Source organism: Xiphophorus hellerii, chromosome 21, assembly GCF_003331165.1.
Source record: "Xiphophorus hellerii strain 12219 chromosome 21, Xiphophorus_hellerii-4.1, whole genome shotgun sequence".
NCBI classification, from domain to species: Eukaryota; Metazoa; Chordata; class Actinopteri; order Cyprinodontiformes; family Poeciliidae; genus Xiphophorus; species Xiphophorus hellerii.
In genome coordinates this window covers 10,558,518-11,711,950 of record NC_045692.1, presented here as the reverse complement: position 1 = coordinate 11,711,950, position 1,153,433 = coordinate 10,558,518, and the positions used below count along the sequence as shown (strand labels likewise).

The 1,153,433-nt window shown below is 38.4% G+C and overlaps 41 protein-coding genes, 3 long non-coding RNA genes and 1 other non-coding gene across 72 annotated transcripts; 25 read left to right on the top strand and 20 right to left on the bottom strand.

The window, feature by feature from the left end:
- Positions 1-28,074: 28,074 nt before the first annotated feature.
- mtrr (5-methyltetrahydrofolate-homocysteine methyltransferase reductase) lies at positions 28,075-62,726 on the bottom strand. Of its 5 annotated transcripts, XM_032551543.1 has the most exons (16): positions 62,228-62,292; positions 61,175-61,319; positions 60,876-61,029; positions 60,608-60,725; positions 60,345-60,523; positions 60,103-60,263; positions 59,910-60,023; positions 58,303-58,459; positions 58,050-58,138; positions 55,798-55,978; positions 50,470-50,512; positions 47,994-48,162; positions 47,471-47,589; positions 40,387-40,479; positions 33,065-33,259; positions 28,075-29,612 (listed from the first exon to the last, which is right to left on the bottom strand). In XM_032551543.1, exons 2-16 carry the CDS (start codon positions 61,316-61,318, stop codon positions 29,468-29,470), a joined length of 2,061 nt encoding a protein of 686 aa, XP_032407434.1. In that variant the 5' UTR covers position 61,319; positions 62,228-62,292; the 3' UTR covers positions 28,075-29,467. The 5 variants fall into 5 exon arrangements, with proteins under 5 accessions (XP_032407434.1, XP_032407433.1, XP_032407431.1 ...); XM_032551542.1 differs by lacking the exon at positions 62,228-62,292 and adding an exon at positions 62,620-62,726 and having other exon boundaries at positions 60,103-60,523; XM_032551540.1 differs by having other exon boundaries at positions 60,103-60,523; positions 62,228-62,358.
- A 187-nt stretch (positions 62,727-62,913) lies between these two features.
- Positions 62,914-66,899, top strand: cct5 (chaperonin containing TCP1, subunit 5 (epsilon)). The gene is made up of 11 exons (XM_032551546.1): positions 62,914-63,155; positions 63,541-63,601; positions 63,731-63,895; positions 64,514-64,712; positions 64,831-65,023; positions 65,252-65,401; positions 65,519-65,638; positions 65,769-65,954; positions 66,043-66,180; positions 66,261-66,441; positions 66,576-66,899. Exons 1-11 carry the CDS (start codon positions 63,051-63,053, stop codon positions 66,701-66,703), a joined length of 1,626 nt encoding a protein of 541 aa, XP_032407437.1. The 5' UTR covers positions 62,914-63,050; the 3' UTR covers positions 66,704-66,899.
- On the bottom strand, positions 66,891-76,497 carry cmbl (carboxymethylenebutenolidase homolog (Pseudomonas)). Of its 3 annotated transcripts, none has more exons than XM_032551552.1 (6): positions 76,477-76,497; positions 68,577-68,791; positions 68,372-68,479; positions 68,124-68,266; positions 67,952-68,043; positions 66,891-67,419 (listed from the first exon to the last, which is right to left on the bottom strand). In XM_032551552.1, the coding sequence occupies exons 2-6, from the start codon at positions 68,789-68,791 to the stop codon at positions 67,240-67,242; spliced, it is 738 nt and encodes a 245-aa protein (XP_032407443.1). In that variant the 5' UTR covers positions 76,477-76,497; the 3' UTR covers positions 66,891-67,239. The 3 variants fall into 3 exon arrangements, with proteins under 3 accessions (XP_032407443.1, XP_032407445.1, XP_032407442.1); XM_032551554.1 differs by lacking the exon at positions 76,477-76,497 and adding an exon at positions 76,051-76,162; XM_032551551.1 differs by lacking the exon at positions 76,477-76,497 and adding an exon at positions 73,685-73,816.
- trnat-agu (transfer RNA threonine (anticodon AGU)) lies at positions 74,843-74,916 on the top strand. Its single transcript has one exon. It is a non-coding gene; the product is annotated as a tRNA-Thr (tRNA).
- On the top strand, positions 76,247-88,416 carry LOC116711921 (E3 ubiquitin-protein ligase MARCH6). The gene is made up of 25 exons (XM_032551539.1): positions 76,247-76,403; positions 77,413-77,512; positions 77,967-78,040; positions 78,227-78,370; positions 78,922-78,994; positions 79,099-79,267; positions 79,545-79,731; positions 80,290-80,351; positions 80,435-80,467; positions 80,582-80,633; positions 80,763-80,821; positions 80,910-80,990; positions 81,121-81,189; positions 82,320-82,394; positions 82,679-82,813; positions 82,898-83,118; positions 83,430-83,567; positions 84,735-84,951; positions 85,550-85,619; positions 85,837-86,018; positions 86,550-86,684; positions 86,785-86,874; positions 87,056-87,188; positions 87,707-87,842; positions 88,055-88,416. The coding sequence occupies exons 1-25, from the start codon at positions 76,385-76,387 to the stop codon at positions 88,140-88,142; spliced, it is 2,742 nt and encodes a 913-aa protein (XP_032407430.1). The 5' UTR covers positions 76,247-76,384; the 3' UTR covers positions 88,143-88,416.
- A 68-nt stretch (positions 88,417-88,484) lies between these two features.
- Positions 88,485-89,989, bottom strand: LOC116711925 (arylamine N-acetyltransferase 2-like). The gene has a single exon (XM_032551547.1). The coding sequence runs from the start codon at positions 89,895-89,897 to the stop codon at positions 88,866-88,868; it is 1,032 nt and encodes a 343-aa protein (XP_032407438.1). The 5' UTR covers positions 89,898-89,989; the 3' UTR covers positions 88,485-88,865.
- A 623-nt stretch (positions 89,990-90,612) lies between these two features.
- zdhhc20b (zinc finger DHHC-type palmitoyltransferase 20b) lies at positions 90,613-99,689 on the top strand. 3 transcript variants are annotated; one of them, XM_032551548.1, is made up of 14 exons: positions 90,613-90,767; positions 92,336-92,362; positions 92,699-92,793; positions 92,896-93,016; positions 93,108-93,177; positions 93,286-93,318; positions 94,059-94,179; positions 94,642-94,677; positions 94,857-94,986; positions 95,976-96,102; positions 96,265-96,354; positions 96,455-96,567; positions 97,198-97,239; positions 97,468-99,689. In XM_032551548.1, exons 1-13 carry the CDS (start codon positions 90,650-90,652, stop codon positions 97,233-97,235), a joined length of 1,119 nt encoding a protein of 372 aa, XP_032407439.1. In that variant the 5' UTR covers positions 90,613-90,649; the 3' UTR covers positions 97,236-97,239; positions 97,468-99,689. The 3 variants fall into 3 exon arrangements, with proteins under 3 accessions (XP_032407439.1, XP_032407440.1, XP_032407441.1); XM_032551549.1 differs by lacking the exon at positions 94,642-94,677 and having other exon boundaries at positions 90,614-90,767; XM_032551550.1 differs by lacking the exons at positions 94,642-94,677; positions 97,198-97,239; positions 97,468-99,689 and having other exon boundaries at positions 90,614-90,767; positions 96,455-96,575.
- Positions 99,690-108,495: 8,806 nt separating this feature from the next.
- slc51a (solute carrier family 51 member A) lies at positions 108,496-121,182 on the top strand. 2 transcript variants are annotated; one of them, XR_004337336.1, is made up of 9 exons: positions 108,496-108,766; positions 113,100-113,251; positions 114,025-114,098; positions 114,345-114,503; positions 116,442-116,553; positions 118,219-118,365; positions 118,445-118,550; positions 118,697-118,771; positions 119,472-119,578. XR_004337336.1 is itself a non-coding variant. In XM_032551324.1 (8 exons), the coding sequence occupies exons 1-8, from the start codon at positions 108,694-108,696 to the stop codon at positions 119,621-119,623; spliced, it is 975 nt and encodes a 324-aa protein (XP_032407215.1). In that variant the 5' UTR covers positions 108,496-108,693; the 3' UTR covers positions 119,624-121,182. The 2 variants fall into 2 exon arrangements, 1 of the variants encoding a protein (XP_032407215.1); XM_032551324.1 differs by lacking the exon at positions 118,697-118,771 and having other exon boundaries at positions 119,472-121,182.
- A 1,739-nt stretch (positions 121,183-122,921) lies between these two features.
- pdk3a (pyruvate dehydrogenase kinase, isozyme 3a) lies at positions 122,922-136,864 on the top strand. The gene is made up of 11 exons (XM_032551047.1): positions 122,922-123,340; positions 127,684-127,825; positions 127,929-128,000; positions 128,805-128,989; positions 129,073-129,162; positions 131,626-131,703; positions 131,889-131,965; positions 132,070-132,171; positions 132,256-132,363; positions 132,456-132,569; positions 133,307-136,864. Exons 1-11 carry the CDS (start codon positions 123,238-123,240, stop codon positions 133,454-133,456), a joined length of 1,221 nt encoding a protein of 406 aa, XP_032406938.1. The 5' UTR covers positions 122,922-123,237; the 3' UTR covers positions 133,457-136,864.
- Positions 136,865-137,178: 314 nt separating this feature from the next.
- LOC116711646 (choline-phosphate cytidylyltransferase B) lies at positions 137,179-147,232 on the bottom strand. 3 transcript variants are annotated; one of them, XM_032551049.1, is made up of 8 exons: positions 147,049-147,232; positions 143,342-143,441; positions 142,387-142,503; positions 142,146-142,297; positions 141,386-141,464; positions 141,136-141,278; positions 140,730-140,918; positions 137,179-139,102 (listed from the first exon to the last, which is right to left on the bottom strand). In XM_032551049.1, exons 1-8 carry the CDS (start codon positions 147,127-147,129, stop codon positions 138,878-138,880), a joined length of 1,086 nt encoding a protein of 361 aa, XP_032406940.1. In that variant the 5' UTR covers positions 147,130-147,232; the 3' UTR covers positions 137,179-138,877. The 3 variants fall into 3 exon arrangements, with proteins under 3 accessions (XP_032406940.1, XP_032406941.1, XP_032406942.1); XM_032551050.1 differs by lacking the exon at positions 147,049-147,232 and adding an exon at positions 145,841-146,007; XM_032551051.1 differs by lacking the exon at positions 147,049-147,232 and adding an exon at positions 143,514-144,698.
- A 1,385-nt stretch (positions 147,233-148,617) lies between these two features.
- On the top strand, positions 148,618-205,595 carry pola1 (polymerase (DNA directed), alpha 1). 2 transcript variants are annotated; one of them, XM_032551642.1, is made up of 37 exons: positions 148,618-148,760; positions 149,561-149,688; positions 150,378-150,474; positions 150,558-150,632; positions 150,710-150,825; positions 150,973-151,035; positions 151,143-151,244; positions 151,365-151,518; positions 151,604-151,775; positions 152,387-152,559; positions 152,680-152,792; positions 152,885-152,998; positions 153,086-153,160; positions 153,244-153,382; positions 153,473-153,627; positions 154,375-154,459; positions 154,801-154,862; positions 155,186-155,275; positions 155,873-155,989; positions 156,104-156,279; positions 156,386-156,515; positions 156,903-157,022; positions 157,117-157,207; positions 157,283-157,407; positions 157,503-157,652; positions 157,918-158,040; positions 170,140-170,172; positions 170,534-170,626; positions 170,728-170,933; positions 171,051-171,183; positions 171,263-171,394; positions 171,487-171,661; positions 172,576-172,757; positions 175,642-175,773; positions 185,885-186,001; positions 195,994-196,090; positions 204,655-205,595. In XM_032551642.1, exons 1-37 carry the CDS (start codon positions 148,712-148,714, stop codon positions 204,789-204,791), a joined length of 4,431 nt encoding a protein of 1,476 aa, XP_032407533.1. In that variant the 5' UTR covers positions 148,618-148,711; the 3' UTR covers positions 204,792-205,595. The 2 variants fall into 2 exon arrangements, with proteins under 2 accessions (XP_032407533.1, XP_032407532.1); XM_032551641.1 differs by having other exon boundaries at positions 151,362-151,518.
- A 9,114-nt stretch (positions 205,596-214,709) lies between these two features.
- Positions 214,710-223,446, bottom strand: arxa (aristaless related homeobox a). Of its 2 annotated transcripts, none has more exons than XM_032552087.1 (5): positions 223,017-223,446; positions 222,151-222,721; positions 220,835-220,880; positions 219,115-219,443; positions 214,710-217,102 (listed from the first exon to the last, which is right to left on the bottom strand). In XM_032552087.1, the coding sequence occupies exons 1-5, from the start codon at positions 223,204-223,206 to the stop codon at positions 216,835-216,837; spliced, it is 1,404 nt and encodes a 467-aa protein (XP_032407978.1). In that variant the 5' UTR covers positions 223,207-223,446; the 3' UTR covers positions 214,710-216,834. The 2 variants fall into 2 exon arrangements, with proteins under 2 accessions (XP_032407978.1, XP_032407979.1); XM_032552088.1 differs by having other exon boundaries at positions 216,947-217,128.
- A 15,974-nt stretch (positions 223,447-239,420) lies between these two features.
- Positions 239,421-248,895, top strand: hgd (homogentisate 1,2-dioxygenase). The gene is made up of 14 exons (XM_032551186.1): positions 239,421-239,576; positions 240,684-240,755; positions 241,085-241,173; positions 241,694-241,799; positions 241,959-242,018; positions 242,424-242,515; positions 242,644-242,678; positions 242,756-242,835; positions 243,139-243,238; positions 245,262-245,386; positions 247,157-247,261; positions 247,376-247,502; positions 247,863-248,044; positions 248,651-248,895. The coding sequence occupies exons 1-14, from the start codon at positions 239,562-239,564 to the stop codon at positions 248,792-248,794; spliced, it is 1,332 nt and encodes a 443-aa protein (XP_032407077.1). The 5' UTR covers positions 239,421-239,561; the 3' UTR covers positions 248,795-248,895.
- Positions 248,896-249,164: 269 nt separating this feature from the next.
- Positions 249,165-252,849, bottom strand: ndufb4 (NADH:ubiquinone oxidoreductase subunit B4). The gene is made up of 3 exons (XM_032551188.1): positions 252,628-252,849; positions 250,340-250,483; positions 249,165-249,319 (listed from the first exon to the last, which is right to left on the bottom strand). Exons 1-3 carry the CDS (start codon positions 252,802-252,804, stop codon positions 249,257-249,259), a joined length of 384 nt encoding a protein of 127 aa, XP_032407079.1. The 5' UTR covers positions 252,805-252,849; the 3' UTR covers positions 249,165-249,256.
- A 15-nt stretch (positions 252,850-252,864) lies between these two features.
- LOC116711721 (sperm-associated antigen 16 protein-like) lies at positions 252,865-253,657 on the top strand. Its single transcript, XM_032551187.1, has one exon. The coding sequence runs from the start codon at positions 252,922-252,924 to the stop codon at positions 253,633-253,635; it is 714 nt and encodes a 237-aa protein (XP_032407078.1). The 5' UTR covers positions 252,865-252,921; the 3' UTR covers positions 253,636-253,657.
- A 29,240-nt stretch (positions 253,658-282,897) lies between these two features.
- myripb (myosin VIIA and Rab interacting protein b) lies at positions 282,898-397,701 on the top strand. 3 transcript variants are annotated; one of them, XM_032552233.1, is made up of 18 exons: positions 282,898-283,621; positions 297,363-297,586; positions 343,825-344,046; positions 372,210-372,346; positions 382,123-382,203; positions 382,765-382,862; positions 383,010-383,090; positions 383,411-383,563; positions 385,184-385,379; positions 385,855-386,387; positions 387,237-387,380; positions 387,542-388,291; positions 388,507-388,569; positions 392,072-392,263; positions 392,354-392,515; positions 392,626-392,721; positions 392,869-392,929; positions 393,896-397,701. In XM_032552233.1, exons 2-18 carry the CDS (start codon positions 297,477-297,479, stop codon positions 393,937-393,939), a joined length of 3,123 nt encoding a protein of 1,040 aa, XP_032408124.1. In that variant the 5' UTR covers positions 282,898-283,621; positions 297,363-297,476; the 3' UTR covers positions 393,940-397,701. The 3 variants fall into 3 exon arrangements, with proteins under 3 accessions (XP_032408124.1, XP_032408123.1, XP_032408125.1); XM_032552232.1 differs by having other exon boundaries at positions 387,234-387,380; XM_032552234.1 differs by lacking the exon at positions 388,507-388,569 and having other exon boundaries at positions 387,234-387,380.
- Positions 397,702-397,771: 70 nt separating this feature from the next.
- prlh2 (prolactin releasing hormone 2) lies at positions 397,772-400,554 on the bottom strand. Its single transcript, XM_032552236.1, has 3 exons — positions 399,749-400,554; positions 399,228-399,444; positions 397,772-398,157 (listed from the first exon to the last, which is right to left on the bottom strand). Exons 2-3 carry the CDS (start codon positions 399,388-399,390, stop codon positions 397,952-397,954), a joined length of 369 nt encoding a protein of 122 aa, XP_032408127.1. The 5' UTR covers positions 399,391-399,444; positions 399,749-400,554; the 3' UTR covers positions 397,772-397,951.
- Positions 400,555-402,532: 1,978 nt separating this feature from the next.
- On the top strand, positions 402,533-413,290 carry shrprbck1r (sharpin and rbck1 related). Its single transcript, XM_032552235.1, has 14 exons — positions 402,533-403,172; positions 404,328-404,502; positions 405,527-405,604; positions 405,698-405,839; positions 405,918-406,008; positions 406,109-406,427; positions 407,212-407,300; positions 408,074-408,244; positions 410,088-410,248; positions 410,343-410,454; positions 410,548-410,727; positions 411,124-411,222; positions 411,465-411,608; positions 411,734-413,290. Exons 1-14 carry the CDS (start codon positions 402,897-402,899, stop codon positions 411,812-411,814), a joined length of 2,118 nt encoding a protein of 705 aa, XP_032408126.1. The 5' UTR covers positions 402,533-402,896; the 3' UTR covers positions 411,815-413,290.
- Positions 413,291-414,911: 1,621 nt separating this feature from the next.
- Positions 414,912-429,148, top strand: oplah (5-oxoprolinase, ATP-hydrolysing). Of its 2 annotated transcripts, none has more exons than XR_004337524.1 (28): positions 414,912-415,049; positions 415,647-415,858; positions 416,640-416,831; positions 417,136-417,250; positions 418,351-418,474; positions 418,970-419,165; positions 419,297-419,462; positions 420,028-420,166; positions 420,287-420,354; positions 420,849-421,024; positions 421,116-421,250; positions 421,336-421,448; positions 421,547-421,717; positions 422,472-422,609; positions 422,700-422,838; positions 422,926-423,038; positions 423,910-424,061; positions 424,160-424,320; positions 424,407-424,508; positions 424,600-424,774; positions 424,874-425,058; positions 426,139-426,288; positions 426,369-426,503; positions 426,595-426,744; positions 427,473-427,630; positions 427,762-427,878; positions 427,977-428,074; positions 428,506-428,566. XR_004337524.1 is itself a non-coding variant. In XM_032552231.1 (28 exons), the coding sequence occupies exons 2-28, from the start codon at positions 415,688-415,690 to the stop codon at positions 428,659-428,661; spliced, it is 3,939 nt and encodes a 1,312-aa protein (XP_032408122.1). In that variant the 5' UTR covers positions 414,915-415,049; positions 415,647-415,687; the 3' UTR covers positions 428,662-429,148. The 2 variants fall into 2 exon arrangements, 1 of the variants encoding a protein (XP_032408122.1); XM_032552231.1 differs by having other exon boundaries at positions 414,915-415,049; positions 427,718-427,878; positions 428,506-429,148.
- Positions 429,149-429,661: 513 nt separating this feature from the next.
- On the bottom strand, positions 429,662-433,671 carry foxh1 (forkhead box H1). The gene is made up of 3 exons (XM_032552237.1): positions 433,071-433,671; positions 432,484-432,588; positions 429,662-431,875 (listed from the first exon to the last, which is right to left on the bottom strand). Exons 1-3 carry the CDS (start codon positions 433,518-433,520, stop codon positions 430,919-430,921), a joined length of 1,512 nt encoding a protein of 503 aa, XP_032408128.1. The 5' UTR covers positions 433,521-433,671; the 3' UTR covers positions 429,662-430,918.
- A 5,586-nt stretch (positions 433,672-439,257) lies between these two features.
- On the top strand, positions 439,258-457,230 carry ppp1r16a (protein phosphatase 1, regulatory subunit 16A). Its single transcript, XM_032552259.1, has 11 exons — positions 439,258-439,410; positions 447,551-448,547; positions 450,648-450,718; positions 451,486-451,631; positions 451,883-451,986; positions 452,100-452,224; positions 452,678-452,803; positions 452,882-452,957; positions 453,046-453,175; positions 453,274-453,436; positions 454,226-457,230. The coding sequence occupies exons 2-11, from the start codon at positions 448,301-448,303 to the stop codon at positions 454,742-454,744; spliced, it is 1,707 nt and encodes a 568-aa protein (XP_032408150.1). The 5' UTR covers positions 439,258-439,410; positions 447,551-448,300; the 3' UTR covers positions 454,745-457,230.
- Positions 457,231-460,654: 3,424 nt separating this feature from the next.
- Positions 460,655-472,406, top strand: si:ch211-217a12.1 (alanine aminotransferase 2-like). Its single transcript, XM_032551277.1, has 12 exons — positions 460,655-460,781; positions 460,936-461,139; positions 465,856-465,945; positions 466,092-466,200; positions 466,347-466,480; positions 467,722-467,965; positions 468,142-468,221; positions 468,444-468,580; positions 469,368-469,542; positions 471,224-471,379; positions 471,461-471,573; positions 471,802-472,406. Exons 2-12 carry the CDS (start codon positions 460,993-460,995, stop codon positions 471,890-471,892), a joined length of 1,476 nt encoding a protein of 491 aa, XP_032407168.1. The 5' UTR covers positions 460,655-460,781; positions 460,936-460,992; the 3' UTR covers positions 471,893-472,406.
- Positions 472,407-472,443: 37 nt separating this feature from the next.
- pdia4 (protein disulfide isomerase family A, member 4) lies at positions 472,444-476,763 on the bottom strand. Of its 2 annotated transcripts, none has more exons than XM_032551275.1 (10): positions 476,478-476,763; positions 475,955-476,138; positions 475,384-475,589; positions 475,171-475,309; positions 474,866-475,071; positions 474,605-474,763; positions 474,312-474,463; positions 473,980-474,136; positions 473,202-473,435; positions 472,444-473,096 (listed from the first exon to the last, which is right to left on the bottom strand). In XM_032551275.1, the coding sequence occupies exons 1-10, from the start codon at positions 476,551-476,553 to the stop codon at positions 472,684-472,686; spliced, it is 1,926 nt and encodes a 641-aa protein (XP_032407166.1). In that variant the 5' UTR covers positions 476,554-476,763; the 3' UTR covers positions 472,444-472,683. The 2 variants fall into 2 exon arrangements, with proteins under 2 accessions (XP_032407166.1, XP_032407167.1); XM_032551276.1 differs by having other exon boundaries at positions 475,955-476,132.
- Positions 476,764-479,191: 2,428 nt separating this feature from the next.
- On the top strand, positions 479,192-481,044 carry LOC116711404 (heavy metal-binding protein HIP-like). Its single transcript, XM_032550719.1, has 6 exons — positions 479,192-479,515; positions 479,613-479,675; positions 479,767-479,829; positions 479,958-480,020; positions 480,176-480,301; positions 480,395-481,044. Exons 1-6 carry the CDS (start codon positions 479,239-479,241, stop codon positions 480,673-480,675), a joined length of 873 nt encoding a protein of 290 aa, XP_032406610.1. The 5' UTR covers positions 479,192-479,238; the 3' UTR covers positions 480,676-481,044.
- A 153-nt stretch (positions 481,045-481,197) lies between these two features.
- pkd1l1 (polycystin 1 like 1, transient receptor potential channel interacting) lies at positions 481,198-500,107 on the bottom strand. The gene is made up of 49 exons (XM_032550720.1): positions 499,828-500,107; positions 497,625-498,123; positions 497,305-497,473; positions 496,658-496,897; positions 496,430-496,562; positions 496,133-496,336; positions 495,762-495,943; positions 495,148-495,351; positions 494,851-495,014; positions 494,641-494,757; positions 494,393-494,563; positions 493,948-494,037; positions 493,687-493,866; positions 493,501-493,578; positions 493,280-493,422; positions 492,857-492,977; positions 492,617-492,755; positions 491,718-491,907; positions 491,585-491,641; positions 491,144-491,503; positions 490,658-491,059; positions 490,404-490,555; positions 489,638-489,738; positions 489,296-489,494; positions 489,086-489,169; positions 488,693-488,900; positions 488,259-488,365; positions 488,049-488,148; positions 487,846-487,974; positions 487,590-487,763; positions 487,091-487,277; positions 486,875-486,969; positions 486,495-486,793; positions 486,294-486,378; positions 486,047-486,187; positions 485,715-485,821; positions 485,524-485,634; positions 485,336-485,441; positions 485,087-485,149; positions 484,493-484,572; positions 484,165-484,399; positions 483,973-484,077; positions 483,631-483,768; positions 483,427-483,561; positions 483,105-483,320; positions 482,848-483,009; positions 482,364-482,516; positions 481,570-481,673; positions 481,198-481,487 (listed from the first exon to the last, which is right to left on the bottom strand). The coding sequence occupies exons 1-49, from the start codon at positions 499,945-499,947 to the stop codon at positions 481,259-481,261; spliced, it is 7,968 nt and encodes a 2,655-aa protein (XP_032406611.1). The 5' UTR covers positions 499,948-500,107; the 3' UTR covers positions 481,198-481,258.
- A 15,110-nt stretch (positions 500,108-515,217) lies between these two features.
- On the bottom strand, positions 515,218-520,343 carry skida1 (SKI/DACH domain containing 1). Its single transcript, XM_032550834.1, has one exon. It carries the CDS (start codon positions 517,994-517,996, stop codon positions 515,654-515,656), a length of 2,343 nt encoding a protein of 780 aa, XP_032406725.1. The 5' UTR covers positions 517,997-520,343; the 3' UTR covers positions 515,218-515,653.
- Positions 520,344-525,412: 5,069 nt separating this feature from the next.
- mllt10 (MLLT10 histone lysine methyltransferase DOT1L cofactor) lies at positions 525,413-569,767 on the top strand. Of its 3 annotated transcripts, none has more exons than XM_032550832.1 (20): positions 525,413-526,011; positions 528,990-529,069; positions 530,773-530,827; positions 533,872-533,981; positions 534,073-534,176; positions 534,539-534,632; positions 543,964-544,062; positions 545,294-545,630; positions 546,380-546,598; positions 547,386-547,865; positions 553,690-553,850; positions 559,305-559,416; positions 562,022-562,094; positions 563,082-563,272; positions 564,512-564,661; positions 565,770-565,828; positions 565,913-566,196; positions 566,383-566,406; positions 567,155-567,239; positions 567,334-569,767. In XM_032550832.1, exons 1-20 carry the CDS (start codon positions 525,849-525,851, stop codon positions 567,604-567,606), a joined length of 3,153 nt encoding a protein of 1,050 aa, XP_032406723.1. In that variant the 5' UTR covers positions 525,413-525,848; the 3' UTR covers positions 567,607-569,767. The 3 variants fall into 3 exon arrangements, with proteins under 3 accessions (XP_032406723.1, XP_032406722.1, XP_032406724.1); XM_032550831.1 differs by having other exon boundaries at positions 525,414-526,011; positions 547,383-547,865; XM_032550833.1 differs by lacking the exon at positions 566,383-566,406 and having other exon boundaries at positions 525,415-526,011; positions 547,383-547,865.
- LOC116711507 (uncharacterized) lies at positions 562,101-562,989 on the top strand. The gene is made up of 2 exons (XR_004337253.1): positions 562,101-562,539; positions 562,702-562,989. It is a non-coding gene; the product is annotated as an uncharacterized LOC116711507 (long non-coding RNA).
- A 28,716-nt stretch (positions 569,768-598,483) lies between the features above and the next one.
- On the top strand, positions 598,484-614,462 carry LOC116712265 (polycomb complex protein BMI-1-A). The gene is given in 17 exon segments (XM_075074322.1): positions 598,484-598,650; positions 599,361-599,472; positions 601,887-602,096; positions 602,679-602,739; positions 602,831-602,887; positions 602,996-603,049; positions 603,338-603,395; positions 603,797-603,903; positions 609,180-609,303; positions 609,401-609,497; positions 609,754-609,809; positions 610,350-610,397; positions 610,495-610,603; positions 611,163-611,202; positions 611,440-611,538; positions 611,665-611,745; positions 613,237-614,462. Coding segments are annotated over 17 exon segments (1,848 nt in total). The 5' UTR covers positions 598,484-598,511; the 3' UTR covers positions 613,633-614,462.
- A 4,039-nt stretch (positions 614,463-618,501) lies between these two features.
- Positions 618,502-641,295, top strand: LOC116711758 (sperm-associated antigen 6-like). Its single transcript, XM_032551250.1, has 12 exons — positions 618,502-618,669; positions 618,761-618,856; positions 619,335-619,501; positions 620,409-620,592; positions 620,790-620,995; positions 621,752-621,925; positions 622,009-622,161; positions 623,431-623,622; positions 624,205-624,321; positions 624,415-624,560; positions 624,710-624,947; positions 641,062-641,295. Exons 1-11 carry the CDS (start codon positions 618,645-618,647, stop codon positions 624,813-624,815), a joined length of 1,566 nt encoding a protein of 521 aa, XP_032407141.1. The 5' UTR covers positions 618,502-618,644; the 3' UTR covers positions 624,816-624,947; positions 641,062-641,295.
- On the bottom strand, positions 627,322-627,632 carry LOC116711761 (uncharacterized). Its single transcript, XR_004337325.1, has 2 exons — positions 627,498-627,632; positions 627,322-627,352 (listed from the first exon to the last, which is right to left on the bottom strand). It is a non-coding gene; the product is annotated as an uncharacterized LOC116711761 (long non-coding RNA).
- On the top strand, positions 634,725-641,063 carry LOC116711760 (sperm-associated antigen 6). Its single transcript, XM_032551257.1, has 11 exons — positions 634,725-634,889; positions 634,981-635,076; positions 635,781-635,947; positions 636,955-637,138; positions 637,342-637,547; positions 638,365-638,538; positions 638,622-638,774; positions 639,814-640,005; positions 640,317-640,433; positions 640,527-640,672; positions 640,823-641,063. The coding sequence occupies exons 1-11, from the start codon at positions 634,865-634,867 to the stop codon at positions 640,926-640,928; spliced, it is 1,566 nt and encodes a 521-aa protein (XP_032407148.1). The 5' UTR covers positions 634,725-634,864; the 3' UTR covers positions 640,929-641,063.
- LOC116711762 (uncharacterized) lies at positions 640,206-640,939 on the bottom strand. The gene is made up of 2 exons (XR_004337326.1): positions 640,834-640,939; positions 640,206-640,656 (listed from the first exon to the last, which is right to left on the bottom strand). It is a non-coding gene; the product is annotated as an uncharacterized LOC116711762 (long non-coding RNA).
- A 2,158-nt stretch (positions 641,296-643,453) lies between the features above and the next one.
- Positions 643,454-682,996, bottom strand: pip4k2aa (phosphatidylinositol-5-phosphate 4-kinase, type II, alpha a). Of its 5 annotated transcripts, XM_032551253.1 has the most exons (12): positions 682,029-682,995; positions 659,911-660,008; positions 659,661-659,757; positions 657,872-658,024; positions 657,123-657,269; positions 656,941-656,979; positions 651,197-651,313; positions 648,154-648,267; positions 647,822-648,062; positions 647,533-647,636; positions 646,825-646,953; positions 643,454-646,370 (listed from the first exon to the last, which is right to left on the bottom strand). In XM_032551253.1, exons 1-11 carry the CDS (start codon positions 682,167-682,169, stop codon positions 646,873-646,875), a joined length of 1,332 nt encoding a protein of 443 aa, XP_032407144.1. In that variant the 5' UTR covers positions 682,170-682,995; the 3' UTR covers positions 643,454-646,370; positions 646,825-646,872. The 5 variants fall into 5 exon arrangements, with proteins under 5 accessions (XP_032407144.1, XP_032407146.1, XP_032407143.1 ...); XM_032551255.1 differs by having other exon boundaries at positions 643,454-646,953; positions 651,206-651,313; positions 682,029-682,996; XM_032551252.1 differs by having other exon boundaries at positions 643,454-646,953.
- LOC116711757 (uncharacterized) lies at positions 673,505-680,886 on the bottom strand. Of its 2 annotated transcripts, none has more exons than XR_004337324.1 (2): positions 673,882-680,886; positions 673,505-673,600 (listed from the first exon to the last, which is right to left on the bottom strand). XR_004337324.1 is itself a non-coding variant. In XM_032551249.1 (2 exons), the coding sequence occupies exon 2, from the start codon at positions 680,109-680,111 to the stop codon at positions 674,259-674,261; it is 5,853 nt and encodes a 1,950-aa protein (XP_032407140.1). In that variant the 5' UTR covers positions 680,112-680,368; positions 680,650-680,886; the 3' UTR covers positions 673,546-674,258. The 2 variants fall into 2 exon arrangements, 1 of the variants encoding a protein (XP_032407140.1); XM_032551249.1 differs by having other exon boundaries at positions 673,546-680,368; positions 680,650-680,886.
- Positions 682,997-684,583: 1,587 nt separating the features above from the next.
- LOC116712263 (THAP domain-containing protein 6-like) lies at positions 684,584-685,883 on the bottom strand (the record flags this gene model as incomplete). Its single annotated transcript, XM_032552145.1, has 4 exons — positions 685,692-685,883; positions 685,121-685,313; positions 684,877-684,990; positions 684,584-684,727 (listed from the first exon to the last, which is right to left on the bottom strand). Coding segments are annotated over exons 1-4 (531 nt in total), but the record flags the coding sequence as incomplete, so codon positions are not given.
- Positions 685,884-685,932: 49 nt separating this feature from the next.
- On the top strand, positions 685,933-697,058 carry armc3 (armadillo repeat containing 3). The gene is made up of 17 exons (XM_032552193.1): positions 685,933-686,212; positions 687,558-687,675; positions 687,878-688,003; positions 688,187-688,255; positions 688,383-688,558; positions 688,716-688,910; positions 689,688-689,871; positions 689,983-690,135; positions 690,236-690,344; positions 691,150-691,399; positions 692,383-692,519; positions 692,769-692,937; positions 693,443-693,537; positions 695,042-695,125; positions 695,268-695,432; positions 695,669-695,831; positions 696,761-697,058. The coding sequence occupies exons 1-17, from the start codon at positions 686,165-686,167 to the stop codon at positions 696,962-696,964; spliced, it is 2,445 nt and encodes an 814-aa protein (XP_032408084.1). The 5' UTR covers positions 685,933-686,164; the 3' UTR covers positions 696,965-697,058.
- Positions 697,059-697,169: 111 nt separating this feature from the next.
- On the top strand, positions 697,170-699,683 carry msrb2 (methionine sulfoxide reductase B2). Its single transcript, XM_032552196.1, has 5 exons — positions 697,170-697,644; positions 698,047-698,144; positions 698,860-698,936; positions 699,020-699,167; positions 699,270-699,683. Exons 1-5 carry the CDS (start codon positions 697,527-697,529, stop codon positions 699,399-699,401), a joined length of 573 nt encoding a protein of 190 aa, XP_032408087.1. The 5' UTR covers positions 697,170-697,526; the 3' UTR covers positions 699,402-699,683.
- A 120-nt stretch (positions 699,684-699,803) lies between these two features.
- c8g (complement component 8, gamma polypeptide) lies at positions 699,804-703,623 on the top strand. Its single transcript, XM_032552194.1, has 7 exons — positions 699,804-700,229; positions 701,324-701,463; positions 701,813-701,883; positions 701,958-702,065; positions 702,157-702,261; positions 702,413-702,448; positions 703,495-703,623. Exons 1-7 carry the CDS (start codon positions 700,047-700,049, stop codon positions 703,512-703,514), a joined length of 663 nt encoding a protein of 220 aa, XP_032408085.1. The 5' UTR covers positions 699,804-700,046; the 3' UTR covers positions 703,515-703,623.
- A 924-nt stretch (positions 703,624-704,547) lies between these two features.
- On the top strand, positions 704,548-706,102 carry LOC116712316 (lipocalin-like). Its single transcript, XM_032552195.1, has 6 exons — positions 704,548-704,728; positions 704,927-705,066; positions 705,148-705,227; positions 705,305-705,418; positions 705,509-705,610; positions 705,724-706,102. Exons 1-6 carry the CDS (start codon positions 704,633-704,635, stop codon positions 705,762-705,764), a joined length of 573 nt encoding a protein of 190 aa, XP_032408086.1. The 5' UTR covers positions 704,548-704,632; the 3' UTR covers positions 705,765-706,102.
- A 4,988-nt stretch (positions 706,103-711,090) lies between these two features.
- On the bottom strand, positions 711,091-1,005,642 carry cntnap2a (contactin associated protein 2a). Of its 2 annotated transcripts, none has more exons than XM_032552191.1 (26): positions 1,005,132-1,005,642; positions 900,797-900,907; positions 892,146-892,339; positions 877,338-877,485; positions 869,604-869,656; positions 869,277-869,427; positions 867,544-867,728; positions 860,830-860,973; positions 859,445-859,709; positions 852,290-852,439; positions 842,042-842,204; positions 836,451-836,557; positions 834,470-834,589; positions 833,557-833,672; positions 831,986-832,070; positions 783,193-783,349; positions 773,798-773,925; positions 756,983-757,153; positions 747,482-747,700; positions 741,806-742,042; positions 737,967-738,200; positions 737,750-737,883; positions 723,195-723,288; positions 713,472-713,735; positions 712,573-712,644; positions 711,091-711,663 (listed from the first exon to the last, which is right to left on the bottom strand). In XM_032552191.1, exons 1-26 carry the CDS (start codon positions 1,005,232-1,005,234, stop codon positions 711,464-711,466), a joined length of 4,005 nt encoding a protein of 1,334 aa, XP_032408082.1. In that variant the 5' UTR covers positions 1,005,235-1,005,642; the 3' UTR covers positions 711,091-711,463. The 2 variants fall into 2 exon arrangements, with proteins under 2 accessions (XP_032408082.1, XP_032408083.1); XM_032552192.1 differs by having other exon boundaries at positions 859,445-859,706.
- Positions 1,005,643-1,064,420: 58,778 nt separating this feature from the next.
- tpk1 (thiamin pyrophosphokinase 1) lies at positions 1,064,421-1,136,651 on the top strand. 3 transcript variants are annotated; one of them, XM_032551515.1, is made up of 9 exons: positions 1,064,421-1,064,510; positions 1,066,488-1,066,559; positions 1,079,283-1,079,357; positions 1,090,384-1,090,453; positions 1,100,314-1,100,386; positions 1,102,350-1,102,445; positions 1,108,343-1,108,489; positions 1,113,641-1,113,749; positions 1,136,175-1,136,651. In XM_032551515.1, the coding sequence occupies exons 2-9, from the start codon at positions 1,066,517-1,066,519 to the stop codon at positions 1,136,318-1,136,320; spliced, it is 759 nt and encodes a 252-aa protein (XP_032407406.1). In that variant the 5' UTR covers positions 1,064,421-1,064,510; positions 1,066,488-1,066,516; the 3' UTR covers positions 1,136,321-1,136,651. The 3 variants fall into 3 exon arrangements, with proteins under 3 accessions (XP_032407406.1, XP_032407407.1, XP_032407405.1); XM_032551516.1 differs by lacking the exon at positions 1,108,343-1,108,489; XM_032551514.1 differs by lacking the exons at positions 1,064,421-1,064,510; positions 1,066,488-1,066,559; positions 1,079,283-1,079,357; positions 1,090,384-1,090,453 and having other exon boundaries at positions 1,100,015-1,100,386.
- On the bottom strand, positions 1,136,648-1,138,534 carry sec61g (SEC61 translocon subunit gamma). Its single transcript, XM_032551517.1, has 4 exons — positions 1,138,406-1,138,534; positions 1,137,945-1,138,045; positions 1,137,693-1,137,795; positions 1,136,648-1,136,837 (listed from the first exon to the last, which is right to left on the bottom strand). The coding sequence occupies exons 2-4, from the start codon at positions 1,138,036-1,138,038 to the stop codon at positions 1,136,828-1,136,830; spliced, it is 207 nt and encodes a 68-aa protein (XP_032407408.1). The 5' UTR covers positions 1,138,039-1,138,045; positions 1,138,406-1,138,534; the 3' UTR covers positions 1,136,648-1,136,827.
- A 309-nt stretch (positions 1,138,535-1,138,843) lies between these two features.
- Positions 1,138,844-1,147,580, bottom strand: LOC116711899 (retinol dehydrogenase 12-like). Its single transcript, XM_032551513.1, has 7 exons — positions 1,146,800-1,147,580; positions 1,146,291-1,146,406; positions 1,144,120-1,144,275; positions 1,143,427-1,143,531; positions 1,142,494-1,142,703; positions 1,141,546-1,141,738; positions 1,138,844-1,141,391 (listed from the first exon to the last, which is right to left on the bottom strand). The coding sequence occupies exons 1-7, from the start codon at positions 1,146,958-1,146,960 to the stop codon at positions 1,141,289-1,141,291; spliced, it is 1,044 nt and encodes a 347-aa protein (XP_032407404.1). The 5' UTR covers positions 1,146,961-1,147,580; the 3' UTR covers positions 1,138,844-1,141,288.
- Positions 1,147,581-1,149,220: 1,640 nt separating this feature from the next.
- LOC116712324 (retinol dehydrogenase 12-like) lies at positions 1,149,221-1,152,477 on the bottom strand. Its single transcript, XM_032552200.1, has 7 exons — positions 1,152,301-1,152,477; positions 1,152,088-1,152,203; positions 1,151,650-1,151,805; positions 1,151,457-1,151,561; positions 1,151,127-1,151,336; positions 1,149,931-1,150,123; positions 1,149,221-1,149,710 (listed from the first exon to the last, which is right to left on the bottom strand). The coding sequence occupies exons 1-7, from the start codon at positions 1,152,312-1,152,314 to the stop codon at positions 1,149,608-1,149,610; spliced, it is 897 nt and encodes a 298-aa protein (XP_032408091.1). The 5' UTR covers positions 1,152,315-1,152,477; the 3' UTR covers positions 1,149,221-1,149,607.
- Positions 1,152,478-1,153,433: the final 956 nt, after the last annotated feature.

Below are 1,153,433 nucleotides of genomic sequence, written 5' to 3'. Positions count from 1 at the left end.
ACTAATACACCGAACTTGTCACTGAAACGCAAATTTTAGCTATTCATTTTGACATCTCGACTGCCTGACGCCGTTCCTGTCATCAAACTTGTTTGTCGTGTTGTGCGTAGCTCCCATCAAGAACCCGACAAACGATTCCCTCCTGCTGTTTCTTAACGAATGTAGAGCAGGAGTTCATGAGCCGTGACTAAAACTCTTCTCAGTATTAATGTTTCTGGTCAATGCTTTCCATCAAAAAAGGCGAGCAGAGCGAAGTCGAGGAGCAGAAGCAGCTGAATGAGCGAAATTTATGGAGCACCGCTGATGGTAGCAGGCCCCATATTAAACGTCACGACAGCAATAAAGCCCTTTACAATGGCTGAGCATAAGGCAGTTCTCCAAGTGTAATACATTACTAATACCACCCCTGCTGAGGAGGATAGGAGTGTGAAAGGTGTCAACTTATTCCGCCACCAATCAAGAGCACTTACAACAAGTGCTGTTTAATGGCTGCACATAAAGTCTGACATGGGTTCAAACAAATAAGACTGTATACTTTAGATAACTTTTTAATTGCATATCTTTGGTATTAATTATTCAAATTAACTGCAGGGATGAAAGTTGCTAATATTAGTTCAAGAAATGAGTTAATGCATACTAATACCCAATTTATCGAGTACTTGTGCATACATTTTCAATTTCAGTGCAGAGAGGGATACGTATTTATTTGTAAGATGTGCATGCTCAAGTACAGTGGTGCAGTTGGTAGCCCAGTTGCCTTGAAGCAGGAAGGTTGTGGGTTTGAGTCCCAGCCTGGGCTCTTTTTCATGTTGTACCATAGGTTTAAATGTCTAATCTGAAGAGACCCTGTTGGTTAACTGGTGTTTCCAGATTGTCCGTAGGTGTGAGTGTGTGTGCATGGTTGTTTGTCCGATCTCTGTATTGACCTGCGATGGACTGGAGCCCTGTCCAGGGTGTACAGTAGCATGTTCAGATAACTGATAATGGATTATTTTGCAGATATGCTTAGAATTTCATTGGGAATCTTATAATTTCTCTTTAAATTACTGACTTGACTGTAATGGAGTATCATAAGTTTTTTTGTTGTTGTTTTGTCATGTGTCCTGCCTAAGGCGTACCATATGAAGGCACTGAATGCCTACATGTGCCAGAGCATATTTAGCTCTACAAAAAGGATACAGTATCCTCATAGTCCTTCGTGAGTGATTGACTTTATCAAGTCCGAGGCCCCCTCTGGCATCCAAATAGACTGGTTATGTAATGAAATATGAAACTGTGTTGGTATGACATTGAGCCTCCTGGATTGCGTATATTTGAAAGTGCGTGGGCAGGGGTGTGCGTGGGTGTGTGAGGTGTATCTGCCTTTGGCACATGAAGAGACGCAGAGCACCCTCCCTCGACTTTCCTCCCACACACAGACCCAGGATGCTGTCATCCATTGCCCAAGTGTCTGCACAAGCCCCCAGCAACAGAGCCGGCCGGCACACAGGATGGGGGAACCCCTAAAGAGCTTCCAACTTGCCAGACAGCGACTGAGAAAGATCGATGAGAGGAGGTGCACCCTGTCATTCCAACCCCTTCAGATAACTCCCAGGAGAACCAAGGGAGTGAATTCGCGCCTGGATCCAGCTAGATCTCTGCAACCCGTAGCTGGTCCAGAACGGCGTCCCTATAGGTTACCACCCAGGAGCCCACCACTTCAATACATGGCATCAGTTCCAGTACAGACACCACCATCATTCCTGAGAGGAGATCCCTTCTGGATAAAGAAGTTTTAGAATATGGAGGAAAAGTAAAGAAGTGAACAGAATTATTACAAAAAGCAATGCATTGAGGATCAAATTCTTTGCAAATTGACATGAAGCAGCACTTAAACAATAACTCCTAATCGACCAGAATGAGGTGGAGCAAAGCTGGAGTCCCAACTATTCCATACAACCACTTGCAACTTCCTAACCTGTTTCACAACTTCTCATATAAAAATGCAATTCTTAGACTTTTTTTTGTCACAAATTGGTTTTAGAATATTCTATTATTATTGTTAGAAAATAACTTTTCATACTCAGTTGCCATTGTCGTTAGGGTTTTTGCCATATTATTTTGTACTTTTTGTTTATTTTCCTTTTTTATCTTGTGTTCTGTTCTCAGTACTTTTGAAAACATTTTTCTTGGATCAGTGTTAGTATTTTTCCTCTTGGCTTGTTGTTTCTTTGCTTCTCGTTTATCTTCCTTTGTGTTTTTTAACCTCCTTCAGCCTTAATTTAGTTTCATGATCGTTTTTGGACACTGAACTTTGTTTTTGCATGTTGCCTGTTTGTATTAGACAAACAACTTTATCTCTGCTCCACTTCTGCTTCCCTTTTGACCAAGTTCCTTAAACAAAATCCGAACCCACAGAATCTAAAATAAAGATTCAGTGCTCATAACTTACATGGCCTTGATTAATGAGTGATGGCTTTATTGCTTATGAGGTCTGACTATTTGAAGTAAAAGCTCAGTAAAAAACAGCTTTAACCCTCCTGTTATGTTGCGGGTCAAATCGACCCGTTTTAAAGTTTAACATTTTTTTCTAAATAGTTGGAAGTATTTTTTTCTATTTGTCTTAATAGGTTCACTCTACATATAAATTGAAAATTTATTAATTTTACACATTTGCAACCCCCCGCGTCTACTTTTTACATAAATACTGTTCGGGTCAATTTGACCCGGTAGTCAAGTTGAAGGCTAAAAAAGATACAAAAATTTCCAATTCCATTTGTTTCCAGGGACCGGTACTTTACCGAAGATCAATGAAATTATTGTTTTTTTGTGTCTAGGTTTTTTTCAGTGGACATAAAAAAATTTTATTCCATTTTTTATGTCCAAATGAGTAAATGAGCAGGTTGTTGTCATTGATCCTTAATTTCTGAGAAATAATAAAACATCATTGCACAAATATTGATTGAAATTGCTAGTATTGGAGTTAATAATCAGATACAAAAATGTTTTGGGGGAATTTTTTGGTTTCTGACACTATTGCATGATTAAACACTTTTGGGTCAAATTGACCCACGAACATTATTGCTGTACCTCAGAAACGAACATAATAGGGAAGGTTAAATAAATCTGATAGTCTATTATCATGGCACATGACAAGAGCTACAATATTTTCACAAAAGACTCCCATCTTTTCACAAAAGACTTCCATCTATTCATTTTTTTTGCATCCTTTTAATCTTGTTCAGGGTCACGGGTTGCCTGAAGCATGTCAATATAGTCAGTGGAGGAGAAATGAGGTAAATCCAGGAAAGGTCAACAGTTAATGACAAGGTGCCAAAGATTTCCAGTTTGTAAAAATGTTCTCTTTTGTGATGTGAAGAAACTGTATGAAAAAGAGACGATAAAGCTGCTGCAGATTGTAGAAAAGAGCTTCAGGTTGACCTGCATAATCCAGAGTGACAGCTTAAGTCTAAACTAATATGAATGATACACTCAAAACTAAGTGCTCAAGGGGGTCACAACAACAGAAGAACAAATCTAATGGTCTAAAAGGATGTCTGAAAGGAAAAAGTTAGATTGTTAAAAACAGCACTTTGTCTCCAAGTCAAATAGCTTTGAAAAGGCGATACTTGTTCATTCTTTATTCCAATATTGTCTTAAGCATTTTACGTGTGTACAGAGCACTGTAGAGTTTGTCTCCACTGTAGCTTTTTTATGGGTTTCTCACACAATTACACAGTCCAGAGGTAATAATGATCCCCTTCTAGGAAGATTGGTATCTTTAACCCTGTTGGTTGATGGACTCCAATTTTCTAGGAGTTAACCTTTTACTTGTTGCCAATTTGTTGAGCAGAAGCAATTGCTTTCCTCCATGCTCTCATGTGAACACACACCTAAAGACCAATCCAGACATACAAACTGCCAACACTTATACTTTTATTCAGCTAAATGTACCTGATTATGGATTTTATAAGCTGTGACTTGCCCTCTGAAATCACAGGAAATATTGTAGTTTGTTTTTTCACACACTGCTTTGGAGTTTTAGTTGAGTTTTGCAGATGATGACAAAATACAATGTGACAAAAAAATAAATAAATCACTGCAAGTTTTTCTTTAGGGCTGCCAGTAAGTGTCACATTGATAATTTTGTTAAAAACTATTTCTTTACATGGGATTTTTCTCCCCACTGAAGAAATCTACTCAAATAAAGATTGGGTTTTTCTGACATTTCCTATGTTAAGTGTTGCCTCTGCATTATAAGTTTAATTTATTTTAAAGCTTTATATACACAGGTTTACCAGAAGTGCCAATAAATCTGGAGTGAGCCGTAGCTTCTTATAAACGAGTGGCAGAAATATTTTACAGTCACATAAAAAAAACAGAACATACATATTTTAAGCTGAATGTATTGCTTCCATTAAATCGGTATTTATTTCTTTTTTAAATGTTTTAAACAATACTAACAGTACAAATGCAAATTCACTGCACTACTGTTGCACCTTAAATGGCCTTTGCTGACTAAATGTCTTTCATGTTATCATCACACAGAGATGCAACAGTTTTATAGAGGTCTCAAATCCCAGCAAGCCAGCTGGAAGGGTGAAAAAGTCAGCCTGAGACAGCAATTTCCACTATTAAACAATTATTATCTTCATTAGCATGCCAGCTGTAGCTACTAAAATCTGTCAGAATGGAAGGGCTGTGAGCTGAAAATATTAATCCTGGTTTTGTGCACCACTACTAAACTCAAGGACCATCTGTTTCAAAGACACTAACCTCATTAGAAGCAGGTCTGTATCCTGTTTTCCTACAGTGCATTATGTGTCACACGAGAAGTCATTGTAAATTTATCTATCGCTACCAATAGAAGCTTAAAGTGATCAGTTTTGTCTAGGCGATGTATTGTATATGAGCAAGGAGAAACGCACTGTGCCACGATTAAGGTGATTGACCTGCAAACAGGATTTGTCAAAGCAAATCAAATGAATAAGCAAGTTATGCACTCAAGCTAAAGACTGCAATAAACTGCAAGTATGAAGGTTTGTTGTCCTTATTATTCCCACTGCGGCCCCCTGAGGGTTGGGTTCCTATTAAAATTAATCTTTAATCAAACTGGAGCTGCAAACATGATCTGATTTGGCCTCTTCACATTAGAAAGCTTTAATCAGTTTTCCAGTCCAAATAGGATTTGGATGCAGACAACAGGATGCGTGGCTGCCTTTTGTTGATTTCGTCCTTCGAGATGTTATCCTACTCCTCTGGTGTACCGAAGAACATTCACAATGTCTTCCAGAGGCCAGGGTCTCCATGCATAGTTAAGCAACTGAAAACTTGAATGCAAGGTGATAGAGAACACTAGGAGTCTGATTTGTCCTCGGGCAAGTCAGGGGCTCTTGGGTTTGTGCAGCAGCAGATAGCAGAGGACTGGTGTCGACTGCATAATGCTGGAGCAAAAAGGAGCCTGTAAACAAAATTTGATACATTATTCACGCCTTGCCGAAAAAGTTATCCACCAGTGCCTGATGCTGTGATATGCGGTGACACTTCACATCTGTTTGCTAATGAATCGGAGTGCAGCGGGGCCATCTCATCAAGGACATCAGTCGTTCCCCCCACTGCGAGACACGAGAAGAAGCTGCATCACCTTTAGGCCAGGCTTCTGCAGTAATAACGCACAACAAGCGGCTGCAAAAGCACCGGGAGAGCACTTAGATTAATCCATTAAAAGGCTGAGACGCAGCACAAGTGAGGACATAAACATGGTGCACGGAGAAAAGTGGACAACAAGAAGGAATTAAAAGTAAACTAAAGCAGACAGACAGGAGAGAGTGGAGGAAACAATGAAGTGCATGGTCCTCCAAGGCAAAACAGAAAGGGAGCAACTGAGCAGAAAGACAAAGATTTTGGGAGAAAAAAAAAAAGTTTGGCATTTTAACCGACTTCATTCTTTTATCTCAAAAATTTGTAAAAGCAAACATTTTGAACTGAAATTAATTTTCGCATGCAAGGACACAGACAGATAGGATGTTTTTCATTGTCAGAAAATATAAAATAAAGCAACCTTGGCAAGCTGCGCACTGAAATGAATCAAGAGTTTCATCCGGAGTCTGTGCACACCGTCTCATAAATTGTATTGACCTGAGGTTAATTTGGTAGTTCAGTGCCCCCTAGAGGTTACAGGCATATTTTTTGCAGTTTAATAACTTGGGCTTGCAGTCACTTATTACTATCAACTTAATTAGTTTGCGCATTTATTGGACATAACACACCTGTACAAGACGTAATGACAGAAATTTCACAGTAGTATCAGACATTTTACTATGCTGCATTTTCTAACAAGCTGCAATAAAATGAAGTCCAAATCAGTATTATATTTGTCAGTACGTTTAATTTTGTGTCAGCAACAGTCATTTGAATGTACTTCAGATTTATTGATAGTTTAGTTACTTGTAATCGTTTCAGTTTCAGTTTCAAAATCTTAAACTGTATTGAATTTTATTGCAGCATCTCCACCTTTCCGAAATACATCCCGGTGTTACAGGGGTCCCCAAAGTCGGTCCTCAAGGGCCAGCATCCTGCATGTTTTAGTTCTCTCCCTGGTAGTACCAACAACCTTTTCAGCATATCAATGTTCTTCTTAGGCCTTCTAACGAGCCATAATTTGATTCAGGTGCGTTAAACCAGGGAGAGAACTAAAACATGCAGGAGGCCGGCCCTCGAGGACCGACTTTGGGGACCTCTGCGTTAGAATCAGACTTAATATTTTTCCAGAAACATCTCAATCATACGATAAATCTTTAGCTGCCAAGAATATTCACGTTGGACAGTTTTCTGACCTGGCCCCACCCCTCATAAAACTGCAAATAGATAGGATTGGATTTTATCGTGCTTCAATAATTTGAGGTCATTTTTAGTCGTTGTCAAAAACGGCAATAATTTCTCTTAAAGTCATATTGACAGTGCAAAGTCTATTTGTCTGTTTCATGTCCTGAAAGTGGCTGTTGACATAAACCCTTCCAAAATAAAAAAAATGTCAACAAAATTGAAGAGAAAATGTAGAAACAAATAAGGTAAAACAATGATCCCAACCTTCTTTCTCCCCATCCTCTCGCACTGAGGGGGCTCTAAAGTGTATGCAGAGAGTATTCTTGGCCAAAAATTACCCACTACCTTCTTCCTCTCATATCACCATCCTTGCTGCATGAGCTTTACCTTTTCCATATGAAAACTTTGCGAGTGTCCGCCCCAGACTCCTCAGGCGCTGATTGATTGGAATAGATCACTGGCACTTGCAGCACTGCATCTGGTCCCCGCTACTTGATGCGATTGTAAAATGAGGTCTGCGTGGGTGATGTGGAATACTAAACACACTGAAAAGGTCAGTCAATATCTAATTGCTTTGTTAACTCAGTCTTTCTTTATATCTTTAATATTTAAAGTCATCATTAAAAATTCAGACGTAGGGTGGCATCAGGACAGATCTCATTAGGCAGTTTTTCCTCATAATGAATTACATCTGTTTGTTGTTTGCAATATGTCCTTAACATGGAGACTCACTCCTCCAAGAGCCCTCACCTTATCTGTGATGTGTGAAATGTAAAAAAAAAAAACATTTTTATCACATCAACAAAATTAAACATGGAAAACCCCAAGGCTTGAAGCAATATCTGAAGCGGATTTCAACAGGAAAATGTAATAATGTATCTATTTGATGAGATTTGACTTGTAGAGAGTCGTTATCGCACGCGCTGGAGGAGGAATTTCGCCTAAAACCAGGACTCTTGGGACATTTTTATCCTCTGCTCCCAACAATGATGGATCCTCTTCATTTTTAAAGTGAGTGTCTCTGTTTTCCAATCAACCCTCAGGAAAATGCAGCAATTGCCACTTACATGGTCCTGTCAGAATCGGAAACCAAGAGCTCAAATAAAGCGCCATCCTCTGAATCACAAGCTTAGCACAAACTTTGCGAGGCAGGATTAACACTCGAAGGCTCCAGAGGAGTAAAGCAATTACTTGCGTTAACACTGATATCCACTGTAACGTCCCTTGACAGCTGATTTCTCTTTGTGCGGATCTGCGTGTGTTTATAAGCGTGTAAGAGGAGAAGAAGAGATAAAGAACTTCCTTGCCTTCTTGTCTAACACGGAGTATAAATATCCCAAAGAGGCTTGAATGAAGTAAAGACAAACAAACAGAAATGAGGTGACTCAGCTCATGTGTGGTGTGAGTGTGGGCGTGTATATGTGAGAGAGAGAGATAAAGAAACAGAGAGTTGCTCGTTTGCACCTCCTCAGCATTGTGAGAATTAATTTTCAACTCCATTGCAGTCGAGCTGCATACTATAAAAAGCTACAGTATGTCATCTAATGTTGAAAACAAACTGCTAATTGTGTGTGTAGATTATGTTTTTTTATTTTATCGATTATGCACAAAACAGTTGCCTTCTAGTTTATGCACAAAAAAGTTACTTCATAAAGTTTGCCTCTATAAAGGCTAATGTTATAAATTCTTTAAATAAACTGAGTTGAAAGTCCAGCAAACTGTGGAACAAGGCCTGCAATAAGTATTATAATCACTTGCCATAAGTGATTATTTACAGTGCCATTGAAAATTTATAATCATTGGACTTTCACACATTGCATGAAGTTAACTCTGTAAGCCTTTTTGTACACAAAGTTGAACAAAGTATCGATGCCCCACACGGCAGATTCAGAGTAAAAGCTATTTTTATCCTAAAAATAGGTTTGTTTTTAACAGGAAACAAGACAGACAAGTGCTGAATACCTTACAAGTCTTTAGGGGTATGTTTCCACAAACTTTGAACACCTAGATTAAAGACACTGGCTGCAAAGTGATGCAGTTGGTAGCCCTATTTCCTTGCAGCTAGAAGGTTCTGGGTTCAAATCCCGGCCTAAGTTCTTACTGCTTGGAGTTTGCATGTTCTCTCCTGGTGCACACATGGGTTCTCTCTGGGTACTCCAGTCAAAAACGTGACTACTAAGTTAATAGGCCTCTATAAATTGTCCTTGGGTGTGAGTGTGGCCAGGGGGTACCCTGCCTCTCACCCAATGACCACGGGAGATAGACAGAGTCCCCCTGGTGACCCTGCAACAAAAAGCATATTTAGATAACGGATGGATGGAGCTGCTGATCAGTCAGATTGGATTAAAAGTTTGTGAATATCCATTTCCTTGCCGAGTTTCTTCTTCCCTCAGACTCTTATTGGCCTAAACTTTGGACTTTGACTGTGCCCCCCCAACATCGCTTGTGACAAACCATGTCACTCATGAATTATAACATTTGGCCTTATGGTCTCTCCAGCTCTTTCACAATGAGCCGCTTGGCCTCTTCTCCAATTAATGGTCTCCTTCCACAAAATCCCAATAAATATGCTAAAGTTTGTAGCTGTAATGTGACTAAATGTGAGCACGTTTCAAGGGATATGAATGCTTTTGCAAGATACTTAATGGAAGAGCCAGTTTTTCAAAACTTTTCAGGCTAAAAAAAAAAGTGTCTGTGCTCACTTTTTTGTCTCATGTTGCGTTTGCAGTTCAGTCATTCAGATGTAGCTGATGTATAGCAAAGTCACCCCTAGCAGCTCTGCCAGTTTTATTCATCTTTTTAGAAATTGCACAAAGAGGCCCCACCATCAAACAATCGCCAACTCCCTTGTGGTCTGGGGATTCACGTCATCACCCTCTCTAATCGTTGCATGTATAGATACTGCCCTGCCTTTGCTTTGGTAGACTGACTCACCGATCTTTGTGGCTGACCTTTGAGGGGTCGTTTTTCTCTGTGAGTCTATTGCACAACGAGAGGGAAAGCATGAAGTGTAATAGAGAGAGAAATCTAACTGCAAAGACATAAGGATACATAAAGACCAACAGCAGGAGTGAGCAGGCAAGAGGTAAAAGAAAGAAGGCAAAACCACATTTTAGGAGAATAAAAAGAAGTGATGTTTACAAAGGGAGGATGGTGTGTGCTTTTTAAAGATGTTTGTGGTGAACCTGAAGTTGTATGCATGGAGTGTTTTGAGTGGAGCTCCTCAGAGGAGAATGAGGTGAGTCTGGCCACTGGTTGGGTAGCTGTAGAACCGCAAAGCCAGAGAGCCATTAAAAACTACAAAGCTTCTTAATCAGCCAGTGCCTGGAGGGGAGAAAACGCATAACCTCGACCCGGAGTTCGACTCAAGCCCCGTCACAGCAACACAAACTCTTCGCCACACACACACACACCCGCATATATATAAACACACACACACACACACATTGACAGACTAGTCGGAAAGGTAATTTGAAAGAAAAGCTAGTGAGTTGAACCAAGGTTAGAACAGAAGGCTGGGAAGGACAGAGCTTTGTGTCGGGCTTCACAGGGATGCGGGGCCAGAGGGCTGACATTTACAAGATATTACCAAAATGAATCATGCAGCTTGTTTCGAATGAATATACTAAGAAGGTTGTATATGGCAGTAAGGTTCATCTTGGTCCAGAAAGAGTTGTACTCTCTTGCCTCATGTTCCATGCCATGTCAGAAGCCAGTAGCCTGTTCATGGCTAAGGGGGATGCTTTTTATTCATTTTTAATTCGCTCTGTTAGTCGTTTTGATTTAGGCACTTACACCATGGAATTAAGTCATGTAAAAGTATATTAACTTTTCTAAAACTACAAAAAAGAAAAAAATCTAAAAAGAGCCATTTCTTGACCCAGTCCAATCCTTAAAGAAATTAACTCCTTGGGGAGTTCAGTGAGAGACCAATCTTGTTTAAAAATCTGCAAAATAAACAAAGTCCTGTCTAGTATTCTCGTTTTGTCTGATTAGTGAAATGTCTTGGAATTTTATCATTATATAGTACTAATCAGAATTTCTTGTTTTCTTGTTTCTGCCTTAAGTATTTTAACAAATTTGGGGTATTTTTTTGTTTCAATGCTTCTGCTTTTCAGATTTCTAAATTGCTAATACACGTTTTTCCTAACTTTCTTTAGTTAATCTTTTTGGTACTTTTTCTGAGTAAGTTTCTTAATGATTAGGGTTCATGTTATCACTCTCTGCAGATCTAGCATCAATTAAGTTTATGTTTCTCTCTAGTAGACTGGGAATATTCTCCATGAGAAGTAATTACTTCAAGTATTTGCATTTTGGCTAAACGTTGGCTTGCAAGATGTTAAAATGAGAAATAGGAAAAAGACACACAAACAGAGGAGAGAAACTGCTTAAAATGGTGTTTTATCTTAAACTCAGTCAATAAAAAAAATCAGCTGCAAAAATTGTAGTGTATCACCAATTGGTGCTGGGAATTGGATTTAGTCAGAAACTCCAATACCAATCAGCAAAAAACGCCTTGATCTCTAATCAAATACTTTAATCGAGAAATCCCTAATGTAAATTGTTAACTTTTTGTCTATGCTAAAGTTTCAGATCTTTCACATTTCTTCATTAAAGTTTGTGACATATTTTTGAAGAAACTTTGTGAAAATGTACATTTAATACTTTTGAAAACTTTTTTTCAATGCTCATCGATCCTCAAGACGAGTTGCTGTCTAGGACGGAGATATAGGGTAGTGTTCACTGAACAAAAGAAAGTCAGAAGAAACACACTGTTCAAACTTCTCTGTCTCTCCCCCTAAAAAAACCTCAAGAAATCCCTTTCTCCTTTCTCTGGTATCTTTAGATATTTGCAAGGCCGTATTGATCGCTCAGCAAGGAAAAATGTCCTGTATTTCCCCCTGTATTTATTTATGTCTAAGCTTTGAGATCCGTCTTCGGCACTGACAGGTTTAGTTGAAGACGTATAACAATGGCGGACAAGTCTGAGCTCCAGCTCCACACGGAGATCTAACGCCGACTCTGGAAGACTTCAGCATATTGTTCTTGTAATTGAAATGTTTTTGAAGGAAATATTTGACACCTCCAAAACTATATCCTCTAATGGAGAGATAAATCATCATAAGGATTTGGGATTTTGCTACAGAAGCCTGAGAGATGAAACACCGCCCTCTCACCTGCTGTACGGCTGGAAACATCCTATATGTCAGACATTATTAGATGAGGATGTGCTTCCTGTTCTGGTCCCATTATTTCCTAATGATGAATCCCTGCTAATGGTAAGTCTCTCCTGGGCTGCTCTGTGGTGCTTACAATGGGCTTCCTGTTAATTGGCCTTTTGACAGAGACGCCCACCCTCCAGTGGCCAACTGGGGTTTGATAAATGAGGTGTTCGCATTACTTGGACTCCCTCCATGCGTTGTGCCGCGAGAGATGAGTGAAGTGGGCGTTTGTTTTCTATAACACTTTCTGAGAAGCAAAATACATTATGATGCACACAACCACTCTTAAGAATGACAACAACAACATTTCCTGTTTGCTTGTGGGAATTTTCACAAGTGTCTTTGTATTTTGGGGCTTATTTTATGATGCGGTGGTATATAGGTTTTATCGGGACCCACTACAGTCTTTCACTATGTTCAATTGAAGGATATCGTCTCATCTTATGCTGTCAATGGTAAATGTCAGGTGTATTTTTAAGGCTTTAGGATTTAGCACTTTCATTCAGCAATCAAACAATCAATACATAACAAAAAGGGCAAAGATAAAAGCTTTTCAATTGGCTTTATTCCAATAGTAAACCAAAATGCAGGGGAACATCAGTGTGAAAACACTTTGCAAAGCGGTGTCTTTTGAATCTGTTGTCAAATCGTTCCTAATTTGCCATGTATATTTTAGTTAATTAAAAATAATGCAATAAGTTGATTTAAATGTGTCGAAATGAAAGGGATTTTGCAGAATATCCTGTTCTTAATAGTCAGATTAATCACAAAGACAATTGATCTCAAATCTCACTAATTTGAGAGAAGGGACTGCAAATCAGGGCAAATCATGGGTGTAGGTGTTCAAACCAGGGTTAGTCTTCAGAACAATATCTCAAGCTTTGAACATGTCAAAGAACACTGGTCAATCTGTGTTAGGAAAATTGTATTAGTAATTATCAAATATTTGTTGTATCATGTAGCTTTGTAATTACATTTTAGATAATGTTTCTGTGTGTTAAATAACTTTGATTCTATCCTGAGACTTCCCTGGGAAATAGAGGTAACAGCTACTCTTAGCAGCTGTTGCCTTTCAGGACTTCCTACAAGACAGAGGTGTTAATTGCTCCCAGCAGAGTTTTACATGCCTGACAATAAACTCTGCTCTGTGCTTCTTTGTGATACAAAGCCGTTGCTTTGAAGCTATGCAACGTGTCTGGAGAAAGAAAGATTTAGAGTATAGATAACATGTGTCTAGATTAGTGAATGTTATTTAGCGCTGCAACCATGTTTTGACTCCACCCTTTTAGAGTTGCAGCGCCCCGTGTGGCAGGGTTTCCTAAAGATCAATAAAAGAGAGGAACAGACAGATGTGTTGCAGAGTGGTTGGAGATTTGTGACTAAAAGCACATCTCTGTCTGCTCTCCTCGCGAGTATAACAGAATCTAACTCTCTTGTCTTTCCTGTATTTGTTTAAATTGTCTCTAATAGGTATTTAGACCTGACAATCTGTCATCCAAAATGTAAAGAGTAAACCTACCATACTACTAAGCTTAAAATCAGAGAATCTGTAGGTATGACATATCTGCTGTTTATAAAGGAGTGACAAGAAGAAAGCCATTGTTGACGAGAAGATGTCCAGAAAGCCATTTGCAACAATGAATGCAGGGGACACAGGAATTTTGTAGAAAATGTCAAACTTTTGGACTACATGGATAATGATATGTGCACATCATTCTTTGGCTGCTTTTCTTCAACAAGGACATAAAAAACTGGTCAAAGTTAATGAGAAGAAGGACTACAAGGTAATCCTGGTCAATTCATCTTTCAGCAGCAAAAAAAAAAAACCTAAACATACAACTAGACATGAGACAGAAATAATGAAGTTTGAAGCATAAACTCAATTGACAAGGAAAAAAAAAGTTAAACTAATGATATACTGTATCTATCAGTGATAACTGCACTTGTAAAGGCAGTGATGTGGAAACCAAATGACAAGTATCCCATAGTTTCCATGGCAATTTTCGAAGACAAACCTTATACTTTGAAGAGATTCAGTGGTGTTCCCAGCTAAGATAATTTAAGTCTTTTTGAGCACTGACTAAAACAAATGCAGACAAGCAACAACATTGGCTGATTTGTAGTTGTGGACCTTGATGTAAAATGTCTTCGTCTATATTCAAACACTTTACTTCCTTGCAAACTTGATTGTTTCTGACTTCTGAAGACAAGAGCTTTCTGAACAAAGATCTATAACAGTTGATACAACAAACCAGTGAGATTCTCTCAAAAAGAAAGAATAAAGGTAATTTACTTAAGTAGCTTCACTTTACCCTTTCAGCCCAAGCGTGCAGACTACTTAAATTTCAACCAAGCATCTAGTTCAGTTCAAAGATTGCACAGCCTCGAGGCTAACAGATACACTGAGCAGTGTAGCACTGTCATCTTGGACAACAGCTTGAAGGGGATATGGTCCGTGGGTCTGAAAGGCTCCCCCTGAGAATGCCTTTAGAGCCTCAAGTAGTCCCCACTGAAGGGTGATGGCATGTGTCACTGATCCTAACCACCTGACAAGATGATTTTCAGAAGAGGGAGGCTCATGTCTGCACCATGACACCTATCACACTAGAGGAGAGAGTTATAACCTGACTTTTTACTTTCTCTCAGCACCTGTAGCTTCCTGGGCAACAGAAATGCCACTTATCTCTGATCTCAGTCTGTTGCTGTCATTTACGTTTTGACTGAATTTCCAAACTTTTTGCAACAAACCAATAATTAGTGCTCACTTCATTTATACACTGATTGTGCCAATGTGCAATTTTGTTTTAGTATATCCTGGCAAAAAAAAAATAGTAAACAATATCTAGCCATCTTTAAAATAACTGCGCAAAAATTGTTGTGACAGCTACTCTTTGTTGTAAACAGACTGCAACGTTAGACATTGTTTCTTGTGGTAAACAACATTAAATTGGACTGTTAAAGGAGGAAAGTGGATGACTTTTGTAATGTCTGCTTTAGTCTCCTTGCCTCTTCCCTGTCTTTACCTCCCCCTCCCACACAGGACATGTGAAAGTTGAAAGGCCAGTGACACTTGTGGCTAATTAGTGACTCGGCTCATTAGTCGCCCAGTCTCCGTCTCTCGCCCCGGCTATCTTTCCTCTGAGGACCACCCCAAGGTTGACTCTCTCTCTGACTTTATTCCTTGAAAATAAGACACTTGCTCTTGTGTCTCCTCTGAATTCTGCCATGATGTCTGGTATCAAATAAAAGTTACTGAATTTGATGTGTTTCTTTTTTTTAAATAACTATATGTTTAGCAGCAAACAGACGTGTGTACTTTGGTCACAACTACTGAGAATGCTGATTCTCAAAAAGTTTTTATCACTTTTGAGGTGTTGGCTTAATCTGTGTCACATCATTAATTAACAGAAAGATTTCCCTCTTAATGATTTTATTAGTTACTTGTCCCCTACCATTTTAAATAACTATCGTTTTACTGTTAATTTAGATACGACTTCCATCATCTGCCCGCCAGCAACTCCCACATCTTTTTCGGTCTGTGTGTATTTTTCCTTTTAGTCTCCAATTACCCAAATCCTTGTTATTCACCTGTCTCTCTTTAGCTTCTTAGCTCTTTAGCAAAGAGGTTTAATAACAGTATATCAGTGTCATTAGCTAATTCAGTTGGTTCATATAAAACCAAATACAAGTACAGCTATATATATATATATATATATATATATATATATATATATATATATATATATATATGTGTGTGTGTGTGTTATAGCACACTCTAGGAAAGCTGAGTGGAAGGAAAAAGTGTCAAAGGAAAAAGAGCACCTACAGCAGGGCTATATGTGGCTTTGAAGATTGTCAAGCAAAATCAATTAAATAATTTGGGAGAGCTTCACGAGGAGCAGACTAACGCATCAATGCATCAAAAGAAAATTTGCACAGATGAATCCTACATATGGACTACAAAGTTTCATTCCTTGTGTCAAATCACTCCTGAACCAGAGACAATACCAAAAACATCTTACCTTGACTGACAAGAAAAAGAACTGGTCTTTGTTCAGTTGTCCATAGATCAATTAATACAAGAGTAACTGACAGTAATTTAAACTGGTTCATGCTTGAAATAGACCCTTCATTCCCTTTGAATTTAGGTACTACTATTGTGACTAGCTGCCACAATGTTAGCAAAAACCCAAAAGCTCTAAAGTACCATTTAAAAAAAAAATAAATAATGCATCTTGGTCAAAAACAAACTAAAGGAAGGATATGGATTTTTCAGAGAAGCAAAAACAATCATTGAGTAAAAGAAAGTTTTCACTGCAGGCCAGTCAGGTAGCCCAATCCTTAGATATTTAAACAGCAATTTATTTGGATTTCACTGTGCAAATATCTGCCTTCCCATCTCATCTCCCTCAAAGCTCGATGGAATACATGATTAGCCGGCTCCTCGTTGCATGCTGTATGGTGCGGCAACATCTCACACAGGGCTAGATTATCTGCTCGGGCCATGTCTCATCCCCACAGTAACTGCTTCAATTTGTCCCTTGATGTTACTCAGTGAGTGATAAATTTACTTATTCAGAACAGTCTAGTCTTGTTTAGCTGATGTTAAAGTTGATGTAAATGCGTAACAATCCCTGTTGAGCGTAGCTCTCCATTGCAGTTCATAGCTGTCATTTGACTGCCTTCCACTCAAGTTGTACAGCTATATGTTGTATTTTGGAACATTTCTATTTTGGATATTATCAGCATGACTGGTCGTCTCGGAGCAAACTGTTTAAATGTGTCAAAGTGCCAAATATGGATAAGATAGGGGAGTCTGACAGCAGCAGGAAAGCAGGAGAAAGATCAAGCCTCCAGGTGCATATAAACCAAATCAACAAAGAGGATATACTGTTAGCTGGTGCCATGCAGAGTCAGGTGCAGCAATTTACTCACTTCTTTGCACATTTTTAACATGGATTTTTTTTTTTAAATTTTGCCCATTTTTTAGGTTATAAGAAATTGTTATTCTTTGTTATGTAATTTAAAGATTTTCTAAAGATATTCAAGATAGCAACAGGAACCTATGTATAGCTTTGGTTAGACACTGATAGTGGTGTTCCAGCATTTCCCACTTCATGACAGGCTTGTTAGTCTCTGGGTTTTTCTTAACATTTTAAGCCATTTCTTTTCTTCTAGACAGTTTGGGTCAGAAACAATGACAGTAATTTGGACAAATCCTAACCTAATTTTACCAGTTTCTCCTCAGATGTTTTCTCTGCTTGATGCATGCCAGTGAGTTCACTTTTCTTAAACAGACTAACATGTTTCCCATAACCGCAGGAGGTGCCTTTAATGTGTTATTTAAAAAATGAGATACTACTCGTTGCATCAGTTGGTATCACATAATGTGTTGCCAACTGAAAGATAATCATCCATGAGGTTTTTTATAGTTTGTTTTTTTTTCTTTTTGGCCAGGCAGTTTATTTTAGCCAGTGTATATTTTGACCCTTTGTTTATTGCAGAATCTCCACCACTAAATTTAAGCTTGAGCAGCCCATTCTTCCTTAAGTCATTAAATTTGTTTGTAATAAGGATACACTGGATATTATTCTTCAGTGCACTTGTCTGTGGTTTGGTTCAGGACCTTAGGAACATCGTCTCATGTTTCATAAATCTCAAACTAAGTTTCAAAGAATTTTTGTTCAGTACAAGACAATCTAGTGATAATCTTTGACTAGTTTAATTGGTTTTGATTGTGAACCAGAAATGATTCAAAGCAGTCCAGATTTCAGTTTAAAAAGTGACAAAACTGTACTGTGGAACATTGTGAAATGTATTGCAATGCATGATGGGATTTGGCCAACTGTATGCCAACTTTCACATTCTCGGCCAAGCAATGTTCAGTCACATTTTTAATAATGTTTACAATGTCCACAACATTGCAGACTGGATATGCAAATGAGCAATAGAGAACATATGTTTTTCAGACTTGCAAAGTCCCTGGCAGGTTGATGCCCTGGACAACCAGCCATATCATCCATGTGAAAATGAATTTGTGTATGAAGACACCACAGCATCTTGGCACTGCATTAATTATTGTATGAGACAAGGTTTTAAGACTACATAACGAGAGGCACATTTTTCTACTAACCAAAAGTCTTAAAGATGTCTAAGGGGTGTTTTCTTTGCATTGCAGGGCTCAGCCGAAATCACATTATATGAGTAAAATGGAAGAAAAGCTTAGGGCTGCTCATGTCATTTCCGGAGTGCAGATAACAGAAGCAATCTCCAATTAAAACAAGGGAAAAGACAGAGCTAAGACCATGAAACAGCCATTCTTTGTCTTTGGGTTATACTGTTATCAAATGCAGTGCTTTGAATTTTTATATAATGACTCCTAGAGGGTGATATGTTCCACTGTTTCACTAATCTATTAAATCATTATGTAGATAATAACAGTTCCGTCTTTGGTACATTTAAATTTTATTACAATAATAAAAGTGTGACCGTCTAAAAGATTTAAAGAATTTGTCAAACTACAAATCTGTCACTGACCTTTACTTTTAGAACTTGACTTTCAGAAATGCGATCCAGTGGAAAATCCAACTTTTTCCACTTTTTGCTCTTGGCCTCCTTGCCTAACCTCCTCTGAGATTTGCAGTAAATTTGCTGCACCCAAATGTCTCATTCGTTCCTTTTTTTCAGCGTGATATTCATGCGCTTGCATGAGACTCTGTGGTATCTGTCAGAGACGGTGATTTATCACAGAGCCGCCGTCAGTTTGGAGATAAACAGCTAAATTTCGGCTTCAGCACTGGTCTCAGATTGCGCACGTGAATATGTGTGTGCACGCTCTAATGGGAGTCAAACATGCATACATAAATCTCGAGGGAAATATATGGCGGACTCATATAGAGGAGTACTTTTCATTATTGTGATTACTTTTTTTTTAGAGGACGGTGGGAAGTCTTGGCAGTCCATTCGGTTTATTAGTTTTGATATTCAGTACAGTGAAGAGAAACAGGACGGTGAGTGGAGCAGTGACCTTGGAACACGGTCTTCAAATCCCAGGGCTAATTTTTATTCAAACCGTCCAATCAGAGAATGAGTTACACCTGGAAACCCAGGTGATCCTAATTAACTGCAATTAACAAGCAGGTGGGGGATAAATCAGCAGAAGTGCCAGGAAATAACATGGTATAAGAACACTGAATTGGTAGAGTGGGCAAGTCAGCAGCATGTCATGACATTATGCTGCAGCTAAATCACTTAATCTGACACCTGACATGTACAAGCAGAGTAGAGCAAAGCAAAGCCAGTGTTATACGTGTGCAGAGTGAATGTTTGCAAGCTGGGCAGTTGAAATCAATCATCCTGATGGGTCGGATATTGCATCATTCATGTAGGAGCAATCAAGTTTGACTAAAATGTAGAATATATTTTCACTTCAAGACCTGTTATGGCTGAAAGACATTCATCAGTCTGGCCAAAGCACAATAAACATATCGCACTGAGTTCATTGTACAAAATGTATTTATGGTTTCAGTACATTTTGAAGCAATAAAAATAGAGATTTAAGACCTTGCAGTGCCAGCAGCCTTCTTTCAAAGAAAGTTACCACAATTAAAATGTCCATATGGCTTCAAACTCGCATCTTTCTGAAAAAAGCCTCCTTTAAGGAGCTGGAGGATGGTGCGGTTTGAATGGGAGTCGCTGAAATTGGATGTTCTGTTAATACAAGCTGTTGCTTGTATTAACAGTTCTTTATTTCTTTTAATTATGATTTTTCACTTAGAGCTAAATAAATATCAGGACATTTAAGATTAGAATATAATCTCAGACCACTAAATAACTTTTTTATACATAAAGGTGAGCTCAAAGAAAGGTATGAATAAAACCTACTTAAAGACTTTTATTTTTAAAAGGTTTTCCAAGGTTAATCTGAAAAACTAGAAAGTAAATTCCAATTTATTGAATATGACTGGATATCATGCTGGACACAACAAAAAATAAGCAATGTAGCTGCTAGTCAGTGACTGAACTTTAAATAACATTCTATGGTCATATTATGCTTTTATTGTGACAAACTTTGACATGATTTGTAATTAACTCCTAATTAACTTTTTAGCACAAGTCAACTCTCTCCCAGGAGACCAAAAAAAAAAAATTCTAAAATGATGCAAACGACAGAGAGGGACAATGGAACTGAGTTTACAAAAATTGTTGTTGAAAAATACTTCAACATTTGTGATTGTCTTGATGCCCAGTTTAACATTCAAGTTGTTGTGACATTGAAAACAATGTTACATTTTTATAAAATACACTAATATTGTGGTGGTGACTTGGTTGCTGATCACTGTCTGTTCACATGTTCTAAAAGTCTCTATTCTAAGTAGAAAATAAAAATGGTAGGCACAAATTGAGCCTTTTGTGTAGCCTTTTTGCTCCTGAATGCTGCACTGCTAAAATGGATCAAAAGTGCAAAAAGCAGATTTTTTTACTTCTCTTTTTATCTTACTTTATGGTTCTTCTTTCTAAGAAAACAATTTGCATTTCATTCTAAAAACAAATTAAGTCTTTTTCTAATTCTTGGCTTTGACTCATCATAATTAGTCCACAGTCAGTGGACGTTCTTGTGTCCAACGACAAAATAGCCACATACAATGTGTTAAATGTGGAAAATGAAGATTACTTAGTTTCAATTTTTTTTCCTTTGTAGATGTACAGTAAATTGCTTATTGTTATTGGCAGTTGGATGTTGTGCATAACGTAGAGTTTTCAGGTCCAAGTACTTTTTTTTTTTGCTCGTTTTTATGAATAGTATTTATTATGATTTATAACACTAGGTTAACATATTTTACACCAGACTAAGAGCAGCTTTTCTCTCTCCCTCAGAGAGTGTGATGAAAACTGTTGTGAAACGCCTATAATGGTCATTTAACTGTCAAAGAAAGAACACGGCACTCTAAAGTTGTTATTACAAGTTATTTTACTTGTTGACTCCAAGTAATGTATCCTGCAGCAATAACAGTGATCTATCAACAATAATGGCAGCTTTAAAATGGCTTTTTACATAACTGCTGCTGAATCAAACACAACATTAATGGCTCTTTGAAAAGTTGAGATCCTGAGTTTGAATTGGTTCATATTTATACAGTTAAGCCCAAAATTATTCAAACGCCTGGCAGATTTGGGCTTAAAGTAATCTTAATTTTACTAACTTGCTTCTTCTGACTTGAAGCAACTTAAACATTTTGAAGTGACCCAACTAGAGTATTGATTTGAATGGTTTGGATGGTAATAAAGATTAGAAGACATGGAGTTCATCTACAAAGATAAACTGACCAAATACCAGTGGAGACATGTAAAAAGCAAGTCAGGTAATATAAGAAGGGTTTTACTATTGTACTGCCAAACAGACTTTTCCATTGCTTGCTTTGTTGTTCTTCTACAGACATTTGGTGAAACAGTTGGTCACCAGCCACTGTCACACCATGATAGGATGGCAATAAGTCAAGTCGTGAGACAAGAGAGGGTGCTAATTTTCTCCAAAGTTGGTAGCTACAGATCTCCAAACTTCAAGTGCTCTTATAGAGAACAGTGAAGAGACGTTCATGTAGTGGGTCTCCATGGCAAAGTGCTGCAGCCAAGCCTTACTGTATGTCACCAGCTGCAATGAAAGTGCTGGATGTGGTGATGTAACGCACATGGACCGTGTTGTTTGAGGTAACGGATCATGCATCGCTGTCTAGTGTCTAGCAGTTCAGAGGATGAGGCTGGATTGGGCTGATTCCAGGAGAATGACACTTACCGAACTGCATTGCGTTAAGTGTAAAATTGAAAGTTCGTGTCAGCGAATGAAACTGCTTCTGCATACCAAGACATGTAAAAACTTCAGTAAAATAAAATAGCAAAGAGGTGCTGACTAGTCCATTTTCTGTGCACATCATGCATTTTACATGCAATCTTAGACAAAATCTTGGGGGATGGCCGCCAATCCAGGTGGACAACCGGGCAATATTTAATCAAAATTAGGCAGATCAATTAAAAAAAAATATGACTACTTCATTGAAAAAATGTAAAAGGATGAAATTGCAATGCTTTGTTGAATAACAGATGAAAGTATATCTTAAAGTAAAGTCTATTTAAAATTCCAATATTTGCAGAGTCTGGCAAACTGCATTTACTTTCGTGTAAAAGTTTGACTTTTTTCAGCAGTTCTTTCTTTCAGTTTCTAATATTTTCTTTCACTTTATGTATCTTTGCAAATTCATTTAAAGCACAATTTCTAAAATGAGCAGAAATCTCAGCTCCTGCGGTGATGAATGATTCGCCTCGAATAGCGCACTGCAAACACTGTAACGTGGTACCCTTCACAAATCTTCTTCTTACTTATAGATTTTTCAATAAAAGAGTAATTACCGTGTAGAATCCCAGCTGTGCTATTACTTGCACATGTGCTGTTATTCAGTGAGATGGTAATTCATCACACAAACAGCTGCTTATTTTTAAAAACATTCCTTTGCCTTGGGGAGTTTATATATCTTTTTTTTGGCATTAAGATCTTTGTATTTGTTTGACTACATAAAGCGAAGCACCTTGGGGTCCACTTATTATTATTTTCCAAATGTAGGTTTGTTGAAGCAACTGTGGGTTGAGTTCTACAGGAGGCAAATCTGCAGACGGGTCATGAAAGTTCAAGCTACATCTCCTCACTTCACAGAGTGAAACAATAAATTAAGGGTCACAGACCTTTACTGCTTCACCTGCTCTACATCTACCTCGTCCTAATCATCACTTTATCCTTGCTGACCTGAATGTATTTTTACATATTTTCTACTTGGCGCTACCTTCATAATTTACCCATTTTCCAGCCGCAGCTTGTCCCCTCTGTACAATGTCATCCCCCGTCTTTGCCTCCCTTTGTTCATCCCTTTCACAGCATGGTGCAGAGACTACAGCTGGACATTAATCTGCCACTGATGAGCCCCACTCACCAGACAGCTCTTGGGTATCTTATCAAGCTTTGGCTGAGATTGGGTCGGTCACTGGCGGGGTTTCAGCAAAAGGACAAGATGAGATGCATCAGTAAACACGAGAAGCCTATTCGCTTCGCAAACAGAAAGATAATCCTCATATTTTGACCTTGTTGAACAATATCACTTGTGATGAATCTTTCTGAGAGCAGCAATCTTGGTGTTTATTTTACTGCTTACAGTGCAGCCCTGTGGTTTTCACACCAATGCAACGTTTTCGCATTTTGTCATTACAACCCCGAACCTCAATCTATTTTCTTAAAAATGTACATGATGACCAACACAAAATATTGAATGATTTAAGTATTTGATGAACAAACAGTTTTCATATCCCCCACTGGTTCATATGATAAAACCACATTTGGTCTTTTGGGGCATGTCTGCACTAGTTTTGCATATCTAGTGAATGGGTTTTGGGCTCATTTTGTTTTGCAGCACAGCAGTAGCTCAGTCAGATGAAAGAAGAGTGTCTTGCACTAGACCATATGAACAATCTTTGATCTAAACCATTCCATTGTAGCTCTGTCTGCATAGATAGTGGTAATGTCCTTAAGGAAATGTCCTCTGCCCTGTTTTGTTTTTTTCCAGGAGTGGCCTATATTTAGCTCCCTCAATCTTCCGATCAACTCTGACCAGCTTCTAGAGCTACTTGTCTCCCAGTCAACAGATTCTCCCACCTGAGCTGCGGATCTCTGCCCCTCTTCAAGAACCACTTCTCTGTTCGATGCTCCCCTCGCTCAGCCTGGAAATGGAAATGGAATGGTAAATAAAATAATTCACATAGTGATTTTCTACCAACCACTCAAAGCGCTTCACAATAAAGACACAACCAATCATAGACACATTCAGACACTGTAAGACAATTCAGAAGGCAACTTGTTAAGTGCCTTGCTCAGGGATCAACAAGAGCCAATAAGAAGTTAGAAATCAAACCCACAACCCACTCTGATCCACAATTTACCCTGTGTCAGACACGCAAGTATTATCAATACTAAGTATTATTACTTTTGAAATAAATATTTATTAAATATTTATTTGTAAAAAAAAAAGATTAAAAGCATCTGTTCTCTCCTGCTATATCATAGTTGTGCACTACTGTTAACCTATCACTCATATTTCAATTAAACAGATTATAGTTTGTGGTTGTAATGTGAATTCACAGGTTACAGAAAAACATTGCTTTTATTAAGACATAATGTGGCAGTTTGTGCCCAGTTGTTCTAAATATTTTTCTTTCTTCAGTCATCGTATGAAGGCACAGCCGATGAGTCTTTTTCTTCAAAATTAATTTCACATGTGCATTTTTAAACATCTTCAGAGTAGAAGACGTTGGACTTCCCACGCATCCAGCGGCGACAAATGTCAAGTGCTCGCACTTCATCCAACCGTCAGTCTTTTCCTTCCACTTTCCACCAGTCCATTGCACGTCTCTGTTTTCTACAGAACAGCCCCATCTCTGCACTTAACCTCCGATTTGCATAAGTCATTACGGCTGTCAGGACCGAGGAGGCTATAAATTCTGCTAAGTGTTCACCTGTCGTTGGAAGTTTAAAAATGCCCAACCAATTTTTATATTTTCCTTGACAAATGGAGACAGCAAGCTCGGCCATCGCTGAAACATCATTAATACATTCGATGAGCTAAGCAGTTTCCATTTTATTCATGTGGACACAGTACCTGAATGTGAGAGAAAATCGTTCATGCACTGGTCACAGGTAAGCACCCTGGGTGAAATATGTGAAAGTAATGCTAGTATATATGTTATTTTTTTATATTCTTTCTGATCAGTTGTATCCGGCGTGCAAACATTCTGAAAACCCAATGGGATTCTTCCTGGATACGTCTTCCTCCTGCCAGCATCAATTACAGCAAATGTTTGTTTTGCTGAACAGGAAGCAGAGATCTCTCTCCTGCCCCATCAATACACAGAGAGCAAAAGAACACAAGTATCTAAGAGTTCAAACGGAAAACTCAATGGAAGTGCTGCAGCTTGTTTTCTCTCTTTTTCAGAAAAAAAAATAATCTGGTTTTCCTGTAATTCTCTGGGCAGATGGTGAAAGGTAAAGTGTTTGTGCACAGCTGGGACACTGCGGCGCAGGCTCTCACTGTGTTTCTGTCTACGTGAACCCGTGCTCGCTTGCCTGGCTGCCTTCAATGGCACATGAAAGAGCTGAGCTGACATTCCCGGGTCACTGACGACAGACGGAGAACAGCTGAGACGGAGTGGAAGTGTCTCTCTGTGGTGATAAAACGCAGTTGAGAAGGAGCTGACAGGATTTGAGGAAGAGGATTTCTTCTGACTGAGCTCATGCAAGAACACCATCCTGAGTCATTCATGGCAGCTTTCATTTTGATGAGTTTTTTTTATTTATTTTATAAACACATAAGTAACATAAGTTAAAAAGTGACAAAACTTTCAACTCTCACCAGCCTGTTTACCTTTCAGATAAATAAATGGGACATTCAGTGCCACTGAAAGAAGTATTTATATCACTTTAGGGTTTTTTTGTCACTTTTCAGTCATAAACTTCAACCTGTTGTTGGTATTTTTAACACGACTGATATAAAATGAAATCTGAAAAGTGTGCCATGCACACCTGCTTTAACCCCCTTCACTATGATAGCCCTAAATAAAATCCTATGCGACTGATTGAATTGAGAATTCACCTAATCAGTGCAATTAATTCGTATGATCTAATCTCAGAACAAACAGAATTGAGAAGAAGGGATAAAACTTGGAGAAATGTAGCACAGAAAAAGTGTTTGAAAAAGAAATTGGAACAATATTGCACTAGCAAAACATGGGCATCTGCTTAAACTGGCAGAAATGTGAAAAAAAATGCCTCAAGGTAACTCTAGACAAAGTGCAGACATATAAAGCTCAGGTGGGTTAACATGATCACTTTTAGTTGTGGACCGCACAACTATTAGTTTTCACCCTGAATACACAATAATTATGATGAAGGTTGGTGGAAAAACACCAAAAGCTTTTCTACACAGTGGATGTCCGTTAATTGTAAAATCGATGGAGCTAAATGAAGGTGCAATTCTGAAATAAAGAACTGCTCGGAGGTTGCAAAACACCTTAACTTATTCATGTGTTAGAATAGCCCAGTCAAAGCCCATACTTGAATCAGCTCGGAATGTGTGGCAAGACTTACACTTTCAGTTGTCGCCTGAGCTGTCCTGAAAAGAGGAACGATGAAAAAGAAATTAGCCTGTAAATGTGCAAAACTGATATAGTGATGCACTAATTTGTGCTGGTCTAACAGATAAAATCCTTCTAAAATACAATAAAGTTCGTAGTTATATTGTGACAAAAGTTCAAAGGCCATGAATACTTTCACCAGGAACTGTGCACACTCACTTACCTCACTTGGGCAGAACTCCGGGAGGAAGAGCACGCTGCTTTCGAGTTGCTCCCTTCGTCGTTACTTTTTGCACTTTCTGCTCTAAGGAGTCCCGTACTCATCAGTCCCGTTTCTAATTCCCACAATTCATTGACACAAAGTGCAACTCCCAACTTGGCACTGCCCACACTTCCATAATAACAGCCATTATCTTCAGCACACTTCTTTCTGCTTCATTTAAGCCATTCTTAGCAGGGGGCATCTATCACACAAGGTGCCTGCTTCGCCGTGGCCGCGCTGACCTCCAGTCGCTCTGATTTATGCCTGACCACGTCCACCGCTCTGCCTTTCACTCTCGCTGCGGGACGAAAACTGCCACAGTGAACCCTTTTTAATTATGAAGACTTAATTTAAAACTTCATCAGTCCGAGGTGGTTCTCCCTGGACAGGCTCTCCGTCTTCGCCGCGGTCATTTTTTTCCTTCCTAAACTGGAGACGAGCGCATGTTAATAGTGTAGGTAAATAAGGACGGAGTTGCTCAAGGTGTACTTCATGCCTCTTAACTTTACCAAGAAGGATGGTCACAGCTGTGCCACTTTCATTAAACTTACTTCCTAATATATACATGCAATTTTGTTGTAATTTATCCCAACAACAAATTAGAGTCTTGCCGGTTATGTATAATATGTACACTGTGATTGGTGATGCTGCAGCGTCATTATTTTCATTTTGTGCTCATTTTGTGACTAGTGGAAGCAGGAGAGCAGTGAGAGATGAGGACGTGGAGGTGCACACAGCTGTGCCTGGACTCCATATTAAATTCGGTATTTACTATAGCAGCGGCATGCTTTCTGCCAGAGCCAATGTTTTATTTATTTGGCTCCAAAATCGCAGCTATCACGATGTCATCTGTAGCTCCGACAGCCAACATTGTAAACATGTTTTGTTCCCACACTCGCCTCTCTACTAAAGGATAAAGAGTCTGCCATTAGGAGGCTTAAGCCGGAGAAGCATCTCTCGGGAACCGCACTCCAATGCTCGGTGCGCAACGCCTTCAATTAGCAGAGTAGGCCCCCCTTCTTCAAAACAAAGTCACCTTGAGGAATCAAATTATCTCTTAAATTTAAATAAAACAATCACCCCCCCTATCAATCAGAGTTCATTAGCTCCCAGATAATTCCCAATGCCTCGTGAGCAAACCGAGAAAAGTTAATGTTTCCACAGAGGGAGGTCAATCAATAGATGCGCAGAGTAAAAAGTTGTTTATTAATTTGTATTTGCAATATGTGCTTACCGTAGTTTGAGAGATGGTAGAAAATGTCTGCCTTCCATAAATGTTGGCATTTATTTCCTCCATGCTGAAGGTCTGCTGGGTATGTGGGGGCAGACAGACAGGCACCAACAAAGTCTGTTAGATTAATTGCTTTGGTCGTCCCGGCTCATTATCACTCAGACTTGCAACGGTCTGTTCTTGATTTTTAGCACTCCGGAATGATAAATGAGTAAAAATCTATTACTCTGCTGGGTTTTGGCATACTTTGAAGAACACATATTATGCTTCTTTTGTTTTTTTTTTTATAAAAAGCTTGCTATCATTTTTTTTTTCAAGCATTTTCGGTAAAAAAAAAATTTAGCAGAATTACAAAGTCAATCATTTTCAGCGGACGCTGCTCATGAAAGCCTGAGACACCTTGTTCCGTTTAATCCATCAGAATGAAACACATTTACATAATGCTTGCTTTGTGGCTAACAAGGTTAAGTTCAGTCCACTCAGAAGCAATCAGTAGGACGATCCGAACCAATACTGGACGTTTCAGCGGGGAGGGGTTTTAAAACAGACAGATGCGTAAACTCAGCAAATTTAAATTAACTTTTAAACCTCTTACAGTTCTGTGGAAAGTAAACATATCTATAATAAGCATAACATACACTCAACCTTTATAAGAGCCTAATGGGGGAAAACAAAATTGAATCCAACATTTTTTTTTACAAAAAAGTGGTGATACAAGCCAAAAAGAAAAGCTTATCATAATCATAATCTGACAGTGAAATTGTAGAAAAAGGTCAACCTTTAATCTGAGGACATTTCAACATTAACATTAACAGAACTCTTTTCTATTTTTTTTACTCCAAGTAAAATCATTGATGCCGATTACAAGCCCCCCTCGTGTTAATTCTTGAACAATCCTAGCTTTACCTACAGGAGATCGTTCAGTCTTAGAAGATTTCACAAGGTTGACTCACTAAACATTTCCGTCGTAAACCTGCAGAGAGAGGTCGCCTCTGACCTGCCTCGCTTCATATTCACACATCAGGAAAAGAATAAATGAGTTAAAATTTCCAAGATAGTATTTTCTACATGAATAACACAAAAAAAAACAACCTTCAATTAAATTTGTTTTTGTTTTATACGAACTGTAGGGATGCAATAATTGTAGCACTTGGGATTTTGTAAAAAAAAAAAACAAAAAACAAGAACAAAAAACAAAAAAAACATTGAATCAAAAAAATACAAAAGTAGTGACAGATCGAGTTTTAGCAGCGGTACATTTAGTTGAAACAGACGACAAGAACAAACACAAGAAAGAAAAACAATTTCCCCTTACTTGAATGCCTCAGTTTATTTGTGTGTATGCGCGGTTTAAAAAAAATAAAAAATACAGATTAATGTGCTGTCAAGGTGCGAAAAGTATCCCGCGCTCAGTCTCATCAAAGTCACTCCATTAAGGCCGACAGTAATAAATGCCTTTTCATCAGAAAGGACAAACCGAGGCGTCGTGTCTACACTAAAAGCCTTTTCACACCGCGGGGCTAATCTCCAGCACTGACCAAGGTCAGCTCTGTTTAAACAGCAAAGGCAAGGAAGGTGGACTGAACTGATATCCACAGGTCACATGGGTGACTCTATCTCGGTGACATTGGCTGGCGTAAACTACCTTCAAGCGTCTGCAGCGACAATTTTATGGATCAAGAGGTTACAGCTGAGAAGGCTAAATATATATCTTGCACTATCCTTTTTTTTTTTTTTTAGTCCAGCAAATGCAGCAAAAATCCTTTATCTAGTCATCTACAGTCAGGCCCAGATGTCCTGTAAGTAGCGCTTCTGCTCTCTAAGTCCTGCTAGTGTCTTCATGGCCTCCAGTTGGTCCACTTGAAGCTCAGTTTTAATCATCTCCACTAGGGTCTCATTCACATCTTTGGCCATGTTCTTGGCATCCCTAGGAAGGGGGAAAACATGCACATGTGTTACAAAAAACAGTACTGTTAAAGTATGTATGTGTCTTTCATTCCTCCTAAAGTGCCTTGCAACAGAACTAATACCGCTTGGATATTTTCACTTTTTCCCATGTTGCAACCACAGACTTCAGTGTCGTTTGTAGTATTTGTGTGAGATACACCAACACAAAATAGCGTATGTAGGTGAAATGGAAGGAGTCCTGTGATGCTGTTTGTTCACTACTGTTTCCTAAAAAGCCTTTGAGGCCTTTACTGAACAGCTCTGTTAGTAACAGGTGAACTGCACTAACTAGTTGACTTTTGAAGGCAATTAGTACCATTTCTACAAAGGGTGTAAAAGTCATGTGTTAGTTTCCTCTTATTCACAATCATTTGATGGTCTATTGCATACAGTCTAAACATATTTCACAGAATTCCGTAAATGTAATGTGTCAAACACTCTGTTAGAATAGCCGAAGGGGTATGAATACTTTTGCAAGACTCTGTATACCCTGTGACATACCAATATTTCCCATAACTGCTGCCATCTCTAGAATACCTCCTGGTTAAATCCTCGAGTTTGCTGCTGCAGAGATTCAGCGGAAAGATGGGGATGTTCTATGACTGCGAAAATTCACACGGTTTTGATGTTTCAAAGGTAATTTACTCGAAGGTGAGGAGGGAGGCAGGAGAGTGAGAAACAACAGGAAAAATAATGTGGTATGTACAGTAGCAGCTTTACAACGCTGACAGGATTTGGCATGTTTGATACCCACGAGTCTTTGATGTTTTCTTTGTTCTGACAGGGACAATTTGTACTGACTGAGACAAACAAGTGTTGTAATGCTGCAGGGAGGGAGGACAGCAGGATATGTATGAACTATAAACAGAGCAGACTGCTGCATCACAGTGAAGGAAACAGCAGCAAAGGAATCTGTAATCATGTGACTTGTGTTTGTATCTTTAAAAAGTGAGATCTGCTTTGTAAGCAAGGCACTGCAGCACACGAGCTTAACAACTTGGATTTGTTTTCATATACCACACAAGTATGTCTCTTCAAAAAATATGGAACTCTGCAGACATTGGCACAGAACTGAAGTTCAAAAGTAGACTGAAAAAGGGTTAAATATTTGTCAAGCACAAATGATTTTTTTACATGCTTGCAAAAGATTTTGAAGAGATTACACGGTATTTAGTGGTGGCATCATAAGTGCTCATGGCATAAAATTGAGTACTGAGAAAGGGAGAACCGATTCTTCTCCATTAAATCTGGCTGAGTTTGAGCAAAGAACAGGAAACATGTTTTGTCTCTAGATGTGCAACACCAGCAGAGACATAACTTAAAAAAGGCTTGTAGCAGTGAAAGGTGTTGACTCAGAGGGGCTGAATATAAATGCTTGCCATAACTTTCATATTTAAAAAAAAAAAAGAAAAAAAGTTGAAGGTCTGCTGTCCTTCTCTTTCAGCTACACAATTAAATACTATTTGGTGCTGCTGTTTTTGCAAGACACTGTAGTTCTTGTTGACAGTTGACATCAAGTTGTTTTGCTTGATACTACCTTATCCATTTTGCTGTTTAACAATGTACCAGAAGACCTGTGAAACAGGTCACACAGTTAAAATGACCATGACATGTTCACACTGTGTGATAGTATTTTACCAGGATAATAAAAATGTTCCAAAGCACAGAGGAAAAGGGGAACATAAGATGTATGGCCTGAATCCCTACACCTTTGGGGTGTAATGAAGGAGGAAGGAAGAACAACACAACCCACAAAATCTGAAAGTGCCTGGGAAAATCACTGCAGCATGGCAGACATTTCACCGGTAATTGGTGAACACTCCTCCATGGTAAGCAGGATTTTCTTTAGGAGGGGCGGGGGGGGACCGAACACCAGGAACCATAATTTTTGTTGTATTTACACTTCTTAATAGACTGTTCTTTTGAGCATTACAGAGTTTATTAGTAACATAAAATGTTAAATATTAAGGCGTTTAGGGGTGATCAGTATTGTAGTCTCTGACTAAACTCAACTACCAACACTTGTTTTTGGTGTTTTGCTTATGGCTTTCTTTTTGCCATACTGTTAGTGAGCTGAATGTGTTTAAAAGAAACTGCTTGCATAGGCCTTTCACCTTTATATTCAAACTTAAGGATAGACTATACTGGGTGCTGCAAGAGAAGAGCATGGGTATATTAAAGAACATTTCTGTTTATGTGATGTTAAATGTACAGTGAGAAACAAGTAAAGAAGCTAAGCAGGTTTTAAGCTGCTGTGTTGTCAGGACATAAAATTTGCTTCCTTGATCTGGTTTACTTCACGTTGGAGCAAAATACTCTGGTTCACCAACAGAAACTCTGGATGGGATAACATTCAAGCAGCTACACTACTTCTATTAGCATTGATGCAGTATAAGATTGGGACTTGATATTGGCAAAGGAAAATAAACAAATACCTTCTCATTTTGAGAATAATTCTTAAAAATACTTAAGTATAGTTAAAAACACTTAAAAACCCAATACTGCTAATTTCAGGAAGCTAAAAAAATCTTACAGTTTAGTTTATTTTACAAATTACATGATTTCCCTGCTATCACAATATTTTTACACAGTGAGGTTTTTTATCTAAATAATTTAATTCTGCAACATACCTCACCCATTCAATTAAAAAACAAAAATATATTCAAACATGTAATCTGAGTAATAAGGACAAAATGCAGACTTCTATGACTCCCTTCCAACAACAAATGTCCAGATCTGAAGAGGGTAACATATATTAATTTCATCAAGTCAGACTGGACTTACATGAGGATACAAAAGAACCTCAGACACACACACACAGCTTTTCAACAGGTTCGATCATACCAAATTAATAAAAAATATATGCAAGTCTGTGCATATTCCAGGTTAATTTAATAAGTATTTGCAGTACCTGTTTTTATTAGAGCATTATCTTTGTGCTACACCAAAATTGAGTCATTTAGGGTACTGCTTTCATTTTCAGCTAAATTAAAGAATATTTTCACACAATAGAATTATTCATCACCTTTGTAAGAAACTATGCTGGTAAGCTACAGGTAATTAGATTTCCTATGCTGCTGTGCTGGCTCCACATGTTCAGGTGATTGCTCTTGTAAAATTAATTTGTCCACTTTGTAATCATGATAATGATGCAGTTCCGAATGAAAATTAACTTTATACACAATGTGAATCTGTAGTGACGTAGGAGCAAGTACTATTTACCAAAAAGGGGAAAAAAAGAGTTTAAAATCAAGGAAAAAGCAGAGGCAGAGATGCTCTGCCAAAATTGTGTGAACACACTGAATACTGAAACAACCAGAACATCAGACAGCCTTTGCAGAAGGATGCTGGGAAAAATGATAAATAGATTAGAAAAGGACAAGAAACACTCAGGATGGATTAAGATTAAAATAAGATCAGTGTCGGCCTTACCCGCAGACATAGATATAGCCGTCCTGTCTGAGCAGGATGTCGGTGACTTGTCGGCAGCAGAGCAACAGATTGTGTTGGACGTATCTGGGTTGTGCTGCTGAGGGAGGTTCCTCCTCATCCTTCCTATCTTCTCTGGAGAAACACACTTTCAGGTGATTCAAGGTGCCACTGGACACAAAGTTCTCCAGTTCCTCTCTGGAACAACATCGAATCCACACAGATATTAGTAAGTTCACATTTCATGTAAAAATTCGAGTCAGGAGAGTCACGTCTCAGCTTTTGATGCAAATGGAGCTGTTGAAGTTTAATGCTAAAAGATGCAATGTAGCTTGTCCTTTAATGAGTTTGTTCACTTCGTTTTTCTCATAGTCCTAATTTGATGTGGGCAGATATCAAGAAAATATCCTGAAAAATGCATTACAAAAAGCTAAGAAATAATTTACATGGCATCAGGCAAAATTCCCATGAAGCGCCGAGATTAATCAATTATTTACAGAAAGCACACCTGTCCATGGACCAAAGAGCTGTCAAAGGATGTCAGGGTAAAGACATCCTCCTCATCCTTCCTTTATGCCCCTTCCAGCATAAAGCTGGAAGGGGCTTGCATCAGCAGTAACCTTGGTAAGAAAGTGACAAGTGATTATTTCAAAATGCAGAAAATACAAAATGACCATCAATCTCCCTGAGTGGAGAGCACCATCTAAGGTCTAGCTTAATGCTTTGAGGGCTGATTGCCACTGAAGCCACAGTCACCAAACATACTCATACTAACAAGGCATGAGCTATTTATGAGTATTAAGGTATATAAATCTTCGACTTCAAAACGTCTAAGATTTTACATCAGTGATGCTAGTGTCCTGAAGTGACTAGAGGATAGGATGATGCAGTTCTGCCCTTCCCTCACCTGTGGCAGCTCACTGCTGTTTTTTTCTTTTTGGTTTTTTTTTTTTTAAAGCCTCTACCTATCACAAGAAATGGATATTTCGACTGTTTAGAAAACAATTTTAAATAAGGACATTACATAAAATCTGACACAATACAATGGACAATATACAGAAAAATCATTTTCTTTTTTTCCTCATCTAGAACACTGACGATAGGTCGTGGACAGGCTTTCACAGAGACAATAACCCAAAATGTTGTTAACAAAGGTAATGAAATAACCAGGCCAGTCTCTAAATCTCAGTACAACAGAAAATTAGGGCAGAAAATTAGGGCAGCAAATAATGGCGTAAACGCAACATTTCTTTTACCTTTGAAGTCAGTCTAAGATATACAACTAAGACCTGAGTGTTAAAACATTGCCTTTTCCAGCCTAGTTTTGGTCATTGAGCATGGACCACCTGCCTTGATTCTTCGACATAAAAGTCCAGAGAGGAATCAGCCAACTCACGTCTCCTTAATCAAAACAAATATGCAGAGTGTTTGAATTCTTATCCGTAAATATCTTTTGTAGATTTCTGGTTGACAATCTGTTTCTCTACATTGAAATGATGCTGCTATAAAAATGTTTTTGTTTTTTGTAAGAAACACAAAAAAATAGCAACAAATGTAGACTACTCCAAATAAACAGATGTGTAGCCTTAAGGAAACCATTTATCACTTGAAAGCCAGGAAAGGCTTCAATTTGGAAAAAGGTCATGCGGTCTGATGAGCTCAGATTTCCCTTGTTCCAGAATGATGGGAGCATCAGGGTAGGAAGAGCGGCACATTAAGAGATGTACACACAACTCTGTGTGTCTAAAAACAGGTATGTGTAGGTGTTGCGATCTCAGATGCTCTGGTCAGGGTTTCATGACACCATGGATTTAAAAATGAAGTAAAATGTTGCCAAACTGTACTGTACTATCTGCTTTTTGAGTTGATTTTTACTCTTCCTTGATGGCACCAGCATATTGCTAAATGGTAATGCCATGATTCACTGAGCCAAAAAAACACCCTCTGAGCATTTTGAATCAGAAAAGGTTTGAACAAAACTGTGCCAGACAACCAATTTAACTTGTCTAACAAGAGAAATGCAAAACTGGGATCCAGATTTCATAAGCGAGGTCAGGTCACTGTTCTACCAATCTTTCACAATCAATCCACCCATCCTTCCAGTTATGTCTAACCTTGCTCCGTGTCGGTGTTCTGCTTGCCAACTTTATGCTCTTCTATCTCAATGTTTTTTATAGGGCCTGGGGTGCTATTGGAGGATGAGGAAGGTGCTGAGGGAGGTGAGGTTTACTGTAGCTCAGAACATCTTGTTTAAAGCTAAGCAGTCGGAAAGAGTACACACACACACGCAGCCAAACTCCAACAAAACAAGCCACAGCTCTAAGATCATGGGTGAAGGTCTTTGCCTTAGGGGGTCTATGTTATGAAGTAACCCCTAGACTGAGATAAGCTTTTTCTATACAAAGCCACAAGCAGTGTTGTGAATACTAAAGTGATGAACCTTGTGTTCTTTGTTTTCTTTCGAGGATTCACATTCATCAGCTCCCTGCAATACTTGTTATACAAGCTGTAATTGAAATCAGACACTAAATAATATCTAATTGTTTGACCAACGAGTTTGTTGAATTTAGAGACAAATTAGTAAGAAGGGAAAGTAGCCCTCAACGCTTGCTAACTCATCAAGTTACTTTAAGTAGGGAAATTGTCCTTTCCAGCTGACCTGTGGGGGACAGCAATAGGCTTGAGGCTCAGATAGATTGATACAAATACCGTCACTTTAAGATCATCTAAACAGTAATGTAGCGTTACTCTCCTGGTGTTGAGTGGTTGGTAGAAATCATACTTTGTCAACAGGAATAAAGTGATTTATTCCTGTTGTGGTGTCAATGTCTGTTTATTTTTAATGGGAGGGAATTAGAAAGTAAGTGACAACGATGAGTTTCATGAGATTTTTGACAACAGCAAATAGTCAACGCTTTGCTCTAATATCAGGGGTAGAGCTGCTGATTTCATCTATTCATTCTTTCTACCTTTGTAATATTGATAAATACATTAAATTCGATTGGTTTTATTTGTTTGCACGACTGTTCCACCCTCGGTATGACAACAGATTTAAAATTGTAAAATAGTTTAAAAGGAGTTGAGCTGAAAAAGGGCTGATTTATGTGAATTTCTATTTGCTTTTGCACCGTTGTCCTGGACATTTGGACGTTTGATGAATGAGACAAAAAGGGTGAATAAGACACTGAAATTGCTGTGTTGTTTTTTTTTTTTTTGTTAGATGTGTGTGTGTATAAATCATCTCAGATTTGATAACACCGTGAGCAGAAACAGACAGATGACAAATGAAGGCCAAGTTCTAAGAAGCAGACAATAAATAGAGGATTCTGCACATGCCAGACTACTTGCTGTATTTATACGCATACAAGCCAGTGGCGGTATCGAAGACTAGAAACAAAGCCCAGTGTGATTTTCTAGTCAAGGTTCCTCTACAGCATGAAATCAGCTGCTGTAAAGAAGCTGGGGAAGCATAGGGAGGGGTAAGGGATAAGTGCAGAATAGAGAAAAGCATGTTTGATGTGACAAACAGGCATCAGTCTCCAACTGGGACGTTAAGTGCTGTGTCGCATTGCGACGCACCCCATTTTTGAATTCAGGCCTTTATCTGAGAATTGATCACATCCTGTTTTGACGTTATCGTAATTGCACCCGCTTCTTTGGACCGGAGCTCAACTTTTTCTTTGAGCATCCAAAACGTTGGGGGGAAAAATAAAAACCAAAGTAGTGAAAAGGCAGACGTCAAATTGCACTTGCGTTAAGATAAATCCCACAGAGATGAATGCGGGCAGCGCATTTAGCTGATGGCATGTTGTTCTCATTCTGCTAACCTATTTAAATTGAGCACAACTCTTCATGGGTGGCTCATAAAACAGACTAATCACTTTGGTCAACACTGTGGGGGTGTTCATCACAGAGGCCCACACTGTGAACAAACAACGCCCACTACCTGCCTGGGAGTTACTATTTAAGAAAGGGATAGGAGAAACAGAGAGGAACAAACAACATCCTCTGTGATATGTTCTTGTGTCATTAACGATGCTAATCCGTTCGCATTATTTCATCTTTCAAAGGAACTCCATCAGCACCGGGGCAATCAACAAACGCTTGGTGCCCTTACCGGAAATGCTGACCAATTAGTATGAAGTCAGAAGAGAGTTAAGCCGAGGAAAATTAATAAGAAGGAGGATATATTCGCTGGATGATAGCTTATAGTAAGTTATGGCCATCCATTATTTTCCATTCTAGTCTTTTAACAATAAAAAGATAGACCTTTAGTATTGCTCAGGTGAATGTGGATTTAGTACCAAGAGACAGATGATGAAAATTCTGCCAGCGTATTTTCACAGATTTCTCTTGGACACAGCCAACAGAAAACAATCATCTGCAACCTCTTCTTTTTAGATGAAATCATTTTAGCTTGAGAATGCAGCGTCTCTTGCTCCAGGAAAAGTATGTTTATATTTTCTCCGTGTGCTTTGATACGGGGCTTTTATTTCTTTTTTGTTGGTTCTCAATGTAGAAAAGGGCAACCCCTACTGATGTATAAATGACAACTGACAGCTAGTTTTATAGGTGAAATCTGCCCAGCCAGCTGACAGAGCTGACAGGCTGTGGATGCACAGACAGTGGTGTGATTAGAGACAGACAACATAACCATTAGCTGTATTTACAATTGAAATTATATACAAAGCATGAATCCACGTTGACAGCTATTTCCTTTCTTTTTACTTTTATGTCACATCAGCCATTTTGTACTAATTAATTTTAACCAAGGTCCACGGAGATGAACTGTCAAAAACTTTTCACATCTTAATCCTTGGGAGTATGTTGTTGTTTGAAATCTTTGAATTACACCCTGTTCTTATTTATATTGGTTCATACCACTATTTGAGACAGTTGACTCAAAAGGTATGACTATGTGAATACTGACTGACTAGTCAATATACATTCCTACCTTCCTCTGTGGTTATGTGCTTTCCTCATGTCTGGACTCTCTCCCTTGAAATAGAGTGAGTGAAGTGTGGGGATCTCTGCTTAGTCTGCTGTCCCAAAGACCTGACCGTGGACTGAGTGGAAGGAAGTGGATGGATATACATATATGACTATTTATTGCACTCATAAAACCACAGGTAACTTGTCAGCAGTCAAAACACATAGAAAGTGACGCCAAGTTGACTCAAAATTTTCTGTAGCAGACAAAGATTTGGTTCCAGAAAAAGAATCTGGTACAAAATGAGTAAAACATCAAAGGTACAAAACTGTGAAGAAATCTAATAAGCATTTTTGACATACATAAAAATGATATTACTTGTTTTGATGATAGAAATCTGTAGGAATGAGCATTCAAAAACAAGCTTCAAAATGGTGCATAAAGATTCATGAATGGAGCCACTGCAGTTTACTTCAAACCCTATGTGAAAAATTTTAATTAAAATTTTCTTGTACAGTATTTGAATCAGCTGGTTAGTTCTTTGTATAATGAGTGACTATATTTGCAAGGACATAGTCAGAAATTCACACTTCATTTTCTAAACACACTTGTAAAAGTGCAACATCTGTTTTTATTGCAAAACACTGACAGTTTTTTAACTACATTTAGTTTGTTTTCACTTTATATGTGCGTAAAAATTTTAGCAGGCCGCCAACTTGCGAAAAACTGTTTTGACAAACTGATGTAAGTCCTGATTTTTCTCACCTCTGCAACAAATGTTGCTAAAAAGTGTTTGAATCAATCCATTTACTGTAGAATGAGTTGGAATATCATGCTTCCAGACAAGAAGTAGATGTAAAAGCTTTTGTGGAGATATGATGGGTACAGAATACCTTAACAGTATTATATTCAGAAGCCAAAGAGGTGAAGAGGAGTGACAATCATCTGCAGATCTGATTTGGGAAACTTATCCAATATCCTAGACAATAGTTCCTCAAAACTAACTAGAAGGAGACAAATATTCAGTGCACCTTTGGTAAAATCTCATCATTTATGTCATAGTAATGAATTAAACCAAGAACTTTCCCATCAATGAACAAAAGAGCTTGTGATTTACTCCAGCTTCTTTAACTCTCAAACGGTTAGTAAATACTAAATCACTTCAAGAGTGGCTTTCAACAACCGCAGTACAAGCTATAAAGAACGCTGACACCCAACATTAGTTACTCAGTTACACATGCAGAAGACGTGCAGCACACATTAGCATTCTTTTGGAGTGGGCCTTGTGTCCAGATGACAAATTAGAGCCCGATGCCGTCTCCACTTTTACGTTCTGTTTGGTCTCCCGCAGCATCAGGGGAAATCTTTCTATTTTCCACCACCCTCTACTTGCTAACTTTATCTATAGCTGTAGTGGTGATGAGAAGGGATTGTGGCTTTAGTTGTTTTGTTTTTTTTTTGTTATATAAATAACTTCTGGCCAGTACTACAACAAGAAGGTAAAAGTGAACTCAAAACGAAAGTTGTAAAAAACCAAAACACAGCAAAAAATTGTCAGTTTCAGAACATGAAATGTCTTGCTTTTGCTTTACATAAAAACAGAAAAGGCACGTGTATAACATTTCCCCGTCTTATGTCCACAAGCTTCAGCGTATTTTGTTAAGATTTGATGTTATAGGCCAAAACAATGTGGTATATTATTGTGAATAGGAAATATAAGGATATATTTGTGTTAAAATAAAATTTTACACTTGAAAACCATAGAAGAGTTGCATGAATATATATTCTTCCCATTGGAATTCATCCACCACCAATTGCTGCAGTAATAGAATAAAGACTTTTGGGGGGGAAAAGATCTCTGTCAGCTGCTTTGTTCATTTACAAACTTTAGTTCTGGTGTTTCTTCTGTGCAAAATTAGGTTCATTGTCCTTAGAAGGTGAAGCTCTGCCAAATTCCCAGGTCTTCCAAAGCCTCTAAAAGCTTTTCTTATGCAATTCTTCTGTTTTTAGTTTGTCTTCCCACCAATTTTGGCCAGTTTCTCTTCCCATACTGTAGAAGTATGTTTCAGTGTGTGACAGTGAGTTCAGGGTGATGTGAAGTGTTACATTTTCAATACACACGACACCAAGGTAAAAGAAAAATACATTTGGTTTTATACTACCAGAGCAGTTTCTTCTCTGGTGCTGTGTCGCTCTATTTAGCTTTACCTTCATTCAACTATGGCATCTTTTTTCCACTATTTTATTAAACCTTAATCAAATTCATCCTCATACATCTAAGTAAAACCTTCAGAATAATTGAGGTGGAAGAAACTGATTTCAAACAACAGCTGCACATATGTGACTAGACAGAGAAGCTAACCAATACAGAATATGTTGGGTATGTTCAGCTTACCTGAACAGGTAGTCTTTGTTCCTGTAGCGACAACCAAAGAACAGCCAGGTTTCACCAAACTTGGCCTCGGGGTTTTCCTTCTTCTCCTCCTCTCTGAAAGTCAAACACCGGATGTTAGCAGTCAATCAATACAAGCAGGCAACCAGGCCAGATGGAAGAGAGCGAGTCCTTCCTCGCACTAGAGGTTAAAGAAGAGGAGCGACACAATTACTGACACAATTATTATTTTGCTGTCACAAACCGGCTGTAGTGACAGCAAAATGAGAGCCACAATTGCTTCAAATGAGGAAATGAGCATGTGTGCAGAAGCGAGGACATTATACTGCACTTATGACTACATTTCATCCAAACACAATAAATGTCTTTCAGAATGAAAACAGGGCATCGTCAGTGTGTGTTTTTGTCCACCTGTCCCCAAAAAGTGTTTCCTTTGGAGTTTGGCAAACCTCCCACATTCCCCTGTAGACCACACAGCACCACAAAGCAGCTATGAAGATGTGGTTATCTGTGCCACACACCTGCTGCTGTGGTGACAGCTCTCTCCCAGATAACAGCTAACCCCAAATCTTTCATGATGCGATTAGTTGGCTGAAAGTCCACGGAACTTATCTTTGTCCACTACCCTTTCTGTGGATAGCTGAAATGACCATCTATGGAGATCGGCTGAGCCCGTTTTCCTTCCCTGCTGCATCCCTTTTGCCTGATATCCATTTAGTGGCAAACACAAAGTGAACCGATTCTGCTTCTCCTCTTTTTGACACAAAGAAATCCGATTACTTTATGTAGTCATGATTCGCATTGTATTTCTTTAAACTAAATAAATAAGCATTAGATATCATACTAACTTTAAATCCCATCCTTTTTCATGGTTGAGGTGGTACAATCCAGCACACCCCAGCTCACAATGGGATGTATTTATTTGGACATTTTAAAGCCAAGGATGGGAAAGGCAAAATGAACAGAATAGGAATCAGTTTTTCAGTGTTAAAAACGTGCTGCGTCTCTATCATGGACCAATGTTGTAAACAAAAATTTAAAAACCATTGACGGGATTGCAGGAGGAGGCTACTCGGATCCTGCAAAATCAGCAGCAGAGACATGCAAACATAAACTGAATCCCAGGGAGATTTTCAAACAAAATCTGAGAGTAAACTCTTTAAATGGAGTTGTCAATCAGCAATGTACGCAGTAAAATTGATCAATCAGTTCATATTTTCTTCATAAAGTGTACATCTTCGACTGCATCTATTTTGATTCATTCATCAAAACGTTGCTCTTTTATTTGCGTATGCATGTATTTAGTATGCTGATATATGACAAACTGATTGAAGTGAAAATAATAACAGTACAGTGGTATGTAGTCAGTAATCTGCAGTAAATCTGAGTAAATATAATCTGTATATCTTGAGGGCACATTGAACACCGGACATGATTTTCTGTCTACGACCAAGTTTAGTTGAACAATAATTACATAAATTACATTTTTTAGAAAAATGAACAGATGAATCAATTGCTAGTCAAGGCCAGACACTAATTAGCTTGAAAGAAAAAAGCAAATCAATACAAAGCTGTGATTGTGAATACCACAGCAAAAGTTTTCTCCTGTTAATTAAATACAAAGTGAACTGGTGAATTAGAAATCCTTTTGTTTGAACTATATGTTGTTGCATGAGGCTGTGTAGCAAAGCTGTGTGGCTGATTTGATCGGGACGCTCAGATCCTATCCATTAGCATCCTGGACGAGATTCTTCTGATCTGCCAACGGCCTCAAGTAAACTCATTTTAGTGGGCTCGTCACTCTCTCTCCCTATCCTCTCGCCGCCCGCCCTAAAGGGATCAATACCAATATGAAAAACCTGGGTTCCATTCTGAGTAGACCACACCGGCGCCTTTCCCTGAATACAAATCACATCACATCACATAGCCGCGCTATAACAGCCTGCAATACGATCCCGAGGGGAAAGGCGGCATCCGCGGAGAACTCCATTTGGGGTCTAAATCAGCTCCATTCAGATGATCAGCGGGGGGCAGGGGAGAGGGTGGAACTGCGAAGGAAGCTGAGGTTAAGACTTGGTAAACATCAGAATCATTTCATATCTTTCATCTTTATCTTTGCAGCTCCATGAGGGTAGATCTGAGTGGCGGTGTTCATTTAAAAAACAAACAAACCCCAAATACATCAGCTCAGAGAAAGTACACAGCACAATTACTCCAATACACAGTCAGCCTTTTTTTTTTATAGCGAAATGACTGTTCAGAATGATTAATGGAAGATAAATATCTGCTCATACAAACTGTCATACTAAATTTGTGAGAGATGGCTGCTGGCAGGCACAACCAGCACTACGCTTGTCTGATGTTTTGTCTTTCAAAAGATGGGGCTTTTAAATGCTGCTAATAAGATAAAAGCTTAATTCTTGCTACAAGACTTTCGTTTGGTTGTTTTTGCTCATAGCTAAGTAGATACAATAATAAAAAAAATAATAATTATAATAAAAATAACAAAAACAGCGATCAATACAAGATGACTGAGAGTGAGGGGCGGGGGCATCATTGTAATTTCCCGGTACGCCCCAAGTGAGCCTCTGACCTTTGGAGACTCTTCTCTCACTTGTTACCAGCGCTCTTTACTTGTACAAAGTACTTTTGAAAACGGCCATCGATTAACAGTGGGGGCGGGAAAATAAAGGAGAGGCAGGAAGATCGAAGCGTTCCTGTGTTGTTTTGTTGCCAAACAGAACCCACCTCGTGCCTGCAGGCTAGATACGGCGCCCCGCTGACAAACCGCCGATTGTTATCTCCTATCGGAGAGCGACGGCGCTGGCGGCCGGCGAGGCTTTGTTTGGAAAGCTCGGGTTAGACGCTGCGACAATGCCACGCCATGACAGGTTTATATAATCCTCGAGGACGATCTGGAGCTAGCAGGCAGAGAGGATAAGAGAGACGGCAGAGGAGGAGAAGGAAAGGACAGTTGAGCTGATGAATCGATTTTGCAGGGTTTTTGTTGTAGAAGCAAAGAGCTTCTTGAGAGAAAAAGAAAAAAAAAAGATCAATAAAGGAAATTTAATAAAATAAAAACTGAAGTTTCTTGGAAGAATTTGATGAAGGACTGTGCATTGTATTATGAAACAAATCCCTCTACAGGCAATTGATGCCTGAGTACCCTGCTTTAATAAATGGCCTACATGTGTATTTTTGTCTAACATTACAAAGAGCAATAGTTGCCCCCCGGAATAAGACATAAATAAGACTGGAAAACCACAGAGCGCTGTGCTTCTTTCTAGTTGAGCCTCTCTAAAGGTGTGGTCCGTTCAGCACTGAAACGTGCGCCGTCTACATTTTCTTCTGCATCCCAGCGGCTCCTCCAACACCTTACCCCAGATGACCAGTCATCCATTCTGAGCCTTCCTGCCATAGACAATCCGTCAAACCACCGCCGTGTCACCTCTCAGAGCAATCTCACACTGATGCAGACCTGCCACAACACAGCAGACGTCGCTGGGATTTAGAGACAATTGGAGCTGACTGGGGCGCAACCTCATTTACACAAAGCCACCCACGACTTAGACATGTCAGTCTGACTAAAGAAGAGCAGTGGGGGAAAAAAAAGGCTTAGTCTGCTCTCTGACAAGACACAGCAGCTGTGGTTAAATGCATGAACATCAGCTCAGATAGAGAGGCGTCTGTCAAACTGAAGCTACCTGACAGGTCCTGCTCATGCGGTTTTGAGCTACAGTGCCAGTGGTTTAAGCCATTCAAAAACCAAACTAACACTGAATCTGTACACTTTCACTTGGTAAAACACAACGATGGCATCATTATATGTGGACCCTTTCCTTCACCTCTTTACAGTTAAAAAAAAAAAAAAAGGGTATAATTTTCTTCCGACTTCATAAAGGCTCCCACACACTTCATTAAAAACCGAATAGTCAACACACCGTCACATGGTCGCGGACTGTTTGTATTCGCGTTTGAACAGAGCTCAGTACCAGGGCTTGGTGTCAAGTTTGGCAGGTAGATGCCTCTCTTTTGTCGTGGGTCTAAGTCAATGAGTCTATTTTGGCACTTCAGATGAAGTACGTTGTGGCCTTCACTGTGGGCTATTTTGTGTTGGTCTATCACACCAAATCCCAATGAAATACACTGAAGTTTGTAATTTGCCAGTAGTTAGGGAAATAAGCAAGATGTATGAACACGTCTTGCTTTTGAGTAAACATCAATTTTAACTTCAAGCAAAATTTCACGTTTACCTTTAAATCAATGAGCTCCTCAACCTGAGCAAGTGTTGGTTTAACTAATTAGTAAGAACCTACTGTACTTGCATTCTACTTGGCTGACAGCCAGTATTTTCACACCACATAGTCAGCAATTACAAGCAGTGATTTAAGCCATTAACACAGCCATCACCTTCTGGACTTTTTATTCTCAAATCAATAACACCCCACGCGCTGCTTTGAATCCTCGTTCTTTATTACAGGAGTCATAAACGTGCCCATCTGAGTACGACAGATTTACTCCTGCAGGAACGAGGACCGCATCCGGAATAATCCCCAACGTGATCGCAGCCCTCGCTTCTAGATTTACAACTTACGTGATGTGGACTTTTATAAGCGCTGTGTTGCGTCACACCTAATTGTCTCTGCAGGTTACTTCAAAATATGCAAGATGATGTGCACTTAATACTACTTCAACATGGTGAATATTCATAACGGGGAGCACATTTTTAGCAAGGATGAGTACATGTCACTGTCTGCACCACTTTGACTTGACATGAACATTTTTACCAGCTTACAGCAGGTGTTAATTTTGTAACAAACAACTGTGACAAGTTTCAAGTGCATTATGTATTGCTCTTGACGAGGACACTTTCAAAGTAGAGATCTGAAAATAGTGCATTATTTCACAGTGGCAGGCAAAGTTTAAGCGTCCCAATTATAATTCCTTTAACTATGAACAGATAATTAGAAGGACTGCCCTCTAAATGGTCTACTGATGGGTAAAAAATGGAAAAGTCTTCTAAGAACTTCAAAGGTTCAATTATTTTGTTCATTTTATAATTGTAGAAGGAAAGATACTTAAGTTCTGAGATGGCTTTTAACATCATCTGTGCTTCGCGGGATTGTTAGAACTGCGGCTTGTTCAAAGTTACTTTAAAGAAAAAAAAAATACATTTTGTATCACTGGGGCTTCTTAAATTACAATAAGCAGCCACTAGACGGTTAAAACAGTGCATTTAAATGGTTCTTTTTCCAAAATGTAATGATAATGCAACAAATGGCTTGATTGAATATCATTCTGAATTCATTGAGGATTTTCTCTCACGAAAATTCTATACAATTGCTAAAACAGGTATTAAACGTGTCAATGTTTCCAATATATCTATTAGCATGAAGTTCATATGAGATGCTGGCATGAAACCTAAGTAATCTACACATACAAAGCAATCAAAACAACACAAATAAAGTTATAGGTGAAACTCTGGAATAACAAAGAGAATAAATATAATTTGAGCATGTGAAGGAAATTGTTGGTCCAGAAAGCCAAGAGACCATCTGAAATCTGTCAGCATTTAGAAGCATCCGTGCTACGAGCACAAGCCAGTAACAGGTGGTTTAATATTAACTGATGGCCAATAAAAGAGTTTGTCATCACCAAACCATTACACAGAGGGGTATCACTCGTAAAGGCAAAGAGACCTAAGCAGAAAAGTATTACTGTTCCAAAACATACTCATTGCAAATAAACAGAGGCAGTTCTAAACATCTAAATGTTCCAGTGGGTGGAACCGGAGCCATTATTCGGAAGTGAAAAGAACATAATTTTACCATAAACCAGGTGCTTCTTGCAAGATTTATAACAGAAGAGCCAAAAGAATAATCAAAAGACTTGTCCAAGACCCAAGGAGCACTTACAGAGAGCTTCAGCAAGACATGCTGACGATAATGATGAAAAATAAAAACTGTAATCTTGGCATTAGTGATTACAGAGCAGAAGTGTGATATTTAGTACTGTCTATATTGTAATTATATGACTTTGTACAGTGTATGTATGTAGGATATATAGGGACTTTCATTGCAAGTTTTATGATTTTAGACTGTATTATTAACTTTCCTACTCAGGAGCTAAAGATGGAAACTAGCTTAAGCTAAATCTGGTGCAAAGCATTTTTTATTAATGTGTTTTGCACATTGTCCCTGTTTCAAATAAACTAATAAACTAAAACTAAGCTTTATTGTTTAGTTTTGTATGTATAAAAATATACATTTTTATTCAATGTATATGAACTTCTGTTTTCAACTGTTGTGTTAACTGACTAAACGTGCACAGTAGAATATTTACAGTATATTCAAACGTGTGCATCTGGTTCTTGTTTTTAAATTTACTGAATATCTATGGCTGCATCATTATTCCATCCTGGACAGAGAATAGTTCAAATCAATCGCCTCATGGCCAAATTGAGTGTCTGAAACCTTCTGACCGACTGCAAAAAGGAAAAAAAAGTTTCAAGGAAGTCTCTCTCATACATAGAGGTGTGAAGTAACACCAACACAAAATGGATCATCACGGAAAAATCAACAACAGAAAAGCTTTAATACCGTCTTAGTGAGTCACAGGTTTGCCAAATGTACCCAAGAACCCAGATATATTTAAAAACTAGAACTGGCTGCTCACTGAAGCTAAGAAGATTTACTCTTTGAGAAACTGTTTATTTTAAATAAAACAGTAATGAGGTGACTTTGGTTTTGTATTGTAGCCAGCAATAAACATTTAAAAAAACATTTCATTAACCAAAAAAAAATACATTTAACAGGAAGTTTATGGGAGAAGATTATATATAATCTGGGAAAAAGATGGGGGTGGCAACAAAACTAAATTTAGCAACAAAAAAACGTGGAAGATTTCTGAAGAGTAATGAATGCAACTCCCTTGTTCTTTTATACCAAGGTAAACCAGTGAAAGGAATCTTAAAGGAGAACTGATTTGGTTAGGTTGCCGGCAATCTTGTTGTTGCAAAGTGACATTACAACTTCAATCAGTCGGTCTGGCACTCAACCCGTTGAACTAGCCATCAAGCTGGTCATACCTTTGCTGAAGGAAGCCTATAAAAGGAGCCACTCCAGTTCCAGGTCCAATCATAATGAAGGGCAGCGAAGGGTCAGAGGGAGGTCGAAAGGAGCAGTTGGGTCTCAAACTCACATGAATCTGAGGTCAGAAAGCATTACAAATCATTTAAAATAATGAGCTTCATTACAACAGTGCTGTAAAGCCACTTTGGGCCCAGCAATTCTAATAATTGATCTACTCATTATTCTAAAATGCTCTAATGAGAAAATGTGTGATTTAGCTAGAATCCATTGAGTCGGCAATTTCTTCTTTTTAATTAGCTGCACACAAGTAGTCCAAAGCGGATTGTTTCTGCCTGTTACCCTGAAGAGCTTCCAAAGCAGAACATGTGTATTAAATAGAGCTTAAATCCAAGCCGACACATTTCAGGAGGAAGGAAGCTTTGAACTTCAACAGGACTTGAGCACTTTATCAGCTGATGTGGGCACTTAGAGATGATTTAGATGTAATTTCAGTCTTATTCTCTCCTGGAAAATGATTACCTTTGGCAGAGCCAGTTCAGCCTTCTCAGGGAAAACCAGGCCAGGATTGACGAGGTCAAACAGCCAGCCGGTGCACAAGCCTCGCCTGCCTGTGGGCCTCCCAGAGCACGCTGGGAACTCAACCACGTTGAAGACAAAACACAGTTTTTCCGGATGCCTGAGATGGGAACTGCAGGAATGAACCCAGAGAGGACAAGACAAGGAAACAGAGAGGAAGTACAGTGAGTGATTGCATAAGGCATAAATATAGAAAACAATGGGCAAACAGAAAAAGAGACATTAGAAAATAAGGTAAAATACAGAGAATGAAAGAAAGGAAAAGAGAAAAATCTTCATGAACAGCCAATAGTACAGTATATCAATAAAAGGCTAATAAGAGTTGCCTGTTTATCTATAAATGTAAAGTTTAAATCATTACAATTTTGAAACTAATCAGAATTTTTTTTTCTTTGCTTTTTTTTAATCAAATGCAAAAATTGCCACATTGTTCTAACTAAAAGTTATATTTATAAATAAAATAACTATAAACATTCTGATTAAAATAGGACTAGAAAAAAATATTTAATACACAAGTAATATTTTGTAGAGTTTATTTTGGGCGACGAATCAATAAAATTCCATCAGCCATTTCTTGACTGACACTGAAATGTATCAGTCAATTTAAATTTACCACAAATGTTGGACAATTCCATATAAATGCTCACTAAATATGTTGCATATATTTCTTACAGAGGGAATATGTAGCCATCTCACTATTTGTTTAAATATTGAAGGCTGTACGATAGGCATTTATTTTATCAACAAGTCCTTATAATCAGGATCAGTGGGCAGGATTTCCACTGCTCTGGTTAATATCTAGTTAACAAGCAGCGCAGGTTAACCAATCGGATGTTAAGAGTGTATCTAAGCAACTGCAGAGGCACATTATATTTCATACTATTCAATATTTTATTATATTTCCTGGCGCAGTGAAGCAAATGAAGCATGAAATAAACACTGAAAAATGTATACATAATTTTAACATTCAATGACTTTTAATACAACTGAAAATATGTTTCTTGAATTACTTAATGTAACAGTGAAAGCACTTTTATTAATATTTATCAACCCATCTACCCACGTTCTATTTAATATCAAGATACAGTCCTGGGAGAAATATGCATACCCTTTTTTAAACTCTAGGCTTTAATGTATCCTGTATGGCCCTTGGGTCTCAGGGTGCACACTGTACACCCCAAAGCAACTCCAAGTGTTGCTTTGAAAACTTGGAGTTTAAACTAAATAACTACTGTACCTAAGAAAGAGCAGATCATTCATACATTAAATCCCCAGTTGCTTTATTTTTTTTTCCAGGGCTGTTTATTGCTATTTTCTATCAAAAAACATAAATGTATTACCATTTACACATTTTCCCCAGAATTAGTTGGGCTACCCTATATTCTTTGCAGCCTGGCACCAGCAAATGTGACCATAATTGTAAATGTTTCTGCTTGCCTGGCTTCAGTAAATGTGTCTCCACCGCCTCTGTGTTCTCATCCCTGCTGCTGGTTACAGCACTATGTGCTCTTCTCATCCTTCACTTTCCAGTTCCTGTGGGCCACTGGAGACCTCTATTGACCACAGCATCAATAATGCAAGTCTCTAATGTCTGTGCACCATCTGATAAACTACAGCCACCCTCTCTCCTGTCCGTTCTCCGCCTCGCCACACAAACACACACATACCCATGCATAAATACGCAGCCAAAGTGCGAGACTAATGAGAGCAGTTGGGAAGTTCTGACATTGCATTAGACGCTGCTGTTCCACATGAGCTTTAAAGCAAGCCTAATAGGCAGTAGCTTGAAAGGACAAGCAAATCAATGACGAGCTAAGTGAGGCTAAAAGAAGGAATGCTCGACCTATTTAAGCTAAGCACAACTGGCTAAAGGCTATGCAATATTTAAAGTCCAATCAGTTGTGTAGGGAAAAAAAAAAGACCTCCACAAACACCCATCAGATCCATGGAAATCTGCAACAAGTATTGCTGTTTCTGCATGGCACCATACATCTCCTATGAATGCGTCATGGGTGTATGAATGCGTCTACATTTCATAATGCATTTTATCACAATATAAATTCAAACTCTGAGCTTATGGCCTAATAATAATACATAAACTTGAAGATTTACTGACCAACCATAATCCACTTCAATATAATAAGGCTAACGGGTTGAAGGGACCAAACAATTCAATTCTTTTTCCTAAATTATCACAGCTGTTGCAGGGACCCCTAATCTTCCCTGTTTGTGGAGCCTGAAAATACCCAGAAGAAATAAGAAAAAAAAGTAATTCCCCACAATCCGTCAGAGCAAAATAAGACACACACTTATGGACATGTGTTATTCCAGATAAAAACTGGTAAAAACTGGATGTCAGGGAACAACTGCATACAAACAGAACAAACTTGTTTTTTTTTTTTTTTTTCTGTCAACTTACCTTGCTGCTGAATAAGGCCTGGGCTGCAGTTTTGGCAAAAGCTCTGAAAGGCAAGCAAAAATGTCAATCATCTTGTTGTCTTGCTAAGATCTTGTTACACCCATGACAGAGCAGAGGGGAGGAGGGAAAAAGAGATATGTGAAAGTCACCGTGGTCCACTGAGACATCCTGCCTATACCAATCTATCCTCAATAACCCCCCCCACCCACCCACCCAGGTTACGGTCTTGTTTCTGGGACACATTTCTATATTTATGAAATTACAAACTCAGGGTTATAGAATCCCAGGTGTCCAGATGTGGAGCCAGTAGGAAACAGATTGCTTATGCACAGCTTATTTCAATGCCAGGCATGAAGGTGCCCTTTTTAAGGTAATGCGCGTGACGAGGTGTCAGAGAAAATCAGGAAAAGTACGAGATATTTCTGACCCTGTAGCAACAGCGCAGGGTTTCCAAGCAGTGACCTGCGCCGCTCATTAGACACGCAAGAAGGTGGCAGGTTGAGAGTTATGTGACGCGCTATCTCCACATTCGCTCGCGTTTTAGTTGGATCTGCCTGATGGATGACGGAGGAATGAGTAAATTTGCTGCAAATGTAACCAGCTGAGGTTTTACAATAACACATTTTTCTGCTAAATTGCTCACAAAGACAAAACAGCTGCACTGAATTTGTTCCCCCATCTCTTTCTGGGTTCATCCAACGTCTGGGAGGCTCAAAGTGCCTGAGAAGCAGCTCTGCCGTTTGACATCCATTTGTCCCTTTGACTAAATATCTCTGCTTTCCAAAAACAGAGAAAGCAGAAGTTCGAGAAGCAAACTGAGTAGCAAAGCAGTCAATATATCAGTGTTAACGATCAGCACAAAGATTTTAGAGTTAGAGGACTGACTGTATTTGGCTTCAGTGAAAAAGAAAAAAAACAGAAGTATTTCAAAGTAGCAGGAGATTTGTTGCCACATTTCTGTGGAAACGGCCTACAAAATGTAATAAAGTTCCAGAATAAACTGACATGAAAAGAATATCTTATTTAAAATGCAACCAAATAAATGCTTGTGAAAACTCTATGCTGGTGGATAAAACACAGCAGAGACTGAAGTTTCTTATTTTGGGACAGAAAAAAAATTCCCTAATGCACAGAAAAGACGCTGCAATCAACAAAATGCACCAAGAACTCTGGCTGGTCTTGCCTCTTCTGTAATCGATGTGTTTGTAGCACTGAAGCAAATCAAAGTGAATCAGTTCTGAATAAAATGTTAAGAAATAATTAGGACTAAGCCAAAGCAAGATGGATTACAAAAAATCAATGATGCCTTTTAAAGTTTTTACACCATAAAAACAAAATACAGTTAACTATGTATAACTATTTGGAAAAAAATAATCATATTTTATTTCATGTTCCATCCCAAAACTTGAAGGTGTTTGTGGGAATTTAATTGGAGAGATCCACACATAGTAGTGCACGATTTTCAACTAGAAGAAATATTCGAGATGTAAACTAATAAAAATCTGAAAAGTGTGGGCTCTAACCAGTTTCTCTGTTAATTCTGATTTTTTTTTTTTTTTTTTTTAAACATACAAAAAAGGTCCTTCCATGTATTTTCAAGTGATGGCTTGTACAGTTCTTTAAACTTTGCCTGACTAAGATCTATCTGGAGTGGTTCTTGATTTTCTGGATGCTGTGTGTTCACTCCAGCATGATGAACGGCTGTACGTTGAAAATAAACTGCACAAACTTGAACTGAATTGATTTAAGAGTATCAGAGTAAATAGGACTGCAAATAAATAAAAAACACACTTTATTTGAAAAAAGAAAAGAAAACACCTGAAAACAATATGTCCTTTTCCTTCCACTTCACAAAAGTTTCAAGGGTAATAAGTAATTTTACTGCACACTGTCAAAGTAACAACAAAGCAAAACTAGATGTTTTTGGACAATACGTCTGATCCAGTTCTTTCCGTCAGTGAAAGCTCACACCTCTCCATCAGAAGGTGTATCGTGTACCTTAACACAATCCCATACAAGTGCACAGCGCTCCAGTTGCTGCCTTTCTATCACTGAGTGACAGGACATGTCTGAAGCAGAACAAAATCAATCCATCATCTTGCAGTCCTGCGACACGATGATACCTCTCTTCCACTCGAAAGATGTCTATCTTCAAAAACTTTCTGAGACAAAACTTTTTTTTTTTTCTTTTTTAGCAGCAAGTGACTACAGGGCACATTTTGAACTATCCACTTGAGAGAAAAAGAACATGAATTCTCATCCAACAAATTTAGTCTAAGAATCCCCTGAAATGTATTCTGAAATTATCATTTTCAGGGGAATCGTCGATCACAGTGCACCTAGTGTAATCTATTTTATGTGTGTCTGTGATGGAATTTCTATGCAAAAGTACTGTTTTTATGGATTACAAAATAAGACAGCAACATTGCTTATGGTAAAAGTGTAAACCTTCTGAGACGTATGGATCGTTTTATTTGGCTGCACGAAAAATTAGGGAGGTTGTTAGCATTAAAGAAGGATTTCTCATCAAACCGTTTTAAAAACCTAAGAACCTGTTCCATTTAAAAATCCATATAATGAAAGGCATTTTAATGTATCTGGTTGGAATAAAATTAAAATGAGCAGAGTGATGTATGGTGCAGGTCTAGTTTCTTAGGACAAAAGTATTTGTCAGAGTGAAAAGAATTCACAGATCTCTTCTGGTTTTGCTTTTTGTTCCCCCAGACTTCACATGCTTAATCTCCCAAAAAATATCTATATCAGACAAATGTAACACACATAAATCTTAAGTACAGTTTTCAAGAAATGATTTTAGTGATGAAAGAGCAAAAAAAGGACATCAAAACCCACCCCAAGTCTACTTTCTGCCATTATGGGTTTGCAACGACTGCCAACGAGCCTCTCACGCCAATGTGTAGGAATTTTGGCCGACTCTTCTTTGCAGATGTGCTTTAATTTAGTTCCATTGAGAGTTTCAGAGCATGAACGGCCTCCGAAAGGTTACCCCGTACAATTTCAATCCGATTTAAATCCTTAACCTTCATTTTGGCTATTTTTAGCCATCCAGAGATGGACTTGCTTGTGTCAGCGTTGGCTCATTAGCTTTTTTTTCAGAACACCCAATTTAAAGGTCAAAAACCGATGGTCAGTCTTTGGGATTTTCTGCTGGAGAGCAGAGCTTAAAGTTTTGAAGGCGAAATGCTATTTATACCACAGTAGTTGTGAGAGTGGTTTGAGACTGTGTTCTTTTTTGGTCAAAAGTGGCTTTGGCTTGAAACTTGCACTGACTTAGGTTATTTGGCTAATTGTCATATTAAGTGTAGCATAAAAGGAAAAACAGAAGAAAACTGTAAGGGGTGAATACTTGTTTTACAGTGCTAGATTCCCTCTATACTGATTTAGTTGGTAGCAGAAGTAAAAATCAAGCTTAAAAAAAACTGAGAGCTAAAAGCTGCACTATTTCATTGCAACCCAGCAGTAAAGTAAACTAAAGAAATGCTCATATGGAGCATTTCTGGGAACATTTCTTTCCCTGAGGCTGTAACCCCAAAGTTTATATTTGACACAATGGAACAATGGATCATTTAACAAGATAGCTGGCTCTAAGCAGTAGAAATCTCCCTCAACTTATACCCTGAGTTTACTTTTACGTTCAACCTGAAGTGGGATGTAGACATCTGGGCTTAAATGCATCTCCCCCTGGTATTTACAGTTAGTGAACAACATCAGCAAACACCTTTCCTTCGGTGGAGGTAATGAAGCAGGAGAAGTGGAAAAATTGCAGACGTGCACTGTCCAGTTGACACTCTGAGCCAGATTTGACCATTAACCTATGATCCGGACAGACCCTGGACTTTTTTTTCCTTTTCCCCTGTCCTCCCAGAGCTCCGAGGCTCATCCGCAAACCAGCCAACAGATGTTGCCCTGCGGGGCCTTGAACGCACCATTTTTCACGAGGGCAAGACTGTCCGGATGAGAGGTTTCTGCATCAGTTCACCACGGAAACGAAGAAAAAAAAGGTGCTGCGCTTGGCAAGTTTGGCCTAAAATAACTGACATTGGGGTAGGTCGAGAGCTGTGACACAGCTGTTTTGGAGGACGACTCAACTTGTATATGTGAAGCTGAAGCCAACTTAATTTCACTGTCGGGTAAGTTTCAGTCAAATCCTTTTAGGATCGATGTAGGATGACCAGCCAACTATCTTAATGAGCTGAAGAAAAATGTTTGCTTTTGACCAGCAGTTTGGTCCAAGAAAGATGAGAAACGATAAAATTATTAGCAGTGATGTAGGTAAGCAATAAACCTTCACACCCTGAAATTATGACACCAAACTGTTATTGGAGCTTACGTGCATAAAAAAATTCAATAGAGAAATAAGTGTTGACCCTTTGGGAGTCTTCTAAATTAGACTGAGTGGACTACTTTGTGATTAAAAGCTTTGACAAAAAAAAATAAAAAAATCTGCTTTTTTTCTGAGGTTACAGTGACACCTAGTGGATGAAATCTATCATAACAGAAAAATGTGTCCAGTTCCTTCACAAAGATTGTTGCTGCCTCGACCAAAACATAAAGTCTCATTAAAGAAAACAAAAATCAAATAAAAGTGTTATAGTGCAACATATGGCAGTATGAAAGCTTACTCTTCATTCAATATTTATACACAACTGTTGAAGAGAACAAAATGAAAACATTCAGAGTATTTATATGCTACTGATGTAGCTGGCTGGATCAATACAAAGCACACTCCTATGGATTATGTGACAGAAAGAATAAGGTAAACAAGAATAGTAAAAAAATAAATGTGATCTGCAGAGATTTTTTTTTCTCTGTGGCCTGTTAGGAAAAATGTCTGACAAAAACAGCTTAACCCGTTTTCTCTTCTTTTTCCAGTTAGGGAATAGTAATAACATACAACCTGAATGAATTTTAGGAAGAAGAACTGGGGGCTTGAGTTTTAATTTATTGTAAATTTTATCTAATCCACAGAGGTTCAGAATACCTTTGTAACACTACTAAAATGAAGAGAAATATTCCATAGGAAGCTGCTTCTCAACCACACAATTTTCGTAGCAATCAACAAGCTTCCAGGGTAAGTATTAAAGTAAACATTACTTGTGGTACATGTATATATTTGAGCCTGTATGTGTGATTCTGATCCTGTTTATAATCTGGGAAAAGCCACAAAAAGTCCCAATTTGTGTTTTCAGTTCATACGTTTAAAAAGCATGCAAGTAGTTTGTTTTGGACACGAATTCATGCCTATGACGAGTATGTGTAAACTTGTGACCAGAACTAAAAAGTGCTTGAGTAAACAGGTTAATGTCTGACCTATTAGGAGGCTGAGAGGAGGCGAACAGGACGGGAAGGCTGTGAGAAGCTCCGACACACTGAGGTTTGGATCTCGTACATAGAGGTTGTAGTCTGCAGCACCTTGCTTACTGCAGAGCTCCTGCAGTCTCCTCCTCTGGGCGCTGTCTGACGTATGTTCCACCAGCGCTCGCAGAAAAGCCTTCACATAGACACACAAAACAGATGTGGTTTCACCCAAAGCTGCTCTGCGCCTGTATCAGCCATGGCAGAAATTCCTTCTGCATTTTATCCCTACTGAAGGTTTCATCCACTGAAGCAAATAAAGGTGCATTTAACGATGCAAACCGGAAGACCTTGATTCTAGCCTCGTTGTGCGAGACAGTTTAATAAATGTGCTGCTGCTTCAACTACTATAAAAAAATCATTAAACTTGGAGATGGTTTTGCTGGCCATTTTATCTTGAGGTAAGCTTTTAATACTCGAACAAATTCATCAGAACCTATTAGTGCAATCAGGTGCTCTATTCCCTGAAATCTTGTTAAATTTTCTATTTAAATGCCATTTAATTCACAATTACGATACGTTTTGGAAAAACTATTTGTTTTCCCAAACATAGGCTGTGTTTTCAATTAAAATACTTAAAAAACACTAATTGAAAGCACTAAAAACCTAATTAAAAAGTAATTACACAACTTCCTTCAATAGCCGTGAATTAATCTAAAAGTATAACCAAATTGTGGAAAGACATTAATTATGCATAGGTGGCTTGAATAATTTCACACAGCTGTATACATATGCATAGATTAGTTATGAACTGTCATCTACTCATTAAAAATATAAATTTGGGTCCTCATCAATTTTTGTTTGGTACACTTTCAGCTGTTTTAGGCTCATTAATCACATCTGTAGATATGGACAAGTTTAGGTGAACTTTGTCTTTCCTGTAATCTCCTGACCTCACAAAGATCAACACACGTGCCATATTTAAAAACAGTGTTAAGTTTTCTTAATGTTTAGCCATACTGATACACTGTTATTTGATATTCCAATATAAATAGCTTCATGTTAAAACTGCAATGGAATGTGTCACATACAGTAAGCGGTTTTCAAGACTAAATGTTCCTCATATTGATCAATTTAACAAACTTGGTTTATTTACTAATTTATGACTAATGATGCTCTCCAAAATATAAAAAATCTAGTGAAATGATACATCCATGAGAAAAATAAATATGAATTCCATCTTTAAAACATAGGAAAAAAGAAAGACAATGAGTACAAGAAGGTGTTTTAAGATTTCCAAAAGAAACTTGTGCAGAGCACATTCCTGACCAGAGCTCAGACTTTTTTTTTCACAGCTCAGTACTGCTACAACTTGATATTTTCACACTCTACATGTGATTTTAATTCTACACCGCCACAGGCGACCAGAAAAGTTTGATGAATATTTCAACTTCGGCCCCGGACTGAGTAAATTCAGCCTCAGCTAAACTTATCAAAGCAAACTTTGAACCCCAGCATTCCTTTCTGGAGCTAGAGCTTAACAAAGACAGTCTGAGCCCCAGTAGACTTGCTCAGTCACAAAAAATGATAAGGAGCTATATTTTAATCATATCTGCATTGTGCAATTAATTACATGTACACTACAAGTGAAGTATTTTTTCCCTTCTAGAACTTCGACAAGAACTTTAAAAGTTTGCCAGGAAGAAGCAGAAGAACGTTTCAGTAGGACGTTCTTTGCCTTTAGCATTAGCGCTGCAAACCACATAGACCAGAAAAAACCCTCATTGGATTAAATCATAAATAATGACTTGGGTTGGCTTATTAGGGTCCATCTCAACTCAGGGGCTTCTTCATTCAAGGGCCGCATTTGAAGTCAATTAAGTCACAACGATGCGATGAATTTGGCTGTCTAAATTCAAAGACGCCTCCAAATGCGTTCTTCTTTTCCCCGGATTGAAACGACGGTTAAGGTGGATCATTCTCAGCCCACCCTATCCAAAGATTCGCTGCGGGGCGAAGGGGAAGAACACTTGCATCTTTTTCATTAACATCTATAACAAACACAACCGATTTACTGATACAGACACCCTATTTTTATTTTGTTTTACTATTCTTGTTCCTTTTGACTAAACTTACATGTACTAAATGAGAATCATTGAAGTGACTGCTGAAATAACTTTGTCTTCTTGTTTTTTGTCATAACCTCATGTTCAAACTAAGCTCAGACGGCGGAAGTGGCTGTAGAACAACCTTGGAACATGCAGTACCTTCTTAGGAACACTCCTGATCTCAAGGCACCAAGTGAGCAGGAACAGCAGTGAAACATTTTCAGGAATGTGTGGTGGCACTTGAGCACCTTCAGGAGGGAAGAAAAGAAAATCTAAGAATGTAAAATTACACTTTGTAAAGAGGATTTATTGTGAAAAATACACAAAATGATGTTCAATTTGTTACAACATGTTTATATAGGAGTTTGGCTGTCTAAACAAAAAAAAATAAACTACCGTATTCTGATCTTACCTCTTTTCTTTGTATTGTGTTTAAGAGAGATCTGAACGCGATGGTTCTTCTGGTCCTGAAAGCCGAGTCTATGGAGCAGATGGTCCACCTCTTCGGCCACATTTGGGCAAAACACGTCAAAAGAATCTCCAGGGTGATAGGTCATGGATGGGAAAGCCTAGTGATTAAATAAAAATGTAACAACCTATGTTATATAATGTTGTCGTTATACACTGAATACCATCATATATTCATGTAAACCAGATCTTCATAAGTAAGAAAATGTCTGCAAGAGCCCTGGAACTGTGACAAACAAGGCTGGGCAAGGACGCAATTTATCTTGGAAGAAAACCACAGTAAAGAAGATGGCAAGAGAGGAAAAGAAATATTCCCAAAGCAGAAAGAAACAAGCTTTCTAATAACCATGAGAAAAATTTATTTCATATCATCCTGGTCTCAACAAATAGGTGGCGGCACTTAGCTGGTAGATGAGTTTCTATGTGTGACGAAGGAAGGTGTCAAATCCCATTGCTAATATAAACACAAAAGCTATAAATATCTGGACAAGGTGAGAGTTCATCTATTAAATTGACTGAAGAGGAATACATAAACGAAAAGCTGGACTACAGACATTTTTTATTTGTGAGCCTACCTCTTTATTATTGAATTAAATATAATTTCAGATTTTAGTATAACTTTTCTTCAGGTTAACTTGGAAAGTGAGCTACTATTGTTACAAGTTAATTTTCTAAACTACAGAAAAGTTATTGTTAGGGAAGCTCAAATGTGAAAAATTGGACTGATGTTAATATGCGATAGTAACTGTGCTATTATGTGAGATTTACCAATGTTTTACTGTATCGTTTCTTTATCCGATTACTCGATTAATCGTAAGAATAATCGATAGATTAGTCGATTACTAAATATTCATTTACAACAGCCTCCTATCTTGTTTAGAAGGCATGCCACAACAAATCTTAATTTTTCTGACCATCGTATGCATAAATGTGCATAGTTAACTAAACTCTGCTTCAAATCCCTGTCTGAGGTGATGCTACAATTAAGTGTTTCAGTTCTTCATTCTCCAGGTGATTGTGAGGGAAAACACCTCACGCTCACTGCTGAGCACGGAGTCGCGAACTCTTTGAAATAACAGGATGTTTTAAATGTAAATGTGGCCACCTCTAACAGAACATCATTGTTGATACTTATTTCACTCCAGTCATATGGAAATCTAAGATTTCCCTATTTATTGCAGTGATTGTTTTTGTAATATTGTAGATGAAGAGTTTTAATGGAGCCTGAAAAACGAATATACTTGAATATAGTATACAGAATGTACAGAATCAACCTTCTTTTATAACCATCTGAGTCCCCAGACCTAAAACCTGTGGGGTGAACTTAAGAAAAGACACCATAAAAGATGGCCAAGTATAATCTGGGATGATGAGAGATGGCTCATTTGTTCAATATGTGTGCTCAAATGAAAGTTTGGATTTTTGCACAGTTTTCCGTTTGAGACTATGCGAATACACCAAAAGAGTTTTTTTATTTTTAGACTTTTTAATACACCTTTGCAATGGGAATCAATAGGGAGAGAGAACTACATAGTATATTGTGACGCTTACAGAAATATCCAGTTCCAGCAGAAGAGCTGTCTTCACCGAGTCTCCTTTACTCAGCTGAACCGCCTTAGAGATGGGCACCTCATTACAAGTCTCCTTGCTCAAACGTTCAACAGCCTGAAAAAAGAAAACATTCATGGGGTGAAGGATAAGTATAGCAGATATGTTTTCCTTTTCCATCTTGAAAATTCATCACCTGCTCCACAGCGTCTGCTTCCTGTAAAGTAACGTCTAAGTATGGCGGAGGCAACGCAGGAACATTCAGAGAGGACTCAGACAGCGGCGGTAGGGAGCTTGTCAGTGAGGCTGCCAAGGAAACCTGGGGGACTCCTTCACTACAGGCTTGTGTTTTTGGTGCTGATGAAGAGACAGTTGACGCTGAAGCTGGCCTGACATCAGAAATGGCCAAAGAAGAAGGATATTTAGAGTCTGGCTCACAGATCTGTTTATCAGCGATGCTCAAGAGGTTCAACTGGACGTCCGGTAAGAATGACTCAGGAATTTCTTTGGCAGAATCTTCCTTAAGTTGGACAGTTCTGTCAGAAGCCATCTTTGATAAGGTGTCTTTAATGGAATTCCACAGTCCTTTGAGCCAAGGGTCAATAACCAGCTCCAACCTTAGACACAACAAAATCGGCGAGATTCTAAAACAGCAGCAGGACAGAGAAGAAAGAAGTGATAAAAGTTGGATGTTCGCTTACCCTACGCCGTCATCTGCGTACCCCGTCGGGTAGAACTGTTTGGCTCCGAGTTCCCGAAGACGACGTTCAATTGTCTTCCCGCAGTTGCAGAAATTTGCGTAATTTGTGTCTCCTAAAGCTGAGATAAACAGAGAACAGCTGATGAGCGACTGAACAGAAAACAATGTGAGGTTACATTTGCTTTATAAATCATGACAAAGCAGCTGACATATTTCTGATGGGTAAGCTACAAAAAAGAATTCCTTAATACCCTTGTGTAAGAAATTACCTAAAAGTGCATATAAAAGGTGTTTATAGTGATCAGGGGAGAGGGTCCTTTTCTTGATGCGCTTCACAAACTGTAGGGCATTGTCTGGAGGCTCCCCATCTCCAGTGGTAGACACGACAAAGACTACCGGGGCACGCTCCTTCTCCAAGTTGTACTAGAAGTAAACATACTCTAAACTGGTTATCAGCATTTCTGCAAAGCATTTAGGTGATTTAGGGAAATCCTTATCTTGTTCCGAATGGTTTCTTGTGTGCGGGACTCATGCAGTACAAAAGTAATTCTGGTATATCGACAGATACCTTGTCGTTTTGGTTCAGGCAGCAGAGATCAGCAATCAGGCCGTGCTCCTCAGCCTCCTCGGCGATGCCCTCAGCTATGGACTGAGCCTGACCCTTCTGAGAGCCGTACAACACAACAAAACGAGGCTTCACCTCAAGAGGCATGCTAGGAAAGCCAGAAAAAAAGAGGGCTTTTTTGCATTAGTATAAATATACTCTAATCTTTTTTTCCCCCTCTCAAGAGTTACTGTCACATTGTTACAGTAGTCTCAGCTGCCACCTTTCTTTGGTCAGTCATATCACCTAGTTTGGCAGCAGAAATCTGCACATCATCTGTCAAAATAAACACTTAACGAACAAATCAAACAAAATAACATGTATTTATTATGAGTATTTTACGAATGGAGCACTTTGTAAAGAAAAGCATTAAGGAGTAACTTTACATTATAATAAAAATACCTGTTTACCATTGCTAAGATTTAAACAATATATTATTAGGGGAAGTAAAGTGTATTTATAAATTTGACACTAATGTTACAAAAGGCAATTCAAATGTTTTAAAGAACAGAAGAGCAATTAAATACACTGAAAGAAATTAGAAATAGAATGTTGCCACATAACAATCACAAACTTTAATGAATGTGATTTGGGATTTAACGTGAAACACAAAGTATTGCACAATTAACATTTGGAAGGATAATGTTCACAAAATGCTTATAAATGTGTAACTGACAAGGGTGGCATGCATTTGCATTCTCTATTTACTATGTGCAACCAGATGCACTCAAAAGTTCCCTGATTAATAAAGAGTCCACTTGTTTATCATTTTATCTCGGCATAAATCAATGAGTCGTATGAAGGCTCCACAAAGTATTAAGGCAGTAATTTATGCATATTCACAGCATAAGCAGTATTTTAAAATTTATAGTATAATGCATGAGCGAAAAGCAGTAAGACACAACCTTGCAATGAGTGTAGCTGAACAAAACATCTGTTGATGGATGACAACAGATAAAATCTGATTATCTACTCGAAGTAGGAGTGTGTACCAGATGTATCCTCTTACCAACATACTTGGACAAATAACAGACAGACGGCCACAATAACACCTTCCAAGCTGGGTAAAACCTGCACAGTCTGACCGGAATCATATCAACAGCACACCGGAAATTACGTCCAACTTTCACGTTGACAGCTGTATTCATAACGGCACACGTGGGAGCGAAATGTGTAGATTTTGTCACTTATAAACAAAAAGAAACGGTCGCCGGCCACTGTGAAAACTAAAAATAAAATACAGCAAGTTCAGAATAAAGTTCAGAAACTAAAGCACAGTTATCTGAACTCCGGTTCATCTCTTGCTGCAAACATTTGCTTCCGTTCGTACAAATGAAATACTATTTTACGGCACCGCATAACTTAGACAATATAGCTAATAGACATTTATTCTGTAGAACGGCCCTTACCTTTTTAGAATGGCTTTACAAATTCACCTCGTCAACACATTTCCATTGACTTTATTTTTCTGAATTCACGCGAGATCAGAGCGCCTGCTGAGATTGAACGGGATCGGAATAAACCACGTTGTAAAAAAGCACTTTTTGCTAATGTTTTTCTAAACGGTCGTCATGCCAATGTTGTAAATATTTTTTTATCAAGCATAATAGTTCATTATTTTAGACAGAAGAGTAAACTGTACATTTATTGGACGATTTTTGAGCATTTGTCAAGGCACATTTCTGAGTATTTGGTTCCGCCCTCCCCGCCCGTGGAGCCTTCCAGAAGTCGCCGGCAGAACCGTGCGGCTTGCAGTGTAGCAACACTCCAGAACAACATCTTTAAAACTCACTTTTCTAAGTACTGAGCGCAGATAGCGACTCTTAAATCATCACTCAACATGTCCACGTTGGGCACACTGGCATTTGATGAATATGGCAGGCCTTTTATCATCATTAAAGACCAAGACAAGAAGACTCGGCTAACGGGAATTGACGCATTGAAGGTACAATGGGCTAGCTAGCAAAAAATTAGCATTATGGCTAACTAGAAGTGAATTTGATGTTTTCTTATTATTTGAGTTAAGTACGAGAGGCGTTTAACCTTAAATGCTTGCGTTAAATGCATAGTTATTTCCTGAAAGCCCACCTGATTTGCATTAGTATCGTAACAGCACTTGAAAGATTTGTAAGCAGTCATGCTAACATGGAGGCCCATGTGCTCTCCGTAAGGCGTTGAGCCAGGGGTGTTGCTTCACAGAGCTCTACCCACAATAGTCAATGGTGATGTGCATCACCTCTATAACAAAGGTGATGCACACATTTGGTGGCAAATTATTAAGTGATAAAAGATGAAATTGTTGGCTAACTTCAAATATTGTGTTTTTATAGTCTCACATCATGGCAGCCAAAGCAGTCGCTTCAACGCTGAAAACATCTTTGGGACCTAACGGTATGTAAGAACTATCCACTATGCTGTCATTTCGTTTTATAAGGTTCTTCGAGTGGCTTTTATTTCAAACCTCTATTTGCTATATACAGTTAAGCGTATTAACATTCCTCTTTAACAATTATTAATTAGGTCTGGACAAAATGATGGTTGACAAGGATGGAGAGGTGACTGTCACTAACGATGGAGCCACTATTCTCAGCATGATGGATGTGGACCACCAGATTGCCAAGCTTATGGTGGAGCTGTCCAAGTCCCAAGATGATGAGATTGGTGATGGAACCACTGGAGTTGTCGGTATGTGATCTGGCACAGATGTGATGGTGCTTCTGAATCCATTCTGCTATAATTATTCATTTACAAAATAGTCCTGTACTCAAATAAAAAAACTGTTGATATCAGGTAGGGCTGCTAACAGCTTTTTTTTTTGGAGTAATCCAATTAATGTTTCAATTAATTCAATCATTAATGTAAAGATATTGTTCTTAAAAAATATATATGTATTTTCTCTCTACTTATCAGGCAATTTTGTGCATTAATTGGATCCAACAAAGTTCATTGTAAACACACAATTGATACTTTTCAAATGTCAAGGATGATGGTTCTGAAGTGTTAATGAACAGTCAGAGTTCTGTGTGGAAGTCAATAGAACAAAGTTGTTTCTATTAAATCCTTTATTTAAGATGGGATGGGGAAAAGAATTAGCATATCCCTGTAATGTACATGTCAACTATGTGTTTTTGTCTTGTTCTTATGGTGTTAGTGGCCTTCCTTTGTTTTTAACTTGATAGGAAGAAGGTTTGTTAAGATGGGGAAAACATGCCGGAAATTACTCAGCTCAAGAATCGAACATGGGACTTTAGCCTCTAATTTTAGATGGTAGATTTTAACTTAGACATTTTTATTTTGTTTCAGTGCTGGCCGGAGCGCTGCTCGAGCAGGCCGAGCAGCTGGTGGACCGAGGGATCCACCCCATCAGGATCTCCGATGGTTACGACCAGGCTGCACGTATTGCTATAGAGACACTAGACAAAATGGCAGAAAGTTTTCCCTGTGACCCCAACAACACTGAACCTCTCATCCAGACTGCCATGACAACACTGGGATCAAAAGTGTAAGTCATAAGGTTTTTGGGTTCACAGTAACATTTGTGGGAGATCTTTTTATTTCCTAACTTCACATAATCAATCCCGTTAGTTATATTGAATGTTGTTTTTTTTCTTGTTTTCTAGAATTAACCGGTGCCACAGACAGATGGCAGAGATCGCAGTGAATGCCATCCTCACTGTGGCTGACATGGAAAGGAAGGATGTAGACTTTGAGCTCATCAAGGTGGAAGGGAAAGTAGGAGGAAAGCTGGAGGACACACAGCTCATCAAGGGTGTGGTAGTTGACAAAGAGTTCAGCCACCCTCAGATGCCCAAGGTATAAATATGTATGAATAATATTGTGAGAGGATTCCTGTCTTTTTTGTTAATCATCTTTTAATTATCTGCTTCTAATTTTCCTCCAGCAAGATGAAATATAAATTATTTGTAATGTATTTAATCAGATTAAGAATAAATTAAATAGGATGAAGATCAATTTGATTACCTTCATCTGATTTAGCTGTATCATAACAAGGCAAATGTTTCCTTCTTCCTTTTTTATAAGGCTCTAAATGATGCTAAAATCGCTATCTTGACCTGCCCGTTTGAGCCTCCAAAGCCAAAGACCAAGCATAAGTTGGATGTGACCTCAGTTGAGGACTACAAAGCCCTGCAGAAGTATGAAAAAGAAAAGTTTGAAGAGATGATCCAGCAGGTAAACGCCCCAAATTACTGTCCTGCTTTAGATTGTTGCTAGAGCTGATTGTCGTAATGACTTAAATGTTTGATTAACTTACTTGGTGTAAACAATGTATGTGTGGGTTTATTTTAGGTCAAAAGCACTGGTGCTAACTTGGCCATCTGCCAGTGGGGCTTTGATGACGAGGCGAACCACCTTCTGCTGCAAAACGAGCTGCCTGCCGTGCGCTGGGTCGGTGGGCCAGAGATTGAAGTAAGAAATGGTTAAAATTTGCCGAAAACCTTAAAATCAAACTTTCCTGTACTCTTTCCACCTTGATTATCCCATTAAATCGAGTATATTACTTACTAATTACTCGTTATGTTTTATGTTTTTGGTGCAGTTGATAGCGATAGCCACCGGGGGGCGGATTGTGCCGAGGTTCAGTGAGCTGACGCCAGAGAAGCTGGGCACCGCCGGCTTAGTGAAGGAAATCTCCTTTGGCACAACTAAGGACCACATGCTGGTGATCACAGAATGCAAAAACACCAGGGCTGTAACCATTTTCATCCGTGGTGGCAACAAAATGGTGAACACCTACCGTCCCTCACCCTGTAAACTACGTATTTACCTTGGCGCATGTTGGTTTTAATCCACTCTTTCATGTTTGATAATAGATCATCGAGGAAGCTAAGCGTGCGCTCCATGATGCTCTGTGTGTAATTCGCAATTTGGTCAGAGACAACCGTGTTGTTTACGGCGGCGGAGCGTCAGAGATTGCATGTGCTCTCGCTGTGAACCAGGCGGCGGATAAGGTACGACTTGGACGATTGATGTAAAAATCTTGATGTTGACACTTAGACCGTTTTGTACTTACATCGGTTTTCTTCAACAGTGCCCATCACTGGAACAGTATGCCATGAGGTCATTTGCTGATGCTCTAGAGGTCATCCCAATGGCATTGGCTGAGAACAGCGGTCTCAGCCCCATCCAGACTATGACCGAGGTCAGAGCCAGACAAGTAAAGGACAACAACCCTTTCCTTGGCATCGACTGCTTGCACAAAAACACCAATGGTAAGGCGTTTGTGCTTTGATCTGGATATTTGAGAAACAAATCTTTTTTTTTTTTTTGGTCTACCAACATGAATTAATTGAGAAAACCTTCAAGGCCTCATTTAGGTTAATTGGCTTTGTTTCATCCTGCACAGACATGAAGCAGCAACATGTAATTGAGACCTTGATTGGCAAGAAGCAGCAGATTCTTTTGGCTACCCAGGTGGTTAAGATGATCCTAAAGATAGATGACATCCGAAACCCAGGAGAGAGCGAAGACTGAAGCTCCCCGACTGAAGGAAAGCAGCTCAAGTGTGCTCTGGAGGGGTTAAATATGTGAGCTGTTTCAGAGGTCCTTGGCACTTCCTCGAGCTCCATGTCCACATCGCACTGCGTATTGCTATTTATCATTTGATACAACATGTCCAAGCTTTATTCGTTACAAAGTCGCCAATAAAACATTTGACTGATGAAATTTCCATGTGCTTTTATTGACATTCAATTATTGCTTATTGGGTACATCCACCATTTATACTCATTTACAAAATATACTCATTTCATTGAGTATATTTTGTCACTGTATTTATAGTGTTTCTGTACTGCAGTCAGTCTGTTTTTGGCATACATTCATGATTTATTGGTTAAAATATTTTTTTCATAAGAAATTATACTTTCATCCAGACATTAAAAAAAAATGCATGTGTATGATGTAATATCAACCACAAGATTACATAACCCACCAATCAATACCCATATTAATCTGATTATGTGTTTTAAGGCACTATTTTAGCAATTTAAACTTTGATTTATTTCACATATTTAGATGTATTTATTCAGCCAGTTGAGCATATCCTTTCTGGCCTCCTCAATTTGGGGTTTATCAGCTGGATTGATGTCCTCTCTCTTGCGGTGGACAAAGCCATGGGTCTGTCCAGGGAATACTTTCAACTGGAAGTCTACTGTACATTTCCCTTTCAGATTTGCTTCCAGGGCACTGACCTAATGAGTGAAAGAACAAGTTTGTTTAAGCACACAAACTACAGTATACTACAATACAGTATATGTATTGCACTGTATATGTGCAATATCTCAGAACATTTTTGCATTTTGTCACATTGAAGTCTTAAACGTTAAAGTGTTTCAGTAGAATTTTAGGTGATAAAGCAACACAAAGCAGTACTTTATTTTGAAGGGTACTTTATAAATCTTTTCCAAAACAATTGCATTTCTCCTTTACTGCAATTTTTATACTTCTACAGTCATTAATGGATGGTACATGGGTAATGGGGGGGAGGGGTATATACACAAAGGTATGCTGTATTTTTCCAACAACTAAAAACTGCACATCTTAGGTTGATCTATTATATAAAACTTTAATATGCACTGAATCTTTTGGTTACAAAGTGAGAAAGATTTCAAGGAATATCACAATTTTTGAAAGGGTCTATAGAAACACTCCAAAGTTAATTAAAAACATTCTAAATAAAAAAAATCATGAATTCAGTAAAAGTCAGAAACAGAACACACTGACCTGATCCAGAGGGATGACGTTATCGTTTTCTGCAAAGATGAACAGTGTCGGGCTCTTCAGTGAATACCTGTCCTCTCTTTCACGAACTATTCCTGCAGAGTAACACGTAAACCCCATTCTGAATCCAACTTAAATAATCAATATTATATATTCTGCTGGTTAAACGACGTACCATAAACAGACACTCCAGCTTTGATTTCAGGATATAACAAGGCCAAGTAATGTGTTGCCACTCCTCCCCAGCAAAAGCCCACTGTTCCAATGCGCTTGGCTCCACACTGCTCCTTCAGGTACTTCAGCACAACGTCGACCTCTCTGAGAACGAAATAACTGTTAGACTCATGCATGATGTTAAAGACTCGAGATAAGCTCTGCACAATAGGAGTCCACCTAGATAAGTTGAACTGAAAGTGTACTCACTTGTTAATGTCAGTTGGTTTTTTATCCTTAAGCCACTCCTGAAATGTGGACCAGTCTTTGGTTGGACTCCAAGATTCCTTCCCGACAAAGAAGTCGGGACAAACAGCACTGCACAGGACAAAACGTGGAAAGTGACCATCAGGGCAAATAATATAATAATCCTGATGCATTTTTCAGTTAAAATACAGAAGTGACGTTTACACACGTGTATCCATTGGCAGCCAGCATATCAGCCATATATCTGGTGTTGGGAAGCTCCCATCCAAAGATGTCTTGGATGACAATCACAGCCTTGTCCGATGTGGCGGAGGGTTTCACTACGTACGCTTTGATGTGCTCAATCTGGACCTCCTGGCCCTGCCCTCCGTAATCAGACCGATCACCAATATCACAGGGACATGGCTTGGCCTCGTTTGCCATCTAATAACACACACACAGACATAGTATGATGGAGATGGAAAGTGTCTCTATTCTGTCAGAACAAATATTTGTAGGACATAACACCTAAGGATAAAGGGAATATGTTGTGTGACCTCAGGTTAATTTGGGAAAATAACATGCATTTTTAATATGGGCTGGAAGGGGTCACAATCCAAAGATGTCATTTAAAAGTACTAATATTAGTGATGAATAATGAAAGAAAGTACACACGTAATAAATAAAAATAATAATAATATTAGGTATATCATGGAATCATTTATTGGATAAGTAACTGAAGAATTCAATTGGGAAATTATTCATATTTAATTTAACTTTGATTTAAAATAATGTACAGTTATTTCACTTGCTAATGAATTATTATTGGCTCTCTGCTAGTTGAATTCCTTTCTAAATTTGAAATTCAGTTTTAAAGATCAGGGACGCCTTTTTTAAAATAATTGTGACTCCATGACCTCTGTGGTCTTTAATAAAGAATACGTAACTTGGTTTTATTGAGTTATCTGCTGAACTCGGATGAAGTCAGTCGCCACTCCTCATCAATCAACATGCTTTTCAGACCACAGGATGTACTAAGGTGACTAGGCAAATCTTTGGTCTGACCACAATCGAACATTTCATAACTGGAATAAAACTGACAAGTGTATTCTATTGTGTGTATTCGTTCCTAATGAAAACAGTGGCAGACTAAATAACGTATTAAATGATCTAATGAATACGTTGGTGTAATTAAGGTGAAAAGTTAATGACTTGTGGAACAAGATGTCACAGCATTTGGTAGAATAGCACTAACCTTGTTTCAATTAGTCTTCTTATCCTAATGCTCTTTATGCGAATCACGTAAAAATGGAAAATAAATATTTTGTAAATTTTACAAGCTACTGCAGATAAACGGGGTTTGATTGTAGAAAGACAAAGAAGAGATGCTGAATGACTGAGGAAAGCAAGAGATAAAATAGAGACCAAAGGAGCAGTTCCCATAGCAAAAAAATACATTCTGCTATATCATTTTTTGTGGGTACATATTTATCATTCTCCTATGTGAATTTTTAAAATATAATCTCATCTTATTACCTTAATCAGTTACTAGGAGTTTCAACATCATGATGAAAAGCAACAGAAAAAAAAATGCATTGCGTATTTTGTTCATGTTTAAGTTTTTACGGTAAAAAAAGAAAGAAAGAAAGAAAGAAAGAAAGAAAGAAAGAAAGAAAGAAACGCAGTTTGAGGACTATGCTTTTGTAAACTGTCTGGCAACGCCTATGGTCATTATCGAAGCCTCTTAATATCAATGCATGTAAGAAATCTGCGATTTAAGCCTTTTATTGAACTTTATTTTTTTTTATTTTTTACAACACATGTTGAAGGTTACATTCTTCCGTCTCTTACTGACATTTGTCATCTGCATTACAACTTGGCAACAGGAGATGAGACAGTAGGTGTTCTTAACAAATGTAATAATGATTACAGAACAACAAAACGAAATCAACAGACAGATAACAGCAAAATAAAAAAAAAATACAAAACATACGATTAAATCCTCCCTGAGTTAAAGTGGTTCCCACCATGGTATTTTAGACCGACCCAAGAGAACACACAAGTGCAAAAGGGCAATCCTGTTATTGTGTCACTGAAATAATAACGGTATGACAGAGCTCCACCTTATATTAACAACTGTTTTTTGAAGCCTTAAGGAATATGTGATTTCTTCCATCAAATGAATGTCCCAAACTTTTTGTATCCATGTGTTATATGTAGGAGGTCCTGGCTTCAGCCATCTGATAGTTATGCATTTCAATGCTGCTGTAAGCAAGATTCTTAGAAGATATCTATCATCCTTCCTGTCCAATCCATCAGGTATTACTCCCAAAATTGCCACAAAGGGGGTTTTTGGAACATTTCTTCTAAAAATTACCTTGAGAGCTTCAAAAATGTCCTCCCAGAATACACTTAGTTTAGGACAAGCCCAAAAGATATGAGTATGATTTGCATTCTGCGTCCCACAGTTTCTCCAGCATGGACTGGGTTGTGTTGGGTTCATTTTACTGGTTATTGCTGGTGTTCTGAAAAACCGGACTATTACTTTCCATTTGAATTCTCTCCATGTATTAGAATTTGTTGTTAATTGTGCTTCAGTACATATTTCTTCCCATGTGTCTCCTGCTATTGACTCCTGCAATTCAGTCTCCCATTTATGCTTTATGTTTGTGGAATCGTGCACATTTATGGACAGAAACAGGTCATATATTTTACTAATTACTTTATCATTTCCCTTTCCCCTTTGTATGTCCATTAGGAAATTTTCTATAGGTGTAGATTCAAGAAGTTTAGTCCAATTGTTGTGTGTCGTCACAAAGGTTCTAAGTTGTAAGTATCTATAGAAGTCCGTCTTAGGGAGGCCAAATTCACTTTTTATCTGTTCAAAGGTTTTGAAATTCCCCTTATTAATTAATTGGTGGATATGAGATAGCCCATAATTAGACCAGTTTTTGAACCCAGAATCTAAGTTGTTCGGTGTAAATGTCTTCATATATCCTATATTTGATAAAAGTGAAATCTGTTTTGATAATTTAAAAGCCGATTGTATTTTGTTCCAAACTTTGAGGGTGTTTTTTGTCCAGATTGTCATTTCCTTTGCAGGAGTATCTAAGAAAGGTAATGTTTGTAGTGGTATTGAACACCTGCTTTCCTCTATTTCCAGCCAACGAGTATCTGCACTATTTTGTAGCCATACTAATAAGGGTTTAAGTTGTGCAGCCCAGTAATAATATTTTAAGTTTGGGAGTTTGAGGCCTCCTTTGAGTTTAGGTAACTGCAGGGTTTTCAATCTGATTCTAGGTCTCTTTTTTTGCCAAATGAATCCAGTTATCATTTTATCTAAAGTGTCAAAGGTAGATTTGGGAATCTCCACCGGTAGCATCTGGAATAGATAGAGTAGTCTTGGCAAAACGTTCATACGGATACTTTCAACACGACCTATCAGAGAGATAGGGAGTGTATCCCAACGCTCCAGGTCATTTCTAATGACTCGTAGAAGTTTGCTATAGTTTGCCTCATAGAGGTCACATAGAAGTGGAGGTATTTGAATACCCAGATATTTGATACCGTTCTTGGGCCACTTAAAGCCACTCTGTGCTTTTATGAAGTCTGAAATTGTGCCATTTACATCCATAGCTTCCGTCTTTTCTATGTTGATTTTGTAGCCTGAGTAAAATCCATATTGAGAGATGAGCTCTTTCAGGTGGGGGATTGTTGATTTAGGTTCCGTCAAATACAATAATACATCATCAGCATATAATGAGATTTTGTGTACTTCCTTGTTAATTTCTATCCCTTTAATATTAGCATCATCTCTAATGATTTGGGCTAACGGTTCAATACTAACGGCAAACAGAAGGGGTGATAGCGGGCACCCCTGTCTGCACCCCCGTTCTAATGAAAATCTAGCTGATCTAAAGCCATTAACTTTAACTGCTGCCTGTGGAGAGGAGTAAAGTGTTTGCACCCAGTCAACAAAATGTGGGCCAAATCCAAAACATTTCAAAGTATGAATTAAGTATTTCCAAGACACTCTGTCAAACGCCTTTTGGGCATCTAAGGATATAATTGCTGATTCAATCTTTCTCTCTTTTTGAACGCTTGTTATGTTTAGTAAGCGCCTTAGATTATCAGCATAGTACCTGCCTACAATAAATCCTGTCTGATCGGGATGTATGATTTGGGTGATGAATTTGTTAAGTCGTCTTGCTAGGATTGCTGTGAGTATGCGTGAATCTGTATTCAACAGTGATATAGGTCTATAGGACTGGCAGTCTGTAGGATCCTTACCCTCTTTGTGGATTACTACTATAGTGGCTTCTGTCCAAGATGGTGCCATAGTTTTGGATTTTAAAGCATGGTGATATGCTTTTAATAGCAGGGGGGCCAGAAGATCTAGAAAAGTTTTATAAAACTCGTTTGTAAATCCATCTGGGCCTGGACTTTTGTTGTTCTTAAGCGATTTAATTATCTGCTTGATCTCCCATTCCTCAATCGGTTGATCTAAGTTCAACGCCGCCTCATCCGTTAAGTGGTTCAATTTTATATTATTTAAAAAATCTGTGAGCTCTTGGTCATTATTACAGGTATCGGTGTTTGTATATGATAATTTATAAAATTTTGCAAAGGCCTCTGCTATTTTGTCAGGTCTTGTCTCAATAGACTCTTGGGATTTTATTTTATGAACCATGTTGGAGGACTGTTGTTTCCTCAATCTAAATGCCAATAACCTACTAGCCTTCTGGCCATATTCATAATATTTTTGATTAGTGAACCTCAAGTTGCCCTCTACTTTATCTGACAATAGGCTGTTTAGTTGTCTGCGGGTTGCATTTAATTCCTTCAAGATTTTAGCTGAAGCGTGTCTTTTATGTTTAAGCTCTAATTCTTTAATTTTGTCCTCCAAATCTTTTTGTTTAGCATTCTTCTGTTTTTTCCTCGCAGATGTGAAGGATATTATACGGCCCCGAAGGAATGCTTTGGCACAGTCCCATAATATCAGAGGTGTTGTTTCCGTAGATGTATTAGTTTCTAGGTATATCTTGAGCTCCTCTGTAATAATATTTAATTTTAATAAGATTTAAGCCTTTTAATTCTTAATTTATGCCACCACGGTGGAATGAGGAAAGCTCAAGTTTTGTCACAAAGTTGCTCACTTAGGATCATTATGGTAAAAGTTTCTATGTTACGCAACAGTGACGAAGCATTTTGCAAGAAAACCTCTATCGATCTTTATGGGTAATAATGGCTTATTTTCTAAAAATGTGAGAATTATACGGATTTTTAAGCATTCCGTTAGCATTTTGAAAATCAGCTTGCCCTAATTTAGACACATACCGTATTGTCCTGCGGGTTTCCAAAGTATAGTAATGGTCAATGTGAGAAAAATGAAAGGCTTGCAGACTCTGAGACACAATGAATGGGCTACTAGAATAAATAACTGGTCACGTGACAAACATCAACCTGCCCAGACTTTATTGAGCTTGGTTTCAAAATAAAAGCATTTTTCTTTTCTTCATACTACAAAATAAATTCCATTTTGTTGCAATGCAAGAAAGTTTCAGTGTTTGATGTTTATCAAGTCTTTGATTTGCAGAAACTGAAAGGAGAAAATTTAGATTAACAACATGAAATTCATACTGAAGATCAATGATCAATTTTACCCAATTTATTTAGAAAGAAGTACTGTCACAGCAAACAAAAGCAGTTTGTTAAGGATAAAATTAACTTCTAAAGCGCCTTTAATCGATTCTGAGTGATATTTCTGTATCTCAAATCTTCTTAGTCTTCTCAATAAAATGAATCAGTTCTCTTACATTTAAAAAAGTTGTCTGTTTTCATTGAACATAAAGATATTTTTGCAAAGTTTAAAGGCAGTGTGGTGAGTTTGAATAAAAAGATTGGTATTTTATTCATTTATTTTTTTTAAGCCCGCTTGTTCTTGCAGAGTCTAATTTTATCAACGTTCAATCACTATATCTCAAACTTTCTAAAATAAAATAAAACAGGTTTTGTGCAGAATTTGTTATTTTACTTAGGTTAAAACGTATTCAGGGTTCCATTTTAGTTGCATGGTGACACTGAAACTTTTAGAATAAAGCTATTTCTTTTAAAGGGCACTCCATTGCACTCCACATGTAGAAACAGTCCTAAAACAAACAAATCTTTTAATGCAAGCTGCATTATATCAGACCTACAATTTGTGTGCATGTTAAAATCCTAACTTAAGAAATTATTCATTTCAATTTTATAAAATTTTGATGAGAAACCTGACATGAATTAATGACGCTATAGCCAACTCTTCTTTTGTTCTATGTAACACAAGGATATTGTTACTGTACAATGTTCATCAGTACTTTGCTATTTCCACATCCAACTTCTCTTCCTCTGTTTGTGCCAATTTTTCTGATGCAAAAGAAACCAGCTGCCATACATCTAATAGGATCATGATTCCGGTTTTCAGCTCAGTGTAGTCTGTATAATGTCTTAAATATTGGCGCCGTGGCTTAGATGGTTAAAGCGCCTGTCTAGTAAACAGGAGATCCTGGGTTCGAATCCCAGCGGTGCCTTTTCATTGAGAATAAGTGATCCTGTAATTATTACTGTCAAAACAATTAATTTATAAACAGATTACACGCAACTATCCTCATGAAAACACTGTCAGGTGTCATTAAAGTCTCATTCACTTACATTAGCTCATTGCTAATTTCTCTTGGAAACAAGATATATGTCTTTATATCTTTAATGCGGTTGGAAGAAAAATGTAAAAGATCCAAGGAATGTGGTTTCATGTAATACAAAATTATTTGAAAAAAAATCTGTGCATAAGATTAAAAAGGTTAAAAATGAATACCTGGAAATGCAAACAAAAATAGAGAGGAGAGTCTTTATAATTTTTGCATCTCCGTTAACCGAGCCTAGAACTACAGCGGTAAGAAGACTTCACCTTTTATCTGCTCGGGAAAGAGACAGAAGACGCCCAGGTTTTAGCTTCACGAAACTTTTACAAGTATCCTCCAGTAGGTGGGGCTATTACCTGAAATTGGAACACCTTTCTAGAAGCATCATCTGAGAGAAACCTAGCAAAAATTGTCCTAATGGAGACATGTTCATTTTAATAAGACTAATACATAGCTGTCTTTAAACAGTGAAATGTTAGCCTAGCTTTATTGATAGTTGTTGTTTTGTTTGATTTTATGCCGTCGCAATCGATACAGTGTAATGAAGTAAAACAGTCATGACACAAGCTTGACAGCGGCAGGGATGGGCTTTCTGCCCCTGTTCTGGTATCCCAACCATTTGGCTCAGCTAACCAACAAGATCCGGCTCGTCCGGCTCACAAACATATCTTTTGTGTAGCGATTATAATTTGGCCCTCTTCTGGTACGGTTCTATTAGTAAATGTACAAATACGCACATGCAAAACATATATACTTTTCCAGGAAAGTAATACTAAACTGCACGTACAAATTCGTTAAAATTGCATAAGATTCATTCCCTCTCCGCACAGAATGAACTAATCTGCTCTATTAAGTGTGCCCGCTCTGCTTTTGCTTGCACATCTATTATTACATTTACTTATCTCTATTTTCATTTGTAATTTTTCCGCTTACAAGCCTTTCACAGACAGATTCTGTCGTTCATTTAAACGAGCTGGCAAACAGCAGTGACTCAGTTACGAACAACACGGCCGTAACGCTTACGCATGCGCTGTTCCGTTTAGCAATTAGCCGTTTGTCGTCCAGATCCAAGCTCTCGAATTAGCAACACAATTTTCCAGCGCTTCGGTCTACTGTGGAATAGAAACATTTCCCGCACCAGAGATTAGGTGTTCAAGGTGAAAGGATAGAACACAACAAACACCTCGGTGTTTTCTGCTGGGAAACCATTTCACGACTGCCAATGCATCCGAACCGTAGGATACAGTCGTGTCGCTAGCGTAAGCACAGCTAGCTTGGCGATATTGCCTGTGTCGTTAATGGGTTCACGGTACGAGACTACCCTATTAGAGAACGTCATCGGTGTTTAGTCAATAACATGGACACTGCCGAAGAAGGTGAGTCTCTTGTTGCTTTCGAATCGGTGGTTAACAGCAGTCAGCTTCTGAAATTTATCTTTTAGAAACAAACCTGCTGCTCCCAAGCAGTTCTCCTAATGGCAGATGATTAGCAGCGGCTGTCAGTGAAATGTGAGGTAGATTCGAGAAGGCATGAGACCTATATCAAATGTTATTTTTGTGCAACAAAGCTCCGCGTGATTGTAGATTTGGCTGAAATGTATTTTGATGTTGAGAGCGTTGGAAAAAAAAACCCCAACAGAAATTACGGATGATGTCATCACTTTACTGTTATTTGTCCTTAAGCTTAGCTTTGCATAGTAGTCAAGTACACTGCCCAGATCTAAACCTTAATCCAGTTAATAAATAAATCAACTAATAATGAAATGCTTACTTGAATTCTACTGGGGAAATTGTACTTGCTGGTCCAGGATGTGTTTTTTTATTCTTGTTGTAAGTTAGCATCGTTCTCAGAGTATGATAATGTCGATATCAACGTATTTGCAATAAGGTTTAGTTGCTTTTAATTAAATCTGTGGAAAAACACACTAGAAAATAGGAGAGGGATTTAGAAGAAAATACATTTTAAAAAGAAAAAGGGTCAAAAACAGAGAAAACTTAAAACATAACCTTAATAAATGCGGTGTATGTTGTTTCTTTAGTTTATACACCATAAGTGTTATTTTGTTTTAGCCATGTAAAATTTCCTGGCACTTTTCCTAGCATCCGATTAATCAGATTTTAAAACCATAGGAACGGACTGAGGGAAATTTATATGTCAACCTGTAATTGTAAGTATTGTAGTGTAGCAGTGTAGATTACTCACCCTTAGTTTCTCCCTGAATCCAGTTGAATCCTTATGTAATTACTTATCTGTGCATATCTTAAATCTATAATCCAAAACATTGTTTTTATTTAAAAGTTAAGCAGCATTTTACATTGATATCTAGTAATTGTTTTTATTTCTAGCACTATCAATTGGTCTCATGTTCGGTGTTTTTTTTTCCAGCGGATATTTGCCGTGTGTGTCGCTCTGAGGGGACCCCAGACAAACCCCTGTACCATCCATGCGTGTGCACCGGCAGCATCAAATTCATCCACCAGGAATGGTATGTGTCGGACTCAATCCTCTGGTCCGATACCTATTATTTCTTTCAAAATCTTTACAAGTGTCTAAATTAACAATTGACCCAGAAACCTTTCAGTAGAGAGGTCTTTTGGTTAACCTTTTGCATTATTCAAATATTGAATCCATTAATGCCTGATTGTGTTGGGTGTACATTTTATATTCTTGAATAATGAAGCAGGTGTCTTCAATGGGCCTTTAAATCTGATCTGAGCAACTTTTTTCAATAATAATATAACAAGGTAATGTTAAGTTAAACCAGAAATTTATGAACTAATCAAGCTGAGAGTGTTCTCAACGTACTAATATTAAAGGCAGTTTTCTGTTTTTAGATGTCCTGATATTGTGGTTTCCTGTCAATATAAGTACTGTACATGATATTTCAAGGATGACTGGCATTTTTCTGTATTTATTTATTTTTCTTCTAACGTCTGCAGTTTGGTCCAGTGGCTGAAACACAGCAGGAAGGAGTACTGTGAATTATGCAAGCACAGATTTGCTTTCACACCAAGTGAGTCCATCCATTAGAATGTTAGTTCTCAACATGTTTACTAGTTGAGTATAGATCTATACAGTATTAGGCCCCATTATTAGTGATATTTCTTTAGCTTTATTTATGTATTCAAACAATGTGAATTGTAAACAGAATGTTTTACTCTTGTCAAGAAATCTAACTTTCGTCTTCTGCCCACTTCAGTCTACTCTCCAGATATGCCCTCACGTCTGCCCATCCAGGACATCTGTGCTGGCCTGCTGACCAGTGTGGGTACAGCCATCCGCTACTGGTTCCATTACACGCTGGTTGCTTTCGCATGGCTTGGAGTGGTTCCTCTCACTGCATGTAAGTGATATTCTGTCATTACTTGCCTTGTTAGAAAATTGACAAGAAAGGGAAACAAAAATATTTTTGGAAGGTTATTATTGGGGTTTTTTTTTGTTAAAGTGATTCAGATTTTACCCAAAACAAATGAACCAATTAATTAAAGTTTGGAGTGTGAGCGTTAGTAAATTAGTAGGTGTTGAAGGCGTACCCAGGGCAGTAAGAACCAACAGAGACACGCAGAGGAATCATCACGGTCCAAAACAGGGATTACCTCACAATCACTGTACCACACCTATTGTGTAATCGAATCAACAGGAGACTCCCATTGGAAAAGCTTCACCAGGATTAATCGACTTGTGCTGATAAGTTATTTAACCTTTAACTGATGCAGCTTTTAGTTTCTCACACCTTTAGAAACAAGAGAGAAGTCATTCTATGTCTCATTAGTTAGGAAAAAATAAGCATAAAGCAACAGAATGACTGAATCAGTTCAAAATTGTATTAATAAAAATCTAATAAAATTTTATAAGGATAAAACTTGTTTAATTCTGTGATCTCTTTATTTTCAGGTCGCATCTATAAGTGTCTTTTTACCGGCTCTGTGAGCTCTCTTTTGACACTGCCGCTGGACATGCTCTCTACGTAAGAAGAGATCATTTCCTATAAATGGATGATTCCCTGTTTGGAATTTTGAACAGTTTAGTTGCTGTTGTTTGCTTTAATATATTTCTGTTGTGTTTCTGCAGAGACAACCTCCTCGCAGACTGCCTTCAGGGTTGTTTTGTTGTCACTTGCACTCTGTGTGCATTCATCAGTCTGGTGTGGCTCAGAGAGCAGATTGTCCACGGTGGCGCCCCCCAGTGGCTGGAACAGCACCAGCCTCCGCCCCCTAACCTTGCTGGACAAGCCAATGAGGTACACAACAACTTCATGTATAAAAAAAAGTGGACATTAGAAACTTCTAGACTAATATAACAATTGTATGTTTGTTGACTACTTAAATAGTATAAAGTGCAGGTTACAATTTACGTTTTCACTAACTGCAAATATAGGCTAATCATTCCAGACAACATCCAACACAAATAGTGAAAACTATACATATTATGATTTCTCATTCTTCAGTTAGTCAGATATCGAATTATTCAATAACCTTGGATTTAATAGTCCTGTTGGTCCAATATTTCACCCTTAGGGTCAAGCTCAAGGTCAGGGAGCAGCTGATGAGCCCCCTGGGGCCCAACCAGACCCCGCTGATCCTCCGGCTCAAAACGAGGCCGAGCCTGAACCCCCTGATGGCCCTCCAGACCAGCCTGATGACCCTGAGCTGGAAGAAGAGGGTGCACCTGCTGAAGATGGAGAGGCCAATAATGGAGCTCAAGGTTTCCGTATAATTTATCATATATTAATGCTTCAAGTAAAACAGAAAAACGAGTCTTGTTTAATTTTGACCTTAAAACTAGAGCAACTGTGACCTTTACTTATTACCAAGTTGTTACTTTTGATAAGTTATGTCCGAAAATAAAAATAAGTCTCACCATGCACCATGGAAAAGTTTATATTATTATTCTGTATAACAGCAAAGCTTTCCTTGAAGCGGTAGATTTTGCAATCCAAAATATAATTATTTTGAAAGACTAAGCAAAATATTTGTGTTTGCTCTATTCGCAGCAAATGCAAATGTTCTGTATTTGCGGCTACAAATGCAGAATATTTCACCTGGAATAAATATGTATTGTTTTTTTTAACATTATGTTTACAAGACATATTTTGGAGTTGAAATTTTCACAGAACAATTTATTATTATACATTTGTCAATTCTGAAGACAAATTTCTTTTCATCTTTATGTCTTAGTTCCTTTGCAGATATTTTTCTCCAAAATAGTGACAAAATAATAATATTTGCTACATTTGAGTGTTTTACAATTTTTTTGCTTTAGATGACATGAATTGGAATGCCTTGGAGTGGGACAGAGCAGCAGAGGAACTAACCTGGGAAAGGGTAACGGCATGAAATCAGTAATCCTTTATGTCTAAAACGCCAACCTGTACCACATTGAATTGTAACTGTTGTTTCCCATTTAGATGCTTGGTCTGGATGGTTCCCTTGTATTTCTGGTAATTTATATTTACACTACATTTCTATGTGATCTGTTTATTATCTTATTAATAATTACCTATAAGGTCCAACAAAAGCTTTTCCTCTTGACACAACTTGTCTTTGTTTAATAGGAGCATGTGTTTTGGGTGGTGTCTCTCAACACACTCTTTATTCTGGTATTTGGTGAGTCGACTGAGACAAAGATGTGTAACAAGCATCATTATAAACTGCACTTAACCATAATACTCTTATTATTATTATTCTTTTTATATACAAAAGATTTACTGTACATTTTTGCTCTTTGCTTATTAGCATTTTGTCCCTACCACATTGGACACTTCTCCGTTGTTGGCCTCGGCTTCGAGGAATATGTAAGACTCCACCTTTACTTTATCCCACTATAAGACACAGTTATGCTGTGGGATTTAATCTTTTGTTGTTGGTAACACTATACTTTAGGTCCAAGCATCTCACTTCGAGGGCCTAATCACTACGATTGTGGGTTACATACTGCTGGCCATGACTCTCATCCTGTGCCATGTATCCTTTGTTCTAAGATCAATACCCCATGTAAAATGTTTAATATTCAAAATAAATTCTAATAGATTAATTTAGGCCATGTTCTCGTGAAAATATCAACCGAAAGATATCCTTAATGGATATATTCTAGGGACTTGCTGCTTTGGTCAGGTTCCAACGTTCCCGGCGTCTCCTGGGAGTCTGCTACATTGTTGTCAAGGTAACCTCTGCCTTTCTGCTTTGTTTTTTATACTTGTATGTGGAAACATGCACTCCTTTTCTGTGTTTCTACAGCAACAAAGGCCTGAATATTTTTTTGCTAATATAAACAAAGTGAGAATATAGAAAAAGCTCTTTATTGTTCAGTTTTGTTGTATTCTTAGAATAAACAGAGTGTAGTCAAGAGTATTTATAGGTGTTAAATTCTTAAAATATTGGACATTCTTCTATACAATATCAGTTACCATTTTAAATGTAACTGAGTAACCCTGACAAAACCTATGGGCAGCCTTCTATAATAAATGGTGGGAAAATATCTATTGCCACAAGTTTTCCAGCTGTGGTAGGCTGCAGCTTTAAGTACAACACAATAGAAATGACAAAGCATTCTACAGTTCTTATCCACAATGACAGGAGCTTCTGCTCTTTGTATTGTTTTATTCATATTATCCCCCCACCAGCTGGTTTCTCTATAGTGCATTCTGATGGTTATTAAAACACACTGTTCACATATGCTGCATACTTTTATCAGACCAGCTTTGTGGTCCCCTCGTGATATTTGCATGCTTGGTGTGCTTGTGTTGACGTTGTACACTTTCCCATACACATGTACTGTGTGGTATGACAGTGATATTATGTATATAACTGAAACCACTGTGAACTTTTCCACTTCATAAAGCTACAGCAGTTCTTCTGAATCAAACAAGATGATTCAGATTTATTTTTTCTTTTTTTTTTTTGATGGTACAGTCATTTTTTAATTCAGAAAAGATTAGATGGGCGTGCCGTGGTGGCGTAGTGGTTAGCGCGACCCGTGTTTGGAGGCCTTGAGTCCTCGACGCGGCCGTCGCGGGTTCGACTCCCGGACCCGACGACATTTGCCGCATGTCTTCCCCCCTCTCCTTCCCCGTTTCCTGTCAGCCTACTATCATATAAGGGACACTAGAGCCCACAAAAAGACCCCCTGGAGGGGTAAAAAAAAAAGAAAAGATTAGATGCACACTTTGGATAATTTGCCATTATAAAATGAATTAACTCTGCAGCCATGCATTATAACTGGTATTGGAATGAAATGAATGTGTATATAATTGAATGAATTAAAATGGCTGAAATAAACATGCTCTGTCAAAGGTTTCTTTGCTGGTTGTCGTGGAGATTGGAGTTTTCCCGTTGATCTGTGGCTGGTGGCTCGACATCTGCTCTTTGGTAAGACTCTTGATCTGATTTTGTTCCTGATATCTTGCATGTTGTTTTATGCTTAGGGGTGTTTGGTAGTTCGCTTTAGAGTCCAAATTTGGATTATAAAAAGCAAAGCTTTCTGTATTCTGATAGTTTTATGAACCTTAAAATTACTACTTGCAGTAGCTTGTGGATCAGACAGAAGAAATTCTAATTCTCTGAGTTAATGCATTGAAAGACTGATTTATTAGACCCAAAATGTGATTAGATTTTTTGGGTTTTTTTTTTAATGTTACCATCTTTGTCTGCAGGAAATGTTTGACGCCTCATTGAAAGACAGAGAAATGAGTTTCAAGTCAGCACCTGGCACCACCATGTTCCTGCACTGGCTTGTGGGTATGGTGTACGTGTTCTACTTTGCGTCTTTCATTCTGCTTCTAAGAGAGGTGAGACCTGGTCTATTTTTGTGTATTTCAGCTTATAGTCATTTCACATTAAATTGATGTTAACATAAAATCCATCTCCATCAGGTTCTGAGGCCCGGAGTGCTCTGGTTTTTAAGAAACCTCAATGACCCGGACTTCAACCCAGTTCAGGAAATGATTCATTTACCCATCTACAGACACCTGCGGCGGTTCATCTTGTCTGTGGTGGTCTTTGGCTCAATTGTGTTGCTGATGCTGTGGCTGCCAATCAGACTTATAAAAGTGTTGATGCCCACTTTCCTCCCGTACAACGTAATGCTCTACAGGTAACCGGCAAGCAAAGCAACATTTTAGATCACATTTTACAGAACTGGAACTTGTTCTTTCTGCATCTAAATGGTTTGACAAACCACTTCCTCTTTCATGCAGAAACGCACAACTTCTTCTCTTAAGTTTGTGAACAAAAAAAGAAATGTTGAGAGTATAGTCAACAAGGGGCTGGACAAAAACATCTGTTGTGACTTGTTTGTTTTGAATGTGTCTGTGTGCTTTAGAAATGAATAAATATTATGGTAAATTAGTTGGTTGGAGAACACCATCAAGTCATTCTGTAATTATTTTACATCTTGTCTTTCAGTGACGCCCCTGTCAGTGAGCTGTCTCTGGAGCTCTTATTACTTCAGGTTGTCCTCCCGGCCCTGTTAGAACAAGGACACACTCGCCAGTGGCTGAAAGGTCTGGTCAGAGCCTGGACAGTCAGTGCTGGCTATTTACTGTAAGTCAAATCCTGAACAGCATTAATACTTAAAATGTTGATAGTTTGTGTGCTCATCACAAATGTTAATCAGCATGTACAGGTGCTTTCCAATGGCATTTTCTACCACTTTTCATTTTTTCTCATGTTGTCACCTTGGGATTTCAGGTGACAAACTAGTGCAAAGTTCTGAAGTTGAGGGAAAATTATACATGGTTTTTAAAAGGTTTTTCAGATATTAATTTGAAATGTGTTGCATGATTTTTTTTGTCAACCCCATTACTATGATGCTAAAAATAAAATCCCATTTTAACAAACCGTCATATGATTAAAGAAGTGAATTGATCAGTGTGTAATTTAGCCCTATGCCCTATAAATACAGCTGTTCTGTGAAGATTTTGGTTTTGCTCAACTACGTTAGTGGGTAAACAAAATCATAAAATGTGGATATGTTTGAAGAAAAATTAGGTGGTGATTTAAACATCTGGTTGAGATCTGTTCAGTTCATCACCAGAAAATGTAAAGAGTCTGGCACAGCTACAGACCAATCAAAACATGGCTGTCCACCTGAAAAAGACAAGCTAGGCAAGCAGAGTATCATCATCATAGACGCAGCAGTGGTAAATCTGGAGGAGCTGTAGAGATTCACAGCTCAGTTTGAAGCATCACAAAATCTGGCTTTTATTGAAGAGCATTAACCAAGTCATAATAATTCTCATCAGTAGTTTGGCAAAAGAGACTAAAGTTTACATTTACATGCAAAATCCAACTTGTGGTTAAACTTTGTACATCACCTTGGATTGATTGTCTCCATGGACAACCATGAGCCCCTTTCACAAAACAATTCAAGATGTGACCTAGACATCTTTTGGCCATACCTAGCGTTTTCTGAACGAGGTAGTCACGGTTGGCTGACTTGTGTGAGGAAAGTCCTTATCAGCTTTTGACACACATTATTTCTTGCCATTAACACACAGTAGAGGAATACAAATATACACCAGACCTTACAAAAAATTGAAAACCACATCTGTTTCCCTCCAGTTCACAATTACACACTACTTTACGCGTTCAAATTAATCTTTTTTTTTGTACTTCTACCACAAAGGCACAGCAGGGTATGTGAACAACTAGCAACATATGGTGTCCTTTTATTCCTGCCGCTGATCAAGCTCTCTTTTCTGTCCGCAGAGACCTCCACTCCTACCTCCTCGGTGAACAGGAGGACAATGATGCCAACCAACCTGCAAACAACAACAACAATAACAACCCTCCCCACGGTCCTCATAACAACAATAACGCCCCAGCTGTTGGGGAAGGACTGCATGCGGCACATCAGGCCATCCTGCAGCAGGGGGGGCCAGTGGGTTTCCAGCCATACCACCGACCCCTGCGCTTCCCATTCAGAGTGAGACAGTCCTGTGGTTTTTAACATTCTTTACAATCATCTCTAGCTTACTCAATCCTATTTGAAATTTTTTACCACTCTGAAAAACACAAAACCTTACAAAGTATTTTTGCCTAGTTTATAGTGCAAATATCTTAGCACACTTGAAATTTAACAAACTCGTATGCAAATAACTTTTAGATAGACATACGAGTTTGTTTCAAGTCAATAATTTGTTAATATTGATGAAAAAGTGCTAGTTTCATCCACTGGCAGATTATTTCCCTTATAACATGGGAAAATATCTTGTCATAAGTGAAATAATCTGAACTCGAACTAGTACTATTTTATTTAGAACAAGCTCCTACATCTTGCTTAAGTTACTTGTAATATTTGCACTGGAAACTAGACAAAATACTTGGTAAGATTTTGTGTTTTTGCATTGTACACAAATTGCTCATAATTTGTACATCCTAAAGATACTATCAGAGAAAATCATAAAATGTTTTTTCCCTTTCTCCAACTTTAAAATGTAAAGAAATCGTATGTTTCTGAAGACTTCTATGCAATTGTTGTAAAGTATGAAAGTTACTTACGTGGTTTGTCCTCTGTTCCCTAGATTGTGCTCCTGATTATTTTCATGTGTATCACTCTCCTATTGGCCAGTCTGGTGTGCTTAACTCTACCAGGTAAGGAGTGATGTCAAACAACTAAACTAACAGATAAATTAATACTTTGTTGAACTCCACCCAAACCATAATGAAAGGTCTGTCTCTTTCATGTATACACATAATGATAAGTCTTTCCTGAACTATAATAAGTGAGGAGAGTCTTTTTTTGTCCCTCTGTTGCCACTACAAAGTTGGATGTAATGTGAATAATTGCTCTGCCATGTGTGTGTTTCAGTATTTACAGGCCGCTGGCTAATGTCCTTCTGGACTGGAAACTCTAAAATCCATGAGCTGTACACAGCAGCGTGTGGTCTGTACGTCTGCTGGCTCTCGGTGCGTGGAGTCACTGTGTTGTTGGCGTGGATGCCACAGGGACGCATCGTAATCATTCACAAAGTCCAGGAATGGACACTCATGGTGAGCAGCGGAGTCTCAAGCTAAGTTTTAATAAGCAAACAGGACCAGTGGGAATTATTAGCTTTTCAAAGTACTGTGACTTGCTTTATAGAAAATAAGCATTTAATTCATTGTTGAGCAGATAGAATAAAAAGAAAATCAATATAGAATTATTTGTTGTGGCTTACAATTTAAAGAAAAAAATTATTTTACATTGACATTTTTGACCCATGTAGCTAAAAATGTGTACATCAGTGCTATAAAATTTGATGCTGCAAACATATTTAAAGAGAAATTTATAAATGTTTGTTTCTTAACTGTATTAGAGCAATTATGTATTTTTTGGAGTCTGAATGAAACTAAATTTCCTGCAAACTTAGAGGAAGTATTTATCTAAATCAGTTGGAAAATTTATACAAAATGTCATTAATCTTTTGAAGAAAAAAAAAGTCAGATTGTTGCTTCTCTGTCATTTTTTTATCCAGTGATTATATATTTTTTTGTCAAAGACCAGTGGGATCACTCTTGTCTTTGTTTATATTACTCATGTAGATCCTGAAGACCCTGGTTGTGGCTTTGCTGGTTGCTGGAGTCATCCCACTGTTACTGGGGCTGCTGTTTGAACTGGTGATTGTGGCCCCACTTAGAGTACCTTTAGACCAAACACCTCTGTTCTATCCTTGGCAGGTAGGATTATATATGCATACAAGATTGTCATCTCACCAATCTTTCACTTAAACGTGCATTAAGAAGTTCTTATATGCTCATGTCTTGACGTTACTTTCAGGATTGGGCTCTTGGAGTCCTCCATGCCAAAATCATTGCAGCCATCACCCTCATGGGCCCACAGTGGTGGCTTAAGGCTGTAATTGAGCAGGTAAAGTATTAATGAATATGAAATATAAATATGATCCTTTTTAAATTTCCCAATTTAAAAAGTATCTGCTGACTGTGATTAAATTGCCTGTTCATTTTGTCTTTCTGTGAAGCCCTGAGATGACTTCTTTTGCTCAGTGAAGCTTTGATCTGAATCCTGTTAACTCTCCTCCTCTTCACAGGTTTATGCAAATGGAATTCGCAACATTGATCTCCAATTCATAATCCGAAAGCTGGCAGCTCCTGTTATCTCAGTCCTGCTGCTGTCCCTGTGTGTGCCGTATGTGATTGCTGCCGGAGTGGTTCCTGCTGTCGGTCAGTATTAGAAATGCTTTTTATTTTTATCACTTTAGACCACAGGTGTCAAACTCCAGTACTCAAGGGCCACTGTCCTGCAACTTTTAGATGTGCCTCTGCTGCACCACACCTGAATATAATAATTAGGTCATTAGCAAAGCTCTGGAGAATTTATTTACACAAGGAGGAGGTAATTAAGCCACTTCATTCCACTGTTTTGTACCTGTGGCACATCTAAAAACTGCGGCCCTTGAGGACTTAAGTTTGACACCCCTGCTTTAGACCACTTTAAATTTATATGACACTTTCTTTCCTCCACAGTATCTAAACAACATATACACTCACATATGTACATGGACCCTTGCCCCTCCCACTCACCTCCCCTACAGAGTTTCGCTAAATGTCCATAAACAAATTCCATCTTGCATCCAACTACTTTTTGTCGTCATCCACACGCCTCTAGCCTCATTCTGGTGATCACTTTTAGTCAGGACTAGGAGAAAAGTGAAGACCATATAGTTGTATTTTGTTTCCAGGTGTTACCCCTGAAATGGAGATCCTGATGCAGAGGAGAATCTATCCATTCCTCCTGATGGTGGTGTCACTCATCGGCATCCTGTCTTTCCAGATCAGACAGTTTAAACGGCTTTATGAGCACATCAAAAATGACAAGTATGAATGTTTGTCTTCCATCTTTTTTTTTTTTTAACAATTCTAAAATCTTTATTTGTGTAATAAATTCTAAGACTCTTATTTTAATTTAGTCTCTTTTGAAACATTTAGCATTTTATGTCTTGATAGAAACATAAAATGCTTTTTATTCTTCAGCAAATCTAAGTGGTTGTAGAAAAACGTCAATTCTGACATGTATTCTCCCAATGCAGGTACCTGGTTGGTCAGAGGCTTGTCAACTACGAACGGAAATCTAGCAGAGCAAACTCTATCCCATCCTCCAACCCCATCGCAGAGTAACATCTTTGTGTCCAATGTGTGCCACGTTTTTGCACCAGTTACCCACTGAAGACCACCCCCCCTCTGCACAGAGTAACTGTAGAGGGTATAAACATCATGTGTATTGTCATTCATGCCTTGCTTTTTGTGAAGCGCCGCCTCATAAATTGTACATGTGTAAATACTTTGAAAGCAGACTTTGTCTTATGAAAAAGGACAGTTGTGGATTAATGCAATGACCATTGTACATCTTAAAACCTGTATGTATAATTTATTAAATCAAAGTGACAGTTTACATTTTCTGTTGTATGTTTTCAGCAAAATCTGTGTGTGTGCGCGTGATTGCTCAGCAAAGTCACCTGGTAAAATTAGGATGCATAATTTTATGCATCCTAATCATTAAATTACAAAAATGTAAAACCTTATTGAATTGAAATTACTTACCAAATGTTACAGCTGTAATCACAATTTCTTCCATTTTTCACTCAGTTAATTGGTCATTGCCAGGTCAAATACTCAAAACCTAATCTAAGATTATTATCTTTCTATTCTGGTCAATTAAAAATAATTTCCTAGGTCAATTACCCTTGTATACATTTTAGTATTTTTTGCTATCTAGTTTTTTTAAAATTAAAAAACAATTATCAAAATCAAAAAAATTGGTAACAACCGGAAGCACCTCATCGGTGCACCAGAAATTGCAGTAGTTGTATATTTTGCCTTAAAAGTTATGACATCCATAAATCAGTATACAACTGGGGGTGGAGTAATTGTGTCATCCTTTGGAATAAGTGGAGACTGAAGCACAATTCCAAAGTTTTCTGCCAGAACAGCCGGAATTTCTTCATCTTCAAGTTCCCTGGTTGTGGTTTCTAGCCCACCTCCCGTTGCTTCAGATGGGAATCTGGTGGTGATCAGCCTGCGGCCAATGTAAGACACCCTCCCGCCGGGTCTCAACACTGTGCAGAGGGACTTGCAGAAGAAGATGGAGCTAGGAGAGCTCTGGTGATACTGGCACATCTCAGCGAAGTCCTCCAGACGCCGAGGTTCCAGGGTGAACTTGTAGATCTCCGTCCAGTCCCCATCTTCGCCTCTGTTTTCCTCCTTTTGCCACTCCAGAAAGTGCACGTCGTCTATCCTTCTGAGACGGTAAACTCTGTGGCCCTGCTCCTGAGGACCACAAGTATCCAACGAAAGCGGGGCACTAAAACCAGCAGCGCCGAAACCGACATCACACAGCCACCGTTTCCCTTCGAGGTTGACCATTATGATCAAATGGTCAAACGGGGGCCCGTAGCAACTAGTTATGGAGTTCTTCACCTGACCTGAGAGCACAGTGACCTGGAAGCCCAGCTGGGTCAGCAGCCAGTAGAACAACGAGTTATTCTCAAAGCAAAAGCCACCCCTGCGCTGGTTCACAACCTTGTCGTAGAGGACCGGAAGGTCCAGCTTGACCTGTCCACCGCTGTGCACCGTCAGGTCTTCAAATGGCACCGACAGCAGGTGACAGGTGTGAACCGAGCGAAGCAGCTCCAGGCTGGGCACACCTGAAGGGCCTTCAAACCCGATCCGCGACAAGTACCGATCCACTTCCATCTTCACGGAAGACTTTTTTTTTTTTTTACCTTCTATGCTTTCGGTTTCACGACGCTTTACTTCCACTTTCCTTTCCAGACTATTTTGGAAACCGAGTGCAGGGGAATTAATAGCAGAAAGCGAACAGGTCAAAACATAGTATTCCACATGAATGTGTGGATGTATGGGGTCAAAGTACATAAAAAGGGTACCCTCGTGGGCCGTGGCATATAATGCAGAGGCGCAGTAAAGGAAAACAGTGCTAGAGGCTGCTGCCCAATCCTCAGCAAGGTCCAGAAGTTCATGCCATATAATTTCCATAATTTGTCAAATTGAAAGGAAATTCACAGTTAAACTTTATTCATTTATTAAGGAAAAAATAAAAAAAAAACATTTTTCAAAATATGATTTGTGGATGACTGCCTAATTATGACTCCACCATACTATAATATAAAACCAGCATATTTATAGTTAAATAAAATGTTTAAACTAAACTATTTTTCTGTTATGTTATAGGTGACCTTCCTGTCTCTTTTCAGTGCACAATATTTTTAACCACCAACTTGATCGACTGTCAGTTATTCTTACAATTTCTATGTTGAAAATTTGCCTACACCCTTTGACTTAGTCAAATATCTAAATGCTATCATTTTTAGGTTGTGATAAACAGTGGTATTACTATTGGAGTCATTCAAACCTCATAAGGGGTTCAAAGAGCTGCAATTTTGAGGTCAAAGCTGAAATGTTGAGAGAGACGTTTTATTTTATTTTATTTTATTTTATTTTCAGAGCTGATATTTATTCCCTTCCTATGTGGTCCAAAAAGGTTTTAAAATATAAATAATCATGCATATATTTATTTAAGTTTGACTACTTCCGGTGTGGCTACGTGCTTGGTGACGTCTTCACTTCGAACACTCCCTGCTCCCAGAAGAACAGGGAGAGGGAGAAAGATGGCGCCCACACACGTACTGAGATGCTGTCAACGGTGTTTAGCCTGGATCCCTGTGATTTTTATCGCCCTTGTCGTCTGCTGGTCCTACTACGCTTACGTGGTGGAGCTTTGTTTGTGTAAGTAGACGGGTCGCTGCTTTCTGTCGCGTCCCTGAAGGCTTTTCAGACGGACATGTTTTCATTGTAGTGTCCACTCACAAACACACAGCTGCTGTTGCTGCTGCTGTGGCTGCTGTTGCTGCCATCAGGAAGTGAATGGGCTGCAGCTCAACAATGGTGCTGCCTGCCAGCCGGCTCCGAACACACAGATACGTGTCTGTTTGTCTGACATCTCGTCGGGTTGTACTGTATTCAGAAGGATATGTTTCGGGGAACGCATAAGGTTTCACCAGCTGCACTTTAAGACTGCCGGGTTTGCATTTCTTGTTTTCTGCTCGGTTTGAAGGGAAAGTGCGTTTTTATTGTTTTTTTTAAATTGAAAGAAGCAATAGTTAAATTTAAATCTGACTTCTGTTTGTCCCCTTGATTTAATCAAGAGTTAACTTTTCTGCTTAATATTTTACTATGTATTACTCTTAATTTTATGTAAAACTTATATGAGCTAATTCTAGAAAGCCCCACTGTAAAGGCCAAGCTGAAGCTATGTTTGTACTCTGAAATGAGGCCATGTGATCCCCACCCTGCAGAGTAAAGATGCACCAACAATCTCACAAAGATTGAAATCAGCCAACTTTACCTCAGTTGGTGATCCATCCATCAATTCTCTATACCTGCTTAGCAGGGTTGCCAGGGTAGTGGGTCTCAGCCCGATGCCTACCTCCAGCAGTCATTGGATGAGAGGAAGGGTACATTCAGGACAGGTAGCCAGTCTTATCTCAGAGACACACAGGATAAACAGTCATGCACATGCAATCACACACAATTTAGAGGAACCAAGTAACTTAATAAGTCATGTTTTGGTGCTGTGGGAGGCAGCTGGCGTACCCAGAGTTAACCCACACAGGATGAACAAGCAAATTCAATGCAAAAATACCCTGACAGGGATTCAAACCCAGAACATTCTTGTTGCAAGGCAACTGAGCTCATTTTTAAGTTGATCATGAATGCAAAAAACGCTGTAAAATAGCACTGGTTTTGGGGGTGTAAATAAAAAAAAAATGGCTAAAGGCGATGTGCTTTGAGGAATAAATGGAGATGTGTCATAGAAACCAAATCAGAATCTGTAAGTTTGACTTCAAAGGAAATCTGTCTTGACCAGGAAAAGGTGCATATCTACATAAAATTCTTAAAATATTAAATTAGCTACTAATTGGCTAAAGTTTTCCTTTATTAAGATCATGTCTCTGGCCCAAGAATAACTTTTTGGGGTTTAATTCCTTGTAGTACACAGGATAGAGATAAAAAAACCCAAAACTTTGTTTCTTAAAAAGATCATAAAAACATTTCTGGAAGTCCAGGTCAAAGAGCATCACTGGAAATTTCAGTAAATTTCCACTTGGATTTTCTTGTCCCACCTTGCATATTACCGTGGTTGACTGAGTGTTTTCTCCATCCTGAAATGCCATTTAAATATCTTTTGAATCTCCAGTTGTCGTTTTTTTTGTTATTGTGCAGAAAGAAACTTTTTATTTCTGTTTGATTTAGACTATTTTCTAACATTTATGTTTTCTCTGTATCCCTTACAGACACCATTACCATGATGGGAGAGCGGAGTAAGTACTGCAAAAGATGAAAAGTGTTTAATTTGTTGCGAATGGTATTTCACTGAGCTGAGCCTGTTCGGATTAATCTCCCTAAAGTCTGCTGTAATGCACTCTGTAGACTTGCTGGCACAGAAAAGTTTGCTTGCTTGTCGCCCGGCAGCTCCTCCTTAATCAGCACTACCCATTTGCAGTCTTCTCCCATTAATTATATAACTGTATCCTCATCAGGCCTGTAGTCTGAGTAGCAGCAGTATTACCATAACTCATGTTCTGCGTCTGCACACTTACTGGATGGTTTGTGTTACTCTCCCGCTGATCCATTCTCCCTCCCTCCCCCGCCTCCAGTTGTCTACCTGATCTTCTTCCACGTCTCTTTCGTCATGTTTGTGTGGTCTTATTGGAAGACCATCTTCACCAAGCCTGCCAACCCTTCCAAAGAGGTACAAGATCCCATAGCACTCCCTTTCTGTCTGCATGCTTCTGATCCCCTGCCATGACGAAACCAGCTGGATGATAAAAGCGTCGTGTCCACTCCGTTCCAGTTTTGCCTGCCAAAAGCCGAGAAGGAGCGCTACGAGAAGGAGGAGAGGCCAGAGTCCCAGCAGGAGATCCTGTGGCGAGCCGCCTCCACCCTGCCTCTGTACACTCGCACGGGCGCCGGAGGTAAGGCCACGTCACCCGGCTGGTAACAGGGATATACTGTCATTCATAGTCACCCAGTTATGACTGAAAGATTGTGCGAATCACGTTGCAGCGATCCGCTATTGCGACCGCTGTCAAGTCATCAAGCCGGACCGGTGTCACCACTGCTCCGCATGCGACATGTAAGAGAACCGGACTACCTTCAAGAAATTCTGCTCTCCTATCAACTCTTTCTTTTTTTTGTGTGTCTCTGTGTAATTTGACCGTTTGTTTTTTGTTTTGCTGCAAAGGTGTGTCCTGAAGATGGATCACCACTGTCCTTGGTAAATCTGATCTGCTTCCTGCTCTTACGGTCCCTTAGAAAAGTACCAAAACGCATCCAGAGCTACAATAGACTGGTTTATATGGAAGCATAATCATGGGTTACAATGACCTGGACCTAAATCTATTTTGTTTTGCAAGACAAGAAAAGTGTTGCTCATGGGTAGAAGAGTCAGGGTGTAGTGGTGCAAAGCTGCACGTACCAAAGGACTTGCAGATGTAATTGCAATTAAAGGTTGTTAAATCTTGCGGCCAAATTTACATGGTAGCCGCTTTTCTAGATTTTGTTTGTAAAAGACTTTAAAACCCACAAATAGTTGTCTTTCCAGTTCATGTTTGTGAATCTGTGTGCCTTTAATATGATATAATATGTAAAACTTTAAATAGTATAAAAACGTTGATATAGCATTAAGGTTGAGTATTTTCACATGTAAGACACATTTGCTTCACTTCCAGTCAACGATTGGAAAACTCGTGACCAGACCTTAAGAATGCCATTGATTTTTTTTTTTCTCTCTCTCTTAGTCAATTATTGGTCAATTTATCATTATGGATTGAATGTTTTCTCTCTCCAAAAAAATAGGAAAATGCATAATACATAAATAAATTTGCTTAATATTTATCTTTTTTGGAGCCCCTTAATGCCTGTAATACTCCAGAATTTTCACTTCCTTTTTGTAACGTTGAATTTCTCTCTAATTAGGTGATTGTTAATAAATTTTGTGTGTGTGTGTGTGTGCAGGGTGAACAACTGTGTCGGCTTCTCTAACTACAAGTTCTTCATCCTTTTCCTGGCCTACTCGCTGGTGTACTGTCTGTTCATTGCTGCCACGGTTCTACAGTATTTCATAAAGTTCTGGACCGTGAGTACTTGATGCAGAGGTGTCGGCTCTGTGTGTGTGTGTGTGTGTGCGTGTGTGAGTGAGTTCAGATGCAGATCTGTTCGGAATGAGCTTCCACTCAAATGGTTGTGCATGGCGCTGACTTCTCCTGTGCTGTCTTTTTATTTTTTTCCCTCTGTCCGCTCTCACCCTTGACCCTTTGACCCGGTTCTCTCCCAGTTTCCTCGTCTGAAGTCGTGGCACACAACACACAATTGTTCTCCAATTTTTCTCTCTCCACGATCAGAACCACCCATCAGACCGCTAGAACAGCAGCAAACACTCTTGCAGCCGCTCCACTTGCATTTCCTTTCATTTCTTCTCTCTCTCCATTCTCACTTGTTTATCCTCTTTTTTTCGTCAGCCTTCTCCTTGCTTTCCCCCTGTTTTCCGACTGTTTTCTCCTGTTGTTCCTAACTGGTCTTGTTTCTGTTTATACTAAAGCTTTGTCGTAGGAAATCGGCAGAGAACTGCCCAAAGGTAACCCCGCCGTCCTCTGAAGCAACGAGTTTTGCTTGCCATCGTGATGCGCATGCAGTGACATGATTCTCATCCTACTGTTGCCTGCGTTGCTTTATCCCTTCGTCCTTTCTAAAATTACCATCCTTGTAAATTTGTTATTGATCCCCGTTTGCCTCTCCTCCCATCTCTTCCCACAGAATGAGCTGAATAACTCTGCCAAATTCCACGTCCTGTTTCTGTTTTTTGTGGCGGCCATGTTCTGCATCAGTATTCTCTCCCTCTTCAGCTACCATCTGTGGCTCGTAGGGAAGAACAGGTCCACAATAGGTAATGCATACACATGCATTCAACAATTGTTTTTTTTTTTTTTGTTTGTTGTTGTTTTTTTTGCTTTTTTAAGGATTCTTATTAACTAAATTTGCAAAAATGCAGTAGGAGTTTTTTTTTTTTTTTTTTTTTTTTTTATGGTATCAATGATTTGTTGACATTTTAAGCAGCCTTGCAGGGTACTGATGCAGTTAAAAGAAAAAAAATTCCAGACTTTTTAAAATTCCTCTATATAAAAGTATAAAACTTAGAATTGATCAAATATGAAAGCATTTTTACATTTACTTGTCCCACTCAATAATCACCATGGGTTTTGAGTACTTAGTCAATCAAAAATAAAAAAAATGCCTCTAAATTTTTTTAGTTCTGGGATTTTTTTTACTGGTCCCCAATTAATTGAATCACATCAAGTTGAAATTTATCCGTCATAGTTTCTAACTGATGTAAATTTGTTCAAATGCATAAGGAAAAAATATTTCCATCACTCCATTGTTTCATGATTTTTTTCAAGAACAAAAAAAAGAAAGAAAATGAGACAGACTTTTTTTGTGCTCACATAATGGGAGGGAAAATGTAGATCCCTACCTTAAATGTTAGATATCTTTATCCAGCATGTCCCATGACAGACAGAGGCTGAAAGGAGAAAACAGAACAACTTGATGTGATGTTTTCACATTTGTATTACCTGCTGAAGGCCGTGCTTTTTATAAATGGTCAGCAGACATGCTTATAATTTCCTTTGAAATGACTTCTTCCTCTGACTTCAGTTTAAAACACCTTACTATGAAAGGACATAATAGAAATAAAGACTTTCAAGAAACCTGTAGTTTATTTCTTTTTGTTAGCAGAAAGAGCTGTATGAATAAAATCAATCTTACTTATGAGGACAGTCTGTCTGTGTTTTTCCTCTCCTGCTTATGACAGGTTATACATGTTCCAGTGTTTTATTACTTTATGGTCTCTCTCTTTGCTTTGCTTCTTCCCTGCAGAGGCATTCAGAGCGCCGGTCTTCAGAACAGGCTCAGATAAGAACGGTTTTTCTCTGGGTTTCCGGAAGAACATCGCTCAGGTCTTCGGCGACCAGAAGCAGTACTGGCTGCTGCCGATCTTCACCAGGTAACAGACTTGCAGTTTTGGAGACACAGAAGATGCATTGAGCTAAGGGTTTTTTTTGTTTTGTTTTGAGCATATTTGTATTTAGGCTCCAGTTCATGCAAAGTTTGTTCCCTTTTAAATTTCATTTGTTAATCTTAAGTTTTTTTTCCCCGTTTGCTCCAGTCAGGGGGACGGTCTGACGTTTCCCACCCGATTGGTCAATGCTGATGCAGAGCAGGCCACTGTCACTCTGCAACCTGATTCCAATAAATGGTGATGAGTTTTTTGGGTTTTTTTCATATATACATTAGAAAATACTTCATTTTGTCTCTTCCTGTTTGGAAAGCAGGGCTAATAGAACTTCATCTTACAGCGTGCCGGAGGTCTCCGTGAGCCCCCTCAGTGAGTCACAGAACCGCCTTCTGAGCAACGAGCAGCAGGCCAACAACGCTGAAGACCACCTGGCCGAAAACTTCCTCAAATCAGGTAAATGAGGGACGCACCAATCCACCTTTTTTTCCCACTTGCGATATGAGGATATGAGGTTTACTACCGTTCTAATACAGAAAAATTTTCAACATAAATATGCAAAATTACAAAATTGTTTGGTAACTATGCACTAGTACAGCACACCTAAATACACCAATAGTTTCACAAGCCTGGCCAAACGTGTAAAAACAACACAACTGTAATTTGTTCAGTCAGTGGACTCTGGAATATAATGATTTTTCTGTTATACTCCAAAAACATTGGAGTATAGCAGCCAATGTAAAATAAATAATGAATATGAAACTGACAAAAACAGTAGGTTGACTATCTTGGTCAAACAGCACTAAAGAAAGTGGTCAGAAAGTGAAATTAGGCATTCTAAATATAATGTAAAATAAATAAAGCCTCACACCTCTCAGAGCACAAAGCATAGTATTGGAGAGAATAGATCTGTCCTTATGGATTGGGCACAATGTCACCAATACCCCATGTAGAAATTATTTTCAATATGGGACCGATACATATATTAACGTCAGATCGGTGCATCTCGTTATGAAAATGATTGCATTAATCTAGATTTAATTAGACATTTGTGTACCTTACTGTGTCTTCACTTTGACTTCACAGCCGAGAGTGAAACCGTCACCATGGAGAGTGAGTCCTAACCAGGTAAACAAGGTCCACTCAGACCATTTCATTTCAACTCAGTGGGCATGTAACATTAATGTTTACATGCATGTTGGGCTTTTTAATTAATTATTTGAAGCATTGTATCTTCAGGCTGAACTGATAAGTTTGAATGTATTGTGACATTTCTTGACGATGCAAGGTTTTGATTTTTTTTTTGTAACAAATAAGGAGCAGTGCTTAATTTGTTCTGTTTCTTCTGGGCCACAGGCGAAACACATGTCATCTAATGCGATGCCTTAAAAAAAACAAAAAAAAAACAAAAAACCCAAACAGTCTTGTTCATCACTATGGCAACAGTCCCCATAAGTGGATTCCTCACGGACACATTCAGAGAACCTTTTTGGAAACGCAGTCCACTGGCACAGGGCACCACAGTATTGCTTTAATAGCCTTGGCGTTTTTGCATGCAGTGTTGGATGGACATCTCTTAAACACGGGTTCCCCATCACCACACTCGGCTCGGACGCATTTCTCTCCTTTTGTTTTGCAAGTGTAAGAAGATCTACAGGATTCTTCAGTTGAACTGTTTTTTTTTTGTTTTTTGTTTTTTAATATAATTATTCTTATTTTTGTGCCAAAAGACTCCACGATGCACCTGATCTCAGACGCGCCAAGGGCGCTGTAAAATTTTTCAGCATTTTTTTTAAACCAACCCATATAGTGGAGATGGATCCTTGCTACCCATTCTGTGCATCTCATAGAAAATTATAAAGCTGGAGTGATTCTTATTATTTTTTGCACCTTTTTGAGATGGATGTTTCTGCCACCAAAACCTGGACCGTTGCAGAGGACTCTACCCCACGGTTCAGTGGACTGTGCCTGTCCTCGGCATCAAAGACTGGAGCCAGACTTTACGGGGCGAGATATTTGAGCACAAGATGGCGCATTTGCACTTTGTTGATATTAATTGTCCAACAAAACAGCATTCTCTTTTCCTTAACTTTTTTTTTTTTACTTTAACGTATCCAAACGATATCAATGGTGTGACAGATGTTGTTTATGTTTATGTGTTACAGCTCAAGTCACAGTCATCAAAAACTGACTGAAAGGATTAGCTCAAAGTGTCTTCGTGGCTAGATGGCATTGAATTATGCTGCTTTAAAAAAAAAAAAAATGAAACAGTCGAACCTGGAAGGTGTTTTACCCAGTGCACTCTGGCTATCTTCTTCTTTTTTTTTTTTCTTTTTTTTTTTTACTGTCTGGTGGTTGATTTCCACAGCTCACAGCTTCAACCTTTACCAAGACACCTGCTGCCAAATAAGGGCTGAGATGTCAGGTCTGACATCTGAACCTGAAGTGTTTACAGCATCTTAGCTTTATCCTAACCTCACAGGCCAGTGTCATCACATCCCGAAATGGATGCAGCAGTTTCTGTGATACATTTTTCTGAATGCTTTTATATTTCTCTGAAACTTGTTGCTTTACCAGTTTCAGACAGTAGGTGGAGAGAATGTGCTTTTTTTTGTGTGCACCAAGGCAGATGCAGTTGAAACCAGATGTTCGCGTACTTTAAAAAGACACAACCTTATTCTTTACGCCTTTTCTGATTGTAAATCACACAGAACATTTCCTGTTTTAGTTCAGTTAAGGTTACCTCATTACTTTCTGTTTGCTAAATGCCAGGTTAATGAGGAACAGTTTGTGAATTTTAGAAAACTCTCGTAAAATTGTTTTTTAAACTGTCTGTATTGGGTTTAGCGTTCTGGGTGTCTTTCCATAAACCACTTTGTGGTGGTAGAATTAGGGTCATTGTTCAAATGGGAGACCTGTTTTTGCCTGGGCTTTAACTTCCTAGCAGATGTCTTCAGATGCTGTTTCAGTGTAGTCCCTATTATTAGAGGGGGCCAACTGTGTTGTGAATCACACCAGTTTGCAGTAAAACAGCCACATGATACCGTCCTCCCCATACTTCAGTTTGGGATGGCGCGCTATGGCTGGCAAGCTTTATCTTTCATTCCTCTCTGTCAAATGATGGTAGTGATGGACAAGTATTCTCCGACTGTAATGTGTGTGTGTTTTTTTTTTATGTTTGTTTTGGAGTAGCAGTTTCATTTTTGCTGAGCGATGTCTATACATCATCATGTGGGTTTTTCCCAAATTACTCAAAGGTAGAGCTGGGCAATAAATCAATAACAATATATATCGCAATGGATGAGTGATCGATATCAACAGAAAATACATCAAATAGAACGTTCAATAATTTCAGTGAAGTCCGACGCAGAACCACACAGCATTCTGGGGGGCGTAGGCAGAGGGAAGGCGTTTGTCCCACAACTACTGATGGCTAGCTTAGCAAGATGGGTGGCATCAACTAACTTACCCATTGTTTTGTTACCTAGCAACAACCTTGTTGAGTAAGTTTTGTTTCTAAGCAGTTAAGAAGCATGTGGCAAGATGAAAACCAAAAAAAAAAAAAATGGAGTGGAAGGGCAAAATGAGTACAAAAGCTTGGCGGTGGATAAAACATGAAAGGTTATGCCAGCAATTTGGCAGTATTTTACATATTTAAAAGGAAAAACTAATCAATAATTATCAATATTGACTGATATGAAATGTTTATATTGTGATATGTTTTTAAATCATGTTATCCAGCCCTAATTGAAGGCATCATAATTCAATTCAAAAAAACTTTGTTGATCCCAAAAGGAAATTAAATCGAATAATCTAATTGGTTGTCATTTTTGACTTTGAAGACGATAGTAGAGTTTGTTAAAACCTTATCTCTAATTATTCTTGCATTTTGCAAAAGAAAAAAAATGTCTTTATTAGAATGCGATTACAAGAAATGTGCATTTTTTTTTAACTGTTTATCTGGTTTCAAATGTAAAAGTCTGTTCTGTTTCTTTTTTCTTACTGCAGTTTTTTCCCCCCAGTTTTCATGTATTTCGTCAGTGTTAGATCATTGTGGATCGCTTTACTGTGATAAACCAGCCAGATCTCTTCTGAAAGCAAATCAGACCCCTCTGACCAGAGTCGACAGTGGCTGAAGTTCAAATTGTGCCCGTTTTCAGAACTGCCGAAGGACCCTGAGCTTGTTCGAGACTCTTGCTGTATTTGGTCTCATTTCAAAATGTCGAACACGGGTTTCCTGAATCCCAGAGTTGGCTGGGATCTGTAGAAACCTGTCGCTGGATGAGCCCCTCCTCAGAACAGATCCCACCAAACTCTCTGGTCGTGATGTTTACAGCCTGTTCATGTTGAGCTTGGTGCGGTGAAACGTCGTGAGATTTCTTTCGGAAATCTTAACTTCAGAGTTGTGTCTTTCTGGGTATGGTTATTATTATTTTTATGCTTTACAAACCAGCGAATGAGGGGTTTTGTTACTGCACTATCACACTGTGGTTAGATCTCAAAAGTACTAGACTAAGTTACTGTAAGGGATCGCTGTCCAAGCCAAGGTTCTGTCCTGATTATGTATAGCTCATGATTTAACATTTAGTGTAAGAAAATGGTTTCAGAATGTTCTTGTGTCGCACGTAAGGAACTCACATCGGACCTGCCGTCTTGTTTTACCGTTGCCTGTATCCTCTGCCCGGCTGTTTGACCCCCCCAAGCAGAGTGTGGGGGTGTGTGTGCGTGTGTGGGCGCGTGCGTGCGTGTGTGTGTATTTTGTAATGCTTCATTTTAGTGTCTTTTTGTAATATTCTTGTATTGGGAGGAATGCTTCTGTGCAACAAACTCTGGCTCAAAGCATGGCACCTAACTTCTGTAAAAGGGGGGCAGGGAGGGAGTTTTACTATAAAACTGGGAGGGGGGGGGAGGAAGGGTTGGTGTGAAATTGTCAATTTTTTTCTGAAATTTTTGCAAGTCATGTTTTCAACAAGCTTTACTCTTGTCTGTATAAACTGATTAAATGAAGCCATAAAAACTCCTGTGAAAACAGAAGAAGGATCTGTTGACTTTGGTTATCTTTTATACATTGATACCATGCTACATCTGTCTCCACAGTTCAGGTTGTAGCCCATCATAACTGCTCATATCTTTTTATGTTCTATTTTAAAGTCTGTGTATTATATAAGCAAACAAAAAAATTACTATATATATTTTTCTTGTCTCATTAATTTCATTGTACCTACTTATAAGTACATGCCTCTTAATTAACTGGGAAAATAACAATAAATGTCTTTTTAAAAAAAACAAAAAAAAAAAACGTGTGTTCAGTTTTCCATCTGAGTAATTGGAGATTATCATGAGCCAAAGCAATGATGATATCTTTCAAATTAATTCTTGTTTGTGGTTTATTCCACTTGCACGCAAAAGCACAGATAAGCAGGTCAGTCCTGGGTAAAGTCAACATACAAGAGGAGCCTAATACATTAGAATAACGTTAAAGTTAATTTGTTTTAGTAATTGCATTTAGAAGTAGACTCCACAGAGAGTCAAATATCCAGTGTTTATATGTTTATTTAACTAATGTTGCTTAAATCTAATTAATTCAAAATGAATTTTCTTAAAATAAGATCAAATAAAACAAGGATTTTAATATAGAAATGTCACAATCGTGGGGAAGACTCCTGACTTGTTTTTGTCCAGCAAACGGTCTTTGACACTCTTCACGAGAGAAGTAAGCCCCGGTGGAAAAAAGACACACATGTAACACTGATGACGCCATCCTTGACAAGATCGAGAAGCCGAACCCATTCAAAAGTTTGGGGACATTCACAAGGTGTGGACCTCAGGTGGAGTTGATGCTTGAACAGCCACATGATTGATCGCCTCCGTTCCACGCCGCCATGAGTGACTTTCTGGAAATAAATTTCTTCTAGGAGTAGTTTTACTTGAGCAATGTCTTTATAAAGTATCGTTACTCTAGAGTACAATTTCTGGATACTCTACCCAATGTGAGTAACTTCGCCGAATGAAGAAAAAGCAAAAGTATTTTCGTTTTGCAGCTCAAGTTAAAATAGATTTTTTGTTTGCACACATGCTTTGTTATTCTGCTGGCATTTTCTACCTGCTGTTTCCCTGGAAATACTTGACCGTGTTCTAATATGATCAATATAAGCGCTATGGATTGTAAGTGATAGCTTTATAGCGGTTTTGTTTTGCATTTTATGGGAAAAAATTAGTTGCACAAGTGTTTATAGAGCCTGGATCTTATTTTGTAATCACTTTATTTGTATAATTTATTGCATTATAATCTTTAAAATACCTGAATTTTTACATAACTGAACATTGTTTTCTGTCTGACATTTTATATTTAATCAGATAATCTCATCAAATACTCAGCACTTATGCGTTTATATGGTATGTTGGGTATGTAGTATGTTTAGACAGTATAAACAGGATTGAATTTTTTTGTTTTATGATATTCTTGTTTTTTTGTCGAGATGTTCCATTGTGTGACGTTTCCTGAACAGGTCGCTGTTGAAAATGAGAATTTGTTCCCAATGAACTTACTTGACAAAACAATTGTAAAATCAAATAAAAATACGTGAGAAGCGTTTTTAGTCTTGAGTATTTTCTTCCATTGTTGCATTTTACTTGAGTAGTGTGACTCATACTTCAGTACGATTTTTGGGTCCTCTACCCACTTTCGAATACATTATTCAAACTTAAACATAATCTGTTTAAGTTTGTTTTAAATTATTATGTATTTTTTACATTTTGGTTGTCATTAACTCCAGGTCATAACCCATACAACATATTGCATATTTTGCAACGTTACAACATAGCTCTAATATAGCTAGAGGGGCATTCTTCACAGCAGTTAGTCAGAACAGCTGGATCCTTTTCAGATCATCATCAGGTCAGACATCTGACATTCCCTTACATAAACCCTCCACAGACAGTTGAAGACTTTCTAATAGGGCATGGACTTACAAAATACCTTTTGAAAGGAAATGCTTTCTTTTTGTTGCTGTTTTATCAAATATACAGTACAGACCAAAAGTTTGGACACACCTTTTAATTCAATGAGTTTCCTTTATTTTCATGACTATTGACATTGTAGATTCACACTGAAGGCATCAAAACTATGAATAACACATGTGGAAATATGCACTAAACAAAAAAGTGTAAAACAACTGAAATTACCCCTTATATTCTAGTTTCTTCAAAGTAGCAACCTTTTGCTGTGATTACTGCTTTGCACACTCTCTGCATTTTCTTGATGAGCTTCAAGAGGTAGTCACCTGAAATGGTTTTCACTTCATAGGTGTGCCCTGTCAGGTTAATAAGTGGGGTTTCTTGCCTTATAAATAGTCATGAAAATAAAGAAAACCCATTAAATTAGAAAGGTGTGTCCAATCTTTTGGTCTGTACTGTATGTTTATTACTTTTCCAGATTTTTAAACGAAAATACACTGAAGGATAAAACTCAATTATGTATACAGAGAAATAAACAAGCATAAAGGAACCTCATAAACCCTAAAGGTCCCAAACAGACAGGTGAAATGCAGTGAGATGGTGTAGAGTTGAGATTTTATCCAGAGTAAAGCAGCAATAAAGGGTCCCCTCAATTAACTTCAATATACTCATTTCATACCTTTTTATTAAAGCAGTCAATTACATATAGGCATGTTGTATATTGCAAAAATAAAGAAGTGCAATCATGTATGTTCACCATTACATGTCAAAACAAGTAGTAATAAAACAGTAATAATAAAGATGTCTATTTATTGGTCAGATGTAATATTGTAATCTTAATTTTTAGACTTACATTACCCATATGCATAAAATCAGAATAATCAACAGAAATAAAGGCTTCTAAATGTTCATACAACACGGGGGGAAAAAAACTAAAGAACATTTTTTTCAGTGGACAAAAAATGTGGTTTCTGTAAATAAACACTCGGTACCCAAAAAGAAAAACTTGAATTGAAAACATTAAGATATAAAAATAAAGTATTCGAGAGGTTGAAGTCTGATTTATGGCATGTGTGGACAGTTGTGTCTTTTATAGGTAACTAGTTCCCAATAAATGCATGTGGAGGACATGATGTCAGTGGTGATCAAATGCTTATTTCATGCAATAAGATGATAATTAGTTCCATAAAAATTACACAATGTTGTTTTCTGGTTTTGATTTTTTTAAATTCTCACAGTTGGGGTATACTTAAAATGAAAATGACCGACCTCTCCAGACTTAAAAAGGTCAGTTGGAAAATCAGCAGTGCATTAAATATTTATTTTCCCCAAGACTAAACCAGACCCCAAATTAAAATGATTCTTTTATTAATATGTATTTTAATGCATTTTTAATATGTATTTTTGTTTTAATAATTCATACTTTTTAGAATTGATATACATAAAAATAAAAATGAATAAAACCCATTCATGTCATAATATTAAGACTACTGGGAGACGCGATGTGTAGTGTTAAATTGCATAAAACTTTGCCTTTTATATCTTCTCCTTTTCTTGTTTCACACCAATATATGTCAGTACGGATGGTTTGGCGCACTGTGACTGGATTAAACAAATACTGATGATTAGATGTAACTTACAGCTTTTTCAGTTTTCCAACAAACGCAAGAATACACAAACCTTTTATGAGGTAGATCTCACATTTGGCTGAAAAACATGAAGGCATCTTAGAAGAAGTGATGCTGACTTTTGGTTAAGGAAATGCCATATTACTCATATATGTATAAGAGCATCTGTGTGGTGTTGAACCCACGGTTTTTTTTTTTTTTTTTACCCGAAAGCAGTGGGTTTTCTACATGCACTCTGCAGTGTGCAACACAAGATTAGATCATCAACATCAGATTAGCTCCACACAGGATGCGACAATAAAAATGTGGTGCCAACTACACCAAAAACATGAGTCAGGCATGAAACAAAACAAGAAGTTAAATTAAAGGCAGAGCCACATAAAAGGCATCTTGACAAACGACTTGGATAATGCTGTGATTATCCCACATTACATTTAATGCGTCGATCACAAGTTTGTAAGCTTGGTGCTGTTCGGGGGAAAAGATTTGCATCTGATGTAGTAACAGCAGAGCGATGTGGTGGGTAGCCTTGTTCTGTCAGCAGATGACACTGATTAGGAACAGTAAACACAGCTTTGGTTCAACCTCAGTTAGCATTCTGTGCACTCAAAATCCTGAACCCAGTTGATCATTGACCCCTGTTATCTGTGTGGCACCCCGGCCCTTGACATCCGCCGCAGAGAGACGTCCCCGTCCCTTCCTACTAACGCATGCTCCACCCGTTCTTTTGATGCAGTTGTAATCGCCTTTACTAGAAGTAGCCGCAAATGAAACTACAGGCAAATCAGGGCAGGAAATTGAACTGATACATCTGCTCTACAGAACTGATTTTTTTTTTAAAGTGCCAAACTCCAGCATATGGCCTCTGCAGAGGCAGAGTCCACAACTCCTGTTGTACTGATAGAACCAAAAAAGGCCAAAATGTGTTGCATTAACGTGCTTTAAAGAACGAGAACCAAACTAAATCTAAGCGTTTCCTGTGTTTCAGCATCAAACTGCTCCTGTTTGCTTCTCAATGTCATGAACTCTGGGTCAGTTTTAAAGTTGGATAATAAACTCGTTTGCTTAAGAAAAAGAAAAAAAGGACCTAAACCCAAAGTGAGCACAGTGTATCTACATGGGACACCCATTAACGGAATAAGTATTTGAGATACTGGAAAGTGATCTCAGGCTTTTGCAAACATACCAACTACTGGCAGGACTCCAGAACTCCATGGATTTCTGGAGTTTTTGGAGCTTTGCTTCTGATTTTGCTTCCTGATAAACTCCAGATAAATATCTGGCATCCAGATGTAAATTTAGCTTTGAGCAAGTCCCGGCAGCATCAGATTTGTCTCAGCACACAGCCTCTGACTGGGGAACTTTTCAGAATTGCAATATAGCCCACCAGCGTCAGCTTTGTTGGACAGGATTCCTGGAACACTTGTTTTCTGAATAGCTCCTCATTCAGGCCAGTCAGGACAGATTCTTTTAAATTCATCACAAATACAGGAATATTAACAAGGTGTGCACCAAGTCGAGCTGTTCTAACTTGAATAAATGAATCAATGGTCGTATAAGATCTAACATTTGTAGGTAGCTCACACTCTGCATTTTGTAACAGTGTTGTGAAAGCCTCGTCCTTCATTAAATGGAATACTTTGGAAAAGAGGAGCATTAGGTCACATGCTGCGATTCGTCCACACTTGTCTGTTTTTGAGGCTGCTGGGTACGTCCCTGGGATGAGGCAGCCGGCACAAGGATAATGGAAGTTTTCTTGAGCAAGCATGCCGGCTTGAAAAAGAGATTTTAAACATGGGGGCAGAGGGGGAGGACTGAGAAGGGGTTCTGTTTCTCAGCCCTCCCATGAGGAGGGAAGATTTTAAAAGTTCCAGTTGAAGATATACAATACCTTGCAAAAGCGTTCAGTGAACTTTAACTTGCTTGGATTTTTGCAACATTCAATTGGATTTAATGCGATAGACCCACACAAAGTTGCACACGTTTGGGATGAATTTTGATGAGAGTGTAGAGGATTTTGTTTTCAACCCCATGACCTATTGTACTCCTAAATGAAATCCAGTGCAAACAATTCCCCTCATAAGCCAAACACGTCGGCAGCAGAATCCACCTGTGTGCATTTTAATCTCAGTGACGGCCAATGCCATCACAAAGACCATGGGACACACAGCAGCCAGGTAGAAAGAGTTTGGGAGATGTCTAAAGCCGAGTTAGACGTGTAACGTGACAAAATGCGAAACAGTCTGAGGGATGTGCAAACCTTTGCAAGGCACTGCAACATGTATGTCTTTGGACTGCAGGACGAAACCAGAGCACCAGGGGAAAAAACCCATGTAAGCACACCCCTGCAAGAATGAATGCATGCATGTAGTGGTGGCAGAGTCATCCTGTGGGGTTGTTTTTTTCTTTAGAAGAGAAATAGAATCGGGTCTGAGTGGATTTGAAAACCAGAGAAGCTAAGTTTAAGTAAATCTGTTGGAAGTTGGAAAAAAACTTTAGACTGGGCCTGCAGGATCGCCTTCAGCTATTTGACATCCCTAAGCGTGAAACACAGCTAGACTGGTCATATTAATATATGTCCTGTTATGGCTGGTGGCTGCATTGTTACGCTCTTTGCTTCCTGCAGCCACGTGTTTACCTGCTTGAGTTGGCGAAACTGATCCTGGGAAATGCCTGCGCAGCTGCACTTATTAGCACCTCATCACCAGAGCAGTCGGTATTTAAGACCTGAGAAGATGTGCTTTCAACTTGAGACAGTGAATTGTTTTTGGCTTGGATTTTGGTCTGCTCTGTCCAAGTTTGAAGTACTTACCTCTTATATATCTCTGCATTTCAGAAAAGGCTTTTGGAACTCCCTTTTTGGCCATGGGAAAGATGTTTGTTGAAGGATCAAACTCACAAATACTCACCTGAATATCTCACCCACTTGAACAGCCAGACTGTCTCGCTACATGTTTACTTTCCACCCCTGTCAGATCCCAAATGCACACTGTTTGTGTGCACCTGTCTGCCTCGGCCAGCCTGTCATGCAGCACAACAAACATCAGCCTAATCAGTAGTTAGTTACTCTGGACCCCACTTTGTTATCTTGCCACCCCAGGACAAAGACTGCATCCACCAGCACACTAAACATGCTTGGAAAAAGCCAGTATGGACATGCCCCAGGAGATTTGCAGCCAAAAGTGATTCAACAACAATGTCTTGTCTCGGTGAGCTGCATGCGAATGCCTGCCACACCTTTCAGATTTTCAAAACCATGTCTAATTTTTCTAAACTCCATAACTATGTGCGCAACTAATAAAAGTGCTGGGAAATTTGTGAGGAAAACCATTCATAAAAAGCTGAGAATACAAAAGGAAGAAAAAAAATCAATTGCAGCAAACCTCACATGATAATGGCCCCTGCACACGTTACCATGGGAACAGGGGGGGACATGTGACGTCTGATTTGTCCACATGCTCAAAACATTCATTTACCAACAATGCTCACCAAGATTAAACTAGACCTCCACCATTTTTGTTATTGTTACCAGGACAGCTGAAGTTTTCTAGTTTCTTGGTACTTCAAGGAAACAGTGTAAGACATGTTTAAGACCAAAAAAAGAAGAAATGCTTTGGGGATTTTTTATTTTATTTTCCTGTTTTTTTTTTTTTGTTTGTTTGTTTTTTAAAACAGGAAAATAATGTGTGTGTGTTTTTTTGACAGTAACCAAAAAAGGTTTACATTACAGTAAATGACACAGCAAATCACGTCAGCCCCATGACAACGTAGATGGGGGCGGGGCGGGACCACCGACTGCAGTTAAGTGTCTCTGAACGGGTTGCAGAGGGAGGCAGAATCATCTCTGAGCGAAAAGTTTTCGGACTCTGCAGTGGAGAAAGTGCGCGTCCACCAGCTCTTTACGCACCGAGCTGTCTGTTGATGTGAGCAGCAGGGAAGACGCTCAACTGGAAGTCGCGCATTTGCGGGGGGTGAATCCAATCAACCATCATCCAACATGAGTAATGTATCCAACCGGACCGCTAACCCGTGTGACGGCGGACCTCCGTTCGCTATCGACAACATCAGAAGTGAGTATAAACTGGACCTGGTTCTGTGGCACAGATTCAGCTTACTGAGCAGGTTTTTTTCTTCCTGATGATGATGAGCGACTGGATGAAGAATTTGCACTTTACGCACCAACAAGTTCCCCCTCTGGAATTTTAATTAGTCTGAGCCAAATTTTAAGCAGTGTTTAACTGCGGTGTCATGGAAACAAAATAATACAGGTGGTCGAGATTTTGTTTTTGACCCTAGAAAGCTCTGGCTCACGGGTGTTTTCTTGGCTTAGATATGTAATCTCTACTTTATATGACTCAAAATTAGTTTGTTTTTCTTCTCTTTTTTTTTGGAAAAGGGATAGATGGTACAAATAGAATGTAATATTGGGAATATCACTATTGAAAAAAGAAAGCATAATTTTACCATGGGGTGCCAGTAGTTTGCCCATCTCCTCACTGGATACAGAATCCTGAATGCACAATATTAATGCATGGATTCAAGAGAAGAAAACATAAACTTTGTTGACTGGCAGCATTATTTACTCATTTTTCTAAAAAAATTTTTTTTATTTATGATTTAGTTTTTGTTCATAACAAGAGGCATTTTAGCAAAGTTGTATTTTGCAAACAAAAACAAAGCCTTTCACCTGAAAGAGCATTGAAAATTACATCTAGATCTGAAATAAAGCAGCAGTTGTTCCAAAGATGCAATTTTTATTATTATTATATTCACAACTATAGAAAAATCAGTAAATTCAGTGATTGGGAACATCCTACTTTTAGGCAATAAAACATTCACCTTTTCTTTTTCAAAATTAACATTTTCATTAAATCGTTCAATTGGGAATAAAACCAGACTTTGCTTGATTTTGGTTATTGGTATCTGATAAGAATTAGAAAAAAAATCTTACTTGTCTTCTGTTAACAAGGTTCCATTGGACCACTTCAAACATATGATGTTAACAGGACTGAAAATGATACACAGCCATGTTATCTGTAGAACTTGTCAAGCCTGCAGCCCACAATAGGAAATAAAAAGCTATTTTTGAGAGCCAGTAGACTCATTCAAGCTATCTCAACAAAAGCGAATGTTTGCTTTGTTATGATCCGTGACTCTTTGGGCTTTTATGATTTTTGACTTTGTTCTTTAATCACTGTGTTGTGATTCCTTCTGTTTTCGTCTTTTTTGACATTCAGTATTTAAATTCTCATCCAGTATTTGGTTTTCATGTATTTAGATTGTCATTTTAGCTGCAGTCTGTCTGCACTCTATTAAGTTTTCTGTTTATTTTTTATGTTCAATAGTTTTCTCCTCTCAACTGCTACACGTTTTGTTTATAAAGCTAACTTCTTACACATCTTTGATCACGTCCACAGTTTTTATGAGCCATTTAGTTTTCTTCATTCCTCACCAGATCCTTCTGTTGTGAAGACCCTTCTCCTGCATTACCTGTCGTTTTGCCTCAATCTCACTTGATATTTTTGTACATTTTTGGATGTATAGTTACTTCAAAGCATGAATTTGCAGTTTATAAGGTTGATTAAACTGTTACGCTTTATAAATGTTATTGGTTTGGGCATATTCTTTGGAGATCATTAATGGTTCACATCTGGTATCCCTCTTACATCATTTTCTGGAGGCACCCTTAATGTTCCTCAGGATGAATCATAACTGAATAATTAATTTGGTTTCCTGTTGCTCACCGCTGACAAACCATGAATTCAGAATTGCATCCTGTGATTAGTTTATTGTTTGTTGATCATCACCCACTGCCCATTCTTGACATACAGATATTCGAGATCACTTGCAAATGATCTCATTCATCATGTTTGAAGACGCTGAAATGTAAACAACAAAAAATACCTGATAAAATCTGCGTATTAATTGGTGAACTTTAACTTTAACTTACAAGCATGTTGTTTTTACTCAACTAGTTTTAAATGTTAGAAGATTACTGGCAGATCCAGGTATTTCTATCTGCTTTTTTTATATGAATACTGTTTACATCACCTCACTGACTGTATTTTAGGTTTATATAGGTGTTTTCTGTATCAAGTCTTTTTTGTTGTTGTTTTTTTCATAATCTTAATCTGTTCTCCCTACATGTTCCTCAAGACATATTGCATTTTTTTGTTCTCTACAATATGTTCTGTATTTATGTTATTCAATTCTCTGTAATATATTTTCTTGGTCTTTGTCTTAAACTTTTTCCTTAATGATTCTTGTTCACTTTGAGCATAAAATTTAGTAGCTTTTCTTGGGGGGGAAGAAACTCGTGTTTCTAAAGTGACAATGTTGTGTTTGCAACGTCACGTCTAAAGTCCCGATCAAATTGGTGCTCTTTCATTTTGAAGCCTAATTTCTTATTAACGAAATAAAGAAATGTTCGCAGCCTTACCCAGCAGCGAACAGACGAGATAGTGGTAAGATGTATTGTGAACAGATCACCAGTTTATAAGTCTATCCATGTCTATGCATGAATAAACAGGCAATGTTGTTCTTGCTGGTTCTGTTTTGTCCCGTTTGTGACCAATTTTGTGATCCACTCATCCACAGAAATGGTCCCAGTTTGGGAGGATGCAATTTCTATAACACTTTCAGTTGCACCAAAGAGGAAAGATGCTGGAGAATAAGTTTTGCCTCTAATTGACAGCAACCCCTGTAGGATTGCCATATTCTTGAGATCAAGCAGAGGGCTCCTCATTTAAGAGGATCCTGCCACATGCATCACAATTCATCTCCTGCTCATTCCAGCTAACTTAGCTGTTTGGTTCCTCTCTGAACACCTTCACTTTTGTGATTTTTAAACAGTTCGTAGGGTTTGAGTCCCTTTTATTTTGGAACGAGCGTTTTTATTTATTTTAGTTAGGGGGATATGTTTTGGGGGTTTTGGGGGCTTATTTAATTTGAATCGGTACCTCTGATCAATATTTCTGATGAAGTCCTTTTTGTTGCTTTAGCTTAGGCCCGCCCTGGAATCACTGTAGAAATTGTACAGTTCAACAACATGACCCGGTCAGATGAGGATGGATCACCTTCATGTTATGGCCTGGGCACCTCTAGTGAGGCCAAACATAAAAGGCGTTCAAGCTGACAGATAAATAAGTTCTATTTTTAATATGGGGGTCGCGGGCCCCTTTCTGATGGTGCCCTGGGCAACTGCCTGTATCAAAAACTTTCCACAGAAGAGACAACCAATCAAACTCGAACAATTAAATTCAGCACAGAAAAACCCCAGCGAGGCCCTGGACCTTCATGCTGTGGGGCGACAGCACTAACCACCGGATATCATGCAGCCCGAAATCAAATCTTGATTAGTAAATTTCTACAACATATCTAGAAACATTTGATTAGTAAATTTCTAAACAAATACAACCGGTCAGTATTTGGCTTCAACGCACTAAAACGATCATCCTATTCTCCAGCATCCCTAACTGTAAGCTCAGTTAAAAAAGGGAATTCTAATAAAAAAGAGAGAAGTTCTAGTATGTCCTGCACATCGGTTAGAGATTGAAATAGCTGAATAGTTGCATTTCACTGTTAGAATCCAGAGACGCTTCAGAAAGTTGAATTGTGTGGATTGGCCTTAAAGTTATTGAGCGAAATCAAAAAGGCACAACAGCCAACATGCAGTGCAGAAAACCCGAAGCAAAACAGGAACACCTGTTTGTGGGGTTTGTTTCAGTCTGACTACCACTAATGACTCTGAATTCCTGACAATAAATGACGCAGATTACAAGAATAGACTCAGCTACATCTAAAGAGCTTCAGCTATTTACTGCCTTTCCTTCCATTCTTTGTTTTACATTTTCCTTTCTCTGGAACGAAAACCATTCTCACTGGTGCGCTGATGGCGACATCCACCTCCATTACAGTCAACCGTATCGTCTTGCCTTCATCATCATCAACATCCTGCCACATCCGCCAATCTTTTCCTTGATCGACTCTTGGGGTTTTGTGTGTTGCTTTGGTTTTAAGTGTGGCAAATATGATTAAAACATTTTCAATATTCAATTTTCTCTGGGTTATCTTTCTGACATTAGCAAAGCAAAAGAAGAGCCAACGTTTTTAGCAAAGCAAAAGAAGAGCCAAAGTTTATTTTGGCTCAAAGATAAACGCTTTAATCTAGCAACAATTCCCTGACTTTGCCTCTTAAAACTTGTGAGGACTTGAAGTTCTTTTGACTTTTAGGCTGTCTTTCTTTTTTCATCCAGCCTGAAAAAGCAAGTATGAGCATGAACTTTTTTTCAACAAGATCTGAAATAAAAAAAACTCCTTTCTGACTTGAATCTTTTTCCCCAAAGGACTGTCTTCTGGACATAAATCTAATTGTTTAATCTAATTTCCCTTCTCTTCCTTCAGATCAAGACATATTTGGCATTATTTTGTATTCAGTCCTCACCTTCATGGCAACGATTTCATTGCTGGTCTTCCTAGAGGAGTGCGTGTACATTTACAAGAAGGTGCCTGCCAACAAGAAGAGTGTAATCATCTGGGTGAACGGGGCAGCTCCGGTAAAGTTACAAACGAATGGTTTAAGTTTGTCTCATTTTGTCACTTTAAAGTATCATACTTCTCTGGGTTATATGTATATAGTACACATGTGTGTAATTGTGAACTAAGCATAGTTTTCAAGAGTTTTAATAATAAATTTTAATCTGAAAAGGTTGGCGATGCCTTTACTTACCGTCTCTTTTACGTTGACACCCCTAAATAAAGTCAAAGACAACTTGCTGTCCTCAGAAGTTGCGTTAGTGAATCAAGCCCACCTGTTTGTAACTTAATCTCAGTGTAAATATGAAAAGCTGAACACACCATCCTCAGAGAAACTAAGTTTTGGCAATGGCATGCTGTGGGAAGGCTTTCTTTTTCCCGCAGAGAGAGTAGATGCCTTACATTTTACACTTCCTTGATCATTTATGTAATAAACCAACACAAACGAGTACAAAATAGTTAAGTGGATTAATATGTTTTTTTTTATTACCATAAATTCAACTTCCTTTACTCTGATACTCTGAAGAAATGTCCATCTGAAAACCTGCACACATTGGACATCTCCAGAGAGAAACGGCGGTAGCCGTATCATGCTGTGGGCATACTTCTGTTTTTAGCAAGGCCAACGCTTGAGCTTAACAATTTAGCAATAATATGTAAAATCCTTTTAAAATACACAGTATTTATTGTTAAAATGTGACAAAATGAGAATAAGTTGAAGCATCATGAATACTTCGTCTTTCATTTCAGGTTGCACGTTTAGTAATGCCTCTTTTCTCCTGGGCTCTTCCAGGTGATCAGCACCATGTCCTGCATAGGGATGTGGATCCCCAGAGCCGTGATGATTACAGATCTGACTTCGGCCACGTAAGACTTCTCTCCCTTTCCCCTCTCTTTTTCTCACTTCTTTCTCTGTTTGTATGCCGTGTGAGTTATACCCTTACATCCCGACTGCTCAAGGATCAAAGGGGAACGCAAACCTCGTTATTCCATGGAACATTTTATAGAAAACAGCCGTGCTGTTGTGCAACATGCTTTCACTTTCCTATAGTTTTTTTTCTTCTTCTTTTTCTTCCTGATTTAATAGCCTGTGTTGCTCTTCTGTCCTTGTAGCTATTTCGCCATCGTGGTGTTTAAGTTCCTGATTATGATGTTGGAGGAGATTGGAGGGGACGAGGCCTTCCTGAAGCGAGCTGGCAAACACAAACTGAAGATCAGCACTGGGCCTTGCTGCTGTTGCTGCCCCTGTCTCCCACACGTGGCCATCACAGGGTAAACTCCCGCAGTTACTCACTCTCTCTGCCCATTAGAATAAACCCTTTCAGCGTTTTACTTACTCAACCAAGGAATTGTTCCTTGTAATATCGAAGCATGAGTGGAGTTTCCACAGAAAGCATATCATTAGCTTATCATGTTGTTTTTAGGCAGTCTCCTTATATTCTTGGCAAAGTAAAAACAGGGGATTGAAAGTTAATCAAAATTACCTATTATATGGTCCCACTAGGGAGCACTTATAAGAAAAAGTGGTTTTATTTCCCATGATTCGTTTAAAAGACTATTACAAAAAAAAATTACACAACCTTTTGAAAGATTGAATTCATGTGGATAAAATTTAAGAGAGAGATATTTTTTTCACATTTGTGGCATCTGAGATTTGAAGGAGATCAGAGGGGATGAAGAATAGCTGTTTTGTTTGCCAGGCCTTGCAAAAATTAGCTTCAGAGATGTTTTAAGTATAGTTGGAATGTAGACCACAAGCTTTGAACATCTTATTGGAGCAACGTTCAATCCGTCATCATAAAAAACGGAAAAACTATGGCACAATTGACATGATGCCAAAGCGAGAACGGAAGTAGAGCAAACCTCCGACAAACACTGTTAAATGGTAAAGGTAGTGATGCTCACTGCGAGACCAGAGACATTTGGTGAGACATTAGCCTCATTGGCTAATGTTAAGACAAAGAAGAAAGGCAAAAATAATTCAAACGAGTCATAAATCAGGGAAACAATCAGGTTATTTACGGGAAACAACAGAGAAATTGATGTTAATACTCAAGGGTCCGAGGAATGCTGAATTGCTTTCGCAAAACATACTGTAAATGTGTTTCGTACAAATGCATCAAGGATCTTTACGATTCATTTTATTTGTTTTATCATCAGCATCCCTTTGGTTTCGTGTGATGGTTTCCTGCTCACTTTTGGCCGTTGAAATTCATTTTTGTTTGTTAAATAACATGACACAATACTGAAGTTTAACCGTGGTGTTTTCCATTTTGTTTTTATTGCATGAATGTCGTCTGTCTTCAGTAAAACGATAAAAACGTTGTACATAGTTGTATCCTTACAAAGTATGAGAGAGGTTATGAAGCATGAAACCTTTTGCAAGGTACTGCCCTGCTTTAGCTGAAAATCTGTGCTGAACAAACGCAGTTGTCTAAGGATTTGAAGGAGCTTTGTCTGTGATGTAACATAGGAGCGCTGTGTGGAGGATTTTGCAACACTGATCATGTACAGATGCAGCCTGCAGTCAGTGACGGATTCAGTCATGTCAGAGAGCTTTGAAGCAGTTTTTAGCCTGTTTGAACATAATCAGCCTGTGTGCAAACAGTGTTGGATTCAACAGGAGGAAGGCAGGATTTCCAAACAACACAGGTTGAGCAACCTCCTGGTCATTTACCTCTCATACTCATCATGGATGTCGTGATCCCTCCGTTCCTCTTTCTGGTTGCTGTTAATAATTGTTAACAGGTTGGTTTAGATTAAACCCTGTCATTTATGCTGCTTGCATGCTGTTGTTAGACAGAGGCAGAGCTAAATTTGATTCCACAGGAGTTTTTTTTTTTCTTCTAATCTGTGCAACAGAAAATCTATACTTCCCCACACACAGTGATGCTGATGATAATGATCATGCCAAGGCATGCTCTGCTACTTCTCGACTGATCTGTTTATAAGACATCACTCAGAGGCATCTGGCACTGTTAACATTCTCTGGGCATGTTCAGATCCTCACTTGCCGCACCTCTCCAATAAAACAGGCCTTCCTCTGTCTTGTAAAAAAAAAAAAAACACAACAAAAAAAAGACATCTTTATGGTGGAGTTCAGGTGGGGATTCAACAATGGACTTGTGGTAACTTTATGTCTCCAAGATGAAGTTCAAGAAGAAGAAAAAAAAAGCGCCCGTAAATTGATTTCCTCTGTTCCAACTCCAGACGCACTCTCTTCCTGCTGAAGCTTGGATCCTTCCAGTTTGCCCTTCTGAAGCTCATCTTCACCCTCCTTTCCATCATCCTGTGGACCGACGGGAATTTCAACCTGCAAGATGTAAGTTAAAGAGATTAACTCCCATTATTTTCCCACAGCTCATATGTGTGTGTGTTCTTACATAGTTATTCATTTAATGCCAATTTAATGATTTTGAAGACAGTTTAATGCGTACATGCAGCACCTCACAAATTCGTTCCCCGTGAATGTTTTCGTAGTTTGTCACATTGCAACCACAAAACCTCAATGTGTTTTATTAGCATCTGATGTGGATATGTCCACACAACGTAGATTTATGACACGGAGAAAGAAAAGAAGTTTGGAAAGCATTCAAATTAGAATGAGAAAATCCAAACATGCACCAGATGTTCATTAGGCGCCGCCGGCAACTCCATCCACACAGTGAAACAAGGAGGAGAGAGCACCATGCTGTGGGATTTTTTTTCTTCTTCTTCTTTTGGGGTGGGAATGGTCAGTATTTTGTCAGGAAATCACTTCTGATTACTCTTCATTAGTGCCATTAGGACTAAATATGCGAGTTATCTTTAACAGATGCTTCAGTGTGTGAGTGAATGTTGGAGGAGTCACAAATTCCTCTCTCTGTTTGAATAAGAGCTTATATTGATTCACTCAGTCTCATCTTTACTTTGTGTGGGTGCCTGTCAGTGTCTTGGTTTCTGTTACTAGTGAACAAGTAACATGTAATTAAAAATCTAAAACAAGAAGAGAACAATATTTTAACTCTTTACTTTTGGAAGAATATATTTCATATTGTTTTGAGCTTCACTTGTTTTCTTTAAAAATTAGATATTCATATTTATCTGCTGCTTTAAAGACTTTAAGATAAGATCAATCTATCTTTAAAATGCTATCTTTATTTTTTATATTTCCTTTTAAGTAAAGAGAAAATAAATCACTTTGTTTCGCCCTCCTTTTGATGTCCAATTTTATAAGCTGTTAAAACTTTCGCTTTCTTCTCCCTTCTTTTTTGTTGACATTTTAAGACGTATATTTACATAAAATTTGATTTTTTTTAAACTCTCTGTGAAAGTGGATTTTTCTTCCTTTTTTTTCTTTTTATCTACACTCTTGTGTAAACACAATATCTACAGGTTACCCAGCCAATGTTTGACTTTCTTGGTATTCTGTTCTGTAGTCCATCCATTTCCTCCACCGTGAGAGAAACCGTTCCCGCAAAACAATTCACCTCAGCTCCTGTTCTCTCCATCCTGTCAATTTCTGGTAAAATCTCAACCCACATGTCAATAGTTGGGCTCTCACATAGAAGCCATTTCCTTGTGTTGGCCTTGTTTTTTTTCTGCCAATAAAATTCCAAGGAAATATTTATCCCTTTAGGCCATTCCTTCTGAAAAGAGACAATCTACTTTCTAGAGATAGATGACTTCCAAATATTTGCTGTTTTTCATGTGTCCCCTGCTAGTATGTTTTATATTCCCAGAAAATATGGTTTGTCATTATTTTTGTAGAAATCAGTTTCCGCTTTAAAGGTTTTTGTTCATATTCTTTCAGTATGCTTTTTAAAGGCATCGTGTTTCTTACTTTTTGTGGTGAGCTCATACTGCTGCCTAAAATGTTGAGTACTGTTATTTTCTCTAATCTCTGTCGGAAATCGAAATTTTTCCAATTTATCAGAGGTCCAGAAGTTTTGACGATGGTGAACCAATCTGTTGGCATACTTAAACATTACATGACATCACTTTTCAGATGAGCATTACTGGAGCAGCAATATGGATCAACCCGTTTGTTGGCATCTTGACGGTCATTGCTCTGTGGCCTGTCTCCATCATTTTCATGCACCTGAGGACCACCTTGCGAACGCTTAAGATCATCCCCAAGTATGCCATGTATCAGGTAAGATCCCAAACAAACACAGAGTTTCCCAGCACCGCGCCCTCAGCAGTTAACTGTATCAGTGTGCTTATGTTGGTAGATGGTGCTGATCCTGAGCCAGCTGCAGACAGCTATAATCAACATCTTGGCCATGAGTGGCGTTATCGCGTGCTCTCCACCTTTTTCGTCTCCCGCCAGAGGATACAGTGAGTCTCAACATATTCTATCGGTTTCTTTGGGCTCTTGTCATTGTTAAACCAGGCTTTCGTCTTCAGCCTCTTTGCTCACACGTTGCCGATGGATTTAATTAATCATCTAATCAGTCAGCCAATTTGTTTTTCTGTTGGAGCAGAGGTCCAAGCAGTTTCCTTTTAAAGTGATTAAGAAACAAGAAGACTTGCTCATCCTGTTCTGCAATGCAAAGAAGGTGAAGTTGATGCGTTTCTCCCATGACGTGGTGTCTGATACGACAGAGAAAATACATCTTGTTATTATTGATCACCTGACACTTGAGAATCTAATCATTCATGTTGGAGCTATAGGTATTGCTAAACAAAATTCAGAAATTCCCAAAAAATTTGAATGGATTTTGTCTTGTGATATTGAAGAAAACTTTAGGCTGTTATGTTGACACTTTTTGTACAATGGTATCATTTCATTGCGATCTTTAAGCAAATCTAAAGAAAATGTCACCAGGATGCATAAGCTTGACATTTGACTTGTAGAATTATCTATAACTGATGTGTTAATTAAATCAACATTTCTTGATGTATGTGCAACATGGCAGTGACAGCTTTTTTAGATTTCACATTTTCTCCATAACAAATTGGTTTGCTTTTCAGTGGTATCGTACAGGCGGTTATCATAGCAAAGGCGAGAAAAACTTAAAATAATGTAAAAAAAAAACAAAACTGTCCAACTCATTAATCTGGTATTTCAACAGAGGCGTGAGTTATTGTTAAATGAGTGAGTGAAACAGATCAAGTCAAACAGGATTGTGGTGAACTATGACCAATAGTAAGTTTTCTTTTCAGTCCATCATTAAATGTCATGAAGAAACTCAAACTCCCGACTTTCCCAATCTCTCTTCCAATGAAGCCTTAAAATGATTTTGTCTGTCTCCGCAGTGCTGAGTCAGCAGCTCCTCATCCTGGAGATGTTCATCATCACTCTGGTAACCCGGCTGCTGTATCGACGACAGTACGATCCTCTCCCAGAAGAAGAACAACCGGGCGACAATGAAAACAACAAGTTGATGACATTAACAGTTTCTGTGTGAGGGCTAGAGGAATGTGTGCGTCTGAGAGTCTTTATGCAGGGGTTTGGTGAAAGAATTATGTAAAGTTGTGTTAATCAATAAATATGAAATCGATGTAAATGAACTTTGAGGTTGTGCAGCTGACTGACTGGAACACTCAGGTCACTTTTTAGCAATATGTTCTGGCAAGTAAGCATTCATCTTCAGATTGAGGAAAGCTCAGTTGGAAAGCTCCTCTCTGTAACCTCTTGGATTCAAACACTATTGATGCTAATATAGCTGAGGAAACTTAGCTATACTTGCTGTGAATAATTGTCCTTCATCCACTGATGGCACCTTATTGAAATTTTTGGCACCTTTTAAGTATAAAAATGTTTAGTTTCCAAACTAAGTGAGGCTTTTATACAGTTAATTTGATGTTTTTTTTAATGGTCCCTTCAAAGTTCAGTTTAACTGTTCAGGTTTTATTCTCAGGCATGCTTTCTAAAGATGCTGAGTGTAAAGTTAAATCAGTAAGTTCAAGCTGGCTAGTCCTTGAGACTGTGAAGCCCAAATTGTAACACCTCCACCACTGTGCATCACAGCAGAATGAGTAGCTCGTCAAGGAGCATGTCATTGGTCTATACTTTTCGCTGCTATTATTATGACTTTGGATCAAGTTAAGACTACACTTCTGAGAAAACTACTCTCTGACAATATGTTCACTGTTTATATTTGTCCTGCTGTTCTTTTCTAACATCAACTGTCTGCCTCGTTTTCCCCTCTCAGCTATGGTTAGTCAGATGGCAAATCAATGTTTCAAAGAGAATCAAATACTTTTATTTTGTGTGTTTTAAAAAAAATCTTTTTTCCATTGCTATTAAGAGTATATAGTATATTATGCGTGTATTGAATTTGTGCCTTTGTGGTTATAAATGTTGGGATCTTTGCCTTACAGGGATTTAAGTAACCCTCTATTTTCCCATGAAGTGTGCTCCTTGTAACATGTGGAACAGCTGTTTCATACGAATGATGAAACAAAGTGGAAGTCATAAGCCAAATATTTGTTAGAGGAGAACATTTTAGAGTTGTTAACCAATGCCATTGTTGATAAAATTGCTTGTATTTTTATGCAGGATTTTGTTTCCTTGTTTGTGTGCTGCTTTTAGTTCTGAGTGGAAACAAAAGGGTACCAAACTTGGTGTCTCTCAGGTTCATTTGCCTTTCAGTTTTTTAACAAACAACTCTAAATTAGGGAAACAATAAAAAAGAAAAGAAAACGCCATATAAAATATATCAAGCAAAATTGGTTACATAAAGGAAGTAGAGGGAAATTCAGTTTAGTTGCATTGAATGTGAAAAGAACTTTTCATGTATTTTTTGTTTTGTTTTGTTTGTTTTTACATTTACTATTAAATGTTTCCACTGCATCTTTATATGCAGGTTGTTTTGATATCTTTGACATTTAATTTGATAATTGTAAAAAGAATTTACAGAAATAAATGCCTTAATAGTCTCCAAAACCTGCTTGAACTCAGTGTGGAATTAAACCCATCTCCCTCAATTTATGTGAACTACAAATACAGCAACTTGACCATTTATTTGTATTTTTGTGCACTACCCTAAAATTATTAAGCACTCCTGTTTAACTTTTATTGTGTTATTACCTCTTGACCTGCGTCTTAAAAAGGAGCTTAAACATAAAAATGTCAGATTCCAAATGGCTTTGCCCTTGTGTTGCATATTAGTGATTTCACCATTCTGCCACTAGAGGGAAGTAGAGATCACGACCTGAATGTCCCCGGTGTTTCTATGGGCTAAAAAGCACGACTCAGATTTTAATAATCAAGCCTTATAATGGTTTGTTTACTCCTCAAGACGACATTTAAGCATACCATACAGGTGTTTCGTTCCGTCCAGCTGTTACTTTACAAAATAAACAAGCGATAATGAATGATGTTGATGGACGTGTTTTTAACCAATTGAATTGACTCTGCTGGCCACTTCCCAGTTTTCAGCCAATCGCTGCACAGCATTAGCCGGCGCCTCCCCGCCAAGTGCGGTTGAGTCGCAATTGAAAGTACGTGCTTTGAAAACGTCACCACAGGACCGGATGTTGAATAGGTCGGAGCTTCAAAATAAGTCGATACAGGGTATGGTGTCATAGTTTGTCAGATTTAAAACACAAACAATATTGGGTCCAGATACAGCAAAAGAATGAATTGTTTGTCTCGCTTGACTCTTCCTTGGTTTCATGACTGACTGGCAAACTGAATGCAGACCCCACCTCATGCAAATAAAGTAATAATGGGGTCTTCATGGACATTTTGCCAGTCAGTCATGAAATCAAAAAGTCAAATGGGACAAACTATTCATTTTTCAACAATTTTAAACAGACATATTTAGACTGTTAGAAAATGCTGGAGTATAAAGAAAAGAATCAGAAGTATTATGATCCATATTTACATGATTTTAATCAAATACAGTAATGAATATTGGACCACAAGAGGACGTACAAAACGTCAGAAAACAGGCACTAAAACTGACCTGCTTGCAGAAGCAAAAACTAATAAGTAACTGATAAGCCAAAAAACATTAAAGCTCATATCCAGATAAATATAACACCAAATATATAATACATAAGCTTATTTAATCTAGCCTCTTTCTTCCCCATAAATGAAAATAATCTAATAATCAAACAATCAACAAAAGACACACAATTTTAACTGTTCACTGTTGTATATATGTTTGAAAAACGATTAGGTTGATTACTTTTGTGCTTTAACAGGAGGTAAAATGTTAGTTGTACATAGAAACATTTTTGCAGCTCTCATATAATGGACCTATTTTAAGGAATGTACATTTAAATTTTGTTTGATTTTGTAAATAAGATCAAACTTTAATTAATAAATATTTTCCATCAAGTAACATGGACGAAAATGTAAAGTGGCCCGCTAATACCTTCCACAAAGTGATGGTAATTTGCTGTTTCTTAGGAATGGAAATGACCAAAACTGCCAGAAGAATGTAGAATATTTTGTTTAGTGGTGTATTATCCTCTATTTTTTAGTTATTTGTGGAAATTTTGTCATGCAAAAAAAAAAAAAATTGAAGCATTGGAAATATATGCTTTTAAATCCAGAAATGGTACTTTGAGCTACATAGTATACAATAAAAACGACTTCAGAAGGGCACTTTTTTTTTTTCTCCTGGGGAACAAAAGGCTACGCTCTAGCACCACCTAGTGTCTATCTGTGCACGTTACTGGTCGTCATTGGTTCCTTCAAAGTCACAGCGTGTCGCATTTTACTTTGAAAAACGTAACAGGAAGTAGGTTTCTTCCACTCTGCGGCTTTACAACGACGAGCCGACCTGAATATCTAGAAATGTAGACACAGGAAGCCGCAACGAGAGCTCTTCGTGTCCGCTGGTCATTCATCGTCTTATTTACATGAATGAGTCCCATCGGTTCGTGTCCACTCTGGACGGTGGAAATGTGGACGCTGAAGACAGACACGGACCGGCCGAGTTTCTGCCATCGCTACCGGCGGTGAAGATGGCAATGATGGTGCGGTCGTGTTATTTTCTCTGACTCTGAAACGTCACATCCCAAACAAACAGACAAATACGAGACGAGCGTCGTTGAACTTTCAAAAATGAGGATCTTCTTGTGTCTGCTGAAAAACACTAACCCCAAAATCGAGTATTACTCCCGATTTTCACCGTCTCCGCTCTCCATCAAGCAGTTCCTGGATTTTGGTGAGTAGCCTAATAATAATAATAAAATAAGGGATGGCTTGCAATTGGAGATGGCAACTACAGCAAGGGCCTTTTATAGTCTCATGTCAACTCTTTCAGATGCTATTATGGGCTTCTTAAAGTGTCACAGTGAATGTCGGACTTCAGTGATTCTTGACAGGGACAAAAGAGATCCTATCGATAAAGCACAAAATTTGAATAAAATATACACAAAATATATATTTTTTTCAAATATCTGACTAAACTGACCTGGGCCATGTGAGCACAACAATGTATGTTTTCCTGGTGTTTGCTTAATATTTTTTATTTTAAACATTGTAGTAGGTGGATGGTGTCTTTAAAATCCCTCGTCCTGGAGCAGAACTCCATACATTATAATAGTTTAAAACAGTTAAAGGAATACTAAGATAATATATTATGACAATTAAGTATAAGTATTCAAATAAATAATTATAAAAGTATCAATAAATTTAATTTAAAAAAAATATTTTTATATATTTTCCAACTCAATTGAAATTTGTCCCAAGTTTTTGTCAACACCATCAGACATAAAAAGAATGTAAAAAAAAAAAAAAATCAGGCATTATTGTGGGGCATCAGTACTTCTGAGGACCCCATGACCTCTTCCTTTCTCTTCTAAGAGGGCAGCTCTAGTTAGCTTATGTTATTCTTTAGTTTTTTCTTCTGTTTTATTCCCACGTTGTTCGTCACAACCATGATATGTCAACACCATAACTGACAATTTACAAAACTTTGAAATTTTGTGAAATAAATGCTTAATTTTAGTAAACTGTAAAGATTGCATGGACCTGATCAGCTACAATATGGCCTCCTTCAGAATATAAATTGAGGTAGTTTGGCATTTCGTCAACTCCTTCAGATGTCCACTCCATCAGAGTTAGACAGTGTGACTCTTTCAGTCACAGTGTTGACAAATCTTACTTAAGCGTGCAGTTAATTCCTTTTAATGTATTTTACATAAAGGGCATTACTTCACATGTATCAAGTATTTCTGTTTACTCACTAGTTGGTCACCTCCTTCAGTTCTGCATAAACTCCGTCATGCAGTCAACCCCGTCAGATGGACTTTATGTTGTTTTTTGTTTTAAATAATTTTTCTTTATTTCTTGAGATGCATTTGTCTGTGAAACTGAGTAAAAATATCACTAATAGGGTCATTAAAAATAATTTTATATTTATTTTTGTTAGATGGTGATGACAAAGGTCAGGGTCAGGTCCATTAAAAATTAAATAAAATAAAAAAAAATGTTGCAACTGGGAGCCTGCATCTTTACATTTCCAAAACATTATTTGTCATATTTGTATACATAAGCTTGAGGAATAATTTTTTTAAAAATGGGAGGAAATTTAAACCCATTTTGTCCCACTTTTCAAGAATCACTGACTTATAAATAGAATAAGCGCACCACCACATGTTGCAGGGAAACACTATCACAATGAGAGGTGGCATTTGAATTGATTTGAATTTACTCTTACTGTGGTAACTCAGCCATGCTAGCACAAGCAGCAGCATGCAGGCTAGTGGTGGTGCGTGCAGGTATACAGCACCTCCACTCACATTGTTGTAGTTGCTCAATAGGACTTAATAATCCCCCCCAACAGGTTTCTCATACAAAAAAAATAATTAAATCATGATTCATTGTGTTAAAAAATGAAAGTCATCATGACTGTTTTCATTTTCAAAAAAACAAACTAATTCAGATTTAGATATAACAAGATATACCGTAGGATCACACTCCTGCACTCAAGGCTTTTCTTAATCCATATGATTAAACAGAAGCTGTTATGTAATTTGTCCCCACAGCTGTGGTTTGGATGTGAGCAACAGGAAGTTTGTGGCAACTGTTGAGTCAAGACCAAGGGTTTTGTTGGTGTTACCCGGTCAGCAAAACCCTTGTTTTATTTGTCAGCAAATAAATATATATTTTTAATTGTTAGCATATTGATGTTGATCTAAGTTTGAAGAATTTTCTAACTGGTTATTTGGGAAAGATACCAGAACAAAAGCTGCTTGTGCCCTACCATCACAAAAATAAACATGTACAGAGTTCAAGTCATATTTGCGGAAGCAAACACTCACTGTGGATTTGTCATAAAACATTGTTTGAATCTGTGGGAAAGCACCTTATGGCTACTGTAAAGGATGTTGGAGGAGGTGTGATGCCTCTGGGCCTGTTTAAGGCTTCTTGGGGGAAAAAAAGCGTTAAAAAGCATAATTTCATAAACATTTTTGAAGTATCATGAGATTTTAAATTCAGATCTAATGGTCTCAGGTCACATCCCAGTCTTTGAGTAGAATAAAGATCCAAAACATGTGGCCAGATCAATACAGAAATGGACACAAAATCTGCCATGGCCATCTCTGTCCCTCAGCTCTAAAACCTTTACATACAGTATTAGTACGGTACTTTGTTTTTGCAATCCACACACATTCCAGTAATATGGCTGATGGTGGGTGAACTTTTATCTGATGTAGGTCTGATTACTTACCTTAATTTTTGGCCTCTTTCTCCACTTGAAGACAATTCAGTTGCACAAAAGAGTTTTCTGAAACTCTTGCAGGAGATGCTTTGTTGCTGTTTTTCTAAAATGGGTTGTAACTTGAGAGCAGCAGATTTTTACCGTGTGACAGATTTGCCCTCCAAAGGCTTAGTAGGATGCGTGAATCCTTTCTTGCACACATGAGACGGCAGGCTAGAAGGACACGGTGTACTGTCAGATACAATAGGATAAAGTGAAAGGTGCACAGAGTTGTGGATGTAGCTGAAAGATAATTTAGCAGAGTGACATTTTCTTCTTGCACTCAAATGTTAAACATTAATCCCTCATCTCTTTTTGCTCCAAAGATTTATGATCTCCAAGTTCAGTTTCTCTTATCTGCTAAAGCTAAAGTTGGAAGAGAGTGAGCGAATCTCCGGTCGGATAACAAAGGTTGGGTATTATCTTAGAAGCTGAAAGGTATTTGCGCTTTCTTTTTTTCAGCATTAAGATAAGTGTTATTAGTCTTTCTTATCAAAATCACAAGCTACAAATCAAAAGTTGAAAGCAGATTATGACAGTTCAGGTGGGATGTTCCTTAAAGATTTTTCTACATACAAGACTGCAAGAAGAGTTGAGAAACGTGTTTTTGCAGCCTGGGAGTGAGATCACCTGGGCAGCGCAGCACTCTCCACAGTTTATTTTCTTGAAAGAGTCTCAAAATTGAACGTGTTCCTAGAAATTTGCTGGTGGCCAATTTTGAGTAAAATACTGGTCAGAAACTCTAAATGTAAGCCATTTGAAAGGAAGCACAACATGTGGTAAGAGTGAGCGAGCAAAAGACTTTTAGTGGATCTGTCTTGTAAAAAGGTGGATTTGGAAACATTAGGAGTGTTCTGGAAATCTGAAAGTCACAGTTATGACCTTCAATCTCTGCAATGTGCAGTGGGGGCAATGCTGTTTGTAATTGCTCATATAACTTACTAAAGTCAGTTTCGGATGTCACCTCAGTCATTTTGTCTTCGTTTTAAAATAGAGTAAACCCTGTTTTTTACATCTGTTCTCTCTGACTCACACAGTGTGACCTCATCTCTGATCCTCCATATTAAAATAATATTTTTTCTACAGCTGTTCTAATATTGTCATCTGTTGTAATAGAAAGAAACTAATTGGCTAACATTAATGTTGATCGCCCAGAGCTAAAAAATATATATATATATTATTATTATTTGGGCGTTTCCCAATTAGTTGTTTGGGAAAGGCCCAACTAATTGTTTGCTCTCTCCTTAAAATAAATGTTTTTAAAACTGCATTTAAAACAGTTTGTTTACTTATTTTACAGAGGCATTTTTTATTTCTGCTTTCGTTGTTAAACTGACCAGATTGTCAGTGAACCTCAGCAACTAACCTTTGACCCTCCATGAGTAAAACTATTTTGTTCTCCTTCACACATAATAAGGGCATAACAGATTATGTTTACATGATTTGAGCACAATCATTGGTATTGCTTTTGCAGCTTTGGTTACATGCTGTGAGCATTTGTTTCTGTCTCTTTAAGAATTCTCTCCTGAATGTCAGGATGTTGACTAATTGGTCAGTTAATTGGTCGAAGCGTGATACGGTGCCCAATTAGCCACGAAGCCGACATTATGCAGCAGATAATTGGAAACCTGGATTGCATAGAAACCATTTCCAGGCAGTTTTGATCCAGCATCTTTTATATGAAAAATGGCATGTGTGACTTTTGGGAGGTTTCTGTATGCACAAAAGCTCAGAAAACTCTACAACAACTTGAAAACATTGCAGTTAACACTAATAAATGCAACTTTTTCACCCTTGTTCAGGCAGGGACAATGCCTGTGAGAAAACATCCTACATGTTCCTGCGTAAGGAGCTGCCGGTACGGCTGGCCAACACCATGAGAGAGGTCAACCTGCTGCCTGACAAGCTGCTCAGCCAGCCGTCTGTCAAACTGGTCCAGAAGTGGTAACGGCTTCTTTTCTTTTCTTATTGGGTCGGTTCCGGGCAACGAAGTTTATGATTTGCAGGATGTGAAAGTTGACTTTTGGTCTCTGTTTGACGTGATTAGGTACATGCAGAGCTTCGTGGAGCTGCTGGATTTCGAGAACAGGAAGGCAGAGGACCCTCACACTCTGAATGAGTGAGTGAATATTGACTTTGTGATTAGAAATGTAAAGAATGCATTAACAGTTTGTTCAGCTTTCAGTGAATCTAGAAGCAGGAGTTGAAACATTGACTCTGTGCTCATATATCTGTGCTGACTGTGTCCCTTACTGTGTGTGTGTGTGTGTTGGTGTGTTGATATCATAACAATACCCCGTCTGATAAACAGCCACGCAAGAGTGATAAACGCATGGCAAGGAATAAGGAGAGGCTTGACTGCATTGTGAACTTAACTCTTGTTGACAATGACTCAGCAGAAATACTAAGCTGGTACTTGCCTTCCCCAAGTGTTTTTTTTTTCTTCTTCTTTTGAGTTTGATTCTCTTCTCGTAAAGTCATATCTGAAGAATCTAAATGGTTTTGGATTCTAAAATCATGTCTATGCTACACCTTACAAAAATAGTTGTTACATTATACACAGGCTTCAGTGAATTTTTGTTTTCATTCCCAATTAGTCTGGCGCCCCTAAATAAAATCCAGTTCTACAGACTTTTGTTACAGATGTCACAAACTTGTACATAAAACAAAAAAGCCTGGATACCCATGGTAACTCTGAATTTGTAGGGAGGACATTCACTACAAAAATCTGCCCTTTTATTGCAGTGTGGTAAGAAGAAAGCTATTGATAGAGGAGGTCCTACTTCCATACTTTTGAAATTTTTCCTTTTTGCATCCATAAAATCCTATTAAAATACACCGAAGTTTGGTTTTAATATAGACAAACGTGGGAAAAGTCAGAGCTGACGAGGGGTTTGCTCCATCTTCTTTCATTCTCGTTTAGTTTCCTGGAAATCTTGATTGACATCCGAAACCGCCACAACGACGTCGTGCCCACCATGGCTCAGGGCGTCGTCGAGTACAAGGAGAAATTTGGCTTTGACCCCTTCATCAGCAGCAACATCCAGTATTTTCTCGACCGCTTTTACACCAACCGCATCTCTTTCCGCATGCTCATCAACCAGCACAGTGAGTCTCACGCTCGCGTTGGCGTCACGTTCTCGTTAGGTCCGTCTCTGCAAGCTGGATTTCTCCTTTGTGTTTGTGTTCAGCTCTGCTGTTCAGTAACGACACCAACCCCGCCCATCCCAAACACATCGGCAGCATTGATCCCAACTGCAGCGTGGCTGAAGTTGTTAGTGGTGAGTTTAAGAACTGTGCTTTTTTTTGTTGTTTTTTTGTTTAACCAAGGCCCACATGTTCTTGATCAGTTTCTTAAAATACAAAAAGAGTGTCTTCCATCCAACTTGTGGGCTAAATTAGGCTTTAATTACAGCCTATTATGGAAACATTACGTTTGAAAATGCAATAATTAAAGTATTTTCTTTTTGTTGGATTACTTTGTTGTTTGTGGTTCAGGCTGCTAATTATTATGTTTTCATCAGTCACTGGACTTATTTTCCAAAAAACGTCCATATCAACCTAAAATCTCTCTTTTCAGCTTTTTACGAACAGTTCTGTTGTTTTTCTCTCAAGAACCGTGTTGTGTAGCCGTTTACAGGGTAAAAAAACCAAAAGAAACTCGCATGAAGGCTCACTTCAGGCGATATAACGTGCTGTACCTCTAGGAAATTTCTTCCAGATGTGGTAGTAGAGAACAGAGTCCTCACATGTAGAAAGGTTACGTGGGGAAGAGCTCTGCAGAAAAGAAAATAATAAACTTTCCACCAGATGCGAACTTCTCTCTTTTTTTCCATTTTCTTTTAAGTTTCTTAGCAGGATGCAAGAGAAATAATGGGGACACCTGTCTGGTTAGTGGAGACTGTTGGCCCCCATGGCAAATATTACAGCTTGGAAACTCTTTCCTGTTATTTCTAAAGTTGTTTTCTGGATGTTTATTTTAGGGAATATGACGACCAGAGCAGAAGCTGTCAGAACTTAGGAATACGCTAGAATTAGATTCTTTCCAAATCCCATAGCATTACAGTGTTAAAATAGTGATCCAAAACAAATTGCCTTTATTTGTTTTGGATCTCTCCCCACTGCTGCTAGAATAATATCTATTATTGATTATTTGGAGTTGCAGTCACTGGAGATGCACCATTTAATTAGTTTCCTCCTGATTTTTTTCCATTGATTAAATACATCAGTATTTAACCTACTGCATGGATACTGACGCATATTTTTGAGTGCCTCTAATAATGGATGGCGACCTATGCTTTGGTGTGTATATGAGAATAACCATGGATTTAACACAACTCCATAAATCAGCTTTTCGTTGGCTTTTTCACCTTAACATTGGCTGATATTTGACTGAGGTTATTGCAGCATCTGTCAGTATCATATTTCCTGTGAAGCTGGCATTACAACAGCGCTGACACGATTGCTCCACCTCCATTGTTAACATTTAAATCTTTAGCTTTATTTTTCTTTTAACAAAAAAGTGTTTTCAAAATTGCTTGGTCTCATCTCCTTGGGTATTTCAAAGTGATGCCGAATTATGTGGTGAGGATGCAAATATTTTTGATATCTTTTTTTCCCCTTCTGTTAATAATTTGCGGTTAATTTTAAAGGGAACCTATGCAAAATTCCCTTTTTGCAGGTGTCTATACTTTCATGTGGGTCTCTACTGCTTCTAAAAACAGCCCAAGTGCTTAAAAAAAATTAAACACACCCAGCCGGTTTTTAATCTAGAAAATGAGCCATTTCAAAAACCTCTGGAATGTAATACCACAAATTAGCAGGCACTGACCCTCACCTAGCAACTCAAGCTGAGATGTTTAGTGAGCTGGTTTTACCACTGCATGCTCTGTACAATGGCTGTTGGAAAAGATGAGTGTTTTGTTGCTGACTTGCCATTCAGAAACCACTTGCTGCATTCTTGCTGGTTGTGCAGGAACCTCTACTAGTGTTTTTGAAAGATGCACGGTTGTGTTTACAGCCATTTTCACGTGCGAGTTTAAACATTGAGTTGTGGGGTTTATTTGAATTTAAAGCGACAGGAGGCCCTGAAACAGCTCATTCTGCAAGGAGCTCAAAATGGACAGAGCTGAACAGACTAAAATCTCATTATCCAATAATGATTTTGTGCAAAGAAAAAAGTTATGAACATGTTTTGTCTAGCCCATAGACCTATCCTAACTCGTTCCAGGAAGCATAACAGGTGACCTTTGACCTCTGCTTTGTATATCAAACTCCTCTGCGGTTGTTTTTGTAATAATATCCCTTTATAATCCACACAAATGCCAACAATGTGTCTGTGCCTTGCCTGAAGGGAAATCCAACCACCAGCCTCTCAATTATTCCAACCTGCTGCTCCACCTGAGCCACAGCTGCCTCTGGTTGTCTGTGTTATTTTAATTTTAATTTTTCTCAGCCTGCTCTCAGGGGGCGTCAAGAATGTGGCCTGACCTGAGCTTGTATAAAAAACATTTCTGTGCTTCCTGAGCGTTTGGGATTTCAGAGAAATTAGTGGCTTCCTCTGTCACAGACACGCATACATCACCGATAGTTTCAAAAAACATTTCATCAGCGTGGATCAAACGCTCTGAGTGAACCGCGAGCGGACAGAGAGAGCATTAGTGACCCAAAGCATGACTGCAAATATAAACAATGGACATTCAGCTGCTCTGTTCTCAGCCTTTTTTTTTTTGCTCTCCTACTAGATGCCTATGACACTGCCAAGATGTTGTGTGAGAAGTACTACTTAGCTGCTCCTGAGCTCAAGATTGAGGAGTTCAACAGTAAGTGCATTGCGCATTACACCCTGCGCCTCTTTTAATCTGCCACACAGATGTTGCACCAAAACATGTGTTTGGATGCTCCGAATTTAGCTCCACAGTGATTAAAGTATTCACTCTGTCATTAACTTCCCAAGAACCAGCTTTCTGTGTTCACTAAAGAGACTTTCTTTCTTTTTGTTTTCCAGTGAAAGCTCCGAAGAAGCCCATCCAGGTGGTATATGTTCCCTCGCATCTGTTCCACATGTTGTTTGAGCTCTTCAAGGTGAGCAGAGCTGTTCTCTTTAAATATAATGAATTGGCTGGATTTTCTGTGAAGACCCCTCTGCCCTCATAAGCTCAGTTTATAGACGTTGTGGCTGTTTGCAGAACTCCATGAGAGCGACAGTGGAGCTTCATGAAAACAGTAAGGAGGGGCTGCCGCCAGTGAAGGCGAGAGTCACTCTGGGTAAAGAGGATCTGTCGATAAAGGTAAATAGATCTGCGCATTGTGATACATGAGCTTTTTGTTTCCGTGTTTTTATTATCTTTAACTCTTCCGGCGTCTGTCTCAAGATCAGTGACAAAGGAGGAGGAGTTCCTCTGAGGAAGATAGACCGTCTCTTTAACTACATGTACTCCACTGCCCCGACGCCCAGCCTGGAGCCAGGAGCCGTCCCATTGGTGCACCCACTCTCAAAATCATTCGGTTTTATGATGATCTAAATTAGCATGTAGATGGTAAGTTTGTTTTTCTTCTCTTTTCTCTATTCCAGGCTGGTTTTGGTTACGGTTTGCCGATTTCCCGGCTCTATGCTCGATACTTCCAGGGCGACCTGAAGCTCTACTCCATGGAGGGAGTGGGCACAGATGCTGTCATCTATCTGAAGGTAACCTGGGTCAGCCAGATGTGCAGTAGTAGTAGTATTTTTATTAATATGATTTAAGTAAACGGTTAGGATTTTAGAGAATCTTTTATTCAGTTTCCAAAAGAAGAAAATGGGGATAAGAGCATTTCTGGTGTTTTGTGTTCGCAACATCAATGACTGTTTGTCAGCTTGTGATATTAGAAAGCACAGACTTCCTTTAGGGCGTCTTGCTGCTTGTTCACCTTGTGCTTGTAAGTTTGTACAAGTGCAAAAACTTATTCTGGCCACTAGGGGCAGTCTCCAACAGACTGTTTTTTTTTTATTAAAGGAAGGTCCGGAGTTTTGATAAACCTGTTTTCTAGGCAATATATTCATGTTATGAGCTTAATTTCATCTTTAGAGTTTGGAATTGTGTTTCCATTTTAAATGTTATTAACTAATTGTATATAATTATATATATTTTTTAGACTCGAGTTACTTCTAACACATTTAACTACTGATTCAGCTGAAACAATCACCAATTCTTACATTATTGAATTTTGACAAACCGGTATTTAGCACTGACATTCAAACATTAGTTGAACTTTATTGGTTTATTACACTGAATGAACTTTTGAAGGCCATGCATACCAACAGCTCAAAATAAAAGCCCAAAAAAAGTCATACGGACCTGTTCACTTCAGCTTGTCTCTTTCAAGCTTCCTTCTAGCTCTTGGCTGTGTTTTTCAGTGAATGACTTCTGTTTTTCTCACTTAAAGGCTCTGTCCAGTGAGTCCTTTGAACGCCTTCCTGTGTTCAACAAGTCAGCTTGGCGGCACTACAAGACCAGCCCCGAAGCGGACGACTGGAGCAACCCCAGCAAAGAGCCGCGTGACGCCAGCAAGTCCATATACAAAGCCAACAGATAACTCTGCATGGCCTGCCAGCATGAAACGGCTGCTCTCTGTGTGGAGCATGTGCGCTGAAATGTTGCCCGTGGGTAAAAGCTTCGTTTAGGATGAGACTTGCTTTCACATTGCACTGGTGGTGAAAGGTTTGTTAGGGTGTTGTGACCCGGATTTACATTTGCACCCAATTGCAAATAACCTTCTTTAGCGTAGCTTTTGTTGTTGTGGCTCAGAACAGAGTGAAAAATTCTCGGTATTGTAGCTGCAACGTATCCAACCCCAATGGTAGATTCTATCAATTTCATTGTTGAAGTTAAATTCTCTGCAACACTCCTGTCTTTAACCTCTTGTCTCGTGCCGTTTTCTGACGAAGCTATTCCTCCCTCTGACCAGATAAGCCCGACTCGGCTGATTGAGTCTCTTTCTTGGCTTTAGAAAGACTTATTCTGTTTCTTTCTCTCTAAAACACAGTGCAATGTTTCAGTGCAAATGAGAAGAGGAGGAGGTTTTTATTTGTGTTTTTCTTTGTGAAACACGTTTGATTAAATGCGCCAGTAGGCTAGTTTGTTATTATTGTGGCAAATACTTGTTTTGATTGCACTTTTTCAGATTTTTAGTCAGGGTTAATTGTTAAAAATGATATTTATAAATTAGAAACTAGATGCACATTTTTGAAAAAAGAAAGTAGAACAGGTAATGCTTCAAAGACATTACATTTAAAGCTCTAGAAGTCATAACCTTTTTTGTTATATTTATGAAAGAAAGCCTTATTTCTGGGAACTTACTACATGCTTTTTTGTTTTAGAACCATGGTTCATGGTGTAATGGATTTTGAACAATTTTAAAGGGAGGCAATAAAAATGAAAGTAGTCTAAAATATTTTTGTTTATATTTTACTTGCTTAGCTTTATTGTCCAAGATTACCCAGCCACAAACCAGTACTTAAAAGTAACAACACTCATCAGACACTACTGCTTGCAACCCTGATTAACAACTACTAAAAGGACCAAACGAGTCATGTATGTATAAGAGACACCGCCATTCCAGCATTGTGCGCCGAGTAGCTTTCCCAACACCAGCAATATGTAATGTATTAATGTTCATAGGTACGAATGGACCTGTAGCACCTGAACAACGGACGCTGTTCTGCTTGTCATCATTTCATGCTGCTGTGGGAAATAAACAACAGGCTCACTGCTTTGTGCGCTTTTGGCATCATCCGGTCGGCCTTGTGTTTCACTTGAATTCCTGCTGATCCCTTCAGTCTTCTGAATGAGTTTGAACAAAGTTTGTAAATGTACTTTTGCGTTTTCTTATGCTGAGTTAAAGTGAACTAGATGTTGCAGTTGTTGTTTACTTTTTTGATATTTTAGTGATGATTTGAACATCTAGTTTATGTTTTGTTGTTTTAAAAAAAAGCTGTTATTTAAGAAAAAGGGGGAAAAAAAGGTCACACGGCACACAAAGATGAGTGTTTGGAAAGGCTGTAAGAGGAAAATATGTTCAAAGAAAAGACCCTGGATTGTGAAATATCTCAGAGCGCTAAATAAAATCCATTAGGTTCTCCCATTTTATTTCACTGAGGAGCTTTTTTTAGCAGTTTATTAAGTCTGTTATATTTATTCTTTAGAGTGGTTTAGTGCAGTAACTTCAAATGTCATTCAGAGCTACATGAAAAAAAGAAAAGACTGCAGTTCCACATTGACCAAGTCTTTAACTTGTGTGCTGAGCGGATGATTCAGTTGTTTTTCAGGCCATGTTCTGTTAGGTTGTTATACACGGTTAATATCTTTTGTGCAGCAGGTAACTCTCTTGGTGTCTGCATCTAGTATAAATCCTGATCATTATCCAATTGGTCGTGCAGGCTGACGCCAACAACTAGTTTGGGAATACATCTGCCATCTTACAACAATAAGTTGCATAAAACATTATCGTGAAGTAAATCAGTGTCATTTTATTAACCTTTACACCACCGTAATGTTTCCATTCGGTGTTTATGGATGCAGAAATGAATATTTTCACAGGAAATTTAGGTTGGAAGCGTGCATCACCATTTCTGTTCCTACGGGAAACGTGTGGAGAGCAGAGCAAACAAAGCCCTTACAGTCAGAGTATCTGCTTAATATAAAAGTAAAGCAGTATAAAAATAACAGTAATAAAAACATCCACTTTTTCTTACACAGTGAGCCACAAGTTCCTGCAAATAGTTACAATTCATGAATATTTTAAACAGCTTTGAAAATGCTTTTAACTGCCTTTAATAGTTCAGACATCAAATCCTTGTATGGATAGATTCGAACAGTGGAAACAATCTTAGCACTACTGCAGAAGCTAACATCCATGGGCTTTCTTATTTTTGCTCTCAGGGGGTAAAAATCAATCAAGGAAAGGCTCTCCTGGATTGGTTGCTTTCCGAACTACACTCAAAAGTTCCACGGAAAAATCTCCATTTATTGAACATTCCTTTGCATATCTAAAAATGCTTTACATGTTCCCCTCTTCGAGTGCGTTCACACAGGAAGATCATTGGTTATGCACAACCTCCATTTCCATTGTTAAAAGAAATGGACTGTTATGCAAATCCCCATCCAATGCAAACACGACAATCTCTTAAGGCACATAAAATATCGTTTGTATTTTAGAGATTGAAGTTCTTTTGAGACCCCCTTTGGAATTGCCGCCTGTCGGACTGCCATCAGGTTCAGCCTCTGGGACAAAGTCAATCTGTCTTTATACAAAAAAAGAAGACACCAAGAGAGAGTCCTACTGAGCTTAAAATTTTACGTAAGTTCAAAGGTTCTGAACTATACTATTCAGTCTGAAGTAGTTTCCTTCTTTCATCTCCTTTAGCGTCACCTGAAGTAAAATAAAAGAAGAATGCGGTGTTGGAAAATCTTCCACATCCTGTATATGCTCCGCATTTCACCACTGCCAATGCCTTCGAAACCTGCCAGTCAAACTGAGGGACGCTTAGTCACACACCTGCTGTAAAAAAAGAAAAAAAAAAAAGTGCTATGTTATTGAGTAGCAGTAATTGTGCGGGTAAATGTTTGGTCTCCCTTTAGACCTGTCCTAAAAATGTACTTTTTGACTTAAAACAAGACGCCGCAACACAGACGATCCTCCATTTTCATGCTCGGATGTTGTGAACCTCTGCTGTCATCAAAACATCTACTTGATCTGTTTCAAAGAATATGATACATATAGAGCAGATAAACCTAGCGTGTAAGCTGTACATATAGTGTGTGGATTGATCACTGTGTTTTTCATCCTCCTGTACAAATTGCTTAAATGATATATTTGTATGCAAGATAGACCAATAATGCCACATTCACCTGGAAGTAACAGAGTAGACTCATCTTGTCAGTCAGCATGAGATCAGCAGTAGAAACTATCAAACCTGACAATAAAGAAAACTCTTGTGTGGTCCGTCCGTCTGTCTTGTTTTTTGCTATAATGAAAGAAAGACATGTCTGGCAATATACATTCTGACCTAAATCTTTATTAACTTGTTAAGCCTTTTGAACAATGGTGATTTTAAAAAAAAAGACATAATTTTAAAGTGTTTACATATAGTGGAGATTAGCATGTGCATACAAGACATAGAATGTGTCTACATTGCATTAAAGTTATAATTTAGTTGGGGATGGAAGCTCATCTGCGCTGAGCTGGTATGGGCAAGCAGACCTGAGATAAACAGATATTAAGCAAGTTTCTAAAGGTAGTCACATGGCGAGCTTTACTTTTTTTTTTTTACACAATTCAAGTATCATCTGAGTTTTTCTATGGACAACTGACATCATCATATCCAAAGACTAAAAGAATGCACGGTGCAATAAATTATACAGATGCAGACAAGCTGGTTGGCACCCCTAGTAAAGATGTTTAAAAAGCCTCAAAGTAAAATAATTTACTGTAGCAGCGTGATGTCATATTTAAAGACTCTGTTTAGACATTGTTTTTAACAAAACACCCAGAGGCACAGTTTGTGGTATTGCCAACAATTTCTTTAAAATAATAGCAACCAAGGCAGATTTTTTTTTAATTTATGCAACACTTTTTTAAAAAGAAGTTTCTGTGAGTTTCTGTGAGTTTTTGTTTCCTTTAGGCATAAATATGACATGAGACACAAGCCTATTTCTCCTAGCCACTAGGATGAGGACATTTGTCTTGCTATCAGGTACAACAAAAGTAACATTGATCTTCTCTGTAACAAAGCCTCTTGGCAGGATAGGCCAAATACATTGAAAAACATCACGCTCACTGGAGGACAATCCAAAATAAACAGCCAAATCAATACAGAAATGGTTCCCCAGACACAAATTCCATTTCAGTGCCTGGATGTAAAACCCACAGGAAACCATTGGAGCGGAGTTCCATAAGAACGTCACGGAGTACCCAGGACTCTGGATACGAAGATTGTGCAAAGAGATACTGTGCCAGACATTGTTCTGTTGAAAACAACAATATTTTTGTTTGCGCTTTCACTGAAGAAATACAGTCAAATTAGAGGTTGGGTTATTCAGCTTTTTTGATTAGGAATTTAAGCTTTTGCATATAAGGTGACTTTATTTTAGGACTTTTGATTCATCTTTACCAGTGGTGTCATCAAATTCGTGAATGCAGAATTTTGATTTGAATAATAATTCTCTTGAAAAGTGCTTTAAAAAGGCAAAAGGATCTTATTAGTAAAGCTTGAACTTTTGGGGGGGGGGCCATCACAAATAAAAATGGTTCAAACTAGCATTAGTGGCGTGTTTTGTGTTGCCCATTGTAACCTTTCTGCTATTGTAAGCTCTACGTTTGGGGGATTCTAGAGTGAAACTTATGGAAGGATGGCATCTTACAAAGTAAGGACAAAAAGCAGGACAAGAAACAATCCAGTGATATTATAAGCAGGCTGGTTGAAAGTCTGTATTAGTCCCGGACAATCCAAAGCAAGTCCTCTTCACAGATATTGCACAGGATTCTTGTCTATCCATCCATCTATTTTCTAACACCCTGGTCCCTAGTGGGGTCAGGAGGGGTGCTGGTGCCTATCTCCAGCTAACGTTCTGGGCGAGAGGGGGGGTCACCCTGGACAGGTCGCCAGTCTGTCACAGACAGGATTCTTGTCCTTGTAGAAAATGGAGACATTAAATACATCGAATAAATCCACATCCTGGTCTTCGCATCTCACCCTTTTTTTTCCTGCTTGGCTCTCCAGAGAATGATGGCTTTTTTTATTAGCTCCACAGGTCCGGACCACAGTTCCCCTGATCAATGTCAGCATTGCAAATCTGCAACGTCTTTGAGGAAACCTGGTTCTGTGTCCAGCCGCTGTTTGAAGAAAAGTGTTTTTTGTTGTTGATTTGTTTTTTTGTTGTTTGTTTTTGTTTGTTTTTTTGGTGAGGTGTTCCCAGGCAGTGTACCATGAAGTGAAACGTTTCTATCTGAATCCATCTACTTCTCGTCTTCGTCGCCTTCACTCATGCTGCTTATCGAGGCCGATGCGCCTTTGGGGGAGGTGGGGGGCGAGGGCCGGGCGTTGTACCAGCGGGCAGGGGGCGACGGAGGGGACGGGGAGCGCAGCGGGGACAGTTCACGCGGGGGGCTGTTGCAGGGCGATTCTCTGGGTGACAGAGCGTAGGACAGCATCCGACCACTGCGCTCCTGAAACACTTGTTTCTATTCAACAGCAAAAGAAGAAGAAGAAAATGAAGGTTTGTACGTGTGTAGCTTATGATTTGCAGTGCAATTTCTAAACCCAAAGCAGACCTGGGAACAAATTCTGGTGAGTAAACACAACAGGATGGATGTTATAAAAAATGAAAACACTGCCCCTGGCTTCTTTTTCGGATCCGATCCTTGCCTGTTAAAATTCCACCTAAATCACTGGTGAACCGCAATCGGTTCGTAAGGGCTGGTGTCCTGCATGCTTTCGTTTTTTTCCCCTGATTTAACACGCCTGAATCAAATGAATGGTTCATTAGTCTGCTCCTGCAGAGCTGGATGAAACACTCAGGAGCTAATTCAGCTGTCATGGAGCAAGAGCACGCATCGGCCCTTGAGGACTGCCTTTTGACGTCTCTAGCAATTTATTGATGGGATCCGGTTAATTTTGTTCACCTGAAAGGTCACAATTTGAGTTGCAAACATTGAGGCTAAGACAAAGAGGAGGAGGCAGAACTCTGGCTTGTCAGAAGGATTGTTGTTTGGCAGCACAGATGTCGTTTTAGGTATGTTGGTGGTATAAAATAGAAAAAAGTAGCCTGATGGATTCAAAACTGGAAGACAAAAAACTCTCAAAAAGAAATATATGGGAAAAAATGTATGTATTTTTTTTTATTCAAAAGGTTACATACACTAAGAATGCCTTTCAACAACTTGGAAGAGCCCAGTCTATAATACTGGGTTTCTTAGACTGAATTAAGTTAAATAGAGGAAAATGTGTATACACGTTTCATAGGAAAATCACAAACACACTGCTTCCTTCATGGAAAACTAAATATGACTCGGTGAAAGCAACAGGGAAAGAACTGTTGACCTCCGCAAGTTTGATTCATCCAGAAAATGCAAAGTATCATCCACTGAAAAAGAATTATAAGCAAGTTTAAACACCTCAGGAATGGCTCAGGAAAGAGTGCAAGATGTGCATATGAACCTCAGAACTGAAACAGTAGAGCTCATGAATGTCAGGCTGAAGCAAGCAAGAAACTGTCATTTCCAACAATAAAACAAGTCCTGTACCAACATGGGCAGGAAGGCCATTATTCCAAACGCAACGTAAAAAGTCCTATTACAATTTACACATTTGTTATATCTGCAGCACACAGAGGGTAAAGCCTGGAAACACCATCCCAGTTCTTCCGTGCAGGAGTGGCAGCATCATGTTGTGCTGCTGTTTTTCTTTAGGTGGGGCACGATAGGTGGCTTCATGAAGAAAGAACATTATGTTGAAATATTGAAACACTATGTAGAAAGTTGATCAAATGTATCTTCCAAACGGAGTATGATCCTAAGTATAACACCAAATAAAACACAAAGTGGCCTAAGGAAAACAAAATTAATGTTTTGTCAATGTGTGGTAACAACTGTGATTTTTACACATCTTCATCTGTCAATAAATTTTAAAGCAAACAGCAGTGTCTAATTTCTGTCATTTTCACTAAATTCAATATAAAACAATAAAAGATCAATTTCAAAAAGTTTTAAGCTTCTTGACAGAAGATTTGAATTATGATGAACCATTAATGTGGTGACTATCTGCCTCCCTTGTTTGTAGCATTATAATTGAGTACCATGCTTGACTTACCCATGTCCCATCAGGTCCAAAAAGTTCTAAGAAGTTGCCAATGAATTCTCTAGATTTTTCTTCCCATTTCTGGATGAGATCGTGACTCTTCTCCTCCACACGGTAAACAAAATGTTTGCTCTTTTCTTCGACATTTCGAACCTTTTCCTTCATGCGATCTACCTGGTTCTGTAGCCGATACTTCTTCTCCTAAGGGGATAAAAAAATAAAAATAAAAAAAAATTCAGGAAAAATGATTATAAAAGTGACAAAAAATGCTTGAGGAGTACCAAAGTGTTCAAAATATAATCTAAGATGATAAGTAAATGTTCTAGTCAGGTGACCAGAACTTGCTCTGTCTGCAGCAAATTAAAATTTGGCCGCTGTTCTGACATGATGCAAGTGCAGCAGAGCTGCAATGTCTTACGTTGATGTAGCTGACGTTGAGCTCTTTAGCCGTGTAGCCCCGCTGCAGGTTGCGTCGGGCGTAGACATCATAGTCTCTGACAATTCTAGTAATTATGTCAGAGGTGGAGATCCCCTCCGTCCGTTGCGTGGGCACAAACATCCCTGGTTAATAGTGAAAGATACCAGCAGAAGGTTATTTCGGCCTGATCCTCATTTAGTGGTGAAATGTGCGACATGATTTTCTGATTCCCCGCAGATCACAGCCCGACCTGCTTCTTTGATGTGTTTGTAAACGTCCTCAGATCCTGCTGAGGAGTACGGGATGTCATCGTGAGCCACAAAATCGATCTGAGAAACAACCAAAGGACATGTACTGTACTGTTTGGCAGAAAACACAGCACTGGCAGAAATAAAAAATTAAATAAAATAAAACATGAGAAGAGCTCAAGGGAACATGCAGTAGGGCCTTTAAGTTCTGCACTACTTACAGAATCTTGCAAAAGTATTCATCCTCATTGAGATTTTCACAGTTCAATGCATTTTATTTGGGTTTTTATGAGATACATTAACACAGAGTAGTACATCCTATGTATTCTACCCCCCTTCCTCGATAACATCCAGTCCTACTCATTTTATTCAGAAATTAGATGGTAAATAAATATTTGGGTTTTTTCTATGACTGGATTTGTACTTCACCCTGTTCATGCTCGGTACTGGTCAGCCCTGTTGCTATACATCATATTATTGAACTAGTTTACTGACACTAGCAAACAGTGATCTTGCTGTTTCAGTGATAAGAAAGCATACCAAGAGCATACTGTGCATTAACACACAAAGATGATCAAAAACTACTGTATACTGGAGTAAAACAGGCAGACTTAAAATAAACGAAGGCCAATGTTTGGTCACGTCATTTCAACGTAAACTGCATGTGTGGTGAGTCAACCTTTTTCATGTCCAGTTTTTTTTCTCTCTCTTTCTTAGTGGCATTTTGGGAAGATGGCACTTGAATGTTTCTCACAAACGCACCTTGTGTTTCTCAAGGAACTCCGGTGTGAGAGTCCACGGTGCGTCTCTCAGGACTTCGTCCACGTAGCGGCAATGCCTCAGGGCTTCATAGCGTTCGTGTTCCGTCATGACTGTGAAACCCTTGTACTTGTGGGTCAGCTCATCGCTGCACACTGTTCCAGGAGCAATGGAGAGAAAACACATGAACACAGACAGAAACATCAGACTGTTATGAAGAGTTTGGAAGCATAGCCTCTCTTACCTCCTACTATGAGATAGGTGTTAGGAAACAAGTTCTTGGCCTGCATAAGCGCACGAGCGTGGCCCGAGTGGAACAGGTCAAAGATGCCATCTGCATAGACTCTGACCGGCCGGTCCACTAAAAAAAACAAACAATACAGCTACGATTAGCGCAATAACTTAATTGGTGTAATGTTCAGAAAAAACTTAGAAGGGGAAACAATTGGAGTTATGAAAGGCTGTTTTTTTAAAAGATCATCAAGCCATGACACAGGAAAAGACGAATACAAAGGAGTGTTGACTGATCCGAGATATTACAGAGGTTTACTCCAGTCCCAAGGCAGCAGGCTGAAATATAAGACAAGGGAGCTGCAGGCAGAATCTGATTTAAGGGCTACTTGATTGTGCGAAATCAAGTAGCCCTTATAACCACAGTTATACCAGTATAACTGTGGTTATACTTATTCGTATCAGTATACCCATACTGATACGTTTCAGTATGGTTATGGTCACATATAATTGATGTGGTTATATCAGTATAACTGTGGTTATACTGATATTGTTTACAAATGATTCCTTATTTCATGCTATTACTTACTTTGTTTTAACTGCACTCAATTGAATAACTAATAAAGAGTAATTATATAATTCAATTCATTTGGTGCCAAATTTAGAACTAAAATACAAATTCAACAGATAACTAAATGGAAGCTACTAATAGAAAGAAGTACAGATTTGGAAATATTTATGGCCAAAAAAAAAAAAAAGTTGTGGAAACTAAATTATTCAATTCTGTGGTCATAATGTGAGGAAATATGAAAAAGTTAAAGAGATTTGAATACGTTTGCAATGGCACTCACTGCAAATGCAGGGATTCAGACAAAGCTTAGAAAACATGACTTTCAAAATAGGGGAGGAAATCAAACAAAGCCAGAGTGAAGAATGGGGATAAAAGCAGCATGAAGGTGAACGTGTACCTGGGGTGCCTCTGCGGGCCTGCGTGATGCTGAGCTTCTCGTGAGGCGCTCGACAGTCGCAGCTGGTCTCCGAGGCGAAGATGGCAGGCTCGGTGAGAGTCTGAGTCAGAAAGGGACTGGGTTAAAGGAAGACCCTGGAGAACAGCGATTTGCCCCTTCCCTCGCCACTTACAGAAACCACCATTAAGGTATTGACTACAGCTGATGCTCACTCTGCACTCTGAGACGGCAGAGACAGAAAGGGCTGCACTCAGTGCTATTGATCACTGACATTCACCTCTCTCCGCAATCAACTGTATGTACTGAACATGACGAGAGGACAAAAATCTTGGCAAGTGTGGCTCTGAAGGGAGAAGTGAACTCTCTTCCACTCTGAAAGGAAATTAAAACCAGAGAGCACACATGAACAAATCAGATACGGGATATACTAATTTGCAAGTGGCAAGACTATTATCAAGGTCAAAATGCTGCAATGTGAGCCCTCCTAAAAAAGAAAAACTGTGTTGGTGTGCCATCTGTTGACTGCAGGGGAATATTCACCAAATCTCATTCACACCCGTGAAAGAGAGACAAAACAGAGCAGAAAACTGTGGGAGTGTGAGAGGAGGAAGAGAACATGGAAACAGGTTCAGCCAGGCCCCTGACGTCAGTGGCTCCTCCAGGAGCAGCGGCGAAAAATAAGAGTCTGAAACGATGGCGGTTTTCAGGTAAACAGGTAATCAGTTGGGGCGGTTTCACAGACCTTCAGTCGCAGAGAATCTGTGAGGTGGTTCTGGACACAAGCATATTGCAAGAAACACTAGCTTGTTATTAAACTTGTGGATAATTTAGTTAAAAATGTCGGAGTAAGCTGAAGATGTGGGCTGCAGTCTGTTGCTGCAGACTGCAGCCACAACTGTTGTTGTGCAGTAATTACACAGGTAAAAATAATTATTAAAACACCACATGAAAATGTAGAATTCATTGCTTTTACATTAATACAGGTGCAAAGCTTGTTTACACTTGTTTTGTGCGTCCTTGCTCTGCTTTTGAAATTAGATAGCATTTTTGGAGCTCCAGAACCCCTGCAACCTATTGGCAATTAACTCTGCTGTTAGTACTTTTTACAATCTCCTGTAGGGAACAGAACTCCGTTTTTACATTACTATGATATTTCAGTAGTTTGGAGGATTCTTCTTTGTACAACCTCTTTAGATTCTCCAAAGTCCTGGCTTGTCTTTCACGCCACAGGTTATCCATTAGGTCCGGAAAGTGTGATGGACAAAGAAGAAGGTTGATTTCTGTATTGATTTGGCTGCATGTTTATTAAGATCTTCTTCCAGCAAGAAAATCAATTGAAAATGAATTTTCTCTTTTCTGGTCAAAACCCATAGATTTTATATGAAAACATCCCAGTAGTCCAAAAAAAAAAACAACCTCACGATGGACTCTGTTCTGTGAAACAGAAACAGGCCCACAGTATGACACATCCTATTTAGCAAATGAAGGGAATGAAGTTCATCTTCTGTTTTATCCTTGACCAAACTTGAGATTTCATTCTCAAAAAGCCCCAATCAGCTATTCCAGTTAAAATCCTTTTATGGTGGTAGAACAGTAAAAAATAAAAACATAAATGCAATGCCATAAAAATATGGGTGCTTATAAATGTTGCAAGACTGATTTTGTTGAAAACAATTATTTTACTTTTTGAAACACATAATGTACTCAATTAGGTCAAAAGGGTGGAATTTTGTGGACTGTGCTACACCAATGAACGATATATTTAGCTTGATGCTTTTTCCTCCAAAATTTTTGCTGTATGTAATTTAAACAGGAAAACAGCAGCAGCTACAAAAATCTCTTTAGGAAATATGCCTCATCACTTCTGATTCCGTGGGCATGGTGAGATTGTTGAGATTTAGCAAAAAGCAGATGGCCAAGGTTAAACTTTGTGATCAGGAGAGTACAAGGGCCTATCAGGGCGTGCGGCCGGAGCGTGCTCAGTATAAAGCCCAATCTGGCACAAGATACAGCATCTGGCCTAAGAAGGATTAAAGCGGCAGGAAATAAAAGGACGAGAGCCAGTAGCCATAGCATGAGTAGCCAAGAGAGAGACTGCCTTAAAGAAAACAGGTTGAGACAGAGAAGGAATAGGTAAATGACGACTTGGGGAGACAAAAGGGCTGACAGCATGATTTGTGTCAAAGAGGATTAAAGCGGAGTATCCCAACACAGGAGGCTCTGTGATTTCACTGCGACAGTTCTCACTCAGCAGGACATTTCTCTTCCTTTGGCAGATCCCTCAACAACAACACCGTCCACTCAGCACTCTGAGCATCTCCCTCATGCAATCCAGGATCTGTTTCATAACAGGGGGCAGAAGAGGATCCTTTTGTTTCCCCCCTACTTCCTGTCTCCCTTCTTCACACACACAGACACACACGCCCACACACACACAGTCAGTATACACACTCTCATCTCACAGAAAGGCAAGCAAACAGCCGTGCACAGCCTCCCTACCGTCCGGGGATGAGGGCAGGTGTGCTCTAGCTCCTCCATTTTTCCCAAAGCCTCATGGGATGCAGCTGATTTCTCTCTGTTTTGTGACTCAGCATCAATGAGGAGATGCTGCTCTCCTCACCACTCTGTCTCCTCTATTTTCCCCGCCCACTCTCGCCTCTGTCTGTCTCCCTCTCCCTCCTTCTTGCCCCTCATCCCACCGGGTGCAGTCCTTCACAGTCAGCCGGGGAAAGACCTGGCTAGAAGCGATGCGGAATCAAAGTCAGGGGAGATTTTTTATTTTTAAAGAAGACACTCTCCACAACAGATTTATGTAAGATATGCATCGTGTTGCTGTAAATACTTAATAATATAAGCTTCCACAATAAGTAAAGACTCTTTAAAAAGCATAATAATAATAATAATAATAATAATAATAATAATAATAATAATAATAATGTAAAAATCTCACAAGCATTTGTAAAACTCACGTTGTCGAAATCGGTTTCTGCTCAGTGGGTCTGTATGGCGCATCATGTGTACAGAATGTGCCGACCACGAATACACGGCGCATCAATTGCTTCTCCGGTTGACAAATAGGGCGCACCCACTGTAACCCCGAAGCTGCTGCAGACAAAGACGCATGGAAGAGGACTCACTCCACGGCTATTTCTAATATCAAGCTGCCTCAGAGTACAACTTTGGTATTAAAACAGAATGATAAAAAAAAATAAAAATAAAATCCTGCAACAGTCATAACGTCACAACATTGCGTTACGCTTTTCATACGAGAGATTAGGTAAATAATGTGAGTGAGCGTCTGTCTAAGGAGACCATCTGGACCATTTCTATGGTGACGGAGGAGAGGAGCGCGAGCTCCCAAATTTGGACCAATCATCGCCCACCTTAGCAATATAAACTGTGATGATTGGTGGACGAAACCGTTTGAGCATTAGAAACAAAACAGTAGGCAGAGCATGAATACTAAATATTTAGGTCAAATGTTCAATACATATAGAACTAACTCTAAACTTACTTATGTTACAGCGTGTTATAAAATATATTAAACCTGTGCCAAAACCAGCCTCTTCTTCTCTTTTCAACGGTAAAGCAGTTTATTCCTATTTTACTTAGACGTGGAAAATGCGTCAAACTGTTAACTAATAGCCTAAAAAGATAAGTGAATTTTTAAAAAATTACGTCTAGTCGTTGTTTTGACCTTATTTTACCTTCCACGATCCTCTTCTGCAACAAAGAGGCGTAACAGCCGCGCAGCCGGGGTTCACTCTGACGCGGCGCTGTTTCACCATCCTGCTCCTGTGGCAGATTGAAATAAGTGAGCTCTGTCCTCTTTTTCTTTTCTTTTTTTTTTTTATATATCCGTTTTGCTCCTGTACAGCAGAACAAATACGTCCCGCCCTGTCCAGCCCGTCCCAGACACAGATCAGCTGCTCGCCACTGATAAGTGTGGGCCACAGTCCACACAGCGCCACATGCAGCAGATAATCCGGCTGTCAGACATGCATGAATCCTCCCCCTATTGTAGTTAACTTCATGTATGACATGCAACTGCTTTTAACTATTAATTCATATGAGACGCACAGATTCATCTTAATAGGGTATCCCTGAAAAGTGTTGTTTTCTTTTTTCTTTCTTGTAACTCAATTCAAAAGTGGTGCTGTGATAAAATATTCGTAAAATATACATGGTTATATACATGGTTATATCCATGGTTATCAAAGCAAATATATAAAATATAGAAATATAAATAAATATATATTGGTAAGCAAACTCCCAAACATATCAGTGTTTTTTTTTATTAATATCTGTATCAGAACATGTATGAGATAGACAGTCAAATGTATAATTTCTTTAAAAATACTATGGCTAAAAGAATGATGAGCATATAGCTTTTTCTAAATACTATTCTAAATACTCCCACACTAATACATATATCAAATATTATTGTATGCAATCTTTTAGATAAGCTTTGAAACACAGTACTTTAGATAGTGACGGTGCTTACGGAGCAGCTTGAATAAGAGACAAACTGTGCTTTGTGTTTTCATTATTGCTTGTATTGTAGTTCCTCTGTGGCCCCAGTCTGGGACAGGAATCTATTGTCCCCTTTACAGACCGGCTTCGTTTCTGTGGCAATGGACATCATGGAGGTCCAGTGACACAGACACTAAAAACTGGAGGACAATAGTTTAAAGTTGTCGTCATAAATGGTATATTAAGAAAGGACAAGGTTATTTATTAGACAAACAAGTTAATTTTCTTCCTTTACACTGAATAAAATTACATGAAATAGTCTAGACAGCGAGATTGGAAAAGACAAAGATTTAATTCCTTTTACTTGAAAAGATTTTCTCTGTTAAATCAATTACGTAGTACCTTTTAACAACATACAAAACTCTTTTCCTCTGAACTTAAACTAACTTGCTCACTTTTTCAAAATAGAGAAGGGGTGGGTTTATGATTAGCTTTTCAACTGAATGAAAAGTCTTTCTGATTGAATTAAAACAGGAAAACTTTCTCTTTCCATTTCATAAACAAATACAACATTTTTTTTTTAAATAATACCTTTAGATGTTTGGATGTTGGGCGTAGCTGCATTTTAATACAATGATATAAAATGCAAATGAAATGTAATCCATCAGGTTAGTGAATTTCCTATAAATAACACACAGTAAAACCACTTTACGATACGATAGACCAATGTCGCCCCTTCTGGGCACATTATAAACAGCATATCCGGTAATTGGCTGACAGCGACTTGACGTCATTTCCTGCATATGACTTTCCCCGGGAAGGCGCTTTGGCGCGGGTTGCTGTGTTGTTGTGCTGCCGTCGTTCAGCTGTCGGAATAAAGACCAAATAACAGAAGTAATGGCTCCGGTTGCAGACCCAGATAAAGACATGGAGGTTCCGGACGGTGGTGAGTTTGTGTCTCCGGTTTTCCGTCACAGGACAGCTGCTTGTTTGGGCGTTCAAAATGAAATTATTAGCTAACACGGCGGCTAACTTAGTTTAACACCTGCTAAACTAAGGCTTTGGCGTAGAGTACTATTTATTTCTTTACGACGGGATTAGATAGATGCAAATTAGGTTTGTCACGTGAATCTGGTATTTGTTCTTGATAAAAAGAGGAAAAGAAACAATTAAGATGCTTCAGAAGGTAATATTGGCCCACATAAGGACACTGACTCAGCGTCATTGTTCGTTTCAGCCTTACTACAACTTTACTTCCAAAAGAATTACCACAATGTGTCCATCCAGTCGCTGCTAATCAAATCCACCTGACTGGTTAGCGAGTTATTAAAAAGTGTGTCATAAAAACTTCTAAGGTTGAAAAGAAAACATTCCTCTGGTGTGAAACATACAGCTGTGCTTTCACACAATGGCAATCAGAAAGGTCACCTTAAAGTAGCAATTGTTGCTACATGTAAGTGTCATAAGGCTATTTACAAACATTTTGTAAATATTAATATTACTATTTTTGGTTTAATTGGCTCTCTTGGCCTTAATTCGAGAGTGGTCAAGCAATTTTTTTTAGTTTACAGGTAATTTAAAAAAGTTGATTCTTTAATTTTTTTGACAGTTTTGTTGTTGAAACTCACCTCTAATATTACCCACATCAGAATTTTATTTCTAATTGAGTGTAAATGTAGAAGAATTGGAGGATTTTGTATATATATATATATATATATATATGTAACATTGTGTAACTTTCCTCAGATGAGAAGGGCGATGCCTGCGGTCTGGCCAAATCTCGCTCCAGACGAGAGAAGCGGGAGAAGGTGGGCAGGAAGTCTGCCCTGGAGCAGCTCAAGAAGGCCAAAAAGGGGGAAAAGATCAAATATGAGGTGATAAAGACAATATGTTTTTGTTTTGCTTTTGTAGATTCTTTATGTAATTCATAAAACCAGTGGCAGGTTGAGACTGTTTTTTTTTTGTTTTTTTTATGTTTTGCTTTTCTACAGTAACATTTTGCAGTAAGCAACAATTACTCCTAGTCAGTGTTCTTAATACAGAGTGATTTATTTGAAGTGTTTTGTTACTGCTGATTTTGGTATTTATTATGTGTAGGTAAGAACTTGGTCTTGGTTTGTTACAGGTACATGTGGCCTTTAGTTAAGCTGCATTGTTTGGTCCGGGGCCTCTCATTTTATCTCCTGACATTACTCAAAAGACTCTCCTCAAGGCCTGGGATCAGCTTGCTGGTCCCTGGTCTGTGTGGTGGTTTCTAAAGATCTGACTCCTGCTGCAGTCCACATTTTGTGAATTGTCCCCCAAACTCTTTAACAGGCTTTCCTTCATAACCCACTCAAGCCTGCGGCTTTCAATGTTACGTGTGTACATTTTTTTTTTTTTTTGCTATGCTGTTTTTCTTCCACTCAACTTTCCATCATAGTGCCTATCCATTCAAGAAACTTTAAAAAACCCATTTGTTTTTCTAGGTATTAATTCGTAAAGCTCAATTGAAGTGAACATAAGGTGGATTTCTGCTGTGTTTCTCTTCAGTCTGTGTTTAGCTGGTGTTTGCCTTTTGCAGGTGGAGGAGATCACCAGCGTGTACGAAGAGGTGGACGAGCAGCAGTACTCGAAAATGGTGCGAGAGAGGCAGGAGGACGACTGGATTATTGACGATGGTGAGATCTGGTTTTGAGAAACCGCTGCAGAACACAGGCTGATGGAGGGTTCTTTATTCCAAGTAACGCCTTCCTTCTTTCAGACGGCACAGGATATGTTGAAGACGGGCGAGAGATCTTCGACGATGATTTAGACGATGATGTTGTAGAAAGCAAAGGTAACAAGCTGAAAATCCTTTGGAAGAATTGAAAAATACAGACATTGTGTGCTTAAGTATTTGGTTTGTGCTTACAGGAAAAGGGGGCGCAAAAGGGGGAGAGTCAAAGAAAACTCTGAAGAAATCTTCTGTAGCGAAGCCTAACACTATTAAGAGTCTCTTCATGAACAGCAATGTTAAGAGGCCTGCAGAGGTCGGTATTTATGAGAACCTTTGACAAGATATTCTCTAAACTCACTGGATGCTTAATGTTTTTGCCACGTATGCTGTAGATGGTTTGTCAGACATTAGATGATGTTCTTACATTTTTCTCATGTTTTGTAATTTTTTTCTTTTACAGAAAGATGTAGATCTGTCCAAAGATGACTTGTTGGGAGATATTTTACAAGATCTACACAATGAGGTTTGTATGAGTGGAAAATTAAACCAAACATTCTCCCTCTGACTGGAATAACAAATAGTTCCTGCTGCCTTTAACCTCTCTAATGTCTTATTCATTTGCGGTTCCAGAAGTCTTCAGCTCTCACTCCTCCACCTTTGGTTACCCTGAAGAAAAAGAAGCCAGTGGGATCAAGCTTGAACCTCTTCTCCATCAAACCTCATGTGCCAAAGGTGAAGCCATCATACCCTGACCTACATGTAGTTTTATTGCTTTTTATGTGGAGGTTTTGCAAGAATCTGTCAGCTCAAACATCACAGTTGAATAATTATGCAAACACCCTGATGTAGCAGGAGAAGCCCTCATCTTCGGGGTTAAAAGCCAAGGTGATCCGACCTCCGCCTCTGGACCCCTCTCCTCAGCCGTCAGCCCGTCCTCCACCCGCAACTACCGAGGTTCTTCCAGAAAAACATGAAGCAGAGCTGGAGGAGCCAAACGAAGAGAGAGGTTAGATGGAATGTCAGGAGTTTTTATACTCTTGAGCTCCTTCACAATAAGACAAAACCAATCTTGATGTTGCTGTCTGTTACAGAGGACAACAGTCTGGCTTTTGAGGGGGTCGATTTTGACGAGCCAATGGAGGTTGAGCATGAGGAGGAGAAGGCTGTAGCTAAAGATGAAGCCAAACTTGAACCCGAAGGAGGGTTGACAGCGACTGAAGTTAAAGTGGAGCACAAAGCTGAACGTCAGGATCCAGTTCTGCTGTGAGTTTGTAACGTAGAAGTTAGATGTTTTTCCCTAAGGATCAAGTTAATTCCCAGGTCAGTTCTGGTTTATCAGTGGCTGGTTAATCTTTACACCTGGGTAAGATGTAAAGATCAGATTATTATTATTTTTTATTTTTTCAACTGCCTGGTCATCAATCAATACCAATTGAGCTAAAAATTGACTTGCTCTAAAATCATACAATAGATTCTCTGTGTATTGTACTTGAGATATTTCTGACACATAAAGTCCCATTCAATAAATTATTTTAATAACTAAATTCACCAAGAGAAGAACCATATATAGATGAATTACACACAAACTGATGTTTTCCAGCTTTTGTTTTGGTTAATTCTGATGATTTTTCCAGCAAATAAAATATAACATTTAAGGTCTGAATAAAGCAGATCAATGAGGAAAAAAAACCAGAAATGTGGACTTAATAAAAAGTGCATAATACCCGTTTAAAAGTTATTTTCAATAAATAAAGCTTTATTGTCATTTAATCTGACTAACAAATCTCATCAAGATACATATCTAGAGTCAGTATTAGAAAGAACATGTGAAATGTATGTATTTAGAAGATATTTATATTTTTTCTTGTTTTTAGGCCCAACAGAGTTGGAAGCTCTTGGGGACAGGAGGCAGCAGGTGGAGTCAGTGAAGCTCCAGTGGAGGTGCAGGTCGACTCCAGCAAGCTCCCCCTGGTGGAAAGCCCAGATGGGGAACAAGTCTTCCGATTCTATTGGTTGGATGCTTTTGAAGACCCATACAACCAACCAGGTGTGATATTTAGGCATTTTTCATCAAAATAAACAAAATGTTTTGTTCTTTTGGCGGTTTGTTTTTTCTTAGAAGAAGCATTGTTGAGATTTTATAACTTGATATTAAATTGCAACCCAGGTGTGGTGTATCTGTTCGGGAAAGTGTGGATCGAGTCGGCGCAGTCTCATGTCAGCTGCTGCGTTACTGTGAAGAACATTGACAGAACAATGTACCTTCTTCCTCGGGAATTTGTAAGTGTCACACACTCAGTGAAAACTGCAATTGACTTATTCCTGACGAAAACTGCTTATATCTGAACTGTTTGTATTGCAAAAAAAAACAGAAAACAAATCCGAAAACCGGAGCCGTGTCGGACCAACCAGTGGGGATGATGGACGTTTACCAGGAGTTCAACGAGCTTTCGGAGAAGTTCAAGATTATGAAGTTTAAATCTAAGGTTGGTATCAGTTACAGCTTGATTTTTAATTTTTTTTTAGAAAACTGGCATCCATGCCTGTTTTTTTTTTTGCTTCTGTCTTTGCAGAAAGTGGAGAAGAGCTATGCTTTTGAAATTCCTGACGTGCCCAGTCAGTGCGACTACTTGGAAGTGAGATATTCTGTAAGCAGACACACATGAGCAAAATGTCCTAAATTTCCATCTCAGGTTGATGCTGGTTTATTAGGATAATTTTATTTTTACAGGCAGACTTTCCTGCTTTGCCATCTGACCTTAAAGGGACGACATTTTCCCATGTTTTTGGAACAAACACCTCCAGCCTGGAGCACTTCCTTCTCAGTAGGAAGATAAAAGGCCCCTGCTGGTTGGACATCAAGGCACCACGTAAGAATGATGCCATTAATATCACTTATTTCTGTGATCCATGAAACAATTTTTTCTGCAGTTCTAACTTCTCCACCTTGTCTTTGTTAGAGCTGATGAACCAACCGGTCAGCTGGTGTAAGGTGGAGGCTCTCGCTGTGAGAAGTGACTTGGTTTCTGTGATTAAAGATCTGCAGCCTCCACCCATAACCATAATGTCCATAAGCCTCAAGACGGTTCAGAACTCCAAGACGCATCACAATGAGGTTGGAATACCTGATTTAGCGCTTGGAAAACATTTATGTAAAAGTGAAACTTTTATTTTATTTTTTGTAAATTGAGTTTGAAAACTACAATGAAGTACTAGAACAATTGTAGATAAATGGAGGAGAAAAAAATCTGGCAGCGGAAGATAAGGTTTTTACAAGATAAAACTTGAATAAGTTGTATGTTTTTGGGAAATGGGGATACGATTTTATGATTAAAGACATATTTTAAATCTGGGAAAATCTCTGCCTTTGTAAAGTCAGAAGTTTGCTAGAACAAAATCTGACATTTCTTTTGTTATATGTGGGAGTTGTTCTGACACCAGAGCCCAGATGTACCACTTACATTTTGAAAATAGCCAGAAATGCATTTTTAAATTCACCATGTATCATTATGAATTTACATTTGACATGTTTGACTTTATAATCACATTAAGTGGCTTTCATACAAATGTACAATTTGTTCGATAGTATCGTAGTTTCATATTTTAAATGTATGTCTTTAAATTCTTTTTTTTTTTTTTTGGGTAAATATGTGAAATTCTCAAGAAATATCTAGATATTTGGGTGGAAGCTTTCTTCTCTGTGGCCAAATATATTTTTTCTTTTATCTAGAATTGCCTTTATACTCTGCTGTAAGAAACACTTCTATATGCTGTATATATTTTTTAGAAAAAAGGAATATATGCAGTAGATTAACTGGGTTGATCACGTTTTTCACTTAATGCAACATTAATTTTTCTGCAGATCGTGTCTCTTGTTGCGCTCATCCACTACAGCTTCCACATGGATAAAGCTCCTCCTCAGCCTCCCTATCAAACTCATTTCTGTGGTAAGTGTTAAACATTTTCTGCTGTTGGTATTTTGTTGTTATTCACTTGGTAAAAGCAGTGAATTTAAATAGTATTTTTGTAGTCAAAGCGACCACTCCAATCACTCGCATAGCCACATTCACAAATACACATTCATAAATGGATACTCGGGTCATTAGGCTAGTTGGGGTTAAGTGCCTTGCCAAAGGCTGTTGTGATCCCACAAGATTTTGGATTGCAATACTTTCCTCATTGAGCCACAGTCACCTGTAATGAATGAAGTTGACAAACTTGTAATGAAATGTAATAAAAACTTGGATGAGATTTAAAACAAACTGATTGCAACAATGTTTCTCCTCAGTGATCAGTAAACCATCTGACTGCATTTTTCCTTACGACTTCAAAGATGCTGTCAAGAAGAAGGTAAGTGACCACACAAGGACAGACCCTAGCTTTAGCAGCACTGCTTTCATTTTTTAAAAATAATTAATGGGCAATACTTACCAATATAAATACTTTTGAAAGATTTTCTTATATTGTGTAGCCATAATTTGAATCATCACTTGAAGCTGCTACTTATATTTAAGCCATTTTTTTATCTTCCTCCTGTTCTTTAAGACACACTAACAGTTGCAGCAGTACAAATGATGTCCCCTAATAATGATCGCAAGCCCAGATGTTTTACTAAGAATACATTTTGCTGTATAAAATTAATAATAGACCAACTGACCTCAATCTTTTTTTAGAAAGTGAAGGTGGAGATGGCAACTTCAGAGCGGACCTTGCTCGGCTGCTTCCTGGCCAAGATGCACAAAATTGACCCTGATGTGTTGGTGGTGAGCAACAGACAGTCGTACAAGCAAATACTAAAAATCCACATTAATTTGAAATGGAGGCATTTAAGCTGGTCCATGTGGTTGGGAACTGAAAGTACGATCTGTTTTTCCTGATCAGTGAATGCACCATACTTACGAGACACTTTGATGAGAAGGAAGACTCGGTTAACTTTTTCAGTATCAGGTAGATTTTATTCTCGTAAAGAAGTAAGGAAGATATTTTCTAATTTTTTTTTTTGTAGTTATTAAGACACATCTGTTCAACAATAAAATTCAGAATTTGACTGGATTTCTTTTAGCTCTTGTAGATTAGCAGAAGGAACTTTTTCTTTCTGCTAAAAAATAATTTTTGAATTTTAACAAAACTGGATAAAATTTGTTGGCGGGTCAGACTAATGGTCTACAAACATCTCTGGTTGGCGCGTCACTAGTGTGAGTCACAAATTGGACAGCTAATAGATTCTTTCAGAAATTTAGTTTTTCTGCCTAATTATACGTCACTGCGACCTGGAAGTTTCTATTGTTCAGCTAAACAGCAGAGTTTAGGGAAACCAGTATTCAGCGACCCTTTGAATCGTCACCTGCTTTTACCTGCAGGGTCATGATATTTTCGGCTTTGATCTGGAAGTTCTCCTGCAGAGGATCAATGTGTGCAAGGTCCCCCACTGGTCTAAGATTGGACGCCTCAGGAGGGCAAATATGCCCAAATTGGGGGTAAGAAAACAGAATCAGAAGCAGAAATATGTTTCTGTACTGTAGTAGGTTTGTAAATAAATAAATCTTCAATTTTGTGTTTTCTCTGCTATGTTGTATTCCTGTTTTTTTCAGGGCCGTGGAGCGTTTGCTGAGAAGAGTGCAACGTGTGGCCGTCTGGTGTGTGACGTGGAGATCTCGGCCAAAGAGCTGATTCGTTGTAAAAGTTATCATCTGACAGAGCTCACAGCTCAGGTACTGAAGGTGGAGCGGGTCACGGTTCCTCAGGAAAGCATCAGAAATCTCTACAGGTGAATTTCAAAGCTCATGGCTAACCCAAAGCGAGCTACTACCATATTAGAAAGGAGTTAGGGAAATGAAGCTGTTTATTGTAAAATGTGCCTCTTTTTGCCTCAGCGACTCTCCTCACCTGCTGTACCTGCTGGAGTTGACATGGACTGACGCAAAGCTGATCCTCCAGATCATGTGTGAGCTTAATGTGCTGCCCCTCGCCCTGCAGATCACCAGCATCGCCGGCAATGTCCTGGTAACAATCAACAATTCAACCTTATACCTCTTCAAAACTCACTGTTCCTTTTGTTTTCCTAAACTATGAATTTCTGTTTGTCTCTTTGGTGTTAATCATGATCGTTAGCATTTTAATCACCTTTTTAAATCTTCGTTCTAAATAAAAGTTTGACCTGAAGGCTCACCCAAATGATCTGCAGAGTCACTACATTTAATAGATTGAGGAAGGCAGTCACAGTTTGAGTGATTTTGGACATGAGAAATAAAGATATAAAGTTAATATTTTAGACACGAGTCTTGCCTAAAAACATATCCAGCTATTGTCTGGCTTTGTACTGTTTACTTTGTCCTAATTCTAATCTCTTGTGCTTCTAACTCTGAGTTTCTCTCTGCGGCCTCTCTGCAGTCTCGCACACTAATGGGTGGTCGCTCTGAGAGGAACGAGTTCCTGCTGCTTCATGCCTTCCACGACAAAAACTTTATTGTCCCTGACAAACCGAGCTTTAAAAAGGCCTATCTGGACACTGTAAGTGCTCATAGAACTGCACAAAAATGTACTTTTTCTTTTAAATTACATTTTTTAAACAAGTTTTTTTTCCTTTTTGATTGCATTGATCCAGGTTGAGGGAGAGGACGATGTAGATGCAGGAAAGGGTAAGAGGAAGAAGAAGGCAGCCTATGCAGGAGGTCTGGTGCTGGATCCGAAAGTCGGTAAGTGTTTCCCAAAAATGTTGATTAGCTCTGAATTGAGTCCGTTTTCTGACCCCATCTCATTTGTCCACTCAGGTTTCTATGATAAGTTTGTGCTGCTGCTCGACTTCAACAGCTTGTACCCTTCAATCATCCAAGAGTTCAACATTTGCTTCACCACTGTACAGAGGCAGGCTCAGAACTCCCACAAAAAGACTGATGTAAGTGAAATTCACTCGCGTCCAGATGAATTACAACTGATGTACTTCGTCAGGCAGATTACTAAGTCCCAACCTTTGTACACACTTCGTGACAGGATGATGAGCCAGAGGAGATTCCTGAGATTCCAGATTCCAACCTGGAAATGGGAATCCTCCCCAAGGAAATCAGAAAACTGGTTGAACGGCGTAAACATGTTAAGCAGCTCATGAAACAACAAGACATCAATCCAGATCTCTACATGCAGGTTTGTCCTTCTACAATGATGTTTCTCACATGCACAAGTCCTTGTACTTTGTATTGACATTATTTAATATAACAATCCCCTTTAATATACATTAAAGCTTGTGGTTGCATCATAATAAAACATAAATACATTAACTGGGTGAAACTTGAACACGGCAGCATAATTTCTCGCTGAGAACAAATGTAAAAAATGTAAGTTTTTCTTAATGATTGAAATACTAGATAGTTGTGAGTTTCTAAGCTGTTTTCTGTTCCTTTCCCCTCAGTACGACATCCGTCAGAAGGCCTTGAAGCTGACTGCTAACAGCATGTACGGCTGCCTTGGATTCAGCTACAGCCGCTTCTATGCTAAACCACTTGCTGCTCTGGTCACCCACAAGGGAAGAGAGGTAAACTGAGCTTCTTCTCTGCAAATAAATGTTAATTATTATAATTAATATTCAAGTCCTTCAAATCTTCTACAATTACAATATTCATAGGAATTTGAATTGGAGCTGCAGAACATATCAGACAGCAAATCATCATCACCAATTTCAATATCTATAATATCAAAAAAATATATAATATGGTGATAGGCAATACATTTTCAGGTGGCATGGAGTGTAACTCTGCTTTCCAATAACATTTGGCCACAAAGAAGGACTTTGACTGTTTTTTATGCTCTCAACTTATACAAACTGCAGAAGATTAGAATAGACAAAGAAGATGGAGGCAACTCTGTGGTGATGAAAAGGTTAGAGGGCACCAGTGAAAATGTGGGTTCATTGTTGAAATTATCATTGTGAAATGCAGAAATGATTTTCTAAAATCATGCAGCTCCAAATGAAAAATGAGTTGCATGGTTTTTGATCTATCATCCCTTTCCCTAGCTAGACAATCTTTCCTGCCTTCCTCCCTATCTTGCCTCTTCTCGGGATCAATAAAATAAAGTTTAGATAGGTGAATTGAATGACCTTGCTGGAAGCACTATGATTTTCATCCACAAGATGGCAGTGTTAAGCCATAGTCCACATTTTCAAAATTTTTTACAACAAATATTCCTTTGGTTTCTGAACTTTTATGTGTGGCCTATCTTACCGTATTATTTTCCTTGAGGAATTTTTCTGTGTCCCCTCACCTTTGGCTTGTCTCTGTTTTAAATGTGAAAATTTCTCCCCTTCCATTCAGATCCCAGGTCATGTTTTCAGTGTCTTTATTTTTCAAATCTGTGACCTTTCCAGGGATAAAATGCCAATAGATGGATTAGGAAATGTTCACGTTCCTCATTTAAGGGCTGACAGGCGTGCACATCCAATAAATTTATCCAAAGCAGCATGTGTTCTGCATGACACAAACGGCTAAAGGTGGCATTGTAACTGAACACCACACACACATACACACTCCCATCATGTCAGTGATGGTACTCATGTTCATTTAATGAGCTCTAACGGTACAAGTCCTCAACGGAGGCATCAGGCTTTGCCTTGGGGGACTCCTTCATTAAGATCCCCTTACACACTCATTGTGCTGTCTGACGGAGGGCAGGACACCAACTCGCTGTGCGTGTTTGTTATTTTGTCAGTCCATTTGTGCCTCCAGTCATGCTTGATGTTCATCTGACAGAGCTACATTGTTAAAATTGTGTGTTTGATTCGCCGGTGCAGGTGGGAGTTTCTTCCTGCACACTTACAGCCGCTGTCTGTCACCAGCCAGAGGTGGACGGATTAATTACATTTACCCTCCTGCCTGCTTTGCTTCATCTTGGTTGCATCAACAGTCTTTGACGATAAGTGGGCTATTTTTCCACTTTCCTTTGAATGAAAATATGGCCTCCTCCCACAGGAGTTGTCTTAAACAGTTTTGAGTTGTATTTAGTTTAGACAGTCTTGCAGGGAGCCCTTATCTAAAACTGTCAGTAATCTCTAAGAGTTGATGTTTGAGTGAGGTCAAAACCTAGATTGAGTGAATAGCAGTTTGATTAAAAAAAAAAAAAGTATGTTTTTGTTAAGAAGTAGATCTCATCTCTTTCTAAGTCTTAGTTTTACCATAAAATAAATTTGGTCACTTTTACAGAGATTTGCATAAGTATTGGTAATTTTTTCTGATTTTGTCACATTAACAACCACAAAATAAATTTGTATTTCATTGGCATTTTTAGTGATAGAGTGACACACATTAACACATAACTGTTAAATGGGAGGGTTTCAGAAATGTTCAGAACTAAAAATCTGGAAAGCATGCCATGTTTATGAATTCAGCCTCACGTAGTTTGCACTTTATAGAGGAACCTTACTTATCAATTAGACACATTTTTATTTTATTTTATTATTGCGTTGTTACCCAACTTGAATATCTAAAGTTTGTTGTGGTGGATCGAACACAGCTCCCTGAGATGTTCAGAACTTGGCAGTAAAAACATTGTTTTACAACATAACTCCACTTAAAACTTAACTTTATCCTTGACTGGTCTGGTATGTTCCTTGGTTTCAATGATGCTGTTTATTTGCCCATGTTCTCTAACAAACTTTTGAAGTCCCAGAACAGATAATTTAATACTTAAATACAGACAGACTCTCCAAATTAGCACATTTCTGAAACCACTTGGTGACGATGGATTTTATTTAGGGGTGTCTGAATAAAGACAACTGAATACTAATGCATGCTACACTTTCTAGCTACATATTCCATTATAACATTCAGGCAGTGTGGCGACATCCTTCTTCTCAATTATGCACAGCTTTGTGTTGTTCTAACCCATAAAATCCCAGCGAAACACATCAGAGTTTCTGTTTTTAATGGGACAAATCTCAAAGTTCAAGGGGTGTGTATACTTTTGCAGGGTGCCGTATATTTTTGGTCGGGGTTACCTCTGATGTTTCCTTAAGTTACCTTGTGTGCTGAGGGGACAGTAAATATAAGTGGACTGTGGTCTAGGGGGGACTACTGCATTAGTGCATCACACACAGTGAGGAGTGATGTGACACATTGCAGAGCTGAGCATCAAAAGGTCATCAGTAACATCTAAACCCTGTGTGGGTTCAGTACTTAAAATGCGCCTCGGTTTGCTGATGTAGCGGGAGATCCTGCTTCACCCAGTCTTGGTGTTTTGTTTACTTTGTATCTATGATTCTGTGTGCAGCTCTATTTATGTTGCATGTTGAGACACAACACAGGGACTCCCACTTTTATTACAAGATGGACCGATTGTGATAGACCTCTCCGTTAGTAAAAGTTAAAACAGTCAGAGAAACTAGGTTGAGTGTTCCCTAGCTGCAGATTTACACAGTAAATAGTGAAGTTTGGCTGTATTTCTGCGGTGGCCTGAAGTTAATAGAACATCATGCGAGTAGTTCTCGGTAGTTTCCATCTGCAGCGAGCCAGAAAAGCCAGCTGGCATTTATAGCTGCGTTTCTAGTGTATTTGTGGGTATTGCCATTTGCACTCCTGCCCCCTTTTTAATCATCACATTTGCACTCCACTTTCATCTCATGATTTAGGAGGCTTTTTATTTTTATAATTGTAACATGTACACTGATCACCACTTTGTCCGCCGTGCAAATCCCTCCCCTCCCACCGCTCTCATCTGTTTGGACGGGTGTCCCTGGTGAATGTGCATGTGTTCTGCGTATTTATTGATTGGTCCGGCTCTCATCTTTCTCTCACTCTCGTTTTAAACCGAGGCCTGGGCAGAGTGGGACGGGCCGGGAGCCACGGCGGTTTCTCGGACCCCCGGTGGGTTTCAGATGTGGAGGCTTAGAGCGAGTTGACAGACTTTTGGCCGAAGCTCCTCAAATTAGCTTACTTAAGAGTAACGAAAGCCCCCCACTTATCCTCTTCTCTGACTCCGACTGTAGAAATGTGCACAGACGGACACATGTCACCCTCCGTGTACTACTGGCCGAACTCTGCCCTTTGTCGGAGGACCATTTGTTGTGGGCCTACTCTGTCCCGGAATGTGTGGGTATTAAAAGGGGGACTTGATGGGTATTAAGAGGAAGGTGAAGGTTTAGGATTACACGGCTGAGGGTCCTCTACAGATTGATGTCCCCCTCAACCCCTCTGTGATATTTTGAGTTCTTTTGTATGTTGGCCAGAGAACAGTTGAATGCAGAGGAACAGATATATGTAACTCGGATATCTCCCACACATGTGGGTTATGACTGGCTGATTAATGTATTTATCCCACGAGACAGACTTTTATTGTCTGCTGACTGCTGGTTATAAGACCTCTGTAATCACCAGATGGTTTAACTCTTGAGTTTTAATTTACATTAAGGCTTAAGTGTACTTTCTTGGAGATTTGTGGTAAACAGACACAAATTAGCGCAAAATTGGTTAATTATCGATGGTTTTCAGTATTTGTAAGCCAGTCGCAATAAGCAAATTTTCACATGATAAATTAAAATGAGCTAAATAATTTTTGCTCTTATGATTAATATTTTGCAGGGCAAATTTATTTATGAGTTCCATTGTGTGTTTTTATTTCTGTTTTTAAATGGTTTTTGATTGTTAGGTTTTATTTTGGATATTTAAAATATCTTCCAGTTCTAATTAAGTGGGGTTTTTTTTAAAAATGGCAGTTTATTGGTTTTTGATAGAGTGGACTTGCAGCATTACTATGCCATTATCAATATGTCACTACAAAATGGACTCAAAACAACAGCATTATTGTTTATCGCAATAATTGAGACAATTTATTGTCCAGGAAAATTCATAGTGTCTGTATTTACAGTACAATGTATTAGTGTCCAACCTTCCTTATTTTGCCCCCCAAATAAATGCCTACTTTGGAATCACCTAATTAGTTAAGAGCACAATGATTTATTTTGCTTTCCGTAAATCTGACAAAAGAGAAAAGAAAACAGTTTTTGAAATGGACCATAGGAATTAGGGCATACTGAAAAAACTTGTTTAAATGGGAATATTTTTCAAGAGCAGTATTTGTGTTTGTGGTGCTATGAATGCTGTGCTATGCAATTACAGCCGTACAGTAATCTAAAAATAGGTAATAAATGTTTTTTTATTATTATTATCGATAGTATCCTAAACCGCTAAACCCAAAAGACTTGATGTAAAATGTTTAAGGTACATGAATAGTTTCAGGACACTGTAGCTGTAGAAAAAAACAACTTAACTCTGGCCAATTGTTATAGATAATTTATCCAAAACAGCTTAACTTCATGTCCTTTTCTCTGAAACGGGACGCAAAATGGTTGTTTTTCTTGTACTTTGAGCAGAGTTGTTTGTCCATCCGTGTGTTTATGTTCCCCGATGCTTGTGGAAGCTGCTGATTGTTGTGGATTGCAGATTGCTTTGACCTTTGTCCCCTTTTGCCAGCAAATCTGACAACCATTAGCAGGTGTTTGTATGTCTCAGGACAGTGGATGACTCCTGAAAGCCATTCTGCTGTAATTGAGTTTGTGTCCTTGTGTTTAAAAACAGCCTGACAGGAGCTCGTTGCTGACATTATAGGAAGGCATGCAAAGGGAAGACTAGAAGAAGCGGGTTTGTGTAACAGAGCCCCGGTGGCGGGAGAGGTCAGAGTTTGGTTTAGGTTAAACCTCTGCCCGTACATGTGTGCAAATAGCTGTAATGAAGGCTAAGTAAATATTGTTGCCCCAGGCGTCCATCGTTCAGACTCTCCATCATCTGTCTTGTCTCGAGAGTGACAAACCATTTCCCAGAATTAGATCTAGGAATATTTAAACTCACGCTATCACGTCTCATTTGCGACGCCGTCTTTTAGACTTTGCGACTTAGCGACATTGCACCCGGTTCTTTCATTCAGAGTTTTGATTGTGACTGCTAGCTCAGAGTCACAGGAATCATTTTTACATTTCTGTGAATTAGATTTAAGCGTTAAAGCCCGGTCACGCTGGTATTCATGAGTCTGGATCTGGACCCGAATGCTTGTGTGTGTCTCTGGCGGCTGTGATGTTTCCATGATCCCATGGTCCTCCTCCTTAAAGAGCTGGCTTTGCTCCTGATAGAGCTGGACTTAACAAATAGTCACATGGGAGCAGCAGCGATGCTATTTTGGCCACGTTAGCTCGTCTGTGAGGGGCTAACGGTGGAAGGGCTGAGTTCAGCATTTAAACTGCGACATTAGTAACACCTACTAATGAGGCCATGTGAGACCAGGCTAATGGCTGGGATTATAATTGATAAAAGATTGATCTAGCATCTGCCATCTTTCTCAGGATGACATATAGATCTGTAAATGAATAAATAATTAGTAAATGGTTTTAACTTACTAAGCCATACCATACTTGGTCATTTTATTTCTACTGGGGCATCAGCCTAGAAGTGAAAAGGCTGGTTTTAGGTGTGGTGTCTGCTCAAAAAGGCTGCCTACAGACAATTGTTTGACCTTAATAAGAGTGACGGGTGATGTTGCTTTTCTACCAGCCTGTTAATGTTTGTGTTGTTGGAACAAACAACCAAGTTTTACCTTTATTTTAAGCGAGGGAACAATGTAGATACTTTTCTCCTGCCAGCAGGTGTTTGGGAAGGGACAGTGATGCTTTACTGTATGCTCTGTTGGAAAAAAAACTCTGGGGTCTCCAAGAGTCTGGCAGTTGAATTAACCTTAAACTTGTTCTTTTATTTCTGCTGAAGTCATTTAAGAATAAGGATCAGCTAGTAGCTGTGTTCCAGTCTGATGCTATAACAAAATTAAAGACACTTGTTCAATATTCCTACTAGAAGTGTTAATGTCCTTGATGAAAGCTGGAAAAATAACATAAAAACAGGTTTATTTAACACAGGTTCATTTTGTGTTTGGGACACAAAATAGTTTTTTCACTTAAGTTAGATCAAGTTTTTGGCATAGAAATGTGAAGGCTGTGTAACATGTTCTTTAGGATCACTTGTTTTATTATTTATTCAGTATTGCAAAGGGGCTTTTCTGGTTTCACTTGTCTTACAGTAGTTGTAAATGTCCAGATTTAGTTACTTGTCCGCCATTATGGCTCACGTGAGCCACTGAAAGGGAAGGGACGGACTCGGTCAGAATGGCCTCTATCAATTTTAATTGAAGAACCTTAGAGTTGGCATAATTATAGTCAGGAGGCCAAAAACAGTTTACAGTAATTGAGTTTCATCAGGAACATAAACATAATGACCAATGCCTGAAATGTAAAGATAAATAAAGTATCCCACACAGAGCCTATAAAAGTTATTTTGGGACTTATTTGCCTGTGTCAGAACCAGTGTAGTGCAATGCCACAAGACATCCGCTGTACTACTGGAAGTGACACATATTAAATGAGCGAACAACAAGAGGATTGTTTTACGTTGTTGGATTATTTTCAGTCAAAACCGGCTGTTGTGATCTCAGCCGGTTGTATTAAATCAGAGGCAGCTTTACAGCCGATTGACCTTCCAAGCATCAGACATGAGAACACAAATATGGTATCTGCAAGGACAGGTGTGTGTGTTCGTGTGTGGGCGTGTGCACGCACATGTGTGATTTGCGATCAGACATTATCACATGCAAAAGAAATAATGATTTTTACCTTCAAGCAGAGAAAGAAAATGCACCTTAAAATTACAAATCCTCCTTCCACTTTAGTAAGTGAGCTTGTGTTGGTGAATAAGTGTTTAAAACCATGGCTTCGTCCGCGCATACTCCGGCTTTGTGTGTGTTGCCAAACCACCCTCCACCCGGCTCTGACAGTGCCGTGTTCCCCCCACAGGTGCTATTTCAGTCGGCCGACTGTCATCCCAAAATGCTTTTCAGCTGAGTGCTTTTCAAAACAGTCATCAGTAGTTAAGGCTCTTTTTACAAGGGCCCTCTGCCCCGCTGAAGTTCAAAAAAGCCGCTTGTGATCTGCTGATTAGCAGAAAGGTGTACGGTGTATATAAATACCTGCAGATCTCTTTCCTTTTTTCTTTCTTTCGACTAGCATGCTCAGTGGTCTGCTTCGGTTTCATCTGCTTTACTCAGGCCAGCGAGGGCCACTTTTCCAGTCACATTACTGCAGGGAAAAACAAATAGCACATTAATACAGATAAGAATGAAGAGAATTCAAACGAATAATATGATGAGACACAAATCTTGAAGATAAGTCTGTCGGAAATCTGAGTTTCAGGAGCGACTGAGGAAAAAGACAGCTATCACAATATGGCTGGAGCACTCGTCAATTAGCACGGCAGGGTGTAATAACTTGCAGCTAATGGATACAGCTCATGAGTAGGCACCCAGATGCACATGCACACACACAAAAAATATTGTAAAAGCACTAAATGAAACTGGAATGGCTAGCTGCGAAAAGTCAAGGCAGACTGTGGGAAAGTGCAGCACTTAGAGAGAAATATTCGGACAGGTGTTAGAAATATGGAAGGCATTTTGTTAAGGGGCTTTGTTAACACATCAAGCCTTTAAATCCATTGCATCTAAAAAAAAATCTTGATTTGGAGTTGTTGTTTTGTCAGCTGGACAGAATTAAACTCGATTCCAGTAGATGCGTCTCTCGGTCATTTCTGCAGCACCTCTGAGTGTCACAGTCTGCTGTTGCACCACTTAACCAAACTATGTCTTCTGGTGCCTTGACGCCTGCATCCCTCCAGTCTCGAGGTAGATTTGTTGGGTGCATTATGTTTTAAAAATGGGCTGCACAAAGGAAAAAATGTCACTTGTACGCTGAAATATAGCAGTAATAAAAGAACACTTCACAGCACTCGCGTTTGAAATGTCGGATCCAAACTTAGTGCTTCTGAAAGGGAAAGAAAAAAACAGCTTGTGGTTGCCATGTTTTTGAAGCTTTTGTGTGCTGCAAGTTTTTTAACTTTATTAAGGTTTGAAACTGTCACTTGTTGCAATTTAGCAGTTTGCTTTTTACGCTTTTATATGTTACTTGTTGGAGATCAAGTGAACATTGGATGTAATTGGATAATCCATGTTGCATTAAAGATAATTAAGGCAACCATGTTTGTGAAATGTCAAACTTACTTGACGTATAGCATAAGTAATAAAGGCATTGTGCTTACACTGAATAAAAATGTCTTCCCTTTCCTTTGTCTTCATGATCAGAATAAGCAGGAATAGTGACTACAACTGGGGGGAAAAAAACAGTTCACAAGGATCGTTCAGTGAGCCGCACAATTACTGTCCTGTCTAATTACCGTTTATTAACACCAACAAGCTGAGAGGCTGAACTCTCAGCTTAGAAAACCCAGCGATGTACGGCACACAGGACGTGAAGGCTTTATGAGATGTTAAACATTTTCTGTTAACTACTTACTCTGGGGGGGAAAAAGTTTAAATTTTGGAGAAGAATGGGAAATGAAAATGTGAGCAAAAAAAGCACAAACAAATCTGAAGAGAATCCATATCCTGCTATTCCTCTGTACATCTGTTCACCTGCAGTATCTGCCTTTCTTCCTTTCTTTCTCATTTTTCTCTTTCTTTCAGTGTAACTTCCATAAAAAACATCTGCCACTAAATTGAACTTTTAAATTTTAAACAAAAAATCTATTTATGGGATTTCGCAGTGAAACATAAACAACATCACTGAAAGTATATAGTTTTAGCCCTATAGGTCCATGTAGATTGTTTGACGTTAATTAAACGGAACAGTGTTGGATATGTCTCTAACAGTTATAACAGGAGTTCATATTTTGGTTCAGGTTTCTAAATCTAGTCACCTCCTTGAACATTAGATATCTGGTTAACATCAAGTAAAAGGAGAGCCCTCTTTAATGCTTTTTCAGTTGTTGGGCCCAGTATGGGGGGAACGTCCGGTGGTGACGAGGGTACTCATCGGCTCGAAGACATACACTCAGGAATTCTTCCAGCCCTCCCACCCCGGGGGAAATGTGTTTGCATTGGTCCGTATAGTATGCGTGTGTCGGTATGTGTTTAAAGATGAGCGCTCATGCACCATCAGTCGCACACATGCCAGAGTCATGGTCAAACGACTTGTCTTTCACACAGTTCATTCCTTAAAGCCGTTCGTCCTGCTGGAACTGACAGCGTATGGAAAAGCAACCAAAAAGAGTCCGCTCGTCAATTACATCGACGCATTCTCGCCTCTCTCGCCTTCCCACGTCGCTTCACTTTGCTGTTGCTCAGTCTCGCTCCTCTGCATGTGTTCAACTCAGGGCTTCTTGCTCATCCTTTCCTCAAGTAAAAACCTGAAAGACTAAATTTGAAACAGATTATTCAATAGTATAATTTTATCTTCTACTTTGACCTCACTTTATTATGATGTAGTTAAAGACTTTTTCTGTGCTAAAACAAATGGGAGTGGCTTCAATTGTTTTATTTGTAATTACTTAATATTTTGATTGTCGGCTTTCTCAACATTGTTTTAATTACAACATTGTCTGACAACTGCTGCAATGGTTCCCGTTAAATTTATGCAAGGCTGCATTTTGTTTGTGCCAAATTGTATTACTGTCAACCTGGAAACAGTTAGGATTGTAATGTGGTTTTGGGAAGTGTTCCAAGTAGTCAGTTGTTCTACTTTTTATTACCAAATTATTGAAATTTTACTTAAAATGAGCTCGTCATACTGATTTCAGTGTATTTATTTGTAGCTTTCCCATATTTGTAAAACAGCATATCTGTGATTCCCAGTCGGTATAAAAACCTGTCAGGTTTCAGAAAAATGAGGCCATGATGAATCATGTTGAAACTTTTTCTACCCTCTGTATAATCTGTACCCTGCGCAACTGCAGTAAATAACAAGCTGAAATGTTTTAACTTGAGTGTTGCAACTCATGTCTAATAGGAGTCTGTAAACTCCCTCCATCCTTTAAAATACCTTTGATTAACCCTGGGTAAACTTCAGCTAGTGCAAATTTTGTTCTACTAACCTTCAAAACTCAGCGGTAGGGCTGCTCAAAATTAGGAAAACATGCATTTTTGATATTTCTGTTGATTAATTTGTAATTTCCTGACTCGTCTGTCTCAGTTTTATCATCATCATTTCCCATGGTGCTTTAGTGACTGAGACACAAACCTATATCAGATTTAGGAATTAAGAGCAGTAAGAGTCCCTCTTGTTGGCCAAGTATATTATTGGGATGCAGAGTGTAAATGCTTTGCACTTGAAATATATTAGCCTACCAATGACTGCATGAGGGAAGTGCTTATCAAGTGCGATACTACATTTACTGACACTGTGATTCAATATACTGTGCAACTCTCCTCTGCTGTTTCACTCAAAAAAAAAAAAAAGTCCACCCTGTGTGCAGCCATGTGCCGACTCAGAAATGGGCAGAATCTCCAAACATCGTGCTCTCAAGTTTGAACCCTTGTCCGGGCACTCGGGTGTCTTTTATATGCAATCTAAACCGCTCCCTGCTTGACGTTTGATTGCTGAGAGACAACACCGTCAAATGTTCTCGAGCCAGTAGAACCTCAGCAATGAGTGTCACATAACCCCTTTTCATTAGTGTGCGTTATATGTGCTGTTAAATTAGGTCACTCGGACAGCTTTTCCGAGAATTTTTGCACATCGTAATATAAATCGTCGTGATTTGATGCGCTGCATTTTGTTTAGTGAAGACTGTGTTCCTCTTGGCCACAGATTCACATTTTTGAACCTATAAATAAATAAATGTGGCACAGCTTTGGCATTCGATTTCTCGTTTTATTGGCACTTGCAGACTCGACCCGGACTGGTAGATTTTTAAAGTTACTGAAATAAAATGTTGGGTAATTTTGATAAAATATTCTGGCAGAAGTCTGTGCTGTGCTTAGACCAACATTTGGATGTGTGTGTGTGTTTTTGGTGAGACCTTGACCTTGACTGCAGCCCCTAATGTAGGAGGCTGTTCTGTGAATGACTCCAACTCCCCTCACTGTTCGGTGGTATGTAGCAGCCCATAAAGCATGCTTACATCCCACTCTGATTTCAGGGAGTGGAAGCCCAGCCCCGCCCCTTCCTCACACTCTGAAATAGCCACGTCCTTGTCCCCACACGGATCATAGTGTGAGTCGAAGTGTTGTATATATGCGGCCGCGGTTGATTGAGGAGCAGATTGCTGGTGACAGGTCACACTGCGTTCCGTCGCTTTGACCCCCCCTAGATTATCGACCCAACAACCCTTCCTCCCAGCTTTCCTTCCTTCCTTGGAGCCCCCACCTGTTAGGATCGCTCTGCAGCTCAAAGCCTTCTTCACTCTCATACACACATTGGACGGCCTGCGTTAACAGAATTCTCTTGTTTCTGACACTCGCCCTGCTGGTTATAAAGACCATTACGAGTCTTCAAGGTGTGTGTGTGAGTGTGGGTTGAAAAGATGCCTGTCACAGCACGCTCTCGTAATTGCCCTCTTAGCCAATTATCCCCCATTTAAAAGCAAGTCACCTGCTCTGCTCCCTGTGTCCACATGAATGCAAGTGCACAGGCTCACACAACTCAGCCAATAACATAGAAGCTTAATATTTAATCATTGTTTGTCTCTGAGTGATTTGTTTGTTTACTGAGCTTGTGTATGAGCTGTATTGTTGCGTGATTTTGGTTGTTATTCATGCTGTTGTTTTTTCTTCCCCTCAGATTCTGATGCACACCAAAGACATGGTTCAGAAGGTGAGTTGGAAACACATTCTTCCCTTGAACTAGAAGTTTGTTTAATTTCATTTCTTTGTTGTTGCTGTCCTTTTTTGCTTGTCCTTATTGTTGGGATTGTTGTCATTTCTTTGGCTCTTCCCACCACCTTTGTGTCTTTACAGTTGGATTGGTTCTTTTTCTTAGTTGTGTTTTGTGAGTAAAATCACTCCAATTATTACAGGTGAAATTGTTGCAAAAATGTATGTCCATTTAAGCCATGTATTCATATCAAGCACATATTGCAGAAAAAAGTCAAAACGCCCATGTTGGGTATGTGTTTTAGGAGTTCTGATGGTTTATTGTATAGTCATTGCTTTTATTTGTCGATTTTGTGGCTCAGATGAACCTGGAAGTTATTTATGGAGACACAGACTCAATCATGATCAACACGAACAGCAAATCACTGGAGGAAGTCTTCAAACTTGGACATAAGGTCTGCGAGTTTATTTACACTCATTGGTTTAGAAAAGCTCTCTGGTTTTCAGCTGTTTTTATGTGTTTAATGTTATTGCTTTGAATCTGATTTATTTTTAGATAAAGGCAGAGGTCAACAAGCTCTACAAACTCCTGGAGATAGACATCGATGGTATTTTCAAGTCTCTTTTGCTGCTGAAGAAGAAGAAATATGCCGCCCTGGTGGTGGAACAGCACGGCGAGGGGCGATACAGTGTGAAGCAGGAGCTCAAAGGCTTGGACATCGTTCGCAGAGATTGGTGTGACCTGGCCAAGGAGTGTGGGAAGTATGTTCGACAGAACCAGTGTCTGTTTTATTCAAACACAAACTAGCATTCACAAATTTAGAAGGAATGTTTTCATTCATGATTTTGGAAAACACGACTCATCTTCTCCTTCCCCAGCTACGTGATTGGTCAGATCTTGTCGGACCAGAGTCGAGATGTCATTGTGGAGAACATCCAGAAGCATCTGGTGGAGGTTGGAGAGAAGGTGGCAAGCGGAAACATACCACTCAACCAGTATGAGATCCACAAGGTAAAGATTCAGCTCACTTTTAATGGAATCACGACGAAATCTCTTGTGTTCCTTTTTTGATTTGTTTCTCCTTTTTCAGGCACTGACCAAGGACCCTCAGGACTACCCAGATAAGAAGAGTCTCCCTCATGTGCACGTTGCTCTGTGGATAAACTCACAGGGAGGTCGGCGTGTCAAAGCCGGAGATACAATCTCATACCTCATTTGCAAGGTGCTTAAATATGAGATCTAAACATCTTCATTAGGCACTTTTCACTATTTCTTTCCACCGGAAATGCATTGGTGTATTACCTTTTGTTCCAGGATGGCTCCACGTTGGCGGCCAGTCAGAGGGCCTACGCTCTGGAGCAGCTTCAGAAGCAGGAGGGTCTCAGCGTGGACACACAGTATTACCTGGCCCAGCAGGTCCACCCTGTGGTTTCTCGCATCTGCGACCCCATTGACGGGATTGATGCAGTGCTCATAGCCTCATGGTTGGGTAAGGTCATCACACAATATGATATGCTCAGGAAGCTTTTATATCGCCTACATTCAAACTTTGTATAGTTGGCAACTAATTGTTTGGGAGGCTTGCAAAAAAAAAAAAGCAACGCTTTCTCTGTCCTACTATCCCAAATATAAACATGTACCATGTATTAACTGGAACCATCTGATTTGGTCCGATGAACTTAAAAATGAGCTTTTTGGCAACAAACATTCCTGGTGGGCCTGCAATAAAACAATGAATTAGGGGCGTTTATCGTATTTATCATTTATCTTCTTATCACCATCAGAATTCTGATCTTTCGTTGTTAATAAATTTCTATTAATGATGGAAAACTGACTGTTATTGGAAATTTTATTTTTATCGTTTCCTCCTCTGTTTGTTCCACTAGAGCTTAAATACATTCAATAATGTGATTAAATGCAGTTACTGTGTGCAGTTTAATGATATAAATGACATTTCTGGCATCCTGAGGAAACATATTTCAAATTGGAATGTTTTTCAAGATCAGTATTTGTGCTTTTTGTGGTATGCATTCTGTGCTATGCATTCACAGCCATACAGTTACCTAAAAATATAAGTAATATATGTTTTTTGTCATTATTTTCATCTTCATGATAGTACCATAAAATATTGTGATAAAATTCTAAATTAATAGAATTTTTATCATCCACCCCTAGTCCTTTTCTAGGGCTTTGTTGGAGTCTACAGAATCATGAACTCACTGACTTAAAATAAGTCTTCTCTAATTTAGTATTTATCTGAAAAATAAATAAATGGTATTGCATTCAATTAGGATTTTTCTCGATAAGCTTGGGTGAGATAAAGGTATTTTTTCACATATTGATTGGACTTGAGTAGATCTCGCTTGTAAAAACGCTCTGATTGAAAGGCGATGTGTGTCCCAGGTCTGGACCCAGGTCAGTTCAGATCCCAGCAGCAGCATCAGAGGGAGGAGGAGGCCGACGGCACGCTGGGAGCGGCGGCCCAGCTGAACGACGAGGAGCGCTACAAAGACTGCGAGAGGTTCACCTTCACCTGCCCCCAGTGTGGCACCGACAACATCTACGACAGCGTCTTCGAAGGAGCGGTGAGTGACTGAGCCAATCCAAACGCTGAATCCACACCGATGCTGTTACGAAGTAAAGAAGTAAAGGGTTATACTCTAATGCCACTTATGTGGTCCAGGTAGTAATCCAATATCAATTAATATCTTTATTATGAAACAGAAGGGTTAAGATTTGACAGAAGCAGGACACACAAAGCCTTGACCAAAAAAGATGTCATTGACACAAATAAGGAGCGTCAGTGTGGGAGCCTGTTAGTAACGCTTCCTGTGAGGGATTCATGATTTCGCCGTCCTCCATATTGTGTCTCCGGCTGTATTTTTAGACAGCTGCCTGGCTCCGAAGCGGACTTGTTTTCATTGGCATAGCTTGGACTCTGCAACTTGAAAAGCCTAACCCCGCCGGGCTCTGGACACACACTTGTACACATGTACACACTCATCTCCTACCATTTGTCAGGCCAAGGTCCTGAGTTGGTGTGTTATCAGCATCTAATGAGGAGCAGGGCACAGCTTTTTCTTGTCTGGAAGGCTCTAATAAAACAGACGAGCCTCTGTCCTCGGCAGGAGGAAAGAAGGTGCATTAAATTAAAAGAGGAGTATCTCACACACAAGCATGCACTCACCATAAAAGGAGGAGATCTTTACGCCATTAGACAAACGTTTGTGTTTCAACGAAAAGCATATTTCTGTTTGAGCGTCATAAATCTTCTACTAATACCAGAATGACCTGGATATAATCAGTCTGAATCATTTCAAAAATTCAAAATAACTATTAACTCAGTGTTTATCTTAACCGTATCCACCACGTGTTTGAGGGCTGGTATGCACACAGACACACTGCAAACTGATAAGGCTGTGAGTTAATTAAGGTGGTGAACACGGTTTAACAGCTTTGTGAGAGGGGAGGACGGATGGGCCTTGACTCCAGCACTGACACAGAGCCAGAGATGGTAGGAGGCGGCGGCGATGGGCGATGGAGGACAGAGAGGGGAGGAAGGTTGTTTGATCGGGGTAGCTAGAGAGAGGAAGGATGAAAAGAGCGTTGGGTGTCCTGTGTGGGCAGTTAAAATGCAAAGCTGCATATTATCAAACCGTGATAACAGACCAAAGTCTTTTTAAGTTGCAGAATGTAAAGATGACATTTGATTGTGTTTGCTTAGCACCTTTTCTAGTTTATTTACCTGCTTCTTGATAATTAATCTTACAAGTTAATAGTGTGTAATTTTTATTAGACCCAACTTGTTTGGTTGGGAGTAAGAGGGGGTTGCATATCAAAATGAAGTCTGGAATGAAACAAGAGAGATAAAAAGCAAAAGAGGAAGGAGATTGTGGAGTGGGAAGAAGGGAGTCTGCTTTCATCTAAGCTAGACTGGAAAAAAAAGAAAAAGAGGAAAGTAAAGAGAAGAAGGGTTCCTTTACAGTAGGGCTGCTTGATTTCAGGAAAATACTTTATCTTGATACTATTGCATCAAGGATATTGATTATGATTTATCTATTCTGAATAGGACTTTGCTCTCACCACACTCCATGAGCTCTAGCATGTCAGAGCTCTAGCCCTGACATGCTCTGACATGCTGAACCAGAAATATATCTGGTTCAGCATTAAAGGAATTCAGGCCAAATATGTTAAAGATATGAATGGATGTGACTTGATGTATTGCATTCTATCAAATATTGCATCCAGATATTGCACTCGCGACATTGCATACACTGATACTGCAATGATTACTGTGATTCAGCATAATATGCAGTGATATTACTCTTGAAAAGTTTGTGATTTCTTTTTAGATGTGTGCATCAGTCAGGATTTGTTTTACCTTGATCCAACTCATTTAAAATAACATATCTGATGTCAAGTCCTGGTCCTGACAGTTGATTAAAAACTAGTTGTGGCATGTATTTGCAGAAGAAGAAAACCATCTTCTAAATAAAAGAACTGGACTTTTATTTGCTGAGGACCCAGATACACATTGTGGATACCAGTTCTTTTGGGGTGACTGCTTGCCAATTGGTTTAAACTTTTAATATAGTTGGCTGTTATTTTATGTGACAGTTTAGGAAATTTAACTCGGAATTTAATCCTGGAAAAGTAGGGAGTAATGTGGAACAGTGGGGAAGGATGAAAGTGTGGCTCTTATTAGAAAAGCCCAGAAGTTTGAGGCAGACAGTGAAATATTATCCTATTTTTCTCTCTAAATATAAGTGATGCAAGCAAACAAAAATCACTCTTCATGGCTGGCTGGGGGGTGTCACTTGCTTAGTTTTCTGTCATTGACTTCTCTGCAGAAACCTTTTTTTTTTTTCTGCTGTCAATGCGACAGGTAAATGGAGTTCAGGTTCTAAGGGCCAAGTGTTTAAAGTCATTGCAGTTAGTGTAATTGTTATGTAGCGGGACTTCCTTTCTTCATTGCATTAACTATAAGCCGTCCTGTCAAGTGGACAGTTCAAGGGGTCACACTGACCTCTTTCCTTCACGGGACAATAATGTTAAAATTCACTGTGCATGAGCGGGGGGCACGTTCAGCTTTTATATTGCCAGTGTTTGACATGCTCTTTGGTTGTGGTTTAAAGTTAATGGACAAGTTTCCATATTGCAATACATAAAAATGTTTTTTTTCAGATTTCTGCAGTAAAAATAGAGCTGTGATGAGTGTTACATGCTCTACTTTTGCAAGTAATTCTTTCTCTTATATCATTTAAAATCAAACTTTGTTAAAAAAAAATACATGACATATTTGGATTTTTGTTCATCTTTTTCCTTTCTGCTTCTTTTTAAAGTGTTTTTAAGAGCACTTCTAATATGTTTTGGGTTATAATTCCCTAACCAATTTGTAAACTATTACAAAAAAATTGACGTGAATTTTTTTTTTTTATATTCTGGGATTTGACATGTTTCCTTTTCCAGGGTGATAGGGCTGAGCCCAGTTTGATGCGCTGCTGTCACATCCCTTGTACGAACAGTCCCATCAACAACGTTGTCAACATGAGCAACAAGCTGCAACTCGACATCCGGCGCCACATCAAAAAATACTACTCTGTAAGTATATTTGACAGATATTGAAGCAATTCTAATGAATGTACAATTCAGACATGTTTCTTGTATATAGCAGTGCAAAAATGTTAATCAACAGTTGTGTTATTTGCTCTTGGTTTGGACAAAAAAAAAAAATCTGCGTTTTTTGTTTTTGTTGTCAGATATCCTACTCTCTCCTAATTTACTCTGATTTAGTTTGATTTTCAATGATTTAGATTTCCTCTAAGGGAAGATAAGAGTAGCATTCAAAATATTGTTTTAGCTCTTCTGATCTGTATTACAATAGATAATTTATAGTATGAGCCAAGGCAACATCTTAATAATATATTAAAATTGATTAAATGATTGTGCACTTCATTAATTTTTCTTTAGCAGCTTAGATTAGCGATTAGCACTACCAGCATTACTAAATTGAGGGTCTTCACATGTATTTTTCATGGTAGTTCCTCATCGTAACTGTGACTTCTTAAAAGCATTTCTAAATGGAACATGTTTCATGAGGCAGAAAGCTAAAAAAAAAAACATGGCAGAACTTAACTCAACCTTAAATGAAAAGCAAACCTGTCTTAAAAAATATTTTCCTTTTAAGTCGCTTTTTCCAACTCTGCTACGTAATTGATACAGAGCTAAGTTTAACTCTTATTTACTCAGTAATTTCTTTGTCAGAGCATTTACATATGGTTCTTTCACTCATCGGAAAACGATTGGATTTTTCATTTTCTTACTAGCTAGTCACCGATAAAGCTCTAAATTGTTTGATTTCAGTCACCAGCCAATTTCTCTCTTCCTCTCTAGCATCAGGATTTTTCTACTCGACGGGTGTTGCACACATAACAGGCGACACATGTTCTTAAGTAAATTAAATCAAAGCGCCAACTGACAAATTACAGTAGTCAGATAAATGACTGCATAATGTAATAAAAGGGCCAATGCTTCTAAAAAACTATCTCTGAAATGTTCCAGCTCTGCTTAAAATAACAGGGGCTCCAACAGATGCAGCTTCAGTAAGAGAAACCATCATAAAGATGTTACACTAAAGATAAAAACCCCAGCAGGGCAGTGCGGCTGACATTTTCAGCCAGAGAGCACACTCTGTGTGGAAAATGAGGAGAAGCTCTATAAGGAGTTGTGGGAATGATCACATTTGGCATCAGCAGCACTGGCTGTTGTATTTTGTTTTTCTATCTTGTGTGATTCCTTACTTTTTGCCTTTTTGTAGTTTTATTACTCTTGTGTTTTAGGTTATATTTTATGTTTAGATACTTTATTTATTAACCATCAATCTACTTGGCAGTTCAATGGAACAAAATTGGAAATAAAAATAAAGAGGTGTATACATGTATACCCCCCGCTGAGTTGGACAATTACAGCTGCAAGCCTTTTAAGGGAGCTTTCTACCAGCTTTGCACACCTGGAGAGCAGAACAGCTCAAGCTCAGTTATATTGCATTGAGATGGTATCTAAGCAACATCTTGCCACAGATTTTCATTTGGTTTTGCGTCTGAACTTTGACTGGGCCATTCTAACACATGAATATGAGTTTATCTAAACCATCCACTGTAGCTCTGTTTGAATGTTTAGGGTTGTTGTGCTGCTGAGAAACTGCTGAGGAAAAGCTCCCTTATAGCATGAACCTGCCACTGCCATGTTTCTCTGGGGGGTTGCTACGATCAGGCTGGTAGTATTTCTCCACACCTAGTTATTTGCCAAAAAGTTCATAAAAGATCTAATCTGACCAGAGTGTATTTCACCTTCCTTTGCTTAAAGGAGAAACATTATTGTGGAGTGTCGGACAGAGCAGGAGCTTCTTAAAGAGACAGAGGCCCAATTTCAAGGCGAAGTCATATTTCTTTTAGGGCATGTTTGATATATACAACATTTTTGTTACAACTGAATGTAACATACTTGCTTGATTGTGCGATAAAATGGCACTATTTGCGTGTAAAATACATAAAACCATACCTATAAGGCAATAAATTATACTATATTTGATTAAGGAGTCTAAATACAAAGCACACAACAGTTTGAACATTTTTGATTGTAAAACAGTCAAGCTTGCATTTCAACTCAGTTTATTGATCTAGCACCAATACACAACATATTGGGGATGTTTCATTACATCTGTTTTTAGTTGCCAATATGGACAATTCTGAATTGATTAATAATAGTCAGAGCTCAGTTCTTTTTATGGTTATTCATAACCTAACTTTGAGAAATGCCAAAGGCAGAATTTAGAAGTGCATTATTTTAAAGTTTATCACAGCGTCTCTTGCAAAGCTTTAGCAACAGCCTGCAGTTTTTGAGAACGAAATCAAAGTGATGGGATCTCTAAAATCAGGTTATAATGTATTTATTTTTCTTAGAGAACAAACCAGCACAGCGCTAACAGCTCTGAAAATGTATCGCTTTGAGACTCTTATCCGCTGACTGGTTTTAATTGAATCTAATCTGCATCTGGCAAAAAAATATGGTCTTCTACTCATCTCCTACTCTCTCTCTCACTCTAGTTATTAGTTCAGCTTATGCTCACTTATCAGCACAAAGTGATTCTCTTATTATTCAGTTTTAGACCTTGTTTGTCCATAGGACATGAAAGAGCATGGAGGACTGTTTGGTGACTGCAGCCTGAGAATAAATTAAACTGGATGCCTGTGCCATCCCTCTCTCTCCAGGGCAGCTTCCAACACCTTGGTATTGGAAGCTGCCCACACACACTTGGTTTTAAGTGTGTGTGGAATGCACTGTCTGCAAAAGTGTGTGTATGTGTGGAGGGGTTGGGGGTGGGGGGTAATTCTCCCACAGTGCTGAACAGAAATCAATTAGTGTGGTGAATGTGAGGGGATCGACTCCCCCCTCAGCCCCTTTTGTTATTATGTGTGAAACAGCTGCTACCACTGAATACTTGCATGTCACACAGCAACACACACACACACTCTTAGATGCACACACCACTGTAGGCTGAACAGCAGTGGACACAGCACACACAGCGGGGCAATGAAGAGGGGTAATATTGTGTAATTAAGGATTCCTTTCAGGCCGAGGGAGAGTTCAAATAGAGCTGCTTGTCTGGCCAGATAGAGTGAAAGCTCTGCACCTCTGGGTGTGTGTGTGTGTTCATCTTGAATTGAGACCAGAGACACATTAATCATTAGGGAAATTACCTCTTATCCCCCTCCTCACCATCACCTCCATGATTATCAATAAACCGGCACCCTGAGAAAGAGCAAACACTTGTTCACAACTAGCCCTCTCACACAGACACACACGCTGTCCTTTCGTTGTCTCGGACCCCTGTCTTTGGCAAAATGAAGGATTTGTTTGTTTCCTGATCCGCCCAATCCCCCTATTTTTTTTTCTTTAAACCCCTCCCATCTAACCACGGTTGCCATGGCATTTAACAAATTATTGCAATTACCCTCGTCATGTGGGTCGCCCCTGGAAACGGGCTACGGGGCAAGGGAAGAAAGGGAGGGGTGGATAAAGAAAAGGGTGCATGAAGACCAGAGAAGGTGATAATCCTGTTTTGAACAAAAGGTCAAATTGTTGAATAGTGAAGCTTTGATTAAGCGGAGGAGGTACAAAGTGGAGCCGTTTGAGCTCTTTTCACTGTGCTGGTCTGTGTGAGAGCGTGTGTTTGTAAAGTGGACCGGTTTTCAGGTCTGATCTCCTTGGAAATGTGGACTGATGAAACACAAGAACCAGACAGGAGTCTTTCTGGTCTGTGTGTGAGACTTTGGCAGGTTGGATTCTTGTGGGAACAGCTTCTTAATTAGTCCATTTTTATTGGTGGAACATGTTAAGAGTATGTATTTCTTACAACTTTTAAACCATTTTCTCTGTTGTTAGGCAGTCTTTGGAGGAACTCTGACCAAAAACTGTTTTATTTAGCCACTAGTTTTTTGGTTTTTATTTGTTTTCTTTTTGTTGCATATTTGGAAAAAGTAATCAAAATCATAGATGACAATAAATAGAAGTTTCAATCCCAAACACTTTTTCAATACAACATAATTCTCCAGTTACTTACAAAGCCTAAGCAGAGAGGTCCAACCCACTCAATAAAACACATATATTTGATGTGTAAACCTAACACACATCAACTTAACTCAGGAAGAAGAAATTGAATTGAACAGAATAACGAGGGCATAAGATTATCCCCAAAAGCTAAAAACAAATTGTCAAATTAAACATTTTTTTCTTTTTAGATTTGATCTGATTATCACCAGTCACAGGTGATTGAGGAGAAATTGTCAGATTGTGATCACCTGCTGTCTGATTGGTGCATCAGCAGCTCTGAGTACTAAGTACATTTGAATTGATGCATTACCTGATATTCAGCATCACTTTTATTTTTTTAATTATGTGGAACTGAGGAAAATATTTTTCATGCAAACCTGCAGTGACTCACACTTCACCATTTGATCTAAAGAAAAACATTTTAATCATTTTATGCTTTAGAATCAACAGAAGAATTTCTGATCCTCTGAATAGACATCGCAGCTCTCAGTTTGGTTTTGGATGAGTACCGTAGACAAACCAACCAGCCAACAGAATGAGCAATGCTGCTCAGTGACAAGGAAAGGAAAATCTTCTCGCATGGAACCCAGTTTGAGTGCTAGCAATGGAGGAATTTCTAACTTCTGAGTCTAAACAATTCAAATTTATTACATATGTCTTGGTTGTTTTTTTGTTTTTTTTAAATATCTTGTTGAATCTGGTTGTCATGTGAACAACCAAGCCGCAACATAGCCAGTTTACATCAGTTCTCAAATTATTTATAACAAAGATCACCACAGCAAATAAGCATTACATCTACTGCTATGTTGAAGAATATTTAAAGACATATTTGCGGCAAATCTATTCATTACTATTTGGAGATAATGAAGCAAAAACTGGTTGTTTTTTTTCTAAAATGAAGAGAACACAAGACTGAAAGCTCACAAAGTCACACTAAACAATCAGCAGAAGTCTACCAAATAGTAGGTGGAAGAAACAAGTCTATTGAGCCACAGTTTGAGAAACGTAATAAAATTTCAAGACCAAAGTGGGAGATAAAGAGTTAGTTGATTGATTCAAAACAAGTTTGTTGATAGAAATGGCATAAAACCATTCACAGTCATGAATACAAAAATACTAAATGACATACATTTCAATCAATTTGTTACAGATACTGCCAAATAAGTTTTAGTGAACCGAGTGAAATGTGTCAGCTGTGAACAGCTTTTTAGTGAAGTGTTGCGGGTTGGACGGACGGCTACTGTGACTACAGAATGATTCAGGAGCATACAGCGATGCAAAACTAAAACCACTATGCAGTGTTTTCAAATCTCAAACCACAACTTGCAACAGAAAAGTTTTTGGAGGAAATGGGAAGAAAGGAAAGTGTGCGGACAAAGAGGAGGAACAGAGGGAGGGTATATTTCGTGGTGGGCCCTGTCGTGGCCTGGTCTTGCCTCTGTTTGGTTAAATTATGTGGAACTCATTTGACGTCTGCATTCAGTGTGTCAGGTATCCACTGCTATAATTATGCAATTATGAGCCTTTATTCTCTCACGTCCGACTGTACACCCCCCGAACCCCCTCCTCCAGGAAAATGCCTCAATTAGATGTTTTTCTTTTTTTTCCCTTTTCATCCTGCCTCACTACTGATGTGCTTCTTGTTTTTAATCCTTTATGCGTGGCTCGCAGGTCTAATGCACTTAATCTTACCTTGATTTTTATTTTTCTGCTTTGTGCAAATAGCTGTGGGGTCAGTGAAGCTGGGCAGAAGGCCACTGTGGGAAGCTTTTCCTCTTTTGAACCTCCTCGGTCTTTAATGTGTTCTAATTAATTCATTGTGATGCCCGTGAATGGTGACAGATTGAGTGCGATACAAACGCGTTGTTTGTGTGTGTATGTGTCATAACAGGAACAGGAATGTGTGCAAAAGGTACTTCCACGAACACAAAACTGAAGAAACTCTACAAACAGCCGCCTCCTACTTTCACCTGTTATTTTTTCACCTTTATGATCCACTGTACTTCATCCATGTTTATTATAGGAGGAGAAACATCCTCGTTTCCCATGATGCCCAGTTTTTTTGTTTTTTTTTTACAAAAGGGTGGCTAAAGGTTGAGGTAATTAGACCTGAAGCTGGGATTTGTGGGTAAAGCTGTGAACTCTGGGACTTTCTAATTGATTCTAGATCTGTGTGTGTTTGGTTTTCATTTAGAAGAGATTGGCTTGGTCTATGTGTGTGGGCGTGTGTGTGTGTGTTCAGCTTGTAGTTTGTTTGTTAGCCAATTTTATATACCTCTTATATTTTCTGTGTGCTAAAGTACTGCTATTATTATTATGTGCATATTATAATTTAAGCAGATATGCATCCTAGCAATTGGCTGTTACAGATCACACTACTTGCTTTAGCCTTATCAAAAACAGTATTCTTTTACTTGATTGTGATTAGACTGAATTGGCGATTACATTCTACACATAAATTTTATTTTATTTTTTTCTTTTGCAGCACCTTGAGACATTTGTTGTGAAAAAGCATCCTTTAAAAAAATAAATTTAAATAAAATTGAATTGAACAATATTGTGGCATAGCTTAAAAGTATTTGATGCTTTTGGTGGACTGACCCATAAAAACGAGACCGACCTTATTTACATTTAAATAGCCACAGAGCTGCTCCATTTCAATATGTTCTTTTTGCAGTACAAGGAAATGTTCAGCACTTTATCGATGTTTTAAGTTATTTTGTTAGTTTGTCCTCAGCTGACCTCAAACCATGATTTTTGCAAAAGCAGAATATTGCTATGCACTTTATTTTTGATAAGAGGCTCAAAACAAGTCTGATTGTCAAAGGTATTGTGCATGTTTTGTTTGTTCTTAAAGTGTTAAGAATAAGACTAATGAAACGGTTTTGTTTTGTGTTAATTTAGTAATGCCTCCATAAACTCTGTGGAAATTTATTTATTAATCTCTTTTGATCAAAGTTCTATCTCACCTCCCAGTGTCACATATGTTGTAAGTCGAACCATTTTTCTTTAGCTATATTACTTTCATATTGTTGATGGGTTTTTTTCTTGTTATTTAACCTGTTTTAGATCACTTTAAGTTGTCTTCTCATGCAATCTGCAGGTGAACTTTAATATACAACAAAATAAAACACCTACACTTGATTCTTATGTCTTTACTCAGAACTTGGATCCATGAATGCTATCGCCAAAGCTCAGGGCGGTCCAGTTTCAATCTATATAAAGCAAGCTGCTATTAGCAGTACAAGCCACTAACAATGTGTTTAGCACCATTTTACGCATTCAGACACTGAAGAAGCATGTTTCAGTAGTGCGTTATACAGTACTTTGTTAATTCTTTGAAATAAAAGCAATTAGAAATGCAAATAAACAGTTTATTACTGCAACCTTCATGCATTTTAGCTACATAACAGCCATATTGAATTTGAACTCAGGGTTTGATCCAAGACTGACTTTCAAAATCTGTATATTAAAAGAAAATTGTGGCTGTTTTATCCACTGGTTAATCTTAGTAGAGCTGTTCTGTCATTGTGCCTTTAAGTTTTGTTAAAACTAACAAAATCCTGTGAAGATTTGTAAATCAGCTTCAGTTCAGTCCACAAAAAATACATTAGAAATACATTACATAACTATACTCCCGTTACATAATGGGATGTATGACACTGGGTCCAGGAAAATTAGATGAGTTTACATTTTTGTAATACTCTTGGAAAAGCAAAGAAAAATCAGTTTTGAATAATTGAGTCCAATTCAACAAAAGCAGCTGAAATTAGTTAGTGTTTTTTTTTGTGTATATTTTCACAAATGGAGATTCAAACTATGTTTTAAAGGACCTTTGTTCAGTGCTTCAAATGCATCTCAAAAAACTGAAATAGCTTCTTAGTTTAGCACCAAAGAGTAACTGTAGCGCTATTAGCAGCTAACTTAGCATCTCATGTGGGTTCGTCACTTTGACGGAGGAGGGGTTTTTAATTTGTTCTTATAGCAGAGTATTGTTGACCAGGCCTTACAGGAATCTGTCAATGGAGCTGTTTGAGAACTACTTCCTTCCCTCCTTCAAAATAAGAGTCCTAGCTCTAATTAGAGAATGTGGTGAACTTATAGCACTCACCTTATCACCTAGCACCATATCAGGATGCTATATTAGTAGCATAAATGTGTTTTACCAAAGTTGTGTTGAAAACAGGCAAAGAACTTTGACAAGAAATATCAAGCAAGAAGTTTTAATGTTGTTGCACACTTTGCCTGCAACTTTATGAAAAAGAAAATATGTTCTAATGTGCCGTTTGACATAATAAAAAATATAGAAAAATCAAATTGTGTTTGTATCAGCACTGGTTTGTTTTGGTGGGGGGTTTCATGAAAAGATACTCAAGTTTGTATGGAAGGTTGAATAAACTTTGAAGACAAAAATGCATTCATCACTATTTTCCAACTCCTCCTGTTCAGAACTGATCAAGACACCAGACAAAGACTTAAAAATCAATCACAGAACCAGTGCAGCTCCTATGAGTGAAGGGGTGTGGACAGGGAGACAGGTGCTCCGGTTTATTTTGAGTGAATGGAAGGAAGGAAGGAAAGATGGATGCAGCAGAGGAGCAAAGGCGTTGATGACGGTGGGTCTTATGCTCTGTCATTAGTTGGGCATTAACCCCCTCCACCAGCTCCCCCCTTTTCAAACCCCTGTGGTAATGACAGGGCATAAGAAGCAGAGAAGGGGGAGGAGGAGTCTGGAAAAGTATGGGAAGATTGAGAGGGTTAGAACGCAGCACCTGCCCAGGGTCGCCACCTCACCCCAGGGGGTCCTAACTACTGCCGTTTTGGCTGTCCGCTGCTCTGCCTGTGACTGAGCAGCACGTTGACACTCATACGCGCTGAATAATCTGAAACGTAAAGGAAGACAGCGAGGCGGGACGTCAAGTCAGACGTGAACCTGTTTTCTTCCCCTTTTCTTTGCCCATCTGACACACTTGTTTTTTTTTTTTTATTATTTATCCATTTTTTTCTCTTTCTCTTCCCCAGAGTACTTTTGTTGTCAGATTGTTGTGCTGAATTAGAGCAGCTAAATGGAAGCAACAATTTTCAGCAAAATTTCCTCATTATGAGAAACTGCTTTTTTTCCCCTTAAGTGTCTCCAGTCAACAGAAGTTTTATCAATTTTTTGTAGAACATATTTATCGAACAAATAAATGGCTACATAAACACGTTTTATAAACAAGTAGTTGGCTGCTGCTCGAACATCTATTTAAAAAAAAAAAAATCTTTTCAGTTAAAAGAAAGTTTTTTCTTAAACATTTATACTCAGGACTCTTTTTAACGTAGACAAATAAGTTGGACTAAGAAAAATATCCAGATGTTGAAAATCATTCAGAAATTACAGAAAAGAAATTGGTGCATGTATCACTTTCGCAGCTATGCACAAACTTTGTTCAGTCGATTTATGTTTACATTTTATGCTTTATGTCGCACATCACAATTTGATTTTACACATTAATGTTTCGACTTAGTATCAGAATGTACATGCTTTCTATAAGATTTAAAAACTGCTTTTAGCTTCTTCATTGCAATCTTGATAACTTGGAAATTAAGTTGAACTGAACCTATGATTGTTTTGTTTTTTTTTCTTTAAATATATTTCACTAAACGACAGACTGGCGACCTGTCCAGGGTGTCTGCCTCTCGCCCGGAACATAGCTGGAGATAGACACCAGCACCTCCCTAACCCACTAGGGACAAGGGTGTAAGAAAATGGATGGATATTTCACTAAAACAGACTTTTTCTTCTTCAAAAGATCAGCATTTAGTGTAGAATAGTATAGTCTTTATTTACAAGTGCTTACAAGTCTAGGAAATTTTGCAGCAGAGTTGATTTATTTTAGTTCAGGTGCCAAAAAAGCAGCGAAGTGACTTAATGCTATACTGGATTACTGTTCAAGCAGTTAAAAGTTGAGACCTAATGTCCACAATGTTATGAAAACGTCTGTGTGTAGACGTTTTCTTAACTGAATGCATGTTAACTTCTGAGGCCTTTCAGAAATCTACCTGAAAATATTCCCTTACTGGATGGAAATGAATCTGATCTGGTCTGTTTGCCGCACAGGGCTGGTTGGTGTGCGAGGACCAGGCCTGCCAGAACAGAACCAGGCGCCTGCCGATCGCCTTCTCCCGACACGGACCCATCTGCCCAGCCTGCACCCGTGCTACGCTCAGAGCTGAGGTAATGCCCCTCAGTTTTACGCTCACCGGAGGTCTGCACTTCCCTGCTGTGCTGAATAAATGCACTCTAGTATAGTGGTAACGCGCACGAAAACACAACAAAGCTGCCTCTTGGCTCCTCAGGCGATGTCACTCTCTGGGAACTCTTTGTGCTCTGTAGATCTTTTCCAGATGATGGTGCTATGGAGCTGCAGTCTAACATCTCCTCATATGTGCTGGATATCTCTGCTTATTAGTGTCACATTTCATCATATGCATGACATAATATCCTTTTTGTCTTGCATCACGTGTATGTGTGTCTAAGAGCTGGTTGGTGGTTCAGCCATTAAAACCACCTGTCTGTGTGACTCTGCTCCTATGAACACTTTGTTAGTTTGACCACTGGATTTGAGAAAAACACTCTTCCTTTCAATTTGAGCATGACATTTCTCTGTCCCACTCTCACTCTCCTTGTTTCCACCATCGCCTCTCTTAACTCTCTCTTTTCAGGGTCTTTTATATATATATATATATATAGATAGATATATATATATATATATATATTCTCTGCTCCTGTGTGTCTCCCCCCTATTCCAGCTGCTTTGCTCTGTCTGGCGATGTGGCGACAGGTTGTAAACCAGAAGGCCAATTTCTGCTGTCACTGTAGCCACTTAGGCGGCCATTGCTGTGCCTGAGGGCCGTGGCACTTTAAACTGCAGGCTGAATACAACATTTAACTTTTCTCTGCTTGCTCATGCAACATTTTCCTTTCCAAAATTTGCTGCCTGCCTTTATTTGACTTCTCTTTTAACTCCTCAGTCCTTGGACATATCTTTATGTATATATTTGACTGACCATTGAAAAGAAAAGCTGTTTGTGTTTGGATTTGTTTATTTTTCTTACCAATGTGGAGGAGTTTATTGTTTTATTTCAACAATTACACAGTTAAACACTAAAGCTAACACATTTTGCCCTTGCAAATATAAAACTAGCGGTTAAGGACCGCGTGTCTGAACTTTTTTTATTTTGATGGGTTTTTTTGTCATATCCCATAACATTGATATGCTCTTTCTGTTATAAAATAGTGTTGAAAGTAAGAAGAAAATATTTACTTAATATTATTTGGTGATAATTTGCATGCCCAAACACACAGTTTAGGGAATTCACCAAGCTGCTGAAAGTGTAACCACAAATAGACAGTTTTACACAAATCTTACTATATCATGAGACATTATTCAAACATTATTTTCTTATTTAATTCAACTGTTTTTGTATTTACAAACCCAGCAACATATTAGAATGACATGGTACCTTCTCACACGGAGTAATTAATGCAAGTTATTGAATAACCTAGATTTGTTCATTAGTGTTATGTATTCATTTTGATCATTGTAATGCTGCTAACACGACAAAACATCCAAAACTCTTTTACTTCATTTTATGCTAAACTGCTGGACTGATCCTTCGTCAGACCACCTACATCACCTTGTATACGTATTTGTACTCCTTGAAAGTTTTCTTCTTTTTTCCACATTACAACCAAAGACTTCAATGTATGTTGTTTTTTTTTTTAAAGTAATACTTATTTATTTGAGCTAACACAAACTAGGCATTTTAGCCCACATGCTAAATACTGTGTGGTTGCCTTTGTCCATGAAAACACCACCTGCACTAGGAAACAAAATAGTGGCAGCATAATGCAGTGGGTAAAACTTCCAGCATGCACAGGAACGCTGCAAAACATTTGGTACTGAGGCCAAATTTAACTTTCAAGTAGGACAAGGACCTTAAACCTTCTGCCAGAGATATGATTGAAAAGTTGAGATCAATGCGTATCAATGTCTGGATGACTCAGTCAGACACTCAAACCCAATTGAGTATCTGTGGCAAGACTTGAAATTGATCTTTACAGATATAGATATAAATGCTATTAAAGACAGCCAACTGTAATTCTTGCTATGATATACTAACTTATTTAAGCCCTTCTACAATCTGATTTATTAGTTTTTCCATCTGTGTTGAATAACAGTAGTTATATATTTGGAAGGTTCCCACTACCACGCTGTGCTAAATTACTCTTAAACTTTTAACAACAACTTTTTAAACAAACAAAAACAGGTGCGATAATGAGACGAACGAATAAATATGCAGAAGTTGAGTAAAGATTATTTGGTTTGTTCTTAAAATGCTTCTGTAATCAGCACAAATACTTCAATTTGACATTTAAGTTGTCATATCAGTAACCTAATTTTCTTGTTTCTGTCTCTGATTTTATTCTCTTTGACTGATGTTGTTGTCATCTGTTTAAAGCTCCATTTCAGTGTTTATCCTGCCATCACTTCCACTTTGTTAACACATAAGATTGTCTACATTCATAAATTTATAAAAACTCCAGATTGCCTTTAAAACTTGGTAATAAAGAGACAAAACTGAGGGTTTGCTAAACACAACTGCTGCAGTTTGCATCTGAAGTCCATTTTTCAGCCCTGTAATTTATTTATTCCTCTTACTACCTACAGCTTTTAAATAATCAGAATATGCATTAGTTGATTTGTCTTTTTCAGCCGTTAATGTCTGGACACTAAATGCTCCTTTTTAAAGTCTATCAGCCAGTCAGCAAAACAAGCATCTGCCCTGCTGAAGTGCCCTTAAACCAAATGCTTAAACCCTAATTACTGCCACTGAACTCTCTCTCTGTTGCATATTTTCCAGGAAACATTTATATTATGGCTCATATTCGGCTAATATTGGCTGCTCAGTATATGGTAACACAGTTGTCTGAATCGAGCCGGTGCACGGAGAGTAATAGCCCAGCAGCTTACATATTTAATTGGTGCTAATTATACGAAGCACTCAAGAGGTCATTCAGTGGCTGTTTGAGCTGGCGGTAGTCAGACTGCTCAAAAGGAAAGAAGAAGAAGAAGCCACCATTTTCCAATCAGACATGTGATTTCTTTAATCGAAGTTTGGAGTTGTTTGAATGTTTCGTCTGATTGTTGCTCTCTGGCTTTATTGAAATCTGTCAGGATATTGAGTAAATATCAGCATTCTGGGAAGTTTCAGTTCAGAAACATCCCAGCTATGTCGCTGCATTCCTCCTCTGGTACATTATCCATCGCCTTGGGTTCCGTCTCTTCCCTTTCCTCCCTCCATCTCTTCATCTCTCTCGCTCTGCCTCGTCCCTTTTTTCCTCCTCTCTCTCTCCCTCCCTCCCTCTCTCTTTGGACACAGATTCAGAGCGTGATCTGATCTCCATGTAATGGGAGAGTAATAGGCACTCTGCCTTGATTGGTTGGTAATTTGGGGGAGTTATGCACAGGTGCAATTTGTAATATTTTCAGTAAATTAAATTTCTTTCTCTTCCTCTCTTGCTCACTCTCTCCATCTCTCCTCTGAGCTTAATTCCTTTTTTCCCTTGTCCATTCTTAAATATCTGTCCCGACTTTCCTTTTCTTTTCCCTTTTCTTCCTCTGCTCCTTTCTTTTCGTTTCTTTCCCTCCCTCCTTAGCTCTTACACTCATTCTGTCTTCTCTTGGCACGTCCTCTCTCTCTTTCTCTCTCTCTCCTCCGCCCTCGCTGCCTCTCCCTCTTTTTCTCCCCTCGTTTTATTGATGTACGCTCAGGCGCCCATTAGAGCTCCCTTTTTCCCTCTAGTGGAAATTGCAGCATGTTAATTTTCACACAAATTACGGCAATAGCAGGTATCTCTATTTGATACATTATAGCGGGAGCAATCAGAGATAATTGAGTGCCTTTCAGAGGGAGACGGCTGCATTCACTGCCGGCTCAAAGCTGCCCCATTATCGCCTAATCGCTCTTTAAACACTGAATTTTGCCGAACAAAAATTCTTGTCATAATTTTGCTTAAGTGTATTTGGAAATCACAGTCCTTTGAGCGAGGATAATTGAAATCAAATCCCTTTCACTGGAGCTGACATTTCTACATTTCCCCCCAATTGAAATTAATTTCAAAAATTGAGCATGAATATCTTCAAATAGCAGGCAATTATGCCTTTCAATGGGGAGAAATTACCGGTGCTGAATCGTTTGAGGCTTGCGGGCGAGAGCACCAGTTAAATGCCTTTGTTTCCCGCCGTGTTTGCCTAGTAAAGATTTACATATATTGACTCATTATGGTGTCTTGTGAAGCTGATCGGCGTGACTACCACAACCGGCAATAATGCTCATCGCATCTGAAAAGCTCAAGAGTTTTAAAGCCTCGTGGCCTCACAGCTGAGGGGGAGAAAATGTATGTTTGTTTCTCTCCGTCTCCCTCCCTCTCGTTTTTCATTCTTTCTTTTTATTTATTTATATATTTTTTTTAACCTGCAGCTGCAGTTCTGCGAGGGCTTAGATGTTGCAGCTTTAGAATTTTTAGAGGGCACGTTTGCAGGAACGCTGAAGACGAGTATCGACGAAAAAGCTTGCAGCCAGAGGCCGCGTTTGTGCTTGAATCCCAGAACACTTGAGGGGGGTGAACGCGGTTCAACCTGGCTGTGAGCGTGAGCTTGTTTTCTCTGCTTGCAGAAACATTGTCAGTTATTACCTTTTCATTAACCGCATATCTCGTGTAGTAGAGCGACAACATGTTGCAGAAAAGTTCTTCAGAGGTCGTGTGTTAATCCATGTATGAGATTCTTAGCCAATATGACAGTATTAACATATATTAAGCTTAGAAATGTATAACCTGATCTAATTAGCTATGCTACCATGTAACATTACCATTTAAGCCTATGCTTAAAGTTGTAGCATAAATCGTAATAGTTGCTTCTAAAAAAGCTTGCTCTTTGCAGTGGTTCCCAATATGAGATTTTGTTTAGAAATTAAACCAAATAACTTAAACCAACCTGATGCAGATTCAATTAATGGATGTTGTATTCTAACATAAAAGGAACAGTATTGTCTCGTGAAAGAAATAAGCATTAAGCTTCTGAAACTAAGATATTTAATTTTAATTAGATGTCAGTTTTTCCTTTGTAAAAGCAGCATACTAGCTTGGTGTTGCTATTATACACCCTTGTAGAAATACTAGCATACAAACCCAGTGGTTGACGTGTCGAGTCTTTTCCAGAGTTGTTTTTGCTGTTTATAGAATAACATTGGGAGCCTAAAGAGCATTCATTAGCTGGTTAATTCGTCGGCTTATCTGGCTGGGTGGACTCTGCAGGTGGCTTGCTAACTAAAAAGAGTGATCGGTGGAACCCCTTCAGTCTCCACGTTGCGATTCTGATTTCCAAACAGCTGCAATTGTTTTTGTTCTTAAGAAAGGAAAACCCAGTTGCCATCTTTTATTAACTCTAAACAGTGATAGTGATGAGTTTCAGTCTGTCCTTGCTTTTTTTTTTATTTATTTTGGAACCAGATTTATTCCGAGGGTCTGTGTTTTCTGTCCAGGCTGGTAGGAAAATGTTTTACCCTTCTTTTAGCTAGCTGACTGGCAGTGCGCAGCAATAAGTGGGGAGTGGGGCATGATTCTTTGGTATATGTTAAAGGGTAACTTTTTAAATACTTGCTATAGCTGAGTTTTGGTAACCAGGCCATGTCTAGTAGAAGCAGGTGTTATTTTCTGTCTGGGGATGACTTGAGTGGTTGTTTTATTGTGTGAGCTATTTTATCCTGAAGCTCTGAAAGTTTTGGATTATTTTTATGTTTTACGGCCCTTTTTATGTTCCTCGCCATTGTCTTTATACTATTCATCCTTTCGTCACGTTTCCTTCTCTTAAACATTTGTATCTTTGGGTTTTTGAGTCCTTACAAGGGGGTAAGAATGTGTATATGTGTATTTGAGGGGGGACGAGGGGTGGTGAGTCAGGGATGCTGGAGGCAAAGGAGCAAAGGGGTACGAGGTGGGGGCTGGGGGGGTTCCGACACTCCCGAGAGAGAGGCAATTTCACAGCTGGTTTGCTCCTTAGGCAGTCAGGCTGAAAATGCTGCAGATTTGTGGAGCAAATTGAAATGGTGTCAGTGCGGGAACAAAGCGCCGAGCTGAATGACGAGGTAGGTGTGTGTGTGTGTGTGTGGGTGGAGGAGAGTGAGGTGGGGTTGTGGGGCTCTAAATTCAATAACAATCCTGTTACATTTAAGCCACACCTCTCTGACACCTGTCAGTCAATCAGTATGCAGCGTCCGGCCCGCCCACAATCAGCAGCACATTGTTCTGACGGTAGTGTGTGTGTGCGTGAGTGTGTTTTATGTTTCGAGAGAAAGAGGTGGCGCGCGGCGCTTGTGCCGACTGAGCTCGTTCAACCTTGGCAACCGTAACCGAGGCTCCATTATGGGATGTGCATGGTTTGGTTGTTGACTAGGCAGTGCATCAACGGTCAACAGCTGTGCGTGCCATGTGGGCAGCGCTAGAAAGCCATTAAAGGCACACACTCTGCCTCGCTCACACACACACACACCTCATAGTTTGCATTTAGCTGCATTAGATACTCTCACCACTTGATTATGCCACAGCAGTAAAAACTGAAATTACAATTACGCACGTTGCCGATTGGCAGGTATAATGGGCACGCTCAAACTCGCTTTGCGCGCGGGAATTGTCGGGGGATTCTTCCTGGTGGTAATAATGAACCACTCGGCGCACACCTGACGGCAGTGTGGGGTCGAGGCTTAGCGTGCCCTCTGCAGTGTAGCTGGGAAATGACGAGCCAATAACTGCAATTAAACATGCAGTATAATGGCTAATCAAATTGACAGCCTCGGCTGTTCGCATGCCTCTCTCACAATGGCTTATCACAACAAACTATTATGAGGGAGGGTGTATCAGGTCTGATCCCCTCTCTTCTTCCTCTCTCTCTCCTCTTCACTCTGTTTTTGCTGTCTCTCATGTCTTTCTCTCTCTCCTTCGCCGCTCTTCTCTTTTTCCCTCCCACTGCTCTGTCTAGCTCATCCTCTCAGTCTCTTTCCCCCCCTCTCTCCCTTTGGCAGGTTGTCATGTGGCTCCGCTTAATTGCAGAGGAAATTAACAAAGCAAGCAAATTTGTTTTCTTGCTTTACTGTGTCACACAGAGGAAGGGGGATGCTAGCAGGGAGGTGTAGTCATTTGAGTGGGAATCTTGTTACCAGGTCTATTATTCTGTTTTGCAAGATTTTTTTTTTTGTCCTGTCATGATCTCAAATCCACTTTTAACAGCCTGGAATGATGTTTGTTACTCGCTAGGTGAAAGCTAGTGAGCTACCTCTGTTTTATAAGTAGGCGTGAAGTTTGAGGGATCTGAATATTTTGGGTCTGAGCAAAATATATATATTTTTTTTATTTTGCTTTAAAGAGAAATACTTATCAAAGTAGCAGCATAATAAGAGCTTATCATGTTCTCTGATATGCTAAGCATTATTGCTTCCTTATTTATTTCATTTAGCATAGAAACCACTCCATTATTTTAAGGAAAGAAGTGAAAAAGCTTTCCAGATTCATTTTTTGTCCAGATTAGTACACTAGTTTTCAGAATTTATATTATGAAGCATTATATCTGGGTCTGATAAAACATGTAAAGTTGTAATGTGTTTTTTTTTTTCATTTCAGGGCTTTTATATAGTCACTAATAGTGGTGTAATTTCTATCATTTTTTAAAGTCTGGATGATTATGTTAAAGAAATCATGGAAAGTAAAATGCTTATGTCTTTATTCCATTAATTGGTAGACTAAAATCAGAATTGTCTTTTTTTACATTGCTCTACATTTATATCCTCCTTGATTTGTCGCATCAAATCTTTTTTTTGAACTTAGATTTTTTGTGTGTGTGTCTTTTTTAGACCTTTACCTTTGACCATCTCAGATTTTCACATCGAATCTAAAAATTTCTACTTTTTTCCAGTCAGTTAACACACCATGCCAAAGTGATCAGTTGCTTTAACTGCAACAATCTTTGATGCAGAAGTTCTTCCTGAGAGAAGACTTAAAATTGACATCTTTCACTTACTTCAAAGACTGAGATGAGAAGTCAGCTTCAAATACTGTGTGCATCTCTGGATTTTCCATTTAATGGCAGAAATCAAGACAGACCATTTACTGCTTGTCCTTAATCAGGATTTTAACTAGGACCTATCGTTCTTAAAAAACAAAAAGAAAATTGAGTATGGAGCATATTTTGGCATGACTCTTTATTCTGTTTATACAAAATTATAAATTACTTTTTTTTTTTTCAAACATGCATTCATATTTAAATGATGTCCTTCATCTACGATTTGTCACAAATAAAATATCAGTTGTAGCTTGTACCTTGAAAATGAGGATCATTTATACGTTTAATGCATGAAGGCGTGACAGATTGAGAGCATCATTGCAGAATAACTGAGGACGGTAGCATCAGTGGCTTTGTTAGACTGTTGAACGAAGGTACCCCCAACAGCGACGGATGAAAGGTACGCAGTGTTTTGCATGTTAATGAGTGGATGATATCATCAAATACAATAAAGCATAACATTAATTTTTTTTTTTACTTTGCCATAAATATAAAGTTAAACTAAGGCCCTAAAGAGCATGAAGAGTTTATATAAGTTGAGTATGCCTTTTTATATGAGTAGATTGTTTTTCACACTTATTTGTATGCATTCTTAATAATTCCTATAAAATAAATGGAGCTGACAGATTTTTGTAACATATATTTTACTTTTTCAACCTTAGTGATTAATTTTCTAATCTATGACTTCCTGTTTTCCTTTGGTATAAATATGACATGAATGTTAAACCCAGTTGCTTTAGCCATTCTTAAAAGGAGGATGGTAAGAGAGGCAACTAGTCAAAACATGGTCCTTCATCTTAGCGGTGCTACCAGCATCTAACTCTTTATGGAATAGGTGACAATGTCATCGGATCATAGATGATCACATCTGTCAGTGTTGGCATACACCTTGTAGTGATGTGAATTATAGCTGCAGCAGTTGAAATGTTTGTATGGCTGGAACACACGACACTGTCAGTAGGGAAAAAGATCAGAACCCGTGGTAAGAAATAACTCAGTCCTTTCAAATTTGAACGTTTCTCTGTATTTCTCTTACTAAAAATTGCATTTGTTGCAACCTTTTTCTCAATCAGACTCAATCCCTACTTTATAGCCCAGGTTCTTTACTCTGTCAAACAGAGTAAAGAATGCGCCTGTAATGTAACTTTATGTTCCACAACAGGACAGCAAGATTTTTATTGAAATGCCTGGATGATCCTTTGTTTAGACTTAAATACATTGCAATCATTAGGAATTATTAAAAAGAGTAATGTTTGTCGAATAAAGATGATCGATTCTGCTTTTAATCTCCATTTAAGGATTAATTAGATGATGATCCTGGAAACATTCAGCAGTATCTTTTCTTTGTGTGTGTAATGTACGAGTTTTGGTAACAGTTAGACTGCAGTAAAATGAATCCTGCATCTGGTGGGTGAATGCTGGCGTTCACACTTGTGCATGCTGTGAACTTGTGAACCTCTTGATGAAATAACATATACTCTCCCCTGCTAATATGACCTTGAGAGACAGCTGCACTGCCCTGAGAACTACATATGTTTTGAAATGTGTGTATCAGCTACATGTCAGTGTTTGAATAAGCTCACTGTATCTTATATCCTGAGTGTCCGTCCCTGGAGTTGGAGAAAAGCCCAGCATTAATCAGCAACATGGGAGAGGAAATGTAAATGTTTAGTTTATGTTGCAGAATTAAAATACAGAGAGAATACATTAAGAAAAAAAGAATAACGATAACAGTGCAGGAAGAGGCAAAAACCCAATAGTACAATCCGTCAGTGGATCATGAGTTTATGAAATACAATCATTTATAAAAATAAAAACAAATCTTCAATGTATTTATGGGAATTTAAATATGTAACAATTGAAAAAAAAGTTAGTCAGTTCTTTTACAGAAGGCCTGCCCTTGACCAAGCGCGAAAAGTCATTCCAGTGACATTGGATGTGCCTAACTTAAATGTGACGGGATCAGTCAATCTTTTGGAGTAGTGCTGGTGACACAGATGTTATTTAACCAATTTCGATTGCTTTAACATTGCTTGTGCTCTCTTCGCAGTATTCGGAGAAGGCCCTGTACAACCAGCTTTGCTTCTACAGCTACATCTTCGACTGGGACTACGCCATGGCCAAACTTCCAAACTCTGTCCACAAAAGTAAGACTCTCGGCTGATTCTGACCCCAGTTTGTGTAGTTAATGTGAAACAATACCTGTTTGTTTTTGCACCGTCTCTCCCAGCCTCTTCGGCTTTAATGGCTTTGGAGCTGAAATCAAGTTAGCAGAGCCGCTGAGAAACTTTGAATTTTAATAACCTAACAATGCTTTCTCACACATACAACATAGCATTAGCAATCAAAGTCTCAACATAAACCTTTTACCCAGGCTGCACTTAAAATATTCCCCAGCAACGTGACACACGCACACACACACTTGCAAGTTGCGGCACCCAGGCATTGGTTATGGGGAGGGGGGGTTAAGGACATTCAGCTCCTCGAGTCGACAGCCCTAATTTAGGAGACGGATTCAATCACACACACATACAGAATGCAAAACGCTCCAATCACTGGAAGAAAGAAGGAAAGAGCCCTCCATCTCGCTCCCTCTACCCTCACTGTCCATCTCTGCTCCTTTCTCTCCTGTGCTCCCTCTCTCTTTTTTCTCTCTCTCTCTCTGCCTCTCTTGGACAGGCACTCGTTTGGCTGTGTTGATTGAAAACAGGTTTTAGATTTGGGGAAATGATAGGGCGAGTAATGGGCGCGCTGACGAAAGGATAGCCCTTCTCCTGTAATGGGACATGGAGCGTATATTTCCCCCCTTGGACTCAAATAGACGCTACTCCAACGATCCGGGTGCACTCAGTAGGCGTCAGCCGCAAGGCCTCTTTACCCACAGTTCTCCCTGATTGATGTCACTTGATTAGAAAGGGCCGCCGGGCCGAGTGATTTATTTATTTGATTAAATATTTATGTATGTATGTTATTTATGTATGTATGCCGGAGTCTCGCGAGTGTGCGAGCTCAGGCCAAAGTGAGGCAGCAAAGGATCGAGACAGCAGACTTTAAATATAACGTGTAATCAACAGATGACCACTCAGAAAATGGAGGGAGCTGAAATAGAGGGATTGGGCCGGGGTAGAAGAAGGGGAGGAGGAATCGGGGGGGCACTAACATGATTATAGCCTCCATTTTTGCTTTCTTTTATTTCCGTCTTGGCCCAGATGCAAGAAATCATCACCAATCAATTCCTGACTTTCCTCTTTTCTTTAGGTTCTCTTGTACAACGTGGCGCTGTTGATTTGTGTGCACTTCCTGCTCTTTTTCTGGAGACTCACTCCTATACAGTACATTTATATTCGGGGCTATATTGCATGAAATGTACTCACCATTCACAGGCTAGAGCTTTTGTTAAACACTAAATGTTTAACAACATGTATCATCATACATTAACAATCTTACAAAAGTCCCAGAGCGAAGTCCCTGATAAGAGTTTCACTAGGAAATAAATCAAAAATGGCTTTTTATTAGAAAGGTGTGCCAGACCTGATTGATGGCAGCCAGAAATTCAGAAATCTGATCTGTTTCAGATCTGTTAAACCTGATCATCTCTGAACTGTCCACCCAATCTTTGCTTATCGGTTCATCTCTTGTGGCAGTTATGTATTTTTTAAGAATTGAGGAGATAAATATTTAATAAAAGGTTAAAATCTCACATCATGTTATACATGTTTGACCTTAAGGTTGCAGGGGAGCTGGTGTCTGTCTCCTGCAGCCGTTAGGTGAGATACTGGACAGGTCTTCATAGAAGACAGGACAAACAAGTTTGATATTGTCTATAATCACTATTTGGGGTGGTTGAATCAGAAAATATTGAATATGATCAAAGGTCAAAGTGACTGAGTGACCTTTGGTTGATTACAGAAACAGTTTCTGTCGTCTGTTAGAGAAAGAAGAATAAAAGAATTCAACTTTATTGTCATTGCACTGTCACAAGTACAAGCAACGAGATGTAGTTTGCATCTATCCTGAAGTGCTCTACAAGGTATAAATATTTATTTACAGATGTACAAGACTATGTATGTATGGACTATAAGGGGTTATAGCAAAGAAATATAGATATTGTGTATAAATATAAATATGGGAGCTATATGCACAGATTATACAAGAATGTTAGGGAATGGATTATATATGTATATAGTATGATACATGATAAATAATGGCAGATAAAATTTACGGGTTGTATGTGTGTGTGAAGAAAACAGTCCGTGATGTGTGTGTGTGTGAGGATAGTCCATGTGTTATTGTTGTATGAGAGGATAGGGGAGTACAGTCCTTATAGTTTATGTTTTATGTCAGGAGGCGTTCAAAAGCGTGACAGCTGTGGGAAAGAAGCTGTTCCGGTGCCTGGTGGTTCTGGTCCGTAGGCTTCTGTAACGCCTCCCAGAGGGCAGGAGGGAAAAGAGTGTGTGTGCTGGGTGAGTGGAGTCCTTTGTGATTTTCCCGGCCCTTTTCAAACACCGCTTCTTGTAGATGTCCTTGATGGCAGGGAGTGGTGCCCCGGCGATATACTGGGCAGTTCTTGCATTTGTTAAATGTTTCAAATCATCCAACAAAGTTTAGTTAAAGACAAAGGTGACCTCAGTAAATACACATAAACCAGGTTGGCTTAGAAAGCTTTATTCCTTAATAAATGAAAGTTTTGCTGATCTGAAACATTTTAAATGTGACAAAAACAAGAAAGCAGAAATGCATACTTTTTGTCGTGGTGTAACCAATTTTCTTTAAAGCATACCATGTTAAATAAAGATAATACTCTTGTAACATTTTGTCTAGCCAGAAGCAAAACCTGAAAACATCTGGTGTTAAAGAACAAAAGTACAAATACCTGATGTTGAGAAATAAGCTTCACCTGTTGCTTTTATGACTTGTGTTTTGGCTGCACAAGTCAGTGCTCCGGTCTCACTCACAAACCAAATGATTCATTTCCAACACAAAGTGAGAAAAGCTACACATATACACACCTTCACGCTGCTATAAAATATAGGTTGAAGGTGTTATCCCTCTGTCCTGGGGCAGTAATACCCCATATTACTGCATTACACACCCAGGATCTCGCCGCTTAGATTACAGGGAGAAAGCATACAGTTCTACACACTCTGGGAGTCTATTCAAAAGTAATATTTTATCTCTGGTACAGATTTTGGTAAACTGTTTGAGTTTACCAAAATCAGTTAGCAACTACGTATACAGTATGTTGCTAACTAAGGATGCTAGATGCTTCCTGAACGGGCATGTAATCCATTTAAGTCAGAAGTCAGTTTCCTTTTGTTTTAACAGCTACGCTCGCTGGAGATGCCTCAGCTATCACTGTCATTACTCTATATTTTCCTCCGAGTGTTGGGTTAGTGTTAGCGTTAGCTGTGGCGGATGCTACGGAGGTGCAGAGTGACAGAGCGGTGATTATGAACGTGTTGGAACACCATGACACTGATCAACACTGGAAACTGCTAGCTCACTGGTAAAAGAGCCGGTATTCCTACCTGCTCTCCCCCTCAGGAGCGCACTCCCAATCTGTCACTCTCCACGCTGGCCACACACTCCATGCCTATATTTACATGCTGGAGAAATGACTTAAGAGTTGCTGGATTTTGGTCTTTTGAGGGGATTTATCTGAAAGAAAGGACCAGAATATGTGAGCATTTTCCTTTCATGTGCTGCTGTTAGCTGAAGGTAAAAGTGTATCATGACTATACCTGTCAGTTTCGATATAATATCTGCGTTTTTATGCTGCAGGTAGCCATGATGCAGGCTCAACGTATATTTTCAACCGTGCTTCTGAACATATATAATAAAAGACATTAATGGAAAATTGCCCGGGCTGTATGTACAACACAAAAGAGCTCTGACTCAACGCAGATTGTAATTTAGCGGTGTGTTTCTGCAGCCCTCCGCTGTGTGTGTGCGTGCATGCCTTCTGCAGACCTGTCTTATCTACATGTACGTTGCGTTTTTGTGCCTGATTGCTGCGACTGAGTAAAACATGGAGGTAATTTCATCCGCCGCAGGAGATCTCTAATAGATTACACACAGAGGCACGCACACAATGAGAGCGAGAGAGATGGAAGGGAAAAAACGCACGCTGTCCGTTCTTTAGCTGGGAACATCCCGTATCAATGACTTTCAAATCATTTTGTATCTCTTCCCTTGTTCCCTCTGTCTGCTTCTTTTCTCCTCATCCTCCCCCCATCCTCTCCTCTAGGTCTCAGTCTTGAGTGTGGGCAGTATGATTGCGTGTGTGAGCAATAATGTAATTTTGCCGCATTGATAAAATAAAAATTGTCCTTGAGTTGCGCTTTTCTAATGATCCATTTACAGACAGCTTCCCTGCCACCTCTCGGGTGCTCCGCGCTTAGTCCCGCTCCTCCTCCTCCTCCTCCTCCTCTTCCTCCTCTTCTTCTTCCCGCTCTCTCTTTTCTCTCCTCTTCTCCTATTTTCTTCCCCTTTCCATCTTCCTCTTCCACGCTTCCCTCTCCCCACCTTCCTCCCCTTTTCTCCGCTGATACAAAGCGGGGTGGCAAAATCCACGGGTGCGATTGTCAAATCAATTATTCATTCTGTGCAATTACACTCACACAAAGAAGTTTCCCCGTGCTCCGAGTAGTGATTAAATTAACTGCTATTCCAGCTGCCCGTCGCCACCAGCCTAATAGAATATTCATGGAGGCGGCCGACAGAATGGCCGATCTCCATTAACTTCATCATGCTCACTTAATTACAGGCTTGTTATTGTATTTACACCTAGTTAGAGCGTGCAGAGCCCCGATCTACTCGTGCCCGGTTCCACCGGAGTGTGCGCGAGTGTGTGACAACACCTAGTTAGAGCAGAGATAACCTCTGATAGGCTCACTGAGCGCGCGCGCACATGCTGGCCCCAACATGAGGGGGTGTGTGAGGGGGTGTGCGTGCATGTGGTGTGTGTGAGCGTGTAAGAATGCGTCCAAAACATTTGTTGATTTTGTTGTCTTTCACATTTGTATGGTTGGGAATCCCCAGATAGGCTTGAGTGCCATTAACACCTTCTGGAAAAGTAAGTTTCATTGTATCACAGTATTTACATTGAACCTGGCAGGATCTACATGCAGGTATGTAAAGCAGAAAAAAAACAACTTTATTCCTACTGAATAATTGATGTCAGAGTCGGGGGAAGACGAGGAGGGGGGTTTCCTCCTCTTCATTAAATGTATCAAAACTTGAAATTCCCACCATCTTCAGTCTGTGAACACATCAGACAACATGTTGTTTGGTTCTCAGTAAGACTGTTAAGATATGGAAGTTGTTTGAGGTATTTTTCAAGTTTGGAGACATTTAAAAATTAAACTAAATGGAATGTAAAGAAATAATTGTATTTTGTAAATTATGTCTGTATGTTGAGGGAAGATATGAATGCCTGACTGTGCTATGCATCTGTCCCCCGTGGAAAAATGGTCCGAATCTCTGGGAAAATTGTTGGATTTTGCACAAGGAACCTGGACTCCTTTTTTCTTTACTAAAAAAAGTCCATCCAACCGTCATGCAAATTTTGAGCGAACTTTTAAAATGTTGCAAAAAATGCAAATTAAGCATGCTTCCATCTAATTCCAGCATGGCTGCAATAAACAGAAAGTAAAGTTCATCAGAACATTTTTGCCAAATGTTTTTCCATCTTCTCTCTAATGCTTTGAATCCTTTTTGGAAAAGGAAAAACCACATCAAGTGAGCGAAAAAAGTTTTGGGTTTTTTTTTTCAGAATTGAGGAAGTTATTTCAAATTTTCCGTTTCCATCAACCTTTTTTTAATGCCATACTTTGAAAGATGCATAAAGAGCATCGACGGAAACAGTTTGTGACTCATATGATCATCATCTTGTAATTCCTTAATTTTCATTTGTATTCTAAACTTATCCATCCATTTTCTAAACCCCCTCTTTTCACTCTTGCCCAGTTTCGATTCCTAAGATTATAACTTATGAGTCTGAATTGGCAAATCAAACCTCAGAGGAAAATGGAAGCCAGCATTTGTCAAGAAAATCCTGATTGGTGCATTCGCAATTTAAACAGTGATAATAAGTATGGTGTTTAGGTTCACATGGATTTACTCAGTGCTTATTGCACAGAATGTTTTACTGTTCTGCTGTTTAGTTACATTCAGAGTAAAGCAGTCCAGTTTATTAGTTGAGCTGTTTTCTCCAGCATCTTTACACACAAACCATTTTTATCTTACAAACGTATTTTATAAACTGTTACATGTAGTTCTGCTCCATAGAATGACTTTTGCAACCTGGAAGTCTTTCAAGTAGCTGAATTTTCCTTTTCCTGTTGCTTCACCCTGCTGAACGGCAGAGTGCAGCAACAGGTGGGGAAGGGCGTAATGCGCTACTCTGTGCTCCTTACACCCTGAAGAAGCTCTGGAATCTCGTTTAAAGGACTTCAAAGCGTAGAAAAGGTGGAATGGAAAATCTTTGTGCCTTTGAATCAGTCACTTTTTTTAAACCTCGGTGTTCGGATCCAAACCTTTCCCCAACGTCACCCTCGGCCCTTTCCTCCTCTATTCCCTCAGCAGTGGAGACTATTTATTTGAACCACGCTCCCCTCCATGCTCCGAATCGCAGAGAGATCTCTCTGTCGTTCTTTTCTTCTCTGTGACTCTTAAATCGTTCTTTTTTTTTTTTTTTATCTGTTCGCCACACAGTGATTGGGTTGGGGGAATAAAAAGGAGTGAAGGAGCGGGAGGGAGGGGAAGGGGAGAATTATTTTCTTCTACCTTTCAGAAAATGATGACATGATTGCTTTCGCTTGATCATGCATCATCACCCCCTTTCTATTCCCCGGATAAATAGTCTCTCCCTGCCTCTCCTCTCTCTCCCTTCCTCTCCCTGCTGAAATGAGGATTATCTGGTAATAGTTGCTGCTGCCGTTTAAGTCAACCACACCAACTTCCACACATGGACGTGAGCACATGCATGTGTGATTGCTGTTTGACGCGTGGATGTTTTTTAGCGGCTGAGTTACTAGGCTTTTTAAGTGTTTAACTACCTGGGTTGTTGTGTGTGTCCTTTTAGTGCGTGTGGCTGCTGTGTGTATCTAACCTTTGTTCCTCTGTGCCGTCGGTGGGCCGGTATTTATCCAGTAGCCACTAATGCAGCAGACAGGAAGGACGAGACAGGGAGATATGGACATGGAGGTGGCGAGGAGATAGCAACTGGCCATATGGACAACTTGGTTTGTGTGCACATTGGATCTAAACTAAAACGGACCAGTAGACAAATACCGGGCTCTGTTATGAGCCTCTTTTCTAAATGAGTAGCTGGTCTTTATTTAAAGTACATCTCTAAAGATTAGCACGATAATTAGGTCTTATTAGGACCACAGTCACTCACGAATAACTAAAATCTGCAAAATACTTGAGTCGCCTTCTAAAATTGCTTACAACTGCCTATTTTAGTAACTCAAAACGCTACATATACTTCAATATGCACAATGGAGACCATCTTAGCCCTAATTATGTTTACTAATCATCTGCTTTCCTTTGCCCATATAAAAGGTGCTTGTGGTCATTGTTGCATTACAATAGAATCACCTTTTAATGAGGAAAATCGTTCTGGTAGGTGTCTGCTTCCATGTGGAAGTTGGGTTTTTGGAAACTTGTCAAAATATCAAAACGTGCTGCTGCATCAGTGCTGTGCAACACAAGAAATATTTAGGCTTTGTTCAAACAAAACACAGTCAAACATGACTTTTCTGTTTTCCAATCGCAAAAAGATCCACGTAAACATAGCAGTCTTTCTTATAATGACTTTACTCTAAAACCTGTGCCAGTCTGCCACAGGGATGCACTAACATGCAAAAAAAGCTTGGAGAATCAGCTATGGTTTAGCGCTTTGGGTCGGGGGCTAAATCAGAGGTGTGGCTGTGACATCACTGCTTTCAGAAACTTGTTGATCTTACAAATAAACACACACACACAGAAAAATGGCATTTTCAGAGGTTTCTTTTCCACAGATTTTTGTGAGTATTTCTGATGGGTGAAATGGTGTTTTTCAGTTTTGACAGAAGATCAGAAAAATGAAGATATCAGCCAATGACATTCGTAGTTTTGTTTTTTTTTTTGTAAAATTTATTGCAGGTTTAGTGTGACTTTGCTGTAATGTAGGGAACGTGGCAAACCCAACACAATGTTTACTATGAGAGAGAACTTCCTTTAAAAAAACCCAGCTCCTCTCAGATCACTGTTATATCCACTGCCCTCCTTTGTGTGGTGATGGTGTTATTACTTGGTTTCATTCACACTTGGTACGTCAGTATATTGAAAAGGTTTGCTTGCTTGTGGTTGCCATCCTGTCCCGGAGAGCCGTCCCTCCGTCTTCTCTTTGGCCTTATTACAGCCCACCTGAGGAGATAACAGGGACGAGGTATTGACTTCATGCTCTCATTGGGCTTTTCCATCGATCTCGTGATCCTGCATGGGTGCATGTGCCATCGACCCATCAGTCTAATTCTGTGTGATCATCCATCCGCTCCTCAAAGTAATAGCATTACTTTCAGACAGAACTGGATCGGTTAGCTTCGCAGTTTATGACTGAAATGATCCTGAGTGTTTATGATGAGGGATGCAAGTGGTGGGATTCTTAGATTCACTGTGTAACTCTGGCATTGTATCGTAATATGTTTCTTTTCTGTCTTTGCAGCGTCTTTAAAGAGACCAAACTCCACACGGCAGGTGTATCTGAAGCTGAAGGAAGTCCCAGACAGGGCTTTGGCCACCAGCAGCTACTCTGAGGTTAACTTGGCCAAACTCTTCCAAGCTTTCTCGTCGTTCAAATGAAAACAATCTGCAAGGACAAAACATCCAAGAGCCTCAGACATTTAAATCCTCCTTCGGTTTGTAAATAACAGCGTGATTGGTGGACCGCCGATCTTCTTTCTTCGCCCTGATGGACTTCTTGTGTTCCTTAAAACACCAATCACACCTCTCCTTTTCTCCAGTTTCCTCACGCACACCCCGACACACACACTTTCTCTCACAGTTATGACTTGACCCCATCACCCTTCCGTTGCATGGTAAAGGGGAGCAGCAATCATACCTAAATGACAGTCTATTGTATGTGCAGAAGCTAGCTGAGCCCAGATGCGTGTACATGTGTGTGTGTGAAAATGGCTTCTCCTTAGAGCAGCTGGTGTACTCCAGGAGCAGCTAATTAGCCAATGATAGTGACCCCGAGCCACTGAGACCACTGGACGCCCGCAGCGATCGGACACTTGTTCTGATTACCACCATTCACGCTGCGTGTCTGTGTGTGTGAGTGTTAGGGGTGTGTGTCGGATCAGGGGATGAAAGAAAGGGCTGAGGAGGATACGGGGAGTGACGGGGTGAGGAAGGCCACACGCGCGGCTCCTTGGCTCTTTTGTCCCGGTATCGAACATCTGATCTGCTTCTCCCTCACTGCCTCTGTTTAACTCAGGCCAAGTCGTCTCTTTCATTCTTCTTCTACCCTCTCTGTGTTTTAATACATTTTCTATGTTACTGTAGCAATTCTGAGTTTTGTTTTGTAATGGCCAGAATGTGGCATATTTTGATATTGATGTTTTAAATAATAAAAAAAAAAACTCAATAAAGAACTTAATCATTGAGAACTCTGTCTTTTGCTATTGTTGTATAAATGTATTCAATTCTACTATCTACTAACCATGTATTAAATGGTTTTATATAATCTATGAACTTGTTCCTTTTTTTTTGCTATACAAAAATCCTAAAAAATAAGTTAATCCATAATAAATAAATAAACATGAATTTACTTATTACCTGTGCAGCTTTAGAAGGTTAGATCTACCGTCTAATTATTGATCTGTAGGGAGGGAAAGTCACCTTATTGGTCCAAAGATCCTGCTTTTTGTGAAAGTTCATCTCAGGGTAATTGTAGCTGATTGAGTACATTAGGGAGCAGCATTTTCTGCTAATCATTCAGGGGACACCACCAACAGGTAGGAGTTGATTTTCACATGAGAAAGAATATATATGTTTGGCCCAAATTTCAAACACAAATGTAATAATACCGTACATCAACCCAAACACATAACTCCCACAACACGGTGGTGGCAGAAAAATGCTGCGGGGATTCTTTTCAGCAGGAGAAATGAATGCATGGCCATCCTGGAAGAAAATCTGTTAAGACTGGAAAGACTTGGAGCGGATTGTGCGGTTCATCTTCTAACAGAACGAAGGTCTTGCGATGGAATGACTTAGTCAAAGTATGGATCTACATGTAATTCCAACTAAGAACCAATGGCAAGACTTCAAATTCTACATTAATATTCCTCTGTTTGCAAAGAGGAATGTTTAAATGTTTCATCTTTTAGATGTTCAAACCTGGAAGGAGAGAGAACATAAAAAATCCACCGGGGAACTTTGCAAAAGCTGCTTCTAGAATACTGACTACAAATCACTTTGTGTTGGTCTAAAAGCCAAAAGATCCGCATAAAATTGTAAAAAAAAAACAGTGAAGAAGGGGGTCTCTATACTAAAGGAAGTGACTGAGTCATCACTGAACTAGCAGAAAGTGTTAGCTAACATGGAAGAACAAGTGAAATACACAACAATGCGCTTGTATACTGAACATTGGTTAAAATCTATCCCAGTTTTTTTTGATGTCGGCTCCAGCCAGAGATCAAGAGGTCGAATACAATAAAATCTGAATGCTATAATTAAATGCGTCAAACTGACTCCCACTTTTTATGCTTGATAAATATTTTGATGGAGGGGAATTATCTTTTGTTACATTTAATTGTAAATCCATTCTTTTAGTTCTGAGAAACAAATATTTACATTATCAGATTTTAAAAGAGAGGTTTAAGAAAATGTAAGGACCTAAATGTAAAGAAACCCAGTTAAAATGATTCGATGGTTGGACTGGTTAAAACAAAGGGGGCAGATAATGTTAGCAGCTATATTTAAAACCCATTCTCTCTGAGCTCTGTGTGAAACTGATCTCTTTACAAATGCAACAGTCAAAGGCCTTTTGTTCTTACAGCTGACATTTAATTTTAAAACGTTTCATTCCTTAATGCCCCCTTCTGCTTTGTGCACCATGTGCTCTAATCAGTCTGCAACATATATGTTTATTTATGAGCTGATTGTAAAGAGTCTTATCCTGCAGAAGAGCAATTAGACGTTTCACTTACTGAATTTGTAGGTTGTCAAATAAAAGATTGTTTTCCTTTTGTATTTATTTTGCAAACTGTTAAAATACCCGACGTTAATGTGAAAGAACCTAAAAACCAACAATACAAATCGGTGAGTTGCGAGTTGACCCCTCCGCTATGACATTTGAGTCGTATATCATGGCTCTGCATTTCTAAATGTTATCCGGATTTAATCTGCCGTTGCTGAAGTTCAACACACACGCTCAAAGTTAGCATTTTCTTTCACCCAATAACTGTCCTTTGTGTTAATAGTCTGTTGTTTTTTTTTTTTTCTTTTTTAACTCTCCATCCTGCCGCGTGCATTTCCATAAACACTGCACGCCTCACAAATCACTTCAAACCTCTGTGACTCGCAAAAGGCAAGCTTAAGTGGGCTGAACACTTAAACTGTGATTCACTCCTGCAACGGATAGAACATGCTGTGTGTGAGAAAGTGTCTCCATGCGTCTGCATCCAACTGCTCAGAACTTTACATATTTATTAAATCATATTGGCTCCACTTCTTCTCCCACAGTCGCTTTTTTTTTTTCCATCTTTCTTTTCTTGAGTTAATCAACTTCAGGGTCGACTGCATAGTTCCGAATGTACAGTGCGGCCCCCACACTATAAAAAGAACTGTTGGAAGGTTTTAAATGTAAGCCATTCAAATTATTCATATTTTCTAAATGTAACGCTCAGTAATTCACCGTGTTCAGCGGTGAGGATGATGTGTTTATATGGGTTGTGTTGTGAATGAATGCATCAACTTCAGGAGATCTCATTTGAAGTTGAGAAAGTTTCCGTGTTGCAGCAATAAACACCACAACTTGGTCTGTTGTCAGGGAGACAATTTACATGTCTCCTTATTAGAATAGATTTAAAGAGTTTATTTTATGGCTTATTCAGAAAGCAGGGTTTTTTTTCTCTTTTTTTGCCGGATTTAGGAGGGTGTGGGCCCCTGGTGTGGGCCCTACTTAATCATGATTATACAGTTGCACATTAACATGCACACACACGTGCCGATGCTTTAAAATTAGCATCCATATTTTGACAGCTCTCTGCTTCTTGTTCAGCCCAGTAAACTCACACCAACTCATCAGTTTTTACCCAAAGTGCAGGATCAGAACCGTACGGATTACCCATCGTTGCACCTGGCGAAGAAGATCGGCCTTCCACTGCCTCTGATTTCGCAGGCGCCAGATCAGACACAGATCCAGGTTCTGGTGGGACCATCGAGCCACCGTTAGCAAGGCTAACGTTTTGAGAAGCGGAGAGGGACGATGGTTCTGTTCCATGTCCAATATGAGGTTTAGGAAAACCTGTTATTAGCCTGGATATTTTCTTCATCATCACCTCTCTGTAAAGCTCTTCTTTTTCTTTCGTTCCTGTCATACTTTCTGTTGTCCACCATTGTGAGAAATTATGCACTGATGCTTCTCCCCCAATGCATGAAACGCCTCAAATTTGGACCAATATTGGCATTCATGCTTGATCAAGCATTCATGGTCTACGTTTGCCAGAACAAATCAAACTGTTTTTCAACAACACAGTCAAAATCCTCTTAGCCAGGGATAAAATTAAGGCATTCTGACCTTATTCATTCACAAAAATACAAATCATCTTTCGGTGGCCCCCAAAGCGCAACCCTGGGCTCCCTGGGCTGGAGCCCCTGTAAGCCCATCCTAAAATCCGGGCGAGTATTTTCAGCAGCAAGCGGATACTGTGATGTGTTAGAAAAGGCGTGTGAGTTCAGACCATTTCCAAATCTACACTCCTGTGCAGTGCCTGTTTGCATCAAAGTGGTCCAAGGAACAGACAGCAGTGCACCAATGACAGGGTCAGGATGCTGCCTTGGGTGGTCCGATAAAGCAGACAAGCTGCTGTTGCTCAAATCCAAAAAGAAATTAAGGATGGTTCTGGTAAAGAAGAGTCAGAATTAATTCCAGATTGTTGCGTATAGAGCTGCATAGCAGAGTGCCTGTGTTGGTCATAATGTCATGCCTGATTAGATTGAACGCCTAAATATTTCTTAAAACGATCTTGCATGACTAAAGCTGAAGTCTAAATAACTTAAACAAGTTAAACGTTGAACAGGATTAGACTAAGTTCCTAAAATGTGTGTTTCCAGAATTATCTTAATATACATGTAAAACTTACAACTTTAGATCAATTGTGATCAATAAGGATACACTTTTACAGCTGAAGCCAGGGCACATAAACAGCTTTTAAGGACATAGAGGATCCGTCCTGTCAATTTCCTCTGCTGGCTTCTCCTGGGCAGCAGAATCATAACTGAGCAGCTGCCAATTTGTTTATTAAAATGAATTAGTTTGTGATTGAAGCACAAAATGCTGCAGAGATGGTAGTAAACATATCCTACCATGTTGACATGATGTAACCCTTTACCTGGAATTCAGAAGGAGGAAGCAAAGCTTGCTTTAACTTTAGCATTAGCAGTAGCATTAGCGCTGTAGCTAAAATAAGCTAAAACTTGATATTTTCAACTTTCTGAACCGCAATTCTTAGGACCATTCCTTTTTTTTTTTTTTTTTTTTTTAACTAATTTGCGATACTCATTGATAACTCGACCCCAATGACCACATCACCCTCACAGTTCTCTGGTGCAAGGAGCACATGGTAACTGAAAGCAGCTAATGCTGGACAGAGCCACCATTTTGTGTTCCAATCGATTCGAAAACATTTTTGAAATATTTTATAAGAAGAAAGTTTCTAATATGTGATTGATTATTATTGATCATTGCATTTACAAACTAGGATGTTTGATTAAGTTATGAATTATTTTTGCAGCTAATATTTAAATCCACTGATATTTGTTTTTATATCGGAATGAGGCCTCCATTATAGACCCATAGTGTAATAAAAGGGGATCCCCTGCATCCATGAGATTTGTTTGTGCTCATTAATCCACACAGCTGTGAAACTGTGTCCCTATTAATCAGGCTCATTTATTACTGATGAGTTTGAACTGCATAAGGACATTTTAAATCAGTTTTATTATCCTGTTATTCACGAACTGTTATTGCTGCAGACGTTTTGTTCTTCCACACTTTACTAATCAAATATAGAGTGACAAAAATTACTTGACCTGTCTAAAGTTGAGTCAAAACAAAGCAGTTAGTCATGTTGAAACAATTGGGTTTCTGCTGCACTGCGTTTGGGAAGTAATGCATTATTGCGGCTTTTCCTTCCGTCTGGTTTGAGCAAAAATGAGTTTATATGAACCGCTTTGAAAGGTCCAATGAACAGAGATGTCAAGACCAGCTAAGGCAGAAATGCTGTAAAATGTCTTATTCTGATATTTACGCTCAGCTTAAAATTATATTGAGTGTGAGAAGTATTTAGTGCATAAAAATCCGAGCCAGACATGCAATAGCATTAACTTCAGCTTACATACTGCAGAATCCCAAAGATTACCTGGAAAAACAGGGTTTATCCTGGTGTGATGACGGTTGTATTTGTGACCAGTACCACGTCCTGCATGTCGGTGATAATGCTGGAATTTTATGGTTTACTTTTAAGTTAACAATCAGATTAACTTCAAATGACTTGGAAAAAAATGAATAGCAAAAATTAAATAGTGAAGTGAAGGTTATTTCCCTGACTTAATCTAATCTTGAATTTGTATCAGTCAAACGCTCAACCCTTCACATTCATTTCAGTGATGAAAATACTAAAGCTTGAGGAGAGCGATAGAGATATTATAATTGAAAAGAAAGACAAGATTCAGGAAAATATAGATTAATTCAAGTCAATGTCAGTCATTGCAGTATTCAACTGTGATATTTTAATGGCCTAATGGTTCCATATCTTATATTTCTAATCCATAAACCATTGATGCAAACTTATAAACCCTGCATGATAATAAACTTTAACTCCTTGAACGTGGAAACAAAAGTTCAAAAGCTCCAGTCAAGTCAAGTCGGCTTCCAGACGAGTTAAGTCAATGTGGACAAGCATTAACAGCTTAACAAGTGGAGTTTAAGAGATAAAACAAGTGCATTTACACTATGTTAGATTTCTCATGAGTTTTTCATTTTCCGTCTGAGAAGTTGAAGGCTCTTGAGGGCCCCCCTCTGCACTGGAGGCTCCAGGCAGCAGCTTGTTTGACCCGGCTCTACTGGTGGCCGCCTGGTGCTTTCCCCAGATTTACATCAGCATACGAACAGGCTTCCTGAAAGATTAAAGCAGTTTGAATGAAATAAAAATGGATTAGGAAACAAAATTTAGAAAGAAAATAAAATTTGATGGAACCTTTCTATTGAGTCCCTTTGTACCAAATGTAGAGGTAGGCTATCATAAACCAAATATTTGTCTTTATTTGTGGAACAAATAAAGAAAACATAGAACTATTTAAAGTTTTATCATCTGTAGGATTTTTTCGTTTGCCTTTGCCTTGATTCAGATTTAATGAACGCTCTGTGAATGAAGAGATTTTTTTTAAACATGGTATTATTATGTGACAACACATAACTTTATTCATATTTTATTTAAATATACTACTGCTTAAAAGTTGATTCAGATTTTCACCTATTGTCTGTTTGCATGGAGGATGAAAGCGAGGGCTCGAACTCACTGATCAATTTGTAAACTTCTATTGAGCTTTTCTGTGCCTCTAAAGTGCCGTGAGATGACATTTGTTGTAAATTGGTTTTATATCAATAAACTGAATTGAAATTGAATTGAACAATGAGGCAGACTGTCGTTTTGTCACCTACTGTGACTTCATCACAGCCACTTCAGTGGTTTCACTTAGTGAGAAATTCAAGTTTTGACATCTGCATTATTGTGTAAGTATGTTTGGCCTCTAGAGGGCCCCCTGGTGCCCTGGCCACCCTAAGCAGCAGCTTAGTTTGCTCGTGACTCGGGCTAACTCTCTATTAATTAATTAAAACTAACCTTTTTTTTTTCTTCAATAATAGAATTAATTTATGTAAAATAAATTTTAAATTAATTGAAATACAACACATTCCGTGACAGCCTTTAAAAAGTTGGGGGACTTTGATTAATTTATTTCTAAGATATCATTTCCAATAAGATATAAGTTAACTAAAATCTCCCCAAACAGAATGGATGACGCAGTTTCATTGGATAAACTCTAACAGCTCGGTTTTTTTTTTCCAGTGCTCTGTCTCGCCGCAGGTTTTTAAGTGAGGGGCCCCCAGTTTTGTCCCCTGCAACCCAGTCAAATGAGGTCCCTTGCATTAATTCGACCCCGCTAAGCTAATAAGGTCGAACAAGTCTCTTTGTATTGTGGCGTTAAGCTTTATTGCTTGTCGTTTTGACCAGCGATGGACAAGGTAGGCTTTGATGAGGGAATTAGTCGCCTATTCTGTCCCTGTTATTCATAGCGCCGCACCGGAGAGGGTGTCAAAAGGAGAGCTGGTCCTATTGCAAAGTGTCTCCCTTGTTGGAGCTGAAAGGGTGGTTATGAGACGATAAACCGCTTAATACACTGAGCTAATTGGATGAGAGCAAGAGAGACGGGGAATTAAGGGGCGAACCGAGAGGGGAGCGCGGAGCCTTGGCCCCCGCTATTTAGGGCTTTCATCGGGGGCCTGGTTCTCCGCCTGAGGGAGGAAAAGAGGGGGAGTCGTTCATCAAAGCGCCTTTTAGAGTTCCTCTCCTCTCACTGGGGCTGAGTGAGGACTTTATCCGGCGGAGGCTGTGGAGTGATTTGGTCTATTCTCCTCGGTAGGGACGTGGTGGGAGCAACGAGGTCCGGGAGGATCCAAATCAGGGCCAAATCAAGTCCAGATGAGTGGAGGGAGGGGGGCGAGGGCGGAGGGAACGCAGTGATGAAAATGGGTGGAAATTTTCCGTCACCTGGATTTACCTGTGAGGAATCCAACCATGATTCCCCGCCCCCTCCCTCCCTCCGCCTTCCCCGCTCCCACCCAACAACATGTTTCTGATTGGACTTTTCCCCCCATCAACATCCATCACTGTGATCATTCATGCAACAAGAAGCCTCCTGGCTTTAATCCCAAACACAAGGCCCGTGTTGAATGAAAAGGAACACATCCAACAAGTGTGACTTTATAAATCCACTCTATAACCTCCGACAGCATTTCAATTTTCTCGCCTTTTTTGCGCTGCAAAGAAAGTTTAAGCCTCGCTCCCAGCGGGTCATCTGCCTCCTGGCATCCCCCCCCCCCCCCCCCCCCCTCCCCCAACCCCCCCGCAGATATTAGGGACAAATTGGTTTGCCATTCATTAGTTATATTCACAATAAGATTACAAGTTCTCCCGGACAGTCTCATCACGGAGGAAGAGAAAGCACACACGCTCCACTGAGTTTCAGCAAAAGACGGTTTAAAAAAAACAACAAAAAAACATGAAGCTCTCTCACATAGTGTCTGCTGGTTTAGGCATACTGGAGTTTTTTTTTTTGTTTTTTTTTTGTACATTGAAGCAGCTCGGGTGCAGAAATGCACCAATCATTCAGCCGTATGTCGGAATAGGCCAATTTTCCTAGTAGATAAATTGTTTTAAAAGCAATTATTTTTCTTCACCACTCCTTAAATGCATCAAAACGGACCTCCCACTGATTTTAGTCTTTATAAATGCATCAACAAACTTCATTACTCTTTATTAACTTCAAATGAATATCTAAAGAGTGGGGACTCACACCTTGGTTAGAAGAAATTAAGTGTAATCTTGCAATTCCTTCATTTTCTGTTGAATTAAAAACTACTACCTCTATAAATATTTCCTGTAGTTAAAAAGCAAAACATTGATATCATGCGGGAAAAGTCTGATCCTTGGGTCCCGGACAGGTTGGATAAAATGAAAACTCAAAAATCACCCCCTCTCTTTACGCTTTGTAAAGATTTTGAAAAAAAAAAAAGACCTTTTACAATTGTATTCTTTTTGTTACAAGCAATTATAGCTTTTATTAAGATACCTCTGTATCTGTTATAGTCCTTAGACAAAAAAATAAAAAATCACTGGTCAAAATCAAAATTGGCAGGTGAGACCCCCAAAGAAAACCCACCAAAAAGGTTTGATAGGGTAACCTTAGCATTTGCTCCACCAATCATCCACCAGCTACAAAATTGGTGCCTGTACCAAACTGTTTTTCATGTGTTAAAGTCCTTCAGATAAAAAAAGTCAGAACTGATCAGCCTGATCGGTTCATATCTTTGGCTGTAAATCAGCGGTACCATCAAATGTCCTGCACCCAACTCCTCCTTTGGTGCCTCAATCTATGTGACGTCAAGACAGAATGAACCTAAAATAGTTGCAAAAGTTATTTCTTGATATTAATGTTTAATTTTTTCCCCCCCACATTCTGATTTCAAGTATTTACTCTGATACATGTAAATAAAAAGAGAATATTAAAACTCCTGAAATTCTATCACAGCTTTTGGTTTTGGTGCAACATTGGCTAGCCCAGTTTCTAGAGGCACGCCTGCTCTAAGTATGTCCTTCAGGCCCTTATTATATGAGTCTTTCTTTTTTTTTTTTTATGCAGTAAAACTGAGTGATTAACTGGTGTTTAAAAAAAACTGAAGGGCTGGAAGAATTATAGAGGAGGCTTTTCCCAGATGCAAACAATATATTTTTTAATAAAAGAAAGGGGGACTACATTAATCCGTGGGGTAATTTCACGCGGTTTGGTCGGGTACCATGGTTGGGTCAAACTGAGCAGAATAACCATTGATTGGTGTAATAGTCCGGCATCAGAGTGGGGATTTGGAGGGGGGAATTAACTCTCCCAGGTTGTGTGTGTGAAAGCCGTTTGATGAAGTGGTTTGTTACTTCATTAATGACAAAGGGGACTCTCTTCCATCGACATGGCATTACAGATGTTAAGACCAATTTAGCGCCTTTAAAGGGTTTTTAGGCAAGTTTTGTGACGGCCCCCCAAAGATAAAGTGGGCGCTTTAATTGAAAACCCCTCGCCTTTGTCGCGCCTTTCTTATGTAGGGATTAAGCTCATGAATATATGGTTAGTATTTTGTCAACTGAACTGGGAGGATTAAACACCTACTAATATATTTTGGCTTTTGGGAAAATATTCCTCTTTTGAGCACCTGCCATTGCAAGGTAAGACAGGAAAGCACATATTTTTCTTTGCACCTTTTATTCATTGTTTTATATATTTTAAAAAATATTTTTCCTGGAGTAAGCCTCTAATTATCGAGGGAATTTTAAATAATAATACTAACTCATTTTACCAATGTCATTTATTCAAATTAATCTTATTAAGCCAGGAAATTACAATCACTTAATATGAAAAACAAATATCCTTCACTCATTTCCTCTGGGAAAAGTTTTGACATAAATAATTATCTAAAAACCTAATAATTCATAAACACAGGTGGAAATCTACACAGGGCGACATTCATTACACACTACACCGAGTGCAAATTGATCAAAACAGGGTCTCTTAAAATATACACGACCTTGTTTTGAAAACGATCCTTTTTCTCTTACTTTTCAAGCTTTTTCTTTCTCTCTTTTTTTTCTTTCTTTTTTTTTTTTTTTTTTTACACAATATTTACAATTTTTCTCTCACACAGTCAGATCTCATTGCTCGTATGTCCTGGAGTCAGAGTCAGCTGAAATGCCACTGCTGTGAAAATCAAATTTAACCAAATAGAGAAACATAGATGCGTAGATCATCTAGAAGGTAAATTTTAATTAGACATACGTTCGCAGTGGTGCTGCTGAGTGTGACAGATGGACAAGCGAGCAGTGGAGAGGAGTCAGGCTTGCAGAGAAGGCTATGGAAGGTCTATGGACAAGTTTTCCTTTGGTTCAGGGTGTGTGTGTGTGTGTGTGTGGGTGGGTGAGGTTGTGGGTGTGGGGGGAAGGAGGGGGACCTCCTCCGACTCGCCTTTGTTAAACATGCAGACTGGCTCAGCCCACATAATAATGCATACAGATTAAGCAGAGTTAATGTCGAGCACTGGTGTTGTCCACATCCGAGGAACTCTGTTGTATAAAAGTCTGGGTTCCCCTGCCGTTTTTCAGCTCTGCGCTAGGGGTGAGTGTGTGTGTCTCGACTTCAGGAAAGGAAATGAAACCATGAAAAAAAAAAAAAAGTCCTGGTTGTAAAACGTAAACCACCAAAAAGCTGTTTCAATACCTCATGTTCGAAAGATTATAAACTGTTTTTTAATTAAAAGCTCATTTATTTGTTACATTCCGCCTCTAATGACTTGTTTGCTTTATATTTTATTAAGCATATATGTATATGTATGCACTGTAAACAATCCCCAATGCACGTTTGAGTGACTGTGGAAGGAGCAATAAGTATTTGAAATAGATAGCTATATAAATGTATTTAATCTTTGGATGTTTTTCAAAATATTCTTTTTAACTGAGAGCTCTCGTGATATTGAGTTTAATGTTATGTGTTTCTGGAAACTATGTGAAAGAATGGCAACAACGCTTATCAGAGACACACAGACACACTTTCTCAGCCAGTGCTCTTCTGCATTTGGTCGTGCTATTTTGTTGGGGAAACATGAGGTAACTGGGAAGGTCTAACAAGGGGCAGGGGGGGGTGTTCATCATCAGGACGACAGCCTCCAGAGGTATGAATGTTTTGCTTTTCTTGGTTTTTTTTGTTTTGTTTTGTTTTTTTCTCAGGGGGTGCGGGCTGTCTTGGAATGGGGCGTAAGCCCAGGACGGGAGGGGCTAGAGCTGCTGCTGAGTGTTCAGCACACCTCCTTCCCCGCGGCTCCCGCTGGCAGGATGTTAAGTTGGGTGAGCTGAGCCGAGTGTTCCTTGGCCTTGAGGCGCAGCGCGGCAATACTTGAGGCCCTGCGGTCTGCCGCCGCCGAGGAGGATGAGGAAGAGGAAGCAGAGGAAGGGTCGGGCAGGACAGAGCCTGCATGGGAGGGGTTCTCCACTGGGGGCGCGGGCTGACGGAGGAGGGCTGCAGCGGTGGAAGCACTTGTCAGGGGACCCATACTGGAGAACAGCCTGAAGGAAGACCAGAGTTCAACCATCTAAATTAAAATAAACATGTTTAGGTTGATTTATGCATTGTCAGATAGCACATCAGGGTGGTTATTTTGAAGCTCAAGGTGTTTGGCTCTTATATTAGAGTGAAGTGTGAGAGTTGCAGAAGAGGAACTTTCTTTTACACTCTCAGAAAAATGATCGATGATGGAATTAGATCTTCAGAATTTAGATCCTGACAAAATATTTGTACATTATAAAATTATTATTATTTTTTTTAACTTTAGTATTATTTGATTCATCCAATGTAAAAGTTAAAAATATATTGAGTTGCTGTGCATTTGATATTTTTGTATTTATTTCACCTTAATACATGTTTTTATTTGCAAAAAAATATATACATAAATAATTGTATATAAATATTTAATTTATTTTTTTATTTCTAACCTTCCACTTTGTTCAGTGGAAGTATAAATGCAGCGAACACGGTTCTCTATCACGCATTCTATATTGGTAAAGCTAATTGAGTCACATGGGGTTGGGGTGGGGGGCATCACCCTCTCCTCACAGCTTGATTTGCAGGTTCACACATTTGGTTAATTTATTAACACATTCAACAGGTTGATTAGACCAAACTGTGAATGGCTAGCAGTGTAGCACATTTATAATCAGACACTGAGATAAACATAGACAAGAGTGTGACTGCAGACCACCGCCCATTAGAGCTGCACTGTGCAGTGGGAGTTTATCCTAAGCTGAGTTGCAGCTGGGGTCTTTTCTGCACAATTGTTGTGATTTACTTTAAAGTACAGGGATGAATGTGAGGGTCGTATTTTATGGGAGGCTGGCGGCCTGCTGCAAAGACAGGCAGCTTGAGACGTAAACAGGAGAAAAGAGCAAATATTGGAGCTGCAGGAGGCCTGTGCATCAGATCAACTGGGGTTTAGCAATTACTTTATCTTTTTCTGTTATGTGGAAAAAAAATGTATCATGACAAGAATTAATCATACTATGATGATAATAACACAAACTACTGAAGGATGTTTGCAAAAACCAGAAACAAATAGCAATGTTGGAATCAGTCGTCAATTTGTGTGATTATGGCTCACTGTCCAGGGCGGCACAACATACAGGGCACCATGTCAGTTGCCCAGTGAGTTTTCTATTGCTTATTTATAAGTCCAATTAATGGGGAATGGGCACCCACCTGTACTGTGTACAGCATACACTGTAAGAAAAATATTATCATAAATTGCAGGTGGCAAAGTTAATGTCTAATTCTTAAGATCTAGTTTGGAGCCAAATCAAAGAAATGTCTCACAGTTTTTACTGAACCAAGCCTGCATTTGATAATCTCTAGTTTAAATTACAAAACACTGAGACCAAACAGACCAGAACTGGATTTAAAGAAATTTTAAAAGCACAATTTAAGATTCATAAAACCTTTTACTCTTTGTAAAAAAAAAAAGGCATTACAAATACACTTTATATTTAGACAAATGTTGAAAACACAATATGAAGACTGGTCAAACCTGGCTAAGCCTGAACTGAATTTTTCTATGGTGGATACAATGAATTATGGATGTTTTGATGATTTATGATTTATGAAACATCATTCAGTTTACTAAAACGAACTAAAAGTAATATCATTGCTAGGTTACTCTTTTGTTCTGGTAAAACAGATGGTATGGCTGCTGCACCCAGAGTGGCTTATATACCATAACCACCAGTAAATAACCAGTTGGTATTTACTTGTGCTGTTTTCTTATTTTTTCAGAGTTGGTTCTAAAAGAGTTTCAGCAATCACTACATTTATGTTTCAAAAATATGTCTGAATATAATTATTACTACTGGATGATAAAGTCTTTTTCATCATGGGCAACTTTTATCATGGGTTGTGAGTGTATGCAGTTTACACAATACATGAATGAAGTTTTACTTTGAATTGTTACCATTACAATAAATGTCATTACAATAAATGCCTCAAATGGAGATTAAATCTTAAAGTTCATATCTCTACAGGAGCAACTCACCTGCCAAAAGTGGGTCCGATAAAGGCAGGGTGGCGGAACATGGCAGCAGTGCCCAGGAAGGTACCCAGTCCCAGTGGGGTAGCCAAGGGTGGAGCAGAGCTGTTGTGAGGCGGGGCCAGGCCTGGGAAGGCAGCGGCTGCAGCCGCAGCAGCTGTCCAGGCGGACTCCAAGGCTGGATGCGGGTGAGGAGGGAATGGCCCTCCTTCTAGGTAGTGGCTGAGAGGATGGCCTGCAGCAAGGGGGCCTGGGAAGGGCAGGCCTGATGGGTGGGCCTGCACCCCTGCCTTCTCGCGCTTCCTCCACTTGGCCCTGCGGTTCTGAAACCAAACCTAAAGACGGAAAAGCTGATGAAGGTCTTGAACGGTGTGAAATCATTACAGGGATTAGTAATTTAGTTTTACTGTCATCAACACAACGAGTCTCTGCTGCACTGTCAGTGCTGTCTAGTTCAGGTGCATGGCCAACAGGCGGAAAGTCGGCAATAATTACATGCACGGTAAACCCCGCCGCTCACGGCTCCTTAAATCTACTTTCTGTCTAATTAAACTCCCTCCCTTTTAGACGGGCTTCTGGGGGGAGGGGGGAGGAGATAATTAAGAGCGTTGTTAACAAAAGATCCAGAAAATTACCGCTGAACTGGCTCCAATAACAATTAATGCGCTTTAAATTAAATTCTTAAGAGCCGCAGAACTTCCACGCAGGAGAGTATTTAACTTTCCCACGCATCCGCCGCTGCACAGTTTGCTCTGCAGACGCTGCAGAGGAACCTCTCTCACAAACCTCTCACAATGAGCAAAATGTCAACATGTGGAAAGTGACAGGAACGTAACGTGCATTATTCCCCGAGGGGGCTGTTTAGCATTACACAGCCCCTCGGGAATTTATGAGTTTTTATCACCTCCTGATGGCGCCCGTTAAGTGATTTGTTCACCTACAGCCCCCCTCCGCCTCGCCTTAAAGAGACATCTGTTGTTTTACCGTCGGCCATAACCTCTTGGAGCTTCCATCGTGTTTGAACTGTCTCTGTGGTTATGAGTTCGGCCTTTGGACATGCAAGACACGCTTTCAGAGCCAAACCATGGACGGGCGGGGAGGGTGGGGAGGGGGTGCAAACACCTTTAATGGTCTCTCATTCGCTCCCAAGTGCAAAGCATCGGATCAATGCAGGTCTATTGCAATCACATAATGGGAAATCAAATAGCATTATCCCTCCCCTCTTTTTCTCCCTCGCTCACACGCACGCATTCCGGCCTCGCCCCCCTCTATGTGCCCCCATCTGATGGGAATTCAAACACCAACTCATCCCGGGAATACAGACACTGTTTGCTCCTGCACTAAGTGAGTCTTTTATGAATCGCCGGCGTCGGCTTAATTGCCACTAAAACGTTCCCCAGTTCGCGTGTAATAACATTCAATAACAGGAAGGACCTTCCCCGCACAGCGACTGGGGGCCATTTAACACATTTTACTGTAATAAATTATTGCCTCAAATTGGCCCATAATCGTTGATCCTCAATCAGTGACGCATATCAGCAGGTTATTATCCAGGGGACATTTCACAGAGGACTGATAAAGCATTAGAGGATGTTGTTTCCCCCTCCCTCACTCCCCCCCCCCCCCCCCCCCCCCCCCGCCCCCACACACACACACACACTTCCCCTCCCTCTCTTTCGATTTGCATTACTGCATGATTCACTTTATAGATGAAGGAAGCACTCACCTGAACGCGGGCCTCGGTGAGATCCAGACGCATTGCGAGCTCCTCTCTGCAAAGAATATATATATATATATAAAAAAAAATAATAGGAAGAAAGAGAGGAAAGGAAGGAGTCGAGGTTACAAGCCATCGTTTGGAAGCACATAGAATTGCTGTTTTGTCCCCTCTTGTTAACTGTCAACAATAGACGACCAAAATAGGTTGGATAGTTTTTTTTTCTTCTTTTTTTTGTGTGTGCAAAAAGACGCCATACCCATATTCTATTTTCCCCTGTCACGCGTGGGTAGAAATAGGCCTAGTGATTGTTAGATTTTCCTTAGCCAAGGCCTGTCACTGTAACAACATAATGGTTGGAATAATGACATCTAAACTAGCCTGACACAAAGCAATTGGCGCTCCCTCCAGATTTAGATGGGGGCCCGCAGTCCAAATTAGACCGACTCTCTTTAAAGTAAATCGACTGGAAAATATGAATAATCCTGCGCCGATAGAGGAAATGTGGAAATACAAAGGGAACAGAAAAGACTTTATAGAAAGAATATTCTTAAGATAATTCTTTTTGAGTTTGTTTCGTTCTGCACGTACGTATTGAACCTGTAAATCCAAATAACAATAAATAAACAAATAAAATGCGACTCTGCTCTTCTTTCCAATATTTCAGACATGTGCCTGAATTGGTCTGTAAGCCTATCGGCTCTTTAGTCCGATCCAATTTCTCCTCCTGACAGTGACACGTTTTACGGGTTCGGGTTTTCATCAATCGTCCCAAAACGAGCAGCAAAGACATGCAAGAAACCTATTTACGATGGGCAGTTTTATGACGTGATCCGCACAGAAGCGGAGGCTGGATTTTTTAAATTGCTTTGTTAGAAAGTGATTTTTTTAATGAATAAATGCAATTAATTTAAAACTTTAGTTAATTAAATGATAAACATAAATTCCAGGGATTTTTTGTGGGTTTTTGCGTAATAGGAAAATGTGTTAAAACATTAATAATAATAATAATAATAATAATAATAATAATAATAATAATAATAATAATAATAATAATAAAATTAATAGAATATTATTATTATTATAAAGTGAAATTATAATATTTTATTATTAATAATATTAGTAGTACTGTTACTGTTGATTCTTTTCAATTTTTTAAATAGCAAGCAGTCCCCTTTACCGTGGAGCTAGAAAAATTAAGTAATATTTTTAATTTACAGATATAAAACACGTACTGCTGCATAGATTTTCCTCTTTAAATTTGGCATTTTTTTTTTTAACCATTCATTAATTTAATTTATATTTATTCGTTTGTATTTTCTAACCTTGTGAACACGTCGGGGTAGTGCGTCTTCTGGAAAGCCCTCTCCAGCTCCTCCAGCTGGTAGCTGGTGAACGTAGTCCTGTATCTTCTCTGCTTCCTTTTCAGCATCCCCTCCTCGGAGTCGCTGCCCGCCGACAGACACACGCTGTCCTCCCCGTCCCTCACGTCCCCGTCTCCGGCGTTCAAGATCTCCTCCCTCTCCTCGTCCTTCGGGGACAGCGCGGCCGCGTCCGCGCAGCTCCCCTCCTCCTCCTTTCCGCCGTCCTCCTCGAACTTGAGGGGCCCGAGCTCCACCAGTCCGAGTGCGCCGTCCTCCGAGGCCTCCCCTGGACTCTGCTCGCCCTCTCCCCGGTGAAGTGAGGCGTTCTCCCGGTAGGACTTGCTGCGGCTGATGCTCACCTGCGGCGCCTGGCTGATTTTGAGGCTCTCGCTGGCCTGCTCTAGGAGCAGTCTCTCTCTTTCCAGCTTCTCTGTGTGGTCGTGTAGGTATTTCCCCCCGGGTCCATACAGCCGACGGAGTTTGGGAGGCAGGTGCAAGTCAGCGCCGAGAGAAAGGGGCTCTTTCGTTGGCCCTGAGGAAATTGGAGTGCGGGAAACACAGTAGAAGAAAGCAGGGATTAATTTGTTAATACCTCGTTAGGAACATAAAATCGAAGAATTTCACATTGCAGTAAACAATTCGTCCTGATTAGTGGAAACAACTTAAATCTAATCATGTAACATGCGCACTTACCTGATACAATTTAACAACTTAAGCAAACATATAGGTTTACTGTTTACACATGTCACCAGTTCCACCCTGACTCGCCAAAGTATCTCTCTCTCTCTCTCTCTCTCTCTCTCTTTTAAAGTTTAGATTCAGCTTACCGTCAGTCGTCTTGTCAAACTCTCCTCTGCCGGGCAGACCCGTCAAACTTTGCGCCCCAATCAGTCTGACCTTACAGGGACTGCGGCGGCCCAGAATGCTGTCTATGCAGTAAGACGAGAGCAACGTCGGGGATTTGCTGCTCTTTCTCTCACCCCGGTCTAGAATATCTTCCTCAAACTGAGCGCTCATGTTGGCTGTCAGTCTCCCACTTCTCTCGGGGTGCTTCTGCTCCCTCTTCCCCTGTCCTCTCGCTCTGTGTGGGTGTTGGGTGCGTGTCCTCTACTCCTCTCTTCTCCCTGTCGCTGCTCTGTCACTCTCTGAGCTAATGACAGGCAAGCGGTTCGTCCGTCTCGCGCTGCACTCTGCTCCTGTACCGCGCGCTCATTCAACATGCGTGGAGGCTGTAACCGCGCGCCTGATTGGCTCGTGTGCGTGTCCGCCTGAAGAGAGACAGCGCGGAGCAGCTTTATATATTTTACGATTAAAGTCAATTTGAGGGAAAGGTGACAAAACCCGACATGGAATAGCACACGGTTTTCCTCCGCGGAACGAACTCGGCGAATAAACACGCAGAGCATTGTACAGTCAATGGGATTTCAGTTTGATCAAAAATAACACTTTATTTATTTAACAGATTTTCACCAACGTGCAGGATAAAAGCAAAGATCATTGTTGAAGTTCTACAATGTCAGCAAAAGCATAAACACAATGACTTAATCAGTAATGCCCGCTGGCATAAGAGTTCATAACAGGTGTAAACAACAACCCTGAACTCCACTCAGCTCTCTCAAGGCTATTATTTATGTTATAAAGAACACCTGTGCTTTTAGTCTAATCACCGCAGCCCAAAATACCCGACTTATTGGGCTGTTCGGTTTGAGAGCTCCTGTAATAAACATGCGTTTTGAGATATGTTCTTGCTGTTGTTAATGTTTCAAATGTGAATCATAAGTAGATTGTTTCTGAAATGCTAAAACGTCGTTTATGTTACAAAAGTCAATTGAAAGTTGACTCATATTTTTGATTCACACAATGAGTGAAAATATACTACTGTTGCAGAAGACCTAAAGATGTGTTAAAGTTTCCAAAAGAATAGAAATGTCCATATAAGCTAATGAAATGCCTTATTTATTTATTTATTTATTTATTTATTTATTTATTTATTTATTTATTTATTTATTTATTTATTTATTTATTTATTTATTTCAGGTTGTTGTTTTCTATAGCATACCATTTTTGTCTACCTGTCTATATAACAGCAGCTACATAAAACTCCCAGTAGCATTGATTTTGCATATCAGCAGGTATTATCTTCTGGTAACTCCTTTTCATAACATTTTGGCGTCACCCCTACGTCAAAACCCCTATAAGTAGCACATGATGTTTAATAAGATGTTGAGTTAGCTAAGCCGTTTCAGTGTTATTTCTGTGCACATACTCAGCTGAAAAATATAAACATTTGACATTTGAGTTTTACAGTGTGCATGAATTCATTTATTTATTTCACACACATATGGTATATAGACCATACTAATCCATGGACATCACTCTATAAAAATGTATGCTTTTTAAAAAGAGAGGATGTACGTGATTCCCTCCGGCTCTCACTGAACCAATGGTCTGACTGTACGTGAATGCAGAGAGACACCATGAATTTTAAAATGAAAAAATAATATATTTTACACATAAGAGACTTCTTGCAGAAATACAACATGTGGTCTCTCTCTCTCTGTATGTATGTATATATATATATATATATATATATATATATATATATATATATATATATATATATATATATATATATATATATATATATATGAATCAACTTTATTCAAAATGGTGAATGTAACCATTTTTTTTGAATCCTTGTGCATTCAAATTCTGGAACGGAGTTTATGTTCAACCCCAGAAAAACACCTGCAAAAGTCATGTTGGCCACATAGAAATAGAAACATCAATAACTCTATCTATCTATCTATCTATCTATCTATCTATCTATCTATCTATCTATCTATCTATCTATCTATCTATCTATCTATCTATCTATCTATCTATCTATCTATCTATCTATCTATCTATCTATCTATCTATCTATCTATCTATCTATCTATCTATCTATCTATCTATCTATCTATCTATCTATCTATCTATCTATCTATCTATCTATCTATCTATCTATCTATCTATCTATCTATCTATCTATCTATCTATCTATCTATCTATCTATCTATCTATCTATCTATCTATCTATCTATCTATCTATCTATCTATCTATCTATCTATCTATCTATCTATCTATCTATCTATCTATCTATCTATCTATCTATCTATCTATCTATCTATCTATCTATCTATCTATCTATCTATCTATCTATCTATCTATCTATCTATCTATCTATCTATCTATCTATCTATCTATCTATCTATCTATCTATCTATCTATCTATCTATCTATCTATCTATCTATCTATCTATCTATCTATGTTTTTGCTCTCTTTCCATCTGCCTGCGCCCTGCTGGAGGCTGGGATTGGGGGTGAGGGTGGCGGTGATGAGACAGCGCACGGGGTGGCCGGGGGGAGAGAGCGCAGGGACTCCGCTGTGGAGAGGGGGAGAGACGGAGAGATGGACCGAGAATGTAATTTTAAATGAAAGTCTATTTAACCCGCTGTGAATGGCATGACCCCCATCCTCGCCTCAGAGCCCATCACTGTTAAAAGGATCATTTTCAGAATTCAATCCAAAAACTTCAGCAAGCTGCAATTTACACTCTCTCCTCTCCTGTCTTCTCTCTCTCTCTCTCTCTCTCTCTCTTTCTCTCCTCTGTTCTCCCCGTTATGTATCAGCCCAGAGGTTCACAGCAAAAGCGAACAATAACAATGAAATATATCTCCAGAAAAATTGCACAAGTTGTCCCTTATCCCTTTCGTTTCTTCTGCTTTAAAGAAACACTGTAGCTGGAATTGTTGCTTGATTGATCTCGAAAGTTTAGTTAAAATGAGGATGTTCCAGTAACATTGGCGCCACATTTTAGATTAACAGTTGGTGCTTTATCGTATAAAAAAAAGCAACAACAGAAAAACAATAACATCTTTATTTATAACATCTCACACTTCCTCCAAGACCTTTTCCGCATTTGTGACGATAGCAGTTCTATCACAGTATCACCTCCACAGATGGTGTCAGGTTGAATCCGTCCTCAACTTTTTTTTTTTTCTTTGTGGTGCCACAAACTTCCCAAGCTTGTTTATTTGCGCGCAAATCAGCACTATAATGAGCGTAATAACAATATAAAATGTTATGCCTTTTCTTTTCCCCCTGCACGGTCACAAACAGACGCGCGTAATACAGACGGGTATTTAGAGTCGCTCTGTAATTTGGGGGCCACAATTTGATTCATTTATCCGCACTCTGTTATTAACCCCGCGGAAAAAGAGATGTCAGCCGCCATTTCAGCCAGCAGGACATCCGCGCTTTGTTTAAATGCACTAATTACGCGCATACATTATGGGAGGGAGGGGATAGCCATGAGCGCAATTTTCACATTTCCAATTTTTCCGTCTGTTTGACGTGCAGGTGAAGAGATGGCGCTTTTCGTTGCAGCACCATCATCAGCGCCTTCTTTGTATTTTCATAACATCATAACTTGATAATATCCAGGGGAAACACCGGGCTATGGAGAGTTCATTATTTGTTCTAGGCGCAGACTGTTGTTGATGATTATAAATATAACGGCCTTTCTCTGTTTTCAATTATTTTTTTTTACTCTGGCCCTTTGTTTTTAGCATTTTATTATAAAAATGATTTGCTCACTGATCCATATTTCTTGTGATACAAGCTGCATGCCTTATTTACAAGTATAGGTTATCCTCTGCTGTAAAGGCCTTCAAGCCTGTAAGCTCCAATGAAGTTCATTATCAAGGACCAGCAGGATGGGCCTTAATGGCTTGGAGGTCATTCCACTGGCGCCATCTCCTGGACAGATAAGCACACTGCTCAAATAGATGCACAGACAGTTTTATACACTGACAGTGAACTAGTAAAAATGTACCTCTTCCATCATCTATAAGATTTCTTGAGCCAGGGCCGGCTCAACATTGGGTTTGGCCTTGAGCAGAATTTGATTTGGGCCATTTGATAATTATTTATATTGAACAACAAGGTAAGATGCAAAGCAAACAATCTCTTCCACTATCAAACACATGCTGGTATTAAGGCAATGTAAAAAGTAAAAATACGTTCACAATTTATGTGCACAGTACTTTATTGATTTTTACAGTTTTACTTATGTATATGATTAAACATGACCCCGTGTTTTGTTCTCAGTGGGTGTTTCAAGAAGAAGATTGCTGGTGAAACACCAGCAATCTTCACCAGCAACACCAGCAATCCTTCCTCCAACCTCCATTTTCTCAATTTTTGTTTCTTTCTAAATTATATTGACTACTTTTTGTCTTGAAATAAAGACTTTCAATTCATATTTATCTAAATAACCCCCTAAAGCAAATATGATGATAGCTGAAAGGTTTATAAAATAATTTTATGACGTACGTGTTGAAGCCAACTTTGGTCTTGGCCCATCTCGGACTGGCTGTTAACTTTGTCCTTCGGGACAAGCTAATCTGGATTTATACTGAAGAGTTACAAAGAAATCCAACTGATGTCACAATATTAACTGGCTGGAAACTTGTAAAAGAAATCCACTTTGAACTATTTCTGAACTATCACTTCAAATGATGTATTAAATAAGTAACACTAAGTGAACTGGGAAGACAAAGTAATATCTGACTCACTCATTTGATCTGGCACTGGTGTCTGGAGTGCAACATGTCAATATTAATTTAATTTAATTATTTCTACAGCCAAGAGCCGGAGGACAGCACTCAAACAAAAACAAGCCACATTAGTAACAATAATAAAACACAAACTGCCATCCATGTTCTGACTGTGTGATGTCTTTTGCAACTTTTATCACCCTTGATCCCTACACCAGATACATGACTCGGATTTTAATGATCACAAAAGTAAAAGATAGAGTAAATACTAATCATTTCCGATGGACGTAGTTGTTGAAATATTTAACAATGGTATCGCAATATGTGTTTGCCTATAACTGTGCAGTCCTGTTTCAAATTCGCAAACCATAAACCTTCCAACCAGATTTAACCAATAACATTCATTAATTATTGATTTGAAGTTTCGACATCTGTGTTCAGTATGAGGAGCAGAGTGCTCTTGTGCGCCCTCTGCTGCTCTGGAGGTTGTAAGCAAGTGGCTTATTTCGCCGATTCCTACACCTGGCTGTCTCATGAACAGCCCGCTGTGTTGACCACATTAACCGTAGCATGAATACGGGCTCTGAAGAGATGTGATTTCGCGATAATCTGACGCTTAGCTAACAGTAAGGTTAAATTGACTATTTTGCCGAGTTCCTGTGTACCAAACTTAGTGGCCTTGGTGGCCTATCCTGCATCCATCCTCGCGCGCTGACATAATTGGACACTTGCTTTGCTTGAGAGGCCAAGCAGCAGAATAATAAGAAGAAAGTGGGGAGAGAGGGAAGAAGAGGAGGGAAGCTTTTAAGGCGCGCGTAAGCAAAGTTAATTAGCGGTTATTAACAGCCGGCATAATGGGAGCGAGAGGGAGTCAATTTAATGACTTTGTTAGCGCGGGTTCAGAGCGACAGGCAATGATCGAAACAACAAAGGCGAGCGCGCACGCAGCCATCATCCGTAATTTCCAGCGGTAATACGGTCTGATCTGAAACAAAGGGTTCTAATTTCGTTCAACTGACTCGATAATTTGTCCTTATGTAAGGAAAAAATAATTAATGACTTAATGCTTCAGCAGAAGTAGCTTTCCTTTAAAGAGGGGAGGGGGGATTTCGGAGGCCGCGTTTTTTTTTTTGCCGGAGAAGGTGGAAGCCTATAAGGAAATCAATTTTCCAACCCTGTAATTATTTGCATCATGAATTTAAAACGCGGACGTGCACCCTTGCTCCCCGGTTAATGCGCAAACAAGTGAGTCTGTTAGGGAGAGGAGGAGTTCCAGATCTTCATCCTCCAGCCAGACTGGATGATCTGCATAAACACGCAAGACACAATATGCTGAATTTGAAACGTCAAGCTGCAGGCAAATCCAACGACAATTAAATGTTTTAGGTCCTTTCAGAAACTTGACTATTTTCCCATTTTGTCACGTTGAAACAACAAACAAAGTGTTTTATTTGGACTTTACCTGATAGGCAGCACAAAATAACACATTTGTGATGTAGATGAAAAAAGAGACATGGATCTTTTCCAATGAAAATCTGAAAAGTGTGGCAGGAATATGTAATCATTACCCATTAGGCAATACTTGGTAAAACCACATTTTGAGACTAAACTTTCTGTCAATTCTTCTTTGTAAATTGCTCAACCTCAGAAAAAACATGAGAATGTCTTTGGACAACACTTTTCATGTCTTGTTATATATGATTGGTTGGATTTGTGACTGGACTTTGACTAGACTCATCCATCAAATGAATATATTTAATTGAAGCTTTATCCTATTGTCGGTCCAGAGTTTAGAGTTTGTTTTTGTACCTCAGCCTGCCCAAAGCCGCTGTATAGGGCCCGAAACATCTGTTTATTAAGAATGAAAATATTACTAAATTTTATTTGATGGTTTCAGCACAGATAAACTAAAATATTGTAAATAAAAAATTAAATATAAAGTTTTGGTTGTTGTGTTTTAATTACAATCTGATGCTTCAAGTTTAATGTCTTTGAGTTTGAACGGGATTTGTTGGCCCATTCTCCCAAATCCACCAACTCTGTATTCAAACTCTGTTTGTGGAGGTGATATTCTTAAAGAAAGAGCAAAGCCCCCAAATCAAAATATGCCCAAAGAATAATGCCATCTTCGGTCAGCACTTTTCTTCTTGAAGGTGGAAGTCCTTAGAGTCTCAGCCTATCTGCAGCCACATTTTTTTTTTTTTTACCCAAGGTGTCCCTGGATGTAGCTCTACCCAACTTCTTTTCCACATAGACAAGATGTGTGAAATGCACAACCAACAGAGTCTCCCACCTTAGATTGCTGTAGCTCCTCCAAGGTTACCATTAGCCCATTGGCTGCTAGGTGTCTTGGTTGGTTGGATTGATTTGAAGCTGTGTAATCCTCTCTCCGGTTATGTTTCTGAGCTATTCGAGGCAAAAACAAAAACAAAAAAATACTGTTTCATAGCAAGACAACCTTTAAACTTGACATCTTTATCTCTGTGTTTTCCATAGTCTTTACTGTATTTTTCCTCTAAAGTTCTCCAATAAGCCTATGAAGTCTTCACAGAACACTTGGCTTTGTACTGAGATACAAGAACGTAACTTTAATATAATAAAACATTAAAAATAAGTTCATTGGGGTTTAACGTTTTGATTTTTTTGTGACGGTCCCCGTGTATCCCTCCCTGATCATTTATCGAAGCTGAAATGAAGTTATGCCTGAGACCATGGGGTCTTTACGCACAATTCCCTAAATGGTTTCCAGTCAAAAGATACTAAACGCGAGCGCTGCTATCGATTTAGAAAAGGTCGGCGGGGAGGCCTGAGACGCCTGTGGGCCACTCGTGGATTCATAACAGGTGGATAGGTCACCCACACAAGAGCGGCAATTTAACGGCCCCCATTGTCTCCTCTGATTACTGCCGCGATCACAGGAATCAAGAGCCCGGGCACTCTTCGTGAAACCAACCGCAAGGTCCGGCTTTGGCTCCTGAGCTGAAGAGGTCATAATCATCATCACGGCCACGGCTATCTGCCGAATCATCACCTCCATCATCTTCATCAGCGGTTGACCATTTATATATAGACACACACCAACCTGGAGTGAGGTGTGTTCTCACCGCCGCGATGCCCTTTTATTGATTGCGTGCCTTAATTTTAATTCGATTGCGCGAGTGTCAAAAATCCCGCAAGAATCATCCTGGTAATGAGATAATCAAAGTAATATATGCTAATCAGTTATGTTGCCAGCTTATCAAAACCGGAGTGCCCCCCCTTGAGTCTGAAGAAGTCCATTTATTCAGTTAGTGGCAATACCTTGCGCAAATGGCGCGATGCAAATGATAGTTGATTAGACTAAATTAAGAACCTCGTTTGTTCCTGACCTTGTCTGAGTTTTATGTAAATTCTTTTTTTTTTCTCCATGCTTTAATATCATAAAAATGCATTTTTCATTCTGGCCTTTGTAAACCTGAACAGCACTTCTGTTAAGGGGGGGGGGGGGGGGGGGGGGGACAATGGTTCTCAGTACAGCTCAGATGTTATTCGGGTTGGATGAGGCTCGTCTGTCTGTCACAGATCTCAGCTGACCCCGGCGCAGCTCCCACAGTGTTACAGAGTGAGCTGTTATAACTTCCTCGCTGTTAGGGGGAGTGCGCCTTCAAGATAGACTGGTGCCTCCGAGTGCGCCTTCATATGTGTGCGTGTGTGGGTATTACGCGATTATGTTGTACTCATCTGAGTCCCGTAACACGTTGTCTGGAGGGGAGCGGGGGTGGGATGAGAGGGCTGGGGAGACAGGGAGAGAGAGTGTGGAGCTGGGACTTCCTCTCTGTGGGGTTTGTGGGGCCTGTAGATGGGAAAGGAATAAATCCAATATAGATTGCAGGGCTGCGCTGCCTCCCGCTGGGGACCTGCAGACTTGGAGGGCTGGATCGAAGTGCTTTTTCTGCACCTAAATTGGCCCAAGAGGCCGCTGGAGCGGCCGCGCTGCAGCCTCCCAACAGCCGGGACTGCCTGCGACCTAATGATGGTGCTCCACACAGACCAACATCTACACACGGATGCGCACTGAGAGGGACGTACGCACATCAAAACCCACACATAATCATTCCCAGATTGATATAACGCCAACCACACTCCTGCAGCAGTCAAACACACTTTGATAAGAAAACCACACAGATATAAACACACCCTCTTTTTTTTTTTTTTTTTCCTCTGATGCTGAACACACTTATTCTTTGTCCAGAGACCATTCACCTCAAGTCTCCTCTTCAAGCTTACCTGACCAAACTACAGCTTTGGAGGAGGCAGTGCCTGTCCTCCAGAAAGAGGAGTGAATATTGTAACTGGCACCATATCAAGTATTTGAACTGATATGCCTGCCTTTTGGTTCTTCTCCATGGAAAGTACCAGCAGCAGCTCTCAAGTATCATTATATTTGGTTGCGGAAAAGCAGGTGTTGGTATTTTTAGTTCTGTCCAGGAAGTTAATTATGTTTATGACCAGGTGTCTGATGTACAGATTTGGTACACATATCCTAAAGGTTTGGATAAGGTGGATCTTTTCCCTAACACTGTTTATGAGTTCAATGTTCAATGTACTATGTGGATTTGGTACTATTGCCAAAACATCTTTAAAAAGAGTGAATGATTTTATTTTATTTTAATTCTGTATTTAAAAATTCATAATGTCCAATAAGACTTTAATTGACAAATCACTAAATTTGGATAACCAAATAAATAAATAAAAAAAAGTCTATTAAATATGATTTTTTTATGACCAATTCTTTGTATTCTGCAAGTACTGGTGACTTCACAAAACATCACTTCCAAAGGCCTGAACGACTCACATGCATAGATTTACCATCTTACCATTTCTTGTTTCATCCCGTTGAAGAGGTTCAGTGAAGAGAATCCGACTGTAAAGATTAAAATGGCAGCTTTAGAAGACTCCTTCTAGTCTTCTTTTCTCCAACCCAACAAAATGGTATTTTGTATTCCAGCGTTCTGTTAAACTGCTCAACACTTTCCCTACCGTACAAACCCAACATCTGGGTTACAGAAAGAGCGCAGCAGTTTTTAGAGTGTATTGGTTTCAACTGTGAAGCTAATTTTCTTCTCATCTCAGTCCCGTCTGCCTTTGGTTCGCACCCGTTCTCTTCAGTCCTCCATTTTTGTGTTTGCTTTTGTGTATTAAATTATGTTTCATTCTTTCAACCTCATTCTCTGCGGGTATCTTTCACATTTCACTTAACAATGGCTGTACAAAAAGCAACGTCTGATTCAGAGCTCATCATTTATATGTGTAGGATCTCTTCAGCCATGATTTAGCGCAGCAGACACAATGCATACTAAATACCCACAATGCCAAGAGAAACCCAAGTAGCACATAAACATAGGCCACAAAAGACATACACACACGCACAACAAAATCCTTTTGACATCAATAATTGGTAAATCCTCTGATTAACTTGTAAGAATTGTCCTTAGAGTGCTTAAGTAATTGTGTTTGTGTGTGTCCTTCTTTTTATTGCATGCACCCCCCCTCTCTTTAAAGCACATCTTTATAACCAAGCAATTCCAAAGCAATTTTCTCTGTGGGAGGAGAGTGTAATTTTCTATTCTGTGACACTGTGATGTGTAAGAAACTGGGAGCTGGCGCTAAAAGGTGTCTGCAGTGTGTGTCTTGGTGTGGGTGTGAGCTGCTTTAATGGCCAACGCGGGGCGGGCGGCGATGGCGCTGAGCGGGTGCATGTCAGGAAGGCCATCATTTAATGACTCCCAAATAGTGCCCTCCTCGTTAGAGCTATCGTCCTGGAAACAGGAGGCTGTGAACCAAGAGAGCGCCACACGCTGCAACAGTCTTTTATCTTCATATTAAACCATTTGCATAACATTACGGCGATAGATAGGATTCAGGAGATACTCAAGCTACTCAGGGGAGAGACAGAGAGAGAGTCGACGCAGGAGACACAGAGAGGGTATACTACATGTCCTTGCAAATCTAATCAGCGTTAAATGGAGCTGTCAAATGTGTGTGTGTGTGTGGCACTGGCTGGCTCATGTCAGAAGTGATTTAGCCTTAAACTGCAACTTACTATGGAACAGGGTTGTAATTATAAAATACAAGAATCCAAGCTGCTGCTCGTTTGATGTGGCATATAAATGCAGCAGGTAGTAATGATGCAGGTGACATGCATGCTTGTAGATTCCCATCACATTTTCTTTATTTTTATTTTTTTCTTAATGTGTCGTAATTTTTATACTTGTTCCAGCAGCTCTGTAGCACACAAAGCATTACCCAATTAGAGCAAATTACATTGGAGCCATTTCTTGATGTATTTTGCACCAGTGTTTGGATCATTCTATGATCTTACACCAACAAAAAGATCGATTTCATGTTTAAACACCAAAAACCATTTACATGCCCTACGTGAAAAGGGAAGTTTGAATTGCTTTCCCTAGAACTATGACTATATTTTCATGCTGTAAGAAGCCTGTTGCGAGAACTCCACTCTGCAGAAATACAACAGCAAACAATGAGCAAGTGCATGCTAATTAGCTGTCACTTGATGCTACTGCCTGATTAATTTAATCAAAAAGTTTTTTGTTATTATAATTTAGAAATTCTTAAAGTAATTTAATCAGTTTTAAACCTCCTAAAATAAAATCTTTTCCAATGTAACATATATTTCTTTAATTTAGCAATATTAGATGTTTCAGGGCATAATTATTTTAGCATTAGTTCGCATCAACTTTCACTAAGTCATTTGCAGCAGAAGAGAGGAATATTTTTTCATTCTTACTTGACTTCATTATTTTTTTGCCATTCAGAGCTGGAGCACCCTTCTTGTTGCCTCATTCCAGGATGATATCAGAGCACGGACAAATGTAAGCTTAGTCTCAATGGACAGCAAATCAAAGCTCGGCATCCACCATCACAATCCTTTTCGAAACCAGTTTTCAGATCATTGCCCAACTGGTGTCCGAGTGTCGCTCATCTGACCCAAATTGCCACTCTCAGATGAAAGAAAAAATGGATTTAATGTTCAAGAACAATAAACGGGTCCAAAGAGGCTATCATAAACTAGACAATGCTAGTGTAAAGGTGTCACTATCCTCGGTGAAGTTTGCATCAGCATGAGAATTGAAGGAGTCAAGCAAAAAAAAAGAACGTCTTGTTCCAAAACCAACACTTAAAAAAGCAGAACAAGCTGCACGAGCCAAATGCTTCTGGACAAATATGTTAACATTTAAACAGATAATTAATTAAAGGATTGAGCTGTTTGGTTGCAATGAAAAGAAGTGCGTCTTGACAAAAAAACAAAACAAAACAAAACAAAAAATAGTCAAGCATGGTGGTGGTATCATCATAATAGGAAGAATAATTGTTAGATAGGATGATGATACATTTTGAGAATATGAAAAAAGTATGTTAGGAGTTAAAATAAAGTTTTCCCACCTGACTTCAAGTAAAGTAGCACCATCATGTTCAGGGACTGTTTCATGTCGGATGACTTTCCTCAACGTCTTCACTTCGAGTCAGCTGAGCGAACAAATCCACTGAACGGTGGAAACTTGGACACAACCTAGTGTTTGTACATGATCCCAAGCCCAAATCCGAACAGGTTTTTGAATAAACAAGACAATTTAACTTGAAGTTAGGTCAAATGAAAATGTGGGATAAAAGTCTGGATACACTGAATTTCCTTAATTTATTCAAACCTATGGCAATATACAGTGATGCATGATAACGATATGAGGAGAGCACCACAGAGGAGCACACACACCAACGTTAGCCAAATAAAAGAAAACTAAATAAATAGTTGAAAACAAAGCACAGTGCATTAAGGAAGATCTGCAAGGGACATAACCTGCTAAGTGAAGCAGATAATGAGGGTTTATGAGAGTTGAGTGCCCTCACTTCCTGAGGATTTGTACTATTTCAGAGAGGTGTGGATGTGGACCTGATACTTCTTAACCTCGCTGATGGCTGATGGTAGGGGGGAGAAAATGCTGTTAGCATGGTAACATTGGTCTATTGCTAAATTCAACCCAGGGTTTAGCGTTAGCGTTGACCCTGACGTCAGTAAGTTTTGGGTCAGAAATTGTTGATGCAAATTTTATTTTGAGTTCAAATATTCAGAATGGTTGTTGAGCTCTACAAATGTAAACAAGGTATTTATTAAAAAACAAATTGCATCTGTTTCTCTCTGACATGACAGGATAAAATAGATTTAGTTTGGCCCAACAATACCACTAAAGTCTACACAGCTCCTTTGTTTGCCCCAAAACAATTTCCCTAATGTAAATTTCCAACTGTGGTCCATGTAGTGAGTAATGGAATGAAATGGAAAGAAAATGTATGCGGTTTTCACATTTTTCTTTTTTTATACCAAAAATTTAAAAATTTTCGGGTGGATCTTTACCAACTTTACACTGCAGACTTGCTTACCCATTTTACTTTGCAAAACAGCACAAGCTCAGTGAGACTGAAGAGAGAGCTTCTGTAAATGTCAATTATCAAATCTTGTCTGAGATTCAAGTGAATTTAAGTCTGGACTTTAACTGGGTCATATTAACTCATGATTTGATCTTTGCAGCTCTGGTTGTATGTTTGTTTATCCAGTTTAACTACAACATTTGAGTGTGTCTTACATTAACAAGCACCCCTCATCCTCTTCCTGATTATCTATCTTGTCAATAGATAAGATAGATATAGACAAGGGATTTTTGTTGATGTGTTAATGTTGAGCCACGTTTCACTGCTAACCAACAAATCCAGATTTCGGTTGAACGTAATTCTCCTTTGGAGGAAATGCTCCGAATATTTAAATTACCTCCAAAAAATCCTTCAAATTTAAAGTTGTTAGCCCATGTTGCATCCGCATGATTTACACTTTGGAAATACCTACAGTGAAGTATTTTACTTTGTTGCGTACACTGCAGTCAGAAGCCATCTCGAGTTTCCCCTACAGGATGTCATTATTGATTTCTTTATATTCCTGTAACTGCGGGTGTTTGGAAATGTTAAAGCCCTTCACAACTACAATCAGCTTTGAGTTGGCCTGTTACACAAATGAAGTTTGTGGATGCAAACTGACAAAATGGGAGAAAGTTTAAAAGAAATATAAATAATTATTACATAAGGCTGTGGTGAAATTCTTCAAAGCAGAACTCAAAGTAAGATTCTAGATCTTATTTTGACAAATTCGTCCTATAATGAAGAGGATTAGTCAGTGCAAACATGTGGTGGCGTCTGCACATGCATGTTTGATACAACCATAGATGCCATCAGAGCTGTGAACAGTTCCTTAACTGTGTGTTTGGTGGAAATATTGCTTTTTTTAATGCACATGGGGATAAACTGAGCCAAGTGAGTGTATCATTTGCCATCAAGACATTGAATTCAGCAGGTACCTAATAACAAAGCATTTATGGCTCACTTAGACATGCATAGATATAAATAGGCAACAACTCTTCAGGCTCCAGCTATTTCCTCCTCTCTTATAACACTGAGGCACCATCCAGGTTGGGCCCAAATATTTCAGAATTCTATCAGAGGACTCGGGGGGATGAAATTAAAATCTCTCATTTTCTTTCTCCATACAAGGAGCAGATCAATTTCCAGAGATGGGATGGGATATTTTCCTGCCATTGGGCTTCCTCGTCTTCGGCACAGCACCCTGACTGCCTCCCAGCGGGGGTCCGGGTCTGACTGCACGCATCGCCGGAGAACAGTTACTTCTGCCGCGGCGAGTTTATTTGCGTCTCGCTATGAGAATTGCCATCATTTACCCTTCCCAACATCTCCCAAAACAGAGAAGAGAAATAGACAACCAGGGGAAGCGAGGCAAGCAACAGTAGAGGTGAAATTGATTCTTTCTGATACATGCTGCATGGGGGGCATTAGGCACACCTCGTTTGACCAACCTATTTTAAGAAATGAACTGAATAAATTTAGCTTGATGTAATGTATAGGCCTTTTAGAGGCCATCTGCTGCTGTTGTTCTCCTTCAACCAAAAATGACTTTGCCCTCAGCAGCACAGAGACCAAACAGACATAACAGCATTCCTCTTTGCGAGTCAGTAAATAATAATAAAAAAAATAAAATAAAAAAATAAAATGTTGGGCTCATAACTAATTTTGCATAAACACAAAATATGTTAAACATGGCATCAGTCAGAGACCATTTGAGTCATGAGAGGATGGTTAGAACCTCCAAAACATCAGGAGAACACCTGCTGAGCATAGATCTCAACATTTTATATTTGTTTGTCAAGATATATGAAATTTTCAAATCTTCAGAATCCCTAATTTAAAAATATTTCAGGTTTAGCTTAAAATTTCAATTTGTACTTACTGCTTTCTTAAGTTTGCTTTGCACTGTTTGAGCTGGGGAAGCTGGTCTGTAGATTTCATTGAATACTTGACCTTTTTCAGTGATTGCTTGTTTACCGAGTCAATTGAATTTGACCTATTCCTTCTGATCCAACCAAATCTGGACCGAAACACCGGTAATGGTGGGAGTGGACCCACAATTCACAATTCGAGACCCCATGCAACTCGAGGATTACCCTGTTTGGACATGTGAAAGGATTGCTGATCAATTTATGCCCAATAAACCATAAAATGCACATTAAGTAAAAACAACCTGCTTTTTTGTCACATTTGATGCTTTGCTCTTAAACGTACATGACCTTAGGAGCCTTTAGAAGTTCAATTTGCAGTTAGCCACTAGATGTTTAGGGAACACGTCAAACATATGGCAGAAAATGGATTGCTCAGTTAAGAGCAATATACAACTTTTTGGCCAAAACATAATGTTGAGAGTATCATGCTGTGGGGATTCATTTCCCCAGGGACAGGGATTTGGTCATAATTGATGGAAAGATGGATGGAGCTAAAACAGGGCACTATTTGAAAGAAAGAAAACGACGTGTTAGAGGCTGAAAAAGACTTTAGTCTGGGGAGGACTCCATCGATCATGTCAGTCAATCAAAACATTTTCATGTCGACTCCAGGAGGCTAATTATAAATACACAGCATATTCTTAAGATTTGTATTTGTGTAAAACAAAAAACAAACAAAAAAGACACGGTAGTTACGGCTCACTTATCTATTATGCACTACTTTGTTTTGGTCTACCACATAAAATCCTGTTAATGTGTCAAAGCTTGTGTTTAAGGGGTGTCAACACTTTTGCAGTGTAAACACATAAGGTAGATTGAAGGTATATGATTCTCGCATGAAGCCATAAATGTTTTTTTTTTTCTTAACTAAATGTTGACCTTACAGGACGTGACGATGCACATGACAACGTTATTTGCACAAGCAGTACACCAGAGGTCATCACGGGTGTTTATTCAGAGGCTTTTCTGCACAAACAGTGTCACTTCATGAGAAATATTTCTTCCACAATCACGTTTTCACGTAGGTTTCAAATCTTAAGATGTAATGTACGAATCCATTTTCATGATTCTGTGCCAGTCGGACGGCCTTCACGCTGACTTCGGTTTGCACACATTTTAGCCCCTCTAACCCGTCCTCTTTCTGCTTCGGGCCCCCAGCCTGTTGCGTCACGGAGCCAGTCGGGACGTAATTAAAGCCACATTGAGAAAGAGTATAAATCCAGCCCCCTGAGTGCAGCTCGGTCCACACACCAGCATGTGCTAGTCCAGAGGTGGATTTTAGGCCAAGAGGTAAGACAGGGGGAACTGGAAGTTAAACTGTGACCACTGCAACACGCAGCAACCGCAACCTTAAAACAAAAGTTGGCACAATGGCAGGACTAAAGGTAAGTCAGCATTCATTTACATAAAAAGTTTTATTTCTAAATGCACTTTTTTCCGTGTTGGGGATTAGTGCTGTGTGCAAGAAAGATTATGAAATTGGACAACTTAGTTTTTGTGTTGCACTAAGATTAAAATATTTAAGTGTCATCATTTCTGTGACAGCAGCTGTCTGAAGGGAGGCGTTCCCTCCAGCCAATCAGAGGGCTGCATTCAGAAGCTGCCCAGATGTGGTCTGAGAGACGCCTTAACAATCTTAACATATACAGCTGCTGTTATCAGTTTTATTTGTATTTGTAAAAAAGGTTTTAGACTGACTTCATCATCTACTAACAAAAGTTGCTGCTTGGTGTGTTTCAGCTTGTTTAAAAGTGATAATAATTATGTGGACACCAGTTAAATGATGTGACTCCCTAATTTCCAAAAGTTAATGTGTAAGGCACAGTTGAAAGTGCAAAAAACACTTAATCATTTACTTTGTTTGGTTATTGAGTAAATTAGAACTTTTATTTATTTGTTTATTTTTTAACATAATGCAAGTGGAGCTTTTACCATCTGCCAGACTGTGCATTTTTGACTTGAAGGCAAAATGTATATTCCTGATAGACACAAAACTTCTTTATAAAACAACAGCGATGTTCCTGAAACAACACTAGGCTTCAGGCACACAAACGAGCACATATGGAAACCATCGCTCTTGCGGAGCAGCAGTGACTCAGCAACAAGCAGTTCACATCATACCAAGTTAGGTTGTTTTTTTTTTTAAATTCATTATGATGTTAATCAGAAGATAAGGTAACAGTTATTGTCTTTAGGGAAAGTTTGGCGGTTGATTTGCAGGAGGTATAAATTAAAACAATATTTTTGCCTTGTATTGTGTATAATTTGTTTTATTTTCTACTTTTGATCAACTGGGTCCAGGTGATCCTCTTACTCTCACAGCTGTTAAGGTTTTTTTTTTTTAAACAGCAACACTGGAACTAAGTATTAAAAATATTTCCACACAAAATGTACATATTCCTCCTTCATCATAAAGGAGTCTCAACATTTTGTTTTTATACATCTCTTTAATTACTCTTTATTGATCATTTCCTGTTTGTCTTCTCTTTCAGTATATGACGGGTTTTGGGAATGAGTTCTCCTCTGAAGATCCACGATGTCCTGGATCCTTACCTGAAGGACAGGTACCACAAACGTTTGGTCTGTTCTTCTAAGATGGCAACCTTAAAGGAGACAAAGCCACAGTTATTTCATTCATCCAGTCATTGAGCAGCTAAATGACACAGTATGATATCTTCCCACCAAACCATGTATAAAAAGTAATAATAACCTCTACCCTTCCTGCAATTTGTGATTCTGTGTAATGATTTTTTAAAAATCCCATCAAAGCTGTTAAAATGTTAATTAGCCAAAAAATAATCTCAGGATTCTTAATCTTTAGCTCCTGTTTTAGAGAAAACAGTCAATCCTATGCTGACATATTTAACAAAGCGATTACATTGTGTCCATACAGAACAGTCCTCAGGTCTGTCCATACGGCCTGTATGCTGAGCAGCTCTCCGGCTCTGCCTTCACCTGTCCTCGTCCAGCCAACAAGAGGAGGTATTTATCAACTTAGCACATTAGATACACTGTAAGAAACATATAAAGCATTGTGGTCAGAAGGGGGCCTTGCACAAATGAGGTTTTGAACAAGTATCTGCTCCCTCTTTTCTGACAAAGATCAATGAAGAACCTACTGTATAATCGCTGTTGTGTGTGTGTTTTTTTTTTATGTTTGACTTAAATCCAAAAAGTTTCTAATGCCGGCATGTTTTTGTGTTTCCACAAGTGTAAAGAGCGATTCATGAAGCTCAGACAGTGTTTTGAAGAATTACAAGTAGTAATTCAGATTTTTAACATAGTTGAGACTCAGTTGTGAAAACAGTTTATCGCCGAATAGGAATTAGCTACAGTATATGGCCATATTTACAGTTCTTACATGCATAGAAGCAACAGAAAACCTGTTCAAGGTGCAAATGCGTGTGTTCTGGTAACCCTCTGCCCCTGCTGCCCTGGGCTAAGAGTCATCTCAACTTCAACCTCAACAAAACTGCTCGTATTCTTCCCTCCTTTCCTGCAGCTGGTTGTACCGGATCCTCCCGTCTGTAAAACATAAGCCTTTCACCGCTGTGCCATGTGGGAATCTGACTGAAAACTGGAACGAAGTGGAGCCTGATCCGAACCAGGTGTGTCAAGATTAAGCACTTAGAATTTCAACTGAGAATAATTCCATCATCTACTTCTTTAAAGAACAAGACGGTCACAGTCATGGAAACAGATCAAAATGCTCAAAACAGCATTGAATTTTAAAAAAGACCATTCTGACCTTGAGGTTCCTTTTACAGCTGCGGTGGCTGCCATTCATCATCCCCAAGTCGACAGAGAAGAAAGTGGACTTTGTAGCTGTGAGTCTCGATTTATTTACTTATTTATTATTAATATTTTTATTAGGAGGGAAGGGGACATTACAAGAGGAATTTTAGCTGCTAATGACACAGTATGCCACATAGTACACAGCTTTTCCATGGGTACAAGAGAGCTACTGAATGTATGGATGGAAATAGGCATACAATTCACCTCCTATGAGTATTTGTTTTTCTTACACAACTGAACAAGACAAAATAGGTGCACACCCAATGAAAAGATGATAAATTAAAAAGGAGGAAGAAAAATAAATAAATAAATAAAGATAGGTGTGGGGGGAGGAGACGTAGGGGCATCACTCAGTCCGGGAAAAGAGACACAGATTTATCTTTATCACAGAGAACTTCTCTTCATCAGTAAATCCCTGCTTTTCCTGGATTCTTCAGGGACTTCATACAATCTGCGGTGCAGGAGACGCCAAAACCCGCAACGGCATCGGCATCCACGTGTACACCTGCAACACCTCCATGGTCGACAGGTTAATAAGTGGATAACTTTTACACAGATCTTTTAAACAGGTCTATTTTAGATCACAAAAAGTATCCAGTCAAGGGTTTGATTAATATTTCAAAGCTCCTTTTCTTTCTTCTTTTTTGTCTGCTTCAGGTGCTTCAGCAACTCAGATGGAGACTTTCTGATAGGTGGGGAAAAAGTTAAGTTTCCTTTTGCTTCAAATTGTATTTTCTCAGCACTTCTCATCATCGGTTTCTCTCTTCAGTCCCGCAGCAGGGCGAGGTCTTGATCACCACAGAGTTCGGGAAGATGATGGTCGAGCCCAACGAGATCTGTGTCATCCAGGTGGGCTTTGAGTTCTCCAGTGCTTTTCCATCTGCTACTGTATTTGCCCCCACTCTCCTCTTACCATATTTAGAAAGCTGTGGTTTGGCACTTTTCAAGAGTGACCTTAAAAGTAGATAATAGTGGAAAGAGGTTTCAGGCTTTGGACGTCGGGATTGTGACTGCGGCACATGTGTTTTTTTTGTGTGTTTTTTTTCCACATGCAGACGATTAGTCCCCCTCAGCACTGATACAGCCCACATTTGCTACATAACAGCACCGAATCTCCTCTAACTGCCACTTTTCTTGTTTTTATTTTTCCAGCAAGGGATGCGCTTCAGCGTGGATGTGTTTGGAGAAACCAGAGGCTACATCCTTGAGGTGTATGGGGCCCACTTTGAGCTGCCTGACCTGGGGCCTATAGGTTTGTGTTTGGATGATACTTCTAAGTGTAGATAAGGAAGGATGAAAACATACCATATGTGTTCATTCTTCTTTTAAAACCGCACACCAGCCACTTTGCCTCGGCTTCCCGAAACGTGCTATTGTTATCTAAATTGTTGACACTTATCTCTTGAAATCATGCTAGCGCTGCAGCTCAGGCTGAACCATCACAAACTTGGCCATCAGTTAGCTGCATTTGCCTCAGGCTTTTGGGGTTCACGTGCAAATGTATGCAAACGTCTTCGTATTTCCTATACCATGCACAGGTATTAATGTAAATGCAGAGCAATATTCTAATTCTATGTTAACAGAATAGCAAAAAAATTAACTAGCTCTCACTATAGCAAGAGCTCTTTAAATTGAAAGCAGGAATCAACGCCCACTTTGTACAATCCCCTTTTTGCTGACAGGACTGCACTCACTCATCCACCTTTTACTAGGTTAGAGCATACAGAGCGAGGGATATTTTAGCGTTCTTCTTCTCCTCTTCCTTTCTTCAGCTCAGCCTACGGGTTTTCTATAAGATTTAGGTTTGTGTATTAGGTTAATTTTGTGTCTGGCGAACTGTTTCTTTGTTGATCTGGCTGAGTGCTTTGCATCATTTTTCTGTTAAGATGACCCGTTTTCAGTTTTCTGGAAGAGTCTAACAGATTTATTTAGATTTAACAGTCCTGGTATTTCAAAGAAATAAGTACCATTAGATCCCAGGGCCTTTGGAAACAAAACAGACCCACATCATCATAGAGCCTCCACTATGCTTAGTTTCATATTCATTGTGATATACAGTATATATATATGTATATATAGCAATGCTTGGACAGAAAGAGCTTTTAAGGGTTCTAAGCATCTAAGGGTTGGTAAAGAAACTTACTGAAATCAAGATATAAGTTATTACTTCACCGGCGGTTTCATCTTGAAACCGCATCCGGTCTTGTTTGTTCCAGTTCCAATTGCTTTAAACTTAAATAATTACGGGATGTGCTGTGGTGGCGCAGAGGTTAAGCACAACCCACATAAGGAGGCCTTAGTCCTCGACGCGGCTGTCGCAGGTTCGATTCCCGGCCTGGCGACCTTTGCCGCATGTCTTCCCCCTTCTCTCATTACCCACTTTCCTGTCAATTAACTATCAAATAAAGGCCACTAGAGCCAATAAAACCTTTAAAAAAAAACTTAAATAATTACTCTGGCTATAGAAACAATATGAGGAAGTTAAGAAAGCATCCATTTTCTTGCCACCAAAAAGAAAATTCTTAAGATACATCCACATCTGCTTAGCCTGATTGTTGTGTAATCTTGCCAGGGATACAAATTTAAAGTTTGTAGATACTATTGTCAAATTAAACCATAGCTACATTTATTTTTGCAACAATTAATCGGGGTGCCAACAATCAAAGCAACACATTTGAAGAGGAAAATAAGAGAACAACATGCAGAAAATAACAGAAACAAGCTGGGTCCTTTAAAAATAAAGATTGGGTTTATTGTACTCTAAAAGACTGTGTAACCAGTGTGTAGTTCAAACAATGCACTTCGATTGAGTTAATTTTGATAGTACCGATCTATAATTCCAAATAAATATCACAGAATAAATAAGTGTTAAACAGTTTAATGTTTTGTCTGTAAGTGTATTTCTAAAGAACCAATTGATATAAAATTTATACCAGATGTTAGCAGCAACCCTGGTAATCCACATGTACAAAGACTCAAAATTATGTTTGTTGTAGTAGAGTGTAAATGAGTTATGGAATAGTGTTAGGCTTACTTACTGGAATATATTCACACTTAAACATAAACTTCTGAATTTCCTTTACGGCTGTTAGTGTGCCACTCCAAGATCATCAGCCGCCCCTTTAGCAACTTTCTAGAGACACCTATATTTTCTCTATTTCTCAATAAATATCGACTTGATCTGCAAGTCGATATTTATTGACTTGCATGCTTTTGGCATGCTTTTCATATTTTGTACAGCCTGTCTATTGGAATCATGTATGCATGTTTTGCAGGAGCCAATGGTCTGGCGAACCCAAGAGACTTCCTGTGTCCAGTTGCTTGGTACGAGGACCGCAAAGTGCCCTCTGGTTACACCGTCATCAACAAGTATCAAGGGAAACTGTTTGCCTGCCAGCAGGTGCTTACTGTCACATGCGGTTCTCCGTGTGCTGCGGCAAGGATTGTCCACATACACGCCGTCTGAGAACGGACATGCGCTCGTATTGAACACTTTGACCTATTACCCTATTTAGGTTTGAGTTTGCTTCAGTAAACACCATCAAAGTGCCTCCGTGACTAACAGGAAACGGTCCAAGTGAAGCATGTGATCCATTAGCTGCTCCTGCCGGCTGAATTGCCATCCCTGATGATTTAATATCCAAGCGTTAGCTGTTATCCTTTCACTCGGTTTCCGCCTCGACTCCCTTATGAGTCTTAATCACTTGTAATTAGTTAAGGCATTCTGGTGCCGCAGACGGCGTACCTGCGAGGCTTTGCTTAGCAGGGAAAACCTTTTCGCAAGTAAAGCATTAATTTCACCATATTTCACTCAGGAAATGATCCCTCCCTCTCCTGAATTTCCTGGTGGGCGAATAATTGGATCGACACATAATGTCTGACATGAGGTTGTTTTTTTTATTATTAGTGCATGGAAGAGGTGAGAGGTGTTTTTCTTATTTTACAGGAAAAGGATTTGGGGTTATAATCGTGTCAAGCCTCTTGGTAATTACCTATACAAATAATATAAATAAGTCTTATTTTAAAACAAAACAGAGCTTTCCTAATTTTTGGAGCCCTTCTCTTCTTCTTGGGGATTATGTCCTGGGGGTGAGTGGTGACACTCCCTCCCAGTTCATTGAAACTGGAGAGTGAGGCTGGAAAACCAAGACGTGGTTGACAGAGGGCCTCGTCTCAGGGGAAGATGCTGCCGCTCCTGTCTGGTCCTGCTGTTTTGTTCACCCGCAGAGTGCTAAAATTGCTCAAATTAACTTATTATTTGCTTGACTGGGCCAATATGTTTGTGTTCTGTGTGCATGTGTGTGTGCGAAGTTGTTCTCCTTCAGTTTTCCTCCCTCCGCTCCCTCCTTCATCCCCGTCTTTATTTTAATCGAATGTAGGGGAGTTTTCACAGATGAATGTCCGAGAAATTACCTGCACCAGGGTTTCTCAAAAGGCCATTTTCCATGATAACTGGAGACAATTGGATGCATAAAGAAACACCTTTTTTTTGTTTGTTTTTTTGTATTTCTTTTCAGCTATTTTTAGCTACTTATTCAAATTTTTTGATTGATTGCGTTTTATTTCAATTTCTTAATTAGAAAAGAGAAAAACCCGGCATTTGTGTAGAAACGCCCCTGTGCGCACACAGGAGCATGGAGGTCAGCCTGGCAGCAGCTTCAGTTGTAATGAACTATATTGATTTCAGAGCTTCTGTTGAATGTCTTTTTCACAGTGACATTATCAGAACAGAGAAACTATATAAAATTGCTGTGGTTTTAACAATCAAGGTAAAGAAATATCTCTACACCCACACTTGCCGAAGCCCACCCTTCTCCTCCAATAACTGCACCGCGGCGAGCGTCAAAATGCTCAAAGTTTGGGAAAGTTTGATTGTGAAGCCAATTACCCCATAATACCTGGTGCCTCATTTCACAAAGAACCGGGAGGGGAATGAAAGAGAAGAAAGATTGAAAGAAGCAACACCCTCTTACAATTTTCATTATGGCCATTTTTTTCCCTCTCTTTATGTCAAGAAGTACTTTTCTTGGAATTTAAGATTACAAAGACATTATTCATTGTTCCCCCTTTCCCTGTGAAAAGCTCAATTTAACGTCTTTTGTGTTTGTTGCTCAGGTAGGCTTCTCTTATTTTCTTTTTCCATTTTTTTGTTTTGTGCTTTTACACGCAGGATTTCTCTCCTTTCAATGTCGTTGCCTGGCACGGGAACTACACACCGTGCAAATACAACTTGAAGAACTTCATGGTGATCAACTGTGTGGCCTTTGACCATGCGGTATGTTGGTGACTCAAACAGAGCCCTAGCACTTTGTTTGGGTTTATCCCATTTCTTGATATTGGGATAAACCCAAACAGAGTTTGACAGAAACATGTATACAATCTTCTCTAGGATCCGTCTATCTTCACCGTGCTGACCGCCAAATCCACAAAACCAGGTGTGGCCATTGCGGACTTTGTCATCTTCCCCCCAAGGTGGGGGGTGGCTGACAACACCTTCCGTCCGCCGTATTACCACCGTAAGAACTCAACACCCACACTTGGTCTGATTGTTTGCGATAACAAATGCTTCCTTCAGGAATTATGTACGCCTGTTTTAGCACGGCAGGGTCACATTTTGCAAATGAATTCGGATGGAAATGTCACAATGTGCTCTTTCCGAGATATTTTGTGGATTTAAGCAACCCAGCCAGAAGCTAACACATTCGTTTACCAGCTAGTGACACAGACAGTCTCCCTACCTGCTGAATGACTCACTTCACACGCCAGGATCTTTTGTCTGTTTTCACCACAGATCTTTAAGGCCATCTGGTGGGCAACCCCGCTCTCTGTTCCTCAACAAGTAGCTGTGTTACAGTGCCTCCTGCTTGTCGTTTTAGGTAACTGCATGAGTGAGTTCATGGGGCTGATAAAAGGCCATTATGAGGCCAAAGAGGAAGGTTTCCTGCCTGGGGGAGGCAGCCTGCACAGCATGATGACCCCTCACGGCCCGGATGCTGACTGCTTTGAGAAGAACAGCACTGCTGAGCTGAAACCAGAGAGGGTTGCTGAAGGAACCATGGTAAAGCACAGAGGAGTTTATATGCATTCAAGATAGGTGTTGGTCTTATGTTGATCATGTCTTTATTTATTCTGGACTTTCTTTAATCCTTAAATAATGTTCCTTAGCAAGTTAAACATTTTCTAAGCAAATTCCTGGCATAATTGTGTCTGGATGTTTGATAAAAATGGTACAGCTCAGTTGAATTTGTGGTTTCCTTGCAGAGCTTGTTTGAAGTCAGGGCCATTACAGAAGGTTAATGTTTGTCTGCCGTATGCACTGCAAACTCAGGTTAAATATGTAATTGGGGTCTTTACTCTTGTTTGCAACAATCCTTTCCTATAGTTTTAACCATCTGGCCCTTAATCTCAGATGGCAGTGAATTAGGATGGCCATAAAGTTTCATGGCGGCCATGTTTATCCACCGTCCATATCAACATGAACTGAGAGGGTACCATCAAGACACAAAGTGTGTTGTTCATATGCAACTTGTTTAGGAATATTTAATCAAGTATTTTTAAGTGTATGCATATATTTGAATACCCATGAACTGATCAGTGCTGAATAGATGGAACATATTTAGTACGATTAATCAGATCATACACTGGTGTTCTCTCCTCCTTTCAGGCATTCATGTTTGAGTCCTCCTTCAGCATGGCTGTGACCAAGTGGGGTCTGCAAACGTGCCAGAGACTGGACAAGACTTACTACCAGTGCTGGGAACCACTGCGCAGCCACTTTAACCCCAACTGGAAGCCAAGAAAGCAGTAGCAAAAAACCCAGCAACTTATACAAAATACAGGAGATGATTTAAAAAAAGTAAAAAAGTGGTTTGTGAAACAACCAAAAAATTAAAATCACAATTTGCAGTACGTGGGGTTGTTTTTACTTCTTAAATTTACAAATAAAAATCATTTGGTGTCATAATATACGCTGTGTAAATATGCAGAATCCAGCAAAAATGCCTTTTTTAACAATTTTTTTTTTGTCACTTTCCCTTATTGTTACAAGTTACTTATTCTATAAATTAGACAATATTGCTGATAAATAGCTCTTATTAATGTAATTGATGATTCACTTCTTGCTTTTTTGACTTGTAGAACCATTTTTTACTTTTCTCCTTTGAAATCAAAGCCACATAACTGTTGAACAATAACATTTTATTTTTTTTAATTATAATTACATACAACAACACTTCTTGGATATCACAGGAGGAACTTTCTGTACTGAAGCTCATGATGATAAATTGAACTTGCGATCAAGGGTTCCGGCCTTAATCTTCTCCTCCTTGTTATCCTGTAAAACAGACGACAAACAGATGACTGGCTGGTACAGTTTCCATAGCAACAAACACATATTATTCCCCCGCCCCACTTCACCCCTTCACCTTCTGGACATTTTCTCAACGATGTGCTTTATGAGTAAGCATTTTGTGATTTCAAAGCAGTTTTCTTTTCCCCTCCGCCCAGCAGAGAAGAGGGGGAAGAAGCGATCATGTCTTTATTTCTGTCTTTATGGCTCCAGCACAGTGAGACAACGGCAGCAAATTTTCACCGGAACTTCAATTGACTACGATTTACAGGTAAATCTCCATGACAATGGAGAGAGAAATGGAAGCGGGGAGATTTCGAACTAAGCATTTATTTTGAATGTAATTCGATCTGTCTCGAAAGGAACATTGATTCTGATCACTTTTTAGCTTGTCTAAAAATTTAATTCCTGTCTAAAAGCGCAAATTCTACAAAAGGTATGTAGGCAGCAGTGTTCACATAAACTGTCCGGATGACGGATTTGATTCGTCAGACGTTCTTAGTACTGTAACATACACAACAAAGTCTGATGCCAACAAAGATAACTGAACTGGTAAAGTAACATGGCAAATAAACATAATTAAATGTTGAGAAATATCAACAGCAAATAAAGTTTGCACAACACAAATACTTCATCTTTATATAGTGTCCAAGTTATTTTATTCCTTGCTTTAAACTCAATATTTTGTTTAACATATGGGATAAATACATCTTTAATTCATGTATATATAGCTTTTTTTTTTTAGGAATTGATGTAAATTATATTTTACAATTTGTTTGACAGAAAGTTAAAATAAATAATATGGTAAAAATGTGTTAACGAAATTAATTATGAGTTAAACCAATTACTATATTTATATGTACAATATTTAAATGAAGCAGTTAACCTTAAAGAATGATGCAGATTATGTTATTATCTAATAAACATTAGACACTTGGGTTCATGGGTAAACCTGTCCGTAAAACGTAAAGCAAAGAGAAGGCAGAGGGGCCTCTTGTCTCATACCCTGTCTGTCTTGAAGATGTAGTAGAGGGCAAACAGAGGCACCACTCCAAACATTACACCCAACAGAGAAGTCTTCTTTGTGGGTCTGAAGTGAGGGTAGGGGCTGGCTCGTGCGTACACCCACCTCGTCAGGGCAGGGTCTTCCTACAAACACAGACATTTGCAATGATATTTCAGTTAATTATGTGTTAAAGAAACATCAGATTAGGATTTACTTAGTCATTTATTTAGTAAACAACTGTTTAACTGGTAACGAATTGTAATCAATAAAGTACTTTTGAACATGAATGGCAGTAGTCGGAGTTATGGGCTCATTTCATGAATGATTTTGAAACAAAAGTTTGTTCTTTTAATATATTACTGTGTAAAAAAAAAAAAGGTTTCATGCCAACTTCAACTTTTTTAAGGCCTGTTTTATTTCTGCTGAAAGAAAAATAGTAATCAACACATAAAAACTCAGAGTAAACATTTTCTAATAGATAAAAGTAAAAAAATTAAATAAATTCTAAACAAAATGTGCTTCAACTAAAATAATAATAATGATAAAAAAAAAAATCAAAGATCTTCTTATTGATGTGTTTACAGTCTAAGAACATTTTCAGCTAAGATACTAAAATTCTTTTTCCAATTTAACACAGGGAATAAATGTTTGGAAGCCCTCTGCTAATGACCACAAAGGTCACTGAAATAACTTGAAACGGACAAAAAATAATACATAAAAAAATACTGAAAATTAACTAATAAATATCAGATGTCGGTTTTAAAATGTGGTTACATAAAATAAGAAAAAAAGTAAAAAAAAGAAAGAGGCCTGGACAAAAGTAATGCAACCTCAAGAAAAGACTAAAAATGATTTGACCATATAACTGTAATATGTTAAACTGAGGTGTGTCCTATAATTAGCATTACATGTGGCTGCAAACTGGTAATCAGTCAGTCTGCCAGTCGCTATGTTTTTTGGTGACATGCCGTTTATAACATTAAGCATGGACCACTGGAAGCGAAGGCTCCAGGAGATTAGAAAGAAGACATTTCTGAAAAAGATTTAAACGGGGCCTGCCAAAGTGTGCCTGTTGGTTGGAACCCAACGTGAACTGAATCCATTTAGTATGTAAACATAAGTGTGTGAGGACAATTGTTTACAGATATTTCATAATTCATTTTCTTGTTTCTGTTGCTTTGTTTATTCATTTTTGATATTTAATTGCTCTTTTCAGTGTTAGATGTTCATTAGAATTTAAAGTTTATTGATCTTTGAATATGACGTGTCCTTGCATTATCAAGCCATTACCATTATATTAATTGAAAACGGTCTCAAAACAATGACATTATCATTTATCGCAATAATGTTTGGGAAAATTTATCGGCCAGCAAAATTTGTTGTTATGACAGGATGATATGAGAGAGATAATTTGTGAAAAAGAGCTAGCCCCTTTACCTTCACCTTCACCTGGTGCCAACTAGAAAAACCAATCAGAGCTAGGAGGCGGGTCTTAGCGCTGTCAATCTCAATACCATGTGTTGCTGCTCATCATTCTCCCACTTCATCTCTGCTGTGCTGTTGTATTGAACAGAGAATATCATGTATGCGCAGGCTAGTTAGCATCACCATCAATGAGAGCGGATAAAACAGTTTCCTGTAACGGTAAGTTATTTGTCACATTTAGCAGCATTGATTGAATGCGCTTAGAGCTTCATTTAGGCTCTGATTGGTTGGACTTGGTCGGGAGCTGTGCTTTTCTTCAGACTGAAACAGTGGCTCAGAGAGGAGTAGGAGGAAATCAATCTTTTCACAAATTACCTGCCACATAATGTACTGTCACGACATGGTGACAGTTTTAACAAATATGTAAAAACAACAACAAAAAACCCCCGTTATTTTTAAGAAAAAGTTACATGCTGCAGCTTTAAGTCAGTTAAATCAATTTATGGATCTCGTTCTTTTTCCAGTCCATATGGCTGCCTATCGCACATGACAATAGTCAAATAACCCATATAAACCCATTGAAAATGTTTTTTTCAGTTATATAGCTCCTTTTCTAACGACGGCCCTCTGAAATTTTATGGCTAGCCTGAAGTTGCTTGGAAAACTTCACCATTCAAACATAATTGATAGAGCTGCCTTTATAACCATATATAGCAATAGGAAACAAAGACAAAATTAACAAATGCTCGATACTGAGCATTTTTTGTCCAGGTTCGGTCATAACATTTAATCGTCAGTAGCATTTAGCTCTCCTTAAATCAGGGGTGACTTTGGTTGCTAATATGCTAACTTAGCCGCTTACAATGAGCTCAGTCCTGTGCGGGTTGTTCAGCTGCAGCTGGTACTGCCTCTTAAGGTTGGCCCGCAGAGCTGCCCGGTTCTCCTCTGCGCGCCTGTAGTCCGGAGAAAGATTGAAATATTCATTTGGGTCCAGTGTTTTTGGCCGAGTCGCCAAGGGCGCCTCTCGGTAGTCCGCCATGATTGTTTGGTGACAAACGAGAGTATGTAAAATCTCGCGTTGCTAGTCTCGCGTCGTAACCACGACTACGTTCTAAACACATTTTTTTTCCCCCTCTCGCAACGTTCAAGTGAAAGGATGGACTCTCCTGAGAAAAGTGGAAAACTACAACACAAAGAGTCAGCGGAGGATGTAGGGTGTGCGAAAGATCTTAAAGATGATCAGAGCGTAAATGAAGGACTCGAAGAAGACTTGGAAGCGACAGAGAAAGCCATCCAGGACCGAGCAGACGCCGTCGCTTCACTTAATCGGAGGCCCAGCGCCTGTCACCAACAGCTTTCTGTGTTTGACTTTTTACTGAATTTCCTGTTCCAACACGGCATGACGGGGACTTTGGCGTGTTTTGAAGCGGAGTGGTCTGAGCTGCTGCTGAACGGAGACGTGGACGCGAAGCAGATCGGCCTGATCCCGAAAGTGTACACCGAGAACGAGCATTTGGCCCGAGAGCTGAAAAGTGCTTGGCAGGAGAAGGAGGAGTACATGCAGGCGGCCGCTGTCGCAGCCGAGGCCCTGCAGAGGGCCAAGAGAGCCAACGATGCCCACCGGCTGGAGCATCAACGCTTGGTCAGAGAGGTAAACAGACTCATTGTGGACATGAATAAGCTGAAACTGCGGTGTGAGAGCTACCAGCCTGAAGTAAAGAGGATGAGTGACAAATACCAGGGGCTGTCAAAGCAGGTCCTGCAGGTGGCGCTGGAGAGGGACAAAGCGCTACTGCAGGGGGACAATCAGGCTGCCCGACTGGATGCCTCCTCATCTCAGACCAATGGAAACAGTGGTTCATTGAAATAAATGTTAACTTCATAACAATGTGCTTTATTCCTTTTTGAATTTTTTTCAAAAAATTATGTCTCCTTTTGGATTGGTGACATAAAGCCGTTAGAGTTTTCCAATACAGAATGTACAAAAAGCGTAATTAATGCAACGTTAATACACATTGCATTAATGTGTATTAATGCACATTTTTTCATTTAGGCTATATATCTCTGCTCATCCTATATATCTCCTTTTCTAACGACGGCCCTCTTAAATATTATGGCTAGCCTGAAGTTGCTTGGAAAACTTCACCATTCAAACATAATTGATGTTTGAATTGATGTTTTAAGACGGATTTTGTTGTCCGTCTTAAAGCCGCGGTGAAAGGTTTTTGAATCGAAACTTTAAAGTTTAAAAAGTTTGAAGAAAACTGTCAGCATTTTTCATTTGGTAAGACGAGTCATGCTACAACAACCTTCTTCTGTTTTAAAATTACATTCTTTAAAAACCTGAATAGCAGTAATAGGAACACCATTTCACGAACCTCAAATAACCTCACAATGACAATAATTAGGAAATGTATTAAACAGTTTATCACAAAGGAAAGACGGTATGAATAGCCTCTTAAATCTTAACATTAAGATTTAAAAACATTAACCAAACAAAAAAGAAAGAACGGAAACAATTAGAGGGAACAAGGTTTTGACAAAATAAAAAACTAAATTTTGCTTTTAAAAAAGTAACCTTTTAGATTTCCTGTATGTAATTCAAGATGAACTGTGTCCATCTTTTTTTAGATTTCACAAAGATATTTAGCCTTGTTTTTCCAAATTGAAAAGTTCTATTTTTAACCACAAGAGGGCGGTCTACATCAAACTCTGCCTTTTTTACACAGTGGAAAACCCATTCAGAAGTAGAAGCAGAAAGAGTACATGTAGATTTCAAATGTGATTTCTCTCACATCACTGATGCCGGTAAGATTGTGTGGCTTTGAGCAGAAATAAGCATGCTTATTATACCCCACAGAGCACAAATACTTTTAAGCCAATATTGCAAAAATAGATCTAAATTACTTTGAGAGGTTTATGAATTTGTTATGAGAATGTTAAACATGTTAGTGTAATATTCTCCTCCCTGCAGGAGGACCAGGAATTTCTAGTGTTTCCATCAGTGTGCTTTTGTTTTGCTGTAGACTTGATAATAAGTCGGGCAGAGCAAGACTCAATCAACCTAGAACCTTTTTTTTATATCTGTTTAAGATGAATAAATTGAAAGTTAAAACATGTTACGATGTCTGATGCTTTCACACTTTGTCATTACAGCCACAAACCTCAGCATATTTTATTGTGTTTTTATGTAGCCGACATGTGGAAACAAGTGTCTTTGTGACGTGGAAAATGAAGGACGCGGTTTTCAATAAAAAAGAAAATCTTGCACAAATTTGTTTTTAGCCGACCTGAACTAATACCTCAAATAATCACTTTTCACTGCAGATACAGTCTTATGAGGTATGTCTCTACCTGCTTCTCACATTTACAGACAAAAACTTTTGTCTATTGTTTCTTGCTAGATTGCTCAAGCTCAAGTTGAACTTATATGAATATTTCCACTTTCAAGTCTTACCGTAGATCCTCAATCAGATTTAGGTCTGGACTTTGACTAGACCATTGTGACACGTTGATATTCTTTGGGTCTTAATACCTTTCAGATTTAAATTTGTGTCATTCCTTCTTTCATTTCACAATGACACGCTACTTTGCTTTGATTTACTGTAAGAATTTAAAAATAATACAATGACGTCTTCATTCATAATGGGGCCAAATGTCCAGGGAGAAGAATATTTTTCTAAAGCCCCTTACAACCTGTTTGCGGGATGAATGCTAAACTGAAAAACTGATGATCATTCAAAACACAAAGCAGAGCATGTTCTCTCTCGGTTCTTGCAGCCGCTCTAATTTTGAACTTTATTCTTGGGCGGCGGAGTGGTGCAGAGATGCAGAGAAAACTCTTTGATCCAGGGACTGGGGCACCGCTGCAGTATGTATGACCAAGTGATTTATTGTCCTCTCGGGAACGCCAAAGTGCCAGCCTGCTTTGCTGCCCTGAAACAGCTATTTATGACTCTGAAATAAAATTCAATGTGAGACTACGGTCCGTTCCAGGGACAGATTTAGGATCAGAGAATGAAACGTTAATGTGTTTCTGCCCCGGCTGGTCCTCTTCAACCTCATGGTCAAGAAGCTGGACTATGGAGAATTTTTGAGCTTCGGGAGCATTAATCACTGTGTGGTTTATCCTCGTCTTTTCATTCTCCTGCCGCCGCTTCCTCACCTTGTACATCTTCTCTGCAGAGGATGGGTGTTTAGTTCTTTATCTGTGATTCTGATTGACATTTATTGTCGACGCAGGTATTGTGCAAACTCTTTGGCAGATAACAGAGATAGGGATGTTACTTTGTCTAAGAGATAAGGGAACGAAAAAGCCCCACGTGATTCCTATCTCCGTTCTGTGTCCCTCCGTCAGACTTAATCATGCTCTGTAATCGGAGGTTATTTTGTGTTGCTTTGGTTGCTGTTTATTTTTTCAAATGAGCGCATGCAAGACTGACTCAAAAAGGACAAACCAGTTACTTTTTCCAACCACATATTACAGCCACTTCTCTACTTAAAGTTCACTGAAGTGGTTGCTCATAGACAATGACCTAATGTGTACCAGTACGATGCTCTTTGAGGTTCAATCTTCGAAGGCTGCAGTCTGATTGCAATTCATCTCCCGCCTGCCCGACTCCCTGCGTGTTCCTCTCGGCTTCCCTCGCCTGACAGCTCTGTCCACTTCAAAGCTTGCAGTGACCTTTTTCTCAATCTGAAGGGAAAGGAGAACAAGGAAGCACTTTTTCTCCTCAACCTTGGCTCGGGCTCATGCAGATGTGGGAAACGTCCCTGCCTTGGTGCACGTTTCTACCTTTAATCCCATCTATGCAGGCTGTAAATTGTAACTTCTGTTAATTATCTCCTTTCATTTTCCAAACTTTATTTATGCAGTCATTTTACTATGCCCGTGAGCACCCATCTTCAAACAAGTCAGTTTTGCTACGGATATGGGGGCAGTGAGTTTAACTGTGTTGTATTTTCTGCTTTAATAATGTATGCAGGACACTGTGGCTTGTAGATGCTATTCAGAGACATCAATCATTTTCAAGGAGAGCTACAGAGAAATACTGCTCAGAGACGGAACTGACAAAATCCTGCAAATTTTACTCTGCTCTGCTCACCGTAGCACAAAGACTGTACATCCGTTACCTGTCTGTGTAATGTCAAGGATAAGAACAACTTTGAAGATTGCCAACAAAAATAGTTTCCATATTACTGTAGTACGTTGGGCAATGAAAGTAATTGCCAGAGACAAAGTAATTGTTCGACTACACAATCAAGTTTTTTTAAGTCTGGTTGTTTTAGGCCACAAGAAAATCAAAAATTGGCAAAACATCTACAGAGTAAGGAAATATGTCCGTCACTTTAAGTACAATCTGTACTCCAGAGAAATGTTTGCTTGGTCCTTTAAAAAATAACTTATTTCAGCCACATCTTTATTGAAGCTTGCAAATATATTGCGATCAAAACTGTGGCTATGTATGTTTTTGAAAACTGTGACTTACCAGTGTTAAAGTTATCTTAAACAATGTCATATAACCTTTTGTTGTACATAGTAAAAACAACTGCTACATTGAGTTCCCCATGGTTCAGTGCTTGAGCTGATACTTTTTAACTAGTGCATTCAAGTAGCATCAATCCCAAGCATTGATATTTGCATGCTGGTGAGAAAGCTTTATCAGTCTGTGACGTTACCTGACATCTACCAGTTGCCAAAAACATAATTGAATGTGAAGGCCTGAAAGATCCATAGCTATGGAGTAAACAGAAATAATTGTTTCTGACCCTCTAGAACAATATACTAACATACTGCTAGTCTCAGTTTCTGTTCATGGTACAGTCTTGGCTTCAAGTTTAGCTGTAGGAAAATACTTTTGACTAACATATTTTCATCACCCAACATAATCCCCGGCCCCCAAAGTCTTACTTCCGGCTTTCTTCCACCTACGCAACATTACTAAAATCTGAAGCACTATGTTTCATAATGAAGCTGAAAACTTGCCTAAATAAATGACATTATCTGGATGATCCAAAACTTCAACTCATTCAAACTGCTGCAGCTGGAGTGCAGATAAGGACGAGTAAAAGATGCCATATTTCTCCTGTATTCAAATCTGTGCACCGGCTCCCTGCACAGTTGAATTCAAAATTCATCTTTTCACCTACAAATCTGTCAGTGACCAGCCTTCATCATTTTTTAAACATTTCCCGATCGTCCTAACAGAGCACTGCATTCTCAGAATGCAGAAATACTTGAGATTTCAGCTCGTTTCTGTAGCCTTCAGCTATTAGGGCCACATATTGCGAAACAAACTGACTGACTCAGTAGTGCTATTTCCTAAGTCTAACCATATCGTTTTGATTTTACTTCTTCCTTTTGATCTTAAACACAGATTTTGTTTTGCAGTTGGTTTTTTTCACTGGATGTTTTTTTTTTAATTTTTATTACAGCTTGCTTTTCACCTGTCTATAGTTTTTTTTAAAATTTTTATTTTACTTTAAGATCAATTTTAATGTGCAGCTCATACTATTTTCTTCTTTCCTCATCATAGTTAGAGTGATGTGACAGAGTGGCACCACTGAGACAGGAAGTTTTGACAGATTTCAGAGAGAGCTGCTCAGAATGACACGACCACGGGGGAGGCAGCCAACGCCCCGTTTGTGATCTAATGGGAGGTGGCAGGACATGTCCACAAGGAGCCAAGTTCAGCCTGAAAGGGAGGCTACAGTCTGAGGTCAGATGAGAAACACTTCAGGAATATTGAGCGGGGAGTACCTCATTTCAACTTCCATTCACACTGGAATCACACCTCAGGGGAAATCTGACATCAAACACCATGTTTAATTTTAAACCTTTACAGGTGGATAAATGAAACCAACACATATTTTTGGCATAAATACACTGACTTACTTATATTCATTTCTCTCAGCTGGTTTTATTTTGTGCTGACCAAAGTTGTACCGCTCTGATGTGGGAGTGCAGTTTGTCTGATGAAGGCGATGTACAAGGCAATGCACAAGCTGATTTTTAAAGACTGGCTTTAATTTTGAAAAGCAAATTAAATATACACCTGTTAAGTATGGCTTTTAGTTGAAGCTTAAAGTATATATTATCTCTTATCATGTTTATTTCAGTTTTTGCATATTTCATGTTATCTACTAATACTTTATTTTTTTGCTGTTCATGTTTTTAATGATGATGGCAAGTACTGTTGCAGATTATAAGGATATTACTCTATGTACTCTTTGTTATTCTATATTTTATTCATATTTATTTTATTATTTATAGTCTTTACTTAACAATTTTACTTCTCTACTTCTACAATACAAATACATCTCCAGCATCTCTGAATTTCAATTTCAATTTCAAACAGGTGGTCCCTGGGATGCGTCTAGTGGTAGTACTCAGAGGAAATTTTAGCTTCAGTTATTTACAAGTAGCTTGGATATTCGGTTTTGGTTTAATTACATACTACTCAAAGGGAAAGTGTCTTGGACAGTACTTTGAAAAGCCTGTATTAAAAACCACTGTCACAAGTTAGAGAACAGTTTCGTAGACTATAGACTAATTACAACTAGCTATACATGTTAACAACAATTTGGTGCATTTCGTAGTCAAATACTAAAGCAGCATGTACATAAAGATGCATTTACATATGAAAAACCTTTAATGAGATACAAACTGAAGAGTAACTGAACTGTTTATTATTTATCAGCCATAATTGTGGCTGATAAATGCAGCCATGTTTGAGTTTAGATCAAGGTTTGTAGGAAACCTTCTACCCTGAACCCTGAGTGTGACACAATCTATTTACAATGATGTGAGAGATTAAAATGACATTTTTATAGGATTAGTATATTTAGTTGTTCCATTTGTTTATCCATCAAATAATGTAACAGCTAAGTTCTTAATAAGCTGTGTCGATGAAATAATTTTTCACTCAGTTTCACAATCAATACACGAATAATATTCCTTACCTCGTCATCTCTTTTGTACTAAAAATATCAATGGAGCTATAAAATTGCTAAGGTTTTTCATAATTATTTATAATTATTTGTGGTGTACATATTCTTCATTGTCATGATCAAAGACTCAGTCAAAAGTGCGAAAAATTGGATAAACCTCAAAGGTTCCAGAAGGACAAATTTATCCCTGTTGCTCTCATCAAACATGTTTATCACTAAGTTTTCCCACATTGCGTGTTGTTCGGGATGAGATGGTCAAAGTGAAACTATCACTTATAGCGTGGCTTCTAGGGCTTGGTGAAATTGACTGCAAAAGCCACTAACTACACATGAACCTGACTGGGCTTTTATGGGAAAGTCTGAGATGCCACCCCGCCTGCATCACTTCCTACCACAGACCTCCAGATTAATAGCTTCCAGATTATTCGGTCTGTCGTCACTATGATCAGTTTTGCTCTGGAGAGAAAGATTTGAGCCAAAGCAGAGCGGAAACAAAGCCACACACCATGACAACACCGCAGTGCACAACAACGGCCACTCCGTCTTGCTTTGGCCACACTTGTTGACGTACTCAGACTCGCACTTAGATTCAAAAATGTATAAAAACAAATACTCAGGAACTATTTAAATCTATTTTTACATAGTCTGAGAATTACCAATGGCTTTAAGCGAGATGTTGGGTCCACTTTTATTTACAAATGCAGTCAAGGAATACCCTGATAGCTTTTTATCGTTGAAAACTACATGAGCGCGTGTCTCTTGTCCTCCTAGTAAGGTCTCTTTTTTTTATTTCCATCAGCGAGTCAGAGAAATCAGAAATCTCCATTTCCCATGATGGATTGTCGCCAGGATGACTGAGACTGATCACATCCTGCTAATTCAGGCTGCGTGATAACTGAATGACAACATCAGGGCTTTATGCTTGTCTATTTTCTCCCAGAGCGTGCTGCTGAAGCATGTTTTGCACCAATTATGTGCTTTGGGGGAAAATGCCAGGTTTATAAATAGCATTTTCTTTTTGTTGTTGTGATTCTGTCTGTGCCTGGAAAAAGCACAAAAATGGGATCATAAGCACTCCTCATCTTACATCAGCGAGGGTAGAGGCTTTGATCAGAAAATGAGGAGTGAATTAGTCACACCGTGGTCTTTTAAACTCATTTACTTATATAGCGTTTTTCAAGAGTACTTTTGCTATTTGAACTTTTTAAAACCTTGAAGATCAAGGAACACAACTGATTGGTCGTGAATGAGGTTGTGGAGATATTTAAAGAAAGGTGTCGTGAAACATTATGACCATTTCACGGAGCGCTCGTCAATCCATCATCCAAAAGACAGAAAGAGTATGGAAAGACTGCAAACCTTATAAAGACACTGCCGTAAATTTTACTGACAAATTAATCAGAGAAGAAGCAATGAAGCCCATAGTAGCTGTGGAGGACCTGCAAAGCTCCACAGAGAAGGTGAAAGAAGTGTTAGATAAAGATGTTCTGGTCAGATTAGTCGAAAATGTAACTTTTTAGTCAACATGCACATTTCATATGGTAAAATCTGTTAGAAAAATCTGAAGTGTTAGATAAAGGTGTTCTGGTCAGATTAGTCGAAAATGTAACTTTTTAGTCAGCACGCACATTTCATATGGTAAAATCTTGACATTACACATCATCCTGAACACCTAAACCCCCAAGAGAAGAATGGTGGATGTGGCAGACTTGAGAATGGTGCAGAGTTTCACCTTCCAGCAGAGTAAAATCCCTCAACATACAGCCAGAGGGAAGCAAGTTGGAAAAGCCCAGTCATGTCCAGACCTAAACACCGTTGAGAATCTGTGGAAATTTGACTTTCAAAGATGTTATTTCTCCAGCCTGACTAAATTGGATTGCTAACCTGACCTATCCTGAACAATTAACAAACATTTGGGAAACTGGTGGGGACATAGCAAAAAAATCAAGCAATGTATTTTTAACAAGACAAGAAAAATTGTTCAAAGTAAACCCTTGGATGGCTTACGTTGTTTTCCAAGAAATTAAAACGGGGTAAGCTCTGTTCTTCAATCTTGCATTCATCGTGGTGATGCACAGGTGATTTTTCCACATACAGTAAGCCCAAACCTCATAGCAGTCCACAAAGATCTCATTCTGAGCACATATTTCCCCATGTGTAATGCTGAAAGTAATCTTTCTATCTAGACTAAACTGCATTTCCATTTCTGGCCAAAAATAATTAAAATGGCACTAGATATTTTTTTTGAAACAGTCCAGGTCCTGCAACAGATGGTCTGGACTTGATTTAGATTTTTTCTCTCTTACATGGAAGCTTTTTGCCATTGGCTGCAGTAATTTGATTTCATTAGAGGGTCTCTTGTGAGCCCCTGCTGGGCCCACCCCACTGCCAGCCATGCAGTACACCTGCAACGTCTGTTAAGTCATAGTAAAAGAAAAATGTAACTTATTATAGAGTGAAGAGCAAGAAATTCACTTAATAAAAGTGTACAAAATGTTTAATTAATAAAGACTTGTTAATTATAACTCTCCGTTTAAGTTTACCGAAACCTTATATGGCAGCAAGAAAAAAACAAACAAAAAAAAAGAGTTGTGCAAAAATATACTCCAAACACTTAGATGTGATTAAATATGTGACAGAAAAATGGCAAAGTAAAATAGTACTACAAGATCTCTTAATATGACATGCAGACACATAGAATAGAACTGAATATACAATAGAGTAGCTTTGATTAGTGTAAACCAGCTTCCTGGTCAAATAATTATAGTAGATACTTAAAAATTACCTGATGAAATACTAAATAAAAACAGTTAGGGCTTTAATGCGAATATTAGATTTTCATAGCCTTTCTCTTCTATAATGCTAAAAATTTCCCATTTAGTTTCTCTGTGCGCATCCTTCGTTACAATTCGCATTTCCATCCTTTCAGCACTTGATGTCTTACACGTTCCTTTCAAGCCCGTCGCTCTGTCCGTCGCTCTGTCCGTCAATCTGAGGGTCTCCCTGCAGAGCACAGGGAACTGTCCTCAAAACACTGATCAGATATTGCGCTCCAGCGCTAAGATGCATTTAAGTGATGACTCACCAGGACCGAGAACGCGCCAGAACGACCCGACTTTCCCCTCTTGGGAGGGTCAAGCTTCACCTGTCTCCTCACTCTTGTCACCTGAAAGCGTTCCCAGACATGCATCTGCGTTAGTTGTTGACATTTTATCAGCTTTGACGTCATTTCTGCTCGTAGGAGGTAAATTGGGTCGGCTGGGTTTCACAAAAACAAACTCCTCAGACGGAGAACATTGAGCCCATCCAGTGAAACAGAGCAATGCAGCCTTATCACATCATGTCTCTATGGGCCAGCTGTTCCTCCGCTGCCTCTGGTTTGCCATGGAAACCCACCTGTAGGGGGTTGGCTGTCTTGTCGTTGCTAAGGAGGGAGAAGGAGCCTGGGCGGTGTTTACGCTTGTTCTTCTTCTTATTCAGCACAGTTTGAGGCAAGTGTCTCCTTGACCTGTCAGCCTAAGAAAAACATTGATACAGGGATTATATAGACAGTAATACACAAACTCACCCCCCCTCCCCCCCCCACACACACACACACACTGCATGGTTCCTAATACCGATGCTCTCTTATAACAGTTTTCACATTTTACAGCTACAAACATCAATGTGGTCTTTTGGGATTTTGTGGGACAGAGCAACAAAAAGCAGTCAATAATTATTATTCAATGTCTTTCTGGGAAACCCTCTTCCCCCTAAAAATAATGGCGTGTATTTATATTTTGCCTCCCTGAGTAAAAACTTTGTACAGCCACAGTTCACAGCTCTTACAGCTGCAAGTATTTTGAGCTATGACTGCCAGTTTTTTGCTCATATAGTTTTTTTTTTTTATGAGGGCGTGGGGATAAATAACATGCACAGATTTTAATTTGTAAAATGAAATGCATTAAAGCCCCGAACCCAACTTGGCCTGGTTTCTGGCTGGCTACGAGAAGCGGCTTACTTGAATCAGAGTGTTAGGGAAGCCCTTGACCGAGACGGCTCCTGGTAGGTTCTGGTGACTCAGGTGGGTGGGGCCCCTCCGCTCCAGCTGCCTCTTACGTCTGAACAAATCCTAGGAAGGATGAGACAGTCACAACCACAGACCACAGAGGGAAACAACAACGCCTGCTTGCCACTCTGGGTGCTAAAATGCAGACGTGGATCAAGTCCTTTGTCCCGCTGGGAACAGCTGAGTCCTGGTTTGTTTCTGCCCTGGCTTTCTTCACCCCGCCTCACCTTAAATTCATTTTCATTCGCTTGGAGTCGATTTTAGGATTTTGCCAAATTAATAATGTTTGTACTCTCACCGTTTACTGCATTGATTTTCTCAGGATGAATCATTGCTATTGATTCAACCATCTTCCTAATATATGGCCAGTCACTGTAAGAAACAACAGGTTTCACTCTCCACAAAGAGGACATTTAGTTGTAAAAAAAAAAAAAAAAAAAAAAATCCTAATAATTTGAATTCCATTTAAATTGCCTGCGGCTTTTCCCATTAATCTCCATTTTGACGACTGCTGCAGTAGAACGCGCATAACTTTGTTGCTTTTGTTGGGAATGTCTTGCATTATTGTGATTCAGGCTCAAAGATACTTTTGAATATTTTTCGACACAGAAGAATGTCGCCACTTACTAACTGAGTGATAAATGTATGTATTCATCTGTTTAGAGACAGCTAACGTAGGAAAGTTGGTAAGGTTGAGACAGCAAAAGATAAAACCACAAACCAATAAGACTCCCCAAATCCACAATCGGACATCTTGTTTATAGTTTAAATTGCCGAAATGTGTGACATTAAATATTTGATAAAGAAGGAGCAGGAAAGTGTGTAATATTCTCAGCAGTGACAAGGCAGTTACTTAGATTAAAAACTTTTTGGTTCATGGTGGTGTTTATGTGGCCACTGTTAGCGCATCACTAAACGTTAATGCATTCATGCTGCAAGTCTGAATTACAGGTGTTTCCACATAAGATAATGGTGTAAAACTGTAAGCCACAGAACATAATGCTGTCGTTAAAGCGTGGTGGTAGCACATGGATTGACTAAAACCAAGTATTGTATTTAAAGAAAAAAACACACTTTTTTGGTTTTTAATGTGAACCAGTTATTGTGAGAAACTAAGTTTTTATGCTGAGTTATTTTCACACTTGAAAGATGCATTTTTCACACTCCCAGTGGGGGAAAAAAAGAACTCCCACTGAGCTCTGAGTTTTAACGCAGGAAGCTGGATGTATCCAAACAACCCTGAAATTGGTGTCCAAAGTTTCTGCTGCACACATAAAATGTAGGAAATTGCTAAGAAGAGTTAGCGCCACATCAAATCACACTGGTATGCATCCTTCCACCAGGACGTACGCTCATCTCATCCTATTTTTCACAGATCCCTCCTCCGATTTCGGATTTCAGTCAAACGCAGCATAGGGATCACCCTAACTCAGGGATCCGGCATCCCTGAACATCATATTGTTTCCACAGAAATACGAGACATTTAAAACGACTCTCAAAGTTTTCAGCATCACTCTGGTTTGTTTTCCGATTATTCCTTGACATTACTTCAGTTTCCATTTTTGTATAATCTGACGTGGCAAAATCTGACCACACAAAAATTTGCGCGTTTAAATGGAACAAAAGTGTTGATGTTTGCACATACCAGCTGTTCAGATAAGTGTGGCCCTCTCTGCTGCCTTTTGTCATCATGCTGAGAAAAAGAAAATGAAGTCAGAGTCAAAATGTATTTGTAGTGTAAAATTTAAACCCAAAATCAGACTCAGTTTAATTCAGAATAAACAGTAATTCTACACTAAAATGTGATGTTTGCCTTTGAAGTTCATTTTGATATTACTCATCAAAACCTAGCACTCTGCATATATCTCTCTGCTGTTTGACTAAATACAGTTACTCTCTGCGAATCCCATAAATTCTCTATTTAATGTGCAGCTCTCATGTCAAAGTGCATATTATTTTGGCAGGAAAGGGCAAAACACAAGTAAACTAAGCCAAATGCTGTAAATATAGCCTGCGCAAAAAGATGCTGCTGCTGGTATTAGTTAGTCCTCACCACAACTGAAGCTTATAATTGTGTGCATGCTGTAATTACATTACAAATAACTGCTGCAGAAAGAGCACATATGGCGCAAACTCTTTCGGATGAGACTCTCCATTTTTTTTTTTGCAGCTGTCAGATCTTTTGTCCAGATGAGGGTGATTACTTTGGACAGAACACGAGGACCGTCTCGAAGGAAAAACAAGCTAAATGCTAGTCTAACAGCTGGCAGCCACATGAAAAGCCAAAGAACAGGGGAGCCGGATGATTTTGTTCCACAGATGGGTATGTATTTTGGTGTGGTGGCACTGTGACTGTAAAAACCATTACAATGAGACTTTGTTTCTGTTAGAATGAAAAAAATTATACGTCTCCACAGGTCAGGGTTAGACCGTAAGATTCTAAGTGGAAGAAGTTACATTCCAGCAGAGTTACTGGTTTGGTCTGGCCGAGCTACAGTGTAAACACTGACCACAGTATGTCTGAGGGAGAAGGACCAAAATCTGTGTAGGTATTTAACCCAAAAATGCAAACAAACCTAGAAATATAGCTTTACAAATATATACATAAAGGATTTAATGATTAGATCAGGTAAAAAAAAAAAAATAAACTTGAAAAATGACAGGTCTTAGTAAGCAACAAACATATACAGTTCTTTGCAGTGGTTTTAATATATTTTAAATATTTCATGAAAAAAATCTACAAAATGAAAGGGCATAAAAAAATGCATCACAATACAGAAAACAACTTAGCAACGCAAGTTTTTTTTTTTTACTATATTACAACTTCTTTCTCAGTCTTGTTTGACCTGAGGTTAGTTATTATGTCTTTTTCTCTAAACAACGCTTTAATAGACTGGTATTGGCAGCACTTACCCCGGCAGTGTCTGAGCAGCACAGACGGTGACTGACACATGATGAACACTTTGCCCTTCCCTAACTATCAGATCCATTAAAGTGCGTCACGTACCTGTCTGTCTGCGGTCTGTCCAGCAGCGCACAGCTCTCCCTGGCTTCCCTCTGAGCAGTCCAGGGCGTGCGACAGCAGGCTCGCCTGCAGGCACAGAACGCACAGCCACACGCTAAACCCCATGATCCAGCCAGGCAGGAACTAGACTAGCTCCCAGCCCCTGTCAGCTCCCTGCTTTATACTCTCGGCTCGTCTAATGGAGAACAGATGCAGGGGGAGCAGGGAGGCCATGCCAGCTTCGCGCAGACAAACAGCCTACCACAAGCATGTGCTCCGCGCCAGCCAGCGGACTGTGGCCCGGCAGAAACATGTTAGACATCCTGAGGGGGGGCCTCTTTTTCTTTTAAAAGTTGTTTCCCTCAATAAGCCCTCTACCCAAACCGGGAGAGAAAAACAATATAGCCTATATATGTGTATATACATATGAAGACCATTTTCCACTTATGTCGGCATTACAGCTGCTGACAACATGTGTGTGAATGTTTGTACTTAAGTAGAGTAAGAGAGCAAACTTCCTTTGGTAAAACTTTACATGCTGCTTATTAGGTCTGCAAAAAATAAAATAAAAATAAAAATGCAGCATTAAAAAGGAAGTTAAGAATTTTTTAAAGATGCGATTCTGTTTAAAGGTTATAAACAACCAGTTTATAGAGCATTACTTTAAAAACTTTTGTTCTCAAGTAATAAAAAGTTATCTCAAAAGAATATCTCAAATAAGAGTAAGACATATTTGCTGTAACCGTTTATCTGATTTCTTTTTTGCTATTTAATCAGACAGAGAAAAATGAAATCGACTGATTCGATTTAGAACTCGATTCGAAAATCGAGTTCTAAATCTCGATTCTTGAAAACATAAAGTTCTTGAAATCAACACCTAAGTTAGGCAAGATTTGTATTTTTGAACTGTAGAAATGACTTGTATTGTCCAAATATAATGTGTGTCATGAAATGCGGTGTGAGGTGGTGAGGCAGACTCTGAGGACCCAGGTTGGAATGAAAATATGACGTTTTAATGATGATCCAGAAATACAAGGTCCAAAAACCAGGCAGCACAGAGAGAACGGAAGGCTAAGGCTCATCAACTGGAACCACTATGGACAAGGCAACTAGACAGCCAGAACAGACAACTAGAAAGACGACAGCTTAGACAAGGACCAGACAAAGACACAGGAACACAAGTGGGATTAAATACACAGAGGGCAATCAGGGAACGAGACACACCTGGGAACAATCAAGGGGTAGACGGGACAACATGGAGACTCAAAAGACACAGAAACCTAAAATAAACAGACAGAAAAACTCAAATCACCACAATGTGTATGTATTTGTACAGAACAAGCAAGCTTGAGTCCAGATAATAAGGTTTTTATCATAAACCATGTGAGTTTGTTTATCTGTATGTTTGGTGAAAACATGGATGTAACCAGAGTAGAGTCTGCACATAAGTAGAAGTAGCATTATCTTAGAATAGTACTATTCAAATAAATGTTAAAAGAATAGTGCAATAAATCAGACTTAGAAGCATCCCCACCCCAAGTGACTCACGGATAAGAAAGAGTAATGCAACCCATTACTACTCAACTCTGGAGTCAATATCTTAGTGTCATTAATATTTCTCTTGGCATATTCATTGACTATAATAATGCATTCTATCATTACTGGGACTCAGTAGCCAAAGTGTGGACCTGGGAAAGACACCACAACCGAGTTGAGCGTGGTTTACCTGCAAGTTGTTATGTGGCTAACTGCTTTTAGCAATGCGGGAAGAAATAAGAATGTTTTTTTTTTTTTATATATGTCAGTTTATGCTGTAATACACTAAAGGTTCCCAAATTGAGGCTGTAAATACTATGTGTGTAATAAAAAGCTCAGCTAAATGTTCTGCAAATACAATTTCACTCAATTTTCTATGGATGGAAACCATTTGGACTCAGAGCTCCTTGTCGACTTCTAACTTTCCGAGCTGGAGTTTTAAATTCAGGTGACATTCTGGTTGAATTTCTGACACGGAAAATAAAACTCGAACTCCCACTTACTGATAAAATGCATAACAACAAATTCCACTGTTTTCCTAATTTAAATGCACTAAACTCAATTGCTGTCAGCTCCAATTTATAGCCAATTAAAGTTTCAGAGTATATATATATTTTTTATAAAATTCCCAAATTTGATTTAAATCATCACTACCCATGACCACTATTCACTAAGAAGCCACTGGTTAGTTAAACAGGCAGCGGAGCTTGGAGGAGCTGCGTCTCCAATGACTGAGGATGAAAGTTGAGAAACTATTGAAGTCGATACAGGTGATTACGAGCATCATAAAGAGAGTCAGCTTAGAATGTTAATCAGTGATGCAGTGATGTTCACGTTAATGTACAGATGCATAATTTCAATTTCCTGCCATCGTAAAACCGGCACGTTAAAGTGCTAACACTTGTATCAGTCCTTAGTTGCTGGTTGATGTTTTTCTTCTTTTTTTCTGTTTTACCTGTGCCTCACGCAAACCAGAACTGCTAAGATATCACCACGACGTCAACATTTCTGTCTGACTGATGTCCGTGTGTGTTTGAAGGAGTGTCTGGAGAACTTCCCATGCTTGCCCAATTGGTGGCAGTGCAGCGAGTCCAATGAAGCGGCTCACGCCATCAACAACCACACATTAAAGTAAATGTCTTTTGAATAGCTCTCCACTGTAGTGATCACCTTGCATAAAACGGTGATACAATGAATTTGTCTCCTGGCACAGAACAGCGTAATCATCTAATGTTTATGCAATTCTTCATCCCTATTGGAACATATCACAGAGTCTTATAAGCATTCAGGAAAAAAAAGAAAAGAAAAAGAAATTACTCTTCGGCAGTCAAATCTGATATGTACCACCAGCTATCAGCGCTGTCAGTTTATCTTTCAGCTTGCAGACTACCGCTGAATGAACACTGGCAAATGTGGATAAATCATTCCTGTCAGAAGCAGTTAGAAATTACGAAGAAGTCTTGCATGCTTTCTGGGGTTGTGAAGGTTTTGAAAAGTACTGAAAAAGAGAGCATGGGTTACATTTAAGCTCAAACGCATGTTTTTCATTATCTGGGAAGCGAGAGTTGACAGGGTTAGTGTACATCTGTGGGTGTGTATTACCATGATGAATGCATCTCCTGATGGGGCAAGTTGTCTATTAAAGCACCCCGTGTCGAGGTGCATCACAAGATTGAGCGAACGAGTGGGAGTCAGGAAGACAAACAAGAAGAAAATGAAATCCAATAAAACGCCTTCAAGTCTAAGAGGACGTCTCATTTCTCTGTTCAAACTATGGAAATTAAACAAGTTTCATTTCCGGTCAAAGTTGACTTACTACTTCTGTCTTCTGCAAGGTCGCTGTCTCTCTCCAAAACATTGCGGGAAAAGACTGTGAATGCAGTGAGTCAGGGCTGAAGCGGCGAAAGTGAAACATCATTATTCATCTTGTACCTCAGCTCCTAACCTCAAACTCCCTTATTTTCTGGACCCGGGCAGCGTTAAAGGTGTTGCTGCACACGTTTCCCGTGGGACTCGGAGAGACCACCGTCTGGACAGCTGCGGGCTAATGATGTGAATCGATGGAGGGTGATGTTTGGTCCAGAGATGAGGGAAAGGGAAGAGTGAAAAATGATCTCGAAGGAGAGAACGCTGCTGCAGATGGCAGCCAAGCCCACGAGAGGACAAACACGTCAGCTGTTTCACCGGACAACCCTGAGCCTCTCATTCCACTTGCTGGAAATACAGTTTGTGCTCAGTTTTAGGAGGTCCTGGAAAACATGTTAAAATCCAGTTACCGAGGTTATAAGTTTACATTAAACCCACATAAACTGGAATGCGGCCGTGAAGAAAAAAGTGGAGTAATCACAGCAAGGGAGGGTTATTTCACTCTCCAAATCCCTTTCATTCACTCAACACTTTCAAGTTTAAAGTATACTTTTTTTGAAGCATCTGAGGGAGTTAACCCTCCAAAAATTGCTATGCGGAACCACTTTGCCCTGCCTCCCTATGGGAACTGCCATCTATCAGCCTCTCTGCTTTTAGCTGCTGTCAGTCTGTCTGAAGATGATGCTCTACGGCTAACAGCCTCTGACCTCAGGAGAAAGCACCGCTTTTTCCACTTTGCCCCATGTTGGAGGGTGAGAAGACAGGTACACTGAACATAAATACTAGCGGAAATGTGTTTATGTGTTGCACGAGAATAATCAATATGTCTCGCTGGCAGCCTGAATGTGGGGAAAGGAGATTTGACATGTGAAGCAACATCAGGATTAGCAGACATGACTCATCGAGTAGGATGTTTTTGATTATGATGTAACTTTGACCTTCACTCTGCAAACAGACTGTCTTAAAACAAAGCAACACACATGAGACTTGAGGTTTATGAAAAGAATTCCCCGTTGGGGTGGGGCTACAAAAATCCCCTTCAAAAGTGCAAAGACTTTGTAGTTTTGGCAGGATTTCAGAGAGGTGGGAGCTGCAGAGAAAAACGATACCCTAAAACATCTTTTGTGTAAAAAACCCCAAAATGAAACAAAACAAATAAAACTCAGATATTAACCACCTTTGGGGCACGAAGATTATGCATCAAAATGATTCCTGATTGCTAGATAACAAAATAATAAGAGATAATATTTGTTTGTACTCTCAGCTCCTTAGTATTTGTTATAATCATTGCTTAAACTGCATACTCTGCATACGTATTTTCGGTTTTCCACTAAAAACGTCTCAAAATAGTTTGCTGGAATTTTGGTCCATTGCTCCTGACAGAACGGGTGTAACTGAGTCAGGTTTGTAGGCTGCGTTGCTCACATGAAAACTTTTCATGTCTGGCCTCAGGTTTTCAGAGAGCATCTCTCTTAAACAAAGCCCCTGAAGGAGCTACTGCTGCTGTTAACTCTACATCTCTGCTTTGCATCAACGTTTTTACAACCAGCTCAGAGCGTACATGTTTAGCCGTCTTTCTCTCCTGGAAGAAGTAACTAAAAGGGCAACTTCTGCTAGTATCTCTTTCCGTTTTCTTTAACATAGAAAGTTCACCTGAGCAGCTTATAGCTGCTCACACAGTTTCAGGTTTGGGTGGATGTTTATTCCTGTTGACAGAGTTTTGTTTCTACCATCACCACATGATGGTTCAGGAGGAAGGATTTTTGCCGAACTAAGAAATCGAAGTAGTCAGAGAGACGCTTGTTCTGAACTGGCATTATTTTAACTGGACTGAATTAATATTTAAAGCTGCAACTAATCAGTTAAATCTGATTTCCATGTCAAGGCTTAATAAACCCAAAGCTGTTTGGCTCTTACTCTGTAAAGATAAGCCTCTTTCATTAAACATTTCCATTATAACTCCAGGAAGACGAGCATATTCTCACTTCTCCTACATAAAAAGTGGACATGGCAACATCCTGCACAGCTGTGAGTTTTTAAAAAAAAAAACAAAGCCAGTCATGCAGGGCAACAGGAAATGTGGCTTTGAGATCAGCAGTAGACATAAATTATGGATGGGAACCCGGAAAGCCTCTCTATACCTCTCTCTCCAAAACCATAGTGTTGTTGTTGCTGGCTGAGCAAATGCTTCAAATTCAGAAACGATCTCTGAGTTTTGTTTACGCTTTTGAAGTCCTCCTGCCGGCTGATCGCACAAACCCCACATCACTCCATCGCTCTCTCAACTTGCAAAGCAGTCGGGCCTGTGATTACCTTGCAAGGGCGCATTGACCTCTAGCACCCTTCACCTTTCACAAAGTCTTGTGAAAAGGTCTTGTATCTGCAAAACCTATTGCTAATCATTAATAACAACAGCTTCATGCAGGTCTAATTGGGACGGCGCCGTTATTAGGTAGAAAGCAAGCAGTGCTGATCTGACATACTTTCTCTTCATGTTGGAGGCAGCTGAGCCTCAATGGGAGGGAACAGTAATTGTCTTGCAATCAGAAAGTTGCTAGTTTGCTTCCAACTTCCTCTCTTTGCACCTGTCGAAGTTGCTTAGCAATCTGTGTCTTTATGTACACTGTTAGTGAGGCTGGATGAACAAGACTTGTTGTGTAAAAGTGTTTTGACTGGATGAGTTCAGTGGCAAAGTGCTACTTGAGTATCCAGTCCGAGTTGTTACCAAGAGCACAAAGACTCCACCACCTTCGGACTTGTGACATTTGTTTTATTCAGATGTCAGAGAGCTTTAAGAGGTTGGCTGTGTAAATATTGGCTGCTTTGAGTGGCACCCAAGTTGTACTGATAAAGTGGGATGAAAAAGAATTGCGATGGCAACAATAAAATGGCAGGCATCTGTAGTAGTGTGCTTATCCGAACACAAAGATCTACTGATATGAAAGGATTTGCTTCCTTTCCAGTGAGTGTGCACTGGAAAGCACACTCACACACACTATGTCATTTTTAGATTTAATTAGCCATTGACACAGCAGTCAATTAACCCCTTTGTGCACCAGTGCAATATTTGTTCCTTTAAGGACTCCATTTAGCCTCAGCTTAGTCACAGACCAAGAAACAGTATCCAAACATGTCTCTGAGCCTCGGTGAGCAGATGTGTATTTTACGGATGAGCACAATTCTCATAAGTGGAATGGGTGGTCTTATGCATGAACTGCTTTTGGCGGAAGCCTCCCCCAAACACTGAAATCTTTTGCTGGGAAACGAGAACGCTCCCACCTCCTTTACCTGCCAGTGCAGCTATAGGCCTTACTGCAAATCAATACTCCTCTGCAGAGCACCGTCCTCCTTTCCCCTGCGCCGCTGCTTTGGCAACAGCTACATGAGAGGTGCGAGGGAGAGAAAAAGCAGCGAGGCTTTCAGTGCCGTCATGTGGAAACGGCGGAGGAAGCCAAGGACGAGGCAGAGGAAAAAACAACGAGCCTCTGATGCAATTTAATTTGGGTGTTTGTCACTGAGCAAAGACAGATTACCGGCTGGTGTCTTGCATTTCACTTTCCTTTCATCTGTTTGAGGAGGAGCGTGTTCATTTCTCCCTCTATCGCAAATACATTGCAAGAAACCACAAATATTTATCTTTAATCTGACATTTGTAATTCCTTTACTCATCGTGGTATGTTAACTTGATGAAAAGTTAACCCCACACGTCAGGGGAAGACAAACTGTTTTAATCCTATTTTCTTCCCTTTTAATCCCTAATACGGTATCAGAGTTTACACATTTAGACATCAAAGCAGGAGGTTTGGGATCTCTAGATAATCAATTGAATGTTAAGTCAGTGTGACTGCAAGCCATGTGGCCATGACATGTCAAACGAATCAGCAATACACAAATAATTTCTTCTGCAAGAGGGAAAATGGGCCAGGTGTTATAGTGATGCTCAGAACTTTAAGCTACATTTTAATTGGTTAAATCAGGGATTATAAAGGTTTCAATATGAATGATGGCTTTGTTATGTTTACTACTTATTATGATAAGTAGTAGTAGATGGAAACGCTCCTGCAACCAAATAACAAGCGATTATTAAACTCAAACAAATCTGTTCCCACTAACCATTCTCCCATTTGCCCCGCGAGGAAACTGAGCACAGCATCATCATAGCAGGCTGTCAGACATAGTGCGGGTCATGGCCTCCCTCTGTCTCTCATTTATGTCCCATACTCACTTTGCTCTTGTTACCATGACAGCAAGAAGTTGGATTCAAACAATGACGATAAGAGATGAAGCCTCTGGTGAGAGGAGAAAGCCTACCATGTCTACAGTGCCTTGCAAAAGTATTCGTCCTCCTTTTGCATTTTTTTTTTTTGTACTTTCCTACCTCACAACCAGGAATGTTAAAAAATTATTTTAGGGTTTACATCACTTTATTTACAGAACAATTTTGAATATTTCATTTTGTTTTTATTGTGGAGCAAACAACAAATAATCACCGTAACAGAAAACGTTAGTATGCAAAATATCTCACCCTCACTCAAGACATGAAGTGGACTACATGTGTAGATTTTCTTGCAAGAGAAGCAATGAATGGTCTGTGGATTTACTTCCATTGTTTTATTCCAGGAAAATCTTTAAAACTGAAACAAGGAAACAAATAAAGCATGTTAACGTGTTGTCTTAGCATTTCTATAACATTTGTAACTCTCTTTATAAACGCACTAATTTTGCACAAAACAGCAAAAACATACCAGAAAACCACACAATTACGTACATGTCAGTGCGCATGATTGTTAGCTAACTACGTTTGCCAAGTCACATGTTAACCTTGGACCTCAGTCTGCTAGCATTGTAACGTGTAACACCATTAAACGTTAACATCAATACCAATAGCACACATACACTAATCGATCAGAGAGAGACAAAAATACATTTTCCAGGGGCAAAAAGGCAGCCGTGTATGATGAAATAAACGTGGAAGCTAACTTTACTCTTGGTCAGTCGTTTAGTTTATTTACAGTAGAGGCAAATTTTTGTCTTGTTGACCCTTATTGCCATTTTGGCTCATGAATTTTTTGAATGCCATATTTATTTATACGCTACACATATTTTTTGGCCAAGCAAAAACTCACTTTGGGGTGTAATCTGTTCCTACTTCTCCTTTGACTGTTTGTTCCACCTCACAGCTTAGGACGAACTTCAGCTGCTGCCACGTATTATTAAGTCAAAGTCCTGCTGTTTTATTTATTTGGCTGTTCTTGTTTTCTCTCCAACGTGATTACAACAATAAGCATGGAAAAGATGCATAGTGGTAATTTTCCCAAAATATGACCTTGATAAAATGGGATTTTCCAAAGTGTGATTTTGCATTTTAATGCAAAGTTATTCAAATGTTTCTTATCAAACAAATGATAACTTTAACCAATTGAACAGATTTATAGAAAAAAAAAGGTTTAAAGGTAATTATCAAACTTTGTTAAATGAATCAATAAAACTAACATAATAACCCAAAAGATGCCATGTCATCATCAGCTTTTGCTAATTTGTCTTCTGCGGTGCAACATCAAATTAAAACGCCTCTGGTGACATCACATTACGTTCTTTTCTGTGCTTTTCTCGCCTTTTTCCAATTTTGTCTTGCGTCTTCGTGACCAAATTCCTCATTGGTACATGTTAACTGCAGCACATCATTTTGGTCATATCTAACAGCATAGTATAAATTTTATGAAACCATGTTTGCAATGAAGCACCGGGAAGCAGTTTGTGAAGAGAACAGAATAACCAGATCAGATGCCATGGCTTGAAGTACTTTGAAATCGCTCCCTCCTGGATGCCGCGATGAAGGCAACACCAATTCATGTCAAATGAAGCTGCCAAGTTGTACAAAGAAGTTAAGTTAAAATCCTGCTAGTGATGTTTTCTGCAGAAGCGCCGCAGCTACTACTGCTGAAAATTGCCAATGCTCACCAATCAGCTTGATTGGTGTGTACAGTATGTTGTGATTTCCACAATGCAAATGCACACACCTTAAGGAAAATTTGAATTTTGTTTTGTCAGTGTGCTTCTTTAAAATGTTGTATTTTGTAAAAATCCTCATGTATTAATTAACCCACTTTGGTACTTACATGGTTTGTTGACAAAGAACACAGCGCTGGATAGTACCTTTAAAGCGGAAGTCAAATTAGTTAAAGCCGCTTCATTGTGATCTTGCCAAGCAAATGCTTGCTGACTTACTCATAACTTTGACTCAGTCATTTATTTGTGTGTTATCAAATGTTGTTGGAACATCACAGAGCAAACCCAAAAAAAAAGCAGCCTCTTATATCAGCTGGCTGAACTTGGCTGATAAAAAAAAAAAAAAAAAAACAGCTGGCAAACAGACTGAAAAATGGAGAGGCTGGCAAATTTAATTCCTTCTCTCATGGACATTTGTGAAATAAACACAAAGAGATCAGAAGGGTTTAGCGGGCTTCTGTGGTGCTGTGTGACTAATATGGTCTGGAGTGAGGCTGACCAGACTGTCAATATGTTGCGGTTACTAAAACATTGGAAAGGGAAATAAATTAGTTAGGGGTTATTTGAGGCTAAAAAGGACACTTGGAGCAAGAGCTCGCCTTCCAAGTCTGATGTCTGATAGCTTTGCTTTCTGGTTTCTGCCATGTTTGCGTTTCGTATTTCTTTCTACTCGTCTTCAAAATGCTGACCCGTTATAAAGAACATCTGCTCTGACCATATCTGAGCCAAAATAACACCGTCCACAGCAGCACCTTTGTGTGGACTCGCATGGCTCGACCACGGGCAAAGACAGTTGTTTTCCATTACGAGCGTGATTTTCCTCAGGTCACTCAAATATAACTCATTACTCACCCCAGAGGATTAGTCCTTCCTTATTAACTTTAACAGGGGAAATTGCTTCAAGGCTTCCTTCTGTTGTACAGGCCCATCCTCTCCTGGGCGTTCTGAAAATGCATAATTTAATTCCAAAAAAAGCACCAAATGCTATTATCCAGTAGCCAAATGCGAACGGCAGCCGTCACTTTTATCTTAAACACACGCTTTTCCCTTTATTCCTAATCTGGGCAATGCACTGAGTGACTCACTGTGTTTGTTTGGTTTTTGTGATGCTTTGTTTCCAGTGGTGAAATGGGCACTTATGGGCAATTAGTCATGCTGAGTAGGCAGAGGATTCACCTCCACCTCTCCAATGACTAACACAGGAGAATGCTGCTGCTGCTGCTGCAAAAGGAGCAAGGTGGGTGACTGGAAAGAAAGGTGGTGGAAAAAAATATTGGCATGGGAAGGCAGAGCAAACAGGGCTTAACACACACATTACTGTTGGATTCAGAGCAAGAGGTTTGATCCAAAAGCAATCATTTAACCCATAGGACTATAAAGTCTCGCTTTTCACTACTGCTAGTAAAACCTTTTATTGATAGTTTTCTAATTATTTAAAAGACATCATGTGGAGCCATCTACGTGGCTACTTATGATGTATTTTTTATGAACTAGTTTATTTTTTCACTAATTTCTGCAAATTACTGCGGTTTGAGTGTCCAAACAACTTTTTTCACATTTTTGCCACATTGCAACAACAAATACAGTACAGACCAAAAGTTTGGACACACTTTCTCATTGTGTGAAAGTGTGTCCACTGTGTGTCTCATTGTGTCCAATCTCATTGTGTCCAATTCAATGAGAATTGAATTCAATTCTCATTGAATTCAATGAGAAAGTGTGTCCAAACTTTTGGTCTGTACTGTATGTGTGTTTTTGTTGGGAATTTACATGATAGGCCAACACAAGATGAAAACATAATTGTGGGGAGAAGTGAAAAAGGCAGTTTTCTAAATTGGAAAAAGAATAAACAAATGTGGAGATTTTATAATTCACCAAAAATATTAAACAGAATCCACCTTTGTGTTATTTAATCTCAGCATATACTGTATATGCAGGCAGGTGAACTGTCAAGACATAAGAGGTTTGTTAGAAGACACGCCTTGGGGGTCATGATGATAAACCATTTCTAGGTCTAAAAATGATGTTATTTACAAAACTTTCTGATTACCACTTACTAACAGCGCTTTGGGGTAGGTAGGTCCTGTTCAATACAATTCAAGTTAAACGACAGCCTGTGGGGTAAAAGAGGACAACACTGAGGTAAAAGATTCAAAAAGACAAATTGGCAAAACTGGAAAGATGGGAGCTAGCTGACACAAGCTAATTTTATCAAGCAGCAGGGTGAGCGTTGACTCAAAAGGAGACTCAGAGGCAACTCACAGAAGACGGAGGAATAAATAATATTCACATAGCTAAAACAAAACCAAGGAATCAGCCATGAAAAAAATCCAAAATAAATATAAATGAAATGATGCACACACAAACGAGTATGGCAAAGTGTAAAATATACAAGAGACCTGACAGAGAATAAGAAGAAACAACAACACATTCATACGAGCTGCATGGGAAGGTCTGAAGATGTGAAAAGAGAGGCGAACGGTACACAACTAAAACAGTAAGGCAAAATCTGTACATAAAACAGCAATAAAACGCAAACCAAAATGGACCCAATAAACACGTCTCTCCAAAAAACAACAAAACACACCAATGTTGCAAGCAAGCAGAGCCGAGCAAAAACCCAATAATATCCAACAGAACAAACATATAACCCTAAAGCAAAACATGTAGTCAATATTTTTAACAAATATAGGGAACATAAAAACATGTGCAATCAAAATCTTTAAGCTTTTTGGAAAAGTGAGCAAAGAAAAATCAAGGAGATTAAAAGAATACATCTGATTTTCAGGTGATTACACCAGTTTCCTCAGTTTTATTTTACCCTCTGTGTTTTACTGCCTTATTTGAATTAGTTTACTACCCTCATTTTCTTAAACATTTTCATTCGCTGGTTTGCTATAACTGTAATGGTTGCATAAATGAACTTGATGCTGGAAAGTAATGCTACTGATTGGAGCGCAACGCCAAATGGAGAGTGGAAGTAATTCTTTTATTGTCGTCAAATGAAACATAAATTGGCTGTTACTTTAAGAGTCATCTTATTTTATAGCTACAGCTGGTGAGATTGCTCTGTCTGACACTCAGTTCATCTCATCATCAGATTTGATCTGCCTTCTTTCCAGAAAAGTGTCCCCACAGAATGATGCTGCCCACGCCATGCTTCATCAACTTCACAGATTTACACCACTTTGCATTTATCTCTCACATAGAATTGCAATAAAACACATCAAAGTCTGTGGTTGCAACCTAGAAAAATGCTGAAACGTTAAAAAGGGAATAAATACTTTTATTTGGTTCTGTAGGCACAATTCTGGTTACTGTTGCATGCAGTGAATGTTCCTATTTGAAGGCCTCTTGTGGTCTCCTGTACAACAATAGCACATTTTTTTAAATTTCAAAATGAGTTGTTTCTTCAACAGAACCTTTATGGATCAGTCCCCACTGTCGGCTAAAGCAGGATTGAGATTCATTGTTCATTTTTGTGGATTTGAAGGCTGACATTTGGCTGAAGGACGACATCAAACGCCACGCACAGAACTCCTCAGAAAGAAAAGAAACCTCAAATGCCGAAACCGGATTTGCGAAGCTATAATCCCCCTCCCCCCGCCCCCTCAAACACACCCACCCCCACAGACACTAGATAACACTATGCGCACATGAACGCACCAGCATGAGAATCTGAGAGGGACGGTAGAACCAGTCGCGCCACTTCAGCAGTCACTGCTGCCCAACCAGCTTTTAGGAGCAAATTTAGAACACATTGCATGTTAAGGTATGCCACATTGACCTGCTGAGTGTATGTTAACTCAGCCACAGCACAAAATGACAAAGTGACTACTTCTCACTATTGCCCCCTTTGAGATTTGAGGGACTGTTAAAGTAATTGCAATAGTTTTCATGCAATACGCAATACCATCCAGCGCATTTTTACCCGTTTGAACTTTCCCCACATTTTGTCACCTTGCAACCACAAGGATAATTTTCTTTTTTGGGGATTTTAAAATGCACATCAACACAAAAGCTGTGCCGAATTGTGATGTTAAGGAAAAAATGTATATGACTTAAAAAAAAAAGGTTTGTCGAGATGTGTCTCGGCTGCCTGCACATATCTACACACTAAAAACTTGTGCCTGTTTTCATTTTATCATTAAGTGTCAGATTGGATGTAGAGCTGCTGTAAATGTCACAGAATCTTAGTTGGATTAAGATCTGGCCTTTAGCTGGGCTATTCAAGAACAATAATATAATTTAATCTAAAACACCCCACTGTAGCTTTGGCTGTATTTTTAAGTTCACTGCTGTCTGTAACTTGGATTGGTTATAAGATTTTTAAAAAATGGGAAAAGCTTTGGCAGTAAAAATACTTTGAAATAAACTTGAATAACGATTTAAGGGAGATATAAGAAAATGTAGTCTTTATGATTCATGTCATCTTTTAGTTTCTAATTTACCTATGTCATCTATTCACATTTATGTCATGATTACAAGACGTTTGAAGCTTATAATGAGCTTTACTGGGAGTGTTGAACAGAAGTGAACTTTTGGCCACATGTGTTTAGACTTTCTGGTATTTGTGTCTTCTCACATTTAATACTCCATGAAAAGGCAGGAAAGACATTTTAAACACCCAAACATTTAATTTACATTTAATAAACTATGAGGTTTGCATTATATCAAACACAATCCTTCTGAACTGAATGGCAGAGTGAATCCTGTTCATATTTGTTCAGTAAATATCCTGTGCATTTCATAACAAAGACTCAGTAGGAGGAAAAACATTTTCGTTACAACCAGATTTGGGTTTAATCCCTGCTTCATCATATTTGTCTTCCAGCTTTCCAGTTAAAGGCACTCCTACCCCTGCAGCATCACTGCAAACATTTCTGTACATTCTCTGCATGTAGGTCAAGGTAATTTATATGAGCACACAGTGACTCATGCAAGTGTTTTTGCATGCATAAATAGGGTCTAATGCATAGGATGTGTGGATGTGTGCAGTTCTTTTCTACTCACTGTGTGTTCTAGAAAGTAGTTAGTTGAATTTAAGACGAAGCAAGCATCCCCCCCTGATGATTTAAATGCTCTATAAAGTAATTGCAGCATTGGATGGACTACTTATTTTGCAAAATCTTACCATGGAGGGCAAATAGCCCAGAAAGTGTTTTTTGCTGTGCGTCAGAGTCAGCAGTTTTGAAGGGAAGTAAGTGCACTAATAAAGAGAACGGAGAGCCTTTTTTTCTTTCTTTCTTTCTTTGACCAGCTGTGGTGCTTTGCCAGCCCACTGCACAGTGATACAGCTGATCTTGTAACTTTCTATAAGTATTTGTTGCTCTGACTGTCAGTAAAAGAACAAATATATATTAGAGCCAGAAAATCTAAACATCCTACAAGTGTAAAATATTAGTGAATGACAATTTGTCCCACCAGAGTTTCTTCAAAACACGTAAATAAAAGCAGCATTTGGAGCCATGGCTCTCAAAAATAGGGTTGCATGGCCATATATGGCAGCCCAAGCGCCGTGTGAAACTGGAGAACGTCATTGGTTCTAGTTGATAAACAGACAACCTCATTTTCTTGACAGAAACAGTCAGATGTGGACTCACTTAGTGGGAATGCAGAACAAGTCAAGAAAAATGTTGGAAGGAGCACTTTCCTTTTTTTTTTTACTTCTATGCAGTAAAATTGAAAAATGAGGATGAAATAAATATGTTAAAATGCTGGTTTTGTCCTCATCCACCAGAAAATGATGAAAACACTGATATGCTAAAAGGGTTGAAGTCTGTATTGCACCTTCCTTCAAGGGATGAAACAAGATGCAATACAGTTCCTGCTTCAGGGACAGACTATAGCTGTAGCAGAGTCGCAACAACACTAAAATAAGTCCAGGTCTAATTATAGTGACCTGTCGTTTGTGAGCATAAAGTTTCTCCCCTGAGAAAATGTATTTTTTATTTTTTACCACAGTTCATAATACTTAATTGTCCTCCATCTGTATATACTATATAGTTTTATTAAACAACAATAAATGGACTTGCATAGACTGAAAGTGTTATCAAAATAACATTTTGATGCATTAATGCAGTTTAGTGAAACTGTGAGTAAGCCCAAAACTAATTACATTAAAAAGGGAAAGCTTATGAAAGCTTCTGTTTCTGTAACATATTTGGACAAATATATATATATTTCATATCAATTTTGACAAAAATTCAAGTAATAGATTGTAATAAAACTGAAGGGGAAAAAATAGCTTTTAAATGTTATTACAACTATGAGGTGTATATTAGTGCACCCCCACATTAAATCCCACTTAAAATTGCCAAAATTGCACACAAGTCAAAAAATGAGCATATCTACAGGTAGATTTGGGTTTCAAGCATCCCTTTGTTTTTACCAAGATATTTCTTCTGACTGGAAGTAATATTGATTTGTTGGAGTGGCCCAGTCAGAGTCCCGACTTGAATCTGGCAAAGAATCTTTAGAGAGAGTTGAAGATTAGGGTGATGGCAAGGAGGTCTTCCAAATCCCAAAGACTTTGAACTCATCACTTTTAACTGTATTGCATCCTGTTGGTAAAGGCAAGCCATGAAAATACAAGCTAAAACATGTAAAACGCTAAGAAGGGCTTGATTTCAAAAATAATTAATTTTGTCATTGTTTAGAGTTAGACATGAACAGTTTCACACATTCTTAATTGAACGAAAATAGAAGCTGACTTATGTTCTCCAAAATTCATACGCCTACATTTTCATATCATGTTTTTATTTATTTATGTAATTGAGAAACAAACTTGAATGCAAATAACTTTGCCCATTGCTTTAGGTTGAGGTTGAGGGATTGCTTACACCAAAACCAAACTTTTCTTGCCTCTCTGTGATTTGACTGCATTGAATGGCTTTGTGAATGAAGCATCCAGCCAGCTCAGAGAACCTCCTCCACCTCCTCCTCCACCTCCTCCTCCTCTCTACTCCTCCTGCAGGAACATGAGGCAGACTGGAGTGCAGGATACCCAGGTGCCAGCAGAGGAGAATACTGCATTTAATATCAGATCGGCCAGTCACGGAACCTGAATGAAACGGCGCAGATTTCCAATCACTAAATCCTTCCTCATCCGCAGCTCCATCGCGATCAGTGTTCATGAGCACCAGGAAGAAATCAAGGTTGGGCGCCTGGTCGCTCACCTCGTAACGCCGTGCACCCTCCCTCCTCCTCCATCCTCCTCTAATACAAACCCCGTGATCACCCATTCACCGGTGCCTGGCGTGCTTTAAGGGGGGGACAATAAGCCGACCAGTCGAGCTGGTGCAGAGAGGAGGAAAAAAAGTAACCGGGAGACAGGCTGACAGGTGTCGCGGAAGTTTACGCTCGCATCCCTCCGCGTCTCTTGGTCAGTATCTGGAATAAGGAGGCTGTGACTGGCGGTCATTCGGCTCCCGCTGATCCCCTGTAAGTGATTCCTCACCGCAAACAGGCTGTGAACGATGCAACGAGCAGGCAGGAAACACACCAGCATTCGTTTTTTCTTTTTTTAAATTCTTTTTTAGATTGGCTTGTTTACAGTGCATGCTTAGACGTCGCGAGGAGGAGAATAATGCTTTAGTCTCCTGCGAGAACCGACACTGTCTCCTGCAAGATTTTGCACAGCTGTTATCATCCAGTTACAGCTAACGTGGCAGGGTTAGATGAGTATAGGCGGTTCCTTCAAAAGAAAGAAACGGAGAATTGATGTCGTCACGCAGGGGTTAAAACGAGCAGGTGTCTGACAGGTTCATGATGCTGGGAGGGAAAACCAAAAACCGGGTCCTGGAGGCGCAGAGTGTGAGTCATCTTTTTGAATAAAGTAAAGCGATTGCCCCTCACTGAGCCGAAGCCAGTGGAAGTAAAGTCATGTTTTAGTCTCGGGAGCATTGTAAGGGAAAGAAACTTTAACCCCCTCCCCTAGGAATGCAGGCTGAAAATCTCAGCTTGGCTCGCCATGCTATATTGTACGTTGTTTTGTTGGCGTGTGTGTGTGTGTGTGTTTCATTGTTGACTTCACACCTGTTGACAGCAGGGAGGACCATCTTGGAATGCAGGAAGAGAGCATTCGCCCCACAAATTTGAATGAATTCCTCCGTTTTTAAATGCTCATGCTCCAACACTTACTCACATCATGCACGATTACGCAGTCGTACCCAGTCCTCCACTGTTTCCATTTTAACACCTCGGGTGAGAGTGTGACTCCTCGTGCATGTGTCTGACGGGTGCTGGAGAATGTGAGGGCATCTTCCCAGGCGGATGCAGCAGCTTCCTCTGTAGCTCTGCGTCGATAGGCTGGGTGGTGATTGATGTGGTTCAGCAGGCAGGTGTCAAAAAGTGATAAATGATCAAACACTCTCCCTGAGAGGAGAATTTGAAAGCACCTACTTTCTAATATTTGGATGATACTTGATTTACCTTCTGTCAGATGTTACTGCAAGTTTTTTTTTTTATGTTACATGAGATAAAGTACCTTTATTATTAGCTCAGAGTGAAACATTAACTCCAATGTTATTTTTCATTTTCTGGGCACTCTGCTGGTAATTTTTAGTGTCATCTTGACCAACAGCAGCATCTTTGGGGCAAAAATACACACCGACCTTTTACACGGCATTAACTCATCCATAGAAATAATTTCCATCTCCAGGTCTGCAGACTAGTTCTACGAACATTTGTGAAGGAATAACTTGCTTTTAGTGAATTTTAGTCAATTCTAGTATTTTACTGTGCAGTTTGTCAAGTTGCGAAATTGCCTCACTGCTAAATTTTCCTTTATCAACTGTAAGATGTTTTCTAACATAGTGGAAGCTGTTAGGAATGACAGTAACTCAACTACAAGGTGGGCAAACATTACGCAATCCTAGAGCGGGGTAAGCACATAATGCACAGAGATCTCAAACTCTCTGCATGTAACCCTCAGATTTACCAAAAAACTGGCCTTCAGAGAGCTTCAAATGGTTTCTGAGTCCATAGATTTGCCTCCAAGCCTTATGTTGACAAGTGTAATGAAAATAGTCAGATGCAGTAGTGTAGAGCACACCGACACTGCAGTGGAGATGTGTTTTGGAGTCCAGAATCACACCTGTCTGTCTGGAAATGCAATGAGCAAGTCTGGTTTGACAGTAACTAGGTGAATAGCACTTGTGTGACTGTGTTGCATCAGAGTAAACAGCCAATTATGTTGGCATTCAGCCCTATTGTGGTGGTTCTGATGCTGAAAACCGGTGGATCAAGGCTAGTTCTACAACTTGACTTTATCTTTCTTCTATATCCTCTTATTTTAATCACTCAGAATTAGACATGACATCCTCTTTCTAGTGCTTTGAGAGTCAATTCTGTTTCAGAAAACAGCAGATGTTTTCACTCAATCACTGAAATAAAATTTTCTTAAGCCTGTCCTCGTACACTGACATATTCTAATGTGAAGCTTTATGTGAAGGAGTGTGCATAAGACTGACATGACACTGTCATAAATATGACGTAACGCCTGTCACGAACATGAAGGAGTCTTCTTGAATGTTTATGGCTGCTGTCATGAAGCATCTTTCGGTAAATGATGACACGTTTATTCCAAATTGACACTTTTAATGGATTTTTACAGCAAATTTTAATAGAGCTTTGTTTTAAAAAGGTCGTCATTGTCCAAATAATGCAAAGATTGCACTTTTAATTGACTTTTAATGTAACTTTGCATTAATAGTGTCATTATTTTCCGAATGACAATTCATGACAACAGTCAGGCATTCAGGAGGAAATAATATTCTCTTCAAAGTCATAGTTTGAGTCTGTAGATAAGTCTAAGCTAGTCAACTTACTGAAGGTGACATTGTGCACCAGACGAAGGAATAGTGTCACGTTGTGGGTCTTCCATGATGATGCAGTTTGATTGTAATATATTTAATTCTTGATTCTATCAGTAATTTTTTTTGACAATCTCAAGCTGAATTGTTTAAGTCTTGATTCGCAACAAAAGGAATTCAAAATGCTTCTCCTTTTCTGATAGAAATTGCTCAATGAAAAGATAAAGATAAAGAATCTAACCCTTACATTGATTATTTTTAATTAGTCTTATTTGATAAAGCTCAATATCTGTACAGTTTTTCAGAGTAAAAAGAGTAAAAAGTTCCTGAGGCTTTTGCCAGCTCCAACAGCAAATCAATCATGATGCATCCACTGACTGGAAGAAAATTGGATTCTTGAGTGTTGCCTGTCATCTTTCAGCAGGATCAAACTGGAAACCTCGCTTCAATCACAGATCTGTTTGGTGCATTCCTAATTGCAAAGTATTGATGGAGAGCTTTCCCAATAATTTCAATCACAATAGAGAACAAATCTGATGCATTTTTTTTTAAATCCACCCTCACACCTCAACTCATTGTCAGCCTTTTTTATTGTGCTCACCATCCAAATAAGGATTTATCTGGAGTCAGTATCAAGCTCTTTCTCACGTGCTGTGAAAAAAAGCCAACACAATGGAGAGGGTCTAAAACAAGCAGTTAATTTTGCGCTTGGCTGCATCTGCCCTTTTAGTGCTCCAGCAGGGCCTTGTTCTCAGTTTGTCCATCGTCTGTCGGCTCTCTGAGGTGACAGATCACAGCAGAGCCAAGTGCTCTGCAGGGTGGCGTCGGGTAAGATTTATTTGTGGGTTTTAATTGGGTACACCTGAGTTCATAAGTTCATTTTGCTGCATATAGAAGAAGTATTGAGAGTGACTTGTGCAGAAAAAAAAAGCAACAAAACTCACAGTTCCACTCTCTAGGAGAGATGTAGCAGTTTGACCTATTTTTCCAGATACTACCTGTCCCTTTAAGTGAGAGTGTCAGTTTGAAGGTGTTGCTTTTGTAGCTTGAAAGTATTACACTGGTGGACGTTCGTGTAGTGCCAATCAAAGTGCGAACCAAATGCCCAACCTTGTCTTTTTGTATTCTCTATCAGACACAGTGACTGGTTGAGCCAGAAAGTTACAGATGAAGTTGTATGTGAAATATTAGAGTGTCTTTGTATGCAGTATCTGAGCTTCTGAAAAACACTCGAGCTGTTTACATTTTTGAAAAATCTTACCAAACAAATTTGTGACAAATTAACACGTTTCTCTTTGCTGCAGCTTTTTTTTTCCTTTTCGCAAATCTAAAAATAAAGTTCGACACTAAACCTGGAACATATGGCGCTTCTCAACTGGTAAGCTAATTAGTGGTGTAAAATTACTAACTGTAATATTATATTTTTGAAATTATCTGCCTCTTCCAGGTTAGATTCCAGATACTGCAGGTGAAAATGCATTTTTAAAGTTCCTGGATTTATTGTGGATCTTTTTTAGATCCACAAAGGATCAAAACAATCCATACAGGCTTACATACAAACCCTCTGATGTCTGAATGAATGTTGCTCATTTGCAAGGAAAGAAACCAAGAATGAGGAAGATCTTGGCATAATTCCAGTCCATCTTTCCATCTTTCCAGCATTTGCAGTGGCCTAGCTTATGCATTGCTAATAAAGGTTAATGTCTGGGTTGTTAAAAAAGCTTAATGTTTTATCCAGTTTTATGTGTGCTTGGGAATGTTGCACACATAAAATGCTTCAGTTCAAACCGTTCAAACTGTTGAAAGTTTCCTTCTTCATTATTCCTTTCACTTTGAGCAATGAACCAGCACTGCTATATTCATGCTTAACGCGTGAACACTGTTTGCGTGTGAAACTAAAGTCAGATTCCTTGCTTGAGCAGGAGCTTCTTGAAGAGATAGAGGCCAATTTGAAGGGGTCAATTTGCAAAGTCAAATTTCTTTTAGGTTATGTTTCAAATATTCTTCATTTTTATGACAACTGAAGGTAACATAGTTACTTGATTTTCCTGTAAAATGCGCCTGGAAAGTATATTTTACACAGACATCATGACACTACTAGTTTTCAACAGCTATATTTACTGAAAATTAATTGCCTTGTCACCTGCCTTTCTAGAAAACTAATGTTTTCTTAAATTGTAAATTAAAAGTTTAATGTTTTATATGCAGAACAATGGCTAACCAAATATGTCTAAAATCTGTGCATAAAAACAAAGCTGTGGTGATGTTTTGGCCATTTTGGAAGTTTGTTGATTAAAACAACTTTGCAAACTGGGAAGAAGGCGTGTACACGTTCAATGATTCCTTATTATGCAACAAGAATTTTTTTTGTTTGAATGAGTTGCAATCTTCTCCTCTGCTTCAGCACTAATCACTCATCTACGCTGTTGTTGTGTGAAAGGCACATCACTTTTTATACTCCACCTGCATTTTATGATTTTTTTATCATGTGCAGCAGGGACAGTCCTATGGGTCAGTGTGCGGTCAACCATGTGCAGCTTAAAACACCCTGTAACCTCTCCTACCATGTCCGTAATATCTATGTATAAAGTGCATGGATGACTGCAACTTTTAGTTCAGACATGACTGGAGCTCAGTCACCATTCTTTCACACCACGCACGATATAGAAGACCTAAATAAATGCCTTGCAGTTATACAGTAATGATGGTGCTGTCATGGCGTATCCATCACTCCTTCCTTTAGATTTGACAAATCAAGACAGCACAGTCTCTGTTGGTGTTGGAGCATTGATTTGAAGGTGATAGGAGAGCAGGATCATGATCTTTTGAGAATGTTCATGCTGAGATTAGGTTGTAAATACATTTTGACGCATAGGTCCTTCAGATTTGACAGCTGGGAGAATGATTCTTTGTAGGATAACTCAACTTTCTGTCACATGAACGTTGACGGTTACAACCTAAGTTTTGACCAAGACCATTTTTCATGTGAGGTCAGTAGTTTTGGATTGTTGTAGATGTAAGGAGTGATAGATTCTTGATTGAATCTCATGAGGCATCCAGGAAGCTGGATGAAGATAAATGCACTAAGTGATAAAGAGTAAGAAATAGTCTTAAAAACTGCAATTACTTATCAAACGTTTGTCACAGTGGCACAGTTGGTTGTTCCGCTGCTTTGCAGAAGGAAGCGCCTGGGTTTGAATATTGGCCAAGGGCCTTTCCTCATGGAGTTCTTCCCATACTTACATGGTTTCTCTATCCCACAGTTTCAAAACATGACTGTTATGTGATTTGGTCCCTTTCTGTATGTTGCCCTGTGACGAACTGGTAACCCGTCCTAGGTGTACCTCTTGCCCAATGAGTGCTGGAAATGGGAGCCAGCCCTCCTGTGACCCTGCAAGGAGAAGCTGGTATAGAAAGTGAATGAAAAGATAAGACTGAATCCACAGAGTGTTGGATATGTTTTGCAAAGAGAATTTCTTGTAATGAAGTTGCTAAGGTGGCAACGATCCCCAACATTAGAAATAAATAGACAGACAAATAGTCTCGTTTCAATATGTATAAACGTTCACATTAAGTGTCACAAGTAAGGCTCTTTATTACATAAGCCGCTGACTACCAACAGAAAGCTCGAGGTTATAAAATGCGTCCTGGTTTTTAAGATTGCAATATCCAGTTCCTGACATATTTTTAAGTCTAAGTTGTCTCAATAATGTTGTGGTGATTGTTTCTAAGCTCTGAGTTTTCAGGTGGAGTTTAAATTCATCACAGGATGTCAGTGTATTGAACAGTCAAGGCTCATAAGTGCTGTTGCTTGAATGTTTATGATAATATATATTACAGCAGAGATGTTACCTGCCTCTGGGCTTATGAGGGCTCCATTAAACGTAATGAATGCATGAATGGATAAAAAGTCATTTTTAAAGCAAAAACAAATGTGTGAGTGGTAAATATACTCAGCTTCTATTCCCCAAGGTTTAGCTTTCCGTCATGCAAATATAATTACAGAACTACTTGAACAAGTGCAGGTTGCAAACTGTGGGGGCACACGGTGACACTTGACTTCGCATATTCACACATGTCGGGATTCATTCATCTTTTGAATTAAGTGTCACTCTGTTTCAGGCTGGAAAGCTTTAGCAGGGACGAGGATTTAGGTGTCTTATTGCAGCAGCTGAATAAGGAGCATGTGTGAATGGCAAGGCGTCAGTCTGCAGCCTATTCACGCTGTTTGATAACAGATCTGTGAGACTGCCAGATTTAGACGTCATTCTCCGCCACCGCCGAATGTGACATAAGCCTCTTTTTCACCTCTACATTCCTGCACGTCTGCTTATGGCATTGAGAATTATCCCACTGGTAAAACGACTGAAGCACGTCTGACTGAGATGCGTTTAAGGATAAAACGGAGTCAAAGGTTTCATTCAGGCTTTGTGAAGCCAGAAGCAGCAGCTCAGGCTTGTTTTTCTTGGTAACGCTGTTAAATTCAACTGGAGTCTGCAGTGAAGTGAGTCCTGCGAGAACCTGGAGAAGTGAATGGAACCAGGGCAAACGCGCTCAGTAAAACCATGGGCTTTATTTTGCTGGACAAAACACTACTTGATATTGTGTAGCTTCAATATTTGTCTGTGTTGACAGAAGACAGACTTCAGCTTTGTGCTGTTGCTGGAGAAAATCAGATCTTCTCACCCAAAATGGCAAACAGCTTCAAAGGTGTGATTTATTTTTTTATTTATTTTTTTGCTTGCAGCCAACGGATACTGCTAAAGCATGCATAATCCAAGAGCTAAATTAAAACCTGCTTCCAATATTGCAAGAAAATCTACATCAAATCTAGTTATTGTCATAGAAGAGGAGTTACGTATTTGTTAAACATCTCATTTAGACTTAGTACATAAATTACAACAAAGAAATAAGAAGGAACAGCACATCTTTGTTTATGGATGTTAAGAAGTTGGTTCAGTGTCATTAGTTTCCAGCATCTACCATGACTAAATTAAGGGTTTTGTTTCAGATTGGGGCTTTGGCTTTACTCTGGTAAAAGAGATCTATTTTTTCTTAAGTGTCATTTATTCAAAAAGTTATTAAAAGCACTGTAATCTTAAATTTAGCAATCTTGCTGAAACCAATTTCAAACAAGGGATTTACAGTGCTCATAAACATATTTCTCTCTTTTATGTTTTTGCTTTTTAACTAAACTTAAATGTTGCATTTTATCAAATGAAGACAGACGAGATAAGATAACTTGAGTACGCACAAAATGATAATTTGATATATCAAATAAAAATCCTGTCAGAGCATTGTGAGAATGTCACTGGTTCCATTGATAAATCATGAAGTGACTGTGCAGGTATATATATATATATATATATATATATATATATATATATATATATATATATATATATATATATATATATATATATATATATATATATACCTGCACAGTCACTATATACTAATTATATATACTAATAATATATATTAATTATATATATATATATTTAATATATATATAATTATATATATTTTTATATAATTATAAAAAAATATATAATTTATATATATATATATACTAATAATATATACTAATTATATATATATATTTAATATATATATAATTTATATATATAAATATATATATAAATAAATATATATATATATTATATTTATATATATAAATATAATTTATATATATAATATATAATTTTTTTATAAAAATTTTTATAAAAAGTTTATTAAAAAATGTTATAAAATTTTTTTAATAAAAAAATATATAATTTATATATATATACTGTGTATATATATGTATATATATGTATATATATATATATATATATATATATATATATATATATATATATATATATATATATCAATCATTATATATATACTGTATATGATAGTATATTAATACTAATATTAGCATTATTTTACTATTAATATTATTAATAACAATAACAATAAAAATTTGTAGTAGTAATAACAATGATTTTAAATATTTGTATTAATATACTAATATTAAAACATTTGTATTATTATTAGTATATCAATACTAATGTTGTTATTCATTATTATTATTGCTACTTCAACTTTTTATTGTTGTTATTATTATTATGAACAAGTTCAAATGTTCTTCCAACAAAGAAGATGATTGTTGATATCAGAATGAACAGGATCAGATCAAACCCTGTTTCCATCATGGGAGAAGAAGTTTAGGTGTTTGAGGAATATAAACACTTCGGTGTTCAACTGGACAACAGTCTGGACAGGAGACGCAACAGTGAAGCGTCTATGAGAAGGGACAGAGCAGACTGGGTTTCTGGAGGGAGCTAAGATCCTTCAAGCTTTGCAGCAAGATGCTGCAAATCTTCTATAACAGTAGTCCCCAACCTTTTTATCACTGCGGACCGGTCAAGGCTTGGCATTTTTACTGCCGCCCGGTAGGATGGGTGCGGGGAGGGTGAACCGTCAGACAGGCTTCTGCATGTGCCCGCTAAAGTTTAGTTCACATGGCACCATTTTAATTTATTTGCCCCGATTTTTTCCTTACGTCAATCTTAGAACGTTCTGAATGTGGCTTGCGATAATCGTAACCGATCATCCTGCTGTGTGGTGCGTTACGTAGAACGTTGGGACTGCTCCGATCTAAAATCGGGCATTTTCAACATGTTGATTGAGTTGGTCCGACTATCGCGGCGCGTGGACCGGTACCGGCCCACGGCCCGGGGGTTGGGGACAACTGTTCTATAAGTCTGTTGTTGAGAGCGCCATCTGTTGGGGCAGCATCAGCCAAGGATCTAAAAAGATCCCTGGCAGAACCAGCCTGATAAAGAAGGCTGGTTCTGTTCTTGTTCTCTTCTGGGGATGTCCGTGGAACCTCTGGAGATGATAATGCAGAGAAGGATTCTTCATAGGATCAAGAAAATTGTGGACAATCCTTGACCATCCTCTTCGAAAGGCTGTTTTGGAAGGGAAGAGCATCCATCCTCAGTCAGAGGCTTCTTCAGGTTCAGTGTGGTACTGACCGCTTCAGGAGATCTTTCCTGTTGACAGCCATCTTCAATGGCTCTTGGAAGAATCTTGATGAGCTATAACATTTAATTTTCTTTGGGATCAATAAAGTATTTTTGAATTTAAACTGAAACAGAAAATTTAACAGTGTAATTAAATTTAAAGTTAAGCTCTCAATACTTGGCTTTATGATCCCAATAAATAAGCAAGTCCACAGGAAGAATATATAACAAATAAAAACAGGAAAAAACCACCATAGTACATAATAACCCAGGGAAGGCAAAATAAACACAAACTAAGAAACATTAACAAAAATGGCTCCCATATGTTGTCTTTGTTTTTGTGAGAAAACATATTTTCCTCAGTCGGGGAAGTTTGCTCATGGCTACTGTCTTCAATTGCCATCTTGGTCAAAGCAAAAAAGTTTTCACACTCAATAGTCTCCTTTTCACAGCAAACATCTGCAACCGTCAATCTTCCCAAAATTTGCTCTTCGGGAAGACTGGCCAGATCGTTCCCTGCAACGGTGGTCTGGACAGCGGACTCTTCATGTGTAGTGTCTTCAAATGTTGTCTTCTTCATGTCAGAAGTTGATATTTCCGACTCAGCTGTCTCCTTTTCACAGCAAACTTCTGCAGCCGCAGAAGTTTGCTCTTCGGGAAGATTGGCCAGATCGTTCCCTGCGACAGTGGTCTGGACAGCGCTGTCTTCATGTGTAGTGTCTTCAAATGTTGTCTTCTTCATGGCAGAAGTTGAGCTTTCAGACTCAGCTGTCTCCTTTTCACAGCAAACTTCTGCAGCCGCAGAAACTTCTGCAGCCGCAGAAGTTTGCTCTTCGGGAAGATTGGCCAGATCGTTCCCTGCGACAGTGGTCTGGACAGCGCTGTCTTCATGTGTAGTGTCTTCAAATGTTGTCTTCTTCATGGCAGAAGTTGAACTTTCAGACTCAGCTGTCTCCTTTTCACAGCAAACTTCTGCAGCCGCAGAAACTTCTGCAGCCGCAGAAGTTTGCTCTTCGGGAAGATTGGCCAGATCGTTCCCTGCGACAGTGGTCTGGACAGCGCTGTCTTCATAGGTAGTGTCTTCAATTGTCGTCTTCTTCATGGCAGAAGTTGATCTTTCAGATTCAGCTGTCTGAAATTCCCCAGCCAGGGATGTTTGGTTCTGAGCCGGGGATGGATCAAACAGATAAGAATCAAAACTATCGTAACCAGAGTAGCAAACTTCCTCAGCTGGGGAGCAAACTTCCCCAGCCGGGGAGGTTTGCTCCCCAGTCTTGGAAGGTTCAAAAAGAAAAGCGTCAAAAAGATCGTACTCAGATGACGTCCTCTCCTCCTGAACGCTACTTCTATCTACAGTGCTACCAGGAAGCAGTTTGTCAAAAACCTTCCTCATCCCTGTTGTAACCACATATCCCACTCCAAAACTCAGGGGAAAAAACAAGCCGACAAACATCTTTTCCATACTGAAAATACTTGTAAAACACAGTGTTTCGATTCGAAGAGCTAGTTGGATATGAACTGATGTCCTGAGATACACGCATTCATAACCTCAGAAGTTCTTTGATGTAGGACCGCATGTCATAGTTGAGATCATAGGTACAATGAGCTCACTGAAGTTCTGGGGGAATGTCTTGCTTCTGCTCATTGCTATGGAAACGATCAGATCAGTTCTGCAAGACCCAAGCTATTAACCCTTTGCAATGGTGACACTTAATCATTCGAGGCGCCTTGATGGACGTCGGAAGTGAGGAACGGGAGTATTGAACAGAGCGACTGAAATTGTTTTCCAAAGTTGTTTGGAATTTTTTTTTTATTAAAAAAAAAAATATATATGTATATACTGTATATTCAGTCTACATGGTAGCCAACTCTTGTGCTGTCCCATGGCTGGTAAACCCATTTCTTTCTCCTCTATATGGCTAACCTGCTAGAACATCCAGCTGGGATTAGATTTCCAACCATAAAAGATGGTCAAAAAGAAAAATACTGCAGTCTCTTACTTGTTGACGTACATTCTATATATATGTGTACTTGTCATCCTGTCATCAGTGGAAGGTTTTCCAGTCTATAACATCATCCACGTATCTCCACTCAATCGATTCAACCAGCCAGACCTACAGTCGGCCATAAATCCCTCTGCTCCACAATAAGTTGTCCATCGTTCTCCAAACATGCTAGAGGGTCATTTACATCGGATACTATAGCTCCTTGAAATCAAAGTGGTTGCGCTACAAAAAATGTAGAAACATAATCTGCTGCCTCGTCCCCACAATAAAATGTTGCCCCATAAAAACCTCAAGTGAGATTATGCTAGTGCAGTTTTCAGTTTGTTCTGTGTCAATTTTCTGAGCTACAAAATCAAACGGACTCCATGCTGAAGTTAGGATAGAGATTTGGAAAAGTCGCTGAGTTCAATACCCAATATGGCTGCAAGATGTATTAAACATCTTCACAGCTGCAAGAAAAAACATGTTTGCATTCACCCTTCCAAAAGCTTGATCACATTAAACTTCACAGTACCGAACAGTCTTTGAGCACACACTCTTTTAGTATTTCAGTCCATTGAATGTTGAGAAATATGGTTTTATTTGTGTTGCTAGTAGTGGTTAGCATCACAACAGTAGATCCAAGTTTCCACTTCTGACCCAAATCGATTGCTCGCTGTTTTTGAAAACAACTACCATTTGTAATCAAGTTAAACGAAAACGAGGCCTCTAGTGGATCAGAGAGGAACAGCAAGTGATGTTTTAGTGGACTCCACCTAGTCACAGTTCAGAATTTACTGACTTTGCATTTGTCAGAACAGAATTCAAATTTTCAAAACTACGTGTTCAATCTTCATATAATTGTGCCACTTGTGCACATTCAAAAAGGAGTTCCTCGTTCCTTTGAGCAAGTTGCCAAGGCTTTTGTACATCCAAGCAGTACAATCCTCTGCTTTATCCCACATTTTCAATTGCTTATGTCGCGATCAAAATGTATTACAACTTACAACACATGTCATCAAAACATCTCTCCGGAGTCACTGTTATGCTGACAACACGAGAAAGCAATCGAAACGCCAACTTGTCGTTCTGAGCCTGACATGTTCATCGGCACAGATATACACTTCTGAGAGATGAACTAAGGATTTTGAGAGAGAAATTGGCTTTTGCAATTGATCCATGGTGTTTTGCAAATGTCGAGAAAGATTTGAGAAATGCACCCAAGCAAATGAGAACAACTAAATAGAAAGATTTTCAAGCAAAAATCCTAGTCCTAGTTAAGTTCTGCACTAAAATCTATTAGAGATGTTGTCACATGATCCTACAATAATGCTTGAACAACTGCAATCCTGCAAAGAAGAGTGGGTCAAAATTCTTCCACAGCAACGTTAAACTCTTATTTCGAGTCATCGGGCATATTTCATTGTAATTATTGCAACCAAGCTTAGTTTGATTTGCTCTTTTCCCTTAATAAATAAAATCATCATTTCAAAACACCATTTTGGTGTTTGCCAGATATTACATTTGTTTTGATTATCTAAAACATGTATGTGTGTCAACAAAGTAAAAACAGAAGAAATTTGTTAGGGGGAAAAAGCGTTTTTACATCTCAAAAAAATGTTTTCAGATTAAAAGTTTAATGAGTTGTGGACGCCACCCTTTCGAAGATATTATCCTATTAATTATATGATTATCTCGTTCTGACCTAATCTGTGCCCTGCTTTATAATCTGCTTTATTACGGAGGGGAGTATCATTAACAGAGTGTGTATCATACTCTATTAAATAAAACACAGAAGAAGCTCTTTAAATTTCCTTGTTGGACATTTTAATAGAATTATCTGCAACCAAATGTATTAGGAAGAATCCACTTTTAGGATAATTTGGCAAATGCCAATTTTATCTAACATAATTGCATTTTATAGAACTTTATAGTATGGTGATTTGCAGGCTGGTATTTAAGCCAGAGACTAATGAAATGCTCTCATAACATTCATGAAATGGTAACTTGTAGCCAAAGGAGCTTCAGTGGACACGTTTAATAGGTCCAATGTTCCGTCCAGAACAGTTTCAAGGATCACATTAAGGGAAGAAATCCTTCCAGACAGTCTTCATCAGCTCTGGGAAGAAAATGGATCCTGCAGGCAAAAACTGGCAACACTAATCTCGTTCACAAGTCAGAAAAGCAGGCATTGCAGAATAATTTGCACGCTTTTTGTTATATATAGGATATATCTAAAAAAAGAAGTGTCCTGATTCTTTCTAAGTGGTAACGTCCTAATTTCTTTATTTAATGAGGAGTAAATTAGTTTGCCAAATTCACAGACAGTTTTAAAAAAAATTGTTTCGTTGTTTCCTTTGCCTGTCCACAGGGTTGTCCCAGCCTCGGCCCCCTGAGCACCAACACCTGTGACTCTCCTCCGCCTCGTCCTCCTTTTCCTCCCCTCTTTGACCAGCAGCAGCTCAGTGTGGCGAGGCCAGGGACGATGGGACGCAAGCTGGACCTGACGGGCCTAACAGATGACGAGGCAGAGCATGTGCTGAAAGTGGTTCAGCGTGACATGAAGCTGAGGAAGAAGGAAGAGGAGAGGCTGAGGTGAGATGACATTCTCCTGCCTGTTTTTTTTTTCTCTTTTCCACATTTGACACTTAGAGGATGATTTGACATGAGCTGATAGAGGAGAGATGTCAGCCAACTGTGAGTGAAAATGACCAGATAAAGTGACGATCAGCGGGCTTATGTGGTAGTGTTCTTCCATTATAACAGATTTAACACTGCTTTGGTAAAAGAAGCAATATCCTGCAAATAGACTACTGGGTCATTTGGGCTAGTATACCACTAAACCTTCTTAAAATGATACTGTTATGTTGTATAATTTTCTGGTTGGAAGTGCTTATCATAACATCCTTTATTGCATGTCATTTTAGAACCTTTTTTAAGGCATTCTACTTTATTTGATCTTATTTACTTGAATTACCAGATGTACACAAGTATTGTTTTATTGCAATGAGACCACGACATTTTATGAAAATATGGGAGTAAAGTCTCAAACAAATGGGTCAGTTATGCTTCTGCTCACTCTTCCACAGTGTGAGCGTCTGCCTCCAAAGACCATTTTTATTGCAAGAGATTTCAACTATTGTCCTAGATTTGGTGGTTGTTTTTTTTCTGAACCTTATCTGTGTTTATTCTGTGTTATCTTGAACTGGCCTCCCTCATTTTATGTTTTCTCACTGCTGTTTCAGAGTGAGTATGCAGATGCATTCTTATGTAATCGCCATTCTCAGTACTCAGTACCCGGTTTGTTTGATCCCTCTTTAGTCCCTGCTTACTTCTCGTAAACGCTGCTACGTGTTGATGCCATTGTGTTCTCTGTTGTAATTCTTTCCATCTCTCAACATCAACTACATGATCGTACCTTTATCCTGCCTGTGTTTTTGGCCTCCATAAGAAGGACCCAAAGCCTGTTGCAGATGTATTATGTTATTACAATTATTACAGCATTCCGTCTAAAATCCGAGTGGAAGTGTCCAGGATCATGTGGGGGTTGGGCAGGACTGTACTACTGTATCCTCCATACAGATAAAAGAAGCTCCAGTCACTTCAGCTCATCTCTGGCACCCCAATTAAAATACTTTGCTGTGTACGAGTGGTATAATTAAAACTTTACTGGTCTTGAAATGCTACCTGTTCAAATTGTAAGTATCACCGCTTCCAAAGTTGGCACTGGCATGCATGAATACACTTTCAGGATTTTTCAGTGATCATAATCAAAGTGAGACACTGGGGGAACCCCAGGACATGGTTTCAAATGCTCTTTTGCTTTGATTATCTTTACTCTGGCTACAGTTTCAGCAATAATTATAATTACCTCTCTGCAACCTGAGAAAGCTTTGAAAAAGACATCAACAGCTTTATATAATTGTCTATTTCTTTTCTCTTTTCTCAACAATCTTTTATCCGTATCTCAAAGCCTTTGGCCATATAATACAACGGAGACCTTACTGATTCATACATAACCTGCCAGATGTTCTGGTCCATATCATTCCCCTCTCCTCCTGTCCTTTAGTGCCTGCTTACCAAACTGGTTTGGTTTTATTACTGTGTGGATATTGCCAAAAGAATCTAGACTCTGGGTAATTTATGTTGCACAGTTTCATTGCATCTAGTATCCTAACAAAATATGTTTTTATCAGCTTTTTATATGTGGCTGTAACATATAATTTTGGAGGCACAAATATTCCCTGACTTGGCCTAAACTCGAGCTATTTTGTTATGGAGACGTAACAAATCAGTGGTTTACTGTTCCTGAGTGGATGCCACAAGTGATTAGACTGCTTCAATTGGAGTACTAAACATCTCAGCTAAACTCTGAGGAGCATAACAAAGTTACATCACAGAGCAGAATCCAAGCATCAGTATGCGGAGCATGCATGAAACACATCTTATTTTCCCAGAAACAGTTTCAAAGCGAAGATGTTGTATTCCTAAATTACTAGGCTGTAAAATGTTTCCCCACCAAGCTGTCATGAATGATCAGAAATAATTTATGTCGCTTAGGCTGTTATTACCGCTTTTTTGCTGAAAGAAGATGAGCTGGATAGCAGTGATTTATATGCCAGCGGTTGTTTATAAAAGCCATCAGCATTTGAATCCATGTTGTTTTTGTTCTCCTATCCAAAGCAGCTTTTCCTAATGGATATTAGATTCAAATTGACAGATTGCTTCAGTTCCGCTGCTGGGTTTGACTGTGTGTTACTCAGCCACTGATATGATAGACTCAGTCCCATAATAGGAAAAATGACATTTTTGTTTGCTACTATGTTAAATATCAATAATAATGTTGCTATTCCTGATTCATATCATTGCGTTTCTACTTCATGGCACACGTAAAATCAGGAAAACAATGAATTTCTATTCATTTCTCTTGTGTGCATATGTTTTTAGCAGCTTTTCATCCTTATAAGGTCCCAGTTCAACATTATGTTAAAGTTATTAAAATCAGTGTAAAAAAATATTTAACATAAATTGTTTTCAACTGCTTAATAAGCCCCTGTACTTGAAATTACACGAGCTTTAATATAGATGCAAACTAAAACTGTATTGCCATTAGTGTAATCAGTAAAAAAATGAAAAAAGTATCTAAGTTCAAAATATCATCATTAATTGGTAACTCTCCCCATTTGAAAACTTATTATGTATATTCCTCTTATGTATGCAACATACCTACCCATTATTTTAAATTCAAGACAGATTTGGCTTTGTTTTATTTTCTTTATTCCAGCAAGCTGTACAGAGTTGTTCCTGGTGTAAATTCAGGAACAACTCTGGCACGTTTTATGACTTTGACCTATATTTTAATACTTTATATGCCTTGTTTTAATTCATCTCTGCACTGTATAATTCAATATTTAGTTAAAATGTCAGCATATAAAATGTCGTAAATATGCAAAGGAAAGGACAATGATGGCTGTTTGGCTGTTTTAGAGGAATTTGTGCAGCTTTTGTTATGTGACTTAATGAGGACAACCACATCTTGAGGTCTCTGTACTTTTGTACTTTAGTTTGTAAAATTAATAATATTTTGCATGTACTTAGTGTACATGAATGATAATAATAATACAAAAAACCTCCAGACCAATTTAGTTTATGACTGTCTTTCTATGAACTGAGAAGAGAACTGATTTTGTTTTCTGCAGGTTTTGTCCATGCTCTGCAAATCAATTTGTTCTTTGGCTGATGAGATATCTGATACTGTTTCTGTTGAGTTTACTTAAAAACAAAGTGCCTCAAACAAATTGAATTATATGAACTGTCTGTATTTGTTCATCCATCTGTCTCTCTGTCCGTATCTTCTCAAGGATGCAGCATTTCAATGAAAGCTATGTGGAAAACAGAAGAAGTGTGTTTTCATTTAATAACATTCACTTGTCTAACTCCTCCCCTAGCTTGCGGTGACAGATCCCAGTGCACTATTTTTCTTGCTAAATAGTTGCTTTACTGTAGTATCTTAAGTTGATGTTGTGCCTGACGCATCAGGTGTGTTTATGTGCTGTTTCCAGGTTTTCATGTCATGGCTAACGTGTCAAAGATTGCAGAAATTTGAGTCCTAAAAGTAGTTTTAATCTCCTTTTTTGTTAAGAAGCAGCATAAACATGAATTGGAACCTATTTATAGACAAGCTACATTTAGCTAATTAGTGTAATTAGCTAAATTAAATAATAATAATAAATTAATAAATTAAATAATTTCCCTGCTGGGATGAATAAAGTAATTCTAATTCTAATTCTTTTTTCCATAAATGGTTTCTCCATACGCTCTTATTCAACCGTCCTTCTGAGTGTGGGGATTGAAAACTAAGCAATGCTTTGTGGCTAACTCCACAGTCGCTCCCACTTTATTAGTGTGGATTAAGTCCAAGCTCAGGAATGCAGTTTTGCCTTTTCCAGACAAGAATTTAAAGAGAAAAGATGTTTCTTGGCTAAATGATGACTCACTTTGTTCTTATAAATGCTTTTGTACATTTATCCATATATTTAGTTAATAACTAGGGCTATCAAATGTAATGTATTAATGCATATGATTCATCATATGCATCATCATGATGCAGATTAATCAGGCATCTGAAAGGAGTGGGGAACCCAAGAACTAGAAAATAAAATGTCTCTGTCAGTTGTCCCCTGAACATGTTTGCTACTACCTGTATGCATGTGTAGTGGAGTGAATTGTCCTAAGTTAATGCTGGGAGACTACATTACCTGCTTTCTACTTCAAAGAAAAAAAAAGTCAGATACTGAGGGGTTTTTTTGCCACCAATTACAAAATTGGTTGCCAATTGCACAGTGCAACCAATTGCATTTTAATTGGTTACAAACTTGCAAAGTTAGGCATAGTGATTGATCACAGCACTATAGTGTGATTAATCTGATTACATTTTTTAAATCGACTGACAGCACTAATTTTTATATGTCTTCACCAGGGGCTTAGCAGGAGCAGCTAAGCGTGTCGCAATATTCAATTAATCAATTAATCAACAAATCAACAAATCAAAATAACCTCAGTTTCCATTCTGATGACTTTGTTTACAGAAACACTGATACATTTTATTTATGGTTTCAGTTGTGTGTGTGTGTTTTTTTTATTTCCCTTTTATTTTTGTTGGTTGACGTGACAGCAGAGGATGTTATCATTATTATATTATTTACAAAATTAAAGTTGGGTCTCTCAGAGGGCAAACTTGCATTTTTATGCCATTACTAATATATTACTTGAAAAAGGTCTCAATATCCCAATATTATTGCTTATCACAATAGTTTCTTGGACAATGTGATGTCCAGTGAAATTTGTTAACATGGCTGCACCTACAAGGTGCAGCACAACTGGATGCATTTATTCCAAGTAAGAAGCATTAAATAGAGTATGTTGCTGTTATGGTGAGATGGTCAACAATGCCGCCTTTCAGCAGGAAGATTTATTGTTTACACTGTGGTGGTACAAAGGTCTGTGTTGAATTTGCCAAGTTTGCAACAACGGGGGAAAATTGTGGCGTGTTTTACGAGCCAGGGTGAAATTGGAGTGTCACCGGGTTAGGAATGAAGAAAAGAAAAAGCTTTACAGGACAAATAAGCTGTTAAATGCAGTGTTGGACTATATCAGCATGAAAAACTGAACGGAGTGAGTTTACATTTTGTTCTCAATGAAAGTGATACGAATAACAAAGTGAGTACACTGTTCAGAGCGCCACCTGGAGTTTTATTCAGATAATTTACCATATATACTGACTTTTTTCCATTTCAAGTCCAAGGTATGTGCATTTTTGTACAAGGAGAGATTTAATATTTCTTGGATCTAGCAGCTTTACCTTCTTTCTTCTCCCATTTTATGCCCCATTCATTTACTGTAGCTTAGCATGATGTGGGAGACAGGCAGGTACACGCCGCAGGAATCGCCCTGGGAGGTCAGGGGCATTTTGCGAACAGCAGCATAGGATGTCACTTTGTCAGGGACAGAGTGACCTCTATTTCCGTCAGTGTTTATTCTTCATCTGCAGATGACTCAAGCACAGACACACAGCTTTTTAGATAAGTGGACAGCTTCCAGAATTGTATTCATTTTGAGCCAAGATAAGAGACAAACTGCTTGGTATTCATATGAATCAGTGAAAAGGGTGTAAGTGAAATGCGGAGCCCGAGCAGTGAAAGAATATTAACGCTCCCTTGAGACTTCACTGACGTCTTGTCTTTTTTTTTTTAATGAACACTATAAAGGGACAATTTGACCTGCTGAGAAAGAAACTGGACTCTGAAGATTGTGTTCTTTCATTGCAGATTTTAATGAAGAGCCACCTTTTACAAATGATTTATTTGTAAAAATACAGAAGTCAGTTAACGTCAAGTGGTTTTAAAATGTGTGCTTTCCTGAGGTGGATTTGCCAGACGAGTGAACTGTTGACCGCTACTAGTGCCTGTTGTGGGAAATTCCAGAAATCTAATAACTCGTCCAGTCCGGCTTTGCAGGTTATTAAATGGCCCCATTGTGTTGAACAGAAATGCATTATTCCTTTCTTCCCAGTGTACAACATATCTACTTTGTACCATAATCCATTGTGGTGGGTTCTATGTTAACATGCAGGTTTACCAGCATTAATTGATGGTGATGTCTTCAACAGTACCAGTGCTAGTGCTTTGACTGGAAACCAGCGTAGATCTAGAATCATGTTGTCGGCACATTAGCATTCTGAAGAACAAGGCAATAAATATTGTCTATATAGCAGACTTTAACACAATAATTACTACTTAAGTTTAGGAGGCATGTAGACTCATTTGAAAGCTTCATTTGAAATTCCTCACTCGTATACAAGACGCCACCAGTCTCTCTCCTTTACTCATGTTACCCACAATGCTTTGCATGGATTTTGTTTGGGACATCCAAATCAATATTCTAACATATATTACAAAATACACAAATAATCTCTCATGACAAATATGGATTAAAGTAGGAATATATATATTTTTTTCTTTTAAGCAGAATAATATAATGGACACTTAATAGGGTATTTAGCCGCTTTCTGCACTCTGCTATGGATGAAAGCTAGTGGCCAAATATATTTTAAATTACTACTTATCAGGACTTTGCTGTGCCTTAAATCACAGAGTGTGTGTTAGTTTAGCATTTGATAATTTTAAGAGGAAATTTTCTGCTGCAGGCAGATAATGTGGTGCGATAAAAAGACCCAGACATCACACACTGATGAATAGTTAGCAAGCATAAAAGGATCCGACTATGCTACTTATTATTTCTTCAACCCAAATTCATTCTTGTTCTGGTTTTACCAGTACAAGTTTATTTTTCAGAAGCTATTTTTTTCTACTCTGATGAGCAAACTGGAGAGTGTGGTAAGGATTTGCCTGAAATATTGCTGCTAACTCGTACAGGGGTTTCAGGGGTTTCCTCCAGTTTAGTTGCCACATGGATGGCAAATAGTCTACTTATTGTATAAATTATCTAATTTTACCTTTGGTGCATGCATGCTGGAGCAATTGCAGCATATTAGGTTTGATCTTATTTTATATGCAGCCCTAAACAAGTGGTTACAAGGTACAGGTTGGAGATGAAATTCTGTCCTGGAGGTTGGTTTGAAAGGGCATTTTGGTCAGATCCACACAACAGACAAAAGTGGAAACACAATTTTCAGGCAAAAGAGCTTTATTTACAGTATAAAAACACAGCATTTTTTGAAGGCAACTGAGCTGGAAACTATGCCATTGTGGAGCCCGATAAGGGAAGATAATATATTTTAAAACTGTTCTCAGGTGTTGAAAAGCTGAGGTTCGGACCACAATCCTTTGTTCTTAAGAAGTTAATATGATTCTAAGGGAAGCTGTAAGTCCAAGCCAATCCCACTTCCTCTTTTATCTCCTTTTTCCTCTCCTGTATCTCCTTCTCCATCTTTCCCTCCTACTGGCTTTATGCAGTCCTTCATTTATAACTCCATGACCTCAGCTGACATTGCCCCTGTCTGCTACTTAACAGCGACAATGATCGACTTTATAGAATTCATTGTGTTAGAAAACAAATACAGTATAAAAATCAACTTAAGATAAGCGCTGAACACACAGGAAGTCATTTACTGACTTTATTTGTAATTTTTCTTGACCTGATAAAAAAAAAGAAGAACATGTATATTAATGAAACCAACAGGACAGGGCAATTATGTATGTCTGTAAATTTAGATATTTTCTTGTTTACCTTGAACACAGGCTTTCTCCTACATTGTTTTCTTTTCTAATAAAGAAATGTGTGCCTTTTTCTGGCCAGCCAGTGGATGGATTTTAATTAATCAAGCAGTTAAATTATTTAGGCACATTTGGTGCAACATTGCTGGTGGGTTGCCTTTAATTTTTTGTGTGCCCTGAACACAATGGATGTCAAGTTTTTCTGCAACACCCATCTCTTTCTTATTTCTTTTTGGTATGTTGGTTAATTTAATCCTCTCCTCTTTCTTTGTTTCTTTTTTAAATTGTGAGGAGCCGCTGGTATGTAAGATATCAGACTGAGCCATTCTGACCCCTCACTTAAAAACGGCTGCGCAGCAATGCCACCGATGGAACAGATCGACTGGGAAGCCTCCTGAATTTCCCGACAGTCATCCTGCTCCTTATAGACAGCCCTGAGCTGCACAGAGACATTTCAGTAAAAGCAGGATTATGAAAACAGACACCAGGGGTGAAGTTTGGCTAAAATATAACTTACTAACACAATTAGCAAATTAGCAAAATGCTTTACTGCGAGGTTCACTGTCTTAGCAGGGCGAGGCTTCAATAACGAGTTGTTCCTTTCCAAAATAATGACTTGATGCAGCTGGTTGAATTTCTTTAAAAAAAAACTTCTTTGGCAAACAAATTGAATTTGACTACTGGATTGAATCTGAATGTATGTCAGTCAATATGACTGGATTGATTTCTGTCATGAATTGTGGTTTTGCAGGTGGTGAGGATAGAAGTGGCAGGACCCAAGTATTGTGGGAAATTAAGGTTTTTAATGATGAATCCAGGCAGCACAGGTGAGCAGCGACAATAGCTCTGACTCTGGTAGCAACTGGTATTCGAGAAATGACATAAGACTGTTGACAAAAGACACTGACACGACAAGGATCCAACAGGGAACAAGAGACACAAGTGGGTTTAAATACACGGGGAGGCAATCAGGGGAAACAATGGACAGGTGTAAACAATCAAGGGGTAGCCGGGACAACATGGACACTCATCTGAACACCGAAACATAAATTAATACACAAATAAATTTTTTTTAAAATTCTCACAATTTCATTGCGTATTTCTGTGTGCAGATTGTGCTCTCATGAAGTGGTAAATTTAATTAGATTTAGTAGTTACTTCGACAGACATCTTTTTTGAATATACTTCAGAGTCATAGAAACATTCGCATATTAAAAGATTCAGGATACCAATAAGGTTGCTTTAGCTTAATCTAAGAGTCCGGCAAAGGCATTCTGAAGAAACTTGTTGAAAACCGTGTGAAATCCGGTGTATTCACCTTACATCTATTATGGGCTGGAGCAGCTACAAAACCATCCTGTCACCAGATACCGCTCAGTTTTTAAACATGAGTAACCAGTGAATGCCTGAATGTAACGCGTCACTGTAGAGCAACTGCTTTACATGGGTGACTACCTCATCTACCTCTATCTTTGTTGTGAATGTGGAATATTTCTCGCGGCATGTAGTCACTGAATTGGGTTTTCATGTCGTTAATTTTAGTCTGGCTGTTGTTGAGGCAGTTGTGTTCGCTTGGCTGCGGTTTCTCCCCGGTTGGGATTAGCACATTGCGTTATTGATGTGGGTTATTTGTCTGAGTCATGTTGATGTGGATTGTTTTTGATGTGGAGGTGTGTGTGCTGGCAGTGCCTTTGTGTTTTTGCACATAACAAGTAGAAGCAACCTTGTTGTTGCTGTTGCCACATTGTCAGATAAAAAAAAGCATAATTTCATGGGAGACCATAAAAAAATTACCTACCAGGGTAACGTTATGTTCCCTAAAACAACATCAGATTATTCAATACTGACATGTTGTGAAACAGGATTTTTCTGTAATCTTGCATAATGCTCATTGCTGCGCTTTTCAGACTGTTTACTTATTACCGCCTTATAAATCTAACACTAATAAGAAAGTATTTTTGTGCACTTCAGAGGTTGGTTGTGGCCAGAGTTCACTCATTCATTGGCATGATTCTCATCCTAATTTTAGGCCTTGTATGATTTTATTTTCGGACGATATTGATAATTCCACAAATATAACTCCTGTAATTCATAAAACCAAGAATAGGCAGCATATGTTTGAACTTAACAGAGTAATTATGGTTTATGCTAGGAAAAACAAAACATTTTGAATTTCTTTGATTATCTCTGTTTTAATAAGTGGTTACATATCCAGCCAGATTTATTTAAGAAGCTTATCACTACAAAAAGCGTTTTGTTGTGGAGCATCCACTGATTTGTGCATCTACTGAGTTTCCATGTAAATTCAGTGACAATTAAAGGAAATCCAAACACTGTAAAACCCGAATCTTTTTAAAATATCAAAGTTGTTTGTTGTGTATTTATCAAGCAGTGGAAAAATACAATGCAAATAAATCACAAACCGTTAAAAATGAATGTGACAACATGGCCGTGATTAGTGTGTGCGAACCTTTGACTTGTACCCTGTGTGGCAGGACCTTATTCAAATGGAGAAGTAAAGGAAACTTATGAGATCAAACTTTTATCTAATTGTTTTGAGATTTAAAACAATACTGACTTTGCAAATGATTTTCCCTCCTGTCCTTCCTTTCTTTGTAAGGAGGATTTGACATCACGTTGCCACACAGTGAGTTTTCCCCCTCACTTCTGATCAGTCCAGTTCTGCTTTAATTGGCTTTTTTTTTTTATGCGGGGCTACAGAGCTCCAACAGACTCTATGATTTCTAATTAGTTCTGATTTGACTCTTCGTAGATGATATTATGCCAATCAGACTTAATTAGAAGACAGAAATACGGGCCCCTACTGACCACTGTGATTATACATGTGCTTGCTGACGCATGCACCGGTGAAACACACACACAGTGATGCATTGCATATCTGCTGTATAGTGATGCAGAAAAGAGCATCTTACTTGTTAACTTGGCCAATCAAAATTCACAAAGCATATCAAATTTTTTACAACACGCGCTTATATCGACAAAACCTAAAAGGAAAACGGGGATTGAACATTCGTTCTGTCTTCTGTATTAGCATAAAATGTTCTTTGCAGATGGTTGTTTACAGCATATGAAAGAGGAAGGTTCTGATTTCCCCCGAGCTCAACAAATCAGCACATCACCTCTATCCACTGCAGCCGCTGAGTCCACAGGATTGGCTGATGAGATAGTGCAAAGCTAATCCACCACAGCCACTTGTAGAAAGGTTGCTTTCATGGCACACACACCGCTTCCAGCTGACGGAGTGGATAGGTTTCACCTAAATAACCTTGCCTGCCAGACTGTGTTTGCGTGTCTGTGAAAGCTCCGGCATGCTGTTAAGTTTCTGCTGACTCAAAGTCAAATGGAAGAGGACAGAACAGTGCGTAGCATCATGCTACTCTATTTAAATGTGTTTCTTGCCAAGATAAACTCTAGCAGGAGCTGGAGAAAGACTCATATGGTTTGAGAGCAATCAACTGAGCTGCAACTTTGGATTTCTGTAATCCTATAGAGACTCCTTATGATTGTGACAAAATGTCAAGAGAAGTGAAATAAAATAATTGGCTGCAATAGGAATGAAAGTGTGTGTGTGTGTGCATGCGGGGGTTTGGGCGTGTGTGTGTGTGTGTGTTTGTTCTTGCTTTAAATTGATTGATCTATTTGGTTTCAACACAAGCTTCTCCTCTCTCCTTACATTTACAGACAAATTGAGGGAAGGTGGAATCAGATGCTCTCTTTCCAGGAGAAGGGAGTAATTTCTCCAGACATCGACTAGCCTTATTAGTAAAAATAATTTCTATACTTTCTTCACTGTAGGCCAGCTCTTCAGCATTGTCACAAAACTGATTAGCTGTGCAGAAATCCACTCACTTATTCACTGCATCTCAGCATTTTAGTCAGATATAAACCCAGTCTTCATTTGTTACTTTTGTTTTTTTGAGTCATGCAGAGATGGACTTGTTTGTGTGCCTGATGGATCATCCAAGTGCATTTTGGCTGGAGGTCACAAACTGGTCATTGGATATCGTCCGTCAGGATTTTCTGGTTGAGAGCAAAATTTATTTTCCCATCGATTACAACAAGTTGTCCAGAAGCAGCAAAGAAACCCAAACTATCGCACATGGCTTTTCTGACACTTTGTGGTGCTGCTTTAGTTTTCTGCAGTGACGTCCAGTAGTTTGAGCAAAACCAAACATTTCCAAACAGCCTTTTGTGTAATGAATTGAAAGGGTAGCTGCCATCTTTCAGCTAGCTGGTGAAGGGGAGGCACCACATTTTCCAAAATGATAGAAAAAACTCCCAATTCCCACATTTCATCAGGATAAAATGACTTTAAAGCATTGTGACTTTTTTTTTATTTTGGCAAAAATGAGGAAACAATAACAAAAATGTCTGCATAAGCATACTCAGCACATTGCTGGGATCATACTGGAAGCACTGTGACATCATGTAGTGGTCAAGAGTATGATCAGTTATGTCTAATTTATCTAACGTGCATAATAAATAGCTACATTTATGTCTTTGGTACTACTGTATTTAAATGAACAACCTCCTTTTTAGATTGCAGTCTGAATATTGTCAAAAACACAAATAATTAGTTATTTTTGTATAAAATGCTGAGCAGAGGCGTGGGGTTCTCCATTCCAGTTTTTATGTAAATACAGTATCAGGATAGGTCAAGTACTGGGGAAAAGAGATGTTAGTAGTTAAAATGACTTCAACCCTTGTTGCAATGGTCTCCAGAATAATGAGAAGTCTGAGCTGACTGTCACACTGTAACTTTCTCCACAAGCCTTCACACTTCCTTTCTTCGTAAGCGTAGTGTGTAATAAAGCAAAGAGCAGGACACTGGTGGTCAACAGCCTGTAAGATTACAGGCCTGTGAATCAGACCAGGTGGTTGGCAGCACCAGCCACCTCCCCACCCAGGGAGACTCTCCTGACTTAATTTGTGCTCACATATTTCTCCACCAAAAATAAAAATAAAAAATAAAAATCTGAAATAGCACAAGGTCATCTACATAGCTGCTCAGATGGCGACATAACTCTTTGATGTTCTCAGGATGGTGAGTGGAGAGGTCTCATGGGATAATTTGTCAACTGGCTTGACAGGTACCATCTGTTATTTATCCCAAATTAAAGGTGATCTTATTAAATAAGTTCCAGATAAACATGAAGCCTTTCAAAAAGAAAAAGCCTGCAGCTTTCCGCAGCACAGAAGTAATCTATCTAAATGGACACACTGCCCAAGGGGTACATGAATTTTGATTTGGTGGAGGGATGAATGTTTCAGTAAATTAGAACATAACTGAAAAGTTTGTTTTTCTTTTTTTTTTTTTTTTTTGGTGCTTTGATTCAAAAAAGGAAAACCAATATTAAATTGAGCATGCTTATATATCACCATTTATTTAGTTCCATCAATCATCACAGATGAAATGAATGCATTCTTTGTCCAAATAAAAAGAAAACTGAACTAAGTGCTTGGAATCCATCACTTTGTGTGTGACAAGCCCCTGTCTTTATATTATAAGGATTAATTTACATTTTAATCTGCAGGTTGTGAACAATTTCAGTCCATTGCTACAGTTTCTAGGTGGATTAAGTGGCTAGCGCGGGCTCCAATGTGCATGAAGCCATTGCAAGGCATCAGCTGAGGTCTGCTGGTAGCATAAACTGTAATCTGATTACTTCTGATGACATCATCAGAAACAGAGCGGCTAAAAGTGTTGCACAGCAAGCAAGCCAAATGCACACAATTCAATTTAGATGTCGTGCTTCCCTCCGGTCCTGTTGAGCTGTTTGGGTATATTCCTCCACTCCAGCATGGCTGACTGCAAAGCACAACAGTTTTAATGTCTAAAACATTTGAGACTCGCTGGTAGGGTTTTGCGTAAAGGATTGCCTACAGAGCGACTGTAAAGGGGGGACAAAGCGTTTTGCGGTGCCTGTTGGTTTTAATTTTGGATCCATTGATTCTCATTTTCTTCTCCACTGGATCCAGATAGCACCAGTCTGTGTGTTTATCTGGGTGATCCACTGGTTACCTCGTGAGCAAATGAGCAGGATTTGATCAATGTCTACTTCAGGGCTGTTGCTGCATTTAATCAGTCACCACAGCACAGCATTTACACGTTAACAAAATCTATCTTGTTTTTGTCGGGGGGTTTCAACATCTTCTGTTCATGCTGCTGTGGTTTAATTATATTTATTTAAAAGTAGAAACGCCTGTGTAGAGTATCTGAAGACCATTCCCCCCTTTTAAAGTTTGCAAGCAAATGTGGTATGACTTTGATGTGTTTTATAGGCTCACACTTCTGCTAAAACCACCTATTAAAGAGCCTCATAAAACACTTTAAATGAATACAAATCCCCTCATGAGTACTTCAAACTGGGCTTAACTTATAAGTAATATCTGAAGACTTCACAGTGTTTTTTATGTGCTTAATATTTCTTCTGCTCTTCATTAATGTGGTCTCTTTTTATTTTAATGCATCTTTAAGTTTCATGCACTCATAACTTTTTTCCTGCTGCGTGTGGAAGAGAGACATTTGCATTTACTGAAATCTCCAGTTTAAGTGTCGACCTCAACTACTAGCTTATGTTTCAAACATATCTACAGTGCCTTTCAAAAGCATCCTGGGACGTTTTTCACATTTGTTTCATGTTACAAACACAAACTACATAAAATAAAATAAAATAAGTATTTTGTTTTGTACTGAAGCTGCACAGTGGCGCAGTTGGTAGCATTGTTGCCTTTCTTGCTGCAAGGCAACAGTGCTACCAACTGCGCCACTGTGCAACCCTCAGGTCCTGGGTTCAATTCCCGACCCGGGGTCTTTCTGCACGGAGTTTGCATGTTCTCCCTGTGCATGCGTGGGTTCTCTCTGGCTTCCTCCCACAGTTGAAAAACATGACTGTCAGGTTAATTGGTCTCTCTAAATTATCCCTAAGTGTGAGTGTGTGTGTGCATGGTTGTGTGTAATGTCTGTCTCTGTGTTGCCTTGCGACAGACTGGCGACCTGTCCAGGGTACCCTGCCTCTCGCCCGGAACGTTAGCTGGAGATAGGAACCAGCACCTCCCGACCCCACTAGGGACAAGGGCGTTAGAAATGGATGGATGTTTTGTACTGTTATGTAATGCAATAAACCAACAGGAAGTAGTGAATTGATTTTTAAACAAATAAAAGACTAGAAAGTATGGTGTGCGTTTGTATTCAGGCCCTTTGAGTCAAACAACACTTTGCAGGGCCATTATTTTGTTGCAGTAATGCTGCAAGTCTTTGGCTCTACCACCTTTGCACATGTGGATAATGAAAGTTGTGATCGTTTCTGACTTTCAGGTCTTCTCACAAATGTACACAGATTGAGGTTATGGACTTTGACATACTACGTGATTAAAACCAGGAACAAGTCACACTGAGGACGTTTTAAGGGATTTACTCATTTTGTAAGCGTGGATTCCAAGCGTCCTAATGATGTCAAAGGCACAGAAATTTTATGACGACATTTGTTCCCTGTAATGTTTTCTGGCTAAACTCGGACGCCTTTACAGAACTGTGAACTAATGTGGAAAAGTTCAAGGTGTCTGAATACTTTGAATTCTGAGCGCACATTTTGAGTGTATTTAATTAATCAAAGTCTTTCTCCTTAAACTGACATCTGACTGAAACTTGAAAACCTAATCAATCTGCTATTTTCCATCCGTCTAATTTTCATTGGGTACAGCTCAGCTGGTCTCTGTGGAAACTAAATAAGACATCCTACACTCCTCGTGACCTTCAACCACAATCAGATTAAATACAGAGAAGGACTCACCAAATTATTGCTACCTCCAGCTCATCCAAATTAAAGATGCCCTAAAGTAAAGTGTTATTGTTAGAAACTTCAGTAACCAACGTCTTGCCCTCTAATCAAACTGTAACGTCCTTCAACTTGAAGAAGTGTCATCTAAAGTGCACAAAAATGAAGACGAGAGGCATTTCCAGCTAAAAGCAAACATTTGGAGCATTCGGTGACAATCGGTGTGACATAAATTCATCTGTGATGGTTGGTAAACAACATATATCCTGACTTTAATTAGCCAGACATACAAGAAGACGTTTCTCTGACTTGTAATCAAAACAAGCCAATAATGACAGCTGGAAGCCTTTCCAAGAATCTGCATCACCGCGGTCTGAGGTGAGAGGAGCAGGCGCCGGCATTTATGGCCTCATATGATAGGTTAAGACACCTGTCAGTCAGTGGATGAACATATTAAAATTATTGGCTTGACGCCTCTATCAACTTTGTAATTTCAATAATATTCCATTTTTTTAGCTGTTCTTTTAATTAAGTTCTCTCCCATAAAACCCTTCAGTTGGTTTGCACAACTAGCTTTAAAACGAGACGTTCATAGTTTAAATTAAATCAAGTAAGACTGTGCTGTATTATTTAGTGATTTAGCTGTGGTTCTCTGCCACCCGTGGGTGTTTTATTTTAATATATATATTTCTCAGGAATTGCTCACTGGTTCAGAGATGGTTTTCGAGAGATTATTATGAGTCACATCTGGAGCAGCAGTGGTTTGCTCTCCCCCATCTGGTTAATGAAGGCAGCGGTGGCTTAAAGCACACATTCTCCTTCCCCCTAATGTCTACCAAGTGGTTGGTTATTGAAACTTATTTTGAGGAGAGTAAACATTTTACTACCATTACAACTGTTTGACGTGTAAAAAAATGGATGCTCCTTCCTGTTTATTTATTGCCATCGCTGACAAAGATGCGTTAAAAAGCTCCAAAATGTGTAGGTCTCTTAAAGTAGAAGCAAAATCTTAAATGGGAAATAATAAAACAGAATAAAAATGAACTGTGAATTTGAGTGATTTCATTCAGTGGGGAAGGAAATCCCACATTGCGCAAAATCATAGCGATAGACACAATAATTCTTTAGTAAGATTTATTGTGGAATTCAAATGCTTTAAACTCAATGAGTTAATAATCTAAAATATTTTTAATCTGTCATTTTTAATCCATCACTTCCTGGTTCCTGGGGAGGGTTAGATTCTGGAACCATTTCTTTTAGCTACTCTTCAAAATGGAAAAGACAGGAAAACAGATAATTCAAGTAAGGCATGTGTTGAGCAAATGTCTAAAAGAAAGCAGCTACTCAGCCAAATGAACAGTCAGGAGAGTAATTAGGTTTTTTTATTGGATATTGCTTTTGCTCTACTGCTGACACGAAATTGTTTTCTTGTTTCTTTCTTAAACCAACCTAAAAACTTTCATTCCAACAGTTATTTTTAACTTACGGCATCATTGTGCTGTTTTTTTTTTGGTCATTTATTGTGTAAATACCTTAAAACTACACAAAAGCAGGGATTAACAAAGCATCTTTAGGTATTTATGCATTTTATCTTTGCTAGTAGATAAACTTTTCAGAAATGCAGCACTGCACTGACTCACTGAGTCAACATTTAACTTATTTTAAGTGGTTTTAAAGTAGGTTTAGTTCCTCATCATCAGTCTAGAGTACCTCACTATGCTATTGTCCCTACCTGTACATCTTTACTAAATAAACTCAAAGAGCCCAAACTACAATTCTGATATTTAAATAATGACTCTGCCTCTTGTTATTTTTGCTTTTTTTTGTTCTCATCTCTCCAGCTTTCCTGCAACAAGTCCATTTTCTGTTTCCCCGACTTTCCATTTCTAGTCTTGATGCTTGCGGTTTTTGTCTGGACGGATAATACGTTTGCCTGACACATATTCCATTCTCCCTGGCCGAGGACCCTGCCGCGAAGCCTGTCTGACGTCCCAGCTTTCACCTTTCTTTTCTTGTGCAGCCACTGTAAACAGTCAATATGGGATCTTGTTCAGTGTATCACTGGGTAGGTGGATTAAGCCCTGGGGACTCTGGCTCGTCAGCTGTGAATCACTGCCAGCTCTACGTCTGCAATTACAGTTGTGGTCTGGTGAGGAAAAGCAGCGGCGGAGACATGTGGAATACATATTTAGACTTCTTTGGCTCTTTGGGGAGAACCAATATTAATATTTAATTGCAATTAAATATACAGTCGGCCTGGATAGCATCCTGTCTGCTATACTTAGCAGGACTAAACATGGTTTTGAAACGTTTGTTGCTGCTCCACCTATTTTTGTCATTGTAAGGTGGTTTTTCTTTTTGAAGGCCGTGCATCGGAGTCGTTAATGATATTATTGTATTTGGTTTGACTGGAGACTTGCTGTGTGTTGTAAATGAGTTGCTTCTGCAGCTGCGTGGCCCAGACGCTGGGGCAAAAGATGTCGTTTCAAGCATACAGATTTCCTGCAGCACAACCACAAGCAGGATTGTGAAATTGAAATGGCAAAAAAAATTGTCCTGTAAGCAGGAATGTGATCTTTACAAAAAAAAAAAAAAAGGAAGAAAATAAAAATAAGACTGTTTTTTTTTTATTCTGGGGAATGACTAACGTCAGCACAAAACAATGATTGTGTTGTGCTGAAGCTAGCTCTGCTTTAAGGCAGTTTATCCTCTTCATCTTTCTCATTCCCCCTGTGAGGAAATAGTAAATCATTTAAAAAAACATGGCACCTCCTGAGAGAAAGCTCTTATGTTCACTCATTATTATGTAACCTTACGGCTGGATGTCGGCACTTTGAAAACAATGCTAGTCTGTGAAGCCCAGTGTGCTGCACTGCAGCCAAAACAAGCACAAGCATATAGAAGCTCCACTACTTACAGAGTGCTCTGTTGGCAGTGTGCTGTCGAGGCTAAAGGGAGCCAATTTACGCTCTGCTTTACAACTTCTCCCCTGTTTTTTTTTTTTTTTTTTTTTTTTTACTGCCTTCCTCCTGTGACTCAGACAGGAATATTTTCTGACCCATTAAAATGCACTCCCACCCTCCGAACACCCTCATCTAGGTGCAGGCTTGCAAATTGACCTTCTCTGCAGAACCCATAGGGAGCACTGTTGTCCAAGTTGTCATGACTGAGCCGGAGCTGCCTGCACATGGCTGCACTCTGTCCGTCCCAGCGGTCGACCACACGCCTAAGAGCAGACCGAATGACAGACAGCACTCTCTTCCACGCTCCTGGCAAAACTGCCTGTTTAAAAAAAAAAAAGGGCAAATAAAATAAAACACCATCATCCTCAATCTATGAAATAGTATTAGATTGTAGTATCTAGAATTACATAAGAATTGTATTATAGCATAATAATTAGATATTTTGACAGGGATCTCTATCACAAACCTGTTTGCAACATCATTATTGTAGTAGTTTTTATAGATTTTTGATTCTGAAATATTAGAAATTGGACATTGTGTCACATTTCGTTGTGTTATTTTTTTGCATGTTACACTGACACAAAGTAGTGCATAAGGATCAGAAGGAAAATTCTGGATGGCTTTCAAAATGCGTTGCAAAAATGTGCGTCATGCGTCTGAATTCAACCCGTCTGTGACTATACTTCATGGAGTCGTATTATTCTGTAATTCCTTACAGAATAATACGACACTTGTAAGACTTTTCCTTACCTTATATATCACAGAATTTATCTGCCGACTTTTCTTCTTTAAAAAATAGCGTATTCTTCTCAGTCATAATTAATGGAGAACATCTGTGAATATTCTCAGGTGGATTTAGGTCTGAACCTCGATTTGGACACTGCAACACTTGCACCATTCCTTGCAGCGTTGGCAGTAGGTTTAGGGTCTTTGTCCTAGTAGGTTCTTAGCAGCCCAACAGGGTTTCTTCCATAATTGTATTTTGCACCATAAGGTGACCTTTAAGTGACCTTTAAGGGCAGCTGACTGCACAGGGTTTTATTTTGGGGTGCCAGAGTAAAAGGGAGTGAACACAAACTCACATCTCACTTCATCAAACTTATAGAAAAATGTGAAACCATTACAGTTGTACAGTTTCGCTTCCACTTTATAATGTGCTACTTTGTGTTGGTCCCTCACATAGAATCTCAATAAAAAAATGTAAAAAAGAACTTGTGGCTGGAATACAGCAAAATGTTAAAAAGTAAAAAAAGAAATGAAAAAAAGTGAATACCGCAAGGTGTTGTAATGACACTGTCTCTTGAGAGCAGCAGAATACGCTTTACCTAAAACTATGTAGATCAAAGTGTAGCAACTGTGTCAAACATGGAAGTTAAACCGAGTGTAGATCACGGAGGAATAAAACCGATGGCGCAGCCTGAGCCAAACTGAGCAATGCAAGAGAGAACGCACTGAGATAGCAATGTGTGCAGTGATGCTCGGAGCTGTTGTGTGAAGTTAACCAGGGTCACATCATCAGGGAGGAAAGCTACTCTTCGGCCTGCTAGATTAGAGGAGTCCACGGCCCAGCGCGTCCCTGATGATGCTTTTCATGACGCCCGCCAAGCGTTTATGGTGGCTTGAACGCTCCACAGTGGTGGGCAATTGGATAATGTTAAAGTTATTCTCACCTCCTGCTGAAGCACTTTGTAGTGTGATTCTCAGCAGTTGTAATAGAGCTTTGAGCTGTGGTTGATAGCTGTTATTTTTTCATTCAGTGGGAGAAAAAAAAGAAAAATGACACGCATTGGGACACAAGTGAAGTCCCAATGCCCACTGACACTGACTTATGTCAGTGGGACATAAATGAGAAGTTATAGTGCCCTCTTGGGGTTTTAGGTGTCATTACTCATTTTAGTGACTCCAACTTGGCCTCATTTTCTGTCTTCTTATCTCAATGTGTTTTGTTTGTTGGCTCAAGTGAACAGCTTAGTGATTTTACAAAGCGTCTGCTGTATTTCAAATGATCAGACTGAACTATTATATGTATAATGTCAGAGCAGAAGGTGATTGTTAATTTTGTCCTTCTACTCTTTTATCCATCACTCATCCCAGCTTTAATTTCCGGCAGCGTTATTGACAATAGACGGGTCTGTGCACATGCAGACACACAGTTTTATTTATGCATTCCTCAAATGAAATGTGCTCAGGGTCGCCGTTGGCTCCCCGACGTCTTTGATCATAAAATAAATTGTGTCCTTCCATATTGACATTTTCTGAGAGGAGCCAGAAGAAAAAAAAAAAGATCTCCTGAGTCTCCTCACACTTTAAAGCAATTCAGTCTCATCTCATGTCTAAAGACAAACCCGAGGAGACGTTTAGTCAAACTTTAGTCTGTTTTACAAGCAAGACAGACAGGTGAGGTGAAGTGAGATGTATCGTTGTGCTACACAGAGAATGATTGTAATAATTAGCAGGACACTTATTACCCGGCTGTAGGTTGATGCATCCAGTTATTGCCGGAGAAGAGAGAGATAGAGAAGAGCTCGGCCTGGCAGGAGTCGACAGAGGTGGCGTTGGGGGAAGGAAACTCAGGGGATGTGGGTGAGGAGGATCGCTCAGGGAGGAGGAATAGGAGGGAAATAATTAGCTGAGCTTGTCATTCTAGTGATTAAACACTGATTTAGAAGCGTGCTCAGTGGGTGCGCTGAGCTAAATTGGTTGCTCTGCTCTTAGCGGAGACGTGACATGCGAGGACTGGGTCACTGCTCTGCAATGCAGCAGCACAGAGGTGCAGCTCAGTTCAGCTCCATCGCCGCTCCTTCCATGCAGCTGATTGGTGTCTGTGCACAGAACAGATGAGTTCTGAGATCAGTTAAGTCCCTCCTGCTAGTTTTCACGTTGCCAACACAAGAGTGGAGGGGTGGAGGAGAAGAATCCTGCACCTGGATGTTACACTTTGATTAATGGTTTTCATTAATACTGCAGAGAGAGCGCGGGTTGTTTTTCTCGGTTAGTTTAAAAATGAAAGATGGATTTTTTGCGTGGCCTGAAGTCTCAACGCTCCAACAACTGTACCTTCAAGCCAACCCGCTTTCTGTTTATTAGCATTCCAAGCAGGCGCTCTTCCTTGTCTGATGCTGGAAAAGCTGGTACTACTTACTCCTAATGCTGGCATTAATAACTTCAGGCACTTTATTTAACCCACTCCCTTCTTTTTACACTTTATCCTTGAGGTAATGTGCAAAACAACCTTCATTTATGCCAAACACAGAGGCGTTCATGAATATTAGAAAAAGCCAATAAATATGTTTTCCTTACAAGACCCTTCATGCCCTCTGAGTTTTCCACCTTATCTTTTGTTTTTTGCATGTTCTGGATTATTGTCTCTGATAAACAGTAGCACTTGTGTTTAATTCAGATTCACATTGAATCAAGTGTCATGTGCTCATATTGGTAAAGTTTTGAAATTAACCATGATGTGATTACACAGTTTTGTGTGCGCTGTCTGCTCTGGACTCACAGAGAAAATTGCATTAAAAATGCATTAGCGCAAACAGGCTCATCAAGTCCGACACATAACAGTTTATCCCCTTTTTTCACATTAAGATAAGATAATAAGCCGTACTTTGTTCTTCCCAGAATTGGGAAATTATTGTTAGGTCACAAAATGAAGCAGGAGATCAATAGGCAAATTGGTGGAGCATCTGTAGTGATGGAGGTGCTGTGCCAGTCTGAGCTGCTCTACACCATAATCTGTCGTCAAATCTCTGGGTCATGACAGAAAGAACAAGATTGTGCATACAGCGACTGAAATTAGTTTTCTCTGCAGGGTATCAGTGTTCTTCCTTAGAGACAGGGTGCTTGGTCATCCAGGAGGTCATCCCAAAGAGACACACTTTCTACTTTTCACATTTGAATCTTGGTAGATTTTTCGTTCTCATCTTTTGCTGAGATCTGCTTCAGATCAAGGTTGGGCTGCAACCATGAACACCTGCGGTTTGAGAGATAAGCAGCGGCTGCCAAGACTGACTCAAAGAACATTGTGGCAACTTTTTTCAGCTCGGCCCTGAGGTGCTAGATATCGTTGCCAGCACATGACTCATTGATGGAGGAGGGACAGATGTTTTCTTACCCAGTAGGAGGGCATGTTGGTGTTGCCCACTGGGGTGCGTCAGCACCCCATTTTTTAAAATGTATTTATTTTTTACTCCCAACTGATTCTCACACCTTTTAAGAGATAGAAAGTTATCAGATAAGAAGAGACCTTTCATCTCTAGGTTTTGTGAAAAGTATAAAAGTGTAGGGATGGACTGGAGCCTTTTTCCTCCCTTTTTCTGCTTCCCTATCTTTTGACAGCTAGCTAGATAAGCAGACGACCCAAGGAGGCTTTTCCACCCAGAGTTGAGGAAAAATCCCAAAAGGTCTCACAGCTTCTCAAACTTGAATTAGTTCATTGATAAATTGTTGGGGAGTCATTCATTTTAAACTCTTATTAGTAGGAGACTATTTGAATTCCATGTTTTGTCTTTGTGTTAGCGCAGTCTGTTATTTATGCTTCTCACCAGTAATTACTTGTTGATACAGATTAGTCTGATTAATAATTCATTTACACTTTGATTCAAAATGTGGCTGCGGGTAACGTTTCCTCACACTCCGAAAACCTTTTAGTTTCACTTTTCTTTCCCCAACTGGAAAAGTCTTAACTCGTAAGATCACTAAGTCCGACATTATGAGAATCTGCAATATGTTCCTTATTATCGTTACATAAGTATTTAGTTCTGGGTGAATATGATCTCTTAATAAAACTGTGTTGCTTCCCCTAACACCACTGATTCCATTTTGTCACTGAAAACTGATTTTTTGTTTTTTCCCTCCTTTTCTTCCATTTCGCCGGTCTCTTTAGAGAGAAGGAGATTGTAGAGGTTTAAATGAACACAGCGGCAGAGACTTTCCGTCTGTAGACACAGCCTAATGGGAGCATACTTTTTAGTGCTTCGTACAAACAGCTTTAGATGTGTGCAGGAGGAATCTGAAAATATTAGTTTCCCCCAGAGATGTTTGCAAGGAAAGACACAGTCAGCAGGAAACATAGCAAGCTTACATAGAGAAGAAATCTTTCTGAGTTATTTCAGTCATCAATATTGTCTTGCAGACGGCTCTGTGTGATTATTTTTCATCCTTGCGTTTAGGTCTGAAACAGATGTGAAGCTTCTGAATTTCAGGAATTTGGCTTTTGCAAGTACTTGCGGAAGCTAAATTAGCAAGTACCAAGGACTGTCTGTTACACTTCTGGTTTTAAGTGTAAGCAATAATGAATAATACCAAACTTGATCTGTAAATGTAAGTAGCGTAAACTTTTCTCCATGATTCTCCCTCCTGGTAGAGCTAAGAGGCGTGTAAATTAGATGCCCTGCATTCATAGTAATCTATGACTCATTTTCTAACTGGTTAGTCATTACATGACATGAAGACGGAAGTTGTAATTTCCATCAGCCAGTTCCCAAGGTAACAATGAGCAAAGTTGCAGTCTCGACAAAATAAATAAAAAACGTTGGATGCCAGGTTGTTCTGTATTTTATGACCCCATTTTGTATTAAGCACACTTTATTATCCCAGCACACTAGCTGGTGTTCAGCAGCAGTTATTGCTCTTTCCTCTCCCTCGGTTTAGCCTGCATGCATTAATTAAGTGATTTTTAGTAAGAAAGCTTCACAGAACATTAACGTGATTTACAGAACAGGACGAGGAGGTAGCAACCTCTTCTAAACATATTAAGCAAATACCTTGCCAGCTGAAGTCATTTAACCTCTTTGGAACATAAATCATATGCATTGTAAAATAAATGGGAGGACATGATGTAATGTGAATAAAAAAAATCCTGTCTGGCTTAATAGACCCTTGACAAGCCCAGTATTTGTTTCATACACTGCCCTTCCTCCTTATCCTCTTGTTTATCCTGGTCTCCACCCCTTGTATTTTGTGTTGTCCTCTTAGACTGCATCCTATGCAGAGGTCATATTTTATAAGCTCTGTTTGGCCCATCAGCTGATACTTTATAGTTTCATACTTGCTGGGAGCAGCATAAACAGAAAGGTTGTTTGTTACAAGCTCAAGCTGGAAGCTCCTCACATATATACATATATATATGTATATATATATATAGATATATATATACAGCACAGACCAAAAGTTTGGACACACCTTCTAATTCAATGGATTTTTTTTATTTTCATGACTATTTATAAGGCAAGAAATCCCACTTATTAACCTGACAGGGCTCACCTATGAAGTGAAAACCATTTCAGGTGACTACCTCTGGAAGCTCATCAAGAAAATGCAGAGTGTGTGCAAAGCAGTAATCACAGCAAAAGGTTGCTACTTTGAAGAAACTAGAATATAAGGGGTATTTTCAGTTTTACACTTTTTTATTTAGTGCATATTTCCACATGTGTTATTCATAGTTTTGATGCCTTCAGTGTGAATCTACAATGTCAATAGTCATGAAAATAAAGGAAACTCATTGAATTAAAAGGTGTGTATATATATATATATATATATATATCTCAAACATGCCATTTGCTAAAAAATGGGGCCATTTTTGGCTTCAACCAGTTCAAATTCTGTTAAAACACAAAACAAAAATGTCATGAGGTGCGGATGTAAGGTGGTGAGGCAGACGCAGATGGAACCAGGTAGATGAATGATGATGATTTAATGAACATAAAATCCAAAACAGTCCACAAACGCCGGGCAGCACGGCCGAGCGGAAGCCAGGGCTCGACGCCGGTAGCAACCGGTTACACGAAGGGACTAGACGCCACAATAAGACGACAGCTAGACAGTATGACGCAAACAAACGACAAGGACCCGACAACACACAGAGACACAGGCGAGACTAAATACACAGGAGGTAATCAGGGAACGAGAAACACCTGGGAGTAATCAAGGGGAAGACAGGACAACACGGAGACACAGAGACACAGGAAACTCAAAATAAACACACAGCAAAACACAGATCACAACAAAAAAATAAACTTCTAAGTACCTTTTGCTATCTAAGTTTTAATTGGTTAATCCAAAAACAACAGATAGATCAGCCCTACACTTATTGGGCCTTATTGTTACACATGCTGATGTTGGAGTCAATTTTTTAACTGCAGATTCATCTTTTCCTACAAATAATCTAGTGTACACTAAAGGAATGCAATGCTATTGCACTTTAGAGAAAAAAAATCAGCATTTTTTTTTTCCAAAAATTAATGGAACTATTTATTTTTTAGCATTTCTCATGTATTTCTAACACAGTATAAACTAAGCTTAAGTGATTAAATGAAACATCTGTAGAATGTGCCAGTTTATTTATCCATTTACTTGAGGAATTGCAAACAATATTATTGTTCACATATAGAAATGTTGGACACAACACAGCATTCTTGCCATAGAAGGGTTTGAGTTGGAAAAGTTAACCATTGTAAAAAAAAAAAAAAAAAAAAAATCTAACAGCTTTCGAATAACATTTTAATGTGACTGATAAACTATACTCAATGACATCTTTCAAAGTAAAAACATGACTAAAAGCAGATGGTACAGCTGCGTCATCCACAAAATCTATCTCTGTCTTGTACATTTGCAGCAGCAGTACTACAGAAGATGTAATGTTTTAGTGTCTCTATGATTTTTTTCTCATTAATGATGATTTTTTTCTTTCTTAGTTCCAACACTGCTCACAGAATAAACAAGTAGAAGCATCTTCTGAAAAAACAAAAACAAAAACAAAAAAACAGCTACCTAGTTTGAACTCAGCCTTAAATTGACTCACATTAGTGTTTGTCAGATACAACACAGACAAGAAGAAGTTCAAATATTTATCCTGTAACATTGGTTTGTGTTGTTTTGTATGGAAAGAAGCAATAATTTGGTTCCAAAAGCCTGAGTGTTAGAGATGTTTCTGAAGGTTTTTCAGACTGATTGCCGTGTGCTAATCAAAACTGACCCAAATGTTATTACAACAGAATCAGTGCAGCAGAGAATTACACCACCTGCTGTAGTTTACAGAAGGGGTGTGTGTGCGTGTGTGTGTGTGTTTGTGGGGAGGAAGATAAAAACCAAATAGAAATCATATACTGAAAAAGCAAATTGGAAAGTTAATCGAAAGCATGAAAAATAACCTCAAAGTCCATGTAAATCTTTTGAGTGTGAACCTTAATTCACCCCAGCCCACTTTCCTCTCTGACTCAGGCCTACACGTCCTTGTCAGTCATTCCCTGTTGCCATAGCAGCAGCCACACCTACTAATCAGACTGGCTTCATTTTCATTTGCCAGGAGATTTAGGATTAAGATTCATCAGCATGACTGACACGTACGAGTGCATCACCCCGCTGAAATGATAAACTGCTTTCACCCGCCACTGCGTTACCGGTCCAAATGAGCAGTCTCTGCCCTCCATCACGTGCAGCAAATTTATAACTTCGATCGCCTCAAGAAACGATTTATTAACTTCCCATTATAGGATGTGTTTTTGCAGATTTTCTGAGAAATTGCTTTTGGAAATGTTTTGCTGTTGCCAGAAAAAAAATGTAAAAAATGATCACAGACAGTCAGGTATCATTCTGCACCGGCTAAGCTTGTGTTAAAATAGGGATTAATGTCCAGATAAGGATTTAATCTGTATTGCTTTGATGCTCATCTCTGCATGTCATTCCAGCTGTCTGTGCACAAGTCTCCTGATACACAAACACAGGCATGCATAGATTTATGCTTTTTTTTTTTGTCCCCACAACAAATCAGTTTTTCCATCGGAAGAGACGTGTGTGTAGGTTGATATCGGCACAAGAGCACTGCTTCCTCTTATAAGATGAGGCTGCGAGTTAGACTGACTTTCTGAATGGTAGCAATCAGCGGGAGTCCAACTATGACTCATCCGTGTGCGTTGTCGTCTCAGAGCACATGCACAAGCTAACACACAAATACGCGCTTTCAAAATCACAATCTTTTTTCTGCTGTGCTTTTTGAAAATTGCAGTTTGTTTATTGCAATCTGCTCTTTCTCCTCTGTTTTCCACATTTACCATCACTTTCTTCTCCCCTTCACCAATCTGTTGCCTTTCATTTCTACCACAGCTCTTCTCATACACTGTTCCCCCTGCAAGGCTACAATGTTGTCCTCTCATCGCCTGTCAAAACATCACCCCTAAAACTCCCTGAGAAGTTTATTATTTTTTTATTTTTATTTTTTTAACCCGTTGTTGAAATCTGTAGCACACACTACTGTGATAACCAAGGGCATGTTTGGAATTTAAAGATTCAGAATGCTGCTACCTTGGTAAAAATTACATCAATAGTCTGTTGTTTGTAATGTATTTTGAACAGACTCAACTTGAACATACACTGACTGAATACTCAAGTATTGCAGCATTTTCTGGAGAAAAGTTTGATGAATGCAAGGAGTCAGCCGTCTTCAAATGTTTTAAAGTAGTCTTGATCAATAGTGCTTCGGTTTAAGTATCGCAATTTTTAGGGTTGCCTCCTTCTAAGGTGAAACAAATGCCTAAAAAAAAACACACTTAAAATGCTTATTTTTGTTTTTTCACAATTAGAAAAAAGCTAAACCAAAGTAATTCAATTTTTAAATCCAACATAAACTAATATATTTTGTTAAAATCTGTAAAGTTGACATTTATTTGAGGACAGATATGAAGCAGAAATTGTCTTTAGTGGCTGTTAGTCAGTCACAGTATTTTTATAATTCCTACAATCTGTTCAAATATTATTTGCCGCTCTGTGCCAATTTATTTTTCATTCACAGTGCATAAAATGCTGCATTCCAAATGATTTAAAAATGACGGATGCTCCGTCGATATTTACGTGACCTAATATTTTGGCCAACCAAACAGTCTGTAAGAGTCTCAAACTTAGATATGGGGTTTTGAATGTAACATGCTCATTTTCATATTATCTCCTCAGTTAGGCACAGCCCTGCTTCATCCTTTGGGTTAGGAGCCTTTGTCTGTCTAAATGTCCCCCAGGTCAGAGTTGTGTTCATCACTTTAGGTTCTGAATCAATGAGGACAAAACTAGTCAAAGTTCAAAGTGAGACTTCAAAGGAACTTACCCCAAAGTCAAAATGTAAAAGCGACGACTCAGTGCTTTTGGATAAAGTATACTTCATGATCTGTTTTGCAGTGGTAGTGGTTGCTGTTGCACACTACATGCAACAGCAAGCTGTTTCTTTCTGCACCAAAAATACATTTGAAAGTTAAAAGTTTTTCTCATACATGTAAGAAAAATTGTAAACCTGAGTGTGACATCATTCCCTGTCAGTAAATAAATAAATAAAATTAGATTATCCGTACACATCAAATACATGTAAGCCATGAAAATTTAGTAAGAGATCAAATTATAAACATATTTGATGGCCTTATTGATTTACCTGTTAAGAGCTTGAGTAATCTGTTGACGTGCTTCTGTGAACCTCCATTTTCAAAGTGATTACTGTTTAGATAAATCAGAGCTGGATCTATAAACATAATCTGTATTAATTTTGAACTTTTCTTCTCTGAGGGTTCATAATTCGCTTTCACTCGGTTCTGTTTGAACCAAGACAGGTTGATTCTCATTAACCTCTACATGACAGTCCAGGGAACAATTTGTCATGTAGGTGTGTGGTCTGTTTAGTGTGTTTGCGTGCGTGTGTGGGTGTGTTTGTGGGGGTTGGGGGGAGGGGCTGGTTCAGTGTCAGTGAGTGTGTAGATTTTAGAGCCCTGGGAGGAAAACAGTAAAAACAATCAGACCTACTTTCAAAAAATGATTTAACTCTGGAGGAGCTGCATAGATATGTGCCACAACCATTATGCATTCCAGAAATCCCCTCTTTATTGTTCAATTTGCCATGTATGAATAAGCCAGACAGAAGGAAGAATGTGTTCTGGTCAGATAAAAATCAAAATGTTTGGCCTACATGCAAAGTGGTGTGTGGCAGAAACATTTAACAGCATCCTCACGCAATACGGTGTCAGCATCAAGCTGTATGCATGACACAATGAAAGGCAATCAAGTGTAATATGAATCCTTTTAAATTCATCTAAGTGTGAAATGTATTTGTTTATCCATTGAAGATTCATGATACTTTTTGGACAAAAATTTATTGAAATTTTTTCAGAATATAGATAAAACAAACCTGGAGTAATATTATCAAGTTTCCTTAGTCTTCTTTAATCACAGCCAAAGCATTTGTACCGTCATTTTTCTATTTGTGTGTTTTTGTCTGTTGTTACTTGACATGTTTTCTGATTTTTCATTTACAATTGCATGTAAAGCAGCTCAGGTGATTTCTCACTAAAAGTGATACTTTATTTTAGGTTTTCTCCAGAAACAGGTGAGCAATAGAATGCCCTTGTAGCATTCTACTTCTTATCAATGAAGTTGTATTGAAATTGTTAGCATAACTTTTGCGTCTTAGATATTACACAGAAAGGTTATTAATGTGTAAATATAAGGTCAGTGTGGTTGAAACCTTGGCTTGGGTCTATTAAAGCAAAGTGAAGAACATCGCCGTGGAGATTTATTGTGTGAAGCTTGCCTAACCATGCACAGGCTGATTGTCAGCGATGATTTAACCCCGGTGACGTTACGCCTCACTCTGCACTCAATCAAAAACCAATGCTCTTACTATACAGGCTCAACAGGAAGAAAGTGGAACAGAAGTCCAATTGGATTCTATCCAGACACTTAGGCTTATTATGACCCATCTGTCTGACAATCTGCCGATGTATAAAATAGCTACATGTTTGGTTTATTTCTGGACCAGAGTGATTCAGGAACCTCTTGAGCAGTTTTTTTTTCTTTCATTCAGCCACATAAATTAATCTGCATATTTTTTTTTACAGTTTATAAATGTTCCTGTTTTATGTGTTGTGTCATTTTACAGTTGCTCTTTAAGAAATTAAGTGTCTCTATATGAATGTTGGTGTGTGTTTGTTCTACATGTACATAATATATGTGAATACTATATTATTTATCTTTGGATGTTGTGCCATTAATTGTTAATGCTACATATACGTTTTTCTTAATAAAGTGCCTATCTTAAAAATAAGGTTTGTGATATAGAGGAACAGTGAGAGACTTTCACTGCAGATCACTGCGAAGATTTTAAAATACAGCTTTTAATTTTCACCAAAGTAATACCACATTTAGCCTTTTAGAGCTCTCACACACCCTGTGCTACATTCTTTTTTTTAAATATGATGGCTTTCTAAAACATGCTGGTTACGGTTTGTCATCGGCCGCCAGTTTTCTTTTTCTTTTTTTCTTCCTTTTTTGGAGGCACTGGGATTCTTTGGCAGTCATAGACAGCCGACCGTGATCAGTTGGGGAGATAAATGGCTGCCATCAAGGCTGTCTGTTCAGCTGAAAGTTGGGGTTGCAAGGTTGACACTTGCTCATGGTGAAGTAAACACACAGCATGCCCTTGCATGCAGGGTGTCTGCCAAGTCTCTGATCTGCCAATGTCGTATCTTCACTGAACGAGTGGGAGTGGAGAGAAAGGGATTATGGTGGGATTTTAGTAGTCTTTAAGAAGGAACTATAGTGCCATCGAGAGGAGTACTTCTGGAGAAATAATGATTGCTAAACAAACTTCAGTGAGGGAAATGGCGATCCTTCATTACAATGTTTTGAAAAAGAAGACGTAAACCTCGAAGCTGTCTAATTGTTTCGTATTAAAACCACAACTTTCAGTGCATTTTAGTGACAGACTAACACAAAACAGAGTGTAATGTGAAGTGTAAGGGAATTTTTTTATTTAATGGAGAAAATAATTGGGAGTGTTCCATGCATTTCAGCTCCTCTGACTCTTTTACGGTCCTTGTTTTGCTGGAAGATGAACCTCTGATCCAGCCTCAATATGTTTGTAGCCTCTCCTCTCAGAGGATTTCCGATTTTAAACTCTGTCCACCTTCAACTCTAACCAGATGAAGACAAGCATTCCCACAGCATGAGGCTGCCACCACTATAGTTTATCACTTTAGGCCATTATCAGTCTCTTCTTCCACAAGTTTTCTGTGTCCCCATCATGGCTTGAGGCAAGCTGCAAACCAGACTTCTTATAACTTTCTTTCAGCAACAGAGTTCATGCCTATCATTCCATAAATGCCACATTCAGGGAGTCATGTCAGGACATTATTACATCAGAGCTACCGATCTCTGCAGCTCCTCCAGAGTTACCACAGCATCATTGACTGTTTCTATGGTAAATGCTCTTCTTGCTCGGCCTGTCAGTTTAGCTTCGGGAGGTTTGCAGCTGGATTATACTCTTTCTTAGATGATGAATTCAACTGGAGTTAAATAAGTTGCACACTTTTCTGATTTTGATATGTGCAAAAAATATGCACTCTTTTCTCCATAAAATGTATACAGAAAACATGTTATGTATTATAGTCGTTCTACCTCAACTAGATTAACCACAGTCATATTTATTGTTGTAACAAAAAAAGTGTAAAAAATAGTAGAAGAGATATGAAAGCTTTGTAAGGCACAGCATGTGGCAACTTATATGTCACAATAAAATGACATAAGGTTCATACAGGGCTTTTGTCACAGAGCTGTCTCTCTGCTCCATAATAAGGTACCCTGACTTTGACCTTTGTGCCAAAGTCAGGGTACCAACAAGGCAGACAGGATGGAGCTTCAGGTCGATGTCAGGCCTTGTCATCGCTGTCACCGTGTTTGTTACTTCATTAAGTTGAGTTATTGAAGAGATGACACGACCCAAGGACAGAACATCTCCAGGGCTTCAGGCAAGTTCAAGCTCAAACATATGGAACATTATGCAAGAGCAGAGGGATTCTTCTGGACCAAGACGCATGAGAGCTGCTAGCTTTTATAATGAGGGGGAGAGCAATGCAAATTAGTATAATTGCATTGTATAATCTTTTGCTGCACAGATTGATCTAGTTTTGTTTCATTTGCGGTGGTATTTAATCAGACTGTATTTGTCCAGTTAAAAGCTTTTGCTGTTTTCAACAACATGCAACGGATGAATGCGACTACTGCTTCTATCACAATTTAATAGCAGAAATTGGTTATCAGTGGGATTTTTGTGCCAAGATGAAAGAATGCCCGTATTTCTGTGTGAGGATGTAAAGTTTTTGTTGGATGACCTTCTGGCGTTCTTTGCTGAAGTTTCTGAAGGATTTTCCTGTATAGTCCCTGTCATTCAACCTGAGCTACATCTGGCCAGCTGTGATAAATCCTTTTTCTCTCATTCTGTCCCTGTCCTCTCCTTACCCCTAACTCGGCGACTTCAATAAACCCGAAAGGAGCTGAAAGCAAGGATAAAGGGGATTTACTTTTTCATAAAGTTTTTACCTTTCACAAGCTTTTTCTTTTCTCACACCTCTTCTGTATCTAAATCCTTGCAGCCTGAATTGAAATCGTTTCGCATTTGGCTCCACATGAAGAACGAATCACAATATTTACGTTTTGTCTTGAGTCTGATTACTCGAGAGGTCTCCATTGATGAGGCTTCCAATTAGCACAGGCTCTCTGAAAACCGCTGTCGTTAAACAAACACACACACACAAAAAATTAAAACAGAGTGTGTATTTTATTGCTATATAGCCAGAGAAACAACACACATTTAAGAATGTTTTTTTCTTTACAAATGGTATACAGGTGTGGGATGTGTTTGGTGTCGAGGCTTCTTGATCCTAACTACGGTGGCTTGTAAAGTATTCATACTTCTTCATGTCTTTCCACATTTTATCATGTGTCATGGCCTGGTGTTATAGCCTGGACTTTGACTGGGCTATTATAACACATGAATAACATTTTATTGAAACTAGAACAGGGAAATAAATCAAAAACAATATATGTTGCAGTTTTGATCAATATTTTCTATTGATCAATATCAATAGAAAATACGTCCAATAGATTGTTAAATAATTTCACTGAACTCCAATCCAGAATTGCGCGGCATTCTGGACGATGAAGAACGGCTCTATCTTCTCAGTCTCTCAATCACAGTTGGTGGCATCAACTTACTCACTCACTCTTTGGTTACCTAGCAACAACCTGCTGAGTAAGTTAAACAATGAACTGGAAAACTTCTGAAGAAATTTAAACTGGGCCTGCCAAAGTGTGCCTGTCGGTTGGAACCCAGCGGTCTGATGCTAAAAAATTAGCATCAATGCTAAGCTTAGCTAACATGTAAGATCATCTTACAGCTAATAAAAACAAGACAGTTAAGAACAGAATTTTGTCAGACCAATAAAAAAAAACCCTTTAATACATAAATGAGAGCTTACTGAAAAATATATTTAATGCATGCCCAAGGGTTATTTACACTCTGGAAACTGTCATGGGTGAATGAGACGCAGACGGGCAGACAAAAGTCTATCTCTGTTTAGTCTAAATGACAAAAAACAGTGTCATTTAGAATTTGTTTTGATTTGAATTTGGCTCATTTTTCGCTAATTACTCGAAATGCCGACAAAAGTAATAGCACCCCTCACAGGATCGAGCCGCATGTTTTGATACAAATTGTGAGGGGGCACGCAGCGGTACGAGCTGCATTACCCTTGGAAGGAAGCGGCAGTTATTTTGAGGTGAAGAATAATATATTGCTATGGCAGACCCCAACGAGACTTCTGACGGCAATTGGTTACACAGAATTTTATCTAGGGGTGTTTGAGTAAAAGGGGATTGAATACAAATACCTTTAAGGTTATTTCTTCCTCTTTTCTGCCTAATCTGGCAAAGTCTGGAAATGGGTTGCATTGTTTCTTCTGGTAACCACTGAGTTCTTGACATCTGAGCATTGGGATGCAGGTATTAGCTTGATTCACTGCCTGGGCTTTGGGTCCAGTTGTGCAGATGTATAACTGAGTTAATATTATAGAGCTTAAAGGAAACGTGAACGCCTTAAGGTACTTGCGTGCGAATTAGAACTTTAATCTTGCATGGTAATAACAGAACCGTTACAGTTAAGCTAGAACGGTGGTTGTTTAGGAACAGACTCATCTACTATTTGAAGTTATCAAACAAACACATCTAAGCCCTGAAAAAAAAGATCATTTTCACAGCAGCTATTATACGAAAATTGCTAAGACCTTGTAATTAGAAATCAGACCAACTGTCGAGAAATTGCAGTCGTTGAAATGCAATTTTAATGCTGCAGTAATCAAAGTAGTGTGGCACTTTTAATTAGGCTTATCATTTTTTATGGTAACAGCAACAGATTTTTCTGCCTTTCCTCCCATGTTTGTCAGTACACACTTTCATTGTGTTTATTTTATTTGGTAATGCATTTTAACACTGTAAAGTGGATATTTTATGCATTATGGAGGCTCTGTGTCTTTGTGTTGCAGTTCTTGGTAGAAATTTGACTCAGAAATATCCAGGTATTGATTTTAATTATTCTTGCCTTAGAAGATCAAATAAAAAAATGCATCAGTGCCGTTTTCAGATTGCTCTTTTTATCCAGCTTTTTCCACGTTTACACTGACTGTATTGATTTGCCGTCTACTCTGTTTTATCACAAAGGCAATATGTATGTCTGACAGACTACAGTCAGTTTTGCATAAAGCTTGTTGGGTGTCTTTACTTAAACTGAAGGCATTCAGGCATCACATTCAGTTGGTAACATTCTGTTTTTATTTCTTTGCTGCATAAGCAATGCAGTAATTTTTTGGTGTCCTTTATAAATCACTCATTTGACATTATGTAACCACCAGATTTACTGAGGAACTTTAGCGCTCCTGTAAGATGCATGCGCTGCTGCCTCCTCACACTTAGTCATTAGAGGCTGCTGTGACGCTCCAACCAAAAGCTCTGTGCAGTTGCAAATACCCTTGTTTTTTTTTCTGAGGCTACTATCGATAGCTTCTTCCTCTTCGATCAATACTGCATTCTTCCTTCTCTTTCCTCAAATTACCTCTCACAAAAGGCTGCTCTCCCTGGACCTGGAGTGAGGCATGTCTGTGGGTGTCTCAAACCCATCAGTCATGCAGCTTTGTACCTGTTTGAGTCAATATGGGTCCTTCTCCTGAGCTCACCACTCCTGGGGTTCAAACGTAATACTTTCATTTAATGTGAGCATCACTGTGAGAAGAGTCAAAATTGTTGGCTGTTTCAACTTTAGCTTCATGCACACTCTCATTTTTTTTATTTCTTCCTCCAAACTATTTCTCGAAAATGAATTGTGTGAATGGGTTTATGTCCTCACAGCATGAGAAAATCAACAGCCCAGAGTCTCTAAGGCACAGCTGGTCATAGCTGCCGGTCAGGCTGCCTCTAAATTGAAGAGGGATTCTGAGCCTTGGTGCCGTATTGTTGGTCATAATGCCAGAGTTGCATCACCTGTAATAGAGCCGTCACATCCTATAAATAAGGTACGTCTCTTCTCTCGATTCAACCCCAAAGTTTCCCTCCATTTGTCTTCTTCCATTTTTTACTCCTCATTTCGGCCCCTCACCTTGTTCTCCTCCCATTAAACGGGAGTTCAGTGAGCGATGCTTATCTCCAGCTCTGGGTCTTCCGCTGCCACTTAAATAGCCACGGGGTCCCCCGGCCGCTGTCTGAGACTTCGTCTTCTCATGCAGCTGTGACATCCTCTCACACCTGGAATCTCTCCAGCAAAGAACCAGGCCATCATCAAACTGTGCTCTGTGTGGCAGATGGAAGCTGGAAGTATGCTAACATTAAAGGATTCTTTAAAAAAGAATTATATATATATATATATATATATATATATATATATATATATATATATATATATATATATATATATATATATATATATATATATATATAATTTTATTTTTTTTTTCTGAATCTGTATTTTGCAGATGAGGCAACATGCAATGTTGATCCACTAACAACAATATTTTCATCATTCTTCTGGCTGCCTAACAGCAAATCTGTTTACATATGTGCTGTAACCAGATCAGTCAGCCTACATTTAGGTACAGATTTTAGATGCCTTCGTTACCTGAGGCGCCGTAATTTTCTTAGCATTCACGGTTTGATTCCTTTCTGAAAATAACACTGAAAAAAAAAACAGTCTGTACTTTCCTCTATGGTTTGTAAGGGTTTAGTAATACAGGGGTGTTCTTAAGGTTGCAAGATTTCCTTTTGGGATTGTTGCTTAACCTACTAATTTTCAGTTCTGACACTTAACAAATATCAACAATATTCCAGTTTGACCTCCTCTTCTGGATGACAGTAGTGACTGAATGTGGCATGTGACATCGTTCATATTATGAATGCATCCAAATGTAGAATTAGAGCCATAGTTAGAGGTTTTGTATAAATCAGTGTGGTGGATGACTGAAAATTAAACTCTACCATTTATTCATTGAGACTGTATATAAAGAAAACCTTTAGGGGTTTCAGTTTTACTTTTCTGTCTGTTGTCAGTCAATCTGCCTTTGCTTTCATTCAGTTTGAACTTCAGTAATAAATAGCTGCAGTGCGAAATTATAATAAGGGCAACAATTTGAAACCCGTCTCCCTCCCAATTTATTTCTGCCGCACGCTGAGTCTCTTTTTCTGTCTCAAGTGGAGGAAAAATAAAGTGCAGTCTCTCACTGTTTATCTCTTTCTCATTTTCTCACATACACTAGTTAGCGAACAGCCAGTGCACTCTGACTGGATACGTTATCAGCGGAGCGCACATTTGACTTGAATTGTTTCTTAAACCGAGGGCTCATTACCGCCCTGTTGGATAAGAAGGAGAGTCTCGTCCCCGCAGCCACTGGTTTCAGCAGGAGGGCCAAAATAAGAGAGGAAGTGAAAAGGAGAGATAAAGAGCCCAGGGCAGCTCTGATGTATGGAACTCTGCAGGAAGTAGGCCATAGTTGAAGTATGACGGTAGATTCTTCTATAACCTTCCACCTGAAGTGTTAAAATGTAAAGTTTATGAAGCTACCATGAAGACAGATCCAGCACAGAACTCTAGCTGAAGAAAATCATATAGGGGGGTAAGAAAGAGGAGTCCATAATTCAAAGAAGATGATTTAAATCCTGCATTATTTTTTAAAAACCATTGGTAGATTGATAATCTGCCAAGAAGCCGTGTATAATTGATTCCTCTGTACGCAGTCTTCAGTAATTGCTCTGACTTTGCTGATAAGCTACAGATAAAGTCAACATTAAAAAAAGATTTAGCCATGTCAATATTAGCTCTCCTAGTACAAGCATTCACTTAAACTGAGGATAGCAGCCAATTCTGAACAACTGAGTATATAATAATACTGTTATTAGCTGGCAGAACTAAATGTGCAGAAAAAGAAAAAATCTATAAGGAACCTCAATTCCCAGTGTTGGGAATTTGAATCAATTCAAGATGCTCAAAATTATTATTTGTTTTTTTGCCAATCCTACTTGCAAGTACACTTTATGTCTTATCTGCTTAATTTTTGTTAAATTATATTTTTGATTCTTTGGTATTTTTTTACTCAAGAAAATACCATTCAGCTAAACTAAACTAATAGTGACTATTTAAGTTACAGAATATTGTGCACTAACCCTATTTTTTTAAAATATAAGTTGATGGAATTTGATGAAACGTGGAACATTGCACCATTGTTTTAAATGAATTTGTTTACACTGTATTTTTCTCGTCAGACCATTTGAATACAAAAATTGGTTTCTGGATTAAGAATAGTTTCCGAATCAAAATCGTTTCTGAATTGAATTAGTGACCCTAAAAATTGGAGTTGAATCAAAAACACTAGAAAGTATAGATTTGTTTTTCTGTACTGTACTCAGATCAGGTGCATTACGATGATTTTTGAGTCTGGACTTGAACCTTCTGCAAACCATCTTCAGAACATTAAACGTCTTTATGCAGATTTTTGTGATGTGCATTCATGGGATATTAATAATCATCCTTCATTTTATCTTGTTTTCAAATGTCTTTTGTGGCTCTGCAGGGCTTAAGTGATGTATGTGAAGAAATAAGGCAGGTCTTAATGCTCAGAGAGACTGTGAGAATCTGGCACAATGGAGAAACGAACTGACGTGTATAAAAAGCCGAGCCACGTTTTCAGAAGCGGTCTATTCATGACTCGTATCTCTGAGCTGCAGGGCACCCCGACACGTGTTATTCTGTATGAGCCCACAGTTGTTTGGGATCCCAAACATGGAAAGCAGAGATGAAGGAACACATTCACATAATGGTATCAGTATTAGCAGTAGGCTGACTCACTCAGAAAGAGCACTGCTCCTGTTCTGACATTTAGAATCAAGGGTTTCTAGATTTATGCACCTGCAGTAATGGCAGCAGTGCATATTTGAGGGTTTGTGGCCTTCCGAACCGTCTCAGTTCATTTTAAGTGAGGAAGTGAGACAGCATTTAAGCTAGAGGAACACCCAGAGCTCCCTTTATTTCCTGCTGTGGTCACCTTGAGCTTCTTTGAAGAGGTTTAGATGATGACACACGGGTGGTCTCAAAGAAGGAGGAAAAAAAAATCACACGTCTGCAATTCATTCATTACACAGCGCAGACAAGAGGGAGGCGGATCCAGCAGGGAGGAAAAGAAGGTTAGCTCTATGTGGGCTTTCTTTATTCATGCAGCAGACAAATGAACCTCACCAAGGTTGCTATAGAGAGATGAACAGGATTGTTAGCGCAAGCTGCATAATTTAGATATATTTCTTTCCGTGTTGAAAAGCAGCAGAGCTCTATTTTCAGAAACGATTGTCCTGGAAAAATTGCACTAATTTGCAGGGATAAAATGCGATGGGAAATAAACCAATCACATTGAATATTATGTCAATGGACAGTTGAACAACTCAGATTATCTCCTCAACACAGCACCTGTTTGTAGGTGGAATATATAACTCAAAGTTGACATATTAAAACTGGGGAAAATATAAAAACACGAGCAAGCTTGACAGGTGTGACTGGGCAAATTAAAAGGCAGCTCTCTGACTGAATAAGTCAACGATCTAATGAAGGAACATTGGCAACCAGAGGGAATAATATAATGGCTTATAATGTATTTTATTATTGATGCACTAATCAGGATTAAAATAAAACAAATAGTCCAGTTTAGTAGAACAGAATATCATATTCTTTAAAGTAATATATAGGTAGCATGGAACAGGACAATGGAACGTACCATTATATTAATTTTATTTGTCCTGCAGTATGCTACAGCGTAGCATAGCAACATAGCACAACAGTGCTTGTATGTTTTTTCCCCTAACCGCAACTGTAGACAAAATATTCAAACAAAATTTTGAATATTTTGTTTGGCTCCATGGAGTACGAGCATCTTTAAAGTTAAATATCTTTAAGAAGTAACAAGAAAGTTTGGAGCCGTCCAGCATTGCTCCACAAGGTTTTAAGACACTATTTAAAGTTTGTTTTTGGGGGGGGGGGGGGGTTTGGATGAACAGTATAATCCTACCTCAAAATCTAATTGTTGTCTTTAGCCAAAAGTTTTTTTATTTTTTGCATTCAGCAGAAACAGAATATTGATTGCAGAAATAACAGAATATGTAGCTTTTTTGTTGCTGTTTTCTTTTGCCAACGTTCCCACCTTGCTGCCAAACAAACAAAAACTGAAATGAAACAGCTATCACTCTGAGTGATTATAAGCCTGAAAACACACAAAATCAAGACAGCATGAAGTAAATATGTGGATAACATATATTCGACCACACACATATGTATATGTTGATATTTAAAACCATATAAAGTAGACCGTCACTGACAGAACTCCAAGGATTTACTGAGCAAGAGATTCTTTCTAATTGACTGTTTTTATCCTTAGAAAGGCTCTGATCATGCTCTGTTTGGATCCAGTTAGTTCAGATCAAATTGCTTTGATAACTGTAGCCAGAATTGCTTATATTGACATTACAATGTTCCTTCTTGTGTTTTTTCCTAGTACTGAGACATTAGACAGTGTCGATTTATGAGCTACTTCACCTAAGCACGAAAGCACGCACTAAGAAGAGTTGATTTCTTCTTTCTTTTTTTCTTCTTTTTTTTATCCCAAATAGAAACTCATGCACTATTACACACTCACAATTGCACGTTTCCAATTAATAGCAAATTAAGCACCTGGAAAGCCTGCGATCAATTCTCAGTCACCAGGTCCAGTCAGATAGTGTACACTTGAAGATGAACAGATCAATAAATAAATAAACATATACACACCTAAACTCAATACTGCACCTCAATCAGCAAAATGCATTGTAACATCCCACTGACCAGAGCTGCATCACTTACTGGTGAACTTGCCAGCAGTCGATGGCGGTTTTATGGGCTTGTAGTGGGCAGCTTAAAGATATCCGTTCTTGCCACAGTGCTGTCTTCAGCAACACTAAAAGTAAGGTAAAATGTTGAAGCTATCATCGTTTTCCTTTTTTTTCACCAACAGTTTTCCTCATGTAGAACCTCTTTTTTTAATATAACTCTAGTATTCATCTGTAGACTAAAAAAAAGTTGTAGAGCTCGGCTCCATGGAGTACGAGCTTATGAAACATGTGCTCATGCTTTGAAGCTCAATACTGTTTCAAAGCATTTACTAATAAAATCTCCATAAGTAAAGTTTTATTTGAACAAATGTTTTTTCAAAGTGTTTTAGCATTAAACTGGATTTGTTTTTCCAGGTAAATGTCTTAAAATTGAATTCTCCATTCAGCAAGTATCAATAACATAACTGAATCTGCAAAGTTCCAAGAAAGGTGGTAGTTTACACAAAAATAAATTAAGATCCTCACTATGGTAGAATGTTTTAAATGTAGAATGATATGTCAAAAAGTAAGACTGTGCCTTTCCAACTCAACTCCTTCAGACTAGTGGCGGCAGCAAATAGCAAACAATGGGTGGAACTGTGAGTCTGCTGAGCTCATCAAACAAACTACTTCTCAGTCCAACACTAGTAAAAACGATGTAATGAGAAACGGCATAACGAGAAGCATGGCTCTGATGATGTGCTGATGGTGGAGTTTCGGAAAGAGCAGGAGCTTCTTAAAGAGACAGAGGCCAAATTTCAAGGGGTCAAATTGCTTTTAGATTATGTTTGAATTATATAGTAATTTTATAACAACTGAAAATAACATAGTTAATTGATTGTGCAATAAAATGACTCTACATGCCTGGAAAACACATGATAGCCTGTCTTTAAGTCAATGTAAAATAGTACAAGAATTAGCATTTTGTGCTGCTAAATCATTGCCAGGTTGCAAGATGAGCTTCAAAATCCAAAAAAAAGAAGAACGGGAGACAAAAAATTTAGACTAGGCAGTTTAATGCAGGCTGTTTATTGGTTGATTAATAACCTTGTTACCCCCCAAAAACAGGAGACACCTAAAATAAAATCTGAAATTTATGCACTTGTATTATATTTCCTGTTTTTAATCAGAAGTGACTAAACCTTAGTCTTAAAGTAAGGCTTAATGTGATGTTAGTCATTTAGGCATCCGCTTTGTGAACTGTAACTCTTTAGTCCTGAGCAAGACAGCAGCTGTTAAGAGTGAAGACATAATGTAGAAAACCTGAATTTATGGAAGGCTGAAAAACACCATCATTTAGATTACAAGTCCAGTTGTGATATAAATCAACTCTGCATATCTAAGTCTGCATATCTGTCAGGGAGAGGAAGATGAACAGAGAGGCAAAGGAGCAACAGGAGTAAAGTAACTGTAGTAACAGATCCCAGTAAACACAAGGGAGGAGAAAAGGTGTGTGGGGGAAAAAATACTGAAGAATGAAAGATGACGAAGGGACGGATGACGAAGGAAAGAGTTCTTAGATCGTAAGCAAAAGCTTTTCTCATCGGGAGTGACAGGCGACCAGAAATACTTTGCATATCATTAAATTTACATGGACTCCTAAAGCCACAATGTAAGGGATCGGTATTCAGTTTGTGTTCACTGCTAAACTCACAGCAACGTCACCTTTTACCGCGCAGTGACTCATCAGCATAATCAATACTTTTATTTTTCATTTGAAAGTTTGGAAACTTTAAACTTTCGGTGCCCTCTGAGATGTTTTTTTGCTCACCAATTTGTCACAAGCGGCCGCCGTTAATCTTGTCGACATTAAAAAACAAGTTGTTAATTTCAAATATTAGCATTTTAAATGTCATGGGAAAATTGTGACTGGATGTGACATATGGCCGTAGCTTTCAGGAAAACTCCCCAAACATCTGGCAGACTTCAACATAATGAAAGATGACGAAATAGGTGATGAAAGGGGCTGAAATTTTTTTTTTGCCACTCACGACGGCTGAAATGAAGCTCCTCCAGAACTACCACGGCCTTTTTGACCACGTCTCTGGATGATGCTCTCCTTCACTGACCCGTCTGTTTTGGGCGAGCAGCCCACTTCCTTTGTCATGAGTTTGGAGTTGCGACATATTCTTTCCGTTTTTGGGTTGGCGATGAATGGAACAACAGTAAATAAGATGTCATAATCAAATTCTGTTGAAAACTTCTAAATAGGTCATGTTTTCTAGTTTTTAGTATTGTGTTTGTTCTCGAATGTTCTCCAACAAACCTCCGACACCTTCAGAGAACAGCTGGATTTACTGAGCTGAAATCACACACAGGTGGATAATGTGACAAAATGTGAGCAAGTTCAAGGGTAAATGAATACTATACCTTGTTGGAATTAAGTGGCTGCTGGCATCTGGATGGCCCAAGTGTTTCTGTCAACAGTGCAATTGCTGGGAAGAGCCATGTTTTGAGCTATATGTTAATGCACAGTTATCCCAAGCATTACAAAACCCTTTTCGCCTTTGGTTTTATGTGTGCATTTGCTAGATGATGTAATTAAACAGCCAGAGAGACATAACCGTCATCTACAGTAACTGCACTGCTGATTAAACTCATTTAAGGGACACTGAAAGGCAATGCAGTTCCTGATCCTAATTAGGACCTAACAAAATGATTTCCAGACAACTGCTTTCTCCAGCTTATTGAGATATGAGTACACTCTGTACCTTTTTTTTTTTGTTAGTTTTTCTTTTTCGGTACAGAAAAATTGGATCTTGTCTAAACCACACTAGGATGCTTGGAAATAAAAATAAAAAAGTACAATTATGGCCTTTAGAATAGAAAATGGCCTTTAGTAGTGATGTCTGCACCGATGTAGCATGCTCGCATACGACCCTTTTCTCATGACACCCTTTATGAATTGGTTTGTTCATCTTGTTAATATGTGCCGTGTAATGATGCATATGAAAAGCAATAAGCGGAGCAGCGAAGAGTGTGCTTGAGAAGCAGCGCTGATGACTTGGGGTTGCAAGGAGATTGAAATACCCCCAATGGGAACACATTACACGCAGGAAATTTGCAATATGGTGCATTCAGCACACTGTCTTGCTACACATTTAATTTTCAGCGGCAGTAGTAGGACACATCTTTTCTCTGTGGCAATCATTTCTCAGCAGCATTGTCCTCATTGTACGTTTCTTCCCATCTTTCCAAATTCACGCTCTGTATTCAGAATGAGCGTGTCCATGTGTGTAGGATCACCGAAAGTCCTGAAGGATGCGCTTTGGCCGTGCACGTCCTGCAGTGGAGCATCTTAAATTATTTACTTGCTGGCCGTTTGAGCAGAACTCCTCTTTTACACCTTATCAGCAGCAACATCTTTGCCTTGCCTCCATTCGCAGCCTGACGATAGCTGGTGGCTGACAGTGTGGGTAAATGTGTTACACCCACCTCCTCTCTGGGAACGCTTTCAGGAACAATTCACACCACTGCTGTTTGGGCCAATGACGACTGATTTTATAGTATTAAAGCAAAACATCTCTTTTTTGGGGGAGGGGAGAGGCTACTGCTTCTAATGCACAGTCAGCAGAATTTCTACACTAAGGCTGTGGATAATTTATATTAGCAGTTGAGGATTTACAGAGCAGCCCTGCTAGTTAAAACTTTGGTTCACAGCTTATATTTTCAGGCTGTTGTTTTCCTTTTCTCTAGGCTAATGCTCCAAGTTTGCATGCAGAAAGGATGCCATCATATCCACACACATGTATTTTTTAAATAAAAAGTTAAATAATGCAAATTATTCTTGCTATTGAAGTTTTAGGGCAATTTTTTTAATTCACTGGCTAAGACTTTCTTTAAAGTCAGTCGATCTATTGAACTTTGTTTGTAACCTCTTTCGGAGAAGCTTTGTAGTTCTTATTAATTGATTTCACGTACTTCCTTAGCCCTTAACATTGTTTTGATTTTTAGCTCAGTTAACTTGGTGTTTTGTTTTTTAGTACTGTTTGAATATTCATCTATGTCTGTTTTTCAAACATTTTGTTGTGTGTGGGTATCATTCTGGGAATTCTGTTACATAAATATATAACTTAAATTAAGCTCAGTAATCTTGAACTTTTGACAATCAAGTCGCCATCGGCTTCCTGGCAGAGCTGAACTGAAGGGGCCTTTCTTGCTCTTTCACGAGTTTTGATTGCATCTAATCATCTTTAGCTAAAAATCTAAATTACTATGACTGATCAGACCTGGAAAAAAAAAATAAAATTTACACTGAACAAATGTTGTACACCCATTTTATTATCTATTAAATCTTCTTTGTACTTGTCAAGAGAACCACTTCAGATTAAGACAAGCATAAAAACGCCAAACACTGAATCTCTAATGTTATTTTACACTACAGATTAATTAAATACAGATGGTCTACGAGAAGTTTGTCATTGGGACTCTTTGTGTTCCTAAGAATCTTGTCTTGTTTCATCTTCTAAACTGGACATATTGATACATCCATATCCATATACATCCGTTTCCAGCAATAAGTAGACGAGAGGTGGGGTACACACTCGACACGTTGCCCGTCCGTCGCAGGGCAACACAGAAACAGATAGGACTCTATGTTGCCCACGCACACACACCCACACACACACCCACACACACGCACACACACACACACGTAAGGATAACTTGGAGAGACCACTTAACCTAGCAGTCATGTTTTGACTTTCAGGAGGAAGCCGGAGTACCCGGAGAGAAGCCATGCATGCACAGAGAGAACATGCAAACTCCATGCAGCAAATTATTATTACAACTGTAGAGTTGTTGAAACAGAAATGCACCAATGCCTATCAACATTTGAAACAGACAACATATCAAACTTTTTCATATCTATGGTAAAACTGAAACTCCCTCTGATTTCTTAGAGGAATTTAGTCTTCCAGTGTTGATGCGACAGCCTGCAGCTCAGGCTTCTACATCCCTTTATTATAGTAGGGAAGGATTCTCATTCTGAAATCTTGCATTTCAGGAGTCTGATTTATTTCCTAAGGGCTTCCTAATACTGGTACTTCAACTCTTTTGTTTCTCTTTCAAACTTTAATTGTTTGAGCTTGTGCCTGAACGGCTCCCCGGCAGGGATTTTGGTTTTTTTTATTTTGTCCTAGCTTTAGGCGTTATCTCCCAAACTAGGTTGCTATTTATGCCAGTTCACTGTCACAGTGTCTTAATTAATGGATAACAAAAAGTCTTGGAGGAGGCAGATGTGCGTGGCATGCCCTCTCCAGCTGTAATTTAGACTGATGCAGGAAAAGCAAGGCATGTCAGGTCTTTTCCAAACTGAAATGTCAGCCATCATGTTAATTCCACTGAATCGGTGTAAGGGACAGAGAGACGGGCACGCAGTCGGGAGTGGATGGAAATGACCCATTCTGCTCTCTTCTGCTTTGTTTTAATGCCCTGCAGCCCTTTGAATTTTTAATCCGCTGCAGCTTTTCTAATTATTCTTTGTTGCCTACTTACTGTGCCGCTTTCGCTCCCTGCCGCTCAACCAGACGCTCACCAGCCTCTCACTTTCTCTCCCCTCCCTGCCTTTTTTCTCTCTCTCTCACTCTCTCTCTCTTTCTCTCCAGTGAGATGAAGCAGGAGCTCACGGAGGAAGGCAGCAGATGCTCCATCCTCTCCAAGCAGCATCGTTTCAACGAGCACTGCTGCATCCGCTGCTGCGCGCCCTTCACCTTCCTGTTCAACCCCAAGCGCCAGTGCCTGGATTGCCAGTACAACGTGTGCAAGACCTGCTGCACCTACAGCAAGAGGGACCGAGCCTGGCTTTGCTCGGTGTGCCAAAAGGGCAGGTTAGTGTTTGCTCACACACACACGCACACACACGCAGCGGTGACTGGAGGAATGAAGTGCGATAGCACATAGGAGGGAAGCTGGGACGTTCCAACCAGAAGACGCCGGAGGAAAATTGTTAGTGGGAAGATAAACTGGAATTATTAAGGTTGGTTTTGATTAAGATGGGAAGAAGGCTGAAAGACACACAGATGTGAGAGGAAAAGTGAGTGAATGAGCGGAAAAGGCGGGCTGGTGTAAACGAGTCTTTTAAGGTTTTACAATGTCTTTAGGTTTTTGTTTACTTCATCGTTTTCAAAAAGTGACATCTAGCTCACATTTTAATATTCCTTGTGATGCAAAGGTCAAAAGAAAGCAAGGTTGTTGAGGGTCATCAAAACGGAAAGGGACTAGAATTGTCAGAAAACCTAAGGATGAAAGGCGGAGAGGGGTTAAATGAAATTTAACAGCTCCAAAGCTAAATGTCATCTTCTGTTGTTCTTTTGTATTATTTTTTTTGACATAACTTCATTGATTTATTGAAAATTTAATTATTCTCTTTGGCTTTATTTATTCTGGCAGTCGTCAAATCGACTTTCTGTTGAAGATCTTTGAAAATCGAGGTTTTCCAGAGAGAGGGGCGCAAACGAATTCTAGGAAAACAATCAGAGGAGCAAAACAGACAGGGGAATGTGCTGCTGCTGGTTGTTTATTCAAATGAGCTGTGTGTGTGTGCGTGTGTGTGTGTGTGTATGTATCTGTTTATTCTGTTTGTTCATGCATGACCATCCAAAAGCCTTGGGAGTCTTTCTGGTGCTCCAACTCAACAATGGATGAATATTAAACTTTCTGTGTCTGTACAGGAACGATGAATGCTGCCCACTTGTTTTTGGTTGATTTGTTAAAAAAAAACAAAAAAAAAAAAAAACGCATTGGCGAGTTGGATTAGAAGAGATTTGTATTATAGTTGGAATTTGACTTCACCAGATTCCTCTGTCTCAGATCCACAAAACTCATTGTCTCCATTTGCAGTGATGCTTAGAGTGAAATCTTAAGCATTTTGATATTCCCAATGATATGTGAATGCCAGTGCAGCCTGAGGTTTGGGGGACGACAGCGTCGACACAGTTATGAAATGTTTAGCCTCACTGTCTCCCCTCACTCCTCCATCTCTTTCAGGTTTTCATTGATTTCTGCTGCTCAGCGTGATGAGTTAGAACAGCTGCCCTTGGTTTTGCTATATGACACATGGGAGGGAAAAGGAAGTCAAAAGCCAGGGAGGAAAGAAAAGTAAAGGAATCATGTCAAAAAAAAAAAAAGGTGGCAAGGCCTGCATTGATCATCTTCACCCTCGCTCTCTCTTTCTCTCTTTCTGCCTTGGGCTTTGCAATCTTCTCATTATAGGTTCGGACGTAGACGCAGATGGGCCCTGTGTCACAACATTGCTGTCCACATTAAAACACGACTCTTTTTATATGTCCATTATACCGGCTTACGTCTGATTTTAGCCTGAATCGGCCTCTCTGACTGGAGTCTCGTCATTTCGGGACAGCGATTTGTAGGTCGATTGAGGCTAAACGAGCTCTAGAAAGGATTTTTGGAAATTATGGTTTGTTAGCGTTCGAGTCAATGATTGCAAAGTAAAGCCATCGATCCGATGCTAAATAGACTGTAGCTGCTCTACAGCGAGAACGAGCGCAGTCATCATGCTGAAAATGCAATATTGAAAAAGTAATTTGCGTTCGTGGGTTGATGTCGAGAGGAACATATCTACAGTAAATGCGAGGCTTATCTGAATTACTTCAAAAAATCACAATGCGGACGCGAGCTCCTCTGTATTTATTTTTTTTTCTTTTGGCTTGTTTGGAATCTTTTCGGGCCTTTCTCTGGAATTTTAATGTGAAAATTCATAACTCGCCAAATGGTGTCACTCGCCTGCACCGGCTGTCCTTCAGCGCTCACAGAGGCACGGCCGTGCTGCTCGCCACTGCGAACCGTCGAGGGAAAAGCAGATTTGTAATCATGGCACACATTGACTAGCTCAGAAGCTACAGTCACCCACCTGCACGTGGATGGATGCACACATGCCTGTGAGCAGAGAAATTATCTGCAATGTGCATCAATCAAGTGCTAAACAATTACATTATGAGAGGAACCCATCATTGATTCTTTTTGATGTTTTGATTGTAACAAGATTGAAACCGGGGACGGCTCGGCGATGACGCAGATGGTGTCTGAAAAGCCGCACACAGGCCTGCACTAGACAGAGATTTCCCTCCAGAACCAGAGGGAGTCTGGAGTTTACTTGGATTAATGGCATCCTGAAGCCTTGGTCCACACAAACACACAAGACCCGCTCTTCTCTGGCTTAATCATAGGAGTCAAAACATTTCTAGCTAGAAGTGAAGAGCTGTTTTCTTTTCTTATCTTGACTCCTCACCCAACACAGTGAGCAAAATCCTAAAGGGAAAAGGAAAGAAAATGTAAAAGGAAGGTCAAAGGAAGAAGCGAGAGGGAGGGAAAGAGGATAAAAAAAGAAGTGGCAAAGGAGGAAATGACCGATTCCAATTATCCAGGAGTAAAAATGATATCAGCAAGGACTTACTTCTCTTTTTTTTTGTTAAAGTTTGCTTTACTTAATGAGTTAATTCCTCTTTGCGTCCTTCCTTTACCTGCACTGTGTCCACATTTGCATTCAAGCTAGAGCAACCCTCTGTGCTTAATCTGCAGAAATGGACTGCTCACAGCTTTATAGAGTCCTCAGGCTATGGAACAGTGTACCCACCCGTCTATAAACAGCATGCATGTGTTTGTGTGCACAGAAGTAGCAATAAACTAAAGTGACAAACTGCTCGTACCATTTTCATAATCTTTTCCTAAAGCATGACTGTGAGGAGATTAGGGCGTCTGCCGGAGGCCAACGGCATGCCACACATGTACACAAGCACATGCAAAAACAGAGGGGCTTACGAATCAGCATGTGTACATGACATACGTACACAATCGCCATTCTCATATTAAAATGTATGTTATTTTTGCCACTAGAGGAAGAAAAGTTAACTTTATGCAGAATTACGGGAACAATAACATTATATACAGTCCGTTGTATTTTACATTATTGTTCTGAAAACACAGAGAGACACAGATTCCACATGTAATTTGCACCTTTGCAACAGGCCAGCCTGCTTCACAATGCCAAGCTGCTGATTGGCCAGAGGTTTTAAGACACCAGCTGAGGGTGCACTCTCAAATCTGGTCAGTAGTTGTTGTTGCCAAGTAGTTACTTAACATGATGCGATCTCATAAACTGCCGATGCAAAGTCCGTGTGCGTGCGACGTTCAGTCATTGTTGAACAGTTCAAATAGATTCCACTACATGAGATTTAGGCTTTAACCTACTTTTGATTCACAGAATCACTTAACAAAATGCTAAGGAACAAAACTTGATCTAAATTGAGATGCGTTCTATGGTTCATACAGATACTAGGTTGGCTGCTGCCACAGATTATTTTGGTATTTTTAAAATAATCTGTAGTGTGGTGAGTTTTACACAGAAATTAGAAGTGAGCCAAATGTAATATTACTAAATAGCCTCTTTCTGAACGTTCTTTTTTTTTTTTTTTTTGCGTTCTCTAATCTACACATGCTCACTATGACTCATGACTATCTGGAAGATCACAACACAGACCGGTCCACATCAGGGGATAGTAATAAATCTGTACTCACTATGTACTTTAAGTGGAATTATCGGATTGCAGAATGAGTTTCATGGAAAAGAAAGCAAAAGTGGCTCCATCAGCACGTCCACACAGAGTGGACGCTTTGTATCATCGGCACGCATGAGGGTCGAAACAGAGCTGAAGAAATTCCCCAGAAGTCTTACTTATTTATTTAAATGGCTGGCATGCCAGGAAAATTTGACTTATTTTTGTCATTATTACTTCACAAACTATATATAGCATTGAACATTCTTTCTAATGTAGTCACACACTTTAAATTTAACACTCTTCATCTATGTTTACACACACTAATGCCTTATTTCCACTGAGCGGTGAGGCACTGGTCGGTGTAGTTTGGTATGTTATTTTACCAATTGGGCTCTCACTCGGCAGTAAACCCCAAATAACCAAAAATAACGTTGTATTTGAAAAAAATGATGTACTGAACTGCACAGATCCATGCCGTACCACTCAGAGGAGGCATGGCTGTCATCATTATTGATATGTACACTTGACAAAATTAATATTTTACTAAATTTGCTGCATTGCTACGCATTTGGATAAACCTGAACAGCTTTTTAGACAAGCTAACATGCAACATGTTATAAATGAGGAAGTAATACAAAATAAGGGAATGACACTTTTATTCCAGTTTGCATGCACTCTGCTTCTAAAGCCAGTTTACTGTATCATTTTTTTCTGCGTTGTGGTGATCATTTCAACAGGCAGTTGACTAATGAGTTGTTTGATAATTTTCAATATTGGTGTTGCTGGGGATATTGCTTTAATTAATAATTGATGACTTATAGCTACAGTAATGAAAGGTTCTTTGTTGGTGCTTCAAACATTTCTGAGATTGCAAGCAGTAAAAAGTTAAGATAATTGCACTGAGCTATCCATTAAGACCTCATTTCTGTTAAGTAGAATATTAGTTTTCGGTACGACTCACAGTAATTGATATCTGTTTTCAAGAAAATTCTCTCTTGTTGCTTTATGTTTAATGACCTGTTTGTGTTGCATATATTATTGGGGTTTTTTTCACAATATCTTTTTTGCTAATTAACAGGAAATATTGTTCATTATGCTTTTTAGATTCCAAATTTAGGAGACCTATTTTGTCTGTCTTAGCCTTGCCGGGCTAAAACATTGAAACCTTAAATAAAACGAATCTATATTCAAAAATGGCAGCATGCTTCTGAAGACACGATCACTGTATGTGCAATCAGCTGTCTCGCTTCTGTCAGTGGAGAACCTCGAGCGGGCAGAGGAAGCAAGTCACAGTGTGATCATTTTCTGTCCTCCGTGCAGATGTATTTTTATCAGTGTGGGTGAACAAGACTGGTCTCTGACACCTGAGGCTGAGCCCTGCAGCGCCAGCCTCCAGATGAAATATATGTACAGAGCTCCGGATTTTAATAAGACATCCACACGTCTCAGCCAGCATGTGTCTAACAGCTTGTCTGTTCTGCGCTTTTGTCATTTTAGCGGCGGTGGCGACAATGGGATGTGTGGCTTGCTGTTGTGTCTGCCTTTATTTTCTAACAATAAGAAAGCAAATCAAGCTGTAAGCCAAGCTGGAGGATTGATTATTTCGTCCATTTCATTTGAAGTATTATGTTGAGGCACGTACTGTGGGTGTGCGCATTCACAGTTGCATGCAACAACAGCAAGAAACTTTCCCAGTCAAAATCAAAAAAGCTGACATAAATTAGTGTCTGAACCCCACAGAGTACTTGCCGGAAGCTTTTCTTCATATCGAAAAGAGCAGCTGTACCGAAATGCAAAGCCTTCATCTTGGCCAGCTCAAGGCACAGGAAGGAGAGCCACTAATCATCTTCCTCCTCCTCTCCCTCCTCCACTTCATTCCTCCCTTCACGGTCATGTGTCATGTTCAACCCAGCTGACATGGGGGCCACCAGTCACCCATAACTCCTGGCTGTTAGTTGCACTGGATACACAGCCGGGAGCGACAGCCGATGTGCACATGGAGAATCTCACCAGGTGCACACATCGATTTCATCCACTGAGTGAGGCAACATCAGGAGCAGAGCCAGAAATTCTGGCTCCTATGTAGGAATCATCTTGGTGGCCTTTAATAACAAAACATTAACATCTACCCTGCACAATTTTCCCATGATATAAAAGACAAAGAAATAGTTTTTGTTTTCCTGAAATTACTTAATTGCCATCATTATACCATCACAGAAAAGAAGATGAATACCTAATGGTTTTCATAAAACAATACATTCGACAGACATTTCCCAATGGCAGCTTTTATAATAACTAAAGTTAGCCATACCCATGGAATCAGTTATTGGTTGAAAGTTGAAAAATGAACCTCCTCTTTTTAATTTGACCAATTTCAAGCTTCTGTGAAACGCTGATAGTTAATTTAGGAAAAACCCTCTGTGGTTTCGAGGATTATTGTGTTGTTCTTCAGATGACAGATTCATCTTCAAAATGTATATTAAGTCACAAGAAATCATTAGGAAAGCACTGAAATAGCCTCACAAAAAGTAAAGCAGTTTTTACTCTGCTGTCTGCTCTTCTTAGTGTTATAATTGCTGGTAATAACTAAGTTTAATAATAACTATGTTGTATTGCTCACCTGACTTTTTAAAGAAATATTTTTTCTTCTTTGTTTCTCTCTGTCTTTTGGTGATTGGTTTTTCTGCCTTCATTTCAGACAGTCACATCCCTCTGTATGTTGAATTAGACAACAAAAGCAGACTAAGCCATTTTTGTACATCATTGGTATTATTAATGCAAATTTCAGTAACTCAACCCCTTTCTCTTGCTAGCGGGGCTCATCGTAATGTTAATTAATTAGAAATTATTTAATAATGCAAAACAAAACAAAAACAAACAATATATTTAGGTAGAATGCATTTTGTAAACATTCCCTCTCCACCTTCAGTCTGTCGCCCCTCAGGATAACTTGTTTTTGTCAGTTTTCCCCGATGTGCATTTCCAATTTGTGCCTCATGACTTTTATTTTTGTTCTAGCAAGTGAAAAATCAAAACTGCAGGGAATGCTGCGAGTGAACAAAATGCAACACTCAGACTTCCTTCTAGCATGCGTGACATTTCAGTGTTTTCACAAGTCTCGTATTTTGCAGATTTAGCTCCAAGTTCCTATAGTCTTTGTGGGGATCCAGATCTAGATCTCCTCTGAGTGTGAGCCTGTGGGTCGGTGTGACTGAATCAGTTACACCTCTCATCTGAGCACCGCTTCGGTTTCACTGTGGAGCCCTGCTGGAAGGAGGCAACACAGGTGCTGCTGTGATGCTGCTTGTGCTCCTGCTGTGCGGTGCTGCTGTGTGTGTAGGTGCAGCAGTTTCTGTCTTTTTTTTTTTTCCATGAAGGAAACTGGCTGAGCATTACATGCTTGGAGGTTTGCTGGTGGCTTTTGGGACTTCCTCGGCAATCCTTAAGCACAGAGTTGATTGAAAATTTTATGATTTCTGAAATTGGTTTACGGAGTAAGTTGTCAGGAAAGAATCCCAAGCTCTTTTTGTTTGCTGAAATGGGTTGAGTGGATTGGAAACAGCAGCCAGACATTATTATCAGACATTCATTAATGCTACTTTGTAGCCACCATGGCCCAGTTTGATTGAGCCCTCATTTCTGTCTGTAATGTGTAAATCAGGAGTAGAAGAGGCATTTTTTTAGAAGATTTTTAGAAGGAAATAATCACAGACAATTATGTAAATAAATTATATTTCCAGACAAAAACACCATGAGGGATGACTGGACACACGTCCTGACTGTTGTTTTTTGCCTTTTGCTCTCTAGATGAAGTCGTTGTCTTCTCACGCCAGTGTTTTAATTTAGGATTAGATGTTAAGTTTACCTCTGGAATTGATTTTAATTTCTGAAAGTTTGAGTTGTGATGTGCCAGTCAATAAGCCATTCATGAGAATCTGCCAGTTTTCTCCTGATCAGCAAGTAATTAAATCCATCCACACTTTCTCGAGTGTGTCAACTCATCAGCAAACAGTGAAACCTTTAACATATAATGAGCCCAAAGATAGGAGTCGCCTTGCAAACACCTAGCTTTCTGCTACCTCTTTTAAGGACAAAGTGTCTGTCAGTTTTGAATGTTAAATTAAATTATAACTTTTGTACATATAAAAAAAGAGATTTCAATTGATTTCAATTTATTCATAAAACGCTGAATCATAACAAATGCCGCCTCAAGGCACTTTACAAAGACAATTATTACAGTACAATCACAGTTCCAATTGATCCTAATTATCAAGATCAATTAAGTCATCAAAGTAGCTTAAAAGATTTCTATCAAAAGAAATACTTGCAGCAGTGTTTTGCAAGTATTTGTGTTGCAGACACAAATACTTTCTATAAAAATCTACATGATCTTATTGCTTCCATTAAAAACAGCATTTTGCTGTTAAGCTACAGCTGGTGGTGTTATATAATTTATTACTTGATGTTAATACATGGACTAAGGGAAATATTTGAAACAGTAACTAGATTTAGTAGTATTATTCATTCCAGGCATTGAAAATTGACACACAAAACACACCCCTGTCTAGTTCATGTTATCTGTTGAACTTCATAGACAGAAAATAAACCACATAGAATCAAAATGAGGAGATTTGAGTAGTAAGAAAAAAAATCTGAAATCAGAGGAGAGTTTGTAAAAGCCTGAATGGCACATTTTTTTTATTTTAAGTGCTGTTAATTTGCTGTGCTAATCTATGTATGTGTACTGTAAAAAGTCATAATCTCACATCAGTGTGAACAACACACACCACGCCTCTCACTGTGTCATTTTCAGTTACGATTTTTATATGAAAATGACTCCCAGATGAAGGTCACCGAGTCACAAGTTCACACATTGCTTTTAAAGTTTAATCTTTAGGCTTCACCAAAGCTGGACACATGAAACGCCATATGTGTGTGAGAGAGACGTCTTCCATCCTATTAGGATAGGCAAAGATAACACACAGTGAGCATTGGAGGAGCTGCCAGTGAATAAGTAAGTAATGACAAAGCCTGAATAAAACATTAATTTATGGCTGGAATCAGCAAATGTGCTCATTATCTGTCAGAGCAAGCCTGCAGAGAAGACAAGCTTCCACTTTCTTTTATGTGATAAATCACCAGAAATATCCACAAAGAGGATTAAAACATAGATTAGAGATTGCTTTCTGTGTAATATTTGTTCTGCTGGAACAACATGCAGTTCAGGTAAAGCATGGCCTCTTGTTGTCATGGCTTTAATCCTTCTACAAAGAAAATATTGTGTAGCTGTGTTACTGTTGTACAGGGATTCACTCAAATGCAATTTGGACGTGTGATTCCCAAGGTTACTTTACTTTGACTATTCTGATTCAGTTATTTTCTAAGGGTGCAAAATATTCCTTGAAAACACTCAAAAGCTTCTCAACAGTGCAGCACTGTGATGACAGGACAAAAGAGAAGAAATTTTTAATAATAGGCTTTAGCTTTATTATCAATTACTCAATGTCCAAATTAAAATTGTATAGTTTTTTTTAATCTTTTGTAGAAGATAGTGATAGATATTTATTTATTTTACATAACACAGTGTCCCCTCTGTAGCATGAAAGAAAATGTCTTCCCCAAATATTAAAGTATTTCTCCACCAATAATAGTAGCTATTTAGGATGTAAAAAATTCTGTAAGGCCACATCAGCAGCATTAAAAGTTGTTTATGCTTTTTTTTTTTCTTGTCCCTCTTCTTTCTAAAAAACAGAATTTCTCTTTGATATAGTGTCAAGTAGTTTAGAATTGAAAAAACTCACAAATTTCTTAGATCTCCCAGCAGCCATCTTGTGCACAATTTGGAGGTGTGGGCGCTTCTCCTCAGCTGTGAGGCCCATTCTGTAGGGAACTCTGCAAGGGCTCTGAATATGTCACTTTAGTTATTGATGTGTCCATTGTAGATTGTTTGTTTCAGTCGGTGATATTCTTTTGGTTGTAGCTAGATTAGCAGCCTGCTTCCAAGAATGTTTCAGTAAAAAAATCTGATACACTAACAGCCTAAAACTGCTGAAGAGTTAAGGAAATACCACACTTTATCACCCTGATTGTCCAGTTGGAAGGGTGGCTCCAAGAATATAAAATGTGGCAAGTCATATTATAAACATCCATTCATCCACCCATTTTCTGTATGCCCTTGTCCCTAGTGGAGTCTGGAGGGGTGCTGGTGCCTATCTCAAGCCAACATTCCAGGCGAGAGGTGGGGTCACCCTGGACAGGTCGCCAGTCTGTCATAGGGCATACTATAAACATTTTCCTTTAAAATACATATTTTTTAGTTGATGTGTAGTTTGTGAAGTTTGTAATTTTCTTAATTCAAATATGTACTGCTATAAATGAACTTGAATGCAAATACATGTCTCGACGACAGAAGAATGGAACAGCAACAATTAAAACGTTCTAATTCATGCATTTACCCTACAATAAATAAATGGAATGCCAAGTTTGAGCCAATTAAATAGCTAAATATAAGAAAATGTTCAAGATAATCAACCTCAACTATCAGGAAAAGCAAAATTAATCATTATAATAACACTTCACATAAATTGGAATACTTATCTGTGCTTGTGCAACTTGTTATCTAGCAGAGGAATAGTGAAGAGACCATGTCACCTCAAGTCAAACTCTAGCTGACATCTTTATTGAAGTGGATCAATTAAAGCCTCTAGAGAATAACACAGGATGTTAAGTAAGCTTAACTGTGCCATATTGAATGATTTTCAACTGCTTTCATCTGCCCCCTCTGTGTTTTACACAAGCCCAACACACATGGCATACTAATACAAACAGTTAAAAACTGAGCCTTAAGAAGAATGTTATAAAATACTTTAACCTTTGGCTGAAATCTCAAGCTAAGGGTGAATTATCACTATAATGTGCACAAACTTTCTGAAAAGCCTAGATAAACTGCTGAAAAAGAGCAAAGGTGTGAATGACATCATTATAGAAAATAAAGAACTCCATCCAGGTTACATTTGTTTTCTTTTAACAAACAGTTTTCCGGTATTAGCCCGTCGCCTTTGAAGCACATTCATTATGAGAGACATAATGCATGAAGCTGGCTGGACTCTGTGCTCTGGAGCAAATTTAGATGAATAACAATTAGCAGAATATGTAAATGTTAGTATCCAACTTCATATATTGTGTATGCACTGCGCTCCTCCGCAGAGCGCTGCATATCAATGGCTTCGCAGCGCTCCAGGCCTCCGTCTCAATGCTCCTCCGCTCTCATTTCTCAGCGCCTTAAAATGAGACGTGGACTGTGCTGCGCTGCATAGCTAACTGCACTCTGCTCCCCTTGTTTGTTTCTGATTTCCCACCTTAAGAAGGAGCTCCTTTTGATCTCTTCTACCTCGTTGGTTTCTATAGTGCTTGTTTTTACTTATTAGAGAAGAGCGCGCATGCTGTTCCAGAGCCGTAAAGGAATACAGATGAAGAGTGTTTGCTATGTTTATGAACCTAAATCTATAATAAGATCTTAATTAGCACAATAATAAATAATCAAAAACCAGACAGACTTCAGTGGCTCTTTGCTTTGGATCCTTTGTTGCAGGCAGCACACACAGTTGTTCCTCTGAAACCAAAGCAGCTGGTATTCCAGAGGCAGCGCCACGACCGGAAAACAACGGGAATCCCGCCGCCCCACCGCCTCGCTTTCCGTCTCTGTGCCTTTCAGGCTGTTTGCTCAGAACAGCAGCTGAGGAACTCTGGCGATGCTGTCTGTTTCAAACTGGATCAAAGCAGCCACTCATACCAGGGCTGCCAATGGGGGAGATATCAAAGCAAAAAATGGGCACACACACACATGTACAAAATCTGTGGCACTGTGAAAGCATTTGGCACGAGAGTTCACATGAGCTCAGAGATATACAAACAGAGCAAAGCCTGTCTGTGCTGCCCTGGCCCCGTCTGCCCTCGTGGTTATTTTTATGACAACATCAGAGTCTGAGAACCAATGAAGCCATAAACACATGTCATATCAGGACACCTTCATCAGACTGCGGTTTTCTATGGATAAAGACGTTGTCCAAGTGGACCAAAACAATGTTTATCAAACTGTTTTTTTTTTCTTGTTAGCTTTGGTTTATTTCTTCTAATCTTTAAGATTTATCAAGTGTTTGCCACTGGAGTAAGAAACTGTTCTCCCAGTTAATAGGTTTTCCTCTGCCTATATATATATATATATATATATAAACAAGAATCTGAAGTTTTAATTTTGCCATGCTCGAAAGTGAATAAAGTTCCAGATTTTCTGCAGCTTTGTGAGTAGAAATATGGCTTAATTAGGATTTAGCAGAAATCCAGGCTGAGTGTGTTGCGTCTGAAATATGTAAAGACGAAGACTATGAGTGATTTCCCATAGGGATGATGTGGCTTACAGTTCCTCGCAGAAGCATTCACACCTCTCGCCCTTTTCCGCGTTTTAGTCGTAGTAGTGGAAAACTTTATTACCCCTGTGGGGCAATTGGATTTTCAGCACAGTGGCAGTACAAGACATGAAAAAAATAACACACACACACACCCCAAGGAACATTCTTCCTACCCACACTAGCATGTAACTCATTGAGTCTGATCACGCCAGCTACATCACTTACTTACTCTAACTCAGCTTTGATTAAAGCTTTCATTTCTTGAGAGATAAAAGAAAATCTGGATCTGTTTTTGGTAAAAAGGGAAGGGGCAGAAACAACGTCTCGGTGAGAAGTTTGAATGCAGAAACTAGTGGGTGTGTAGAGTAACAGATGATGTTTTTGCCTGTCTTTGTCAACTTGGCAGAGCAATCCCAAGTCGCTTGGACCAAGGAGCTCACTGGCTGCTCTGATTGTCTTTCTAACTAACTTTTTTCTGTACCTCAGTAGAACTGCCAAAGCAGCAGATGATAAAATATGCTGAAATAGTTTCAATAAATGCGGCATAAAACATCCAGAGCTTTCTGTTGTTGACTTTAAAAACAAGCAATTTCTCTAAGAAGTGCATTATTTTCTGTGCCTTAGCATGCAGGGGATCAGCCCATGAGTCCCATTTCGGCTTATTGTCTCACACAATTGCCAAGCGACTTGTCACATCACAACCACAAATTTCAGTGTATTAAATAGGACTTAGAGGGATAGACCAATACAAAGTACACGGCTAAAGCAGAAGGAAAATGGAATGTAAATGCAGGCAGCACACAACTTGTGTTAGAATGAAGAAGTCAAAGTCCAGACCTAAACCCAAATGAGAGAACTTGTTGCAAGATTTGAAAACTGCAGATCACAAACAGCATGCATTCAATTTGACGGGGCAATAATTTAGTCTTTGCATTTCTAAAGCTAGTGAAGGCAAACCCAGAAGGCTTACAGCAGCAACTGCAGCATAAAATGCCTATTTCTGGCTCAGGAGAATAGGACACAAAGAAACTAATTTTCTTAAAAAAGAAAAAAAAGAAAGAAAGGAAGACATTTTTGTGTTCGTGTTTCCTTGCATTTCCAAATTATTTCATTCCACTTCTAGCTCTGGTTGTAAATCTAAATCATTGATTTGAGTCTTATTAACATGCCGTGTTTGTATGTTCTTTTGTGACTCTCTGATGTGTCAATTCATAAATTCACAATGATTGTACAACCTCCTTTTTCCTCATTGTTTCTCTCTGCCGCTCTTTGTTCCTGGGTCTTGGCTCTTCTCTCTGAGGGATTGTATCTGTTCACTCTTCCTCAGCCCAGATCATTTTTCACACCGCCAAACAGCCGCAGGATTCCAGTCTCCACGCTCAGATTCTGTTTACTTCGACACTTTCTAGAACATGCAGTTCTTGGGGAAAATTGGTTTCAGCAAGCGCTTTTTTCCTCCAGCGAGCTTGATACCCTCTGACTCTGCCCTCCTCATCTCTCCCTCCCTCTTGTTGATGTTAAAGCTGAGTCAACAGCTGATGTACTGCGCCATCAATCTCAGGACACTAAATGCATCATCCAGATAAACTAAATCTTTTAATTGTCTTTAAGTAGGTAGTTTTAAAAAAAGCCAAAAATACAATTACCTTGTGTTGCAGATCTGTAGACGCACAGACCTTGAGACAAGGGCAAGAAAAGCAGAAGAATGGACTAGAAATAGAATAGAAATGTCATTAATAGTCCTTCATTGGGGAAATTCAAAGAAAGAGATAGAGGCCCAAACCAAATATACACTCATGCTTTTATTTCTCAGAAAAATTCAGATTCATTTCAATTTATATTGAAATGAATCACTTGTTGGTTGTTTTTTGTTTCTAACACAGAAAGAAAAAGAGGATAAGTTGGTAGTTTTGCGTGGGAACGATAGATGCAAATGGAACAATCAACATTTTGCAAAACATCTAGATCAATTCAGTTCAAGTCCAGTTCTCTAGAGCTACCATCCTGCAACCTTTAGCTACATCAAACGTCTGAATTCCCTAATCAATTCTGCAGAGATCTGGTAGCAACCCATTCATTTGATTCAGGTGTGCTGGAGTAGAGATGCCTCTAAAACTTGCAGGATACTAGATCTCGAGGACTGGATATGGGCACTCTGGGTCTAGATTATTATAGGGAGGGTATTCACCTTGTTCCTTGTTCCCATGATGCTTTGTGGAAAATCTCTTGACAACTCCTAGGTCAACATTTTGACATTTAAACAAACTGTCCTTTATGGAGCAGATATGGAAGAAAAGCATGTGGGAACGTCAGCTATTACATCTTAAATCTGGAAAACCCTATTAGAGACTGATGGGATCAGAGTAAAAAATAAAACAAAAACATATTTTTGCTGGAGTGAAAAAGGCTGTTGTTAACATGTGCTCAGTCATTCTGAAATAGCATGAATGCCGTGAAATATTCTCTTTGGGTTCACAAATTAGTTGCAGTTTATTAGTTTTTATGTTCTCCCTATGACCACTGCCTTTTAGTGGTTTTGTTTGATGCACAGTGTCTAATATCGTCTTATCTTTACAGCACTCATGATTCCAACCAGCTTCCCAGAATTTTATTCCGAGCATTAATTATTCAGTTTATGTCTCCATTCACTAAAAGATACATCAACCGTCAATATTAATTGAGCCGAATCTGTGGGTAATTTCATTGTTCTGGCTAGTTTTGTTTTTGTAGTTGGAGCAATTATATAATACGTACAAAATGAGTAAGGACTTAACCATACATAACGATTCCAATGTATTCTACATGGTTTCTGTATCATATTCCCTTTGCTTGTGCTTAGAGGGAAACTTGAGAAGAAATGTAATTTAAAACTTGTAGGCTACAGGATTATAATTTCTGTTCTACGGTTTATCTTAAAGAAAATATTGAGTCTTGACAATGTGGCACTAAGTTGGTTCTAGTGACTACATTATTCTGACATTGTGCATGTTCAAATATTCACAGGCACACAATGATCTTGCCAAACTGTCTCAGTCCTGAGGAGGGTCACCTTGGCTTCAGATCGAGTAAGAGGTCACAGAAAACAATCAAAGCTACTTCTAGGCAAAGGGAGAAGATGGTTTCTTCCACTCCCCACCTCTTTGATGGTTCCTTACTGAGTAATTCAGACTGAATAATGCAATCCTCTCATGCCCCTCGCATGAAGCACACAGGTGTAGAGAATAGTGCTTCTAGGTTTTTTGGCTTCAAGAGGGTTTTTCCTTCAGGCCTTTTGCATTTTGATCAGGAGGTTCTCTCCATATGAGGCTTGCAAGCAAAAAAATATTATATATATTTATAATGTAATATTTATATTATATAAATATTATATATATTAAAGATTTGTTTGTAAGAAATTCCTCCAACTTGCACTATAGTCTGTGATAATGTGGAGTTCACATCACTTGTCCTAACCCTTCACTTAACTCATGCTGGACATTTTTTTCAAAGTACATCCCCCCCCCCCCCCCCCCCCGGACTTTTATATTGTATTGCAAACTTCACTGTTCCAATACAACCTGGACTAATTTACATCAAGTTTTGATTCCTTATAAATTCACCAATACTAGTCATTAGAAGAGTCAATGGTCATAATCAGTTACACACACATAGTCTTTAAGGTTACTGTCAGTGTCAGGAATGCGAAAAGAACATCAGCAACTTTAACGACTATAAAGAGGGTTATTCCTTCTCTACTGAGTGAGCCATGCCTCCCTCAGTCCTCCCATCTGTCTCTGTCTCAGCAAACTCAGTTATGGTGCAGTGAGAAAAAAAAAATCTTGTGTAAATTGAAAAGGATGGATGAGTAAGAGCGTGAAGATAATCAATGTGTGTGTATGCACGCATCTGTCATGTTGTTTTGTTTCGTTTGAGATGTGGATGCTAAGCATCAGAGCATCAGTGTCAGTCGTCTCCTACACCCCGTTTCCAAGTCAGGCATAGAGCTGTTTGCTCTTTACCGGTGTGTCTGTGTCAAATATGAACGCTTAAAGTACGGTCACATTTACAACATAACGCAAAGATAACCAGAATAAATACAAAAATGAGCTCCATTTTTAGCATGCACTCTAGCAGGGTTACAAGCCAGCCAAGTTGAGAGAAAATGCAACATCAAAAAACTGATTGGCTAGTGGTTGGTGTCATTGGATGAACCATCAGAGCAACTCGGTGAGAAGAATCAAACTTGCAACAACTGAGCGCATTCCAAGACTTGAGGAAAATGGCAGTCCTAATTTTAAAGCTGTGGTCCAAAAAAGTTGTGTTTGGCAGCATAAACAAATCACATCGTGTCACTTTTACAGGCTTCCTTGCTACTAAGATCCCAACCCTAGAAGGGTCAGTAGAACCAAGCTGAGTTATTCCATGCAAGTCGTAGTAGAATGAGAATCTAATGCACTTTTTGAAGGAATGTTTTTTGTCTGTTTTTTGGTTACTGCTGGACAAAATGTGTGTAACAGAAATTTTGTTGCATGGAATTTCACCTTGCAGGTGGTATAAAATTTCCATTTATCTTAATTCAAATTTTTTCTACAAATTGAGAGTACTTTAGCTTAAAAGTAACTTGCAATTGTCCATAATTTTTTCGATAATACATAATGTAAGATAGTATTTTAAGATGCTAGTGCATCAAACAGCCTCTATCATTTGTTGGGAGACCAAAACAGCAGGATTTAAATTGATTACCAAAGAAATCAATTTAAATCATTGGTCCCTAATGCCTGTCCATCAGCCTGTGTGCAGTCTCCATGGTAACCAACCTCTGCTCGGGTGGATGGGTGATGTTCGTCTGCATTCTTACCATGAATGCTTTAGAGTTTCACTCAGACATGCGGACAATTAAAATGCATGTTTTGCAAAGGACCAACACTAATTAAAGCCCAAATTATAACTCACTGTGATTTATTAAGTCCATCTACCTTACAGTTCAACAAGACCAGACTGGCTGTTTTTAGCCACTTATTCTTGACCAAAACAACAGAGATTTCATCCATCAACTAGAGGCTGGTTGTGTGATAACACAGCACACGAACATTCATTTCATTGTTTGACTGCATATTTCTTACAATGTCAAATCTGAAAATCCACATGCAGCACAGAGCTTTTCTTGTCTTCAGGATCATTGTTGCCTTAAAAGCAAATTTCTCTCCAAGCGCTTCTCAGTAGATTCTATTGAAAAGCCTGCAGGATGCCAAACGCGGCGCTTGAATGTTAATACTGCTCTTGCAAAATCTATTCACATGCATGCACTTATGAGGCATAAAAAGAGGGGGGAAAAATGAAATTAAAACAATAGCTCAATCGAAACAGCAGCAGCCACACAGCGAGATGAAAAGAAGCTCAGACAAGGCCTTTGAGTGCTGACTTTGGTCTTGCAGTAATTGTTGCATAACTTCACTTAATGGGTTGCTGCTTCCAGACGAGGCCAGCCACAGACCTGTGTGGGAAGAAGTTCATTATTCTGTTTTCTAAATGCTCAGAGTGTGATCTCAGCACTCTCTTTGCTGGCCATTTTCTTCTCCACAATTTTTCCGAGACCAATCAAGCTCAGGAGACGGAGGAATCTGCCCACAGGGCCTCTCACATGCTGGCATAAGTCCAGCAGGATGTAATGTATTTGTAAATTGGACACAGTCAGACACACACCTACATACAGCAGCTCAGGCAAAAAAAAGACATAGTGAATGTCATTTTTACTGCTATATTACATGGTTTTAAACCCTCTTTTAGCATTTGACAAAAAGTAATCGAGTGGTTTATGTTATAAACACACATAAACACTGCGTCCTTTAAAGCCTAGACAAGCTCTCTAGATCTGCGCTGTTTGTGCACTCTCGAAGCTTTTGAATGTGCAGAGCCTGTTGTGGACAGCAGCTACACAAAGTCATGCTTTTACATCAAAGATTGTTGCTTTTCACAGACTGCCAACAAACCCGAAACCTTCCCATGCGGAGCCGCTTTGTGACCTTTGATGAAATGCCGTGCTCCTCTTCTGTTTAAAGGATTCTGTGTTGCAGCTTGCAGGCTTATCGCGGAACCACAGATGTGCTCATAAACATCCTATAAGAGTAACTGTAGACAAATCGGTTTCTCTTCTACTGCCTTTTTCTCTTGGAGATTAAATCACTTTGGTTTCGTAGAGGGGCGAGCCTTGAAAAACCTTCTAAATTAAAACACAATGTCTGGGATCCATGATCATAATCATTCCAATGACCTTTAAGTCTCATTGTGTTTGTCTTCCTGCTTTTTGCCAATATATCCATTCCCCACGTGTCGCTGCCCTCCTTTTTCATTTCTTTGGTCTCTATGTGATGCGTTCTGGTCAGCTGGTTCTGGTTCCCTCCGCTCTCTAATAGGCTGTTAGGGCTGACACCTCGGTGCATTGGGCTCTGGCAGATTCAGTATGCTATTTCCTGTTTGTCCTTTTCTAAAAGTGTCTGCGTGCGATGTCTGGAGTTGGAGTCAAGTTAATGACCTTTGCCCAGTCTTTCAGCATCCTCTGCTGCCTCCTCTGATACCTCATTAATGATGGAGCTGACATTATGAAACATGAGGGGGTCAATAGTTTACAAAAGGTGCTTTCTGGTTTACATTCATGAAGAGTAGTGCAAGAATTGGCTAAAAAGTCTAAATGAGATTTCCTTTTAACAATCACCTTCACTCTGGCAACTGTGCTTTGCAGTAAAAAAAACTCCTCTGTATTGCTTTAATTTTGCATGTTCATTGAATAACTTCAAAAGTCCTGTTATGTCAGTAAATTGTCAGTTTTATAAGACAAAGAATAAACTGTAATTTAAATGTCAAGGTAAAAAAAAAAATCAATCTAAGAAATATTACCTGTGATTCTGCCTCAGTGATATTTATCTCTGAACATTTTGCACAATAAATTTTGCACATTCATTTGGAAATATAACCTATTATTCACCGTATTATAGATATTGTCAATTGTTGAGTTCTTTGTTATTAACTTCTTGAATTAGCTCACAGAACACAACACCTTCCAAAGTAATGTAAACCTTTTATGGTTTTTTTTGTTACATTTTGACAGGTTATGACTATAATTTTTGATGGATTTTATGTGAAAGACTGCCATAAGGTAGATCATAATTGTAATGGGGGGAAAGTGATAAATGTGTGGGGGTGTGCGGGCGTGTGTGTGTATGTGTGTGTACGTATGAGCATTGTATTGACGTCTTGAACTGTGTATGACTTGGACTCTCTGTGGTACAGTAAAATAGTAAAAATTACATAATATAACAGATTAACCACTCAGCCTCGTGAAATTTCTTTTACAAGACGTCAACTAAACTAAAAAGATTATGAAAATTCTTCAACATTGGTATCTGCATTGTACTACCTGAAGAAATGGACAAAACAAATCTGTTTTCTTACAGTCAGAATTAATATTTGCACTATATTGGTACGAAAAGCTAAAACCACTGCCATTTTAAAGCAGATACTTCTTACACTCCAGTGAGATTCACAATTGTCCTTCTTTCAGGTATTCTGTCTGAGACCACACTCCCAGTGTAACTCATTTACAATCTTGTGCGCTGTGCCATTCATCTGAGCTACAGTGGACGATGAAGATCTGCAGAGAGCCGGGTGATAAAGAATGGGACAGACATCCGGAATACAGACTGGGGGAAAGAGAGGAAGAGAAAATAAACGATGACAGCTTTGGGTCTTTAAAGGAAGAGCTATAGGAGGAGGAGGCAGAATAAATGGCTTGGCCGATGCTTGCAGATTGTGTTGTCCCTTAATCTGGACTTTTTAGGGGGATAGCCACGACGACGTAGAAAAACTGGTTTCTGTAAATCTTCAGTGCAATCCGTGGGAAATACTTCAATGTATGGTGAAGTTTTAAGCTGTTTGGAAAACATTCTGCTGTCTTGGAGCAATGGAGCGTTGCTCTATAGTGACCAGCTGCTCTTCAGAGGACACTCTGGTAACAACATTCAGTGAAACAGGAACAGATGCTCTGTGCTTTCTGGAAACCCCTCACATATGGTCAGAGGCTGAAACCGCACTATAACCTTTTTGTTTTGGGTTACTGATCTCCGTCATTATAAGAAGAAGCATGTCCAACATGATGGGGGGAAAAAAAGCTTCAGACAGCTAAAAAAGTGAAAATATTGGTGTGTTTTAGGTGTTTATCACAAGTCTAATGGAATACCTGGTTATCTGTGATTGACAAGCAGTGTAAGACTCACAATTTCTAATACGTTTTCTTTACTCAGTGAGATGTCTATCAGCCCATCTGGTAGATTAATTAGTTTAATGCTTTTCTTACCGTCTTTCTAAATCTTTTTAATGGTTTTAATTGTTTACTTTTTTACGATTGCCAGAACGAATGTTCTGACAGGCAACGATGGCTCATCAATAATCCATGTGTTCAGTGGAAAAGTCATGTTTCAGATCTCTGCTGTGTGAGAGCTGTTCTCTTGCCTTATTCAGTTTTAAATCATGTGGACAGGTCGCTCAGCGGCGGGTCAGGTTCACAGAGAGTCTCAGGGGTATTGGCCCACATCCTTGTCCTTTGACCTTCAGTCTGCTGTGATGTTGGATAGGATAAGATGATTGTGTGAACTGTGCGGCAACAGTGGAAGCACGAAACAAATTTTTCGCATACTAGGTTTATTACCTCGGTACAAATCCGAATAATCTTTAAGCAACATTATAGCAAAGAGGATTCGCTATTTGTGATCTACTTGGAGTAAACAAAACATTTCCATTAACTACAATCTTTGACAAACCGATTAAGTCTTGATAGATAAAGAAGTGTTAACAGTTTGGACCCATCTCTGTTTGCATACGGAGACCATTCCTCCTTAGACTATTTCTCCAGATTATCACCAGTCTTTGGTAGTCTTTCCTCTCTTCAGCTCTTGATATTGCAGTGACCCTAGAACAATGTTAATTTTGTGTCTAGTGAATTTCTGTGTTGATTTTGTTGTACATCTTGGATCCTTATCCTGTTAAAATTCTTGATTTCAATCCCATTGTTTTATTCTTTTGGTACAATCCAGCAGATTAACATCAAGACCCCTGAATGTCCAAGATCTTGTTGTTTTACACTCTAACAAGGTTCCCAGGACCATTAGGAGAGAAAGCGGCCCAAAACCAACACAGATCCTCAACCATGATCAATGAGAGGCATTAGGTGCAATTTTCATTATTCATCTGCTGAATCTTAGTCTAGGTCTACTCTGAATACACAGTTGTTTTGGCTTAGCAAACTAAATGTTGATCACTGTGGTGGATGGAAATTACTTTTTTCCCAGCATCACTTCTTAACAACTGATTGTAAAGAAGTCAATCAGCCCAAGATGCTACTCCTTGCAGCAGTTCCCTAACAGCGAGCTTTGGAGATTTTCTTCATTTTGTTGGAAAGATAAACATGGCTTCTTGCATCCGTCTTTGTTGCAGTTCCAGCTGTTTAAATTTTGTCAATCATTCCTCTGACTGTAGAGAGAAAGAGAGGGAGAAATAGGGAGATTGAAGGCATACTGCTTTAAACCTCCGCAAACCACATAGTGCCAGAAGGAAGGAAGAGCGGACACAAGGGACAGAGGACACAATGAAGGAATTCAAGGACACAATGAGAAAAGGACAGAAGAAAGACAGAATGGAGAACAACTCAATCAAAGAATGACACAAATGAGCAACCATGCACTGAACCAAGATGAAAGAACACAAGGGAAGAATGAGATAATGAGTAAGGAATGAAGAACTCACAGAAGGGGGAAGGATATGAGGAAAGAAGGATACAATAAAGGTAAGATGAAAGGGAAGTAGGACGCAGGGATCAAATCCAATTCCACACCTTTTTAGATTGCTTAGAAACCCTGTAACATGAAGGGGTGGTTGCAAGCTGTGTCTGATGTGTTTTTGATGATGCCATGGTGATGCAAACAGGTGTTTGCTCTTCAGTTACAGTACAGACCAAAAGTTTGGACACACCTTTCTAATTCAATGGGTTTTCTTTATTTTCATGACTATTTATAAGGCAAGAAATCCCACTTATTAACCTGACAGGGCACACAGGGCTGCACAGTGGCGCAGTTGGTAGCACTGTTGCCTTGCAGCAAGAAGGTCCTGGGTTCGATTCCCGGCCGGGGTCTTTCTGCATGGAGTTTGCATGTTCTCCCTGTGCATGCGTGGGGGTACTCCGGCTTCCTCCCACAGTCCAAAAACATGACTGTTAGGTTAATTGGTCTATCTAAATTCTCCCTAGGGGTGAGTGTGTGTGTGAATGGTTGTTTGTCCTGTATGTCTTTGTGTTGCCCTGCGACAGACTGGCGACCTGTCCAGGGTGAACCCCGCCTCCCGCCTGGAACATAGCTGGAGATAGGCACCAGCAACCCTCCCGACCCCATTAGGGACAAGGGTGAACAGAAAATGGATGGATGGATGGATGGGCACACCTATGAAGTGAAAACCATTTCAGGTGACTACCTCTTGAAGCTCATCAAGAAAATGCAGAGTGTGTGCAAAGCAGTAATCACAGCAAAAGGTTGCTACTTTGAAGAAACTAGAATATAAGGGGTATTTTCAGTTGTTTTACATTCTTTTGTTTAGTGCATATTTCCACATGTGATATTCATAGTTTTGATGCCTTCAGTGTGAATCTACAATGTCAATAGTCATGAAAATAAAGGAAACTCATTGAATTAAAAGGTGTGTCCAAACTTTTGGTCTGTACTGTATATGTAAACTAACTGATTCCTCTAATGCCCAGGTCACGTGGCAAGATTTAAAGCAGATTTTCAAAACCTCAGAGGTGACACAAAAGGTATAGCATGTTTTGTCGTACAGTGTGTGGTGTTGAGCCACACGGCAAGAGCAAGACACAGCAGTCAAACTGATTTCACTCACCAAAATTCAGATGTCAGAAGGGAAATCTCGCAAAATCTCGTCAGACCAAACGTGAGTTCAGAGTAAACAAATATGGCTGATTGAAATAGGGATTATTCAACTTGTTGGATTGTATGTAGCCAGTTGAGTTTGACGTTTAGCCAGATTGAAATGATCCGTATGTCTTTCCACACTGACCAGATCCCTACAGTAATACACACCACCACACACAGCAGGAATGTCTCTAAAAATTATCCCAAGTGTCTTCCCAATAATTGGGGCACCTTGAGATTGTCAGAAGGGAGAAATCGGGACAAAAGTTGGCATAAAATATCTAGTTTTGTGAGCTTAGCATTAGAAATTGCATCAGTCAGTTGAAATAAAGTGAAAACATGAAACCAAACTGTTAATTCTCTGAGTCATGGCTTTCACTTGAATGGCTGTGAGTTCCTCTGCTTGAAACATACTCAGGTATCGCACAGTCAGGAAGCGTACATCCCTTCATTTCTGCTGTCAGTTTATTCTATTTATCTTTAGTAATATTAAGACAGTAACAATGTCCTGGCTGTAATAGCCCATCAAACATTTCATTCATTTCGCCTTTCCAGCTTTAACCTTCCAAACAGCCACTTTGATCTGCACATGCAGCTGAAAGCAATCTTCTCTTATTTCCTTTCTATTATCATGACCAGTGAGTCACACAGGGAAAATTTTAGCCCTGAATTTGGTTTGTGTGATATTTCTTTTTTCAGTTAACCCTCCCTCCCTCATCACCTTTTTCTTTTTTTTTTTTTTTCCACTACCCTGTCTCTACGGCAACTTCAGCAGAGGCTGAACCAATTCATTAGAAGGCTCAGAAAGTCGATTATGCTAATATTTTTCTTTGCTACAGGGTTTCCAACGTCAGCTACTCTTCATAAACTTTCATATATTTTATTTAGACCTAATTTAGATTGGAAAATTGACTCTCACAAGTACAGAGGGCAAAAGGGTTTTAGATAAGAGGGGAAGGGCGAGGAGGGAGGCGGTGGCTCCACACAGAGCGGAGTGCAGTGATGATGAAGGAAGAGTAAGCCTGGTGTCAGGGGACCATCCACAGGAATCCCTCTTACTTATTCATGCAGCTGCTGAGCATCAGGGAATCTCCCAGCCTCATTATGAAACGAATATTTGCACAAGCTTAGAGAACAGGAGCGCTCTTGCTTGAAAGCCTCCGCTTATCCTCCCTACTCTCCTCCTCTCGTCATCACTTTTTTAGATCAGATTACTCAAGGGGAGCCATGTCAAGCTTCATTCACTGAGATGCTTCTCCAACTGTCCTAAATCCCTCACTTCTTCTACTTTTTTTTTCTGAAGGGCAAGCAACGTCTATAAAAAGTTTGTGTTGCTGCATGGGAGGAAGCGAATGGGCGTGCAGTGGTTTCCTTTAGCTGATCATTTGTGTCTTTGACAGGGGTTTTCGTTCTCGTAACAAGGACCACCCAAATGCTAAGTTTTCAAGGGTCGGATACCACCAACATACGGTGTGTTTTGGCTGTTGTTGTTTTATATATTTCCAGGACGACGTACTTGAAGGAATAATGAGTTTGAAAAAATTTGACTGTAATAGCAGAACAAAAAAATCTATTTTATTGCACTAATAAAAATTTGCATCTCTAATCTTTCATATGTACAGATCGATAAAAGTACAAAACAGGGGAGAAATACTTTCTTACTAGCTTGTATTGTTGATAGTAGCACCTCATCCCTCAGTCTACCAACTAGACACACTGGGATCTTAATTTCAGTTTCGAAGCTGAAAATAGAGCACTGTTTTCATTACTACAAGAAGACAGGACTTCAAAGGTCTCTCTTGGCTTTCCTATTTAGAAGAGTTAACAGTGAGTTTACTGTTTTTGCTATAGTGCAGTTCATTAAGGCAGAGGATTATGAATTAATAACCAAAAGGTCCCTACACACTGAAGGATAAGTAAATGAGAATACTTCCTCCTCCAATTGAATGAACATAATCAAATAGATTTTATTTGTAGAACAATTATGCTACTGCAATAAAATGAATTTATTTTGAGCCCTTTTTTACATCTTCAACATGGGTGCTAAAAGGTTTAGATTATTCTGCAATGCAAACATGAAAGGACTGTTTCCTTTCATGTTTGTGTTTTTAATTAATCTTTCAACAGGAAACAGGAAACCTGTTGATAGTTTCCAGATCACAGTTTCACAAAACAATTTGTAGACATCGCCGATCCTTAGTCTGCAACATAAAAAAGCAAAAATGTCTAAACTGTGATGCATGAGTCTCCTTTTCATCACTGCCTCTCAGTCCAAAAGGTGCCTTATGATGCATCAGCTCATCTCAGATTGGAGGTGAAACCTATTTATATTTCTGCCTCATGCGATGCCCGTTCCTTCCTCCTCTGGGCCAGACAAAGATCAGAAACACCCAGGCTTTATTTTTTCTTTTTTTCTTTTACCAGAGCTTGCCTGCAACTATTAAAATGACAAGGCTGGCTCGTGGCATGAAATTAAGGAGCGGAGGCCCATTGAGCTGCCCAGCTGATGGAGGCAGCGGATAATAAATCCAGGGGAGGAAAAGGTACAGGGAGAATGGATGAACGTGGTAGCTCAGTCAGCCTCAGGGGCACTCAGGATGCCTTTATTAGCATGGCTGTTTTATTCCACACCTCTTTCTTTCACCGACCAAAAGCATCAATATGCACACTTAATCTCGAGACAGCGATGTGCTGTATATTTATGCTGTAAGGCACAATTTTTCTTTGTTTTATTCATTTTAACTAGGCAACTAGAGGAAGGTGTGCGCACGTTGGCAACAGCATACTTTTAATTTAGATTTACAATGGTAATACAAACAAATCATAGACAGAATGAATATATTTATATAGTACTTTTCTAGTTATAGTGTTCAGTCAAAGTGCTTTAATTCACCAATATGCTTGTCTATAGGCAATCTAAGGTAAGTTATTTGCCCAGGAGTTAGGAGGAAGCTGGAATAGAATAGAATAGAATAGAATAGAATCTTCATTGTCATCTGAAACATTGTTCAACAGAATTTGGGTGCAATTCTCCAGATAAAAACAATGTCTCACATAAAAATAGACTTTAACTAATTACTAATATTGAATTTATCCCTTCATAAATCTTTAAACTTTACTAATTACAGACATAAATATAGACAAGGTCAATTTAATTACTTTGCAGCAATCAGAATGGTCATGGCAAATGGGTAAAAACTCTTTCTCAGTCTGTTGGTTCTATTCTCCATAGATCTGAAGCATTTTCCCGAAGGCAGCCGTTCAACCAGTACATGCAAAGTCAAGCTACTCTAACCACTGAGTCACAGTTGCCCACTTAGTTTTGCATTCATTTCCAGTATGACCGCTCCTGAAGAAGATAACCCATGGCTGAAGTCCGCCAGCTGATTGCGTCTTCGGCGTGACTCGTCCAGTGTGTGCTAGCTGTGAAAACTGGTGGGCATCAAATGATTCATCGTACTCCCAGTGTGTTCTCGCTTGAAATCCCACAGCAGACTGGTCACACAGACTGTCTGCCATCACTACATCGCACCCTCGAGCTGCCAGGCTGGCTAACCCTTTCATAAATCAACCTTTACGGTGCAGTCACAAGCTTTCTCTGTGACTCAGGGGTGTAATAGTGGCAGCCCCTCCTGCCCCACCGCGGTCCTTTCAGAAGGCACACACGTGACAATAATCATTCTAAATAGAAAAGCAATAAAATATTACAAAATATTGGTAATTACAGTTATAACAGTGTTATCAATGCTACGTACAGTCTACAATGGCCGTCCAGATTTTTAATAAATTCAAAAAATTTGAGTATTATTGAAAATTTTATTTATTTCAGTAACTTAGTTCACTAAGTAAAATACATAAAGACAAAAAAATGTTATGTTAAAAGCTTTATTTTGGGAAATTTTGATTATTTTCTGTCTATAGCTAATAAAAATGCAACAATTAAGATTTGAATATTACATCGGACAAAAAAAAAGACAAAACATTTAATTACCAAAAATGTTGCTCAATGTTCCAAAAAGCAAAATTTGCCTTTCTTCCTAATAAAACTACCAGCAGTATGCACTGCAGAAATATGTGGGGGAGGGGCCAAGCTTCATTATTCTATGCTTCAAACATCTGAAAACACTCTGGTACTTCGTCTCTAGAATCTCATTTAAATATCTGTGGGAAAAGTTTGGTGGGAATTATTTTGTATCCATGTAAAGCTAGCTTTTTAAAACCTTGGTAACTTCATATGGGTAACCAAATCATCTCTGTAAGTAAGTGTTACTTAACTGTGAATAAAAACAGTTACCTGCAAATGGTCAGGCATTGGACTCAAGATCCACTTTCAAAAGTTATGGGAAAGTCTGGCTCACTGGATATAAGATGGAAATAAATGAGGTTTGATTAGGGACTTGTGCACAAAACTGCGATTTGCATGTTTTTGTGAAGCTGAGCAGCAGAATGGACATTTGTTTTATTTCTTTCAGTAGTAAATCTGTTTTGGTTTGGGCTCGTCATTAGCGTGGCAGCGTCTGAAAAAGCCAAACAAGCGCAGAAGGAGCTGCGAGATTAAACGCAAAGTTGGCAGAGATTCATACAATCCAGTACAGCACTGCTGGAGAAAAAGAGAGCCCTTTCTCAGAGCTGTTTCCTAAACCCTCTCTGTTATGGATCTATTATTTCTTATGTAATGACGCGCTCTGTGCCAGGGTCTGTTTGGCTGTCATTGAAGCACCCAGTGGCCTTTTTCTTCCAATAATGGAAGAAAAGGGCTTGAAAAAATGATGCAGTGTCAAGTCTGGAAACCCAAGCATTCACCCAACAGTCAGACACAATGGCTTTCAAAGCTTTGTTGGCTGTAAGAAAGATGTCAGTGAGTCCTTTTTAAAAAACTTTTTTTTTTGTACTTTACAAACAGACCACCAGGTTTTTTAGTCCAATATGTAACCGCCCTCATAATTTAGCCCACTTACTTTGGAACAAACAAGCACTTTATTAATTTTTCAAGGGGATTAAATAATTACTCTCAAAGCACTCCACTTGCATAACTGTCATGTTTTGTGGCTTAAGCCTGGGCAGCTAAAATAAAGTTAGCTCTTTTTGACCCAGTACTGTGTCTCCTTCTTCTCATCTGCAGGGTTTTTAGGACGCAGTCACTTGAATGGTATTACAACAACGTGAAGAGCCGTTTCAAGAGGTTCGGCAGTGCCAAGGTTCTGAAAACCCTGTACAGGAAGCACATCATCGAGAGAGGAACGTTCTCTGATCTCCCAGGTAACTTCAGCGTCTGTCTTTCCTTTGACTTTCTGTGGGTGTGTGTGTGTGTGTGTTTGTGTGTGTGTGTGTGTGAACTACATCAAGTCACCGGCCTGCTGCCACATTAGACATGGTCGGATGAAAGGGATCTGTCCGGTTTGGCCGGAGACGTGTCAGACTTCATCAAGCCAAAGTTATCGGGTCTTAGTTGGATCCACAGATAGGCTTATTATTCTGCTTTGGTAAATGATCACTCATTTTTTTTATCAACACATTTTGTCCTCTCTTTCTCTGAAGGATTAGCTTCTTTCTGTCTGACAGGCTAAAGTAATGTTTTTCCTCACAGACTCAGCTCTCTAACATCAGCTTTACACTGCTTGGAAAAACTTTGTTCTTCAACTTTTGAGACTGGGATCTGATGTGACGCATTTTGAGATATTTTAGCCTACCTCCTGTTGCCACCCTGGTTCTGTTTCAGAGATTTCTTGACTTTACAAGTTTGGAAGTATTAAACCTGAATGTGACCAGTGAAACTCAACCAAAGGCAGTTCATATTTTAACAAGCTGGTAATTTATTCATTTTTTTTTTTTCACAAAGCTAATGTTTTAAAAATGGCAGTTTGGATTATTGCTCGCTATTGGACATGAAAGTCGTTTTATCCGAAACATTTAGGTGTGACAAACATTTTGTCTTCCATTTTTGGAAAATATCTGCTGTAATTAATTTGCGTTTGAGTTGATAAAAGTGAAAAACTGTCGATGAGCTTCTTCCTTGTAGCTGTTCTCCTTGTTAATCTGCTTTGACCAGTTGACATCCTGCTCAGGGCGGCCAAGTGGGCTTCTGTTTTTAACCGGCTCATGTTGAACTGTGTTCTGACCCAGTTGCATCTCGATCAGGCTGCGTCTGGGGCCTGACAAAGAGGCATTATTTCATATCCTGATTCATGGGATTACGGGGATGAAGAGAGGGCAGACGGGATGATTTGGGTCGGGCATAAGGCGCAAGTGGATGAGCTTGAGATGAAGGGATGTTTGGGAATCCGTTGAATCTACAACATATACAGCGTAAATCACCAGGTATCGTAAAGTGCACCGATGAAAGGATGCATTTTTGAAATTTGCAAAACAGAAATTTTAATCATTTAGCTGTCTCAATGATTTAATTCTATTGGGTTTGTACCAATATTTCATGCATTAGTCACAACTTTGGCTGTTAGGAAGTTGAATATCAATGTGAGTTGCTACGTCTGTCATTTTTATTATTGTAAAACTCATTTTGATCTTTTCCACTGTAGGGTGGTCTAAGCTTTTCAAGCTCTTTTCTGCTAAACTGTCGATTTGGACTAAATGAGCTCCCCTTGTCCATTTTGGTTTACCTCTCCACTTTTGTTCATCCCTCCTCTCTATTCTTCCATCATCTTTGGTAGATCATGTTTCATTTCTAACACCAGCCAAATGGACTTTACTGCCTCCCGGTTTCACTGTGTGATTTAAGCATGTAAGACTTTGACATATTTGCATGTGAGTGTCCGGTAAGCCATTTGGATCTTCTTATAAGAGCGTCTTGGATTCTTATAGGAGAGGCTGATATGTAAAGATTGCTTGGGAAATAAGATTTATATTGGGTGTTGTGTCTTTGATTTTTTACTTTTTCCCTCTGTTTCCCTTACAGTGAGAAAAGACGTCAGTGTTGTACGGCTGGGAAAGGAAACTGCCGTTTTTATCTCCTTTTAATGTCAGATGCCATCTAAAACCTCCTTTTCGGTGAATAATGACACATTTTAAGAGTTGCGCTGAGTGTTTGAGCAGGACAGATTTTCAGTGCTCTGCAAACGTATCAGTGCTCCTTGAATTTTCCATCTCTGGCTACATTATAACCGGAAACATCATTACATTTTTGGGGGATTTTTACAGACCAACACTCCACAGCACAGCAGTGATTTTGTATTTAGTCCCCTTAAGTGAATTAATCTTGTGCTGCTAATATAGACGGAAGCACTTTGAAGTATATTTGTACTACTTTTACTCATCTAGAGACAGACATTCACGGCCATTCTTATTTGCCAAGTAGCTGAAGTTCATCCAGACTGGATGGAGAGCATCTGTGATCGTCATCTGCCAAGTTTTGCCACAGATTGTAAGTCCGCACTTTAACCCGTCTATTCTAACAAATGAGCAGCGTATTCTTCAATACAGCATTATTAAAATCTTTTAAATTTCCCTTAAATTTTTTTTCTCTTAAGTCTTTGAACTACAGTTTTATTTTTTTATTTTTTTCATCAGAAGACTCTAGCTCTTTGGAAGCAAAATATGAAGGATGACTGATGACTCCAAGACTTTTGCACATGACTTTACAGTATTATTGCTTTTAAATAAAGGTGTCTGGCCTAATTTCTCTGTTAATTAAAACCAATGAGTGAAGCTGACTCAATCCTGAACAGAAAGTGGCTGCAATGCTAGATTTACATGACAGAAATATAATTTTAGGGTGGTTAAAGCAGCACATTTTATAAAACAGGTTGCTTTCACTGAAAGTCCCTACATTAAAGATTGCAAACTAAATGGATCTAAGGACTTAGCTAAAGCAGTTAAATTACTTTTAAGTGAATAATGTAAAAAGAAAAGAAATTAGATTCCCTTGTCATTCTGTGAGCTGTGTTATTATCCTTCACTTTGGGACAAATATATATTTACCATAAATAGCATATTGTGCTAAAATAGTGCACAGTCTGCAGTGATCGTGGAACCCATTAGCTTTTTGTCATTGTTTTTATAAATCTCTCTTTATTTTCACCTCATTTTTACACTCCTCTAAGAAACTACTTGAACATTTTTATGACGGGTAAATCAGGTTTATTTCTTGTTCGGGGATTAGTGATGTCCTAGTTTAACTCCCCTGCCTTTTCTGTCTGCTGTTACATCCCTCAAAACATCCGTGGGAAGCTTTGCACCTATCCAGAAAAGATAAATGGAGAAATACTAAAGCCTAGTACCACCTTCTCACATGTGATTTTCTCTAGCGGAAAACCAAATAGAGAAAGGAAACTGCAAGATACGGTTGCAGGCATTGAAGTATTTCACAGCTCCAATCGTATGTTCTCTGCAAAAATCAAAGAGATATATTTGTGTGTCTGCATGCTCATGTGCAGTCTGTTGACTGATGCATGCAATGTTAAGGAAAATGATATCTAGTTAGCATTTGCATGAAACTAACTATCTTCAGGGCATTTTTTATGGGTTTAAGCCAGGCTGCCTTCTGAGAATGCCACAGAACCGGCTTCATAATGACTCCATTTTTGATTTGGCACTTAAGTTTCAGGGGATACCAAGTTTTCTAGGTCGAACTAATACAAAAACATGGCTTTGTAAGGTTGAACTAAAGTGAAAATTTCACTTAAAGAAATTAAGATTCACACATAGTCTAGGGCTTCTCGTGTCTTTAAGGTTGCGTTCACACTGCAGACTGAAATGACCCAATTCCGATATTTTGTCAAATTGGATTTCTTTGCCGGGGCCGTTCACACTGCCACACATATGCGACTTGTATGTGTTCTGCAGTCTGAACGGGTTAAAGGACCTGAAAGTGTCCCGCATGCGCAGTAGAGGGCACAATAGCGTCAGCGTCCTCAGTGTTCTGCCAACCGCCATAAAAAGAAGTGCTCAGTGTTTGAGGAAGTCAACATGGAGGCTAACAGTGGAGCATAGCTTACATATTTGAAGTTGTTGTCCGACCGGAGTAGCATATTAACAACTTAATCCTCATTATAGTCTGTCGTGGTTGTTGTTATACGTCCCGCTTGTGCGCATCAGGGCGCAGAATAGTGAGATTTGTCCAGTATCAGTGACGTTCAGTTCGGATGAATGTGACCTGAACGTTAGGTTGCATTTGAGTCGGATACGTATCGGATACGCAAGTGGCCTGGGTCGCATTCGAAAAGAATCCGACATGTGCTGTTCAGACTGTCATGAAAAGATAAGATACAGGTCGCATTACGTTAAAAAAAAATTGGAATTGGGTCACTTCAGCCTACAGTGTGAACGCAGCCTAAGTGATTCCAGAAGCTGTGTATAATGGAAATCTAAAGAGTGTTTCTAAAGAGTGACCTTGGTTTTCGTTTCGGTGTTGTTCTGCCAAAGCAGCAGCAGATTTTAACAGCAAACACACGCAGAGGCAGGTTCACTTTCAGCAGATCTATAATCGGCCTTTTTAGTGCACTTTGGAAAATGAACCTGCTGAACTGTGGCTGTGGTCTTTCAGACACTTGGCGGGCTTTTGGCCGTGCTGGAGTCATTTGTCATGTTGGTGCTGTTTGAGCTGAAGGCTTGCAGACCCGGAGCTCCGGCTGGAAGGAGCGGAGGGCAAATGTTAAACAGGAGCCCAGAGCTACCGCTGGTAAAAGGCAAACATCTGAGCTCGGGGGTTGGATCCAAATGCTTTTATGCAGATTTGTTCTTCTGTTTATGCATTCATATATGACCTAATTTTTGACGTGATTTATGCAGGATTGTTTTTTTTTTCTCCTATTACCGGCTGAACATTTCCAATCCCTCTAAGCTGTGTCTTTTTATTTTATTTTATTTATTTTTTTGCTACTCCATTTTCCTCTGCGTTCCTGCATTAAGGAAGATTAGTCCAATCAAAGACAGATTACTTGGGTTGCTTTTGGAAAAACTGTGAAAATTAATTACAGAGGACCCGTTGCTCCCTCATTTTGTGTTTCATCTCCGCAATTTCAATCTCTAAAGCTTTTGTTATGGCTAGTTAATTTCTTCAAATACTCCCCAAAAACAGACACCAGTCAAAGCTCAGCCTGACAGTCATTAATATTTGGTTATATATGTTCTGCAGCAGGAAACAGCGACTGAGCTGCTGTTTGTGGTATAATTTATGTTTATTACAGATTTAAATGTCAGCTCCATCACATTATTGTAAACTCCCAACTTGATCCCAAATTAAAGAGACAATAGACCATATGTGTGTTTGTTCCTCTCCTCCACCAGCCTGAATGATATAAACAGTCATCCTGTCAGCTCAGCCATTGTTCTGAGGACTTTGTTTACGGGGCTCGTGTGTGCTGCCAGATGCTGCGCTGTAATTGAAAGCAAACCGTCTGGACTGTCTGTCCTCCTCCTCCTGCTGCTGCTGCTGGCACTTCAAGAATTTTTTTAGTGGCTTGTTTATTTATACGTCCTCATTTCGCTTCATTTTTGTTCAGAGGATCTCTGCTTTTTTTGTCTGTTTTCGAGACCCTTAAACTATGCGGCTGTGTCTTGTTGTGTTTTATTAGGATTTTCAATGAAAGGTCAAACTGAAAAATGTAATAACGCTGAAGTTGAAGGAAAGCATTCCTGTTGTTTTAAAGCGATTTCTAGGAATAAAGACCCAAAAAGAAAGAGTGACATTCAGTTTAACGAACTGATTGCAATTCTTAAGCGCTCCATTCCCGTTCTGAAATATGGTGGTGGCAGCATCAGTCTGTGGGGATGCTTTTGGTTAGCAGTGACGGGGAAACTACTTAGAATAAATGGGACAATGGAAGGAGCTAAAATACGGCAATACTGAATAAAAAGCCTTTGGAGAAAGACTTGAGACTGGAACAGAAATTCATCTTAATGAGACACATCTTGAGCTACAGTTGAATTGCTTATATCAAAGCACCATTGCATCGAAACCACTACTGCCATCTATTGGCAAAAGTAAATATCAGCTGACATTTGTGTCTAAAGTAGGTGAGGTTTTCAAAATCCAGGGCAAAATGACACAAACAGGAACTTATTTATTGCTATAGTAATCATATAAGTGGTTCTAAAAAGTTTGAACTAAGTCAAGCCAAGACCACATACACAAAGCACTTTCCAGATATTTATTTGTAAAAATAAAAGGCATTTATTGTGCATTTTTTGTATCATTCCAGCAAATAAAATACACCAAAATCAGCTCTATTTGGCCAGTCTGTGCTCAGAAACAATGAATTTAGTTTCACTTTGCCAAATAAAGATAATGTTTTGTATGTGTGCATATAAATATATGAATGAGAGAGACTTTCTAAATATGTATATTTGTATTGTTTTAGCAAAAATAGGATGACAAGATTGAATTAGTGTAAATATACGTTGATCTGCACACTCTGTTCTGTGTTCAGGTATAAGGGCTATAACCGCTTTTTGCCAGGCACTGCATTTACTTCCTAAAGAGCATTCAGATCTTGTTGCATTTGGACAAGAAAAACAACCAAATTATTGCAATTAATGGTCTTTCACAGTCACCCCTAAGTGGGCTGCAACCTTAAAAACTGAATTCACCTCCCAAATTTGCGGTTTTGTTGTTCTGCCGCTTCAGAATGCAGATTTTAGAGCTGTGGTTAGGAAGTGCAGCCTCTCTGGTTTACCTCAGCCAACCCTCTAGGATTTTCTACAGAAGAACTCTGTTCTTGCCCGTGCTGTGTGGGTTTTCTCCTGTTTCCTCCCACACTCTATTTCAATCAATCAACCCTCAATAATCTCTTAAGTAGTATAATCAGCATCTAAGGAGGGCAGGATTATTGGAGATGAAAGATTGTGATTGGCACCTTTTGTTGTCATAATTCCTTTAATGCTTAAGGTCTCATTTAAACACTTAGTGAAATCTTTGTCTAAACGACTTACAGTAAATTTGAATTGTCCTCAAGAAGACCAGCTATATATTCTGTAATATGGTGGATCGCTGCCACTCTGCATCAACGGATGTAATACTGTTTTATATTCCAGCAGGTACTGTATCATTGCTGTTGTTACATTATTCATATAACTTACGGGTGAACAGCATTCATGTACAGAATAACCTAATCCATTTGGTCTTATTAAAGCACCTAATTAAGCATTTATTTATTAATAAGGCAGCAGAATCATTTTAAAACAACACATACAGTAGTTTGGGTGCATTGTTTTTTTATTATTATTATTGTGTACCACTATTGTTGAAGGTTTGTAAATCCTCCTTTTGCCAATAGGACAACATTCCAGTCTTAAATGATGTAGATCTTTGATTAATTCTGTTTGGACAATCGATAACCAAAGTCATGGATCCTTCCTTATTCTCTCAGCACACAGCTTCTCTTCAGGATTTGTCTCCAGGACTTGAGGTGGTCATGGAGTTAATTTGATCAAGCCTATGTCTATGCAACTTTGGGATTTTATTCGTTCAGACGATTCGATGACTAATGTATTCACACAAAAACTTAGCAAAAACAAAATCTGCTTTACTGTCCTTTTTAACTATGTACTGCAGTTTTTCTTAATGACTCATCAAAGTTACAAAGCATCCAGACCTCCACTCATTGTTTGGTACTTGAAGTATTCCCATATTTTAGACCCTTGGGGTTTTTAAAAATAAAAACTAAAAAAACCTTTATAAGCTATCTTATTTGGTTTTAATCAGACTCTCTTTGCACCATATTTACTTAGAAATACAGATATACCAAATAACTGCAGCTGATCTCTTTCTTAAAACTGAAATCATAAAAATCACGCCTTAGCTAAAAAATAATGATAAACAGCAATAAACCATCAATGGTACTGAGGAAATCGCAGCTGCCCTATTTCATAAAACACAATGCACATTCCTGAAAATCCTCTCAACAACTCAACAACAGTATCTTCAGTCAGAGGCTTTGTCTGAAGTGCTTTAACACAGACCACTACAAGAGATCTTTGCTGCTGATCAGTATTAATTTAGTAGTAAATTGAGCTGAATCGAATTTCCTCCCTTAAAACCAACACATGCTTCGTAGTTCAGTGTTTGCTCTCTTCTATTTCCTATTTCAAAGCATGGCTAGGAGAAATGACGTTCTTTGATATATATCCCATCACATGTTCTATTTATATCCCAGGGCAAAAGAAAATCATGGATATACCACACTAACACTAACTTACAAGTGTATGTTTGAGAATTTTTTATAGGGTTTGGATGGAAATAAAATCAAAATTTCAACTCACCTCCCCAGTCTTTCAATTGCATGGAGATATACAACAATATTTGTAAAGGAAATAGATACAGCACTGCTGTTTGCTAAAGGTTTAGTATATGCTTTGCATTCAAGAGCACGATGCCGCGGGCTTCTTCCGTATGACTGGCAAGTTTATTCAGCGTGTGCAAGCAGCGTTTGTTGTTTGCCTACCAGTCGGCGAGTGAATCTTTGGAGGTGCCCCCGTTTTCTCTGACAGCAGTACTTTTGTGTCTACATCATCCTCCGCTGCTGCAGGTAATTCCACCGATCTGTTGTCGTCTTCAGAAACCATAATCCAGCTCTAACCAAGCAGAAGCTGCAATTCTGTTCATTCAACGATTAGACTGACAGGGGAAAGGTCAGAGGAGAGGGTGATGTTCTCTGGGGCTTCCTGCACTGGGCTGTGTGCAGGTTGAGGGCCGGGGGGGGGGGGGGGGGGGATCTCCTCTAGGGAGTCAGATGTGCAGAGAAACAACAAACATTGTGTTTTCTTGTTGTGTCGCTGCGTGTCGATGTGACAGGTGAAATTGCCGGTTTTTGCACTCCCGCTTTGAAAAATCTCGCAGCACTTTGACAAACAGCAGTTCTTCTTGAAACGATAAAGCGTACCTCGCATACGGAGCTGCTGCTCCTTCTGAATGAAAAGTAGAGGGGGGAATGCTACTCTCTTCATTCTGATGCATTTCAGGTTTTCCTCTCTAAACGGTTTTTATTAAGTGTTTTTCTGCCCTTTGCGAGAAGGCTCATGTTTAAAACTTAAGGGACTTGTCAAACTTTGAGTGTGAGAGTGAGGAGTTCATGTGCTGCTGTCTTGGCAGTTTGACAGCTATGGCAGGGATATGTGAGCCTGGCCTGTGCTGCTTAACCATCAGGTTCACACTGAACCACATTCATCTGTGTCTGTGTCTGCAGCCTGGCCATCAGGCTGCGCAACGGGACTGAATTAACTACAGAAACTAGGGATCTGGCTAAGGAAGGCAGAGGAAAATGACGACATGTTGGAATAAGTCTGTGAACAAACATGGATCCAGCTTTCTCTTATGTTTAGTCTGTTCTATGAGTTTCCATCGAACTTGTGTCAAGAAATGAAAATGAACCCAGAGGTGGATTTAGAGATGGACCTCTCTCTGCTTTGCCATGGTGGTTTGGCAATCAGCAGCTATGTTTTTTTTCAGCAAGTTTCTAGGCTTTAAAAGCTGCATGTCCAAGTACAACCACTTCACTTTTACTGCTGGATTAATGAGAAGCCCCCCAGGAGGCCTATCATACTGCAGCTAATGGGCCTCTGAGGGAATGTGAGCTTCTAAAAAGGGAAATCTTTTAACCAATAACCTTATCAGAGTGGTTCCTGTCCTTTAAATTAGACCAATTAACATATAATGTGACTGAATTCACCTTTATACGACATTTGTCTTGCAGTAAATGTAGGTTTTCCTTGAGAATTGAGCAACATAAAGATAGCAGGACTGGAACAAAAAATAAGGCTTCAGAATATTTTGGCATGCGTGTATGTGTGTGTGATTGCTTTGAGCTGGAAATTAAACGATGAGATGAGCTGTCATTTTCTTTGAGCTCTGATTTTGTTTAGAGAAAATCACAATGAAACAGAACTTCACAGCCGAGTAGACAACAGAACCGGGTTGGAAATCCAGTTGACAAAAGGTTTCATGACATGGTGCTCCAGCCGTAACCTGCTTTTCACGTGGCTGCAGCTGCGTCTCAAAGCAGCACAATTTGTGCAGGATGTTCGAGTTTAGTTTCGGTGTGAGGAGAAACGCTTTCATGGTTTCCCTTCCCTCCGTGTTTCAGAAAGCAGCGTTCACGGCGGAAGCAACGATAACGATGGCAGCGTCTGCGGCAGCGACTCCGTCTTTTGCAGGCAGAGTGAAGGTGAGAGATGTGTTGATGAGCGGTCGGTACTTGCGGCGCTGCAGACGGGAAGTAATTGCCGTCAAAATTATCTTTGCCATTTCAGAGCCTTTATCTTTCGCAGTCTTTGTTGATATTCACCCGCCACCATCAACGTTTGACCCCTTCATTGTTGTTCTAAACAAATACACACACAAACATTTAAGCAGAAATCCACCCAAACATACATTTAAAATCAGGATATATATATATATATCCTTTCTTGTGAGAATATCATCACACCCAATCTGAATAGTGAGCTTTGTGAATTCTTGATTCAATGTCTTCAAGCCCCGACAAAAACAACCCACACTGTTGATTTTTTATTTCTTTTTTTCTGTTCTTTCTGTCCGGACTTTTTCCTGTTTGAAGGGGGCCTAAATTTTAAGAAATCACAAAAAAAAAAAAAAAAAAAAAAAACTGAAGCTGAGTAGGAAGATAAATATGTATTTTCGCCCTGCAAATGGCAAGTTAGATAACTTTCGGAGGCTTTAACCCTGACGTATGTGACCATCTGAGCCATGTTTGTTGTTGTGGTAACAGGACACAGTATGGCAGAGACGCTCACAGTCGCCCTGCGTGTTGCTGAGGAAGCTATAGAGGAGGCCATCGCTAAGGCGGAGGAGTTCCGGGACAGTCTGGTAGGATGCTGTTTTACTTTTTTTTTCTTTTTTTTATGTTCTTCTCCTAATTTAAATATTTACTTGACCAACTTTCCCAGCCATGTCCTACTTCTTTCTGTCTGACCTCTACATAATTGAGCCTCTTTGAATGAAACGTGTGTGCAGGAGAAGCAGAATGAGGCTCGGTATCTGCGGGACCACAAAGATGAGCTCATAGAGGAACTTGCAACAACAATTGTGCAGAAGGTGAGCTGCGAGAGGCTGTTTTGTCTCTTTACAACATTTTGATTTTTCCACATCGTCAGCAAGCAATAATGGAAACCATCATTATTAAAATGAGAATGAACAAATAATGAACTCATCTTGAATCAATTTGCGTTGATGTCGCATTCAAGCATGAAACATTGAGTCGAAGTGGTGTAGGTTAATTGTTGTAAGATTATTCTGGTGTCCTACTGTGATAAGGAAGCTAAAGACTATTGAACATATTGCATTAGTATGTTAGAATATGTTTATTTTTTGGAGGTTTCTATCTCTCTCTTCTTTCTTTCTTTTGTCCCCATCAGATCATTCAGAGGAGGAAGCGATCAGAGATGCAGACAGAGTATGACTTTGTCTGGCCACAACCTCAATCTCTAGTCCAGACCGGTGAGCTGCCATCTCCTTCTCAACCTCACACTTCATCACAGGACCCTCTGAAGAACCCCTACCCTCTGTGGGTGAGTCCCTTTCACCCCAAAATGTCTGGCTGGTGGGTGTAAACCGTATCTGTGTGCAGAGACGGTTAGTTGTTGTTTTTTTTTCTTTCCTACCTACAAGCTGCATATTTGCTGTCTTGTTTGATAGCCTGGTTTATTTTTCTGCCTGTCCTATTGTGAGCTTGCCGTTCCCTCTTAGTTTATGGAAAATGGAAAAACAAAGTGTGCAGACATGGTGCTTTGTAGGAAAATAATCAAATGTTCGAGTTTAAAAGTTGAAGCTAAGTGCTTGGTCATTAATTTTGTGATTTTTTTTTATGGGATTTATAATTAAATCCAAAGAGCTATCCAGACCACACATCTTAACAACCGTAAACCTGCCAAGCACTCGCCCTCTTGGCTTGTTATTAATGAAGCACTTGAGGTTATTCCAAAAAAACACAGAACTTTCTCCATGTGATCATTTATCATTTATTTTGGGCATTCAGCACAATCGTTTTCTAATGGACAGCTGCATTATGCTGCACTTAAATGACCAATGTTACGAAAAAAATACATTAATTAATTTACACAGAGTATTGCTTTAAAGGTGAAATGAACCCTAAAATTAACATTGATTTAGTAGAAATGCTGGGCACTCTGTGGAGACTTTACCTAGAATTCCCTCTAATATCACAGTCGTCTGGCCAATACTTGTTTTCCTCTCTACTGTAGATTTTTTTTCCCCCCTCAGTAAGTTAAAGAAATGGATACAAATTCCTCTCTAAATGTCATTTGAACAAATTTCGGAAGCGGTTTCGGCTGATCTGAATAGAAAAAAAATGAACCTAAGACGATTCAAACGAGCAGTGTAGTTTGCAATCCTTCCAGGTAATGTTTCAATCTGGAGAGAAACGAGACGCTGCATACACAAGTTCGTAGCAAAAACCAACCAGCAGCAGATCGGCCTCCCACCGGATCCTGCTACCAGCCAGCAGGGACTCATAGATTTGTCATTGTCGTGTGTGTGTGAGCGGAGCATCAAAGCTGCACCCCCCCTCCAGGCCTCTCAGTTTCCCGCTGTTTCACTCAGGGAAGATCAAAGTCCTGTGAAATACGCATGGATCCTCCTAAACTTCTCAGTCCGCCCGTTTATTAGCTTTCTCACAAACACACTCACCGAGACACAGCGGATGCAAATGGACTCTCAGAGCCGCCTCACTGCTTGGCAACACTACAGATTAAGATCATATCCCACTTGTTATGAGGCTTTATGCCTTTTATCTTAAAAGCGTTTATCCTTTTAGGCTTGCCCTGAAGCTAAACACAGAAAGCTATTGTTAACCACTTAAATAACGTCTTAATGAACTCTAAAATTATGAGCCCGCTTTGAAGATTTCCTGTAAAATTAGAAGTTGTGCTCTGAAAATAAACAACCCCTTTAATTAATTTGTGTCCAGAGGGAGATTTTGTTATTGGGAATCAGTGCATGGTATTTTATTTACTTGTTTTGGAGCTCCACCTGCTGTTGGGACTATTAAATCACGGCCAGAGTTTTTTGTTTTTTGTTTTTTTTCTTGTCCGTTTGGTTTTTTTTTGTTTCTTTTTTCCTGGACAAAATAAGGTGAAAACTAACTAAAGAAGTGTTCGATCGTCTTGCAGCGGTCCCGGTCAGCATTCTCCTTCACCAGTGACGACTCCCCAGAGAAGGGTCCAGAGGAGGAGGAGGAGGAGGAGGCTGCTGCTGCTGCTGCTGCCGCTGGTGGAGGCGCTCTGCAGGAGTACGCTTCCCTAAAGAGGGAGGGCAAGGCTGCATCGCTACCCGGCTGGAAAAGCATGGATCGCTTGGACAACTCAAGTAAAGATCCCAGTCTCGTTCACCTTATCGCTTGTCTTGATGCAGAGTCTGAGAGAAGCGTTTATATCCCTTTAACTCTTTCGGTATTTGTCACAAAGTGTCCAGTGTATTTTATGGGGATTGTATGTTCTAGAGATCCACACAAAGTTCTGAAAACTGTACTTTTAATCTGATGCCCCAAAATAAAATCTAGTGTGACAACTCCAAATGCTACCACAGAATGATTTACACCAAGGAGCTAAATCCTGTGGCTCTTTTAACTTTTCACAAGGGGTCTTAATAAGCCTCTGAATAACTCTGCAGCAAAATGTCGGTCTACATGTCGTTGGCTCAGGGAGGCTAAATTCAAATCTATGCCACATTTTTCAGATTTTTGTATTTCTAAAAAGGGTTGAAAGTCTCGTATGTTTTTTTTTGTTTGTTTGTTTGTGTGTTTTCTTTTTCCTCAAACATCCTGATGGCTTTGTGCTTCCAGGCGCATCCTCGGTGCTGCAGAGCCCGGACGGAAACTGGATCGCTCTGCACAGTTCACAGCTCTCCCGGCCCAGCCTGCTCACCAAGAGGAAGAGCCTGGTGTTCAGCGTCTTGGAGAAGGAGTCCAGCGTGGTCTCTGCGTACGACGAGATGGGCTCCGACTCGGAGGAGGAGGAGGACGACGACGGCGGGTGGGGCGCGGCGCTCCAACAGTTTCGCCGCAAATTGTCAGATGAGACTTACTACACGGACTCGCAGCACGACCCCGAGTGGACTTACACCCAGCACCCCGGTGTGACCTCGCCATCCTCTGGCCTGTACACCAACACGGAGACCCTCAACTCGGACTCCGAGGCCTCGTCGGTGCTGTCTGCATGTCCTCGCAAACCCACTCACAACTTGTTGAGGAGGAAGGGACCGGCGGACTCTCAACTGCACCCTCATCAGCAACCGCTGTACCATCTGCCCCTCCAGCAGAGCTTATCCCAACACTCAGCCCACACAGAGGCGCTGGACGTGAACTTTAACCCCAAGGTGATGCTTTCTTCATGCATTTCATAGAGGCAAAAACTAAAGGCAGGTTGGAGAAAGAAAAAAATCTCGGCGTCACAATTTACAGACAATGAAATGGTTCACTCCCTTCCTCTGATTTGTGCCTTTATTCCATCTAAATGTTTTGATCCTTGTAACCTCTATGCAAACTGTTCAGTAAATGGTTGCAAATGAGTAAAGGTTGGAAAAAATGCAACTAAAGAGAAGGAGAAATCAAATGTATTACAATGTTGAGCATAAAAGAGTCGAAGAATTATGCCGACACAAATGATTCATTTCAGATTTGCTCTCCCATGCAACAAGTTTGTTGCTATTTTGTTCATGTTACACACCCTGAAAAACAGATTTGTTAGTTTTCTAGCTGAGTTATAAACACAAGGGAAAAGGATTGAAATCATTAATCAAAGTCTCATTTTACAAATAATTTAAAAAATCATTTTAATAGAGATGGTTACACTTTTTACATCTACTCTGCTTATTAAAATACTAATATTCATCCAAATAACCAATCTAGATCCATTCCATGGTAATTTAACCTCTGGGTGAACTTGAGAAATAAACACTTTGTCAAAACTGTTGGGATCCATCTTTTAATTAGTGAAATATCCACAATAACCACTGAAATAACATGAAGCTGACCAATGAAAGTCAGACCTTTCTTTTGAATTGTGATTCAACAGAGTCATTAAAAATAAAATCTAAGAAAACAGGATTGGACAAAAATGAGACAGACATCTTTATTTCCTCTGTTACAAGTTTGAGTTAAGAGGAAAATTCTGTCCACATTTTCCCCACAAATGAAACTTATTTTGTAACTTTCATTTTGAAAAGGTGACGGGAGACAGCAGCGAGGCGGACGACAGGCAGTGTGTCCGAAGATCACGGAGACGCAGGAAAAGCAGAAAAGAGTCGTCAACGGACCAGAACAAACCTGGAGGTCCGAACCATGCACAGTCCATCTACCCCTTAGCACAGGTAGCACTTCTAATTGTTGCTTATTTTTATCTCTTCATCTCCGCTGTGTCACCAAGGATTAGTGCATGTCTGCTGCCAAACACGTGTGTTTTTTTTAATGCAGCTGTGCCTTCTCTTTAGTGGGCCAGATGATTTTAATCCCTGTGATTTGTGTGCTTCAGGAGAACAGTGGTTTTCTACTCAACGCCCTGCTGAAGAGAGGTTTAAGTGAGGAGCAGCCGGTGCCTGACAGTACCCTAGCAGCACCAACTGGACAAGATGCCCTCAAACTAGATGCCATGACAGCAGGAGAGCCAGAGCCCTCAGACACTGTGGCTCCAAATTCTCCACAGCCCAACTCTGCTCAGCTTGACTCTGTGTCCCCGGGGCCAGAGATCGTCTCCAGGAGCCCGGGGCCTGGATCTGGCTCTGGAGATTCTCTGGAAGTGGAAATACGATCTAAGCTCAGTCGGCTGGTCAGTCGAGGGAACAGCAAAGACGGCGTCTCATCCGACGAGGAGGACAAACAGACGGAGAAAGAAAGTGAGAAACAGAACGAGAAATCGAGACCAAATGAAACGGAGAGGAAAAGGCAGCGTGCAAGTGTCAAGAGGGAGAAAGGAAGCGGAGCGACGGAACAGGTGAACGGGCAGCAGATGAAACGGGCTCCCGGATTAGTGAAGAGCTCCTCGGCGCGAGAGGAAACGACAGCTCAGGAGAGGAGGTTAGAGAAAAGAGCAGAGAGTTTTGTAGAGAGAGAAGCCGAGAAGGAGCAGAAAAGAGGAGAGGTGAACAGAGTAAGTAAGAAACAGCGCAAGAGAGATGGAGAGAAGGAGGCGGCGCAAAAAGGTGGAGCCAGGAGGAGCGGATCCAGTGCAAGTTCACCTGCTGTTTCTCCTTCTTCCCAGGAGGGGGGGCTGTCAAACAACCAGGTGAGATGGGAGATTAGAAACACATTCATTCTCAGTCATTCTCTGTCTCTGGCTTATATGTCTGTTTTGTCCGCTTGTCTTCCATTATGGTATTATTTAAAGTTGTATTTGCACTGCTTTTGTCCTCCTTGGCGCTCACTGCTTCGGTGTGTTTCGTCTGGCTGGTTTTATTTGCCTTGTGTGTTTCTATGTGTGCGCGTGTGTCTTTGTATCAGGTGGGACAGAATGACTTGGAACAACAGCAGAGGCTTCAGTTGCTCTCTTCTGTCTTGCAGCAGGTGAGATCATTGTGCGGCCGGAGAGCAAAGCGAGTCCTCCCGTCTCAAACACTCAAACGTCTGCTTCACTCTCGACGTAATCCAGCATGGTGTAAAGCTATTATAGCGCATGAGTTGGCAACCTCTCTCTGTGGAAAACATTTTTAATAATGAAAGCCTCCAAAGTTCAGAATGAATCACAGCCATTGGTCCGGTCATTTTTCCATCTGTGAAGCGGCTGCTGCACTTCCGCACACCAAAGAAATCTGCCTCCGTTCCCCTCTGCGCACGCTGCACTGCAAAAGTATTCATACCTGTAAAACAACCGCAAACATCAGTTTATCTAATTGGGACTGTATCTTACGGAAAGAAGTGTGTAATTGTATAGTAGACTGGTGTTCAACGTGTTTTAGAAATCAAAGTGGGTTAGAGCTGCACAGTGGAGCAGCTGGTATAATTGCTGCTAGAAGGTTGCGGGTTCAAATCCCTGCTGGAGTCTTTCTGCATGGAGTTTGCATGTTCCTCTGACTGTCCCAAAAAATTTGACTGTTTCATTAATTGGCCTCTTTAAATTTTCCTTCCACTTTCTAATTGTATATTACATTTTGTTTGTGTAGCACATAAAACAACAATAATTGTAATGCTGATTTTAACAGCTGTAATGTGATAAAATCGGAAAAGAGTCAGGGGTTAGTTACTTTTCTAAGGCTCTGTAGGTTTGACTTTCCATTTAGGAAGGAAGACAACAGCACTCATCTCTGATGTTTTTGGAAAAAAAATTCAGATATGCACACATTCAATTAGTACAAATGGGAACAAATATCACACATCAAAACACAAGACAGTAAAATAAAATGCTTATGAAATGATTTTAATTAGAAGTTCTTACTGCTTAATAGTTATATTCCAGTCAACACAGACTAATCAGCACAAAGGCAGGTACAAACACACACACACACACACACACCCCTCTGAAAAGTGAGAGTTATGGTTGGTTATTAGGGACATCATGAATGCTCCTCTGAGTCACGCCTGCTTCTGACAAGGTGAATGGCAAATGTATTCATAACATCTATTTCTGTCGGTTTTCTTATCCCCCTTTTGGGAATTCATTGGGGGAGAAAACATATCACCATCACTGATTTTTTTTTTTCTTTTTTGTCTTTTCTGTCCATTTTCAGCTTTTGCATCAAACATGCGCCCTTTTCAAAGACAGCATAGAGTTTGGCTTTTATTAAATTAATCAATGCGAAGTAGCGACTCTTCCGTATTGTGTAGCTGCCCGCTGATGTAATTATCCACTATATTTCTCATCTGCGTCATCGTCAGCATGTACATGCACAAATAAGAAGCTGGCTTTTGTTTTTCAGAAAACATGAATAAAGATGTGCTTCAGGGTAACATAAGCTTCGATGTGCCTTTTCACCTGGTCTGCCTTTGAAAAAAAAGATTGTATTTCAAGGGACTTCTTGGTAAAATAACGGTTAATTAAGACCCAAAGCCGGTTTATACACATTTAGTGGATGATGGCTCGCTATAGCTGCAGGTGTTTTGTTTCAATTCTTGTGTGCGTGTAGTTAAGCAGAATTTCCTTAGACATTAGGAGCGGATCATTGGATGAAGCTACGTGCGATTCCTGCTAGAAATTTAACAAGACGGCGAGAAAACAAGGCACAGAGTGAAAGAACAAACATAAACAGCCACACGTACGTTAGATTGGTTGATGCCGACTCCTTCCAGTGGACGAGGACGTCTTCACACGGCTATTGAGCGGCTCAGATCGATACATATCTCAGAATGTCCATCTGTGCCGCTCCGCATGGCTAAGATGACTGAATTGGGATGAAAGAAAAGATGCCACCTCCTTTGTTTTGTTCCCATCCATGTACCTGCTTCTTCTAACATTACCTCAAAACACCTTTCAGAGAGTCACACTTGCTTAAAATAGGATCAATAAGCCTGAGATGGGACTGATCAAAGTGCCACCCAACAATTTATTCATTATTGATCAAAACACGTCTCCCTTTATGTCCGCAGTGTTTTTATCTCTTCAGGGGAATACATCAGCCGCTGTTTTTGCTTTACATCTTTGCTATACACACACTCCTTCATATGCACTGGAACCCGTGACGAAGATGTGAAGAAAATAATTTAATTAATCTAACAAAATAACTAATTTTTACAAAATTATTTGGGGCTCAATTATTGGCATCTTTAAGAAATTCCATAAAATATACAAAACTAGAACCATTTTGTTTAGAACCTTTAATTAATAATCCAGGACTTCCTGTTTCCCCTGGGCATTACTTTGACATGACACTTTAACTCAGCTACTCTTCATAATGAGAAAGATGAGAAAACATGACATTCAAGTGTAGTGGATCTAAATCAGAAAGTAACTAGTGGCTCTTTAAAAAAGGATAAAACATTTTAATCTGTGGCAAACACAGCTGGACTAGGACTGAAAGATTTTTGGTGTGAGATTACGTTACTGAAATTAAAATATACATGTATTTCATTTATTTTCATACACCTCTCCATACATCTGAGTTTGGACAGAGGGACTGGACTTGGACTTATATTAGTAAATGCGTCGACTCCCATCAAGTTGGAAAAAAGCTTTCTTTGCTTTTTGTTGTTTTGTTATATAAAATTAGCACATATTAAATATAGTCTTAAAGAGTGTCCGTCCATCCATTCATTGATTGTGTATACCAGCTTATAGGCAATAGGGAATAGAGGCACAGGAGGAGTTTGTAACTTGTCTCCAGCAGTCATTGGACATGTCCATCACAGGACAACAGAGACGAAGAGAACAAACAATCATGCGTACAAACACACACATGCACCTGGGCAATTTAGACTGATTATTTAACCAAACAATTAGGTTTTTGGAAAGCCAGAGTACCCATGCATGTTTGGAGAGAACATCAAACTCCACACAGACCAGGGTTTGAACACACAACTTTCTTGCTGACCAGTTTGCTACACAATAAATGTGAGAAATTAGTGATCAAATTAGCTAATTCCTGCAAATTCATCTGTTTGTTAATCAAGACATGATGTTCATTCTGCTGTTGTTTTGATATTTAAGGCATACTAAAAGAATAAATCACCACCCATCTCTCTGAATTTGTCTGTCTACTTTTGGACATATTTCTCCTAATTTGTGTCACATCTCATATCCTTATTTTGCACTCCTACTGTTTCTGTGATCAATTTCAAGCTCTAACAGGGTTGATGTGTGTCCCTTCAATGTGTTTTTGTACAACCTGAGTTCTGAGGTTAGGATTTCTAAAAAAAAAACAAAATAATATATTTTTCTCTCCTTAATTGAATTTAAATGTTTTACCCAATGAGCCCAATAAAAATTTACTCTTCTGTCTTAACATCTACTTTTACAATCGTATACTAAATTCCTTTGATGCTAGAAAAGTTTTGGGTTTTTTTGCACAATTTGTTTGCACCCTGATTACTGGTGCTAATAAATAGGCACATGTGCTTCTTTGTTTTCCGATCAAAGCAAAAGTATTCAGCAGCCTCACTGTGCAGCATCACCACAGAAGTGCTGAAGGTCTTGAATGCCACAGAGGATCTGATTGGAGAGGCTGGTGGTGAGAGCTACACCCCGTCTGAGTCCATGAGTGCCTCTCCCATATCCAGCAGCTCCGAGACACGCAGGCTGGACCAGAGGCTTACCAAGATGGAGGAGAATGTAGGCTACGGAGCAGCACTGCATAACCATATCAGACTGAACAAAGACTGTTGACGGACACTGACGGTTTAGCTCTTCTTGACTGTGCAGGTGTACCTGGCTGCTGGAGCTGTGTATGGCCTGGAGGGGGCGCTAGGAGAACTGGAGCAATGTGCCCGCAGTATTAGCAGTGGGACCACAGACACTGATCTGGCCTTCCTGGAGGACCAGGTAGCCACTGCAGCAGCTCAGGTCCACCAGTCTGAACTACAGGTACTTAGTAGGATTATTTATTTGGGAGAAAATAAAAATATGGGGTGCTTGTTCATAAGTCACAACTAAGTAAAAGGTCTTCTTGTGGATGACTTGTCTTTGTTTTGAAGATATCAAATATCGAGGCCAGAATTTCAGCTCTGAAAACAGCTGGGTTAAATGTGACTGTCTGCAATCGCTTCTCAAAGATAAAGCCAAAGTCCAAGGTATCTCTGCCCTTCAGATTATCTGTTTTTTTTTTCATATTCTGAAGATTTTTGCTGATAAAAAGTAACGTACCATAAACTGACCTCCATCAAAATCCAGTCTGCTTGTTTTGGAGTTTGTAAACTACATAACTGTGTCTATTCCAGCCTGAAACACTGGACTCGTCACGCCATCAGAGAAGGAAACTCCCAGCACCTCCATTAAAAGGTATTAATCTAGCTGTTTCTGTTTAGTCTGCTGAAAACTAGACGCGCACAGAGAAAGCCAGAGATAGAATTTTTGGGGGGAGATATTTGAGAAAATGTCAAATATATTTAGGAAAATGTATATTATGAGCTGATATTCTGCATATTCACCAGTAATATGCTGGTGAATATGCATATGCTGAAGTAACTAAATCACTTCAGCATGCAGTAAATAGTACATATTTATCTGCAGATATAATGTGAGTGTATGGGAGTATAAAACAGACACACAGAAACAAGAGGATTTTTTTTTTTTTACCTCCAAAGAAAAAGCTGCTCCTGAATAGATGCAAAAGTTAATACATTTGCTAAAAACAGACTAAGAAACTGAAAAGCCCCGTTAGACGTAAAATTCCCAAATGGAAACACACACCCAGTACAGGTTGATGAGGCTGTTTTATCGAGCTACAAGAAGTCGTCTCCCTTTCATGTTTGTAAATGGATTTTTTTTTTTCTAATTGGAGCTTTCTTTATATTCTTTTTAGTCTTCACTCTTCTCACTACAAAAGCTTTGAGTCAGACTAGCTTTATCAGCGCGGTTTGAAAAACAAGTAATAGATCTCGTCATTCATTCCCTCTGGCCATCACTGACTGTAGGTCAGTGATGGCCAAGATCAGTCCTCTATATGGCTGGTATCTAGCTCTTTTCCTTAATTTAACACACCTGAGTTGAATGTCTTGTGACCAGGTCTTTGCAAAATATGAAGAGATAATTCAATAATTTGATCCTGTGTTTGAGCAGGTAGGCATTTAAATCCCTGCAAAACAGTGGATCTGTCCAGGCTCTGCTGTCTCGGACCAGGGTTCTCGGCCATTTGCTGCATGTCTCTCGCTTCTCTCTCCTGTGCATTTACTGTACAAAAAAGGCATAAAAAAATAGGTTTAAATTTTCCTGGATAACAGAGTGTTTGTTTTTATGGCATTTCAGAAAAGTTGGAGTCAGAGCAGCAGGTTAAAGCTCTTCGGCCATAGAGACAAGCAGCAGCACAAGTCCCTCAGGGCCACTTTACAGAGCCTCAGGGACAGGGGCCCTTCACATCTAGTGCCTTGACCCAGCATCTGCCTCCAGCTCTAGGCCAAGCAGGGGCTGACACCCACCCTGCGTTCTCCACCCTCAGCCAACCTCAACAGCTGCACCTCACAGGAAAACATTAAAGGTTGTTTCTCTTTTTCACCATTAACCTTCAGTATTTCTTTCCTCAATGCACACATGTAAAAGCTGACTTAGCATTTGGTGTATCTGCCTTAAAATCTGAAAACAATCCTCATGCTACATACAACTCACAGAATATATATATATATTCATCTGTACAGACAAAGAAGAATGCAATGCCGTTCTCTATCTGTTTGCAGCAGTGTTGTTACTAAGTGTAAGATGAAGCTGTGGAAAGATTGTGTGAAACTCTCTATGATTCAGTATCATGGAAAGACCGGGCAGTTTTTATGCTGTCTTGTGTTTTTAGTTCCTAAGTAAACTGGTAAAAAGAATACAGGTATTTATCCACCCTCCAACTACCATTGATTTTTTTATTTTTTTATTTTTTTCATTTTACACACTTATATCAGACGGCGGTTACACTCAAACCTTTGGTATTTTAACAATTTAAAATCAGATCATTGCACTCACAGTATCTGACAACAGTGTTTAAGATATGCAAAGTATCTGGGCCAAAACATGGAAGGACTTTTCCTACCACTGTAATGCGCAGGAGCTAAAACAAACACAAAGCATATTTGTGATATTGTTCAATCTACTGTTGACGTACAGATCAGAATAAAAGATTCAGATTGCAGTATAGTTTAGATGCCAGTGTTCTAGTTAGGGGGTATGCTAATTGATATCTAGCATCCAGTTAAGCCAACAGCCAGTTATGTCATGCTCCGTTCCTTCTATAAACACAGATCTAGGGTTTACACCACACCCCAGGTCGAATTTTTTCACGTGTCAAATTGGAAGACCAGTGAGATTTGTCGAATTGTTGTAGGCTATCTGCACTAATCTTTATTTTATGTATTCAAACACTAAAGAAATGTGTTTCCAAACTGAGGTTTACAGTATGTTGTTGGTTTAATGAGAGAGAAACTGACACAAAGCTCATAAATAGTTTATAGCCAGGCATCTTCTTTCACTGTATTTTATATGCATGGCAGCCATATTGGATATTGAGCTCAGGGCGATTTGGCGATTTTCAATTCTCCAAAACAAACTTTTTCCTTCTTAGGGTGTTCTTATTGTATTTTTTTTTAATTGTAACTCAAAAAAAAATCCAATTTCTTAGTACAACACTGCATACAGGAAGGGGGGACCAGCTAGCTTAAGTTGAATATTATAGTAAATGGAAGAAAATGGCTTGTGCTAAATACAGCAAAGTAAAAGTAAGGTGAAATAAATAACTTATTCCACCATAATTCAATTCCAATGTGTCTTTCTTGAAGATCAATTGTATATGTAAACATGATTTATATTAAACTTGGTGAAGCCCAAGGAGCCTCTAAGTTAGCTTTGCTATGCATGAGGAAAGGGGGGAGAGCCAACCTGAATAGATGATGCAGATGAGACAGATAATATAAGTCCAGTATGTCTGACTTTAAGATCTAGACACTTTGAGTCTAGATATAGTGGATGCTAATTATAATGAAACAAACGGGCAGTCAGCAACTTAGGGAAATGAATCATCATCAACCAGCTTAACTATGCACACAAGAAGTGGGAAACAAGTAGCCTAAATCTTTTGACGATGTCAATGAAATAAAGATCTTATTCTACCATAGTTGGAGCCCAGTATATCTTTAATCAGGGTGAATTTGGATCCAAATAGAAAGTGTTATAAATACAATCATGTCAGTAGGTATCACAGCCAGTGACTCTCCATCTGTTGGCTTAGCTAAGCATTAGCACTGACGAAGTAGCTAGTTCAATTAGCAAGGATATCTCTGATGATGAAATAGACTAAATGTATGCATGATGCATGATAGTCTGCTGACAAAAAGTCAGCAACTAAAGCAAGAAATTTATTTCAAATAAATAATTGGCACATTTTAGCTAAGTACTTGTTGGGTGGCCAAAAATTGAAAAAGTTTCTAGGCTTGGGAAAAAAGCAACTGCGAATGACATCAGGGTCTCCTTTTAAAAATGTTAAGCTAATATGAATCTTTGGTTTCTTGTTTTGTAAAATGGCAACAATTTACAACTGGCCTACAATATAATCCTTAAATTAGAGGTGGTGCACTGATCCTTTTCAATGAATCCCAAACCAAAAATAATTTTCTGTATGATCTAAAACCAAGATGAACACGGAACCACTGAAATAATAATAACAACCTTAGTTTAACGAGGTTTGTCCCACTGAGCTCAAAACGTCTCCCTTACAAGACAGTTGAAAAATTGAGGTCTGACATTCGGTGACAAAAAAAAAAAGTTCTCTGTAGAATTTATTTTACTTTCTTTGTTTTCAACTTTGTGGCCTTTCTTTTTAAATCAAATGTTTGTTTTTGTTGTATCCTTTTCCGGGTCATAGCTGAACATTTGTGTTTTAATCATAAAAATCTTGTTGAGATTTTTACACAATAACATCTAATGGGCTATATTATAAATGTCATGAAAACATGATTTTGTTACAAACAGTTTATTTTTGTACTTGCAGAACATTTTTATGCAATATCACAGAAATAAGGACTATTACAAATTAAAGGCTTTATCCTATCCTCTAAGGACCCCTAATTAGTTCTACCAGACTCATGTGGTGATTCAAACTGCTTTCAGTGTAAGCCTTCATTTATCAGCAGCGGTGACATGAGTGTTACAAAAACAGGTTGCTACAAAAGGCATGTTTAAAGTGGCCAGTGTGGTTCACACTGTACTTGTATACTCCTTAGACACTAGATTTGAGGAGACTGCCTTTCATTCTGGGTAACTTTTCTTTACTCTGTGACGACTTACATGAATCAGAATCTGATTTAGCCATGCACTTGGTTGTTCGTTTGCTTTGGTGAAATATAAAAACAGGGTTGGATGTCCTGATGGACTGCATAAAAGATGTGATGATGCTCTGTATGAATGCTCTCCCCTCTTCTATTAGTGACCTTTTCATCGCAGCCTTTCACATCTTTCAGTTTGCACACACTGATTCTGTACTTTTGTCAGTCTTGTTCTCCAAAAGGTGTTGTAGTATAAAAGCATGTTTCTGGTTTTATGGGATCGGTGTAAAGTTTTTCATGAAAAGCACATCTGCAAGGGTCCAATCATCGGTGTCCTGTATTTTTCTAATGTAAAGAACAATAATATCTCATCAAAATGTTTGTTAATGTATGTATATGTGTTAAAAAGAGATGGATATGATATAGTGCCACATGTTTATTGCCCAGTCGGTTCTTTCGGTGTTGTGTGCAAGAGACTGTAAAAATTGCTATAACTTGTGAGGCTGGATTCATACAGGAAGTTAAAATTGTAGCTATAAGATGCCAGTAATCTCATCTTATACTGGGATTCTTGAAAATGAAAGTGAATGGCATGGAAACAGAAATTGCTTTTGTTCCTGTTTAAATCCAGTCCGAGCAACACTGTGCACAGCTCCAAAGGCGGGCCATTCACTTTTTTTAATGTGTAATCGTTTGTTGCAATCCATATGACATGTTGGGGAAAATATTAAAATGCAAAAAATACAGATTCTCTATGTGCCACAATATTCAGAAATAAAATGTATTATGAAATAAAATTTGCAAACTTGAAGGAAACCTGTTTAGTTTGAAGCAAACATTTTGTTGTGCGCCTGCAAGCTCAAAAAACCGACACCGTTAACTGGTATCCTAACAACATTCTTATTTATTGATAAATATACATTGCATTCTTTTATGTGTAAATACTTTATGGTGAACGAATTATGCACGTATGGCTAACCTCATAGCTTACATTAAAAGAAATGAATGTACAACTTCAGTTAAGAGAATAAAAAAAGGTTTGTGGACAGAAGGCAAGAACATGGCGTCATGGTAACCAAACATTTTCCTCTCCACTGATTACTTTTTCAAGGTTTTCCTTTTTTCTGAGGCTGTTGAGCAGCAGCTCCAAAGTCCTTAGGACAGGCTGCATCCCACTGTTTCCAAGAGCATCCATGCTGCTGTGCCTCTTCCCAAAGCGCCCTATGGGTCTCACTCCACGGCCCACGTACCAGAACGGGTCTATCTCTGGACCTGGACAGTGTATTCAGACACAAACATCAGCAGGAGAAGGAAGTAAAACATGTCTGTGGTCATGAAAAACAGGAAGCACATCAATAGATTCTGTGGTTTCAACATATAAATAAATGGATCCTGACCAGATTCAGAAATTTTTTACAATCGAAGAAAACTAAACACATCCCTTGAACTTAGATATGTACAAAATAAATATTGAAATTAAATGGAAAGTATTTTCCTTGCATAACAAATTTCTATTTAGTACTAAATATCTCATTTAGAAAAAATGGCAAGATAAAATATGAACAAAAAAGTAGGCAAAAGAGAAACATTAGAAACAAAAAAGCATAATAGTCTTTCTGCAAGAACATTCAAAGTTGTTTCAATAAAAAAGTGGATTTTTCTGTTCATTTCAGATACTTCAGTATAAAGTATCAACTTTTGCAATTTTTGACTATCTTTTGATTAATTTTCCAGAAGTACTTTTCCTAAAGTAAAGGCATTTTTAACACAATATCTAAGAGGAAGCATGCTGATAGCTGTCATTCATAATATTAGTCACTGTTCTTTATCTTACTGTGAAATACGATTTCCTGCATTCAGTAGGCAAAATGACAAAAATAGTAATTATGTAACATTTAAAATGTTGTCTTCAATTTCATTTCTAAAATGCAGCTTGTAATATCTTACCTGAAGAACACATTGTTTTGTTAATATTATCAAAGAAATTATTATAAGATCAAGTTTTTTTGTTTATTAAACAAAGGAAATTAAAAAAGTAGGTGACTTCCACACGACCACTCTGTGCATCTCATTACTGCGTAAAGCAGCTCAGATCAGGAGATTGAGTTGGGTTCATACTTTACATTTATTAAAATGTGTTTTTTACATATGTATTTCTTTGTTAAATAAAAAAAAATCTAACGTTTTCATACATACTCAAGGCATATAATTTTTTTATTTTAAACTTAAGCTATAGAATACAAGATTTCAACTGATGGGATGAATAAAAAAAGAGAGAGAAATAAGTAGAATGATAAATAGTAATCTCGAAAGCCAGGGAGGCAGCAGTTACTTCTACTTACTTCTGTTGTCTACGTTGTGAACGATGTGGAAGTCGTGCTCCACCGTGGTGCTCTGAGCGCTGCTGAAGCTGGAGGACAGCAGCAGGAGCAGCGTCAGAGCTGCGGGCAGCCAGCGGCTCGTCAGGATGCACTGCCGGACAGCAGCGTCTCTCCCAGGCAGCATGCTGAGGCTGGGGGAGTCGGTCAAGGCACTGAGGGCACTGCTGATTAACCTAGGCTGTACTTAGGGACATGCAAAGAAATACACAGCAATTCATTTTATCATCATTCTAGGTTTGCTTAAGTAGAAATAAATTAGAAAATTGAAAATTACAACTAGGTCAAACATCAACAATATCTTTTTCTTTATATTTAAATGTTATTCTTTCATTTTATTTTTGTTTTAAAGGATTTGTCTCTCGAGACTCAGTGACAAATGGATAGAGAAGCAAATCCATTTTGAGCTTCTTAAAGTATATGTCCATGAATTTGTTTGGCAGTAGGTAATAAAATCCATAAAATCATTACTAAGAAGCACTTACCAAGATCTTTGGTGATGAACGGAGGTCAGTTTCTTGAGGTTGTTTTCTGAACAGCAGTGTCCCCCAGCTTATATAGCCACGCAGCTCATGAGGTCGTCGGATGATGAATCAAGAACGTCAGTTACCCCGAGTGATCACAGTGTAGATCACGGTATGCGAGCATCACCCCTCCCCTTGTTCTCCTCCTCCCACTCCCTCAAACCCCTTGTCTCTTTGACTAAAATCTCCTGACGTCTGTCACGCAGCAGAGCAGTCCATCAAGGAGTCAGTGACATGTGGATAACGTTAAATTAGTGAACATGGGGATCATCCCAATAGCAGTGACCCAGGGCTGTGGTGGGTAGTTTCATGGAGTCTTTCATCAATCAGCATCATAAAAGGGGGTAAAATAGAACCACAAACTACCAGAATCTATCACGTAGAGCTAGATACAGTGCTGAAAGTCCTAACAACTACATCTGAAGAGCACTTGTGACGAAACTTAGATGTCATTTGTTGCTTTAAAATAAAGAGGATTAAGAAACACAAAATTGGAGCAAATTCATAAAGAAGTTGTCTGATTCCGGTTTATGTGTATTAGTCTATTATCGGTGCTGGTGGGGCAAAGGAGTGAGTGAACAGTGTGCTGATGTGAAGTAAAAACCCCAGAGAGGATACAAGGAAGAGAAATAATTTTGTTGTAGAAAGGTATCTGTCAGGAGATGAAAACAGGGAAAACCAACAGCAGTTTAGGTATAATGGAACCACACTGGAATCTTAAGTTCTGTAACGTTTAGTTTAAAACAATACATCATCAAAAGGCATGAACAAGTGTAAAAAACTGAACTTGAGTGAATTGTTTTAAAACAGAGATTGAGTTGAAATATTTCTAATTGACAGATTTTTTTTTTGTCTGTATGATTCTGCTAAATTAAGTATGTACTTCTGTATTGGATATTGATGTGTTGTTTTGTGTCTTTGTAAACTAAATATTATCTACTTTTACACAGTTTTGAACCTGCATAAAATTATGCTGCAGCATGGTACATTGGCCTAATGGAAAAGGCATCAGCCTCCAGAGCTCGGGATTGTGGGTTGAAGTCCCACCTGGGTTACAGAAAAGCTTGGAAGACTTAATTTGTTGTCTTAAAACAACAATTACACAAATTGTACGGTGTGTACTCCAGACATTTAAAGAATGTTGGCAAACCAGCTTCAAGGAACTTTTACATCTCAGCACCACTGCAGGGCAGTGCTTTGTCTCCTTTACAGATGTATATTTGTCATGTACATATTGCAATAAAACATATGCAAAGCAGAGATGCAATAATCCAAAGATATCATTGCATATCTTTGGGGATGTGCAGCATACACACATCTCTGAATAATAAAGCTGATTTGATTTAAGGCTGGTAGTGCTTATTGGAACAACAAAGGTCATACCTGATTGGCTCATTGTCATGAACAGGTGTGACATCTCCAGACTGGCACAGAAATCTGATAAGGTCCGTACTTACTGCTAAAACATTTAAACAGCGATTCAGGATAAAAGAAGGCTGTTTCAGGAATGTTTTGAATGCATAGAGTAAATGCACTTAATTTATAACATTGTCTTGTTTCTTCCTAACTTAAGCATCTTATTGAGGAGCCATGAGAGCCTTGAGGAACACACTGTTGATTAAAAAACATGCCTGCAGGAGGATTAACAACTTGACCTTTTTAACCTGTATGAGTTAAAGCATTCCCCTTTCATACTACAGTATATTTTGTTAACAGCGTCATACGTCACGGCTCCCACAGCGTGTGGGTGGGGACGTTCACTAACCACATTTTGTGGTGCACTTACTTTCTTAAATCCAATCGTAGGAAAGTGAGTGACAAACACAAAACATTGCAAATAGAATGTTGTGCTGCTAAGCATTACTTGGAAAAACCTTAGGTTTTACTCATTGTTTGATGAGTCTTTACAGGTGTACAGGCTGATGATTTTCTCCTTACAAATCATGTAAATTGGGTATTGAAAATTAGAATATTACATCTGACCAGTAGAAAACAATTTTAATGCAGAAATGTGAGCTTAATGAAAATGATGTCTAGTACTTACTTAAAAGTATTTATATTACATATAAATATTCAAATGAAGAAATCATTGATAACGTTTGCATTCTTTATTGTTCACATTATCGATAATTATTTAATTGTTTAGTTAATTATCAAATCATGGTATTACTCATGAAATAAAATAAATACATATTTGACTGGTCAACCTGCTTAGTAAAGAGCATAAGGACATAATTCAATATGGGCCCTCAGGTCCTAAAACTAAAATCTTTTTATCATTTATTTAATCCTATATAGATAAACTTTATGTACTTATTCATGTCATTGCAGACCAATTACCTTTTCAGGAGTTAACCTTACTGAGTGACTTTGATGGGTATGACTGACAATTGATTTATGATTTGCTGAAACACAAGGCCATAAACTAATTCAGTAAAGGTAAATAGCTAAACCATTGTATTTGGTTTTAACATTAACTGCATATAAATTTTAATAAATCTAATTATGTAAGTAGCAAATCATCACAAATGTATAATTGTTGATATAATAATTAATTATTTATTAATTGGTTTATTTATCTGGGATATTTAGTTCAAATTTTATTTAAATTAGCATCTTCATAAATATTTACACGATGACTTATTAAATATGTCCCTTTTGGACCTCCACACTACTTGCATAAATGTTTTATAAATTGGGTGTTTTGCTGCCTCCTTGTGTTGAAAAAACAAAAACACACATCCTGTCGAGCATGCGCAGTGGAAGAGAAAGCAAACGCAATAACAAAACAGCTTCAGAAGTAGCAAACTATCGCTGTACTCCTTGTTAGGACGGTTTAGTGTGAAAGTATCCAGTAGAATAATAGAAAGATACAATATCTGCCTGGACGGAGTTTCGGCGGAAGAGAAGAAGAACACAGAAGTGATCGTCGACCTTGTTTTTCTACTTTTTTGGAAGTGCCTTTACACACTTGTTTCCTGTTAAATACTCGGCAAAAAAAGGTACGCTGAGAAATGTGAAAGGAGCGCTTCGCTACGCGGAACAGGAGGCTACACACCCACGGGACTCCTGCGTGTTTTTGTGTTTGCTACATGAGTCTGTCGGCGTGATGTCGCTAAGTTCAGGCGGCTGGACTCACAGCCCCGGCCTCACGCCGGACCAGTCCACCGCCCTCACCAGCAGCTATGAAGCCTCGCAGGCACAGCCTGGCTGCCAGACCGTCCTCATGTCGGTTCGGGTCTCGGTGTGCCATTCCGGGGTTCGTCCGCTGTGTCTTCCGGGAGCTGGTGATGAGTCACTCCGCCTGCAACTGAGCATGGACCCGGGGAAATCCGGGGAATTCCGGCTGGCGATACAGAGCACCAGCGGGACGGGCCAGAGTGTGGTGAGTTCACAGTGACGATGAGGGACTTTTGGGTTTTGTTTTGACTGGGAAAGGTTTTCACACGAAATAAGTACAAATAAAGTAATGTTTTATTTTTTGTCTTAACACTATGACATATTGCAGGCTAAAACAAAAACTCGAACGATTGCATAGTGGAGCAGAAGTTAAACTGTCCGGTTTGAGACCAAAACTGTATAATGACCGCAGATATGCACTAAACATAAACAGAATTGTAAATTAATACATGTTCAAATTGATATCCTTACTTTTATTTAAAATATTTATTTGTTTAACTGACACTATTAGCCCCCCCTATTCTATTTCCTGCCGCGTTTTAAAACCATATCTGTTTTGTTTTTTTTCTAGAAAAGTAATTCTGCGAACAGTTTCTCCCCACAGAGACTGATACCACCTTTACGTCTGTGCTTTGACTGAGCCAATCTAACACTCTATAGTGCTTTGATCTACTTTACAGTACCGCTTGTAATTACGGTACAGTCTCTGAATATTGTCATGACAGTATTAATTAAAGCATATTTTTCTGGCTCTTTTCTTTCTTTCCCCCCAATCACAGGGTCCCCACCACCACTCTCCCTCAGCTTTAGCATCTCAGCTTCTAAAAATAAACATCAACTCTGGGCAACTAGGGCAAAGTCTATCCAAAAGGCCAAATATATGGCACCTGAAATGTAATATCCTACCAAATAATAAAAGCTGTCTTCGTTTTTGTTTTTTTTTTCCGTTACAACTCGTATGTATTCATATTTCATGCTCTAATTATGTTGAAGTTCATTTATTAAATCTCTGCTCAGGAGTTATTGCTGCCTGAAGACTTGTGCATAGCCATTATTTTTGCAAGAAAATAAACATGTTGGTTTGGAAAAGTTTCTTTTTCTAAAAAAAAAAAAAAAAAAAGGCATAGTAAATGGACTTATAAATTCTTCTGAGAGAGTAGTAGTCACAGGCTAATAAGAAAGTGTCCAGGCTATGCAGTGTTTACTAGCAGCCTGCTTAATGGAAAAAGAAGTGGTGGTCATTTAATGACGTTTAGTTTACGTACTGGATTAGAAAATTGCAGGGAAATGACTTCCCTTTCTGTTTTCGTGCGCACATGTTCATCTCTCATCATCTCTTCCTCTTCCACCTTGTTTGCAGACTGTAAACGAGTTTGATTTAAGATCCATAAATTATGAAGTGAAGTCGCCAAAGTGCCACGAGCTGATATCGGTGGCGCCTCCGTGCGACCGCATCAGCTTCAACTTCAGCAGCGAGCAAGAGGCTGAGGGATGGGCCACCGTGGTCATGTCCTCGCTGAGAGAAGCACATCGAGGTCAGTCGCCCGTCTCTGCACATGCTGCCTGCTTTAGTTAAGGCTAAATGAATGAGCAGAACAAAGACTTCAGCTTCCCCTCTCTGCAGTGGAATTGCATTGACGGGATGTAGTTTTCGCCTAAGCGTTTCTAATCTGCCCTTTAAGTAACAAATGACCTTTTTTTGTGTATATGAATATATTCATTGATTTCAGGTTGCTTTTTGAATGCATCTACATTGTTTGCACATGTTCTCATTTTTCCATTGTGTTGCTGAAAGCATCTTGAAGAGCCTGTTCTTCCGTGGATAATTGTTGCTCCAAGCTTCTGAGAAAATCACAGACTGACAAGGGCTTGGTGTTTTCTCCTCTTGTCAAAGTCAGTTGTTAACAATGTATAGACTCAAAAAAATGCCACTTCCTAAAAAAAATCAAATTTTATGTTTTCTTTTTAGCTGCAGATGATGCAAATGATAAAGAGAACACTGAATGAATACTATGTCATTGCATTTCTGGCAATAAAGTAATTATTTCATTATCTGAAAAATTAATTGAATTTGTTGGCATCTTTTAATATATTTGTAGGTGGTTAAATGGAAAATCAGCTGAATGTGCCAAAAAAAATTATTTGGATAAATGGCAGGATAATCAGTAGAATAATTGATTACTAAAATGATCGTTTGTTGCAGCCCAAGTTTAGAATACCTAGAATTGGAAGCAATGCTCTGGTATCAAAGTCAGACGTGTTGATTAATTTCATGTAAACTTTTTGTAGAAAATTAGATGCTACATTTATTGTAGTAAATATTAAATGGTGGCTTTCAAAAGTATTCAAATCCCCTGATCTCTAGATTTGATGTGATAAACCAGCACACAGTTAGAAGGGAAGGAAAATTATACAGGATTGGAACATTTTTATACAGATAAAAATCTGATGACCAGATATTCATTATTTGACTTTTGTGCTTTCATGTATTTGTTGCCTCTTTTTAGTTGTCTCTACTTTGTTCTGACCGTCTCCTCAACACATTGTCCATGCTTTCAGCCACACCTCAGGAAAACGGTCTACAGCACCTCTTCGATGGCCTCCATCTCCGGAATACCTCGGCTTTACAGCAAACAGGTGTGCCAAAGTGAAACGTGTCCAGTTTGTGTAAATATCTGTTCATCTGCTCCTTTATTCATTTCACTCTGCATGTCTGCGTTACATGTTTAGAGGATGCTTGCATAGAGCTGAAAAAAGCCATCGAGGCAGGGGACATGCAGAGCGCTTCTGTCTTCGCCGCCTCTCTCGCCCGCAGACAGGCAGCCCTGAAGATCCAGCCCTCCACCAAAACCTATGAAGAAACTGAAATAAAGTAAGACGACTGTGATCATAATTTGATATATCAAACCACAGTTATTAATCAGTTATCTGTCTTTTGTTTTAAAAACAGTTTAGCTGTTATTGTCGAGGATTCCTCCTCGTCTTGTTGCATCACTGTGAAAGTTTTCCCTCACATGACTACTGTGTCGTTGAAGCAGCAGGTTTGTATTATACTCATCACGTTCCCCTGGTACACCATATCTCTCTCTCTATCTAATGGTTAATAATAACAGTTTTCTGTCGGCTTTGGCTCCTTTCCAGATGTTTCTCGAATATGGCTTCCACCCGCGGGTCCAGCGTTGGGTGATCGGCCAGTGTTTGTGCGCCGACCTCCGAACTCTCGCATCATACGGCGTCCGTCAGGATGGTGACACGGCCTTCTTGTACCTCTTGTCAGCCCGCCACTCTCGCCTGACCCTCCAGGTCCTGCAGAAGGACCAGGAGAGCGCCCTCCTTTTCAGCCCTCCGTCGTCTTTTCAAAACCCCTCGCTCCCTGCTGCCTTCACAAACGGCCCCCTCTCCCATGACGGGCGGCCATTTTCCACTCTACCTCCAAGACTCCACAGGACCAGCAATAATGGTAAGAACACTAGATATGGATCGCCTGATCATGATGATTAGGCATGCTAAGATCCAGTCCAATATGAGATGAAAGAAGGCTCTGTGAAATAGTGAAGGACGTGCAGCAGCCAATACGGTCTCTCTTTTACTGTTAGCATTATTTTAAAGGGTGAAAAACAAGAGACTGTTGTGAAAACCTGGGCTTTTTTTGTTTGGTCAGGACTTCACTTCACATAATCTTCACTTACACTACATTATGAATTAGTATAGTTATACTGTATATGTTAATGTTATATTTTCTTTATAATGGACAGAGTAGTTTTAATGTGCCATTAAAGTAGACTCATCATCACTGCATTGCTAGATGATAAAATGTTCCAGAAATTATTGTGATGAACATTAATATTGTTGTTTTGAGACTATTTTCAAGTAATGTCTTGATAATGGTGTAATAAGTCAAGTTCATCCTCCCAAAGACCAATAAACTTTCATTTTGTAAAGAACACTGCAGCTGGAAATTTAAGTATTTAAAATAAAACACAACAACCACAAAAAATAAATACACCCAGAAATAAAAAGCACACACCATATATAAAGCAAAACCATAAATAAAACGGAATACTATTTTACTATTTACAATTTAGTTTACTATTTTGTAAACCAAATTGCCCATCAAAAAGTATTAATCATCTGAGCTAATTTTATTTTGTCATGCTTAATTGAGCAGTAATTGAGAAGTTTTATTGTTCAGGTTATTTAAAAATTTGAAATTTGCTAAATCTTTTTCTCTCTCTCTCCTGCAGGTGGCTCAGAGAGACCGAACATCGGCAATATTAGAGATCCGATCATTTTCGAAATGTCTCGACTCAATCCCAACACACCTTCTACCCAGGTAAGACACAAGGAGGTTTGGACACTTCTGATCGAAAGTATTCCCAGTTCCTGTAAAATCTAAACCTGTCATAGTCTGCTGCATTTTGCATCTGGCCATGTGACCAGATGATTTAACATATTAATTGTGACTGAGTGACTTGCATACAATTAGTGAAGGAATCTTGTTGTACTTATTAAGTAAAAAGTAATAGAAGAGACGATACACATTTAAGAGAATTATGTTGTTCAGTATCATAGGCTTCAATGCTCAAGACACCAAGAGACTTAATACTACTGGGCCCATTAACTTTATCAGCTTATGGATTTTGAAAAATAATCTTCAAGATGGCACAGTATTGGCATCAGAGGATGAGAATTTAGCCACATATTTGTTTTTACATTTAGAATATTTTAGTTATTTAAATTATTTTAAAGAATCTGTATTATGTATAGAATATTAGTCCTCATGGTTTTTACTGTGGTCTTATGTTGTGGTACAGATACAATTAAAAACATTGAAAAAGCTTTCTTTTTACAGATATATATATACTTTAGGTAATGACATCAATGTTTCCTAATTTTTTGTTTTTAAAGAATCTGTAATCTGTTTCAGACTAAATGTTAACATTAGCAGCTGACAGAGTTTGGGAAATAAAGCAACTTAAAAGCTAGCACAGTGGACTTTTCAAAACCAAAGTGAATCGTCTCAGTTTTAAATATTGTCATTGTAGTGTAGTTGTGTCTTTATACGTTTTCTGCTTTAAAAATACAGTTTTAATTGTTTTGCTTCAGGGTTGGTCTTGTCCATCTTGCACATACATCAACAAGCCAACGCGGCCGGGCTGTGAGATCTGCAGTACAAACCGGCCTGAGAACTACATTATCCCTGGAGGACACCAGCCTGACCCTCTGGAGCTCAGAAGGATCCTGCAGGAGAAGGAGTCAATCAGACAGTATCAGCAGGTAGGACAATTACACTCTTTAAATATAACTCCTCTTACAATTCACTAATAGCTCTAGTGGTGTTTTCTTGCAGTTGTCTGCATGCAGAAACATGTTGTAACGGCTGTGTGTGGTTGTCAACGGCTACGCAGATAGATGCCTTTCTGATTAATATATAAGCAAACAAACACACCTTTCAAACTAATCCAAAAGACATGCAAAAAGTTGAAATTGATTGAAGGCTGCCAGTGGAACTGAAACATTCAGACTCACTCAGGTTGACTCTCTTCTCTTTTGTCTCTGTTTTTCTGAAGGAGAAAGGGAGAAGAGAGATGCCGAGGAGTGCTGGGCCTCATAACAACTCACTGCTGTTTAACCTGGACCAGGACTACTGAACATACTGACACATGCACACTCCTCTGCAGATAACAGACTAGCAACTTAACAGCAAAACAGTAATCACGCCGAACTTGGTTAATGTACATATGAATACATACTTGAGTAAAAATCCTGTTTTGTTGTTGTTGCTTTTGCTGAAGTTTAGTAACTTTTAAGTAGTTTGTTACCAACAAAAGTATATCTAAACTTTATTTTGTTTTAATGTTCTTAGAAAGTAGTGCAGGTGATGTAATGAAGAATGAAAATGTGTTAAAAAATGTGCAAACAATTTGTCTGCCTTAAAGTCGGACTTGACCGGTGATGCTGACGAGTAACATCAAGTTATATTTTTATGAGCTCCTTGGCACCTCTTGTTGCCAGTATGTTGAATGTATTAACCAGATTTTGCACTGTGGTTGTATTTACCTTGTGATACATCTGAAAATAAAAGGTTTTAAATGTTTGAGTGTGTTTGGACTTGATGTGTGAATGAGAGGATTAACAATAACATGTTCTTAATTCGTCTATTAAGTTCCCTATACAAGAAAACTGGAAGTTTATAATTTACGGAGCATAGAGTTAATCCTTTATGCCACAATATTATATATTAGGACTTTAGAGGATTTTTTTCCTGATTTAAAAAACAAAAGTCTCTTGTAGTACTCCAACCCTTTAAAACAGATGCCTTGTATGTATCAGTTACGAATTAATGCATTCTTGCTGGCGTCATATGGACTTCCAGAAGAAGAGACTTTTTGCAGTTGGCAAGTTCAAAGACACATCCATGTTAGTTGGAGCTTTAGGTTTTGTCCCAAAACTTTCACTTCCACCCTTGTGTCCCTCAAATGGTTCGAGTGCCTTCCAGTTTTCCGGAGTGGACTTTCACACTGCTCTCTTTGCACCTGTGATCCACACTTCAGTTAAGCCCACATCCAAGTGGACTTCAACAAAGTGTATTACCCACAATTTATCGATTCATGTGACATTTTGAGTTAAAAAGCGGAATGGATTTAAATAATTTTTGTTTCACTATACTATGCATGTGTGCATGCTATTGAATTTTGCTCTGGATTCAAAAGGTCACAACAAAACAAATTTGAACAGCGACCAGTCTCGCCATTTTGGATGTCACAGTTACGACACAGATGCACAAGTCGATGTAACTTGTACCGTCCCAATTCTCCAATGTTTGCACATTTGTGACCTGCGCACTCGAACCCTTAGTTTTGGGTTACTTGGAGCCAAAAGGACCTTATCTTCGACTAACTACACACTTCTTTGAGGGGCAATAGCAGTAGCTTGTGGTGATGTTTCCAATTTTCCTGAAAAATCAATTAACTCCTCATCTTATGAATGTTTAATAATAGATCGGTCAATAATTCTTGCCAGATTGATGGGTGGATAGATGCATGTGACTTGATTCGCCTATTAAATTGCTTAGTAGTGTGATTAAAAATAGTGCTAATGTAAACTACAATTCCTTCAGGCAAAAGAGCAGGAGCGAAGAGAGAACTTTGACCGGCTGGTGAAGATGGACGGTCAGGACCTGGTGCCCAATCCTGAGCCCGTGGATTGTAAGATCTGCTTCGTGGACCTGCAGTCGGGAGAAGGTGTCCTGCTGAGAGAGTGTCTCCACTGTTTCTGCAAGTGAGATGTGGGAGTGGGAAGATGTGGATTTAACACTACCCAGTATTTTTTCTGTATAACTGAACCCTGTCTGTTTCTGTATGCGGGTGCTTAGAGAGTGCTTGCGCTCCATCATCATGCTGTGCGAGGAGCCTGAGGTTTCCTGTCCATACAGAGATGATACGTACGCCTGTCCTTGGGCCCTGCAGGAGCGAGAGATCCGAGCTGTGAGTTGCACCTAGGCACTTCTTCAGAGCGTTCTCGACAGCACACTTTTGTAATTATATTCCTTCATGATCTCCCACTATATGCCTTTCTAGTTGGTGCCTCTAGAGGAATATGAGCGCTGGCTACAGAGAAGCCTTTCTGTAGCAGAGTCTCGCTGCGAGGGCAGCTATCACTGTGCAACTCCGGATTGCCCGGGATGGTGTGTGTACGAGGACACTGTCAATGTCTTCCACTGTCCCATCTGTCAGAAACACAACTGTCTCATTTGCAAGGTGAGAAACACACAGGTCACACTTACAAGTAGTAAATCTTCAAACTAGAAGTGACAATGCCAGTCAAGCACTAATGTTATTGTCAATTTATGGGAGTCACGAATGAATTTGAACTGGGTTTGTCTTATTAAGAAAGAATAATTATGCAATGAGGCTATACATTAGTGGGGGTTTTTTTTGTTCATACTTGGTGAAATTTAAACATAAAGGCTGAAATATATATAGATATACACAAACAACCACTATTATGTCAAGGTGTCCACACAAATTCCCTATGAATTCTTCTTCCCATTGTAGCCAAATAGTTCAATCTTTGTCTTGTTTGACAAAACTTTACTCTTATAGCCTCTCAAAATCATAATTTGACTTAGACTCTCACATATTTTTCCTCGTCAGGCCATCCATGAGGGAATGAATTGTAAACAATACCAAGACGACCTCGCAGCCCGAGCCATAAACGACTCTGCTGCCAGAAGAACGACACATCTGCTAAAGGTTAGCGGCAAAATAACACTTTAAAGCTTTTGAAATCACTCTCATATTTAGTTGTTTTTTGGGGGGTTTTTTTAAACAAACAGCCTAACATGAGAGTAATCAATTTGTAGCGTCACTGTTAAAGAATGAAACACTGGCTTTGTAAACAAAGAAAGTAATTGGTATCGGCTTCCACCAACCACATCCTCGTTTCTGATTCTCGCTTTCTTTTCCTCTGCTCTCGTTGTCTGCTCCACAATCAGACCCTTGTGCAGTCAGGGGAGGCCATGCACTGTCCTCAGTGTGGCATCATTGTGCAAAAGAGAGATGGATGTGATTGGCTGCGCTGCACTGTCTGTCACACTGAGATCTGCTGGGTAACCAGAGGGCCTCGTTGGGGACCCAAGGTAAGAAATTATTACTTTCCCCTGTTCTGTGATAAAAGTCCTAAAAGTTGCATGATGCTGCTTTTTTGTGGTTGCTTGCAATATAGCTTAAATATCATTTTAACTTTCCAATTTTACTCTTAAAGGGTCCTGGAGACACCAGTGGAGGATGTCGCTGCAATGTCAACAATCAGAAATGTCATCCTAAATGCCAAAACTGTCACTAACACTCAGGATGGGGATTCTTGGAAATTTCTGGAAGTACACCAGTTTCATAACACAAGGAGGAAGAGTTCAAGCATGCAACTGAGTCACACTTAAACCAAAACTGTACAAGATAATCTGTGTTGCACCTGAATTCATATTTGCTTCTCTCTCCGCAGATCTCTAACTAGTAAGCATTCCCTGGCTTACCCGAAAGTAAGTCGGTGAGTGAGGTTAAGTGTAGCACAAAGGAGTTGTAGCTTTGAATGCCCATGGTGCCTTTTCAGTGTTGGGTATGCGGGCTAGCCCCCAAAAGGCTTGCCAATTTTTTTTAAGGTAACTCCATGCTGAGTTTGAGAGTTTTTGTGTTACAAAGCTATGGCTCTTCTTTCCTGGTCTGTTTCCCGGGAAACAAATGCAGAAGTGATCTTACTGCTGCAGATTCAACAAAACTGAGGCTTTGAAAGTGAAGGAGTGTGTTATTTTTCTCTCCATGTTTTGCTGCTAAGGAAGCTTTTCCATTTTATAGGTCAATAAAATTGATGCTTCTCTAGCTTTACACTCATCAAGGTTTTTTTCTTGTCAACTGTTGGAGCTTATGAGCCTTTTTATGCTTTGGCAGTAATTTCTGGACCTGTTATCAGTTCAGCCTATTAATGGAAGCATTCAAAGCTAACCTCTTTACTGTGATTGGTCAGTTAATTTCAAACTCCTGATTTGCATGAAACCACTCACACCTAGAGTCAGAAAATTTGGGGTTAACTTAACATGTTTATTTAAAGAAACTCTAGGTTTGATGATCCTGCTTCATAGTACAGGCCTCAAGTGCACTGGAGTTTGTTTTGGATGCTACACTCTGGGATGCTTCGTATTAAACTGAAGGGGCCTTATTCTTCCGCGCCGAAAGTCGTAGCAGGCTGACACTGATTGAGGTTTTCCAGAAAATGTGAAAGAATCTGGGTTTTGTGTTGTTGTTTTGTTGTGGATGTGTAATTTTTTTTTTTTGCATTAAGAGCGTGAAGTGTTACAAACCAGTCATCAGTATGCTTGTGTGTGTCTGTGTGGAATACTGGCTGCACTATATGTAGTTCATGGTTCACCTGAGAGATTTCAGGCTGTCTGTATTTAAGTTCCTCCTCCTTTCACACTGATCTTTGTTGGTTGGTTGTTGCATTATTACAAAACCTGAGAAAAAGCGGTGATCAAAATATGTTACTATTAACTTATTATGTTCAATAAGAGAGTCAATCTATACACCTTTTATTGATAAGCTAATATTCCCAATGGACAGCTTAAATGTAGTAGAGTGCATACTCGTTTTACAGCTTTATTTTTGGATTTTTTTTTTTCATTATTCTCTAAATCTAATTCTCATGCATGAATGCACTGCCTATTGTCTCTACTACACTACTGTCTGGAACTGACAAGCTCTGTTGTTACATGTCAGCACTCTGATGTACGCTTGTGCCTTAATTGTGAATAAATATGCATTAAACTCAGTCTGCGTACTGTGTTGGTCCACTTGATGGTGTTACGTCCTCTGGGTGGCAGCAGATGTTTCAGAAGGTGCAACACTGCTCCTCATAAATTATCCAGATTTTTTTTTTTTCTTGTCTTTGCAACCTTGATTTCTCTCTAGAGCGTGATTTTAGGTTTGGTAGAATGCCTGATTTATTGCAAAATTAGAAGTTGCCGTGCAGAAGCATCCGTAACTCTTAGACATCTCTTCCGTTTTCTCATGTTACAACCTGCCAAACTCGGTGAAACATAAAGAATTCAAATTTGATCTGTTCTTCTTTGACTCTAACAAACATCAAGTTTTTAACAAATTTTATACAGTGGGGTGTAAACAAGATTGCGATCGGCTGGATCACGTGGTGAGGTAACTTCTTTGCTTCTTTTAGTTGCGTTATCTATTAAGATAATTAACTACATATGAGAAAGGCAGAGTGTCAGAGAGTCCCCTAGGCTCTGTGTATGTGTGAAAGATGTTAACGCCTCCCGCCAGCGTTATCAAACTGGCTTCAACATGACCTTGCACTGTGAGTAGCCTGTACTGAGCGCCAAAAATACTGGAACACACCGAGTCCGTTACTTGGCCTCCTGACACTTGCAGGGTTCCTCAGTACAAATAGTGCTTGCATAAGATGACTTCTGATGCAGTTGATTACTCTGAATTTTAAGGGTATCAGAGTGTAAGGGGCTGAAAATGTTAACATAAATGATTTTCCTTCCGCATCTCAATAATGGAGTACTTTGTGTCACATTAAATCCATACCATAAATTGCACACATCTTCTTTTAATTATTTTTCAGTCATTCTTAATTAACAAAATATTTGTTGTACATTTTCGTATATTTTCATAAACCAAATATAGATGTAGCCTATTCAGATCCTTTCACTCCTGTTCCAACCTTTTATAGTATGTAAAATTTACTTTTTTTGAGCTTTGCGTTAATCAAAAGCACACCAGGAATGTTCATTCTTTTATGCATATTTGAGAAATTGTTGAATCTCCTGTAGCAGCCATTCAGGAGCGCCTAACCCCAGGACTGCTCGTCCCTGGAGCTTCTTAAAGAGACAGAGGCCAATTTGAAGGCGTCAAATTGCGAAAGCAAAATTAATTTCATTTATGAACTAGACATCACTAGATTTATTGGGTTTGGGGGATTTAAAAAAAAGTCGATTAAGGGATCTTAAAAGTCGATATATGTTGGGGCAATTTGGATAAATTGACAACAGTGCTTCTTTCGACATATTTCAGATAACATTTTGGAACTAAATATGTGGATTATACATTCATGCTAACTCAAAAATGAAATTAAATTTGGGGTAATTTGCATATTTCTGGTTATGTTCCAAAAACGTTTCTCATTTTTTCATCATCTTTTTATTGCCACATACCGATGCATTCCTCTATTGTTCTTTAGGTGTGGTCTCCCAGCAACTATTTGGTTTGTGTTGTTTTTCTGTGGTACACATGTATCATCAAAGGATTTTTGTTTTCAGCAGCTGAAATGTAGGATCCTGTTAGGAGTGATTTCTCATCGCAGTGCTCCCTCTTAGAGCAGGTCGGGTTTCAGATCCTGGAGCTCCTCTCCCGTGGAGGCGGAGTTAAACCTCCGAAAGTGCTCCGACTCCCTCAAACGTGTCTTTTGGAACCGATCGCAGAGAGGGCCAGGGAGGATCGGATCGGATCGTCACCGGATTACCGAAGATTACCACAGGAGCAGATCCTGCAGCGACCGACGGACACAGGTGAGTAAAAATACCCGGTGCTGTTTGGGTTTGTTGTTTCCGAATCCGCCTATGAACTGAAATGATCGCAGCAGCAGCAGCATGCAAAAACATCAGCTGAGACAAACAGAGGATTTAGTGTAGATGTTGTTGTTTTGGAAGTACACGACAGAAACTCTCTTCATGCGCTCTGTGCATGAATGTGCATGTGGTTTGCAGGCTTTCCTGTGCTGTGGCGTCACAAAGCGTCACGCATAATCTGCTAAATTTCTGTTTTTTGTCGAATGTTAACTGCATGCATAATTCACAGTCACACAGATTTAAAGAGGCAGCAGCAGCAGCAGCCTTGCCACCCGATTCTTCACGCTTCAAAGAAGAGCCTGCGTGCGAAAAAAGTGTGTGGATTTTGTGTTGAATTGGGTTTAGACGCACGCAGGCAAAGTGCAGGAATGTTTATGTGTCAGAGGTCAAAAACCAGGAAATACAGTGTCAAGAAAAACAAACAAGATAACCAACATGATTGTTGTGTAAACTTAGTAGTAATTGACTGCAAATACAGATGAAGCCTGGGCGTGTGAATGAAACATGTCTAAGTCTAATTTTGTTTTCCTTTTTCAGCTCCTTAAGGATCAGCAGGTGCATTTTTCATTTTCCTCACTATGGCTGAGACTAAGGGGAAGTTTGACTTCGCCATAGACAGAGGTGGCACCTTCACTGATGTGTTTGCACGTCTGCCTGATGGCCGTGAGAGAGTCCTTAAACTGCTGTCCAGAGACCCACAGAACTACAAAGACGCTCCTACCGAGGGCATCCGCCGGGTCTTGGAGGAGGTAAGATGAAGGCGATGCATTTTATTAGTAGTATTATTAGTATTATATTTCCTCAATCATTGTCTTGTGGTGAAAGTTCTAAATATTCTGCAACTTTGAACTAGACTTGGAAAGTTTTATGTAAACATGCAGCGCCTTCCAAAGATGCTTACAATCCTTGAACCTTTTCACATTTTGTTACCACCTTTCATTGTAATCTTAGCTTCAGCTCATTTTGGGGGAATTGTTTGTCACATCTTGATACTTAAGCTTTATTATTCGTTGCAAAAGCTCACCCAGATTGAGTGTGAACAAATTCTCAATCGAATTTAGGTCCTAACTTTGACTGGGCCATTCTCAAACATGAATAAATTTTGACCTAAGCCATTCTGTTGTTTCGGTCATTGTCCTACTGGAAGTTAAATCTTCACCCCAGTTTCAAGTTAAGTCTTTTCCACTAATTGGAGTTTTTTTTTATTTATTTTTTATTCAAAATTGTTTTGTGTTGAGCTTCATCCACCTTCTCAGTAAAAACTGTCCTGTTCCTGCTCATAATGTTGAGCCACCATGTTTTACTGTATGCATAGAACAACAATGAGGGTGATGTTTTGCTTTGGATGTAGAGCAAACCGTTTAATTTTGCCTCCATCAGACCAGAATAGGTTCTTTTTTCAAAACATTAAATTATGTGGATTTAATCTGCCAAAATGTAATTTTGCTTATGAAATACTATTATTTTGCAAAGCACTGAGCAACATTCTTAGCAACTGCGATTAATATATTTGCGTGGCTTTAACTGCAGGAATCTGGGCAGCTCTTCCCTCGTGACCAGCCTGTTGACACCGCCCTGATTGGCTGGATCCGAATGGGGACTACCGTGGCAACCAATGCCCTGCTGGAGAGGGAAGGAGAACGGACCGCACTGCTGGTCACAAAAGGCTTCAAGGACCTGCTGCACATTGGCACACAGGCCAGGCCCAAACTTTTTGATTTGGTAACGTTTGTCTTCTTGTCGTATGATATTCACTCTTTAAACTCTTTTACTAAGCTAGACTTCTGTTTCTGCAGCATGAGGTTTAGGTATTATGTTGCAGAGCACCGTGGCAGCCCCTGGAGTTTGCCCCCATGACCCGTTGTACCATTAACTGTCGGGGTCACTTATCTACTAAGCCTTGTTGCAAAACTGCGTACGAAAATCTTAAATACTGTCCAGGAAATGGTCCGTCCTGTGTTCTCAGTGTTTCGCAGGACTTGTCTGGTTCCTCTCTTCAGTACATCTGCTTGACCTTTACATGCAGGAGGTCGCCGTCCCTGATGTGCTTTATGAGGAGGTCATAGAGGTCGATGAGCGAGTCGTCCTCTGTCGAGACGACTGCCAGCTGCCCAGGAAAGATCCCAAACGTATTGTAACAGGTGTTTGCAAAGTTCAAATATTCCTCTTTTTTCATCAGTATTTCATATATTTCATTGTGGATCTAATTGTTGGATCCTCAATGAAATATGATGTCATTAAGTTGATGTCCAACTTAATGACATCAAAGTTGGACATATTTGCACATTAGAGTGTTTTGCAAAGAAAGAAGCATTCATAAAGTCAATGTTTACTACTCTTTCTGCTTTAATTTAGGAGGCATTTCCATTTAATGAACCGATTTCTTTAACAATTATACTTTTACTGCATCTATCAGGATAAGAAACAACTCCCGAAAATGTCGCTGGTACTTTTTAGATCACCCTAAACCTGTGGGTTGGCCATTGTGGAGGGAGATATTTTGAATGAGTTGCCATACATTTTAGATTGAGACCTCATTAGAAGAATCATCAACTATATTTTCATGGTTTTGAGAACCAGTGCTTTGTTCCAATCTGAAACCAAAGCCTTTGTGGTCTGATTTCACTTGTTTCCTATCCTCAGCTGCTTCACCAGTTCACGCCTTCTGATCTGAATGATCAACTTTGAATGTTACGTTTGCAAACATTAACAAGTTCTCCTGTGGGCCAAATGAAAGTTACATATTAACAGGTTATAAAAAAAAAAATGTTCGTGATCGTTTTCTGTCAGAAACTGATCAGAGGTTAGAGTTATTAAGTTCTGGAAAGGAAAATGGTTGTGAATTTAAAAATCTCGTTATGTTGAGACGGTTGTTGCTTTTTTGTTGTGTGACTAATGGTTGTAGTAGTATTTAAAACCATCATAATTATATTTATGTTTATATTTATAAACAGGAAGGTTTGACATATTACGTCAGAGGTGCTCGAACATCATTTTGAGCTTTCATCTCGTTTCTGTCATACTGACATGCTTGATTTGTAAATGTTGCCATCTTTCTGAAGATCTTGTAGTTAATATAAAGGTTTCCATTCTCACACAGAGGCTGATGTTTACAGGTTTTTTTGTGCTAATATTGCTAGTTAATAACACTGGAGGCTAAAACCCAGCTAAAAATCAAACAAAACTGTGATCGGTACACGAAACATGCCAACAGCCTGTTTGGTTTTGTTTTTCTCTTTAGGCAGTACAGGTGATTCTCTGGAGGTGTGGCAGGAACTGGATCTGGAAAAAGTGGAAAAGGACCTGAGAGGAGTTCTGTCCCGCGGTATCTCCAGCGTCGCCGTCCTCCTCCTCCACTCGTACACGTCAGTACATCAACAAGGCCATCGTCCTCTTTTAGATTTCAGACTGAGCTCTTCTTCTTTTGTAACTAAATTCTTTTTTACTATCTCACCACATTTTCCCTGCTTCTAGCTTGCTATTTTCTTAACAGCTGATATGTGATTATATAACTCCCTGAGATCCCGGGATCTCTCTGTCTTTTATGGGGGAGTTGCTCTGGATGTCCAGTAAGCTCTCGTCTATTGTCTGTGAAGCTTATACAACCTTCTGGGTGAGAGGTCATGTTTTCCTCTCCTGCCTCTCCTTCTTCATGTAGTCGTCACACCCAATTATTCCTAGAAATCTCTTTGCTCTTGAGGAGACAGTCTGATTTATCTAAAAGTTTTTGATGTAAAAGAGTAGAATGGGTGAGACACTCTTTGCTTTTATCTCATTCTTCACCCAAATATGTCTGAAAGTGTGATCAAACACAGCAGGGCCAGATGTTTGACTCAGGTTTTATTTTCTGCTCGTTTCAGCTGGTCCGATCATGAGAAAGCGGTGGGCTCCCTCGCCCGTCGCCTGGGTTTCACTCAGGTGTCTCTCTCCAGCGAGGTCATGCCAATGGTGCGGGCGGTCCCTCGGGGCTACACGGTCTGTGCAGACACCTATCTCACACCCAAAATTCATCAGTATTTAAAAGGATTCACTGCCGGCTTCAAAGGTGGCCTGAAGGTAAGTTTTTTTTTTAATTATTATTATTGTTATATATTTTTTTTATTTAATTTTGGGCATCAAAAAACTCATTTTTGTATTTAAATTTAAACTTCCTAGGCCTGAATTCCCTAATTGAATCTTTTTTTTAGGTTGTAGATGTGTTGTTCATGCAGTCAGATGGAGGTCTGACCCCCATGGAGCAGTTCTGCGGCTCAAGAGCCATTCTCTCTGGCCCAGCAGGGGGCGTGGTGGGATACGCCGTCACCTCCTACAGCCAAATGGAGAAGAAGCCCGTGATTGGCTTTGATATGGGCGGTGAGTGTGTCAGATTATGTCCTTTTTCTTCCACCTTCCAATTACATGTTAACTTTGTTTCTTTCACAGTACATCTAAGCAAAAAAACAGAAAACATCCCAGAAGCATAAACTTCTGGGATGTTTATGCTGTAACATCCCAGAAGGTTCAAGGCTTCAAAAGAATTTAGTGAAGTACAAATATACCACTCGAGACTTTCTATTCCGTTTTTTTTTAATCTTCATGTTTTGTGCCAGCCTGGGGTCTTTCTGCACGGAGTTTGCATGTCCTCTCTGTGCATGCGTGGGTTCTCTCAGGGTTCTCCGGCTTCCTCCCACAGTCCAAAAACATGACTGTTAGGTTAATTGGTCTCTCTAAATTCTCCCTAGGTGTGAGTGTGTGTGTGCATGGTTGTTTGTCCTGTCTGTCTCTGTGTTTCCCTCCGGCAGACTGGCGACCTGTCCAGGGTGTACCCCGTCTCTCGCTCGGAACATTAGCTGGAGATAGGCACCAGCACCCCTCCTGACCCCACTAGGGACAAGGGTGTTAGAAAATGGATGGATGGATGTTTTGTGTTTCCCGCCAGGAACCTCCACTGATGTGAGCCGCTATGCTGGCCAGTACGAACATGTGTTTGAGGCCACGACGGCTGGAGTCACCCTGCAAGCACCTCAGCTGGACATCAACACCGTGGCTGCGGGCGGGGGGTCCCGACTCTTTTTCAGGTGAACTTACTCTTGAAAGAGGAATATATTCCTCTCTCAAATGAAATCTTACCAATTCTTGTTTGCATTTCCCTGGCATGTTTATGATTTTTTTTGCTTTTTCCGCTCCCCCCCACCCAGATCAGGGATGTTTGTCGTAGGACCAGAATCTGCAGGTGCACATCCAGGACCGGCCTGTTACAGGAAAGGTGAGATTACAGACTGCTCTCTCACCTCCACGGTCGGTTAATAAACGTGACGTTTCATTTTTTGGCTTTATTGAATCTTCCTTTTATACCTCACCCTTTTAATCTCCATGACGTTAGGCAATAATCCACAGTAACAGAGCTGGGGTTTTCGGTTCCGTCCCGCCAGCCTCCTCTGAGTTAATAATCCGCTTAATGTACATGAAGGAAAAAAAATGGGCTCAAGTTCTGCTTGCATAACTCAAGCTTGCATCATGTGAAAGCTATAAAGCAGGAATAAAGAGGATGTCTTTCAGAAACCAAACAGATTCATGATCAACGACCAATTTCCACTTTCGTATTGCAGAATAAGTAAAAGTAAAAAGAGAAAAACAAGGCTGAAGCTGAGAACATAACGCAAACAAACATCTTACATTTTTGTAACAATGCCTTTTTGTAACCATTTTCTGGTCAGTTTTTTTCCCCCTTTTTAAAAAAATTTTAAATGTATTTTGCAGGCGGCCCTCTGACTGTGACCGATGCCAACTTAGCTCTGGGTCGCATTCTTCCTCCCTTCTTTCCAAAAATCTTCGGCCCCGCTGAGAACGAACCGTTGTCGTTGGAAGACACCATGACGCATTTCCGTCATCTCACTGAGGAGATCAACAGCTTCCTGTCTGCAAGTCAAACCCAGGTGCCACTACTTAAAGGTTTTCATTTTAGTAATGCTAATGGCAAACAGTGATATAAGAGACTTATTATTTATGTTTTCAAATACTGTAAAGGCCAATGGGGCCACAAACTCCCAGAACAAAATGGTGGCAGGCAGCCAATCAACGATGAGCGTGGAAGACGTCGCGATGGGATTCATTCGTGTTGCTAACGAGGCGATGTGTCGACCAATCAGGGCTTTGACGCAAGTATGTTATTACAGCGCTGCGGGATTTTAGGATTACTGATTTTAAGCAATTTTGTGTTAGCTTTCTTCTTCTAAAAACCTAACAGGCCAAAGGTCACGACACGTCTCAGCATGTGCTGGCGTGTTTCGGCGGTGCAGGAGGCCAGCATGCCTGCTCTATTGCCCGAGCTCTGGGAATGAAGACCGTCTTCATCCATAAGTAAGATTGATAAGGGGAAAAGGAGGGTTAAGTTGCTGTACAAGAATATTTTGTTGCTTAAACTGGTTTGTTAGAGTGTGTGTGTGTACTGCTCTCAGGTACAGCGGCGTCCTGTCAGCATACGGCCTTGCCCTGGCAGACGTTGTGGAAGAGGTGCAGGAGCCGTGCTCCCTTAAGTACGAGCAGCGGTGTTTCAGTGAGCTGGACCGCAGGATGGAGCAACTCTGCAGACGCTGCTGCGACACGCTGTCCGCGCGCGGCTTCTCGAGGTCAGAGCCAACAAAACTCAGCAAGCAAAAGTAACCGATAGATTTTCTTCCTAAAAAGAGGGATGTCGCTCTTATTGGACATTGGACGAGTGCTTTAACCCTCCAGGCACCAAAGGTTTAAGCGTTCATCACTTTTCATCATAGTCTATCTGTCACACCTGCAATCAGAGCCTGTTTATAGAGATTTGACTTATTTTTTCTAACATTTTCATGATATCACAACTTTAACCACTAGTAGGCAGCAAAGCTACTGTGGAGGACTAAATTGAGAATCTCTTCCACATTTGGTTGCATTATTGCATAGAAATATAATATATGATTTCTTTCTTTCATTATAAATTAGGGTAAAAATTTTAAATATATTTTAAAGATGAATCAAAATGTCACATTTATGATTAAGACTCAAGCCGATAAACAGTTTTAAGGTTTGTGAGTTGTACTTTGGTATGTTCACTGGAAGAGCCTATTACTTCATTTTCCTTATTCTTAAACCTTCATTAACTAAGGATTCAAAATGCAGCTATGGTTTTTCTAAGAATATTTTTCTCAATAAATCAAAAAATTGGCATCAATTTGAAAAATATGCATATTTTTAAGAGAACTGACACAATATGTTCTTGTTTTTACCATTTTGTGACAACCAATGTAACTCATGTGAATCCTAATTTTAAATGTTACCTAGCTGTCTCTGATTAACATTGACTGTTGACAGTAACATAATCCAACTCTCTGGGACTTCTCTTGTCGTCCCCAGTGGTCAGATATCTACTGAGGTTTTCCTCCACCTGCGTTACGAAGGCACCGACTGCGCCCTCATGGTTACGGCTGACGGTTACCCCGGAAACGCCCACTCCTGTCGAGCCGGCGACTTCGGCAGCGCCTTCGCCAAACGGTCTGCCGAGTCCCTTTATTCATGCCTGTTTTGGTGTAAATCAGCTAACTTTTCTTCATGGGAATAAGTCATGTTTTGTTTTTGTTGCAGTTATTTGAAGGAGTTTGGGTTCACCATCCCAGACAGAGCCATCATGGTGGACGACATCAGAGTGAGAGGCTGTGGAAAATCTGGGATCAACTCCATGCATAAATCAAAGAAGGGACACAAACAAGCCAAATCTGTCATGGTAGTCAAGAACATACACACACATAATAGTAGCCATCCTTGCTGTTAACATTTCACACCAAAGGTGTTCTGTTGTCTTTCTGTGTAGACGACCAAGTGTTTCTTCGAAGATGGGTACATGGACACCAGTGTGTTTCTGTGGGAGGAACTGCCATGTGGCAAAAGCATCCAAGGACCGGCCATCATCATCGACAAAAACAGGCAAGCCTTTCTCTAGAGATGGACTGGTTGCCCTCCATCAAGGTTCACTGAGGTGTTAGTTGAAGTGAAGTTTTTGAGCCTAAAACCAGGGTTTGTTCAGGTGCTTGAAAGCCCTGACAATGCTTGAACTTCAATTAGGAATTTCAATTAGGAACGTCAATTAGGTGTTTTCAAAGTTTATAAAGTTTTTGATTTCTGTATAAAGTCCTTGAAATTTCTTGATATTCAAACTGCACATTTTTGCTATAAAGACGGTTGAAACCAGATATCATACACCTAATAAAAAGACAGTCATATTTGTTTTCACTGTCTGAAGTTAAATTTGACTAAATGTTTTTTTGATTTAGATCTATTAGAATTACCAAATTTATTTCTATTTGGTAAATGCCAGAAAACGCAGCGAGACCATTTTTTTAAATTTTATTTTAGAATGTTTATTATTCCTAATTGATCTGTGTAACTGAAATAAAGGTTGGGTCGTATTTTAAATGTTAAGCAATGTTAATAACAAGTAACATTATTGTTTATAAAACATAAGCTCTTTTGAAATACTGCTTATCTGCTTAGACACAAGCAACTTACAGTTGGTAAATTTTGCAAAAGTCAAAATGGTTGAAATCTATTTTTGCTTAATTAGTATTGTTTTATTTACACACAAATTCTCCATTATGACAATGTGGAAAAAAGTTTTCACGTGCTGTGAGAATAATCTCTTACTGTGAGGATGACGTAAATACTTCATGCCTAAATCTGTTTTTCTTTTTCTGCTCTTGAGTTCACAACATTAAAATCTTTGCGCTTGTGGGTTAAATTCATTAATAATTAAGCTAGTTTGCTGCAAGTTTACCATCTCTTCTTTCATCCCCGTCAGCACCATCCTGGTGGAGCCGTCCTGCGAGGCCTGCCTGACGGAGGACGGCGACGTCTGCCTGGCTGTCGGCTCAGACTCTCAGTGCGCCATCGGCACTGAGCTCAACACCGTGCAGCTCTCCATCTTCTCCCACCGCTTCATGAGCATAGCGGGTGGGACGGCACTTTCAAAAAAATGTTCAGAGGGATTTAGAGATGCGATTGTGAAGGAAAGCTGCTGACCGGTATGTTTGTCCTGCGGACCGTTTCAGAGCAGATGGGCAGAGTCCTCCAGAGGACCTCCATCTCCACGAACATCAAGGAGCGTCTGGACTTCTCCTGCGCCGTGTTCGGGCCCGACGGAGGCCTGGTGTCGAATGCGCCTCACATCCCTGTCCACCTGGGGGCCATGCAGGAGACCGTCCAGTACCAGGTGATTAGCAAGACCACTCCTGAGTTCAGAAACTGACACCAGGTCTGAGTGTTTTATGTCCAGTTTTTTTCCTTTTGTTTGTGAAGATCAGATCACTGGGAAACGAGCTGAGAGAAGGAGACGTGATTCTGAGTAACCACCCGTGCGCCGGCGGCAGCCACCTCCCGGACTTGACCGTCATCACACCGGTCAGGCTTTCGGTTCTTCTCTAATGTCCTCATCTGTCCCCATGTCTGTCCTGTCTTCACTGTTGTCTTTCTTCTGTCTCTCAACCCAAAGGTGTTTCGAAAAGGAGTCAACCGGCCTGTGTTCTTTGTGGCCAGCAGGGGGCATCATGCCGACATCGGAGGCATCACTCCGGGCTCTATGCCCCCCCACTCCACTTCCCTTCAGCAGGAGGGGGCAGTCTTTGTTTCATTTAAGCTCGTCACTGGGGGAGTCTTCCAGGAAGAAGGTAAAAAGACCAACACATCTTCCGCAGTCCGTTAGAACACGGATGTTTTCCTGCAGAGTTTATCTCCGGCCCTCTCGCTTCCACTTGTCTCCATGCCAGCCGTCACCGAAGCTCTGATGGCTCCGGCTCAGCACCCCGGCTGCTCTGGGACTCGTAATCTCCACGACAACCTGTCAGACCTGCGGGCTCAGGTGGCAGCCAACCAGAGGGGCAGCCAGTTAGTGGGGGAGCTGATCGACTGCTACGGGTTAGACGTGGTCCAGGCCTACATGGGATACATCCAGGTAAACATTCCTGCAAGTCAATAGAAAGGTTCAGAGTAGATAACACTGAAGCATAAAATTCATGATTTTATCTTACCAAATCCGATTCCCGTAATTTCTCACTTACTTAATTGCTAAGAATAGAAAATATTTTCAAAAATTGTCTTTTATTTCAGTCATTCGTTCTGTGAGTTGACCTGAATTTAAAGAACAAATAAATAGAAACTGTAAAACAAGATGGTAGGCCTTTGCTGGGATGACAAGGAGTGGTTAAATCTTTGGGAAAATTGGGATTTTTTTTCAAAAACAGGAAAATTGATTAATGGATAAAATTTATTTATCACCCAGTTCTAGTTCAGAATTCCCTGAAAAGTGTCCCCTTTTTTTCATTTTGTCACAAGTTTTAGTGTATTTGATCAGGATTTAATCTGACTGGCCAAAAAGAAATTAATTTGGAAGCGAAAAGAAAAACTAAACATTTCTTGTGTTGTCTTATAAATAAAACTCTGAAATATGTAGTTCATATCTGGATTCAGCTTCAATAAATCAAATCCTTGTAAAGCAACCTTTTCACAGGGAGCCGCAAGTCGAATATCTTTACCAGCTTGGCACTTTTGTGGACTTTATATCGAGTCCAGTGGTCACTTCCAAACTCAGTTCAACAGATTGCCAGTTTAATTCAAGTGTGGACTTTGACTGGGCCGGCCCAACACATGAATAGACATTGATCTAAGCTAGTCATATTTGATTTTGACTGACTGCTAACATTGCAAAAAAATACAGGGTATTTTTTGCAGTGCTAGCAAAAATACACAAAAATCCTTGTAGCCTGGCCCATTATTCAACTCACAAAACAGACGATTAGAATTAAAGCCACTTTGTGAAAATATTTTCTGTCATTTATTTCTTTTGTAGAAAACAAGAACAAAAAAGCAATTGTTGGCCCTCCCCGACCTAAAGTTGAAGTTTGTTTTTAATGTTCAGTGTAGCAGTGTACTATCAAACTCTGCTACCTTGACTGTAGCAGAGTTGATGGTAAAATATCTGAGGCTAAATACAAGACAATACCTGAAGAAGTCCCGTGTGGCGTTTGTGTTCCAGAGTAACGCTGAGCTGGCTGTTAGGGACATGCTCAGAGAGTTCGCACAGCGCCGGCGCCGTCAGACCAGCGGCTCCTTGGATGTGGAATCAGAAGATTTTATGGACGACGGGACACCGATCAGACTCCGGGTTCAGATTAATGAAGAAGAGGTGAACTCTGAGCGTTCTGTCAGGATAATCTGAAGACATGAAGAGACGGCGGCCAATTGAATAAATCTTTTCCGTTACAGGGCAGTGCCGTGTTTGACTTCACAGGAACTGGAACCGAGGTGTGGGGGAACTGCAACGCTCCGCGCGCCATCACCCTGTCCGCTCTCATCTACTGCCTGCGCTGCATGGTCGGCCAGGACATCCCTCTCAATCAGGTAGGAAACGTCCAACCTTTGGCCTTCTTTAAAGTTTTTCTAATCCTAAACAGACGATTTTAAAGACAGCTTCCTCTTTTCGCTCACGAAGGGTTGCCTGAAGCCGATCAAAGTGATCGTCCCCCCCGGCTCCATCCTCCAGCCGTCCCAGAATGCAGCTGTGGTCGGAGGAAACGTGCTCACGTCTCAGAGAGTGGTGGATGTCATATTTAAGGCGTTTGAGGTGTGCGCCGCCTCCCAGGTGAGACAAACATCAATTCTCATGTTCGCCGGATCCTTAAAAAGTCTTAAATTCACGCATCCAAAATTAAGGCCTTAAAAAAATCTTGAGTTCTTTTGTTTGTTTGTTGTTTAAAGTAAGTCGACTTTAAATACATTAATCAGAGGTCTTAAATTTTGTCTTGGCAGAACTTTTAATTATGACGGAGAATTAGGGCCACATTAATAAAAAATAGAGAAATAAAATTATGAGATAAGTCATAAAATTACGAACAAAGTTTCAATATTAAGAGAATACAGTCAGAATAATACAAGGATAACATTGTAATATTATGAAAATAAAGCTATAATATTACGAGAATAAAGTTGTAATATTATGACTATTCTCGTAATACCACAACTTTATTCTCATATTATTTTGACTGTATTTTTATACAACTTTATTCGCATAACACTGTGAGTTTATTCTTGTAAAATTATTTCTTTGTTCTTGTAATTTTATGAATTTTTTCTTGTAATTTCTTTTTCATAGCCTGACCGTAGTACTCGTCTTGACAGTGAATACTCATAAATTAGCCAGCATTTTTCTTTTTTTTTTTGTACAGTTCTTTGGAGATATGGCTCTTAAATTCCAGTCATAAAGGTCTTAAATTTGAGTCAGTGAGACCTGCAGACACCCTGCTACAGCTTTGACTGCATGTTTGCATATTTTTACGCTTCCTTAACGCTGCGCTGTCTTCCTCCGATCAGGGCTGCATGAACAACATTTCCTTCGGCAGCGAGCGAGTCGGCTATTACGAGACGGTCGCTGGGGGCGCGGGGGCGGGGCCCGGCTGGCACGGCCGGAGCGGCGTCCACTCTCACATGACCAACACCCGCATCACCGATCCAGAGATTTTGGAGAAAAGGTGAGACAGTTTGCTGAAGACGTGTCAGTTTGTCATTTTTGTTTTCTTCTGCTATTGGCTGCAGCTGTTGATCCGTCTGCTGTCCAGGTATCCAGTGATTTTAGAGCATTTCTCTCTGCGACCCGGCTCAGGAGGCGCGGGGAAGTGCCAGGGAGGCGACGGCGTCGTCCGCAAACTTCTGTTCAGGAACAAGGTGGTCCTGTCCGTCCTGACGGAGAGACGGGCCATCCGCCCCTACGGCCTTGAAGGTAATCACTGAAACCTGCTCCAGGTCTCCTCTGTGTGTTCCTCTTCCTTTTATTATAGTCTAAATATCATTTTGGTCATGTTTCTCTCTGACGCTTAGGGGGCGAGGATGGAGCCGCAGGGCTCAACCTGCTGCACAGAGCTGACGGTCGAATCCTCAACCTGGGAGCAAAGACCAGTGTCAGCCTTGAGCCAGGAGTAAGAAGAGAGACACACCAGTCAGAGATTTTGTGGCCAATTTTCTCATTTTGTAAACCTAAAAATAGGAATAAAATAGTTTTTCTTAAAAAAAACACACACACACAACAGATTTTCCAGTTTTGTTTTGCTGTACTGAGGGCAGAAATGACTCTTTGGACTGTAAATGTGGCAGGAAAATCCTGCTGTTTGCTGGGAAAGAGGAAAAGATCTTTACATTGAAACTCCACAAAAATGGCATGAAGCATCTATGATCTGCTACAATCTGTCCTGTGCCAGACAGATTATAGCTCTTTTGCTTCTACAAACATAGAAATGTTATACTATATCGCAAGGTGTGCTGCAAGTTATTCATTATACCCAGTTTTGTGTACTTAATTTTGTTTGACATTAAATTAAATAACACATCCGCTCCTTGTCTCCCCCTGCAGGACATGTTCTGCCTTTACACCCCTGGAGGAGGGGGGTTTGGGAGCGAGGGAGACCTGAAGAGCGGCGGACCTCAGAGCAAGCGAAGGCGTCTGAATGAGGTGTTCACTGAGAGGGGCAGTGTGTTTGAATACAGAATGGCTCAAGAGGGAGTGTAAAGAGAAATGATGAACTGGAAGGCCAGAGAAGAGAAAATCGTGGGAAACAAGAGTCAGACTCTTCATCAAATGGAATTACCAAAAGATACAAAAAGAAAGTTAACAAAGGTAAAACTGTGACAGGCATGCTTTCTAGCATTATAGTGTGAAAAATAAAAAAAATGGCACATACTAAAGGTTTGACAAGAATTCTTGAATCAGACCAGAATAATGGATCAACCTCCTGAACTATGAATGTTTCTCTGTGAAATTTCACTTTTTGTTGGATGTATATTCCTGAATCTATCACGTTTTTGCAAACCTCTGAGTTTGCAAAAAGCATCGCACAGTGTGTATTTTTCTGAATGCTGTTTTTAGCAAATGTCAAGATGAACTTAAGTGATATGTGAATTGAGCAAGCACTTTTCTCAAGCCAAGAATCTGTTCTTTATACCTCTTGTAAAAAAAAAAAAAATTTGATAAATAAATCCCATTTGTTAACAGAAAATAGTTTAAATTCCATGTTTTGGAAACATAAAAAACAATTTCCACAACTGCAAACTTGATGCGTGACAGGTAGTAGCACCCAGAATGGTTAGAATGGTTGTGATGGGTAAAAGCAATGTCCCCCTCCTCCCACCTTTGGTGTCAGGAATGATCATGAGCAGAGGGAGGAAGGATGGTGAGGGAGGGAGTGCATGCAGGCAGGCATGCATGCGTAGGCAGCTGATACAGAGATAGTGGTCACAGCAGGGGGCGGGGGAATCAGCGGGAGGCTGACGACTGCTGGACTGCTGATGTAAATCAGAGTGCTGCAAGAGAAAGAGGAGCGCTGGAAACTCCCAATTTCTGAACTCAAGTGCCTGTAGCAAAATGGTCAACTGGGGATGATTTTAAAAAAATGTGAATAGAGTACATGTTACACTTCGTCTTTTCTAAATTCAAAATATGCATGAGCTTTAATATTGATCCCAGTGCTAAAATGTCTTCATTTCGTTTCGATGGAGTCCTTTTGGAGTGTTTTGTTGCCACGTTAATATCGCCGCTCCACTAAGAAATTCCAGTTCTGGTAAATAAATATACTTCTGGAAGAACGTATTTTAAGTTGTACACTTTTTCAGATTTATATTCACCAGCCGGACAAAGTTACAAAAAATTTTTAGGCCAGCATTATTTTTGCTTAGTCAGCCACATATTTAAAATCAGTGCCCTTTCAAAATATTACTTCTTTTTTTCTTTATGTTGCCTTCATAATTACAGCTTCAACAATTTTCGTGGTTTAAATCGTCAACACAAAAATTCTTTACCGGAAGCATATAGGATTACTTTACCCAGTCTTTGAAAAAGATAAAAAATAACAGAAACATTGCAATGAACCTAAGTCAGTTTTGTTCAAATGTAAATTTTATTTGTCCTGAGCAGCACTGTTAAAATAAACTTTTTAGAAACCCGTTAGACTTCAAGAGATCTCTACGGATGCATAGTTACATATTGGTCAGTAGTTAAAGATGATGGGAAGCTTGTATTACATTCTTCAGTCGAGGTAGGGAAACATCTAAAAGTGGTGTCCTTTGGAAGATCATCAGGTAAATAGTGCAAGTAAAAATCTAGAAAAAAATGTAATTGTTAAAGCTATATTTTCCATTATTAGCGCCACACTGATGCTGAGTGTTCTAAAAGTGAGTTCAAGTGATTCAAAATGTGTTGAATTTTTTTTGTTTTCTCTTGCAAGCAGTAAAAAAAAGAGAGAGACATCTGTAAACAAAGAAGGTAAAACCTTTACATACATCCTAAAATCAGCCCGAGCGTAATGCAACGTGGAAAAAACCTGATAACCATCAGTAACGAACTCCTTGCCATTTTGGACTTCGCAGCTGGTTTTTTCCACGAGTCACCATGTAATACATTCAATAGTCACAGTGGATAGACGGCATTAAAAACAATCCTCAAGACATTGTATTAAACAACTGTGCAAACAAGATCTGCAGTGCAAAGAGTGTAGCAGCACGACGTTTCATTGAAACACTGAGGTAGATATCTGTTGTGTTGCATAGCTTTTTTTTTTAGGTAGTTTTGCTTCAATGAAACTCAATGCTGAAGGCAGAATTGCAATTTGTTTTAAAACACACCAAGATGTAAATAATTTTTTTTTTTTTAAAAACAAAACAAAAAAAACAAGAAAAACCAGCTTCTGGCCAGCAAGAAACTATCAAGGAGATTGTCTGGAGCTTATTGTTTACTTCCTGTTTGGATTCCTTGTTTGGTGTGTGAATGACTCTCAGTATTGGTGATACCTGTTGAGAGGAGTCCCGTTCTGCAGGGTGTACTGGCTCTGCGGTTGGTGATGTGAGTAAGTGTTCTGATTAACGGGCAGCAGTGCATCGAACACGCTCTTATTTGGAGGAACCGACTGCAGCATGTTGTCCAAGTCCATGAGCAGAGGAAGGGGCTGAACCGAGACTCGCCTGCTGGGGAGAATCGGCCAATAGGACTGACCTATGAAGTGGGCAGGCGCCATGGGAGAGCTACTGTAGCTGTAAAGTGGTAGTCCGCCATGCAGCGGCATTAAGGGGCCTCCGTTAAACCGCATGCTAGGTGGGGCGACTGCATTTGGGGGAGCATACTTGGCGTAGGAGGTTGGAAGCTCCCACGGAGGAGCAACACTCTCCCGTCTGGCGGATTTGTGCAACGGCGGTCTGTAGTCCTCATAACCCTCAGATCCTGCTTCACCATTGGGAGGAACACGCTTCCCACTGTGGGACAAGCCTTTCCATTCCTCATCAGAGGAGGAGGAAGAGGTCGAGGCAGGGCTTACCGAGCTGGCAGAGGAGGCGTAACGAGAGCGTGGAGGCGGCGAGGGCCTAGGGCACTCCACCTCACCCCAGCAGTCTCGGACCACATCCCCAGAAGCGCTCGTTGGCCGCAGGCTCTGCAGTAAGGAATCGATGGCAAAGGACGAGTCCAGCTTGGGCCTGAATGAGTCGCCCTGCGACGGTGAAGGATTTCCTGATGACACGGGCGGGAGAGAGGTCACACACTCAGTCGGAGGAGGGGGCGGCTCAGATTCCGGCTTGTGTCCCTGCAGGATGTAGGGGGCCAGATCTTGAGCGAAGATAGTCTCGTCTTGGCGCGACACAGCTGTGTTCTGCCTCTTCAGGAGATCCAGAGGAATACGGTTCAGGTCCACAGCCCAGAAGTTCCCTTTACCCTGAGGTTTGCCTGGATCCTTCAGCACCTGCAGTTCAAAAGAAAGATGCATTGCTGACTGACCTGACTACCCAGTCTGGCACGATGGGCTTAGTTTCAACAAAAGAAACTCATCACAATGGCCGCAAAATACATAAACCAGTTGACCCTCAAACAATGTCAACCATTTTTATTGGCTCCTCTGGTGAAGTTGTGTAAGAGCTGTGTGCCACTTATTGAATTAGCATGATTTTACAAATATCATAACCGCTCAACAAAAGCTACAAAGTGTTTTCCCATATATTGTTTCAAAAGCTCCATCTCACTCCAACCCTTATATATGATATCTAAACATCATATATGTATATATGATCCTTCTTGATGATGGCATTTGACAAAATGTAATGTTTATTGCTACATTTATTTTTGTAGGTGGCTCTAATTGTGCCACTGTGAATTTTGTTTAGTTATCTCTTAAAGAAATGCCATACTGCTGCAGCAACAGAAACCCACACTTAGAAGTAAGGCTTTTCACACATATTGGCCTCCTGCAAATGGAACAAAGTTTCCTTAAAGGGAAACATAATGACATCAGCTTCTAGAATGGCCCCTTGAAGTCTTTGAAAGTGGAAGTATGAGAGTCTTACGTATACAAACCTTAACAAAGCAGTTGTAGGAGGAGAGGTTGTGTCGCACAGAATCTCGCCACCCTTTGTAGTTCCCTTTGAAAAATGGAAACAGGGTACTGATCTCCTTCAGGATCTGGAATAATAACAAAAACCATCTCATTTCATGTTTGATGCAGCACAGGAATGTCTCTCCGTTCTCCCCCCAAAAAAATAATGACGTACAAATAGAAATACTAATAATGAAAATTACTAATTTGCAGTCAGAAAAGTCAAAAATAATTGTGTGTGTGTGTGTGTGTTTTTTTTTTTTTAAGGTTGTACTGTATATCTTATCTCTGTACTGATGCAGATCAGTGTCTGGCTTTACAGGGCCCAAGCTTATCAAAGCAAACCATGAGTGGCAGGAATGGTGGTCACCCAAGTGTCACAGAGAGGTGACTGTTTAGTGTCAGATCTTTCAATGTAAACGAGATGCCTGCATGTTTTTTTTTAGTGTAACCAAAAGAAGTAGCCAGTAATCTTTAAGCGTAAAAGGTTTGGAGCCGTGCGTAAAAGACATTGTGCGCTATGCCAATCTAAAATAATTCCCTTTTTTTAATATTTAAGACCGTTTACCTCTGATAGTGTAAGCTTCTTCTCTGGGGACCGCTGGATAACCATGGCGATCATAGCCAAGTAGGAATAGGGTGGCTTGGGGTACCGCTGATAGTTCTTCTTCTTCCCACTGCTAGAACCGCTTTTCTCCCGTTCAGTCCTCCACGTCTCCCGCGTCACTTCCCGAAGCTTCGCGTTGGCGTCGTCGCCGTCCTGGTATGAAGAGTGGGGTGGAATGGTTTGATCCACGAGTCCAGTGGCACCGCCACGGTGCTCGGTGCGTGCAGAGGGCTGCTGCTGCTGCTGGGGGGCCATCTCAGCCGGTTGTTGAGGCCGCTGCTGGGCTAGACCGCAGGAAGGAAAACCCCGCTGCACATTTCTGTAGAAGTCAAGTTGATGGTCGCGGTGTTCTCCACTGTGGCACAGAGCGGCTGGTGCCAGGCGGCTCTGCTCCGGCCAGTGCTTTGTCATGTTGATGCAACCCCGGAGAAGAGGGGGAGAGTGATCGGTCAGGAGCGAGAAAGAAAGGGGGAGGGATAAGGGAGGTCGGAGAGTCGGTCCTTAACTTCTGGAAGACTGCTGGCTCCAGGCTGACTCTATTTGAAGAGCAAACAATTAACAGTTTCATGTAAATCCCGCTGCGTAACAGTGGAGGGGGGTCTGGGGGGGAATGGCGCGTTATCTGAGAGCAGAGTGGCTGATCGCCCTGGGGGGTTGGGGAGGGTTTGCGCACAAAAAAAGGACAGAGAAAGACAGTAAAATGCCATTATGATAATATCAACAAGCCACTTGCAGAACAGATGTGGTAGAATTCCTTTTGGACCAACGCCTGGGACATTTACGCACCAATGACTTAAGAAGGCGGTGTTTTTAAGGGACAAAAACATTGTTTATTGAGAAACTTTGGTAGTGCGCAAAGGACTCATTTTGACTTTAGTTTAAGAGGTGCATCTTTAATTTGTTGTTGAAGTCAAACATTACAGATTGTGCGGGAAGGAGCGGGAGGTTCCGTTAGTAATCTCGATTAAAGCTAATCAACTATTTTCCGTGAGCAATATACAAAATTGTTGGCTAATATACAAACACTGAAAGATTCAATACATTAAAAGACTATCCGTGTTCTTTTTTTTTCTTTTTTTTACCCCTCACTTAGAAATTTATACTGACAATATAACACACCTGCATGACCTGAGAATTTCCACAGCCCGAAATCACAAAATTATTTGAAAAATAAAACGCATTTAAGGGAGAAAAACATTTGTTTATCTTTGTTGGTGACGTTACAGGAGGGAAAAGAATTCAACACTTCAGCAGAGGAGCGAGTTTGGGCAGAGAAAAATTAATTTGCTTCAAACAGCAAAAATGAAAATTTAACATCTTTGATACTAAAATCTGAGTCCATCCTGGTCTCCAGCTACCACTTCCATGTGTTTCTTGCTTACCTGAAATTCATGTAGTGCGTAGGTCTTTCGGTGCATAAACTTTTTAATTAATATATGCATACTCTGAGCTGATACACTTTATCAGCTCAATGGTCGTTTCATTCAAATGGGATGAAATTATTTTAGATTTTAACGTTGGGATTAACACATTTTAATAGTAAGAAGTCAGCTTGTTCCCCCTATACGCTTTTCAAATTCTGAAAAGGCAAGACTTTCAAAAGTTATTAAATATAAAAATATATTTTAATTATAGGCTTCCTGATCATCTGAACATAATTTGGCCCAATTGCTGAACACTCTGCCAGCAGGATTGTTTTCCACAGCAGGGAGGGTAGGTGGGGCTCTCTAGGACTGTGCAGAAAGTCATCCAGTGCTCAGAGGCTAAAGTTTCGGGAATGCAGGTCCTTTGTTCAGGTTAATGTAGTGCTAATGTGTAAAAGTCTTGCTTCCCAGCAAGCCAGAGACAACAAGTTGGATTACAAGGAGCTCCCATGGTGGGGGTTGGAGACTGCCCCCACCCGGGAAGAGCTTCTTAGCATGAGAGGAAGCGGCTACTGGGCAGGCCTTCCATTCAAAAGCATGTTTGGGGTTTCTGATGTTTTACAGGCTGCTAAGTGCTGTGCTTGGCAGAACCCTCATCCTTATACATGAACCAATGTTTCCACACCCAGTTGTTGGGGAAACTCGCTCACATTATAAATCCCCCAGGAGAATCAACAAAACTTAAAATGTTAGCTGGAGATAAACTTAATTACTTTTTAAGGTGCTAATTACAGGCTTTTTTCTTTTTTTTTAAATGAACTGGCACCATAGCTGCCCATAATTTAGTTTACTCTACACATATTTGGGGAAAAAATTGTCTTTTTTAGAGACGCTGGCAAAAAGGACTCACCCCTTAATATTTCAGTTTTGAAGTAATATGCAAACTGTTTGAACTTGGCTGCTAAAATAAGCAACGAGCTTCCATCAAACCACCTGCTGCAATCTGCAGAGTTTTCTTCTCTCAGTTTGTCACATTTTTGCTGACACTTTGTCCCCCTCTAGTGGTTATTGTTCAACTGCCATCTTACATCTTCACTGCAACCAATTTTTACCAAGTTACTTGGTGAAACTTTGTTCTTACATGACTTTTTTCTCATAGAACCGAACAGAAAAATCTGTGTGACACATGAACAGAGAAGTGTTCGTTTCCAAAAACACCTATCTGATAAAAACTGCCAGGCTTTCTCTTCCTGTCTGCCGGAGTGGGAGCTAATTGGTTTTCACTGGATTAGCGAGTGAAGCAGGGGAAGAATGGGACGCCCTGTGAATAGAACAGCATCAGGGACAATTCTGTTCATCTTTAGGCTGATTGTGTCGGGACAAATCCCTCCTCGGCAGGCTTTAAATGCCTGCCGAGGAGGACGGAGAAAGTGAAAGAAAGTCTTAATTATGTCGTCTGTCTCTGACAGGTCTCTGCGTTCTTTTTCTTTTCCTACTGAAAAATAGGAACAAGAATGAACCTGCAGATAAACTTTGGGGAACGTTTGATATCTGAATAACACGGGGAAATGTACATTTTAGAGAGAATTTATAGTGCAGGTTCCCAAGGCATTTGGGAGAGTAGGAGGCCCACAGCATCACAGATCGGCCACCATACTTAACAGTGGAAATTATGTACTTTTCCACAATGTCGTCCATTGTGGAAAAGTATATCCAAAATGAATGACGGCAGATCCTCTTCTCCATGACAGAAAATGTTCTCTTTATTAGCATCAATCCCAATCAACTAGTTGGTGTCTGGATAGAGTCTACTAATTGTTCAGCCCAAAAGGAATGTCCTTCCTACACTTTTCTAACAGTGAGTTTCTTTCTTTTAGCACTGTTCCCTCTCTTGGTGGCCAGTGGCTATATGAAATGTTCGGTGTTATGTCATATTTATTCCCCCAAGGAAACAAGACACTAGGCTAATTGAAATGTCCATAAAGCTTTGACATTCTGATAAAAATTAAGTTCAGTTTGCTTTTGTGCTGTAGTTTGTAGGAAGCTTTTTGTTCTATAGGAACAGTTTTCTTCCTACAGAGCAGATTGTTCTGTAATTTACTCTGTAGGAAGCAAATTGTGAGCTTTTGCTTCCTACAGAGCAAATGTTCACAAATGAGAGGTTGAAATATTCTGTTTAATGGAACCTTTTTCTACTCCAAAAAAAAAAAGAAACACGCTTTTGTCGCTTCTTTACCAGGAGTGCCAGAAAGGCTGGATGACACTTTAGTACCCCGTGCTGGAATACTGGGACTCTTATCATATTGACAACCTGATCTGCTGGAAGTGTATCCAGTCTTCACAGCTGTCCACTCGCCTGTTGAGTTGCACCTGATCGCTAAACAGTGCTATGAACTTTGGTGGATGAACTAATGATCTGTGTGTATAACAACCTTTGATAATGACACTCTAAGTCCTATAGGAAAACTCTACTGATTGCTCCACAGCGGGCAACAGTAACAATAGTTCCTGCTGTGTTTCAGTAGAGTGGTTGGCTCACTACATTGTCAAATTATAAAGGATCAAAATTGTTTATATAGTTTTAGAGCCTAATCAACAGCAGAAATGTCAAGCAAATTAGCAAAAAAATAAATAAATAAATCCCACAAGAGAACTGTCTTTGTGAAATTGATATTTAGTTCTTGTTCTGCCTCTGTTTGGTGTGATTCTCTACAGGTCAACTCTGATAGATGGAGTCACATTAACACATTTCTACATAGGTTATATGTATAGAGGAGGAACAAGTGGTGTGCTTTTACTCTGAGGCATGTCAGGCTATCACACCCACTTGTTTACAAAAGGTTTGTTGAGTGTACATTCCTGGAACTTTGAGACTAACATGAAAGAGATTACACAGAAATGTCAAATTCTGCTCAGAATTTCTTTCTTGCACAATGTGAGAAGAAAAGAAATACATACTCAATGTCAGACATATAATTGCACGACAAAATTACTGAACATTTTCGCTCTTGATCCTTTAGTAAACACAAACTTCAAGGTATTTAAATACTGATCACAATGTAGTGCATAAGTGTGAATTGGAAGAAGAGCCATACAAAGTTTTCAATGATTGTTTTTACAAAGGCAAATATGGAAAGTGTGGCTTGCATTCATATGCACCCCTCTTTATCTTAAAGATCCAGTACAATAAATTTCCTTCAGATGCCAATATGCAATTAAGAGTACACCTTTGTGTCATTCAATTTCAGTAAAACTACAGCTGTTCATGGAAGACCTTGAAGGTCATTATAATACAATAACTAATTATTAACTAATTTGTGTTGGTTTATCAGTAGGCGTAATGATAAAATAATATAATGGTTAATATGGTGTGGGGTTTTTTTTATGTTTCATAAACAGACAAAATGTCTGCCAATAAAGTTTGAACTGAATGGGCTCTTTGCACCTCAGCTTCCACGTTCGGGGAAAAGCGGCTCATTTTTGTCCGGTCTATTAAAGATGTCATTTTACAGTCGGTGTTTGCAGGGCTTGCCAAAGCTAACAATTAACGATGTACATCGTATTTGTAAGGCGGGATCTAAAGCCCCATCAAGCAAACTGGAAAAAGGTTTTAAGATGTACGTATCGTCATACATTCATGGATATGAAGGTGAGTCTTACTTTAAAGTTCTTTAAACTTTGTGGCTAACATTAGCTTTAGCTTATGCTAATAGGCAATATTCTCGGACATTTTACTAATACAATTGTACTATTTAAATATCTAAACATTCTTATTCTTTCTAACGGACAATGTTCTTACGTTATTCTGTATTCATTTTTAAGTTTATTGCTTTAATGTGTGTTTTTTGTCATTAGTGTCAAACAGAGACCAAGTAACGGGGAGATTACGGTTCGGGCTTTTTGCTTCCGAAGCATGAGGAAGCACAAGAAGCCCCATAATTTTTGTTTATTGTATTTTTGAGTTCAGACATATTTAATTAAGAAACCAGAGGTGGGGCGAGTAACACAAATTTTAAAAAGAAAAAGGTTTGTTGCGGTGTGGATGCTTACCTCGTGTAAAATCGGATGTCATCATCAGACCCTGCGAACCTTTGTAATCCGAAGGTAGAATGGATTTTCAGTTCTTCGATCTGGCTTGTTAGGGCTTTTATTTCTTCTTTTAATTTCTGGTTTTCATTTATTACCATGTCCAGGCCAGCTGGTTCTGGGACAGAGCAATAATCGTGATCTGCATACGTGCATTCCACAGGCGGCTCACTCTTTCCCATACACTGGCTCTTCCAGGCTGAACACAGAAGTTGTTCTATTGAAATAGCACAGGGACGGCTCCTTTTTTTTAACCATTCTTCTCCCGCCAGGAGTTTTAGGCTGATGAAACTGATCCGGAGGGAAGTGAAGGCTGCAAACTTTGCTATGCGATGTTAGCTTAATGTTGTCGCGATGAATATTGACAAGCCATCGTCGTTGTAAGTCAGGATCGCTTGGAAATCCATGAAAACTTAAACGACTGTTATATTTAGAAGACGCTGTGCGCCGTGGAACACAACAGTGTTCATGGTATTGCTTAAATTGCCTTTGAAATACAGTTTATCTTTCCTTGCGGTCATGGTCACTCAAAAGGAAAAAAATGAGCCGTATTTGCGCATGCGGATGTGACGTCAGAGCGGCAGGTGCAAAGAGCCCATAGGGATGTTGGAGGTGAATAGAACTGTATGTACACTGAACTCTATGAAAGTTGAACATTTCCCCCCGAAGACTCTGCCGCCCTCTAGTGGAAGCTGCGCTGTGGGAGGAGAGGGTGCAGGTCAGGTTGTTATGGTGAGGCATTTCCCCTGAGGGCTGGCAGGCAGGAGCTGGAGCGGTGGACAGCAGCTGACTCGGTTTTCACAGCCGCAAAGCTGAACAGGAGCCGCCGCCGCTGACAGCCACCTCAACAGGTAAGATGTCACCTCTGCGTTTTCTGTAAAGTTCAAGTGGAAGTGGCCGTCCTGTTCGGTTTCATTTCACGCCTTTTCAAATAAATAAAGTCGTCGCCGAGAGCACGAAATAATGTTTAATCTCCGCAGCGGTTTGTTTCTGGTTTTGGAGCAGCTCAACAGCAGCCAGCTAAGGTAACGCTAGCATTACGTGACCTCTCTCCACAGTCAACTCAATAAACTCAGTCAGCAGGTGCTTTCAGTAGCTTTTATAGCATAATTAAAAGAAAAATGCCGACTCTGTTAGAGCCCTTCTGCTGTGAATGAAGGCGGGTGAGTTAAACTACTTTCTACCTGTCAGACCGACAGCTACCTGTTGAGTCAGTATAGGTGGACCGCTGCGGAGCGTTAGCTAATCTGCTGCTGCTCCAACACAGTTTAGGTTGATGTTAAGCCTCTGCTGCTTCTATTAGAGCTTCTAATTAAAGTTTAAAGTGGAATTAAGTCAAAAACAAAAGCCCAGCATGCTTAATTTATTTCTACGACTACTTAAAATTAAAATCGTCCGGAAATTAGTGAACTATACTTCACATAGTGATATAAAAGTTCAGGTCATAGTTCAGAAGACATCTCCAATTTTATAAGGTTCCCTCTGTATTATTAGGAGTGTGGGCTTGGTAATCAAATAATTAGATTATAAAATTACCATACAATGCTACGTTTTTTAATTTAATAAGCTTCAAACTGGTTGAAATAAAGTTATTTGTTTATTCAAATGGTATTTTTAATTTAACTAAACTATACTTTCATTGCCATTTCCAGTGTCTTGCAAAACATTAATACTACCTGTGCCTTTTCACAATTTGTCGCCATAAACTTCAGGGTGTTTTGTTGGTATTTAATGTGAGAGGAACAGAAATTGGTGTGCAATTGTTAAGTGGGAAGTAAATTTTACATATTTCTTTTAAAACAACAACAACACACAAAGAAAATAACACGGCACATGACTCTGGACACATCACAATCACTATTTAGTCACAACCTCAGAACTTTTACACATTTAGTGAAACATGGTGGTGGCGAAGTTATGCTGTGGGATAAGGAAGCTGGTAACATTTGATGGGAAGATAAATCAACCTTAATACTTATAAAGAATCCGATTACTTCAGGGGTGTCAAACTCCAGTCCTTTATGGCCAATGCTCTACAACAGCGTTTCCCAATTCCGGTCCTCAGGCCTCCCTGCCCTGCATGTTTTAGGTGTTTCCCTTCTGCTACACACCTGGATGGAATATATGGGTGATCAACAGGTTTCTGCAGCACTTGATGGTCATGCAATCATTTGAATCAGCTGCTCTGGAATAGAGGCACATCTAAAACATGCAGAGCAGGGGGGCCTGAGGACCGGAATTGGGAAAAGCTGCTCTACAACGTTAGATGTGTCCCTCATCCAACACACCTCCTCCGGAGGCGGTCAAGGTCTCCAGAGTCCTGCTAATAACCTCATTGTTTGACTTAGGTGTGTTAAAGCAGAGACTCATCTAAAAGTTGCAGGATGCTGGAGTTAAGGACCCCTGGGTTAGAGGGTATAAAACACAAGGGCATAAACACAGAGCTACAGTGGAACAAATGACTGGACAAACAGATGCAGCTTAGTTATCTTTCCCATACAGTGCTATGCAACCTTCCTTAGTAAACATGTAGCTATAATGTTTAAAAATGAAAGAATGAAGTAAAAACATGATTACCTTGTATAAGTTAACAGTAGTTAGCCTAGTCACCAGTTCCCTCTGGTTTCCAACATGGAACAGGAACACAGTTTGTTTGAGTGTGATGTCATTTCTAGATCTAAGCATATAGTAGCCACCAGCACAGGTTCCTGGTTCCAGATCACCACTCCAGTTCACAGAGAGGGATTCTTAGAGGTTTTCTCCACTGAACTTTCAGATGAAGCAGAGATTGATTTTATTGCTTCTGCATGGAGGATGTTCAAATCAACTCTTTCATCGATCATAATAGGCAAAGATCATGTCCCTGACTCCAAAGTCTCTCTGCCCGGCTTTCACAAAGATATTTGAAGAGGAGCTGCAAAAACAAATGAGGTGGATTAGCAGTGCTTGCCAACAGCTGAAGGTGTCGTCCAGGAGATGCTACTGTAAAATATCATCTCTGCAGCCTAGACACTGAGTTATCATAATACTAGACGACACTACAATCCACAACAAATCCACAAAGACACTTGGTTTATATTCACTACAGCATTTAGGTTTACGTATCAAGTAGTTCTGAACTGACTCTAGATGTCCAGTCTTACTAAGCTTGAGCTGATTTGCAAGTAATTAGTTCCTTCACAATTGTGCACTAATTAGTGTTGGCTGTTCACATAAAATCCCAGTTGAATACATTACAGTTTGTGATTAAAATGTGAAAACATTAAAGGTGTATGAATACTGTTGCAAGGCACAAACATAACATCTGTGCGTATCAGATTACGTTTTGGAAAACCTGGAAGTATGTACTTATTGTGAGAGCCCTAATCATTGTGCAAAACATTGATAATATCAAAGTGAACACGCCTCTTTAGTATTTGGCTCTCACTGTGCGTCAATGACTTATTAACCCTGTTTAACTCGTACACATTAAACCGAGGTGTTGCTCATGAGTATTACAGCGTAATACAAAGTACTTTTTCAGCAGCATTTCTATGGTAAATGTAGTCAAATATTTGTAGGGTTTATAATGCAGACTAAGATTGTGATGTACAATGTGACAACAGGAACACAGCTCTGGAAGGAAATAATGAAATAGCCAGATTAAATATCAACACACGAGATTTAGTGGACTTGAACCCTGCATGAGCTTATAAAGAAAAGAGCTGTTGTATAGTGCAAATACTGGGTTGTTTTTGAGGAAATCCTGTTTGTAACTGAATTTGTGACTGTGAAGTAGTTACTAGAAAGATATTTCTTAGCAATCTTGATATGGTTTATGTTTGTAATGATAAAAGTCCAGATGACTCAAGAAAGCATGTGCTCAAATTCCTCTTTGTATCCATTATTCTCTGTTGGGTGTGTAAAAGCCAGATACTCACTTCTATCTCATTTTTGAAGTAACGTTTCCAGATTCTTTTGTCCACATTTAGTCAGACTATTTTCCCTTTCATCCAATGCCTCTCTCCCTCTCTCTTACCATGCCATTGGCTACTTGGCAGATTTACTGAGATTTCTGGGTGATTATATGGTGCAACCCAAATCTTTACGCATGACAGAGCTTACTGTAGATCCTCCTTACTTGCTCTTTCTGTGCCTCTCCTTCATTCAGGCCTGGCAGCAAAATTATAATCAAGTCATGTACAGATGTTTTGCAACCACAAACAAAAAAAACCCATATGTTTTGTCTCATCAATTTTGGTTTAAATTGATGCAAATAGAGACGCCCATTGTTATTTATTTACTCAGCAAGCAATTTCAAGCTCCACCTCTTCCGTAATTGATGTCTGTGCTGCATAGTAAGTGACAAAAAAGCCTTTCTGTGTGTTTGGCAGGCCATTCTGGCCACTTGGCTTTGTTTCGGGTTTTATGCTGGATCGTTCCCGAACCATCAAGCCACATTGACTCAGCAATGTTGTGCTTCAGTCTGTGCGCTTCATCAAATCACTTCACTAGGTTGTTGGCAGCACACAGCCCAGTTTGGGCTTGTTTCGTGCCAATAAACCACGGATGAAGCTCTTAGCACTCTGGGTAGTCGGCTTTAAGTTTGAGCAAAGGTGTCGGCTGTATTTTCAGCCGTGTTCTTGGAAGAGTGATCAAGTTGTTGCACTGAGGTAGGTACCACCTAACAGAAGGACGTAAGAGCTTTTATGTGTGTGTGTGTTTATGCTACTCTATTCATCATAGCTGTTCAGAGAAACTTTGTGTTCTCCGACAGCCCCTTCCTGTTAGGTCATCTAATTAAAAAAGGTCGGAAGACTATAAATGTCAGAGTGATGCTGCAGAATGTTTCCAAACACATTAAATACACTTTTTTTTCTGCATGTATGAAATTCTCTTCTTGGGAGTTTTTGTTATGACTGAACCTTATATTTTCCTTCTGACTGGTCTTTGCCTGACTCAGAAACTCACAAGGTTCCTATAATCTTACCAACAACAAATTCCACAAGTGTTATGAAAGAACCTAAATATCCCTAAATCCATGAGTCATGGAGAATCAGGATTTTTTTTCCTTCTTCTCTGCTTTATTAACTGCGTTATCTTTCTTTTTTCTTTTGGCAGGCAAACGCATTAATAATAACTGGAATAAAGTTTGTTACTGAAACTTGATTTTAAACAGTGTTGCTCTGTCATGCTAATGTTTACACACTGGAACAAAACCTTTGATTTCTGTCCAGCTTCTGTGACGGTCTGGAGCTGAGTGGGGTAGTGGATAAGTAGAAACACTTTGAATTTATCCTTCCAAATTCATTACATCAGTCAAACTGAGCATAGGATGTGAATATAATTGGATGGCTATCTCCTGGTCAATCAGAAACTCAAAAATCCATGTATTTCTGGTCAGAAATAAAGCCAATATACTTACCAAGGTATTCTGACAAAAACTTTCTTCAGTTTTTGTGTTGATGGTGCTGCTGAGTGAAAGGCTCAACAAAAACGTGTGTGGGGAAAGGGTTTTCCTCAGTTTAGGAAAGGTTGTGCTTTAATTTGCAAACGGCTCTCCTAAGTTTCTACACTGTTCGCATTAATTTGCAGTATGAGTAGGATCTGTAAATTAAACCATGAATGTTTGCTCTTTTTGGGATAAGATTTATTTCTCAGTCAGCTCAACAGTAAACATTGCAATGTTGTGGCTGAGCTTCATTCCTCTGATACCCTCCACTGATTGGCTTTGGCTGAGATCTGACTTGTCCATCTCACTCTGCCAAGGTCGCTAATCTGCAAACGTTGTCCTCTTGTGCCCAGACTGCGTGTTTGTGGTAATGAAAGGATTGTAGGAGACTGATACTGTTTTGTTAGTTCTTGTGTCAGAGTTGGTGTTTGTGTTCAATAAATTTTAGCTTTCCATTCTTTCAACATATGGTGGACAATTCCATTAGAGATTTATTAGAGGTGCTCATTAGATAAGACATAACAGCAACAGCTAAGCTTCCTAGCAAACGGTTAGGAGATTTTAAAGAGACAATTCCCTTTTGCCCAGAAGACGTTTAAGTTGTTAATGAGATTGTTGTCACTCTAGAGACTGTTTGGTTAACAGTGATTTAGAGATGTTGGCTGAGACCAGCTCACGCAGATAGAGCTGTGTTGCATTTGGAGCCTTGCTCTATGCCCTTTAAATGCTAAGAAGGTATTGGATTCTAAACTCACCTGGACAAATCCCTGTGTGGTGTAGGCCCTCTTTTCATTGAGCTTGAACAAATTGTAAACAAATTTCTATTAATTAATCACTTTTTATCCTTTGTGAAGTCTGGAAAAGTCACACTTCAATGTTTCAGCTCATCAAAAAAATCAAGCATCAGACAAAGAAAGCCTGAGAAAATACAAGTTGTCGTTTTCAGATGACTTCATTTATTAAATGAATAGCCATCAAGTCCAACCTGACAGTGTAAGAGTAGTAAACCTAATCATTGGCTGTGCCAACATGGATAGAAAGAGCAAAAATGCAATAAACTGGTTGATAGAGAAAAGAAACAGAACAAAAATGGTTTTGTTTATTTTGGTCAGACAGGCTGTACAAGTTGTTTTTAATCACTAGTCTTTTACTGAGGAAACCTTTAGTGCTTTAGATCTTGCTTTCAGTTCAAATATGACCTCCTGGGTAAGTCACTGATGCATTATTAGAGTAATTTTGGTAGCTGTTTTGTGTTTTCACTACTGTCAGTAATATTCTAAATTGTGCTTTTTGTGACACTGCTGTTCAAATGAACAAAAAGTAACAAAATGAAACAGATTAAGGTATAATAAACAGATAGTCCAACGTTCTGTTTCTTTTAGGTTTCGGTCTGAAATCTTGTCATTTAGCATAGTTTTATTGAAATGTTTCATAAAGAAGTTAGCCAAAAAAAAAAAGGTAATCAAACAGCGATATACTTATGAATTATTAATAATCATTTTTTAAAAGATGAAAGTTAAGATATTTTAACAGCGGTATGACATGTTGCAATTCAGAATGCTAAGTTAGATAGAAGAACATGTGTTTATTTGTGAAAACAAATGGGTGAAGCACATCACTGTTCTGGTGTGGCTGATATTGTTCACACAGAACTTTAAATAGTCATCTGGTAAGTAGGGTGAAACCAGTCTGTTGTCTCAAATCGTCGCCACAGAGCTTCTTCCTGCTGTGGTCACCACCTGACAGTTCTTTTGACCACAGGTTGCCGTGAAACAACAGTTTTATCGCAGTGCTTTGCTTTGTCAAGAGAAAGTCTTGCAGTAGTGTTGTTTACATCCTTTACATTTCCAAACAAAAGCAAATACATTTAGAAAGGAGGAAATTATGATACACTTTTAACCACTGATCAATTTTAAACCTTTTTGTGGACATTTGGTTGGTTTGAGCCTTGTGTAGCTACACACTCAATTAACTCGAGTCAGCTTTAGTGGAAAGACTCTTGATTGTAAAATTTGTAATTCACCTTGACATTCTAGGGACTGGACTTTGAATTTCTCACCTGGATAACATGAAATTAAAAATATAAATAAAATGGACTATGGTCTGGGTAGATAGGCACATTCTCAGTCCATGGAAATTTAGGGGCATTTAATCAAGTTTCTTTGAAAAATCCTAACATCTAACTGCACATGAGTTTTCCAATTAAAAAAAACAAACACTTACTTTGATTTATTAACATCTAACATTGTTTAAAAATTTTGAATGCATTTAGGTAGCTGCCAGGAAGTACAGTTTTGCTCAGTTTCCAGAAGATTTATATGTTCAAAATATTTTTTTCTGACTCCTGGTTACTGGTTGGGTAAAACCCTCTCTAATCAACTTTAGTGTTTAAAATCTTTAAATCATACTGACAGCAGAAAATGCCCAAATTACTCTCATCAAATGTTTACATAACTCATTTCTTAATGCTGGGTATTACCCATTTCATCTTAACTGAACACCAAGTTTATAAGATAGTTGGTGGAACAGTTTATCTTCTTGCCAAAAGAGCCTCCAGTTCTTGTATATTGTTGGGTTTGTTGCATGTTCTCTGAATAATGGACAAAATCTCAAATTCAGCCAAGGTATTTAAACTTATGAGCACAACTGTTTCCTCTCAGCTCGTTTCATTTGTAGCCGCTTTCCTGTTCACTCTTATTTGTGCTTTTTTAAAGTGGCTGGTTCGAGTGTTTTGACCTTTAACATAAGGAAATCCTTGCAGAGTGATTTATGACTCTGAATACTTTAAAATAGACTATTCACAAGGCCAACCAAAACGGTAAAGGAGACAGCGTGTAGGTAAATCTCTATGCACTGAAAATATCATTGGAGCTTTTAGCTGTAAATCACTCCAAACTTTATGAATTATAACGTTCAGGAAAAACATTGCAGGAATGATAAACCTCGGGAAGACGAGCAACTGAGAGGAAGTTTGTAACTGATATATCTTATCATTATCAGTACACCTATTTGTCTGCTATTCAACTGATTTATTGAGCTAGTGTGGTTTAAGCACACTATTTCACTCACATTTCAGGTGTTGCTTGCTTGCTGCGGCAGCTCTGTGTCCTCGCACTAGTGTCTTACCGTTCACTCTCTCTATCTTAGTGAGTGCCTCTAGTTGACCTTCCTCTCAGTGTGTACAGGCCAAAGCCTGAATAATATATGAGTAGCCTGGAAAGAGCCGAGCGTGAGTCGTGTATCTCTACTGGAAGTTAACGAAAGGCAACGGGAGAGATATTAATGTCCGGCGTTGCTAGAGCTTGAACTTGCACTGAAAGTGTTGCTATGCAGATTTTAACCACTTTGTGTGTCTTGATCTCGTCCCTGTGGGGACAGCCATCGCAAGAAAGCTTCAGCTAGTGTCAATCATTAATGAAAAGCATCCCACCATCTCAAGTTTCTTTAGGAGAGACAAGGGAGATGAGGGAACTCAGGGGTTAAAGATAACAATGTTAGAAGTGGAGAACTCATGCATTCTACTGTAACGTAGCACTCACATTTTTTCTCCCTGCCCACAGACTGGATCACAAAGGAGCAGCTAACTACAGCCTCTGTACTGTCAACACTTCACCTGAAGAATGTTCATCAACAAGAAAAAGCCATGCAGTGTTTACTGAGCACCTCAATTGGATTTATGAAATAATCTGGTACTGGAGAGGACATGGTCTGAATCCTGCATCTGTTGTCAGTGAGCGTCCCAGTTCTATCTGCATAATGCACATGTTTGTTCATCGCCAGTGGATTCTGACATCACCGCCCCCTGTTGAGTCCAGTTCTTGGACATTATCAGCCCCAAATTAAACCCTTTGGGGAAGAGAGCGAGTCCACAAAGCTGAGAGTTTGTGTTCCATCTCTCTTCTCTTTTTGTCTCCTTGAATGTATTATTGCAAGATCATTTACAGGTGAAATGGAAAGGACTGAAAGTTTGCAGAAGCTAGCACTTTTTCCTTTTGGTAATAAGTCAACAGCATTTCATTTTGGTCCAATAAAAGTTTTTATATAAAACATTGATAAAAACCCCAATTGTAATCATGGAGATATTTAGAGAAAAAGCAACTTGACTTAATTTATTTTTCATCACTTCCATTTTTTGTAATTTATTTATTTATGTACTAAAAATCTAACCTCTTTTTTATGTTCTGCTAAACATTGTGATGTAGTTCTTTGACCCAAGAGAAGACTAATACAAAGTTTTGAAATCACTAAAAGAATCTAATCTCGGAGAACGAGCCGAACACAGGCACGAAATAGCCAGAACCCTGGTCGCCATGGCAGCAGACCACGGCGAACTGCTGGCTGAGATGGCCACGGTCGGGCGTCTGAGTGCCACGGAGCGCCTGAAGCACGCCCAGAAACGCCGCGCCCAGCAGCTGAAGGCGTGGGCGCAGATGGAAAAGGACGCGTCCCGAGGATCCAGGGCCAAAGCGGACAAGAAGAAGAAACGCACTACAAAAGTAAAGTTTCCCAACTCTATCACGTTGCTGGAAGCAGCGGCCCGCAATGACGTTGAGGAGGGTGAGAAGTAAACACACACACACTGCCTTGCGAAACTCTGCATATCCTTTAATGTATCTAACAAGGATTTTATGTAATACTATAGCTTAAAAATAATTATTGGAAAACATGCAAATAAGTATCTTGGTTGGAATACTAACTCATAGGCCTGTCACGATAGCAAATTTTGCTGAACGATTAATTGTCTCAAAAATTATTGCGATAAACGATAATATTATTTGAAGACCTTTTTACACTGATTTAGTGGAAATGACGTAATAATGCAGGCGATTTCCTGCCAAAGTTAGATACACTTTATTTTCAAAAGAACACTTAACACTGGAACTGATAAACAAAATAAACAAAACAACCAAAAACAAAACGGATTCTCAGTCTCCATTAACAAAAAATTTACTTGAAAAGAAACTAAACAACATAAAGCCAAAGTGGAAATAAATACTGCATTCAACCAAAAGACTGCAGATTATGAAGTCTGTATATTATGTTGCCCTTCAGTAATAAGGGCAACATAATATACAGAAATAGAGAAGATGGGCACATCCAACTACCTGATGCAATAGTTCACACTACATGATTTTTTGCTCCTATTTTTCCCCTTACAACAATCTTAGAACGTTGGTCTTTCTAAGATTGTGTGGTGTGTTACGGTAGATCGTCGTTGCCGCTCCGATCTAAATCAGGGGGTTTTCCGACTGGGATCTTAACGCAGCCCGTTGAATGTGACAGGCAGCCAATCAGAAAGCGCGGATTCTCCTCCGTGCTTTCTGAGGGGAAATTACGTCGGGGAATCCCAAACAGCTGACACGGCGCAACCTGAAGTCCAGCGGACATTGGAGATGATATGTGGAAACAACATTAATGTTTATTCAACATGCAAAGAATATAGAAATGACAAGGGGAGGAGTTGGAGCGAAATTGCTACTGCAGTTGATAAACCCGGTAACTTTTCAGCTGTTCTTCGTTAACGTGACATAAATAGATTATAATGATTTTCATTCAGTCAGGACTTTACGCTGACACTAGCCACATGCATTGCAGGTAGATTGTAGTAAAGCGTTGATTAATGCTTGGTTTTAAAATTAGTTCACTGGACTTGCAGCCATTATTTTGTGCCCATTGTTGGACACCACACGGCAGGACCGAACCCGATCGAACCGTTATATCTAGGATTTCTGTCGGCTAATGTGTGATCTGTCAGGTTTTGAAAATGGGCCGACAATCAGCCGACAGCTCTAAGATCGTGTCGTGTGCGCTGGGCTTTACACTAAGGAAATGAGGAAGGGAGGAGTCAGTGGAGAGCACCGGAGCAGAGCCCTTTTTCATTCAGTGTCATTAACAGAAAGAGAAAAAGGCCGGAAGAGACGATAATGCCGATAATTGAAATGACGTCGATAGTTTTAATTTATCGTACGATTAATTGATTTATCGTTTATCGCGACAGGCCTACTAACTCATTACATCAAAGTATCTCCACGTGTCTCCTAATCAAAGTCCAGACCTAAATTGATTGAAAAAAGCTTCTTAGGACTTGAAAATTGATGTTTACAAATGCTGGCAAATCAATTCAGACTGGACTCAGCTATTCTGCAAAGAAGAATGTTTAAACATTTCAATTTCTGAAAGTACAAAGTAGATAAACATGCTCCAACATACTTGGAGATTGTAGCTAATGATGGTTCTCAATGGTATTTAGTCAGGGGAACCAAAATATCATATGCACTCCACTCTTACCAGTTTTGTATTTGTGTAAAAGATTGAAAACTGGGTGTATTTTTTTGTTCCTTTTTCCCGGTTTTGCATTAGTTTGTTTTGGTCTGTCACATACAAGCCCTATTGGTTATTTGAGGGATTCTACCTCACAATAAATCAAGATCATTTCCCTTTTTGCAATATTTTTTGCAATATCTCCAAATTTTGTTTTCAAGAGATTTATTGTTGGCTGCTTGGAATAAGGTATTGATCTCTATCCAGGAACAAATTTGTTTCTGTGTAGGGCCCACAGACATACCTTAAATAAATCCATCCTGATTAAGTACAAGCTTTCTTCCAGTGGGATCTTGTGTGTGTGTGTGTTTTTATGTGTGCCTTTGCTTTTTCTAGTGAGAGAGCTGCTCAACAGCGGTGTCAGCCCAGATCTGGTCAATGAGGACGGACTGACAGCCCTGCATCAGGTACAGAGGCAGCTGGTTCAGGAGTTTGCTGGAATTGTCAAAACTTAAAAACTTAAAATCATGCTTAAGTGGGTAATTCAGTTCATAAATTTTTCCTCAAACCACCAAATGTGCACACAGACCTACTTTGCTTTAGGGTAACAGTAAAGGTTCTGTAACAAACAAAAATTGCATGTTTTCTAAATGTTTGTGACTTTCCAGTGTTGTGTCTGTCTGTGATGTTTGCACCCATCATGTCCTTTTTTTTAAGTTTTTATTATGTCTAAATCTTCAGATAACGTTGTTTATATAATGACAGATTGTTCAACTCCACTTTGGTTCAAAGGCCAGAAATTTTAGCAGGCTGGGGACTTTAATAGCCAGATTTAGAGGACGTTAAGGGATTTCTGTGATTTTAACTCCAATGGCGTGTGTTTAATAATTTAAACCATTTGTAATTTATTCTCCCTATAAGTTGATGTAGATTTCTGCCTCTTCTCACTCATGAAAGGAGTGTTTGTCAGTACAGAGAACTCTTTATAAAATCAGTCACAGCTGAGTTTTTAGGAAAAACTTTGTATTTGCACAGCAGAAGACTGAGCCATTCATGCAAATCTTTCCTCTGAAGTAAGCTTAATCTTCATTCAAAATCTAGCAATGATTTATCCATGCATGTATTTTCTTGTTTGCTTTTTATCCCAGTGCTTTATTTTTTGTATCTTTTTTTTATTGTCATGGAGCTACCATTCTTAGGATTTCTGTGTGTTTTTTGCTTTTTTTCTTCTCAGTGCTGCATTGACGACTTTGTGGAGATAGTTCAGTGCCTGCTAGATGCTGGTGCCTCTGTGAACGCCTGCGACAGTGAGCTGTGGACGCCGCTGCACGCTGCTGCCACCTGTGGACACACTGGACTAGTGCAGCTCCTCGTTCAGGCGTGCGTCAGTTTTCCCTTCCGTTCTGAAAAATGTTTTTTCTTTCCAATTTCTTTGAGCCTTTTACTCCTCTCTCTTTCTCTTCTGTATTTATTTATTTTTCATTTTCAGAGGATAAACAGATTGAGACCTAAAATATGCAGTATGCAAAACCAATGCAAATATGGGTGCAGTTTGACTTTGAAAGCATTGCTTTATACACGAGGGTGTGCCACTCTAACCCTGAACAATTTGCATGTCTATTTCCTTGTAGTGGAGCCAACCTGCTGGCCGTCAACGCAGACGGCAACATGGCCTATGACCTCTGTGAGGATGAGGCTACGCTGGAGCTGCTAGAGATGGTTATGGCTGAGCAGGGTCCGTAAAATGTCAAATCTTTTGCAATGCAGGGGAGACAGAAAAAGTTTCACATAATTTATGTTAAATCACTGCTAAGCACAACATTTTGGCAATTTTTTTTTCCTTCACAGGGATAACTCAGAAGCGGATAGATGAATGCAGAGGAGCGAAAGAGCTGGCCATGCTTGCTGACGTGGAGGCTTTGATTAACACCGGAGCAGATTTAAGTGCACAAGACAACAATGGGGCGACGCTGGTGAGATGCAGATGAAAATAATTATAAGACATGGCACACAAGTGATAGTCCACAAATGTGTAGTCTAGACAATCGTTCACTGCACATGCGCCCTGAACCTGTAGAGAATCAGTAGGATTAGACAACAGAAGGTAAAACAAATGGATGTGAAAATAATCAGTCATACAGAATGCATAACTCAGTCATTTACAGGAAAGCATTAAATTAATAATTAGGTTAATCACACAAAGTGCTATTCTGAAAAGGAAAAAATTATACTCGATGTTTGAACCTTTTTGTAAAGTAACTCAAATTAAATTAGACAGAAGCCATGTAACAAGAGTAAAAGAGGGTTTAAACAAACTGGACTGTTTCAACAAAATGTGAAACATCCATGATCTGCAGATTCAGTCAAAAAAGAAGCATCCAGCACTGCAGTAGCTTTGTTTTTTTAATTATTTCCTTCCATTTCAGCTCCACATAGCATCTGCCAATGGCTACATGTCTGTAGCAGAGCTGCTAGTCGACCAAAGGGCTCAGCTGGAGCTGAAAGACTCTGACGGATGGACGCCGCTTCACGCTGCCGCCTGCTGGGGACAGGTTCGTTCGGCCGTCGACCTTGAGTAACGTTGTTTTGACCTGTCTTATGGGGTATCATTTGTTTTCACTTGTTTCCAGATCCAAGTGGTGGAGCTGCTGGTGGCTCACGGAGCCAATCTGAACTCCAAGTCTGTTTTAGATGAGACGCCGCTCGGTGAGATCAGAGGCTTTTTGTGGTCATTTTGTTATATTTCTCTGAAATAACTTGATGCTAGATGTGTGACGTGTTGCTCCGTCTGCAGATGTGTGTATTGATGAGGAGGTCAGAGCCAAACTGACGGACTTGAAGAACAAACACGACGCCATCATGAAAAGTCAGGACAAGCAGAAGGGCACGCTGCAAAGACGAGTGTCCAGCACTGGAAGCAGAGGGTAAACAAGGGAATTCAGGGACACGAGAGCAGGGATTTATTTCAGAAGTGGGAGCAGTTAGGTGTTTTACCTGATTCCCGTAACATTTGCCCGCACAGGAAGGTTGTGCGTCGGGTCAGCGTGAATGAACGCTCCAGTCTGTACCGCCGGGAGCACCACAGGGAGGCCATCGTCTGGCAGGAGCCGGCGACCACACCTGAACCGCAGGACGATGACGAGGACAGACAGACTGACATTGAGCTGCTTCAGCATGCTCACATGGTGACCGAAAATGGCTCCTTTATCTCATACAAAGTTTGACGTTAGGGCGGCAGCTAACAATTACTTTAGTAACCGATTAATCTGTCGATTATTCTGATGATTAATCAAATTTAAAAATTGGTACATTCTGCAGATTTTTAATTTAACCACTCCATCTTATTTACTCAACAGAAATCCATTTAAAAGTAAACATAAATAACTTAATTCTTTTGTTAAATAAGAAAATAAATATCGTATTGGCTGAAGTACAATAACATAACAGCATTCCTTTAGTGAACGCTTGATAATCTGGAGGAAAATGTGCATCTGAAGCTAAGAAATACTCCCAACAACGTGAAAAACTCAGCCATTTCTGCTCAACTTAACATCAACACATTGCAGAGGTGATCTGGTGACTATTATTTGGATTAATTGGTTAATAATTGGGTAGCAAACGGTGCTTAATAAGAGATGTCTTTTTACATTATTTGAACCGAGTGAAGCTAAAGCTATGTCATTTAAGGAGCTCTGCGTAGAGCAAATTTTTTTTTAAAGGTTTTTGTTTTTTATCTTAAATGCAAAATTGATTTTGTACATCTAAGATGTTCTTTCAACAAACTGCAAAGACGAGTGTCCAGCACTGAAATACTCTGATTCTGTAAACTCCAGATAACTATTGATCGATTACTAAATTAGTCGATGATTATTCCAATAATAGATTCGTCACAATGATTCAGATTAAGCCCCGTTTGACTTGATGAACTAGTTGTTTTTTTTAAAGTTTACTAAAGGTTTCTCTTGTTTTCTCAGGTTGCTACCGGAGCAGCAACGACACGCTTGGAGGAACTGGAGGTTGCTGACAGAAAGATCGCGTCATCTAGCGTGGGGAACGGGGAGACGTCCGTGTCTCTGGCTTCCTCTGTGCCTGGCGAGCTGTGGAGCGGCGGGGGCCGCATGGATCGCAGCGGCACCTATGAGCTCAGTCCTGCGTCCGGGCAAGCGGAGGGCGAGGGCGCGGACAGCATGACTCGGGAGAAATCGCACCACACCCTGGCCGACCTGAAGCGCCAGCGCGCGGCTGCCAAGCTCAATAAGTATCCTGCACCTCCTCCCCCGCTGCCCTCCACCGCCGAGGTGGAGGAGCCTCCTGTCGCCGCGACGACCCCTCAGCCTCAACCACAAATCCAAACGATCCCGACTCCAGAGCAGTCGTCGTCTCCCAGTCAGGTGTTCTTCACCCCAGCCAGTGGAGATCCTCCCTTGCTGAAACTGAGGGCTCCTGAGGAGGAGCAGACCAACAACAAGGAGCCATGCTGTGGTCTCATGTAGCTGCGCTCTGCTGCCTGCAGGGGGCAGAAGCACTCCAAAGTGGCAAAACACATTTAAAAACAGACTTGATTGCAATGCATCACTGAAGACTGTCAGTTTAGGCCTCATGCAATCTGATCTCACAACAGAACGTGTAATGACTACGTTGGTTTAGAAATTCAATACGTAGATTCTCTAAAAATAATAAACCACAGAGATAAAGCTTCTGACTCACTAAGGAATTAAAGTGCCTTGCAAAATTATTTACTACATTTTTTTTTCATCTTTTATCAAACCACAAACTTTACTATATTTTATGGGGATTTCATCTGATGTCCACTACCTTGTGTTGGCCTAACTATGTAGTGGATAGAAAAGGAGAAATGGTTGCCAATGTTTCATTTTTTTCTTTATTATATACAAATGCAGATCTGACCTTTGGCTCATATTTGTACACTTTGTAGAACCAGCTTTTGCTGTTGTTGCAGCTTTTATCTCTACCAGCTTTGCTCATCTAGAGATTTGTCTTTTTCACATTTTTCATTCCGAATTAGCTCGAGTTCAGTTATTCTGACACATGCAGATGCTTTTTCGGAGTTACTGGTTTGTTGCTCTGGCTGTGTGTTCAGAAGTTGAATTTCGACATCAGACTCGGGTTTCATGGCATTGATATATATATTTTTTTCCCACATTTTTCTGTGTTTAGGCTCGTTCATCTCCCCATCAATCTGACCAGCTTTTCTATCCCGGCTGACAAAAACTATTCCCAAAGCATTATGCTGCCACCACTATGTGTCATGTTAGTTTTTCTAAATACATAGAACAAAAAGTTGGAATTTTGGTCCTTTCAGTAACAGTTTCTTACCAGTCTTTCATAAAAGGAAAGATTAGTTGAGAGCACCACTTACAGCTGCCTTGTCAACAGATTCTCCCAACTTCATCTTCATGATGCTGTTTCTTATCTAATATTCTCTTATTAAGTCTCATTACTCAACAGGTGACTGAAAGCACTTGGCTGCACTGAATTTTGTGTAAGGATATTAGATTAAAAGCAGCTGAGCACAAAATCACACCTCACTTTATTTGTACACACATTAAAGACATTCATTGTTTTCATTCAGTTTCTGTTGTAAATCACATAAGATCCTATCAAAATGCATTTGTTTGTGGTTTTAATGTGACAAAATGTGAACAGGTTTAAGTACCTTTGTAGGGCGCCGGACAAGGCTTTAATAAATGGTGACAGTATCAACGGTAGTTGGCCAAAACTACTGTAATATGTGACGTAAAAACTCATTGGTGGGCGCTTTTCACCATATTTTAATCCCCTTCCCCCCCATTTTTTTGTGCTTTCTTAAATACTTTACCCTCATTCATAAATAATTGGGAAAGGAGAATTAAAGTACATCTTTAAAGTCATGATTTGGTTTACATTTTAGTTTGAGATACTCGCATATAGTCTACTTCTACTTCTAAACATGTTTGCACTGTTAAGCATTAAACACAGTTTAATGCTCATCATGCCTAATGGCCTAATGTCTCACCAGGCCATGCACGGCTACAGCCTGGCCTGGTGACACATTTCCTTCTCAGATTTTTATTGCAAAACATTCGAAATACGGAGGAACGTTCTCATTGCACGTTGTCTGGTGAGACTGGGCTGCCCCGTGCCAATAGTGGTGTGATGTCCAGTTTGTTTAGTTTGCCCATGTTTCTTCTTCTCCAGTCACCTACACACTCCAGCTTTGCCCCCTGTTGGGAGGCAATCATTTCTGTTGAATGTAACGTTTTCACTTGAGCTCAGGAGAACTCCAGTGTCCAGCTTGCCTAGAAATGTGAGTCGACATGAACATGAAGTTGTCTACTTCATCAACTAATTTCTCTTGATACGGAAAGAGGTTTTCTTTAATGTATGTGGATACATTAAAGAGTTTTTTCTTTTAATGTTTGGATTTCTGAATGATTTACAGCTTTGTATTTTGAATTTAGAAAAATGTTTGTTCTTTACCATTCAAAAAATTTACACTTCAATGTTGTAATGGCGCAATTTGTACATTTATTTTCCTTTGATATAAAATTATTTCTCTTTAAATCAATGTACAATTTACATTTGTCAAAACCTGATCTCCGTTCTTCTGTCAGTATTTGTTTTTCTACTCTCAGAATTGAATCACATTTATTTATTTGTCTTACTTTGGAGGGGGGAAAAGAACATCTTTAAAAGATGACATGAAGGAAAAACTGAAAGAAAAATATTTTTGCATTCACATAATGATCAAAGAGTTATTTAATTGTCACATTGATAATCAGAGTTCTGTGCCTTCATTTTGTGGCTGGTTTTAACATTGGTTTGCAATTGGTGCACAATGACCCACAAATGACGCCGGTGAGCTTTGAGATGAAATGTGATGAACTTGAACATTTTAATGTACTGTGTTTACTGTAAAACATCGCTCTTTTATTTTTATTGATTCCTGTTGGGGAAATAAAGTCTTAAATACATTGTTTTCACAAATTCATTTTGTATTTCAATATTGCAAACCCACTTAGCCCATCTGGATAGCGTTCCTCCAGATTACTAAGATTATACACACTTCATCCCAGGAACTAAATACAGTGTACAAAAATTCATTTTTCTCACTTTTATAATTATTATACCATTTGTTTCTTCTCTAAATACAGCAGATTGTTGTAATTGTGTAACTCAATTTTCTCTGCCCATAATTTTCTATGTGCCCAATATTGTGTTGACCACTTGAAATCACTGACCTTGTCGTCCTTAACCCATTTTGTATCTTGATGGTTTCATTAGACATCTATTTAATGTCTTGTAATGTCAATATTTTCATGTTTTGATTCTTTCCCCACCTTCTATTTTGTGATATGCACCGATTCCTCTTGCAGCAAGACCCATGCTTCACAGTAGAGATGGTATTCTCTGACTTGCACGCTTATGTTTTTGTCTCTCCAAATGGTCACAATGTCTAGTTTCATCAAACCACGCACCACGAGACTTCCTTCTTTTTTTATTTCTTTTTTTGTTTTGTTTTAGTTTTTGACTTTGCTTACGAATGAATATGTTTTTATGTTATTTTGGATAAAATCTTCTTCCTTGCTGAGTACATAGTATTTTAAGGCAGGCTGGTACCAATCTTGGCAGCCGAGGATGAACCCCCGATATGGAGTTCCTCAGATATCTTCTGGATATCTGGAACTTTTGGTGAATTTTTAAAGATTTTTTTTTCAAACAATTGAAAAAAAAATATCTGGATAGCGTTCCTACAGATTACTAAGATTATATATAATCTTAGTCATCTGAGGTGGGCAGTATTGTGCGTTTTCCAGGCACATAATGCAATTTCATGGCATAGTCAAGTAACGTAATGTTACCTTCAGTTTTCATAAAAAAGCTACATATCAAATATGACTTAACAGAAACTTTACGTCCTGATTTAAGGACATGGAATTGGGCCTCTGTCTCTTTATAAACGCCGACTCTTTCTGAAACTACACCTTCAGGAAGTCATCACAACGTCACTATTAACCCTTTAACACCGTTTTTGTTTGGTTTTTTTGCTTTTACCAGGATTGCACTGAGAAGCAGTTTGTATAACGAACTCAGCAGATGTGCAGCTCCATCAGGTAGCGAGTCTGATGGAGACTCCTGCAAACAGGAGAAGTATAAATCGCACAAAAACATTCTGTGTCTTCTGATAAAGTGAATTTAAACACCTGGTTTCTGCTGCATTTCAGCTCCTCATGAGCCCCCTCGACCCCTCCTCCTCTTTTCATTTTACTCTTTCATCACACTTAGTGAGTACAGCTCAGATGTCACACTTCAGTCTGTTTTGAAGTGCCTGCCAGCGTAGCCATAGATAGACATGAAGAAAATAGGACTTTGAAAGCATTAAATGTAATTGAAACAGCTTTAGTTTTAGCCTCAACTTGAAATATTTTGCACCAGAATCGTAAACACTCAGATCGTAGAACTCCAACATGGCTTTCAGCAGTCCTGCATGGTTTTGAGTCAAAATGGAAACCAGTTTATGCTCAATTTTGGCTTCTGAGCTCCTTACCGCTGCTCAGTTTTTACTTTTCTTACAGCTGACCTTGACCATAACCTATTATGTTAACTTGGTATTTGATGCTACCAGAATGCCTGCTGCGTGACACTCCAACGTCAGCCGGACATCACATGCTAGGACGTGCCCTGTTTTAGTTGGCGATATCAAATGTCTTTCCCTAGACTTTTCCAAGATGTCTCTGCAGGGTCCTTCTCGCACAAATGCCGATTTGATAATCTGATTATTATAGCAACTTGTTTTTCTGGTTTTAGTTTTGTTTTATAGCTCTAAAGTCACTATTCATGTGCTCATGCTATACATGGCTAACAGTTATTTCAGGGTTCGGTAAATTGAGTACTGCAATTTAAAAGTATTAAAAATTAGGTCTTTTCTCAAAACCTCCAAAATGTTTAGTATTGTTTCTGTATCCATTTCTGTACTGTAGTGACAGTTTGTGTAACTAACTAACTGATGCTTCTTTACAGCTATATGTGGTATTTCAAGGAAAGTGAATGGACAAGAAGTAGGGTATTTTATTTGTTTATTTATTTTTCTCCAATAAGATTTTTAAAATCATGTGGTGGAGAACTAACAGAGGAAGATCCAGTACTGACTTGTTTCTGCCAGGGATGTTAATGAAGAACAGAAATTTCATCTAGAACTACAGAGAGGTCAAACATTGCTGGGTTTTTTTGGAATATTGTATCTACAGGAACTGGTGTTATATTTACTTGGGTTACACATATATAGTTTAATAAGTAAAAAAAATTTAATGCAGTGTCTTACATTGAACACTTGCACTTTACAAAATTTAAACAGACAAACATATTGTTCAAATCATACATGTGAAAGTAGCTTTGGTGCAAATACAGCAAGATTATGTAAAATAAGGGTTGGATAAAATTATTGCTTTAAAAACAACTGGCTAAACTCCAACCCTGCTATAGACTGCATGTAACTTTATGTATGAGATGCTCTTTGTCCTGCCGTACCATTGCAATGAGTTTTAATTAACAACTCTGCTTATTATAGAACACAGGGAGAACTTTGGTCATGGTCCAAGCAAATCCCTTACTGAAAAGTATCCTCTTCAGTTTTTTTTTTATCTAATAAGGAATAAAATGTAATAGTCACACTAATTACATTTCATCAAATTTGCTTAAAAATGGCCTCTCGCCCGGAACGTCAGCTGGAGATAGGCACCAGCACTAGGGGCAAGGGTGTAAGAAAATGGATGGATGCTTAAATATATAATCACTCATGTGACTCAGTGTAGATAATGTAACTCTAGAGAGCCATCTGTAGCACATTAAGGCTGCTGGCTGATGCAACTTAAAATCAGCTGCTTTTTTTAATTTAAAAAGTATAGATTTTATTTTTATCTGTTAAATAATGTATATTTCTTTTATTATATATAAAAAAAGCAACTGCCATGCAAATGTATTCAAATGAAGCAAATGGACGATGCATTCAAATCATTGTTCGGAATAAGCTGCTCCACCTTTCATAAAAATACACAGGCTGTCCTTAAATATATCGCTGATATTCACGATACCAAATTTTCTAGGTTACCGAACAACGCAGCAAAGCGTTCACCCTGCATGTGAAAATGATGTTTTTCTGTCGCAGATCTCATGCCGCGTTCAATGCGCTGGGACGGCATGGAGACGTTAAAACGGAAAGCCTTCGTCCTTGTTCGGGTGACTTAAAAACAACTTATATTGTAAGCATCGGTGTTTGTCCGCGGGTGTGGATATATAACTTGCTTCTTTTTCCTTGACTTCTGTCGATGTTACGTCTGTAAAGTTAGATTTTCCTAAAGCCCTTTGGACGTACCATTGGCAGGCTCCGTTCAGAAACTGAAGGGAGGAAAGTCCAGCCAACCCGCGGACGGAGGCGTGGCGGTCCGGTTGGGAATATGAGCACCGGGAGGCTCCGAAGTCTCTCCAAGAGCCCGAGCTGACTTGAACTTTGTTTTCCCCGCAGAGCAGCTGGTAACCAAAGATACATTTTTTTTTATCTCTTCCTCTGCAGCGACCGATAATTTTATCTCCTCTTCTGCTGCGACCGACTTCTGTTAATTGTTGATAACTTTCATTTGTTCTTCTTCTTCTACTTCTAAAAAAAAAAAAAAAAATACAATTTTAGAAAAGCCTTCCAGTTTGAGGCACTGGCAGAAAGCGGGCTGAACACAAAGCAGCCAGGATGTCCCAGCAGGCAGTGAACGGGGTGTCGTGTCGGGGGAAGGTGCTGACCGTGGAGAACATGAACCCCAACGTGAAGCGGGTGGAGTACGCGGTCCGCGGCCCCATCGTCCAGCGGGCGGTGCAGATAGAGAAGGAGCTCCGAGAGGTAAACTGAAAACAGAGCCGAAGTGTCCGACAGAAACAAATGAACCAACTATAAAAGTTGGTTTCATTTACGTAATGCAGAGTATGAGTGTTTATATGCTCAGGCTTTTCTACAACTGACTGCCTTTTGCGTGCCTCTTACACACCTGTTGGGGATTCCACCTTTACATGTGAAGATATTATCCAGCATGGTTTCCATCAACCAACCACTCACTCACTCACAGTGATAAAATATGCACTTTCAGTGCAGTGTTTTACAAAAATAATTGTATATAAAAAAGCTTTTCTTCGGTTGCGCAGACGAAAAAAAAAGAGTAATGGAAAACGCTGCGGCAGTGGAGAGACTTCTGAGTGACTCGATGTACATTCTGTTGTATTGGAGGTCTGTTTTTTTTTTAACTTACTAATTGATTATTATAGCATTAGAGATTATGCTGTCAATACGGAAACTAAGCAGTGACAATAATGATCTTCTTAACAACTTTTAACCCTTACACATCTGTTTATTTAATTATTTATCTGATTTTTTTCAGTGTATATTTGCAACTCATAAAATTAGTGAAAGCCGTAATATGTTTTTATTCAGAGTAATGGTCCTACATGCACTTGGAAATCACCTTACTTCAGTTTTTATAAACGATCTCTCTCTTTTGGACCAAGCAATGCTTTTTTCCCCTTATTTCTTCCCTCTGGGTTTGACTGGAATGATGGTGGTTGTGTGGGCTGTAAGTACGGAAGGCAAAAAGTGCCACCTATCCAAGAAATAGTTATATAATTTTATAATTATACATATATAGCAATATAATTGTACAATTCTATAACTATTTTTACAAGACATAAAAATAATTTTTACAAGACATAAATAAATAATATCCCCACATAATTGTTCAACTTGAAATAAAGTTTGATATTCAAAGTGCAGTTTTCCAAATGTAAAAAAATATATATATAATTGTTTCTCTAACAGTAACTATTACTATAGACCAATCATCTTGACTGGAGCAGCACTATAAAGCTGACAGATGAAATCAATTTCATAATGTACCGGAGCATTTGACCATGAAATAACTATTTTAATAGTGGCATAGTTAATCTGTTTTTTTCACATTTAAATAATGACATGTCATATTTTACTTATGAACGTGTATTTTTTTTTTTTATCCCTTTTCACTAAGTAGTAACATATTTCTTTGTAGTGTTCTGTTTCATTTATGTACAAAATCGTGGCACTTCCTACCCTCCATAGTATGCTGGTGTGCCCATGGTGTTGTTAAGGGATAGGACTGACGTCATTATATGTCTGTTTGCACGTTTGTTTTGTTTTTTTGGTGGAAAAAATAATGACATATATAATCTGCATGAAACATATCAACCTGTTATTTTTGCTTGATTTTATTTAGCACTTGCCTCATTTTACTGTAGTTCCACAGAAGACAAGTAAACACATCTGAAAGAGGAATTTAAAGTACAACTGCAACTAAAAAACAATGAAACATACAAACATATATAGTTGGCTGTCTTATGCCTTAAGCGATGTCACCAGAGTCACGTTGGTGTGAAAACTTGTTTTGTGTGGACCTCCCATCCTTATTTACAACCAAAAAGCATAACAAATAGAAAAAAACATGATGACGGCTTGTTGTGGCAAAGTACCTCTCAGTTGAGTTAGATTGAATTTACAGACGTTTGGCTTGTAGCTTTAAATAAAAAACAACTTTTGAAGATAGTGGACAAACATAACAAACCATAATGTCCATGTTCTGTTCTATATCTGATTAAAATGTGAAAAACTATCATTCGTTTTTTAGACAGTTTAGTTTTTGCCAATTTCCTCTGCGATTAGCGACAGGACTGGGACAGCAGGTCGTTTTTTTCCCCTGTCGTGTTTTGTTTATATTACATTCCAACAGGGGCGTTATTGATCTACTGGAGGAAAGATAAGCAAGTTAAAAGTGATGGGTTTTTTTACACGCCTTCTCTCTCTCCTCTTTCTTGAGACACATGATCAGCTGTAGTGGATAGCTCTGACTGGCTTTGAGTGCATTTACCTCTCCTTTTGTCTGAGTTGCCTGCAGGATTCCGAGGACGTGTATATTGTAGAGCTTTGTTACATAAGATGAGCATTCTCTGTCCTCTTTTGTGTCTTTGGGCTTACCCACTCAGAAGAAAGAGCCTGCTGGGGCCCTCTGGGCTCTGGAGGTTCAAAACAAGCAGCTCTTATGAAAGTGTTGCGCTTCTCGGCTGTCCACTTGTTTTTCTATGCTCATAACTGGGACGAATCATGTCCCGCACAGCTGACAAAATAATTACCTCAGAAGCAAAGTGGGTTGTGTCAGATATCTTAAAAACCAAATCTAAATCTAAGGCGTTTTTTTTTTTTTTTTCCCAGAGGGGTCGGAGGGTTTGTATTGCAGCAGTCGGATTTGCTTCCTGTCAGATCTGCTACTGGAACACTTTTACCGGTGGCTCAGCAGATTTAATGCATTTGTGCTGATGACCCTTATAAATCCTTACGCAGACATCTGGCATGACACTGCCTGCTCTGGTGAAAGCTGATTCAGGCTTGGATCTCAGCTTCTGGCAAGTCTGGTGTTTTCTGTCACAATAGCTGGGTGTCATCCAAGCAGGAGCATGGGAAACGTTAACTTTTCTGGTATCCGTACGACTCCACACACGTCTCTGTTTTCATTTCTTTGAGTGACCTGATGCCTAATTCCGCTTCATTTCATTACCATCTTAATGATTGCATTGTCCTTGGAGAATCACATGAGAAAATTAGCAATGCTTATTTTCCAGTTTGCATACGCAAGTGTAGTTTCTCTTTGAGAACTGACAGAGCTCTAGCTGTTTTGGAAAGATAAATGAACAGTAGAAATTTTATAAGAATTTTATTTTAATTCATATGCATGGAACACTTTTTATATATATATTTGGTTAAAAACACATTAGGCTTTACACTTCAACCAATTCCGAAGAAATCCAAATAAAGTACGCAGCGGTTTATGGTTGTAAAAGGACAAAATGTGAAAAAAAGGAAGGGGGTTGTGAATACTTCTGCAAGGAAGAAAAAGGTTTCTGTTCGTGAGCTCTACTCTGTCCTCTGGGTCACTTGGTCTGGCTGTGCTGGTCAGGCCTGTGTAGTCAGTGCCTGGTGCTGACTGAGCAGGAGAGTGCAGGAAGTAACCGCCTCAGAGAACAACCGGACACTTTGTTGATAGAGATTAAAAAGCAAACGAGGTGCACCCAGCTACGTAGATCTAATTTAGTGTGAAGCTAGCCTTGCCATAGTTTTTTTTTTTTTTTTTAAAGATAAAAGAAAAGATTATTTGGTGAGGAAGATTCTCTGTGATTATAGAATCCTTTCAAAAAGAGCCAAACACTTTTTCTTTTCTTTTCTTTTTTCTAAACTTTGCATGACCTGGACATGGACCGACAACATTGCATGTATTTCAAGTCCTGTACTCTACACCCGGCTGGAGCTGGACTTGTGTAAACATCCATGATGATCAAAGTTCTTCTGACCGCCTGATTGACTTCGAACGTTTCTGATTGACACTCTGACCTTTTTGGTCTGGTTACCATAAAGTGTGCTGTCGGTTTGGTTGACGTCATCTGAGAAACGGCAGCAGCTGCAGCGTGCCACAACCAGCAAACAGACCCTGAGTTTGGGCGTGTCGTTTAAGTCAAAGAGATGAAGAGAGCCGGTGTGCTGATGAATAGAAGATGGCCAGAGGAAGCGAAGAAAAGACAGAAGCCTGTCTTGTAATTAGATTAAGCCAGCATGTCTTGGTGAACATGCAACCCACCAACTGTGGGTGGATTGTGTTTTTGTAAGACTCAGCAGTCGTTTAACACACATCAAACCAGACTGTAAAGTATAAGAGGGGGCGTTCTAATGGGGGAGCGACTGGTCGATGCAGGTTGAAAATAAGCTGTGCCTTTTATTTTGACTTGCAGTACAATGCTAAAGTACGTCCGGAACTTTTTCTGATTTGATCACTTTACACACTTCATTGTGCACCATCAGCATTTTATTTGACTGATAAACACAATGTAGTGCATAATTACGATAGAAAAAACATAAATTTTACTAATAAAAAGTGTGGTGGGCATTTGTCATGAGCTCTCCTGATTCAGTCTTTTGTAGGACCACCAACTGCAATTTAATGTATCAGGTTACATTACATTGCAGTTGCAAAACTTTTGGACTTTGTCTCCACCAGCTTTTCACATGATACTAAAAAATGTCCCCCATTCTTCTCTGAACAACTCCCTGAGTCCAGATTGGACGAAGAGCACCTGTGAAGTCTGTTTTTTAAATCCTGGCATAAATTCCCAGTTAGATTAAGATATGGATTTTAACTGGGCCATTTTACTGCATGAACATACTTTGATCTAGTCCATGCTGTCGTATCCGTGGCTCGTTTAGGGCTGAAGTCCTGTCGGAAGGTTAGACAAACACAGCTTGCTAGCTTTGTGTTAGCATGTCACATGAAGCTTATTGAAGCTTCATGAATAAGCTTCATGTGACAGGTTTCTCAATGTAATGTGGCAAAAGGAAGAAAAAGTTCTAATGGTGTCAAAACTTTTCCAAGCCACTCAGTCATAACAAGTACAAGTATGAATACAGTACAAGTTTCTACAGATTTGAATTTTACATCCACAAAGGTCCGCCTCATTAATTTGACTTTTACACTTTCTGGTTTTGTTGTTGCAGGGTGTGAAGAAACCTTTCACAGAAGTCATCAAGGCTAACATAGGCGATGCCCAAGCTATGGGTCAGAGACCAATCACATTTTTCAGAGAGGTTAGACTCACTGGCTGGATTCATCCTCTAATTGTTTGCTGTGTTTGCACTTTTGCTGATAATGTGGAGCGCTCATTGACGGACAAAAAAAACAACATTTGTTGCAAAGCCCGGAGCTAAACCACATATCCTCATCTCTCTCTCAGGTGTTGGCTCTTTGTTCTTACCCGGAGCTTTTGGAAGACAACAAGTTTCCAGAGGACGCCAAGAAGAGAGCTCGGCGTATTCTCGACGCCTGCGGGGGTCACAGTATAGGTCAGACAACTCCCCGCCCACCCCTGTGCTCCGTCCAGTCGGTCACGTCTTCGAGCTGCTCTGTACCGTCACAGTCAGTCTCTGTGTGTTAAACAGTGTCAGCTTATCTGTGCAGAACTTTCAAAGTTCACTCTGCTGTCCTGCAGGGGCCTACAGCGCCAGCCAGGGAATCGAGTGCATTCGGCAGGATGTGGCACGTTACATCGAGAGGAGAGACAGCGGCATCCCCTCCAATCCCGACAACATCTACCTCTCCACCGGGGCTAGCGATGCTATTGTGGTATCTGTCACGCCTTTGACACCTCCTCCTTCACAGACTGGTGGCATGCTGCGGAGCTGACTTAATAGACGTATTGTTCCTTTAATCCTGCGAAAGCGACACGGATTTCACAGAACTGGCATACATTGAACGCCTGTTAATTATATACTTACTGAGCTGTACTTTGCACATCTTCGACTTTAATCCACACACAGACCTTTATCACCCTCACTTTTATGTAACCATTTCACACAGCTGAGTAACTTTAAGATATAATCTAGCACAAAGAGATAACAACCAGCCCATGCAGTAATAAACACTGGCATATCTGGCATAGAGTGTACAGGCAGAGGTGTCAGGTTTTAAATTATTTCACTGACTCAGATATCCCTAGGATGGTATGCAGGGTGTCCACATGTCCTTAAAAGGTCTTTACAATTATCTTAATTATGTTAATCACTATTTAATCTTGTATATTCTACATAGTTTTTTCTCTCACAGAACTTTTCTGTCAGGCATAAGTTTGAGTCTCGTGCCTCATTGTGTTCTGTGACTCAACGCGGTTGATGCTGCCAATGACTAGCTGCTAATAGGCCCTTGCTAACTAGCTAACCTTTTGGTGACTATCATAGATAAGTGCAAATTTATTTCCAGTCACTTCTGTAGCCGACCCGTACGAGGCTCGGTGGATTCTGTGCAAAAAAACCCCCAACTTTTAAGCTTGCAGCTATGGGAGCTGTAGAGAGCCACTCAGTGTTAAAAGCACATAGCCACTACCAAAAACTACAAACAGACTGCAGAAATTTTATAATATATGCTACTATTGATTATAATACAGCAGGATTCCCCAAACATTTCTTTATATTTATAGTTTTTTTTGGGGGGGGCTTCAATTTCATTCAAAGTGGCATCAAAAAGTCTTGAAAAGCCTCACATTTGACTTGTTGAAATCTGCAGATATTCTGGTGCTGCAACTCCTCTCTACATTCTGAATAGTGAAAGTTTTTGGTGTGGGCCATAGGGCTCACCATCCAGGGTAGCATGAATAGCAGGGGCACCACTGGCAAAAATCTAAAACACAATTTGAAATGTATAAAGGCTTTATTCTATTTGTGAAATCTTTGGAAAATTGTTTCGGGTTTGAACAGCCGTAGACTGACTTGACCTTCTCAGTGTCTACACCGACTCCAGGTTCCTTCATAAATGATCTGCTTCTAATGGCATCCAAAATCAAGTCGGTAAAAAACCTCTCCAAATCTCAGACCATTCTGAAGTTGCTGGTGTGCGGCGAGGGTCGAGACCGCACCGGGGTGATGATCTCAATCCCTCAGTACCCTCTGTACTCGGCCGCTCTGGCGGACCTGGCCGCTGTGCAGATCAACTACTATCTGGACGAGGACAACTGTTGGAGTCTGAACGTGGCAGAGCTCAAGAGAGCGCTAAATGAAGCCAAGCAGCACTGCAAGCCCCGCGTGCTCTGCATCATCAACCCCGGGAACCCCACAGGTACATATACACAGAGCCCTGCACATTTACTGGCAGAAACCTTTGTTTTGTATATACTTATTTTGTGAAGAAAAAAAATACATCTATCTGGCAATAGAAATATTCCAAACATCTTAATTCACTCTTCTACTGTCTTTACTCTAAACGTAATGTTCTGTTTTGCTTTTTTATTTTAGGTCAAGTGCAGAGCAGACAGTGTATTGAGGATGTGATCCAATTCGCTAAAGAGGAACATCTCTTCCTCATGGCCGATGAGGTAAAAAAAAAAAAAAGTTTAATTCATCTAAAAGCACAAACAAAGTTTTAAATGATCTCAACTGTTAGGTGGAAAATCAAGGAGCTCAGCATCGATTTAGAGGAAAGACATTTATTTTCTGCCTATATATGGGCCCCATTCGCGCATCTGTATTAATTTATTTCCAGTTCATTTAATTCCTGTGTAAACAGAGTTTGTTCTGAAACCATTTTCCTCTGGCAGGTCTACCAGGATAACGTGTACGCCGAGGGCTGCAAGTTTCACTCCTTCAAAAAGGTTCTGTTTGAGATGGGACCGGAGTATTCCAGCACTGTGGAGATGGCCTCCTTCCACTCCACCTCTAAGTGCTACATGGGAGAGTAAGCGACTACATTTATGAATTATTATACGTAGGAATTCTCTAGCTTTTCTCTCTTTATAGTCAGGGTTCGTACAGATGCTTGAAATCCTTGAAAATGCTTGGGTGTTTTCAAAGTTTTGGAAAGTGATTCATTTCTGTATATGAAATGAATCGTGAATGTTAAACACTCGTGTTTAACATTCTAGCTGTACCGTTTTGTAATAAAGTGCAATCTAATGTTTTATTAAATGCCTAAATGTATTTGGTTATCAGCAGTTAGCTGCTGCTGAAACCAGAGATTTTTACACACTTAGAAAAAAGATAACAGGCAAAATTTTTCTCAGACTGAACGTTTCTTGTTTTAGGTTGTTTTTATTTGCTAAATGCCAAAAACAAAATTAGCAAAAATATTTTGCACGTTACATTTGAATAGTTACTATTCACATTGCCTCAATGACCTATTGATCTGTGTAATTAAAATAAAGGTTGGCTTATATTTTGTACGTTAAACCTTATTAAAATTGGGTTATTTTTTTGTTAAATTTGCATTTTCTTTTCAGACCTGTCTGGTGTATAGTGTCTGTGTGATAGAGAGACATTTCCAAACAAAATCTTTTTATATTTTAGTTTTCCTTGTCCCTGCTGTAGAGTACTATCTCCAGTATTGCTGTGCTTGGTGCATCCTCTGTTGCTCTTGTTGTTAGACGTATTCCTGCTGGTCTACAGGTGGTGGAGTTATTCCTCCACGCAGATGTGTGTCGTGTAGTCATCCTCGTGTTTGCCTTCTCTCTGTTTGCCTCCATGAGGTGTGGGTTCCGTGGCGGCTACATGGAGGTGATCAACATGGACCCGGAGGTGAAGGCCCAGCTCACCAAACTGGTGTCAGTGCGTCTGTGCCCCCCCGTTCCGGGACAGGCCCTCCTGGACCTGGTGGTGAACCCCCCACAGCCCGATGAACCGTCCTACACTTCGTTTACGAAGGTGAAAAAAACCCCCAAAAAAACAAGGTCTCCTAATCACACGTTGCACACCCGGATGCAGCAGCAAACATTTCAGCAAACACATTTCACTTATGTAAATACGCACAAGAACCGACGGGTATAATCTGCGCACACAAAGCTTGCATTGAAGCTGAAGTCTTTACAAGGCAGTAATCGGCTTCTTTGTGCAGGAGTTTTGCTTCTTGCTGTTGGTTTCAAGCAGCAGCCTGAGCTTTGCAAAGTGGATTATATGCAGCACATTATATAATGTAGAGTGTAGTAATGATGCTAACCTGTTTCTGCTGAACTCACACAGGCGGAGGGGTTGTTCACAGTGAGAGGAAGTCATTCATTATGTGGCCATTGCTTAGTTCACTGGTAATGTGACTCAGACTGGAGGGATTTTTTGTTCTAGCATTGAAATCCTGCATATTTCAGCAATTTTCCAAGAGGGAAACAGTATATTTATGACTCTGCATTTAAAAACCTCTGCACTTCTCTGCTTCCTCTTACAATAAAGCAAAAAAAAAAGAAGAAAACATACTTTGCACATTTCAGCTGGGCTTGAGAGCTGTTAAATCATTGAGGACAGTCTTGCCATATTTTCTGTAGACATATAACTGCCACAGGAAGAGTTAAAGTTAAACCAAGTGTAGTTTTTATTGTGAAGACTGTGGAAGAGCTGTTCATACTTTTACAGAGAGAAATGTTGGAACTTTGTTGCTCTTTGGTATTCAGAATCATTAATTGGTAACATAAGGTTACAGTATTGGTGTAAAGTGAAAACATATTTCTCCCTAGCAAAGTTATATAACTTAAGGGCCAACAATCACCAGCGTTCACTCAGTGGGGGAATGATGCCACCAAGTGACCCGATTAAAGTATCTTGGCCAGACAGTCAGTCAGCTATTTTCTTTTAAAAAGAAAAAAAAAAAAAAAACACTTTCTGTTTTTGTTCCTTGTTGAATAACAGGCTAATTTGTATTTTTCACAGTGGCAGAAACGTTTAAATATTTTCAGTACATTTTCTTAAGGTACAATTACTCTACCCACTGTATTTCTGGTGATTTTAGTGATAGACCAACACAAATAATATTATGAGGTTGAATCTGGTTTTAAAAATTTGGAAAAAATAAAAATCTGAAAATTGTGGTGTGCATTTCTATTCTCAGCCTCTGATCCATTCTGCCTGCACACAGAGACTAAACCTGTGGCCCGTTCTTCCTTATGAAACATCTCTAGCCTGTTCAGTTTTGACAGATGGCATCTGCAAACTTCTCTTTTTAAGTCTTGCCAGAAATTGTCAATTTGCAACACAGTGCATGAGTCTGAAATGGGAAGGATTGTTTTTATTTTCAGGGATCAAGTGGAGCAATTTAAAATAGGTTTTATTTTCATGTTAGAATGGCTCAGTGGATTAACATACATTGATAGCACAAAGCAAACTGGAACAGCACTGTTTTGATGGAAAAACTCAAAGATCTCCTGACTTTATCCAACCAAGCATCTGTGAAACCTTCAGAACAAACGACTCTGATCCTCCGAGTTTCAGCCTCACATTTTACAGGATCTATTACAGCCAGCGAGATGCCAGCGCAGAATAGTTATTGTGGGAAAAGATGGATTCAGTTTCAGGTCTTCGGTTAACTCCTACTCATTCTTCCCGGTTGCTTCCCTTCCAGGAGCGGACAGCAGTGCTGGCCGCGCTGGCAGAGAAGGCCAGGCTGACGGAGGAGATCTTCAACAAAGTACCAGGGATCACCTGCAATCCGGTGCAGGGCGCCATGTACACCTTCCCCCGCATCACTCTCCCACAGAAAGCCATCGACAAGGCCAAGGTCTGCTCTTACATTCCCCTGGTTGACTGGTGATCCAGCGCCAACACGTTAGCAGTCATGCATGTGTGTGCTTACCTGCAGGCGGAAGGCAAAGTCCCGGACATGTTTTACTGTATGAAGCTGCTGGAGGAGGAGGGAATCTGCTTGGTGCCAGGAAGTGGGTTCGGTCAGAAAGATGGAACCTTCCACTTCAGGTTTGCACTTCATGTTAATATTACAGAAGTATTCAGACAGCTTGAACGTTTTTCCCATTTTGTCTTGTTACAACCACAAACTTCAGTGTATTTCATGGTTTTGTACATCATAGCTCAACATAAATTAGAGCATAATTACAAAAATCACGAAAAACTCTGCTGCGCATCACAAACACATTCCTTCAACATCTGCACCATTTATAGGTTTTTGTTCTCTCCTCCATCCAGGATGACCATCTTACCTCCTACCGAGAAGCTGAAGGTGGTGCTGCAGAAGATCCGTGACTTCCACTTGCGATTTACCAACGAGTTTTCCTAACGTTCCCCCCTCACCTTTTCCGCTGCTGTTCATGAACCAACGCATCAAGTGCCAGTATCTCAAGTGCCTTTGAGTGAATGAGGCAGCAGCTCTACAGTACCCGCCCAGAACCTCAAAAACCTTTGATGTTTTGTTAAACAGAGACTTTTTTATGAACACCATATGAAGATGTTTTAAACATCTGTACATGAAGCACTTTTTAGCACCACACAGCCAGAACTATCTGGATTATGTTTGATCTTTGAGCCATAGTTACAGAAGCATCCCCCCCCCCAACCCTCCCCTGGAAAATGTTTTGATGCTTAATGATTATGTCTTAATTTAATATGTTAGGTGAATACAGGATTAACATGAAGCTCCATAATCAAGATCAGGGTACAGTCTGAGTGTTTTTAAGCTAGTTTCAAGATGCAGCCATTTGTGATGATGTTTAAAACTGTGATTTTTAAAATGTGATTCTTTCCTGAGCTGTATGCACTTCCAGTCTCTTCATTTAAAATTTCTACAAAAACAACCTCTTGTTTCAATTCATCACCACAAGGAGTCTCGTCTGAGCGTTGGTGCAGAAAGCCACCATCATTTTCAGCTTTATTTAAAAACCGTCAGTGCTTACATGCTTTCAGAAACAGAAGCCGAACCTCTCGGAATGAACAGAAACTAAAAAGAAATTTTGAAACACAAAGAAAGTCAGTAACACCGTTTAGAAACTGCTGCGTTCCCTTTGGCCTCCCAGACTCCAAAAGACCCCCGCCGCCGTTTAGAGTTCTTAGCTCCTTCGTAGAGAGAAAGTCTCAAAGTTCGTCTCTCTTTAGGAGCTTTGTGGCGTGCTGCTCTACAAACTTACCGAGCGCCTCTACTGTTCTGTCTCCACCTTCAAATTTAACCGGGCTCTGCTTGCTGCCGCTGGGGGCAAAATATATCGTGGGGAAGCCTTCCACTTTGTAGCTGTCGTTCGGCACGTCGTTGGCGGTGGCGTCCATCTTGGCGATCACCAGGTTCTTCTCGGATTTGTACTTTTTGCCAAGCGCCACATAGTCGGGCTCCAGCTTCTTACAGTGGCCGCACCAGGGAGCATAAAACTCGATCAGGACGTCCTTTTGGGTATCCATGACGATTTCGTCGAAGGTCTTTCCCACCACAACCTTAACTGGTCCCTTGTTGTTCTTTGGAACTGGTTGGGATTTGATGATGGGTTGCAGCTTTCCTGTAGACAAAATTCAAGACATACTGAAAAATTTAGCAAGCTTACAAAACAAAACAAAAAAAAAAACTTCCCTTAGAAGTGATGCAACGTGAAACAAAGACCCACCTTTCTTAAAAGCAACAACAAATTCTCTCAGCACCTCTGAGTCAAACTCCTCCGGCTCCATGGCGAACTTCTTTCCTCCGTCGGCCAAAATCCCAACGTTCACTTCCTCGCCACTCTCGCTCAGGCCCAGGCTCTTCAGCTCCTCGGCGTAATCTTCCTCGTCGGCGATGGCGAACGTGTACTCAGGAAAGTCTCTGGCGACATCCAGCACCTTGGACCTCCAGAACTGTGTGGCTGAAAGTGAAAAAGACGAGATGAAAAGCTTGAAAAAGCAGAGACGGTTCTTCACAGGTGGCGTGCAGCTGTCTGATCGGCTCCAAGATTAAACTTGAAGCCACAGAAACATCATAACTCAGAATGCAAACAAAATGATCCAACAGAGTAAACCAAGACGAGCTTTAATGGGTAATTACAGTATATTAACTTTTGACCTTAGGAAGAAAAAAAAATAAAAAAAAGTCACCACAACCACAACAAAAATGTCACAAGTGTGTTGTGCATTTATTCAGTTCTCTCTACTCCAACACCCCTAAATAAAACCTGGTAAGTCCCTTAGAACTCCAAATTGTAGAGCTGACTTTTTTCTTTTTAAAAAAAGTTTTTAGATAAATAAACTTTCATTTCCCTTCCACTTTACTACTACAGTTTTTTTGATCTACCGTATAAAACCCCTATGAAACTAACTGAAGCTGTAGAATATCAAAATGTGATGTAAATGGGGTGTGAATACTTTAGCAAAACACTGTATACTTAGCTGAGAATTTCATCTCCAACTCACCTATCCTGTAGTCGAAGCTGAAGTCGACTCCGTAATATACGACCACCAGGGGTCTCTTTGCGTAGCGCTTGGCATCGTTGCTGGGTTTTCTGTGACCCACCAGGGGAATGGAATGTTTCTTGAAGAACTCCTGGACTTCAGACACCGACATCGACTCCTGCACATTTCAGACACAGCAAGTTCCAAGCCAGATAGTTTTTGTGAGGATTGCTGCTCAATGCTTGCTTGCATCCTAGTGCCACAAAACTGAACTGAATCATTTTATATTCTAATCAAGTTTCACCTTCAAATTGAACTAGAAATAGAAAGAGAACTGAAACGGACAACCTCACCTTGACTGTAAGCTTGTTAGAGGCTGGCTCATACTTTGAGTTGAACTTTTCGGGCTGAATAATGACAATTTGACCAGCAGACGCTTTCAGCAGTTTGGCCACTTCGGAGCTGAAGGAGTGACGGAAGGTGAAGTCCTCCCTCAGAGCGTTACCTGCCAGACAGGAAACAGACAGAATAATAAGAAATATTGGAGCCAATAATGCTATTGGTGTCCTTCAGTAGCATTTTCTGCAGCAACAGTCTACAAATTGGGCATCAAAGTTAAAAAAAATAAAAACACAAAACCACTTACAGGCTTCAATGTAGATCTCATAGGCTGCATCCTGTTCGCTGGAGAAAATGCCAACAATGACTGCGTCGTCACCATCTTTGATGAGCTCCTGCACTTGCTTTGCTGCCTGTATCTGCTTAGAAGGCGGGCCTGCCTGCTCACTCATGAAGTCGACGATGCCTGAAGGTAAGAAGTAAAGGATCGTCTTGTTACAGAAACAACGAAAATGCACAGCGTCCTGTTAATTCAGTGTAGTGATGGTTTGGTCGGTAAAACGCGTACCGTACTTCTCCCTGGGTCCGTTGTACTCAAACGCTTTGCCCTTCCTGAAGATCTTCAGCGTTGGGTAACCGCTGACCCCAAAGCGCGAGGCGAGCTCCGTCTCCACGGTGGCATCAACCTTGGCCAGAGGGATGGGAGGGGAACGCTGACTCAGCTCCTTTGCAGCCTTCTCGTACTCCGGAGCCAGTCGCTTGCAGTGCCCACACCTGCGGAAGACAAACAGGTTTGTTTTATTTTAAATCACTGAACCAAGAAAGGAGAGAGCCTAAATTGGAGCCCTACTCCGGATTTAAGAAGCGACTCACCATGGAGCATAGAACTCCACCAGGATGATATCTGCGTTATCGACCGTTTCGTCAAAGTTGTCTTTGGTCAGCACCAGTGTGGCCTCAGGAGGCGGCTTCCAGCCCGGCTGAGACACCTCTATCACCCGCGCCACGATGTCTGCAGATACACAGTCAACCCAATTATTGATGCTCTTTTAGAAAACCTACAAAGAGCTGCTCCTGAATTCGCACCCTTCTCGGTCCTCTCTCCGTCGTAGTCGATGGGCTCTCCGTTTTTCAGGATCTTGATGGTGGGATATCCCGACACGTCGAAGCGGCTCGCCACCGCGTCGGCTTTTGTGGCGTCCACTTTGACAACAGGAATCAGAGGGTCGTTGTCCTTCAGAGTCTGAGCGATCTTCTCATACTCTGGGGCGAACTGCTTACAGTGGCCACACCTGGCAATATAAAGACAGTTCCGCATAAAGAAAACTGACAGTTTTTTGTTGCAATTTCTTTCAATACCTCTTACAGTTTTATGATAAAATGTTACAGTTCCTTAAACTTTCTTTTTTGTGCAACCACAAACCATCTATTTTATTGGGATTGAATGTCATAAATCAACAAAAGCTAGAGAAAAATTATGCACTTTTTTTAGTTGGCACCTCCCAACAGAACAACTATAGTAAGAGCAAGCATGAAATAGCTGGATCAGATCATATTCATGTGTCAGAATGGCCCAGTCAAAGTCCAGAACATTGGGCGACAATTTCACTATTGGTATGCAAAGCTGGAAGACAGGCCCTAAAATAAGCAAGCGTACCATGGTGCATAAAACTCGACCAGAACCGTGTCTTTTCCCTCGATGAAGGTGTCAAAGTTGCTGTTGGTGAGAACCAGGACTCCGTTCTCATCTTTCACCTCCGTGTCATCCTCGTCGTTGTCATCCTCCTCTTCCTCATCATCACTGTCCTCATCGGCTGCCTCGACTTTGTTTTCTTCTGCATCTTAGCAGAAATGATCCAAGATTTAGAAATCAAAGCAGATTAAAAAAAAGCAGGCAATATTTAGACATACTGGTAGTTTTGAAAACAGGAAAAACAAAACAAGACAAATAAAAAAAAACCCACTGAAAACATGCAATTGCATATGTTTCCCACAGTGCAAATTCAGATTTTACAGAGTTCTGCAGCCCTGTTGGCATTCCAGCCAATGCTAACTAGTAGGCTAATTATGCTCAGTTACTTAGCTAGCTAGGTTAAATGACAATAACTGACCGGAAACAAGTGTTAGCTGCGCTGTTTGGTCATTTCGGTTCATACAACACCGCGACACGCCAGACTCACCTTCTTCACACCTGCAGACAGTGGCAAAGTGTGCAACGCCGAGGAGCACAATTAGCAGCAGAGCAACCTTCCTCATTGTCCCTGCGGTCCACCCGGGAGCTGTAGCCCTTTAATTAACTGAGCTAATACCGCTGATGAATGTCATCAAAAGGGTGCCCGTCACACAGACCCGCTGCCCGGATCAATACTGACGGCTTATTGCTGTTCAAACCTTTGGTTTGTGGTTTCATACAAACTCTCACTTCTGAACGCACCACCGCCGCCTCCTCCCCCTTTAACTTGTCTGACTTGCCACGCTCTGATTGGCTCTGACCCACCTGGCGTCCTCCAATCAGGAGTCGCCACTGAATTCCTCACTTTGAAACGTTGAAGATTGCCATTGGATACTCGTGTTGGTCTTTCTCTTCATCTTGAGTTCAAGGCAATTGGGCAAAAGTTTCAAACCACCGCAATATTTTTTTTTTAATTCTTGGCACGCGAGGAGCCAAATAGTTATGTCTACAAAATCTAAAAAAAATATGCATGAAAACCAAATACCACCTAATGCACGACTAGTGATTTGTCACTTTTCAGTTATAATGTATGAAGAAGGAGTGGTATGTATAGTTTAAATACACAACTTAAACACATTTACTTAATTTCCAGGTTGAATAAATAACTGACAAGTTATCCAAAAACCTTATCAACTTGTTAGCTCCCCAAAAAAGAACTGAAACTACTTTATACTGACATTTTCAGCAGTTGAACTCAAGATGTGCCAACTGTTTTTCATTTTGTTACATTACAATCCCCAAATTCAATGTGTTTTACTGTGATTATATGTGATAAGGCAACAGAAAGTAGTGCATAAGAGTAGAAAAAATGATGCATTGCTGTAAATTCATTTACATAAGAAATGCACAGAAAAATCCAAAGTCATCCCAAGTCAATAACTTGAAATTACATTTTACAGCATCTACAGCTGCAAGTCTTTTGCTGAATGCCTACCAGCTTTGCTCATGTAAAAACTGAAACGTTTTCTGAAGGCAAATGGTTGTATTGGTTTACATTTAGGTGTCAAACCTTTCAACATTTTTATATGTAACAAAAGGTTGAAAATATGCATGATACAGATTAGATATGTTTTGCCCTGACTGGAATGGAAAAGGTTCTGTGTGACCCAGAAACCACAGTAGTGCTGTGTTAAACTACAGATTCTACAAGAAGAAAAAATAAATAAATAAAATAATATATATATATATATATATATATATATATATATATATATGTTGTGTCTGATTGTAGGATTCACAAAAATCCTAAATGTGGATGTGATAGCTCAGTTGTGTTTTGATAGAAAATTATCGCAAATAAATGGAAAAAGAATTTCAATCTTGCCTATACATAATGTTATATATGATGTTCCAAGTATTATTAATCTAAGGCAGCTCTAGACAAATTAAATTTTAGCCTTGATTTAAAGGAACTCATTGTTTCAGCATTTTGTTGTTTTTTTTTTATTCTCCTTTTAGTTTTCTAGACATTTGCTCTTAGAGGCACATGAAAACAATTTAGCTGTGTTAGAGCAGCAACCCTCTCAATAGCAGCTGGTGTGATCACAAATCCTCAGCAGGGGATCCTGGGATATGAGACACGTGAAGGTCAGCAGTGGAGGGCTGGTTTAGCTCTGCTAGATGTGAGGACCAAGACAGGATACAGAAAATAGTAGCAACTTTCAGGGCACAACTGAAATTTAATTGAGGAATTCAAAATTCACTTGAATATGCCAAGTAGAGCAGCTCAATCAAATCCAACAGTTTCAGTTTTTCACACTGGTTTTCATTGTGTTTATCCCCTTGATTTACAACCTGGAGTATTACAGTGGAGCAGACTTTGAACCACAATTAAATTTTGTTTAAACAGAACTGTGTTATGAATGAGGGGGTTTTCTTTCAAGTCTGTTGCACAGTTCCTTAAATCTGGACCCATAATCTCTGCACAGTCTTAGTAAAGACCAAATGTAAAAAGAAATGCTTGTTGCATGCTTGTTATTTGACGTTTTTCAATATTAATGAAATTCTCCATATGTTCACCTTTTCTTATACTGTTGCATCTCTTAAACTTATGGATTTGGCCGGTCTTTTGGGAAACAGCTCCCTCTACTGGCCAGTTAAGTGTAAATCATGATAATATTCTCAGATCATTTGCGATTGGATCATCTGTATGATCACCTAATAATATGACATTTAATAATTAAACTGAACTTTGTTTTTCTGGACCTGAACAATTACACAACCTGAAGGAGTCTATGTGCTTTTTAAAAGCAGGATTTGGGCGCAAAACCTTGAATTTTATGTAAGTTTGTTTTTAGACCACAGGTGTTTAGTCAGCACTATATAGGCTCAAATGTAAACACACCTCCAAATGTCTATTTACTCAACCTCACCACTTCCCTTTGTTCTACTTTCTAAAAATTAAAACTCAACCAAAAGTTTGTCTTTGTTTGATAGACCTGGTAAATTCTCAAGTGATCAGGTCTATGACATATTTTACGCTCTCACGTTTTTCTCTGTCCTACTTTGGAGGAACTATCAAAACAAAAACATTATGTCCCTTATCAGAAACATAATTCCTTATGTTTCTGATAAGGAAATTATCAGAAACATCTGCTTATTTCTCAGGCTTCTGTTTGGTGACCTGCTCTCTGCTGGTATAAAACACGGTGGAGAGCACGTCCTCCAAGATTGCAACATAAACCATCCACAGCAGCAGACGTTTCAGGATGAGAAGATCTGTCGTTTTTCACATTTTGCTCCTCTGTCAGTGTTGGACTTGGGCTCACAGTGAGGCGGACAGTGAAGCTCCTCAAACTGTAGATCAAGGTCTCCAGGCTGAGATTCAAGGTGTTGAAATAAATCAGGCTGAGAGTACCAGAGAGACCAATGACACTGTGGATCTCTGGGCCGAGCTGAAGGAGCTCAGAGACATGACCATCGAACTGAAGACTGACCTGAAGCATTACCTGAGCAGGATAGAGGTGCTGGAGGAAGAAAAATTAGGTGATGCATGTCGCAAAGATAGATGTTTTAATTAGCAGTGATTACTCTTTAAATTCACAAATCTTCTGTACAATAACCCATATATTTATGTTTGCAGGCCTTGAAGTCAAAATAAGTTCCATTGAGAAGGAAATGGAGGGAATCAAGAGGGAGAATGCAGGTGAGGAAGACAAATAAACAAATATGGTAACCTCTGAGTTCAGGACAGAATGTGCTCCACTCACTGTGGGGAACATTAAATGTATTTGCAGAGTTGGAGAACACATTGAACATCGTCAAAAGTGAGGTGGAGACTCTCAAGAGTAAGAACATGGGTGAGTTGAAAATGGGATGCATGTTCATGTTAACTCCAAATCAACTTGATTTAGAGTTGATTTTCACCTTGATAGGTTGCATAGATTCATTTTCTGTCTTCAAAGACTCTCTGCTGTACCTCTTTCAGCGCTGGAAGCCAGAATGACCACCAATGAGAAGGAGGTGGAGGAGATCAGAAGAGAGTACGAAGGTAGGATAAGCAAGAATTAAAAGTAAAACATTTGAAGATGATAAAATAAGAAGAGTGAGTAAAACTGATACGAGGTGAAGTGGTTATGAATGTTGCTCTCTGTCTTAAGTGAAGTATTGTCACTCTCAATAAGAAAAAAAAAAACATTCACACAGATCAACCAAAGGTGGTGTTCTCAACTGCCCTCACCAGTGGATACTTTGGACCCTTTAATACTGACGTCACGCTGAAGTTCAGTAAAGTCTTCATAAACTTTGGCCAAGGCTACAACCCATCTACAGGTACCAACCTGTTTCCCCCATACTAATAAACAACAGGCGGGAATGTGGGCAGATGGGCCTTGTTTATATCTCCTGCTGTTTCTTTTGTTCTAGGTTTCTTCACAGCCCCAGTCAAAGGAATCTACTACTTCAGATATACTTTGCTTGAGAAAAGAAAAGATATGTCGCTTGGTATTCATTTGTTTCATAATGGTAACCATGTTATGGGCTCTTTTGAAGTAAGTGATGGTTCACATGAAAGCATATCTAATGCAATTATCCTTCAGCTTGAACAGGGCGATGAGGTTTACATGAATCTTTTGTATAATCACGGTTTGTATGACGATGGAAATAATTACACCACCTTTAGTGGGTTTTTGCTTTTCCCCTTGTGAGGCTGTATAGAAAAAACACACAGACATTCCGTTTAATTCACTGCCAGCAATAATGAAATGAAAAAATATTTTGTTCTAAGAAAGTAAAATGCACGTCCAGAGCTCCTTTTCCAGAAATAGTCACAAAGTGCAGGATGACTCGGGTAAAATCCGTTTATAAACGGTCCAAAACATATAAAACTCTACATCACATTAAATCAGGATATGCACAAAAATGCTTTTGGAAGCCTCCATGCAGACAGACCTGGGTCAGGACCTTCTGACTGAGAGACAAGGATTTTTAACGTCATTATTTCACAGAATAAAAGCACTTTCATTCTCAGAATCCTTGTACAATAAGCATTCAATATAAAAAAAAACTTAACCATTTGATAAACGTATGTTATTGTTGTAAAAAGGGGTGCTACATTTCTTCTAGATTAAGGGTTAATTTTTCCAATAGAGTACAACCTTGCTGGTCATTTGAAAAAAAAAACCCCAACATTGTAAAGATGCAATCAGTGCTAAAGAAGAAAGAACTGCTTGACAATGAATACTTTAATACATTCATTTCCCAGAGTTGCTTATAAACAATAATAATGGATTATGGTTCTTCTGGTTCGGGCTCCTTATGGACCAGAACCTCCACCAGTTTATATTGAGTTCCAGTAAACCCGCAGCTGTGATTGGTTCCAGCCTGCAGCCCAGGTCGTTTCTCACAAATATCTTCTGACCGAAGCCTTTCGGAGGAGGTCGACTCTGGGGATGCCATCCGGTTTTTAATTTTTAATGATTCATTTGAAATATTTTGGATTTGTACTTCAACCTCGGACCTGGTGGTAATAGAAATGAAGATTTATTTGAGTGCACGTTGATATTTGCTTCAGGATAATGCTGCAAGTCACATTCTGTTACCTCAAATGGCGAGCTGCAGGAGGGGTTGTTTTTTCATGTGACTCTTGGGTTGTTTTATTCCCTGTTTTCTGTGTTTTCACCACAGTCTGTGACCTCAGACATTCCTGACAGAACCATAAACAGCTAAGAACTGGTTAGCCATTTGAAAACAATGTATTGTACATCACATGTTTTAATAAATCGTACGACTTTATTGGTGTCTTCAGTCGTTCTTCTTTAACCCTTGTCTTCCGATCATTGATGTTCCCCAACATTCATTTCTGCACAGCTCACTCACACTAGCAGTTCAAAGGAGCCGATTTCTGGATTTTGACTAGGCCGTTATAAAACCTTGCTTATTTCCTTTTTCAGCCCTTCGATTTTAGACTCACGGCCTCCAATTTGATTCCAGAATAATTTAGCTTACAAAGGATTTCACTGATTGCAATGCTCCCATGCAGTCAATGAAGTCACCATGCCAGAGAGGCGACATAAAGCTTTTGGTTCTGATAGTTTTTTTAAAGCCAAACATTGTGTTGTATACTTTATTGTCAAACATCCATACAGAAGAAACTTTCTCAGAGTAACTCTGAAAAAATGAGTCTTGTTCATTGGTTTTCTAACCCAGCTTTGAACTGGAACCATGGTTACCATGCTGACCAAGGCCAGGAGTAAGAGTTCAGACCTCAGTGTGAGTTTGCTGAGAGCAACAACTACTTAGTTTCCCCATGACTATCAATGAAGCCAAATAAATTCTATTTTCCATAACAGAACTATATAATTATGTTCTTATGTTGGATATGATGGCTGCTCACCTGTGTGTCCATGTTGGAGGACTGTGGGGAGGCTGGGAGGACAGGGCGGTCCCCGTCTCTGTACCGGATTGTTTGGTCCGTGCTGTTGGAAAGGACGTCGAGTCTGAGCAACAGTTCGTCGATGGAGCTCTCCAACTCCTCAAGCACACAGGTCTGGAAAGATTAATGGTCTTTTACTGGAGGTAGACAAGTTTAGATGAATGATTGTATTTTTTTTTCTACAAATGTAAAATGTTTCTCTTGATCTAGCAAATAAAAAATATTGAATGTATATCTGACTTCTAGTCTTTATGCCTCAACCAAACTTACAATCTGCATTCTGCTAGTGAATAAAGATTCTAGTGACCTTTGGTAAGTATATAAATTAAAACGAATTCAGTTTATGTGGAGTCATCACATGATTTTTTAAAATTAATTTCAGTTTTACATGTATTTTAATACTATATTATCTAATTTTTAATTTAGCTTAATAGTTTTTCATCACCCTTTTTTTATCATAATCATCCATCCTTGCTGGTTTTTGCCGCCCAGTGAATTCAGACACCTTCATTCTTAAGTAGCTTAATAGTTCCCCTGTGGTAAAAGTAATGTTCCTGCTTTGAGGTCTTCTAGCCATTTTCACCAATAAGGATATCACCCCAATTACCTGTAAGAAAGACATGTGGCTGTCAGGGTGCAAAAGTTATTTAAATAAATAAAAATCCTCTTTTAAACTCCAAAAGTTCAATTGGAAATATGTACCATCGCTGTGCGCACAGCAGTATTTGTCAGAAACAGAACGGCCCAGTGAGAGAAATCCTGTCCTGAGCGGAGGCGGTTCTTTTTGACCTGGAGTCCACGGTAACGACAGAGCAGAGTCTGCAGGGAGTGAGGAACCGAGCTGAACGGCCAGCAGCTCCCTGCGTGCAGCAGGTTAGCCGAACAGGACAGCGCCAGCAGCAGGATCAGGCCTGAAACCTTCCAGGTGAAAGAGCATTAGTAAACAAAACCTTGTAAACCAAAAGTTCTGCGACATCTTGGGAACTTTTACCAGCATTGTTATTGTGTAATATTTTTTTTTTACCATAGGCCAAAAGAGGCTGGAGAGTGTCTGTGAAAGAACTGCAGCTGAAGAACTTAATGTTCTGTTCATTCCAAGCAGAGTCACAAACTTTATGGTCAGGAGGAAGAGGACAACCCCCCACAGTGTCCGAATATTCTGCACAGACAAAACGCAAATAATAATGGTACAATAATCTACCCGCCATCCTTTGTTTCAGTCTCTCACCTGTCCCCAGCTAGCCGCAGCGCTAACATCAACAAGTCCTCTTTGTTGGGTCTGCAGCATACTCACAACTTCCATGATCATGGTGGAGTGATAGATCAAACAAAAATAACAGATTAGAGTCACTGGCAGCAGACTGACCTGTAGTGGAGAGACAGAGCAGAAAAGTGAAGCGTTTTTGAATCATAATCAGGCATGTTTATGACTTTATTAAAGTATTTCAGGTAGGTTAACCTTTCAGTAAAGCTACTGTGGCCCTTTATGTATTAGTGTGTTGGATAATTTTAGTATGTCTCCTTGTTTAACCAATCCATGTGGATGTGATGGAAAATTTGGTTCACTTACATCCAGCCACATCCAAGGTCTTCTCCTGCATCCCATCAGCCCTCGCTGTGCAACAATGGACACTTGATTGCAGGATTGTAGTAGAATCAAGAACAGGAAGAGCAGCTGGTGTGGAAGAGAAGACATCACTTCAGTCTGTTTAGTTCCAGATTCTTCAAGTGTGTCTCTGCCAGGTTAGAATGAGTAGTTTACCTTGGAAACCATGGCAACATAGTCCCATGGCATAGGAGTGTGTAACACCCTCACTGACTGGACTTTAACGGAGTGCAGCAGTACACCATCAGGGCTCTGCTCAGAGATCAGACTCACACTGCTAAACAAGTGAGGCGCAGGGCTGTACAAGGTGAACTGAACCTTCAGGGCCACCGTCCATCGGTTCATCCAGCTGCTTGACTTCAAAATCTTGAGTTTTGATGCAGCTTCAGACCTGCAGAAAAACAATAAACAACACAAAGCAATACACATAATGTCACAGATTATTGGCATGAGTAAACAATGTTTGTGTCTGCGTGGGTCTCACTTTGTGTGGCCTAAACTGACTGTAGGAGCTTTCTCTTGACACGGATGATCACATGTCAGTGGTTTTGTCAGCACAGGACTCTGGGATAAATTGAAAATGATGTTGAGTTTGGTGAACAGATAGTAGGCGTGTGAATGAAAATACATTTAATACACCACATTAAACAAAAGATGGATAAGAACCAAGATTTAGTTCCAAAAACTGTACCAGATATTTTACTGCAAAGATGGTGAAATTATTATTATAGTTGTTCATTCAGAATCTTGGTAGATTCTGAACTGACCAAGTACATCAGTGATCCGCAAATGTTTCGGCTTCTTTCCTTTTACAGTGGACAAAAGGCAACAAGTAAAACAAAAGAGTGTAAAGAAACTGTTATACTATTTTTTGGCCATTTGTGAAGACTCCTTTCTTATACCATTAGAGAGTATTTCATTTAAGAATATATTTGAAGAAAATCTTGTTAGAAATATATAATGGTTTTTCAAACAAATCATAGCATACATTGCCTTGAGGCTTCCCAAATAACCTTTTGCATTGTAGCATGTTTTAGATCTACAGGAAAATTTCATATTGTGAATGTTTCTAATTTACCTGAAATATGCTGGAGCCATCTGTCTTCTGTATGATGGGCTCCCCAATGACTACGTGTGGCTGCTGAAACATTATTCAATGCAACACTTTGTTAAAAAGAATCATCAATTATTCTTCTCACTATTAGTTTTTATTTTAATTTAAAATACGAAAAGTAAAACTTTACGTATATTTTATGGATAAAATGGACATTTACTGTATATCCGATGTTTTGGTGGGTTTTTTGGAAGAATTTTTGACTTGGCTCACCTCGGGTTTTGCTGATGAATTCTGGTACAGGTAGTCGAGCAGACTCGACTGTGTCCACTTCCACCAGTCCTCGTGTGTTTTTATGGAGCTAAACGTAAAACTGTGTCTGTCAAAAAATAATATAGATGTTTTTATTCCATGTTTGTGAGTTATATCTGGATTGCATCAATGCAATGCTTGGGTGTTACCTTAGAAAGTGTCTCTTTACGGCCCTATTGAGATTTTGATGTTCTTTCACTGAGCTGCCAGAGATTATACACACCAACAGGAGAAGCATAATGATGCAGGAAGAGAAATCCCTACATGAAAAAAAAAGGTGGGGAGGGGTAAATTCTTGTTTCAAACCTTTTCAAATGTACTTAAAAACACAAAGACAAACTTGAGTGTTTCCTGAATGAGAGCCTCTCTCCTCCTCTTTCCACAAGTTTTCTTCAGCTCTGCTGGAGCCGGCGGGCGAGCGAGACGCAGGTGCCGAGCCCTGAGCAGCTGCAGAAACACGGAAACTGAACATCAGCGCGGAAAATACATTCATTCATGTTGGGCTTCAACTGAGGGATAACTTGACCACCGAAAAGAAACAAACAAGCTTAAAATGAAAATCCCCGCAGTTGAGAGTATCAAGTTAATCCACAAGCATCCAAGTATAGTTGTATCACTTCATAAAACTTTCTAAATTACATTGAATTTCAAACTTAAGAGTCTCGTTTTCACCTTTTCCACAGATGAAGTCTTCTCACAGAGATCACACTTTATGAACTGTTCTGGTACATCAGGATCTTTCTTGCTGAAAAAACAATGGTAGTCTGCGGGTTTCTTGTACCAAAAGCAGACAGTCAATGTCATGCCAAATATCTGGAGAGAACAAATAATAGAATTATATTATTGATGAATTGCAAGGAAGCGCTTCTAAGTTTGGTTAAAATATGTTTCTTTTTCACACAATTGTTCTTGTTATTACCACAACTGGTTGGATGAAGAACATACAGCCCAAAAGAGAAACACACAGAGAGTGTATCCAAAGCACAACCTGGCCGCTGCTGAATCTGACAGAAGACAATCCACACACACATACATATTGTTCAAGTATTAATGATGTTTACCGCTGTTTTCTTTAAAAAAAAGAAAGAAAAGAAAGGTAAAGCTACAACCAGTGCTCTACCTCATTCCATTTGTAGCTGTGACCACCAAGCAGGAGAGAGACAACAGCGCACAGAGCGCCCAGTTCAGAGAGTGACACCAGAACGATGGTGTCCTAAGTTTTTTTTGTTCGGTCTGCCCTGCATTTCTTCTGTCCGTGCAATTTTTAACCCGTTCCTGCTCAGGTAAATGTCTTTCAGCTCTTCCTTTAGAAGTCAGCAGCAGTTTATGCGGCAGATCGTCATTTCTTGTCTGGATCGCAGACTCTTCATCCGTGTCTTTATTTTCACGAATGGAGGAAATTGAGTTGATGTCTGTATCCTACCGCAAAGAAATATGACTTCAGAAAACGACTTATATTACTGTGAAAGAAGAGTTCTGATACATTATTCAAAGGTCAACCTGGTATGTTTTATTCAAAGCCTCCTCCTTCCACCTCCGGCGGCCATCCCAAGACAGATGATAATCCAACTCGCTGTCGTCTGCTGAAAAGGTTTCTGCAAGACGTTACAAACAGGGCACACGCAGCAGGTACTGTCACGCAAAAGGCAACGCAACAAAATAAAGCAACAGAAACCATGAAGCTCGATGGAACCAGAGAGTCAAATCAAACCTGACCCTGAAAATCATCCTGTGGAGTTTTCTCGCAATTTGCACGTTGAATTCCCGATCCCGACCGTGTGTTCCCAGTCAGTCGAAACAGGAAAGATATGAGGGCTGCTACAGGCAACACAACCATCACACTTCGCAGTCCAGTTGTGACGGAAGCAGCCGACACATCGACGACGCCCACCTCAAATGGCAGCTGTAAGTAGGGAGAAAAAAAGAAACCACGTAACTTGTAGTTAAGGCAGCCCTCGGTGCATTTCACTGAGATTTTAATTCATAGAAGAATAAATAGTAGCAAATAACTGTAAAGAGGACAAAAAAACGTACATGCTTTTCACATTAAATAGTGGTGTGCGGTTGCATTGAGCCACCTTCACTTTGATACCCCTAAATAAAATCCATTAAAGCTGATCAATAAAGCGACTTAATTATTAAATGATATCCCCGGACATCTCTGTGACCCCCATGGTAAAACATGGTCGTGGTCGTCAACGTTGTTTCCACCCACCTGATCGTCTGTATGTGATATGATGACGGTGTTGGCACACGCATACCCCAACAGGAGAAGCAGGCAAACACTAAGTCTTTGAGTGCGTGTGTGTGAGCTGGGGTTGGGGCAGCTGTACACACAGAGCCACATGTGGAAATCAGCCAAGAAGTCACAGAACCTGAGAAGCAGCATCTGCATGAACACACATGGAAACAGAGAGTCGCACTGTGGCTTAAATGAAACCAGGCTTCATGTCTGCATCCACTTGCTGCACCTTAACCGGATGCATTTCCCCAGAGCAGACGCGCAGCTTCCTCTCCACTTGACCGTCACCCTCGTTCACAGACAACCAGCGTTCACTGTCAAACAGCCACGAGCGCTCCGCCACTGGCCCTCTATTCACCTGGTTTACAAGCAGTTAAACAGTTCAGCGGACAGACTGGGAAGACAAGCAGACATTAAACCTCTAACGTCTACCTCTGACACCACCACTTGTTTGAGGTACCAATCAGGGGAATCTCCAGAGTTGTCGTGCCAAACATGAACCCCCCACACTGGGCCCAGGCTGTCGGCTGCACTGTGGAGGCCAGAAGCAAAGCGAAGTTTCTCAGCAGTGTTATTGAAATATTAAGAAGTGGGGGACATTGCTATGCTGCTAAGAAAACATAGAGGTGGAGAGGATTTCACCTTAGAATGAAGGTGTCTTTTGTGTTTCTTCTAAACAGAGTGCACCCTGGGACTTGAAGTTCTTTTGTTTGTGAGACGCCGTCTTCACCATGCAGCATCATGTAAACCTATGAAAGTTAGCAAACAGAATTCAGCTCTTACATTTGTATGTGACTTCATACTTGTCTGTCAGATGCATACAGCTGTTTCTTTTCTTATGTACATATGGGTTGTGTGTGTGAAAATCAGTCCTCTAAATGCTTCCTAACTGATATTGTCTATGGTAATGCAGAACAATCTGAGGCATTTTTGCATGGAGACAATCCAACACAATTTCTCCATACCTTTCAGATATTTTTCTCTGCAACCGTCACAAAATTGTTATTTGCAGATTAATGCAGAAAGATCACGGCTGTGGGCACACCAAAAAATGTTATGAGCATGGAAAGACTTACTTTTGCAGTCATACGGGCCGCAGAGCAGAGACCAGTGTGAATGCAAACAGCATAGAGGTACGGGTCTGCTGGATTGTTGTCAGGAAGAAAGTAGAGCCTTTGATTCTCCTTGGACAAAACTTCGGCTCTCTGAGACCAGACCAGCCCCAGGATGTACAGGACCAGCAGGACCGCCAGAATACTGAGCACAACTGGATCACTGGATGTACTGAGAAATACAGAAAAAACATGGTGCAGTGGAGTCCTATGGTAAGGTTTTATTTAATATTTTCAAGATAAAACCTGAGTATTTTTTCCCACTGTCTTTTCAAAATATTGAAAATGAATCCCTAAAAAATCTATCACACTTTCTTTCTCATGTGAAAATGAGGTGGAAATGAGGGAAGAGGTCACCTGAGGAAGGGATCCAGATCTCCTGTGACCTGGCTAACCTTGACCTGTTGCTGAAAAACAGTCAGTGGCCTCAGCTGGTAGCAACTAATATGAACAAAAACAAGATGCAAATCGAAAGTTTTACCATGGCGTTTTGTTTGGGGTTTTTTTTTAGACTATGTGGATGTGTTTGAATTCTGGAAGTCTGTCCGCACACAGTCCATGCCTCACCTGCAGCTCACCGCAGAAGACGCGTCCGATTGGTGTGTCCTGCAGCCGTGGTGCATCCAGGCCCCCTGCTGTCTGTCCCAGGACAAACACAGACTGCTGTCCACTGTCACACTGTAGCTTATCTGTTCGCTTTGCAGCTTGCTTCTACGTAATCTTGCAAACTCGGCGTCCAGCAGCGCCATGTGGGCAATGCCTGCAGCTGGAAATTTCATGAGATTATTTGTTTTTCATAGAGCAGAAATTCTAGTGAAGCCAAAGCAATTCCAGTAACACGGAGTTGTCTAGAAGAGGAAGCAGGCTAAAAGTGATCATTAGAGATACTCTAATAGAGAATCCTCTTACCGCCGAGATAGGAAGGGGGCAGAGTTATACGTATGGTGTTTTGCTCCCACTGGTGAATTCTTTTCAGGTGGTGCATGCTGGGAGTTGGCCTCTCAAGCATCCTGAAACAACCAGCAATCATGATCTACTGTAGTTTCATATTATTGTTGACAATGAGACGTTTTGTTATGTTTGTTGCATTTTATCCGGATTGGATGTGATAGATCAAAACAAAGTGGCGCATAAAAGCACTTTGTGTTGCCCTGTTGCTGGAAATGTGCTATATAAATAAAATTACCTTTGCCTTTACTTATAAAGTGGAAGTGGAAGAATAAATGATGTGTTTTCAATTTTAATCCTGGGAGAGAACATGAGGCTAGAAAAGACTTAAGACTGGGGTGGAAGTTGACCTAAGCAGGAAAGTGGCTCAGTTAAAGTTCAGACCTAAATCCAACTAAGAATCTGCAGCAAGACTTAAAAAATGTGGTTCTAAAATGCTCGCTAATCAACTGTCTGATTCTTTTTTCTTTTTTTTTTTACATTGAAGGCTTGAGAAAGAATTGTAATGCTTGGATGTGAAAACCTGGTAGAAACATACCCCAATAGGCCTGCAGATGTAATTATTATGAAATGCGGTTATAAATGTTGACTGAGAGATGATTCCAAATGCATGCCATACCGTTCAGATAGTTTTCTCTTTCACAATATTGGATTTTAACATTACAAAATGTGAAAAGGTTGACAGAGTGCTGTTCGTGTGCTTGTTGTGCGCAATCAACAAGTCTACCTGAAGAGAAGCATGATGGGAAAAGGCTTGTTGGGCAGCGGTGTGAACGCCACAGTGATCTGGATGGCCTGCTGCAGGAGCTGCTGGTTGATGCTGAAGTTGTGGTAGCTGATCTGGTTACGAAGGAGAACGTACCGACCGTAGGGGCTCTCCTACAGCAGGAAATTTTGCATGTAAATTAGGCATGATGGCCGTTTGGTAGACACAGAGATCTGGACACCATTTTTGAGAGAGCGTAAAAAGAGACGGCGTACATTTCTTTTTGGAAGTTGGATTTCAGTGTTGACTGGCTGAGGGAGTGAGTGAATCTGGATTTTTCTCCTGTCGCACTTAAACAGACTGAAATCCACCACCGGTCCGGTCGGCTGGGAAAAGGAGGCGAGAGTAAAAGCTCCCCCTGTTTTGAGTTGTGCGTCGTGGGGGCAAAGGTCGCGGTCGAGCTGAGTCAGCACTCTGAAGACGCAGGATTGCTGCTCCCCGAGTCGAGCCCTTCCAGCGTGACGCCCAAACACGCTCTGGATCAGAGCAGCAGGCATGCGGACGGTGGTGAAGCCGCTCCTGACGATCAGAGAGGTTCGGTTTTGGGATGAAGCGAGAAGGTCGATGAGGCCGGCGGTGACTCTGTGCTGCTCGGCCTCATGGGGCGAAACATCCCTCTGGGAATAAATGAGTCAGAATGAATCCCAGGTGAGAAGCCTGTTTAAAATAGTTCGAATTTGAAGTAGCACTCTTGAACGCACCAGGATCAGGTCTGCTGCAATCTGCAGAATCTCCTCCACAAGCTGCCCCAGCCGGTTTGCTGTAACCGCTCCTCCGTGTTGGCGGTGAGGGCCAGCGGGCGAGTTCTGTGCGCAGCTGTCAGATGCATTTTCAGGATCCTTCGTGTTTGGCGCTGTGGGGGATCCTGGCTCTAAAACGCGGGTTTTGTTCAAATAGACTGCTGCTTTAGATGTGCAGCTACAACTTGTGACCACCTGGAGGCAGTATGACACAGAGTTGATCAGACTGTAGAGCATCTGCTGGTTAGCACTAAACTCAGGAAGTATCTCTGAAACAGACCGGACGAATGTCGCTACACGTCTGACGTTCATGTATGTCACCTGAAGGGGGGGGATAAAAATGGTCAGAAAACCTTTTTATCATTCAGGATATTCCCTTTTGAGCAGACATTCATGTCTCACCTGATTAGTAACTTGTAGAAGCTCATTGAGAATAATGATGCTGTCAGCAACCGATTTCTAAAATCAAAACCATAATAGATATAACAGACTGTTGCAGACTGAATCAAGCAGTGCAACGGCTTTGTGTTCGAACCTCATCACTCCCTTTGAAATCGCATAAAGTGTGAATGAGCACATTGCGAGTGTGTCTCTGTGCGTGTGTGTTAGCCTCAGCATCCTGGCCCAGTTTGTTCAGGACGCTGGTCAGGAGGCTGACGTAGTTACGGATCTCAACAGGATTCCCAAGCCTTACTAACGTGGACAAGTTCCTCAGACTCTCTGAGCTGCAGGCAAAAAGAAACAATACATGTTAGACTCCTCTGTAGTCCTGCTGATTTAAAAAAAAAACACAACAAACTATTAAATGGTCTAATTGATGCCACTTGTTGCAACAATGCTTCCAAATAAAGTACTTTTTCAGAAATGATCATTTTCTAAATATGTATATATTTTTTAAATGTCATCAATTGTGATATTCTTGTGAAAAAGAACATAAGTAAATAGAACCTGATGTTTGCCAATTATCAAAATCTAATATATCATCAAATATAAAAAAAACAAACTATTATCAAAATCTGTCCTTACAAAAAAGTAAAGTCCAGTTTAAAATAGTGAATGCCAAAATTCATAGTTGACTTTATCACTAAGCTCTCATGTGGATGCTTAAGTCAACACAGAAATTATAATTTCTTACTTAATAAGTTGTATTTGGTGCCTGCCAAAATATAAACTGCTTTATAAGTCATGTGGGCTTGGTTTATCTCCAATGTTTTAAATTCCCCTCAAAAAGCACATAAAAAAAAAAATCTATAACATGGTTTAAAAAATCTATTTAATAAGCTTTCCTTTTTTATTTTCTTCCAATTTTTGACATATGAAGTATGTCTTGTCAGAAAAATTTAGAATTTTAAAAATTGCCTTAATAATTTTATTGTTTGGTTCTAAATAAAACACAAATGTCCCAGTGAAGCACTGATGGACTTTGCTTCTTACAGCTCCAGAGCAGGATCACGATGAGTCGGCGAAGAGGATGAGCTGTTTCCGATGAAGCTTGGTCTGACTCGGACGGCGACAGGACACGGTTTGGTGGCTGATCCGGAGCTGCTGCTTCTGATTTCAGTGTAGATTTTTACTGAAGAAATACAGCAGTAAATGAGATTATTCAGTCCAATAAGCCTCAATTTAATGAGGCTGATGAGTGTCAAACCTCGCTAATCTGCACCAAATGTTCACCTTCATGGTCATCTCTGGGGTCACCAGAGGGCAGGCTGAAGTAGTACAGGAAGTCTCTTCCCTGGTACATCGTCCTGGGGGGTCTGCCTCCTATACTGTAGCTGTACTTGTACTCTAAGTCCTTATATCAACACAAATACACTAATTTAAACTAAAACTTCAAAGTTGTGGGGAAAAAAAAGTCAAATTTAAATGGTGCTCTGCAATTCTGATGCAATAATTTAATGGCTTTTCCAATGAAAGTGTCGTTAAAAATTTAAAGGGTAAAACCTGCCAGGTGTGTTATTCAAGAATGGAAAACCAAATTAAAAGATATTTCACATAATGATAACAGAAAATAATTTGGAAATGGATCTCATGTATGAAGCATATGATAAATAAAGAGTTAAATACACAATTCGTTTGCCAGCACACATTTCAGACCTCCCGTCCTGAGGTGCAGAAGATGCTGAAGGGAGTGTGTAACTCCATCCCTTCGACGGGCTGAACCTGGCACCTCACACCTTCTGGGACCGGGTTTGTTTTTAGGAACAGCTGAGTCTGACCGATCCAATTATTTTGAGACTCTAGGAAAAAATAAAAATTAAAAATTAAAACAGCCTTGATAATCTGTTTTTCTTTAACACACGGGTGTTAACACTTACTAGCAGTGACCTGCAACATGTAAATGCTTCTTGGCTTCAGGCTGAAGGGCCTGAAAATCAGCGAAGTGGAGGAAATTCCTGAAATAACCAAAGATGCTAAATTAAACATCGAGCAGGAAAGATATGACTTAAATGATATGACTTTATGTCATATCATTTCTGAATGATCGTTTCTGAAGGCTCCACCTGTGTAAGTGTAGGACTCAAATAGGCCTGTTTCTACTGCATCTCGGTGGAAGTCAAGCAAAGTTGGCTCCTGAATCGCTACAGAAGGTTTGGGATCCACCAGGTTACTTCCCTCATTCTTGAGTAGCGTCAGCTCAGACTCCGAGTTATCAATTGGACTGAAGCGCTCAGTATCTATACCTAGTAAAGTAAGAGATTCATTAGACAACAATCTTGCACAAAAATGGAAGACAGATGTTGTAGGATTGTTTTGTTTTATACCGTAAGATCTTCCTGCTGACACCCCTGAATCTCCTTCCTCCACACTTGGATACGGAGCATCATAATCATCAGAACCTGTTGCTGAACTGACTTTTAAAAAGTAATTACAGTTGGATTTTGAAGATTGTAAACAACATAATATAACACATAACGTAACGTAACAAAGCATCATTAGACAAAAAGTGCATGGAGAAATAACATGGCAACAACTTTTTTCTTTATGTGTCTGAGTAAAATTTGTACAACCACAACATGCACACTGGCTAGAAGGGACTTCTAAGCCAAAATTCATATCTAGTTCCATAATAATTCATATTTAGTTCCATAGTAATGGGGCTCTAACTTGCTAATATAATTCAGGAAGTTTGTTTTGAATAATTAAACTGTGAGCAAAGCTAAAAAAAATAACATTAACTTTGGAAGATTTTACTCAAATATTATTTACCTGGTTGATGCGCTACATCGTCGGCCTCCATTAAAGGAAAAGCATATCTCCAGTCGGCAGAGGACTCACTTTGGATTTCTCTAGAAATGCCACTGAGGCTGATGTGGTCTAAAGGCAGTCTACTGTCCTGGTCAAGGACAGAAGTATGGGAAGAACCAGACCTTGACAAATCTAAAAGGGGAACAAACAGGGCAAGTAGATTTAGTGGAAGACCGTATTTTGTTACAATCTGTTTCAGACTAACGCACCAGGTTGATCTGGTTTGTCCCTGCTTTCCTTTGACATCTCAGGAGTCAGGGTGGGTGTGGTGGGATCCTCCAGAATTGCTGAAGGGGAGCTGACATCTACTGTGTAACAGAATGGGACTGGAAGAGAACCAAAACCAGGTCAGGATATTTTTACATTCATTAAAACCAGTAAAAAGCAACAATAAGCTGATCAAATTGATCTTTGTTTACCCTCTGTGATGGGTTTGGATGAAGCGTTGACCAGGTAAAGACTCCATGTGTACTGAATGAGTTCACTGTGAATGTTGCAGTCCTCACAAAGTGCACAGATGGAAAAAGACCGATCCCAGTTCATATGATCTCCCTGGCACTGATGGCAGAAAACGGAGACCTTCCTGGGTACAACATGTTCAAATCAATTTTATGGTTTAGCCCACTGCTGCTTTTAATGTATTCAGTCCTGTTCACCAGTTAGTCATACATATCTCTGTGGATGCATCAGTTTTACTTCAAGGAATGAGCAAATACCCAGTGAGGTGTGAAGTGACTGTGAGGAAAGCCTCTGATGAAGCCGAACGCTCTCCGCTGAAGACTGTAAGCGTGAACTGGAACTGGTCAAACTTGGGCTTCAGCAGACTGAGAGGGAATTTCAGCACAAGGGATGAAGTGGGAATGTCCTGGTCAAAGCAGGAGCTGGTGATGCTCGAAACTGGTTTGCATGTCCAACTGTAACTACGGAGAGAGAAAAATGATAAGAGGAAGCAATGATGACCTTCCAGTTGCTGTTAAAGCAAATACAACAAATCTTAATTATGGTGGAGGGTTAGCAACTTATTCCTACTGCTTCCAACCAAAGGTGGTCTACAGAAATCAATGATCAGAAAACAGAAGTAAACAAATAAGAAAAGTCCAATCAAACTTATTTTGCAATTCAGCCATTAATGTTCATTGTATTCAGAAGTTTCTTAGCCTTCCTTGAACTCTCAGAAAATAGACCAAGCAGTTGCCAGTTGGAGCTGCTCCAGGTTTTAAGCCTGCTAAAAATTCATGTATTGTAACACTGCCATGAAAATATTAATATATTGTGTCTGAATCATATAAACCTTTGCCATTGAGTGTCTAATCTGGATGAAAGTTTGTACCTGAGAGGGTTCTTAGGGAAGTCTGGATCATAGGATTTCTGTCCATCCAGGGTGACCACATTGCTGCTTGTTTTGCCAATAAAGACGTTGGTGCCACCCTGGATGAATGCCACCAGAGGGCTTGGCTTCACTTGGAAAGCCACAGTATAGTTGCTGTACACCACACTGCCAATAACTTGAACCTGGAGAGGACAGAAACCTCACTTGAGTAGAAATCAAAGATGCTCTGGTATGTAAATATGGGATTGGGACATAAATGCGGGTTAAAGCCTCAACTACCTAAACAAAGAAAAGACAAAAAACAACTAGAGGATTCATTTGAGTTGGACTCTTTAAATGATTTTGGTTCTCTTCCCCATTAAATAACTTACTCTCGCTATGGCCATGTAGGTGTCATACTGCAGGAGATGGCTCTGGAGAATCAGGCTTTGTCTTTGTGTGTCTGTGTGAGGCAAATGAATAATCTGGCCTCCAGAACCAAGTAAAGTCCAGGAGTAGTGAAGGCCCTCTGATATGTCACACTCCACATCTGACTCAAATGTCACACCCAGATGGATAACTTCATGTCTCTGAAACTTAGCACAAGAATGAGGCTTAACTTCTTTTGACACTAACCTATTAAATAATCTTCTTGTATGATGAGGCTGAAGTGGAGTTACAGCTTGTACCTGACGTTTGAGCGGACCCATGTTTTTGACAGGTGGAGGCCGACACGGCCGATCCACAACAAAGACGTAGCTGCTCAAAGACGCAGAACTGATGAGATTGGACGCAATCACTTTGACTGTAAACTCTCCCAACCTGCTGACACACAACACAAACACTCAGTGCATTATGGAAAAGAGAAGCTCTGAAAAGAAAACATTCTCTAAATTCAGTGAAACTCCCTGGCTTGCCTGTGGAAGACATGACGTGTTGTGCTCAGCCCAGGTTTGGTTGTTCCATCTCCGAAGCTCCAGATGAAGGTGAGGTTGGTCCCGACATTGACTCTGCATGTTACTGTGAGAGTCCGATTCCTTAAGACCGAGGCCTGGTGATCCAGCCTGCTGAGCTTCACAACTCTCTGGATCTCAACGGGAAACACATCCGAGGTGACCGACATTTGACCCCAAGATGCAGCCGCTACCACATTGTAACTATGTGAAGAGAGGAGGATAAAAATTATGTCTAAGCAAGAAACATTATACAAAAAAAAAACTGTACCAGTGAAAGCATTTTTTCTTTCTTTACTTTAAAATATGCTATAATGTGATTAAATGTGACATGACAATGCAACATATTCTGAGATGATATGAAATAATGTAATGTGATGCTATGCAGAAATGTATTAAACAATCCATTCATCCATTTTCTGCATCAGCTAGGCCTTGTCCTGGGTTTGATTCCCGGATCGGGTATGATACGATACGATACGATACAATATTTACTTTATTTTGGACAGATAACTGCTTTCAGAAAAAAACAAAACAAATCTATGAATACATAAACAAGCTTATAAGTAGAAAGCATTTTTTAATTTGCATATTTTACAGGTGATTCATACCGTCCAGGGTTGTGGTATCTTTTTGTGATGGTCCTTAATCCGGTTCTGGCTACTTTGGAATCTCCAAAGTCCCAGAGAAATTTTACAGGATCAGGTATGTCAGTGACAACCAGGAAGACTATGTCTTTATTTGTGGGATACACTTGCCGTTCTGTATAAATCCTGACATCTGAGGGGGGAAAAAAATCAATAATTTTGTTCAGTGCAGAAATCTAATAGCCTAAAAGAAATCCATTCATGCAATAATTCTTAAAAACTGTACACAAATTGTAATCACTCACAAGAGAGTTACACTTCTTTAAGAGTGTTTCACTTCTTACCCTTTTCCTTCTCACTCTGAGCTGGTGGTTGCTCTGTTGTAATATATTTAGCTTCTGACTTCCTTTTCCCCTTGACACACATTATCACACTTTTGCTCTGAAAATAGACTTGATTCTCAGCTCGCACCTGATTCGCAACAGGCCCGCTGCGGGTGAAAAGCAAAACCACTGTTGCCTCGACCCCTGCGGTGCAGCTGCTGCCTCTGTACTTTGCCTTTGCATTAACCAGCAGAGAGACAGTCGCAACTGACTTTCCTGAAATGCTACATGAAACCAGACACGTTTGGTTTGATGTGACCCGTTTGGCGAGGTCAAACAGCAGCTCGTGGTTACAGTGCTTCTCTGCACAGATACAGTCTCTGGGATTATCAGAACTGTGGTTGGATTCTGCTTCCACTGTGAGCTTCGAGAGTTTGTTGTTGTCAGAAATATCACCTGCTGCCATCTTGTTGTCAGACACATCCTGGCTGCGGTTGGAGATGAAAAGACATGCAACTACCTGCAGGACAAAAGGCGCATAAAGATCATCCGAAGCTCAACGATGTGTGATTAAAGGAGGGTTTGTTGATGCTTGAAATGTAAAAATGAACCTTAGTTTTATATAGAACTAAAGCCTTTATTCTGTATGTGCAACTACAACCTCAGTTATTTTAAATGGAAGACATGATGTTGAGATTTTTGGAGAAAACAGGAATTTACGGATTAGTCTATAATGATTCATATTTGACTTAATTTTCCACTTGAAAACATGCATTTGTTTTGTACACCAAAAGATTTTGTCATGGCTTTAGTTGCAAAACAGCAACATTTGGCCTTTCTTACACACCTATTATTATTGTGACAATATGCTGTATATATATATATAATTTTATCAACCATCTTGGCTAATATAATTTAAAAAAATAAAATCAGCTCAATTTAAAAATCTGAAGTCAGCATTTTATGGTGCAAAAGACGTCATTTATAATGAGTCCCAAGTAGAAATTCGTGTATATTGTTTGCTGTGCACCTAAATATTAGTGAAAAATCTAACATATATATATATATATATATATATATATATATATATATATATATATATATATATATATATATATATATATATATATATATATATATATATATATATATAATGTTTTTTAGATTTGCGACCCTTGTTTTTGCTTCTTTTTTCTACATTACTAGACACAAAAACATTTGTTTGTGCAAGATCTTCTTTTTTCTTTTTTTGTTTTCAATTGGGTGATTGCCCGCAGATTATCGGCTTTAGCTACCATCTTTTACAAAGGATTAGTAGAGTATTAGTGGTAAAATTATTTTGAGGAGTTTTCACATAATGCAGAAACTATCCAGTATGTACTTGTTAACTTACATACATGTGTGTATCAGTCTCTGAGACTGGATAATACAGTCATACTATTTTATTTTATTCTTTCTTTTAAGTTTCAGGGTTTTATTGTAAAACTCCTGTTTGACCAACGCTGAACATAGTGCACATCAGCAAAGTGAAATGAGAATTGCAGCAAAATCTACTTACTATACTGCACTTATTATGCATATAAAAAATACTGTAGAGGTTTACTAGAGTGCAATTAAAGAGGTTTTTACATGGTTAAAATTATGACCTTTTCATATAAAAATGTTGACCGATTTGACAACTCGTCTTCAGAAAATAAAATATCCAAAAATGTCCAGTTTGATAACTTTGATCATTACAGATTTTTATTTATTCATTTGGTATAGGATTACACAATATATATATATATAGATATATATAATTTTTTTTATTTACTTCATGTTTTTATTTTAATTTGTCCGACAAATGAATAAACAAATATGTCACAACTCTGACGTGACACAAAATTAATGTTCAAAATATTTTTAAAACATGGAAACACATCTTATGTCTTGACATTAGATGGACAATCCAGTTCAGGTAGACAGAAGTTCACACAAAGCTGATTCTCTAGCTCTTTCTTTGTCTTTTTCTTTCTCTTTTTTTTTTTTTTTTTTACTGATTCTCCTTTGAAAAACTTGCAGACCTGCATTTGGCAGCATCAATAAATGTTTCAGAAAATTCTATCTTGATTCTGTCACATTGAGAAGAGATGCTTTTCTCGTGTAAAAACAAATAATAATAATAATTTTAAAAACGAGTTTCAAAAAGTGACCAAAGCAAAAGTGTTCATACATCCTGACTCACCAAAGTGCTTTTCAGATAGTCGACGCTTGAAGGATTAGCTTTCTCTACATCCTCCAGTATTTTCTCTCTCTGTTTATGTGTTAAACCCCAGCAGAGGAGAACTTCCCCACCTTCACTCATATCTGCCTGCTGGGTGACAGTTTTGGCCTCAACAGGCTTTCTGTTGGAGCCTAAATGTGACGAGGGACGGCAGGAGAGGTTATCAAGGAGGCCTTGACGTAAATAGCTGCCAGGACAGAGCTCTGAGACGGAGGAGTGGAGGGTGGAGAAGGTGCTGTGAACGTCTAACAGGAGAGTCATAAACAAGCAGATGTCAATAAGCATTTAAAGAAACATTTAAAGATACATTACTACAAGGATGTTATAGTTCCCTGCAGTTTTTAACATCCAATCCAAGGACACAACAAAGGGCTAATCACACAACACAGGATGTGAACCTTGACCTTTGGGAAATATTTCCAAAAGAAATACCGGGACATAAGAGCATAAAATCACCAGTCTGGAAGTCACAATAACAGAGGGTTCTCTTAACTACTGAAACATTAATGAGACAACTTACAGTTATGGATTAAATCACTTAGGAAGCTTAGAGACATTTATTATTTAATAGTTGACTTTATATCAGATGATTTACTTAGGTTATGCTTATTGTACATTCACAATTCCTCAGTTTCTCACATTTTAGAGCTTCTATATGTCTAATAATCATTATTTTATTAACATAGTTTCACAGGTTGTGATGTGACTTGTTTGCATGTTGTTACATTGAGTTTGATCTTTGTAAACTACTTTGGGTTTTTTAGAATCTGCTATCTGCTTGGCTAAATTATGTTATATAGTTTACATTTATAACATACATTTATTTATGTTATAAAAAACATAAATAAATAAATAAATAAATAAATTCCTATTTATTTATGTTATAAATAAATTTGTGTTCATTGTTTACAATGTGTCTTAAATTAAATTAAATTAAATTAAATTAAATTAAATTAAATTTCAGGAAGTGAGGTTTGATAGAATTTACTATGCCTCTCAAACTTGTTGTTACGTCCTACTTATATATAGCTATTTTCTCAGTTGGATAGGAGTGTTTGACTTCAAATCTATAAGATACATAATTTATACAAGACATTTGACATCAAAAGTTAGAATAAATAAAGTCCACATTTCTGTATTAGCAAGTTTTTACTGGTGTGTATTAAGATTTGTATCTGCAATGCTGAGTTTCTTCAGCCGTAAGCAGACAACCATCATAATTAACAGAAATAAAGGACTGAAAACATCAATCTGTGTGTGTATGCAGTGTGTGTCACTTGGCGAATCGAGTTATTGAGATAAATAAACTTTTCTTATCTCCTGAAAATGACTGTATTTTCACATACCCATAGAGTAAGCCATCCCCTCCCCAAACAACCCTGCTTGAGTCATAGCGTATTTTTAGCACAGGAGAGTTTTGCGTGTTGTAGAAACTGAACAGCTTCAGCTCAGTAAATTACACTAACAGCTGACCTGTGCTCTGCCTCCAGCATCCAGCCAGCTTTCCAGAGACTGTCACTCCAAGCGTCCGCCCTGCCTGCTCTCCCTCAGGACATGCTGACAAACTCATATAGAGAAATAACGGTCCTTCGCTTCGTAACTCAGATCCTTCTTGTCCACTTCCAACAACTCCAAGAGGCACGTAATAGATGGGACTGAAATGGAAACAGACAGCTGACTTGAAAAGTTGCAGAAATTGTTTTGGAGTCTTGGAGGATCAAGGAGGAAAGCGAAGACCTAAAAATAAAAATAAATAAATAGAAAAAGACAGCGCTTTTTCCCACCTTTGTTTTTCACTTCCTTCTATCACGTCTATTGTCCCCTCTCTAAGAGAAGAGATAAAACAAGCGCTGACCAGCAGAGTGTGAGGCTGGTTTCCACAGCAACAAGTCTCCGAAGACAATGCTGCATACTGGCACCTTGAATGAAACAAAAACACAAGCAATGATCAACAGGTTGCAACAAATATCACTACTTTTTAAAGACATGTTGACAAACTAAGTATTTATCCAGTGAAATTGGGGTACAGCTAGTAGCCTATGCATTTTGTTTATGTAGATTTTAATTCATGGGTAGAAATATGATATGTTAAACATCTAAATGGTGCCTACCATTTTTAATATACTAAATTAGCTGAATTCTATCTGATAATTAAAATATTATTTGTTAATTCTGCTATCTTAAAGGGAAAAAAAGTAAAATTTGCTTATGATTAAGCCATAAAATGTGACTAAATTGAGACTAAACATTTTTTTCCTGATGGCTGAGCTAAGATGGCAACCTCTGGGTTTGGAAGCCTAACTTGCTAGCAAGTTTAATTTTAGCATTAGCACTGTTGCTAAGCTAGCAAATGCTGGATAAAAACTTAAATTCTTGCTATAAAACAAAAATGTTCTCAACCGTAAGGTCTTTGACAGTTCTTCACTTATTCTAATAATATATCGATTTACAACATGAGTAATATAAATATATCCAAATTACAGTTCTTTACGGGACACCAAAGATTACGAGAACAAGAAAGGCTAATAGTTGACTGAGCCAACATCGAGCTAATTTCTAATCAAAATCGTTTGAAATAATTTGTTACCAAAATAAAATAATTCAAGTTGAACATTACATTTCATGTATAAACTATTATGCTTAGCTAAATTTCGACTTAGTTTATTGGTTAATATTTAATAACCTCAAAATTTTGGTTTTATAGTACTCTTTCCAACAACATGTTTTCAACAGAATAGTGTTTGAAGAGCTATATTTCTGTTTCCATCTAACTTCAAACTGGTCCAAAGATCAAATACTTGCCCATTTAAGTTTTCTGAAGCCTTTCTTTTATGCAAAAAAAAAAAAAAAAAAATTGGGACTTAAAAACAGATTTCTAGAATACAGATGAACTATTTAGCTTTTTTAAATTTATTTTTCTTACAACTAAAAAATATTGCCTTTTTTATAAACTAACAATTAACATTCAAAATGTTTGATGAACTGAGAATGCAGAGAAGCAACAGAGGCGTAATGTAAGTCAAAAGTGTTTTAGAGAATTACTTTAAAAACCTGCTTGTGATCAAATGTTATGACTGGACTTCAGATAAGCAAAGGTGCACTATAAAATAGGATTTTAGAGGGTACCAAATATTACTTGTTAAAATGATGAACATCTTAATCATTCAGATGAAGTTGTGCAGATTTACAAGTTTGTTTGTAAATTTGGGTTTTATTAGCAATTATTACAACATCTGCATCAATTAACTGAAAATGTTTCCTCAGTCAACTGTCGGCCATCTTCACAGTAACAAGCAGAGAACAGTAAGGCTGCTTTAATTGGCTTTTACTAAAAGAGCAAACATAGTAAGAGTTAAACGCTCTCAGGAGGCTCATGGCTGGGAAAGGCTGTTGTACTCAAACAAGAATTCAAGTTTCTGTCCAACCTAACTGGTTCAGTGGAAGAGCTAATGCAAAAGGCAAACTTGCTACAACAATAAGCTTCTTAATGCTAAGCAGCTGTTAACACAGTTTAGCGGTTGTTGTAACAGAAAAGTTGCATCACATTACATTTTTTAGGTTACATTTCAAATGTTTTTGTTCAGTAGGCTTGGCTTAATTGTGAACGGTTATGAAAATAAAGTTAGCACCCTGATTTCTTTTGGCACAGCTATTTTAACTGCATAAGTAAATGTGAAATACTGAATGGTATTTAACTAATTTATTCAAATCCAAAAAAAATTGCTACACAAATTTATTGATTGCATTCTAACAGTTAACAGTTAGATTTCCAGTGTATCATGCTGCAGCATGCAAATTATAGTTTATTTATTTATTTTAGAAACTTGGGCTTTTTTTTTGCAATAAAATTTGGTTTCTAACAAACAAACAAACAAAAAACACAACCTTCACGTGTGCTATCATTCTGAGCCCTGACTGGAAGCTGCAGCTCCAACTCACCCCTCGCGCAGGCAGTGCGCAGAGCAGCTTCCCGGGTCAAGGTCACCGGCACCCGTGGGCGTAAAAGCCCGGACGGAGCCGGTGTTGGCGCACCGGACGAAGCACAGCGGAGCCTCCTGACCCGGAGGCGAGGAGGAGGCGGCGAGAGCGAGGATCAGTGCGCGGAGAAGAGCGGCGGCCATAACTGCTCCGGACAGAGGGCCGCACGGAGACCGAACCGCCGGAGTGTCTGGGATCAAATGACGAGGAGCTGCAGAGGAGAAATGTGGTGAACGGGAGGGGAGAACGGAACAAAGCGGAGGCCACTGTATGCAAATAATGAAGGTGTGACGATGAGGAGGGAGAGATGACGGTAGAGGACGAGGATCGTCTAACACCACAGGGGTCAAGCAGTAAAATATATATATATATATATATATGCGAAGAGTGATGTGTTTAAGTCCGCTAAGACACAACGCATGATTGAAGATCTTGGTTTATTATGAGGAAATTGACATTTCTGGTAGGGTTGTTGTGCCAGAAGATTATAATCATTTTAACATACTGCCGTCTACCTGAACTGATCTTTCCCCAGTCATGTGGAAAGGGGTGGCATTTACAAATGTGGATAAACTATTCCTTTAAATCCGAGATCTGATTTATACTAGTGTGAAATCTCATAGTCATGGTATAATCAAAGTTTTTAGAAGTTTTGAAGCAGAATCAAACCAGAACATGAGCTCTCTGCTACGGACTGAGCTGCCGCAGTGTTTGCTGTGAGGATTATGTGCACAACTTAGGTGGACAATATTTTTGTAGAATTGTTGACAAGCTGAAATAAAATGTGCGTACAATAAAAAGCTAATTCAGATACACGCTCAGTTCTACTGGACAGTACTGGAGCTTCTGTCTGATTTTTAAAACTTTGTCACCATCTTTTACTATCTTTAGACCAATCAGCATATGATACAACCAAGGCAGGTAAATATCAAATATGACAGGAGTTAATTTCCTCTCCGTTACCGAAATTGGAAGGAAAAAAAAAAAAAGCTAAGGCTTTCCGAGTAGCTTTTAAAGAGAATTTTGCGTCACGTTACGATTTAAAGAGCAAGCACCATGAGTTCAGGAGAAAACAGCGAAAAATATTCTAAATATTTAATTTTCTTTGCTACTATTTATTATTATTATTATTATTATTATTATTATTATTATTATTATTATTATCATCAACTCTTCCAGTTTTTTCTCAATTTGGACGGATTTAAATGTGCCTGCCTTCTGCCTATGTATTGCTCATATTTCGATCTCCCTCTTTTCCCATTTGCTTCACTTAAAAATGCTCCTGATTTAACCAGAACTGTAAAAAAAAAAAAAAAAAAAAAAAAAGGCTACTAGTAGTTCAATTGTATTACCTAATTTATAGGAAAGCTTAAGTGTTGTATTATTTTTCTTCTTTGTGCGCTTCAAGTAAAAGTGTTACAGTATTGAAAGGGCGTGACAAATGCGCTTGGAAGCGTCTGAGTCCAACTTGCCCTGTGCGCCCTTTGCTAAAACAGAAAAAACAGAAACAGCAGGAATAACTCCACCGGTCCACCTTAAAAAGCTATTCCGGCTTCTCGACATCCCCTTTAAGAGATTTTTTCTCTGAACTGCACGAACAGCAGGGGGCGCTGGCAGACCGCAAAGTCTCTGAAGCAGAAGCTCTTCTGAGGTCGAAAGAGGCACAACGAGGGAATCAAACACATTTTCTCCCTGTTCGTTTCTATACTGGGGCATGTTTCTTTTTTATTTCGTTCCGTTTCGTCTTTCGTGAGTTATTGTAGGTTCTCATGCTGTAAAAACACCCAACAGGACTTGTCGTAATCCCAAATGAACCTGGTTTGAGCTCCTAAAACTGAGTGGGGACCTTTTTTTTTTAAACCGATATTTTCACGTGTGGTCATTCATAGGATTTATTAAGCCAGCAAACAGGGAAAATATTATGTTTCAACTCAATCGAGCCAACCGGAAGGCAGTCAAACGTCAATTGGTTTATTTTGAAACCAAAACGAAAATGCTGCGGAACCCCTCTGGAGTCAGTCCAAGGTCCTCCGGTGTTTCCCGGATTTCACGTTGAGAAGAATTTTCCAAACCCACCCGTCAACGTCAATGAACTCCCAAACGCCCCCCCCCCCCAAAAGCCCCATTTCGGGCCCGCGAGACTCGAGCAACTATCTTCATTCGTTAAGCGCGTGCGCTGCTTTCGGCGCGCGCAAGCGGTGATGTAATTAGCGCACAATCAAATCAACGAAATCTCCAGAAAGCAGCTGCCAGTTGGGCGCGTAGAAGACGCCGTAACGGAGGGGCGCCGAGATCGTGCGAGAGGCAGTTACGTAAGCGACCCCTCAGCCTGAGCCTCCGCCGGTGACACGGTGCGGAAAATAGGTCGGCTGGGACCGGGAGGCTGCGAAGCGCTGAGAGGTTGAAAGAACATAACAGTGATAGTTTTATAACGCGGCTGAAGATTCAGGGTACTCACCTCTTCATTTACACAACTGGTTGGGCAGAAAATCATATGCGACAAAATCCAAGGAGGCTAAAATAAAAGTTTCTTCATCACAAGGTGTGATGGTCTCCTTTGGGACGACACACAAGCTTCACCGAGTTAAACCTGATATAAATGGTAGCAAAAACGTTCTTCTCTCAAATAAATACACACAACAATGTGCCTTTTTTTTTTCCTAACCAGGAATATTTCATCTGTTTCAATAAGATTCCAATAATGAAAAAAAAATCAGGAGGTATAATCATCACTAATCATCCTCGACTGACTTTTATTGAATATATTCCAGAGGATCCGTTTTCGAAACATGCTGTGGTAACAAAGAAACCCTGAGCAGCATAACTTACTATTAGTGCAAAGGTGAACCTGTGGGCAACAAAAAACAGAGTTCTGTGTCTGAAAGGTGTGAAATAAAAAAATACAGCCTCCCCACAAACCCCAAACATAAAATAAAATGTATTTCAATGTTAGTGGAATTCATTTTGAAACCCTCCCAGTTCATTTAGACTCTTCTGAAAGAACTTGATAGGAGTAAAACCTTTGGGCTTGTATGCTGGACAGGAGCAGCTTATTTAAACTGAACCAACCTTCTGTGATATCCTGAGATCATTTTTATTTTACTAGGTCATTCAAAAAAAACAACCTTTTTTTAACTTAAAGAAAGCAGAAAAATAAATAAATAAACTCTTGTCTTTGTGGAAAAAAATGGAAACATCTCAGGAAATCAGATGAAGCATGTCACCAAAAGGGAATGAAAAAAAAAATCACAAAGTGAAATAAAAGTAAAAAATATACTTTCTTTTTTTAAGTCCTCCATTCTCCATAGTTGTTCTGTTAGTTCTCAGGTTTAAACAACCTAGAAAAGCATAATATTGTCAAAATCTCCAAGGTGAATGTCGTTACAGAAAACATGAATCCTGCGGTTTAGTAAATGCGAGTGTTAATGTGTTATGTTTCGCATTGATTTACGAGGACAGACATGCATTGATTCAAATGTTGACCCATCAGCGACTTTTTGTCCCTCAGGTGATTCTGACTGAGGCACTTTTTAGTGTCTGAAGGAGACCGATGAGAATCTGTGGCCCGTTTTAGAGTCACAATCAACTCTTTTTGTCTGCAGTTTTGGGCTTTCATTGTTTAATTTGCATCTTGTTTATCTTCAGACGAACTAAAGAGGCATCAAGGTGTAGGTAATATATGTGTTTTATTTTTGGGGGGGTGGGATAAACTGTCTTGTGAGCCTGAACTGCAACTAACTCTAAGAGAGAGGAAACACTTGATAAATAGAAACCGAGAAGCCCTGACCAGTAGATAGAAAATGGATATGGATATTAAAGCAACTACTGTCCATAGCAAATTTTACCTAAAGTAGACACTCATACAAAACTATAGTTTTGAACTCTAATGGTCTATTAAAGTCCAATGCTTTGTTCAGATCCTCATCTTTGCTTATATTACAGTATATTTAAAGGCAATTTAACTACATTCTTTGTTCTATGCCAATATAATAAATGAGAATCAATATGTAACAAGCCAAAACACCACATTGTTTTACTTTTCTTTTTTAAATAAATTGTGACTTTTTTTTTTGAGAGAGACTCAAGTAATATTGGAAAATAAATAAATTTCAGCTTTTTGTGTTTGAGCTCCAATGTTGCCACAAAGTTTCATCTGTAAGTAATACCAAGCTGCTTTATATGCAGTCCAGTGACATTTTGTTTTTGATGAGGTGTTAACTTTTAAAGACTCTATGATTTTATTGATTTGAATATATGTATATTAGGCTAGAAACATGATTAAGTTTATGTTTGGCCTTAAGAGATTACAACTTGATAAAACAACAGTTAGAACAAAAAAACCCCCCGAAAAACATGCACGGTTTGATAATAGCTGGGGGTTTGTTTTTTTTCAGAATAATGTAGATGTGCATACTTTTTTCTACAAGGTTTATAATCTACATTTGCCACCTGACTAACAATTGCTGAAAACCCCAGATATCGAGATCTGCTGGCTGAAGTCTTATCTCCCAGAGGCCCAGACGACCAGAAGAAGAGTCCTATGATATTTCCCCGTGGTTTAGTTTGAGACACTCACTTTAAAAGCACAGAGAGAAAAGGAAGTGCGTCCACTCAGATGTGTTTCTGACACATTGCGTCTCCCAGGAATGTGAGACGCAATGTCCTTCATCAAGCAGCGAGGCTGTGGTTTCCATCCGTCTCCGTCCTGACAAATAGGCTCCTGTATAGGTGAGCGTATCTGTCAGCTCAGGCGCAAGGCAGCCACGCTGGCGTGCTAATCGATACAAAACAAGCTGTGGCCTGAGATCGTGCAGCACGAATTTGAAAATCCACATAAGTTTCTTCTGGATTTTTATGGTGAAATTTCGTGAAGGACAGAGATGGTATCAAATATGTGCCTGTTCCCAGATCTAATCTCTGAGCGTTCAGCATGAGTTTGTGTGTTTGTGTGTCAGCGGCTTTTGATTCAGCCCTGTTAGCCTCGGCTCCTCGTCCTATAACTCCCCGGTATGAGGTGGGGTGGGGGGTGGGGTCAAAGGTCACTCCTGCTTGTGGCCATGTTCAAATCCCTCCATAGTGTGCAGTATTTTCAACAGAGCTTTGGGAGGGGGTGGGGGGGGGGGGGGGATGAGTGCCTAAATACCAGCTGCATTCTCAGAAAGTGGGGACATTTTAAGATGTATGAAGCGAAATTTATGGGTTACTGCAAAAAAGAGGACGTTTCAAATGCAATGAGCACAATAATAAAAAAAAAATACCTGTGTTGTAATACTGAACAAACAGAAAGTGTGATAATAAGGTGCAAGCAAGTGAGTGTCTGACTTTTAAGCAACAAGGAAGATTTATTTGATTTATTGTTCTCTCCTTCTTCTTAAAACTTTTACCTTGCAGCTGTTAAGTACATTTCTTGTATAATTTTTTTTTTCTAGAAAAATTGTTGCTTTTTAAATATGAATCTTAGATCACTGCCCGTTTTGCTGTAATTTAACAAATCATGCCTGTAGTGCTGTATTAAAAAATACTGTGAAAATAACCTTACTACTTTCAGTTTATTTACACGGCGTGTGTGTGTGTGTGTGTGTGTTTGTTTAAACGCTCATTATTTCACATTTAAGTGAGTTGAAGTACAACGGATACACTTTACCTTTTAGGCTGCTCGATCTCAATCTGTTTTAGCAGGCTATTAAAGCTGTGTGTGGAACATGCAGAGTTTGGGTTTGATTGATTGCTGATTTTTCCTGATCACTTCGAGTCTGTCCGTCACGAAAACAGGTCGTGTTGGTGACCGATTGAAACGTATAGAGAGAATAACCTCACGCCCCCGCTCGGCGTTAGGTTATTCATTTGGCTCGCTCTTGTCCATAGGAAAGCCTTTACAAATGCAGTTGAGCTCCATGACCGGGCAGAAGCCCCTCTGGCGCTGGTTTTTCCCCCAACTTCACCCTGCCTCAGTCCACGTGGCCGAAGAAATCCCGGAGACTGCAGCTCTCCGGGCTCCCAAGTTTTGTTTATTTGTGTGCTGTTGCTTTGATTTATTTATTAATTTTTTTTTTTTTTTTTTTTTCATTTTTCCCCCCACATAAGTGCATGTACAGTGGCAAGCTTCAAAATATGTCAGAGCAAATTCTTGGCAGTTTGATAATGGGAAAACTATTTATTTACTTAAAGTATACGCTACTGTGATTGGAGAATAATTTGAAATATAAAATTCTAATAAATCTTTCTAATAATAATAATAATAATAATAATAATAATAATAAATAAAACCTTACTATAAACACATACTTCCAGTAGCTCAACTGGCGTTTTCAACTTATTCTCTAAAAATTAAATTAAATTAAATTAAATTAAATTAAATTAAATTAAATTAAATTAAATTAAATTAAATTAAATTAAATTAAATTAAATTAAATTAAAAGCAGTCAACACCCGAACTTAAAATTACATTGCTTTTACAACGATTTGCAAGTTTGTTTGTTTTCTTTTCTTTTCTTATTCTTATTCTTCTTCTTCTCTTTTTAAGAAATAGAGAGCTGAATCCCATCTGCTGTTGTGTACACATCAGGGAGGACAACCCTTTGACCCGACCCCGGGTCTGTTCAGGGGGACGCCGGGTAAAAATGGCAGAGTCACCGCTGCCTCTCCGCCTGGACTTCTCTCTCTGTCTGTCTCTCTCTGTCTCTCTCTGTCTCTCTCTCTCTCTGTCTGTCTGTCTGTCTCTCTGTCTCTCTGCTTCCTCTCGCATCACTAAACTTCAGATAATTCCACCACATACATACATAATTAGAGTTAAGTTGTTGAGATTGTCCCGTTTCTTTACTGCGACACACTGGCACGATCAAATGACTACAACCCACTATCATTTGCTATGTACGTCGCGTGGACATGTGCGTACTCTAAAGTTCCTAGAATGCTACGTGGGAACCGTGGGAAAGTCATGGATTGCCGCTTTAGAGCATGCGTTTCATTGAATGGACCGAACTTCATCCAATCCATTAAAACCCCATAAATACACGCGCATCTCTTTCATCTGAGCAACATGAAAAGGAGATCGAAACGTTAAGCAAGTTTGCAAACCAAGCCGGTCTTTTTGTGCTTTGTCTCAGGCAAATTTTGGACTGGACATAAATCTGAACAGGTCCTCCACGTGCTTAATTAAAGCAGAGACCGGACCTTAAAATTCAGACTTCATCCATGCAAGTCATACCTCAACCCCAGAAGGCTGCGCAACGTGCGTCACTGTGTCGTAAATGCGCTATATCTGCATTTTCTGCTAAAGTTTGCAATTTGCGCTGTGCAGTTTTAAGTCGCGCTGACCCAGAGGCGAGCTGTTTCTTCATTGTTTTTATTATTATTTTTATTTATTTATTTATTTTTTGCACAACCACATAGGAAATCCACTGAAAGCAGTGCACTGAACACCAAAGTCCCCCATTATTATTATTTTTTACATATATGTATATTTCTTTTTTGTAATTATGCTATTTATTTCTGATAAGTTGCTGTTTAGCTCAGTACACGTATAGTTCAGAGGCGATTTCTCCCATGTGCATGTGATCGCGCTTGAACAAATAGAGGACTGACGGGCGATTGCTTTACAGTCGAGAGATCCCACATAAAAACGTCCTGACAGCTTTTATCGGCCCTCATGTATTTAATTGTCTAGCAGATCAATGCAAAGTGCTGACCCCCAACACGGGACTTGTCTGTCAGCATTAAACCTTACTTCTCCACCCCACCACCACCACCAAAAAAAAAAAAATAATAATAATAATACAAGCATTTAAACCCATTTAGGAACACACTGTTTTCCCTTCTTCTTCTTCTTCTTTTTGTTTTTTTGTATTTTATTTGTGAAGCCCAGGAGTGTGTTGACGCTTGATTTGTTCCTCTTCTCTATATTCTTCCTATTGCTATTGTATAGGAGTTACAGTCTGCTGCTCCCCAATCCGCGCAGGAATTTAACCCTGAAACGCCAGAAGCAGCAGCAGCAGCAGCATAATGGCTTGTCTTCGCTCCCAGCATGGCCCCTGCACACTCCCCGCAGCAAGCAGCCGCCTATCCGGGACCAGAAACCCCTGCACTCACCCCGGCCATCCTTACCAGGCTCGGAGTTTTCCACGCTCTCATTAATTTGAGACACATTGCAGCGCTTTTAAAGAATTTATTTATTTTTTTATTATTTTTTTCTTGCAGCTCTGGTTGTTGCATCGAATGGCACGGAAACAGTAACGTGTGTAGCCCCTTCATTCGGCACTGTTATGTTGCTGCGTAAAACGTGTGGGTTATTTTAGGCGCGTTAATCGTCTCTGCTTAAAGGAAGCACACCATATACGTGTTCATGCTTCTGGGTGTAGATGTGCGTGTGTGTGTGTGTGTGTGTTTGTGTGTGTGCAGGAAGTTGTTTAGTTCAGTTTTTACTGGGGTTTCCCTCTGTTTTCTGTAAATGGAGCAGACTTGCATGCACCTTATTTGCAGAGCGCTTGGTCACGTTGAAGCCTGTATGCTTTGTTATATCTTAGTCCTCACAAACCAAGGCAGGGAATCCTCTCAACTCCAAGGAGACAGCGTTTAGTATTTCTAAAACATTTGACCAGAATTGCGTTTTTAAACCGAGTAAGTGGTTTTATTCTGACCCCCCCTCCCCTCGGGACATAAGTGTTATTTAATTGAGGGTTCCCTAAAAATTGCTCATATTAGCGTCATTTGGAAGGTTGTGCTCACTTTATGACAAGGTAATTCAAGACAAAAAGCTCACAGCTGTAATCGCCCATAAAATGCCAGCGTTAAGAAAAGTGGAGCGTGTTCATCCTAAAGGAACTACAAGCTCAGAAGGAAGAGGCACGCTGATGATCACACTCAGTCCCGTTTAATGAAGGTTCCATAATTAACAGACAAACCAACAAGCAAACGAAAAAAGAAGAATAGAAAGGGAAAGTGCTTCAGAAAACCACAGTTCAAGTTTCCATTTCGAGTGCAGTTGTTCTGTATTCACAACAAAGAATCAATGTACAAGAAACTCCCCCACCCCACCCCCCTTCCATAAAAAAATTCACAAAAATAAATATTCAGTTTCATATAATATATAAACAGCCAGTGACTTCGAAAAAATTCCGCGTCAAAAAACACCTGACCTCAAGTATTGTAATATGTCAAACCAGCTGAATGGGTGAGGAGGGCATGGATGTAGCTGCTCACACACACGCGCGCACACACCCACACACACTTGTTTACGTTGATAGGGTCTCTGTCAGGTAACTCCCCTCCCCAGAAAACCACCACTTATGCCCGTCAGCCGTGGTTTGTGCGTGGAAATAGGCTGCCGCGTTGCGTTGCGAATGGATTCCGCTCCTTCCTGCGCCGCGCAGCCTATATGTGCTTGTAACACAGCCCCACCTCCCTCCGTCTTACTGCTACAGTCAAGCCCGTGTAGAATAACATATAACGGTGTAGTATAGGACAAGCCTGTGACACACAGAGTCAAAGACAGACTGAGAACATCAAAAAGTTCAAGTTTTAGTTGTAGTAGCTCCAGCCTCGGACATAAGGCTTATGGTGAGTTGTGGGTGTTGGTGTGTGTGTGTGTGTGTGTGTCACTGACGTCTACAATATGTATCCACAAGTTATTTTAAACGCACGGTTTTTCTTTTTACACTTCTCTTTCTTTCTCCTTTCTCTTTCCTCCTTCCTTTTCTTTTTTCTTTTTGATTTTTTTTTTTTTTTTAACAATCATTCTACAAGTGAATGCCCCCCTCACACCCCACATCCTCCCCTTCCCTTCTTTCTGGTGTGTGCTTGTGAGAAGGGCTGACATCATTCACGGGCTTTGGGGTTTGTTGTGATCTGCCTCACCATATAAGCTGCTGGGGCCTCTCTTTTGTGGCGGGACAGAAAAGCATGCCAATTAGCAGAGCGCGTCCTGCAACTGCCACGAACACACCGTGGACACATTCACTTACAAAAACAATGCCTACATGTCGGTGCAAACTTCAGACCCCTCTCCATTTAAAGGTTTGTACACACACTGAACGGGGCTACATGGAGCATGTCAGAGCGGCCATGTTCAGAAAGGCTACATTCAGGATGCATTTCACAAATAAAGAAAGCAACATTTCACAAAACCTAAAACTGTGTTGTTTATGTTGTTGTTATTTTTTGGGAGGGGAGGGAGATGTGAGTGGGTAGACAGGGTTATCAATTCCTCGCCTGCATCTTTCCTTTTTTTTCTTTTTTCAATATTAAAAACAGGACATTATTATTAAAATAAAGGCAGGATAGTGTATATATATATATATATATATATATATATATATATATATATATATATATATATATATATATATATATATATATGTATATATATATATATATATATATATAGGGTTGATAGGGTTGATATATACATATATATAGGGTTGATATATACATATATATATGTATATATATATATATATATATATATATATATATATATATATATATATATATATATATATATATATATAAACTGAATAAAATTTTGGTGATCGAACACCCAGCAACAAAATCCTTCCGTAATTTAGCAAATTTTGCCTCCAGAATCACACACACAATCAAATCATTTCCCCTATATAAACAGGTATGATTTTGATTTTATTTTCTTTTTCTTTTTTTTCAAAATAATTATTATTTTTCTCCTTTACGTGTTAGTCCTAAATATACAGCTGAAACACGACCCAAAACGGTGTAGAAGTGCCACACTTTCAAACCTTTCCCTTGTGCTTCGTCGCATTGTTTCTAGCCGGAGTGATTACAAGGTGTACCACTGTTAACCCACTTTGGACATCCTTGCGTTCCCCTCCCATTATGTACTACATGAAATACACTAGACGCACCCAGCCTGACCCAAAGGTCTTGTGTATGCCAGATGGACTCGGAGTGACTTGAATATGGTTTTATCCTGGGACCTTTTCTTGGGGTGGTGGTGGGGTGGGGGGTGTCCACGAATGTTCTTATTTTTGATTGTCTGATTACATAAGGCTTGTTCTGCATCTCGGGCCCTTTGTTTATTGTGTCACACGTTTGCAAACTTCTGACAAATAACTGAAAATCTCAAGCACCCCAAGATAAGGTCCACAAGAATACATTTGTTTTGAACAACAACAAAAAAATAATAATAATAAAATTAAAATAATAAAGTTTTTTTCACAGTTCACGTGGACTATTTTGGCCATCATTTAAAAAAAAAAAAAGAAAAACACAGCGCTGATTTATTAGAAAACATACCAGGTGGCACATAATTGGAAACCCTGATATTTTGTCTCTTCTTTATTTACAAAGTGAAACAGTCCCTGCGGTTGCCTCATCCAAAGGATTCTTGGATTATTGTTATCATTTTTAAAATCACATTTAAAAAAAAAAAAATTTAGACAAAGAACAAACCCACTGAAACCAGACAATCCAACAGGTCGAGCAAAGCAGGAAAACCGACAAAGAAGGTTACGCCAAAAAAAAAAAAAAAAAAAAAAAGATTGGGGGAGCAAAACATATTGCTTAGATTGAATAGCTTATTTTGAAAGGAGGTTTTCAGGCATTAATCCACGAGTTGTGTCTCACAGTCCTGTGGAGGCTTCAAGTGGGATCTTGTGGCTTTTCTTCAGGGAAGTGAGGGTGGGGAGGGAGGAATAAAAACGGAATGTAAATCCCAGATAAGGAAAAAAAGTTTGAAAAATAAAAACAAACAAAGGCAAAAGGGGTGAGCACCTTAAAACACAGGGTACGTGGAAATAGACATAGTTGGGACTTTTCCCCCCCTTTTTTTTGTCTCAGCTCAATATTTCCTCGTTCTCTGAGTGTGCAGTGGGGGAGGGAGAATCTGGCCGCCTGGCTGCCACCTCCACACGGGGTGGGACGGAGGAGGAGGCCCGGCTGCCCTCAGTGAGCTCAGTGAGTAAGCAGGGCACAAATCCCCGTCGCTGTCAACGACGAGCGACGGCGGGGATGGGAAATTTGCAATCAGGCTGAAAGGCGTTTTAGCTAGAGAAGCCGCTGCTGCTGCTAAGCTGCTGGCGGTGCTGCGTTTGCGTCTGCTCCGTAAATCCTCCGTGGTGGAGGAGGACGAAGAAGACGAGGAGCAGGAAGAGGAAGCGGGAGCCTCGTTGACTCTAGGCACGTTTTGTTTTATGTGCGTCCGGGAAATTCGGCGTTTCTTTGCCTCCCGCCCCGGAGCCCTGCAGGTTTTGTTTCTCTGCTCCCCCTCCTCTACGCTGGGGGCGTCCTGGCTACTCCTGCATTCCTGAGGACCGCAGGGGGACCTGGGGGCCACGTCGGGGCTTTTCTCCGCGGCTTTAATCCCGCAGCTAGAAAAGCCTCCATGTTTGATGGCTCCGCTGAGATCTGCCTTATCTCCTTTACATTTGACCACAGCGGTCTGGCTGTGCAGGTATTCATATTCATCGCAGCTTTCCTCCACTTTTATTTTCACGTTGCTGAGATTGAAGGCTGTCCTGCCGCTGTCGGGGTAGGGGGACGCGGTTGCGTGGGGCTCCTCGGACTCGGTCTTTATTCTTTTCGGCGGGGTGCTCGGTTTCAGCTTCTCCCGCTTGTCGACGCATTTTTGGAGCTTGCTGGGGTCAGCGTGTGCGCTGAACCCCCGGGACCTGAATGCGGCCGGGAGAGAGGCCTTGTTCGGGTCGATCCCCGGGGAGTAAGGGACCGGCTCCTCCTCAGTCCTGTTTGAGTCACAGTCAAACGCTTTTTCTTTTGCGGGCTCGGTGAAAATGCTGCCGTTAGCCACCGGGTTTAACTGTAAAGAGTCCTTTCGTGGTTCACCAAAGCAACATTGTTGATGTTTGTCCTGCCTGCTGTCGCCATGACTCAGCGTCCTGTGCTGCTGGTTGTTGTAGTGAAAGGTGGGCTGCAGGACCAAAGGTGCTTTCCCGGTGTGCAGACCCACCCGTGCACGTCTGAACCGGATGCTTTGGACCGAAACGCGGCTTGAAACGGAGCTCGAGTCGGACTGAGTGGAACTCTCCTCATCTTCATCGGAGCTGACCTCTGAGCTTTCCGACTGAGTGTCGTCTTCCTCCTCTTCCTCCTCGGAGCTGCTGCTGCTGCTGGAGAACCCGGAGCCGAAGTCCGAGTCCTGGCACTGTGGGTCCGAGTATGTGCTGCAGGATTCGGTGTCGCTGCTGTAGCTCTCCGCGAAGCCGGGCTCGTTGATGTTGCTGCTGCTGCTGTTGTGGTGGTGATGGTGGTGATGGTGGTGGTGGTGGTGATGGTGGTGAGGTCGCGGGTCCAGATAGAAATCCGGAGTAAGGTGGAAAGCACCGAAAGAAGCTCCGGAGGATTTGGGCTGGACTAGCAGCACCGGCGGCGCGTGCAGATGCACGTGTTTGCTCCTGCCGCCCCCCTCGCGCCTCCTCTTCCTTTTGTGGAGCGAGTCGCCGGCTGAGCGCGAGAGCCTGGACTGAGCTGCTGCGGCGGCGGCGGACTGAAACAAGACCGGCTGCCGGAAAAACGCGTGCCTTTGGCTCACAGCGAATCTGTTCCCTGTACATTTCTCAGTTTCATAGTTTTTGACGTGTTTGCGGCTGGATTTGGTCGTCCAACGGCAATCCCGTCCGTGGGCTTTGTGGTAAAATTGAGGTAGTTTGGCGTCGGTAAGGCAAGAAGAAGGACTCAGCTCCCTCCTCCTCCCCGCTCTGCCGTGCAGCGCGAGATTCTCTGGGACGCCGTGCAAACTGAACCAAACTTTTTCCTTCCACATCAGCTCCGCGTCCGCGCGCAGGACACCCGAGGGCGCGTGCTCCTCCTCGTCGTCGTCCGCGCGGGCGCACGCCGCTGTCGCTCTCCTTTTCTTCGCGGACTTCAACACCCGCTCCGTCTTGCAGGAGACGTACAGAGCCTCCACGTCCTCCCGCGATATAAGTGTGCACTTAGCGGCATGGAAAGCGATGGAGTTTATTGCCTTGAGCTTCCGGAGCTCCTCCAGGTCGCACTGGTGCTTCTTCACCTTCAGGTAGTCCATGCGCTTGTGCACCGTAGTCCGAGGGATGTTCTTCAGCAGGTCGGTGAAGACCTGAGACAAAGCAAACATTTGCTTCCCTTTGATGAGCAGGTATCCCAGTCTCACTCCTTGCATTTCCTCAAACCCACAAACCAGGTCTCCCATGTTTGGCGCATCAATCCATGCAGTCTCTGCTTGGACTCTGTGGCTTCACCAGCAAATGGCACAGGGTCTCAGGCTCAAGGCATCCTGCATACCTTTAATCCATCCACTCTGCTGCTGCTGCGTCATGAAAATGCAAACTTTGACATGCGGAGTTTTAAATGGGGCAGTCCCTGTCTACTAGCTTGCCGACTGCGTCCACCCCGGTCCGGCATGGTGAAGGAATGCGCAGGGATGCGTCCACCAAGCCGGGGGCCGCCGTTGTTACCTGCCTCCGCCCGGCTCCACTCCCCCTCTGGTCGGCAGCAGGACGAGGGGTAGGTGTGCACCACTGCCTCAGCCAGAGGGATAAAATAGCTAGAGGAGGAGAGGGAGAGAGGGAGGTATTGCGAGGGTAGGGAGGAGGGAGGGAGGAAAGAGTGAATCGGAGACAGGGGAGAAGCAGAATAAGAGCTAAAAAAGCAGCTGCTTTTCTGGCTGCTGGCTAAGCCACAAATAAAAAAAAATAAAAAAAAGACCGACATGCAAAGGGAGGTGGACCAGTCTGGAGACACCTTCATCAATTAATGCTGGCGGAGTGGACGCCCATTGGACGGCGCTGACAGGTGATGCAATAAAAATGGATATTCCATCCCCACCCCCTCCCACACCCTGCCATTACAGTAGTTTACAATTGTGCCCACAGTCTGCCGTTTGAGCAAATAGTGCTGTTCTAGAAGGAGCGGATGTTTCTGTAGCTATACACACACACACACACACACAAAACCCATACTATGTTTATTACAAAAATAGTCAGCAACAACTCTGGAATCCGTTATAAACCGCAATGTATGATGTTGTTCCCTTTAGGTTTAACAATAAGGTGTAATATGTGTAATATGCGCATGCTTATAAAATAGTTCCATCTTATGTTGGTGTATGTGTGACGCAGCGCATTTTAAACATTTTTTAATATATTTTTTATATTTATACGTTTCAAATATGCTATCTTTTCCACGCTTGCGCAGAATGACCCACATATACTCTAAGATTACAGGTTGGGGTTTTAATTCTTTCACTATTTATTTCAAAAGATGTGCATATTGCTGCACCATTTCTTATGCGTAATTACGCACGGCTTATTGAGCGAAAAGTAAATAACAAGTGCCTCTTGTAATACGTTTAGGGTGTAATTATTAAGGTAATTAAAGGAGAACATATTCAACGTTTTGCTTTGTTATTCCCTCTTTTAACACAAGTAGTGAACAGTGCAGAACAGAAGCGCCAGTCAGGGTTGCTTTTCCCTTTCCACATGTTTTAAAAAAAAAAAAAATATTGACGACTTTCCTAAATTCTGACGTGGCCATTATAAATAGACTTATTACAATTATAGAAAATATCATATAATAAATTATAATTAGGTTATAAATTGACCCACTAATACATTTCTGCAGAGCACATTTTTAAAGAGAACAAAAAAAGCACTGAATGTAATTCACCCACCGTTGAAGAAACCGTTTTGCACACACTTTGTCGTTGCGCATAGCAACTTTGCAGTATAAAACGAAGGCTCGTGCACATACGATTTTTTTGCACGGACCGACTCAGACGCATACACACACACACACACCCCCACACCCACACCCACACACACAAGTCCTGACTCGTAACTTGAAACGAGCGCGCGCGCACACCTCATCCATCCACACACACCCGACAGGCTTCTCAAAAAGAAAAGGGGGAGAATGCAGCTGAAGCCTCCACCCTGTGGTCTCTCCGAATAACCTATTGGTACCATTATCGGTTAATTATTCGGAGGGAAAGAAGAAGAAGAAAAAAAGAGAAAGCAATAGTCCCACATTATTCTCATTCGATCGCCTATTGTCCCAGCGTCACATTTTGTCCAACACTTCCTTGCTTCGACATTGTTTTCTGGATAAAACACGTGAGTCCCCTGTGGCCCCGTCCCTCACGGGGTCAGCCTCAAGACTGGGCATGCTCATCTCCGCAGCATTAAGCCTGCTTATGTTTATTTACAGGCTTGCCAGCATGTATTGAATAATACCGACCTCACCCTGGCGTTTCCTCGAAATACGAGCCACATTTGCACAGGTTGGTGAATCACTGAACGCCTTTTTCCAACGCGGAGAAGCCTAGTCACCAGAAAACCACGCACGCACAGCGAAAAGGAAAAGTTTTTAAGATGCAAGTTTTCCTTTTTACACCCAAATTGAATTTTGGATTACAGAAGATCGGAGTGTATTGTGTGTGTGGGTGTGTGTGTGCGCGCGCGCACCTTTGAACTACTATCTGCGATTATGTGAGGCCAAGTCTCTTTAGCTCAGATAACTCCCACTGCAGCTCAGGATCATTTGACCCACATTCTCAACGCTTCTACATAAACCCCGCAAATGGACAACTTCTGACTTTGTTTACGGCAAAAAAAGAGAGACAAAACAGAAAAGTGGCTTTCAAGTTTTGTTTGTGCATGACGGCAGAAATGCAATCGGAGTTTCACGGGAGCTGCTGTGGGGGTAAAGTCCGAATAGCCCCCGGAGGGGGGAGCAGCCCACGGATCCCCACGCACAGCCACTGTGCGCGCCGTGTCCGTCCTGCATGGGGGAGGTTTGGAAAAGGACAATCAGGGCTTGTTTCATCTTAACGTCTTGTTCTCCGGATAAACTGGATTCCTTCTGGTGGAGACAATAAACTCCCTTTGGAAGTGAGACCAAGAGTGGCCGAAGCAAGACACCTCAAACACGGCGGTGATATTTAACAAGCTTCCGCTGAGGGGCTGGTGACGCAGCGAGAAGACGTTTTAAACGTCCAAACCGTCCCAAAGCCCTGGCATAAGGTTCCAACTTAGTATACCGAGTTGGGCATGGCTGTAGCAACAGATTGGGGCTTAAGGGGAATCAACAAGAACGTAATTTAATAGTTTTGCTCAATGGAATTGAATTTCAAGCCTCAATTCTGGTAAATTAAAACTAAAAACGAAACGTGGAAAACTGTAAATAAATAAAATAATCAAGATGTTTTTGAATGAAAAACAACTGCAACAATTAAATCTATCTATCTATCTATCTATCTATCTATCTATCTATCTATCTATCTATCTATCTATCTATCTATCTATCTATCTATCTATCTATCTATCTATCTATCTATAAGAGGAGCGCACACACGGACAGATGTGCAATGAATTGTCTGACGCTTTCAATTTACATAAACCAAAAATTCTGACATTGATATTAATATTCTGAAATTGAGGGTTTTGTATATTTTTCAGAATAAAACTTTCCACACTCAACATTTCATTTCGGCTTGTGCTTTGCCTCCTCACCCATAAAGCTGCAGAGCAAATCTCCTGAGCCCCCCGCCCCACCACCCCACCTCATCCCAAACACTCGTCCAGCCGAACGCGTCGCTCCTCCCGCTCCGGCGTTGCTGCTCTCATTTGTTTCGCATTCAGTTTTATAGAGACACTTGGTCAAGGAGGCGCTGGCACTTGTAAGAGCATGGACTTTTTATGACACAAACCCACTGCCCCATGCCAAAAACAATGAATTCCTCTCCACCCCCCACTGCCACGAGAGAATGTGATTTTTAGTTGCAATCCGAGCCTGAAGTATGCGCGGACAGTGGTGGGGGGAGGGCTCTCTTCACCTTTCACCCCGCCGTGTTGGGACTGTTTGTATTTTTCTCCCCCCTCCCCTCCTCCTCGGTCCCCTGTGCTCCGTCAGTTAGCTAAATACTGATGAATGGGGTAAGCAGGAAAAAGGCATGATTGGAGGGGGGTCGGCTTCACCTTCCTGTATGTATCTTTGCAGGCATCCAACAGACATAAACAACACATCGCTGTTTACTGAAATATCAGGTCGGAGGAAGAATTCCTACAACTACTGGAAGAGGAGATACCAAGAAAAATGACTTGCAGCCTAAATTGATGTCAGGTTCATTTGGTTTCACTTTTGCGTTTGCTTGGTCACGATATAGACCGGAGTGGAATTTGCATTTATGCAACAGGGAGATAGACTGAGATGGAATCCTTTCCACCTGTATGCAAATAAAAAAATTTTCTCAATTGTTTAATTTGAAAGGAAAGTCACTGTGGCACATGTCTCAGGTGCCTGACGCGGATGATGCACCAGCCTTCCACAACCCTGCAAGGAAAAGAGATGGGTGAATGGATGGATGGACATTTCTCTTGCAACACTTTTTAACTTTTTGATAGTTTTTTGAAAAACTTTGGTTGCCAATCTTCATTCGCAACGTCCATGAGGATTTTTGTTAATTATCATTTTAGTGTTTTTTATTTATCTCCCACACATTAAAAAAAAAAGAACTAGTAGCTTAATTCCAAAGGAAGTGTGGCTTGAACCTGTAAGCGTGATTGTTTGAATGCAACAATTTGTTGATGTGTATTAGGTCAATCTGTGAAAACATTCCTCTCACACTCCTCATTCTGCAATCCCTTTGTGAGTCCCCATTTCCCAACACACACACACACAACCATTTTAAAATGAAATATTCTTTTCTTTCTTTCCTTCCATATGCCAGTTTCAAAGAGTACAACCTTGACATCTGATTTGCAGGATACATTGCTTTTGCAAGTTGCTTCTTTTTCTATAATTCTTTCTCCTTGCATGCTCCATGTTTCCCATTATACACTTACGAAACTCTAAAATGTCACCCGTCTTGTAAAAACATAGCCACAACCACATGAAAAGTATTGTTGTGGGGGCGGGGGGAGAAACTAAGTGGAGTGTAATTTTAAATGTGGAATTTTTAAAGTTTCTCCTTAACTCTTTTAAGCATTTGCATGCTAGTTCATGGTGTTGCTTAAATTCTCAAAATTGAGTTATCAACTGGTTCAACTAGATTTCTGTCAGTGTCCGAGAATAAAGTCAACTAAGCTACAAAACAATAGCGTAGATTGTGATGAGCTTTTGCTTTTTTTCTGAATGTGTGTCCATCCACGGCTGAAATAAAATACATACTTTAAAAAAAAAATCAACTAATTATGTTGGTTTAGTTTTTAGTTTAAGTATAGAATAAATTACAGAAAGTATTATCCGCAATTTGGGGACTTTAACAGGAAGAAGGCAGCATCAGTGTTGTCTTCTGTTTGCAGAGACATCTTTTCTTTGACATCCTGAGCAGCATTGCTTGTTATTTGTGCAGACTGACTTAATCAAAAGCAAGTTATAAAAATTATTTACCATTTTCAGCATTCTCAGCAGCTATACGGGCCTTCCACCATCGCTGCCCCCCTCCTATTGCCTCCCTTTGTTCTCTCCAGCTCTAATAGCTTTTCCCCTGCCACACACCATTCACTTTTTTTCTTCTTCTTCTTCTTTTTTAGCCCCCCGAAACACCCTCACCGCGCACACACCCCCGTCCCCATTTTAGTGCAAGGTCCAGTGTCGACTGGAGCATTTGAGCAATTTGAAATTAAAGCAAACAATGGGCAGGCACTCCCAGGGACCTCTCGCTCACCATATTACACGGAGGACGCTCGTGTGCTCCTGCACATTACTGGCAAGTCATTACGTTTCTCTGGAAACCGAGTGCAGGAGCACGCTCACAGAAGTCAGTGATGCAAGCAGCAGCTGAGTGCTTGGAATGGCGTGTGTGAGTGTGTGTGAGCATCCTTGGCAACGGCATGGAGAACTGTCAAAACAAAGCAGACTACTGACATGCTGATATGCAGCTACACACAATATATACCTTCGCAGGGTTTACATTTTAGGGAGATTTTTATCCAGTGAGAGAGTGAAGAAGTCACCCTTGCGCTTTAATTTCCCTTCATAATAATAAAACTGATGTTGATTCGGTAATGATTTAAGGTGAAGTCACGCCATACATTTGGAACTGCTTTAGCAGTTGTATGGTTTAACTTAGTTTACAGCAGAATACAAACATACACATTTACTGGAAGGGGGAAAAAAAAGAAAATTAAAGGAATAAATTTATATTTTTTCCCCTGGCAGCCAAGGCAATGTGGTGGGTGCGGTTGCACTGCAGTGTCAAAAACTTCAGAAACAGATTTTTATTTTCTTTTTTAAATAAAAGAACTTAATAATTGCATTTATAAATGTAAATAAAACTGTTTAAATTTATAACCTGTTTATCAACTCGGGTGGAGAATTCTAGCTAGTCGCCACTAAACGTTTCCCCGGTGTGTGACACAGAGGCAAATTTTCTTTAGCCACTCTTCAAATTAAGCAGGGGAAGAAAACAGGCAGGATTGTTCTGATCCTTGTAAGTCTACAAATGGCTGCGAAAACAGAGCTACTCACGTAAACATTTCAATATTTACAGTCGGAGCTAAAACTTAAAACTGTCACAGTAACCCGGACAAACGAGGCAGGACGAGGACCAGAGTTTATCTGGCTGCAATCGACAGTGGGGGAGGGTGAAAATGGATAGCAAAGAGAAATACACTAAATGATTTAAATGGGCAACTTTAACATATATTCAATAAACACCTCAAGTGACATAATGTAGGTTATTCAAGTGGAAACACTTGTAATGATAGTTTGTTGCTTAAATTAATGTAACAAAACTGATAAGTAAGATCTAACTCCACATCTCACCAACTCTAATTGTTTTATTGATTAGTAAGCAAATAAGTAAAAAAAAAGGTGTATAATTTATTACTAGCCGAGTTGTTCTCACCTGTATTAGACTTAATATTAGTTAGATTATCAACTAAAACCATTTTGCATTTGGTTGAAACTTATTCATTCATAGCATTTAATCCAAAGTTTCCTTGGTGTGGCGAGCCAGCAAAGAGACGTGGCTTTCTAGCCTTTAAAAATAAGTTTTTCCAGGATTCACATAAAAAGTAGGAGCTGATCTTGCATATCTCTCTCATACGTGTAAATGAGTGCAACATTTCAATGGCAAAATAGCCACTTAGTTTGAAGTATGTCAATATAACAACTTTAATTTTAGCAAAAGTAGCAAAAAATAATCTATTTAAAATCTAACAGCTAGTATGTGTAGCTAGTTTATGTATTTTGCACAATTTCAATTCGTCTGATCACGAAAAATTTAGCATAGCATTTTTCTGTCCAAGGTATATTGTCACAAGTGCAAACGCACCAAGAATTGCATTTAATTTTTTAAATATATATTTTGTTTTGTTTTGTGCTGCCGCAATGACATCTGGTTAGCGCGAAAAAAATCACAGGGACGTGATGTTTCACTGCAAGGAAGTAGCAAGAACTGAAGTTGGTCAGATTCTTGACGGAGTGTAACATTTCTCAGAGGATTTTTTTAAACCACAACCTAAAAGCAGAGCTAATGGATCTGGGGGACCCGGTGGGGAAACACGGGAAATGGGATTCCCTCAAACTACCTTCTCCTTGACTAATATGCAATATTGTTCAATTAAATCAATCATTAATTTATTCTCCTTAGCTTTTGTTGAGCAAACTTAATCTCTAATCTTTAGCATAATATATTCCTCAGTATTTAAAATGTTTGCGCAGCTTCTTGTTACTCTGTTGTTGACTTGAGTTTTGCAGAGTAGCGTCTCCTTTCTTCACACGTCCATGTGGGACCAAAAAGAAAAAAAAAAAGCAATCGTTACTGACGTCGCTCTAATCACTCACCGTGCGTCGTTACGCATTTCCTGTTCGCTACGAAGTTCCCCCTCTGCTCCACCATCGAGCCCTGACGGCAATGTTTTGGTGAAAACAAAATAGTGCCTCGAAAAGGGACGTAAACACGTCTGAAACATGACATGTCGGTGGAGTGGCACCTAGAACGGCGCTGCGGATAAAACGACGGTCGTCTTCGACGAAGTTTTTTTTTTTTTTGCGGTCAGTCCTTGTGTGTTTCCTCCGCATGTCCGCTTTCCTCGTAGATGGTCTGCGGCGAGCGTTGTCTGACGGCGGACGACAGGCTGTTGACGAGTAACATGAAGGAGATGATTGGCGGTTGCTGTGTGTGCTCGGACGAACGCGGCTGGGCGGAAAACCCGCTGGTTTATTGCGACGGCCACGGCTGCAACGTCGCCGTGCACCAAGGTGAGCTGCTAGCCGAGCTTTAGCCGTTAGCCCTCATGCTAGTTAGCGTTGTCTTGTTGAAAGGTTAGCCTCTTCCTCCTCCTCCTCCTCCTGTTCCCCTGCCTGCTTCCCACCAAGGCCGAGCCGAGGTCAGGCTCCACACATGCTGCCGGGCTCCTCGCTGCTTCGGCTCGCCAGCTAACTCGGCCTGCACGCTGATGGGAGCTGACAGCGGCAGCATGAACACGTTTCTGGCTGCGAGCTGTTGCCATTGTTTCCTTGTCAGAAGCTGTTATGAAAGAGGGGAAAGAGAAAGGGACACTCTCCTGTTGGGGACTTCAAATTGAGGCAAGAATACTGGTCTAAAATCAGTCAAACCTAGAAAGCAAACACGGCTACGTCCATGTACAGTCCAAACACCAAAACACTCTGCATGCAGGGTCCCACTACAGCAGCTGAGATGACTCAGATGATGATGTCTAATGTTTACATTAGCAACAGCTAGCCATGTGTCCACTTAGTAAACACAGCCAAAGACAGAAGCTGCTGAACAACTGTAAACAGATCCAAACAGCTGATGAGCGTGGTTTTTTTTTTTTTTTTTTTTTTTGGGAAGTTGCTACTGAACTTTTGTTGGCAACTACTTTGTTAGTAATTCAATTCAAGAAGTGGAAGTCATATATTTGTAGATTCATTACACAGAGGGCTGTATTTTGAGTGTTTTTTCTATTAGTTTTGATTAGAATTAGACTGTTACTTTAAAGCAATTTAAAAATAGATTTTTTTATGTCATTGCTTCATGGCATGGCCATATTAGACTTGCTTAAACATGAGGAAGATTCATCATTTGACAGCTGTCAAGAAGACTCTCATTGTCCAGAAGAGCGCTGTCTTGTAGATTTGGTGTGTATAGAACATTAAGTGGAAGGAAAAAGTATGGTAGGAAAAACAGTTGCATTGACAACAGGGTTTAAATAAAGCCCTAAGAAGAGTCCATATGTGATTCATGAGGCATTTCTAAAAGCTGAAAATTCTGGGGTGTTTTATGTATCTGAACTTACATTGAAACATGTGAAAAGTTGTGACCTATTATCACAAATAGAGACTCACAAGAAATGCCCAGCAAGTGTTATTTTTTTTACTGAATGTTATAGTTTCAGTCGTAAGGATAAATGCCAGAAAGCTGGTCCCTTTATTTTACCAAAGGCTCGCATTTATTACTGTGATTTTTCACTGTAAAAACAGCTGCAAGGAACATACTGCCTTGAATAAAAAATAGACTTCAGATTATTTCCATTTTTGACTGACTTTACTTGGCATAGGAGTCACATTTTTACTTGTCAAATCAGTTGTTTTTTTTTGTATAAAAATAGTTGAAAACATAAACAAACCACTTAGCTTTTTGTTTAGGTAAAATAAACACAGTCTCATTGCACTGTTCTTCAAAACCATGACCCATTTATGTCTGTAGCAGGAGTGAAAAAGGAAAAAACCAAAGAATGAGACTGGGTGTGTTTTATTTGTACTATTGGTTAGGATTCTCACTACCATGACAACAACTTGAACTCATTTACCATCTAAACAGGTCGATCCATGTGTCAATTCAAAGCCTGGGCTTGTTACCAACATCTTAAACAGTAAACATGCTTAAGGCTAAGCATGTTTTTCCCAGACCTTGCTGCACGCTGCTGGTGAGCAGGCTGAAAGAAGGCTGCTACATGTTTCCCTACTTATAAGAATAAAAACAAAGAGCCTGCATAAGGTGTTACTGATGATGTCCTTGTATCAAAACCAAAATAATATAAATAAATGTAATAGATTGTAAACACAATAGGCAATATGTTGTATTATTTTAGCAGCGGTATAAGAAGCTATTGCTTTTTGTTTTGGATGATGATCTACATTTTTCTTTTAACTTGATACCATAAACCTGTGTTGTTGTTTTTTGGTTTTTTTTACATCAGGTTATTACACTATGAAAAATTAAAAATTCCAGCCATGTCTATTAAGTAGTCTTACGTAAAGTTAGAAAAGACTAACCTATTAGCTTACTCTGCTCAAAATTTGACAAAATATTGGAGTGCAAATAAAATCTTCTCCAGTCGAGAGCCTGAGCAAAAATCTAGGCACACAGAAGAAGAAAACAAAAAACACATTTGAAATGTTAAACCACAACACAAAAACTAGAAGGCTACAAGACACTTGTTATGCTTTACAGCTCACTGGTCAAACAGTGTGTTGTCAACTATAATTGGCATTATATGTTGTGTTGTCTCCCCTAAAAACGCAAGGATTTGAAAGCCAGTACTTTTTCTGTTAAACATATGCAATATTTATTTAGCTCAGAGTTTGGTTTAGTTTGCCTAGCAACATAAAAAAAATCTGCCAAGCCTTTAAGTGATTGGATCAGCTGTCTGTGTTCTCAGGATTTTGGATTATAGCTTTTCATTCCAGTGGATTATGGGCCCTGGTCACATCAGAGATAATCTGGAAATGTGTAGTGGTAGGCTATTTAAGATGCTAGTGCAGTACTGTATTTAGGGCAGTTGGATCTGTATGTTTACCTGCATTGTTGTGTAAACGCTTATGTGCCAAAAAATGTGGTTTGATTTTGGAAATCTTTTTTTTTTTGTGGATGCTGATGAAACAGGAGGGACTGGAGTGAGATTTGCTGAGCTGGAATGGGTGTTTGTAGCAGCATTAGAAATGTTCATCCAGAGCAACGGATAATTGTAGCCAAACTGCTGATTTAATGAGAGCTGGACATTTTTGCCCCCTGACCTTCAATATTTGTTTAAAAATTAAACATTTACCCTGAAAGCTGCTACGTGAGTTTTTAATTAATTATTCAGTGACTATATGTATGGAAACCTTTAGAAGGAGGTTAAAATAAAGCACACAGGGTAAATACACTGACAGACTAGTTTTATCGTTTGTAGTTATAATAATTGTAAATGTTTTTCTTGTAATGATGTCTGATTATATCTGCCTCTCTTCAGCCTGCTATGGAATTGTTCAGGTGCCGACTGGTCCATGGTTCTGCAGAAAGTGTGAATCCCAGGAGAGGGCGGCCCGTGTGGTGAATACTTTACTTCTTCTTTCCGTTTGTCTTTTTAGGACCTATTTTGGTTGCCTAATCATAAACGAAACATAACATTATACATTGTTTTGACACAGTTTTCTACGTTTTCCAAAGTTATTAAGAAATGTCTGCGATGAGCCTTTCGTCATCACAGCTCTCGGTTGGAACCAATAGTAGCAGCTTTTATCTTAAGATGGTGTCAGGGGGTAGGGTGAGACATTTCACTCTATTCTACCACTCTTATCAGTGGGTGTGACACCAATTTCTCTCAATAATCATTGGTTTTAAAATTTGTTCTTATTTGCAATCTTTTGCCCAATAAAGTGGCAAAAATGTTCACATGCATTAATCTTCCAGTCGTATGTTCTAGAGCACCAGAAAGCAGAAAAATAAATGCAATTTGGAAAGGCTACGGCTAATTTAACATGCAACACTGCGCTTAGATGCAGCAACGTCCTTTGTTCTTGTATATACCAAAGCCTTCCTGAGGTAAATGCACAGCACAATGATTTGTAAAACTAATTGAGATTTGCAGTCTCAGACCTGTGCCTACACAAACTACAGCAAACTTAATAAAATGGAGCAAAGCTTTGAAGAAAAGTTGGCAAAACTTCTTTCGCCATTATAAAGCAGGCCTATCTGGTCTTGTTTAAACAACAAGCTTGTTCCTATTAGAGTTGACATTAGCTGAGACTTCCGGTTGTAGTAATACGCCACATCAGCTGAAACTGGTCAGTATGCTTCGTGCGGCCTTGTCAAGAGTGGCGGTAACTTGTGAATTTCTTGTCAGTCAGTTCTGCAATGGCATCCATATTTGTGAGAAAAAGAAAAATGCAGGAAGCACGGATGAGAGAGGGGAGAAGAGAGGCATATATCTGATATTATTATTGCAATATTTACCAGTATTGCCTCCATTGCAAAAACTTCTAAAATCATGCAACTGTTGTACCTCTTTACTATTGTAGTTCTTGATTTGGACCATATGGGCAGTTGCCCAGGGTGGCATTAGAATGGGGAGCACACACAAATGCTAGATTGAAAAATATGTAACATATCAGTCATTTGCACATTGACCAAGTTTGCTATTGTTTTTATGCATGTGGAGTCAATATGGAGTTAGTAAGCATTGCTGTAACCACCACTACATGCTTATCAACTTGTTAGTTTTATAATAAGGACAAAATGTGGCAAATTGACCCAGCGCTGTTGGCTGGATGCTTCCTAAGTGTAATATTTGTAGTACACATGGTATGTTGCTAAATAATAAATAAACCATAACATTTTTCAGTAAACCACAAGATTTCTAATTGCCACCTCTGCTACCATTTCAAAAGCAGCATTTTGATGGAAGATTTGTTGAGGAGAGATTAAGCTGAAGCATTTATATGTCTTAAAGGGATTCCCTAAAGTTAGTTAATGTCACTTTGGGTTTGGAATTTGTGACGAAGTGTAGCTGAGAATGAGCTGACTCATCAGAAGCAAAGCAGAAAGCTGATTGGCTGGAAACTCCCTGTGCTTGTAGTCCCTCTGAGGGATAACGGATCTCAGCTGGCAGATGAAATCAGGGTGTTTTCCTTAAAAGTTGCTGGCCGAACACCCCACAGTTGGTACCTGTCCAGCTCAAGTCCTAAAACACTTATGTACTCTTGTGTTGACTTGTTGTTCCTGACCCTTTCTTTCCCCCTTTTTTTCCCTGACAGAGATGTGAGCTCTGTCCCCACAAAGATGGAGCCCTCAAGAGGACGGACAACGGAGGTAGATCCAATCCCACACGCTCCCATGTTGTCATTATTTACACGCCGCCGGCATGTTGATGGACCGTTAGCCGACTGAAAGAGTTATGTTGCTGTTTGTTGTGTGTGTGCGTGCGCACACTGTTTTCACCGGTCTGTTTTATAGGAGTGTTTGAGTGTGTGTGTATGTTTATGAGGGGGCGGGCCGGCATGAGTATAGTGCACGGCCTGTGAGGAGTCTCCCCTTTGGGGTTCATGGAGAGGTCATCTTGGTGGAGACTGTAAATATTCTCTGTGCATGTAAGTGTGTGTGTGTGAGGCAGTCAGAGAGAGGCACAGCTGTGGGATTGTGTCCAGGCCTGCAGGGAGGCATGGGGACAACGCTAACACACACCGTTTTACTACTTTCTCTTTTATTTTACCCTTCTCATGACCCCTCTCTGTTTCTTCTCTCCTTCCTCACCAAACCCTTTCTCTCGTTTCTTCCAGCTCTTGTCGGCCCCTCCTCACTTGTTAGTGTGTTTATTTGTTCTTTTGGGTGGGACAGTAATAAGGCAGAGGAAAGGAATTTGGCGTCGTTAGCTGCATTTCCATTACACCTGTACGCAAAACTTTGTCGATATTCCTGTAATGCCAAAAAAAACCCCATATTTTTGGGTAAATCACACATGAATAAGTTATTCAAAGTTGGCGTTCTACCACTTTCTCTCGTCTTATTCGCCTTTTCCACCAGCAGTAACACCCAGAAGTTGATCACACGATTCCTGTGATGCGAAAAAACAGTTTTACGAAATACAATAATTTCGATACAGTTGAAAAACCACCTGACCCGAACGCGAAAACCTTTTATCAAAAGCTGTGAATCTTTTAAAATTTATGTTTCCATTAAGTTAATTTATTTTTGTAATTTCAATTTACGCAATTATGTGATCAATGGAAACGCAGCTATTGACTTGGGTTGCATTCATTTGCATGTTGACTAGAGCAGAGCAATACTGAAATGTCATGGAGGTGGTTGCATCAGACACGTCTGTAGAACACAGTGAAAAAAAAGTTCAGACGTGAGGCAGCAAATTGAAAGTTTAGCTCCTGATTAAACAACTATAGTTTATTCAGGAAACCAAATTAAAGCTCGTTTTCTTGGCGTCTTGAGCTAAGATGAACTAAATAGCAAAAAAGGTCAATGCTTAAACTGAGGAACACTGTTGCTTTTATAGGCTTGTTTTATAGGGCTCTTCCAGATTCTTGGAGGGTCTTCCAAACAACTTGCCCACATTTCACACCCGCTCCACCCTGCCGTCCCGCCCCCCTGGCCTTCTCCCCCAGTCCCACTCAGCAGGTCAAAGGCAGGTCATGGGTTCAACTGTAAGTTTAAGCCTGTATTTGTTTCAGCTGTAGATGGGAGGGGGAACAGACACCTCCAGTGTGGCTGCAGAGACTCCCACCTCCATTTGACCTGCTGGTAACCTCGGCCAACTCCTCCTCAACTTATCGTCAATTTTGTTGCTTCTGCGACCGTGCCCTGCTGTCACTCTGCAGCCCTGCAGTTTGTCTTTGTTGACAGGGCAGCTGTGTGTGTGTGTTTTAGAAGTCAACGAACAGATGCTTAAGAACACTGGCAAATAAATTAAAGCGGTTGACTATTTCAACGTGTTTTTTTTTTAACCTTTTTAATGACAGATAAAAATAGAACGTTTTTTGTAAAAAGATTAAAATACTTGATTTTTTTTGTGCTGATTTCTGTTACATTTACACTAAACAGGGGCTTTTATGAGACTCTACATTTAATAACCTTAAGAAAAAATGTGCTAGTATTCAAGCTAAACAAAAAACATTTATGACTGCTACTAAAATAATTATTATTTAAGGACGTATCTAAAAAAGTTTCTATTGTTAATTAGATATTGATAAGTAGACACACACACACGCATGCACGCACACACACACACACACAACAAATTAAAAGATTCAGCGGAACAGTTCCAGTTTAAAAATAACAAATTCTTTAAGCTAAATATGTTTTAAAAATCAAGGATTAAATTTTACTTAATTTCTAAAAACAAGATTATATTTAGAGAGCATTTCAGACAGATTATTTCAACACATGTAATGTTGGAAGGCTTGACTAAAATGTAGGAAAAAAGACTTGTTTAATTTGGTAGCAGTTCAAGAGTTTGTAAGTAAAAAAATTTAATGTGCAGGATGTTATTGGAGATACTTCAATTAATGGGCCAATTTTCCGCTATCAACTCTCATGTGAACTGTAAGTCAAATACTAAAAATATGATCATGTTTTTCTTTTTATTCAGTGCTTCAACTGAGTGCATGATGTTCTTTGATGCATATTTTTAATTTAAAAAAATGGATAAATGTTAAGGATATACTGTACTCTATATTCATAAATGGGGATAATCTGTCACAAATTACTTCTACCAGAAAATCTGCAGCAGTCAGTTTTCCTCTTGCATGTATTCTTGTTCTTAAAATAATAATAAAGTAAAAAAACAATGTGAATCAAGAGCTCAGACCTCTTAAGAAAACCTACAATTGGTTTCAGCAAGGAAAAGCTTGATCAGTTCATCTCTTGTTTCTCTGGTCTACAGTGAATTTAACTGAGAGTCTACAAAGTTTGTAAAAAAAAAAAAAAAGCTTCTATGGTTTCTATGCTATGGTTTTCAGAAGAGCCAGCAAAATCTTTACTTCAAGCAGGGGATGGGATTGGTCTCCAGAAATAGATGCAAACTGGTCAGCACAACACTTTATTTGAGACTTCAAATGATAGGAATCTTAAACTGGAAATTTTAAGCTGTTTAATGTGTATTTCTTTACTGTCCACTCGTTGGCTTGGTTTTTCTCTGTGAAAAGTTAAGTCTTTGTTGGGCTTATAGAGTCACTACATTTCCTGCATATTTATTTCCTCCTGCTTTAAATTCATAAATTACAAGGAATGGATGAAATAAATCCAAACATCAAATGTTATATATATACATATTTTGCTGCAGAATTTGATACACGTGGTTAATATTTTCAAACAGGCGTATGTTTATTCTTTGTGGATGTTTACAGGCTGGGCCCATGTGGTTTGTGCCCTGTACATCCCTGAAGTGGAGTTCGCTAACGTTTCAACCATGGAGCCAATAGTTCTACAGTCTGTCCCTCATGAACGCTACAACAAGGTAAAGATACCACAGGAAATTTGCAAAGTTTAAAATGTGAAAATTTAAGTTTTTCTTTTCCTACAATGAACTTTGGTCACTCTGTGTGCAGACATGTTACATCTGTGAAGAGCAGGGCAGAGAGAGTAAAGCCGCCACTGGAGCCTGCATGACCTGCAACAAACACGGCTGCAGACAGGCCTTCCATGTGACATGGTGAGGCTTGCGTGGGAGCCAACTCATTGGCCACCAGCGTTTTTCTGCTCCACACTTTTATTCTGGGCTTCATGTTTCTCCTCAGCTGTGTGCTAACCTTTATGACATGTTGAGCTAAGGAAATGTCACGGGAATTTAGTTTTTTTTTTTAAATACAATTCCAGCAGCTCAACTGCTTAAAAGCACAAGAATTGTTTTTGCAAAAAGCATTAAGTTTTCTTTCTGTTAGTTTAGTCAACATGAGTTTTGCATACATTTGCTAATATTGCCTAAAATATATGTAAAGTTTTGGGGATATAGTGCATTTACTAACACCAAACCCTATTCTTTTCTTTTTTTTATTTCATCTACTGCCTCCACAGTGCCCAGTTTGCAGGACTATTATGTGAAGAACAAGGTTCTGATGCAGATAACGTCAAGTATTGTGGATACTGCAAATACCATCACAGCAAACTGGTAAGTGCCCCAATATAATGATTGCATGCCTTTTATTATATACTAACACACAATTTCACACCACATTGGATTTAAAATTCTCCTCGACTTAAACGGTTGGTCTAGGTCAGCAGTCATCCGCTTTTGTATACATTCAGCCATTAATAACGAGTGTAAAGTATTCTTTTTCTTTCTTTAATTCAAAGTAGACTTCTGTGGAGAGCAGTGTTGTAGATTATCTTCTGAGAGACTCAGTTTTGATGAGCACACACATCTTTTTTTTCCACCTAAAGCTCAAGATAATTAAGCCGAAGACAAATTCTGTGGCAAAGAGTTTTCCTTTGTTACAGAAACCAACCTCATTAATTTCATATTTCTTCTTACAAATGTGCTTTTCTCGTACATATTTCTCTTGGTTACAAGGAAGACAGTTGGCTGAATGAGTGAAAGGTCATGGTGTGAAATCTGAAGGAGTGCTGCCCATCTTGTGTAATTATGGTAGTGTTTTCTTGAAATGCTGCAGGCCAGCTACACGTGACAATATTCTGGTTAATTAACCTACTAAAATCACCTTGCAGTGAGCCTCTTAAAAAGCCAAATAACAGGAAGTGATTATATCTTAGCATGTGTATTTAAAAAAAAATTCTACTAAATTAAGCAGGATTTCACCGCTGTGTACATCTGTAAAAGAGAAAAAAAAAGAAAAATCTTTGACTTTGAATTTTCTCACTTCTTGTGAATTATACTCTTATTTCTTCTTTATTGAGCTGATAAAGCAATTTTTCTAAATTAGTTGCCCTGAATTCATTTCAAATAGTGATCATCAACACTTCCACTTGTGCTCTCTCAGTCCACATGTGTGTTGATGTATCAAAAGCAGCACACATGTTGATTTTTTTTCTTCCTCTTTTCTTTTTATTATTACTTTTTTTTGCTTCCATTTCTCTTCTGTCCTTCCTTTAACACTGCTCTGTTCTGTTTAAAACCATGTTTTTTGTTATCTTTTCCAGACATTCTTGTGCTTCCTATCTTTGGTCTCTCCAATACTTTTACTGTACTTCACACAATCCATCATGGCACTCCTTTTTTTCTTTCTTTCTTCCTAATATGGTTTCAATTTATCTGTCCCTCTCCACCTTCCATTGTTCTTCCCATTCTCCCTCTATTCCCTGTCTATTATTATACTACTCCCCATAATTTACATATGTTGAAAAATACTGACCTTGGTTTTAGGTTTCAGATTCGAATAGTCCTTTTTGCTAAAACTTAACACATTTTAAAATTTTAAAGCGATTTGTTATTACCTTTCTTTTCACCAGCCCTCACAATCTGCAAATTATTGGCTCCTTGTGCCTAATCACAGCCATATGTAATCTCTGTTTTAGAACATCTATTCGTTGTCAGACTGAATGCAGTCCCAAAGTAATAAGAATAGGCAAATATATCAACAGAAAATAGACAACAAAATTCAACACTTGTTTGCCATTCGCACATGGACTGAAAAGATCAACTGTTGTGTTTGTCTCACTCTCACCGCCCTGGTCACACATGTCTGCTAAGCATCGGTTGGGGGCAGGGAGTCGAGTGTCTCTGACAACGAAGAGCCTGTACCGCTCTGATTTGCGCAGCGATGGTTGAATAGAGTTGAGGCTACTGTGCACAAACACGTCCATACAGGAGGCATTTTCCAGTGTTAACAAATGCTGATGGAAAGACTCATGCTGGCACATTGATTACATTGATCGTATATGATTTGCTTTGGATGCTGGGGTATAATGTCATTACGATTGGACTGCCTGTATGACAGGAATGTACGTGGGGGAATTAATGACAGAAAAAAAAACCCAATGCTGTCAACAGAATGGGTTTCATAAGATGACTCTTGATGGATATTTACGCCATGTTAGTAACATATGGTGTTTGACTGCATGTGGTCTGTAAACCTAATTTCAAATTATGACTAATCTGCTTAGCTCTTAGGTACAGTGAATTAAATTTTCATCCTGTATGAGTTATTTTACTCTTGTTTCTTGATATTGAAAATGCACATATAGATGCACCACCTTTCATATTCTCCTGGACTGGGGAGATCTGGGAAGCAGTTGTTGTTTTTGGGCATGTTTATGGCTAGGAGCAGCAAGCTTTGTCGCATTACTTTTGAAACTAGTCTTTGGACAAGATCCAAGAATGGTTCAAGTCAGTTCTCTCAGTTGTACTATAAACAGATACTGGTGTTTTGATCTCATTTCTTGCATTAATTTTTTTATTCTGTGACTCTATTTTGAGCAAGAAACCCCCCCCCCCCCCCCCCCCCCCCCCCCCCCCCCAAAACAATGAAACTCAACATAACAATATCCTGAAACTTAACACATCTTTTACCTCAATCAAAATAAAGAAAACAAACTTTTTTGCTTTTGGTGATTTTTGGCCTGAAAATTAAACCTTTTTTTCATATGAACACCTACTGCCACAGTACTTTATTTTTCCCCAACAGGAACCTGACACATGGCAATTTTTAAACAAAAAAATATTGTTTTCTTTGCCTGATTTTGTCATTTTTGTCCATAATTTAAGTCAAATTCTTTTAGTTTTTTCTTTGTGGAGTTCTATCCAGTAACTTGGTTACCTTTTAGCGAAGGAGCAGGGGCCGTGGTAGTAGGTCTCAAAGCTTAAGTGACTCTTCCTCACACTCTGTGGATAGACCCACAGAGCAGGACAAGAAGGTAAGACAGCCCTGTGACCTTACCACCCCTATGTCTCCCACCCACGACTGTGACTCTTTCAGAATCATACACTGGGCTCACATTGTGGAGGGACAGGAGAAGGCACATTCACTAGGAGTGAGACATAATCTGTTTCTCTTGTTTGAAGGTTTTTTTGTGTGTAATCTGTGTCTTATTAAGGTCTTTTTTTACACCACAACAATAAAAATCCACCAGTATGCGGATGTGCTTTGCACTTTCTTTAGTGGCACATTAACAGCTCAGTGCACTTACCCAATATAAATAATGGAACTTGAGTCTCTTTCTATTTTGGTAATGCATGGAATTTGTTGTTACTTTATAAAAGGTAGCGCTACATCTATTAGAATAGAATAGAAAAGAAAGAAAATACCCTTTATCATCCCACAGTGGATAAATTGTTGTGCAACAGCAAAGTGGCACACAATTGAAGCATGTATAGTCACACAAAGGCATACATATAAATTATAGAAAGAAAGCAGAATTGATATACTGTACTGTAAGGGAAAAAGTACAACACAAAATACTGTGCAGTTTTTAAAAATAGTACACTCCGATCTAAAGTAATGTGCAAATAAGTAGGATCATTTAAAAAAATTTACAAAATGTGCATGTGCATTAAATTTACAATATGAATGAGTATGGTTACGACAATTAAACTTCACTTATGATGCTGGCCTTCATTTGGCTGTAACAGAGAAGATCTCACCAAGCAGCAAACAATTTGCTCTCCCTACAACACAAAATAGCAAATTCAGCTGCACATCAAGATCTGGATGTGCTGTGCGCTTTGCAGAGTAGCTCACTTCTCCCAATGTGGGAGAAGCGTGCACAACTCCAGATTGTGCATGTATTCTGTTGGCTGCGAGACTTGAGGAAGTTACATTTCTGAAAAATGTAACTTTTTCAGACTGCAGTTTAAATGTAAAATGTATTTGTCACAATGGCGACGTGAGGAATAGGCATCGTGTTTTGCAGTTACAGGGCACAAGATGGTAAAAGCTTGAGTAGCCGCTTAGGGGAAGTTTGTATAAAAAAATTTTGAAATAGCTGCAGTCTGGTTGGTAACAGAAAAGAAGCTAGTGCTTTAAAGCTCAGGTCAGATTAATCAGCTCAAAACATAACTTTTTTATAGAGCTGCAAAATATAATGAATTGCCCTTGTCATCAGAACAGCAATGTGTGCAGCATTACAATTAGGCAAATGTCTAATTTTATGCAATATTTGTTTTTGATACTGTAAGATACTACAGCTGTGACTACACATACATGTGACTTATGCATGCATACTTAGTCATATTCAATAAATTACACTCTCATTTGTCAGATTAAAAGTACCTTTTGAAATTAACTACCTTTAAGAAGGTATTAAACATGCTACTCCGTAAGCCCACATTTCTACTTTTAAAAATAGTTTCTTTATTGGTGTGATGCAGTATTCTAATTTTAAATTAGAATATTTAAAATTACATATTCTAATTCTGAAAATTTTATTACAGCTAATGAAATTTTCCACTTTCATTAGCTGCAAGTGGAAAATGGTCATAATTTACAGAAAGCCTTTCAAGCATCCACCGTTTTGGAATGAATCTATATCATGTGTTAGTGATGATGTTCTTAAAATAAATGAACTATTATACTATTATTTAATAATAGTCTAATTATGTAAATAAATGGGTTGTTGGATGGATTTCTACTGTTACCTAGGCTCAAACTTGATGTATGATTTTAGTAGCCGACATGCTAAAACTCATAATGTGTTGCAGTGACTTTGTGATTAAGGATTGGAATCGTAAAATAAATGTAATTAATATCAATTAATATTTAGGAGCAGTGTCACATTTCCAGGTTTTCTTGCGGTCACGAACCCATAATTTTATAAATTTTTGTGCATGAGGGCACAGAGTCCTGGGTAAAATCTTTGCTCAATATGAGACACAATGTAATGTGTCATAATAATAAGCTTACTATGACTTATCATGTCCAGTGTGAATTTGGCCTAACAGACTGGAGAGAACCCAGACTCATCTTTCCCCGTTCATGGAAACAACACCTCTGGGATTTGAACTCTGACTCAAGAGTATAAGTAAAGTTGTTGGTGTTTAACTTATTAAAAAAAAAACACACACACACACACACGCACTCTCATCACAACTGGCCTCTTTAATGTAACTGTGGAGTTGTTTGTTCACTGCCTCTGGTTTTCATCACCAAACTTTCCAACAAGTTTAATTTGAAGAATCCATCCTTTTTCGCTGGATAATAACTACAGGGACGAGTGTTTAAGACACGGGTTTTAAATTATAAGAAGTTTCCACTGCTTCCTTTCGAGTTTGATTCGTCAACATGAGGATTTTATAAAATGATCAAAGGACTGTGCTCACACAAAACACCCAAGGATAAACACTTCACAGGCTCAGACACTCAAAGAAGGAGCTTATTGTTTAGACGTGTGCCAGCGTGAGAACGTATTTTAGCCAAGGCCATATTGGAACAAGCTGTAGATATCATTTTGTTCGGTGAAACAGCAGGGATCTCACCTACAGTCCATTTCTGCTGTGGACTGTATTTTTTACTCCCATTACTACCACAGACGTTGAAGCTGCCAAAATAATTTTTACAACCCTCTCATTGCCTTTTGCACTGACACAGATTTAGAAAACTTTGTCTTGTAGAAGTTATGAATGAAGGAGCTTGAAGTTGAGCAGTTTCGCTACATTAGTAATAAGTCCTGCACCAAATTAACATTGCACACATTTCAAACTGAAAATCAAACCTTTTTGCTAATTTTCTAGGAAATATTGTTCAGATTTTTTTCTTTTTTATATTTGTTGATATTTGAACCTGTTGGGAGTAGTAGCAAATAAAAGGTGTGATTCCTTGAGCTCATTTTTGCATTTTGTTTATCAGTTTGACAGAAAAATATGGACTGATACTCGATTATGAACTGGAAATGGGCCAGATAGGTTTTTGTTCTCAGTGGTTTTCACCAGTCCAGCTACAGGGTGAATGTGTGTGAATCAAAGTTGTTTCAGTCCATCTCGCTGCTCTTGCTTTTAGGTGTTGTAATTCTCCCTGAGCATTTTGGGAGCATTAAGAGTATCCCCCTCTCTTTCTGCTCAGACTCATAAGCACATACACACCCTATCCCATTTCTTGGGTCAGGGATCAGTCGGGTGAGGTTTGTGTGTGCGTGTTTGTCTGTCTGTCTGCACATGCATCTGTAATGCACTTTGGAGCCTCAGATGTATGCCCACCTCATGTTAGAGCCTGCAGTCAACCTACAGCAGGGGCTTTGAGATCCCCCACACCGGCTGCTCCGAAAGACCCGCAGGAAACGCACACATCCATACATACATACACAATGACTGGTCAGAGATCCTGCAGGAAGCCGCACAGGGGAATTCCTGCCAGACCAAGGCGGATTATTTTCTCCTTCACTTCCTGTTCCTCCCTTTCTACCCGTCCTTTCTTGCTTCTCCTTCTCCGTCTGACCTCCACCTCATGTGCCCTCTCGTCCTCTTGAGGCCATTGATTTGAAGCGGGAAAAATGTCAAATACGGCTTCAATCTGAATCAGATAAAACTTCACCTTTCTAGCCTAAAAAGAACAATGTTTTTATGGATAACAGCATATTAGAGTTTAATAGTTGTTTTTTTTAAATATAAATGTTACATAAAAAAATCTGTCTCAATTTAAACATGTTGGATTTAAAGTTTTCTCTTTACTGGATTTCTTAACCTGTTATCTCTTTAAAATGTAAAAAAAAAATCCAAGCCTATAGTAGAAAGATAAAAGGTCACGTTGGTAAATTTAGATTCTAATTAAATGCACTGAAATCAAATATAAAAGTTATATGAAGTTATTGTTTGCTTAGCTTTACATTTTTCTGTGATGTACATTATAATCTTGGAAGCTCGTGGTTTTGGAGCGTTATTCATTACGACATAGTCAAACAGCAGTACAAGTAAAACTGCAGATATTTTACAATCAGGTTTGTGTGCAGATTATAACACAAATATCAATGTAAAAAAAAACAACTGAGCTCCTCATTAAATGTTTCAAAGCTAAAAGCTCCCATGTCCAGTCCTTTAAAGCATCGACATACATTTTAATGCACTTTGTTGAGATAAAAATACTACCATTAATAATATGCTTGTAGATCTTTTATTGTCTGTTGAAGTCAAAACTTTTATCAAAAAAACATATTGTACATTTTTCCCCATTTATGCTTTATAGCCCTTAAAAAATCCAAGCTGATCGGTGCATTTCCAGTGATCACGGGGCTTTCTGCTCATTTTTTAATAAGACTGCAAATCGTTTCACAAAAGCCTTTTCTATGTCACAAGTGAGCTTCCTGTTTCTGAAACCAGCATGACCATTTAGGAGACACGGATGCTTTTAAACGCTTTATTCAAATGACTCGTTTTAAGAGTGACCGGATGCAGTTGCCCCTTTGAATTCACCCCACACAGATTCAGAGAGTGAAACGGTCTGGCCGGTGATGGTCAGAGGAGCGCATTCGCTGCTGAAAGCCTTCTTCGCTGTCTGTTTAATCAATTGTCCTGATTGATAAGGCTGTGTCGGAATCACAATGTGTGTGTGTGTTGTGTTTCCCACGGCCGGCGCTGTTGGTTCTCTGAGTGGGTGTGTTACCCGAGCCTCTCCACTCAGCCTCTGTCCATCAACACCTAGCTCTGGAATGTTAATGAAAAACAACAAGGGAATCCTGAAGACTTCAGCTTCCCTCTTTGTTGTATTAAGATATTTTTGTTGCAGCAGAGAATTTGGATTCATCTGCTGTCTTTGTAAAAACTCCACTGTTCTTCTGTTTGTTTGCCAGATCCTGTTTCTAAGTTAGGAGGGTAGGCACAGCTCTGCGAGGACTATTAGGCATTATTATTTTTTCTTTTAAATAAACATTGAGGGAAATAAACAAGAGATCAATAATACAAATGTAAACTGATCGTCTTTTTGCTGACATTTTTATTTAGCAAATCTTGAATTTAATGACTGTTTGTTTCTCTTATTTTTATTATGTTTTTTTATCTCTTCTCCAATTATTTTTGTATTTATCCATTTTATTATGGTTTTATTTTTCTGGAGAGCACTTTTGGTCCCGTGTGACTTTTAAAGTGTCTTATAAATAAAATCAGATTGGCGATAAAGAAAAAAAATAAAAAATCACATCGGCTAAAACTTTTCTAAGCTGTTAAAATATTACCTTTCTTTGAAGATGTGAAAATGTTAAAATCCTGTAAATATATATTTGTTTTTATAAGGTTATTAATTTTTTTTTTTTACATTAATCCTGTTTTTTTAACATGAGCTGAAATTTGGATTTGTGGCATGTTTTTAAAATAAGCAAGCAAAAAAAAAATGCCCGTGTGAATTAATTCCAAAAGTTGATGGTCGTGGCTATTTATAAACGTCTGCTTAAAAAAAAGTAACTCTTTATTATTTACTGGCATGTCTCCCAAAACATGTTTCTGCAAAAAGAAACGAGCGGGGTTGATTAAAAAAAAAAAAAAAGGTTAACTTTATTCCGTAGCTCTCTCTTACGACGTATAATCATGTCCAAATAATAAGATAAATCTTGCTAAATGTCAGAAAGTTGTGATTATCAAATTTCCCCCCAACAATTTTAGACGGGCAAAATTCTTTAGTTCTTTTATTCATCAGAACATCCAGATGTGACTCTTAACTCTCGCCCTTCAACATTATCGGAAGCCAGCATGCAGAGGGAACTCAACGAAACTGCTATCTCCTGACTCGGCTGTGGATGTCTGTTAACCGCCACTCATGAAGGAAGTCTGGCTAAACTGTCACAAGCCTCCATGCAGTCAGCCTTTAATAAAACCCTGTGGGGAGAGAGAGAGCTGCGTTCAGGGTCTGGGGGGAAGGGCCCGTTTCTGCTGTTTCATATGTGTCAGAACGTCCCAAACATGCCGAGTCCCTCGCCGCTTCTCGGGACCTTTTGCATATTTTCACCATGTTCTCCAGACTACGCGCGACTGCACGCGCGCACAGAAGTGTGCATTTGAAGAGCTCGTGCACCTTGTCTGTGTGTACGCATATGCAGAAAAATGTGTGGCGGTGTGGGTCGTGCACGCGAGGTGTAAATGTGCTGGCACCCAGTCGCCACCTTTGGTGCGAGAGGAGGGTGACGGTGTCTGCGTGTGCCGGCGGAGGTGTAAATTGAGCTTTGATGGTCTGAGAGGAACGATATGATTGGCTGAAACGGAAAGACCCTGAACGGTTCAGCACAAGCCGCTTAGTACTCTCTTCTCTATACAGCAGCATGTTAAACACCCCTTTTTATCTGTCCTCCATCACTCATTTTGTTTTTGTGGCTGTCTGGGCTTTAATCTCAGATTGAGCCATTAAAATGCAGCAGTGCCTTTATTTCTATTATTTCTGTTCTGATAACTTTTATACCTGACCAAATTTTCTGCTCATCCTCCAAAAATTTCTTACGAACATGCTTCCTGAATATTTCAGTGATAAGATTTTGCGCTAGTGTTCAATATTTATGAACATTCCCTTCACTCATCTGTTGTTTTTTTGTTTTGTTTTTGTTTTTGTTTTTGTTTCCTTACTCCACATGGTCAGAAACACAAGGAGCGAGACAGACACAAACCAAAACACAAGAAAGGCTCCATGGACATGTCGCCCTCTCTCGTTCTTCCAAACATCATGGTCCCCGAAAAGGTGAGAGCATTTTTCATCCGTCCATCCATTCATCTTCCCATCATCCATTTGTCTATCCAGTTATCAGTTTATCAACGGTCCATCTTATCATTTATTCACCGTCCAGGCTAGTTTGTGATTTTTAAACAAAAAGGTTGGTGAAAAATATCTGCTCTATATTTCTAACTTTAGTAATATTTTTTTTTGTTTTTCGTGTCCCAATACAAAACATGTCGGTTTTGCGTCAAAACCGATATTAACCCGATGCGACATACATATCTTGATTACTTATTTTGTAGTGTGGAGTGGCTTGATTAAGTGATAAACCGAGAACAGTGGTCAAGAACAATAAGTATAACTGTTATAATTTTACCTATATTGTGCAGCGCTAGTTGGAGTGCCGTTTTCTTCTTGGTTCTTCAAGGTTTTCTTAAAAATGTCTTAAATTCAAGTATCTAAAATTAAAACCTTAAAATGCCTTAAATTCATTCACCTTAAATGGGTTAATCACAGGTATAAAATGTTGTCGTGGCAGGATTCTTTAATCATGTACACATAGTTTTTTTGCCCTGGACTTTTCTATCAGACAAACATTTCCAATAAGTTGCATTCAGACATTTTCATTGCTTTCTGTGACTTCAGGGGGTTGAAACGCTGCTAGCTAGTTGCTTATATACCCCTGCTCACCAGCTGGCTACCTTTTTTCTTCTATAATAAGTGCAAATTTATCACCAGTCGGATGGACGATGTTATTTTTACCACTGGCTCATTTCTGCTGCCAACTGACATGAGGCCAGGTGTATTCTGTGCAAAAAACCCAACTTTTAAGCTTGACCCTTTGGTTATGAAGATTGTAGAGAGATAAATGCAGTGCGAGAAACACAAAGAGTCCACAGAAATTTTGCAGTTTTTGCTATGCCTGATGCGGATATTGACCCGATACATTAGCAGAAATCGTACATACTTTTATTACTTATTATGTGGTGTGGATTTTGCTATGATTGATTATAAAAAAGCAGAATCCGCCAACCATTCCTTATGTTTATATTTTTTTCAGTCTTTAATTTCACTCAAGGTGGCACTAAAAGTTTGACTTGAATTCTGCAGATACCGCACATCTGGGTTTCTTACTCTAGGTTCTGTTTTGTTTTTTTGTTGTTGTTGTTTTTGGTGCCTGTCATGGTTTTTGCAAGTTTTTGTTGTCCTCACCATTTTCCCCCCTTGTCTTTCCCTTCTTCCCTCCAACCCCCAGACCTATAACAGCACCGCCTCTGGGGGAGGAGTAACCTCACTGCCCGCGTCCTCTCAGAAGCGATTAGACGATAACACGGGCCGCTTCACCAACGCCAACTTCCAGGAAGTGTCGTCCGCTCTCTCCGGGGGCACCTCCAAGGATGGCCTGGCCGCAGACACGACCAAGGTGGCGGCCGAGGGCAAGAACAAGAAGAACAGCGGCGGCGCTCACACGGTCGGACAGAGGGGCGGCCGCAAGTCTCTCACCTCGTCAGGGAAACCGTTACCCTCAGCGGTGGTCACCATGGCTACCTCTTCCACATCTGCCTCCGCTTCCACGGGGCCTTTCCATCAAGGTGAATTAATGGCAGCAAATGTTTCCCTATGTTAATTTTCACACAACTGGGAATTCTCCATGCGGTTAGAAAAGTGGAAACGGGGCAACAAATCATCTGCCGGTAGCACTCTGTCCAACAAAAAACTGGAACGCAAAGACCTGCAGCTGCAGAGCCCGGCGATGCTAGTAAGACCCAAATAAGCAGATGATTGGTGTGTTTTGTGGAAGCGTTGTGTCATTGAGTGGATCTTGCTCCAGCACCAGACCCGTGTGTGTGTTTGTGTATGTGTGTGTGGCTTTGTAATCACTGCTTGGTCTCGACTGGCTCCTGTAATCTGGGGCCCTGTCTGGAAAACACACAAACATAGACGCCGTGAGAGGCGGCGTTCATACTGGACTCTTTTGTTTTGCTCTGTTTAACCTTGAAGCTCTCGTCATCTCAATGTGTGTTTTGTGGTGTAGCTCAGTTTGTTTTTTTTGTTTTTTTGTCTTTTGGTTTTTTTGAATCTCTGTCCTTCAGAGACACTTCCTTCCTCTAATAAATGGGAGGACTATATGACCAGGAAGAGATTATAATTTATGATTGAAGTTATCTCTTTCCTCCCAAAAGAGTAAAGTGGAAACCTCCACAGCTGCAGTACTTGTTTTCTTAGTTGAATTTTTTCTCCTCTCCAGTTCTTTCTGTCCCTCCTTTCCTCTCCATCGTCTCTTCCTCCTTTCTTGTTTCCTCTGTTTGTAATTGTCTCAATGGGCCCACCTGTCTCCCAGGCCTGCTGTTGACCAGTTCCAGCAAGACTCCCGCTGCCCCTTCCTCCTCAGACTTCCTAAGTTTCACCGACCCGTCGCTGCGTCCTGGCAGTGGAACGTCGTTTTCCTCGCCACCGTCTTTCAGCAGCTGCCTGGTGAAGTCAAGCTCTGAGGGCGGCGCGTCGGAGGGAACCACCCCTCTCTTTGGTTCTCTTATGTCTGCGACTACGACTTCTGCAGGTACTGCAGCTATTTTCCTCATACAGTGCCTTGCAGAAGTGTTTGTAACCTTTGAACTTTGTCACAACAGATTTTAGTGTTTTACATTTGTATTTCTGATATTGCAATAAGCAATTAATCAGTTAATGGTATGATAGATTCAAAGAGTTTTGTAATTTCTAAGTCTAAAAAGAGCAGTTTTGTTTGAGACTTAATCCATTTTATTTATTTTTCAGTTTTGTGTGGTTTTTATTTCATGTTTTATTTCCTTTTGTTTTTGTTTGAGTTTTACTTTGAATATTTATAATGTCTTCCAGTTCTAGTGTTAAGTGTTAATTACAAATTAAAAGCTTATTAGTCTTTGATTGGACAAACTTATTTGTTATGCCATTATCATTACTGTAGTTGAAAATGATCTCAAAACAACAATGTTGTCGTTTATTGCAATTATTTTTGGTCCAACTTATTATCCATCACAATTTGTTATATTGTCTGTAGTCAATTCTTTAAACTAGTTAATTCGTTATTTACTGAGTGGGTTACTTCTGAAGGCAATTGATAACATTAGATTTTAGTGAAGGACATCAAAATAAGCAAACACACTTGCACGCCACACTTTTTAGATTTATTAGTAGGAATCCTTAAAATTCCATAATTGAGAAGTGATTTTTCTTCCACTTCTCAGTTATGCTCTACTCTGTTTATCAATCACATAAAGTCCCAACAAAACACAAGTTTTGGTTGTAACGTAAAATGCAAGTTAAGTAAAAAAAAAATTGTTTCATATCTTTCTGTCTTCCTCCAGCAGTCGGTGGAAAACTGTACGAGAACTCCCACAGTCACGCAGCGAGCGAAACGACGAGCCTCGCCGGATCGACGGGCTACAAACGCTCTCAGCCCGCTGGCAGCGGCCTGGGGATGGGCGCCGCAGTCGGTGGTGAAGAAGGCGTCAAGAAGAAGAAAAAGGGCAACTGGCGAAACCGATTCGGACCCTGCTTTACCACGGACGCGAAGCCCGCAGAGGCAGCGCCGTCTCTGACGCTCCCCACTTCTTCCTCTGCCGCTAGCGCCACCTCCTCCTCATCCTCCACTGCCTCCACCGCCTCCTCCACATCCTCGACGCTCTCGGGCCGACCAGGCTTGGTTTCCAGCAGTGGATTAGGAGTAGGAATAGGAGGAGAAAGGGGGCTAGGGGTCATGGGCGTCGGCGGTGGCATTCAGAAATCCCCGTCGCTCCTCAGGAACGGGGGTCTGCAAAGCAACAGCAGCTCCACAACCACTGGCTCAGGTGAGCAACACGTACAAACACACAACGCATCAGAGTCCAGAACCGAATCCAATGTTTGGCAACTTCAAGCTTATAGATGGTTTCAACTTAACAACAACTGAGCTGGTTATCATTTATTTTATTCATTTAAAATTTAAAATGAACAAAAGTTTTGAATGAAAGGAGTAGTTGGGAGAAATTTTTTTAAAATATAGTTTAAGCATCAACCAACCATCCATATTGATACGTCTTGAAACACAAAACAGGCAATGTATATAAAAAAAAATAATGGCAAAGAAAAAAAATATTTGGTTTGTAATTATACAACACTCTGCTGAGTCAATGTGCATCATCATATTTTGATAGAATATTATATTTTAATTCTTAAATCAGGAGTTAGCTTGTTTGCAGAGCTGAACCCAGCTGACCCATCATTTCCAGGTTTCTTTTAGATCTTGGCTCCTGACTGTGACCAACCCTTGTAGAAATTAGGGAACATGAAAGAGGAAAAAAAGTTCTAACATTGGAGTTTTATAAGGAACATACAACAATTGTCTCTGTTTTTGCCTACTCTCCCCACTTTTTTTTTTTTTATTAAACCTGAAAGTGCATCGAAGGCCTTAACGTTTATGAACTAATTGCGCAGAAATCAAAAAGATAAAAATTTTTTCAGTAGTTTCTAACCTCTTGCCGATTGATCAGTGCATCTCTGATTATTTATACTCCTTGTGCTCATCAGCGCTTTCACACAATAAAACCACAATAAAAGTAACTTTTAATGTGGCACATTTGAGTCGGTGTCTGCTCCACACACCCTCAGTCTCTAAATACAAATAAATCATTCAGAAAGTGTTTGTGGACGGCCTCTGCGCGGCACAGTATTAAATTACCAATCACTAATGGCAAGGATTTGATTCATTTTTGTAATTGCCTCAATATTTGCATGCGTGTCTGTGTGTGTGGTATATTATCCGTCTTGCTCACACACATGAAAAAGGCTCTGTATATTTCTTTTTTCCTCCCCATCATGTTCAGTTGCTTGGCAACTGCCTTTATGCTTTGGAGTTTCCCTGGGCTGATGGAAGTGGCTCAGTCTGCTCCACACTTCCCACACCTCCCCTTTCTTCCAGAACCATCGCCGTTTTGTTCCTGCGTCAGGCTTTCAGCCGCCGTACCTGCGGTTTGCTCATTACTCAAACCGTTGCCGCTTAAGCAGCTCAGGTGGAAGGAAAGGTGAATCCCTTAGTCTGATTGGAGACTGGAGATTTAGTTAGTTTTGTGTTTAAATCGGCAACAAAGCTTCTTCTTGTGGATCTTTTTTTTTTTTTTGTCCTCACCTTTCACGGTTTTAATTCCCCACGAGAGAAACATTTGAATTCCGAGTATTTTAAATCCACCTTTCCTTTTAGTTCAGCTCACATTCAACATTCACAGTAACTTAAAAGAAGCTTCCTAACTTAAAAGTGCGCTGCATTTATTAAGTAGTCGTGTAGAAACACAACACACGTTGCAGCGCAGCAACGTTTGCTGGCCCTTTTCCCAGCATTTACTTTGAAGGGCACAATAAAATGTCCCACAACCTGCAGCAACACGAAGCATTAAGTGATTGTGTGTTAATGCAGCCAAAGCTTCGTCCTGGTCCTGGTTTTATAGACTGCTGTCTGAGCAGCAGCGGCACCCACACTCTGACACAGAGCTGTGGAGGAGGAGGACACACACACACAGACACACTCCACCGGGCTTCATTTGCCTAATCTAGGTTTACCTTGAATTTAAGTGGAAAAGCTACAGAATCAAAGCTGCAAAACAAAAATGTTTTAGCTTCTTGGAATAAAAGTGAATGTTAAAGATTAGAACAGATTAAAAAGTTGCTTATTTTTGTTTCTATTACAGAAGTTGTTTTGTTGGCATTAGATAAAATCAAGTAATTAATGTTTTTTTTTTTGTTGCTATTTTTATGGGGGGGGGGATTTCCCCAACTGATACAGCTGCATTTCTCTTTTAATGAAAACGATAAATACAGACTAGGCACCATAATAATTATATTTTATCCAAGTGTAATAAACAGGAAACATTGTAGACGCTGCTTAGTAGCAATAAAACTCTGCATTAAAAAATTTAACATCTCATTTACCCAAGCTCAATTTTATTTTAATTTTATTTTATTTGCTAAAATAGTTTTGAACTACTTTTGTGATATTTAAAAATATTGAACATTTTAAAAAAGGAAAAATTGATATAATTCATTTGTAATTAAAAATATGAGCGCTAAAATTAACATTGGAGTTGTAAATAAAGTACTAAGTTTTATTAGTGTTAAAACTGCGTTTCATGTAGAGCTTTCTGTAGCGTCTAGGTGAAATAAATAAATGAATAGAAAGGTTGTTGTGTTGCTCCTGAAGTACAGATTTGATCTAATATTTACCGTCTGTTGGAAGTTTTTGCTTTATATTTGATTGTAGCGACTCAACAGGTTGGCGCTTTTTTTGTTGCATATTTCTCTTTGTATCTGGATTTTAAATGGGCCTATTTTCTCTCTGTGTGGCTTCTTTTTTGCCAATGCTGTGTGTTCACTGGCAATGTTTTTATTTGCTATTTTAAAAATGTTTCCAAAGCCTGGCAGATATTTTTGCTGGACATACTTCTCCAAATTTAACATACCGCATAACGTAAATACCCAGCAGAGGGTCGGATCCTGACACAATGAGTCAGTTTTCGGGTCAGAATTTGGTGTCCGTCTCGAGTTCTGCGCTTTTCCCCTAAAGCGGCGCCTCCATTTCTCACTACAACGGGTTGCAGGTCAGGCGAACAGCGGAGCTTTCTGACGTCTGCGCTTCATGTATATTCGTGCGCGAGCGAGAGAGGGAGAATTGTGTGTCCTGCTTACTGTAAATATTTAGCTCAGGGTTAATGCAGGGCGGTAATGGGAAGGATCCTGGCGTTTATCTGCCCCCACTTTCCTGTCTGCTGCCGACTCCACAGCGCTGATGGATAGATAGTTAGTCTGATAGATACGTGTTGGTGGATGGGGAAAAGCAGGGGTTAGATTTTGGCTAGGTTAATGTTTGATGGCTGTGGGGTCACCGATGGGACGGCCAAGCATAGTCAGGTCGTGTGTGTGTGTGGGTGTGGGTGTGTGTGTGTGGCAGGAAAGGTCCTGGATTTATTCAGGCCAGCTGGAGTTTAAATGCATAACGTGAGGAGAAACCAGGCAGAGCAAATGAAGCTCCTTATTGCTGTGTATTTATTAACTCATTTCAAAGATCACATGCTTAGCTGTAGGAGTCGATCCCTGGGAATTCCTAATAATAATCAGCAGCTTTGTTTCACCGCAAACACGTCGGGGGAAGTTGTGAAAAGCAGCAAAAAATATTCTGCAGCTGATTTTTAATTTGTAAAGTTTCGTAAACTGAGACATCTGTTGCAACTGAGATTTGTTTTATACATATTTTAATTTAAATAGAAATTGTGTATGTTGTGTATGTTTTCCTTTTTTTCTTTTTTCTACATTTTCACAATATTATGTTGGATCGTCTGAAAATTAGAAACGTTATTTATTGTGTCTGAAAAGCACGATAACACCTAGACTGAAATATGTTGACCAATTAAAGTCAGTAAATGTCTTACAATTTCCAATAAAATTACTTTTTCACTCATAATTAAAATCACAAAAAAAAAACAAAGCATCATGGGAAAAAATCTTGAGGAACCAATTTTTTTATTTATTTATTTAATTTTCAGTTTAAAATAGTTGTTTCTCCTGCTTCTTTCTAATTTCTTTCTTGCCCATGATTGCTGCAGCTCCTATATTTCTCTTGGTGTTTTTGTGACTGGCTTGTTTTTATTAGACTGAAGCAAACCTCCCATGCATTTTTGTTCCTTTTTCTGATCAAACACACACACACACACCCACACACACACACACACACACACACCCCTTCACACTATCATCAGCCGCCCTCGATCCGGCTCTAAATTAGTTTTCGTTTGTCTTTGTTGGTGGAAAACTCTCAGGAAAACAAATGTCTCCGTGTTGTTGTGGTTACACTTAGCGTGCCTTGTGATTACATCAGCTCTGTCCTGCTAAAACAAGCTAGAAAGGCTCCGCTTTTCAGCTTCATCTCGCTGCCTGCGGATTACCCTCAGTATTTACGCCAAGTTGTAAAAATACAGATTTGTCTCGCTGATGTCTGATTACAAAGCGATCTCTTGGTTGTTCTCCTTAGTTCAGACTTCACTAAGCAATGGCTTGGCAAAATAGCTTTTCTGCTGAGATAAATGAGACTCGGATTGAAGAAGGTAGATATTTTCTAAGCTTGTTGGAAAACGGAGCAAGAAGGAAAAATTAGAGGAATACTGGGTAATTCAGACCAGTGGGTTTCTGCCGCTGAACTGCACTGATTACACAAGTACATTTAAGGTCTTTTGCTTTTAGATTTCCCCGTATGCTAATTATATTTTTATTCTGTTATTTTTCTAATTGTGTAATATATTTGAAATAAGCGTGTATAGTAGCTGGTGCTAAAAACCGGTTTTGTTTTTATTTAAAGAATTACAACTTTCAGTCTGATTTCTCATGTTTTTTCCTCTTTTATTGACAGCAAGAAGTTGAAATGTTTCAGAGTAAATCAGTGATGTTTAAAGAATTTCAAAAAAGTATATATTGGTATTTTTTTAAAGAAATAAAAATTTGCTACATGTGAAATTTGACCACAATTAGATTTTTTATTTTGTTGTATTTCACAGATTTTCTCACCATCTTTTTATTATTTTTTTGTAGAACGTTTTTTTTATCCACTGCAGTTGCCAAACTCTGATAAATTGTTGGTTTGCCCTCTAATCCAGCTGCTGAAAACCTCGCAGAAACCCCCTTCCCCTCACCCTTGCCCCCCCAAGCCTCGCCCACCCTGCTTTGGGGATCAATTTTTCTGCTGCATATTGCAAAGCGTTATAAATAGTATGTCGGCCCATGTAGTGTTCGTATCTATCGCTCCCTCCATCCCTCCGACCCCTCCCCTCCTGGCACAAAGATCTCTTGTTCCCCCAGTGAATGCGTGCTGCCCTGAGCCATTCAGGCTTTTGTGGGGCTGAGGGGCCCCTCGTCCCCTCCACCCCAGCCCCCCTCTCTGCTCCCCTCCTCTGCTGGGGTCAAAGGAAGGCAGGGGCAGGGCTTATCCATGGTGAGGGCAGGGGTGTGTGAGTGGAGGAAGTAGAGATACTGAAATGGGGCATGTGTCGGGGGTTGAATTATAATTAACACCTGAGTTTTGGGAAATTCAGTATCTATATTTTTATAGGTGAAGTATAAATATTTTTAAAAGTTTTGGTTTTCTGATGTCTGAAAAAAAAAAAGGATTTGGCTGTGATTAATTGAAGATATACAACCTTTTCCAACATTCCAATGTTTTTATTATTATTTTATTTTTTACTTTTTCTTTGTACTTAAGAATTTCTACTGTTTTGTTTTTGGTTTACGTTTGATATTTTCCATTTCACGGAGATTTTATTTTTGGTGTCGGAAACTGTGGTTTAAGCAAATATAAGTTTAAATCTTAGCATTTATTTTGAATTTGCATTAAAAATCTGCATCTTTTTTTTTAAAGACAGTTTGACTTAAAACCACACAAGTCTTCCTAATGGCCATTTTACAATCTTTTTTCTTTAAAGGCATTCTATCAGTCAGAGCCAGTGTCTACAATATATCTTTACACATTAAATATATACACATTAAATCATAATCAACCATAATTACACATCATCTTCTAAAATGTATCACCGCCCATCTTATTGGTTTTAGTGTGATTGAGGATTAGGACGACGCTGTTAATGTTTTATCTCTCCACAGGTGTCTTCTCCGCCGCCGACGGGTCATCGTCGGGGACAGCAGCCGTCGCCATGGGCGGGGCGAGCGCCGAGTTGTCACAGCAACAGCAGACCACACCTTCCCTGGCGCCTCCCTCCCCATTCACCGCAGCGGCTCCACTCAACAGCACAACCTCCACACACGTGAGTCCCAACACGCAACGTTTGCTGAAAAACTCTCATCACCCCCACCGGTCTTCCCCCCGCTTTCCCCTCACCTCAGTCTGGCACGCATGAAAAAGCATCAAACCCACGGCGACGCACTCCATTTCTCCCTTTTCTTTCACGCGCTCTCTGCTTTTATTCAACAAACCCCCGCATCGCTCAATTCACCAACACCTCTCACATCTTTGAGCTCAAGTGTAGATAAACTGCACGAGCACAAACAGCGTGCAATTAAACATCTTCTGTGGCAAATCTCTCGGCGCCATTATTAAACTTCTGCACGTTAATTATCTGTAAAAGAAATAAAAAATAATGAAACGTGTGGGTTCCGACCTTGTGTGGAGTCACTTTTTTATTGCGAGATAATCTATTGCCAATGTCTGGGTGCACCTGTGGAGGGTTGTTCTCATGCATTGAAAGCACAAAAGTAGACCTTTATTTTAGTTCTTCAAACGCGTCATTAAACGTGTGTATTCTCCTGACTAATTCAGTTCTATTAACCCCAGTGAACGAGGTTGTGATGGATTCCTGCTAATTAAAACGCACAGGAATTTATTTTATTCTTTTTTTGGGTTGGCCGTGTAAGCAGAAAGAAATACTCAAAATTATCAGTTTGAATACACTTGGGTCCCAGCATAAATAATAACTGGAGGGAAACTGCCAAGGCTGAATCCATGCCCTATTATGTTTTTATATCACTTCCTTTAACGTGGAGAGCAGCTCAGAAAACTGGTGTGGGCCGAGTTCATTCTCCAAGCATCATACCTTAAAGAGGGTCTGAAATCAAGGCTGTGCTTCTAAAGAGTGATGAAATGTTTAGAGTTCTTTAGAGAACAAAAGAAATGATGAAAGTAGGAATCTTAAATATAAAAGCTTTAGTTAATCACCAAATTACCAAAAGTTTCTTTTCAGAGTGTTTAACGAGTTGTGGTGTGTACTTCTAGCTTTTATTTAAGCTGGCGTCTAGTTTCCAAATATCAAAGAATCTTTTTTTGTCAGTAGGAAATAAAATAAGAGCCCATCCTCTAACCTTGAATGAAGTACAGATGAAGCATTTATAAGTTGGAACATTTATCCTGGTTGAAGTTATTATGGTAGAGTTTTAAATAGAAATGACCAAAAACAAATTTGTATTCTGTTACAGTGTTAATCAGCAATCCAAGGTTTAGATTTCTTCTCACACTGAAGCACCAAAACGCACCATCTGTTAAAGTTTGCTGTATTTTTAGACTTCATATTTGAGAAATGAAGACATTTTGAAGATGGATAAAAATAATAATATCCTGCCTCTAGCGGCTAATGCTTAGTGAGCTAACTTTTATTAAATTGCTTGCGATCTTCATAATGTTGTGGCTTACCTAGTTAACTTAGTAAGAACTTGTTAGATTCCTTGGACTATTGGCACTGTAGCCTTGGGTTTAGGTGTTCTTTTATTATTGTTAATAGGCAGGAGATCTGAGACACAACTTCCTTTTAAACCTTCATAGTAAAAGCCCAAAATAAAAACGAAAAAAATATTTAAAATGTAATTCTTTCAATGGATAGATCCTGTGCTTGGAGCAATTTGATTAGCTTCTCTTTTACCAAAAGTGTTGACTGCACAAATAATCCCAGCTACTACGTCCTTCAAACCATCACAATAAGAGCCTTTAAGGAAAATGTAATGCACTCTGGTCCAAGGCTAAAACACAAGATTTGTAAAAATGCAAAGGTCTAAAGGCTGGGTGTATCCAAGGGGTCACTTCATAATATGCAGACTAAAAATATGTTAACTTGGTAAAAAAAAAAAAAAAAAAAAACAATCCTAATATGACGTGCACAACTATTGATACATTGTCGGTTGATTTGCACCAGTTTTTAGGCTCCTTGTAATTCCAACAGTAAAAACCTTTCCCTTTTAGAGAAGTGTCATTTGTTGGAAAATCTGTATTTATTCCATTGAAATTACTGCAAATCTTGAAATTATTTAATTGATTTTATAAATGTATTTGCATACTTGACCTATGTACAGTACTTCTCATTGAATTCAATTAGAAAGTGTGTCCAAACCTTTGGTCTGTATTGAGTACAGACCAAAAGTTTGGACACAAAGTTGTGTCCAAACTTTTGGTCTGTACTGTATATTCAGATATTTTCATTGTAAGACCCTTTCTAAAGATAAAAACAAGATCCGTCCATCCAACAGTCTGTGTCTGTTGATGAGAGGTTTAATATGTGACTGAATGAATTATTGTCGATGGTAAATTATGGGATATTTATGCTGCACAAAAACCGATTAATAAAGTCCAATTACTTCTGCATGGATCAACATGTTTTGCATATTTTAAACCTATTTGAACAAACCTTGATAATATTGAGAACATTAATTTATGGCACGACAATCAGGATAAAAACAACTTCCAACTCGTAGTATGTAATGTTCAAATTTCCCCATCTTTATCCACACAAATCTCTTTTTTTCCTCCAGTGTCTCTCAACACTTGTTTTTTTTCCTTCTCACCCTCACCCGTCTGTTCCTCTTCTTCCTCCTCTTCCTCCTCTGTTGTCCTGTGATGTAATGACATCTGACAAGCTCCACAGTAGGAATGGAGAGATGGATGGAGTGAGGGAGGGGTGGTTGTATGGTAAAGGTGGAAGGTTGGAGGTGGTATCCCTCAGTTTAACGTGTTCCAGAGGATGAGAGAGAAAAAGTGTTTGTGTGATTCAGACGGTTTATTTCTCACTTTTCCTCTGATTTTTTTTTTTTTTGTGTTGTTGTTTTTTTAACGCTGTGGCCTGTGCATCTGGGAAACATGTAGACTTTGAACCGAGCTTGCAGAACTGACACAACTGCAGACTGAAGCCAACAACAGGCTTCCCTGTCTCTGTGTGTGTGTGTGTGTGTGAGCAAGAGACTGAGACGGTTTGCTGTTTTCGGTCCACTAACAGACTCTTGGCCTTCTGCTATTGGCTATTTGCCTAAGATAGGGGGATAAAAGGGAGTGCGAGAGAGACTTAAATGAAAAATGAATGCAAATGAAAAATGAATGTTGATGTGAAAGAGGGCAGGATTATGGAAACAAGGGATGGAGGAGGAGGGGTTAGAGTAGGGGTGGGCAAACTTCGGCCCCCGGGCCACATCCGGCCTGTTGGTCTTTTTAATCTGGCCCGCCAAAGATTGGTACAGAATTGCCCAAATCAAATCATATCATAATCATGACTCATTCATTTGGTCTAGTCCTGTAATACCTGGCGCTCCACCACGATACATGACTTGATTTTGTGGAGCTTGGACTTCTCTGTTATTACTCTGCTGCTGTGAACTCTGCAACAATGAGTGGGCCAAAGAGAAGAAAAGTTGACAGTGAGTGTCGAGTGTTCAATAAGGAATGGACAACTACGGTAAATACTTTTTCATTGAAGTCCGGTCAAAAGCCAAATGCCTTGTCTGTCAAGAAACAGTTGCTGTTTTTAAAGTATACACATCAGCTGCCACTTTTCCACCAAGCTTGATAATTATGCTAACAACCAGTCAACGCAAGGGCAGTCGTCTACCGCGCTGAGAATGGCAGCTAGTTTCATCTCCCTTCACACAAGACCCTGAAATGGCACCTCAGGAGTTGCAGTTGGGACTGATTGATCTCCAATGTGACTCTGTCTTAAAGGAGAAGTCCGACTCTCTTAAACTGGATGTGTTTTATGCTTCATTAAGTGCAGCCAAATTTCCAGAAGATGGCACAGAGGATGCTGGTGTTGTTTGACTCTACTTACGTGTGTGAAAATACTTTTAGTGTGATGAACCAAGCACCTCACAGAGCTCAGCTGAGTGATGAAAACCTCAGATCTGTTCTGAGAATGGCCACAACAAAACTAATACCTGACTTTGATGCACTGTCAAAAAAGGGAGATCAACAACACTGTTCCCACTCAAAGTGAATGTAAGTATTAAAACTGTAAGGCTTTTTTATGCATATGTATGATATGTATGCATTTGGTGCTAGCTCAGCAGTCAAATTTTAAAAGTCAATGTTGCCCCTGAGCCAATAAGTTTGCCCACCCCTGGGTTAGAGAGAAGTGGACAGCGGGAACAGTTTTCTTCATAGAAATTAAACTAGAAAGAGATTTTTTTTTTTTTTTTTTAAACTTGGACATAAGAATACATTAATTTCATGGGTCATTGAAATTTAAAGACATATTCAGCAACTACCTACAGATTTTGTTTTGTACATCTTTTTAAACACTGCTAATAATTTTGTGCTATATGCAGCATTCTATGGTTCTTGTTGTTTGGACACAATAATATGAAGTAAACGCGTCTCAAAAAATGTCAATAATATTTATCTTCAGTATTTAACTCGTTAGCAGAACCTCACATTGAATCCTACCGCGCTACATTCTTCAATCAGCTTTCTGCAGCGTCACATGTTTTGCTTTGGTCACAGGGTTTTCCACTACATTTAACAGTCAGCCATTTTGTTCTGTTAGACGGAGTGGATTCCCCTCCTGATGCTCCACCTCCCGCCCCCACCCTGCCCATCACACCACAGCCCCTTAGTTGGGAAATGCCTTAATTGGATTAAACTCTATGCATCAGAAACACTTTGTCAGCATGTCAGAGTACTGTTGGGGTGCCGGGGCGCTCGGAGCCCTGCGGAAATACACAATAATACACTTGATTTTCACCTAAAAAGTTTTGATTATTTTTTGTCTTATCTAGTAATTATAATTTTAAAAAATGAAAAGATAATTTGAATATATTGTTTCAACAATTATTTCTACAATTCATTTCTCTTTGGGGTTGATTATATTACAAACACACACACGTGTGTGTGTGGGTGTGTGTTTCTTTATGAAAATCAGTTGTTGCTTTTTCTGTATGAAATATATTAAATGTCTATTTTGCCTATTTTTAAATAAATAAATATAATATTATTTAGGTTAATTTTGATGCAAAAAATATTTTTTTGCCAGAAATGGTTTTTTATAAGATTTTTTAAAATGAAATACATAAAAGGGTTTCCACAGCTGTTATTGCAAGCTGGTTGTTGGACTCACACACACACACACACACGCACATCCTTGCGCTTTTATACAAACTGAAGACCTTTTTTTGACTTCCATTTATTTTAGTAACTGCATTTATGCCTAACAGACATTTTCCCTTTTCCTAACCATAACCAGTCTATTCCTAACCTTAACCAAAGCTTAATTCACACCTTACCTTTAAATCAAACCTGTAGAGTGCGGAAGAACTGAGAAAACTGGAAAATGTCCTAATTTCCACAAGTGACCTCCCTTGGTTGGTAGATATTGTGAAAGTGGTCCTCTACATGCAACATATACTAGTACACACATGCCCATAAAAATCCTGTTATATGTTTAAGTAAATGTAAAAAAAAAAACTATTTTAAAAAATGGTTTAATGTCTGTTCTGTGCTGTGTGTCCCTTCCTAGGCTCTGCCGGGCTCCGTGTTCAACCTGGCCCCCCCCCACATGTTCGGCAACAGGCTGAACCCCAACTCCAGCATGGCGGCTCTCATCGCTCAGTCCGAGGCCTCACCAGCAGGTACCCTCATACCTAATGTGGGAGTGTGTGAAGGAAAGACAAGAAGATAATGCATAGGCCATGCCCTCTTGATCCCACTGTGAGGTCATGGGTCACTGATAGTCTCAAGCTCCTCCATTTCTACCTCCCGTGCGGAGTGGGTGGCGCTTCCACAGATTTGTTTTTTTTTTTAATGCGTAAGAGGGAGTAGAGGGTCTCTGTGACATAACAACTCCCCTCTACATGATAAAAAAGTTCAGCGAAGAGGGAGTAAGAAGTGGTTTTAGCAGGCAGGAGTAGCCGCTTCCTGACGCGAGACATCTGGTTGGCCAGAGAGTAGAGACGCAGGAGAGAAGAGAGGAAGAGGGAATAAAGAGTGAAGAGGAGGAAGTGGTTCCTGCTGCCAGTCATCAGAGCCAGATCCACTCTGACCCGCAGGTCAGCTCACTAATCAGGCTGAATGTCAGAGGATACAGGCCTTTCTTTCTGTGTGTGTGTGGGGGTGTGTGGGCGTGTGTGTGTCTTACTCAGAGACTGTGCAGGTTTAGCGTTATGTGAAATGGATTCAACCTTATTTCACTTCTTCACTTAAAGTAAAGATGTAATTTTAATAGATCTAATGCAGAAAAAAATGCTATGAAACTATAAGACGTCAAGAAAAAACTTGAATAATTTCCAACTTTAAAACTATGGAGACATAAATGCAAAAGCGGACCAGCTTTTAATTTTTAAACATCCCTGTCGTCTTTTTTGTTAAAAAACTAAAACATTAATGGGACATTTATTCTTATTGCTTGACTGATCCATGAACCTTTTCACTCCAGATACAACGAGCATTAAACAGAATCACTTCTTTCCTCAGCAGTCATTGAAAGAATGTTTTTTTTTTCCTTTTTTCTGCATTTCAAATTTTATCAGTGTGCAGGAGTCATCTAAGAGGTCATGCAAGGTGTGTGCGTGTGTTTGCATGCGTGTATGTAGCCTGTTTACTTTGGCACCCGTCTGGCGTGAGCTGCCAGGACAGAAAGGGTTACGGCGGAAACGGCACTCGGGAGGAAGAGAGAAAAAAAGGGAGTCGGCGACTGGACTGGTGACCTGGTGGAGGGAGGAGGAAGGAGAGAAAAAAAAAAGCTGGGGTTTGACTGTCTTAAGTAGAGGGGAGTTTGCGCTTGTGTATAAATGCAAAAGTGTGTGCGCATGTGTGATTCATTACTCTGACTGAGGAAAATGAAAAGAAGCGTCTGGCCAGGGGCCCAGAGGGAGGAGAGGTGGAGTGAGAAAGAGAGAGAGTGAATGAAAGCTGATGTCTTGGAGAGATGGAAAGTTAAGGAGATGCTTGTAATCTTGACAGAAGAGCAAAGGGTCAGATCGGAAAATATAGGTTTTTTTAAATTATCTAAAAATAAAAAATAAAACATAAAGCAAATGATTTAGGTTTTAGTGTAAACAGAGGTTAAAGGAGGAGAGCTTTAGGAGTCATTCAATGATGATCTTTGTGGTCTAATTGATGCACCGTGTGGTGGAAATGACCACGATCCAGATCACTTCTGCTCTTAAAAATTAAAGACCTAGCATGCACTCTACATCACAGCTGAATAATAACGCACGTTTTGTACTTTTTTTTTTTTTTTTGAGTTTTAGAGGTAAACAAAATATGTGTTGTCTTTTCTAAACCCAATTTGGGGTCAAAAATTGACGAGAGTCCAAAGTATTCATGTTATAAATGTTAAGTATTGCTACAAAAGCAGTAAAAATACATTAAATTGAACTTGGTAGAAATGCTTGTATGATCAACTTTTATTTGTCTTTTCCATTGATGTTTTCTTTGTTAGAAGCTTGAAAATGATTGATGTGATTATATCTTTAATCTGCAATTTATTTACACAACAATAAACACACAAAGTACATCAAAAATACCAGTCAAATTCTATTTAAAGCATAAAAAGTTGCAATTATAGAAACTCCCCAAAAATAATTCCAGATTTTGATTGTTATTGGTTGTAAATTTGTATTAAAATTTTTTTTTTTGCTTTATAGATTTTGGTACATAAACCGAAGCAAAGTTATTGAATAAACACCGAGTAAAGTTAAAGGAATTCCCAGAATATTCTATCATTTTGCAATTTCAATTTTGATAAAGCAACACTTCTTTCTTTCTTGCTATGCTCAGCAACAAGTGGGGGAGGGGCAGCACCGTATTGTAAACTTCCCATAGAATCTCATTTAAATGATGTAAAGCTGTGGAGACAGCTTGTTGGAAAATGTTAGCAGTTTTCGAACCATCACCATTCCTGCCGTCTTCTAACCAATAAAATATGGTTGATATATGTTTAAATATCCTGCAGCTCAATGTTTATTTCTGTGCTTTAATAATGAATCAAATTATTATAATATTACAATCAAACAAGGTGTAAAATGAATATATATTTTTTTCTCTCAGACAGAAACAAGAGCTTTAAGTTTGTTTAAAATGCGGAAAGCAGGAGGGTAGAAGACAACCGTTTCACCGTCCTTTGTAAACATTTTTTTTGGTGAACAAACTGCCTCCAACTTAACATCCGTGTGTTCTTAGATGTCCGATTGATTTTCTGTGTGTGTGCGGGTGCGTGTGTGTGTGTGCGCGCAGATCAGGAGGTGGGAGACGGCAGCGGCGGCTCTCAGGGCTTCTCCATAAGAGCTTCTCCTAAGACCACCCCGCGGTGAGTGCACACACACGTACCCTCCTTTCCTCCCTCTCCATTTACATTCCTCACTGCCCCCCATACTTCACCCACCCCACACACCCCTCCTCACTCTTTTTATTCTTGCTTTTCCCTTCGCCGGCCCCTCGTCTCTTCTTCTCTCTCTTCCTCTCGGTCCGCTCTTCCACACATTCCCTCTTTCGCTTTTAGCCCTGCAGGCGGTTCTCTCTCTGTTAGCCAACGATAACTTGTTCTAAAGGAGCTAACCGTCCTTCAGGTTCACTTAGATACTTTGTTTTTTTCCTCGGTTTTAAATCAGCCATGGACGGACAGTCGGAGGATTTACTGTATCTTCTCCTTTTGGGAATACTTTCATGGATCTTTCGGGATGGGAATATTGATCCCAGAGATACAGTTCTGCTTGTTTCTTCCACTTTGTGGGATGACTGATGCATCTGATGAGGTTGGTAACACTTGGATGAGTAGCGCTGCACTTAAAGTCGGCGGTGCTGTAAAATGCTGTGGTGGTACCACAACTTAGATTAATTTGCGCAGTGTTTTTGACTTAAGAAGTACATTTTCTCTCTCTCTCTCTTTCTTTTTTTTCTTCTCCTCTCCCCCTTAGCGCTCAGTTTAACCTTTTAAAAGCAAACTGCAAAACTCTTGCCATCTCTTTTTTGCCACATCTCCTCTCCTGCTGTCCCTCGTTTCCCCTCTTTCACACTCAACAGATTGTCTCAACAACCAAGATTTATCACATGGAGACATCGCGCTGCATCCTCCCTCTCTTTTCCCCCTGCTCTCGCGCGCAGACGGAGAGCCTGGCCCCTTTTCATTAGAGGCCACTGTAACAACAAATTGATGTAGTTTTATAGCCAGCAGTGTCTATGTTTGTCTGACATTTATGTTGGGTCGTTAATCTCCCTATTGACCTCTCCATCTCTCCTTTTTCCTTTCCGCGCTCCCTCTTTTCTCCACCCCACCCTGCCACCCCGCTCCTTTCAGCTCTCCCATTGGCGGCCTGCAGATCCGCTATGACTCCTCGGGGTCGTTGCCGGGGCCAGGGCTGGGGTTGCTAGGGGCCGGTGGCGTCGGGGAGACGCTGCCCCCGGTGGCCACCAGCATCGAGCAACTCCTGGAGAGGCAGTGGAACGAAGGGCAGAGCTTCCTGCTGCAGCAGGGAGCGCAAGGAGACGGTGAGTGGAGGCAAAACATCTTCCTCCATCGCTTCTCCTACAGCTAAGGTGAAAATGGAAAAGTGAAGCGACAGCAAAACCTGCTTGTTAGAAAACCTGTCTTTCAGCAGAGGCCGTCAATTTAAAATGACCTTCTCCTCGCCTCATCTCATCGTCCTTGAGTCTAAATGTGCGTCAGGGTAACTTTGGCTCATTTTGACCTTTGACCTTCTTGTAGAAAAGTATCATTCGCTGGATATTTGAGCATGACTGACTGCTGGTCTTTCAGATTTTTCTTCTCAGTTCAGCCACACATACTGTATTCACAGCGTGTCCGTGCATCCTTAAGTCTTAAATTTATGCATCAAAAATAAATTAGATGCAAAATTTAAGACTTTGAAAGTCCTAAATTTATGTATCCAAATTTACAGCCTTAAAATGTCTTAAATTCTTTAAACAAATTTACATTGGACTTAAGTACGTTAATCACAGGTCTTACATTTTGTCGTGGCATGGCTATTTATTATGTATTCTATGTAGTGTTTTTCTGTAGGGCAATGTCTGAGTCATAATGCTACTGCTAGCTAGCTGCTAATATATATTTCCTAGCTAGCTATGTGGCATCTTTGCATTTTTTTGCAAGCAAATTTATTGCTTGCCAGTCATATTGTTTGCCACTGGCTCACTTCTGTCGCCATTCGATACTTAACTAGATGCATTCTGTCCAAAAGAACTTTTTAAACTTGGTGTCGTGGTGGTTAAAGCTGTAGAGAGCTATATGCAGCGTGATAAACAAAAGCTACTGCTAAACAGACTTCGAAAATTATGGATAACCTTGACCATCATCTTCATGAGACTGTCTTGGGAAAGCAGAGTGTCTTCAGTCAGAGGCTTCTTCAAATTCACTGTAATACAGGCCTCTACAGGAGATCTTTCCTCCCAGCAGCCATCACGACCTACAATATCTCTTTGAATTAATATGAGCTTTTTCATTTCCCTTTGGGATCAATAAAATATTTTTGAAATTTGAATTTGTAATACCCTGATATTATCCCTGATATTTATAGATTTTTTTGGTCTTAAATTTCAAACAAGGTGGGGTTAGAAAGGTCTTGAAAGTCTTAAATTTGACCCACTGAAGCCTGCAGATACCATGATTTACAATCTTTACCATTAAACCACCTGTATTTAATTTTTGTGTTTTACTTTAGCATCATAGATGCCATAACACAATGTCTTCCTTCCTCTTCCTCCTATCAGTGGTGGCCATGTTGAAGTCTCTCCACCAGCTGCAGGAGGAGAACAGGAGACTGGAGGAGCAGATTAAAACCCTGACCATGAAGAAAGAGAGACTCCAGCTTCTCAGCGCACAGTTATCAGTGCCTTTCACCCCGAGCACCATTTCCTCGTGTAAACACACACACACACACACACACGGTTTTGTTAGAGTTCAGGGTGAATGGCTTTTGGGAGATATTTCTTTATAAGAGATGAAAGAAATGTAAAGAGAGAGTCTTGGAGAGTTTTTGACACAGAGAGATTTGCTTTTCTACACCTGTTTAGACTTACGGTGCCCCATATCCTATTTTTCAGTCCATCAGGACAATAAAAGGGAAATTCAACATGAAGAATGTATAAAGCTGATAAATGAATAAGCTTGTGAAGCAGAAGAAAAATTCTGCGCCTTTTTTTTTGTCATTATTTATGTCTGACAAACCTAAATAAAACCCAGTTCAACCGGTTTCAGATTTTATGTGGGATAGTCTATCAGCACATCTATTATTGATCACACACTCCATAAACCAGCTTTTCATGCTGTGGAGTAGTGCCATTGTTGAAAAAAAATATGCATCTTTCAATTTTGTCACAAACAATGTAGGAGACACATCAAAGATGAGGGAGAAGATTTTCTGATTAGAGTAGAGTTTAGATTGGCTCCACCGGCTCCACTCCTTTGAATCACACATCCCGGGCGACTTGCACTTGACTCACCCCGCGTTTACAACAAGCGACAAAATGGAGCTGGAAGATGTTAAACATAAACTAAAGACAGAATAAAGTTGCACTGCTTACTCAGATTATGGTCTAAAAGCGAAAGCAGTAAAATTTTAATCAAAATAATGTCGAGTTTTACTTGTTGGGTTGGATTTTGTTAGAAAGCCGAGGAGAGTTGATGTGAATTTCAGAGGAAATGAATCTTCAACTGGACCAGTGATGCAAAACATTCATCAAGCGCTACAGTGGAGCGATTTAGATCAAATGATTCTGTTCTGTCAGAATAGCCCAGTTAAAGAAAAGGTCTAAATCCAACTGAGGATCTGTGACTTTAAAAAATCTCAGATGTTCTCCTCCCAGTTTAGATTAATCTGTACTTGTTTTCTTTCCATAATTGCTCACTACTTTGTTTTGGTCTAAATCTCAATAAAATACATAAAAGTTTCTGTTTTAATGTTGTAAAAGGGGAATCAGTAGTTTAGTGCAGCGGTTAATCAAGCTAACACTGTGATTGTTTGTGTAGGTGATGTGAAGGGGTCCCACCTCGGAGCCACAGACTCTTCTTTACCAGTGACAGCTCAGGTAAGGAGAGGAACGTGGACACAGCACGGCACTGCCGCGCCATAAAACACCCGATGACAGTGTGTGTGTATGTCTGTCTCAAAGGACACCGTGTCATGTGGAGGTCACAGCAGCAGTGGCTCCACCTCCTCGCTCTCCGCCTCGCCCTCTGTCTCCCAGAGCCCGCCTCAGCCGGCGCTGAACGGCATGGCCGCCACAGCCGCGCTGGGCGGCGTCGCCGGGCTGATGGGCGCTCTAGGAGCAGGAAACGCGCTGGGCATCGGCGGGATCGTCGGCGCGCTGAACGGCGTGATCCAGACGCCGGCGGGCCCCGGCAGCCCCCACACTACAGGAACAACGGCAGGCGTCACGCTCCCCGTTAACAACAGGTATCCGACTTCCTGTCCTACGATGATCTCACCTGTAAAAACATGAAATCATACAAAAACAAACGTTTATTTCTCTGAAAACGTTCAACAAGCGAGGAAGCTGTTTGTGTCTTCAGGGTAAATTACTGAGTGAAAAGTTCACAGCTTCCTCTTTTTCTTCCCTTTTGCCTTCATGCTGGATTGAAGCAGCTCAACAGGTAGTAAGAACAGGTGAGACAGGAACCTGCACAGCTGCATCTCAATGTAGTAAAATGTTATCAAACAGATCATTCATTTCACTTATTAAGCTGAATATTATTGTGCACCTGATCCACCACATATCGTCCTTCCGTTTAATTTTCCATTAAAATCCTTAGATATGCCACGCTGTGAGCAACAACCAGATTCTTGTTTTCACTTGTTTCAAGTCAGAATCATCCTGATTATCTGAAACAGGTGTGTCAAACATCAAGATCACAAATGTCCTCAGAGGGCCAGTTGTGACTGAACATATTGATAAAACTACCCATAAACATCACATCATCATTATATTGAACATCCTCTCACACTGATGTAATTTGGCAGTATACAAGATAGAACCGCTTTAATTTGATTAGTAAAATACTTAACCACAGAACCGTTATTTTGATTGTTCTACTTATGAAAATATGCACCGGCCGGATTTAGCCCCCGGGACTCGATTTTGACACATCTGATATAAAAGGAATATTTGAAAGCAATCTTAAAATGAGTTGTTGTTTTTTTTACCTTTTTAGTTGGAGTAAGTGAAATAAATAAACTTGGGATGATGTTCTCATTTATTGAGATGCACCTGTACAGGAGCAAAGTCGTCATTTTTGTTGCGTCCCGTGTTGTTGGTTTGTAGCAAGAGAAACAGTTTAGTGTGTGTGGGCGTGTGTGTGTGTTGTGTCAGCAGCTCCATGTTTCTCTCCTGACGTTGTTGCCTTTGGCCCCTCAGCGCCGCCCGGCTCGGCCTGCTGTCCGAACAGCAGCGTCTGCTTCAGCATCAGCTCCAGCAGCTGCTGTCCTCCCAGTCGTCTGCGGTACGTCACTTCCTCAGGAGCCGAGTTCCCATTTCTCCCGTCCGGGTTCGTGGCGTACACGTCTTTAACTTTAACCTTCCGCTCTTTGACTCAGGACCAGCAGCAGCAGGCGCTGCTCCTGCAGCTGATCCAGCAGCATCATCAGGACCTGCAGCAGCTGCAGTCCCTCTCCTCCACGACCCAGATGCCCTCCATGCCGCTGTCCGGCGCTCAGCTGCCCCTCGCCAACCTGCAGGGCCAGGGCGCCATCGCCGCCAACCCCTTCCTCGCGCTGCAGCACACACACACCGACACACACGGCTCGGGGCCGGGAAAGCCCCGGGTCGCAGAAAAAGTCGTGGGCATCGCCGGCCAAGAGAAGACATGACACTTTTTTTATTGTTTGCTTTTGATTGTTTTTTTTTTATTTTTTATTACTCTCTTTATTAAATATGCACAGTTGTAAGATCAACTTTTTGGTCAGAGTCCATCAGCTGGACAGAAGAGCAAACGTTAAAAGTGTTGCCATTCGTTTCATGGAGTTCCTCCCTCACTCAAACTGGGCCGGCTCACTTCGGTTCTGCAGCTTTTTCTGGTTTAAAACTTGACCCTGAATTCTGTTTGTGTGCGTGCGTGGGCGTGTGTGTATGTGCTATTTATTTCAGTCTAACTTATAGTTGTGTTATTTTTAACTGCTTCTTTGTTCTTATTGTCTTTAGTTGGGTTTTAATTTAATATTCCTATTAGTTTCTCTATAAGTTAGTTTCACCATGTAGCATCGGAGTAAAATCCATGTTTTTTTTTTCTCGTGTTTTTTTTGTGACTTGAATCATCTAAAAGGTCAGTTTCCAAGAAAATTGTTTCTGTCATAATTCCGACTCTTGTTTCCTCTCCTCTCGGCTTCTTCTCTTTGTTTCTGTCGCGATGTTTTACTCTCAGGGGCCTCCGCTAACCAGAGCTGTTAGCTCGACAGCCGAGCTGGCGCACAGAAAACCTACAAACCTAAAAATCACAAAAAAGAAAAAAACCCCAGAAACAAGCAGCAATACATGAATGAGTATAAAAGTACACTTCCCTGGAAATAGCACTGAACAGTAACAGATGTATGTTTGACATCTGCCTCGCAGCAGTCCCGAGGGGAATATCAGGTCAGCGTTGTGAAAAGAAAAAAAAAAAAAGAAATTGCCCCACGTTTCTGGCTGCTGCTTCTCTCCCAACGTCTCTTTCACTCTGCGCGCTGCAGATCCATTAATGTCAGCGAAGCCCAGCGTCGCACTGTCACCGCAGTAGCCTTGCTGTCGACTGTCTCTTCCCTGGGCCAGATACGGGGGGCTCAGTCATGGATGTGAGACACTTACAGGACGGGGTTTGGAGGGGGTTAAAAAGACAACTCAAGATCTAAAGGCAGCTTGTTTCGAGATGCTGTAATCCACGCAGCTTGGAGTCCGAAACAAAAAAGTCATGCACTTGTCAGCAAACAAAGCTTCTTTCCTGCCCCGTCTTCCTGATTGAGCCCCCCGCTTGCACCTACCTCTTCGAGCAGGACCTAAAAGGCCGACCGCGGCGGTCGCTTTAAAAAAAACAACAAAAAAAATAAGCAACACAACAGTCAGGACTGGCCGTTCAGGCTCCAAACACAAGTGCCTGAGGCCAAATAGGTGGGGATGGGGTGAGATTTTTGTGTTTCTTTTTACAGTGCTCCTGGTGATTATGCTGCACCTAATTTAATAGAAACACTTTCCAGCTCTTAACAAAACGAGGAAAATTTATTCAGCTGCATTCTTTAATATTAAAAAAAAAAATACAACTTTTATGTTGTGGGGTTTTTTTTTATTTATCTGGAGTGTTTGTGTACTGTGTGTAAATTTATATATTTTAAAAAACAAACTCACTGATTTTTTGGGGGGGGATTTATTTTGCGATTTAACATCATTTTGTACTACTGTGTACAGGTTTTGTTTGTTTTTTTGTTTGTTATTGACCTCCAACACAGTCTGATTTTGCTGTAAACTCCCTCTGATGACGTCTGCTCTGTGTCATGTGTTTGAAAAGCTAGAGGCTATTTAATAGTTGGTTGATTTGGGGGGAGCGGGGGGTGTATATAGCTGCTGGTAGGGGCGGAAGAAGTGTGTTTGGTGGCACAGTCTTTACCTCGTTAAGTGTACATAAACCTTTCTCATTGGCCGTTTGGTGTACATAAGTGATTGTGATTGGCCGTGACGCCAATGAAGCCTCAAGTTTGTGTGTGTGAGAGTCTTTTTAGGACCAGAAAAATAAGATTTAACAGTGACTGGACACACAAAAGTATTAATTTATTTTTATATGTGCAGGGACATTGTGGTTCTTTCGTTTTGAAGGTTTGCACCATTTTCTCTTTTTTTTTTTTTTTTTTTTTTTTACTTGGGCACTATGATTTCATTTGTCCACACAAATGTGTTTCAATCAGTTTTGTAAAAGTGGGAAAATAATTAAGGTGGGGTGAGGAGTGGAGTCTCATATTGTATTTCAAAATGCAAAAAAAAAAAAAATTAAACTCTGGATTAAGAAAATCTTGTTTTTAGTCTTTTGTATGATAGAATTGATGCTAAAATGTTCTGGCAATTTTTTAAATTGTAAAAAAATTTCAATTTTCTGAATTATTTTTGATTTTTTTTACAGTGTGCGTTGAGGAGGTTTTATGTTTTCAAATGGAAAACAGTAGACAAAAAAATTGAATTAATTTTCATATCAAGTTATTAAACTATTTTCTTTTTTCTATGATCATAAGAGGTGATATTTAAGTAAAATTGCAAATAATAAAATGTATAATATTTAATAAATCAAATTTGTGACTTAATCTGTAAGGCTTTATTTAATTCTCTATATAGAAACATGACTCGCCTTTTGGAGTTATAGCCTTGCACAAAAATGGTTATAAAGGGTTATTTATATATTCATTTTTAATTTTTAGAAGACAAAAAAAATCATAAGGAATCTTTATCTTTAAAAGGTGTGTTTCTGTTCCTAACACACACCCTTGTTAAAACTGATGGGTTCCTGCTGCTGGATGCTGAAGGGGGTCTTTGAGTGAGGAGTGGGATCTGATTTTGTCTATAACTGCTGAAAACCAAAAAGCAGAAAAAACTCTGGATTAAAAAAAAGAAAGTTTTCTGCTGTGTGTGTCTAGCCACTGTGTGTATACACCACAGGTGGTAAATATTTAAATTATTTAATGATGGGTAATATTTGATTTTTTTTTTCTTCTGTTTTTGCTTTATTTGCGTACTCTTGTTTTTTTTTTTGTACAATTTTAAAAAATTTATTTCTAATTGCTTACTGGCTGCTAATTGTTGCTGAAGTTAGACACATCCTTAACTGTTTTTGTTTTGAATTTAAATTTTCATTTGACTATTTGTGATCAGCTATGTTTGGCTCAGCTTGTGAGCAAATTGTTAAATGTATTTTATTTATTGCTCTACATAAATATAGAATTGTTTTTACACGACATCCTATAGATTAGGCGGAGAACGGAGCAGCAACATGGTTTTATTTTGTAGTGGAAGAAAAGCGGAACCCGTCAGGATCGGACTTGTTAAAAAAAGAAAGAAAAAAAAAAACGAGTGTCTTTAACAATAAAAGGTGTGCTTTCGGCCCTAATAAGTGCACACATACTGAAACTGATGAATTCCAGCTGTTTGGGACGGTGTGGGGAGAAAAAAGAAAAAAAAAGAATAAAAACGGAAAAACATCTGCTTGTGTGCTGTCGAGGTGGGGGCACCATTCTGCTGCATCTGCCTCTCTCCTGGTAATTAAAAGCCCACTTTCCTCCTTCGCCCTCCCTTCAGCAGCAGTTTTTAGTTTTCAGCCACCCTCCACCCCTCTTCCTCTGATACCTTTCTCTTCTCTTTACCCAAGCACTTGCTCAGCTCCCTCCTTTCACCCCCCATTTTCCCCCGGCCCTGTCAATCAAAGCTGGGCTGTTTAAACAGCATCACCCCTCCCCACACACACACACACGCACACCCACACCCACACACACCCCCCTTCCCTCTCCACCCGCCTGCCTCTCTCCATCAGAGCTGCCTCACAAACACACACAGAGCAGAGCCGCTGTGGCCATCATCGATCACCCCCCCTCTCCACTCCCACATCTTCTGAGACCCCTCTGCAGGGGTGGGAGGGTTTAACAGCTGATGGTGGACCCCTGTGCGCTGCCCCACCAGGTGCCTGATCAGAAAGTCAAACCCTAACGAAGCCCCGGTTGTTGTCGGGAGATGATTAAACAAATGTAGGGCTGACGGGGTGTGTGTGTGCGTGTGTGATGTCAGAGGCACAGAGGAATCCCCTGCTGCAGCAAACACATCTGACTTTTACAGCTGAGCAGAAGTCGACAGGATCTTTAGGGTTTTATTTATTTATTTATTTTTATTTTTTAAAGAAAATTTGCGGGAGGTAAAATGTTGCACGTATATATCCATGCATACAATTGGACAAAATTAAGTCTAAACACGTGACTACATTTCGACTTGTGTTAGATATGGCTCTCAGACAGAGAAGTATGTTGGCAAAATGTATGAGCACAAAAAAAAAAGGTAAAATCAGAAAAAAATAAATTAATGTCATGATTTTAAAATGATCTTGTAAAGTAGGGATTCTCCTGATAACAATTTGAACTTAAAGAAACTAAAGCCAGCACAACATTGTATGTAAAACTCAAAAAACCAATTACCTGGACAGAAACATACAGATCAATACAATTAGAACAGTTCTTTTTAAACTTAGAATTGAGCAGTAACAGGTGGGGGAGGGGTGCTACGCTAAATGCTTCAAACAGTCGTTCTGGTGCTTTCTGTGGCAGCTCATTAGCAGGACTTCAAACTGGATGAACTTTAAAACCTCAGTTAAACCTTGACACTGACCAGCCCGGGGGTAGGAGGGCAAACTGGGAAATTGGGTAGGGGAGGAAGGGGGAGTTGTAAGGTTTCGTTTATGAGTGAAAACTCTTAAAATATTTCTATTTGTTAGTCTACTAGCAAACAGTCACAGTGCGCATAAAGTTTATTTCTCAGCTTGATTGCAAGAAGCAGAAATGATCAATATTACACTAGAAGTGTAGCTATAAAATGTAGAAGTTTAAAAAAACATTTTTTTTTTTATTGGTGTGTACACAATTAGTGCCTTTGTAAACATGTCTTGTGCAAATTCTGGTGCTTTTTGGTCCATGAGCATCCATAGAGTCTGGCTCTGCATATTCAGAAACTAGTTCCTGAAATAATAATATAAGCTTTTGTGTAGATAAAGACAAAAAAGAAATGGCAGGACCAAATATGTTTCTGTAATTTTCCCATCCTGTTTCTCAAGTGCCACCTGCAACTCCTGCACAGGTTGGGACATATTTCTTGATTCTGTTAACCTGTTTATTGCCCCCCAAACCCCATCTCCACTGGAGTTGCAGCGACAAGCTAGGGAGAGGCTCCAGTCAGTGTAATTAACCATTAGCGAGAGGTGAGCATGGCGCTGGTGTGTACAGTAATGCCGTGTAAATCATCTCAGAGTGGCTGCCATTAGGAGGCTTAATCCTGGCCAGGAATATGGAGTCAGCTGCCAGGGGCCCCGATCCGGTGCCGAGTGGAACCAGATCCGGCCAGTGGAGGTGTTTAGGGCTGTCAGTGCAATGGGGGAGAAAGAGGAAGAGTGCAGGGGGGAGTGCTGTGGGGGAGAAACAGCTGAGGAGATTCCCAGGACACAAGTCAGGGTGTGTGCGTGTGTGTGTGTGTGTGTGTTTTTCTGTGGATGTGTTTGCCCCCCCCCACAGGACTCTCTCCTGTGGGATAATGGTGGCAAGGAGAAACAGCAGGACTCGGCCTCATCCCTCTTTATTCTCAGGCTGCTTGTATTTGCCTGTATTTTCCTGCTGTAGTGATTCTCCTCTGTCCCCCGCGGCTCGCAATCACACATTCACATAAAAATAAATACAAATATAAACCACCTGGAGTCATTTTTGAGGAACAAACCCATGGAAAAGATTTTTTTAAATTACATATATTTATAATTTGCATAGCTAAGAGGTTCAGTGACAGTAGTTTATAATATATATATGTATGTATATATATATATGTATATATATGTATGGAGAGAGAGAGACTCTAAGAGGCTATACAAAATGAAATAAAAAATACAATGACTCCTGAGTAATGTCTAAGCACACACTGGAAAGGATGAAAAAAAAATTAAGTACAATGCACAATAAATACACTTATGGGGATAACTTTAGTTGAGTCATAGGAGTTTGTTTTATACTGAAGATTTACATGTCTGTAGTGGGTAAAACCCTCCCCATTGCCCTGATGCCCCAAAATAAAATTTCTAAGTGCTACATGTACACTAAAACATACCAGCAATTACTGCAAGTGAAACATATTTACACTCCAAGGTCCGCTAAATTAACTATTTATGCTCCTATTTAAATATTAATCTAATATTTGTCCTATTAAGCAGCAACAAATAGACACAGAAACAACTAAATAAAGGCTTAGCATATTAAAGTCCAGCCTACATATTTAATTGTACTTATCACTAATTATGCTTGGACTAACTTCCTTTTTTAAGACAGCGCTGGTTTTGTTACATTAAAAAAAACATATAAAATAATTAAATTAATTTGCTTACAATGTTAAAATATGCCTGAATTTCTGAACTTCAGCAAATCAGTAGCATTAGAACCAGCTGTAGTTTCATAAGAGTTTAGTTCCCTCATAGTACTTCCGTGTGTACAGGACCGAGTCCCGGTGACTCAGCGGTGACTGGGCGACTCGCCTGCCGCACGGAGTGAAGCGCTGCACGGCCAGAGAATCGACCGCGCACCGCTACACGCCTCTTCCACCAGCGGCGAGGAGTAAGAAACTACGAAAACCACAACAACAGAAAAAAAAAAAAAAAAAAAAAAGGCAGGGAGGAAAAAACAAAACAGGGCGCAACCGAGCACAAAGATGCAATGAGGGAAAGCAAAGGAAGGGAATGTGTGAGAGTGTTTTTCTGCGGTCTGCTTTTCCCCTCTGAAAGGGGAAATGCAGCTCCGCGGCGGGGCTCGACTCCTCCGCGGAGAGAGAGAGAGCAGCTTGCGGGAGCTGCAGCCTCGCTCTTCGCCGGGCTGCGTTTTACTACAGCGCTACGTTTTCTCTAAATCTAAAATAATGATTAGATCTAAATTCAAATGTAGACCACGCGTAGGAATAATTTGCACCGCCATTTTTAATCTGGCGTTTTGCGTGTTTTTTTATTTTTATTTTTATTTTTTTTATTTTTTATTTTTTGAAAATACGACAAATTAAATATTAATTTTGGTGTAAATTACTCGCATGAATTTCTAAAACATTTAATTTAAAAACATGCATTTAAATATAAGTTTGTGCGGAAAAGAACACGATTAAATTTATATTTAAATACTTATCCACGTTTAATTTTACACTCGTGACTTATCATGATTTATTAATGGTTATTGATAAGAATAAATTAAAACTATCCCTCTATTACCAGGGTTTTACTATCTAATTAATACCTACAATATTTAGATTTACTTCATATAAAAGGGCTGTATTTGTTGACCTCTAGCCTGTTTTTTTTTTTTTTTTGAAGACCATCGACCAGAACAACCAGCTGCAGGGAAACCACATGACCCAAACAGAAATCTACTGAATTATGTATAAATTCAATTCAGCTCATTCAGAAATCCCTTTCTTCTTCATTGTTTGTATTTGTGTTTTGAACATGTTGCAATGTGTCAACATTTTGCTTATTTGCTAGGTTGGCTTCACAGATGGTTTACAACAAACCCTTACACACTGTATTAAAAACTGTTGCTTATAACCTCTGCTCCCCCCCCAACCCCCTCCAAAAAAAATAAGCTAAATAAAAACCACTCTTCCTTAAAAAGAAGAAGGACAAAAAACTTCCTGCCTGGACAGAGAACAAGAGCCTGCATTGTATTTCCTCTTGTATTTACCTTCACATGTGAACTGGGCTCTGGGTGAGGAATGAAACACCATTAGCAGGACAGGTGGTGTTGGCAGAGATGAATGTAATCTTTTGGGGTAATAATGAATGTCACGGGATATAGATCTGAGATGAGATCTGGTTTGATCATCAGGTAAAAATAGATCAGTCACCAGCAGATCATTACTGATAATTACTTTCAAATGGTCGCCTATGTGAGGGGTCTAAGGTGTTAAATAATTCCTGCCCTGGATGGTGATGGCAGGTTGAGAGAATCTCATGCGCCAGTGTCTTATATGATAATTAGATAAAAACGAGTGAGTAGAACAGAGGTGTATGATTAATTATTCCCCCCATTTTTTTATTTTTATTTTTTTGGACTTGTCAGATGGGGAAATGTGATTTTTTTTTTTTTTTTTTTAGTATTCATCAAGTGCACAAAAAGCTTCCAGATGCCTAACCAATTATTTACCCCTCTGCTGCTTTATCATTGTATTCTAATGACGAGCTGGGAGGCAACAGGGAAGGCTGCAGAACCACGGAGGGTCTCGCACACAAAACACACGCCTTCATTGTTGTGGGATAAATGCCTTGCTCAAGGACGCCGGGCTCTCTGATAAAGAACAGCTCCCAGTGGGGACATAAAGCCAATTTTGCGTCTTGAAATCTGAGCAGCCCAAGTTAAAGAGACAGCCTGCAATCAGGATGAATTAGAGAACAACAGGCGTGTGAAGAGAGAGCAGGGATTTCTCTACCGGCAGCAGCTGTTAAATGGTATAAACCCAAGCTGCCGAATGGTACAGGCCGACGTGGGTGAGCGAGGAAAACTTGCCTCCCACCTATGAGCAAACCTCATCTATTATGCAGACTGGAGACCCTTGCTTGTGCTTGTGCTTGTGCTGGACGGAGGCTTTGTGTGTGTGTGTGGGCGTGTGCATGAGGGGGTGTGTTTTGGAAATAGAGGGGAAGGAAAGGAGGTATGCGTGAACACCCATACACACGTACACTCAGAAACGTCCACAACTAATTCCTGATTCAATTTTTTTCCCCTTCTCCTCCTTGAATATGTGCTGGGAGCAACGGGCCGTGCGGCGTATGAAGACTGATGTTGAACATGTTGCTTCGGCTGTGATAACTGGAATAGGATGCCAATAAAAGCTGCTTAATCTTCAGACGTGTGTGTGGCTTGTACGGACCTTGAAAAACACAGACGAGGAAGCTGCCACTCATCGGTCTGCTTGAGTACCACTGGTCCCCTGAAGCAGCAGCTGGTAAACTGGCCAACTTAGAGGAAATGAGAAGCAGAACTTTGCTTTATTCGGCCTATTTGATTCAACAAATAAAAGGTATTTACTGCAAAGGACGATGGGATTTAATCAAATCAAACCATAATTCCCAGTTCTTGAGGTTAAACTTAGATCCTCGTCATCAGCGATGTAAGATCCTTTATCTATCTCACTTCATTAAAGAACAAAATAAAGATTTAAAAGTATAGCATTATTTGATAGCTTTCATCATTTATGCTTTTAACGTTTAATTCAACTTTTACGCTGATGATACTTTAGTAATTGTTGCCAAGAAGATATTTTAGTCAGTTCCATCAAGACTGAATTAAATTGTTTTCATAGTAATGAAACTATACTTTCAATACTGTCCTTACTACTTTTCCTATTTTCTACATTACAACCACAAACGTTTTATTTTATTTTATTTTTTTACGTGAAACATTAGCACAACTTAGCAAATAACTAAATGTCTTGCAAATTCCAATCTGAAAAGATCAAAACTAAACTTCCTGTTGGAAGTTCAATAGACTATGTGAAGGAAATGTAAAACATCCCATCATCCTGAACGCACCATCTCCACTATAGATCACGGGAGTGGCGGTGTTGCCTGTATGGACGCTTTTCTTTAGTCTTCACAGGTACATTTGGCCTGCCTTAATATCTCATTTTGACTGACAGGGTAGCATTGGTTTTGGTTGAGGGCAAATTTAAATAGATTATTTATGGCAAACGATTCTGTTTATTCGCTTGGCATGAAACACAGCACACATCTCAGTCTTCATTTCATCAATCAAATTGATGACAGGATATGGACAAATGCACATTTATTCTTATCTGATTTTAGTTACAGCACAACTCAAAAAAAATCTAGGTTCAATTGATTGATTAGCCCTTTCTTTAGTGATACAATCATATTGTTGCCTTGCAGCTCCAAAGACTCCGCTTTACCACAGTGACTCCTCATCTTGTTTATCAGTGACTGGACAAAAAAAAAAATAAACCCATTAGATCACAGTAACTTAGAAACAGGGCTCAATAATCTGCCTTGATACTCCATACATGATTATGCAAGAGCCTAACACAACTCCCGCTCTCTGCTCCCATCTCTGGGAGGTATTCCTTGATATCGGAAAGTAGTATTTTCCATTAGTCTCCCTCATTCCGAACTGTTAACATGCATTAGTGGCACAATTATAAAAAGCTGCGGTCTAATCTTTTAAAAGTCCCAGGGCAACGTTGGAAATGGCCAGAGGAGAAGAGGAGAGGGGGATGAAAGAGGGATAAAGGGAGGAAGGGGAGGAGAGAAACTCAATCTAAAGCACCAGGTGCACCTTTTGTCGACATAATCTCCCAGCCCTTGAGACGGCGGCACACACCGGCCAACATATACAGCCTTTCATACGTACACACGCTGCTTTCTCCACCGAGGGGGATTTGAGTCCCGGTCGACTCTGGTCATATGTAAAAGGGACTCCAAGGTCAGCGTTCAGCTAGAGCAAGGTTTTTTTTGTGTGCATTGTGTCAGTTCATATAATAACACAAAATCAGCAGCATGATACCTTTCCCAGACTATGTGTGGCTTTTAAAAAAAATGTATTTATAAGTTTATATATTTTGGTTGTGTTTGTTTGAAAGCCACGCAGTTAACAAATGACCTTAAATGAAATGGCGACAGGCCCACCAAGACCTCAGCGTACGTGTTGACGCACGTGTTTGTCAGTGTTGTCGTCTGAAGCACGATCGCAACATGATGAGCTTTAACCGCGCTGATGGACAATTTGAAGGCAGTTTATGCCTCCTTGTCACTCTTATGTGTGTGTTCCAGCATGCACCGAAAGCTAACATGGCCAAAGGTGTGATCGTTTATCATTACGTGTGTTTACATGTTCTCCAGCAGTCACTAACAGTCGCTTTCTGTTGGAATAGGTTTATTTTGGAGGGGCAGTGGGAGGGGGGGATCCAAATAAAAGCGCTGTATTCCTCAGCAGCCGCCCGATGGTTCGACACTCAACTCGGCGACGTCAGCCTTGAGCAGCACTCTTTAAATAGATCTAGGAACATTTTGGCTTTTTTCATTAATTGATTTCACAGGATTTCTATTGTAGAGAAAACATTCAAAATTATAAAAGGTACATGGCCTTGTCAATTACAAAGCTTAGATTGATTGATTTTTTTTTTTGGTCTGTGTCAGGACCCAAACAGTACAGAATGCAGAACACAGGTGTTGAATTCAAAAAAGTGGGTTTTTATTTACCCCAAAGTATGAACAAGGATTAACATAACAATTAGACAGGCATGTCAATAAAAGAGGTCAACGCAAAATACTAAACTCAAAGACATAACTGACAGAAGACAGACTGACCTAACCTGAAATAACACATAAAGGGAACTTAAATACTGGTTTAGCTAAACCATATGTACATGATAGGGGGAAACAAAATGGCTGCCACCTGACAACTAACCCAACACAATGAAATAAGTCCCAAAACACCCCCCAGCATGAAGCAAGTGGTTCAGTCCAATGAGGCCATCAGCAGTACTTCAGGAACCTCAGCCCATTGCCATCCCTTTTACCCACCAGGGAGGGGGAGCCAAACACCAAACACCCAGGTAACTCCAACAAAGAAAATAATATTTATACAACATAACTGAATTTTGACCTTGCAGTGTTAATATGTGTGCACTCCATATAAACACTGTAAGGTGTTAGAAAAATAATATAATAAGGAATACTTGAATAACTACAAAGCAAACTAAAGTGAAAACCAACTTATGTTGAGGTGTGGATCTTACCCTGCGTGGCTCGCCATCACGGTCTGAATGTCTGTCAAATTCTTCCTATTTAAATGTTTTATCATTGTTATTTAGAAATTCTGTAAGTTTTGAAATCTCTGTTAATTCATTTCAACATTGAATACTGAAAAACTGTTACAGGGACAGATGGAGGACATTTCTAGAACTTCAGGTTCATATTCAAATTAGCTTTATTTTTGCACATTTACAACATTACAAAAAAAGGAAACAAAATGAAATTCTATTTTACAAACCAATAACTTACCAAAATAAAAAAAAAGAAACAGTTCGAACCCAAGGCTTAACCTTCTCTGAATCTAAAGATGGAGTTTTTAAGGGTGTCGTCTGATTGGCTGAACAGTGCCTTGTGATATCTCCTCCCCAGAAAACAAGGGCTCTCAAACAGAACGTGAGTATGGAGGCAGAATCAAGAAGATTTTCTCCAACCAGGTCAGAAAAATTGAATTCTTAAATCGAAATTAATATTTCTGTCTACTTCACTGTTGTATTTTAACATGTTTGTGCAAGATTCCATAAAGGTTTTATTTTGTTTTTCTTCTGTACCTTCAGCCTGTGCTCAGCATAACCTTTTTTAATCTGTTCCCCTTTGTATCCAGCTTAGTGCTGTATGTCATCTGTATTGAGGGAACCTCCGCAGATCCAAAGTCCATTGCCAGAAGAGACGAGTAACATCTTCCTGTCTTAGGGTTGACCTTTAGCAGACTGAACAGCTGCCGGAACTGAAACGTGACGTATTCCTCTGAGAGAAATACCTGAGCAGAAAGATAAACTCATTCTGCACAAAGTTCTGACCCGGTGAGGAACTCTTTTCAGTTTTGTTGAGGCGTTTCTGATGCTGAAAGGTAATGGAAAAAGACCGGTGAGACTGACAAGCTCTTAAAACATTTTCAGTTATTAAGTGTGAGCTTCACATTAATTTATTCGTAAAACTAGAACGAATTCATCCTTCTTATTGATATTTGTAGATTACACATTAATTGATACATTAACAATTGATATGAATGTAACTTTATTGTGAACAATTAAAAGAGTTAGTCGCGGAAATTTTTGAGACGGAATTTTAGTTTTTATATACACACGTATATAAAAACTAAGCCTGTTGATCAGCTTCTGACATTGCTCTGCAAAAACAATGAGAAAACAAAGGACTGTCTATATTATTGTAGCACATCTGCAAGCTGAAAAACAATCCTTAAAACCTTGGACTGAATAGAGAATACAAAACCCCCCACCCCAAAAAACATCCTTGAATAACATTACAGGCTGTGATAATCAATGGCTCTTACCACAGTGGATGTAAGCTGGCCTGGCGCCCCTTGTCCACAAACCCTCACCCGTCATTCTTCAAGCTCGACCCCTACACTCCTGTGAAGCCTCGAGTGGGGACGGAGCCAAGGACGGAGCGGGCTGCTCATTGTGATTTAATCTCTCTCTGCCTCTCTACTACCAGAACAAACAACAAATATGGCCTCCTTATCAGGCCAGTCCTACTCTACCTATCGCCAATCGATGGCTCCTGCTTTGTGTGGACCGGCTTCTCCATATCTGTGTGTATCCTCGTCCAGCTACGTCAGTGAGGACCATGATTTTTGTATGACGAAGTGAATACCTGTTTGCAAAATTGACAACCTTGGGTTAGTGTTTAACATATTCCCCGTCTGTTCGTAGAAACAGGCTTGCTTTTACGTTTGAAATGAGCTTTAAATCGGGGCAAAGGTACAGGTTCGGAGCTTGAATGCGCCGGCTGGGGGGTTTAGGGAATGCCTGGTGTCAGTGAATGAGCTGAGGGAGGCAGATTCGTACACATGTGTGTCTATGCCTGTGTGAGCAAGAGAGGGAGTGAGTGTGTTAGCTCGAAGAAAGTCTCTGGGGCTGTGGTAACCGAGGTCAAAGATCAGGTATAACCCTCCAGTGTGGAATGACAGATGTTGCCCGAGGAAAACAAAGATAAAAGAAAGCGGACACCAAAAAAAAAAAAAAAAAAAAAGGCAAGAAAGGAGAGATTTATACCAGTTGCATGCGCGATGCTAACAACAGATCAGAAAAGACAGGAACTGTTTTGATTGCTGTCGTTGTTTCTGTGGCAGAGAGGGTTTTCGCTCCAGGCGACTTCGGACAAGCTCACCTGAATGAAAGAGCCAAGAGGGGGGAGGCTTTGTCAAGGTCTGACCACCAGTTCAGGGTGGTAACAAAATTACGCAGAATTTCAATTGTAGAGTAACTGTTAGTCCCATTTTTAAACTGTTTTTTTTTTTTTTTTTTTTGCACTCATGCTTTTAAATTTATCTACTAAATGGCACCTTATCAGCGAAAACATTGAATCGAATGGTTTAGGCTCAAACTAAATTAATTCGTCAGAACCGGCCCCATCAAAGTTCATACCTACATCTTAATGAGAATCAGTTGTAAGACTCACAGAAGCTGGCCATCAAATCAGATAAAGTTTGAGCTATGATGCAATGAAAACAGTGGCTAAGTTTTGCACCTGTAGATGCTTCAAAAGAAAAGAGAAATCACCCAAAGATCAGCAGCAAATGCTTGTTCTAGAATGTTTGAGCTGTGGCGCAGGATTGAATGAAAGACACCCCACACTTTTCAGATTGTATTTTGCTTTTAGAGAAACAAAACAGAACCACAAGATATTCTTTCTGCTTTTCAGGAACATCTGTTGGTCTAATTCCCAATCAGGCACGAATCCGCTGCTGTAAGAAAAACTAGCCTGTAACTTGTTTTGGGTCAGGGTAATCTGATGCAGCCTCGGAGAGTACCTCTGTGGAACTGCCTCCGGCTAAACGAGCGTTGTCTCAACAGTGAATGTGGTTCTTTATTAGATACTTCCCTCAGTCACAGCGAATTGGATTGGACATCAAAAGCTGCGGTCTGGCCCGTCGTTCCTCCTCCTTGTGAGCCAGGAGAACTCAACTGTTTGGTGTGGGCGTGTGTGTGTGTGTGTGTGTGTGTGTGTGTGTGTGTGTGTGTGTGTGTGTGTGGGTGTGTGGGGGTGTGTGTGTGTGTGTGTGTGTGTGTGTATATCCCGAGGCCTTTGACCGCCACAAGCCAGGAACACAACAAGATATTCATTATGACACTTTTCGCCCGCTTGGATCGAATCTTTCCTTTGTGAAGGAAAGGAAATGCATATGCCTTGAAATTCTGTAGCTTTTAAGGTGATAGTAAAATCTGTGGGCTTCTATTCACCATGACGCAGCTCCATAAAGCTGCTGAATTCAGTTGGAGATAGATGAAGCCGAGGCAGAGAGAGAGAGAGAGAAGTGAGGGGGGCAATCCTTTGTTCTGTCAAGGACTTAACACAATCAGAGTGTACAGTGTGTCAGTAGCGCACAGGCATATATCAACTTCAATCTCTTTTTAATGAAAAATCCTGCCCTCTCTAATATGTGCAAATTAACCTCTTCTCCTCCCTCCTCCCTTCCTGCCGTTTCCCCACCTCTTTCTCCGCCTCACAAAGGCCCCTCAGCTCTCTCTGTTTCTCTCCTCCGTTCTTTTCTGCTCTTTTGCTTCACTTTCACCAGTTTTTTTCCACTTCAGTCGCTCCACAGATGTGTGGAATGAGACCAGGAGTGAGAGAGTATAGGACCAGCCCCCCCACCCACACCCCCACACCCCCCACCCCCACCCCACCAACCTCAGCCCCTACCTCCACCCCACCAACCCCCTGCTTTGCATTAGCCTGTTGCTTCCCTCACCCAACCAACCCCATGCAGCATGGCAATTATCTAGATCAGTTAGTTGCGGAGGGAGAGAAGAAGAAAAAAAAACACAACTAAAATCATTAAAAAGGCAAAACAGAAAAACAAGTGAGAGTCAGTGTCCGGCAGCATTAAAATACCCCCTCCGTCCTCGTCTACCCGTCTCGCTTTTCATCTGGCTCGCCCGACACTCATGCCGGATCATGCTATTACCCTGATTATCCTGATGAGCCGGTCAGATCCTCGCCTTCTCATTCTGCCCATGCTGATTGTAATTTAGAAATTACACCTAATGAGGAATTTTTAAAAACACGGCCACCACTCTGTACCACCAGCTCCACGCCGCTCCCTGCCCTAATGGATTTCCTGGTATGGAATCCATTTTTCCCCCCTTTCCGCCCTGCAGGGGGTCTGGCTGGCCAAGTCCTCCCTGCCTCCATGCCCCCCCAGCTCTCACCCTCCTCCTCTTCCTCCCCCACTCCAAGCCTCCACCCTGCTCCACTAATTGGGGGCGACTGGTTTTAGTGAAAAGGAGTCATAATCATTGTTTCTGCTACTAATTTAAGTGGTTAAGTGCTCAGGATCTGGTCAGAGAACAAGAAAATGAGGGTGATTAAACGAACATTTTTCAAATCTTAGCAGCTAGAGTACCAATTTCCTGGGGGGGGTTTTGTTTTGTTTTTTACGGATTGCATATTTGGAAAAGTTAAACAGCGTATTACAAGACAAATGCACCAGTTAAAGTCACACTTTGGGAGTTTTGTTTGGACGTCTGGTGCAGAAACCAACAGATAGAAACCAACAACTTCCACCTGACTCCTCCTTCTTTTAAGATTCTCTGTCGAATGTCTGTGGATTAATAGTTTTGACCTGCCAGAGGCACAAACACCTGTGTGACGCGTGTTTCAAGAAGTGTTTCTCAGAAATGGTGGGAGGTGGGGGCACGCAGGCACGCATGCAAATCGAAGCCATCAACAGCTTGTGATGAAGTGAGATGTCGTGGCATAAACAGAGTGTGTCGTTACCATGGAAGCCAATTTCACCTCGCAGGCCGAGAGACAGAAAAGCACAAAGAGCCACGGGGAGAAGGGGAGGGAGCGACAGAAGAACAGAAACAGACAGACAGGCAGACAGAGCGTTGCCGGCTCTCCGTTAGCAATTTGTAGCAGTTGTTCAAGCCTTGGCTGAGATCTTTTTTTTCTAACAGCTTACTTTCTTTTTTTTTTTTGGCAGGGGTGCTAGAGAAAGTTTTCAGAGAGCGTGGCCAGATTGGAGCAGAAGAAAACCAGAATTGCATTTTATGATGTTGACATAATAAAAAAGAAAACTGTGAAAAAAAAAAATTTAAAAAAATTATTCAATAGAGATCGAAAGAAGGAAGGGAAGGAAGAAAATATTGTCCACTTACAGATTTGCTTAGCCTTTGTTTTTTTGTTTTTTGGTCAAATTAAAATCTTTCAGGTCATCAAATTATTTTTAATATCAAAGATAACATCATTATATACAAATTGTATTTCTTAAATGTTTTAAGAAGGTAGAAAGTTACGCAAAATCAACTTGATCCCAATGTTAAAATGGAATTGCCCCAGCAATTAAAATATGAGTTGTGAACATTTTTTTTATCAGACCTGTGCAGTCTTGAAATCCCTGAAATAGAGCCTGTCTGACAACAACAACAACAAATAAAAGATTTTAATAAATTAACACACTGTGCTCTGATCTCAACAAAATTCCAGAATGTAGAGGAACAAAGTTATTAACGTCTGTCCGTCTCTAAGTTGTCCCAAAGCCACTTCTGAGGCTTTGGGACAGAAAACCATCTAAGAAGTGGCCAGTCTACCAAAATTACTCCAAGAACACGCCAATTAGTTTTACATAGTATTTGACATTACAGACAATTTGAAAGAGATTGAAAACTGACTTGATTATACACTCAATAACAGGTGCAAGAATGGTTTTAAACTATTCAGTTTGAATGAAAATAACAAATGAATACATTTTCCTCTCATAAATCCCAGAGAGAAAATGTCCAGTGCTTGTAGAACTGAGGGGGCATTAACAAATGAAAGTGTGAATAGGGCCATTTTTTAAAAGCTTGCAGAGCAACGTAGTAATTAACAGCATTTTGGCTGTCGTACCTGCATCAGGTTGGATAATTGAACATAAATCTGAGGGAAAATAACTTCAAGCTTTTTCTAAAGAATAACCACTCTGACGATCAGAGAGTGGTAATTTTATTTAAGTCGCTTCGTTTGACAAACTTTGCTTTAAAGAATATTCTGTACATCTACTTCGGTTGAAGTGGTTCCAGGCGCTTGATGTATCAATTGCAAATCTGGTTTCTTTTGTGTGTTTGGAATCATTTCAGTGTTGGAGCACAAAGTTTTAGTCATCTAGCTGTTGAGTTGGAGACCGGTTGTAAAATGTAGAGGTAATCCAAACTGAACTAATGGCAACAAAGCAAATCCACCATCATAATTAAAAGATCGAAAGTTATCCCCGTGTTTGTAAGCATCACCTTGACTTCTGGAAACATTTTTCTTCTCATTGTTGCCATGTAGCACAAATCGTTGGCTCCTCTAACCGAGAAACATTTTTTGCACAAGAGATGCAATCTGTCCCTTTTTAGGGCGCTACAATTTTCAAGCTGGAAAAAGTCGATTGTGGCATATGGACAACTTTCACGGTCAGCACCTTCTCATCCAAAGGTGATGTTAAACTCATTTTTTCTGTGGACAGTGACCTTTGCGTTCCACCACCTCCCTGTCTGCAGGTTTAAAAGTTTGGGTTGGGTGGTTGAAACTTTGACACTGTTGGGTGTTCCAGCAGGACACCCAACCGTTAACACGGTTCTTTAGCAAAAGCCAGCTAGTTCATTGCCTGAAAAGTGGTTAAATATGCATCTAAAACTATGGCTGGGTGAAGGATATCAGTTTTTCTTGCCAGCAGGTTGATATTACTACATTTTTCATGTGTTTTTTTTTTTTTGTATAAAGCATGCTAACTACTCCACTACCACTTATCCCAGTTTGTGAAACGTTTTACTCATGAAACACTAGATTTATTTACCTGCCCAAACTAATCAAGTCATTTTAGAATTTTATTGTTACCAGAAATCGTTTTTTCGGTGCTACGGCTTTGATGAGAGCACATTTTGTACCGCTCTTTGCTAACCAGCCGTGCTCGCGGCGTCCTTCATGATGAAATCCATAAACAAGGTTTTAAAATTCACTTAGCTCAAACTGGGACAAATCACCTGCCTGCAATTTCTGCCCCTGTAGCCAGTGTCCACTTCACTCGCCGATTGATAATAATCCAGCCTGCTGCAGGAAATTGAACAACCTGCTCAGGACCCATCTGAGCGCAGAATGGCGGGAGGGGAAACGGTGCTCTGGAGATTTCTCTTCGTTTGGCAGGGACACTCATGACAAATTTCCTTCCTTTATTCTTTAAAAACGATTCCTCTCAGGACTAATGGAAACCTTTGTCCATTTAATACAGCTCATTTTCTCTCATGGAGACGTAAGGCCCGGTTACATAACTTGTAGAAGGGCAGACTGAAGAAGATATTAGCTAAGATGTGCCTTTGAAAATGTTCCACTGGTGTTCCCAACACAAAGGTAATGGAGTATATTCTGAAATAAATTATTATTATCTTTTTAAAAAATATTTAGTGTCTTTTAGGTAAGGTTATGGTATATTTGGCCTTTATGTCTGCCTTAAGGCCTGATTGGGGCTGAGGCAAAAGAAGCAGCTAGACTCCGTGCCTTCAACGAAAGGTCGGACGAGCAAGGCCATTCTGGCGATGCCGGCTTTGAAGGTTTGTCAGGGAGGCGGCAGGAGGTAATCAGAGGAAAGTATGTCCTCTCCTCCTCTTCCTCTTTTAGACCTCCATTAGACCAGCCTGCCTGTCGTAGAAAATTGATTTTCTCCCTCCTCTCTTGTTTCTCCTCCTTCCTTACCCCCCTCCCCTCTTTCTCTCTCTCTCTCTTCGGAGGCTCGTTCATTGCTCTCAAGAGGAGTTCTGCCAGAGAGAGAAAGGAGAGAACAGCGCAGGGAGAACGACAGGTTGTTCACACATACCAGCCCCTAACAGGAGCCATGAGGGCTAGAGCCTGATCATCTGCAGAGGCTTGTGATGTTTTACACCTTCCTTTTCCCCTCTTTATTCATCCGCCTAATCCTTTCCAGTCTTCACACTTGCATCTCCCTTCCCTCCCCATCTTGGAGCCAAGTCTTGGATCAATGCACCATTGATTTTTCTATCAATGAACATTAGTATGGATCAGGCTGCTGCTTGGACGATCCTGCCCTGAAATACTATACACGCACACTCACACACTCCTTCAGATTTAAACACACACGCAACATCTGCACTGTGATTTAGTTGCTATAAAGGAGAAACGGTCGACAGAAATGACAGAGGGTGGGAATTGATAAAGAAAAGGTTCTAGCTGAAAACACAGCAGCCAATCAATGAGAGGCATGAAAGAAAAGGTAGGAAATGAAATCAGACAGAGTGGAGTTAGTGTTCGGAGTAAAGGAAGCAGTCATTGGTCAACTAGCTGCAAGTCGATTCGCGGCGGAATAATTTAGCCTGACTGGCAGCCGGTTGAAACTGCTGATAATAGCTGCTAATCATGACAGTGAATGTGAGAGATAGATGCACCTCTGGGTATCTTCCTTTCTTTCTTTCATTCTCCCAACTCAGACACACACATGCACACGCACACACCCTCCTGTTTCAGTCTATAGCAGGGCCCCGGTCAGGTGGAGGCTGGTGGTTTTTCTTTCTGTCACCCTCCTTTTGTGTCCAACACTGGATTTAGAACCATACAAGTCAAAAGGACATGTTCCATCTCCCATCCCAAAAAAAATGTCATCATCTTTAACTCCCAGTGCATGAGCAAAAAAAAAGAAATAAAAAGATAGCTGCACTGTAAGAATATTTTCCGTTTTTGAAGGTCAAATTACAACATTTCCAAAAGTTATTTCCCAGTGAAAAACAAGCACAGTCCATCGCCACAGCAAAATGTATGTGTGATCACATCATGTCACTCCAGTGCATTCTGGGAATGTTCTGAGACGCTGTAATTGAAATTACAGCAACATGCTGTAATGTGGTTGGCATAACGACAGGGTTTCATCTGGAAATGCAATAAATTGATCAACTTAAGTGGAATATGTTGTCTTTCACATTTTTTCTAACCTGTTACATTTCATTTATGAGAAACATTTTGGGTCTTCTTACTAGTATTAGCGTAGCATAGCTATTTTGATTGCAGTTTGAGGTTAAATTGATAAACTGATTTAAAAAAAACTGTAGTATATAGTATGCAAATTGCATGAAAAGATGTCAGTAACTGACATCTTATTGATAAGCTCTGGTTTAACAACAGAAATGTGAGTTTTGGTCAGATTAGAAGAAGTTTTGTTAGTTTGTCATACATTTTTAAATGAATATAAGCTTCAGAAACTGATTTGTGTATTATACATATAGCAGAACCATCCTACATAACTAGAAATATAGAAATATGGGGAGCATGTTCCTTTTTATTTTCCCTCGTTTGAAATTTTTAAATCATAATTAGGAACAATTCTGAATTGTAAGTGGGTTGCAAACATTGAAGCATTAGCTACGCTAGGCTATACTAGTATCTACTTGCTGTTATAAGACTTGTGGTGAAGAAAGTTTCTGAGTTGAAGCAAAAGTTCAGCTTTATATTTAGCTTTAAATAAAGTGGCGACAACACAAACTGTGAACGTGCTAGCTAGTGAACTTCTTAACTCAGAGGGAATTGTTGCCAAAGAACAGTACATTATGGTGTAAAATCAAAATAGATTTTAAAAAGTTTTATAATACCTCAGGAACATTTTATACTTTTATTACTTTTAGATGTTTTGCTTGTTTGTTTAAACCAAATGGGCAAAAGTGAATAAAAGTGAGTCGATTTAGTTGAAAACTTACATTTTAAAATGCTTTGGCAATAATTTATGCTTTTTAGCCGTTAAAAAATTGATTTGCTCTGACATGTTGATAAGCCGTTGAAATAAAAGCTATTTAAATCATTCTAATAACTTTACTAATAATACTGTATGTCTTACTGGTGTGTGCTCCTTATGATGCATAATACTGCAGACATGGATTTTAAAACATTTCATATTACCTGAATTTTTATTGATGTGTTTATTTTGGTACCACCATCAATTCTTCTGCCACATAGATCACAGAGGTGGATTAGCCCACTCTAATGACCCCTGCTTTTTTTTTTTTGTTAGCTCATAATAATTTGGTGTGTTTTTATTTCAGATATTTTGGGAATAATATAAGTTCCATAAATTAACAAACAAGAATGTGCTGGATAAAGATTTATGTCACTATGAAGAAGTTCTAGAGCTTTAAATGATCCCAGATTCTGTTGTCATTTTCTGCTGCCAGTCACTGTTCCTCCTGATAAGAAAAAATATATTTTCCCAGAAGCCCTTTTGAAACCGATTGTTGTCGCTTGATATGAAACCTTTTACACTTTTCTTCAAAATGAAACCATTCTGTAGAAAATGTATTACTAACGGTTGTAGAAATATTGTTCCAGTAACGCTGGAAGCCACCGTTAACCGTCATAAGCATACATGCTGTCGTTTCTGAAGTTGGCTGTAGCTTTAATAATTTAATTTCCCTAAAAGTTCTACTTGTCGAGCTGAAAGATGCCAAGGAGCTGTGTTAGGATGGTCTTAATAGAAAGCCTTTCAATGGAGGGAACTTGCATGAAAATTGATCCTCTGATAAGACCCCCTGTGTTAGGAAGCCGAAAAGCCCCAAGGCCGTCTTTTGCCCATGCCTGATTGGAGAGCATTTTAATTTGGGCTGTAGAGGACACCCCTTTCCTCTGACTATGTGATGGACTAACCTTCTGTGTTGTGTGCGTGTGTGCGTCTGTGTCTGTGTGTGTGAAAATCTTGGCAAATCACGGAAAACCAACGTCCTCCTTTATTTCTTTAACGATTCTCTTTCAGCAAACTATTGCATAATGTGTCTTTATTGATTTATATAAATTCCGTAACAATGCACAAACATCTTGACACAATTACTACGACAGTCCCAGGAGGACTTTGAAACTAAAAGTGAAAAATGTGAAGTGACACGAGTCTGGGTTGAAATTACACATAAAAGTATTGCTTCCAGAGGCAGTTTTAGAGTCTGTTCAGAGCCAAATCTGTGCAAACCTAAAGGAGGGTGCAATAATAAAGAAGCTAAGGCCTATATTTATTCAGTCATGTGACAGCAGTGGTGAGTGTCATGCTTACTTCATGGCATGACACTTTTAAACCCATCAATGATTCCCTATTTATGAGAGTGGGATAATAAAACACAATTATGGCATTTTGGGTTTAGTGCCACCTCAAAATGATCAGTGGCACCCATTTTGGTGCCTGTAAAAAATCTAATTGCTGTCATTCCAAAAGGAATCGATCAATCAATTTTATTCACAAAGCTAAAACCAAAAGCCCTACTGTCACCCATCCCTAAACATCAAAGATCAACAATTTGCATGCCGTTTACAATGTACAGACTGATTGCATGAAAGGAAAAATGTTTCTCATCTGATTCACATCTTTGCAAAACATTTGGTGCAAATTTTTGCACATGATTCTCCCAGGCCGGTTTCATAGCAACAGCCCTGGGGTGTTTCTTCCCAACTGAATGACTCCTCACCCTTTAAATTATTTCAAAATGTCTAACCCCTTCCGATCATTACGTCCCGAGAGGATTAAAAACAAGAACAGAGTGTGAACTTGTCAAAGCTGCAACCAAAGTGTTCATCCTGGCTGCCTTGAGTCTCAAACCCACAACCATAGCAAACCTGTGGGAGCTGGGGAGCATATAAAGCGAGGAACCCTCTGACATATTATCTGAGGCTATAACCTTTCTAACCACAAAGTAAAATTACTCACTTAGCTCTCTTTGATCCACACGCCCTTACTTCTGCATGATGTAAGATTAATTACTGACAAAAATGAGTGGTTAGGTAGCGCTTCAAATAAACCATTCAGACTAAGCAAGTTCATATGATTGGGTGTTTAAAAACAGAACTTCTACACCAGCAGCAGCTTTGTTCAACAAACACCAGGAGGCTGGTAAATCCCGTAGATTTTACTATGTGTAAAAAGCTGTCTTGACAGCTTTTAACTTTAACATGCTGTTCACCACAGAAACAAATGTCCTCGGGAGGCGCAGTGTAGAGATAAATGTAAAAACCGCGGCTGATCTGACCCAGCCTGCTGTCCTCAATGAGTCAGCGACGGGTTAAACATGGCGGGTCCACGGGGAATCATCTTTCGCTAATAATAATAATAATAATAATAATAATAATAATAAAATATATAATAAATAAAATAAATAAATACTGCCGTAATTTGTCAAACGTTATGACGCGAGTCGTTACACAGCTCTCCAATCGGAGTACTGCTTGCTCGTCGTTCATGAAACACCCGCGGAGCTGCCGGGGAGGCGAGTGAGACGTGGCCGGGATCAGAGCTCACGAGTGCGGGCGCTGAGGCAGCGGCAGCCCGCTGGAAGCTGCTTTTCACCGGCAGGCACGGGGAAGAAAAGCTGCGCCTACCGGCATACATTTCGCATCGAAAATTGCTAACCACACTAACTGAATCCATTGAAGGTTGTATCACACACAATTAATAAATAAATACAAATTTACTTAGAAATTTCTTTATTTGTATTTATTTGAACTGCTGATTCATGCCTGGAGCCCTATTGATTCAAGTTGGTCATATTTTTCCTCTAGACTATGTTTTTCTGTGACAGGCTGGCACAGAAAAACAGTAAGTATATATACTTACTGTTTTTTACTGAACCGCAGGAGCTGTTGCTGTCGCACACACACAAACACACACCGAGCAGCACCGCAGGATTAACCAACTTTAGCTCACTAAGCCTAAACAGGGCTACGTTTTGTAAAAACCACCACCGAGCGCTAACATGTTCTGCTTCTCGGTCATTGCTGGTTGGCTGACGGAGGTGGTGATGGTGGTTCTGGGCATGACATGGTGAGTTTAAATGCGCGCTGTCGTAGAGGCATCCACATTTCCATATAAGACCCCCCCCCTCTCCCGCACCATCTCTCTCCCATACCCTCCCTTTTTCCACATTCACACTCCCCCACGCACACACAGCCTCGCCCCCCTTCTCCCTCCCCGTTTCTCCCTTCTTTGTTCCCCTCCGACGGTTCCCTCCATACTCGAGCTCCCCACGCAGAGACACCACACCACTGCCACCCAGCGGCGGAGAAGGCGCGCGTGTCCGTGTGCGCGTAATCTTTATTTATTTATTTATTTATTTATTTATTTTTCTTCCTATTTTCAGATGGTGCATTACAATAAATGAATAAACAAACAAGCAGCAGCATTAACAGCAACAACAAAAATGCTGGCCGCTTTAAATCAACCGGGCATCTCAGACGCATTAAGGGTGCACGCACCCGCACGCGCGCATCTGAAGTGTCCTTGAGCAAGACTCTGACCTAATGCTGACCTCAGCGGGAATAATAGGTGAACTGGTAGAGGGTGTAGAGGGGGCATGGTGATATCATCATCATCATCATCATCTTCATCATCATTTTCATCATCATCATCATGATGCTCCATCAAAAGGGAGCATTATTTCTTATTTCTTTTCATCGCCGTATGTGACGGATTGCACATCAGGGTGATTCGATAAGGAGGAGAATATACGTAGGCTGGGCAGAGCGGTGATTTAATTAGCTCTGCACGCAGCCCAGTTAATGAGGTGCTTAAGAGGGAGACGTTAATTACAGATTCTCTATGGTCCTGCTTATTTCTGCAGGGCAAACTTTACCGCTCATTCGCGTCTGTGCGCAAATTCATCCACTGACACGAACTGCATTTATTATTATTATTATTATTATTATTATTATTATTATTATTATTATTATTGTTGTTGTTGTTGTTGTGTGTTTCTTGAATCATTCATCAAGCTTTTTGGATGAGAGGGGAGAGGTTTGTTTTTCCAACAGGGGGCAGAGTCACTCTGCGCAAACCTCTCCAGATTCCTTCCCCCTTGAAGTGTCACGTCAAAGCTCGACACTCATTCACAGACAAGATCACGCAGCACATGCAATCTTTTTTCTTTCTTTTTGCTGTTTATCTCAGACCTAGCAGCCCGAAATAAATCAAGTGTGATCTGTGTGCATACGCTTTCATACATCAGCTTTTGACCCACATCAGAAAGCTGCAAAAAAAAAAGAAAAAAAAAAAAGAAGAAGTGAAGTGAGATTTTACGATTTTGAGAATTAAACTTGTCTTCTCAAAGTTGTATTTGCGTGATCGAATGTTTGGGAGCCGTTGGGAGTTTTAAGATGAATCAGTGAATTTGGTCTTTCTTTGGTTCCTCCAGGGGCTTCAGTGTCACACCGAGGTCTCGACCCCATGAGCCTGTTGCTTGGGACCTGGTTTCATGCTTTTCATCGCTTAATTAAGTTTTAATTGAAGGACAATTGAGCTGTTTGATCATAGCTCACACATAATCAAATAAAACACGACAATTGCATTTTTTTTCTTTTTGTACTCATTTTCCTAAAGATTTGTTTATCAATCCTGAGGAAAAAATAATGGATTGTTGGAGGGAGTTGTGAATCCAACAAGGCTTGCTGTTTCAACTGAGAATTTTCTCTCTGCTTATATAGAGCAGATATATATATATATATATATATATATATATATATATATATATATATATATATATATATATATATATATATATATATAGTTTAATCTGTATGAAAAATCAGAAGAGCACACATTTATTTCATTTTATTGAGCATTTTGCCATTGTTGTTATTCTCCATCAGAAGGGATGTTTTTGGAAAAGTTGCAAAATTCAAGAAAAAGGATTTTCAGGTGTGACATTTTGGGGGAAAACTGAAATATGTTTTTTCTTCTTTTTTTCTTTTTTATTCTACATCATTCTGCAGATTTTTAAAATCCAGATAGCACATTATTCAAACATTAGTTTTCATAATTTATTTTAATCCAAGTGAACTGCAATACTTTCCATCCTTTTGGCTGGTTCAAATCAATCATGAAGAAAAGATCAGAAAAATATTTTTCACTCAAGAGTGACTGCTTTGCATTGCAAATGCCTTTCCAGAACAGAATTAGCTTCTGAAATCTACTTTTATAAGTTTAAATATTCCAGGTGTTTCAAATAGATTTCATCACCCTTAATACATTTGAGGAAAGATGAGAAATAGACTAATTTTTTTTTCCTCTAGGCTACAGTCCTTGGTTTCCTGTTATAAAGACATGTTCCACACTAACTCTGGAACAGATATAACAATACCCCCAGTTCAATTTATTTACTTATTTTAACTTCTTTTTTTTAGGACAGCCTATCAGCTCACATATAAGCTTTATAACAGAGCCAGGTTCAGTTAAAAATCAGGTTTGAGATTTAAGTTTATTTTCCAGATGCTTTCTCTCCTGTAACAATCTGATTCAGTCATTTTAAAGCATTAATAGAGTAAGGCTTGAATTTAGTCAGTTTCACAGCTCAAGTCGACATATTGTCTCTTCTGAGTCATCTGACCATGAGTAATACACAACTGGTTAGAAGTTAAACTCTTTTTTCTTTTTTTGCTTGTTTTTTTTTAGGGTTTGGAGGAGCCTTTCTCATTGTTGGTGCACATCCGCTCTTAAAACTCTTCTTTAGCCTCGCCCTGAATAGATATATAATTATAGATTGATCAGTCCACTGTTAGTATCAAACTCTGTGTCAAAGGTTTTTGGAGCTCTTTTATTTCTCAACAATCCATCACGACTAATGGGAAGTTTGGTTTCCTGAGACTGAGCCCCGGAAAATAAAGTTAAAAATAAAAAATAAAAAAAATGAGTCCAGCAACTCGGATTTTCTTCAGGAGTAAGGCTGAACAAACGATTTCTAAAATTAAAAAAAAAAGGAAAAAAAAATTGGGTCATGCTGTGAAAAAAGAAAATGCGTCAGAAACAACTCGCCGGTCTCTGTGTGTCTGTACCTTTGTTTTTATATAGTTCTGTACAGTTTAATTCAACCAGGGGTAAAGGCAGCTATGACAAAATACGTGAAGGACTAAAATCGAAAAGCATCTCGTTTTGAACCAGGAAGTAGCACGCGCTGCCTGTTGTGGTTTCCTTACTGACTTCTGCAGCGTGTTCTTAAAGGGAAGTTTTATCTGAACAGCCATAACCATTGTGTACTTTAAGCAATTTGGGGAATGCAGATCTAGCAAATGAATAGCTTTTTTTTTTTTTTTTTTTGTTGCAAAATTTTCCAACATGATCTTATCCAAAAACCTATCAGGATAGCAGGTGACCACCACAAATGATCTGTAATGATTTGCTTCCTTTCACCTCATTGGCTACAGATAACACTCACTGTGTCTCGTAATGATTCACTGTTTGAATATGAGTAACACAGGTGAGCTCGGTAAAAAAAAAATATATATATATATATCTATATATATATAGATATATATATACATATATATTATTAAATTTAAAATCTACGCCCAAAACGCCTTCCCATAAATGCATTGCCAGCAATCTGCATAATTACCGGTATGAGAGTTCTGGACCAGATAACAAAGAAGTACAAAAATAATGGGAATGCTGCAAAAAGAGAGACATGTCGCGCACACACAAACACCAACAAGGAGAGAGACAGAGGAGGCTAATCTATTTCACAACCTGGAGCCAAAATGGACTTTGGACAAAGCGCAGTCAGAGGTCACACCGATAGTTGCTGCGGTGTGTGTGTGTGGGTGTGTGTGTGTGTGTGCATGTGTGGCCGCGCAGGACGCTGCAGCCTCAATTCCTCTATAATAATCCCGACCATTATCTCTCATTTCTAACATTACCTCATCTCTAAAACAGCATGCAGCTTTAAATAACGGTGTGAGTCCGAGATAAGACGGCGATCATGTGCAATTTAGGGAAACGGAGCTGTTTCCCCAGTGGGGTTTAACCCGTTAATTGCTGAAAAAAACTTTAAAAAAAATAAATAAATCAGAAGAAATGATCAAGCAAAGCGGCTCATCAAAACTGAGCACAAAGAAAGAGAAAACTAAAACTTTCTCCCAGCCGGATTACACCCACAGATCCCCCGAGTTTATCTTATATTCCCCACATCATAAGAATGAAATAGATTAAAAGTCGTTTATATCCCTCAAGACATTCCACATGTGGATTTTGAAGGACAATGCCGGATGCCATAAGCTTTGCTGCGGACTGTTTGCTGCGTGTAGATCTCAAAGTGAGCTGCAGTCATGACTGTGAAGTCCCCCCTCATTCCCTCATAACGTGAAACCTGCACAGTCACATGTGAAGATGAAGACAGCAAGAAGGGCAAGATGACTAATATGATCGCTGAGGTGTCGGTCGACAACCGAAAATAGACCAATGCATGCAGCGACATTAACTCCACCATTAGACGGCTGCTCTACTCAGTGCAGATGATGTGCCATTAGATCCAGTAGGGTTTCAAATGTATCGTTTTTCTTCCACCTCGTTAAAATCCACTTTGACTTATGTTGCTGTTGTTGTTTTTTGCAGGTTCCTCTTTGCTTTCTCAAAAACAGGCTGTGTAAAAAAAAAAAAAAGTAGCTACAAGCAAAACGTTTATCTTCACAAAACGTGCAATCATCTCATCTCAACGATCCACAATTTACGAGCATCATTTTATGCAAGATTTTATGCTGTTTTTTTTGGTTTTTTTTTTTAATTCAAAAATGCTGTGTAACATCAACACATTCTCACTCCCGACTCGTCACATGTTGACGATTTGGGAAGGTTCCCTCAGCGTCACATGTTGACGCGTCGGTTACCCGCTCTTGCGTCAATAATAGACGAGAAGGGTTCTCTCATTGAATGCTGTACCGCTCCCTAAGCGTCCAAAACCGACGATCTAGGGTTAGGGTAAGGGTTCACCCCATCGACGCGAAGGGGGTACCCGACGCGTCAACGTGTGACGCTGAGGGAACCTGCAAAAGCGTCAATATATGACGAGTCGGGAGTGAGAATGGGTTGGTAACATCAAATTGTGATTCGCAGAGCTGCCTTTCATCCGAGTGTTAAATACATTCCCCTCAAAATAGTTCATACATTTTGGATCGAATCATTGAAGCTCCGGCTTTAAAACCACCCATAATATTTCAATAATATAAAGTGTAATCTGTATATCACTACATTGACACAATAGCTTGTTTTAAACAGTTTTTTTCCTTCTCTTTTGGATAGCGTTTTCACATAAAAAGTACATAAAAATGAAACTAAATCCCACAGGGAAAATCTAACCACACACAGGAGGAACCAAACATCCACAGGCAGGGCCAGCCCAAGGCATAAGCAAACTAAGCCATCGCTTAGGGATTCTAAATCATCCGGATCTCAGTGAAAGGCTTGAATTTGAACTCAGATCATGGATGCAGGTTTTTACATTGGTTTATTGAGGAGGAGTGTATTTGAGGAGTGAATTTGATTTGATGCTTTCAGCACAGAAGAAATAAAAGATTTGAAATCGATAAAAATTTACAGGAATCGGCGAGATTACCTTTCTATTTGATTATTTTCTCTTCAACTCCACTGTTTGATCGTTGTGTTCCCATAGTAACAACCTGATACGAGTTCAAACTTGTCTTTGTGTTTTGAGCTCGGTTTGATGACAAGTACATCTTGACAAATAATAACCTAACTACCAAAGGTTGCGTCCAAACTGTTAGTGGGGGTCGATGCTTCTAACAGGAAGAGGGGCCCCAAATCTGCCTCAGCTTGAGACCCCATGCCACCTGGAGCCAGTCCTGCTGGTACAGTTTCACCTGATCGTAAAGTCATTTCCTCCAGCTGTAGCCAGCCAGTCACTGTTGAGCTGGACGTGTCACTAGATGCCGAGTTAAAGGAAAACAAAGTAACTTATTAATCAGCAGATGCACCGTTCGAGTCTTAAACATCACATTGGGAAAGGATCTCAAATCCGCTTCTGCGATTTAAAAAATAAAAATAAGTAGAGCAGAGAATGTTTTCATGACTGAGACGGAAAGACATCCACCGTCTGCAGCGCGCCAGGTATAGGGAAGAAGGTCACCCGTTTTTAATCTGTGCCCTTGTCAAAGAGATACAGCTGCACTTGCATTGTGTATGTTTTTTATTTTATTTTATTTTTTTGATTGGGTGATGAAGAGTGAGCGGCTTATTCCTGGAAACCACCTGTTTGTTCTTCCTGTTTGTCTTTAACGTTTCAACGCTGCATGCGTCGAGCATATTAAACAAACCATAGAGGAGCTGCATCAGCCATCAGAAAACCACAGCGAGCTGTGTTGCTGCTGACAGCCTCAGTGATTTATGGATGTTTCTCTCTCTCTCTCTGTCTCTCTCTCCCTGCCTGCCTTCGCTCTCTTCTCCACGCGCTGGATCAGCTGATCCGTCACGTGACTCGCCCCTTTTGCAAGATGGAGTTAAGCGAGTCTGTGCAGAAGGGGCTGCAGCTCCTGGCCGATCAGTCTGCCGTGAACCACCGCAGCTTTCAGGTGCTGCTGGATGTCTCCTTCCGGGGTCTGCTCTCCTCCCGGGCCGACTCCACAGTCCTCGGTGAGCCGATGTCTCTCCCCCCGCCACCGCCGCCGCTTTTGTCTCCGCTCCTTCTTCCGGTTTCTCTATGTCTAGACTCGAGGTTTGCGGGTTTTGACGGCACTGTAGAGCCCTGGATTATACACGTTCATGTAAAAAAAAAAACAAAGGGAGGAAAAAATCTCGTGTGGGGCGAACTGAGAGCGCAGTTTTAGGTGTTAACGCGCTCTTTGAGGGGGTTTCTGTCGCCTCTTAAACGGCCACCAGGGCTACATAACGCATCATAATGAAGTATTTCTGTAACAATCACTTGGGATTGAAGTATTTTAATATAAAGTGGACGATCTGATCTTGCACACATTTTTAGCCCGCTCTGTTTTTGCTGGTCGACTTTAATTTTCGAATAAAATCTACAAATTACACTAAAATAAATGATTAAAGTGACGGGTTTTTTTGTGGTTTTTTTTAGCGCTTCAGTGTGAGAATTGTTTAGAAACTGAAATGTTCATCAGACAAACAAAGAAATGACCCCGGACCCCTCCCCAGCACTCCCGGCTGATGCAGCTGAGGGGTCCATTCACATGCAAATCGTCATTGATTTCCATTCTGCGCGTCAATCTGGGAGAACCCCGAGGAGAGGAAGTGGATCGCATTGGCACCAATGTGATTCCAGCAAACGTAGGAGGAGAGGCGTACGCGTCGTCTCGCTTCACTGTCCTTTCTGGTTTCAGATCAGCCCGAGCTGAAGCACATGGACAGGATCCTGCTGAAGCAGAGTCACGCAGCCCTGACCACCTTCATCCTGGAAGCGGTCAAACACAACGCCGACAAGTCCACGACGAGGTAAGGCAACAGCAGGCCTACATGGAAATCAGAGGAGAAGATGGGATTGCTTTAAGGTACTCTGATGTTTCATGTTGTACCGTGAAAACTCTCCAGGTCTGCAGCAGTGGATGCAGAATCTTACTTTCTTTTGCTAGAAATGTCTTTTTGCAGAAAAATAAAACACACCAAAGGAGAGAGATTCTAGGACAAGTGGAGTCGCCTGCTCCCTGTTTGGCTGCATGTTGCAGAGAATTTTATATGGAAAGAGGAACAAATGGAGGGAAATGTGCTGATGTGGCATAAAAGGCGGCTCAATGATGCCCTTTGTTTTTGTTGCACGTTTCTTCAAAATGTAGTCCCTTTTGTAAACTTTTTATGGTTTATATGAAAACGTCTGACGTTTAGGATGTCTGACAAGAGAATGCATGTGCCTGTGCATGTAAGAGGCAACATTCAGCTGTGAAAACATAAGAATTGATGTGTTTCTTTTGGAGAAGTATCAATAAATCAGTGATTGACTGTCATTGGTAAATGGGAGACCCGACACTAGGGGGAAGAAAATCAGTTCTCTACCTCTTCACTGATCGAATCAAAACTTAAAACTCGTTATTTTCAGTCAACACACACCAACAGCCGATTATCTGACGCATTTTTGTAAAAAAATAAAAATCAGGTGAAGGTCGGTGACTCGTTATGTTCACCCATCGTTTTCTGATGGATTTAAAACTGCTGCCTCTGTCAAGGAACCTCCAGAAATGAATCGCCTATTTTCTCATCGACGCGTTGTAATTGTAAAATAAAATCGGAATCGGTTAGAAATTGCAGTCGGATTTCAAATGAAATCAGAAATTGGTATTGAAAACGGCTGATTGGTTCAAGGACGAAATCATGTCTGATTTCGTCCTTGTGTTGTGGTTTTCTCATTCTAAAACCAGATGTTTGGCACAGACTGATGTGTCGTTTCACGGTGTCTCAAAGTTTCATTCGTAATCTCAAATCCTTTGTTCTGCTTCAACTGTATGAAACCATTCTGTAGAAATGAAAAAGACATTTATGTGCCAAACGGCATACATTAAAAAAAAAAAAAAAAAATCAAGTTGTGTACCTTTCCAATTAAGGTATACATCTTGAATAAGGGACTGTCAGGTGGGCTTGTGTACCAAATCAAAAACACAACTTCCCCTAAATTTTTGGAAAAAAAATAGCAGGATTCTGATTTATTGCACACTCGTCAGTGAAAGTACTCAAACTCACTGACTTGACAAGATTTTGTCTGCAAGTTTTAATCAGACCAGAACAGATAGATAGCCCAAAAGCTTTGGAAACATTGTGGAAAACTAAGAAGTTCATTGTTGGTGTGCGTTTTTTGAGATCTGAACCAAAGTTAGATTCTTCTTGACAGAAATACACAAAATACTGGAGGATATCTTCCACTTTACAGTTTGGTATAAGGCTGATTAAAATGGCTTCATCAGAACATTTCAACATAAAAAAAAAATCAAATAGAAATGAATAATAATTTCATTGCTGTTGCTTAAAACACAACGGATTACTCAATAATGATAACGGCAGTTTATATATTGATTTTGCTACATTAAATCATTTTAATGCTCTTTAGTTTCCAACAGCGTGACTTTCAGGGTTTTTCGTTCTTTTTAGGATGGGAAATAATTCCAGGCAGCCAAATTTGTTCCTCTTTTAAGCGAGGTCAACGTGTAAAAGCCATCTTTCAGCCAGCTGACTGGCAGTTGGCAGCAGCAGGCGGGAGAGGATCGGCGTTGCGCACGACTACAAGCACTCTATGTGGGATCCCATTAAAATCAGTTTGAACCACCGTGATGGAATTTTTTTTTTTTTTTTTTAAAACATTATGTTTACCCTGATACTGATAACCAACCCATGCCTCCTGCAGATGTGGATGAAATTCAAGTTTTCCGGTCCGATTTGAATCTAAACAAACATTTCTATGAGATGCTTTAAAATCAATCCATTCGGATTTCCTCAGGAGAAAAAAAAAAAAGTGTTATTACACATCAACTCCTGCCTCACACCAGCATAATCATCTCACTTTGCTTAATAGGATGCAGAGCGGATAAATTGTGTTGTGCTAGCTTAATGTTTTACAGTCAGATGGTGTTTGTGTGTTTTCACCCATGCACGCTTATGTTACAATGCTGAAGCTTTTCCATTGGCCAACATGGAAGTATCACAAACATCTATGAGGAAATCACCTCTTTGTTTCAGTTCCAGGCTCATGTTCAGCACACGGTTCCGAATATCATGTCCATTTAGAAGAAAATAGGAAGTCGCCGACCGCTACGAGTTAACATTTTGAGTGGAATGGTATTGAAGAGAGACATCTTGTCAAAAGGAAATAATAATAATTAAAAAAAAGATGTGAAATTAAGTGTGTCTCTGTTTCTTTCTTGCAGCTCCTGCCTTGAGGAGCTCACATTCAGCACAGACAGAATAGAAATATTCTTCAGCGCATATCAGGTCAGATCATGTTGATCTTAATAAAAAAATTTTTTTTTTAAATTACATTTAACAACTGCAGTTTTGACTAACTTGTGTGGGTGGTAAACTGGGGTTTGCTTTGTTTTACAGAAACATAAAAAAGACATAGAGCGTCTGTTGAGCAGGTAAGGATAAAAACTGGAGACTTTTTTTTTTGCCTCTCTAATTTCATTCAAGTTAAAAATTGATAGATGTTAATATTCTATTGCTGAGTCGAATAAAGTTTTCGAAAGACTTTTGTGTCACGGAAAAATGAACTTAGTGGTGGAGATGAGGGGGGGAAATTGACTGGATATGTATAAATCAGGGCTGAGAAAGTATAATTATCAGCAAACTGGTCTGGTATGAAATTTGGACATGAGGACCAAAGCGGATGGATTTGCCCTATAATTTCCTAAACCCACAATTCTCCCCCCCCCCCCCCCCCCCCCCCCCCCAATAACAGATCCTGAATATTAAAAAAATATATATATTATAGAATGAAAGAAATTGCTAAATATATATATTTTTTCTTATCTCTGTATTTATTTTTGTGTCATGTGGTCACCACTTAAAAAAACAACAACCCCAAAACAGATAAACTTTCTGGATACGCCCCTGGCAGATTTTCATGAACTTATTACAAATTTATAAGCCACTCGATGAATCAAACTGTACACGAGTTGCTACAACAAGCTCTTCCCTCTTTGAACTTTTCCCCTCTCTAGCATGGGCAGACGTCCCCCTCACGTCAACGACGTATCGTGGCGTCTGCAGTACCACATGAAGGTACAGACGCGTTGCGCCGGAACCTGTGCTCCAGCAGTTGTTTCTGCACCATTTGTTATGTGACGCTAACAATGTCGACCCCCCCCAACAGAACGGGCAGCTGGATAAGATCAACGAGCCTTTCTACCTGATCTCTCTGAACACGGAGGTAACTGCTGCGCTGTTCCCCTTCTGCTTTCCTGCAGCTTCTGTACGAGTGCGCAACAAAAAGCTAAATTTGCTTGTTTTATTTTATTTTATTTTGTTTTTTTGTCAGAATGAAGGATCCTCGGAGGATATCAACTTCACCTGCACAACGGAACAGCTGCAGGTAACAGAGCAGAACGTGCATTTGCACGTTCAACAGAGTTTAATTATCAGGGGAAACATAACGAATAGAAACTCATCCTACTTACAAGATGTCTGTCCTGTTTGGTGCTTTTTGGGGCGATTTCAAGCTCAAAGTATTATTTGTGCTTGTGGAATGGAGGTAGGAGCTGAACTAAATTGGATTTTGATCTTCTTCCTGGTCTGTCCGGCTTTTATTGGGAATATTTCCCGCTTTTCTCCGCTGCTCTGGATTTGTGCTGGAAGTGACCCGTGTTTTTCTCTGTGCCAGGATCTGGTGTCAAAGTTGAAAGATGCTGCCAAGAGTGTGGAGAAAGCCAGTCAGATGTGACGCCCTGCAGCTACAGCAACTTCACTAACTTGTTTTCTTTTAGTTTGTTTGTTAATATGCATTAGTTCCTGTTTTGTACACCAGTCTACGTAACGTCACACATGTTTGAGAATAAAATTTGAAATGTACATATTATGTATTTGTCATTTGAGTCGTGCCAAACCTTGAAATATTCTCAACAACCTTCTCATCCGACACGTCGGTATAGAGTTTTGATTTTTTTTTTTTTCCTGAAACGCTGACAAGAACTTAAAGAAATGTATACGTTCTTTTAAAATTATTATTATTATTATTTTAAACTGTAGTTTTATACCATTGCCGTTCACTTTCAACAAGATGCTTGGAGCCCAAACCTTCGCGATTAATTGCCTGGAATTTCATCCCCTTTTCCCCTCCGAGTTTACACCCACATCAGCTGCAGCTTCAAAGCTCCTCAGTTGGAGCTGCGCAGCGGCTCGGATTCCATAAACATCCCAAATTCCTCCATGCTCAGCCGGCTGCGAGCGGTACCAAGACTTCAGATGCTTCCAGCGAACGCCGTTGTGCGTTTTCTTTTATTTTATTCTATCTTTTTTTACATGAGCCTGTGGGGGGGGGGGGACAAAAAAATGTTTGACGCCATTTGTTAGTGCGTCGGTCTTAGAGGAGAGCTTTAATAAAGCAGCTGCCTTCTGCCACAGCAGTCTGCATGAGGGCAGCCGCTTGTGCTTTGGGGTTATTTTTAACACCAGCAAGGCTGGGGCTCGCTATAAAGTAATCAGTCGCATGTTACGCACGCCGATTGTGGCGCAAAGTGTTCAAAAAAAAGTGCGTGAACGTGGATTCGGGGATCTTTAGAATCACGTTCCCGGAGGGGGAAAAAAAAAAAAAAAAAACAGCAAATAAACAAAACAAAAAAAACACCCTGACAGCGAATTCCTCTGCGCCTTTAAGCGATCGCTTAGCTCGCGTTTTATGCGCAAATCGCACCGTCTGGCGTGGTTTCGCTTTGAGAGAGCGGAAAAAAGAAAAGATAAGCACTATCATGTGCACACCTTTTGGTTTTGTTGTGTCTCGTGTCACCCACTCAGAAGATTTTTTTTTTTTTTTGGGCAAACGTTCATACACCGACAGTAATTCCAAGGCACCCTTAAGCAAAGAGACCACGTGACCACTGGGCGGTCGAACTACAAGCCATTTTGGGGACTGTGTCAGTTTCCACGGAGCACACGCACATACACACACACGGAGAGAGAGAAAGAGAGAGAGCAAGCGAGAGAGAGAGAGAGTGTGCTGCGTTTCAGCTCTAGAGGCGAAGCGGATATTTTGGAGGCAAAGTTATCAGTGCTGAAGTGGACGGCTGTCGGAACCGAAGCGGCGGGATTTGGATCCGTTGGATCGGGATACGCACGGCGCAGGAGGAAACGAGGAGTTTTGTTCCCCCCTCCACCTCCCTCCTCTTCTCGTCTTGGCGCATCTGAAATGCGCTGCGCTCCGCCGTGCGCTCTCCGCCACTGACAGCGTCTGCAGCCCTGCTTCAAGATGGCGGCTCGGCTTCTATTCATTTTCTGCTGATCTGCCTCCCAACTTTCATTGTCTCCGCCGCGTCGAGAGCCGCCGATCGCCAGCCGAGCCTGCAGGTTTGCCCCCTTCCGTTTCGTCTCTAACTAGCAGCGGTGAAAGGCGACGTTTAGGCGGTGTGCTTTTGTGTTTTTCCACCTTCTCTCTCTCTCTGTGTGTGTGTGTCTGTCTCTCTCCCTCCGCGCTGATCCGATCCAGCGGTGGATGTGGAGCTCTATCACCGACGTGGACCTCAGTGTGTTTCATTCGCACTACTTTTCGTCCCCCCCTCCGTCTTCCTGCAAAAACAGATCCGCTCTCGGTTATAAAAGGCAATTATTGCTTACTCTTGCTCGCGGACGCGTGGCACAGAGCTCGGTTAACTGGCTCTAAAGGTTGGTCTCGGTTAGGGTTTGCTTTGCGTCGTTTGGATTTATGTAAAGTGGGAGAGCCGAAGCGAACCAAGCTGGGTCGGCTGAGATGGCAGCGGCAGCAAGTGCTTCAAACGCTCCGTGTGGGCTCGGGTTTCCACTCAGGGGCTTCATTTTATAGAGGTGGGATGGTGGAAGGGTCCCGAACCGGGTCCCGTTCGAGATTGGTGTGAATTTGACCCAGTTTCGGATTTTTTAACTTAACATGGATGGCTACCGGAAACGTGCCGTGGAGGTGAAGCGTTTCATTTGTGTCTTAATTATTTCATTACCGGCGATCGATAGCTGGTTGATTGTCGGAAAATAAGAAAGTGTGCGTCTTTTTCAACTGTTGTGTGGCGGTTTTGTTTGGATTGGATGGTTAAAGTTTGCGTAAATTAAAGCAAAAACACGGGGCGAGACGTCGGGGTGGATACAAAGAGGTGGCTGAGTCCTCCAAAGCAGCCAAAGCGTCTGTTAAATTTACACGAACTGTAGCCAGAACAGGATGTTTGTTTTTATTTTATTGGCGTGCAATATTTTCACCTTTCATAGCCTACCGTGTCTTATACAGTAGGCTATGCTGACAAGTCTCCTCTATCACGCGGAGGGGCAAAAATGATCAGTGTTCATTAGGAAAGCTTTTAAGAGAGAGAAAAAAACCTAGAATATTTTTTTATTGTTGGTTGTTTCAGGTTAACATCTTTGGTGTAAATGTGACCATGAAGTTTTGTTGAAATGAACTGAAGCGCCAATAAGTTGCCATTTATTTTTATAATTTATTTATTTTTTGTATATTCCACTTTATATATCCAGTCACAGCGGCGGATACAATCCTTAGTGTTTCTGCTGTTTTTGTTCATTCCATCGGGTTCTAATTATTATTTCAAAGTACAGCTGAGCTGTTTGCAACCAGGGGAAACGTCCTGACTGGCAACGGTGTCGTTTGAGGACAAACGAGCAACATCTCTTTGGGTCAATCGCGAGGACTTTTGGAAATCTAGACTTGTGCGGCTTTTTTTTTTTTTTGAAGGCTTATTCTCCATAAATCGCTGCTTTCAGTAAATTAATTCAAGTCGGAACGGTGGATACAGTTGGGAGCTGATCCTCTGTGAGTTGGCCATTTATTCAGAAATAAACTTTTTTTTGCGGGGGGGGGGGCATCGACTCGATGTCATAAACGGGAGCAAACAGTCCCGCTCCCACAGGACGGAGAAGGGAGAACAGTTGTCCAAACACCAGGCGATCGATTAATGGCGCAACAGGCTCCTCCTTGCATGTATGCGGACATTATCCATCATTGTGCGGGTCTGTGGCATCCATTGGAGCCGAGACGCCGTCCAAACCTGCCCTCTCAGGGGTCTGACGAGCCTCAGAAGCGGTTTGAGAGAAGTCTGACGCCCAGTCTGCCATCAGCTGATGGTGGGCAAGACTGGCTCAGTCAAATCCAGTATATTTTATTTATTTATATATGTATTTATTTATTTATTTATTCAGAAAACCATGACCTCTGTTGGCTTTGCACACACTTAGTGACAACTTTTATTTCTGGAAAAAAAAAAAGTACCTGAGGAGTTCATGTCGACGTTTAGTTTACATTTGCCTTGTTTTGCCTCCAATCCAGCATAAAGTCTTACAGCGTAAACGGCATAAAAACCGAGCTGGCTTGAGGTATAAGCGAACTAAGCTGCTGGTTAGAGCTCAGGAGGGTCCAAGATCATATCACAGTATGTCATAACTTATTTACAGTTTGCAGTGGATCAAGAATGAGCCGACTTATAAATGCCCTGGATTATTTTAAGAAAATGATGTAAAAAGGATTTAAATGATTGAATCTGAACTATAGTAATTCATATTTGCTTAAGATTTCATTTGTCATGGGTGTAGAGTTATTTGTTTTTTGCTGTCATTTTAACAGGTTCTGTTTTTACTGTCTGTGCTGGGATCATGCAGGCATTTATTTGTGCCTGTAAGTACAGCTGATTAAATTTGACACATCCATCCCAACACCCAGTCTGTATTGAAACATTGTGACTTTCTACCTCATCTCCACAATTTACAGCTTTTACCTTCCAAAGTCTTTTGTATTAAATAAAAGGAGCAAACTGACGCAGTCAATTAAGGACATTCACTATTGGGTGTAGTTATATGCACAATGAGCAAACAAATAATAATTTTTTTAAAAAAAGGGTGGTGCTGTGATGGCTATGTTGACCCCAAATCAAATTCTTCTTAAGACTGAATTGAGCGTTGGGTCGGCACTGCAAATACGCACAACTAACTTCTGTGAAGTTACTTGTTTTAAAACAAATATGCGCTGAAAGGTAATAGCCATGCTGTGTGTGTGTGTGAGAGAGGCTGGTTCTGACGCAGAACAAATGCAGCCTGTGTTCCAGTTTGCGGGTTGAACTTCGGCGCAGCCTCTGCTGTCTGGCCATGTTGCTGCTGCTGCTGCACCGTGCTTATTATCGCACACACGCCATGAAGCGAAGCTCTGCTACTCGAAGCGAAGCCGTTCTGCGACTGGGAGCTCCGACCTATAGCCTATAGCTCTATATAGCCCAAAAGCTTCGGGTTTATGCGGGGCTTCAATGCGCCCCCTCTCTATCGTAGGAAACCCCGCAGCCCCGCCGAACCGATATGAGCTTCTCTTCACCCCTCCACCCCCTTTACAAAATGGCAGCCGTGCTGTCGGCAGCCTGGCAGTCCAGCGGCGGAGAGGACGGAGACTCTCGGTCCCTCCTTCCTCCTCTTTCCCGCTCAGCTTCACCGGCAGCTCGCCGACTTTTTGTTTTGGTTCGACATCCTGCGTCGTTCTGATTACTGGCGAGCCGCCACGCGAGCTCAAAGCAATGAGAGTTGCCATAGAAACGGTCAGGTCCCCCCCCCCGCGCCCCACCACCACCCCTGCACCCGATCGCCTCCTGTGTGGCACACCTGACGCAACTAGCGGGAGCCTGGAATCATCGCTCCCCGGTTAACCCTCGCTCGGAATCCGCCTTTTCTCTGCAAATTATGCTCTCATTCTTATATTTCTATATGTTGAGCGGCATCTAAGGCTCGGTCGCTGGATTGTTGCGATTTATTACCGGTGACAAACATTCACCGTGCTTGGTGTAACTTCTTCTCCAGCTGTTTGACAATTTAAAGCAAATTTTGACACAACGAATAGCATTAAAAACACAACATCCAGAGTTGATAAAGCTGACTGGTTGAGGCGTCATTTTTATTTAATGTTTTTTATTTTATTTTATTTTAAATTTGAATTGCCTCACATTTGGATCCTGCCTGCCCCGTCGCTCCGTTGTTATGCCTGCTTTAGATGACGGTCATATAAAGTGGCATCGATTTCCCCCATGATCTGATTGATTTATGATATTTTACTGCCTCCTAGCCGACTGAATGCCATCTCACTGCCCATCAATCTGCCACAGAAGGAAGAAAAAAAAGCCCCTCTCCTTTCGGTTATTTTTTAATTAGCATAAAAGATGGTGTTGATTTAACACAGTCAAGCAAACAACATCTTTTCCCATGCAAATGGTTCTCTGGACCATGGAGCCTTTGAAGGACGACTCTCGATTAAAACATACTTTGGGGTTTTGGTTTGAATGTCATAATGGAGAGGTTATACAGTGAAATGACTCCTGAACATATTTTAAAAGAAAACGTGTTTCTAAAAGTGTAGTTAATAATAATAGTCATTGCTGTTGCTCAATGACCTTTTTACTCAGATAGCATCTGCAGCAGCCATCCTGACACATTCCCTCTTTTCTCTCCTTCCCATGCAGGATTTTTCTTTTCCTTTCTTTCTTTTTTTATTTTTTTATTTGTAAAGTTCTGCCAACATGCATCGGACCACCAGGATAAAGATCACCGAGCTCAACCCTCACCTCATATGCGTCCTCTGTGGAGGATACTTCATAGACGCAACCACCATCATCGAATGCCTCCACTCTTGTAAGCGGCACAGAAGCTTTGATGCACCGTTTGTCCCTCAGCCCAGATTTAGCACCCTAATCTTTTTTTTTCCTGACTGATATTTTCTCTGTTGCAGTCTGCAAAATGTGCATTGTGCGCTACCTGGAAACGAGCAAATATTGTCCCATCTGTGATGTACAAGTGCATAAAACAAAACCCCTGCTCAACATTAGGTGAGACAGTGTTGTTGAAGTCGTTTTCTTTGACACGCTTTGCCCCTGGGTGTGTCTTTTTGCTATTAATCGCAGATGAAAAGTGCTTTTATGTTTTGTAGCTCTTCCTTTTTGACTTGCCCTTTGTGCGGATGAATCAGCCATTCATTGTCACATGTATAAAAGCTGTAATTTGTCTACTCATCCAACACATTCATCCTGCTGTGTCAGTAGTTTGTGTTTGGACATGACAGGAGTTTCTCCATTCTCTCTGCAGATCTGACAAAACTCTGCAGGACATTGTGTACAAACTGGTCCCAGGCCTCTTTAAAAGTAAGAACATTCGAATCTCTCTGTTGTCCAACACAAGTCTATAGAAGTGGGAGCTTGTGAACGCTCTAGAGTAATGAATCCTACAAATATCAACATTTTTGTAAGGTTGTGAAGTTTTTAAATGCCACATTTTGAGATTCAAAGTCAAGTAGTGATTAGAAGCTGTTCCCATTTCAGTGCTGTGTTGAAATAAGAAATTATGGACATATTGTTTGTCCTGACGTCTTGCAAAATGCTATTGGTAAAGAAAAATCAACCAATACGTGTCTAACTTGATTGAAATGTTGACGTTTTTTGTACTTTTTTGTTTTTTTTAAAAGGTTTTTTAAAAACCCTTCGGATTTGTTGCCATCTTCTTTGGGCTGTCTATCATAATGTTGACAAATATTCCAAATGACCCAAATTATTTCCACAAGTCATCCCATTTTGCTGTGTTTGATGGTGAAATTGTTGCTTGTAACTCTCCCCGGTAGCATTTCCTTTCTTTAAGAGTTTGTGAGAAGTACAGCTGTACTCACTTGTCTGCCTGAATTCCTGCAGATGAAATGAAAAGAAGGAGAGACTTTTATGCAGAGCATCCTGTAGATGGTGAGTCGAAGATCCAGCCTTTTTTATATAAAGTGTGAATGGTTCTCCTTATTTTTCCTCTGTAACAAAACTTGTGCATTTTCTTTTTCTATCAAAGCTTCCAACGGTTCACATGAGGACCGTGGCGAGGTGGCGGACGAGGATAAGAGAATTATCACCGATGACGAGATCATCAGCCTCTCCATCGAGTTCTTCGATCAGACCCGGTGAGCTTTTGGTCTGAAAGTACATGAAAGCGACTTTTATGAGGTCGTAATTAAAGAAATTGAACATTTACTTCATGTATATGACGAGTCGGGAGTGAGAATGTGTTGGTTAAATTGCTCCAAAATGATACTTTTACGTTGGTAATTTATCATTTGCAGTGTCTGGGAAAAAAAATCTGTTTGGATTTTATTGTACTTGAACATTTAACATATACTAGCATACATAAAGGGACTACATATTTGTTTAAAATGTAAAAGATTTATAATTTACAAATATCACCTATAATACCCAGTGGATTTTGTCCAATGTGTCATTTGTAAAGAGTCCTTTTTGGTTACCATGGGAAATGACATAAAAATTAGTGCAAAATCATGACTGTTAATTTTTTATTTATTTATTTTTATTCATTTGTTTTACATTTCTGAAATCAAATAAGAAAATCATGCTTGCTGAGAATAAAATGGTAAAAACTCTGATTCTGAGAAGCATTGTATGTTGACTAAATTTAGCTTCAACAAGAATGTAATGGAAGTGTGTGTGTGTGTGTTTTATTTTTAGACTTGTAGGCGGGGTGGAAGACAAGCAAACAAAAGATCAGGTATGCACCGCTGATATGACAACCTCTCTTCACAGAATCTAAAAAAAAAATAAAAATAATAAAAAAAAAACAACCCTACTACCTGTTAAAAGGAGCAGCCATGTTGTTCCTGCGAAGCAAATGTTGTTGTTTTTAACAACCAACCAAATGGCTACCTTTTTATCAAAAATACTTTTTTTTTTTTCAATGCTTTTAGCACAAGATGCAAAATAACTCTTTATATATGGATATCTGCAGGTGGCTAACAAGAGGTACCTGCAGTGTCCAGCCGCCATGACAGTCATGCATCTGAGGAAGTTTTTGCGCAGCAAGATGGACATCCCAAACACATATCAGGTATTTTGTATTGTGTATTTTTTTTAATTTAAGCTGATACTTTTATATAAATGCAAACAAACTGCAAAATCGTTGTTGTTGCTTTTTTTCCATTAAATTTGTTTGCGCACATTTTGTGTGATCCAGGTTGAAGTCATGTATGAAGACGAGCCTCTCAAAGATTACTACACATTAATGGATATAGCTTATATCTACACTTGGAGAAGGGTAAGTGGTCTCCTTGGACATGCTGTCAACATGCTTATTAAAGTGTTAGTCCTCAAATCTACAAGCATTTCTATCATATTGACAGTTAAGTTCCTGTCCATTTGTAAGTAAATTTCGGCACAATCCGATCCAATGGAATGTTAGTTTAACACATTTTTATAGATATAATTAACTGCAAACAATAAACTATGCCCCCTTTTTATGGCCAAGGTTTTATCGGAGAAGATATAAAGTATACATTTTAATTTATTAATATTTTGAGATGCTATGGTGCTAATGATTAGGCTCACCCTGGGAAAAAAAATGCTTTCCAACCCCCTGGTAAAATTTAGAAATGCTTGGAAAAGTGTCCAGAATTGTCCCCCCCCCCATTAACTGAAATATATTAAATTGAAATGTCTGAAAAATAAAGGGCTTGTTGATGTTGATTTTGTTTTAGATACTGGCTTCTATTTTGGGGTTTTACAACCCGAGTTCTAACTACTTAATTTAGCATTTTAGTTTTTGAATTATTGTTTAAAATAAACTGCCCTGAACTCAGCTGAAGTCCTGAACTGCTGTCTAGATGCCGTGTAAATCTTTTTTTTTTTCTACTTTGTGAAATGAGGATATCACTAATCACAAAGTAATATTTAACTCTTCTGTATTTATTCAATCAGAATCTTTTCTGGTTTAAAAAATTAAATATTAAAAAAACCAAATAAGCAATGTAATCAAATGCTCAACATATGATGGGTGGAAAAACAAAACAAGACAACAAAACAATTTTGTTTTATATATGTTAGCATATATATATATATATATGAAGAAAATAATTATTTTGAAGAAGAAATAAATGTAGGGACCTTGCAGACTAAATATGTGTATATTTTTGTACATGCACAATGAAGCAGATGTTTATCCAATATTGGTTTTACTTTTACTTGGAAAGCTTAAACTTGTAACATTTACATTTTTTAGAATGTAACTAAAGGGTTCCATAAATTAATAACATGTTATCGACTGTTTTGAAGTATTTTTCTAAATTAATTTAACACCATTCACATAAGTGGTTTGATTTTATATCTCTGTTTGAAGCTTAACTAGTGTTCATTCGTTGCAGTTCCTTTAAACTGAATGGAAACTACAAAAAAAAAAAAAAAAAAAACAATGAGAGGGAGAAATCTGACTTGTGCAAATAAAACTCTAAATATATCACAAATGTGTAATCGTGCCTCTGTGACTTTATAGAAATTCAAAAATGCCTAAAGAGTCAGTATTTATATTTCATAAGAAATTAAGAATTTTGGAAAACATATTTAGATATTCTGCAGAAAGATTCATGTTTTGAACATGCAGTTTTGATTACCTCTTTTTGGTAAGGGCTATTTTTTTTCTTTTAGTTTTATTTAAAATAAATAACTAAAAGAAAAATAACCCTTTTTTTTACGTAAACGATGCACTATGTTACTTTATTTTAAGGTTTCATTTTCTCTTCAACCCTCCGCACAGAACGGACCCTTACCTCTGAAGTACCGGGTCCGACCCAACTGCAAGAAAATGAAGGTGAACCACCCCCAGCAGGAGGGTCAGAACAATGCAAGCAGGTCCGGTCCGGAGAGCGACTCTGCCAGCGACAAAGCAGGGAGTCCCGTCGGGGCTCCCTCCACCTCGTCGTCCCTGCCAAGCCCCGGAACCCCCGCGCAGTCCCCGCATCCTCAGCTCCCTCACGGCCCGGGCAACAATAGCAGCAGCACCGTGAACGGAAGTTCAGCTGCTGTCTCAGCCGCGGCGGGAGCTCAGACCCCTAGCCGGTCCTTCGGCCAGTTCAGCGGCGGCAGTGGGGGCGGCAGCGGCGGGAAGCCGCGGAAGGTGTCCCTGAACGGCTCGGCGACTTCGTCCGGATGACGCGGAGCTCCGGAGCCGACCTGCCAACGCCAGACTCCCGCTCAGCTCCTACATTTTCCACGCCAACGTAGTTCCACTGTGTAGACAATGTTCTCTCTCTTTCTGTCTCCATTCGTCGTTCTGAATATTATGGCATCATTTGTAAGTTTAAACGTAGTGGAACCAGAGACATTTCAAAATAAAAAAAGAAGGTTGAAATGGGAAATTCAGTCTGAAAGGAAAATGTTGGAAGGGGAGGAGAAAGAAGAAGAAAGTTGGATAACACGTCTCTCCCCTTTAAAAGCTACATCTTTATTTTTACAGGAGTGACTGAAGGTGACACTTAGATTTTGTTTTTTTTGTCTCTTCAATTTAAAGGTGTTTCTCATGATTAATTCATGTGTGTTGGGATATTTTCAAGCACAGTTTAATGCGCATGCTCATTGTGACTTTTCTGTTCAGGAAGAGGCTTCAGAGTTTTTGGAAGTGTTTTGGGCATCAGGAGTTTGTGAAGCTGGAAGCATCAATGGGAGACAAATAAAAGCATTTCTGCCTTTTACTGGAAAACAAAAAAAAAAAAAGAACACCCTTCCTTGTATCTGGACTGTTCATCCTTCACGTCTTTTAAAGGTTTCCGCGTGTAAATAGAGACAAAGTGCATATTTAATCAGCCATGGTGTTATTCTCTGCCCTTTGTTCTAAAGGAAGGACTTGGCTTCATTTCACGACAGATGTTTTCATGTCTCTGTTTTCTGTATTTGTATCGCTCAATTGTATGAACAACTTACCGTATTGTTACTGTTGCACAGTATAAAACATCTAAATAAAACATTTTACACTTATGCAGAAAACACACGAATTTATTCTGCTTTTCTCCTTAAACATGCTTTTGCGCGACAGACCAAAAAAAAAATTTCATTAAAAATAATACAACAGAATCGAAATACGAAAACTTATTAATACAGGTACGCAGCAGGTTCGGTTCTTTCAAACCGAACCTGCGGTTCCAATACGTTACCGCGGAACATATTGGTTTTATTTTTGCCTTATGAAGTAGCTCCTCACTCGTTGGAGGAGCTAAAAGTGAATGAGCTTTTAGCTCGACTTTTTAAATGAAGTAATCATGTTTATTAATACAAAATAAACAATATAGATGTAAACAGTGACATAAAAAAGAAATGTTTCGCAATTATGCACAAATTCGCATAAACATGTTGCAGAGATCTTTGGTTTCCCACCTCTGAAGTCCATTTCTGTCATGATTCTGGCCCGTCTGCCTGCTCCGTTTTGCTCCACAGCTCTCACCTCCCCAGTCAGGCTCACCTGTTCACCACCAGTTATATATTCAGCACTCAGGCAGGCAGACGGCGGCAGATTTTTTGAAAGCCTTTGGTGTGAGGTAAGGTAAGGTCATTTTATTTATATAGCACATTTTCAGCAACAAGGTAATACAAAGTGCTTTACGGGAATTAAAAGGAAATACAAACAAAATAACAAAGCAAAGGAAAGAGCAAAAGAAGAAAAAAAATCTAATATTGATCTAAAGTGTGTAAACTATAGGTGCTCATGTTCAGGGTTGCTAAGTATCCTCTGGTCTAATTCCATTTCTGGGTTGGAAGAACAGGAGTCTAAAGAGTAGTCTAATAATATTGATCCAAAGTATATAAACTAAATACTCTTACTCGGGGTTGCTAGATAAGTATAAGTAAGTATCCTCTGGTCTAATTCCTTTTCTGGGTTGGAAGAATAAGCATCTAAAACGTTTTGGATTCTAAGTTTGTTCTAATCCCTGTTCTGGGTTGCTACATAAGTATAAGTAAGTATTCTCTGGGCTTTCTATGTATGCTCTAATTTTGTAAAAATAATGAGTACTCAACAGTTTCTAAGTAATAATAATTATAAAAATCTTAGTGTTTCTGTCCTGGAAGATTTTTTTTTCTTCTGGATTCTAAGTTCGTTCTAATTCCTTTTCCGGGTTGCAATAATAGGACTCTCTCTGCGTGATAATCTAAAAAATGAATCCAAGACGTAGAAAATTGGTTCTAAAATAAATAAATACTTAAATAAATAAGCTAAAGAGTGACCAATCCAATTCCTACTCTGGGTTAAAAGTGAGTACTCCACTGTTTCTAAATAATAACTGATAAGTAGGATGAAAAGACAACATTGGGTAGGATACGGCACCAAAACAAAGACATGCTGGCAACGGCGCTGAGGTCAGGGAGGTGCGTGTTTGTCTGTAACTATGACCTGCTTGCAGATGTCTGTCACAGCCTGTTCTCCCAAATAAAGTCTCTGATAAAGGTGGAAATATCAAGAGCGAGTCCTTGAGAGTTCAGCCACAAAATTCCACGGGTGACTTCGTGAGGGTGAGGAGATGGGAAGGAGCAGGTTGTTTACATAAACTCTAGGAGATTCGAGATAACCAGAAGGCCACAGGGAGCCAGATTCAGAATAACAAATTCTCTTTAGATCGGGCAGACTTAAAATTTCTGTCTGTCCTAGAGTCTTAAACCGGTATATATCTGATAGATCATCCAAATTAGTGTGGCCGTTCCACTGAACCAACTTCGCCAAGACCGATTCCATCCCGCTAGTGAGTTTTGAGTCCTCAGCTGGGCTGCGAGTCTCAGTTTAATTGCGTCTCTGTCCCACAATATACAGTCTGAGTTTTCGCTGGCTTGGCCAGATCCGTCACAAATTTTGTCGACAAGCCAGGTATCCACCAGCTGCAAACAGCAGAAATCCTGTTCTGAATAAATCCAGGGTGAATACATCCCGTCGGACAAGAGGGCTCTCCTGTGCCCAGTCTTCTTGTTGACAAAATGTGATCGATTGCATTGATGGACCAGTTAACCAGATCCATCATTTGTAGATTCGGAGGATCTGCAAAGAAAGGCTCCAAAAGAAGCAACACAAAAACAGAGCAAGCCGGGTGAGGATGGGTAGGGAGAGGAGCAGAGGAAAAAGCGTCCGCCTTCGCTGGTCTGCAATCTCCCACGAGTTTTCAGACAGTTACTCCACGAGCAGAGCTGGGAGGAGCGCTGCTCCCAGCCGGCACTGCATGGGAGTTTGGGAATTTACAAATGACCTACAAATTACAAGAGAGGGAGGAGAGAGGCTACCCGCTCTCTGGGCGGGGTTTGCCTGCTCTGCTTGTAGGTTTACCAGGGTAGAGTCACTTGTTGCTGGTGCTGAGGTCAAGACACTCGGACTCCTGTCAGCTCTGTGTCCTTGAGAGGATTTGATGTTTTCTGGAGTTGGTCCCTCGTTATTTCTGCGCAGCGCCATTTTTTGTTGAACTTCCTGATGATACGTTGGCACTTTTAAGAGTTGATTCGTTGAATTTCCGAATGATAATCTGACATTTGACATTGTGATTCTGGAAAAAAAAATGTTAACTGCATTTTTAAAATAGAGCTTCGGGTAAAACATTGCACTTTGTACTATTTCACTTTATCTAGACATTTTACTAAATGAAATGACAGAAAATACATACAATTTCAGGTAAGGTTTCCTTATTTATTTATTTATTACAAATAGATTCACGTTAGAAAAAAAATCCAAGTCTTAGAAAAGCCTTTATTTGTGATGGTAAAAATGTTGTAGAGGCAACCTTAGATTGAGAAAGAGGTCAGAGGTTTGGTTCCGTGTTTCCATATATGACGCAAGTTTTTCATCACACAAATTAATACAAATATATTTACTGAACATAATGTGTTTTTATTAGGACGGAAATATCTATTCAAGGTAAGAGAGTTTTAAAAAAAATAAATTTAAGTACGTTTTCACAATTAAGCTTGTGGCAGTTGCAATATATTGTTTTTATATGTAAATATGTGATTAATAATAATAATAATAATAATAATAATAATAATAATAATAATAATAATAATAATAATAATGACCATGATGATTGTTGCCTTGCAGCAAGAAGGAAGGAGTTGCCAGAATTCCACCTTAAAATTATTGGTAATTTATACGGATGTTTATCAAATTGTACAGGGAGGCATGAGGTCTCCTTCATGCTCAGAGCTCAGCGCCATCTGTGCTATATATATGTGTGTGTGTGTGTGTGTGATGCTGTCACCACCTGGCATTTACACCAAAGAGTTCAAGCTTTGTCTCATCAGTCCAGATAATCTATTTTCTCATAGTCTGAGAGTCCTTCAGGTGCCTTTTTTTTTATTTATTTTCATTTTTTTTACCAAACTCTAGACCGGCTGCCATGTGTCTTTTATTAACAAGTGGCTTTCGTCTGGTCATTCCATTCTTGTTCGGTGGATTGCTGCAGAGATTGTTGTCCTTCTATAAGAGGAAACCTGGAGCCCTGATATCGTGTTCTTTATCACCTCCCGTCTATCCCTCCCCGATGACTCAATGTAGGCAGTAGCCAGCTCACTGGGAGCTTTAAAGCAGGATGCATTTTCTGTATCCTTGCCCAGCTTTGTGCCTTTGTGAAAACAATCCTATTTGGGAAGCCTGGAGCCAATTGCTTTTTAATCCTATGCTCTATGCTTCCGCTTTGTTAACTGTGGGACTTTGGCAGACCTTTCCAAATCAAGTGCAATCAACTGCACTTACCACAGGTGGACTGTATTCAAGTTGTAGAAACATATATATATATATATGCTTATTTTTGAAGCATGTATATATGGTCAGCAGCTCAAATCTACGGCCAGAAACCGCTTGCAGGAACTCATTTCCGCTCAATGCGGATCGCCCGCGTGCGAGACATCCTCAGCTGAAACATCGCGGGAATAAAAAGAGGCATCGCTCTGAAGGGATTTACTGCACCGGAGTGAGCCTTCTTTCTTTAAAAAACGAGCTTTGGCCTGAACAAGGGTCATTCCGCTTCGTACGTGTTGCTACGGCAACTCAAAACAACAATACATCTAAACCCAGTTGGGTCCAAAAATGGTGCTTGAAAACCTGGATTAGAATTAGTTTTTTGTTTCGTTGGCTCCAGCGACGACACATTTTAGGAAATAGGCTTTTAAATTAAGGAGTTTTCTTTATTCTTTTTGGCAAAAATGAGTCAGCGACTGATAATTCAAGGTGAGATCCGGGGGTGGATTTTACTTCACATTGACGCAAGTTTAGCTTGGAGGTGATTAGACTGACTCCTTGTTTATTTTGTGTCCCGCAGTTTTTGAGCAGTACCAGAAGTCCAGGTTGCACTTTGTGCAAGCCGTTGCTGATTTGGCGATTAGACCACAAAACTCCGAAATCCTTCATAATGCAGGTAAGAACAGAGTTGTAGAAATATTATCATCTGTCACGGATTAGAATGTTAGTTTGCATCCATAAAATAAATTGTTATATTTTAAAAAAAAATGGAATGATTGCAAAAAAAAATAATAATAATAATCTTATGCCATGTATCGCAAAAGATTCAAATTAATATTTCTATGTGTCCAAGTTTAGCTGCTATTATGAATTAGCTAAATTCATGATTTTTTTTAAAACTCTACCTTATTCAAATTCAAAACTATTTTATTGACACCAAAGGGAAATTAAATAAAATCAAACCAAACTTAAGTTCTGGAACAGAATATATCTATATCTACATCTATATTTATATCTATATAACATATCTCTCTCTCTCACTCTCTCTCTCTATATATATATGTTTTTATAGCGTTAGCATATATTAACAGAAGTTGCAATGCAAATAGTCTTTTTTTTTTGCATTTGATTGTTGCTGAACATTTTATTTACAGGAGTGATGCCCATGCTCCGGTCCCTGCTGCTGGACACGGTCCCGAGCATCCAGCAGATGGCGGCTTTGGCTCTGGGTAACCTGGCTGACCAAAGTGATAATCTGGCAGAAGCTTTGGTGAAAGAAGACATCCTACCCCAGCTGGTCCATTCTCTGACCTCGCAGAACGTTAGCATCTCTTCTCCTGGATTCATTCCTTAGTGCTACCAGGTTTTTTTCTTGCAATATCAGCTTTGGAAGACATGAGAGTGTAAAGAGCAAAAACAAAGTCAGATTCTGGATGACACTTTGCAGGAGTTGTAGGGTCAGGGTCAAAACCTCTGAATTTGATCTTGTGTGTTTTTAAAAAACTTTTTGGCAATTGCCCTGGAGGCGACTTACAGAGACCAGGTTTTCTTCTTGCTTTCAAAAGGTGAGTGAAGCTCGATGTTTTAAACCCAAAATGTTACATTTCAGCTTCTGAGCTCAAACTGACTCAGGAGGAGTGGGAAAGAAAATCACTCAAACATGCAGCAACTTTTTTAGAGTGACTCATTCTTTTTTTATTTCACACACAATCCTGTCCACGTTTCTTTACTTTACAGCACCAATTCTCAACAACTGTGATCTCAAAGTGTGCTGCAAGACAAAGCAGTCAGATTTAGTTTCAGTTTCATATCATTCAAATTCAGTTTTCCTGTTGATGCCAGTTGTTAAAGTGTTACAATGATTTGCTCGATATCTTCAGAAATAATGAAAGCAAAAACAATGTATACAATAAACATTGTTTTTTTTTATTTCAATGACATCATTAAGCAAAATTAATTCTGCCAAACATGTTTCACTGTGTAAGAAAATAATGACATGTCAGAATAAAGTTAAAAAGTAAAAGGAAGTAGAACCCGTCTCCTAAATGAGTAAAAAAAAAAGAAAAAAAAAAAGAAGCAATTTCAAGGGTAAACTTAACTGGTTAAATGGTTTGTTTGTTTTTTTTTAAAAAAAAAAGTAGAAGAAGAAATGCCAATTGATTCTAATAAAAAAAAAAACTCGGTTCCTCTCTTAAACAGCTGATGTTTTTTCTGTGTTTTGTGTGCAGAGGTTTTATAAGAAGGCAGCAGCGTTTGTTCTGCGCTCTGTGGCCAAACAGTCTCCTGACCTGGCCCAGGCAGTAGTGAGCTGCGGGGGGGTCGACGCTCTGGTCCTCTGCCTGGAGGAGTTTGACCCCGGGGTGAAGGAGGCCGCCGCCTGGGCTCTGGGCTGCATCGCACGACACAATGCATGTAGGCACAGAGAGCTGCCCTGAGTTCCATCTGCTTTGTTTTTGCAACGGTGGAGGCAGTGATTTGTTCTTATACTAGATTTCAAAAACGTTCATTTGCATCGTTTTTTTTTATTTTTAAAGAAATTCTTAAGAGAAAAAAACAGCTTTGCCAATGTCCCGTCTTTGTGTCCACGGCCTCTCTGTGTCACTGTGCAGCTCTGTCCCAGGCGGTTTTGGAAGCAGGAGCGGCCCCCCTGCTGGTGTTGTGTCTCGTGGAGCCCGAGATGGCCCTCAAACGCATCGTGGCCTCCACACTCAGCGACATCTGCAAACACACGCCAGAGTTGGCCCAGACCGTGGTGGACAACGGCGCCATCGCACAACTGGCACAGATGATCCTCAGCCGGGACGCCAAGCTCAAGGTGAGCCTGCTGGCTGATGAAAGGGTCCAAAAAATCAGAACACTGAAAAACCATAGCTTAGTAACAAGACATCACATATTAGAAAATATTATAAGAATGCAGATTAATTGAAAAAGGAATATATTTAAAATGAGACATTTTCTGTGCCAAAAAAAATATGCCAATTTGAAAATTTCCGGTCATTAAAAAATTTGTTCCAAATATAATAATCAGCAATAGTCTCTTTTTTATGCCATAAGATCATTTACCATAAAAATTGTAATTAAGAAGAAGTGAATTCAATTTTATGATTAAATTAAATATAGGCATTGTTGTTTGTACTTGTAAAATTGAAGTGGCACTTTTGAAAAATATACACTTTTGAATTACAACTAAAAGATAAGTTATAGTTCAACATAAAATATATTTTTTATTTTAATTTATATATTTGTGTGTATGTTAAGAGATTCTTAGTTTTGTGAAATGAAAAGTCATTTTATGTGATTTAAAAGACAAATAAAAGCGTCTATTTTGGGGGATCCAGTTTTTATTCTCAATCATTTTAAGCAAACTCAGAGTAACCTTCACAGCTTTGCACAAAAAACACAACAACTTCAGATGGAAATAAGTTTAATGTTTCAACGCAACATGATCTTCACGTTAAAACACAAACCTTTGAACGTAGGTGCCGCAGTTTTCCAGAAACAAAACATGTCTGAGCTTCAAAACCGGCAGTTTCGTTTAAAGCTTTTCTGTGGTCTGGTTGTCTCCATTCAGAGGCAGGTGTTCTCCGCCCTCAGCCAAATCAGCAAACACTCCATCGGCCTGGCCGAGATGGTGGTCGAGGCCGAGGTCTTCCCCGCCGCCTTCGTCTCCCTCAACGATCCGGATGGTTACGTCAGGAAGAACGTTGCGACCCTGATGAGGGAGGTGGCGAAACACACGCCAGAGGTACTGCACGCTCACGCTTCGAGGTCACCAAGAAGGCGGACGCACTGAATGAAGTGTGTGTGTGTGGGTGTGTTTTTCTGCAGCTCTCCCAGCTGATTGTGAACTGCGGTGGGCTGTCAAAGGTGGTCGACTACATGGGAGAGACCCGTGGACCGCTGCGGCTCCCGGGCATCTTAATGCTGGGATACGTGGCGGCTCACAATGAAAGCCTCGCCATGGCCGTCATTCTCTGTAAGGTGGGATCATGTTCTCTCATAACGCTAATATTAAAACCATAAATACAAAAATTCAAAAGTGTTCATAACCCTTGACGTTTTTATTTTGAAACATAACCATAAACTTCAGTTTATTTTTTGTGACCACTTAACAGCAGTTCAATTATTCAATTATTTAAATTATAGATTATTCAATTATTATTTCAATTATTTTTATTTTCATAACTAAAAATATGAAAAATGTAGCATGCATTTTCATTCAACATAAAATGCCAATAAAATGAACGGAGGTTTGTAGTTGCAATAAGGTGCAAGTTATTGATTAATGAGTCAATCTAAAGTTGATTAATAAGCAGCCATTTTCTTTAAAACCTGAGTTTTCTCTTTTATCAAGAAGGCATATTGTCCTTGCATAACATCAAATGCAAAATGATTTATAATATGATGAATTTTATAGAAAAACATCATAAAATTTTAAGTGTTTTGTGTAAACATCAGATGTTTTGATCATAATGTGAGAAAATGTAGCTTTCTCACATTATCAAACTTATTTATAAAATGTAACAAAACAGGAATTCTGACATTGCAGAGTAGAAAAATAAAAGATGAAAATAATAAAATATGTGAAACACTTAACTCCCCATGAACAGGAGAGATGTTCTTCTGAAGGAATATCAAAACGTTGACATTCAAAATCAACCCTGCTTATCGGCATCATGTTTTTTCCCCATCATGTTACAATTTTTCTTCATTATCCCCTCCACTTTTCTGTCATCACGTCGTTGCTTTTATAGCATGTCAATAAATTTTGGTTGAGAAGCTAACGCTGCCTCACCATGCGACTCGGCTGAATGAACGCTATTGATGTGAAACTTAAGGAGCTTGTCGAATGTTTATATTTCAAAACAGAACCATATTAAGTGCATTTAGCATCCCAAACTGGACTCTGGATCGTTTCTGTTTCCCTTTCTTGTATGGCTCCGCCACCTTTATTCCTGTATCAACTGGCTCTGCTTAATGACAAGCAGTGATGTCTGCTGGATGGTGACCTACCTGCAATGCTAAGAAGGTCTAAGCAGACATTATTACATAATCTATTAGAACTAATTTTAGTCTAATAAACCATTAATCAACAGTTTATTGTAAGTAGGTCAATTTTTTGCGTCCCAAAGTTGTAAGCTTTACATAAAGTGGATTTTTAGAGGGTACTATGAATCTTTTTCTATGAGATCGTAGGCATCTCATAGACGAAGCTGGACACTTCCTGATGTGTCCCTTCCTGTCCTGCAGGGGGTGCCTCAGCTGGCCCTGTGCCTCTCAGAGGAGCATGAGCAGCACATAAAGTCGGCCACAGTGTGGTCATTAGATCAGATAGGTCATCACACCCGTGAGCATGCCAAGGTGGTGGCCTCAGCAAACCTGCTGCCCAAGCTGCTGGAGCTCTACCTGGACCCCAGCAGCTCAGAGGACCTGCAGGCCAAGGTAGGAAGTGCAACAATTGTTCTGGACACCAATTCAGAACGAAATCATGCAGTCATGTGATATTTCAGGTTTCTTTTGGTGCATCATGTTATAATCGGGATAAAGTCAAATTAAACAGGGTTTGTATAGGTGCTTAAAAATGCTTGAATTTCAATTAGGTGTTTTTTAAATTTTAAGTGAGCCTGAAGTGCTTGATGTTCAAGCTGCACGGTTTTGCAATCTAACGTGTGATTAAAAGCCTAAATTTTAAGACCTTATTTACAGTCAAAACCAGATATTTGTATGCACCTAATAAAAAGACACAAAAAAAAGTTCTCCCTGTCTGAAGTTAAATCAGACTAAGCTTCTCTTGTTTTGTATATTTTATTTTACCTTGTCCCTGTTGTAGAATATCGAATGCTACCACAAGACACAGTAATAACAGTAATAACTAATGTCATATAAAAGTGAATTAAAACCACCTTTTAGTTCATTTTTATTGTTTTTACCTCTAGAAAAAGTGCTGAAAATGTTTGAAAACTTACATTGAAAATGCCTGAATCTTGCCGTTGGAAACGAAACGAACCTTGTTGAATGTTTCAGAGTAAGAAGGCGCTGAAGAACATCCTACAGAAGTGCACCCTAGTCTCAGCTCTGGAGCCGCTACTCTACGACGCTCCCAGCAACATCCTCAAACACGTCGTCTGCCAGTTCAGCAAGGTGGGGAGGACAACTCCAAACGCTCCGACAAATCTTTGCCTCTCGTGCGCTTGGCGACTGAAATAAAACATCCATCTCTCTGGTTCTCAACAGGTGCTTCCCCATGACAGCAAGGCCCGTCGTTTGTTTGTGACCAGCGGCGGACTGAAGAAAATCCAAGAGATTGACGCAGAGCCGGGCTCCGCTCTGCAGGAATACATCAACGCCATCAACAGCTGCTTCCCTGAGGAGATAGTCAGGTGCAGCTCTGATAACTCGACCACCATTATGCCCATTTGGTTGAAACTAGACTCAGTTAAAAAACCCAATGCCATCGGAATCAGGATATTTTAAAAAAAACAAACAAAACTTAATATTATTTGTTTATGATGCGTTTGTGCTTTTGCAGGTACTACTCACCAGGCTACTCTGAGAGCCTGTTGCAGCGGTTAGAGGGCTACCAGCCGGAAGATTCACTTCACACGCCTCTTGCTCCTCCATGTGAAGGACAATAAACATTTTTGTGCCTTACAGATCTAAGTGGTCTTATTAAAAGATTTATTTGATGGTGCTAGCAATAATACAGAGTAATATTTAAGATGAAATAAAAATAGGATACTCATATTTCCACAGTATATAGGTCAAAAGTTCAGGGCCTAACCCAGGGCCAGATTTAAAAGATACTTGGCCCCTGGGTTGGAGTCAGTGTTGGTGCCCTGTCCACTCAGGAGAAATTCTTATAGTTATGCAAATTGCAGTACATTAATGGGTAATCCTGTACATCAGCAGGTATGATTTGATGCATGGTAGGTTAACTACGTCCCCACCCAATAACTCCACGTTGCTTCTAAAGAAGTTGACTATAACTTCATAATTTTAGAAATACCTTGAGTATTGTTTAGATTCATAAAATTAAAAAAATACTTAATACAACTCACCCAATGAGTTTTACACAAAGTACAATTTTTGCAAAACAGGCAGTAATTAAAATAAATATATAAATAAATAAAAACCTTTGTGCCCTCCCAAAAAAATGGGGCCCTGTACTACTGCCCCTGTTAGCTTTTTCTAAAGTCCGGCCCTGTCAGTGACGCAGTGGCAAGTTGCTAAATGTTAGCTGCTTTTAATAACATTAGACTGACTAGTGTGCTTTTTCCTAAGTGCTTTATATCAAAAGGAACGCTATAAATAAACATTTCGTTTTCATTTGTCAATTGTATGAACAACTTACCGTATTGTTACTGTTGCACAGTATAAAACATCTACATGAAACATTTTACACTTATGCAGAAAACACGAATTTATTCTTGCTTTTCTCCTTAGACATGACTTTGTACGACAGACAAAATATTTTTTATCAAAATAATACAATAGAATCGAAATACGAAAACTTATTAATACAGGTACGCAGCAGGTTCGGTTCTTTCAAACCGAACCTGCGGTTCCAATACGTTACCGCGGAACATATTGGTTTTATTTTTGGCTTATGAAGTAGCTCCTCACTCGTTGGAGGAGCTAAAAGTGAATGAGCTTTTAGCTCGACTTTTCAAATGAAATGTTGCGCAATTATGCTCAAATTTGCATAAACATGTTGCAGAGATCTTTGGTTTCCCACCTCTGAAGTCCATTTCTGTCATGATTCTGGCCCGTCTGCCTGCTCCGTTTTGCTCCACAGCTCTCATGCAATCGTGAGCCTGGCTGCCCAGTGCAGCCAGGCTCACCTGTTCACCACCAGTTATATATTCAGCACTCAGGCAGGCAGACGGTGCCAGATTTTTGAAAGCCTTTGGTGTGAGGTAAGGTAATTTTATTTATATAGCACATTTTCGGCAACAAGGTAATACAAAGTGCTTTACAGGAATTAAAAGGAAATACAAACAAAATAACAAAGCAAAGGAAAGAGCAAAAGAAGAAAAAGAATCTAATATTGATCTAAAGTGTGTAAACTATAGGTGCTCATGTTCAGGGTTGCTAAGTATCCTCTGGTCTAATTCCTTTACTAGCTTGGCCAGATCCGTCACAAATGTGTCGACAAGCCAGGTATCCACCAGCTGCAAACAGCAGAAATCCTGTTCTGAATAAATCCAGGGTGAATCCATCCCGTCAGACAAGAGGGCTCTCCTGTGCCCATTCTTCTTGTTGAGAAAATTTGATCAATTGCATTGATGGACCAGCTAACCAGATCCATCATTTGTAGATTCGAAGGATGTGCAAAGAAAGGCTCCAAAAGAAGCAACACAAAAACAGAGCAAGCCGGTTGAGGATGGGTAGGGAGAGGAGCAGAGGAAAAAGTGTCCGCCTTCGCCGAGAGTTAGAGAGAGAAAAGAGAAATCCAACGGTTCCTCCTTTGAATGACCACGATCACGGTCTTGCCCCCTGACGCAAACTCCCAGGACGGGAGAGAGGTTTGCGTCTTGAGGCACAGATTTCCGGGCAAACTGCCACTGGAATGGGCTGCAAACTCGTGGGAGTTTGCAGACTCCTGGCAGTTGCAGTGCAGTGCTCGAGGTTGCTGTTTGGGATTTTACAAATGACCTACAAATTACAAATGACCTGGTCTCTCCCCGGTGGGGAGAGAGTTTGCACTCTAGCAGGACTGTCAGAGTTTGCAGAATTTGCGGAGTTTCCCCACCGCAAAGAGTTTGCAAAGTCTATCCCCATCCTGGTGACAGAGGGAGGAGAGAGGCTACCCGCTCTCTGGGCAGGGTTTGCCTGCTCTGCTCGTAGGTTTACGAGGGTAGGGTCACTTGTTGCTGGTGCTGAGGTCAAGACACTCGGACAGCTCCGTGTCCTTGAGAGGATTTGATGTTTTCTGGAGTTGGTGACGGAAAGCAGCCGAGGTAGCTGGATGAAACACGTTCCGTGGTCTTTGGAGAGGACAGAGGGGATCTACTGAGATCGAAAGAAATAAAAGGCTGGTGTCCTGGCCTCGCTAAGCACTGTGACTTTTAGCAGTAACTCAGCTATACAGGTAGCTAAACACTTTCCCATCCATCCACCAAGAAGCACTCCATTTGGCTCTTTAGCAGGGTTTAATGAGAATCGTGTAAAACTGTAACACACAAAGGTACAGAAAATGAATGCCAGCTAGGCTAACACATTGGGCTGACACAAGTAAAAATGTCTATCTTCACATAAACATGTCAACGGGTTACAAATTATGATTTATATGACAAACAAATTAGAACAGTACTTACAGACGATGCTGTTTTCCCTTTTTCGCACTTAGATTAAAGAAAACACAACAAAAAGGGCTTCTTTCAGAGCACATGGATCAACAGGCCTTCTTCCTTTCTGGTAAACAAGTTGTAGTAATAAAAGTGACCACAAAATGGCGTCAGTGAACCAGCAATAGACAAAATTATAACATTTGGACTCAGCAGATGAACTTAACATTGAATAACATTAAATTAAACAGGTTTCACTACAGCCGGCAAGAAACTTTGTGTGGACTCCAGGGAACGTGACTCCACTCTCCCTACAAATTGCAAATATTAAAGGGAACAATCAGCAGTTGCTCTGGATTTGAAACTCGGCGCAAGATGCACGGAGAGAGAGAAATATTAACACCGCATATATGAAATATTAACACCGCATTTTTTTACTGTGTACTCCTGCAAAATAGCATTAGATTAATGGCAATGTGATTATTAGACCACCACTTTCATATTAATCTTTTTTTCACAACATCAAAAACGTAAACTAGCATTGATATAGCCTATGATTCTATCTATCTTCAGACATAGATATAGATAGATATACATATATGTGGGAAGAGACAGAACAGTACACATAAAGGTTATATAAATTGATTTGTAAACAGACAATGTACATAGGAAATATAATCATAGTCACGTGGCTATATATAGAAGAGAGGATATCTGCACAGTAAATTTTGTAGTGTTAAATAAACACTTAAAGAGTTAAATTTAACATTGTGTCCGAGTCTATTTGGTCCTTATCGGAATTGGTGTCAATTTAACTCTTTCCATAGTGTTCCATTTTCAGAGTACAATTTAACTCAAAATAGAGTTAAAATTTAACACTGACTAACACTGTACTGTGTTAATAAAACTTAACACTCCTTGTCAAATAACTTTGATAAGAGTAAATATGATTCTAATCAGAGTTAATAAGTTACTCCATAATGGTGACAAAACAACTCGGATTCCAGTGTTGTATAGTAACGAAGTAAAAATACTTCACTACTTTACTTAAGTATATTTTGGAGTACTTCATACTTTCCTGGAGTATGAAAATTTTTGATGACTTTCACAGACTTCACTATATTTCCGAACTTAATTGCGTACTTTTACTCCGATACATTTTCAATGTGTGGTTTAGTTACTCGTTACAAAAAAGCGAGAGAGAGAAACAAAGTGTATTGATCCCACCTACTGATTAGCAAGTAGCAAGCAGGCTACCGAACAAAGTCCGTAGCCTGCTTGCTGGGCTTGTTCATCACCACCAATAGGATACTTCTTCTTCTTCTTCTTTTCTATTATGGCGGATCACAAGCAACTTTAAGGTGCATACCGCCACCTACTGTACATGAGTGTGTAGAAGCATTACTTCACATCTATTAAATTCTATTTTTTAATTTTGTATTCTTAAGATAAATAAACAATGCTTTCCTTAATTTGTGAATATCTGTTATGTTTCCTTCATTTCCTAATATACCTTTAAGATTCCATTCATGCCCTATGTTTCGAACTATTCTCTTTAATTCTTCCCTTTCGAGTTCATTTGACTTACAGTTCATCAATGTGTTCTACATTTTCTTTCTCTCCACATCTCTCACATTTATCATTATTTTTCCTCTCTATTGTATAAAGCATGTCATTTAAGTAGGTATGACCTACTCTTAATCTACTAATTATTATTTCTTCTCTTCTGTTTCTTTCATTAATGCTTCGAATTTGAACTGACTTTTGTACTTCATATAATCTTCTTCCTTTCTTATCTTCATTCCACATTTTTTGCCATTTCTTGATTTCTTTACTTTTAATTAGGATACACCTGTTTCACTTCTCCCATTAAACACAAAGCAAGTCTCGCAATCAGTAGCAGTCACATGGAAATTCTATCTTACAAAAACTCCCCGTCCAACTTGAAGAAACACATCGAGGTAACGTCTTATGAAATGGTTATAATCCTCCTGTTTCAGTAACTATAGCTTGGTCACTAGGCACTACTGTATTGTGAAATCTTGACCATAAATGAACTTTGTTTGGCATTGTTTCAGTTCCACACGTGGTGTATTTAGCTTAGGCCTAATGCTGACTGTAGCAGGCTACCTAGACTCCTCTGTTCAAGGGGGGACAGAAGCCATAGCAATAGCAATTTAGACTAAATTTAACGAATATAGGAAAGGCATGCAAGTTCAAAACCAGGTTTACAGATGCCAATAAGCTGCATTTCCCTCCCAATTCTTTTTTTCTTTTGCATAATGACCAGTTGTGTGCACCACCTACTGACTGTAGCATTGACTGATTCACTGATTTGTGAAGTAGAGTAATCGTAACAGTTCTTTTTCTTCATGTTGGCCGCATTTTCTGTGCTATTTATTTTTCTCATTTTCAGCACTGACCTTACTTGAAGGGAAAACTTAAGGCTTACAAAAACTTTGTATTTTCTGTCCTGGAGGGTATACTAAGAAGCTGGTTCAGTTGTAAAGCAGGTTAAGTTAACCTTGTGCTATAGGTAAAGCACCTAGTTTTCTTAACTAAATGATGCCTGCAGGTATATCTATTAGCAGGTTTAATTTTGCCTGCACTTGGTTGGGTACATTATTTTAAGTGTATTTGACAAGTTTACCAAAATATAAAAAATGTCATTCAAACTGCATTTGCTTTGTTTTACTTTTTACTTGTACTTTTCATTACATTACTTGAGTACATCCATTTTTACAGTAATTTCCATACTTAAGTACAAGAAGTTTCAGATACTTTAAGACTTTTACTCAAGTAACATTTCAGTCAGTGACTTCGACTTTTACCAAAGTCATATTTTGGAGAGGTACTTGTACTTTTACTTGACTCTGAGATTTCAGTACTTTATACAACACTGTCGGATTCTCATGCTTTTCAACACTGCATTGAGTCATTGGGGGTTTACACTGGAGGCGATACAGTGGTTTGAAAAATCAACTTCCTCATTTCCTGTTTTTTTGCATGTTTGTCACACTTAAGTGCTTCAGAACATCAAACCAATTTAAAAAATAGTCAAGAACAACAATAGTAAACACAAAATGCAATTTGTAAATGAAGGTGTTTAGTATTAAAGGAGAAAAAAAATCCAGAAAAACAGGAAATGAGGAAGGGGGCAAACACTTTTTCACACCACTGTATATGTTTTTTTGCTGATGCACAAAATGAGCCGTGCATAACGTCATCTTGCTCAAAGAACAAAACCATGAACTCACAGCAACAGTATGACTTTATTCTGGCCCCCCAAAAATATTTCGGCCCCATAAAAGAATTTCAGCCCCCCAAATATTTTTTTTTACTATTTTACTAATTTAAAATAAATGTGGATTTTTTCAAGGAATTAATATTTTTTTAATAACTTAATTTTTTTTTATTTTAAATTTAATTTGTTTTTTGTCGTTTTGAAACCACAAAATACTTTTTTGGGGGCCAGAATAAAGTATTGCACAAAGGACATACTGTACCTGCAAATCAGTGTGACTTCTGCTGTTGTTTTTGGGAGACCAGTTCAGAGAGGCGTGGCTTCACCTTGGCAAGTGCATCTTCAGAGCAAAGTCTGTTCATTTTCTTCTTTTTTTGCTCGAAATATTTATATAAAGAAAGAAACCACGAGACGTACAACGACAGCCTCTGATACTGCGTGCACTAAATTTCCCGCAGCACTGATTGGCTGAGCAATGTAACATGATCCTCGGCAGCAAGTGACTGCCAAGCGGGGCGCGTCATCACGACTTTACACAAGTGTGTCTTTAATATTAGCATATTAAATGTACTCTGTCAAGTTTGAACAGTCTATTGAATACTGCTCAAACTTGACAGAATACATATAAGGCAAAGAGTTTTTCCATCCAAGTAACCATGAACTAACTACTTGTATATACCGAACAAGTGCATTTGTGCAACTTAACTCTGCCTAACAAATAAAACACTTAATGACAAACAGATTAGTTCCAGTGAAGCAACCTAGCCCGAATTTCTGCCACACGTGGACTTTCTTTCACTTTACCTATCTATATTGTACACAGTGGTCTGGATGAACGTAAACATGTTTCACAGCATGGGGTTGGCCATAATGTACTTTTAACACTGCAAACTTTGCTGTGTGTGCGGCTTTGCTTGCTTGTGGTCGAGGGTAGGGCCACAAATGGTGCTGTGTCCTTGACAGGATGTGATGCTTTCTGGAGTTGGTGACGGAAAGCAGCCGAGGTAGGATGAAACACGTTCCGTGGTCTTTGGAGAGGACAGAGGGGAGCTACTGAGATCGAAAGAAATAAAAGGCCGGCGAGAAACTTTGTGTGGACTCCAGGGAACGAGACTCAACTCTCCCTACAAATTACAAATATTAAAGGGAACAATCAGCAGTTGTTCTGGACTTGAAACTCGGCGCAAGATGCAAAGACAGAGAGCGAGAATCAACGCTTCTGCACAAATCATGACACTCTGGACAATCACCGGTTCTCGGTTCCGAGTCCATCTGAACTACGACGAGAGTCGCGGACTGGTGCTCGCGCTGCAAGTCCCAGGACTGGTTCGCTCTGAGATCCACCTCTCCAGGCTCTTCATGTTAATGTTAAACAGGTTCCGCCTCAGAGGAGAGCAGCATCAGCGGCGTCTGGACTGATTGAGACAGAACAAGTTGCATGAAGCAGCTTTCAGCCTGCTGAGGATGCTGCATGTGGCTTCAGGACGCATCATGGGGCAAACATTCCCCCGAACCGACAGGTCAATTCAGCCTCCTGCTGCTGCTTCATGAAACATGGATAAAACCAGACAGTTTCTATTTTTCCCTCGTTATTTCTGCTCAGCGCCATTTTTTGTTGAACTTCCTGATGATACGTTGGCACTTTTAAGAGTCGATTCGTTGAATTTCCGAATGATAATCTGACATTTGACATTGTGATTCTGGAAAAAAAAATGTTAACTGCATTTTGAAAATAAAGCTTCGGGTAAAACATTGCACTTTGTACTATTTCACTTTATCTAGACATTTTACTAAATGAAATGACAGGAAATACACACAATTTCAAGCAAGGTTTCCTTATTTATTTACATATTTATTTATTTATTTATTTATTTATTTTATTTTTGTATTTTTTACAAATAGATTCACGTTAGAAAAAAAACCCAAGTCTTCGAAAAGCCTTTTTTTTTTTTTTTTTTACCCCTGCAGCGGGTGTTTTGTGAGCTCTAGTGTCCTTTATAGATTGACAGGAAACGGGGATGGAGAGAAAGGAAGACATGTGGCAAATATCGTCGAGTCGAAACCGCTACCAGGACTCAAGGCCTCCAAATATGGTTCAGTGGGCGTAGGTTTGGGTATGGACGGTCGTGACATGTCACGACCAATATTCAAGGGATATAAAATAGTCGCGACCAATTTTTGCCATATTAATAAAAAAAAAACAAACAACATATGTATTTTTTAACAAAAACAAAATAAATAAACGAAAATCTACATTGATTTGTTTAATATTTCAATATACTACGCAGTGGTAGCATTCATTTTAAATGCTGGTGAGTTGGTGAGTAAGTTGTAAGGTCCCACCAAAACTTAGACTAAACCTACGCCCTGCCGTGACGGCACGCCCCGAAAAGCCTTTATTTGTGATGGAAAAAATGTTGTAGAAGCAACCCATCTGTCAGATGTTTAGTTCCGTGTTTCCATATATGACTCAAGTTTTCCATCACACAAATCAATACAACTATATTTACTGTACATAATGTGTTTTTAATTAGGACAGAAATGTCTATTCAAGGATAAGAGAGTTTTTCAAAAGAATTAAATTTAAGTACGTCTCCACAATTAAGCTTGTGGCAGTTGCAACATATTGTTTTTATGTAGTAATAATAATAATAATAATAATAATAATAATAATAATAATAATAATAATAATAATAATAATGCCCGTTTCTAGAAGGCAACAAAACGTTCAGCCAAAGCGGGCTGTGGGATTAAATAATAAAGAGCTCCAGGCAGTAGTGTCCCTATGGGGATGGTTGTTCTCTGTTTTTCATACTTTAGGGTGTCACTTGGACAGGGGCTCAGATGTTTAATATCAAAATGTATCAAATCAAAAATGTTTAATATCACACCGAAAATACATTTCTGGGAGGGTTTCTTTGACACTCGCGCTCACTTTGAAGGTAATTGTGACACTATGGCCGTCTCTCACGATGAAAAAGAGAGTGCTTCTCTTTTCCTTGTAAACTCCTGTTCTCCATTTTAGGCTTTGAAACAACACAAAATGCAAACATATGTCCTGTGGTTATACATATAAATGATCGTAGGTCACCGCCACCAACATTTCTTGGTCTCACTGATATATATATATATCAGTGATCAGTATATATACTGATCACTGATATATGATCAGTATATATCAGTTACTTATATATATATAAGTAACTGATATATACGTATATATATATATAGATAGAGATAGATAGGAACGGAGAGAGAGAGAGAGAGAGAGAGATAGAGATAGAGAGAGAGATAGAGATAGATAGATATAGATAGAGATAGATATATATATATATATAAGTATATATATATAAGTAGATATATATATATATATAGATATATATATATATATATATATATATATATATATATATATATATATATATATATAAGTATATATATAAGTAACTGGGTTTAGATGGGTTTAGATGTATTGCTGCAACTGGGTTTAGATGTATTGCTGTTTTGAGTTGCCGTAGCAACACGTAGGAAGCGGAATGACCCTTGTTCAGGCCAAAGATCGTTTATATATATATATAGATTGATGGATTGATGGATCCATCAATATATATATATATATATATATATATATATATATATATATATATATATATATATATATATATATATATATATATATATATGCAGTATATATATATATATATATATATATATATATATATATATATATATATATATATATGCAGTATATATATATATATATATATATATATATATAGATTGATGGATCCATCAATCCATCAATCTATATATATATAGATTGATGGATTGAAATGCGGATCGCCCGCGTGCGAGACATCCTCAGCTGAAACATCGCGGGAATATAAAGAGGCATCGCTCTGAAGGGATTTACTGCACCGGAGTGAGCCGTCTTTCTTTAATAAACGATCTTTGGCCTGAACAAGGGTCATTCCGCTTCCTACGTGTTGCTACGGCAACTCAAAACAGCAATACATCTAAACCCAGTTGCGTCCAAAAACGGTGCTTGAAAACCTGGATTAGAATTAGTTTTTTGTTTCGTTGGCTCCAGCGACGACACATTTTAGGAAATAGGCTTTGAATTAAGTAGTTTTCTTTATTCTTTTTGGCAAAAATGAGTCAGCGACTGATAATTCAAGGTGAGATCCGGGGGTGGATTTCACTTCACAATGACTCACGTTTAGCTTGGAGGTGATTAGACTGACTCCTTGTTTATTTTGTGTCCTGCAGTTTTTGAGCAGTACCAGAAGTCCAGGTTGCACTTTGTGCAAACCGTTGCTGATTTGGCGACTAGACCACAAAACTCCGAAATCCTTCATAATGCAGGTAAGAACAGAATTGTAGAAATATTATCATCTGTCACGGATTAGAATGTTAATTTGCATCCATAAAATAAATTGTTATATTTTAACCAATGGAATGGGTTAAAAAAACATTATATGCCATATATATATATATATATATATATATATATATATATATATATATATATATATATATATATATATATATATATATACAGTACAGACCAAAAGTTTGGACACACCTTTCTAATTCAGTGGGTTTTCTTTATTTTCATGACTATTTATAAGGCAAGAAATCCCACTTATTAACCTGACAGGGCACACCTATGAAGTGAAAACCATTTCAGGTGACTACAAAAGGTTGCTACTTTGAAGAAACTAGAATATAAGGGGTATTTTCAGTTGTTTTACACTTTTTTGTTTAGTGCATATTTCCACATGTGTTATTCATAGTTTTGATGCCTTCAGTGTGAATCTACAATGTCAATAGTCATGAAAATAAAGGAAACTCATTGAATTAAAAGGTGTGTCCAAACTTTTGGTCTGTACTGTATATATAGTGTTAGCATATATTTCAACAGAATTTGCAATGCAAATAGTCATTTTTTTGCATTTGATTGTTGCTGAACATTTTATTTACAAGCCACTATTCTTTAACAAAATTACATTTGCTTTAATATGCACATAAAAATTCATTTTTATAGTGTGTCCCCCACTCTTCTGCAGGAGTGATGCCCATGCTCCGGTCCCTGCTGCTGGACACGGTCCCGAGCATCCAGCATAAGGCGGCTTTGGCTCTGGGTAACCTGGCCGACCAAAGTGATAATCTGGCAGAAGCTTTGGTGAAAGAAGGCATCCTACCCCAGCTGGTCCAGTCTATGACCTCGCAGAACGTTAGCATCTCTTCTCCTGGATTCATTCCTTAGTGCTACCAGGTTTTCTTCTTGCAATATCAGCTTTGGAAGACATGAGAGTGTAAAGAGCAAAAACAAAGTCAGATTCTGGATGACACTTTGCAGGAGTTGTAGGGTCAGGGTCAAAACCTCTGAATTTGATCATGTTGTTTTTTTGTTTTGTTTTTTTTTTTTTCGCAATTTGCCCTGGGGGGCTACACCAAAAACCTCAGCGCTCTTCACTATGAGAGCAGCGAGGTCTTTGTCTTCTCAAGGAGCTGACTTTGAGAGACCAGGTTTTCTTCTTGCTTTCAAAAGGCGAGTGAAGCTCGATGTTTTAAACCCAAAATGTTACATTTCAGCTTCTGAGCTCAATTTGACTCAGGAGGAGTGGGAAAGAAAATCACTCAAACATGCAGCAACTTTTTTAGAGTGACTCATTCTTTTTTTATTTCACACACGATCCTGTCCACGTTTCTTTACTTTACAGCACCAATTCTCAACAACTGTGATCTCAAAGTGTGCTGCAAGACAAAGCAGTCAGATTTAGTTTCAGTTTCATATCCAATCACATGCAGGAAGTCGAGTGAAATTACAACACATTCAAATTCAGTTTTGCTGTTGATGCCAGTTGTTAAAGTGTTGCAATGATTTGCTCGATATCTTCAGAAATAATGAAAGCAAAAACAATGTATACAATAAACATTGTTTTTTTTATTTCAATGACATCATTAAGCAAAATTAATTCTGCCAAACATGTTTCACTGTGTAAGAAAATAATGACATGTCAGAATAAAGTTAAAAAGTAAAAGGAAGTAGAACCCGTCTCCTAAATGAGTAAAAAAAAAAAAAAAAAATAGAAAAAGCTATTTCAAGGGTAAACTTAACTGGTTAAATGGTTTGTTTTCTTTAAAAAAGTAGAAGAAGAAATGCAAATTGCTTCTAATAAAAAAAAAATTCGGTTCCTGTCTTAAACAGCTGATGTTTTTTCTGTGTTTTGTGTGCAGAGGTTTTATAAGAAGGCAGCAGCGTTTGTTCTGCGCTCTGTGGCCAAACACTCTCCTGACCTGGCCCAGGCAGTAGTGAGCTGCGGGGGGGTCGACGCTCTGGTCCTCTGCCTGGAGGAGTTTGACCCCGGGGTGAAGGAGGCCGCCGCCTGGGGTCTGGGCTGCATCGCACGACACAATGCATGTAGGCACAGAGAGCTGCCCTGAGTTCCATCTGCTTTGTTTTTTGCGATGGTGGAGGCAAAATTTGCAATGATTTGTTCTTATACTAGATTTCGGAAACGCTCATTTGCATAGTTTTTATTTTTAAAGAAATTCTTAAGAGAAAAAAACAGCTTTGCCAATGTCCCGTCTTTGTGTCCACGGCCTCTCTGTGTCACTGTGCAGCTCTGTCCCAGGCGGTTTTGGAAGCAGGAGCGGCCCCCCTGCTGGTGTTGTGTCTCGTGGAGCCCGAGATGGCCCTCAAACGTGTCGTGGCCTCCACACTCAGCGACATCTGCAAACACACGCCAGAGTTGGCCCAGACCGTGGTGGACAACGGCGCCATCGCACACCTGGCACAGATGATCCTCAGCCGGGACGCCAAGCTCAAGGTGAGCCTGCTGGCTGATGAAAGGGTCCAAAAAATCACAATACTGAGAAACCGTAGCTTAATAACAAGGCATCACATATTAGAAAATATTATAAGAATGCAGATTAATTGAAAAAGGAATATATTTGAAATTAGACATTTTCTGTGCCAAAAAAAATATTCCAATTTGAAAATTTCCGGTCATTAAAGAATTGGTTCCAAATATAATAATCAGCAATAGTCTCTTTTTTATGCCATAAGATCATTTACCATAAAAATTGTTTTTAAGAAGAAGTGAGTTCAATTTTATGATTAAATTAAATATAGGCATTGTTGTTTGTATTTGTAAAATTGAAGTGGCACTTTTGAAAAATATACACTTTTGAATTACAACTAAAAGATAAGTTATAGTTGAACATAAAATATATTTTTTATTTTAATTTAAGTTTTATATATGTGTGTATATGTTTAGAGATTCTTAGTTTTATGAAATAAAAAGTCATTTTTCTTTTGCGGTTTGGGACAACCAAAAAATCTATAAAAATCCAAAATGTGATTTAAAAGAAAAATAAAAGCGTCTATTTTGGATCTATTTTGGGGGATTCAGTTTTTATTCTCAATCATTTTAAGCAAACTCAGAGTAACCTTCACAGCTTTGCACAAAAAACACAACAACTTCAGATGGAAATAAGTTTAATGTTTCAACGCAGCATGATCTTCACGTTAAAACACAAACCTTTGAACGTAGGTGCTGCAGTTTTGCAGAAAGAAACTTGTCTGAGCTTCAAAACCGGCAGTTTCGTTTAAAGCTTTTCTGGGGTCTGGTTGTCTCCATTCAGAGGCAGGTGTTCTCCGCCCTCAGCCAAATCAGCAAACACTCCATCGGCCTGGCCGAGATGGTGGTCGAGGCCGAGGTCTTCCCCGCCGCCTTCGTCTCCCTCAACGATCCGGATGATTACGTCAGGAAGAACGTTGCGATCCTGATGAGGGAGGTGGCGAAACACACGCCAGAGGTACTGCACGCTCACGCTTCGAGGTCACCAAGAAGGCGGACGCACTGAATGAAGTGTGTGTGTGTGGGTGTGTTTTTCTGCAGCTCTCCCAGCTGATTGTGAACTGCGGTGGGCTGTCAAAGGTGGTCGACTACCTGGGAGAGACCCGTGGACAGCTGCGGCTCCCGGGCATCATGATGCTGGGATACGTGGCGGCTCACAATGAAAGCCTCGCCATGGCCGTCATTCTCTGTAAGGTGGGATCATGTTCTCTCGTAACGCTAATATTAAAACCATAAATACATGCCCAGCATGTGCAGAGACATTCAAAAGTGTTCATAACCCTTGACGTTTTTATTTTGAAACATAACCATAAACTTCAGTTTATTTTTTGTGACCACTTAACAGCAGTTCAATTATTCAATTATTTAAATTATAGATTATTCAATTATTTTTATTTTCATAACTAAAAATATGAAAATGTGGCATGCATTTTCATTCAACATAAAATGCCAATAAAATAAACGGAGGTTTGTAGTTGCAATAAGGTGCAAGTTATTGATTAATGAGTCAATCTAAAGTTGATTAATAAGCTGCCATTTTCTTTAAAACCTGAGTTTTCTCTTTTATCAAGAAGGCCAATTGTCCTTGCATAACATAAAATGCAAAGTGTTCATTCAAAATCAACCCTGCTTATCGTCATCATGTTTTTCCCCCATCATGTTACAATTTTTCTTCATTATCCCCTCCGTTTTCTGTCATCACATCGTCGCTTTTTAGCATGTCAATAAATTTTGGTTGAGAAGCTAACGCTGCCTCACCATGCGACTCGGCTGAATGAACGCTATTGATGTGAAACTTAAGGAGCTTGTCCCTTGTGGACAAGCTCCTGTTTTGTTTATATTTCAAAACAGAACCATATTAAGTGCATTTAGCATCCCTCACTGGACTCTGTTTGGATCGTTTCTGTTTCCCTTTCTTGTATGGCTCCGCCATCTTTATTCCTGTATCAACTGGCTCTGCTTAATGACAAGTGATGTCTGCTGGATGGTGACCTACCTGCAATGCTAAGAAGGTCTAAGCAGACATTATTACTTAATCTATTAGAACTAATTTTAGTCTAATAAACCATTAATCAACAGTTTATTGTAAGTAGGTCAATTTTTTGCATCCCCAAGTTGTAAGCTTTACATAAAGTGGATTTTTAGAGGGTACTATGAATATTTTTCTATGAGATCGTAGGCATCTCATAGACGAAGCTGGACACTTCCTGATGTGTCCCTTCCTGTCCTGTAGGGAGTGCCTCAGCTGGCCCTGTGCCTCTCAGAGGAGCATGAGCAGCACATGAAGTCGGCCACAGTGTGGTCATTAGATCAGATAGGTCATCACACCCCTGAGCATGCCAAGGTGGTGGCCTCAGCAAACCTGCTGCCCAAGCTGCTGGCGCTCTACATAGATGCCAGCAGCTCAGAGGACCTGCAGGCCAAGGTAGGAAGTGCAACAATTGTTCTGGACACCAATTCAGAACGAAATCATGCAGTCATGTGATATTTCAGGTTAAAAATGCTTGAATTTCAATTAGGTGTTATATTTTGTTTTACCTTGTCCCTGCTGTAGAATATCGAATGCTACCACAAGACATACTAACAGTAATAACTAATGTCATATAAAAGCGAATTAAAACCATCTTTTAGTTCATTTTTATTGTTTTTACCTCTAGGAAAAATGTTTGAAAACGTACATTGAAAATGCCTGAATCTTGCCGTTGGAAACGAGACGAACCTTGTTGAATGTTTCAGAGTAAGAAGGCGCTGAAGAACATCCTACAGAAGTGCACCCTAGTCTCAGCTCTGGAGCCGCTACTCTACGACGCTCCCAGCAACATCCTCAAACACGTCGTCTGCCAGTTCAGCAAGGTGGGGAGGACAACTCCAAACGCTCCGACAAATCTTTGCCTCTCGTGCGCTTGGCGACTGAAATAAAACATCCATCTCTCTGGTTCTCAACAGGTGCTTCCCCATGACAGCAAGGCCCGTCGTTTGTTTGTGACCAGCGGCGGACTGAAGAAAATCCAAGAGATTGACGCAGAGCCAGGCTCTGTTCTGCAGGAATACATCAACGCCATCAACAGCTGCTTCCCTGAGGAGATAGTCAGGTGCAGCTCTGATAACTCGACCACCATTATGCCCATTTGGTTGAAACTAGACTCAGTTAAAAAACCCAATGCCATAGGAATCAGGATATTTAAAAAAAACAACAACTTAATATTGCCCGGTTTGTTTATGATGTGTTTCTGTTTTTGCAGGTACTACTCACCAGGCTACTCTGAGAGCCTGTTGCAGCGGTTAGAGGGATACCAGCCGGAAGATTCGCTTCACACTCCTCCTGCTCCTCCATCTGAAGGACAATAAACATTTTTTTTGCATTACATATCTAAGTGGTCTTATTAAAAGATTTATTTGATGGTGCTAGCAATAATACAGAGTAATATTTAAGATGAAATAAAAATAGGATACTCATATTTCCACAGTATATAGGTCAAAGGATCAGATTCAGTGACCAGGGCCAGATTTAAAAGATACTTGGCCCCTGGGTTGGAGTCAGTGTTGGTGCCCTGTCCACTCAGGAGAAATTCTTATAGTTGTGCAAATTGCAGTACATTAATGGGTAATCCTGTACATCAGCAGGTATGATTTGATGCATGGTAGGTTAACTACGTCCCCACCCAATAACTCCACGTTGCTTCTAAAGAAGTTGACTATAACTTCATAATTTTAGAAATACCTAAAATTAGGTATTTTAGGTATTTAGGTATTTTTTATTTTAGATTCAAAATAAAAAAAAAAATAATACAATGCCAATGCCTCTTACGCTAAGTAATTCATTTTTTTTTTTTGCAAAACAGGCAGTAATTTAAATAAATAAATAAATAAAAACCTTTGTGCCCTCCCAAAAAAATGGGGCCCTGAACTACTGCCCCTGGTAGCTTTTTTTAAAGTCCGGCCCTGCCAGTGACGCAGTGGCAGGTTGCTGACTGTTAGCTGCTTTTAATAACATTAGACTGACTAGTGTGCTTTTGTCTCAGTGCTTTATATCAAAAGGAACGCTATAAATAAACATTTCGTTTTCATTTTTCAAAGCTTTAGAAACATTACTCAGAATAGCAGCCGCGCAAAGAATAACGAAGCCTACCTGACAGAAAGAAGGCATCCTCAGTGGTCGCACTGCCCCCTGGCGGCCCTGACTGCTCACTGCAGCTCGGTTGCTGCTGTGAGCGTGCACGTGCAGCAGCTGCGGCGCACATGGCGAGCGGCTCTTTGTTTATTATCTGCAGGGTGTCTGCCTGTTCTCCAACATTGTACTCAGTTTTCCACAACCACCCACAGCTCTGGACTGCCCCGCACGGCGCTGCGCTGCGGCGGAAATCTGCCGTCGAGGCGGCTGCCGCAGACGGCACCAACCATCCCGAATGTTATATTTCTACAAAGAGAATTATCTCCAACCATGAAGCTATCTCGAGTGAAAGCAGCGTTCACAGCAGTAATCGAGCTGAATTATAAAAATCAGTCTTTTCTGCGTTGAACACTCCAGGCTGCTGCTACACAGAGAACCTCCTCTCTGCGGTAGCGGCGACTCTCTCCTTCTCGCTATCGCGTTATTTTTTCCATTTATTCACACTGGGAAGGAACACGTCAATAGTTCGTTCACGGCAAACAAAATATAAAAAAAAAATGGCTGTAACTAATAGTCGTGACGGCGACATATAAAGCTGTCATTTCAGCCATTTTTAATTAAGCTCAAATCTAAACCAAAGGGCGGAACTACAAGCGATTTCAACAAAATAAATGACTATTTTATTATTAACAAGCTTTGGTAGCGGTGGAGAAAAAGTCGATAAAACATTTATGGTGGCCACGGATCGTTCGCAAACCTTTAGGGTGCGAACAAGGCGAATAAAGTGTGAATAATAAATTATCAAATAAATATTCTATGCTTAAGGTCGAACCCATGAAATAGCCTTAATATTTACATAGCAGGCTTTTTTTTTAAAGGCATCAACTTCAGAGTCCTTAAAAAAAAGGAAGAAAAATTAAATATTTTACTTGTAGATTATATGCATGTACCCTTTAATTTTGCGTTTTAAAAAGATTTTTGGGTATTTATGCAATTTATTACGTTAGGGGATATAGCTAGTTACTGCGCATGTTCGCTTCAACTTTATTTTAAAATTATCTCTATGGAAAAATTTTTTTTTACCTTCGTTGATTCCAATGTGGTCATTTTATTTTTCTTTTTTCTAATCAACGCTTTTAATTTTCCAAATGACCTCTATTAAAATGCAATGGATAACTTATGTAAATATACAATTTAAAATAAAAAGTGTAAGTGAGTCACTATTTTTTGTTGCAAAATTTAAGCTTTTTTTATTATTTATTTATGAAATCTGTGGCATGCCATGTCTAATTTAAATAAGTCTACAAACAAAATATTGAGCGGAATGATTTTGCAGATCATACAATGAATTTAAATCTTGAATATAAAAAGGAAAAGTTTATAAACTTCTCTATTCTATTTGTCAAAAGAAATGTGATATTCTACTTTTGTTCCCGTTTACTGGAATTTTTTTTCTTTGCCCCTTATTTATTTATTTCTATTAAAAATATTGACTTTTTGTATTGTTTTTTTCTGCTTCACAATATAACGGAGTTTTGAGGATTGGATACTTTACTAACAGTTAAAAGTTGTTCAACAGACATGATACAGCTCTAAGAGTTCGTAATTTTTGCCTCTGCCTTGGAGGAAAAACAAAAAAAGTAATTTTTTTGTCCACTTTCTTTGAATTTTATGGTCACTTCATTTTTTTTCCCCACTGCCGTTTAACTGAAAGCTTCACACATAACAGGAAAAAAAAAAAAAAGAGAGATAACGATTTGAATCAGTTAGGCAGAACAAGTGCTTTAATTATTTGGAGTGATTGCTTTATGGAATGGAGTGTAATTGTTATTTAACCATGTATGAATAAACAATAAACACACAATTTCATCTTGTCCTGTCTGCCACTGAAAGGAAACACTCGGCAGACTGCAAAACACAGACATGCACACTCTCACACACACGCGTACAAGTAATGCTTAAAGCAACGCCCGGGGTCAGAGAGCATCACAGGCTGCTGAGACCGGAGCACGATCTGCAGGGTCAGGTGGTGCATACCAATTTAGAGCGCTCAGAAAAAAACAAAAAAAAAATACAGTTTCCACCAAAAGAGCTTTTTAAGTTTTTAAAAACTTAAAAAGCCTAATAAAACTGTCCCCACATCTGCAGAGGATGCCCGGCCCTGGAGCCGTTTTACATTTGTTCCCCCCCCCCCCCCCCCCCCCCCCCCCCCCCCCATGCCCCCTATCGCCCCTGGATACTGTTACACACATATGAGCACTGCACATCTCACTCCATTTACCACAGAGAAGAAAAAGAAATAATATGGGGGGGGGGAAAAAAAACCCCAAAACATTTAATCCCAACTAACACGCATTTTACTAAACACAATGTTCTTAAGCTCACAGGGATTGGGGGTCTGACTGCTGAAAGGCGATTTTGGCGTGTGAAGCAGTGGCAGCGGGTCGACTCGCAGCTTCAGCAGCAGCGTCTTTGGGGGAGAAAACGGAACAAAGCGGCGCGTGACATGTACACTGTTCTACTGCATGTGAAAGACCATTTACAGAGATGGAGCACGATGATCACCAACATCTCACTGTGGGACGAATAAACAAAAATCTACCATGACTGCATCTGGGTTTGGTGGAAGAAGAGATAAAACACACACTTCCACAACGCACTCTCTCTCTTACACACACACACGCCCACACACGCACAAACAAACATTCTTTTAACAAAGGCAGGACCAGCATGAACCGACGTAGGGTAAAAAAAAAAAAAAGAAAAAAGAAAAATGTGAGCAGATATCACTTTCAGCCTGAGCAGAAAGGAAACACAGATTTACACTTACAGGTTTCAAAGAAACCCACAAAATTCAAATATTCACAATTTTTTTTTTTTTTCATTTTTAACCTTGTTGGTTAGAAAACGACCAATTAAACGGTTTAATTACACGGACTGAGTGACAAGTATACTACCAGGTGCCGAATGGAGGGAAGGTTGCACACACACAAAAAATAATACATCAAAGTAAGCACACTGTTAATAAAATAACCCTTTACACTTGTTTAAAAAAAAAAAAAGATTACAAAATATAAAATTAAATAATTTGGAGTATAAAGGCACACATCTTGCACAGTGTATACAATGAAAACAGCTATTTAATAAGCAACAGAAGGGACTACTTAACATGGTTTAGGCGGAGGGGCACATACAGAACAGACCGAACGAACGACAGAGTAAAGAGAGGAAAGGAAACTCAGTCCTGTGACATGCATTTTTTTAAAATTTATTTTTAAAGTATTAGAAGTTGTAAAAATTCAAACAGAGTCATTCTTCATTACCGCAGCACCATTACTTGTTCCACAGAGTGGCTCCTTTCCCCCCCTCTATTATCAGAGACTAAAATCTAATGTAAAAAATAGAAACGTCAATATAATCTATGACACTTAAACAAACATGACGTTGGAAGCTTTTTGCATGAGTCAGAAAGAAAGAGCTGACCTGTTTCAGTTGGTGATAACGTGACCTCACACACAAATCACTAACTTACACACGAGTATATTGCATTTCCCTTGTTAAGACCATTTCCACTAATTGGGGTCGTATTTGTAACATTTGGTTCCTTTCCTCTTGTGCAAAATATACAAAATAATAAAAAAAGAGCAATGATTAAAAAAAAAAAAAAGAGATAAAAAACATAGCGAGAACAATGAAAAAAACAAACAAAAAACACACACACACCAGAGTCACAAACGAGGTTAGATAACGTTGCTGTTAGGGTAAAAATGAATCCGCAGCTACTCCTGATCTCCTTCCTCCCCAATTTTTTGAACACTGATAAGACGCCAGAGATAAACCGCCTTTTTGTGCAGCACAACCGCAGAGTGCCCCTAACAGGATTAGAAATGTTGATTTAGATATAATTAAAAAAATTAACCCCACTACACCCACATTAAATATTGCAGTAAATTTTTCCAAACCAACCCGAGAAAAAAAAAACGGGCAGACGGGTGCTGTGGGGGAAGACGGGATCCGAGATCAAGGCTTCGGTTCTGAGATGAGCGAGCTCAGTTTGTCTTTCTGCTGCGATTGTAACAGAATAAGAGTTCCTGACGAAGAATGAAAGTGCAACAGTTTGGGTTTCACTCATAAGGTGCAGTCGGTAAAGTGAAAAAAAAAAAAAAAAAAAAAATGTATGGGGCTGTTTCGCTTTAAATCCACGTTTGTTTTTCTACTGAGCAGTGACTCGCTCTTAAAGCTGTCACTAATGACTTCTGGGCAATTCTCCGCAGCAGGAACAGAAACTGCGATCTCCCACAACAATGGTGAACTATTTCCGGAGGACAATAAAGGAAGCTGCACGCCTCTTTTTTACCTCTCATTTTTAGAGATATTCAGCCTTCCCTTTTGCATTACAAATCATGGTATGTCACAAAGAAAATAAACAAAAAAAAAACAATCACAGACAGACACAGTGGGGAGTAAACAAGCATTATATAGTGTAGCTATACAATGTAAACAAAAAAAAGGGGGGGGAAGATGAGTGAGGAAGGAGGCAGCTTTGTTTGGCTGGGTGCGTGAACAGCTGTTTGGGAGCAGGTTTGGTTGTTGGCCTCTTGGAAGACTGCTTTCTACTCCCTGGAACAAAGCATCAGGCGAGGCTCAACATTCACGGCTTTTAGAAATTCAGCCTCCCACTAAACGATGAGAAAACCAACAAATATCACATTGAAAAAGGACAACAACAAGAAAAAAGCCGGTGCTGGATTTTTTTTTTTTTTTTAGGGGTGAGGGAGGGGTTATTAATAATATTATTAATAACTATTAAAAAAAAACAAAAAACAAAACAAAACCACAGGCCGACATCGATAACTATAAACAAGAATGCCTGGCATGACAAATTTAATGACTTTTGGACACTTGCTTAAAAACGACCTCATCATCCAAAGTCACATGTGAAAACAAAATTCAACAGGAGAGGTTAAATGTAAACAAACAATGTTTTGTTTAGCTGCAGACAGACGGCACCCCGCTGAAAGAGAGAAACCAACAACGAATGGACGGAGGGAAGAGGGACACCTTATTAATCCAGCGCCCCCTCACCCTGTCCATGCTTTCCTCTCTCCTCCTCCACCCTGGACTCCCTCCCACCTTCCCTCTCTTTCCCGTGTGCCTCGGTGCTCTTGTCGTTCTGGGGGGCTATGACAGGATGGCGGTGATGAAATCATAAAATCTCTTGGAGTATTGCTCTGGGTTCACGGTGGAGATCTCTGCTCCTGCCTAGAGAGGGAAACACAAACATACTTCACATTTAGCTCAACGCAAAACAGTTGAGCTGCGGCTTAAGCGGCATCTTTTTCTTTTTACATCCAGCAGAGGGAAAATGAACAAAGAAGAAATGAAGGACACAAGAAAAGAAGAAAGAAATGATTGACCCAAACAAGGAAAGAAAAAAAAGGAATGAAGGGAGAAATGAGACATAAGGGAAGAAGAAATGTCCTCAAGGTGCAAGGAGTATAAGGAGGGAATCAAGGAAGAAAGGAGAGAAGGAAGGAGACAAAAACGGAAGGAACGATAGGAGGAAGGACAAAAGACAGGGTAGGGAGTAAGGGCACGAGGAAGAATGGAAAGAAGGATGGATGTGTGAGGGGAAACAACAAAGTTCACAAGAAGGAAAGAACATGAAAGGTGGAAGAATCAGGAAAAAAAGTACATATGTAAGAAAGGAAGGACAAGAAGGATGGGAATAACACGTCTTCAAAAATGGTAAAGCCCTTGAACTTGTTCATATTTTGTTACATTACAACCACAACACTTTTTACCCGTCACCAGATCTACTAGATGCAATCATCCACCTACCCCATGTTTGACTGTTTTGGCGGCATGGGCAGCTTTCTTTTTGGCATCATAATGCTGCAGGATGTCTATAACAGCCATGAAGTAAACCTCCTTTCTGGGAGCACCTGTAGTTTGAAGCAAACCAACTTAAGACAATGTATGCATCTGTAGAAACGGGTAAAGGAAATAAACATTTACTATAGATTTGTGAAAATCAGTCTTCAGCCACTAGAGGGAGCTCTCAGTTCTATTTAACAGTATCTCCCCATTGCGTTATAAAGCTGACCCAACCAATTAGACAGGCACTCACTATCGTTGCTTTTGATGGCGTAGACGTCAATGGTGGGATCGAACTCTCCAGGTGACAGCGGCTTGGTGCTATCTAGGGTGTTGCTGGGACTGTCGGGGGGTGTCCCAATGACACCGCCGTCGCTCTCGCCCTCCTCCTCCGCCTCAATGTCCTCGGTCTCCACCTCTTCCTGCTCGGCTCGCTCAACGTCGTGGATCCCCACGAGCAGACTATAATCCATGAGCTTCAACTGGGCCAAGAACTGAGGACGACGGCGAGAGGGTTGAGCAATGGAAGATACAAAGGCAAAGTGCGGAGACATAACAAGAGCCGAGACGCCCGCGTGTCCATACCTCCACGTCTTTCCTAAGCTTCTCCAGGAACATTTTTTTGTTCTCCCCGTCGATGTAAATCTTCTGCCCGTCGTTGATGAAGTCATTGTCCTTGTAGGTGGGCAGCTCCTTAGCCTGTCCATTAGTGCCAGAGATTAGCATCCAGACAGAAACAGTTCAAACTGCAAGACAGACTCGGGAATACTGGGCTAAAATCTAAAGACAAATTTATTCTTGGAATAAAAGGAGGAAGAAAAGTTGCAGCGGTACCAGCAAGATAAGTTTTTTCTGGATACTAAAAAACATCTGAATATGTAAAAGCATAAGATGCTGTACTTGTCTTGCCCAATATATTTCAAGGTATTTCAAAAGGCCCAATCCTCAGTCAACATTGAATGCCTCAGTGCTTCTGACAGAAGATCTTGCATGTTGAAATACCCCGTGTAACAACAAAGTTTCGACTCTGTGGTCGGTTGATTACCGTTTTCAGATTCAGTCAAACATCAGATATATTACTGCTTAACACAGTGCATGCAGCATGCTCACAGAAGAGTACAGATCCAGCTGATGCATCATCTGCACTTTTCAAACATTTTCTTTGGAAACGGGTTAACGTTTACTCATGCCACATTTACTTAAACAGAGCTTCAAATGCAACTTGCAGATCCATACGCTCTGTCACTAAGAAAAGGCAGACTTAAAGGGCATATTTCATTGATCGCTTTTTTACAAGTTGTGTTCAGGGTTGTGGATCCCAATGATAACTTTTGTTTAAAGGTAAAAAAAAAAAAAAAACAGGAAAAAAAAAGCGAGAGTACAGCTGAAAATGATAGTGAGGTCTCCGGCTGAAATGCAAGTTCTTATTATGAAGTGCTATGTGGCAATTTGTCCCACGAGGACGAAGAAGGCGGGACAGGGAGCACCATGAGGAGACCAGATGAGAACGCTCTGCTGTGGAAGCCATGATGTGGACCAAACTGAAAATACTGACTAAAGGTTTGGTTTCAAAAGCTGTCGTTTAGGACTTATATGCTTTCTGAATATAAAAGCATATAAGTTATCAGTGAAAAGGATAACTGATTCAAATATTATTACCATAAGGATTTGTTTTGATGCTAATGACCCTGAATTGGTATAAAATATGCCCTTTAAAGCTGTGTAAAGAGGTGGCTTTGTTATGAAAACCAACCAGATCAGACGAATTGTGCAAAGTTCTTCTAAGACGCAAGACAAGATATGGTTGGAAATACCACAACAATTTGATCCAATGAAGTCAATGTATTTATAGGATTAATATATACATATCAGCGGACTTGCAAAATACAGGACTCTGACTAGGATTTATTACTCTTTTATTAAATTGTGCTGCAGTACTACCCACAGCCTGTAGGGGGAAGCATTGTTATGGTGCGGAGGAATGGGGAGCCAACTTTTGAGTCACTGAGGAAAAATAAGAGCAGGAAATGAGGTAACAGGGCAACAGCTGCAGTTTAGCTACTAGAATGTTTCTATAGCAGCAGGAGAAGAGCAGCAACATATGACTTCATAGCAACTAGACTGTGCACGGACAGGACAACATTGACACACATTCATACACATACAGACAAATCCATTTCACAAACGGACACTGGGAGCACATATATACATCCAGACATAGACCTCCAAATTGCAATAAACATGGGATGAACAACTTGACGGACTGGGACACTTTATGGGTGACATGAAATGACATATGACAATGTATCTATGAGGCTGAATCCAGAGAGAACAGAAGTTGGAGAATCCAGCACTTAGGCTGATGGATTTGCTGCAATACTGACTGCAAAAGCAATGCGTATGACTCTTAGGTGTATGCCACTGATATAGAGAAGAAAGCAGGAAAACAGAGGTGAATATCAAAAAAAGAGAGAGAAAAGGAAGACTGCTGATGAGGCTTACAAAGCTTTTCTAGAGCCTTGAAAAATATAATCTATTTTTCTTCTATGTCTTTTGGTAACAGCAATAACAATGATCACTGAACACAGCTTTTTTCATTACGTAAATGGCCATTAAAGTGGTCACGGCAGTAGGCCTTTGAGACGAACTTGTGTTAAAAATATCACTGTACTGAGGTCTTAAGGCTGAGATCTCAAATAAAACAAAAATAACTATAATGCTGCTATATCAACATGCTGTTATATTTAAGTACTATTACTTAGATTCTGATGCATTTCTAGAGTATAAAAAGTACATCAAGCTAACATTAGTTGGATAATTAGCTGGGCTATGTGCTCCGGTGGCTAGCCTGCAGGCCGCTGCTTTACAGACATTCCCCTCTAGCTTACCAACTGTGTCTTTAAAAGTGAGTAGGTGGGGCTCCTTTAGTTTTCTCACCATGACTGTCCACGTTTTATTATATACATTATATCCCACCAGCTAAATACTGCTTCACTGGAAGTGCACATAAAGTTTATCACCACCCTAAGGCGCCTAGTGCTCAGCATAAGGCAGTGGGGTCTGGCTGGATGGTAAGCGCCGTTTCATTTTTTGCTTTGTACAGCAAAAGAAAACTCCAGTGCTTTTGCCCGTAAAAATAAAAATGGTTTGAAGGTAGAATTGGGTAACTATTCTAAAAAAAAAAAAAACCTTGGACATACATACCTTAACAACGGTAAAAGATATTAAACACTAAACTGACAGTTCTGTTACTCTGTTAAGAAGAAATTAGCATTCACTGTATGACATCAAAACAAATTAATTTTGCTTATTAAGCAACATAAAATAATATTGAAAAATAAAAAAATGAACTTCAATTATTTCTGGCACTCAGGTGTTTCAGATAAATGTCGGTGGCACTGAGTGAAAACAAAAGTGTCTGGCAAAACAGAGGGAAAAAGGTTGACTGTAGATTAATGAAATACGTGCATATTATGGGCCTAAAATAACAGTGATTTGGTGCGGAGATTACAAAAAAAAAAAATAACCAGTTGCAAAAATAAATAGATATGTCGTATCACAGTGACACACAAAAAAAAAAAATTGGTTTAATAGATCATGCCTGATATATGAGCCCTGGTTCTCTTACATCTCTTACGTGTTTCATGGCACAGTAAAAGCGTGTGGCAATCCGCAGTGTTTGCAGCCTTTGCTGAACGTTACCAGATTTTTGCCGCGGGGGCACATCCTCTGGTGGGGGTGGCTGCTAGAGAAGGGGAGGGTGGGGTGAGGGAAGGACGGAAGGGATGGAGGAGAAAGGAGAAGAGAAGAAAGAAAAGAGGAAGGAAGTTGGAAGTAAAGGCAAAGTGTTTCAAATTCAACAAGAGCACAATAGTTTTGTTTATTCTCGTGGAAGAGGGTTGGAAAGGGCATCACGCGAACGATCTCTATGGCACTTTCATGTGCTGACTCCAGAAGATCTGTTAGTCTCCAAACATGCTCCTTCAGGAAATAGGGTAAGACTTAAGAATGATAGACATAAAGATTGCTCCTATTAGTTACACATTTTATAGGATTATTTCCCAATGTCAGAGGAATATTCTTTACAAGTCTTTCCAGCCTGTTTTTATTGGTTTTCTAACCTTTTCCTGCCATAAAGCTTTCACATAGAAAGGAAGCAACCTGGCAGAGCAAAGTCTAAAGAGGAAGGATCTGGGCCTAGGTAGAGCAGGGAAACAACTAACTATTTGGTATTCCAAAGATCTGCAGTCAGCTAAATTTCTGAACAAATGCGGTACTATTTCTAACAGCTTACGGTTTCTATTTAAAGGGAGACAAACATAAGGCAGCTCACATTCATTTTCTCACAGTAGAGCCATGTGCCTTCAATGGAGACACCAACTGGTGCTGCAGTTGGGAGAAAAATAATCTTACAGAAAGGCTGTGTGGGCTAACACCTTAAGGAGAGTCAGACAGCTAGCTAGAGCTCTAGAACAGCATGCTTTACATGGAATAGTGCAATAAAATAGCAAAAATGTATCCTAAGGACAGCATTTATGTGGCTCACCGCAGGCAACTGGCATGAGCCGACAAACCTGTCAAAGGCTAGTTGTAGATTATGACCTAGTTAAGTTGCCAAACAACAAATCCTCCACAAACACTATAAAAACATGTCAGGAAAGCCAGCTGCCGTTTTTGCGACAACCAAAACCAGAGACAGCAGCTACGGGAACCACAACATTCATTCCATGGGAGAGAAAAGCCCAAACGTCATACTGTGTATGGCTTTAACAGAACACGTTGACATCGTGCAAAAGGATGGCGCTGATGCTTACACACATCAAAATGTGTTAGGAAATAACACCACTTCATAAAAGGATGCAGAAAATTATTAGATACCATGCAGCTACATGCATGAGAGGGAGAGGGCCATGCAGTTTGGAGAGAACCGTACCGTGCTGTGCTTGTTGTTTGTGTGTGTGGTGCGTTTTTCCACATACACACAGCGTACTGTCATAGTGAAGCAACGTATCAAATGGCACAATGCAAATGATTCTTGATCTTAGTGGTGAGCTGCAGTGTGTGCGACTTTGATGTTAGTCGGAGTGGATGTTAGTGTAATGCTTTGATAACCACTTGAAAAGTGCAACATCTCTGGATAGATGTGGACAGTAAGTGCATATGAAGCTGTGTCATTGTCCTGACACATCCTACCTTACTCTTTATGCCTAAACCTTTATGCTTAAGGAATGTTATTACAGCACACTCCACAATTATTGACACTGCTAAATATTAACCTTGTTTTGAAGCAGAATTAACTTTCTTTTGGGTACACGTTTTCAGCATGGAAGCATTTCTGGGTTAGAAATATTTTTTGAACCCTTCCGCAGTCTTAAGAGACAGGGTCAACTAAACACCACAAGTTTTTTACCCTGTGTGTGGTTGAGCGGGGTTGCACTAATCCATCGTGCGCTTTTACAAGGTTTCTCGTTTTGTGTGTCGTTTCTGGAACTGACGGTGTGACGGATCACCCACATCACCTTGAATACGTGTCCATGGTTACAATTATAGCAATATAATATAGTGATGAACAGTGAAGAGAGAAAAAAGGCTCAAATACTCACTGTTGGACACTTGCTGCAGAAAGTGACAACTTAGAATCACCAAAGCTACTAAATGACAATTTACATAATAAACATAAATAAATGGAGTTTGCTAAACTCTACTGGAGCAACGGGCTTCAAGTTACTGTATTGAAAAAACATGTTGCTCCTGGTGTTTTAGGTATAAAATAAGTAATAAATGTTGTAAAGAACCTCATGCCATCTTAGGTAAGGTGGAGGATATGTGATGCTGTGATCCTATTTTTCTTTGGAAACATTCATGATACCATGGGCACTAAAGAAGTTCCAAAAGCTTCTCAAATACTAATCCATTTTGAAAGAATGTGTGAAATTGGCAAAAAAATCTAATTGTCCACTCAATGGGTCTTTGAGCTGTGTAACTAAAAACATATGGCCATATACAAATGGTTAATCCGAAACATCATCAATCTTTTTAATGATTTAGGTCTAAAATTCGTAGAAAATATGTGTGGTAAACTGAAATGAAGGGAGGGTTAAAAATGACTGAGGACCTAGAGAGATTTTGAAATGATGAACGGTCTCAAACGTGACTTGTGAAAAGCTTGATATCATATCTTAAAAAAACCTATTAATCAGGATATAAAATTTTTTCAGAGTGATATTATGATACTGCAATAAGGAAATAAACACGTTGAGACTTTTCACATATTATTTGTTAACAATTGTGGAGAGTGCAGCAAGTAGGAACTTAGTATTGTGACTTTTGACATTTCTAAGGGTATATTAACCCAAACAATTATGAAAAAGCAAAAACAAAACACAAGATTTCTTAAATCTTCCTTAATGAATATGATACAATCTTCTTACCTGTTTTGACACAAATGCATAGTGTTGTTCCTTCATCTTTATTGCTAGACAGTAAACTGTATTTCATAGACAGCTGTGCTGCCGAGAGAAAGAGGTCACACAGTGGGGCTCACGTGTGTGTTAATTCCTCAGCTGCTCTGGCTTTCCACTCATTTGTTTTAACCCCAGTCATGTTTTGTTTTCATTCCTCCAGCTGCAGAGAGCTAAATTTAGTTAGGAGATTCCCTGAAGTCTTCTATGCTTCAGTGCTTGGTGCCCAACAACTCAAGCTCCAGTAAAAAAAAAAAAAAAAAAAGTGGAAAGCTCACAGCACTCAGGAGGAAACGGTGGCTACCTTACACAACCAACAGAGAGAAAAAAGATCCTACTAAGGACAATCATTCCCTCAAAATAGCCCTAAGCCATAGCACCAAATCACTGATGTATGAGATGATGTAGCAAAGAGCTCAGTAAAAAAAACAAACAAAAAAAGCCTTTTGTGACTCTCCTATACCAGTTTTGGCAATATTTGAGGATTATTTTATGAAAAATACTTTCAATAGTCAAACTCTCTCAGTAGTGTCAAAAACAGAAACTATTTTCCTCATATTTTCACACAAAGTATAGACGCAACCCAGGCAGGTACACACAATCACTAAACGTGACTATACAGAAAGACTATTCAACTGAGACAACATCTGACTGAGAAAGGTTCCTTAATCAACATAAACCCAGACATACACAGTTTCACACCCCTCTATCTTTCACACAGACAGCAAGCAGGGAACCTATGTGAGCCGCAGAAGCAAGGTTAGAGGGGATGCATGTAAATCAACGGGACACAAAAGGCATGCAGCAGCTAGAGAGGAGACGGAGGGATGAGGTGGGTTCAGACTGAAAGGAGATGGACGTTTTGCTGCTGTCATTTTCCACCCAAAGGAAGCAAAGGCAAACACCGAAGCGGTGTTCGTCCGTTTGGGCGATGACAGCGGGCTTGGAATTGTTGGAAGCTGTGTGGGTTTTCGACAACACTAGAAAAATGCAAGTTGTTTTCCATCTCATTCTGTTATTTTTCATATGGCTTTGACTGACATGTAGCTCCATCAGGGCAACTGCATACTTACTGGTAATTTTTTGTAATTACTCATTAAAAATTTTTTACAAAACTTTCACTGGTTTTAAACTAAGCTTAACACAAAACGTAGAGAACACTGATGTGGTCTATTTTCTGTTTGCTGTAGCGAGAATAGGTAATATTGTGATAATAAATCTTATTTATTTCCCTTTAAAGCAGGGGTCTCAAACTCCAGTCGTCGAGGGCCACAGTCCTGCAACTTTTAGATGTGCCTCTGCTGCACCACACCTGAATAGAATAATTAGGTAATTAGCAAGACTCTGGAAAACTGATCTACACAAGGAGGAGGTAATTAAGCCATTTCATTCCAGTGTTTTGTACCTGTGGCACATCTAAAAACTGTAGGACAGCGGCCCTCGAGGACTGGAGTTTGAGACCCCTGCCTTAAAGAGAATCATGTTTGTAAGGAAAATACATTTGTAGGTTGAGCAGCAGAATTGAGGATATGGGTTGCTCTAATGAAACCCTACAAAATCATCTCTGCAGTGTGGTGGAAGATCTTCCTCGGCATAATAACAAGACTCATCCTCACTGAAGGCCATTTCAATGCAGAGATGTGATTCGGCAACCGGGGGATTTCCAATATCTCTTAAGCACTGGGATTAGGTTGGGTGTGCCAAAGTGACTAAAACAACCACTGGATGACTTGCAATAAATGCTGGTTGAGGAATGGGATGTCATCCCACAGCAGTTTGTGACCAAGCTTGTGACCAGTGTGAGAGGAAGGTGCCAGGCTGAATTAAAAATGTTAAATTGCCAATATGGCCCCATTCTTCAAAATTTAGTCAAAAAAAAAAAAAAAATCAAAAAATGGACACCAAGGCTGGGCGATATGGTTTAAAAATAAAATGTAAATTTTTTTTGTCTCGCTTTCTTTTCTAAAACATTATAAATTATAAAATAAATATTTTCAAAAACTGGCATATTTCAATCATCCCTTCTGTGAGCTGGATAGCATAGTATTAGTTCCAATTTCCGAGAATTTTTATTTAATTACGACAACGTTGACATAATATTAGCAGATTAAATACTCAGTTTTATCAGAAGGTTTGAAACTTATGAGAAAAAGTTGTTTTAATGTTTTAATGCAAGGAAAATAATAAATTATTAATTGTTATCTTTTGTGTTTGAGTTCTTATAAAATTACTACTTCATTCTCCAATTTTTATGATTTTATTCTGGTCTTATTTCAACTTTATTATCAAATGATAATTCTTATAATCCTACGATTGTATTTTTATAATAGCACAACTATTTTCATTAAAAAAAAAAAAGAAGTCATAGCCTGAACCTTATGCTTCCTCTTAGAACCTGAGTTCAAATTCCAAATAAATAGAAGCTGTCAAAACAAAGCGCTTGTCATGCAGGCGATAGGCTTTGGGTGTGCTAGCGTCACTCTGAACTATGGAAACCCAGGGAGTGCATTGGTGAAAAAGAAATTCACATTTTCTAAAAACTAATGGTCTAAAACCAAAGATTTGATTAATTGATGAAATTGAGTCACCCAACCCTAATAGACACCAAACATTAGTCAGTAGCAGAATAGTTTAAGGTGTGTTTTTTTTGTTGTTGTTGTTTTTACGTTTTTGGTGGCCTTTACAGCAATCAGACAGAAAACTAGCAAATCTGGTCACATTTAAGGGGAAATAAACTGGTCTTCCAGCTGTAAAATATATCTTGCCAAAAACCCTTGTTACAGCAAAAAATACAAATGAAAGTTAATTTTTTTTTAAGCATATTATGAAGGTAAAACAGGCCTGCAAAAATAGTACAAACACATTTGTCTATGTTTAACAGCTGATTCTGGCTCACGGCAGGTGACTGTACCTTCTCCTTATCACTGGCCTCTCTTGCCACTGTGGAACCCTACAGAAAGAAAATTAACCACTGTGAGAAAACACTACTGACACACAATTAACAGACAGGTTAGAAGGAACAATATATACTTTAATTAGACGAAAGTATTGTTTTGATCTTCACTTGCTTTTTAGTATATCCTCCCCTCTTACCTTTAGATCATATTTTTTGTAGACGGAAAGGCGGTGGGAGAAAACATTGCGAGTAACAATCATGTAGGTCTCGTCTCCGTCCACTGTGAGACGGTACATCCCCAGAAACTGAGGCAGTAGGGTGTTGCCATGGCACTCCACAATGAACTACCAAAGGAGAGAGGAGAATACAAATTTATGGTCCTTTAAGATCACAATGGCTCTTTGCAGTGCACACAAGTACGTTGGAACAAAAACGAAGAAGAAAACACAGCAGGATCCCTTTAAGAGCGTTTTTTTGGTTATCAGCTTTGAGGTGATAAATGAATATGAGGGCCACAGGGCCCTCATGTCTACTGGCTCTCAGAGGAAAACTGTACTCAGTAAAATTTCATTGGAATAATTCTTATAAAATAAAGCAGTAAAAGACAGCATCAAAAATGAAAAATGTCTGTAAAGGAAAATACCAGAAAGGCAGTATGGACAAAATCACTTGGACTTTCTGGTTGTTTACTCATGTGCGATCTTAAATGGGTAAAGCTGTAATTAACGAATGTGATGGAAATATGTCTTTCTAAATATAAAAAAATAATTACAAAAAAAAAAGAAAAATGCTAAATAAATGTCAAGTGACTGCAATTCATTTAATTATGTCATAAAACAAGAAAAAAAGACACAAAAGTTATGGAATTTATAGAGACCTCTTAAAAATATGTAAAAAAAAAAAAAACAATATATATTTTTTGTACAGTAAGAAAGTCATTTTTCACCTGATGATATTTCTTTAAAATGTTGTGCATCTCAGCCACATCCTCACTGCTGATGATTTTGATGACATAGCGCTTATCGTAAGAGGTATGAAAGCGGGCCCCACTGCGACCCTGGGCCTCGCTGTTCAAGGGAGCACTGCGAGTCAGAGAGTTCTGCAGAAACAGAACAAGGTGGCAAAGCTCACACAAAAGATACACTGTGATATAAAGATATACAATGGTAAAATTGAGGTTTATATTAGATTTATACTCCTTACACATTTTGTGGCACCATAACCACATATTTTAGTGTATTTTATATGATAAATTGACACAAATATGAACTTTATGGAAGTAAAAAGCAATAAACAGGATTTTCTAATTTTATACAAATAAAAATCTGAAAAGTGTGGAATACATTTGTCTTGAGTCCCAAGACTATACTTTGTAGAACCATTTTTAATTACAGCTACAAGCCTTTAAGGGTGTGCCTTCGCTAGTTTTCTATACTTTTTGTCATTCCTCTTTCCAAAATGGCTCATGCTTAGGCAGACCTAACATCATAGGGCATCAATTTTCAAGTGTTATCAAAGACTTAATTAGACACAGGTCTGGACTTTGACTGGGCCCTTTAAATATATGAAAATTCTTTGAACCAAGCGAGTCTATTGTGGCTCTGCCTGAATGTTTAAAGTTGTCCTTCTGTACTGGTGACTCTTCACCTAGGTGCCAGGTCTTCTGGAGCCTCCAACATGGATTCTACCACAGATGTGTTTCACCAGGGAGAAGCACATTACAGTGATGTACAGAGCTAGTTTTCTGTAAACTAGCCAAAAAGTCACATTTTGGTCTCTTCTACTTTGAGCACCTGCTTCTCATAAAATCCCAATAAAATGTATTGATGTTCGTGGTGGAAAAAACACCTCCTCCAAGAAACTGGATGCAGATACCAGATCTAAAACGTATCCTGACATATTCTAACTAAACAGATTGGATTATATGACTGAACTTTCCAATCCATAATGTCCGTCATCCACCTTCGACTAACTGCCTCCCACGCAGCAGTCTGAACACGCAAAACTCTGACCCCTGTACACATGGAGGCAAACAGCTGCTGCCCAGACTTTGGAGTCCAACGTAACATGATCCAACATCTCCTGGCACAATCCCTCATTCACTAGGAATTCCTCACCCACCAAATCCTTTTCTTCTTTAGAAACGACTAGAGAACTGCCTCTTCACAAAGAAAATTATCCTTTAAAATAATTTCTTACAGTTGTTTTAGTAGGTCACTGTATACCACCAGCTGGGTTTTTCTCAATACAAGGGGAAAAAATATCATTACATTTGCACTTTAGGGATTCTTGAAAATATTTATTTGATATTGTTACGAACTGTGAACTAAAAAAAAGACAACAAAACAAAAACAACAAAAAAATCTATAAACTCTACGCTTTAACCCTATAGGGAAGCAATTTAGTAAATTCTACTCTTTATTTAGACTGGAGAGCTCCCCATTCACTCCAACCAACTGAATCCTAAAGTAAACATTAAGGGAGGACAGCTGCAGCGCACTGGAACACAATGACCTCCGAATACTGCCAAATCACTGACTGCACTGGGAAATGGGGCTTACTGGGAAAGAGGGAAAAATCAAGGAACTGCAAGATTGGATTCTGACAAAAGTAGAGGAAAAAAAAAGCACATTGACAGTACCTACAGTGAAGATCTACATTAACTGGCAACCTCCAACTGATTCAGACCCATTTATACAGGCATTAAAAAGAAGAAATGTGAAGTCTGTTTATACCGAGAAATCCTGATCGTCAATACCAAACCTCTCCCTGAGGTTTCGGAACACGAGGGGGCAGTACTCCTTGAATTTGAAATGGCTCGGCATGTTCTCCCTGCAAACACAGAAACAAAACAAATCAGGAAACACAAAGAGCATCAATCTTCAGGTGGTGCAAGTCTGAAATGTGATTCTCTTTAGCCTTGTAACAATTTGAGGGATGAGAAATATATCTTACTACATTGTTGTGACATATAAAACACCTTACTTGTTAAAGAGGTGGTTGTCCACTTTAATCTTAGAATAGGCCTTGAAGTCATCTGGCATGAGCATGATGGGAACCTGAACGTGGCTTAACTCGTTTATCTGCGCAGAGAAACAAAGAAGGTCAACAGGTCAGCATATTTATACTAGAAGCAACCAAACAATGTGATGGACTGGCTTCCTGGTTTGTTGTCATGGAGTGGACAGATTAAAATTTGTACACGAGGGCATCATTTCAACTGTTTCCTTCAAATGTGTATTTAATCAAGAAGAAAACCTTCTGTTATGACCAACAGGGAAAACAACAGTGATTTGGTATTCTAAAGAAACAAACCTTTTGCCAGAACTAGTGTAACCCTGACAGGAGAGAGTTAAACCTCCAATAACCCAGGGCTTGTGACACATTAAAAAGAACCAAGAATTTAAATTCTGAAAACTATATACAAAAACAGCCTCCTCTTTCAACGTATAAAAGCGTTTTATGTCACCACATTTTCGGGTTCTATGGTCATTTTATCAGTAGTTAGTACAAAGGTTGCCATTTTAACATATTCACATGACCAAGTACTCATAAATCCTGATGATTCTAGAAAGATGACGATCTGAGAGTGACCTGGTATTGGTCAGGTTGAACTCATTTTCAAAAGAAATATGCTTTCTTACTTTGTCAATGACCCACTGATCAAAAAAGACAGGCATCAGCCTGGCCTACGCCCTGCACAACACTAAGCAGGTATGGAAAATAAATGAATGATTACGCCAAAACATACCTTTGTCAGTTATAGTGCTCTTGATAGTAGAGCAATCTTAAAGCCAAATACTCAAATCATTGGACCGGTGTATTTTCTTTCTTTTATATATTAATCAAAGCACAAAGCCTTGAAGTTATTATTAGGACTTAGATAAGTGCAGAGAGTTCAGGCCTGGACCAATCCCCTCATCTAAGCTCTTGGTATTATGAGAAGTCTACAGATGGTGCCATAAATGTTGAAGTTTAGAGGTGTTTTAAATAGACAGATTAAAACAGGTTGGAGACATCAGCGTAACAAAAAAAACCCTTCAGTGTCTCATTAACATTTAAGTAAAGTATGAGTTAGCTAAGTGGGTAAGAGGCATGACGTGCTGTACAACTGAAAAATAAATCAGATTCATTCTTTTAGCCTGTTTTGTCTGCTAGGCTAAGCTGTGTCACACTACGGATCAGACTGATTTTTCAATAAGTGATGACATTACAATTAGCATTAGAAGCTGCGCAAAACTTTTTATGACTCAGAAATTTCAAAATTGTGCAATTTTGGAAATGCCTTGTGAAGTTTTGGTCTAAATTAGAGCTTGACAATTAACTCCAGTTGCATTTCGATTTTGATTTTTGATCCCAAACATTCACGACAAGAACATAATTTTTTAAAATATAGCGATTGTTACTTTTGTTACATTATGCATTGCAAGTACACACACATCATTAATGTACCATTAAATAAATACTTCCAAATTCAACTATTCAATATTTGTCTAAATAATACTACTGAGGATTTTTTTTCCATAGTTCCCCCAATCAAAAATTCAAACCTTAAAAATTACATTGATTTTATTAAAGTAGACACAAACCATCACACTGAGTTAGACTTTACATTCCATGACTGCATATTTACAATAATGAGTCAACAGGACAGAACGCAAGGGGACACTTGACATCCTGGCACACTAATAAAGCCAAAGGGCTTCAAACACTTACGGCCCCTTTCAGGTATTTCCACTTCTAGCTGGCTCTGCTCCACATTGCTGCATTACGTAGACCTGACATTTGTTATGACAGCAGGCCCAGCTTGATAAACATATGATGTGTGTGTGCTTGTCTCTGTGCATGTTTCTTTGTGGTGGCCTCCAGGCAAGAATGCTGGCAGGTTGCTGTATTTGGTCTCTATTAATAACCTCACATTTCAGCAAGCATTTTTTTAAAATATTGGTGATCTGAAAATGCTCCAACATTCACGCCTTTACGAGTTTTAACATATATTTACAGAACCCGACACTGTTCATCATTAAAACTAATAGCATTTTGTTTTACGCTTTTAATGTCAAACTCATTTTAACAAATTTACATTGCGGATTTATTTAGTTTTAACAAATCATCCATTCTTTCATTCACATCCCAGATTTTAGTTCTTTAAGATTTGCCACTGTGTCGACATAAATGACGACAAATTAACGTCATTTATGATCACGTTAATTTGTCTCTTCTGCTCTTTGTCAAGGACAGTTAAAAGCAAAAGTAAATTTTTTTGATTTGGCTCAACGATCAGACCACTCTAGACTGAATGTAATCATAACTGTGGAAAAAAAGAACAATAATTCCTTTTTCCTGGCCTAGCGTTAAATACACAGTGCCATATTGACACAAAAGCTTCAGCATGACTGTTCACATCTGCCATTAAAGTCCATCCTGAGTAACCAGATCTGAGTCACTTGCTCTACATGCTTGTGACACATTGTATTTATTGGATGGGTGAGCCCCACTACAAATTGTTAAACCAGCTGCAGAAAAAAAGAACTTCACACTGAAAATAAAACAACTAATTCGCATTGACTAAATTTCCTTTGATCAGCTCTGATTTGTGATTTGCAAGTCAAACACTGTTTTTTCACCTCCCTCTAAACAAGAAGATATAAGACCCCCAACCTTTTCAGTCTAGAAAAAACATCAGCTAACAGAAGACAGTCCCTCTGGAAGTTGTCATGTAGCAATCACAACTATTAATGTTAATTCACTCATCATTCGAACATTTTGAGCAGGCTTGAAATTTTCACCAGTCATAGCAACTTCTCTGCAAAACAGACCAATCACCTTAGAGATTTCTATGTTTCCTTCTTTTCTGACCAATCATTGCATTCAGCTGAATTTTGACCAATCCTCCAAGTCCCCTTCTAAATTAACTTCCTGTTTAGGACGTCTCTTAAAAGCAGAATCTGCAAGATCAAGCAATGTGTTATGGTAAATGGTAGCATTTGCCTTTTAAATTTTTTTTTGCACAAACCATTTTGAGATTTTTCTTTTCAGAATTTGCTTATAGAGTGTACACAGTTCATGTTGACTTGAATGACCAATTCTTTGGCATTTTGAAAACTTCTCAGGATATGATTTTACTTGTATTAAAGGTGCCATTTCGATAAGAACTATGTTAAATGTTTTGTATGTTTTTTCGGAAGGTTATCTGCAGCAATTATAACTTTTTTGTAAGACAATGTTATGGCAAAAATAAAGCTTTAAAAATAGCAACATCCTTGAGGAACTGATTGTTATGCAATACAATTATTAAAAATAAAATTATTTTGTGACCAATCACTGCACTCGGCTGTGATTTTACATACATTAAATTAAATTAAAATAAATGTGACTAAGGTTAACAGCACATAGTACCTCCTTCACTTATAAAGCATCCAACCATAAGATAAAAGAAATCGCGGAGAATAGTGAAAGAGAGTGGCTAAAAGGGAGAAAGTAAAACTGAACAATAGACAGCAAGGAACAAAAGATATGGAAATGAAGACACTTGAGTGTCAGAGTCAGCAGATGCCATATCCAAGTATGTTTCAGCACCCTTGTGTGACAGGCACTGACGTCACGCTGGGGGTTATAAAACAGATGCACCCTTGGTACTCAGTAGGGAGATGTCACCTAATCAACAAGGCTCAGTTTTACACACGAGCAAAGACAAAGCCTAACAACATATACAGCCTGAAGTACACAAATCTTGTTATAATCAGGAGAAGATGTAAAACTACAATGAAAATATTTGATAAAAGAAATGGCACGATTCTCAACACTTAAAAGAAGCCTCACATCTGCTGCACTGACTATTTTTGTACCATTACCGATTTTAGTAACAAATGTTCCCATTTCTTCCTTTGAATTCTTCTACTTCAAAAACGTAAAAGGGTAGCTTCAGCGATAGTCTTTATTGAAATGACAATTTAGGTTACCATGCTTCTGCCTCACAGTAAGACTTTGTTTTGGATAATAAGCCATTTTTCAAAATGTAGCTGCTAAACACTTTAATGTTCCTCTCTAAAAGATGTGGTTCCATCTGTAAATAACAGCAACAGTAAATAATGTCTACTAGTGGTTCTTATTTTGAGGAGAGTAGCTTTTACGTTATGCTTTAACACACGCCTGCGTGTCTTTGCTTATTCCTCCTGCAGTTATCAAACTTGCAGACAAATTTCACACGACCACTTCCTTCTTGTCTCCATGGCAATGAAGATTGGTTTTCCGGCCCTGGGTGAAGCAACTCTGCTATGTTGCTCCATTGGACAGGAAGTCGGTGAGAAAGAGCATGCTCAGTCAGCACATGGCATAACCTTGTTTGTCTGAATGTTGACTTGACTAACTTTCAGCAGATGGCACCTTGCAGAAAACTGTGAGGACAGAGATAATACTTCTTGACACAGCAAACAAAAAACCAGGGCTGGAGGGAAACATTTGAAAAAGAAGAGGAAATCTATGGCTAGATAAGATTTATTCTGATCATCTGACTCAACATCTCTAAGTAGAATTTTCGACTGGTAAAATGTGCACACCCAGTTCCTCCTAAACTAAATCTACACTACATAAAGAAGTCAAGAAGTAGTAACACAATTTTGTCATATTTTCAAATAAAAAGAATGTGTAAATGAAATATACAAGACCCCATGACTCTACATCTAATATGAAAAATAGCAGAAGTTGCTGTATCCGTATTCAAGAGATTTTTCTGCAGATTCGCTCTGCAGTGTGACAGTGTTAAAATTGGTTTTGACACATACAGTTCCTAAGTGTTGTAGATATTTTTCAAGGAGCTTGCATGTGAGAACAAGCAGTGTTCTGGGGAGAATTTGCAAAGTTGATCTCTCAAGAAGATACTGGAAGAAAATCAGTGCATGAGACTTTTTTTTTTTTTTTTTTAAACTGTTCCACAAAATGGCCACAAAAGGCAAGCCTTGCTTACAGCCGCCTTGGTGGTTTAGCCAGCCACATAAATTAATCAGCACGGCAGCACCAGAGCGCTGCAGAGTTTGTCCACTTCACACCTACTTGCTAACTCTGTTACATCACTGACGTACTTGTAAGCACTCCCAATGCTGGTTTAACACACATAAGGTCCGGTTTGAGAGAGTTATGTAATATGTGAACACAACAGCTATTCTTTCCAAAGATTTTACTTTAAACAAGCCAAAGTGTCGGAAAAAAAAAGTTTTTTGGGTTTTTTTTTTTTTGCCATACTGTGATACGTTTTACCAAGTTGGATGTGGTTGGATGTTTTTCTTCTTTCTGGAAGTGGACACTACCAATATCTCACCAAGCTGCCAGCTTTTAAACAAAAATTAAGAAATCAGATGTTTGAAAGTGGCTAACCTTGAGTCCTCTCCATTCAGCAACAAGAAATGGCATGATTTGCCACTCCAAAAAGTTTTATTAGACAAATTCCAATTTAGGGTTGAACAAAAAAATGTGATCTTTTTCTGATCTGCACTCTGAAATTTTGATCCTAAAAGTTTGCCATTTTCACAATCAGAGTTGTTTAGATTGAGGCACAGAGTTATGAAGAGTTTTTAAAAGAAAAATATTTTATACAACATCTCGTGACATGTCTGCAATTCACTTAGACTGGATAAGAGCAAGATTTTAAACAGATAACAGTAAGTTTGAGTGGAGTAGCTTCATTAAAGCTGTGCTATTTCAGCCTTTTGGGACATTTACCATTCATATACATGATGAGATTGGCAATACTCTGGAAACCATTAAAAATCAACAATTTGTTGGCAGTACATACTGATGCTCTTGTTTTCCTAACTGTGCTGACATCTAATATAAGATGCTGAAAACAGTTTGAAATGCCAACCTTTTCATTTTGCCTAAACTTTAAAATTCTTATAAAAAACTGTTTTACAGAATTGACTTAATCAAGGGTTGGTTGAACAAAAAAAGTGTTAAAAAAAATATATATATATACACCAGAAAGCAGCTTACAGATGGAAAAGTATTTCAAGTGTGTGTCTAACCATAGAAGAGTTAAGATTTATTTGAAAAACATGGCGCCAGTGGTGACTTAAACATGAAAGTACTCTACAAGCAGCATAATGCTCAACCCACAATAATCAGCAGGGACACCAACATGTCAAATGGTGGACTAGTCATGTTTCAATCACAATTGTGGTAATACAGGACACAAACTTTGCTGCTCTAGAGCTCATGTAACTTGTACTCAACTATCCTTGAGTAGGCAGACACAGTTTATCACATGCCTCCAATTACTCATGCAGGCTATTCGTGACTTTGTATGAAAGTGATCTTTAAAATTGGCCAATAGATGTCCAGAAATTCACATTTGGTTCTCACCAGGTTCATAAACTAAGCAACTGACAAAGTCCTGACGTACTGAAGCCTCAAAGCTTTTTTTCACTAACCACAGAGTTGTGTCTTTAGCTGCACCTGATAAATGTACTTTATGGCTTATAAATTACTTTAAATTTACAATGTGAAGAGATGGAAGGATACAAAACTTTTAGGCAATTGGATAAAGAATAGGGTCTGTGAGTGATATTTTGTTATTCTATTTATTTTTTCTTTAACTCAAAAACACTTAAAATCAAACTGTATCATTTTCTTGTCTTTTTCAGATAGCATGTGAAACTTGGTAATCAGACTTTGTCACAAGAAACTGAGAGCCCTGTTTCCAGTGACTGGGCTTAATGCTTAAAATTAGATCCTTTACCTCATTTCACTTTTACGTAAATAATATATTGACATCAATAATGTCAATATATTATTTAGGTTTAGTAACTACTGGTTTAGTAACTACTTTTTCAACTATCAGGTTCTCACAGTGCTTACTAAAAAAAATGCTAGCGGTTTCTGACTCACACTGAATAATAAAAAAAAAGGCTAAATGTTAAACACAGACTGTTAAATTGCGAGAAAATAAACCATCCCCAACTCTACAACCCACAAGGGAGCCATTTATCCACTGGATGAGACGGCAGTCAGAGTGTCTTAATCTGCCTTATATTTATTTAGTGAGTTGCTGTCTCAGATCAAATTTTTTTTATTTAATAAGCAAGAATAGTTTGAATGTTTTTACAACATGGCTATTTTACCCATTAACCATTTTGTATTTGCCATTTCATATGGACCATACACTTGAGGCAAGTCATAGAGCTTTCAGCAATTGTTAATATTTAAACAGAAAATGCATTCAGGCATATGTAATACTTTGCTCTTGTGGAACAGGAGCTTTAGCAACATATTTAATTTCCTCATAAACATCAGAGTAAAGATCTTAAAGAGGATTTATCAAGTTTGTATCACTACTCAGCTTCATAGCTACCACTCTGTAGGGCTTTAGACAAAAAGGCTTTTCCTGTCTTTCTGCCACATTGACAAAATTCCTCCAAACAATAGCGTTTCTCTTCCCTTCTTGACTAAGCACCATCATAAAGGCTGACTATACTTGCTACATTATGGGAGATTTAAATGTCAAGCGCTGGCTCATCTTTTTGTTGTCATTTTGGTTTTTAGCCATAAATATCCAGGTGAGCAGCAACAAGGAAAGAGATGGACAGAGTTGTGTACCTGTGTCGCTGATGTCCAAAATTGTTTGACAACTTGAGGAATAAAACATCTCAGTTTTTATCCATTTTGACCCAAATGCTTTGGTATTATTTAGTGTCAGTTCCCACTTCCGAAAATCTTAAGAACGCCTCAATTATCAGGATAATGAAGCGTTATCATTATACACAACACTAGCTACATATGTGTTGTGTATTTAGAAGGATCTGAAACCATGCTTTCACTATAGTTTTGTAAAAAGAAGCCAGAGATGGTTTTCTCTATTAGCACTTCTATTCCACATCTTCATCCTGTGATCATCTTCGTTTGCATACTCCTAACCATGGGGTCCATGTCTCTCTTTATGTGTGATTCCCCTCCACGGAATCACACGGAATCAGGGTTATTCAATCTAAAATCAGGGTTATTCAACATGGTTTATTATCTTGGTCTGTGTTCCCCGAGGAGAAATGACAATGTAGCCTATTGGATGTGCTGTTTAGCCAAACAGAAAGCGGGGTGACAGAAACATGGAACTGAATCCAAGATATATAGAAGACAAAACAGCTGCCATGGTGCACCAGAAAGTCCGGTGGACATTGGAGATGTCTTTGTTTTGTTCTTTCCTCCGTTAAATATAGTTCAGAAACTACCGCCATTGCTTCTTCCAATCCGTCATGTTTGCTTATTCTGAACTCACGTTTTGTCTCGAGAGTTTTTGCGAGATTTCCTGTCTGACATCTGAATGTTGGTGAGTGAAAATCAGTTTCTGTGTGGTGTGTGGTTTCTGTTGGCTCGACACGACACACTGTGCGACCAAACCTGTTAAAACATAAGATTTTTTTTACTATCTCATGAGGTCTTTCAAGTTTTGAAAATTGGTCGATATGCTTAAAGTCTTGTTGTGTGAACCACAGAAAGTTGGCATTAAGTTAACTCTATCAAAGCAAAAAATTTATTCATGCTTTTACAACTACAAAGATTTCCTCCTAGCATGGATACAGTCAGATGCTCAACTGAAAAAGGAAGGCAGTCTTAGACAATCTTTTATGATAAAAAAAAACATCCCTCAACTAATTAGGAAGAGGTGACATTCACACCAGAGGGAAAAAAGTAACTACCATAGTATATATGAGCTCTGAAAGGAATGCACCTTCCCATTGGGTATTTAGCTCTTCTGGCCAAACCTGATTATTTAATATACTGCTTGACTCAATTCTAACAAAATAATCTGCTTTCAGATATATGTGGGAAAAATCTTGTTTCCCTTCATTTTCTGCTGGATTCAAAGAAACTGGATTCAATGTCCTGTTCAGATATATGGCACTGTATGTGCTAAAGCCCTGGAATAAATGGAAAGGTACTCACTTCTTATTTTCAGATCAGGCCTCTATAAAAAAAAAGGTTGATCCCAGAAAAGCTTGATCTAAGAGAAAATGAAAATACTGCCCATGGTAACAAAAGACCAATGTTTTGAGTAAGCAGATACATTTTAACACATGCCTCCAACAACTCATGCAGATATACGGATTAGTGGAGCACAGTACACAATGGTAAAATATTGTTCTCTTATTTAAAACAAAAAGGAAGTTTAGTGAGCAGGAACAAAAGCCCTTTTAAATTAATATTTTGCTGTGGGACTGTAACAACATCAGAAGATGCCTTTTCAGTCTTTCCCTCAGGGTATCAGGAAGTGAGGTATCACCTTTTTTGTTTTCTTTACCCGGAATCAGTAGACACATTAATGGTGAGTCACTCCAGAAGATATTTATAGTAACCTCCATGCAATACACAGAACGAGACTCAGCTACCTCGATTAAGAGAGACACAGGAAAGATAAAACAACACCCATCCTCTCTGTACCTTCAGTGTATCAACAAGACAAGATAAGGTAATATAAAATCTGCTGATCTGCTAGGAAATCATCCAGCTGAAGAAAATTTGAAAAAGTTTTTTTATATGCCAGTATGAAAAGCTTGTGTCTAAATATGGTAAGTTTGCTTTTTATGTTGGTGGATTCATCCAAAGATTATAGAAAAACTACTGTGAATTATGTATGAGATATTTGCATTTTGCAACATGTCAAAATGTGAAAACAACTTCAATTATCTTAAATTTTTCTGTCAACACAACAATTGCACCAGTTTTTTTAAGACCAATTTTACTGGCCTAAAAGCAGTCTGCAGGGTTTCTCGTACTTAAATGTGTTAGGCAAGTGACCAATCACACCAAACTCTGGCTTCAGGAGTTGATAAGTTGACTAGTTGGATTTGTGGGAGGGGGTTGCATTTATGGAACCTGTATATCAGTGCATGTTTTTGCATGTTGCTGCAATCTGGTTGCATTCTCAAGCCTCACCCTGAAATTGTTCCATTGCACTGTCCTGTTATTTACAGTCTGAGGTTACTTTTGAAATCACTTTAGTGTAGTAAGTAACCCTATAATAATGCCTTCATTAGCCTTCACACCCTATCTCAGTGGCTCAATCTGGTGATCTGATTCAGAATGCCAGGTCTTGAAGAAAGCAAGCAGTACTTTCTAATGTGAAACAGCAGGAGATGTAGCCTAAAGACATGAGAAGAAAAGACGCTGGCCGATTCCCGGCTGCCTAAAATGCAATCCAAGAGAACAGTTTGAACATGCACATCCTCCTAAAGTGTGCCTCTTCAGCACAGTTCTTAAAAACACAACACGGTGAAAATTATTAACCTTAAATGAGCCTTCATTGGGACAACTTTGTGTTTCTGGGCATGTGTGAATAAACAGTTTTGTAAACTGGTGTATTTTTTATTCTTTATTGGTGTATTTTTTAAGTTTGCAAATCATACAAACTACACATTTGAAGAGTTTTGATAAAGAAAATGTAGCTATCAGTTTTTATTTATTTGCAGGTTTGTCATATTTGGTGTCATAAGATCAATATGCAGATCTCTCCAGAACGCGAACTAATACTGAGCAGCAAAGCTGTACGGAGTAAAACCTGCTTTGAACCTTACTTTGCCCCAGGCTTAACACCACAACCAGGTGGACAGTAATCCAACCAGACGACAGCTTAGATAAAGAACTACACCTTTGAATCTTCAGAGCTCTTGGCTTTACATACATGAGGCTATTTTGAGGATGTGTAATCCAAACCTAAGTGTAACCCTAACACTGCACCAATAAGCACCTGCTACTAAGTGAGCATTTGTGGGGCTAAAAAAAAAATAAATAAGCCAAATCAAACTTTTGCCAATTTCTACCAACGAGAAATGCTTAAAAGACTGTACCTCTGTTGAGATTGCTCTTTAATATTTCCAAAATGTTATTTTATAATAATATCTTCCATGTTTTGTCTTCTGTATCAGCAGCATTAATAAAAAAGACTCTCGTCATGCTATCTTCTAAAATCCATGGCATGGCTGATAAAAAATTCAACAGTGTTCTTTGAAATATGTCTTGTTTGATATTTCAATCCTGTGAACTCAATTTCATTTAACTTTACGTATATTTTAGAAATAATTTTATCTGTCAGCTATAATATCGTATGCAACATTTGTTTTAGCTTAAAACATTTTCTATTTGTTTTTTCTACAGAGAATGTGAATAGTATTTAAAAAAAAAAATTAAAAGAAATCCCAAACAGCAACTTCTGTCTTTTTCCTCCATGGATGAATTGGTTCAGTTTGGCACCCGTCTGAAGACACAACTCACGTAAACAGATAGCTACAATAAACAGTCTCTATTTACATTCACAAACTGCACAGCTCTCACTGGTAAACTAAAAATCCAAAAAAGGAAATGAAAAACCGAAAATGAACAATTTGGTTAGAAAACACCAAGACCTTAAAAAACACCCACAGCTTGTATTAAAGAAGCAGTAGATATTTTGCATTTTTTGTTGAGGTGTACGGTGCATCGTAAAATATGCAAATTAGGCCAGTTGAAATATAAAATGTGTGGTTCAGTTGTGTTAAATCAGAATCTACTTGTGATTTTATAAGCCTTTAACAGAATGACAACTGTAAAACAATGAAAAAAGAAAATAGAACAAAAAATTGTATCTCTTTATTTACTCATTTTATTTGGTATCATAGTTCCTACTTTTCTCCAAAGTACAGGAATCTGGCATCATAATTTATTGCTAGGGTTCCTGCTTATAAAATTTACCTCCTCTTTTGGACACTTTTTAAAGAAAAAAAATTATTGTAATTACTGTAGTATTTTGTTGGAATGATTCATTACTTTGCGATTGCAATTGCTACTACCTCTGGGTAAACCTACATATATACTGCATTGCTTTAGCTTTGCTGTTAGAGGAATTTATTTCCCAGGAATTACTCCCGGTGTTCAAAATTGTTTGCTATAAAAGCACCATGCATAAAACATACAAGATATAGTTTACAAAATTTGATGTGAATACGTTTGAACACCAAATTATTATCACAATGACGCCTGTCACAATAACAAATTTTGCCATATGATAAATTGTTCCAGAAGTTATTGCATTAAATGATAATATTGTTATTTTGAGAGCATTTTTCAGTAATATACTAGTAATGGCAAAATAATACAAGAACACATTCTCAAAGATCAATAAACTTTAGATTTTTATGAACATATAACACTGGAACTGAAAGACTTTTTAAATATCTAAAGTAAGTGAACAAAAACAACAAAACTTTTCCTTAAAAAAAAGGGCTAGTTAAGATCAATGCACCAGACTGAAGACCTTTGTCATCCAGCGCTTGGTAGAAAGAGAGAGAGAAAACAGACAAAAACAATAAATCATGCAAGTGAAAATTATTGAGTTTGCTTTAAATTATCACGCGATCAGTTGGAGAATTAACAAAAGCAAAACAGCATTCTTATTTTAAAAGGACCTATGCTGCATTCAACTCAGTTGTTAGGACTTTTGGGTTACATATTGTGAAAGCACTAGTCACCGCAAAAAGGGATTTAATTCAGTTTCTAAATCTTCTGCAATCAGGTTGGCTTGATAGCCATGTTAATATCATAAACTGTATTTGATTCTATGTGGTTAATAATGGTGATGTAGTTCACTGCACTGGGCTAATCTAAGGGAAACCACAAGCACTTAGTACACTCAGTAAAAAAAAAGAAAGTCATTTGTTGTTTCCACTCTAAACTGAACTTTCTATTGCTCATTTCAGTGTTCGTGAAAACTTCAGAATTTTGCATGGGAGGGCCTCAGGCAGGACATTTTCGAAACAATGTATTCAGGTGCTGCAGATTAGTACCTATTTAGTAGAAGGTATTATAGTGAGCTCTGACATTTGCATGTTTTATACTGCACTTATGAATTTTATACATTCAGCAAATTACAGCTACTATTGTTGTTCTGGGTACAGCTTCTGAAGTTGACAGTAATGATTCTAATTCAGTAACTTCCCCATTGAACTGTTATCTGATATTTATATTCATTGCTATTAAAAGTGGTTTGAAGCCACACATATCTTTACTGTAAGTTTTGCTACAATGATCTGTTTAGAAATTTGAAAAAAAAGGAAAAAAAAAACATGATTTTTTTTTTCTTTTTTAAAATTCAAAACATTTTCCATCACTCAGCTCACTAATATACATTTTATTACAGCTGGTCCCAATTTATTATCCCTCTTGAAAAAAAACTTCCTGGAAAGCAATTTTAAGGAGCTATTGAATATAGACATTAATATTCAAGGATAGATACCTCTCATTATATCAATCCTTTTAAATTTAATTTAAAACACACTTAAACACAGCGGGTTAACACACAGTTTTGCTTTCCTTTCCCTCATCTCTGTGCCACATTCTGCTCAGCTTCAAATGCGATGCAATAATTACGCAGTGATGTCAAGTCGAGCAGCCAACAGAAATACCGAGAACTGTTGAGGAAAGCTGCACCATGGAAACAGATTTAAATCCTAAACGATTCAGCTCCCCTTTGTCACCTGAAGTATCTGCTCCAAGACAAACACAACTACGTCAGACTTTGGTCACAACGTTGTCGGACACGTGTGAAATCAGCGCACTACATTGTGTAGCGTCCCGGTTGAATAAGATGGTCTCTTAAACTGATGGTTCACAGTCCTTTATTGAACAGCCTTTTATTGTGAACTCACCGTAAGAGCTACAAAATATACAAATAAAATAACATTAGTACTCAAACAGTGTTGTTCTGACCTTAACATATAAATCTTTTACCTTCTATGCTAAAATTATGTTTTACAATAGATGTATTTATTAAAATCCAAAATCCCTGTCACGAAATAAAATGCAACGTATTTCAACTGTTGACGGTTGACCATAGTAAATCAGCACCATCTAGTGGCAAAACACAACCGTCACACCCAATAGAGAAATACACGTTCCGCAGGAAAAATAAACATATATACATGACAACACACTCACCTTGTTCCCTCATCAACCAAGCGCCAACCAACCGATTGTCACCCTGAATCACACCCCAACTATCTCCCCTTCACTCCGACTCGTTCATGTCAACTTTCTCTGCCCCAACGGCCGCGCTACTTCTACCGTTTTGCGTCAGTCACCTTACCGTTCCAAGCCCCTTTCAAAATAAAAGCATCGACTATCATGTCAACAAATACATGACATGAGGAGACACAAAATATTAGAAAAGTCATTTACACTCCCACCAAATCATTAGAGCTTAACTAAACAAATAGAGCGATAATGATTTCCTTCAGAAAAAATGACCTGTAACCTTTAACCTCTATGAAAACACGAGACATAAGAAAGAATGCAACTTAAACTTAAGACTATAGTTAAACAGTTTCTAATAATAGAATCAGTTTCTGCACTGGGCGTTCCACTATAGAAAGTTTACGGGAACTCTGCCCATTCTCCATCTTCCGTTCTCCAAAACGAATCTTTACTTTTCTTACAAGTCCATCTTTATCTGTTACTACGTCCATTACGCGTGCTAATCTCCATTCATTGCGAGGTAAATCATCCATCTTCTCCATGACAACATCTCCAATCTTCAGATTTCTCTTCGGAGTATGCCATTTCTGCCTTGTTGCGATGTTAGATAGATACTCCCTTTTCCAACGTGACCAAAACTGCTCTGATAGGTACTGCACTTGCCGCCATCTTTTCCGTGCATAAATGTCTTCCTTGATGAAGTTACCTGGAGGGGGCAGGGCTGCCTTTGATTTCATGGTGAGCAGATGATTTGGGGTCAATGGCTCTGGGCTGTTTGGATCACTGAGGTTATCCACTGTAAGAGGTCTGCTGTTCACGATCGACATTGCCTCATAAAAGAATGTCCTTAAAGATGAGTCATCCATCCTGCCTGACGAAAGTGAAGCCGTCGAGCGCAGGATGTTTCGAACCGTCCTGATTTGCCTTTCCCACACACCTCCTGTATGGCTTGAATGAGGCGTGTGCATGTTGAAGTCACACTGCTTCTCAGCCAGAAATGTGATAATGCGGTTAGTGTCCACTTGTTGTAAAGCTTCCTGCAGCTCATTTTTAGCTCCGACAAAGTTGCTTCCTTGATCACACTTTATCTCGCTGACTGCTCCTCTTATGGCTATAAAACAACGGAGCGCATTGATAAATGCGTCTGTAGTCATATCATCTAACATTTCTATGTGCACTGCTCTGCAACAAAGACAAGTGAAAAGAAGTCCATAACGCTTGTGCACCTTTCGAGCTTGTTTGGTTAGAAAGGGACCAAAACAGTCCATTCCACAAAATGTGAATGGTGGCAATGGCTCTAAGCGCACCTTTGGTAGATCAGACATTCTTTGTTCCTCTGTTCCTCTTCTGAGTCTGCGACACTTTACACATTGGTGTATAAATTTTGTTACAGCTCTGTTGATGCCAGGAATCCAAATTCCATTTGACCTGATCTCATTGATTGTCATTCCTTTCCCTTGGTGTTGCACCTTACTGTGGAAATGAGCAATTAATAGCTGAGTGACATGGTGACCCTTTGGAACTAATACTGGATGTTTCAGTGAGGAAGAGAAAGAAGCATCCTTTAGCCTTCCTCCCACCTTAAGGAGTCCATCACTATCAAGAAAAGTGTCCATCTGAAACAGCTTGCTTTTGTGAGGAAGTGCCTTTCCATGTTTAAGCATCTTTATCTCCTCTGGATATTCATTTGCTTGAACATCTTTTAGAATAACACATTCAGCGTTTCGTCTTTCTTGTGCTGTGCTGTGACCTGTTGTTTTATCTCTCTTGGCACAGCGAATCAGTCGAGCAACAGCTTGAGTGGATTTGTACCAAGAAGAAAACTTTGTTAACTTGTCTGCCAAACCTTTCTTCTCTGTTTTGAAAGTGTTCAGCGCATGTGCCCTTTTTACTTCTGGATCTCCAAGTGGTAAGTCCATGTTGATCTTTGCAGCTGGAGGGATTTCTTTGTCCCACAGAAACTGTGGCCCTTTGAACCAGTCTGATGAGATGAGTTCACCTGCGCTTGAACCTCTGGAGGCAATATCTGCTGGATTTTGCTCAGAGGAAATGTATCTCCACTGCTGAGGGGTGCTGTTGAGCCTTATTTTTTGAACTCGATTGGAGACAAATGTGTGAAAACGGCGCGCTTCATTATTAATGTAGCCTAAAACTACCTTAGAGTCCGTCCAGAAATACTCATCAATCTGTGTCAACCCAAGCTCATCCTTTAACATGTTGCTTACAATAATGGAAACAACAGCGGCTGTTAGTTCAAGTCTTGGTATTGTTGTTACCTTAATAGGAGCAACTCTGGTCTTTGCTGTAACTAAAGCACAATACACCTTATCATCTTTGTTTACATATCTTAAATACGAACACTGACCATAACCATATGAACTTGCATCAGAAAAATGATGAAGCTCGGTTTTTACTATTTGGCCAAAGTCTTTAGGAACATAACAGCGTGACATTGTAATTTTCTCCAAGTTCTTCAAGTCATCTTTCCAGTTATCCCATACTGGCTTTAGTTCACTGGGAAGGGGATCATCCCAGCCTGTGCCTTGTTTGCATGTCTCTTGAAGCACTCTTTTGCCTGTGAGTACAAAGGGGGAGATGAATCCCAATGGGTCGTACAAAGATGCAACCATAGATAGAATGCCACGCCTTGTAGCAGGTTGGTCATTGGATTGAAAGCGAAACCTCAGTGTGTCTGAGTCAATGTGCCAGTGAATGCCTAGCGCTCTTTCAAGTTTGGAGTCATTAAATGCTAGGTCACATGCTTGCAGTGGAGAGGCACGTTCAGATGATGGAATGCTTTCTAACACTGTTTTGTCATTACTTACAAACTTGTGTAGTCTGAGGCCACCTGAAGCACAAAGTGTTTGAGCCTCCTGGGCGAGCTGAATAGCTTCCTTGACGCTTGCAGTACTTGTTACACCATCGTCGACATAGAAATCCTTCATTATGAACTGAGATGCAAGGGGAAACTGTGTCTCGTTTTCTGTTGCAAGATGTTTTAATCCATAATTGGCACATCCTGGTGAGGATGTGGCACCGAAAAGATGGACTTTCATTCGAAACTCTTGAGGCTCAGTATTCAGGTTGCCATTTTTCCACCACAAAAATCTTAAATAGTCTCTATCTGCTTCATACACATGAAATTGATGGAACATTTTTTCAATGTCACATAATAATGCAACTTGATGCCGTCTGAATCTGATTAGAACACCATTTAGATTGTTCAGCAAATCTGGGCCTGACAGCAAGTGATCATTCAGACTGTTACCTTTATATTTTGCTGAGGCGTCAAAGACTACTCTGAGTTTGTCTGGTTTTTGGGGATGATATATTCCGTGGTGGGGAATATACCACCTTTCTCCTTCTTTTGCTTCGTTTTGAACTTCCTCTGCATCACCCTTCTCTATGACTTCGCCCATAAACTTTACATATTGCTCCTTGTACCTTTGGTCCTTTGACAGTTTGTTTTTGAGGCTTTGAAGTCGCACAGTGGCCATTTGCTTATTGTCTGGTAACAGAGGTCTCTCCTTAAAAGGCAGTGGCATTTCATAATGTCCTTCATTGTTTTTATAAATTCCTTCCTTAAGTGTATTCAGAAAGAGAATGTCATCTTGAGACACTGATTTGTTATCCTTGCTATCATCCTTAAAGTCAGACTCGAGAATCTTGAGTGCATCAGTGGGAGTCATTAAAGGGAGTTCTTTGACTGTAACTCTGTGGCACACAGTAGATATGCTGAAAGAGTCATTGTGAGATGATGTGGGGCCTACAATACTCCAGCCCAATGCTGTGCAGACAGCATAGGGTTCACCTTCTCCTCCTAAGATGACCTGCCTTGGTGCTAATGCCTTGGAACAGTTGTAGCCAATTAAAAGCCCAACTTCACATTCTAGCTGTGGTGGAATCTCATTCACTATTACCTTTAGATGATCCCATTGCCTTGCCGTTTCACAGGAAGGAATGTGAGAGCGGTTGACTGGTATACAGTCTTTAGTGTAAGCAGGAGGGAGTTCTATTATTTCTGAGGAGTTGTAGCCTCTCACTTTGAGACCTGAGACACGCTCGCTTGGCACAACTGCATTTTTACCAAGCATTGTGGTGAGTCTTAATCTTATTGGGGTTGACTTAGCTTTGAGACTGTTAGATACTTCTTGGTTAATGAATACTGTATCACTTTGGGTGTCCAAGAGTGCATAAACAAGCCTTTCTTCATCTGGTTGTTGCTCTGAAGAAACCCATACTGGTACAATCATAGAAGTGCTTACACATTGTTCATTGGTTTCTGCATTGAGAGACAGGGTTGTTGCAGCCTGTTCTGTATTCGTTTGAATTTGGTTTGTCTGTGATTTGTTGCTGTCATAGTTAAAATCGTGCAGACAGGTAGGGTGTTTTTTCTTGCACATTTCACATGCAAGTCGGTAACGACAGTCCTTTGCGCTGTGTCCGGGTTTGAGACAACCGTAACAAAGTCTTTTATCTTTTATGCATTTTCTTCGTTCCTCAAGTGATTTGCCTTTGAACTGAGGACAACTGTGAAGCTTGTGTCCGTTGTCTTGACAGAGCATGCATGGTGGTTTAATATTTGACCTTTGTTTTGTGCTTTCCGTTTCTGTTACCACCTGCGTATGGAGAACACTGGAGGTGGGCCTTTTTTCTTTCTGGTAAACTTTACTGGTGGTTTTGGTGACGTCTGTTGAGTGGAGAGCCTGAAATGACGTGATGGGATTGCACACAATCTCAGCTTCAGAAGACATGAACTCAGTAAAGTGCCTTAAACTTGGAAACTTCCCATTTTCTTTCATGTACTGAGTGGCCTGACGATTCCACCTTGCAGCTGCCCAGTTAGGTAATTTTTGAACAAGTTTTTGGTTCTCCTCACAATCATTGAGAATGCTTAAACCTTCTATGTGTGGCATAGCTTCATGACATGTTTGAATGAAGTCAGCAAATGCTCTAAATCCTGCAGAGTCATTTGTTTGTATCTTTGGCCATTTTGCCAGTCTTTCTCTGTACGCTTTTTGTACAATAAATGGATGTCCATACCTTTGGTTGAGGCGTTCCCATGCATCCTGGTAAGCATCACTGTCATTTCTGTAGAAGATGCCATCAAGTGTTTGTCGAGCTGAACCCCCTACATATTTCTTTAAGTAGTACAGCTTGTCTGCAGGTGATATGTTCCTTTTATCAATGAGTGCAGCAAATGAAGCTTTCCACTCGATGAACTCTATTGGGTCACCTGTGAAAGTGGAAGGCTCGGGCATTGGCAGTCTGTTCATGGTGACACTGTCCTGTAAAGCTTGGGCTAAATAAAGAACGTCTGCTTGTGGAGGTGAGGTGGACACAATGTTGCTTTTAGGGACTTGAATGGGAGCAGAAACTATGGAAGCCTTCTGAGCTGCTCTGGTACTGTCAACATGAACACTGCTCTCACTCTTTATCTCATGGTCATAAGTTATTAATCTAGCTCGAGCAGCCTTTAACTCTTTTTCAGCTTTTAATCTCTCTAACTCACGTTTTTGAGATTCTAGCTCCTTTCTCTGTCTTTCCTCCAAAAGTTGAATCCTTTCTCTTTGTTTTTCTTCTTCTAATAACACTTCATACTCTGCCTCCTTGGCTGCCAACTCAGCTGCAGCCTCTGCTCTCTTTACAGCTACTACTGACCTTGCAGAGTTTGAATTACTGGCGTCTGAGCGTTTACTTAAGTATGTGATAGAAGAACTGTAAATGGATTGAGCATAGTCTGGATTAAGAAGTTCACGTAGACGAGCCTTCACTTTCCCACTGTCATAGTCATCTATGCCTGAGAGTCTTTCATATGCAACTCTGATAATGTCATTGGTGACTGCTTCGCATGCATCTATAAGTCGCCTTGTGTCACTACAGGGAGTAATGATTTCCCTTATTTCTGTATATAAGTTTATGACGCCATCTCTTTCTTTTTCTAAGATGTCCATGAGTGAAGCAATTTGACTGTTTGTTATGTCTCCTTTTAATTGCTCTCGTGACATACGTACTTGCCTTTTCCATTGATCATAAACTTTGATTAGACGTTTTTCCTTTTTGTGGGCCTCCTCCTCCTGATATGCTCGCATTTTTTCTGTGGGCTTCTTTTGACGAACAGAGCATGGAGGATCCTCTTCCTCGTTGACAGGTAGGTCCTCTGTGTACTCTGTTTCCTTTTCAGATGCTTCCATGCTGAGGACAGGGCTATACCGTTGACCATCAAATCCCAGAAGACCTTACTTGGAGCCGTGAAGCTGGAACCTTAATGTGGCTTTCACTGGGACCTTGGTGCTGAGAATGATTGAACTTCTTCTTAGCTCGGGGTGAAGCTCTTCTCAGCTTGGGTCAAGCTCTTACTGTAGCGTCCCGGTTGAATAAGATGGTCTCTTAAACTGATGGTTCACAGTCCTTTATTGAACAGCCTTTTATTGTGAACTCACCGTAAGAGCTACAAAATATACAAATAAAATAACATTAGTACTCAAACAGTGTTGTTCTGACCTTAACATATAAATCTTTTACCTTCTATGCTAAAATTATGTTTTACAATAGATGTATTTATTAAAATCCAAAATCCCTGTCACGAAATAAAATGCAACGTATTTCAACTGTTGACGGTTGACCATAGTAAATCAGCACCATCTAGTGGCAAAACACAACCGTCACACCCAATAGAGAAATACACGTTCCGCAGGAAAAATAAACATATATACATGACAACACACTCACCTTGTTCCCTCATCAACCAAGCGCCAACCAACCGATTGTCACCCTGAATCACACCCCAACTATCTCCCCTTCACTCCGACTCGTTCATGTCAACTTTCTCTGCCCCAACGGCCGCGCTACTTCTACCGTTTTGCGTCAGTCACCTTACCGTTCCAAGCCCCTTTCAAAATAAAAGCATCGACTATCATGTCAACAAATACATGACATGAGGAGACACAAAATATTAGAAAAGTCATTTACACATTGCATGTGTTTTTTGTCGTACATTAATAATTTATGTCGGTAGTGTCCAATGTGCTTTTTCAAACACTGCTTATTTGCAACGTAAATCAGGAGGAATGGGGTACCCCCATCTTGTGCCCAATGGAAGCAATACAAGAGAGTTTTCCAGCACAACACTGGTGGCTATAGTGGCTCCAAGCTTGGTGTATAATTTGAAGCATCCCTTTTTGCTTAGGTAAAGGTCTATTTCACATCTTTTAAATGAATCTGAACTGTAATTAATCATCTCTGGTTCAAAATCTAAAATACTTTAACTAGTTTATTCTACATTAAATGGAGCAGCGTGATATTTATCAACTTATTCTATTTCTTTATTGCTACGTTTCTACATCTCTCTATCTGAAAGAGAATATTTAAAATGTTAAATTTCTTGTCCTGTTATTCACATGTTACATAACAAAAGTCACCGTTTTCGCAGAATGGGTTTTGTTAGCGAAGTGGACGTGTGCTTCAGCAAGGGGAAAGAGTTTTCAGGAATGTCACCCGGGGAACCAGTTGTGAAAAGAACCACCTCTGATTATCAAAAACAATCTGAGTAAACTTTGAATTAAGTACATCATTTCAGTATGTTAAAAAAGGAGTAGAAGAACCTCTGAGATTACATGCCTTATTTGGTCTATCATCCTTGTTGTAGGGCGTATTAACACAATGGTGCCAGATATGTGTGTATGCTTTCTGACTGCAAAGTTCTGTTTCATTCAATATTTAGCAAAAGCAGAAAGGAAATCAGTGATAAGATGCCTTGCATGGTCAAATGTTCTTTCCTGATACAGAACTATATAGGCTTGCCATGTATATACACAACAGGGAGTCAAAGAGGAGTTAACAACCCAAGCAGGCAAGCACATTCACTTCAAACCATACATCAGCACTGAATGAATCCTACAATACTAAAGTTTTATTACTGTTACATCTCAATAGATTTGCCATACAGTGACACTGACAGGAGATCTAACCACTGGAGTTATGTCATCACGTGTAACAACACAAAGCCTCGTGGTTTTGACAGCAAATGTGGCTTAAAGAACATCAAAGAGTCGACGTGGGGGGAAAAATAAGTGTGGATCATCGTCAAGGCATTAGACGGTCTGACTTACCGAGTGATTGACTCCCCACATGAGTACGCTTAGCAGAGGGTCGCTGGCACGGAAGAGCTTCACTTTCTGAGCGACGAAGTGTTTCTTCTTCGTCTTCGTTTTGCTCGCAATAGATGCGGCGATGCTGGCCGCCGAAGCCATGTTTCAAGCAAACTGGGTGGTTGCTGCAGTCCGTCCGATGGATGATGTGTAGAGAGCGTCTCCGCTTGAAGCTGGCACTGTGGCCTCACGATGTAGTAGTGTTAACGCTATTCATTTAGCCACCGAACAAACCTAATAGGCCGAGTGTTCTTTTAATGACAGGAACAGTTTGGGTTCCGTCTTAAGAAAGGATGAGACGAAGCTAACAATACTGCTCTCCTGCACCTAAAGCCGTCCTCCGCCTCCCTCAGCCCACATCAACACTCTTCCTTCCTCGACTCGTCTGGAGCCCTTACTGAGCTGGCGTTAGCATAGCTAGCTACACGGGATAGCAAACACTAAGTGTTAATATAGTAAGATAATAAATATAAACACTGACAACTGGAGAAAGGGCAAATTCCCGTGGGAAATGGCGAACAAGCTAGGTTTTATCTGCAAAAGGGAATATTAATATGACAAATGAATGACGCTAAACGACTAACCGGGCAAACAGCTATAGTCCTTCCGACCTTCGTTGGCCATATGACGGTACAAAGCAGAAGCAGGCTCCGCTGCTCGCTGCTTCTTCGCTACAAGCTAACCAGCGCTACTACTAGCCAGCTTTCAAGGTCCTCCTACGCGTTTGTAATCAGTCCGTAGAGATGACAGGGGCGTATCCTGTCATATCCATGCGCTGTTCGAAATAAAACACCGACCAGCAGATAATACGACGTTAATGTCCACCGGAGGTCAGCTCCAACTCCGCAGCACTGATGTTCATGTGTGCTGCTGTCAAATGACAGCTCGACGGATGGGAGGTGACAGTCCGAGCCGTGCAATGTCTGCTGCTGCTGCTGCGCTGATTCGCCGCACCTCCCTCCCTCCTCACTCAAGCTTCCCCTGTCCTTCACTAGCACATACCAGTTTTTATATATAGTCCTAAATTAAAATTAGTGTTTAACTACACAGCAAACATTCAACATTTAGTACTTTGTTTTCTATACATTTTCAAGCCTTTGTTTGAATAGTGATGCATCAGCAGAATCCCACCGGACATTCCCAGTCCTGGGTTTGCTTAGGATGAGATAAATCACAGGCTCTCTTTTCAGGAAGCAGCGCGATAATGTCCCTCACTACCAGCGAGGTAATGTCTGTAGAGGTCATTTCGTTTTCTGGTGCATACTACGCTGTTTCCACTGGCACATTGCTGTGTCAGTACCTCTGTAAAAGCTGGAGGCCTCAATGTGCTGATGCTGTTTAGACCTCATTTGTTTTATGAGTCACTCTTCATAGCAGCACATTTAAAACCTGCCTCCCCTGTTGCCTACGCAGGTCAAGTCACCCCCCTCCCCTCCCTTTTTATTTTAACAAATCACACAAACAAATGATTTCTCAACATTTGCCTCTACATGCTTGCATACTGTAATAATCACAATAATGGGTTCCTGTACAATCTGAAAACAAAATTCATTTACATTATTTTTATTTACAGACTTTATCCCATTATATAAAAGTTGAATCCATCCATCCATCCATCCATCCATCCATCCATCCATCCACCCATCCATGGAAATATGGTTCATAGCTGCAAGGAAACATATAGAATTGGACATTTTTAAAAAATCTTTTTTTGCACTTTAACTTGACTGCCGGGTCAAATTGACCCGAACAGTATCTATGTAAAAAGTAGACCTAGGGGTTGGTACAAATGTGTAAAATGAATACATTTTCAATTTATATGTAGAGTGCACCTATTAAGACAAATAGAAAAAGTTTCATGCAAAAAAAAAAAATACTTCCAACTATTTAAAAAAAAAATGTAAACTTTAAAACGGGTCAATTTGACCCGGAACATAACAGGAGGGTTAAATACTAAACTTCCGCTTACCGAAATAAATATTTCAGCCGCTATGCCCATAGACATAATATATGGATAGACGCCTCATGGGCCGCTCTCGCCTATTGGAGCTGACGAGATTTAGGGCGGCCATCTTGGAGCGGTATACCACTCCACTCAGCCTTATATATTTGGCAGGCACAATAAAGGATCAGCGCATTTAATAGATCATAACACGCTGAATAGTAATCACATTGTCACATAATTAAATTTTAGGCATACAGCTATTAAAATTGCATGTATAGGAACGTATAGTTTAGCATATTTAAATAATTTTGGTGGAATACAATGTTTTAAAGTATGACATGTTTTGCAAGATACAACCAAAGATGCAATTTATTCACACACATTATGTATATATTCCGATAATCTCATATATACACACATACACACATGCATACTTATCTGTTGTGACAGTATTTACATATTCATTACATTTTTACACAATCTAATAGCCTTATACATACACACACATATATATATATATATATATATATATATATATATATATATATATATATATATATATATATATAAAAAGTGACTTTGCTGTGGTCTTTGCCCTCTTCTCTCTGGCCATGGTGTTTTTCTTGTCCCGCTCCAGATATTCCACTCTTGCCAACGCTCTCTTATGTTTTGCAGTGACAGCGGTAAGAGAAGCTGGCAAAGCATAGCAATGATCCTAAAGACAGAGAGATGGACATCTTCAACTATGTTGGTTTTATTTGTTTTATTTGTGAGAACATTCAACATGAGGGTTAGAAAATAATTTAGATTTTAATATGATCTTGACCATTATGATATGATATTTACAATAGAAAAAATACTCACATCATTAGACTGAGGTTGCAGGTCTGAACTACAAGTTTCTGGGTCATCTTGAGAGGCCACATACTCACTACTTTGGGCTTTTGTGGAGGTTATTGTAGTTCTGTAGTTTTCAACCTTAAATGTAAAAACCTTATGAATATGGACTTCACAGTATATACTACCTGTACATAAACACACATATATCCCTTAAGGCTAACATTATGCACATTTATGAATGCTAATGAACTTTTAATAATGCACCTACTCTTTGAAGGTGAACTGGGAAGCTGAAAATTGATGGTATCACATCAGCTCTCAGTCTGACAATCTGACCTGTTTTGTCAAAATCCTCCGTTTTGAAATGCTCACTGCATAGTACAGATGAATCACTTGCAGTGAATCCATCCCTCCTCAAAGCTATTTCCCACCTCTTCCTCCTCTCTTTATCTTTTGGAAACCTTTAAAACAAAAACGTGATATCTGGGAGTGTGTACACAAAAACATTGTCCGAATGAGGTCCATGTTATTTGCAACGGTTGAAACTAAGGAGCCTTGTTGCCTGCTTAAGCTGAGCATTCAGAAAAACGTTACACTCACTATTTTTGATCTTCATATTTTGAAGAACATAAAACTCCAAATTTGATTAAAATTTGTTGATAATGATAATTAAACAAAGCTACTGAAATTGTGAGTAGGCCTGTTTGAAACATATTCCTGTCATCAAATCTCCGGCTGAAGACCGATAGCTAACATTTGCTGTCATTTCGCTGGTGGGCATAAATACAGTACAGTAATATTACATTCACAACATACTAACAATAATATGTCATTCTTACTTGTGAAAAGTTATCCCCCGGTCCCTGACATCAACAGTTCGTAGATTTAAACACGAATAAGCCGAGCAGAACTGAGGCATCTTCTGTTGTTTTGGTTCAGCAAAGTACGAGGGTATACCGCTCTAAGATGGCCGCCGTATTTCCTGCGCCGGAGCGGCCAATGCGGCGTCTACCCTTATATTATGTCTATGGCTATGCCTGCCTGACCTGGGTTGCCTAGCAACTAAGTGTCAACTTCCTTGTTTTTCAGAACGCACGTACAGTTTACAGGCTGGTCGATTTATTGTGCTAATTATAAGACCTATAAGTTCAATAGAAGATCCATCATAGTGGTTTGTTGGCTACCTCAGGAGCTGGTTTTAATAGTGCAATAGTCGGCTACAGGTTAGCTGAACAGTTTACCTAACTATTGTGCGACCTAAGTGTGTTAAAGCAGCATTTGAACAGCTGTTAGCTGTTCTTTAAACAACAACATGGGAAAGAAGACGGGGAACGAAAAGGAGAAAGAGGACAAGGAAGCGGTATGAAACCCACCTTATAACTCATCCCATCTAATAACTGTCATTTAAAACAAGCAAACAAGAAACAAAACCAAACAGACGAACAAATAAACAGAAACTGATGACTATTTTTGGTCACATGGATGACATACCTGTGGTACCCCTAATTACGATGTAATAAAAGGCTAAAACAATATATTCTTTGAGTGATGTAGCATAATCTTAACTTAAAAATGTATTTTTAAAAAGCCTGTATTTAAGCCCACTTCGAGTATTCAGTCGTTAAATATAGCAAAAGAAGTTGGTCACCCTGTCATGCTGTAAATAAACAGCATGAGAGGGTGACCAATTTCTTTTGCTCATTTTCGCCACTATAGTGAACACAATGGTAAAGGAGGTTTTAAAAAAACAAGCTCACTGCTATAACATTACAACAAAGAGTGTGATCTTTGGGTCATCAAGTCTAACAACCAGAAAGCAGTATCTGAATCCCAACTGCGTGTTCTGAATTGGTGCTGCATAAAATCCTGCACACTTTTTTTTTTTCTAAAGGTTTTGTTGGCTCTAGTGGCCTTTATTTGAAAGTAGTTTGACAGGAAACAGGGTAATCAGAGAGGGGGAAGACATGCGGCAAACATCGCCAGGCCGGGAATTGAACCTACGACCACCGCTACAAGGACTAAGGCCTCAACGTGGGTCATGCTTTGCCCCTGCGCCACCACAGCACCCCAAATCCTGCACACTTTGAATGAGATTACGATTGACCCTTTCAGCATCAAACACTTCAGATAGGTTCTGTTGTGAAACAAATGATTACTATACAGAAAGCACCTCATCCCCAACTGTTACATATTGCGGAAGATCTGTGGTGTTGTGGGTCTGTTTCTCTTCCAAAGGCCAATTAAATTTTCTAGAGTGTCATCATGAACTCTATGAAATTTGAAGAGAAAACTGGTGACCTCTGTCAGAAACCAGAAAAACTCAAAGATAATTTTCTATGAAATGTTCTTAGAGGAGACAAAGTGATCACCTACTGGCAATAGAGGGTTGTTATTGATAGCATTGATATCAGTAATTTTGACACTGATAGCCACTGATATAAAGAGTTATTTTTAAAATGGATGCATGTACATCCCTGAATAAATGTGTTCCAATTTAATGTTTTTACTTTTTTATTTTTTCCAAAGGAAAATTTTTGTTCCAAAAAGTTTGTGAGAGAACATGTTACTATGTTAAAAGATGAATTTATTTTCAGGTATTTTTCTCCATTTTTCTACAACATATTCCTCCACATATGCACATTGTGTTTTTTTTTCTTTCTTCTGTTTCTGTCATAGTAATTCTGTCTTTCTCTGTTGGCACTCAGTTTGAACCACTGTCTCTAGAGAGTAAAGCCCCAGCAACGGTGGTGTTGCTCTTAAGCTCTCAAGAGGAAGACATTCTAGTAAAAGCAACTGAAGCAATCCAAAAATTTGCGGAGAAAGGTAGAAAACACCACAGACACTAAATCAAACATTAGTATTTTTTGCATATTAATATTGGACTCCCAAGTTCTATTTAAACTCATATTTTGGACAAAATTTTATTTTATTTTCTGCCTTTAGAGTCAGTTATTCTTTGGTAATAAAACATCTACTCTGCTGCCATTCTTAATCTTTCTTGCTCGCTGTCTCCCCCTGTTGTTAGGAGAAGAGAACAAAGTTACACTGCTGGGAATAGGAGCCCTTGGGCCTCTCTGCAAGCTTATTGATCACAGCAATAAAGTGATCAAACGCAATGCCCTGATGGCCTTGGGTATTATGGCCACCAATGGTAAGTTCTGTGTAATTTGTCAGCTATGAAATAAATGAATTTAAGTGAATATTTTGAAGGAATCTGTCTTTTGTCAATACCAGTACATTTTCTGGTCGTCTAGCTGACCTTTGACTAACTAGATCTACATGTTTTAAAGGATTGGTTGACTTTGAATGACTTATTCATTATTTTAACTAAAAGGTGAAGTTAGCGATGCTCTGAAAAAAGAGGATGTCATTCCATTGCTTTTACAAAAGCTCACACCTGAAGGTGAGTTATTTTGATCTTCATATTTAGTCTCCTAATTATTGTGAAAGTGATCAAAACAAAATCTGATTTTTAAGTCAGTTGAGGTCTTATTTCTTTCTGACATTTTACCCTGTCTTTCTTTCTCCAGAGGATGTTGTTGTGCATGAGTTTGCAACACTGTGCCTTGCTTCTATGGCAGTGGATTTCACCTGCAGAGTCCAGATCAACACCAACGATGGTATGCCACCTTTAATCAAACTCCTCAGCAGCCCGGACCCAGATGTCGCAAAGAACTCATTGGAGATCATCTTCAACCTAGTTCAGGTGACTCAGAGCTATGAGCCTAGAGAAAATTACAGGACTATGCTGCAGTAAGCCTTTTCATTTGAAAATATGCCAACATTCATCAGCATTTAAACTGAACATATGACTGTCATGTTTTGTGACCCTCTTCTAACCTCTTTGATTTTGATGAATGAAGGACCTCGAGAGCCTCGAGGTTCTGCACGAGTTAGGCGCTATCCCCCCTCTTCTGGAGCTGCTTAAGTCCGACTTTCCTGTCATCCAGCATTTGGCTTTACAGACATTTCAGCGTGTCACTACCGATTTGGAAACACGGAAGATCTTCAGGGAGGAGCAGGGATTTGAGAGGTTCATGGATCTTCTCGATAACATGGTGAGTATAGTAGTTTGCCCAAAGTATTCACACTCATCCGTCCTTTTCATTTTTATCATGTTTCAGGCATACATTTCAATTAATTTTATTTGAATTAGGATTAGGGTTAGACCAACACAAAGCATCACGTTTTTTTTTAAGTAAAAATTATACAAGATTGTCGACATCTACAATTAAAAATCTGAACAGTGTGGTGTATATTTGTATTTACCCTCCGATGAATTGATACCTTAAAGTTGCTTTTCGCTGTTCTGTAGCTGGATATTTTTGGGGTGTATCTCTACTACATTTATGCATCTAGAAATGCTTTGCCCCGTCATCTCTTTGCATGCAGGTCTAATTCAGATTTGGTCTCTTATGAGCAGAGCACTTTTTTCCATATGTGGTGAACGTCGGAGGGAACTTCTTGTGGCTTCCCATCACCAGTGTTTTGGACTGGACTGGATTTTATTTAGGGATATCTGAGTAAGGAGGGTTAAATGTTTGAAAACCCCAAAACTTTTTTCTTCCACTTCATAATTATGCACAACTTTGTTTTGGCCATCATAATTCTAGTGGAATATATTTTACCTTTCTGCTCGGAAAGGGTCAAAGGGCATGCTGTTTGTGTGAAAAATTTGCTTTTGATAACAATTTCCTCATTTTGTAATTTTTATGAATATTATTGCAATAGGATTAAGCAAGATAAAGGTAGTAAGAACTATTTAGAACTACTATGTGTGTGCTATCGCACTGACCGCTTATCCCCTGCTTTTTCTTTGTTTATGTCTCTAAAAGGAGTTTAACGACCTACATGCTGAGGTCTTGCAAACAGTGTCAAACTGTTTGGGTGATATTGAGACTCTTCAGCTCATCCACAATAGTGGGGGGCTTACAAGGCTGATGGAGTTTGTCCTCGCACCAAGCAGTCCTGAAATCCAGTGCATTGCAATCAAATGCATCACAAGGGCAGCTCAGAGTTGTAAGAACATTACACAATTATGACATCAGGAAAAGATTTAAGGAAATTTAGAACAAAGTTATAGTAGCTGCTGACTTTCTTTGATGTTTGTTTGGGTGTTTCTGAATGTAGCTGAAAGCCGCGACGTTCTCCATGAGCAGGTGATCGAGAAAGTTCTAGTAGAGCTTCTGTCTGCGGCTGATGACAACGTGAAAGCTTCTGCCTGTCAGGCTATCGCAGCCATAAGCTTCCACCCTGGCAGCAAAGACCGCTTCAGAGAGTTGGGTACATAAAAATACACAGACTATATACAGTCACTGGATCGCAGCAGCAATTACATACTGACTGCAAGGACACCTGAATTAGTTGGTTTTGTGTGTTTCAGAGGGTGTCCCCATTGTGGTGCAGCTGCTGTGTAGTGAGAGCTCGGCACTGAGAGAGGCAGCGACTCAGGCTCTCTCGAGTCTCACGCATAAGAATAAGGCCAATGCGCTGTGAGTGACAAACATCCTGACCACTTTTCCTCCTGCATGTGTTTCAGTAGTGACTTAGGGCCATTTACTAAACAAGGATTCAGTTTCATAAAGTAAACCACATCCTAATAAGCTACCATGCTTAAAAAACAAGCAAAAAACAAAAACAAAAGAGACAGTGGAAATGCAACAATACATAAACAGCATACTGATTAGTGAAACCTATGAGATTTGAGACAAGCAAGCAAGACAATAAAGATAAACTGCCGTCCAACAACAAAAACATTGCAAAACAAAAAACATACTTTTAATGAAAATTGCTAATTGGGCTCAAGAACATTTATGAAATCCTTGTCAATGGATATCTCTGAAAGGAGTACAAAATAAAGGAAGACAAAATAATGAGGCAAACAATGAACAAGTTTAAATACTTTTTTAGAGGGACAGTTTGTTTTTAGGTTAGATACTATTTCTTTCTTTTCATCTTCAGTTTTTTTTTCTATGAATTTTTGTCACGTTTCTCCTGAAACCTGTCACCTAATCACTTACTGTTTTGCATCATACCCTCATTACTCTTGTTCTCCAGAAAAACTCTGCATCATCCATCATCTCTGGCTCATTAAACACTTCCGTGCTTTACTTCATTTCTCACCTTACTCCCACCTTGAATACATCCGATTCATTGACATCCTTTTCCTGTTTTTATTCAGACTCTTTGCATGTCTGTACCTGCCCGAATGAGACACATGTCAAATATACATTAGATAGTCTGTGCTTGCAGGAGACTACAATGTCCATAACAGTCTACTAACATGGTATCTTCCAGTTCAGTGTATGAGGCAGGGGGCCATGAGATCCTCATCCAGCAGCTCTCTGAAAGCTCTTCAAGTACAGTGGCCAGTTCTGCTGCCACTCTTTCTAATATGGCAGAACAGGAGATCATCAAGTCCAGCATCCTGTTACAAGAAGGCATACAGGCTCTGGTTGAACCCTTGGAGTCCACAGATACACAGGTCCTGAAATACACTGCCATGTGTGTGGCACAGCTGGCCTGTGGCAGCACAGAAAGGGAAAAGGTTTGTCTAATGTTTGATCCCAGCTTAGAGTTATTCTCATCTTTGCCAGTGATACAAATATTGTGACATTGTTTTGTTTGTTGTTGTTTTTTTGGCAAGAAAAATTTACAAGTACCAAGGTAAAATTAATAATATTTCTGCTGCTTTCAACTAACAAAACACCGTGCCTCGCAAAAGTACTTAAACCAACAGCCAAGAGGCCAATGGTAACTCTAGAGGAGCTGAAGAGACTCAGCTTTGATGGGAGAATTTGTTTACCGGACTATTTTTTTATGGGAAAAAAAATCAATTAAGGTCTCAAATGTGGTATTTTTTTGGAAGCATAGCTAGAAGAAAGCAATTGTTGAAAGGAAGTCCAAATAAGGGCTCTTTCATTTGTGCCCTAAGCCTTATTGCAGACACACCAAATATGTGGAAGGTGTTTTGTCCACATTAAACCAAAATCAAACTTGGCCACCTTGCAGCAGAATGATAGCGACAGTGGAACAAGACAATGTTCCCATAGTATAAGACAAAATTACTTGTTCCACTAAAATAAGTTCCTATTGCTGGATAGTTAATTTTAAGTTAGTTTTTTCTTATTTAAAGATATTTGCACTAGAAACTAAACCAAAAATACTTGCTAAGATTTTTGCTTTTGCAGTGAAGGTTGTTGTTCTGCTGAAAGGTGGCCAAGTTCGATTTTGGTGCCGATTTGTTTGGATTGAAGTATTCCAGTCAGAGTCCAGAGTTGATGTTCTTAGACACTATCCGTTCCATGTGGCAATTTCATTTCACAATTATTCCCTACTTTTCTAACTCAACAAAATGAACAACATTTTTATGCTGAAATGTAAGAACATGTGAAACAGTTTAAGGGTGAGAATACTTTTGCGAAGTACTGCATTTAAACCACATAAATCATTTAAAAAAAGAACTCATTTAGCATATTTTTAAAATTCTTTCCCATAATTCCTTAAACTCTATCTCCTGTTTGAAAACAGTTTCAGAAAGCTGGAGGTCTTGAACCCCTCGTCAATCTGCTGCATTCCAATGACAAAGAGGTGCTGAAACATGCGTGCTTTGCCGTGTACGCTTGCGCTGGGGATACATCTTGTGCTGTGAAGATGTGCAGACTTGGGTAAAACACAGATATAAAATATAGCAATAAAATTCAACTATAATTCTGAATATTTATGGCTTGAAATTCAGAAAAGGTAAAGAATTGTTTAGTTACAACATGCTTAAACTTTGCATAATGTCTTAATTGTAGTTTTTCAACCAGCCAGCAGATGGTGGCATGGTACAATATATTGGGTCTTTTAATTTGGGAAGCTATTGTTCGTATATGTACTGAGCATGTTTTTTCTCATGATTATCTCTGTCTCAGGGCCCTGGAAATACTTCAGGAAATCAACCAGTCAGTAAACCGTAGGAGCAGTTTCAGCGAGTTGGCCATGACCAGCCTGCTTAACTCCAACTTGCCTGTTAAATACAACCGGACGCGAAGTTTGAGTGCAAATGACATTATTACGAGCGGCTTCTACGATGCTGGGCAGGTTTGTTTACTAAAATGTGAAGGTCCTGAGTGACAATAAAGAACAATGTAAACAGGGAACAAGACAAATCGTCTTGTTAATGCCAATAACTGCTTGTGACCAAAATGCTAATAAACTTCCTAAACAAATAGGTTTTTATGTGATAACTTCAACTGTCACCAAGTTGCCTGGGCTAAAACTTGAACTCCAGGGAAACCAGCTGTTTCCCTGGAGTTCTCAAGGCCTCAAGAACAGTTGCTCAGGTTGTCTTTGTCTGATGTTGTCATCTTTTCGATGATCTTAAATATTTAGTGTTGACAAAAACACAGAAAAGGCAAAAACACATTTTTACAGGGGTGTACACTTGAAAATGATAATACCAGATCATTTTTTCCCACTTTGCTCTCTGGACAACACCAAAATGTTAGTCGGAGATTATTTGTTATTGTCTTTTTTTTGCTGTCTTTAACATAGAACAAAGTATTACCATATCACCATTTGATGTATTTCTTTCTGTTTCATACAGGCTTGTGTGGGTCAGCCGTTTCTGACTTTGGAGGAGTTGATCAGGCAGCCACTGAACCAGAAGCGGGAAATTATTGTTTTCAACATCCCAATAGAGTATGAATATTGAAAAATGTTATAATTTTGCCACTTAATAGATTCTAGTTTTGCATTGTAAAATCTTGTCAAAACAGAGACGTGCAAAGATGCTTGGATCAAAGACTGTGTTTTGGTAAATGTATGGAGCTGAACCCAATCAGACTACTTTGTAGAATAATCATCTGAAAGTTCATAACAAAAAATAACAAGTTTAAGAATTAATTTGGAATTAGCTACAAAACTATTCATATCTTATTGTTTCTGAGGTTTGTATCTCTGTCATCCACCCCTCCCCTGCACCAATCCTATGCTCTGCTTTCCCTAGGCTTTTTTTTCTTCTTCTTCTTCTCTCCTCTTGCCTTCAGTGTGCCCCATCATTGTGGACTCACTGGGTAAATGATCCCCCTTTTAAGATGCCAAACACTCAGAGCTGTTGTGTGTAGACCAAGGAACTTCCACACATAATTATGAACACACACTGAAGGTGTATCATATTCATCTAACCTATAAACATTCAGTGTAGGGTGCCAGGATTCACACTTTGTGTGTTCAGAGAAACACAATTACAAATGTTCTACCTCATTTACTAAACACTCCAAGTGTATGAACCCAGTAACACATTGTGCAATAGGAAACTGTGCACAAGGCACCTCAGATTCACTCCTTCTCTTTCCTAGAATGCAAAAGAAAAAAACAAAACAAAACACCACATTCAGTCCTAAGCAGCCTGTTGTGTAATCCAAGCTCAGGTTTGTCCAACTCAAGTTAAACTTAGCATACATCCCAGTGCAGCTTGGTTGGATTTTTGGCTTCTGCTTCATTCTCGTTAGAAATGGTTAAACCACAAACATTCTGTGTTCTCAAAAGCTTTTTGGATCGGTTTCTTTGGACACAGTCATTAACACCCAACACAAATAGTGGCCTCTCTGGTAACTACTTGTAGAAAGCATTCAGATAAATGTGTATCTTTCATTGCAGTAATTTTACACAAAAGGGAAACTCTCTTCTGGTAAGAAAAATCAGTTTGATTTATAATTGTTTTGAAAAAAAAAAAAAGAAAAAAGAACTATTGTTCCTGTAACAATACTTGACATGTAACTGAGTCTTTGGGTCTAAGGTTTTATATTCTGTTTCCTAAAGGAAACTGAAATTTCAGATTAAATTGCATAGTTTAATTGTAATTGCTTAATTGTCAAAATAAAATTGTACTTCTGAAACATGTGAAGACAGTCTAAATATGCTGAAAGTTTAAAATGCAAGCTTATGCGTTGAAAAAAAGATGAAAAACACCGTTGAATAATAGGAACACATTCACTTGTCACTGTAATACTCACTTTGAAAGTATAAGCTATTAGGAATGTAGTTGTTTTTTAATTCAATTAAATTTTATTGATTTATTTTTTTTTAACTTTTACTAGTGTTTTATCTAAAACTCAAATAAAAGAACAACTTTGTGAAATACAAATAAGATTTGCAATATAGCGCAACAGTTTTACATACATAAACCTTTTGTGTGCCACAGAGAGACAGTAGATCTGGCAGAAGACAGAAAACCCAGCCCAACAGAAGCAGAAATCGGCATCAAGAAAGTACGAATGCCACCAAAGTGGGTGAAATATTAGGACACATACAATATCAAAAGAAATGTTATTTGCTGTAAAGTCTTAACTTGAACAAATTTTAGCATCAAATTTGAAGCAGGAGTATTCTTCTCTATTACAGTTGGATTTAACTATCTCTCTGTACAGAAAGAAAAAAGAGAAAGACAAAGTCGACGAAGAGCCCCAAGATATTCTTCCAGACAAGTCACCAATTACTTTTGGGGATGTCTCCCTGCATATGCTGATTAAAGAAGCCAAAGATACCGTCTTTCAACTGACAGATGAACGAGAGCAGTATGCGGCCTTGGCCAGGTATACAATTAATTATGTTGCTAAATGTTGTTAAATATGGCATGTCAAATATGCCATTGGGAATAGAAATGAGGTGTGTTTTTTTTTTTAAATGCCAAAGTCTTGGAAACAAACAAAAATTGAAAAGGCATATTATAATATTAGAGATAGCTTCTTGTAGTTCCAAAAGACATAACACTAACACTTTAAGTTTGGAATGTCTCAACACTGTTATGAGTTTTTGCGGTTTCTGTCAGGTTGGTGAGTGAGGCCATGGGTGGAGCAGTGCCTCGGGAAAAGCTGCACGAATTAGGCTGGGTGCTGCACCAAAGTCAGCTCAGGTTTCAACTCAAGTCGAATGTCCTTCCCATTGGTATGATAAACAAGGGAACCTACTGCCACAGAGCTCTTCTCTTCAAGGTATGACTTTCCACGGAGTATTAGCAGGTTCTTAACTTTTTTGTTTGTCTTGCTCATCCTCCACTTTCCTGTCACCAAATATTGCCAGTGTTACTTTAAATCCAATTCTTTCCTTTTGCATGTTTTATTCTTATCTAAATAAATTTTGTGTGTACAGCACCTTTAAAAAGTGTTTCTATTGGACTTTTGTTGCAGCCACAAAACTGATTGTATTTTATTTAGATTTTATATAATAGGCAAAGATTAAGAAGCAGAAAATTGTGATGTGGAAGGAAAACAATTGTCTGTTGTTCTAAACTGGCATTGACCAGGGAGAGCATCAATAACTTTGGAGAAGTTCATGCTGAGAAAACTCTCAGCATGAACTAGTAAGCTGGTGGAATTTGAAGGAAGGATTAGTATAGCTAAATGGAGGGCAACTCTGGGAAAATAACTGTTTGTGATTGTGAAAGATTTTGGACGAGGTGGAGTCTACCTTGCAACAGGACATCTCTAAACATACAGCTAAAGAGCTATGGTGAAATGGTGTGGATAAAAGTATGTAATGTCAAAGATCAAAGATCTAAATCTGATAGGAAATCTGTGACAAAGCATGAAAGTTGAAGTTCACACATGCTCTCCGTCCACTCTGATTTATATTGAGCGTGTTAGCAAAGATTACGCCAAAACCTTAGCCTCCAAGATAGATGTTCAAACCTGGAAAAAGACTTGCGGCTGTTGACTTCAAGAAAAGGTGCTTCTGTAAAAATGGTTTTGAAAGACCACATATCATCATCTTGTCAAGATCATCATTATGACTATTTTGCAATAAAATAAAATCCCAATAAAATAAAGTTTGTAGTTCAGATGACAAAATGTGTACATGGGTTGTGAACACTTGGTAGTGATCTGTATGTACATCCCATTCTGTCTCATCTTGATCTTTTCAGTGTCTTGCCGACACCATCGGGAAGAGCTGCACTCTTGTTCGCGGTGATTACAATCGGGCCTGGAATGAAGTTCTTCTCTTCAAGGTGGACCGTGAAAATCTAAGGTTTTCCATGCCGTGCCGCTACATAGTGGACCTTATGCATCAGCCTGGAACCTTACTGCCAATTGATTCCCCGGCAGCTCAGGAGTATCAGATTATATAGTTTCATTGTGTTTCACTTACTTGTATAAACATTCAATATATGCTAACCGAATAAGAGAACCTTGTCTTAACAATAAACTATAAGTTACCTCTTCTGTGTTTATTTTTTGTTTGGTTTTGCATGCATTAGCCAAACTGATGTTTTGTTTTAATCAGATCAAACATACTTTTATCCTGACATACAGATTCAGGATGTAGAAATGAATCCAGTTCACCTCCTGAGTGTCCATCGTTCATTGAAAATGCATCCTGAATTGTGGTCTTACCTCAACTTTTATTAATACATAAACTTCCTTCCCACTGAAGAGTTTTCTTATCAGAAAGCAGCAGCTCACTCACGACAGGTTCTTTTTTTTTTTTTTGCACAATCCCCTGCAATAAAAGCGGGTAAAGTGAGTCCAGATTGGCCCATTCAGGTGAAGGTTTGATTTTTGACCTGGAAGACCAGCGTGAACTCGCTGCAGCATGAAAGATCCCGCCGTAACGGGAGCGCTCGGCTCCACTGATAATCCGCGCTGCACTTGACTCCGGACCGACACACACTCGACACCGCCGGGGGAAACATGTCGCGTTTTGTCGCTCGCCTCCTCGTTGCGGTTTCTCAACAACGCGCGGCGGTCAGATCAGCGGTGATGCCGCGGAGGATCCCTCTGTTCATCCGCTGTTTCTCCACATCTCCAGGTAATATAGAGCAAAGTTGATTTGTCCTGCATTAGTTTGCTCTTTGTCCCGACCTTTGCCTGCTCTCCCTCTGCAGGTCTTATGTCCCGGATACAGGATATTGGGGCTTTCCAAGTTTATTGCAGGCTTTAAATAAATTTTCTTTGAAGTGCAATGCAATAAAAGAGAATGTGTGATCCAACTTGTGATAAAGTTAATTTGTGCAAATGCTTTTTAAAGTAATTTAAAACTCCACCCTGGCATCATAAGTGTTAATTTTGTTGAAAATCATACAGTAAACCTTTCCTTTGTGATGCGTTTCCAAATAAGGCCATGAATTTCACTTCGTGCAAAATGAACCAGAACGTCATAACTCATAATTGATCTTATATTTAGATATATAAAGACTGCTTCTCTGCGCAGGCCTCAAGTCTCTCACACGTTACAACAAGACTACAGACTGGCAAAAGAAACTGACACCAGAGCAATACTTCGTCACAAGAGAGAAAGGAACTGAAGAGGTGAGTCAAAGAAAAGAATAGTGAATTTTCCCAAAATGTAGATAGAAAAGAGCCAAGCAAATCTGTGCAACTGGAACATGATCTATGAATCGGACACTGACTTCATGCTATCTCATGAAAAACAAGACATGAACTTTGCTCACTACTATAATGATAACCTGTTTTAGTTTCAGTCAAACTACTTCCTCTATGTTATGATTTACACATGGGGTTCCCAAATCACCTTAACAAATTTCAGGCTTTCTTAGTACTGCCATGTCAAACATTTTAACTCATTATGACTGGATTTTTTTTAGTATGTTGTTTTATGTCATATTTAAACAGAACAAAACAAAGAAAGAAAACTTCTTATCTATTGGCCCTGCTTTCAGTTTTATTCATTCAAGTTTGGACATTTGAAAAAAATATCAGTGCACTGCACACTAGTGTTGAAGATGTGTAATGTGTATTGTTTTGCAAATTTGCACATTCTTTACAAAAAAGACAGCTTTGCTGCAGAGAAAGAAACCCAATCAGTAAGATCATCAGCTTAGGAGAAGCAGCAGGTGAAGCGCTGCGCTACTTCTACTTATGACGTCAGACCAACTAGCTCAGAGTGCTTATTAGCTTGACATTACAGTTCATTAGTTTGAATTCATCCTGTAAATAAACCTCCTCAAGACTCTTATTTTTGGAGTATCACATGATAAAATAATTTGTGTGTGTGTGTGCTTAGCCCTTTAGTGGAATCTACTTGAACCATTTTGAAATGGGAATGTACCACTGTGTTTGCTGTGATGTTCCACTCTTCAGGTAAGCATTAAAAAGCAATCTACATTTGCCAAAAGGTGCCCGTTAAATGTGTATTTCTTATGATTTTCTTCTTGTTTTTGTAGTTCAGAGGCTAAGTATGACTCAGGGACAGGCTGGCCAGCATTCAAAGAGGCTCATGGGACATGGGAGCGAGACGAGAGCCATGCCTCCATTGTTCGTCGCCCTGACAACAGCCTGGGTAGTGCTGGTACAGAGGTCCTCTGTAAAAATGTGAGTTATTTTCTAATATATCTGAAAGCTTAGTTTGCTTAGCGCCGCTTAGTCACACAATATCTTTAGATATATATTGACTAATGCATATTTGTCATACAGTGTGATGCCCACCTTGGCCATGTGTTTGAAGACGGACCAGACCCGACGGGGCAACGGTTTTGTATAAACAGCGCAGCCCTCAAATTCAAACCCAGAGAAAATGGTGTAGCTGACACAGAAGAGCAGAAGTGATGGACTTGCTTCAGTTTTGATTGTAGCATTTACCCAGAACAAGTGGGCTACATTGTATACCAGAAGTGGATTGGTTGATAAAGTAAAAAAATAAAAAGGGCTACACTCTTAAAAAAAAGAAAAACATGCAGCATGTACCCTTTGAGTCATTGCAAGTGTGTTTTTACTAATGTTTGTTGAGTGCATTAAGTTTATTTTAAACTGTAATCTGAAGGAAATTACTCATTTTTGTCATTTATGTACTTATTAATGTATTATTGCCATAAAGATGTATCTCAGTTACATTTTGATGTTGGACGTTTTCTTTCCTAAAATATGTTTTAAAAAGTTGTTGCTGCCCCCTGTTGTTAGAAAAACCCAGCACAGTACTCAAAAATGGCTTCATCTGTACCAGAAAGCCAAATCAATGTTTAACTGGGAGGGGCCATCCTCATTTGCACAATGTGTGTTACCCTACTGTGTCTATATTTTCTTAGAGTTTGAGTAAAACAGATAAGGGATAGCAGACAACAGACACGGAGGTGCAAAGGGAGTCCAGCACAAAGATAAGAAGAGAATTTTGTAAACTAAGAGAATTAGGACTAAGAGAAGCACAGTGATCTGACAAGAAAATAGAGTCTTAAAGCCGTGATTGTCAGTGACAAGATGAGCGGAGGATGTAGATGTGTACTTTCAGCAGTGGTGCTGTTGTGCCTTTGTCTCTTGGTTTCCACTGAGGCTGTGGGAGGAGCCAAGAGTCGACCAAAACCTCAAAGACGACCACCGAAGAAACCAAAGGTCGAGCCCATTGACTCAACCCCACCAACTCAGAATATAGACATCCAGCAAGTAAGAGACTGGGAGTAAAATTCAAAGTACAGTCTAAGCTTATCCATGTTAACAAACTGGGACTACATGGAAATGTATAGATTTTTGTCAGACATTGTGCTAAAATTACTAGATTTTTTAGTAAAATATATGTCCAACTATATTGTTTACAATAATGTTATCAGATGTACAAGTTATCTGTGCCATAAGTTTGTAATTTTAAAATTTTATTTGGATAGTTATTTCATTCGAATTAGATCTTACATACTGATCACAACCATTGACAAATAACTTTTCAGGCTTTGATCTTTGCACACTGATCGTGATTCTCGTTCAGTCCTGTTTTCAGTTCTTTTGCAAAACCACGCCACAAGGGTAGTCACAAAAAAAGAAGATAAAATAGGTGAAGATCATCAGAAATCAGTGGTTTTTGCTTCCTCAAAAAGGCTATTATAAAACATTTTGTCTTTAAGATGTTCTGTGGAGTTTTGTTAAAAATAGTAAAACACCTTAAAAAGAATTATGGAATGTGTAGGACTTTTTAAATACATCTTCTCCAAAGAAGTAATTTCAGCTTCACTCATATTTTGGATACGTTTTAGCTTTTCTAAAGATTATTCTGGGTGTTGTCTCTTGGGGCATGATTGTGAAACTCTTATCAGTACTGTTGACGCAATAGAGGGATTTTTCAGGTAAATAGAGGCTGAGTATGGACAAAGAAGGTAGAACACAACATTTGAAACAAATCTGTGCATTTGTTTGTATTGGACACTTTGTGGTGGTTGCAGATCACTAGAAATTAAATTGGGCTACTCAATTACAGAAACAAAACAAAAGAAACTTTACTTTTAGTTACAAAAAATGACGTAACACTTGATTTTTAAAGTTTTCAGTCGCTGTAATGGTGTTCTACGGATGTATGATGTTCCTCAAATATGTGCTGTTGGCCCACTTGTCTTCTACCTTATCACCAGCAGCTACTACAGAGATCAAGCTGGTCAAATATTACAAAATAAATGTTCCTCCTAAAGTGTTCTCCAAGAATAACACTGTGCTTGTGCAGTGGGCAACTTTTATATTTTCTTTCTCTGTGTAACGTAACATTTGTGTTACAGATTACAGGGAAATGGTATCTCCTTAATACGGCCTCCAAGTGTTCTTACCTGATAAAACATGGAACAAAGGTGGAGCCAACTGTCATGACCCTTACAGGTCCCTCCGACCAAACTCTGTCAGTTAGCACTAAAACAAGACAGTAAGTATGCATGTAATTACTCACAGTTCACATATATTCTCAGAATTTGTCTGAGCAAGGACATTTCTGACACTGAAATTGGTTTGTGTGCCCACAAAAACAAAACAGGGAGATTAGGAGTAATAAAACCCATAAGCTTTCCTTTGGCATTTTTAAAGCTTTTGATGAAACTGACTCAACAATAAACTGAAAAAAAAATTGTTTGTGTGAAACACTTTGTTTTGATGTCAAGGCAGTAAATCCCTTCCTAGCAGAAGAATGGAGTTTGATGTAATATCTGTCACATAATGGAGCAATAAAAAATAATCACGCAATCTCCTCTCTTTTTTTCCCCCTTTTTTCTTCTCAGTAATCATCAATGTTGGGAGATATTGCAGGAATACCATCTAACTTCCACCCCAGGGAAGCTAACACTAAAAGGTCAGTTCTTCTCACCCTGGTTTTCCATAACATGTAGCAGCTTTACACGCGCTGATTCTTGCTATTCTCACCAGGAACACGTCCTGAACTCAACACCGACATTGTGATTGGGGAAACAGACTACACCACCTATGCAGTCTTGTACTATCAGAAACTCAGGAAGGTCACAGTAAAACTCTATAGTAGGTTCATCTATGCATCTATGTGTATTTCTGACTGATTTACGGTAACACGGGAAAGATGTACTTGGAAGTGCTTGTTGATGTCTTACAGGCAGGTCTGTGGATGACCTATCTGAGCCAATGTTGACTAAGTTTGAACAGCTCGCTGACAAACATGGCATGGGTCTTGCCTACCTCTTCCCCTTCCCCACCTACAGTAAGTACATCTAGATGGTGACAAACGAAAATACAGCATGTTTTAATGTAAAACTAATGCGCTTAGAGCAGCATTTAATTATGCAAATTAGGACAAAATGTTTATGTGTACAATATTTTATATGTCTTATGGATGTCAAAAACTTTTTAAGGTCACTGTGGTGAAGTGGACCAGGACCACAAAATAAGTAAGATCTATTCATTTCAGTTATATTTTAGTCACAGTCCGGGAACAAGCTGCTCAATGAATAAGAAGAACTAGCAATATTTCTTAAAATATAATTATCTATGCCATGCAGTCATTAAGGTTGAGTGGTGGAGACAACACAATGATGAAAAATGTAGTGAGGATATTGTAGGATAATCACAATCAATATCATCATCACAATGCACAGCAATGATGTTGAAATTACATATTTTCCTAACATTACATGAAAAAAATGTTAGTCATTGTGATAAGGTAATCCAAAGCATACACAACATTTCAGCGTCAGCTTTTCCATTTTCCATTATAACCAGTTCAGTTAATTAGCAATTTCATGCTAGTGAAGCATGAACATGTTTTCTGACGTTTTAAATGATTCCACTAATAATAAAATAATATATCTCTGCAGGAAATATATTAAACATAGTTTGAAGTCACCTACTTTGCCTTAGTGAAAATCTTAAAAACGATTACCTAAACCTCTCAGAGTATTACAGGCCTTGACTTGACATCGTCTTTTCCTGTTGTCTACTTTTACATAACTGCAAGGCTTCAAGTCACTGCATGAGCGACTGAAGGAATGACTGTTTTGTAACTTCCATTGCTGCTTAATCAATATCAGTTATTCATAACTTTAGACTTTATAGAAACTCCGCGTGCTTACTGTTGAGAAACATATCATTCTTCTGCCCCAAAGATAAAATCCTTTAATGGTTAATTGATTTTATAAAGTTTTACAAAGCTTTCAGTATTTTCTGTTATGTAAAGCTCTTTAAACTTGCTTAAATTAAAGATCTTATTAAGCTCATTTCCTGAGACCATTTAATCTCTGCTTCTACTTATCACCTGGACACAGAGACGGAAATTTGACTAAAACCTCAAAGTCAGTCATGTTGCTCCTGCAGGCTGTGCACATGCTCTGCAAAACTTATGAAACGTTGTAAAGAACAAGTTACCCAACATCCATTTCCTGTTAAAGGGGCATCCGTGTATCCAGTGTAATTTCATGTGTCACTTCTTGTTTTACAGACTGTGTCCCCACATGCTGAAGAGGCGGAGCTCCGACATCATGCAAGAAAGTTGATTGAACTGAACTTATGAATTCCCTTTACATGTAATAATTTACTCCTTATTAAAAGCAAAATGAGATGAAGTCAACCGACTGTTTTCAGTTTTGTCAAATCTACATCTCAATCTTTTTGTACTTTTGTACATCATTTGTTTAGTTGCGGTTTCATCAGCCTTCGAGGTCTGTGACTTTATGCAAACTTCTTGGCGTGTCAGTGAGAAACCAGGGATAATAAGGCCCAGGTTGGAATCCCCTAAGGGGATCAGAGGGTTTGGTTTCAATTTGTGGTCTAAAATTTTCTTACCCGTTCTCCTCCCTCCACCCTGTGTTTGCGTGTGAGAGTTACATAACCAGCTGATTGTAAGTTGTTGCCTCCTTACAAAAGGGGGTCTGATTCAGCAAATTTCAGCGATTGAAGCCTTGACAGCTAGTCTGCATTTAATGGATAACTGCAGGAAAATAAAGAACAGTCGTTGTTTTAGCTGTTTTTGTCTTTAAATGAACATTCATTCAATTCAGAATATGACTTGGAGTGTAATTTGAAAAAGTAACTCTTGAAATAAGATTAATGATTGCAAATATGTCTAACCACTATATGCAATGCTTTAAATGCAACGTATAAAAGCAAAACAATGATGCTTCCATTGTGGAACCTACTGGGTACTGCTTCACTTTGTGCAGTTTGATCCCGATAATTGGCATCCAGAGCTGACCTCAAAGCAGAACATTTGCAGCTCTGATCTGTTGTTTTCTTGGCTTTTGTGCTCTTACCAAACAGAAGCCGTGATAGGTCAGTCATCCTTCAGTATCTCTAAAGAAAAAATAAAAGCACTCCTTGCCTCCCCCCAATTCCTCAGTCCACGTGCCAGTTGTGTAACAGCTGAAATTTGCATACTTTGGGAAAGATCCAGATAGTGTTTTTTTTTTTTTTTTTCCAATGCTCACGCCAGGGGACAGGGGGGGAGAGCTGGGGGGGAGGAGACATGAGGGGAGGTAGGATGCTGCAGTAGGATATAAGAAGACTCACAAGGCTGACTTTCAGTATCCCCGACGCTCCTGACCCCTTGCCTGCGAGAAACGCTCTGAGCTGGAGGAACCATGACGACCACAGGGCTGAGAATGCTGACCGCCCTCACCTGCGTGCTGGCTGCAAGCGCCAACACAACGCCTGTACCAGACTTCAGCCTGGAGAAGGTGAGAAAAAAAAGACTTATAACCTAATAAAAAAATTTAAACGTGTAAATGTTACAACTGTGCAGGGAAAGATTAAAGAAAATGTTTCTTCTCAGGCATAAATATAAAAATGATGCCATGTATGCACATTTGAAAACACGTACTGTAAGCTGGCTAGAAGAAAAAAAATAATATCACCTCTTTCTGTGCTTTAATTAGGTTGCAGGAAAGTGGTACATGGCTGGCTTTGCAACCAATGCTCAGTGGTTTGTGAATCATAAAGACACAATGAAGATGGGTATTGCCATGATGGTGCCCACTGATATAGGAGACCTGGATCTCTCTTATGCCACACTGAAGTAAGTGAATAATGCATAGTTTTCGACAGAATGACAAAAACTTGTTTGTTCTGGAAGATAACCTTATGGTTCTCTGAGTAGTGCTGATGGGACCTGCTGGAGGATGACTCACCTGGCGAAGAAAACAGACACTCCTGGACGCTTCACCTTCCACAGCCAGGGTGAGTGGTGACCACACAAACAAACGAAGGGCGTCTTCACGGCAATCTAATGCACCCATCTCTTCTGCTCTTCCCAGTCTGGAACAACGACAATGACATGCGCTTTGTTGACGTTGTGTACGACAGCTATGCTGTGGTCCACACCATCAAGACAAAAGAGGGAGTTTCAGAGGTTCTCAACAAGCTCTACAGTAGGTTTTTATCATCAACAAGGACTAGGCCTGCTGAAAAGTTTTAAATAAGGATTGTATTGAGATGAAATAAAACTGTTGTACTCCTAGGCCGTAGTCCTGAGATCAGTGCTGACCTGCAGCAGAAGTTCACTCAGTTCTCACTGGACACTGGCATCCTTGCTGAAAACATTGTTACTTTCCCACAGAACGGTATGTGATCACCTCAAAACTCATCATCTGTCACCAAATGTACACTAAAACTGATTCAGTGAGTGTGTTTGTGCTCTTTTCGTTCACTGATGTGTTCATATGTATTATTACAGGTGAGTGCCCTGAGGACTCAATAGCCCCCAACCCAATTTAAAACGTCGATCTTCATCTCCTCTTTTCTGAAGTCCAGGGTTTTCATCTCAAAGGCATCTTCTCCCCCACCTAACTGTGTCACCTGCTGCGTCACAAAGCTGCACCTCAGACTATAAATGTAGAGCTTTTAATTCTATTTCTCGCTGCATGCCAAAGAGGAGCTGATCCTAGCTCAGTTGGTATTCTTTTTCTATTGTGCATTAACATCAGAGTGAAACAATAAAGTATTCACAGTGGCTTACACATGTCATGTCATGTAGACCAATGAAAAGATTGTTTTGTATTTTCTTTCCTTTTTTAAAATAAACAGTTTAAAGCCAATAAAATCATTAAAACAACTTTTTCAGAATGTAGAGTATTTTTTTTTGTCTAAATACACATTTAAATCTGGAAACAAATTCACCCCGTATTGTTTCATGCTGTTCTTTTCTGTCTGATTTAAAAATATATGTAATTTGCAAACATCACTGTGTAGAAGTAATTCGATTTACTAAAATGCCTATATAATGTATAACCTAATTGTATATAATAACAACAAATGAAACAAAGCTGAGTATAAAGCTGAGATAATCAGTCGGCTATGTCCTGTTATACAAACAGCTAAAAGAAGAGTTACAACAAGTTGGTTCAAGTCACACAAAGCACAGGACTCTGTATTTCCCAGACCTGTTGGTGACATCAGGGTGATAATTAAAAAAAAATGTTGAAGCAAAGTAAAAACATTAAAAAAATATACATTTGAAATGGGGAAGTCATATCTTTTAAATAGGTAGAAGAGCAGCAAACTAAAAACCAAACACAAACATAATCTGCTGATTTCCTTGTTTGAGCTCTTCTGAAAGACAAAGGTAATTTCTTTAACTGACCAATTGTATTGTTTTAGAAATTTAGAAAATCTATTATGGCAGTATTTCAAGAAGAATCTCTGTTTATTGTTCCTGAACACTATTAAAAAACAGTGAATATACTACTAGTAATAAAATATATATTTTTATTAAAGTATTTATTTTGTCCACAGCCTCTCTCTATATTTTGCTTCTATGCAACTGAAACTTGACACTAAATAGTTGCAAAGTTTGCTTATACTTTAAGCCAGCTCTTCTGAAACAGTTACCCAATCCCGCTACTCCAATGGTTTCATACATTTTCTGTCTTCCACTGCCTTGTAAAAAAATTACACATATAATATTTTGGTCTGCAGACTGTCACTTCTTTTTATGAAAAAACATGCCTTATTGTGTGGGCTTTATTTATATGAATTTCCCTAAAAAATACACATTTGCAACCATTCCATTAATCCAAAAAATTAAAATGGATTTACTGCTTTTTACATAGCACTATGTAACTGCAGCTACAAAGCATGCCCACAAGGTGGCAGCCAAGAACTTTTCAGAAAAATACCCACTCGTTGCAATACTTCCCATCTGAAAACAAAAGAAACCAGGGTCATGCATATTCTAGAGAGGAAACCAATTAGTGTTCAATAAGGCAGTCATCTGAGCAATGGTTTACATTTATTGTATTTGGAAATGTAGCTAAAAACTGTTGAGATGAGATTCTGTGTAGGTGTACAGAGATCTTGCTGACTGTCAGCTGTTTCCTCAAGCTCCATATTTTCATATCTGTACATCCTCTGATTTTAAAGCTACCACCCACACATTTCTGTAAAATGTTTGAAGTCATATTTGATGAAAATCTGAAGATGACATGTTGATTTCAGAGCAAGGCGATGGTATTAAACACATGACCAAGTAAACTCTTAAAGAGACTATGTCTGTAAGAGACTATTTCTGAATTTAATCTTAAATTCTTAATAAAACCACAGCATCATACTCTGCCCAGCCTGAGTGGGCAGAGTAGAGTTCAAACTCTACTCTCAAACATGCACAACACATCATCCAGGGGTGGATAAGGAGTGAGATCAAAGCTTTAAGTAGACAATGATGCGTTGGAAAAAAAGATTTTATTGATCAAACACTCTTTATTGTACTCAATAGAACTGAAAGCTGAACAAATGCATTATGGTTTAGTCTGTCAGCACTGATAATCATCGATGTTATGGTTAAACCACAAGAAGAGGGTGTTCGTGCATGTTTATTTGGACTCTGAGTAATACAATTAGAAAAAGGAAAACAGAGACAGAGAAGATTTGTGAGAAGGATGTGATGTTGAAACGGGGAAAAGTTTACTTTGAGGCCTCAGACGAAGGCGAGCTGAGCCCCTCAGCTGCCAATACGTCTCCGATGAAGTGATCTGCGGTTAGCGTACAACCCTGAGGCGATGGGCCGGTATAAAATCATTCACGTGAGTGGGAGCTCTTTAACCCAACTGACACATACAAAAAAACCACAAAACAACAAAAACAAATTGAAATAAAAAATAAAAACACGGTTGGCAGCTTGTTTCAATTGAAACACATGTGACAGGTAAACATCGCTGACAGGACAAAAGAAGCAAAGTTAGAAACAGAACTTTGTTTTGCAGATTGTGTGCGTCTCAGAGGATAGGAGTGGTAGTTTGTAGGCAGCACATCCATGCAGTTGCTCTTTATATATAAATCTGCACAGCTTTTCCTATAGCAGATAAAAAAGTTAAGCACACAGATGAAATGGATCAATTTGTATGCCAGTGATGACTATGTATTGGATTCGGTTTGCAAATTTATGGCACATTTAGAACAGCCACCAGATGGCATTACTGCTCCTGAGACAGCACAATGTTAGTTCTTCAGCCCACTGCCAAAATAATACAGTCTGCAACTCTGGTCTTATTTACCACAGGACATAATACAAAGGCCGTGTGCAGTAGCTGTTTCTGATCTGGGTAGCATGGCTCTTTGCCCAGGGGAATCACTGTGTCAGAGGGCAGAAGAAGTATTTAAAGAAAGTAAATTATAGGTTCTACTCCAATCAAGTTTTCATTTGCCAATTAAAATATGCAGCAGTTCAAACTGGAAAGAGATTAATGCAATCTTGATTCATTTTGTGATACATTTCACATCTAAACCATCCTGAGTTGAGAGAAACAAAAACATTCAGATTTAAATCTGGACTGACTTGATTCTACACTCATATATGATTCTTTAAAACAAACTTCGAGAAATGTAGTTATTTTCAAAGCACATAAATAGATGCTTGCTCAGGGAGGCGTTCAAGCAAGAATAGCCACCAGGCATGTGACTCTGATCCGGACTGAACTGATGCTTGTATCCGGGCTGACAGCATAAGACTAACGACACCTTTCCCTTTTGATATTATATAGTCAGTTCACAACCTACTTCATTTCATTTCCATCACTCCATTTGGGTGCTTAACTTTCTTATTGTCGCTGATATACTTGATGAGCTGAGAAAAACTGGCTGGAGTTTGTATTTTGTGCGAAACTGAAAAGCACCATCTTACAAAGGAAGCAGAAGAAAACCTGAATAGATTTCATGCAGCATCAGTCAAGTTTTTGTTATGGGTCTAAGTTAAGTAATAGAAGAAAAGGCGATATGGCTCAACACCTTAAAGGCACAGCAGATTCATAAGCCAATTACCATCCTAACTTCAACCCTGGTGGTGTTCGGAGTTTTTATTTTAAATTTATGCTGCTTCAGGCTCCTTTAATGCTCGGAGCTAAGTGCATAAAGAAAAACTGTGAAGCTGCCTCCTCTGGCACTTTGTTTAGCATTTGACCTACACACACTGATACATGCATACGTTAGAAATGGCTCATTTAACATGAAAAAGAATGCAAAGAAAATGTTCAAAGCCAAATAATATTTGCAAACTTTGGAAATAAGACTGAAGTGTTTGGCAAAGAAACAAACTGACCGCTCACGTCTGAATGAGTAAAGGCTCTTGGTTTCACTCATAAACTCAAAGAAAGCTGCCGTGATGATGAGCTAAACCAACGGTGGAAAATCATGATTTGCCATCATGCTCTGAGAAACCCCTCTCTGTGCCGCCGCAGGTGGGGAGCGTCCCATACAATCGAAAGTCATGAGACCTAAACATAAAACTCTGCATTTTACACATATATAATATAATGGACAGATATATTACTGTAATATAGATATGACATTTCTCATTGGCATTTGGACTCTAAATAAATCTTTCTAGGAAAACTGACACAAAATATATTTACAAAGAGACTTTTGGCATTCATGATAAACTATGTCAGTGTTGTATAAAGTACTGGAATCTCAGAGTCAAGTAAAAGTACAAGTACCTCTCCAAAATACGACTTTGGTAAAAGTCGAAGTCACTGACTGAAATGTTACTTGAGTAAAAGTCTTAAAGTATCTGAAACTTCTTGTACTTAAGTATGGAAATTACTGTAAAAATGGATGTACTCAAGTAATGTAATGAAAAGTACAAGTAAAAAGTAAAACAAGGCAAGTTTGAATGACATTTCTTATATCTTGGTAAACTTGTCAAATAAACTTAAAATAATGTACCCAACCAAGTGCAGGCAAAATGAAACCTGCTAATAAATTGTTCCAGTTTTAAAGAGTAGCACATGTTAATGGTTTGTGGTTTTGAACTTGCATGCCTTTCCTATATTCGTTAAAGTTAGTCTAAATTGCTATCGCTATGGCTTCTGTCCCCCATTGAACTAGGGTGACCAGACGTCCTCTTTTTCCCGGACATGTCCTACTTTTCAGACCTAAAAAGATGTCCGGGGGGAATTTAAAAATTGTCCGGGATTTTGGTCAATTGCCTCAAAACACATTACATAGCTTACAGTGGATTATAGGGCACGGCGCTGCGTGTCACGTAATCCCTGAGCCGCGTCAGTGCGGGCAGCACTCTTCTCTGTTCGATTTCTGATTTCCCCAACAATGGGAGAAGCGAAACAGGTGTATCCTATTGGAGGTGATGAACAAGCCAGGCAAGCAGGCTACGACTTTGTTCGGTAGCCTGCTTGCTAATCAGTAGGTGGGGTCAAAACACTTCGTTTCTCTCTCTCGCTTTTTTGTAACGAGTAACTAAACCACACATTGAAAATGTATCGGAGTAAAAGTACGCAATTAAGTTCGGAAATATAGTGAAGTAAAAGTGAAAGTCATCAAACATTTTCATACTCCAGGAAAGTATGAAGTACTCCAAAATGTACTTAAGTAAAGTAGTGAAGTATTTTTACTTCGTTACTATACAACACTGAACTATGTTACCAGGTTACAGAATGTGCTCCACTGGACAAATGCGAGTGTTGACAGACTGGTGCGACTACAGCTTGAAAAACAGGAAAAAAAAGAAAAGGATAAAAAAATGTTTGGCATGTTGATTTGATCATTTCTTATATAAGATTTTTGTTTAAATATAAAATCAAAACCAAACAAGGACTGGCAATAAATCTTTGCTATTACACCACCCAGTAAGTGTAATTATTTGTCATACACAGTATTCAAAGGACTCCTGGAAACTCCCAAGCACGATACAAAGAAGGATAAGCTGGTTAGTATATACATGTATAGTCTTTTACAGCTGTACTCCTCAGGATAAGCGTCCAACTTTTCTTTTTCTATTACTCTGGATATAAAAAAAAGGAACAGAAATTTCCCACAACCCTCATCTTCTCAGGGAGTTTGTTGTCCTTTTGAACAGTCACTCCTCTTTATCGCGAGTGATTGGTCACTTGATTAATCTTCCTCCATCTGTGAGCAACGATGGTCTCGCATTTTGCCTGCTCTGTCTGAGTCCCATCATCAGCCCGTTAAATGAACCACTCCTTCTTTGATTCGTCAATAGTTTCTGGGTTGTCAGTGCCGATGATGGCTGTGTCGGCCGACTCTGTGGCCGACTCCCCGCTGCCCTTAGCCTCGTTGGTGTGGTAGGTGCCTTTGTGACGGAACATGTAGCGGATCAGGAACACCAGCGTACACAGGATGGTGAAGATCACCACTGCAATGATCCCTGTGGAAGAAAGAGATATCATGTCGAATCTGCTACTTTGAGTTTTTATTCCCTTCTGCTGCCTCACTTCAAAGGTTTCATTGGTCCGCCGCTTACATTTTCAGTGCCATCCACATTTACTGGCACATAGCAAGCATTAATGCTTAAAATAATTAACCAAACATCAGTTTGGACTCTTTACTTCAGCACATTCTCCACCACATTCCCACATATTCATCCTTTGTTGCAAGCTGGATCCACCTACATTTTTTTCCATCCCAATTACCAAGCACTAGCCTAGTGTCCAGTGGCTAAAACAAAATATGCACTCGTGCCACATCAAATTTATACCCCAGGGAAACAGAAAGTCATAGATTACGAATAAGAAGGTCCCAAAATCTCGAATCAAAATATTAAAGTCAGGTATAGATTTAATTTGTTTTTGTTAAATTTATTTTAAAAATACCATTGACCAGATAATGAAGTGAAAACTCCGTTTATGTTTTAGTCCATGCTACTAAAATAAAAGATAATTTATTTCATGCTTTTACACATTTTTACTGTAGGGTATTATGATTATTGCATGTGAATCATCATGTGGAGACCAAAAATAATTACGTAAAACACAGGAAAGTTATGAACATTGACCCATGTCATTGATCTGACTTAATAAGCATTTTTAACCACAATCTGCCTAAATTAATTTGCAAAAAGTTGAAAACTGCTATTTCAAAATGTAAATCCCTTTCATTTACTATATTATTTTATTTCTATTACAAAATGAGACATGACACCCAAAACAAGGCTTCTGACCAGAAGTGAGACATTGTTTCCAGATCTTTTTATATCAGGTTGAAACATGACAACTTTTTCTCCGGATATCTTTTAGCACTGTTCATAGACTAAACATAAGTAGTGGTGGTGGCACACCTCCAATGATAGCCGAGTCCCTGTTAACTCCATCAGGAATGACTCGCTCTTCATTTAGGGGAGTCTCTGCATCTGCAAAGAGTTGAGAAGAGGGACAGGAACAAGCATCAACAAAAAAAAGAAAGTGTAAATATAGAAAGTCTAGACTAGCTTGTAAAAGCAAAGGAAAAACAGTAATTTCTGTTGTTTTTACTGTCTCTTTGATTAATGTTATCCTTGATTTCTTGTAAGCTTTATTTCTGAATTTTCTGTGTTCCTTGGTCTTCATGATGCAGTTTATTCACTAATATTCTCTAAAAAAATATCTGACATGCTGAGAATAAAGAGGTAGACCTTATTTTTGAATTAGGTAACTTCTCAATGAAAGTACTTCCACTGAAATTTATTTATGGGCATCAGAGTAAATGGGGATGAGTACAAACGTGTGAAACATCTGTCTGTACCCGTTTCAAAATCATACATTTTCTTCCTTCTTCACATTTATGCAAGACTTGAGTTGATTTATAACAAATTCCCAGTTGAAACAAATTGAAATGTAGGGTTGAAACTAAACACAAATCGGAAAGAAAATTCTTGCTGGTGTCAGAGAGGTATAAATAAACCTTTCTTTGCAAATCCTTTCAAGAATGCAAGCAATTGTGTCATGTAAGACGACTATCATGGTTCATTTCTAAAGTTCTTACATGATTAAATACAGTACATAATTTCAGCTCATGATGTATCTTGATAATGATTTGTATGTTAGGCTTGTAGCATGAAAGGATGTTTTGTTACTTTAATCTCCCCTAATTATAGGATATAATGCTCATGCACACTCCAGAAGTTGGAAAGTCGACCACGAAAAGCTCTTCATATAAGAGAACGTTTACAGGACAGAGCTTTATTTTGGAAGTACCGACCGGTGTTGTCCAGAGGCCAGGGATTCGGTGCAGCCGACATTGGTGGGATGGTGAGAGGTGAAGCCCCGCAGTTAGATTGCACAAGTTTGCCCTGGTAGGACACAGGAGAGGCAGATGCAGGGTGACTGTCGGCCTGGGAGTCTGCGGCTTTTCTCAGAGCAGACTTGAGAGGCGCGACTCCGTTGAACTGCACACGGGACAGGCAGCCAATGAAACCCGGGCTATTGTATCTCTCAATGAGGATGGGGTCTATGGGTCCAGTTTCTATGCAGAGGTAAATAAGGGAGAAGAGCTTGTTAAATTGTCTTAATGCACTCACCACTGTATTACCACTGTATTATCTTATTATATTAAGCGAAATAAATAAGATTCTCTAACACATAGTTTCGGGTAGCAAACTTCAAACTTGTTGATTCCAAAACAATCCCCTTTGATGCTGAAAAATACAACATTTATACATGTGTCAAATGGGGGTTGTAATTTTTAAATTAAATAATTCCTCTGTTGCTGCTGCATGACCTCGGACACACCCAGAAGGAAATGTTTGGACAATCACAGAGAATGCTATAACCTCAGGATGACTAACAGGACTCCTCCATGTGCAACCATGCTCGTCGTTAATGAATCCTGTTATGTTGGATGATGGGATTCTGAGTATCTGGACATGGTTGATAATATAATTCTAACTCTATTTCATTTTGATGAGTCTAATCCAAGCTTGTGTGTGCACTACTGATTGTGTTGCCAGAAAAAGTCGTTTTTTTATTCCTCTTGTGCCTGGATCTACGGACTGAGGCATATTAGGCATTAATTTTCATACCACACACATGGTTTCTCTGTATTTCATCTTTCCTCTGTGTGCCTGCACAATGGCTATGCATTTTGATTGTGATACACACAGATTAATATGAATAATGCATTTTTTATGGTGAGCCACAAAAAAAATATATATATATATAATATAATCCAAATAAAATACACTGAAGTATGACCAAATGTGGAAAAAGTTGAACAGGTTTGGGAATTTGCATGAGGTGCACAACAGGGGTGGACAGACACCCCCCCCCCCACACCCACACACACCCACACACACACACACACAAGAGAAGAGTAGCAGGTGCCTAACAACATGACAGTGGACAGATTTACTGATACCAGCCATCTTTTAAGTGCAGAACATGCTTCTCTTCTATATGCTTGAACATGTGCTGATCACTGCGGGGCCCTGTTTGTGAATATTAATACGCTTCTCTGCTGGGATTGCAACTGGGCTGCTTCGCACACAATGACATTTTCAATACACACAGGAAACTACCGGAAAGTGTAATTCAGAAAGCAAACAAAGGAGGTGGCAGATTTTATAACGCATTGTATACAAAGGGAGGGACTCTAATCTTACATTTTATGAGCTGAACTTGCAAAGAGGCTCAGTTTGAAAAGCTTAGACACAGTAGATATGGCAAAAGTGAATTAAATAGAAACCTACAATTACTAATGCAAGTAGGAAAAAAACTTCTACAGAAAAAGGGTTGAATTATAACCTTTCAGAACCTTCTTGGCTGGCAGAAAGTCGAAAATGATAAAGTCTCATAAATTGCTGACTGTTAAATGTAGCAATTGAGGCTACATAATTGTATTTATCAAAATATCCTTAGTCTCAAATTAAATGCAGCACTTTCTGATCAGTCTGAAATCTGTCAATGAAAATAGATTTCTATAATCCTAGAAATAGATTTAATCTCAGATTCATAATTTTGAGAATTATATCAATATAGAGGATACAGTCATGAACAGAATCCTCAGATATCTTAGTAATAAAAAAAAACATACACATTTTGATGCAATGATAAGTTGCCTTGGGACTGGTGGTCACCTCTCAATGACCCAGACTGGGTGTCACACAATTTCTTCCGTCAGTGGACACAAAAATGGTCTCTCCAGGAAAAGCAGCTGCTGTTTTCATCTGGTACGTGTTGGAGGTTCTGCTCCTCAGAACCCAAGTAATTCTTGCTAGAGAAACTAGATTGGATCTCTACTCCAGGTGTACACCAATGGAAAACGGAAAAAAGCCTGCTAAAACTTTAAAGATAAAATAATAAAACAATTATGCAACCAAATCCAAAAACAAGGGGATAAAGTGTGTCTTTGATTCCAGTCAGATTCTTTCATTGTTGCTACTTCTGTGTCTCTCTTTGTCCATCTGGACTCTAGATTTATCCAGATCCCCTTGTATGACTCAGCATTAAGAGGTTGACTCATTACATATAGTTGTTCAGAAAAATAGATTCTGTCATATTTTTCAAACCCTACTATTCACATTTTTAGGAAGAAACTTGAAATAAATGATACCTGACTGGAGACAGTGTACTACTTTAAAGTTTGCATTAGCAGGGTTATGGTAAACTACAGTTTGAACCGCAGTAACATTTGAAGAAATTCTTGGACGTTTATTCACAAGCATCTTAAATTGTTTCATAAAAGCTTCGTGGTCAGAAACAATGGATTTTGGTAACAAATAATCAGTATTGGTACAAGAAAAAAGGATTACAGCTCAATCCAATGCATTGAAAATTGAAAGTTGTGCATGCATTTAAACATAAGTATGCATTACATGAGGCCATTGAAGCAAACATCTAACATGCTTAGATTTCTTGTTTCTTTTCATTAATCTTTTGCCTTGTCCCGGCTCTCAATACACTAATCTATTAACACCTACAAGTGATTTAACACTGTAAGACGCAGTAACCACAAACTGATCTCATGTTTGCAAAGCTTGGTCATAGCCTGTGTTAGCAGTGTCTACGCAGCTTTCTACGCTAATCAATAAAACATGCGCAAAAACACAAAGCAAACAGCTCTTCCACACACAATCATCATAATTTGAAGACAGAATGGACTGCTTCATTTGGCCGGGAATGAAAAGCAGCATCATGTTTGATTTATAGATCCTTCGTTCGCGTGTGACCATATGTGACCCTTCGTTAATCCATCTCGACCAAACGCACATTAATACACGACAGGAGCATCATTGAAAAGAGCCGACTGCACCCTCAGACGGTGAGTCAGTTGCATGAATAATTCAAAAAGGAGGTGCAGAAAGAAACACAATTGGAAGTTATGGGGTGTTAGTGGGGGTGTGTGTGTGTAAGTTGGATGAATAAAACAGGGGAAGGAGAAGTGACAGGCAGAACTGGCTTAGAGGGTGGGTGTGGCTCCAAGGTTCAGAGGGAAAGAGCATTATAAGAGGAAAGGTGGGTGGGAAACAAAGAAAGTGTGAAGGACAAAAGAGTTGGACAGAAACAGTGAGGAGAGAGGGGGATCAAACAGTTTCCATGGCGACAAATAGAAGCTGATTGAGGGGTGGACGAGGGAGAGAAGACATTGTTGCTGGTGCGAGGTAATGAAAGCGTGATGCGTTTAGAGGTGCGTGAAAAGAATATCAATGTGGGTCCATCTGCCACGCCCTCCAGTAGAAAGGCAAATCTGGATCATGCACAAACACGCAGATGTTCTACTGAGAGGTGCAGACAAGCATCTTTACTGCGGTACATAAACAGAAGGAAAAAGAGGAAAATGGATAGAAACAAGATTAAATAAATAGTTTAGGATCATTTGCTCTCTTCAAACATTTAAAAGTGAAAAAACATGTCATGAATTGGCAAAAAATAAATAAAGAAAGTTCTTTATGTTTTTCAGTTGTTGAAATTGTCCTAATTGCAGCAGTAGGACAACAATGTAACTTTTTAGCTTTAGTTGTTAAGCCACATAAAAACAAAGCTGTCTTTGGTCTGAATTAAGCTAAAGCTACACGACAGGAGGCGGTGTTACATAAAAGATTGCTTAGAAAAGCATAATGTGATGCTTGAAGAGGATCTGTTTAATCACAGCAAATATACCTGCAGTTTTTCCCACATAACCGGAGAGAACACACCCACATGCATTCACACACAGGTATGCTCTTCAGCGCCACCTCCAGCATCATCCTTGACCAGGATGTTAATCTTGTTAACCTGCCAAGCCAATTAAAAACCAACACAGACACGTTGACATTGTCACACTGTCTGCGATGGCTCTTTTCAGATCAGATTCTCACACATACCTACACAAGTGATTGCAGGGACATAAATTCACATAATCCTGTTTATCTAGCAAGTAAAGCGGTAAAAAAAAAGAAAAGAAAAACATTCCCACCCATGAGTATAAAAATGTGGAAAAAGAGGACGGGATGAAACTCTGCCTCAGCTACAGATTCAAGGTTCAGTTTTCACTGAGATGACTCAGTGACCTGCCGCAACCTTGGCACACACATGCAAACGCAGTAACGCAAAGAGAGGACATACAGGCATGCATTCACCACAGTTACCTACACAGACTTGTGTCTGTGAAGAGTTTGTGCACCAAACCTTCTTCTCTTCTTCTTTCAGATGTTCTCTCTCTCTCTGTTATGTGGCTCATGTGGAAACAGCAACACACTGACAAGCATCTCCTTTTCTCGCTGTGTTTTTTTTACTTCTTTTTTTTGCCTCCCTCTATCCCTCCCTTTTCTCTGCAGTGCAGTCCCACCCCCACTCCCAGACACTGGCTGGAGAAAACCCGGATCCAGGATCCGATGTGGCCCGGATCAGGATTCCCCAATCCGAGGTCCAACTCGTGACTTTTAGTTATGACGTCATTCTTTCGAGACATATAGAGACATACAAACAGCCCTTTGAGCACAAAGGACAGACTGATTTTACAGAGGCAATCAAGCTGCCAATCGGAGACAGAAAAGAAAAGGACATTTGTGGTATCAGCTTGATCTAACACCAGGGTTTTATCAGAGCTTTAACTGGAGTCAGGATGCTGTGTGGCTGTCAATGCAAAGGTCACAACACAAAACAGAGACAGTCAAAGGCTACTCCAGAGGAAGGAAATTGATCGGACTTAATCATGACATGCTATTCAAAAGAAAAGGAAACATAATCGATTTGAGTCTAAACACTGAGGGAGTGAATCGCCGCTCTAGTGGGAACATGGACAGACCTGAACGAATTCATATAACAGTCCTGCTACATACTGTTGAAAAGAACAACATTTCTATAAATATGTATTATGAACAGGTTAATGGCAAGGCTTCAGCTGTTCAGGTAGTTGAGTACCTGTCAAACAACTGCTGGTTAAGAGGTTTGATTCCTGCACTTCAACAGTCCAAGAAGTACTTGACCAAAACATCTGAGGATTATTTAGTTGACTGGCTAAAAGCCTCTGACACTGTTTTTATCATTTTGTGACAAAATGCAACATTTAAATCCTGTTATTGACTGACTGTGAGGCTGCAGCAGATCTCTGTCACTGTCAGACATGTTACACTATATAAAATTCTGATAATTATTTTACATTTCATGTTTATGTCTCCTGTTTTAATCCAGTTAGACTTAAAAACATTTGTTTACAATATTTATCATTGGTGGCATTGCTAGCTAGCCTGCGCATTCAAGGCAGGCTCTGCTGTGGGTGGAGGAGTTGTAGTACAGCGGAGAGCAGAGGGAAGGTGTGAGTAGCGCTTGCATGAGCATTATTGAGAGTGGCTCTGATTTGGTTGTTTCTGACCGTGAGCAGTGTATTTCTGCAAATGGCTGTAGAACCTCAGTGAGGATGCAGAGCAGCAACATATTTTTTCTTACAGATGATCGGTCTCACAGTACTGCACATAGTGGCAGTTTTAAGAAATATGTAAAAAACATGTCTTTATAAAAGTTACATACTGCAGCTTTAAAATGCATTATCTTAACCTTATTTTTACTTCACCCAGCATTCCCCTTTTTCCACATAACTTCATCTTTAAACATAGATATTAACATTAAGACAGTCATAGATGTACAGACTTCACATTCTATTGTATTAAAACTGTGACTCAAAAATGTGTACAATTCAGTCACATTGCAAAGAGACGAAATAACAAAGTTGTTGCGTAATATTAGGGATATTAAAATTGGCAACTTGACTGTAAAGAATGGATAGTTATGTGATGAAAATATTGATTCATATTAATGAGTTTTCATTGTTGTCAGAAGAAAATTACATGAGGTAAACATTCTGTTTGTATGAGCGCTAACAGCTCTGTTTATACTGCCATAAAGAGCACTTTCTATTAAGTTATCTTGGCTCCCTAACAGAAGTAAAGTACAGTAAGGATGATCAAATAAATATCAAAGATTTGATCAGTCTCTAAATAAAAGGGATATTTAGCTCTTCTAAACATTACTCAGAGAGAGGTACTTCAGCCTTAAACTAGCAGATTTGCTCACAGTCATACGTTTTTCTTCAGCGGTATCTATAGAAAGGGAAAAATATGTGAAAATAAAACAGAGAAATTAAATTTTAGTGTGGTGCTGATGTACAGTTAATGCCATTTACCCTGAGGGCTATAGTCGTCTGTCTCTAATGATGCTTTTCCTTCAGTTCATTTCTGCTTTGAATTTATTCCTTCTATCCGATACACCCTGAAAGTGAGAGACCCAACAGATTTATAGCGCAGAGGACAGGAATGTGATTCTGTTGCTCTGGCTGCGGCATGACTCATCTCCCTCATCTATTCCAGGTGGGTGCAGAGATCTGCGTTGGACCAATACCAATCCACAGACTGACATCTACCACATATAGGTCTCACACAATTACTCATACCCCTTAAACCTTTTCACATATTTCCTGTTGCAGCCACAATATCCAGTGCGTGTTAGTGATCAGTCAATAATTGTAAAGCATAAAGTCAAAAATGTTTTTCAAACATTTTTTATAACAATAAAATCTGAAAACCTGGTCATTTTCAGCATAAAAACAACAGTTTTGTGAAGGCATTAGAGCATCATGCAGACAAAGGAACACAGCAGACAGGTCAGGAATAAAGCTACAGAGAGGTTGTAGTTGGGTTGGGTCATAAAGCACTACTCCAGGCTTTGGGTGGTTTATCTTCCATTAGGAGAATTATCCTAATAATACAACTAACGATAAAATGGGAGAGCTGAGATCTGAAAAGCTATCCCAACAACAGCTCTTAAAAGCAGATGTTCTGCAAGATTTAAAATTTCCCCTGGTTCAACTAATCTTAATAAAGTGGATAATTTGCTATCAATTCTCTGCAGAAGTTGATGACATGTTGAAGAGGTAATTTAGATTTGGAAATATTTACAGCATGTAGGACCCTGGCTTTTGTAGACTGGAGATAGCTGTACCTGGTTTGAATTCAGGTAGCAGAATGAGCCATCTCCACTGGGAATCGGTGGCAAGATTTAAAAATAACAATATTGTTCACAGATACTCTCCATTCAATCTGCTTGAGCTTAAGGCATTTTGCAAAGAAGAATTGGCAAAATCTTTTGCATGGATGATAAAGAAATGCTGCAAAAAACTGAAGATGGATGAAATCACCTTCAGTACTCTACCTCCAGCCAGGTACCCTGATCCTAACATTTTAAGCAAGGCTTCAAAACAAAAACTGTCATGTTCCATGTTGCATGGACCTGCCTTTGGCTCCAGTTATAAAGGTTAGTTGAAGGATTTGATTTATGCATTAACTGTGCAAAAACAGACCAAGACAGAAGAGAGACGGGGAATATGGGCTTCCTCCCTGACACCAAGGTTAAACATCAAACAGGGAGGGAGGAAGGATGAAATTACCCTCATGTGCACATAAACACTAGCAGTTTACTGTTACAGGATATTCATTAAGATAAAGTTACAAAAGCAAATCATTCATGGAATAATGATCACAAGTTTGGCAAAGTTATTATCATTAGAAAACAATTCTTAGGTTCTTACTCTTACTTTACACAAAGGTCTTCTGCAGAAGTAAAGTGGGCTTGATTTCTGAAAGTAAATAAAGCAAAATAAATATTTATCCTTATCCAACCAAAATGGTTTCTCTGTTTGACCTAAAATTCTATTAGCAATTTCCCCTTGGGGATCAATACATTCTATTCTATTCTATCATAAAATTTCAAATGTAGTTCAATTCACTCTGGGAACAAGCCAGTTCACTCTTGTGTGACTATTGAGCTATGCCTGGGTTCAATGTTGTAAACATAAAATCACTGTTCTGCAACCGCTCAGCTGCTTCCTGCTTGATTTTTTCTTTTTAGCTTCTTTAGCACATTTCTTGACTTCGGACATGGAAATAGATACAACTATTCAGTTACAAGCTCAAACAAAACTGAAAAGGACATAGTTCGGGGAAAAAAAGCCCCCACCGCTCCCAAAAAAAAGTAGTAAAGAGATTATGAATCGAAATCTGCAATCAAAGGTGATACCAATGGACAGATAGTAGAATGAAAGCCATAAATCTTTTTACACTTTAGGTTTATAAAGGTGAAAGGATTGATGTAAATTGTACTAAAAGTCTCATACATAATTATATGAGCTTTCAGTTGATCACATCCAAAAATGACTCAGAAGAGAATAAATGCACCTTGAAAGAAGGAAAATCCAACACTTGATCAACATGATCAGTAATGTCAGAAATGCTCTTATTACAGCAGTTTAACAATTAATAAATAAGCAGTTTTTAATCATAGGGCTCTTTTCATATTACAACCCACAAAGCTATAATTCACAGGTGTCCAGGAGAGGTTTACAGATAATTACTATTGGACGGAAAATCGCTTTGCAGAACAGTTGATGACCTGAGAATGGTTTATTGTTCGTTAATGATAACGAACGCTTTGGGTATTGGTGCACACCTCTATCCCTCAGTCATCTTATGTGAAATGCTCCATTGTTATTGAAGCCAGCTTATCCCATCCTGCAATCAGACTGCAAAAAGGGAAGGCGGAGATGTCACAGTGATCAAAGTGTGTGCGCAGCGTACCAAGCACAGGGTCTCTCTCTCTCTGAAACAGAGAACCTGATAGCTGAACTGTCTGACAGCCTCTCTTGTCTTTGTGGTTCAGACACAGAAATGGAACAGATCCGATGAGACGCAGAAATACAAGCTTTTGTCCTTGTGGCTCTCCTCTTCTGTCTTTCTCATGACATTTCCTTTTTCCCCGTCTTATCCTTAATATTATCCTTCTGGTTTTCTTTCTATATTTAGGGTTACTTTTCAGACGATATTAATATTTAGAGTTATATCTTACAAAGTAGACAAATATCTTCATGCTACTTTGAGATGAAGGGTGACCTTGGTTTTGTTTTCCCTCATAGCACAGATGTTGTGTTGATAGGGGGAGCATGATGGAGGGATTATAACAGAGCTATCTTGCTCTACTCATCCCTGTAGGGAAAGTGATTTGCATTGCAGGAGACATTTACATAGAAAGACAGCAATATACATACACAAACGTACAGTATAATAACATTAACAACAAAGAGGTTTGAATTACCCATTAATTTATGGTGCCTTTTTACTTTTAACGATTTAATTGCTTGTGGTATGAAGAAAGTTTTTTCTTGAGAATAAAGAAAGGTGGTTTCTTGGCCCTCAAAGAACATTATAAAACATCTAGGGATTTCTCATAGTTTGTTTGTTTGATAAAAAACATTCATTATTATGCAGTGCAGCCCACATGAATTTAGTGGATTCAATGAAAATCTGCATTGGGGATTTCATGATTAATTGTGGCAACTAATAAGTGACTATTCTCAAGAGTAATATTCCTTCAGCTTTCTGGACAGTTGAAAATAAAACATGTCCACTATAACCAGTTTTAAAAACAAAACAAAAGAAGTTAAAAGTGGCAAGCTACTCACCGTAGAGTTTTCCTAAGAACAGTGTCTTAACCAGGTCGAACTGAATGTCTGAGGCATCTGGAAGTTTGTAGTTCACAGGCGGGTAATGATCCAGCTGGAATGAGAAGGAGACACAAAGAGCAGCGAGTGAGAAATCAGAGTCAAAAACATTTTTCAGAAAGTCTTAAAAAAGGACCCCCACTAAAACCTGCATCAACACATTAAGGAGAGCACAAAAAAACAACAACAAATGATTAAAAGATGGTTAATGTGGGGCACTGAACTGAAAACGAGGATTATACACAGCTCAACAGCTCCCTCCCGTGGCTTCCAGATGTCAATGCATATAGTTAAACGTTATGGGAAAATATAGATTTTGCAAGGATTTTAGTCCACAATTTATTTATCAAATAATTATAGATACCATTCACAGTGTATTTTTTTTTCTTTAAAAAATACCACCAAACTTTAGTAGTATCGTTTTTTTCTTCTCTTCTTGTTCTCTGAACTCCCTGCAAATACATACTATTCAAATCTCAATTAAGAAATAAAATAGCTCACATCAGACACATCTAAGCAAGACTTTGCATTCTTGCCCTCAATTGTCAGTATAGTGAAAAATCACAATAGAATAAATGGTCACATGGAAACCATGGTATCAAAACGTTTTCACCCCCTTGGATGTTTTTAATTGTATTGCTTTAGCAAAACAACCATTATCAACATAATTTGTCTTTTTTTGACAACAGTGAAATACTTTTCTGACAAAAAAGAAAAATTTTGTTGACCATGATTGATTTGAAAAAGCAACAAATAGGTAAAACATCCAAGGGACGCAGTGCCTACTTTCCGTAGGCACTGCATAGATGTAGATCTGAGTGTAAATGATGACTCTTTATGAGCTGATATTTGTAATGTCGTGGACCTGATTACAGAGAAACCCAAACATAATATGAGTAATTAAAAATGCAAAGTGCGAGCTCAACAGTCATCTGTGTTACATAAGACGGGAGAACAAAAGTATTTAAAAAAAGATTTTGTGCTGAGAGGCATTCCCTTCCTCCTCCCCAAAGTCTCCCAGAGATGCTCTGTTAGTTTTACCTCAAAGGACTTCAAACTCTAGAGCAAATGATTCACAACGTTTTCTCAATTAAACATTTAAGTGACGGCTTGTCCCCCAGGACACTGATATCATGCAAGGGATCAGTTTCCATCAGGACAAAAGATTCATGATGGAATAAAGATAATCACTTACATTGATTTCTAGTCAACCATGCCAGGAAGGGAATATATACAATCAGACCTTGCCAGAAAGATGCCTTGGTCTCATTCCAAGGCTGTCAAATAGTGCTGTTTCATCGATACCTATGCCATGCACAAAGTGTTTTTTTTACTGCCTGTTGTCTGTCACTGATGGTGCGTTTAGACACAAGCAGCAAATGCTCTTAAGAAAGGATATCGGTTAGGAAATGAAATGGCTCCTTTACTGTGTATTTGAGATCCCCATGGTCCTGATCAAAGAGCAGTCTGACAACGTGCTGGAATGACAAAGCCAATTAATCCTGGGTGCCTAACAAGGGGTTAAGCAATGAATTAAATAACCATAAAACAAGGTCTCAACTAAAAATGTTTTATAATCTGCAAGTTTAATGGCATACTATATTTTGGTTCTGTTCACAGTTGAAATTGTAGAGGAATATAATTATATTAATAGTTAAAAATTATGTTGTTTGGTTGGTTCGCACTAAGATATGTTTTAACCTAAAAGAAATGTACTGTGTCAAATAGACTGGGTCAATCTGACCTAGAAGTCAGGAAGGAATTCAGATTTGGAGAGTTGTGGAATAACAATCACTTAAGAGAGGAAAGATGTTAGTTTTAAGCTGTTGTGCAAGAAAGTTCTGGCACCCGACTTTTCCCCTGCCCGCCTGCAAAGGAACCGGTTTGAGCCCAAGACTTGGGAAAGAATCTCTGTTTGGACAGATAAGGAACAAACAACTTGACTAATAGTTCTTCTGATGGAGCAGATTTGATTCCAGGAGGTCAACACCTGATTCTCAGAACTTCCAAATACACATCAAGTGTAAAACGGAGCCAGAATTGCTAGGCAAATGAAGCGGAGTAACGCCATTGGTCGAAGCTGCCCAATACACACCAGTAGAGCTGGGACTCTATAAAAAACTGATGTCAGAAGCAGAAGTCAAGAGATTTTGGATTCCTGTAACGATGTAAATGTGATGTTTTGGTTCCATAGATGGCATTAAATCTCATCCCGTTTTGGCTGTGAGCAGAGGGAATTTGTATCATTTCCATGAGTTTAGGCACCTTTAAATTCCTCCATAAAATAAAAGAAACAGTACTCTTCATAATGGTGTACACATGTACATGCAGCATTAGCATTAATGTAATGGTGTTACGCTTCTTCATACGTCGCGTGTGATAATGCATTAGTTAAGGACATACAGGAGATAACGGTGAACTTAAAGCCTTTCTCTGAGCAGGATAGAAAAGAGGCAGCCTGTTTAGAAAGTACTCCATCTATAGAAACGTGAGAACAGCAAGGGTGATGGAGGGAGGGAATACACGACTTTAATATCCCTGCAACGTAATTAACTTGTTATTGCTGTACCAATGAAGTTTCTAATTAGCTTGAAGGCTGCAGCTGGTGCTATTGATGAGAATAATTTCAGCCACTCAAATTGGTTTCCCTGCATACAGAAAATAAAAGATCCTATTTACCCTCTCACTTTCCGCTCACAGGAGGACTGTATCTGCGCTTACAGAGAGAGCAACGCAACAGTCAAAGCCAAGAGGAGAACAATGACTTTTGCTACAGTGTGTTTTACTGGAAATGTCTTCTGTTAAAAGCAGTGAAATGCTCTGGCTTCCTGCTGGACGCGAGCAGAGCTGGACTGTCACTAAAGGACTACGATTCATGTTAGTGTGTTAACAAGTTTGAATCAGTGGGCTGCTCCCGCACAGAGAATTCTCACCCGCGGCTCTTCAGACGATTTTCTTTCTCAGGCACAAATGAGAGTAAAAATAAGCACAGTCACACGTGTACACACACACACACACACGCACACACACCCCCCCCCCCCCCCCCCACACACACGCACCCCTACTCACGGCCTATCCTAATTTGATTCCTTCCAAAAGCCTAGTCTCGGCGGAGCACTGTGTGGGTTTTGTTTTCCACCGTGACTGGAGGGTGGGATAATGGGGCACAATTAAATTGCGCTCGGCTTATTTACTTTTATCTGAGAAAACAAATTGGCTGCACAAGCTGGGAGGGCGGTTTGAATCTTGAAACCTCACAGAAAGGTCCACAGAGGAAGGCAGCCAGAAGAAACCCCATTTCACTGAACTCTGTCTATTACAGCCTCAATTACTGGGATCCCTTCCCTTCGCCGCACCATTTAGAGAACGCACTTCTCCTCTCCTTTAATGCCTCTTATGTTGTATTGAGCTTACGTAAGCAAACTAATAAGGTGTTAGACAAGGAGAAAATTACAAGGGGGGTTGGGAATCTATATCACTATGCGCTTAAAAATAATTGAATTGAGTCTTTGTGCTGGATACATTCAAACTAATGCATCTAAAGCATTTTGCGTTTCTGACACCTCTCATTTCACCAGCTTTATCTGGGAGATAAACATAATCCCATCACACATTTCATGGCAAGCAAATAAGAGCAAAGAAATGCAAAGCATCCCCCTTTAACCTTGAATAAATAGTTGAACATCATTATCAGTTAAACTGCCGCATTACTGTCTTGCTCCATTGGTGTTGCACTCATTCACTCGGCTGATCTATCGACAGTAACTGGAGATGAGAGGAGGGAACTCTCGGATGAGATGTCTGTTGCCCGAAGGCGTTTCTCACTTTCATCTCGGAGATGGGAAGATGGGGGCTCATTTTAATCTCATCTTGGTGGGCCTTTGATAGTGAACTAACCCAATGAGACCTCTCAGGCTGCTTAAAAACCAAACACTGCCTTCTTTTGCTTCTCTCTGTGGGAATATTTCGGCAGGTACTCACACATCTCCACATGCCTGGCATACTGTAAATATTAGGCTCGCCTAAAGTCTGGATGGCTTAATTATTTAAATGTATTGTAATATTGTGCAAAATGGATTCGTTACTTTAAGCCACAGGTGTCAAACTCCAGTCCTCGAGGGCCGGTGTCCTGCAACTTTTAGATGTGCCTCTGCTGCACCACACCTGAATAGAATAATTAGGTCGTTAGCAAGGCTCTGGAAAACTGATCTACACAAGGAGGAGGTAATTAAGCCATTTCATTCCAGCGTTTTGTACCTGTGGCACATCTAAAAACTGCAGGACAGCGGCCCTCGAGGACTGGAGTTTGACACCCCTGCTTTAAGCCACTGGTCAGATTTATGCAAAATCAATCAAATTTCTATTAGATATAGTTTATCTATCACCTAAAAAAGTAACATATCGTCAGTTTTTATGCTTTGGTTTTGCTGTTTTGTTTTAATTAAGATAAAAACCAAGTTTTTTGCCCCTGATGAAATCACATAGGGCATAACTTTGCCTTTAGTGCTTGTTATACTTGCAAAACCAAAGACAAATGGAGTTTGTGATTTGTTATGGTGTCATTTACCAATAGCAATGCAACCCCAAAACAATTAGCTTAATGAGATAAAAACTATGAGAAGCACTCATTAAATAGTTTACACCCACAACTTGCGTTGCGTTTCTTTTTACATTCCGACCTTGGGGCTGCTCAGTGAGTTCTCACTAGATACTGTAGAGCAGGGGTGTCAAACTCCAGTCCTCAAGGGCCGGTGTCCTGCAACTTTTAGATGTGCCTCTGCTGCACCACACCTGAATAGAATAATTAGGTCATTAGCAAGGCTCTGGAGAACTGATCTACACAAGGAGAAGGAAATGTAGCCATTTCATTCCAGTGTTTTGTACCTGTGGCACATCTAAAAACTGCAGGACTGCGGCCCTCGAGGACTGGAGTTTGACACCTGTGCTGTAGAGAGAATGAACAACAAGCTGACGTTCTTTTGAGTACATCCATCAATATTTCCCATATTCTCTCAGGGTTTTTATGAAATCCCTTCTTCGAATACATCTACTTATATTCTATGTAGCTCCAGCAAGGAATTTCAGCCATACGTGAGTTTCAGGAAAAGCCGGCTAAAAGTACCACACATGACAGAAGTTTGTCAAGATATCCTGAGCGTCGCACACTACTGTTGTGGAAACGGATAGGCAGTGCTATCATCCCTGTCAACAACAGGGTGAAGAAGAACAAAATAAAATCATTTTTCCAGTCAGAAAGAGATGCACTGCTTGTGTATGCTGACGTAGTGTAGGTTAAGACATGACAATGCAATGCTGCTACAGTGCCAAGTACATTTTGTTAAAGCTAAAACAATAGGATTGCAACATTAACTCATTTTATGAGTGGCACAAAAAAACAAGTAAATGGAAAAAATGGCAAGACTATAAACAGTACGGTTTAAACAAAACTCCTGAGGTGGGAATCCACAATTCTCCACCCAGCTGTGTTTTTTTTTTTAAACGTTTTGTCGGCTCTAGTGGCCTTTATTTGAAAGTAGTTTGACAGGGAACAGGGTAATGAGAGAGGGAGAAGACATGCGGCAAATGTCACCAGGCCGGGAAGTGAACCTGCGACCACCGCCACGAGGACTAAGGCCTCAGTACGTGGGTCGTGCTTTGCCCCGACGCCACCACAGCTCCCTCCACCCAGCTGTGTTTGAAATGTCAGGTTTGATTTGTTTGTGAATCCCTGAATGGCATTTTAACATCATTTATCATTGGAGAATTTCTCGTCTTAAATCAATGAGTTTTTAAAAAAATGTTCTTCCATGTTTCCACCCGACTCTTTGATTTTGCATTCAAGGAGGTGTATGTTTACTTTTTCTCTTTTTCGTTTCTTCTGGTGTCGTGAACCTCAATAGTTACTTTTCAACTGTCTAAAAAAATTGTCTTCTGGACTGCAGAGAAGTGACAACTTTCTAGCCTGAAGTTAGGAGTCTGCTGTTTCCTTTATTAAAAAATCTATTTGGTCTCCAGGCTCTTTACAAAATCAACTCTATAATGTATTTTACTCATAGCTCTACCCTTCACTCATAAAAGCAAATCAGAGTGATAGAGAAGTAATGGGCAAATATCTATTATTACATGCAGCTACTAAATGCTTCAGGATTAATGTTGAGTACTGTTCACGTCATATATTCTAGATGGGATGTCATATACAGAGATTCTTTAAAAATCAAAGCTCAAAATAGTCATAAAACATGAAAATTCAGAGTCAATATATGGGAAGAAGAGACATGGTGAAGGATGGTCACAATGGATATGATGATGTGGTGAGCTTAGAAAATGTTGTCATTTTTTGTTTGATTTTGCTCAATATACAGTAAATAATTTTATTGTTACCTTAGGGTAGCAATAAAATACTGGGACTGGAATTGAAATTGTACGTACACAGTGAAAGAGTTTTTAAACCAGAAAATAGAACCACTACTGCAGAGCCGTGCTCTGATGAGCTACATGGGATTACTTTGCCACAATCGTTTTCAGTAAGCCTCAAATTGCAGCACAGCACACACCATCACACCTCAGGTCCTATAAACATTTGATTGCCTGGTGTGGTAATGAGTAAAGTATGACAGATTAACTAACAATTAGACCATATGAACGTAAGACTCTTGGCACAATGGAAGAATTTATGTGGCTAATGTGTTTTGATCATTTTAAATTCACTTCTTTACAGAGAAGAGCAAGCTTGTGTTCAAGTTTTCTTAAATTACTGTGTGGTAAAAGATAGAAGGGAAAAAAATCTTGCTGGCTGTAAAAATACAATTGCTGCTTAAGATAAACCAACTCATTACCAAAAAAGGAGATTTATTTATCAAAGTTATTTTCTGTAATGCAGCAGTAATGTTAGACATGATACTATAATTTGCATATATTTACTTTATGAATCTCAAGTGGAGCTTTTATAGATGGTTATATGGCACCAATGGTGGAATACACTTCAAACTGTTTTTATGACCACACCATTAGTTTGGAAACAGCCCAAATTCTAGTTTGTTATCACAGGATGGCACATTTTGATGACTGTTATTTTTCTTTCGGGTAATGATAAACAATAAGACAATTGCTTGTGCGTACTCTCTGCTAGGACTCCTTGGAAGTTAAATGAATGGATTTTCATGTTGGTAATTTCTTAGCAGAGAAACCAATTGTGACAGCAGAAGAAACCTTTTTTTGTAATTTATAATCTGTCGTCAGATTAGACTGTAAACTAAACAATACTGTTCATGGTTTACTGTCTATGGTTGTTGTTCAACTATTTAGTTGTCTGAAAGAAACATCTGATGGAAGCTTTGCTTGAAAAGCTACGCTTTAAGAAAAAGTTTTTTTTAATGAAAACACTATAAAATCGGTGTGCCCATATAGAAAAATCATAACATGAGTTAAAGATGTACGTATATGTTAGAAGTAAGAAGCAACAGAAAAGATCGGAGTGTAGCTTTGCTCCTATGTACAGTACCTGCAAACTCTGCAATACACAACGGAAACAAAGTGCAGCAACAACTCACCATAAACTTTGAGTGTCCATGATCGGTAAAATGGCCTTTATGTTCATAACATGCGTTTAGGCATACTTATAGTTGATGACGAGTCAACACAATGGCAGAAATATGGGAATAACAGCCTGAAATGGTCCTGTTAGCAGACAATACAGCAGTAACTCAACTCATGCCTTCGAGGAGAAACACTGCTGTGCTTATTTGCATGAAGAAGTAAAGGTTTACACACAAAAAAATACAATTTAAGTGGAAAATTAATTATCTTTTCAGCATTTTGCTGCTTAAATTACCTGCAGCAAATGTAATAAGTTACTGTATGAACTTCAAGCTTTCAAGTTTAACAAGAAACACTTTTTTGCACTGTAATGGGTATGGGTAAAATGCTATAAAAAAATGGTTCTCTGCTCCATAAGAATGTACTTGTGATGTTGTGTTTATTGGAAGAAAATACATTTTGTCTCTTACATTTCTTACAGTGGATTAGTAAAAGTATGGGTCACAGTCAGAGCAGATCAAACAGGATCTCACTGTAGCAGAAATATCTGTTGTTGTCTGTTTACACATTGAGAAGCGCCCTGAGGCAGCAAAACAAGGAGAAGTTTTACCCATCAAAGCGATCACTGTTAGTGAACCTCCCGGCTTTACTTTTAACACCATATCTATAAACTTAATCTATTTTTTTCTCCATCCCTTACTCCCTACAGTTACTTTGATAATCACTTTGTTTTTCTTAAAACTAAATTACCCCATCTAGCCCTCCAGTGCTCATCCTAATTCTTAACACTGTGCAAAACTAGCACACGGAACACAAAACACTGGAATATTTTAGTAAGTGTTATCCCCTGTTGAATTGATGTTCAAAACACAGATCACGTCCTGCGCTGTGAGAATCATCAATAATCAGTAATCAACAGTTTCAAGAGATACGTCATAAAAGAATATGGACCCATCTAATCTGCTCAACTAGATATAAGAAAAACACGCTTATTTTTTAATTTAATTTTCTTTAGTTTATTTCTCCTGCTGCACAATGTGACTGTAAGTAATGAGCTATAGGGAAGGCCTGATTAATAATAATAACCAGAAATATATTATTTCAATATAATTTATCATAATTCAGATTTTAATTTTCTTACTAATTAAAGAAAATTATCCTTATTTCTCTCTTAAAAACGAAAAAATAAATAATTATATAGCACATATTTAGAAAAAAAACTTCAAAGTGTCAATTTTCTGCACAACGAAATCACAACGAAATTCAACAAATGTAGAGGAAGTGTTAATATCCTTTATGGAAGCATTTACTTAAGATTCAGTTCTGCATATAATTGGCAATCAGATTATTTTGCAGTGTAAACAAGAATCTGGTCTGTACAAATGTGTTAGATTACCATAGATAGTAAGTTTCTGGCCAGTTATGCACCATATTTTCTTTTGGGATCAATTAGAGTTAGTAGGAAATATTGTGACGAGCTCTGACTAACTTCTGTTCTAGTCAGAGCTCGTCAGTGAGTCCGAAACCACTTTTTTTGTTATTTGCCACATTAGCTGCTACTTCCTCTAGTTCTGAACAGAGAAACGCTGGGGGATGCTTTAGCGTTTTGTTACAGATGAAACCATCTGCTGTTGGAGATTTTCGGGCAGTAGACTGGATCTGTTGTGCCATGGGGAGTTGGTCAGTACACGCATCTCGATGGGACTATCACTAACTTGCTAATGTTTATACAGCGAATGTTAGCTTATGCCTGATTCTTCCCTGATGAAGAACTGGTTGTACCAGGCCTTTGTAGCCTCTGCTCTGTAGTTGAAGGTTCCTTATTGGCTTTTTATGTTTGTCTGCCTCACAGGAAAAATACCTCTGAACAATGCTTTTGCCTTTCCCTTTTCTTACTATGTACTTGCCATGTTAATTCCAGAAGCAGCTCACTCTTTTGATTTTCAGCCATGGTCTTTTAGGAGGACGTCTATAAACGAGGGGAGGGCGTGTCTGTGTGTGTGTCTGCAGTGAGGTTGTGTGTCAATTTGAAGGCATACAAGGCTCAGCTTGTCTCAATTTTGAAGAAAAGAAGTATCCAAAACAATTTGCAAAAATGTATTAATCAAAAATATTGATTATTTTTGAAAACCCTAGTTAAGAGTGCACATTTAAAATGATAACACCAAAGTAAGGTAGTACCTAGAGTACTGCTGGAGTGAATTTAAAGGTAATGTTCCACTGTACAGCTGATCATTATACTTATTTAATAAGTAAATATTTGTACGTAAAAATTCTGAATACAACTTGAACTTACTGACTGCGCTTTAATATTGCAAGCTTGAGCAGTAACATAAAGGTACCTCGTGCTTAGAGCTTTCTCAGAGAGATCTCTAGGGTCTGCTGTTTCAATTAAGAAATGAGACTGGAAGCTTGGCCCAGAGAACTCCCTGTTAAATAAAGTCCCACTAAGACCTCTTCTCGGGAAAGCCTTTTTATCTTAAAAAAAAAAAAACATCCTCATGAGTAACAAGTTAGCCACAGGATCTTTTGCAGGAGCTTTAAAAAAAAGAGGTATAAAATGCACACAGCTGACGATAACTACAAAAGCATGTGTACAGACTTGAAAGTTCGTCTGCTCTCAATAAAGCAATACAGCACTGTCTTCTTGCACGGCCTCGCTATCTCTGTAAGTCAGGCATCCTGCAAAGATCACAACAAGGGCACAGCATGGAGTCCAGAAATTGGCGAACAGACATCCAAAGGGGCAGCGGTGGACCACCCAGAGAAAAGCCTGCAGCTTGTCAAAGGATTAATTCATGTCAGAAACCTACAGAGCAGTTCCCAGGACAGAGAAATAGTGAGAGTATAGTCTCCTGCAGTGATCCTGTGCTGCTGTCCACCCACTCATCTCTTTAGTCAGCTGACTGATGACTGTGGTCTGTTTGTAAAGCAGTCAGTGATGCAGGAGGTTGGGGAGGCTTTTTAAAAAAAAAAATTATGGAGCTGTTCACAGACAGAAGAGCAGGTTAAAACTAAAGTAAGAAATGTTGGAGGAATCAAGCAAACTGTTCCCCCCAGAGTTGTGTGTATTTGTCCAGATGAGATTGTATTATATTTGCATCATGACATGGCTTAGGAGGAATACTCCCCATCAAATTGGTGTAGTGGAACAAGAGTCTTATAACACATGCAGTCCAGGCAGCATTAAAGTTTAAAGTGTGCTTACTCAAAACCTGAACACCAGAAGTGGGATAAAGACATTCTCTTTCCACCCAAGACTCTAGTTAAGTCCCAAGTGAATGCAGGACTGAAATTTCCTTAACAATGTGGTACAGAGTAATGCTGCATAGTATCCTCCCCAATTTTGTTTTTTGTTTCAACTTTACGAACACCCCTTTTGCAGCACTGGATGACAGAACAACTCCCCTAAACCACTGGAGTCTATGCTGCCAAAGTAAGAAGGAAAAGCAGGTAGACAGATGGTAGATGCAGCATGCATGATCCAGCAACAGGAGGAGGAAACTGTGGGAATTAGCAGGGGGTGCACAGTGGGCAGGAAAGTGTGCCTGGCACAGTTCCATCATTGCATGGCAGGCAAGTTTATGCTGTAACCTACTATCTGTTTGATGTAAGATATCAAGTCTTTTCAAGCCAAGGGGGTTCAATTCGAAGTGAAGTCATGAGACTTTAGTGTAAGAGTTCAGGAAATGAAAAAGAAAAAAAAAGATGACGATGTCACAAAAAAATAACACACATCTGACACAACAGAGCACTGACTTTCTCACCTTTGATCCCAGTACACATGCATTATTCAGAAAAGCAGCACATCAAAAGAGACATATGTACCGCAAAGGCGTGACAGGACTTGATGTCCCACAATTTTTTTTTAAATTTCTTCACATTTAGTCCCACTTTAAGATGTGTTTTCCATTACAACAGCACACGTAAAAGGATAGGAAACAGTGCAATAAAGGCTTTAACAAAAAACAAAGTGTATCCATGCTAGACCTTTGTGTGGTGATGTAACGCAGTCACTCACTGATATACATAAAAAACTAAAAAGGAGTAATGGCGTATGCTCTGAAAGCTTGCTCTTCTTACATCTGGCATGCTTGAGGACAAGGGTTTTTGTTTGTGTAAAAACATTTTAGGTTATTATTAAGCTTTAATTAATGAACACTGGTTATCGCCACAGAAGTTGGACAAAATTAAACATCTAACATTGTTATAGGTCTGTACGTGTTATTTTGAAACTTGTAAAATGGACAGTTTCCAAAACAATGATTTATACAAAAAAAAAGAAAACTTTTGGGACGACTAAAAATTTAGGCCTGACATTTTTAGTCAGAGGTGGTTAAGTGAATAAATGAATGTCAGAGCAACAATCCATGATTTGGACCTTTGCAACATTATATATTTTTGTATAACAGAAAACACAAAACAGACATGGAAATACATAGCACTGACACCAATGTGAGATTCTTTCAGCAATTTTTTGCAGGCACAAGGGAGTCAGATTCATTAAACAATGTAATGTCTCCTTTTGATCACTAGGGGGTGCGTAGTTTCTTGAATATTAGAATGCGACCTAACTAATCTTTGGATATCCAGGATTTTATACTGAGAATTCAATATTTGTGTGAAATATTGTATATCATGCAAACTGTTTGTTAATATTTAACTAGTGATACATAGGAGTTTGCACACATAGCAGCCCAAATTATCCAAATTCTAAAAAGAGGTGAAAGATACAGTTCAGGTTTTCACGTTTGTCTGCTTCTTGGTTTTCCCTCATTGCAAGAGATAGACTCTTGAGAAATGATTAAAATGCAATACAATTCAATAGAAATATTAAATGATTAAATTAAACTACTGCAGGTCAAAATTATTATTAATGGGTAGTCATCCTTAAACTGAAGAAAAAACAAGCAACAGTCACACTATAAAAAAGTTGTTAAATTGTCTTGCTCAATCTGCATCAAGCATTGAAACTGTACACAACCAAACATCACACAGCTAAATTTGAGAAGCATTCAAGCTTCCCAAACATATTTTTCATGCTACAAACCACAGAGCTTATTCTTAGAATTTTCATATACTAAACAAAGCGACACAAAATAGCACAATCCTTTGAAGGGTAAGGAAAGTGACATTTGGTGAAGTGTAGCACTCATATGCATTCAGCCCAGCCTGTGTCAACACCTTTTGAAACCATCTTTCGGTGCAATTAAAGCTACAAGTCTTTTGAGGCATTTCTTTACAAGGCCATACCTGAATTTGTTTCATTTTCCTCTTTGCAAATTAGCTCCAACAGCATAAGATTTTCAGGAAATACCATTCCTGCGACCTGTTAACATTAGTTTTCAAGTCTTTTCATAGACTGGGTCTTTTTAATACATAAAGGTACTTTAATCTAAACCACCCCTTTGAAAATTTTACTGTATTTTGGGATTACTGTTTCGACCCTCCACCCCAGTCTCAAGTCTTTGGCAATGTCTAAAAGGACTGACCTGTAGTTGATAACAATTCATCTTGTCATAAACTTTGACCAGCTTCTCTGCCCCTGCTAAATGAGAAACAAAGCTGCCACCACCATGTTGTCCATTGATAAAGGGTTGCCTGTGGTTCTTCCGATTCCTTTTCAGAAAAGTGAAGTTTTCATTGATAAAAATACCCAATGTAACATAATGTTTGAAATACAGTGTTATGTTCACTTTCTGCTTGATAGAAAGTCAGTCTCTATCAAACAGATTAGCTTAATTTAATGACAGGCAATGAGAAAAAAAATATGCATCCATCTATCCATTATCTAACATGCTTATCCTTGCAGGATTGCGAGGGGTGCTGGTGCCTATCTCCAGCGGTCATCGGGGAATGACTGCCGGCAGAAATGATCAAACATCTTTTTATAAATGTGGACATCTATCAATCAACCAATCAATTTTTTATATAGTGCTTAACTGCTGGTTGTGTCTCTGCAGCAGTGACCTCTTGGCTGCTTTTTTGACAGAAGCTCCACCTGCCCAGGTTGTCAGTGTAGGTCCATTGCAATGTCTTAGTTAGTTTGCAGTCGTGTCACACTCTCATATTTCATATGATGTATTAGGCAGCGCTCAGTGAGATATATTTGAATGTTATTTTGGAAATTAACTTTACATTTGACTTTTCCACAACTTTCATCCCTGACCTGTTTGCTGTGCTGCTGGGTTTTCACAATGCCGTTTATTCAGTAATGTTCTCTATTAAACGTCTGAGGTCTTCGCAGAGCATCTGGATGTTTACTGAGACTTTGTTGCTCACAGATGGACTACTTACTGGCTAAGTAACCTCTGAAGCCATTTGGTTTCACTGAAACTTATTTAGCGGCACAAGGGTTGTTTCTCAACATTTATTTTTAAATAAAAACATTAAAGTTATAGATCACATTCCTTCCACTCCCCAATTATGCATTACTCTATTGTAATCTGTCATATAAAATCCCAATGAAAACACTGTGATGTGACAAAATGTGGGAAAAGTAAAAGAGGGTAAAAATACTTCTCTAATGCATTACAACATATTCCAGACGTATTCAGCGTCTCCTAATGCTCCTCACATCAATGTGCAGTCTTACATACTTTGTGTATGCAAGTAATGGCTGCAGTTAAAACCCACACAGCAATGTGCCCTCATTGAACACACACAGATCAATACTTTCTCTGTTACTGTGCTTATGTTGCTTCTGAAAGTAGATTAAAAGTGGAAACAGACAAGCTGGGAGGAGAAGGGGACACTCTGGTGCAATGCAAACAATCCATTAAAGTATTGCTTGGGTTGTGAGATTGCACAGAAATATTTTGTTTATTTTTATATCTACATGCAGTGGCTCAGTGACAGTCTGCGCACCACTCGATTGTATAGATTTCAAGCTAAAGATCCCCCCCCCTTGCTCTGAGTATTGATTCAAAGCTGCAAGAGCAGGAGAGGGGTTTAGATTTATGTGTGTGCCGGGACTGTACCTGGATGGAGATGCTTCTGTTCTGACGGGACATGTTAATGTTGTGTGGTTGTCCATTGGCCAGGTTGCGCTGGTCCACATCTATTGCAAACGGCTCCCTCAGACCGCCGAGGTTATACCGGACCTGCAGTGAACCTTGAAGAGACCCGCAGCCACGGCTGAAGTTTTGCTGTTTCAAGTAAGAACAGGCAAACTGCATGTGTGCATGTCAGCCTTACCATTGTTTCTCAACACCACAGCCAGGTAGTCCTGCGTCTTGGAGCTCACATACATGAGAATTGCTGGAGAACTGGATGTGCTAAAACTGAGGGTCACTTCTTCCTTTGTTAAATTCACGTCATTTGGCATCAGCTGTTGTGTCAAGGCTTTTGTGTCTTTACTGGCCCCTGGAACTGGTTCAGGCATGAAGTTGTATTTGACCAGTGTTCCTGCTTCAAAGAAGCCACCAACATCTGGATGAGAAGAAGGAAAAAAAAAATATATATATATTATATGCTCAATTGAGAAAGGCACGCACAGAGGAAGTACACATGGGTGCATCTGCATGTGTGCCAGGAAAGCTAGCGAGAGAAAAGAGAAAAAAAAAATTAAGAAAGTAAGAAAAACACCTTGGATCATAACCAAGCCACAGGGAGCCACTCACTGACTCATACATGCAAAGACACGAGCTGGTAAACATAATATTTAGCCAGAGGGGAATAAACACACACATGAATATGGTTGTGTTCAGCAGGTGTAGTAAAGTGGGTGTTAAATTGCTGCTCTCCAGCACCAGAAACCAAACAATACACCATTTACCAGTACATTAATGAACCTAATGGCATGCTTTAACCATCCCAGGGGGTTTATTGATTCTCATAATCAAACGTTCAAAAGAAGCAACCTTATTTTCTGTAACCTATATCAGTTATGCTCTTTGTTTGGAGTGTGTGTGTGCATTCAGTCTGGATCTGCTAAAAACAGAGACAAACACCATCAACCTAAAAAGAAGGCCTGTGGGAAATACAAAAAGAAAAGTGTTTGTTTTTCTTTTTTTTTCTGTGTAGAATACACTATGACATGTTTGTCTTGTCCCTCCTGAACACAAAATTGCAACTGAACACATTTCTATAAATTTTATAAAGCTTCACTGCACCCCTGTCTCCCACCAGACTCAGACTGATAAATTCTTCATGCTACACTACTTAAATTTAATAGAAGCCTTATTAATAGAAAATGGGAGACTTTCCTGGCTGGAATATTCTTACAGGGGAAACCTTTTCTACATTTAGATACATTTCGAAGCTGAAAGAGGCCCATTTAGCAAATTGCTATGACAAACAGTGTTTCTAAGTAGTCTTATATTACTTTCTATGCAAACCTTTAAGAAAGTTTACTAAAGCTGTTCCAAATTATATCTACAAAATTCACACAATATTTAGTGCCTTGCAGAGTTTTCACATTTCCTTCCCCTCTCAGATTGGAGGTCTGTAACAAGAATTCAACATTTCTGTTCATAGATGCTCATGTGGTTTCTTATCCTGATACATTCTGTTAACCTAACCTAATCTGGAACAAACTTCCAGAAAACCACAAAAATACTACTAATCAAAGGCAACTTTAAAGAGTAAGTGGAATACTGATCAACACAATTAATGTATATCTGCTTGATGATTGTGTCAAATGCATTTGAACTGCCTCGTTGCTGAAGTGTGCTATACAAATAGTTGACTTGGCATATGCCAGTTAAAAAGCTGAGTATTTAAAATTTTAAGCACCTTTTAAATCAACATTTTGACCAAATCTGTTGGCAACCAACCTCCATCTCTGCCTAGCTGGAGGGAAAAAAATGTGACTCACTCAAAGCCCACAGCTTCAGAGGCAACATACAATTTTCTGGCAAAATGAATGAGAAAAGCAAACCAGAGCCACAGCATGTTCTGTGTGATTGTGTGACTGCAGAGGTAATACAGATGTGGGATGCTTGCGCTCGGGTATTCATCTGTGTATGTACCTTTGCACACAGACACCCAATGGTCCCCAAGGGCAGAAAAGCAAAAAGAATGGGAGTGTATAATAATAACACCGGAGGGGCCCCTAAGAACTGTGTAAACATGGATACAATGGAAATGCACTGTGCAATTATGGCTGACTCCATGCATTTTTCACTCACTGGGAGGATGGGTTAGGGAGGTGGAAAGGGTGATGGTACATTAAAGAGGGAAGAATGGGAAAACTTTGGAAAAGGGCAAAGAAACAATAAGACAAGACTAAAGAAAAACAGAATATAATAAGTGGGAGAAACATAAAAAGAAAGCAGATTGAAACAATTTTTGGAGAAATTGGAAAAATCTAAGGGAACAGATGATGAAGAAGTTAAAGTGATGTGCAAAAAAACAAACAGACACAAGGGTGTGCTCTCTCCCTTTCGTCTGCTTCTGTGATGTGTACCCATACACCCCCCACCCCCACTCCACAACCTGCACAGTCACACACACTCATGCACGCATCCACACAAGCCCCTCCCTCTTACACAGACAGTAGGCTAATCTTTATTCTTTAAATCTTGAAATACTTCATTGCTTATGACAGAATTCAAAGGAGGTCTTTTCATGTCTTATGTTAGCACTATCACTGAACACTGTCATTCTGTCATAGCACATGAGGACACACACACAAAAAGAGAGAGATACACAAGCACAACTACCCACAAAAAGATGCACACTGCTTTTCTGTCATCTTGTCACACCCCTGCCAAGAGCGCAGGGGAAAAACACCATTCAACTTTAGGAAACAAATTAATTCACGTGTCGGAGATCAACTCTCTGACTCTGAGCTAGCAGAATGCCTCTGACAACATTGCTGCTCTTCTCCCCCGAGTACTTTACAAAAACTTGTTCTGGGAAGTAGAACTTTAATAGACTATCTAATGAATCCCTATGAAACAAACACGATGTTTTAGCAATATGCAACAAAGTTGAAGCAGAGCTACTGTGTGACATTTTCTGTCTGTGATCTTCCAAAACCTAAACACACTCACATTTTTGCAAAAGTAATTTATTATTTCGTTTTATTTTTATTCATTTCCCCCAGTTTGATCTCCCAGGTCTGCCTTTCCACATTCTCAGTATTCAGCAAGCACACCTTGAAGTCAGGGAGAATTGGTAGGTAAGCACAATATCACTGCCAATCGATGGCTTTTATCATAAGCCCAAACACTTTCAACACAGACGGCTGCAAACTGAATAGGAAGTGAGGACAATCACAAAGCGCAGCAAAAATCACAGTAGGGTGTCGGCCAATGAAGCTCAATAAAGCATAAGTACTATAGCAGTAATTCTGGTGCTATTTGACTCTGACTCTGTGGACTAAAGAGGGACTGTGAATGATAAAATTCTTCCACAAATGGCTTTGTAGAAGTGGATAAGCTCAGGCTCAGGGATTTTGTGTTTTATTTTAAAATAAAACAACTATTGTAAGTTTGAAAAGATTGAAGTAAAAAATCCTACAAATGAGAAACCATAAAAGTCTTGAAATGTACTTGTTGGTTTTGAATGGAATAGTTTGAGGATGTACAGAACCTTGTATAAATAGTCCTAGTACATTTTGCTTCAATTACTAACTTAAGTGTACTTCAGCCAACTACCTGCAACCCCCACCAATAACTCTAAGATCCCATCCCATCTCTCCTCACATTAAGATCAGTGAGGAATACATAAGTCAGCTCTTTCAACTTCAGACGACCAGGAAATCTCCAGAACCCTGATAGTATTTCTACCTTCTGCCTGAGAACCTGCGCTGACCAACTGGTTCCCATTTTCACTCAGATATTCAATTAGTTACTAAAGCTGAGTGATTTTCCCTCCTGCTTTAAGTGTTCCACTCTCATCCTAGTTTCCATGAAGGTGTTGCCCAGACGTTTGGAGTGATGAAATTCTTTGAGTGACTAGAATTGAATTATCTAAAGGAGAGCACAGGCCTACTGCAATACAATACATTTGCAAAGAAACATAAGACACTAGAATACACACTGAGGCTGAAACTGGTACATAAAAAAAAAAAAAAAGAAAGTCCTTACCTTTGGTGCAGAACGGGCCGTTGAAGGCAGTGGTGGTACAGTCACATAAATACCCGTTATACCTCTCCACACACTTCCCTCCATTCCTGCAGTACATCCCAAAGCTGGTACAGTGACCCTGGCAACCAGACATAACCCCTGGCGTGACTTTGGCTCTCTCTTCCAGGTTGAGGGTGATGCCATTCATTCGTAAGGCTCGGATACAACCCAGAAACCCCCGCTGGCCCCCCGCAGCACCTGAGAGGCAACAGAAAGGGATCAGGGAAAGAAATGAAGAGCAGGAATAGTTGACAAATGGGATTCAGGGTTACAGGAGTCATTCTGAATGCAAGAGGCTCTGTTTTAATCAGTTTTAGAACCGAGGATATACTAGAGCCTGGAGGAAGCCACTGATGTTATGCTAATCTTTCAAACTGTGACACTGTTCTTGAAACAACCTTCAACTCATTTGATTTTTCACTAATTAGAAAAGCCTAATGAACACGGTTTCTTAATGAACATCTCGCAAGCACGCACATGCTAATTAGTGCATGAACGTATGCAAAACTACATACTTCAGACAAACACATTCAAAACGCGCCACACACAGCGTACCTGATTTCAGTGAGTCAATACAAACATTAATGGGTTGCCTTGGGGTGTCAATAGCCATTTTTATAAAATGCTTCCATTGTCATTCTGGTCTAGCACCATTACAGTCTAACTACCCATTAAAATGGACAAGGTAAGGGCGTTAAATAGATGAATTTGGAGCTAAATGACTAAAGCAATAAACACACTCATAAACATGCACCTACAGGTATCGATTTGAATATGCAAGCACCCTGACATAGGACAGAAAGGCAGGTATGCACACACATACATGAACACCATCATTAACAAGAGCCACGGGACATTTTAGGGATTCAAGTCTCCAAATTGGATCCTCTTGCTTAGGGAGAAATAACAACTTGAAAAGGACATGTAAGGAAACTTGTATGTGCAAATTGTTTCCTCCCTCATCAGCATTTTCGCATAAAGGAAAGAAAAGAAACTTAACTACTTAACTGCGGGATCATAGAAATAGAAAGACTACCAAAACATGCACTGGTTCTCTCCAGCCAATGCATCATTCAGAAATCAGGATGCAGGTGGATTTTCACCTGCTTTCTCCACTTCCAGTCTCATAAAGAATTACACTCTTAGTAGACCTCTTAATTAATCTATTTTGTAGCACTGATTGGCTGGAGGTTTCTGCCACCTGTTTACCCAGGGCTAAATCAGTCTCTGATTAAACGGACAGCAGGCTCTGATGCCTGCAGAGACTGAGGCAGGCACGTACACACTAACACATCCTGAAGCACAGGTGCATCCCGCTTCTTTATGACTCCTAAATGCGATCTAATAGAGCTTGATGGAGAGTGACTACAGTCTGTAATTCAAAAGTATACACACGATGTATCAGTTACAAATAACATACTTAGGTAAAACTGGAAATGTGGAGATAAGACACTTGATCCAATTTGAAAAATGGCTTGTAAATAGAAAAGAAAAAAGAAAAATAAAAAAACTGTTTTTCAATTTTTAACGCAAAGAAAAAAATCTATATATACAAAAGCCAACTACTATAAGATTAAACCCATGTTAAAGCTTTGCTACTGTCTCGAAGGCTATAAAAAGTTTAACATAGCTAAAAAATTGTGTAGGGTTTCTCACAAGAACCAATCACCTCAACCTATTCAATTCATCAGCAAAAGCATCTGATACAGAGAACTTCTGCTTGCTTTGTTTTTTAAAGAATATTTAGGACAGATAGATGAACAGAAATAGAACAGACCCTTTGGGAGAAGATGCTTTGGACAGATTAATCCAGGATTTGTAGCATGGTAGAAGATGAGAGTGAACATGCTTTGAGGTTTCTTTGTAATGTCTGAAATTGCTAATTAGACACTGAGTAAACTTCCCAGTCCTCAACATGATAGCAAAACTAAAATTTTTGATATCACTTAAAGCTTTTATAATTGCGCCAATATTTGTCTGCCTTAAACACCAAAAGTTTCCAAACACTATTCTTGGGAAGCTTACCAAACTTGTTCAAAAACAAAATCAGGCTGCAAATACCAATTACTGTCCAGCTACACTGAGCTCCACAAGCATTACAATGCGGTGTAAAAGCATTACCCCCAAAGATTTTCTTTGTTTTTGTGTTTTTGATTAATTGGTGCATTTGTATATAATGCCGATGACCTAAATAAAACCCAGTGCAACCGGCTGACTTCAAAAGTCAGTCAATGTATTTATTGGCCGTGAAGAAATAACACCCTTAACACAAGTTAATCTAAAAGAAAAACAAACAAAATCCAGTTTTCAAAAGACAGTTTCATTTATTATGTGAAAAAAACTATCCAAACCAACCAGGCAAAATAATTCCCCATTCTAAACCTCTCTACCACAACATCTTGAGCTTACGCACACTTGGGCTATGTCACAGGACAATGAATGATCCAAGCCTACCATCAAGTCAATTCTTAATGGCTCAATACAAATCTTGAAGTGATTTAAATCAGACTAAGACGTTGTGACATGACCTTAAACAGAACATCTCATCTTAAAAATCCACAGATTTTGGCTGAACCACAAAATTGGCAAAATTCCTCTACAGTAATGCAAAAAAGTTATAATGTGATAGCTAATGTTTCTGCTAAGGATAGCATAAGCAGTTGACAGTTTTAGAGGCTGAATAGTTTTTCAGAAAATGTTGGTTTTGATAGTTTCCCTAAATGAATTAATCATTTGAAAACTGATCATTGGGTATATTTCGGTAATCTGTGTCTGATATTAAAATTGGTGTGATGATCTGAAACATATAAGTGTAACAAAAACAATGGGAACAAGAAATAGTTTTTCAAAAGTCTAGGGTAGATTTGTCATGTAAGTTACCTAAATTTAATTATTATTTAAATTATAATGTCATATTATTTTTGAATTTTACAACCAGCATTTTATAACTCAATATAATACATTCACATCTCTGTAGGAATATCTCTTGTTTTACAGATAAAATGTTACCTACTGTCTTGACAGGTGAGTGCAGCTGGTTTTCCTGTGATGGGTGTCACACACATGCAGTGAGCAGGTAACAAGCAAGAGCCCAGTCCATGCAGACAGAAGCAAAAAAGAAAAAAAAAACAACAAAAGACAGACAGCACAATCCAAGCATGAGAGAGCTTACAAAAAAACACATGGGTGCGAGAATGAATCAAAACGGAAATCAAGACACAGATGGTGGCATAAAGCTAATAAAACGCGGCAGGATTTGTAGCTACATTCATGTATGAAGTGGAATGGGAAGCTAAAAGTTAACAGTGTGAAGTAAATGGCGGCAAGCTGATAGTGTAACATTTACTTTCAAAGCCATTACAGCAAATGAGCCACTGTGCGGTAAACAGTAAAGCAATCAAACGCTTGACAAGGAGTGTATTGATTAAGAGGGAGTGAAAGAGGTGATACACAGACAAACATGAGACCAAGGTTAGCAAAATCAAGCATTATTTGGCTTTGATGTGTGTATGAGAGAAACACAAAGATCAATCAAGCTGATTTGTACAGAATATATTTCAGTCTAAGATCAGTGCAGCAGAAATCAGTTGTATTCACAGTCTGCTTCCCATTATTCTTTTTAACATTCACATCAATAAAAGGCAAAGACAAGTGTGAAGTGGTACGACGTGTTCCATAACAAGACACAATCAAGTGAGTCAGGACAAAATCTTGTCCTGATTTTGAGCTCTTTCAGCTCTGCACACATCTCTTCATCAAACACTAAAAGATCTCTGTCCAGGGGTCAAACCCCGGCCCCTTCCTGTGACTGCTTGGGTCACTTTCTGGGACTTCTCAAGGTGTTGCTCTATTTAGGATTAAGCAGAGATTAGAGACCTGATACGTGGTGGCCCTGTCACCTTAGTGGCGGTGGCTATACACAGTCCTTCCCTTGGTGGGTTAGGAACATGTGTGCAAAGAAAAGAGATGGATTACATTATAATCACCAACTTCATTATATTATATGAGAATGTTTTGTGACACACAAAGTAAAACACCAAGTAACACATAACTGTGGAGTGGAATGGAAGTTTAATATTTTTTTCCAGAAAAAAAAAAAAAAAAGAAGTGAGATGTCAATTTGTGTTCAACACATTTAGATATAAAGCTTGGTAGATTGTGTCATACTTCTTCAATTTTCAGAAGATTAATAAAACAATTCTTCAGACATTGTTTTAGAACCTGTTTTTTGCTTTAAACTTCTGAACAACCTCACCCCTGACCTTTCTGTCGGGCTTCTTGGTCTTCATTGTTGCTGTGTGATCACTAATGTTCTCTAACAAACCTCCAAGGATTTCACAGAACCTGTACTTATAGAGAGAATAAATTACACACCATTTAATTAGGTGACAGGAGTTTCTACTGAAACGTTTTTTAGGTTTATCAGAATAAAAGGGTCTGGATACACATTTGATTAAAATTTCAGGCTTTTTAGGGAAAAAGCAAAGAGAGAGATAAAGTTATGTAGCCTTTTTAGTCCAGTTTACGCCTGTGAGATTTGAGAAAAAGTTCAAGGGTATGATTACTTTTGCAAGCCAGTATATCTGCAGGTTGCACAGAGACAAAGCCTTTCTCAGTTCTTTCCATTTCAATAAATGTCACTGTGAGCAGAATGGGTTCCTGATAAGAAGATGATGTTCCAATCAGAGAAAACAATGATGAGAGGATGGAATTATATTACAAACGGGGATCAGGATTGTTAAGGCTATCACATCGGGATGCCTGATTGGAAATTTCAGCAATCTCTTCTGAGCAGAACTTTCTTTCCACGAGATAGTAGGAAGTCTCAAACTTGCCTCAGCACTTTTCCTTCTATTCGCAAATCCCTAAAACTCTCTCAGCCCTGAAGTTTGCTATGTAGAGCGCTGAAGGCTCAGCACAAAAGGCAAACTGAAGCAGAAGTCAAGTCGCAAGGTAAAAATAGGACAGATATTCTATTTTCTGTACTTATAGTGGGCTTAAAGCGTAGAACAGAGAAACAACAGAAGCAACCCAACTTTCTTCCTCCATCACTAAGGAAGAAGTTGCTCCGTCTAATAATCAAATAGTACAGATAGCCCCTCTTTGCAATGTTAATCCATAGCAATAGAAATGTGTACTTAAGGTATTAAAGTATTAATGAAACGACCTTTCTAAGAGAGTCAGTTTTGAATTTATTAAAACTCAGATCACTGAAATGGATGACTTTCCAAGGATGAGTGTGAGTCTACATATGTGCAAATGATTAAGCAAAACACATCGTTGTGTTTTTTGCGAGTGTCCTGGAGACTTTTAATTAGTGGTGGCTGTGGCTAAGCTGAACGGAACGTCTTAAAGAGCAGTAAAGCTGGCACATCTTTAATTTATGAATCATTCAGACGTTCTGAACGTGGTTGTCTCAATTGGAGGGCAGCATAAGTCCACATATAAACCTTTTTTTTTTAATAAGAATGGAAGACACAGAAGTTATTTTGTGTTATTCAAGTTCTAGACTATATGTCCTTTACAAAGGCAACAATAAGTGTTCAGAAAGCAATAAGATGTGTGCACAGCAGGCAGTCCTCTAGATGAAAACATGATTGTTAATTTTGTGAGTGTGCGCGCGCGTGTGTGTCGTACCGACGTAGAGCTGGCTGAACAGCTCTAGCCGTGTGTGGCCCTGTGCGGGCGCTAGCCGGGATGTCCGGTACACCTGGTCCACCTGGAGGACTGCTTCTTTGATGTTGCGCTCAGCCATCACACGATGCCACTGGTCGTCATTGAGGGGTGTGGATGAGTGCACAGTCAGCTCCACAGGTCCGTTGCCAACATCGAAAGAGAAGGAGACCACTGTGGGGGCTGGAGAAAAACAAAGAGAAACCTTAGTTTCAAGAGTAAAAGTGGTAACTGCCATGACAAAATACTGCAAAATGTTCAAGTCCAAAACTAGCTGTTCAGATATGGTCCAGTCGTCTGGTATAGACATCCAGTCAGTGATCTAATGCCTCACTTGGTTCAGGTCCATTTATTTGCCAGATATAGATTTCAATTTTGCACAACACGACTGCACACAGATCTGGACAGGGCCAATCCCACAGAACGTCAATTGGTGTCAAGACCTGTTGAATTTGCATATTAAGACGCCGTGCTGCAGATTTCACTGGTCCTGTGAGAGATGGCAAAGCCAGAGATTGAAAAGATAAACAGGAAATTGCAAAAAACCAAAACAAACAAAAAAAAAAACAACAAAAAAAAACTGCTTAAAGAAAAAGGAAAAAGATGCCAATTATACATTTTTTTTATTATTTCAGTAAGACTTGAGAAAGTTATTTTGTATACATAAGTTATGTAACTGAAGATTGCAGTTGTGTGGCAGTAATTAATTTACTAAAATTTAATTTGCTAATTGCTTGCAGCAGACCAAAAGGGGGCAGTGTTCTTCCTTGATGGGTGTACCTCAATGTAAATCATTCATTGATATTTCTGATTCTCTGTGTTTGAGTGATTGACCTTTCAACCTGTGCACTCCAGATGTTGCCATCCATCAGAGGAAAGGTTACCAAGGAACGACTATTTAGCTTTGACTTTATAAGTATCTACACATTGTGTGTAACAGAGAACAAACACCACTTCCCCCCACATTTCCAACTGTATCTGAACCTGATGAAGTCATAGAAATAGTTCACAAACACCATCCACATTGCTTTGAAAGAGTATTTGTATTGTTTGAACTTTTACTTATTTTGGCATGTTACAACTACGGATGTGTTATTTTTTTTCAGTCACGTTCTACTTTGTGTTTTTTAAAGATAAAAGAATTGCACTTTTAATGAAACAAATTGCTTTTTGTTTTTAACACTGCATTTTTTGTTTTTGAACAAACAGCTTTGCCACACCTGTTAATCACAGATACAGTTCTTAAATTCAACTCGCCCTTGATGGGTTTGTGGGCGTGTGTGTGTGTGTAAACCATAAAAGTTTTTTGCAGGCAGGATCAGCTATTTGCAGTAAAATCTTTATTTATTCACTGCCACTGTTATTTGTCACTGCACACAGATTGTTCCCGGACATCATTGTCCGCTTCGTGAGAGTTTACAGGTGCTACAGATTCCTGATGCTTCTAGCAAAACCTTGGCACTCAGCGTTGCATTAGTTTTTTTTCAGTGGTTTGTGAAATTGCAAGTGTTAAAAGTTCTGGACTTTGATTCCCTGTTTGAATCTTTTGGTATTCTTGGTTCTTTTTCTTCAATTTTATGCTGTTTCACCATCGCTTACTGCGAGGCGTAGACGCAGACTGATGATGTCATTCCCTTATGCGTTTTTGTATAAGAAACGCACATTTCGATGAATAGCAATGAGTTTGAGTAGATGCATGTGGTATCAAACAGACACCACCATGTTGATAATAATATCAGTGTATCCCAAGTTACAAGGACTATTTTCAATAAAATATATTGGAATTTCATGTGGTGGGCCTACCTGTTTTAGCACATTAAAATGTTTTACTATAAACCACTCAGTTGCAGTTCTGAACCAAGGTTATCAGCTACTAAATAGCTAAATTTTAAAAGCTGTGTTTTGTTTTATTTTTCAGTGGTATCAGATTCAAAGGGTCTAAATGTATATGCATGCTACAAATACAAATCATTAAATACACAATTAATTAAAAATACCTTATAGTTTGAGGTTGTAATGTGACAAAATGTTGTCAGGTGTGAAAGCCTGTAACAGCTTTACATTTTTTTAAACTCTAAAACATTTGACTTGCTAATTCTCTGAATGCTTGTCTCAGCGAAATGTTAAGACTTTTTACTTGATAACTTGAAGCAACAACAAAAGAATTAAACACATTTTTCTTTTGCTTCTAGAGAGCCAATTTTCCTCCTGTGAATTAAAATTGACTTGACTTCTTTCCAAATTTTGGAAATACTGTGAGACTTATGCATTCGGGGTGCCATATTGTTGCTTCTGGCGTCGATGTACTGCGCCATACTGATGATTAATCGCTCCATGTTGTGCTGGCTCATTTTTGCTCTATTTGCCTGTGTATTTCAGAGGATAATTTTGTGTATTAATCAATAGGGAAATGAACTTTCTTCTTTTGTTTTGCCCAATCAATATTCCTGGCCTTTTCCTCCTTTTCATATCGCTCTCATCTAATTATATCTTTTATCATACAGTTATTTCTTCCAGTGTTTGGCCTTGCATCCTTTTCACAACAAATTTAGTCTCTCCAGAGTTTTATATTCTTTCAGTTTACTCATCTTCCTCTTACTTTGCTTTTTAGTACTTCTTGCTCTTACAGAATTCTCCATTTACCAGCGCCTTGACCGTTTCTTTCCTTCATCTGAATGCCGCTTCAATCCCTCTCGAAATTCTTAGCAGTTAGTTAATTTGCAGGCAAGCTTAGTAAAATAGACAATATAGCACTTTGTTGTAATTCCTTAGGAACGTCTCTTGTTCTGTTCTTAAGGTCAGACAACAGGACTTATTTAACACCACCTGCATTATCAAATAAATTCAAGGATAACCTAAGCAATCATACATGAGCCATTTAAATTATCACAGAGCAGGAAACAAGCAGGTGACTCGTTAATCTTTCTATAATCTCCTGTATTTTACTGCAGCAGGTATTGCAGAAATTTTTTTTCTAGTCAATTAAGGGCAATGGGAATAGAGAGAAGTTCTCATCATGTGTTCACCTGGCATTCCAACTACCGGTACCTTTACACAGACAAAGAAGTTGTTCTTTTGTACAACTTCTTAATTATTGTTGCACAAAACCATCTCCACCCACCAACAGCCCCAGCTTGCATGCAAACGTTAAAACAAGCTTCCCAACTGGATAACGTCTTATAACTCACAGTGACTTGCACGCTACAAAGCATTTTAAATGACTCATGATTTATTTAAATATTTTCTTTCCCAGGTGATATGCACTGGAATTGTTTTATCCATGACTAAGCAGAATCGAAGCAGACTTGCTTCGATTCTGCAAAACATTTCCTGGCTCTGTTTTATAATCAACCTTTCCAGAAGTGTTTCTAAGAAACCATTGTCGGTTCACCAAACTCCCCGTCCACATTTCCAGCGTTTACAAGTGACAGTGCCTAAAATTAACAGGAATATAATTTCCGATCACCCTTAATATAATCAAATGAGGAAAATTAGTCCATGGTTCTCAATCGGCTTTAATCATTGTTTTTATTTCAATGCGTACAAACCTTGACATTGATGTGCTTGTCTCCGTCTAAAGCTAAATCTATGCTTAGTCTCTGTGGAGTTTCTGCTACTATTATGTGACAAGTGCTGCTTTAGAACTGTGACAAACCGCGTTAACTGTGCGCCTCATCTGTCTGTCTGATACCCCCACTCTGCTTCACCTCTCCGGCTCCTTTGGTGTCTCCTCTGTGCGTTGTGCCTGTTATACTCCTTATCTTTTGTGCCTCTGCTTTTAGAAAGAGTCGATTTAAATGACAGTCCTCGTTTGATTTTCTTTGATTTGTCGAACAAAGCTCTTATTTGGAGTGTTGCACGCACGTAAACCTGAAGATCTACTGCACCTCACCAAAAGGCGAACAAAGAGGGATTGTCGTGGTTAGCAGATTTGGGCAGTTTGAGTGTTTGATTTGAAATATTGGTATTGTTAAGTGTTCTATTGTTCATATTTTGATGACAAAAGCATCTGTGAACCCTGAGCAAGTCAACCTTGCATATTAACGTCCCTTACCTTTCAACTAATTTAAGCTCAAGACTGAGACAGTTGTAGTTCCTTCTTGACTCATCTGCTGTCGCGGCAACAGGACGTTTCCCTTCCTGCACCTCTTCCAGGTTGACATGCACCTGCTTCCTTGCTTCCCCCCCCCCCCCCATTACAGACAAAGCTTTGAATATACGCAGCCTACCTGCTGGTATATGGCAAGAATGAAAAGCCTGTAACTTGGATCCATTCTCTCTTTCTCTTGCACGATCTCAGTGTGTGTGTGCCATGTACTGTGAAGAACATCTGTTGTTTCAATGTCATACATGCACAACCCCCCCACCTCCATAATTATGGATGTGTGGGATTTACCTCCATGATGACAGCTGCTGATTGCTGCTTAAAATTTAAGTTTATGCGTTAAACATTTACAATATATGGCATTTGACAGCCTTTAGTTCACAGAATTAATGATGTCTGTATCCTCAAACAAGCCTGGAAGGTAGAGAGGTGTGATGCATTAAACAGGGAGAAAATGACAATCACATAGACCCCAGCGGAAACATAGCTTCAACAATTCTGTATAATAATGCTCATTTATGTGTGCGTATGGGTGTCTGTGATCTACAAGTTTTATTCTGGTGGGAATAAAAATAAAAACCTCCTGATAGTACAGAGTTTGTCTCATCTATTTGTGTAGATGAGAGAGATGTCAGAAGGTAATTGTGTGCGTGAATGCAATTTTCCATTCCTGTGTGTTTTTATACATGCTTGTTGCCCCGTATGTGTCTTTTTTGTGTGTGTGTGTGTGTTTGTTTCTTGAGATTTAGGTTTGTATTTATCTTTTCAAACAAAGGCTAAAAGAGCCAAGTTTTAAATTATGCAGTAGCATGGCACAATCGATGGATGATAAATCGCAAAAGAGACCGTGGATGACTTTGAGTAAAAGCAGCACTGCTTGTGTGGGAATGGCTGCGTGCACTCGTGTGTTTGTCTAATGTAAAGTTCAGTCTAGCTGTTCGTTTGTTTTTCAGGCAGCTGGTAGTGTATTATCTGTTTGATCTCTTTTCTGTTGCGCTTATTAAATCTTAGTTTTTGTCTTATTCGGTTTGTTAGTCTTTCACTTTTTCCCAACCTGCAAAAGACACTAAACAATCAAAGGATGGAAACCCTGCTTTTCTGAAAGCTAAATTCCAAGTGCAACAACAAACCCCGATACAGCAGTGACAAAAGTAACATTTAGGTTTGAGTAAGAGAATTTACTGAACCAAAATGATCCCTCAGCTCCAACTTTTCTAATTTTGCTGCAGAAGTAAAACTCCGTTTTGCCATCAAAGCACAGAATGATGGCTGTTTCTTTGCAACTTATGACTCCATCTTTTGAAAGTATTAACATAACATTTCTAAACTTTTTTCCATCCCAAAACAATAGGATACATTAGATTTCTGCACTTAGTTCAGTAGTAAATGGAATCTATTTATGTGCAAAATAATCTCAGCATAAACATAGCTGTTCTGTGATCTGTTTCGTGTGCCTCAGGGGATTGCTAAAGAACAATTAGTGAGCATGACGAATGATGAATATCAAGGGACACACCAAAGAGGTCAAGGTTAAGTTTAAAGAAGTGTTACACTGTAAAAAAAGCTCTCACTATCTCACACTGCATTGTTAAAGCCATTATCAAAAAAAAATAAAAACATAAAAATTTAAGAAAGCATATGGCACAACTGCAAATCCACCAAGACATGAAACTGACATCAGCCAAGAAGAACATTAATCAGAGAAGAACCCAAAAAACCCCGAGCCTCTCTGGGGGAGCCATTGAGATACACAACTCAGGTGGGAGAATTTATTGACAGGACAGCTAATAGGGGAATAGTCCACAAATCTGGCATGTAGGGAAGAGTGGCAAAAAAAAGATAATATATTAAACAACAGGTATAAATGCTTTAGAAAGGAATGTTTTGTAAAGCAATCATTAATATTTCCAGAGAAAGCTGCACATCCTGATTTCAAACTTACAGTATTTTGTCTTCACTTGAAGAAGGCTATGACACAGTTTGCAAAACTGAGGTCGCCAGTAGGAAAGGACTTTTCTCTGCTGGATACTAAACTTAAATATAACCTCTGGGTAAGACAGACCATGAGGCCTCTTGAGAGCTGAAAAAAGTGGCATATGGCACATACTTTCCCTCAAGCCACAGAGAATTCAAAAAGTCAAGCACTTGTGTGTTTGGAGACCTTCCTGAATGTCCTCGCTTCTGTCACTAGTTCAGTTCTAAGTAAGTCTTCAGCATTTCCTCGCAAAAAATGATTATGTATCCACCCTTCAGTGTAAAGATTAAAAAAGGAATATGACTTTGAGCCTGCTGAGGTGAAAGTAATGTGTATTTTCTTTTTGAAAAAAAAAAAAAAAGGTTTTGTGAGCGTATCAGTAAATGTGTGTTTCAGTGCTTTGAGCCCCTGCAATGGCAAAGCCGTGCTAGTCTAGTTTAATGCTGCCATTTCATGCCCTCTCTGGATTGCAGCAGATAGAGTTTTGCACCAGCAAGAGGGCAGAGATTATGTGTGTGTCTGTGAGCGCAAGTGTGCATATGAGCCGTTTTGTGACTGTGTGTCTAAACGTGTGCTGCGGGGCAAAATGCAAGATGATAGCAACGGAGGGAAGAGAAAAAAAATCAATGTGGGGGCATTTTGAAAGCCTCGAGAGAGATATATGTACACACCCATACACACGCACACACACGCACTGCAGCTGTGACAGGCTGACTTACTGTCATTGTGTTTTATGTACGCGGTGGGAAGACATGCACCAAGCCAGAGTAGCATTTTCTCACACGGTTTGTGTTTATAAAATTAAAAATATGCATGAAACAAGTGTTTGACTTGTGGACAAATTAGAAAAAAAGGTTTTGGACCATATGTGCTAAAAGCTCCCCAACAGATATCATTATTTGGTGAAAAGGGTTCAGACTAACCTTTAACAGATTTTTTTTTTTTAATTTCTATTTCTTACAACATGAGCTTTGCATAAATTTCCCCACACTGTCTGGAAATGGTCAGCAAGCAACTCTGACCCAAATGTTCAAATCCTCCTAAAGCACAAAAAACATGCAATTAACCACTAATCGACTTCCCCGCTGTGCCACGACACAGTCTCACAATACAGCTCTGTGATTAATTTGAAAAGGTTTTAAAAACGCCTGATGAGAACGGTTCCACTATGGGAGCAGGGAATTTAATCTAAACCACTGAAACAGATCATAGGAGCTCAGAGCGTGACATGTCAGCCATAAGACTCTGGGAGGACTTGATGGATGAGAAATGCGACCTTCTTTGTGTCGTTTAAAAATGCATCTCCTCTCTTTCACGTTCTCTTCTATTTCGGTTATTGTTTGATGGGTTTGTGTTCGGAGGTCCAGCCGAATAAAGCGACGACGTTCTGAGAAGATAAAAAGCAACGATCAATCAAGACTTAGGAACTACTGACAGGTATTTGAGATTATTGGGATGCAATGTTTCTACATGAATCCACATGTCCATCACATTACTGGGAAATAGGATGTCTTCCTACAGTCCATATACGCACACCAAGTTTTTTAATATTAAAAAAAAGAACATAAAAATAATCCTTTTCGTTCCACTTTACAGTTATGTGCTTACTGTGTAGATCTTTGTGGTCTTCACACAAAAAAAACACACTAAAGTGTGAAAATTTTAGTATAAATACAATTTTTACTTTGACCTTACGTCAACCTTTTAAAGTACTATTGTTTTCATTCTCCAATACATCTTTGGACCAACATATGATATTAATTACAGGTAGATAAAATAATTTTGCCTGTCTAATTTGGGCTAAACCGTGGCACAGTTTTTCACCTTGCCGCCTTGCAGCAAAGGACTGCGTGGTGGCGCAGTTGTTAGAACTGTTGCCTTGCAGCAAGAAGGTCCTGTATTTGAATCCCAGCCTGGGGTCTTGTTGGATAAAGTTTGGATGTTCTCTCTAGGTATTCTGGTTACCTCCCACTTGACTGGTTGCTCTAACTTGCCCTTAGGAGGGAATGTTTGCATGCCTGGTTGTTTGGCCTGTTTGTTTCCATGTTGCCCTATGATGAAATGGCAACAAGGGTAAAGCCCACCTACTACCCTAGTACTGTTGGAGATAGGTACCAGGACTTTGTAAGGATAGGACAGTGTAAACAATGAATGGGTGATGTCTAACAGCTGTTTTTAAAGTTTGTTTGTTTTCAGAAGCTATCATTTAAATTTGTTTATTGTAGATTTATGTTTATGTCTCTTTCAGCACCGAAACATCCCAATTGCTCTTTTCTGGTTACTTTCTGTTTGACGTAAAAATGTGCTTCTCTTCCCTTCGGTCCATTTATTTTCTCAGCTGTTTTACTGAACAAAGTGCAGACAGGTCCACTTTAGATTTTTGTGCAACCTTGCTTTTTCCTAATCATAGAGCTCTGGTCCCACAGCAGAAAGCTACATCGTACTTTGCTAGATATACGCTTTTCCACCTGGTCACAGATGTTGGACAAAGTAACGTTTTTGGATCGGTGAGAGTTCATTCACAGCACTGGAGGGAAAAAATAAAAAATAAAAATCGACAACCAATTTGATCGTGCCAGGTTAAGAAAGTGGAAGTTTGCAGATAAGATATCTGCAGGTTAACTCTTTAATAAGCCATCTGGTTATTGACAATAACTTGACCTCTTGAGAACTACAGCATGTCAAACAGAACTTCATACAAAAGCTTCAGTCGTCTTTATTGTTTCTCTCAGGCTGAGAGTGTCTACTTAGCAAAAACCTTGTAAAACTAAGGATGCTTTCTGCATGGAACTACTTTGGTCTCTTTAAAGTGTCATGCAGGAAGTAAACACAAAGACTCTAAGAATAAACTCTGTTCACCGACAGCTCTAAATCAACCATATTGTTTGGCTTTTGTGTACGTGGACGTCTGCATGTGTGCTGTGATTATTTTCCCTTCAGATTGAAATGCTCCTCTTCACACGAAATTATGTTTTTTCAGAGATGGAAAAATGAAAAGAGGACAGACAGCAAAGGTGTGTGAATGTATGAACAAGGACTTGTGTTATGTCATCCCTAAAAATGGGTGATTTGGTTAAATAGCGCTTTATAATGGACATAATTATTGTGCACACCAATTACCTTAAATAAATGATTGCTCTCTCCCGCAATCACACAAAGCGTGTGCTATAATCAGGAAGGCAAATGGTTGCTCCTGGTGTATGTGTGCACGTGTGCGCTTGCATAAAACCTTTGTGATGGTGGGGATGTGTGTGTAATACGGCGTGCGCCAAACACTGTCTGCCACTTGGCTGGATAAAGATTAGTCTCAAGGATATAGAAAAAGAAAGGCAAACGCAAAGAAATTACTCTTCTGCACTCGCAGTGCATCTCAAAAGCATCTTACATTTGAGCTCCAGGCGGATAAAGTCAGTGTTGCCCAGATTTTCCAGAAAGACGCCGTAGGGAGCGCTCGTCTTGAAATAGAAGGAGATGTCAGCGCTGGTCTCTCCCTGAAAGGTGGCAAAATGCAGGTAGGATGATGGGGTGGTGAATGATGCTGCATTCCAGTAGTTATCTGTGGGGGAAAAAAAATAAGAGACAAGTTTGAGAGATAATTCTCTGTAGTAGCTGCTCTAAGCTTCATGAAGTCTGTGAAAAATTCTTTCTGATTTGACAAGCAATGTAGAATTTATTTCTTTTTAAATAGCTAAAATAACCATTTTAATTTAAGAATCATCCTTGTTTTTTGTTTCCCACATGTCATTTCATATCTCCTTTTTATAATGGTATTACTCCTTACTATTCTATTTCTATTCTGAGGCTTTGACATAGCCTTCAATTTTGTGCAGCTTCAATAGAATTTGAAACTAAGGTGATCATATAAAAAAAAAGCTTTCAGCTTTCTAAATCAGGTCCCGAAAAGACAAAATATAGTGCGCAGGCGGGAGATTTCAGGATTTGCAATAAGTTTTCCAATGACTTTTGAATAAAAGGAAACCAAGGGCAACTAATGAAGACAAAGTAGCGGCACTTTGAACAGCTGCTGATGAACTATCAGACTGTGGTTGATGAAGTGACTCTGCTGTCTGCTCTTCCCTCTGTCTCGCCCCCATCACTCAAGGAAGATGAAGAGTATTGGGGAAACAGTAGGGGCAGAGGAGAGCGCATGCTGAGGAGAGACGACATGAGAAGTGGTAAGAGGGCCCGGCATGGGTGAGAGGATCGAATATTGAAGACAGGATGGACAATAGGGGAGGAAAGTCATGGAGAGGGCAGGTGATGTTAGAAAACGAAAAGCTTGGGGGCTTGTGAAGGGCAACAAGAGGAAAAAGTGAAGGCGGTTGCGTTATCAGCTAACGGCTCTTAGATGCCTGAGTGTTTTTGACCCACACCTGGAAATAGCTGTGTGCAGGACTGGAGAGAAGAGTCTGCCCCTACGTCACTGCAACTAGCAGTAAACTTGATTTTCCACAAATCTTCATTTATACCAAAACACTAAATATCTAATTGCCTGAATATATTTTCTTATATCTAAGTAAAACCTCCAAACACACCAAGACAAAATCTGAGCGGAAGCATAGGAGATCATTAAACAAACAAACAAAAAAAGAAGCTAAAAGATTCATGTCAGCTCTGCAGCAGAGATCCACAGCTGAGTTGGAATGAGCTATCGACATGACAACGTACGCATACTCTACAAATGTGGCCCTTATGGAGAAGTGGCAAACATAAACGCATTGCTAAATGAAAGGCGATAGAAAGTTAATTTTGGAGTTTGGCACAAGTCATGTAGGGGAGATAGCAAACATGGGAAAGACTCCAGACTTGAGACAAAAAAGGCACATTTGGCCAACGTGCAAAATGCTATGTGTGATGGAAAAACTAACACTGTGCTTCACCCTGAATGCACCTGAAATGTGTTGGTGGCAACATTGAGCCATGAGAGGCTTTTCAACAGCAGGGTCATAAAAGCTGGTCATAACTGATAGAAAGATATATGAAGCTTATTACAAGGCAATACGTAAATAAAATATATGAGAAGTTATATATTCATGAGACTGAAGCAGCAGGAAAACAACCCCAAGACTTACAACTGGAGCAACAATTGAGAGGGTTTAGAGCTAAGTATTATGTTTTAGAACCGTACAAGTGGCTGTTCACATGCATCTTCTATCCCATCCAACAGAGATAAGCCGCTCTATGAAGATGAATGAGGAAAGCTTTCAGTCTCTGGATGTGCAAAACTAGTAGAGAAATATAAGTGTGCAGCTATGATGGCAGTGAAATGTAATTCTGCAAGGCATCGACAAGGAAAAGGAATACAAATGCAGAAAACACTTTTTGTTTTAATAATTGTGAAAAAATCTGGAAAGCCCTCTGATTTTCCCACCACTTCAAAACTGTGTTTGTGTTGGTTTATAACAATTCCAATGAACTACAGAAACATTTAAGGTTGTAACCTCCACAAATTGAATGACTACTCGTCCTCTTGCACATAGACCTTTCTGAATATTGCATGAGTTTGTATACTTGTGAGCGCAGGTTTTCAACAGTGCTTGTGTGTCTCCTGCTTCTGTGTGATAAACATTCCCCCGATGACAGACCTGTGCTCCACCCCTCTCCTTCATGCTGCACACCCCTTTCACCAGAGGCAAGGACTGATAGCAGCCAAGCTCCCGCTTACACACGCAGACATGCACAGACAACAGCATGCTGATGCTGTGTTTGTGATAAGTGTTTGAAGTTGAAATATTGTTTTTTTTTTTTATTGGAGGCACAGCCAGTTACTAAACAGGGCCAATTCAGGACCTAACCCGAAGACGCCTGCCTTGGAGAAAAGAAGCAAATAATGATGTATGTACTTTGCTATTCTGAAATCAATGAGATCAAAAACGTAGGAAGCAGCGTAGTTAGCTCTAAAAACATTAACAACCAGTAATAACTTGTCGGTAATTATGAAATGCACAACTATAATGACACATTTTTACAAAATAATCAGTAACAGAGCAAAAGTGTCCCAATGTAATTCCCCACACAACAGTTTTTTTTTTTACACTTCCGCCAACTTCAGGGCTAGAATACCATTTTCATGTCTGATTGGATTATCGTTTGTGTGTACTGAGACAGAAAAGACACTTGGATACAGAACTGTTGTTGAAGGAGGGGGAGGAAACGGGACGAAAGAAGAAGACAAGTGGGAGGAGAGTGAAACTGCTCAAAAGCGATTCATGGGGCGAGGACCAAAGAAGAACAAAAGAATCAAAGAGCTGACAGAGAACCAGAGTTGGAGAGAAATCAGTGCTGGAGGAAAAAGCCAAATGATGAACCTCTGACTGCTCTTGTGCCAGAATCACAGATGTAACTGTTTGGCCAGGCACTGCGGCACATTCATCCCTTCCATATTGAGATATTTACCAAACAAATTTCTTGAACACTTTGGAAAAAAATAAAAATATTTGCTTGTTGAATATGATTCCAAATATCCATCATACAAAGTAAGGCTTTATAAACAGAATGCCACACTGACAGGAGAAAACAAGCTTTTAATGGCAGGCATGTCAATTTTAATTGATAAAATCTTAAAAACTAATTGGGTTTCTTTGATTTCTCTGATGTATGGTAATAACATCTATGTCACAAACATAAATGCTCTTTTAAAAAGAAGCTATTGATGATGTCTACTGTTTTATAAACCCATTTCTAGAAATTATTTCTCAAGGTAATGCAAAGCATGAAATTTCCTTTGATCAAATCTTTTTTCTGGTGCCCTTCGGCTATTTGAGGTTTGTTCATTATAGTCTGAGTTTTACCTTCAATTTGTCTGTGGTTTATGTTGTCAAACTGATCAATTGTTAAAGCTGCCCTTATTATAGGCACACATTACTGCAAAATAGATACTATTTTATTTTACAAGGATGTGTGTGGATACTTTGAGGACTCAAAACGTTTCTTTTGAGAGATAAAAAAAAAAAAAAAAGCTCTCAACAAACTGTGTAAAGCCCTAGCAGTAAATGGGAAATCACAGAGATGCCAGGATATAAATTTGGGTAAGAATAAACATCCATCTTACTGAAAAATCCAAACTAATTTAGCCACATTTGCAAAGTGTCGTGCTCCGATTTCAGCTGCTTTCTTTCAGTCAGGATCTATAAGTCCTGAGCTAAGGTGAGGTTTTAAAAAACTTTACTTTGTCTTCACCCAAACAGACCAGAGAACAGACTCCTAATCTATCTATTCCTCTCTTGCTGTCTTACTATCACTCACAAACAAAATACCAAGACACTTTCTGCTACCCTAACTCCTTCACACATTCTGACACAGACAGCTCTGATTGTACCCAAGAGAAGGGGAGCAACATCCTTTCCTGCTTACCACCTAATGAACACCACAATTCCATGTTGTTTTCTTAGATCCCTGGAGTCATTAAGCGAAGCACTGTGTCACACAAGCACAGAAAACAGCTGCTGACCTCGAGCAGAAAGGGACCTGTATCAAAAGACAAAACCCCAGCCCAGTGAACTGTGGCGAATGACACAATGTGAAATAGAGTTCGAGTTGAAGTCAGGGTCTGGAAGCCAAGTGGATGATTCATCTGCTGGGGCTTAACCAGATGGGTCACATGCCAGTGCCAACAGATGGTAAGGATGACTGACTGCACCCGCCGCAGGTCATTACCATGGACACTTTAAAGCAGACAAACTACGATGGGTAAAATTAAGTACACGAGCTATCACATTAGAATTACAAATACTGTACTTGTACTTAGAGAGTTTGAGAGACTGTCGCTGTGGCGATGCGAAAAAGCATTTGCTCCTTTAAAGATTTCTTCTGGTATTGATGATATGCCAAACTTTTTCAGATTGCAAAAGACTTTTTAATATCAGTCAAAGACAACTAAGAAAGATAAAAAGAGATGTATTAAAATTAAAATTTATGAGGCAAAATGTATACAATTTATAATTGCCCTTTAAACCTGAAACAGGTTGTGCGACTCTCAGCGGGAACAACTGCCATCGAACATTTGCCATAAAGGGTAATGACTGGCGAAATCCTGGTCCACTGTTTGAATTAATTGAGATATATTGGAGGGTTTTCAGGCATGGTTTGGCCCACTAGAAGCCCTTGTCACACTTGGATTCAACTTAGACTTTAATTTGGCTTCTTAAAAAACTTTTTTATTTTGTTTGAGCCATTCAGAGGTGAACTTATTGGTGTGCTTCAAGCTCACTATCCGGCTACATAAATTAAATGGAGTTGAGCTTAAGGTCACAAACTGTTGTCAGGGCACTCTTGGAGTGATTGTGGGAGGTTGATCAGGAAACAACGGCTCCCGGTACTATTTCCTGGAGTCTCAAAGCCTTAGAAATTTGCTTTGTGAACCCTTTTCTGATTGATAGAAGTTTATTTTTTTATCTTTCTTTAGATTGAGGTATAATGTATTCAATTTAAGGTCTTTTAGCCTATGTCTTGTTGCTAAATTGAATTCTGGAACAACAGTGTCTGTTTCTGATTATGTGTCAGTGTGCGTGTGTGTCTGGTGAGTGTTGAGGTGTCATTAATTGTCATAATTTAAAACCTCCCTTTTAATATTAACATTTCTTAGATCACTTGGAACATATCCGTGTGACAACAAAAGCAAAAGCAGAATAAATATCTGAAGGGGCAAATTTTTATTTTTAAAAGTGTTTGTGCTTCACATGAACTCTTTAGCATGTTGTTGGAAATGAATTTCCCTTTTTTTTGTTGCTGAAAAAGAAAACAAACAAGCACCATGGCATCTAATCTAAGTTTTTCAATTACTTCTTATTTTTTTCACGCCACATACTTCAGAAGTTGCTTCAGAAAGTATTCATCAAAGTACCAAGAATAGTCTCGTCTATGCAAGGTGCCCCTAAGGGCACGGCTCAGGAAGGGCTGTTGAAAACACTCACACCTATGTATAGTTCCTCAAAGCGCTCAATGCTGGCAAGTCAAGCATTCTTCCTCAATCATTTTTTAATTTCCACTGAGACCTGTTTTTCATCTCATTTGTGTAATTGAGCCATCTGTGGCCTGTCATTTTATGGTCTGGGTATGGCATATGCAGGGTAAATGTAGCATTTGAATGTTCACGTAATTAGTTTGTGCCTGTCATTTGAGACCCTTATCAGTCTTTCTTTGTAATTAAGTTGCTTGTCACACATTTTTAGCGCTAAACTCTCAGAGCTCAAAGTTGCACCAATGGAGAAATTACTTAACGCAAAGAGAGCAGAGACCCCTTCAGATATCTTCTTCACAGCAATTTTAGTAATCTGCAAATAGATGTAGTATCTGTAATTTTCATAATTATATATGATTGAATAAGTTTGAGATAGATTCGTTCCATTTAATCAGGTAGGATTGTTCAGATTGAATTAAACTTTTCATAAGAGATGCAAGAGCCGGTTCTAGTTATTGAAACTTCTAGCCATAAAAAAGCAAAAAAATATGAGCAACAATACATCATTGAAACAATCAGTGAAATACATTTTGTCAGGAGTGATGAATGAACACAGTTGTAATGCGATTTGCAGCTCTTCTCAGGTAAACATGAAACAGCAAAGTTAGGCCAAGATTAGAACGTGCACATGACTGCAGTTAAAAGATTTACGCACGTTTGTCTGTGGTGGAGCTTTGACAGCAGAGCATTTTCAAATCACTGGCTGATTATTGCTTCTTGTCATATACTGTGAATTTGATTAGTAGGGCTCATAGCTCATAAAATGTGATGCAACATAAAGAACGGGATATAGAAGTACAGTAATGATGATAAATGACAGAGCAGAATAGCTGAGATCAGGTGCTAATACTAAAGTTATAAAGCAATACTTTTATAGTGAAAGAAAGACAGATAGCCTATAACTCATTACAGGTTAATAATCTAAGATTGAAAAGTTATACATAAATCATGAATGCCAGCCTCTTGTTAAGGAATACTCCCAAATGGTAGCTTAAGTCTGAAAAGTGAAATAAAGATGAGCTAGACGGTGGATTAGAGCTGAGCTTAATGCCTCCTCTATAGTTGTATTTCCATCTGTAGGTGCAACCTTGAGTGCCTCTGCAAATGAAAGAATTTATGGCGGAAATAAAAGTAAACTCAACGCATTCCTTATTCTTCACACATCTTTAGTCATAAAGGGATAGCATAGAGCTTTTGAAGAGGTTTTATGTAAAGTTTTTTATAAGTTATAGTTCTTTTACCCGGAAAGGTAAGATGTGATATTTTTGGCAAGTCTGTGGAAACCTGATGACAGAATGCTAGAAGGCTAACGGCTAGTCAGACAGTGCCATTTTACATAAGTTAAACAAATGAAATAAAAATCTATCCATGTCAGAGGACATTGCATTTCTACACATTGTTAAGTTTGCTGCTTTATCCTCACCTCTGGCTAAAAGTGCAAAATCTTAATTTTTGAAATTTATCATTAAAGTAAAACTAGGATGGTAAACTTTTAATTGGTCCAAGGGACCAATTTAGCTCTGCTTTGTGTGTCAACATAAGAAATTGATTTAGCAGTAACACCTCACTACAGGGATCAGGACCAGTTCCACAGGGGCACTGGCACCTATTGCCCCTGTCTAGAACTGCCCATGCTGAGGTTTATCACCATGGTTACTTGTGTTGGAAATCTAACCTACTCAGATTAATCAATACCCTGAAAGCATTGCCGCTCAACTATTACTTCTATGAGAAAATGAAAAAAAGCAAAAAGATGAACACAGCTTTTTGAACAGCTTTGACATTTGTGACCTTGTGAGTTTCACTACAACATCTTACTTTCACCAGAAAATCTTTGTGAGAGATGGCAAGTCAAGCAGAACTTTATTGTCATCTCAGCCATATACAAAAGAAATATTAATATGTTAGCAAAAATGAAGCTTATGTATCTAAAGCAGAGATTAAGTTTGTTCATGTTACACAATTAGACTATTAGAAACTAAAATTGTTTTTCATTGAAAATGTCCTACTTAAAGGACATAATTATCATTTGAAGAATGTCTGAGCACACAGCACATTGCAAACTGCTATGCATTGTGTCTGTATGTTTATGTTCCTAGTTATGCTTATCAGTAGAAACTTGTGCAATTCTTTAAAATAATTATGCAAACACAACTTTTGTAGATCATTTAGCACAACGAGGATGCAAAATAATAGGGATTTAGACTGAGTTAAGATTAAGATTTTTCATAATCTTCAATAGGTGGCACCTTTAGCGTTCAATACACAATAAAGTCCAATGACAAAATGCTAATTTATTCATGTTTTACTGCGAATTCAATTATCATGTTAATCCGGTAATGGACTGGTCATTGCATTACAAATCCACACAGTTATATCCAGAGTTTAACCAAATAAGCAACTTATTTTGAAGCACTACTTTAGACTGATCTTTAATTTTAGCAATGGCTTAGATCCTTCAAAGAAAGCTCAGAAATGTTGTACCTCCTTCAGAACACTGATGAAGCACTGGACTGTATCATCTGCTTTGAGTCCGCGCAACTGACAGTCTAATGTAAAATCCCACAGCTTGCTCCGCTCTTCGCAGACTAAGAGCAGACTGATAAGTCACTGCAAGTAAGCCGGATTGATAAATTCAGCAGTCTCAGTACCTGCCACCAAAATGTTTTATTTAACTTTCTTTATGTACTGTATTTTGTGTCTATCTCGATTGCACTCACTGCTACAAAATTAGTCCAATAAAGTTCTTGATTTATTGTCTTTGGGAACAAATACATATGTTTCCATATATGTTTCATTCAAAAGTGGAATTTTGCTATGTTTTCTACTTGGTAGCTTCTTAAGACTTGATTACTCTTTTTCTATTCAACTGATTCCTGAATCAAAAAACAATATTTCCCTAAAGCCCCGAAAGTATTCCAGTGAAAGTGCGTTTTTTCTTACAGATGTCTTAAAGCAGACATGTTTTGATCAGAGTTGAACACTGCCTCTTGAATACCTGAACAGGTAATCAGGTTTAGACATGCAGCATACAGCTTGCTATGTAACTGTTAAAAACAAGCTGTGTGTGTCACCTCGAAATGACAGCTTCTTAATTATCAGCAGGTCTGCTCGGATGTGACTCGGCACTAATTTGGATGCCCCTGGGGCTCTGCCTCCGTTCTTATCAGAAAGAGAAAATACATATAATGACCGTGATTAAAGAAGTGGAGATTACCATCAGCTTTACTTCTTATTTACAAGCAGATTCTCCTCTCCCCCTCAGTTTCTTTCTAGATATTCAGAAACATTACGACTTGTAGATTCTGCCACTCTTCAAATTGTATCATTTCTGCTCTGATTTTCAACTTGTTTTGTAATGTCACTTTTGCTTTTTTAGTGCATCATTGAAGACTGAGATGTGGCTAAACTTTTTAGTTTAACATTCTTTTCCAGTTTTCAAAGCAACTGAGTTTAAGTTATGAATACACATACACAATTTCCCCGAAGACAATAAAAATCAAATCTTTGCATTCTTATGCATAAACCAGAAGTAATTCAACATGACAAGCTTGATCTGTATGTAGTGTGCCCGCCATCTTTAGATTTACAGTTAACAGAAGCGTTTATCACACAATGTAGTTCTGGTTAAAAACATTTCTCTTTCACTGTGAGTTAAGATGTCTCTTTTGCGCTTTTGTCCAAATTCCTAAACTCGTTATGCTAATAGTGTACAATCTTGATTCAGTTTTATTTATTTCATAACAGACTCATTCTTAGTTTACTAATATCACTCTTTATTAAATACAAATTTAAAATAATTGACCTCCATGTTTTTAAGTTATTGGAACACATTGTTGGATTAATATTAATTACAGTACAGTTAATTACCTCTGCCTTATTATCAGTGACCCCAAAGTATGCTTTCACTAGTGGTCATTTGCAATGTTGGAAATGTCTTAAAGCATGTTCATGTCATCATTATGGCAGAATATGTAAAGGCTGCTTTGCTCCATTTGCTGCCTTTTTATTTATTTTTCCTTACATCTCTATCAATTAAAATGTCCAAACCCTTTCAACATCAATGAAGGAAACTAATTTCTCTTTGTCTGCCCGTGACTATATAAGCTTCCATTAAACTAGCCTGGAAGATGGGATTCATTAATGCTGCGGCATGTACAGGCACACACATGCACACGCGGATGCACAGAAAATAGTTCCTCTCTCAAGGCTGCAACACACAAAAAAGACAAGAACAAAGACACACAGGCCACCTCACTGAAACGTTCCCCGTCTGCTCAAGACATTAGTCATTTACATATGAAAACCCATTATAGCAGCAGCCAATCGTCATTGCTCTTATTGAGACAGAGGTCCATCCACAGTATGAAAAGCATCAATCATCAAAGAAATACCTATTCACGTGTGAAATTTTTAATATATATTTAATATGCCTTAATGGACCAATGTATAATGTATGCTTCAGTGTCTCTGCCAGGGCCATGGTAAAAAGAAAAAGAAAAAAAAAAGAGTCATCTTCATTGAAAACTTTGTTAATTTGGTCACTCACTATGAAAGAGGATGACTGTTCATCTGTTACACACAAAGACTCATACAGGGGTAACTAAGTAAGACAAAGAGAACATGGCTTCCTCTGAGGGACAGAAAGATTCATCTTTTATAATTGTGTTTGCCACATTACTATATGATACACTCCTACACACACAAACAGATGTGACATCATGGGTCATTAAATCATTGTTTGTTGGATTGTTGGCAGCTCTGTGATGAAGGGACATTAGTGAGACTGGCACCAGGTTGTTGATGAGGGGACCATAATCAGCGCGACACCAGGGAGGAGGAGCGGCAGGTGGTCTGTCATGTTGGGCAACCTTGACAGAACCAGGCCACTTCCTGTCTCCTGAATGAATGGGTAAAATGACTGATCAAGACAGAAATGAGTGAAAAATTAAAGACAAAAGAAAAGCCATATCTACAGTGAGCTAGATTCTTTTAAACGCAGAACCTTTTTGCTATAGGCCTAGCTCTATCCTATTATCCCTAGCACTGTGAAAAATGAGCAACCAATGGACTTCTTTATGAAGCATTATTGCATTGAACACGGCTGGTACTAAAGATTCATGGTCCTTTTTTTCTTTAAAGGATATTACTCCCCCTTGGAATATGCTAAATAGTAGAAATAGAGTTGTATTGCTCTTTTTTTTGTTTTCCTTTTGTATGTGGAAAAAAAGAAAACATAAAGTGAAGAGAAAAGCCAAATATGTGTGTGGCCAATACATTTCAAAATCTGAATAAAATTAGGTGTGCTGCATATGAAGGAAAACATGCTTTTGCCTTTTACTGTATAGTTGCAGAAAGTTTTGGGTTGAGTTTACAATCCAGAAGTATAAAAGAACATTTACAACCAGTCCATTACATGCCGAATAATAATAATAAAAAAGTACCTTTTCAGTTGATACCAGTTTTCAGAGTGGCTTCACAAAAAGGCAAAAATGTTTCATTTGATGGTAGATGCCTCAAACAAGAAGATGTTTTTCTGAGAAAGGATATTGACATTTTTCCAATCTGACACGCATTAGTCTCTTGAAGCTCCATGTTAACTTGACACAAATGGTGTTGCTCACGTTAAAAACACATTTACTGAAAACAAACATCCCCTTTGTTACGAGAGCTGCAGCGTTAATTTCCCAGAGACTACAAGACAAAAAAAAAAAATCTTCTGCTTGGCCCGAACGCTGCCACTTGTCAATTGATTTGGGAATCTCTGTCAACAGTCAGCCCACATTAAACATCTCCAACTCCATCAGGCGGTACCACAGGGACCTCTAAAAGCTGTGCGCTTGATTGCTTTTCACACTGTTAACACAAATCGTGCGTTTCCATATTTAGATAATCTAATCAATAAATGTACACATGATGTCATAGTATTGGGACTCTTTATAGAAATGATAAAACAATGGATAGAGAGGAAGTTAGTTACATAACTTAGAATCGAAGATAACAATGTGGTGATCAGAATGAAAAATATGATTAAGCAATACTGCACCAAAAGGAAGTATTTTGCAGAACATAGTGAGGGGACCTGAAAAGCTTATTGTATGTGTTTATGCCTCAGTTCTGAATTGTTTCAGAGCTGCTGCAGGAATGTGTCTCCACAGCGTTAAAATGTTGATCAGCTGTCAAGGTAATGCAGTTCATGCCACAGGACAGATTTTATATTTTGTCTGTTTTGTGGTTGTTTTTATCTATTTGCGTTTTGAACTTCTATTACACTCGTCTTTTGAATTATTTCAGAGAGAAACGGTCTCATTTTACAATGAAATGACATTAAGTTAAACTGATTAATTTGATATTTCTCTAGAAGTGTAGCCCATATACCTATAATACAATTTCCACCACAAGCCGATGCATTTTTAAAGGCAGGGGCTAAATAGAAGATCAGAAACTTTTCAGTTGGCTGCTCCCAAAAGACTTTGAAACACCATAAAAACTTTAAGAAGCTTCAAGACACAGTAAAACAACCCTTGTTTGGTGAGAAACTGATCAATACCACAGCTCTGAAGGAACTGTGAGTGTCTTTCAGCTGACCCAAAGTCTAACAGAGAGGAGAATGTCAACACTGATTACAAGGAGAGGAGAAACAAAAGTGTTTCATCTATCTCTCAGTCAGTGTGAGCGTTCTGCAGTATTGAAATCAGAAAAGGAGAAAAGAGAAATGGCTTCTACATAAACTTGAGCAGACTATAATGATGTGGCAGATGAATGGTTAGTTAGGAGTTAGTGGGAAAAATCCAGAGAGTATATTTACCTACTTATGATCACTATCGCACCAAACACACATATATAGAAATATTTCTCTGCAAATAAACGTGAGGCAAGAATTGCTCTGAATAATTTGCACTGAGAGTGTGAGCAATGTTATTTTAGCACTGAGGTGCAATCTTCGGATGAACAGGGGTATGTTGGTTTTCTTTCCTTATCGTTTATTAAATAAATTGTCAAACCATTAACAGTGCAGTCACCGAAACCTAAACTTTTGAAAACATTGCAGAAAGCTTTATAGTTCACTTTATAGGTGCACAAGAAAACTAGATAAAATATCCTACTAAGACCCCTCCGACGTGAAGGCTGCACCAAAACATAAATAATATGGCAAAATATGGATGCTTTCAGGAGGGTCTTGGAAAGGTCTTCTGGGCAAATCAACTACATACCCATTACACAAAGTGTTTTGCAAGTAAAAATGCAGTGGAGAGACATGAAAAGCAGCATTTCTGGGTCCTGGGTGCTGTGTAGAGTCTGGTAGCAGGAGAGGCAGGTTTTCAATGAGGGGTTGCTCTACGTCCTTGTGTAGCTTTTGTCATTAGAGAGTTTGAAACATTACTGGTCTTCCCAGTCATATTCCAAGGCTGCAGCCTTGTGATGCCTATGTTTCACTGGCAAAACTCCAATTAAAATATTATTACTCTTCTATAACTGTAGCTGTAATTTGCATCTCATACTCCAATTTCTTTGGCTTCATACAAAAAGGTCTCGCTAAGCAGCTGATTTGAATAATTCACAATTTCCATGTCAGTATATCTAATTTTGTTTACTTTTGTTGCCATCTTAGCAGACGTTTAGTACCTTATCATTTGTAGTAACTTGTGTGCACTTTAACCAAGTTGTTTTTTTTATTATTTTGGTGCAGAGCTACCATAAAACTAGAGAGTAAACAGGTTTTTTCAAAGGGTTTGGTTCATTTGTGAAAGTGAACCACACTGACTGAAAATATAACACACATTGCAATCTTGGTCCTCCATTGAACCGAGTCTACAAGACTATCGGGTGTGAAAACGCCAAGAGGAATTCCTTACTACGTGTTGTTAGTGTGATGAGACTCCCGACAAAAGAAGAAACGTCAGGATCTGAAAAAAGATTGAGATTGCTACTGAGAGCAGATGAGGTATTATTTTAGGTTTTAGAAATGACTATACATAGATCCATTATTTTACAATTGGCAACAATTTCAATACCTAACATGCCTGTCTTTCCATCCTTGATTTAATAGTCAAATGCACAAGTAACATGCTCAGCAATTTGAAAGAATAGAACATGCCAGGTCAGTATTGGATTTAATTATAATCACCATAACCCCTGTCCTTTGTCCATACTATTAGAGTTACTAAATATGGAGCAGCTACATGCAATAATACTCAGAGTTAATTTCCTCTTTCAATCTTTGAAAGAGGAAGGTGTAGGTAGGAAGAAATAATTTTATTTAAAGTAGGTTTTCCCACATTTTCTAACCTGTATTTGTTGTGAGAGAGTTTTTTTAATTTCATATATGACAGCTGATCTGGAAGACATGAAACAAATTCATACGAAACATCATGGGTTATAGGAATAAAATTAATCTTCTTACAGATAGAGAGCAGAATGGGCTATGCTCATGGTGGATTAATCTGCACCAGGTTAAAATCTCTGAGCAGGCAGCACACTCAGCAGTGCATAGCCCTCTGCACAGACACACGCTCAGTTGCATCCTCTAATGTTGATAAGCTGATGAAAATTTTGAATGAAAATTGTGTTTTCGAGAGATAGGATAAAAGCAAAAATCTCCTGCATACAAAAAAGAAGTTTAACAGGTTGCTTGGAGACATCATACCTGTGCCTGTTACATTACTGTAGGATGACAAGGAAAGAGTACTGAGATCTACATCTCTATGTCCTTTTGTCGCCCACTGTGTGAAATTAGGTACTGAATGCAAACTGAAGATTTTCCTCTAATATCTAGCATGTTCCAGAAAAGTTATTCAGACGTGTAGACATGTTTATACATTATTTCACTATTGTGTCGCTACTGATTTCAGTTTATAAATTTCTAAACTCAGATTCATTGAACAGAGGAGCTGATCAAGTTTGAGTGGTACAGTTGCTGCTCAACCCACCTCTAATTTGCAGTGGGATTAAAGTAGCAGGTATTGGTTCTGCCACGAAATGACTGAGAAACACAAAGTAGTAGCTTTTACAATTTGCTACATTTAACACTGCATGATTTGCTCAAGCAAAATCAAATACAACACAGTGTCTAAATGCCACAGTTCCATTAATTATTCTGCCTTAACTAACAGAATAAACACACCGTCTCTGGAACTTTATGTGCAAGTATTTTCTTTTGTGAAATAGCTACTGTGTTTAACTGCAGGTTTGAAAATCATTTAAAACAATCAAGTCAGGCAGTACCTCAAAGTAAAATGCAACAGTTTTCTTGCATTTTCTTAATCTGATCAAGACAAACCTTTTAGTTCTTCTCAATTAGACATTTGGCAACTTCAGCAGTGATGGTGTCATATGTTTACTGTAGCATGAAATATTTAAAAAATTGTCTACTAGTAACATATCCTGCTACTAAAAACCAAAACCATGTGTTTGGCACTCATTGAGTTAAACTATGTTTTTTTTTTTTATCACATGCTATTTGCCTAGTCAAGGCAATATATTTACTGACAATTTTCATAAAATTATAACATATGTGCCAAGCTCACATGTAGAATGAGAATACATTTTGCTCAACATATTCTACTACTTTGTAAAACGGCACAGGCATCGACTCTGCTCTGATAGACAACAGTTTAAAAAAAAAACAAAACAAAAAAAAACCTGCTGGAGTACCATTAACGGTTTCCCTTAGCACCGAATAACAAAAGTGGCATTTGCTCTCTCTGACTGCTTAAAAGCTGCACACAATATATGAAACGGTGATTTTTAATAAGAGCCATATCACAGTGACTGGGGCTGCTCTCTTCATTCAACCTTTGATGTGAACTTCACAAAGGTTATGCAGTCTCTCCAACCAGCTGAGAAATGACTTGAAAATGAAAGTGCTCCCTTCCACAGATGACTTGGAGAAACTCATTAACACACATATTGCTTCTCAATTAGGTCACTGTAACTGCAGTCCTTCAGCCTCGTTCAAAGGTCGCCTTTGCCCCAGAAACTAATCTATATGCGCTCACGCCGGCTTTGAAAATTTCTCCAAAGTTCATTCAAAGATCTGACTGATACCAGTATGCACAGCATGATTTATCTCTGGGTTACCTTTTGGAAAACTTTTTATGTATTCTGAACCAAAGTACATCAGATCCCTTCTGTCTCTTTCATGTCTTTCAACACAACGTCTCCAAAATAAAATGCAACTGAAATTTCTTTTGTTGGCTCTTGAAGACTGCTCATCTTTTCTCTGAAGACCTGACCAGAAAACTTAACTGGCCTCCACTAAACCGATACAAAATGTAGTTTAGCCTGAATAAGCTTAATAATGTCAGTGCCCATTGTTACTTGGGCATACTTTATGATATAGATCCAATGACATTTATGGCATCAGTTAGGCATTGAGCAAGGCCATCTTTCTGCACCCTCAAACGTTTTGAACAATTAAAAAGAATCTGATAGTTAGAAGCATTTCAGGTTTGCTAAGAAAACAGTGCAACAGCCCTTTAATTGAGAACTGGGAGTTATATCCTATTTTAGAGTCATTAACCAGTCATGGTGTATGGTGATATTCTCTCACAGTGCTTTTATTGTTCACAACATAGCGGTTGGGCACTCCCTACACTTCCTATTGAGTGGAGATGAAAATAGGCAATAAGAAACTCAGTCGGGGCCGGTGAAAGATAATTTCTTTTTTTTAGTTTTTTTTTTTTTTTTGAGTGCCCACAGCACCCCTAGGCTGTGTTGCCCTGAGCAGTGAGCTATATCTCTCACATTAAAAACATCCACTATACAGATTTCCTGTGAAAAGTTAGAATGACAATTTTAGGCGAGACAATCATTTTTACAATCAGTTCAATTGCAGATAAATGCTCATTTGCTTTTTTTTTTCCCCCCCCGAAGATTTCATGGTGATTTCTTCAAATTGCAACTCATTTTCTGTACACATTTAATATTCAAAGCTCTGATTGGAAATGTTGGCACCAGAAAAAGAAATCTAACATTAACATAAAAAAAGAGCAATCAAACTTTTCTCATAAAGCTTGCCAACTCATTTTATACAGCTCAACAAATAAAATTTGTTCAGAAGAAATCCATCAGTCCTGCAGCTCACAAACATCTTGCAAAATTATAAAATTGGCCCAACTGTTGGGCCAATATTCCTTATAAATCTGTTTTTGTTTTTTATCCAAATAGCTGTTCATCTATCATAAAAGCAGCCCACCGCTACTCAGCCATGTACACATGTTTAAATGACAAAATACTTACTATCTCCATGGCAGCGGAGAGGTCCAACAGTGAGTTTGGCCTCAGAACCCGGCCTGTGTGTGTCACCAACGGCAACCTGGCTAACTGGCAGGTGCTCTTTATATGTCAATAGACCAGAATCTTCCCTCCTAGCAAAAAGAAAAGGAGTAAGAGAAAGATTCGCCACATTACAAACAAATTTCTCCTTTTAGCCTACTTTTTAAACATACAACCTCTTAACAATTGAGCTGTTTTTGTTCTGCTACTGTACATTGTTCAGCTGTGCAGAAAATAAAAAAAGCAAAAAATAACATCATGATACCTGTCAACACCACTTATGACTGAGTCAGTACTAAATTTCATTAACACCTTTCTGCCTCTCACATTTCAGATGTGGTTTTTGAAAAGGGTTACACAATGAATTGTGCTTAACATGTTAGCAATGCATATACAGTACATACATTAGTCCTTCATCAAACGTAGCATCCGTTTGGCCATATTACAGAATGCACACTACTATGAAATATTTTTTAGCATACAGTGATTGAAAAAATGAGTACAAGCTTATTAGCACCCGTCAGTAAGGATGCGTAAAAAAGTCTAGAAATATAGTCATCTTTTAATGTAGCAACAGTCTCTCATAGAACAATAATAAAAACAATAAAATCCTTCAAACAAAAATAATTCTTTGTACAAATTACTGCAAGCACAACTTTTACTGCTACGACAAAGAAATTCAAAATGGAATTAAAACACGATTTTGCCACCTTTGCATGTTTTCTGAATAAAGTGGCTTTGGGGGGGGGGATTGAAGTCAACAAGCTGATGTTACACCCCTGACTCACCAAGTGAGATAGTCACAGTTAACTGACTTGTGCTGCACCTCAAGTGTCTAATATATCAATTTCAGATTACATGTGCTGCCAGCTGGCTGAGGATTTTAAGAAAAAAAAAAAAAAAAAAAAACTCCACACAGACCACCTCTGTGTGGTGCACATTTGGCTCACATCATTTCTCGCCAAAACCACACAGGGTGAGCTGAATTGTGCTGCGACAGTACAGATCGCTGGACTTTGGCCAAGTAAAGTGTCTTCGGTAGCAGTTATTTGTGAAAAAAGAACACAAAAACAAAGGCTTCACACAAGGCACCGACATTTGCAACACTTTTTTCCATCACATACTTTATTTGTACTGCTCCATAGCAATCTGAGCTCACTCTGTGCATACTTTGTCATAATTTTGATGAGTTAATAGTCAGAGGCAGGTCAGTTTTTGTGTGATAATAGTATAGGACTGTTTTGTACAACATATTATTACCTTTGACAGTCTCTTCAAAAATAAATACAAGTGAATTTCTTTTTTTTCCCGTTTAATGCACTTTTTTCGTTTAATGCATAAATAACTCGGTCCTACCATCACAGATGTTGACTTTAAAGGCGATTGTGTACTTTGGTCATGCAACGTTAAGGTCAAGATTACAGTAGCAAATATTTCAGGTGTGTTTGTCATGAAGCAAAGTTTGAGTATGTGGAAAGTAATTCATGCTCTCCTCCATACTTGTGCTAAGGATTCATTTCTTTTACTAAGGGTCTCCGAATTCTCTCAGTGTGCAGGGCATCAGTACCTTTTTTGGAAAAAAATGGGTGATTTTAACTAAAGATCTGGTGGATTCTATCAGTTAGCCAAAACTGGATTATCACTGTTTAAATATAAACATAATCCAGACCATAAAATGTTCTGGCCAATTCAGTTTTGAACACTTGACAAGACTTGCTGCATGTCTGCCCCTGACATTGTGCCGTAACGTAAAAAATCACCCACTCTGTGTATTCTCCAATAATATTCAATTTTATAAGAAAACCTTGTTCCTTTTGTCAAAAGAGCTCTGTAATAAGTTCTGGCAGAACGAGTATCGAAACATGCTTCACCTGTAATTTTATAAAAGAAACATATTTCAACATATTATCTTTTCATTGAATAAATATATTCAATTTAAAGGTTAGGGTATTCAGAAATACATTAACAACAATAAAAGTATTATTTCAAGCCACATCTTTACTAGGGGTTCCAATAAGCTACAGTCACTTTATACCAAGCACAGAATGTTTATATTTGCCGTATTAGAAGATGAGAATTGTGAATGTGTATATTTACAGTGCATATCAACCTTTAATCAGTAAAAAATATTTTTGACTTGTAGCCTGTGAATATTAGAGGTAGATTGCTGACTGCAGCACAAAACCTCTTGTGGATAAAAAAACACCAAGTTTAGTGCTAGGAGACGCTCTACAAATATTTCACTTGATGTGCTGATTTTACGAAACCCCATTACGACTGTTCAGATGACAGTTGTGCAGTAATTCTTACCCTTACTGCAAAAAGTAGATTCAAATGGATTAAAGCAGCATTTTATGCAGATTCAAATTAGTGAGCAGTAGTTTTGCAAGTCTCTTTCGGTGTCGTTTTGTTGAAGTGTGAAAAGTTGAGAGCTCTTTGCTGAGTACAGTAAAGGTTTTGCCCCCCGTATTTTTTTTTTTGCTATTTTTTAAATCCCTTTGTTAGACATAGATTACTGCAGCATGACCATAGATGCAGAAAACATCAAGCTAAATCATAACAAAATTTTTCCATCTCTCTGTCTCTCTCTCTCTGTCAACACAGCTGCCCTTGAAGGGGTCTCCAGGGTACTAAATAATCAGATTTATTTCATCATTTAAGGATAGTAAGTTCATTCCTTCTTATATTCTTTTGGTTATATGCTTAGGATTCTTTTTTGCTGTAAATCATGTCATGGTGGTGTATTTATTTTTTGCATGCTAGTGAATCTCTGGAGCCAGAATGCCTCTGTACACTTTTGCAGTGACCCATCTGATTCAAATTGTCAGTAAATGTCAGTGTGCCCGTTTCAGTGATGGCATGAGTATTTAGACAGGTCCCATATTTTACAGATGAGATGGTGCTTTAGGCAATGTTTGCCCCGTCTCTCACAATCATTTTGATAAGAGCTGATCTTGAAACCATCAGTCCAGGAAAATAAAGTTTCTTTCAGCATGTTTGAGTAAGTGCAATTCAGCCTTCCTGCTGTGTGTATCTTGCAGTGAGTCCTCTGAGATTTGGAGTGTGCTCTTCATCTTTGCAGAGGAAACATGTATGCCTACAGAAACTGTTTGAGTTGTCGTGTTTGTCCTTGACAATAAAAACCTGTTATTCTGAGCAGCAGGCAGTTTCTTGCTCTATCAGCTCATTTACTATCATCTGGATTTCCCCAGTGTGCCTGCTGTTTTAGAAAACATCAAATAGTGAATTTTCTAGACTTCCCACTTTATAATTTCCCCTCCCAATATCTACCTGCTACAGTTTTGTGTTTTATCCCTTTATGCTGTCTTCATTGCAGTGGATGTTTCCATCTAGACATGAATGGGCAAAAATAATACTTCTTGCCAGATTTACACAGTACCTGGCTGCAAATAGAAATGGGGACCAATGACAGTGGAAATAGGTCTTAAATATAATCTCTTCCATGAGTTATAGTTAAATTTAATCATATCTTTGGCTATTCAGCTTTCTCAATAATGCATCAACTACTTAAACAATTTACTTCACACACAGTGGTTCTTTACATAGTTACAAAACTAAAGTAGATGGAATGAAATGGTAATGAATAGGTATGCCATCCATCAACATACATTCCCAGTACCTGTCTTTTTTTGTTCACTCACTGCCTCTATTAAAGTTCCGCAAGTGTCTCCCCTGTTTGAATTTCATTTGTTGCCATGGATTTTTACTTTGTGCATTTATTTAATTTTTATCTTCATCACCTATTCTGTGAGCTTGAATCCCCTGTGCAGTTAGAGCCACTCAAGTGTAATACAAAATGGCATTTAGCAACGGTACTCTTTGAAAAATATAGCCTATGTTATGTTTTTATCTTAATATCAAAAATCAACTGCTCGACTGAAATAAACTTGTTATATTTTTCTCTCTTTCAAAATCTTGTCTCCAAGGTTCATCACACTGCAGTCTTTGTATGTTTAACCTGGAGACATGATGTGTGTTATCTAAAAGTGAAATTTAAGCTCTCTCATATGAAATTTGCTTTAACTTCAAGTTCATTTGAAAAAGTCTAATTTTTATAGACAGTGAAAGAAATGTCTTAGTTTAGAAGGTTAGAGGAGGAAATGAGAGTAAACTGAATCTTTTTTAAGACACTTAATGATCACTCTCAATTTTGTAAGATGCACCCTTTAATTGTTTTTACAACCAATTACAATGATGTAATGTTTTTCAATGCAAAAATACTGTGAGTAAGCTAAAAGTAAGCTTACAGACAAGTCATTGGTTTTGGATCCATGTAGATATTTGGTTTTTATATTTAGAATAGTTGCCTAGTGCAAGAGTTTCCTGTTGTACAATTCAAGTAATGGAATTTGAATGTTCTTTTTGTGAATTTAAATTTTATTTTAAAAATGCCCCACTGTTAACCTGAAGTCAGAAAAGTGCACATTAAATTACCTTGCAATTCTAAATTACACTAAGGTACGACTTTGCACAACTTTGTCATGTTTGTCATATGCATTGGGCCTGTGATTGACTGGCAATCTGTCTACTGTGCCTCCCACACATTTACTGCTGGAGATGGCACAGGTAACCTTTGACCCTGAGCGGGAACAAGCTCGTAGATTCGAAAGATAGATGGCAGGAATCAAACATTACAATAAAAAAGTGGTATTTTACTCATTCTCCCCTATATTAGACGAGTCAGACTATGCAGCTCTATCAGATTTAGAGTAACATTAGAGGTTATTTAATTTTAAACAGAATAAATAACCCCTTAATCAGAGAGGAAACATTTGGAGATAAGCTTTTTTTTTTTTTTTTTTACATTTTACAAAATGCAAAAAATGTCACCTTCACCTGATGCGCTGACAAATTGGAACTGTATGCAGTATTATAGAAGTAAAATACTATACAAATTTAGCCTGCTCATCTAAATAGAAAATCTGTGGGTGGGTTAAGCTCAATGATAAATGCTCTTCTGTCCCTGAAGAACAATTATACAAGTTACATAACTGTTCTTGGGATGCTGCCTTGTTACAAAAGACGTACAATTTGCAAGTGGTAAATCAGTCATGTAACTGGTGGAGTCATGTAACTCCACCAGTTGCATGGCTGCTGAAGATACTTCAGTACAGGTATATCAGTGCTAAATTTCTCTATTGTACCACATTGTTTAAAAAAAAGAAAAAAGAAAAAAAAAACTGTGCTCTCAGAGAGAATATTTGATTTACGAATTAACAAGACAAAACAGGAATTATTTTCACTGTGTAACTCTGACATACCTTATTGTATTCTAGAGAGAATAAAGCATATGAGATGAGAATAATACATATATAAAATCGTGTGCTACACATTCCTTTCCATTTCTCTTCTAAATAATTTATGAGCTTAGAACAACATTTATTTAAAAAATAACCAGGGACCATCCTTGAAGATATGGAATTAGTTTTCTTTAATAAGTGCAATAGATTGTTAAAAGAAGGTATTAATTAAAGGCCAACCAAACAAGGACTTGGTGGCTGTGAACAGATGCACTTTTCTAAACCATAGAAAGCCTAAATCTAGACTCTTTCTCCTAATTATAGATGTACGACTACAGCAATCAAACTCCACACTTATCCACCAGTAGAAAAAATGCCTCTTAAGTGTAGAGAAGTAAGAATTTATTAGCAAATTGCTCTGTACAATAGAGTAGAAAAAATATTACAATATAATTAAATAAGCCAGGTATATTTTCTGACTGCTTAGTGTCATTTATTTTATACCTTCTGTTGAACTGTATTAGCTTTCATTTTAATTATTTTTTCCCAAAGTATGCCATTATGTTAAAGTTAAATTATAATTACTAATGTCGAAATCTTTCCTGGTAAAAAAAAAACTTGCTGCTTCAGAAGACAAACTTGCACACGCAGATTAACGCATGGGGCGTTTTATTTTTTAAAATGATATTTTTTTCATATAAAAGAGAATGAACAAAATAAAAAAAATAATGATAATGAAACACTGGATTCTGAGCATATTGAATTATTCTGCCAAAACAACTGTGATCTTATTTTTTTTTTCCCTTTGGCATTTAGTCTTTCCTGTTTGCAAAAGCTTTTCCCAAAGCCAAGGGGAGTTTATTGGCAACATCTTTAGAACACATTCTGGAAGACATCCAAAAAAAATAAATAATGCTATTGTAGAAACAGTAGAGGAGATGCACAATGTATTGAAGACCCTGGTCTCCACCAGCGCTCAGTTTGTCAAGAACTGGCATATGTACAAAAAAACCCTCAGAGATTTTAAGATATTCATTTTATAAACATTTTTAGAAATCGTTTCTCAGACTTGAAAAACACTACTTGCATATTCATAAACCATGCAAATGTAGAGGAGAATGTTTTGTTTGTGTGAACAGGGTCCATTCAGCATTTCTTCTATTTTATTTATTAGCTTACACACAATGGTGTTAAAATAAACTAAATAAATAAAGCCACAATAAATTGAAGGCTTCATATAGACAATTAATTACGCCCGATAGTAATTTTATTGTGTACATCTATACAGTTCCTTGTGAAAAAAACTAATGCATAGTCACATGGCAACAATTAGGAAGAGGAAGAAAGGGAATATACCAGGAACTACTAAAACAATGGGCCGGCCTGTGTGATCAAAAACTGATGATCCTGTGGGATTTTGACACATAAACATTATTTGTAATCACAGAACATGACCAAAAATGGTAAAAATATCTCGTGAGCAAAAGTTGTAGGCGAAGACGTTTTGTCCACATCAGAGGTTAGTGGTAAATAGACAGACTGGTCTGAGATCATAGAGAAGTAACAGTAGCTAAAACAAAACTGATTTATGCAGAATGCCATCTCGGAATGCAAAATATGTCAAACTTTGAAGCAGATGTGCTATTAAAGCAGAAGACCTCACAGGGTGCCTGAGTAGTACAGTTTACAGAGGCTCAGGAAAATTAGATGAAAACAGATTGGAAATATTGATTGGAAACATTGTGTTGTCCAATGAGCTTGAATTTTAGCTTTCAAATCAAAATTGCACAATGGTGTGGGGGATGCTTCGGAGCACACGTTAGGCACCTAAGTACCTCTTATGCATTGTTTAAATAGGACAACCTACTTGAGTGTTGTTGATGATCATGTCAGTCCTGTGATGAATACTGCAAAGCCCTCTTATGACTATTTATAAATAACCATAAAATAGCCAGTTTGTCTGAATTAGCACATCTTTGTTTCAGGACCAAATATGCTGATTATAACTATCTTAATTGGTAGCACTAAAACTAACAGGAAGTTAAGATATTTACTGCATTGTTAAAAGTATCTTGTAAGAAGCAACTTAATCCAGACGGACACTTTGAACCTCTTGCTTGTTCTCAGTTATTTGACCTGTTAACCTCTAGTAGTTCAGTCAATTCTTTTTGAAACCAAAGCAAAACAAGCCCCGCAGACTAAAAAGTTTTTTTTTTCTCCCAAAGCCATATCAAGGCCAAACTCCAAATTGCATAGATTCAACAAATTCCAACACTTGCCTTCTTTGCTAAACTGTTACACCCTAACACTATTGTATCATATATAGAATGAATCCAAAGAACAGCAACAATTGTGATAAGCATCATACTTTATTGGGTGAAAATACATATACAATATCTAAATAGTGCAATTTATGTCTGCTATCTCCCTTACCACTTATATTTATTCTGTATTTGTATATCTATTAGCCATGCTGCACTTTTTCTACTATGGTTTCATTTGTGGAGATGCAGTAGAGCTTAATAAAGAAAATCAAAAGAGCCCACAAATACACGCCAAGGTTCAAACTGTGTCTGTGTGATACATTTATAATAGATTCAGATTAACAGATAAACAGATGTACAAATGGTGCTGCTCAGCGGCACAAAGAGAAATGATGAGGAGCATGGAGTCTGTTCTGCTTCACTGTTGCATAGGTTTCATTTGGATGGATCCGTTTATCTGATCCGTCAAATGTTTCAGTAACTTGCCCCAGTTTTTTTAAGGACTACTTTTGCATTAAGAATCAATTATATGCACTGTTTTGTTTAATGGGTTTGTTGATTATCTGTTTTGCTCAAGTCTTTCTTTGGATTTCTTGGTTGTAAAGTTAATCTAACGTATTCCATTCGTCAATGATCAGCTCTTGTGAAAAATTGTCAATAGACAGTCATATTTTTATACATTCTTTGAGCTTCGATGATTCTACCTTATTTCAGGGATGAGAGGAAACTGTACACCCTACACTGAGTGCTCGATAGCACCAGTCAGCCTTAACTTCATTTTCGTTTTCTTTAAGTCATTTTTTTAGTTATATTTGAGAAGGAGTTAAATACAGCTCAACATAATTTCTACTTTCAAACATACACAAGTTATACATGCCACAAAAAGACAGATATGACTTGGACCCGTATGTCTTGTAAAGTGCCTGATATATCATTTGTTGTGAAATGGTGCGATACAAATGCACTGAATTTAATTAAATAGATGCACCCAATACCACCAGAGATGACCACTGATTCCCACTTTCTCTGAGCTAAAAGTAAAACATGATCCTTGTTTTCACTTTGTTGTATCCATTATAGCCGGTTTGATGCTGAAGATACAGAGCATCATTCACTTGAATGACAAATGTTGTAATAAAAGTGTAATATTTTTGCACCTAATCAGACACCTTTGGGATTAGGCATTATTTTCAAATAAACAAAGCTGCTTCAGGTTGAAACTGACAACATCTTTTTCCATCCAGGTGTCACTGCAGCATGTACTGCCCTGGGCAAAGAACCAAATTTCCCATATTAGTGAAGGAAAACATAAAAGTACAACAAATATTACAAGCTTACCTAAAAGGGTGTTCATTTTAGCTAACTACCAGTTTTATGCAATTAGTTCATTCTTAAAGTTAGCCAGAAGAACATGCATGGACATTTTAACCTCTGTTACTTTAAAAAATTGTTTCATTTTGTTGTTTTCTTCTTCATGTAGTTTTGTTGGTAGAAGTGTTGCTGACATTAATCTTTGCCTTTTGTTAAGATCTCTTTTATTTAAATTCTCTTTTAACATTACACCATCAACCTGTTTGGTTGATGGTATAATCAAGTCGATTATAGGTGCAAATCGACTTCTTGGGTAGAACCCATTTCCTTTGAACTTTTGTGAGTTAAATAAACTTGCAAAAAACAATAAAAATCCAAAAAAATCCAATGACAGATCAAAGCTGCTGATAACATATTTCCTTTCTTGATGTGTGAACATTAATAATTGAGGCAAGCTTATATTCCTGTTTATGTTGACCCAAATATTGAGCTCTTACAGAAGTACAAATTTGCAAATACTTACCATTGTTTGGCATCTGCATCACAGTTGCAGTCGTACTTAGGGTCGGTGCAGTTTTTGTCTATGCCACAGGCACACTTTTCTATTCCAGGTCCTGATCCGCCCCAATAAAAATGCTTCTCGCTGCCTCGGCCAACCCACCATGTGTAAGGGGGCCCATCTATGAATGAAACACAAAATGCAAAGGGCAACCTGTCAGTCTTTTTCATCCTTTATGTATCCGGTGTACTGCTTATTTGACTCCATGCAGAAAAGCAAAACAACAGACGAAAATGCAAACAAGTGTGGAGGAGGTAAAATTGCTTGTTGAACCCTTTAAATTCAATATGTTGAAACGTCAATAACACCCAAACATTTTGTTAAGGTTTCTTTAAATAAGACAATACTGGCTACTGATAGCTGACTGCTGAATGAAATTCATTTGCTCACCATGTTTAGACACATTAGTACCTCTGAGACTGGCAGACACACCTAGTCACAGATCAATCAAGGGAGTTTACGACATAAACACAGGTTCAGTGTTGCAGTTTTATTAATTTCTACACTAGGCATGTGCGTATAAAAAATGTCAGAGTACCTATAAGCTCTTTTGAGTGCATCTCTTTATGCTGCTTGTGTGGATGTGTCCATTGTTAGATAAAAGGTGAAGAACTGCCGACTGTCAATAAGAGATATAATATTGTTTTCTTTGCCTTGAACAATATTTTCTGGCATGTGACAGTAACTATGCTGAGAGATAAGTGCGAATGCATAGGTGGCAGGCAATATATCATAGCAAAGTAAAATATATAAAAAAAAACAATATGAGGTTTAAAAGAATATTAGGTTTCTAACTTTATTCCTAGGAAATAAACTGGATGGTCAATAACAGTTTATAAAATGCCATCAAAGCCAATGGAATCTCTTGAGCCATCCTTTTTACAGAAAGGGATTGAAGCAGACTCTTGATGAAGCAAAACTGCATTGAGAGGCTTGATATATTGCATTATCACAGTGTGTGGGGCTAAACTCTAGGAGGAAGCTAAAAATGTGTCTATGTGTTTCTTTACTGAAGGGGGTGTGTATGCGTGTGTGCGTGCTCGGCCTTGGTGACCCACGGTTTTATTGCTCTTGTGAAGAGAATTAGCTTCATCTCTCTTCAGGCCACTGTTCAGACAAGCCATCATCAGTAGGATTAACAGCGCTGCCTCAAGAGACTTCCTCGTGCTCTCACTTTATGTGTTCGTGTAACTGTCTTCTTGCTGTTGCACTGCCATACAAGTGAGAGTACGTTTATCTAGTACCGTTTCAGCCTCATACTTAGAGCAGCGATCCCATAGCACAGCCAACCTGGCCAGAATATTCACAAGAGCCACTCATCTTGTTAAGTCATTGACCCTGAAAGGGATCTGTAGCCTCTTTGAACATGTTCAAAATGAAAGACAAGTGAATGTAAGTATGGTCCTCTCACTTAAGTAGATCTTTCGAGCAGAAACTGATTGAAGAAAAAAAAAAAAAGTCATACCAAAAACGTATTGCACGTTGTACACAATGGCTATTTAGATGCAGAATTTTTCACTAGCATGTCAGGTATCTTTTTTTTTCCCTCATTGCAAGTCCATATTTATTGTTCAATGATCTAAAATCATTGAACAATAAATCTGTCATATTTGAAAGACTTTGTATTTGTGTATTTTTTTTCTGTACTCTAAGGTTTGCATTGTGTATCGGTTAAGCTTTCATATAGAGATTAAATCTTTAATTTTAGTTTCTCTTTGCAGACCTTTTGTTTCTATCTGACACTTTAGTTTTTATGTTCTCTGTATTTGATGTACTTCTTTTTTTGCTTTGCATTCCTCTTTTATAATTTCATTGTTACAGTTGGATTTGGGATTTTGGGTGATACTTGCTATGCTTAGTTTCATGATTGCTTAGTTTGTGGTTTCTGCTTTTTCTCAATCATTCATTCCATTAGATTCTCCCAGGTCTTGCAACTTTCTTGTCATTCACTCAGCTGGTCTCCCTTTTCCATCAGTATACCTGTTTCTTTTTCCAGTGACCACCTCTCTCTGTGTGTGTTCATTTTGTGAAATGAACTGAATTCCAGCAGGGGTGAATGCTAATTCACCCCTGCTGGAATTTTGTTTTTGCTCTGGTCTTTGAAAGCTAGACTTTGTTTTCCATTATTAAGACCTTTTGTTTTATGCATCAACCCTCCCTCCAGTATCCCTGCTTTCCCATATTTGTGTCCTTCAGTCACCCACATGATATAAACCTTCACATATTAGGTAACACAAAACCTTTTTACATTTCTAAACTAAAATATTTCTAAACTAAAATAATAAAATAAATAAATAAATAATAAAATAATTTATTTAATAATTTATTATTAGGAAATAAATAATAAAATATAAATTGCACAAAGCAGACAGTATCATTAAAGCAAAAACTAAACCAAAAGAAACAACAAAAAAAACCCCATCACTATTATTTAAACATGCACCAACTTTTAGATTTTGTTAAAGAAATGTCCTCAGCCTTGGCAAGTTCTGTTGATTTGCATCATATTTTCCCTAACTCTTTGAAGTTTCCCCACCAACATCACAAGCCTCTTTACAGCAAGAGCCATGAAAAATGACCGAAGCACCAGCATGGCCGTGGAAACAAAAATAAAAGCTGTTCTACAAAGGATAAATAGAGAGTAGGAGAGACGATGAGAAGAACATACTATATCGTAAATAAATTCTAGCCGCCTTCACAGTAATAAGAAAGTTGATTAGGAATATGTGAAACAGTCACATGTACACAAAATCACACATGTTAAGTAGTTCAATACTGTTCTGTATATTGTTTATTTGTTTTATTAGACAAATAAACTTTCTCCTGATGTCTTTTTTTTGAGCACCAGTTGCTTGGCTTGAGTTTTGGCATGCTCCATGTTTTTTTTAAACTGATAACATGCTGATTACTGAGCACAACTGTTTCTTGATTTGCTTAGAGCATGAATAGTTTTCAAAACTAGCTTTCAAAACTTCAAACTTTGCATTATTATTTATCACACTTCTCATTTTCATTTACTTTGTTTACAAAGCTTCATTGACAGGGAACCTTCTTTTTAGGCTACAGCTAACCTGGATGGTGTTATGATCTACAGGAACCATTTTGCACATTTACAGCAGGTGCCTGCTGCAAATGTGCAAAATTTGCACATGTGCACATTTACATAATGGGCAGAATAATTCTGCCCAGAATAATGGGCAGAGTTCAATGAATCAATCATTGAATTGCATTAAAAATGCAATTCAATCTGCATTGAAAATCAATCATTGAATCAATGGGCAGAATAATTCTGCCCATTATTCTGAAAAACGATTCAGAATAATGGGCACAATTTCTAAAAACCAAGACGAAAAATGGATGTGAGGTAGGTGCAAGAAAAAGTGGGGTAAAATCACACATCCTCTTCATGAAGGCAGCAGCCAAAATTATGGTTTAGATCTGGTTTAATAGAGCAAGTATAGCTAGGTGGAGGTATCAGTGAAGCCAGCCCTTTCTGTGGCCCTCTGCTTCACTCTTGCTCCTGTCTTCTAATGTGTAAAATTGAAGGCCAGGACTGCATTGTCCCAAAAGGTCAAGGTAATCTACTGCTTTGTGCCACACATCTGCTGGAAACTGTCCAAACAAAAGGTCCAAACAAAGCTGAGCCAAATGAAGAGTGCTTGGACACTGAGGTGGCGGGATGTAGATGATTCTCAGCTGCAGAGGAAGGGGTGTATTAATGTGGTGCAGGGACAAGTGCCAGGTAGTACTGATTGGCACAACTGTGGAGCATTACTAATCAGTCTCCCTCTCTCATTATAGGGAGTATTGTAGCCAAAAACTAAGAAACATCAGTCTCACAAAGAGTTGCCACCATATGGTGGCCACAATCTATGAACTGTTCAAAGCTCCCTATTGCAAATAAATAAATAAAAAATAATAATAATGATCTTGTTTATGGGGGGAGGAAAGCAAGTGAACTGACAGACTTTATTGCTCTGTTATAATCCTGATTGGGAAAACTGGGAGATTTCCTGGTGGGCCGGTCTGACATTTGGAGAGAAGTTGTCTTTGTATTTAACCTGATGTAAAACGGTCAGTGCTCATGGTCATTGTTTAAAAGAAGGAACGTAGAAAGTATATAATCTCTAAACACTTATTTGAAGAAAATATATTTTCTGATATTATGGAAAAGGAAGTGTTGAATAGAATATTGTTTGACATGTGCACTCATGTTAAAATCTACACTGTGAAGCAAAAACACACTATATTACAAAGCCTTAAAAAGGAGTGGACTATTGTTGATTTAACATGTTCTATTATATACAAAAGATATCAATAATAATAGTTTGCTATCTAAAGTGGGCTGGTCTGAGGCATGAAGCTCCATCACATAACTTTCCAATTAAATGGATTTAGTTTTGTGGTTGTAAAGTTGATAGCATTGAAAAAAAACATAAATCCATGTACATTTTCCTGTTATTACTCTGACTAAACTCTCTGAGGCTGCAGTGATTAAGTAAAACATTTAAGCTCACAAATTAGTTGCTTTTTTTCTTGTCTCATGGAAAGAACATAAAAAGTAAAAATCACTTAATAATTTGCCAATTAGCTTCAATACCTTATCAAAGTTCTCTCTATTTTTGTAGGGAAAAACAACAAAAACTAAGTATTCCAGTGCCAAAATGACACACTTGACCACTTTCATATCTTGGGTTTCTGTGATAGGAGGGAAGATGAGAGGAGGCAGGAGGATGGGGAACGGTGGGGCATCAGGTGAAATGGGAGCCATGTATTCTGCCAGTTTAAGTCTCCTGTGTGGTTTGGTTTGTTCTGCCAACACAAACAACTCCTGAGTGGAGAAAGAGAGAGGAAAAAGAGTGGAAAGAGAGATGAGAGCACAGCAGCACTGATGGGTGAAGATGTTAGGGAGGAGAGATGAAATCAGCCTGGCACAGAGTTCAGATGAAGATCCGCAGAGAGAGGCCGCTGCCAAGATGGCTCCGAGTGGCTTCTTTTGGTGTGTAGGTGTGTCCTTGTGTCTTTGAGAAGAAAAAAAGTAGGCATCTCTTCAAGGGAGAAAACTTGCAAGGTAAAAAGTGTGATTAGTGTACACATTCGTGCAAGTCTATCTAGTGCAAAAAAATATAATGTGTTTAACATCCATCCATCCATCCATCCATCCATCCATCCATCCATCCATCCATCCATCCATCCATCCATCCATCCATCCATCCATCCATCCATCCATCCATCCATCCATCCACTGTTAAAAATAACCAGCTTTATAAAAACTTAGACAGTGTTTGTCTGTTCTTTATAACCTTAACTCTCTGCATCTATCCTAATCCCTTGCTGCTTCACTACCAAATCCCCCCACAAACATGGATAATGTTTATAGGAGAGGAGAAAGCAGCCATGACAGATTGATAAGGCCTGGAGTTGTGTTCCTCCTCTGTCCTCAGGGACAACCGCACAGCAGCACTTGTTGTGATCTATTTGTTACTTAAGTAATATACAAAAATGCGTACACACAACATCCCACGCACCCACCCACCCACAGACACACTCAGTTATTTATCTCCTCTCTTATCCAGGAGGTTAATGTCCACATCTTCATCATGTCTGCTCTGCCTTGTTGAAACTCCCACAACTAAAGACAGATTGAGCCGCAGAGAGAAGACACAGAGGGGAACAGATGCAGTAGGACAGAGATAGGGGGTTAAGAGATAGGAATAATGACAGTAAGATAAACAGACACAGTAATGCAGGAAAATGAGAGATTTTGCTGTGTGAATGAAAAGGGGCCTTATAGTTTCGTTCTGTAATAAACATTCATCTTCAGTGAGCAATCTGATGCAAAAATGGTAGGCAGAAAACTCATATTTGAGTTTTTTTCACGATAAACCTAAATATCAGCTTGTCACAGTCAATTTCTATCTTTTTGCCTGACATTGCTTCCACTCTATCCTACTTTGATGATTGAGGGGATTCAAATTTCCTATATCAAGCACTTGAGAGTCACAGACACTTTGAGAACAAATTGAGTTATGCTGAGTGGGCAGCGGTTGGCCCTGTTTTTGGTTTTTTATTTATTTTTTGGCCATCCACAAGTCGTGTCAGAGGACATTAGTTGGTCCCTGTCCATGATGAAGAATTCTAACAATTTCCTCCGAGGGCCCACTTTGTGACAGTAGGCAGAAAAATAACACTGCTTTTGAAATTTAATGAACTGGACATTGTAAGAGATAGACAGTTGTTCACTTTGCTAAAATGTTTGTGTGTATTGAATGGTATAGTAATTATTGTATTATTAATGGTCATTATGTAAAAATACCAACTTGACATAATTAGGTAATTTCCTTTATACCAACTGAAGGTAACACAATCAGTTACGTAATTATGTTATAAAAATGCTGGATATATCAAACATAACCTAAAAGAAACTTGGCTTAACAATTTAACGTCTTCAAATTGGGCTTTAAGTAGCTCCTGCTCTTTCTGACACTGCGCCTTCAGCATGTGCATTGACACATTAACAACCACTGTTGCTCTGAGAAGTAGCTCGTATGATGACCTCAGCAGATACGCACTTCCACCAGGTGTTTGCTAATTGCTACTGGCACTAGTCTTAAGGAGCTCAGAGGTGGAGCTGCATGGCTCTTGTGAGGTGGAATCTCGGCTCTCAACTTGGAGCTTGGAGGAAGCGCTCCGTGGAAAACGTAGTGCTTGGTGCATTCTGCACCCCTGAATGGCTGCCACTGGAGATTAAAGGATTTCTCAAACATGCATGAAAGTATCAAAGCAACACTCCAGGTAGGTTTTTGACGAGGGAATGAAATTATAACATGATGTAATGCTCAAGAAAGAAAATTTTCCAGTAATTTCTGTGATTTATGTTTTTTTATCTCTTTATGGTGCAGTGTGTATATTGAGAGCTAGCAAGAGGCAGCTAGATTTAGTCCTCACACTTTCACTGTATTTTGTAGATGTACTCACACTGACCATACAAAGTCAGGTCTCCATGACTAAATGACTACATTTAAAGTGTCCTATCGTAGATGAAAAGTAATATACGTTTTAGTAATATGCATTGGCACTGCAGCATCACATATCTATTGCCTCTTAAAGCAACATGGCGTGAGTTTACTCAGTACAAGAAATCACCATTAGAAAAGGAAAAAAGTGCCCATTTGTTTTATTACCTAATCTATCCTATGAACCACGCAACGCAGGGACTGTTCCACATTTCCTTGATCGTCAGTGGTGTATAGATCCTTGGGCTACACGGTGTGAATGTGAATCAATGATCTTCTGCACTTTATGATCTAATGAGAACAGTTAACCGTATTATTAAAAAAGGCAAAAGTCTATCTTATAGATTTAGGCTTTTACTTTGATAGAAACCAACCATCAGAAGATATAAAACGGGCTTAGCTTAGTCACACACTGACGCCCCTTTTGGACACACACACATTTTCTATCCTGGCATGGTTTCACATTAAGCCATGGATCGATTTGTCTATATTTGAGTGACACTGGTTTTTGTTCTTTGTTGCCCTCCTTTGTCTGGGTTTCTATATGTTGTGAAGAGATCCTCGTCTCTCCACTCTCCACAGACTGGTCCCTGTTAGCGTCCTATCCTCTCCAAATCTCTGGTTTTATAGAGAGGCTGCAGGGAGGCACATTAGCTATGCCCTAGGTTGTCTCCCGAGAGCTACAGATAATGCAGTGAGTGTTTGTGTGGGAGAGAAACTGAAAGCATTTGTACACCCCTCTCTTTCTTCCCCTTCATTTCTTTATCTTGAGGACTCCATGTGTCTCTGTTTATTCTCCTCTTTTCAACTTTTAATACAGCTTGGTGATTTTGCCTGGATCCCTTGTCACTTTCTTTGTCTCAATCCTTCTCTTCTCCTCAACCACCTATCCATCAAATTAGTTTGAGAACCACTGCTCATTCCTGGCCCTGCCATAACTTCCCCCATCCCTATGAATCCAACATATGTAGGTCTCTCTCTCTTTCTCCCTCTATTTTGAGCTCCCCACTTTCTCCTTGCTCTCTTATATCGCTCAGTCTCAGGGGACTGCTCTTTATCTCTCTACCTAATATGTCTATCTACCTTCCTTTTGCACGGCTGGATCTCTTGCTTTACCAGGCTCCTCTTTTCCTCCCTCTCTCATATCTGCCTTCCACACATTTTTCTCAAATTCTTCTATTGCTCAGTCTCAGTGGCCTTTCTCTCTCTTTTTGCACCATATCGGACCATCTATCTCATGTCTCCATGACTCTTTCCTGGCATCTAATCTCTTTATGTTCTCATTAGTCCAGACTATAATCTGCCCTTTCATGTATGTTAAAAGTAAACTCCCTTGCTCTGATCCCTATCTGAAGCTGGATTTGAAATGTACTGCGTTTCCCATCCATTTATTTTGGTTTGATCTGAAAGGGAATGCTATGCATACTAAAATGTTAAATAGCTGTGATCGCTGAATTTTTGCAATTTACAATTAGTGGCTAAGTAAGTATGGGTAAAATGGTTATTTGAAAATGAAAAGTGAACAAATGAGCAATAATGTTTAGGTACAGTAGTATTACCAAAATTGAGAATAATGAAAAAGTAACTTTCTTCAAGAAGTTTCCCAATATTTTGATAATTGACTTTTAAAGTCTATGAATGTCGGTATCCTTCCACAAGCTTCTCATTATAGCTTGCTGGAGTTCTGGCCCATTCCTCATGACAGAACAGATGTCAGTCAAGTTTGAAGGCCACTTTGCCTTCAAACCTTTTCTACTTTGCTTACAAACGTCCTAAAAGTCTGAGATCAGAGTCAATGTTTAGTGCTGACTACTCCAAAACATCAGCTATGTTTTTCTTAAAGGGGATCTACTTTGCTTCCTTTTAAACAAGGTAGGATAGGTCTATAGACTGCACAAGACATGTTCAATACAGCCTTTTCATAAAAGCATTCTCAGATAATTAAATTTCGCCCATTTAGTTCTGCCTATTTTGAGCTTCTTTCAGAATGGTCCTTTTTAGGGCACCGTCACTTTTATGCAGCTAAGCTCAGTGGCCATTGGATTTGCACCCCCAAATCCAATGCTTACACCTGCACTTTACACATGTGAAAATACCTGCAAAACAGATGTTCAGTTTAACAACTGTATCTACATCTTTGACCCTGAGTAGTAACCAAAAACATAAGAAGAGAAAGTGCATGAACACGCGTTCATTGCAGCTAAGAACAAAAATATTTATCTTTTCCAGCAGCCATTGTAGAATGTATAAGTGGAAGTAAGAAAAAAAAAGTGGAAAAAGTGAGTCTTGCATAGATCCAACAAAATACCAATATCAATCCAGTTGAACCTTAATTCACACTTAGGTGCCAAAAAAAAGAAAATATCAAGGCAATAACAATAAAAAATAAATACTATAAAATAAAACATTTAAAACCAACAAACTTGGTTCAGTACATTGATGTAAAGTGAAACAACTCAAATTGCATTCTAATTTTAAAACGTAAGCATTTTCATTAACTATTAAATGTAAAGCTGAGCTTGGCATGGAGGTGGTGCAGGGGTAAAGTGATGTGTTGATTACTACATAAGACTAGATGTTGGTTATGATAATATTGTTGCAATATTGTTACACAGTACAGACCTAACTGTTGTCTTTTTGTGGTTTTATAGGCCACAAAAAGACCTGTAAAGTGATGTGATTTTGTTTACTTGTGGGACTTTTTTAGCAGCTTTTTTATGTACATTTTCCACTATTATATCCACATTACTGATAAATAATTAGAAACAAACCTGGTCATGTAAATGTGCTGCAAAACCATTAGCCTGGCAGTGAAACCTTAGCTTTTTGATCAAAATCTTGTTTTATTAAAAGTAATCACAGGCTACTTCACCCCTACCTCAAAGGAGAACAAATTTTGAATCATATCACCCAGTTCCGGCCTGAGCTTGACAATAAACGCGTAACATTTTGCCTGATTTCTTATACAAACAGATGGTGGTCTATGCAGCAGGACATAGGAGGAGAAAAAGTGTAGCTATTTTTACACCTGAATACTTTCCAACTTTCCCTGATGAGAGTCACTGACGGTAACGCTTGCTATTATTTCTTCAATTAACAATGTTTACTCTGTTACCCTGCAAAGTAAACAAGCTTCAGCTAATCGTCCACTTGCTGCATGTAACATTATGCTCTCTCCACCTTCTGCTCCAATTAGGCGAGTTAGCAACATGTTATGCATTGATTTTCAACAAACTCCTATTCACCTGTGTTTCTCCTGTTTTGCCTCCTCTTCCTTTCTTCCTTTGCTGAGCAGCCGAGAACTTTGGCCTCTTTGAAATTATGTCATATTAACTTTTTCACTGTAATAATACTGTGAAATGATGACCGAGGCCGGCTGGATGCTGTGTGCTTAGTGTCAGCTGTGTTCTTGGTGTCACAGTTGGGCTGGCTGTTGGGCGCTCGTTAAACTGAGCTGCACTCTCAGTATGCTGCATGGCCAGCAGACGACTGTGTGTTGCTGAAGGAGCATATTTTGAATAATATGCTTCGCATAAGTTGTTGTGGGCTTTGATAATATCACAAAAATAATAGTACATAAAGGAGTATTAGTCGTAGGCTGTTAGCATGGAAAAAAAAAAAGACACCCTCAGTGCGCCCCACAGCGACTTTAGAATTTGCCATTAGTGTCTATACTCAAGGCTAGCAGTGCTTGTCCATTTGGAAGTCCATTTGTTTTAAGATTTTACTTCCTTCCTGATATCTTGAGATGTTGCTTCAATATTTCCTTATAATCAGTAGGCTTAGCAGAGAGGCCCAGACGTCCCTCTCCCCAGTCATTTGAGCCAACTCCTCCAATTGTAGTCGGCCAGCCGAGAAAAATCGTCCCTCCAGCGTGTATTTAGGCATGGTTCAATTTGACTAAAGTTCAGGGTTTCTTACATATAATCCATCATTCTGGAAGAGGATAAATCTTGACTAATCAGATCACATTGCTCTACAGTCCAATCCTTACGCTCCTTTGCAAAGTGTAGCATTTTTCTCCTGCTAGCCTCACTGATTAGTGACTATTTTATGGCTCTGCATCTGTTTTAGTCCCACTCCCTGAGTGTCCTTCACGCAAGTGAAAATGTTTTTGTTGTCACTATTTAACATAACCCAAGGTTCTACTGTTGTTTACCTTCGATTTGATGACACCGACTGTTTAAGTGATCACCTTTCACAGTCATTCAGTTTTTTTTCCTGCCCCTGGACTACATTTCTTCATCAAAGACAATAGTTTCCCACTATTCTCCTAGATTTTAAAAATGTGCTTACAAGTTCTCAACTCAAATTTAGTAGTGTCTGCATTCTACTTCAATGTTTTCTCTTCTTGGTGAATGGCCATGATTTGATCCTTCACAAACAGACAACTAACAAACATATTTTCCAAGACCACAGAGGTCTTTGAACATGGTTGTTTAGGGAATAAGAAAGTACTAATTGCATCAGATGGGGTTAATAAACTTGTTGCCAGCTGGAAGACAGCTGTCCATGCAGTAGCTATCCAAAACAAGCTCATACTAGTTTGCTCAATTTAATTCATGTGGCAATTTTTTCTTTTTGTTTTCTTGCTGAGCAGTGTATATTGATATATTGAGACAAACTTTCAGCTGTAACGGCATCCAAGTCAACGGATTTGAAAGAGGTTCAGAGGTTTTAACAAACCTGCTACCAACAATTGTGAGAAGTGAATCATGGTTGCTAAATGCATCAAATAAGTGATTAAAATAGAAAGAGGTAGTACTAAGCACGCACAGGCACAGTTTAAAAGTCTGAGTTGGAGAGTTGGGTGCAACATGAATTGGTACTAAATGTCATACATAGTTTTAAAGGATGTGAATTTGCTGCTGTCTGTTTTCTACATGGGAATATACTGCAAATAGACTGGTGCAAGGTAATGAGTTATTTTAACAGCTTCCGCCTAATGGGATCCACCTCCCTCACAGTTCAGAGGATGAGCCTCCTTTGTTTGCTTCCGCATCCCTCCTTTAAAGATCTCTTCACAGGTCATCACTGAGAGTATCATCTGTTAAATGAAAAACACATCGGAAGGAGAAGGGGGGAGGAGGAGGGCTAAGTTCATATCGATAGGTGTGACTCTAATTGGCCTGTCGTGGTGATAAAGAGCAAAATAACTAGCTCACCAAAACTCTTCCTGCGCTGCAGAGCAAGCATGCACAAAAAATCCCCCACACACAATCTTGCAGCCAGTGTAGCTGATTAAAGTGCAAGTTGAAGACTATAAAGAGCTATAATCATCATTACAGCAGGGAAATCTCAATCAGTATTTGTGTGTGTATGTGCATTTGTCACTATAAGTCACATTTAGTGCTGCGTCACCTTAGGTCACGGCCGATGGACAGATGCACCATAAAGAAAATAGTCTCTGCCAAAATACACTCGTTTTTCATTCTGCTTTTTAACTCACACCGTCCATCTCCCCGCTTATCTGTCAAGCTCGTCATATAGATGGGGATACAGTGAACAACACTCATAATTACAGAGGAGGATGAGCGGGTCATAAACAACTCCACAGAGGCGAGGGCAGAGAGAGTGATAGGGAGAGGCAGAGAAAGAGAAAATCAGCGAGAGGTCGGTTTGGAGAGAGCTTAGGAAGTAGAAGGCGATGAGAGAGAAAGACAGAGCAGTCAGCTCTGAAAATGAGCAAGAAGAAGGAACGATTTGTTATGAGGACTTGTCAGATGAGAAGGAACAAGTGAGGGATTGGTTGTGACAGAGAGGTTTTGCGGGATTATGGGTGAGAGTGCGAAAACAACGGAGGCTTCACACACCCTCAGGGACCTATTGTTATATTTGAAACTGAGGGTGAAGTGGGAAAACTGACGGCTAAGGTGTGAAAATTCAATAGAAAAAAATAGTTCAAGGCAAATTGTCACTATAATACTTAACTTCACCTCGTTAAACAGATACTGCCTAATAAAGCAAGCAAACAGGGCAAAGATAGCATCTGCTGTAATCTCACTTCAGCTATGACAACACTTAATGAGGAAAAATATCAAGTGTGAATCTGATAAATATTCAACTTTATCTGCAAGTGACATTTTCATCTTTGCTCCTTCAAGCAAAGAGCTACATCCTTCTGACAACGCACAGAGAAATAAAAGACTTAAGAAAACAAACTGAAGAGCCTGTAAATATTACAGCCTGTGACAGTTTCCCAAAGCTGGTGCTGTCAGGAAAAGCTTCCAGTGAAGAGGTAATGTGGCCTACGAAAAGAACAATTTAAAAAGAATATATCCCTCCAGCCCCATGACAATATGAACATTTAGCTGACGTGTTTGCCTTGTAAACAAACACTAAAGAGGATTACGGTTTTTCAAAGCAATGAAATGGAATTTGTTCTCATTCAGTAAAATAAAACATGACATGATAAGCTGGTGCCTGTTCCTCAGATGTATTTCTCTTTTTATTTTCAGCTAACCTGGCAGAGTTTTGCCAAATTTGGATAGCTGAATAAAATCCCATTGAAGGTCACATGTGGTTAGAAAAAAAATATTTTGATCACACTAATCCTTCCACATCACCACTGAGTACTGGGGTACAGTACTGTATAGAAGTATTAAACTTATCCTCACTTTATAGTTTAGTCACAATATTACACTCAAATCAAAGCAGGGCATAAATTGTGAAGTAAAAGGATATCCTGGTTTTTTTTTTCAAAAATTTTGTCTAATGTGCTATTTAGTCTCAGTATAAATCCAGCTGTTCTGTGGAGGGCTCAGAGGTTTGATAGAGAGAATGAGTAGACATGATGATCAGGTAACACAGCATGCAGGTCAGAGGTAAAGATTTAAAGCTGTTTAAAACAAGGTTAAGTGAAAAAAACTAAACAAAAACAAAACAAGATATGAGTTTAATGAACTAAAAGTGCATAGAACGATGCACTAAAAGTGCTCTGTTTAGTGGATCGTTCTCAATTGAAAAGATCTGGCACAGCTGCAAATCTTCATGAGACGTCTGTTCACCTAGACTCGGATGCCCTGCAAGGAGACCACTAACAGGAGAAGCAGAGAAGCAGCCTTATTCGTAAGAGTTTACAGGGATTCACAGCTGAGCTCTATTAAAATCAAGTGCTAATTGTGAACTCCACATATGTGGCCTTGATGGAAGATTACCAAGAACAAAGGCACTGTTGAAGTACTGTGACATAAGATGGATGCAGCAATGAAAGAAAACGTTTGAGACTAAGCCACTCCAAAATCTTCATTTTGTTGTTTAAGTTATGCAGCATTTAAGCTTAAGGTCACAAGCTTCTTCATTACAATTTCTTGCTACAGAACAGAGTTCATGGTTCCACCCGTCACAAGAAGTCATCACAGACCTGAAGCCCTAGATTAATTTCACAGCAGAGGGAGAGATAATAATCTTCATGGAGGGCAAGGATTTCTTTTTTGTTTTGCTTTAAAAAAAATAACATTTGAAATGCCCAACTTTGTGACAAGACTTGACAACTATTGTTCTCAGATCCTCTGTCTGTAGATGTGCAACGCTGAGAGAGGCATACCCAAAACGACGTGCAGTGATGATGCAGCAAAAGGTGTTTCTGACTCAGAGGCCGAACACAAACACACACCTTTTCTACTACGGAAGGCACTGCACCAAACAGCAACAGCAAATACACTTGTATCCTTCGATCAACATCTGGCGTGCCCACACCCACTATATTGTTCAAAATTTCTTTTATGCTGCTGCGACACAAGACAACAGAGAAATTCTCTCGTGTGTCTATCAATTGTCAAGGAAGCTCTTTCTGGAAAGCTCTTTCTGGATTTTGGCTTTGTGTTACTCATAAAGGGGACATGCATCCTACTGACAACTGGTTGCTGTGCTCATCATTGCAACAGTTCATTGTCAGGATCATGATGGATTTGAGGCTTTTATCCTTTAAGTCATATTTTTTTCGTCATTTTTGACTCATTTTCCTTTCTTCTTTATGGTCAAGCTGTGCTGTAACCCAAACAACCGCTGCTTCATTTCCATTTCTACTGTTTGTCTCATCTCAAGAGGCATAATCAAACATTGCTTCGCTCAAATAACATGCAGGGTAAAAATTATTTAAGGAAAAAAATAAAACTAGGAAAGTCACACAAAAAAAATACATGTCAAAGATCATCAAATAGTGATGATTCCTGTCAGTGTTTGTGTCTCTTTCTCTCACACAGTATTTGTGTGAATGCAGAGTATGGAAATTCAGCCTTGATTCTGGTTTATCTTTGGTGATATACGGGTGTCATTCTCACAGAAAATCACTGACAGCACAACATGAAAATATTCTGGCCTTGTAAATCTCAAGCATACGTCGCTGATCTGCTGGATGGGGTTGATGCATATTATATTTGAAAGATTTCATCATTGCATCGGCCTTGCAAAAGTCTTACAAGCATTTATTAAAAACCACAACACTAAAAGCGACGGTTTGGGAAAAGAAAGTTGGGCAGGTTTTTGACAGCTAAGAAATTTCTGAGGAATAAAAGATGTCTTTCAAAGGAGAACAAATAATAACCTTTGACACTCCTTTCATTTCATGCCTGTTACATTTTTTTCCCCTCACGTTTCTTTTTTCGCCATGCTCTTTGTTTGCAGCTGATTTGCAGGTGAAGAGGTTGACCTCAGCACACCGGCCACTAACCCATTGGGTTTTTTGCCAAAGTGCACAAAGAGCTGCCAACCTTCTTTATCTTATTCTACCTTTCTTACACACTCAATCTCCATTTTCAACTTTGTCTGCTTTCAGCTTCCTTTCCTCCCCTTTGGTATTCCCCATTCCCCATCCCTCCATTCGCTCTTCTCTTCTCTGTCCTGCTGTCTGGAGCTATTGATTTCTCTAAAGGTTGGCTGCAGCCGCCTTGAGTCTACAACTTTTTTTTTAGGTTTAACTTTCTCTTTTTTATCAAAGATATATCTTTCCTGCTCTTTACTCCTTATCGTACAACTCTGGTATGAACAAAATGTACAATGGAAGGGAGACATTTTAAAACTGTGAAAGTCTGCATTTCAATGAATGGTCTCTCATCTTCTTTCTACTGACTACAGAGGAGGGTTAATGAGTATCTTACATTACATAAATGAAATCTTACTGAATGTCTGCAAAAATCCTCAAAGGAAACACCCAAGAATTTCAACTCTATTTAAATTCTGATGAAGATACATTCATTTCAGAAATTTTAATGGGATGAATGGGATGAGTCAGACTGACCCGCCTAAAAGGTGAAGGAAAATGGGGTCTAGAGTTTAATCATTGTTTCTCATATTCATTTTTTAATGTTTGTTTTATAAAAGGAAGATGAAAAAACTGAATTTAAGTAACTTCTATCCTTTCTGCTGATGCTTGAAAGTGCAACTCAGTGTCGGATTCACTTAAAAGCTTTCCCTGTATATTCTACATGACTGTGCTGCATTAATCTGCATATTAATAAAGAGAAGACAGGTACTGCTGAAACTGCTGTAATGCCACCTATGTGCAAATTGAAGATTAAAACACATATGCAATACCACAGTGATCAGCATCTGAAAAAGAAACACTTAAGACTATGTTCAACAGTTTGTTGTGATTTGCACCAGGCTTTTGGTAGAAGACGGGTCCTTTGTTTAGTCTAATGCATACACTTAGCATATCCAGAGACATTTTTATGTTATTGCCATTGTAATAAGGAACTTCACAAGTGCTGATCCTAACTTTTAGCTTGTAGGTGTGAAAAATTTCTCAGGACACATTTATTTTCTGACAATGTAGAGTTATCACACTGAGGACTTAAAAGTGAAATATATGACTTTTCCTCTACTACGGCATTTACAATTGTCAGAAAAAGCTCTGAATAAGTGTTCCGGTTCCATGACATTTTGTTGCTAAATAGTTTTCTTCATCATGCTTTTCACATTTTGACAGATGGTCGATGTCACTCAAATTCAGAGACATTTAAGGGAGGTGAGAGGCACCAAAATGTCAGGTCAAACCATTCAAAATGGTTAACATCAGCATGTCGCATGTGCTAGATAATGTCATTGTCTTGAATAGGCTGAGAAAAATTTGGCCCAGAAAAGGAACTTTTGGGATTCAGATCTGGTTTCTGTTTAAAGTAGATTCACACTAAGAAGAAATTAGAATTGCAAATATTGGAGACATCAGAAAGATCTCTGCGCATTAACCATCAGATAATAGTTTGGAAATGGTGGTGAATGAAATAAAATGTCCAACTTTCATGATGCAGTAGCATTAAATAACTAAACCAGCTAAATTAAACTAAAACTTCAATCATTATATGAACAGAATAAAAATGCACTGTCAGGTTGTTGGACTATACTTTAGCAGTAGAATAAGCACTGCCCACCTGCCCATCATTCCCTAATAATGTGTCTATTACATGCTGGTAAACATGTTGACCATTTTAGTAACGAGGACATGGCTGACAGGTGAGGCTGCACCTGGCTTCAGGAAGCTCATTACAGCCTCTTAATGATGTGCCATGTTCCATAATTAGAGAACTTTTCAGCCCTCTGTTGAATGTATCCTCATCTGTTGTGCTGCTGGATGCAGCAAGTGAGCTCAGGTTTGACTTGACAGGTTGAATTCTGGCAGATCTGAGGAAAACTAACAAAATCTACTTTAGGAATCTCTTCTGGATGATGACATTTGCTGGGTAATAATGAGATATGACAATGAGTTACTAACAGGCTAGTAATTGGAAAGTTTGAAAAGTCTGAGTGCATAGTATTTTTATTTTTTAGACCAAATGAAATTTGTTTAATTATTTATTTGAAATAAAATAAATAAAGCCAAATAAACCAAATGTTCCATAGACCTTGCAGCCATGAGTATTATTGATAAAGGCTCATAAATTGTTCAGCTCCTCATCTTCACTTTAACATAAAAAAGACCCTCCTCACTCAGCATTAAAACTAAAAAGTCCAACATTTTTCAAAGATTTTTGTGGCACAAGCAGCTAACGAGGCAGAAAGAAAATGGTAAGACAGGCAGTAAAAGTTTTGTGCTAATATGTGCCAGCTGCACTGAGTACTAAAAGTCTTAGTGCATGTTGCATATTCTCTACTCACTTTGACAAGTGGAGCTCTGGGAAGTCCAAACTTTGAATGTGCTCAATTTGAAAGCTAATTTCAGGTAAAACTCTTACTGATATTCTTTGAAAATCAAAAAAATTACAGGAAATTGACCTGTTGCAAAGCCCAGCGTTAATGGAGGCAATGTGTGACAGTGCTGTTTAAAGATGACTTTGCCTAGCAACTGTCTCTAAAAGATAGATTGTACATACTAGGTATTTTTATTAAAAGCAGTTTAAACACTAAAAATGACAATCATCTGCTTTTCTATAGTTGCTAGTCTATACTTGGTACATATATAGAAAAATGTGTGCACACAGCCTGCAAAGGGGGTTCAGGGATTGGGGGAATTGGGGATAAGTGTTTCAGTATGCTCACCAAAATCACGTGAATATAACACAAGTTAAGGACTAACGTATAAACAGAACATCAAATATATAGCTGTAAAATCATTCAAAGATTGCAGCCTAACGTCTGAAATCTGAGGCTAGAAGGATGGTCATGACTTCTCCATGTGATAACAAGGATTGATTTGTGAACCCAGTCTCTGACTTAAAATCAAGCACAGACGGAGCAGTGCATTGTCAGCAATGGCCACGGTTAATAAAAGTGCAGGAAGCTGGACGAGGAGACACAGTCGAGTGAAATCCAAGTGGAGGAACACAACAAACAAGCATATAACCAGCATGACGGAGGCATGGTGATAAGAGAACGGTGTGCTTGGTTCCAGGAAACCATTTCTAGGATGCAATATTCTCGCAGACTCAGGAGAGAAGACATGGAGAGAGATGACATGAACCAGGAGAGCAAAACAATATGATTTACAAGGACCTACCTGTATTGTGGTGTCACATGCCTTACATGACAGGTGCTAATGATTAATAAAAATCTGTGAGATGAGTAGGAGATAAAATACTGGGTACATGTTTGTGTAATCTTGAAATGAAACCATCCAGGTCTTTATTTTCTTTGATGCAGTCTGGTGGCAATAGAAAACATATACGTAGCTATAACAAACTTTTAGGACTGTCAGGTATTTTAACCACCTTCTACACTTATGAACTACTCTGACATGATTATGTTGAATGTGTAGAAAGCTGACATGCGACTGAAACTTAGACCCAGATCCTGCAGGGTTAATCAGAAATTTAGCTTTAGTTTTTTCTCCAGATTTTATTTGTCCTTACAAGTCTAGTCAACCGTGTTAGCACCAGCATTGACATTTTGTAGCTATTAGGTAGGTGGACATTTTTATTTGTTAATAGAGGCCCAAAAGCAACACCCTTCTGGTTTTTGCAGGCTGCATCAGCATAGCTCAGACCGTTCACAATACCCTTGTGAGATGCCTCATTTATTCAGTGGAGAATTTCTGTTTTAACACTTTACAGGACTTACTGTGAGAAACATGAACACAACAACTGATTAACAAGGTCTGAGTAACAAAGTCTATTATTTAGGCCTTGCTTGCGGTGACAGAAAAGCAAGTAAAAGCAAGTTGCTTACAGTAATGAGTTTGAGTCTTTTTAAATTACATCAGTCAAGCTTTGAGCTTTTTTGGGATATTTTGTGGTGTTTTTGATTTAAAAAGGTATAATCATATTCGCTTTAGACTATAGTTACACAAAGTTTTAGTTTAATTAATCAACATTATACTTGATTTTTATTGCTGTCACATCTGAGTGCTTCTTGTGAAAGTTTGCTTAAATTTTTAAATGCCTTGAACATGACAAGTACTCATTGCAGTACACAAAGGCTCAGTATGAGCTCTGATTGTGCTTGTCTGAGAGACAGGTGCTATGCAAGTTAATGAAGGCCAGACTGAATGAGTTGAAGTTCGAGTATCCTGTCTCACAGCAGAACAGAGAAGAGTAAATGATGAATGTGTTTCAATCATTTTGAGACAAGCCTTCATCATTTATTGGAGCTGTCGGACAGTTATCAGGGCTCATGGAAGGCATTTGGAGAGAAGGGCCTCATCTATAATTGAATATTGAGTTCAAAAATGTCACCTAAATCCGCCCGTCTAAATTTCAAGGGGGGGTATCCCCACCGGCACACACCATGGAGGCAACTGACAGCGCTCATCAATCTAAAGTGCAACGTTTGTGTCAATAGACACAATCACCAATAGGAAGTTGTTCATTTTTAACAAGGGGCAGCTTCTTGACGAGGCAGCGCTGCAGGTGTCTAACAAAACCTCACTCTTTAAAAGTATCCTTTTTTGAATTCCTGCTTTACTAATTTGGAAGCGACTTCGATAGAAATAACTCTGCACATGCTCCGTTTGATCAAATCCCACTTTAAACTTGCTTCAGAATCTCTTAGAGACTGCTGGCATTCTTTGATAGCTACTTTTGAAAGCAGAAACAAAGACTTTAACCTTTGGGTATGCCAGCTGGGCAAGCTTTATATTTGCCGCAGGACAAGGCTGGCAATTTTACAAAGAAAACTCAGCCTTATCAAAAAACGAAAGACATCAAAACGCAACAACAGATAAGGCTAATCCTTTAACTTTGTCACACATGCTTGCCGTCCTTTTACAAAATCCACAGTGGATACACTATCTTGTAAATGTCTTCACCTTAAACTATGTACAGCCAAGGTCCAAGTCTTCTGCTGTGGTTTTTGAGTGAGGAAAATAGACCTCTAATCTATTCTGGCGTAATCACGCTTTGACCTGGTTAATGGAGGCAGCATACCCCAGGGCGAGATGTAATCAGAAAGACAGTTAATAAAATGAACAAGTCTGCTTTACTGATCTTACTTATGTCCCTTACCCTCCCTGAGGGACAACATCTACACACACAAAAACCAATACTTGCACACGTATGTGTGCTCACGCTGCTCATGTCTCACAGAAAGTTGGCACTATCATAATACAAACGAACCGTTTAGTGTTAACACAAACATAACAAGAACAAGAAAAATCACAAACAATTCCACGACATGAGTTTCATTGGTGCCCTTTAAAATGGCTTATCTATTAGTGCTAAACCTCATTGGCTTTTAGCATTTCAAAGCAACATCTGTCTGTGTGTGTGTGTGCACTTTGCTTACAGCTGGAGGGGGATTGCCACTGCCTGGGGATCATGCATATCAACTCCATAGAGCCGCATCATGACTCCATAAGCAGCTGCCAGTCACACGCTGCAATGACTGACAGAGTAAATATAAATGTCAGAAAATATAGGGCTAAATTTACAAGAATAGAATTAGGCACACAGATCTGAAAGTAGATGTGTGTACTTGTTTAGCTATTCTTCTTAGGACCCTTTGCTGGCATACTTACTAACCTTCTGAAGACTACTGGCTCTTATGGAGACCAAAATCAGGTCCTAATATGGTAGACCCCTTTGTGGGGTGTCCATGGTGCAAATTTAGTTAGGGTAAAGGCCTGGAAAAATATCTGGTTTAATACATGCAGTTACTAAAATCATAAATAGAAGTTAATAAGACGACCTAATATGGGTAGAAATACGAAAATGGGGGCGTGTGTCTGTGAATATTCAACATAAGAGCTTCTTTCAAATAAAAAGAAATTTACAAAAACAAAAAAGGCATTGTAAAAACATGCAAGTTCTTAAGACAGTTACTGCTTTTGAGTCGCTGTTTGAAACCTTTTATTTTCAAGAAACCATGTATCGTGACAATTACATGCTCTTTTAAACATTTAGTCATTTGTCCACATCACAGTAGCAGTTTTTCTGTGATGTGACAAATGCTTCCATTAAATTGTGACAAATGATTACTCCCTATAAAAATTAAAAGTCCTCATTTCATTGCTTGAGCCACTACAAACAAAAATATTGAACTTCTTGTCAAAATGTGTCAAGCAATTTTTAGTTTTTATAGTTTCCTGAAAATGGAAAAAATTTTCTCAGGTGGACATCGGCTTTTCTTGATGATATTGTTTGCAGTTTACCCAATGAGTGCTTCTTACGTTTGCTGTAATTAGGTTTTTACTTTGCTTTTTCACAATGCTACTAGAAAATTTGAATTAGAGAGCATATGCAGTAAAATGTAGGTAAGGTGTTGAATCATAGGTCCAGCTTATATTCAGGTGTGCTCAGTACTTCAGAAATTACAGTGCTAATATCAATGAAAGTGCCAATGTTTGCGAAATGACACCATTGTTTATGAACAAAATAGTCAAGTGGGTTTGTCATGTTTCATTGTGACATTTCTCTCTGTGTTTTTCTAAAGCAAAAAAGTAGTTTGTAGTGAGATTGCCTGAAAATTCTCAAGGCTGTACACTATTTGCGCAGCTATACACTATAATATTAAATTATATTTAAAATATAATTTGTATCTGGTGAGTTAAATAAGTTTTTTCACAGTATTTAGTTTAGCATTCACAAATACAATACATTTTGGCTGACATGAGATAAGCTGTTATAAAAAAAAGCTAAGAATTGTACGGCAGCATTTGATGCAGGCCCAAAAGGGTTTGTAATTTGTTGGAAGGAATGAGAAAATGCTATTATGATGCACAAATAACCAATTATTGTGGAAACTGAAGTAACAAGCTAAGATAATCTTAATTCAAAGAATGACTTAATCAACTGAACAAAAATCTGTAACTTTAAATTTCAAATGGCTGTATAAATTTGTGTTTTCGTGTTTGTTATGATGTAAAGCACTTTGAAATGCCTTGCTGCTGAAATGTGCTATACAAATAAAATTTGATTGATATAAATAGTGTACAGTGCTGTAGTTTGTGCCACCAAAATCAGATTTTTTCTGCACTTCCAGAGTGAATGAAGTGTCATAATGAAAACATGGCAAAGCCATTTCACTATCTTGTTCATAAACATGGTGTCAGGACTTTTCATTTGGATGACACCAACACTTTCATTGACATGAATACTTGCTTTTGAGAATTGAACTATCCATTTTGAAGAAGTGACATGCTATTACAGTTTGTCAAGTAGGTTTTGGAGTTTGTGCTAATTGTTTTGAGAAATGCAATAGCTGCTGTGAGAATGTTTACAGCAATTTGAGCAAATATCCACATTAACTGGGAAAAATTGTATTTCAATAAGCTGAAATATAGGTCTCCAATAGTTTTTGGAGACAGGATTTTCAAGACAAAGGTACATAAACTTTATGGAACAAAAATATTTAGTAAGTTCTCTATATGAAGCATTTAAAGAAGGATGGAATATGTCCTAAGTGGGCTGTTTGTGTCCAAAATAATATAATCTGAATGGATGGGTGGCAGGACAAATGAGAAATCGTTGTTTGTTAAATTACTGGGTATAAAAGCATGACCTTAAATCTTAATCCTAAAGAAGCATTTTAAAAACAATACATAAGTACATCTACTGAAAAAGCTTGCAGTAAAATACATCGCATGATTTGAAATTATACAGATGTAATCACATAGTTTTCCACCATCACTACACTTAATTTTAATGCATCCTATTTCATTTTCAAAATACCTGCCATCAAACTGCAGATTGACAGAACCATGTCTGATTCTATGTGCTGAGTCTCAGCATAATAATAGACCCCATTTATGTTCAAGTCACGGTTTTATGATATTACCAAGATACAGTTGCCCTCATCTCGTCTCTTGCATGGGAAATACTTCACCCATTTGGTGGATTACAGCAATGCATCAAGGTGCCTACGACTACATGAAAAGGTAATTCTCAAAGAGCCTTTAGGGAAATACAAGATGATCGGTTGGGAGTGACCTCAACTGGGATCACAATTGTAGGCTGCTAAACTGAAGTTCTGTTGTGTCCTGCAGCTCTGACATTCCCAAATGCCAAAGCCTCTGTCATAATTCCCGGAGGTCCTTCCTGAGACATCATTTCGATGTAAATTGTGGTGTTGAATCGTGTTCAGTGTGCAGAACTCTCCCTTGATTGTGAAGCAGAGTTACTAAATGAAATATCACTGCTTAACATCTTTTAATCAACTGCATGAATGCATGCAAGCACAACAAAATGAATACAGTCATAAGGGTGGAATTGGGGCACACAATGTTAACAGTAATGGAGTTAAACACGATTGGCAGTGCAAATTAATAATGACGAGATTATTTAGCTGTGGTGAAGATGGAGTTCATTAAAATTATTATGTCCTATAAATAAATAACACATCCTCTTTAGACATAAATCAGACATAAACAAAATGTGTTTTATCTGTGTACAATTAATAGTCTTCTTTAAGTATTGAATGCATGTCCTGTGAGAAAATATTTATGAAAGGAAAGGGTCTTCAGCTGTATTTAGAGCATTTAAATTCTGAATTATAATTCATAAGATAAAAACAGAAACCTTCAAACGTATTTCTAAGAATCACACTGAAGTGCCCATGTTTGTGTTACAGAGGCAAAGCAAGAATTAAAAAAAATATATTTCTTGTGCTTGAAAATCTGATGCCACATAAAGGTTGATGGGATGTTGCTGCAAACCCTATTTTTTATTATATTTGTTAGGCTCTAGTGGCCTTTATTAAAAAGTAAATGGACAGGAAATAAGAAGGAGAGAAATGGAGCAAATAGCCAGGGCAACCGCATGATGCACGCCCTCTACCATCTGAGCCACCCAGCGCTCCTACATCTTGTTTTTGTAGTTTTAATTAGCTTTTCAACATCATGATTTGCAATTTGAACTTTATTGTTCAAATTTACTTCTTTATCATCACCAACCACTAAATAATAAATAATAGGAAGAAAAAGTGCTGATTTTCAAGATGTTTTAAAATCTATAATTGGATGTCTTTTAAATGAATTAGCTGAGTAATGCATCCTTTGGGTTCTGTTATGTTAAATGAAATCAGTGGATCAGGTGCATTAAACCTCTGTTCTATGGATGCTCAAAGTTTAATGCTGTGCTTGAAATGGTGAAAGACTCATTATCCTCTGCTTGTAAGGGTTCATGCATTTTCATCTCTTAGTTTTTGCAGTGTTCTTGACTCTGAAGGAGACAGGCTGCCATGCTACCAATGCCAGTAAGTTTTTGCAGCTCCTCTTGGTGTTTGGTGAAGTATTGCTCAAAAGAAAATTCCTCATTTGGTGTTTTAATGTTACCATTATGCAGTTCTCTCAAACACACCAAACCAAAATCTTTTGAAGGAATTCAGTTGAATACAGACTGAGAAGCCATGGTATCTATGCTGCCTGAAATATTCATTAATGCAACAAGTGTTCCCTCAAAAGGTAAAAAGAAATCTTAGTTCTCACAAATATTCATACCCCTTCAACTATTCCACCCTGTCACATTACAGTCCATAAATCTGACTTATCCCACAAGGATTTATTTGATAAATTAACACAAAGTAGTGGAAATGGAAGGAAGATTAATATATGCTTTTAAAAAATCTTTTCAAAAATAAAGTGTGGCTTTTATTTAAATTGGGACCTGGTGTGTCAATAATTTAAAGTAACAGCTGCAAGTGCTTTTAAGACATATTTTTTTCAGCTTTGGAAGTCTTAACACTGAAATTTCTGTCCATTCTTCCTTGCATGCAGTTCAAGGTAAATAGTAATAATCTCTTGAGGTCCGTTTTTAGGCCTGGACATTCACTGGGCCATTTCAGTAAACAAATCTGCATGATGGAATCCATGAAGCTCTTGTGGCTCAGGTTAACTTCCTCCCCAGTCTAGTTTGTCGCAGCAGAATTTCCACCATGATCTCTCTATATTTGGATCGATCTATTTTTCTCATCAACTGTAATTTGTCCTTGCTGTAGAGGATGCTCACCACAGCATGATACAGCCACCACCATGTTCCACAGTAGGAAAGGTGTTTGCTACGTGATGTGCAGTGATACTATTGTGCCACAAAGAGTATTTTACACATGACCTTTTTCATGTTGGCTACATGCCGATGGATGGATAGCTCACTGTTCCCACGTTTGAGAAAGACCACCATCACATTTTTGTGCACTTTAATCAATGTGTTTTTCTGAGCTACTCGCATATCTCTTTAACCCAGAGACTTCACACTTTTCCAGCTACCTGGGTTTTTCCACATCACCTGATCTCTGTTGCCCTTTCTGCTTAGCTGGGGCATGTTCAATCTGAAAACAACGCATACCTATTTAAAGCTGGATTCAAGGTGCATTTTCTCTCATTTATCAGTTGTACTAAAGGAAATGCAGTCTACAGCAGTATTTAAACCGAAACAGTGCCATCTGTGTTTTCTACTACTGTTTTCATTTAAGAATTGTTTGACCACATTTTGTTTGGGCCTGAACGTGTCCTTGATTCCAGTCTGCCAAACAGCTCCCTCAGCATATACATGCATGCGTTTGTACTTAGCTTTCAATTTTCTTTTTACGCTTCATGCCACTGCTTTAAGTATCCCTCTCTCTGTCTGCGGTTTGTTTTTTTCATTTCATACTTTATTATTCCTCCTTTTTTTCTTACCTTGTTTGTGCAGCGTTGAACCTACTGATATTGTAGGTAGGGTTCATTTTTATGCCTCAATAACTTGATTTCTTATTTGGCCAGGCGACATGCTTTCTAATGTGTGCTTAAACAAAACACAAATACACAAACAGACCCTACAGCATGCAGAAGAATAACAGTGAAATTTAATGACATGCACCAGTGTGCTTTGCAAGATGCTGAACGGTGACATAGAAAGGTGATGGACTGTCACGACCTTCAGGGTGGTTGGCAGTAAACAGTGAGCAGGAATCAGACAGCAGGGAGATAGTGACAGAAAGAGCTGCAGTAATTGGAATGAGGGCTGAAAGAGCGAAAGAAAACATTGACATTAAATCACAGTTGAGGGGTCAGTGAGCTGAATACAGCAGATTTGTTACTAACGAGGCACAGCAACAAACACTTGATGTTCTGAACCAATTTTTAGATATCTCCACACCAATAAGGCATTGTGATTCTAGTTGGCATCTGAGCTGAAAGTTTAGACAAGGAAAACTGGGAAATACAGAAAAAAAAAAAAAAAAAAAACTTCAAAGAGTTTATTCCGGTCTGTTTAGTGTTTGTCCATTCCTCCTGTATTCATCCTCTACATCTTCCTTATCTTCCTGCTTCTCTGCTTTGTTGTTACATGACAGATGGACAGTACTGAAGAGAAAGGCTAATGCAGCATAATGGAAAACACTAACCGAACTGCTCCACATTTGATTTCCTCCATCTGAGAGAGTCTTTGTTCTTATTTAGCTTCCTTATCTGTTAGATTTTTTTTCTGCCTTGCTCTTCACTTGTCAAACTTCTCTTCAAGACTCCATTCATCTTTTGATTCCTACTCAATTATACTTCTATTCTTTCTTCCTCTGTAGCCCATTTATCAGCATGAAAAATAACCTAATTTTGCCTGAAAGTTCTGTTTAGGATGCAGCTATACATTCAGATGCTCGGACAGGCAATGGCCTCATAAATGAAGACATACACACACCCTCACATGTCAGGGTAATTCCAAATACAATTTCCAACTGGTATGCAGTGGAAGTAATACAGACTTATTGAGATGACGCATAGGGCCTTGGGGGTAGAGACGAAGACATGATTGTCTGCCCTGCTGGCATACCCTTTTTCTTTTTTGAAACATTACAGGAACCAAAACCCACAAGCAACAACAGCTAACCACCATGGGAGACAGAAAGAGGGAGAAGTAGTTCAAGTCAGTGGCTTTGGTAATTTATCATAGCCCTCTAACAGTGGACTCTGCAGTTAAGCAATCGCTCTCTAGAAGAAAAATAGGAATCTAGAGTGAAGTAGTCTGAAAAAGTGAGGTGCCGGTCAGCCAAACCTAAATCATTCATCAAAAATGACTTACGATTCCTTTGATGGCATGGGAACAAAAATATTTTACTTTCTTGTTCTTAGCAAATGAATTAAAAGTATGCTTTATAAATTAATGAAGGGGTTTGTTTAATGGCAAATAACACACAATCACACAGCTTTAAAAAGTGGAATATTGATGACTGGTGGGTTGAAAACAGGAAATTCCTTTTCAGGTGTAAAAGCAATGCGTCTCCTTAAGAAGTACTTCTAAAGCTTAGAGAATATTAAAAGGTCTGTTATATGTGACTTATTTAATTTACTCAAACAGGAGGTCAATGTGAAATTATAGTTACTTTAAATATGAGAAATATTTTACTTTTTAACGTGTCCTATGCTCTGCTACTGTATCTGTCCTTCCCGATAAGCATTTTATTTTATATTTTAAAGTAAAGAAAATACTGTTGTGTTTAAAACAATAGCAAATCAGCATCACTTAATCGTCTCAGTTCTGGAATTTTATGTTTTACATGATAAATAACTTACAACTGGATAACTGAGTAGAAAACCAACAGTCCTACCAGTCATGATGCACATGCTGCTGATTATGGTAACTGAACCATCAGTTCAAAAGGACAAGTTCAAGCCAAGTGATCAGGTTGGTGAGAAAAAGAACATGTGCTGAAGAGCTTACCATCGCCAAAGAACACACTTACTGGCCAAAAGAGAAATGTCAAACATTTATGGAGCAATAAAAGCACAATTGCTCTTTGTATGTCTTGGGGCCACACACCATTTGTTAAATGCCCCACAAACACTAAATTCATAACACAATATGACAGTGAAAACAATGAGCAAGGGCCCAGCCCTCGCTGGAAACAAGAACTGAACTGGACACAGAGAACAAGAGAGACTGGAAAAACGTTGACACCCAGAATTCAAGACATTCTGTGGAAGTGACAATTATTGTTGTGAACAAAGATTTGCTTTATGATCAACCTGCAATCTATTCAAATAATCTTCTCCAAAGCAGGTGTTAAGTTAGCTTTACTGGGGGAATACATGTCTGTGTGCACTGGTGACTTACCAAAAAAAGATCAGGGGTAATCAGGGATAAACTGGTATTATTTTAAGTATAAGTTGCAAAACAAATCACAAGAATCTGCATAAGTTGTAGATGAAACACAATGATATTAAAAAGACTCAATTTTGATAAAATTAGGATAAAAGGAAAAGATGGACAAAGATCAAAGCTTGTGAGTTGAATGAGAAAAAGATACAAGCGTGTCAAGTTTGGAGCGTTTATAAGGCTGTACAATACCGGCACCCGTACTCTTGCTTGCAGTAGTCATGCTGCGTTATGTGATCCTGTTAGCTAGCCTGGGTTATTGTACTGTAAACATTGCGGTGCGCCAAACACCGAGGAGGCAGCAGGCCTTTCGGAGGCACAGGGCTAGAAGGCTAAACGACAGATGATACACAGATTTAAACACCACAGGATGGCCCAAAGCAAGCTGGGAACCACAGACAAGTACCCCTTTACCGTAACACAGACACTGTGAGTACATACTTAAACAGGTAACTCTGAGGAACCCTTACATTAGATATGCACACACCATGCTGATGTAAACACACACTTAGTTTCACTTGGAGTTTCTCATTTCAGGGGTGGCTTCCTTTGAAATGTGTATTTCAAACATAAATGCATCACAGCTGGCTGACAAAGATGTAATACTGCTGGAGTTTCTTCACTTAGATCCTTATGTTTCTCCTTAAATTTAGAGGATATCTAGTATACCCTCTCAGTGACTTGCTTTCTCACATGGTTTCTGCCATATCCCCTGGATTTAGTTTGTTCAGATAAATGAAGAGTAATCCTTTTAAGAAACCTGGAATAGATCTAATGCAAGTCCCAAAACAGAAAAAAAGGTAAAGGTTTTTGCTTTAGTCTGAAGTCTGTTTAAGGCCATGTCATGAAATGTTATGTCCTTTGAAGGTCCAGAAAACGGAACCGGGTTTAAATCCTCTCTACATTTGCATTTGCAGAGATGCCTTTAAATCATGGTGTGAATCTAATCTCAGTTTACAGCCCACCACATGGAAAGGCTCTTCCAGTGCACCCTGAAAATGGATTATGATAATTTCATAACTGCCTTGTAAGAGGGAGTCAGGAGAAGCTGTGTGGAAACATCGGCAGTCTCCCAGTTACCTGCAGTACAGCACAGCAGGAAGCATCATTAGAGGGTTCTACCTTTCTCGCTTTTTCATCTCTTGTTTCTCTGTTTAGTGCATCATTAAGTATTCTTATTCCTTCAGATCTATTCATTCCTCTCCTCTGGTATTTGGACTTTTCCCAATAGTTCGGCTCTTGGTTGACTGTTTATGAAAAAATACGCTTCCATATCCACAGAACCTTTAAAAATGGATGGCAGCTTTGTTATGATATCAAGTCATATTGTGCATGCCATAGTCAGTGTTATATGTTGCAGACAACAAATGACAATAAAAACGTATTGCTTCCGAGTGAGGCAGAATGGATGGAGAGCGCCATGACATCCCTGAGCCTTCAGCTGTAATATTTCTCATTGTCGCAATGGTGTGCTATTTTCCACTCCACAAGTCCCAAAAAGCTTCTCGTACCAAATGCACTCACTCAGTGAGTTGAAAGTCCCTGCACACATTATACGAATGAAACAACTGAAAGTAAGAGTTTTAAAGAAAATAACCCCGACTCCGTTTTTGCACTGCAGCTGTGAGAGCAAAAGGTTTTAGTGCTTCCACAGGAAAACATAAACAGCAAATAGCTTTCAATGGCAGACATTTAGCTTTTTATTTTTCTTTTTATTTACTGCTACTGAGAATGAAAAACAGATTACATTTTATAAGTCAATATATGGAATATAGTGATTCCATGTGAACTGGGCTCTTTTATGCTTTCTTTGCTATGTGCTTTGAGAGATGAATTAGAATAAATATTTTATGTAGTAATGTATAGAACCAGAAGCAAGTAGCACCTTGCTGCAGGTGGTAGTTGTTAAATGCAAGGACATCAAAATTAAAAAAAGAGAAAATAGAAGCATAAAGAAGCCAAAGAAATGATTTAAAGCCCACCTTAAATTTTAAAGTCAACCTGTATTTCATGTACTGCTATATAAAAATGTATCAATTTTGTGAACAAAAAAATTCATAGGACAACCATATTTCTAAAAATATATTTTAGGTAGACAAGATTATTAATTGGCAGTATAATGGTTTATGATTTTTTTGTTCCTTCAAACACAGGTTTTTCATGAACTTAGCCTTAGAAGTTGTTGTAAAATAAACTACTGTAAGTCTGCGAACTCTGGGGCTGTGAAACCTCTGGACGTGCATCACATAGAGAGTTCAGAGCACTGTAGGGGGTCTTTAATTTGTGACTCTCAACAAACTTGGTTGGATTAAAGCCCTGAATAATTCATTTTGTTTTGTGTTAAATTTGCTTGTTAAACACAGTTATTGCCATGAGTTCAGAAGTCTGTAGTTTGCCTTGGGTTTTCTGTGGGAGTAATTTGAACATCAGACGCTAATCAGTCAACTGGACTCGATTTGAACTGAACTGCTGCTTTTGCTTGACTTGCACCTACACAAGTGAAGAAGTGCTTGCAAATATATCAAACTGTTTGCGTCTGTAATTAGACAGGATTAATCTGAGCTGAGGAAAGGTGCCCTGAACACGACTGACACACAAGGACAATTTGCATAATTCAGAGCTCTAAGGATTTGCAACAAGTAAACTTAAAACAAAATAATGACCCTTATTAGGATAAGGTGACATCTTGTCAACAAGAGACTAAAAAATGAGAAAAAAAAAGTTCCTTAATGGAACAAGCTAAGATGTTCAACCATTTTTGTTATTTAAAACAGGAGGCTTCATTAGTGCATCTTTATAAAACAACATGATAGACAAGCTCTTTGTAAAGAACAGAATTTAAGCAATTTGGGTTTTTTGGACAAGTTTACTGTTAAGACTTTGCAACAATTACAGAGCACATATTCCTAAAAAATCTTGCAAATTCCGCATCTTAATGGAGTGATGAACTCAGAGTAATATTTTATATTTAGCAGCCATTTGGAAAGAACGGCAAAAAGAAGCCCTTCTTATTTTACTTATTGCCAACTGCAAGTTTGTCCGGTCATATAGAACCGCTCTCTCCTGAATCATGACCATCAGTTGGTATTTTTTATTCAGTTTTGAAGAAATTAAATAAATAAATATGATGTAGCTTTTGGATTCTGTCACACTACATTGCAAACCTTTTTCACTGAAAGACCATGTGCCTCTTCCAAATGTTGAACTAGGCTGAAAGAATGTGACAAGCTCAACAGTGCATTACGGCATTACAAAAACAAAAAGAAAAAGAGAGACAGATGCTTTGGACACAGGAGACGATATCCATGACTGGTTGCTGGCTCGGTGTACTGGGATCGTAAGAAACCTTTCTAATTCCGAAGGATTCAGAAAATTCATAAAACTGTCCACTGAGCTTAGTTTTTAACCTGAAATATAACGTAATTTATTTCAGGCTAAAATATTAATTTAGTTTAACATATTAAATAAAATAAGTAAAAAAAAAAAAATTAAGTTCTTAATGCAAATTTCTGACTCTCAATTTTTTCTGACATTTTATAAAAATCAATAACTAGCATTTTCCAAAACAACAGCGTTGAGCATTCAAACTAAACAGGCTGGGCACTGACAACATTACACCGTCCAGATACCCCAAATAACAAAATTTATTTATGTCTTATTTTTTTCAGAAAAGAAAACACACGTTCTTTGGATGAATCATAACTTTCAAATAGAACGGTCACACACATTAGCAGAAACAACGCTAATTTATGTGACAGTTACAGAGGCACGGTCACACACATTAACATGTATGTAATATGACCAACACATTAGCTACAAATGTGTAGCTTCACATTTGTAGTCAATGTGGAGCCACCCTCAGAGATCATGCAGCACTAACATATTCTTTCTGAAACTCAAGAGAAATGGAGCTCAAAAGACAACTACGAAAATCGCAGAGAAGACGCATAGTAGAATGCATGGATGTGCCATAACTTTCCTCAGTTAAATACAAACAAAACTGAAGTATTTTTGAATTAAACTTGGATTGAGAGTCAGCACACAGCTTCAGCTATTACAGTTAAAAACTACTGCACAGGCTCAAAAGCTCTAATGATGGACTCAGGTCTGAACCTTAAGAGCATGTAGGTTACAAAGTTGGCCTTCCAACACCTGAAGAACATTTTCAGGATTAAAGGACTAATGTCCCAGCAAGATCTAGAGAAATTCATCTGTGCATTTATCTTTAGTCTGATTACTGCAACTGTGTCTTCGCAGGTGTTCCTGGAAAGTTAATCAGCTGATCCAAAACGCTGCTACTGTCCTCAATAAAATTAAGAAAATAGAGCATATACGTAACCCCAGTCTCTGAACTGGCTGCTTGTAGCTCAGATAATCAAATTCAACATACTTTTTTAAATTTTATAAATCACTAAATGGCTTAGCACCTAAATACATATTAGATCTGCTGACATTGTAATGTTCCAGACCACTCTGCTCTTCTGGTTTAAATCTACTCTGCAAACTTCAAACAACAAAACTTCTAAAAACATGCAAACACGCTGAAACATTGACTTCCTACAAGTCAAGGCTAAAAGAACACATGCTTATAGTTGCCTTTGCTTAATAACTGTAATTGCAATAATTTAAAAATTTAATCCAGTTTTTTTTTTTTTTTTACACACCCATGTTCAACAGTCACTGGTTTAATGAAAAAATTTGACCACAAGAAACCATTTTAAAACTGTTTTGACACATTATTTTATTACGCAATTTACATTTATCTTACATTTACTTCAGCATTCATTGGAAGGTAGAAGTGCATGAGCATGGTTCATCTAGACTTGACAATACCTGCTAATTTGTTTGTCTACAGTCCTTTTGAGGATTGTAGACAAAGTCCTGTAGAGGTATGTACTTGTAACAACTCTTTAGCTCTTCTGGCTTTATATTGACCTTTTATTAAATGCTTTAACAATATAAATGTGTTCCAGTGACCAAGTCAAGTTGAGAGAAAAATTTGAAAGGACTACTGACTGAAGTGCCACACTACAGTAAGACAAACTGAAAACTTAAAGAGAAAATGGCCCTCACCTTGCTTAGGTCAATGATCTGTGTATTCAGACATATGCAGAGAGAAATAGAGAAAGAGAAATAGAACCCACAAAGTAGAAAAAGTGGAACTGCACACAGATTATTTTCTTGAATGACTCCATGAAAAGCAGGTTGAAGGCTTGGAATCCTTTTATTATTTAAGACATAAAAATTGCTAAGCACAGTGGTACATAATGTCCTGCCTCTCCCTCACTTTCTCTTGTCTCTCTTCTACATGCGGAGCTCTTCTCCCAGTGTGACTATGTGTGTGTGCCTGTTTGTAGCCTCCTGACAAAAGCTGCTTTTGACAAGCCAAGCATGCCCCCTCTCAACAGCCGTCTTATCCGCTAACATCGTGATCCATCATGCTGTGGTTCACAAGCCTCCCCCAACACCTAGATCCCCTGCTCTCATCCTCACCTACACCAGTCATGCTGCCAGCCTGACCCAGCTCTATCCCTCTGCTCCACCTGCTATTCCCCTTCCTCTTCTCATCTCTAGGTCTCATTTCCCCATTCTTTGTGTTACCCTCCCTCAGTTCCACCCATCTCCACTTCATTTCCTCCTTCCTCCCACTCTCCCTTCTCCCCCACTTAAAGCGTTTATCTCGGTGAATGCACAGGACTCATCTGAGCAGTCAGTGTGAGGAAAGAGAGCTCTCTCCCCTAGGTTGGTGACCCTTGTCAGGGGGACAAACTGCCCGATGCCACTTGCCTACACTGCTGGAAAATTTAGAAGTCGTGAGGGCGACTGGGTTCACGGTGTTTGTGTGTGTGTGTGTGTGACAGGAAAAGAGGACCTTGTAGATTCACGTGAATGTGAGGAAGAAAGCGAATGAGTCAGATCTGCACATGACCCAACAGGGTCTGAATGCCAATAGGTTTTAAAGATGAGGTTAAGCAGTTAAGTTTAGAGAGCAAACATTGTGCAGATGTTTGTGAATGTCCAGCTGTTACTCTGCCCAGTGAGTTCAGGATGACAGTATTCATCCAGATCACTCTCTCCTTTGAATCTTATGACATATCTGTCTTATATATCAGCCTGACCCACAACAAGATGACACTAGCAAACTGGATAATGATTTCCCACTTCAGCATTTTCTTGCAATTATGATACAAAAACATTGCTGCTTTGCATTATGTGCATAAACTACAAAAGTAACATACCAGTTATGTTGTTGCTGCATAACTTCATGGCTGTTCTTTGATCATAACCCAAATCAATTGCCGTGAGGGACCATTAGCTATATATTTTAGTATCTTATATTCTGAATTTGTATCAAAAGGGAGATTGACAAAATGCCTCCCTAGATGCGAATGAATTAGACCGCATTGTGCAAAAAAATTCCCGACTATAAAATAGTGTTTCAAAGCCATCCAAAGGCAAGGAAACTGTGATGAAGCTTTGAAGGGATGAAATATGAACCATTTTCTAAACTGTTCCCGAGATTGTTTTTTCTTATAATAGGCTTTACGGAAGGAAATGAGACAGCTACTGCTTCCGTCACCTTCACTCACTTTATGTCAAAGACGCTAAACAAAGTAAATCACTCAAAATGCTGAACACAGTTTGACTTCTGATGAGATGGAAAGAACTGTGATTTTTTTTTTCTTTTGGAAATTGGAACTGAACAATTCAATCTGTCTTTTGTCTTTTAAATAAGATTTCGCTCATAAATGCACACACACCCCTACACGCAAACACACACCCACACACATACAGTATATATATATATATATATATATATATATATATATATATATATATATATATATATATATATATATATATGCAATAATGTGCATATAGATATATATCTAGCACGTTTGTTCAAATACAAAAGTCAACAAAAGATGTGGATGCAGGATTAAGTTTTCTTCTCTGATGGCAAACAAGGAAAGGATAAATGGTGGATGACATACAAAGATATCAGTTAATCACTAAAACAGCTAAAATACACTAAATGTGAAAAAAAAAAATCAGTTTAGCTGAGCTTTTCAAATGCCTGTTATCAATGCCAGATTCACCTGACCTGTCCAACTCAGTCTACAATTCAAGGTCTTATCCTATATACTGTATAGCTATATACGTTTTATTCTCTTTATGGATACAAGAAGATTTTATTCCTTTTTTTATCTATTTTTAAGACTAGGACTCATTTGTAGATGCAACTCTGGTGGATTGAGAAAATCAACTGGAAGCACCAACATACCAAATTCTTCCAATAGAGGAAAAAATGCACAGATACTTTTACCAGGCCAGCGTTGTATCTCAGTTGCTGTTTTGAATTTTTTAGAATAGGTTTAATTTCTGGTGTAGAAAGTAACAGCAAAGTAATATACTTCATATTTTTGTTTGAGCTACTGTACAGAAAAACACACAAACAGAAGACCCAGTATTTGCCAACCTTTCATAAAAACAGAGTAGAAACGGAATACAATTTTGAAAAAATTTTTTGCTTTAAAATACATGACTAAAACAGCTTCTGGTAAAGTTGTCTTCAATCTTTCTCAGTAGTGGATTTGGTATGTCAGTGCGCATCAGCACAGCAATAGGTAAAAAAGATGAAATTATGAACTGCGCCACTTGATAGTACTTATGTTTGACGGTCGGCGAACGTCTTATCCTTTAATGTGATTGTGAGCGTTCTTTTGCCATGCACTAATCGCTTTAAATTTATTTTAATATACAGTGTAACATGTTAACAGTGTACTTTTCTACACACACACGCACACCCCCGCCCGCGCCCGCACACACACACACCCCGTAAGTCAGTCTAAAGATTAAATGTCATATTTATACATAACAGAACGGGATAAACCCATCTGCTATTTGAGGAAAGTAATACAGTGATGTTCTAAAAGGTGAGGTATGATTCTAAGATTAGCTACTATCATATGTGAATTAAATTTTAAAGAAAAAAAAAAAACTATAGTCATTTGATCTTCTAATTCCTGAAGAGCTGAAATGAGATGATACTTCCTTTGAGTAATAACAGTGGGACAAGAAGTGTCTCTTATCTTCCTTTTTAAGTTCTGACAGTTGTCAAAGGATTTTGAACGTCACAGGTGTTTATAAATATAATCTTGCATAATTTTAATATAGGTTTTTGAACAGAAGTTCTTATTTTCATGATTGATTGTCTCACAAAATAATCCTGAAACTCCATCCTTCTTCAAATAATGGAAAATATGTAAATTGATTACAACTAATATTTTCTGATCACCAGTAGGTTATCATGCTTGACTACTTAGGAAGGGTGGAAATTTAAACATAAGGCAGACAAACACACACATATGCAAATGGAGCTGGGTAATTATGAGAGAATGTCACATGGTACGTCAACATTTGATGAGACAAACATCATGAATATTCATTAATTTGTTTAGTGTCTCCATTTGAAAGACAGGACACAAATTGCTCCACAGAACTATGTCTTTTACACGCTTTTTTGTCACAATGACTCTGTAAGAGACACACAATAGATTTACAACAGAACTGATGTTAAAGCAAATAGCTACAAATAGACTCACTGATCCCCTGCTACGTAAAAATGTGCAAACTTTTTAATGCAACTTTCTTGGGTTCATCTCCTATCCCCTCAAGGTCAAGTTAGATAATCAAACTTCCTCCCTGTGTTGCTTCATTAGCATCACTGAAAGATATTTCCCCTGTTTTTTTTTCTCCTGTTGTTTCTCCAGTTGGTCTAATCTCTCTGTGCCCCAATATCCCGCTGTAATCCGAGAGCAGACTTAAAACTGCCTCCAGTGACTGTCGCAAACATCATCACGCTAACCAGCAATCTGTGCACTTCCAAATTCAAATATGCATGCTTAGCAAAAAAACCCAACGTGGGAATATTTTTTAAATAAATGAGTGTAAGACAGGGTTTAGAAACGTTGCATGTCATGCAAGGATGAGGGGCTTCTAAATGTCTGATGATCCATTTGTGGTCATGCACTACAACTCCCTGACAGTCGTTATTCCTGGCAACCTTGGATAGGAATATTCACTGCAAATTAAAAGACATAATTATGACTCATCAAGTGAGTCAATTTCACTTTTCCAGATGCCTTTTATCATTTCATCAGCTTTTCATTTGAGGTGTTGTGCATGTAGCTGTTTGTGTCTACACAGAGAAGGGGACCAGTATTTTGAAGAACTTCCAATGATTCTTTTCTCTTTCCCACCAAGCTGTTGGTGCAGAGTGCAAAGTTTGTTTATTTCTTTTCTCCTTTTGTCTGTCAATTTATACTCTTTGAATTGGTTGAAAGCCCATCAGTATTGCTGAATTTATTTGATGAGCTAAACACTGATTCCTGCCATGTTCAATGTTGTACTGACCATCTTTGAATAAGAAACAAATATAAAAAAGAAAATGTATTAAGATGGATTTCACATCTAAACAACATGGCCTAACCTGTTGCAGTAGCTGAAAGACAAACAGAGCAAAAAAAGGGACAGATTTCATATATGAACTTTTCAGGAAGAGACTAAATCAAAGTAGCATGTTTAGTCTGATTTAATGTCAGATAATGAGAAAATGATAATGGTGCATGTAAACACCTGGATCAAAATGTGTATTAGAAATTACTATATCACATAATATCATCAGGAAATTTTTCATGGACATACAAAAAATAGAACTAATAAAGTTTACTTGATATACTAGAGGTTTTCAGTTCATTAAGGTGCATTTGTGTCTCTTATTTGAGTGGGATACTTTCTTTATACATGACATGCCTATGGCCCTTCCATTAGTACACTCCATTTCAGAGAGGAGATTGATTAAAATTAAAATTTAGAAACCTTTAATGAGAGGTAGGTAATCAAATTGCATGCAATATCTTCTCCATTTAGTTCCAATATTTAGTTTTTGTGCATTTATCCTTAAATGTTTAGACCGACTATGTACTTTAACATATGTATGTACAGTACACTGTGTATATGTTTTGACAAAGCAGACATTTTATCAGAGTTTAGTATATGTGGAGAGCTCTCTTTGGTGCTTTCAGTCAGGCAATGTTTGTTTTTGTTCACTATTTTTATATGCAGTTTAATGTTTATATTATTATAAAGTTAAAGCAAAACATATGACATAAAAAAAACATCTTTATTTTTTTTGACTCGCATAAAGTGAATGCTTATCTTGAGTCTGAGACCAGAATTAGCAAGTTCATCGTCTCAGACAGAATTGTAATGCAAGCAATGGCAATAACAAAACTGTTAGAAAAGAGCTCACAATGCATTGTGCAGTGTTTCCCATTGTCTATGGATAATAGGCTCCCTTGTAAGCAGGTTGTATCGACTGATGATTAATTTTGGCTGAGGAGAGCAAAGGTACAAAACAATTGTCTGAATGCGCGGTTTGGATGCTCTCAGCTTTGTGCTTGAAAAAGCCTTTAATGACAGTCTTGTTAAATATTTTCAAACAACACAATTTTCTTTATGATAAACAAAAATAAAAAATCTAATGTTTTTAGTACTGAAAATAAACCAAAACATTTTATAAACATTTATAAATTAATAGCTAGAGATAGATACAGACAGACAGACAGACAGACAGACAGACAGACAGACAGACAGACAGACAGACAGACAGACAGACAGACACTATTTCTCCTTAACCCACCTTGGTAATGTGCTTTTGGGAAAAAAAAAGATCCCAGCCCATCTCTGTTTATGGAATCGGGCCAAATGCCCACCTATATTTGTCTCAGAGTGGGCATGGATCACTTTTCCTGTCACACTAAATGCAGTTATAGAAGAAAACAGAATTCTCCACACTGCTGTGCAGTCGCAAACGTTCTCCATAGTACAACACACGGATGGATTGTTTAGCAGAAGAAAGATAGTGGCAGGGCATGAGAATGCATCTTGAAGCCAACAGGTGCACAGTACCTTCGGAGATTACAACATCCAACCAGAAAGACACAGATGAAAAGAAAACATGCCAGGTCTACGTATGTGATCAGAGGTATACATGTCTACAGAACTAACTTACAGTTCCTCATGGGGTGAGTTTCACAACTTTCAATGTTTTTAGAACACTATTACAATACATAGTATGCCACCTAAAATGCAGATGGGCCTACCCAGTCCGGTGTTGTACTGAATGCAATATAATGGTGACCAGGTGAGCGATACTAACGTCATCTAGTAGCTGTAACATCTAAAATAAACTATTTACTTTGTGCTAGCTCACTTGACTGCAAACTTTCCTTGTCATACCTGTTGACAGTACTGGAGTAATTGCAAACTATTGTAAATGAACAGCTTTGGTTAATAACCCCAAGTAGCTTAACAGGTTTGGGGACAATTTTGAAACTATGAGGGCTGTTTTCTCCCAGTTTTTGTTAGCAGAGTGCCAACTTTCAAATGGCAATATGTTTTTCATTTTCCTTTACTGTTATGTTTTTGACATCACTGGAAATCTTAGAATCCAAACTTTCAGAATCTGTAAATAACTCAAAACTCCCCTAGGGAGAGTTGTGCCCGGTTTTGTTGTTACCAGTCGCATTTGTCCAAATGGAAACATTGATTTGCATGGAATTAAAATGCAAATGTAATTCTAACACCAGGTAAATTTAGACTGATATTTACCCAATGTAAGCAATTTATTATTGGTTGGCTTTAAAACAAAAAATTTACTGGGTGAATTAAATTACAAAAGAAAAAGGCAAATGGCTTCTAACAAAAAAACAAAGCTTTTGACTCCTTGTTTTCTTTCAGTCAATTCCACTATTCACACCACAGATTTGCAATAAGACAAGGACACCGATTTCAACTAATCGCTTAATCACAAACAAACCATGTGAACCTGTCTAATTAACTGCACAGCAACAAGTAATTTGGACAAATAGAAGAGCGGGCAGAGAGGGATATCATTAAAAACATTTTGTTGCAGTCTAAAAAGCCCTGTGTCATGCAGTTGCTTTTAAAAGCCTGTTATTTTAAGGAAATGTCAGGTGTTCAAATAAATCTAAAATCACACCAAAAAGTAAAGACTTGCTTTTATTCTTTGCTGGGGAACCTAAGTTGCCTTAGGACTCAGAACCTGATTGTGCACAACTGCTCTGTAGATCTTAACAGATTTTTACCATTGTCATGATCTTCATATATCTGGAGCTTAATCAGGACGACTAAAATGGGCTGAACTGTGAAAGGCCCTCCTCATCTCGAGGGGACATACATTTGTCAGAAATAATTCTGTGTCCAAAATTAAATTTTGATAATTATTCTGTTCTTATTTAACACCTTTGAACATTTGTTCAACTTTGTGTGTAAACTGGTTAACACATTGACCATTACACAGTAAGACATTATTACACAGTAACTATTACTTATGCACTTACAGCCTTCGCTGGAATGAATCCAAAAAGTAAATACACCAGTAAATCTTAAGAACTATGAATATGTACATTTCTTTGCACTCAATGCTTGGTTGGGCCTCCTCTTGTATGAATGACTACATCAATGCACCGTGGCTTAGAGGCAATCAGCTTGTGACACAGCACACAGCCATAATGGAATCCCAGATTAATTTCCTACTATACCCTTAATTCATGCATGTATGATAAATTAGAAATAAGAAAAAAAAAAAGAATCCTCTTTGGAGCATTTTAGAAATCGAAGAAGAAAATCTCAAGCAGTAAGAAAGAAGATAAAAAGGGAAAAAAAAGGAAATAAAAGACAGGAGAATGAGACACTGTTCTTGCAAACGACTGTAATACCCCAGGTTAATGTAGTGTAAAGTGTTATACTACTTCTTTTTGACACTGGCACCTGTGTGACTGCAAACTGTAAGTGCTGTATTCAGGTAGACAGACACAGAGCTGGATAAGACACATGCCCCTGTCAATACAACATATGATAGCATTATCCCAAGCAATGATGCATTAACAAGGCAACTGGAACCAAAGACAGGACTTTATGTAATGTAAATGATCTGGGTATCTCTGAGAGGGGTCATGTTGTGTGTCCTTGTTTTATATACAGTCTGTTCTGCCGTGTATGACGTTAGCAGACAAAAACACTGACTTGTTTTCAGAGTAAGACACATAGATGCCTATTTTTCTGTCTTAATGGAACCTGATATTCTCTAATTGCCTTCTGTGAAAAGCATTTATCTTACATTTTGTCATTGTACAACTAAGCACTTCAATGTATTTTACTGAGATTATATGTGATTGATCAATGCAAAGCATAACATAGTTGCAATAGCTAACTGTAAAAGGATACTGTACACTTGAAAAGTGTTTGCATTTATTTTCAGTAAACCAAGTCTTTACTTTAAAACTTGCTGCTTTCAGTATTATCCTATATTTAACTCCATTCATCTGCTCTTCAACATGGACCAGCTTCCTTTTTCTTGCTAAAAAAACCATCTAGATTTGATGATATTGCCATCACTATTCTATGTTGTGAAAATTATCTATTAAAAAGTGCAATTTTTGTCCAATCTGAGAAGGTCATCTGTTTCCACCTGTTGCAGGTTTCCCCTGCATGACTTTCTGTCTGGAAACTGCATCTGTTTTCGTATGTTGATTGGAGCAAAGTTCCACATTTAGACAGAGTATAATGCTATCTGCCATTGTTTTTGTTATCTGACTGCGCATGCGTAGAACAAACTCTGTAACCATTCGTTCTGTGCATGTGCGGTTTCACATCTGTGGAGAGTAACCCAGGCTATCAGCTGTGGCTCAAAACGTATACTTTGGTCAAATAAATACTACTTTAACTGTGCAAATCTAAAACAGCTCACCTGTGTTATTTTAGCAGGCTACAAATCTACATTTTCTTGCTCACTATCTTTCACGTTTGCATTATTTATCCATTTCATTAAAAATTACATAGCTGTTTGAACATTTGACTTTCATCCTGGATTTATTGAAGGTAAAGGGTTCTCTACAAAGATACACGTCACTGAACTGGAGCTCTAAGAAAGATGTTACCACTTTCAGGAAAATGGGTCATGAGTCCAAAAAATATCTTTTGTTCCCCTTGAATAGGCGATCAAAGTAGTCTTGGCTTGATACAGAAAATAACCCACTTTTCCTGCTGTGAAACTGACTGTCTACTCGTAGTCACCAAAATCATGCAGTTGTTTTGTCTGCCAGGGAAGTGAACCAGACAAATGAGTGAAACAAATAGCTAAAGTGTGAAAAAGTTTAGGAGGTGTGAATATTTTTGCAAGATATTGTTAAATGGCTAGAGTAAAAAAAAAACAAAAAAACTAAACGTACAAGTCAATTTCTCTCTTTACAACTGTCAACTACTTTAGATAGTCAGTACATAATGAGAATAGGTGTTGGCCCAAACGCTGCAGCAACCTTGAAGAAGGACTGATTCCCAACACCACATGTAAAGTAGTGCAAGTGTGAGACGATAATTTAATGTTAATTAGGAGCTTGTCTATGGGGGGTAAGAAAAGGAAAAGAGCGAGAAAGATGGGAGGAGTGGATTGCATTAGAGATGCCTGAGGATCTGAGTAATAGCTTTCCTCTCTCCTGTCTTTCACTATATTAGTTCATGTTCCCTTTCAGCTCCTTCTAGCTTCTGGCTCTGGGTTCTTTCTAAAATTAATGACACTGTATCCAGAACATTAGTTGAGTAATGAAAGACATAGCTCTGTGTGGGGCACAATAGACTAATAAAATTGAATGGCATAAAATATAGAATCTAAAAAGATGTTAATAGTGATATAATTTCAAGCAAATGGAGTAAAAGTACATGGTCACTGATGAAAATGTTAATACTTCTCCAAAGCAGTCAAGAAATAGCCTCAGTAAGTGTCCCAACTTAAAGACCACGCCAGGAATTAGTCAGCAGAATTCACTGAGCACTAAAGAAGTTTGGAGGAATGCATAATTTTCAACATAATGAGTCACAAAACTTTTTTGTTATTCAGCTGAACGCAAACTAGCCTTGTTCATAATTCACAGCGGTGCACCATTATCGGGACTTGTTGCATTTGCAGAAAGAAGAACTCCAGACTAAAAGCCAGAGCAGAAGGAGAGAAAAGCTATTGAGTCCCGCTGCTGCTGCATTTGCAAAGGTTAATGATGAACATCAGAAACCACAGATGAGAGGGAAAAAAGAAAACATAAACAGATGGTTAACCAGTGCTGAGGAAGTGAAGTCATTAGGGTTGAACGCAAGACATGCGACTATTTGAATGAATATGCGTGCAGAATATGGCACTGGTTTACTTGACTATTACTTGCGAGGCAATAATTGAGACCAGAGGTACCAGAGGAATGGACTGGAACAAAGCCACACATACACACAGCCTCATTATCCTGAACCACACTCATCTCTCATCTCTTGTCACCCTTGTTTCTTTTTCATCTCCTCCTGTGTTTGCCTTGTTTGTATCAAATGCACCCAGGGCCAATTTTCAACCTTTCCTATTCTGTGCATAGATGGTTCAGGGAAAACTTTAAATCAGGATTCATGAGCTGCGACTTACCCAGGTCAAATTGTTTTCAAACCCTCTAGTTGACACATGGGTTAGATGGTGTATGTTTAATTCATCGACAAGTATGAAAATATTGAATCGAAGGCAAAATCTAATCCTTGAATAAAACATACTCATAGTTAATGTTGTGAAACAATGGACTTATTACGGAAATAACAATTTTAGGGTCTTTAGTCTATTTCTGGCCACAGAATTGCTCTTTAAGACAATATGCGACTATCAGTCAGTCACCGTCTAACTTTTCTTTATTTTCTACTTTATGAAAATCTTCTCTAATTTCATCCAGGTGCTGTATAATAGTGTTTTATCAGGAACCCTTTTCTCCGTGGGTCACTAATTTATTCACAACTAAAAAACATACAAATAATTCAGGATTATATAATGTAATAAAATAATAACCCTTTTCATACCAATGGCATTCTTTTGTTGTCAACTTGATGAGAGATGTGCTTTGTTGTACGAGTAGAAAATGCCAATATATTACTGTGAGCTGCATATTTTTTCACTCAGTGAAACACAGTTCAGTGAATAAATAAGCTCCTTTACTTGATGGGGAAAATACTTCTTCCCTATTAGCCTGTATGCTTTAAATGTTTCCATCATTCACCCCAAGGAAAGGAAGAAACAGCATGAACTTTGACAAGTTAAAACTTCTATAACGTTGTGTGTGCATTTGTGTGTACAATTCTCAGAATTAAAATGGGACCTGCATGTGTTTGCGTGTCGGAGTTTGTGTGCTAGGCCATTCCACAGTGTTTGATGTCGGTAATTTAATCTGCATTTCTTAACTACAATTCATTGAAAGTTTATTTAGGTTTCTGCTTGCATAAAGTTATCTGGCTGGTCTTCAGAGGACAACGAGCAAAGTAAATATTTTCTTCTGAAAATATATATTGAAGTAATGAAAAAAACATTAATTCAATCTTTCAATTCAACTACATTTTTTGAGTCCGAAAAAAAATTACAGAAACTACTGTTTCTCACAATGTCATTGCTGCCAATTAATTGTACCACTAACAATTCTTTGGACTAAACAGCTTTTTTTAAACATTGCATTTTTTATGCTGATTGAAGTGTGCAGGAACTGTTAATCACTAATGCATGACTTCCTGTCTCCCCAAAGTTTAAATATATTATATATGAGACACAGAAGTTGGTTTCTTTCAGACATGCTTCAAAATGAATAAGACAAGAAGAGTCTTTCAAGTAAGAGCAACTTGTGTTTAAATTTAAAGAAGTGGCAAGAATAAAAATGCTATCCACCTTAAGTCAGATCAATACTGATTATATGTACAACCAGATCAATACTTGGAAATTGAACAACTTGAAACAAGTGAAACTGTGACAAAAGTAGCAAGGCAGTGATTTAGGTTTTCTTGCAGAAATGTACAAGAGTATGAAGAGCTTTTGTTTGGAGAACTGCAGCAAGTAGTTGTGTTATGGGGCCGCCATGCATCAATCACAACTATAAAATGACATACAGACATTATGCAAAGATTTTTTTACATTTGTCAGTGTGCAAAAATGCCAGTGAAATAAAAGGGAAGTTATTTTTTATTCATTTTAGACATATTTCTTGAGGTGCCAATAATTGAAACAAGAACTCAGAAAACATTTGTGCTTGATATTCTTCTTTTGTGTAGGCTCTGGTTCATGATGCATTTTTATTCATCTTGACAAACTTTGGCAACTTCTACCAAGAGTCATTTGATGTAACCATGGCAATTTGTGTTGACAGAGAACAAGCAACATACAGTATTTTGCTTCTACATTTGTCTGATTGTAATAATAGTAATAGAATAAGTGTTTTAAAAAGTTTTAAGAAAGACAGTAACAATGTGATGGAACAGAATGTCGAACATTTACACAACAAAAACATGAAAGAAGTAAAATTGGAATAGAGGAAAGGGAGGAAGGCAACTTGAGAGGGGACATGGATACAGAAAAGTACAAAGATGAGTTACAGAAGATAAGAATGAAGCAAGAGGAGGGAAGAGATGGGCGGAAATTGATAAATGTGGTTTCTGTAGAATAAACGCAGGAGTGGAAAGAGGAAAATATGAGATGGAAGAAGGAATAAGCAGGATGGAAAGAAAAATTAAATATTACTGTGTCCAAGTTGTGTATTTTTTTATGTGTGGGGGTGTACATGTCTGGACAGAGCACTCTGGTGGTTTCAGGTTTCCATCTTGTGAATCAGTGGAAACTGAACAGAATGTGCCTGCTGACGCCCGCGTGCTCGGGTGTGTTTATGTGAGAGAAGTGATAAAATAATGCTAAAAATAAGTGACAGAGGTTAAGAAGAGGTCAAACATTTAGAACAATTACTGTCCAAGCTTTTAAAATAGGTGTGCTACTGGTGGCACAATATAATTCCTATTTAATGGTTCGTTTGGCTTCAAAATGCCAGTCCTCGGCTAATAGATGAGATCTGGATGGAGTGAAACTGGAAGTAGTGGAGAAGCCGGTGTGTATCTGCCTTGCGTACATGCGTGCTTGTGGTTCGCAATGGAAATGCTGTTGACGGTGTAATTTGATGAAAGCTGACAGGTAATTTATGAAGCATATTTTTGGGTAAATGATTTTTCTTGCTCCTACTTTCGCAGTCATTTTAGACTAGTAATTGGATTTCCCTAACTTTACATGTTGTGAATTAGGAACAAGCTAGTTAATGAAGGTCTGCCTGGCTGCATGGATATGTGTGGTGGCATGAGTGTGTTTCCATGTTGGTGTTTTAGATTTAAAGAGAAAAATAAATATATATTAAGTGAGTCTGAATTTGTGTGTGTGTGTGCATGTGCATTTGTATGGGCACACTACGTTAGTAGATGAAAAGGACCATCTTTCATTGCTATGGAAGTTAATTGCAAAGTTTTGGTCTGCTGCACTAAGACCCGGCTATTACAAACCACCTTTATTTCTTTCAGTCAATCAAAAACCATGGACACAATCGCATGAGCAAGCGCAAAATGCAATCACTATGTAAAATAACACAGCTAATATTTCTTTTCTAAAAAGAGCGGTCTTACTCCAACCCTAAAAGTTTTAAACACCATTAAAATTTGTGGAAATTGGGCGTGCCGTGGTGGTGGAGGGGTTAGCGCGACCCACATTCAGGCAAACGTAGCCTCGACGCGGCTGTCTCGGGTTCGACTCCCGGACCCGACGACGTTTACCGCATGTCTTCCCCCTTCTCCTTCCCCTTTCCTGTCAGCCTACTTTGAAAAAAGGGACACTAGAGCCCACAAAAAGACCCCTTGCGGGGCGATAAAAAGAAAAAAATTGTGGAAATTTCTATCCTCAACAAGCTGCAATATCTCTCTTATTGGTTACCTACCAGCGTTTCTCACCTCACAACCATAGTAAACAAGCTTCTTTGCAGACATTACCCTAACAAATCCACCGTTTCATCTCCTGCACCTTCTTTGTCTGCTTTTGCTCTCTTTAATTGCTAGGAGTGCTTTTTCTTTACGAAGCTATTCTCAAAGGTAGGTCATTGTGGTCATGCTCTATGCACGCAAAGTGTGTGTAGGTGGGCATGCAGAGAATGCAATATGCTTTTGCCAAAAGAAAACAGGTCAGAAAATGATTGCAAGCTTGTTATTCTAATAGTGAAAAATGAGAGTGGTGTTTAAGTGCACAAACATGGATTGTACAATCAAGGGTGTTAGTGGAAAACATTCCAAGCTGCTGCACACACAACTCAGATCAAAGTCAAACCTCTTAGGAAGGAGCAATTAAACACACGTTTTTACAAATCCAAAGTAAACTGATATGACACCACTAGGCCTAGATCAATCAGATGAGTGGCAAAGTGAATCCAGTCAAATCTAATGTAAATAGAGGTAAGCCAAATTATTCCAGTTAGGACTCCTCTCGTTTGCAGGGGTCTGTTTCAGTTGTCGAAGTAGTTCCAGAAGAATGATTTAAACACAAAGAGGTGAAAAGAGAAGTAGGTGGTCTTACACATGTGCTGTACATCAACAAGCTTCCAATGAATCTCTAAAGGTCTTTGGTAAAGATTATATATTTGAGGGAGAGTGCATTATTTTTTTAAGAAACTTTTGCAACACTTGGCACTGGGGTAGACAATCCAGAAAACATAAAAGCAGCTTCATGGTTTTTAGTTACTCTTGTGTGTACAATTAATTCTCCATCACACCATATGTGTGGTTGAAAACAGAACATTCTTCCTCTATGTGTGCCATCTTGTTTTGGAGTCTGTGGTGAATTAAGATACCATCTTCATCCCTTACCTGGAGTGTTGAGCAGTCGGGACATGCGACAGCTGTAGATGATTTGCTGCTCGCAGTGTTCTGCACTGGTGGTGATGGCTGTCACCTGGAAACACAGTCAAGGATCTGTGCTTTCACTTCATCATTTTCAACCAGACATACCAATTTCAGTTAACAACAAAATAAGAAAATAAAATTAAGTGAAAAAAAAGCTTAACTTCCTTCTACTGTACAGTACATTTAAATGGTTGAAAATAAAATGTCAACCATTAAAATGAAAGAGCACACTGCAAAGAAAGCACTTCCGATGCAAACTGTGTCATTTCTTACTTTTAAAGCATCATTTTGGAGAAGAAAATGTAGTCATTCCTCATGGGGTACTGAAACATGTGAAATTCACCCACAGTTGGCTTTTGACCGAGATTGACAACTCTAATCTATAACCACACAGCAGAAAGATTAAGGTATCGACTCCTGAATGCAAGAGAGCAGATTCAGGCAACCTAAGCTGTATTTAAAAGAACCTCAGCAGACAACTCATACAGGGATGAGGCTAAATACTCGTTATGCTGGTTTATCACCAGGCATTTGCGGGTCTGGAGGCTCAAAGATTTAAAGTGCGGCTGATTTAGTTTTTGTTGCATTTCAGTGAGAAGCATGGAGAATGATGAGGCTGCTGTTATGGGATTTTAGGCTAAAATTCAAACAGATTTATTGCATATTTGTAAACAATTTTAAAAAGTTATAGTCTTCCTCAACTGTTTATAAAGCTTCTGGCACACTAGTTCTTAAATTGCCACATCTGTATTCACCAGCATTTTATGTGGGTCTAAATGCAAATTAATATTTATTATTGGAGCAACAAGCAGATGTATTTTCCAACATCACACAAAGGAGTACAGAGTTGAGTTGGAAAAATGACATAAGAGATCTGTAATGATGCAGCTCACAAATAAAACAGTCTGGGGACTATGAGCACATCTCTTTATGCCCAGGCTTTCACCAACCTCATATTTTTATAATAAAGTATAAAGTTGGTGGATTTAAATGTTTCTAACTTGGAATATATTTGCTTTGTTCTTATCAATTTGATGTCCAAGAATATTTTCAAAGTAACACAGACAAAATGATTTGGATTAAAGCGGACATGCTGCTGCACTCAGGCACAGCAAACATGTTTCATTTTCTATCTACATAGCTGTTAGAGACTCCAACACTTCCTAAAAATAAAGTAAAACCTTTAACGTCCTACTGCAGACATCCTGACAGGTCATCTCTGGACAAACTGATCAAGACCAAGGTGACAGTTTGATCATTAAAACAAAATGTTCAGGAAAGAGTTTCTCAGATATTTTTACACAAAACTCACTTCTGATTTGACTTGAGATGTAATTTGAGTTCTGATGTCTGAAATGGTGTCACACAGTATTTATTTCACTGTGTTTACAGGGGGAATGGATATTTGATTATTCAAATAATCAAGATTTTTTTACAATAGAGTGCTCGGTATTATAATATTGTGTTGTTGTATTCCCATGGGCAACAAAAAAAAAAAAATAACGGGACTACAGACTCCTGTCTGTGTGTGTTACCTGGTCCATAGAGGAACTATAGTTGACTTGGAGGACAGTTCGTCTCTCTCTGCTCGAGCCAGTGATTGATATTCTGGGTGGCAGGTTGTTCCTAACAGTTGTCCACACTTTGTCTTCTTCTCATACACAAATGCAAAAACACAACACTGAATCATAAATCAGAGCACATGAACAATATGATGAATTTATTCAATTTAGTCTGGTTACATGCTGATTGAATAATTTAAATGCACTAAAAACAAAAACACAATTACACTTGACACTGCTGTTATTCTTGTATGCTGCTAGGGACCAAATCACTCACTCCAATTTTGTCCTGGTCATTTGCACTGCCATTCAAGAAATGTGCCAGTATAGGCTTCAGGTCTCTAAGAGGAGCAAATTTGTGCAAGAAAGAAAAAACTCTTAACATTTAAACTTTTCTGGGGTGTGTGTGTGAGTTGTGCTGTTCAGCGTGACTAAGGGGCCAACCAGTGGGGTGCAGTGACATTTCATCAAAAGTCTTGCCTTTGCTCTGCCTGCATGCTCTGCTGTTCCAGAGTATCTCTGTATTCAGTCATGTGTGTGCGTGCGCTCATGAAAGTGTGCATACGGGTGGCAGTGTGCCAAAAGTGTCACTTGGCCTGTTTGAGTCCTCTTAGATTTGCTCAAAAGCTTTGTTTCATGTATGTTTGTGGTGTCTGCGTTGGTGCACATATGTTTATGAGCATCTGTGGTTAGTGCTCCTTAAATGCCAGAATCTGTGTGTGTGTTGCCATGGAAACCCCAGGTTTGGCAGGTTAAGCCTGTCGCTGTCTGAGATTAAGAATAAGTAGGGCTGCAGAGTTTTCTTCCTTCTTGGGTCAATGTGACTAGGAAGAATTTGGGAGCAGAAAACAGCACATGTAAATGTAGAAGCCAATGCCATGCCCACCTGTCATGTTGCAGTTAACTTTGAAGGGGCCAAGGGGTCCGCTACCATCGGGGTCAATCCAGTAGGTGTCAGATGACCAACCCAAGTGTTTGTAAGCCTCACATGAAGGCTCGTGGATGGCTGCAGCAACATAAAAACAAAAACGGAAAACATGAACCCTAAAAGTGATGAGATTATTTTATATATTAAAGCCCACATTTTTTTTTTATTATTTATCACAACATTAAAAGTAATCCATTAAGTCATGTTGTGATATGACTTTGGACATTTTGTAACAATATCTCAAAGCGGCACGGTTGCTGACATCAACTTATAAGAGGGAGTTTTTTTTGATTTTATTGGGGTTTTTTTCAACCCCAATAAAAAGAATGATTTAATAGTTCCAGTCAACAAATTTCTTTTGTTGGCATCAATTACTGTTCTTCTATCATTAAAACTTGGTACGTGTCAATTTCTTTTAGTTCTATATAGGTTGAAAGACGAATTGATATGTCTAAAGGAGAATAAACTTGGGTCTTTGTTCTCTCCTTTTGGTGTGCAGGTAATTTATGTTGCTGCTTCTCTATCATTTCTCTTCAGTGCCTGTCAAGAACCGGTGTCTTGTTCCACTTACTAACAAGATAGCTGACAACATAGCAATGCAAGTTTTGTGTTGATCTTCACTGAGGAAGGCTATGGTAGTGCAGAGGAAAAAAAAATCATTTTAAGAGTGAAACTTTTTTGATTCATATTGACTGCTCAGAAGCTTAACAAGAACTTTTTTTTTAAGTGGCTGCCTTCTGTTAGCTTGGCATGTGTTTCTTATTGGGTCTTCTCATGTGCACAGCCTGCCATTTCTTTCATTCCTTTTTGCTCATTTATTTTGGTTTTTGACTACTGGAGTATTGATGTTTTTGTCTACAATATTTAACTTTTTTTTCCCAGGGATTTAGAGAAGTAGTTCTTTGTTTGGAAGCCTGTTTGGAAGTCCAGATGCTATCCTGCTGAGCTATCTCAAAAGGGCCGAAAAACTATTTGAAGTTGCTACTGTAGTGGAAAGTTATTGCTCAAAGGCTGGTACATGACAGTTTCTGAGAAATACCTCTAGATAAAGAATTGAAGAAACAAAATAATGAAAATTATTTTTGCTCTGGTAAAAAAGTGCTTAAAATCAAGGGTGATCGCATGAGATAAAGTCTGTATAGGAGCAATAACAGATTAAACTGCGGTCCCTGGCAATAAACAATTTAGAACAAATACAATATCTAGGTGCAGAGTACATTACACAATGCAAACCTTTCTTTAATGATAATTTGAACATGAGCTAAATTTAGATTGCAGTTTGGATCATACAGCTTTAATTTTCACGTCATGAAAAAGACACACTGAATGCAATAAACTGAAATATGCAGCTGCTGAACAATCAAAACGTACAAGGACTAAAATGCTTGCCAACATTTATATTTTTAATGCACTTCATTTTTTTTTTCAATTATCTTTTGATAATGTGCTATCTGATTTGATTCCAACTCATCAGTCTGGGAACAATCTAACATTCAGAAGAATACATTTTCCACTTTATTTCCCTGTTCAGCCTTCTGAGACTTTGTATTATCTCCTGTTTTAGCTCAAATGGATGCTCAACTTTTCTCTCTTGCCCTTTAAAAGAGAACAACATCTGTGGCTTATGGGAGGAAGAGTGACATTTTCAAAATTTAAAGCTTCTGAAATGCTCTTTCTGATTCTGCTTGCTTTGTGTGTTGCGGCTTTGAGAGTCGGATTCGTTTTTCTCTGATGAGAACAACACACAGTGCAGTTGGACAAGCTTGGCATCGAAACACTTCAAAAGTTCATCGGTCTCTGTGTGCTGAGAACTGGGAGACAGCTTAATCACTCAAACGCAAATGGAAGGGGAAAAAAAGTCAAATGCACTCATATAGCGCATAATATCATGGAGAAAGACAAAAAGACAGAGACAGAGATGTAGCTTTGCATTACTTACATGTATGGCAGGTTGCTCCACTGTATCCTGTTCCATCACAGTTACAACTAAAACTGTCCCATGTCTGTTTACACCTGCCTCCATGTTCACAGTGATTAGGCATACACCTACAGAGATGTGGACAGAGCTCATAAATATTTACAGGCCATGCTGGCTGTACAAGTCAGAAACACATTAAATATATCCACAATTTACTTTGTAACAATGATATGAGTGGTTGAGTGGATGTGAACGAGCTATACGGTTATAAAATCTAACATGATGCATACTACATAATTCCAAAGTGAATAATTATTTATGAATGTCAAAACATTTATGTAGTTTCACAAGCACTTTATGGAAAACATTGTTATTAAAACATACAATTTTCTGTACAATTGTGCAAGGGATTTCTACATTTTAGTATTCTGAAATTGTGAGTGCACAATTATGGAAGAACTGAAGTTTACTCTGTAAATCCATTCTGGATCAACATGAAGCTGACCAATAACCCCTTCAAAATAATAATAATAATAATAATAATAATAATAAAAGTTTAAATTGAAAGGGTATTTTGGGTTTTAGTAATTCACTGACCTAAGTCTTTTTAAATCGACAATAGATACAGGGCCTGAAAAAATATTTAACAGTTCTTCAACTTTATCATTAAATTTCTGAAAAATATTCCTCCAGCTCAGTTGGATTGGATGAAGAGCATCTGAACATCAATTTTCAAGTTCTCAACTGGATTTGTGTCTGGACTGGGTCATTCTAACCAATGAATGTGATTTGTTCTCAAACATTTCCTTTCCTTCAACAAGTTTTCTTCCAGGAGTGCTGCATTTAGTTCAACCATCTAATCCCCTCTGACTAGTCTTCCTGTTAATGGCGAAGAAATGCAGTCCCATAACATGATGGGATGGGAAGAGATGGGAAGCGAATGAAATAGAATATACTGCAACGACCACCATATTTCAGAGTGGTAATGGTGTGTTCAGAGTTAAGTGAATTTAGTTTTTCATTTCCCACCATTTTGTTATTTAAACAAAAGAGTTCAATTTTGGTTTTGTCTGAGTAGAGCAGATTCTCCCTCATGTTTGCGATGTTTCCTATATGGGATCTCTCAACTTGCAAACAAGACTTGTCTAAGGGAATAAAAGTAAACCAGAACCCATTTCTAAAATCTTTACACAGGCCCCCTGTAGCTCAGAGAATAGACTTTAAAATACTTCTGTTAGCTTATAAATCACTCAGTGGTTCAGCACCACAATACATTCAAGATTTGTTGTTGTTTCAACCTTCCAGACCCGTCAGGTCTTCTGGTTCTGGTCTGCTCTGCACCACATCAGATTATCAAATGTTTCCAAGAGTAAAAAAAAAAAAGTTGTTCAAGCATGAGACACTTCAGCTGAAATACTGAACTCTAAAATTGATTAATGAGGCTGTATGTACAGAAATGCACATATTAATAGACATCATATTAAATAAATTATTACAACTGTATAAACAAAAAAATGTGCTCTAATGAGGCTCATTTATCAGATTAAAAGCACCTTTCTGCTTTCATTAAGCACATATTTCTTTATCAAATGTAATATTGCAATCCTAACACAAATAATGGCTCAAAAACATCCTTCTATTTCATATTACATATAATGTGTTTCAATTGGTGAACTGTGTGTATATATATATATATATATATATACAGTATATATATATATACACTGCCTGGCCAAAAAAAAAGTCGCCACCTGGATTTAACTAAGCAAATAGGTACAAGCCTCCTATTGGATAAGTACTGCATAGGCGATTATCTTTCAGCTGGCAACAAGTTATTTAACCCCAGCTGATGCAATGAGTAACTCCTCATTTCTTAAACATCTATGGCAAAAGACACATCCTGTGGTCGTGGAAAAGACGTTAGTCTGTTTAAGAAGGGTCAAATCATTGGCATGCATCAAGCAGAGAAAACATCTAAGGAGATTGCAGAAACTACTAGAATTGGGTTAAGAACTGTCCAACGCATCATTAAAAACTGGAAGGATGGTGGGGAACCATGGTCTTCCAGGAAGAAATGTGGTCGGAAAAAAATCCTGAATGATCGTGATCGGCGATTACTTAAACGTTTGGTCAAATCAAATCGAAGAAAAACAACAGCAGAACTCAGGAGAATGTTTAATTGTGAACGCAAAAGCATTTCCACACGCACAATGCGAAGGGAATTCAAGGGGTTGGGATTGAACAGCTGTGTAGCCGTAAGAAAACCTCTAATCAGTAAGGCTAACCAGAAAAAAAGGCTTCAGTTTGCTAGGGAGCATAAAGATTGGACTCTGGAGGAATGGAAGAGGGTCATGTGGTCTGATGAGTCCAGATTTACCCTGTTCCAGAGTGATGGGCACATCAGGGTAAGAAGAGAGGCAGGTGAAGTGATGCACCCATCATGCCTAGTGCCTACTGTACAAGCCTGTGGGGGCAGTGCTATGATCTGGGGTTGCTGCAGTTGGTCAGGTCTAGGTTCAGCAACATTGTGTGCCCAAAGAATGAGGTCAGCTGACTACCTGAATATACTGAATGACCAGGTTATTCCATCAATGAATTTTGTCTTCCCAAATGGAACGGGCATATTCCAAGATGACAATGCCAGGATTCATCAGGCTCACATTGTGAAAGAGTGGTTCAGGGAGCATGAGACATCTTTTTCACACATGGATTGGCCACCACAGAGTCCAGACCTTAACCCCATTGAGAATCTTTGGTATGTGCTGGAGAAGGCTTTGCGCAGTGGTCAGACTCTCCAATCATCAATACAAGATCTTGGTGAAAGATTAATGCAACACTGGATGGAAAGAAATCTTGTGACACTGCAGAAGCTTATTGAAACAATGCCACAGCGAATGCGGGCTGTAATCAAAGCTAAAGGCAGTCCAACAAAATATTAGAGAGTGTGACCATTTTTGGTGGCGAGTTTTTCTTGGCCAGGCAGTGTATATATATATATATATATATATATATATATATATATATATATATATATATATATACACACCCACACAGAGATCTAGGAACATGAATGTTTGCGTGGGAATGCAAGCATTCCCACACATGATATGTAGGTAGGGTTTAATTTTTTTTATGAATCAAAGCAATAAAAGTAAGAGGAAAGCCAGCTGAAGCAACACAAACACTGACTCAAAGAGCAGCAGGGTTCCTCTGAAAATGCCAAGTTCTTGGCCAAGTTGGAAATCAGGCAGTTTAAGAGCACACAGGTATTCTGTCTTTATGGCTAAACAAGACGGCAACTGTAGAGATACCGCCTGTAATGATGAAGCTGAAATACAAGTTTTGATTTTTTTTTTTTCACATGGCTATAAACAACAATAAACCTTTAAGAGCTTCTAAGCTGCAGAAGACAACAACAGTGCTCCTGCTTTACAAAACTCAGTACAGCTTCAGCAGGCAAAGACGCTGAGATAAAATGTCATTGTGCCTGCACAATGGGTTGCAATTGACAAGTCCTGACAATTTCAAAAGACATTATTCTTAGCGGGCTGGGAGCACTGAACCATACTAACTACTCTAGGCTTTGTGTGAGAGGAAAGAAAATCTATGGGGAGATTGAAGCTGATGTAGGATTTGTGTTCAGTTTTTTGTCCTACTGCTTGTGTTGCAGTATCACCCTTTTAGAATAACACTGATATTGGGAAAAGTTGCGTGTGCATTGCTTTGTGTGTCTGCAGGATGCAGAATTCGGCTCTTCTGTGTGTGTTTTTTTTATTTCTCAGTTTAAACAGAAACCCACAGTGGAACGACATTGATCAAAAGGAGGTCAAACAGGCCCATTGAACTGCCTTCAAAGACATTCTGATTAGTTAGATGGTAACACTGCGTCCATTCATCTTCTGTGGCAGAACAAGGCCCACCTGAAGTAGTGCACTGATGATACACAACTTTTGAAGTGATAGAGGTTGGCAATAAAGCAAGTTATAATGATAGAAACCTGGCTACTTTCAGATCATTATAAGATTTTTAAAAAAACTAAGTCAGTCTGTTTTATGCAACAAGTAGCAACACAACAGCACAGCTACTTGAAACAAAAATAAACACATCCGTTATCAGGTATTTTTAATACATAGTCGGAAACAGTGACGTTCAATAACAGGTGGTTGCATCAAGTGTTAACTCCCTTTTTTTTATTTTTTTAACATGAACACACTTTTTTTTTTTTTTACCAATGCATGTTAGCTTATAAAACTTGAAAAAGACATGGCCAGCTTACCAAAATTACTCGAAGGGAACATTGACTATTCGGCAGGAAACAAAATAAACCACAATAAGCTGAGGCAGACCTCAATTTTGAGAATTTTTTTTTTTTTGTGGAATGATGACAGTAACATGACAATTTTTGTGTAAATTTGGCATAAAGCTAACACAGTATCTTGCTGGCTGGGTGAATGTCTGGGGCTACTACGCTGTGCCAGAACCCGGACGATTTGTCTTCCTCTGCTGAAGAATTCTGTTATTTACCAGAAAATCCTAGAGGACAATAAGTTCATGACCTTACGGTCAACTGCACTGGTATTTCTTTTCAGCAGCACAATGATCCTGCAAGTCCAACTCTGATTGATTAAAATATATATATTATGAATGTTTTAAAGTAGTTCAGTCAAAATCTGGACAACAAAAAATGACTAAGGTGTTGGGACTGGATATACAGTATGTTGACTGTATACAGGATGTTTATTCTCAAAAACCCTTTCATACGAGGAATGTTCAAATGAATGAGCTAAGATTCCTCTACAAAGCTTCATTGAAAGTTGCCACAAAAGCTTAATGGCATTTGTTGTGGCCAACTATGTTACAAGCTGGGGCCAACAATCTGGTTTAGAGGGAATTACTGGTATTTAAATGGTTAAATTGCTTCAGAAAGATTTTTGTTTTTTATCCGTATGAACACAAGAAATTTGCAAGAGGCACCATATATTTTCACAGAACCGGAGATGAAGGATCTATTATTATTAAAATTACCTGTTCTAACCTTTCTGGCAAACAGCAGTATTCTCAATAGATAAACAACTGAATCAAACTGAAATGTCAACAACTTGCTAGAAGTTGTTGACAACATTGAGAAATGGCACATAAAGTATCCGACTCTTGCCAAGTTACACTCCCCCAATTAGATGGAGAACTATGTGACTCATTTTTGATGCTTGATTAAGATCGCACAGCCTTTTTCCAAAGAGTGAAATATGTGGTATAGCTTTAAAATGAAAGCAAATAGAATTTGCTCACATTCCCCTATAAGATGAAGCCACCCTTTAAATTATATCCATTTATCAGTGTGACAAGTGCATTTAAATGAGCCACATATAAACATAATTCATTTGATGTTGCACAGACGACAAAGAAAGCCCTGATTAATTTGTCTCGGGATCAAATTCAAAGGTTTTACATAAACAGTATTGTTTGCTTTGTGACTTTCATTCCAAAACTCCTGATTTATGACACCACTGTGTTCGTGCTCTTTCTTTTTTGTCCATTTTTCTTTCATGAACTCTAAGGTGTGTGTGTGGGTGTGGGTGTGTGTTTGTGCAGGCAGCGGTGATTGTTCCTACCTGTCTATGATTGCACACATGTCCAGGCTGATGTTTTCAAATGCTCCCACTGTGCCTTTCTCCACTGCATGCAAATCAGCAGGTTGGTCGTCTACCAGGATCGCCTGCATGCATCCCTGAAAGGATCGCTGAGACGGTGGCAGCAGTGTTTGCAAAAAGTACCCTGGAAACAAGCAACATCACCATATAATACAGTACTGTAGAAATATTTTAATTGCTGCCAAACATGGAAAGTGTTGTATGAAAAAAAAAATCAACAAAACGAAAGCCTAAAAAGTATGCAAATAGGAACAGAAACACAAACAAAGTGACTGGCAGCTTTGAACAAAGCAGGAAGATTGTGGGAAGAACACTGTTTTTTTGATCAACCACTTCAACCTTCAGCAGAGGTAGACATTAAACACACCAAGAACATAAGCCTTGAGAAGGAACAACAGACCAGATCAGTGGCCAGTTAATGTAATTTCTTTTTACAACCATGAGCCTTTATCAGGATTCTCTCTTTAAACATTACAGACAAGGTCTAGCAGGAGTCAATGGCCCATCCAGAAGAACCACTGGGCCTTGACTGAATTGGGAACAAGTGTAGGACAAGTCTCTATTGCTTATCCTTTTTATGTGTGCTGTGATCACACACACACACATGCCAGTGTACAAAAATTGAAACATCATATCCAGCGCTACTCCAACACATTTGACTACACTTTTCCATGGAATAATGAAGTGCCTCTGCAGAGCAAAGGCAGAGTGTTAAATTTGACACGAGAACCTAAAACTAAATCTCTGCTACAAGCACAGAGGTAAGTCATAAAACACAGCAGCTCAATGACATCTCCATCATAGTGATGTTATAAGCTGTCATACACCCCAGCTTGGCCATCAGCCTCAAGGCCAAAGCATCAAAAAGGCTTACAGTTAGAGGCATATGTACACTGTGCGCGTGCGTGTGTGCTTGCAGCCATTATTCAAGTTCATGTGGCTTACTAAAAAACAGTAAATGCTTTGTAACTGTGTGCATGTTTTTGCCAGATTCGGTTCTTTCTTTACATCTTTCTATTTCATGTCATGCCTAAAAAGTTCCTCCTGTCGTTCTTGCCATCTGTCTGTTCTTTTGCCACACCTGCCTGCTGTCATTTCTGAGGAGTGGGAGACAGGCAGTTGGAGAAAAAGAGAGAGGACATGTGGAAAGTTAGAGAGAGGAAAGAGAGGGATAGATAAAGAGAGAGAAAGGGGGGAGGAGGGGTGAAGATGTGGAACAGAGCAGCTGGTTGGCAGCACTTTGAGTCCTGTAGATACCCTGTGAATACAAAGGATACATTCCTGAGTATGTGGAAGAATGGGAGATGTAATGCATGAACCTGTGGGTGGATGGATATGCATTGTTAAAAGGAACAAAGACGACATGGATTTGTTGCTTTGATGCTCCATGTAAGCCACCACATGAATGTTTCTACAGTTTACAAAGGTTACAACAGATTTTGAATATTTTACATCAAATATAAACACAAATTCACACCAGCAGATGAAAAGAAAACCTGAATCTGCAAGTTAGCATTACTACTATCTTTACTATATTTCAGAGCCAAAATATCTTGATCAATAAAACAGTCCTCCTCAAGGAGGATCCTCAAATACATTTGATCGTACATTTAAACACACTAAAGCTACAAACAATTTTTAACTAAGCTGATTATATTATTAATCTCATTATTCTCAAATCTGTGTCATTGTACGGTTTTAATTTGTAGCACGCGCAGACCAGAACACCGTTCTGTATCTGGAACAACAGCAGTAATCCCCTACAGTCGTCCTGGCACTCTTTCAAAGTCTTCCTGTTGTGCCCAGAGAGCTTATTTTACAATACACACTGGAAGAACAACAGCTCTTATTTTCCAGGCCAGAGCCAAGGCTGCAACTAATTCACAGACACTATTTCAGAAGACGCAAACTGGAAATTTGCCAAAATGCTCTGATGAGAAAATTTACTTACATTTTTCAAGGAAGATTCGGAAGAGACAAAACACTACTCCCAAAAACATGAAGGGTCAGGTGAACATTTATTTTCGAGGGCAAACTTTTGTAGGTAAAATCTAAAACATTAAAAAAAAATAATTTGAAATATCCAAGAGCAAATAAAGATAACTTCGTACAGTTAGTGATGGTGTCAGGACCAAGCAGACAGATTTCTCCCAGACAAGAAACATTGTGACATTTCAATATCATTGCATGAGATTTCATTTCACATCAATTAAGCATTCAAAGATTCTCACTCTGATAATTATGGCAGAGCCTCATCATGTCTAATTGATCAAAACATGATGGGGAGGTCAATGCAACATGTGGGATTAGTGCAGTAAGCAAATTTATATTAAAACATTAAAAGGTTTTTGGTTGTAATTTGTAAACAAAATCTTAAGGGATAAAAATGCCATTTTTCAAATTAGTTTCCTGGGATGGTATTTTAAAAGGTCAGAAAATGATTACAACATGAGTAATAAAAAGATAATAACAGCTTAAGATAAATAAATCAAATGTATTTAATCATTAAAATGGCTAAAAGTAAAGTGATCAGAAATGTGATGTCATCATTAGTCATATAGTCCTATCGATTGAATGTTCGTCAGCATCTTATAACTGACAATTCTGATTAGTGTGTCCATAGGTCACTGTTCAAGCAGAAGAAAGAGCTTGTTACAGGGTCTGTCTATCCTGCCTCTTCAAAGAATTTAATTTGTGGATGTCTTGTGTCAATTAATAATTTCTTAATAATTTGCTATTTTTTTCCCACTTTTAAAACCCCATCAGGCACATAATGCATATGCATACCAATACTATCTGAACAATGAAAAGACATTTCCTCGCCCTCTATTCGCTTAAATGTAGCTCCTGGATTATCTAACACAATATAGTCCTTCAAATATGTCCCAAGTGTTTAAAAAATGCTTTCCAGGATGAGATTTTTTATCTCCCAGGTGCACTGAAGCTTACTAAATTCATTACATCACACTGTAAAGGTCAAGTAAAATTCCCTGCTTCAGACCTTTTCTAAGCTGTGGAATATAAATCTCTCACCATCTGAGTCAGATAAGTTTTGAATGAGCATGGGTAATTTAGGTTTTATCTATCAGATGAGCATTTAATGGGAAATAAAAACAATACTGTGAAGAACGTAGGCAGACACAAGCAGTACAATACTCATTGCTGTCACCAAAAATGAGCTTTAAATGTAGCATTCCTGCTTTCTATACCATGATTAAGCTCGTTACCGTGCATGTCCCATTTTACTTTTTTTATAATAAATTTTGTGCTCAGCCAAAACACAAGTGAATGTAGAAAGCTATATCAAAACAAATAAAAAAAACTACAGTAACAAGAGCAACATGCCAGAAATAATGTCAGATTTGCTCAAATAACTTTTGTTTTACCAACACTCCTTCACACTTGGTTTAACAGGAAAAAGGCATTTAAAATCATCTAGAATGCAGATGCTCTTTGCAGATTCTTGAAATGGGTGATTCAAAAATTCCCATAGCGTGTATTTGGAGCGTGAGACTGCCTCTACGTTCACAGTGAGATCATGGTGATTTATTTTCATGGTGGCAACATAACTGTCTTCTTTATGGATCCAGATAACACCAGTGATGGGTTATCTATAATTGTTCCTCAGAAAACATGAAACAAGACTGGCCACACTAGCCTCACACCAAGGCTATCACTTTATTTTGCTTAGTCCAGGCTGCTGGCATCCCAAATGGTAATTCTCTTGGCTGCTATCCTATGCAAAGGATCTCCTCACTAGTAAATACCCAGCAACAGCTACTGTAGGTCTCTTGCATATAAATATTGATGGGATGGGGAAAACACCTCCAAATTCACATCAGCTAGTGGCTGCGTGACAGAAAGAGTTTAAGAGTTTTATAGTCGGCTCTTTAAATATAAAATGTATTTGCCATATGATCAAAGAAAAGAAGCTCAAACATAAGGAGAAAAAAGTATGAGGTACAGGTTATAGGCGTCATAATATCATTTTATTATATTTAAAGGACAAGTTATAAAACCAAATGCTAAGAGTGCAGTAATACCATGGTTTTCTTGACACAGAAATGACATTTGACTAAATTTGTTGCAGTCTTCCAGCAGTGTATGAATGCTAAGGGTGAAAATGGAGCACAGTCTCACCCAATGCACTCAATGTGTTGAGAACTGAGCTAGACAAAAACACAATGAAGCATAAAAAAATGGAATAGGGTCTTATAAATATCATCTGCTGTTGGACTGCAGGTTTTGTGGTTAAGATGCTAATTTCACATTGGGCCTAAAACATTGATAAAAACCAATCATTTCATTTCATTTACTGAAGTAGTATATCAAAAGCAGAACAAGTCATCTCAAAATTGCAGTCACCAGCATCTTATTTGTTGCCATTAGTCTTTAACACTTTATCAAATATTGTCACAAATATTGTCACAAATTTGCCTCAAACCACCAACATGTTTTATCTCTACCACTAATGCTTTATGATGCATACTTAACATGTATAAAGGATTATACCAAAATCATCAAATAGTTGGAGGCATGCCCAGATATGCTGTTTAGTTTATTTCTGCATTACATGCCTAAGTTTATATTAACTGGGATATTTTCAGCTTATAGTCTCTACTTATTTGAAATCAGTTTCACAGAAAAAAGCACAACCTATTTTTGTGTAATTGCAAATAAATTGAACAGTAAAAGATTTGCATGTAAAATGCACTCCTTGTATCAAATAAAAACATTTACTGTATATACATGTATTAGGTGTAATAAATACATGTTTAAAAAAACACCTCACTATAGTTTAAGTACATCTGAGATGTTATTCTATAGTCAAACAGCACATGAGTCAGCAAAGCAGTACATGTGGTGAACTCATCCCTTCTATCAGATGTTTCCCCCCAGGCTTTAAAAGCAACAGTTGTCAAACCCTTAATTAAAAAAAATAATCTGGAGAAATCAGGTAAAGTTTGACACATTTCAGCAACAAAGTAGTTCAAAGTGATTTACATGACCAACACATAATATAGTAACCAAATTTGAAGCAAGCAGCAAATATACACCTGATATATTAATGTACCGGTATTTGTTTTTCAAAGTTGTCCCTAAGCAAGTCTTGATTTAAAGAACCAAGTGTTTTGGCTGTTTTGCATTTTTCTGGATGTTTGTTCCAGATTAGAAGAAGCAACCTGAATGCTACTTCTCCATGCCACTTGAACCAAAAGACCTGAGTAGCCCAGACCACTCAGTTCTAACTTTCTTTAAATTCAGGTCAGACCCTCACTTGCTTAGGATGGTCCTTGATTAATGATAACTGGAACATTATCATTAGTTGTAGTCTGGATTACAACTTTTCGTTACTTTTCTTTATTTTCCATTGCAGAGTAATGTGCTTTGTTGTTGTTTGTGTTTTTATCATGTAAAGCACTTTGAATTGCTTCGTTGCTGGAAAGTGCTTTGCAAATAAACTTGACCATGACATAGTGCAAATAACACAAATAAAACTGTGTACTTAACACACAGCCAACTGTGTGTGTAGTTAACAGCCAACTGTCACTGCAGGCTACTGACCATCCCTGAATTATCTGTGAACAGCTTTTATCCCAGAAGACTTTCCAATAAAACTGGACGGAGTGTACTGCAACGTCTTTAAGTTTGTTTTTTTTCTCATATATGTACAGTACAGACCAAAAGTTTGGACACAACACACATTGAATTCAATGAGAAGGTGTGTCCAAACTTTTGGTCTGTACTGTATATTTTCTTTGTATTCTGGGCAGTGCACATGACAGAGATTTTAGACTCACAAGAATTAAAAGTATTGACCCCATTAAAATAAAACAAACAAGCTGCAACAAAAATGAAGGGGTTTGTTCCTTATAAACCCCATCATTTTTGAATGAAGGGGTTCAAAAATGAAGCCTTTTATGCTGCAACTAGAAGGCTTTGTTGCAGGATATATTTAATTAATTCCAAAATCCAGATAATCTTACATAAGTATAAATGGAACAGGACCAGGTGCAAAGCGTTTTGAGCCAACACCAATCAGGCTGTAATTTAGCACTGTGGTTAGACAATAGGTACAGACAGTTTTAAAATGACTCAAAAAGTGAGTGTAGTTGCTCCTGCTGGGTTTTTCTCTCAACATAAGAGATTCCGCTGAAAGCAAATGAATGCCTTAAATCCTTGTGATTTGAAGCAGATGGCTACATGGATGACTGAACCTACATAAATTACTGAGAGCAATTATCTCCGGTCTTGTCATGTATAGAAAAGAACATAGTCTCTTCATGACACAAAGGGGTCTCTGCTAATTGTGGCACAGTGAATGTAATGTCTCCCTTCCAGGAAGTGCTGATGAAAGACTGTTTGAGAGCTTTAGGACAGCTTAATTTGCCTGGCCTGTTTGACTCATCAAGTTGAGTGATCGGAAAGAATAATTGAGGGCAAGCTAAAGGCTAAACTATCTTTTGTACACTCAATATATTATTCTGTTTCCTCTGTTCTAGGCTGAAAATTGGCCTCTGATGGTTTGGAGCATTTGAAATAAATGCTCCAGTTTTTCTATCCGAGGTCTAAATACATGTTCAACTGTGAGCTGTGGACTTTCATGGCTTTTGGTCAAACACCCACACATTCTGTTCAGACAAGTTATGAGGCAAAAAGAAATTGTGCACATTAGCCTACACAGACAGTGCTTCAAATTACTCATGCTATTATTTGTGAAGTTGCTGTAAGGGAATTGGGAGAGTCTAGGAGTACTGATCAGTACAAAAAGTATAGAAGTACATAATAATTATATATATATTTTTTACATCATAAATTCTGGAACAGTATCAACGTGCATGTCTTTCTTTTAGTTTTTCAGTTTTGCTGAGTTTTAGGTTTTTGTCTTTTTGGTGGGGGTACACGCTAATATTGATGAATTAATTACTTTTACATTTTGATATGGTCCAAGTCCAACACCTAAAATATAGAACTGACTTACGTCCTCATGCACTGACATTTTACAGAGTTTTGCTATTGACCTATTTATGTGATTCAGGTGTGTTCACCTAAAAGCTACAGGACACTGGCCCTTGAAGACTAGAGTTTGACACCTTTACCTTAGAGAAATGTTAAGAAAATTAAGTGCAAGTGCAGAACAATGGCAATATTAGAGTTTGTTTATCACCCACTTTGATCCATGTGGCACTGGTTAAGTTTACACACACTAATCAATGTACAGTATGTTACTGGCTTAAATGGAGTCAAACTGTAAATTGATAACTTCACTTGCAAACTAGTTTTACCAAACGATAAAACACAGAAACATTATTCATTGTTTGCATAAGCAAATGTTAAAAAGTAGAATCATGTCCCATCTGCATTTTAAAATATTAAATGAATTTATAGTGCATGATCTTCATCTGCTGTACTAAATTTACAGATTTTTCTTGCGTACCTTTCATGAGTAATTCTATGCATGTGGTCCTCTAGTTCAGTAAACGAGATGCAGTGCTGAATATTATCTGAGATTCTTAGGTGGGACAAATGCACTAACGTGGTGATAACACCACAGACATCATTCAAGAAAAGGCCACATCTGTTAAAGTGGACAAAATGACATAGGGTATCACACAGTAGTTCTGTTTTTAGTTTGATTTGGAATTAAATTGTGTGGCACTGATAAAGTCCATTTTAATTTCAGATTTAAAACATCAACAAAATAAACAACAAGTGCTGCTTGATTTGGAAAGCAGTGAATCTTTTTTTTGGATTCGGCATTTGCACAAGTGTCTTCCACAAATTCCCTTCCATGTCTGAAAATTGGTGTCCTAACAATTGCTTTGTAGTAATAGTCAACAGTTTTGTATCCCCTGCAGCATTCAAACTTGTGTTTACCACCGGGCTCCCAGCTCTTCAGCATTCATTATGTCATGTAAAATTAACAAGTAGAGCCCCAGTCCCAGCTGCTGCTATTTCCGCCTTCATATTACCTCTGCCAGTGGGGAAAAGCCCAAAAACAAATATTTATTTTTCTCTGAATTGTAGTGATGCATTACATGTATGAATGGATGTTTTCCTGAAATATATTACATATTGATTTCATAAAGCGTTGTCACACTCTTGTTGTTTTCATCGAATCCAAGTTAAGATATACACATCAGTTTTATAATGTACACATAAATCAGGCCAATAATGATCATTTTGCTTATCCTCTCTTCTTCATTTGGTCTAACTTGTTAACTTGTGTTTTCCATAGAAATGTTTTCATCTCTTCAGGTCGCTACTTGTGCATACATTCTCTTCTTTGCTATTTCTACATTTGTCTTTGCAGTAACAGTCTTCTTTTATCCATCTTTCTGGTATGCCCTCTTCAAGGAGTTAAGACATTACAGGGATCCTCTCCTCTCAGCCTCTATTGATTCACAGCTCTGCTTACTAAAATCAATCAATCACCAATTCAATCAAAATAGAGACTGAAGATAAGAAGAAAATGGCAGCGGAAAGAAAAGAGAAGGCAGACATGGAGTAAAAACAGAAACTAGATCGAAGTATAATAATGAAGAACTTAAATGAAAGCCATTGAATCAACCCCTGATTAAAAGAAATGAAAAGGAAGTGAAAAAGCTAAAACTAGAGCTACATTCAGACAAAGAAAGGTGCACACTAAAAAAAAAAAGATCTAAAAAAAAAACTGTCAACATGGATTTGATGCATTCACCAAACTTCAGCAAAAAAAATTAATCAGATAACAATGTAAAAGAACCTTGATGTGTGTGCGCGTGTGTAAAGTGCCCTGATCCTTATTGACTAGTCTGAGGAAAAGGTTTTTCTTGATTGAGGAGATGGAATTGTGCCAGGGAGAAGAGACTAAGGCATGATGGGGCAATCAGAGCCACACTCTCTCTCTCTCTCAGTTACTGTAATTTTATACAGAGCCTCCTTGCACACACATCATTTGGCAGACAGATAACGGTGTCTGGCGTCATTAACCTGGCATGCTTCTAATTCATACAGATTAAAGATGCTGCCCATTCCAGCTCTGGGTTGATCTGTGGTGAGTTTGCAGTTTCTGAGCTGTTTTAACTGGAGAAGACATCCACTAGTAGCAAAATGTCAGCAAAGCTGAAAATGTATAGACTAAATTTAAGTACCGTAGTTAGTGGACCTGTCTAAGACTGTGGGGATCTTACGACATAAGAAATAGAGTGCCTTACAAAATTATTCACCTCCCCAGCTCCCCCACACACATGTAGTCACACTCCAACTACAAACTTCCATTTTGTGGGCTTTGATGCGAATAATCAACACAAAAATATTACATGAAAATAAATTTGAAGGAACATTAGTGATCAAAAAACACCTTAAAGGCAAAGAAACACAACAGACGGGAAAGTTTTAGAGACATTTAAAGTAAAAATAGACCATAAAACAAGATTCATAGCTTCAATATCTCACAGAGCAATGTTCAAGCCTGATTAACCTGAAAAAAGATTAATCAAAACCTGGTTACCCACTTTAATTGACAGACTGGGCAAGCAGTGCATCAGTCATGGAAACAGCAAAGAGCTTCATGGAAACTTTGGAGGAGCTGGAAAGATCCAAAGCTCAGATGAACAGTGTGTTGATAAAACATTATTTATTTCCCCCAAAAATGTAGCCTTTATGGAAAAAGAGCAAGAAGAAATCAATTCTTTAATGAAGTCATAGAGGTCCCATTTTCAGTTTGCGACACACCACATTGTAGAATATGCTGCCAGATCAAACCAAAAACACGCCTTTTCAAATGCAATGTGTTGGTTATCACACAAAATAACAAAATATGCAATGTGACTAAATGTGAGCAAAACTAAACAGGAATGCATACTTTTGCAAGGAACTGGATCTAGTGAAGAAACACTAGAAAAAATAGCAATACACAAAGATTTACATAAAAGTTTATGTTTTTTTTATATTGTTTGCTCATTTTGTTTATTTTGACCAAATTTAATCTTTAATTTACAATTAAAAATACTTGCTTAAAATAAAACATGCTTGGAAACTTGAAGGCTGAAAACCTAAAAACAAAGCAAATAAAAGTGTGATTTCAGTGCTAACTTTTCCAACGTCTTATTCTTGGGTGTATTCCTGTCAGCTGCTGTGGGGTAATGTGGCAGTGAATGTGGCCTGGAAGAAATCGGTGCACTGTGCATGTCAACCCTGCTGTGATGGCGTTTGGGTCACCCTTACCTCCCAGGTGATAGGTTCCTCCTGTGGTGATGCTGAGAGGTGAGGTGGAACGCACGGCAGACACTTCGTCACCATCCACTGTCAACATTGCAAAGTTCTCTTTGGCGACCAGGCGTATGGCATGCCACTGGCCATCATTGAGGCTTGAGCCTGGTGAGTTCGAGAGGAAGTGCCAAATATGTCTTTAGAAAACACAAAAGTTCTATCTTTTTCTTGGGGAGATGGGTTGTTAAATATTTCAGAAATAAAGTAATGTCATTTCAAATAACTGGTTACTACAAAAGATGCACCAGCATTGCCATCACACTAAAATTTGATGGATCATTATAGATTTAGCACATGGATAGTCAAAGTAAGAAAAAAAAATTCTTTTGGTCATGTTTGTATCTTTCTCAACATCTACTTTGTACAACATTCATTTTTATCTGCGCTAAAGGCATTTTTGTTTGTCTGGTCATTGTGAATCTAACAGCACTTCACTTACACCACAGATACAGATGCACAGTTTTCCCCTCATGTCCTCTTCCTCCTTTCAATCCCATATCCTTCTACAGGCACTTTCCAGTCTCGGGGCCTCCGTCTTTAATGTGTGTCATTCTGTGTGTACATCAGAGTGATGTGCATGTGTGTGTTGGATGAACACAAGGTATGTGTTCTCCTTTCCCTTGTAGCTGTCCATTAAATATGAGTGATGTTTTAGCAAGGGGTATTACTAGTGAAGCTGAAAGAGAAGCCCACTCACTCTCCTCACCCTCTCCACTATACATCACCTTTAGTGACACTAAGTCCGATCCATTCTTCCATTGTCGCCTGCATTTTCGCACCTTTGTCTTTCTTTCTTCTGCATTTAACTTTTTCCTTCTTCCCCCCCCCCCCCCCCCCCCCAAGTATCTTTGTACCCATCTCCTCTGTCCCTTGAGTATGGTACAATTTTATTCTTTCAATTGTAGTCTGCTGAGTGCTCATCTGATTGTAATATATCAATACTGAGGACACTGCAGCAAAAGTTCAAGGTACGGTCATCTGCAAATCACCCTCAGTAGAGAGGTCTGCCTGCCAATCAATACACATGGCTTGACATGCTGCCTATGTCAATAAATTTGAACCATATGTGTGAGAGCATCTGCTAGCTTTTGGTAGCTCTTTTACTTTGTGCTTGGCAGGATCTGTGTGAGTCGTCAGCGCTTCCAAGGCACACATTTCCCTTGTTTATTTCTTCCCAGAATGCACTTGACGACCCTCGCCTTCATATCAGCAGGGAGTCCACACTAATCAACCCTCCTCAGCAGGGAGTCCAAGTGTGTCAGTATATGTGTAGATATGTATGTGGTCAGACGGCATCCAAAGAAATTAAGAGGAAAATGCCCGCCTGCTGTGAGTGTGATCACAGCGGGCATGCTCAGGCCACTGCAGGTTGTATATTCAGAAACAGAAGAATAGATACAACAATGTTTCTTACTGCTCTGAAAAGACTGTCATAATGATATTTTTTGGGTGATTTCCAAAGGTTATGAACCCAAAAATAATTGCAGACAATAAAATAGCTCTGCTTTGTGCAACTGATAACACACACATGAATAGGTTCCGATAGAAAGCAACTTGATAACATTCTGTCTGCCTATGTATTATTTTTGATTCAATCTCCTGCTAGCATTGAGTTCCATCACATCTCCTTTTATAACGGCTTTAATGCAATGGAAAATAGGCACCATAAAACCCACTGTCCTCTGATAGGTTCACCCGCATTAACTTTAAATAAGGATCTTATCAGTTGTAGCCATGGTACAATACTTTATGATTTAATGCAGTAAACTCACAAAAGCCAATATGAACTACAAATTTCACATTTTGAAATGTGTGTTACACCTGTCACTCATGGCTGGCATTGTAGAGGTGTTTATGTATTACACCCTCTCCTTTGGATACTCTGAAAAGTCTTGAACTCCACTTGCAGCATTTTTAAAACATGCTACCACAGGGCTTCATTTTCAGAATCACCATAGTTACCTTAAATGAAATACCACTTTGCATGCTACAGCTAAAAGTAGTAACCCCTGAAAAGTGAAAAAAATGGCATAAACCCTGATGAACATAACATTTTGAGAAAATATTGCTTGTTGTTTCTGATGGGACAGCAGGAGTCAGTCCTTCACAGTATGACTGAAAGTGTGATCTGCCAACCGCTGTGCAGACAGGTGAAATGGATCCGTTGCATCTCTTTTTACCTACGGGTTTGTGCTCCTGTCAGTTTCAATGCCTCCATGTGAGAGGTTGTGGTTGTAAGATGTTCTTTAAGCTTATTTTAGGGTTGTGCTGGCTCTTGCAGTCCTGAGTGCAGCAAACTCTGCAGAAATTAACATTTCTACCTGATATTAGTCTTGTTCCGCTGATCAGAACAGAACTAAAGATACACAACAGCTGAATTTCATTTAGAACCAAAAAAAGTTGATTATTTTAATCTACTTTGAAAGAAACATTCTAAAAAGGTTTAGTCCAATGTAAACAGCACCAGAAACCAGTGACATGAACCGTGTCACATCATGTCATCGTGCCACAGAATGAAATGTGACGACACCAAGGGCCAGTGGCAATTTCAATAGCAGGATATGTTTACAGAAAACAGACAATTTGTTTTCCAACCTTTGTCCTGAAAAGAAGGTCTAATAATGAGGAATACTCTGCTGGTGGTGTTTTCGCCCCCTCTGACTGCAACATGTGCTGAATAAGAGGATGGAGACGCTGAACAAAGTTTACAGATGACAGACAGACTGGGAATGATATCAGGGATGAGCTTAGAGCTCTGAGACACATGTTGGTGGAACAGGGGGTGAAGCTGAGGAATACTAAGAATGGACTGAAAACCCAGAGAGAGAGAGAATAGTTGTTCAGGAGATGGAAAATATAGAATGTAAAATATGTGTCTCACCCTCAGAATAAGTCCAGAATTAATAATAACACCAAATATATATATATATATATAAAAAAAGTATTTATCAGTGGATAAATGTATTACCTAATCCATCAATTAAATGATTACTGGTTACATCAATAAAACATTGTTCAAAATCTGTTCTTTGTTCACATAGCATCTCTTTAATGCTGTGTGATATATAAAATGAAAAACTGTATAACATTAAAATATGCATCTTTGTGTCGTTTTAAATGTTTACATCCCGATTTCACAGAAACTCTAAAGCTTACTTTCTCCAAATGCCCATCAGAAACCATTCAATACAGAAAGTTCACTTGTCACAGAGTTTTCACAAATGTTGGAGGGTGTCTAGCAAACCACAGGTCTGCATTTCTGAAAGCACTGTAGCATTACATAGGATTTGGACACGACTAACATTTACATTCCTGGTACGTGCTGTTCACTGGACCGGCATGAAATAACTCTACTGGACATTACTGCTGCTTCCTACAAAAAAAAAAGAAAAAAAAAAGATGGCTGTCAATATATCTATCAATCAATCAATACAGCACTTTACAACATCCAGAACATGACCAAGTGATGTACATGCAAAATAAAACAAATCTAAACCCACATACACACTAAAAAACCTGAATAAAAGTATACACAATTAATTAAGAAATATATAAGTAACTCTACCTGCTGATATTTCTCATGTCTTGCAATGCGATGTGATTTTTTCTGTTCTACAAACTGAGGTTTTTGCAGGAGAAAGAAAAACTAAAGAATTATTTAACAATCTCTAAGTTTGTATCTAAGTGCAAGTGTCCAAATGGGAATTTGCAAACTTTTTCTATTTTACTTTATTGGTTTTCCACAACATTAGTAAGCTGAGCTACACAGCAAACTGTTATGTGCTAAACAATAAAAAATTCAAAGTTACCGAGATACCCATTTGTACGCCAAATAACTCTAGATTATCTAACAAGTTGGGTTATATGCACACTGCTAAAAACCAGTTCCTTGTACAAACTTTTGTACAGAGAATCTGGACTCTTGGCTATTGAGAAATGATTGCTTCCTGGAGGCGTGGACTGAGTTGAGGTTTAAAATTTTACCCAATTGCTAACATTTGTCCGTGACGTCTATAATTTGCCATTTCCACGCTATGAAGTGAAGAGAGAAGTATGTTAATTCAATATTTGGAAGCGTGGCTGACACGGACTGAACGGTTTTGTTCATTTCCTCTGCTGCCATTGCTACAACTAAAGGCAGAACTACAATTCTAAATCAGTGCAGATAATCAACGTCATCATTCACAACTTTTCCTTCTGTTTGCTGATTGGACTGGTCAAAAATTGACCGACGGCAATCCGAGTCAAGGGGAGAAAGCCAAGACTACTGGAAGCATTTTTTTTTTTTAAGTGGAATTGCACAGGAAGGCAGTGGCTAGTCTAGGTTATATCCATTAGCTATCCATTACAAGAATGCAGATTGTAACCCTCTCTTCTGCTATGATGGGTATCATCATGTCTTCTAATAAGAACTATTAACTTATTTCAAATTGTATATCCCTTGGTTTAGACAGAAAATTCTGGATTAAAGTTTTGATCCAATGATACAGAAATTTGTGATGGGCATAAAGATTAATAGTCTTGTAAATATCAAAACAATGTTAAGAAATGTGATTTTAGTGTTTGCTCTCAGCATTTAAATAAATAAAGTAAGAAACACATAAATCACGGGAAAATCAAATTTCTATCAAAACCATGAAAGCCCTTTGAAGTTTGGATGCGCTTTTCTGTTCCTCTTTCAGATTTCTGTTGAATTGCTATGGCAGTTTTCCTTTATTTTTTTTCTGTCTTTCTGGATTATTACATTTTGATCCATCATACGTGCTAAATATGAATTCTGTATAGTGTAAATTTATGGGGGCCTCTGAGATAATTTGAAGAGTCTTGCAAAACTTCACAGCCAACCTCATAAAGCCTCTGAATATGTCATGTTAAGCTTTGCCTACGCACTCCAGAAATTAGCATAATAACACAGTGATACAGACATACAGCCAAAACAAAGCAAATGAAAAAACAACTAAGTATTGTAATTTGAGTTGTTTCTCCCATAATCTGTGCCCTAGGCATTTCCATTATTGTAATGTTGCATGCTTCGTCTTCGGTCGGTGCAGTTCATCTCATGTGTGACTGATAGAAGTCCCGAATTTTAAGCTAACATGATGGTTGTGAAGGCAAGCATATAAGAAAAGGTAACATGCACAGTTTTAACACAGGAAAAGAGTTAGATTTTGGATGAGAAAGCCCAATGTCCTCCTGAGACCCGGCCCATTCATTTGTGTCCTTTATAGTGGACATTTTGTTCACTTGTATTTTCTTTTACTATTTTGAGTTACCCTATCAAGCCCTGCAGTACTCTTTAGAGGACATCCTGGGCTTTCCAGTGATGTGTCATGTGATAGGTTTGCATGCTGGGAACTCACTTTTTCTTCGCAATGTATAAGGCATCCTCTAACTTACAATAAAGATGTATCTCATCCTTTTAAAATACAGAAACTGTGGGATGATCAAAAAAAAAAAAAAAAAAAACTGGTAGTAAAAGGTCTGATTGGCAGAAAATATGGATATAATTAAGATCTAAACACCTTTTACAGAATGAAAGGGAAAAATATATATTGTGGTAACAATAGAAAAGCAAGATACCACAAATCATGTACTGTATGTAACTAGTATATCTAACATAAATTTGAAAAAATAGGTGGTAGATTTACGTACCAAAAAACTTAATGCTACTAAACCTTTTCAGATCAGGTTTAGTACGGACTGTATTAGTGGCAGTATCTCTTAACGCAATTACTTCAACTTGAATAAAATTGCATTTACCATAATATTTTTGCTTATAGAGGGTGACTTTTATTGATTAAAAAAACATGCATGGTAGCATTTGTATAAACCTGGTTTACATTTTTGACTATTTTATTAAAGCACTTTAACCACAACTTTTATTTCAATGAAAAGCAGTGAGTATTGTGTATCATTTTAGAATAAAAAAAAAAACAATTTACAGAGAAAATTCTGTCTGAAGACTATTGTCAGATGGAATAGAATTATTGGGGTGTCCTAATGAGCTAACAGGCTCCTTTCTGGCATGCTTTTTTTTTTTTTTGCTTTGTTTTATGAGAACATATCTCGCGAGTTTACTTGCAAGTGAGAAAGACTATTGTAAGTCATCTGAGCTCCTACTGTGTCATTGAAGCCAGAAGCCTGGTGGGTTTCTTTTTAACAGAGACTAGTGACATAGTCAAAAGAAGACGAGTGTGTTTGCATCTTGTGTTCATGAATTCTAGTAATACTGATGTAATCGTAGGCTCAAGCTCAATTAGCCTAAAGGCTAATTTGTAATAATCCCAACCCCTGGGCATAATGGTCTATTACAGCAGCAGCGGACAGAATAAATAAGACTGTGTCTCAGGAAAGCAAAAGATAGAGAAAAGAAAGAATGAAAGGGGAATGCAAGACTTCAAAAGGAAAGAGTAACAGGGCTTAGAGAAGAGTAAACAAAATAAATGAGGTTTACTGAAAACATTTTATTGAAAAAAACAAAAAATAACATATTTCTCCTTTTTCAGTGTTTGAAAAATTCCAGCTGTAAACTTTACTATTTAAATATGGCAGCAGAATGGATGAACCATTTATTTTACTATGAAAATAATTTATCATGTTAAACCGTATCAAATACTATTGCAGGAGCAAAAAATCATTTGGAAATCTATTGTCAATTCTTTTGCAAGCATAGCTCTGCAAGTCAACACTTTTATAAACACTCCAAATGTTGCTTTGAATGTGCTAAAAACAAAGTGTGTTGACTCTCAAATCAATCCTTAACCAAACAATAATTATGTTTATAAAATGTCACTGAATGGTAATAAACATTCAATAGCGGAGTGTTTATTATTTCAAGCCTTATAATGGTAAAATTATTCAATTTGTGATTAATATAAATTACATCGACATGCATCATGATGCACCAATGATTATTGGTTAATTGGATGGGGTTTTTCCAACTGCATAAATCAAATTGAATTGTAATTTCGGAGTAATTTATTTTAATTAATAGGATTTAAGACTTGATCTGATTCTGTGATTATACTGATGAGTAAATATTAGCAACACTTAAGTGTTACAAAATGGGACTGCTGCATAGAGACAAAAATGAACACTTAAGTAACCCACCTGATAGTAAGTCCACCCGGTAATTTTTGGCTTCTGTCGTAACGTTGATATGAACTATAATTTTGCCATCTTCAAGGGAGATTTCTAGGGTGCCATCATCAAGATTACTGAAGAGTAGAAGGCCATCAGGGTTCCACGTACGGAACTGGAAGCCCACAGACACTGTGTTGTGGTTGGCTCGACCAGGTAGCTGTAGGAAACTTGTTGCGTTGAAAAAGACTGGGAAGGTGTGTGTCTCCACGCAGGTGAAAGACAGATTACGCTGCTAGGACAGATTGAAAAATAAAGAAAAGAAACAAGAGGCAACATAAAAGCAATGCTTTATGATTTGCTTTACATACATTCTCTCTACCTCTGACATCCTAAACACAGTTGCTAAATTGAACGACTGTGCACACTTCACTAAATTCTCTGCCTTTGGCTCCTACTGTCTTTCGTATCGGATTGAAGCAGGATTCTGTGTGAATTCTGTTTGCTGGGAAAAAAGCAAACAAAAAAAATGACAACACTTATCTGGAATTTGGGCACTAATTTCACATGAGCATTTCCAACCTCGTGCTCATAATCAAATCTTTGGAAAACATACAATACTGTGTAACTTTACTTGATTGCATTTCTATGTTTGGTTTTCTAAAAGCTGAGAACCAATTAGTTTGATTGGAAAGAAATGACTGGGTGAAACAAGGATAGCTGGAGGTGTGGTTGTGGTTAAGTTCATTAATTTATTCAACCAGGTCATAGAAGAAGTTATATTGGATGTGTAAAAATGCAGAAAAACAGGGAGAAAGATACAATATGGATTTAAGATTGTCACTGTAGAGAGCTTAGGTGTAGAGATGGTATCTGTTGTCTAAAATCATACACCAACGTACAAAAGAGAAATTAGGACAAATTACTCAAAAAAACAACGATTCAAGACAAAATAGTACTTGATTGTAAATCATATGAAAAATAGCCTGTACAGCAATGTACAGTTGGATTGTAAAGCTTCACAGATAAATAAATAGATGCACAGAAAGCAACTTCTAATTACTTAGCTCTAATTGCCGGAGTCAATTAGAGCTTAGTTTATTTGACGAAGACAAGAACAAAGTTGATTTCTTTTTAGCAGCTATATGACTGTAAGTTTATCAAAAAATGTTCCACAATCAGTGTTGTGAAATATTTCATTTGTACTGATACACTAAGAGCAGAAAAAGAAAAAAATCAGTTGTGCCTCGATATTTACAAGTCTTTTAAGTTAAGCACTTAAAAAATCTGGTTCAGTTGGTTTGAAGTGTCATGCATGTTATGTATTGGCTTTCTGTATGACTGCAATTTCAATTGTCCATATTTTCAATGTTTATTGCATCTATATGTGTGCATGGAAACAAGAATTCACTTACAAAGCTGGAAGTGTCTAGTTTCTTTCGGCGGGCCAGGTCTGTAATGTTGTCTCCGTTGTAGTTGATGCTCTCCATGCAGCCTTTGAAGTTTTTTCTTCCCCCTCCCACAGGCTTCCCACTGTATGGCATCCCCCCAAAACTTAACTAGAAGGAGACAAGGGGCAGAGAAGAAAGTGGAAAAACACACCGTAAAAGATTTCATATTAATTTAGCTATTTTGGTTTTTAAATTAAGCCAGTCATTATTTTCTTCAGACAAATGGGCATAGTGCTACAGAATAAGATAATTAATTTGATGACAGCATAATTCTGTTTCAAAGTTCAACTACACAATAGAATAAAAATGACAGAAAGAATAAAGAATATATATAACTTCATGGATTAAATGTCATGGGGTTATGTATTGTCAAGGCTGCAAAATTGATATTCTGATGATTCTTTATTGTATTATATTACTTTTTGTCAGAAGACCTGCTCTAAATATATGAACAAAACAACCACGAGGGGGTGGACTGTATCAGACAGGCCATGTCAATGAATAGATCTTTTTTTCTGAAAAGCATTTTGCTGAGGACCAGACTAAAAGCAGAGTGACTACTTAGAAGTATATAATGATGATGTGGGTCAGCAATCAAAGAGTGGGAGAATGAAGGCAGGGGAGGAAATTTGTTGGTGACCTCTAGAAATGCCTGCAAAGATTTTTACCCAGAGCAACTCTAACAAGAATCTTACTCTTGGTGAAGTACTGCCAATACTGTTTGAGTATCGTTAGTTGCCCTTTGTCCTTTTAATGTTTTATTATTTACCTATTCATCTTATGTATTATAAGAAACACTGCTTTCATTCAGAATTACAGTGTCCTATTGTCTCCAGGACCAGGAATGTGCCACATTTTAAAATTTGTGTGTTTGTGTAAAGCAGGGGTGTCCAAACTTTTTGCAAAGAGGGCCAGATTTGATCAAGTGAAGATGCCCGGGGGCCAATAGTTTGTTCGGACATTTTTTAACTACAAAAGTTTCATGCAAATACACTCTGTTATAAAACTATTTTCATTGTCACAATTATCTTTATCTTTCAAATGACAAAAAAATAAGCCACTCAGGCAGATGAGAACAACTCTAAAAACACAAATTCTGCAATTCTTTCATATCTGGAGAGTCAGATAACATTGAACAAACTGTATGAAATACCTTAAATTTACATGAGTTTAAAAATATCTTTGCCTCAAGAACATTTTAAACAGGAGTTATAAGTAATGCAAAGTTGTCTGTTATTATTAAATCTTAAAACAAGTTAATTTTGCTCTTGTCATTTACAACATCTTTCAGAAAGTAATAGTTTGTGTCACATCTACAGGTTCATAACATCAACAGTAATAACCAAATCTTACTCAAGAGTTTAATAAAAATAAGGGCCATAAATCCAAGTGCATAAATGTTCTTTTGGCTTTTCACTGTTGATAGTGACAGATGTTATCGTTCAAAATACTCAATTTCATGTCCTCAGCTCTCCGTGCCACACTGTTACGTGCCAGGCAAACATTCGCAAATTCTTGCTTCTTCTCAGGGCAAATGTTCTCCACCATTTTCATAACACAGTCTTTGATAAAAGTATCTTCAGTAAAAGGTTTGCCATGTTTAGCTATTGACATGGCCACTTCGTAGCTTGCTTTGGTGGTATTTTCTTTTGACTCAGGCCTGCGTGAAGAATCGCTGTTGTGATGCCAGTGCAGCTTGGAGCTGCTTCAGTTTTTCAGCACGGTCACTCCCTGTTAGCTTGTTGTATGCGTTAGCATGTTTAGTCTGGTAGTGTCTCTTTACGTTGAACAAGGCAACCGTCTCACAAATTAGACAAGCACAATTGCCTTGATTTTCAGTGAAGAAGTATTGTAATTCCCATCTCTCTTGAAAGCGGCGGCCCTCACTGTTAACTTGTTTTCTTTGCAGTGGCAGAAATGAGTGGAGAGCGGTTCGCTGCACGAAGGCAGACTGATAGTATTAAAGTGGTACTGCCACCATTTGGTGAAAGGAGGAATTACAGTTTCAAGTTTTATGATTTATTTATTCTGTTTGACAGTGCAGGCGGGCTATAAATAATACATTATAAGACCGAAGCTGCGGGCCATATGAAATCTGACCGCGGGCCGTGATTGGCCCCCGGGCCGGACTTTGGACATGCCTGGTGTAAAGGGAACCATAGAGCTCTTACTAGTTTGTTAAAGGGATTTTCTTTTCTGTTCTCCTAGACATCCTATATAAATGCTACCAAAACAGGTTCTATGTTTGTTTTGGGAAATCAATGATCTCAAAGTTTCTGAGTCTTCAACCTTCAGGTTCAGTTTTTCTGTGGTGGAGAAAACCACATTAATATTTTTATCAGCAGCATTAATCAATGCAAGAGAAGGCTTTCTGTTTAAAGCCTTGTGAACAACTTAGCATGCTATCCAAGGTTATAACTTTAGTCTGACGCAGCACTCTGTGAAACATGATATCTTAGTGAATGCAGTCAGAAGGAATCAGCAACATGGACATCCTTCCCTCTCCTCAACACTAGATACAATACCACAGTGTCTCTCTTAAATATGCAGTACGTATCTTTTATAAAAGCCTGTTTTTTTTACACATTTGTGAAAACGGTCATGATGTTGTGACAGTATAATATGAAAATGATAATCTGTGAAAAAAAAAACAAGCTCCTCCACCTTCTCCCAGTGCTCTGATTGGTTATTTTTGACTGGGAGCGGTGCACTTCTTCAAACAGCAGCGAGACAAATGTCACTGTCGGACTACAAGAAAGGGATGCGGGTGTAGCGTCAGCTTGTCAGTTCCCGAAACCACACAAAGGAGACGCCGTATCATGACTGTGTGGAAGGGTTAAGGTGTCTTCCAGTTAACAAACTGCACACACAAAGTAATATCATATCCACTTTTACTGAATTCAGTTGGAGCTGAGGAGTTACAACACTAATTTGAGCAAAATCTACATTTTATTGACTTAATCCAAACCCTTTTCACACACTACCGAAAATATCTTGTTTAATGTGACCATGCTAGCAGTGTGGGAAATAACCCACTGGTTAGTGGGGAACAAATGTGATGTGTAGCACGCAAAGGTTAAGACACGGACAGTTACAAACAAGCTTGGAGTGCAAAGTGTAATGCTGAAGGACACACAGTGTTGATGAAAATGTAAAGTGTGTTTCACATTTTTGTACAGTTGTACATGTGTTCTGTTTTTTTTTTCTCTTTCAGACATAGTTCAGGGCCCTAAAGGATGCTAAGATAATAGAGGAGGATATGTGACTGCCAGTCAATGCATCTGTCTGTCAGTGTGTGTGCTTGTTGTTGTTTGTGTTGTGGCTATGCTCCAGCAAGCTCTGTAATTACTGCCAAGGGTGGACTTTGATGCACCCGGATATTTAGTTTACAAGCTGGAAGCCAAAGAGAACCAGAAAAATCCACACGCACGCACACACAAGAGTGTGAACTACAAAGGTACACTTTGACTAAAAGCTGGTCACAATTTTGCAGTCTGTGATGGGAATTAATGTGGATGCATTCAGGATACTCCACAGACACATCACTCTAAAAAAACACACACAGGCACACCCCTTCTCTAAACCTCCTGGTACAGCACACCCGGATGTATAGATTTCCCTGAAGATCCTTTAATTCAACATCTTCAGTTCTAATTGGACTGTGCTTTGTTCTGCTCCATTTCTCAGCATCCTACTTAACACTGGATTAGATTAGCAATATAAGCAATATTCATGAAAAGGCCACGCAGTAACACACAAACTAAACACAGAACTAACAGACAAACATGCAAACACAATTATTGGGCCACATACTGCCTCACTGTACTCATGATGCCCACTACCATATGCATTCTACTGTCAATTTCCTGTTTTCAGTAGTATTAGTTGAATGCATCACATCTGTTACTGGGTAACAGTAATTATGTGAGTTTCATGGATTAGCATCAGAGCACATCCAGAAGCCAATATTTAATTTCCTGTCCAGCATCAGTGTACTTTACTGAGCACCAGTGATGAGAAGTTAAAAGTCCTGTTGCAAATCAGTCAAATGATAGCACAGTGATGTTGAAAAGAATGTAGTGCAACATCATGAAAACAGAATAAAACAAAAATATACAAATATTGTGTTACAGCTTAGTTATTGTTGGGAAACTTGCTTTGCACTTTGACGTATTGGGAAGGTGTGGATTTTATCTGAAAGTTGTTAATAATAATTTGGTCATTTTAAACTGAGAACTGATAAAGCTGCATGCATGTTAATCAGCGTTTCCATGAAACCTGAAACACACTACCAGTACCAAAGTTGCAATTACACAGTCCCTTCAATGCTTTACCTTTTGCCACATTACAAAAGTAAACCTGAATGCATTTATTTCATAAACAAAAACTGCAGTGATAGAGGTGCACAAAGTAACACAAATATATTGTTACGTGACTATGTGCAAAATCAATATTGGAAAAAAAAACTGCTTGGAATGCAATCAATAATAACTAATTATATAGGCATCATGAATTCTGACTCTGTTTCTGTAATATATTTGTTGAAATGCAGCAGACATTGTTTGACAAGCACATTAATATGTTAAAATCATTAGGAAACTTAAACTGGATTATTTCAATGTCAAAACAGCAAACACAGTCAAATGCAAGTTTTCCACTAAAATAATGTGTTGAGATGGAAATAATAAATACATTTCTTTCCAGATTCTGCATAAACAGTTCATTATCTGGTGTCTGCATTTGCAACACATCCAAAATGGAAAGATATTATCACTATTAACTATTCCTTCTTTTATCACAAGTCATATCCTCATCATAACTTAATCACACTGATCCATATCCTATGTTTACTTAATATTGTGCAGCCCTGTGTGGTGGGCTTTGGTGTTCAAGCCCTGTGACTCAATGTAATGCAGAACCACGTTTGGCTACAATTACAGCCTCAAGTGTTTTTGGATGCATCTCTACCAACTTTCTACATCCAGAGAGGGAAGTTTTCTCTCTCTCTCTTTTTTTTTTTTTCTACCTGAAGCTCAGTCAGATTAGGTGAAGAGCCAGGCGTGAAAATCACTTTTTAAGTATAGTCAAAGATTATAAGTTTCATTTATGTCTTGACTTTGACTGAGTCATTCTAAAACAGGAACATGCTTTGATCTAAACATTACCATTTTGACTCCGACTGGATGCTTGGAATTTTAGTCCTGCAGGAAATTGAACCTTTTCCTCCATCTTAAATGATTCCTAGCCTTTAACAAGTTTTTGTCCAGGATTACTCTTGGATCTTCGAATGAACTCTTACTATCTCCACTATCTGAGCTGAAGAAAAGCATCTTCACAGCATGCTGCATTTGCCACTCTTCACGGCGGGAAGAGTTTTCTCAGGTTGATGTGCAGTGTTAAATCCAGCCACACTTAATGTTTTGCATGTAAACAGAAGGTTAAAATTTAGATTTCATTTGACAAAAGCACCCTCTACCACATATTTGGTGTGTAGCTAACAAACTGCAAACTCACACTTTGTACTTTCAACAATGACTTTATTTTTGCCACTTTTTGCAACTCACCAGATTTGGGGATCTCTGCAGCATCTCCTCTTAACAACGGGGCTTCTTGAATGCCTTGTCAGATTATGTGCATAGTAATGTTTTTCAGATGATGTATTGAGCAGTACTGCATGAGGTGTTCAAAGCTTGAATTATTGATTAATACCCTAAACCTGCTTTGAACTTCTCTACAACGTTTTTGACAATAAGATACAATCGAGTTTGTGGTTTCAACATGACAAAACAAGATATGAATACTTTCGCAAGGTACTCTATGCATTACTCAGCATTACAAATACTAGTGAAGAAATGGGGATCCAGTTTAAGCATACTGCTCACGTTCATTCTTTGTAACATGAATACAAAATAGTCTTTTTATATGGGAGGGCTCATGGTGTCAGATGTGAGGGAGAAACTCATAAAACCACATATATTCATTCATTTTCTATACCCACTTTATTATGTTCAGGGTCCAGGGAGGAGGAAGCAGGGCGAGTGGTGAGGGTGGTGGGGGTCTCACAAGGGGCACAGGTCACCAGTTCATCACAGAGGGAGAACAAGGATAAACTCACACTCACAATCCATGTGGAATCACCAATTAACCTAACATGGATTGAGACTAAGGAAGAAGTTGGAACATCAGAAACAAGTCTACCAAGAAGGGAACAATGCAACACAAAAGAAGCCTGCAGAGCTTAGTTTAAATCATAGATCTTCTTCCTGTGCAGCAACAATGCTGATTCCAACTGGGAACAGTGGAATATTATCATCTACTTGATGTATGTTGCATAATGCTACTTATTGTATGTAAAGCTGAGACAGATATATCTGATGCTTTACTTTTTTCAATGCCTGTAATTTTTTTCTTATGCTTCAACTCAAAAATGACTGTCAAAGAACTTTTGTTGAAAAATTTGACCATACCAAAGGGTGGTTACTCTTAAAACATCCCAAGGTGGTAGACTGTTGAAAGAAATTGATGTAGAGTTTAATATTTCCCCAACTTGTTGAGTTTTCTAGATGCTTTCATGCAGCATCAAGAGCTTGTATACACACGTCTAAATTTAAACAGAGTTCATTAATTGTTGGTGCCATATTCTACATGTCTGCTCTGTGTTGCATATAAAGTGCTCACCTCATAGTCTAAATCGAGATGATCAAATTCCCCATTGGTCCTGAAGTGCTGAGTGTGTCCATCTAAGGTGAAGTTGACATTGCGACGGTAGCGTTCAATCACCACTGAGTGCCAGTGATTGTCGTCCAGGAGGCTGCCAGTGGTCACAGAAGTGTGACCCAGGATAGAGCCGTACTGGTTACTGCCTGCAAAGCACATCTAAAGTTAGTTACAAAATGTCATCATTAACTATCCCAGTAGAAAAGTACTGAATTATTTTTTTAAATGGATGCACAACACTAAGGTGGGTCATGTAGACAACAACAATCTTTTATGTGGATTGTTGGCCTGTCACGATAAATTTTGCTGGAAGACAAATTGTCCCAGAAGTTATTAAGATAAACAAAAGTATTGTTATTTTGAGATCATTTTCATCTAATACAATAGTAATGGCATAGAAATACAAATACACCCCGTCAAAAGACAAAAATCTTTTAATTTCTAATGAACCTTTAACACTGAAACTGGAAGACAATTTAAATATCCAAGAGGAATAAACAAAAGACTTGAAATAACAAATTAAATGGATACTGAAATCTGTTTACACAAAAATGCTTTTCAAAATGGGGCTAATTGAGACCAATGCACCAGACTAATGTCATCCAGTTTTTGGTAGAAAGAGAGAGTGACAAGTAAAACAACCTTGTAAATAAATATTATTGAGCTCGTTTCAGCTTTTTATGTGATTAGCTGATTTAATGCTTATTGCAACAAGCTTAGTGGCTTACTGAGTTAGAAAGAGCAACAATTTGCTATTCTGATCAGTATCAACTACATATTTCAAATAAAGAGATGTAATAAGCTTTTTAAAAAGAAGCTGCACTATGTTGGACATAATTAGATGTGCAATTTTGCTATTCTTTTTTGTGTGAGAGACAATCAGACTTTTGACGGACAACAGAAGGCTAAGTGGAGTATGAAGATCTAGCTATGTTTTACTCTTTTGAGTTTTCGACCGCTGTCTTTCATTAAATATATTTCATTTCAGAAATTTCAGAGTTATGATAAGTATCTACATTCTCTACACTGCTCTCGTATCACGACCCATACTAACCACAATAGCCACTAAAGTAAGACGCTGACACCAGTTTAAAATATAGACTGTCATTCTATTTATTTTCCAATAGTACAATCCTGCTTTATAAATTTAACTCATATTACTAGAAATGTTTTTTTTGGTTTTATTATTTATATTCTCACATAATGGTCCTTTGAGACAAGTCTAACATCAGTTAAAATGTGTACTGGAAGGTCATGTTTGACAAAAACACAAAGATTAGAAATCTGTCATAATATCAGGCGCATATGCAAACAAAATCTAAATCTTAGTCTAGAACTGGTGAAAAAGTCTAAACAGTTCACAATAGGGTGTAAAATGTTTCAGTGTAAATGTACCTCATTATGGTGGAGAATTTATCAAAAGGAGCAAGAAATATTTTCTAATTTTTGCTAACAAAATTTAAACTTGATTTTGTGTATTTTTTCCATCAGTAAAAATCCCATATTGAATTTAGTGATGAGTAAGGTAATGGCCTTGTAAATATATTCACTTTAAACATAAAAGAATTCAACTGCCACCAGACTGTAAAAATTTTAAGCAGTTGCATATTTTCAAAAATACTCATCTGGAGAGTCAGCAAGAAGGTAACCTCTGTGTTTCATTTCCCTGCACATGACACGCGTTTATTACTCACCCAGGTTTATCTGCAGTAGTAATTTGGCTTTGCGGAGCTCCAGAGTGATGTAGTCGCCCTGCTGTCCCTCCCCATGGAGAATTACACCTTCGCTCTCTGATGTTTTAAATCTCAGGGCGATCACATCTTTTATAATCTTCATTTTCTTCACCTGTAAACATTTTAAAACACCAAATCCATACAATGTTGCTCATACAAAAATGAAAATATTTCAAATTTAGACATAGAACTCCATGAAGAGATTTTTTTTCCTTAACTTAAAAACAACTGTATTTTTTACAACACTAAGTTTTGAAGAATGAAATAATGAATTTGTAGATTGTGTACCTTAAAACGATATGAGATTACTCCCTGCCCATCAAAGTTGATAACATCTGCCCCTAAAAGAGTCCAAGAACAAATACATGACAAATGTTAAGAACTGCAGATTTTAATTAGAAAATGCTCATGGTGACCACCCCAGTCACACGCAAGTTGACCAAATAACAGCATGCTTTTAATACACAAATACATAAAAGCCTGTTAAAATGTAATGTCTCAACACTGACCTGAGTGAAGTTACCCCCCCCCCCCCCCTTTATTCAAATCAGACAAAATTGGTGTCAAACGTTTTGCACAAACCAGCACAAACATAGTCGAGTCAATTGACACCCATTTTGTCTGATTTGAGCAAGGTGGGTGGGGGGCTGGTTGACCTTTGATGACCTCTAGAAACATTTCTTTATATCTTTAAAATGATGGCAGCACAAACAAAAAATTTTGCTGCATAAACCAGCACAAACGTAGCACAAACGTTTGACACAAATTTTGTCTGATTTGAAGAAGGTGGGGGGGCAACTTCACTCAGGTCAATGACTAATGACTAGTTTTGAAAACGGAGTGAGGGTAATAAAAAACAATAAAACAAAACCTACAACTAACGCCCTTTCATTCTCCTCTAAATAAAAATGTATAGGAAAAGTTGTGATTATCATAAAAAAGTGAGAAAGTCTATTCTACAGTTTGTATTCAATTTGTTCTGTACAGGCTTCTGTAGAAACATGGAATTACATTGCAATAAGGGGGACGAAGAGCAGAAGAACTGAGAACATTGTTCCATATACCTAGTTTTTCTGAACATAACGCATGCTAGAAATACATAGATGTAAAAATTACAATTACTATAATGTCCAAATTAGCTGAATATTCTCTGCTTGTAAGAAAGTTAGAAAGAAAACAGTTTATATTTTGACTCTAGCAAGTGCTGGTATACCAGACTCTAAGCACAAAAAGGATACAACAAACAGAATGAGATTTTTCAGGTCTTCAGAGAAAAAAATAAGGTGAAGTGGCTGAGACATCTCCTCAAGCTTTCTAACATCACTCGAATAGTTCAAGCGGTTAGTGTAGAGAACATTGGTGTGTCTGTGTGAGGATTTTAGGCAAAAAAGGCAGAAAGAATAGAGTGAAAAATCTGACCACAATCATCCATAATTAAGATGTAATATTTTTCATTCTAAAGTATCTGTTCAGGTTATCACATTTATGAAACATAAAAACACTTAGCAAACCTTTTTTTAATAATCAATGTCAGATTCCGCATTAAGTTCCATCTTCTGCCTTGTTGCAATCTTGGGTTGGGGGTGGATTAATGATCGTCAATATTCTCAAGTTTACCCCAGTTTTGCAACTACTTTGCTCCCTCTACCTCTTTTGTTTCTGTATCTGATTCTTAAAGCATATTACTTTAAATATAAATTCAGGAGCATTGAAAGACATTACACCATGCTCCAAATTTTTATCCAAGTGATATTTTCTCAGATTTTCTTAAATGGTCAATGCAAATGATGGTCAGTATAATTTTCAAGTCATGAACTATTACAGTATAAATCAAATTTTACTGAACAAAGCTCCCCATGAGAACAGCATTTTTTTCAAAAATCAAAAACTCAAAATGCACTGTTCCAAATTATTATGTACAGCATATTTTCTAAACATTTTATGGATTATAAAGAACTGCAAACGGTCATTCTTTGAATGTGCAGCATTAAGTGGTCACATGTACTAAAATCAAAAGCTATTTCAATCAAAAACATCTTCAGACCGAGTTACATGTTAACATAGGACCCCTTCTTTGATATCACGTGCACAATTCTACTAGAAGTGCTGGAGTTAGTCCACGTAGACACCACTCCTATGCAGTCTAGAGATAGTCCAAATGACATGAAGGATTGTAAGTACCCTTAAGTACCCTGGTAATGGCCTCAACGCATCTCACAGTTGCACAATTGTTCCTTAGACTTAGACTTAGACTGGATAATGCAGCACAACATCAGCTGCAAAAGGTCACATCTCTCCAAAAACACTTCATGTATGCTTCAAAACTAGACTGAAGAGCATTACCTACAGGAGATCTGATCTCCTGTTGTCACTAGAAGTGCTGGAGTTAGTCCACCTTGACTCCACTTTGACATTTACCTATGCAGTCTAGAGATAGGCCAAATGACCTGAAGGATTGCTTTGTTCTGTAAATAAGGCCATTACCTTATAAGTACCCTGGTAATGGCCTCAACGCATCTCACAGTTGCACAATTGTTCCTTAGACTTAGACTTAGACTTAGACTGGATAATGCAGCACAACATCAGCTGCAAAAGGTCACATCTCTCCAAAAACACTTCATGTATGCTTCAAAACTAGACTGAAGAGCATTACCTACAGGAGATCTGATCTCCTGTTGGTATCATAGATACCCACCCCCAACATGGACTATTCACACTCCTACCTTCTGGCCTGACGGTCAACGACCACATGTACAATAGAAGAATGGATGCTAATTTGAGCCATCAGAGTAGTCAGTTTGGACTCAGGGTCTTTTGGCACTGTTTCAGTAAGTATGGGGAGAAATCGAAAACCTAGTACTTCTAGTGGTATACTAAAATCAAAAGCTATTTCAATCAAAAACATCTTCAGACCGAGTTACATGTTAACATAGGACCCCTTCTTTGATATCACGTGCACAATTCTTGCATCCATTGAACTTGTGAGTTTGTGGATAGTTTCTGCTTGTGAGCTCTGGTTAGGGGTGGCCGAATAGTAGGTTCATGTACCGCAAGCCTCTGGAGGATCCTCCACCTTGAGGTTCCAGAGGCACCAGCAGCTTCAAATAAGTGGCAAGGATATTTTAACAGCTGTTCTCTTAATCCGATGAATTTGTCTAACAGAAACCTTCCCCATTATGCCTTTATCTGTACAAACCCATATTTGTTCTGAATCAGCCACAAATCTCTTCACAGTACGATAACGCTTCAGATTTTGTTAAATATCTAATGTTTTCATACTTTGTCATACGGCACTACACTATCTGATGATTTTCGTCAGCAGAAATCCTTTCTCTTTCCCATATTGCTTGGAACCTGTGGCCTGCTTTACAATGTGGAACATCCTTCTTAAGTAGATTTCCTTTAATTGAGCTCACCAGACAAACTAATCAACCCAGCCCTCTGAAATTAATTATAGTGATTCAAAGAACCCTGACACACAATACCATCTATAAAATTAATAGCACAACAAAAAGTTAAATCTTTATGACACTTAAATCCAATTTGCATAATAATTTGGAACACAGTGTAAATCAAGCCAATGGAAACAATGTTTGTCTATTTTATAGTCCTTTTTTCAAGTAAATCAATAGTTTAAGGTGGTTTATTCCTTTTGTTTTTGAACTTTATAATCATCACCATTAAGTACAACATCTGAACCGACGAATAATGTTTTGAAATCAACAAGTGATGTTGCACATTTTAAATCAGTGAACGCATCATTTTTAACTGATAGAATGAATGATGAAAAGGATTAACATCCTACCCCTGAGGATGCCAAGGGAAATAGCCAGTGGTCTAAACACAGACCTGCTCTCCATAGCAATTTTAGGAACAGTTGTGTACCTCTGTGTACGTTTCAAAATGAGATGGTCATGCATCTTTAGCACCCACAAATAGCTTTGTGAATACATCTTGTAGAGAAAATACATAGAAGCGTAGTGCGAGAAAGACGGAGCAACAGTTAAACTGTGTATTATTAATCAATTGTTTTACATTGACTAGCCCCCTGGTTGTAGATTTGACCACAAACATACTTATTTTAATAAGGCTTTTAGGTGCCATCCAGAGCCAGGAGAACGTTGTTAGCACTGCCAATAACCCTTGTGTATTCGAGAACTGATAGAAGGCAGAGGAGTTTGATCTTTTTAGAGATTATCTATCTCAAACCATACTGTCACAACAGACAGACAGTTTTAATGGAAAATAGTATGTAAATTAACAATTAGGTAACTTTATTTTATATATGTAAAAGTTACTTACTGCAGTTTTAAAGTCATTGATCTTTATGTTTGTTTACTCTCTCACAAACCTTTGAGGCCTTCATAGAATAACTTTTTATGATGTTCAAATTATACACAGGTGGTGTTTCTTTGCTAACACGGCTAATTCTGAAGGAGATGATTGCAGTGGGATTCATTTAAGATTAAAAGGGGCTAAATAAAAATGCATGCCATACTTTATTTATTAAACAACCAAGGAAGTCATGTATTATTTATCCATCATTTTATATTTTTGTTGTGGTTGTAATGTTACAAAATGTCAAAAAGGCATATGAAAGCTTTTGAAACAAACTGGCACTCCTTTGAAATTTCCCTAATCACTGCGTTTATTCCAAACATGTTTTAACTATTTTTTTTTTTGACTTCAATTTATTAAACACATAAGCTATGCTGTGTCCTGTTTCGACAATGATTTAATAGATTTTTTTCTGTACTTTTTACCTTAATCGTAATGGAAATGAGCATGTAAATTTCACAGCACGGTAGATCATGTCTCCTTTACAACCCTTAGCTTTGGCATAGATGTACATGCACGCACACACGCACACCCCCACTTGTATTGCAAAGTCTTAGATGAGTCATAATATGGCATTGCATTTAATTATCACACACTCTGAAAACCCAGGATTATCATCTCCAGCCAACATATTTGGTGATTATGCTTGGAACATAACATCTATATTTATCTGCCTCCTTCGCCTCCTACTACTTCTCCTTTGTGCTCTCCTTTTTCATTCTTTGTTTTTAATTTTTTGGTCATGGACCCACATTGTAGCTCTCCTCTTACCTTTCGTTTGGGAAGCAGGAACAAATTTTACGAGGGACAGATTCTAAGAAGCTGAGTGGTCAGGGAGAGTAGGATGGGTAGAAGAACAGACAAATGTATGTGTTCTCGTTTTCTGACTGAATGCCGAAGGAAGGAGTGACAGGCTAATCATGAGAAAGCACTGCAGGCTTCAAAACACAGTTGACAGACATCCCTGAAATATGATGCATCTGACCAGGGGGTGTGCATGTGCAAGCAGTCGTGAGCATCTCTCTGTTATCACTTATATCTGAGTAGAACGAATGTGTTTACCCGATTGTGTATTTATCATTTGTAATCTAACAGATGTCAACTCATGGTGGGCAACATTCATATCTGTCAGAAACAAACTCCAAGCTCATTTTGGACTACAAACAGATGTTTTTAATTTTTATATTACATCGTTCTTTAGAGATAGAACATTGAACAATGCTTCAAAGAAAAAAAGGAAGAAATGTTGAAAAAGGTGAATTTTACAACATGTTCACATAATTTAGTTTTGAAAAGAAAAAGTGTGATTTTACTTTGCACATCCTGGCTGTGTTCTGTGTAGCATTTACACTTTCTGTTGTTGAAGATGTAGTTTTCATTTTGGAGAGCAGTATCATAATTGTATTGTGTGTTTTCCTTTCGCAGCACAGAGTTAGTAAAGGAAAAACACGCCGTAATCCCGTAATCATAAACTTGCCAGCGTTTGTCATGAAAAGAAAATGATATATAATTTCTTGCGCTTAGGAAATAAAACATTCACATGAAACTTTTGATGGACAAACATTTCCAATATGACCATTTAGTAATCTCTCTATTACATTGTTTTAAAAAAATCTGTAAACATTTTAAAATGTTTTTGTTAAACTATATTGCAAAAAACATCACAGGCAATTAAGTAGTTTTACAGTTGTGGTAAATTTTAAATATGAATTTAAAAAGTACTGGGCATTGCAAGACTGCTTCATGTTGAATAATGGGAAGATATCATATGGTACTGTCATTATTTTCATGGTGAAATCTGTATGGCTGAGACTGTGAGAAAACTGATGTAAATTAAAGGGGACAGATATTTTTGTTTTAACGCAAATTGTTCTGCTTGCCTTCAGAAACACATATCTGTCTGACTTAGTGTTTCTGGGCAACGTGTAGCACATCTCGTCATCCTTATCATCACTTACCTGCTTCTTTTGACGCGGGGAGGAAATGAAACAAGGGAATGTAATCAATGATGCTGAGAACTGACTAGAATACAATGCATGCCCTTGTGTTCTCACACACGCACACATTTAGAAACACTCTCAGACGTATCCACACACCATATAATCACATCTCCAGAATGAAAGATGTACGTGTGTCACTTATAAAAGTAATTTATGCACAGGCTTAATTGAAATTGTTATCAAAATCAATTTGGCGCCCTTTAATAGAATGAGAGCGGAGAGGTTGCAAGAGAGTCAGTTCCCTAGATGACGAGCTTACTCAAAAGCAGAAGCCGGGTGTGACTATTTGTTTTCTGGTCTAAAAATGTGCACTGCGAAATAGGTTTATCACTTATTTATTTCTAAAGGCTTTACAAAGGGTCTACGTTATAATCTGATGTGAAATACAAACCTTAAATATGACTGCAATACATCTGACAAACCATTATAAATCACTTTAACTGGATCCATGAAATGGAACTAAAAATTCCTCTTTGTGTGACAAAGCGCAAGTGTGTTGTAAGAGTGTGTTTAAAAGATATTTTAAAGAACAATTAACTTTAATATAAAGTCCCAGAGAGTAATGAAAATGATTTCAGTCCTTAAGTATAATAAACTCAACCAGTCCAGAAGATATCCGACAAAATTTAGACTGTATAGCTTAAGCACCTTTATTCTTATCAGTGACCTTAAAAGTTATTTATGTAATAAATTAAATAAATTATAATTATTTTTGACTAATTTTTTATGTGTGTGATATATACTAATATGTCACAAAGAGCTAAAAGTATCTACTTTATGCAGCCAAAGTCTACAAATCCTAAAATCCCAATAAGTATCAATCTGGAAATTAGCACAGATTGCCTGGCAACATATTGCGGTATGAACATCTGAGACCTTTTGTTGTTCACTCTCACAATTGCCAATATTATATTTATTTTATTCATATACAGGAACAATTTTTATCTTTTTGATGCAGAGTTTAAAATGAGTGAATTCTAGTAATAGGAAGGTCCTTTCCACAGTTTTGATTAAAATCTTAAGGCTCTCATGTAAAAAAAATTACAAGTATTATTATTTCAATGGAGGAAATAGTTGCAACAAGTATTTAAAAAGGCAAAAAAGACAAATAAGAGAAAAACAAGTTGGATCAACAGATTGTTAAATATATCAGTTCAAGTCTTGGGTCAAAAGTTCTACACCATGGCCTAAAAAGTTCAAATCTGTGCATTTGAACAGATTTGTACAAACGCACAGAAAACAGAAAACAACATGGCTTCCATGTTGTTTTCTAACAAGTATTCGTATTATCCTGATCTTGTCATCAAATGAAAAAAGGATTTTTCTCTTTAAACAGCATGATTATTGAGATGTTGAAAGAAACTCTCTTGAAAGGTGTGCTTGCCTACAAGGTTAGACTGTTGTTTTAAATTTCTGAATATATTTTGAGGCTTATGGGGAAAAAAAAAGTCACATAGTTGACTTGAATAAAACAGACTGTTCATAAAGTCAGATCCTCAGTCTATGTTAAGGACATTAAAATGAAGAAAGCATCCAAATAATAAGAATATGCAATCAAAGGGGTGAAATTATGTATTTTCCAGCACACAGTGCCGTTTATGAGAACAATCGAGTAACTATAGCTTCCAGCTGTTAGAAAATCAATGCCAAACCAATATTTGAGAAGATGTTTGCCTTAACTCACAGTAGGAGCAGCCATACACTTCTATGCGGAGACCAATACGTCCCTCTTCACTCCAGCCTACTGGGATGAGCCTGAGGAAGCGAGCCACAATTCCCTGCTGCAGTTCATGGCGAACTGCACTTTCTGAATTGGAGTTTCCAGAGAATGCCTGAGAAAAACAAGGCAAAACAACAATGAGGAATTAACATTCAAAGACAAATACATAAGTGTAAGACGTATATACATTATCACCAAAAACCTGGCAAAAACAGGCAGTTATACAATGTAAAACAAGAGTATTTGTAAATAAAATGGGAATGAACTTATACAGTGCTTTTTCAGTCATACTGCCACTTGAAGCCTTTTACACTCAAGTCACGTTTACCCATTCGCAATCACAAACACATTTATAAACTGATATCCAAGATTGGTAGGTAACTTGGGGTAAAGTGTCTTGTCTTACATCTTTCTGTTCATGGAGGATTAAGTGTTTCACATACGTTATTCTTTTATTTATTTATTTTTTTACCTTTTTCTCTATTCGGCAACCTCGGGGTCTTGTTTTGTTTCATATTATAAATACGGAAGTTTAACAATGTGTTGAAAAACATTTTTTGTTTATTCAGTCAGTATTTACTACAGCCGACAAAAGTTAGTCGATCAATAAGATCAAGAAGGAAAACAGAGTAAAATATCTTCAGTGAGTTGTAAGAGAGTAGGAGCTGACCATCCATAAATGGCACTTTTGATCATGTGCCGAAAAACAACTAATTTCTACAATGCATAAAACTGTGTGGTTTGTTATAAGATGCAGCTAAAAGCTAATAAAAACGAAAGATGAGCCCAAGTAAGATATGTCGATGTGCTTCAAAATAAACTGCTGCCAATGTTTTTCTTCTCAATTGGAACAGCGGTGACAGGACTAAACCCAATATGAGGAAGACAGACAGTGGAGATGGTAAGCATCTGGCATCACAAGACAGAGACACTAGAACAAGCCCCCAAAGACCAAGCAAGCATATCACTGGTGATACTGAAAGTTTGACAATGATGACAGGTCTTGTTGGAATTGCTGTTTGGTTATGTCAGCCTTTGTAGCTAACAACCACACAGGGAATCATAAGACTTACGTCTGACGGCATCTTTTTAATATATTTGCTGTTGTTTATCTTATGAAAGTCTAAAATATTAAACCCTATTTCTCCTACAATATGCCATCCCAGTCTAATGGCTAAATTCACTCATCAGTAAGTGCTAACAAGGTCTTTTGACTCTCTACCAACAACATAGTTCGAATTATGAAGGTTCAACCTATTCAAGAAGATTAAGCATCTTTGTACAAATGTACAAAGATTTTCAAAACAGGCTCATATTCTTTTTTCAGGGAGATTGTTTGCCCTATGAACTCTGCAGCACTATATGTTATCAACTGAGGTGAAGGTAAATACAGAAATAAGCTTTTGCTATGTTGGAAAGCCAAACCTGGAACATACATGATGTATTTCCCCCCCATATATTATTACTGTTTTTTTCAGCACTACTCCAGAATTGCCTCATTGCATTATACATAATATAGTTAGAGTAAATGTAGAAAAAAAAGAGTTAATGCTAAATACTCTTGTATTTATGCATTAGTTCAGATTGCTTCTTCAAGCCAAAAACACTTATTTCTATTGAAGATAATTTTTATTTTTTTTTTTAAATTTTTATCTGTTTCTGCAAATTTGACAATCACAACTTGAAAACAGGTACCAATTTATAAATGGGATACTTTTGTTCAATAATTTTATGACTCCCCTCCGATTTTATCTTACCAAATCCTTTTCATACTGTATATATAAAACTTCTATATCAACAAGAAAAAAAACCTCTGTATTAGGAAACTACCTCAACCACATCATCTCAAAGTCACATCATCTTTTGAACCTGACCTTTAACTCCTTAACCTTAAAACCCAAAGATGTAAAATACAAACAAACAAAAAAAAACACACACGCCTCAAAAGTGAAGTGTACAGGACACTGGGTGATGTCACAGTGGCTATGTCCATTTTTCATACAACGCCTATGATTGGGACATGTCCAGGTTGTTTTATATTCATCATAGCTTGACAGCATGAGTTGCTTTCATCTGTTGTTTCATGCATCGTTGCTGTAAGTGGATTGGATGTCAGATCTCAATGACAGGCTGCTGGAGTGAATCTCCCGACAGCATATTCAATCTTATTTCCTGATTTATATATGACTCTGTATTTTATTTTTGTGGTGTAGTGGTTATAGAGCAATAGCTGAATGTGCCGCAGATTTGATGAAATCCAAGTAAAATGCTCCTACAAACTGTTTTGTCTCACTTTTATTTTGTATACAACCTTTGGTAATATTGTTTTTATTAAGATAATACTAATGCTTTTCCTCCTTTTCTTTGGTTTTCCTGCTCCATTTCTTCACTCGGACGAAAATACGAAGGGACAACCTCTAACTGTCCAATAATCCACCTCTACACACTCCCTAAACTATTTTCGACCTCTGTTCCTCCCCTTCCTGTGTGAAAGAAACATGCTCGCTACAGTCCTATTCCCTGCGCCATTTGTCCACACACATATGCACAGAGCAGCTGGCATAAACCATTGGGGAGGCAAATCATTAATAACATAGTAGGTAACAAGATGAGAGAAATACACCATGCAGCCATGTGCTATTTCAGATAAGAGTTGGCATGGCCAGGGAAGAGGATGACTGTAGCGGGGGGAAAAAACAGCTCAGACAGTCTGCTTTGACCCGACTCCTCAGTGACCCAGGAAAGTACCCCTGAAGATATGCTATCTGCAAAAGAGATGGTCAAGAGTTCACGGTAAGCTCAGAGAGACTGAACATCCACTGTTCCTTGCTTTTATTTTTAATCTGTATTTATCCAGGAAAAGGTTAACTGAAAACACAAACATGGTTTTACTATTGCCTTCCCTCAAATTTACACAGCTCCACATGAATCATCGCAGAGCCTTTCAGAATACTTTAACTGGAGCTTCAGCTCTCTGCAGGTGCTCACATCCTGGAGATCTGGGTTAAGTGTCTTACTCAGTGGCAGTATTTTTGAAAGAGGCTGGAGAACTCACTCAGCATGGTATGAATGTCACAAACTGTGAAAAAAGTTACATTTGTTCTGAATGCAGGAAACATGCTGGTCATACCTATTAAGAAAAGAAAAAAAAATGATTAAGGTCCATATATTTATAATACCCCTCTTGTTTCTAAAGGAAATAAATATTGCATTCAACCGGAGAGATGCCCAACAAGCTGTCTGCTCTCTCAGAAGATGGGCAACATGTTAACAAGCAATAAGAATATATATATATACAGTACAGACCAAAAGTTTGGACACACCTTCTCATTGAATTCAATGAGAAGGTGTGTCCAAACTTTTGGAACTGAGTACAGACCAAAAGTTTGGACACACAGTTGTGTCCAAACTTTTGGTCTGTACTGTGTATATATATATATACACAGTACAGACTGTGTATATATACACATACATATGATAGGACATATGAAATGAGCAGGATACCTAATTCAGAATAGCCTCGTATCACGCGATAAGATATGAGAAATAAATAAAAAATAAACAAAATTGCTAATTCATTTAGTATACACATTTTAAATAGAATATTTCTTCAGTAATGTTCTCTATTGTTGGATTGTTTGCAAGCTTAGCATGTTTTACATATGAATCGGTTTGTCTTAAAATTGACTCATTTGGTCAGTATCTTTTTTACATTGATTCTGCTTGTTTCCATATTTTTTAATTTTCAATTCAGCTCCTAGTGTTCTTTGTTTTTTTACTGTCCTGGCTAATTGGCTGAGCCAAAATGGTTTAACAGTCCACATATACACAGATGTAGCCTGGACTCCATGCTATTTATTAGAATCTGTAGTGTCAAAACTTGATGTTACTGTAAAGCTAATGTCATGAACATAGGAGGGAAACTGAATACTAACTATTTTCTAAAGCCTAGGCTGACTATTTGGAAGATGTCTTTTTTTTAAAAAAACCACACATTGCTCTTTGCCCTTGTCAGTTCATAAGAAAGACTGCAAGAGAAAAAGAACAAAACAACTTTTTTTTTGTCTCCACCTAAGAGCACCATCCCCAAACCCCATCCCAATTTTTATTTTCTCTATTGTGTTCATCCTGCAATTCTGCACTTATCTCTGCTTGGCTGAATGAACAGCTCAATTCAAATGCATTACTATGCAGAGTGGAGGAGAGAAAGGAAGACAAGGAAGAGAGGAGGATGGAGATGAAGAAAATGCCTTGCTAAAGTCAGACAAGTCAACCATTTAATTCCCCTAACGTCAAAGTCAAATCATTAAACAGCAAACCACTGAGTAATTGGAAATGTATGTGTCACTGCATGTAGTGTGTATTGGTTTCTGTTTGTGTTGGGGTCGATGTATTTCTATGCACACTGTAGATTTATTTGATCAAGCACTCAGTTTAATATATGACAGCAAAGTCAACAAAGTATCAAAAGCAACTTGAAGATTTTGCTCAAGGTAAGTCTATATAAATGTATAAAACAATTCCAATTCCACTGTTGCATTTATGTACTTTTAGTGATAATGTTAACTAAAGGGATTATCATAACTATAGTTACATATTTTGTTTATGGAAACACTGGATGAATCATAGCAAAGCATTTCTGTCAATTGATTAGGGAGACTATGTGATCAATGGAAAACAAAGAGAGGAAATATGAATTTAAAACAAAAATAATGAGGTAAGCTTACAACCAGTCAGTGTCACAGCCGATTGTTTTCGAACACCAGGGTCTCTCAAGAAAACACAACTAAATCACTTTCCTACAGCTTGTCTGCAAATCCCGCTGTTGTCTTCTCTGTCCCACACACACAAATGTCCCTCACTATATCGACAAAAGACACACCAACAAATATCTAAACACACACATTCACACACCTTTACTTCATTGTCTAAACACTCAGTGGTTCATCGTCAATTCTGCTCCCCACTCGTTTAATTATCCTCCCCGACTGAATGTTTTTCATTTCCTGGATGTGCAACTGTCCTTTCTGTCAGAGTCTTTTTATGGCAGGGAGTATCTGGCCGTATGTGTGAGTTATATGTGTGTGTCTCTGTTTTGATGGCCAGGGACAGGGCTGTGGACAGATCTCCAGATACTGAGAAACAACAAGTGAAAGCTGTTTTCTGGCATTTGCTTGCTGCCACTGGACTCTTTGTTAGACTAGCTCAGAGTCGGGCCCATTGGTGTGTGTTTCCTCTGAAAAGGCAGGGGAAATCAGTCTGGGCTGGTCTGTTCTTTTGTTTTTACTGACAAGTGTTTGGGACTAAACAGAAGGGCCATAGAGAAATTCTGTGTTTCAGTGAAAGCCTGGCCATAGTTCTGTTTGTGTGACTCTGTGGCGTTTCCTGAGCCAGTTATGCAGGCCAAACTTTAGTAATGCTTAATTTAGACCAGGAATATGAAAAGAGGAAATTCTGATTATGCTCTTTTCCAGGAACTTCGTGCACCACATTCTGAGCTGATTTTCAAGACAGCAAATTATTGCATTTTTATCTACTACAACCAGAAAATTAAAATTCCAGGCAACTAACTCAAGTCCCCATCATTGATTCTGAGAGAATCAAAATGTATTAATTTTAAAACTGTGTGTCAGAGACAAACAGGAAGAAATTAACTTACTGATTTTGGATTCATACTTCTATTGTTGAGTATTACTATTCTTTTTTAAAATATATGTTTAATGGTATTCACTGTATACCATTCACTGTATAGTTTTACTATTTCTTAGCTTGTTTTTTGCAGTTAAATAAATAAACTAAAAAAAACTGCATAAGCCCCTTGATCTAAGAGAAAAGGATTTTTCCCCAAAATAAAATATTCTAATTCCTTCACCAAATTGAACATGGTTTCAGAGATAAATACAGTACCTATCTTGTTGTTATGATTTGCTGTACAGATGCATATCTGATAACATATAAAAAAATATATCTTCTAAAGCAGTGTCATAAACCATGAACATTATGGTAAAATACAGCCTTAAATTTATTTGGGGGAGAAAAAAATCCAGTGCACCAAAATAACTTTTTTGAAAGTCACTGGGGACATATTTCTGGTACCCCTGGTTATTAACCCTCAGTGGTTTCTACAATCAGTTTTGGCTTGTATAGGAAAGCACTTAAACATCTATCATTTACATATGAAACGCCTCAGAAAATATGCCTACACCAAGAAGGTGTGCTGTGATTCTTTTTTGAACATGTTTTTCCAAATAAAATTGTCCACATAAAACCATACATAGCTGAAACCCACTAATCTGTTCCGTCTTCTTTGACAACTTCAGCATTACGCAACAGCTCTGTGATATATGCCCAGATTATTGCAAGCCCATGCGCAAAAGTAATCCCGATGTGTGTTACCCGGTAGTCTTCTCTGACAGGATTTCACAGTGTTGGAGCATACAGAGAGAAGCATTATCGACAATTCCCCTTTGTGCAATCGCTCCAGATCAACCAGAGTCCAGACTGTTTTTTTTTTCTTAATATAGTTAGAAACCTTTTACTTGAGCCACAGATCTTGTTGCTGTTTGTTTGGAAAATACTTAGGTGTCACAAGACTTAATTTATTCAAAAACAAACCATAGCAGTTTGTGTCTATGATGACAACATTAACAACATTGTGATTCTTTTTATTCTGACTTTACTGTTTCATACAAAAATATATTTTAGAGCAATTATAGTTTCTATATAGTTTCTCCTTTTGTGAAATGTGTGTTTTTGCACATAAAAGGATATATGGCTGGTTCTAACATTCTTTTTAATATTTAATATAGAAGAATGTAAGTTATTACATTTCTTTGTTCCCATTATGGCTTATGCCAACTCAGTCTTTCATTAACTGCCCTCAGCTGCTAAAAGGGTCGACCAAAGCCTTGGTGACCAAAGAAAATGGATTCGTTTTTTTTGCTTCACATTATTAGATGAAAAATTATGGATAATTTTTGAACATTTCATGCCAGTACCTTTTTCATGCACTGCTTTTTACTCTCATTAATTATGGCCAGACATTGGAAAAAGAAGGGAGGAAATAGTGAAAGCGCTAGACTTAAGGTCAAGAAACATTTCATCATCGAACTCTCGCCAGTGTTTTCCGTATAAATTCACACATACATGCACAGAAGGGAAAAATGGAATTTTAATAGCCCATTACTCAGGCTGTGAACATTTGGCATCTTCTCCCCCCTCAGTTCACAAAAGACCAACACTGATGGAGCAAAGTCCCCATGCTTAGCTCCACATAAAACTTGCACAGATGAAGCACTCTGCCTGTGGTTGCATGCCTTTACACTTACAAATTAACTCTTCTGTAAGTCTGCATTTTGACTTGCGAATTCCTGTTTTGCGTTGCTGACTTTGCTAAAGTCAGCAGCACAATAAACATATCACTGTGTTCAAGGTAAAATCACTTATCATCACTTGAATTCCAAAAAATAAAAAGTGCAAAATTTTAGTAATTATGGCCTGTTCATATGAAAGTGGAAAAAGTGTAATTTGACTGTACCTTTCAATGACACAAAATCACAGTACCACATAAGTTATATTAAAGGAAATGAGCAGTTGTCACTGTAAAGTACCAAATTTATGTCTGTAAATTTAACCTCTGTGCTTTTGACAATCATCCATCCATTGATTTATCTATACCAGTGTATCCTTGTAGGGACGTGAAACGCTGTGCCCATCTCCAGAAGCCATTGTGGGAGAGCTAGGGTGAACGCTGGAGAAGTCACAACCCTTTCAATAACTTTGGATGTTGGTAGGTAGATGAAAGCCAGAGGAAATACATGCATGCATGGGGAGAACATGAAAACTCTAGGGAGAAAGACTCTGACCCAGGATTTGTACGAGGGACTGTTTTGCAGGCACTGTTGTGCAATTTCCCCCTCTGCAGAGATCTTTCATATGACAGCCAATGACTGTGTGGCAGCTAATTTGAGATTCTGACTCTGGTTTTGCGACCAGAGCTTATAATCACCCAGTCGGCTTGGGAACAAATTTGTCTGGTCTTCACTTATGTCCACCTTCTGAAAAAATAATGAAGGGTTGGTGCCCATCTCCAGCTGTCGTTAGGTAGGAGGCAGGGTACACTCTGTACCGGTCAGTTCATCACAGATCAACAAAGATACAAACAGGACGACCGTGTACACACACATGCACGCAGGGGTGCACACGCACACACACACATGTGGAATTATGTACTATTGCATTTTAATGTAACCCATAAAAAAGTATTTGCTAAAATTCAAAATTTGAATTGAGTTTATTATGTTTAGCATTTTCCCCAAAAAACATCCAGAAATATTGCAGATCTTTGACAATAGCAAGTAAAATAGCAAACAATTTAAAGATTTTCATGTGTCGAAGAAAAAAATTCAAATTAGGTTTGACCCCTGCTTTTCAAACATGAAACTGGAAAAAGTGTAATTTGACTGTACCTGTCAATGACACAAAATCACAGTACCACATAAGTTATATTAAAGGAAATGAGCAGTTGTCACTGTAAAGTACTTTACAGTACTGTAAATTTGGTTCAAAAATAGCCCTCGCAGTCTGCTTGAGATTTACAGGTGCAAACTTTAACCAGAATCACATTGTGAGTGGTAAGTCATTATATCTGCATCTCTCCATCCCAGCATGTTATGCTTTCTGATTATCAGCATATATTTATATTCATGAAGGCAGACATCCTAAACTTATGGTACTCACTATTTTGGTTATTTCGCTGACAATTCTGTTTGCATGTTGTTTGCAGATCAAGTTTGCACATGCCATCAAGTTTCCACCTGCTTTTGTACGTGCAAACCTTTACAAGATTTGTAAGATTTACAAGATATGTAAAGGTTTGCACGTTGATGTAGCTCCCATCCTCTTCTCCCACTGATTATGAGAGAGAGTGTCTCAAGAGAGACGAATGTCTGGGTTTTGCTTTAAACCTTACTTCCTTAACCTGATCTTGCATAATGGAAGTGTAACTTTAATCAATCTCTCTATGTGGAGACTACATTTTGTAAAAATCATATCATAATCAGTATCTCAAACCTAACTTTGACTTTATCAATCCAGTTGTTTTTGCCACTCAGCAACACTGACATTGAAAATTAATAAGAGTGGTTGTGCAAAAAAAAAAAAAAAGAAATAACGTAGAAAGAGACAGAGTGCAATCCACTGATGTTTATATGCAGGTGTGTGATTGATCAGTGCATGCTCTGTAGGTTTTGAAACTGAATTAAACCTTACCACTGAGACAAGACAAAGACTTCCCCATCTATTTACCTGACAAGCCACAGTCTAGTAGTTTTTTCCTCTAGAGAATACACACACACATTTTTGTACACTTACAAAAAGGGAACAGTTGCACACTAGAAAAAAAAAGCTCCACACAGACTAGGCAATGCTTGTTTGAACACCAGGATGTTCAGCTAAAATACAATCTATAGCACAATGGATAGCACTACGTCCTAGTAATAGCGACATATTTTACTTGTTACCCTTGATAACGTTTGCTGTGAAAGAACAAGTCCAGTTTCACCACTCGCAGAATAATATCTATTTTAATCCCAAATAATGAAATGATATATATATACACACAGAATATAGTTGTTCATCAGTTCTGACTCTTAAAAAGAAGGTCTTTTTACACCTGACATCTCAGTAAACTCGGTATGTAAACAAAAGTGGAGTGGAGTTATATTTAAGCTTCTGTAGATTTCTTTTTAGTTTTTAGAAAGAAAAAAAAAAACAAGCCATTTGTCCTGCTAGCGCTAGATATAGGTGTTTGTTTTGATGGTATTTACCCAGAATCCCCTGCGCTGTAGTCCGTTTCCTGCTTCTAGAGCAGTCTCAGGCCCATTTGGTATTAAAATGCATTCGGACCGCACCAGAGTTGATTTCAACAGAATCGAAAGATAGGTTCTTAGGGATACCAGAGATTGTTTTTTGGTCTAAATCAGAGTTTGATTGTGCGATCACACCTCCCCAAACAAAGAGAGTTTTCTAGGCAAACAAACTAGATTTAGATTAAAGCAGACTAAACGGGGCTGATGTCAATGCCCTCTTAAAATTTTTTGCTCTTTTTCTGTTTAATTTGTTTCAGTCAGCAAATCCTTTGAAACATGTTTTTACATGTACATATACCAGTCAATACAGTCAAGATAAATGATGAGTGCAGCCAATGGCAACAGCACCAAGTAAAAAGAAACATAGCTAAATTTAAGCATGTCTGTTTTTTTTTTTTTTATTTCATGACAAAAAAAAAAAAGTGAAAATACTGAATCAACACTTCAAGGTCTCACCAAGGAAATTGAACCTTGGCCACAAATGGGTCTTCCAAAAAAATTGTCACACAAAGCACATAGTCAATTCTGTGGGTCCACCCATGAGCACTGCATGTCGGCCACCAGGTGGCCAGGAAAAGTGGGGTGAGGAGGACCAAATAATAAAACTCATGAGAAGTCATTATAATAATTTAAAAACTTTTAAAAATTGCATGTATTTTGGCCTTCTTTAACATCCAATTTTCACTTCAGTCTTCTATGAACCTCTCGGGTATCAGTGCATCGATAATAATCCGGAATGTGTTATAACCATGCTTAACATACATAATTAAGAAAATATGTATTTTTATGAGAAAGTCAATTCCTGTGTTCAACACTTGTCTACTCCCTGTAACAGTATGAATAAACATTTTGTCTACACTAAAGTAATGGCTCAGTTACCCTTGAGGATAATGTAAAATCTTTGTGATTTATTTAAAAATTTGTTTCCACAACTGTGTGCATTAAGACAAAGTAGTCAGGTGCAAAAATCACTATATGAGCACTTACGAGGTACTGATTATCATATGTGCTGTGCCTGGATGAAAAAACATTGACACCTGCAAATTTCTTTTTAAAAGAAGACTTAATTTTGCCTCTTAATGCTGAAATATGTCTTCTATAGTAAAATGATCAGAGATTATTAGACCCAATCATTTCTGATAAACAGATTTGACCCTAAAAATTTGATTCAAATATTTCATTTTGGATTCTAGATGATTGGGGTCCTTACCACATTTGTCACCTTTATCTCCTGCTGTTAATAAAATGTACAACCATGATAGAAATGGTAAACCTCAAATCACACTTTATTTTATCAATGCCTTGAATGACTTACTATGCTTAATTAGGAAAAAAAAAATGTGCAAAAATCCATTCAAGGGTGCAAATCATGATTCAAGTGACTAAATGAAGTTGGAGTAAGGATGGGCTTTTGGGTTTATTAATTATTAAACATTTATCCATGTCATTGTGACTCCTTAGTGGTACATTAGTTTCAAATTAAAACATTTTCTTTCACAAAAGCAATACAGCATTGCACATGCTCATTGATTATACTTCACAACGAGACATGGAGTTATAACAGTTGATTTAGTATTGAGGCAACATGATCTGATGAAAGTCAAAACTAGTTGGACCTCTCAGTTTGGCATGAATGGAGTTAAGTCATCAGCAAAAAGTAATGGCAGGCGGTGATTGGGTGCAAAAGCCTCCTGAAAAGAGCTCTCATGCATAAAAGTGCAGGACAGGTGGTTTTCTCTCTGGGGATCACTGTGTGAGCCTCATTCAGTGGTGAATGGGGATTGAGCCGAACGTGATTGAATAGGCTGAAACAGGACCTGATGGTAGCAATGTGTGTGTGTGTGAGTGAGTGAAAGAGACAGAAACATTAAGCTGGTTTATGTGCTCAACTATCCCTTCTCATTCATTTGATCAATAGCACTGATTGCTTCAATATTATCACTTCTTACACACAGACATACACATGGCAAAAATAACTTATAGGGGTGTAGAAGATGATCTTAATCACCAACAAGCTGTGTTAGGAGCAACCAACATGTGTGTGTGTCTGCATTCTTGTAGACTGCTGTTCTCCAATGGCCTCTTCCAAATGAGACCAGAAATAGCCAAAAGGATGCACTCTGCTTTTCCCTCCTGCTGCATGGATTATTTATGAGATATGCCCAGCTTGAAATGATTAGCTTTCTATTTGTTTACATAAGCGTTAGTTTGACTAACAACAACCATAAATTAAAAAGCAATATATGTGTCATACATCTAGACAAAATGGAGGCAAAAACTCAGCTGTGGTTGCAAAATACGAAAGAGATTAATGTTGTTTTTAAAGTGTTTGCAGAGATATTAGAGGCAATGAATCAGGGTTAATGGCAGAGGAAAATTCTTCAGAATTAATAATTATCACGAAACAATTATGATTCAGCATAAAACAACAACTTACTTTATTTGTGACAGTTTAAATATCCTGATGTGTCACTGAAAACAGTTCTAAAAGTAATTGTTGAATCTAAATAATGAAGAGCTGTCAGAGACTGAATGCAAAGAACAACTTAACAGTCAGGTTCAAGTGTCTAGATATGATGGATAGTATGAACTGGTAGTCAAATCATTCAGCAACTTCATTTCAACTTTGCATTGGAGAAAGTCAGTCAAAATGTAGTCTGTGACAAACGCGACATATTAAAGAAGAAAACTTCACTTTATCTATGCTGACTTAAGCAACGTTAGCATTTCTCCCCGGCATGTTTGAAAACTGGTTCTAAACATTTTATATAATCAAGCAAGATGCATCTTGCTTGGAGATACAAGTTTGTGTCCCATCTACCTCAAAACCCAACATTCAGATCAGGTGTTTAACCATTTTTAGTCATCCATATGACACATCCACGTGAGGAAAAATGGTCTACTTCATAACATGAACTAAATAAAATACAATTTTCGTTTTTCTTGCTGACAGAGAATGGAGTTCTGTTCATCTGCAAACAAAATGTGGTGCATGTGAAATCTTCCACTAGCTATTACAAATACCTTGATCGTTGTCTTGTGACTCTTACATACTGGTCTGGTTGGGCAGACTAATTAAAACACCAAATAAGCTTCCTATGAAAAATGTTCTTAATAAAAATGTCATATTCTGCAAAAAAAATTCAAAAGCCCAAAATGTTAAAGTTCAAATTGTGATATATTGCTAGAGTTCCAAAGAAACTTTAATTAATTTGACTTATCTGTCTACAAGGAATGTACCTTATCGTCTGGATTATAAGCCGCTACATTTTTCACATGCTTTGAGCACTGTCATGCAGCTAATATGTGAATTGTTACCTGTGGGTTTTTAAAAAAAAAAATCGGATTGCTACATGATAAAGAGGATAGCACAAGTTGGGTAAATTTTCCTCAAGACTAAAGTGACATTAAGAGCAAAAACAAAAGAGACTGAGAAAGTGTGTGACAAAGTAAATGGGAATGGCCTGTACTTGTATGAACTAAATCATATGTGTTAAGATAACTATGATTTCATTTGGAAAAAATCCACACACTGAAATAGTATCTGTACATTTACAAGGAAATAAAAGATTGGTTCCTGCATCTAGGGGCCAGACAGTGCTGCAATAAGCTCTTTCACTAGGAAGTTAAACTTGGTAAAAACCATGCTAATAGTTTGATGAATATTTAAATGCACCACGCTGTGAAACGGTCTTTTTTCTGCAAGAGGAGGTTTCCTGCTCTGATTTAATTCTGGCTATAGAGAGGACTGTCATATTATAATGAATAATATATCCATTTACATTAATAATTTTTTAATCTAGAGAAATGTAATTTAATTTTCTATTCAGTCTGTGTGAATTACATTCCATCTGAACTTGGATTAAAACAAATGAGAAATACAGATCAAATTTGGTCAACACTTAGCTGACAGGAACTTGATCAATTTTAACCATAAAATTGTTTTTCACTGACAAGTAAAAACTATTAAATAAGTAAGGGACTGTGGCAAGCGCAGTGTTGCTGGTAACAGAAAGCTCATTAAATTCAGCCAAACCCACTTTAAAAGTTTCTTATTATTTCGCAGTTCAATCTATTTCAATCCAACTGCATGAAGTCATTTTGATAACCAGCACTGAACTAAAGTCATGTTCAGTTAAATGAGTTATAAAAACAAAAACAAAACAGATTAAAACAGACAATACACAAGTAAGGGATCCTGTATTAAACCAGTGAAAACAACAAATATAAAAATGACCTAAAAGCAACAAATGACCTGAAAAATTACCTAAAGACAACAGATCTCATGATGTCAAATGCTAAGGTATAAAGCAAGGTTTTGGAAGAGATTTAAACAGATAGAGAAGACGCTTCTCTAGTTTCCAAGGGTATGATCATTTAACAGTTTGTGAGCTGCTCCAGCAAAACCACAATCTCCTCTAAATTCACACTGAGTCCTAGACAAAGGGACAAGCAGCTGATTAGCTGACCTGAGAGAGGAGGTAGGTATGTAGTACTGCAACAGTTCACAGAGATTGGTTAGGACAAGGCCATGGTGGGTTTTAAAAGCAAATAAAATAATTTAAAAATAAATTCTGAACGGACTGGATTACCTCTTGAACACAACGATTTATATTATCTTACGATACTTAATGGCAGATGGGATGTTAATGGAAATCTGTATCCATTTTGCAATTTTTTTGTCTTTGGAGTAAAGTTGGCCTTTGTTTTCCTAAACTTGTTTTTGGCTTTAAATCACATTTTGTATAAATAGTATAATTATTGGTAATAGACAATGCGTTTTATCAGTTTCAGTACCTTGACAATGGGCATTAGGAAAACCAAGTTCCACAGTGGTACAACCATAAGGTGGGCTTTTCCACAGGTATTTCTAAATTCCTAACCTAAATTTCAATTTACTCACCCAAATGTTGCCATCTTGATGATATGGTTTCCAGTTCTTTCCTGTGTCACTGTAGAGCAGACGGTACTGTGTCGTCCAGTCTGAGCTGCTGTACCGACCCTGTGTTGCAATGGCGCTCACTTGTCTTCGAGAACCAAGGTCCACCTGGAGCCACTGGTAATGGTCACTGTCCAGAGGTGACCATCCTCCAGCACCTGTAGAGTGGGTGACATTTTAAAATGGAGGGCATCAAAGATTTCTTTTCTCAAGCATACTTATTTACAGTGCAATGCAAAACCAAAGTTCCATGCAGGAATAAAGTTGTTTTGAAAAAGATTTCATGATTGCTTCATTACCCCTCTACCAAAGACAATTTAGCTTCGAAGTCTGCTCCCAATAAAGCTTAATTTGCAAAAATATATTGCAGTATGAACAGGTTAAACACAATCTACCAAAAAAGCTGTCCTAGTTGTGTAAAATATTATAGATACAACATTAAATTCTTGACGTTTTGCATTTAGTAATGAAAATGGGATTGTCAAAAAACAACCTCAGGCTTTATTCATTTACAGAGTGGTGTGCATGAAACTCCTGCAGTGAGCAATATAAGATTCACAAAACCAGGGGAAAATATGTAAGCAGAGCTAAGGTTTATGCAGAACAAAAAAGAGACAATGATCATAAGATAGTACATATGTTGTCAAAGTTGGCAACAGCACCTCCAAGGCAGAAAAAAATTACACTCATTACACTCTACTTCTAACTTGACAGATAAATGGGGTTGCATCAGTAAAGTTGCCAAAACAAATGCAGCAAAAGTAAAATATATCTAATATATCTAAATATATTTAAAATATAAAAATACAATCAGTTATAAGAAAGTTTATGGATGGGTAAAAAAGTGAGGAACAAGTCTGAGTTCATGGTAAATAGATAGTATAATCAATGATTAAGAACACAAATTAAAAAGACAATGTTCAAGCTAGTATATAAAAGACTGAACAAAATACTCAGAAAATATATTGGAAACCAAGAACTTTTTCAAGTACACTTTCTACATTAAAGAAACAGTAAAGAGTTAATAGCTGTTAGTATGATTAACTACTAGAGAGGTACGCTCTGAGCTAGTAGTAAAATCTTTGAAATAAAAATTATACAGCATCTAGAAAACATGAGGTGTCCTAGTTGAGTACAGAGGTTGAAGAAAAAAAGAAACAATTTTTTTTCACATTATCAATGTTCAATATGTGTCATTAGGATTTTCTGTGATCAACCAACTCACTAAGATGCATTGTTTTAAATAGAAGAAATAGTTTGTTATACATTTGCAAAGAATTACACCTCTCCTGATCTAGACAAAAGATCAATCATATTGTATAAATAAACAAATAAACCTTTTTTACTACTCATTTAAACATAGCCCAAACAAGTGGTACATGGCCCAGCAGGGCCGCCGTTAGATAAAACTATTTGAACAGGAAGGATCCTCAGAAAATTGCACTGAGGCAGGATTACCACAACATACAGATGGATATCAAAGGGACAAAGCTAAACTGAAAGGTCTAGAGATAAATATGGGTTCAAAAGATCATACAAGAATTGGAAGGATGTAGAGTGTTAGAAGTGAGGGAATTAAAGGTGACAGGCTAAATGAATGGTAGCATCAGCCAAAAGGAAAATAAAAAGAAAGAATAAAAGGAGAAATGGGAGTCGGGAAGCATCGCGGGACTGTCACTGTTCTCTCGCCTGTCACACACACAGATGTTCAGGGAGGGAAAAAAAGGAGCCGGAGGAGGATAGGTGAGAGAACAGGGGAGCAGAGAAGGTCAAGACACCACGTCTGAGGAAGAGACAAAGAAGGAGAAAGCCAAAAGGCAGTATAAAAGATCAGAAGATAAAACTCACAACAACAGGGGAGAGAAAAGGAAGAATGATCGAAACTGTAAAACAATTAACTCAGTAGGCGAAATGCCATCCCAATTTTGTCATGCTTGGAGATCAAAGGAGATTGAAAGCTCCCTTCATTGGATAAAATGGACTGTGATTAAGAGTTTGTAAAAATTGTCTCAAAGATTTTATATCACTACCACGACCATAAAAACTGAAAACAGATCAGTGCTCATAAAGTCAAGCTAATTAATTCTTCTGATTTAATTAGTGAGCTAAGCTGTAAAGGAGGGCTAGCAGGAAACATCACACCCAGAAGCCAAGGCACTTCTATCTGTTCTTATTCTTTTTGTGTAATTGTGGGTGTCAAATACTCTCATTTTATCCTACAGTTCAACAACATGCATGATAGCTTAACTGGTGAGTCTCGAGTTCCCAAAAGTGGAAGTGTATATACACGGTTGACTGCTTCATCTCTACTTGTACTGTGGACACATATTCTATGTGTGATTTGAAAGTGTTTGTGCTTCCAGGGGTTCCTTTTATTTGTATATATTTGTGAGCATTTATTTGAAAAGTTTTGATCGCCAACTTCAAGATCTTAGTTACTTAAGAGTCAAGGATGTCAGAAAAGGGGAACGGAGAGAAAACAGCTGGTTGGCTCTCTGCTAGTGCTTCATCTTTCTGTCATGGAGTAAAGGGAGGGAATGGAGACAGAGTAATTTAATTAAAAGCCAACTGTCGTTACCAATGGATGACTGCAATGGCAAACGTTACAGGATGACAGAGTGAAAAGAATATATGAAAATAGAGGGAGAATCTGGTTAATTGTGCAGCACATTAGAGCTCAGTTGTCCTGCAGCTGTTACTCTTTTTTTTTTTTTTTTTTTAAATACAGTGTGCCAATAAGATACTTTTTTTAAAGCTGTGAGAAAATAAAATGCTACATAAAAGGGTGGAAATGAGAGAAAAAAATTACGGATAATAAAATTGAACAAATAAGAAGGCAGACAAGTTGAGAAAATGGGCCGTGGGATTGAAAATGTTACAGTAAAAACTTACAGATGCATTCAGAGAAGATGAAATGGTGATGTAAAAAGAGTATGCAATGATTTAATGGGTGCAGAGAAAGAAGCACAGGTGAAACATGGGAGAGATGAATTCTGAAGAGAAGCTTAAGAAAGGAAAGCAGCAGAAGTACACAGAAGGATTTTAAGATCAGTTTTGGAAATGTTAATCATTTGAGGTTGAATTTTATGCTTGGTCACTTTTGCATCGCAAAGAATTGTGTGCACACATGAATGCTTAGATATATGCATAACTATTGGAATCACTACAGATGCACACATACATACACAGATCACCCAGTTCTATTTCATTTTTTTAAACATATCAGTTTCCATTGTTGCATGAGTGAGTTTCTCTCTGGTCAAGGAATAAATAGAGTTTCTCTTTTACACAAATTCCCACTAAATAAAATAGAACTTGGGTAACATGGATGGTGAGTACATATTAAAACAATACAAGTAGATGGAATTTAGTTCCTCTGAGATCATAGTGGGGAACAATACTTTTTTTCCAGCCATAGAGCAATTACTTACTTTACCTTTTCTTCCATGTTGTGTTTCTATCAAAATGTTATTTGGTCTCCATTGTTAACTCTTTGTTCTCATTTTGAAGGTGTCTCAAAATGAGAACACCAGTATGAAAAAAATTTCATACTTTTCCAGACTACTTAACTTCCAATAGCTCTCTGTTGTTTGCAAAAAATATTTTTTTCAAACCATTCACATACAGATGTAAAAACTCTCAAGTTAACTTCAAATTTATGGAAAGTATCTCTATAGCACATACGCATAAAACATGAAATCTACAAAAATAAAGTGGAAGCAGAGAGGACCAATGGTGGGAAACAAAGAAAAACAACACTGGAGGGAAGTTAGAAAACCAGAAATTTAGTAGGAAACGAGGACAAAAAGCTAAAAGGACACAAGATAGAAAAATATACACAAGGAATGAAGGAATTTTAAATGTTATCACTGTTGTGTTGTAACATATTGTGTACTAATTTACATTAAATGTTCTGGAGTTTTTTTTATTATTAGTTGAGGATAAGAACTTTCTACTTCATCTTTTTTTTAATCTTTTGCGAAGGCAATCAATTGCACCCATAATCTTTATAGATTGCTTGCAACCTAGTAGACCTGGAATTTTTTTCTGTCTTATGCAATGTAATGTTTCTTATTTGGACTCTGTGTAGATCAGGTCCTTGGTATTTTTGACAAAGAGTTTCAAAAATGCAAATGAATAAGACTGTAAGAAATAAGTCCCCAAAGGGTTTAACGTTATATTCCACAGTGTTTGTTCGAACTACAAACACTGTGGACACTAGGGTAATTATCATTAGAATTACGCAAACATCATAAAATACATGATATATCTGAAACCGTATATAAATTATCTTTGGCTTTATTTCATTATTCTTCTTTTCTCTCTGATGCTCTGACTGCTACCCCTTCTTTATTTCTTATCCCTTTCTTTATCCAAACAGACCAAAAGGTACTGGCTGCAAGAGAAATTGGCTTGTCTCTTCTCTCTGTCTGACACTGCTGAGAAATACAGGGTCTTGTACTTGAAGTGACAGAAAGAAGCTACAGTCGAGGGGAAAATGTAGATTTGGGAGAGAGGGGAGAACAGGAGTGATAATGTAAGGCAGGGGAGTCAATGCCATGACAGGAGGGAGAGGAAGAGAGGATATTATAAAAACAGGAGAAAAAGTGACAGACAGAAATTATTCTATGAAAGTGGAGAGATGGAGGGAGGGGGGGAGAGAGAGAGGTAGAAAAGCACAGAGAAAGAAAGGAGGAAAGCGAAAAGAAGACAGAAACAAAAACAAAAAGCATAAAAAATATAAGGATGTCAGGAAGTTATAGTAGAAGGTGAGGATAATGAAGAAAAAGAAGACGCAGATATGACAGACCAGAAGAAAATAATAGGAAAAAATTGGAGAGGCTGATCGCCTAAAGGTTTGCACATACACGCAAACCCCAAGTACAAACACAGGAATAATATTCTGTCAGCGAAATGATGAGAATTGTAAGCGCAATAAATTTAACATATCCTCCTTCATTAATATGCAAAACATGCTGTTTGATATTTGTTTTGTCATTATTCGTCCGGCATAAACATTTTCTTCTTGATCTTTCTTCATGGTTTTTCTGACACTTTTCATGATGACAACCAGTTGCACATGCAAAATCCTTATTAATGTTATCACTTTGTTTTGCTTACACAATGTATCACTCCTTATTTGGAACAAAGTCGAATGAAGTGCCAAAGTCTATCAGTTTTACCTGTACTGTAATTTCTGGACAAAAGAAGGAAGAAAAAAAGAAAAATATAATTCAAAAGAAAGCAAATATATAAAGTGTTATGTAATGACGCTAAATGCTATTTCAGCAAACAATGGGTGTAAAATCCAGAGGCTAACAGTAATTAACAAAGTTAATAAGGCACATTTTCTCATGGGGCATTTCAATAAATTTATGTATTATTGAATAATAGCATTTGGACATTTCACCCACAAAAACACATTCACTTAAAGAGTTCTTTAAAGTTTGGCAACATAATGATTGTTTTCATTACTCGTGTTTGTGGACATGCATCCAAGTCTATTTCTAATGTTTTTTTCTGATCAGTGGCTGAGATGAGATCCACAAACTCTGAGATGACAGAGAAAAACATCTGACAACATTTACGTTACGTTTTTTTAAAATCCACTTTGTGGTCTGACGTTTATACACTGCATACTGATAGGCTTTGTTAATGCACTATTAAGGTAAAAGTATTGAGACATATCCAAATTATTCAATTCAAATGTTATGTTCCCTTCCAGTGGGGTATAAAATCAAGAACTTAAGAATGACTGCAGACAAACGAAAATTTATGAAAACATGAGTTGCTCTCAGGAGCTGAATGAATTGAGGCATGCTAGTGTGAGAATATGTCAACTGTGCAATAAGTACATTCGTGAAATGTCTACCATGAAACATTCCACTTGTAAGTGGCATTATCTCAAAGTGGAAGCAATTGTGGACAACAGCAACTCTGAAACAGAATGGTAGGCAATGTGAAAGAAAGCGGAGTCACACCAAACATTAAGATTAGCTAAAAAACACATGCATGGGCTACATGGATTGGGTTTCCATGGGCGAGTAGCTACATAGTAGAAGTACAATGCCAAGCAACAGATGCAGTGGTGCAAAGCAGGTTACTTCTGGAATCCCGAGTCATAAAGAAGCATTCTTTAGAGTGATAAATCCTCAGACCCCCTCACAAAAACTTAAAGTTGTTTTAGCTGCAAAGGCCGTGCATATATATCCTGTGTACTAAGCATGACGTATCATTAAAATTTATGGATGTGTAAAGGAAATTGTCTCAGTATTTTTGCCATTTTAGTGGATCTGACGAATCAAAAATCTGACAGAATTGGTTACAGTAATATATTTGTTCTCTCTGTTGTGGACGTCTGATCTGGATAATACAAGCAGGGAGAGATGGGAGAAATTGTATTTTATAAATTTTTTTCACCTCCCTGTTTTATAGCTGGAAAAGACCGGAAAATAATTACGTAAAAGAACAAACTCATAATATGGGCTGCTTAGATTACAGTGAAAATGAAAATCAATTAATAGTGGGCAAGAGTTGAATGCAGGATTAGCTACACATTTAGATAATTCACAATAAAACATGAAAGGAACACAATGTATCCCAGAAGCTTGATAAAGCACTGAATTCTTCATATGGAGTAAGGTGGTGCATTTTCAGCATGAATTACAAAACATAGACATCAGAAAACATTGCAATGCATTATGGGACATATGTAATAAACCTATCAAATGTTTTAGTCTGCATGGAATTAATTTGCTATAATTTCACATTTCTTACCAAATCTGCTGAGTCATCGCCCACATAAAGATGATTTACTTCTGCTGTCCATAGCAGTGTGAAATACAAATTAAAAGCCAGTGTGGCAAAAACTGCTCTCATACTAAATATGCCTAACTTAGATGCTCTTCTGAAAGACTTAACTTTTTATATTTTCCTAGAAACCTCAGCACTTCTGCCTGCATTAAAATTAATGCTATCAGAATCTTTAGTCATGATTTTCAAAATTAAAAAGTGAATATTGATTTTGCTACATCTGTGAACAGTGGTGGTTTTAACATGGGCAATATGGGCTGCTCTGTAAACATGATCTGCAAGTCATTTCAGTAAAACCCAGTGGTGACATTTGCAGTAGCGTATAACTGGAAACCTCACCTCCTCTGGTTCATATCTACTCTGCATTCCCAAAGACAGAACCAAACATGGAGAAACAGCAATTTCTTTTATTTAGAGTTTCCTCTGATTTAAAACAACGGGAGCATTGACCAAAATATTTGATGTACTTGAAGATGATTATTCTTGATGATTTTGACAATGGCATTTGACAAAATGTAATGTCTGTTGATTGTTTCATAATTTGTTATCGTTTTGTTGATATGTTACATCAACTTGACTTAATTTGCTTTGAATACAGTATTAATTTACATACTTCCCCAGTTTTGATTGTGTTATGTTACAGTACAATACATTAATGCTAAATATGTCACCAATTTTGTACTTTGCTGATAATGTGCGCATGCGTGGGTATGCGTGTGAGGGGTTGTGTGAAAGAGACCTTGTTTTTATACACTGTTAGGACACACTTTCAACAAATACTACATTGTAGAGGTCCACTGCTTCCTACGGGGCCCAATGTACTGGCTCAAAACAAAAAGTTCTGTTTTTGGGCTATAGGTTAGAACTAAGGTGTGAATTAAGTTTACATTATGGTTAGGCATGTGCTGGTAAAGGTTAGGTTTAAAGGTCAGTGTTAGGCATCAGAAACAAATGAAAAATAAATGGATGTAAACGCAAAGTGCCTATGAAGATGGAATGACAAACTGTGTGTGCGTTTCAGAGATTTTTGTGGGTCCAATGGGTCCAGAAACATCAGATGCAGCATTTACACAAGAGCTATCAGCATCTGTGAAACTAGTCCTTATTTCTTCCTTCCTTATTTTAAATTCTGCCTTATTCTCTTGTTTGTATAAGCCATGATTCAAGAAGCATGAGTCCCATCCTCTCTCATTGCTTTAACTCAATCGGTGTGATTAAAATCCTCAGATTACCTTGCCTTTATCTGGCAGGTCTGCATCACTGCTCAGTTGCCCACACTGCAGGGTGACTGCATTAGATGGAAAGGTATGAATTATTAATTGTAAAAACATAAAGGGGTGTAATTGTCTGTTCATAGCCCTTAGCTGTGGACTGATGTGAAAATGAGCTTCAGCCTGAGTCACAGAGATAATGATTAAAACGACGATGAGGAGAGTGAGGGACGAGGGAACACAAAAGAAGATGTAAAAAAGAAATACAAAAGGGAAAATGGGTTAGAAGAGGCAGAAGGGGAAAAGAGCAGCTGGGGAGCACTGTGGAGCATGTCACTCTATAAAGGCTTGAGCATTCATCTCACAGTTTGATCACCTGCAAAATCATTCATAAAGATGTATGGACATGTATCCAAATTAGACTATTAGTCTCTTATATGTGTAGAATAAATGTGAAAAGAGCACCCTCCCACTACTTTCATTTATATCCAAGTACAAGGACATTTGCGTCTTTTTCTGTGTGTGTGCGTGTGTGGGTAGGTGTGTGCTTCCTATGACTCTTTGAATGTACTATGGATGTGAGTTTCCTACCTCCTCTCCTGTTGAGTTTGGCATATCCAGGTGCATATCCACTGGAGAAGACGGATGAGCTGGTGAAGGCCGTGTGAGGCAGCGGAGAGGCTAGAGCCTCATCACACTTCTCTGTGGGGAACGAATGATTGTGAAGAGAGAGAAAGATGAATAGGGGACAAAACAGGACAGGAAGTGGGAAAAGCCAGAGGACACGTAATTGCGAGAAAAGAAATGCAGGGGAGATGGGAGAAAAGAAAAGGAGACAAGAAAAGGAGAAAAAGTCAGTGAACTAAAGCGAGATCCTGTGTTTATGCTGAATGCACATACACTACATGTGGAAAAGTAAAGCCCTGGAGTTGTTCACAATTGACAGTGCTTTGAAGAAGAGTAAAAACCTTCCAAACTTGCAAAAAATGTAAATTTTTTCCAACTGCTTTTGACAAAGGAACTATTTAGTTGACACTAAGCATAAGACAAGTGTGGGATTTTTATGTAAACATAAAATCAAAGAACATGATGACAAGTTAAATAAAATGCTGTTTTAAATCCTTTAAAAGTGGATCCAGATAAAGAATTTCAGTTTCAAATTTGCCTTGAAAAACCAGTAATGTTGTGCTAGTCAAATCAAACTAACCTCAAACACCAAATGCGAGAAATACACAGGAAAAAACTGACATGAAGATAAAAAGATGTTTTTTTTTTCATATACAGACACACAGTCAACAGTCACACTGCCTCTCCTCGTTGTAAAGCTTCACCTTTCACTCACTCATACAACTGAACCCACTCAACTACAGTACATTAGGCTTCACAAAGACAGAAATGGTGAATTGTGTGTCAGGCTATGCAGAGGCCGTCAATAGCTCTCTGCTCCCACAGTGTACGTGTGGGAGTACAGTATGCTGCATAAAGTCAAACCAAACATCTTATAACAGTTGACCAGGTTAACAAAATATTTGTTGTACTATTTGACCAACAAAAGTGTATTTCAATAGGAATTTTCTTTATTTAATGGAAGAAACTATGTGTAGCTCCTGGTCAGAGAGGTGTTCCTCTCTACCTTGTCTACATGCAGATTGAAACTGACATGTCCTGTCCGATTCCATTCAATAATTCATTCTTATAGTGTCTGGTAGTTGGACTTCAAGGCACAAGATCCGTTGATTTGTATTTAACTTATTGATGAGTGTCAAAGCTTCTGATAAAAGTACCCATGGCTGAAGTCCAGTGAACTGTTCTTTCTGCACTCACAAAAGCAAATGTTTCCAAAAGGTTTTAAAGCCACATCACCTTCTGATAGTTTGTCAATGGTTGACAAAGTTTTACAGTTCTAATAGGCTCTCCTTTAGGTAAAATTATTTTGCATAGTAATAGAAGGCTAGCTAGGATAAGAAAATAGACACAAACTAACAAATAGTGTCTTCTGAAAGTTAAGAAATTCAATTCCCACTAGAAAACAGTTGTAAATCACTGATGAAAATGTTTTCAGTTTGAATTATTTCAATTTGTTAAAACAAGAGTTCTGTCTGATCAGCTGAAAGACTTTCAATGGTCAGATTTTTTTTCTACACTTTTTGATAAAGTCAGTGATATGACAATAACTTCCCATAACCTCACTTCAAAATATCTGAACTATCCCTGTAAAGAACCATCAATATGGTTACAAGTGCACAAGATATCTAGGTAAATCACTGGATTTCAGCAATATGAACAACCTTAACATCTGTATCTGCGATTTGTCCTAATATTACGAGTAAGATGCACAGACAGTTGTTTTCATTAAGTTATAAAATATATCATCTTTCTTAGGAACATTGGATACATGTGGCTCACTAAAGATATTAATTGGGTGTTGATGTACAAGAATGTGATTGTATTCATCTTTCTCTTCTCTTGTAATAAACACCATCTGCATCACATGTGGGTAGAACGAGGCTATCTTGATGTCTTTGGTTGCGGCACGTGTCGGCTTACCAAGTGATGTGCTTCTACTTATCTCTCCTCTGCAGGTGTGCCACATGAGTAATTGTCATGTAGAAGCATCTAGTCATGAAATCACAAAAAAATCCTAATATCTTGCTCCCATAGCTACAGAAGTATTCTATGGCATGTTCCATAAAAGATACGACCTCGGTGTTTCAAATATTCAGTAAAACCCGATCTCTGACTTAGGACATCGACACACGTAGATCTTCATAATTACCAAATACCACTTATCTGTCTTGGCACAAATGTAGTCTGGCTTCTCAAGCAGAATACTTTTTCTAGTTCTTCGTGTAAGCTTCATCCTATTCAAAATAAAAGTTATGGTCAATCTCCTCCCAGCTTAAATTAACTTTAAATCAATTATTTATTTATTTATTTTTCTTTCCATGTTTCTGTTGGCTATGCTTGGTTAGATTTATGCAGGACCGCAGGTAAGCCTGTCTGTCCTGATTGAATATTCAAACATTGCAGGATGATACCTTTGTGAAAACACAACACTTAAAATCAGGTAGCAGTATACACAAATTGCCTCATTCACTCAAGCCCAAGCACAAAGTCTTGAGTACAGCTCTCTTTAGAGAATTAGCTATGAACAAGCAGGACTCAAAATGCTGATCACAAACATGTATCTAGAAAGAAAGGAATGAACAGAATAAGAGCGGTGAGCAAGTTGATTTCATTATCTGTCAAAGTGTAAAGAAAAACAAATAGTGGAACCATTTGCCAGTGGTTCCACTAAGTTTGCTTGGGCACCGATTGTTTCTGCGTGTTCATGTGTGTGTGCTTGTTAGTGCAGGGACATTACATAGTAGTATTTTGGAGGAGAAGATCTGAATGTAGACATCTAAAAAAGCCAGTTGCCATTAAATAGAGAGCTGAAAATACAGTCATCATCACACAGGCATTATGAAACCACCATTGATGGACCACTCGGACTATGATTATGTGCAAGCACAGCATCGTAACCTCGTCCATTTTGCACCAATTCTTGCATTGAATGATTTGCACTTTAAGTAAGTACATTGCTCATCATTGAATTGGATTTGCTGGTGTGACACGTCTTTGGTCAGCTAAGCTACCAACTTCTAAAATGCCTCTTCTCAAGCACAATTTGCTTTCTATTGATGTTTTTTCATTACATATAATTTTCCACAGCAAAATAAACAGGCAGAACACAATTCTCCCTTAGGGGATTAATATAAGGTGATTCAATTCAGTTCAATTCCATTTAATTTGATTGGATTTAATTTAATTCAATTATCTGTCTTCCATCTCTGTCGTGCAGCTCCTGTCACAGCTAGTTGTGCTGATTTTCTGTCTCTCGTCTCAACAACCGCCTTGTAATCACTAATCTGAAAGCATTTGTTGTTGTGCATTTAAAGCATCTATCTAGGTGTAATTACAATAATACATTTGCTGACTTATTTTGTATAATCGAGCAATTCATGCAAATTTGTCACAATCTCCTAGCAAAGTATTGTTGGGATTTTCTGGAAAAATTTGTAAACAGAGATAATGAGTTTTGTCCTTATGGATCTTGTTCTACTTCACTTCCTGTCTCTGTTTCTTGCTCCAACTTTGTAGAAAACAGGCTCTGTTCTTTCCCTCAAGTTTGGAACTCTGATATTTCATCTCCCTTTCCACCTCATTAGTTTACACCTGTGTTGTTTGTTATACATGCATATATTTTCCCCACCAGTTCTTCATATTTTATTACACATCTGTGGACTTCCCTTTTTGAACAGTTTGTCACTCTACTGGCCTTTATTGGCAGTAATCTGACAGGAAATAGTCAGAGAAAGAAAGGGGTAGGGGAAGACATAAAGTAAAGGCCTTAAGCTCAGGAATTGAACCACAGATGGATGCGTCAAGGACTAACAGCCTCCACATATGGAGTGCCTACTCTACCCCACCACACGCCCTCCCCCAATCTGGATTTCTGAATTTACTTTGTCTATAAAGAAAAGAAGCAATAAAAAAGCCACACTGTGGTATATGTAAGATGTCAGAAGATATATTTAGTCGTTTTTAAAAACCTGACATCATTTAACAGAGCTCAGTTCAAAAATATTTAAGTGGTTATTATAAATGTAACATGAATAGATGAAAACTGGCTTAGGACTCTACATGTTAGTCAAGTAGAGTCCTAATATTTTAGAGGTTGTCAGGGACCAGTACAATTTGAATTTTACAAAAAACATTTTCCATTATGGAGCCAAAATAAATCACAATTACACAACAGCAAAAGAAAAAGCAACCAGCACTGGAAACTATGTATTGTGCATGCTAGACCCAAAGGAGATGGTGAAACTTTGTGAACTTTCTGGTTCAGAGGTGTATGTTCATAGACATACACTTGTACACTCATACACATATCTGGTGCATGTAATTTATGTATTGTCACTGACTGCATAAATGTTCAACAAGAAGCTAATTTTGCCTTAATATTAGTAATCTGAAGAGGTGTAGTTGCAGAGACAGAACAAGAAGGTCAAAAATATTTGCAGTTTGCATGTACATGTACACAATTCAGGAGCCTGTTATCTAACATTTGCGTTTTTGTTGCCGTAATGGTGTTATTCTAAACAAGAGACCAAAAAGCAACAAAACATTTGTGTTATATGTCATGTAAACAGAGCCTTACTAGGTAGGACTTAAGTTGTTATCTCTACACCATGGCCCTTATGTTGAAACAAGATTTTATAGCCCTGAACAGTATCGTTTTCAAATCACCCCCAAAAATCACTAAACTCATACATTGGCAATATTTTAATAACAAGTAAAAAAGAAAAGTTGGTCTTGAAATGTTGTTTACTATACCAGGAAATCAATTAAGAAAGGCCAACAGAGTTTATAGAGCATATCAAAAATCTAATATATAGTACAGTACAAGAAGAATGAACAATGAATTTTTGTGACTTGCTAGCTTTGTCAATTCAAGGATTTATTCAGTATATATTCCACTTAATTAGAAAGTAATTTTTTGCCAGACCTACATGAAAGTGTATTATGGGTTAAACAAAAAGAGTATATAGTATTTTATAGCTCTAACAAACTATAATTTTGAATGTTTTATTTTTATAATCAAAAATCTAAATACATTTACATAACCCCACAATCTTCCATTCATTATACTAGATCAATTTACGTAACATAAGCCATTAGATTTCTGAACTTTTTGGAAATAACTTTACAGCCAATTAGATGCAGGAAAGCTAAATAAAAAACAACAGCAGCAAAAGAAACAGAAGAAAATGGTGTTTAACTTACTGCAATTTATTGTCACTTTCAACTTTGAATTTAGCGCCGGAGCTAGACACTGCAACAGTAAATCTGTTTAATTTGATGGTTTTGGAATATAAAAAGTACTACATGTTTTTCCGCATATGTAAAATATGTGTGTCAGAAAGGGCAACTTCTGTGTTTTCTTTGTAACTAATTAATCCTTCAGAGAGATGAGAACTGTATGTATTAATTATTCACTGATATACCCAGTGGAACAGCTGCTGCCCACATACTAAAGCAGCTAAAGAGACACAAGAATAGTTTTTAAAGGCACACAAAGTTATAAAGTGCATCTAAAAAAAACTACGTAAATTACATTACTGTTTAAATGATACATTTTTATGTTCAAATGACTGAAAAGTCTGGTTAGTTGATTTATAACAAGGAACAAGTGAGTAAAACAATTAATTAATTTCCAAAACGAAGATTCATTTATTAAACACTAATGAGTTAAGCCTATATGTTCATTTAAAACTCAAGTGAGAGATCAAAGTCATTAGAGTCCGACAGTCTAAAGTGCAAAGTAAGGTTCTGTACGTTCAGGTATTAGGGCAAGCAAATTATAACAATATCCATTGGCAAATGTCAACCTATTCCCTAATGATAGAGAGATAGCTTTACACATGATAGAAGGAAACGAAAGGTGAAACTGATAGGGAAGAAGGAGGAACAAAAAGAAAAGAAACGGATAATGGGAAACTCAAGAAGAAAGGAGATGAAAAAAAGATGAAAACTAAGAAATCTGACTGACAACTAGATGTCCTTAGTGACATTTCCAGGAAGGGCGAGGCAAATAAGTAAGATATGGGGAAAAGGGCAAAAAAAGCTGTGTGAGTGGGCTGCCAGAAACTACAACTTGGACAGCTTATTTAATGGTCTCATCAGTGAGACATGTCTGGTGAAAAAGACAGTTTAGAGACAAAAACTTTCACTCTGCCCAGGGAGAATTACATGATATTTTCAAGATTATTTGTTGTCAGTGAAGAGGCTGTTGTGAAACCAAATTTGGGAACGATATTTCACAGAGACACAGATTTGGACAGCGCAATATGTGGTCCCACTGCCACATTGTCAATTTCGAAATGAAAATCAAGATGAAACCAAAAGGAAATTCATACTTACAATCATGATAAAAACAAGTGTAAATGGCTTACTTTCATAATATGTATATATATATATATATATATATATATATATATATATATATATATATAGGCTATATATATATATTTTTTTACAAAGAAAAATTTAGAGAAGATGTTAAAAAATATTCATTACAATTATGAACATGTTTGCAACGTCACGAGCCAGGATTTAGTTATGAGTCCGTGTCAGCATGCGAGCACGCCCGTACACCCCTACGCACAAACACATACACAATCGCTAACTTACTTTTTGTTGCAGCGTAAGCTGACGCGGTTCCTCGTGGGTGCACACGCGGTGTTCCTGCTTCAGTTAATTCATCCTAACCTGTTATTTTCAGCTTCAAACATTTTCCCGGTTCTGTTTTCAAGCAGGGTTGTTTCCGGATTATGGCGCGCCGGGAGAGTCACATGATTACGTAGTGAGTGTTTTCTATTAAATTGAGTATTGTATTTAATTTTTTTTATTTTTTTTTCTCTCATTATTATTATTATGTATACTTTAAGAGTTTATTTGAGTTAGAAGTAATTGCTTAGTGTTTTTTTTTTTTGCGTGTTTGGACTTTCTGTGGGCGGAGCCTGTGGCCTTAAAAGCAGGGCTCTGCTCCACAGGGAGTCAGCCTGTGGTTAGACTTCCAAGAAGTCATGCTGAAGGTTTTGATTTTAACCTGCCTTGGACACACTTTGTATATATTCTGCACCTGCTATCTTTGTTCATGTGAAGAAAAGCATAATAAATTTCACTGAAGTGATCTCTGGCCTTGGCCAGTCATTTGTGGTTGTCCGAGTCATAATAGAACCCCGTCACAAGGTTGTTCTGATTTTTATCTGAAAACAAATGTAAATGAAGTTTTGAAAAAGCATTTCAACAAGCAATGCCTTCAACCTATGGTAAAACTTTGCCTGTTAAGTGCAAAAAGACATAAAATGTATTTTTTATTTGTATTTTTTCAAACAGTGAATGACAGCAGTAGCTTCTTCAATTTCAGGTCCTGGATGTTAGGATTATTTGGAATCTGGACTGGGATTCAGATTTATGTTTTTATGAACTTACATTTTATTCAGGGATGCTTATTTTGCAGATTAGTCCTGAAAGCAGAAACAGCAGCTAGAAGCCAAGTATGTTCTCACAGTTTAAAGCAGCTTTTCAATAATTATTTCTCAAAAGCCTCCCCTCTGTACTAAGAACACATGCAATGCAATGTATATGTGTTCACACCAAAAAGGAAACCATGCTGTTTTATAGCTTCTTTATCTGTATTGTAGTCTTGATATTAACTATTCTATGTTTTGCTTTCTAGGGGTAAGTGGTCATTATCTAGCAGTTGCTGCACGCTTGATATTTATGGTGTTTTTATTTTAGTTCAGTTCTCCGAAGGTCATTGGTCATTTTGAACACATCTGCTTATTCCCACAGTACAACATTTCTGTCAAAAGATATTTTTTTTCTTTCATTGAATCATGTTGAAAACGGTGTGCTCCTTCAAGTTGATGTTTTCTATATTGAACGCTTCAATAAGTTGTCTGTAATAAGATACTTCAAAGTATGTTGAAAATCTGTGTATAAAGAAAAGCATGAAACTAAATACCACCCGCCTTGTTGCCACCAGTGTGTCTTTTTATTAACTTCTGTCCAATTTGAACATAATGATTAAATTAGGATGCCGCGTCTTTCTGTTGCTCTCATTCAAAAAGGGATAAGTAACAGGCGAATCAGGACTTTTTTGTTTTTATCAAAAATGTGCCCAATACAGTTTATATCACACATTCTTTGAAATCACTAATTCTAGCATGAAATGCAATAAAGTTTTACTTAGACCTGTCCAACTCCAGAGGTTGAGGTTTACACTGACCCACACATTTGATAATAATCTCTTATTATACACTTTTTGTCTTACTTATTCTTATGAAAGCATTACACCTCCATTAATCCATCTATGCCACTTGATGATTTTGAGTCTATACTGATTTTAGAATTCAGGCTTGTAAAACAGCAAAACAAAATTCTTTTAAATCTTTTAACAAATACAGTATATAGGTGGTATCTCAACATATCTTTCTCTTGCCTTAAAACAAATTCTGTGGCAAAAAGCTCCTTATTTTTGTGGAGCCAAAAACAGAGAATGAGAGTGGTACAAGTGGCCATTATCTAATTAGCAAGAAGCCAGTTTTACCTCTTGTCTTACCCACCTGGAACTGTGTGATAGCAGCTCCCCTGTGGACTTCCTAAAGAGCCACTGTAAAGGACACAAATTACCAGATGTTTTGAAGCATTAACTAGGCCTGTCTAATTTGCATAACAGACAGTTGTTCTTATCATTGCCAGAATCATAAATCTAAACCAAGTTGCTAAATGGGAAACAGATATCTTGTCTCTTGAAGGAAAGAGAATATGTTTTCCTGATAGCTTGCATTTGATTAAGACATGTATATTACTGATGCCTACAAACAGACTTGTATACTTAATATTTGTTCATAATACCATGTATATGAGGTATGAAAACTGCCAAAAACAACTGTAAGCCATAATTTTGTCAAAAAGGTTAAATATAATTTGTTTTTTGTATCAGCTTAGAATTAACAACATTGCAACGCAACTAAAGTGACAATGTTCCAGACTTCTGAAAAACAGGATTCTGAAAATATTCAAAAAGCTTCTGTATTAGTTTGTGTGTGAAATGTGAACCAAACATCCTTATTTCAGTTAAAAATGCTAATTTCTAAAATGAATAAAACTGCTTCTTGAAGTTCAAATGAAGTAAAATGCCAAAAGCGTTAATGTAAATAGCAAACGTTTGCTCTGGTTGGTGACTTTGAAGCTCAGGAGTTTCCACTGTCTATGAACACAGTGAAGTGCATCCTAAAGAGAGCAGCCTAAAGCTAATTTCTGAAATCAAAGGAAAATAGTTGACAATGGCCATTTCCTATTAATTAATCTAATAGTCAGGGCTTTTCCAAACACAGTGTATTCATATACTTGAAACAAATAAGAAATAGGTGTGAAGATTTTGTGACTGTTTTTTTTTATAACTTGTTACACTTGCAGTAATTATATATATATGCTGTGAAAATCCCAAAGCCCATGTCAAAGTTGTGTAATTATCCATTATGTGTCATGTCGATAATTAAATACTGCTTGTATTTTTACCAAAAAAGTTTCATTGTACACCTTTGTGCTGCAGTGGGACTTAAATACTATATCATCTCAAACTCAGGCTGGGAACACGTTCAATTTTAATTTACTCACTTCTTCATTGCAAATTAAATTTTTGCCACTCCACAGGAAAGTGCTAACTTTTTAAAAATAGTCAAATCTGGTATATCATATTTTTCTCCACATATTTTTTTTTCTTTTTTTTTTCCTCTAATGTTTGGGACAAAAATGTGTGGCTGTATGGCACGCAGATTCATCAAGTCAGATCAACATCAAAACTAAGACATCTGATTAAGTACAAGCGATGTGCAATTCAGGTCCATGGAGACCACAATGATGTCGTGAGATATGCATGTTCAAGTCACCAAAGATGAATAGATCTCAATTATCCAACACAAGATTGAGCACTTACTGAAAGCGTCAACTGTTATCAGTTTTGAAGGCTGTTGGTATTAAATAACATGAGCAGTCATACCAATAACAAGTAGTTATTGGGGCCAAAGTCAGTGTTTTTTTTCAATATCATCATTTAAAAACTAATGGGTAAAAGTAGATTACATCATTTTGACGCTGTCTGTGCAGTATATTGCAATCTCTGACAGAGATCTGCAGATGACTTGTATCTGTACCAGCCAATTAAACAATTAGCGTCCGACTTCAAACAAGCCCCTGAATGGAACCTGCAGCGCAAAAGGAGCTTTACATTTAGAGAGGTAACTCAGTGTGTTTATGTTCAGTTAATTTTAACCAATCTCAATTTAAATGTTATGCGATCATCAAACCAGTAAAGAGTGAACTGGAAAGACTGTATTCATCAAAATATACGTCAGGAATATTTAAAACTATCTAATATTCAGCTTTCAAGAGGATGACAAATTTCATGAGATGTTATAGATTTTGACAAGATTTTGACAGTTTATGGTTTTATTTACCATACAAATACTGGAAGTTCTTGTTGAACATATTTTCCACTATTCCTGTCTTTAATGGATATTAGATGGAAAACACAAGATTGAGCACTTACTGAAAGCATTAACTGTTATCAGTTTGGAAGGCTGTTGATAGCCAGACATTGATTGGTGTGCAGATCAGAGGCATCTGTTGCCTTGTTTTAATTGCAATTTTTTCAATTAATGTCAGTCAAATGTAGTCTATGGCAACAAAACAGGTACATTCATCACCGCTCTCGGCTCACAAAACCCAACAGTATATCAAATTTCAATTCAACCTCATCACATTTATTTGTTTCAGCTTTTTGTGTTTGCAGTGAGGTGAATCTAAACTAAAGTTTTCAACCTCCTCTAAAATAAAGGTGATTGGTGTAACTTCTATTTATTTACCTATCAACTGAAACAGTGGATATAAAAATGTATTTGTGTAATAGATGTGGTTAATGTGTTTGTGTCTTCTAATGTATTTTGCCTGGAGCTAAAAGTAACATTTATTATCTCTAAACACTTTTTCCACTTCCACCACTTCTTTCCATCTATTTTTTTCTGCCTTGAGAAATGACTGCTAAAATGTTATTAGAATATTTTACTTCTTCACAAATAATTCTTCTGGAGAAAAAATATTTCAATGTTGTTACACTCTCGCACTGATTTACTTTTTTTTCTGCACTTTCAACTAAATCCCAGTTGCTAATCACACCACCCCTGGGCATGTTTGGGTGAGTGAGAATAGAAATACATTTTTTAAAACGTAATTTTCATGTCTTGAAACATCACTCATTATTGTCAATAAATCTAAATTTGAGCCAAATTGAGAAGAGGTAAAGAACTGACAGATATAGAACACATTCTTACGCAGAAATTACCTTCACATTCAAACACTGTATAAAAATGTAAAAAATAAAGGGACACAAAATGTTAGAATTACAGAAAGTAAATAAAGATTTGCAAGGTGCTGCTTTAAAAATCAAACACAACAGAAAAAAACATTAGTGCCTTTCAGGCATATTGTTTTTGTGGATAATTTCCAGGTCTTATTTTTCTGAAGTATTATTTAGACACACTTGTTCACAAATTAGTGTAGCCTTCAATAAAAAAAAAGCTCTATTAGATAAATATATATTTCTCAACATGTTTAGGGCCAAAAGCCAATTTCACCAGTATAACTACTGACAATGAAAAACAACATTTCATGCCAAATAGACTATTTACATATGGACCATGTAAAATAATCCACTTTGTTTTTTGTGTTGCAAAGACAATAATGACTCATGCCCAAGACTTAATTTTATTATGGATACTCAAATTACAGTTGAGTGTGTCTTTGTTCAACTCGATCACTTGTTGTCAGTGCATGCTAATAGTCTGTAGCATGTGTCGTGGTTCTGCCACCGTATCTGGCAGAAGAAAAACTTAATTATGTGTATTTAAGTTATTGACAAAATTTAAAGTATAAAGTATGCTCTGATGGCATAATCTGATAAACTGGACTGAAGGATTTGATAATCAGAATCTGACATTTACATACCAGCATCTTAGAGTAAGATGCAATTCACCACAACACAGTAAAACATCTTTTTATATTTTCCCATCCTTTTTTGAGTTTTGATTTTTCTGAGGTTGTTAAGTACTTCCTGTTATGCTTTTTTCGCAGTTTTTCAGACCTTAGGATTTGTGAACCTTTTGTGTTGTAAAATTGGTCCAGTCTTGTTAGAGCAATAGCCCTTTGGTCTTCTGAATAAGTTGATCAATTATTCATCAGGGTAACTAAAGGGGCGCTTACAATGACTCCTTTTATAGGTCAATGGTAATCAGTGGATCCTCAAGCTCATTCAAGGGAGGTCTGTGGTGACAGGACGCCCTCCTGGCAGGACTCCTGAGGTGTTTTTGATGTGCTTTTTGAAGAGAGAGGCACTGTGGTTCTGCTTTTTAATATTTTGCATTCTATTTGAGGAAACTATGGGAACAGCTGGATGCACCTGCATGGATTCGAAAATAAACATACAAGTTTGAGATAAGAAAATGTAATTGATTATGGCATTTCTGGAAAATTGAGGTTATTGAACATGTGTGTAAGCACACTGCTGTAAAAAAAGATGTTTTCATTCTCAAAATCACATGTCTCCAAAAGAGTCAAATCAATATCTATAAAATTGACGAAGATAAGAGACCCAGATATATCTTTTAAAATTGACACTCCATTTGTATATTACGATTATCATTTGAGTGATGTCTGTCTATTTTCATTTATTTAATAAAAAAATGGAATATCAAATTCTGCCAACTGTATGAATTAGCAAAGTGTATAAATTATTTTGTACTTATGTGCAATGAAACAGCAGTAGTTTAGAATCAAAGACACAAAGTTTCCTTGTTTAGATAGCAATAAGTAGAAAATGCTATCAATAGTGTAGCATTTTGTTCCATCATTACATCCAAGAAGGTCATTTCTAAGCTACAGACACATAAAGACTCATTTTTTTCCCCTGAAACATGAAATACATATTGTTGTTGCGCACTAGTAATAATACTTTCTTCTTCTTAATCACCAGTATATCATTTTATGAATAAAACTGGAACAATCTCAACATGCCAGTTTGCACGACAATATACAAATTTTATATGATGTAATATAGTGAAAGCAATGATCTAACACTACCCAAATAAAAAAATCATCTTCCTGGAATCATACTTTATTTTTATAAACATTATTGTCGTATTTCTAATAATATACTGTCACAAAGCATAGTGTATCTCACACAGAGCATTGTAAATATGTTGTGTTATTGTTTGCGGTTCTCTTCAACACCACAGTGGGAGGTTGAGGTAAATTGGAGTCTGCATTTTACTTTGAGTATAATTTCTATAAATCGTCTAAATATGCCACTAGGTGAGCCTCTTTTTAAAAAGATCTTACTAACGTCATCTCTGCCTTTTGCCAGTCTGAGTCTGAGTAGTTCACTGAATGTTAGAATATTATGTTAGTTTTTCAGCAATAGATAACCTGGAGATCCTCGCATTGGTAAAATTTCATTAAGCATTTATAGTGGAACACAGTTATCACTTATACTTCTCTGACTCAAAGATATCTTAACTTGAACTGATCTGTTTAGAGCTATGTGATTCTCTCTAAATGATACACTTTACCTTTGACGCATTGCAGGCATGTGTGGTTCACCGTAAAGACAGCCAAATTAAGTTTCAATCTTTCAGTGATTTGAGATATTTTTTCACATATGATCAAAAAAGTGTTTGTGTATTATTATGTATTATTACGTGCATGTTATGCAGTCTAACAGATATTCTAAAGTGAAGTATGAAATAACTTCACAATAAAATGTCTATTTGACATGCAGCTGAAATGTGGCATTAAAAAGAAAATATTAAATTAAGTAAACAAATTTGGACAGCACTCCAGAGACATTAAGTGTTGCAGACAATAAATGATGCATTTTAGAATGATCATTGATCAGAATCATTTTCTGTAGAATGATGTCCCAAATGTGCAACATATCCTTGCAACTTATTTAGCAACCATTTATGATCGTATTTTCTTTATGCTAATATAACAAAACAAAATGAAAACTGAAAATAACCTTTCAGGTTAATTTACAGTGTTCATAATTAGAGTTGTTCGACATTTTCTTCATGTTTCCAAGTGTTGTTATTAAGGAGTGTTTCTCTAGCCAAGAACCCTCAGAAATTTAACATTTTTGTCTCTGTTTCAGTTGTATTAAGCCTTTAAAGTAAGGTCCATCATGGCCAGAAATTGAAATGGATATTTGTAGTATTTGTAGAAACTAAATTATTTTACCAGAACAAATACATAGGTTTAGAACAAATAAATCCCTTTAGGTCGCATTATTACTACAGTCTCTCATTTCTTACAGTTACACACCCTATGATATAGGAGGTTTAAGTTGTTAATTTAAGCAGTTTTGCACTATGTTGCAAACACACACATTTCCCATGAAGAGACACCAAGACATAAGAACTCACTTTACAAGCTCAGCCTCTTCCATATCACAGTGGCGAAGAAGTGCATCATGATACTCCATGTGTGAAATTGTTTCTGGTACATTATAAATATCGATGGATATTAAATCCAATGCAATCCATATTTGTGCTGGCCTGTCAATAGATATATGTAAAAGGCTAAATATTCCAAAAAAAATACATTGGTAAAGTTTGCTTACTAAATGTGTGATTGAAGGAGTACAAAACCATTTCAGCTGTCTAGAATTGGTCCCTTTGATCATTCTATACATGTGCTTTCAATCACAATAAACACTTTTTTAGAACCCCTGAAAAATAGAAATGATGATGATGCTTTATTTCAAAACATGTGGACAAATATCAGCAGAGAGAGAAAAAAATATAGTTATTTAACATTAAAGATACCTTCAGATTGTGCTTTTCAGTCTAGAATGCCGAATCCAATATTTTCCATGTCATAAATATACATCTATATTACTTGGCTTTCATGTAAGTTATTAATTTTACACTTTCAAAAATGTGCCCATATAATAACACTATTGTGCAGTCTACAGAATCTACCCTATGTACAAGCAAAAACTAACCTCTTTCCATTCTATGCAACACAATATGTTGGACATTATATATAAACAACACATCCAGTCATGTTCAATGTACAGCACAACTACCACATCACCAAACAGTAAGTCACCAGATTCCCCTTTCTGTGTCCTCATCCATAGTGTTCCATAAAATCCCTCCTCTATGCACCTTGTCCTCATTGCATGGGTTTTATGTTTTCTAAACTTCAGCTACCCCTTTAACTTGTGACATGGAAAATAACATAAACTACTTTAAAACACAGAATAATACAAAAAATATGCTTCATTTTCAATTCCCCAATGTGAAGACCTCAGCTACGGTCTAAACAATAGCAATATTTGAATTGGCTTTTGGCATGGTTTGGGCAGACCCTGCTTATTTCGTCTGTACAAGTTGAGAAAAAAAATTGTGAGAACCTTACACTGCACTCCTGTGTGCTCATAAAGATGATTTGATGCCAGTATGGCAACTGCAGCCCATAATATCACACTCATCACTGCCCTCCACCCCTTTATCAGTCTTAGACTCTACCATGCTGAGAAACAATATGTTCTGACTGGCAGTAAAAGATGAGAGTTGTGAAGAGGGGGGTCTTGAAGGGAGAAACAAAACAACTTTTGTGACATGTGTGCTGAATTCTCATATACATGCACCATTGCAGACAAAAAGGTCTGCAATGACCATATATTCTGTTAACTGCTAGGGTCCAATATGTTCAGTTTGCCCTACAGTTAAAATCTGAAGGGAGGCAACACACAAAAATACTGACAGGCTGGTCGCAGCATGAAAACAGAGTAGGGTGGCACAGACTTTGGGCTCAAGCATTAGAAATTCAAGAAATTTCCAATAAGCAGAAATAGAATCTTGGAATAAGGGTTTAATCAGTGACATGCATTCAGGGGAGACAGGTGAGGCAGAGCTTAATTTTGGCAATTTCCCATTCAAATTCTCAGAAGCGATGTTGGTGAGGCAGCAGCGAGCTGAGCCTTGGATTGCGCAACCTCTTGCTAACTGCACTGGCTGCCATTCAATGGAAGAATGTTCCTCCCGTCTGTATGTTGCCAATAAAATGGTTAAAAAATTTTTTTATATATGAACCGATTTGTTCTGTTCTTTGTGTGGGAAATATTTGAGTGTTTTTTGGTGTTGAATCCTGACAGTTGCTGTGGCAATGAGTCTATGTGTAGCTTTGCTGATACAAAGAGCAAGAAAGAAGTGGTTTCGAGTTGTACTTCAGTTTTTGCCTTTCCTGTGGAGCATAGCATTAAATTAATAATACCTACATTTCCAAGTTTTCGTTGAAATTGTTCTACGGTCAAATATAAAAGAATAGTCTTTTTGTCGCCCAGCATTGCGCTCATGTGCAAAATTTTTGTATGTAAACAATAAAATGCAAGGTGTCTGTATTTGTAAATCTGATTCAGAGTAAGTCAGTGCCTCACCACCGATGAACCTCACCACATGTCACTGGTTTTAATGGTAATTTGTAGCATAGCAAATGTTAAGAAACATTTTCCATCCATCCATCCATCCATCCGAATTTCCTTCAATCTGAATGAACATGCTTTTCCATAAAATAAGAATTCCTCCCACTTCTGAGTTTTTGCCTCTGTAACAACACATATCCACCCAGCATCTGTCTGCTGATTCAAGATTTAGGAGGAAAAACTTTCCAACAAGGATTATTCCAGCTACTGCTTTGCCAGGCAACAATGTTCTTCAGCTCCTGGAAGCCATATCTACAATGGATGCTTTGAACATAGACCATTGGAAATGTATCTGGCCAACCTCCCTGTTTTTCTTCCAAAAGTCTGAGCTGAAGATCAAGATGTTCTTCTGCCAGATGTTCTAAAGGCTATTTTCCACTAGAGCACCTTTAACCAGTATGGTCCCAAACTGTCCTGGCCAGATTCATTTTCCTATAGATCCAGCACGGCTCCAATCCCAAAATTTGCACAACATTCAGTTTCAACACAAAGCAGCTTAAAAAAACAACAACAAAAACCGTGAATATCCGCTAAACCTGCACACAAAGAAAAATACATAGCAACGCTAATGCAGCACTGTCTTGGCCCCACAAGCAACTTTTTGGGTTTTGGCCTCAGAAGGTCTGGTCTTAGATTGAGAAGGTTTGATCTTGACTCCATCCCTGGTGCAAATATCTTTATAGGAGCTTTTGCCCTCTTTCTTACACTTCGAGAAAGCAATACACATTGATATGCGCCAGAAACTGTTAAATTGCCAGCATTTACACTTATATGTATGGGGATTTTTAGTACATAATGTTGTATTTGCTGTGGTCTCCCTTGAAAAAGAGGTTTCTAATTTAAATGACTTTTTAACCCTGGTAAAATAAAGGTTAAATAAAAAAGCACTTAAGTAAATAATATGCATGCAAAATCCATGCTGAGAGATGCCTGGCAGTAATTACAGGCAAACTCTTGTTCCTAATGACCTTCAGCTCAAAGACCTATGGAAGTTTGACAAATTAGGGTCCTACCTTTCAGCCAAGCAGGAGTTCCCACAGGTTAATGGGAATCAGGGGTTTGAGAGTGTGCCTTTGTGTAACTGTGTATTTGCTCAATGTCTGTTGCTGTATGCATGCTTTATACAGCTAAGCTATGAAAATCCAAGGAGTGCAGAGCAGCTGCATTTGGGCTTGGTTGCTAATGGGGATTTATCATTGTTCTTCAAGTCACTGAAACCTTGCAGTGTTCACAGGGATAACGATTGTTTATGACAAAGCAATACCAAAAGAGGCTTATGACGTTACAGATTTGTTTGTGATGTTGCTACAAATCAAGTATTCGCTGATGTTATGCTGCAATAAATGATTAGATCAACTCCATATAGATAATATAACCTCTATTGTGTCCAAACATTGTGCAGTAAAGGTGACAGGGTAAAGCTGCACAGGTTGTTGCTCTGACAGACTGTTTTGCTTTTGTCTTTTCCTGTGATCCCTATTTGTCTTATATATATATATTTCACTTCTCTTTATCAACATTTCCCTCTTTTTCCCCAACATTTTCATACCTTTTTTTTCCATATCCCTCATTTTACCTGCGATGTTGGCCATCAAATTTTTATTATAAAGATCTAGGACAATGTACTTGCATGCTGCAGATTTGTATCTATTTAGTAGTGGGGATTTGGTTGACCTCTGATATTTGCATATTTTACACTGTACTTAAAACATTATATTTTAATTTATATACAACAAATTACAGTTGGTGCCATGACACTAATATGCCTGATAGTAATGAGTCTGATAATGATGCTCATGAGAGCTTAGGTGAACAGGACTTTGAGAACAACTATAGGAAACTGGAGAATGACTGTATCTTTGATTCCAGCATCTCTTTCCAAAAAAACTTTGCAGTATTTATATATATATATATATATATATATATATATATATATATATATATATATATATATATATATATATATATATATATATATGTACAGTAGTATACAGTACAGACCAAAAGTCTGGACACACCTTCTCATTGAATTCAATGAGAAAGTGTGTCCAAACTTTTGGTCTGTACCATGGCAATGAGAAACCCACCTCTCATGGCCATGGACCATGGCCATGAGAGGTGGGTCCTGAGAAGACACGTCCATCACCTTCAGGCGGCGGCGGTTTTGGACGGACCGACCCGGTCTGAACACGGCGGGTTCCCCGATGACACCTTCCCTGGAAGCAGGTACTGTGGTCTGTACTGTATATATATATATAATCTGTATGGACAGAGAAAAATTACTCCATAATACTTTTGAAGATAAATGGAAGATTTTGTTAAGCCATTAGGGTTGTTGAGTTCAGATTCTCAACATTTAGGTCATCAACTCAACTATTCTATGACACACAAAATATATAATTACTTTTTATTGGGAATTATTTGATGTACTTTCATTCCATGAACAAATATAGTGCGGAATTTAAAGACTGACCAGTAATATAAACTACTATTTTTTTTGTTCAAGCTCTAAAACCAAACATATAATTAGCCCTAATTTGTTTATTTCTTAGAATGTCCAGCCTTACTGCATTTAAAAAAAAAAAAAAAAAAAAAAATCAATGTTGATTTGTTTGGTTCCTTTTGTTGTGGTGTAAAAAAGCCCTAATTCTCAAGTTACCCTTTCCACACCACATTTTTGCTCACAATCATACATGTAATTTGCAGTATTCATGCAACCGTAAACAAGAGTTTTTTAAATAAATCTGTGTGCATTCTTGAAATTTCACAGAAAAACAGCTTCGTAAAAATGTGTCAAGCCACAACTGCTGCTAATTAATTCTCTATGGATCCTTCTTAGCTCATACACTTAAAGCATAGAAACGCACACAAGTGAATTTTACTGAAGAACACTTCTGCCCATCACAGAGCCATCCTTGTCTTCACTCTGAATCGTTTAGTGTGTGTGAATGTGCGTGCATTGGGTGTGATTGATAGTGCTGCAGTGGTAATGCGGTGGGAGAGGCTAGGTCAGATCACAGCATTGGAAAGTGCAGAGCAGTGGACACAGGAAAAACCCACAAAACGCTGATGTTGATCTCCAGTTTTGCATAACTGCCTCTTCATTAAAACTCTTGAAAATAAGAAGGATCAATCCCCAACTGCATCTGTCTATCTTAAATAGTAACAAACACACACACACACACAGCTCATCTGGTGATGCATCAAGTTAGGCATGTAGCCAAAGCATCAAGCTCAGCTAAACTTCATGGGAGGGAGACTAACAAATTCAGCTGAATTTTTTAAACATTAACTGTGTGTCTATAAAACAGTAATCACAACAACTCCAAAATATAATTAGCAAACCCTATATTCATTAAAATATCCAAAGGTTTTACACCCATTTTCACATAAAACAAAGAGAAAAACAAACCTGGTATCACAGAGTAAATGTAAAAGTTTCATGGGCTTCTCTGTGTAAGACACAGTTCATTCCTAACTGTTTAGTAGCATCACTAATTTGAACTTCTTCTCTAACGTTAATTTCTAAGAGTTGAATATTAGTTGAAGCTAATATTAAACTAATGACGCATCTCAGTGAGTTTACCTTTTTCATATTTCTCATTAAAATTCCTAGCATACCCTTAGTCAAACTCAAACACATTTGCATTGTTATGACAGAGGCAACATTGGGTTAATTGGCTTCCCTGAGGCCATTCCACTTAGGTGTTGTGTGAAATCTCCAACCGAATAGGCAGACATAGGTAGATGACTTTTCTTTCTTCAACTTACCTTAATAAGTTTTATGAAGCAGTCTTTGCCTTACAAATAAAATTGAGCGCAAGTCCCTAATGCCCTGCTTAACATAATTTCCTCCAGTATGAACATCGTCCTTAGCCTTGTCATTGCTGTTTTTTCTTCAGTAGCTTCATGCATTTAGTAAAAAAAGCATTGTTAATGGACATAATCTCTAGAAAGTAGCATTGCTACCTCTAGAAAAATTACTACTCGATTGGTCTGTTGCACTGAGGTTGAGTCATACAATGGAAACCATAGAATACAATGCTGAAGAACAGCAGGCAGCTCATGACTACATAAATTTAAACCTGAATGAGCATTTGGATGCAATAACAGTACATTGTCATCTCTGAAATGTCCATCACTCTTTCTGCTTCAGATGTGAATGTTTTCAATGGTTGACTGCAGGAAATTTGTGTATGTCAATTTGTTAAAATTTTGGATCACATATTTAATCAACATGTGTCAAGGAATACAGCTTGTATTCAGAAAATGAGGAGCATAATAAGTCTGCTAAGAGGAAATGACAGAGGAGGTTATGGTGCATATCATGATAAAAGGTAATGTATGCAACTATCAAATATATTGTTTAAAGAAAGCAAAGGGATTCAGCATCTCGAATAATATTTTTGCAGCATAAGCCAATATTTTTTCTTAATCTACTCTTTTAAAAGAACAAAGGGAATTCTAAATTTCAAAGTGAAAGCCATTCATACAATCAAGAGCACAAAACCAGTAACAAATTAACTTGTGTCAAGCTGTGAAGCAGATGCACACAATGAAAAGAAAGAAAGTTTACTGAGAGAAGGACCAATAGCATTTTGCTTGCTTCTGCTTTGGTAGAGAATAGAAACGATGAATGACATTTTAAAGGGTTACATCAAGCTGTCAATGATTTTTATTGTCATACCAGCTCACGTTTGCTTGTTTGTGGTAGGAAATTTCACAAACAAGCAACTCAGTTCCCAGATCAATAAGCCTGATAAATAAATTAAAATTAATTTTACTTGTAATCAAAGAAATATGATAAGAAATACCCACTGTGTGATACATGATGCCCTCACTTTGGGAGATCATTAAATAAAATACCTAATTAGTGGAGTCACTGGTATGTCCAGCAAGCTTACCTAGAAAATGGTAAATGATGAGCATGTCATTAGTCTGCAGAGCCTCATATTTTCACTAAATTACTGTGCCATGATGACACACATTTGAGTGATATATTATGACTTACTCTTGTGTACTTATCAAATTAATGGTGAATAATTGTATTTGTAAAGCATCTTAAAGCCACAATCAAGGTTTTTTACCATAATAGTCTTCACTGTTTTTCCTTTTCAGTCACCTTCTGCAGTGCTTGAGTAGGTCTGCAGTTGCAAACAATGTCAATTGAATCTAGATTGGAATCAAAGGCTGCATTTACATTATCTCTTTCAGTGTCAATATGAATGCAAAAATCCATCGTTATATTGACCTTGTCAATGATTACCACTTAAGATAAGAAATATGACAGTTGGTCTAAAAATTAAAAGTAGAGTGTTGGTGAATGATACAAAACAACATACAAATTATTTTACTTCTTTGCAAGTCAGAAGAAAAACCCTAAGGGTTAGACAGTCGAAATATTTACTGCTATTAATTAGCCTGGGATTCATCAATAAATCTCACTGAAAAACAATTGTTACGTCTCTCCCTTGCCCGATATAAGTCTTTGAAAATAGAGGGCAATTATGATAAACAAACCACATTAATTTGCTTTATTTTTCTTGTTTAGTTGGAGTAGTATTTATTTTTATGAGCTTTTCATAATTTGCTCCTTTTAGATTAGTTTTTAATCCATTTGGTTTTGGCTGTGGGCAAGACACTGTTAGAAGGCAAAATGAGTTAACACACTGAAAATTTCATTTTTAAATGAGTCTACGAGTTAAAATTAAATTATTACTTTGAGCCTAAACCTGACAGAAGTACGAATAGTTTTGATTATATGTATGAGATGAGCTAAATTTGTCCCAGGTAAAATGATATTCTGGCTTGAATCCTCGAGTCTATTTCTACTACATATTACATCAACCCCATCACATTTATGTGTGAAATTATTTGAACCTGAAAAGCTTCATTTCCTGCAGGAGCATGCAAGTTTTTCTTTTTTTTTTTTTTTTTCTTAAGTGTAGCATAAGAGACTTCTGGTTCAAACAGAATTAAAGCACATCACCTCCCCCAGTCCCTAGCCACTGTCATTCAAGTTGTTGCCAACCTGTTGTTTCAGAACTATTACAATGTCATAAGTGATATCCATAGCTCATTTTGATATTGGTGCAAAAGGCAGATGGGTTTGTCTATTTAGAGTGTGTGGGGTTGGTTGTAGCCTGCAGAGTACCCAATTCTCCCACGCTTCCTGTTTAACTGACGCCGCAGCAGATTGTTTATGACAGCTTTCCGGCTGCAAACACCAGACTGTGTGCTGTAGGACAACTTCTATTACTGCAGCATGCATCAGCACAAGCATGGGCACACACACACATGGGAACACATAAAGAGGCAACAGAAACCATAAATTAACAGAAAAAAATATAGATCAAAGCAAATGTTCATACACATTTTCACCCACATAAGAACGTGTTTTGTAAACTCAAATAAATCAAATGCACCTTATCGCTTTGAAACAGTTCCAATGATGCAGCCATCAAATATATATAATTTTGTAGATCTGGAGTCACTGCCTTTTCTATTTCAGAGAAGATTTGGACTCTACTGCTTTCAACAGTGGTAAAATGAGTTTCACAGCAGGTATTCTTGCTGTGAAAGAAGCAAGAATACCTGCCCCCCTTGGGGCTGTTAACTTTTTGGTGTGCCCCAAATGATCGGCCCGATTTCCTTCATTTTGGGTGATCAACCATCGGTCGATACCTGAAACCAATCTTATTCACCCATCTTTTCTACCACCACAAGGATCTGAGACACGGCCACGTTTCACAATTAGTCAGCCTGCTGTTGCCAGCTCTGCAACTTTTTATTTAGATACATTTAGTACTGAAACAAAGTGGTGTAGGCCAAAATCAGTCACGCTTTTTCAATATCAGTGATCCACCAGAAAACTGCATTCGGTGCACCCCTAATTTCTTTTAATAACATAAATAACAGTTACTCCTGCTGATACCTTGAGGAGAGCAAGCTGTTGTCATTAAAACAAAACTTTGGACGCTTAACCCTCCTGAGGTCTAAAAGATGGAGACCCCACCACTTTTTAACTTCGAGCGCAGTCCAGTGGGGTTGCACAGTCTACGCTTTTACATGTTTTTGTCTAGCACATGAATTTGTCCAGCTTTTGTCCACTGTGGTGTTGGTGCTTTTGAAAATTAGTGATGAGCTCATACAAGTCACTATATATTGTGATTTTCTTTGGAGTGGGGGGGATTTTTGCATATGTTCTTCATTAGCAACTGTGTTTTACTTTTAAGACAGAAGGGAACACATGATGTCGGACAGCAGAAAGCGCAACATCTAGGGTTTGTTTCTACCATCCAGTGTTCTGCTTTGTTTCTCTCTCCATCTCTGTACTTTTCCCTCTCTTTCTCCCAATCCCTCTGGCTTTGTATTTTTTAGAGAATTTCTCTTGTTGTGTCAGTGTGACAGAAGAAGATGCAAAGCTGTTCCCGTCGGCAGTGTGGATAAAACAGTTGACTCTGCACTTGTGAGCACAGTCAGTGTTGACTGAAAGCAAGACCCTTTTCTGGGTGTGGGTGTGTGTGTGTGTGTGTGTGTGGGGTGTGTGATGGGGTGTGCATTTCTGAGTGTGTGAGAATGACTGAGCCTGGTGCAGAATCCAGATGAGAAAAAGGTGCTGTTAAGCATTACTTTACAACATGCAGCAGGATTGGATCAGGTGGGGATTGAGACTTCAAATTGAGAGGGCAATATGGGAGAACAGGAATATTTTTTGTCAGTCTTTCTGAGTGTCACAATCATGTTATCAGAGCTGCTTTGCCTTTATGAGGTTTTTATTATAGGTATGTGAGGTATTTCTTAAATCATTGAAGACAACAAAACCACACCTCTAATGGTTATTCTGGCATGTGAAATTAGTTATGGCAATTATTATTTTTTGCTCAGTTTACTAAAGACAAATCATTTCAAGAGCACAAAAGACCGCTTCACTGCTTTGCAAATTATTCTTGAAATTGTGTCACGTTACAGCCACAGTCTTAATGCATTTTTGGGGATTCAAACTATGTTAATTTCAGTGGTTATAAAATATTCTGTTGATTATATGATTCTTTCTTCCTCCTCCAGACACACATCTAATCCAAATACCACCCAAAAGTGTAATTGCTTCACATAACAGAATCCCCAAACCTCTTTTGGTTTATTTAAAGCTACAATAGATAACTAATAAAATTTATTTTTTTATATCTTTGTTAAAACTGTAACTACATGCTGACAGTGGAATAAGAAAGAGATAATCTATGAAAAAAAAAATCAAGATCATTTTGCTCCTTCTAGGGGTCTTGCTGCCACTTGTGGAATCACATCACTCACGGTCAGAAACAACCAATCAGAGCCAGGAGGTAGTGTCAATCAGGCTTGCGTACAAGCTGCTCACACACTTTCCTTGCACAGTGCACACAGCCAAGCTCAAGATTCACCAACCCCCCTTGACCATGCAGGGATAAGTTGGCATGGGCAATGGATGGGTGATCTTATGGCACTATTTGTTATAGCTACAATATTTTGTATAACAAAATAATGAGATTGAGCAGGAAAAAGTTTTGAAATATCCATTATCTCTATCCCTAAAGATCCTTTTTATTATGTAAAGTTGTGAATGATTGAATATGACTAAACTCTGCATTCAAATGTGCAACTGTGTCTTCAGAAGTGAAGCTGATATTAAACAAGACACACCAGAAATAATATGATCAGCTTAACTTTCAACCAACCAAACAACACAAATTGTCAACTACCTGCAAGTTTCTGCTATCTTCACTTTCCCATATCCCATTACTTAACAATTAACACACACATTTTGTTTAGTGAAAACTAACCCTCTGGCAAGGACAGACTTTAGTAAAAAGAACAAAAGCACACACCTCTTTATTCCTGTGCTGTGTTACATGCTGACTCCACATCCTCTGCCTGTTGTTCCATCTGCCACTCTTCACTGAGAGAAAACACACAGCTTTATCATCTAATCCTGTTGTGTTATTTTTCCCAACAGACAAGGTGACTCACATTGTGTGTGCTCTTGATAATAAATATTAGTTTATACCAATATTGTTTAACAAAGTGTGGGTTTTTAGACTTGAACTAAAGTTTTTATGGCGATGTCTGCCACTTTCCCTCAGCACTATCGGTGGCTACATATAGTTCTTTTCACAATAGCTAAACCGTCAGGCATGCTCGGGAGCCATTAAAAGACAATACAAAATAATACAAAATATATCCAGCTCTACTGATCAGAATCTTTACTTGTTCTTGCTCCCTGATTTCTATCTCACCTCTAAAACATGATAGATGTGTATAATGTGCATTTTTACTGTGGCTAATATTTCTAGAACTAACATAACAGTTAAAGTTAATTCCTGCCGGTAAAGGTGTAAGGCTGGAGAGAAGGAGAAGGTTAAATACAGTGCTCAAATTTTTGAAAACCAGCTATGATGCATTTTTTGACTCAGTGTCCAGTTGGTGCACTCAACTATGTGCTAGTTTTAAAAATCTATTTGCTCACGTATTTGACATGAAGTTTAAAACATCGGAGAGAGTCCTTTTTTATCCACTCACTTTAGCCATTCATTGTATCAGCTTAAAAGAGCTTTTCCATGATGCTTTCATCTTTATACTTGACAGGTGGTATAGTTTATTTTCTTTGAAAGCCTCATCTTGACTCTTACAAACACTGTCATGGCCACATAGCTCAATCTGTATGCCTTTTGAACATAAACCCTTTCTCAAGAAGGTTTGAACATTTGGATAAAAAAAAATCCAATCATTATGGGTTGCTTAATTTTTCAGCAGGGACTTTCTTACCCTTTCAATCTATGTGAATGGTAAACTTGTTTGACTGCAGACCTCAACACTTAAACTTACACACAATCATTTTTTTACACTTCTCTATGGTTAATTATATAAAATTACAAGAAGAGAAATGTATTGAGTGGAAAAATGTCAAAATCAGAGACTTCCACAAGTAAATAACAGCCTGACACAATGGATAAACAGTCCAAAAATTCTCCACAGTCTGACAGACTGATTCTTTTTTCTGTTACAGTAAGACATGAAGTGAAAGGAACTCTAAAGCTAAAACTAGATTTACTGGAGTATGGTATTGACCACAGGGATCTATCTTTTCAATCAATACCCTCTTTTTTCCCCATTTTCTACTCTGTCACTCAGAAACACATTTCTGATTTTTGGTCTCTATTGTAGCACTCTAGTCAACTCTACCTTTATAAATCATCATTTTGACAGTGGTGCATGAATGCAGAGTTTTACTGTGTACATGTATAGACAATTATGATGTACTTTGCCACTCATGTATGTGCTTTATTTTTACGTGTTTGCTAAATTGCAACTGAATCTTCTGTGCTTAAACAAGTAATTTTAGGGAAATGGGTAGATTATGCACAGATAATGTATGTGTAAGAAAGAAACGCTGCATTAGTTTTTCTTGGTTTTGTGTCTATATTGTGTGTGCTTCTTTTTTATGTGTCTTTGTATGACTTTTATGGTAATATCACACAATGGCCTTGTGAATATATGTAACGATGATGTATATAAAAACAACAAAAAAACACAACATAAATCTCTCTCTCGTGTAAGGTATAACTTGAGGTTGCATTAAGTTTATAGTGTCAATTGAAGTGGTGATGGTTAAGATTTAGAGTTAGGTGCTCTACAAAATCAATTGAAACCAACTGAAAGTGGTGATAGTTGCAAAGCTTGTTTGTGTGTATGTGTAGTCCCAGCAGTACTGCTGTTCTCTAGTAATGGAGAACATGTGGTAATAGCAGTGATCTGTCATAGTGATGGCCAGGTTCTGCCAGCTACAGTGAAAGCAGAAGCTGCAACAGCATGGGGCAGCAGAAAACACAGAGGGGACAGCAACAAAAAGCTAAGAGCTGAGGCCAGCATGCGAATTTACTTTATCCTAGCAATCTGGCATATGTATATTTTTTAACATCAGGATTTAAAAAATACAGCAAAAGTTAACTTATTAACATTGTGTGTAAAACTAAAAGCAAGCGTACATGTGAGTTTTTATGTGTATGAGACTTTGGATGTATTCCTTAAATAGATCCAGCCCAAAGGGAAATCAGCTGTGAAAACACGATGACTGAAGTACAACACTTCGTTCAGTGAAATTATTAAAGCATATCTTCATATTAGAAAACCAATTTTCACAGCCATTTTAATTTCTGGTGTAAGTAGAAAGGAGGGTGCAATAATCCAGTCTCTATAGGTATAGTTGATATGCAAGCAGCTAAGTTTTAGCACATAAGTGCAGGTGATGAATATTTTTACTTTAGTTTGAAGCACATAGGTGAACCAAGTCAAGGCTACCCATTGAAAAAAGACTTATCTGCATCCAACATTTTCCTAACAAAGAATATAAAGGTTTATCAGTAGTGTCCCTGAAAGAAAAGCCTTGTCTCATTTTTTATATTTTGTTTTCCTCTGTGTGAAATGCTTCAAAAATCTCTTTTTACAAATGTTTCTTCTATGTGGGTCTCTATTGCTTCTAGAAAACTACTCTACTACTAGAAAACTCTTAAAAACTACCATCTCTATGTGGCAGGATTTGCTAACAGACTGAAGAAAAGTTCTGTTGTTGCCATTTGTTGCATATTTGCAGATTAAACATGATTTACTATTCATGAACTGCTAGTGGTTGAGGAGACTTTGCTTCTTCTGCTTCTGGGACTTACTGAGGTTCCATGATGTACGGTTGAACAATTGTGCATCTGTTTGGAGCCATTTTCATGTTTATGAAGTGAAAACACTCAGTTTGGGGCGTGGCAAGCAGCAAACATGCATAATAGCGACTTGCCCTTGAACAGCTCATTCTGACAGAAGCTCAAAAGAAGCAGAACTGAAAAGGTGAAATTTAATTATCCGAGAATATTTTTGTGCAAAAAGATGCAATGAATATGCTTTGTTTAGCTCATAGACCTAACTTGTTCAAGGAAGCATAATATATTTTAATATGTTACCACCAGGCTATTCTTACGCCTTTCATCTCTTTGCTTTGTATTTATTAACTGTCTCCATTTTATTTTTCTTGTTTCCTCTCATCTTACCCCAATATCCTTACTCCACCCTTGCTCTTCTCGTCCTTGCAGTGTTCTTCTTTCATGTGTCATCACCTTGATTCTCTGATCAAGTCTTTATCCTCTTTGCCGCGGGGCGCATTATCTGACCTAGATTTTGTTCTTTGCTTCTTAATATTCACTCTTGTCTAAATTGATAATGCTTTTCTTGCATGTATTTGAATTTTAATATAAATAATGTCACTTTCAAAGTAATGCTTGTCTTTAGCATTATTCTATTTTTAAGCAGAAATCTCAATGTATACGTCTTTCAAATGGATTGAATTTTATGCCATTGTCTGTTTATGCGAGTCATATTTTTTTATCAATATCTTTGAAGCAGTCTGAAATTGCACTTTGAAATACAAACACTGAAAACTGTCTGGCCTCAAACTATAACGTCTGTGACTCAGCGTATACCACATCTTGCTGTGCTTATCATTTGTCTGTTGTACTTGATTCCTTTTGCTAGAATTAGTCCCAGGCATCTCTCCCCCAGAGGGTGGAACGACTAAGTAAGCATTTCGGTGTATAATGGCTGCTGCACTGATTGTGTTACTGCTGTGTTGTGTGCTTTCAAAAAGCAGGTGTCTTTTCAATTACCTTGAGCTGTGTTGCAGGTGAGCCAAGCTGGTTAAAAAGTGCTAAAAATATATGGGAAGAAAAGAAAATCTATAAGATAATGGATTTCTCCTTTCCTATTCTTTTCCTTCCGAATAAGCTTTTTTTCTTGCAGAGTCCATCTGAAAATAGTGTGATGAAGACCATTTTATTTCCGTTCTCTTCCAGGCTGGTTACTTGCCATTTCTAAACTGAGGAAATTACCATGTGGCATGACGTGGCTCACAACACCAGGTGTTACTATGATCAAGCCAACTGGCCACATTAGGTGTGAAAGCAGCTCGAAAGTACATAAGAGCCACAAAAATTATTTTTATATACTCAAAAATACAGAATTAATCTATTATTATCCTTCTTAACATTGTCCTGTTATTCTTTTAGATTAGATGTGGGTGTCACAAAAAAAGATTCTAAAAATGATGTATAGATGATTCATATCTGCAGCTTTAGCTGATTAATTTAGTATAAACTGAGCAAGTTCCCATTTACAGACTTTTGTGGTTTGTAAATAATAATTTTAGATTGAACGCCTAACACTTGTTTGATGGATTTGAGTGGATCTCAAGTAAATTAAACTTGCTGCAATAAAATCCTTAATTTATTGCACTTTGAGCCGAGAAAATGCATATTAGCAGACACATGAAAATGCTACTATTATCTACATACTGAATTTTCAGGCCAATAAATGTAAAGGTGGTGCTGATAGTGCAACAGTTATTGTGATGGAATGAAAGTCAAACAAGGGTGGATTTAATGCAGCCAGAAAGTGCCTCAGTAAAATAAGATGCTACCTCTTCATACAAGACATTCCTCCTTTATTGTTTCTCAGTTCATTACACACATTACAGCAGTTAGCAGTGACACCGTGCCCTTCACACAGCCCTACCTAAGACCTGTTGTCATGTTGCAGGCTCAAAAAATTTAAGAATGTGGCCATGTGGTGCGAAATGTGTAAAAAGACACCTCCTATTGAATTGCTTTGTAATGTATTGTTTGACATGATAGTTTGCATCAGTGACAGATCAGTTGCAGTCCAATCACAGATAGGATCTCACTACTTACTTTTGTCACATTTCAAAATAATTTGTTGGCTCAGCTTGAATTCGTTTTAAAAAATGAATGGTGTTGAAGCACTGATCATACCACTATGTTTATAAAAAGCCACAAAAAAACCAACCTCAAATATGTTAATTTTGGAAATGTTTATAAGAATTAACTTTCAAATCTGGGAGTCAAAAGAATTCGAGAAATGTTCTGCAAACCTTGGCCTTTGATTATCCGCTCCGGGCACTTCTCATAAGTGGTCAAAAACTGGTAATAATTTTTCTCTGTTCAATGAACATTATCAATTTAATATCAAAAACATAAGATTAGCTGCAACAAACATAACTAAGGTGTTTACGTCTGGTTATAAAATACAACTACATTGCTTAGGTTTATGAACCATTCCGGCTGACACACACAGACACGCATACACACACAGAAAGGTCATGTTTCATGTTCTAAAGAAAATATAAGTCTGCGTGCCCTACTAAAATATTTACATTGCCTATTTTGCTTTTTCAAGTAAAGCCTGGCAGACTGAAATTCAATATTTAACGAGATGTTCAATAATGAACTGAAAGATTTGGATTTAATGAGTCTTTTGGACCCAGGAGTCCTTCTTGATGGGTATAAAATTATACTTTGCTCGAAGTTAGACATACCATGCCATTACTAATATACCTCCATTAGTCCCTATCTCTAAGATGTAGCAGTATATTTCCCTAAAGAAGTTCTTTTACCAACTTATCCACTGCGAGCAGCATAAACAAGAACAAAAGATTATTTCCTTTTTTTGTAAAAGGGAACCACTCGTCTCAAACAGAATGCTTTGAAACCCATGTCATTATTTAATCAGCTTGCAGGCAGACACATTTGTGGAGGGTTTTGACCTTCTCACCTCTGGCTTCCCTGCACCAGAAACTTGACTGCTCTGCTCTTGTCTCCGAGCCCTCTTGGCTCCTCAAAGATGGAGATGACTGCGACCTTCCAACTTCAGATTCGAAACCCAATCATTACTTTGCATCACAGACTGAAAGCTAATCTTTCTCAAGCTGAATTCTGACCAGCTTCCTCACATGCAATCATAACACATTTAATTACCACAATTGAAGAGAGAAAGAGACAAAGGTTTGAGAGTCATTTAAATTTGCATTCTAATGTTTTGAATTTGACAGCTGACTTTGGAATAAAATTGTTGCTTTTTCACAAAGGCTATGCAAGAGATGTAGCTTGTGATCTAGTCTACATTTGAGCATGTCTGCCTGATTAGCCTATATATATATTAAACAAATGCATGTATGCAACAAATCACCTAAATCACATAAACTTAAACATTCACATGCACTTCTTTGTAGGCATACATTCTGCACTTTTTCACATTTTGTCTCATTGTGACCAAAAACCTCAAAGTGGGAGTTTACTAATCAGTCCAAAACAAACATCAGCACATTATGGTAGAAAAAGTGGTAGAAAAAGCATTTGTGGTACTTCACATTTTCACTAATGCAAATTTCTTAAGGTATCCCCTTTGATATTATGCCCCTAAATAATTTACAGTCTAACTACTTGCTTTCAGAAGTCCCTTTTTGTAAATAACGTTTCCCGTTTGTGACTTAATCTTAGCATAAATGCAGCTAGTCTATGAAGGACTTAAAGGCCTTTTAGAGAACATTTGTGAATAAACAGCATCATGAAAACCACGGACCACATTAGACAGGCTAAGGATGAAATTGTGAAGCAGTTTAAAGCAGGATTAAGTTATCAAACACAACTGCAAGCTGTCACAGAGAACTGTTTAATCCATAACAAAGAACTGAAAAAAGCATGACAGAACAGCAAGCCTACCAAACTTTGGCAAACAAAATGAACTGAAAGGCAAGGAGCAAGGAGAGCGTTGACTCAGTCAAGTGCCAGTCAAGACACCCATGCTACATCTGGAGGAGCTAAATGGAGATACTATAGTTGTGCCTTCCATTAAGGCCAAAAATCTGGCCTTAATGGAAAAGTTTTATTGTTACGTAAACCAGTCAAAGTCTTGTCTTTAGTTTACCACACAGTGTCTCATATGGAGCAAATGCAGAAGAAGGTGGCACAAAATGGAACTTATTGGCTATTCACAGCAAAAAAAAAAAAACAACAAAAAATAAATGTTCCTTTCAGAACAACATCCCTGTGAAAAACAAGGAGGTGACATTAAAGATTATCAAAAGAAGAAATGTTTTTCAAACAATATAACATCCTGCTTTTTGTGCCATGAGTGCTTTTACCCGAGAAATGTGTGAAGCATTCAAAGGCTTTTTGGATTAAAAAAAATAAAAATAAATAATAAAAACATAAATACATTGTAGCAGTTTTCAGAGCTAAGGTAAAAAATATGAAAATAAATATTTAACATCCTACCGAGCTAAAACTGACTTCACAGGGATGTTTTTACACCAAAATAAAATAAAGTTTTTCTCTCACAAATATTTAAATGGAAATGAAATGTCCTGCTGCCCAATAAGATGTTGTAGAAAGCAACTTTGTGACATATGGTTCCCACACTTTGACAAATGCAGTTATACTTCAACAGTTAGTAAAAACCACGCAACCAATGGTTCCATCAATCACCCTCCAGAACTCAGTCTATTTCAAGAATCACTGCATTCAGATGAACGTAAGTCTAAACTTTAGTTTCTGTGTGGCAATGCTCAATGGATAAGTGTAATGATTTTCTTATACAACCATCTCACAGTATATTAATGTCAAGCTCAAGTCGCAAGAGTGGTCCAGCCATCTTGATAATGACATGACATTGTTATACAATCACTGGTCGTCACTGAATCCCCAAAACTTTGGGATTGTATCTAAAAGAGAATCACTGAGGTGCTCTGAAATCTCACATCACTACAACAAATACTTTAAGAGAACAGCATGCTACACAGCAAGTGTTTTGACACTTTATACTTTTTAACCCCTCAAAATCAACAATCTGGTAGACATGAATTATAATATAAACCTTTTGGAAATTTACCAAAATACCATTTTGTACCTTTCATTGGATGATGGAGAAAACCTTTATCACGTTCTCTGCAAATTAGTGGAGCACAAATAAACTGAAATGATCTCAACCTACAACCCTTAACATAAGGCTTTTGTTATACGCTTAATGTGGAAATCTGCCCTTGGCTTTCGTCACACAGTGGTGGAACACTAAAGCAAAAAATGTAACTACCTGCTAAATTAAGCAGAAGCACTTACATGCTCTTTGCACAAAATAATATGAATTGCTGCCTTTTCGCTCCTCATTGAGTAAAACTGAAAGCCAATAGGGTAATATTGACATTTTTAGAGGTCTTTTGTAGGGCAGTACCATTCACAGTTTTCTTTTCTTTTTTTTCCAGAGAGAGCTTTTAATTTTTTCTCTTTTTTAGTCTTCTGTAAGCCGACAAAATGATATATCCAGTGGAGGACGAGAATGGCTCAAGGATCAGAATGATCATCCCAACCTGAACTCTGTTGCTATAACTGCACTCTATTTCCTCCAACCTTTTTCAAATTCCTCTCCTCCTACTTTCAGCTTCAGTCTGTCATTCCTTTCTCCCCTCTTCATCCCTGATTCCACCTTCTACCAGCTGTTGGTGTCTCCTAATAGCTGTCATGTTGATGTGTAAGGACTAGAAAACTTTTCATCTCTCACCTTGCAAATGTGCCTCATTAAAGTGAAGTGTGAGATTAGGGAGGAGAAAGTGACAGGATTCAGCGTCAAGCTGCTCTACTTGCTTGTCCTCAATAATCAGTTGCTGATAAGTTCATTCAAAGAACGTCCGATTAAGGTCACCATAAATGTGTAATGTCATACTATGGCAAGCTCAAGGTATTTTGTAATACATAAAGCAAAGGGGTATAACACAACTAACCTGACCTTCCTAAATATTAGTTGGACACACTCACAGATGCACACAGAAAGCAAAAGGAAAGTTATAAATGCACATATAAATGTAGAGCACACAGAGAGATCTGGCCAACTCTTGCCATAGGCCATCAAGGCAGATGCCTAGGGCAGTGTTCTTCAACGTGGAGGCTTCAAAATGGTGGAGGAAAAATGAGAAAAATGCAAAAATGCAAAGAAATTTTTTTTAAAATCATACATTTTAATTATATTTTTTTTGCATAATGAAATCTAATCATTATTCTAAACTGTAAGTTAAAATAAAGCTGAGATATTATTTGCCATGCCCATCTCCCTGATTGCCAGCCAAATTTATCAAGTTCCGTTGCTCTTGAAGCTTGGGTAGCAAACGAGAAATGAAGAAAATTCTGACAAGACAAAGACAGAAGGAACTTCAGAAGATATAAGGTAGCATCCATGCTAAATACATATAATGATTATTGAAAAGTGTTTAAATAAGAAATATATACATATTTTGCTGCCTTTTCTGTGGATCCACAAAGTGCGCTTATTTCCAGAAACTATTGCTGTCTTGGCCATGTCATGGAAAAATTTGGGAACCCCTGGCCTAGGGCACCAAGTTGGGCACCACTGCAAGCTTAATAAAAAGGAAGTGAATGGAGAAATACAGACACATTAGATAGCAACACCCCATTTCTTTTTTTGTTATTTGATTGCCTGGTGCTGAACAGGTTAATCAAAAAAGGCACATTTAGTTCAGTTCTCACAATCTTTGTAATTGTCAAAAGCATTTACTTGAATTGGAAATGCATGAAAGGAAATGCAGCGTGTGACATCATCAAGAACAGTTTAGAAAATTAACCTGTCACACCCCCACAGCACTCCAAGGATACTTGAAGCAATAATACAAAGCTGCAATACAGCCAGCCAATATAGGGAACTATCTGTTATTTGTCTCTCTTATTAATCGGCTTTGACTTGGAAGGTACAATAAATGAACTTGGAGAATTATTACCAGGTTGTCACTCAGCAGACAGTCATGATAGCTTAAAGAAGAATTAAAATCAAGTTAAAGTCACCAAAACCTTATTAGGTGCCGAACTGCAGCTTGACATAAGTGATTTAATCAGTTTAGGCTGCATCACAAAATACCACTGCAAGTTTGTAGGAATGAAGAAACAATTTTAAAGAGTATAATCGCTGCTAAGGATGAAATCTCCTGCTTACACACAGACACTATTGAATTTGTCAATGTCCCATGAAAAATACAGTTTATTTCCCCCACGATTAGGTTTCCATCATATTTTTTTAACAGTTTCAGTTGTATAAAGAAATTCACAAACCAAAATCAAGATATTCTCAATAAACAAAACACTTACCTTTAGTCATCAACACGAAGGTGTGCAAGAAGAGAACATGCAGAAGAAAGGGAAAAGGATTTTTTAGAACAGAGTTTTGATAAAAGAATAGCATTACTTAGATTACTTTGTATATGTTTATTGATTAGGACAAAAATTTCCACTCCTTTGACTTATTAGCAAGTCATCATGTAATAATGCCATAATATGTAGTAATGTAATAACATCTGGCAACAAAACATGATAAAATGTCATTAAAATGGCATTGCACAATTGAAACATGTAATAATATCCTTGATTGTATTTTGTAATAGTTTCTGCTGCAATGCTGCAAAATGAAGCAATAACTCTTTAACAAATGATAATGTAATGTGATATATTACAAACCAATTGCTTGTGTTCATCCGAACCAATGTATTTCAAATAATGATATAAATCCTACACGTTTTAATTTTTGAACCTTTGGTCAGCAAATGATTTTTTTTTTCTTTTGTCATTTGTTTGCCTATTCAGAGTCAGAGACAGATTCCTCTGTAATAACCTACATGTTGTTCAAGGCAAAAAAAAAAAAAAAAAAAAAAAAACAAGACAAAAAGCTTTTTTTTAATATACAGTTATCTGATACATGTTAAAATTCATTTAACCAAACAAAGTGCAGAGTGTAAGATAATCCAAAAGAAAACAGAAAATAAATATGGCTTTAATATTAGATAAGAAGAAATTCAGAAGCACATTATCTATGTTTGTCTTTTTCCAATCCTCCCAAAAAAATAATTCTTCTTGTGTTTGTGATATGGTTGTCTCTCATGATAATTTTGCTTAGAAATATTTGCAGAAGTGCCATGTAGTGTTTGGCATGTGTTGCCATGGTAATGTCCTGCTGATTAACAGCAACTAAGCTTCATTACGTTCCAGTCACGAGCTCAGTGACACTGAGCCCATTTAGAGAGAAAAGTATAGGGACACACACACGTGCAGTCACACAGAGCAAATCTAAATCTGACACTTTGCCAGTTGGCCTACTTTGTCTCACACCACTTATAGTCAAAGGATCTGTGTTTGTGTGGGATATGCAGCAGTATGAATCCATTAGTAGTTATAAGCAAACCTTCCAATTGATATAATTGATATAATCCAATTGAAACTGTTCAGTAGAAGACAGGTAATGCAATACATGTCCTCTACTGAACACTTACGGCACTATATGTAGTTAACAATACAGTGATGTGGAGGCAAATCTAAACAGTTATCTGCCCTGCAGTTACCAGGTTAGGATAAATGCGATAATCAAAAATGTGTTGCTTTTTTTTTGTTCTCCCCAGTGCATTTTAAAAAGCCCAGCATGGCAAAAATAAAGCTTTATACTGTTTTTTTTATTTTGCTTTAATCATTTTGATGATGATTTGTTTAATTATTTCTTTTCTTTTGGAAATGATTTAGGTTATTTGTCGCCTGAAGAAATATAGGACAAAAGAGATGTTCACAATTTTGAGTTTATTATCTAGATTTCTCTTAAAAAATAAAAATCATATTCAGTAGGTTGACTACACAAGGCTACCTAGCAGCAGTTAAATTCTTTTACTTCACATCAATTGGCTCATTCCTATTTCCCAGCCTTCCATAATCATTTTTCACACATAAAACATGCAGCTCCAAACTATATACATTTCTTTAAGATTAATAAGGCAAGTACAGGTTAGTTTCATATGTCAATAAATAATTTACCAAATATAAATTTTTAATTTTTTTCTTACAATAATGGTTTGGTTTACATGAAGTAGTGTTTATTTAGTTATTTTTATCTAAATCTATGTATTGTTCATTTATCTAAGTTTTTAAAAAAATTCATTTTACATGTAATTGTTACGTAGATAATATTTTCCACATTTACCTCTGTACAGATAAAACGGATAAATTATTGGTAAATCAATTCAACGCATCAAAATAATTCATCAAATGAGTAAATATTTTCATACAAATATTATGCAATACTTGATAAAACAAAAACTTGATCCACGAGTATTTTTATAGAATATTTCTGTGTCCTAAACAAACCAAAAACGTTGCTTACATAAAGTTTAATCTCCTTAAAGTGTTGATATTGAAGTTTTGGATAATTCTAACTTTTTTGTAATGAAACTTTTGTAAACTAGAGACTGGCTTTACAGTCTCTAGTGGGTTAATAATAATAAGGTACTCTAGCTTAAAAGATCTAGCTGGTTATAGTTATGTAATCTGATTTAGCAAGCCCCTGTCTTGAATCACAGAAATGATGAGAACCTTTTGGAGGCCCTGCCTGCTGCTTTGTGTTGCTCCTTCTACCATGTTTTATCTTTTGGGAGATGTTTGCATCATTTCCAAGAAAAAACAAACTTATTGGTTAAATGAAATCTAAATCTAGCAGGGGTACGAATAAATGTCAGTATAACTGAATTTCATCAGCTCTCCTTCCTTCTTTGAAGTTTTCTGCAACAACATCCTAAATGTTCTTAAAGGTTGAGGATGGTGTATTTTATTCGTTGCTCACTATATTTCCTTAGGCACTAAAAAGTCGAAGCAAGACAGAGTCATCTGGGATAATTCCTGAGAGACAGAAATGCATGCAGGTCAGGTTCACTAAGACCTTGTCTTTCAAAAGAGAACATTTTGCAGCATCTCCCTTTGCTACAGAAAATGACAGATCAGCTGTGCTGTCAGACAGCTGGTGGGGTTATCCGTCCACTCTACAGTACCCTCCCCCCTTAGTGCAGAAGAGGATCAAGTATCAAACTGTGCACTTTGTCACAGGCGCTGACCGCCCAGGCACCAAAACCATGGTCAAACAGTTAAACCGGATGGCACTTTGTCTTGTTCCCAAGGGATCAATTAGCAACAGCAACCTTTCACTTACCTTTTTTGTAAGTCAATTTTGTATTTGTTTTGACAGAACATCTTACTTGACCAAGTTTTTCTTTGAAGATAAAGCCAGAACATTAACAAAAAAATGGAATTGCAATAAATGAATTACATTTGAGGCAACAGAATAAACTAGGTTAATTAGCCCAAAGTTGCTTAAGACAAGGAGACTTTAAAACAGAAATCAAGAATTATGGTAGATCTATGATGAATGATTAATCTGGCAGAGTAAATTTAAACAACAATGCCAGAGCAGTCATGTGCACAGACGACCGTTATGCAACACCTGTACTTATCTAAAACACATAAAATGAAATAGAAAAAAAAAACAACACTTAAATACAAAGAAAGCCTGAAAGAGTGCCTGTTTGGTTTACTGTTGAATTCTTCTTTTCCATTTGCACTATAACTCCCTATAGAATATATGCAAAGATGGTGGGATGAATGGGTATGTCTACATCCTCAAGACAAATTACTCCTTTGCAAATAAGTGTGTAGATGTAGACAAATGTCTTTGACTTTTTGGATGAATCCAATGAAAAGAAGCCATCCAAACCAACCAAGCCCTGTGTGAAAATGCAACTACCACTATAATAAATCTAGAATTAACTCATTAATGAAATGTTTCAAAGTGAGGAGCTCCATTTCATTAAAATAATTGACATTTATCAGTCTGAAATGGGTTAAAATGTAATTTCTAAGGATTCCAGACTCCAGTGAACATTAGCGAGAGCCATTATAAACAAATGGTGAAAACATGGAACCCACCAAAACATCACCATCAGTGACTCATCTAGAAGGTCATTAAAAGAACCTATGACAACACCTAGGGCCCCTCTCATACCAGATAATGTCAGTGTTCATGATTAACAAATAAGAAAAGCACTGATTGAATTGGCACACATTTTTCAAGTGAACACAACTGCTGTCCACAAAAAAAAAAAAAACATCTCACATTTGGTAAATATCCCCCTAAGAATCCAGAAGAATCTTTCGGAAAATAAAAATAAAAATTAAAAAAATCAGCAGACTGATGAAACAAAAGAGAAGATCTTTACAAGATGCCTGTGCAATTTTTCTGTATTTGTTGTTAGACATTCCTCATTACGAAGACATGTATGGAAAATGTAGATAGCTGAATGAAAGCAGAAATAGAGAGACTCAAGGATAAGCAGAGGACCGACATCTTGTTCCAATGTCATCTTTGTCATCAACTCATCAAAACGGCTGACACATTGATGACATCCTTCCCTTGTCCAGCTCAGCCTATATATCTATATATTTATAGTCCTGTATGTCCATTTATCTATCTATCCGCCCATCCATCTATGGTCTAGATCTATGGCCTATCCACCTATCTGTGCATCCATCTTTCTGGCCTGTTTGTCTATCTATTATAGCTATAGCTAAGGATGTATCAAACAAAAGGTTGATTTTAACTTATAAACCTGGATCGGGAATAAGACAAAAGGAGGGGAGGAAGAGAAACAGGATGACAGTGACACTTAGTGCATAGTTTAGGAAGTCAATGGAAAGTGCTCACATCAGAGGCCACACAAACAGCACACACATGCTTTATGGATCTATCCCTGTCCCCCAGAGATGGATTATTGTACCACTTCATTCAGCATGATAAAGAGAGGTTTAGGCCTGCAGACATAGGTAGACAAGACAGAAGATATTCTGCTCCTCAAACTGCAAATGAGACGGAAGCTGAACATTAAGTGCTAGTGCAAAGAAAAATGAAACAAAAGACACCAACTTTAAGTGCACTTTAAAGAGCTTAAAAAAAACCCAAAAGCAATGCAAAATGGATAATTTCTGACATTTTGTGTAACCTTAATATAAAACAAGTAAGCCAATAGATTGAAGGGGAGAAATACTAAGCACTTGGGTTCATGAGAAATCTCTATTATGCAATTTTCTGATTTCTGCCATAGCTGAATTTCAGTGTCTCAGTGCTGTGACAACATTTTGGCTGGTTCCCAAAATCTGTCTATTGACCTACTGAGTAATGTTTTTCAAATCTGGAATGCACATGAGCTATAGTACAGGCCACAAGGGTTGATGTACAGTAAACATTTTTTTTTTAATTATTAAAACTCATCAATCTTTAATTTATTCAGACTGCATAAGTGCTCTTTACCATAACTCCACACTATCATTTACATTTTTACTTTGTCAAATTCGCTAGGAATCTGCAACAAACAGTCTATTGTCAGTGAGCGGCAAATTAACTAATTAAGCTACAATTTTCTATAATTACAGCATATTAATTTGCATTTGAGAAATAACCCAGATTTCTTTAAAAAAAAAAAGGTTGTGAATAGAGGAAGCCAATCTTTGCCAGTACAACGATGTAGGCGTCTACTTAATGAAGCACATGCATAGCAAAGACACATCTACATTTTCTAACATAAGGGATGGTTCAAATGAAGAGAGAAAATGACACTATATAAATCAGAAGAGAAAACATCAATGCTGCGGAAAGTATTTATACATAATGCCATTTTAAGATGATACATGTCCTTTATAATATAATATTACTAGAAAACAACACATATATCACCTAATTATTTCTACATCCAGGCAAAGTTTACAGATGGAAATACAGTCCAAGCTGAAGAATCATTTCTAATGCTCAGTATCTTAAATCCTTTTTTTGTAAAAGACACAGAACAGGAAAAACAAAGTCATGTTATGCTGCAGGAATATTTTAGACAACCATTATAAAGCAGGAGGATATATGTTTTTGGAATTAATGCTGTAGCAAAGCAGAGACCACACACTTACAGCATCAGGAAACATCTCGTTTGAACTGAAGACCTTTATAATCTGCTTATGGCCTGAAACACACACTTTAACAACCAACTCTCTTCTTGTTTTGGGGCTTATGTTGACAACCGCACATTGTGCACATTTTAACATTTAAACCGCAGTGATCCACGTGACTTGTAGGTGGTTCATCATGTTTAAAATTACCTCACCTCCCTTGGTATTTGTCAGGAAAGATTTTTTGGGGGGGTTGCTAAGGCTAGAAGACACCCCGGGCCTAACCAAATGTAAGCACCAGCAAAAATGACACAACATGTTAGCTTTCTCAGCTAAACATCTTGGTGTACAAACAAATGTATGTGAGATTAGGCACAAATACTGCATAATGAATACAAAGATTAATCTTTAGAGATTTGGAAAGAGTTTACATAATTTCCCATCTAGTTAAAAAACACATAAATAGACAGAGAGAGATACACCTCTGGATAGATGCAGACATGCATACCAATGTAAGCCTATAACACTTCTCTACCAACAAATGCACACCCTCATACGCAAAAAAGGAAGAAATGCCTATTTAGCAGTCAGACCAAACTGTGCTGGGAGTCTCTTACTTTCCATATGACCTTTTGTCACTTTGCCAGTGACATTTTAAATATGCTCTCGCTCACCTTTGTCAGCAGCCTTGTCTGCTGGGTGCTAAACAAAGAAGAGCTGCTGAGGGAAATGCAGAGGCAGAGAGCCTGAGAAAGACAGACGGTGGAGAAACTGAAAGAGATAAATAAAACAGAACCAAATGAGAGGTTGGGGTCATGGCTAAGAGCAGGTGCAGATAAAGACAGGTAGAAAGAAGCAGATGAGAGAGAGAGAGAGAGCGAAAGTGCAAGCTCAAGTAGAGAACAGAGCAGTAGAAACAAACATTGTTTGTGTTCATCTTAAAAATGAACACAATGCTAAAAGAAACCTACTAAGCCAAGTGATAAATGTTCATAACAGAAAATAAGAGATAACATCCTGGAGGTGCGGGGGCAAAGTGGGAAATGGTAGTCTAAAAAATTTTCAAAAAATAGGAAGAAAGGTCCAGGAGAGAAAGATAACAGGGAGTAGCCGAGAGCAGAAACTCAGAAAAGGGCAAGAGAGGAAGTAGAAAGGAGCGTAGGGAGTGAGCATGAGAAAAAAAAAAAGATAAGAAGGTGAAAATAAAAGAGCAAGGGATGGGTTGTGACGCTCTGGAAATTACAGCCGTCTATGGTGGAAATGTCACAGATATGTAAGGGCCCATTTCAGAGCTGTGATAATATGCGAGAGCCATTCATCTCCAGCCAGAGGGTCTGGTCGAATCAATAAAGTCTCAGCATTAATAGGGACCCCTCCGCTGCATTAATACGACAAACTAGAGCCAGCAGCATTTGCTGACATAAAAGAAAATTTTGCTGTTCTAACTTGCTTGAGCGACCACCAAGTTGACAGCATGGTATGGGTGCCACTTTTCTTTAGCCTATAGATTTAAGATCATTGCTGTTTCAGTTTTTGATATAAAAAAATCCTCTGAGAGAAATAAAAAAAAGGTTTCACGTTATCGCTAACATTTTTGGCGCTCCTTGAGTTTCTACAAAAAACGATGTCCCAAACAGCAGAGTTTCTTTTTGTCTTGTAAGCTAATAAGATGTGATAGACTTCTTTGAACCAACTGAGTAGCTATACACAGGTGGTTGACAGGAGGCACTGCACTATTTGATCCACGCTAATAGAGAAAATTCTCCAGTCACTCCAGCACTTTCTCTGGTATTTTATGAAAAACACATTACATGCAGAAACCCTGGAATACATAGGTAGTGGTTAGCAATACATCCCTATTGGATAACACTTAAAAGTTTTGGTTCTTAAGAAAGAAAAAAAAAAACATGTTAACCAATATTCCCATGGTATTTTAGTTTTCAACTGTAAAATTAAAATGCTACACTCAATCTGTTCACTAAAGCATGGCAATTATAATGGTGAGGAAAGGTTTAGCTTCTCTTTCAGATGCCTCTGTTTCGTCACCGTCTCAGATCAAAGGTCACCTTTTCACTCTATCCCTTCAACAAAGGTAATCTTTTGCGGTTTAAGAGATAGACTGCTAACACACAAAGCTTCTGAGGAGAGCTTTTTTTCCTCTAGTTATTTTATTCTTTTTCACCACAACTTGCTAATATATAGTTAATTTTATTAAATTAATTGATGAAACACCTAGAACAATTTTCAGATAACTCCCTTTTGCTTTATAATTTGATAAAGAAAGTTTGTTCATTATTACTACTATTTTACATTGTTCTGAACAGTATTTGCAATCCTCCTGTCATATAATTCTTTTAATATGACAAAACAACACATTGTTACAATTGCATATAAGCATTTTTAATATAAAATTTATTTCACAGACAGTCAAATTCAGACAAGTTCATAAAGGCAGGTAGAAAATAAAATTAACACAACAAATCCTGAGCTCAAATAAGACATTGCATTTTAACATAAACTGTAGTTTTGTGTCCAAATTGGGTGTGTCCTGCCATGTGACACTGTTTTTAACGCTTCCAGCGGAAGTCTTTTCTACTTTTTACTCTAAATAATATGAATTTTCACCATCTGATTGTACATATTTTGTTTCTGGAAATCCTGTCAAATACAAATCAAAGTTTTTCTGAAATGTAGAATTTAAATGTAACATAATTTGCTAAAGTTATCCTTCCCTCCGCCCCCTCAATTTTCAAGCTGAGAGCTTAACCTGCAAAATACAATTGAAACTATTTGGGTTTCAATTTTTTATTTTTGCAATAAGTTAATGTTTTTTGGTATCTGGGAAATTAGCTTTTTCAAAAACCTCTGGAAGGCAACATGACAAATCAGCATGCACTGCCCCTCACCTTGCAACCCCAGTGACACCAAGGCCATTATTTAGGAACCAAAATATTGAATATATTGTCCTTAAGTTAGTTTGTAACTAAATCGGTGGTGTGCTTAGGAACATTTTCCATTAAAGTCTCACTACTATTTCTACAAATACCTAAGACTTGGACAAAAATTATTACGAAAGCATTGTAAACACAACATTTTGGAAGCCTTGATTGCTTTGTTCTGAAACTGAAGATGAAACTACATATCCTATTGTGCTATGAACCAACATGGCGTCTCAGTACTTATTGCCCACATCTAAAGCTTAATTCCCACAGATCTAAGCTAAAATGCTAGCGATTAGACACATCTGAATAAATACATGTTTTATCATATGCACAGTCATGAACTGCACAAATACACTTGGGCGTACATATTAGGTTGTGATAATTATGCCACAAAGGAGCTTTAGAACCAGCAGCATACATAACTAATTCCATGAAGGTATTGTCACTTGCCCTCCTGAAGTCACACAGTTGGAGACTTTCTTCCAGGAGTAAAATTAGATGTTTGCACAACCCATACTTGTGAATATGATGATGTGCAAACAGGCATTCTGACTAACTTGGATATGCATCCTGGTATAGTGTAGAAAAATACCTCGGGCAGTCCAGAGGGGGCCCAAGTAATGAGGGAGGGAAATCCAAGTTTGGAGAATGTGAAGCAAGAAAAGTTGGGAATGCAAATCTCACATAGGAATGAGGCAGTGTCGAGCATCGTGGAACCCTGTGTGAGTGTTTGTGGGCATCTTTAATAGATAACAGAAACTTATTGGATCACAGCTATATGAACACAAGTGTATATGTGCGTCTGTGGACATGTAATTGATACAGTGCAAGGACCATTTTCCTGACACGCTGCTCCTTATGGGACCCAAAGCCTGGGTCGCATAAGGAGTGCTGTTTTTGGGTTAGGTGTTCAGGACTATAGAGTGAATTCATTTCAGGTTAAGTTTAGAGTTAGGTAATGCCAAAGTCGGTGCAAAGTCCTTGTGAAGGTAGAAGGACGCACTGTGTGTGGGGGCGTGTGTTTGTGTGTATGCCTGTATGCATTTTGGATTCAGTCATGTCTTTTGTAAGAGAAACTAGTTGACCTGTGAAAATGGTTTGATCAAAGAAACTTTGATCATGTAAGAACTCAGTCCAGCAGTTCCATATACTAAAAAAAAATCTTCATGGTCATCCACACACACATAAGCAATAGAATAAAAAAGACACATAACACTGGGGACCTCTTGTAATGGCAGCTAAATTTAATCCTGCGACAGCACGCAACTAGAGTGGAGAAAATCTCTCAATGGAAATGAAGGGTTAGATTGCCACAATCAAATGTGAGGTGACTGGCAGTGAGAAGAGAAACTTCGTAGAAGGCCAGTAAAGTTTGTCTTTAAAATTCACAATGTGTCTGTAGACTGTTGTCTGCATCCCTGCAAACAACAATTTTGACCTTAGAAGGGGATGACATTTTTGTACCCCATCTGGTAGATTAAGATGGTAAAGGGAACATTACTTGTAAAGTTCCCTTTTCCATTTTAGGAAAGGGATCCAAAGGATGGAGGAAAATGGTGATGGGACATATACCATTGTGAAATAACAAAATACTTCTCCAAAACTAAGGTGCACAAAGACACATGTAAATATTTTAACTTTATTAATGACTGTACGGAATTAGTAACATGTTTTATAATCATATGAGTATCATGTCAGATATGGTCATATTTCCATTCACAATCATACGTTGTTATGAGTCTCCAAACAGAAGCTGTGTTTATAAGTATTTATACCTGGATTACATTCACAGTCATACACAACAAATTCCCCATATTCTAGTCAATAGAAATTTTGTTTTAAAAATGTAATTCGCTTAAAAGATTCTCAGACTAATACAATGGCTGTGTCTCTTCTCAATGGGTAGCACTGACCCTTTTTGACCATCAGTGTTTATGATCACCTTCAGAAATGTGAATGCAATGGTACAGTTGGTAAACTGGTGATTGCATAATCTAATCTTTCACTCACTGAAAATGTCTCATGTTTTATTAGAAGGAAATTATAAAATCAGATTCCACCAAAACTTGGAATGTTATGTTGAACAAGGGGTTATATTTTCCTCAGAACTTTAGAATAAGTCATCCACCCGATGAAAATGATCTGGTAGTAATCAAAATCTATATATGTTGTTCATTAGGGTTTAGCACAGAGCAATGAATTTCCAAATCCAAATGTGTGCTAAACATTTTTGAGTAATGTTTTATTGTTTCAAAATTTTATAAACTCAGTCACTTACTCATGCAGACTATTTCTCTAAGCATTTATAAAAGAATGTGTCACTCTCAGGATTTCAGTGAACGTCAGTATGACGCAGTGACTTATCCAAAAAGATAAGTTGTTAAGCTTCCTCACTACTAAATATTCCACAGTCAAATGTGAAGTAAAATCAAAGTGTGAGGTCAGCAGATGCTGAGGCGCATGTACACAGAGGTCACCAACTGTCTTTAGCATCAGGGAGTGAAGATCTGCAAACACCTTGTGAACTTAATATTTTCTCAAGAACAGTGCATTGCAAGCTTCATGCAACAGGATTCCATGGCCAAGCAGGTGCCCCCTAGCAGCATGGTGTATAGCACACCACCATGGACTACACATTTTCTATGGAGTATTGCACCTCTCTTCCTGGTGAATCTAATAGATAAATCTAGTTCTGGCAGATGTCTGGAGAACAGTGTTTGCCTAACTCCACTGCATCAACTATAAAGTTTACTGCAAAGGGGATTATGGTGTGTGGGCTGTTTTCCAGAAGTTATTTCCATAGCAAGGGATCCTTAATATTTCAGCAAAAAAATTCATGCTTCTAACTGTGTAGGAAAGGTTTGGGGATGGTTTTGTACCAAAGCACAACACAAGGTCTATAAAGAAATTAATGAGTGAGTTTGGAGTGGAAGAACTTGACTGGGCTATACAGAGTCCTGACCTCAACATACATACATCGATAGATAGATAGATAGATAGATAGATAGATAGATAGATAGATAGATAGATAGATAGATAGATAGATAGATAGATAGATAGATAGATAGATAGATAGATAGATAGATAGATAGATAGATAGATAGATAGATAGATAGATAGATAGATAGATAGATAGATAGATAGATAGATAGATAGATAGATAGATAGATAGCATTTATTGTCATTGAACAGAATTCAACGAAATTTCCATTGCAGCTCCCGTGCAAAAGGTCAAATATATACAGTATAAATAAGCAAACACACAATAATAATAATAACAATATATACAACTAAATTAACTAAAGGCACTCAACCACACCAAAGAAGTAGCAGCAGGTCCAATTATGGCAAAGTACAGATGATGTGACAGTGCAAAGTGCAGAACAATATGGCTGTGTGGGGGTGGGGGATATGTATGTGTGACTGCGAGGTTATGATATGTGTGGGAGGGGGGGGGCGGCAGGGAGTAATGGCTCTGACGGCTGTGGGGAAGAAACTGTTTCTCAGTCTATTTGTTGTAGTCCGTATATTCCTGTACCGCTTGCCTGATGACAGCGGCACAAACAGTCTGTGGCCCGGGTGGCTGGAATCCATGGCTATGGATCCAGCTCTCTTCTTGACCCGGTCTGTGTAAATGGAGTCCAGGTCTGGGAGGGGGCATCCCACAATGCCTTGTGCTGTTCTCACCACCCGTGTCAGTTGTTTCCTCTCCAGTGCTGTGCAGCTACCATACCACACAGTCATGTTGAGGCAGAGGATGCTCTCGATCATCGCCCTGTAAAAGTTCACGAGCAGCCGTGAGGAAAGTCCAGCCCGTCTCAGTTTCCTGAGGAAGAAGAGCCTTTGTTGTGCTTTCTTCACCAGGTGGGAGGTGTTTGATAATAGAATGCCCTTGAAATCCACAATAAACCCTACGGATTAAGAATCCGCTATCACTCAAGTGAATGTGTCGGAAGACAGATGAGCAAATACCTCTGGTAACATAGTGAACGTACAGTGTTTAATTTTCCTTTTAGTCAACCTTCAGATTAAGCCTTGTGAAGTGGCAAAACAGGGGTGCTTCCATTGTCCAGAATAAATCTGCCACTGTCGGCAAAATCAGTTTATCCTGAGTAGGCTTTGAAAAGGGCGCTTAAAGCTATTTGAATAATTTGTCTAAAGGAACTTCGGCACAAGGCTGACACACTGATTTACTGAAGCTCAGTGATTCATACACATGACTAGTGTTAAGATTTTCATACCCGACATCAAAGGACTTTGATACTTTCTTTCAATTATAATTCTATAACCCTGCCCTGTTTTCTTTGGAAATTAGAAGAGCATGAGATATGTGTTTTAATATGCATGTCACATTTGTTGTTATGTAAGTGTCAATATACATAAGACATGATTAAACTGTATGCGTTTTGTAATCGGAAGAGATAGGAGAATGAGGATTGAAAAACATCAGAGCAGTAAAACCTTCAAATCAACATAGACTTACATAATAAGACATTTACATGTTTGCCAATACGGTTCTTAGACTTTTTTGCCTACCTACTCACTTTTTTAAATCCCTGCTGCTGCTAGTCTGAAGGAGTTAAGTAGGAGAGTCACAGGGGAGGGGTGAGCTGTGAGGCGGAAGCTCAACTTGAAGACTGCAGCCATGAGGAGGAGCCGTGTGACACCCCCGAATGGCTGCCACAGGAGATTAAAGGGTTTTTCAAACCAACATGAAAGAATCGAAGCAACACCCCAGGCATATGTTTTAGATGATGTAAAGCTCAAAAAAGTAAATTTTACATGATACTCTTCCACCCCTTTTAAAGCTGTAGTATGTAAATTTTACAAAAGTATATACATTTTTTTCCATATTTGTTGAGATTGTCGCTATGTTGTGACAATATGGGACAGATAAGCTGGGAAAAATAAAAAATAAATCTAGCTCCTTTGCCTTCTATAAATGCCATCTAGGAAAAACCAATTAGAGCCCAGAGGCGTGTCTTAGCACCGTCAATATCACAATCTCGTGTGGCGGTGCTCATCCCTCTATTCCTCCCACATCTTGTTCACCGTTACAGTTTCGGCTTTTCCCCATCAGCAGATGCTTTTCTGAATGCTAGTTAGCCTAAAACTAAAAAGATTGCAAGTCTTGGTAGCTGCTGAACCCATGTCTTCTGGTGCCTCCCAAAGTCTTTTCTTTTTTTTTTTTTTTTTTTACATGAAAAAGTATATTCAGACAGCAAATTGAGTAACAAAGTCAACAACAATCAAATCTATCATACACTACATATTATTGATATTATGTGTCGATGTAAGAATGTCTGATACTTCATTATCTGATACCGCCTGAGAGCAAAATTGCCCCTTGGACGCCTTAAAGATTTATTCTGCAGAATAATCAAACAGAAAGGACCTAAAGAAAGGGAAAACTAGCTGCAAGCAGTAAGAAAAATAAAGTTGAGAACACTTTCAATTGCTTCCAGTGTTAAGTTGTTAAAGAGTGTCCAAAAGCTTACAAAATGCGCCAGCACAAACTCTAGAAGAGATACAGAGCACAACAAATCAGCATGAAGCTCCAAGAACAGTGTGTGTGCGCAACAGAGTAAAGACTTATTGATCTCAAATCAAATGTTTAATAGGGATATTGATTACAAATTCAGAATTGCTCTGTCTACGTCATGCTTGTCTGCTGGTATTAATTCAGGTAAAAAAAAAGTGGTCTACCATTTATATTGTTTAGCAAAAATCATTTCCTTAAGCTTATTTACAGACTTGTCTTCATTTATGCACCACACCAGCAGAGTATCTCTAAGTTATTTTAATCAGGATTTTGTGTAATGCAGCATTTTTCAAAAGTAGGCTATTACTGTGAAGTGGACTCAGCAAACAAAGAAGAAATTAATCTGGTCAATTGAGTTTCAAAATAAAAATGTAAAATTGTGGACCCACATACGAAATGTTTTGCCTAAGGAAAGTGGTCAGAGTTAAAGTGAAGAGAACTAAATACACATCAATCCTGAAAGAGAACTAAAAAAAACTACATAGTACTATAAAGTGGGATTAAATTTTATCTTACATCAGGACAATGACCCAGTATAGGACCCAAGATATTAATAAGTTAGTGGCCCAGCATATCGGCCCGAAGCCAAACTGCTGACATGATGTCATGTAGTTACGGGATACTCATTTTTGCAATAGTGCTGTTTTCTGCATAAACAAACACACCCGTGAAATTCTGACCAATCACACAATAGTTTCACTTACTGAGTGGGGTGAAAAGTTCACCAGGAGTGTTTTGAAAGAAGTGGTGGATGAAATTAAACTGAAAATAAAATGAGAACAGATTTCGACAGTTTGTCCCGACCATGCAGAGCCCTTTATTCTGACTGAGTGAAAGTCCAGATCTAAATAGGCACACCTTTATATCTGAGATCCAAAAATCCACTTAAAAAACATCTGAAAGCTACAGCGAACACCATGTGATTAGAGTTTAATTTACTGTCTGATTTACCGACAGATAGCAATCGTCACATAAAAACCTTGCCTGGAATATAATGGCTCTGTCTCCATATTATAAAAGTATTACTCAGCACCTCTGTACAGTCTAATAAACCACAGAGTATTTGCAAGGCCTCTTGCCTGCATAACATGAATGAATGGGCCATGTGTCCTGATGCAAGACTTTCCACTCTCACTGGTGTCCAAGTGGGTAATTGAGTGCTAATTGAGCGTATCACCAGAGAACAACAACAACAACCTAAGCAAATGGAAACACACAACAAAACACTGCAACCTTGTTTAATATTCATCCTAATTGGTTTATTTTCAAATGAAGTTCAATGTCCATCATGAGCCTGTCAGTGTTTCTCCTATCAAAGTGGATATGACTAGATCAGTTTGCTGCCATCATTCACTCTTCATTCAGCGATCTTCATTCTTTCCATGTCTGCCATTATTCTTTTACAGTCCATCTGCCTTTTCTTAACTTTCTTCTGTTTCTTTATTTCCTTCTTTGCCTCTTCCCATCTGTATATGAACGTTACCAGTTGTACATCAGACAAGAGAGAGCACAAAAGCAAGACAGAATAATAATTCAAGGAACAAGGGTGAGTACGACACATCGTATTTCCATCCCTCTTCTTTCTTGTAACTTTCATGGCACGACTGGATTACTCAAAATGTATGCACACCCACAGAGATCCTCAGAGACAAAAGGAAGAGAAAAAGTAAAACGGAGAAAGAAGAGGAATGAAAAGAGGGATACAAAGGAGGTCAGAAAAAGGCCTGCAGATAAGACAGGGTTCAGTTCACTTACAGTTAATTTACTATTTTTGTGACTGCACGTTTCTATTTTGTACTGCCTAACAAACAACTCCTTTTTGTATTACTCTCCCACCTAAATCCATCCTGCTTTCACATTTGCCACTTATCAATATGCCAATTGCTGGGGTAAAACTGCAGAGGGATTTCATTCATTCTTTTCAGAAGCACCCCTAGAGTGAATTGTCATGCAAGAATTATAACTCGCATGTTTTGGAAGGCAGAACACCAAAGAGATCCTGGCCAAAGCCTCGCCGACTGAGGTAAAACCCTAGTAAAATATCAGGAGACTACCATTTTTCTTCTAGAAGAAAATCAAACTGCCACTGCCGTAAAGGCGCTGCATGACATATCTTAGAGGTGCAGACAGTTATTTTATTACTCTATACCAATGACAAATCTGCTCTTTGATCTGCTACAACTGAAAAAAAGAGAACACAGATCAGCAGTAATTGTGTTACTGGGATGTCAATTTTCTTTGCTGCATAACAGTGAGTTTGACAAAATAAATAATAATAATAATAATAACAACAATAATAATAATAATTAATTCCATTTCCTTCAGGAAAATATTACAGAATTCCAGTCAGGATTTTGACGTGTCACATTAAAGATTTATTTAAAAAAAAACAAACAAACAAAAAAACCATTTAATCACTATCTTTAATTGTTTGGAAATTTCTGGAAATTGTTCCAAAAGTACAAGTTAACTTGTAACATTAGTCCATGTAGTCAAACTGTTACTGAATAGAAACTTACAACTACAGCTGCATGACCTCCTTCTATAAAAAAACCTAAAACCTAAGTTTTACTTCAGGTTCCACAAGCTAGGAAAAGCTAATGTGAAAGACTTTGCTAATGTGAATATAAGGTAAACCGCCAGACCTAAAAACTTTATTCAGAAAAACATTTCTTACAAAAAAAAACATGTTTATAGTGAAATCCGAATAGCTAATCCTACATTTAGCTAAAGTATTATCAATGTTGTGAGAGAAAAAAACATAAGTTTATGTTACTTTTGAGTGAATAACATAATCTGATCAATTTCAGCAAATGCAAAGTATTCTGAAGATGTTACTAAGTCTGGGAGCTAAATATTTGCTTTCTTAGTCAAATTTTTAGCTTTCTAATTAAACATTTGGTTTGGAACTGTGATGCTTATGGATGAAGGATAACATGGTTATCTTTTTTCCTCTTATGACACCGCTAAATAACCAAAATCATTGCTATTCATTTTTGACTGATTTTACAAGCAGCACCCCATAACAAGATGTCTAAAAACAGGCTGGTGCGCAAGGATTCCATTAGATATAGAGTTGCTTGTTTTATGTGAAGCTAGAAATTCAGGAATTTGTAGCACAAAATGATCGAGTCATTGAAAAGAGTCAAGCGATTCAAAGCAGGAGCAGGTCCACATCATAGTAAACCAATCCATTACTTAAAGCTGCAGGCCAGCAGGTGACCTGAAACTGCATTTGCCTTCACAATGGGCTTCCACACTGAATGCAGAACCAGCTCTGCTGCGCTCATTTTTATTGCACACTATGTGCAACAACAGTTTAACACTTCATTGAGCAAAGCACACGTAAATCCAAGCTCCTACCTTGGTATGAAAGTGTGCGAAACTCCCCGAAGCTTGCCCAAGGCTCAAGTCAAAATTGACATTCATTGAACTTTGACCATGATGCTCTGCAGCTGATACTCGCACAGCAATCAAAGACAGGATAGCCATCCATCTGCTCGAGACTGAGCTGAAAGCCGCTGGTCAATGTGAAAGAAGAACCCCTTTACAAAATGACACTGCTCTCTGAATTATAGGGTCACATCATAATTTTCTCTCAATGTTCTTCTCTTTTTTCTTTTTCCCACTTCCTCCTTGTTATACGATACTAGGTTTAGTTCTATTGTTGGCTTTATGAAAATGGCAGCTTTGCACATAAAGTGTAGCTGTTAGCAACTTACTATTCTGCCTCTTTGCACTATAATCCACCACTAATGAACAGAGTGGAGCGCCATCTGTGTTGTTTTCATTTTAGCTCTACAGCATTCAGTGTGGACTGCTGTTGCAAGCTAAGCAAATGGTGTGGATGCTCCTTTACATGGAATTTCAATAAAACAAAAATCTGTAGATGGAATTGTATTTATCTAGAATTTGTCTACTTTTAGCCAAATCTTAAAAAAGAAACTGAGTAGATGTAATTGAGAAGTTTTCCTTTATCATTAAAGTTCCCATTTCACAAAGGTTTAAGAAGTAATTGATAAATATCCTACTTGTAATTGTACAGGTTTAAACCTTTACATGTTAATAGCAAACATGCATTTAATGCTATTAATTTAATAAGTTCGGTTGCTTGTCTCTGTGAGGCAAAAACATCTCATTAGATATTTCACATTTTCTGTGATTGCTAACACTTATTAAACCTGGCACCTGTTTAAAGACAACAGAGTCTAAATTGGACTGTTGTGCATGAAACATGTCAGAGAAATACATTAATTCAATGAAAAATCTTCAGTGATTAATGTGTTGCTTGGACATATATATTCTACGGTATCTTTGATAGAAGTAAACTATGGAAAAAGAGCTGCTAATTGCACAACAAATCAGTTATAGAGGTGCCTTTGCAGTTTGTGGTTATTGGGCTCAACTCGAAGCAGACCCAAAAATCACTCTTTTCTTTGTGCCTCAGAAAATTTTTGAATGACACAAGGCAAAAACATTCAGAAAGTGAGGAAAGATCTGAAGACTTTCTGGGCAAAGAAAGCACATTTAATTCATGAGGACAGTTCTTCAAAGTTGTGTGAAACCAACAGTATGGAAGGAGAAAAAAAAATCTGTTTTTCTCTTCTTTTTCCATCACTGTTTTGAGGTTGTTTTTTTTTCACATTTCCAATGTGAGACTGTACCACATACACCTGCAGTGTGCAGCTGAACGTGATAGTACACTTCAAAACTGACTGACAACACGTTTGGGAAAGCAAGGTTTTGGAGGCATGTGCATGAACAGAGAGCCTGTTTTAACATGTGCACTTCTTTGTGTACTCAAAGATTTACAGTCAAATCCACTTTGGCTCTGTCATAGTCTAGGCCCTGATTGAAGTTAGTCCTCATTAGTAAGGAAACAATTGTAATTCAGAGGTGGCTTGAATAAAAGTATTACAGCGTAATACTTTCATTCATTCTTTATCAAGTCGGATATGAGAGGGAAAATACCTAATGGTTTGAATTGCTGGAAAATTACTGCGGCGTCTCTCACTTCAAAAGACTTTGACATTCCCTTGGCCTTTCAGCTTAGATGTACTGAACTCTCTTTAGATTGAGGTTGTACATCACAGATACACTTTCCAACCCTGATTTTAGCCCCTTACCGAGCTTAGAAGTTTCTCTCATCTTGACCTCGTCACTCTTGGGAAAATCTGAACAGATTAAGAAAAACTGGTAGATACACTGGATGCTGAAGTTAACTTAAAATCCTGTAAAGGGCACAGAAGTTTGGTGAGCTTTTATAAATAAATCTATGCCAGACTTTATCAAACACTGTTTTCTTGAACTTGTCTCCTCAGTCCTTGCACCTGAGCTTAGACCTTAGAAACAAACCATTCTGTTTTTAACAGACAACGTGAATGTAAAAGTGCACTTTTTTTTTTTTACCAGTAAAGACATTTTTGAATAAAGAACAAGTGTCCTTGATCAAGATAAAAGTTGTATTTTGTGGTTGGCTCCATTATGTCTTGGTAAAGGAGGAAGAAATAAAATGTAATCACAGTCAGGACAACCACAAAAATAGCCAATTATCATAAGATGTAGGAAAATAGTCAGTGCTTAATGTGCTGATATAGATATAATTATAAAGAATATGAGACGCTAATTACAATAAACTTTCACTAATCACTTATAGCTTTACTCTAAAATTTTCCTCAGAGAAACAGAGAAGACTTACGATAGTTAAAGAAATAATTTTTACCTAATTCCCTGATAAATCCTCTATGCAATCACTGTAAAAATTAGGCATGCTCTTCCTTCAAACTCATAAGTATTTTTAAGCTCAGGCTATGCTCATCAAAGCTTTCCTACAGCTGTGAATGTGGTGTTGCAAAGACTTTTGGTTAAAGCAACAAGGCATGACGCAAGCCCACTGCAAATGGGTACTAAGACTCCCTAATGCCTTATGGTAATGAAGCAGTTGTGCTGTTAGAAACAGCATGCATGCCTCAAAATAAGGGAGCGTGGTTCAGTATGTGATCAAAAAGAAGAAAAAAAGAAAAGAAAACAGCAAGCCTAAACTAACAAGTTATGAAAAACAAGCATAACTGCAGTAAAACTGGAGGTTAAAATTACAAAACAGAGCGAGGTAGTCCCACTTTCAAGGTGACAGGTTGAAACAGCAGTTTGGCTTGAAACTCAGGATTCATAACCCTCCTTCCACCTTTATCTTCATCATCTCTCAATCTCTAGGTCTTTTCCTCTTCCTTATATCCAGTCTCTCCATCTGTATCTCTTCATTCCTCCCTATGTCTACATCTTAATTTATTTCCCTTTCATCCTCAGCTTGTATTTCTCCATCTCTGGGTTTCAGCCTCAGACATCTGTTCTACTCCCTATTCCAATTAAGAGCTGTCGGCAATTACCCCTTTCACTTTGTCACTCCTGGTCACAAACAGCTCTGTGCATGCGCCTTGTGTATATGTTGCCTTTCCTTTATACTCTTCCAACGCTTGGAGCTTGCACACCGCTCTCAGTGCGGGGATAGTTTTCGATGTGGACAAAAACATCTATCAATTTTCAGGGTTTTTTTTATTCCATCTCTGAATATTTTATTGTTCATGTAATGGAGAACTCAAAGCAACAGCGTCTGCTGCGAATGTAAATAATGTACATGGCTCATTGTGCAGCAGTGCTCCACAAAGCACTAGTTTCTTCCTAATGGTCCTATAGACTGAAGAGTGCTTGCAGACTATATTAATCTCCTGTGTTGTTTTCAATGTGTTTAAATAATTAAAATCTCTCTAGCTTTTTCAGCATTCTATTGCATCCTCCAATGCGTCTGGTAAGACACTTAATAGCAAAGCTAAAAATGTCAATCGTAGCTGTATATCATCATTGCTGCGGTCTAAATTTTAACTGGACGTCAATGTAACTACTGCTGTGCTGACTTTGCACCGTGTTTGAATGTTACACTAATAGCCGGAGCCCCCTTGGGAGGGATGGGGAAGTGTGGGGGAGGAGAAGAGAGGAAAATCATACCAATGAGGATGTAGAGGAGATGTAAGAATGTAATTATGAGAGAAAAGTATTACAAAGGGGGATAAAGCAGCAGCTGAATGAGTCTTTAGTGAACCAAGAAGTTCTCAGTGGTGATGAACTCAAAAATGTGACATGCAACTGGGAATAAATAGCCCCAAAACATAAAAGTAGCACTGCAGCTCCTCAAACAAGTCAAACGCATTATCAGTTTTGCTTAGATTTTTTTTTTTTCCCCAGTGGGAGTTGCGTAGCAGTAGCTCCACATTTTCAAGCAACAGTTGCAAGAGTGGTAGCTGTTAATAGGAAGGAAACACAAATTTTTAATGGCCAAAAAAATAAATAAACAATTTATAAAATTTAATTAAAGTTACTTGGGTGGTTTGTACAGCAATTCCTGAAAAAGTAGTTTAAATCAATAAATGCATGATATTAAGTCTAAGATGTCTAAAAGAAATATGTCATGGTTTCAGAAAGTTTTCAATTATTTTTTTCTGTAGTAAAATGTATAAATAAATCTTTTTCACGCACATAATTACTAGTGTCAGACAAGATCTGTACACTATATTTTGTGCAACTGAGAAAGACAAAAAGGATTAGGAAACATATAGAAATGAAGGCAAAAGCCTGTGGCAAAGTAGAAAAGAAACACTCCAACTTTGCCTATTGTAAAACATCTTATCTTATCAGTGTAAATCAAAAATAATGAATGAATTTCTCATTGAAGCTAGTATCAATTTATTATAAGCAATTGACAATTGTGATCGTGGTTGTGAATCACATATTAGAGCACAGCTTGTGAAAAGTTAATAGAAGTTGGTGTGACGTTAATAGCAGAACAGTATGTTAACTCTGTGCATCCCTATTTGCAAAGTCTTGCATCTCTTGATAAAGTAACTACAACTTATCAATACACACCATCTATATGTAGAACTTGTTTTTTTTTAAGTGTGATGATGAAAAATGGAGTTCCCTGTCCTCCCATTTGACCTCTATTTTAACACAGAATTGGATCACAAGAGAAATGAAAAAAAAAACTCCTTCATTCATCTCTGTGACTAATCTCTCAAAGAGAATTTCTACCTGCCATTTATAAAACCATACATTTGCAATCAAAGCATGTTCACATGATTCTGAATCCAAAAATCAAATGGTCATGTTCAGAGTATGTGTACAGTGAGTATTGCTGCATGCATGTCGCAGTGTCTGTTGCTTCATCAGGAGAGCTGGTAAGCAAAGAGTCCCTTAGAGAGCAGAAGGGGGTATCCATGCAGCAAATTAAAACTGGTCTCTTTCACTTCAAACTGTCCATCATGGTGGGTAGGTTAAAGAAAAACTTCAGCCACTTAAAAGGACAGGAGGAAATTGGACAAATGCATACATTTATTACAATGTCATGCACTTAGATTTTAGGTCCACATTCCCAAACACATGGAAACAATATGATGATGTTTAGCTTTTGATAATATTTTTATGTACTTCACTTTCTTCAGGCCGGTCTTATTATCAAGCAACATCTTGATTGAGAAAAGGTGTGGTACTAAATTAGTCCTGGTGTGTCTAGATACAGTGAACTTACAGTATATGTGACAAACGACCACTTTATTGGAATATTTACTCTTCACATAGGGCCATATGGCTTTCATGGATTTTTTTTATGCAGCATTTAAAAGTTGTATTGTGTGTTTTAGTTTGCTTTGGTCTCAGCTTGTTTGTTTTTCTTGGTATTATATCATGTTCACACTTCCATAAGCAATTGTTTATACAATATAAATTTACTGACTCATATGTAATATTTTAATTGTTGTTTCATGACTTTAGCTGCCAAATTTCAGTTGATTTAAATAACTAAAACATTTAAATGGCTTTTGAAATTGGTGCGACTCATGACTATTACCAATAGAGTTTATAAACATGTTATTGTTTTTGTTTTATAAAAATGATTTAATTCAGTATCATTAAAAATTAAATAAAATGGAAGATTACCTCCATCTCATATTTACCGTCATTATAAATATGAGTTTATAGGTAATACATTGAAAAATAATGCTTTAAACAAATAAATAAATAAAATAAACTAAGCTGTGAAGGATGTTTCATGGATTTTAGAATAGAGTGAAGTTGATAAGCCCACCAAAACTATATAAAAGTACAGAGGCTGTAGAAACTTTGTGGTTTAGATATTTGTTTTCAAACTGTTTTTGTTGTAGTTGCTCTTGCTAAACTTGTTTGATCCAAAATTTAACTATAATTGGTGTCCTAATCTTTTACAATGGGTGCCAAAATTACAATATTAAAACTGCTTGTGGTTTATTAAAGCTTTAGTTTCTTAAAATGCAAATTCCATTTTGCTGAAATGTTTTGCTGCCAAGAAATTATCTAACTATGCAATATTTAAATGAAATAAAGTGAAATGAAGTAAAGTAAAGCAAAGTGTCTTTGCCTTATCCCAAAAAATATACAATTAAATTTTTTTTAGAGTTGACTGTTTCCTTTTTTTGTAGTCAAAGCAGAGTCGATGCTCAGCAAAAAGAACATGACATGGCCTACTCTTTCATCATCAGAAAACACTGCTTTAGCCACGTTTATTGTACGGTGGTGCCCAAGACTGCTTTTAATTTACTAAGAAATCACGAAGCCAAAAACATGGTTATTTAAAAGATAAATACTTTGTGTTGTACTTTGCATTTTAAAAAGCTTTTAATTTTAATGTCAGTAACCCATCCCCACTAGCAATTTTTAAAAAGCATCCATTTGCATCCATTGCCTGTGCTGGCAGGACAAAATTGTACTTTTCCTGGGCAGCACAAAATCATTCCACGGGCTGAATTAGCCCATGGGCTGCACTTTGGACAGCAGTGTTATACATGCATCACTGTAGTGAAATCATGTAACATGGGTTTAATATATAACATTTAGCAGTTTCCACCAAAATGTTTAGGTAAACTTGGGATGTCAATTTCCTTAATGTGTTTAACCTGACTTCACATCTTCTATATTTTTCTTTTTTGTGTTGATTTTATTTTTTGAACTTCTGTGTGGCTTACAGTGATAACATGATGGCAAAATTCTCCAGTGATCCCCAAGTCTTTGTCACCGTCCATTATGCCTCAGCTGAAGAAAAAAACAATTTCACCATGTACATGGTAAATGAGAAACTTAATGATACTTTCCCAAAAAGCTATAAAAAAAAGATGAAAATAAAAAACACAATACAGCTTATGTTGCACTTAATCATTGACATTTTCTTTTCTTTTCATAAATACAGTAAATTAAAGCTTTATATTAATTTAATATCTTAATGACAGTTTAAAGCAATCAAGTTTTTTAAAAACTAAATGTATTGTGCTACTGCTTATTTAATCATAGGCAGCTCTTCCTGCCATGGTGCTTTTAAGTCTAGGTGTGCTTTCTTTTCATTCAGAGTAAGACCTCTTTTATAATGAGGAGCACAGCCAGAGGAGATAGCGTGGCAGAGGTGGTGGGGGCTGCAGGTAATGCAGTCACCCATGAGAATAAGGTGTGGTTCCTCATTTACCCATGCTCTAATCTTGGCAGCCTTGAGAAAATCCAATACAACATATCTCAAAACTTTTTATAATCAATAATTATCTTATTACTAGCATTTGCTCCACAAGGAATTCCTCCAGGAAAATGCTGCGTGTGACCGGTTTTCCACCTTCAACCAACAAAAAGTCACCACTTAGCACTTCTTCTCTGATATGCTTTGGTGCAACCTCTCCTCTCCGTCTCAAATTATCTTCCTCCCTCCTGCCTCCCTTCCTTCCTCCTCCCCTATCATCGCTGTACCAGAATACTGACTCAATCATGTAGTAACCACAATAGACCATGAATACCAATTTAAGAGGAGGTAGGGGGATAGAGGGAGGAGAAAAGGTGTGGGGTCACAAATCCTGCTAAGCAACAAAATCAAGAGCGACAGAAGCTTGGCCAGGTTTCCCTTATCGGTGCTGCTGTAATTCACCTTGCGCCACCTCTATCTCATACACTACACTGTACTGCATCCTGCCACTGCAACTCATCTTCAGTTTCCAACTCTTAATTTCTTGATTTTTTTCCCTCTCCTTTGTCGCTTTTACTGGTCTTTTCCAAATCTTTTGTCAGTTATTTGTATGTAGATGGTGCTTAAAATAATTGTTTGACCTGGTGCCATTAGGTGGGAAGAGGACACAATCTGTGCCTGATGATTCTGTAGCATCTCTGCATGCCCAGCCTGTCACAGTCTGTGTGTATTTTTCACCTAATCAATATTCCAAGGTAGGCAATAGTTCACTTTGTGTGTTGGCTGAGATATGTGTGTGTATATATATATATATATATATATATATATATATATGTCTGAAAAGACAATCACATTTCTCTGTCTGCTTATCTTTCTGTCTCTCACAAACACATTTAGTTGTTGCTCCACTTTCTATCCTTCCTCCCCCATAAGCTTTCTGTATCTCTCTATCCCACTTTCTGGGGGAGTGATGAGTTGACCATCTGTTGTTCAGTGAAGGCTTGAAAGGGATTGAGGAGAAGAGAGAAAGCTAGAGTGGGGGACAGTGAGTGGATCTGGGATATTGTAATTGCAGCTAATGCAGAGCTGTGCTGAGGGTAAGAGTGATGAGATGTGCGTTCAAATAGTGTCATGGCAGTTGAAGGTAGAGAGGGATTGACAATGATTGAAAGAAACACTGAGAAGGAGAAACAGAGGGAGGGAAAGGTGGCATGATATTGTCACTGCAGTAAGGCAGGCACTGGCAGGCCCTTAGTCTTTGATTTATGTCTCCTTTGCAGTGTGTTTGTGTGGGTGTGCATGTATGACGTGTGATTTATCGTTCGTTAGCACTGAGGAATTAAAAATTTGTTTCCCACTGAGCACCGCACATCAATTACTACCCCACACATGGCCAGGATCTGGCTCAGTTCACCTTTAATGAGGAAGGGTGGCAAATGTCGCACACACACAGACACAGCCCAGCATGAACGCACATCCACATAGCGATATGTAGGGGTGTACACACACACACACACACCCCTACACAGCCTCTCAAAGTTCTGTATCCATCACTATAGAAGTCATAATTCCCAGAAACTGTAACCGTAGCTTAAGTGCAACTTGCCAAAATTAAGCTTAACGTAGCTCAAGCAAGTCTTCAACTTATAATGATACAAGATAAATACTAGCTTTTGCCCTTAATTTGCAAAACCTGTGCTAAGACACAGTTTCCACAAATACGGTGAGCCTGAAATTGAATACCATCATTCATGAAGACTATTTTATATTATGTACAATTTGTTCAATATTAAACACAAGGGAAATTGCAACATTGTTTTTATTACATAATCAGAACTCACATCAGTAAGTCAAACAATGTTAAATATTGGACATCTAGCCACAGATTTTAAATTATGCAGGTTCAGGGTTCAACGCGGAGTCAATGAAGCTAAGATAACACAGAGACGGAGATGTAATGAAGTGCAATTAGCATTTGCATGCCTGTATCACAGTGCCAGTCAAAATGTCAAATACATGCATCTGCATGAAGGTTAATTGTGGGTTTTTATTGGTTTATTCACTTTATTTATGTTTATTTAACATTTGTTTTGTAGACTGGAGTTAATGTACAGCATGAAATTTGAATGATTTTTAATGTCAAAAATGAGTTGCACATTTATAATGTGCTATGGGTTTTGTCTAATCCATACAAAGTCATGTATGGACAAACAAATACAGGTCAAATAAATTCTTTGCAGCCTTAATATCCATCCATGAACCTGCTGGCAAAACTCTGGTGGAGCATGATTTATCTCCACGAATCACAAAACTAGTTTTGGTGCGGTTTTGTGATCATTGTCGTGTTAGAACATTCAATTGTTTCCAACTTTTCACCATCTAGCCATTTTCTTTTGTTTGTTTTGATTTTTTTGTTTAAAAATTGCTTTAGCTCTATTGAATATTACATAGATAGGAAACAGCAAGGAGAGGAAGGGTATACATGCAGCAAATGGCCTGAGAAAGGGAATCTAGGACAACTGACTCAATGACTACACACGCTGCACAAATGAAACCTCGACAAAAACGACAACAATCCTAAGCACACAGCTAAACTGCTTTGGAACAAATAAAGGCCAATATTCAGCTTTTTAAACTAATTTCTATTTTTTTTAAAAAAGCAAGCAAGCCATGACAGCCACAAACTGAAATGATCCTCATTAATTCTGATAAGAAAATGTATTAAATATCTAGCCCGAAATTGTACAAGCCATTTGTTGAGGTGCACAAAAACTGTGTTGTTTCTCTGCAACTTGCTAAGGGATATTTAGCCACATATTAGTACAGTTTTCAGTAGATATTCAAGTTTGTATGTATAATTCAGACCATTTCAATAAAAAAAAAGTAAATTAAAGTATATAATATCAAATTATACACCCAATTTTTGTTAATAATGTCTTACAACCAGTATACCCTAAAAGGATAAATGAGTCGGATGCATAATTAGAAGCAATTTGTTACAATTTGTTTAAGCTTGAAAATGATTTCACCCTCACTCATTTAGTGAAGAGTTTCTCATTCCTTCAATAAACAGTGAAAGACTGGTTTTATAGAAGACATTGCACTTTGTTAAGTTCTGCATAAATTAGGTAAAACAGGAGAGATTTTGTTTTTTCTTAATTTGCAAACATGAACTTTTAAGCATAGTATTACAGAAGGACGAATAGGCAAAACCTTAAGTGAGCACTTAAAAGACATGCTAAATAAAAACAAAAGCAAATTCTGTAATATAAAGTAATATTTAATTGAACATTTTACAAGGATGAAGCTTGTAGAGGTTTCACCCATAAATGCCATAAAGTTGCTGCTAATAAATATTAAACTTTCAATATTTCAAAGCACTTTGCAGCTTTTGTAAAATTCAAGATGTACATATATGAGCACAAATAAGTGCTTCATTCCAGTGCACATTTATGCCATCTGCAATACAATCTGGGATTGGTTTATATTCTCAGATTTAGGTTCTGCAATTGTGCGTGTCCAAAAGGAGAGATCACTCGAGTATCTAAATGTTCAGGTTTTCATTTCCCTTTCTTTCTGATTTCTTTTTCCATGATGACAATGCCAGAGTTAACTGGGCTCAAACTGTGAACTGTATCATAAGAGATTTTTTTAGAGCCAGAATGGGCATTGCAAAGTCCAGAACTAAACGCCAATTACAGAATCTGAGATGTGGTGGAGCAGATATCAAAGTGTTTATCTGACTGCTTTCATCATCTGTGCTAAGCTACATTAAACACTTCAGTTGGAAATCAAAATTGTGACTAATAAAAAGTAATTGTTGCTATGTTGGAAGTCTCAAAGCTAAATGAAATCTATTAAAAATAACTTTTGCATTGTTTTTTTTCTTGATTTTCCTTTTTTCTTTGGAACAAAAGAGGAGATGTTTATCTTCTCAGAATGAAAATGTTTTGCACTGAAGCCTCACATTTCACAGCTGTTCCTACAGCTGTGAAATGCTGTGGGAACAGCATTTCTGTGAAATGTGAAAAGTCATGTTCACTCAGTACCAAGTCAGTACAAAATAATATTTCTAAGAGTGACAAGAAAGTTGTTGTTAGCAGGGACACCGAGCAAAACATTTGGCACGTTAAACCTCCCGTTGCTTGATTAATTTTCCAAGCCATAACAGAAATTATTCAGATTTTTTTGACAGAATAAGTAGAAGCTGTGTTCTACTCTTTCTTCTGGGACCCAATAACTTATTTACACACTTGCATCAGACATAAAATACAGCTTTTCCTTCAGTTGCAGTTAGAAAAAGATTTCTATTGCTTTCTTGCATGTGCACTGAGTAGAGACTAGGCGCTTTCTTTTGAGAAAACAGATTTTTATATGGACCTTTTTCAATGCATTTTATCCTGTCTCAAATTTGACCATTTCCTACAGTATGATTGGTTAGGAGCAGCAAAGGGAGGGACACGACCTAGATTGAGTTCATGTAAAAAACACAACTGGCAAGCACATACTAGATGATTGGGGTGAGCCTCAGGGCAATACAAATATGGACAATAGGCTTAGTGCTTGTCTGAACAGAGGAATTGTATATGTTTCTTAATCTAAGATGGTGCTATTGCCTAAAAAACTGACTCCAAAATTATCATCAACAACAGCATCCACGAGCAGAAATTCATAAATACTGCATGAATCAAATCTTTATGCAGTATTTACTATGCTACAGTATTAGCAACATATTTATAATATAATGAAATTGGATAATTATAACTAATTAAAGAAAGCTGTTGTTTTTGTTGTTTTAATCACACTAAGTTTGAGTTTGTGCTAGAATCTAAACACTGCAGCCATGATACGCCGTTACTACATCCGTCATTTTCCAAAGCTTTTGTTAGAACTAAAGAAAAATGTACATTTGACATGTATTAATGTATTGTACAAAAAATGCCAACGAAATACAAAGTATCCAGTATTTTCAAAGATAATAAAAAAAGAATTGAAGTTTGGATGAAAAAGCTTCAAAATAGTGTCATTAAAAGAAAGCAAAAAAGAATCAAGATTTAAAAATCTCAATACACATAATATCCTTTTATAAGTATTTTTTGTCATACAGTGTTGCAGTCATGTTGAATTGTTTGCCGATTCTTATTTAAAAAAAGATTTTACTGAGATTGAACAAGCTAATGCAGGGTAGGCCAGGTGAGACTTGCACAAAAGCACACTGAATATTAAATCTGTAACTTAGTAAAATATTCCATGCTCACATTTTACACAGTTTACTTTGACATAACTGTTCTTCACTCTGCACAGGTTTTTGCTGAGCTCCAAATCGGTGCACAGCAGGTCATTTTGTAATCCGCACAGCTCTTGTCAAAGACCCACATGTTTGAGATAGCAATGTTCAATATTTCAGAACACCTTGTCAAGCCATCTTCAGGTTGCAGGTCTCCAAGAATATTTTCATGGTATTTTGACAAGATTGTTTTTGTTCTGTCATAATTTTAGTTCCTGACCTCATCCTTTTTGTCAGATTCCTCCGTCCTCATTATTTCCTCCACGTCCAAGTTTTTCTCAGTCGTTTTCTGGGGTTTTAGCAAAACTTGTTCTGGAATAGCTTTCTGACTCTGATCCTCTGACTCTGTACAAGTTCAATTGATTTAAAGATTACTAGGCCCTTATTTATTAATGCTATATTTTACTTGTAGTTTGTTGAAGCTATTTATCAATATGAACAATTACATATTGTTCATATGTAATTGAACAATATACATAGAGGTAACGCTTACTTTTTGTTTTTAAAATTTTTCCATCTTTCGATTTCATGTTTTTGGAAACTGGTAATCTAATCAATTACTTATGAGCAACACAAGGTTTACATAGATACATTTCTAGACCTATTATTCCCAGTAGTATTAACCTTCTGTTCAGAGTGATAGAAGAAAACATCTAGTCTACACATTTATTTTAAGACTGTGCTACAGCACTTACCAGGCTGTTTCAAAAAATCTGAAAAACCTCCAGCTGATTCAAAATGCTTCTGCACAAGTTTTTAGACAAATAAAATAAAATTTCTCTACTTTAAGTATAAACGTTTTTGGCATGGTTGTCCTGAAGCTTGCTGTAGTTAACAGAGAGGTGCATTTAGTTGCACTGCTTCAGTTAAGCTGATCAGGGAAATGTATCATTTATCATCATCTGTAAACATTAGAGATGTGCCGATCGATCGGCCATCGATCATAATCGGCCGATTTCCGTGAAAAAGTGTATGATCGGTGATCGCCGATCACTGTCTCTTGTTGCCAATCACCAAAACCGATCACCTGCATCTCATTTCACAGCCTGCATGTGCAGCTGATCTCCTTTTTCCTTCACACTGCGCAATTTATATCTAAATTAGGTGAATTTATCGCCAGATCATTTTTCCATTTTGCCAGCTCACGTTACAGTATTTATACCTAAAGTGAAAAATTAACAGCCAATCCAGGTGATCGGCAAAGATCGGCCTCATGGGTGATCGGTATCGGAATCGGCACCAAAAAACCTGATCGGCGCATTCCTAGTAAATATGTACTTTTCTCACTCATCTTCCAATAGATGCTACTTGCATGATATTGAGATTAATGAAAACTGATTCTTCTGAACTTGATTAGTATTTTGCGCCATTAGTATGCATAATTCAGAACGGAATTGTCAAAGATTTTGAATAAAAAAAGATTTCAATTTGTCTTTCATAGCTTTGAAGTAGGTTGTATTTGAACTGAACTGTTTTTAATTCAACTGTTTTAGACCTTTTTAAATGTTCCTTAAAATATTTAAGACTAGATTTGGTTTTAATTATATTGTTGAAAGAAAAAGAGCTAAGTTAAACTTTAATGATCCAAAAATAACTTGCAGGTGGTATCACAAGAGAACTGACGTGGATATTCTTAAATTCACTATGAGCATGACTTATTTATAAATTTCACCGGGGGGGAAGGGGGTCACTTGATATGCAGAAATAACACTTTATGCAGAGCTTAAAAATATTAATAACACAAATCTGAACTTAAAGGAGTGCATTTTTATTATGCAGTTGAAAATGTTTAATAACACTATATATTACCCAATAATTATAGCCCAGAATTTGAACCCACAACTCTAAGGATTACATCTAACATACTAAAGCAGACATCACAAGATTCAAGATATTTCTGACATGTTAATCACAAGCTGTTTCTGATTGGTTTGAGTCAGGCTCCATGGTCCTGGCATGGCAGCACACAGAGCTGGTTGAACTAATGGGGCAGCCAGGACAAACCCTTAGGGTTTCACTGTAATGTCTCTATGGACCACAGCTGACAACTTCTGAGTACAGACAGATGACCACATAAATAACCTGAATTTGTTCCTTATCTAAATGCTATTCAGATACTCAACTTTTAAGGCTATGACAATGAATGGGCACAACTGATTTGTTGTAATCTTTGAGTTCTTGCTGAGTTTGAAACACTACCCACTTAAAAGCCGTCTTAATTTTGACACAGACCAACACACTCCTCACACAGGCTATAATTATAGTGTTCCCTAGGCTACTTCCAGTATAGAGAAATTCTCTGCCATGCCAGAGGCTGTCAGGACAAAGTCGATTGAAATTCCAAACACAGGTTGGGAGTTTGACAACTGACACTACGTACACATAAATCTTCTCCAAGACACACAGGAGCAATATACACAGCCGTGACTGAAGTACCCATGTATACTGCAAAGGCGGTACAGCTTAGTGTCCATTCACAAACAATACCCCACACACACAAAGAAAAACACATTTAGATACAATAATTGAACAACACATGTTCATAATAATAATATATATTTTACCTGGTTTAAACTGGTTGTGCATATTTGAGATGACTTGGGCAGAAAACAGCATTAGCATTAAACATTGTTTTTTAAAGTGTCTGGTACACGCTTGGTGTTTGCACGCTTTGCTTCAGGCTGCAGGCAGAGTTAGACCTGACAGTTTCCTGTGGGGCCTCCCACTCTGGCTCTCACAGATGTAGATTCATGGCAGAAATGGCCTCACTGACATCCACGATATAAGGTTACATCAACTGTCAGTCAAATTCGTGCGCAAAGCACACAGACAGAAATTTAAAGTACAAGTGCTAAAACAAACACCTAATAAATGCTTTAATAATACTGACAAGGAGACAGTGAAGTGTTTGGGTGTCATCTAGTTTATATAGAAGTTTAGCATGTTTAGCTCTAAAATGAAGCCTAGACTGAGCTGTTTAGCAACATTTGAATTTAGCAAAATGGTGTAGGAAGGCAATGGCCAGGTTAGCATTTTTAGTAAAGAGACTGGATGTCTGTCTTCTTACTATTAAGTTAAATTAAAGACAAAAAGATGGCAGCTAAAACATTAATACTTTGTGTTGCAACTTCCATATTCCATTTTAAGAAGACTTTCATTTGTTGTGTGTTTACTTAAAGGGCTTTCACAGAAAATTGCACCCTAACATTTTGTTAAATGTGTATCTGCAACAACAGGCAAACCAATTTATTCTTTTCTAGAACTCTGGTTAAAGGTTACACAAAATTGTTACAGGGGTCGCAAGTGGCCCCAAGGCAGCACCTTGGGCACCTTTGCTTTATGTGAATAGATCCATGCTTATTTTATTTTTTTCATTGATGTCTCCCCTTCCTTCAGCAATGTATTTTTCTTCCATTCCTACTGGAATTGGTAAGAGAATATTAATAATATATACTGTATATCCAGATCTAAAAATATTGGCAGTCACTACTTCTAACTTTTCAAAGTTAAAAATAATCTAGAAAAATCTTTACAGGCTTTTTAGTCTCTACACAGTGGACATTATAAAAAATGTTGGTAATAAAGTGAGGGGAAATTGCTGCTGCACACTGATTAAAGCTGCTCTTCATTCGGGGCACATTCAACCTGCCCCTTCCCAATGTAGATATCAATACCAGCAGTAGCTTTGGTGTTTAAAGGGCATCTCAAATCAATTTTGAATGTTTACTGAAATTCCTAGTTTATTATTAGTGCAATTTCTATATTGTTAACTGAGTCTAAATTGTGACATTTTGTAAAGGTCTTTCATTACAAACTCCTTAGAATGATATTTTTGGATGGAAGGCCGTCTGTCTTCCATCATAGTTATGAGACTAAAGGGATGATCTAGTTACAGGACAAATGTGCAAACCTGTTTATTTATCTACCCTTCTGATGAACAGTCATGTCTGCTTACCTTGTTCCAGACATCAGCAGACTCTCTAGGAACGCTTTGTTTCTTTATTTATTTGTTTCTCCTTTCTTCAGACATAATCAAGCCAGTTATGAAAACATTATGATATTGCTTATAGCTGTATTTCCCAATGCTAATAAACATATTGCTAGTGGTTAAAATATTCTTACTTCCTGTAATATATTTTTTAATTTGAATTTTTAGTTTATGCTGCATCACAATAATTTGATCTGATGTTTTTCTATAAAACCAAGTAAAAGAGTGTAATGAAGAAGAGATCCTTTTGAGGACAAGAGGGGTATTTACTATTGGGATTTTTTGTTGATTCTCTCCCATTCTCAAGTATTTATAATTAAAAATGTTGTACAAAACTTCAAATCCTCTAATACAGTGGTTCCCAAAGATTTTCTGGTTCCCCCCTATGGATTAACTATAACCCCCCCCCCCAAAAAAAGAAAATCAACTGGGGACACACATCGTTCAACCAGACATAAACCTATAACCATATTTTGTTTTCAAACTCCACTGACGATTATTTCACACTTCAGGTTGCAACGAAACACACTACAAACCATCTTTAGAGTGAAACACTTTTGTGTAACTGTTTTTTTTCCCCCATTCATCCATTCATACCGAGACCCCCTGCAAAAGTGAACTATTACTAGCAAACTTACGGAAAAATGACAAGGGAAAGGGACTCAACGAACAAGATGAATCATTGGAAGGATTCAAAAACAGAACTAAAATACATTTGCACTATGACCATGATGTTTACTTCCTTTATTCAGGTGAAATTTATGTTTAGTTCTAATTCTACATTCTAGCCCACTGTAAATGTCAGACAGGTATGAAAATACATTATTGAGAAAAAAAAACCATGAAGATATGAATAGTTATTGTAAAAGAAAACACAAAGCCCAGATACAAGACAAGATAAAAGATATGCTTTCAGCTCAGCAAACTACAGATGCAGGAGCTTATAACACATTATTCCCACAATCCCAGAACGATTTCACCGACATTATTGTTTTCAAGCGTTTTCCACCAACTCTATTTGTCTCTGCATTTTGATCAGACACGTACCCTCTTGACATTACTAAAAGTGTGCGCACAATCCATTTTGGCAAAACTTTACCTTTAGTTGTATTTTGTGATCGTTTTGAAAAATAAAGTGCAAGCAAATTGAATCCAATATGTGTACAGCTGTTTTCTTTACCTTTTCTTGTTGGTAAAATTCTAAGATATTAAAATGTAAATGGCTTGTAAAAGTGTTCCGTCTCTGGTGCACTGTGGTATGATTTGAACAATGCTGAACTCCCAGTACCCCACACCAAATTAGGACAAAGAAGAAACTTCACACTAGCTGTTTGCTGAAGTCTTACTGCAGGTTCACTGAAGTCTTCCTTTTAGTATGTGATAAAAACACAAACGACATCAGCAGGCTCAACTAAATGATGCAAGAGCAGCAAACAAGGACCATTTTGAATAGGTTGCAAACCCTAAACTGCATTTTCCATTACTTGTGCACATTACAAACAGCTTCTACCAGCATAATGAGAAAGACATATTCTTATTAATTCAGCCATGATGTGCAATTAGTTGTCAACCTAAAAAGCTTAATGTAACAAAAACATCAAGACTAACTGACGTCCATTTTTTGGAAATATCTTTTCAATATATGGATAAAAAAAAAGTATTAATTCTTAAGTGAAATCAAAATATTCATTACTAATGCAGATACCAGAATCAGGTATCTCTTCAATACCAATCTTTGTACTAGTACTCATAAAAGATAACCGATACTCAATTGTGCTGTAAAATGGCACTACCTGGAAAATACGTAATACCCCTTTAAATGGATGTTTTCTGAATGGAACATATAGATTAAGAAGAAAATTGCTTTTATATACCCCCTTTTTAATTGTACAGTCTTTTTTGTGTATTATATTTAAATATACACAGACACATTAGGTTTTTCTATCTTCACAATGAATTACAATGACTTTGATTACTTCCATATCCAAACTTTTACAATAGACCTAACTATCACCATTACTTGCCTAACTCTAAAACTAACTCAAAATCAATTCACACCTTTGTCCTTAAATTAATCCCTAACAAACAAATACTGCATTGTGAGCATTGGATCCTTACAACAGTGTTTATTAGAAAATTGGGTCTTATGAGGTGAGAAATGCTAATACGCACACAGAAAAACTACAAAAACCCAAAGTTAAAAGCACTGCCTGGACTAAAAGAGCTGACTTCAATGGTACCAAGCATGTTTACTTGTCTCAATCTTTTCAAAGGAAGCTGTTCAGTGTCCTCTTGTAAAGACAGGTCTCACATTCAGTGCGTCAACTAGACTCCGGCTTCTTTTCATGTGAACTTTCATAACAACCCTACACAACCTCTTGTCCCCTCTAAATCCTTCTATTACTTCCCCTCTCCTTTTCTGTGCCCTTTTCATTCATACATCTCACACTGATCTACCACTAAACCTCTAAACAAAGCTATGGTCTGTTCCTCACCTCCAAAAAAAACCCCAACACAGCTTAGACCAGAATGGAGTTTTTTTTTCTGTTTATGAGCAGAAAAGAAAGGTCAGGACAGGATATATTATTCTTGCTGCAGAGTCAAACTTTCCTCTAGCCAAGCATCCAGCATGCAGATTTGACTGAATTTTCATCTTTTTTTTTAACCCCTCCAGGGGGTCTTTTGTGGGCTCTAGAGTTACTTTTTATGAAGTAGGCTGGCAGGAAAGGGGGAAAGAGAGGAGGGAAGGGTCCGGGAGTCAAACCCGCGACAGCCGCGTCGAGGACTTGAGGCCTCCAAACGTGGGTCACGCTAACCCCTACGCCACCACAGCACGCCCCTGAATTTTCATCTTTATAGGCAGAATGCTGGCAAAGTGCTGCATAGGACTAAGGGATGCTGTTATTCCAATATTTTGGCAAAATTAGAATAGACGTCACATGAATATTGTAGTAGTGACACTTATTAAAGGTATGTATGGGATCTCTATGTATTGATGCTCCTGCCTTGGAATTTGAATCATATTTTCTGGAGATACAATTTTGTATGTTACAGTCTCAGAGTAATGTTTACTTAATGTAGCAAATCTTCACATGCCACTAAAACACATATAGATATCATTACTAATAATACAGTATGATAAAAATGTACATTTTACTTATTACAGATATAATTCAAACAGTTAATTTAAACAGCTTTTCATTGTCCCAGGACCCTACAAAGGTGACAAAAAGAATGCTAGACTTTATACACATGTTGAAATACATTTCATATTTTTGAGGGAATTTTATTCATTCCTTCCTCAAGCCAAGTGAAGTAAAATTGTATGTATTAGGCAGAGACCAGCACAAATCTTTGTGGTATCATAAAGAGCAATGTCAAACATTTGCCTAAATTAGCATTTAACTCAGCAGCTACTGTTTCAGAGGCTGACATTTACCATATAAACACAAACAATCAGAGCTATAGAGCTTTGTGTCACAAAGACAGACACAAACATACAGGAGCAGTATAGAGTTGCATTTTATGAATAGTCTAAAATATAACCATCAAAACAAATTTAAAACGTGAGGAAAAATTATAAAAAGGAAAAAAAGAAAAACAAACATAAATAGAAAGGCTCAAGGAAGGATATAAGGGGCAAATATGGCATAAAAGATCACACAAGATGGACTTCCACAGCTTCCAAAAAGAATAAGCCCATTTTTTTCTTTTTAATCATTCAGCTTTTGCCAACTTTTCATTCTGTCTTCCACTGACTTTTTTGTTACTCTCACTTCCTTCTCTTCACCATCACCTACCAAATGCACTATCTGCAAGTTTTTCAATACACGGTACACTAACTATGCGCTGAGTCAGCAATAATTTCTGTTTGAATGACTTTCTGATTTCTTTTACAGCAACAATCATTCCAAGAGACTCCAGCATGAATGTATGTGTGTGCAGGCTCATTTTAAGACTAGAATGTGTAAATCACAGCAATAAACCTCTCAGCTATACTATAATGATGAGTCTTTTAGTGAAGTACTGCTGAAGTACAAAGTAACTTCAGAATCGAAAGAAATAATGTCTTAAAATGTGGATATGTTAATGAAGATATAAAAATGTGGCAAATTTACTGCTTTTCTGCAATATTAGAATTAATTGTGGCAATAAATGTTGAGATTAAATTTATTGCTTCATAAATCTAATAAGAGCATTCCATCTTGTTGACATTTGTCAGTTTTACATTAATAGTCTTCAGAACTTAATTAGGAAATTTTCCAAGGAGTTTTAAAAAGAACAGAGGATTCACACCATGTCCCCTTCCAGTGAACCTGAACAGCATTTCAGGTGAGATACGCAACTTCTTATCACAACTGTTATGGTCACTCACATCAGCATGTTTAAAGACATAATCTTTTTTTTCTTACCTCAAAAACAACAGAGAACAACAACATTAGCAAGTCGTGTTATTTCCCTGTGTTGGTCTGAACCCAACAAATATGTAGAAACAAAAAACATATATGTTTTAATGGAAAGTGGGAACTCTCACACATCCATCCATCCATCCATTTTCTGTTCACCCTTTGTCCCTAATGGGGTCGGGAGGGTTGCTGGTGCCTATCTCCAGCTACGTTCCAGGCGAGAGGCAGGGTACACCCTGGACAGGTCGCCAGTCTGTCGCAGGGCAACACAGAGACATACAGGACAAACAACCATGCACAAGCACACTCACACCTAGGGAGAATTTAAAGAGACCAATTAACCTGACAGTCATGTTTTTGGACTGTGGGAGGAAGCCGGAGTACCCGGAGAGATTCCCCAGTCGGGAATCGAACCCAGGACCTTCTTGCTGCAAGGCAACAGTGCTACCAACTGCGCAACTCTCACACAGTCCAAGCAATTTTAATAAGTTCTCTGTTCTTTGGCTCAGAGGTTGTCATACCATACAGTTATATAATCTATGAATGAATCTCCTGAACTGAATATGTGTCAAAATGACTGACCACTATGCATTGAATGCGATTGCAGTGGTTTGTATGTTAGCCATGTTGACAGTAATAAATGAACATCTTGTCAGGTCAGACCTATTAAGGCTGCTGTTGCGTATTGTGATAGAAAACGTCAGAGTGCTCAGTCAACCATAACAATGACATGATTAATTACCAGAGGGACTGACAGTCCACTGTTGTCTTGTGTCAGAGCAAAATCAAATATGATGAACTGCTTGTTGTAAATTCAACTTGCCTTTATAAAATTAAGACTACAGGTAAATAGGCCTCATTTAAAATTAAATATATTGCAGTTACCTTTTTTTCCCAAGCAAACACAGTATCATTTAATTTAGCAAAAACATGCTTCCACTATTATATTTCTTAATTTGTTGTGTTTTTGCCTGTTTTTAACTTTGCCTGTGGAAGGACTAAAAGGGTTGTTTTTTTGAAGTCTCACAAAAAGCAAACCTAGGGTCGTTATTGCTCAAATTGTTTTTCTGTTGATCCCAGGCCCAGGCTTTTTAAACCCTTCAAAACAAAATTATGGTTGAAATACACAATGACTTTTTTTTTTTTAAATAAATTGTTCCACTGGATAGAGTAAAAATAATCTATACCTACATTAGAATATGTCAATTCTAATCTATACAAGATGAAAACAATCAGATAAACAGATCACAGGAAATACTTATTTTTCATGTTATTTACCAAGCAAAGACTAATGCTTAAGTGAGCTACAAAGCATCAACGCCCAGTCTTGCTTCAGAAGTATCAGTGCTAATGTCCAATATTGCTCTAAAATTGTGCATATAAAATTGTATAGCTGTCACAAGCATCTATTGCTAGAGTCTTATTCTGTGACTCACCTCACCTCTCATGTTGCTGAAAATGGTCACCCCCTGCTGCCCCAATCATTCTTAGGTTGATTCACACAACAGGGTCAGAAACTCTGATATGTTTGGACAGTCATCAAAACAAAGTTTGTGCAAAATAGTGGCTTAAGTAACTAATGGTCTTGCTTGATTTGAGTTATCAGCTTGCTTTTATGTGGTGGCATTTAATACTTTTTTTTAATCAACTAGCGAGACATAAACAGGTTTAGGATCATCGCTCTCACAAAAATGTCAATCATAATTTCGAAAAAAGCAGGAGAATATGATGCGACAATGCTCCAATGTTGGATTCCTTTTCCTAGCTCAACTTTTTGCATCTATATTTTTCTAAGTTTACCTCTATTATAAATTCCTTCCATTTGCTGAGAGTGTATTTGTCTCTCATTGGTGTTAACCTTCTGACTTTTGGGTCGCGACTCTCTGAGGTTTATAACCTCAGGTCTAGACTGTTGAAAACTGAACTCTGAATTGCAGTGGACACGGGGCCAAATAGGTCATTTCAACATTTGTTACCAACTGAATTTTAATTCTGTTCAAGTGTAAGTAGGTTTCTATACCCAGAACTTATCAGGATCAAAGTTGTCTCCTTTGTAATTTTGTTCTCGTTAAAATCTAGCATGCCTTAGGACAGACTGATTTGCCTTTACAAGAGAAAGCCACCCATTTCTATAGGAAAATATTGATATTTTAAAGATTTATTTAAATGTGCATTTGAATAAATATGCCATCACGCATATGTGATTAATAATATTGAAATGTATGTGACGCAGAATGTCTGGACACAAACACAGCAGCAATAATAAATGGAAGTAAACAGACTTTGCAGTACCCTGCACAACCTCAAACATGGCAAGTCAGGCCTGTTTACTGAGCAATATGATTCCTTCCCTGTATTGGATTTTACAGCATAGGACACATCAGCACAAGTGCAGGAGACTTGCATTCAAAGGGAAGACAGTGCTGACTCAGGTCTTGTAGCTTTATGCAGGGCAAGAGATAGGAACAGAAAGGAAGGTAAGAAAAAAAAGGGAGTTGACCAGTGATGACTCAGGTAAACTATATACACTGTGGAAAAAAAATATTTTGGAAAGTCAAGGAAGGGAGTGGAGACATAGTGGTGAGATGAGCACTAAGGAGTATGTAGACACTGTTAAACATGAATGCATTTTGCATGCTTTTGGGGACAGATTAAACATTTCTGAAGATATTTGTCACCACCTGAATGTCTAAACGAGCCTTAAACATTGATGTTCTCCACATCAATATTTAATGCATATAATAGATTTTTTATTGTGTGTCATTTAGACCACAGAGTATGTAAGCAAATACAGGAAGCAATTAAACAGAAATGAATAAATATTCAAAATGTCATCAAATTTTGAGCTAATTTTGTCATCCTTACTATATTTTTCTATACTCAAACGGCACAAAATTTACTTTTGTGACGACATAAAAGATTATTAATCTTGTGTGAATCTGTGTTTGTCGTACTGTAAACCTGTCAATAGAGTATCCCACTTCTGCTGACTGGGATAAGCTCTATGCCAATCAAGAAGGCATGGGAACCAAATATATTAATGAATGTGGTCAAAAGGGTCATGACTACACATATTTTTTGAGGCCTTACTTTTTCAGACTTTTGCTTTGAATTTTTCTTTTTTTGTATAAACAAGACACAAAAGATCAATCCATCCAATTTGTTCGAGTATCTGCAAAATAAATTACCTTGATATGCCAAAAGGAATGTACTTGCTATTTTATCTGTGGATACTTGGTGTCAGTATCTTATCTTCTATGATATAATTAATTATCTTTCTTTATAGGACTTTGTGAAAAGGTAATATTGTAAACCATTAGTTGACTGGAAACTCAAGCTTTGTATAATAATGTAATAATGGCTTCTGCCATTTTTTTTTCCACTGTTCAGTTGCTAAAATTTTGGTAAACATCTACAGTAGTTTCTAATTATTGACATTCACTAACAAAACCCACATGACCCATAAGGCATATTTTTCAAAGACTCAGTTTTGCCAAGATGAAATATGAAATTTTTATGACCATGGTTACTCAAGCAGTGTCAAAGCGTAATAACCATACCAAAAAAAAAAATAAAAATCAGAAAGAAAAACAAAGAATTATTTTGAAGTAGTGTACAGCTGCTGTCTTCTTGTGCGGTGCTGGAAGAAAAGTTCTCAACAGCAAAATTATTTAAGGCAAATTCCCTTCAAATAATATAACTTTTTGGAGATCATCAAGTTATTTCTTTAAAGATTTGTGCTAAATATGTCCTTCTAGCTACTCTAATTAAGCCTTTATTTAAAGGGATCATTATCCGTGCAGGATTGTTAAAGATGCAAATACACTGATCATTTTCATATACAGTAAAGCATCTGGTTGAGAGGAAACTATAGCACAAAATCAGCACAGTGAAAGGGATCAGCACCTCCTTTTGTAGCAGCATTTACAGTTAATTAGTTTACCATCATTCAATTTTTGCTTCCTGGGGTACAATCAGCATAGCCTTTCTACATTTATACAACATTTAGATTTGTAAAGCATTATATACTATAAAATGCTAAAAAGTTGTCAGTACACTTACAGTTTACACTGAGGCAGAGATGCAAATATTGACAAAATGCAAAGCTTTATTTGAAACAAAGTTCATCTTCAAGCCATGTTTTTTTTTTCATACAACATTGGAAAGATCAAATTGTCAAACACTGATTTCATGTCGCACAATCCCCTCTCTACCTCTTTCCTTGTGGCTTACTGTACCTCCTTGCTAGCCCTCCCATCTTGCTCCTTCCCTCTGATCCCCAGGGGGCTGCAGGAGATGTTTTTGTCCTTCATCTGACACGTTGTACTCCAGTGATTTATACCTCTGCACTTTTGCTTCCTTCTATCTCTCTCTGTCTTTTTGTCCCATTCACTTCATTCAACTTCTTTATAGCCCTCTTGTTCATTGTCCACCGTTTGTGGTCACCACACATAAACCAGCAAAAACACTAACACGGGGATGTGTGCACATGCACACACACACAAAAATAGCCTTGAGTCATACTGAGTGGAGAGGTCTATAATCCGGTCCCAATGAGAGTGGACCTGCTGGGGAATAAGAATGGGACCATGGGAGGCTCAAAAGATGGAGGGTTTAGAAAGGTGGACAGCTGGGAAAGAGGGTCTGAGAAAGAGTAATAACCCTTTTGGATAGACACAGTGGCTCAGGTGAAATCTGCAGTTGAACGAGCAAATGGAAATTACCCAAACTATTTTTTTTTAAATTATTTGTCATTTTTACCATTTTGAGAAAAAAAGCAAACAATAAAAATAGTTTTAAAAAAAACAAAAAAAAACTAATAACGTGTTTCCTCTATCTTGTATGAAGATATGTCAGCAGTGATACTCCTGTATCTGAAATAGAAATTCAACTATTGATTAAGTTAAAAATAACTAAGTATCAAACTAAAAGTGGATAACAAAAAAAAAAAAAAGATTGACATGCCGGTGTAGCTTTTTAAGCAATTTCAAACAACTGGATTCTAAAACATCTTTCAGTTCTAAGAGTGAACATTTACTAATATCAGCAGCTTGGTAAAATAGCTGTCGATACATCTAGCAATTGTTTCTGCTAGTCAATTAACCAACTTTTAGGAGAGCAAATTCAGATTTTATTTTGAGTAAACGTCTTTATTTAAAGTTTTTGTAATGTACTGCCTTGGAAAATATAACGTCTTTCCAAAAAAAAAAAAAGAACAAAGATGCTGTGCTTCCTTTTTGTAATTTATCAATTTTCTTCGCCCTGGTGGCATTTCTCACAACGTTGTGACAGAAACCAGCATGTGTGCCAGTCCTTTGATATGGAGCATCCAGAGTGCCTTCAGTGCAATCCCAACTGCACAAGAGTCTGATCATCATTCAAAGGAAGGCCAATCTCAGATGTTGCCTGCCTTGATTTACGTCGTAGTTAAGAAATCTGATGTCCATACTATATGCACAGTTATGCATATAAACACACATCCTCACATACCAATTAGATACTTCTACGTTTCTGCCAAATTAACATATGAAATATTTACTGAAATTCCCTTTCTGATTAACTTAATTCTCTGGAGCAGTTTCTTCTGATCATGTTAATTTGTGCAAATTGGATCATTGCTTGTGCTTGGTGCCCAATTAAAACTATGAGTGTAAGAAGCTGTGACATTAAAAAAAAAACTACGAGCATAGTTTGCACCAAGGTATCTAATTCTGAACATGTCAAAGCTTTTATGTGGCATCAGAATTTATTTTTTACTCGTTTTCTATTAGTTGTCTACTGGTTTATTTCAGACATTTTAGGCAGATTCACAGATTAACCATATATGTAGTGATGTGTAGGTTAAATTTACAGTCTAAAAGGTATTTTTTAAAATAAATATAAACCAATATTGGTTCTAACAGCATAACCTTGTGTATCCATTTTAATTTTATGGCCACAAAATCTACGCTGAGAGAAGGGATGACAGCTGGCTCTCCCTATGTGTGAGTGTGTGGGTGCGCATGTGTCTGTGTATACCTAAATCCAACGAGAATGCAGATGATGGACTTAATCCCATCATTCAGTGGGTCATCCTGTGGATAGCCACAATGTTTTGCAGACTCCATCATACAGAAACTGTCTCTCAGTTTCTCCCAATTAAATTATGCCTCCTGATTACAAACAACAATATATTTTTTAAATTATATCATGCAGATTTTGACAACTTGGAATAGGTGGGAGAAATAGGAAAGGGTTAGCTGAAAAGAGACAAAAAAATGAACAAAAATCTGAAAGCAGTGCTGAAAAAAGGTTGCAGAAAGCAATGGAAGAAGAAATGGAGATACATACACACTGCACACACACGCACCCTTTTCTGACCCCTGTTACATGAACCTTGTGGCGGCACAAGAAACTTGTTAACAACTGGAGTCCATTTACCTCGGAGTGACTTCCTACTGCATCTCCCCCTGTCCATTAGACGCAAAGAGATATTCACACGGTATGGGAGAAGTATAAAAGACACATACCCAAAGGGTATCTGATCGGTTTCAACAATGAAATGAAAGCTTGTAAAATAAGAATATTTAAAAAAGCTTTGCTAAATAAAGTGTCAAAACATACAAGTCTGTATAAGTGTGAGACAGAACAGAGAATCTGAACTTCTCCGATGTTTATTTTGTTTACATTGTTATATCCATTGATCTTTTTAAAAAGTGACTTATCCTGGCTATTCTCTTTGTACTAATGCAAAAATAGAGGATGACTTGTAAAAACAGATAGGCAATTACAAGTCAATTCATAATTATTCACTCTTTTATAGACTGGGCATAATTTATTTATCTTGGATTTTGTGATTCAATGCATTTGTTTTTGCCATATTTATTAATTACTATCATTATTATTTTTATGAATATATATGAATATAGGGCCTTATACCTATAGAGTACTGATAACATAATTTCAAGACTATAAGCTGCTTCGTTTTTCACAATGCGGCCGGCTAATGTACGGCTTTTTATCGAAGGGTTTCGAAAGAGTGGACTTCTGTGTGACAATTAGGAAAGCACAAGCTCAAGAGCCCAACGAAGGAGACATTGACAGTGACAACGAAATAGAGAGGAAGTGTGTGAGACCATCCAATTCAAAACCATCTATAACAATGTAAAGGGTCACATTTAGGGTAAACAATTTTTTTAACTCTGTGAAACAAACAAAAGGCGAAAGTCATTCTTCACAAATAAGAGAAGCATTCCCTCAACAATTATTCCAAACAGGATACAAAGACATCCAATATTAAAAATGCTACATTATAAGATACATTCTTCTTCTTTTTGGCTGCTCCATTCGAGAGTCATCAGGGATCCTCCCCTACTAACTTCTGCACATCCTCCTTCCCAACATTACCTTTTCCACTCTTTCTTTTATGCTCCTCATCGCCAGGACTATACTCAACATTATTTATCCAGTGAATGCACTCATTTCCCTCCACATACACATTATCACACTTTTGCCATACCTTCTCTCTAAGCTTCTTAATCAGAGGAGCTTAGAGAGAAGGTACTTATTTCTAAACTTATCCATTTTTTTCAATCACGAAACAAATCTTAGTACCTTACGCTTTGCCTTCGGTTGCTTCTAATATCTCCAAGTCATGCATCATATCAGATCTCACTGCAACATTATGAAACTTTCTGTTTAGTTTTGCCACTATTTTTCTGTCACAAATCACTACTGGTCTGTGAACCTGTCCACCTCATCTGCATTCGTTTGCTCAAAGTGTACCATTTAGGCCAAAACCAATGAAAAGACATATGCTTTGCAAACAGTTATGCTAAAACGCGTCAATATTCTAATATTAATGAAAATCTCAGTTTAAAAGTGGCAACAATATTGATACTACAAATATTGTAATTAACATCATTTTATTGGTTCCATTCTTATAATTTATATTTTACAATTTTTACCTTTTGTAGTTGTTTTAATTTTATCATATTTTTTTTTCTCAGTAGTGTAGAGTGTTACTAGCATAGCAAGTTATTCATTAAAAAGTTCTGGATGTAATGTTAAATTTGTTTTGTTAATAAATTTGTAAATTTAAGAGAAGGGTTAGGGTTTTAATACTAGTGAAATAGTCACATTCATAACAACTAAGTTATTGCAGCAGATGCTGTCATGCTGACATATAACTCAGACTGTTTTGTGAGAGACTTTACAGATGAAAAATGTTGCTTTGTTTTAATATTTTGAGCTCTTGTTAAAGGCTTTGCACAATTTTACAGATAAAGTATATGAACAGATAGCAGTGAGTTCAGAAGTCATACCCTGACAAATTGAGAGAGATTGAGACAGACAAGGCTTCTGTTGAGTGACAGAATGTCAGGAAAGTAAAGGAGGCAGAGACAAAGAAAATAAATATTTTCTTTAATATTATTCTGATTTTCAATCACTGTTCACCCTGGCCTGCTCCTCTTGCCTACAGATACATGCACACAAACACATTCATAAACTTGTGCACATTGAAAGGTGTGCTAAGGAAAATGATTATTTAATGCTAAAAATGCACTTAATCTTATGACATGTGTGGGGGGATGGTCAGCGCTTTGTTTGGAGCGGTTTTCTGTGGAGCATGGGGGGGCTCACGGTGGCAGGCATTCGGACAGGGCAGGGCCCTTTTGCCTCCCCCACACACAGAGCAATAGGGTTGCATTCCGATGGAGCAGAGGAGACTTCTTGGCGCCTCTCGGCCCGGGTCGGATGGAGATGGGCACGAAGTGATCCGCCTTTGCTTAGATAAAAAACAGACACCTTTGCTATAAATCAGGAAGTCACAACTTTCTTTGGGGGCCTGAGGGAGTTCTAATTGGTCGAAGAGCAGAACGCCTTCTTTGCATATATTAAATAGGGAAACGCCTCTTTGGTTAAAATTTCAGGGCAGCACCGGAGAGGGGCTGAGAGGTTTTTTTTCATCTTTTCCTCCACATGGGCGCCTTTGTCTGTCTTATGTGTTTCGTGTTGTCTGTTTCGTGTAGTCTGTATAAAATGTATAACTCTGTTCCTCTGCAGCTTTGTTGTCGATTGCTTTGTATGAGATTAAACGCTGTATTTCTGTGACGTCATCGTGCCTTGCCGTCTCCTTGCCAGCGTGATGTCATCCGCTCGCGACCCGGCTAACAGGAGGAGAGGAGAGCCATGCTTTTTCCAAAATTAAGCTAACCAGATAACTTTCCTTCCTTAACAATTTGGGGGCTCGTTCGGTTGTGGATTCTGAGCGGGCGGCTCTGTCACGTGTTGGCCTGGTTCGGCTCGGTGAGGTGAGATACTTTTGATTGTTCTTTTGTTGTTTGCACCGCCGTGTGCTGCGAAAAAGGCGAGCTGGATTGTTGTGGCTGTATCCAGCCGCGCGGAGTTTTCGGAGCTGCAGAGATAGATAGATTGTGTCTTTGAAATAGCCAGTGAATTACTGATTGGATTGAAATACACAGGAAACAAGAGGATCGTGGCGGTTCCGGACATAGGATTTGCTACCCTATTGTCAAAAAGGCTGGGTTTTTCTGCATTATTGTTCTTTTGCCCTGAGGATTTAGTCTTGTGCCTCTAAATTGAAAGAAAATTGTGTATTAAAATTTACTTTGAGTGTGTGGTACACTAGATAGGTCTGGGGTAGACCGACGGATAGAATTTGTGGTAAATTCTTATTATAAGTTTGTGGTAAACTTTGAGGTGTATTTTGTTTCTGAACTAAACAGGTCTGGGGTAGACCGACTGATAGAATTTGTGGTAAATTCTTTGTATAGATTGTGGTGAGCTTTGATGTTGCATTTTTATTTTTAGCTGGCGCCTTCTTTGTATTTTTGTTTTCCTTGTCCTCCTGTCTTTATAATTTGTCTATCATTTTGTTTAGTGTTCTCTGTATTTGTCTGTTTGTGCTGTTTTTACGCTAGCGGCTCTTCTCTGTGGAGTGTGTGTGCAGAGCTCTGTGTTTCTTTGTGTTTTTCTTGTGTGGTCAATTGTGTGTTTGTTGCCGCGGCACGAGGTTGTTTGAATCTGCAGTGTGTATATGTGATCGTGTGGGTGTAAAGCGCTGTCTGTGTGCCGATTTGCGTTGCTCTTGTTGTATTTATTCTACTAAAATTATGGAAACTGTGTTGCGAAGAGATGACGCTGCTCATTCGTATGGTTTAGGTCCGTGGACGACACTACGTGAACAGATTGTTGACTTCATTAGTATTTATGACAAACAGCTTGGTCTGGATTCGCTTAATGTACAGGCCAATGAATTGGAAAATGCGGTCCGCAAACAGGAGGACCGTATCAGTGCTGGTAGTTTTCCTATGGCAGATCAGGACCAGCGTGGAAAACCTTGTGTTTCTCTGCCTCCTTCTGCGGTTTCCCCAGGCATAGCTCAGAGTACACACCGCTTAAGCTTCTCCACACCCACTTCCCCTCAGGCGGAGAAGGAGCAAGTGAATTTTAAGACACAAATATTACAGCTTTAATTAGGTGCAGCTAGACAGAAACTGTATCTTGCAAGACAGAAACAGAGGGAGGCTCAAACTATGCTAACAGATGCTGCTCAATTAATTCCGGTTCTGGCTGGGGTCCCGGTTGCGGTGACGCAATCTGGTCCGCACATCTATGCTGCTCCGACCTGCCAGCCTGGTGTTCTAGGGTGGCGTTGGGGTAGAAAAGGAGCCCCCGCATGGTCGGGGGTCCGTGAAAGAGGTGCACGGGGCGGGAGACGCAGAGATAGGTGTTTTTAGTGTGGTGAGGATGGCCACTGGGTTCGGCAGTGTCCTCATTACACACCGGTTGCTGCACAAGAGGGTGCGTTGCCGGACCTGTCGCCACGACAAACTCCGAACGCTGCCTTACTTCCGCAACATCCTAGATAAGGAGTTAAGTACATAAAACTGGTACCAGAAAACAAAATTATTGGTTGTGGTTAAATTTTAACATAATTCTGAGATGTCTCTTTTTAAACGTGCACGCTATTTTTAAATACGTTCCTGAAGACGTGAGTTTAAAAATTAATTGAAATCATGAAAACTGTTAACAAACCATTGGACAATTCCTGAAGCTTCAGTAAATTTGATAAAATTACAGTAAAATTTTGATAAAATGATGACTGACTGACACTTTCACTGACTATACGACCTGGCCAGATGTGTGTGTTTTGTGTTTTCTGTAATGTGTTGTGTGTTTTTGTTTGTGTTGTTCTTCGTGTTGGTCTGAAAGAGTGTGTGTCTGGAGATGGGATACCACTTGGTATTTTATCTCATGTGAATATAACGGGATTGCGAACAGCACCTCTGTATGTGGATGCAATAAGCAAGAATTTCTCGCTTGGATGCCAAGTAGAAGTGGAAATTACCCTGCAGAGTATTTTCGTGCTGTCCCGTGGGGTTAAATTTCCAGTTTTTAGGACACCCTATGTCTTAGACTGGACTAAATTATTAATATTAAGCGAGAACAAATTGGAAAATTATGGGTTCTAATACGGGATGAAGTAAATACATAAAATGAAAATTGTGAGCAAGGAATAATGTGGAAAATGTTAAATATAAGTTTTTAGTATCAAAACACTGAGTCGACTGTCACACACAGACACTCTTGGTAATGATTTTCTGTTTTCCTTTCATATTACTTTATATATTAAGTAGTGAGTAATTTAGGATTTTAATCTTTACATTTCTTTTCATTAGTCTGACTTTTTATTTGGCTATTTGTGTCAGTTCTTTGTCTATTTTGTTAAATATAACGAATTACTTTCTTTCTTTTGAGTTATCAGTTTCCTCTGGACCTGTTCCTGAAAGTCACACTGATGAGCTCCAGCTGATCGGTGTCCTTATATGGGTGTCTAGCTTCCTTAGCGGGCCATTCCATTTGTTCACCCAGGGAGGGGGAAATTTAGTTTTTAGTTTAATTTCTTTCATTTGTAGATTTAGTGACATACTGACCAGTATTCGTTAGGGTTTTGTGTGTTTAATTACCCCTTAGTGTGTTAATGGTCTGATCAGCCATTATCTAAGTTCCCCTCATGTCTTGTTCGGTCAGTTTGTGCTTGAGTCGTTCTGTTACTACTTGTGTTGTTTTTTGTTATGTTGATTTAAGCATGGGCCCAATTTGTTATTTTTGGATTATTTTTTTTTCTTTTTCAACGTCTCTCTGGCTGGTTTATGCATAACCTTCACTGAGTTTTTTAATTGGTAAACACGTTTTGTCAAACACTGCTGAAAATTTTTGAGCAGTTTCTACAACGAATTATTTGATAATCATGAGAGTAAAATTGTATATTGAGCTTTAAAACTGTAATGTGAAATGTTTTTTGAAAGTAGTAATCTTGAAGGTTTACAGCATGCTATAATAACTTGTTCTGTTTGTTTTGGCAGTTTGCCTGTTAGGACGGGGCAGTATTGGGTAGAATTTCTCAGTAAAATAATGACCCTGTTTCATCAACATCGTTAGTTAACATATTAGGTAATGATGATACATTAGCCAGTAATGTATCATACAGAGGGAGAATATGTTATGGGTTATTTTATATTACTTAATTAGATTACTGAAACACTTATATTACTTAAACAAAACTTTTGAAGAATATGTCTGATAAGTGCTTATTTTGAATGGATTTGAGTTGTTCTCCATTAAAGGATGTTCTGATAATGGGCTAACATATTTTGAGAAAATAGATAAATTTATAGTGATAATGAAGCATAGTTTCGTTAATTAACTTGGGAAAATAATTATAGAAATTAAAATATTATTGTGTCAGCCATTTTCAGAGCATTAATTTAATGGAGCATGAATGTTTTAAGAAATGTTTTGAAGAATCTGTTCTTGATTAAAGTTATCACTAATCAGTAAAAGTACACAGGCGGGATTATAATGATTTTTCTAAACTTGATTTTGATTTTTTGATTTACAAACATTTAAAACGATTTTGAATAACACTTTAAATTCGACGACAAGTAAAAGCCTAGGTAAAATTGATATATTTTGAAAATGTTTGGGTTTGTTAAGGCATACATTGACATTATAATTTCTCCAGGTCTAACTCTTTTGAATTTTGTTTAAGGAATGCATGTAGAATGATTTAGACAAACAACCAGTAAGATCTAGTTTGTTCTATAAAAGTCATTTAAACTGGACTGTTTAATTCACATCGTTATTCATTTTGGTGGTAAATGTAAGCTTTACAACTACATTTTTAAGTTTTTGTGTTTGTTTTGTTTCGTTTGTTTAATCCTATTTTTACAAGATTGGTTTAAGAAAAGATCTACATTTGTTTGATATTCTGGCAAAACGTTACTTTGGAAACATGTCTTTTGAAGCAAATGATTACAGGGTTTTGTTGTTTTCCATCGGTTAGGAGCTATAGTATATTATAATAGACACGTAAATTGAGGGGATCACATCCACCATTTGATGAACAGAACTGGACAGAGTAGGAGATAAGGTTTCACGTGATGTGTTGCTCATGGTTTTACACACAGACTGGCCTGGAGTTCCGAGCTCCAAGTGGGACTCTGGACTCTGTCACACAAGCTGTCGTTAGAGGAGGAGTGCGGCTGCTTGGAGGAGCGGTTTCACACTTTTTCGACGATAGCACCCACAGAGTCACGAGTGGTGGAGGATTCACTCGGACACGGAGTGACTTGAAGATGTTTGTGTTGAATACACAAAATGAATGATGCTTTTGGACAAATCTGATCTCTGTTTTGTCTTTCAGTTTTGCAGCCGGGTGCCCTGGGGATGTGGTCTCATTCAAAATCTGCGTTCTTTGATAAAAGGATTAAAATAATTTCCCTGGATGGAAGATAACAAAACAAATTTATTTTTTAGGTGAAACCATCGTTTGATTATGCGGACAGTAATGAAGATGATATTAAAGAATGTTGTAATTGTGTTTCTGATGCTAATGAAACTTATGTTGAAAACAAAATGTCTGTTTAATAACTTGTGACAGGTCGCTTCACAAGATTTACTTTCCTCACGAGGAGATTTCACTTTCTTTTTGAAACTCACGGTTATATTGGCATAATAATCCAATTTTCAGTGAGCAACGGACGCTAAGGTGGAAACTTGAGGTTTCCGACCGAAGAAGATCAGGCTGCAAGAGGATCATCATTAACTTTTTATTGCGTGTTTTTCGTTCGTTGTGAACACTGAAAAGGACTTTCATTTCGTTTTTTGCGCGCATTTTTTGAACATTTCCTGACGAAGACTTCGTATTTTTTGAGAGACTGTCGATGGACATTTGAAAAAAAAAAAAAAAAAAAAAAAACAGAAAACGACGAGCAGCAGATTGTAATTTTGTGGTGAATGTTGTCTTTTAAGTTGCAGAGCATTTCTTCCTGATTTTCTATGTATGTCCCAGCTTTATGTTTTATTTTTGTTTTACACTTTGGGTTTTTGTTTGTCCTGTGTTTTGGTAGGATTGTGATGATTTTGTTTTATGATTTTACACTTTTAAGGATAAGTCTTTCTACACCTTGGGTTTTGTTTCAAAGGGGGATTGTATGTAATTAGGGTACGTCACTCTTTTGTCTTTTTATTTTTTTGGTTTTTTTTCGTTATGTATTACATAGTTTTGCTTCTGTATTAGAAGGCTTACTCAATTTTTATTGAGGTCTTTTGAAAAAGACCTCAAAAGGGGGATTGCTAAGGAAAATGATTATTTAATGCTAAAAATGCACTTAATCTTATGACATGTGTGGGGGGATGGTCAGCGCTTTGTTTGGAGCGGTTTTCTGTGGAGCATGGGGGGGCTCACGGTGGCAGGCATTCGGACAGGGCAGGGCCCTTTTGCCTCCCCCACACACAGAGCAATAGGGTTGCATTCCGATGGAGCAGAGGAGACTTCTTGGCGCCTCTCGGCCCGGGTCGGATGGAGATGGGCACGAAGTGATCCGCCTTTGCTTAGATAAAAAACAGACACCTTTGCTATAAATCAGGAAGTCACAACTTTCTTTGGGGGCCTGAGGGAGTTCTAATTGGTCGAAGAGCAGAACGCCTTCTTTGCATATATTAAATAGGGAAACGCCTCTTTGGTTAAAATTTCAGGGCAGCACCGGAGAGGGGCTGAGAGGTTTTTTTTCATCTTTTCCTCCACGTGGGCGCCTTTGTCTGTCTTATGTGTTTCGTGTTGTCTGTTTCGTGTAGTCTGTATAAAATGTATAACTCTGTTCCTCTGCAGCTTTGTTGTCGATTGCTTTGTATGAGATTAAACGCTGTATTTCTGTGACGTCATCGTGCCTTGCCGTCTCCTTGCCAGCGTGATGTCATCCGCTCGCGACCCGGCTAACAGGAGGAGAGGAGAGCCATGCTTTTTCCAAAATTAAGCTAACCAGATAACTTTCCTTCCTTAACAGGTGCCTTATTTTTTATTGTATTTTTTTAAAGGATTTCTTGGGCTCTGGTGGCCTTTACTTCACAGTAGATTGACATGAAAGCAGGTCGTGAGAGAGGGAGAAGATATTCAGGAAAAGTCAAACGGCCGGGACTTGAAACCGTGAAGGCCAAGTCAAAGACTGAGGCCTCCGAACACGAGTTGTGCGCTCTACCCCGGTGCCACTGCCAATGTGTCTTTCTGCTCAAACTTTTGCCCAGCAGTCTCTCAGTCTAAGTGCTATGGCAACAGTTTGCATAGGTTCAAACAGAGCACTTTGAAATACAGTCATTAGTAATTTTAGAAAGAACAAATGCATGTAAAATAGACACAAATTATAGGAAAATGCGTGATTATTTGTTCAGGTAGGTGCAGACTTTCAAATTGCAAAACACTTTTCAATAAAAGTTGGTGATGACAGAGCAAAAGAAGTAGATTAGGCTAATATGAGGCTAGCAAGATGAAGCTAATGTTCATATAGTCCATTATGTGTACACTGGGAGAAACATTTAAGTTGTGATTGAATTTTAGGCTTTCAACTCTAATCATTCTGCTGCTCACTGCCTCAATATCGTCACATTGCAGTCAGCAAAGCCATAGCAGCGCAACACCAGTCCAGGTAGAACCGTATCTGCATGCCCGTGGCATGCTATGTATTATAGTAGTGTTCTATAAATAATAAAAGTTCTGAAATTCACCGCGATAAACTCAAAAATATTCCTGTAAACACAAAAGCTAATGATGTTCTAGAACTGTTTTGTTTTCACTGGTATCTTATGGTGGATCTTATAATCTCTGGCCTTTTTTTTATTTTTCCAACAGTTTGCTACTGCCCTGAGTTGAGAATAATGGGTTGGAAATATTAATGAGCTATGAGTTTACATCAAACTTGCAACTTATTGGCCAAAACCAATAACAAAAGCATGTAAATACAAAATTAATCCCAGTGTGTTAGTCAGCGGTGAGTTTCCGCCACACTACAAAACAACTCAGCATTCAGCTTGTTTTCATTTTAGTTTGAAAACAAGCTGAATTCAAAATACAACGTTTACCATTTTAAGACTTCAAATTACTATTTAAAGAAGGACTTCAACTAGTATATTTTGCAACAAACAAAAATTTTCTCAGAAACTGGTGTATATCTTTTTCTCCATTTCTGCTTTAGAGACTTGTGCCTACTTTTTTCATAATGCCTGACATTTTTCTAGTGGAGTTAAAACAGCTACATCATTCTGCCATAAAATGCCACAATGTGCATGAAAAATGTACAAATGCCCCTTAATATAATGTACAAAGACAAGGGGTAACAAAAACAAAGGATACCATGATGGAAAAAATAATCTGTTATGGATTACAAAATAGAGAATAAATAAAACAATGAGCTACAGAGATAGCTGCATATTACATCTTGCATCCTACGTCTGGCAATGGCAACATTTGGATGCTCAAAGCTTAAGGCTGAATCTTTCAGAAAGGGGTTTGGGACCTATTTGGCAGTCCTATTAATCCTGTGATACAGCCGCGACCTGTGTAGGATCTTTCATGAGAGCTGTATAGGCTCTAGCTCCCATCCAATCCTGACCAGAATAAAGAGGGTATGGAACATGACTGAATAAATAAATCTCACAAATTAGGCAGGTTTATGTTACTCCAGCTGTTAGTCTAGAGAGAAAATCAACAATCAACTGAGAAACCAGCTGGAAACTCCATGTGCGCCATGGTCTGTGTGTTTTAATATATTTACATTTAGAGTTGGGTTGTTTTCTTTAAGGTCACGTTTTGTTGATATCTACTTGTTTAAGCGTATTCTTTTTTTCTAATTTCTTTTGTTTTCTTTAGTAGTTCACACTTCCTCCATTTTGGTATTTGGTTGTTTTTTGTTTATTTTAATCCCTGATTATTGTATTCTTTTTATAAAAGGGGCATTGTTTTCTTCACATGAAGTTTTATTTTCCTCAACCTTGTTCATTGTTGTTTTATATTGTTGTACATCTTTTCAGATTTACTTTTTGTTTTGAAAATTTAAATAAGTTAGCTTTTTTTTCTCCATCTAGTTAGCCCAGAATTCTTCGTCCGCCAACCATAATATTTCAGTGTTTTTTTTTAACTACAATTACTCATTGTTTCTGTGATTTCTTGGGGTGAAGAACTCACTAGGTTTGTGTTTTGAAAAGCACTAGTACTTGACTTGTGCCACTATTGATGAAACAAAACATTGTGTTAACTCTAGTTCCCGAAGCAGAGACAGGACGAGTTTCTGGGACAAAAGTCTGTGATGTCATGGGGACCTTTTAAACCAGCAAAGAAGATGCCCCGACCTTCTAAGCTGACCTGTGCTTGCTATGCATTGCTGTGTACAAACACACACATTTGGCCACCTAAATTAACTTATGCTATTACGACTCAAGGGGGATTTAGACAATTTGATAATAAATGTCCCTTGCTTTTAAAATAGTACAGTTGCTGCCACTATGTTTTCTTTTAATTTTACCATAAATATTTATAGCAAAATAAATTCTTGTTCACAGCAGCCAAAGCACTGGGGAACAGTACTTGTAATATCTGACACATAACTTTGGCTCACTAGGGCCAAGTTCTCAGTGATGAAATAATCTAAAGAGTGTTGGCCACTTGTGCTTCTGGGAAATACAATGAATTGCAGTAGGCTTGTTTTTTATTTATTCAAGTTTTTCTTTTTTTTTTTTTTCTTTATGCATAGAAAGTGAAAATGTGATTGCTTTGATATTTAGCTTGTTTTCTTTATAATCATGCCATGTTTTTGCAGGTTGCTTTGTGACCCTTTTTAATACAGCTCTGTCTCAACAAAACTATAGCACGATAAAATTCTGGTGAATATCTTACATGAATCAGTAATAGAATTTAAAAATACAGAAGTTTCTTAAGAAGACCTTTATTCTGCTTACTCTTCTACTAAGGCAATAGTCTCCCATGCAAGCAACAGCTGATTCATCCTTCTGAAACACTGACACAAAATGCAGAATAAACATAAATGTTAGACGCACAAATGATAACCTGCCCCTGAGTTTCACAATTTTTCAATCTGTTTCACTCTTACAAAAGAAAAAAAAATAGAAAATAACTTCTAAATAATACATGTTCTGTATTCTATTATTGTACCAATTTCAGCTGAGCACTGTTGGTGTCCAACAGAGCTAATGATGCATTACACCCTGGAAAGATGAGAAAGATGGAGCTCCAGCGGCTCATGAAAATGTTGAATTGTTTTCATGTGCTGAAAAAAATATATTCTGCAAGTAGAAAATAGTAGCATGAACACAGAATGTGTGAAGACAGCAGAGAAAACAGGAAGGTTGGCTGCAATGTTTTGATGCGCCAGGTGGGGAGTCATTATTGTTTACATGATGAATTACAACTTAATAATCTTCCCTCTGAAACAATAAAGGTCATTGCAGTTACCATAAAACCAGCAGGACATTGACTTTTCAAGTGGTAACTAGAGCAAATGTACGTCTCTCTACATACAGTAACTTTAAAGGATTTTATCTTTGTATATTCTTGGATTTTGTTTGGCAAAGTAGTTGAAGAAACCATATATAAAAACTTTTTGTATATACAAAAAAATATCTACCTTGTCAGGCAAAACGTTCATTCAACATCTGAACTACCAAGATAAGTATTACCCAGCATTTAGAGCTCCCTTGCTCTAACTTAGACCAAGAACCCTCATACTTAATTTACATAACAGATTATTTCATTGCAAAGTTGGTAGAACTGGGAAGTTTCTGCATGCAACATATTTAATTTCACATCAAGAACAAGGATCCAAAGAGGTACAGAACAATGTCAATTCAGTCTCAGAGAAAAGCACACTTGCACACAGCACATTAGGTCTGTTTCACAGGACAACCCATTACCACCCTTTGAAGTGTGTGAGCTGCTAATGGCTTTAGATCCCATTCAGGGAAAGCCTGTGTTCCGTCTGGCCATTAGGTAGCTGACTCAGTCTGCTGACTAAACAAAACATGTTCTTTGCCCTTTGGGTGTTCTCCTTATGCTACTGCTTAGGAGACAAAAGTATATATATTTAACAGTTTTGGGTTCTTTGAAGTTCATGATTAATATGGACTAAATTAACAACTTTTTGAGAAGCTCCAACTTAGATAATCCTTTCAGTCAGTGCTTCTGTGCTGGCACTACATTCAAGCAATAAGTAAAAGAGGCCAAACTCTGATATGTTTGTCCATATGCATCCCATATCTGACATGTTATGGCAGTTTGAATTGCCCCATTCCAATCTTTCACAAAAACATTAGCCAATTTGAGCCACGTATCCAATAGTTTTGAAATCGTTGATAGCTTCTATTCCACTTTTACATCATTGATGTGAGACAGGCATACATCATAATTCTGCACCAGAAAAAGTCAGACTCAAGAAATCTGGAGGTAACCAATCTCTTAAAATGAAGTCTGTGCCAGTGAAGTGCAATCCCACATCACAATTCCATCATTCCTGGTTCTGACTACACAGTCAGGCTTCTCTACAGAAGTTGCAGTCAGTACTCCACAAAAGGTCTTTTTTGGGTAATTTTTTATTTTTTTATTTATTTGTCTGGTTGTAGTGTATTTTTGCTTTGGTTTGGTCACTTTTTGAGGTATCTCTGATCAAAGATTTTCTTTCATCACACACAATTTATATTTGACCAAAATATGGGACCCCACATTGGGCTTTAAGAGCATCACTTTACACTGTATCCCCCAGAGTACATTTCCTTTGCCTCTAATTTCACTGTTGATCGAAGTGAAGGCTTGTATCTGACTAAAAAGGCATCTGACTAAAAGGCAATTTGACTGCAGTTCCAAAGTGCATGTCAACTATACTTTCCATTTTACACAAACATTTTGGAGGATGGTGAATAATAAAACAACTTTATATATCCTTGTGCCAACAAGACAAGTTTACACTTAGATTTCTGAAAAACATGGATTTGATAGGGCACTCTCTGAGTGGATATATCTTCAAATCACATCACAAATGTATTTGGTCTTCTATATACTATTCACTAAACTCTCTGCTCATCCCAGTCACAGATTAAAGAGCTAAAACAGATCTGGGATCAACCTCACTCTAATCTGTGCATGTTGACCATCATTATTTCATTTGTAGCTAAATGAAATACTTGAAGACACAAAGGCCATATATCAAGCAATGAATTCAATACTTATACAGACTGTGTATATGGGTACTAATAATTATGAAAGCACATCATGAAATTCAATAGCAGGCCTTTATTATACTTCTGTTTAATTGAGGAATTAATGAAATTCCAAATCAATCAGCTAAGCAGCTGAAGGATTGACCTAACTGAACACACTGCTGATAACTTTAATATTTCTGAAATGACTGACAATGGCTCTGTATTGAGCTTATTGTTAATAAACTCACACAGTTTGATGTCATATTTTAAGTAAATTTCACATCTCCCCACAAAGGTCAGGATTAATGAAAATACTCCTGAAGAGTACATGAACAAACTGCATTATAGCAATGAGAAAATGGAAAAAAAAAAAAACTGGGAACTTACATAAAGACTCAATCTCTTTATTTTGTGAAACCAAAATCTTACCAAAACAAACCATTCCAGATTTAGCTGAAGAACATGTTGGTGCTGTTTTAACATTCTGGCTTAGTTATTTTTTATTTTTTTTAAGATATTGTCTCAGTTTCTTCAAACTTATATTTAACCTGCCTCTAAGAATTTTAGAGGCATGAGTATCTGTATCTACTGGAGAGTTCTGAATCTTCAAAACTTTTAAGAACATTTTCAAAGTTTAGTGGTTTCTCATTGAATGTAATCAAATAACACATACGTGTAGTTGATAAAGCTGCTTGTTGAAAGATTAAGTCAAAACATGCATAGCTATTTTAAGGAAAAAGTGACTACTCATAATGCCCACTTTGTTTATTTCAAATGAAATAATTTCCTGATATTGCAAAAAAACAGAATTTTTCTAATCCTGTGGTATATATTTTGCCAAACAAAAATACAGGAATTTGACATATGACTAGAAGAGCACCTTAGATTACAAGTAGAGTTTTTGTTTGTATTTGAGAGTTAATTTTATTATTAAGGCTGAACAATATTAGAAACTGTTGTGTCTACTAAGAGAATTTTTACAAAATCGATAAAGCTCAACATATGTTGGATTAAATATCAGACGTCTGATTAGTATTTTTAGTTTTATCATTTTTTTTATTTTTTACAACTCAATAGAAGAGAAATTAAGAACTGGCATTAAGCATTTGCATGTTTAAACTCTTAAAATGACCAACAAAAACGTCAAGGAAATGCAGAGGGGGTGTTCTGTCTTGCTCTGCCTATGTAGAGTACAAGTGGATGTCGATCATTGTGTCAAAAAAATTTAAGATGAATACAAATTTAACCGAGTGACTACATAAATAGAGATATGACTTAAACAAGCTCATCAGCAAAGACATACAAAACAAAAAAAAAATATGATATACAAGTAAAGAAACTAAGAGAGCTGCACAGAGGTAAAATATAGAAGACGGTAGATAAAAGAAAGTATAAAAGGAAGCAGTGACCCCTGTCAGACAAATCTCAGCTCAGAGTGTAACAGCAACTTGAACCTGAGCTAATGGACCACACTCACATGTACCTTCAACTCTTTTTCCCCCTCCATCTTGAACACACACAAAGTTACATTTTAGATTACACAAAAACCCACTAACATATAATGGGAACAAGACAAAACACACAATCTTTCTCTTTTCTACAGACAAAAATATATGTGACATTTATCAAGTGTTCTGTTGAGCAAGTTATTAAAGCTGAGCCCAAAATAGTAATTCATGAAAACATGACATTAGATATGTGATGCTGGTTTAAAATATTTCTCAATATTTAGATTTTTTTTATTACATTGTCAGAATATGAACTATGTAATATGATGTTCTTCAAATAGACAGAGTTCAATCAATTTATCATTATTGTTGCTGTAGGAAGACTAAGGATGAAAAATAATTTATTACTTACTTATTCAGAGATTATTTGGGCAAACTCCTGTCAATACTGCACCACTGTAGAAAAGCTTGTCAGTCTTTCTGCTTAGTTTAGTTTTTTAAACAGTCTTACAAAAATACTCTTTAAATATGCAAAGAATCTCATTAGAATTTCAAGGAAATCTCAGCCCGTTCCGCATTTTGTTATGCTCTATACTACTTCTAAAAGTATTGAGAATTGTTGTCTCCATTAAAAGAAAATGACACCTAAGCAAAAATCGGGGAAAGGGTACAAAATTAAGAGCAACACTGTGGTCTCCTATATTCAGAAAATAAAGCTTGGAACTCTTGGTAGCCTCCTGAGATCTGGTCATCCAACGACACTGAGTTATTGTGGAAGAAAGATCTAGGCCAGAGAGGTGACCAAAAACCCAACAGTCACAAAGGCAAACTCCATCGTTCTCTTGTGGACACAGAAAAACCATGCATAACATGAACCCTTGCAAACTCCACCAATTAGCCCTTATAGCGGAGTGGCTGGACAAAGCCTCTCCTCAACAAGATGCAAGGCCATCCACTTTATTTGTGGTAAGAAATTAAATGGACACTGTCAGATCAGTGAACCTCAAGGCAACTTTTTGCTTTGAGGCCCCAGCATCATGTCTAGAGAAAACAGACACAGCGCATTACCTGACTAATAATAATAATAATAATAATAATAAGCCTTGGCTGCTGGTGGTGGTCAGAGGGTCTGGTTGTGCTGATCATGGTAACCTCACTTCTGTCTAACTGCTCATGACAGCTGTTGCTACAATGTAGTTCACCACAATCAGTGTGTGAAAGACTGAATGCAGCTTAAAGCATTTTGGTCTCCTCTGGACTGGATAAACCGCTATAAAAGAACAGGCCATTTACCTACACTTACATCTACATAAACTCACTAAAAAAACTTAAAATGGAAGAGAACTGATGTAGCCCATCACTCTTCATTGAACTAGAGAGGATATCTATAGAAGAATTTGAGAAAATATTCCAAAACAGGTCTGCAAAGATTTTAAAGATTTACCCACTCCAGGTCAGAAAGCTTTTGGCATAAAAACATTGAATATCTTTGCAAAAAGTTATGTTTGTCATTTTGAGATACTGTGGATAAATCTGGAAGATTATAAAAAGTGGACAGGCACCAAAACATTCTAGTTGTAATTTCATCAATTATGTTTTTTTGCATGGTAGAGCGGTTGCCTTGCAGCAAAAAGGTCCTGGGTTCGATTCCAGGCCCGGTCTCTCTAAATTCTCCCTAGGGGTGAGTATGTGTGTGCATGGTTGTGTGTCCTGTCTGTCTCCGTGTTGCCTTGCAACAGACTGGCGACCTGTCCAGAGTGAACCCCACCTCGCGCCCGGAACGTTAGCTTGAGATAGGCACCAGCACCCTTCCCGACCCCTCTAAGGGACAAGGGTGTACAGAAAATGGATGAATGGATAGAAGTTTTTGCACTTGTGAAAACAATTTAAACAGAACAAATGCTATATAATATAATACCTTTTGATGCATCACACTACATATTTCAATGGTGTGGAAAATTTGTCCTACCCAAAAGAAATACTGAGTTAGGGTTAAGAATGAGAACTGATGGGTGAAATATGATCCAGCCTTAAAGTAGCTTCTCCACTGAAACAGAGATACAGTCATACACTTGTTTTCTCTCTCTCGCCTTACTGCTCCTCAGAGTCACAGGAGTATACAGCTCTGTTTTTCAAGTGCCCCAACTGGCTACCTTTCCATTCTATGTCTGAACTCTTCCTCTAAGTCTAAAAAGAAAAAGCAAGAGTGTTTCTTCTGTGGAAGTGGACCAAAGATTAATTCATTTAATCTTGGCCTGTAAATAAGGTATTCACGTGCCTTAGAAAAACAAATTGAATGTAAAGGCTGAAAGAAATAACATTTGTCTTCACTTGAGCACAATGCCCTTTTTCACTGCACTTTTCCACGAGTTGGAAATGAGATATCCGACATACAGTATGGCCAATATAGACCCATACAAACACACAGGCCAACAAACCTACTCTTTCACATACACACCTTTAAACTATACTAATTGTACATTGTTTTATAAGGACAAAGTAATGCAAAGTAAAAGACAGACCAAAAAAAAAAGGTTTGTCTACAGGATGTTGGTATATCTACAGTATTTGCGTGAGTGATGCCAAGACTGGTGAACAGATGTTATGCTTTGGATTTTAAAGTGTAATCCCTAGATTTATTACCCATCAGGCAAAAGTTCACATGGTTAATGTTGCTGGATATAGGTTAAACATGAAAAAGGAGAGATGGAATATATTGCAGGCTAAGTGCTCAGGGTAATTTGCAATTAATTCAATGGCAACTTTAAATGGGGGGTGGGGCAGTAGGAAGGGTCCTTTCTTCCAACTCCCAACACTCATTAAATTTATTAAAGACATCAATTTATTTAAGGTTGGGTGGTAAAAGCACCAATATAAGCAGATATGTCCAGACCTCTTCCTCTCACTCCTCAAGCCAGCCATGTGATGTAAACTAACTTGTTTTTGGATATCTTAATGCTAGTGGAACAAGTCTAAAATACGTCACTTGGGAAGAAGTCAGGAGTCATCTTTACGACGAGAATAAACAAATTCATATGACTGCTTTTAAAGGAAGAGCAACTCTGAAACCCTGTAAATGGCTGAGATCCAGCACTTTCCCTGAGGATAAGCCCAACAATCTCCTAAATGTCAGCATTGATTGTAAACACATGGAGCAGCATGGTTAACAGATAGTGCCTAATGGTGCAAAGGTCCTGTTTTGAAAGCCATTTCTATTCCTCAGTGGATTTTCACCTGTAGTCCTATGTTTTCCCAAATGCATGTTAGGTTAATTATGACACTCGGTTCATTGAATGGGTGGCATGGTTGTGTTACCCTGCATTGTCCAGGATATATTTGCACTGGCATGATGACAAGCTGGGAAAGGCTCCAACTGGGACATGCTCCATCACCCTGCAACTCTCAAATGAATAAACCAGATATAAAAAAATGAATAAACTCATCTGCTTGTGGCTCAAACAGTGTAAAGAACCCACATTAAATTTCAGATGGTGATCAAATATATTTATATATTACTTACATTTTGTGCGAGTCTTCAGATCCCCGACTATTTGCCCTGATAATTTCCCTTACATTGATTACTTTAACTGAAAAATAGCTGAAGGTGAATAAGGTTGTTCATGGTAGTGAGGTTGTATTAGTAATTCAGCAGTAGGGACTTTTCAGACCCACATCTAGTTCTTTCAAGTATTTTTGCAGCATTTAGGTCCTAAATAGCAGTGTGACAAACAATGCTATCACAAAGCAAATTTAGTAAGTTGTTAAAATATAGCAAAGGTCACAAAACACTGTTAATTTCATTTATTTATTTAGGTATTATTTTGTCACCATGTCTTTAGTAAGCCATTTCATCTTAATATTTATTATTCTATATGTGCCAGTACATGCTCTTTACACTTTTGCATAATAAAATTAGTGAACGATGTATAAGTCAGCTATGCAGCATGAATAAATAATCAAGCTCTTAAAATGCTGCTCATTGAAAAAGACACAGCCGGTTCAGTCTTTCAATAATGCCATGGATGAACTCCCACAAATGCAACAAGGACTAAGCAAAGATCAGCACTGGAGGTGTCAAACCACATCTTTTTAATTTTACTGATAAATACCACCTTCTCTTCTAGTATTTCTTTTCTGTTCCCTCACTCTAAATCGGACATTTTGTCCAGTGAGGTGGACCAATTTTGATGACTGCTACTGAGAATAACTTCCACTAGAATAAACTTCTGATTCATATACATATGAAAAACACATACACTTGCACTGTCAAATACAGTCAAGCATGAAGAGAATACCTCTGGAGGTGGATAGTAACTACTTTAACATTCTAAAACTCTGTTTGCTGTTAGGTTTTTAATAAATAGATTTCACATCAGAAAGATTAAGCGATCCAAACAGGTGTGTGTCTGTGTGTGAGCATGACTAGGATAGAGAAAAAGAGAATATTATGTAATGTGTGTCCCTGTTTTTGTGGGAACAAAGTGTTATGTTACTGACATTGTTAGGAGAATAACACTGTATAAGTTGTCAGTGTACATTTGTCTCTATGTGTCCTTGTTTCAATAGGGGAAACGGTTGATAGGCTAGTAAAATTTATTTTCAAGAAAGACATTCCAATTTTTCAGGGAGAAATTCCTGCACTCACTCAAGTCTTACCAAATGCCAGAACTATTTCTTCCCTGTCATTGAAATGGAGTATGTTTATTATGATTTGTTACAAGCCTCTAAGAATGTTTGGACAACATTTGGGAAGCTGTTCTTGGTAATTATGAAAGCAGGACTTCTATGCCTGGTAAAATTAGAATTAGCTTTTTAGGATTCACTGTGATGGACTGGCAATCTATCCAGGGTGTACCCTGCATTTTGATCAACACTGCAGTGGATAACACACAGTGAAACATGTAGATGCACATATTCCAATCCCTGTGAATCAAATCGATTTAGAGATGACAAACAAGTGAACCACATTCTCTGATGTGTAGCATTTTGAACGGTTGACAATGGGATGCTGACAGCCATGGACTTCCCCCAACCTACTATCACCTAACTACACGCTCATTAAAAAAGTATGGACACTTGGTGGGTAAAAAAGATAATTTTCTTACACCACTAGAAGCTTGGAACAATTTTACTAATAATTAAGAAAAATATCCTTCTGTCTGTTTTTGGCTGCTTAATTTTTGCAGGGTCACAGAGGGGTTGGTGCTCATCACCAGTCAAAAGACAAGAGACAGGGTACACGCCGGACAAGTTGTCAGTCCATCAATTGGAGAAACAAAAACAAATCAAATAGACAAACAAAAAAAATCATGCACACACACTCAAACCCAACTTAAAACAACTACCGTAATTAACCAATCATACTTTGGATAATAGGATGGCACTGAAGAATCCTGAGAGGAAATCCATGCATGCAAACAGAGGGCACAAAGAACTCAGTCGCAATACAAATATGGGACCTTCTATCTACGAGGGAACAGTACCATCAAATGCTCCACTATCCACCCTGCATGACAAGAGATCTCGATTTTTTCAAAGTCAAGAGATTCTGAAATTTCAAAAAGGAATATTTACAATTTGATGTACAAGCAGGCCCATAACTCCCTCAGGAAAAATAGGATTTTTTTTTTTTCAGTTTATGAATATTTGTAATTATGAATGAGCCGCGGAGGCATGTGAGCCGACAGACTGAGCAGAGGAAAATTGATGAATAGAAAAGGCATGGGAGATGAGGATTAGATGTTGAGGAAGGAAAAGAATGATGACCAAAACACTTAGAACTCAGTGAAGTGAAGGAAAGGTAGTGAGACAGGTGAATCATTTAAGTACTTAAGGTTGAAGCAGATGATAAAAAGGCAACAGGACGTAACTGATTTTTTCGGGGGAGAAGGTCAAGGGAAAAAAGCAATAAGGCTGAAATTCTGTACTCTCATAACTGTTAAAAAGAAAAGTGCAAAAGAAGGCTGGATTTAAGAAAAAAGAAAAACTATTTAGCTTAGCCTGGTAAGACAAACATGGAGCTGCAATTAAATCCAGTACTTTTCCAATTTCTTTGGTTTACTTGGCTAAATGCATGGTGAAACATACACACACACACACACAAAACACAAGCAGGTGCTCACACACAAACAGCCAAACATAGCAACACACCAAGTGCAGAGCTACTCTAATCTGAGCCAAACCAGTCTGCTTCCTCCTGCCTTAATCCTATCATTATCACCCCCCAATGGGAGCATGTTAGAGACATGTTCAGTCACAAGACAATGATGTTGAAACAGGTTTTTCCAAACGGTTTGGTTAATGTATTAAATCCGCAAAATTTCAAATTCAATTTAGATCTTTTAACAAAATCCACATATTTATGACAGTGACTCAAATGGAAAACTGACATATACTGCAATCCAAAATATCTAAACCATGTTTATCTAAACCAAAGGTCTGTGTTGGCATTTTATATATGTTTTTCTGTTTGTGATAATCACGCCAACAAATTATAAGATGATTCAGTTTTCCTGCTACAGAAACTAAAAGCGATGTACTCATTTTACCCAGTCACCAGTAAACAAATTGACAAATTGGAGACAAGCGACAAGTGCTTTTTAGCAAATGCAACATAAACAACAATACGACAAGCAGTCCTGACTGATGCTTGTGTGAATGACTTGACAAGCTTAATGAGATGAGGACAGGCTAAGCTCATTCTGCATCAGACAGACTTTATGGGTAGCCAAGCCCATTTAGATTTAGTCACCCACAGTGTCACTAACATAACTTAAAGGTATAGCGTTATTTCTTTACATCCAAGAACAGTGTCTCTTATTTACACTTGTAGAAACTGAGAAGCAGTATCAAACAGAAAAAAAATATACCTGTTTAAAATAAACTTACTGGTCAATCTGCCCCATAAATGTGTAATATTATTTTTCATTATAGTGCAAGCAAAGATCAAGGGAATTGATGGGCATATCTCTCACTCTAATGAAAACAATCTTCAGCATTTTAAATTGATCATCATCTGAACTTTGAACTCACTAGTTTGTAGCACTATTAGGTAGATCAAAAGAAGTTCATGTTTTATTAACAAAAGATACATATGAACTAAAATGCAAATACAAAAGCTGTAAACATTTTTTACCTAAATTGCCATGTTGCATGATGTTGTGTGCTCGCTTTAAAACAAACAAAAAAAACCCCGGTACAATAGTGATTCAACAATTGCAACATAAACAAAGACTAAAATGTCCTTGTGTAATTGATCTGCAGGTAATACCCCTGAAAATTAATCATAATGCCAGGCACTTCTTGCTACGTTATCTCTGACTACTAAAGAAAGAAAGAAAAACACAACCCGTAGTTCAAAAAACACGTTTTATATTCACTTTTTTTTTTTTTTTTGTTCCACTTCGTCTTCTGTCACCGCACACAGCCCCACACACACGCGCAAATCGCTAGCAGCAGCGTCTCCCTCTTGTCGCCTGTCAGATGGAATGATTAATGATGCGCGACCCCGCAAACATCCATCCAGGACCGGAGAAACACTGGCGATCACCGGGGGAATCGGTCTCACTGAACCTTTCGGCAGAGTCTCTGTTCGCCAGACCTTAATCGAAGGAAGCACGGCTAATCTCAGTGAAGCAAAATATGACTGCTGCTATTATGGGTGACAGAAACGATCATGCAAGGTCCATCCGAAAATAACCAGAAAGTCAGTTTGTTATATATGGAGAACAGCTAAAAAAACTGAGAACTGTAAAATGAGTTTGAAACAGCGCGCGAGACAAAATAAAAAGTTAAAAAGCTGCTTTTTAATTATAATAAAAACAATATTTGCGTTCCGGTAGCCATGTGTTGTCCATCCACTTAACAATAATGATTTACACTTGGTGTGTAGACTGAAAACAAGCACACTAAAGATAGTGCTAAAGGGGGCCATTAGTATTCACTATCTTTTTTTTTTTTTTTTTTTTTTTAATGGAAGACAGAGCAATTTGAAACATTTATATTTCCTTTGAAACAAACCTGCATTTCTAAATTAACCTGTAAAATCAGCAAATAAAACAAGAGCTTAACTGTTTCCGGAACAGACTACGACTAAGTTGCGAAAAACAAAACACCACCGCTTAAATCTTGATATTTCCTTTAGTATCTCAGCCCCGACTACAACCCTCCCAAATCATACTGAAATCTCAATCGCCCAAACACATGTGTGCTAAAAATCTCTTGTTTAAATATTCTGGCGGGCAGCACGTGGAGATGTAAACTCTCGGGGTAACCCCTTCTTCCTGTCTCTTCCCTCGGTGCAGCCTGGCACCGTCCACCGCTGCCAGCACACAGAAAGCTCAGGTTTGCATCGGTGACACAATCTGATTTCCACCTATGCACAGCACCCCGGAACAAATCCAAACAGAGAAACACTCAACAACTTACGGGTTGTTGGTAGAGCTCCGTGAACACTGTTGACGTGGCAGAAAATCCACAAAACGAGGGGTAATAACAACGACGGTCTCTGGGCAGGACGCTGCCGGTGCATCTTCGTGGCCGGTGAGGTGCGCAGGCAAACGGGAGAGGGACCACGGAGCAGAGAGGCGAAGGCGCCAGTGAGATCCGTCAGCCTCGCTTTGCGACTGAGGACTGACAGAGAAGAGCCTGGCGCAAGTGCTCTCACTCTCCCGCTCTCTCTTTCTCTCTGTCTCTCACTGCCTCACGATGATGTAAGGCTCACACCGTCAAATAGGCTGGTCTTTACTTGCAAACCGAAAGCAATTATTCCAGCCGCGACTTCGCCTCCTTTTATTGCGACTCCCGACAGAAACAAAATGAGCGAGTTTTCTCTTATCCTTAAGAACGACTTAGTACGACTACAGTGTACAATGAAGGCTGTGGTAGTTCAAGAAGGCATGACAGTGCGCTGCTGAGCTGATCTCTCGACTCCTGCTCTCCGATGCGCTGTCCGTGGTGCTGAACTTATCCCACTCTTTCCGTATCTCTCTCTCTCTCTCTCGCTGTGTAACCCGAGTTCCAGTCTCTTGCTGCCAGACAGTGCCCTCCTCCCCCAACCCTTCTTTGTATGGAGGTGGTGTTATACCCCGAACTTGTACTTTCCCCTTAAGCCAAAACCCATCGAAATATGCACAGGAGTTGGAGACACCACACACGACTTAGAAATTCTCCATACTAGTCATTAAAAGTCATGTTACAACACCAAGCTCCAGCGTATTTTACTGGACCGTGTAAAAGATCAGAAAATGATTTAAATAAATAAAAATATGAGAAAAGTGTTTAGGCCTTTACATTTATCCCACTTCAGTCAATATTTCTAATGCCACATTTAGTTAATTACAGCTGAAAGGCTTCTGTGCCATGACTCCCCCAGGTTTTTACATCTACATTAAGAAATGTTTGACCACCCTGCTCTAATTGATCTGAACCATTCTATTGTGGCTTCAGTTCCAAGATTGAGGCTTCTGCTGTCCTTAAGATAAACCACAGCTCCAGTTTTATACCATTTAACATCTAATGTGTTCTCCCATCCCCCCCAACATTGCCATGTTTTCTGTTTTATCAATTTTCAAAGCAACTCTAGTCAGATTTCCTGTAACTGCTGAAGCTGCTCTATATTATGATGCTGCCGCCATCCCATATGGAGAGGGTGTACCCATTTGGATATGTGGTGCTATTTTACCACCAAACAATTCTGCATGAAAGCAAAGAAATTTAATTTTGGTCACATTTGAGTGGAGAACTTTCTTCCTTCTCTGCTATGCCCCCTCGATGGCTTCTGGCAAACTGAAAATTAGACTTCTCTGAGGGGTTTTTCCAACAGTTGGCCCTTTTTTTTAAGCTATTATTCCATAACGGTCTCCTTTTTTTGTTGAATGTAGAACTAATATTTGTGTTGATAGTTTCTCCCACTTGAGTTGTGGATTTCTTTAGCTTCACGAAAGGGTTCATGGGACTTTTAACTTACATATAAATACATATAGCATTAATAAAAAGAAACATGTTTAGAGGTTTGTAAATTAAGTCTCGAAAAACAGATATTCTCAGCTACTGGACAAATTAACATCCAGGAAAAAAAGCGACGTCCTGTCTTTGGTCAGAGCTATTCTAAAGAAAATGCCAGTCTTCTTATATAATTTGCCTCTCTTCTTCGTGGCCATTGTCATTTTCCCAACCTCCCCCTCCTCTTCTGTCTGTTGATTGCTTCCTCCACCCACTTCATTGTGCCATTTGCCGTTTTAGTGTTCTTTTTTTTCACAAGGACTGCAAATGGGTTTGTCAGTATGTCATGCATGGTAATTTACAGACATCGTTCAGCTTGTTTTTACAAAAAAAAACAAAAAAAAACAACAACAACAAAAAGATAGTGAATGGCCCCCACTGTAGATGATTTTTAACAAAAGAAAGTTGATGACAGCAGTGATGAATCTCCTGAGGAATCATGTTTTGTGAAGCATCATGTTCAAGTGAAGTGGGAGATTTTCCACAGTCAGCATCAAGCATGGCTGTGTGCGTCACTGCTGCAATCTGCCCACTGTGGGACAGAGAAAATAAAGTTCTGTTTTTATTTAACCTTGTCCTCTGCAGTATCATTTGAAATGTGACCTTTGACTCAAATCAACAATATGAAGAATCGCTGGCTGTACATGGGAGCAAGTTTAATCTTCAGATTTTCAGAATACCAAACAGGCCTAAAATTGTTTAGTATCACAGAAAGTAGTCGGACAGAACAAGCACTGCAGAAAATGACTGGGAAAATTGTCTGCACTCTGCATGGCACCACTTTCTAATCCTGGTCCTTAACCTCTCCCACACACCTGCACTGCATGTCTCACATCTCACATGCTATGAACTCAGCTGATTCAATTAAAAGGGGTAATTATAACGCTTCAGCAGGGCCCGATGAAAAGCTGACCTACTCATTTGAACCAGGTGGGCTAGAGAAAGGAACCATATAAAGCCTGCAGAGCAGATTGCCCTGAAAACTAGTGATAGGAGTTGCTGGGTTGAAGTGAATAGGGAATTTGTTGGGGAACAAAATTAGCTCTGAATTTGGTTTGTATTCTGAATATGTATGCCCTTTCAAATGAATCTAGAACTTCTTTTATTTTTAAGAAAAAATATAATTAAATCACACTCATAAATGAAATAAAGAGCCACATTTATGAAATTCAAGGAGAAGTTTCTAAATCTTTGGTAAAGATTTAGAAAAAAACCCAACTTTTTCATTGTTTAAACTACAGTATTTGCACCATGATGTTCTATGAACAAGAGAAGCACTAGCAGCAACAAAGTAACACTTCATAAAATACAGAAAGGCCATCAAAAGTTTAGAATACTCATTGCATTAGTTCAAAGATTCAGAATATAGTGATGAAATATTTCATAAAAAATGCTCATGGCTTTAATTCTGTGACAATATATCACATAAATGCAGTGCTTCACAAAAGTCTTACAAATAAGTTAGACAACATAGGTGATTTAATCAGTTATAACTCATGCACTATGTACAGTTAAAACGAATGCAAGAATAGTGAACAAAAGCAACTTTTGGAAAAAATGTATATTTCCAGTTTGACACAAACTGCAAAGGATAGGACACATATGAAAGAAGTTGCTTTTTTTTTGGTTGGACCAAAATCATACTTTTTAACCTAGATGAAGAAACAGTGGTGCCCAAAGTCTGTCCTCAAGGGCCGGCATCCTGCATGTTTTAGTTCTATCCCTGTTTTAATGCACCTGCATCCAATGATGGCTCATTAGAAGGCCTATGAAGAACATTGACATGCTGAAAATGTTGTTACTATCAGCAGGGAGAGAACTAAAACGTGCAGGATGCCGGCCCTTGAGGGCCGACTTTGGGCACCCTTTCCCTAGACTATGTGCAAAAAGGGGTTAAAAAAGTAGTGATTGGGGGAGGATAGAAAACAAACACACAACACTTTTAAGATTATTTATGTAAAAACAAATCAAAAAAACAAAAAGGGGCTGGAAAAAAAACTTACTTCATATCAGTTCCATGTTACAATTATGCACTAATTTCTTTTTGTGCTTCAGATACATTTTAAAAAAGACACTGAAGTTTGTGGTATTAACAATGGAATTGGGAAAAAGTCAAAACACATATTTTAGCAACAAACTGAACTAATCACTACAATTTGTAGTGATAGCTACAAATTGTACTATTTGTACTAGTGGACCCCGACCCGGGGTCTTTCTGCACGGAGTTTGCATGTTCTCTCTGTGCATGCGTGGGTTCTCTCTGGGCACTCCGGCTTCCTCCCACAGTCCAAAAACATGATTGTTAGGTAAATTGGTCTCTCTAAATTCTCCCTAGGTGTGAGGGCGTGTGTGTGTGTGTGCATGGTTGTTTGTCCTGTCTGTCTCTGTGTTGCCCTGCGACAGACTGGCGACCTGTCCAGGGTGTACCCCGCCTCTCGCCTGGAACATTAGCTGGAGATAGGCACCAGCAGCCCTCCCGACCCCACTAGGGACAAGGGTGTTAGAAAATGGATGGATGGATAGCCATTCCTTGACCTGCACATAGTGTTTCCAGTTACTTTTTAAGTGGCTTGCTCTGAAAACATTCCTGGCATGATATAAGGAATTCCAAAGCAAGCGATATCAAAGAAAACAAGGTTTCATTCAGTTTCACTGTTATTATAGTAAAGAAATAAAAACATGTTTTCGAGCACAAGCAAACTGCACAAACTTGAGTCTGGAATAAAGCATTGAAGAATAAGAGAGTAACTGCACTGGTAAACTTTTAGACAAAAGCAAGAAAGAAACAAAAGAAAGTGAAGAGAAACAAGATGAAGACATATTTCTTAAATTAATTAGGCATGACTTTTAGACAAAGGAGTAAGTATGAAATGCTTAGTTTTAGTGTCTTTACTTTTGTGACCTTATTTGTCACATAATACACCACCATAAAAAAATAAAATAAATTCTGTGTTTCATTACAATTTCTCTCCACAGCCCCCAAAAAGAAATATTGGGTTGGGGAAAAGGGTTGGGGCTTGCTTAGAATTTATCAGTGCTTTCTCATAAACATGTCGCTTCACTATGTTCATTTTAAAAAGGAAAAACTAAATTCTTGTGTAAGTGCCCTGCCCTGGTTTGCATTACCAAAAGTAATTTCAGACAACTATTTTGACTATAAAATGTTTTTTTGCAACATAAAGAATTGCTGTCACAATTTGGATTTTGTTTCTTAGAGAAAATTATTTGACTGGACATAATGAAGCACAGGTGGAACTAATTGCATTAAGGCTGGCTTCCATCCACTTAGTTCTGCCAATAATCGTTGCCAGTAAGCCACTAGCTAGAGTCACTGACCTGTCTGTTATTAAAATGATTGGTAACACCTGTGCAACATACGGCAAACTACGCATCCTGTAAAAAGCTCGTTTAGTAAGTTTCCCCAACACTTCTAACGTCACTGTAAGTCCGTGAAAAACACTCTAGGGTTATGTGATTTAAAACAAGGAAAAAGTTTGTGCACAACCATACCATACCAATAAACGCTTTTGATAAGCAGCCTACTTGGAACATGTTTCCTCTAGTACCATAAACATAACTTGAAAACGAAGTACAATGCACTAAATGCTTACCACGAAGGCTCAGTTGTCCGCGTTCAGGAGAGTCAAGAATACTCTTGTTTGTTTGTTTGTTTGTTTGAAAGGGATTTCCTTGTTTGGCATTCCTTCTAATCAGCGAAAAAAATGAGTTGCAAACTATGACGTAAATCTTCTGCATCGTTTCAAAATTGGTTTGGGAATGGCAGTGGAAAACGTGAACGAAGCCATTTAGTCCATGTTGGCCATGACTTCAAATATTGAATTAACATTGACTACCATCTCTTCTGGTTGAAAAGAAACGGTGAGCATTACCGCCACCTACTGGTATGGAGTTTGGCTAAAAATGTATCATAAATGCATTATGGATTATATTCTGTTAATCAATTTTGTCCTTAATTATTACCTAATTAAATTTGAATACTTTTACTTTTTGAATCTCCACGTAATATGTTTAATAAATTACATTTTTTATTTTTTATCTACATTCCTACAACATTAACCTTCTATTTCATATCTCCTACAAACTATTGCTATTGTTTCAAATTCTCCACAAAATTGACATTGTCCCGTATCATGTTTGCTTATTGTAAATAATGTACAATTGAATCCAGTCTGTCCAAATCTTATTGTTAGTAATTGCTCTTTTCTTCTGTTTCTCCTTCTCATCTCTCCCACTTTAACATTTTCCTTTCTTTCCTTCATTCCATTCTTTCTGCCACTTTTCCTTCAGTTCTTGTTTAATTATGCGTCTGATTTACTTGTGGTTACTGAAATTGGCTCTTCCTGTTGTTGCCATTTTTGCTCCTCTGTCCCGCTTCTCTCATTGCAGTGGAGGCTGATTGTTTACAGCGCAGGCAATGTCATACGTCACAACCAAACGTTAGTGATGGGGTAATATCTAAAACTTCAGAGTCCACGCCTCCAGCAAGTAATCATTTTTGCAATAGCCGAGGGTCCAGACCCCTGGAAAAAGCAAAGCCTAAGGGGCTTTTTTTTCTCTTTTTCTTTTTAACCAGACCGTGGTATTTGGGGATCAAATCTAAACATGTCACATAAGCAAAAGGTTTAATATATTGAGGGTGGAAACTCAGCAAAATGAAAAGCCACACGTACCATAGTCCACTAATTTAAAAAATGTACCCAAATGTATATTTATGCATAGGTTTTAATTGAACTACACCCATGTGTCAAATAAGTTAATCTATCTTTATCGCAAATAAATTAGAATATATAACCTATTTAAATCTTTGGTAATTGTTTCAAATGTTAATTTACCTCATGGTCAGACAATGTTTAAACTATTTAATGATATAATTCAGCACAGACGGCAAAATCTCTTTATATTTTTTTATTTCTTAGCGTAGGAAATTAAGACCTTCAGAAGCTGGAATTAAACCCATAACTTTCCAAGATCAATTATACTTCTCTCCACAGTTGTCTCATGTTCAATAGTTTCTAATAATCAAATAATTGGTCATAAAACAATCATGTAAAGTCACAATCAGATCGTGGCTAATTAATATCTGACCTCTGTGGACAACTAGTAGAACATCTATGTATTATAGACAAAGAAACTGAATTAAACATCACTCCTTTGCCACTTAAATTTGAACTGCATGAGACACCTTTCATTTGCACTCTGCTGTGAGCCGAGATGAAATGCTGGTATATTTCTTTCCCAAAAGAAGCACAGAGGAATTAACTTATGTTAATTAACGACCTTCAGTGTCAATCGTTGCAGAGATTATTTGCATATTCTGAAAATAGCACTCAAAGCAGCAGAATCAACATCTGCACTTCTGTGAAACTCTTCTTGCTCTTCTCCCTTCATAAATGTCACAACATTGCAATACAAATCACTATGCATGTTGTACAAATCCGTGTAACTTCATGGAGTATGTTGATTTGAGGGAGTGAACTCCCATAGTGCATCAGTGTCTTCCCCTGGCATTCAATGTGTCGCTTCAATATGTCCAAAGTAATGGTTATAACAGAGCACCGTGTCTACTGGGGAACAAAAACACATGTTAAAAGTTTTTTAGTTCCCAGTCAAACAGGGAAAATGTCTAATATTTATACCAAATTGCCATGAACTGTCTTCCAAAGCTGTTGATTTATTGACTGGATCCTTCTGAGGAGAAGTGTCATCATGCATTGATGCTGCCACTACCATGTTTCCCAGTGGATATAGGCTATTCATGGTGACATGCAGGTTTATCTTCACCTATACTGTTTTATATCAGGTGGAATAATTTAGTTACAATGTTCATTGTTATATATGGCTGGGCCACTTTATTCAACTTTTTAAATGTTTCCCTTGCATTTGTAGCAAGTTTGAATTCATTTTGGTTTTATTTCAGCAGTGTTGTTTTTCATTCTTCCATAGAAAAGCTAGATAGGAAGTGTATAACAAAGAATTGCCCAGTTTGACAGATTGTCAAAGGGGGCTAGAGAGGTGATCAATAAAAGTCCAACCACAAGTTTTATTTGTAAACAATTTTGAGAACCATTCAACATTTTTCTTTCACTTCACCTGCATTTAATGCATAGATTCCCAACTCCGGTCACCTTGCTGCAACTTTTAGATGTATCGTGGCTCAACACAAATGAAACTCAAGTCAGAATTAGCTCATCAACATGAACTGTTCAGTTTATGTCGTACCTGTGGTGCAGCTGAACATTTCAGGTCAGTGCATACCTCCAATAGTCAAAGGTTGAGAGGCAAGGTACAGCCTGAACACATCGCCAGTCCATCACAGGACATTAAATCAAATTAAACTTTCTTAAGCAAGCTTTTTTTTATTCTTTCTAAGCTTGAGAGGGTTTAAATGAACAAAAAATAATAATAATAATAATGCTGTCTGTTCTCTCTAAATATGATTCAGAGAAGCCCCGAGACTTTTTGCCAAGTGGAGTAGGTGGATCAAATATATTATTAATGTTACAAAAAAAACGGTTTAAACAAAACAAAGAAGCAGTAATGGTGGCAATATCCACATATCTTTCGGATACGAATGATGAATTAGTATTTCAGTCTACACCTTTTGTTCTATTTCAAACTGTTAAAAGCCATGGCTCCTGTCCTAATAAGACAAAACGTCCGTGCCTGAGCATTCCTATTATGTGATGTCAGGCCCCTCTTATCCTTAAGAAAATTCAATTGTAAAGACGGTCAAGGTCAGTCACTGTTATGTGAAGATTTACTGAAAGAAAGTGTTAAAAGAATAAAAAATAGATCCATATGTGAATCAAAAAAGAATAGACAAAAAAAAATGAATGTGCTGATGTTGCATTTCTCTGCATAAAGCCAAACTTTTTTTTTTTTCTGACCCTGCTTAGGTCAACCAATTTTTTTCTCTCTCTCTCTCTCTCGCTTTCTCTCTCTTCGAAGACAAGAGTCAGACGCTATCTGCACTTACAAGGAAGGTTGGTCTTTTAATAATGCCATGGCATAATTGGTTTCTGAAACATTTCATGGCCTTAATTAACTAAATGAGCCTGAAGGAATTAGTTAGTGGCAGAGAAAGACAGGACGAAGGAATAGGAAAGAGGCAGAGCAAGGACCAATGCAAACGATAAACATCAGTACCTTATCTCTTCAGTTCACAAGGTTGCTATTCATTTGCAGACCTCTTCACTACTGTTCAGCCAGACTCTCAACATGTGTCTTTCTTTTAACTCAGATTCATCTGTCTCTAATTAACCAAATGTTTATAGCATGCGCTTAAAGGATAGAAACTGTGTTTGGATATATAAGAAGTGTTTGCAGCAAATCATTAAAATGATTGAATCAAAACATTTAGGATCAACCGCATTGTGGATACCAGAGATAATCAAGGGCTAATCTGCATTTGTGTTCATATCCATGTTTCTGGAAAAGTCCTATGACCATTTGAATTTAATCGGAGAAGCTAACTGTTGTGGGAAACAGTTAGCTTCTAACTAAAAACTGAGCTCTGAGATCCTTTTGTCTCCCAAAAATAATTACCTGACCTGAAAGTAAACGTATAAGAGCTTGCGACCCTTAAAGGGACAGCAGATAAATCTAGCTTTTATGGAGATTATTGGATTCATAAATCTACAATATGTAAAACCTGAATGTTTAAACTCTGCCTCCACAGCAAAGGAAAAAACATAAATATTAGGGAGCAGCCGTTCATATCCTCCTGGTAATGTGACATTTAATATCTGGAAAATATTAATATATTTAATATTTTATCAACGTCTTTGCATTATCTACTGCTGTAAGGAATGGCCATCCTTTTGTTTTGTTTTTTTTTAGAAAGACTTGGACATTACTACAGTTATTAAAACACTGACCTCTGATCTGTGATGAAAAGTTTTCACTTTGCCATAGAAAAACAAAAATGATTGATGATTTGAACGACACATCTCATATCTACGTATTGGACACAAGATAAAGGGATGTAAAATTTTGTGTGAGTCCAAAAGCTCTATTTTTTCCCCTCAGATTGGACAGTTGCAGGCTACACGTTTGAACACCTCAGTACAAAAAGACACAACATTGATGAGACTAGCTACACTTAGTCAAATAAATAAAGTGTGTAAGTTTTACAAAATATTTAAAATATTGCTGAAGAGACTTTTAAGTGGTTTGTTACATGAAGCAGGTCTACATTTATTATTTGTGTCTGACTTTCCGTGGTATTTATTAAGATGAATTTTTGAGCCTGTTCTCACTGCAACCTTGAACACTATTACTGAAAATGGAAAGATGGATGGAGAGAACGTTTTTGGGCATTAACTGCTAACATTCTAATTGACTGAAGAAATGAGCCTGAAAAAAACTGTGAATGGTAAATTAGTTTTTGTCTACTTCCCACATAACAAAAAAAAAAAAAAAAAAAAACTAAACAAAAACAAACCTGCATTAAAAGGTCTCAGAAAATTAAAGGACTCATTAACCTTTTCTCTCCTTCATAATTTTGGTTTTCTCTGCTGTTGATTCCTCGTCACCCTTTAGCTTGGTCCCTCTTGTCATCCCCCTTGAAGTCTTCTCCTCTTACATGACTTTGCATAAGTGACCTCATTCAACTCACTTCACTTCCTCTTCCTTTTAGATTCTAATAAAGCATGTTTCATCCTAGTTGCTAACTGTTAAGTGCTAATGACTGATCACATTATCCATATCCTTTATCATCTCAGGAGCCTACACGACCCCGAACTCAGCCAATCCCATCTCAATGTAATTAATGAGCGTACCATAAAACGAGCTCATGCACACGCTCTGCTGACTGATGGAATGTTTTGGGAATGTGTTGTCGGGTCAGTGTGGTTGCCGGGCGTCTCGTTAATGATGGAGCACTCTCTCTCAAATGTTGGGGTGGGGTGGTGGTGCGTGTCCGAGCAGGTGTGGCAGAAGCGCTAAGAGATGGCTAATCAAAATGGAATTAGTCGGCTGATTGCCATCAGCTCTGATTGAGGATATCCCTCAGTCACACATGCTGAGGCTAATTGAAAGGAATTTCATGGCAATAGGTCAGCAACAGAAGAATTACGAGAGGGCAAATCTTAATTTCTGCAACTTTGAACAACTATGCAACCCTGTCTACTTGATTGTTTTCTGTTGGGTATTGCTAACTCAGTGTACTGTCTTATCTGGAGTCCTAACTGTATGTAGATTTTATGTCAGAGTTTGTATTTTAATTTATGGGGAAATATTTTAACTCTAAGGATAATTGATCTTAGTTAATGACTACTTCAGAGTGGAGAAAGAACTAATAAACTAATAAACTTAAAGACTTTTCAAACCCTTATTGAGCAGAATGCCTATATTTTCTTCTGTGTCTTTAATTTAAAGTTGGAGGCCTAATAAGAAAATATTAATGAGGCAATTAGCCTTTTATAGCAATTAGTAAGCTAACGCTAATTCTAACATGCTTATCCATAAAGGTGGCTTTCCTATTGGCTTTGAAATAGATTTACTCAAAAAAGAGGGACACTTGGATGCTTCTGGTAACCGACACATTCCCAAACATTGAACTTTGTCCTTTTTTAAACAAAGGGGGTATAGTTATTGGATATTCTCCTCAGACAGCAGACTAGCAACCATGGGTGTTGCAGTGAGGCTGCTTTACAACCAACGAAATCCCTGCATGTGTCATTTGAAGGAGCTGAAGCTACATGATGGTCATCAGAATATATTTTGTGGTTTCAAACTCTGATTTTAAAATAGTGATACACCTGGCTATCAGCTTCTGACATGAATCACTATTTTGAGATTGTGTTGTGCCATGCTACCTTTGTAAAGATCAAGGCCCAGAAGTGTCCATGATTTCAGTTTCTTCTTATAATTTCACAATTTGCCACCCTCAGCATGAGGGTGAAGTGGAACTAACACTTACAGAAACCAGAAATTGATTAAAAGTCAAGATCCAAGGATTGCGCTCAAACATTCCCATGCTTTCTTTCTCTTATCACACCAGTTATATTGCTCTCCTGATGCTGGTAAGTCCAAAGCAAGCTCATAACTTGGGTTTATGATAGTGAAACAAAGGCTTTCTCTTTTGTTTGGTTTCTCTTAAACAGTGTGTGTGAGTCACGGTGTGAGTGCATCCACACATGCACAATTTGTTCAAGGATTTTGCCTCTTAGTTCAGGCTGAAAGGCTGCAATACCTCCTAATCCATGATGATTGGCTAGCTGATGGCTCCAGGGAGCTGTCCATATTTATATGGACAGCTCCCCTTTTGCCCTTGTGCTGTGGCAGTTTTCGAGTTGAAAATCCTTTAGGCTGCTCACATATTTTCTTGTAAGATCAACCAGGAAGCACACTCATTTACACATATCTTTGCTTGCTGCTTCGCAGTGGAGCCATATTTCGTCCTCTAAATACATTATGCATACAGGACTATTAGAAGCATTTCAGCTGACCATAACTTTGACCTGCTGTCATGTACGCTATGATCAAATATAAAAGTTTAGTTTTGAAGTTTTGAACGGAGGGTTGAGAGAGGTGTTTTCATCTCTTGGTGAACCTATCTACAAATTTGTACCAAATGGAAAATTAAAAAGAAAAGCAAACTTACTAAACATGATTTCAGGTTTAGATAAAAAAATAAAAAAAATAAAAATAGCTCATCTGCTTAATATTGCATTATATTCCGATTAATTTAACCAGTTTTGAGCTGCAGCAAAGGCTTTCATCCTGAGGTGTAAAAAAGTTTTCAAATGTATATTTTAATATTTCATCTATTATACTTGAACTTAAACCCCTTGAGAAAACTGAGCTTTCTCTTTTCAATATTAAAATAACTAGCAAAGAACAATAAAAGGGCTGACAAGTCAATATTACAGCAACATTTTGTCTGTACAAGTGAAGAAACTTCACATTTTCAAATATGCATAAATTTCAGATTAAAAAAGGCTATGCGGAAATTCACACTGCTAGCCAGAAAGTGTTAATACTGGAGGCAACTAGAGCGGCTCTGCCGTGAACTGAAGCTCACCTCCCATCACCTTTCAGTATCATTATCGCCCTCCGCACCTTCGCGAACACCTTGCCCACACGCCATTGTATTATTAAAACCTTGACAATATAATATCCTAGCCAAGATGTAATGTCTTGTCTCAGGTAATTCCATCTAGCCAACCTGATGACTCATTTCAGCAGCAGTGCGTTGGGATAATCGGAAAGTGACCCGAGTTGAAGACAGACAAAAATCTTTTCATTTACTTTGGGGGTAAAAGGGCAACTCTGTATAATTCCGTTATACACACAACATGATTCACTATAATGAAGCGGCTGGGAAAAAAAAAAAAAAATCTTTCACAGTCATGTTCCACTGGAAGAGCTGCATTACACTCTGCAGGAGAATCAACACAACATGTGTCTGCGTGATGGGGAATTGTCAAACTCAATGTTTTTTGCTTGGCTTCAAGAGAGAATTAATATTTTATTCTTTAGATGCCTATGTTTTAATTATAAATCCTTTGGCAAGAAAAGGTAGAGGCATGTAACAATTGCGTTGTTTGTTTTCATAGCAGAAAAAAACTGCTTTGGCTTGGAAACTGCAAAATCTCATTAAATTTGGAGAGAAATGTGGATCACTTTAATGAAAATTGCTAGAAAGAGCTGAAAGCTTGACAGAGAATGTTTCAGGTCTTTCCATAACTATTTTTACAATGCTTTTGGCTGCTTTTACAATTTCATCATAAAGCTGGATTTAGTCACTTTTAGAAGACCTAACACAAAAGTATTTTTTTTATTATTTTAAAAATACCTAACTTTTCTTACACCTGTATATTTTTCTACAAACATAATGCAGTCCACAAGGGCTTTTTTTTTTTTCTTTCATGAAAACGTGACTTTGATTTGATTTATTTTTACCTTTAGTTGCTGTGCATGGTGTTAGTTTTTCGGGTTGTTGACTTCTCATTTCAGAGCACATTAAACTCAGTTCGACTCAGCATAGGTGGTGAGTGTCATGCGATGCTTTGCTGATACTCTATCACTTTGTGAATCCAGATGTGCCTGCAGATGTCGCATGCTACCGATTTAATGGCAGGTGGTAATGCTTTTCATACCAACTATGCAGAACTGATGGGCCTTTGCTTCATCATTGTCCCCCACGGGAATAAATATGCTTATATCTGCCCTGCAATTTAGGTTAAAGACAGAGAATGAAGAAATAGTAAAGAAAATGAACTTAAATGGTTATTCCGTCATGATTAGCTTTTAAAACGTGTGTTGATTAGGAGAATATGTGTGTACATTGCTTTGAAAAAGTATTTTCACCAACGTCTCCTTTTTTCCTTGTTTTTGTTGGAGTCTCACTTGTTTCAGGTCATCAAGCACATTTATATACGAGACAAAGATAACAAAAGTAAATAGAAAAAGCAATTTTCAAATGTTGATTCCAGTCATGAAGGACAACAAGCGTAGCAAACTAACCTGGCCATTTGTGAAAGAGGTAATTACTCCCTAAGCCACCTTCAGAGGAAAAAGTTGATCTTAAAGCATTTGTAACAATTGGCAATGAGTCTTTCACATCACCGTTGATTAATTAGGACTCATCTCTCTTTTGGATTTAGATCCAGACTTTGATTAGGGCACATAATAGACACTATGCTGTTTTTTTTGTTGTTGTTGTTTTTTGTTTTTAGAGGCAGGCTCCGTAGTTCACATCATTGTCCTGCTCCATAAATTATTTGCCTTTGAGCTTAGGGTCACAAAATGATGGTGACATCTTCACCTTTTGGACTTTCGCTAAAGCCGTGTTCATTAAACCGGGTCTTCAGGGTCCACTGTCCTTCAGCTTTAGCTGTGTCTCTCCACCACACCTGGTCCAAATGACTGCATTACCTCCTCAGCATGCCATCAAGTGCTGCAGAAGTTGTTATTTACCAGCCTATTCAGGAGTGCGGCAGCAGGCAAACACCTAAATTACAGTGGACCCCCGGTATATGTGGGGCAACTAAGATCATCAAATACTTTTGATCCCCTGCATCTGCAAATACTGGACCAAAAATAGGAGTCAGACTGCAGGACAATTGGCCCTGAGGACCAGGGTTTAAAAAAACTGTGATAAAGAGGAGAATTTATGGTTGCAAATTTTCAAAGTGAATCAACCACAGGCCGCTACACTACCTCTACCATGTTATACAGATCGTTTTTTTTTCTGAAACAATGTGTACTAGTTTTACCCAGAAAGCAGCAGTGTACACAACTTCTAAAATGTTCAACTTTCATACTGTTATTTAACAGACTATTTTAAGAAAAGAGCTTGGGATCTTTAACATGATTTTTTTTTTTTAAATATGTGATAGCCTTCTGCCAGGTCAGCATATTTTCTCTCTTATATTTTTACATGAAGGCTATTGGTTGACTAGTCTCTAGTCTTGTTGCTCTCTATGTGTTTTTCTGACTTCTTTTTTTTATCTTCCTGGATGACTTTTAAATGTGCTTCCGAAGTAATTTTATGGATCATTCACTCTTGAGAAAGTTCATCAAGGTTCCATGTTATTATTACTGTTATGGTCCTTGGCCTCTTGAGACTGTGCAGGTTCTATTGGGTATGCAGGATCAGCTGTGTGGACACATCTTTCTGATTGGCTGCCTGGAGGCTGCAGGAGAGCAGCCACCCCATTGGATCAGCAAAGCCAATCAGACGTTGATGAGGCCCACCTGCACCATATAAAAGACACCTGTAACCATTCTTCCAGTGGGGCAGCTAGCAGGAAGAGGTTGTGTAAAACTGACCCCCACCTTCTGTGTTTGGTAACTGTTTTGGACAGTTTGAACAATTTTGTTCTTGCTTATTTTGCTAAGTGGTTTGAATCTGCTTTAGATAAATCTCGAACAAGCTAGAAGCTTGTGTTTGGGAGGTTTTGGTGCTCCTTTTTGTCCTTTCTTTTGGGTTGTTTTGAGTTACTTTAGACTGACGTGTTTGAACATCTTGTTGTTTAATTTGCACTCAGTGATTTCTGAATTTGTTGGTCCTTTACTTTTGTTTAATTGGGTTAAGTTGTATTGTGTTTGGTTTTGTGAAAGCCATCTTTTTGTAATAAATCATTTTTTCATTCCACTTTATGTTACTGCCCCTGAACCCCTAGACCATGGGGGTGTAACAATTACTTTTTTTTAATTTGTGGATAATGGCTCTCATTATGGTCCCCTGACATCCCAAAGCCTTAAAATAGTGTAATCCTGGGGTGCTGGGTGGCTCAGTTGGTAGAGCGCGCGCACACTATGTGCAGAGATTATAGCCCTCAATGCGATTGTCCTGGGTTATATTCCTGGTTTTGGACCATTTGCTGCATGTTTCCTCTTCTCTCTCCACCCAATTTCTTATCAGTTTACTGTACCATAATGACCACCAGTGCCAAAAAAATGTGGTCCTTTCCAGACAGATGGCACTTATCTTGCATATTTTGGGAGTGAAGCAAGAACCTGCCAAGCCCCAGGGATTACAAACTTGACCCTTTTTGCAGCTAGGCAATAGTACTAACCATACAGTGTCACCATACAGTCCATATGTGAAACCATCATTTGAAATGTTAGCATGGCTTGATATTAACATATGTTTAATTATCTAACATAAGTGTGACAGAATATATGCTATATTTGTGTAATCAATGATTGAACAGCCCTGCTGGCCAATAAAGACAATTTGTCTTGTAAAGGGAATTCATTTCAAGCCATTTTACTGATATGTAACTGAACTAATATTGCAGTTACAGTTGTGAATAAGAAAGAGTAAACAAAAAAAAAAAACATTGTTAAAGTTTTTTTAGTCAGTTATTTACAAAGGGGAAAATAACAACTACAAAATATTACCTTGGGTCAGATAGGCCACTTTTCCTCTGAGCCTCTTAGTCCAAAAGTGGGGCCATTAGCAAATATAATTCCAGCTGTTACAGATGAGTGAAACTCTATCAGAGAGAAGCACACTCTGAGGGCAAACTGAGGCACAGACATAAACACACAGCAATTCCCAGGGGCATATGCGCTCTAATATACAACTTGACCGAAGAACATGGAGACACTCACATGAAGAGATAGGAAGATGGCAGTATTTTTTTTTTTTCCTAAACATCCTGATCTCCCACCAGATTTTAAAAGCAGCATGGGCTGACATACAGAGAACAAATGCCATGCATGTTTGTTTTTTTAAAAAAAACTTTCAGAGAAAGACCATCGAGCAGCTTACTCATATTTTTCCAGTATGTTATCAACTTTCTGATGATAAGGTTGACAAGCTGAAGGAAAATGGAAATTGTGAAAAACAGAGACTGAAAAAAAGATGTTTAAGTGAAAACTGATCTGGAAAAAACATCAGGGAACATATCCATTTAACCTTTTCCTTTCTTCATATCACAACCACAAACTTGCACACATTCTATTTTGATATTAAGAAAACACAAAAGACAAAAGATAATTGTAAAGAGAAAGGAAACTTTTACATTTTTGACAAAATATTTCGGAAAAAAAAAATCTGAAGAGTTCGATATGTGTTTTTATTTAGCTCTGCCAAGTCTATACTTTGTAGAGCTATCTTTTGCTTGCAGTTGCAGCTTAAGATTTTGGAAGTATTCCTCCCCCAGCTTTGCTCTGCCATTGAGTGACATTTTATCACATTCTGTTTTGTAATAGCTCAAGTGCAGTCTGCTTGGATTGATAATGTAGGAATATGCAATTTCAAGTCTACTGAATCTCAGTTTGATTTAGGTGTAGGCCGTTCTATTTTGTCAGAATAAAAGATAAGGGATAGATATGTATGAGACACTGGAGGTTTATATACATGTTTTGCTATATTCTGTATTATTGTCCTTACACTTTACAGTTTTATTCTACCTTAAGTAGATTGCATCATATAATCCCAATAAAATCCATTTAAGTTTGTACTTCGCAATGTGACAATGTGCGAATATTTGTAAGAACTATGAATACATTTGAAGGTCAAAATGTCTAGATTTTTGGAAAACATTGTGTCTCTACTGGGTGTTTGATTAAAATGTACAGAGTTGGAAAAAATTCAAATAGGGTCGCCTCATTAAAACTGTGGCATAGAGCCTTGAACAGACCTTGAGAATACCTTAATCACACATACAGTATGTAATTTTTCTCAGCATGCAACGGTCAAGACAGCTACTTCGCTTTGGCAAAAATGTAACACTGATAGTAACACTCCTGCATAATAAGACTGGTAATACTAAGAATAAACAGAATTGGTTGACTTGGCAGTTGAATATGCAGCATCACATATTAATTTTTGTTCACTTTTGAACAGGTCGTTGTGCAATATTACAAAAAACATACACATGTTATAGGCTGCAGTGAAAACAAACTTTTTTTTGAATGTGCAACATTTTAAAGAAAAAAACTAAATTGTATGTTTTGTGCAGTAAGCTCAACTTTACATATGCTCAAATGAGACAGCATTGGTGAGACTGCTTCACATTGTCTCACATATAAACAATGTGACAACTGTGGACCCTCCTTAAATTGTATTAAGATTAACTTATTCAGAGTTGATAAAATGCACAATGCAAAAAAATGAACAAAAATCAATAAGAAATTAAAGTCAATAAAATGTTTTCTGTGAAATTTCAAATGGAGTTTAAGTGACAAACAAATATAGAATGCAGAGGAAGGAGGAAGTAACTAGCATGCAGAAAAAGTCACAAAGGAAAGTATGACTAAGAGTGATCCCTACAGAAACTGTTTCCTCCTTGGTTTGTTCTTGAAACTTTTTTCCCTGTACCTGCGGCGTTCCTAAGAATTAATATCTCCTCAGGAGTTTTACATGTGGGTAAATTGAATGACTGCCAGATTTTTGTGGCTTAACTACACTGTTACAAAGAGAATTCAATCACACTTTTTTATAATAATGAGGAATCCTCTGCCTTTTTTTTAACTGGTGGCCTAACTGCGTTTCTTGTTATCATTAATTGTGTGTGACAGCTTGTGTTTTACTAATTCTGTCTCCAAGTGGAGGCATCTGTTTTTCATTTAAACCTCACAGCCATAGGGAATCCCTCTTGAGGCACATTGCATCTGCTCACCCCAACAAACAGAGTGCATAAGCACACACACAAACAGTTTTTGGCACCAGCGGGAAAATGTGAACATAAACAGGTTGTTAAAGAGAGAAATTCCCTGATAAATACAGCAAAAAAAGAGAGCATTATTCATCCATATTATTATTGTGCTTTGACACACACGGTGCTCAGTTTACTTCTTTGTCAATAAGTTTCCTTTATTCAATCTTTCGGTGATGGCCCTTCCTAAATCTTCCCTGCTTCCAAATGCTGATGCTTGCTTGTTCCCACATAATTACAAACCAATCATTGGCTCAGCTGGGTCAGTGCATGGCCAAATTAAAATTAGGAATAACTCCATGTTGTGTTGTCTGTTTTAATAGAGGTGTGAATGCACAGATTACACACACACACACACACGCCCACCCACCCAATCCTGCACATGCAAACACAAACAAAAATTTATGTTCTGGGTACTTGGACATCATCTTAGTATTAAGAAAGAATATCACCATTAAGGCTGAAATGTTAGTGGCATGTATTGTGTATAATGTAGTGTCCATGCAGTGTCCATGAGAGATTTTCTGCCTGTATAAACAAGACAGGTGTTAACTAGGCCTGATATTAATGATTATTTTTGCACTAAATTACCCTGTTGATTATTCTGATGAATAATCGTACTAAAGAAATGGCACATTCTGCTGATATTTTATGTAGCCACTTAAGCCTTTTATATGGTAGATTAGACATACAGTACATTAAAATGTATATAAAAATCTAATAATTAAATTCCTTTTTCCAAAAAAAAAAAAAAAATTAAGCATCTAATTGACAAAATTGCTAAAATATAGCATTCCTATAGTGTACTCTTGACTGTAAGAAAGGATGCATCTGCAGCTAAATTTTGTTCTAACATCAATTTGTGAAAAGTTCAGCCTTTCCTGTTCTGATACAGAACAGGGGTGATCTGTTGACTATAGTTTTTATTAACTGTTCAGTAATTGTTTAGCACTTAACATGAGATTTTAATAGAATTTGAACCTGAATTGACTGAAGGCGGTGCATCAGAAAGAGTAGGAGGTTCTTAAAGAGACAGAAGCTAATGTTAAAGCATCATATTGTAAAGTCAAATTTCTATTAAGTTATGTTTGACATGTACAGCATTTTGTACAGCAACTGAAGGTAACATAATTACTTGAGTGAGCTATAAAATGTCACTATGTGCCTGGAAAATGCTTCATACCGCTGCTTCACTTTATTTCTTGATTCCACAGGTGTGTCAGTTCTCAGTCCTGGGTGTATGTAGTGAAATGTAACTTTTTCAAAAAAGCTTTTAGAAAAATGAGACGAATTACAGTTACTTGAAAGTTTACCAAGGGGGAAATAGGCAGAGGGACACTTTTTTCACACCTTTTGGATAACATTTTTCTTTAATAAACAAAATAATCAATAGAAAACTGCCCTTTGCATTTAGTTAGTTATTATTTTTATTATTGTATTTTGCTTAATAAGCAAGTGTGATATCAAAGAGCAAAAAATGCATTAAATATGTGATGGGGTAAATACTTATTTTTTTATATATGATTGATCCATTACTGTTTTGACTAAAGAAAAACCTGAACAACCGAAGAAAATAACACTGCTGAAGCAAAAAGAGACATGGAAAGCCATATTTCTAGGCCAGTTAAAATAAAGAGGTGGAAATTTGTAAGTTATTTGATTTTAAGAAAGCACTTAATAGCAAGGATAATCAAAAGTGTTTGTCATGTCTGACAAGGTTATTTTACTTATCCAAATTGTTTGCAATTTCTTTTCTGGTAGTAAAGCATGGGCTCCCGTTTTTAGTTCCAACTAGAGATCCAAAGTTGGGATCAAGGTTTTACATTCAGAGAATGTCAATTTATTTATTTATCTCCCCCCCCCCCCCCCCCCCCCCCCCCTCCATAAAAAAGAAAAACCTGGTAAAGAGAGCCATTAAAGACTGTTGTTGCTAAAACACCCTTTCTCTAGTTCTTCCATTTTCTGTAAAAACACATGAAGGCTTTCAGAAATACAACAACAAAAAGAGATGCAGAGGGTAAGTCAAGGTTAATACTTAAACTTTGGTTAATAGGTAGAATTATGCTGGGAGTAACAAGATCCATGGAAGACACAACAGTCAAGACACTGCATTCATCAACATGCAACTGCTCTGCAACTTATTCCTGGCACCAATTAAGTCTGCTAATACAGATTTTGAACACAATATATTTCCTACAAAGGAACAAGCATAACTTATGAGAAACAATATATCTATCTGGCTCTAACTGGCTAATGCTTTTTTCATTATATAAAAAAGAGAGATGAATTTGTGTGCTAGCAGTCAAACCTTAAGAAAGACAAACGTGGACTTCTGCCTGCTTAAATGATGATTCAGTCTTAAAAATGTCAAAGTAATTCAAGCAAACACTAAACCTTTCACTGCTGCAAGGTTTGCACAGGGTGGTAATGTATAAAAAGATCAAGCTGGTCCTCAGTCCAAAAGAATGGGCTCTCCAAAACAAAGCATTAGTATTGAGAATAAATAATTCTGTGTTTTCCTTCTCTTTTAGCTAGTTGCTAAGCTAAACCTAAAGGAAATGACATGTTGGGAAAAGCAAATGAGAGCTCGGGTTAGAGGAAACGACACACTAGGGAGCGCCCTCTTTGGGGTGAGGCTCAGATGGAGGGTAACAAAGGAGATCACAAACTCTTCTTGGGTGCCATTTGTCTGTTACCTCCTAAAGGTGGCAGGTCATAATGGACCAGCTGTATTTTGGTATTAATAAATGGAATTCATGAATTCAACTGATTGACTCTTCTTTAACCTCATATATCAAGAACTCAGCATGGAGAATGAATGATTCCCTAAAATATCTATATATAATGAAATGCATATATTTAAGCTAGTGTGTGATTTGGAAAGTGGACAGCATTTAAAAACCTGGCCAGTATGATAATTTTTTTTAAATTATTTACTATTTGGAAATAGCCAGGCAGACACACAGTGCCAGTGACTTGGATAAAAAGATTTTAAACTGTATTAGGGTTGAAATAACCAGCAGTGGTGAAAAAGAAAAATCTTGCAAGGAGAAAAACACAATTTGTCACGTTCTATTTTTTCACCTATCTCTAGACAACAGAATAGCATAACCAAACTCTTCTTAATGAGTTTTGCTACTGTAGCCCCATCTTACTTTGTCACATTGCCACATTTCTTGACAGCAAGGAAGAGCAGAGTAAAATTGAGAGGCAAGTCAGAACACAGCATCTGTTTTTCGTGAGGGGCGACATCTGTATGAAATCAACTTACATCCACACGTTAACACGATAGATATTGATTAGTTTAAATACTCTGTAAGTCAAGTAATGTGCGTTTTATTGCAAGTAGCGTAGAACAGTGAGGATTTACCTATATTAACTTTTTGTTTAGAATTTTTCTCTTCATGTTCAAGTTACTTCTCTTATTCTGTCTCTGCAGAATTCCTTGTTTTTTATCATTATATCTTCTCTTCTGCTATAAACAGCAATAAATTGCCTTCTCTGAGGGATCCAGCTGTCATTGCTTTCTTGGGAGAAAGGGAAATATCTTGATTTGGCAAGAAAGCAACACGGATGAGATTGTATCACCACAACCAATAAATCAAGATTATATTCCATTACAAAACAAAAAGCACAAAACTACCTCAGATTTTATGATTTTGTCATAGTTGAGTAATAGCAGCATCCTTTTCGTAAAGTTGTCACAATAAGAATTTTAACAAGGTTTCAAGGTTTGCCTTGAATTACATACTTTTTAGTGTAAATTAAGTCCTCAGATCAAATACATCTTCAGACACATTGCAAAACTTATTTCTTAAAGATGACCAGATAAAATCTACAATATAGCTCATTAACATATGGAAGTTTCTAATCTTATGTATAGCCTTACTGTGAAACAGTTTCGACTGGAGCGCATGCTCTGCAAACGAATCACACAAACGCTGTGAGATGATATCAGATGCCTGTCTAGCTGGGATAATATGAGAGGCCTGTATCTGATTAGCAATTAGAGGTGCAGACATAGTGTCTTTGGGCCTTTATGCTTGATGAAGCCTTTGCCTACTTCACTTTCTGCATATGATTTCTGTTGCAATCTACCCATTTTAAATAATCAAATTAAGCATCTTGACTGCTTAACAAGTGCTTGTCGGGTGTCATAACAAATGATTACAAGGTTGAAATAAAACATAATTAAATAAGGCTTCTTTAGGTTTCACACATGATTATACACTTACACGATGTTCCGTTAAAAGGGTCAGTAAACAACAAACTTAATATGTTGATGCAGTGGATCATTGAAACATTCAAAGCCTTATTAATTCATGAGAAATACTGAAGTGGGTAATTTTACGTAGTTTATTTATATGGCACCGATTTACAAATTGACTTATTGACTGAAGATACTGATTTCATATGCAGTATATTATATTAAATAACATACAGTATATTATATCAGTTTGGGATCTGAAAAGACTATGTCGAGTGGAAGAACTTGAGACCGTTGTGGTGTTTTGGCCAGTAACTGAGAAATTACCAGATATATTGAATGATACTGAACATTAATGCATTAATACACATGCCCTATTTTAAAATTACATCTAATCAGGGTGTATTTATTTCTGTATTTAATTAATCATAATGGTTACTGTAAACAATACTTCGGTAAGTCTAATCCTGGAAACTGGTGTCCTGCCAGTTTTAGTCGTGTTCCTTCTCTAATCCACATGAATCAAATCATAATTCTAATCACCTTTTCATTCGACCCAAGAGCATTTTAGCACGGAAACGTCTAATTCTTAAAACCAGGCCAGCTGACCGTCTTCTCTGGCCCAGGACGAAATGATCTTAGATGGTCCCTCACCCATGGCATTCTGTATCTAATAAAAAAAATAAATAATAATAATAATATTTATTAAAGTAATAATAATAATATTAATACTATTTAAAGACTTTATTGGCACAGAATTCTATTTCCAGCTTCTCCCTTACGCCCCTCTGCTGTTTATGGAGTTATTTAATCAGTGTAGCATTGTTATGCTATGTAACAATAGCTTGAATTTTATAAATTTGACTTTATCTTAGCATTTTTTAAATAAAATACAGTAAACCTCAATTCTGCTAAATGAGCAGAACACTTTCCTTCGTTTCAGAGAGATTGTATTGGTTGTAAGAGCTAAAACATTCTTGCTCCTTATTTTACAACTTGAAGAGATGATATTTTGTCTTATTTGTGTTGCATTTTTGAATAGATATCGTAGAAGAAGTTAACCTTATTCAGATCAAAGTCTTGCTTGACGTTCCTAAGGACTCAAGGATACAGAACCTTGAAAACTTGACATGCATGGAAACCAAATCTCTTACTGTCCTCATGCCTGTGTATGAGGACAGATGCATCTGACAATTTAAAATCACAAGTGTGTTGGTTTATTAATTGTGGATCACATTAGAAGCATAATAATGTGGCTTATTATGTTGACAGAAGTCTTTTTTCTTTGTTGTCTTGAATTTATTTACTCTTATTAAGAGCAGAATAATGTGTTCATTCCAGTTTATACTTTAATAAATTAAAACTCTATTTGGATAAACTGGAGATTATTGTTTTAATGTATTAAACAATCACCTCTTTTGTTTTGTTCACATGTAAGACAAGATGACAATTCCCACATTATGCCACAAAGCGATTAACCACGTCTCCATGCTCAGCTTCTTCTCCACTTCTGATCCACCGGCTGAATTATCCAGACTGCTTGGACAAAACTGTAACACATAACAGCTTCAACATGGCTTTGAAAATGAAAATGAATGAGCAAGTGCAGGCTAGTTCATATTTTGGCGGTATATAATATTCTGTTTTGTGTAGACCAATGGTTAAAAGTATAATAAATATAATCAGAATTGCACAAAATGATGAATACATTTTTGGCTATATGTTGTACCCTTATCAGCCATTGAAAAAAATGAGAGATTTCCATGAATCTCAGACATTGCCAATTTAAAAAAAATCTATAAGATCAACCTTGATAAATACAGGCAATGGCTTTTGCTTACATTTAATCATGAAAATAATGTCAATTGAGAAAACTCATTCACATTTATTCAAAAAATACCACTGACTAGACTGTTAGTGTCTGTGATCTTTGCAAAGGTGAAAGTCATGCGAGCAAAGATTGTTCTCTGCCCTCGATGGAAAAACATTGCTGTACAATTACTTTATGTAATAGCTGATTTTACAATAAAGAGGAATGGTAATGAGAGTAGGAGTTGAAAATCCAGTCATAATTTGATTTATTTGAGATAACTCTGGAAATGTCAATGTAAATGCTATTTAGGAGAGAAAAGAGACATTCAGTTTGCATCCGGCTAAACTTCAGTTAAAATTGTCTGAGCACTCCACTCTTCTACAATAGAGTACTTTGGATAAAAGCTCCAATTTGAATTTGATTCATTACAAATCTTATCAAATAATGTATCTGACACCCTCTTTTTGATGTGGGAAAACTATGAAATCTAGCTTAAAACTAGATCTTCAGGCATTTTGGTCTTTGAAGCTGGTTATCTTGTCAGGAGAATTTGCTTCTGAGCTTAAAAATAATCCATACAATAATAATGTCATAGTTCTCTGTTTGTGAGTCTCTCAGAGGGTTCCAACATTGGGGAAGATGGAATGTCCTAATCCGGGCATAAATGGTCAGAGTTTTGTTACAGACGGATTATCTTTTCTCCCCACTCCACGGATGCACCTATGATCATGTCATTTGTGAGCAGGCGAGTGCACACACACAAAAATCATTTTGTCATGCTTGTATTTTAATGTTTTTTTCTTGAAGTCTTTTATGTGATGGTTATACAAATCAATAGCTGAACGGAGTAAAAAAAAAAAAAGTCTGTCCACATGCTCAAATGCCTCTTTGTGCATGTCAGTGTACGTGATGTGATCAGAGATACTTGTGTGGGAGAGAATGAAACAGAAATTTCTTTGTAACAAGACAAGTGTAGTGGTTGGTACATTTCTTCATCTAAAACAGACTTTATCAAGGCGTAGAAAGGGAGAAAATCATCACAGAAAGCTGTCACATTAAAAGATAAGAACTAGAATATACTGTAGGTCATTAAATTTATGAATGAATGGATTACGGAAAAGGCTAATTACCGTGATAAAGATCAGAACTCTGGTTGTCTCTTTTTCTACAATGCTGAAACTTTAACATTAATTCTTATACACATTTTATTCCTCTCAAATCCACAATTTGTTTCTGAATCTCTCAACTGTCAGCCAAAAAATAAATAAAAAAAATTAAAACAGCTAACAATTAAATTCCATCTATTTGTACAAATTGCCAGAATGCTAGACTGTTGAAAGATGACATTGGGTTTGCTGTGTCAGATAATCCTACCTCAAAATGAATAAATTCTGCATCAGCAAACTGATTTTTTTTTTCTTTGCTGTTTTTGGTACCAAGAACATGTCTTCCCTAATTGCCTTCACAGTAAGCAAGCACCATGTGCATATTGTCAAGAGCTCAACAAAGAGCACAAAAAAGATAATTATAGGTCAATTCATTCCTTTTATTATTGCTTCAAATTAGGTCTACAGTGGGTTTCACTTTTTATTGGCATTTGAATAAAATCTACTTCTTTTGTCTCTTACAGTAGACTGAATAAGCTCCACCAATGTCTTTGCTGAGTCCCTTGTCCCCCTCATATTATGCGATGGTATTAAGGGGCCTTTTCAATATTAATTGGTTGCTGGTCAATGAAAGGTTCAGAAGCACATGATTCACTAGATGATTGAAATAATAAAAAAAAAGAATTCTTTGTCCTCATAGTAATGGTTTCTTTGATCAAATTCTGTCTTTTCACACAGAGAACTACAGCACATTTCATAAGAACTACACATGTCCAATATAAAAAAAACTGCTTCATCCTATCAGGAAGTATGTTCATTTCCATGTGAGATAATGCTGAAGAATCCAGGAAACTGTGTGCTTTTGCATTAGTCTTGAAGGTATCTGCTGGCGTGTGCACGCGTGTGTCTGCTCTGTGAATGGTAAAAGTAGCAGATTGTTTAGTGTTGGCAAGCCTCTCTTTTTCATTGAAATGAAAAACATTATTCAGCAGTCAATATCTAATTTCCCTGTTTTGCCAAGTAGAACAAATAAGACAAAATACTAGTTCAGCTTTCCTCCCAACCTGCCACTTTTAGAATATTCTTTGTTTTGCTTCGTTTCTGCTTCTCTTTTTGTCTAGTATTTAATTATTTTCCATGTATGTACATTTTCCATGAAAACGTGTTGACTCAATCTAATTGTAATTGATAACGCATTGTTCTGCATTTAGCAGACCATGTCAATAGCTGGGTATGGGGAGGACATATTTCTGAAAAAAAGAGAGTTTTTTCTTTTCCCGTTTGGAGACAGCTTGCGGTCAAAATATTTCTCACAGGTTTTCATTAAATGAACACAAAATTTCATAGTGAAGTATACCTAAATCCTATGAGGAGAAAGTGGAGGGAGAGCATTGCATTGGTAGAGTTTCAATGAACCATGCACACTGGCATAGCTTAGTCATAGAAAATTTTAAGGCAGAGCTGGAATTCTTAGACTCACGTCAAGGCCACAGTCTCATCACACCTGCACTATACCTGCAGGGTTTAAAATAATTTTCTTTTCTTTTGCAGTATTTTCTATCACATTCCTAAGTTACACTCGTTCTGGAATCATGATCTTGCCCTTACAGCTCATAGTCATTAAGGGTTTGCGACTTCTTCCCGAGGATCAGAAATATTGCTGGGTCAACTTAAACCCTCTGTAGGACATTTAAGCTAATTGTGAGGCATAAGACACATAAGTCAGAGTTTAAAAGTACCACCCAAAGGAGCCAGTGTGTCACAAAGAGCTCAAACAACAATCCACTTTCTCCAGGCCAATAAGTCACATGCTGTATTCAAGCAGCTAGCACATTCGTAAAAAGTATTCACTGCACTCGCAGCTGCATGGAAGGGGGAGCCAAACTCTTCATAGTGTGAGCAGTTGGTGTACTGAAGAAAACTGTTTACCAAACAGGAAGATGAGAAGGAGAAGGAAAAGGCAATGGCTCATAGAATTTAAAGTATAATGTCTGAGTTTAAGTGGCCTGAGCATGGCACCTTAAAAACCTCACAGATACACAGTTGCATTGTAATTATGTAAAAAAAAAAAAAAAGCAAATATAGTACATAGTCTATGCTGCATTATGGAAACAGTCGCTCAGCATTCACTCTTTACCACTTCTCCTTACCCACCAGTGAACCCCACAGACTTGTAGTACCAACATCACATGTATGGACAAGAATGAAAACCAACCCTTACATTTAAGATCACATTTAATGAAATTAGAGACCTCAGCATCAATTCTAAAATGAGAAACAGTGTTGGTAGCCTCACTGTGGTGGAAAGGAGACTTAAAAATAGCATTGTACATGTGAGGGCGAACAGCTTCCTTTGGCTTCATGCATTTATATTGTCTCATCTGCTTAAAGTTGTAAATACCAAAGATAATTGCCATATTTTTTCCAACCTCCTGAATTCCATTTGTATTCCTGTGGCCTCATACAAATTGTGCATTTGCAGAGCACATCTCACCGGGGGTATGAGATGTATTAGTGACATGTATTGGGGCAGAGCCTCCACTGATATGTTGTAAAGAGCGGATTCTAATATATTAAGGTGAAATGAATCACTGAGGCAAGACATTCATATTTTTGTCCTAGTTTTCCTGCAGCTTGTTAAAGGCATTCGTCTAGACAATCTGTCACCCAGGCTGTAACTCCTCCCACTTTGAGATTTGATATGCACAAACTCTCATCACCCATTTCAAGACCAAGGGAGAAGCAAACTGATGCTGATCCCCAAAGTTTTTGTGAAAACAGAGGAAGGACACCTTCAAGTGAGCACCAAAGACATGAGGACAAACAATGCCATATGCTGAAATCTGTTGGTGTGAGCGTGTAAACTAGTGTGCAAAGCTTTCAGGTATTCAGATAATGTATGCAGCAGGTGTGCACTGTCTTCTGTTGTCATAATCCAAACACCGTGAGGTAAAATCAAACAAGAATTGATGCACTTTTTCTGCCAGAGAAAAGAAGAATTTGGATCAGATCGTGAGCTCCCTCTTTGTCTGTCTTTTCTCTAAGCTTTTAAAGAAAAATCCTACAGACAACAGCTCCACAGCTGAAATAAAGCCTCTTACAGAGTCTCCTTTGGCCATCAATTGCAGTGACAGGACTGAGCTGAACACCATACTTGATTTTGTCAAACCCCCCGAAGGGAATTAAAGGAATGTCTTCAATATATATATATATATATATATATATATATATATATATATATATATATATATATATATATATATATATATATATATATATATATATATATATATATATATATATATACTGCATATATATAAGTATGTATTACTTAGATAATAGAGAAATAATATTATTAGCTGAATGGTCCAAATAAGATATTAAGAGAGAAAGATAAGTCTTAGTCCTATCAGCTAGCTTGTTCTGAATGCCAGTCAATATGAGGACCTGAAAGATTTCATCTTTTGTGATCCATCCTGACGCTGCATTAACTGAATGATTAGATTACAAAACTGGGATGGAAAAGGTAATAAGTTGAAAGTCAGACCTACTGCTGGTTCTTTCTATACCAAAGAGAGGTGATGTGTTTAAGTTGCCGAATGTTAAGCATAAAATTTGTGTGAACTAATGTCGTAACTAATGAAAAGGTTATATGAAAAATAGCAGCATGATCATGTCAGTTTTGTTCTTTTCTGCACTGATTGTGCCTAATCAGGACTCCTAATCTCAGCCCTCAGAAAATAAAACTAAGATCACTTTACATAACACAGTTATTATGTAAGCAGTAAGATATAAAACTTTTGGTTTGCAGCTGGATTCTGTGCAAGTTCAGATGTTGGGATTTTTGTTTAGTGGGATACGGCAACAGGTTCAATTATATCATATGGTAATATCAAGATGTACTGTAGCACAAGAAACAAAGAAATAAAAAAAGACATCTTTACATACAACTTTAATATATGTTTAATTAAAAATGTAATTAGAATGCCTAGACGTAATGACTTTATAAAGTAATAAATCAAGATCTTTAAAATGTATTGTAAAAATATCTTTATTTGATATACAGTTGTATTAAAATAATGAAAAATGAAAATATGTTAAATAACTAAAAAACAAAAAAGAATATATGGAGCATACAGCAGGGGGAAGAAAGGAAGAGTTAATAATCTCGCATCACATACAGTCCTGACCCCATTAGGCAAATACAATGTACATAATCTATAAACCAAATCATAGCAAAACACCCCTACTAAAATATGTTTCTATGTAAATGACTGTATACAGTAATACAGTGATTCTTTGTGTTATGTGTTAAACATAACACAAAGAATCCCTTTGTGTTATGTTTAAGGCGATGGCAAAGAAAAGAATACCAACTACTTTTCTACCATTTTAGACCTACTAGCAACACTGTGCAAAATCTGCTGCCAATTGGGGAAATCAAAAATAATGCTTTTCAAATATATTTTATCCATTTAAAAACAACAAATACACATAATGCATTTGCAGATGATTCCTATTTAATTGATAACTCTTGATAAAATCAATATGGCTTGCTGCCTCGGGCAACATCTTATTGTGGCTGGCTTGGTGCTAAAACACATTATATATGCAATTCAATCAAGTTTTCTATTGTGTATTTGCATCGCCTTCAGAACGGTAGTCAGTCCTCTGCTGTGTTTCTTAGGGGCAACAGAAAAGTTTTGCCTCAAAGCAGTTGTGAAAAATGTCCTGACCAAGACCAGGAAAATGGATCATATCACATCAGTTCTTAAAACGCTACACTGGCCCCCTGTTTGTCAGAAAATAGATTTTAAGTGTTTCTCTCAGTCTATAAAGCACTAAATGGTCTCTGGTTGAAATACATTTCTGTGTTACTTGTCAAGTATGAACAATGTAGATCCTTCAGGTGTTCAGAGCCCAGTGTTACCAGAATAAGAGGTAAACAAGGTGAGGTACCATTTAGTTTTTATGCTGCTCAACTTTGAGTCAAACTTCATATAAACCTGAAATGTGCAGTAAACATATGTATTTCTTTTTCAATAAGGAGCAAAGAAATCCCTACCAATGCATATTTTGGAGAATGATTTTGCCAACTCATGATTAGTTTGGTTTATCATTATTCTTGCCTTTTGGATTCCCCTATAGAAGATTGTGCTATTTTAACTTTGCCTTCTAAATTTTATTTCCAGTAATCAGTGTTGTGAGAATTTCAGCAAATGTTAATAAAAAAATATTTTATTTGATTGATTTATCAGCTGCTAGGGAGAGGAGCAGTGTAACGCTTACGTATATTCAGCCCCCTCATTTTTAATGCAAGATCCACAAACAACAATATTTGTAAAGCTTTTCTGAATAGTTATTATGTAATCTACAAAGTTAAGATAAATGTATACCCCTCAGCAGGGGCTAAATTGGAATTTGACATATGGAGAGGCTCTTTGATGGCTTTGAGTTGGGCTGAGGATAAATTACAAACTTCAAGATAGGGTATTAAAGTGGTTTCAGTTCATCACTGAGGCTGGTGCTAGAGCCAGTTTTTTGGGGTTTTTTGTGATCTACTTAAACTCTATGACAGCCAGCTCGTTTTATTCCATTGCTAATCTCACCTTTTAGTATTGTTTGGGAAGTTGTTTTTTTTTTTGGTCTTTCTTTTGTTTTCCCATCAAAAGCAAAAGTGAACTCTGGGTTTTGGTAGTGTTTTGATTAGCTTCAGTTCCCCCTGTAGCTCCTGACACCACCAGTTCTTCACTCTGATCCAGCAGAAAGCTGCACTGGGTGAGCACTGGTTTTTTCAGAGCTGGGGTCAGATTATGCCACAGTGAATAACTTAAAGAAACACTGGTACTAAATAAGCACTAGCAGCAGGTAAGCTCTGAAAATGCTTTGGTGGAAAAATTCTCACCGTCATGCAAGTTTTCAACATTAGCTCCTTTGCCTCTTTCCCTGTTCCACTCCACAAAGTATCCACTTATACAGATTTTGTCTTAGCTTCTTCTTTCTGTAGAGGTCTGTGCATTTAAATCATAGCCTGTTCTGTGTTTGTATGTCAAACATCAGAAGCATGTGAGACTTTCGTCTCTATTGCTTGGCTTAGCCAACTGGAGCATCACATCACGGTCACCAATTGATTTAAAAGCAACACAAATACACACAGGTCAAACACCAATGCAGTCGGCCCTAAGAATATCTTAAAGAGACCAATCAACCTAACATGCATGACTTTGGAAGGTTAGAAAAAGTTGGAGTACTTGGAAATAACTCATGCAGGCAAGAAGTACATGCAAAATGCGCAAAAAAGAATCCAAGCCCTCCAAATAGGATTCTTTCTACCTGCATGGCAACAGTGCTAACAACTCTGGCACTTCATTCTGAAAAGTTTATCCTAGGAAAAGATGTATTGGAGGAATCTTTTGAGGAATTAAACATATGCACATGATTTGTATGTAAGAGTTTTGAACTTTGCACGGGTTTAATTTTGAAGATTAAGAAGATGCTTGGTAAGAGCTTTATAAATGAGACCCTTGATACTCATAAGACAGAAACACCCATCACACATTTCAGGCTCAAATATGTCTATGATAAGGCTATCAGTTCTTTAGCTGCCGCAGCAAGCAAGGTCAAGCTGATGATTCCAATTATATATCGCATATAAAACAAAGCATGAAGCATGCATGGCTTGTTGGCTGATTATGGAGGGGTTCATGATTAAAAGAGCCTCTGGAAAGCAGAGTTGAAAAGAGAGTGTGGTATGAAGAATAGATGTGGAGGAAAAACACAGAAAATGATTATCAATGATTTTAAAGACCCTCTCTGGTCCAGTGATGAACAGCTAATCAGGATAAATGCTTCTTGAGTCTTTTTCACTTTGTTCCATCAGACACACACTTGTGCTCTGACCGAGAAACATGTTGATTTAGCTGTGCAATAGTTCTGATAAGTTTGAGGACCATGCATCTGGTACACGTCTACAAGACAGGCAGAAACAGAAATATGTTTAGCAACATGGCACCGCGGGAAATTTCACTCGCATCAATCATTTATGATACTACAAATCACTAATGGGTGTGCATGTAATGAAATGCATGAATCAAGTCTGAAGTTGATGCATACTTGGGCACTCAGATTGTCCAATATTTTTCAAAATGCCGCTATTGCTACTTTATTTCTTTAATAAAAAAAAAAAGTGTTATGGGAGAGCAGATTTGAACATGAAGACAACTGCAAATTATGTTCCACGGATGCTGACATTTCCAGAGATTTTTAAAAAAAATAATCTTGTTTATTTTAAAGACTCAAGTCAGAATCTCGAGTCTCGAGCACGGTTCCTATGCGCAGGGAGCTTACCTTTCACCTGAATTCATGCATGCAAATGAACTGAACTAAACTGAGCTGGAGTACAAGAATTCATACAGCTTGCATCAGTCACAGCTGGCATACATGGTGCCATCAAGACTCAGAATCAAAAACTAAACCAAAATGTGGCTCATGGTTTTTGACTTATGCTATGGACTTATATAACTCTAGTTAATTAAATGGTGTTCTTACGAGCACACAAACAGTATACTGTAAACGGATGTGTGTGTATGCGGGGGCATTTTACTCACACGCACACGCCAACTCACAAACGTAGCAGAACCCGCACTCCCTCATGCATCAGTGGCTTTTCATCTTGCACATTCAGCAGAGAAAGAGAGGTACATGCTCATCCCATCTCTCCTTGTCCCTGCTGAAGTTAATGACTTCTGCCTAATGTCTCCATAAGCTCTATTGAGAGAAATGAATGCCAGGTAAGACTGCAGGCAACATCAGAATTCTGCTTTTCTCTGCTAAACCACACAGTCTGCCCGCAGTAATTATTGCAACACGAGAATGATGTTCAGTGCAAGTGTGTCTTGGGGCGCTAGCTGTGGGCCCGTATGGATCAGCGCGAGATGATTATTCAAATTGATTTGTGCACTTTGTCTGGACTCATTTGCATGTGTGATTGAGGAAATATAAACTCAGGGGCAAATATAAAAGCAAGAGAAACACAGTTACCAGGAGGCAAAATCAAAATCTGACACACCCATGAAAACATCCTGCTGGTGACTCGAGAGGTGGGGAACAATAACAGATGCCGTCAAATGATTGATTTCAGATTTTCATAACAATATCCCGCTATGGGGCCACTGGGGTTTTTCAGATTTTCTTGTTGAATGTAAAAAAAAAGAAAAGAAAAGGCATGAAATAAAGCTCAAATGGAAAAGCGTAATTTGTCAAGCAATTTATTGTTATTCTTTTCTCCTATTTTTTTTTTCTTCCTCCCAATTATTTGTTTCATGTGGCCCACGGCAATTATGATAAATGGGCCACGCCAGACAAATACACACAGTCAAATGATTTTAAACTGGTGTCAAGTTGACTGATGGTACAGCAGACAAGGTATTAGCAGCTCAGAGTTGTTGTTCTCATTTTGCTGTTTGTGAAGTTGATAACAATACCAAGCTGACTGCTAGACATGGGATGCAGCAGGGCAATACTTACAGGCATAACCGTTGACAATGTCTCTTTTCTTTGTGTGTGCAGGCGTGCGGGGGTGTGCGTGTGTGCTAACTGCAGCAGTGTTAACACATATTGGATTTCTTTTATCGGCTGATTGAGCTTGCTGAATAGCCACTAAAATGGCAGTCGATTAGACAATGCTCTGATTGGTTGTTCAGTCAAGAAGATCACTGATTACATGCATTTATGTTTTCTGCTTTACCTTGTTCTCTTAAAGATACAGCATGAGTAGACAGACATGGATGAGGGGAAAAAAGAGCATAATTTAGTTAAATGCTGGACTTGTAGTTCTTTTCTTTCCTCTACAAAGACAAGATAGTTATCTGTGACGCTTGGAATCTTGTCTAAATAGAAAATAATACCAAACTTTCTGTTCATGAAAGAGTTTCCTGCTCTTTTACCTCGGAACCAAGTCTTTTGACCAAAAGGTAATAAAATGAAGGACATGAACCTTAAAAAAATCACAGAACTAAAAGTTCTTTTGATGAAAAGAATTCAGGATATGAAAGACATTTCACTAATTCTGAAAAGAGGTTTACAAAAATACTGAACGTGGTTGGTTGCCAGTTTTCATCACAAAGACTTATTGCAATGTGTAAAAGCTTTCACTTGGTGAATTTAAATATATTGGTATATATATATATATATATATATATATTGTTAGTTTAATCAACACTTCTTTCTCCATTTGAAGATTTCTCTTTTAAATCGATGAGACTCTCATGCAGTTGTTTGGAAGCATTTGTTCTGCACTATTTTCTCACTTTTAGATCACAAACATTAAAGCAGCATTTGTCGTAATCTTTTTTTTTTTTTTTCTGTGAGTCAGCTTTCAGCATTTCGGGTTCCCACCAGAATTACAACCTTAAACTGAAAGAGATCTCAAAAGGCACAAAGAGACCGAGTGGTTGGTTTTCACACTTGATTTACTGCTCATATTAAAACGGGAATATTTTTACTTTAAAATTCAATTTGGCAGGAAGGTAGTGTCAGCATTCTCTCTGCCATCTCGTGTGATGGAAAGAGACTTGGACAGATGAGAATGACTTTTCTTTACTCACTCAGTTTCTCTGGTGGCAGGAGCTGCCACACAGAGTGACAAATAAATACCACAGGCCTCGGGCCGACTGGGACGTTCTTGACCCAATCCAGTTTAACATTTGGGAAATAAGATGCACTCAGCCTATACTATGGAGAAAAGCAATTGGAAGAGGTGCAGGAGAAAAATATCGCAAATCCAACTTTAAAGTTCAGACTTTCAGACAACAAAGTTGTTATGACCCCTCAGAGACTCTAGCCCTGATGGCTGTAAGTAGCTGAAATATGTAGCAGGTATTGTGCAAAAAAGCCTATCTTTTACACATCTGATCGTTTAATTATTGTTCATGCAGATGCATCATTTAGGTTTGCATGCATTTGAATCAACCAAACGGCTTATTAATCACTTTGCAATCTCAGGAGCATACGGTAAAAGAGGCCTGTCATAGCTATGTCTGAATTACTTAGTGCATTTTCTACAAACAAAACGAACTCTTCACGACTTTGTGTATTTTTGGAAAACAAAAGTAACAGTTGCCGTATCACTTGTTCTTTTTTGACCCGTGTTGCTGTGAATCACCTTCTCTTATAAAGACTCTTATCAGCTTATATTTTTCTGTCCAGATGAAAAGACATAACTCAGCTGCAGCTCTACTGATGTGTGCAGCTCCACGAGTGTCTATCTTGGGCCCCATCTTTTCCTCTATATGTTTCCTTTCAGATTTGTTATTACCAAACACAGGACATTCCTTTCAGTGTTATGCAGACAATAAACGTGCATTGGTACTATTTTTTTTCTTTTTCATAAACTTGACAGCACAATGCGCCTGCAATGCAATGGCTTTAGATGTCCCACAAACCAAACAAAATAACAGAGGTAATTGTTAAATAGCTGAGGCAATAATACTATTGAACTAATTACAAAAGGAGATAAAAGTTCATCTATTTTGATTGGTTTCCATACGTAGCAGAGTTTCATGTCCTGATGAAACTTGTTCTCTATACTTAGTATTTTACTTGTTTTTTTTATTTATTTTTTATTTTATTTGGTCATTATTAGGTTGTTTTTATCTCGCCCGGAACGTTAGCTGGAGATAGGCACCAGCACCTCTCCCAACCCCACTAGGGACAAGGGTGTTAGAAAATGGATGGATGGATGGAAAGGTTGTTTTTATTCAGTTTTTTTTAAAGGGACAGTATCATATAAAATGACTTTTTTGAGCTTTACATTATGTTATAATGTCATTCCCTTTTTTAAAAAACATACCTGGGTGTTGGCTTGATTCTTTCATGCATGTTTGAGTAATGGTTGGGCCTATCACAACCTTCTCCTCAGAGCTGTTGTTTGCAAGCTTTCAAGCTTCAATCAGCTCCGTCAGCTCGCCAGCAGCAATTAGCAAACACCTGGCGAAACTGTGCATCTGTTGAGGTAATCATAGAAGTTACTTCTCAGTGAAACGCTGGTTAAAAAGTTGTTAAAGGTTTAACAGAGGAGTGCAGTCGTGATGACTTTCTGAAGGTGGAGTTCCAGAGAGAGCAGGAGTTTTTAAAGAAACAGAGGTTCAATTTCAATTAATTAAATCAGGATGTACAATTTATTTTAAGTCATATTTGATACATATTGCATTTTGATAACAACTGAAGTTAAGGTAGTTACTTGATTATAATATATAATGGCACTATAGTACTGCCCCTTTAATCTTTTTTTTATTTATTTTAGTAATATATATTTCTTGGTTTGCTTCGCTTTGCTGATTTTAAATTGACTAGATTGACTAAATTGACTAAATTGACGTTGACGTTGACATTGGGGGCAATAAAGACATTATCCAACACAAAAATAAATTGTCATGAAAACGGACATAATATGAATCAAAAAAGAGAGGAGAAGGGAAGCTGGATATGAGCGGGGGTGAGATGTGGCTTGAGGTTTTCATTAACCAATAGACGATAAGGTATGATTCGGCTGTCTAGCAGCTGACAGGGAGATCATTTCACCACCGAGGTCCCAGGAGACAGAAACAGAGCTCAGTGATAGCCCCGTCGCCACAGGGAAGGGGATGCTTAGCACCTATTAAGTACAGAGAGCAAAGCTAAAATATAATGTTGAAGCATTGCCTGGAGGTATGGGATACAGTTCCTGTCAGATCCTTTATATTGTTGTCAGCACTAAGGCGTCTTGCAGGAATTCAGGGAGGGGTCAATTGTGATATAATGGGTGAATTGCAGAGGACAGGAAGATGAGATGGCCGGTTGTGTAAGTAGGGAAATGACTGAGGCTTGGACAAGGACTAGAGCTGAATCCCTGGTGAGGAAAGACAGGATTTGACAGATGTTATAAATCTCCTGAATTGCGTTTTGGAAAAGTGAGATTTAAAAGGTCACCAGTGGTCACATTTGGTTCCTCAGCAGAGACAGACTATAAGACCAGGGGACCAGTATTACTGAGGCCATCAAGGTCGTGGGTTTGAAGCAGACGAAAACAGAGCATAATATTTGCAAGGCATCAACAATGAGACAGTGGTTTTGTTTTTGTTTTTGTTTCTGTTTCTGTTTCTTTTTTTTTTCCTGGAAAGAAATTAACAACCAAATTTTCAGTCTGTACATTCAGGTGATTAGACAGAAAGGTGGCTGATAAAGAGGAAATGAAAAGAAAAAGATGTGATAGAGGGAGGAAAAAAAGCTAAAAGGGAGCAATTACAATCTGTAATCTGGCTGACTGCGTAGATGAATAATGTGCCATTATGATATCAATGAGGAAACAGACAAAAGGTATAAAAAATGACTTCTATGCATAGACTTCTAGGAATGTAATGAGGGAACATTTGAAGTTAAGAAAGGTAAATGTGGATTTAGTGTTTAAAAATGTTTGTTTTATCCTCAGTTTCATTTACCAGCAACTATTTGTTATGTGAGGAGGATTCATGTCTGTTTTTTTTAAAAGAATAGACTTTAATGTAAAGCAGCAAAACATAGGTATGCATACAAAGTTTAATCATGTTATTAAATAACTTTATATTGAAATCATGGGATGCATCTTAAAGTTTTATGTCAGAGGGAAGTTTTCAAGGTTCTGTTATTAAATGACAAGCACATATGACAATAAATAAACTATTAAAATAAAGCTTTTACAGTAGAAAACATCCCATTATATTCATAAAACATGTATGTTGCCGATTCAAGATACATGCCATGTCTTGTCATGTTATAACGCAAACAGGCTCAATTCATAATCACTTATGTAAGGAATCCAATTAGGGCCAAAGTTAATGTCATATCAATTCAGTTTATCCCACCTACTTTGATAATTAGTGAAAGGCTCCTCAGCTGTTTCAGAGCTTTCTATCTACTTTATGTATGATTCTCTTCATGTTAGTCTCCCCTCCTCAAAAACTACGTCTTCAAAAGGTGTTGAAGTTATAATTTCTTATTAACTTTTAGCACGTCAGCCACAAACCTCTCCTTTTATTTAGCTTTTGACAGACGTAGCACAAAACAGTGTCTAAATATGAACTGGAAGGGAAATTGAACACTATTTTCTTTTACAAATACTACATAAATCTTTGTTCTAAAATACTGCATTTTTGTGATGTGCAATGGGTTGAAAAAGTTTGATGGCTTTGAAAACGTTTGTAAAGTGAATGTAGCTAAAAGCTACATGCTGTTTCTTTTTCACTGCAAAGTGGAGAGAAACACATGTACAATTGAGAAGCGGTCAGAGAGCCGGGACAAAGTCCAGACTGCTTACTCCATACTCAAGCTGACAACAAGCCATCATGTTTTTGTTGTAAGAAAAAGCTTCCCAGCAAATGTTAATTGGCCAGAACAAAGTCCTCCCTGCACTCTGAGACTTTCTGAAGAAAGATTGAGTAGTGCATTCGCTTGTGCACGAAAATACACACACACACACACACACACACACACCCACCCCCACGCACATGCACGCAAACAAGCGCCCACTTCGAAAAGTGCTGACAGGACTTGTTTCTCCAACCATGCAGCGAAAGTGGTGAGTGACTTTGGCGGAGATACAAAAGGGCCAGGGAATTAAATGTGATGAGTGAGACTGGTTAGGTTAAGGTAAGGCTGTCAGCCAATCAGACACAAAGTCGTGTAGGTCATGCCTCTTGGACACAGAAAAGAAAGCGTGATCAGGCTTGCTTATATATGCAGTGGGAATATGTGCTACAGGCAATTGACTGAGAGGTGAGGTGGGGCTAGTTTCCATATTCATAGATTTCTGAATACAAGATGAGTTAGTCAAAGGTGCAAAGCTACGCCAATGACATTGCAGATTCGAAAGGATCACTTTTATTTAAAATAAAAATCAACTTTAGACTGCATAATTGTTATCGGCTGCAATAAGTTGAGAGTTTTGTGAAGGCTCTTAAGGGCATTTTTCAAATCCGAGACATAACTGGAGCTTCTCCGGCTAACTTCTGCAATGGTGATTTTTAAATTTGAAATGTGCCAATTGCCATTCACTAAGGTGAGTCATAACTTTGCCTAGAAGTGCTCATTGAGAGCTGACACAAGAAAATATGCTCATAAATATGCAAAGGTTCAAAGTGTGAACAGCATGTAAATTGCCAAACACATCAGATTTTGCCCTTGTAAACACTATAAGCTTAGATGCGTGCTAATAGACTGAGTCTGTACTCTGGGCTTGAAAGAGGAGACGAATCGTTTTTAAGGAGAGGCTAATTAACTAACCTTAAATTAACATTTCCAATTCATTATTTGTAGAGCTGAAAAGCTAATCTCTTAGTGAGAATGTCTTTTTGTGACGAAAAAAATAAACATTCCATCAAGATTTTTATGCATTCCACGTTCACTCTGCAATGATTTCAAAAAGACTGACCTAAGTAAAGTACTTTGAAAAACTCTATGTATCTCTTTAGCTGTATCACATTGTGAACCTATGTGATGTGAGACAAAGTGGTGCATGGTTGCAAATTGGAAGTATAAGAAAACAAACTTTTTTTTTTATTTGCTACAAATATAAATCTAAAATGTGTTGCATATTCTGGCCCTCCTGAGTCTATGCTTTGTAGAACAGTTTTTGCTGCAATTACAACTACAAATCTTTTTGGTTATGTCTCTGCCAACTTTGCATATCTAGACACTGAGCTCTTTTTTTTTTGCCCATTCCTCAAATAACATAATTTTATGGCCTTTTAGTCATAGTTGCCCTGGATTTACTGAAAATCTAGGGCTCCATTCATCTTCTGATCAAGCTTATTTGTGTATACCGTGGCTTGTGGCAACTGCTGGACTTCTTATGGTTTTGGTGAGAAAAAACAAAAAAAGAAGAAGAAGAAGAAAAAAATGACTTATCTTCTGGCATTCTTCCATAAAAGACACATTTGTAGAGTACACAACTAATAGCACTCCAAAAATATTCAAATGTTTCGATGACGGCAAAAAAGGATACATTATTGTTTAGAACTTTACAATGCCAGTGTTTTTACAAACCTCGATCCTTCATAGAACAAATTTATTTACACAAATTATGTAATTTCTGAAGGCAGTTAGTTACACTGTATTTTATTTAGGGGTATTATAGTAAAGAGGAGCGAAAGGAAATACTGTCGGCACTTTTTATTCTGAAAAGTCTTTGAAAACCATGTATAATTTTTCATTCACTCACAGTAATTGTGTCCTATATTTTTGTTCCTTCTTCACATAAAATGTCAATAAAACACATTGAGGTTTGTATCTGTTAGGTGACAAATGGTGAAAAATAAAAACAAGCATGAACACTTTGGTCACAGTTTCTTTCTTCTCTGTGTTGACATTTCTGTTAACTAGGATTTAAGTTTAAGCAATTACACTTTGGCTCAAAGTCTCTTTTTAACTCACACACTTTTCTAAATATATTCTTTGATTAGGAAGAAAGAGAAGTTTATTCCTGGATTATAATAAGACCCTGCTCTTTGGTGTACTTTATCCTCGCACAAATTTAGACGTCCACCTCTGGAATGCCATCCCCATCTTTGCTAATCCCTCAAGGATGGGCATGCTGTATGTAAACTTTCATTTCTTATCACTTCCAATTCCCTCTTGGTCGCTTTTTTAATACTTTTTAATACTCCGCCGTTCCCTCATGGAGAGCTACGTGCTGTCTCAGCAGAGGACAGACAAAAGCATCCAGGGACATGAAGCAGAATTCAAATGGCTTAGTGTCTATGGGAGAGTGACCTCATATTGTTCCAAATGCATAAGGGAGTAGAAAGAAGGCTTGTGAATAAGGAGCCCTGGTTTAGTGGTGCTTAATGCATAAAATGAATTTCTTACCCACTTCTATCCGTTTGCCTCTCATTCGGCCACATTGTTTCTGTTTTACCACCCTTGCCGTAGACCTTAGTTTGTTGCAATAAGCTGTGCTCTACAGTCATAAAACTGATGTCACAGCAAGATGCTGGGCATGTGAGCAAGTGATGCAAGTGGTGATAAATTAAATAATGCATGATTCTGATTGTGAGAAAGAAGGAGTCTATGAATGGAGGGGGTGGTCGTGAGAGACTGCGAATGTGTAGGGAAGTTAAGCAATTGTGGCCATAAAGCCTTTTGTGACACAAAGAGATGACTTATCACAATTTTAAGGCAAGTACGGTTGCAGAACGTTAGGCACAGTTAGCTTTTTTTCTCCTGGTAATTGCTCCTTGCTGTAAATGCTAATTTGATGTCATGACTGCTTGGCTGGGCCTCAGATGGGATTTTAAAAGTGGCCCGGTCTCTGTCTCATTTCAGTCTGTTTAACCCGCCCCATCTGCATTCGCTTTGTGCGTGCAGTGGAGTGCTTCAGCCAAACATTCTGTTTGCGATGATCCAGTTTGTAAAATACTCACAGCTTCCCTTTTTGTTTTCTTTGTTTGAATTAATCTATGTTTGTGCTTTTGTGCCAGCATTCCCCTGAGAGTCATATCTGCAAGGCACAGTGGAAAAATCGTTGCATTTGACTCATGCACAAAGTCAGACCTCTATTTTTGAAACAGGTTCTTGGAACATAAAATCAATCTATTCATCACTGCTGTGTACAAAATCTGGGGGTTATCTGCTGTTGCTTAGCATAGAAGTACTCTGAAACATTCTGTGATAAATGGTTTGCTGCTGCATTGTCAGAGATGCCTCATAGCAAAGTTTGGATGAACTATAAGTAAACTCAAAGGAGAGATTTGCTTTGAAAGATCTGAAAAACTTTTGAAAAAAAAAAATAGCACAGGCAAAAGTTGCACTGGGAATGCAAAGTGCTGTTGTAAAAATGTAGCTGTTGCTTTTCTTAATTCTTTTTTGTCACACATAATTGTTCAGATCATTAAGCAAATTTTAATATCACACAAAGACAGCAAGAATAATACTGTTTTTAATGATAATTACAAAAGCTATCCAAACCAACAAACTTGGTCCTATGGGGAAAGGTTATTGCCCCATAAACCTAAAAATTGGTTGTGCCACCCTTGGCAGCAACATCTGCTGGGAAGCATTTGCTGTAACTGGCAATGGATTTTTACATCACAGTAGAGGAATGTTGACCCACTTTTTTGGGTCCAATTCAGTAACACTGCAGAATGTTTAATCATGAATTGTCTGCTTAAGGCCGTGGTCCAGCACCTCAATGGGATTTAGATGTGAAGGTCCTTGGGTGTTATGATTTTGGCTTTTCTTTTTTTTTTTTTGCATTTGTGTTTTTACTATTTCCTTGTTTATGTTCAATAGGTTTTGCCATCATCGCTTCATTTCCCTGGGTTTGTCATTGTTACAAATATGTGGCCATGTTAGTTTAATACTTTGAACTGATAACAATAGAATTGCACACGGACTCCCAGCCAAACTCAACCTCTGTGGAAATACTTACTTTTTTCATAAAACCATCAGCTCCAGCAAACAGTATGTCCTTGACCTTCCAATATTCTTTGGTGTCCACATGTATTTGGGGGAGTCTGGAAGAGAGAGTTTCGGGGAGAGAGGTTGGTTAGGAACGGCTTTCCTACTTTTGGGGAGTCTTTTCTTGAACAGTGACATTAATTGAGGCAATTAATGCACTCGGAGTAAGTTTGGTTGACAAGACACTCGTGAGGGTTCAACAAGGTTCAGTATTTCTCAATTAGTGAAAAATGACTCTCTGTGATTCACTGGAGTCCAGTGCCATACGACTGGTTTGTAACTTGTTCCACTTTGATAAAAGTGCTCTGCTTCTCATCTGTTCTGAAATATCTATGGAGAGGCATTGATGTGTTGCTTTATTAAAATATTGTAACCTGTTTAATATTATTAAACAGTTTTTTATATAAAATATTTCTTGACTACAGGTATGGCAATGATCAGGGGTGCTTTAGGCAAGTTAAGTTGATCCCAGCATTAAAAACATTTGAGTAATCACAGTTAATTCATGATTTAACCATCAAAGTTTTTTTATTATTAGTTTTACCAGTGATGTTGTTATAGGGAAATGCATTTCTAGTTATCTCCTCCGTATTGGATCTTAACATTTGTTTGGTGATTTTCATAAAAAATTAAAATAAAAAAAAGACTATGCTGAAGAAATCCGCAAGGGGGAAAATACTTTTCCACTGCACAGTATTGAGACAAAGTATTCATGTAGCAATGTAATTTTTGCTGTCGAACTGCTGTAAATGCTTTTTTGGCATTGTAAAAAGATCCAATTCAGGTGTATTTCTGGATAAGCCTGTGTGCTTCCAATGTACTGCATGCTTGCCTGGTAAATTTGCATAAAGACTCCCTAAGCTATTGTAGATTGCATTTTGGACAGTGTGACACTGGATGCTAAGCATAGCCATATTGTTGTACAGATGCTCATATCATGCCATAATTATGTTCAACTAAAGATAAATATGATTTACCTTTGCACAGTGGTATCTAAATATACAAATGCCTTTATATTTTTTTTTCAACCGAAGCAAATACACATCAATTGCATATTAATTTAATTGATAATAAGAAGAGAGGAAATTTATATAAGGATTTTTAATGGGTTATATCAACTGCTTGCCTCTGATTCAAATACGAGCCATATATAAGTTGCTGCTGGATTCCGAAGCGCTGCACTGTCTCCTGGGTATATCTTGATTAATCCACTTTCCAATGGACACAATGAAACAGTGAAGCTATAATTAAAAAGTCTCATTAACAAAATAGGACAATGGAGCCTGACACACGCCTACCTGGGTAAAAGACAGCCCACAGGTAATTGTTTAAACATTCAGCTCAATAAATATCTTCACAGACTGAGGTATTGCTTGGGTTAGTGCTGCTTTTCAGGTGTCATTTAAAAGATATAAAAGATAGGCATGCAATGAACTATTAAATCAGTCAACGCTGACAAGCTTCTCCTGTAATATGACATGCGTGTCAGTGGTATAATCATATTGTTAGTTTTTTCTGTGAAACTGACAAAACCGTGGGCTGTGAGAGTATTAAGGGCACCTGCCTGCCTGCCTGTTTCCCATTATATATCATTCTTTAAAGTTTGCTTATTTCTTACAAGTTCCATGTAATTGTAGCCTTTCAGTCACTTTTCTTCTGGCAGTATTATTACTTTTCAGAGACAAAAATCCACCTGGTTTCTTCCTTGGCTGTGAAGGGTGCAGGTTCATATATATGGTATTCTGCAGGATATGATATCTCATTATGAGCAGCATTAGAGGTTCCCTGTGACATAATTTGTTTCCAGGGTGAAGAAACTACGCACTCCGGAGGAGACTTCCAACCACCAACCGATATCATTATCCCTTGGATCACCCACACACACGCACACACACCCCCACGCACACCCCTTCTGCTGAGTATTATCAAGTCTTTCCATTTCAGTTTTCTGCCTTCTTGCTTACTTTCCATCTTTACTTTCTTTCAGAGGAGCTCCTTTCAGTCTGATACATGCAAATCTGGCCCCTGTTATCTTTTGACCCCTTCCACTCTGGCATGCAGGTTCTATATGGCCAATTTTCAGACGGGGGAGTAAATACTTTCCCTGCGGGTGAGAAAATTGTGAATCTGTGGAGAGAAAGGCAGAAAAATGTTATCAAGGTGAACTATTTGTATGTATTCTTTTTCCATCTCAGAAGCTACCCAATTGCAGCATAATATGTACGGTGTTTTGACAGTCGTGATGCCTCATGCTTTCAACTTTGCAAATTATTCTTGGATATTGCATATTTTTTCTCCATTGCTCTATATTGCCTTTGTTTTTTTTCCCCTGCATTTTGAGTATGAAGACAGCAAATATTCTCTTCTTCTATTTTTCACTTTCCCAGTGGTGTAATGATCCTCCACTTATTGCCCTCTTGATCAATGGTGAAGGTGCATATCAAGTTAAGAGCCTTACAGTGATGCAAAACCCCAAATAAATTATAAAGTACTGAAAAATCATTTTCTGTGTACGACTGTGGGGAGTCAATGTTCCAGCAGTGTTTTAATGAGCAAATTGTACAACTGCACAGAAACCTGAAAATAATCTCACATGCAGAGATATTGTTCTTTTCAACTAAACCCACATGGTACCTAACTATTTATTTTTCTCTGTGCAACTTTATCTCCAGGTAAAGCTCTGTTTGAAAAAAGAAACACTAAAACTTATAAATGAACATTCAGTTGTATTTTACTTATTTATTTTTGCCTGTGGCGTTGTGTTTCTCTCTAACTGGCAAGAATCCAGCAAATCACTGGCTGGCAGGCGGCTGAAAAATTTTGAATGACAACGCCAAAATGTTACACCCTCAAGGTCTATTATCATCTATATTGACCATCTAACCGCAAGACTGGAGTTACTTGGCAAGGTCACCCTGAACTGCTCCAGGTTTCCAATATATTTGACTGAAATTCTCCCCTCAGGAGAATATTTTTTGTGTAATCTTTTTTTTAGACTGTGTGCATTCAGGTCTCAGAAAATAATAGATTTTCAATCTCCCCAACTTGATCAATATGTTCCCTGTACTGATAAACAATCCATTTGTTGCAGAAGTCATCTTTTTGTACAAACAAGCCTAAGAATCAATGCTTCACCCAACCTATGTCTCCAATAAATTCATGTCAAATGTACTGTTTCTGTTCTTTAAACATTACATTTTGTAAAGATATATGACTCTCTTTGTCTTTATCATATATGCTTTTTTTTCAGTTGCTTCAGGAAATCAAACCTCCAAACTTTAAATGCATTTGTCCACACAATTTGATGACAGCAACACTGTAAAGCTTTGTCATACTGAGAGCACCACCAGTCATGATGTTGATTTCATGAAAGCAGGCATCTCATGAACGTTATCTTAAATGTAGATGTGCTTAAATCTACTTCAATTAGACAAATGCAATTATCTAAAATCAAAGCCGGTAGATGTTGGATAAACTCATCCGAAATGCCTTTAATGAATGATTGGTACATATGAATCAGACATAAACGCTTTAATATATGCAGTGAATTCATTCATCTGATGTTCAGTAATAAGCAGGAAAAAAATATATAGGGTCTTGATACCAAATGCACATCATCGTGTAGCACAATAGCTTATTATTAAAGTGGATTCTTTGCTCTGAGTTGATTTAATTTGCCAACTGGTCTTATTAGATTAGTTATTTAGAGAGTGAATAAACAGTGTTGCGCTGATGTTTTCATGCGTCCAAATTACATTCCCATTTTGACTCATTACAACCACAAACTTCAATGTATTTTATTGTGACTTTATGCGATAGCACACCACAAATAGCTTAGTAGATAATAGCAAACTGGTAATAGTCAACAGTCTTCCAGTTTGACTTGAAATAGTTCAAGCTTTGTCAGATTTGATGGAAAGCATCAGCAAAGTCTTGCCACATGAATCTAAGTAAAATTTAGGTCTGGACTTTGGATGGCCTGTTCTAAAACATGAATTCTGCTAAAGAATAATAATCCAGTAACATCATGGTCCTACCACTATGACCATGGCCTTTTTTCAACATTTGTTTTGCCACTGTTTTCTATCAAGGCCAGATTCACTTTAACCAATCCCTCAATTTACCCTTTCCAGCTTTTCTAATGTGTTCCTTGGCATGATGTTGTTTTACACTAATGTTCTTCAAAAAAACATGGACACAACCTTCATAGACAACTGAAGACAATTGCACAGAAATTTATGTGCAGAAAAGTAAAGGGCGCTAAATACATGTCTTATGCCACATTCTTCAGATTTTTTATTTAAAAAAAAGGTTCCTGATAAAATACTACAAAGCTATTTATAGGAATATGTCGTGATAAAGTTTAAGGGACGTTAATGGTTCAGCAAGGCACTTTAAACTGTCTTTGGGAGAGCTTATACTCTCTATGTTGACAAAGTAGATCTTTAGTTTGCATTTGGTCAGACTGAAACCGACCTTGTCCACAAAAAATAAAAAAAGAGAATTGTTCTCTTCTTTGTTCTTGGTGAAGAAATTTCTCCTTAATTGCATCAGCTGGTAGGCTGCCTTTCACACACATCACAGTGCACTCACTGACATTTTCAGAGTTCCGCTTGTGTTTCCCAGAAATGTCTTTTTTTTTAAATTGGAAGGCTACGTTTTTATGCTTCCTCATCAATGTTAAAATATTTATCACAAAACTCCTCAAGCCACAGTTCGTTCTACACCCTCCTTCTTATATAAATGAAGTGTATGTTTAACTGACATGAGATTTATTTATTTATTTATTTTTTGCAGTTTATTTTCTTTACAATCCTTCCAAAATAACACCAATTTAAACAGCAGGCACTTGTCATAAAACACACTTTAGGAATCACTTTACTTCCTTTTAATGCACTGCACTGTGTTAAATCTTCAGTTTAACATTCCTTTCTGGAAGTCCAGCTGCTCTTCAAGTAATCAAAACACATCAAACTGTAAGTGTGTGGATGACTGTACTGAAAAAATTTCACAGCATGTAAAAGGTTAGAACGTGTCTTCCTCTCAACAGAAGTAAATAATATATTTCACACTTAAACATTGCAGGGAAAAAGTGAAAGGGATCAAGACATCTTGGTATCCATAACCACTGCTGATTGAGATTTTTAAAATCCATTTTAATATGGCATACGATCTGTCGTTCTTATGTTTGGACTATTTTAGTGGCTGTACCTGTTGGCACCTGCTGAGCCAACAGGTGGTTGTGTCGCTGCTTTAGAAGCTGAACACATTGTTCTAACTCTGCTGACCTATGCAGAGCATCCCTGCCAGGTGTCTTGTTTAATCAATCTTATTAAAACAATTCACTGAGGAAAGAAGTTTTTCATAACAAATGAAATACTTTACCAGTTCTGTTTTTATTATTATTATTATTATTATTATTATTATTATTATTATTATTATTATTATTATTATTATTATTATTATTTTGCACATACTTACTAACTTTTGGTTTATCCATACAATAAAATTGTGGTTCTTTTGATGTTTCACCTCAGAAAATTAGAAACAACATTCAAGACAGATGACTAACAGGTCAATCACAATATGCCAAAGACATACAAAGACAGACTTAATTGAATTCATAAAGACAACAGCAAGCAGTGTCTGGCAAACAAATGAAGATTGATTGTAATTGTTGGATTGTTTTGGATGCTTTTCCAAGTACTTTGAGTCATACTCTAGGTGACTTATCATCCAGACCCTGGTGGTTTTCCTCTTCTCCTCCTTCTGCTGCTCCTTGCCCTCTCTAGATTTGCACAGCCACTCTGCTGCGGTCCTCCAGCATATCCCTTATCTCCTCATCAGGCAGGGTACATGAGAGTGATCTGGTATGTGTCTCTTCAACGCATGATGGTGAATCTATTGACCGTATTTTCTATGTGTTGCTTGCTTCCTGTTCATTTTTAATCCAGACAGGTGCTACCACTTAATGCTTGTCCCCCCTCTACAACTCACAAATAGTTGGTCACAAACATGGAGAAGCACAACCTCTTCTCTCTCATGTCAGAAGTCTTTACAGCCATTCTGAGAAACAGTCTGTAAACAAAACAACAATCCTGCATTCCTATCAGCCTCTCAGTTTGTACGCACTCTTCCCACCAGCTCTGCTCTTAAAAAAAATCCCTAGTCTGAAAATCATCACTATCACTAAACTCTCATTTGTGTCAAAAAACAAACATAGGAAGTTTTACTACATCAGAAAATAAGACTTCAAAGTCCTGTCCAAGATGAGTCAGGTGGTCTTAAATTATTTTATGTCCATTTCACTTTTGTTCATGCCTGCAACAAAGAAAAAACTGGCTCCAAAAACTGTCAGCTCTTAGCTCAAAGAATTTTCTTTATTTAGGTGGAGAGAGAGGGATGTAATAATATACTAACAAGGGCGGAGTGCAAAAATGCCTGTGAAATATTGATTGCCAAATACAGGGTTGAGTTTGGCTAACAAAAAATCTATATGTATCCCATTACCTTTATCTGCAAAAAGTAAGTACACATGACCAGCCCTATAAGAGCAAAAACAGTAGGGAGGATTGATGTCCCTGTTTGACCTGGACCTCTACTCAAAAGCTTTTAAAGTTTCATATATTCCTCAAGGACACAACAAAAATCTTTCTACTAAGCAGAATTGAAATCTAGTCAATGATTTTATCTCTTGATTTCCAAGAAATTCTGCTTTTCTTCCACGTTTTGCTTGACCCAATCTTTGCATTTCCTGAGCAAGCATGGCAGCAAAACACATAAAGTACCCTGCAAAAATATGAATACAATTCAAATGTTTTATAATTTTACACATTCCAATTGCAAATTTCAACTTAATTGAATGATGTTCATAGTGCTGAGTTAGACAAAGACAATACAGACTCTACGGTATGTTAATGTTTCACTGTAGAATAAGAGACTGTAAAGAGTTGTTCCATACTCTTTGAGACTCTTTAAAGAAGAGTATTCCATTCCACTCTTCCTCTTCTTATTGTCCTGGATTTTCCATGACGGTTTGATTTAGTTTTCTGGTATTTAGGAAATAGACATAATTTATGCAATTCTAACTGTCCTAGCAGGGTACCCCTTTCGCGTCAATATGTGACGCGAGGGGTTTTACCCTATGCCTTACCGTAATTTTTTCCCTAAACCTAACCAAATCATCGGGTTTTGAAGGTTTCGGCAGCGGTTGCGAGAACCCTTCGCGTCAATAGTTGACGCATGGTCAGAAATCGTCCCAATTCGTCAATATATGACGAGTCGGGAGTGAGAATGTGTTGGATATTATTATGCAAACCTATACTGAATTTATGATGAGCTTCAAAAGCAGATACTCTATATAGATATTTGGAGCACCCTGCTCTCTGACTGAATGTATAGAAAACACCTCTCATCGTTGCTCTGCTCTAAAGTAATGTAATTGAAGGCGATGCAGACCTAACTCTGAAAACCAGAGTCAAGATTTAAACAGATGCCGCTCACAGCAAGTTAAAAAATCTTCAACTTGTAGATTGCTGCATGTGAAGATGAAGCTATGTGAGCCCACTGCCTATATACCTATATACTGTATATATGCCTATATATATGTCTATATGAATCTATATACCCACTGCCATGAGCTGTGAACATGTTTTATCAATAGAAGTTATTACATTGAAGTTCTGCCACAAGTTCTCTCATTGCTGCCGGGCTGAGTCTGAAGTCCCTGTTCTATTAGTTGCATTTTGTGCATAAATTCAAGCAGTGCTAACCAGAAGATTAGTGACCCGAACTTGGCACCAAGGCTTCCAGGCTTAAAGTCATGGGCAAGCTGTGAAGAGGGGAAGGAATAACAATCATTCAATTTTTTTCTTCCTGGGAGAAAAAAAAAATAAAAAACTACCATTGAAGCTCTTTCCTTGGATGGCAAGACAAGACCTTTATCCATTGAGATGAACCTCAAATGTAATGCTGACCCTGTCCAGTTTCCCATTTTAAGTCTACTCACTAGTTAACCTTGGAAACTTTGCAGTATTTCTGAGTTGAGTCTGCAATAGGTCATAGTTATGGATGAGCTCACTCTTAAAGCTGCAGTATGTAACTTTTACAAAAAATGTGGTTTTTTTTTTACATATTTGTTGAAATTGTTGCAATGCTGTGACAATGTAATATGAAACAGATAATCTGTGATAAGATCAGTCTCCTCCACCTCTTCCCTGACCTGCTTTTGCCATTTGAAGAAATGCAACACTTACAACCAATCAGAGCCAAGAGGAGTGTCTTATAACTGTCAATCAATGTTGCTCAATGTGCTAATGGCACAGACACAACTTACCGTTCCAGGAAAATCATTTATCTGTCCTACAACTAAATACAACATTAAATCTCAAAACTTCAATTGTAAATAGCACTCTGTGGTATGTTAGGTATTTTGCACTAATTCTGTTTTGTAGACTTTTAGTGATTTTCTCCTTCTTAAGAACAAGTAGCAGCACTTTTTTGGTCCAGATTGGATGTTGGTGTTTCATATTAACGTTCTTTGAATACATTTATGCACCTATTTGTTGTGTGTGAAGTAGATTACTGTGTTTATTTTTGATAGAGAAATAGTTTTCCTCACAAATATGCAAGCCTAATGTGGTCATTTAAAGGGAACTTAGGATGCCGCCACACACTAAGACTGCATCAGTTGAACAGTTTTGCCATGCCACAGCCTCAAACCTCAAGGTTTTTTCTTGGGATTATACTTGACTGTCCCACTGAAAAAAGTAGTGTGTTGTTGTGAAGTTAAAAATAAAAGATTTTTGTTAATTTATTTTCATTTATATCTAAATATTTTTTTTTGCAATAAAACGTCTTCAAAGTGTGGCATGCATTTTTGCATTCAACCTCACTGAGACAACACAATTAAAGCTGCACATCCGTTGTCGTGCTGTAAGTTGAACCTTGACATGAGACACCTTAACATCCAGAATTTCTTTGTATTTAACTCCAAAATGAATCCAAAAAAACATCTGATGCCTTTGTTGAATTATAAACATGAACTCATTCACAACCTACACATTCAGACTGCCAAAACTAAATTAAAATACATTTCATTTTGCTTTAATATTTTATTTAGAATTTATTTCTAACTGAAATAAAATGTGATGACAGAATTGGGCTGCTTTTAATGGTTGTCCTTTGTACTGCCAAAAATGAAAGGAGCCTGCTGTTAACACTGCAAGTGCGGTTGCAGTGTTACTGACACCTAAGGTGTTCCCTCGGTTTCACCCCATGAAAATAGGTTACAAAGTTGAGACAATCTGTTCAATCTGAACACTTACCAATAACAGTCCAGATTGTGTAGCAAAAAAATGTCTAGGATTTCTAACAGTATTTCAGAGCGAGCTTCTGAAATAATGCAAAACCGTGGTGCTTTTTATCATACTGTTAAAGGTTAAATATTTGGGTGAACTTCTCATTCAAAGATAATTAATAGATCCTACGTTAACTTGATTTTAATCCTGAAAAATTACCTTAAATTGTATTCAATAAAAGTTTTACTGAAAGGATGGCTGGAGCTCTTGCTCAAAGACAATTAAGAAAAACTCCTACATCAGCTTTTGCTGATGCACATCAACAGTCTTGATTGGAAAGACAAAATCAATGTATTTTTCCTCATGCATGCACCTAGTGAACTTCTAAAACTCTGAAATATTATAGCTTGTAGTGAAATATTTCAGAAGTGAAGGCAGACAGTCTAAAAAAAATTCAATTGAAGCCTTTTGAAATTCATCAGTGATACATTTGTTGGATTCAAAGGATAAAAGGATATGTTTAAAAAAGAGAAAAAAGGACAAAATGTAACTAGAGGGCTTCTGCAAATAGTCTTTTAGAGAAATTGCAACAGAGAAATTTAAGACAGTTCATTCATTAAACTGATTGATTCTTTGTCAGAGTTTCTGTTGGCCTGTGTGTTTAGACAACAGAGAAACCCAAGAGACTGAGCAGCCAAGGGAGAGAAAGATCAATGGTGCTTTGAGGACTGTAGCACGTATGAAAAAGGAAAGAGCACGACAGAAAACACACAAATACAGTGACTGGGCTGATGTGAGGACAAGATCTGTAAACTGATACTGAACTGATTTCTTTAGATGAATGATGATGATTTGCTTTAATGAAATATCTACTATTGCTATTAAGTTTATTCATAATGTAATGGCAAGACAAAAAGAAAATAATTTTACTCATAACACTACAGTCACATGGAGAAATTGGGATACCTTCCAGAAAATATAGGGTTTTTTTTCATTTGAAAATGCTCACATATCAACATGTATTTCATTTTAAACATTTTTACCAGCCTCAAATCTATTTTAGCTACAAATAATCCATGTTAGTTATCAGCTCCCAAACACTTATTGAGTGTTGTTAAAATGAAAAATGATGTAATACATGTTGTTCCAATTTTTCTTTCTGACATGTTGGATTCACAAATCATCGCATTCTGTTTTTATTTTGTTTTACACAAAATCAACTTTATTGGAATTGGAGTTTTGCACAACCCTCAGCATCCTCTTCTAAAGATTGTTTTGACAGGAGATCCCCCCCCACCCCCAGCAATCAGCATTTACAGCTCTTTCAAGAAAACTGTTTATTATGCGTTACAACAAAAGTTGTTGTTTTTTTTCCATTTGGGATCAATAAAGTATTCTTACATTCAATTGAATAATTTAAATATTTAAATCAAATAAGTTTTACAAAAAGGCCTTAACTACATCCTCATTTTTGAAATGTAATCATAAATAAGGTCACAATAAGACTGTGACTCAGGGTTAGCAGGCTAAATTTGTAAACCAACAAAACCCTTGACAGCTTATTAATTTCATGTTAGCAAAAATATTTTTGCAAAATAGTACATTAGAGACAAAAAAAACTGCAAATGAAGAGAACTGTACATTTTATTTTACTGACACAAACATTGCCCAAGTTGCAATGCTATTTTATTTTAATAAAGAATTTCCTCATACTGAGGTCCAATGTGGCCATCTCTTCCCATTCTGCCCTAGAGGTAACCTTACATCCTTATCTTGGACATCACCCAGTTACCAGCTGGACCTCGAAATAGAAATTAAACTGGCTGATTTGGTCTTTCAGCACATTGCATGAACCTGATGACATCTACACAAAGTTTTCCTCTGGCAAATCAAACTGGGTGCTGAGCTAGTCCAAACCTGTAAGGAATAAAAGCAATTCTGCTATAGCTCAAAACTGTGCTGCATGTTTAGCTTGTTTTGTTTTTCCTTTTTTTTTTTTTTACTCTTCAAATCACTGCCATCCAAAAGTTTGCTGACCTCCATTGTAGAAGTGTTGGCCTCTCACCTCTGGTGGCATCCAAAAGCTGCTCCAGTTTGATATACTGACAAATATTTCCTTCCTTTGCAGCTTTGTGATAAAGAAAGATTAATATTGATATTTTAATCCGTCACCATCTCTCCTGAGTGATTTTACTGTTGTACTTCAGTTCGGCGGGCAGTTGTTGCAGATTGTTGCAGGAAGATGAACCTCAAATGTAATGCTGACCCTGTCCAAAATAAATCAGAAAAGTTTCCCTTCATTCCCCTGTGACAAGCCCCAGTTTATAGGCACTGCAGGGAGTTCAGAAACCTCCTCCCCTGTGGCATCTCCAGGCACCATCTGCAACATCCCTCTCAGCGCCTGGCAGGGCCCACAGCATCTCTCTCGCGAAGCCTTCCAGCCATTTTCTGGCAGGTCAATTCCGTTCTAGCTTTTCTTTTCTTTTTTTTTTTCTTTCTCCCTCATCCTCAGATAACTGAGTATCTGTTTGAGCTATGTGATGCAAATCTTCGTAACACGCACCAGCAGAAACACTCATTTCTCACATGAGAGACTTCTAGAATAAACCCATATGAACATTTTAGATCTGCTCCTTTATTGTGCCATCTGCCCATCCATTCATCACCCAGACCCTCAAGACAGATGGAAAATATGAGTAGCAAGTTTAAGTATTTGATTTGACATTTTTACAAAGTACGGCATTTACGTAGATGGACACAATACTAAGTGTACTTAGCCAGTATGACAAAAAATCAACCATCTTCCCTATGTTTTACTGTAAATTAAGTGACAATTAAGTTCCAAGTGATTCCTTGAAGCACTGGTCTAAATGTACTCATTTATATCCTGCATTTTCTTATTAAGTCATTTTCTTGAGCTCTGAGAAGGAATTCTCCCTGCAAGAAGGAACACTTTACTGTGTTGTTTTCCTACACTTTGGCCAGGGCATCAAGTTACATCAGCACTTGTTAATACCCTCCAATGCTCTTGTATCTTTTAGATTAATATAAGAAAATGGGTCATCATCATTGGCAGACAAAAATGAAAAGTGTCTAATTTAGCCCGAGTTCCTGCAAATTCATCAACACCAGCAAACTTAAAGGGGCTGACAACAAGCCGGGTAAAGTTTACTGGAACCAGCCAAATGTTGGTTTACTTACCAAGTCCACCATACAGAAAGAAATAAAATCAATGAGTAAAGTAAAACTGCTGCATGAATTTGAGTCCCAAGAGGCATAGAGAAATGAGCAGGCAGGTTGAGTTAAGTGAAATAAAGCTGAAGGCAAAAGAAGAGACAAAAGTGAGCCAGGAGAAGAAAAAGGCTTCTATGATGTAAGGCTAAGGCAGATAAAAGTGAATGAAAGAGAGACAAGGAAAAAGCACTTTAGAGAAGAAAAAATAGGAGATGTGGAAGTGAAATGACATGATGGAATCGAGCTAATGATAGGGAGTATTAGAGGGAGAGAGAGTAAACAGGAGGGAGTTAACGCTTAAATTTACATGTCAGTCCACTGCGTCTCCCTCTTTCTTTCTCATTATCTAGTCCAATAACAGGTGTTTTCTGCCATGTGTCAGAAGAGTAATACTGTGACACATGTATCCACTGATAAGGAGTATTAAATTGAACTCAGGACAAACAAGCTCCCATCACCGCAGAAAGACCTTGACGAGAAAATAAAATCCAGATGCTAAGAGCAGTAGTTTCTTGTTGCAGCCCCTAAGAGCGGTTGGTCATTTAAGAGAAAAATTACAGGGCATTGGTGTCTTCTCTAAGGCAGCTAACACAGGTATTTGTGGCCAATGACTGCCTTGCTATTTTCTTGGAAGTCAGGAACTGGCCCCCTGACTCAGATAGTAAAGAATGTAGGTTATTAGAGGCACAAAGCAGAGAAGATTATGACTGACAAAGTGAAAAGCAAGAGAAAAATGCAGGGCAGGAAAAGGTTTCACTTCATAGAAGAAATGCTTTTCTTTCAAAACATTTTCCAACTCAGCATTTTTTAATGTTTTTGCCCTTCAAATTATCCAGGTTTAAGCCCTCTTCAACATAAGTAGATGTTGCAACATAATTCAAGCACTGAATGGGGGAAATTTAGGAAAAATTGTTCTTTTTGCCATTACAATAGGACAAATTGCCACCTTGAAAAATCAAAAACAACTTTAATGAGTCACTGCTGATTTCTAGTTGACTTCAAGCAGCAATCTAAAAACAAAAAAAAAATAACACAATCACATCTCAAGGAGACTAACTTGTGTTATTTAAACATGAAAAGCATTCCTATTAAAGTCAAATCTAAGCACTAAGACAATACTTAGGCAAGTCAAAGACAAGCAAGTCTAAATTCTACATTTATTGCACCACCAAATACCAGAGTATTGGTAATTATGTTTATTTAACTTCTTATGATCTTTTGAAATGAATTGGCCATTGTGATCATAAAAGTGTCACAGATCTTGACACGCTCTATGTTAGCTAATTATCTTTTATCATGGAAGTTATTTTGTTATCTGGCATCACTTCACATTTTACCCAACTTGTTGATGCGCAAATTAGTGTTTCATTTCTCTATAGCTTTATTGAACTTTTGGACTGTGTAATGTGAAAAGCATAACACACTGAAGGGTCACCGTTTTTGAACTCCCACTGTTAAATGGTCAAGAAGCTCTGGGAAGATATCTGAATGTTGCTGTTGCCTTGCAGCAAAAAAGGTACTGGGCTCATATTCATTTCTGTGTTTTGTTTTTTTTTCTGTGCCTGCTTCAGTTTTTTAGCAGGTATTTGTGCTCCATCCAAGCACATGCATGTTGGGTTAATTGGCAAGATTAGATTTATTTGACTTGCACTCATTTCCAGGCAGCAGAAGTCAAGAGGGAATGCATTAATTTTATTTATAACATAAATACATTCTGTAATAACTGACTCCAGCTCTTCCTTGAAGCTTAATGATGTTTACACTTTGTGACTCAATAAGAAAATATTTTTTTGTTTATAGAAGCATTCCATTAGATATTTTATAAACTTTCCTTGAAAATCTGCTTGTTTATTTCGTCTAATTGGTAACTCTGGGATCTACATATATGAGTAATTAAAAATAATAATAAAAAAAACGGTCTGTGGAAGTGAGCGTTGCATGCCTTCTGGAAAAAGAATGCTTGCAATCCATAACCAAACAATTTGTAAGTAGTTTAGTTCTTAACTTGCTCACTAATTGCTGGTTTAAAATTTTACAATAGTCCTCTACTTGTAAAATTACAAAATATCTGTCATAGCGTTTATCTCCGTTGTTTTGTTACTTCTCCCACCAGCCTTTCAAAAATACTCAAGTTAAAAAGAATGCAGTTCAAATAATAAACAGAATAACTGAAAATGAAAGGTGAATCCCAACAGTATCTGAGCTTGACAAAAAAATAATAAGTAAACGTAGTGACAGAAAACTGCAAAAGAGGGGGAAAAAAGGAGAAAAAAGGCAAATATTAGAGGGATTAATGGAAAAGAAAGGGTAGTTGGATAGCTGCAGTGAGGAAAGCAAGATTTGATCAAACGTTCAGGGGGTTGGTATAAAAAAAAATAAAAACTGCCAATGAAGAATGCACTCAGCTTGGAATTTATTCATAGACGTATTTATAATGCATGCCCACAGAATGAATGACTTCCCTTAGCATGCATGGCAGCTCTGGGCATGTGTGTGTAGCTTATTGTTGTGTGTTGCCAAGCTTGCATCAGTTGTGCAGTTGTGCAGTATGTCAGAGAGACAGGAGAATGCTGATTGATGAGAGTGCGATTGTTTTAACGGGCCTCCGGAGTGGATTCACCTTGAGATAGATTTGCTTTCTCACTGTACAGCGCTTCTGTTGCTGTTAGAGAAAATCAGAAGCAAGCAGACACATCTAATGTGCCTTTTTGTGACTTTTGTTTACCGGTGTGTGTTTTTAAATGTGCATATTTTTATGGCATAGTGTTCAAAGATAAAAGCGTTTAAATATGCCAAAAATATAAACAATGACAGAGACTAATAAACCAATAAAAATACGTACTACTCAAAATGTAACAAGTACAAGATGTGATCTCAAGAGCTCGGTGTCCTCGGATACATCAGTTGCTCTTCAGGCACTGTTAGAAATCAATGCCACTTCACTGGGATGCTGTTGATATTGATAAAAACATGTTGCTCTTCTAAGACAATTTAATCCCACCTTTAAGAGGGCAGTGCTGCAGAGATAGCAGAGAATTGTTTCTGGTTCACCCACCTTGCTTTAAACAAGACAGGACTTGCTAGATCTCCCTCTATACGAGGATCAATGGAGCAGCTAATTGTCTGACTGTTAATGCACCATTAAACTCTATTAGAAATACACATAAAATAACCCTTTTTCAATTAAAGTCCACTTATGTGTGGGTCACTGACATTTATGCAGCTTCCTTTAATTTGGTTGACTACATTTTAACATTTCACATGCTTTCTTTAATCATTTCAGTGTGTGTTTTATGAAAGAGCAGGTAGTGATTGTAAATCAGAGGGAAAACAGGAATACAGAAGTGATGGCTCTGAACAGCATAAAAATTGAGCCGTCTCTGAAGGATTTATATCTGCACATGTTAATACATTCAGCCTCTAGGTGTCTCTATAGCAAATCAGAGCTGCTCCTTCATCCTGCTTGGTGTCTCTGTCTGCTCTTCGCGCGCTTGTTGACTCTCTTAAACATCACATGAGGAAGTTGCTTCATTCTGTAAGTTTTCTTTGGCTTACAACGCGTTATCAAAATTAAAACCTTAAAGTTCTAAGACGGAATGTAATACTGAATATGCTGACTGCATTTATGGCGAAATAAGGGCGTTTTATCTGAATGTCATAGCGTTAAAATCGCAGCTGTGTGGGATGTGGTGAAAATGAATCAATTCCTGCTTCGGACACTTTGCAAGTTCTTAGTGAAAATATTGACTTCATTTGAGCTTCATGGTTTACATGAAAGCTGGTAATGTAACCTGAGTGGTGTTATCGGTTCAGTTACACATATTTATTCAAAATAGGACTTTTAAAAACTATGTATCATGCCTTATTTTCATTAAGGTGGCATCATCATGTTGTGTGGGTGTTTTACTGCAAGAGGAAAGAAAAATAGTAGCCTATCATGAGGAAAAAAGGTAGAAATATTAAAGCAATAGCTATCTGAAGACATCAAGTCTGAAGTTTGGTACAAATTGGATTTCCTGACTTCTTACATTAGTTAGAAAGTGGCTTAAAGACAACCAAGTCAATGCTTTGGAATAGTTTTCTTGAAGCCCTGCATAAATGATCTCAATCCTGAAAATAATTTGTTGGCAGTGCTAAAAATATGTGTGTGTGTGTGTGAGGAAGGAGGTCTGCAAACTTGTCTCAGTATCTGTTTTGTCAGTATTGGCCAAAATACCTTCAAACCATTATCAAAAGCTTGTGGAAAGATACCAGAAGCTTATCTAAATCATACAGTTTAAAACCAAATCTACCAAATACAAAGAATATGTGAACCTCTGAATTTAAAGAAAGTAATAAGGAAAAAACATATTATGAGGATAATCAAATACCAATTTGATTACAGTAACAGATCTAAAACACAAAAGTTTAGTCGGGGTCTACTTTGTGGACTCTGTGGCATTTATGCCTCTATAGAAAAGCTTTTTAACTCTGTGCTCTTGTTTTCTGTTTCTTTATGGACCATTTATTGTGTCTGGAATAAAGTAAATCATGATGAAGAATGCCTAAAATACTTTTGATTTAGATATATGACATTTTCAGCTAACTGAATTCACTTTGTATTGTTTTGCTGTAATTGTGAGACCAACAACTAGTAGTTGTTTAGAAGTTATGCTAGTTGCTCATTTACTTGGGTATCAGCTTCAACACCGTTATGACCCCGTGTTAAAGTGTCACTTATATATGCACTGCTTGTTCAGTATGTCCTTGTAAAGATATACATACACAGTTATTTTGCATGGTGTTTGAATGTTACTTCTTGTTTGTCTGATAAAAGAAATTAAGTAAAAATAAAATACAATCATTTAATCAAAATCTGTTTTATTAAAAATAAACAAAAAACTGTTTTCTGATGTTCATGCTCTTTTAAGCTTACTTTGGTTCGCTTCCTCAACTAAATTTCAAAACTATGCTTCACAAGTCTGAAAAGGTGGAGGGTCAGTCAGGCTGAATATGTTTTATTTTCTGTGTTCCTGTTCTATGAAAGCAAGAATTGAAAGAAAGCTTTCTGGCTTTAGACTAAGTATCTTCATATACTTTTGTCACTACGAGGTGTTCGCTAATTTCAAATGCATTTTGTTATGTTAGAAATAATACCAAACTAATGATCAAACTGAACAATTAAAGTGTAATTATACAATTTTCTATTTCTATGCAAAAATCTGCCTAAGAGTGTGCATGTGGAATTAACATTAAAAATAAATTTATTTGTATGACTGCAGCAGTACAAAAGAAGGCTGGATTCTTCCTGTGCTGCTTTTCAAATGTATAATTCTGATAGTAAAAAAAAAACAAATGTTGTAAAATATTTGCAGCCATTCTGCCTGGAATTGCAGATACAGTGTTGTTCCTTTTTTACTCTGGGGATAAATCCCCCTCAGGAATGCAATATATAAATTGTGAATAGAGACATTTTCTTTGATTAATTTGAAACCAGAACTTGAGAAGTCATGTCTCCCCTCCTCTCCTGTAGATTAGCCTCACCTTTTGACCAGTCAGATCATGGATCAAGAGTGGACACCTTTGGACTGTCTGCTGCCTTCAGGTACTATTCTCTAAAGCAACAGATTTTTAAACATAAACGTGTCTGTAAAAAGTGCTGGTCTAACGAGATGTGGGCTTTCCCTTTAGGTAAAGCTCTAAAACTCGTGTGGTAAACAGGTGCAATAGACACTAAATGTGGTAGAAAAATGCAGTCAAGACTTCAAGCCTGATATAGCAAATAACTTAGCTTATCTAGTATGTCCAATGACTCGCTCTTCTTTTTAAGATAGTAAATAGCATAATTATGCTTGTGTGTAAACTGGAGATTGTTTATTACTGGCTTTCTTTATATTTAAAAGTTTTCTTCTTTGGATATATTCATCATCCACAATAGCCAAGTATTGGAGTCCCATGAGGACCAGCACAGGAGAAACTTTCAGTTAAGAAATTGTACTCCATTCAGTGACATTAAAAAGACGGCAGAGTAGAAGTTAATACATGTATGCTGTTTATTTTTTTTTATCAGTCATGGAAGTTCCTTTATCTAGCGTTATGGAAGTGTTTTATGCTCTGATATTGTCCTATCTTAAGTGGTCATTTGGCAATAGATGGGGTACTGTACACCCTGGACAGGTTGCCTTGTCCATCACAGGGCCAGGCAGACACACAGGACAAACAACCATGTAGCCAGATACTCAGACCTAAGGTCAATTAACTGGTTTGTCCCCAGTCATGCCTGCTTTCTTTGTTGTATTTTGAAAGTAATGGCCAATGGAAATTGTAAACTAATTTTCTAACTTTCTGAGGAAGCTAGTTTTGCTGCAGTGCTAAAGTTAGTTTGAAAATGTATTTTTAGTTGGTTTCTCAAAACAGCTACACTACTATTTTTTTTTGCCATCGTCACCATTGAAATGTTATGTTTGATATTTTTCACGTAAAGTTAATTTAGATATGTTTTTTTGCCCATCTGTCATCATAAGCAGTTCTCATTTTCCATATTAGAGAGAGTGGATAATTTTTTTTTCTATTTCAATGCTGAAACATGTAGTTGGTGAAAGCAACATTACTTTGTACATTTCCTTCTTGGTGAATGCTAAAGAAAGGGTTGTAATCATTTCTTTGAAGCCGTTAAAATAAAGATTCCTTTTAAATTGGATCACAACCTGATATCTAGATAGCATGAGACAATGTCAGCATTTTATCCTATTTGGTATTCCATCACACTACGTCTAAATACTAAGAAAAGGGTGGCACTTTTTACAGACAGTTAAGTTTTAAAACCAGACCATAAACTGCCTTTGGGCACATTATCGTTTCAGCAAATGGAACCAGAGTGAGCTAGCCATAAAAATGAGAAACACAGTTGTGAGGCTAAAAATTCAGACCTTTGATTCAAAATACCCAGTAAGCCATTGATCTTGCCTTGTCATACATTCTTATTTGTAATGTGTGATAATCTGCAATAAGCTCAGAAGATATCTGATCTATGAAGGCATGGACACGCAACACCTAGTATGGTGTACAGTCGTGTCTGCTTCAAGAAATTTTTCACGAAACCTACAAGATTATTGAGTCTTGTTGGTCTTTCGGGTTGGTTTCTCTAAATTGGATTGGTTTCAAGACCCTCACATACAGATTTGATTGGATTAAATTCTTGGGATTGCTATTGCTGGGTCTGCTGTTTCCAAACCTAAGGTGACTATTTTTTCTTTTGAAGAATGTGTTAAAGTTTTTCAACTCTGCAATAATTTTTGAAATAATTTGTTATGAAACTTTAGTTGTTTCTGAGCAGTTTATGCAGGGTGACACTGTATCTTATTGAAAAAAAAAAACAGCTTCTATAGAGAGGTGTCTCATGGGAGGAGTAGTTGATGCACAAAAGTCTTGGGTAACACATGTCAAGACAGCATCTACATAACAGTCAGACAAGGTTTCCCTGCAATATATTGGATTGTAAAAAAGGAAACCAGTGTTGTTCACCTTTGACCTCTGTGTGTAGGCTTATTTGTCTGCATTTGATCAAATGCATGCTTCACAACACTGTCCCACTTGTCTTCCTCTTTCTGTTTTGAACAGTCAGGGAATTGCACTCCAGAAACAAATCACTTGCCCTTCGATGACACCTCTCTGTATATGTACTGGCTACGTCTTTTTGATGTACTTTGAAGACACGGCTTGATTCTTAAAATTTTGCCAAAAAGTAATAAGCAGGCTTACTCTTGAATTAATTCCCTGATGTCATTTGACATAACTTTGCTCACACAACACTGCAATTTTAATTTGACTCACAAAAGGAGTCATTTGCAAATTCAAATTGTTTTTATTGTTAACTTTATTCAGACACTTTGTCTGTTTACTGACATCCTTAACACATAAAGACCACCCACAACATGTAGCCATCTCCAAATGTAGCACGTGCCTTAGATTTTAAGCATAATTTAAAAACTGACCTTATTTCTTTGGAGAAAGAAATTCTTCTGCTTTTCTCTACACCTGAGAGGAAAGCTGGGTACAGCTGCCTTTAGCCACTGCTGCTGGTACAAGGAGTTTGTGAGCTCCCAGGTGGTGTCTGTGTGTCTGTCTGCTTGTCTCTCCGTGTGTTTCTGAGTGGAGAGAGAGGGAGAGAGAGCAGAGGAATCGAGCCTGATGTAAGCCTGAGGACAGGCTTTACCCAGACCAGTAAAGGTCAAGGAGATTGTACAACAATTTTGGCCTGCAGAGCTGACAGAAAGGCACTTGTAGTTTTATGACATGTCTTGTAGTACAGCTGGTTACATTTCTTGATTCTGTCATTCATTTGATGCATTTTATAAAGAGTGTGTTTTTAATGTGACAGAAGTTCCTGCTTCACAAGATTATCTATTCACTGTAATATATTTAGTAATAAAGAAGGTTACTGGGTTTTTCTTTTTTAATAAAAAGAAGAAAAAAGCACTTTCCCATCTTTGTCCCAATTTAATTATGTTGTGAAGGTTTCACACAAGCTACGAATATTGTTCTTCCAGAGAGAAAGATAAAAATAGAGATCTTAGGATTGAAAGCCACATGCTATGTCCTCGACACACTCAGCTCTGTCTGAGCCTGTCTGATCCCATTTTTGGTTTCATTGGTATACAGCAGTCGCAAATGTTCAAAAAAACACAACAATTGTAGACTTTGTGTTGATCAGATGCGTTTCATTCATCTGAATACTTGGAAAGAACACCTTTTCAATATATACAATGGTCTCATCTGTTCTGTTGCATTTCCCGAGGCTACAGTTCTGTGCAATGTGGTTATGAGCTTTTAGTTCTCCGGGGTTTCTGAAGGTCTTTGGCATTTTTTTTTATGTTCTGCTCTTTACTTATTTTCACTCCATCTGGCATACCTAGCGACTTTCTCAGATGTTAGGTTACTTAAAGCAGACCAGTGAGTCCTTTGTTACTGCCAGCCTGTCTCTAAGACATCTGACTTGCTCTGCTGTCCTTTCATCTGCAATAAAACACTGAAAGCAAAAGGTTGACAAGCTGGGAAAGTATTTCTTCTACTATTAAAGTGATTACCAAATAGCTGATAGCCAGTAATTTGATGTCTTCATGTGGTGTGTTATGAAGTTTTTAATGCATGTAAAAAAAACATATACATTCAGACATCTATACAATGTCTGAAAGTAATATTTTTTTATGGTATAGGAGGGAAAACTACACCATTTTCCACAAATCTTTTGAAGGTGGCCTATTCACTCCAAAATATTACTTTGTGCCTGCAAAATAGGCATACGTCTACATGTTGTATGCCTATTTTTGCTTTTATGCCTAAATTTGCTTGTGATAGTCAACTTACACTCATTTCTAAACTTGTTTTTTGGCAACAGTATGCTCCAACCATGACATGAGCTTGTAATGCTGATTCTCTTTACATTCAGTATGAAAGATGTAAAAGACTGATTTACTTTTCTGCTTTTTAATAAATTCTTATAGAGTTCAACATAAATGTTGCCAAATGAAGCTCAAATAAAGCAAAGCTCTTTCAAGTATTTTCCAATTTCCTACTTTCCCCTGTTTTACAGTATTTCTTTTTAACTGCACCCACATTTTGTGTTTGATTGCTAATGAAAGACAAACATATATAATAATATAATTATTCAAGTTTGTTGAAATAAAGAAAATAGAAGAATAAGACTGGGAGCGTCCTTGAATATACCCTATTCTACTTCTTGAACAATTAATAATGTGTTGTATGTTTTTTTTAACCAAGGCAGAATTAGAGTTTTTAATAAATATAGGAGTTTCAAATTCATATGATAAATTTGGACTTAAAGTGTAAACAGCTTTGCCTTCGGGATGTGGAATCTACTGGGATAAGCCTGGTGACTGACTGCTCATTTCCCCTTCAGCTATTTGCAAGTTCCCATTTTACAAATTACTTTTGTGACAAACAAATGCTTCTCAGAGGCAATATTTATGCCTAAAAAGTTTTGGTTTATACGGTAAAAGACAAACTTGCTTGTTCTTTGGTTGATCAACTGGAAAACAAACAAGCTAGTGCAGTGAGCAAAGTCTGGGACAATGCTTTGTTATGTTTGTTTAATTCTTCCCATTACATTTGTGACTATAGTATGGATACATAACTTCAAATTACATTTAAAAAACCTAGAAGTTGCTGCTTTGCAATCAACTTTACAGTGTTTGACAGAACAGAATAAACCAATTGACTTCCATCAAAAAACCCTTTTGGTCTTGTTCTAAAGGAAACTTGAATGAATGAATGATTTTCAGTTATTTTGTCCAAAGCTGATGACTAAGTAGAGTTGTCCTTCCAACCAATATGCTATTTTGGGTCCTGTCTGCGCTATTTTCCTATGATATATGAACTTGAGTAAAGTCAAGGTGTCAAAGTGCAGGTTAGCTTTGTCTTTCTTCTACTTCAGAATTGATCTCCCAGTGCTTACAGCTCATAGTCACCGTTTTAGTCACTGCAGCAGTTGATCAGTATTCATTCTGAAAATATGACCAACCCTCTATAACTTGTGTTTCTGGACTTGGTTATTGATGACATTGTTGTTACAAGAAACAATGTTTGAGAATGGTCCATGTTGCGAATCCAAAGAGGGCAGCAAACAATAACGTTGTGGACAAAGTTCTGTGTTGGAGTACTTTCTCACTGGTGTCTCCAGATAGTTAAATTTCAGAAGCTTTTCATTCTGAATGGCAACTAGATTAACGGTAACAAGTACACTATCTACTGAAATTATTTTATCCACACTTGGCATAGAAGTGAATGTCATAGAGGATATCTGTATCATCATTGGCAAAAATAGTACAGTGGTTTTACAAAAGCTTTAGATTTTTGATACAGTGTGCTTCAGACTGAGTCGTTCCAAAGTTTTAAAGTAATTGTTTTCAAGCTGTCAGCCTGAGATAAACTGCTCTTGTTTCATTTGCTTATTTTTTGGATTTCAGTGTACCAAATGCCTCTCATTAACTGTTTTGTTCCTCCAGCCTGATTTCACTGTCTTAGTAATTTATCTTGCTGTTTATTTTGAGTACACAGCAAACAAATGTCACTTGACTTGGTAATTACTAAAGGACCTGCTTAACTGGTAAAGATATAATAACCAACACTTGTGTATAAAATTGCTTTTGCATCACCTTTATTAGAAAGAGTATTGTTAGGTAATTAGGGATGCTATTTCCTCATCTTTTATTGTGAACGGCATGCACTTACCCTGAAATTACTCAGTAGTGCTAGCAGTTTCTTGCATTTATAAAATATGTCCACAATTAGTCATCTGTAAAATTTATCCTGTGGAATTCATCTGAAAAAGAAAAAAAGCAAATCTGTTTTGGGGGTAAAATGTAAACAGTGAAAAGGTGTAGTGACCTGGTTGCATAAATGTGCACACCCTTTAACCAACCAATTGCATTATTTTACAAAAGTCTAAAGTTTGCAGAGAGGTTACACAGAGGTTTAGTGTGATATCATTGTATTTTAGGAGAAGGATACACAATCCATCCATCAATCCCTTTTCTTCTGCTTATCCAGGGTTGTGTCGCGGGGGTAGCAGCTTAAGAAGGGAGGTCCAGACTTCTCTCTCCCCAGGCACTTGTTCCAGCTCTTCCAGTGGAATCCCAAGGCATTCCCAGGCCAGTCGAGAAACATAGTCTCTCCAGTGTGTCCTGGGTCTTCCCCAGGGCCTCCTCCCTGTGGGACGTGTCCCGAACACCTCACCAGGGAGGCGTCCAGGTGGCATCATGACCAGGTGCCCGAGCCACCTCAGCTGGCTCTTCTCGATGTGAGGGAGCAGCGGCTCTACTCTGAGTCCCTCCCGGATGACCGAGCTTCTCGTCCTATCTCTAAGGGAGAGCCCAGACACCATACGGAGAAATAGGCCGCTTGTATCCGTGGATACACAATGTTAGTGTTATTTAGATACCATGGGATGACTAAAGCAGTCATAAATAATTATAGAAAACATGGGAAAACAATGACAATATAAGAATCGGACATTTCTTCCAATGTTATTGGAAAGACGAGTTAGCAAATGGTCAGGGAAGCTCCTAAGAGGCTAACGGCAATAATGAAGCATTTGCATAATTTTTATTTTGTTACTTTTTAGTGGCCTTTATTGAACAGGTAATGGACAGGAAGGAAGAAGATAGAAGGGGAAGAAATGCATCTAATACCCCGAGATAGAGAATGAAACCCAGGGCGCATTTAGGACTACAGGCCCTTCAAATGGTGTACTCGCTCTACCAACTGAGCCATTAAGCCCCTCGGAGTTGCAGGAATTTTTTAACAGGGACTGGTTGTAGGTGACCACAATCTCTGTAATTTTACGTATGTCCTTACTATAGTTTTTATTTGCCAAATAAAACCTGAAGGCCCATCTAAAATCTTCATAAACTGTGTAAGAAATCATCGTCTGACAAAAGTTGAAATTTGTCTCACAATTCCAAATATATGTTTTACACAGAAACAATATTGCACATTGCTATGCACATTGCTATGCACTTAAACATATTTTTAGCACCAGGCACTACAGAGGTGATCAGCTGAAAAGGGCAGTGGACAACAGATGTCCTCAAGTGTGCAAATGCTTCAAAGTTTAGATGTAGCCTCCCATTAGAGTCACACCAAAGACTGTAAGCTGTAGTTAAATCAATAGGTGTTACAATTCAATGTGATTAAAATCATTAACCTGGTGAAACAGTTTTGAACAGTAATTTTGGTATTGTTAGGCTCAACAGGGTTATCATCCAACTGTTACTTTTAAAAGGTGCAACAATTTCTGTGCTTCAAATGAAAAGATGCCCCCTTAATCATACTGTGTGACTGTTGCTTTTGCACATTGCACAATAAAGGAAGAGTGCTGCTCAGGAAAAAATTTCTTGGAATTAATTAGTTTCTCACTTTCTCTGTTCCGTCTTGCTCTCTATGCACAGCCTTCTTTTCATGGAGCAGTGTTATCAGGTAATGAGTTTTTTCGTCTTTCTTTTGGAATGGGGAAAAATTAAAGTGCAATGTGAGACGAGTGTCAACTTGAGTGTGAATTAAGCATATGTTATATACTTGACATTTTTCCTTGTGTGTAATTTGTGCCAAACAGAATTGTTCCTGATTTCCTTTTTGCATTCAGCTTGCAAATTAGACACACAAATGAATGTTGATGTTGCAAAAAATACATCAATTTCTGTAAAGAAAATATTAGCAGCTTCAGCCGACTTTGTGAAAGATATGTTTACTTGAACTTGTTAGTTTACCTTTATAAGGGATTTCTCACAAGGGTAAAGTTTGAGGATCTCAAAGACTGAAAAATATTTAACCAAGCATGTATAAATAAGTTACCTTTAGCACTTACACATTTGTTGTGTTTGGTATTAAATATTAAATAGGTTTTCAGTACCCTGGACTATTAAAACATTTTTTCACCACTTCCACCGTACTATAAAATGCATTTCCCGCCATTAGATCAGTTTGGAAGGAATTTCTAAGGCTTCCTCAGTTTTCCCTCTTTCAGGAAGTAGACTCAACCTTCAGAAGAGAATATAAAAGCATCCCTTGGATGTCTGTATTTTAAAATCCCAGTGTGCACATCTACCCGTAAAAAGCATTGCTAGAGGTTGTGTGAACAAAGGAACTATGGAGTTATGAGTCATTTTGTTTGCATGCTGGCATTCGTTATTCTGTTTCTTGGGTCTAAAACTGTTTTTAAGAGTGTGACAAACCACACTCGCAGCTTTTGTTTCCAGTCTGGCATAATCTAGTCTAAATTATTTTTAGCTTTACAATACTACATTATCACATGGCATTTTAAGTGGTGATGTTTTGTTTTACAATAGGCAAAGCCCAGCAGATAAAGGAATAGAAGAGTAAACATTCAACTTGCCTTTATTTGTTGGAGATAGTTTTGTAAAAAAAAAAAAAAATTAATTCAAGACAGATGCCAGCTTGTTTCATTGCTTTCAGGCTGATGAGTAATATGTTTACTGGTTCTGCGTTGGGTTTGCTATTCTTGACGTTCGATATGAGGGACTTTATATTCATGAAAAGATTATGATCATTTCACTATCATTTTAGCAGCTCTTTAAATCTACAAGTTGTTTTGGTAAACTTGACACTTAAGCTGCAGCTGGCTGTGAATCAGATGTTGAAGCAGCGGGTGACTCTTATAATAAAAAACATCTGAAAAAACCGTAAAGGTCAAACATTGTTTATGTCTAACATTATTGCTATGCAGATGCAGTTTCTCATCATCCTTTTCTACCTCAGACATTTATTTTTCTGCTCAGCAGCATGCCTAATGGGAGATACACACTATTATAATGGTCTGTTCATCCACCCTCTTTGTCTGTTATAGTCTGGAGAATGCCACAGTGAGCTTCATCCCAATTTAGAAGTTCTTTAAAAATAGTTTGGTCAGTTTTTACCAATCTCAACCCTAATTTATGGAAGTTTTCAAGTTCTCAAACAAGATTTAACTAGCTTGCAATGGAAATAATTTTATTTGACTTATTTAAATTATTAAATTTAAACAAAACAACTTGTAGATTTTGTCAGTTGCTGGCTTTTTTCCAGTATATACATTATAGAAATGTTTTCTGAGATATTGTTGCATGATAACATCTGAAGTGTTGTTTTTTGTAAAACAAGTTAGTTTTTTGCTGTGCTCTGCCTGATAATAATTGGCTAGTGAAGATGTGAAGATACATGTTTTTAATAAACGGTAAATACAATTATTAGTCAGCATAACTGTAGTGCAGTGGAGTGGTTCACAAAATTCAAGGTTTGGCACAGTTTGTTTATATTAGGTCACAGTTTTTTTGTTTGATTCTTATTTTTGCACACTTTTGTCACAAATTGATAATCCAACATTAATGGTTTTAAATTGTCAGTTATTCTATGAGGCATGTTATGTAGTCATGCAAATGCTTAAAAAAACTTATGATTTTCCATTAGGGATGTAATTGAGGAAGACTGAGGACAAAGCTAGATAAGATTTTGGGCAAATCTTTTTGATTTCAAAATGATTTTCTTTTTTTTTCATATATAAGGGTGGAAGCACTTTACATTAGCTTGTTACCCAGAACACAAAAGTCCTATATTTAATGTATTTGGTGTTTTTCTGCAGTTTTCTGCATGTCTCTCTCTACATTAGGTTCAAGATGTAATGTATTGCTAAAGCGTCAATGGGAAGAAATATTAATACATATTTTTGACTTCAATAGTCATAAAGCATCAGCCATAACTATAGATCAGCTGAAAAATAACTTTAAAACATCCTAATCAAGATCATCCCAACACTGAATCATTTCTCTTGTCAAAAACCAGAAAACTAACCATGCAACTTACATTTTTAATGCTCATTAAAGTAAAACAAGCAAACAAAAAACATAGCAACCCTCTATGCTACTCAGTCGTTCTTAAACTGCTAATGGCAAAAGCAGCTGTTAATTAGCAGCTCAGAAACATTTGGTAAATTGCACAACTTTCACTGAGACCTGTCAAATTAATCAAATTTACCCACATCCTGATGTGTGATAATGGCAGTGGCAATTTCCGCTCTTGATCGCATTGCTTCAGTTTTAACTTTCTGAATCAAACAGCTTCAACTCTGCATGGAGAAAAGGCTGACATTCCATTTATTGTTCCATCCCTAAAGTACAAGTCAGATTATTATTTAATCTTAATCACAAATGGCAATTCCTTAAGTAGATGCTTTCTTATTTATTGAATTTCTGTGTGCATGTGGGCGTGTGGAGGTGTGTGTGTGTGTGTGTGTGTGTGCAACTTTGTTTTCTGAGTTATTTATGCCGTTTGGCACTTTTAGAAGAATCTCAAGGTGACATTTCTTTGAAGACAGAGTTTTAAAGGCCACACATTTTCTCCTGTGGGCGCTAGTGTATGTATGGGAGGCGGATGCTTATGTGACAAAGGGTTATCTGAAAAGTCACGGTTGGTTGAGTTTGTCTTTTGTTCTCTGTACACTGGGAGCCAATTAGAACACAAGATTGACAAATGTGCTCCTCCTTCTTATCCTTCTTATCCTTCTTACCTACCCCTCCCTGTGTCTTCCTTTCTTTTCCTTTACCTGTATATTCTACTTTTCATTCTCTTTCTTTTAACATTCCTGTGCGGTGTTGACTTTTGTATTTAAAGTGACCTTCCAGTGATGTAAACTTTATAACAACATTAAGCTCACCTTTGCAACAATGTCAAACAGGGACATATTTTCAACTATTCTCTGCAAAGATTAGATAAATTCTTTGCACTTAAGTGTACAAAACCAAAAAGAGAGTTTCATTGTTTTCTCGAGTCATTTTGCTTTTGGAATTTTATAAAATCTGAAGAATATCTGATATGTATCTTCTCTTTCGTTGCTATTTTTTTCAAGCTTCTGTACCATTGGCATGAAAGATTTCTTTGCAAATATTTTAGCGTCATTGTACACTAATGAGTGTTGACTTTGCATAAAGTTCAGATAACAATTTCACACATTTTCATCACTAGCATGTTAATTTTGGGCTATTTCTGGAAGAAATGTAAATTCAATGTAGAAAGCCCGTTTATTTCATTCATTGGATTGGATGATTGAAGAATTTAGGCACATGGGCAATTAAAACTTTGCTTCCTTTACAAACAGGAGGCTCAGTAATGTAAGGAAAAATCATATACCTTCAAAAGAGCATGGCACTTCCTCATTTTGTTGGTCACCAGAGTGGTCACCCACTGCTGTGGGATGGCATCCCCAAACAGACTTCTTTGCTAGTCAGTCATCATTGTCCTGATCAGTCTGGCATGAATGGCACATCCAAGCTAATGCCACATCCATGTAGGTCTTAAACAAACCAGGGCACTGGTGACTTTTTACAAATTTGTGTTACCAGCATTTTGTTTATTTGGCTTTGTTCTAGATAGTTCCTGGGCTGTTCATTAACAACACACCCAATGTTAGCAGTTTGGGTCACATGGTTGAAACTTAGGTCACTGTTCAGTGTCCAATAACACATTGATTCCAAATGCTGTGAAGAAGGGTGGCTAAAGATCTACCCAAAGTTGTGCCAGTAACTTGTTTATAGGTAAAACACAATGGAACACTGGTAAAGAAGTGTCTGCATAGTTTAAAAAAAAAAAAAATCAACAACATATTCAAAATGTGAAATCTTATGTCCACTAAAAATGTCAAAGTTGTGTAGTCCACACCTTGGTAAAAGGATAGCCTGACTGCATATTGAAAGCCTCATTTTAGCAAGACTTTCTTGCCAAACTTCTGACCAGACCTGTAGATACAATTTTGAGGAAATAACACGTGGCTTGCATTTGAATATGGCATTTGCCATTGGTTTTGAAGTTGACTTTAAAAATGAATAAGAATCACTCGTAGTGCAGACAAGTGGAGAAGATAACTGTATAAGGAATAAAAAGTTTAAAGGCAAGGTGGAAAAAGGTTATGCTTTCATATATGGTCCATTAAGGTTTTTCCATGCAGCTCTTCCTTTACTTTGTCAATAAATGCAGATTTTTTGCCCCCACCCATCTCCTGCAGATAGATAGGTTACAATTTTAAAGTACTAGTCAGGGGATCTGCATTAGCAGCAGAGCAAAGGGGAAGCTTAAAGCAGGTTGATGAGGGGTTGAGGGAATAAATAAATTCCTGTTCTTTGAGACAAAGACTTTGACAAAGAAACAAGGTGGAACTCTGATAAGAGAGATAGAGAGATGCAGCTAACAAGTCCTGTTTTACAATTTTCAAAGTGCTTTTTCTGGTCACGTAGCCACAGCTGGTGCATGACGAAGGTCAGGGTATTCAGATGAGACTGGATTAAATGTGTTCAAGCAGATGTGCACACAGATTTGCCTTATTTTTTGACAAATGATAAGGACTTTGGTGTTAATTGCAACCGTGGTCAAGGAGAATGAAAGTACTGTAGTTACTACAAGTTATTGCTTAAACTGAATACTCAATGGGCGATTTAGGTTAACTTTGGATAATCTAAATTAGATCTAATTGAAAACATTTCGAACTCAGCTAAAATAAAGCTGACTTTGAAATGTTTCTTGTAGATTTTTTTTTTATTTCAGTGTCTTCTGAAAGTTGATTTCTAGCTCGTTGAGCAATAGCTATTTCTGTATCTCTTGTCTGGTCTCATATAGCCCCTCAAATAATCTCCAGTTTGCATTAAAAACTTGTCTTAAAAAATGAAATAAGGATATAACAATGTTTTACCTTTTTGTTCCATTCTCTTCAATAAACGCCCATCTCATCAGTGTACATCTGATTATTTTTGCTGTTTTTCTATCTCAGGCAAACAGAGGATTTGTCTAATCATTCTGAACCAGCCCATTGATAAGGACCACCTACACACCCTCTGGGGTAAAGGTATGTAACTCAAACATCACAAACACAGATCGCACAAGATCTTTTTTACAAATTTGTTTTAGTTAGATCGGTTTGAAGAGACCATATATTCCTTAAATTTTTTTGTGAAACTACGGTTTCTCTCTCGCCTATGTAGCCAACTTTGTGCTGAAGATTAAATTGATGCCATGTTGTTGAAAGTGCTTTGTATTGACTTTCAGACTGCCAGTGCTGTGGATTTTAAAAGTCACACAGCAGAACAAAGTTGACTTTAGGATAAGCTGAATATAAGCTAAAGACAAATTTGCTTGTTATCCTTAGCTGCTTTGAAATCCATAATTTTTTAAACACCTGTTGGACAAGCTGAGTATAAAACTGCAGACATGTAATGTGTCTAGCTGCTCCATCTCGATAGGGCCCAATCACAACCATATGGTGCTCGTTATATCTGCAAATTGCTAAGAACATGCCTCAGATGAATGGTAATTATACAGAATTTAACGACTGAGCTGAGTGAGAAGGATGCAGCATGCTACAGAGCTGTTAGCCAGATTACAAACAGTGAAAGGTTAACTTAATGATTCCTTTCCCCTTGCAAATATGTTTGTGTTCAAAAATAAATTAAAAGTAAAAAAAAATAAATAAATTTGGAAATGTGTAGTGTCCTACGTTTGTCACTTTGACATGTTTATTGTCTTTCTGAGCCTGAAGTTTTCTAAAAAATAAAAAATGCACTCCACACAAATGAATAGCTTAAGATCATATTTGGCTCCAAACTATAATAAGAAATGCAAGTTATTTTATTGTCTATTTTTACTTCATAACATTTGGTTACTTTTTGTGGAACAGTTGTTATTCAGAGTTGTATTTTTATTTTCCTGATTTGTTAGAAGATAATAAATGTCTCTTTGACCTTTAAATTTTAGTGATTTCTTCAATAATAGCATATATACTGTATATATGAGGCTTCTATTGAGTTTCTGTCACAGATAATGACATTCATAAGCAGGAGGTTTCTCTTAATTGTTTTGGTTTCACCAGGCGTAATGATGTACAATATACTGCAATGTCCAATCTTGCAATTGCAAATGACTGGCAAATAAACTCATAATCAGCATCCTAATGATAAATTACTTTAACATAGTTTAGTATTTCATTTCTTCCAGGTTAAAATAAAGGAGTTATTTTACAGGTATGGGATAAAAGCAAAGGGGACAAAACAGCAAAATAAGGGAAAAACTCTATTTAAGACAGGGGCTTTACAATCACATTAGGCATACTGTAATTGGTGCAGTATAAAGTGAATGAATGGCTCCACTTTTGCAATCACTGAATACTTATTAAGCCCAAGGGCATTTTGGTGACTCTGCTACAGAACATGCATCAGAACCCTGCTGACATCAAGTTTGCTGGGTGTATTTGAATCTCACTGCTTTTTTTTTGTGGTAACCACATAGTATAATTAGATTCCATGTGCACTCTGAAGCCATTGATTAGGAACAGACAAGTTATAAAACTTTTTAAAACAATGAACAGTGTATATATATGTTGTTTTTTTAGCAAAGGAACATCCCACATCTGAAATGTCAGCTAATGATTTGTTCAAATCCCCTTGCCTGAATTGTATTAAGAATACAAAATATTAAATGCCATTTTAACCTATGTCCTGCAAATTAATTTTGTTTTAATCTACTAATTACATCTAACAATGTGCCAAACAGAAAATGTATGTAAATTAAAATGAGACTGACAGTTTTTTTTTATTTGTTGCAAAAGGAGCAATACACAAAGAAGTGGCCTGAATCAGGTTATTTTGATGTCAAGGCCATGGAACATCAATTAAGTAATCCATTATAATTTATGAAAATGGAAACAACAAAGATTTATTTGGCAAGGTGTTTCATAAACAAACTAACTTTGAAGACAAAGTTTGATTAAACCAATAGAAACCACTTCTGATTGAATTTTAATGAACAAATCTTTGATATTCTTATCATCTGAGCAAAAACCTGAGCGGCACCTAAGCTCTCTCCATCTCAGCCGTGTAATGTCAGACTTTCTTCGACATTGGCTTGACATGAGACAACCTTTGCAGAACATTTCATAGCATTTGACAAAGAAAATCACATCATCTTGTTTTATGCTAAATGTTTTCTGCTCTTTGAGATAAAGATTGTTTTGAATTTCTGTAACTCAGTTAAGGAAGACATTTAACAAATCTTAAATGTGAGAAATCAAACATTCCAGCACAGATAAATCAAGGGCTAAAAGAAAGCTTTGTAAAAATGAAAAACTATGAAGTCAGTAAGTGTTTTTTCCCCAATATTTCATCTAAATTAAGTATTTGGTATAATTGGGTGGTATGACACTTTTAATAAATTGTTAGGAATTTTATAAACCTGCACAATATTCTTCTGAGACCTTTCTTCTAATGGCAATTATGTCAGAGATTGGGAATTATTCAGTTCTCCTTTTAACTTTCTCCTCTTAAAGTGACCCATCGTGGTTTTTGGAAGTGTTTTAATTATTATCCTGCTGTTAAAATTTTATTAACTTAAAAAGTTCAACCAGAAGCCCAAAGCATGATCTACTCAATATTTTTCATCTTAACCCTCCTGTTATGTTCGTTTCTAGGGTACAGCAAAAATGTTCGTGGGTCAATTTGACCCAGGGAGTGTTTAATCATGCAATAGTGTCAGAAACCAAAAAATTCCTCCAAAACATTTTTGTATCTGATTATTAACTCCAATACTAACCATTTCAATCAATATTTGTGCAATGATGTTTTATTATTTCTCAGAAATTAAGGATCAATGACGACAACCTGCTCATTTACTCATTTGGACATAAAAAATGGAATTTAGATTTTTAATGTCCAATGAAAAAAACCTAGACACAAAAAAACAATAATTTCCTTGAAGTTGACCTTTGGTAAATTATTTTATATTATACTTTTTTTTTTTTACCAAAGGGTGATCTTTATAATTGAACTTGAGACACACATACTGTTCTGGGTCAAATTGACCCGCTGATTAAAATCAAGATAAATGAGTCATGCAGAGAGTATTTATGTTTTTCTCCACTTCTGCTGAGTGTCCACTCAGTGTGGGTGGAGTTTGTCCACAGGAACAGAAAAGATTCCCGTCAAAGGTTGTGTGAACACCTGCTTTCTCGCAGTTTCCTAGTGAAGTAAAGAGAATAGTGAGAAAGTGGGCTTGTGTGTGTGTGGTTGCGTGTGGGTGTGTGTGTGAGTGTGTGTGTGGTGAAATATGGTTCATAACTGCAAGGAAACATATAGAATTGGACATTATAAAATCTTTTTTTGCACTTTAACCTGACTGCCGGGTCAAATTGACCCGAACAGTATCGATGTAAAAAGTAGACCTAGGGTTTGGTACAAATGTGTAAAATGAATAAATTTTCAACTTATGTCTAGAGTGCACCTATTAAGACAAATAGAAAACGTTTCATGCAAAAAAAATGCTTCTATTTATTTTTTTTTAATTTGTAAATTTTAAAACGGGTCAATTTGACCCGGAACATAACAGGAGGGTTAAAGGTCTGTTTGTTTCTCAGTAATACTCCTTGTTTTCCAAAGTTTTATTTCACTGAAATTGTATTTAATACACCAGAAAAATGTTGTGCTTACAATTTTTTATATCCTTCTTTTGATTTGTTGGCATTCAGTGTTGATTTGGAAAGATAAGACATTTGCAAAGTCTACGGTATGAAGGCTATGGCCCAAACAAGCCAAGTCTGGCTAGATGTAAAACGTTTTCTAAGAGCCAAAATTCTTAATCATTTTCTTCCTTTGACATTTCACAAGAAATTTATTAATTAATCTTATTGAATTTTTTAAACCAAGCGATAGATGTACTTTCTCAGCATGATATAGCTTGATGCTGTCACGGAGTAGTTTGCCCCCTCTTGGTGTGTATGACGTTAGAGAGAAAGCTTCAGAGACACTTTTGGGGGTTTCTGAAGTCACAAGCAATTTTGTATTCTGGATATCAAAACATGGAAGTCTTTCTTAATTAAATTTGCTGTAGGCGGCAATGCGCATGGGACTTGTGTAAGAAGTTTTGATGGGTTGATGGCTATGTGTGATGGACAGATCTCAGATCTCTTCATGTTGGATTGTAAACACGCTTGTAGCAAGTTTATCTTTTCCTGCTTCAAATAGTATGTATTTTTAATTCCGTTTATGTGATAAGCAGATGTCACGCTGCACACGAGCATGTCTTATGGCGTGTCACTCTCCTGATGGTTGTTCACCTGGAGGCATCATAGCCATCTTGAAATACACATTCTACCACAAATAAACACGGCTGATTCTCAGGTCTTCTGATGTGGGGCCCCTCGGGCCCCAACTCTTTACCTGTGGGAGAGGTGAAGCAGCAGGGAGCACAGGAGTGATACAGGCTGCCAAAGATGATCAAAGGGAAACTCAAGAGTGTGATGTTGTTAAGTCGGATCAAGCGGCTTATCTCAATCATGCACCCCCTCTCTCGTCTAGACCATCAGTCATCCACTCATTCACTTGCTCACTAAATCAGTCCCCCATTTACCTACTCTACGATGCTTTATCGACTCATTGTGCAACACCACAAACAAGGAGTTCAATAACGCAATCAGTGAAGGTGGTTATTGCAGCGAAGCAAACAAAAATGTGCCTGTGTTGATTACAAGTGCCTCGGTTTATCATTTATTGATACTAATAACCTTGTTGAAGTCTGAGAACGTCACCCCACCTGCAAGCTGTGCCAGTCATCTGAAGTGATAAGTTGCTGGGAACAAAAGCAGATGTTCTTCCTGCATAACATGCTTGAAAACATGCCGAGTGGCATTAATAAATGTATTGGGAGTTTGAAAAGAGAATCTTTGGAAGGATTGACAGCAAACCGCAGCTAAAGCTCTAATTCCAGCAAGCCTGCCGGAGCAAGAATGAGTTAGTGGAATTGGGTCATCTCGAATAAGAAAGACCGAAAGAACCCTGCTGGCTTTGCAAAGCAACGGAGTGGAGCTAGAAAGAAAGAAAATGAAATATTTGTGCAGGAGATCAATCAAGCGTGGGGAACAGTGTAGAAATCATGGTGGATCTGGAGGCAAGGTGACAGATGGAGGGGCAGAGAGGTGAACCAAAAGATGAAAGGACATCACACATAATGCTAAGGACTGGGATCTTTTTGTGACTGTTTGCCCTCTCGTGTTCTGTGCTTAAGCCCCCACTTGACAGGTTTTAATCTTCCACCGAACCTCATCAATACAGACCTGCTCCACAGTCACCATGTTGTTGTGTACACTTACCTTTTCTGCAACTCAACAGCAGCATAAATAAAAGCACTTAAAGGACTCAGCAGAGTGTGAGGAAGTGTATTATCTATCATTCAACTGTGAGTGACAGGAGTAGCTGGTTCTTAAACCTGCTGGGAAGGGATTACAATGGGTAGTTTACTTACAAGGTCATCTTTCTTGACTGGAGCTGCATTTCCAGCATAGCTCCATGTCATATTGTCGTCAGGAGTTTTATAATTAAAAGAATTATAATTGGAAAGTATTTTTTTAGTGTTACTAAATAGTTTTTACCTCCAACTGCCCTTTGATGTCAAACAGGAAGGTGCCAACAGATCTCTAAAACCCTTTATGCTGCAAAGTCAAGCCTCTGAGGAACATTCTAGCATGTAACACTTGTAGATGTCTGTCATATGGTAGCAGTGCTTACCTGGGTAGTCTGTGTCAAAAGGAAATCCACATAGACACTTGGATGTCTATGGTGACACTAGGTGGCACAAAAAGAAATTTCTCCTACATTTCTCAACAGTTTTAATCTCCCTTCTAATGGTTATTATCCTCAGTTTTGAATTTCTGTTGTGCATGCTTAACTCAAATGTTGTGTGAAACAGAAATAGAAGAACTACTCCAAAACAACCAACAGCACATTTTTCCAGTGAGAGAATGACAGTAATTGCATTTTACCGCCTGTGGATGGAGTGCAGATGGAGAAATGATGTTTCTCAAGTTCAGATTACCCACTTTAGCCATTTAATGTAATAAAAACAAACGGGACATTAAGATATCTAGAAAGACAAAAGCTCCCACAAGTCTTGTGGAAAGTTTAAGAGAACATTAAGCAGATGTTTTATGAATATTTGTCTGGCTTAACGGTCTGTTTAGAACAGCTATGTCAAATTAGAAGACCACTTTTCAACCACACCCTACTTTGTTTTCTCATAGTATAACATTACTAAATTGAAAGGGTATCTTAAACAGAACATACTGATGTAAGCCTTCCTCCTCAATTTGTAAAAAACACACTGATAAAACGAATTCAGAATCGAACTTGAGCTGGGAGAAGATTCCCAATAGATGTATGTCCTAGTGTAAAAATACCAATGGTATATAAATACTATGGTATCATAGTGGTTATATAATGATCTAATTTCTTTTATAGAAAAAAAGAGCAATAAGTATTTCTACTGCTTGTACAATAATAGAGAATACAGATTACTACAGTTATATTTTGATCTGCATTCATAGACTTAAGTAAAAAATATAGTACATCAGCAGAATATAGTCATCACACAGACTATACCATAAAAATGCCCTTTATTTTAGGCCAAAGGATTGTTTAAACCCACCATATGTATTCAAAGACAGAGGTTGAAAACTCAAAAGGATCAAAAAGACTTTCTTTGCTGCTATAAACTTAGCATCAGGCTGACTCTGTTGCTCTTTTACAGCTGATATGAACTGCAGAGAGGTCTTGACATGTCAGGGAAAATATGGTTTATTTTTTACACGTCTCATATATCTCTGTGCTTCCACTGATATAATCAATACAGCCCTTACAGATACTACAAATAGTCAACTTTAAGGTTTCTCTCCACAGTAGCAATAGGGTTTTTGAGTGTTGGACAGCCATTTCTGGATTTGTTCATAAATTTTATGCTGACCACACTGACCTTTCAAGCCTAACTTTTCAAAAAATAAAAAAAGGCACTGTTGCCTTTTCCTTCTCCATAGATCCATAGCTAAACCACAAAAAATTAGAAAAGATTCACTTTATTAAACTAAAAATAAAGTAGTTTATTAAAAGTGAATCTTTTATTAAACATTTTGCACAATATCTGATAAGTAAAGAGTTACCTTCTTTTTTGCCCCTTCTCTATCTTGCATATAGCTCACAGACTCTAGCAGCATGACACAGAGAAAGTTCTCAAACAAAAATCCCTGCAAACTAATTTGTAACAATGAAATTTTTGCTGCTAAACCTGCTTTTTGTAATGTGCAGGTTGTAACTCTGATGTCAAACAAAGAATGAACCTGTGATAAGCTGATAGAAAACTCCTGACGCTGAGAAACTACTTGAATTCATAAAGTGGCATGAATCAAGGCAATTCAACACTTGTTAGAATATTGAAATTCTCCATTCAAGTTTTTTTTTTTCCTTTTTATTTTAGACCTATAGAGTTTTGCAAACTGTAATTATTTACTTAGGGTCAGAGTCTCAGAATATGTTGGGTTTGGATTTTAGTTTTAAGCATATAGTCATTATATTGCCACAAACTGTTTAAAATACAAAAACAAAACATGCTTATCTTCTAGGACCTTCAACAATTTTCAAGTTGTTGGATAAGTGTTTGTGTGTGTTGGCGTGTCCATGTGCACAAACGTATAAACAACTTATGAGTGATAGCTTTATGTTTTGTCGTCAGGCTTCAAAGAAAAATTTCCTGTTTTCTTGAGAAGTTGTCATTTGAATTCTGTTCAGCCTTTTCTTTCTGTAAGAGATAATGACTTATTTACATACATTCCAATCATTGCTTGACACAAAACGTAGACACAGAGTAGTGATTGCTTTTAACAGCTTTTTCTTGGCTATGAGTGTTTGTCGCAGTCAGCTTGACTTCTCACCCCTCTACCCATTCCCCCTAGAATGAATAATCATTCTCTTCATTAAATCTACTATCATAAACCAGAAATATATCCTAAACCTATGTTAGGAATATTGAGTTATGTAATTTTGGTGTGAAGAGGAATATAAATTTCCTAACATATTTTAAAGAGTAATTATGCCTTCAGTGTGATATTATTTGCGTGGAATGTGTGAAGTTTAGCAGTAACTCCGAGATCTTGTTTTTCCCTTCTTATGTTTTGTAATAAGAGCACTTGCTGGTTAATTGGATTACTTATATTTATAATTTATTTAAATTTGGAAACAAAATATGTTCTTCTTGAAGTGTGATTTTTATTCCTGTCACCAGGAAGCGTCTCCCCTGTGTTATTTTGATAATTAAATATGCCAGCTTGAGATGACTTAATTATCACCTCAAATTACATTCAGTCAATGTAGGTTTTATAAAATAAAGTTAAAAATAAATAAATTATAATCAAACATATCTAAACACGTATATATGTAGAAGGCAGAGTTATATCAGGGCTTTGGGATGGACCCAACTGGCAAAAATGGAACAAACGTACAAGTGTTGCCCGTCTCTTTGGTGCATTCATAACTTAATTTTGAACAAGGTGCAAGCGGAGAACATCATCTGATTCTTTGAAGTTTCCCCGAGTGTGCACAACAGCAGCCCCGAACAGAAAGGGGGCCTTAAAAAATAGGCTTTCTACTCAATTTGAGAAGAACAGAAGCCATGAAAGAGCATGCATTTGCAAATAGTTTGCATCTAATTTAGTTAATCATGAATAACATTTCAGAAGTTGAAAATAACTGCCAGCTTGGACTGCTTTTAATCATTTTGCAGCATTTGCACTTTAGCTAATTTAAACCTTATTTGAACCCAATACATTTACTGATTGGAATGGAATTAAGTTTATTTATTCAGCTAAAAAGTCTTCATTGCTGATGTTGGTTTTAAAGGAGCTGCATTTAAATTGTGCATTGTTATGCCATTCTTTTATTAAATTGATTTATTTAAAAGCCACAAGTAGAGTTTGGAAAGAAACCTTTTATAGGAATATAAAGCAAACAGTCGTGAATTAGGTGTGAGACGAGAATGTTGGCCCATTTTACATTGAGATTCTGAAGTTCAATACATAAAATATGTCTAAAAATTATTTGTTTTAATTATTGATGGCTTTATTCCATGAAAAGCTCATCTCTGTTACAATATATTCAGTTTAATTAACTTTATTTACATAGTTCACAACAAATGTCATAAATTTATAAAAAAGTTATTTCAATTCGATCAGACATGCATTCCAATTAATTGTAGTTGTCATTACATTTAGTTTATTATTCAAAGTTATACTATGTCTTTCCTTTATGCATCAGAATATAAAGGGAGACAAAGTTTTGTTAACAAAAACCCTTTGATCCTTAATGTCTTATTTTATTGCATAAACCTATTTAGATACAATGTCTGTTAAACATTTGGTCTGATATTTTGATTAAGTATACCATGTTACAGTAAAATCGCATTGCAAGCTACAATGGCAGCGCAGTTAGCAAAAAAAAAAAAATATATATATATATACAGTATATATACAGTATATACTGTGTATATATATATATATATATATATATATATATATATATATATATATATATATATATATATGGATATATATATATATATATATATATATATATATATATATATATGGATATGTGTGTGTGTGTGTGTGTGTAAATAGTATACATAGTTATTTCCTTTTAAGGTTGATGCAAAGACAGCAGTTAACACTGATGCAGCTGTTTAAATCAAACCTGCATTGCATATGTTGCTGTTTTTTTGTTTGTTTTGTTTTTTTTCACAATAGCTGTATCTTTTCAACACTGTCCAATCAATTGTTTATGTAGTTTTTGAAGCTTGTTTTTTTATTATATAATTTTTAACATTTAATATGCCATCTAATGCTGTGGAATCTGACTCACTTTATTTTTGTTGTTCTTTTGGAATTTGTCTGAGCATTGCACAGTTTGACCGCAGGATGAACTTTCTTGTAGTTTCAGTCCAGGGAAAATGGCACACAGTCTTCTTTTTTTCCCCCTCTTTCAATCTTCCTTGGTGTGGAATTATGGACTCTAAAATGTGGGAAGATCCTTGTGACCCTTCTCAGTTTAACAGGCAACATAAATTGCTTCTTTTGAGATGAATGCTGATGTCCTCTCTACTGTCTGCTACACCAGAAATCTGTTAGAAGTTTTTTTCTTCAAATAGGCGTGGCAACCCCCAATGGTAATCTGTTAATCGAGTACATTTGAATAACAGCAGCTGGCTAATTTGTTAACATGCAATATCTAGCTGCTGTTTTTGTCTTTTTAATTATAGTTCATGCTAATGCAAATATTTAATCATACATTCTTTTCTCCTTTCAGCTTTTGTAATTGTATTCTGTCTGGATTTTTAGGGTTGGGATGATGCCAATATTTTATCTCACAGTACTTAATGGTGTGTATAAATAAAATTTTCTTCATTTTATGCAACCCTACTTTTTCCTTTCAAGTGAGGCTTCTGTTGAGGTTCAAAGGTTATTGATCATCAAAGGGATGGGGGCTTCGCATGGTTGGCTTTTAGGAAGAAGAACTTTGTGTGCTCAGTGTTTTCTCCAAAATCATGCATGGATTTTCTCCAGTTACTCTGGCATCCTGGCACAGTCCAGATCAAGCATGTTAAATTAACAAGTGGGAGTGAGTGTATGTGTTCATGGCTCACCCTATGACACACTGGCGACAAGTTTGTGTTGTACCCAGCCTCTCCTTAGAGAATGTTTGGCTAGGCTCTGGCCAACAAAAAAAGGTAAAATATGATAATTAATTATTTTTAAAAATTCAATGCAGTCACTGCACTTTTTAACTACATGTGCATTGTCTCAAGAAACCACATATCTTGAGGACACAATCACTCAAAGGCCACCTGAGGTTAAAACCAATTTAAAAGACAAAGAATACCACTGTTAGCTTTGAAATGACTAAAAATGAGAGGCGTTTTGTATTTTAACAATAATTACACTGAGGTTTACAGCAGTTTCTCATTGAGTCACACAAGTTGACAGGCTGTATGGTTGTTTGTCTTTTTTTCTTTAGCTCTCTTGAGGGCATGTGCTGATGGAGGTGCCAATCAACTTTATAACATCACCGCTGGAGATCGTGACAAGTGAGTTAGCCTTAGTTTCACATTTGAATAAGTTAATTAGTGTTTTGACTTGCATGCCTAACTTTGTGCATAATAGTGTGTTTTGGAAAACTGCCAGGAGACAGAGATGCTTTTCTCTCAACATGAAAACCTGAACAGCAGCAGCTCACAAACCACATTGTGCATCTAAAACTGTTATCTGGCTGCATGTCTATGATTGTTTAATGGATTTCTGTGCTGCAGGTGAATACATGTGCCCTGTTTGTGCGTGAGTGCAGGGTGTGTTTCTGATAAAGTAGCACAGGTTGGCAATTTGCAGCAGCATTTTTTTTTTATGGCTAATGGAGGGCTGCTGTCAGGACAGAGATGGATCTGGGGATCACTGGGTCCCTGAAGTGTCGAGACTTTCACATTAACACCCAGAGTGTGAGCATGGAGTGTGTGTGCTTTTCATCAGGGTGCGAATGGGATGTTGTTAGATGTGTCTGTGTTTGTCTCACTGTGTACATGTCCTTGCAATTCTACAGCTGTAACAACCACTTGAAGCTGTTGACTTTGGAGGTAAGGACATGTTTGCCAAGTGTCATTATTTAGTACAATTATGTCCTTTTCTTTATTAAACAAATTTATGTAATCATTGAATCTGCAGCGGAAATTTAAAGCTCTGAAATGTTCTTGATAGAATATTGTAAAATCTGAATATGTGTAGGCATATACTAAAATAATTATCAGCCTTCTACACATTTTTTATAGTATGTTCACCGATATATAAGTAGTTAAAATTACAAAAGTATACAAGTTAACCATGTAGTCAGTACTTAAGGATTTTAACAAGAAATGTTGAAGGCTAAAAGTTTAACATGATAAATGGAGAAATATAGTTATTGGAACTTTATTTGAAATCACAATTTTTCTTCAGCAATTTGACACAGAGTGCCATCAGACAATTGCTTTCTATAATAATTGTGTTCTAACCACGGAAAGTATAATTGCGTATTATAAAACTGAGAAAAGGCTTTTTCAGCTGGGGATTACGGCCAATTGTTTTGAATGACAATTATATTTGAGCAGTTTGAGGTAGAAAATGACTCTTGTTAAGATGATAGCAACTGCTTTATTATTAGTTATCAGCCAAAGCTTAACCAACATTTTTCAATCTTTTCATTTTCATTTTTAGTCAGCAACCAGATTTGGGGATTGTGGTTTATGTGAATAGCAATTAATATGTTTTTATTTCAAAGTATTTTTATTTTTGATAATCCAATCACTGTATAGATCCCTGTCAAATAGACAATGCCATTGTGATTCAGGATCCTGACAATTAGAATGCATACCCTGGATATTGTGAATGCCTGCGGTGAAAAAACAGGATTTCTGGTGATGAAAATTTGCCTTTAAATTTGAAACAAACTCCCAACTGTATTCTTAGAAATAAAATCACCAATACATTTAATATTTAGGGTCTTGTATTTAGGGATTGTACAAAAAAGCCATGTTTCCTAGAGAAGATCGGGACTTGCTTGGGGAGGACTGACAACATCCACTCAAAACACTGGAAAAAAGGCTTCAGCTGAGATTTGAACCGGAATTTTTGATGCTGTGAAGCGATAGTGGAAATCACCACAGTAGTGTGCACTTTTTACCTCTCAATCAAGAGGCCCAATTTAAGATCATTAGAGGTGCAATTATGTGAAGTTACTGGTCAGAAATCACTTTGTGCCTTGTGCTAATCTTAAAGAGAGGTCCACTTTAATTACCTGAAAGACCATTGTAATATATTTCTGGGTATTTTACTATGAAATGACTGTTTTGATGCATAATTTAAGTCGGTATATATCTGTATGTACTTTAGGTATGCTAAACAAAAAGGGTCACAGCATTTAGAGATTGCGTCTTCAACATTTTTACCTACATATATTAGGTATTTGTAGAAATATAGCTGCAGAGCTTTTCACATCAGTTTTACCTCTCTATAAGTCCCAACTTTATAAAGAAGTCTGTGTGCTGTAAGTTATTTCCATATGAGGAGAAAATAGGAGTAGTTTTGTTTTTTTTACAACCAAATACAAATTTACTGCATTACATACTTTTTAACCTTCCTTTAAAAGAAGCAAATGATGGAAAACCTTATGGGGAAAATAGTAATGGACTTTATTAGTGAAGTGTGGATAGGTGCGTATTTGACCCCATGGTTGTCTGTTTGTGGATATTCAAGTTGGAACAAAAACAATGAGGATAATAAAAATTCTTGCTCAGTCTCCACAGAGTCTTCTGCTGTCACCAGAACAGAGTGGGTGGACGGCATCCCGCTGTTAAAAGAAAGGTGCCGCGTAATGTTCTGTCAAAACAACATTAATGGTAGACATTAGGGATGTAGAGTGGAGGGTGTGCTGTAGGCTAAGGCTTTCTGCTTTCACGATGAGTCAAGTGACAATGATTCCACTTCACATTGCGGTGGTGTTAAAAAAAATATGGCATATTTTTGAACCAGATAAAGACTGCACCCCACTTATTATTTAAGAAGTCTGGCTCAGTGTATATATAAAGGATAAAACATACTCATACTATGCGATTGAGATTATGGATTAGTGGTTTTCCTGTTGACACTTTTGCCTTCTTCTCAAGTTGTTGCTGTTTTTAACGTTGTTTAGGTGCTGCACAATTCTGTTCTTGAGTATTTACTCAGCCAAGATGTTTTTCATTTTTATTTTTTTTCATGTCTACTTAAAGATGTGCTTCTTTTCTAAATAACTTATTTCTTCAAGTTGTGAGTTCCCTCAAAGTATTGGAGTATGTGATTTTCTCTTATGAAAGCAAACTGGAAAAATTTTCAGCACTCTAATCTAGTATTGGAAACGGATCCACCTTTTAAAATGGGAATATAATTGTAACTTTATGAATTGGTATGCGTTGACAAAATTGAAAATAACAGCAATCTATGCCATGCACTTTTTTTAAAAATAGAAACCTCTTCAATTATTTTCACTTTTTTAGCAAAATGACTGTGTGACAGAAATGTAAAGCTAACTGCATGTACCGAACCTGAGCTAAATTTGCTTTTATTGAAGCTCATAACTTTTTCATTAGAGCTGCATCCCCAAGCACTCTTGTAAATGTCACTGAGTATTATCCGAGCTTCAAATGAAAATAGTATTTTGCCTAATTTGTGCATTTTATCTAATCTTCGGAGGATATAAGTCAAAAGATGGATGAGCATGGAGGAGATCTTTCCTGGATGTCAGAGGAGGTAATTGTATGCGGGCAGAGTCTATAGCATTTCCAGCTGTGGGCGTGTGTGTGCAGTTTGACGGAGTTGCAAACATAAGCGAATATGATTGTGTCAGTATTTGACTAAGCGCGAGTATGAGAGGAAGAGGCTTTCTGAGCACAGTTGTGTCAGCATATTATTGTGTATGTATCGGGGCTTGGAGCAGATAATGCTGTCAGCCTTAGCAAATGAAGTTGTCAAGCCCAAGGCTTCTTATTTCATGAGAGTTAGAGCTGAAGAAAAATCTCAGACTGACTTGCTTTTGGTTTGTCTTTGCACGGCATTTGCCATACATGTGTTGAATGACAAATATACTTTCTTTGTTTACCTATTACGCAGGGACCTGTAAACATTGTGTGGTGATGACTGAAGTTTTGAAAGAACCCTGCTTGCTGGGTTGTAAACTGTTGTTTTAGATGGGCATAAGAATTATGAAATTGTATTGGAATAATTATACAAGGTCATCCTCCTTCAAGACAGTAACCCTTTGAAATAGGCAAGATCAGGTTTCTGTCTGTGCACCTTGGATAAGGCTGCAGTGAAATAAGATACACATTTTTCACCAGAATTGAGGTAAAAACTATTCGATGCACATACTAATGCGTAGTAACTTACAAGTTCCAAGAATAACATGTTTTTGAACTGCATACATTTACGAAAGGGCTTAGTAAGTACCTTTCTAGAGCGATCATACCCATTAAGCGCCACAAACGTCAATTATAATTACCAACAGTAAGAAAAATCAATCTCTAATTCTACACTCATAGTTAAACTCCCTTGTGCATTGTTCAAACTCGCAACATTTGATCCGTCTGCACAAATTAGATATAGGATTTATGTGGTAAAATGTCTCCCGACTATTAGAAATGACTTAATAAAAACTAAGTTTGTCAGCATGTGTTCTGCTTCATAGAAAGTGTTGTACAACTGTAGTTGATGCTTCTCACTGATCCATCAACTGGCTGCAATTTTTCACATTCATCATTGTACGTTCTACCTTATTGGTTCAGTTGGTCCCTTAGATGAGGTATTATCTAAAAATAATATTAGTGTGACATTTTGCTTCCTACTGAAAACTCAAGTAAAATACTGTACCTTGTTGTGTCAAAGTAGTATTAGTCTCTTGAACATTTACTCTATATCAATGTATTTTTGTCTTGTTTAAAGAGGATTGCGATCTAGGGTTCCTATTTACAGTGAGTGTTTGTACTTACATTTTAACATCATGTGTTGTGCTATCCTTTTGTTTCATTTTCTGTGTTAAAATTACTAGTGTACAAAATCTAAAACACAATTATAACTCTTCTTTTCCAAATTATGACTAACAGATGCACCTAAAGAACATGATATATGAGATGCAACTGTAAGAGGGGAATATATTGACTGTGTGTGGTTATTAGATTCCATAAAGCAAGCAAAACAAAGAGTGACGCCACACCTCCTCTTATCTATTTGATTACCAAGGCGGTGTTGGAGGGAAAGCCTTATGATGAAACACTGCTGGGGCTAATTAGAAGAAATATCTAACAAATTATGAGTTCTGCCAAATGAATCGTCTCTGCCAAAGTCCAATCTAATAATGTACCATGAACACACATGAATACTAGCATCTATGTGAATGTTAAATTATTTATTCTTGGACTAAAAACAAACATAAGAACAATGAGTCCTGAAGGCGGGCATCAGAAAGAGTTCTGTTTGTTGTTGTTTTTTAAAGTGGAGTTGTGTGGGGTACTTGAGTGGTCAGTAGCTCAGCAGTTAAAGTAATCCTAGTTTTGAAAATAAGTGAATAACTCTCCTGAGGGAGGTAAGTTAAAAGCTTCTCAGCACAGGGACAAACGAAAGATGAAAATTTCATGATTCAACTTCTTTCAGTTTCAGATTATGTTTTTGAATCCCAAAATAACAACTGTAAGACTGTAGGATTGGATGACTATCAAAAAGACACAACATCTTTATTGGAAGAGTATGTTGTACAGAGGAAAATACATAGGAAAGCTCCAAAAATTATAAATGGACTTGATGATGTAACAGAAAGCACTCTGTCTACTTTTTACTTGTAAACAATTTACATTATAGTCAAACAAAAACTGAGTTATGTACCTTTAATATCTGTTCAGAAGCTTCAATAAGCATATAAAGCTTATAAGTATAATGTGAGGTTGGAATTTAGCAGCTTTGTTGACCATCACTATCATGTACAGAGCCAGAACAGGACAGTTCATCTATACACCAAAAGAAGTGAAATGGCATTTATGTGTTAATTTTGAGGGATCAGATTCCCAGGTTGATTACTGGGTACAGCTCTGTTTGAATCTCTCTGTTTAACTGATGTTTGAAGAAAGCTTAAAAATAAGATACTTTTTTTCACTGGCATACAATCCTTTCAATCAGAATTGAGTGACCATTTGGAGGTTCTTTTTTACCCACTGATGCTGTTCATTAGGGAAACTTCTGCTTCCTACTTCCTCTTTGCTCTCAAAACCTTAAAATTTTTCCGTCATTGTGGAGTATATTTCCATCCATTTATATCACCTCTGAGAGACAAGAATAGGGCATTCCTCTGGAGGAACCGAAAGATAGCTGTTTCCATTCTTCCATTTATGCCTCAACTCTCACTGCCTGACTAAGATGTTAGGAACAGGCAGGTATTTGGAAAAGCAATGCGATATGCTACCATATTAAAAAAACATTACTTGCAAGACTAAAAATGTTGTGCAATAGTAGGGAAAGTACATTATTATTTCTAATTTGCCTTCATGCCTGTAATTCACAGCAATTCATCTGAGCCAGAGAGCTAAATTTGTCCAACTGCTTTGGTTTAGGATTGTTTTGTGTATGAGCTGTAATTATGGTTTTCAAAGTGCTTCATCTACCACTTCATTGTCTTTTCTCTTTTGATTGGTGAAAATGGAGTGATAGGAGAGATGCAATCAGGCATATGTTTTCCATTATTGGAAAGGACATTACGAATGAAGTGTTTTTCACATAATACTTGAAAAAAATGACAGACTATATTTAAATTATGTGGACATACAGTTTGAACCAGAGGATTGCATATACTTTTCATTGGGATAAATACCTTTAATATTTTGGGGCTTTTAACAGTGAATTTGGATTTTGGTGGTCTGATTTTACAAAGTACCACTTTATTGATTTAGCAAATACAAAAGCATGGTGTGCAACTTTAAATTTATTATGGATTTTTGGTAATCCATGCAGGGTCAAAGACATGTACAGACAAGTTCAAACATCCCCATTAATGTTTGGTTAAAAGCCTCTTAAGTCGTGTCTTGTTAAGATACCCTGTTTTTGCAGTTTCACTGATGTTCGGAGATATGAGAAAATTAGTTATTAGACAAAAAATAGTTCAATCATTGGGAGAGAGTGGAGGATGGAATGAAAGAAAACTTTGAAAGATGAAGAAGTTTTGTTTTAGGGAAAATGAGGGAAAAAGTTAACAAGGAAGACGCAGGGGAAGAAATGGACAAATGCAGACTGATAGACAAATAGACACACACTCGCGTACATACACAGGCAAAGACAGACAAAGGTCACACTGCCATCCCCGCCACCGGTGCTCAGACAAACTGCTAGTAAAATGCTCTATTTCCCATCCAAATTAAACTGTCAGTTAATATTAATGTGAAAGTGAAGACTGTCAGCCACACAAGATGCATACACACAAACACATACGCAAACAGCTTTTACGCCCAAACACACTGACACAAATGCAGAATTTCGAATCTCGCCTGGTCAATTACTGGCAGCCGAATGTGGCATGCACGCAGGTCACAAAGAGGTCTGTGCGATATGAGTGTGTGTTGTGTTTCGTGTCTGTGTGCTTGTGCATAGCTTTGATCAAACCCAGTGACACATCTCTTCCCATCAGTCACATGAAGGTTATTTCTGAATGAAGATGCAGTTGTGGCACTCTATTTAATAAAACAAGTCAGAAAAACTGCCCGTGTGCGTATCTACATATTTGCTGCTATTTGTGCATATTATATAAGTGTGTGTGATCGCATTCTCTTTAAATGAGCCAATGTGTGAGAGAGATTTGCAGCTGCATCATGCGTTGCTTCAATTTTGGTGGAGTTGTATCTTTAAGCATGATTTTTTTTTGAGTGGGTTTATTTTGTGCACATGTGTGGCAGCTGATTACATGCAGTTCTGGTTGTGTTTGTCTTGGTGTATCTTGTTGGAGCAAATGGGAATGCAGAATAAGGGAGGTAGAGAATAATCCTCATGTATCTCTTTCTTCAACCGAGCGGAACATAGCTTTCGCGGCTTGCTGTGAAGCACTCACAAACAAACGCACACAAACAGAATACCCAGCCAACCGTAAAATCATAATGTCAGACCTGTTAATGCCTTCAGATAGCAGCAACTGTAGCCCTGCATGCTCTTACCCCATAACCATAAATGCACAAACATAAATGTAATAAACAGAGGCCTATCTCTCTTTTTTGACATAATATTCTGCTGCGAGGAGTATCCTCCAATTTTGCTTCTTCTTACTAATAGAATTGACTGAAAATATGAATTCCTTTATCCTGGAAATCTCAAAGCAAAGATCACTTTGGTTTTTCCTTCTTTCTCAATTTTAGAACGAGCAATAACTCTTAAAGAGTTACAGGTAGGTTGATTGCTTTCTACATATATGTAAATTATAAAACTGCCTGAAAATCTTTAGGACAGTTTTCATTGCAGTTAATTGCCGGTCCTGAAAAGCTTTGATATTTATTGTCCACTCTAAGCATTATTTACTATTTGAACACACAAACTTAGGAAACAGATCATTTTAACGACTATCTTATCCAACTTTACAATTACAGTTGTAAAATTGTAGTTGCTACATGAAAGTTGCTAGCTCTACTTTAATATAGAGCTAGCAGTAATAGGTACAGGCCCTATATACCTATTACTGCAATAACTTTTATACAAACATCACTGATTGCCTCATCAGTGATGCATCATCCAATTTCTCATTCTGAATTGAACTTATTGTATCTCTCACTGTGATGCTTTAAGTTTTATCTTTGTGCTGATTTTACTACCTTCCATGCCATCTTTTTTCATGGAAGTTTTTGAAATCAATATTCGAAGTCAAAGCAATAAATTGCAGAATTTGAAATGGTTTGGTATTTTAAAAGAACTTTATAAATTGTTTTTATTACAATAATTCAACTACTTTTCCTTATTTTTTTGTGTTTGTCCACTGCAAATCTTTGTGACCAGACTGCAAGCTTATTTGTTGTTCTGGAAGTTTCCTATTCTATAGGAAATATATATATTTAATTTGTTGATGTTTGTTTTTAACCACCTTAAGCAATCTACAAATTTTATTGTTGGATCTAAAAATATCAACAACTCATCTCTGGCTATGAGTAATTTTACTTTATTTTGAATAACTTTTAACTTTTTGGTTGTGTTTGTCAGACTTTTATTCATTAATTACTTAATACATTGTGACTGGGTTGATTTTCTTGCCCTATTATTTATTGTTCTGTCCAGTCTCTCAGTTCTCTATTTTAACTTCATAAATAAAGATGGCTTTTGTTAGACGTAAATATGTGAATGTGTGACTGATGAGCCTGCCTTGTGAAAACAAATCTTTGTAAGTCAAAATGATGAATTTTCGGTACAGGTTTTCCTATCTGTGATGCTTGCTGTATCTTCATTTTGAGCTTAATTACTGAAATACTAAGATTTACACAGAGGAGAAATGGAAGTTTCATCAAGGTTTAACAAACATATTGCAGTTATTTTTGCTTTAATTGTGGACACATTTCAATAATATGGTTGGAATTTAAATTTATGTGAATGAGAAATTAAATGCCCAGAAATTATTATTTTTTTAAAAACCTGTCCAGAGAAGTTCTCTTTTTTCCCATGTTTTGTCAAAACTCATAAGAAGTGACAAACCCAATCATTAGTCCACATATGTAGCTTTGAAAAACATACAGTAAACATTTTGCATTGCTTCCTATCATTCATTTGTTCACTGAAGTATTTATAAACTAAAAACTCCAACAGTATCACCTATCATTGTCAAAACAATACTTAAGAATACTTGTATGAATGGAAAAGAAAAATTCTAATGAAACTCGTTTAACCTTGTTTACCCCAGGTATGCCATGCTATGCTTCTATGTGTGAGAGACAGACCGCAATAGACATGTCTATTTATTACAGTGTTTGTGACTAATGAGCAAATTTACCCCCAAGCCTGTAATTACTCTGCAGTGTTGATCTGTTTGAGGTTTTCAGGCCCTATGTACCTAATTATAGGAGCATAAACATAAACTTTTGCTTCTGGAAGCTGCCATGTTTGCTTTGGTGTGCTTTTCCATCAATCTTTACATCTGCCGCAAGCCCTGTGAGCTTGACAGGGCCAGGCTCAGCGCCACAGAGAATCACCCTGTCAGTTTCCATGTCTCAGCGTCTTCCCCCGGCGGCGTCACTCTTCTCCCTCGCTGCACAGATCAAAGAACTGACACATGCCCCAATGTTGTCTCTCCCCTTCTCCCTTATATCTCTGACTTGCACTCTTTCTCAATCTTAACCCTCTACCTCTGTCACTCACCATCTCTTTCTGTCCTTGCGTCCAGCTTTCTTCCTGACTACATCAGTGGGGATTTTGATTCCATTACACCAGAGGTTAAAGCTTTCTATGCAGACAAGGTGAGTGGATCAAAACTTCCGCACACAGTTGTACACGCAGAAGCAATGTAACTTTAAGCAGTCATACAGCCAGACTGAGGATAAAAGATCCCCAATATGCTGTTTCCTTTTAAATATAGTTTCTGAGGTCTGAAAAACATTCACATTGCTACTTTTTATTAACTCCAAACACAATGCTGGCCACATATTTTGGCACACATGGTAAAAATGTACTTTAAAATAAATGTATATTTCATTGCAATAGCATATTCTTATATTGTCTGAAATCTTTTGAAAAAAAATTAACTTTTAATTTGAGCACCATTTTTTATTTTTTTATTAACGTTTTACCAATCTTACCAATTGTGCCACCAAATTTATCTTTGTCCATATAAGTTTAAGTAGCTGATTCAAACGTACAGATTCTAACTGAAGATTTGCACAGACAAGAGCTTTTACATTTCATTACTGACTCAGCAATCTGTCCTTTTAGCTACTTACACTAAGTGTGTTGGGGTGTGGTTAGCATCTGTTATAATTTAGCAAAATTTCTTTCTTGTCCTAAATCAAACAAAAAGAGAGAAAAAAATACTAATATTTTGGAGAGAATTTACTGTAACCTTCATTTTTAATTTAAGACCACTAACCTAGAATTTTAGCTCACTTTTTTGTGAGCTAATGTAAAAGTATTAAATAACTTACATTGTAATAATACAATTACGACAATGTAGCAGTGTAAATTTACTGTGCAGATACTTGACTTGTAAGGTCATTTTAATTAGTCTGAAAATACCTACAGCAGCCATCTTCATCTTTTGTGGTCAGTTTTTTAAATTTTTTTTATTATGAATTAAACATAACAGGAACAAAAGATTTTCAGAGGGATCCACTAGTTAGTTTCTACATCTTAGTCTTCACTGCCTTCTTTCCTATATTGTGCAGACAAAAAGTATCCAAGGTTAAAAAAGAAAATGCAAATTAATCTTTGAGGTGGTCTTCCCATTGTTTTTAGTCAGTGGAATGTCAAACTACAGGCTCGATTCAATAAATTATTAATACAGGGGAAATCAGTCAAGCATATACGCTTGCCTCCGAGAAAAAGAAATACAAAGCCTGTGTGGTCTTTGTGCTGTGTCACTCTATGCATTACTGGTGCAGATCTAAAACTTAAATATGCATGCACACACCCGCTTACACATGCTCACAACTTGCACACACACCCCCAGATGACAGACTTTGGGATTTCTTCAGCTTTGTCACTCTTTTTCTCCTCCTCTGCCTCAATCACTAGTAGTAGACTGTTTTCAGAAATATCACACAGGTTGTGTAAAAAAAAAAAAAAAGAGCAATGCCTTTTTTTGAGAGAGAGAACAGACTGTTATGGTAATGCTTTTGAAGCAGAACAATTGAAAAGTTTGAGGCATTCCTTCAGAGATTTGCTGCAAACGGTGAATAATTCTGCATAAATGGAAAAGAGAGAGAACAGAAAGGCAGCCACTAGGGAGGGGGAGACAATAAGAAAGCAGGGATGGAAAAGTGATGGAAGGAGGAGGGGTGTGAAGGTTGGATGGATGTGATCAAACGGAGTGCGGCGAGCAAGTTTTGTGTGAACTCTATGTTGTATGTGTGTACCAGTGATATGAGGAAGACGTTGCATTTTGGAAGCAAAGTGACTCTGTGGAGAGAAGAAGAGATGGAATGGGAAAAAGCCAGAGCCTGGTTGTTTACCTAGATGTTGTAGTTTAAGGCCACTGACTGGAACCTCTACATTATTCAACAACACAACCCGCGGGAAGCTAGACAGCACTAAAACACTGATTTATACCTCTCTCCATGTCTTTTTCCCTTTCTGTTTTCTTTCCTTTGTTCTGCTTTTCCTTATCTCTCCCTTGGTTTTCCCTTTACTATCTGTGTTGTAGTACAAATATTGAATCATGTTTTGTTGCTCTTGTGTGTGTGTTTTAATTTGTCATTGTGTCTATAGGGGTGCAAGCTCATAGAAACAGCTGACCAAGATCTAACTGACTACACCAAATGTCTTGTAAAAATGCTGGAAGAGATACAGACACGAAAGCTGCAGGTAAACTACACTCTGCTCAATTTCAGGCATGCTTTTCATCATGCTTCAGCTACTAAATGACAACAGTTTTTTTTTAAAGAAATTTCTCCAATTTGTCTTATTTACACTTTATTTGACTGGATACCTTGATGGGAGGATTCCCATTACTTAGTTATAGAAAATAATAATAATAAATAGCAGCTCAGGAGGCTGTGAAACTAAAATATGTTTTTATTTTTTTTTAGAATGTCTTAAGTTGTTTTTTAAAAGCATCAGTAGAGTCCAACAATCACAAGTGGTGTGGGAGTTTATTCCACAATCTTGATCCAACAGCTTGAAAAGATCTGTTTTCTGTGTTCCTAAAACAAGTACGAGGGACCATGAGTGGGTTCTGCTCTGCCCGTCATGCGCTCTCAATGTCAAAACCAGTATGTTTATTTTAGAATAGCATAGCTCTATATACTCTTCTTAGATCATTAATTTATAGTTTTAAGTCTTACAAAGATTAATTGCTAAAACATCAAATTTAAATTGTATGGACATTTAATGGTCGTTGATTTCTTGACCATAATCAGGGCTCTTTCAGTTTAGCGGGGAAGTTGAATATTTACTGCTTAATATATCAAAAATGTTCCTATGTTACATCGATGTAGTTATTGATCCAATACCATGAGTCCTTGGTTAAAACAAGTAGGCTATGCTGTCCTTCTTTCTGTCTGAATATTTAGTGCCCTGAAGTAACGCTTTCAGTCATCTTGTGCTAAAGAAAAGATGTTCAGAGGTCAGTAGCGCTGGACTGTGTTTTACCAATGGCAAATTCCTGCTGGGATATGTGGGTGTATGGGTAATAAAAAAAAAACTTGTCTCTTTTGGAAGAAAAAAAAATACCAGAGGTCGCTCAACATTTCCTGGAGAAATACGGTTTGAGAAATATCATTAAAACAACATTAGGTACACTTACACTTACATATAAAATCCAATGGGGCTTTTGACTCTTCTAAAATACAATATTTGACATATTCTGTTGTTTTTCTTTCCTGCCTGATATGTGCAACACTGCCGTAAGCTGCAAGACAACAGAGTCTTGTGTCCAGTCGGATGTATATTCACACAGTGATCAGGCATAAGATGTCTTATGTCTTGTTGTCTTATGTCCCCCACTTTTTTCTCCTGTCTTTTATTATATGTCCTCTTTTAATTTTCTCCCTTATCACAATAAGCACCATGTTGAGTGTTGCCTCAATCACTGCAGAGTGTCCCAATCACTTCACATTTCTAAGCTAATGAAAGACAAAGGGAAAGACACTTTGATGCACGCAAACATATCACGCTGTGTGCTTTTACATTGTTTCTGCTAGATTTGTCCTTCCCCTGTGTGTGTGGTTTTTTTTAGGGTTTTTTCTTAGTTTGACTAATATTTTATTTTTCCTGTTGCTGGGTGTTTTTTTAGTCTAACTGTTTGCAAAAGATAGGAACCTGGCCAAATGCTTTCTTTGTTATCATTTGCTGCTGAGAGTTCTGTTTTTGTCAGAAATATTTTTCCTTCTTACCCTTTATTACTCATACTTGAACTCTGGCTCTCTTTAGTACCCAAAATAGGACTAGAACAGCTAAACTTCTCTAAGAATTTAAGAGAATGCATTGTCATATTCCCTTTCTGTTCACCTTTGCGAATTTCAATCCACTTAGCCCTTTTAAGAGAATGAAATATTTCAGTGAAATAATAGGATTTTAAAATCCCCGGGAATCGTGTCAGAGGATTATAGTGGATTTAGGTGCTTTTTCTTTGGAATGTGTGTACCCTGGCTGCAGGTACTTATCTCCTTAATACCGTGCATGTGCTTTGGAAATGGCTGTTTTTTTGTGTCTATGCTTACAGTGAGGCAGCACCCTGTGTTTTAATTTTCTGCTCTGCTATGATCTGTTCATCATTTTCCAACGATTCTCTCCGTCGATCTCACAGGCCTCTTTCTGCTTGATCCGACTCCTTCAGCCAAGCAAAATGGAGAAAAGCTGATTCTGTACACCCTGCCTGTTGAAGTGTTCTTTGTTCTCTCATAAATGCCTTTCTTGCCCTGGTTTGTGGTTGATTTAGTGAACAAATACAAAGAAGAAATAAACAAAAAATAAAGCTCATATTTTTAAATAATGCCCATTATAAATGATAAGAAAGGAAAATTTATTTTGTGCTTTTCTCTTCACTCAAAGCACCTTACATTAGGGCCACCCAGTTGCACTCACTAATGTGCATCTATTCTTATACCCCCATCAGAACGCAATTTAGTGTTTAGTGCCTTGTCCAGGGGCACATCAACATAGGACTGGGAAAAGCTGGATTGGAGCTCACAGCTTTTAGATTGCAAGACAACAACTCTACTGAGCCACTGTCCCCCGTGTTGTTTCCAAACACCAGTAAAATGCAAGTAAAGTGAAGATTGAGCAAATTGTTGAAGCTTGAAGCCCAATGCACAATGTCTTTCTCCCTTGTAACCTTTCATTGTCATTCTGTCTCGCATGAGCTAAGCTGTGTTTTTAGCTTTCCTCTCATAGCTGTGAATTTTTGTTGAGCAACTTTACATCTATTTTAAATAAGGCTAAAATTAAACAGTAAACCCTATTTACTCCTGTTTAACTGGCACACCCCTAAAGGTTTTGGTGCTTAGGGGTTTGTAAATTGCTGTGAGCTTTGCAGGATCTAAATTAGGACTGCACAGTATTAGGAAATTATGATGATAACAGTGGTGATAAATTCATCTTTTTCTCACCAATGTCTTTCTCACATGTCATTCTTTCAGCACAGTAGGCATTTCATCCCAAAGGGTCTTGTAATATCAATATTGCACGCACAAATATTGCATCGACAATATACATTCAACTGATTTTCGTCCATAATGACACAATAGCATCACACATTTACTGTAGATTTGTGAGCTTGGAGAACATGGAGGCAATTGGAGTGAACTCCTTCATATATTCAAGAAACCAATAGATTTTATTAGTGACTTTGTAATTTTGTTCTGCTGAAAGTACCCATAATATATGCACACTGGTTGGTTGCTAACTCTCAATGTAAATTTAATTCAGTATCTTGTATCTTAAAAATTTTAATTTCCCATTAAAAATAATGGAAATTGAAATTATTTTTTCAAACCCTCCCACCAACATTCAGCTCTTATTCAACACAAGAAATGATAAATGAACTCAGCTTTTCTGAGGCAAAAATATATTGTTTTATTCTCAGCTGTCGTTCATTCTGCATTAGACCCAAAGCCAAACACAACAATCGCAAATTATAAAATTATTGTGACCCCAATCATAAATTCCTAGAAGTTCAGGAAGTAACCACTTTCTGATCTTACTTTGAGATAATCACACAACCACCAGCTTTGGGTTAGCGATCGTTTTGTCATTTACATTACATAAGTCTATTGGGCGAAATTCTTGGACCACATGTGCTTGGAAACATGCAGCTGGAATTGCAGACCAGAAGAAAACAAATTCTGCAGCTTCTGCCTGAGCACATGTATAAGACAAGTGTTGGTTTTCCCCTACACTCCATAATATCAAGTGGAGCTACTTTATGCAAGCTATTTATTTACTGTCCTCAGCATGTTGTGTTTTTGCCACATTCAGCTAGTCAGTGTATTGCCAGCATTAAGTGGACACTGGAGAATAACAAAGAGTGCAAAACATGTCCATCACATACTGAAAATATAACCTGAACTGTTTCTATTTTAGTCTACTCAGGTAGTTTGATTGCATTAAGTTTATAAGATGCTTCATGATTGTATGATTCAAGATTGAAATATTTGGAAATTATGTCTTGTGTACTTGGATACATTTCTGTCTGTGGGTTGATACAGTTCGCCCTGTGATTTGGTAATCTTTACCAAATCACAGTGAAGGGTTTAACAGCAAGATTAGCATTTTTTTAACCCTTCCATCTCTGTCGGTGCGTCTCCCTCACAGAGGGGAGTTTGTTTATCAAGCCTTGTTGTTTACAGCTTAGGCGATGTTTCATCATGCGCGGGTGTCAGTCAGATGTTGAAATAACCTCAATCTCAGCACTCTGTTTTGTTTTAACTCCATCTCCCGAGGGAGGATGTAACTTGTAACACATTTAGTCCAATAATTTATTTCCCCTTAGTTTGATCTAGCCCTGTTTTCACTGATGAAACTTGGTGAATAAGGTGAAATGATCAAATTGACAAAGTGAGATTTTGGAGATCACTCTGCAATAATTTAAAATAGATTAATACATGCACACTGAAAGGAGAAGAAACAGAACATATGCAATTATAACAAATTACTGCCATTTTACTGATAGGAGTTGTAGTAAAAAAAAATGTTCCAAGGAAACTGATAACTTTTTTTTTTTTTACAAATGTTTCCCCTGCATATCAAGCAAATAGAACCAAATCAATCTTTACCTCTCCGTGTCCTTAAGCTCATAGCAAATAAGATATCAAAGTTTGTTGCCAGTGATTATAAGCAGTGTTATTTAAAACCGCTGACATATTCAATACCAAATTCTCTTTACTATTGAAATGGATGAGGTCATCATACGAAGATCTGACATGTTTTCCAAACCCTTGAGAAAAAAAAGGTTGCAGATGTCTAGGAGTTTGGTAAAGGATATAAGAAGATCAAGCGCAGACAGTCTCCTGGAAAAAGAAGTCTCTGAGAGCCTTTAACTTTCATCACACGGTCTGACGGTACCGCTTGCAGGTTTTCATGTCTGGGTGCGCATATCTAAGAGTAGAATGCACAAATCTATTCCGAATGAGAGGCACACCAGTGAGAAGTATTTTATATTTTGGAGCAAAACATATGAATAGGTTGAGATGTTACATTTACACTGGGTACATTTTTGACCATGGAAAATAAAGGTGTTTATGAAGACAACTTTTATGAGGAAGTGTATATCAAGTGTTAATTATAATAGTGAAACTTAATACTTTAAAGTTAAAGATGAACTGGACTAGACTTGTGCTAGAATAAAACAAACAAGCAAAACAAAATAGAACTTGGGAAAAAAAAATAAAAAATTTGAAATAAAAGTACATATCCATTTAATTTAGCTGATATTTCAGCTGGTGTTTCCTCATAAAAAGTTAATGATGTTTTTGTGCCATTGTTTATATTGACAATTTTCATTTGGTAGTACTTTTACAAAAAGTACCAAGTGCTTTCTTGTTATAAAATGTTGAAATAGTGGGATGTATTTATTTTCCTATCCATGAAGTCTTATATAATTTTGTTTTGCTCCAGGCTAACCATTGCTGCTGAACTTTTAAAAAGGTAATGAAAATGGAAAAGTAAAAAACATCGATGTGTGTGTGATTGACAGAACTTGGTTCATTTTTGTTGCTGGTGTGACTGGCAGTCATCAGCCTGTGAAAGCTCTTTTGCCCTCTATACTCTGTTGGGTTTTAGGGCTGTCAGCACTTGCGCAGACTGCTTGGGGAGTATAAAGATAGAATTGCTGAGAACAGTAAATAAGGTGGTTAAGCGAACAAGTGGCTCAAAATTTAGATGCTATATAATCTAGCTCCATTGATTTGCACCTAATATATTAATCTCCTAAATTGACTCGAGGAACTCATTTATACGAGTGGATGTTTTGACATAATTGTCTATTATATGATCAGATTCTACTTAAAGGAAATGTGGTTTCATGGCTCTGGCGAGTAATACTTGGCAAAAGAAGGCCACTTACATTTATATTATATACTGTATATATATATAGTTAAATGATGTGATATAAAAGCTTTTTTAACAGGTGGAACATGGTGGTAAGATTTAGCGACAGTAAATTGGCTTGAAGCCTCCTGTCGCCAGCTCTTTCACTTTCTGACGAACAGGTACATTATGACAAAAGTTCAGAAACACTCCCTGGTATTCGATTCTCTTCACAGGTGGACACCATAGTGACACTGGGTGGGCTAGCAGGGAGATTTGACCAAACCATGGCATCGGTTGAGACGCTCTTTCATGCTCAGTCCATGACACAGCTGCCTGTTTTGATCATACAGGAAACAAGCTTGGCATGCTTACTCAGACCCGTAAGTAAATTGTATTTCTGGGTTATTTCTGTTATCTCCTGTTTTTTTGCCAAATAATCCACTGGTCATTCATTCTAATTATCATTTCCTCTGATCGTCTTTCTAGTGTAATCTTCAAACCTGGCTTCACATCAATACCAAGCTACTAACAAAAAATTGATGGTTAGTCTTTGGAAAACTACATTTTAAAACCTGCAATGATCAAAATGAATCAGTTAATATTAAATTGTTAACATCCCAGTGTTTCACTATAAGGAGAAGAACAGAAAATGGCAATAAGAAACTACTAATTGGAAACTACTAATAAATTTAGCAAGTATTTATTCTATATTTTTGCTTAGATCAGTCTTTCAAAATAGGAATAAATAAATATATATATGACTAAAGTTAACTTTATTACAACTGTACCAACAATTATTTTGTGTTGCTTTAGCAGATAAAATAATAATTGTTGTTACCATATTTTAAAGCAAAGAAATTATCTTTTTTTGCCTTCAACTTGTATGGAAAATAGATTCCTAAACCAGCCAACACCTAGTTGCAGCAAAAGTAAAGCAACAGATCCATTCTGTGGAAGAAAGTCTCATATTCATGTAATGACAGCCTCCAAAGACCTGAACTTTTATCATGGTGTTATTATAACTATATGTTCCCTATAAGATGCATACAATCACTGCGTACATAAGAAAGCTCAGAACCTATTTTCTTCAAACTAGGCTAACACTGCCCCTTAACAACTTCCAAATCATCCATCTCCCAGGCGCTCTCCCTATTTTCTATTCTCCCTCAAAAATGTTTTTCTTTGCTCTGCTTCTACCTTGATTAGAGAGTTGAAAGCTTTGTTTTTTTTTGTCAAGTAATCACTTCAAGAGCAAAAACACACATGCACACCCCCACTTTCTCACTCATCTACACACTGCTCTGCTTGTATAATGTCCCAATTTGCTGTTGTGAAAGTAAGAGCTGGAGTCTCTCCTGATGCCACTCAAATTATTCTTTTCTCCTTTTTTTCTGTGCCAGCCACTTTCTCACGCTCCGCCGATGATTGAGTTTACAAGTGGGCTTAACACCTGCCTTTTAGAACATGCATTGAACCCACAGCCACTCAACCTCTCTGCTGAGTTGCTCCTTTCTGAAGTCTTTGGGACAAACAACTAACTGTGATGCCTTCTGATGACAAAAGCAAACCCCGCTCTTCTGCTTTCTCGTCATACTTCTTGTCGTTATTCTAAAGGCGTGTTGTCATTTGCTGCTTCATACCTCAACACCTCCAATTAATCTTAACTTCAGCGAGGGTAAATTAAACTCGTTTGTCAACGCAGATCCAATTCGTCAGTGCCTCACATTCCTGTACATGAAGGTGAGCTCAACCTTCTAAAAGTCCACCACTGTTTGTTACATATGTATTTGAAGTGTTTACTGTCAAGTCTTATTTGATACAATAAAATTTCCCCAAATGTGGTTAATTTAGAAATCGAATAGTCAGTAGCACCATGATCATCTATTAAAACACCACAAGAAAATACTCTATAAATGTTAAACCCTCAATAAAAAGGTGAAATCCTTCCCTTAATCCCTCATGTTTTATTCAGTAAATTCAGTATGTTTCATTATTTTTGATGAAATCTCTGAATCTGTGAACCACAAATAAGCTCAAATTTAATCAAGGTTGCACCTGTTTGTCTTATTTTATTTGATTCCCAAATAAGGTTTCTTAGTATAATTATGCCACCAGGAAATATGCAGAAGTCGTGTGTTTTCAATCGTAGTCTCAGAGCACTGCAAAATTATCATATCTTCTATTAAATTATGGGTCGAGAGACTTTTATTTCTGAGCCTCTCCAGAACAGGAGGATGTTTTAATCAGTCTCAGTCTCAAGGTAGTGCTAAATTTGCTTAATTCGAGTCTCATAAATAAATAACGTAAGGACAGAAGGTGCGCTGAGCTAGGTTTGCTTTTCTCTGGTGATATGCTTTATTGAGTCTCGGTTAACCAGAGTGATATTTACTCTGAGATGTAAGCCACCCTCTGTAGAGGCTCTGGGGGCCCTGCTCTGTGTTGTGGGACACACAATGTGCAACGATGCGTCTGTCCGATCTCTTCTGTAATTTAGTCCAGCATACTGGCTCAAGCTTTAAACTACAACCTTATTTACTTGCTGCTCTTTGAAGGAGTAAGACTGTCAGTGAGGCGGCTGATGTAAAAGATGAAATGTGATACTCGAGCAGTGTTAAATCATCCAAGCCTCTCTGCTGGTGTAAACTAAGGAAAGACTTAGCATTTAAATAAAAAGCATAAATAAATACGGAAGTGAGCCAGGATGACAAGTTCTGCCAATGTGTAGGGGTGTGCATGTGTGTGTCAGACCATCTGCACAGAAAGGACATTTCACAACAGTATCTGTCGCTCTTCTGCCTCGTTGTTCAACGTATGTCTAATGTAATTCATAACTATCATGGTAATTAATTTGCCAAATTACTGTTGGTAGTTGCATGATAAAAGTTATTTCTTTGTTAAATTAGAAATTATAACATTGTGGTTACATTAATCCCCATGTGACTTCCATTAAACTGATATTAAACCTGTTGCCCTTATAATATCTTCAGTATTTGCTTATTTACACAACAGAATTTAGCAATTGAACTATTCAAAATGGGGCACCTATGAGACATTGTTGTTGCAAAAGTTGTCCATTATATTTCTGCATTCCAGTTAACGTGGTCCTCATTTTAGTAAAGATACAGTGGTATCAGCTTTAAGGTAAACCTTGCTCTTGAAGAAATGCAGTTGTTTAATTAACAGAAAATGTTCATTTTCTTTTCTTGGGACTGTAATGTGAGGAAGAGAAAAAATGTGCGGCAGAAGCTTTGACTTTGACTGAAAATGAAGGAATTAAAATGTTATTTTAATTTATCCATCAAAGCATACCTCCCTGACCCAAATACTTAACTAAATAAAAATCCATTAAACTATATCTATTTAAAGGCTGAAAATGAAAGTTGTTTTGCAGAAAAAAAGACCTTTTCAGTATTTGACCTGCCAATCACCGATCAGAGCAAATCAAGGCAAAATTGGTTGATTCCAATCTCAGGCTAATTAACTGGTGCATCTTAGTCTTTTCTTGTCAGAAAAGCAATTGTGTGTCAACTGCATATTTATGTACTGTTTAAGATGTTATCCTCAAAAATAGTTATGGATTCTTTTTATTTTTATTATTCCATTTTAAAATCAAAAGTATTTTATCTACCCTTTTCTATTACTGGCAACATGTCATTCAGTTTTGGTTTTAATGTTTTGGGGAATTTATTTTACCAAAGAAAAACCACCTCTTTATATGGAATAGGGCATATCTGTAGTTGGAGAAATACATTTTTGCCTTTTATGCCTGTTCTTCATGTATGCCCTTTCTGTCACTGTAACACACATAACCTTTGCTTATGCTTAGAAAATAACCACAGGTTTGTTTCTGAACACCAAAAGCTCCAAAGCCTAAAAATTTGCCATCATTCCTTCCCGCTGGCGCTGCAGTATCAGGTTGCTAAGCTATGAAAACACTATTTTAAACATACACTTTTAAGTTGGTTAATGTGTTCCCCCCGGTTGTGTTCATCTATGGCACTTTTATAGTTTTAGATGACAGATGTTGCTATAAGTACTTTGTTTTAAAATGTAGCATCAAAAGCATTCCATACTCAAGAAACAACAGCTTGCAAAATTATTCCATGCCTCTTAATTTCTTTTCTCATTACAACTGTGACATGTTACATTGGAATTCCATGTGATAACCAACACAAGGTAGTGTGGAACTTTTAAACTCAACAAAAATAATACATGGCTTCTCATTTTTGTTTCACAAATACAACTACAAAAAATGTGGATTGTAAAATGGCCGCACAGTAGTAGAAAAGCTTTGGTGTTATTGTTAAATATTGTAATGAGGTTGTTAGTTTCAGTAAATCTTCATTACTCTAATTCCACTCAGACTGTCTTTGACATTCAGTACCTTCAGTGATGTCATCCATGTCAGCTTTGGGTATCTATTGCAGTGAGGCTCCATCTAGCAGGCTGAATGGCTCTAGCTTGATAAGTTTGAATTCACAACAATGTAATTATAAGAGTCATGAAGTGCTACAGTACAACCAAACCTTTTCAAAACTATTATGGTGCACATTAATATTGTGATAATAATGCATTTATGATATATTCTGCAGCATTAGAATGCATTTGGATTCAACCACATATCAATAGAATCAACTTAGGCTTTACCTATATTTACATCTTTAATCTTTATGTACCAGCTTCCAAACTGGAATTTTCACTTATTGTAATTATATCCATACAATGCATTTCTTCTTGCGACTTTCCCATGAAAGCTAGTTTTGTAGAGTGCACTATCACTCTTCAAAAAATGTATGGATACCTTTACAAAGCACTTTATGTCCATCCTTTTTTTTTTGTTTCATTCAGCAGCATAGCAACAGGATATCAATAAATGGCAAATTCTGTAGTGTCACACTTTGTGAATAGGAGGAACTATGTTTTTGACTTTTCTATATTATGGCATATGGCTTTATTCAAGCCATATCCTTCACAGGAACATAAATATCTTGCCCTAGAAGTTGGACACTTCCTTCCACCTACGTATATTGTCTGATTATCTTTATTTTGGTCTCCCAAACCCAGTTTCTTGAAGAGGAGAGTGGCATTTAGAAATATTGCAAATGCTTTTTTTTCTACACAAAGCATTTCATGAGCAATATCCCTCAAAAATAGGCCTCCTTTTAATGTTCATACAATCGTACAATACCATATGGACACTGGCAACAATTTATTGAATAAACTATACTGGTTTACTTACTGTGAAATGTCAGATTAAAGCTGCTAGAAAATGTAGTCAAAGCTATCTATAAGATGATTTGTGACTCAAAAACTAATTCAATATGTCAAGATCAGTTTAAACTTTGAGAAGTAAAACAAGGTCTACAGTTTTGACAAGAGCAATCATTTATTTTAATGACCCTTGGCGAGTGAGTGTAGAAGCTGAGTCAGGAATAAGGAGATTTAAGGAGTCCTGCTCCACATTTTCATTGCATTCATGTACAGTATCCGTGTGCATACCGATTCACATCATTCATGCAATGTGTTTGCAGGGCAACCACAGACTCGGGGTAAACACCAGCCTGGAGGGAGAGTGGTGCAGCCTCATTCCTGTAGGTGGACCCTGCCAAACAGTCACCACAGGACTCAAATGGAACCTGGGTGAGTCCCTTCCTGTTTACAAGCTGTTATTACGCTCCTGCTTGCTTTACATCAGCATTTCGCAGCTTCAGTTTACATACAGTAAGCCAGTGTAGCAGCATGGGATAAACTCGAGTGTTTGATGTTTGTAGTGAAGGAAAATAATCTTTATATCTTCTAGAGGCTTGAAGACTTTAACGCTTGTTTCACAAAGTACATATAAGATCCAGGCTTGATTTTTTTCCATTAACACTGGATGCATTCCTACAAGCAAAAGAGATGCAATGATTTACAGGTGCTTAATTTGCCTCAGTCAAGTGATTCTGCAGTTTTGAACAAGTTTCATTTGCAAATGATACACAATGTGCCTCAAAGAGCTTTTTGTCTTCTTGACAATTGTGTGAAAATCTACTGGAAGCTCATCTGAGGACCCCTGTGGCTTTACTCCACTCCAACCCACATGGCCAGCTGTGCTCTTAATGAGTTGGCACAGGCTGAACTGCCACCCATTCAAGGGAACCTGGACCTTCTGTCACCAGGGTTGCATAATGTGTCTGCTTCTTGGTGGGTGTCCGCTGCTCCCGCCTGTATGTGCACGTGTACATTTTTAGGAGCCTGTACGCTTGAGCGAGCACACGTCTGCTTGTTTGATCGTGTCGTTGTACACGTTTGAATATTCATATGTGCTTGCACTTCCCGCCTTGTTTATCGACTACTTGTTGGTGTGCGTTTGTTTTTTTATCTGTTTTTTTTTTTGTACTACAATATGTTGTACAGTGCACTTACTTGGCACACCTGTGAGATGGCCTTCTGAATGGTAATGAGAGGGACTTAATACATGAGAGTCTTATGCAGATTAGCCAGTGGTAACAAGATGCATAATTAACCACATGCATATTTAGAAGGCTAGAAGTAATGATTTCCTTCTGGGGTTTGAGGGAATGACCAGAATATTAAACTAAAATTTAGGACATATTTTTCTCTTCAATTTTGACTTGTGTATGTACAGTAGGCTGATTGCACCACTCTGGATTGTGTGTTTGTTTTGACAGCAGTATGTTTTTTTTTTGTTTTGTTTTTTTTCTGTGCTGCGAATTAAATGCAGCTTCTCACCTGTGAGCCGTTCCATTTTTGAGTGACCCACACTTGTTTGAAACTTCTCCGTGAAGAAAAGTGTAAATATTAACTCCTGCAACCTTGCTTCTCGAAAAAAGATTTATTTCTTCATTTTAGGGTAGATTTTGTTGAAAGTGAACATTACATTTGACATCAGTTCATATAGATGCGATGACATGTGTTAATTGGCATTTATTCTGCAAGCATTTCACTTCAGTTTATTTCACTGTAGGAAAATGCCCAAGAGAAGTTGGAATAACCTTGGCTTTGGTTAATTCTATCACATTTTTCTTCTTGTTTACCTATAATTAAATTTTTTTCTGTAATTAAGTAGAACATACAAGTATATGTACATTCAGAGTACTAATAGTTAAGTGTCATAGAAACTTTTCAAAACCAGTGGCCAGAAACTAGCAGGGTTATTAGGTGGGTGAGTGAGATTTGGGGATTTTGTTAATTAGCCCTGTATGATATAAAGGCCACAGAAAGACCACTGCCAGCTGCTCCAGGATGTAGGATAATACAATTCATATTCTGGAGAATATTTGCCAGGAGTTCGGAACTACTGCTAGCTCCACATATGGATCATACAGTGAAAGTTATGACAGGAGTAATCAGCTATAGTTCTCTGGGAATTACTCTCCCAAAAAGCAATATTTAAAACATATGAATATTACTAAAACATAAACCACGTTTATGTAGAAAAAAACGTAACAAAATATGTATAATGGCGGTGAGTAAACCGGTTGAAGCTAATTAACTAAGTGGCAATTAGCTAAACCAGTTCTGCTCACCTGGATTTCTATCAGTGTACTCTATCAATCAGGTATATTAAAATCCCAACACCCTGTCCACACTTAACTTGCATTTTTTTTTTATCTTCTGATGTGAATGCAATTACCAAAAAACAGCAGAACCCTAATGAGTTCTCATGCTAAGACAAGTCATTACTTTACCAAATCATGTAGTCTTGCACTGTACCTTTGTGGTAAATTCACTTTTAATTACATGTGAACTTAACACCTGCAGTCCACCCCTCGTTGTGTTACAGGAATCAGATTTGACATGCATTTTTAGAAAAAACAAACCAAGAGTTCAGTCATCTGAAAAAATGTCAGTAAAGGGAAATCACAATTTTATGACGGTGACCTTATGTATAAACATAGCTTTTTAAGGATAAGCATATAAGGCCATATGTATATGTATATATTTGTTTCTATTAACATATTTCAAGATATTAATTCATTTGGTTTCTGACTGTTTTACTAACTGAAAAAAATATTTTTATTTAAAATGATAGACAACAGCAACATTTCTTAGGTAAAGTGTGTTCAATCGGTATAAAAGAATATTTCTTACCACAAAGTCTTTTTGCTTTGGCATACCATCAACACATTCAGTTCATTCACAATCTAATATCATACCGCCCATCCCTAGATTGTAATAATGGCTTTTAAGAGACATGTTTCAACTGCAGGTACCTATTTCAGGAGCCAGACCTGTTATCTGAGACTCCTCTTTAGCCTCACTCCATTTCCTCAGCATTTACCAAGTAAAAACAGATTATTAGGGCACAAATTTACCTCTGGAAATGACCCCTTTCAGTTACAAACAACTTTGGAATTCATTGCAGTGTCTTTGAATTGATCTAAATTACAAAGTGTAATTGACAATATTTCAAGGGTTATGTAGGTGTTGGCTAAAAAAAACCAAAAAACATTTATTTTCACAACCAGAGTTTCTCTCATACAGTGATTTGCGGCACGGGATGTTGGTCAACATCGATGCAGTGGGACGAGATGCAAACTCTGTGTTTTGTCATAGATGGCCCAGTTTTAGGAAATAACTTATGGGTAAAAAATGTCCCTGGTCTGTTAGTCAAATTGTTCCTTAAAGTAGCATGCTCATTATGCTCAACGTGTGTCACAGTTACTTTGCTAAAATAATGAGCATAACTTCGAGTGAATGTAACAATACATTCTTGAAGCAAAGCCGAGATGACGCACCATAAATGTTTGACAAGCATCAGTCATAAAAAAAAAAAGAAGCAATTTTTTGCTCTTTGATTCAACAGGCTTATTTTTCACATTTGGTCTTATACACTTAACACTATTGCCATCAATCAGAAAACATGAACTTCACAAAACATTTAATTGTTTGTAAAAGGAATGATGACACATCAGTGTTTTACAGATTTATTAGTAGCAATAAATTAAAATTATATTTTTAAGTAGCATAGTGTTTGGAAGATACAGGGTGTCTTTACTTTAAGAGGATTATGACTTCTAGCTTCCCTGCTTGCTTGATGATTGATGGCTTGATGGATCCATGGATGGATTATAAGGAATAATCCAAAAAGCACAAACATATAAAATAAAAGAAAAACAAAGAAGTCTGATTAATACTTGTTGATTTTTTTACCGAACTACAATTAATCATGTTATTGTTACTACCAACCTAAAAACAAAAGTTAATGTTTCATAACATGCTGAACTGACCAATTGCAAATTTAGTTCTGAACATTTTGGAAGTTAACGAAAACATGCAGTGAATTAGAATCTGTGTTTAAACCTGTAATTTTTCGCCTCATTAGTCTCACATGTTTTCTCTGGAATGTTGCTTTGTAATTAGGGAGTCTAGACAAAGAAGGAGCCATCATTTCTACCATTACAAAGGAAGGATAGGAAGCCTCTGCACTAGTGGCTCAAGAGAATTTTATCTAATGATATGTCTGCATTGCGGTAATAATACCAAAGGATTGGTATGTGCTACTGAATAATGATGTGACTGCAGCGTAGTAAAAATAACAATTTTATGATGTAGTAACTTTAGTAATTATTCTTCAGTGTGTATAGTAGTAAAATGCAGCTGGAGAGATAGATGCATCTCAGTTGGCATGAATCTGGTACGTGTTAACAAGGCTATCACTCACATTCTGCTATAATTCACACCCATCTCTCTTTTCACACTTTTGTTTCCTGTTTTTACAGCCAACTAGTTTACTGTTGTTCCCTTCTTTTTTTGCCTCTCTCACACTCCTACCAGCTCTTTCCTCTCATTAGGAGGGACTGTGACAGCTGAGAAACTCACCATTTTGCATGTTACATTAATTTCCCATCATTAATCCTAAATTCCCCCTCTGGAAACTATCAGTAAATGCAATCACTGTGTGTGTGCTCATCAGATGATATGCTGATAGTTTGGTCCATATATTCATAAAAAAGTTTTTAATTATATGTATATTTGAATTGGGTTGTTGAATTTGTGTGCTAGCTCTGGGTCACATTTCCAAATATGACTTCTAGTGAACATTATTTAAATTGTGAGATCCAGACAGGACATGTCTGCATCATCCCTGATTACCATATCCTCAAGGAAAGTATTTGAATTGAAAGACAAAACATGTATATTTTGTCAAAAGATTTAACAGTTTAATACTGATGTAATATTAACCAACAACTCATGATCTTAAAATTCCTGTATGTCATGATCTGCTGGACTTTTGTTTTGTAATTTAAGGTGTTAGTTCAGTATTTTTAGTGGATTCATGTATACCGACAGCTTCACTTTCAAAGACGTTTTACCTTAACAGTGATGGGTGATGCTGCTTTTTTTCCCATGACTTTGCAAACAGCCAACCATGTTTTTTTTGTAAACAAGAGAAATATATAGGAGTGTTCCGGAAAAAAGATAAGGGAGGGTTGCTGTGCTCATGCAGCATCCAAACCTTTTCCATGCTATCTTTATCGCATAAAAGCCATTATGCTGCCATGTTTACAGCTGGTCTGTCTTCCACTCAGCAAACTGCATCTTGTTGCCAACCATTGTCAAGTATTCCTGCTGAAGTCATATCTTTAGTTTTTTTTTTAACTGTGCCCTACCTGTTTACTAGTATCAAAATATTATTTCTAGCCTAAAACTTACACAGAAAAATTGTCTGTTAGCTGGATGCCATGCATTTTTAATGTATACTTTATTAGTATTCAAGGGATGCATTTCTACTACATTGAATAAAATGGTTTACATCCAGTGAAGCAGCATGTCAGCCTTTTTCCGTCAGTTTGCTCTACCGTGCTCGAAAAATAACCTTGGATGGCAAAAACTTCTTGTTAATTTTAACCTCCGATGTTTAATGTGAGATACTTAAAACTTTAGGTTTATCTATGATGATTTCAATACCCCATAATGCTTTTTAGCTACAAAGTTAAAGAAAAAAAACTGTCTCTTTTACCATTTACAATAAAAATAATGTCCGACTGAATACCCCGTTGTAGAAGACAGTTTTTTAAATCTGGAAATAATTTCTTTAAATTGGTTGGTTCTTTTGGCCACGCCTCTGCTTGGTTTGACAGCAAAAAGTTTAAAGATGTCAAAGTAATGCCTATAGCAACCTACCTTGCTGCTGTAGTTAATTATAAAGAAAATATTGTGCAAAATTACCAAAAGGTAGAAACTGTACAGGGCTGCTGCTTTTATTTTTGTCCTCGGTGATGGCGCAGCGGTAAAGCACAACCCATGTATGGAGGCCTTAGTCCTTGATGCAGCCATCCCGGGTTCCAGTCCTGGCCCAATGACCTTTGCTGCATGTCTTACCCTCTCTTTCTCTCTCTCTCAAAAAAAAGATTATTTCAGTTTGAATACTACTTTATTTGTCCCTTAGTAGTAACATTTATTTGTATCAATAGCAAATTGGCAGAGAAATGGATGCACACATAGGCAAACTAAAGATAAATGATTATGATCAAGAAATATAATTGCATGACTGAATCATTGTGCACACTTTCATAAAGGATATTATTCGGTTTTCTCAAGCAGGGAAATGACTCTTCAATAATGTACTTTTTTTTCTCAGCTGAAGTTTTCCATTACTTTTTGTTTTGCCCTAATGAAGGAAATTAAAATATAGTCCAATTGTAATTAATCATAGTTTTTTTTTTTTTTTTTGCTCTATCTAAAAAGAACCCTGTGCCTTCAGAAAATGTTGCCGCAGTAATGAAAATGGTATCGAGTGTATAGTATCTTTCATATATCAAGTGTTGTGGTGGTGCAGTTAGTAGCACTGTTACATTGCAGTAAGAACATCCTGGGTTTGAATCCCAGTCTGTGGTGTATGTTATGTATAGTGCCTGATAAGCTACCACATCTCCTTCAGCAAAAAAAAAACATGCTTGGCCTATTTTCATTGATAAAAATGCAGCATCCACAGTGATCTGAGGTGAACTGGAGAGAAGGATGTGGTGGTAAGCGGGACAAACAGAGAGGTGACAGGCTAGAAGTGGCTGAGTCAGAAGAAATGTTAGGAGATAAAAAAGAATTTTGGCAAAGCAGACAGAGCGTGGTGAGGAAAAAAAGGTTGTGACAGGATGACATATGGGTGTTAGAGAATGAGACCTGTCAGGCGTCTCATTCATTTGATGTTCCTGGGTGCTAACACAGCAGGAAATGACAGATTATGGAAACTATTGGGAAGGGTGTTGGAGCTCCAAGCTGGTGCTTGCATGTGTTCACACACACACACACACGGGCACTTTCAATTTCAGCTGTAATGTAGTCAATTTAAACAAAGGTATTTCATGCTTTTTCTTTTTCTTCAAGTTCTACTTTCCCGATTCCCTCCATTCAACCGCCATCCTCTCTGAGGCCTGTTTTCATTGTTCCGAATATTTGATATCAGATTACAGAAGATACCTCAGGCAATGTGTTTTTTGCAGTTGAATGGGTTTGCACAGCTTTGCTCATTTTGTTCCTCCACCCTGCTTTGTCACAGCAGATGCTTTTATGTTTGCTAAAAAAGAAAGAAAAAAAATCCCCTTTCTGTCTTCTGTTGACAAACCTTAGATTTACAGATTCTTTAATAATAGAGAAGTAGACATTATCTTAAGTTTGCACATTCACTCATTATGAAATGAAATCTTTCATAATTTACACCAACAATTTGAGTGGTTAGTCTAACCTTTTGAATTATATGAAGTCCAACCTAATAAAGCTCATTCACACAAGCTCCTACGTGTCAAGAGAGGACTATGTTTCCTCAAATCATACTGCAAGAAGGTCATATTTGTAGTAATCTAGGTCCTAAACTCCAATATTTTTGGCCAAGTACAGGAGTATTTAAGTGCTTTACTTTCCCTGCCCTGGTTTCTCTTTGGCAGCAGTTTTTCTGTGGCCTGTGACATCTACCTTGACACACTTCAGGGATTCTGTTTCTGGCTTTGCCCCATCTGCTATGGTTTGGAGCTCTCTCCAGGCCTTATCTAATTAGGTAAACCTGGAGGTAGGAAAGTAAGGCACTTGCCACTCTTTCGCTCAAGATTTCTTCATCTCCTTCTTTTTCTATGTTGCAGTACTTTCCTCTATGTTTCTGTTGCGAATTTAGAGCGAGTCTTTAAATGTCTTTGCTCTTTAGCTGGCAACTGTTGTTTAGTCTTGTACATTTTTAACAGAGGTCCTGTTTTTTGCCTTTTTATTAAAATTGTCCTCATTCTAAATGTCAAGCACTGCATCTGTTCCTTCCCTGGACAAAATACAACAGCCATCTGTGAAAGGTGCACACTGGGATTTTTTTTCTTCTTCTTTGTTTGCATGTTATGTTTTTGGTTTTGTGTGTTTTTCTATTTGTGCATAATTCTGTTCTGAAGATTTACTGTGTTGATTCATAATGAAGATGCCAGACATTAAGTGTGCCAGGACCCTTGATGTTAAAAAAAACCCCAAAAAAACAAACACAGTTTAGGCAAGACTTCAAATGTTTCTTTTGTTGTAAATAGATCTGGGTTTTGCTTGATCATATATGCACCAGAATTGCTTAGTTCTCATGGGAGGTTAAAAGTGTAAAAAGCGTGAAGCCTTTAAAAGGTACAGCTTTTCAGGTCTGGTGCACTTATCCACAGAATTCGATCACAGGCCTAATTGTATATGCAAAGGTAAGTGCAGTCCATTACTGCCATAGCCCAGGGAATTACAGGCAAATAGAAATAAATGTATAAGATAAAATTATGGGGGTCGGTTAGTTTTCTAGTACTTGTTATTTTATCACTGACTGACAAAACAAAGTAATGACTCCTAAACCATTCTTTTTTTTCATATCTGCAATTGCATTTCTGATAACATGAAATATTCCTTGACATTCTTACAAAATTGAATAAAATACAGTTTGAGTCCAGATTGTGAAGTATAAGGAAACATGTCAGATCTTTTAAAAATCTATTTAAATAATTATTTGATTAGTTTATCTCTTCCATCTTGAGAAGTGTTGTGAAAGGAATTTCCATTGCTCTAAGTTTTGCAATATTTTGCTCGTATTTCCTCAAGCTGAAAAATATATTGCATAACCATGACAGACTCAGACCAAAGCCACCTTTTATATCCTTCACTAAGCTCGACCTGGGTTGCTGATACCCACGACTGCTAAAAATATTTAATCATTCCAGGGCAAAGAAACGCAGACCAAGATCTTGCTGGGCAGAAGGCTTTGCCTGGAGTAATACTTGGCGTTCTCTCAATTTATTTGCATTAAGCAACCCCTAGTCTGGATTTGTTTCTCCGCTGCAGGGCACTGCTTTGTCCTTGCTTTACAGAACTTCGCAATAAAGGCATTGTGGCAGTAATTTCAAATGGTGGAATATCATAAATCTCTATAACAATGATAGGAGAAAAGTTTCCCACTGGAAACCACTAACATGATTAGATCTCACACAGCTGCTTGCATATTTGTACATAAGTATGCGCACATTTTTGAACACATTAGTTGTTACAGCTGTGTAGAAAACTGTTCCCTCTTTGCGCTGTCTGGTTTGTAGGAATAAGTTCCTTTAATCGGAAGGGTATGCCATTTACTTTTATGTCCTTTTCACTTTTATTCTATATCCCATAGTGCTTTGCATAAATTTTACTTGAGATCTTTTGACCTCCAGGCCTACACGTAAACAGTCACAGAGCAAATACAGCTTAAAACTTGGTATGATAAATATTTACACTGTAAAGTAGATAATCTAATCATGGCTTTACTTTAACTTTTCAAATATTAGCAGGTAGACCTGAAGAAATTGACTCTTACCTGTATTAGCATACTGCTAGGGACAGTATATGATTTCATTTCATATCATCCTGCCATTTTCTGTGCTTTTTAAGCACAATCAAATTAGTTGTGTATTTAACTGGCAATTTTCTCCAGGAGACACAGAGTGCATTCAGGGATGGACAGATAAGGAGGTCATGCACATGATAAATTACCAATTACAAAATAACGTAACTACATTACTCTTAATTTCTTAGACAGTCATACCTTATATTACCTCCTCAGCTCTCAAAACTTTATCCTTCTTTTCTATTGGAGAGTCACAGCCAAACCATGATGTGGGAAAAAGATACAAAAGGATGTTTTTAATGGCTTGTGCTAACCTAAAAGGTTGTTAGTAGGTAAGAAAGGAAATTGCATTTTTACCATCTCCCTGTTTCACTGCACTTTGTGAAATCAGTAAGAAGAAATCAGGCCTTAGAGGCTGAAATAAAGAATCTCCTTTTGTTTTACAAGGCAGAATGCTACAATTTCACATTACACTTTTACAGTGCCTATAAAAACTATTCACCCTCTAGGATGTTTTACCCTTTTGATTGCTTTTTTCAAATCAATCATAATCAATAAAATTGGAGTTTTGACAAGGAAAAATATACTGTAATATCAAAGTGAAAGCACATTTCAACAAAATGATAATTATAGAAAAATGTTTAACATAAAATAACTGTATACATATTCAAAAAAGCCAAATGATGTTGGTCTTGATTTATTTCTAAACGCAATAAAAGTGTAAAAATATCCAAGTGGTAAGAAGTTTTTATAGACATTGAATTCAAAGCTTTCTGGGGCATAGTAAATTAATGATATTGAATATATGTACATTCAGTAGACAGACTGAGTACACTGGAGCATAGTAAACTAATGCTATTGAATATATCAATACTGAAATGTGGCTTTATTATTAAAAACCATGGTTTTCTTGGTATCTGCTTTCTTAAAATAGTTCAGCTTACCTCATTTGAAAAAGTGAAAGCTACTTGGAAACTTGAATCTTTTCTTTGTGCTCGTTAAATTAATTAAAGCTGTATGCATCCATTTATAAATGCACTTAAGCCAAACAGACCCATCTACTTTGAAGAACGTGGAAATGGCTTGTGCATTAAATCAGCTGGCTCTTGCATTTGCTAATGTCTTCAACAGAGCTATTTTCAGTGTGTTTAATGGCATGTGTATGTTTTGTTTTAAAGTAAAAGTTCATCTTCAAGTTGTGGCCATCAGGCAGTCAGTAAAACTTTGTTCATTTGGAACTACTGGAATGTCTTATTTATAACTAAAACACATCAAGTCAATTATCTTAAATCCACGTTACGTTTGGAGGAAATATTGAAACGTGTTTTTGGAAATGTGGGAGGAATCCAGCCAGATAATATAATTCTCCAGAGAGAATTATTTTCTCATAAAGTCTGACTCCCTTCTTATCAAATGGCATTAAAAATAAACTCTATTTTTTAAAATAGACTATTTTTTAACCCATTTTTTTTTTATCCATATCTTTCTCCCTGTAAGTAGATGATTAGGCCTGAGACCTGTGCTCAAGAAAAACAAGTGTGCGTATATTATGGGTCATTTCAAAAGCTTTCAGAGCTCTAAACCAGTGGAATAAGATCACTTGAAATACTTTCATATATTCCCAATATTCTAAATAAACGGTTAGTCATTGCAACAGCTTCAGGGTCGCAAACAGTGCATGTTCTGATGGCATAGAATAAGAGGAATAAACACATTATATTAGATCAGTCTTGATCATGGTCTTGATGAAGCCCTTCTGCCTAATCCTGGTTAGAGTAAAAGGCATGCATCGGTGTATTCATATGTATGCAAAAAGTCAGATTTTTTCTGACTTGAAAATGAAATTGTATGTTTAACACTTCTGCATCCTTCTCTTATATCTCCTTAAGTTTAACATAAGGGTCGAGGGCTTTTGACCTTGGATCCTCTTAATGAGCATTTAGGAGGACTTTTAAATCAACGGTAAACTTCATTTCAGCAAGCTAAAAGCAAAGCCCTTATAGGGATGATTATGGTTACAAAGGTCAGTGAGACGATGAGCTTTCATCTGTGATTGACTTAATATTATCCTTTGCTATGTGTGTGTGTGTGTTTTTGCTTGTGTGTGGAAAGCCTCTTTAGTTATTCCATGTGACTCAGCCCTCTCCCATCTGACAGCTTAATATTGAAAAAGCATTCATCCTGCAGCAACACAACCTGGGTTTGGCATTTGTGTATAAATTTTTTTGCGTGTTTTAAACCTGCTTCGTCATGAGGTTTTTGGCTTAGTGGGGATCACAATAAACAACAAATTTGAATAGCTGTCATGCAATAAATATCTCTTCTTGGCTGGGTGTGAATATAATTCTTACATTTCTAAGTTTGGTATTCGTGGCTGTGCATGTTTGTGTGCGTGCACATTTCATTTTTCTTCTGTGTGTGTTTCCTTGCATGTCGGCCCTATTTTTTTTTTTTTGGAACACTATGCTGATAGATTACCCGTCTGTGTACTCGCTCATATGAATTGGACATGCACACAATAACTGTCAGGAGACTGATGAGAGAACGTCTGAGGAGGCTCAGGTTTCCATACAATTTGATATGCAGATAAAACGGTGGAGCTCCTCCTCACTGGTTGCTTAAAACTTCTGTATCAGAATGCTCATAAATGCCAGACCTTGCCTGTAGATCAGTTTTTTAATTAGTTCTGAGACTTGAAATTCGAAAGAATCCCAAATTTGGTACGAAATATCACTGCAAGCTAACATTTTTCAGATTCATCAGTGATTTTATTTGTGATTTTAATCAGAGACTTAGAACTCAGGAGTCAACAAATTAGTAAGTTTGTGCCATGGTGATACATGATTATCGTGCTGGCACATGATTTGTATGATAGTCGGACAGACTTATTGCCTAGGATTTGACAAATTGTTTAAATATAATAGAATTCCTTGATAATCTTTTGTAAATAAAAAGATTGAGAGATGCGGATGTTGAACCTAAATGCTGAATCCGAAATACACATCGACAGAGGCACTATGATTAAAGGAACCAGGCATTTCCCAAAAACACTCCTAAGTTCAAATACTGGCGACACAGAAAATGCACAGATGCAACACGGGCAGGTGCCAAGTCTGATCAAAAATAAACACGTGTACCCAGATGGATTTCTACTGCAAATTTTATCAGATAGCCAAAGTCATGGAGAAATTTAAATTAAAAGTAAACTTTGGGCAAGAAACGAAAGCTTGGCCTTGCTGTTAACAAGAACGCGGTGTTTATGAAACGTAAGCCTTCAAAGAACACATTGGAATGCAAATGAGACAGGGTGTTAATAAGGATTTTATTACATATTCCGTATTTTTAGTTGCCGTCTGAACAGCGGGACTCGCCGGGTGCAAACATATGCATTGCTTTGACAATTTAGACATGCAGAATCAGTTATAGCCTCATTAGTCTAATTAATACTCTCTGGGAAGGATGAGGTTACATTTGTGATAACAAGATTTGCTAACATCTTCTCCACTTCATGCACTTCTTTGTCTGCAACTGAATCTGACTTTTATAACAGAGCCTCCCCCCTCTGGCATGTTGACTTTAGGAGAAGAGAAAATGTGGGAAACATGAAGAACAAATATTGACAATAAGCTCCTGGGAGTTTAGTTGAATGGGTGCTTAAGGAGTTTTCTTATATGAAATGTTTGCAAACTCCCCATAAATATGCAGTGTTTTTATTGGAAAATCAAACCCAAAATATTTGTATGTGAAATTTCTGGGTGATAAACATTTTGATGTGATCTCAGAGGTAGAATATGAGGTAGGATTTGCCTTTAGCCATGTAGATTAGGCCTGAAGCATTATCTACAATGTGATACATCATTGGAAGCTTCCTAAATACTGTAAAATACTGTTTTCAAAAGAGGGCAAAGCAGTGTACTTTATCTCGTACTTGAACAGATATGTCTGACAAAGTTGGTTCAGTCGGTGAGGTCTAACCCAGTGTCCCTGCCAGAGGCAGACATCTTCACTGAAGCATCTCTCCTTTTCCTTCTGTTGCTCTGGATGCAAACATGCTCTTTGACCTTCTTTTCTTTTCATATCTCTTCCCCTTACCCTTGTTTTTCTACTTGTACTCTCGCCTAGCGTTTTTGTGTCTTTCTTCCAGGGACTCAGTCACAAGGTGTTTATCTATTCTTCTTTATCTTTTGGTGTTACATTTTTCTTACCCCACACTTTTTGCACTTTCACTTCTACACCTTCCTGCATAATCTTGCCTCATCTCACTGCCCTTGTACTCCCTTCATTCCACCTCTTATGCTCTGTCTTTTCTCTCATTTCCTCTCTTTTCTCCTTTGCTCTCGCTCACCAAGGTCCTAGAGGAGGGGGTAAAGTTGGGGAGGAGGGGGGAGAGAAGCATATATATTCTGTAGCGGCAGAGTGCGGCAGCAGGAGGGAAAACTGCTGTTTTATGGTTTTATTTATGGATCCGTAGATTTCTGATACTGTGCACATCACACACTAGGGTAGAGGGGGAAATGAAGAGCACCCTGATGTGAACTGCCACTAGCACCCCCAGCGGAGCTTCAGACTTGCGAGGAAGCAGACAAGTCCACACAAATACACACACCTAGTGCAGAGACCCTGGACCAAATGTATAGCTACAACAAACTATGTACACACATGCAATCATCGACATACACAAGATGGAATTGCATATCATCTTAATTAATCCAAGCAACCTTTTTTAGCAAGATAAACATAGATAATAAATTATCCCTCACAATCAACATTTACTATTAAAATATGGATTACTTACTCTGATGTCTGTTTGGAAGCTTGTCTCCCACATGATTGTCACTGCAGTGCCAGCAGAGATGAGTTTTCTTATCTAAAGGTCGACTTAAGCCAGAACAAGGTTTGTCACCTCACCCTTTTAAAACCCGGTGGCATTTAATGGAAGCAGCTATCGTCGCACAGCAGATGGTGCTAACACTGCGAGTGCTCATCATGGCCCATGTCTGCGCCAATAAATGGCCTTAAATGTAAGGAGAATGTCAGGTGGATGAAGTAAATGAGAACGTCACTTTGAAACCACAGGCTGATATATTGAGATATACAGCTCTGTATTTCTTGAATAAAACACAACTTAATGTTTTTTGGGGGGTTTTTTTATATTAAAAATCCCTCTGATTTATATTTCTATTGGTATATAAACATAATTAAAGCAAAAAATACTTATGATTCATAGGTTTTCTGTTTTTGTGGAGGGCCGGCACTGATTATTTCTGCCTCACGCAAAATAGCTAAATAAATCTAAAAAAGATTTCTTCACCCTTAGGGTTGCTTTATGATAAAATAAAATCACGTGTTCACTCCATTTCAGTAATTCAAATAGCTTATTACTGTATACACATGTTTTATTGAAAACCATTTTCCCTTTCCCATTATGCAGCATAACTGTTGATAGCGCTGTGTTCTGGATAACAGCGGGGTCTTCAACCTGACAGAATGAGTTTTGTCTCCATGACAAGTCATATTAAAAAGGGACATGTTCAGATATAATGGGAATGTAAATGATTTGTTTCACTTTGTGATCAGCTGTTGTTTTTAAAGGTGTTTTCATTCCATTTAGATTTGCTTTCCATATTACTAGATCATCCACTAGCACAGTAATATCTGTCAAAAAAGAAATGATTTACATTTGCAAGCTGGCTTATTATAAGACCTTTGTAACAGAAGAAAAACATTCCAAAATATGTAATTGTCATATGTTTCATTTGTCTTTTCTCAAATTTGTTTTCCGAATTTAATGCTTGGTTCAATTCCTTACAACATCTTTATAACAACAGTCTTCTAAAGGACCTTGACAAATATGTCCAGCTCATGTCCAGTCCAAATTCCTCATGTCCTCATGTCCAAATTCAGTTTGGTCCAAATTTTTTATAAATTTAAGAAAAACATTAACAATACAGGTAAAAAAAATAAATAAAAAATTTCATCGGAGTTCTTTGTGTGGGAAAGACAAACAGAGTAACACTGCTTAACATGAGACCACATAACTGAGGGGGCTTTCTATCGGGATGGAGAAAAGTAGGTTAATCCAGAAGAGAAACACAGTTTAAAACAGAAGCACTTTGCCATGGGTATTTTCTTCAAAATAAGAAAATCAGAGAGTTCACATAGTTAATGACAGAAATTGTTCTATTCAAAATAGAGATGCAACTTAACAAATAAGCAACAAACAAAGTCTACATTTCGGGGGGAAAGGAACAAGAGCAGCACAGGTAGCTGATAGCAGAAATGCCATTAACAATCAAATTAACAAGCTAACTTTATCAGTGCCGAATAAAACAAAATAATGGAAGGAGAATACAGACTGTGGATTGTTAAAGACAGAGAAGAGACAAAGCTAAATAAAATGCACTGAGCTGGGAGTACTCTCTTTGGAATAGAAAAACAGGAAGAGTACATGAAAGAAAGTTAATAGCAGCAAAAACTCTACTGATGACTCCATCTAGAGGAGAGACACGGCTAAGCAGAGAAGCACTAGTCCAACAACTTAATGACTCCCTTATAATTCCACCCAGGAAGAAGACAAAAGGTAAACACAGAGACACTGAGACAGAAGTGCTTTTTTGTCAGAAATAACAAAAAGAGGACAGTAGGTTTTTGGGAGAAATGACTGTCCAAAATAGAGACACTGCTAAACAAAGATGAACTGACCCAGGCATGTTTCTCTGGGAATCACAAAAAATATGGTATAAATGGTTAGTGGTAGCAGTGACTCCTTCTAAAAGACAAATTCTGCTAAACAAATGAGAAACATGGGACATAGCCCACTCAGCCTGGCCAGGTGTTTACAGAGAAAAAAAAAGACAAGATATATGGTTTGAGCCGCAATAATTGCAAAAAGTGCTTAAATGGAGAATACCTGAAGAGTAAAGGTATTCTTTCCTCTAGTAGCCAGAGAAGGGCTACTAATCTCTTCTGTGGGATTAGTACCCCAATCCCAGAGAAGAATAGCTTCAGGAAAATCTAAGCTACTCTTAACTCTAAAACTTACCATAAACGTAAGTTTGAAATTCTGTCCTACTTACAGTCTGGTTCAGATCTATTCAATCATCTTGTTTCTCAGCACTTAAATACTTATCTGATTTTATATTGCAAAACCACAAGCAGCTCAGAGGTTCACTGGGGAAAATATTGTGTGTACCTCCTCTTTATTTATTCCTTGCATACAAACTGCAGCTTTGCTCACAAACTGCAAATCTAAAAAAATAACTTTAACTTGTTTGCTTAAAAATCTTACCAATTTAGCTGATTTCGGTGTGGTCACGTATTATAAATCCTCTCATTTAGAGCACTGGAATTAGTTGGCACAAAACATTATTTTATGGTTGCCTTCAGCATATATTCCTCCATAACAAAAGCATTGTTCAAAAACATCTAATTTTAACAGATCTTTGATAGTTTCTAACCACTCAAAGTAACAACGCATTCTTTGCAGCCTAAACTCATTGTAATTTTTTTTTTTTGTTAATCCAACTGTATATGATGCAAAGTGAAATAAAAAATTTAAAAAGTGCTTAGGTTGCTACTTTTTTATATACTAGCATAAATAGTGGCTTTGAAAAGTCCCATTTACCTCAACAGTTGCACTGCACTGTTTGAGCATTTCAAAATCTTTTTGCCACCTTTAGCAGGTCCCCCAAAAGCCTCTTTACACAACACCATTAGGATACAAAAATAGAGCAGCAGCATTCCTCTCTATCTTTCAGAAAAGGCCAGAAACACTCATAATGCCCCCCCACCCACCCCACCTGTCCACTACAACGTGAGTGTCTGCATGTCTGCAGAGTCTCTCCTTAGCCACCCTCTCTCCTGGGTAATTTGTTGTGTAAATACGGCCCCACTTACAGCTGACGGGCCCTCTCGGCTGTGGCGCTGGAAATGCAATTACAGGCAGCAAACATCTCCATTGTTATCACTAGGGGGTGCGACGCTCATCATGGTCCCCTCTGCACGGAGTGGGGAGGGGGAGCAGTTATTGATCGTTATCAGCTTTGAGGAGGTGATTGCTAATGAAGCTATTTGAAAGCCTTTAGTGATCTGTAAAGTTAGCACGCACACCTTTGTGTGTGTTTGTGTGTGTGTGTGTGTGTGTGTGTGTGTGTGTGGAGGTTTGTTAATGGAAGTGCTCACAGACAACAGCTGTATTTGTACAAATCACATTTGCCATCCTGTTATGAATGCCTCCCATGCATTCCCTATTGTTGTGCTCTGGTGCCCCTGGTGGGAGTTTTGATAATTACGTGTCCCATTACTACCCATGTAAAACTGATGTGTGGACATTTGTCTTGGCAGTAATCTGAACACATAGTCCTGTGGTTTTCCAGACGTATGTTAGATATATACTTGCAGGCAGCCTTTCCATCTATATTTCATAATATTTAAGGCTTTAGTCCAGCCGTGAGAAAAAGAAATAATAAGAACGTTCCCCGTTTGGCTGAAAAATACATTTTTCCTCTCAGCACTACAGTGTTCATGAAAGGAGGTTCGGAGGTAGCACATTTTATTTTTCCCATTTGGATGAGAATTGAAGCTCTTGTTTGTTACGCCTACCCTCTCCAGAACTTTTGACCCGTCTGAAGAGAGCCACAAACAAGCTCACTCACACATAACTCTCCATTTCTCCAACTCTTTGACAACCTCATGCTGGTAAAAATACAGTGGAAATCCATTATCCTGCCAAGAAAGATGTTCAAGCACAGCCTGATGTAATTCTCCTACACCCATAGAAAAGTGATCGTGCCTTTGTGCTCACTCAGTTATTAAGTAACCTAACTTCACAAAAGACTTATTATCCTCCTCATTCTGAGTCAAGCTGCTCTAATACCTTGCTTATTTGGGAGTCTTTGAAGCGGGATGGGATTTTTCTTTGTCCCCGTTTGATGTGCTTGCAGCCGCCTGTGGACAAATGATTTGCTTCATTCCTTTCTGCCTTTGTTCTTCTACATTTAGTTTTGCCTTTGTGTGATATTGTTTCAACAACAGCTTCTGCATATTTATAAGAGATGTTTTCTTTTACAATGTTTGAAATTCTGTTTATGGTGATCAAGCAGTACAAGTTGTTGCATTTGTAATATCCGGTATTAATGCAGTACTTGACATATTTTTAGTATTATAGGAAGTATGCGTAGGCATAGACGTCCTATATAAAGTTAATTTGATCATTTTAGGGGAAATTTCTACACATGTTCCACATTTGAAATTATATGGGGTTTTTTTGTGATACAATATGCTGTGTAGTTGTACTGCAGGAGTCATTAAACACTGGGAAAAAGAAAAGAGCAGGACTGTTCAAACACTAATTGCTTCATAAGGAGTCCAGGGAATCTTTACCATAAGGATTTCACTGATCCAATATTTACCTTCATCTCAGTATGCTTTATGTGAAATAATGACCAGGACTTCCTTTTATTCAACCTGTTGACTTTGAATATTTTTATCTTGTAACCAGGTTATGTATTGCAAATTTTTTGCTCAGGTCCCTCTTGAAAATGAGATCTAGATCTCAACGGGGTTTACCTGATTAAATAAAGGAATATAGAAAAAATAATAAATCTGTTAATATCCTTAAATTGAACACATATTTCTGTATATAAATTGGATCTACTTCTCTTGTAAAGTGCTTAGAGACGATATTCGTTGTGAATCTGTACTATATAGAAAAACTTAACCTAATTTAATTGAGCTGGAACTGCATCCGTACACTCAAAAAAAGAAAAAAATCACTTGCGCACCAATTGAATATTGAACATGTGGGGAAATCAACTTTTACAGCCTAAATGGTGCGATATAGACATTCTAGTCAGTCCATCTTTTAAAGATAAAGAGAACGACTTACAAAAATGGACTTTGACTATATACAGTGCATATAGGAAATGGTAGTGTTTGGTGACGTAAAACCATTTGAACAAGAAAATTTATTCCAGAACTTTTTCTGTCCATAAACAAATCAACATTTTCAAAGGAGACAGATAGATAGATACCGAGAATCCGGAAAGTATTCACAGCTTCACTTTTTTCCCACACTCTTCAATGTTACAGGATTATTCCAAAGTGTATTAAATTAATCTTTTTCAACATTAAATACGGAAGCACTCCATTATGACAATGTAGAGAAAGGTTTTTGAGGTTTTTGCAATATTTTTTTAAAAACAGAATAGTAATTCGGCGTGCATATCCGTACCGTAAGCTTTCTTGAAAGTGCAAGCAACAGATCTGTGACAGAATACAGATTGGTATCTTGGCACCACTGAACAAGACAGCCTTTTCAGCACAGCATTGTTGTTTCCACACACAAGGTGAGCTTTAAATAGGGAAGCGATAATTGACAAGTTGTATCCTGACCTTCGATGGACCTTTTGTTCCAGCTGTGGCTTGTGGTAATCGGTCCAGTGATCATTCAACACAGTTGGACACCGAACAACCAAAGCAGATGATCAGATCAATATAAGACACAAATTTAAATGGAGATTATATGTATTTATATAGTGTGTGCATGATTGGCTCCTTAAATAAAAACCACAAAGCTTCAGTGTTGTCATGCAACACTTTTAAAGAAGATGTTTGCAGAATTGCTGAACTGTGCAGTCATTCATTGATTTGATATTTAACTTGCTACTGATGCTAAAGACATTGTGACAGATAAAGGTGCAGAAATAACAGAGAAATGTTCTTGGTGAGTTTGCCCTTTTCATATTAGACACGATTCAGCAGCTCCATTCTCAGGGAGCTTGTCAGCGCTGCTTGTTCGGAGCTAATGCTGCATAAATAAACGTAACTCGTAATTGAAAAACGGTGATGGTCGATTTCATATTTTTGTCATTCCTGCCTGTTGAAGCACAGTGATGTATTTGTTCCTTACAAGACCAATTATTATTTCCTGACTGAATTCAACAAAACTGCCCTGATTTAGAGAGATTATAGATTATTTCCTTCCGTGACTTGGTTGTTTACGTTTATGAAAAGGTTATTCAGAAGTTCAAATCAATTCAATTAAGTTCATTCACATGGTGCCAATTCACAACAAATATCTTAAGGCACTGTAAAAAAAAAAAAATGTCCAAACTATGCACATATCATCCATTTAATTCAGTCATATAGATATAATATTCATTTTATGTATTCCTACTAGTTCCTGCTCAGAAATTAATTTAATAAAAGTCAACATTCAGTTTATTATTTATTGGTAAACTTTAAAGAAACCTAACAAATTGTGTCACTAACTTTCCTGTACTTCCTCTAGATGCTTGAGCATCTAGCAATAACTGAGGGTGAAGATGATAACTTATGCTAAACAGGAAAAACCACTAGGCTCTTTAGAGAAAATCTGGTTACTAATTTTTGGAGGATTGCAATTTTTTATTTTTTGATTTTCAATGGATTTTATTTATGAAAAATTCTGTGAAGTCATCACGGCTGAGAGCTAAAGGTCTGGCTATTGTACTTAGGATAATGATAAGAAATACAGTGCTCTAATTTGGCCAATTGTTTTCATAAAACAGACTATTTTTCCAGATTTAGTACGGCTCAGTTACTTGTGTAGAGCACCATTTGCGCTCCAATTTCTTAGAGGTGAGTTTAAAAAACAGTTATGGCCTTATAATTACTTGTTGGTTGAGTGTATGTGGGTTTAAAATGCTAAAGCTACTGCACTTTTCTATAAGCAGATAAAGAAAGAAGGTAGTCTACACAGAATTTTATTTAATGAATTCCAAGTCTGGATAGACACAGAAAAATATATCTTCTTCCAGACTTATTTTCCTGTGCTGTAATCTAAATGTGGAACGTTCATTCCTTCTTTGTGTCCTTCCTCCTTTCTCCTTTCCTTCTGTTTCCCTTCTCGTTCTTACTTCCTTGTAATCGCCCCTCCTCATTCTTTCATCATTTTGTTCTTTCACATGCTCTTCTCTCATCTTGTGTCTTAACTTTCTTCTGTCTAAGCATCTTAACTACTTTCTTCCACTGTCCTTCATTCTTTCTCTCTTCTGTTTTACATACCTTCTTTCTCATAATTTCCTTCTTTGGAGCCCTTTTCTTTCTTCATTGTCATTCCCTCATTTCCTTCCTTGTGCCCTTTCTTTCCTTTCCCTGCCTTCTCTTTTCTACTCTTTTTTTTGTTCTCCCTGCCCTTTCTTCCTTCTGACACTAATGTCTAACCTTCTTGCATTCTTCCTTGGGTTGCCCCTTTCTTCTTCCTTGTGTACTTGTATCCTCTTTTGTTTTTTAATTCTGCTCACTGTAGAAATGCTTGCTGAAAATCAGCTTTAATATCATATAGTTAAGAATGAAGCGAAATGACAACACACTCAAGAAAGTTAAACCGGCAAGAGTCCAGACGTTTTGCATGGAACAACCCAGAGAAAGATGCTTAAGTGTTTTATTACATACACTAATTTAACAGAAAAAAGTATTAAGTTTTAAGCATGGTCACTAATTTTCTATATTCAATACTAAATCCCAGTAATCTAGTATAATAAAAAATAAACCATTAGTAATTGTAAATTCATTTCAGCTGGCAGATTATTCCCTTACAATTTTATGTATAAACTTTGGCCACTAGAGGTCAGCAATGACCATTTATTTTCCTGTTGAGATGGCATAGGCCAGTGTCCTTTAACTATTCACAGGGTTATATTAAGCTTTAAAAAGTGATATTTTGCTAAAGCTAACAATTGTGTTTACTTTGATGATGCTGGAAGTGAAAGTGAGTTAATCCAACTACATTTTGTTTTAATTGTTGAAGCTTATGGCATAAAACATTGTGTCCAATTTGACAAAAAAATCAAATAAAAATTCGTTGACAAGCTGAAAATGTATCTAAAATACCAAGAAGTATTGGACTTTTTGAAGCCTTTACAGTAAATCCTATGATTTGTTTGCATGAAGGACGTGTAACAAAATGTGCAGATTAGTTCCTCACTATTATGGTCAACTTTGTCTTATTTAAGACTTCACTAACTAGAAAGTGAAAGTGTTTGCAATAGAATTTTACAGATTAGGCTTTGCAGGTTTCTACATTTTGTTCAGGAACAAACTTTCCCAGCTACGTCAACCAGAGCTGTAACTCTGCTGTATTATGAACGGCAAAAGCCTCTACGCCTTGTCACGACAAATCCGACACTGAACATATTTCCCCTAAACAACACAGCTTGGTTGGCATCTTTCAGTAGGTAACTTTTCATGTCTTGTCTGTCCAGATAAACAAGTCCTGCAGTTTGGGAAGCTTGTGAGCACCTCCAACGCCTATGAACCCACAGCACCAGGGAACCCCAGGAAGCCTGTGACTGTGACCACAGACCAGCCTCTGCTTTGGAGCATGGGCATCCACATTAATGAGAAATAACAGACTGTTCCGTCAGAAGTAACTACCTTTTGTTTTGTTTTTAAAACAAGGTAGAACAAAAAACACTTGTTTAAGAAATACAGATTGTTATGGAGTGAATTTAGTCACACTTTGAAAGATCAGAAATGATTTAAAGCCATTGGCTAACTGTAGATCATGTCTGTAACATCACATTGAACTGTATCCCACACCATGTGCTTTCAACTTCTCCATCTCCTTTTCCCCCCGCCCAAAAAAGTGAATAGTGCCTTATGTCATGTTTTATATTTGGGCTTGTCATAACTGTATTATTGCACTCAATTCCAAAATTAAAAACCGTTTTCACAATAAAGTGACAAATTTCCCAATTTATTAAAAAGTAATCAGCATGTGTGTTTAATTTTTTTTATTTACACAACAAAATATAAATGTTGAGCACAGAATGTAAAAATGTCCATTCAGTTCGCCATCACAAGTAATAACACTTTGCACCGAGGTCTGTCCAGGTAGATTTGGCTTGATCAAGATTTAACCACCACTAGAAAAAAAACAAAAATAAATGTTAGCATTAATCAAAACTTAAAAGTCAAACTCATTTCTTTATGCAGCCCTATTTTACAAGATAGAAAAAATGTTGCAAAAGAACAAAATCGCTGTTTTTTTTGGTAAGTAATTGTAAAATTAAGAAAACCGGTAAGGAGTTAAAGAATATATGTTGCATCATAACTAAATTTATGAAGTTCATATATCATAAAAGAGCAGTTTTCCAATATTTCAAGACTGAAGATTAAGACTTATGTTTTACTTATTTCTAGGGATTTATAGCAAGAATTAAGACATACATATACTATTTTACTTGCAAAACAAAATATGTTTTAACATTTGCAATCACCTTGTTGGCCACATTTTATTTTATTTATTATTTTTAAGCAAATATAATAACAGTATTGCTGATGTTTGGTCTTGGAAGCAGGTGGGATGCATGTTTTTGAAAATGAACCATAGAGAATTAATCTAACGTGGCAATATTGAGCAATTTATGAAAGTAATTAGGCACAAAAATATACAACTGTGGTTTGTGATTAAGGCCTAATTCATAAGGTTTACTTACATGTATTTTGTTTCCATAAAAAAAATAAAAACAACTTCCATTGAATTACAGACAATAAACTCTGAAACTTGCTATGGCGCAACATGTTGATATGCCAATAGGCATTATATTTTTTGCTTAGCCAAAGTGTCTGCAATCTTTCATAATAATTTTAATCATCCAAGTATAAATTAATCTTTATCTTTTCTGTTTGACTGACTTGTTTCACATTACAAAAGTACAATGAAATAAGTGCAACTCTCCATCATATTCAGTAGTATTTAAAGTGCTGTTTTTACTTACACAATGATGTTGTTGATGGGGATATGGATGAGCTTGACAAAGAAACCAATGAAGCCCATGATGGCAAACCCAATTGCTGTGGCCATGGCAATCTTCTGAAATTCTTAAAAAAAAAACACCCATATTGTAAAATAAATATATAAATAACAGTGAAATATAAGGTGAAATTGAACTTGCTTTTGAAGCCGGGATAAGTTAACGAAACACCTCAGGCTTTATTTCAACCAAAAGAGATAGGGGGGGGGGGAATACCTTTTCGGTCTGGTTTTGTGCACCTCTTCACAAGCCTTATGGAGTCCTTGACGAACTGCCGACTGGGCTCAACAAACTGCATCACCTGATCCATGGTTGTGCTGCAAAGAGAAATCACAGGTCATCATTGTAGCTTACATTTTCTTTAGCGCTGACGTTGACTTCATCGTTTCAGCTTTTAATCACTTCATAATTGCATTCATTGACTTCTATTGCAACAAACACGAACGTTATGACAACTTTATACAAAACATGTGGCACCTTAACATTGAAAACGTGATACAAAGCCGCTTAACAAATCTGTCTCTATTACTAATACCGTATACTAGAGTAGGACAAGCTAACCTCGACAAAGCATTTTTTAAAGTTAAACTTGTTACGCCGAAGCTCCTCAAACCCTTTCGTCCATTATGATTTTAATCAAAAAATACAATAAGACTGATTAAAAGCAGTTATTTTACCTGTTTCCGTCCTGTTTTTTCTCAGAACACAAAGTAGTTGTGGCCACGTAGCTTCGACACGGCTAGAAGAAAAAACTAAGCTGACGTAGTCTTAAACAGCGCATGCGTGTGACGTGTTTCTTCCTTTTCAGGTTGTACACGTTTCCGTCTACATCTCCGCCTGCAGGCTGGGAGGTTTTCTACACCATGACGTGGTAGTAACAAGTTATTGTATCTTCTTATTTTTAATAGAATGAATAAAGCTGCAGAAGCATTTTAAGGCTTGGAATCGCATCCTTGTGATGGCACAAGTGATTTATGTTAAATTATGTCCTATTTTAAGTTTCCGTTCACAGTGCAATTCTATAGTACATATTTTTTTTTATCCTGTATAAACAAATAAATAATGGTTTCTTGTATCTTAATGTGTCTCTGCAGGAAGCACACGTAAGGAACACATTAGAGAGAGTGAGAGCTTTATTACACTGACAACTGATAAATGAATTTGCACTATATACTGTAAAACAGCTCAATATATAATATACTACTCAATAAAAAGTGATTATTTTTGTTAAATAATCACTGAAACAGTGTTAACACTTTTTTACATATTCATTTATTTGTTGCACCTGTACCAACAAATATTATTCATCCATTTTCCCAGTTTAGATTTATGATTCAACAAAGAAATAATCGAAGTTCATATGTCCTCTCTAGGGTATTACAACTTTGTGTTCTTCTTTTGGTTTTGTTTCTGTAAATCCCTTGTCTAAGATGTCCCTCAGCTGTTTAGATACAAATACTGTTACTCATTTTAATTTTAATTTTAATTTAATTCATTTGCATTTAGTTTTCTGTTCCGATAGTCAAACCTCCACTTTTATTTATTCTTACTTCAGTTTTTAAAACCATTCATCTACCACTGAGATCTCTTTTGACATTGTGCGTTGAATAAACATTGTAAATTAATTTCATATTTTTTGTAACTATGTGAAATATTTTTTAAACAACTTTAATTATCAATAAATAGACTATCAACTATCAATTAATTAAGTCTAACGTCTCATCAAGGTCTGCAGAGGGTATATTTTCCTTCAATTTATTCCTTTACATTTATCTGAAAATAAATGTAATTAGAACAATTTAGTTTGTCTGGTGGTCAGACAGAAAATTCACCTGCAAATACTTTTTTTTTGCACAATCGTGTGCTTCAGTCTTAAGTGAGATTAGTCTTTAACAAGATACTACTCTTAAAACCACTTGTTGGAAGAAGTTACCAACAAGTGGCTGAAAATGAAAAAAAAAAAAATTTTTGAGGCCACATTCTAAGACTTTTACATTACTATAGTCAGACAACACAGCTCTTAAATTATTTGTCAAATACCTTCTTAATAGTAATATTTGTTTTGTATTTTATCCTGGTTTGTAGTCCCCTCCTATTTGCATATCAGCATTCTTGCAGAGTGGATATGTGTTCAATACTCTTACTACCTCTCGTTACTCATACAACATTCTTTCTAATATTTACCCCCTCATGTGATTTAGATTAAGATTAGAGATTTCTTGTTCTGGTATGTTCACTTTAGTCGTTCTCTGGTTTCCTAAAGCCAACATGAGTCAGCAGCATGATTACAGTATTAACTTTCTAAATGTTACAATCAAGAAAAAAAAAAAAATCATGAGGTCACAAATTGTGCTATCTATTTTGGATGATATGGCTAACTTCAAAGAGTAAGAGCCTCTAACTCCTCGCTATTATCCGATTGTGTTAAATTCATTCATGTAACTTCATCTGGAGCAACGAGTTTAAGGGAAAAAAAAAAAAATATATATATATATATATATATACATAAATTTCTGACAAACGAGCGCAATGCTACAAAATGTTGTAGAGTTTACTTTTTGTCTGTTCAAACTAAATAAATAAATAAATGTTGGTCAAAAAAACTTTTACAAGATGTCATCCTGTTACATAGCATGTTTCACATTACTGTCAAATTTCAGCAGGCTGACACTTTATAAGCTTATTCTTTTGCAACCCATTATCTGCGTCATGCATTTCGCTGATGTTGCTTTGCCTTCTTTTGAGAGAAAAGAATTATTTAAAAAACTGCAGAATGTCTGAATAAACCAGATGCAAAGTACAGTTCAATATAAAACTGTTTACATGGATTGGATTTTTACTGATCGATAGATGTACAGAGAGCTTTACAAAGGGAACAAGGATTCTAACAAAGGAAGATTTTCAACGTGTTCTATCTGCAGGGGAATCTATCCTCGCTGACTCTTTAAAAATTAGACTATTTGTGTACGTATCTATTGAGGAATTAGCATCAGTAACATCTTTAAGTAACAGTTCACAGAATCTTCTTTGAAGTCAACTTACATGTAAACGATGTAAATAATAAAAATACAGAGTAAATAGCCTTATAACAGCATTTTTGAGTTTGTTCAAACTTTGTTGCAATATAGTTAAGCAAATGCTACATTCCATCTTAGTAATAAAGACTTGTAAAATGAAACAGCAATAGCATGTAATGACTTTAGCAGCTCAGGTCTTATTCAACTAAATTAAAGCATAACATACTGGTTAACTTACTCTCATGACAAAAGCACCGTTTTAGTACAAGATACACAACAAATAAATACTTAGAAAATCTATGTATCTGGAATGCTTTAAAAAGGTTTTACATCAGATATAATTCAGTAAATGCTGATTAAATACAACATGTGATTTCTTTTTGTTGACAGAAAATGAAAGAAAAACTTAGAGCAGTCCTCGTTACTTCACACTCAACGTCACTCAGAACAGCCAAAATTTTCAAACGAGTCAAGGATTCATAAAAGTGCATAACAGTGCTTTCGACATGTGATATGTATAACACATAGTTAAACCGCTGCTCTTCACTGCCAGGTGATGCCAAGCATGTCGCAGCTCACCTCCCACAGCGTCTGGGCCAAGTCGTCATTAGCAGCAGTCCTTGAGCAGCGTGCAGGCGCACAGTCACTGAACACAAACAGTGACAGAAATTGGTCATTAGATCCTGCCTGGTTCTTTTGTGCCATTGTTAAAAGTTGTACTGTACATTTGTAAAGTTTTGCTGAGTAAATGTGCAGTATGTTACTGATTAACAGTTACTGAGCTTGCTGGCTAAAGCTACCTGAAATAGTTTCCACTCTGGCTCTCCAGGCCTTGTTCCACAGCACAAAAGATGGTGGTCTGTGCTCCCTCCACTGTTGTCTTGGTAAAAATCCGGAAGATCTTCACTGCTACTTGTATGCACTGGTGCTGGTGTCGCCACAGATCAGACTGGACCACCCCCGGGTGCAGAGAAAAGACACTGACACCAGTTCCTGCAGCATGAACAAAGGCGAGATTTACATTTACTGCAATTTTGAAAGCACCCTGAGAACTTCTTCACATTTAGTCACACTATAGCCGCAAACTATTTTATGCACAATTGTGAAATGGAAAAAAAGGGTAGATAATTATAATGTTTAACATAACAAAATGAAAAGTGTGTTTTGTACATATAAACTGACATTTGGATTATCATTTTTTGATTAATTGGATGGAGGTCCTATAAACATCCATAATTAATCAAATTTGGGTTTCAATGAGACCTACAGAGGACGCCCGCCTATTTGCAGTTCAGTATTCGGCGATTAAACTAGTCACAGATTTTTCTGTGGAATCCAACTCAGAATTATTCCTGGAAAATTAACATTTTTGGTAGAGTATGTTTAAAATACATATTTTAAAAAATGCAACTTGGGAAGGTGAAATATCTATGTGCAATGCTACTTAACACGCTACTGGATGGCAATCGAAAAGGCAGCCAATCCAGCAGCACCATTCATATTCCTTGGCGCTGATTGGCTATGTGTGAACTATTATAATAGACAGTTATATGCGTTTCTAGAGAGGTTCTCAAGTATTTGCAAATGTTTGCTGTTCGGGCTTCTGTGGCTTCTTATGAAAAAAATATGTTAATATTCTATCAAATACCAGGATGTGTATGCCCCTTACAACACAGCATCTGTTTTGGGGTTGAAGACATGTCTTATATTAATATTTGTTTACTGATGGTTCGGAAGTTCATTCTTACCTTGTAACCGTTTGGCAAGAGAGCGTGCAAACAGGACGTTAGCCAGTTTGCTTTGTCCGTAAGCTTTCATAGCATCATAACTCGTTTCACTGTTGATGTCATCAAGTCGAAGGCCAGTCCAAGTGTGGGCCACCGATGCCACGATTACAATGCGGGCCGGAGCTGAACATTTGATGAGGTCAAGCAGCAGGTAGGTTAAGAGGACATGACCTTAAGGAAAGTCAGATTACATAAATCATTAAAATAGTTTGTGGCTCTGCGGCTGGATAGCTTTAACTGTTGTGAGGTATCTTGACATGTTCATTCATTCAGTGAGATATCCAAATCACAAAGATCCAAGAATGCATGGCAGTAAGTGCAATTGCTGCAAGTATTTCTGCTCTGTAGACTTTGAAATGCTATCAGAATATGTCTTTACAGTTCTTAATTTCTTGTTTTATTCTTCACATAAACACTGCCACTATTTGGAAGGTTGCTCATACTCCAGTACAGAATCTTTTCTTAAAACTCGTGTAGGCTTGTGTCTCGTTGTGTGCGACTTGGTGTCCATATGTGTGTGGGCAAATGTGTCTGAGCACAGGCTGCTCACACTGACAGTTTGTGACAAAAATAATGCACAAAAAAAATAAACATCATCTGGGAGTAAGAGACGGTCCGATACACAGTGACAGCTTGAAAAGAAAAAAAAAAAAAAGCTGCTCCAGAATCTTCTCAGGTTGATGTGTTTGTCAGTTGTGTTGCCATTAAGACTGAATCCCGCCTCTCACTTTCCAGTCTTGCCGTCTATTTAAACTAACCTCTCCCAAATACAGAAATGAATAAACTCACATCAGTCATCCAAGCTATTTTATATACAGTAGTTCTTAGGTGCCTTAAAACTGCAACATTCAGGAAATATACATATATAAAAGATATCACTGCAATATAACTCACCCAAATGATTAACTCCAAACTGCATTTCAAAGCCATCCACAGTCTTGGAATAAGGACACATCATGATGCCTGCGTTGTTTATCAAGATATTCACTTGCTTTTCTTCTAGGAAGCATTGACAATATTAATGTTAGTGCAATAGAAACCAGATTTTATTTTATTACAGTGTATAAAAATAAACAATCTATTGTGTGGCCCACAGAGTATAGTTTTTTTTTGTGGTGTGGTATGTTCATGTCATACAGTCTTACCAAATTCTGCATACAAAGAAAAGAAATGCATGTAAACGTCTAATTTGACTTAAGTAAAACTGAAATCTCTAAGCAATCTTTGTGTCATTAAAAAAAAAATGGTAAAAATATTCCAAAAGTAATTATGATGTTGCTACATGGGTGCATAGAGATCTACTTAAAACGTAAAATAAATATGAATGTTAAAAGCATAGCAATGAAAGGTAATACTGCATTTTTAAAGGAAACATATATATTGAAAATAAAGTAGGACCAATAAAAAGCAACCCTAGATGTATACCACAACCATTAGTCCCTATAGGGTCATAAATTCAACCAACACTAATAACCTCAACCATCAGTCTTTACTGCCAAATATTTTCTTTCAAGCTACTAAAACCTGTTTGGTCAAAGAATCTATTCACGGCTTACTTTGGTCATAAGTTTAATGCCACCTACCTACCTTTGTTAATAATTTGAGCAAAAGCCCTGATGGACTTTGTGTCGGACAGATCCAGCTTCCTGATGACGATGTTCTCATTGCCTGTGTCCTCCAAGATGTCGGTCCGCGCCTCCTCGGCCCTCTCCACGTCTCTGCACGCCATAACGATGCGGGCGCCTGAAAAACCAGATGATGGAGACACGTAAATATGTTCTCCCAGTCACACGCCTACAATTCACCTCAGTTGTTCAGCTCTGGCGTACTTGGAGCAGTGGCTTATAATAGAGATCATGCCTGTGATCTAACGTTACATTCCTGCATCTTGATTTGGTCAAAGCTTTTTGTCTTTGAACCGCATCTTGTAACAAATGAACAGCCACATTGTACTCCTAAAATACAGGAGTAGAAACTTTAAAAGGAGGCACATCAGGGGACAGATTCAACACAAGCAGGTTTGCAAGTGTAAAAGAGCATTACTTTTATTCAATTAGAGGCAAAGAAAGCCACCAACATCAAATAACAAATGAAGTCCCTAAAAATCCTTGTGCACGTTTGATCATTCTCTAATGATTTCTAAGCTCTCTTTCAGCAGCTCATTTAGCCAACTGTTCCACGGCATCCCTTTGCTTCCAAGGCAAATTATGAGGCATTCTCCTTAATGAGCTCAGGAAGGGGTTTCGAGGACAAAATACTCATTCTTTCTCTCACCCACACAAAGATTGGGATGCATGACCATTAAAACTAATATATATATATATATATATATATATATATATATATATATATATATATATATATATATATATATATACATTTACGAAGGCAAAAGCCCCACACTGTACCACAAATATCCTGACAATGAAAAAAAAAAAAACAGAAAAACTACAGCACACATTGCAGATAGCTGCCCCACACTGCAATTAAGGAAGTGGTGAGCCATTAATCAGTTGGAATGTAGCATCTGTGTCTCATTATTGTGTCTTTGTTCGTGCTCAGCTGCTCCCACGTGGGAACGCTCAATTCCTCTCCCATTTTCGAAGTAGCGACTGAGTCTCTTTAAATGCAATCAGTCATTATCAAATGGGTTATCGTTATCAATCACTGTAAATTCAAATCCATGGCTAAGCAGTCCCAGGTCTTGTTTGAACAAAACAAAAACAGAATGTAGACTTTGACATGATAAAATTACCAAAAGCAAGCACTTCATCCAGGATAGAAAAGAAAAAAAACAACACAGTTGTGATTTGTTCAGATTTCCCTCGGTGCCTTAGGATGCAGCTGCTCCAAGGTATTGCTGCCTGTTATGAATCTGTGCAAACCTAATCATGCCATCCTGTCATTACTTAATCCAATTTACTGATAAATGAAGGCAACTTCTGACAGTAAATTCTCCTAATGCAAGAAGGAAGAGAGGAGGTCATTATTCTGTCATCTCCCTTTTGACACTGTTGTTTTCTCCCACAGTGCTCTACATTCATTTGATTTTTCAACAACAAAGATAATATGTTTTTTTTTTCTCCAACCCCCCTCCCTGGTCGACGGCATGTAATAAAAAAGGAAAATGATTCCCACTTGCCCTTTCATTTACAGAATGAAGTGGTGCACTCTCAAAAGCATGGTGGTAATTTTCAAAAAGCAGCAGGGGCATACCTCACGCTGCGCCTTGGGCGAACAAACAGATTTAATCATCTATGCAGAACCAGTTTTTACATTACACTGGGTCGGGGTGTGTGCGCGTGTGTTGGGGGGTGTGGGTGTGTGTATGCGTGCACCCTCCAAACTCTCTCTTTTGTCGCCTGTCTGGCTCAGGAGGGCAACAGACCCTCACAATGCACCCTCTGTCTCCCCGATTCCTCATCTGACTTGCATCACTGCCATCTGTCTTTTAAAATGATTGCTTACATGTCCAGGAAGGTAGCAGTTTTATTTCAGCCTAACTTATTAATAAGCCTGTAAGTTATGCTGAGTTTATAAAACCCTGCGAGACAGCTTAATACTTCCACCATAATGTATATAATAAAGTTGAACCAAGACAGATTAAGTGTGATTAACGTTTCAGATTAGCTTCCATCACCAAGCAGTGAAAGGGCTTAAATCCCTGAAGCATAGTGGAATGTTCCATGAAAGTCACAGTGTAAAAGTTAGAAACAACAAAAGAGAGAGGCATAGAAACAAAATTGACTGGATTGTACCTCTTCTTGCCAGATCCCTGGCTGTTTCTTTGCCGATACCAGTGTTGGCTCCGGTGATGATCACTGTTTTCCCATCCAACCTCTCCTCAGATGACCAGTGGTTACAGCACGCACTCCTGGGTAAAAGTACATTTGGAATGACAGGATATTGTATTTAGCTTCTTTTCATAAACTCTTGTCTAGTTGAATTAGCAAGAAAATAAATTAAAGACAATTGGAAAAAAAAAAAAAAAAAAAGAAATCACAGCAATTTTCATTATATTGAAACCCAGTTTTTAAGTAAAGGCTGGAATCTATTATGTACCTAGACATACCATTAAATACAATGAACTAATTTTGATCCTTGGCCCAAACAGTCTAATAATAATAAGACCATGTCTGGTGGGAGTTTAATCTTCTTACTAACGTTCTTTTTTTTCCCCCCTCTTCCATTTCAAGTTAGTGCAGTCATTAGATCCAGCCTCTTAGCCTTTTTTTCTTGTAAGATTTTTTTTCTCTCTCTCTCTTACCTGCAGTTCATTATTCCTCCAGAGTAATGGATTTCCACTTTAAGATCGGTGGGCAATTTCAGTGACAACCAAACAGACGTCCCCCTCCAGTCTCCACCACACGGTTCAGCACTGGCTCCCAGGTTGTCATCTCCACACAGCCTGCTGCGCGCATTTCGCATCTCCCGGCTGGACCAATCAGAAGCCAGCTGGCGCAAGCTTGATTAACGAGTTAGCCTGAGAACAGACGGCTTTCCTGTTGGCTCCTGCTCGCCTGCCTCTCCTTACGGACTGAGAATCACCCCAAACCTCATGCGTCTGGCTTTCACTTTACAAAAAAATGGTCACAATTCAGCGCCTCACCATGTAACGTGTTTGGAAAATGAGAGAATTTGATCATACGAGGTTTGAACGAAGAAATCGTATAACTCGGTCGATTTAGAGCCATGTCTGAAGTACTGTCTGCACAGTGTTGGGGCATAAACCTCCCAAAATGATCTTATTTTGCGCAATATTATAAAAACAAAAAACTCGTCATGTCACAGGAGCCCAAAATTAAACGGAGAAGGAAGAAAAGAAAAACACTGGAGGGCTTTGAGGAAGAAAGATACAAAGGTTAAGTTACCAAAAATCAAAGAGAACAACTAAAGCTGACAATAGATTTGATTGACATTATCTCTTGAATTTTAGGATTGATTCAGCAAAAATTAAAACTTTAAAAATGAAAATCTTAATCGGATGTTTTGCACAAAATAGTCATTGGTTACTCTTGTGTTATAGCACTGATATAAAACTGACTTTTTTGAGCTTTATTTAAAATATATATATACTGCATATATATATATATGTATGTTATTCCTTCATCAAAAACATACCTGGAGTGTTACTTTATTAAATTTTTTTTTTTTTTTTTTGTTTTTTTTTTTTGTTTTATGCAGTGGTAGCAGCAATTAGCAAACACTGAGTGTAACTGCAAGTCTGCTTAATTTACATAGCTACTCCTCAGTCCAACCCTCCTAAGAACACATTTGTAATATGTTGTAAATATATAAAAAAATAATTGTTGTGATCACATACTTAAAGCAGATTCTCAGAAAGATCAGGAGCTTCTTAAAGAGACAGAGGCCCAACTGCAAGCCGTCACATTACAAAGTCAAATTTCTTTTAACCCTAAGGCATGACTTTTTTTGGGGGGGGGGGATATTTTTCTGCATTCTTTGGGAGCTTAGTGGTCCCTAATTACATATCAATCATAAAATTGGACTCTGACACCTCCCGGAACCAGATTTGGGTTTGTTGCCTCAGGGCAACATTGTGCTACAAGGGGTCTAAAACACTAAGGCTTTCTATAGTGATTATGAGAAATGAAATACAAATCAAACAAAAACTATATTCATAAAAAAAAAACCTTTTTGTTGACAAAAATAAATCAGACTTGGTTCCAACTCACCAAATATAAAATAAACCAATTCTATGGGATGATAACATCCGAAGCGGGTGAATAAACAACCAACATACATTAATGAATGTTACATTTAAACAAATGACTAAAACGAGCATTTGTGGGCGTGTACGTGTGTGTGTGTTTGGTGGAGTTGGAATCACTAAGGATGTTGCTATCAGTCTTTTTCCCTATTATATGTAAAACATCAGGAACAAATTGCTTGCCGATGTGAAAAAGAGTGTATATCACATTTCTGGTACTTGGTTATTGACATACCTGTGAATCACCATCTGTTTATCTGATTATCTATGAGTTGTAGCAACCAATGACTATAATAAGGGCTGCAGGTTCTTTTTTTTAAGAGTTTGTAGTTCGGATTCCTTGGTAGAATTTGAGCCAAGCAAAGGACAACATTTCCACCAGCTCCCATGTCTGGTAGATTTGGTGGTGGCACGACTCACCCTGTGTAGGTTTTAAAGTTGTACGGAACACTATCTGCACCAGCCATATGAAGTACCCTGCAGCACCATATTTTTGGTTTTGGCAGCTATTGCTTCAGTCTTTGCCTGCCTTGGAATAGGGCAATTTATTCATCGATGACCTGCTTATCACCCTAGCCCTCTGTGGCAACGCCATGCCACAGAGGGTTAAGTCACATTTGATATACAGCGTTGTTAAAGCAAACTTAATTTTGATATAAAATTGCGCAATGGGCATGCCGTGGTGGCGTAGTGGTTAGCGCGACCCGTATTTGGAGGCCTTGAGTCCTCGACGCGGCCGTCACGGGTTCGACTCCCGGACCCGACGATATTTGCCGCATGTCTTCCCCCCTCTCCTTCCCTGTTTCCTGTCAGCCTACTGTCATATAAGGGACACTAGAGCCCACAAAAAGACCCCCTGGCGGGGTAAGAAAAACAAAACAAAAAAAAATTGCGCAATGAAAACCCCTGGAGTGGGGTCTTTAAAATGAAAACAACCTTAAAATGAAAACAGCTGCATTGGTGATTCAGTGATACAGTTTATGTTAATAAATACATCATAACATTAAATACATCAAAATAATGCTAGCTAGCAATGAAAGAAGCGAAAGCTCCAGTGGGACAGCAAAGATGGCAATAAAAAAATAAAAAATACAAGCGCACAAGTATGGTAGCTTTTATTTTATCCATCTTCTGGCCATTATGCCCTGTCATTTTATCTAATCGTGTATCTTTTATAAGTTATCTAAAGACTCAAACTTAAACAGTGATTTTGTTGTAGGCCAAGTTATCTTACATGTCAGGGACATGGATAATGTTCAGCTGATTTTAACATTTTGATCACAAGATGAAAAGGGTATTTCTGAAGCGTATATAAATGTTGCTGCACAGTGCAGTCAGATTTGTTTATCTCCAGCGGATGCCCAGCAGGTGGCAGCTCACAGCCCACAGCTTCAAAGCTGTGCCATCATCTTCACCTGCCCTGCAGCTGTCTGCTCTGGCACAGTCCCTGGAAAAAGAGGAAGATTGAGGTAAAGATATTTAAAAAGGTGAATTATTAACTTTGCTGGCTACAGTGTCTCTGTTGTTGTTTTTATTTGTATGTTTGTCTTCATACTTGGTATTTTATAAAATGTATGTGTTTTTATCCGCTTCATCTCACACAGTTCTGTTTTACCAGTTTTACTATATCATATAAAACACAGCATTATTTAATTTGTCTCACTGACTTGTAGAATCCGCCGGTGAGCATCTCATTCTCTGGTGTAACGATGCAGTAGATAGAGGTGGACGCTCCCTCTGCTGGGGTTCGGATCAAGAAACTGAAGATCTTAACTATGTCCACAAGAGGGCGCCTGATGTGCCTTGTAATTTCGGTGTTCACCATGCCAGGGTCCACAGAAAAAGCCATCACACCAAGAGCTAGAGAGGGGAAAAAGGGAGAATTAGATGCAGAATTAGATTTTTCCACCCTTCATAGCAGCGTGAAATGTGTTGGTAAGCTTTATGTGGTCTACATCATTTAAAGTGGCAGTATTATGTAAAATCAACTTTTTTGAGTTTTACATCATGTTATAATGTTGTTCCCTCATCAAAAAAACATACCTGACATGATGCCTTGATTTTGTCATGCAGGTTTGAGAAATCGTTCAACTGTGCAAAACACTTGGGGGGACTAAGGACGAAGCTCCTCCTCGGAGCTGAAGTTTCCAAGCCTCTGACCTTCTACCTCACAGAGCCCCCCTCCCTTGAAAGTCATTCACTCAGTTCCTTCAAAATAGCCAACAGTAATTAACAAACACCTGCTGGATCTGTGCATGTGCTGAGGTCATTATACAAGCTACTTCTCTGAGCAGTGCTGCTAAAAACGTTGGTAAAGAGTTAATAGAAGAGAGATGTTCCTGACGGTGGAGTGTCAGACAGAGCAGGAGTTTCTTAAAGAGACGGAGAGTTAATTTCAAGGCACTAAATTATGAAGTCAATTTTGTTTTAAGTCATATTTGATATACATGGAATTTTTTATATCAACTGATGTTAACATAGTTACTTGATTATGTTAGAAAATGGCACCATGTACCTGGAAAATACTCAATGCTGCCCTTTAAACAACAAAGCAAAGTCTGCTACAAAATGACTAATGCTTTTACTTTATATGTTTGGAAACACTGAGATAAGTAGGTGTGACTTGTGGAAAATGTTTTTTTTGTTTGTTTGTTTTTTTTTCACTAAAATTGCTTCTGCTTGCTCATTTCCTTGCTTAGAGCAGTTGTGGCTGAGGCATGAGACTCTCACACTGGCAGCAGATGTGGACCTTTTGTTTTTCCATACACAAGGAGGGACACCCATACTGGCAGTCAGTCTTAAGGCCTCTGCCTGACACACACACAAACACGCACCCCTACAAAAAAACACCAACACACCCTACCCTCAGTCCTTTTGGCAAGCTCTCTGGTAAACAGCACGTTAGCTAGCTTGCTCTGAGCATAGGCCCTGACGGGATGGTAATCTTTATCCCCATTCAGATCATCAAACTTGATCTTGCCCATGGCATGAACTGTGGATGACACGTTGATGACCCGGGACGGGGCAGAGTGCTTCAGCAGGTCCAGCAACAGGAAAGTCAGGAAGAAATGACCTGAGCAAGAAGAAACAGAGCGATGTGTTACAGAACTGAGAGAGAGAAAGAGAACTGATTCATTCATTTCTTAAAGAGAGATAAAAGCATCTCTGACTTTCTAACATCTTTATCCCTTACCTAAGTGATTGACTCCAAACTGCATCTCATACCCATCCATTGTCCTTGCATAAGGACAGATGGCAACGCCTGCATTGTTGATAAGGTAGTCCAGGGTCTTCTCAGCTGAAAAACAGAATAGTGTCGTATCCCTTTGATTTTTGAAAACATTTCTAACTTTGTCCTGTATGCATTGTGTCCGTGTTTCACCCACTGTTGTAGATATTCTCAGCAAACAGGCATATGGACTTGGTGTCAGCCAGATCTAGCAGCCTGACAACCACTTTAGCTCCGTTCACTTCCCTCATGATGTCAGATGCCGCCTGCTCTCCTTTCGCTGTGTCTCGGCATGCCAAAATCACTCTAGCACCTACAAAGACAGATTAATTCCTTTGAACGGTGATGGGTTTTTGTCTGTACATGCAGATGTGAGTTTGAGCAATGTTGTGGTTTTGTTTTTGGTTGTCATAAAAATGAACAATTTGTAGTCAATGTTCCTAGTGTTAAATTGGCTTAAAATCTGATTTAAGCCAATTGGACATACTTTATACAATTTAAACACTTTCCACTCAGGATAATCTGAATAACAGATGAAAGAAAATACATTAATTTTTTTTTTTAAATCTGAAAACATCTAACTATGCCTGCTTGCCTCTAGCTGCTAGGTCTTTAGCTGTTTCTTTGCCTATTCCAGTGTTTGCCCCGGTTACTATGGCCGTCTTCCCCTCAAGACGAACATCTGACGACCACTTGGGATTGAACAAAGACCTGAGGAATAAGAAGTCACATTGAAAAAAAATCTTTAATATTTATCCTCGGGTTTGCTGAACTTTTCTGCTAATTACATGCTCGAGAAATTTCTTACCTGATAGTTTGCATCTTTTTGTAGGCTTTGGAAGAAAACAGGCAAGATAACTCTTAAAAATCCGAGTGGGAGTGTCGTCTATAGAGGTTTGTTTCAGGGCTCAGGTCCAGTGAACTGACAGAAAGAGACACAGAGAATGGAGAAAAGGGAAATATTTTGCCCTTCAAGGGTTACAGGCTGACTGGGAAGTTACGTTTTTAGTATAAATGTCCTTCTGTTTGGGTTGAGTCCGTGTAACTAATGAAATAAGGCTGAGTCTATAATTGGGATTCTGATGAGCAGCCACATGACAAGTGATATTGTACAGTAGTTCAAAGATATAATTTTCAGCTTTTATGCTACACCAGATTAACCAATTATTGAACCAACTATCAGATGACATATGTTTGTCTGTCATCTGATATTGACAGACAATGCAGAGCTATATTATGAATATATCTACATAAAAGCTACATTATCTATATTTCAGGTGTTTTGCAAGTTTTGCAGTTTGAGAATAACTTTTACAGAGTCAAAACCAGTACAGATAATGCTTTCAAATTCACTCTGAAGTAATTCTTGATGTCTATCAAAAACTAATATGACTGGAAACTTGACATAAAAATTTAAGTAGCAACCAGAGACTACAAAAGCCTTCGCTGTCAAGGACTTCTGCAAGGGAGTAAGTGAAATTCAAAACTTGTTTTCACAGGTGAGACCACTGTAATTTTAGTCTTTTATTAGAGTGGACTTTCTGGTGCTTTCCACAGCTCGGAATCTATCACCTGTATTGAATATGGTTGGTAGGCTCTGATCCCACCTGCCGATTAGGCTGACACCAACATCACATTCAGTCCCGAAAAGTGTAGCATTACGTTCCAAATGTAGAACATTAGCCAAAAGTGGGGTTCTCCCACTTGGGTGTACTCCTCAATGTCTTTACAATATGAGAAGGAAGTGCTTAGTGAAAGTCCAAAGTGGTGCTGCGAGGGTATCACTTTACGATTTTTGCATTTTGTCACAATCCTCAATGAATTTTCTTGTGATATTATAAAAAAGATAAACAAATAATTGCACAATTTTATAAGTTGTAAGAAAAATGAAGCAATTTTACCAACAAAAATCTAAAAAGTGTGGTGTACGTTTTTTTCAGC

What these genes read in the sequence shown, in the direction of transcription:
- mtrr (XM_032551540.1), bottom strand. Translation starts at nt 62,358, where the DNA reads ATGAATACAGCTGTCAACGTGAAAGTTGGACGTAATTTCCGGTGTGCT. An exon ending in TCAGGAGTGTTCCTAAGAAG is followed by an intron (nt 55,979 to 58,049) that starts GTACTGCATGTT and finishes GTCTATGTGAAG; the next exon opens with GCTTTTCTGCGAGCGCTGGT. An exon ending in AACAAAGACTACCTGTTCAG is followed by an intron (nt 33,260 to 40,386) that starts GTAAGCTGAACA and finishes ATGTTGTTCCAG; the next exon opens with AGAGGAACTGGAGAACTTTG.
- cct5 (XM_032551546.1), top strand. Translation starts at nt 63,051, where the DNA reads ATGTCCACGTTGGGCACACTGGCATTTGATGAATATGGCAGGCCTTTT. An exon ending in ACAACACTGGGATCAAAAGT is followed by an intron (nt 64,713 to 64,830) that starts GTAAGTCATAAG and finishes CTTGTTTTCTAG; the next exon opens with AATTAACCGGTGCCACAGAC. An exon ending in CTTGCACAAAAACACCAATG is followed by an intron (nt 66,442 to 66,575) that starts GTAAGGCGTTTG and finishes CATCCTGCACAG; the next exon opens with ACATGAAGCAGCAACATGTA.
- cmbl (XM_032551552.1), bottom strand. Translation starts at nt 68,791, where the DNA reads ATGGCAAACGAGGCCAAGCCATGTCCCTGTGATATTGGTGATCGGTCT. An exon ending in AGCTGGAGTGTCTGTTTATG is followed by an intron (nt 68,044 to 68,123) that starts GTACGTCGTTTA and finishes GTTACTCTGCAG; the next exon opens with GAATAGTTCGTGAAAGAGAG. An exon ending in ACGTCATCCCTCTGGATCAG is followed by an intron (nt 67,420 to 67,951) that starts GTCAGTGTGTTC and finishes TTCACTCATTAG; the next exon opens with GTCAGTGCCCTGGAAGCAAA.
- LOC116711921 (XM_032551539.1), top strand. An exon ending in ACTCTTTATTCTGGTATTTG is followed by an intron (nt 80,634 to 80,762) that starts GTGAGTCGACTG and finishes TTTGCTTATTAG; the next exon opens with CATTTTGTCCCTACCACATT. An exon ending in GTCAGTGCTGGCTATTTACT is followed by an intron (nt 83,568 to 84,734) that starts GTAAGTCAAATC and finishes TTCTGTCCGCAG; the next exon opens with AGACCTCCACTCCTACCTCC.
- LOC116711925 (XM_032551547.1), bottom strand. Translation starts at nt 89,897, where the DNA reads ATGTACTTTGACCCCATACATCCACACATTCATGTGGAATACTATGTT.
- zdhhc20b (XM_032551548.1), top strand. Translation starts at nt 90,650, where the DNA reads ATGGCGCCCACACACGTACTGAGATGCTGTCAACGGTGTTTAGCCTGG. An exon ending in CACTCGCACGGGCGCCGGAG is followed by an intron (nt 93,017 to 93,107) that starts GTAAGGCCACGT and finishes ATCACGTTGCAG; the next exon opens with CGATCCGCTATTGCGACCGC. An exon ending in CGGCAGAGAACTGCCCAAAG is followed by an intron (nt 94,678 to 94,856) that starts GTAACCCCGCCG and finishes CTCTTCCCACAG; the next exon opens with AATGAGCTGAATAACTCTGC.
- slc51a (XM_032551324.1), top strand. Translation starts at nt 108,694, where the DNA reads ATGAGTAATGTATCCAACCGGACCGCTAACCCGTGTGACGGCGGACCT. An exon ending in CGCTATCGACAACATCAGAA is followed by an intron (nt 108,767 to 113,099) that starts GTGAGTATAAAC and finishes CTCTTCCTTCAG; the next exon opens with ATCAAGACATATTTGGCATT. An exon ending in CCACACGTGGCCATCACAGG is followed by an intron (nt 114,504 to 116,441) that starts GTAAACTCCCGC and finishes TTCCAACTCCAG; the next exon opens with ACGCACTCTCTTCCTGCTGA.
- pdk3a (XM_032551047.1), top strand. Translation starts at nt 123,238, where the DNA reads ATGAGGATCTTCTTGTGTCTGCTGAAAAACACTAACCCCAAAATCGAG. An exon ending in GACCCTCACACTCTGAATGA is followed by an intron (nt 128,001 to 128,804) that starts GTGAGTGAATAT and finishes ATTCTCGTTTAG; the next exon opens with TTTCCTGGAAATCTTGATTG. An exon ending in AAGAGGATCTGTCGATAAAG is followed by an intron (nt 132,172 to 132,255) that starts GTAAATAGATCT and finishes GTCTGTCTCAAG; the next exon opens with ATCAGTGACAAAGGAGGAGG.
- LOC116711646 (XM_032551049.1), bottom strand. Translation starts at nt 147,129, where the DNA reads ATGGTGAAACAGCGCCGCGTCAGAGTGAACCCCGGCTGCGCGGCTGTT. An exon ending in GCAGAAGAGGATCGTGGAAG is followed by an intron (nt 143,442 to 147,048) that starts GTAAAATAAGGT and finishes TTTCTGACTCAG; the next exon opens with ACTCTCACCGAGCCTGCCAT. An exon ending in TCAACGTCAGCTACATCAAC is followed by an intron (nt 140,919 to 141,135) that starts GTAAGACATTGC and finishes TTATCCCCTTAG; the next exon opens with GAGAAGAAGTATCGGCTACA.
- pola1 (XM_032551641.1), top strand. Translation starts at nt 148,712, where the DNA reads ATGGCTCCGGTTGCAGACCCAGATAAAGACATGGAGGTTCCGGACGGT. An exon ending in AGACCCATACAACCAACCAG is followed by an intron (nt 152,560 to 152,679) that starts GTGTGATATTTA and finishes ATTGCAACCCAG; the next exon opens with GTGTGGTGTATCTGTTCGGG. An exon ending in AAAAGGCCTATCTGGACACT is followed by an intron (nt 157,023 to 157,116) that starts GTAAGTGCTCAT and finishes GCATTGATCCAG; the next exon opens with GTTGAGGGAGAGGACGATGT.
- arxa (XM_032552087.1), bottom strand. Translation starts at nt 223,206, where the DNA reads ATGAGCGCTCAGTTTGAGGAAGATATTCTAGACCGGGGTGAGAGAAAG. An exon ending in TACCCCGACGTGTTCACAAG is followed by an intron (nt 220,881 to 222,150) that starts GTTAGAAAATAC and finishes TATTCTTTGCAG; the next exon opens with AGAGGAGCTCGCAATGCGTC. An exon ending in ATCGGACCCACTTTTGGCAG is followed by an intron (nt 217,103 to 219,114) that starts GTGAGTTGCTCC and finishes GTCTTCCTTCAG; the next exon opens with GCTGTTCTCCAGTATGGGTC.
- hgd (XM_032551186.1), top strand. An exon ending in GTGTGGCCTTTGACCATGCG is followed by an intron (nt 247,262 to 247,375) that starts GTATGTTGGTGA and finishes AATCTTCTCTAG; the next exon opens with GATCCGTCTATCTTCACCGT. An exon ending in GGGTTGCTGAAGGAACCATG is followed by an intron (nt 248,045 to 248,650) that starts GTAAAGCACAGA and finishes TCCTCCTTTCAG; the next exon opens with GCATTCATGTTTGAGTCCTC.
- ndufb4 (XM_032551188.1), bottom strand. Translation starts at nt 252,804, where the DNA reads ATGGCGGACTACCGAGAGGCGCCCTTGGCGACTCGGCCAAAAACACTG. An exon ending in CGCACAGGACTGAGCTCATT is followed by an intron (nt 250,484 to 252,627) that starts GTAAGCGGCTAA and finishes CTGTGTTTGTAG; the next exon opens with GAAGACCCTGCCCTGACGAG. An exon ending in ACATCTTCAAGACAGACAGG is followed by an intron (nt 249,320 to 250,339) that starts GTATGAGACAAG and finishes TCTGTTTTACAG; the next exon opens with GATAACAAGGAGGAGAAGAT.
- LOC116711721 (XM_032551187.1), top strand. Translation starts at nt 252,922, where the DNA reads ATGGACTCTCCTGAGAAAAGTGGAAAACTACAACACAAAGAGTCAGCG.
- myripb (XM_032552232.1), top strand. Translation starts at nt 297,477, where the DNA reads ATGGGACGCAAGCTGGACCTGACGGGCCTAACAGATGACGAGGCAGAG. An exon ending in AAGGAAGAGGAGAGGCTGAG is followed by an intron (nt 297,587 to 343,824) that starts GTGAGATGACAT and finishes CTTTCTCTCCAG; the next exon opens with TGAGATGAAGCAGGAGCTCA. An exon ending in CCCAGCACCTCCATTAAAAG is followed by an intron (nt 392,930 to 393,895) that starts GTATTAATCTAG and finishes ATGGCATTTCAG; the next exon opens with AAAAGTTGGAGTCAGAGCAG.
- prlh2 (XM_032552236.1), bottom strand. Translation starts at nt 399,390, where the DNA reads ATGCTGCCTGGGAGAGACGCTGCTGTCCGGCAGTGCATCCTGACGAGC. An exon ending in TCACAACGTAGACAACAGAA is followed by an intron (nt 398,158 to 399,227) that starts GTAAGTAGAAGT and finishes TACACTGTCCAG; the next exon opens with GTCCAGAGATAGACCCGTTC.
- shrprbck1r (XM_032552235.1), top strand. Translation starts at nt 402,897, where the DNA reads ATGTCGCTAAGTTCAGGCGGCTGGACTCACAGCCCCGGCCTCACGCCG. An exon ending in GCGGGACGGGCCAGAGTGTG is followed by an intron (nt 403,173 to 404,327) that starts GTGAGTTCACAG and finishes CCTTGTTTGCAG; the next exon opens with ACTGTAAACGAGTTTGATTT. An exon ending in CCACAGGACCAGCAATAATG is followed by an intron (nt 406,428 to 407,211) that starts GTAAGAACACTA and finishes TCTCTCCTGCAG; the next exon opens with GTGGCTCAGAGAGACCGAAC.
- oplah (XM_032552231.1), top strand. Translation starts at nt 415,688, where the DNA reads ATGGCTGAGACTAAGGGGAAGTTTGACTTCGCCATAGACAGAGGTGGC. An exon ending in AAGACCGTCTTCATCCATAA is followed by an intron (nt 421,449 to 421,546) that starts GTAAGATTGATA and finishes TACTGCTCTCAG; the next exon opens with GTACAGCGGCGTCCTGTCAG. An exon ending in GGGAGTCTTCCAGGAAGAAG is followed by an intron (nt 424,775 to 424,873) that starts GTAAAAAGACCA and finishes TCTCCATGCCAG; the next exon opens with CCGTCACCGAAGCTCTGATG.
- foxh1 (XM_032552237.1), bottom strand. Translation starts at nt 433,520, where the DNA reads ATGACAAAGCACTGGCCGGAGCAGAGCCGCCTGGCACCAGCCGCTCTG. An exon ending in AGAAGCTTACACTATCAGAG is followed by an intron (nt 432,589 to 433,070) that starts GTAAACGGTCTT and finishes TTATTATTCCAG; the next exon opens with ATCCTGAAGGAGATCAGTAC. An exon ending in CCTACAACTGCTTTGTTAAG is followed by an intron (nt 431,876 to 432,483) that starts GTTTGTATACGT and finishes TTTGAACTGCAG; the next exon opens with GTGCTGAAGGATCCAGGCAA.
- ppp1r16a (XM_032552259.1), top strand. Translation starts at nt 448,301, where the DNA reads ATGGCAGCAGACCACGGCGAACTGCTGGCTGAGATGGCCACGGTCGGG. An exon ending in CCGCAATGACGTTGAGGAGG is followed by an intron (nt 448,548 to 450,647) that starts GTGAGAAGTAAA and finishes TGCTTTTTCTAG; the next exon opens with TGAGAGAGCTGCTCAACAGC. An exon ending in CTGCCGCCTGCTGGGGACAG is followed by an intron (nt 452,804 to 452,881) that starts GTTCGTTCGGCC and finishes ACTTGTTTCCAG; the next exon opens with ATCCAAGTGGTGGAGCTGCT.
- si:ch211-217a12.1 (XM_032551277.1), top strand. Translation starts at nt 460,993, where the DNA reads ATGTCCCAGCAGGCAGTGAACGGGGTGTCGTGTCGGGGGAAGGTGCTG. An exon ending in TCTTCCTCATGGCCGATGAG is followed by an intron (nt 468,222 to 468,443) that starts GTAAAAAAAAAA and finishes TTCCTCTGGCAG; the next exon opens with GTCTACCAGGATAACGTGTA. An exon ending in CCTACACTTCGTTTACGAAG is followed by an intron (nt 469,543 to 471,223) that starts GTGAAAAAAACC and finishes CTTCCCTTCCAG; the next exon opens with GAGCGGACAGCAGTGCTGGC.
- pdia4 (XM_032551275.1), bottom strand. Translation starts at nt 476,553, where the DNA reads ATGAGGAAGGTTGCTCTGCTGCTAATTGTGCTCCTCGGCGTTGCACAC. An exon ending in CGGACCCAGGGAGAAGTACG is followed by an intron (nt 474,764 to 474,865) that starts GTACGCGTTTTA and finishes TCTTACCTTCAG; the next exon opens with GCATCGTCGACTTCATGAGT. An exon ending in CAGCTTCGACTACAGGATAG is followed by an intron (nt 473,436 to 473,979) that starts GTGAGTTGGAGA and finishes TTTCACTTTCAG; the next exon opens with CCACACAGTTCTGGAGGTCC.
- LOC116711404 (XM_032550719.1), top strand. Translation starts at nt 479,239, where the DNA reads ATGAGAAGATCTGTCGTTTTTCACATTTTGCTCCTCTGTCAGTGTTGG. An exon ending in TCTCAAGAGTAAGAACATGG is followed by an intron (nt 479,830 to 479,957) that starts GTGAGTTGAAAA and finishes TACCTCTTTCAG; the next exon opens with CGCTGGAAGCCAGAATGACC. An exon ending in AGGCTACAACCCATCTACAG is followed by an intron (nt 480,302 to 480,394) that starts GTACCAACCTGT and finishes CTTTTGTTCTAG; the next exon opens with GTTTCTTCACAGCCCCAGTC.
- pkd1l1 (XM_032550720.1), bottom strand. Translation starts at nt 499,947, where the DNA reads ATGAGTGAAGGTGGGGAAGTTCTCCTCTGCTGGGGTTTAACACATAAA. An exon ending in ACAGCTACAAATGGAATGAG is followed by an intron (nt 486,379 to 486,494) that starts GTAGAGCACTGG and finishes GTCTTCTGTCAG; the next exon opens with ATTCAGCAGCGGCCAGGTTG. An exon ending in GTCAGTTTAGGCCACACAAA is followed by an intron (nt 484,400 to 484,492) that starts GTGAGACCCACG and finishes GTTTTTCTGCAG; the next exon opens with GTCTGAAGCTGCATCAAAAC.
- skida1 (XM_032550834.1), bottom strand. Translation starts at nt 517,996, where the DNA reads ATGGGAGACCTGGTTTGTGGGTTTGAGGAAATGCAAGGAGTGAGACTG.
- mllt10 (XM_032550831.1), top strand. Translation starts at nt 525,849, where the DNA reads ATGGTCTGCGGCGAGCGTTGTCTGACGGCGGACGACAGGCTGTTGACG. An exon ending in ACATCATGGTCCCCGAAAAG is followed by an intron (nt 544,063 to 545,293) that starts GTGAGAGCATTT and finishes TCCAACCCCCAG; the next exon opens with ACCTATAACAGCACCGCCTC. An exon ending in ACAGCACAACCTCCACACAC is followed by an intron (nt 553,851 to 559,304) that starts GTGAGTCCCAAC and finishes GTCCCTTCCTAG; the next exon opens with GCTCTGCCGGGCTCCGTGTT.
- LOC116711758 (XM_032551250.1), top strand. Translation starts at nt 618,645, where the DNA reads ATGAGTCAGCGACTGATAATTCAAG. An exon ending in CGAAATCCTTCATAATGCAG is followed by an intron (nt 618,857 to 619,334) that starts GTAAGAACAGAG and finishes TTTTATTTACAG; the next exon opens with GAGTGATGCCCATGCTCCGG. An exon ending in TGGCGAAACACACGCCAGAG is followed by an intron (nt 621,926 to 622,008) that starts GTACTGCACGCT and finishes GTTTTTCTGCAG; the next exon opens with CTCTCCCAGCTGATTGTGAA.
- LOC116711760 (XM_032551257.1), top strand. Translation starts at nt 634,865, where the DNA reads ATGAGTCAGCGACTGATAATTCAAG. An exon ending in TGGCGAAACACACGCCAGAG is followed by an intron (nt 638,539 to 638,621) that starts GTACTGCACGCT and finishes GTTTTTCTGCAG; the next exon opens with CTCTCCCAGCTGATTGTGAA. An exon ending in TGGCCGTCATTCTCTGTAAG is followed by an intron (nt 638,775 to 639,813) that starts GTGGGATCATGT and finishes CCTGTCCTGTAG; the next exon opens with GGAGTGCCTCAGCTGGCCCT.
- LOC116711757 (XM_032551249.1), bottom strand. Translation starts at nt 680,111, where the DNA reads ATGGAAGCATCTGAAAAGGAAACAGAGTACACAGAGGACCTACCTGTC.
- pip4k2aa (XM_032551252.1), bottom strand. Translation starts at nt 682,169, where the DNA reads ATGGCTTCGGCGGCCAGCATCGCCGCATCTATTGCGAGCAAAACGAAG. An exon ending in ACAAAAAATATGATCTAAAG is followed by an intron (nt 656,980 to 657,122) that starts GTAAGAGGGGAG and finishes TTCTTTCTGTAG; the next exon opens with GGTTCCACAGTGGCAAGAGA. An exon ending in CCAAAACAGTCAAACATGGG is followed by an intron (nt 646,954 to 647,532) that starts GTAGGTGGATGA and finishes TTCCCTCTCTAG; the next exon opens with GCAGGAGCAGAGATCTCCAC.
- armc3 (XM_032552193.1), top strand. Translation starts at nt 686,165, where the DNA reads ATGGGAAAGAAGACGGGGAACGAAAAGGAGAAAGAGGACAAGGAAGCG. An exon ending in AAGAATAAGGCCAATGCGCT is followed by an intron (nt 690,345 to 691,149) that starts GTGAGTGACAAA and finishes GGTATCTTCCAG; the next exon opens with TTCAGTGTATGAGGCAGGGG. An exon ending in GTTTTCAACATCCCAATAGA is followed by an intron (nt 693,538 to 695,041) that starts GTATGAATATTG and finishes TGTGTGCCACAG; the next exon opens with AGAGACAGTAGATCTGGCAG.
- msrb2 (XM_032552196.1), top strand. Translation starts at nt 697,527, where the DNA reads ATGTCGCGTTTTGTCGCTCGCCTCCTCGTTGCGGTTTCTCAACAACGC. An exon ending in CTGTTTCTCCACATCTCCAG is followed by an intron (nt 697,645 to 698,046) that starts GTAATATAGAGC and finishes TTCTCTGCGCAG; the next exon opens with GCCTCAAGTCTCTCACACGT. An exon ending in CAGAGGTCCTCTGTAAAAAT is followed by an intron (nt 699,168 to 699,269) that starts GTGAGTTATTTT and finishes TTTGTCATACAG; the next exon opens with TGTGATGCCCACCTTGGCCA.
- c8g (XM_032552194.1), top strand. Translation starts at nt 700,047, where the DNA reads ATGAGCGGAGGATGTAGATGTGTACTTTCAGCAGTGGTGCTGTTGTGC. An exon ending in AGGGAAGCTAACACTAAAAG is followed by an intron (nt 701,884 to 701,957) that starts GTCAGTTCTTCT and finishes TATTCTCACCAG; the next exon opens with GAACACGTCCTGAACTCAAC. An exon ending in CTTCCCCTTCCCCACCTACA is followed by an intron (nt 702,262 to 702,412) that starts GTAAGTACATCT and finishes AAACTTTTTAAG; the next exon opens with GTCACTGTGGTGAAGTGGAC.
- LOC116712316 (XM_032552195.1), top strand. Translation starts at nt 704,633, where the DNA reads ATGACGACCACAGGGCTGAGAATGCTGACCGCCCTCACCTGCGTGCTG. An exon ending in CTCTCTTATGCCACACTGAA is followed by an intron (nt 705,067 to 705,147) that starts GTAAGTGAATAA and finishes TTCTCTGAGTAG; the next exon opens with TGCTGATGGGACCTGCTGGA. An exon ending in CTTCACCTTCCACAGCCAGG is followed by an intron (nt 705,228 to 705,304) that starts GTGAGTGGTGAC and finishes TGCTCTTCCCAG; the next exon opens with TCTGGAACAACGACAATGAC.
- cntnap2a (XM_032552191.1), bottom strand. Translation starts at nt 1,005,234, where the DNA reads ATGCACCGGCAGCGTCCTGCCCAGAGACCGTCGTTGTTATTACCCCTC. An exon ending in ATCAAGATGGCAACATTTGG is followed by an intron (nt 877,486 to 892,145) that starts GTGAGTAAATTG and finishes TGTTTTTCTCAG; the next exon opens with GCATTCTCTGGAAACTCCAA. An exon ending in ATCTCGATTTAGACTATGAG is followed by an intron (nt 860,974 to 867,543) that starts GTGAGCACTTTA and finishes GTCTCCTTCTAG; the next exon opens with TTAAGTTTTGGGGGGATGCC.
- tpk1 (XM_032551514.1), top strand. Translation starts at nt 1,100,030, where the DNA reads ATGTTTGCTTTGGTGTGCTTTTCCATCAATCTTTACATCTGCCGCAAG. An exon ending in TGGCATGCTTACTCAGACCC is followed by an intron (nt 1,108,490 to 1,113,640) that starts GTAAGTAAATTG and finishes ATGTGTTTGCAG; the next exon opens with GGCAACCACAGACTCGGGGT. An exon ending in AGGACTCAAATGGAACCTGG is followed by an intron (nt 1,113,750 to 1,136,174) that starts GTGAGTCCCTTC and finishes TTGTCTGTCCAG; the next exon opens with ATAAACAAGTCCTGCAGTTT.
- sec61g (XM_032551517.1), bottom strand. Translation starts at nt 1,138,038, where the DNA reads ATGGATCAGGTGATGCAGTTTGTTGAGCCCAGTCGGCAGTTCGTCAAG. An exon ending in CACAAAACCAGACCGAAAAG is followed by an intron (nt 1,137,796 to 1,137,944) that starts GTATTCCCCCCC and finishes TTTTTTTTTAAG; the next exon opens with AATTTCAGAAGATTGCCATG.
- LOC116711899 (XM_032551513.1), bottom strand. Translation starts at nt 1,146,960, where the DNA reads ATGCGAAATGCGCGCAGCAGGCTGTGTGGAGATGACAACCTGGGAGCC. An exon ending in TGCTCAAATTATTAACAAAG is followed by an intron (nt 1,143,532 to 1,144,119) that starts GTAGGTAGGTGG and finishes AATGCTTCCTAG; the next exon opens with AAGAAAAGCAAGTGAATATC. An exon ending in TCTTGCCAAACGGTTACAAG is followed by an intron (nt 1,141,739 to 1,142,493) that starts GTAAGAATGAAC and finishes TTCATGCTGCAG; the next exon opens with GAACTGGTGTCAGTGTCTTT.
- LOC116712324 (XM_032552200.1), bottom strand. An exon ending in GTTTGGAGTCAATCACTTAG is followed by an intron (nt 1,151,337 to 1,151,456) that starts GTAAGGGATAAA and finishes CTTCTTGCTCAG; the next exon opens with GTCATTTCTTCCTGACTTTC. An exon ending in GCTTGCCAAAAGGACTGAGG is followed by an intron (nt 1,150,124 to 1,151,126) that starts GTAGGGTGTGTT and finishes TCCCCTCTCTAG; the next exon opens with CTCTTGGTGTGATGGCTTTT.